Here is a 1,153,433-nt window from a genome sequence, read left to right as displayed (position 1 = left end):
TGTGCTCAAGCGTGCGTGGACATGCGAGATAAACGCTAATGACAAACCGTCGAGTGGCGGGGATTGGATTTGCCACTTCCGCCCGACTTCGATACATAAATTTGTCCTCAGCAGAATGGATTTAAACAAAGCAGATTGGTCCATCAGGCCATTGTTGGGGAAAGAAAATGCATTACGGGCATTACAGGAGCCTAAGAAATAGACTTTTTAATGCAGCCAAGTAGCTCGTAATGCATACGCTCAAAGATTGATCCACTCGGGTGGTAAGCAACTTCTGTCCTGGGGCTAAATGACAGAGATTTGACTGCCAATCTGTAACATGGCAAAGTTCTGAGATTTGACAAGGGAAATAGTTGGATAGAAAGTGTGTCTCTTTTTATATTCCATGGTAGATCAAATCCCAGTAAAATGTGCTTTACTTGTTTTTCTTACTTGCTGTAGAGTTAAAGACCCTTTACCTGATTTTTGTTTCCTGTTTTGTTTACAAATGATAAAATAAAACTGTTAAACTCCAAGCTCATTCCAAACTTTTACAACTAATTTCTAGCATCCCAATTCTTAACAGGAATGAGTTTACACACATGTCATAACTTGTAGGGTCAGCTTTCAGGGTCACAGAAACTCTAAAAAACTGGCCTGCGAGTTCATGAAATGACTGGAAATGCTTTATAGTTCGATGCACAGTCATTTTCAACAATGATCTGAGTTTACAATATACTGGAGGAGGACAAAACACATTTTGTTCCACTATTAGGAAAAAAGAAAAATCAGGCATAGGGCCTTTAAACTGCTACTTGCCTCTGATCAGGGTTAGGTTTAGGGTCAGGGACTGCATATGTGATAGTTGTAAGTTGGCAGTTGTGTTTCACTCGCACAGATCTCACATGTAGTTTTAGAAACTAGAAGGTCTTGGCTTTCAAAGGAGGTATCGCACTGGCACATGGGCTTTAAGCTCTCAATACAAACCAAAGATGCTTAGTACAAACAACTAATGCAAGTTGTTGTAAACATTGTTGTGTTGCTTTGCCTGCTGGAACGTATAAAACATGCAAAACTGTCATGTCAACCCGGTGAAAATCTGGGATGTACAAAATGTGTCAGGGAAATACAAGTAAGTTAACTAACTAGCAACTTTTGTCATGGGTGGGTATCCTGAAATCTCACATTATGAAATACGTGTTTGTGCCCAAAATGCAACATAGTGTCAAAGGGTATTCGATATTTGAAACGCTGCAAGCAGGATCCGAGGAGTTTTGAAATCATAACTTAGATCTTTGGGGAGAACCCTCACATTCAACACTGATGATGTTGTTTTCCCATGATGCCTCCGGCCGACTCGTATACTGCAGAAAGTGGCGTCTCTAAACTCCTCAAAGCGGCACAAAGACACAAAGGAAATGCTATGGACGAATGCTAATGAACCGCTGTGATCTGAGCACCTTCTGCGGCCCACATCAAGACCCCAAATCCAGGCTAAGATCCAGGACTTCCATTCACGAGAACTGCGCGCACAAAGGAGAAGATAAGAATGAGGCGCGGCGGGGGATCGGATGAGCAAATGTTCGGCAAAATGAGTCGAAAATAAAATGTTAAAAGTAATGCATCGAAAGTGCCAAGAGCTTTACGACATGCGCAACTTTTTGAATACGCAGCGGTGCTTTGTGGGGCGCTTTGACAAAAAGATTAACAACAGGAGCTAAGAAAGAACAGGATGCAATAGCTGAGTACTTGCCTCGGGGCATATACCAGCATAAAGCCAAGTTACAATCAATAGATCTCTTTTAAATGAAGCTGCAATGCAATTTCTGACCAGTAAGATCATGTTTCCGACTTTAATCCCACCTTCTGTCACTGTCTGTTGCCGTTGGCCAGTCACAACCTGCTGCCTTTGTGTCTCACCCAATCACCCTTCAAGAGATTAATACTGTATAAATGCATCTCTGGAATCGCCTTTATATGGTCATGTTCAAAGCAGTCAGGAGGGAAAAAACTAAACTGTCTCCCATTACTTCAAAGCGACACTATGAATATATATTTACCGAATACAGATACGGGGCATGGGGAGGAGCAATTGGTTCAACAACCCATAAACACATAAATAACAGACAACGCTTTCATTAGCTTCATGCTACATATGCTAACGTTAGCTACAAGTGCAGTTTTTCACTTCTAATGGACAATCTGCTGTGATAAAAACATTCACAATGACATGATATTGACTTGACTTTGTGTGTGATAAATGTGTTAATAGTTCACCAGGAAAAGGCTAAAAATTGGAGAAGGGTCGAAAAGCAGCCGATGGAGGGCGTGATCCACAACCTCCACAGGGCAACGCTAACTTAAACTAATCCAAGCTAACCCTAAACCTAAAGGACACTGAGGCGTCTTATTGATGAAATAAACGGTGTGGGGAAAAAAGTGGAGGTCACGTCATTTCCTGTGGATGTGTGGAGCTCCACTACTCATGTGACTCTCCATTAGCTGGATTCAAACCCTCTCGAAAAATAGTGAAGATGTGATTCCCAAAACATACTTCCTTCTTTGTATATGCTTTATTAGGCTTCAGCCCACTTTATTTAAGGTTTCACCAAATAAACAATATGTAAACCAGCCCAAGCTGAAAGACATTGTTTGAAGGATCTGGTTATTGTGGTTCAATAAAGGCACAAGGCTACATAGAACTTGGGTTGCCAGAAGCTGCATATAAGGGTATACTACAGCATGTGTTAGGACTCCTTTTTAAGACTTTCTTCATTTTAATGAGAGAGCCTTTCATGTGTGCTTAAGTAATGCACTTGATTTGGGTATCTTTATGGTTTGGGCATGGTTTACATCCAGTTCAAATGTTATTTATTCAATTTAGTACGATTTTGATTTTGAACTGGGCCAGAACTGGGTCAGACATTTTATGAGATGGTACTTGGTGTGAAAAGTTTCAGAATCACTGCACTATGTTATTCCTCTTTCAAAAGCCAATAATCTTTGCTTCATAGGCCGACACTAGGACTTCATAGTGGACAGATGCTGGAATTGTGGAAGGAGAAATTCCCTTAAACTGGATTCAGCCGTAGGAACTGGCAACAAACAGTGAATTAACTATGATTATTCTCATCCTTTTTAGTCGTGCCTGGTCTGTGAGTACCTACAATGCTTTACTTAACGAGATAAATCAAAAACAGCAAAGACAGACTGATTTTGTCCATGCTTGTCCCCAAATTTCACTCCTATATTCCCTTCTTGCCAGGCCCATACATGACTGTTTACAGATATGTTATAAGCACACGTCTTTGGTCTCGCCCGTGTTCTCGAGTGCACCGCTTTGATTGTAATGAGATCGGTAACACGTCGAGATGAAAGCCGCCGTGTCCCGCTGGCAGTACTTTAAGCCCTGAGCGTGGTCTGAAAGGCTCCTATCACCCACAAAGCCAAATGGGATGATGCCTTTTGCCTTTTGTGGGGACATGATTAGGGGCTCGGGGGTCCGCTGGTGCTTGTAACACAAAAGCCGCCGGACTGGACTCTCTCTGTTCTCCTTTGTCTAAGGCCTAAATGAGAAGCGGGGATCTATCAGGTGAAGACAATAACTCCGAAGCTTTTGCCGGACTTCAAAGACACTCCGGCCGGTTTCATGCACTCACGCAATGGTTGAAAGTCGCGCAAAGAGAGCCGGTGCTAAAGTTATGACAATGGGTTTGATAGAATTTGATTGTGTCATAAAGTTGTATGGAGTGCAGCGGGCAAATATTGTTCTCCACAGTCAAATTCACTAAAATTTACAGATTGGATCCACAAATGGGCCATATGGCTTTAAGTCATGTGTATGAATGTGTAGGAAAAATTTAACAACTTTTGAAGCTAATGTGATAATTAAAGACATTGTTTTGTGCTCATGAGGAACACAGAACTTTGTCAGTTCTTTTTCATACGGATACTCCCGCTACAGAGGCAGCAAAAAGTGTCTGCAGTGTGACAGTTAAAGGGACTAGATCAGGGGTCTCCAAGTAAATTTCGCTGGGAGCCAAAACATATTGAGAGTGTATTGCCGGTGTCCATAAACTAATGCTCCAGCAAAATATGTTTTGATTGGGAATATACTATTGAGGAGACTTTTTTCAATAAATGAATAATAATAAGCCTGACACTTGTATTGCACTTCTCAAGCATGTGTCATACGTCTCTGTTACACTGTAGTCATTATTCATTCACTCAGCACTTGGTGGTAGTAAGCTACTCTTGTAGCCACAGTCGCCCAGGCGCAGACTGTCCATTTACCACGTGATTATAACGTGTTGTTTATATCCTGATCTCTTCTTATGTCAGTGCCCTCTGCTGGACATTTGTGGAATTCTTTCCTTTCTTTATTTAAGCTGCCCCCTTGTGGCTGGAGTGATCATTCTGGTTATTTCTTTAAAAGGCAGATTGAATTATATTGCGGGCCGGATTTGGCCCCCGAGACCCATGGACTAGATGGAAGTTGTCATTTTTATACTTGCTACTGCCACCTCAGGTATTACACGTTGCTATTAAGCTCGTGCATGACGGTACTTTGGGCCCGAAGTTAATTTTTGAGTGACAGTGCAGGGTTTTAGAGGAAGTTGTGGTGAATAGGTCTGGGCTCATTTTACACATTAGGATATTGCTGGAGTAGAACATTTTAATATTTTAAAACTCCGTCTAGTCCCTTTAAGAAAGGAAATTGGTTTGACAGTAATGCAAAATGAGGACCATGTTCAGAGCAATTAAGAATTGAAAATATAAACATACTCTATCTTTTGAATAGCCTCAAAATAATGCCTATGCAGGTTTCCAACTATGAATGTTGATTTCAAAACATAAATCGGAAATGTAATCACCATAAACACATTTCAGAATTACTTTTTCCTTGAACCATTTTTACACAGAACAAAGCAGACCAGCCCCAGATTAAAGTTTATATCTCACATATATCTGGTGAGGGTCATTATTCTGCTGATGTGGTTGATATGCAGCAGAGAGGCAAAGGAAACCCACCGCAAATAACTATTAAAAGTCATCAATGCATAAGAAGATTAGATTCGTTGTTGATCTTGACAAATCTTAAGCTTGTATGAACTGCAATAGCCTTATGACAGAAAGTTTATTGTAGCAGTGACATCTTTAGCTAATCGTCGAGCGTTAAACCCCCGTAAATCCTCGATAAGACAGGCTTATTGTAAAGTGGCACCATTCCACTTCGCCCTTCTTTCTTTCTGTTTTTTTTTTTTGTGTTTAAATCCTGGCGGGTTTTTGGAGCCTGGACGCGGTCGCTGAAACAGATTTAGGAGAGAGCTCTGAGTCGAGGAGAATTTAAGGTCGGAGCCTAAAAAGACAAATTGGATTAAGCCCGTATTGGATTAACGAACGGACGACAAACACAAGAAAGCCTGGCTGTGATCACAGGGTTTAATATATTTTTGTGCCTCCCCCACCATCTCTCTCTCTCTCTCTCTCTCTCTCTCTCTCTCTCTCTTTCTCTCTCTCTCTCTCTCTCTCTCGCTCTCTGATCACATAGGCTTAAGCAAGACTGACTTATTAAAACCAGGATTAATTTGTAATGCCATTGGGATCGGTGATCTAAAGCAAACACGGAAATGTACCGACAATGCAGACGGTTAAACGGGTCTTTTGTGGGAGACTTAGAATGAATTGCTCTTTTATCCAGCAAAAACATTTATACAATGCTTCAGTTTTTCTAACTTAAAGCTCTTGTACCCATTTTTCCATGTTCTCAATAAGGAGGAAGTCAATTTTGTTGCTTATTTCGTCACATGTATATATTTATAGACACAACTTTCAGGCTGTCATCGCAAAACCAGCAATGCAGCAATGGCAACCACTAAGTTTTCATCTGTACTTTTACTTTTAAATCTGCCCTCACATTAACAAAGACGGGGTATTCTGCTTTTTGCAGGAATTTGGTCATTATCTCAAACACATCTTTATCAACATCATACACTTTGTTGGTTAGAAAAAGCAATATTGATCTTAACCAGCTGAGATAAAATATCCAGTAGTTTCACTTCCTGATATTTTAAAGTGATTTCACCATAAGCCCCTCCCACTGCCCGCCTCTTGCTCCTATTCACTGCACAGCTGTTTCAGTAAAGAGAAAAAAAAAGGGTCATGAAGCTATGGCTAGTGTTTTCACTTCGCGATGAAAGGATTAAGCTTAGCAAGAGATGGAGAGGTGAGGGAAAACGAATGCGTAGGACCTCAGGAGGAGCTTTCCGCTTTATGTTTTTTATGAGAGAACCAGATTGTAGCATAGCAAAAAGCTATTTAGCGTAGCATCCTTCCTTTAAATGACCTAGTCTGCCTGGATGAGCATTGGCTACACCTTTCAAATACCATTAGACAAATATAATCAATCAGGACTAAATTCATCAAATCAGGACTAAATTTATCCTAAATAAAATACCTACATTATGCCCATAACCTGTGTGTAAACCATGTCTAAATCAGAAAATGCCTTACTTAAAGGTATTACTTTAAGCATGCAGTATATAGCAGAAACCCATTGTGAGAACTAATACAAAGAGGAAGTGTATATCAGTCAAAGGAGTTGATCTATGGAACGGTTTACCTAATCAACTTAAAGGGATCTTTCAGGATTTTTGACATAGGGCCTCATTTCCTAGTTATCCAGAATGTTGTTGATTTCTGGAGATTTTTTCTATTTTTTATTCATGCAGTCGTATATTTGAAGAGTTTAGTGGTGCTAAACTAGTGCTAGGCTAGGCTAGTGCAGGTCTATGGTAACTAGTAACCTGCATTAAAAACAGTCTGACCCAAGCACAGTGCACATGAGGCAAATCCCTTACAACACCAGACTACCGATATAAATGTCTGTGTTGACTGAATATGTTTTTAAATATAACCATTTTGCATTTAAAAGAACTTCTATTTGAGCAGCATCAGCTTCCTGGTTGTAAGCTACGCAGCGGCGGAGTGATTTGCCAGGTTACCGGATCTACAGTAGAAGAAGAGGATCTACAGTAGTTTGTTTACCTGCGGCTGACATTACTACACGTGGATTTCGCAAAGGAACTCTCTACAAATCAGATATGCCGTTTGGAGGACTACCCCATGATTTTGAAGAGGTTTTTAATGCAGGCTACTAGTTACCATAGACATGCACTAGCCTAGCCTAGCACTAGAATAGCACCACTAAACTCTTCAAATATGAGGACTGCATGAATTTAAAATATATATATATATTCCCATCAACAACACTCTGGATAATAAGGAAATGAGGCCCTTAGTCAAAAATCCTGAAATATCCATTTAAGGGCTCCAAAACTATTAATGCATTAAAAAAAAAAGTTGAATATTATGGAAAAGTATAGAACACTTGAAAGAAGATCATAAGAAAAGAAGTTAATTGCGGAGGCCTAGCATACATTTGATTCTTGAAGTTTAGGTTTTGTGCTGTCTAACTGTCTTATGTGCCATCTTTGTTGTGCAGTAAGTCTCGACTTCAGACTAAACCCTTTCGGTCAGGCATCACTTAGCACTTAAAATACTTAAAGTACCCGTTTTGTTATTATATAAAGTACAAGATCTTTTAAAAACATGTGACATGTGTTTGAAATGTTTATAATGACCGAAGAAAATAAATTACTACTACTACTGCTACCATCCGAAGCTGTTCCCATCTTAGAGTCTGGAGTTCGATTCCCAGCTCTGACGATTTGCTGAATGTCTCTCTCCGCTCTTCACCCCCTGTAACCTGAAATGTCCTGTCTCATAAAGCTCATCTTCTCTCATTCAATGTTTATTAATTGCTCCGTAAAGTGCTTTAAAGATGTTGACATTTACATTTTGATGAAGTTTTCCGATGAGAGGTTTTTGATTTGACGCCAGGAGACGACGGCAGAAGAAATTAAATTAAACGGAGGGTTTTGGAGAGCCCTGTGGGTCCTCTCTCAGAGATTCAAATTAAAGCAGATTTTGAAGATGCAGCTTGAGTGTTCTCTCACAGACGGAGATGCACCTGCCGTCAAACAAAGCAACAACACAATTCTAAAATATTTCAACCATCACTATTAACAATCGTTGTTTGGATTTTATCTCGTCTAAAGCAGAGAATATCATGGTCCATTGTCGGTTCTGTGGGAAACAACTGCAAAAAACACCTGCAAATAAAGCAAAACACCACTCCAGTTCTATTTTTGATGATGATGACACAACATAAGAGTGTAAAAACCTCTCAAGGGCCCTTTAAACAAAATCTTACTTTGCAGTGGATGAAAAGACTGCCTTGTTATTCAGGTTTGGCACACTGCAGTGAAACCAAACAATTGCAGCTCTTGGGAACAACAGCGCCTCAGCATTTCCTCGAACATGAATGATTAGAACGACCACTTTCATTGTGAAAAACAGCATTGACACTTTGCGTAATAGTTGCCTTTTTAATTTGCTCTGACTCAAGTGCTTAAAGTGCATATGACACATTGGACACAATTTTTCACTCCCTTATTGGACACTGACAGGAAGTGACATAGATGAAGGCAAACAATTTCCAACTGTTACCGTGCCGACCATGTTTTGTGAATGGGATATGAGTCAAACTGCTCTGGAACTTTACCTTTATCTATGTCACTTCCTGTCAGCAGCTTAAAAATAAAAATAACTTTTCTACCCAACATTTCTTCATTAAAATTGCTGCTTCACTGAAATAAAATGATGCAACTGATGAACTTGCAGCTGATGTTTTCCTTCTATATAAGTCATGTTTTCAAAAGCATTGAAACCTGTCATATCCACTTTAAACACTATGTACAGGATTTCTTTTGAACCATTAAAGAGGTAGCTATGGGTTTTAAATTGTAGCTTCATAATTTCAAAATTCCCAATGTTTGTATTACAGTATACGGAACGATAAAGCCATTTTTATTCCCTGTATTCCCCATGTAAGACCTTTTATTCCATTTTTACTAACAACATTGCTTGTCCATCCAAAGCCAAAATGAACTAAGCCAACCTGAGCTCACTTGGTAAACAGACACACGCGTTTTATTGATTTCCTGTTTATGTTAGAATATGTTGATGCCAGGCCTGGGTGCAGCACTGGTGTTGTGGGTTCATACGATAAGCTTTTCGGAGAGGTTTTGGGATCGATAGTAATCCTGTCCAGAGGCTTATCCTGGACAGCGCCGCCTTCCTCTGTGTGGGCCTCTCCGACTTCTGCTTTGTCAGAGCGTTACATTGATTATCTCCGGAGCTAAAGCATCAAATACACAAGACCTGCCCCTATGAACCTGTTTCAGATAAAAACGCTGTTAATATTTTTGATGGAGTTGCTGCTTCTTCAAAGAACTGCCGCCTTATAGCGTTCTTGCACATACACACAGTCTGTCCAGTGTGGGTCAAAGCACTTGATTTTTTTTACTTGAGCAAAAGATCAAATATTACTCCAATATAAGTAAAGGTTGCTGCGTATTTGGTGTGGATAATATTCTTGAAAGTAGAAAGTACAAATCTATTGTGAGAAACAACTTTGGGGCTTCAAAAACATCTCGGGGACAAACTTTCTTCCTTGTTGTGAGTCGGTGGCATTTGACAGCACATCTGCACACCGCCACCTACTGTTCTGGAGTGTGCATTAAAAAATAACAAAACACATATTTAATGCCTTTTATAATAGCCTTTATAGGAATGTAGTGGAGAAAAAAGTATTATAAAATGTAGTGGAGTAAGAGCAATATGTTCTCAACAAAAATACCGCTCAACTTTGCGAAGGCTCTCATTCGTCCAGGAAGTATTCATTGTAGTGAGGTTAAATCATCTCTACCAAACCCAGTCCCGTCGATGATTTGTCTCAGTACAAAGTACAGATCTTCAAAAACTCTGCATAAGCACAGTGCTTAAAGTGCATATGACACATTAGACACATTTCTTTGCGAAAACATAGTTAGCGCAATGGTATTTAAGATTTTGCTAAAGATTGTAACCAGCTTTATTTAGTTTGACCTTTTTTGTGATGTTTATAGTTTCCTTCCTTATTGGACACTGACAGGAGGTGACATAGAGGAAGGTAAACAATTTAAACTGTTGCAGTGCCGACCATGTTAAGTCAATGGGAAATCGGTCAAACTGCTCAAGGACTTTACCTTTATCTATGGCACTTCCTGTCAGCAGCTTAAAAAAATCAAATCAAAATAACTTTTCTGCCCAACATTTCATCATTAAAATTGTTGATTCCATCCATCCATTTTCTTCCACTTGTCCGTTGCCGGGTCATGGGGGCAGCTGTTGGAGTTGCCCAAATCGCATTGCACCAGACCCTTATGGCTCCTCCTCAGGTGGTGGGTCCACGGAAAGACGGCCTCACAATTCAAACCGGGCCTGTTGGTCTCTCATAAGGGGCTTCTGAACCGCTCTTTGGCTGACCCGTCACCTAGGACCGGTTTGCCATGGGAGACCCTACCAGGGGCACGAAGCCCCCGACAACAGAGCTCCAGGATCATTCGGGCGCTCAAACCCCTCCACCACATTAAGGTGGCGGTTCCAGGAGGGAAAATGGCTGATTCACTGATATAAAATGATAATTATGCAACTGATCTTCCCCATCTAAATAAGTCATATTTTCAGAAGCATTAAAACCTGCCATATGCACAGTAATTTTACTTCATTACTGAACATGTCTGCTGATCAGTGTAGCATTCTTTGTTCAGGCGTCTTCAGGTTGAACTGAGGGTCCTTTTTGCTTTAGAGATTCACTTTTGTGAGTTTAGATATGCAAATAATTTGGTCTACATCTAGTTTAAACCTAATTTAGTCCAATTTAAGTACATTTTTGGCCCTTTGTAGATAGGTTTTTGTCCTTATTTGATCTTAATTGCGCCCTGGTCGTACTTGGACGGTCAAATATGTCATTGAAGGTGTGGGAAAATATGGTATTCTCAGTGGACTGTGGCAGACTCAGGTTTTGGCTTAGTCAACAACAATGTTCTGGACAGTGCCCGTTCAACTGGCTCGTGGTTATTTCAGGGAGGGTTTCCGAGACACACACCCATCTCTCGGCCTCTTCACGGTGCTGATTCATGACTTTTACCGGGTTCAAATGACTAAAAGGACAGCTTCCTCCCACAGGCTGTCATGGAGCTGAACTCTCCCCTTCCCTCCTCCTGTTATTATTATGTTGAGTTGAGCTTGTCTAAAAGGTACATTTCTTACTGTCCTTTGTTATCCTTGAGTTCAGAGTTCAGACTTAAAAGCCTTTCATGAATTTACTCTTGGACAATGTTGTGTGACTTAATCCCAATGTAACGTAAGACCTTTCTTTGATTGAATTTCATTATTTCGTGCTCAGGTGCGTCTGAAACTGTCAAACTTTGGTTAGTCTGTGGGTGAATAATCTTGCTCCTCCATGTGATAAGTAGCCGACTTAAATAATACCCGTTGACCGTAGTCCTGTGTAAATGCTATAGTCCAACGCTAAGCCTCGGTTTAGAGTCACAGACTTTGCATAAAGGTCCATGTTTGTGCGGGAATCGGTCGACTTCAGAGTGTGGGCTTTAAGGTTTAATCCCGGTTTACTCCCGTATAATCCCGGTTTTAGACCTGGTTCAGTCCCGAAAGTCCTTTGAGCATCAAGTTATGTTCTTGTATTTAAGAAAACCGTTTAAGTTAAGCCCCGATTAGATTAGCTCGCGATAGTAATCTTGTTTCATCGGACGCTCTTTTCCGGGGCCTCAGCGAATGATTGTTCGCCGTGATTTGCATATTTATTAGGAAAAGCTGAACACACAATTTTATATTAAGATTTCTTCTTCTTTTGTCTTTGGGTTTACATGATTTGATATTTTGTGATCGGATTGCAAATGGGCACACAATATGACATAAGAAGTTTCTCATTTGTTACCGTAGCAATGACTTAAATATGTGAAAATGTGTCTGTTGAAACTAGAATAGTAGTTTGTCTGTTGTATAGTAATTTCACCTTTTACATACAAGCTGGAATTCACGTGACAACTTTTAGCTTTCCACTTTTGAAGTAACAACACACCTACGCTAGTACAATTTTTGACCTCTCCTCCATTTTGTCCCGTGAACTTTCCTTGAAATCCGCCGCTGTACCTTAAGTTTCTCACTCAACATCCATTTCCCCCCGTATATAACGATTGTTGTTCAAACTTTTCCAGCCCGTGGGGTATTTCTGAGGCGTATTGTCATTTCTTGGGAGCGTCTTGGCGCATTCCTGCCGCTCTGCCAGCGCTCTCATGGCGACGGTGCGACGCTTTGTCCCGACGTGAATGAGTTTGAGCAGCGAGGCCCAGAGGCACGAAGGCAGACACACACACACACAGGGCCGTAATCCTAAAGGGATTAAGGGAGCACCCCCGGCCCCGCTCCTTCTGCCGCCGCTGCTACCGCAAATCTGGGTGGGGGCACTTTTTTTTTTTGCCAAAGAACGGAGAAGGAAAAAAAAAAGATGGAAAAGGGATGGGATTTTTTTTTTAATTAAACAAACGCAGAGACGGAAGTGGATGAGCACTCATTTACTGAAGGACAGAGTTTTAGTCTATTACTGTGTTGAAATAGTAAAGTAATAACATGGTAACGACAGTTTGTCTGAGTAATTCACATTCTTGGGTTAATGTTGTGATTACAATAAAATAAAATAAAATAAAAGGTGTCTGTGTCCTGTTTCCAAAACAGGGAACGTGACGTCTTAAATGAGATAAAGGACTTAAAATTGCTTGAATAAAGGTTCCTTACACTGAATTTGAGGCAAGCTTAGATTAAAATGTCAATGGAACAAGCATTAACCCCACTTTAATCAGACAAATTAACTTTTACTTTAAAAATATATATATTTTCACTTGAAATGATACAAAATAATCTGAGTTAAGAAAAGACGTACTTGTTCCAATGGCAATAAGATGTTTTATCTGATCTAAGACCAGACCAAATCAACTAAAACTTTACATTTAATCTCTTAATCCAAGCAGATTTATGTCATTTCTTCCTTAAAATTATTATTCTCAGTGGTTCTATTTTAACCTCCACCTGAACTGAGCTCATTTTCTCCCGTTGGACTTTCACCAAATCTAAAAGCTTATGGAACAAAGCGTCAAAATAGCGAAGAAAACGAAGATGAAAATGCAACAAAAAAGTGACAAAAAAGAAACAAACAAAACCCAACAAAAACCTGATGAAAACACGGCAAAAACGCTTCACAAATGTGACAAAAACATGGCAGCAACGCAACAAAAAAAAGTCACAATCAGTTTTGTAGGCTTTCAAATGAGGCGTTACACCGACCTCTGTAAGCTCTAGTTAAACAAAAACGTTTAGATTTGGGTAAAGCTGAACTGGAGACAATGCGCTCGGTTCAGGCGGAGGGGTAAGAGGTCAATCCTGGGATGACAAGCCCCAACCTAACGAAGTATTTCATTGGTTATGCATAATATAAAACAATGCATTTTCCACACAAATGAATGTTCAAATAAACTTATAAAACCCAAACAACAGTCATTTTTACAGATTTGGGTTTTTATACTTTTATAGAAGATGAATAATGAAAGAAATGTACCCACTTTTGAGTCCCGTTGAGAACCACTGACTTAGACAGGATTGGTTTAACTAAATACATTTTGGGGATGTGTTTTGCAGACAAGTGGACTTGAGAATGAGAAAAAGTAATGAAACCATAAAACTCACAGCTGGGAACATAGTCATTACTTTATCTTTACTTTCCACACACTTGAAAATTGGAAAACAATGTATTTTTCCCCCACTACTACTACAGTCGGTGCTGCAGTTGTCACGATTGTCAGCCTACCCAAAGGTGCCCAAATAGTGATTATTCTTCATGAGTAGAGATGTTACGAATGTGAACTTTGAAATTAGGGGAAGAGGAGAAACTTAAAACATTAACAACAAGCCTCCAAAAGCACAATCAATATTATTCTGTGAAGGAAATGATCAATAGAAGGACCTACAAAGTACAACAAAACAAGTAATAATAAGAGTTGAAAAGTTATTGTGGAGAAACGCCACACTTTCAACATCAGCGCGTTCATAACTTTGGCTCATTTTCATCCGAACTTTAATTTTTGCAGGTCTGGTGGCGTGCGAATCGTCTCTGCTCCCTCTCGTTTTCTCTGTTTGTGTTCCTAATGAGAGGGGTGGGACCTCAGGGCTTTGATTGACAGCTGCATGCCTCCAGCTCTTCACTGACGAACAGGGCAGACCCGGGCCCAGTCAAAGGGAACATCAAAACACCTTTCACAGGCCAAAAAACTGAAGAGACTAACGTGCGCTTCATTTGACAAAGGATTTATCTGCTTCTGCCTCCTCACGATACTTTGGACATTTAACCTGATTAAGGCATTGTTAATCGAATGGACTATAATAAAATGTACAAGTGATTATATTATGTGATTATGATTTATAACGTCATTCCACTCTTTTATGACTTTAACTTAAGTGTTGTCATTGTTCACACTAAAGAAATAGAATAAACCACCCAGTTCACCCTCTTTATTTAACCTTAAGCTTCTTGAAAAAAGAGTAGAAATAGCGACGAAAGCGAGAATGAAAAGCACCAATTTCTTCAATTTAAAAAGCAACAAAAAACAAAAATGGGACAAAAAAGTGGCGAAAAAGAGACAAAAATGTAACATACATGTGGCAACAATGCGACAAAAAAAGTCACAATCCGTTTTGTAGGTCTTAGCTTTCAAATGAGGCATCGCACTGGCCTAGATGTTGTAAACTCTCCAGTTGAGAAGCTTTTAGATTTTTGCTGAACTGGAGAAAATGTACTCGGTTAAGGAGGGAGGTAAGAGTAAAGTAAGGTAAGTGTCATTTGCAAGAGAGACCTGTAAAAAACACAAATATAAAAGTTTCACAAAATACAACATAAAAAAAATGTCTTACAATTTCCAGTCAAAACTCCTGTCATTTTAGCAAAACTGTGTGACCTTGTTCTACATTTGGCCTACATGACTTTTAGATCCTTATTCCAGTTTATCCCTGGATTTGTGGGGTTAGACCTGACTGAGTTTAGTCAAAGCTTTAGTCCTTTATCACATATCGGGTCTAACCTCACCTTTGCTATGTACCTATATTCTTTATGGTAAAAACAAAGCAAAAAGACAAACCTGTCATAAGTGTCTGATCACAGTTAACTCCATGTTGTTTTCCAGTAAACTTTTCCGAACAGTTGTGGTGTTACATAACCTCTCCCTCTCTCTCTCCTCTCTCTCTCTCTGTCGGTGCTGATCCCAGGATTAAGGCTCTTACTTTGGGTTTAGTTTGAGTGAAACGCGCGGCCAGTTTGGATTACAGCCGGATACTTGCTACAACACGATTCAAACCGTTGCTCTTTGTCAAAGTAGATGCTCTCCAAAGTCAAGAGATTTAAGTTATGATTCCAACAAACAAAATATTCTGTTTTTTTCTTTCATTCAAATAGTGATTTCTCGTCATTGCGTCACAGACCTGTTTGAGAATATACTATAACCCTCTTGATTTGTTTTGGGGATAAAGCTTTGTCCTGTAAGTATTCAAGTATATGTAGATTACGGGAAATTTATCTATAATAAAAGCTCAACAATAACTTTAGTTTTTAAACCTAGGCTATTTATTGCATTTGTAAATTAATATAAATATATAAATGTATCAACTAAAAAAAGCTGAACATATGTTTGCTTTTCACTTGGAGATATCAAATATAGTTTTCACCCAAAATGAAAGCACCAGAGCAAAAGAGTTTAAAACGTATACATTTTTTTTTTTTTTAGAAGAAATTAAATCACATGTATTCCGCTCTGGCATTTTCTTCCATATAGAAACAACAAATGTCGGAAAGTTTTGAATAGATAACATTATTATCCCCAAATAAAGCCCACAATCCCAGGTCAAATTTACATAAACAGGTTAAGTCACGTGGACAGAATTTTCCACAAACAAACAACTACGAGCTGTGCGTAAAAGACAAAGCTGAATTCACGGAGGATTAGACTTTGTTTCACATTTTACAACAACAAAAAAGCTTTACAGTTGTTTTCTAAAATGAGCTTTACTTATGAATTATGTGTCACTTGAGCGACAACTGTGGCGCTGCAACATACGCGTAAAGTTCACATTTTTGTTGATTGGCACAAACTTCTCGAACTTTTTTCCCTTGAGCCGATCGAGGCACGTTCCTAAAAAGTGGAGGCGGGGTCATTGGGCCTGGACCCGCTGCTCTTGATTGGTCGAGCGTAAAAATAGAGGGACGCGATTGGCTGCTGCCTGAAGGAGCCCCGCGCGCTCTCTCTTGGCCTCTTCGGAGACGGCGAGGACAGGGATCAATTCCTTCATCTTTCTGCGGCAAAAAGTCACGTCTTTCTGGCGCTGCGCGAAACCCCCGGACTGCGTCACGTCTGGACTGGACTGGACCGCGCGTAAAAGTTTGTCCAAGTGGATATTTCTCAGCTGGGATTGACTTGGACAGGATAGAAAGGGACTTGCTCTAAGGTAAGACAGGCACTTCACTTTTTTTGTTTTAGACTTTCTCTTACAAAATAATGCGTGGCAAGAACTGAAGCAAACATGAAAAGGTTGTTGTCCTGATTGAATAGGTTATACAGACAGCGTGTGAGAGCATTGTTTTTGAGTGCTTTTTAAAAATTATATTACAGGCCTATGTATTTTGTGCGTATGTTTAAAACACTTACACACTTGGGATTACCGCTTCAATAGCAAGACATAGCCTACATATTGTGATATTTAAAAAAAAAAAGAACTAATGTAACACATGAATTAATTGCTTTAGATGAAGAAAAACCCTCACAATATTGTCAACTGTCATGCGTATGACTGTAAACAAAATAGGCTACGTATTTTGGTCCAGAATGTTCTGATGGCTACATTTTGTGATGGAAAAAAAAAAGCATTATATCCTATAATAATTGAGTTCAAATAAAGAGTGTATTGGTTTCTACCTGAACGATTCGCGCACTCGACGGACTCCACATTGATCTTTACAGGTAGAGGCTAAATGTCCATTTACGCACGGGTAGGTCACTGGGTTGTGACTGTGTTTTCATACCGCGATTATCTGAAGGACGAAACGAGAATCTACATTCATGCTGAACATAATCAAAATGCCCAAAATATCTTGCATATGGGGAAAAAAACACATTTGGCCTGTTGCTTGTGCGTGAATATTTAAAGGAAAAAGGAGAAAACGAATGCGCGTCATTTAATGATTGTCTCTGGGGAAACACACTATTGAGACTTTTTACGCTCATTAAAATGCGAAAACGCGCCGTAGTTTCGACACGAAAATGGGAAAACAATGTGTGAACCAAAGAGCCGCAACAAGACAGAACAAATAGCTATTCCCCCCTCAAAGAAGCAGCAGCATAACGTTACATTATTACGCCCGTGGAATAAAAAACGATGTGCGTAAAAATCAAGCTGCAGCGATACAATCCAACCGGACAAACTTGCGGAGGTTTGGTTCGCTGACTTTTACTAATTAGCCCCGTGACTCGTCAATAGTTACAGCTTGTTGGGCGTTCTTTACTCTTGTATCAGCTCCGAATCTAAACGCATCTTAATTGTCCTGATCGCTTTGCATCAGGCTAACGCTGTCAGATAACTGCGCCATTGTCCCGGGGCAGAGCTGATAAGGCCCCGCACCGCTAATTGTCTCCATGCGCATTCTAATGTGCTTGATTTGCGCACAGTTTGCGGCGCATTTCCCTTTTCAACAAACTCGCATTAAGCCCGAGCTGCTGCATCGGGTTTGACTGTGTAAACAATGGAAGTCTAAGGGAGTCCCATCGTTTCTTTCTTTCTTTCTTTTTTTTTTTTTTTTTTTTTTTTTTACATTGTTGACGTCCTAACGCGTTAACAGCGGGGAGTTGTTGGACTTTACTAACTCGAGTTTGTGTTTACATTGCTGAAGTTTATTTAAATTAATTAGCTGGGTCGCGCTAAAGAACACAATAACACTCCAGCTGTACGAGTGATTAACAAACCTGTGTGAATTGCTGTAAAGGCGAAATGTCACGCGCGAAACTGAGCAGGTAAATCCGTGAAATGTGGAATAACATTTTAATATTTTACAATATACAACAATATAGGCAACGTCAGACCCTCCAGCATCTAATCCCTAAAAATAGAAAATACATCGCCAACAAACAAAACCATTGCTACTACAAAATCAACAAAGGCTGCAATGTATATGGCCCTCTGTAGCACCTGAAGAAGCAACAAGGTCCACACAGTTTGAAAACCACTGACCAGTGCTTAATTTGATCCCCCGTTTGGGTGAACGCATTCCCCCAATTCTCAGTTTTTCAGGGTAAAGGATCCGGGAAATATTATGGAGGATCCGGCAAAACATTTATCTGACAAAATGGTGTTTAATGAGAGTGTTCCGGCGAATGTTTTGGCCTGTTCTGCGAATCCATCACATCAAACCAAAAGTGTTCCTGAAAATACTCGTTTACAAGTTAAGCACTGCCACTGACCTAGTGTCCAGTCCACAACTGAAGCTTTTTAGTCAAATTGTTTCTGTGTCACAAAAAGGTGAAATTAATCAACAGCCGAGTCCTTCAGTTTTTTAGTTTTTAGTGTTTGGTCAGTGTACAGCGCGTGACATTTCACTCAAAGAAATTCCAATACAAGCCATATCTTCTCTCAAGAGCAAAACCTTTCGGGCTGCAACCCTCAAAATCCTCAGACCAACAAACTCGGGACCCCCCCACTGTAAAACATAATTTGAATTAAAAAGAATTGATCAAATCTGAATTGTAATGTTTGTTTTATAGTTTGCTGTAATTTCACGACAATGGCTATCAAAAATACATTTCAGTTCAGTGTTGAAAATATAGTTTGGAAATCATCTCGTGACCCACATCAAGTGTCCTGTGACCCCCTCTTTGGAAGCCTCTGCTCTGGATGAAAAAACATTAATATTTGTTCAAACAGAGATTCTAGTGCCGCACCTTCTACCAGTTTATGTTTGGAGAGATTCTGCTTATTTTCCGATCTGCATCAAAGTGTAAAATGGTCTTGAGTGTCTGCTATAAAACTTAGTCAACATTTTTAGTTTTTAGCCAAAGCGTAAAAATATTTCCTATTCTAAAACATTTAAATATGTAGCCTACTTGCAGTATAATGAATTTGAATTAATAGGTATCTACATAAAAGGGAGAAACAGGGAGAAGGAGAAAAAAAGTGTTTACTGTGTAGGATCACCATGAAGTCACTTGATACTTTATTGCACTAAAAGAACAAACATACATTGATGTTTTCCCCCAAATGTTTTAACTAACTGGATTCTTTAATTGTTTGGCAAACAGCCGTTGAAAAGCACAGAAACAGTGAGTTTCCGTGTTAAAGAAATCAGGACAAATGAAGGTTTAGTTTCGACTCTGGGGAAACTGAAGTGGGACGTCCCAGATGAACAGGTCTGACATGAGCTCGGGCCTTAATGCTAAAAATGAGTAAGCCTCTTGTAGTTCTAGTTTTTTCCCCACACAAGTTTGTGAGGTCGACTTATCTGTGGTTTCAACTTTCATTCTGGTTGTCGTAGCGTTCCAAAACGGCAGCTGAACATATATTTTTGTTATAATTATACCATTAGTGTTGTATCTTTCCTCAGTGTCTCGCGATCTGCTACCACTTCAATCAACACCTTTTTGTCCAGATCTTGACACTGAACATGCTGTCAGGTCTTTAGGATTTAATGAAATGCATGTCATATGTTGAGTTTGGCTCTCCACACTCCACACTAACATGTACAGGGTTTGCAGATGATGTAACAGCATGGCAATACAACACTATATTTGTTTAAGTGCATTTACCCTCTGGAGCTGCTTGGTAGAAAAAAACACAATCGAAATGACACTTTCTTTTTTGTTAAATATAGGTTTGTGCTTGACCATAGGCTACACGTTAATGGCAGCAAATAACAATTGGCTGCTCTGTCCCGTCTATTTCTAAGGTATAGGCATCAGGTTCTCACGCCAGGCACTGCTAGGCCTAAAGCTCAAGATCAAACCAGGACTAAACCGGGTCTACAAAAGTGGCTAAAATTTACTTAAATTGAACTAAATGTTGTCTAAGTGAACCTTGTCTAAATCAGAAAAGCACCTAAATCAAATTAATTAGTCATGCATGAATGAAATAATCTCTAGTTAAAATGAAAAAAAGCTTAACATCACAGGTGATCCTATGTACCACAAATGCTACATGTAGCCTACCACAGTTTATTATGTTGGTGTCAAAAAACGATAAGAGAAATCCTTAGAAGGCTTAAGGCTGTAGATAGCCTTCTTATAGCCTTCTAAGGGTTAAGCCTTCCATTTTTTTTGTTAAAACTTAATGTGACTCAGTTTAAAGCCACATTGTGTAACTCTTACAAAGAAAATTGACTATAATTGAAGCATTGCTTTTATCATGGGTGTTACTTAATGGTGAAAAAGGCCTTAAAACACTTGGCTTTACATCAAACTCTACTTTTGCAAAAGGTGTCTTTTCATTTTTTCTTGCCTTAAACATGTTTTTGTTGCTTTTTAAATGCTTTTTTATATTGTGTATGATGTAGTGTCTTCATTTTAGTTAGCCTTTACTGTGACGTTTATACAAAAAGGTGTTGTGTTATGTTTTCTGAAGGCTGCACATGATCAATAATAATAATAATAATAATAATAATAATAATAATAATAATGCATTGGTTTTATATAGCGCTTTTCTGGACACTCAAAGACGCTTTACATTGCACTATTCATTCACTCCATACCCGGTGGTGGTAAGCTACTATTGTAGCCACAGCTGCCCTGGGGGTAGACTGACGGAAGCGAGGCAACCAGTCTGCGCCATCAAACCTGTAACAATCTCTATTCCTTTGATGCACATTTATTGACATCAATTATTTCACTTGAGTCGATCTATTTTATTTATTTGTATTTTGTTTACAATAATCTCACCAACACCAACCTCCATAAGTAACTGATGGAATTAAAAGAATACTATAATTTGCGTAAAGTGTAGACTTTGCGCCAGGGACAATAATGACAAGTGTTTTTTCCTTACGCCTGAAGTAAATATACAAATATACTTTGGGCCTATGGAGATGGGGGGAAGGTGATTTTTGTTTCAATATGGCGAGTTCAAGGGCCTAATCCAGTTGTTGTCAAATGTTTCACACAAAGTACCAGCTCATAAAATACTTTAGGCAATGTAACCTTTGAATTACCACCTCCAGGCCTAGACCACGCACAAGTCAAAACATACCCAAATTGGACTAGCCCTAGTCTAAACTGGGTGCAAACCACATCAAAACCAGAAAAGACACCTGGCCTACAAGCACTACTCAAAGAAATTATCTGTAATTACAATGAACAAAAGTCTGAAATTACACCCTGTAACACCTGAAGAAGAAGTACCACCAGTTTGAAAACCTTCGGCTTGAATGAGTCATTACAGTCAACATTTGTGTATGTGTTGTTATATTTATGACTGTCTCCTGCTGGGAGTATGAAATCTTCACATTTTACAATCTGAAAGCCATAATTTGACTTATTTATTTTTGTTTTTGTCCCTCCAGGAGTCCCCTACGCCCCTCTCCTGTCTCCCCCTCGGCTGCTGTCGTCCTGGCACCATGATGTCCTATCTGAAGCAGAATCCGTATGGGATGGGGGGTCTCGGCCTGGGAACTGTTGACCTGCTGCACCCCACTGTGGGATATCCCAGTACGTATAGCTCCATCTGTCTTTCACACTTCATAACTTATTGAAATGCATTTGGAAGTTACTATGATTCTGTGCTTTATATTGATCTTTATATGAACTTTTGTCCCACAGCGAACCCTCGTAAGCAGCGTCGTGAGCGGACCACCTTCACCCGCACTCAGCTGGACATCCTGGAGTCTCTGTTCGCCAAGACAAGATACCCGGACATTTTCATGAGAGAGGAGGTGGCGCTAAAGATCAACCTGCCTGAGTCTAGAGTGCAGGTATAAACAACATCATTAACCTAGAGTACAGACAAGGGGGTCCAGTACGAATCCTTTTCTTGAACAGTACAGCGAAGGGGAGCTAGAAGAGGCGTGGGAGGGGCTCATGATAGCTCACTTGAGGGATCAGGAAGTGAAGCTCCTGGATATTTAGTTTCAGCTGTTTTAGATCAATATTGCATTTTCTAACCAACAGATTGTGGAAAAGATTTGTGTGCCAATCCTACCGAATACCAACAAAAAACCTCTTTAAATACACATATCAGTCATCCAGGAGCCTTCCATTGTAGAAAAACTTTTCGCTATGATATGGCTGGGGAATTGATTAGACTATCCAAAAAGAAGATTTGTTACATTATTACACAGCAGCACAGCGGTTAGTCCTTCCTGTGTTGAATTTGCATGCTCTCTCCACCTTTTTGTGCCCCAGTTTCCCTTATTAGCCGACCAGTGTTTATGACTTCAAGATGATGCACATTCAATTTCTAATCCTTGTCCTTGGTTGTTCTTCAGGTTTGGTTCAAAAACAGACGAGCGAAGTGTCGTCAGCAGCAACAGAGCAACAACAACTCTGCGAACGGCAGCAACAACAACAATGTGACCAACTCCAAAGTGAAACCTCTGAAGAAGAAACCCTCCCCGAACCGTGAGAGCAGCGGATCCGAGAGCGGCGGCCATTATACCCCTCCCTCCTCTTCTTCCACCAACTCTTCTTCTCCGCCTCCTTTGCCCCCCTCCGCTGCGTCCTCTTCTTCTGCTATGGCCTCCAGCGCATGTCCTCCCGGTCTGATGAACGCGTCTACCTCCGTCACCGCTCCAGTGTCTTCCATTTGGAGTCCTGCGCCCATTTCGCCCGCGCTCGCCCCGGTCACCATGCCCGATCCGGTGGCCAACGGCAGCGCGTCGTGCATGCAGAGGTCTGCGGTCGCCGTGGGTTCGACTTCGGCGGCGTCCTACCCGGTGTCCTACAGCCAGACGGTCGCAGCCTACGGCCACCAGGGTTATCCCGCCGCAAACTCAGGGTCCTATTTCGGAGACTGCGGATCGTACATACCCATGCACTCGCACCACATGGCGAATTCGGCGATGTCTGGGCACCACCACATCGGGCAAGCCCACCATTCGCACCACCATCCGCACCCGCACCCGGCCACGACGCACCACCAGCCGTACTACAGCTCCACAGACTGTTTGGACTACAAAGACCAAGCGTGGAAACTCAACTTCAACGCATCCGAGTGTTTGGACTACAAAGACCAAGCGGCGTGGCGGTTTCAAGTGCTGTGACAAATCCCTGTTGGTCGTCAAGGAAACGGCGTGATATAGACTTGTGTCCCGTGAAGATTACTGGGACAGAGAGGCTGCTTACATGATGATGAATTAAAACTGCTGAGTAACAGTGTAATCAGAATGACCATTCAGCGCGGTGGCTGTCCGGTTAGCGCTGTTTGGAGTTTGCAACTCCTTCCTGTGTCTGAGTGTCTCCCTGTCATCTTCTCTGGTTTCCCCATGAACCTAAAACATGCAAATTGGACTAAAAACCTACAGCTAATCCTGACGATATAGCTTAACCTCTGGAGATGGTTCCACTGCTCCTGATTGGTTGTCCCAGTGGCATTGAATGATCAGTCAAAAGCAGAGAATACATTTCTTCAATGAACAATGCAGTCCCCATTCACCCCACATATACACTATACACAATATGGCATAATAATAAGAGCTTACACTTATACACAAGTTCTCAAAGCGCCACTCTCTGGTCATTATTTATTCACTCCTTACTTAGTGGTGCTCAGTAAAGGTAGACTGACGGAGGCTGACAATCTATCCCACCAGCCTCCGATCGCTATTCAGTATTCGCACTGGTGATGGGGGTGCAGTGTCTTGTCTAAGAACATAACACTCAGAGCCTGAGTGTTGTTGTCCTGAGAAAACCCACTTTACCATTTGAGCCATGGTTGCAACATTTAAAGGTGTGCTGCAAAAGCTGTAGATCAGGGGTATCCAAACTATTCTCATGAGGCATACACGAGGTGAAGGGCCACAAATCAGTGGTCAGTGCCGACTGGATTTAGCAGAGGTTTTAAACGTGCCCCACATCTATATTTATGTTAAAACCTTAATGCCAGCTCTGTTTCACATTAAAATGTTAGGTGTTGAGGTTAGAATAACAAAAAAAGGACCACCTCTGGGGTTGTGCCGATTCAACAAGAAGGCAGAGGGCCACCATAAATTGGTCTGAGGGCCAAAGATAATTATGCTAGATTACCCTCTGTCCCAACAGACACAGTAAAAGGACCAGGTAAAGTGTCTTTCCCATGAACACAACAACAGTATGTGCTCCAGAGAGGAGTGAACCACTGACACTCTGATTCTTGACCTACTGTGCCACTGCTCAACTGGTGCAAACACACATATTTCTGATTTTCTGTCATTCATTGGGGAAACTAATTGTCATGCAAGTGGTCTCTATAAAGAGTGTCCAGAGCCATTGAAAAGACTTTGAACTAATAAGACATTTTATTGATGCACAAAACGGATTATTTTTCTACTTTTGCAACAAATCTCTCTCTTTTCTGGACTGAACATTCTGGACTTGATGCATCGTCGGAGTTTGAACGGACGATCACTCCTCACACAAAGTAGCAATGAACCTATATATGAATATTTTCAAATGATGCTGTTGAGATTTTCTAGAAACTCTTCCAAGACGCTGCTATGATCCATTTCAGGTTTGGACTTTTTTTCTGTTCAGATTTTAAACTCTTTGGAGATTGTGGGTGTTGTATTTTGGAGATAAAATGGCAGCACTTGTTTATAAAGTGAAATATTTTAGATGTTTTGGTTGTTTTTTTTGTTGAAAAGAGAAAATAAATAATAAAATGTATTGAGACGCACAGTGTATTTGATTAATGTACATTTGTGACTTTATAATAAAGGTTCCTAAACTAACACCATTTTGCTTTCTTTATAAATACATGCATTGTAGCCATGTTCAGTATTTTCAAAGGTACTCTAATTTACTTCCATTTACTTGATTATTTTTTAGGGTATCAATGCATATTATTATGTATTCCCTCCAACCATTTCAGGCTTTTGGAAGAATTAAAAACATTTTTTGAGTCATTTCACCTTTTAATCCCATGTGTTCACCAACAACTGACCTACTAAATTTCGTTGAACAATTGTATAATGACAAACAAGGCACATATTAATTTACTTAATGCCTTCAATGAGAATCATACAATGTACTGTAAACAGTGTTGAAAAGTCGATACATAAAAAGTTTCCAAAATTTTGACCGTTCCTGTATATTTAAATAAGTGCTTAAATTGTGTTCAGGTGTTAGTCCTGAACCGCTGCGACTGAGCGAGCTACGATTGTGGGCCAATGTGACCGTCCTTGTTTTCTGTAGATACTCTTGTGCTGCAGGTCTGGGGGGCTCTTTGTGCCTCTTCAGTGTGTCAGAAGAAAAAATGTGTAGGTCTCAAATGTGATTAGCTCGTAAGATAGCTGTTTGTTTACTTTTTAAAAAAAGCTGCTTTCTTCAGGACCATTGTGGACTCTTTCCAGTAAAAACAAAATCACAAGACACAGCAAAGACTTACAAAAACATCCAGGAAAAAGAGGAGAAACCACAAATGCAGTTCACAGAAAAGGGCACAAAAAAAAAAAACAAGAGAGAGGAAGTTGCTTTAATTATTTGCAGTATTTTCCACACAGCAATGGATATTGTGTCCAAATTAAAACCACAACGTGAAACATTTGACCCAATAAATAGCATCAAATTCAAGCATTCATTTTATTTCAGATATTGCTATTGTTGAAAAATACCTTAAAAATGAACAAACAAACAAGACCTTACTTAAGTAACATTACTTGGAGTGGGACGTCTGCAGCTCGTCTCCATGAGATGTTGACTAAAGGCAGATAATATGAGAATTAAATTAGGATAGGTCCTCATTCAAATCCAAGATGCCTTTAAAGTCTGAATGCTTGAGAAGTAAGCCATTGTCTGAAAACACATGTTCAGAATGAGCTTGGCGAGATATTTGAGATGGTCTTATTGAACAGTGGTCACATTACCAAAGGGAGAAATTACACTGGGGACCACAGTGTCAGCTTCAGTCCACTGTCAATCTGAAGTTACAGTGCTCAGAACAACCTGAGCTGGCACGTGACCACAATTCAAGAGGGACTTAGACAAATGAATGAGCTGAACAGTTTAGTGAACAGATAGACCCCATGCATGTTGGCTACAGACAATGGATAGTACAGACCGTGAGAAATTTCTAGGAGGTCCAAGTAGTACATTGCCTGATGACCTGGATTTATCTAACTGTTATGATCTAAGGTTTCTGCTGTTGGTCAGGTCTCGGTTCAGCAACATTACGTGCCCAGAGAATGACCAGGTTATTCCATCAATGGATTTCTTATTCCAAGATGACAATGTCAGGTTTAATCAGGCTAACATGATTTTCACACATGGATTGGCCCCACACAGTCCAGATCTTAACCCTGTTTAGAGTCTTTGGGATGTGCTGGAGAGGGATTTCTCCAGTGGTCACACACTCATCATCCAAAAAATAAAAATAAAAATGAATGCAACACTGGCTCTTTTGACATTCCAGAAGCTTCTTGAAAAAATGCCACAGTGAATGCTTGTGCTGTACTAAAAGATAGAGATGGCCCAACCGAATATTAGAGTGTGTGACAAACACTAAAGTAAAGTAAAGTAATGATAAATCGACATTACATTATCATCAAAAGACCAAGATCAAAACTAATTTGAAATATGTTGCCAAAATTAACTCTGTTCCATAGTGCCTTCAAGGGATTATTTGCTGGTTCAATCCCATTTTGAGCACAAACTGACAAGGAAGGGCATGTGTTGGTAAGAAACAACAAAAATCTATAAAATAAAAATGCTATTGGTCCAATGTCCAATGTGACACTATCAATTGCTGAAACTGCATGTGTAAGGGAATGGTTGTTGTCTCTACAAGTATTTAAAGGAACAGGCCACCGTTTTTACATACTGAGATACCCCGCGACCCGGCCCCGGATAAAGCGGAAGAAAATGGATGGATGGATGGAGATATGTTCTTACCTGAGCTTAGACAAGTTGATGCGTACCTGTCTGGTCTTTGTGCCCGTGGAAAAGCTTGGTAGCTTCCAACTTCACCCCTGTTTGGAGCTATAGGAATACACTGGTAGAGGCCAAATGCTAACAACATCTTTGGTCGTTTTGCATGACTGAGGGCACGCACAAAGACCAGAAAGGTACGCATCAACTCCTCTAAGCTTAGGTAAGAACAAATCTCAGTAAGTAAAAATGGTGGCCTGTTCCTTTAATCCTTTCATTTATTGGAATTATCATTCAAGTGCCCTCTCTAGGACCCACAGCTAGAAATTAAAACACAAAAGTTCACCAATGAATGCAACTTTGTAATGGACACACTATTCTTGCCTTATTCCACAATGAAGAAAGAGAAAACCTTGTCAGATTTTCCTCTGTGGACAAATCCGTCCGAAACACATCTCGGCCACACATCTCGGCCATTTGTTTGTCGAGACAACAACAAGTCGTTTGATCCGAAGAGAGAAAGCCCCACGCACGATTTTCATCAAGTCACAACAGGCAGCTGGGCAAACCGTAAACACGGGTCACATTGGGCCAAACTAATCCTCTGCTCGTGTTCAGCACATGTCCACACGCAATCAGCTGTCTGACCAAATATGTTTATCACATGTCTATCATAATGCAGGGGCTCACATTCCCAATGCACCTGCCAATAGTGTAATTGTTTAAGTTAATTGGTTCAGGGATGTAATTTAGCTGATTGGGAAAGGTTTATTTATCTGGTATTCATTGGTTAGATTGGATTGGTTTCATCAGTGAAACCTTGGAGGGACAGGTTTCCATTCACAGCAGTGGATGGACATTTAGTGGAGAATTCGTGGCTGATTGCCTACATGCGAGAGCTTGATGAAATCACAGCAAAGGCTTAAGATCTGACACAATTATCATACGATTTGGTTTCTGTCAGACGGTCTTACTGCTCAGTCTGATTTTATTGAGTTGACAGACCCAAACCTCATGTCAAATGTTACGACCGACTGAATGAAACATAGAAGGGTTAGGGTTGGGGGAACACTGACTGGTGCACTTGGAGCTTATGGAGTCACTCACAGAAATTCTGCGACGTGTTTGGCTCGAACCACCATTGGGTGTTTAGCAGGATGAGTTTTATGTGTCAAAAATGTGGTGGTGTGTTACAGACTTGAAAGTTGGGTTGTTTTTATAATGTTGCCAATTCTTGCATTTACAGAGGTGTATCAAATAAGACGATGGCATTATGAAATATGGTTTGGACACCCCTTGCCCTACAACATCGGCTCTGCCAGTAAGTCACTTGTTACTTCCTTGTTCGGTGGCCCTAATACTTTGGCAGCTGAGTGACTGACGAAAGGAGCATATTCTGTCATCTTTATGTAACCTGCTGAGGGAAAGAAAACTCCAGCAGAAAAGCTTTCGGGCTGTGCTTAGGGCTTAAACTCTAACTCTCAAAACAACCATTTGTTACGGAAACCCCAACAAAGTCATCTGGTATTTTTTTCCCCCCAACTATATGTGTAGGAGATGGAGAGAGACTTCTTTGCTGTCCGACACTACCGCTACTTTACTCAGTTTCATCAAGTTTGTAAATGTATCTCGCCTTGTGCGGTGGGTCCTCGACAAACACAGCAGCCCCGTCTTGAGGGCGAGCGCTCGGCTTCAAAGGGCCTCCTCTCCATCTCCCTCTCTCTCCTCGGGATTAAGGCGCAGTGAAAGGCAGAGAGGGAATCCCCATTAAGTCGAGCCCCGAGTGAATGAGACAGGAATGTGAGGGCTTCAGGGTCGATGGGAAAACTCGGCTTCAAACGCCTCCGTCCAACACTCCCGACATGATCCCCCACAAACAAAAGACGCTCCCGATGACCAGTGTAAGAATTATCTGGGGCTGAACAAGTGGTTACTCTTTTGCAGGACAGCCTTGTTTGATTTTCTTAAGGCGAGACACTGCAGGTGAAAAGGAAAAATATTTACAAGGAATCAGTTTAAAACCTGCTGTTCACTGATATAAATGAGATAATTTATGTATGGCAAGCATTATAATTTGTTGTTTACTATGAGTTAATGCCACAATTGCAACGATTCTGTGGATATTTAATTTCTTAAAGTGCATATGGCACATTAGACACAATTTTTGCTTAAACATAGTTAACATGATTACATTTTATTTGCTGTATTGTACCCAGCTTTCTTTAGTTTGGCCATTTTTTGTGATGTTTATAGTTTCACTTCATTATTGGACACTGACAGGAAGTGACATAGTGGAAACAATTTTAAACTGTTGCTGTGCCGATCATGTTAAGTCAATACGTTTGTTAAATGTGATGTCACGACTTCCGCTTCTGGGTCCTAGCAGACCGGCAAATATACGAGAAAAAGACATAAAAAAAATCTTAAAAACAAGAATCATTATTTCTGAAACTCAATAGAGAGTTACCGAACCTACTCATTCTCAGACTCATTAGCCAAAAATGCCGCACCTACTGCTAAAAAAGTAGTATTTATTTATTTAAGTCGCTACTTCCGGGGTTAGCGTAGCTGTTAAGCTGACTCGGACGTTAGCATTTTTCTCTGCTAAATCCAGCTACAGCATTTTTGGTAAATATTACTTTTATAGCAGTACGTACAGCATTTTTGGGTCTGATAAATAAGTATGTTCAGTAACTCTCCGTTGAGTTTCAGAAATATTGATTGTGGAATTGAAGAGAAATTTGAAAAATGTGAATTTTTTTTTGTAGTTTCTCGCACATCTGCCGGTCTATCCGAACCCGGAAATCGAGCTGTGACGTCATCACTTAACAAAAATGAAATGAGTGAGTCAAAATTCCATGGAATGTTACCTTCTTCTATCTCACTTCCTGTCAACGGCTTAAAAAATCCAACAAAAATAACTTTTCTGTATTAAAATTGACTTTGTGCATAACTTCAAATCATAACAACGCCGCCCAAGAAGTGACTTCCTGTTTCGATCCAGCACACCAAAATAAAAGCACTATGTTATTCATTAGTTCAGCAGTTCATTAGTTCCACTTTCTTTCTGTCTAACAATTAACAGGCAAAACACTTAAAATGTGTGTATTTAGTTATTTTCTTGTAATGTTGCAAGTACCTGCTGACCCAATCAATGAGACAAGCTGTGTGCTTTTATTTTGGTGTGCTGGATTGAAACAGGAAGTCACTTCTTGGGCGGCAGTGTTGTAATTTCAAGTTATGCACAGAGTCAATTCATGCTTCACTGAAATAAGATTATAATTATGCAGCTGATGAACATTTAAAAGTTCTCATCACAGATTCTGCAACAAAGATTTGGCAATGTCTTTGGTTCTGGAAGGAAATTCCAATGTTAAGAGAGAAAACTGGTATCAATCACCTCCTAAACTTATGACAGGTTTGGTATGGAGTATCTGGTTGGAGGATTGCCCATTGTGCATGATTTAGTTTGCGTTAATGCCGTTTTATATGAAAACATTTAACTCATTCTTTCGGCAACTTAACATTTCTTCAATGACTTGTCCTCATATTTTGTCATTCCCTGTGTGGTTCCCTTCACGTTTTCACCTATTTTTGGTCATTATTTGTCTTGTGGCCGCGGCATGCCGAGACGTGCCGTGCTGCTGCCCCTCGGAGCTGTCTGCTTCTGAATGACACTTTGGTGTAACTTTAGAAACCTGGGATTAACTCGTGTTCACATACGCACACATAGACTCTCATACGTGAGGTTTAGGAGAGGAGGAGAAAATCCCGAAGTCAGTGAAGTGAACAAATAGCAACAAATGGATGCTGGGAGCTCACCTCGAAAGGTAAAAAGTTCAAATATTTGTCAGGGCTTTTCAACCGTGTCTTATCGATTTAGAAAAAAACATTAATTTGCTGGTTTCATTTTTGGCCTATACCGAGATTGTAGGAAAGAAAGCATTCTAATCTTGCCATATTATTAAGCCTAGAGACGGATTGTGACCTGTAATTGATTGGGTTAAGTGAGATCTCATCATAGAAGTGCCTGATTTTCATTCATAAATCTTCCCATAATCGCTGCGCTCTTAAGCTCGGGCTAATGCTCATGATTGTGGGGCCTTAAGCTCTTGAGTAAACGTGATTAGCCGTATCTCGTCTTTGATTTGAGCTATCAGATCTGAGATAGTGTAATTAAACATGTAGAACATGTCAAGCGCATCTCAACACTTTATTAGCTTTGTGATAATTACAATTTATTATACCATCACACCAACTTTACCATTTATTTTTTGCCTTAAACCTTGCAGCTTCTTCAGGGGCTGAGTCCGTGAAGGTGTCCCACAAGATCCGACTGTGGGAGGTTATACATGACAGTGCACAGGTGTTTGACTGTCCACAGGTCAATCTCAGTCAAACTCTGATTTAATGGTTCAATTACTGGATTTATAATCTATATACGTGGTTGTTATAGCTGTTCATTGTTTGATCAAATTGGATAACATTTTAATATTTTGTATATTTTATGATGAAGCGAGTTATCAGTGAAAACCAAAGTAAAATGTAAAATTTCTCCTTGTTTTTTCAGTGATAACTTATCTAGGATCTGACTGGTCAAATGGCAAGACTGACAAGACAAGAAAATGTGGTGTCCTGCTTTACGTTGCGATGTCGCCAAAATGAATTATTATATTACTATACTCCCATAATTAAACATCTTATTGTGAAAATAGAGTTTTTCCTGCAGTGTCTCCTCTGGAGCTTTTTTTTGCATAAAAATGCAACAAAAGAGCGACAAAAATGGTGATGAAAACACAACTGAAAAGCGATGAAAAAGTAACAAAAAGTGATGAAAATGCCACAAAAAAGCGACAGAAGAGAAACAGAAAATTGACAAAAACGTGAGGAAAAATGATTTTTTAAAAAGCGACCAAAAAGTGACGAAAACACAACAAAAAGCCACAGAAGAGCAAGAGAAAAGTGACAAAAACAGTGATGAAAAAGTGACAAAAACGTGACAAAACACGGCAACAACACGAGGATAAAGATCCATTTAGATGAGTTTTGTGGGTCTTAGTTTTCAAATGATTTGAGTAAAGCTGAACTGCACTTAGTTAAGGTGGAGGTTAAGGGTTTAAAATTACAGAACCATGACTCTCTAAAGGATGGCACGGTAGCACAGTGGTTAGTGCTCGTGCTTCACAGCTGAAAGGTCCCTGGTTCAATTCCCACCTAGACGTGGCCTTTGTGTGGAGCTTGCATGCTCTCCCTGTGTCTGCGTTTTTGGCTTGTTTCTTCGATTTTTCCAGCTCCATCTTGACCTCTTGGACCTGGCGTAACATGGTCACTGATGTGTGCATATTTTATGTCTTGATCTCTTCTGTGAGGAAGTGTTTTTCTGACTCAAGCGACTTGTTTATTTCCTCAAAGTGGCTGATTGTTTTGAGTTTGTCCTGGAGATTTAACTGTAGTTGTTGTAGGTCAGCTGCAGAAGAGTTCATATCCCCGTACAGTTTCTCAACCTGTCCATGGAGAACGCTTGCATCTTCCATAGCCTTGTCACGGTCCGCCTTAATTTCTAAGTTGTCGTTTTGAACCCTCTCAAACATACGATTAGACTCTTGTAGAGCGTGGAGTCTGTCTCTCATGCTCTCATGCAAGCTGTCGCTATGTTCGGTAACTCCATCTTCGAGTGCGAGGCTCTTCTGTTGCTCCTCCATCAGTTTTTGCGTCGTCTGATGGAGCTGACCTTGTAGCTTCTTGCAGAAGACCATTTTTTTGTGAAAGGTCAGCTGCAGTGTCTGGTTTGTGCTCTGTTGTGAGTCTTTACTGAGGACTTTTATCTCTTTTCTCAAAGCTAAAATGGTTTCCAAGAGTCTTCATTTTTCCCTCCTTCTGGTGGACTTCCTCCGTCAGGGCGGTGTGGCTCATCTTAAGCAGCGCAAGCTGTTCAAGTTTGAGAGGATTCTCGGCCAGCTCCTCGTCCTGCCGTTGTAGCAAAAGCGATTTCTGTCCGACCTGGTGTTCCAGGTCTTTAATCTTCTCATGAAGTCCATAGTTTGTCTTAAGGGCATCGGTGTCTTTGTACTATCTTTCTGGTTATCAATTTCCTGTTGTAGGAGGTGTATTTTGGCATCCCTCTCTGACACGGAGGCTCGGAGTCTGTTGTTTTCCTCGCACAAACCCTCGTTTTGGTCATGTAGCGCTTGGAAGTCTGCTCTGATTGCCATCAGGGTGTCATTGTTGGCGTCTTGGAGACTCTGTGAGTGTAGTTTTTCCGCGTAGAGATCTCTGGCTATCAAGGCTTTTTTAAAGCAGTACTAAGTAACATCTTTACCTGAAATCCTGTCAGTAGTCCCTCTGGGGGTAATACAAGTTTTTGGGATGATTGTGGGGTCTTTCATCTCCCCCTGCTGTCTCTGGCCAGAAAACCACAATTGCAACTTCGCTGCCACCGGGTCGGAGCCACCAATACACACTAATGGAATCACGAAGCAGAAGCTAACAGGCTAACAGGCAAAGCTAACTGTGGGCCACGTTTGAGTGAAAAAACATCTCTATTGTGTAATGTACAATATCCCTCTCTCCCTTTATCTTTTCTGACCATCAATACCGTACAATTTGTAGCGTCTTCCTGCCTCATTGTGCTGCTGCGTGTTCGTCCGTGTTACGCTCTTTGTCCGGCCCCAGCCCTGTCACCGGCGGCCATGTTGTCTCTGCCATCTCACCCCAATTTGCGTCACAGTAATTCCACGTTTCGGGTTTCGCTTCGCCTCTCTTCATCCGCGCGCTCCTCCCTGCGGGCTGTGTACCTCTGCATGTGCATGTGTGTGTGCGAGTAAAACTGTGATAAAAGTGTCACAGGAAGAGTGGGACAGAGCGGCGCCTCCTGGTCATGTGACACCCTCTGTTCTGGTGTTCTGGTGATCATGTGACCTGTCGGCGTAAGGTAACCGCCGTTTGACCCCGAAAGACTGGAAAGGAAGTATTTAAAAGGAAAAAAGGAAATATGATGCTTATTCTTACATGTGAGGATGACAGCGTGTGGTTCAGCAACTTATTCTAAATCAGTGTTAGTCATTACTGTTCTTGTGTCCTTAGGCAAGACACTCTACAGACTTTGCATTTGTTGTACCATTAGTAAAAAATATTAAATACTTTCAATACTTTCAAAACACGTGCATTTCACTGTTACAAATGTATTCACCCTAAGGAACACAAATAAAAACAACAGCATCTCACATTTGATATGACTTTGATATAGATCGGGGTGGGCAATTCATTTTGATAAAGGGCCACATAAGAAACCTGAATTGGGTCAGAGGGCCGCACCCACAATAACTCAATCTTATTCTGCTCAAAAATATCCTATTGTAAACTGCACCAAATTATGTATTTTAGCTGGTACTGGTATTAAGATCTATAATTTTCTGTAAATACTTTGCAACATCAAGCCTAGGGCTAAACCACATGTAAGTGCGGAAATAAATAAAACAAAGGCTACAGATAGAGGAGGAATAAGGTCTTCACTGACACTGATCCCCAAGTAACACGTCTTTCTCTCCTATCTGTGCGGACAGAGGCTGATCAGGCACCTGTCTGTGTCCAGAACAGTGTGGAGAATACTTTCAAATTGTATTTAGTTACAGAATACTGAATACTTAACTTAAAATGTATTTTGTAACGTATTCCGTTAATTTGTCCGTTCAGAGTATTCTATTCTGAATGCTTTCACATTGACTTGCATTATATTTATGTATAAATGTGGTGTACAATTAAAACCATGTTGAGTAAGTTTGTTGAAACGCCTGTTGTGAACTTATTAGTGATGCAAAAAAGAGAGAGGAGAGACAGACCATGAAAAGTGAGGCCGCAGCAAATGCAGAAAAAAAATATATTTATATGGAAACTGACCAGCGGCCCGGCTTAAATTGCTCGGATTCGGCCCCCGGGCCCGAGTTTGCCGAGGTCTATTATAGATTATGCCTGAGTTTATCAATTACAAAAGAAACATACATACAATACTCTGTATTGAGTTGTGAAAAAGACTGTGTCCCAGCTAAGCAAGCATTAGCAAACATTATTTATGTACTGTTATGATTATGAAACTGAAATTAAATGATTACTGAGTACTGTAATGTATTCCTTTGATTTTAAGAAAGTAACTGTATTCTAAACACCATCAAATGAAAGAGTAACTGTACTGGAATACAGTTTCCCAAGAGAGAGAAGCGCTTCCTGGTTTCCTATGTTTGTCCATTTAGCCATGCCATAATAATACATTTTAACTACATTTTTTGATAACCCAAAATGAGTATTCTAAATACATGTATTCAGTTACTGCCCAACACTGCCCCCCCAACACTACTCCATCATTCTTCTCATATCATAGCTTCCTCTTCCGCGGCCAGGTCTGGCCTCTCTGACCATCAGTTCAGATCCATGTTGGGCTCTTACATTTGCCATAATCTCTAAACTCCAGCGATTGTTGATTACTCACTGTAAAGAATTCTTTAATAACCCAGTTCAAACATCATTTTGTCCAATTTAGATCTGTGGTACATTGTATGAAAACTATGAAAACCTTATAAGAGAAGATATGGTAAGGTAATGTATGGCCTCCATAACATCTTTAGGATTAACAGAGTCGTGAACTATTCTGGATTATCTCAGCTAAGGAGAATTCAAATATAGCTGTAGCGGCAGCAAAGGTGCTAGTGATTCTTTGAACTCTTCACCCTGACATTGTGGACCTTTACCTTTTGAACTTCTCATTTTTGTCTCGACCCTGCGGCCATTTTGGATTAACTTCTAAAGATGTGGAGATTTGAGAGAACCAGGTGTAGAGTAGCCTGTCGCTGACCTGAAGAAGTTTAGTTGCATCCAAAAGGTGTAGACAGTCAATGAGTATTTTTATATTAATACTGTTAAACAAATTTACAAAATGTACCCAATCAAATTAATGTGCAAAATATCATCTTAATTATAATTCATTAACAATTATTTACACTGACTATGGAAAAACAATTAATCTTTTTGTGATTTTTCCCTAAACGTGACAGTGTATTTCAAACGTATCGGCTCTGAAATCTCTCCGTGTGGCGCCATCTTGGCTCAAATCACCTCCGCCGGGTTCATCTTCAGGATACACCCATGATGCACCAGGGCAGGCCCGCAGTCCTGTTTGTGTGTGGAAATATTCGCTAATCCCCTCATCGTCGCTGCGTCCGACAAAACAAAAACAGACCAAACGACGCCTTCCAAACGTTCACAGTTCACTCATGTCACCTGGTACACAAAGTTACTGCAACTATGTTTCCTGCCGTGTCTAGTCTGCTGAGGGGTTAGTGCTCTCGCCTCACAACAACAACAAGGTTTGACTTCCAGTCTCTGGGTGGGTCTCCTCCAGGGGCTTCAGATTAGCCCAAGAGTAAAAAATATGCATATTATGCAGTACTAGTGTTTTTTTTTTTCATCACAAGTTCAGTTCATTCTTTAATTTACTGTTTGTAGGAGACATAAGAGGATGTACAGGGTGCACTTGTGTGTGTGCACTCACTGGGGCTCAGATGAGAGAGGTCAAGTACGAGCAGCCACACTTTTTTGTCCGTCTATTCTTCTGGTTTTAATTTTTCGTCTTAATCATTCCACTGTGTTATGCAATAAATGGATTTCAGAGTATTTGTAACTATTGCCTCCTTGCACGTCACAAAGTTGTGAGCCATAAGGCCCAACCTTATCCTCTCCACGGCAATAAAGTTAGTTTGAAAGCCGCAATAATGTTCATGATCACTAAAAACATGTACAATAGGCCAGGATGAATGAGAGTGTGAGTGTGGGAGCCAGCCAGGTGGTTGTGACCATTAACCTGGCTGCACATCTGGACACGGGTCCCCGGGTGCTGCACTGCAGTCGCTGACTGCTCCTGATGGTCAGCCCCAAAACTGCCCACATTTACACCTCGCTATTGCACAGTCACCCAGAGGAAACCCACACAGACACAGGGACAGCATCATGCACACGGAAGGGCCTGGACTCGAACCCGGGACCTTCTTGTTGAGAGGCCCCAGTTGACTCACTTATTGGGCACAGTGGAGCTGCAAGATGGTCTTGGGTTTGACTTCCAGGCTGGACGAGGCCTTTCCTTGTAGAGCTTGCATGTACTTCCCGTGTCTGCGTAGGGCCAGGACTCCCATGGACACCCACACTGTCATTGTGAATGTTTCGGATGGAGCAGGCTGAGAGGTGTGACCTGCTGCTCATTCGGGTTTGGTGAAGAAGAAAAAATAAGCTGTTAATTCTATTCAGAATCTCTAAAATCCACTCAATGAAGTGTTTAGAAATGGGTTTTGACGCGCTGATGTGCAAATGCTCACCTTAGTAATACACCACATTGCGAAAGCGAGTCGATTAAAGTTCAGAGGTGTGGGAAACCTCAGGAAGTCCCAGTGTCTGCGTACATTGGTGTATGAATGGGTGAGTGGATCCTTGCTGTAAAGCGCTTTGAGTGCCTAATGTAGGTGGAAAAGCGCTATATAAGTTGAGACCATTTACCATTTACCAACAGAACAATTAATTATATATGCTTCCAGCGCCCTCTGCCGATGATACAGGGAAAACACAGTTGACAGGGAAATCAACGATCGTTATATAGCAAAAGTGACTTTGTGTGTCTATTACGCACTGTCTGCAAGGGCGCATCACCTTTTTGCACCTGTTTATCTATGACTGCAATGTAAAGTTATTGTGACATTCTATTTACAAGCTTACTACTAAACAATTGAAGCTGTTTCTTTTATTTGTCCTCGAAGTAGGCTACCAAATATGATAACTTCCCCCAGTAATAGTTATTTATCCAAGTTTTAATCACACGTACAGCTTATCAGTTCAGCCACGCGCTATTTCGGTCCGCGCAATCTCATTAGCGACCAGACAGCAGAGCGCGCGTCCCCGTCCGTGTTTTATTCCCGTGTGTGTGCGCGTGAGCTCGTATACGGGACAGGTAGGGTGGAGGTGCGGACCGTGAGTGAGCAGCACCGCAGGGGGCAGGGAGCCAGTGGCAGAACACCGGGGACAGCAGGCGCAGTGCAGTGCCGCAGAGCTCTTCGGTGTCGTCTGTCTCTGCGTAGTTACCTCGCGCTCCTCGGACGCTATTGATCGAACGGGATAGACGCCTGGGACGCACCGAGGAGTGACCATGCTGACGCTACTGACGTCCATGTACCTGGTGGTGCGCGCGGTGGCATCGGAGGTGAGTTTTCCAAGCTGCACCATCCAGTCACGCGCTGTGTGTCCTGTAGGCCCATAGGCTCATGTGTTCAAGAGATGACGCTGTCAGAATGTCAAATGAGGGGAAGGGGTCATTATAGGCCAGATTACATGGTTGATTCACCATTGTATATACATGTTTCTATAAAGCTGGTGAATATTCAAAAGGCCTCTCAATAGCAAAGCAATCAGGCTAATGTGTTGTGAATTTTGCCATCATTTTTTTTTTTTTTAATTCCATTCATTTGGGTGGAGAAACCAAGCACTAGCCCACACGTTGTACCAGTTTTTATTATATAGGCCGAGTTATAAATGCAACTTCTATTCTGCTGTGGATTTCTGACCTCAGCTTGAACACCCATTGGTTCAACTTTTATTATTTGTTGGGGAAAAAATCTCAGAGGGAGAGGAATGCTGAAACCAGAACCAGAAACCAATGTATATTCATGGGTGCACGTGAGCTTTGTGAGGTCGATGTCACTGGATATGACCATAATGAAGCCACTTACTGAAACAGTGGCAAAGTATCCCACTTTAGGTTCACTTGTTAATTCTTTTGCTAACTGGTACTGCCTTCCAGTTTTCAACCTAGAATTGTTTCATCCTACCCTCCATCTCAAGGCCCAATGATAACAAGTTAGCTCAAACTATTTATATTTACTTTGAAAGAATGTACTTCAGATTGTATGCCTGAAGACATATGAGCAGCACTTCGGTTCCAGGAATGTATTTGTATATTTTTAGATGTTTGTCTGGTGTGAAACTTGAGCAGATTTGGAGGTCGGCAGAGTGTCATCATTAATTCAGTGAGAGTCCTGTCCCGGTGCCAGCTCCGGGACAGGACTCTGCCCTGCGGTCAAGCAGTACTAAGTAAATACAACGTCACACCCGGCAGTAATCTCGCCAAAACAATCATCAAATGCCCTGTACCTGACATTCCTAATTCACAAACACATTTCTAACATCCCAGTCCAAGGGATGAGTTTATAGAGCAGGGGTTTTCAAGCTTTAAAGGCCGTCACCCCCCAAATCACTCAACAAACACCTCGGGACCCGTTCGGTTTTGAGCGTTTATAGTTACAGAAGGACAAACTGCCTTTGCTCTTATATTATCATAACCAATTGATAATTACAGCCATACATATTATGATTTTGATTAATCTGTGCAGCCTCACTGCAGCTTTTCAGCACCATGGCCAGTTCCTGACCACCCTAAACCCGACACTGTGGACTATATGGACTGGTCATAGTTATAACTTAACAAATATGTTTTTGTTTTTTTGTTTTTAAATAGCGCAATAAGTAAACATGTGGAGGTAAGAATGACACGCCTGTGGTCAATAATGACTTCCAGAAGGGCACACATGTTTAAATTAAAGTCCACAGGAGCCAGGAACTTCCAGAGCAAGCCACCATTTCCTTATGGTTACAGGAAGTAGGCCACAATTAAGTCCGTTCTTCATTGTACAGTATAGCTTACCAACACCGTGTGTGGAGTGAATGAAGAACAAATCTCTGACACTCTGAAGCGCTTTGTGTGACCTGTGTCATGTGACAAGTGCTTACAAATAAGCTTACATTCCATATAGTCTGCTTCAGAATTATAGAAAAAAAATCCCCTACTTTTCCCAAAAGTAACCGGACAGGAAGCTGAATGGCTTTCAAATTAGGTTCTTTTATTGGGCAAGAAAAGGATCGCACAGCTACAAATAACAAAACGGCAACACTTTTAAACTGCAAATCTCGTAACCTGTTGCAAAAACTCATGACCAAATCCAAACATAAAAGAAAAAAAACGTTGGTCTTAACATTTATTTTAGGTAATTGTAAATTCTAAGCATGAAAGGCAAAATAACAGAAAGTAAGTTTCAAAGTGAAAGATGCATGTTACTGCTGAAAATGATTCCTGTGATAGGACTTAAAATTAGCTACCTGATGATTTTCTGAATCTGAATGTTTTCACTTTGAATTGAAGTTTGATAATTTGCTTCACAGCCTAATGTTTTATTTTACTGGGTTTGCTCACAAGGCAGGATGATCAGAGGAGCAGAGTTTTTAACTTTACCAGGACCAAAGTACAGATAGAGTTTCTCTGTAAAGGTGCAGTTGGTGAAGGAGTGGATGAGAGCTCCAGAGTCAGCATTGTAAAATGAGACTAGGCCCTGCTCATAATCTACAAAAACACCCACCACGTCAGGGGCTGAGTTCAGCCATAGTTTCACATAATTGTTTTCGCATGCTTTGTAATTTTCTCCATCTCTTAAAATAACGGTCCAAAGTCCATTCCGAGGTGTCAGTGTGGTTACTCCCTGTCTGCTGACTGACTCTTTGGCCACTCCTAATTCCCATTCAGTTTTCCCTTTGACCTGAACCTCAAAGTAAAATCTGCCTGAGGAGAAACAAGGCTGTCCCAAAACAACAAGAATATCAGTGAATCTCTTTGGATTTTTTGGCAAATTTCTCTTCACATCACCATAATGAACCTGTTTAAGGTCCTCCGACAGGACCAGCCATGAACTTGCTGTATCAGGGTCTAGAGTCACGTCCACTGCCCACTTCTTTAGTTGCCTCTTTGTCTGCTTCTTCATTTCTTCACGGAGAGTGGAGCTGAGCTGAACCATGGCCCTGTCCACTGAAGCCTCAAAGGCCGGCTCTTGGAGGCTGATCTGACTCCAGTCCTTCAGTCCTGTGGTGGTCTTCACTCGGGGCAGGTTCTGGAGGAAGCTGAGGTGGTCGTTGAAGCATTGGAGCTGCTCCAGCTCTGTGCTCCTCCTCTGCAACTCGTTCAGCTCCTGCTGTAGTTGTGTGGTCCAGTCTTCAGCCAGTCTGTGAGCGCTCCTCTGCTGCTCCTGTATCTTCTGTGTGAGGCTGTTCAGACTGCTCTGGACAGTGCCCATCAGAGCCTTATGGAGCCTCTCTCCTCGCTCAGTCTCTGTGAGGGCGCGTCTGTCACTCAGCTGCAGCCAGCTCTGGACCTCCCTGATCTTCTCCTGCCTCTCCTCCATCAGGCTCTTGGTTTCAGCCTGAGAGCTCTCCAGCGCCCCCTGCTGCTGCTCATACTCCTCTCTCAGGGAGACCACCTGGTGGTTCTTGTGCTCCAGGACGGTGCAGAGCAGGCAGAGGCAGGTCTGGTCACTCCTACAGTAGAGCTCCAGTGCCCTGTGGTGAGAGGGGCACAGTCGTTCTTCCAGCTGCCCCAGGGGCTCTGTGAGCAGGTGTGTTCTCCTACTGGGCAGGCTCTCGTGGGCCAGCAGGTGGCGCTGGCAGTAGGACATGAGACAGACCAGGCAGGACTTCAGGGCCTTCTGTTTGGACTCAGTGCACATGTCACACAGGACGTCTCCTTCAGCTGCAGGAGTGTCTGAGCTCAGAGCGCCCTCTTCAGACCTGTTTCTGAACTGTCCCACCAGCTCTGAAAACAAAGTGTTGACCTGAAGCAGAGGGCGAGAGCTGAACTCCTGTTTACACAGGGGACAGCAGCAGGGCGCCTCCTGCTGCCAGTGAGTGGAGATGCAGCTCTTACAGAAGTTGTGTCCACATGAAGTGGTCACAGGCTCCGTGAACACGTCCAGGCAGATGGAGCACAGGAGCTGCTCCTCAGTGAACAGCACTGCAGACATCTCTGAAGAGGAGAACAGGAGCTGGTTACTTAATTCAATTCAAACATGCTTACGATAAAAGAGCTTTACTTAGTGTTTCAAGTGATTTGTATTACCTTTGTATAATCTTACAATCAGAATACAGATAGATTTTTGCCAGTAAAGATACATTTACAAACTGGGCATTTTTTCCCGTGAAATTGTACGACATCATGCATCAACCAGAAATACTAAAGCAATTTGCGCGTGCAATAAAATAAACTAAAATAATAATTTAAAAAATACATGACAGTCAAATCAACCAAACTCTGAATACTCATATACATCATATACACACGTTTATTTATTTTTATATTAATTTTCCCCACAAAATCATCACTGCATCAAGCTACGCACACCCCGACACCTCTCATAAAGCTAATGCAAAAATCAAACTTGTAGAATCTTATTCTATCTTTGGAAAGCACTTACCGAGAAAAACAATGCTGATGCTTTAGTTCCCGATCGTTCAGCTGTTGTTCCCGATGCAGTTACTGTCCACATGTTCATCTGTTTAATCAGTGGCGGGAATAGTTTCACACTTGTTTGTTCCTGGATTTTGTTCAAGACTCCGCCTCTGCAGCTTTAATTGGCCACTTCGCTTTTCTTATTTATTTCATTTTAATTCATTTTAATTTCATTTAGACTTGGCTAATTAAACACACCTGTCGAGTTGACCTATCTTTAAAAATATATTTGATTTTCATTAAATGCAGGCACCAAAGACCTTGTACTCACACATAATTTCAGTGGATTTTCTGCATCTATTTGAGTGTTTTGACAACTTCGACAATCTTAATCAAAGTGTAATTGTGACTGACTGGACTTTCCCCCTAATGTTTCATGTCTCAGTTTTCTTGCAGTTTTGCTGTTGACCACTAGATGTTGCCAAGGAGCTCATTTCAAAACCGCTCAGGATGAAAACGGGGAAATATACCAACATTTTCCAAATATAAGTGACGTACATGTCCTGCTGGTGTTCTACTATGATCAAACTACATACAATTAAGAAGCATAAGTTCAATTAGGCTAAATGGTGTGTAGTTTACATTATGCATTGGTTGAATGTACAATAGGCCTATATCACAGAAGTGAGATACTGTATATTTAACACCACAACATGTGTACAAATATTCCATCATATCTTTTATAGGATCCTCAAGTAATGACACTTTGCTACAGTATAAAGTAAACCTCTGTTTTCAGATGCCCCACAGATGCTCAGTAGTTTAGATCTCTTGGCCAGTCCATAACCTTGACCCTCTGCTGCTTTGGCAGGATGTGGTCATTATTCATGTTTAAATGATTTTTGTCGCCTCATAACTTTAGCACATGCTTTTGTTTTGTGAAGCATTTTGAATTATTCTGTACATAATTTGCGCTATAAATAAATAACCTGACTTGCTTTTATCAAAATATAACTGGAGGTCCTGCTGTTGTTTTTTCTGTGTTGGTAAATGGAGCAAAAATACAAAAGTCACTGCACTATTGCCTATAAGAAAATGGTTATTTTTGTACCAAAGGTAGAAAAAATGAATCAAAAGTCACCAGACAGGATATGGCTTGGCTTTTCTAACTAGTTTAATGAATTCACCAAAACATTTTCTAATTCAAGTTTTAGTAACTGTAAACACCGGAAATATATCGGCAACAACAACAGAACACATTATGTTCAAACTAAAAAATGTGTAATACAAAATTATATTAAGTAATTACCCAGTTTGTAAGTACTTGATCATTTTAAATGTGCTAATCTGACAGTAAATACAAAATTATAGTGAATAGTAAAAGCAAAATGTGAATGGTCTCCAAAAAAAATGAAAAGTCAACAAGATGTATATTTATGCGTAATGCCTGCAAACAAAACAAACAAAAACACTTTTCCCCATGTCCTCAACAGACTCTTACAGTGTTTGTTAATTCAGTAAATATACAACGCTCCTGAATGCGTTTTGTATCCACACTGCCGCCCACAAGGTCAGATTTTACGGGTTTGCTCACGGGGCAGGATGATCAGAGGAGCTGCGTTTTTACCTGTATTGCTACTAGGACTAAAGAAAGGATAGAGTTTCTCTGTGAAGGCGCAGTTGGTGAAGGAGTAGATGAGAGCTCCAGAGTCAGCGTCATAAAAGGAGACGAGGCCCTGCTCATAATCTACAAAAACACCAACAACATCAGGGGCTGAGTTTAGATTTAGTTTCACATGAGTGTTTTCACATGCCATGTACTTTTCTCCATCTCTTAACATAACAACCCAGAGTCCCCTAGCAGGTGACACTGTGATTGCCTCCTTTCTGTTGACGGACTCTTTGGCCACTCCTAATTTCCATTCAGTTTTCCCTTTAACCTGAACCTCAAAGTAAAATCTGCCAGAGAAGCAACAAGGCTTTCCTAAAACGGAAAGACTAACAGTGAATCTCTTTGGATTTTTTGGGAAACTTCTCTTCACACCTCCATCATAAACCTGTTTAAGGTCCTCAGACAGGGCCAGCCATGGACATGCTGTATCAGGGTCTAGAGTCACGTCCACTGCCCACTTCTTTAGTTTCTCCAGTTGCCTCTTGGTCTGTTTCTTCATTTCTTCACGGAGAGTGGAGCTGAGCTGAACCATGGCCCTGTCCACTGAAGCCTCAAAGGCCGGTTCTTGGAGGCTGATCTGACTCCAGTCCTTCAGTCCTGTGGTGGTCTTCACTCGGGGCAGGTTCTGGAGGAAGGTGAGGTGGTCGTTGGAGCATTGGAGCTGCTCCAGCTCTGTGCTCCTCCTCTGCAGCTCGTTCAGCTCCTGCTGCAGTTGTGTGGTCCAGTATTCAGCCAGTCTGTGAACCCTCCTCTGTTGCTCCAGTATCTTCTGTGTGAGGCTGTTCAGACTGCTCTGGACAGTGTCCATCAGAGCCTTATGGAGCCTCTCTCCTCGCTCAGTCTCTGTGAGGGCGCGTCTGTCACTCAGCTGTAGCCAGCTCTGGACCTCCCTGATCTTCTCCTGCCTCTCCTCCATCAGGCTCTTGGTTTCAGCCTGAGAGCTCTCCAGCGCCCCCTGCTGCCGCTCATACTCTTCTCTCAGGGAGACCACCTGGTGGTTCTTGTGCTCCAGGACAGTGCAGAGCAGGCAGAGGCAGGTCTGGTCACTCCTACAGTAGAGCTCCAGCACCCTGTGGTGAGAGGGGCACAGTCGCTCCTCCAGCTGCCCCAGGGGCTCTGTGAGCGGGTGTGTCTTCAGGCGGGGCAAGCTCTCATGGGCCAGCAGGTGGAGCTGGCAGTAGGACATGAGACAGACCAGGCAGGACTTCAGGGCCTTCTGTTTGGACTCAGTGCACATGTCACACAGGACGTCTCCTTCAGCTGCAGGAGTGTCTGAGCTCAGAGCGCCCTCTTCAGACCTGTTTCTGAACTGTCCCACCAGCTCTGAAAACAAAGTGTTGACCTGAAGCAGAGGGCGAGAGCTGAACTCCTGTTTACACAGGGGACAGCAGCAGGGCGCCTCCTGCTGCCAGTGAGTGGAGATGCAGCTCTTACAGAAGTTGTGTCCACATGAAGTGGTCACAGGCTCCGTGAACACGTCCAGGCAGATGGAGCACAGGAGCTGCTCCTCAGTGAACAGCACTGCAGACATCTCTGAAGAGGAGAACAGGAGCTGGTTACTTAATTCAATTCAAACATGCTTACGATAAAAGAGCTTTACTTAGTGTTTCAAGTGATTTGTATTACCTTTGTATAATCTTACAATCAGAATACAGATAGATTTTTGCCAGTAAAGATACATTTACAAACTGGGCATTTTTTCCCGTGAAATTGTACGACATCATGCATCAACCAGAAATACTAAAGCAATTTGCGCGTGCAATAAAATAAACTAAAATAATAATTTAAAAAATACATGACAGTCAAATCAACCAAACTCTGAATACTCATATACATCATATACACACGTTTATTTATTTTTATATTAATTTTCCCCACAAAATCATCACTGCATCAAGCTACGCACACCCCGACACCTCTCATAAAGCTAATGCAAAAATCAAACTTGTAGAATCTTATTCTATCTTTGGAAAGCACTTACCGAGAAAAACAATGCTGATGCTTTAGTTCCCGATCGTTCAGCTGTTGTTCCCGATGCAGTTACTGTCCACATGTTCATCTGTTTAATCAGTGGCGGGAATAGTTTCACACTTGTTTGTTCCTGGATTTTGTTCAAGACTCCGCCTCTGCAGCTTTAATTGGCCACTTCGCTTTTCTTATTTATTTCATTTTAATTCATTTTAATTTCATTTAGACTTGGCTAATTAAACACACCTGTCGAGTTGACCTATCTTTAAAAATATATTTGATTTTCATTAAATGCAGGCACCAAAGACCTTGTACTCACACATAATTTCAGTGGATTTTCTGCATCTATTTGAGTGTTTTGACAACTTCGACAATCTTAATCAAAGTGTAATTGTGACTGACTGGACTTTCCCCCTAATGTTTCATGTCTCAGTTTTCTTGCAGTTTTGCTGTTGACCACTAGATGTTGCCAAGGAGCTCATTTCAAAACCGCTCAGGATGAAAACGGGGAAATATACCAACATTTTCCAAATATAAGTGACGTACATGTCCTGCTGGTGTTCTACTATGATCAAACTACATACAATTAAGAAGCATAAGTTCAATTAGGCTAAATGGTGTGTAGTTTACATTATGCATTGGTTGAATGTACAATAGGCCTATATCACAGAAGTGAGATACTGTATATTTAACACCACAACATGTGTACAAATATTCCATCATATCTTTTATAGGATCCTCAAGTAATGACACTTTGCTACAGTATAAAGTAAACCTCTGTTTTCAGATGCCCCACAGATGCTCAGTAGTTTAGATCTCTTGGCCAGTCCATAACCTTGACCCTCTGCTGCTTTGGCAGGATGTGGTCATTATTCATGTTTAAATGATTTTTGTCGCCTCATAACTTTAGCACATGCTTTTGTTTTGTGAAGCATTTTGAATTATTCTGTACATAATTTGCGCTATAAATAAATAACCTGACTTGCTTTTATCAAAATATAACTGGAGGTCCTGCTGTTGTTTTTTCTGTGTTGGTAAATGGAGCAAAAATACAAAAGTCACTGCACTATTGCCTATAAGAAAATGGTTATTTTTGTACCAAAGGTAGAAAAAATGAATCAAAAGTCACCAGACAGGATATGGCTTGGCTTTTCTAACTAGTTTAATGAATTCACCAAAACATTTTCTAATTCAAGTTTTAGTAACTGTAAACACCGGAAATATATCGGCAACAACAGAACACATTATGTTCAAACTAAAAAATGTGTAATACAAAATTATATTAAGTAATTACCCAGTTTGTAAGTACTTGATCATTTTAAATGTGCTAATCTGACAGTAAATACAAAATTATAGTGAATAGTAAAAGCAAAATGTGAATGGTCTCCAAAAAAAATGAAAAGTCAACAAGATGTATATTTATGCGTAATGCCTGCAAACAAAACAAACAAAAACACTTTTCCCCATGTCCTCAACAGACTCTTACAGTGTTTGTTAATTCAGTAAATATACAACGCTCCTGAATGCGTTTTGTATCCACACTGCCGCCCACAAGGTCAGATTTTACGGGTTTGCTCACGGGGCAGGATGATCAGAGGAGCTGCGTTTTTACCTGTATTGCTACTAGGACTAAAGAAAGGATAGAGTTTCTCTGTGAAGGCGCAGTTGGTGAAGGAGTAGATGAGAGCTCCAGAGTCAGCGTCATAAAAGGAGACGAGGCCCTGCTCATAATCTACAAAAACACCAACAACATCAGGGGCTGAGTTTAGATTTAGTTTCACATGAGTGTTTTCACATGCCATGTACTTTTCTCCATCTCTTAACATAACAACCCAGAGTCCCCTAGCAGGTGACACTGTGATTGCCTCCTTTCTGTTGACGGACTCTTTGGCCACTCCTAATTTCCATTCAGTTTTCCCTTTAACCTGAACCTCAAAGTAAAATCTGCCAGAGAAGCAACAAGGCTTTCCTAAAACGGAAAGACTAACAGTGAATCTCTTTGGATTTTTTGGGAAACTTCTCTTCACACCTCCATCATAAACCTGTTTAAGGTCCTCAGACAGGGCCAGCCATGGACATGCTGTATCAGGGTCTAGAGTCACGTCCACTGCCCACTTCTTTAGTTTCTCCAGTTGCCTCTTGGTCTGTTTCTTCATTTCTTCACGGAGAGTGGAGCTGAGCTGAACCATGGCCCTGTCCACTGAAGCCTCAAAGGCCGGTTCTTGGAGGCTGATCTGACTCCAGTCCTTCAGTCCTGTGGTGGTCTTCACTCGGGGCAGGTTCTGGAGGAAGGTGAGGTGGTCGTTGGAGCATTGGAGCTGCTCCAGCTCTGTGCTCCTCCTCTGCAGCTCGTTCAGCTCCTGCTGCAGTTGTGTGGTCCAGTATTCAGCCAGTCTGTGAACCCTCCTCTGTTGCTCCAGTATCTTCTGTGTGAGGCTGTTCAGACTGCTCTGGACAGTGTCCATCAGAGCCTTATGGAGCCTCTCTCCTCGCTCAGTCTCTGTGAGGGCGCGTCTGTCACTCAGCTGTAGCCAGCTCTGGACCTCCCTGATCTTCTCCTGCCTCTCCTCCATCAGGCTCTTGGTTTCAGCCTGAGAGCTCTCCAGCGCCCCCTGCTGCCGCTCATACTCTTCTCTCAGGGAGACCACCTGGTGGTTCTTGTGCTCCAGGACAGTGCAGAGCAGGCAGAGGCAGGTCTGGTCACTCCTACAGTAGAGCTCCAGCACCCTGTGGTGAGAGGGGCACAGTCGCTCCTCCAGCTGCCCCAGGGGCTCTGTGAGCGGGTGTGTCTTCAGGCGGGGCAAGCTCTCATGGGCCAGCAGGTGGAGCTGGCAGTAGGACATGAGACAGACCAGGCAGGACTTCAGGGCCTTCTGTTTGGACTCAGTGCACATGTCACACAGGACGTCTCCTTCAGCTGCAGGAGTGTCTGAGCTCAGAGCGCCCTCTTCAGACCTGTTTCTGAACTGTCCCACCAGCTCTGAAAACAAAGTGTTGACCTGAAGCAGAGGGCGAGAGCTGAACTCCTGTTTACACAGGGGACAGCAGCAGGGCGCCTCCTGCTGCCAGTGAGTGGAGATGCAGCTCTTACAGAAGTTGTGTCCACATGAAGTGGTCACAGGCTCCGTGAACACGTCCAGGCAGATGGAGCACAGGAGCTGCTCCTCAGTGAACAGCACTGCAGACATCTCTGAAGAGGAGAACAGGAGCTGGTTACTTTATTCAATTCAAACATGCTTACTATAAAAGAGCTTTACTTAGTGTTTCAAGTGATTTGTTTTAAATTTATATAATCGTACAATCAGAATACAAATAGACATTTGTCAGTAAATATACATTCACAAACTGGGCATTTGTTTTCATGCAATAATGCATCAACCAGAAATATAATAAAGCATTATTGCGCGTGCAATAAAATAAACTAAAATAATAATTAGAAAAATAAGTTATAGCCAAATCAACCAAACTCTGAATACACATATACATCTTATCTGATATTTTTTTTAGAGGCATATTCATTTTCCCCACAAAATCATCAACAAAAGAAGCTAATCCGATTTCCAGGATCAAGCTACGCACACCCCGACACCTCTCATAAAGCTAATGCAAAAATCAAACTTGTAGAATCTTATTCTATCTTTGGAAAGCACTTACCGAGTAAAACAATGCTGATGCTTTAGTTTCCGATCGTTCAGCTGTTGTTCCCCATGCAGTTACTGTTCACATGTTCATCTGTTTAATCAGTGGCGGGAATAGTTTCACACTTGTTTGTTCCTGGATTTTGTTCAAGACTCCGCCTCTGCAGCTTTAATTGGCCACTTGGCTTTTCTTATTTATTTCATTTTTATTACTTTTAATCTTTATTATATTTCGACTTGGCTAATTAAACACCTGTCACGTTTACCTATCACCTAAACCAAGCTTTGAAAAAATAGGCTATTTGATTTTCATTGACCTTATACCAGTGGCGGCTGGTGATGTGAAAACCAGGGGGGGCTGTTGCCTCGACCTAACTTCAATTATATTTTAGAAGATACTTATAAACATTGTTTTTAACTTAAAAAAGAAAGTTATCTTTGGGGCATTTAATATTATTATTTTTATGTAGAATATATTCAAAACTTATTGTTTAGTTTGATTCAACTAAAAAATAAATCATTTCTGACTAAAGTGTAGTGATAGTCACTATACATATTTGTATTGTGCACCACTGATATGTGTTTTGTACCAACAGAACCAGAACAAAGGCAGGAGGTGTTTCCTCTTTGATTTCATGTACAGTTTTAGTCCCAGACCTGCTGTGGTTTCATTATGAGCCTCAGAGCCACAGGTTTAAACCCGTATAAACCGTCAGACAAATGATCCGCTCAGAAATAATGTGCAGCTCACGTTTAGAAGAGAGTCCTCCTCCTCCTCCTCCTCCTCCTCCTCCTCCTCCTCCTCCTCCTCCTCCTCCTCCTCCTCCTCCTGCACCTGGAGCTCCACCTCTGTTTCCCTCAGTGAATGAATGAAGTTCCCCTCTCCTGTCGTAGCTCCTCCTCACGGTCCTGAATCTTCTCTCCATCAAATGTCCACGTCCTGGGACAGAACTGTCTGTCCAAGTCAGCGAGGGTTTGTCCCAAAGTGTGAGATAAACAAGCAGCAGCTAAAGCAGACGAGCTAGTTAGCATCGTCATGCTACCTCCAGGAAAGTCCATTTAGACGTGACTTCTGACGAAGAAAGTTGTCCCAAGTCCATTAGTTTGACTAAGTCCTTTCACCTCCTCTCAGGAAACAACACGAAGCTCCTCCGTCTCTCAAATGAGAAGTTTTTCCTCCGATCGTCCGTGAGCTCAGAGCTGCTCCCACAACGGGCTACTCGTGTTTGTTTACAGTAGAGCTTCCTCGTCTTTCACCTGTTAAATCTCCGATGGGCGCTTGGCCTCAGCGCCCATCGGAGATTTAACATTGCGCGTCTCTGATTGGTTGAATTAATGATATACAGTGACGTTTTTATACCATAGTAGAGCGCCGTTGGTTAGATGTTTGGGGCGCTGTTCCTCGCCGCCCCAAGCACAAAACTACACATTTATGAGGCTGTTACAGCGGTTACAGCACACAATGAACCAGGCAGACAAAATGACACGCTCCTTCACCTCCACTCCCCCTCCCTCCACTGTATAAAAGACCTGTATATAAGAAAGTTAGGATTTTGCTAAGCTTAAAACTTGTTATATTATTTGCATAATTGATAGGAGGGGCGGCGCCCCACCGCCCATAATGGACCAGCCGCCACTGCCTTATACTCAGACACAATTTTCCCCTTTTCCCCTTAAACGTTTCATGTCTCAGTTTTCTTGCAGTTTTGCTGGTGACCACTAGATGTTGCCAAAGAGCTCATTTCAAAAGCGCTCATTAATTTGTGGGTTTTGAAGCGTTTGAGCTGAAAGACTTTAGACGCAGGGTTATTGTCAGGATCAAAACGGGGACCAACGTTGTCCAAATATGTGATATAGAGCTGTCCTGCTGGTGTCCTACTATGATCAAACTACATACAATTAAGAAGCATAAGTTCAATTAGGCCAAATGGTGTGTAGTTTACATTATGCATTGGTTGAATATACAATAGGCCTATATCACAAAAGTGAGATACTGTATATTTAACACCACAACATGTGTACAAATATTCCATCATATCTTTTCATAGGACCTTAAAGTAATGACACTTTGCTACAGTATAAAGTAAATCAGTTTTCAGATGCTCATTAGTTTAGATCTTTTGGACGTGCTTGGCCAGTCCATAACCTTGACCCTCTGCTGCTTTGGCAGGATGTGGTCATTATTCATGTTTAAATTATTTTTGTCACCTTATAACTTTACCTCATTCTTTTGTTTTGTGAAGCACTTTGAATTATTCTGTGTACATAATTTGCGCAATAAATAAATAACCTGACTTGCTTTTCACAATGTAACTGAAGGTCCCGCTGTTGTTTTGTGTGTGTTGGTAAAAAAAAAAAAGCTTTTTGATTAAATAGCCTATAGCATGAATACAAAGTTTACTGCGCTATTGCCTGTAAGGAAATTGTTTATTTTTGTACCAAAGGTAGAAGAAATGAATCTAAAGTCACCAGACAGGATATGGCTTGGCTTTTGTAATTAGTTTAATGAATGCAACAAAAAATTTTCTAATTCAAGTTTTAGTAACTGTAAACACCGGAAATATATCGGCAATAACAACAGAACACATTATGTTCAAACTGAAAAATGCGTAATACAAAATTATATTAGGAAATTACCCAGTGTGTAAGTACTGGATCATTTTAAATGTGCTCAACAGTAAATACAAAATTATATTTAATACACAAAAGGTCTACAGTACAATTTGGGTAAAAAAAAGCAAAATGTAAATGTTCTAATCTCCAAAAAAGATGTCCTCAACAGACTCTTACCATGTCTGTTAAGCCAACGCTCCTGAATGCGTTTAGTATCCACATGTTGACAAGTACATCTGTCACAAGAAAAAAATGCAATTTGTGTCATTCAGCATGTGCAATTACACTATATTCATCATATTACTGCGCTTAACCTTAATTCCCATTAAATTAAACTGCTGCTGACATCATTTGTTAACAGGACAAGGTCATATTTTACGGGTTTGCTCACGGGGCAGGATGATCAGAGGAGCTGCTTTTTTACTTGTATTATTGCTACTAGGACCAAAGAAAGGATAGAGTTTCTCCGTGAAGGTGCAGTTGGTGAAGGAGTAGATGAGAGCTCCAGAGTCAGTGTCATAAAAGGAGATGAGGCCCTGCTCATAATCTACAAAAACACCAACAACATCAGGGGCTGAGTTTAGATTTAGTTTCACATGAGTGTTTTCACATGCCATGTACGTTTGTCCATCTCGTAACATAACAACCCAGAGTCCATCATTAGTTGACAGTGTGATTGTCCCCCTTCTGTTGACTGACTCTTTGGCCACTCCTAATTCCCATTCGACACCTTTGACCTGAACCTCAAAATAAAATCTGCCTGAGGAGAAACAAGGCTTTCCTAAAACAACAATAATATCAGTGAATCTCTTTGGATTTTTTGGGAGATTTCTTTTCACACCACCATAATAAACCTGTTTAAGGTCCTCAGACAGGGCCAGCCATGGACATGCTGTATCAGGGTCAAGAGTCACGTCCACTGCCCACTTCTTTAGTTTCTCCAGTTGCCTCTTGTTCTTCTGTTTCTTTATTTCTTCACGGAGAGTGGAGCCGAGCTGAACCATGGCCCTGTCCACTGAAGCCTCAAAGGCCGGCTCTTGGAGGCTGATCTGACTCCAGTCCATCAGTCCTGTGGTGGTCTTCACTCGGGGCAGGTTCTGGAGGAAGGTGAGGTGGTCATTGAAGCATTGGAGCTGCTCCAGCTCTGTGCTCCTCCTCTGCAGTTCGTTCAGCTCCTGCTGTAGTTGTGTGGTCCAGTGTTCAGCCAGTCTGTGAGCGCTCCTCTGCTGCTCCTGTATCTTCTGTGTGAGGCTGTTCAGACTGCTCTGGACAGTGTCCATCAGAGCCTTATGGAGCCTCTCTCCTCGCTCAGTCTCTGTGAGGGCGTGTCTGTCACTCAGCTGTAGCCAGCTCTGGACCTCCCTGATCTTCTCCTGCCTCTCCTCCATCAGGCTCTTGGTTTCAGCCTGAGAGTTCTCCAGCGCCCCCTGCTGCCGCTCATACTCCTCTTTCAGGGAGACCACCTGGTGGTTCTTGTGCTCCAGGACGGTGCAGAGCAGGCAGAGGCAGGTCTGGTCACTCCTACAGTAGAGCTCCAGCGCCCTGTGGTGAGAGGGGCACAGTCGCTCCTCCAGCTGCCCCAGGGGCTCTGTGAGCAGGTGTGTTCTCCTACTGGGCAGGCTCTCGTGGGCCAGCAAGTGGCGCTGGCAGTAGGACATGAGACAGACCAGGCAGGACTTCACAGCCTTCTGTTTGGACTCAGTGCACATATCACACAGGACGTCTCCTTCAGCTGCAGGAGTGTCTGAGCTCAGAGCGCCCTCTTCAGACCTGTTCCTGAACTGTCCCACCAGCTCTGAGACCAAAGTGTTGACCTGAAGCAGAGGCCGAGAGCTGAACTCCTGTTTACACAGGGGACAGCAGCAGGGCGCCTCCTGCTGCCAGTGATTGGAGATGCAGCTCTTACAGAAGTTGTGTCCACATGAAGTGGTCACAGGCTCCGTGAACACGTCCAGGCAGATGGAGCACAGGAGCTGCTCCTCAGTGAACAGCACTGCAGACATCTCTGAAGAGAACAGGAGATATATGTTTGCCAGTAAAGGTACATTCACAAACTGGCCATTTTTTTCTGTGCAATTGTGCAATATGGTGCACCAACCAAAAATAAATCATAAAGCAATTTGTGCGTGCAATAAAGTAAACTAAACTAAAAGGCATCGGCATGTCCATTTTCCCCACAAAATCATCAAAACAGAAGCTATATCCGATTTCCAGCATCGAGTTACGCACACCCCGATCAACTCTCAAAAAGCTACAGCAAAAATCAAACTTGTAAAATGTTATTCTATCTTTGGAAAGCACTTACTGAGAAAAACAATGCTGATGCTTTAGTGCCCGATTGTTCACCTGTTGTTCCCCATGCAGTTACCTGTTCACATGTTCATCTGTTTAATCAGTGGCGGGAATAGTTTCACACTTGTTTGTTCCTGGATTTTGTTCAAGACTCCGCCTCTGCAGCTTTAATTGGCCACTTGGCTTTTTTATTCTTTCGATTTTTTTTTTTTTTTTTTTATGACTTGGCTAATTAAACACACCTGTCAAGTTTACCAATCACCTAAACTAATCTTTAAAATATTTTTGATTTTCATTAAATTTAGGCACCAAAGACCTAATACTCACACACAATTTTAGTGGATTTTCTGCATCTATTTGAGTGTTTTGACAATTTAGACAATCCTAACCAAAGTTTGTAATTGTGACTGACTGGACTTTTCCCCCAATGTTTCATGTCTCTGTTTTCTTGTAGTTTTGCTGTTGACCACTAGATGTTGCCAAAGAGCTTTTATTCAAACCGCTCATTATTATGTGGGTTTTGAACTTGAAGCGTTGGAGCTGAAAGACTTCAGACACAGGGATATTGTCAGGATCAAAACGGGGAAATATACCAATGTTGTCCAAATATGTGATATAGAGCTGTCCTGCTGGTGTCCTTATATGATCAAACTGCACACAATCAAGAAGCATAAGTTCAATTAGGCTAAATGGTGTATATTTCTCACACTAACAAAAAACTATCGCGGCTTTTTTTGTTACATGGAGCATAAATGCAAAGTTCACTATACTGCCTATAAGGAAATGGTGAATTTTTGTACCAATAGTAAAAGAAATGAATCAAAAGTCACCAGACAGGATATTGCTTGGCTTTTCCAATTAGTTTAATGCATTAGACAAAACAATCACATACAAATATTAAAGCACAAACATAATACATTTTCTAATTCAACTTTTAGTAACTGTAAACACTGGAAATATACAGGCAACAACAACAGAACGCATTATGTTCAAAGGGAAAGATGCGCCATACAAATGTACGTATATTAAGAAATTACCCAGTGTGTAAGTAAAAAATAAAATGTAAAAACATGTATATTTATGTGTAATGCCTGCACAAAAACAATCACATCTCAGTAAATATCCAGGACTCCTGAATGCGTTTCGTATCTACACTGCCGACCACATCTTGACTTTAAAAAAGACGCTGCAAAAACTTGCGTCTGTCAGAAAAAAATACAATATTTGTCATTCAGTGCATGCAATTACACTATATTCATCATGTTACTGTAACCTGAATTCCTATTTAACTAAACTGTTACTGACATCATTTGTTAACGGGACAAGGTCAGATTTTACGGGTTTGCTCACGGGGCAGGATGATCAGAGGAGCTGCGTTTTTACCTGTATTATTGCAACAAGGACCCAAGAAAGGATAGAGTTTCTCTGTGAAGTTGCAGTTGGTGAAGGAGTAGATGAGAGCTCCAGAGTCAGCGTCATAAAAGGAGACGAGGCCCTGCTCATAATCTACAAAAACACCCACCACATCAGGGGCTGAGTTTAGATTTAGTTTCACATGAGTGTTTTCACATGCTATGTACTTTTCTCCATCTCTTAACATAACAATCCAGAGTCCCCTAGCAGGTGACGCGGTACTTGTACCTTTTCTGTTGATTGACTTTTTGGCCACTCCCACTTCCCATTCGACACCTTTGACCTGAACCTCAAAATAAAATCTGCCTGAGGAGACACAAGGCTTTCCTAAAACAGCAAAAACAGCATTGAATCTCCCTGGATTGTCTGGAAGATCTCTCTCCACACCTCCATCATAAACCTGTTTTAGATTTTTTGACAGAACCAACCATGGATATGCTGTATCAGGGTCTAGAGTCACGTCCACTGCCCACTTCTTTAGTTTCTCCAGTTGCCTCTTTGTCTGCTTCTTCATTTCTTCACTGAGAGTGGAGCTGAGCTGAACCATGGCCCTGTCCACTGAAGCCTCAAAGGCCGGTTCTTGGAGGCTGATCTGACTCCAGTCCTTCAGTCCTGTGGTGGTCTTCACTCGGGGCAGGTTTTGGAGGAAGGTGAGGTGGTCGTTGAAGCGTTGGAGCTGCTCCAGCTCTGTGCTCCTCCTCTGCAGCTCGTTCAGCTCCTGCTCTAGTTGTGTGGTCCAGTCTTCACCCAGTCTGTGAGCGCTCCTCTGCTGCTCCTGTATCTTCTGTGTGAGGCTGTTCAGACTGCTCTGGACAGTGTCCATCAGAGCCTTATGGAGCCTCTCTCCTCGCTCAGTCTCTGTGAGGGCGTGTCTGTCACTCAGCTGTAGCCAGCTCTGGACCTCCCTGATCTTCTCCTGCCTCTCCTCCATCAGGCTCTTGGTTTCAGCCTGAGAGCTCTCCAGCGCCCCCCGCTGCTGCTCATACTCCTCTCTCAGGGAGACCACCTGGTGGTTCTTGTGCTCCTGGATGGTGCAGAGCAGGCAGAGGCAGGTCTGGTCGCTCCTACAGTAGAGCTCCAGCGCCCTGTGGTGAGAGGGGCACAGTCGCTCCTCCAGCTGCCCCAGGGGCTCTGTGAGCAGGTGTGTCTTCAGGCGGGGCAAGCTCTCATGGGCCAGCAGGTGGAGCTGGCAGTAGGACATGAGACAGACCAGGCAGGACTTCAGGGCCTTCTGTTTGGACTCAGTGCACATGTCACACAGGACGTCTCCTTCAGCTGCAGGAGTGTCTGAGCTCAGAGCGGCCTCTTCAGACCTGTTTCTGAACTGTCCCACCAGCTCTGAGACTAAAGTGTTGACCCGAAGCAGAGGGCGAGAGCTGAACTCCTGTTTACACAGGGGACAGCAGCAGGGCGCCTCCTGCTGCCAGTGAGTGGAGATGCAGCTCTTACAGAAGTTGTGTCCACACGGACTGGTCACAGGCTCCGTGAACACGTCCAGGCAGATGGAGCACAGGAGCTGCTCCTCAGTGAACAGCACTGCAGACATCTCTGAAGAAGAGACCAAGAACATATTTATTTCAAGCAAAATGACATAAAAGCCCTGTGCAACGGAGGCAAAGACGTGTTTGTATAGATAGACTACTTCAAAGCAAGAAAGTTGCACTTACCAAACAATGATAAATCAGTATAGCCTCTACTGTTCAATAGTTCAGCTGTTTTCTCGTGGTTGTTTGGCGGGAGTCTTTCTTCTGGTTTCTATTTCTCCATAATTTTTCATGGCTCCGCCTCTACAGTTTTGATTGGCTACTTAATTTTTTGGATAAGCCCACTGTTTTTTCAGTAGTCGACTTCTTGAACGTACCATACTAGGTATGCCAAAAATAAACCCTATAACTAGTGATACTAGCTTATTTTGTGAAGTGCGGCACACAGTCACAAAGACCATGCCTTTATTCTGTTGACTAATCTGAAAGCATAGGTCTTTTCTGCTAGTTTCAAGAGCTTATCAAAGTGTGGCTGTCAATAACATTTTGGGCGGTCTCGTTTCATAAACGAAAAAGACTGACAAACTGCTTGGACAAATGTCTGGGTGCGGCTTGCAGTTCTGTGAATGATCACTAGATGTTACCAAAGAGCGCATTGAAAAACTCCTTTTTCCCCCACAAATGTTCATCCGTGTTTGGCACAGGGGGCGTTGTCTGAGCCGAGAGCGGTGCATTGTGGGAAAGCTAGTCCTTTGTTTGCCTCACTGAGCCGTACATCCGGTACAAAGGACTACATCACCCAGCTGCATGGATTGCAGTCGCGCTCGCGCCTGACTGGAGCGCACGGTCCTGTGTTCTGTACAAGGGTAGCGCAGAGGTGACCCTTCCTGTCTAGTCCACCCCAAGTCGGCTCCAGAGAACAGGCTGCACACCGCTCATCCTCACCGCGCAACAATGGTAAGCCGCCTCCCTCTGCGCATTCATTATTTAATATATCCTCGCGTTTCCCTCTAAATAAGACGGACTCTCTTGTTTTCCCTCCGTGCATCTTTGCGTGACTTGTCCAAACCTATAAAAGGCTATGCGCGTTCAAACTAATGTCATCCATCCTGCAAAAGTTGTCACGTCATCTTCATCTTTGCTGGAAAAAGACACATCGTTCGTGCGTAATGTGGAACCGCATTATTGCCCCGCGCACCGTGAGGATTTTGCTTTGCGACAATAGCGACTTTATGCATTGATGTTGGACTGCTTTTGTTCAATATACAGCTTGTTTCTTTTGCCTCCATCTTAACGAAGGTGGCGTGGCAGCTGCGTCATCTTACCATGCCTTTTTTTTCTAAATTATTCAGTCAAGTGCAGCCAATCGGAGCAGGCCGTTCAAACTGTTCAAAAGGATCAGCATCCAATTCGATGAGGGCTTAAAAGAGCACAGCATTTGACGTATGGCGCAGCTTGAATTACGCAGGATATTGTCGACTTGGGATCCAGAAATGTGCCTGGATAATGTGACTATTTTGATCGATGGATGTTTGAAGATGCATGTCAGCAATGCAAATCCCTGATACTAGAAAGTTCACCGAAGGAGGGTGGAAAATATGCCCCAGCAAACCATATCGCGGCTTATTTTAAGAGCCTATAGTCCAACATTTCAGTTTATCATCACAAATGCATGTACACTTTATAAGCAAAATTGCAATACAGTCTATCGACCTCTAGTTTAAGCATAGACCTTCATTTATGAACAGAAAAGCACTTAATCAAGCTGGCGGTTTTTGTAGATATACTAAAAATACTATACCGTTCTTCTCTTACCTAATATGAGAGAAACTCTGCACACTGTACAAAATATCTAATTCACAACATAATAATTTGCAATTCAGTGTTTTGGCTTTTCTGGATCCTTTTTACTGTTTAGAGTATCTATATAGGGGTATGTTTTGTGTCCTTGATTGACAGAAAGAAATTTGCGTCATGCCTGATATATTAACTCAGTCATGCCTTGTTTGCACTGCCCTCTGCTCAACCTTCACTCTCCATAAGGTCATCACTGCGCAGCGTTGTAATGTCTACAGGGTATTTGAACTACTTTGGATTGAGATCAACCTCTGAGAGGAGTAGAAATGACAGAAATTAAAAGTAAATCCCCATGCAGACCCAAAACATGTGCCAAACGTTTAAGGTAATCATTTTGAGTCCAGCAGCACATTAGTTGCAGTATTGTTGGGAATGTACAACTTTATAAATAATGTCAGTAATTATATTTCTAAATAGTCTTTAGATATGACACCAGAAGACATGTAGATTGATACAGTTTCTGCCTGTTTTACAATCAACTACATCAATGAATTTATATGGAAGTTAGTTAGACATACACAAGTTATAATAATACTCAATTATAACTACATACAGCCATTGGTCTGCTGCTCTCACTGTTCCAAATGGTTTTATAGAAATGTTATTGTGTTTCTATTCACTGCCACTATTTTCTGTTTAATCGACGCATGTTTTGTTTTGTGTGTTAGGCTGAACCCATCCGTGTCGTTGTCACCGGCGCCGCTGGTCAAATCGCCTACTCCCTCCTCTACAGCATCGCCAAGGGGGATGTGTTCGGCCATGACCAGGTAAGAACTAATGCTGGATTACAATCGGCTCTCCTCCCTCACAGCAAACTTCCCCTTCCATGTGTGGATTATATAGTTTATTAGTTATTCTAAAATATGTACAACAGGGTCCTGTCTAGGGTCTTGCATGTTGGCAAATGATGATTTCAATTTGGATGCTGTCTATTTTTTGCACTAACTACAGCGTTTACAGTATATACGCTAAGGTGTTTGAAGGATATATGAATTTATTGGAAAATGATGATGTTTCTGAACAATTTATTTTGTACTGTACAATTTCATAAAAAACTTAAACATATTCGCCTGCAGTTTTTGCAAAAAAGTAAAAAGCCAATACTCATTCCTCTTAAACTTAATATGCAGATTTTTTTTCTTCATTTGTAGCATTAACATATAGTGTCTGGGCATTACAAATGGCACTAAAAAGCATTGAATTTGACTTGCTTCTGCCGGTATAAACCCTGGAGTAATACAATGTCCTTAAAACAATAAAGTATGGAAGTATTTCGAGGTCATTAGGTTGTGTAGAGTACGTTGCAATGATGTATCGCCAGACCACTTGTTACATAACAACAGCTGAGCCCCTTGACTGCAAAGGATGCTGGGTAATGCCTTCAGTGTTGCATAATGGCCGCATCATTCATCTTTAATGTAGAGCATGGATCCAGTTTGATGTGGGGAAATCAGATCATGTTTCAAGTCACTGTTTCCTGTATCGTTTTTATTGATGCCCCGAATGCTCTGGCATGTACAGTAAGGACAATGGGGTTGAAATGGGCTAATAATACCAGCTATAAATAAAACAATGGCATGACATTATTCCCATTGCAGAAAAATATCGGAGAAACTGGATACAAGGATATGGGCGTCACGCTCGTGCCGGTAGCATGTCTTCATTGTTGATGTGGATTCTAATTTATTCAAATGTTAATAATAAGAATTTTAGTTTATTGTAGTGATTCTCAAAGTGGGGGTCCTGACTCTCTAGGGGGTTGTGAGACACTAGGGGGGTTCCCAAATTGATATGCAAGATACAAAATGAAAGATAATGACACTAAACTTAAGGAAATTCTAAACTGAAAGCAGTATTATGTGTGTGAATGATGCCACATTGCAAAGTGAACTATGTAAATACGGAACATTGAAGCAGATGTTTTTCTTTGCTGCTTCAATGATATTATAATCATCAAAACCTTGTTCAAAATGGGTTGTCTTGCATAGTAATTCTGCCGGTTGTGGCTTTAAAAGTTTGGGAAGCTGCGGTCTATCGCAATATAACTTGTAATTTTCTTTTGTAATGTTGGAGGATTGATTTCGGTCGACACAAATTGGCAATCAGATGTTTCAGAAGGTCTTGGACTTTGGTACTGGGACTAGACTCTGGCCTTGAATCAGAGACTCTCCAGTTGCAACTAACAATACCAGTAGTCAGACATAATAAGATAATGGATAGGAATTTCCCATTGAAGAGCTACTCTCAGAGAGCATGTATAACAAAACTATATTATACTTTTTTTTTTTTTTTAACTCCCCAAATGTTTTTTGTTTAATTTGTTTATGACTTTGAAGCAATCTTTGTAATTATTGCGTACAAAATTGGTCCTTGATCAACAAGTCATTATGATGAAGCCACAGACGTCATCGCGACCCTGGACTATAGCGGACTCTGGACTCTGGTCTGGTCTCTCTGAGTACATGCTTTTCATACTATACATAGTTGTTGCATTCTTGGTCACAGCGGGTCAGAGGAAAGCTGCCAGTGCCGCTCGTCTGCTGTGTTGAATGTCGAAGGTTGAGAAAATACTCCCAGCATTCATGTCCATAGTTCCCTCTTGTTCATTAATCATCTGACATTATATAGGCCTCACGGTCCCAGGATCTTTATTCTGCAACCGTCAAACTACACATCGAGTGATTCATCAATTATATTTGACAAATGCACACCAAATAAAATCCATGTTTTGGCTACTAGTTATTAAGCAATTTGATGGCCACATATCACTATTCTTTAAGGCTTGAAGTGCGGATGAAAATGTATGCTTTTTCTATATATGTCAAGACACCATATTTGCCATCTTTAATTTAAAAACAAGATTGTATTCCGGGTTTAGCTGGAGGCGGGAAGCTAAATTCCTATCTTTTTCCATTGTAGCGGTTGTCATAGTAACAATAAACAAATGTCTAATTGTTGTTGGAAATATCAGATAAACCTTATTTTATCGTCTCAAAATTCATTCCTCTTGTTCTGGCACCTTAAGCCACAACAGGACCACATCTTTTAGTTGTAGTTTTACACTTTTAATAGCAAGTTTTAGGTGTAATCTTGTTTCTTTTGATCACTTCCTGCCTCCATCTGATGTCACTGATGTAAGCAGCGAAATGAACCTGAGGCTTGGCCAACAGAACTGTTACATTTACAAAACAAATGAGCTTTTCTGTACGTGTTTATAGTGCTAACTTGTTTCTGTCTTCTGTTTGTTTGGTGCAGCCGATTGTCCTCATCCTCCTGGACATCCCGCCCATGCTGCCGGTGCTGGATGGCGTGGTTATGGAGCTGCAGGACTGTGCCCTCCCTCTGCTCAGGGGTGAGACGTTACAAGTTATTTTGATATGGTTAAACAATGCCACCATTGTCTCTCAAATTATTGTGGCGTCCTTGGAATAAAGTCACAGCTTTCATTCCTTGGCTCTGGCTAGACTTAGCGGTCCGCCCTTCTGCCTCAAAGTGTTTTTTTTTTTAATTTAACCTTTATTTAGCCAGGAAGTCCCTTGTTAGACTCTCAGACAGTACAGATTTAAAGGAGCTCAATAATATTTATGGCAAAAATGTGTCTGTCGCCAATAAATATCCATTACTGTTTTCCAATATGTTTTTGCAAAATGATAATATGCAAATCTGGCATCGTTGCATTGATTTTGGAAGAGGATCCCAATGTGTCTAATCAGATCATGCTTTCTTTTTACACGTCCGTATAAAAATTCCTAATGTACAGATTTGAATGAGTGTATTTTTGTTGCTGGGCAGATTCTTTATTGTCCACATGTGTTTTTTTGTCTGTGGACTTCTTTGTGGGGGAGGAGGGAGGTGTGTGCCGCTCTGAGCTCCGTGATTGGGCGAGTATTGAGGCCAAGCGGCGGCCAATGGCAGCAGTGGTGGGACAACAATGGGAGCAACAGGCTGAAGTTCAGTGAGATAGGGGAACGAGGCAAATGCATCTTATCGATCGAAGAGTTCAGAAGTTTGCTTGTTATCTGAAGGAGTTGAAAGAGAGTGATGTTAGCAGAAAGTAAATAATTAGTAGAAAAAGAGGAGCACAGATTTTGATGTTTTTATTGACTAACAATTTACTGATACAGGGTTTCCACGGGGCATCATTTTGCTCCAAAGCTAAAACCAGGTGCGAGCAGTTACATAGCGTTAGCTGTTGACCTGATGCCAATAGTCCCTGCCTAAAAAATTTGATAAATTGTCCACCTACCTCTACTTGAGTCTGTGACACAGTGTGATAGAGTGAAAGAAAATGTCCCAAATTGTAAAGCTACAAAAGAGAAAGCTCAGAAAATATTATTAATAGATGCTAGAGATACTCTTTAAAATTGACATTGCCACCAGTAAACTAGATTTTAGTTTAAATAATGAAAACGAAAACCTATTATTCATCTTTTGTTTTTTGTGTCATGAAATGTCAACGTATAAAATGTAGGACTGGGACAATCTGATATGTATTGCGATATAGTAAGTAATGTTAACCTTAAAAAAGTTGCGTCCAAAGTTTATAAACCAAGTGCCATTTGACATTTATTGACATTTATTGAAGACTGAAAAGTGCATTAACACACATGCTGCCTAACACAAGTATTGAAAGTATTGTGATAATGTGGTATCGCGATTCGATCCGATCCGATATTTTGTTCCAGCCCTAATAAAATAAATACAGTAACTCTGCCTAAACTCTCTTTCCTTGTCCCTGCTCAGAGGTGATCCCCACAGACAAGGTGGAGGTGGGCTTCAAAGACATCGATGCAGCCATCTTGGTGGGGTCCATGCCCAGGAAGGAGGGCATGGAGAGGAAGGACCTGCTCAAGGCCAACGTCGCCATCTTCAAGACCCAGGGATCTGCTCTGGACAAGTACGCCAAGAAGACTGTCAAGGTACGCTGCAGTGACACATGTGGAGACTGGAACGTTGCATGGGGCTACAGCAGGACAGAATGTACTCTCTACCTTCCAGCAATTGAAACCAAAAACATTTGTGTGTTGAAGAAATGGCGCGAGATGCATTGAGACTGAATAACCCTGTGTCTAGGGAAGCTGCAGAAAAAGAGGAAAATGAAAGTGCTTGCTCAGATTTGTTCCTAAAACCCTCAGACTTCCATTGACTTTGGCTTTGTGTGTTTTGAACCGCGTGGCTTTCATTCCCTCCAAAAAGCTGATCAAAGTTCCTGTGGGCATTTGTGTAACTGTTTAAGTCCACACCACGAGAGGCCGCTTACTGACGCAGAGGGCAAAGGTCAGGGCATCACATGATGCACCAGAGGACGAAAGGAAACGAGCTGGTGATAATGACTTTCATCAGGATGTCAAGTAATTTAGAAAACTCATGGTGATTTTAGCATGACACTGTTTTGTTTTATTCTTCGATGAAGATTTGGGAAGACTATGTTAATGTTTGGTGCATTTGAAGCGATTTCAGGTTAATTTCCTGGGTAAAATCCACTTTTTTGGCCATGCATTCATATCCAATATGAAGCTCTCCTGTCTTGAAACAAAGGCTTATCTTATCTGCCTTATCTGGTGCATATCAATGATTTCCAACCAACAAAAGCACATTTTAATGGTATATGTCAAAGGTTTAAAACATGGACATACATGGATGAAATGTTGATTTGCAGTGGATCAAATCAGCAAGTTTACACACTGCCAATACAACACAGATGTTGTACAAACCTCTAGAGTGTGTCCATCTGCAAATATCACTGCACTTATTTGTGAAAGTCAACAGTGTTTCTATCAGACATTGGTATTCTGCCCCCTTTTGACTTGTGCTGTTATTGCGCCCTGTGAACGCAATCCATACTAATGACTCAGAAGGATTAACCAAGTCTGGAAAACAAATAAGGGTGAACAAGCCTGTAATTTTGTTATGTTAAGTTTGCTTATTTGTCAGGGGCAGCAGAGGGAAGGAAGGGGAAAGTTAAACTTCTTACAGCCCGGTGGATGAGTTGTTTGGACCTGGTACAGATCAAGTCTCTAAAATGGTTGAATTATTGATATAGGGGGCGATGGCGCAGATTGGCAGCCTCACTTCGGTCAGTCTACCCCAATGGGCGGCTGTGGCTACAGTTGTACCTTACCACCCCGGAGTATGGGATGAACCAATGACTACAGTGTGGCGCTTTGAAAAACTTGATAACAGGCTTATGTTACCAAGTACAATAAAAGTGTAAGCCATTAAGACATTTTTTAGTGCATCTTATTATGGACTTAACATTATTCTGAATTTTACACTTTGACCATTATTCACTTGAATTGGAAAAAACTATATAAAACAAAACGTTTGGACTCAATCTGTTTTTGTTAATAAATCCTTTTTTTGTATTTTGCAGGTACTTGTTGTGGGGAACCCCGCTAACACCAACTGCCTGATTGCATCCAAATCTGCCCCCTCCATCCCCAAAGAGAACTTCTCCTGCCTGACCCGCCTGGACCACAACAGGGCAAGCTCTCAGGTGGGTGCAAGGCCCCACACAACCAGTATTACATATTCAATGAATAGATTGTAGCTACTCTTAAATGTTCAGTCTTGCCAGTGTCGATGAATAAGCCTTTTCCGTGCACCACAGTTCAATCTTAGGCTTTTCAGGCTGCAACACACAGCAACGTTACAAGTACACGTAAAAGGAAGCCATTACAGTAGTATTATTTAGTGCTGAATGGTCCCACAAGAGGAAACGTGCAGCACCACTGCAACACAATAATTACATGGAGGAAGCAAGGAACAAGGGGAGTCTGTTGGCCGCAATGTGAATACTGTGGGAGTTTACGAAGTTATTCAAAAGTGTCGAGCCAAACACTAGAGGAGAAAGCAGCTAAGATAAAAAATTTATATGAAGGTAAACTTAAGTGGCTAATGTAGTCAGCCAGCTATCATGTTAATATCAGCACGGGTTTCTTTGGCCAAGGAGGACAGACTGTTCCTAAATGCGCCCCCGTTTTGTCCAGCCTGAGACACTGGCGAAGTCGAAATACAACAAAACAAGGGTAGATGAGCACCGTGCTGTCAATGATTTATCTGGTGTAAAATAATGGCTATAAAAATGTATTTAGCCATTATCATTTTTACTTTTAAGTCCTTTAAAAGACAGTGGGACAGCATGTAGCATTGGAACCTGTCTTCATCACTTCAGAACAGCATCTTTTAAAACCATGTTGCGCAATCTGGACTGATCTTAAACCAAAGACATTGATTACTGATGAACTGATGAAGTCGCGTCACCGTTCAACATTCGTTCTGTCCTGCAGGTGGCGATGCGCTGCGGTGTCTCCGCTGAACATGTGAAGAACGTGATCATTTGGGGAAACCACTCGTCCACTCAGTATCCGGACGTGCACCACGCCAAGGTCTGCAAGGGGGGCGCAGAAATGGCCGCCTACGATGCGGTGAACAACGAGGCCTGGCTCAGAGGGGACTTCATCTCTGTAAGTCTCTCCCGGTTGGAGTTGCACTTTACGGACACAATTAATGAGCTCTTTGTTGTAAAATACTGCATGTGTTTTGATTTTTTTTGTGTGTGTGTGGTTGTCAGACGGTGCAGCTACGCGGTGCAGCTGTGATCAAGGCTCGTAAACTGTCCAGTGCCATGTCGGCCGCTAAAGCCATCTGCGACCACATGAGGGACATCTGGTTCGGCACCAAGGAGGTCTGTGGGAACTTAAATTATACAAGTCCATGTTATTGGTACTATGGGCTCTATTCTCCAGAGGCCACTGTTCTTCCTCTCCCGTTATGTTGCCTTTAACTGTCCACCAGTAAGTCACTGTCTGCCATGTAAGCTTTAGCTATTTATTTATTTGAATGACATGCCACTAGTCCCTAATTGGGAAATAACAGAGTTAGTGTGCATGTGGTCTACTTGTCCTGAACCCTAAAGGTATCTAAATTGTTGTTAAAGCTTCTCAAAAACTTACTTTATCATTTTTAAATACAGATATCTTTGTTTCTGGTTTAGACATAATTTAGTCCCATTTGGATCGGATTTAATCCTGATTTGAGATTGATCTAGGCCAGTGGTGTCCAATCTTTTTCCAACTAGGAAGAGGTCTAAACCCTTCCCCACACCTTTATTTAGGATTTGAACCTAAATGCCTGTCTCGTCTCACAGTAAAATGTAGGTGCTTTTGTGTGGAGTGATTGAACTATGATGGAAGTTTGATCTCTGGCGATGATTGTCAATTCAACAAGAAGCCTGAGGGCTGTCTTCGGGCACTTGGAAAGTCAAATATTTTATCAGGGGGTGTATGTGTTGAAAAATACTGCTTTTAGAAGCTAAAAGTTGTTACTTACTATGGCCACTTGGAGGCAGCAGAGGTCCGTTGAAAGGCTATGCCCCAGACCCTCTTGTCTAAAATGAGTCTTCTCTCTTGCCTCAGGGCGAGTTCATCTCGATGGGAGTGTTTGCGGGTGGAAACTCCTATGGCATCCCTGAAGACCTCATCTACTCCTTCCCTGTTCAGATCAAGGTGGGTTTCCTGTTGTGTTAAATTTGCTTTTAAATATTAATTCTCTCCATCAATAGGCCTGAGTGCCATCAGGGCTGGTGAAGGGACTCTTATAATCATATAGCTCCCCTAAAGTGCGCACAAAACGATCATGAAGCGCATACCCATATGTAGGAAAAATGAACATTGTAGCACTGCTGTCCAGTTACACATGGACCCTCCAACAGTAACTTACTGCTATGTCAATGTAAAATTAGCAATAAAAAGCCCACAAATCTAGTTACGCGGATGTTAAGGTTCCTCAAATGGCTCAAAGTAAACTCCATCAGCTGAGTGGAGTGGACTTTGGGAGATATTGATGAACAAACTATATAAAGCAAGGCAAAAGCTTCAATACAAAATGTGAAATTTTAAAACGAATGTCACTGTCTGAACAGAACAAGACCTGGAAGATCGTCGACGGTCTCGCCGTTAACAACTTTTCCAGAGAGAAAATGGACGCCACCGCCAAGGAGCTGGTGGAGGAACGCGACACAGCCCTGGAATTCCTGTCTCTGTGACTGTCCCAGGACTCCCCAAACCTCGGCTCCTCACGCCTCTGAAGACTCTAGCTCTTCTCTGGTTATTGAGCGTTAGTTGAAAGAGTGCTGTGGAGTGTGTGTGTGTGTTTTGGCCTCTTCTTTTAGGTTTATTACATGAAACCTGTTTAAATGACCACATCTGGCCTCCTCCGAGTATAGAAGTGAACAATGTCTGTGATGAGAACCGCACTAGCAGCCCGGATACTGTAAAGGAACATGTTGTCACCAATAAAACGCTGTTTAAAAGATATACATGTTGTTCCTTTTTTATATTAATTATTAGTAACTCGGGAGACAAACTCAAACAAAAAGATTAATATGGACTAACATAAAACAGAGCCTGAAATGGTAGAATTAGCTAAACTCTCTTCCATTTACCATTGAGTGCAAATGCAACGGCACAATACAAATGTGATTTACATGCTCAGAGGTAAACCGCTGTTGTTGCCGTACAAACATACTTCATTTGGATTGGATACTGTATATGTGCCATGAGCAAGTTCCAATCTAATCATTGAAATGTGTAATTCTTACGTCTTCGACTTAAGTTTGAGAAATGTTCTATTATTCTTTACCTATAGAGATTATATCCTTCTTGGGGTCCATTCTCAATGTTAAAGTATTACATTTTATACATGTACCTGTGCAGAACCGGTAATAGCGGTAGGTTCACATCCTTTTTTGTAAGATGCAACAATTGATGCAGAGCAGGAGAAAAAAAAAAAAACATCACCGTCACTTTAAACCAAAGACCACCCGATTGTGAGTTTGAGTCCCAGGTCCAACGATTTGCCGGCTGTCTCTCCCCACTCTTCACCCTCTTTCACCTTTTAATAACCAATAACTATAAACTTGAAAACCATCTATATGCACTTTCAATTCAGACTTGTATCTAATGTCGCATCAAATTGTTGGTCACTTTGATGATCTACATTGGGAAGAGTTCTATAGACTGGAGTATTCTTGTTTAATCTGCTTTTAGTGTAAGGAAGAACGTGTTATGCATCTATTGACCTTCATTTAACAAATAAAGTACAGGAAGCACTGACAAACTGTATCTTTGTGCAGGGGGAGCACATGGGGGGTCCAAATTAGAGCCGATTTCAGGGCTGTAGCAACTTAATTTAGGCAAAATCTGGTAACAATGTGCCTTTGGCTTCAGTGCAATCCAAACATAGATTTGTGAGTCAGATGTAGAGCGTAATTAGTGATTGGTAGAGCCAAGATGGTCCACAGAGGAGAATCCTTGCACTGTTGGCCATTTTTGGGCCTGTTTCTTGTATCATAGCAACATTCAGCAGGTTACCCACCGAAGAGATAAACCACCTTGGCGAACATATGGGGGAGTAATTGTCAACATCTGCAAGATTAGGCTCATCTACTTGTAGGAATACCGACTCTGCCAACATGCACCTCTTTTACTGAGGTATGGGCCCATATCAAGCCATAGTATTACACATTATTCCTCGTTCAAAGTACTTTTGGACACCATTATTCACAATTCCTATCTTAAAACAGTACTTTACCCTAATTTCTAATCAAAACAGCTGGATTCACCTTCTATAGCACAGGAGTGAAGCAGTTTAAATAATTACTATTAAGATAAATGTTGTAGTGGAGGCAATTTGAGCACCAAATTTATCAGATTGGGAAGAACTTTGAATTTTAAAAACATGCAGCACCGCTTAATACATGGCATTGGACAAGTGTTTAGAGCTCTTGACGAAGATTACAGCTCGAGAACATTATGCAAGAAAGAAAGAAAGAAAGATGCCGTTTCCATAATGTAAATTACAGCTTGTTTAGTTGACAGTCAAAGTCCTTCAGTCTGTCCACTAGATGTCAGTGTAAGCCCATGCTCACAATGCGCCTCATTATTAAGTTCTTTGGAGATTTATGAAGGGGTCTCATTTAAAGAGAGGTTTCCTGCTGTTGCTTTTCCTTATTTTCTCCCATATCTCTCCCCAACATACAGCTGGTTTCCAGAGAGACATCTACAGAACTTCTGTTTTGGGCATAGGGTGACCAGATGTCCCAGTTTACCCGGGACAGTCCCAGTTTAAAGGCCTTTGTTCTGTGTCCCCATGGATTTCTCCAAAATCATAGATTAGTCAAAGTTTTGCACAACAGGTGTCCCAGTTCCAATATGAGCCCCAAAGCAACACTTGAAAATCAATGTCTTTGGGCCATGTCAATTACAATGATTTAAAATTCCCAGTTTTTAAGAGCACCCTAATTAACAAAACAAAAAAAACAGACAATTCTGTACATGCCAATAACTAACAAAATTCATCACTTGATTTGTATTTTATTTTTGTTCAAACTGTTCTTCTGTTTGACCAAATCCACAATGATTGCCCTTTGATGGGAGCCGTGTTTTGCTATTCAGCTCTTCTTTTTTGATAAAAAGTATTAAAACTCCAATCATTATCAAGAGTAAATCCAATCTCCAAACGTCTATGATAAATAGTCTAAATTTATATTGCGTTTTTCCCACCAACATTATAATGACAATCAAAGCACTTTGCATCAAGGAACCACTCACCAATTCACACTCTCGATCATACACCAATGTACTGTATGCACGCTGGGGAAGAGTGTGTGAAGTGTCTTGCCCAAGAACACAGCAACAACAACAACAACAACAACAACATGCACCTGCGTGATCCTGATGTAGACTGCTTACCCTTTAATTCTCTATTTTGACCCTAATCATGATTGTACTTCAGTATTAGATCTGATTCTAACACAAAACAAAAAACTCAAACCTTTAACAGACTGACAGACTTTGACGCTGCTGTGTCATTTTGTAAAGTCAGCTAAATGCATTTGAACTAGATCCAAAAATATCTTCTTTTCAAGAGCAAATGCGATTTGCAACAAAATTTGACAAAATGTAATTGCCTGCCTCAGTGTTTTCACTCCAAGTATTAATTACCAGATGTAGGTTCAGGCTAATGTAAGGATTAGGGCTGGGACAAAATCCCTGAATTCACCCTCTTTTATTGGCCCGGTCTTGTGTTAACCTTGATGTTTATCACACACTAATGTAGAGCGGGGGTAAGCATGTTTGCTTTGGGGTGAGCTAATTTTCTTCCTTATCAAAAGTCCAGCTGCCGAACCTTCCAATTGTGGCCCAAAATAAAGCCCCACTTTCTCCAAATCCCAGTGTTGTTCATCATATCTGTCCAAATATGGCGGCTGAGGGCATCCTTTTGAAGTAATTAATAGTATGCTCAGCATTTTTAGGGCACTTTAGCAGGTTTTTGACCACTGATTCATCTAATGATATTCTCAAAGTCATCTATTGACCTCCATTGCTATTACTGTAGATGCAATGTCAAGGATAGAGTTAAAAAAAAGAAAAAGTTGCAGTGTTGTGTTACATTTTGCATTTCAACCCACATCATTATGTTCAAGTCTTTTTTTAGTTATTATGTTATTATCTTATTATCCAAATTCAAGGATTAGGGTTAAAAAAAATCTCCAAATTCGCCCTCTTTTATTGGCCCGGTCCTGATTTATGCCCCCTCTGTGCTCTACTCCATGTTGTAATCCCAGCCCAAGCCTCCCCTGCGCCCCGGCCCATTAGTCGACATGCACTGCCCTGATGGTGTTAGAGCCACGCAGCTGCGCCTACAAACACGCACTAAAACCCCCAGCCGCCATTATTACTGACCATGTGTCCCGCTTTTACCGACTTTTATGTGTGTTCCTGAAGACCGCTGATCAAAAACACGCGACACCGGACTGCGCGCTGCTGCAGCCTCCCTCCCCTGCCCTTGCACCCCGCGGTCTGGTATGGTGGTCTTTCTTCCTTTCGTGGTGGTCCCAAAGATTTACAACATGCCATGGACGTGTTGCACTATGGACAATTTGTATTTTTTCCCCTCTTCTTTCGGCTAAAGAGGTCAAGAAAGATGGAGTCTAATTTCCACATCAGGTGTCGTGTCACGAACGCGGAGGTGTTTGGACAAAAATTGCATTGGGCCACGATAGTTTTTCACGGGTGTAAACATGCTAATGGTGGTAATGATAGGATCGCCACCGGCACCAGGAGTACCACACACGGAGCTGTGAGAGGGGCCAGGGCCAGTCGGCCCCCGGGCCCAAGCGCATGAGCTAGTACCTGGGCTTCATTTGGTGTCGGCGGTGGGAGATCCGCTAACAGGAACTCACCCCCAGGCTGCTGTGAATGCAGTCATACCAGCTATTTACCGTCGCATTTAGCACCATTACAGAAAACAGTGCTATTTCAGAGACGGTGCCTTTGCATTTTAAGGGTTTTAGTCTAACTCTGGGAATGAAATGAGCTGCAGTCCGGCTATTTTATTCTATTTTTCCATATAATTCCTTTTTCTCCATACTTAAAATGTGTAATCACATTTAACCGAAAACAATTAGCAGGAGTTAGTCATTGTTTTTTAGAGTGTATTTGCATTTTTTTTATTTTTTTTTAGGGAATGTACTAAAACAATACTTACTAACTTATTTGAACTGAATAGTGTTTACTTTATTGCTGCCCTTGACTGACAAATGAGACAATTAGGTTCCTGGAGCAGCTAAAAATGCACCAAATGCAACTGAATTTTTTCTTTGGTTGCACCGGTTATAGCAACAGTTTGCACATGCAGTTGCAAGGCTCTGTAAAGTAAATACCGTGTTTGGGGTGGAGTAGTTTGCATGTCGGAGGTGTTGAGTGGGTCACTGCGGCGGAGTGGCCCACCCAGGATCCAGAGGTGTGAGGCCTGAGCAGGAGACTGTGGCCATAAAGATCCAGAGCCACTGACCCATACAGCTGTAAATCTGCACCTATATTTTTCCACTATACCAGTGTTTCCCAACCAGAGGTACGGGGATTTAGAATTAAAATGACAATAAATATGGCAAAAATTAAATACAAGATGTTTTTATTTTTTCAGAGGAGAAATTGGAATTATGCGACATGTTTATTTAATTATATGGGTGTTTCTCTCAGTGGAAAAAACACATTAGTCTTTACCATGTGCCTCTCTCCAGACCTGACTTGTAACTTTGCCGGGAGTGGCAAATCTCTGGCTCGTCTTCCGGGAGATGCTGCTATTGCTTTGCTTGCAGATACACTGTAAACCCAGACAAGTACAACACACTTAAACACTTTGAGGAAACCGATTCCCATCAAATGGTTTGACTTGTTTCAAACTCATACCATTCAATCAAGATCAAAACTTAATTGGTTCAGTGAAGTAAACTTAAAAGTTAATGGATCAAAAATCACAATTGCAAGTTATTGCTATACAACGGATGGCTTTAAGTAATTAACATTCAACCACTGGTTTGTTTAAGTGAAGATAACTTAAAGGGGATTAAGTATGCTAATTTGACTTTTTTTTTTGTAGCTTGTTCACTCGTCAAAGACAGACCTGGAGTAGACTTTCACTGCATTCACGCAGTTTTGAGTAATCTTCGGGTCCAGTTCAATTTAACCTTTTTTTTCAGTGCTTCATTTTGTATTTCCTGGATACAATTGTGTCAATGTTAAAACGTAAAATTGTCCTTCACATTTTTAAAGCCCTTTATACAACATTGGATCGGTTCTGCATGTGTTTATCACGCCTTGATTAAGATGCAAACCAAACCGTGAATTGAAACTGAAACTCAAGTGGGGGGGGGGATAGGCAAAGAGTGGCTGCCACATCCCTCTCTGTCTGACCCAAAGCAGCCATGGCTACAGAAGTTCTTATTTAAAAGTGACAATGAGTGGTGTGAATAATTGTGAAGCAGCTTTTATCCAGAAACCTTTTTTTTTGCAATTGTATATCAGGAATCCTCATCTAATCAGAAATCATAACATGACACTCACTGTAGTTAATCTGAAAGTTAAATTGTCCAAAGCAAGTGGAGCCCGTTAGTTGGACACATGCAAAACAAGCTATTTCCTTATCTGCTTCGCCTCCCATTTTCTCAGCCAACTCACTAAATCAGACCAAATCCCAGCAATATTGACTTTTCACACACACTGGACATGCTCACAATCATTCCAATATTAAAAGCCTCACCACAAATCGCTCTGCATTTGTCCAAGTCGTAATCTCCTCTCCGCTTGCATCGTATTCAGTAGCACAACAGCAGCTACTAAACCTGCAAAGACACGAGGCCTGCACAATATTAGGCCAATGGGGAGGTCAGCTCCAAAATAAGTCGTTTTAGGTTCTTTTAACTCAGTGCTGGAGACGGATGAATGTGATTTAGCAGCAGAGACGTCTTTCTCTCTACTCCCTGTGGTCATAAACACACAATCCCTCAGTCGACACATGGCCACATCCGGGCGGCTCTAATTGTCTGTAGCAGAGATATCTGTATTTACCAATCACATACAGTCACTCACTTTATTGAGTTTTGTCAAGCTGTGGCTCAAATCTTTTCAACTTGAATGTGTTGTAAAAAAGAAAAGAAAAAAAAAAGATTATTGTGGATTGAAGCACTGGAGAGACTGAAAAGCTGAAATCATGATTACTGTACACAGAATTTGTTTTTCCTACTTTTTCCATTGATAAAAAGTGAAAGAAATGTTCTCTAGGGAAGTGGGGAAAGGCTCGTGACCCACTTTTTCCACTGTGAAATGTCAAAATCTGTCAGAGTTTGATGATTTTGCAATATTTTGAGGCTTCTTGGGATGTGGATATTGCATCAACTCATGTCATGATCATAATTTGGCGACATATTGTACCCTTCCCACCTTACTACAATTGACTTTCCAACCAAATATTTCAGGCATAATTCGTTCAATTATAATCAGCATCTTTTGGAAGAATGTCCATGTTTTAAAGTATTTAAGTTAAGGGTGTGTTCTTGGGGGGAAAGTGTGAATCAGTTTCATCGGTCAGTCTGGTTCTGTCGCAGCGGAAACTCCTCAGACCCATTCACACGCCGAGCTCAACATGACGTCAACACTCACTAATGCACACAGTAACACATACTACACATGTATCAGCAGGAGCGAGAGCTAAGAGGGGCAATGGTAATCCAAAGGTTCGGTTGATTGCTGTGTCTTCTGGTGGTTGAAGAGGCCATAAGCACAGAATGGTTGCCACATTTTGGAAGAAAGGCAGGAGTTTATTTGCATATAGCGCCTTTTAAACAACGATAATATTCGCACATCACCAGGTGCAAGGCTACAGTTTTTACATTTGCTCCATACACAGTGGGGCTGCACAATATATCACAAAAAATATTGTATCGCAATAGCAGCCACATTAAATTGCACAGTCTTCCATCTGACTGAGCTCAATGCATTTTTTGAAATCTCAGCTAGAACAATGAATGCATATGCATAATGTCATGAATATGATTCCCTAATTTAGTTTCATTTAAAACTTGTTTTGGCCTTAATGTAGTAGGGTGTTTTGAAAGCTTGTTTCTTTGGAAAATACTGTGATGAAATGGTTTGGTAAAATATCACAGTATCGCACAGCCCTAGCAGAGCTTAATTTGCAAAGTAATAGTTTTAGGAAAAAATGTTGTGATAGATTTGCGGAACAGGCCAAAACATTTGCCGGAACGCTCTCATTAAACACCATACAATATCTCATCTCAAATCTTTGCCGGATTCTCAAATAGTTCCAGGATCCTTTATCCTGAAAAACTGAAAGGGGGGAATCAAATTAAGCTCTGAGCCTTAGTATGTGGGCACAGCTGCCCTGTGACAGAGGCGCGGCTGCACACATCTGCGCCAACAGACCCTCTGACCACCATCATTCATTCACTCACACATAGAGGCGTTATTGATCCTGGATTATTGTCCATGCTTTTAGTGACCGGGGAAATCGGCGCACCGTCAGGATACGCATGTACAGACAGAAAATGTAGACTCCACAAAGGGGGATTTAATCCATAAGTTTCTTGGTCCCACAGCCCTGCAGGTGTGGCAAAAGTAGAAGCATTCCTATGTTAATAACCATGAATTGGTTATTAACATAGGAATGCTTCTACTTACTACTCTAAAAGGCATATGACCACATTTTCAGTCACGAGTAATCCAATACGTCTTCTCATGGAAATACGTCACTTTTGTGAGTTTGTGTCAGCATTGTTGTTATTGTCAAAATGCATTTCCAATAAAGTGAGAATTGGTAAAACCTGTTGTCATTTGATTGTTGAAGCGGTGGAGGTATTATCTTTAGAGACCAGGTATTGATGCCTGTTGGGACAGGGACAGCATTAAAGGAAGTGACTTGGTTGTTTCACCTCAAATAAATGATACACATTTAAAAGAAATAGTTGTCTTATATCGTATTATAGGTATTGAAAAATGTTTTGTTCAGTTATCGGTGTCAAAAGAAATGCAACGGTACCCAGCCCTAAATGTAACTGATGAAGTAATGAGTAATCTAACTTAGTTATCGTTAAAATCAGATAAAGTAAATAGTAAAGTTACTATAATCCGAGTTATTAAAGTCATTAAATTACTTTTTCAAGGTAACTGTGGCAACATAACTGAAAAAAATGACGTGACTGAAACTAACATAGACATCAATGCTTTTCCAAGACCTTTTTTTTTTGTTTGCCTCGTTGCCATGTTGTGTCTATTACTTATGATTCCTCCATATAGCATATAGGTTTAAATTCAATGTAGCCTTTTTTTTTCTCCTTTATTTCCTAATTCTTTCAATTTTTTTCATCCCGTGCACTATAAAAAAAAAACGTGGAACAATGGGTCTGCTGTCTGCGGCCTCTCTCTAATGAATCCAGTCCTTCCCCTCTGAGTGCTACAGGCTGATTACACGCAGAAAAAAAAAACACATTTTGTCATTGAGTTTCTTTTTGATGGATCCGTTTCCAGAGAGGGCCGAATATGGCTGTTGCGTCATGGACATAGCAGTTTGGGGGTGAGAGCACTGACCTGCGGCGCGTTTCAAAGGCTGCCAAAGCTCCGTCGCCATTTTGGATCGCTTCTTTCTTCATCTTTTCCACGCGACCTTCACCGTATCGCTGTTTCGCATTACCAACGGCATCCAGTGCTGGCTAAAAATGTGCGCCATTTGAGAATAATAAAGTCATTGTAGAGGAAAAAGTGTGGGCTTCTCACGGGAGCGATGCAATTTTACTCACCAAAGTCATTAGTAGAACTGTAGAAGGCACAGATTCGTGGCCACAGCTTGGTGAGTGTGCCCCAGGGCGTCTGTAGAAGATGTGGAGAGACAGGATCTCATCATATTCGAAAGTGACACCAAATCTTGCTTTAATCTTTCCTGAGGTGTAGTGTCTTCACAGGCACAAATGTCATAGATCTCAGTGAGGTTGTGCTCTGTTATATTTAATCATGTACATTTACTTGAGTCACTTTTGAAGTAACTACGTCTTGGAGTAGATGTGCCGATACTCTTACTCAAGTAAAACATTTGGTTAAAGCTTCATGTTAACATATGGGAAGGGAACTTTATTACCTTCTTTGTTTCTCAGTTCAAGGTGTATTCTTCGGAAAAAAAGCTTTTTTGGTCATTGTTTGAGGTCGTCTTTGACTTTTACACAGTAATTCCGTGCTCATAGTCTGCAGGAGGTAATCAAAGAATAGATTTGGAGGAGGATCTTACCTATTCAAATCTCATATTGAGAATAAATGCTTGTCTTCTATTCTATTTATTGGGTGAAATGTTGCACGGTGAAGCTTAAAGTCATATTTTTGGTTACTCACCTCTAAGAGATCGAAAGCAATGTGCATTATTTATACAATAGCCTTCAAATAGACTTTGAAAACTACTTTTGCGCATGATTATGATGAAGTGTAGAACTAGTTAAACCTCCTTCTCTACTAGATTCCAAAGGTGTAAACTCAGCAACCTAATAATAGGAATAGTGTGACCAATTTGGGAGCAGGAATGAACAAATTATCAAAACAAATTTGGTAAAGGTATGCACATAAAATGGAAGAGTTGACTGATGACAGATACAGTCAACCTGGGGTTCGCTCTTTAAGAGGGAGATGGACTTTATGTGCCAGATTGCTCAGACTTGCGTGAAAAAGGTCAGGTAGAACATGAGCATAACATATCATACTCAGGAAAGCAGGAAAGACAGTTAAGCATAAGGTTTCAGTTTTGAGTAAGGTTTGAATTATCTCAGAAATTCATCTTTGCTTTTGGCCCATTCAAAGAGCCCTTGACTGTGACTTTGAATGTTATCGACAATGTGCATAGATTAGAAACAGTAATTCCACTAGTTGTTATCAGAAATATTCATAATGCATCGTGAATCTGCAGCTTCATTTTGCAAGCTCACCTCTTCCTTCATCAACCACTGCACTAGCTCTGCGACAGACTTAGCGCCCTCTACTGTCCACTTTTGCCGTGCATTTTCAGTTAGATGTAAAGGAAGCGCGGGGCCAGCTCGCGCAGTAATGAGCACCAGATGGAGCGGCGTTATCGCACAGAGAATGTCTATCCAGCTTCAGTCATCCATCAGCTTCGTCTGCTGCACAAGTGGCACATCGACAGACACTAGACGGGGCTCAGATAAGAGGCTGTTATGAAAGTTTGAGTGAGCGTCTCATGAAATAGGATTTCTCGTATGATAACTCTACGGTGAAAGACTTTTTGCGATTTTAAAGCGTTGATACATATGAGCTTTTATCTTTCTTTTTATCTTTCTTTTTATTGGTACATTTTCTCATGAAAATGCTTGGCCTTTCACCTGCTGATGTCATAAGGTCAAATCTATCACAAGGAAAAGGCAAACAACTGTTTAGGGCCACAAGCTTTAGAGAGAGAAAAGCTTACAGCTATGATTTGAAATGCATAATATATGAAACAAGTAAATTCCTATGATAAGTTTATCAATTTATTTGTTTATCTTTATTTCACTAGATAAAATATTAAGAGCAAATTATTTATGTTGGCTTACACTGCAAAAAGTAATCTTGAAGTACTTTTTTCCTTGATTAGAGTCTAATTTAATAAATCTGTCCATGGGGCAAAAGGTTTACACTTAAATTAAAGCAGGATTAAGAAACTCATGCCCCTAGAGGCCATAAGTGCCACTGCAGGTGTCGTATCATGTTGCGGCTTTTTACTCATTAATTGTCTGTGAGAGTAAATACTACACTGGCAGAAAAGACAAAGGGAGAGAGGGATATTGTACATCCAATTACACAATGGAGATACTGCGTAAGTGGCGTTTGCCACATTTAGCTTTGCTCGTTAGCCTGATAGCTTCTTCTTCATGATTCCATTAGTGTGTATTGCACTTCCGGGTCGGTGCAGGAAAATGTGCAATTGTGGTTTTCTGGCCAGAGACACCAGGGGGAGATGAAAGACCCCCCAATCATCCCATCAACACTTGTATTACCTCACAGGGACTACGAAAAGAATGTATTTAGGTAAACAAGTTACTTAGTACTGCTTTAAGATAAACAAAAACTACAACAGTTTTATTTCAAGTGAGTTAAGATTTTTAAGTGATAATTTATGGACTCTCCCCTCCGTGAACCACCACCTTAACGTGGTGGAGGGGTATGAGCACCCGAATGATCCTGGGAGCTCTGTTGTCGGTGGCTTCGTGCCCCTGGTAGGGTCTCCCATGGCAAACTGGTCCTAGGTGACGGGTCAGACAAAGAGCGGTTCAGAAGCCCCTTATGAGAGACCAACAGGCCCGGTCGTGAGGCCGTCCTTCCGTGGACCCACCACCTGCAGGAGGAGCCATAAGGGGCAGGTGCAATGTGATCTGGGCAGCTCCAACAGCTGCCCCCACAACCCGGCAACGGAAAAGAGGAAGAAAATGGATGGATGGATGAATGGATTTATGGACTCATCAAATCAAGGGCAAACATACAACTTTCAAGTAATTTTTACTTATTTCAAGATTATTTTTTGCAGTGTACCAGATCTTCAAGTGCACTTACATATTGCTACTTGTCGCTATTTGACATGAGATTTGCATGTATTTTGGTTTGAATCTCATGTTACATTTTGTGTCTATGTGTCTGGTTTTACTGTTTAGTAAAACCAGGTTTGAATTGTATAGGAGACACATACAAAAACACATTAAAAACACCATGAGCAGTATTCTGTTTCAGTCACAAAGGGTTTCTTTTTCTACTGCAGAAGCACTTTGTATGCTCTGTATTTTGACAGGCAGTAGATGTAGAATGTGGAAGACAGAAATGATCAGTCCAAAAGTTGATGGTTCCATCTCAGCTCAAGCCATGGAAGAGTTATTTTATTTTTTCTTACATTTTACTCATACTATTTTGCTTGATGCCATTGATCTGAGGGGAAAAATGCCCACCCTTTATTTACATGCCTGTGCTGATGGGACAGACGGAGAGGGGAGAAAGAGATTCCTTGTGGTCGGCTGCGGAAGTCAAGTCTCGGTGGGATTTTTGAAACGGAGCCAGCTTTTCATGTGGTGGAGCCTCTCACCAAAGTTCCTGCAGGCGGGTTCCCTCTCTACGCTTCTGGGAAGAATTCGGCCAACCCACCAAAAGGGGGAGCCGTGGAGGATAACAACGTCTGATTTGTGATCTTACAGTGGAATTGGGGACATGGGAAGCACCATGTTTAGAAGCAAAAGCAACTCAGTCACATGGTAACCCCTAGATCTGCTTATACGCAGGCTGATGCTGACGAAGCCTGTGGAGACATAAGAGCCGAAACTCCCTCAACACTAAAATTACCAAGGGTAGATAACAAATACAGAACCTTTTTCTACAACCAACATTTAGTGGTAGCTATATATAAATACATTTTCCAGCAATACACTGTAGTGGGAAAAATATCATAATGAAAGCATCAACAATACTTGTAATGAAAACTAGAAACGTGTTGCTTTTTCCAACTTGATCACACATTTTACCAGGGCCATTACTGCATAAAAGTCCTATATGCATTATCCAGCTTTTCAAACAACTTTTGGAGACTTTTACCTTCGTATTTCATCAGGAGGTCTTAAAACATCGACTACAAGACTTATGGGGCAGCAGTTGCCAGTTGTCACGACAGGAACAGAGTTAACCACTAGTAAAATGTTTGCTTAAAAGGACAGAGTTTAAAAATGTTATAATTATGTATTTTCCTCCCCCTACATGTTCAAGCCAAGTCCTAATGCATAGAATGAGCTCAGACCTGTTCACCACAACTGCCTCTAAAATCTTGCACTGTCACTCAAAAAGGTGTTAATTCGGTCCGAAGTGCTGTCATGCATGAGACCTGAGGTGGCAGTAGTGAGTATAAAACTTGCAACTAACGAACTTGCATCTAGCCCCTTTGAATGTACTCAACAAGAATGTACCTGCGTAGATGTTGATGCTTCATCTGTGTTTGTTCTTGTAACCATCTACTTACGTATTTTTTGTCCTGTTCCAAACGTACATTGATTGAAACAGCCGTTACACATTCGAGTTGAATTCTCCAATGTTTTTAATCTGAACCGTTGCTAATGACTCTTTGCAACCTTACATTTTGTCGCAAAAACAACATTTGTCTCCACTCTACTGGCCAATGCATCGTAAAACCACTTCCTTGTTTACAAATTATGCCGCATGTCTCGTGCGCCTTATCAGGCTTTTCTCTGATTGGTTAATACACTTGTCAATCATGAATAGGAAAAGCGTGTCTACATAGCTTGCCTGGCTGTGGCGTTAGTGGTGCAGATGATAGAGCGGGGTCGTCTCATGATCAGAAAGTTGGAGTTCTTATTCTGGCAGGTGCATACATTTGCACAGCGTGGTTGTGTCCTTGTGCAAGTCACTTCACCCTCACCTTGCCTCCAGTGTCTGCGTACAATATGCATGAGACTGTGAATAAGTTGAGATTTTATTGAACAGTGTCCGAGGTGATATTCAACACTAAAGATAATTAATTTAGCTGTTCCTTCTTTACTATATCTAAGTGTTTGTGAGTATGGTTCAAAATGTTAAAATACAACAGTATTTAATACACAAAAGACATACAGCTAAGAATGTGACTTTTGCAAAGACTGACTTCCAATATGAGCTCTAAAACGTCATAGAAATTGTGAGCCATTCAATGAGCTTCTTGGAAATGGCTGGAGAGGAAATGAGGATCTATGCGGCATAAGGTTAGCTGTGCAGTGACTATTAACACTGAAATGAACAGATTAAACATGGTTGCACTTTCAAAACATGGTTAACAACATCTTGAATCAGGACCAGTTGTTCTTAGCTCTGGGGAGGAAGACAGTCTTAAGGGAAACACAACAAGGCAACACTATTACAGTATAGTTCGGAAAAAGATAATTGCCAACTGTTTGATGAGAATGAGTGGTGTCATTTGAGCCCATTTTAAGCAGTCAATTTTGCCTCTAATTTAAATAAACAACACTAAATTCTAAGTATGACAAATATTCAAAGGAAAAACATTTTCTCAGCAGCAAACTGACAACGTAATGACTGTTATTGTGGCTTTGGACAACTGTAATTTTAGAGCAACTTATTATTTTGGTGAGCACAATGTCAGATTATTGTAGTGAGCATTGTATTTTGGATAGGAGTCACTTATTTTCCCCCCAAAGACGACATGGGAATGACTACTCCGAGTAAACCGAACATACCGGGAGATCAAACATGCTTAAGTCTGTGGATGGCTCCTCTACAACTTTTTTTTTCTTTCTGAGGAATGACTTGACTCAACGTTTGTCCTCACACGGCACATGAACACCGTGTGTGTGTATGTGCTTGTACTTGCAACATTGTGAGGACCAGTTTGAATTTTTAACCAACAGACTGAGGACATTTTTGTAAAGTGAGGACATTTTGGGTGGTCCTCACTTCTTTGAAGGACTGTTTGGGGCTCAAGATGTGGTTTTAGGGTTAGAATTGGGTTAAGATTAGGGTTAGGATTAAGGTTAGGGTTAGGGGCTTAGGGTTCAGGGTTAGGGTCTGGGCACGGTAACCGCTGGGCACGGTGTCGCAGCGGTTAGTGCTTGTACCTCTCAGCTTGAAGGTCCCGGGTTCGATTCCCACTTGGACGGGGCCTTTCTGTGTGGAGTTTGCAAGTTCTCCCCGTGTCTGTGTAGGTTAGTGGTAGGTTAAAAAACATGTGCAATAGGTTAATCCTCCAACCAGGGCTTTCTGACCACCAGCCTGGCTCCACATCATGGAGATGAGGATGGGTCAAATGCAGAGAACTAATTTAATACAGTATAACTTATACATTATGTCTATGAGTGTCCTCACTAAGATAGCAGTACAAGATTATAAGTGTGTGTGTGTGTGTGTGTGTGTGTGTGTGTGTGTGTGTGTGTGTGTGTGTGTGTGTGTGTGTGTGTGTGTGTGTGCGTGCGTGCGTGCGTGCGTGCGTGCGTGCGTGCGTGCGTGCGTATGTGTGTGTTCTTGTACTTATGCCATTGTGAGGACCAGTTTGAGGTTATTAACCAACAGAGTGAGGACATTTTTGGAAAGTAAGGACATTTTGGGTGGTCCTCAATTATCTGATGGACTGTTAGAGGGTCAAGATGTGGTTTTAGGGTTAGGGTTAGAATTGGGTTTAGATTAGGGTTAGGGTTAAGATTAAAAATAGGGTTAGGGTCTGGGTAATACATTATGTCTATGAGTGTCCTCACTAACAAAGAAGTACAAGATTGTGCGTGTATAGGTTACTGTGCTGCCCCTGGGTCACTGTGGGGTCACGTCTTCAGCCTGACGCCAGCTCTCTCGCTAATTATCTGCTCCTGTCTTCACCCCGGGCCACACTTCAGCCCCTGCTCCTCCTCTATCTCCGTCTGTGTCTGTTTGTCTCCGCTCTCTTCCCCAAGTCTCCGAACAATCAGCGCCGACTGGGCTTTAGTCGCAGCAGTGGATTTAGCGAATGCATTGGTCCATTTTCTACCCATGACACTCAAAGTCGGTTAAGATTGCGTGTGTTAGTCAGAGTCCTTGATCGCTCAGTGACTTAAACATGACTGATCATGGATCAAATATAAAGCTAATTCTTTTGGAAACGACTAATGCTTCTCTACCAATCACAGGGAAATTGAGCCAATAAGGGTGTAGAGTAGTTTACCATTAGAGATTCAGTTGCACATACATATTTGACCTATATTATTTCACATGTTAAGACATTTTCAGTAGCCTACATTGCTTCTTATTTCAGGTAAACTTATTTGCTTATGGCAGGGGTGAACTCAGAGCAATCTTTGGTGGCCCAGAGATAGTCCACACAATTAAGACCTCAAAAATTAACATTATGGTGCCAGACAGGGGTGGCATTAAGGTTCCAACTCTAAAAAAAGGGTTTAACCTTTGTTATATGTACCGAGAAGAATGTTTGAGTGCAACAATCTATGGCCTTACATGCTGTATACATCTTGATATGCATCCTTCAATGACAAAAAGTGTTAACACCCCTGGCATATTTGGTAAGAAAGCTTTATGAGTCCTATGTGAGATCGCATTAAAACCTGTCAGATATACAGTTAAACAAACCAAGTTATCAAGGTCAGGGGTTCTCAACTGGTGTGTCATTAGGATAAAAAACTGGGTCAAGGAGGGTAAAAGTAGAAAAGCGCTAAATAAGTTGAATAAGTTAAATAAGAGTCCATTTACCATTTTTCAGTTATGTACAGAAAAAGTACAGAATCACTACCTGAGTCTGTTATTGGGTTGTTGTTTTTTCCATTATTTCAGCTTTTGTGGCTTATTTCATGCTTATTCAACAACATTAGACAATAGTTTACATTATATTTTACAGGTTGTATTTGGGTGGCAGCTTGTCATCCCAGGGGGTGATTGTGGGTCCTGACGTCAAACTAGTTGAGAACCACAGATCTAGGACAAATCAGGAAATAGTCTAGTGGAAACCATTGAAAAACAAAATTAATATTCTCAATTGAAGCCGTTTTGTGATGTAGTAGTGCAGAAATCAACCGCACATCCATGTTGTAAGTAGTTGACAATTCCAATACGGCCATAAGCACAGCAGTTGTTTTGAACTCATGGGTTTCATTCATGCATTTGATGTATTAAATCGCTGATTAATCTCTCTCTCTCTCTCTCTTCCCAACGTCTCCCTCCATCTGCATACCGACCCGGGATGTCCAGATAAGGGCATTATCACTGGACGAGCGGCTGACAGCTCTATCTGATACTGTGGAAATGTGAAGGCTGCGACGCTTGTCAATAAGCGCTGTTGGGCCCCGAGCTGCAGATAAGAGTTAAAATGTCCAGAGACTTTTGTTCATGTTGGGAAGGATTTTTGTACGGCTTACCACAGCCACAAACCGCCAAAGTCTAAACCAATTTAGTCGCTAGATATTATATGTCAAAGTAACGTATCACGCAACTCATAAATCCCCTCCCGGTAAAAAGCTAAGACATGGAGTTTGTGAGTTCTCCTCGTGGCTGCGGTGTCCTCAAGGTGCATTGTTTTTCTCTTACACTAAAAACATGTACAGTGGAGTCCTTTGTTGTTTGCGCATTTATTTTCTTCCCATTGTCAAATAGTGTTAAAATGGTCAGCACTATTTCCGCCTCCATCGAAGACAGTTTCTGATGATAAGCCATAATTGATGTCTTGTTTTCACTGAAGACTTTAACTTTCTAAAGACTGGAAATAAAAATGAAAAATACCAAGTTTGCATAATCATCGCTTTTAATGTGGCCTTGACATTTTTGAGGTTCACCCAAATTGGTGGCCCGGCGTTCACACCAACAGTGCAGCAGCACGCTACAAAACTGTGCGCCATTTCCAAGCAAAGTGTCCCGGGCTGAGTTACACCAGAATCTGGGCCAATCACGGTCAGGAGTTTTCCTTTCGACGTTAAAATAAAAACTGCAAAAACCAGCAACGATATAAAAGATTTGCGGTACTTTAAAGGTAAACATGTTGGTAATCGCTGGTCACAACTGAAAGCAAGTGGACATTTTGTGCCCGGAAATACATTGTTTCAAATCAAGAATAACCTAAGCTTCAGAGTAACTAAATAGATAGGTTAAATTGAAACAGAACCAGACAGAACCAAAGCCAAGGACAGAAAAGGACCAGCACTGAAGAAGTGGAGTATAAGTCTGGTAGTTCACCAAATCCAAGATCTATGAAACCGGATCAAAAGAAAGTTCTTTTTCCAGACTTCATCCCGGGCGCACAGTGCAAAACAAAGTTAAGAAAGGTTAAGAAAAGTTCAGAAAAAGCAAGATTACTGTCCATGCAATGCCATAAAGAAGGTTGAATGAATTACGCAATGAGAAAGTTTGTCCTCTGACTCATTCTTTGACCGCAGACTTCTCTCAAATTCTCCTTCCCTCAAATTCTCCTTCCCTCAAATTCTCCTTCCCTCAGAAATACACATAGCAATTATTTATTTATTTATTTTTTGCAATTACAAAGAAAAGAAGAAAAAGAATTTAACATGGTTTTAATTAGATCTGTCGAGGTACAGTAATTAATTCAGACACAAGGAGAACATGCAAACTTCACACACTAAAACCCCTTTTCCACCAAACTGTTGCCGGCAACTGTTTCAGGGCTGGTGCCATTTTTTATTTTTTTTTCGGTGGAAAACATCAGAACCTGGAACCAGCCAAAAACAGCACCAAAACCAGCAAGTGGTGCAAAAGATAAGGTAAGGTAAGGTTCTTCTTTTGTAAGGCGCATTGAGTTGCCTTGTGTACGAAATGCACGGTATAAATAAAGTTGCCTTGCCTTGCCTATGGTGCGGTGAGATATGGTATGGTATGGTATGGTATGGTATGGTATGGTATGGTATGGTATGGTATGGTATGGTATGGTATGGTATGGTATGGTATGGTACTGTATGGTATGGTATGGTATGGTATGGTATGGTATGGTATGGTATGGTATGGTATGGTATGGTATGGTATGGTATGGTATGGTATGGTATAGTATGGCATGGTGAGACATGGTATGGTATGGTGAGGTATGGTAAGGTATGGTATGGTTGGGTATGGTATGGTATGGTATGGTGAGGTATGGTATGGTATGGTATGGTATGGTATGGTATGGTATGGTATGGTATGGTATGGTATGGTATGGTATGGTGTGGTATGGTATAGTATGGCATGGTGAGACATGGTATGGTATGGTGAGGTATGGTAAGGTATGGTATGGTTGGGTATGGTATGGTATGGTATGGTATGGTGAGGTGAGGCATGGTATGGTATGGTATGGTATGGTATGGTATGGTATGGTGTGGTGTGGTATGGTATGGTGAGGCATGGTATGGTATGGTATGGTGAGGTAAGGTATGGTATGGTCGGGTATGGTATGGTATGGTATGGTATGGTGAGGTGAGGTATGGTATGGTATGGTATGGTACTGTATGGTATGGTATGGTATGGTATGGTGTGGTATGGTATAGTATGGCATGGTGAGGCATGGTATGGTATGGTGAGGTATGGTAAGGTATGGTATGGTCGGGTATGGTATGGTATGGTGAGGTGAGGTATGGTATGGTATGGTATGGTATGGTATGGTATGGTATGGTATGGTATGGTATGGTATGGTATGGTATGGTATGGTATGGCATGGTATGGTAACGTAAGGCAAGGTATACTTTACTGTCCCTGTAGGGAGACTTTTCCTCGGCATGTGACTCGTCCTTTGATCGTCCAGTGGAGCACCCATCTCCAGATGTGGAGTCACGATAATGGTCAGTATCACCTGGCTGTAGGATTCACCTGTTGTACATATTTTATGTGGTAAGGAAAACTAGAGAAGACGGAGGAGACCTACGCAGGCACAGGGAGTACATGCAAACTCCACACAGAAAGGCCCCATCCAGTGATCGAACCCGGGACCTTCTAGCTGTGAAGCACGTGCACTAACCACTGTGCCACCGTGACGAAAATTGTTAGTAAAAATGCTACACATTCGGAATTCGAACCGAGAACCTTCTTACTGCATTGGTCTTACATAGCGCTTTTCCAGTCGCTCAAAGTGACTTTACAATTTTGTGCATTATTCATTCACTCCAGACTTGGTTGACCTCTGTACAATCTTTTGCAGGAACCCCACATTTTGAGAACCCCTGATATCGTGCCTACTGCACTTTGGCTCATGTATGTCCCGGTCTGTGCCACAAATCAGGGCTAAGTGTCAAAGAAGGCAGCCAAGAAAGCCACAAATCAGCTGTGTGTCCGCGGTAATCAGGACCATCTACACCGGCTGCCGCTGATAACAAAATGCAATACATCTCCCACCCGCTGTACGCACAGCTAGAGTTTCATTAGAGTTGATTAGCCTTTTTTTTAGGGTTAACCCAGTGGTAATATAAGATGAATGGCCAATGTTAATGCATAGAGTCAGTTTTGAAGGTGTGAATTTGCTTTTGGTTTTAAACTTTTCTTATAACGGCTACTGCTTCACACATGGCCCCCATCTGAGAATGCAGGGGTTTTCAGCACCTGATGATTTGTTAGAATCCATTTTTCTTATTTTGCGGCCTGCAATTCACCTTAAGACCAGGGATACGCATATTCAAAGATATTAGTTAAAGTAAATTTATGGCTATGCTGTGGAATAGCAAAAAGAAAAGTAGCAACAGAAGATTTGAGGAGAACTTTGGTTTGGATGTTTCACTTCTGAAATTAATCTATGTACTATATATGAGGAGGTTTTAGAAACAGGAGCTTTGTTGGTTTCTGTCTCAAAGTTTTACGTTCACAAGCGAAAAGCTATGAACAAGCCACGTTTACCGATACAGATTGGAGCGCTTCAGCGGTAGAAGAAGCAACGACCAAGGTGACCAGGATCACTCAAAACTGTGTGAATGGGTGAAACATTACTCCACGAATGTACTACTCTTTTTGTCAATTATAAAATGGATAGAATGTCAAAAAGATGATTTTGGACCCCTTAAGTAAGAAGCCTACAAGATGGCAACATCATCTGTCACAAATACAAATTTGGCTTGATTTTCACAAATGCTTTTTCCACATCCGATCAGCCAATCACAGGCCACCACGTTTTATTTTCAACCAATGACAACCCAGACATTTATAAATGCACTCACTCTCCCTTCCAAATATAGCTAACTTTAATGAGGCAGTGTTGAGCAATCCTCTTTACTTTGGTCATTTCTTCTTACTGTTTCAATCTGTATTTCCTGTATTTTTGCGTAATAAAAGGAACATAAAACTGTCCTCATTTTTAAGTTAAGAGAAGGTAATCTTATTTTGTATAGCGCTTTTCACATGAAAGTCACCCAAATCGCTACATTGGAAAGGAATTTTCAATCACTCCATTGCTGGTGGTGGTACATGTATAGCTATTTCGCTTGAAGAAAACAGACTCTCCGACCACCACCAACCACTCACACCGGCTTCCTGCCGTTCTCTCCGGTTTCGCTTTCAGGTACACACCAGGCCCTGCCATGCTTAGCTTCAGAGATCTGACAGATTCAGGCATTCACAAGACTGTATGGCTTTGTGAGGAGCATAATCCATCACTCATTCTGTGCAGTGCTGATTTCAAAGTGAGTTCATCATGGTGTCACTGATTTGCTGGCATGCCGTTAGCTGAAATCGAAACTCCTTTAAATGTGTTATATTTTGTCATTCCCACTGTAGACTAGGGAACTCCAGGCCAAATTGAAATCCTGATTTGGGAAATGTAAATTATCAAAGCTGAATTAAAAAAGAAAGTTTGACGCCTCAATTATGCATTATAAATGTATTAAGGCTGAAGGGTCAACTCTCCTTATTTAACTCTTTTTTAAGAATTTACCTTGAAACTCATCATTGGATTTTCATCTTTTATTTAGATTACATCCCACAATTGCATATTATTTTACTTCTCACCACATTTTCAAACCACAAAAACAGACATCACTTCTTTTTTTTCTTCTTTTTTTGGTTTCAGTTTTGCCACAAAGACAAAACAAAGACAACTTCACATACACCTAGTATTTCAATCCAAGACGTTTAGGGTGAGTTCGCCGGGTCCTTCTCACTTTGGCCACCATTGCACATAAATATAATTCTGTTAAATAAAGCAGCCGCCGCATCCGTCAAAGTCTGTGTTTTCCGGAGGAGAACGAACGAACGGGGAAAGTCAAGCCAAAAAAGATCTGCGGGACTCGGACCGGGATCCCACCAAAAACCCCACTCGAAAATATAGCAGTGGTTTGTTTAATGTTTGCACAATGGGAACAGGGGAATTTGATACCTCGGTTTCTGAGTGGAAATCATCACAGGGAGAAAGAGACTGAATGAATGCCCTTCGTTACTATGATGTTCGAACCAGACTGAGTGAGTGAGAGGCTGAGTCGATTTGTGAATGAACCAAGATGCCGAATACTTGTGTAAAAGTAAATAAAACATTCCATGATGATTCACCTCACATCTGCTGCTTTTTGTACATTTGTATATCCACTATTCATGCCGCTCTGCGTCGGGACATTTATGTTGTGTACATTTTGTATATTCAAAGTTTAGTTGTTTCATGTTGCACAATCACACCATAAATATATCCTAGTTTGTGAATGGGCCGTCACTGACAATGGCAATAATTCTGATTCCATACACACTTTTAATTCAGCTGAACAAATCTATATTAGCCTGTCACGACAATTATTATATCGACTTATCATTCAATAAATGACAGATAAACAATGTAAATTGGATCTGTTTTTTTTTTTTTATCCTATTTTTGTATTACTTGAACAATTTTACCGGAGTAAATCGTGTTTCATTAAGTTTCATACTAATTGCAACTCGTGTGTTATTTTATATATGTTAAAATCTACTTTAAGAACAAGGTATGTCTGATATATTTCCTTTTAGTCCCTTTTATCACGATATTTTCCAGCCTCAATATATCGAACTTCAAATTTTGTTATTGTTAAAGGCCTATTGGTAATTGAATATGAGTCAAACGTTAAGTGCCAAATTGTAAATATGACTCTTTTCAATATTTCCGTTTAGCCTAAAATGTCATATGAAAGAAATAAATCATCTCTGAATTTTAAAACCATTAAAACAAAAAGAAAGAAAGAAAAACAATTACGTGCTGAAAGCAGTGGTTCTCAACTGGTATGGCTTCAGAACCCACCATTACCTCAGAATGACAAGCCGTGACCCAAATAAAAACAAGTATTTGCTGTGTACAATACAAAATACTGTATTTTCCCCACAAATCATTGGGAAAAACAATTACATAAGCCTTTAAAGCTGAAATTATGATCAAAACAACTCGATAACAGTCATTTTAACTGCGGTGGTGTTTCTCCACGTTTTCAGTGCCTACATTTTGAAAAATGTTTTCTGGGAAAGACTCGCGGCTCACTGAAAATGATTTTCCGAGGCAGTTGAGAACCACTGGCCTAAAGGGGTAGCGAAAACAAGGATTTCATCGATGTCTAAGTTGATGTGCTAACTCAACAGTAAAGCCGTGCACAGAGTGATGTGACTTTTCATTGATCGGTCAAGTGAGTTTCAGAGGCGTTTGTTCCATTCAGCTCTGGATGATTCATCAGTGGCAGAGTGTGGAGGGAAAGGGGGAGGAGCTAAAGCGGTGGGTCCTGGTCCAATAGGGCATCAGCAGAGTGGACGTCCGGATAGAGATAGAGACTGCTTCCCACAGTTCATCCCGAGGCTATCCGTCCAGCCTCGACGCGTCCCGGCAGCTCCCCGTTGGCACAGGTGGCGTTCCGGACAGGGCACTTGTCCAGGACGGGGCTAAACACTGGGTTACGGCGTCCTGCTACTGTTTGAGCTCCAGAGCCCACACGTGCTGAGGCCATCCCGTCCGGCCTTTGGTTTTCTTATCAACCACCGTGGAAGATGAAGAGGAGGAGGAGGAAGAGGAGGTGTTTTTTGGCAGCTCCACCTGGAAATGACAGAGATCACAGTTAGTAAATCAATGTCACGGATAAACACATATATGGCGACTTTGTGGGTGAAGTGTCTTGCTCATGGACACAAGGACAGCATGCATTTAGGAAACCCCCGCACTGGTATTTTTTCCACATTGGTGTGTTTGCTGTTTTTAGTGTTTCTTAGTTCAATATTAATTTGGTTTAATAAACGCCAGAAAACACACACACAATTCTTTTGTCCATTGTGTAAAAATAATGTATTGTTGTTGTTGTTGTTGTTTTTTTTATTGTTTTTTTCACTTTGAGTAATAATTAAAACAAAAATAAAATAAACTATAATAAAAAATAGCTTGGTAAATAATCCATTATATGCTTATATGAGTAAACATTTGATTCGCCAAAGAATAAATGTCCATCCAATCAATATCCATCCGGGTCATATTCGTATAAACCAGTATTCACGTTTTCTGCAGCCTGAGAAATAATATTTAAAATCTGTTCGTTCACTGAGGCCTCATCTCCTCGTTCACGCCAAAACAGAATCCCGCATTTACATGAACTATAGATAGAATTAATGAATAGATCAAAACAAAACAATAAACATACAAACAAGGAATTTACATTATAGATTCAATCACAATTCTGTGTGCATATACCTTATAGAGAGATTTATACGTGAAAAAAGGACATACAATTATTATTGTAAGTTAGTATCTCGCGCATAAAGCGGCAGCAATAGTGTACATTATAGCCTATTTTGGCGATGCTACAATAAAATAATATTACGCACGCATTACGCACGGTAAATCTATAGGATGAACCGTACAAAGTCTATTTTTTAATGGGGGAACATAAAGCGCACCTACTTTTCAAAAAACACACACAATAACACACACACATTACACACATTACTACACACATTACACATAAGACAATAACCAAACCACGAGCGTAAATCTCTGCTCACTCACACAAACGCTGTTCATATGGCTCATAAATATTCTTTTTTTTATTTTTTATTTTATAATAAAATAAAATAAACAGTCCAAAACAAAAACAAACACATTTCTCTGGGACATGTTTTTTTTGTTTGTTTAGATAAATGCAGGGCACGAGTCCAGACTCGCCCTCGTTGAAGGTGAATGAGGCCTAAAGCGAAACCTCCTGCGACCCTCTTTGTCTCGTCTAGTGCTTCATTTGCGTCAGCGTCAAATCGTCACCACGCTTGACTTATTTCTTTCGTGACGCCTGCTCAACAAAACGGGGAAATATAGAGGAAGAGAAAGACATAGGCTACACATTGCTTCTTCATTGTTGCTAATTGTAAAGCTAATTTTGCTGATTGTATGGATAGTTGTAACTACAGGATAAATGTTAACTCACAAACATGTGCAGGGATATAACTGTGTTTTGAAACTGATACAGAATACTCAGGAAGAATTGTTTACATCTGATGTAAATGTAGTAATGCCTAACTATAAGATCATGATATGCAAAAGTAATTTACATGAACAAGGGGTAGGCACCTATAAGCTTCTTGCTTCGGTCTACTCCCTTTGAGCTTCAGTAACTGTATAATTAAGGAAGGTGAACAATTATCCATAACTGTAAAATTGTGACATTTTCAGAGAAAAAAATAAACTGCTCAAATAAACTACTACTACTATTAATGCTCTCGGTTAGATCAAACGCGCAATCCAAGAAACGTAATCCAACAATAAATAGAAAACATTACGTAAATGAACGTGCCTGTCTAACACGCACCCCATGACGTGACTAAATAAATTTAAACACACTTCGATGTCATAAAAAACTCTAATATAAATATTTTGGTGAACGATGCAATGTCTCGGGTGCCAGTAAACAGCGAAATGAATCAAATACGACACCACACGCCCCGAGAATAACCATCTAAATAAACCATTTGCGTGCGTGTGTGTCATAAAACGGCGAAAATGGCTAATCGTAAAAAAAGAGAGTTGGACAAATTACGTAATGTAGCCCTATATTCAAACGTAAGTGGATTAAATGTTTCATATACGCCTTTGCTACGTCAGCTTCTATTGTAAGAAACGAGGGGGCATTGGAGGCAAATGCAGTCAATATAAATGTGGCCAAAACACACCCAAAAAGTGGATGCATGAACGAAAGAACGACATGTACCGTTCATTGACCTCATTTCACTCGGACATTTTTTTTTTTTTTTTTTACCTGCGCGCATGAAGCTTATGGGGATTTACCTGGGTTTCTGTGCGTAAAAGCGTTACTGTTGATCTAAAGACGCGTCTCATTAGCGCCACATGAAGGAGAGACATACTGGGTCTGTTTTCAAAAACTATCCCTCGTGGCGCAACTGCGAATAAATAAGATACAGATATAATAGTCAAGTGGGCCTGTATGTGACACAGAATACAGACTGTTGGCATATGCTGTGACTAGATCCATATTTTTGCAATGAGAATTTACTTTTGTTTGTGTGCGTTTGAGACTGATAAAACTTGATTCTGACTCTACGATTAATATATATATATCACATATCATATATCGAATCAAATATGATGTGATAGAGTAAAAGATGAAGCATACTATTTTATCGAAAACCCATCTACCCCTTTCCCATGATTGTCTCGTGTTTCTGTTGTGCTAAAGCGGTGAGTACATCTCCTCTCTTCTCGTCTGAGCCGCTCGGTTCTTCACCTCTGAACCTCAGAGTTAACTTGACTGCTCCGCCTGAAGCCGCGCTGTGACGAGGCTCTGATGAGCTTTATTTCCACCGCGTCCTCCTAAACCTCCGCCGTTATACAGCAGGTCTTTGCTCGACCGCTTCCACGTTTAGCAATCGTTTCAACAACGTAATGATCTCAAACAAAAATTTAATTATAAAAGATAAAAATTCATGTTTGCATCATAAAGGTGAAACAACGGGAAACAAACGAAACGCACAATAGGCTACTACACATTAGCCTATGTGTTTGCAATTTGAAATTAAAAGCATCCTGTGAAGAACATTTTCTGACGAGTTTTATTTGGTCTCATTTTTAACCTGGTTCACAGTTCGTTTTAAACAAAATGTAAGTTTGATCTTTATGGACGAACGTAAAAGTGTGTGTACGCCTGATAAATAAAGGGAGTTGTTTTCATTTTCCAAATTGGAAATTGTAGCTTGTTCTACGTGTGCCATATTACTCTGGGCCAAACTGCAGTACAGCCTATAATTCAAATTATTTACAATCAAAATAGTTTGCCAAAACGTTTACAACGGCACATTATTGGCATTGAAAATAGGCCAGTATAAATAGATGTAAGTCAGTGATTACATCGGCATATTCCTATTTGTTATCGCCTGCTTTGTACTAACGCACCTTCGCGCATTGATCCGTATTGGAACATGGCCTCGCGTCTGCGTCCTGCTTTGCGCGCGGGCTGACATGAGTTATCAACGGCACTACATCCTTCTATTAGTGATCCCGGTTTGAAAACGTGAGGAAAAATTGCTCACTCTGGCTCCAATTATGCGCCACACTTCCTCATAAGCAGCGCGTTGGGCGACAGACAGGAAGCCATTATTCTAGTCTATTCTGCCGCTGAAGCGCCATTCGCTCGTGTCATGTAGTGTTTGGATCTACACGTTTTACCCTGGACGGCTGACATAAAGCTCGCCTAAGATCAGGCGTGTTTAAGCGCACAGAGAGAAACAATGGGGCTTCAGAGGCGAGAATGGGAGGACTCTGGATTGCAAGCACCGGTTTGAATAATCACCGATGACGTGTGCAGATAAATATGGTCGCATGCTGGAACAATTGGTTTACTACGATCCGGGTTTTGGCACGAGGATGCTGGGTGTCTGCTTGTTATTTTGAAGATTAGTTAAACCTTGGAATCTGCAATTTAGACTACAACTCAGAAATATTTCCCATTGTCAAGATCTTTAGTGACAAGTTTGGCACATTGTTTAAATCAAACAGTTAGATTTTAGTGCGTCAATGAACTTTCATGGCCAAAAAGTGAGTTTTGAGATCATACTTTTTCACCATCATTTCTACAGCCTGTATGTCAGCCGTTATTTGTCATCATAATAATTGGACAAATGTCAAACTGGAGTTCTTAAAAATAGAAATGTTGAATTTTATGTTTTACTAATGCACATCTTGTCCAAAACAAATGTATTATGCTATTATTGTTTAAATTGAATGTTCTGCATTTGCAAACCTTTGCAAAGTTGCGAGATATGAGCACAGGCTTTAGCAGAAAATATCCTCATGTCCTTTTTTTATTTTATATTTTTTACTTGTAAGTGTTTTGACGTTGCATTTTGGGGGAAAAAACAATACATTTTCTAATGTAACCGGACAAAAAAATATCCAAAATATTGAAAACTTCCCAATTCAAAGTGCAAACAATTGGTCACAAACATGTACAATGATTCGAAATAGGATTTGTGATATTATGGGAAGTATAAGAGTAAGCTTCAAATCATGGCATTTTCAATACACATTCTTTGAAACTATCGCCAAATCTGTGATATATTCTCAATAAAGATTTGCCTTCAAAATATTGAAAATCAAGCCAAATCATGATGTGCCAATATCCAAAGTGTATTCACGAAACACATAAGTGAGTCTCGAAAGCCTCATATTGTTTCACTTTGAAAACAAAAGCATGCTAAAGTGCAGCTGCATGGGGATAACCGAGTGGCCCCTCCTGGCTCCAAGCAGTCTGTGGATAGGGACCAATTTTCTCCATTCTCTGCTCTTAGATGCACTTGATCAATTGTGCCGTGCCACGATTGCATCAAAAATACCCCCTATGCACAATCCTTTTGAAATCTGTGGGCAGCAGCAAGTCTCTCTGACCTTCTGTATTGCGCTGCTAAGTCTAGAGCGTGGTAAACATGCTAACAAAAACATGCAATTTTCACTGTTGAGCTCTGTAGGCTACCACCCCATGGGCTTTAGCTAGCTCTCCAAATTCCTACCCCAAATAAATGAGGCTATAAGATTACCCGCTATTAAACGCACACATGTGTGGAGTGTGTGAGTGAGAAGGCAAAAGCTATAGCCGTTTTCATCTTCAGTTGAAATAGGCCTTTATTGCATCCATAAGGGTACCATGAGTATCAAGTACTTTTTTCCTGTTACAAGGGCTATGGACCATCCAGAAGATAAAATATTCTGTTTTGAATTGTTGACGCCTATAGGAAACAGTCCTACGGTTATTTTTTGTCTGAAGACCCAATAGATAAAGGCCCTATACGCCATTCTCATAATCTGTCCATTGCTATGAGGGAATGTAACTAGCAACTTGGCTATTAAAGGCTATTGCAAAGTTACTGCTGTGTTACAGGAAAAATCCACAGTTGGCGCAGCATTCAGCAGGGGGGTACACTCTGTTCCCGGATAGAAATGTAGTTCGTTGTCATAACAGTTTATTGCATTTAATCAGTAATACCAAGGCTATTCTGTGCGCTAGCAAAGGACAATATGCCTAATGCTAGATATGTAGTACCAAACATTGATTATATTTGCTAAACATCAGCATCTGCATAAATAATACATCTAACACCCTAACTTTAAGACAATAATTAAGTTGTTTGTTACTTTGCCTGTCATAAACAATCCACCTCACACTTCTCTGTCTGCTTTTGTTTATCTTCTGGCACTGGGAAATGTGTGAATGTTTTTCATTGTAGCTTTGTGCATTTTTGCGGTGAAGTTGTATCCAGTGATGTTACAAATATGTGAGAAATTAATTGACTTTTATGGTCTGCTGTCAAATAGTGTAGCTCAAATGAGCACGTTATAACAGGCTATAAGCTAAAGCTGGTGCATGTTACAAAATCTCTGTCTCCCCAAGGATTGTTTTGTTTCTTTGTAGCTTAAACAACAAAGAGCAATTATTTCAGGTTTGGATAACGTATCATCAATCAATAAATCAAACTTTATTTATAAAGCGCTTTTCATACCGAAAGGTATCACAAAGTGCTTTACAGATTACAACATTTAAAACTTACATTTAAAAATATTAATATTTAGATTTTCTATAAGTGCACCTTTAGTGGGCTGTGTGAGACACTATAGGAATGGTGAAATAGTAACTACTGAGACGTAAATTGAAGTGTTTTCATTATTGGAGGTGCGGTTTTATTCTGAATATTATTTTACAATGCATCATGGAGGCAAATGTGTTTGAGATTGGTTTGATTGTGACTAATTCTGTGTTATACTACAACCACTTTCCCATTTCAGTTTTACGAGGTTGACCAGCACAGTTTTATGTAACTATTCCGCATTGTTAAACAATGGTTTGAAAAGCTTTCCACATCCGAGCCGACTTTGCAAGGCACGTTGAGTTTGCGTTATCAAGAATACGCACTACAGAATCCTTGTAGTCAAAGTGAACTTGTCAGTTGTTTTCTGAAAGCTAAGACTTTGGCGCTAAGAATGGCCCAGTTTGAACAAACTCTTACCGCCTCCCTTTTCCTCCTCTCCTCGCGAGCCTCTGTCTTCTTCAGCTCGGCTTTAAACGCTTGCGTATCCCCGTGCGGGACGTCCTTGTCCAGTATGTCCATCAGATAGGAGATGTAGCTCGTGGCCAACCGTAGCGTCTTAATCTTGGACAGTTTCGTGTCCGCGGGCACGTTGGGGATACACTCCCGGAGCTCCGCGAAGGCCGAGTTGATGCTCTGGGTTCGCCGCCGCTCCTTCCTGTTCGCTGTGGGTCTCCGCTTCACGGGACGCGGGTGCGTGTGATGGTGGTGCATGACGGGACCGTTCACCGGGGGCACGAGGCCGCCCGGGCCGTAGTGGTGGTGGTGATGGTGGTGGTGATGAGGGTCCAGGCCGCCCGTGGAGCCCCCGCTGCTGTTGCCATGATACTCGGGGCTGTAGCCGGGCGCAAGGCTGTAGTCAGTGGGAGACATGTCCGCGTGGCTGATCAGCCAGCTCGTGAAGTACGGAGGGCCCGTGTCCTCGTGACAGCGCCCCGCCGCTGCGGCCGCGTGCAGCGAGTAGTGGTGGCTGTCGTGGTGGTGCATCACCGGGTGGTGCGGGAAGCCCGAGACCAGACTCATCGTGACGCACGAGCACAACACACACTCACGCGCTCTCCCTCACACACTCACAAACACGGGTCCTACTGGGTGCTCTTCTTCGTCTCAGGCCCGAATAAACGCGCTCATTTTGGGTGTAGCCTCCCCATAGTTTCCAGGAAAACAACGCATCCAGCGGCGACGGTCCACAGCTCTCCCCGCGCAGCCGCAGCCTCCGCTGGGTTTTGTCTAACACCGCGTCCGGCTCCAGGGCATTTTTGTTCTTTCTAAAGTAAACAATGCAACTTGCAGAACTTTTCCTTCATCTTCCTCGAGACACTCACTGTGCGTAACCGTGCGTAATTGCCTTTGCGCAACGCATTTGTGCCGCAGCGAGCCTCGGAGCCGTTTGGCAAGGCACCACACTAGCACAAAGTTTGCACTGAGGTAAAGCTCGCATGGCCGTTTGACAGAGACTAAAGGGGAAAGTGGGAGAGAGACCTATTCACTGCGTCACGTGGAGCAGCCAATAGCGGAGGAGAGCTGGACTCCACTGTCTGCCTCAGCCAATGGTGAGACGCCCATTACTGCTTCACCCTCTCCGCTCTTGGTCTGTTTACTCGTCTTTAAAGTCAATGGGCCCGCTAAGTAGGCCTACACACGCACGCCAAAGACGCACACGCAAAGGAGCAACAAGGTCAAGAGCGCGAGGACGAAAAAGACACAAGTAATTTCAAAAAGAATTATAAAACAATCAGAATATTTTATGGATCAATTAAATATTCCGATTTTTTTTTGTCTCAAAGACTGGTGATGGTGATGGTTTGTGGCTAAACTGTAATGATTCTTACATAACACATAAGCCCTTGTGCAAATTGTCTCCTTACTATAAAGCCAAAGTCAAGACTTGTTAGGACATAAAACATACGCTTCACCTGCACATTTAGGCTATATATTCATCTAGAACCATACATGCAAGCAAACATCTTGCTTAAATAATTAAAATGTCATATTTTAAAAATAGCCTACTTTTACTGGAGTGCATCACCATGGCCCACTACAAAGTGTGAAAACCCCAAAAGATGTATTTCTTCATTGGTCGCGATGTCGTCCATAAGGGAAAACATAGAAAACTGAGACTAAAAGTAAAATCCATCTCTCAACACATGCCCAGTATACTTGCTTGTTTTTTCCACCCTTCTTCGGCGCATGTTTTCCCTGATCTGTCCAAAAGAGTTGAGCCATTCACATCAAACATGGCTGTCATATATTTCAGATTTCGTTCCAGTCCCCTGACCAATGAGGCTCTCTTTGAAAAAGCGGCGTTAGTTTGTGATCCCCGCGCTGCAACATTGACGTGACGCCAGATGTGAAGTAGTCACAGTTGAAGGCCGCGTGGAAACAGACACAAGCCAGTCCTGGACATGCGCGGCCCATGTCAGATTTCTGGACTTAAATCAATAAATGTATTTCATTGCTAATAAAACCCAGGGATTTGTAGTAACACTCGCGCTGCTCACCGTTAGTCGGACGTGATGCCAGGATATTACGCGCCAACGAAGGTTAGTCAAACAACGGATAAAACCGCCTTTCAATTAGAAAGCGGATATTATTATTTCAATAACGCTGCACGTGAACATGATCGAGTTCAGCGAGATTTGATTTCCCATTTTACCGTATCAATTACGCATGCGTAAAACTGTAAGATCGTTTCATTTCGACATTTTTTTGATTTGGCTTCACTTTCCCCCCTAAACTCTCCAACTCAACAACGCTGCTTCTAAATAATTTCTCAACAGGAGAAGCGGAGGAGCCCGATAAGGCGCAGTGTTTTTACAGCGCGGTCTTTAGCTTTACGCGCGGCTCTGACCTCTGGCCCGGCTCTAATTTATTGCTGCGCAAAAAAACACTTAAAGAGTCCAAAGGATGAGACGATTCATCTTAAAGTCCTGGGACGGTTTAGACTAAAGCTGCAGCTCTTAAGCAACTCGAACCGCTGCAGTTAGAAACTATTTCGTTCATAGTGGAGCACGAGGCGCGTTTAAACCAAACATAGTTCCTACAGTTTCTCACAACACAATCTGTCACATTTATTAAAACAAATATATACGCCTATCTGTGAGCAGCATCTTACTCAGAAAAAGTATCACTTCAACAGGCACATTCGCGCAAACATCATTTATGGTCCAGTGCAGCGCAGACGGAGAGCAGATCCAGAGAGGTTTTTATTTACCAATCTAAAACTCTAGATCCGCTTTGTGGTTTAAACTGCGAGTGCACATTTCCCCGCTTTCCTTTTCATGCTGCCTCCTCTTGCGCAAATATGTTTCACTGCTATGTAGGTGTTTACATGTACAAACACATTTGGATCCACAAAAAGAAAGACGCCGCCCGTGTGTGGAGAAAGAGCTGAACACGAGTGAACACAATGAAACATGTTTATAACTTGGATTATAAATACAATTCACTTCAGCTTTGATTGTGCAGTTAGGAATGATTTGCGTTGCTTTCAATGTGTTTATCTCCAGTGCGCGTTGTGGGAATGCATTATTTCCTTCTTAATACATTGTGGAAATCGCGAAATACTTTTAATATGCTGCTAAATAATGAGCAGAACTACATTCTTCGTTGAAACAGTCTGGAGATGCGCCTCTGGATAAGCGGCGCGTATCATGCAGATCTACATACGCGTATCCCTTTAAGGAGGCCGCACTGACAGCGATTATGAGATTCCTATTGAGCCAGTGACCCTGTAATAAGCGGCGAAGTGACACCCACCGCGGTAATGACACTTAAGACGCGCATTAGTCTCGTTCCGCGCAGACTCAATCAGAAATCATTCAGATAAGTGTAGCATTATTATTGTTGCTCCAGGGGATGGATGCTTCTTGTCAATTCAGTGCTTTTGCTTAAAATACATAGACGTGCTGACACTACAGATGGACTAGAAATAAGAGGCAGCCCATATAATCCACATTCTGACTGACATCATCAAGTTCAAATCATTTCTGTCTCGTAAAAAGGGGGGATTAAAACTTATTTAATGCCATTTCTTCCTGACAGGCGTTTTTGAGTCATTATTGTAATATACTGTTCCCATGATTGTTGAGTTAAAAATGCTTGTTTTGTTTTTTACAGCAATGTTTATTTCGCTGATATTTTCCAAGGCGCGGCTACAAGTGCTTTGATAAGTTGGGTAGGTGAGCAGATCAAAAGGCGATCTGGTTTGCCACAAAAAGACAATTAAAACCTTAATTTCAATATATTTTGTTACTTTTTCCATGTTCATTATTCCCCCAGTTGTCAAGTCCAACCCCCTCATTTATCTTTATTTCTGTCGAAAAATTACCATGAACATAATTTTACAGTGAAAACCTTTAATTCTCATTCTGCAAGATCTGAATTCAGACCCTTCTTAAAATGCAACTTGACTGACCCACTTTTGGACTGAATACATTTCAGCCATATAACAACTGAATGTGCTGACCTGAAAATTCAGAATTTTCAAAACATGTACAATAGGCGAGATCTCAAGACAAAATGTGCGTTGGAGTCTCCTGGTGCTGGACGGCAGTCACCCACTGCTCCTGACAGGTTTTACCGACAGTGAAATATGTGTCACGTGCAGAAAACATACGGGATCAATAAAGTAAGCATTATCCTATGTGACTGACAATAACAGGCCTATCCAAATCTCTGCGTATTCTTAATTGTAACATTGAATGAAAGCTAATTTCCCCATAAAATATGTATTAAAAAAATTGTCATGCTAATGTATAACAAATTTACAGTAGCGTTTAATTGTAACTTTATTTTACACTACCTTGATACATTATGATGATTGATTACATTATTATTTATGCAATTTCTCCATCTGTGAGATCAATAAAGTATCATCTTATCTTATCTTATCTTATCTTATCTTATCTTATCTTATCTTATCTTATCTTATCTTATCTTATCTTATCTTATCTTATCTTATCTTATCTTATCTTATCTTATCTTATCTTATACCTAACTAAATTTAGTACAATAAAATCTGCTTACAATCTGTAACAACTTGCACCTATGTAGTACATACACAATGGAATAATGTATTAGTACTTTGGAGGTACATAATGTAATAAGACACAAGACCCAGAGGGTTAGAGCTTAAGGTTAGGATCTTATGGTAAAATAGTAAATGTACCTCCAAATGCATGTTATTCCATTGTGAACGTAGCCCATAAAGTTATTACACATTGTTTGCACTGATATTATGGCAATGTCAGGTCCGGGGGCCAAATCTGGCCCCTAAGCTTTCAGCCCCGCACCACAGCTGATTTTGAGAAATACGCAAGGCAGAGATAAAATCTATACTTCAAATCCTGCCCCATGAAGTCAGTAATATACAACAAAAGTATTTGTGTTTGAATTGACCCACGTGTTTGGTTTATATTTAAAAAAAATCTAATTAACAAAACAAAGCTTCTCTACACCCCGATATCTGAACAGTAGATCTCTTTGGATTATATCACATTGGTCCACCAAAACAATGAGAGCTGAGGACTTCTTCCACAAAAATACTTTTTTTTTTTTTTTTAACTGAATGTTCAGTAAATAAACATAGATGCATTTTACATTTTGACAGTGTAAGTGTATAATGCTATTTCATATCAAATCAAATCATCTACTGCCAATATGTCTGATTCCTTAACTATTTAAACTTTCTTTTACAAATCACAGCCTTCATGCATCTTGCCCAAATGCTGGACTAGTTTAGTGTGGGAGAATGAGCAGGTCAGATGGGGGGAGCGGAGGAATTCTTGTGTGAGTAACGGCATATGATTTATATTTGTTTAAGTGTTGAACGAGGAGAGAGAGAGAGGGGGGGGGGGGGGGGGGGGGGGGCTGCATGGACGGACGGACCACGGAGCTAAAAATGCGGGCGCCTTTGCCTATAAGTCCCGGGCGTAATCCATCTGCGTGAATGGGAGCCGCGGTGGTAATTTAGATCGTGCTGTGTCTCCTGATAATGACGCCTAATTAGACTGTAGGTCAGTTGGTCAGGCTCCTCTGATCTGAGCCATTCCTCCCCCTGGATAAATAAACCTGACGGAGAGAGACGGGGGAGGCAAGAGAGAGAGAGAGAGAGAAATAAGTAAAGAGAGGGGGAGACTGGTCATATATATATGTGTGTGTGTCAGCGGCGTGATGACGTGCAGGTACATTCCTCAGCAGCGGAAGTTTCTTTTCACTGAAGTGCTGTTCTCGCGGCCTGGCCTCAATTACAACCACAAAGCCCGGATCCTCCCCTGAACTCAGCTGACTTCTGCACCAAATGTGTTTCATGGTTTCAGTACTGAGCATCATAAAACAACACCATAGGCCATTTCGTATCCATAAGTCATTTTCCAGTGGTGCAAAAGCTAATGGAGCTCAGGAAAACTGCCTTGTCTGCCATCCTTTAGTGACACGGGGGCAGACTGGCAGGTGGAGGGGGGTGGAGGGGTAATCTGAGTGGGGTTCTTCGTAATGAGGAACTATAGCTGGAGCAGTAGAGATCAATTTATAATGTAGGTCTACTCTGTTTAAGGCAGGTCTACGCTCAGACACAAGCGTCTACTGTTCCACTCCTCCCATTGGTCAGAGCGACTGAGCGGTGAAATTAACCAATCCTGGTGAAGTGTGAATAAAACTTTGCAGTTTCTCCCACCCTTTAATGGATATAGGCTTGTCACGATAACAAAATTTGAAGTTCAACATATTGAGTACCATTTATTGCCACTGAAACTAAATGAAAAAAGGGGAAATCTCACGAAGTAGGCTACACTTATACATATATTCAATAACACACAAGTTGCAATTAGGATGAAGCTCAATGAAACACAATTAATACGGTAATTGTTTAAATAATACAAACATAAAAATGTAAATAAATGCACTGATGATCAATACTGAGTTTTATGTTTTATTGTTTATCTATCATTTATTGAATGATAAGTTGATTGTAATTTCAAGCCTAATTCGACAGAGCATTACGGACCCAGAGATCTAGATGTTACTTATGACGATATGAAGCCTCACACGTCTTGTGTTGGTCTGGGTGGGTGTGACATTACTCAGAATTAATGTTGTATGGTTCAAATACATAATAAATGGGTAACTAATAGTTACCCATTTGTTTACTGTATTCACTGTGCAAATACACTGCTCACAAAAACTTAGGGCACACTCAAAAAACTCATCCAAGATGTCAATCAATTTGATTTTTCGGATGAAAATCTTTATTCATAGTGTAGGGCAATGTGTTGAGAACAAAATAACATAGGAATGATAAATGGAAATCAAATTCTCAGCCCCTGGAGGTCTGGATCCAAAATTATAGTCAAAATCAAAGTGACAAATCAGGTCACTGGTTGATCCAAATTCTGTAGAAATTCCTCAAAACAAGTCTGTATCATCCTCAGTAGTGTGTGTGGCCTCCACGTGCCTGACTGCACTCCCTACAATGCCTGGGCAGCTCCTGATGAGACCACGGATGTCCTCCTGAGGGATCTCCTCCCAGACCTGGATTAGAGCATCAGTCAGCTCCTGGACAGTCTGTGGTGCGACGTGGCGTTGACGGATGGACCGAGACATGATGTCCCAGATGTGCTCTATTGGATCTAAGTCTGGGGAACGGGCAGGCCAGTCCATAACATCAATACCTTCATCATGCAGGAACTGCTGACACACTCTTGCCACATGTGGCCTGGCATTATCGGGCATCAGAAGGAACCCAGGGCCCACAGCACCAGGATATGGTCTTACAATAGGTCTGAGGATCTCATCCCGGTACCCAATGCCTGTCAGGGAACCTCTGGCTCGCACATGGCGGGCTGTGCGGCCCTCCACTGAAATGCCTCCCCAGACCATCACTGACCCACCACCAAACCGGTCATGCTGGATGATGTTGCTGCAGCAGAATGTTCTCCAGGGCGTCTCCAGACTCTGTCACGTCTATCACATGTGCTCAGGGTGAACCTGCTCTCATCCGTGAAGAGCACAGGGCACCATTGGCCAATCTGCCAATCGCTGTGTTCTCGTGCAAATGCCAATCGGGCTGCACGGTGTTGGGCAGTAAGCACCGGCCCAACTTGTGACGTCGGGCCCTCATACCACCCTCATGGAGTCAGTTTCTGACCGTTTGAGGACCAACATGCACATTTGTGGCCCTCTGGAGGTCATTTTGTAGGGCTCGGGCAGTGCTTCTCCTGTTTCTCCGTGCACAAATGAGCAGATAGCGGTCCTGCTGCTGGGTTGTTGACCTCGGTCGGCCCCCCCAGGTCACCTGGTGTACTGGCCTGTCTCCTGGTATCTCCATGCTCTGGACACTGCGCTGGGAGACACAGCAAACCTTCTTGCCACAGCACGAATGGACGTGCCATTTTGGATGAGCATCACTCCCTAAGCAACTTCTGTGGGTTGTAGATACTCCTCATGATACCTCTAGTGGTGAGAACACTGGACAAATGCAAAAGTGTTCCAAAAATACAGTACAAAGGATGAAGACAGGGAAATGGTCTGTGGTCACCACCTGCAACAACATTCCTCTTTTGGAGTGATCTTGCTAATTGCCTCTCATTTCCACCTGTTGTCTGTTTAATTTCCACAACACCAAGTGAAACTGATTCACAATAAGCGTGGCTTCCTAACTGGACAGTCTGATATCCCAGAAATTTGACTGACTTGGAGTTACATTGTGTTTTTTGAGTGTGCCCTAAGTTTTTGTGAGCAGTGTATAATGTTGAAAATGCTCATATCTTCCATGCTTAAGTTCCCATTAAAAGTTCCTGGGAAATTTCCAGATATTCATGAGGTATTTTTATTTATTTATTCATTGGTTTATTTGGTCGGGACAGTGCTGGCCTATTGTGCATGTTTTTAGAGGTAGGGGAAACCAGAACCTACTCAGACACGGGGAGAACATGCAAACTCAACACAGAAAGGCCCCGTCCAGGTGGGAATCGAACCCCGGACCTTCTAGCTGTACTACCGTGCCAACAATAATGCTACTTTTCTGCCACTTTGCAACCCTTGTTAGGGAGCATGCAAACTTTTTGATTGATGGATTGATTGTTTATTCCAAGTTCAATGTACATTACATAGCATACACATGACTTTTCCTGCATTATTATGTGCAATTTTTACAACATCCATCCATCCATCCATCCATCCATCCATCCATCCATCCATCCATCCATCTATCCATCCATCCATCCATCCATCCATCTATCCATCCATCCATCCATTTTCGTCCAATTGTCCACCCCTATGGCTCCTCCTGGAGGCTGTGGGTCCACGGAAGGTCGGCCTCACGATTCAAACCGGGCCTGTTGGTCTCTCATAAGGGGCTTCTGAACCGCTCTTTGTCTGACCCGTCACCCAGGACTTGTTTGCCATGGGAGACCCTACCAGGGGCACGAAACCCCCGACAACAGAGCTCCCAAGATCATTTGGGTGCTCAAACCCCTTCACCACGTTAAGGTGGCGGTTCCAGGAGGGGACTTTTACAACATTTTAACATTAATATACATACTTCTAATCATACTGTAGGTACCTGATTAAATTCGAGAAGGAGTAGGAGGAGGAGCAACCTACTGTTATTCATTTCCTAATCAGGGAATAAAAAAATGGAATAATAATATTCAGGGACTACAGAAAGAAATGAATGAAAATCTGGTTGTCAACAACATCGTAGTGCAATACTCATGATAGTTATTGAATATTAACCTATTTTCCCCTCAAATTGTACAGCCCTATTTCATATTTATATGCTTATGATGCCAACTTGGTTTGTAGAAGCTGGCAATTCACATGAGGTCATTATACATTTAGGTGCTTTCCCAAAATATTTGAAGCGTCATATTTCTAAAAGAGACACAGCTTCAAACTGCTTGTGGTCAGTGCAGGCCAGTTGTGGACACTCCTCGTTTCCAAAGACACTGTTAATCTCTGGGATTATCATCTTTCTGAAAAACAGTGTTTGAAACGCGAGCAGCTTGTAAGCAGAGAGCTGACACGTAACACCGTGTGAGAAAACAACAAGAACTTCACAACACGTCAAAAACACTCTTCACCCGCATTTGTTTGATAAGTGGCTCCGTGTACTCAGGTCAAGCGCTTTGTAGCCTCTCAAAACAATTCAAAATCTTGTCAAACTGTTTCGTTGGCCTAAAAATGAGAAGTTTTCGATTGTATTTGACATTATCCAACCTCTAGTAATAGCATGCCCACCTTCTTGCCCACAGAGGCTACTCATGTAACGCCTCTGTTTGGGGAGTTTTTGGGGACTTTTCCTTGTGGTTTTAGCCCCGTGGGATCAAAATACTAATGAGATCATTGGAGCTGTATCGATTGGTTTAACAGACTTTGGGTTTAGCTCCTTCCAATAAATACACTGTTGTCAAATGTGTTGGATTTCCGACTGTGGAATAAAAGTTTAGTCTAAGCCAGTTTGTCACTTTCAATTTGATCAAGAAATAGTCAGTGCAACCATAAAGTACTAGTGTATTTTGTATATACAGGTGGCGTGGTGGCTAACCGGAGAGCACTCTCCCCTCACAGCAAGGTTTGATTTCAAGGTCAGTTTGGGCATGTTCTTCCACATCTAAGAGGGCTTCCTTTGGACACTCCTTCAATCAGCCCGAAAACATCCACAGGCTAAAACCTCTTGCTGTTTGCTGCTATCAAGATGATCCTCTCTAGTATTGATTTCTTCTTTTAGCCATCTATCAATAGTACTTTTCCAAACCTACATTGATTGAAAAAAGCCGTTGCACATTGGTGTTGAATTCTCCTCCGTTTAAATCGAGCTGCTAATGACTCCTTGTAAGATTAAGCTTTTGTGGCAAAAACAATGTAGATTGTTTAGTCTCTGTTCTTCTGGCTGCTATGCCATTGTAAAACTATTAACTTGTTTACAAATGGCACCACATGCTGCCTCCATCATATCCGGCTTTTCTGATTGGTTAATACGCTTGTCAATCACACTCATCAGAAATTTGATCCCAGATACAAGTCTCTGTAAAGAATAGGAAAAATGTGTCTTCTGGCTGGCCAGGCTATATCTATGTAGTCCTGGCTAAATTCCTGGATCTGTAAGGGGCTGCACTGTGGTCACAACAGCCCCTGACACTTGTGGATGAAGAATGGGTCAAATGCAGGACTTATTTCCCTGCGGTGACAGTGAAATCCATCCATCATCCATCATCTTCTGCAGCAGAGCTGGCCAGACTTCCCTTTCCACGCACACTTCCTCCAGCTCTTCCGGGGGATCCCGAGGCGTTCCCAGGCCAGCTTATGAGCTCCTCCTGGGTAACTGACTCTTCACCAAGCCAGCCCCGGCCATCCTGCAGTTTGGACGGTTACAAAAGCCTATTGCATCCAAACCTGTTAAAATAGTCGAAATAATTAAGTTGTCAATTTATTTATTGATATCCTGGGATGTTTACTTAATGGTGGGTATGAGTAGCTAAAATATTTACTTTGAAATCATTTTACTCAAGAAGAAGTAAGGAGTCAAACAAAAGTACTGTGGAAAATGTTTCTTGAGTATTGTGAGTAACTGTTTTCCAGTGCAAGCTGGAAATAGCATAGCTTTTTCTTGGCATGTTGCACCCAATTTACTTTTTGAAATTGTGTTTACTACAGCATTAGGGCCCCAAATCAGATATGAGAGAATGCGTAAATTTGCTGCAAATGTACTTTTGCACACGCTACTCACTCTTATTTACAATTCAGTAGTGACATAAATTATGAGAAACAAAATATGAAATGATGTGGAAATCCTGTGGAAATGCAAGAGACATATAGGACAACAATTTTCCTGAAGATTAAAATACATGAAACACAAAGTACATCTGTTTTATCTGTCAACGTGAAGCTTTTGCCGCTCAAAGATATACTATTAACTATTTTGTTAAATTAAGTAGAGTAAAAAAATACTCTAAGAAGTACAATTACTTCAAAAAGTTACTCTAGTACATGTACTTGTAAAAGAGTACTAACCACCTCGGGTCAACATAATGATCGATGCTTCTATTTGTCAGGTATAAGTTTGGACTACTACTGGGAGGCTCTGCCCCCCATTAGAAAGAAAATTGCTTGCCACCCAGGAAGAATAGTTATTGCTGTTATTGTAATGGGGATCCGCAATAAAGATAAAGATAAACTTGCTTCTGCCTTGTATACAGACCAGCGCACAACTTAACTCCTATCTTTGGTCAAAATGAATGGATGATTTCCGTCTCACACTATAAGAAAACCACAATATAATGATCCGAGTTAACTTGAACACATCGCCGACTCGTGTGAAAAACATTCCCTCTTCTCATTTTGGAGCCTGGGTGTCTGGGATGAAAGCGTGGAACTAAACGCAGGAAGAGGGTCGAGGAACGGCCTTGACTGCTCAAATATCAAAAAGCCAAGGTGCTGCTTTGTTGTGTAGACTTTCCCAACCTCCATTGAAACAAACCTGGAGCTGGGTTAGACTCGGGTCAGACTCCATACTTCAATGGTGACCAGGCAGAGCGAGAGAGAAAGGGTTTCTACATCTGCCAAAATTCAAGCAACGCGTTCAAGCAAAGCTCTAAATAGAGGCAGCTCATATCGTTTGGACCGAATCAGCTGTTAGCAATATGCTTCACTGACCGCAACACTGCGATGCGGGTTCAAGCTGAGGATGATTGCAGATGCTCTGTTGAATGGCATGTCTCAAGGGCTGGGTGATATGACAGTAAAAGTATGATCTCAACTCACTGCTTCTACTGTCAGGATTAAACCAGAACTAAACCAGGAGAAAACTGGGTTTGAATCTGGTCTAAAACTGGACAATATCACAGACTGATTCTGGATAAAACTGGGACTAAACCAAGAAATAAACCAAACTAAAGCAGAGACTGAAATCAAGGTCTAAGCCAGGACCAAACCATGACTGACTGAACCAGGGACAGAACGAGCAGAGGATCTCCCTGGATTAAACCAGGATTAAACCAGGTCCAAACCAAAAGACTCAATCAGAAACCAACCAAGAGAAAACTGGGTCTAAACCAGGACAATCTCACGAACTGAACCAGGATTAAACCAATACTAAACCATGAGGGAAGCGTGTCAAAACTAAGACTACCCCACTAACCCACAGGGATTGGACAAGAAGAACAGAAGCTCCAACAAGGACTGGACCTTCTGTGATCTTGGCCCGTCTGCTGAGGGACTCCCTTCGGCCCTGGGTCTCTATAGCCTGTCCGTCCATAGCAGTGGATCGCTCCTTCTGTGGGTCTCCCTGGGGTTTTTCTTTTCTCCCGCTGGGTTTATGAGTTTGTCCTCGGCGTGCTGGAGAGTCTAAGGACGAGGGTACACCCACGCGGCTCGTGACCACTTGCTCCTGACGCTTAATTGGACTTTTTGTCTGGATGCTTAATTCGCCTGAACTTTACATTGTCTTATTTACTGTTCTGTTTTATTGCCTTAATGTTTGGTGCAGACCTGTGAGGCAACTCCTGTTGTGACATTGGGCCATACAAAACCATTGATTGATTGATTGATTGATTGAAGAAGCAGATGGTTTTAGTCACCTTTAAAAGACAATAAACACATGAATAGTGAGAAAATCAAAATAATGATTTAAACTAAAGAAAAGATGTTTTGCCGATGTCACCCAGCCCCAAGAAGAAAGACTGTATAAAACTACACCCTGTGTTGCTGTAATTCCTTATTCTTGGTTTTATTGTTTAAACCAAGGCAGTGGTCATGGATTGTTGAAATGGAGTCTTAATTGCATTTTTATAGACTTGTCTCAGCTGGGTCCATGGATTCAGTCAAACATATTTAAAGAGTATGATTGATCCTTGTGAATGGACTTTTGGAGCAGCTTCCTACACTGAGCTTTTAGACTGATTTTATTTTTGATTAACCGCCGTTTGCCAAAAGAAATTATTTTCCATTCATTTCTAAATTGCAGGATGGACTTGACTTTGGACCAATCCAAATGAACAATGGCGGGTCAGTGTTCTCAGCGAGACAGTTTGAATCTGAGATGAGTTATTGTACTATATAATTGTCTGGGGAAGTCATTAGTTTAATTGTCATTTTGTTGAAAGGACCACCTTCTGCGAAAACATTTTCATTTCAGTTTTGGGACATATGCTTTCTGCACATTCAAGTGCAAGGTGATTTTAAGATTAAAAAAAAAAAAACATGTCTTAAGCTTTTATTAAGAAGTCTTTGTTCCAAATGTCAGAATAATTGTGTCATTTATCTTTTAGGATGTTCGGTTTGTCCACTAGTTTTGCAAAAAGCTGCGGACTCAGCTGCCTTTAGGGATTAGATAGGTTCAGTGCCTACCTGTTTTAAATCACATCTCTTTTCCCTGGTTTTAAAGCTGAGCGATATGCTTTACTTGAGTTCTACATAGTTTTACACTCACAACACATTGTTTCTTTGCATTGTTTCTATACATTTAAATTCATGACTTATGTATGGACTTAAGATAAGTTTGTCAAAGTGCAACAGTGGACCATTAACGGCAGCGTTGATTTAAACCGGGACAGTGCTCAACAACAAAGACCAAGCCAAAGTCAGGAAAGATGCTTGCTGGCAGGTTTTAGCATGTATGCCATTTTAAACATGTAGACCCTGGGCAGCTGATGATAGAAAACTAAATATTGACAGCTGAATATGGATAAATGGAACAAGACAAATAACCAGATTGTAGCCTATATGATATTACAGTGATCAGAATACTATAATAAAATAAGTCTCAGTCTGCATACACACTGGTCTGTTGACCTTTGGATCCATATTTGGACAAGCGTACTACGCATGGAGTCACTGTCGCCCACATTAACTTTGGCCAAGGACCGGTACTGTCTGGTTTTGTAAATGTGGGTTTCATGCTCGGATTCCAGTCTTTACAATGAGGATATAAAATGCACTTGCTAATGCCCTGAACAGATTCATAACACTGTAATCAAAACCTGGCCCTAATATTGCGCCCTTCTGGTGTCCAGGTACCTGTTCTCCTCCGCTCACTCCCTCTTCACCTCAAAGCGACGGGGTTTATTATTTCAACAGCGGTGCCACACTATTACGGCTTCCCAAGCATAACACACAGACAGCAACTTCGAAAATCACCCGAGCGAGAAAACAGCTGTCACTATCAGGGCCAACGCGAACATGATTTATGGAACACATCAGCCCGGTGTGTGTGGGTAATTAGTGCCTCATTAAGAAGAAGTCCAAACGAGACTTTCCATAGAGCGGACGATCGCGCTCCGCTCCTCGACTATTTACCTTAAAACAACATGTCCGCTCATACGGTCATACTCACGGGGCACGGTTATGGTTTATTTGGCCGCTAAAAAAGTATCTTCACGTCATTAGCAGCATGTGTGTGCCGCTCTGTGCTCTGCAGTAGTAGGTCATCAGCGGACTTCCTGGTCCGGCATATGGCAGCGTTTATAAAAGGCAATACTTGGAATATCTGACGCCTAGGCCTCAGTGAAGCAGTGTGTGAATGAGCAATGCGAGACAGGGTATTTGTTATGGTATAGCAGTGGAATGGGTAAACAAGAAATTTGCGTGGGTAAAAAACATGTTCTGGTCAAGTTAATTAGTACAGGTAGGTTAAAATGGACATATGATGTATAATTGTGGTTGTAAACACACTTTGGGGCACATCTTGTTCTATCTTGATTTATGAGTGAAACAACAATAAGGCGTAAGGACTATGTTGGTCTGCATTTCAAATTGGCCTAGAATGCCCTCTGCAGGCAGTACTGGGAATGATGTTATACGATTGTTCTAAAACAATTTTAAAAAGCTTTCACTTTCAGTTAACTGCATGCTCGCAAAACAATGTTGCCGTGATGAACACACTTTAATAAGTGCAGAAATGGACGATTATGATGCACTTTGGGCTTGAAAGATGTCAAGGACGAGTTTGTCTTTTAATTAAAGTGATAGATTGTAAGATTGCAAAGTAACATTGACATTTGAAGTAAACAATCAAGTTCCTCCCCCCTTGATTGGACCAGAAAGCTACTCCTAGTGTGCAAAATGAGGAGAGCGAGAACAAACTTTCAAAAGTAAACGGCCAAGCTCTTTCGGAGGAGTGTGCAGTGTGCTTTGTATTTTGTGCTGAAATGCACAGCGCACAAAGGTCTTTTTCCCCCCCACAATACCGGCTTTTATAATATACTGAACAAAAAAAAATTACTACTACTTGGAAAAAATATGACCTTTCAACATACAGCATAAAGGATACTACAGCATTTAACAGATTTTCTTGCATCGAAGACATTCTCTTTGTGACTTTTTGGTAAGAAAGATTCTGCTGATGTCTTTTTGGTACAGCATAGGATTTGTTCTGAAACTGTATGTGTTTTCCCCTCTACTGTCAATACACCTGCTGGCCTCAATGTGATTAGTCTAACAACCTGCACAGGAGCTGTGATAACGAGGTTTCTCTTACATTACACCCAGATAAGGATCACAGGCGTGTTGTTTCAATACTGACAAATCAAATCAACAAAGGGATAAATGGATTATTGAGTGGAGCATTTGCAGCAAAAGTCAGAGAGACAAAGACAGTGGGTTATTATTGAGTGGGTAATAGAGGAGGCTTCAACAGGTGGATCAGGGCCTACATGTTCTCAACGCTCTGCTGGTTTGTCCATTAACCTAAAAACAGGGGTGTCCAACAACAGCGGTGTGCCAGTGCATTTGACAGTAGCCTGAGGGCGTCGCTGAGAGAAAAAAGGGGTCAGCCGAGTCGTGTGCTACAAGCAGCGCTGACGACACCGAACTGCATTCCGTTCGCTCTCCTCTGACATTAAAACATGCACAAAAGGGTAGTCCTTCAAACAACTACTAGCCCTGACTAAACGTAGTCCAAGATCTGAAGAAAGGTCCCAGGACGCTGCACTGTTCCACTGCTCCTGACAGTGCCTTAACCCTTTATAGGACTAGAGACTATTTGGGGTAATTTCAGCACCCTTTACATATGTCTTCCATGCTGCACATCGGTAAGGTAAAGAAGCGTGTAGTCCTTACTCAGCCAATCACACCTTTCTTTGACAGGTGTGATCATTCAAACATCAATATCACAAAACACAACGGGCCAGATCTTGTGGCGGCGCACGGGGCGGCGCAGGCTCTTGGCAAATTATTTTCCGAGTGGCGGCGCTATATGTGCCATTGGCCTCCGCCACCTGTGAGGGGGCGTCACAAGAGGAGGTGACTGCACTGATGGAAACACGGCTGACATTCACTTCCTCGTTTACATTGCGCTGTCTTGCGTTCTTTCTTAAGCCTTAGGCTCTCACAGGTCAAACTAAAAACTTAATTTACCCCATCGTGAGCTAAACGATGTTCACGTCTCGAGAGAAAAAGAGCTACAGCGTCCGCTGTGGCGCGGATCGGCCCGCGCTTGGCGTGAACGCGAAGCAAAACAAAAGCACATGTTCACCCCACACAACCACTCTCCTGGACGCGGAGTCGATCTGGTTGGAGGAAAATGTGTGGGTCTCCACCCACTTAAATGCGCTAAGTCTGGAGTGGCGAGATCACAAAGTGCGCTCCTACTGAGCGCAAAATGTCACGCTATCGTCTCCGTTTTGATGCATAAGATCGGGCCCTATGTCTCCTGAATACCCCCGTTATTCATTGCCCCCGTTAAAGGGCAATGAACTAAACTAAACTTGTGTTATGTCCCCCAATTTCACTCTTAAAGGAATAGGCCACCGTTTTTACATACTGAGATATGTTCTTACCTTAGCTTTGACGAGTTCTTTAGGACCTGTCTGGTCTTCCCCCGTGCCTTCAATCACGTAAACACAGCGCAGACGGCGTTAGCATTTAGCCTCTCCTGCTCTCCTCTATAGCTCCAAAACAGGTCAAGGTAGTAGCTACCAAGCTCTTCCACGTTTTCCCTATTTAAATATGGTTACGTGAAGTGTTACACTACAAAGTATAATTACACAAAATTAAACAATGCGGATTTTCTAAGTGGATAAAAGGGGGAACTATATTGTAAGGCGTAATAATACCAGGAGTAGTTCGAAATCCGCGCAGTAATCTTCACTTTACTGCGGAGTAATCTTCACTTTACTGTGCGGATGCCAAACTACTCCTGGTATTATTACGCCTTACAATATAGTTCCCCCTTTTATCCGCTTAGAAAATCCACATTGTTTAATTTTGTGTAATTATACTTTGTAGTGGAACACTTCACGTAACCATATTTAAATAGGGAAAACGTGGAAGAGCTTGGTAGCTTCTATCTTGACCTGTTTTGGAGCTATAGAGGAGAGAGGGAGAGGCTAAATGCTAACGCCGTCTGCGCTGTGTTTACGTGACTGAAGGCACGGGGGAAGACCAGACAGGTCCTAAAGAACTCGTCAAAGCTAAGGTAAGAACATATCTCAGTATGTAAAAACGGTGGCCTATTCCTTTAAGTTAAAATTATTTATTTCAAAGTATTTCAATTTGTGCCTTATAAAGGGTTAACCGCTTTAAGGGCAAAGAACAACTTCTCTGCGAGGACAAGAAAGGAAACCATATCTTTGTAATTCAATGTTGATAAAGAGAAAAATTAGTACAGAATTTATTCAGTTTACCAAAGAAGAGCGGCACTTGCCTGGAAAATTGCGCAGTGTTGTGATTACGATTTGAATTGCAATTTTTAAACTTTTAGACTTATCCAGAAGACTTATCAGCTGAGAGAAGATGAAGAAAGAACCATGTGCTTTTTAGAACATAATTGTAGAGATCCAACCATTGTAATTGCAGTTCCGGTTTGACTGCGATTATGGTAATTGTGCAGTGCTAACACATAAACATACTCCATTACAATTTGTTATTTTTGTGATCACTTTGATACAATTTTGAATCCTTTTCCACCCCTTCCCCAAAACACTCACAGCCACCTTTCCCCTCGACAGAAACCTCATTATTTAAGAGGAAAGTAATCTTCGACGGTTTATATGTTCCACTAAGGGCTAATTGTGAAAAGACTTAGAGAAAGTGATTCATATTCCCACTGTTGCACTTATCTGCGCTGGGCTTTGTAAACTGTCTATATTCGAACGGAGAATTAAATAAACCCATGTGCTTACGGCCAGTTCCTCAATTTCTCAGTGAACGAGTCCGACCCGAAGCCCCATTTAAAACACTTCGCTCTGTTTACATTCGAGTACAGCTTTTCCGAAGAGCGCGCCAGCCCGGGCCACTCCGCTAATAACCGTGCTGCACGGCGGACGAGGCAGCGAGGCGAATTATCTGTGCGCGCGAGTATTACCGAGTTGGGGGGGGGATCTGATGGCTCCGGGGGCTAAATTCAGTGTAATTTTATCATTACATTAATTAGGCACTATTTCGGGACAGCGTAGTTCCTGATTTAACAAGATAATGGGAAATAAATGGAACAAACAGAGAAGAGCAGGGCGATAATGTAGCCACTGAGCTCGGAGATTACACAGCGCATGCTATTGGGAAAAATACCATTGTGATTTTTGTGATTCATGTTTTAAAGGGAGGGTATTATAGTTTTTGCATATATTTGGTAATGTCAAACACACCTTTAGCACTATCTTTGTTGGTTAGAACATGCCATTTTGATATAAAACAGCTGAAAATATATACCCAGAAATTTTGCTTCCTGGTTTTCATGTGATCCCCATAAATCCCTCCCACTGCTCGCCCCTTTGCTCCCCTCTGCTGTGCAGCTGTTTCAACAAGTTCAAAATGTTCTGTTGAAACAGAGAATAAAGAGACTGGTGGCTGTGTTTTTACTTTGTGATGAAAGGATTAAAGGGACTAGATGGAAGTTTACATTTTTATACTCGCTACTGCCACCTCAGGTCTTACGCGTAACTGCAGTTTCTATATTAAGCGCGTACATAACGGCACTTCGGACCGAATTAACACCTTTTTGAGTGACAGTGCAGCCTTTTTGAGGCAGTTGTGGTGAATAGGTCTGAGCACATTCTGCACTTTAGGTCATTGCTGGAGCAAATAGGGGGTATAGAAAATACATCATTTTAACATTTTTAAACTCCGTCTAGATCCCTTTAAGCTTTGCAAGAGATCGAGAGGTGAAGAACTTCCACCGTGGTGCTAAGAGCAGCCACAGGAGAAGAGCCAAACAATACTCAAATACGCGCTAGTGGCTCGAAACACACCAGGTTTTGATGAGAGAACAACATTGTAGTAAAAAGCTCTGGTAAGAAATTTGAAAGAAGGCAGCTTAGATATATTTCCTAAACATATCCTGACAGCTTCATCAGACTTACGCTATGAATACTTTGGCAGCCTTCGTTCTTAGTCTGTACTGAATGGAAAGAGTTGTTACAGTTTATTTAGAAAGCAGTCACTTAAAAGGACTATAAGTAAAAAGACAATGTTATAGCTTCTCCTAATGTTCAGTCTCACCTTCTTTTTAAATCTAAAATTGTCCCAAGAACCCCCTGCTAAGTCCTCGAGTACCCCCTGGAGTCCCAACAAACAAGTCCTATTATGTTTTTAACTATTACACAATGTGTTTGAATAGTAATGATGGGATAGTTCTTTAATGGAGGCTGAATCTTTGGAATCTGTTGATTTGAAAGACCTGTTCAAAAGACTGGATCATTTTTATATAGATTTTTTGAGAAGCCAGAAGCCTCTGAGGTTTGGCAGTTTTATGAAAATGACTTAAAACCTCCGGGAAAAAAAGGGTATAATGCGTTTTGAGCTGGTTTTCATAGTGTGTGAACATTGGTTCTTATTATTTCTTCTTAAAAATTGTAATAAATATAAAACATGCTTGTTTTACTGGTTTACCCTGAGCTCTGAAACGACTGGGTATGTTTGAGCGTGGATGTCCTCCTCGTTCCTCTGTTTACATTCCCCTCGGACGACAGGAAGCCATCTTTAAACTCTGCCACAGACGCAAGAGCTCGTGGGTAACTGTGACAGATTGGGAGCACGGATCAGGCAGGGGCCGCTTCTCCGTAAACAGAGATTAGAATAATGAGCGGGCAGCAGAGAGGAGCATGTTTATGGGGATATTTCATCACACAACCACAAAATCAGCTCTAAACACTTCCTAAATGTGTTTTATTCTCAGGAGGACCACCAAGTCTCGTTTAGCCAAGAATAAAAAAACAAAAACAACAGCAAGTCCATGAGTAAAGACAAAGAAACAGACTCATCACTGGCTTCAAACTCAAAGGGGCAAAAATGTATTAACTGTGCAACAGTTGCAGAGATTAGATTACAATTACAATTTATCCACTCAACCCCCAACCTATTTATGATCCCCACACATAAAAAAAATACACAAACAACTACAGTATATCAAAACACACTTTCACCAATCCACACACATCCACAGGAAAGATATCAATTAACATGCAATATCAAACTTTTTATTCTTCCATCAGAGTTCACAGAAAGGACAAAAACAGAGCATCGTTTTCTCAGCGTGTGTCAGAGGTCCAGCTGAAAAGGGAATTTGAGCCAGACAGTAACAGATATGAAGAGCACAGTATTAAATAAACAGGACACTGACTAACAATATTAATGTTCTCTGGGGAGAGCAGGCTTCGGGCGCAACCATCCTTAGCCAAAGACTTTTAGATCAGGCTGAAAAATACAGTATTTCACAAAACTCTATGACTGTCTCTTACTCACGAAGATTAAATGTATTTGACTGAAAAGTTATTTTTTAACTTCAGTCAGCTCATATCTCAAATATCCTTTGTTGTAATGGAGTTAATACTGGACTAAATGGAAACTAAACTCAAAACCCAAAATCAATGAAGTTTTGAATATAAGACAGTATACGGATGTGATGATCGTAAACAATTATAAAAGGCCAATACCTGACCCACACCTGAGCTAAGCATATTTTCTCCAGTTTGGCTTTATCCAAATCTAAAAGGTTTTTGAAAATAGTGTCAACATAATGACGAAAGCAAGACGTAAATGTGACAAAAGAGTGATGAAAAAGCAACAAAAAAGCAATGAAAAAACTGGACAAGTGACTACAACGCGGCAACAATGCGAGGAAAAAGATCTAATTTAAATCAGTTTTGTAGGTCTTAGCTTTCAAATAAGGCATTGCTCTGGCCTTTAGGTTGTAAGCTCCAGTCGAGAAGCTTTTAAATTAGGGTAAAGCTGAACTGGAGAAAATGCACTGGGTTAAGGCAGGGAGTGAGAGGCTAAAGTAATGGCAGGGTGTTGCCAAACAGTATAGTTCAGGCTCTAGCACACTTGCTGGCCTGGTTCAGAAAATCTTAAAATCTCTTTGTGTTTTGCAAGCTTGACCAGCAACTGAAATCTAAATGTCCATCATACTACTGAGGTTCTGCACCAGACCCTTTAACATGTTCTTCTGCCAATATACTGTCCATTAAACAAAAGCACAATGGTGGTATCAAATGCCATCTTATTTTAGAGAAATGGCTTGAAATGTGCTTCAATTAAAGGAACAGGCCGCCGTCTTTTGCATACTGGGATATGTTCCCACCTGAGCTTTGACGAGTTGATGCATAACTGTCGGGTCTTTGTGCGTGTGCTCAGTCACTCAAAAACACCAAAGATGTTGCTAGCATTTAGCCTCTCCTCCTTTCCTCTATGGACCCAAACCGGGGTGAACTTAGAAGCGACCAAGCTCTTCCACGTTTCCCCTATATAAATACGGTTATGTGAGTAGCTAGGTATAGTTGAAAAGAGGTACTATATTGAAAGGCGTAATAACACCGTAGGAGCACTTCGACATCTGCACAGTTACCGTATATTTCAGTATGCAAAAACAGTGGCCTGTTCCTTTAAGAAAAAGAAAAATAATGCTGCATTTGAGTAGGTTTGGACTGTCTTGAAATAAGATTGTCAATAGAACAAGCATTAATTTGACTACAATAAGAGATATTCACTTGTCCACTTAAAATAAGACAGAGAACTTTGAAATGAGAGCAAAAAAAGACAAAGGCTAGAAAAATCATTCTTGTTCCATTGGCAATACGATCGTCCTAACCCATACTTAAAATAAGCACAGATTCTAAAACTTCAAGCATTTTAACCACGCTCTACCAGCACTTTTACCACGCTCTACCACATGAGCCAGTGTCATCCCAATGAACTAAACAACAGAACTACAAAAGACCAAACAATCTAAAGATCTAAATCAAACTAAACTAGATCTTTAGAAGGACACATTGTACCATCAACTGCACCAATACTAAGATTTGAAAACAACTAATCTCTCGAGTCGGTGTCCTGTTTTCAGTCATGGCTTTCCTTTGGGCCTCCAGCCAAATATCCCAGTCCCTTCCTGTCCCGTGTTGTGTACAGTGACAGTCCGCAGCCTGTTTCACCTGCTCATGGAGAGGAACTGAGCAGCGCTGATGATACATTTTATTTTGGGGTGAACACGGAGCCTAGACACGCTGTTTATAATTGTGGTTCCAGCAGCCGACTTTTCAATAAACACTGGGACAGGCTACTTAATCACCGCGGTCCGTCAGGGCGGCTCGTCTCCCTTTGTCTATCTTTGGAGACCACTACTTGTAGAGTTTATACTGAGCTCGTACACAGCAGGACGGCGCCCGTAAATATGGTGAAGTCATACGTTGGGAGTTAGCATAGGGAAAGCAATATTCTATAGCAAAGTTCTAAGTCAAACGCAAGTGAAAAATCAAGACACATTGGCGGCTCAAATCGGTTGGTTTACAGTTTCAGCAAGCCTGTGTCAGCTCAGTCAACAGTTTCTGAGAGAGTTCCACTGTATGGTGGATGCGCGTTGCTTTTTGTAGGGTCTTTGCCACATTTTTGTAGCATTTTGTTTTTTAAGAGTAATGTAACTGTGATGAAGCCACACAAATTTGGCCAAAACATGATGAAAAAGTGAAAAAAACTGCAACATAAACTGCAACAAAACTGAGCCATCGAGAAGCTTTTCGATTTGGGTAAAACTGGAGAAAATGTGCTCGGTCAAGAGGTTAATTGATTGAAGACTACTCTGAATATTGTTTGTTAAGGAGATAAATCACAAGTGTTAACTGACTGAAGGCTCACGAAAGAGGCCAATTTGTCACACTCTTAAAGGCACAGGCCACCGTTTGTCCATACTGAAATGTGTTCTTACCTGAGTTTAAATGAGTTGATACGTACCTGTGTGGCGTTGGTGCGTGCCCGTGAAAGAGCGTGGCAGCTTCCAACTTCACCCCCTGATGGAGCTATTGGAATATGCTGGGAGAGGCCAAATGCTAACAACATCTTTGGTTGTTGTGCGTGACTGAGGGCACACACAAAGACCTGACAGGTATGTATCAACTTTTCTAAGCTCAGGTACGAACATATCTCAGTATGGAAAAACGGTGGCCTGTTCCTTTAAATTGAGTTTAAAATTGAGTCAACTGAATGTAAATTGACTATATGTTAAACATAAGACACTGCCAGACCCAAAATAAAAGTTGCCACACAAAAAAAGGTCACACACTCTATAATTTTGTTAGACCGCCTTCAGCTATGATTGCAGCACGCATTCACAGTGACATTGTTTCAATGAGCTTCTGCAAAGTCAAAAGATCCAATGTTGAATGCAATCTGCCAAGATCTTGTATGGATGATTTGAGAGTGTGACTACTGTGCAAAGCCTTCTCCAGCACATCCCAAAGATTCTCAATGGGTTTAAAATTATGTCTCATGCTTCCTGAACCACTCTTTCCAAATGTGAGCCCGAGAAATCATGGCATTGTCCTTTTGGAATACAGCCATGCCATCGAAGAAGAAGAAATCCATTCATGGAATAAACTGGTCATTCAGGATGTTCTGGTCGTCAGCTAATCTCATTCTTTGCGTACATGATGTTGCTGAATCTAGTATGGACCAACTGCAGAAACCCCAGATCAGAACAGTTAGTTAAATCAGTGTTTTTCTAACTATCTCCAAGTAGTCTAAGTAGTTCATAAACACAAATGCATGATGAAATGTTAAAATATATCCTGAAAGACGTTTGTCAAGGCTGTTGTGTTTTGATGCTTTAGCAGGCCAGGTAGAAGAATATCCACAGAGCAAGGTGACAGAGGGTACCACATGACTTAAAATATATCCTCTCTGCTGCGATGCCAGTTACAAAGTCCATAAGCTTTCATTTTTGCCACCTGAAAAATGGTGTCCATCTTACCATTTCAATGTGGTCCACCTATTGAACATATTTATTATTATTATATTGTATAAACTCAGCACATCAGTGCATTACCACTCTCCTCTATAACTCCTAAGCCCTTTTTGATGCAATATGCTGTCATGTCTTTCCTAAAATACATCATGATTAATGCTCTCCTCAGAAATAAAGCGCTGATGGCCAAATCTACAGTCATTTCAAAGGATTTCCAATTGAATTTGGCGGTGTCTCTCTGCCCCGTCTTTGGTGGTCCTCTGTTATTGAGTAATCGCTGGTGTTTGATGTACAGTCATTATCACAATCTCATTATTTCCATAGGGCCTCTGTGTGGATATACTGTATGGGTCTGTGTGCCAGCGTCTCATGTTGAAGTCAATGTAATTAGCGGTTTGACCCGCTGACACCGGGCAGGGCACGACTGGTAATGACCTCTGATGACCCCCTCACCCACTGCTGTCTGCAGTGGGTACGAGGGTAGCGCATTGCATCGTTTGGTTTGCAAAAATGTTTTTCATGAGTGTAATCAAAGATATAAATTCATTAATTTAATTTAAATTCAAATTTAAATGTAGTTTTTTTATGTCGATTTTTTGCCCAATATTGAAGAATGACCTGATAAAACTTTCTTGTAAGCGATAATATGCATTGTTTTGTTTTTGAATTAATTAATAATGGAAAAAAATATGTTGAAATGTTATTTTGCTTTTGGGGTTGAAAGCTCTGAACGAAGTGGAGATGTCGCCACATGGAGAAATGTTGCAAAAGATTTGGGGCAAATAATTTGTTTCCGGGTCAAAGTTTAAGAGCACAAACTGGCCCTGAGACCGGAGTTTTTATCTTGTCTCCTTTTAAAATGTGTAAATGTCTTATATTTTTTGTCTAAGCTACTATGTCTGAAGCCGCAGTGGCCTCTTACACTCATGTTTTTGCAAGAACTCATTTGTCCAGGAGGTATTCATCATAGTGAAGCTTAATTGTCGACTGGACTGAGTATTAAGCAAGAAAATGTGACAAAGTCCTCAACTCAATCAAACTCAGTCCAGTCGTCGATTTCAGATTCTCTAAAGCTCTCTCTACAGTGTTTTCTACTTTCTTAAGATGTTGCTCATAATATCACGCCTTGTTGAGTTTATTCATTGGTTTATTTCCATTCCCAGGGGCCTGTGACGCACATGTGACCACTAAACCGTGCCACTCGCTCGTCCACCGCAGTAGAGCCATGCTAAAGGCACTTGAGTAAACTCAGATGACACTATTAGCGGTCTAGAGTCTAGACCACTTGAGTCGAAGCCGTTTCTGACATGTGCAAAGCTGTGAGGATCTGAAGTTAAACATGATTTGCCGACTCTAGCCATTTCAACCTGGAGAGACTCAGACCGAAACCAAAGCAGCAGAAAGCTTTACTGGCATGTATGAATATCAGTTTTGGCGCTCAGACTACGGCAGAAGACATATATGTGTGTGGAATGTATTGATGTTAATACAACAATATGAGCAGGGATATCTGGACACTGGAGGTAGAGTGGGAGATTGGAGAAGGATAAGCGTTAGAAGAGTCCATGACGGGTAGAGGTGGTGAAGGGGCAGAGGTGGGTTGCAGCACAGCTGGTAAGTGGACGAGGCCATGAAGGAGAAGGGTTGAATCAAAGATCTTTAATAAAATTCTAAATAGGACATGGCCATAGTAATACGTTGGAAAGAATTTCAATTCTGGCAGCCATCTTGTGACTGGCCCCTCCAACCCAATACAATGTAATCAAATGGGAAACGCCACTTATTTCCTTGATACTATTTCGATCTACTTTTAGTTATTTCATGACTTCGTGACTGACCTTATGTCATGCCGTAATATTGGAAAGACGCCTCGCAATTGGGTCTTTTTGTTGACTTTAGGAATATCTAGGAGACCCCTGCTGGAGGAGCGCAGGGGCCGTGAAGGTTCATAAGGTAAAAGCAGTTCTGCAAGATAAGAAGGACCAAGAGCATTAAGACATTTAAAAAAACATTCCAAGAACTTTAAATTTGATCCTGAAACACACAGGGAGCCAATGCAGCGATTCTAAAACCGGTGTAATGTGGTCCCGCCTCCTTGTCTTTGTCAGGCCACGAGCTGCTGCTTTTGTAAAAGTTGTAAACCTGAGATACTCTTTTTGGGAAGACCACAAAGCAGGGCATTAAAGTAGTCATTACGACTGGTGATAAAAGCATGCATTAGCGTCTCCGTGTTGTATAACATTTGTTTCCTAAAACAGTATTTTTGTCCTTTTCAACACTAAATGACCAATATTAATTGAACTTGGGACAGTGACACAAATGAATGCTAACCACTGAACCCTGGGAATGAATGGAGAAAAGAATGCTAATATGGCTAAATAACACAACTGGCCTGATCCTGACTGCGATATGTATACAGCCAATCACAAACAATGAAGGTATGTCACATTCTACCGTTGAGTCAATGACAATTTTGCTCCTGGTTTTTAAGGGTTGGCCTCGCCGACCTAGAGTTTTATTTAATACCTTTGGGTTGAATGCTGTGGTGAAGGTGTGGCTGCAACGCTGATGGGCAGAGGTGCAGCTGCAATGAGGAGATGATTGGATAAAGGCAGGTAGCGCTGTAATGAGTCTCCCATTTATGCCAAGGCTTCATGTCTCTGATCAACGTTTTGTTTAAAGCATTCATATCTGTATCTTAAAAACCTGAAATATCAGTTTCTAAGATTTGATTTTTGTGCCAACGGTGTGTACACTTACAAATTGATGTGCTGTGAATAATGCATTTTGAGGGAAGAATGGGCTCAGAACAGTCCTATTGGAGGTTTATTAGTCTAGAAAATGCAGGAAACTTCCATCTTCTGTCTGTACGCGACACGACAAAAAACAGCAAACAAAGATTCTGAGCATTTCAGCAGTAGAATAAAAAAACAACCAAAAACAAGATTTCTCAGAACTGTGTGCCCAAAGCAAAATACTATGTTTTTGATGAGGAAACAAGGTTGTATCATGGTTCAAATTTTAAAAACGATGATTTTTGCATAAGTCCCCTGTAAAGCTAACGTCGGGATTTGTTTTGTACTTTTTGCTGATATCTTACCACAGCATCCTTTTTAAAACACATTTTCAAATTATAGGAAACAATCAGTGTTCAATTCTGCCCACACTGAGGTCAACTCCAGCTGACCTGTGACTCATGGGGCTTTGACATCTGTAATGGCCACTATCTTTAGCCCGAGCCGAGCGTCTGGGACAGTGGACGTGTGGAGCCTGTCTCCTCTGTGGCCCGGGGCGTGTTGTTGCTCCCTCATTAGGCCCTTTAAAGAATGACCAGACCACCACCGCACACGCACAATGGCCCCATGCACTCAGCTATTAGCCGCTCCCTGCTATCTCCCCCTCCTGTCTTATTTTCTTTCTCTCTATGAATCATCTCTACTGGGTTGTTGTAGTATTGAGGATGTTTCTCCTCTTACCCCCATAAGCTTTGTCAACAAATAATCATCTTTGAGCAGCAGGCAAAACAGCAATCTAGGTGCTTGTTATTACCACTCATCTTTATTCCAAAAGCTACTCTCCAATTGTAACCTTAATGTGAGTATAATCATATTTTCAGGGTATGAAAACATCATGATATCAAGGTATACCGTCAAGTTGTGTGTTCTCCTCTGATAAACAAAAAAGGGGCCTTCTTTGACAAAAAGGGTTTATTTTTAATATTAATTTTGTAATAGGGATACAATATAGCCATAAAAAAATGTCAATCAATTTGTAATTCGAGTGTTTGTTAAAATTGGGTGAATTCTTAAAGCTGGCAGATCGTATTTATGTATTATTTACATTTGTATTGTGTTCGTTAAAGGTTCCTAATTAAGTGGAATAGGCTTTTTTTCCAATTATATTTTAGTATTTTATCACTATATAATTCTAGTGTGATATAGAGTTCAGGATGGAATGTTACCATGGAAACCCACCATGTTTGCGAGTAGTAGCAAATAACAACATGAGCTGAAAACAATATAAACGGTGCCGAAAAGAGCCTTGGAACAACTACGTTAGCTGCAGCACAAAATTAATGGCACCCTCAAAAAATATGGGTGATAACCTTTTGTTTCAAGCATGTGATGCTCGTTTAAACCTCAATTTTTCCATCCGGACTATCCCAATGGTGGATAAACAGCCTCAAACAACTCCTTAAGAAATTCAAGCTGTCCTGCAGGCTCACGGTACAACGGTTTTGGTGCGAACTGTATCAGTGGGGAAGTACCAACTGACCGGGTATCTTCTTGTTAACTGTCTATTGTTATGTCCTTTCTGTCTCCCTCTCCTCTCTCCTTCCTCTCTCTTCTCTAGCCCTAAAGTCACCCGCTCGAATGTCAGGGGGGTCTCAGTTGGGACACATGTCGTTGTGAGAGAGCGTCTTTGTTTGGGCCTAAATCTAAAAGGACCATTTCTCTTCGTTAGTGTTGCAGATTATCATGTAGCCCGCAGCGCATACAGGGAACACACAGGGCCAGATTGTGAGTGGACGCAGCATATATCAGGGAATTAGGGAGAGTTGGCGTCCGCAGACAACGTTATAGCCAGAGACGGGATGAAAAGTAGTGTTTGTTCAACTTAATAGTCTGATAATTTGTCAATGCATCCATTTGTTTTTACATTTTGAATTGTCAGAGTAAAAATGGTATTGGTAGTTGTGTCTCCAGCATTTTTTATTTATTTTTTTGTTTAAGATATAGACAGAGAGGCTACACCCTCTTCTGACCAGGGATGCACCGGTATGATACTATACTATATAATACCTTTTTGTCTGACAATAAGCCATTTCTGTAGCCATAGGTGCCTGAGGGAGACTGTCATCATCAATCATTCACACAGAGGCTAAGTGACTGAAATGTTCTTGCCAAAAAGGAACAACAGCAATAACAATTGATGGTTTGCTTATATTTATTCCGTTATTATTGTTACATTTTAGCCTATTGTGCATATGCTAAAAAGAATGCCATCTGTGCATTTTTTATTTTCACAACCTCAACAAATATTCAGTCAAATGAATTAATATGGGGAAATTTCGAAATACATTTTTTTTTGGACCATAATTTCTGTATCTCTGATGAACTGATAAAAATGCAAAATTAGCCGAGCTATGTCGCTATTTTCCAAGAAATGTAGATTATATTCATATAAGGTCTTAATTTTGAAGCAATACATTTAAATGGCTTTTAATGCCCCGCAAAAACCCGAGATGAAAAGCGGAACCTCTGAAAGAAACTCACTCAGACACAGATTAATTTTTAAACTCAACTCTAACAGGGATTCGAACCTAAGAACATCTTGCATTGAGCCGAGATTACTGGATGATTTACTAAGCAAAATCAACTTTTTAGAGCTTTATGACATGCTACAATGTTGTTCTTTCATCAAAAAACGGATCCGGAGCAGTGTTTCGAGACGTTAGCACATCTTTGAGAAATCTTTAGATCTTTTTTTCTTAGCAGCGTGGCGACAACCCCCAAAGGGGGTATCCAGGAAAGACTTTCCTCACCTCTCGATCTCTTGCTAAGCTTAATCCTTTCATGGCAAAGTAAAATCACTTGCCATACTACAGCCACGCCAGCTGAGTGGACTTTTCCCCTTTCTCTATTGAAACAGCAGTGAAGCAAGAGGGTGGAAAAAGGCTTGTGGGGAGATTGTGTGAAAATCAGGAAGTGAAACTATTTTGTTTTAGCTGTTTTAGATCAATATTGCATTTTCCAACCAACAAAGTGTAAGACAGTGATAAGGATGTGTTTGAGATTAAACCAAATACCTGCAAAAAGCATAAACACACACCCTTGTAAACAAATTGTCCTAAAAGTGAAACATCGACCTGATAGCAGTAGTGTATTCTTCCTTATGATTTGCCATAACATTATACTGAATCATCCTATCTGTAGTGACCATCAGCTGTAGCCTTGTTCCTCCATTACACTGCTTTACTCGTGTTGTTGGGCCCTGAGTTTTGCCCCGCAGGCTGAAGAGGTTTAGATGCTTCAGATAAGCGCTGTCCAGCTGTCTGCTCACGATAACGGCTCGATGCTAACTCTCTTCGCTACACTATGCTTCCTTGTGGTTCGATAAATCCCTTTCTGACGAATTATGGGATGCCACACTGCTGCTGTTATCAATGACACAGTCCAGGCCTCAGCAGTAGCTCCGCGCACTGACTTTGAATGTCACAAACAGGAAAAGGCGATAAAAGCCATCCTCTCCACACAACCGAGCCAAAGTCAACTCTTAATGTTAAAGTTTAACCAAACAATTGTCATCCGGGTCGTGCCTCTCATGTAATGTCCGATTTGATACAGACCGACTTTTAACGTCAGGCAGCATGGTGGCACAGTGGTTAGTGGTTCATCTGTCAGTAAGATGGTGCTGGGTTTGGCTCCTGGATCAGTGGTGGAGGGGTTGTCCTGCTGTGTGAGTGCACAAATCAACCTTTAGCAGTATAGTCTGGTTCACTATGCAATTTTGCTGGATTTTTTTGGAGTATCAAAACTTTCTTAAATAAGCGAGCAGAAAAACAAAATTTCCATTTGCTCTGATATGTAAAAAAACAAAACAAAAAAACAAAGGTGCGATAATAGTAATACTAACATTTATATGGGCAGTAAAAAACTTAGGAAATTTACAAAATTTGGCAGAAAATTCTATTTGGTCATTCCAATCAAAAAAAGTCGATGAAACCCTTGCCATGTGTTTCATGGAGTTACCGTAGCGATGACCAGAACTCCCCATTTACTGCACAATTTTGCCAAATGACAAGGGCAAATGGAAACATTGTTTTTCTCATTGCTTATACCGTAAGGTTTCCAAAAATACATAGTTCTCATACTCTCCACGAAAATCCCACAACAGTGGAAATCTAAACATAGTGAACAAGACTAGTAGTGTAATCCTCCTTTTCTCATATTGATTGATCTTGCTTTGATTCGATTGAATTTTGTCATAATAAAAACAAATGTATGTCGCTGATTTCTGAACTTTGACATATCTTTCACAAACAAATGCTTTCCTCCAGTTTCATTTAACTCACAAAAATCTTCCATTGTCCCATCCAAACTCCAAAACTCTGTGCTGTTTCTGCCAAAGAAATGGCTGAGGTGAATGGATGTTGAAGTACTATGGCACTACACTCTGTTTTTAGGGTGCATTTCTAAAGTGATATGCCACTATAATGTCCCGTTGCCCCTAAACTTGGAAACCAACACAAAATCGTTTCTCCGCTAGGGTCTTGGTCAAGAGGAGTGGCCCAATATGCATGTTTTAGACGGATGGCGGCAAACTTGGGTGGCGCTGGCTTGGGCCTAACCCAAACATCTCTCTTATAAACCAACGCACAGACAGAGGGATGACGGCAAATGAGCAGCTAGCTTAACAGATCATTACGGCATTAGTCCTACGTCTCCAGCAATCAGCCCCGCGGCTACAGATACACGCTCATTCGCCATCCGTCCCCGAATATTTCTCCCACTCCACTCGGCGCGCGGAGGTCCCCATAAGGTAAATAGATCCTCCTTAATAGCTTAAAGCTGTGGCCACCGGTCTGTCTCCTTCACATACGTACGCAGACATGAGCAGCGGTAGTAAGGAGGGCTATTATTGCAATTGCGCTGCCAGTTTGTCTGTGTGTCACCGTTTCCCCGCCACTAAATGTGACCAGACAACGGCGTATTTGAACGGGGCAATTAGGGCGCCGAAATAGGCCGCGTTAGTGTCAGCCGGTATTACAGCCAGGGGTCGCGAAGGGGTCATGAGCTTGAGATGTCTTTGAAACTGTTCACACATTGGAGGTATGACCTTGTAAGAGGAAGGGTCTATTTTTCCGCCATTACTGCATTACTATAGTTCAAAAAGACCAGGATGTGCACTGTCACAGGGAATCGTGTATGCGAGGAGTGGAGAGAGAAGTCACTTTTTCCAGAACTTCGTAAGGTACTTTGCCAGATTTTGTATCCGATACAATAAGTGGCATCATTTAGCAAAACACCCTTGTCTACATAATAAAAATTACATTTTAAAAATACTTCTAATCTAAACTCACAAAGTGTGTGGTTGAAAGGTACTTGTGTTGTATCCACAAAGATGAGCACCGCAAATAGCAATCAACAAATAAGTCAAGTTTTAAGTTAGTAAAATTTTAGCAACTAATTCTAAAAATTGGTGCATGGGGCAAGTTTTTACACTTAAATTACCACACACTTCCTTTACCTTTTTCAGGAGGATTTTGAGGCTTTCCCAGGCCAAAGAGAGTCCTCCAGCGCTTTCTGGGTCTTCCCTCCTCTCGATGGGATATGACCAAAACACCTCCCCAAGGAGGCATCCGAAAGAGATGTTACAGCTGGCCCTTCCCTATGTGAAGCAGCAGCGGCTCAACTCTTAGCTCTTGACTAAAATCCTCACCATATCTCTCAGGTTGCGCCCAGTCACTCATTAAGTACACCAAATCTCATGACCATAGCTGAGAATTGAAACATAGATTGATCGAGAGCTTTGTCTTTCGACATGTTCTTCACCATAACAGTCCGATACAGCGTCCACATCACTGACGACACTGCACCAATCCTTTTGAAGACCCCAAGATAGTGGAGAACTCTTCCACTTGAGAAAGGAACTCTCCACCGACTGATAAGGGCAAGCCATGTTTTACCGGTCGAAATCCATTCCCTCAAATATGACTGAGGAACTGATTTTCGGTCACTTCACACTGGACGCTGAAGCTCCTAAGACAAAGACCTCCTCACTTCATGGCTTCAAGACCGGAACCTGAATGGAATAAAATAGAACAACTTCAGGTAAATTTGTGATGGGGAGAAGTACATTTATAGTATTAGGAACTTCTGCAACCAATTTGTCTTTTCCGTAGATGCAACAGTCTTTACAAACCTTAGAAACATGCCCAGTCTGCACATTTTCAAATTTTCCCTCAAATGACTGCACTTTTCTCTGGAATCTGCCCGACTTTCACATTACATCAGGGATACTCGCTTGTATCAGTAGACACACATTCGTCATGCTTTGGCCTCTTGTGCATGAGGGCGGACTTGATTGATACAAGCTTCTGTCCTCTTCCTCCTTACAGCTGTTTGGATCTGTGTGAGAAAACAGATTTAGAATGTAACGCAGTCAAAATACAGACTTATTTTATTTAACTCCCATTCATCCTGCTTGGAAGCTATGAAGACAGACTTATTCTAGACACAAACGCTTCAAATTGAGAGCAGGGGAGGCCTTTGTGAAGAAGTCAAACATTCTCAACACAAACAAGCAAATCCAGTTGACAACTTAGGAAACTTCAACTTCAATGGTGAACTTTTGGAACACTAAGACACGCAAACACCACGTGACAATGGAGAACGGGTTTTTGAGCCGTTTTGATACGCACTTTTTTTGACACTCAAAGATGTTTTCCAATGCGTCATTCACTCCAGCCTATGGGATAAACTGACAGGAGCAAGGCCAATAGTCTGTGCCATCTGCGCCTCTGACAATCACTTGGCAGTCTCTCACACACCACATTCAAAGACAAGGTGGGCGAAGTCTTTCCCAAGGACCCAACAATTTGCAACTCACAAACTTGGGTCCTTTGTCACCGCTGCTTCTGCTGTTTTCCACTGAAAAAATGCATGCAGGTTCAGGAAACTACGCAAACCTGGTTCCGAAACTGGACCCGGAAGGAACTTGGAGGAAAGGGGCATATGGGAGCTGATATTCACTGTCAAACCTTTTGGTGATGGACCACTGCCAGCTTGACTAATACAATAGCTTGCCCACATGACAAAATGAGTCCACACCTACTCAACTATACCATATACAGAAGCAGCATTGTGCCAAGATCTTGCATTGATGATGGGAATGTTTGACCACTGCGCAAAGCCTTTTTCAGCACATCCCAAAGATAAAATCAATGGGGTCAAGATCTGGACTCTGTGGCGGTCAATCCATGTGTGAAAATGATGTCTCATGTTCAGGGAGCATGAGACTCTTAATCCCTGAACATAATGTCAGGGAGCAAGAATCCTGGCATCGTCATCTTCCCTGTGCTACAAGGGAAGAAGAATCATGGAATAACCTGGTCATACAGGACGCTCAGGTCGTCAGCTGACCTCATTCTTTGGGCTCAAAGTGTTTCTGAGCTGAGGGGGGCATTAACACAATCTCTCTGTAAAACTACACCATCTTACTTGCGCACGTGAGATTTTTTTCTTTCCTGGAGAAGAGTAAACGTTTCACTGGGAAACATTTGCGTTCTTTGCGAGATGGATTTGTAAGTGTTTTTAGGGCAGGTCTGACGCTCACATATTTGAGCTGACCTCCGGAGAGAAGAGAGCAGTGAGTCTTCCACAGTGAGCGACCTGCAGTGACCTCTCAGTGCGATGAGGAGAGATGCTGAGGAGATAGTGGGAGGGTGATGGATGTGAGAACCACCGCCGTCTCTGCTGTTGCAACGCTCACGTCTGGGGTTTTAAAAAGTTATTTGGCTCGATGCGGTGTATCTAAAAGATTTCAAATGTTGGGGAGACACTCACATGCTTTTGTAGTCGTTAGTTACTAGTGACTGTAAATGATTCTAATGTTGCTAAGTTCTTTTCTTTTTCCTTTACTTTTCTTTCGGTACTAGGGGTCATGTCGCAATAATATGGACATTTATCTGATTGAAAAGCAGCTTACATATTTTTTTCAGTCTTCAAGCCAAAAACAGGTGCCAGTTATTCTTGTAAAATTTTAAGCCGCAGTCCAAACTCATTTCCTAACTTTCCTAACATCCTGATTTTTTGCAAAGTATGCGGATGAGATGATAAGCATGTTTTACATCTTTCAGGGACAAAAGCAGCGCAACAATATGCACAACAGCTAGCATGCACCAGTCGACAGGCCAAATGTTTAGCATCAGTTTAGGATCAGAATTTTTAAGAATCTGTACTTGAGTAGTATTTTTTGTTGAGAACTTATTACATTTATTTACTTACTACTACAAAAATCGAAAGATAAATATAACACTTTCTACTCCAATACATTTCTGCAAAGGCTCCGAAGTAAAAACTTCATTGTGCCTAATAATGCACATGGTAAGAAGGTAGATGGCGCTGTGTGGACGTGCTGTCAATGGCCCTGACTCAAAACAAGGAAGAATGTTTGCCTCTGCGTGCTGCCGTGAATCTGGGCACAATTTTTGTGTATCATAGCAGAAAGGTTATTATTATAAACACTATTCTACTTTGAACACTTACCACTTTTTCAGTACTTTCACGTAAGTAAAGTCCATCCATCCATTCTCTTCCGCTTTATCCGGGGGCCGGGTCGCGGGGGCAGCAGTCTCAGCAGAGATGCCCAGACTTCCCGATCCATGTGCACCTCCTCCAGCTGTTCTACGGGGACCCCGAGGCAACAAAGTCCCATCAACGTGTGTCCTGGGTCTTCCACGAGGACTTGTCCCAATAGGACATGCCTGGAACATCTCCCGAGGGAGGTGACCTGGAGGCATCTGAAACAGATGCCTGAGCCACCTCAGCTGGCTCCTTTCAACGTGAAGGAGCAGCGACTCTACTCCGAGTTCCTCCTGGGTAACTGAGCTCCTCACCCTATCTTGACGTAAGTAAAGTTTGACTCAAAAACGTTTACTTTAATTGATTTACATATTTGACCAGTAGCCTCTGTACTTTTACTCAAGTAATGAAATCAAGTTCTTTGACCACCTCTGCTTCGATCATTACAAGTAGCTCAATAGATGCACAATGCACACTTATTTTTTCTTCCCATGAACATTCGCAACCACTGTAAGGGGAATTTTTTTAATTTAACTTAACTACAAATAAACATTTCATAATTTGACAAGAATGCGAAAAATGTAGATCTCCCCAACGACTACTGTTTAGGCTGGAGGTTGAGACGATAAGGCGGCTGATGATTCTGCTGCTGCAATGAATGGTGGGAAAGATTGTAGCACAAAACTGAAAGAGTGAAAGTGTGCTCATATGAATGCTGACTGGTTGAGAGACAAAGGCTGTGATTGGCTGACAGTGACAGAGAGCAGGAAGCAAAGCCAGGGTGGAAAAATAGTCTTTATGTTGTCAGCTTAATTAAGTTGCGACTCAACTCACGGCAACAATATGACTTAAATGTGTTGTTGTAAGAAATGAAAAGATTCAAATTGAACCTAAAGTTACAAAACAACAATACATTTCAACATCTTTGTGTAACTTTACAGGCAATTTCCTCCAGCGCCTGGCCACACATGCACACGGGGGCACCCTCTCTGCTCTGTCCCTAAAGGAGAAGCTAATAAAGCTGTTTTTTATGAGCGTGTTGTGACCAGGACTCCTGATCCTGAGCGGAGGAGACACCGGACCAATCCCGGGCCACCCACTTTTTATATCCTGTCTGAAAAGCCACCTCACACATGCGACTCACACACCTACTATTCAGGAGACGGCATAATGTCCACTTCCTGCTTGGAGACTGACCGCAGTGAGTCCAAACTCGACCGTAGCCCAGCGTTCAGGGTCAGTCAGGATTAAATGGGAGGCTTCTGGTCAAATCGTCTGGTGTTTTGGGGGAAAAGATGTCAGAACGCATTGCCGGGTTGTACTTGTTAATGTGGGGAATGCGGCGTTGTGTTGTAATTTGTGCTTTTGATGAAATCTGCAATGGGACAACAAACTTTCAACAAGCATGAATTTGCAACGGTATTAAGCATGCACACAGACCCGTCGTAAAAAGGCAATAAAGGCCAATATCTGTCATGCATTTAGGTGTCTAGCCCTCTGTCTAAGGTGTAGGGTAAGTTACCCAAGAGCATAGGGTTCTGTGGACTAACAGTAACATTCGGCAATGACCAGACTTAGGAACCAAAACAAAAATGCATCAACAAATTTACATCACATAAAAGATGTCTTGCTCTTGTTATTTAGCGCCATGTTCCACCGAACCAACACCTTGTCACCCCAACACTGTAGCCCGTGACCTCTGCCCTCACAGGAAGTCATGTACACTACAGGGGCGAAGGTGACGCCTGGCCCACACACATTATGTTAACTGCTCTCATATTTGAAGAGGTTTTGTTTTTTCTTTTGTTGTTCTTGAGGCTTGTCACAGCATGATGTACGATTCAGTTTTACACACAACCAACAGCAGGCCAGATGCCAGATTTCTTTTAAATTACAACGGAAGAGGAAGCCACTAAATGTAAATGTTAGTTGTGGTCCAAACTCATTCCTAACTTTCCTAACACATTAGCATCCCAACTCTTCAGGGACAAGTTTATCGGTACATTTCACAATCTCAGGGCCACTTTCACCGAAATGCAAGAAAACTCAACTGAAACTTCATGAAATCGAAACACATGCTTAATAATTAGAATCAGTGTTTTTACCACAAATGTCTGAGTTTACAATAACAAAAAAAGGACAAAACAAATGTTTTACAAGGAAAAACAACAACTTCGACAACTTGTGCCTAACACCACATTTGCAGTACTCGTAATTCACAAATTTTAATTGTTTAACATCTTATTGAAATAAAAAAAAATCAAGGTGACATTATATTTATTTCCCCAATTATTATAATTTTTGCTTAAAATCTGTTTATTTGAAGACAAAACAAGATGTGTATATTATGCTTCATTAACGTTGACACAATGACCTGAGCCTAACAATGATGCTTTTTTGGTCTTTTTTTCTTACATGCCAAATGTCTTATGTAAAAATGAATCAACAAATCAATTAAAAATTCCAATACATTTTGTCTTGATCAATAGCAAACGTTTCCAAATAATATCTCTAAATCCAGCCCAGCTCTTATTCACCTGCAGTGTCGCCTTCAAACTTTCCTTTTTGCCTAAATCCGCTGCTCCGCTCTGCCCACTCTCCTCTCCTGATGTAAGTGTGAGTGTAGTGAGTGTGTGCGTTGCTATCAGCGCTGAACAGCCTGGTGCCACAGATAAACGGCTGAGGTCACTCTCTGCACAGACTCTTTCATGTCTCTAAATGGAGACGTGGATAAAAGAAAACAAGCCTCAGTGAATCAGGGGCTCCCTCCGAGATAACCCGTCCAAACACTGATACGGGCCTGTACTGTACGCCTCCGCACTCACACCCACCGGCCCTTACGCTACGCTTTTGCAGAAACAGAAAGCTTTTTGTATTTTTTTAATCACAGCCTCAAATGGTCATCATCAAATAGCCAGCCCCAATATCGATCCGAAAATCCCACATGGACTATAAACATCAACATTTACCAAACATTATGCCATTCATTTCATTCACATTTTCGGCATTTGTTTCGCACATTGGGACAGCACACAAGCAGAACTCTTTTATGTGTTCGTTGTGTTGTGTTGACGGAGCTTTGGGGGCCCCTGCGGTGCCTCTGAGGCCCACTAACCACTGATTTACTTTATTAATCCGTCATACATACATAGTTATATTATGTATCGATAGGGATAGAAGTTTTGTAATTACATTATTACATAATCTTAATTTTCTAGTATAAAAGCCTGTAAAAAGTAATGTCCTAAAAACAAGGCTTGCGTTCCTCCAACCTGAACATTTCGACTGGAGTGCACAAAGTCTGACTCGTGAGTCTGACTTAGCAACTCGGGACAGAATTGCCAAAGCTGAGAAGGATTATTTAAAAGTGACATTTAAGTAAATAAAACTAATATTTGGATGGTGTCCCAAATATACTTGTAAAATGCCAATGCGGAACAGTGAAACTTTTCTGCTCTGTCACTAACATATAAATTAATGGTTAAAAGAAAAAATATGAAACTAGTGATGGAATTTCATTGTATTTACTATGAAGCATCACTGCAAACTGATTTTGCACCCATTTTCTATTTCCGACCTGGACAACTGGAACGCTACAACTCGGAGAAAGTGTTTTGTCCTGGGCGTATTTCACGCCTTCTGACCCAACTGGAACGCAGCATTATATGTATTTAAATGAGTTTTTGTGTAAAACACTGAAAGTGAGTTTTATCGCTGCTGTAAATAATCTTAATTTTTATAGTTTTGTAATAGTTGTTTTTCTTACTTTTATTCAGTAGTCTATATCAGTGGTTCTCAACCTGGGGGTCGGGAGACAAATTTGGGGGGTCGCCAGATCATGTAGATAACATATACCGTATTTTAAGTGTGTACTATTTTACCAGAGTGCCATTATATGTTCGTAATTTGATGAATTTTATTTTAGCCATTTGTTTTTTTCTTTGTTTTTTAAGAATTATGTGGCTTAGGTTCCGATTTCTCACGGTGTGACCCGGGCGGGGGGTCACGAACCCCTTTAACTGTTATAATGGGGGTCGCGGCTCGAAAAGGTTGAGAACCACTGGTCTATATAAAAGTCTTTATTCTCCAGATACTTGCTGATTTGTTTATAGATTGACTTTAAATTCTACATGTTTTGGTACTTTACCATTGTCCTTTTCCCAACCTGCCCGTTGTAACAATGCACCTCCCCCAAAGTGGGACAAATCAATGTTTTCGAAAACTCCAGACCATCTGCCGATTACATTACATTTCTCTTCAACAGTATCCCCTGAAATGTATGAAACAGTTTGGAGAGACAGCTGTAGCACCAGTACCCGCTCCCCGCCTATACGCGCATATGTTGAGTGTGAGTGATAAATCTAACCTGGCTTTAGTATCAGAGCTGTCAGCCTTCCGTTTGACTAACACTTCCTGCTACCAAACCGGCTGATACACTCTGGCCTCTGCATGTGCTGCACCTACATGTGCTCCCCGTCACACTCACTATGACTGCAGACATTATATTCTGGGGACAGTGGGGAGCTCACAGTGCGATACATTGATCTTATGGGTTTATCCGAGTGCTTTCTGAAACTGGGGGAGACTGAAATATTTGTAGCCCAGGAAATAAAGACATTAACGGGCAACAAGTTTTGTAATAATGTATTATAAAATGTTCATATTTGTTTATCGAAACAGCTATGCCTGTAAGAAACCGCTCAGAACACTTAAACTCTTGACCCCTGCCTTAACCAGGCGCCTTTTCTTCAGTTCAGCTTTACCCAAATCTAAAAGCTTCTCGACTGGAGCTCACAGCCTATGGGCCAGGTTAATGCCTCATTTGAAGTGTCAGGGTTCCCACTCTTTACTTGAAAAACTATAACATCTACGAAAACCTGCCCTAACCAGTTAGTCCCTTTGTGAGTTTGCTCTTCATTTTGATCCGTGATCAGATAATGTAGTCCATGGTGACAGACGTAGTTGTTTAGGTCTGAAGAGAAACAGAGCATACACATCGTGTCTGAAGGGAATCATACAAAAATGGAGGTCCATTGGGGAAAAACAACAGAAAACCAGGTCTAAACCAGAGCTGAACCAGGACCAAGTCAGGACAAACGCCATAATTAATTAGATTATTGTAAACCAGCAATTAACCAAATGCAATCCAGATCTTATCCCATGAAAATGGGTTAGGGGTGCAGAAGGTGTGAACAATATTATCCCTTTAGGGGGCATGCTCCCCCGGGAAGATTTTTTTTAAAATTCCCTATTTTAAAGCATCAAAACTTAACTTCAGCCAGGAGTCAAAAATAGATTTTTAGACATTTTCTGGTGAAATATAAACTTATTTATCACATACAAATAAAGGCAAGTCTAAATTGGGTCCATATGGATGTTTATTCACAGCAGATTATTGAGTAGAAGCGAAAAAAACGGCAGTCATAGCTAGCGCTAGCATTAGCATGATGCTAGCATGAAGCACTATGTTAGCATTCTGCGTTGAACCACTTTGCTCCTCCCCATGTCCCATGTATCTTTATTGAGTAGAAAACTCATAGAATGTTCATTCATATTCTGAATTTGTTAAGTAGTTTTTGAATATTTAGAGAAAGATTTTTCTCCAAATTGTTAACTGTTTTCAAACATGACCATATATGGGCGATTCTCTGGAAACGCCCCAATCTATTGGTGTGATGACATCATCACTAGCATAGCTGCAACATTCCGTGCACAGAGTTTACTTCCTGCTTTCTGATTTAAGACACAGAAATGGCAGGATAGTAGGGAAACAATTGAGGCAACGCCGGGGGAATTACAGCTCAGTGACAGTGCGCTGGTCTTTGGTGTAGGAGGTTGGTAGTTCAAATATGGTTTTGAATAGAGAAAGCCTTAGAATGCTTTCTCTTTTCTTGACGGCGTAAGACTGAGGCCAGGTTGGGTGTGAGGTAGAGGCAAAAGCAGGTTTTGGCAAAGCGAGCGGGGGCAGTCGCAAGGAGCGAGAGCGATCAGGGGGGCTCGCAAGGGGCTAGAGCGATCAGGAGTGGTCAGAAGAAGCAAGAGCGATCGGGGGCTCGCAAGGGGCTAGAGCGATCAGGGGCGGGAGGAAGGAGGGGCAAGGAGGAACCAGCTGAAGTTGAATGTCCAGAAGACCAAAGAAATGGTTCTGGACTTCAGAAGGAAGTCCCCCACACCTCAGCCGGTGCATATTGAGGGAGAGAGTGTGGAGATGGTACCGTCCAACAAGTACCTAGGGGTTGTGCTGGACAATAAGCTGGACTGGACCACCAACACGGACCATCTCTACAAGAAAAGCCAGCCTGCATATATATAAGGTCCATTACAGGTTTGTAATCCAAGCAGTTGTTTGAGAGTTGTGTTGTAGCAGGGCTCGATTTATCTGAAGTTTGTTGTTAACCATGTTTCTGAGGCGTACATGATGATTGCTGCATTCAGAGCGATCTTCCAGACGAAATGCTTTACAGCGTCACTGTTCTTCGAAAGGAATGGCATGAATTTTGACACATGAGCTTACTGGCAATATGTCTGTTGATCTGCTCAGAGATTTCATCATTTGACACAGTAGCCCCTGGGTAAGTATATTTATTTGTATAATCAATGATGATATTATCTATTTGAAAGGGGGTTGTGTCTTCCCCATTTGTTGTGAGGAACTGACATTTGCTTGGGTGGAGATATATCTCAAGGACATCAGCATGATTCATGAGGAGTCTCAGCTTGTCCTGCATACTCAACTGTAAACCAGTGTACGCAGACAATGGAGGCACAGTGGGTGAAGTGTACATCCATGGGAGACGGGAATCGAACCCCCGACCTTCCGGTCATGAGAAGACCTGCTCTACTAACTGCAACACTGTTGCCCAGTGGACAGTGGTGTTTTGACGGACTTCAACCTATAGCCTCCTCCCTCTGGTCCTCTCCTTTGTGCTCCATAGGGAACATAATACACCTGAAGGTGTTTTAAAGGACTTTAACCTATACCCCGCACACCCTCGTGGCCAGGACAGACTGGCCATTGGGACCTCTCCTGCATGCACCATAGGGAACTCTTGCTGTGTGGGCAGAATAATCCCAAAGACACACCAAGAGGTGTTACGGCACGATAGTCTACTTGTGATCCATATAGACACCTGGAGGTCCCCTCCTAGAACCTCCACCTTAACGTGGTGGAGGGGTTTGAGCACCAGAATGATCCTGGGAGCTGTGTTGTTGGGCGCTTCGTGCCCTGGTAGGGTCTTCCATGGAAAACAGGTCCTAGGTGACGGGTCAGACAAAGAGCGGTTCAGAAGCCCCTTATGAGAATACAAACAGGCCCGGTTAGAACCATGAGGCCGTCCTCCCGTGGACCCACCACCTGCAGGAGGAGCCAAAAGGGGCTGGTGCAATGTGATTTGGGCAACTCCAACAGCTGAGCCCACGACCTGCAAACGGACAAGTGGAAGAAAGTGGATGGATAGATGGATGGATGGATCCTGGAGGTGTTTTGACGGACTTCAACCTTTACCCCCCCTCCCTCTGGTCGTCTCCTTTGTGCTCCATAGGGAATATAATATCCCTGAAGGGGTTTTAAAGGATTTTAACCTATACCCCGCACCCCCCTTTGGCCAGGACAGACTGGCCAATGGGACCTCTCCTGCATGCACCATAGGGAACTCTTGCTGTGTGGGCAGAATAATCCCAAAGACACACCAAGAGGTGTTACGGCACGATAGTCTACTCGTGAGCCGTAAAGATCTAATATACCGGAAGGCGTTTTAAAGGATTTTAACCTATACCCCGCACCCCCCTTTGTCCATGGTAGACTTGCCAATGAGCGCGCTCCTTTGTGCTCCATAGGGAACTCTTGGTGTGTGGACAGAATAATCCCAAAGACACACCAAGAGGTGTTACGGCACAATAGTCTACTTGTGATCCGTATAGATATAAGGCACCTGGAGGTCCCCTCCTAGAACCGCCACCTTAACGTGATGGAGGGGTGTGAGTACCCGAATGATCCTGGGAGCTGTGTTGTCGGGCACTTCGTGCCCTGGAAGGGTCTTCCATGGCAAACAGGTCCTAGGTGACGGGTCAGACAAAGAGCGGTTCAGAAGCCCCTTATGAGGATACAAACAGGCCCTGTTAGAACCATGAGGCCGTCCTCCCGTGGACCCACCACCTGCAGGAGGAGCCATAAGGGGCTGGTGCAATGTGATTTGGGCAACTCCAACAGCTGCCCCCACGACCTGCAAACGAACAAGTGGAAGAAAGTGGATGGATAGATGGATGGATGGATGGATGGATCCTGGAGGTGTTTTGACGGACTTCAACCTTTACCCCCCCTCCCTCTGGTCGTCTCCTTTGTGCTCCATAGGGAATATAATATCCCTGAAGGGGTTTTAAAGGATTTTAACCTATACCCCGTACCCCCCTTTGGCCAGGACAAACTGGCCAATGGGACCTCTCCTGCATGCACCATAGGGAACTCTTTCTGTGTGGGCAGAATAATCCCAAAGACGCACCAAGAGGTGTTACGGCACGATAGTCTACTCGTGAGTCGTAAAGATCTAATATACTGGAAGGTGTTTTAAGGGATTTTAACCTATACCCCGCACCCCCCTTTGTCCATGGTAGACTTGCCAATGAGCCCGCTCCTTTGTGCTCCATAGGGAACTCTTGGTGTGTGGACAGAATAATCCCAAAGACACACCAAGAGGTGTTACGGCACAATAGTCTACTTTTGATCCGTATAGATATAATGCACCTGGAGGTCCCCTCCTAGAACCGCCACCTTAACGTGATGGAGGGGTGTGAGTACCCGAATGATCCTGGGAGCTGTGTTGTCGGGGGCTTCGTGCCCTGGTAGGGTCTCCCATGGCAAACAGGTCCTAGGTGACGGGTCTGACAAAGAGCAGTTCCGAAGCCCCTTATGAGGATACAAACAGGCCCTGTTAGAACCATGAGGCCGTCCTCCCGTGGACCCACCACCTGCAGGAAGAGCCATAAGGGGCTGGTGCAATGTGATTTGGGCAACTCCAACAGCTGCCCCCACGACCTGCAAACGGACAAGTGGAAGAAAGTGGAATGATGGATGGATGGATAGATGGAACTTGGAGGTGTTTTGCCGGACTTCAACCTATAGCCCCTCCCTCTGGTCCTCTCCTTTGTGCTCCATCGGGAATATAATGCACCTGAAGGTGTTTTAAAGGATTTTAACCTATACCCCGCACCCCCCTTTGACCAGGACAGACTGGCCAATGGGACCTCTCCTGCATGCACCATAGGGAACTCTTGCTGTGTGGGCAGAATAATCCCAAAGACACACCAAGAGGTGTTACGGCACGATAGTCTACTCGTGAGCCGTAAAGATCTAATATACCGGAAGGTGTTTTAAAGGATTTTAGCCTATATCCCGCACCCCCCTTTGTCCAGGGTAGACTTGCCAATGGGCCCGCTCCTTTGTGCCCCATAGGGAACTCTTGGTGTGTGGGCAGAATAATCCCAATGACACACCAAGAGGTGTTACGGCACAAAAGTCTACTTGTGATCCGTATAGATCTAATGCACCTGGAGGTGTTTTGATGGATTTCACCCTATAACCCCCTCCCTCTGGCCAAGGCAGACTGGCCAACGGGCCCTCTTGTGTCCCGAGCAGAGGGTTTTAAAGACATTTGACATATTTTCTCAAAACCTGAATGTCCCACGCCCAGCGAACTCACCTGCAGGAGAGCGTTTGCTTCGCCTCCATGACCCAGAGGAACTCTTGCTGTGTGGGCAAAATAATCCCAAAGACACACCAAGAGATGTTACGGCACGATAGTCTACTCGTGAGTCGTAAAGATCTAATATACCGGAAGGGGTTTTAAAGGATTTTAACCTATACCCCGTACCCCCCTTTGGCCAGGACAAACTGGCCAAAGGGACCTCTCCTGCATGCACCATAGGGAACTCTTTCTGTGTGGGCAGAATAATCCCAAAGACGCACCAAGAGGTGTTACGGCACGATAGTCTACTCGTGAGTCGTAAAGATCTAATATACTGGAAGGTGTTTTAAGGGATTTTAACCTATACCCCGCACCCCCCTTTGTCCATGGTAGACTTGCCAATGAGCCCGCTCCTTTGTGCTCCATAGGGAACTCTTGGTGTGTGGACAGAATAATCCCAAAGACACACCAAGAGGTGTCACGGCACAATAGTCTACTTGTGATCCGTATAGATATAATGCACCTGGAGGTCCCCTCCTAGAACCGCCACCTTAACGTGATGGAGGGGTGTGAGTACCCGAATGATCCTGGGAGCTGTGTTGTCGGGGGCTTCGTGCCCTGGTAGGGTCTCCCATGGCAAACAGGTCCTAGGTGACGGGTCTGACAAAGACCAGTTCCGAAGCCCCTTATGAGGATACAAACAGGCCCTGTTAGAACCATGAGGCCGTCCTCCCGTGGACCCACCACCTGCAGGAAGAGCCATAAGGGGCTGGTGCAATGTGATTTGGGCAACTCCAACAGCTGCCCCCACGACCTGCAAACGGACAAGTGGAAGAAAGTGGAATGATGGATGGATGGATAGATGGAACTTGGAGGTGTTTTGACGGACTTCAACCTATAGCCCCTCCCTCTGGTCCTCTCCTTTGTGCTCCATCGGGAATATAATGCACCTGAAGGTGTTTTAAAGGATTTTAACCTATACCCCGCACCCCCCTTTGACCAGGACAGACTGGCCAATGGGACCTCTCCTGCATGCACCATAGGGAACTCTTGCTGTGTGGGCAGAATAATCCCAAAGACACACCAAGAGGTGTTACGGCACGATAGTCTACTCGTGAGCCGTAAAGATCTAATATACCGGAAGGTGTTTTAAAGGATTTTAGCCTATATCCCGCACCCCCCTTTGTCCAGGGTAGACTTGCCAATGGGCCCGCTCCTTTGTGCCCCATTGGGAACTCTTGGTGTGTGGGCAGAATAATCCCAATGACACACCAAGAGGTGTTACGGCACAAAAGTCTACTTGTGATCCGTATTAGAGTGCTGCAACCCGTCCGACGTCCGACGGGACCCGTCGGAACCCGACGGGCTCGGTCAGATTCGGACAAATATTTAGAACTTATTTTCGGGCTCGGGTCGGACTCGGACACATCAGCACGATAATAAAAAATGAAAATAAAATGGGTCTGTTTCATTTCATGCATTGCAAGCGTTCATTTGTCAAAAAACTAAATAAATAAATAAACAGAAGATGCGGCATTTAAACCCGCTTATGCACTGCGCAGTGCGCACGCAGTAATGCTTTTAAGAAGTTGTGAACTGCTGTGACAACGAAACACGTGTAGTGACCGCACAGGTAAAACTGTTGCTCCGCGTGCGTGCGTGCGTGCGTGCGGCCGTGCGTGCTCCGCTCATCTGTGTTGACGTTCCGAATGCCTTTTGATGGATAAAATCTGACTTTTTCCACACAAACAATATCGTATCCTACTGTGTCATTAGGCTTATGGAAATATTGTGATTTTAAATGTGTCGGGCTCGGTCTGACTCGGACACAAATATCTTAATGCTTGTCGGGCTCGGTTCGGATTTGATCACTGCTCTGTCGGACGAGGGCCGGTCTCGGACAGAAAAAAACGGCCCGATCCGCACTCTAATCCGTATAGATCTAATGCACCTGGAGGTGTTTTGATGGATTTCACCCTATAACCCCCTCCCTCTGGCCAAGGCAGACTGGCCAACGGGCCCTCTTGTGTCCCGAGCAGAGGGTTTTAAAGACATTTGACATATTTTCTCAAAACCTGAATGTCCCACGCCCAGCGAACTCACCTGCAGGAGAGCGTTTGCTTCGCCTCCATGACCCAGAGGAACTCTTGCTGTGTGGGCAAAATAATCCCAAAGACACACCAAGAGATGTTACGGCACGATAGTCTACTCGTGAGTCGTAAAGATCTAATATACCGGAAGGGGTTTTAAAGGATTTTAACCTATACCCCGTACCCCCCTTTGGCCAGGACAAACTGGCCAATGGGACCTCTCCTGCATGCACCATAGGGAACTCTTTCTGTGTGGGCAGAATAATCCCAAAGACGCACCAAGAGGTGTTACGGCACGATAGTCTACTCGTGAGTCGTAAAGATCTAATATACTGGAAGGTGTTTTAAGGGATTTTAACCTATACCCCGCACCCCCCTTTGTCCATGGTAGACTTGCCAATGAGCCCGCTCCTTTGTGCTCCATAGGGAACTCTTGGTGTGTGGACAGAATAATCCCAAAGACACACCAAGAGGTGTTACGGCACAATAGTCTACTTGTGATCCGTATAGATATAATGCACCTGGAGGTCCCCTCCTAGAACCGCCACCTTAACGTGATGGAGGGGTGTGAGTACCCGAATGATCCTGGGAGCTGTGTTGTCGGGGGCTTCGTGCCCTGGTAGGGTCTCCCATGGCAAACAGGTCCTGGGTGACGGGTCTGACAAAGAGCAGTTCCGAAGCCCCTTATGAGGATACAAACAGGCCCTGTTAGAACCATGAGGCCGTCCTCCCGTGGACCCACCACCTGCAGGAAGAGCCATAAGGGGCTGGTGCAATGTGATTTGGGCAACTCCAACAGCTGCCCCCACGACCTGCAAACGGACAAGTGGAAGAAAGTGGAATGATGGATGGATGGATAGATGGAACTTGGAGGTGTTTTGACGGACTTCAACCTATAGCCCCTCCCTCTGGTCCTCTCCTTTGTGCTCCATCGGGAATATAATGCACCTGAAGGTGTTTTAAAGGATTTTAACCTATACCCCGCACCCCCCTTTGACCAGGACAGACTGGCCAATGGGACCTCTCCTGCATGCACCATAGGGAACTCTTGCTGTGTGGGCAGAATAATCCCAAAGACACACCAAGAGGTGTTACGGCACGATAGTCTACTCGTGAGCCGTAAAGATCTAATCTACCGGAAGGTGTTTTAAAGGATTTTAGCCTATATCCCGCACCCCCCTTTGTCCAGGGTAGACTTGCCAATGGGCCCGCTCCTTTGTGCCCCATAGGGAACTCTTGGTGTGTGGGCAGAATAATCCCAATGACACACCAAGAGGTGTTACGGCACAAAAGTCTACTTGTGATCCGTATAGATCTAATGCACCTGGAGGTGTTTTGATGGATTTCACCCTATAACCCCCTCCCTCTGGCCAAGGCAGACTGGCCAACGGGCCCTCTTGTGTCCCGAGCAGAGGGTTTTAAAGACATTTGACATATTTTCTCAAAACCTGAATGTGCCACGCCCAGCGAACTCACCTGCAGGAGAGCGTTTGCTTCGCCTCCATGACCCAGAGGAACTCTTGCTGTGTGGGCAAAATAATCCCAAAGACACACCAAGAGATGTTACGGCACGATAGTCTACTCGTGAGTCGTAAAGATCTAATATACCGGAAGGGGTTTTAAAGGATTTTAACCTATACCCCGTACCCCCCTTTGGCCAGGACAAACTGGCCAATGGGACCTCTCCTGCATGCACCATAGGGAACTCTTTCTGTGTGGGCAGAATAATCCCAAAGACGCACCAAGAGGTGTTACGGCACGATAGTCTACTCGTGAGTCGTAAAGATCTAATATACTGGAAGGTGTTTTAAGGGATTTTAACCTATACCCCGCACCCCCCTTTGTCCATGGTAGACTTGCCAATGAGCCCGCTCCTTTGTGCTCCATAGGGAACTCTTGGTGTGTGGACAGAATAATCCCAAAGACACACCAAGAGGTGTTACGGCACAATAGTCTACTTGTGATCCGTATAGATATAATGCACCTGGAGGTCCCCTCCTAGAACCGCCACCTTAACGTGATGGAGGGGTGTGAGTACCCGAATGATCCTGGGAGCTGTGTTGTCGGGGGCTTCGTGCCCTGGTAGGGTCTCCCATGGCAAACAGGTCCTAGGTGACGGGTCTGACAAAGAGCAGTTCCGAAGCCCCTTATGAGGATACAAACAGGCCCTGTTAGAACCATGAGGCCGTCCTCCCGTGGACCCACCACCTGCAGGAAGAGCCATAAGGGGCTGGTGCAATGTGATTTGGGCAACTCCAACAGCTGCCCCCACGACCTGCAAACGGACAAGTGGAAGAAAGTGGAATGATGGATGGATGGATAGATGGAACTTGGAGGTGTTTTGACGGACTTCAACCTATAGCCCCTCCCTCTGGTCCTCTCCTTTGTGCTCCATCGGGAATATAATGCACCTGAAGGTGTTTTAAAGGATTTTAACCTATACCCCGCACCCCCCTTTGACCAGGACAGACTGGCCAATGGGACCTCTCCTGCATGCACCATAGGGAACTCTTGCTGTGTGGGCAGAATAATCCCAAAGACACACCAAGAGGTGTTACGGCACGATAGTCTACTCGTGAGCCGTAAAGATCTAATATACCGGAAGGTGTTTTAAAGGATTTTAGCCTATATCCCGCACCCCCCTTTGTCCAGGGTAGACTTGCCAATGGGCCCGCTCCTTTGTGCCCCATAGGGAACTCTTGGTGTGTGGGCAGAATAATCCCAATGACACACCAAGAGGTGTTACGGCACAAAAGTCTACTTGTGATCCGTATAGATCTAATGCACCTGGAGGTGTTTTGATGGATTTCACCCTATAACCCCCTCCCTCTGGCCAAGGCAGACTGGCCAACGGGCCCTCTTGTGTCCCGAGCAGAGGGTTTTAAAGACATTTGACATATTTTCTCAAAACCTGAATGTCCCACGCCCAGCGAACTCACCTGCAGGAGAGCGTTTGCTTCGCCTCCATGACCCAGAGGAACTCTTGCTGTGTGGGCAAAATAATCCCAAAGACACACCAAGAGATGTTACGGCACGATAGTCTACTCGTGAGTCGTAAAGATCTAATATACCGGAAGGTGTTTTAAAGGATTTTAACCTATACCCCGCACCCCCCTTTGTCCTGGGCAGACTTGCCAATGTGCCCGCTCCTTTGTGCTCCATAGGGAACTCTTGGTGTGTGGACAGAATAATCCCAAAGACACACCAAGAGGTGTTACGGCACAATAGTCTACTTGTGATCCGTATAGATATAATGCACCTGGAGGTCCCCTCCTAGAACCGCCACCTTAACGTGATGGAGGGGTGTGAGTACCCGAATGATCCTGGGAGCTGTGTTGTCGGGGGCTTCGTGCCCTGGTAGGGTCTCCCATGGCAAACAGGTCCTGGGTGACGGGTCTGACAAAGAGCAGTTCCGAAGCCCCTTATGAGGATACAAACAGGCCCTGTTAGAACCATGAGGCCGTCCTCCCGTGGACCCACCACCTGCAGGAAGAGCCATAAGGGGCTGGTGCAATGTGATTTGGGCAACTCCAACAGCTGCCCCCACGACCTGCAAACGGACAAGTGGAAGAAAGTGGAATGATGGATGGATGGATAGATGGAACTTGGAGGTGTTTTGACGGACTTCAACCTATAGCCCCTCCCTCTGGTCCTCTCCTTTGTGCTCCATCGGGAATATAATGCACCTGAAGGTGTTTTAAAGGATTTTAACCTATACCCCGCACCCCCCTTTGACCAGGACAGACTGGCCAATGGGACCTCTCCTGCATGCACCATAGGGAACTCTTGCTGTGTGGGCAGAATAATCCCAAAGACACACCAAGAGGTGTTACGGCACGATAGTCTACTCGTGAGCCGTAAAGATCTAATATACCGGAAGGTGTTTTAAAGGATTTTAGCCTATATCCCGCACCCCCCTTTGTCCAGGGTAGACTTGCCAATGGGCCCGCTCCTTTGTGCCCCATAGGGAACTCTTGGTGTGTGGGCAGAATAATCCCAATGACACACCAAGAGGTGTTACGGCACAAAAGTCTACTTGTGATCCGTATAGATCTAATGCACCTGGAGGTGTTTTGATGGATTTCACCCTATAACCCCCTCCCTCTGGCCAAGGCAGACTGGCCAACGGGCCCTCTTGTGTCCCGAGCAGAGGGTTTTAAAGACATTTGACATATTTTCTCAAAACCTGAATGTGCCACGCCCAGCGAACTCACCTGCAGGAGAGCGTTTGCTTCGCCTCCATGACCCAGAGGAACTCTTGCTGTGTGGGCAAAATAATCCCAAAGACACACCAAGAGATGTTACGGCACGATAGTCTACTCGTGAGTCGTAAAGATCTAATATACCGGAAGGGGTTTTAAAGGATTTTAACCTATACCCCGTACCCCCCTTTGGCCAGGACAAACTGGCCAATGGGACCTCTCCTGCATGCACCATAGGGAACTCTTTCTGTGTGGGCAGAATAATCCCAAAGACGCACCAAGAGGTGTTACGGCACGATAGTCTACTCGTGAGTCGTAAAGATCTAATATACTGGAAGGTGTTTTAAGGGATTTTAACCTATACCCCGCACCCCCCTTTGTCCATGGTAGACTTGCCAATGAGCCCGCTCCTTTGTGCTCCATAGGGAACTCTTGGTGTGTGGACAGAATAATCCCAAAGACACACCAAGAGGTGTTACGGCACAATAGTCTACTTGTGATCCGTATAGATATAATGCACCTGGAGGTCCCCTCCTAGAACCGCCACCTTAACGTGATGGAGGGGTGTGAGTACCCGAATGATCCTGGGAGCTGTGTTGTCGGGGGCTTCGTGCCCTGGTAGGGTCTCCCATGGCAAACAGGTCCTAGGTGACGGGTCTGACAAAGAGCAGTTCCGAAGCCCCTTATGAGGATACAAACAGGCCCTGTTAGAACCATGAGGCCGTCCTCCCGTGGACCCACCACCTGCAGGAAGAGCCATAAGGGGCTGGTGCAATGTGATTTGGGCAACTCCAACAGCTGCCCCCACGACCTGCAAACGGACAAGTGGAAGAAAGTGGAATGATGGATGGATGGATAGATGGAACTTGGAGGTGTTTTGACGGACTTCAACCTATAGCCCCTCCCTCTGGTCCTCTCCTTTGTGCTCCATCGGGAATATAATGCACCTGAAGGTGTTTTAAAGGATTTTAACCTATACCCCGCACCCCCCTTTGACCAGGACAGACTGGCCAATGGGACCTCTCCTGCATGCACCATAGGGAACTCTTGCTGTGTGGGCAGAATAATCCCAAAGACACACCAAGAGGTGAGCCGTACTACTCGTGAGCCGTAAAGATCTAATATACCGGAAGGTGTTTTAAAGGATTTTAGCCTATATCCCGCACCCCCCTTTGTCCAGGGTAGACTTGCCAATGGGCCCACTCCTTTGTGCCCCATAGGGAACTCTTGGTGTGTGGGCAGAATAATCCCAATGACACACCAAGAGGTGTTACGGCACAAAAGTCTACTTGTGATCCGTATAGATCTAATGCACCTGGAGGTGTTTTGATGGATTTCACCCTATAACCCCCTCCCTCTGGCCAAGGCAGACTGGCCAACGGGCCCTCTTGTGTCCCGAGCAGAGGGTTTTAAAGACATTTGACATATTTTCTCAAAACCTGAATGTCCCACGCCCAGCGAACTCACCTGCAGGAGAGCGTTTGCTTCGCCTCCATGACCCAGAGGAACTCTTGCTGTGTGGGCAAAATAATCCCAAAGACACACCAAGAGATGTTACGGCACGATAGTCTACTCGTGAGTCGTAAAGATCTAATATACCGGAAGGTGTTTTAAAGGATTTTAACCTATACCCCGCACCCCCCTTTGTCCTGGGCAGACTTGCCAATGTGCCCGCTCCTTTGTGCTCCATAGGGAACTCTTGGTGTGTGGACAGAATAATCCCAAAGACACACCAAGAGGTGTTACGGCACAATAGTCTACTTGTGATCCGTATAGATATAATGCACCTGGAGGTCCCCTCCTAGAACCGCCACCTTAACGTGATGGAGGGGTGTGAGTACCCGAATGATCCTGGGAGCTGTGTTGTCGGGGGCTTCGTGCCCTGGTAGGGTCTCCCATGGCAAACAGGTCCTGGGTGACGGGTCTGACAAAGAGCAGTTCCGAAGCCCCTTATGAGGATACAAACAGGCCCTGTTAGAACCATGAGGCCGTCCTCCCGTGGACCCACCACCTGCAGGAAGAGCCATAAGGGGCTGGTGCAATGTGATTTGGGCAACTCCAACAGCTGCCCCCACGACCTGCAAACGGACAAGTGGAAGAAAGTGGAATGATGGATGGATGGATAGATGGAACTTGGAGGTGTTTTGACGGACTTCAACCTATAGCCCCTCCCTCTGGTCCTCTCCTTTGTGCTCCATCGGGAATATAATGCACCTGAAGGTGTTTTAAAGGATTTTAACCTATACCCCGCACCCCCCTTTGACCAGGACAGACTGACCAATGGGACCTCTCCTGCATGCACCATAGGGAACTCTTGCTGTGTGGGCAGAATAATCCCAAAGACACACCAAGAGGTGTTACGGCACGATAGTCTACTCGTGAGCCGTAAAGATCTAATATACCGGAAGGTGTTTTAAAGGATTTTAGCCTATATCCCGCACCCCCCTTTGTCCAGGGTAGACTTGCCAATGGGCCCGCTCCTTTGTGCCCCATAGGGAACTCTTGGTGTGTGGGCAGAATAATCCCAATGACACACCAAGAGGTGTTACGGCACAAAAGTCTACTTGTGATCCGTATAGATCTAATGCACCTGGAGGTGTTTTGATGGATTTCACCCTATAACCCCCTCCCTCTGGCCAAGGCAGACTGGCCAACGGGCCCTCTTGTGTCCCGAGCAGAGGGTTTTAAAGACATTTGACATATTTTCTCAAAACCTGAATGTCCCACGCCCAGCGAACTCACCTGCAGGAGAGCGTTTGCTTCGCCTCCATGACCCAGAGGAACTCTTGCTGTGTGGGCAAAATAATCCCAAAGACACACCAAGAGATGTTACGGCACGATAGTCTACTCGTGAGTCGTAAAGATCTAATATACCGGAAGGTGTTTTAAAGGATTTTAACCTATACCCCGCACCCCCCTTTGTCCTGGGCAGACTTGCCAATGTGCCCGCTCCTTTGTGCTCCATAGGGAACTCTTGGTGTGTGGACAGAATAATCCCAAAGACACACCAAGAGGTGTTACGGCACAATAGTCTACTTGTGATCCGTATAGATATAATGCACCTGGAGGTCCCCTCCTAGAACCGCCACCTTAACGTGATGGAGGGGTGTGAGTACCCGAATGATCCTGGGAGCTGTGTTGTCGGGGGCTTCGTGCCCTGGTAGGGTCTCCCATGGCAAACAGGTCCTGGGTGACGGGTCTGACAAAGAGCAGTTCCGAAGCCCCTTATGAGGATACAAACAGGCCCTGTTAGAACCATGAGGCCGTCCTCCCGTGGACCCACCACCTGCAGGAAGAGCCATAAGGGGCTGGTGCAATGTGATTTGGGCAACTCCAACAGCTGCCCCCACGACCTGCAAACGGACAAGTGGAAGAAAGTGGAATGATGGATGGATGGATAGATGGAACTTGGAGGTGTTTTGACGGACTTCAACCTATAGCCCCTCCCTCTGGTCCTCTCCTTTGTGCTCCATCGGGAATATAATGCACCTGAAGGTGTTTTAAAGGATTTTAACCTATACCCCGCACCCCCCTTTGACCAGGACAGACTGGCCAATGGGACCTCTCCTGCATGCACCATAGGGAACTCTTGCTGTGTGGGCAGAATAATCCCAAAGACACACCAAGAGGTGTTACGGCACGATAGTCTACTCGTGAGCCGTAAAGATCTAATATACCGGAAGGTGTTTTAAAGGATTTTAGCCTATATCCCGCACCCCCCTTTGTCCAGGGTAGACTTGCCAATGGGCCCGCTCCTTTGTGCCCCATAGGGAACTCTTGGTGTGTGGGCAGAATAATCCCAATGACACACCAAGAGGTGTTACGGCACAAAAGTCTACTTGTGATCCGTATAGATCTAATGCACCTGGAGGTGTTTTGATGGATTTCACCCTATAACCCCCTCCCTCTGGCCAAGGCAGACTGGCCAACGGGCCCTCTTGTGTCCCGAGCAGAGGGTTTTAAAGACATTTGACATATTTTCTCAAAACCTGAATGTGCCACGCCCAGCGAACTCACCTGCAGGAGAGCGTTTGCTTCGCCTCCATGACCCAGAGGAACTCTTGCTGTGTGGGCAAAATAATCCCAAAGACACACCAAGAGATGTTACGGCACGATAGTCTACTCGTGAGTCGTAAAGATCTAATATACCGGAACGGGTTTTAAAGGATTTTAACCTATACCCCGTACCCCCCTTTGGCCAGGACAAACTGGCCAATGGGACCTCTCCTGCATGCACCATAGGGAACTCTTTCTGTGTGGGCAGAATAATCCCAAAGACGCACCAAGAGGTGTTACGGCACGATAGTCTACTCGTGAGTCGTAAAGATCTAATATACTGGAAGGTGTTTTAAGGGATTTTAACCTATACCCCGCACCCCCCTTTGTCCATGGTAGACTTGCCAATGAGCCCGCTCCTTTGTGCTCCATAGGGAACTCTTGGTGTGTGGACAGAATAATCCCAAAGACACACCAAGAGGTGTTACGGCACAATAGTCTACTTGTGATCCGTATAGATATAATGCACCTGGAGGTCCCCTCCTAGAACCGCCACCTTAACGTGATGGAGGGGTGTGAGTACCCGAATGATCCTGGGAGCTGTGTTGTCGGGGGCTTCGTGCCCTGGTAGGGTCTCCCATGGCAAACAGGTCCTAGGTGACGGGTCTGACAAAGAGCAGTTCCGAAGCCCCTTATGAGGATACAAACAGGCCCTGTTAGAACCATGAGGCCGTCCTCCCGTGGACCCACCACCTGCAGGAAGAGCCATAAGGGGCTGGTGCAATGTGATTTGGGCAACTCCAACAGCTGCCCCCACGACCTGCAAACGGACAAGTGGAAGAAAGTGGAATGATGGATGGATGGATAGATGGAACTTGGAGGTGTTTTGACGGACTTCAACCTATAGCCCCTCCCTCTGGTCCTCTCCTTTGTGCTCCATCGGGAATATAATGCACCTGAAGGTGTTTTAAAGGATTTTAACCTATACCCCGCACCCCCCTTTGACCAGGACAGACTGGCCAATGGGACCTCTCCTGCATGCACCATAGGGAACTCTTGCTGTGTGGGCAGAATAATCCCAAAGACACACCAAGAGGTGTTACGGCACGATAGTCTACTCGTGAGCCGTAAAGATCTAATATACCGGAAGGTGTTTTAAAGGATTTTAGCCTATATCCCGCACCCCCCTTTGTCCAGGGTAGACTTGCCAATGGGCCCGCTCCTTTGTGCCCCATTGGGAACTCTTGGTGTGTGGGCAGAATAATCCCAATGACACACCAAGAGGTGTTACGGCACAAAAGTCTACTTGTGATCCGTATAGATCTAATGCACCTGGAGGTGTTTTGATGGATTTCACCCTATAACCCCCTCCCTCTGGCCAAGGCAGACTGGCCAACGGGCCCTCTTGTGTCCCGAGCAGAGGGTTTTAAAGACATTTGACATATTTTCTCAAAACCTGAATGTCCCACGCCCAGCGAACTCACCTGCAGGAGAGCGTTTGCTTCGCCTCCATGACCCAGAGGAACTCTTGCTGTGTGGGCAAAATAATCCCAAAGACACACCAAGAGATGTTACGGCACGATAGTCTACTCGTGAGCCGTAAAGATCTAATATACCGGAAGGTGTTTTAAAGGATTTTAGCCTATATCCCGCACCCCCCTTTGTCCAGGGTAGACTTGCCAATGGGCCCGCTCCTTTGTGCCCCATAGGGAACTCTTGGTGTGTGGGCAGAATAATCCCAATGACACACCAAGAGGTGTTACGGCACAAAAGTCTACTTGTGATCCGTATAGATCTAATGCACCTGGAGGTGTTTTGATGGATTTCACCCTATAACCCCCTCCCTCTGGCCAAGGCAGACTGGCCAACGGGCCCTCTTGTGTCCCGAGCAGAGGGTTTTAAAGACATTTGACATATTTTCTCAAAACCTGAATGTGCCACGCCCAGCGAACTCACCTGCAGGAGAGCGTTTGCTTCGCCTCCATGACCCAGAGGAACTCTTGCTGTGTGGGCAAAATAATCCCAAAGACACACCAAGAGATGTTACGGCACGATAGTCTACTCGTGAGTCGTAAAGATCTAATATACCGGAACGGGTTTTAAAGGATTTTAACCTATACCCCGTACCCCCCTTTGGCCAGGACAAACTGGCCAATGGGACCTCTCCTGCATGCACCATAGGGAACTCTTTCTGTGTGGGCAGAATAATCCCAAAGACGCACCAAGAGGTGTTACGGCACGATAGTCTACTCGTGAGTCGTAAAGATCTAATATACTGGAAGGTGTTTTAAGGGATTTTAACCTATACCCCGCACCCCCCTTTGTCCATGGTAGACTTGCCAATGAGCCCGCTCCTTTGTGCTCCATAGGGAACTCTTGGTGTGTGGACAGAATAATCCCAAAGACACACCAAGAGGTGTTACGGCACAATAGTCTACTTGTGATCCGTATAGATATAATGCACCTGGAGGTCCCCTCCTAGAACCGCCACCTTAACGTGATGGAGGGGTGTGAGTACCCGAATGATCCTGGGAGCTGTGTTGTCGGGGGCTTCGTGCCCTGGTAGGGTCTCCCATGGCAAACAGGTCCTAGGTGACGGGTCTGACAAAGAGCAGTTCCGAAGCCCCTTATGAGGATACAAACAGGCCCTGTTAGAACCATGAGGCCGTCCTCCCGTGGACCCACCACCTGCAGGAAGAGCCATAAGGGGCTGGTGCAATGTGATTTGGGCAACTCCAACAGCTGCCCCCACGACCTGCAAACGGACAAGTGGAAGAAAGTGGAATGATGGATGGATGGATAGATGGAACTTGGAGGTGTTTTGACGGACTTCAACCTATAGCCCCTCCCTCTGGTCCTCTCCTTTGTGCTCCATCGGGAATATAATGCACCTGAAGGTGTTTTAAAGGATTTTAACCTATACCCCGCACCCCCCTTTGACCAGGACAGACTGGCCAATGGGACCTCTCCTGCATGCACCATAGGGAACTCTTGCTGTGTGGGCAGAATAATCCCAAAGACACACCAAGAGGTGTTACGGCACGATAGTCTACTCGTGAGCCGTAAAGATCTAATATACCGGAAGGTGTTTTAAAGGATTTTAGCCTATATCCCGCACCCCCCTTTGTCCAGGGTAGACTTGCCAATGGGCCCGCTCCTTTGTGCCCCATTGGGAACTCTTGGTGTGTGGGCAGAATAATCCCAATGACACACCAAGAGGTGTTACGGCACAAAAGTCTACTTGTGATCCGTATAGATCTAATGCACCTGGAGGTGTTTTGATGGATTTCACCCTATAACCCCCTCCCTCTGGCCAAGGCAGACTGGCCAACGGGCCCTCTTGTGTCCCGAGCAGAGGGTTTTAAAGACATTTGACATATTTTCTCAAAACCTGAATGTCCCACGCCCAGCGAACTCACCTGCAGGAGAGCGTTTGCTTCGCCTCCATGACCCAGAGGAACTCTTGCTGTGTGGGCAAAATAATCCCAAAGACACACCAAGAGATGTTACGGCACGATAGTCTACTCGTGAGTCGTAAAGATCTAATATACCGGAAGGGGTTTTAAAGGATTTTAACCTATACCCCGTACCCCCCTTTGGCCAGGACAAACTGGCCAATGGGACCTCTCCTGCATGCACCATAGGGAACTCTTTCTGTGTGGGCAGAATAATCCCAAAGACGCACCAAGAGGTGTTACGGCACGATAGTCTACTCGTGAGTCGTAAAGATCTAATATACTGGAAGGTGTTTTAAGGGATTTTAACCTATACCCCGCACCCCCCTTTGTCCATGGTAGACTTGCCAATGAGCCCGCTCCTTTGTGCTCCATAGGGAACTCTTGGTGTGTGGACAGAATAATCCCAAAGACACACCAAGAGGTGTTACGGCACAATAGTCTACTTGTGATCCGTATAGATATAATGCACCTGGAGGTCCCCTCCTAGAACCGCCACCTTAACGTGATGGAGGGGTGTGAGTACCCGAATGATCCTGGGAGCTGTGTTGTCGGGGGCTTCGTGCCCTGGTAGGGTCTCCCATGGCAAACAGGTCCTGGGTGACGGGTCTGACAAAGAGCAGTTCCGAAGCCCCTTATGAGGATACAAACAGGCCCTGTTAGAACCATGAGGCCGTCCTCCCGTGGACCCACCACCTGCAGGAAGAGCCATAAGGGGCTGGTGCAATGTGATTTGGGCAACTCCAACAGCTGCCCCCACGACCTGCAAACGGACAAGTGGAAGAAAGTGGAATGATGGATGGATGGATAGATGGAACTTGGAGGTGTTTTGACGGACTTCAACCTATAGCCCCTCCCTCTGGTCCTCTCCTTTGTGCTCCATCGGGAATATAATGCACCTGAAGGTGTTTTAAAGGATTTTAACCTATACCCCGCACCCCCCTTTGACCAGGACAGACTGGCCAATGGGACCTCTCCTGCATGCACCATAGGGAACTCTTGCTGTGTGGGCAGAATAATCCCAAAGACACACCAAGAGGTGTTACGGCACGATAGTCTACTCGTGAGCCGTAAAGATCTAATATACCGGAAGGTGTTTTAAAGGATTTTAGCCTATATCCCGCACCCCCCTTTGTCCAGGGTAGACTTGCCAATGGGCCCGCTCCTTTGTGCCCCATAGGGAACTCTTGGTGTGTGGGCAGAATAATCCCAATGACACACCAAGAGGTGTTACGGCACAAAAGTCTACTTGTGATCCGTATAGATCTAATGCACCTGGAGGTGTTTTGATGGATTTCACCCTATAACCCCCTCCCTCTGGCCAAGGCAGACTGGCCAACGGGCCCTCTTGTGTCCCGAGCAGAGGGTTTTAAAGACATTTGACATATTTTCTCAAAACCTGAATGTGCCACGCCCAGCGAACTCACCTGCAGGAGAGCGTTTGCTTCGCCTCCATGACCCAGAGGAACTCTTGCTGTGTGGGCAAAATAATCCCAAAGACACACCAAGAGATGTTACGGCACGATAGTCTACTCGTGAGTCGTAAAGATCTAATATACCGGAAGGGGTTTTAAAGGATTTTAACCTATACCCCGTACCCCCCTTTGGCCAGGACAAACTGGCCAATGGGACCTCTCCTGCATGCACCATAGGGAACTCTTTCTGTGTGGGCAGAATAATCCCAAAGACGCACCAAGAGGTGTTACGGCACGATAGTCTACTCGTGAGTCGTAAAGATCTAATATACTGGAAGGTGTTTTAAGGGATTTTAACCTATACCCCGCACCCCCCTTTGTCCATGGTAGACTTGCCAATGAGCCCGCTCCTTTGTGCTCCATAGGGAACTCTTGGTGTGTGGACAGAATAATCCCAAAGACACACCAAGAGGTGTTACGGCACAATAGTCTACTTGTGATCCGTATAGATATAATGCACCTGGAGGTCCCCTCCTAGAACCGCCACCTTAACGTGATGGAGGGGTGTGAGTACCCGAATGATCCTGGGAGCTGTGTTGTCGGGGGCTTCGTGCCCTGGTAGGGTCTCCCATGGCAAACAGGTCCTAGGTGACGGGTCTGACAAAGAGCAGTTCCGAAGCCCCTTATGAGGATACAAACAGGCCCTGTTAGAACCATGAGGCCGTCCTCCCGTGGACCCACCACCTGCAGGAAGAGCCATAAGGGGCTGGTGCAATGTGATTTGGGCAACTCCAACAGCTGCCCCCACGACCTGCAAACGGACAAGTGGAAGAAAGTGGAATGATGGATGGATGGATAGATGGAACTTGGAGGTGTTTTGACGGACTTCAACCTATAGCCCCTCCCTCTGGTCCTCTCCTTTGTGCTCCATCGGGAATATAATGCACCTGAAGGTGTTTTAAAGGATTTTAACCTATACCCCGCACCCCCCTTTGACCAGGACAGACTGGCCAATGGGACCTCTCCTGCATGCACCATAGGGAACTCTTGCTGTGTGGGCAGAATAATCCCAAAGACACACCAAGAGGTGTTACGGCACGATAGTCTACTCGTGAGCCGTAAAGATCTAATATACCGGAAGGTGTTTTAAAGGATTTTAGCCTATATCCCGCACCCCCCTTTGTCCAGGGTAGACTTGCCAATGGGCCCGCTCCTTTGTGCCCCATAGGGAACTCTTGGTGTGTGGGCAGAATAATCCCAATGACACACCAAGAGGTGTTACGGCACAAAAGTCTACTTGTGATCCGTATAGATCTAATGCACCTGGAGGTGTTTTGATGGATTTCACCCTATAACCCCCTCCCTCTGGCCAAGGCAGACTGGCCAACGGGCCCTCTTGTGTCCCGAGCAGAGGGTTTTAAAGACATTTGACATATTTTCTCAAAACCTGAATGTCCCACGCCCAGCGAACTCACCTGCAGGAGAGCGTTTGCTTCGCCTCCATGACCCAGAGGAACTCTTGCTGTGTGGGCAAAATAATCCCAAAGACACACCAAGAGATGTTACGGCACGATAGTCTACTCGTGAGTCGTAAAGATCTAATATACCGGAAGGTGTTTTAAAGGATTTTAACCTATACCCCGCACCCCCCTTTGTCCTGGGCAGACTTGCCAATGTGCCCGCTCCTTTGTGCTCCATAGGGAACTCTTGGTGTGTGGACAGAATAATCCCAAAGACACACCAAGAGGTGTTACGGCACAATAGTCTACTTGTGATCCGTATAGATATAATGCACCTGGAGGTCCCCTCCTAGAACCGCCACCTTAACGTGATGGAGGGGTGTGAGTACCCGAATGATCCTGGGAGCTGTGTTGTCGGGGGCTTCGTGCCCTGGTAGGGTCTCCCATGGCAAACAGGTCCTGGGTGACGGGTCTGACAAAGAGCAGTTCCGAAGCCCCTTATGAGGATACAAACAGGCCCTGTTAGAACCATGAGGCCGTCCTCCCGTGGACCCACCACCTGCAGGAAGAGCCATAAGGGGCTGGTGCAATGTGATTTGGGCAACTCCAACAGCTGCCCCCACGACCTGCAAACGGACAAGTGGAAGAAAGTGGAATGATGGATGGATGGATAGATGGAACTTGGAGGTGTTTTGACGGACTTCAACCTATAGCCCCTCCCTCTGGTCCTCTCCTTTGTGCTCCATCGGGAATATAATGCACCTGAAGGTGTTTTAAAGGATTTTAACCTATACCCCGCACCCCCCTTTGACCAGGACAGACTGGCCAATGGGACCTCTCCTGCATGCACCATAGGGAACTCTTGCTGTGTGGGCAGAATAATCCCAAAGACACACCAAGAGGTGTTACGGCACGATAGTCTACTCGTGAGCCGTAAAGATCTAATATACCGGAAGGTGTTTTAAAGGATTTTAGCCTATATCCCGCACCCCCCTTTGTCCAGGGTAGACTTGCCAATGGGCCCGCTCCTTTGTGCCCCATAGGGAACTCTTGGTGTGTGGGCAGAATAATCCCAATGACACACCAAGAGGTGTTACGGCACAAAAGTCTACTTGTGATCCGTATAGATCTAATGCACCTGGAGGTGTTTTGATGGATTTCACCCTATAACCCCCTCCCTCTGGCCAAGGCAGACTGGCCAACGGGCCCTCTTGTGTCCCGAGCAGAGGGTTTTAAAGACATTTGACATATTTTCTCAAAACCTGAATGTGCCACGCCCAGCGAACTCACCTGCAGGAGAGCGTTTGCTTCGCCTCCATGACCCAGAGGAACTCTTGCTGTGTGGGCAAAATAATCCCAAAGACACACCAAGAGATGTTACGGCACGATAGTCTACTCGTGAGTCGTAAAGATCTAATATACCGGAAGGGGTTTTAAAGGATTTTAACCTATACCCCGTACCCCCCTTTGGCCAGGACAAACTGGCCAATGGGACCTCTCCTGCATGCACCATAGGGAACTCTTTCTGTGTGGGCAGAATAATCCCAAAGACGCACCAAGAGGTGTTACGGCACGATAGTCTACTCGTGAGTCGTAAAGATCTAATATACTGGAAGGTGTTTTAAGGGATTTTAACCTATACCCCGCACCCCCCTTTGTCCATGGTAGACTTGCCAATGAGCCCGCTCCTTTGTGCTCCATAGGGAACTCTTGGTGTGTGGACAGAATAATCCCAAAGACACACCAAGAGGTGTTACGGCACAATAGTCTACTTGTGATCCGTATAGATATAATGCACCTGGAGGTCCCCTCCTAGAACCGCCACCTTAACGTGATGGAGGGGTGTGAGTACCCGAATGATCCTGGGAGCTGTGTTGTCGGGGGCTTCGTGCCCTGGTAGGGTCTCCCATGGCAAACAGGTCCTAGGTGACGGGTCTGACAAAGAGCAGTTCCGAAGCCCCTTATGAGGATACAAACAGGCCCTGTTAGAACCATGAGGCCGTCCTCCCGTGGACCCACCACCTGCAGGAAGAGCCATAAGGGGCTGGTGCAATGTGATTTGGGCAACTCCAACAGCTGCCCCCACGACCTGCAAACGGACAAGTGGAAGAAAGTGGAATGATGGATGGATGGATAGATGGAACTTGGAGGTGTTTTGACGGACTTCAACCTATAGCCCCTCCCTCTGGTCCTCTCCTTTGTGCTCCATCGGGAATATAATGCACCTGAAGGTGTTTTAAAGGATTTTAACCTATACCCCGCACCCCCCTTTGACCAGGACAGACTGGCCAATGGGACCTCTCCTGCATGCACCATAGGGAACTCTTGCTGTGTGGGCAGAATAATCCCAAAGACACACCAAGAGGTGTTACGGCACGATAGTCTACTCGTGAGCCGTAAAGATCTAATATACCGGAAGGTGTTTTAAAGGATTTTAGCCTATATCCCGCACCCCCCTTTGTCCAGGGTAGACTTGCCAATGGGCCCACTCCTTTGTGCCCCATAGGGAACTCTTGGTGTGTGGGCAGAATAATCCCAATGACACACCAAGAGGTGTTACGGCACAAAAGTCTACTTGTGATCCGTATAGATCTAATGCACCTGGAGGTGTTTTGATGGATTTCACCCTATAACCCCCTCCCTCTGGCCAAGGCAGACTGGCCAACGGGCCCTCTTGTGTCCCGAGCAGAGGGTTTTAAAGACATTTGACATATTTTCTCAAAACCTGAATGTCCCACGCCCAGCGAACTCACCTGCAGGAGAGCGTTTGCTTCGCCTCCATGACCCAGAGGAACTCTTGCTGTGTGGGCAAAATAATCCCAAAGACACACCAAGAGATGTTACGGCACGATAGTCTACTCGTGAGTCGTAAAGATCTAATATACCGGAAGGTGTTTTAAAGGATTTTAACCTATACCCCGCACCCCCCTTTGTCCTGGGCAGACTTGCCAATGTGCCCGCTCCTTTGTGCTCCATAGGGAACTCTTGGTGTGTGGACAGAATAATCCCAAAGACACACCAAGAGGTGTTACGGCACAATAGTCTACTTGTGATCCGTATAGATATAATGCACCTGGAGGTCCCCTCCTAGAACCGCCACCTTAACGTGATGGAGGGGTGTGAGTACCCGAATGATCCTGGGAGCTGTGTTGTCGGGGGCTTCGTGCCCTGGTAGGGTCTCCCATGGCAAACAGGTCCTGGGTGACGGGTCTGACAAAGAGCAGTTCCGAAGCCCCTTATGAGGATACAAACAGGCCCTGTTAGAACCATGAGGCCGTCCTCCCGTGGACCCACCACCTGCAGGAAGAGCCATAAGGGGCTGGTGCAATGTGATTTGGGCAACTCCAACAGCTGCCCCCACGACCTGCAAACGGACAAGTGGAAGAAAGTGGAATGATGGATGGATGGATAGATGGAACTTGGAGGTGTTTTGACGGACTTCAACCTATAGCCCCTCCCTCTGGTCCTCTCCTTTGTGCTCCATCGGGAATATAATGCACCTGAAGGTGTTTTAAAGGATTTTAACCTATACCCCGCACCCCCCTTTGACCAGGACAGACTGACCAATGGGACCTCTCCTGCATGCACCATAGGGAACTCTTGCTGTGTGGGCAGAATAATCCCAAAGACACACCAAGAGGTGTTACGGCACGATAGTCTACTCGTGAGCCGTAAAGATCTAATATACCGGAAGGTGTTTTAAAGGATTTTAGCCTATATCCCGCACCCCCCTTTGTCCAGGGTAGACTTGCCAATGGGCCCGCTCCTTTGTGCCCCATAGGGAACTCTTGGTGTGTGGGCAGAATAATCCCAATGACACACCAAGAGGTGTTACGGCACAAAAGTCTACTTGTGATCCGTATAGATCTAATGCACCTGGAGGTGTTTTGATGGATTTCACCCTATAACCCCCTCCCTCTGGCCAAGGCAGACTGGCCAACGGGCCCTCTTGTGTCCCGAGCAGAGGGTTTTAAAGACATTTGACATATTTTCTCAAAACCTGAATGTCCCACGCCCAGCGAACTCACCTGCAGGAGAGCGTTTGCTTCGCCTCCATGACCCAGAGGAACTCTTGCTGTGTGGGCAAAATAATCCCAAAGACACACCAAGAGATGTTACGGCACGATAGTCTACTCGTGAGTCGTAAAGATCTAATATACCGGAAGGTGTTTTAAAGGATTTTAACCTATACCCCGCACCCCCCTTTGTCCTGGGCAGACTTGCCAATGTGCCCGCTCCTTTGTGCTCCATAGGGAACTCTTGGTGTGTGGACAGAATAATCCCAAAGACACACCAAGAGGTGTTACGGCACAATAGTCTACTTGTGATCCGTATAGATATAATGCACCTGGAGGTCCCCTCCTAGAACCGCCACCTTAACGTGATGGAGGGGTGTGAGTACCCGAATGATCCTGGGAGCTGTGTTGTCGGGGGCTTCGTGCCCTGGTAGGGTCTCCCATGGCAAACAGGTCCTGGGTGACGGGTCTGACAAAGAGCAGTTCCGAAGCCCCTTATGAGGATACAAACAGGCCCTGTTAGAACCATGAGGCCGTCCTCCCGTGGACCCACCACCTGCAGGAAGAGCCATAAGGGGCTGGTGCAATGTGATTTGGGCAACTCCAACAGCTGCCCCCACGACCTGCAAACGGACAAGTGGAAGAAAGTGGAATGATGGATGGATGGATAGATGGAACTTGGAGGTGTTTTGACGGACTTCAACCTATAGCCCCTCCCTCTGGTCCTCTCCTTTGTGCTCCATCGGGAATATAATGCACCTGAAGGTGTTTTAAAGGATTTTAACCTATACCCCGCACCCCCCTTTGACCAGGACAGACTGGCCAATGGGACCTCTCCTGCATGCACCATAGGGAACTCTTGCTGTGTGGGCAGAATAATCCCAAAGACACACCAAGAGGTGTTACGGCACGATAGTCTACTCGTGAGCCGTAAAGATCTAATATACCGGAAGGTGTTTTAAAGGATTTTAGCCTATATCCCGCACCCCCCTTTGTCCAGGGTAGACTTGCCAATGGGCCCGCTCCTTTGTGCCCCATAGGGAACTCTTGGTGTGTGGGCAGAATAATCCCAATGACACACCAAGAGGTGTTACGGCACAAAAGTCTACTTGTGATCCGTATAGATCTAATGCACCTGGAGGTGTTTTGATGGATTTCACCCTATAACCCCCTCCCTCTGGCCAAGGCAGACTGGCCAACGGGCCCTCTTGTGTCCCGAGCAGAGGGTTTTAAAGACATTTGACATATTTTCTCAAAACCTGAATGTGCCACGCCCAGCGAACTCACCTGCAGGAGAGCGTTTGCTTCGCCTCCATGACCCAGAGGAACTCTTGCTGTGTGGGCAAAATAATCCCAAAGACACACCAAGAGATGTTACGGCACGATAGTCTACTCGTGAGTCGTAAAGATCTAATATACCGGAACGGGTTTTAAAGGATTTTAACCTATACCCCGTACCCCCCTTTGGCCAGGACAAACTGGCCAATGGGACCTCTCCTGCATGCACCATAGGGAACTCTTTCTGTGTGGGCAGAATAATCCCAAAGACGCACCAAGAGGTGTTACGGCACGATAGTCTACTCGTGAGTCGTAAAGATCTAATATACTGGAAGGTGTTTTAAGGGATTTTAACCTATACCCCGCACCCCCCTTTGTCCATGGTAGACTTGCCAATGAGCCCGCTCCTTTGTGCTCCATAGGGAACTCTTGGTGTGTGGACAGAATAATCCCAAAGACACACCAAGAGGTGTTACGGCACAATAGTCTACTTGTGATCCGTATAGATATAATGCACCTGGAGGTCCCCTCCTAGAACCGCCACCTTAACGTGATGGAGGGGTGTGAGTACCCGAATGATCCTGGGAGCTGTGTTGTCGGGGGCTTCGTGCCCTGGTAGGGTCTCCCATGGCAAACAGGTCCTAGGTGACGGGTCTGACAAAGAGCAGTTCCGAAGCCCCTTATGAGGATACAAACAGGCCCTGTTAGAACCATGAGGCCGTCCTCCCGTGGACCCACCACCTGCAGGAAGAGCCATAAGGGGCTGGTGCAATGTGATTTGGGCAACTCCAACAGCTGCCCCCACGACCTGCAAACGGACAAGTGGAAGAAAGTGGAATGATGGATGGATGGATAGATGGAACTTGGAGGTGTTTTGACGGACTTCAACCTATAGCCCCTCCCTCTGGTCCTCTCCTTTGTGCTCCATCGGGAATATAATGCACCTGAAGGTGTTTTAAAGGATTTTAACCTATACCCCGCACCCCCCTTTGACCAGGACAGACTGGCCAATGGGACCTCTCCTGCATGCACCATAGGGAACTCTTGCTGTGTGGGCAGAATAATCCCAAAGACACACCAAGAGGTGTTACGGCACGATAGTCTACTCGTGAGCCGTAAAGATCTAATATACCGGAAGGTGTTTTAAAGGATTTTAGCCTATATCCCGCACCCCCCTTTGTCCAGGGTAGACTTGCCAATGGGCCCACTCCTTTGTGCCCCATAGGGAACTCTTGGTGTGTGGGCAGAATAATCCCAATGACACACCAAGAGGTGTTACGGCACAAAAGTCTACTTGTGATCCGTATAGATCTAATGCACCTGGAGGTGTTTTGATGGATTTCACCCTATAACCCCCTCCCTCTGGCCAAGGCAGACTGGCCAACGGGCCCTCTTGTGTCCCGAGCAGAGGGTTTTAAAGACATTTGACATATTTTCTCAAAACCTGAATGTCCCACGCCCAGCGAACTCACCTGCAGGAGAGCGTTTGCTTCGCCTCCATGACCCAGAGGAACTCTTGCTGTGTGGGCAAAATAATCCCAAAGACACACCAAGAGATGTTACGGCACGATAGTCTACTCGTGAGTCGTAAAGATCTAATATACCGGAAGGTGTTTTAAAGGATTTTAACCTATACCCCGCACCCCCCTTTGTCCTGGGCAGACTTGCCAATGTGCCCGCTCCTTTGTGCTCCATAGGGAACTCTTGGTGTGTGGACAGAATAATCCCAAAGACACACCAAGAGGTGTTACGGCACAATAGTCTACTTGTGATCCGTATAGATATAATGCACCTGGAGGTCCCCTCCTAGAACCGCCACCTTAACGTGATGGAGGGGTGTGAGTACCCGAATGATCCTGGGAGCTGTGTTGTCGGGGGCTTCGTGCCCTGGTAGGGTCTCCCATGGCAAACAGGTCCTGGGTGACGGGTCTGACAAAGAGCAGTTCCGAAGCCCCTTATGAGGATACAAACAGGCCCTGTTAGAACCATGAGGCCGTCCTCCCGTGGACCCACCACCTGCAGGAAGAGCCATAAGGGGCTGGTGCAATGTGATTTGGGCAACTCCAACAGCTGCCCCCACGACCTGCAAACGGACAAGTGGAAGAAAGTGGAATGATGGATGGATGGATAGATGGAACTTGGAGGTGTTTTGACGGACTTCAACCTATAGCCCCTCCCTCTGGTCCTCTCCTTTGTGCTCCATCGGGAATATAATGCACCTGAAGGTGTTTTAAAGGATTTTAACCTATACCCCGCACCCCCCTTTGACCAGGACAGACTGACCAATGGGACCTCTCCTGCATGCACCATAGGGAACTCTTGCTGTGTGGGCAGAATAATCCCAAAGACACACCAAGAGGTGTTACGGCACGATAGTCTACTCGTGAGCCGTAAAGATCTAATATACCGGAAGGTGTTTTAAAGGATTTTAGCCTATATCCCGCACCCCCTTTTGTCCAGGGTAGACTTGCCAATGGGCCCGCTCCTTTGTGCCCCATAGGGAACTCTTGGTGTGTGGGCAGAATAATCCCAATGACACACCAAGAGGTGTTACGGCACAAAAGTCTACTTGTGATCCGTATAGATCTAATGCACCTGGAGGTGTTTTGATGGATTTCACCCTATAACCCCCTCCCTCTGGCCAAGGCAGACTGGCCAACGGGCCCTCTTGTGTCCCGAGCAGAGGGTTTTAAAGACATTTGACATATTTTCTCAAAACCTGAATGTGCCACGCCCAGCGAACTCACCTGCAGGAGAGCGTTTGCTTCGCCTCCATGACCCAGAGGAACTCTTGCTGTGTGGGCAAAATAATCCCAAAGACACACCAAGAGATGTTACGGCACGATAGTCTACTCGTGAGTCGTAAAGATCTAATATACCGGAAGGGGTTTTAAAGGATTTTAACCTATACCCCGTACCCCCCTTTGGCCAGGACAAACTGGCCAATGGGACCTCTCCTGCATGCACCATAGGGAACTCTTTCTGTGTGGGCAGAATAATCCCAAAGACGCACCAAGAGGTGTTACGGCACGATAGTCTACTCGTGAGTCGTAAAGATCTAATATACTGGAAGGTGTTTTAAGGGATTTTAACCTATACCCCGCACCCCCCTTTGTCCATGGTAGACTTGCCAATGAGCCCGCTCCTTTGTGCTCCATAGGGAACTCTTGGTGTGTGGACAGAATAATCCCAAAGACACACCAAGAGGTGTTACGGCACAATAGTCTACTTGTGATCCGTATAGATATAATGCACCTGGAGGTCCCCTCCTAGAACCGCCACCTTAACGTGATGGAGGGGTGTGAGTACCCGAATGATCCTGGGAGCTGTGTTGTCGGGGGCTTCGTGCCCTGGTAGGGTCTCCCATGGCAAACAGGTCCTAGGTGACGGGTCTGACAAAGAGCAGTTCCGAAGCCCCTTATGAGGATACAAACAGGCCCTGTTAGAACCATGAGGCCGTCCTCCCGTGGACCCACCACCTGCAGGAAGAGCCATAAGGGGCTGGTGCAATGTGATTTGGGCAACTCCAACAGCTGCCCCCACGACCTGCAAACGGACAAGTGGAAGAAAGTGGAATGATGGATGGATGGATAGATGGAACTTGGAGGTGTTTTGACGGACTTCAACCTATAGCCCCTCCCTCTGGTCCTCTCCTTTGTGCTCCATCGGGAATATAATGCACCTGAAGGTGTTTTAAAGGATTTTAACCTATACCCCGCACCCCCCTTTGACCAGGACAGACTGGCCAATGGGACCTCTCCTGCATGCACCATAGGGAACTCTTGCTGTGTGGGCAGAATAATCCCAAAGACACACCAAGAGGTGTTACGGCACGATAGTCTACTCGTGAGCCGTAAAGATCTAATATACCGGAAGGTGTTTTAAAGGATTTTAGCCTATATCCCGCACCCCCCTTTGTCCAGGGTAGACTTGCCAATGGGCCCGCTCCTTTGTGCCCCATAGGGAACTCTTGGTGTGTGGGCAGAATAATCCCAATGACACACCAAGAGGTGTTACGGCACAAAAGTCTACTTGTGATCCGTATAGATCTAATGCACCTGGAGGTGTTTTGATGGATTTCACCCTATAACCCCCTCCCTCTGGCCAAGGCAGACTGGCCAACGGGCCCTCTTGTGTCCCGAGCAGAGGGTTTTAAAGACATTTGACATATTTTCTCAAAACCTGAATGTCCCACGCCCAGCGAACTCACCTGCAGGAGAGCGTTTGCTTCGCCTCCATGACCCAGAGGAACTCTTGCTGTGTGGGCAAAATAATCCCAAAGACACACCAAGAGATGTTACGGCACGATAGTCTACTCGTGAGTCGTAAAGATCTAATATACCGGAAGGTGTTTTAAAGGATTTTAACCTATACCCCGCACCCCCCTTTGTCCTGGGCAGACTTGCCAATGTGCCCGCTCCTTTGTGCTCCATAGGGAACTCTTGGTGTGTGGACAGAATAATCCCAAAGACACACCAAGAGGTGTTACGGCACAATAGTCTACTTGTGATCCGTATAGATATAATGCACCTGGAGGTCCCCTCCTAGAACCGCCACCTTAACGTGATGGAGGGGTGTGAGTACCCGAATGATCCTGGGAGCTGTGTTGTCGGGGGCTTCGTGCCCTGGTAGGGTCTCCCATGGCAAACAGGTCCTGGGTGACGGGTCTGACAAAGAGCAGTTCCGAAGCCCCTTATGAGGATACAAACAGGCCCTGTTAGAACCATGAGGCCGTCCTCCCGTGGACCCACCACCTGCAGGAAGAGCCATAAGGGGCTGGTGCAATGTGATTTGGGCAACTCCAACAGCTGCCCCCACGACCTGCAAACGGACAAGTGGAAGAAAGTGGAATGATGGATGGATGGATAGATGGAACTTGGAGGTGTTTTGACGGACTTCAACCTATAGCCCCTCCCTCTGGTCCTCTCCTTTGTGCTCCATCGGGAATATAATGCACCTGAAGGTGTTTTAAAGGATTTTAACCTATACCCCGCACCCCCCTTTGACCAGGACAGACTGGCCAATGGGACCTCTCCTGCATGCACCATAGGGAACTCTTGCTGTGTGGGCAGAATAATCCCAAAGACACACCAAGAGGTGTTACGGCACGATAGTCTACTCGTGAGCCGTAAAGATCTAATATACCGGAAGGTGTTTTAAAGGATTTTAGCCTATATCCCGCACCCCCCTTTGTCCAGGGTAGACTTGCCAATGGGCCCGCTCCTTTGTGCCCCATAGGGAACTCTTGGTGTGTGGGCAGAATAATCCCAATGACACACCAAGAGGTGTTACGGCACAAAAGTCTACTTGTGATCCGTATAGATCTAATGCACCTGGAGGTGTTTTGATGGATTTCACCCTATAACCCCCTCCCTCTGGCCAAGGCAGACTGGCCAACGGGCCCTCTTGTGTCCCGAGCAGAGGGTTTTAAAGACATTTGACATATTTTCTCAAAACCTGAATGTCCCACGCCCAGCGAACTCACCTGCAGGAGAGCGTTTGCTTCGCCTCCATGACCCAGAGGAACTCTTGCTGTGTGGGCAAAATAATCCCAAAGACACACCAAGAGATGTTACGGCACGATAGTCTACTCGTGAGTCGTAAAGATCTAATATACCGGAAGGGGTTTTAAAGGATTTTAACCTATACCCCGTACCCCCCTTTGGCCAGGACAAACTGGCCAATGGGACCTCTCCTGCATGCACCATAGGGAACTCTTTCTGTGTGGGCAGAATAATCCCAAAGACGCACCAAGAGGTGTTACGGCACGATAGTCTACTCGTGAGTCGTAAAGATCTAATATACTGGAAGGTGTTTTAAGGGATTTTAACCTATACCCCGCACCCCCCTTTGTCCATGGTAGACTTGCCAATGAGCCCGCTCCTTTGTGCTCCATAGGGAACTCTTGGTGTGTGGACAGAATAATCCCAAAGACACACCAAGAGGTGTTACGGCACAATAGTCTACTTGTGATCCGTATAGATATAATGCACCTGGAGGTCCCCTCCTAGAACCGCCACCTTAACGTGATGGAGGGGTGTGAGTACCCGAATGATCCTGGGAGCTGTGTTGTCGGGGGCTTCGTGCCCTGGTAGGGTCTCCCATGGCAAACAGGTCCTAGGTGACGGGTCTGACAAAGAGCAGTTCCGAAGCCCCTTATGAGGATACAAACAGGCCCTGTTAGAACCATGAGGCCGTCCTCCCGTGGACCCACCACCTGCAGGAAGAGCCATAAGGGGCTGGTGCAATGTGATTTGGGCAACTCCAACAGCTGCCCCCACGACCTGCAAACGGACAAGTGGAAGAAAGTGGAATGATGGATGGATGGATAGATGGAACTTGGAGGTGTTTTGACGGACTTCAACCTATAGCCCCTCCCTCTGGTCCTCTCCTTTGTGCTCCATCGGGAATATAATGCACCTGAAGGTGTTTTAAAGGATTTTAACCTATACCCCGCACCCCCCTTTGACCAGGACAGACTGGCCAATGGGACCTCTCCTGCATGCACCATAGGGAACTCTTGCTGTGTGGGCAGAATAATCCCAAAGACACACCAAGAGGTGTTACGGCACGATAGTCTACTCGTGAGCCGTAAAGATCTAATATACCGGAAGGTGTTTTAAAGGATTTTAGCCTATATCCCGCACCCCCCTTTGTCCAGGGTAGACTTGCCAATGGGCCCGCTCCTTTGTGCCCCATAGGGAACTCTTGGTGTGTGGGCAGAATAATCCCAATGACACACCAAGAGGTGTTACGGCACAAAAGTCTACTTGTGATCCGTATAGATCTAATGCACCTGGAGGTGTTTTGATGGATTTCACCCTATAACCCCCTCCCTCTGGCCAAGGCAGACTGGCCAACGGGCCCTCTTGTGTCCCGAGCAGAGGGTTTTAAAGACATTTGACATATTTTCTCAAAACCTGAATGTCCCACGCCCAGCGAACTCACCTGCAGGAGAGCGTTTGCTTCGCCTCCATGACCCAGAGGAACTCTTGCTGTGTGGGCAAAATAATCCCAAAGACACACCAAGAGATGTTACGGCACGATAGTCTACTCGTGAGTCGTAAAGATCTAATATACCGGAAGGTGTTTTAAAGGATTTTAACCTATACCCCGCACCCCCCTTTGTCCTGGGCAGACTTGCCAATGTGCCCGCTCCTTTGTGCTCCATAGAGAACTCTTGGTGTGTGGGCAGAATAATCCGTATAGATATAATGCACCTGGAGGTCCCCTCCGCCACCTTAACATGGTGGAGGTGTTTGAGCACCCGAATGATCCTGGTCGCTATGCTGTCGGGGGCTTCATGCCCCTGGTAGGGTCTTCCAAAAAAGTGACTTTTTTGTCACTTTTTTGCCAAATTTTCGTCACTTTTTTGTCGGGTTTTTGTCATTTTTTTTTTGCTTTTTCCTCACATTTTAGTAATTTTTTTTGTTACGTTTTTGCTGCAACTTTGATGCTTTTTTCAAGAAGCTTTTAAATTTAATTTTTTTTTGAAAGCCAAACTGGAGAAAATGTGCTCTATTCCGGTGGTAAGAGGATTAACCATCACTTAAACTTGTTTTAAAGATTCAAGATTTTTATTTGGCAAGTTACACTCATTCTCATGAATGCATCATAATGTCACATTTCTTGGAGGAAAACAATTATAATTTTTTCAAATTCTCAGTTCCAAAAGATTTGATTTGGAACTCTTTTAGGGCTTGCATGAAAACTCTGTGACAAAAAAATATTTTTTAACTAAAAAGGTTAAAAATTAGGTACAATGGCTTTAAATCAAGAACATTTTTTATTTTTTACCTACTTGTAATACGATGTTTGTTGACGTGCTTACTTAATACAAGTGTGAAAAACTAAATTCAAGGGCTAAATTACTTTCAAAGCATATTTCAAAGCAGAGCCCAATCCCTCGCACAGGAAAGTCATTATGGCCAATTCTTTTCCACATTCTATAGGAAACTGAAGCACCTTTATCAATTTTAACATACACTGTCTTTTCCCCTGTCTGTTATTTTAATTACTGATGCCTCAGCCTTTATCCAGTCCATGCATCAGCAGCAGAAGAACTATCAGCCTCCTAAACCTCTCAATTGCCTCCTCTTCTCCACCACCAACAGTGTAGCGGCGCTGGGGGATATTAGCGAATTTATCAGACTCCTCTACCTGTGCTCCAGAAGCTTTTTTCCCTCCACTAACTGCAGCTCACTTATTTGCCTCATTTCTTGCAATAACTAGCAAATAGCCACATTGGAAACTTTATTTATTAGTCTACATCTGCATTTAAAGGTCAGATACACTATTGAAAACCCCATGCGCGCCAAAACACATGGCCACATATTTTACTTTAAGAGTGCATCTTCACACAGACTCCAGAAGTTGTAAAGAAACACACATTTAGATGAAAGCGCAGGTTTTATCTCCGCGTCTCGGCAGGAGGCAGGGAAACAGCCAGCGCTTTACCCACCCGGCACCAACACATGGTCGCACGGCCGAGTTCACGAGTTGTGTGGCAGATATACGGGCTGGAATGCGGCCATAAAACAGAAATCGTGTGCAAATCGGCGAAAACTTTGCCACTTTGACTCGAGAGCGGCTCCACAGTGTGAATAAAATAATATATGTCAATTGTGGATGTTTATTTAGCATTAGAATAGGGTTAATCGCAGTTTAATTGAAATCACTTCGTTGCACAATGTGGCTATGCAATTTACACTAACCTGAAGTTGTGTTAATACTTCCAGTCCAAATTCAATCGCTAAAGAGACTATCCTATATATGTTTTAAAGGTTACGTACAGGAAATACAGTTTTTTTTTTCTTTTTTGCTATAATCTGGCATTTGGCATATTTTCTTAAATGTTTTTAGCCTAATATCAATTGTGCAGTCCCTGATCAAAATAAAATAAAGTTCTTAACCTGCAGTAAGTGATTATCTAGCAGGATTTAGCAGTTCCCCACTGAGAGAGAGAGAAGGGGGGAGGCGCGGCACTGAGGCTGCATGAGGTGAACAGAGATGACGGAGGAGCTGTGAGACCTCAGTGTTTAGAGTTGTTGAAATTCGAACAAATTGTTTCCAAATTTATTTTCATCCAAGCACTGGAGATATGCGGAGGATAATACATAACTGAGATGAATACGACTCAAAACTAGCAAGCACAGATGATGAAAAATAAGGTTCAGGCACAATATTTAACCTTTGTTTAGTGAAAAAAAAAAAAAAAAAGGTAAGAAGTCACATGCTCAGATGGGACAGGATAATCAATAATACCATATTAATGTGTCAAATATCCACAATGAGACAAAAAGTAGACAAAAGGTTAGACCCCTCTGATCAGCTACATTACATGACAAGTCCATAGTCCTAGATTTGAGTTGTGCAATAATTTCAAATGATTGAAATGGGTTCAAGTCTACACCAGTTATGGACACAGTAGATACAGTATAGTCATATTTGTTTACACAAGTGAAAAACTTGGTTAATTTGTACTGTTTTTTTTGTTGCTGTTTTTCATTGTTTTGGAGAAGATGAACAATCCTTTGAATATTCTATTTTCTATACACGTTTTCAGTTCTGACAAAAATAATCAAGCACGGTGACACAGAAGATGGTGGTCAGAGGGTCTATTGACGTGTGCAGCCACGTTTCTGTCTGTCTGCCCCAGGGGTAACTACATGCTGGCAACAAGTTTCCATTCCAAAACAGAACAACTCAACCGGGCGGCACGGTGGCGCAATGGTTAGTGCTCGTGCTTCACAGCAAGAAGGTCCCAGATTTCGATTCCCACCTGGACGGGGCCTTTCTATGTGGAGTTTGCATGTTCTCCCCATGTCTGCATAGGTTTCCTCCTGGTACTCCGGGTTTCCCCTACCACTAAAGATATGTACGATAGGCCAGAATGAATGAGAGTGTGATTGAGAGTGTGAGTGTGGGGCAACGGATGGAAATTAGCTTGCAGCTACAGTCCGGCATGGCGTGTTTGCAGACAGGTATCCATGTGTGTCCATTAACATCCTGTAGTGACCAAATAAACAAATCAATAAATAAATACATATATTTTGGGTTTCTTGCAAATGAGGCAAACCTGTTAAAAAACAAAAACAACAACAACAACTGGGTACTGGGTTACTGATTCAAATGGTACACGACTTCAAAATGCTTGGGAAACAAATCACTGTCATTCAAACTGTCTCATGTCCTGTCTCTGCAATCCTTTGTTTTCTCCTCATTGTGCCATTCAGAATCCGGTATAGTAGTAAGTTATTGTAATAACACTTAATTGAGTAAAATCACAAAGTATTTCCATGCCCCCCAAACTTCACTGAACCCGTCCCGAGCGTGTTGGTGTGTGAATGCTCCCTTTGATTCTGTGTCAAAGGTGAGTCTATTTATATCCGAGACACAGTCCAGGAATAGACCGCACAACATAGCCATTACCCACGGTGCACTGGGGGGTATGGAGGGGCCCAGGCGACCTACAGGCACAAGCCGGGGTCAAAGGTGGCCAACTCTGTGTCTGCCTGTTTAAACACGGCGACCTTCGGTGACCTCTCCTGACCTCTTAAATACACCGGCAACAGCAAGGCCCGTCTCCCCCGCAGAGGTGGGAAGTGGAGCCGAGTGATTTGGCATTGCTTCAAAATAATTTACTTAAGTACGGAAAAATAAAAGTAAAACCTGGGCTAATATGCGTAAAAAAAAAAAAAAAAGCTAAACCTCGACCAAGAACGTATAGCTCAAGAAAGGTCTTCTGCTGTCAGACAATAAAAGACTGGGTATTTACTTTTTTATAAAGAAAAAGACCATATAAAAGTTAATATTTAAAGCCACACTGCGTAACATTTCATCATTGTTGAAAAATACCTTGGAAAGGAACAAAAAGACGTGTGTTTGCTCTGAATGGCTCACCTCTCCTGTGACCTGACTTAACAGGGAGCGGGACGTCTCCAGCTTGTCTCCATGGAGATGTTGACTAAAAAGAGCCAAATATGAGATTTAAATGGGTTACGTCTTCATCAGAATCTGTTCTTTATTATCCACAGCAATAATGGCATTTTCTGTGTCCAGCTGGTCATTGGGAGCATGTTTATTGCTGACAACAGTATGATCCAAAATGTTATGCAGTGAGCCTTAAATATAAAAAAGAAAAGATGTGGGAACAAAACTCTAAGGACCCAATCTTGTGTCTCTAAACGCAGGCTGTCGACATTTGCATTTGGAATCTTCACCTTCATACCTGGTGCAGTAAGCGGCTGGACAGACGCCCATAGCGGGGTTTTGAACAGAAGCGGTCCCTCCCCAAGATTTTCCGCCGACAGACCACACCAGACCGGAATATTTTTTGCTACTGTGGGTGGCGGGGGGTGTGGCGGGTGCATATGCTGGTGTTTTGATTACGTTTCTGCAGCAAGGAGTTTTCTGAGCTCAGCAAGAGCCCATTGTAGTCAGCACATCACGCCTCCACTGACTCCTTTTTTGTCTAAGCGATGCCCTAAGGTTACCGGCGAAAGCACTGGCGCACCGTTGTTTGTACGCAAGATACCAACTTTGTCTTGAGCAGCCCTGTTGTTGTGCCAGTCGGAAACTTTTGTCACATAGCTTTCAAATTTAGCACTAAGGTACGGTACAACTTTCAGTAAATAAATGTAAAAATCAGTTCAAGTTGCAATATATTAAATAATCTGTGTTTGTAAACAATAGTAAACAATAGTACGACAACATTGCTGCATCATACCTGGTCTTGTAGGAGCTCTCCATTCAGCACCACACATGAAAACCGCTGCATCAGATTTTAACACACACATACGCAATATTTAGACATAACTAATACTTCTGTTCATGTTCTATGCTATAACATAGTACCTAAGGCTGCATGATATAACAATCGATTTCCGACAATTTGAAGAGTGCAATCTTTTATTGAATCTTTTCAACAGAGTTCGCACCGGAAATTTAAACTAAAACCTTAAAGAGGGGGTATTATGCTTTTTTCAGCCACATAGCACCAGTCTATAGCACACTACAATGATGACGAAACCTTCTGTTGGTCTGTCAATGCATTAAATTAGAATAACTGCCTTGTATAAAATTGCTCTTTCAAAATGGTGGTAGCGAATGGCTTGAAATAGGCCCCTGTCTCTTTAAGAACCTCTGACCCTTTCCGACACGCCCCCTCCACACGCTGTCTGTGGCATCACAACACTTTCTCCACAGTATTGAAACTACGATCGGTGCATTTTAATTTTTATTGTTGGAAAGGAGCTACTGTTTATCACTTTGTGAACAATGGCCACACAGGATATTATTTGGAGACGAACCTTCCACACCGGACGCTTGGAAGGGGCTCTTGCCTGAAAAATAACTGCTGTTTGGAGGCTATCTCTTTGCTACTGCCATGCCCTATGGATCTCTAACTATACCCCCATGGACGACACCAGGATCTGCAGGAGCCCATACGATCCAAAAGACGGACATTATCTGTGCAGGTGGACAATGGTTTTTCGAGGTTACCCCGTTAGCTTGTTATAATCGACTACAGCTCATTGTTGATGAAAAGTCTGCAATAAACCACAAATGTGTAAAGCCAGGCTCATTGTGTGATCATCGTAAAGGCTGCTTCAAGTAGTTGCCTGCTTTATTGACGTTATTTGTGCATAATATGCTGCCTGTTTTCAATGAATGTTGTGAAGGTGAAGGTTGTTAGCTTGCCGTGGCTAATAGTGCCGTAGCTCCGGGAGAAACCACTCGGCTACGACTCACTGTAGATGAAATGTGAGCAATAAACTACAAAATCAACAAGCCAGGCTCCGTGTGTGATCATCATAAAGGCTGCTTCAAGCAGTTGCCTGTTTTAGTGACGTTTTTAGTGCATAATATGCTGCTTGTATTCAGTGAATTTTCCCGTTAGCTTGTCGAGGCTAGCTTGTTAGCTCCGGGAGAAAACCACTCGGCTATGACCCATTGTAGATGAAATGTGAGCAATAAAGTTCCAAATCAACAAGCCAGGCTCCGTGTGTGATCATTGTTAAACGGTTCTTTATGTGTGTGGTGGTTTTATTGACTTTATTTGTGCATATTTCTCGTTTCCACGTGATGACTCGAGGTTTAGCTTAGCATTAGCTTTCTCCGGAGGCTCTGTGCATCATCAAGGCCCAGCGCAGAACCAGACACTGAAATAAGTGTTCTTGTCACCGGTTTGAATCCTGGGTGTTTCGGTAACAGAAACACTAATGTGTGTCTTTGTAAAAGTCTGCTGTGGCTCCGGTTCACAACACATGAAGCTAAACCTCCATGATGACTCTGTTTACATCTTAGGGCTAGAGTAGACACTGCGGGGAGGGGGTTCTGCTGAGGAGCAGTGGTTGGTTACTCGGCTGGTGACGAAAGGTCGGAGGCGTATCCTGGAGGTCGAGGGCGTTTCCTGAAGGAATCAGGCGTTTTATCCCTAAAATGGCCGCCATCAGAGTTTTTACAGACTACTCGAAAATACGTGAATGTGCTAAGGCAACACTTCAGGCATGTTTTTAATGAGGGAATGACATCATAACATGATGTAAAGCTTGAAAAAGTCGATTTTGCATAATACCCCCCCTTTAAGCAATTTGTTTTGAGATGGAACTAAATTAGGAAAATCATAAAACTGAACTTATATTTTTAATTCACTGTGCGTCTTTGGCTTAGCTGTGTTAGCAATATATAGATTCAAAGAGACGACGATTTAGAGAAGACAGATTATTACTGAGAGCCCTATTACTCCAATGCACTGCCCTTTGTATGTGTGTGTGTGTGAGTGTGTGTGTGTGTGTGTGCGTGTGTGTGTATGTGTGTGTGTGTGTGTGTGTGTGTGCGCGCCACATGTGGTTTCTGATGACAGCCATTTAAAGGTGTCAGACTGGAGCCACGGACAATTACCAAAGGTGCACACAAAACCCGCACACAGGGGGACGCACCCACCGCCGCCTGTGCCGTGCGGCAGTCTAAACACGGCTGTTATCTCGGCCCCGCGGAGATAATGGATGACACTGGGTCTCATGGCTACCCAGATGCACTGCTACAGGAGGGAGACGTCTTAATGGGAGTCCTAAAAACACACTGAAGAGAGTTATGGACCAAAACACAACCAGGGCACTCGCATGTCAGGCACGTTATAAATATCTGAACATCTCAGGAGGGAGGTGGAGTATCGTTTTCATTTGTAACTCAAACAGCGATCAATTTCCTACGTAGGTATAAAACACAAGCACATGGTATGGTTACAGGACAGGGGTGTTAAACATGTGGCCCGCGAGCCAGATTTAATCCGGCCCCTGCCTTGTAGAGCATAAATTCCAGAGTTTAAATGTAAAAAAAAAAAAAGGAAAGGGTTAGAACTAAATCAGCTTAAAGTCCGCAAATTTTTCTTTCATAACTCTCGACATATGTCCAAGGTCCGGACATATGCAGTCATTGCGTAACATAGCAGAGCTGATTAATTAATCAATAATATTGTCAGTTTATTTAAATGTTATTCAACATTTATTTAAATGTTATTCAACCTATAGATTTCACACGTGTCCAGCAGAGAGCACTGAAATAATAAGAGATCAGGATGTGAACAACACATTACAGCCATGTGGTAAATGGACAGTCTGCCCCAGGGCGGCTGTGGCTTCAATAACAGCTTACCACCACCAACGAGTGTGGTGTAAATTAATATTTATGACGTATGTACGCTTTGAAAAACTTGTGACACAGGCTTGTAAAGTGCAATACAACTGTAAGCTGTTGTTATTAATTAGGCTAATAGTATTTTCCTGTTTACATTATATGTGGCCCGCAAGCCACCGTGGGAGCTGGCCATGTCCCAAAATGAGTTTGACACCCCTGTAATAGGATAACTGTACGGATACTAAAACAGTAAAGTGATTTATTTGATATTGGGCAAATGGTTGTACAACAAAATCATATACTGTAGATTAGTACAGATTAGGGCGGGGCGATATTCACAAAAAGTTATATCTAAATGCTTTAAGGACTTTCTGGACAACGATGATATCTTTAGAGATATCTTTGCAAACCATTAGAAATATGCAAAAACATACATTGCTTTGTCGCTCAAACAGACAACAAAAGGACAGAAGAATCCCTTTCCACATTTTTATATTAAGCCATTTTTCCTCTTTTTTCCCCTCTTTTTTCCCCCCAATATATTCCCGATTTGAATCATTTTTTTTCCATTTTTTGTTACTGTTAGAGCTTGTTGATTGATTGTTTTGTTTATTTTTAAGGTTTGTGTATGGATTTACTAAGACAACCTTCTATAGCAAATACGTCAATACAAAAATTTCACTGTGCAACTACTTGTATTGGAGGTATATTTGATTAGTAATATCTGCACTTTGAGCACCACTGTAATTTATATTATGCAATGATAATCAGATAATCAGTCTCTGCCTTTAAGACTGTTAATCCCTTTAAGCACTTGCCTTTGTTTTTCTATGATAACCATTACCCTTGCCCCATATAAAGTCAGGAAATATGGCTCTTAATAATGAGGAAACAGCTAAATGTGCCATTCCTCATCGTTATCAAGCTTTTTCTCTCCTTTTTCTATGTTTTCATTGTAAAGTAAAGTGCAGCCCTCAAACAAATTGACCCATGTGACCCAGTTTTTAAAGGTGTATATGAACGCATCTTAACATGTCATAAAAACATCTACATATAGGTTTGAAAACATAAAAATGCATAGTGCATAGTGCTAGTGTTTAGTAATTGATTCTCGTCATCATACAAATTCAAGTTATATTGAAGTGTCCAGATTCCATAATACTGTATATTAAATGCATAGTGTTCTGAGAATATTTACTTTACTGATGAGAAAATACCAACCAAACCGATGTGAGGGTAGTTGGATGTTGCCTCCTAAATAATGAACTCTCACTGATTGGACCAACGTATCTGTCAAAAAAGAAGAATTGAATGCACACAATCATTTGACAACTACTAAAGAGAGCAAAACAGAAGAGAAAAAAACTATGGTGACAGGAGCCATTTTATAAAATGTACCTAATCTGTCTTTGCGGCCACTTCCTGCTTGGGGCCCCTGAATTCACACAACAATCATGTGCTTTTTCTCATAAGGATTGTCCACTAACACTATTTTATTTTCACATGTATGAAATAGTTTAATTTTAATCAAAATGTGATTAAATCTATGGTGAACTTCAATTCTTGGCATTACACTTTTTAATCGACAGGTCTAGAACCTCCTTTTGCAGTTACAGTCGTGGGTTTGGAGTAAGGTTTGGACAGTGAGGGGATAAAAAAAAAGTAAAATTGCAACATTAGGCCTGTTTCAAATGTAATTCATTATTATCATTTTTACTTTATTAAACTTCTTAATGCTACGCAAATATTCACAAACACTCTTATAAAGCCTTTTTTGTGTTTCTGTTGGTCATTGCCACTGCTGTGTATGATATGGCAGGTCATATGAATTGTAACACATCATGTTTAAAATATTTTCTTCTTCTGCACATTTCTTTTCTAACCCGGGGTCCCGGGTCTCAGGGACAGCCCGCGGTGCCACGGCTGGCGCCAGTCATTACGCTGTTAGGCCAAATCAGCTTCCTGTGTTTGGTTTGATGGATGCCATCATCTTCATGGATCTAAACCAGGTAAAAGTGGCTCACACATGCACACACTTAACTAATGCGGCCGGAGAGCACTGGAGCAGGCAGCGCGGGGCAGGTCAGGCGCCATAATGAACTCTATTACTGCGTTAACAAGAGGGAGGGGTGATGACGACTAAAATGCTTCATATCGCATTAATAACATTCATTTAATAAACAATCGGGTCGAGATCAAACTGTTATGAGGGTTCATGTTGTTACACTCATGCAGACTTAAGATTTGACACAATATGAATCCAATCAGTTGTTTATTACAGTGGTTCTCAACCTTTTGGAGCCGCGACCTCCATTATTAGGTAAAGGGGTTCGTGACCCCCCGCCCGGGTTTTACCGTGAAAAATAGGAACATTAGCCTACATAATTCTTAAAAAACAAAGAAAAAAACAAATGGCTGAAATAAAATTCATCAAACTATGATCAAATAATGGTACTCTGGTAAAGTTGCAAACACATGCTACAATAAAACAGTAGATTATATGCTAATGAAAATATGTATATTTTATCTAAATGATCTGGCGACCCCCCAAATTTGTCTCGCGACTCCCTTGGGGGTCCCGACCCCCAGGTTGAGAACCACTGGTTTATTATGTGAAAAATACCTTTTCATTGGTGTCACTTCAGCCACAAACTGATCGCAACAATGTAACAAATGAGCAAAAACCCTTATATTAGGTATGAAGAGATAATTAACCTTTTCATCTTCATGTATGACTTTTTATTTATCATGTCATCATGTTTCTCTGCTTTCAGCTGCAAGTCAAGTTAAAGATGCATTATGTAACTTTTCATGCAAAAAAAAGACACCGTATGGGTGGTTAGCATAGCGCTGTAGGACGCTACAGGATCAATCGTTTTTTTAGGTTTCTGGAAAATATAACTGTCTCCATGGTTATGTATGCATTCCATCCAGAAAACCATAAACCCTAAAAAACCTGAAATAAAACTGATCCAGTATTGTCCTAAAGGTTAATCCTCCAGCCAGGTGATTTTGACCATCACACTGGCTCGTCTTCTGGAGACGGGTCCCCGCAAATGCTGAGGACAAATTTCCCTATGGGGACAATAAAGTTCACCTTAGCCAGGATGGAAAGCAAAGGCGCCAAGCTGACCACCCATACAGTCGCTGGGTCGCTGAAAGGTCAAATCCGCTCTACGTGCAAGATTTTCAACACTTTGATTGTGACTGGCCGGACTACAGGTTTCAGACACATTCTTCATGTTGTGACCGGAGATACTTTGTTTTGGAGAGCTAATTGCACATTTTCACTACTCGAGAACCTTGTAAAGCCTACTGGTGCCATCATGGGGGCTCTGGGTTTGATTCCCGGGCCAAGTGGGTGAGTTTGTACATTCTCCCTGTGTCTGGGTGAGTTTCCTAATTTTCTCCCAATCAACCTAAATCCCGTCCAAAAGTTAAACCTTAATCTGTGTATACCCGACCAAGATCCTGGTTCATGATCAAGTGATGGGTCTCCGGGCACTACTACACTGATTTCAAGATTTTCTATTTTAAATTGATCCGAATGAATATTTTTTGGATGAAGCAGTGTCGGCCAACATTACTCCAGTACAAGCAGTGGGAGCTTCAAGGAAAAACATTAGTTACCACTGGCCTAAATGCATAATATCCATTGGTAGTCTGTTTCATCAGCACATCCTCCGTCAGGACTCTAAATTTAGATTACAGTGACGGGTGTGAACTGTAATGATAGCGTAAGTGACCAGGCAGCGTTGGACACTCTCCGCTCTCATCGGCTGACTGTATATATGTCGTGTAAACGCATAAGCACAGAGCCAAAAGCTCGTCCACTCCAGCCCTGAGTGGTTTTATGTGTGAAACAGGCAGCTGGACTGTGTCTAAGCCGAGGAGACATTCCTTCAGACTAACCTTCCTACTGCAGGAGATAACGCTGGCACCTTGCCATCAGATACACCACCACTGCACTCCAAAAAGAAAACCCCAGAAGTTAAAATAAGTGATGAATGATTTGCGGGACAATGTAATATTCGATAACTCTGTTGAATTTTGCATTAACAATATTATAGCGATATAGTTATTGCATTTGGATTAAATTTAACCAAATATACTGATCAATTTAGGCAAAAACTTACTTACCAGGACCAAAGCAATGCTAAAATTAATCAAAGTTTGGAAAGGCCTTTTTTAGGCTGTATGAGTGATTTTTGTATCACGACTTCTTGCAATATGGATATCGTGTCAGCTAATATCACGATATCAATAATTTAGCGATATATTGTATCTAATTTTTATGAAAGGTATCGAGATTAGAATAACAATTTATGTTTAAATCGATATTCAGAGCACTGTTATATTTGCCCTACGTGATTATTCACCTCACATCTGCAGCTTTTTGTACATTTGTAAATCCACCATTCATGCCGCTGTTTGTCGGGACATGTACAGTGTATTGTGTAGATTTTGTATAGTCAGATTTGAGCAAGGTTTACTGTTATGTTGTTGATTTTTTTCCTTTTTTATTTCATTTCTTTGCAGGCCCTTATAGCCTTACTATTTTATTACAATGTTAGATGTGAAAGTGCCTTTACTGACTTACACTGATATAAAACAGTTCTACAACACAAATTAACTTCCAATGACATGCATTAGAACTTGCTTGTAGTGGTATAAACTACAACAGGTTTTATACATAATAGAGACAAAAAAAATCTATATTAATTACTAACTAATTTCAAGAAATCTATTTGTAGATTTTTTTTTTCAGGGGAGAAAAATCGCAGGGACTTAAAAAAAAAAACAGAACTTAATCAGTAAAGTTAATTATAATAAACATAGTTTTTTTCTACAGTGTCTTACTACTACTTCTGCTACTACACAACGTACTACACACGGCCGCATACTTGTACACACTTCCATATCTGCCTCACTGCTGCTGTGAAGCCCATGGGAACCAGAGCAAAGTCCAGCTGAGGCCTCAGTTCTTCCATCCCAGAGCGCGGCTTTACGTGTGACTGACCTCACCATGGAAAGAGTCTGGGCTGATAGTGTTTCTTATCCACTCAAACACTCACACGCTCGTGGTATGTGCAAATCCACGCACACACAGGCTCGGGAAGCAGTGACGCTGTATTTCTGTAATGTCGACAAAGAGTGACTTATAGAAGAGTGAGGGCTGGAGGAATATTTTACTGAAGCAGACAACAAGCTAAACTAAAAGTGAAAGTAATTTAAATGAAGATGTTCATCTCCAGTATTTGTTGCATCGTATTAGTGTACTTTATTTACTTTACAGCACTTAAATATAATAGGGAAATAGGGATAACGAGGGATGATGCATTTTGCAGCCCTGCTTCCAAAACACTAACCGTGTTTTCTGGTGATTCACTGGATTATGGCCAGGGTATGGTTATGACTAATCATATCACCTTGGAAAAATGAGGCGTGCTTTTGGTTATTTATTAGGACCCCCATGAGCCATTGCCTTGACCAGTGGTTCCCTGCCTGGGGGAGTGGGTGCCTGGAACTGCAGGAGGGGCCCACAGCTTTGTCTGCTCAGAGGGTCAAGACATAAGAGACAATATTTGAGCGGATCAAATGGTTAAAAATTATCTAATAAAACGAGTTGTGCAGAAAACACTCCAAATTCTGTGTATTTGTTTCACATAGATAAACATTCATTTCCATGTTTTAATGCATTTGGGGGGCTGAAATCTGGATCTGGGAGCTTAAGAACCTGCCTTGACAATGGCTATTCTTCCTAGGATCCTATAAAACAACATTTAGTAGAGTTAGGACAGATAATTCACATCATTCTACAAAAGATTTGCATAGAACACACAGTAATAAACAAATCTGAGATTTGTAAATAAAAACACTACATAAAAATGGAGGTATATTCCAAGTATGAAGTACTTTTGAGTCTTAATGATCATATGTATTTGCTATAATATAACAACTTGAGTTGCTTTGAGTTGAAGCTACAAACAGTATTTTGCTGCTTTATATTCTGTTGTTAATTATTCCATTCGCATATGGCTCAAAACATACCTGTACGTTGGCAGAATGAAACACTGCGCTTCAGAGTGTCTTTTTAAGAAGCGAAGTGTCTTTCTACTTAAAGACACACTTTGGTAAGTCAAACAGTAGATCGCAATAATACTTCTACAAGGCAGCAAGTTATTGTGTACAACCATCTGTTCTTTACCCAAAACCAGGAGAGTTGTTTATGCATTTTTGCTACACAATATACTGTATAAAAGCACATTTCACATGATGTTTTGCACCATTTGTAATCGAAAGAGTAATCCAAATGAGACCAGGTTCTAAATGATATATACAGTCGATTATATTCTTTATATTATATATATATATATATATATATATATATATATATATATATATATACTATAGTAGATTCTATGCTTATAGATTATGTTATGGTAAATATTCTGAACGTCTTTAACTGCAAAGCTATGACCCATTTTGGAGGCAACACTATTCCCAAGACATTAATCAGGCACGATGCTTCCATCCCATTACCACGCTATTACTGAGCTGTAAAGGAGTCGTTCATCTCTGAAACTCCCTCTGCTTATGCTGGAGAAAGGCCGGGCCCCAATACACAATTATCGATTTATCGGAGGGGGGAAATAAAACTTCCCCAGGTTCTGAAGAGGATGAAGATGGAAACTATGATTTTTTTTCTCCCCCACAGATCCACGTGTAGAGTCCACAGACGGCAGCAGAGCACCTGTGAGCACTGTGTTTAGGATTAGAGAGGATCAGGAGGAGCTCATTATCACGTTTTATCAGAGACGTCTGCGCTGCCATCCGTCAACACCGCAGCTGCCAGCCTCTGACTGCTACGGCTAAAATAATAAAAGAAGACACTACTTTTGTGGCAATGGAAAGATGCATTGTTGCTTCTAGTCACAAAATGTAAAAAAATGTCAAGTATCGACTAAATCCATGTATCGGAATTGCATTGATAATAAGAGGTCCCATTCACACAAAAAATTGCCCATAGAGCATAGCCACTTTCGTCCTCCAACTGAAAGTTTGATTACCATTATCTTAAGTGTTGTAAATGGAACCTATAAATATGCATATATTATTCAACAAACATCTGTTTCAGCTTTTCTCTTCAGCTTCTAGTCTTGCTTGAATGCTGCTCCCCGATCACTGGCGCTTTGATTTGTATTACCTGGGTTTTGTTGCAAAAACAGGTAGAACATGGAAAGGCTCCCCCCATTTTTAAAGCCCATAATCCATCACCAGACCTGTACAGAGAAGTTCTGTGCTAAAGCTATGTTCACCATGGCGCCATTGATTTGTTATCAGGCTGTTAGTTAAAACTGAAAGCTTGCATTTAGAGTTTACTGCCACCCAAATGAGATGCAAAAAACTGTACAGTCTGCAGGAATAGTATTAGGTTGTGAAATAGTATCAATGCTGAGGTGACAAAAAGCAAGTTTGAGACACAATAATGCATGTCGTCCACTTAAAATGAAAATCAAAATTATTCTTATATCTGACTTGACCGCCGCCTATACCCCCATCGACAGCCATCACTCACTTACATTCACATAGGTATAGGCTGTTCGGAGAATAAAATAAACTCTTTATATCATACTGGCTCATACTTGTTCTCTATGACCTTGACTCTCAACTTCGGACAACTCAGTTTTTTCTCCAACATGGGCAATTTGGGTTAACTGTCTTGCCCAAAGACACACCAGCAGTGTGCAGTGGTCGGTGAGATCACACTCTCTGGGCGAGCTTGAAAACCGACTTTAACTCGAGCTATTACATGGTAAAATTGCTTCTTCGCTACATCATTGTGAGCTCTGTCACATTCTCCTTATTACCGCCCATGACTTATATCTCAGTAGCAGACCATGAGTCATTTTACACACAGCCCCATTTTAACAATCCCCCTTTAGGATATTGCTACTTGAAACATATAGGATTTACTGTAGATCCACTCCACTTTACATTTTTAATAACGCGCGATGTGTGGACCCCGGAGAGTGGCTTTTAGTGGCTTTTTTATGACTTTATTTCACATTTCCAGCAGCAGGTTTCAGCCCTGTCTAAGTCGTAAAGGATCAGGAATGGAGTTTGTTGCCTCATGGTGGTTAAAATTAGGTTTTTGTCAAAGGTAACATTTATTTGAGTGGCTTTGAGAATGAATTGTACTTACCCTTACCTACGCTTTCTTTGCGCAAGTGGAAAAAGATGCCATGTTTCTTGTGCCTATAAAACTATTTTACCTTATCACTATGCAGGGTTTCTGTTAGGCATTAAAAAGCATCAACATTATTAAATGAATTCTGCCAAAAATAAGCCCTTAAATGTCATAAGTAATCATGACATTTTAATTCAAAGCATTAAATCAAAATTTCTTGTAAAATAATGACATTGCTAGGCATTTTTTTTTTACCACAATAATCAAATAGTCAAATAATATGGTGGTCTAATGGAGGCACAGAAACAACAGTTTTTGCTCATAAGTCAAAACATGATGCTAACTTAGGGTAACACCTGTTTCCTGTCTATGGCTGTGTCCAAATGTCTAAGTCCCGAACCGCTCATTCACTATATTGTAATGCACTGGTTGTGTTGGCAATTGGGACATGTAACCCACCACTTTCTCCTCGCCGCGTGTTGTCACGTGTGGTGCGGCGTGCAGAAAGTAGTGAGCACTGTGTCCGAAATGCCAGTAGAATGAGTGCACTACAGCTACAATAAGCTTGCTAAACTCCAGGAGTTCTGTATTTCTGCGATTAAAAAAACAACCAAATTCAAGAGACACTGGAATATTTATGGATAAATATTGGTCAGATTTGTTTTATTTAACAAGGATTTTCCATGAAGAAGAAAGTGTCTTGGACCATTGCCTGAGAGGGGAAGCAATCATCATTTAATAGCTCAAGCTAATGGTAGGCAGCTAACGTTAGCAACTTTTACCCAAAACTATTTATACATAAGTAGTTGATTAGTTGAATAGTCATTGATTAATAGTTGAAGTAGTATTTGCTTCATGAAAAATATGCAACAAGTGATTAAAACATCTGTTTTCATTCATTTGTGTTGTTCTGTCACTGTCAGCCTCCAACTCGCAATGTATTATGGTCTATCTTGACCCATCGCTGCTCACTACTTTTCAGAGTGCATTGTGGGAAATGTTTAGTGCTCTTCTTTTTTCTCCCTGGACATTCGGACACCAATACAAAATGGCGTGACAACTATAGTGTGGACATTTGGAAATGACTTAATTTGACGCTAACAAATGTCAAAATAGAACTCTCTGAAATTATTTGTATGGAACACACTAGGCTTGATGTCATTTTTTTTTAAAGTTTTTCAATCAGGTTTTATTTTGAATTTATGTAAAAATGTGTACAGGAAGTAGTCTTTACCTTACACGTGCCAACAGGAAGTTAGCCAAAAACATTCCGTCCACAGAGCTATTTTGCTTTTCAATATTGACATTTCCGCTCATTCCTCTGTTTGATTGAATGTTTTTCTTAGGAAATGAAATATGCATTTAATCAAACCCTGTTATGATTAATAGTGTTATTGTTTATTTGGTCGGGACAGTGTAGATTGCTAACAGACATCGCTTCATTTGTGCACACTCAACAGTAATACAAAACATTTTTCTTGCAATACTTACACTGTTACTGGAACACCCATTTCTTTAAGTTTTCAAGTTGTGAAAGTCGGAGATTGTTTGTGGCTCTCACAATATTTCCCGCGAATAAAGGTGGATGGACACAGAAATGTATTGTACTGATTTAAGACTCTTATTCCTGCCTTAGCAATCAATATAAATGTGCTATATTTAGATATGTATTATATATTGTCTTTCATAAATGGTACGTTCACAATATAAGCATTCGGTGCAAATAAATTTACCCTTGTAGAAGATAAAATGGTTGACCAACTTACTCTAACTTTCTGTTTTGTGCACATACTTACATATTGAGCTACTCTCTTCAAAAAGGCTCGTTGGGTTCATACTTGGCTTATTTGATGCCAGCTGCATTGTGTCTCTAATGGAAGGAAACTGGCATTGGGACAAATACACACTTAAATCTCTCTATGATTACATAGTACTGCATGAGTGAAAAATGGGCTTTTAATGCGGTTAATACTTGCTCTTTACCTACACTTTTCAAACTTTGGCTCAACACCTGGACTCAAGAACAATATAAATCACCCCAAAGACGCAGCAGTGACGCTGCAGTGTAAATATTAGACTTGGCCGCTAACATCGGTCCATGTTTAGAGCTGCGATATCTATAATTCAAGAACCAAATCATATTGTACGTCGAGATGAAGATGAGATGCAAGACAGGGTCATATTTTTGGTCAGAACTCTGCAAGACAGTCTTACAATCTAAGTTTGATTCCTTGATAGCCATCCATGTGGAGTTTGCATGTTCTCCCTGTGTCTGGCTTGGTGTACTTCAGAGAAGCTCCAGTTTACCCATCAGTCTAAAACATGCACAGTGGGTTATTTCGCCAGCTATAAGTACTCATGAAGATCCTGGCTAAAGATTTGGAAAAGGGTCTCAGGGTGTTTCTCTGGAGTCGGTGACTGCTCCAGACTGCTTACCCCAGATTCGTTGAAGTAAGGGTCAGAGAAAAAATTCCGAATTAAAGGGGCTGTGGTAGAGTGAAATCTATTTTACCCCCTTGTAGTATACATTTCGCAGACTGTTTGTGGAAAAGCGGGAGATCGCTGTGTTGCATTTGCCACATATTATGACAATTGCCGGAAACCGGAAAGTTGCACTGATGCTAAAAACAATTAGCCTAGTAGAGATAGGCGGATATTGTAAACCTTATTGTGTCACTCTTCTCCATGAAAGCTATAAAACAAAACTCATCCCTTTGAATAAGTGGAAAACGAGAAGAGTCTTGATTAGGGCTGCACCGTTAAACGATGCCAGTATGGTATAAAAAAATAATGTTTAGGTACTGTCTACAGTACACAAAAAATTACATCTTTTGAGACAAGAATTACAAGTTTTGATGCCTGTTGGGTCCAGGGACAGCACTAAAATAAGTTACTTTTAGTATAGGTATCGAAAAGAGTATCATTCAGGTATCAGTATCGCTAAAAATGTAACAATACCCAGCCCTAGTCTTGATCACAAGTAAGAATTTAAAATGAGCTGCAGCTCAATTAAAAAAATAAAGTTGGAGCATGGCTTTGGAAGCTTCAACTTATTTGTTCTTTATGGTACAAGTAGATTTTCATGTCTGGCCCTCATCTTATTCTCTCACACCCACTAGCTTAGCCTTCTGCATACACGACTTCTTTTTTCCTCACATCTCTGAAAAGATGACAGAAAAAAAAGGCCTAAAGCTGAAGACAACTATAAGATGATGAGTCAATGTCATAATTATGTCGTTAAACTCTTAAAAATGGATTACAATTGTTTATGGTAAATCTAATCAGCCTTGGCCACTGGTTTTGGCTCAGCGTGACCCACAGTCATCCATCTTCCTCCACAGACAGCTCCAGACCGACGCCAGAGCAATAGGACAGGTTTCAAATACGATGTTTACATTTCACATAAATAGGTTGGAATCACGTGGCATAAAAAAACAAAAAAAACAATTTGCAGATGTCTGACCTGGTTTATGGCATACATTCATACTTTATTCTATAATTACTGGGCTTATCCACTTGAAACAAAAAACAAAAAATAGTATAAAGCTCATCATCTCTGCCAGCAAAAAAAAAAGAACTAAAGCTTGTGCTGCTGTATTACACAGTGATGGCATAAGTCAATCACACAGATTTATGTCAACTTATTGGACTTTAACCCACAAGATTGATGTGACAAAGTTGTGGACCGAATCCCAAGCAAATGTTGAAGTGGATTATCTGTTTTTTTTTTATTTCCAGAGGTGGTGAGGTACAAAGTTAATTTACTTCAGTACTTTACTTAGGTAGAGTTTTGAGGATCTGCACTCAAGTTGAGTAGGGTTTTGGTTGAGAACTACATTTCTACAAGCACTCCCAAGTAAAAAGTCAATTTGGCCATGCCTTTCCTTGCATTTTAACTGCCTCAAAATGCACTCTCCAGAACAGTAGGTGGCGCTGTGCAGATGTAACTGTCAAATGTCACTGACTCACAACAAGGAAGAAAGTTTGTCCCTGTCGTGTTCCCGTACGGGTAGAGAACTGAACCGCAATTTTTGTGTGTTTTTGAAGCAGCTGCAAAGTTATTATTCACACTACTCACTTAAACAGATTTGTGCTTTGCATACTTTTTGTACTTGTGTTTTCTACAGCAAATACTTAATAATTTGGCAGAGCAACTTTTACTTTTATTGGAGTAACATTTGACCAGCAGTATCTGTACTTTTACTTTTTTGGAGTACTTTGACCACCACTGGCTATTTCCAGAGTAGCCAGTAATTACTGTAATTTCATTAGTTTTTAAGTAATATAACAAGATAACAATTGACTCTGTGCATAACTTTAAATCATAACAACGCTGCCCAAGAAGTGACTTCCTGTTTTGATCCAAAATAAAAGCACACAGCTCGTCTCATTAATTAGTTCAGCAGGTACTTGCAACATTACAAGAATATAATTAAATACACACATTTTAAGTGTTTTGTTTGCTAATAGTTAGGCAGAAAAAAGTTGAACTAATGAATAAGATGGTGCTTTTATTTTGGTGTGCTGGATCGAAACAGGAAGTCACTTCTTGATTTGAAGTTTCAATTGAAGAGTCAATTGCAAAACTGGTGATTTGCTTATACATTATTGTACAATTTTGTAATAATGTGACAGCTGATCATATTACTCATAAGATTTAGAAAAACAACCAAAAACTACAAAGTCTGGCTGGAAGAACTGACATTATTTTGAGTTTATCTCGTCTAACGCAAAGAATATTGTGGTTTTGTCCGTTCTGTGGGAAACAAGACGTTCTCAACTGCGACAAAGGGGGGCAGATCTTAATAGCCTGGCTTGATCCTCTTTTTTTAACCAAAGTAACTTGTTACCAGTGATCAGATTACTTTTGAAATTAAGTAGTCAAAGAAGTAACTAGATTACTCTTAGATTATTCCATGTAATCCAAACAACAATGGTTATTTCCTTCTAAAACAGTGAATCACCCGTAGAGTAAAGGCCCCTTCCATTTGCCGTTCACTAACACACTCTCAATCATCCTGGCCCTAGAGTGGACCCTGTTGTACATGTTGTGGTGTGGCTGTTCCATATTACTGTAATGAACTACCTTCTATGAGCATCATTTGTTTGGAATTCTAGCTCCTTGTTGCATTCGCTTTTGACCAATACTCGGGTCTACTTGAGTTTGACCTATATTGCAACTTTTTGTGGTATAATGTGGTAAATGTTGTTCTTTCTTGTGCAAACTTCAAAAACATGCATTTTAGAAGACTATATCCAAATTTAAACCCTTTATATCCACCCTATTGTTTTACTCTTGACGTTAATGCAAAAATCCCATTAAAATGATGAACACAGACCCCAAAACCATTGCCCCAAACAAAGCCATTTCGAGCCCAGTTTTAAAGATTCATTAGCCCGAGATAACGACTTTATCTGGGGAATGCGGGCTGCGTAAACAACAGACAAATCGTACGGAGTCGTGTCGTGGAGGGACATTCAGCGGTGCGGAGCTTTCCAGACGCCGCGCTGACAATATCCAGGCACTGCTCTGGCCCATGCTTAATTCATTTAGAGTCTACCACAGGCCTATATGCATGTGAGGCCGCTGTGTGCGCTCGTCCCGACCTTATGTTTGTTTGCGGGACCGCCATTGGCCCGTGGGGATGCAGCCTGACGTCTCCGGACCCGAGCAACAAAAGGTTAACTGAATTTGGCCGCGACGTAATTTATGCATCCTGGATACATGGGTGCATTGTGGATGTGAGCGAGTCGTTGTCTGCCGAGTAAACCGGGGCTTTGACTGGATGTTATGAGCCTGAATGGGGCCATGAGCTGCTCTGTCAAACGCTAATGTTGGTAAATATAGACTGGGGAATATGAGCGAAGCACCTCCTACTGTGAATGAAGCTCAGGAAATAACTGGTTTGATGTGGACATAGCATGCATAACCGTGGCTTATAAACATACCTTTTGGGAACTCAGCATGGAAATTTTAGGTTTAAAACCTTACAATAATATCTGGAAAGGAAGCTTTATAACCAGGGACTGTCCTAAAAAAGAGACACCATTTTTTTTTGCTGATGACATGCTTCTTTGTCGATGGTACTATATAGGGCTAGGCAATTAATCGAATTTTGATCAAAATCGCAATCTCTACTTCAGCCTCAATAATCATCATAGGACGTGTTAAATGAAAGGCAGTGTGGAAACGGCAAAACTGTTCAGAGATAGTTCATGAGCTTTAAAAATACATGGGACACAAAATCCAGGAAATGATAAGAGCAATTCAGAACTACCAGAGTAAACAGGATTACGCAAACCTACATGAATGAAGAAATATACTATTCCAGAAACATTAAAGCATGTTGAAAAAAAAATTATACAAATATTTACAGGAAAGAGCAATTACATTTTCAAAACTTTGTTGTCCACAACTTTCCATCAGTGCAAACTGTCATGAGCAGTGGGGTGCAGGGTGACTAGGGCTTGATATCGTTACATTTTTTTTCAATACCGGCACTTTAACCATACTTTGTTTCTGATACCGATACCTGAACGATGCTTTTTCCTATACTATGCTAAAATATTTGTCATCTAGAACCAGAAAAAAGAACAATACCATTGTTTCTACATTTTTGTCATTTATTTGATGTGAAACAACAAAGTGACTTCTATTAACGCTGTACCTGGACCCAACAGGCATCAAAACATGGTCTCTAAAGATATACATTTTTTGGTACCTTCATTCAATACTTTTATTGTTTATAAAAATAAAAGTAGCACCTAAACTTTTTTTCCGATACCATACTGGTATCGTTTAAAGGAATAGGCCACCGTTTTTACATACTAAAATATGTTCTTACCTCACTTTAGACGTGTTAATATATCCCCGTCTGGTCTTTGTCCGTGCGCTCTGTCACGCAAACGGAGCACATACGCAGCCTCTCCCACATGTCACATAGCTCCGAAAAAGCTCACGATAGAAGCTACCAAGCTCTTCCACGTGTTCCCTATTTAAATAAAGTTACGTGAAGTGTTTTCATGCGAAGTATATTTACACAGAAATGTAACATGTCGATTTTATAAGCAAATAAAAAGGGGGACTATATTGTGAGGCGTAATGATACGAGGAGTAAAATGTCCGCGCAGTAACTCCTAAAGACTTCCCCCGCTCACTTCCGTCAATAACCTTTAGGAGTTACTGCGCGGACGTTTTGCTCCTTGTATCATTACGCCTCACAATATAGTCCCCCTTTTTATTTGCTTATAAAATCGACATGTTACATTTCTGTGTAAATATACTTCGCATGAAAACACTTCACGTAACTTTATTTAAATAGGGAACACGTGGAAGAGCTTGGTAGCTTCTATCGTGAGCTTTTTCGGAGCTATGTGACATGTGGGAGAGGCTGCGTATGTGCTCCGTTTGCGTGACAGAGCGCACGGACAAAGACCAGACGGGGATATATTAACACGTCTAAAGTGAGGTAAGAACATATTTTAGTATGTAAAAACGGTGGCCTATTCCTTTAACGGTACCCAGCCCTACACCTGGCACGAGGAGAACATTCAAGTCCTGGTACAGGAATCAAACCCAGGACCTTCTACCGGTGAGCAAAAACACTGTTAGATTTTGAGGTGGGGCATTTCTGTGTGGAGTTTGCATGTTTTCTCCGTGTCTGCAAAGGCTTTCTCTAGGAGTTTGTCCATCACTAAAAACATGTACTTAAGGGGTTCCCTCAGGTGCCAGGAAAAGAGCTGGACTTTCCTGGTTAAATAAAGCTCAAGTAAAAAAAAGCAAAAAACAATGGAGGTAGGTGATTTGATGAGAAGTGAGCAGCCCAAAAGGAAAAAAAAAGTAGAAATCATAACGTCAGCCATTTTGTTCCTCCTTTCGGACTGCGTCAGTTTAGTGTGTGCCACTGAAAATGAAATACTTTTGTGGCGCACGATTTACGGCACGCCAAGTTCAGGTAAGTACCCCATTAAACCCCAACCCAGCGCCTAACCTGCCTCCTGTACGCTCCCCTTTTCATATATACGAGTGGGCGCAAACGCTGGCCCCTCTCAGGAGTAGGTATGTCGTATGTAAAAATCTATGCATGTCCGAATGACTTCAAAAAGAAGCGTACCCCCGCAGCTCCCAGAACCTCCCTGTGCTTCTATCGCACGCATTTAAACGTTCACTAAAGCAAGTCATTAACACACAGCCTTTCCCGGAGCTGCGAGTCAAAAAGGCCACGCATGCAATATACAACATGCCCCACAACCGCAATAATAAAAAAACATTTAGGGAGACTACATTCGTCCTGAACAGAGGGGGGTAGCAAAGCCCAAAGTACACATGATGAGTAAGCAGAAGTAGTAATCCAAAGTTTACCATTGTATTTAGCGACAATGTACAATGCTCAGTAGTTGTTTGGACATGAAGTCAGATTTGTATTTTTAATTAGTGCAGCACAATATGAACAAAACCATCCAGACAGAGTATCGCAACAATATTATTACAATATCTTAAGAAACCACTTCAACAACGTTCCACTAAATTTCCAATTCATGCCAACACAAGACATTAAAAATACAAAAGCAAGACCTAAACAAAGCTAAAACTGAAGTCAATTTGACTAAAACTGGATTTTTGCACACTTTTAAGTAGGTGATATCGATATATCACCTCTAATTGCAAAACCAAGGTAAGGAACCAACTTTGTGTTGACATAGGAACCTTGAGTACTTATAAACTTCAAATTAAAAGTATTATTTGGACCCTCTCTAAAAAGTGATAAAGCCGCTTACATTTCGATGGCGCTAAGTGGTGTATGAAATTGTCCATCTTTCCCCACTTGCTTATAAGATAATTCAAGTGAATTTAATTTCTACCCACCTTTGCTCCTGGTAACGTGTGTTTTTTCTCTTCGTCGAATGCTGCCGAGGTTTACAGGAACTGCATCATTTGATGGAGGCGCCGCTGCTGGGGCCGGAAACAACCGCGGACTCTGCGGCAGAGAGGGACAGTCACGGCCAACTCATGGAGATTATTCACTTTTGTTTTGCCGTACAGTCGTGTTGTGTTGCGCATGTCACATTATACAACACTTCAAAATGAGATGAAGGTTGCTTGATTTATTTACCTGGAAAAATGCTGATGTTTTGGAGGCTTCAAAATACGTTGATTTAAGAGTTAAGTGATGAGTAATTGATTCCCAAATCTAAATCTGATCTCAAAAGTGATTTACACAGATGAACTTTGTCTTCAATTCCCATTAGCCAACAATGACAAAATTCCTGACAGGTAAAATCGTAATATACAATATTAATTCATGATTTCATTGTATATGCAAATAAAAACGTATATAAAACGAACTCACTTGATATCATTCCCTAAAATCCACAGCCCTAAGCCTAACCTAACAGCCAGGCAGCATCATTATTGTTTTGGCTTGCACTCAGAGAGTTGTATCCTGCCCCCTGCTGGCTGATACATTACATCCCACTACGCTGTTGTCTAATGGTTTCTCCATCTCTGCGCCAAAAACAGACTCCACCCGCTCTCCTTCATGTGAAGCATCAGCCAGTTTGTCTCTTTGAACGCTGTAGGAGCAGATGCCAATATCCTTTTAATGTTAGACCGGCGCATTGAAAACGTTAGTGATTACAGATCTGACATTAAAAGCACAGATGGGCGGTGGAAAAAGAGCTAAATATTCAAAAGCACTGAAATAGTTTAGTTTTGTATATATTTGATTAGTTTTTTTTAGCACCAGGCTCATTAATGATCGAAAAGGATTTAGTAATGTGGACTGCTCCTTCCAAGAAATGTAGAAAACGTCTATTTAAATGTGATGAATGTGTCTCTAGATAGTTTCGAAACCAACTTCCCGTTTCCCTTTACTCATTAATTTCTTCCGGAGTTATCTTTGACCCTGATGTCAAAACACAAATGAGGAGAATAATAGTAGTAGTAGTAGTTGTTGTTTTTGTTAAACTGGTGGCTTAAGTGAGGAGTAAATACAGACCTTCACCTACAGCATCAACCCTCGATTTCACCGCACAAGCATTTACCAACAACAGTCCCGTCCGATATTATGATGCATAGAGTTGGACAAGTCAATGCAGCAGAGGTGCAATAGATCGTCTAAAAGGTAATATTGCAATGGCTGTTTGAAAGATATGCAAATTTAAAATATCAAGTTTATCTCCGATGTCAAGAAATAGGGAAAAAAGTGGGAAAGTGGGAGTGTGAAGAAAAATGGGTGAACATTTTGAAAGAATGGGTTTAACAGGCTGATGTTTCAACACTAACCAACCCAACAAACAAGTATTGTCTGATCTCATTTTGATATTGACACATTACTGTTGTTGATAACTCTGGGGAATGGGCAATACTTTACTATAGCCACAGCTGCCATGAGACTGACTGACTTGGCTGAGACATGGCTACCAATCTGTGCTCCTCAGACCACAAATCACACATTGGATCGGATTGAATTTCAACTTTCTCCATTTCCACAAAGAGTAGTCCCTTTAGTAACCAAAGAATCAATAAAGTTTGTATGGTGTTTCTCTCAATGTAACCAACAGCATGTGATTTCGCCGGAGCTAAAGGGCCTATAGCTTCAAATGTGTGTGTGTGTGTGCGTCTATTGTGCGAACGTCTATGTGATCAGGATTTCATTAGTGCGGAGGAAGCTCGACGCCGAAGTCTGCTTTCTGTCAGTTTGTGGCACGGCCATTTTTCCCAAGGCCAAGAGGATATCCCTTTACACACCAGCCAACGTGCGCGACACATGCACACAGGCGCGGGACACGCAAACACTCGCACGGTCGACACACACGGACACAAAACATGAATGATACAAGACGAAAGAGCAGAGAAAGTGAGGAGAGAGCGGCTACGAACAGGAGAGGCATGTACGACACTCTGCAGGGCTTAGGCTGACTATGCAAACACTTACAGTGTTCATACAATACAGAATAAACCTCCAATAGAAACAATGTGGGTTTCAAACTGTGGTGGACATTGATGGTACCTGCTCTGTATTTTATTTCACTTGAATTCATTTTTAGGGCTAATGATTTAACTATCTTTCATGTTTTAAGATAAGGTAAGCCTTTATTGATCTCACAATGGAGAAATTCACATGCTACAAATTTGCAAACAATTAAATAATAAATAGAAGTATCTTATATACGATGAGAGCAAAACCTTTAGGGGGCAAAAAGTATAAACAATAAAAAGTCAATAGTAGTTGAAATAGTTTTAACATGCTAGAGAAGTCAACCTAAACTTAATCGATAGAAATTTGTCTTTTATTCTGCCTTAAAAAAATGCATTCATTCATTCATTAGGCACATTTAAATCCTGGATTAGGCTTGATAGATCAAAAATAGTTCTTGATACAATACAAATAATTAGGTTTTTCTCAATTGATTTTGCGCTTGATCATAACATCAGTCTTGTAAGTTTATTCAATTAATTCCAAGCCTCAAATATGAATCTATATTGCACTTCTTTTGTGTTAAGTATAAGGTAGCAATTACACTTGAAATGTATGTTTTAAAATAAGGATCAATTTCACTGTGCACATTTTAATAACTCCGAACAACATTCAAGAGAAGCCTGAAACATGGACGTCTAAAGTTTGTTGTGTTTAGAGGCGTAAAATTCAGGATTAGAAGGTTTTATACATGACATCTCCTTATGGGACAGACTTCTTTTTGTTTTTAAAGACGCTATATTACCTAATACCTACATAACTGTAATGAAGTGTGCAGCCTTGTGAAGAACAGAACACTGACGCCTGATTCAACACATTTATAGGACCATATTCACAATTATAATTCAATGTGAGCGGCTAAACTACCATTTCTTATTTCATTCAGTGACTCGACAGTGACTCCCTTTGTTTCAGGACATTTACTGTAGTTGTGAATACATCAGCATTTTATGACATTGAAGAAATTAGTCCAGGTCCCACTTCCCTTAACATTACTTACGAGCCATTTGTTAATGTCTTCATTTGGCTTTTACAGACCAGAAAGGTAATGGCAGTAAGGTCCGAGAGGAAATTGGGCAAGACTTTATGTCTTTTTTTGAGCGGGAAAGTTTTGTTTTTTTTCTCTCACAAATTTAAAGCTGTGATTGAACATACAACAATGAATATTTTAAATAGATGGTTTGAACAGATGCTGGAAATAAATGCATGTATTGTGTTCTACGTGGCGTTTAAACTGCGGGTGTAAGAAATAAACCTACAACAAGTGTGTTTCTTGAATCATTGGGAAATTTCATACATTTTCACAACGGCTGCGCAATGAGGAAAAAAGGGATGTTTGTTACCTGTCTACAATGTTAATCACGATATATTGTGGCTTCTTGCGATATTGCATTCTATTGTGTAGCCATAATTCAGACTTTCCTTGTGATATAGTAATATTAACTAACTTGTGCAGTGCATGCTTTCTCATTTAAAAGCCAAATATTGACCATATCTTCCCTGATGCGACGAGAGTCTAATCGTCAAAGCAGACAAGGCCATAATGTTTGAATACGTCATAAATCCTTCACAAACGCTGGCGAACCTCTCAGTGATACACGCGTAGGAGGAAAATAATCCCTTTAACTTCTGATTGCTCCTGTCTGGATTTCACTCATGATTTCACAGTAGGCCATGAGACAGACATAGTAAATTCCACCGGATTACTAATGCCATACGAACGAACTCTGAGTAGTCAGAGAGAATAAGGAAGGGTATGGTAGACTCTTTTTTTTTTTTTTCCTTTAAAGAGGTTTGTCCCCTGCGCTTGACATTTGGCAGGCTGTCAGGAGCAGTGGGCGACCGCAGCGCGACGCCTGGGGACCTTCCTCCAGATCTTGAGCCAAGGCAGGCGAAGGCAACCTATGGTTTCAGAGCCACATGCCCTGCTCTTGTGGAGCTTTGACTGTCAAGTAAAAAGGTAGCCTGGTAATAAAAAAGGGGTTCACAAACTTTTCAGGCCGCTACTCCCAAAATTGAAATCCATTCGGGACCCCCACTTTAAAAGGTTTGTGATGCTTATAATAAAATCAAGCAATATAATATAGATTTACATATTATTCACTTTGCAATTTTACTTTTAATCACAAATATGTGCAGTTTTTTGGAACCCTCCGCCGAAGGGTCTTGCCCGGACCCGGACTTTAGAAACCAGTACCTTTGTCCCAGTCTAATCCAGAGTCATCATTACTCATGTAGAGACGATATAGTCTTGGTTTATCGCAGGTTTAATCCTTATTTTCACAGTTAATGCACAAATCAACATTGGTTACCAGCTCTTTACCGATAAGAATTTAGCATTTTCAGGAATCCACAATGGTCAGGAGTGAGAAGCTGGAGAAATGTATCTGTTATGCATGTTTTAGGTTGATGGGAGAAACCATAGAACCCCAAGGACACCCATCCAGATGTGGGAAAACAGGGAATCGAACAAGGCACCTTGTGATGCAGGAATGCCACTTTGAAGTATTAGAATACATTTTCTGAATACATTGCTTCAAGGAGTACATTTACACCAAGTATTTCGTTAGAAGCCATACTTTAGTGTCTGTAAGTTGAGGAAATGGTTAAAGTTGTATCTTTCTTGTAATGTAATGCTTTGGGGAAACATTTTCATAACTGACATCATTGCTATGTTCTCGTAACAAAACGCGATATTTTGCGATATTATTTATTTTCCCTCTCGTAATACGTATTATTGTTAAGTACAGACACACTCCACAGCAGCTTTTGGCTCGTCCACACTCGCCTCTGCTGTTTGCCCAGTCAAACGAATCTGGTCTGTTTTATTGCCGCTACAGTAAGTGTGGCTCATAACTCATGTTTGTGTACACTCACTGCACATTTATCTGCAGCAGAAGTGTCCTGGGTGTCTGCAAGGCTGCAAAACCAGAGCGCGTGTCGGGGCTTTTGACAGTCTTCATGTTGGACAGGGCGCGTCTGGCTGCTCCGCGCGGAACCGCAAGAGGCAGGAGCTGTTGCACAGGACAGACGCCTCCCCGAACATGGGCGCAGTAAGGTACGCAAAGCAGCACGGGTTTCTGTGGGGGCATGCGGGCGACCAGAAACTGCAAGAAAGACAATAGAGTAATGAGAAATATGCACAGATGGGAGGCCAAGTCAAGTATCATCAACTTTATATCATTAATTGTGATTTTACATCAATAATTTCAATGTAATGTATTGTTGGTAGATATGTTTAAATTCACTAAAATTAGTTTATATTAAACAATAGAAAAAACATACACAATCTGAGGATTTTACTCAAGAAAACTCATGTGCTGTAGGCCTATCTTTGAATTTGGTAAGTTGTTAAAAATAATTAAATAAACAATACAAATAATTGCATATCTGAAAGACAGCAAGTTTTATGTTAAAAACGATTATTGTTGATTCATGTTTTTGCCATATGATAAAGAGTATTTTTTCATGTCAGTATTCGGTTGGAGCTTTTTATTTTCTATAACCAATGTTATTAATTATTTTTGCATATACAATATCTTAAACGGGAAGGGCAAAGTTGCATCATGGAAATTTGACATACTGCGTGACTACGTTTAATGGGAGCCCGAATGCTTGAGGCAGACTAAAATTTAAAAACTTGTAAACAAATTTGACCTATAGTAGCCTCGTCGTTCTATCACTTAAAGAACTAAAGAAAAAGGGATCCAAAGTTTTCTACTGAGTTAAATTTTTTGACCCTTTCGCGATGACAAAAAAACATTGTGCCATATCTAAATCGAGGCAGAAAAATATATCGTATTTAAGTAAAATGAGCAATAGTAACGCCAGTAAATAAAATCTTTTAAAAAACGAAGTGACTACGTCTAACTATTTACGCACATTTACGCACAGGCCTCTTACGCTAAAACAAATGAAAACCCGTCGAGTATCTTCCCCTTCTTTAGTCTACATTATTGCTTACACCAGATGTGATAATTTTATATTTTTTGCATCATATTCATATTTTCTTTTTGTGAGAACATTATGCGTAATTTCTCCTCCAAGTCTAAACATGATTTAGACTTTAGGCCTCGTGTAGGCACGGCGCTGTTCTTTTCACTAGGATACATAATTTAAATAGGCTAATAACAGTTTCTTTCGATCTTGATTTATTTATTTTTTTTAACGTTTTTTTTGGTTAGGCTATTAAACAGTGCCCCGTACACGCAATGAGATCCATTAAATAATCATTTATTTTTACCAAAGTGAGAAAAATTATAAAATGTGTAGAGTTGCGTCATGCGCGCGTCACTTGCTCACAAAGATGAAAGCGTTTAAGCGTACCACTTCTCTCTTTAAGCCTTTTTTTGTCTTTTAAACACCACTTCCACCACATTAACTCCTTATGTTGATCTACAATACGCAGGTAAATCTGATAATTAGCATCGTTGGGTTGAAATATGAAAGTTGCCCGTAGTTTACGTCTCGGGGTTGATTCGCGCGTAGCGTTAATGGCGCCTGTGATTAAAGCGGGTTAAGTGGCTGACCTCTGGCGTGTCCATGTGTGTGTGTGCTTTAGGAAAGTTTACCTGCTCGTAATGATGATTGTGTCGCCAGCCTGGAGTCGGGATGATATATGGAGAAGCCGAATAAAATGCCGAAATGCCAAAGAAGGAGCCACGTGATGCACGTCTAGGAAAGGTAAGCCGAAAAACGCGCATTGACAGAAAAAATTAGGCCCTGTAATGCACCGAACCAAATCTTGAAAAATGAACGCGATAGACATTTTTTTGTTCATCCAGCTTGAAACTGGGATGACTGACTTATTATATTTTTTAAAATTTGGGCTTTAGTCTTAATTTAGTTTTGTTGAATTGTTGAATCACGCGCATTATTTCACCAAGTAGCCTATTTAGTAGGCCTTGTATCTATGGCCTGTACACTCGATACGCAGAACAATATAGGCCTATTCCTCCTACACGCACAACAACAAAAACGTGAATAATAAAATGAAAGAAAATTTTAAATAAGAAGAAAAAGAATAGTAGCTTGAATTTTACAGAATACTATTATTTAAATTATTTGTCTTAATGCAAGCAAACAATGACACATAATCACTCTGGCAAGTTATTTATAGCCAATTATACTGAATATGCTTATACATATTACTATAAAGCCAACAATAGTTAAATTGCATATTGTTATTTTGCACAATAGTCATTAGAAAATTCTTAAAGGGCAAATGTTAGTAGACCTAAAGCAAGAGGTATATTCAAAAAGACGGCCCATTAAGATTACAGTAGTACCTGGCCATATATGGTGCAGCCCGAATCTAAAAATGCAGACAGTGTAGCCAAATAATTCTATTCTATACGGATATTGGATTTCTGCTCATGAAAATGTCCAGTCCACAGTTCAGTCCCGCCGCGTTGAAAGCTCTGGCTCTGCAAACGCTTCAAATAGAGAGTCTTGTTAATACTTCTCCCTCTGTTTGACTAAACTTTTTTTGTTTATTAACAGCATTATTTGATGCACAAAATAGTGGCTTAAAGTTGTAATCTAATGACGTTGTGGCTTTCATTGAATTCAGTTTTGAATGCCTTTTCCTAAACTGTTTTCATTGAGTATATATATATTTTACAAGAGAGTAAAGGTTCTATTTTGTCCAACTTTGCTGCCTTTTGTTGTTATAATTGTTTTGTTTGATTTACCAAATTGCAAATCGGAGCTGTCCTGGATTCAACCTTGGATTTGAGACAAATGTAGTGACAGCAGAACTACAATATACAACTACAACTTCTACAGTACTTCCACCACTACTTCTTTGATTGATGTTATTTAACAACTGTTTTTACAGCATAATATTCAGCCTATATTCATCTTAATTTCTATAGAAAGTTTCTCTTTCACCAAAATGACAGTAAATCTCTTCCGTTTACAGCTGCAAAAACATGGACAGACAGTTTGTGTCTCAGTGGTGGACCTAACAGCCAGGGAGTTAAGCTGCTAAATGAATGTTTTTATCCATAAACCATCTCTGTGCACCTCGTGTGTTTGCGAGCACGAAAGAGAGAGTGATCCACAGCTGCCCCACAGATGCCGACTGACACTTAATCATGTTACGATTTATCTTTTTTTTTTTATCAACAAGATGCTATGGTAACCAGTGCAACAACATAAAAAGAGAGGGATGTCGTAATCTCACGAAATGCTACTTACGTATTCGGCCAAATACTCTGATGAGGGTTCAGTGCCACCATTTAGAGCTGGCAAAAGGATATTTGAATAAACTTTATTCTACTCAGAACAAATAGATATGCCTTTTGTTAATATTGCGCATGAGTTAAACGCAAAACAAATCTTACACAACAAATACAGTAAATAATTTCGACTGCAGAATTTCCTTTTTATGTGTTACTTCAAAGTTCACACTCCAAATAATGAGCTGTTTCTATGACCGGATTGGCTGTTAATAAGCACCAGGGCAATAATTTTCATTGTTCATTCGTTCATAGTTTTGTTGAATCATCTAACTGTACAGCTTTGCATCTTCGTTGTCATGTCTTTCTGTTGTGTTTATATGCCCATAGGGATGCATTAACCTTCTTTTTATGGAACTTAAATTAAGATATCTTTAGCACCATTGTGTTCTCATTTGGCTGAGCGTGGTGCCTGTGCCTTACTGTTACCATTTGCCCTTCAGTTTGTCTGGATAAAATCAATTTGTGGAGAAAAAAACAGTCGAAAAGATGCTTCACTTGACTCTCTTGGCACTCCTTTCAATGTCGACAGGCTAATTTCTCCTCTATCCTGGGTGGCTAGAGTCACGTTTGTTGCATTTGAAAAAGACAAGACGGCTTATTTGGTTCAACATGTAGTAATTCTTTTGTTAGTCGTCCAACTTTGTGTACAATCCGCTACGGCTTGTTAACCAGACCACCCCCCCGTGATAAACACCTGCTTTCTTTAAGGCTTAAAATATCCAGGGTTTAAGTGATCCAGGCTTACGGCACCATGGAAGCAAAAGAGAGGGCAGCCATTGGGATTAACTAAAACAGTGGCGTTCACACACAAGAATTTGATGATGTAGAATGTCTCAATATAACTCTATGTGTAAAGCGCTGTATTAGTGTATGCTTTATTTGGAGTTTCATAACCAACGTGACCACATGACATGGCCTGAGATTCTGAATGGTGTGTGCAATCATCTACGCAAAGCAAGCCATGTCACAGCTCTTTAAAAGGCTTTAACACAAGCAGAAGAGTGTTTTAAGTGTTATTTCCGCTGATATCACCAATATAATTTAGCACGGTGAATGAGTAAAGCAACACCGGGGAAAATGAGGCAGTGTGGCTGTTTTATAAGAGAGAGAAAGACAGATATTAGTTCCAAAACTGGCACATTTGGAGTTCTTTCTTGCCTCTATACTGCAGCTTTAGCCTTTGTCCTTAAAGTTTACGGCAATCCCTGTGTCAGTCACAGTCCCAGACCGATGCACATCAGTGGTTCTCAACTTTTTTTGTCCCACGTCCCCCTTACTCTTAGTCCCCCTTTACACCGTCAAGGATCCTGAACTTAACATAGATTATTCAGTGTTTAATAGTATTTTAGTAGATTGTTATGTTCAAAATGTAGCCGAAATACTCTAAAAATCAAAGCTTTTACTGGAAAACAGATTTTTTTTTTAAGTAATATTGAAACTCTTTAAAGCTTAGGTTTTGGGACTGTCCCATATGTTTCGGGACGTATGGTCATACACCCTATTCATAACTGTATGTCAAAAATAGCCTTTTCTAATAACAATACAAACATTTTTAAGCGTAGTTATACATGAATCGGGCAGAGGGTGTTCATCCTCCTCTTTTAATCCAGTGACCAGAGCAGCAATGGTAAAAAAGGAAACTTTGGAAATCATTAGCTACTGGCAAAACATGAAAATCTGCACAAGGAAGAGGGTTTGAACAGGCTCAGAATAAGTTTAGTGATGTTTGGACTCTGAAACTAAGAAATTGACTCTGTATGGTCTCATGTTTGTACGGTCTCGCATTGATCCAGACCGTACCTGCCTCTCATTGGTGCGGTCTCGCATTCGTACGGTTTCTCGTTGGTACGGTCTCGTGTTGATACGGTTTCTCGTTGGTACGGTCTCGCATTGATATGGTCTGGCGTTCATATGGTCTGGTGTTCATACGGTCTCGCTTTGGTACGGTCTATCGTTAGTACTTTTTTGCGTTAGTACGCTCTTGTGTTCATACTGTCTGGCGTTGGTGCGGCCTGGCGGTCATCTGGTCTGGTGTTCATACGGTCTCGCTTTGGTACGGTCTCTTGTTAGTACTTTCGTGCGTTTGTACGTTGGCTCTTGTGTTCATACAGTCTCTCGTTCGTATGGTCTCGTTGTGAGGGAGAAGTGTCTGGAGTCGGTCTGCCAGAGCAGCTCCTCCTGAGAGGGACGGGGCTTATTTGGGCTTATCCCCCACTTAGAGCTCACTCGACCGCGGCTCTGAGGAGAGCAGTGACCCAACAGTCCAAGAGGTTGTGTTTGTGTGATGCCATTTTGATCCTAAAGCTCTATATTTTTGTCATGTCAGTCATCTTAAGCTTTTAAACTTTTCATAATGTTGTTGAAATCATGCTACCTACCCCGAAACACATTGCATTTCCAAGTTACCACTGTGTAATAACTACAAATACTATGGAACAACAAAAGTCCTTTTCATGATTAAATTAGAATTGTTTTTGCTGGCCTGTGCACATGTATTTTGTAACATGTTTAAAAGATTAGCTTGTTTTACGCATAATACGGTTTTTTTTTTCCGTTTTTTTTACCCTTATTTCTTTTTTTTTTTGCATACTTACTCAAATTATGCTTACAGTTCTTGTCTAACTGCTTCATTAAGACAATAAAAGTAAGAAGAATCTTAAATCAAATCAAATCATTGAGAAACTTAAACATCTTTTTGCATTTGTTATTTAAAGCCTAAAGCAGCACGGGCCTCTGATCGTCATCACAGAATTAGGTGATGCAATATCACAAAAAGCTACAGTTTATCACTCAGATCTTCCATCTGACTGACATTTACAAATGTTATTCCAAACACAGCCTAAAACAAAATACATTGCACCTTTAAAAAGGTGCAGAATATTGTATTGTTTTTCTCGTATTGTGCAGCCCTACAGCCTGAGTTGTCTTTAAAACCATCAAAGGGAAGCTTGACTTTGTATCTCTTTTCCCTAATGTATTTTTTGTGGATAAAACCAACTCTTTTTTTTTTTTTATTCCCATAATGCTCAGTGCTCACCTCGTCCAATTTCCTCTGAGTTTCCTGCCTGAGATGAAAACATAAGCTCGCGGTTCAGTCCTGTCCAGAGCCTGTACGCGCGGCCGTAAATCTGCCCCACGGAGGGAGAGAGGAGAGGGGAGAGCGTGATCGAAATGCGCCCATGTCCGAGCGTCTCTCTAGGGGCATAAATCTCAGAGAGGGCCCCTGTCTGCGGACGGGGCAGCTGCGGCGAAGTGTTGAGCAAATTTCTGTCAAGAGCCGCGGCCGTTTACTATGTGCATGCGCCAGAGACGGTTTCAGAGAGCGCAGTGTTTGAGGACGAAACCAGAGCTAAAGCCAGGGCTAAACTACACACTTAATCCAGGCCAAATCCGGACTAAACAAGGCTTTGTTTGGACTAGGATTAAACCAGGTCTAATAGGACGTACACCACTAGTTCAAACCCAACCTAAGAAGGCGACTAAATTAGGACCATGTTACGAAGTGTTAGGTGTAAGTTTGCACGCAATCAGGTGTAAATCCAGAAAGAAAGAGAGTAAAAATACAAGAACAAACCTTAAGCATAGCTAATTTGTAGGCTGGATATAGCCTACATACAGAGGTGGTCAGTAACAAAGTAAATTTACGTAAGTAGTTGCAGTACTTAATTACAGTTTTTGAGTATCTTTACTTACTATTCCTACTATATTTACTACAATACATTTGAAAGATAAGTATTTCCACTACATTTATGTAAAGGCTCCAAAGTGAAAAGTAAATTTGTCCATGTTTTGTTCATTTTAAAAGCCAATAATGCACACTCTATGATCAGCAGGTGGCGCTGTGCAGATGTAATGCCAATGCCACTGACACACGACCAGGAAGAAGTTTTGTCCCTTTCAGCAAAGTTATTGTTCCTATCACTTATTTAAACGGATCATACTCTCTTCTTTGAATAGAGCAAATACTTCAGCACTTTCACTTAAAATAATAATTTCACAGCAACTTTTGCTTTTCTTGGAGAGAGATATTTGACCAGTAGTATCAGTACTTTTACTCGAGTACTCTGACTGCATATCGGGTGAGTTACATTAGATTTGATTTATTTTCACATAATAAAAATATACTTTAATTGAAGGAGTGTGATGGACAGATGCCAAAAAAAAAACCTCAAGTGGCTTAACAAGTGGCACATTGAAGAGCTGGAACATGGGCAGCAATACGGACACAACTTGGATGAACCCAGACTAACCCGAGTAACTTTGTATTTCAGACTTTCTGCAGCCCAAACAAGGACGCTGCAATATGGACACCACATGTGGACGAGTCTTCTGAAGTTAACTACATTCACTCAGAGATTCATATTCTCGTGCGCTCTAAATCATCACGCTCGGCCGGCTACATGTGTCTCTGTCAAACGCTGCCGTGTGCCGCTTTGAAGACTGTATTTCTTCCTGTTAACCTGCTGGGGATGAATGGGGATTTGGTGGCATCTAGTGGTGAGAGGAGATTTGCATAAGTGTTTGCGTGTTAAACCAGAATGACACACATCTTTGCAATAGTTCGGAGACAACAGGCAAGTACAGGCAATCGAATCGACAGTGACGTTGTTCAATACAGGTGCAGTCACTTTATATGGATTGACAATATCAAATCTAACTGTAACTTAAATTCATTTTAAAACAAGGGGGAGATAAAACATGTCATATAAGTCAAATCAATCAAACCAACTGGATTATCTTGACTCAAAGCTGATATTTTGCCACAAAATCAGAATTTGCCAGTGATTATGAGTCGTTGCTTTCATGTTTATGCGGCCACAGTTAGATCTTATGGGACATGCACAAGTATTGGAAGAAGCTATATATGAAATGTCGGCTTTAAATAAGACCCTGTTCCGGATTTTTGTTTTTGTTTTTAACAAAGGGGAAAAAGGGGAAGCCACGCGGTTAAAATGTTAGTTGTGGTCCAAACTCATTCCTAACTTTCATAACATACTGTATAATCCCCATTCTTCACAGGCACTTGAATCCAATCTAATTTTATTTCTATAGCACGAGATTACAAAGTGCTGCACTATAGAATATTACAAAACCAGAAGCAATAAAATAATTAAAACAATAAAACACTAAAAGCCAATATACACATAAAAAAAACAAAAAAACAATAAAGTGTAATGAAGTTACTCAAAACTCATTAAAATAAAGCAAAATAAAAGACACAGAGGACCGCACAACTCCCATGCTTTTAAAAGCCCGAGAACAAAAGTCATGAAGGGCCACTTTCACAGAAATGCAAGAAAACTAGCCTGCGAGCTCATGAAATTGATGCAAATGCCTTATAATTACTGTAGATGCATAGTGTTTTTCCCATAAATGTCTGAGCTTACAATATACTTAAGGAGGACCAAACAAATGTTCTTTCCACAACTAGAAAACAGCCTTTAAGTCAAGATAATCCAGTTGGTGCGATTACTTTGCAAAAACATTAATTAGTTTAATTTCCTTTTTAATATGAAATAATTCTGTGCTTGTGCCTGTGTACAAGCACTTGTAAACAGGGGTTTGGAAACACTGGCTATACAGATATAAAGTCTATCAGTCTCTCTTCCTCTCACCCTCCCTTCCTCTCTCTCACACTCTTTCCCTGTGACGCTGAGCAGGAGCCGTGTAAATCCTCCTGAGTTCGGACCAAGTGGTTTTGTGGTTTTGATGGCTGGACTTCCACAACTTCATAGCTTTGATTTGGCCTTTCACAGTGACAGAAGCTGAAGTTATAGCAGAGCCGAGGCAGAAGTGAAGCACGCTGGTTCAGTAACTGCACCTGGAGAATTGAATGGACATTATTAGGGCTGAACGAGTATGAGAATTATGGAATCGTGGTTATATATTTGTATTTAAGTCACTGTAGTGCAAGACTGTGAATGTATCCAACAGCATTAAATGTAGCCTGTAGGTTTGTTTCGCTATGGCATTGTTTCGAGAAGCTTCTGCAATGTCACAAGATTTATTTCCGTGCTGGGTTGCATAATTTTTTCACAAAGATGCTGTGTTGCTGATGGGAAAGTCAAACTACTGTGCAAAACCTTCTCCAGCACATCCCAAAGATACTCAATGGGGTTAAGATCCATGTGGGACAATTACATTACATACAATTACAACCACAAAATGAGCCCGATGAATCCTGGTATTGTCACCGTGGAATATGCCCGCTCTATCAAGGAAGAAAACATCCACTGATGATGGACTAACCTGACATTCAGATAGTCCGACTTCATTCTTTAGCCACATGCTGTTGCTGAACCTAGACCTGACCAACTGCAGCAATATCCTTGCAAACAACAAATTATCCTTTTTCCATGAGGTGTGCTTACACATAAAACTGGCAAACTAACGATGTAGACCTCTAAAAACATGTAGTTGTTGGATTATACTTTATATTATACTTTATTTACACTATTGTACTGACTGTTGTATTTTAGAAAAAAGGGAACATATAAGATGAACATATTATGGTCTAAATGTTCCATGTTTTTCGATTTACTGTTTTTTTTTTTGTTGAATATAGTCAGCTTATTGATTTTCTGGCACTTTGTTTAGTTGTTTGCACTGCCGCCAACATTACTTTTTTAGAACTGGAACCTTGTTTTTTTCTGTACAAAACTTTGGTCAAAAGAAATGTATGTGATGAGCAGTATTGGATAGTACCACAATACATGTATTTAGAATACTCATTTGGAGTAAATGTATTCAGGTATAGAACTCTTTCATTTGAGAACATTGAGGGTATCTTCTTTTTTAAAATCAAAGGAATACGTCACAGTACTCGGTCATTAATCATTGCACATTATAAAAAGAATGTCAAAACGACAAAGGGAAATTTTAGTTTTGTAGCTTGTCTTTAATTAATCAATGATCTGGCTCTTCTCAAAAATACAAATACAGATTTAAAACTCCATGTAAACACATGTGCACCGTGCATCATGTGGTCTGCTCCTGGCATAATTGCAAAAATGCTTTTTTGAGTTCCTCATTAGTGATAAATACCGGAGTTCATAACACGTGTGTAACAAATGTAGCTACATGCTTTTAATCATACACCGCATTTCTCCATAAATACAATATAATGTACATCAATGTTAAAGTATTCTAAATATTCAGGACAAAGCAAAATGGGTTGCAAAATACATTTTAAGTCAGGTATTCTGTATCTAAACTGGTGTTGTGCAATATCTACATTTGGATTGATTTTGATAAAGTGTTGGTTGCTGGTCTGAAAGTTGCCATCACAACAAAATAAACGGAGCAATTAGCAAACCGCAAAAGCTAAATTTTTTCAGGTGAATGTTTTTGTTGATGTTCAATATTTTCCCTCCATGTCGCTGGTAAATACTGTTTACGTAGGGGTAACCCGGCAGTGAGGGTAAGTTCCCATACCTTAAGCCTGAAGTATTTTGTGTACTATACTACGTGCGTGTATTCTTGTGTGTGTAGTTGTAGTAGTCGTCAGGTCCGATGGTGATGAAGTGCAGACACCGCGGGGCTCGGGAGGCCATCCATCATCCAGCCATCAGCTTTAAGTGAGCCTCTCCGGACCAGGGGACCCAGCCGAGCGCTCGGGCCCAGAGACGGTGCTCCGGCCTGGGACTAAACAAACACCGCCGGCCCCTCACCACCATCACAATCATCATCAACACCATCATCATCATCAGCTGTGAGTGAGGAAAATGGATAAATAATCATAAATTCACAACATTAATTTGTAACATGGACACGTTTTCAAGCAGTCTGTCGTCATGGGAACGGAGAGCGTGGAAACACACGAGTAAAAGACGGCGAATGTGAATGCAGTGACTTTCCCAAGGACACGACAAAAGAAATCGCTGATCTGAAATCACTCCAAAAAGTCCCAGGTTGGCAAATAAGTCTGCACAATACATAGCTATAAAATTATTGTTGTTGTAAATTGTATTTGATATCTCGCAATATAAAGATCGTCTTTTTGCTCCAATTATTAAGCAATTTAGATTTAGTGTATGTGCTTTTCATGTGGTAGAATTTACTATTCAGCTAACTAAACTGGACTAGAAAAAAAAGTTCTTGCAATTTTCAAGCCAGTTGTAAATATCACACATTTTGATTGTGAAATAATGACTAATTAAAAATGTTTTTTTTTATTATGTTAAGTCATGCAACAGAACGCTCCAGAGGTGGCGACTGCTGGTTCTTGATGCAAAATGATCATTCATCTGTTCATAAACTTCAGCAAAACATTTTATATAAAAAATTAAGTTTAAGAATGTGAAAGATTGTTGACAGCTAATCGGCAATGTGATAACTCATAAATCTATTTACTGTAAATGTATCTGAAACTAAACAGAAAGTTTATAGAGGTTATAGAAAGTGATTGTGTTTAGGCCAGTGCCCTGTAGATGATTATCCTCCTTTTGTACTTTTTATCTATTCATTTATTTATTTATTAAGTCTTTAGGGCAAATTGATTGGGAATTTATACTTGGAACCATAAGTATTAAGTCTCTGTCCAGGTTTCTCTTTTGCATTTTATACAATGTCTTATGAAAAGCCTAATTTTTGATTGAATGAAGTTGATTCAAATACAATGGAGTCACATGTAGTGTATGTGTACATTATGAGGCCGCATGGCCCTGCCCTCGGCTCTCTTCTCATTTGCACAACATAAAGCACACTCCGCACAGAGTTCAGCGGAGGTCAGAGGTCAGAGGTCGTATTGTGTCTGGAGAGGATTTACTCATTGGGCTGTTTGATCCGAAACATGCACTTTTCAGCAAACCCTAATCTCACGGTGGCCACCGCCAGTATTACGTTTAGAAAACACACAGACCAATGTCAATTTTTTTTTTTTTTTTTACAATTTATGCTTTGATATAGCTGGGTAAAGTGGGTACTTCACAACTGTTATTTATGAGCATTTGTCCATTTGGCTGTGATATTACTGACAATTATATTATATACAACAATTTTGTAGTATAGTAGTTTGCAAAGGATATAATACAACTAGTTCAAAAAATCCTGACATTGTGCTTTTTTATACCGCTGCTATGACTTGCATAAAAAACTGAATTTACCATAGATTATATGGGAAATGTGTCCCACAAAGCCCCTCTCTCATAAACATAAATAAAATGGTAAAAAAAAAAATAATAATAGTTTTTTTGTGTATGTGTATCTTTCAGCCTCTGAATAACACATTTCAAGTCATTACCAGATATTCACATTCTGTTTTGGCCGCAGGGTCATTTCTCTGGGCCGGGTACATTTTTTTTCTTTTTTTTTACTACTAAATACAGTTCAAAGCACACACAAGCGCACACATTCAAACCAAGTTTTCTCATTTTACATAAACTGTTGGTAATACAGATACCATGTGAAACACCACTCACCTAAATAATTCTGGAAGAAATGAATGCCAACATGTTTCAAAGGTGCAAAGCCAAGCTCAAATTTAATCGGTCAAATATTGATCAGTACAATTTGTCAGTCTTCATAAACCCTACAGGTAAAACAAAACCGGGACAAGTCAAGAGCATTTATAAATGTGTTGTATGTTTTTGAGGCGAATAGTGATCCTTATTCACAATAAACTTGGGACGGCGTTTCTCTGAATGAACAGGAAATCGATTAATACAGTTGTGAATAAAAAAGGCAATAATATAGAAGATTAATTCCGTCAACTTTAGTTCAAAAAGAGTATTAATTTGAGTGGGGTGGCCGTGTTTTAGATTGAATGGTTAGTATGAGTAGGGATTTCTGGCTTGGATCTGTAGAGTTTATATGCCGTCTACATACATTCCTCATATTTACCATGCTATGAGTGAGTGAAAGATAGATTTAATCAATCTTAGAAAAGCTACAAAGGATGAACCATGAGAAAATTATGAGACAAATGGAAATGGTCTTTACCTTATAAGAAAATATATCCCAAACTGAACATTGGCTAAATTAATCTAAAAAAAACACAAAAAAACAAGATATTCTGAAGTCATTTTATCATTTGTGCAGTGCATATTGATGTGAATGTTGTGTTACTGAGGTGGTGGCTACAAGCATCTGCTGGGACTATAGACGAAACGTTCCTCTCCAAGTCGTCAATGTCAACTCCTAACTATAAATAATCGCTCAAATGATTGTAACTTTCTACATAGATCAATAGTTCTCAATAATGTGATGTGGGTGAAGACATGCATGATAAAATAAAATTCATAAAAAAGGTTTGGGAAGGCATAACTTCAGGATTTATGCATTTCGTATATAGTGATATTTACATAGTACAGCACTGGCCAAGCTGTTCAAGAGCCCGTTTTAAAACAACAGGTTTTTCCGTCAATACAGCGACAGCCAAATGCAGATCGATAGACGTATAAATTATATATTGCACCATCATTGAAAGTCTACAGTGCTCCCTATCACAAAGAGGTGAGGTCTGAAAAGCACTCGTGAACTTCATTTTCTTTTATAGAAATTGACACAAACCATTATATTGGGGCTGCACGGAACTGTATTAAGCAAGTATTATGGTTGCATTGTCAATAGCTAACAGTATCCGTATTGAAAATAAAACAGCTTTTCTCCTACCTTTAGTCTTAAATGAAAAAGTGCAGTGACTAAAAATATTGAAAAAGTCAGTTTTAGAGTCTCATTCTAGTCCAGTGTGGACAGAGGCGGGTGAGTATCATTGCAGCCCTACTGTATCAAAAACATCTCACTAATACTTGCCAGCACAGAAGGTTGAGTTCACGCTCAAGAATTCAATGTCAAGATCAGATCAAGTCACCCAATACATACAACACAAGTGGATAGGCTCAAATGCGCCACCTTTTTTAGAATGATATGTGAACACAACCTATTCTCATGACTTTGACTTATGACACTAAATCAGAAAAGCTTTTAAAAAACCTGATCATACTGTACATAGCGATCACTAAAATCAATCAAAGAATAAGAGTCAGCAAAACTACTTTAGTGAGTCGAAAGGAGAAAGCCGTTGTTCGGTTTACTCCTAATATTAAAAGCATTCACATTCATTATTGGCATTTAGAATAGTAGCTTTTACAGGTCTAAACAGAGCCATAACCCATAGAGTTAAGTTACTACCACCTGTAATAATAAAACAAACAAACATATCTTAAACATGAGCCAAAGGAAAAATAGGCATAAACTGGACATTCAAGATGGTCGACTACTATCGGGGACATTCACATGAAAAACTTCAGTGTATCGTGGCATTATAGTTGATACTACAGTGTTCTTAATGGCAACCCAGACAGCACTGACAGTAACTTGAGGAGACACCGTGTTAAAGCAACGTGGGGTTTCAGATAGTGGTGTCGGGCAAAAGAGTGGGGCATGGGCTCTATGGGCACTGCTATGACACCACTGTGGTATAGAGAATACATTTTGGTACAGCTGGTATTGATACCAGATTCCAAAAAAAACTTTAGATACCAAACTTTGTACTTGGTTGTTTCAGCTCAAACAAATGATACAAAAGAAATAGTCTTTTATTGAACTGTTCTATTTTATGGTTCTAGATGACAATGAGTGTAATGTGGTTTTCCCTTGAAACAGATTGTTTCAAGGGAAACAGTGTGATTGTGAATGCAAATCGAGACAATAGGTGGATGTTAGTGGAGCGTCTTTCAAGTGTCTCATGACTGTAGCTTGATGATTTCAGTACTGAAATCGTCTCCACTACAGGGCATGTTTTATTAATAGCTAACAAATATTGTGTCTTTCTGCTTGCTGTACTGGCACTTTGTGTACACAGAAATTCGGGTTGAATTACCCAGACCCGTTTTTCGTATAGAATGAATCAATTTAAGTTATAAAATGTGAAAATCCAATTCCAAAGTTTCCAAGAGGATTAAATAAAGCCCGGACAGTACATAATATATGGTTCAAATGTAGAGGACGAACATGAAGTCTAGAGGAACATGGCAGATAAGTGCAGAGTGCAGATCATGTGAATGTGCCACAGCAGTAGCAGTTCACGAAATAACAACATAATGTAATTGGGTATGCCGTCTGGGGAAGCCATTTTGAACACATTAAACATGAATGCAGCTGAATGGTTTGGAAAAGTGGTCCCCTTGCAGTCCTGTCGTTATTCTAGGGTGCGGGAGACAGAAAGTATAAAATAAAAACATTAAACAACTATCCCCTCCAGCCTTCAGTGCAGTGCAGAGCTTGTCTTCAGAAGAACCTCCTTCTTTGCAACAATCATGACATTGTTGGTGGCACAATCTTTCACAGTGAAGTGGTGATCTTGTCTTGCAAAGCTTCTTTTTTTTTTCTTTTACAATTCATTGCAATTTTTCCTACATAAATTAAATAACAAACTTCTGCAAACTTCTGTCCCGTTATGTCAGGAAAACGATTGGCCAGTTCCCATTTGTCAGTGCAGTGCGAAGATTGGGGCAAATCCCATTTCTCAAAACGTGTCTCCTTAAAACCTCAACTTTAAACTTATTTCTCTGTGTCCACTTTATAAAAAGTTAATGCGCAATTGTTGAACATGATCCTATCGTTAGAGATTGGACTAGTTCTTTCTACTGATAATAATCATGCCAGTGTTTTAGAGGAACAGAGGTTTTAAAGAAACTAGTTGTGAAGGAACGGGGCTTGTCCACCCTCGCGGGGAATGGGGGACTAGGCGGCCACGTGTCCGATCAGGTAGATGTTGTCGTACAGGTGTCCCACAAAGTCGTCGGAAACGTTGTGAGCGGCGCGGCGGGTGTTTCGGATGAACTCCCGTTTGGACATTTTGTTTTTGACGTGGGGGCTGGTCAGGTCGATGGACAGCAGGATGAGACTGTAGCACAGCACGTAAACTGCGTCTGCAAGATGACAGGGAACAAAGAAGTGAATTAACTGTCGGGTTACAGATGGCATTACAAAAATTGTGTATCTGTGTCTAAATAGATAGAATTATTCTAGCTGGAATTCAATCTAATAAGCAGATTTTTTTGTGTGCGATTTTGTGGTTGCCCAATTTTGGAAAAACTAGTTAGACTTCAGACCGAACAAGTCTTGCTTGCTTTTGAGCAAAGGAGGGACTTATTTTTTATGGACACAACATGACAGGTTTGTCTCTCTCTGCTTGCTGCACAGTAAAAGCTTTCCTCCATGTGCTGATTAAAGTGCATTTGTCCTTGTATTTAACCACGAGAGAGTAAAATGGTATAAAGTGGAAGGGCTCTGATCAATTGATGCCCATTGTCATGGGAATAGGTTTGGTGAACTGCTGATCACTGTTACGTGGCTGATGGTGCAGGTTTTGGAGTGAGAGCCTGTGAAAACGGACTAAACTAATGCTGAAGTAAAACCAGCTCAAACTAGAGCGGCCTCGGGTCGGCCCACAAGGTGCTCCAACATGTATGAAAACGACCCTTCAACCTGGCCCACAAAACATGACCAAAATGCATTGACCAATTGTTTTCACTGACATATTGAAAGGTAATACATAACTGCTGCTATTCGCTTTTTAGGTGTTAAGCGCAATTCCACCTTATTTTTAAGAAATGCCCCAAACAGGTTCAACCCCACTGGCGGGTTTGCAAGCCCAATGTGGCTCTTGCATCAAACCCATCATACCCCATACCTAAACATTTAAGAACATGTTAGTGGAGTTGTAGCAGGATTAATGCGTAGTCTTTTGCAGGATACATTAGAGTAAATAACTTAAAATCAATGTGTACCTTTCCAATATGGGTGTAACGATACATTGATTGTTCGATATATTGCGGGATGATACGATACCGATATCTTTCATTCCGCTATTGATACTTTTGACTGAGGTTTCTTGTTTATTTAAATTAAGTGATGCCACTGACGAACCCATAGATCAATAGACCCAGTGATCCAGGGATCATTTACTCATTTATTTAAGAGAAAGGGGTACAATGCACATGGAAACAAATGCAAAAAAAACTGCATGTTTCTTAAAAGTCGTGATGTATTGTAGGCTATCTTTGTGCAATATATTGATTATCGCAGTATTAGCACATCGTAAGGTTACCATTATCGTGAGCCATATATCATGTATCGAGTCTCGAGACACCCAGAGGTTCCCACCCATAACAATCCAACGTGCAAAATGCCATGTACAATCAACCTGCAATTTTAATCCAACAGTGATTAATCTTGATGTTCTAATAGTTACCATAAGATGCCACCAATAAAAAGAATCAGTTCATCAGGTTACTCTTCTGTCTACCCACAAACATGCAGTAAAGTATGTTCTCCTGACCAAATCCTGACTGTGGGTTCTCAGTTTCTGCCCTGCTGTCGCCCACTGGTGGACGAACTGGTCAAATCTAGATCATAGTATCACAGAAATAGGTTAAGTTGCCAGGTCTACAGAATTGGACGCCGTTTGGCCTGACATCACATTCACCATTAGGGCCGTAAAGGGACAGAAGTAGAAAGCGAAATCTAGACCCTGATCTCAGCTCTCAGACCCATTAAACTAATCCACTTAATCGCACAGTTAAGTCTGGAGAGTGTCTGTGTTCTCTGTGGTCTGCGGACAATACCAGAGCGCCGCGGTTTAGCTACATCAGGCTGAGAAGGACAGGACTAAAGCCAGGGATTACTTCAATAAAACCTGGGATTTAGGGGTCTTTATTTGTCTGATCCAGAGGGTAATGGAGCCACAAAGACAGACATCAACTTCAAGATCGGACAGAGCTCAGTCAGTGGTTTGGGCAGAGAATCAACAAAGCATGACATAGATTTCTTAAAACTATGATCACAGGAAGGCAGTGAGTGAGTGCTCGCCCTGCAGTAGGAGGGTTTAGAGTAGAACCATGCCTTTTCTAACAATATTTCAAGACTTAACAACAATAAATGGCCTTAAAATCCTACACATCATTCCAGCGCTTTCTTACCTTACATTTTACATTTTACAACTATGGCATGTTCATGTAAGGAAAACAAGTAATTGATCCCTCTTTTACATGGAAACAAAATAGGGCGTGAAGCCGTTTAGACAATGCGAAGACAATAGGCGCTAGCTTCAAGGAGTCTGGTGTATAGATTTTAAAGGCCACAAGAAGAAGGAATAGCATGCATTTAATCAAACAGGCATGACAACAGTGTTCAAAGCTTAAAGAGGCTGATTGAACATTTAATTATATTTACATTTTACTTTACTTTATTTTATTGGTTTCTTTGGTCGGGACAGTGCATGTTAATAAACACACATGGGTCCCCAACTCACACTCTCAAACACAATAATTTTATCTGCACTCTTGTATTCTATGTAACTGTGAAGCACTTTGAATTGCTTCGTGTATGAATTGCGCTTTACAAATAAACTTGCCTTAACCTATGATACAGCGCTGACAGTAAATAATAATAGAATGAATAAGAATAATAATGCATTGTCTTTATATGGCGCTTTTCTGGACACTCAAAGACGCTTTACATTGCATTACTCACTCACTCCATACTCAGTGGTGGTAAGCTATTATTGTAGCCACAGCTGCTCTGACTGACAGAAGCGAGGTGACCAGTCTGCGTCATCGGCCACTCCGAATACACACACACTACCACTCACTCTCACACAACATTCACCCGGGCTTCACCCCAAACGCCTGAATGAGAACAAAAGTGATTTCGAAATAGATTTAATAAAAAGTTCACAACATGCATAATATTATTGTGTTTAAAGATATACTTTGATATACTTGGCAGTTACATTTAGACAACAAACTACAAATCACATTATTAAAAGGGATATTTTGAAATCAATATTTTGGTGCAGTGCTATATAAAATATTAAACTAAGTCACATATAGTCTAGAATCCTGAATCATTTCTCAACAAAGCAGCCACTCCTCACTCCCCTGCACCTGCTCTGGCTTTTCAGCTCTTATATTTGCTATGTGCTTTATTCAGGTTGTTCCAAAGTCCAGCGTGTGGCGTTTGTAAAAGCCTGAATTAAACAGAATACGGGCGGGACTCACCGGGGCTGAGGCCGAGGTCGCGGACCAGCCCAGGGTTGCATGTGCAGAAGCGGTGGCTGAATTTGGTGATGAGCGTCTCCAGGTACTCCCCTCTCTCCTCAGGGGCGTGGATGTGTCTGAAGAAGTCCCTCAGTGCGTTGGGGAGAAACTGGTTACTGAAATTATGGAGCGTCACCAGCTCGTCCAGGACGTCCCGTCTGAGAAGAAAATTGAGACATTTGTGACTAGTATTTAATTCCTTAAATTTGTTTCTTTATACAGTAGTTATAAGGGTTTATACAGGGAGCAGCAAGTCACATTTAATGCTTTTAAATGCCATTTTAATAAACATTCTATCAAACATAAGAAGGAGGGAAAATGTTGATATTCAGCACAATTATTTAAATTACTTTTAAAGCTTTTAATTGCCCCACGGAGACTTTGATTTATGCTCGAGTCCATAGTGATAAGTGATCACAGAATATTTATAATTATACAGGAAGTGAAATGTTTTTACCTTAGTTGACCATCTTGTTGAATAAACTGTACTGGTAATTTTTTTCTTATTACTTAAACTAAACTAAAACATTCACAGACTTTAAATTCATTAAGTTTATTGTTTTGATTTTTGATGAAAAATGTGAACTGACCTCTCGTCCAGGTAAATCCGCAGCATCTTCCAGTGAAGTCTTCTGGTGTAAAAAATGAATTTGGCCAGCTCCGTGGGATGGTCCACCAGAATGCCTTTAGACAAGAAGTAGCTAATGCCCTGCACACAGAAACAGACAGGATTTATTTTTTAACGTTCAGTATGGTACATAAGCAGAATGTTATATTAAATAGTACGTACAGGAAATATAAGCCTAGAATAGAACATGTTCCCATACCGCATGCTGTGTTTATATTTTAATGTAATGTAATTATTGCTTAGTTTTCACACCAAAGTGAAGTGCCATAGGCGAGAATAGGGAGAATTCCATACATCAAGGATAGAAATAGGAGTTGTTCTTCGCCCCATGTAAACTGTACTGTTTCACTCACATAGTAATAAAAGCTATTTTAACCTGTCAGGTGTTTTTCACAATGTTGCAGAGCTGCTTTGAGGAATCCAATTATAAGTATGTGTCCTAACATGCAAACGTGTAACTGATTTTGCAAGGCAGAATCTGAAAATGACATTAATTTTTCTGTGTGTATTTAAAAATATGTATATAGACTTTATAATAACACTTAATAAAAACTACACCTTATTTACATTTTTATATTGCGGGTTACATTATTTTTTGTAGTTTTCCTTTGAAATAAAAACAACAAAATATATGCACAAATGCAAATTATGTTTCAATAGCCCCAGTCTCTCCCTAATCATGGACAGACAGGCACCAGGACAGAAGACATTATAAAGACAACACTGTTTGGTAAATTTGGCCGAGGGGCAAAAACTTTACCGGATTGAGCAAAATCAATGTGGTTTTTGGATTCAGCACATCCAAACAGTCCTAACTCATTGTATACTGATTCCTTTATGTTTTTTTTTTGTTCTTGTTTTTTTGAGTTTCTATGAATTGAACAGTTAATATGTTAATCATTATTTGCAGATAACATACACACACCTCTTGTGGGTTAGCGTTAAACGTCAGACAGCCTTCATCGAGCTGGAGGTATAGTCTCTTGTAGGAGAAACCCTGGGGTAGTGTTCTGTTGTAGATGGAGCAGTGGCCCCATGTGGATTTGCACAGTCTGTAAGCACAAAAACACCTCACTCATTACACTCATTAGTACTACACCATTTATTTGTCAGAACAAGCGAATCAGAAAGGAATTGAAAGCATGGTCCGTTGCAGTCTCCTCTAAAAACTCACAGAATCGTGTGCCAAAAACAAATCATTTGCAAAACATATGCAAATCTGGGTTCACTTGTTCGTACTGTGCTCCTTCACTTTATAATTTAGGACAATAGATGCAGTCAGTAATACACAGATGGACACAGATGTAACTAAATTAGACCAATGATTAAAGCTATCATCTTTGATATTTCTTTTTCCAATAGGAGCAAGTTCTTAGTTTAAACTGATGATCGAAACTAGTAAGAAGGTAAACAAACCTTCTGTCTTACTAAAAGACTTTAATCAGTGTTAATCTTAGAATTGCATAATATTATTGGCTGGAAAATATATCAACAATGTATCATAAGTGCAATATTAGGTGACACAATAAATATCCACATTGCAATTGTTTTCGTCCTGACTAAAGGCCGAGTACCTGATTTTCTTTTGGTTTACAAGCAATGAAATGGTGAGCGAGTAAATTAAATTGTTCGTTGTGTCCAAACTCATCCTAACTTTCCTCAGACATTCCTTCCAAAATCACGATATATTGTTGTATAGTTGCAATGAATCAGAGTAATAGTACAAAGAGCCTCACCCCTGCCACAGATACTCGTCGTTGCCCAGCTCCTGCCACACGCAGCTGGCAAGGCACACGTCTGTGGCGTTTAGGTACGACAGGATGGTGATGCCCAGCTCCGGAGGAAGCATCTCCAGGTCAATGCAGCCATTCTGTGCCTTACCTGCCAGGAAATGGGATGACACCAGTTATTTAGAGCATGTTAAATAACAGCATGGAGTACATAGTTGACATAGTTCACATCGCTGCAGTGGCTACGTTCAAGTTTTGTTATTCAGACACACTTCATCACTCAGCCATGTAGTCTGTCAATTCAACTTCTATCTTAAGATGTCTTGATCGTATCAGAGTTTGCAAGTTGTAGTTTGAGGACATTTTCTCGTCATCAATTTCTCTCTTCCGAGTGCCTGGAATGTGCTTATGTCCCTTCTTCTAGTTGGGGACTAGAACCAGTATTTCAGTTTAATTCATAAAGTAAGTGGTTTAAAGAAATAGTTAGATGGATTGTTAACTTTTTTCTGACCTCTGCGTGACCTCAGCAGATGATAGATATCTGGGCCGTAGCAGTGCTGAGGACCTCTCCTCTGGCCTCCGTCTCTTCCTGCAAAAAAAAGCATTTGGCTTATATTCAATATTCTAAAAACTAACACTGAATAGCTGCAGAATAGTTAAGTCGTGAACTTCAATTAATTTTAAGGAAACACAAGTGAGTCCCAGAACACAGTTTGTTCATCCTAAATAACCCAAATCATATTTGAATAACTAAATAGATAATAATAAAATATGAAACACCCTGTGTGATTCAGTACATGTGGGTCAACAATCTGGTGCCCCTAAACTACTTTGAATCCATCTGAAGTTGTCCATGCCCCTACAATGTTCGATGACTCGTCTGCTATTCAGTGAGAAAGGTTTAAATTGCATTATCGCACACAGAAGACATAACGGCATTGGGATAGTAGAGACGTACACATTTGAGCAACATCAGTGTAAAGTGCATTATTACCATGCTCACTCCTTCCTCCTTCATCGTCCAGGTGGTCCTCGAGCTCTTCCTGAAGATGCTGGTGTTGTCTGGGAGGCAGTCTCCAAAGTCCCTGACCCATCTACACCAGGATGAACAGTAAATGTCAGATTATATACAGTAGATATAAATGGAAAACAAAGAATGACAATAATAGAATAGTCTTGCAGGGAAAAAGCACAACGAGTTTAAGTCATATGAAATCTGTAAAAATACTAATTGCTAAGTGTATTTCTATTATGTCATTACGCATTAACTAAATTACAAATGTACCACTATTCTTTTAAATCACTATTCTATTTTATCTCTTCATGTTCCTTTAGATTAATTTAGCTCAATCTAATGGAATTTAACTACATGACAGAAATGAAATAAAAAATTAAAAAAAGTGAAATTGTAGCTCATTGAACTAACATTTGTGACACAAGTCCAGGCAGATTTTGGAGGCGCAGAAACTTGATCATTGGTGATGACAGGTCCTGCCATTTGTAAATGAATTGCTCTGACAGACACAACAACCCACTGATGACCGAAACTATTCTCGATGCAGCGATCAAAGGGGACTCTGCTGGAGAAAACGTGAAAGGTGGGCTCTAATGGCGAAGCCTATTGTAATCCTGTAGCTACAACTTGCATAAAGTAGCCAATCCTTTTTTAGACCGTGTCCTTTCCCCGTGTTAGCGTCAGCTGGGTTGCATAAACAAATCCATTGCCTTGTTGTAAACACCGACGCTGGAAGTTCCAACATCATGGTAGATTGGCCACAAGACCCGCCTTTTCATTAAATACCATTGGTTCACTCGTGTCTAATGCAATGAAATGTACGCGCCATTGGTTAGCACATCTATCACTCTTTCTATATTGTGACAAATCCCACAGTTAGCACACCGAGCTACTTTTAGGTCCAAAAGATTACATCGGATACAAATACTTCTATGAACAAAGTCTGTACAAAAGCTACGGCCTATTTTACTAAAACATGATCAGTGACAGTAGCCTACTCACCTGAGTGAAACGATTCCTCTGGAACTGCACGTAAGGACAACCAAAAAGCGACTTCTTTCTCGCGAATGATAATGTGCGTACATCAGAGTAATAACGGATTAAAAAGCAAAAGGAAATAAGCTTAAAGTCCAGGCAGAAGCTTCATTTCGCTGCCTTTAAAGTGAGCGATCGCTCATTTGTTTTCCTTCTGCGCCCCCTGTCACTGAAGGCCCCGCCCCTTCTCCCGCTTCCTGTCTGACGTCCAAAAAAATTGAAAGACAATTATGAAATAAAAGTACATTAATACTTTAATAAAACGTATTAAATAATGAAAACAATAATATATAATTCTTAATATATATATATATAAATATACTTCAAGCATCTCTAAAGTTTGACGTACTTTCCGTTGAACGTCACGACGGGGTTGCCAGATTGGAGGAAGACAATTCCATAACACATTATAAACTGGTAGACTAGTGTGCTGGCAACATACTCACAGCGGCACAAACAAAAAGTATACGCGGAAATCGCTCGAGTGAAGGTACCATTTCAAGCAACTAACTTGGTCATGTTAAGGACATTTTAACTGACCAATCTTTATAAACAAAGCGTTAATTCACATGCATTTTGTCAACTGTGCACATTCCTGGTTGTTGGATGTTTTTGTGTTTAAGCGGTAACCAAGGACGTCCTCTGTTGTTAGCATGATAATGTCGATGTATATTTGTTTATATATACCACGTTACTATCATTGCTTGCTTGTGTTTTAGCAATATTTCAACAAAGATGCTTCCGACTGGAGATGTCAAAGGTGGCCTTCGAAAACTGGAATCTTTAATTCGTACGATAAAATACACAGGATCTGTCAACTACAATGGGTGAGTGAGTGAGTGGTGGTTCACTTGTTTCATGGTTCAAAGTCCAGTTGATGGGTGCGTTTCATTGGCTGCTAAACGTGATTGCACATTTCAAACTGGATGCAATATAGAACATTAGCTATATTGATATCGTAACACAAATCGCTGGCCTATTACTTGTGGATCATTCCGACAAATCGGTGCCTTTTCAGCTTCTTCTCACGTAGATCTTACGAGTCATTGTGCCAATAACTGACCGTATTTAAACACACCTTTTATGTGTGTTTCCATCAAGATCTAAAAACCACTGTGGGCAATGGCATTAGTTTACATCTCCCTTCCTTTTTTTCTACCAGTCTTTCAAATGGAGACCCTGCTGCTTTTCTACCCATCATGAGCTACACTCTCACCTCATTTTCCCCAGTCGTGGCTGAGCAGTTGGTGACATCTGGATTTGAACTGTCTGGAAAAACAGATCTAAGATTCGTAGAGACAGTTTATAAGGTGACCTATCACAATTTCCCCTTTCAATAATGATTTGGATCATCTTGAATTGAACATGTTGTTTCATACATTCAGGTGTTGCGAGACGTTTTCCAATACAAGCCAGTATTAACCAAAGAGCAGTTCCTCCAGTGGGGATTCTCTCAAAGGAAGATTTCTGTTGTCTGTGATATAATCAGTCTTGTGCTGCAGAGACACAATCAACACACGAAATCTAGGGTAAGGCCACACTTTGAGCAGAATCTTTGAAAAGGCTTAATACATAAGGCTAACATAAGGCTTGCTTAAAGTAAACACAGTTACTGCATATGGGACACGAAGACCTGTTGCCCCAAACTCGATTCGACTTTAATTTGCCATAAATATGTTTGCATTTTGTATTACTCTCACATTTTTAAATGTTTTTTTGAACAGCCCAAATCCAGATTTCCTGCTTCACGTAAGAACGTCAAAGTGGAAGCTATATCCTTCGCTGATCTAGAAACTGCTGTAAGTATAAAATGTTTTTAGCCTAGTTATTATTAGTTATGTTATCATAATGACATGCTTGTGCTTGTGTTGTAGATTCCTGCGAAGCCAATTGTTGTGAACCACTTAGAAAATCCATCATTGATTCCCATGACTTTCTCCCATAAGGAAACATTACCTCCCTCTAATGTTGTGAGTCATTCAGTCCAAGTCGAACGATTCTCTTCTCAGTCTCCTGAACATGGTGTTGTAGAGGTGAGAGGGGCAGAAGAAGAAGAGGAGGATGCTGCTGCTATCAAACAATGTGTACGTTCAGCGCAACTTGTATGAGCGTTATAAATGTCTTATCAGTTTCACCATAGCAAATTATTGTTTACTCGTAATTTAAAATATATAACTATTTAAAAAGCTTTTTTGATCTTAGCGTTTTTTGGCAACCTGCAGCTCTGTAAATAACTCTTACCATCATACATAAAAACATTTGACATTTATCAAAGCAATTATTGTTTTAGATTGTCAATACCTTGTTGCGCTAAGTTGCATTTCTGTGCCTGTTTTCAGTGTGCGGAGTTGCAGGGGCGGCTGTCAGCACTTGAATCCCGAATAGAAGGTCTTGTCACTGGGCTGGGCCGAATCAGCGTCCTGGAGAAACGCCTGGAAGAGATTCAAAGTTTGACCAACAAAGACAAAGTTGGTAGATTTCCTTCTCTGCCTGCTTATCCTTTAAATCAGAGTTTTGAATTCAGTGCCTCATTTCAGATTGAGGGGCCGATGATTACTGTTTCCAGAGAGACATGGGAGAATCTGCTCAGTCGTGTTTTACTTTTGGAAACTAAACTGGAGCTAAACAGCGCCAAGGTAACCGAGTAGAACTATGCATATCGCACATAACATTTCTAACACCTATGACTTGAATAATATGCAGCTCAATATGCACCAGTCGAAAATGCAATTGACCTCTGAATAGCAAGTTGTAAGACATTTTTTGTCTCATAATGTTTTGTTGTTTAATCTACTTTCCTTCTTATCTTTTGGCTTTTAGGAAAACATCCCACCACAAAGCCCTTCATCACCATCATCTTCTTATGTCCCGAGTTCTTACTTTGAAGCACAACAGGTTAGATAGAGCTGATTATTTTTTAGCTGTGCATATGTTCAACAATATTTTCTATACATTGATGATATGTCAGTTGAACCGCCTGAATTACAAGTATGTTGTGTGTAATGTGAAGCAGCCCCGTGTCAAGGACCCCACCCCAAAGGAGAATGGGAGAGAAATACTAACTTCGCCTGAACCAGACAATCAAGTAAGTGCTGTTTAAAAAAAATAAATAAATAAATAATCAGATGTATATTTACTCTTGATAAACTCAACAAAAAGAAAAAGAAACTGCATCATTTTAGTATCGTTGTTCTCTTTTACAAAATGCCTTCATTGTTGCTATTATTCATTAACATCAATGACTTATTTGTATCATAAACTGTGTGCCTTGTTCGCTCGTACGTTCTGGTGCTCACTGACAGTCTACTGTCAATGCTGGTACTATACAAAGACTATTTCAGTTTGGGATTGATTTAGAATGGTGTTTATGTAGGTTATGTATCATTTTGTCATGCTTGCTGATTGGTCTGTCCAAAAGAATAAATACTTTTAAAAAGTATGTGTATTAAAATATGTAGCCTTAGCTGTGTGTTCCCCTATTCCTTTTACCGCTGCTTCAAGTCGATTTTCTTCTAAAATTTACTTCCAGGATGATCTTAAAGAAAGACTGGAGAGGATCACCAACATGTAAGTTGTTTGATACACCATCTACATGATTTTAAATATATAATTTATATTGTTTATATGTTTGTGTTTAAGGCTGAAGAGCACCTCCAGTCTACTGAAGAGCACTGAAAACTCTACAACAGCCTGATGTTAAATGGTTTATGTTTATGTATAGTCACACCTGTCTTGGACACTAAAATAATTTAAAGAGTGTTTTTTTTAATGTGTTGAATAGATGCAAAAATGCAACAGTTCAAGCCTGATGTTTGTTTTGACTCACTTTACTATTACCAATAGAACAAATAATTATGACATATTCAAATTCAAAGATTTTGTTTGTCGATTCATTTCACAATAAATCGAAATAGTGAATTCTCTCATCCTTGTTGTGGAGTGGGGGATGGGGAGTAAGGGGTGGGGGGGGAGCAAGGGTGGTAGTTCAGCTTCCTGATAGCCTGGTGTATGAAACTGTTCTTCATTGAAATAAAAAGAATAATGATTGAATCTTCCTGTGAATAATTAAAAAAAAAACATATGTTTTTTATGCACACAATTTGCAAAAACAAAAAAACAAGCACGCAAAAGGAGTGTAGGCGTTAGCCTGATAAACCACACCCACCTTCTTTCTGCACGAAAGTCCCTGCATGGAATGGACAGGGAAGAGTATGGCAGAGCCAGGCAATGTAGGCGTGGTGTAAGACCATACGCAGGGCTGAAATCACCCGAGAGAACGCGGGAAAACACTTCCTGTTTGAGCTGCGCGTGTGATCAGTGCTGGTTCTGTGCGGCTGTGTCTTCACTTCAGCCTCCAAGGTTTTGATAGAAGCTTTTAAAATATATTTTATATACACATAAAATACAAGTTATGGACACGGATAATCAGCAACCAAACCTCTGTCTTCTCAACGGGTAAGCTCAATAATGGTGTCATTATACATTAAACTGTTCATTGCCTACATTTGAGTTCTGTGTGGAATAATTTTGTCTCTTAAAAAGTGTCATAATTTACTTCGAACTTGCTGGTTGGTTTCGGTCAGAGCATTTTGTGCGGTATGACATCTATGTTTGTTAGAGCTTGTGTTATGTTAGTATATTTACTTCAATGTGTAAGTTAACACGCTAACAACAGTGTAGCTGTGTAGTATCACTGCACTTCAACGCTTTAAATGCTGTGAAATCACCTCAGCTATTGCCAAATCTTTGACTATTCCTTTATTTTCGACATGTCCTACTAAAGTCATAATGCGTCTGTTTCTTTGCATGTTCAGCACATTATGCAATTCAATGCAATTAAAATGATTGACATACATTTTGTAATAATAGAAAAAAAAACGAAAGACTTGTGATTGGGTGACATCTAGCGGCGACATTATGTAAGAGCAGCATTTATTTGCCTAAAACGTTCATTTATTCTGTTGGATTTCTGTGAGTGTTTTCTCGATCAAGTTGTCTTTCGAGTTGCGTAGTTACATATTTATGAGCAATACATCAAAAACGAATCAATCCACAGCCCTGGAGAGCAAATGCAAAGTAATCTCACAAATGTAGAGAGCTATTACTTCAGTGTGCTTTTCCCTCTTATTTATTGACCCTTTTGTCAATGTCTGTTTCTATAGCAACAGCACCAGGAAAAGGCAGGACTTCCTGGAGTGGCCCGAGTATTTTATGGCCGTGGCGTTTCTTTCGGCCCAAAGGAGCAAAGATCCAAATTCACAGGTGACCAATAAACCTCTTTAACTGCACTGTTGGGAATAACATGTTACCGGGAAACACGTCAAATACTGAAACTAGATCTATGACAAACATGCAGAGTAGTAACATTTATATGTCCTAGACTTTATTGGAAATGTATCCCCGCTACTCTCAACAAAAAGGCGCTCCATCAAAGGGAGTAGTTGGGTTTAAAACGTTGCAGGTTTGTGTCTCAGCGGGGAGTTTGTGACACTGGCCAGGACTCTGAAACGCACAGTGTGGGTTCTGATTTTTGGGAACATCCTGTGGAGCTGTGGGAGAGCAGAGAGGTGCCGAGGGCTAGAATTAAAGACGTCCACGTGAAGCGGCTTTACTATTACATTTAGAGAGTGTAAAGGAGAGGCTCGGAAAATAACTGGTGGGCTTAAGAAATAGTCACAGATCTCTATATATTGCTATGTTCTTATGTTGTAGTCTTCTGCAAATCTACACAAGAGGCTGTAACTTTCTCATGGGCGTTGAATGTCATTTACCACAGAAATGAACTTCTGTGAATGTAATAAAAATAGGGCCGGGGTTTAGTGCAATAAAAAATATGAATCGAAATTAATCACACTTAACTTTCGACACTTCAATTTCTTTTTTTCCCTGCAGTCGTTGCTTAGGCACAAACAACACGTAAAGCCAAAAACAATTTGACTTTTAAACTTGTTTATTCACACAGTTAAACCCCGACATAAACCTTTTTAAAAAGATAATTTTCCATAGTGTTTGAAATGTTTACACAGGCCTCACATCTCCACTTCAGATGAGTTCAAATGCAGGAAAATACAAAGAAGCATCGAAAATATAACTCTAAAAAATAAATACAACTCCTAAATAAATTATGCTTAAATGCAATTAATTGCGATTAATTAATTACAAAGACCATAATTAACTTGAGTCCCACCACTAGATAAAAACAAAAGATGATGATGATGATTGTTTCACTGAAATTGTAGTTTTCACTCCCAAAACAGAGGTGGGTAATACTCAGTTGTACTTGTAACTTTTTGAAGCAACTGTACTTGTGAGAGTAATTATATCATTCAGTACTTTTTACTTCTGCTTGAGTAATATTCTTTACTCTTAGTACTTGAATTAAAAAGAGTTGCTGCTGTGAGTACATTTTAATAAAGCTTCATGTCGACCTAAAATATACGTTGTTTGTGTTTTCGTGACCCTTCTTTCTTCAGAATTGTATTTATTAAAATACATTTTGAATGGTATTTTCTTTGGAAATATTAGGATTTTCACTATATTACAAGTTTTGTCTCTCACAATTTATGTCACAACTGAAACATACTTTTTTTTAGTAAAATGAAAGGTAACATTACTCTTACTTGAGTAAATATTTGGGCTTCTCTTCCCTCCTCTGCTCCTCTAAGGTTGACAAATATGTCGCTCCCTCAATTGCTCAGTGTTTTTATTGTGTGTTTTCAAACCTGTGTGCAGGTGGGTGCGTGCATCGTGAACCCGGAGAATAAGATCGTGGGTATCGGGTACAATGGGATGCCCAACGGCTGCAATGACGACCTCCTGCCCTGGTCTCGAAGTGCAGACGACCAACTGGACACGAAGTACCCTTATGGTGAGCGGCGTCATAGGAAACATTTCCTAATAATAAAATGAAGCATATTTTGTAATAATATTAGTTTGATTAATTTAATTTATGAGGCACTAAACAATACACACAGACCACATCATACTTTATTTACAACCTTATTAAAATTGAAACCAGAATGTAGTGGTTGTTGTTTTTAATATATTCCAAAAGGTAAAATCAAGCTCTGAGATTATGATTTATTTTTATTTGCTTCTCTAACTCCTTAAAATTTGCCTTTTAACTTTTAGAAATACCTGGTTTATAATTAACGATCACAGTAATTAGTGGTCCATGAAACTGAAACAGGCTTAGATTTCAGTCCCATCCCCTACTCTGAAATAAATGTGTGGAGAAGTGGTGGCGTTTTCAATCCTTCAAGTGCCTTTTTTGTGAGTCGGAAATGGCTTGCGTTTTTCAACCTTTAAAATATGATATGGTTCAATATTTGTGGGATATTGGGATATTTCCTTCCTCCTTGTGAAACCGTTTATATACATTTTGAAAATATCTATTATCAAATATAATTGCTATCTTGTGCAGCACTTTTTTCCAGTACATGCTGTTTCACATGTGTCCTCTAGAGGGAGACAAGAGCTCATTAATGACATAATCACCTTTACTTAAATGTTAATTTTATGCTCTTGTATCTAAACATATAAAGTATATATTTTCAATTGTTGAAATAGGGAGCCATCTTCTGTATTTTATATTGAAGAACAGGGCTAAATTAATTTGTCACCATTTTTCACAATGCTCAACATGCAGAGGGCACTTTAGATATTGAACATTTAGGAGGAGGAATGTTGTTGATTGGGCAAAAGAGTAACACAGTGTTTCATTGTGAACTTCAGAGTTGGCCCAATAGGCTCAAAACAAGCAGGAGAATATATAAGTATAACGGGAGCCTTTAGTATATCATAAACATTGAACAGTAACTATGTAGTGCAGGAAAGAACAACTTGAATATTAACCTCTGATTGAATTGAGCACATTTTCTCCAGTTTGGCTTTACCCAAATATAAAATATAAAAGATTAAAAGAAAAAAAAGAAAGCATCAAAATAGCAACAAAAATGAGGATGAAAACACAACAAAAGAGAGACAAAAATGTGCCGGAAAAGCAACAAAAACTGACGAAAACATAGCAAAAACATGCCAAAAAAAGCAATGGAAAAGCAACAAAAAAAGAGGTTAAATAAAGGATATAACTGTGTCTGTCCCACAGTGTGCCACGCCGAGCTGAACGCCATCATGAACAAGAACAGCGCCGATGTGAAGGGCTGCACCATGTACGTAGCTCTGTTCCCTTGCAACGAGTGTGCCAAGCTCATCATCCAGGCAGGTGGGTCGAAACCTACGGCCTTTTGGCATTTTACAGACTTCTATGAGATTAACAAGGAGTGTTTGTTGTAATGAAAAGACAGATGGATGACTGGAAAGGTTCAATTGATGGGGATTTTAGTCATGTATTAGTTTGTGCTCAGTTCATGTCAAAGCTTTATTGTCTGGAATTATATCCAAAAATATCCTAACAGAGGAATACTGGCTCCTCCAGCCCCCGTCTGAGAGGGTGACACCAGCTCCTTCTCATCTCTGAAAACAGCCTATATTCCCCCCGTTCTCCTGTGCTGCTGACTCCTCTGGCAGTCTGCACATTGCGTACTCCACATACTGTATCTGTGCATTAGCATTTAGTATAATGAGAACCACAATGGACATCAATAACGCCACGACTCAAAACTTTGGGAAAGTCTCGGAGTAAGCACTTTCTCTTTTTTAGCTGCAGCTGTCGCCTCACTGACTACGAGTTAAAAAAAACAAACTTTCCCTCGAAAAATGTGCAGATAAACACAAATTGCATCTGCTTTCTGGGACTGATCTAGTATTAATATAACTAGAGTTGGACAAACAAAAATGGACCAATATTGGGTATTTTACTCTTTCGGCCGAAATATGTTTATTACCGTAATACAGGCCTGGAGACATTTGAACAGTCAATACAGTGTTCAGAGCATTGATAGTAAATATTTGTGAGGCATTCTGTATGTGAATGCCGAATGAACTACTCTCTATAATTCTCCATCAATAAAAAGAGATGGACACTTATGTTTTTTTTTTTTTTTTTTTTTAAATAAGCTCCCAATGAAGTACCTACTACTCAGCATAGTGCATATCTATGAAGGTTAATTTGTGTTTTTATTATCAAAGTGTTTTTATACACTGAATTCATGTAACAGAATTTTTTGCAGTCAGTTTCCTTGTAGCGACAACTGTCTCACCTTTGGTCGCTTCTGGGTGCCGGGGGATCCAGGTATAACGCGCTTGATCCGAACACGATATCCAGGCTAACTTTCATGTTTTGGAGGCAGCGGCCATGGATTGAGGTGCGCGACGGCCCAAGATAAGGGTTTGGACAGATTGGACATGGATATTACATGTGGTAGAGGTAGTCTAAGGGCCCTAATGGGAAGCGGTAAAAACCGTGCGACCTCCCGTCACCCAAACACCCCATCCACTGGCACCTGGGTATCCATATAGACTTGCCTCCATCCTGCCCCCAAGTGGTAGAATGCAATGTAGGTCAACTACGTCTAATGTAAACAAACGCTTGCAGGGTAGATGAACCATAATGGCTCCTACATTCCTCTTTGACTGCACTCTGCGAGCTCACAATTTGATTGGTTGTCCGTCATTGCTGGGAGCTTACAATCTGATTGGCTGTCCATCAGCTGTTTTTGGCAGAATTGTTTTTCCAGCAGTGAAAAAAATACACACATATTTTTTTTTCACTGGATTTTTTTTTTTTTTTTTCAGCAAAAAAAATTACACTGAATTTTTTTCAATATGGTGGTGAAATGCAGATGCAAACAATTCAGCTACATAAATTCAGTGTATAAAAACACTTTAATAAAAACACAAATTAACATGCATATCTGCATCGGCCAATCAAAATCCACAAAAATCAGCATCAAGAACATTGTTTATTTGCAACAAAAAACACTTTAAACTATCTAATACTAACAAAACAGATACACTAAAAAGTGAGGAATGGAGTGAGCCGTCAGAATGCAGCATTACTCAATCACAAATGAATGAAACAAAACAAGTTTGTGTGAATGACCTATGATTAAGAACTCAAACATTCCGTTAAACAAACAAACATTATACACAGGCCCATTAATGATAATAACTTGCTTTGTCTTTGTCCAGGCATTAAGGAAGTCGTATATTTATCGGATAAGTATCACGACACACCCGGCATGACGGCGTCGAGGAGGCTGCTCAGCATGGCAGGAGTCCAGTACAGGGGAGTTAAGACACAAAGTCCTCCAGCAGCAGCTTGTTCAGTTAATCGTGATGTGGCACTTTTACAAGTGGCTCAAGTCTGATTCAATACTGGATACTTTTATGTACTTTATTGGAAATGTACATATTTCTTTAACTGGAGTAATGTAATTCCAACAAAAGTATTCAAACCTCCACAACCACAAGGAACTCAAGATTTATAAGCTTTTGCCACAACTGAAAACTAAGAGAATAATATAATTTGAAATCACCAGTACCTAAACCTTTATACCCGTCTAATTCGGTCTACTTTTTTTTAATCTATTTTCCCCCAATTTCCTGGCATAGTGTGCCATTTTGTTGACCAGCCCAATAGATTTAGGAAATGGATTATATAAATGTACAACATGACAATTTGAGCACTTATTAGGTAAAGCTTTACGCACTTTAACACAGCACTTCCTGGAGAAGAAAGGGGTGGACCAGAGTGCTTTGAGCTCCTGAGAAGGAGACTGGCTCAATATGCACATTTGAAAATATTTGGGGAAATAATTATACAAAGTCATTCATGAATTCAATTACATACATTCATGCCAGCATGAATTTTCTTGCATTCAACTTGCATTTTCTTATTAAATTAATTTGGGGTAAAATATTGCAATTTGTTGTACTGAAAAATCATAACTTTAATACTTGCACTGGAATATATTGCATCGCAATACGTATCGGGCCCACTGTATCGTGATTACGTATTGGATCGCGCTAAATTGTATCGGGCCAATCCTACAAAACGCAAACATGGTGTCGGTTTGCTGATAGTTTAGGTTCTCAACGATACCGATACCTGTTAAATGCAGCTATTGGTGCAACAGTTTCCTGAATAATTACTTCCCTTGATTTGTGTTCTATTTTTCATTGTTTTGGTTTTATAGGCAGTTCGAGCCCAAGAGGACCGAGATTGTCATTGATTTCAATTCCATTAACCTCACTGGGTCACACAGCAGCCAGTGAGAACGCTTCACTTTCGGCCGCCTCAGACGGGAGTGGGGGTGGAGATGGAGCCTGAATCCACTGAACAGGACTTTGATATCCTCCTTTTCAGCGTGCGTCTTCTGCCCCCCGCCTCGTCCAAAGGAAAACTCAAGGATACCTCGACTTTGGCGTCTTTTGATGTTTTGATTAACCTTCTACAACATTCTGGAAAGTGTAATTTGGTGTTTGGCCCTTTGTTGGAAGGACCTTGTTCGCTGCTTTACTGATTATTCTTTTTTCCTTGTAAAGTGAAAAATCTCCTTTGGGCTTTGGACCATGTAAGAACTGTGAATGACTTGAGTTTTCACATCTGTAGTGCAGGAGAACGTAAAATTCACTTTGCTTTTAAATCAATACCATTGTGATCTGATTTTTAAATATTAGGATTTTAAATGGGGGTTAGTGGTTTGTTTTGAAAAGAAACTCCCAGTGAATTTACTGTTATTACATTTTTTAAATTTGATTCTTCTGGGTCACAGCTTTTTATTTTTATTTTATTCTTGATGGTTACAGTGAGTGCATAGTGTGCTGTGTTTTTGTGAGTTTAAACATTTGCAGTTTTGGTTAGTTGTAAGTATACATATATTGGACATACTTTAGCGATTGAAAACTATCAGACCAGTCAGAACTACATGGACCGTAATTGTTTGCTACAAACTTTAAAAAGTAAAAAATCTAAATATTGTTTGTTGATGCAGATGGCAAAGATTTGTCAGTTTGAGTTGCTGCTTATTTATTTTGTGTAAAGATGAATAATCCATGATTGTGTTGTCCTGTGTAGGATTTCCTTAAAAGCTGTGATGTCAATAAATTGCTGGACACACAACAGTTTTTGTTTTAATTATTTATTTGTATAGACCCGTTGCTGACCGATAAAGTTCCTCCTCTTTTTAAAACCATAAGTTAGTTATTTTATTTTATTCAGTCACTATGAACATTTAGATTTTAGGTCACATGTTTTCCTTAGATCTTAAACATTATACAATAAGAAAAACATGTACATTAATAATTTAAGTGCTAAATGCTTCTTGTAAATGACGCTCCTTTTTGCAGTCATGCGATTGTCATCTATACCAGTTGGACCAGTTGCCAGTTATTAGTTTTTCTTAATTGCTTTAACAAACCTTTTGAAACCTGGTCCTAATTTCTCTTTTGATTCAAATATTTATCTCGATAGTTTTCACTCTGTTGTCAAATATTTCACACATTTTTCATTACATTTATTCAAGTACATTTGCTTTAGTAGATTTTGAAGAAATTGTACTTCTTAGAGTAGTTATATCATACAGTACTTTGCACTTCTACTTGAGTAAAATTATATTGACGTATCTGTACTCTTGAGTACAAATGACTTTTTTCACTGTAAGTAAATCTTTAAATAGCAAATGCCTCATTTTCAACTATAAAACCCAATTTATGGTGTCATTGAAAAATAAATCTGACTTTTTTTGCTAAAACAATTACTCAGTACTCAACAGTATTCGAGTAACATTTTCTCTAAGTACTTTTTTAAGTATTGTTATTAAATATTTTGCCTACTCTGGTGAATGGATTCTTGTATCATTGTTTTCACACATAAATAATAATAATGGCATTAACAATACATTGATATATCAATCATATATCAATCACAGACTGCCCCAGGTCCCACTGATATTAAACTTGAGCTGAAACGAGGGCAGGGGCTTATGTAACAAAAGGGATGCTTTTCTTGTACAATATTTATATATGTATTTTAATTTGAGCTGATTTGTTAAACATGAAAGATTCAGACCAGTTCTCTGTGAAATGGAGAACTGAGATGCTGTTATCCTGTTTTGTTTAATATGTTTTTTTTTAATGTTTTACCACCGTGAAGCACTTTGACATCGAATCTGTGAAAAGTGCTATAACGTTTACTTAATATGAAGGGTGAGGTTTCTAATAGGGATATAACTAGATTTGGCAATGTTATTAATTCGTTAACTACTTATTTATTTATTTTTTACTTTTTACTTGAGTACACATTTTCTGTACTCTTTCCACCACTGCCTACATCACAGGTACACACTTGTGGTGTAAGCAGTCTGTTGTTTGACATGTTTATTTCTTTTTCTTTTTACTGTAGCGTTAAGACAACAATAGACATTATCGGTTGCTTCAGTTTGTTACGGTCATCTTTTCACATGGCTAATACTGCATATAGTTTGAACTAATAATTATTTAGCTTCTTTGCTGACTGTTAAATGTGGTAATTATTAACGATTAATTGCAGTTTTTCTCAGATTATTTCTCATCTATTGTTTTTATTTCATTTCGGTATATATGTATCTGCACATGAGAAATTTCGAGGCACAAGTTATTACACTGATACAAGGAAACATGGTTGTTATCATTTGGATGGTATCTAGGACCAGTTAGCAAACGCAATGTATTTTTATTTTTTCAGTATTGATTTACTGTATAGCCCTGCTGATGCTTTGATAGGATGAGATATTGGTTGGTAATGTGATGGAAAAATAATTCTATAAATTAATATTAATATGCGAAGCTGTCGAAATGTCACCTGCTCTGTGGTGACAGAGCAGGTGACTCATGCATGCATGTATGTTGTCCGCCTTCACCTTTTAAAAAAAGTCAGCGGGAGCTAGTTCTGTGTGAGCTATTCTTTGTTTATGTACTGAGATTTCTACGCAAGGAGGTGGGTTATGGACCCTGGACCCTCAAGACGTAGCATTACATAATGGTTTATTTATATTTAAGTTGAATTTCCTGATTGTATGTGCGAAATTGTGAAAAAGATTTGTTGGCTCAATACATGTGGCACAAATTTGTCACTAATTAACAGTGACATCAATGATGGGCTTTATAAAAACACAATAGATTCATATCATTCGACAGTTGTTCTTACATGAGTACATCATTTGGGAATGACTGTGCTCATGTAAAATGGGACAGTGCAGGTATTCTCTGGGCGTAAACTCAGGCGGTGCCTCTGCTGCCAAGCAACATAAGAACAACTCCCTGATGTTTGCCAGCAGTGAGTGCTGCTGTGATGAACTTAGATCCTAAAGAAGCCATGGCCAGTACCAGCGAGTAAATGTTCCTCTTCTATTAGTATTGTTACAGTGAACATTGGTTTATATTTAAAGTTGTGAATTTTGTATTGAAATAGTGCAGCCCTTGTCGCCCCCAGACCGGACTTCCTGTGTGATTCTGACTACTTTATGGCTGTAGCTCTCCTGGCTGAAAGGACAAGCACAAAGCCCACAAAGGTTCGACTCATTATTTTTGTATTTTTGATTTGGTGTAATGTAATGTTAGTTCCTCCATGCAGAAGGTAGGTGCCTGCATTGTTAAAGGTGTTAATGTTGTTGCGGTCGGCTTCAACCAGTTGATCAACGGTGGCGATGATGAACAGAGGCATTATTATGGTGAGACCCATCATCTTTTCATTTGACTATTAGTATGTGATTTTTTAAAATTATTATTTTAAATAAACTTTGTGTTTCACAGAATACCATGCTGAGATAGATGCCATTATGAATTGCACTGATGTCAAAGACTGCACTATGTATGTGACCGTTTGTCCCTGCAATGAGTGCATGAAACTGATCATCCAAGCAGGTGGGCCTTCTTCTAAAGAAAAAAAAAACGACTTTAAACTGTATAGCAAGGAATATCTTTTTTCCTTCTTAAAATTTAAGCAATAATGTGCTTACGACAGAAATACAGTACTTGTAGTACTAGTAGATCACGTTATCCCAGGGCTCAAACTCTAAGCTCTATTTTTCAGCGAAGATTAAGTTTAATTTAATTTCATCATGGAAAAAAAAAATGGAACAAAAATGTGTAAAACTCTTTTTAAATGGCCTGGATTTGAACTCGAAAGACTTCAGAGTAGCCTTTATTTCGCTGTTTCCAGGTATCAGCGATGTGGTCTATTTGCGTAAAGACAAGGATGCAAAATCAAACGAGGCATCGGCTTCTACCAACATGTTCTCTATATGTTTCTCAGGAGATAAGGAGAGCCAGTAAGTCTCACTGTGTTACATTTACCACACTTATCTTTCAATTTAGAAATGTTACGCTTTAAGACAGACAAATCCTTTTGTAACAAAAGTGTTTGATTGGTCTCATTCCTTTAGTGTTTTAAAGAAAAACATCCAATATCACATGGCTTTGACTCTTGTGTGTTAGCGTGTTTTGTTGCAGATTATTTTTCATTTTGTTGATATTTTGTTCCATTTTAACTGTAACTTGTTTGTATTTTCAGTAATTTGAATCATTAATTTTAGATATAGTGCATTATTATCATTATTTTATTTTCTACTGTTTCTTAGCTTACTGTTGTTGTTGTTGTGACCCCATAGTTTGTTTGACGACATGATTTTTCTATAGAATAAGACTTCACAACACATTCTGTTGTTATAATAATTATAAAGGCTGTCATTGCTTCTGCCAAAATGTTCTCTGAATGTTTCTCTCCGAGGGTTAATTTTTCAATTTAGAAATGTTTAAGATAGATAAATCCTTTTATAACAAAAGTGTTTAATTGGTCTCATTCTTTTAGTGTTTTTAAGAAGAACCCAGGGATGGATGTCCATGTTGAATTTAAAAATGAGAATCTTCCTGAATCACCCGAGAAAAAGAGGCGTGAATGGTATGATGCGTCATGTTAAGCTCTTAATATTTGATTTTTCTAAAAGTCAATGCGAAAATGAATGGGATTCCAGCACTGTCAAACGACCAGAAGTGGGCGGAGCTGTTGTCCTCTATTGCACTTCTTTTTAAATGAAGCTGAAACATAAACTCAATCTGGAAGCCTCACCTTCACCTTGTTAGCAAAGCCTCCACCTCAGCCATTCATTACTTTAGAATCCATCCATCCATCCATTTTCTTCCGCTTTATCCGGGGCCGGGTCGTGGGGGCAGTAGTCTCAGAAGAGATGCCCAGACTTCCCGATCCACACACACCTCCTCCAGCTGTTCTGGGGGGACCCCGAGGTGACACCAGGCCAGCTCGGAGACATAGTCCCACCAGCGTGCCCTGGGCCTTTCACGAGGCCTTGTCCCACTAGGACCTGCCTGGAACACCTCCCGCGGGAGGTGGCCAGGAGGCATCCGGAACAGATGCCCTAGCCACCTCAGCTGGCTCCTTTCGACGTGAAGGAGCAGCGACTCTACTCCGAGCTCCTCTCGGGTAACTGAGCTCCTCACCCGATCTCGAAGGGTGCGCCCAGCCACCCTGCGAAGGAAACTCATTTCGGCCGCCTGTATTCGCGATCTTGTCCTTTCGGTCATTACCCAAATCTCATGACCATAGGTGAGGGTGGGAACGTAGATCGATCGGTAAATCGAGAGCTTTGCCCCCCGACTCAGCTCCCTCTTCACCACGACAGACCGATACAGCGACCGCATCACTGCTGACGCCGCACCGATCCGTCTATCGATCTCGCGCTCCATCCGTCTCTCACTCGTGAACAAGATCCCGAGATACTTGAACTCCTCCACTTGAGGTAAGGACTCCCCACCGACCTGAAGAGGGGAAGCCACCTTTTTCCGGTGGAGAACCATGGCCTCAGATTTGGAGGTGCTGATCCTCATCCCGGCCGCTACACACTCGGCTGCAAACCGCCCCAGTGCGTGCTGAAGGTCCTGGTTCGTTGAAGCCAACAGAACAACATCATCTGCAAACAGCAGAGATGAGATCCTGAGGCTCCCAAACCGGACACCCTCCGGCCCCTGGCTGCGCCTAGAAATTCTGTCCATAAAAGTAATGAACAGAACCGGTGACAAAGGGCAGCCCTGGCGGAGACCAACACGCACCGGGAACAGGTCTGACTTACTACCGGCAATGCGAACCAAGCTCCTGCTGCGGTCATACAGGGAACGACAGCCCTTAGCAGAGGGCCCCGGACCCCATACTCCTGGAGCACCCCCCACAGGGCACCACGAGGGACACGGTCGAACGCTTTCTCAAGATCCACAAAACACATGTGGACTGGTTGGGCGAACTCCCACGAACCCTCGAGCACTCAATGAAGGGTATAGAGCTGGTCCAGTGTGCCACGACCAGGACGAAAACCGAATTGTTCCTCCTGGATCCAAGGTTCAAGTATCGGCCGGATCCTCCTCTCCAGCACCCTGGAGTAGACCTTACCGGGGAGGCTGAGGAGGGTGATCCCTCTGTAATTGGAGCACACCCTCCAGTCCCCCATCTTAAAGAGAGGGACCACCACCCCGGTCTGCCAATCCAGGGGCACTGTCCCCGACCGCCACGCGATGTTGCAGAGACGTGTCAGCCAAGACAGTCCTACAACATCCAGAGACTCAGGACGAATCTCATCCACCCCCCGGAGCCTTGCCACCAAGGAGCTTTCTCACCACCTCGGTGACTTCAGCTTGGGTAATGGACGAGCCCACCTCCGAGTCCCCAGCCTCTGCTTCCTCATCGGAAGACGTGACGGTGGGATTGAGGAGATCCTCGAAGTACTCCTTCCACCACCCGATAACATCCCCAGTCGAGGTCAGCAGCTCCCCACCCGCACTGTAAACAGTGTTGGTGAAGCACTGCTTCCCCCTCCTGAGGTGCCGGATGGTTTGCCAGAATCTCCTCGAGGCCGACCGATAGTCCTCCTCCATGGCTTCTACGAACTCCTCCCAGACCCGAGTTTTTGCCTCTGTGACTGCCTGAGCTGCGGCACGCTTGGCCTGCCGGTACCTCTCAGCTGCCTCCGGAGTCCCACAAGCCAACAAGGCCAGGTAGGACTCCTTCTTCAGCTTGACGGCATCCCTTACTTCCGGGCTCCACCACCAGGTTCGGGGATTGCCGCCGTGACAGGCACCAGATTACTTTACTTTAGAATAATAATAATTTAATCTATTTTTATTTAAATGTGTTTCTCTTTCTTGCAGTATCTTAATGCCTGACTTTTTCATGGGCTTAGCTCTCCTGACAGCAAAGAGAAGCAGGGATCCAAATAGACAGGTACCATGAGACTTTGAAACATTATTCCCACATCACCTTTACAGCTGCCATTGAGCTATGTTCGTTTAATTAACAATTTTTATTGTATATGTTAATGTATTTCTTTACGCTGATCGAAAAGAGCATCTATTAGGCTTTTTTTCCCCACGAGTAGTTGATGTATCTTAACCATATAAACTTCTTCAATAAGAATTCATCCAGTGTTTACCTCACAAACTTAGTTTTTAGGGTGATAAATCACTAAGTAGTGAAGTACCACCAAGCCTGGATTAAGATAAAATCAGGAAAAAATCTGATCTAAAAAAAAGTATAAAATACAAATAAATTGGACAAGATTATTGAACACACTATACCAGAACAAACAGTAAAAGGGCATCCATTCTTCTTGTCACGGCTCTCACCTTGTATCCTTTTTCTGTTGTGGAAATGCACTGAAGCCGAAAGAATTAGAGCAGGAAACTTGCAAGTAGAGCTGAGGTACAACATGTCTTACACACTATTACGTATTGAGTTCATCACATATAGCTTCACTATAGGATCAATATAAAGTTGGTGTCACTTTTACCTTGTCTTAGTTCTTAAAAGTCAATAAGAGTTCTTTTACTGATTTTATTTATAAAAATATGACAGTAAAAGTTGGTCCATGTGTTCAGGTGGGGGCCTGCATTGTAAGGGACAACAACAAAGTGATTGCACTTGGTCACAATCAGATGCCAAAAGGAAAGGATGAAGAGTACACCTGGGAACGCAAGCCGGAGTCTTTGGACAAGGACAATAAACATTTGTACGGTAAGATAAATATACTTAAAATATTTGTAGATTCTTGTACAGTTTCATCTCATTGCAACTGTATTACAGTGTGTCACGCTGAGCTCAATGCCATTGTGAACAGCACAGATGTTAATGGCTGCACCATCTATGTGACTATGTTTCCCTGTGAAAAGTGTGCCAAACTGCTCATCAAGGCAGGTGGGTGTACCAGTGTATGTAGGAACCATCTCTTCCAGCTTCCAGTACTTCCTGCTAGGTGAATCCTGAACAGATCAAGCACAGATTGAAGAATTGGTTGAATGCAGAGGACACATTTACTAAGGGGACAATGAAGTCTATAAATACACCATAACACATTCTTGAACAGGCACAAGTAATAATTTGGATAAAGACACTCCCCACCCACACACAGATTGGGGAGAATGGCAAGTTAAACGTTATTTCACTGTATATTCCGTATATTTATGGCTAACAATTGCGCTTGACGAACTTCTCAAAGCACCACTGTAATTCCTTCGCTCATCACACCTGGTGGTGAAAACATGGCTTCCATTTGGCGTCATCGGCCTCTCTGACCAATAACAACAGTATGCAACTTGTGGACAGATGTTCTTGTAACCATCAAGCTCAAGTTGATTTATCATTGAATCCTTAAAGGATGTGATCAACTATGACTGCTGCTCTTGATTTCGCTGTTTGCCATCTTTTTTTTTAGGCATCAAAAAAGTTATCTATCTGTCTGACGAATACTGGTACAGAGAGAACTTTGCAGCCTCAAAGGAAATGCTCAACGTAAATGGTGTTGTCTACGAGTAAGTTTGTTTGAAAATGAGAATGTTTAATGCTCATTTTCAGACTACATTTATTGATATTTAATTAATTAATAATTGACCACGCTTTACTTACTTATCACATGATCTAGTATGTACTGGTTTTGTCTGTATTTCTCTCTGCACAGGCCTTTTTACAGAGATAACAACACCCAGAGAGAGGCCATTGTTATCAAATTTGAATAAGACGTTGAAGCAAGAAGAGGGGACCAACACAGAGTGTAATTTGTGTTTGACTTTGAAAAGAGGGTGTTGGTGTTAGGATTACAATAGAATATCTTTTATGGAATTAGATTTGTAGTGTAATCTTTGATCACTCCATGCAATTTATGACTAGGGCTGTACTATTAATCACTATTGAATATTCACTGATCTTTCCTCTGTTGAAACAAAGATAAAGTGTAGTCACATTTACTGTGCCTTGTAATTGTAAATCAAAATTTACAAAATCTATGGTAACCACAAATAATAAAGATGATCATACAAAAAAAATGCATTTTGACTTTTTTTTTTAAAGAACTGGAAAAGAGTTTAAAGGCTCCCTATAACAGCTCCTCAAACAGTGTGACATTTTATTTGATGAAATCGTAACATAATTTTAATGATCAGAAGGTTTGAGACGGGTTATGCCAGTGATAGTACCTGTCCTGAGTCACTGCTCGTTGATTTCTGCCCTTGATAAAAGTGTTGGCATCTCAACTTGTTTAGCCCATCACTAGTAATGCCTCTACTTTAGTTTATGTAAACGAGCTTCCTGCCAACTAAGGCTTTTTTAACTTGCATAACTGGAAATACAAAGGCATCACTTTCATTCTGCAGAGATCAAGGAAAATGCATTGGCACATAAGCTAAAGTCCTAAATATATAAATATACTACCAAAGTAGTAACTGTATTTTAAATTGCAATTTAAAAAATACTTTTCGTCTTTTTAGTGGCACCGGTCGTCTTTATTTGTGCCGTAGGATTGTCAAAGATAAGAGTAAAAGTACATGTAAAGTACATGCACATTATAGATCTAGCATCTTCATTGGAATGCAGGTTTAAGGTCGGTGGAGGCGAGGGAGGGCAGGGAAAGGAAAGGAGAGGAGAGTTTATCTTCCTGGCAGCCTGGTAGATGAAGCTGTCGTAAAGCTGTTCTGATATGATTTGATGAAAGCAACATAAGATCTGCCTCTGCCTCTTGGTCTGTTGCGTTGTTTCATACAGATGTTCATATATTGACACATCAAACATCAAATGGACTTTCACTCTTTTTGGTCTTAAGCTACCACTGTCCCTACTCCCTACAAGGTCCAATGTCAGAAGGAGAGAAGGAGTGTATAGATATTCCAACTTGTTTTTTTGTTACTGACCCCTGCTTGGTGGTGACCGTATCAGGGGTAAGGTTTAGGTTAAGATATACTTTATTAATCCCCGTAGGGAAATTCATTCTCTGCATTTGACCCATCCTCAGTGCCGCTGGGGCGACCTGTAGTGACTGAGCTGCCAGCTTGGGCCGGCGCTCGGGGACCCATCAGGGTGTATAGGTTGAGGTTCCCTGGTCAAGAAGCTAGAGGTTGTGGGATCAAATGCAATTATGTGTTGAAATGAGAGACACTTAAGTCATTTGACTTAAAACGTGATGTTGAAAAGTCTTTTATAAAAAGGTGTGATGTGATTTATCATTGTTGATGGAGAGAGACCAGATAAAATAAGTGGCCACATACATTCCTAAGGAACCCAAAACATCTACAGAGAGTATAAAATATCGCTATGCTATATATGCTACATATGCTATAGATGGACTTCCTGTACTTTGTGTTTGTGTTTTTATATAAATATTTGGTTGGATTACTGCCAGAGGTGGAGGAGTCAGTATATTTACTCCAGTAAGTAAGTAACATCACTTTGAAATTATTGTACTCAAGTACAAGTAAAAAGCAATGACAAACAATTACTCAAATTGAAGTAAAAAAAGTACTAGAAAAGTTAACTTGAGTACTGAGTTTTACCAAAAAAAGAAAACATTTTTTTTTTTTCAATGGCATCATTGATTGTGGGAAACAAAATATAAAATCATGTGCAAATTGTGATATATTATCGTGAAAATTCCAAGGAAATGGCATACAAATGCAGAAAATACGAATAATTCTAAAGAACAACAGAGCTAAGAACAAGCTTCTGTGACGAGAAGCGAAATGTCCTCAACTTTACCAAAACCCACACACACAAAATGCTGTCTCAGAATTTGGCAGAACTTGTTTACATGGCATTTATATTTGGATTTGGAGAGAAACAAGATAAGTTGTATCTGGAAAAACATCGTACTTCTCCTCGAAGGAAAATCAATGCTGCACTTGTGTCTTACTTTAAATGCACACTGCGTAACATTTTGGACTATGCTGTTGCCATCAGTACAAAACATACTCATAATGACCAGCGAGACAGACAATGCTATTTCTGCAGTGAGAAATAAAAAAATGGATTTGGATGGGAACCTAACCTGTTTAAATCTCAAATCTGCTGACTTTAGTCGACATCTCAATGGAAATGAGCAGGAGACGTGCCCACTCCCGTTAAAGTTATGTCATGTCTTAGGAGAGCTGAGCCGCTTACAGCAAAATCACATGTTTGTTTGAGGTATTTTTCAATGCTGAAAATATCTATCAAAAAATAAAAGCTTGCATTTCAATTTTATTTTTGGGGGAAAATTGAGTTCCTTTAAAAGCAATTCCTTAAAAATATATATAAAATACAATATGAATATAAAAATACATTTCTATCTGCTGCATTGTGTCAGATGGCTGTTTATTTTGGAACATTACCTGTCACATGGCTTTGATTCATGTGTGTTTTGTGATTTGTTGCAGATTATTATTTTTTTCTTATGGACATGTTGTTCCATTTTAGCTATAAATTGTTAGAACTTTCAGTAATTTAAATCAATAATTTGATATGTAGTGTATTATTATTATTTCTATGTTTTTTATCTTACTGTTGTTGTGACCCCATAGTTAATTGTTTGTCAAACTTACATATACCTGGTGTTCAAGACTTGTAGTATCTTGACTCAATAGTAAATGAAATGACCAGCTACGACTGTGCATTTCCTTACATTTGTTTAGACATTTTATTACACGCAAATACTGTCCGATGGAGACGCCAAATTTGAATCCAGATGTACGAGCCACTTCTTAACCCTTTAAAGGAAAGCAAAAATGAAAAAAATAAAATAAAGTTTCTTAGCCATTATAAAATATAAAAGGTCCAAGACCTTATTTAAGGAGCAAAAATGTTAGCTGTTTGCTGTGTCCCAAATTATTCCCAACTTTCCTAATGCATTTTTAACAGCCCAATTCTTCATATGGATGAGTTTATCAGTGTAAAGACACATTTTTACTACTTTTCAGGGTCATTGTCACAGTAATCCTTTCAAAAAACATTACATATTCAAAACTGAAGTACATATTCAGTATTGAAGTAGGGGTCCACAACCTAAGAGCCCATTTATGTTCTGTCTGAACCATTACCGGGACACATGTGCCCGACCCGAAATGACCCCACTCACTTTTTACATTTGATGTGGGGTGTGATCGACAGAATTGGCGCAGCCTTGAGCTTAATTTCTTTCGTGCCGCTCTTAACTTTGGATTTCACCGGACTGAACCTTTAACTTGCATTTACATCCGTCCTGAGAGAAGAGAGCGCATACTTATGGTCCCTTTGTAGCACCTTGGTACTTGTGGGGAGGCTACAAAGCTAAGACCAGCTTTTCCTCAACTGTCTTCTCCTTTGCCACTGGTTTCAGACTACCAACAACCCCAAAAAAACAAGAACAAAAAACAAATCCAACACGAGGATGGAGTACTGCGCTCTGCCACAGCATTCATTTCCATGTAATTAAAATATAGGATTTTGTTTCCCTATTTGCATTTGCAAATATGAAAAACTATTTTGTCTTTGTTATACTCAGTCTCTGTCAGTTTGGTTTGCAAATCAGCTGTTTGGAACTCCGAATTTTTATTTCCTTTATGTGTAATGCACAGTTTATTTTTAAAGAAACTTGTCATATACTTTAAATGTAGTAGAATGTTTTGTGCAATTTGCAATACTATTCACTCAGGCCACAAAACATTTCAAAATGGTTGAAAAATAAAATTTGTGGCATGGTCATTGGTTTGCACAGAGACCATTCCAGCCAAAGTTCACCCGAAAGATCCTAGTCATTGTGCAACATTTTGTAGACAGAAGGGCACATACAGGTACTTTAAATTGAGAGAGAAGAGAGTCAGCATCCTGATGGAGAATTATACAGTTGATTGGGCCTTTATGTATGCCATACACATCCCATCAATTTTGATTATTTTTTATTAGACCTGTTTACATTTGATAGCAACAAATGCAGTGCGTGCACTTTTTAGATCAGATGTTTTTAACATAGCTGGTGTGGTGGGACTTGGTAACACAGGGCGTTACCAGGTGATGCCACTGGCACTGTCACTTGGCAAGCAGTATTAAACAACACGCCGTGAGCTCTTCCCAACCTGCATAGCACTAAGAGACTGAGGAAGTCATGGCAAATCACAATAGGTAACTGCTTATTATCATTAATAGTAGTAGTAGTGGTAATAGCGATAGTGTGATGAAGTGGTTGTAGTGATGAATAAGATTTTGTTTTATCAACTGAAATATGTTCAAGCCTTTATATTTTGTAAATCATACACTTTTTGCCTGAACTTTGTATTTATAAAAGTTAAAGAGGGGGTATTATGCTTTTTTTCAATCACATGGCACCAATCTATAGCACACTACAATGACGACGAAACCTTCAGTTGGTCTGTAAATGCAGTAAATTAAAATAACTGCCTTATAGAAAATTGCAGTCTAGCCCAAGTTGTTCAAGGGCTAAAATGATATCCCAAAGACTTAAAGTTAAACTGTTTTATTGAACTATAGATAATAAAGTATATGACTAATTCAGGCGTTTAACCAAATACTGAGCCTCACACAAACACAAACTGTATTTTTAACATCAAGCTGCAAGGGGATGCAGGGCACCGGGGTGTCAGTTTTGTTGATTATTACATGCACCCTAATCTGGAAAATCTTATTGGAGTTGTTCTGTTCATTTTATCTGAAGACCCAGAGAGGACTCCCTGAGAGATGACCACCACTTTTTCATGGCTGTAGCCCTCCTGACAGCACAGAGAAGCAGGGATCCCAGGACACAGGTAAAGTGCCATTGCTGACATGCTGTCTATAGGAAACAACTTGTGCATTTGCAGTAAATGAATATGAAGCTGTGGACAAAACGGATCTGAACAAAATTGAATGTTTAGATGGTCCCTTTGTGCAGGTGGGCGCCTGTATTGTGAAGGATGGTAAAATCATTTCTACTGGTTATAACCACATGCCCAGTGGTGATGAAAACCATAACTGGGCTCCAGAAGGACCGGATAATAAATATTTGTATGGTATAATATTGTCTATGAAGATAAGATAGTAATGTTAAATTGCTATTTGTAGTGTATACATTATGTGTGAGTTTCTGTTGCGACAGTGTGCTACGCAGTGAATAATGCCATCATCAGTGCAAAAACTGATTTGAAGGATGCCACGCTCTATGTGACTCTGTTTCCCTCTAATAAATGTGCCATGGAAATCATCCAAGCAGGTGATGAAAAATATTGTAACATTGCATTGTATATTTTTCTATAATCAAAAATATTTTTAAATGACCTTTTTTTTTTTTTAGATTAACATGCATACTGTATATTAATAATTTCATCATATAAGTTGACTAATTTTACTATATACATTTGCATTGTCAGGCATCAAATCTGTGTTCTATGTTTCTGACAAATACCCTGACACTGACTGGTGTAAAGCCTCAAAGAAAATGCTCAGGAAGAAACGTGTTTTTATTTCGTAAGTAACTGAAGTACGGCACTTCTTCCATTCTATAAAAAGAGTGTTTTATGAAAGGAGCCCTTTTATAGAGTGTAATTTTAAAGATTTTATTTTTTACTTTATATCTAGGGCTGACAAAGGGAAATCTTTAACTCAGGATTGAAACAAAAACTAAATTTAGTGCATTAATCATGACTTAACCGCAAATGAATCACATCACATATGTTTTGACCAAACACACTCTGTATCTGAGCACACACAATATCTTAAAGGCAAAGCACTTGTATTTACTACATATTGTAAGCCAGTGTCTCCAACCTTTAACCTTTTCACATGATCAGGTACTTTTATTATTATTATCCTTATACTCTTCTTTATGTACTTGAAAGTCTACCGATTCAGTTGTGTTCAGCACCCAAAGTAATGTATCTAAAATGTAACTTTTCAGGCACGTGTAGAAATGTTAAAAGCCTTGGGCGAGTGTCCAAGAAAGTTCCGGAGAGCGGCTGGTTGGAGATCCTCGTTAAGCTGTTGGGCTTTTCCCCGAATTATGAAACTGAATATTTGGTTAATGAAATGTGAGCAAATGCTTTAAAATTTGAGTGTTTTATGTCGGCCAAGTATCAATAATAAATATAATTAATAGAAAAAAAAATAACCTCAATTAATTGTGATTAATTGAATTTCACAAGTATGATTAATCCGCTAAAAAATGTAAAGATCGATTGGCAGCATTAATCAAAACTTGAATAAGTAGGCCACATACATTCCTGAGGAACTCAAAACATCTACACAGAACACACAAGGTTGTTTTTCTTATAGAGTGTAGGCTAATGGCTTATCTCATTTACAGGGCTATAAGTGGAAATCCGAGGGACATTACAATTACATTCACAGAACCCATGGATGGTAGGAATACCTCTTGCTCTCTCCCTCTCGCTCGCTCTCTCTTTGGCTCACGGTCACTCTCTCTCTCGCAATATATCTCTTTCTCTCTCTATTGCTCTCTATCTGTCTCTATCGCGCTCTATCTCTATCGCTCTCTATCGCTCTCTATCACTCTCTATCACTCTCTATCTCTGTCTCTCTATCGCTCTATCTCTCTATCACGCTGTCTCTATAGCTCTCTATCGCTCTTTATTTCTATGGCTATTTCTGTCGCTCTTTCACTCGCACTCTATCTCTCTGTATCTCGCTCTATCGCTTTCTATCTCTCTATTAGTCTCTATCTCTTTCTCTCTCTATCGAACTCGATCTATCCCTATTGCTCGCTCTCACACTGTCTCTCTATATCGATTTTTATCTCTCTCGCTCTCTCTCTCAATCTATCTTTCACTCTCTCTATCTCTATCAATCTCTGTATCTCTTTATCTTACTCTACCTATATCTATCTCTCTGTCTCTCTGTATCTCTCTCATTCTGTATCTCTCTCTCTTTCTGTATCTATCTATCTATCTAACTCTCTATCGTTCTCTATCTATCTATCTCTGTCTCTGTCTCTGTCTCTGTCTCTCTCTCTCTCTCTCTCTCTCTACACTGCGTTCCAAATTATTATGCAAATTGGATTTTTGTGTCAAAAAGGTAAAAAAAAAACAATAATAATGAAACTCGTGGATGGTATCGTGTCTTGGGGCTCTATGAATCACTGACATAAATCTCAGAGACCTGGGATGATTAGTTGTCAGGTTAAGCCCAGTTAAGGGAAAAACTACTGAAAAAGGGTGTTCCACTTTATTATGCAGATCATCATTTTCAAGCAATATGGTAAAGAAAAAGGGACTTTCTGCTGATGAAAAGTGTGAAATAGTTGAATGGGTATGAAAGGTATGAAAGGTATGAAAACCTTCGATATTTCATGAAAGATTAAGCTTAATCATCATACAGATAAGAGATCTGTGGATGATTCAGAGCACACTCCGTTTTGTGTCGATAAAGGCACAATATGGACGGTTTCTGCAAGACAAACACATCAGATTAGGAGAACAGATGCTACAAAGCAGCATACAGGTATTTGAAGCTGCTGGTGCCTCTGGAGTCCCCCGAACATCAAGGTGTAGGACCCTCCAGAGGCTGCAGTTGTGCATAAACCTTCTATCCGGGCCTCCCCTAAATGGTTAATTGAATGCTGATGAACAGAAACGGCTGCAACGGGCTCAGAAATACATGAGGACTCATTTTCAAACAGTCTTGTTCACTGATGAGCGCCGTGTAGTCCTGGATGGTCAACACAATGGAGTAGTGAATGGTTGGTGAATGACCACAATGTCCCAACAAGGCTGTGACGTCAGTAAAGAGGTGGCGGAGTCATGTTTTGGGCCAGAATCATGGTGAGAGAGCTGGTCGGCCCCTTTAGGCCCTTTTAGGATCCCTGAAGGTGTGAAAATGACCTTTGAAAAATATGTGAAGTTTCTGACTGACCACTGTCTTCTATGCTACAAAAAGACGAGTTGTGCTTTCCCGAACAAGATCATCTTCATGCATGACAACGCCCCATGTCCTACTGTAAAGAATACCTCTGCATCACTGGCTGCTATGGGCATAAAAGGAGAGAAACTCATGATGTGGACCCCCTCCTCCCCTGACTTCGACCCTGTTGAGAACCTTTGGAGCCTCAACAAAAAAAACTTCTATGAGGGTGGGAGGCAGTTTTTATCCAAACGGCAGCTCTGGGAGGTTATTCTAACATCCTGCAAAGAAATCCAAGCAGAAACTGTCCAAAAACTTACAATTTTAATGGATTTAAGAATTTTGAAGCTGCTGTCACACAAGGGCTCCTATGTTAAAATATAACTTGACCTGTTAATATTTTTTTGATTGAAATAGCTTTAGATTTCAGTAAGTATAACCTCCTAATGCTACAAATACAACAAATGACCATTTTCAGTTAATTACGAGCTTTAAAATGTATTAAAACGATGAGTTGCATAATAACTTGGAACAGTGGATTTTGAGGTTTTTACTATATTTATTTTTGAAAAAAATACTGTTATCACTAGGAAATTTTTTCCACCACATTTAAATGATCATCTACCAGTTAAAGACTTAAAAATTATGCTGACTCTCATTTGAGTTGACAATTTAGAAAATCTTAGAAAAATGTCATTTGCATAATAATTTGGAACGCAGTGTATATATATATATATATATATATATATATATATATATATATATATATATATATGTATATATATATATATATATATATATATATATATATATATATATATATATATATATATATGTATATATATATGTCTATCTCTCGCTCTCTCACTTGCTCACTCTATTTCTCTCTATCTCACGCGCTCTCTCGCTATCATGAACTGTCATTTGTATTTCTGAGGCGGCTAACTGTTTTTTTGTTGTTGTATCTTAGTGGATCCAAACCCATATGGACTGAACTAGAATGGACCAACCACTTATCTGGGAAAGTAACTGTGTGGAACACAGTTACAGTTAAGAGCCTCAAAATTAAAGTGGCAAAAGATTTCAATGTAAATTGTCTTCAATAAACTTTAAATATCCGCATCCTATAAACACACACTCATGTACTCACTCTGACAAAATGGTGTCTCAGATTTTTACTTTGTATTTGTATGATTGAGTTATTCAAGATAAGTTGTACCACATTTAACCCTTAATTACACCCAAGCACATTTTTGTGCTTTTGGACTTTTGTTTTTTGCATAACTCCTACATTTTTAAAGCCAGTTGGGTGAAACTTCCCCAGGGGGTGTATTTTTTGGTGATCTAAAATAATTTTATGTCATTTGGATTTTTACCCCATTGTAAACACTCATAAAAAAAATACTCACGTTAAGGGAGCTTCGACACAAAAATAGGCTTGAAACTTTAGAGAGGTATAACTCAATGACGGAACAATATTTCTTTTCACTTTTTATTTTTATTTTGAAGGTCTGACTCTCCTCTTTCCATACATATAAAAATATTATAACTTTCATAATGTTTTAACCCTTTCATTGCCACCTTTCTGACCCAAAGTTGCTACAGCGCATGCTCCAAAAACAGAAAAAATTCCATATTTTTAAAATTTCAAACCCAAAATGGGAAATATCTGGTCTGGCTGATGTGGCCTGATGTCTGTGTGAAATGACCCGAAGGATTTGTTTCTAAGTTGAAATTTGTTTACGTAGCGGCAATTTTAGTATAACATGTTGCGTTGTGGGAGCTTCCACACAAAAATGTGCTTTTCACATTAGAGAGCTATAAAAAAAATGAAGGAACAATATTTTTAAAAACTTTTTGGTTTTAATTTGGAGGTTGACCTCTCCTCTTGTCATGCATATAAAAATAATCAAACTTTTAAAATATTAGAACCCTTTCATTGCCAACTTTCTGTCGCAAAGTCACTAAAAGGGGCTTCCATTGTGTGCCCATTGACTCCATAGACTTACATTATTTTTCAAAACGTTTCTATAAAACGGATTAAAAATTTAATTTCAAACTTCTGCATATTTTCTGAACCTTGAGGCTTCAAACTAACGCCCTGACACAGTTTTTTCACCTTCATTGAGTTAGAGCTCTCTAAAGTTTAAAGCACATTTTTGTGTCGAAGCTCCCTTAACGTGAGTTTTTTACTAAAATGGCCGCTACATAAACACATTTTTACTTAGAAACAAATCCTTCGGGTCATATGTCACAGACCTCAGGCCACATCAGCCAGAACAGAAATTGAAGATATTTCATTTTTTGTGTTTTTTGAACATGCACCATTGTAACTTTGGGTCAGACAGTTGGCATTTGAAGGGTTAAAATATTTATAAAATTATAATATCTTTATATGTATGAAAAGAGGACAGTCACACCTTCAAAATAAAAATAAAAAGTTTTTAAAAATATTGTTCCGTCATTGAGTTATAGCTCTTTAAAGTTGCAAGCACCTTTTTTAAAGGTGTTACATACATACATAATTTACACCAAAAAAAAGAAAAAGTGCCTTTAAAAGCAAATCCTTAAAAAATATTCTGAATGACTTTCCATCCACTGCATTGTTTTTATTGTCTATTTTGGAATCAAATGTCACATGGCATTGATTCTTTTGTGTCGGTGTGTTTTGTTGCATATTTTTTTTCCTTTTATTGTGGACATTTTGTTTTTTTGTTTTCCTTTTCTTACTGTTGTTGTGACCCCATAGTTTGTTTGACAGCAGGATTTTTCAATAGAATAAGACTTCACAATAATTACAAAGGCTGTCATTTATTTGTGTTTATGCCATGTGTTGTTGAAATAAACAAAAAGTGAAACTTGAGCATTTGTACTTTAAAGGAACTATACAGTTTAAAAAAGTTAAAAAGTTAAAAAGTTTAAATTATGTATTTTCCTCCCCCTACATGTTCCAGCCATGTCCTAATGTGTAAAATGAGCCCAGAACTGTTCATCACAACTGCCTCTAAAATCCTGCACTGTCACTCAAAAAGGTGTTGATTCGGTCCGAAGTGCCTTCATGCACGAGCTTAGTATAGAAGCTGCAGTTACATGTATGACCTGAGGTGGCAGTAGTGAGTATAAAATGACGAACCTGCATCTAGCCCCTTTAAGTTAGCAGCTTTATCCAATATTACACCCCACCAACACACAACCGTTTTTTGGCAACAGGCATAAAAGCATTTCTTGCTGATGGAGCCCTAATAAGAGTAAATGAACACACAAATTCTCCAGGTATTTTCAAGAATTTTATTTTTTTTACCGTATAAACACTGTACATAAATTACTTTCTCTGAGACTAATATTGATGTACGGATAAGTGGCATTTCTCAATCTTCCAAATAAAAAAAAGAGAAACCCAAAAGACGTCGTCGACTTGTCTCAATTGAAAGAAAGAAAAACATCTGTAGCATATGGTGTCAAACAATCTTTCCTGTTCCTTTCCTTTGAAATGACTTGAAAAGATTTGCCGTTCCCTCCCTTTTTTTGTCAACACACAAACACAGAAAGAAAACTCCCCTTTAAGAGTACAGAGACCCACAATCAATGAGAAAACATCCACGTCAAGTTTTGATCTATTACTGTCACTTGTTAAAGTCACTGATGGCGATGCGCTGTCCCTTTAAGAAACAAGCAAAAATTAGAAGCAACAGTTGGGGACTACTCACAGCGACCCCGCCCACCCCCGAAAACCATGACAACATGTTTCTATTGCAAGCAAAACTACCACCTCCGACCGATAAAAGCACAAGGTCTATGCACCGTACGAGTCACGTTTTGTAGAAGTGAGGTCTCTGGGAACGCAGCGTCCACGGCGGCTGAAAATGTGTCCACTGTCCGGGCCGTAGTGCAGACCCGGTGAACGCACAGGGGTGTGGTGGAGAGGAGCGGCTTTAAAACAGGTTTAAAACAGCCCAAACTGATCATAGATATCAGAAAAAAAACAAAGAAAAACACAACTTAAATCCTGGTTTAGTTCAGCGATGGTCCGTTCTGCAGTGGTGGTGGTAGTGGAGTGGTAAGAGTAATTATAGTGGTATAGATAATAGTATGTAAACACTTTTTAGTTCATTTTAATATCTCCTTTTTGACTGAAGCAAATGCAAGTTCATATAAAACAAAGCAAAAAATCCAAACGAAAAGTCCTCCATACAAAGGTTAGTCCTTTAGTGTCTGTTTCTCTTTGAGAGTCCTACAGTTCTGCCTGGACCCTGGGCTTGCACAGACCCAGTTTCACGGGACAGTTTACAACTGTCTAAATGCTTCGGGCGACTCGTGACGCTGCTGAAATGCTCTTCGAGAAAGTCCAACATCCCACTGTTTCACAGCTGCAGCTCACGAGCCTCAGCCCTGCCCGCACAGACAGGGAGGGGCATGCGTGCAGGCTGTTGAAGGCAGATAAACAAAAGACAAAGGCATTGTTTGGACTGAACCTGATCGGCTCAAGTGTTTTACACTGGGTCTCGATTGGTTTGGGGTCAGTGCATTGAAGTGATTGTTACCATCGAGCGGTGGGGACCATCTTTAAAGAAAAAGTAAACAAACATTGGGTTTTCCTTCAGTTTTGTGACATCCCTGTTCAAACTGTCCGTCCTCTCGTGGCCGTTACCTCCGGCCGATCTCGCTTTGCCGCAGGAACTGGATGTTGTTGGCGCTGTCCGCGAGCTCTGGGTACTGCTCTATGGACAGGACGTAGTACCCGTCGTATCCCAGCACTTTGCCGCTGCTCAGCAGCTGCCTCTTCTCCCCCTCCGTCCACAGCCGCACCCCCTCCTCTCCGTCTCGCACTCTCTGCTGCTCGCGGGCCCAGGCAGTGGACAGCGCCCTCTGGCGGGCGTGCTCCAGAATGCGCGCCTTCTCCTCGTCGAGCGTGGTGCCGTAGCGGACGTGCAGAGCCAGTGCTCCATACTGCAGCTCCACATCAGCGAAGCGCCTGGTGCGTCCGTTCATCACGGTGGTGGACTGGGACACGGTCACATTGACCCCGTTCTCCAGAGACTTGCGCCCCGAGGTGAGCCGCAGCGCGCTCAGGTCGTTCTCTGGAAGGCTGGTCTTGATGAAGTAGTGCGTGTCTCGCCCCTCCACAGTGAAGTGCAGGTCCTCCAGGTAGAAGGCGTTGTTGAGCACCGCGGCCACTTTGATGCAGTCTTCGTTGGCGATGTTGAGAGCGTTGGTGACCACGCGGCCCTGCACCACGGCCAGCATCACGCCCTTCCCCACCAGAGACCGCGCCGTGGAGAACCACAGCCAGGGCCGGCTGTGGTCTGAGTGCCGCCGGCTCAGCTGGATCTCAGGCATCCGCTCAAACGAAAGGAAGGCCTTGGACTGACGGGTCACCTCCTGCTGCACACCCGAGATGGCCTGGAGGGGGCGCAGAGAGAGAGTGTTATTTTCACACAGAAAAAAAGTTGCTCTAATTCTACTTTAGATACTTACCGGTAGGTCGTCCCACAGTTGACTCTTCTTCATCTCCAGTGAGGGCTGCGTTAGGTCAAACTTAGGAATGGGGAATCCTGGAATGGCGTTGTGGAGGTGGAACCCGAATGTTACCAACCAGATGTTTATGTCTGAAGAAAGACAAAAGAGGACATGTTTGGTCTCTGCATTTGATCTACAGGTATCTAAAGTTATTATTATTACACATAAAGTCGTCTTACCTGTGACATACTCCTTGACTTGGTGCACTTTGCTGATGGGGTTGTTGCCCCTGAACATGTACAGGTTAAAAGGCTGAGGGTCTTTTCCAACTCTGGTCCAGGTGCTGATGTCCGGTGTGGTCCACCTGAACACATTGAATACCCCCAATGTCATTAAGTTGGGAGAATGGGCTATACAGAGCTATACAAGACAATAGACTTTAAATGTAGATACATAAATAAACCTTTTCTGTGTCTTATGAAGATAGTATATTTGCATTATGAGTTATTTGAGCGATCATACAAGAGCAGAGGGACGGATTTGTACCTTCCAGCCGGGATGTCGTAGTCCCTGTCTCCAAAATGCAGCAGGCGCGTGAGGGGGTCGTACAGTCCCCCGTGGAACCCGATCACCAGCACAAAGTCCGGGTTCGAGTCATAATACACGTCCCCGTAGGCTGTGTACTGCACCTGAACAACATTCAGAAGGAAAGATCATTAAAGTACAATTTAAGACGTAGAGTTTGACATTTTTTGGGATGTATATTATTTTCTGTTCTGTTGGATATGGCCGCATGATCTGATATAAGAAGAGATCTCATTGTAATCTCTCTGTAAGTCTTTGAGCTACTCTGCGGAGCTTATGTTGAACTTTTGTCACATATTTCCACAGACACCATGTCTATATGTTTCAATCAATCAAACTTTATTTAAGTGTTTTTCATACCGAAAAGTATCACAAAGTGCACGCCCCAAATAAGAATTGAATCTGTGATATAAATTGAGTAAAATAATGTATTATAGGAAGGTTGAGGGTTCGAATCCCAGCTCCTGAAGATGCACACTGTCGCTGTGTCCTTGGGCAAGACACTTCACCCACCTTGCCTCCAGTGTCTGTGTACATTGGTGTAAGTGTAATGAAAGTGTGAATGGTTCCTTGCTGTAAAACGCTGTTATTAAGGCAAAAAAGTGCTATATAAGTTGAAACCATTTACTATTTAGTATCCTTAAAATTATTGTTAATAATCCTATAAATCTTAAATCATCATCTAACAGACGCAGGAATGTTTTTGTGTTTTTTTCAGCCGATCAATCTAGAAAGAAATCTTCCCCAGGACAGGCTCGCGACACATTTTTGGGTTATGACCCACCAGTTGAAAACCAGTTTTCTTAATAAAATTGCCACTACGACTCATGTAATGGTGAAATACTGCATCAAACTTGGTAATGAACTCGACTCCATGTGACTCAGCACGTACTTGTTTGAGCAGTAGCCCGTTGTTGCTGAAGACGGCCAGGGGCGTGCCAGTGTTGTCACAGGCGATGTAGAACTCCTCTCCACTGCTGATCTCCATCGCAAACACATGACCCTGGGAACAAGACACATCCATGTTACAATTAGAGAAGAAAGGCAAAGAGGCACGTCAAATTTAATGCTTTTTACTAATTAGTGTCAGTCTCTCCTGGTTCAGTTTTTATCGGTTCATTTTAAAACCTCATGTAGCCGTAAATAATCCGTGCATGCAAACATATAGTAATTATTGTAGCTCTTGTAGCTTTGACGGATTCATCTAAATAAAATAGACTTGGTGGTGTGATCGGGGTAGATTTCCTGAGCCAGTGAACCGTGTGAAGCACTAAATTCATTTCTCAAAGTGATCTGTGAGGAAGGAAGAGTCTCTAATAAAGATGGTGCGTTTCCTTGAGGTTGGTGGTGTCGGGGCAGTCACTGGAGGGGAACTAGCCCTACGTAAACAACATAAATCAAAACTCATGGAAGCGCCGCAGAGGTAAGGGAACTTCATACAGGCAGAGGAAGTGTATCCGCACGAACTGGAAGATTGATCACAATGTACGTTGAGTGGTTGATCAGTTAGCAATGTCAAAGGATGTTTCTCCATTTGGTCTTTTTATGTTTAAAGCTGCTACGTTTTAAATATAAAAAAAAACGTTTAACCCCTTAACCCCCAGTCGAACCGATTCCAGTTTAACCCCTTAACCCCTGGTCGAACCGATTCCAATTCAACCCCTTAACCCCCGAGAAAACCGATTCCCGTTTAACCCCCGGTCGAACCGATTCCCGTTTAACCAATTATCGTTACTAAAGTATATTGATTTCTTTTTTTGCCTCTCTGTTGGCACTGCCTTCTCTCGTTTGACTGGCTTGTAAAGTAAGATTTGTAATTGAATTTTAGACAATGTAATAGAGAGACTTGCCATGTCACACAATATGTTAATTTATATACTGTATACTAGTTTATTATTTTTGACAGAAACCCATGGACAGCAAATAGAAATGGTAGCTGTTTAGTTTATTTGTTGGCTAAATAATGGCTGTAAGGTGTCTCAGTGTTGTACCTGTAGGTCGTAGTAGAAGGAGGTGATCTCGGAGCTGGAGTGGTTGTACACGTGTGTGATCCTGGTGGGGTAGTTCAGGTCAGCGTAGAAGAACTGCAGGTGCTGACCCAGACTGTTCCGGGACGCCACTCTCCTGCCCAGTCCGTCGTATCGGTACTGGATGGTCCAACCGGCCGCTTTACTGTAGACGCGAACCAACAGACCTGACGAAGAAAGAGGAGAGAAGAGGCTTAGACCAGCTCAAGACATTTACCACAATCTAGTGTTCAATGCCATCATTTAATATATAGGAGCCTAATCAAATCCCTGTTTTAGGAACCACTTAGAAAACCCATAAACATTGAATTGTATCTTGTTAGATTGGCTCCACAACTTAGAGCCATATCCTGTGGCTACAAGTCCTTTCAACTTACAATAATGACACCTTTTGATTTAATAACGTCACCACCGTCACTATACGAAGGAAATCTTTCATCTAAATTATGTTTCCCTGACAGAGAACACTTTCAATTTCATGCCAGTTTTTGTTTCATGTGGTTATGCCAAGTAATTAGAGAGAGATACTAACCTGCCATGTCCACTTCAATCAATATTATGAGTGCAGCTATGAAAACTGGACTGGATTTTAATTTTCCTTGGCAATTGTTTTTATGGTGAAGCATTCCCAATATTTACTTAGAAGTAAATATTGATGAAATATCCTCGAGTGGCAACTGAGGTCCTAGGCTCATTTTACAATCTCCTTTTTTTTCCTGCAGCCACAAAACAACTTGGCGAGTCGATGCTTTCCTATCAGTGTTGTGTCATTAGACTTTGACTTCAGGGACAACGGGTCGGTGAGGCTTACACGCAATGCCAGTGGAGATGCAGGACACTTGATTCACCCCGCATCAGCCGAGTATGGCACCCTTTCTCTTTGGACCCCAAACTGATTTTTAAGTGTCCTACCTTTGGAGTTGTACTCGAATATCTCGGCCCCTCTCTGCCGCAGGAAGCCGTCCTCGTCGAGTCGGTACTGGACGTCTCCGAGGCGTGTGATTCTGTCCCGGAGGTCGAAGCGCAGAGGCGTCAGTCTGCCACTGTTCCCCGGGTTCAACAAGTGCAGATTCCCGTTCAGGTCGTAGTTATATCTGAGAAACAATCACACAGTAAGAAACGGAAAAGGCTCACGACTGTTTGTGAGACACTGTATTTTTGTCTGTTCAAGAAAAAATTAAAAGGGCTGTTTTGTGTCAAGGTTTAGTGAAATTTGTTTGTGAATGCGAAAAATCAGGTACTGGGTCAAAGATAAATAGCAACACTCTATCCTCCCTTCACTCTGCCATTTCAGCCGAATGCTACAAACTTCCTCAAACTCATCTGTCTAGCAGCTGCAAAACCAAAAGCTTTCTTCCCTGCCAATGTCCAGCCTCCCTTGCAAATCCATCAGTCTCCCCTATCACCGAGTGAAGGCCAGTTTAGGCCTTCAATAACCTATCCATCTCACTTAATGTGTGCAAGTTCAAAATCCCATACCTCCACATCATCTTCTCATTGAGGAACACGCTCTGCAGCTGACCGTCCATGTCGTACTCGTAGCCGTATTTGGTGGTGTTGGCGAAGGGCCCGATCTTGATCTCCCGCTTGGTGACGCGGCCCATGTTGTCGTACTGAATGGTGATCCAGTACATGAGGGACCTGAAGATCTCGTACTGGATTTCCTTGATGCGCCCGTGTTGGTCGAAGTGCTTGGTGTAGGTCATGACGGCGGTGGAGATAATCTGAGGCAAAGAAGAACAAGACGGTGTCAAAATCTCAAGTTGAGGACAATGTTTTATTTTTAGACAACCTTGATGAAAGATGCGATGATGAACTTATTGATTGACACCAGGAGCTGATGATGAGGAAGACCATGTCACAAAACGTGAACATTTCTTTGTTTTTAACAGACCCTTATTTATTCAATATATGGGCCTTTTTTTGGACGCACGTTGTTGTGGTCGCTTTTTTGTAGCCTTTAATTTCCCTGTATGGAAATTTGTCCTCAGCATTTGACCTTTCTTTAAACGGTGCTTTAGAGCAACCTGTCAGGAGCAATGAGTAACCACAGAGTAGTGCCCTCCTGAGCATGAATCTTGAGCCACAGTCACACAGGTGCCCCCACCAGGCTAAAGTCCTCCTAAAGTATTTCACCTGGATGGGACGCATGTGTGAATGTGGCTTTAGCTGTAAGTATCTGGATTAGCCTACATGCATATGGAGCTTAAAAATAGACTTAAAAACATTATTTTGAACACCTCAGCATTGATATTTTACAATTTGAAATCATGTCTTTGTAAGAATCTCATAGTAACAGGGAAATACAAGCGTTAGACTTTAACTGGGGCTCCAACTGTTGGCAGCAGTAGGAATAACTAAAAAAATAACTCTCAATTTCCATTTACGGCATGGTTTACAGCTTCAGCACAGCCTGATAAACACTCTTTGAGCGCAGAACGTGATATAATGTTGGATTTTGGGCTTTAAAAATGTGAAGGACAATTGTGGTTTTGAAGTGCTAACATTGTAGAAGAAGAAACAGCTACGTTATAACATGGTTCAAAGCTCAAAAAAGGTAGATTTTTCATGATACGTCTTTAAGGAACTTGAACCCCCAGACACCTTCATCAACACACATTTTGTCATTGATGTGTAAAGCCGCTTTCACATCTCGTCTCACCTGATTGATGTCGTAGTAGATGACCCCAAACTTCCCGAACTGCTCCACTTTCCCCGATATGTCGTCGAACTGGTACAGGTCGATGGGCAGCGGCGTCTCGTTGATCACCGCCTGCATGCTGGTCACCCTGAAGCTGTTGTCGTAGGTGTAGTCGAAGCGCGCGTTCACCATGCCGTCCTCGCTGAAGCGAAAGATCTGCCTGTCCACCAGGGGGCCGATCTGCCGGTAGCGGATGGAGCAGATGAAGCCCTCGCTCTGCAGGTTGACCGTCTTGAGAACGCCGGCCGTTTCGTCATAGGTGAAGCTGACGCGGGTGGAGTCGTACAGGATCTCGGCCAGTTTGTTCTATCGGGAATAATTAATATGTGACATGAAGACTGGTTAAAAAGAGTACATCAAGCACTACTGCAGAAGTTCTCAGACTGTGCAAACTGTACCAGTGATGGTTCTATTAAGAGATTTATGCTTTAGTAATGCATTTAAATTTGGTGTTTTTCTGGTTTAGACGTCGTTTACACCCAGTTTAGACATTATTAGTCCAATATATGTCTGTTTAGACTATAAACCTCATTAATTCTCATTTACATTAATAACACTAGAGAATCCATAATAGTAGCTTAGTCTTTTTCGACAGAACATGTTCCGAAAAAGGCGTGAAAGTGTGAAACTCTGAGGCAGCAACAAGCCTCCTCAGTTCTTCAGGGCCTGTTAACCTCTTAACCCCCACAGTAAACAAGTGTATTTTTTCCAATTCGGCATTACCTAGATCTAAACACTTCTTACAGCCTTACAAGCCAGTGTCACACCTCATTTGAACGCTAATGCCTTCAAAACTGATGTATATAGATTTTTTGTGTTGTTGCCATTTTTTTTTTCATTATCTTTTTATCACTTCTTCGCTGCTCTTTTGTCACTTTTTTGACGTTTTTCTATATCCCCTTTTTGTCACTTTCTTGTTGCTTTTTTGTCACCCTTTTGTTGTGTTTTGTTTTGCGTTTCTTTTATTCTACTTTTCATCTCGTTTTTGTCGCTGTTTTGATGCTTTTTCAAGAAGCTTTTAGATTTGATTAAGGTTGAACTGGAGAAAATCCATTCTGTTAAGGTGGGGGTTAAGAGGTTAATCAAAGCCCAAAGCTAAAACTTTTAAATGTGTTAGAACAAAAACCAGCATGGTTAAAAATATTTCACTCTTCTCAGTTTTGTCACAGGAGGAAACTCTATATTTAGAAAACAATAAATGACTTTAAAGTTTTGTTGTTGTTGTTTTTGACACGTGTATAGTTCCCATAGTATCCCATATTACAGCTAGCCTTCTGGAGTCGCCCCCTAGCCACTAGGAGGTGGCATCGCAGCAATGTCAGCTCCCCGCCATGAAGACCCATTGGTTTAGACCCTTTTTAGACCCAACTTACACCTGATTTGATCTTCAGCTAGGCCTGGTGGTACTTGGAAGATCAAATATTTAATGAGGTGGCATGTAGTGAGAAAAGTTTGAGAACCACTGGACATAAAAAGATAAATTATGAACAAATCGGCCGCAACAAACAAGATTATCTCCATTACCTGTCTGCGGTACTTGTACAGAATTCTCCGTCCAGTGCCCAAATGTGCCACTCTGAGGAGCTGATGAGACACAGAAACAAAAACATCAATGTCAACCTCTAAAAGCGACAGACACAGAAACGATAAAGACACATATTACAATAATATCCTTGTACCTGTCCGTCCTCCGAGTAGTCGACAGTGACGGAGGCGTTGCTCTCTGGTGGGGTGTAGATGTTGCGGTAGTAGCCGATGGAGCGGATGGTTTGCATGGTGTGCCGCGCCACGCTGGGCATTGTCACCGCCGACAAACGATCCCCCGAATCGTAGTCGAAAATGTACTGATGCTGACTGTGCAGGAGCAGGACCATGGACTGGAGAGAGAGGGAAAGGGAAAGAAAGAAGAGAGGGTGATTATGTGCTTGCTTTTCCTTTGTTCTGGAGAATCAAACACAATAAATACATCCCAACTACAGTGATAGTCCTTTGTTGTTGCATTGTAAGCAGATTTTAGATGATACACCCATTGGTTTTGAAGGAGCAGGGACTTTACTCAAGCATTTCTATTAGCTTCTGTACAAGGAAAATATCCAAGTGGAGTTGAAGGGATTTTCTAACAGCGGGACAGTGTTCGATCATCAGTCCGCCATCACCGCATGAGTTGGCAACAAACGAAGGCGCAAAAAAAAGTCTTTGAGATCTTTCTTAAAAATCACCAGCCCCACACTGAACCCTCTCCTACCCTCGCTCCAGTCCCCCACCAGGCAAAAGCAAGAAAGCACTTCTCTCAGCACAAACTCCCAAAATAGATTTTCCTTTGACCACAGCGCATCTTTACAGCGGCTTGTTTTAGCCTCATCAAAAACGTGAGAAAAGAAACCGAATGCCCTGATTTCCGATGCAGGCAGTGGTCTACATTTCCAAAGTGCGTTATGTTACACAGCAGCCTCTCTGACCCTGTATCACTCACATGCAGTACATGACACATCCCCACAGTGTCACACACACACAGATGACAGAGTGCCCTTTCATTTTGCTTTTATTTGAGTCAGTATCTCGACATTTTTAGCACCATCTGCCGGGGCCGTATCCCGCTGGCCTCTGGGTGAATGTGGCCTGGAAGACACAGCGGACTCTGCATTTTAACCAGTGCTTTTAAAAACGACCCGGGGGAAATTAGCAGGACTAGAGTTAGCATTTGAGTTTATTTGTGTTTGTAAATAAAGGCATGGGGGATAAAGCCTCATACAATGTGACTGCTCGTGGTGTCCAAATGTGTTTCAGAAGAGGGAAAAGGGATCAAGATAGCAAAACAATATATGCAAATGTAATGTTTTACATTATTGATTGACTGCGGAATTCTTCCGCAGTCAATTATTGGTTTTCATGTTCTTTATTATTATTCCTCTTCCATCTTTTTCCCGATTTTCTAGAGCTTTCAGCACCTTCATGCTTTGTGCAATTTATGCAAGTTATGCATCAAAACGTTCCGCATGTTGAGGAGAAGGGTGCTATTACTTTTGGGACTTCTGCAATTTACGGTTTTCCCGCAATCGGCCGAAATGTCGGAGATTTTTCCCATTGACTTATAATGGGGCTGCCGCAAATCCATGCTTTTCTGCACTTTTTTCTGCATTTTCTGCAATTTCTGCACTTTGTGCATGTTCAGCTTCTGCAACTTGTGGGTTTTGAGAAAAAATGGCCTTCTGCAGTTTTCCAGTTTTTTTATACGACAGTTTGAAATTTTTGCATTGGTGTGTATGGGGGAATCCAGCCAATGGGGAGACTCCAGGCCTTTCAGCCATTTGTGCAGCTTCTGCCAATCAAGCACTGAGGCCATTTCAACAGTTTGACCAGTTTATGGAATATAAAAGTTTATGCAACATAATAATTTATGCAAATTAACCACTTTATGCATTTTAAACCGTTTATGCAACTTAAGAGTTTATGCCATTTAGGATTTATGAATTTTAAAGCATTTATGCAATTTACATAATTTATGCAAATTAACCCATTCATGCATTTTACCACTTTATGCAGTTTATACAGTTTATGCAACATGACATTTTATGCATTTTACCAGTTTATGCAAATTTGATTATGCAATTTGAACAGTTTATGCAATTTCTGCATTCGCTTCCCGCATTTCCGCAGTCAATCGCAATGGCGCAGCCATTGCATTTCTAGTTTGGAATGTTTTTGAATAATGTACATATTAATAGAGTAATTAAAAAAAAAATGCTATTCTTTATTATATACGGCAGCCGTCAAAAGTTTGGAAACTTTTTTTAAACGTTTCAAATTCTTGAAAATCAATGCTTTTGCTTTGATTACGGCTTTGCACAGTTTTGACATTTTCTCAATGAGCTTCACGATGTCGTCACCAGAAAATATTTTCACTTCGGGTCTCCGGCCGTGGTGGTGGCCTGGCTACTGTGTATAAACATACATACACTTGTCGCTTACTGCCCACCAATGCCTACAGTAGTTTTGAACTGCAGCTCTTTTTATTTGAGTCAGTCACCCCTGTTTTGTGTGCCATTGTATATCGCCCTCCAAAGCATAACAAAGATTTTATATCTGAGTTCTCAGAATTTCTGGCCGAGTTTGTCCCATCATATGACAACATCATAATTTGTGGGGATTTTAACATTCATGTGTGCTGTCCATCAAACCCTTTAGCATCTGAGTTCCTCTGCTGGTTAAACACCTTTGACATGCCACAATCAGTACATGAACCCACACATAATCTTGGCCACACACTGGACCTTATCATCTCACATGGACTCCCTGTAGTACTACAGGAAATATCTCGGACATGCATCTCAGATCATTTCCCAATTCTTTTTAATTTCTCTGCACCCCGTTCTGCATCCAACCCCCTCACTGCACCCTCCCGCCGCCGCATCATTTCCTCCTCCACCCCTGCTCAGTTCGCCACTGCCTTTAAGACCTCTGCTCTGTACACAGAGACAGTTGTGGCTTCCCCTGTCTGCCCAGATGATGCTGTTTCCTCCTTCCACTCCACCTGCACTGCCATCTTGGACAGTATTGCACCATTTAGGTGCAAATCTACTAAAATCAAGCCAGACCCGTGGCTCAATGAAACCACCCGAGCCCTGAGGCAGCAATGCAGACAGGCTGAGCGCAGGTACAGGAAGGACAGGCTTCAGGTGTCTGTGGAGATACTGAGGGAGAGCCTTGCTAGCTACCAAAAGGCAGTCAGGGAGGCGAAATGCCAATATCTGTCGTACATTGTCTCCTCCAGCTCTAGCAACCCTAGGGTGCTCTTTAACACCATACAGTCTGTAATTAGTCCTTCTGGCAGCGTGCTGAAGAATGTTTCTGAATCGACATGTGAAAGGTTCCAGAAGCATTTTGTGGACAAAGTGGCATCAGTGAGGATGGGCATTGGCTGTAATGCTCACTCTGTTGTTTTTTATACTCCTCCACTGCCCCCTGCTGTTCTCAAAGAGTTCGAGCCTGTGACACTGTCTCTCCTCTCTGAGGTGGTTCAGGGGACGAGACCCACAAACTGTCCTCTAGATATCATTCCATCCAAAGTTCTCAGAGATGTTTTTGACACAGTTGGCCCCTACCTTCTCGCTCTGTTTAATAGCAGCCTCAGCACTGGATCTGTTCCTGCAGCTTTCAAGCATGCTGTGGTTAGGCCACTATTAAAAAAACCTAATCTTGATCCTGCTGCTCTGTCGAATTTTCGACCTGTCTCTCACCTACCATTTTTGTCAAAGGTTTTAGAGAAACTTGTTTTTATTCAAATGCAGACCTTTTTAGAAAATAATTCAATCCTGGAGAAATTTCAATCGGGCTTCAGATCCCGTCACAGTACAGAGTCAGCCCTGCTTAAAGTCCACAATGACATTTTGCTGTGTTTGGATTTGAAGCAGCCAGTGCTTTTAATGATGCTGGACCTGACTGCGGCGTTTGACACCGTGGACCACGCAGTTCTCCTCTCCCGGCTGGCGGAGCATATTGGTGTTCAGGGCACGGCCCTGCAGTGGTTCAGGTCTTACCTGACTGACCGGAGCTTTGCTGTGATGGTCGACGATTATTCCTCCTCTTCTGCCCCGCTGTCATCTGGGGTGCCTCAGGGTTCCATCCTTGGCCCGGTCCTATTCTCACTGTACATGCTTCCGCTCGGGTCCATCATTTCTAAACATAATTTGTCCTTCCACCTTTATGCTGATGACGTCCAGATCTATTTACCGGTGCTTCCCAACACTGCCTCTGCTCTCGAATCACTCCATAGCTGCCTTTTGGACATTAAACTATGGCTTGCTCAGAACTTTCTCCACCTGAACGAAGCCAAATCTGAATTTGTTCTTTTTGGTTCCGGGGATGTCCTTCAATTTCATTCCAGGGTCATGGGTCCAGTTCGCGATGCAGTTCGGAACCTGGGAGTCATCTTTGACCGCGAGCTGAATTTTAAACAACAAATAAATGCTGTTGTCAAAGCCAGTTTTTTCCAGCTGCGCCTTTTGAGCAAAGTTAAACCCTTTCTCTCGCGCCAAGACCTGGAGAAGGCAATGCACGCGTTTATCAGTTCTCGGTTGGACTATTGCAACACTCTCTACTCTGGCCTTCCACAGTCGTCACTCCACCGGTTACAGTTAGTGCAGAATGCAGCAGCCCGTCTTCTCACCGGTTCATCCAGACACAGCCACATCACTCCCGTCCTCTCCTCCCTGCACTGGCTCCCGGTCCGTTTTCGGATTGATTTCAAAATTTTAATGTTTGTTTTTAAAGCCCTTCATGGTCTCGCTCCGTTATATCTGACTGAGTTGGTGACCGTACATCGCCCCAGCAGAGCTCTCCGGTCTGCCGATCAAATAGTTCTGGACGTGCCCAGGTCCCGGTACAAACAGTGGGGCGATCGTTCTTTCAGGGTTGTAGCGCCAAAACTGTGGAACAGCCTGCCCCTCAGTCTGCGTGTTCTCACTGAGCTGTCCCTCTTTAAGTCTAGATTGAAGACACATCTTTTCAAACTAGCTTTTAAGACTTAGATCGCACTTGTTTTATTGATTGATTTTTTAATATTGTTTTATCTGTCTGTGAAGCACTTTGGTCTTCCTTGTGTTGTTGTAAGGTGCTATACAAATAAACTTTGATTGATTGATTGATTGACTTCACAGACTGTTAATCCATTTCAGGTGACGACCTTATGAAGCTCATTGAGAAAATGCCAAGAATAAAGAGCAGCATTTTTTGAAGAATTTAAAATATAAAACATATTTTCAGTTATTTCACCCTTTTTTGTTTCCTACATAACCCTGTGTGCTCATTCATAGTTTAATGCCTTAAATGAAAATCACACAATGTAAAAACTGCTGAAAATAATGAAAAGCCGATACGTTAAAAGCGCTTCCAACCTTTTGGCGGTACTGTATTTTTCTTAATTGTTGGCTCGGGCTGTAATAATCTTGCTCAATTTTAAGGTTTATTTGTTTGGACAGCTTCTGACTTCTGACTGGACAGTCAAACTACAGGCATCTTTCCAATCCTTTATATTATTATGATCATATAAAGTGAGGATTAGAGTATCGAATTGCCGTCACGCACAAGCTTACTATAGAAACTGCAGTTACACTTATGACCTGAGGTGGCAGTAGTGAGTATAAAATGGCCAACTTGCATCTAGCCCCTTCAAGGTATGTTTTTTTTTGTCTTGAGAAACACAAAATCAAAACATTGCCCTGATCTAAGCCATGAATATTTTTTTGTTTAACAGTGACCTATTGATTTCTACTTGAACCATCGCTGATATTTTTGTGTCTATTTCCTCAGCACTTCTTTAGACTGACAAACCAACACTCTGACCATCACCAGAGAAACTCTGACCCCACATTGGTCCAAGCAGAGAAGCAGTTTATCACACGCTGCCTTTATTCTGTCGAACAGCAGTATTTACAGCCCGTTATGAGCCTCTTAATGGACTGACCCTCTGCTGGTCCACACAGGCTTTTAAACCCACCAGCGCCACAGAAATAAAGGCTCCGCACTTTTCATCCGTCAATTCCTTTTAGCTTTTAAAGAAAATGTCGACAAGTGCTTCTTAAATGGGCCAATTCACTCAGACAGGCGCGTTTCCTCAGATGATCTGCAGATAAAGTTGGCCAAAAAAAATTGGTTCAGCTCATATTTGGTGCGATAGAAAAAACACTTATTTGTACACTTATGTTGTTGCTACAAATTCAAAGGTGTCTGTGTCATTTTGGAAAGAAAAGACTGAATAGGAAGACGTTGGGAAAGTGAATGCCGTTGATTCTATATGATACTAATACCACTATTGCTTCAACAACTGCTGCAAGTACGTACACCTTTCTAAATGTTACTTGGCAATTTAGTCAAAAACATTGTCTTTAACACTCTCATTTGTAGGTCAACTTCAGTTTAACAGGAAAGTACAAAAAGTTACTTGTTGATTTTATGTGATTTTATTGGGCCGATAGTGGCGCAGTAAGTAGAGCGGGTCGTCTTATAACCAGAAGGTCGGGGGTTCAAATCCCGGCTCCTGCAGGTGCACACTGTTGTGTCATTGGACAAGACACTTCATCCACCTTGCCTCCAGTGTCTGGTTTCTTGATGGAAAAGCGTTTTATAAGTTCAGACCATTTATGTGTCTTTTATTTAACCAGGAAAGTTCCTCTGAGATTCTCATTTCCATGGAGTACTGACGCCAGAGGGGACTCTATTATACATGATTTTAGTCATAGGGGAAATTGGAGCACCTTGTGGAAAGGCAGACGGGGAGAACTTGCTAAATTCACACAGAAAGGCCCCATCTGGCCTTAGGAAAGAAACGGCTGAGCCACTATGCAGCCGGCAATTTCTCTTACATGTGTGCAATTAACATATTAATTGTGTCATCTTCAGGTAACACTACTACGCTTTTTAAAATATGAATACATACAATACATAGCTATGTTCTTTTTCTAAAAGTCCATAAACTATTCCCAGGCCTGTTTTGAGCTTGTCTCTGCTCAAAATGTGTTCATCACGGCACCAGAGCTTCCCATTAATTAAAAGTGAAAGCTTGTTTTCACAGTTTTTACAATGTATCATTCCCAGTACTGCTTGTACTCTCTCTGCACTTTCTCTCACTCCTCACTGACTTTCCTTTACATAAACATTTGCTACCATTATACAATGTAGAATATCAGTGTAAATGGTCTCAACTTGTCTAGCTCTTTTCTCCTTCATAAGGCCCAAAGCGCTTTACAGCAAGGAACCACTCACCCATTCACACCCTCATTCATACACCAATGTCCACAGACACTGGAGGCACGGTGGGTGAAGGGTCTTGCCCAGGACACAATGACAAGGTGCACCTTCAGGAGCTGGGATTCGAGCCCACTACCTTCCACCTGCGCCACTGTCGCCCCACTTTAAACCACGCCTACGCCCATCGATGATCCCCTCTCTGTGTCTGTCTGGTATACGAGCCATAATCTGTATTTGATTCGCCCCCATCTGTTCGCACGGCCACCGCTGTCTGGCGGCGATCGACACGTCGCAGGAGCGCAGGTGGAGATGTTATTGAGCGATCATGCAGAAAAGCACAAGCTAAACCCAAGGACAGTTACCAAACCGCGTGTGGCAAATAACGGACCTCTTCCCAAACAACCTTCAAGAAAAATAAGCGGTTCCCTTAAAAAAAAAAAAAAGCAGGGCCACACAGCAGCCACGGGGTCACAGTCTGCAGATGTAACGTTCTCTCACAGCAAAACAACACGCAGGCTTCGGCGAATTCAAAGCAGTTAGCCTCGGATAAACCCTGGGGTCATGCACACAACAGAACAGGGGAAGACTAAAGAGATATACACAAAGTTGAAGGCTCAGTAAGAATCTGAATCATGCTATCCACAATTTACTGTGCTGGTCTTTCAACGGAGCTAAGGTAAAGTGAGGTAGGCTTTGCTGTCCTTGAAGTAAATCTCTACTTTTCAGTGGTTAAAGACAGAGAAATGCAGATTTTGAGGCAGAAACTTTGACTCGAGGATCAGCCTGTTGTGCATGTTTGAGGTTGATGAGGTCTGGAACATCAACAGACAAAGGGACAACATGCAAACTACATTTTCTGTTATGCCAATCCTCCATGCTCGATTTACTCATGTTTATTTGTTTACTCGTCTATAAGGAAGGAGAACAAAATCCATTTCATTCACCGACTAATATTACTATAGGTTTTTCAGACAAAATCTTAAAACTTCATTGACTCGCAGCGAACCGGCCAACAGAACGGACAAGGATGTGTTTCAACAGTTCAGGCTTTGCAATGGTCCAGTGACCACATAATAATACAAATCCGAAGTTTAAACTTTAAACCTAATCACAGAAGGGATAAATGAATTTGAATAGCAATTTTGATCACAGGCAAAGTAATGGGCATTAACCTCTGAACCCCCGCCTTAACCTCCAGTTCGACTTTACTAAAATCTTGAAGCTTCAAGACTGGAGAGCAAAAGTGTAATGCCTCATTTGAAAGAAAACTGATTGTACCTTTTTTGTCACGTCGATGGCACGGTTTAGTCACATTTTTGAAGCCTTTTTGTCTCTTTTTATGTCTCTTTTTTGGTTGTGTTTTCATTTTTGTGTGTGTGTTATTGTCACCTTTTTCACAATTTTTAGTTGTTGTTTTTTTGTCACTTTTTTGTTATTATTGTGGCTTTTCTGGCATGTATTTTGTCGCTCTTTTGTTGCTGCTTTGTTATTGTTTTTTGGCATCTTTTCATCACTTTTTTGTTGCACTTTTCTATCTTGTTACCGTTTTGGTCGCTATATTGAGGCTTATTTTCAAGAAGCTTTTAGACTTGGGTAAAGCCAAACTGGAGAAAATGCACTCAGTTCAGGCATGTAAGGGCTTAAAGTAAAACATATCGATAAAATGAGCCTCAGATCCAGGTCTATGATCCGAACAACTTCCCTCGTCTCCATTGTTTTTACCTTCCTCTAAACCAGCTGTTTCCTGGCAGCGCAAACCTCAGCATCCTATATTCACCATCCCTCTTCTGAACGGGAAACGTTACCTACAAACATACAAAGTGAGCTGTCGGATGATGCACTCATTCTGCCCCTCATAACCGTTTGTTCAAACATGGCTGGCTTGATATATTATTACACTCAGCAGACCTTACTATTTCTATTGTTTCTGTTACTAGCCCCAAAATATGATAAAATATGTATATAAGAATACAATCTGGGACTCAACCCAAGGGCCAGAACACCTCTTCTAAGCAAAAATACATCCCAAAGTTAAACAAACACGCAGATACATTCATAGCCTTTTGCCTTGGCTCCTTCCTGCAGCTACACACACACACACAGAGGAACAATGGACAGCTATTTAAAATAATGCTACTCTTTTTCCAGACAGACCCATCCCTCGCTTTTCACCTCCGGGATGCTGCTGTCCGGTGATTAGTGATAAAAGTGCCTAAAATGTCCGAGTCTAAAGTAAATCTCATCAGTAAGAATGGGAAGGCGCAGTTTGTCTGTGCTTAATGTGAACAACAGTAACCTGGCGCCCTCTAGGGGACGAGCACCTTCCCGCAGGCAAGAGCGGGAGATCACCTCGTCCTCCGAAACAACGGTCCTGATGACAGATTGTCTTAATATTCCGCTGAACTAGAACATAAAGTAACATATAATAAGCCACTTTGAATGACTTTGAATTAGTGCAAGTGAAGAGTGTATTCTTCCTAATGGCTAAAGAGTGGTGGAGAAAGTAAATTTCACTTAAGGAGACAATAAAAACACACAGTTCAAGTATAAGAATGCAGAATTTGATCCACCATTCTTGTAGCCAGAGATAACCATGAAAGGATTCGCTCTCACTTCCTCAATTCCAGCTCCTGTCCCCGATAAAGTCAGTGTCAGTGCAGCCTCCATCCTTTAAAGCTTAGTGGCTGAACTCTGGAGGTTCTGTTGTGACTTTTTAATCTCTTAACCCCCGCCTTAACCGAGTGCATTTTCTCCAGTTCAGCTTTATCCAGGTTACACACTATAGGCCAGTGTGGTGCCTCGTTTGATAGCTAAGACCTGCAAAGCTCATCTAAATGGATCTTTTTCTACATGTTGTCGACACCTTTTTCATTGCTTTTTGTTGTTGTATTTTAACACATTTTTGACACTTTTTCATCACTTTTTTGTCACATTTTTGTTGCATTTTCATGCTTGTTTTCCAACTCATTTTTGTTGCGATTTTGACACTTTTTTCAAGAACATTTTAGATTTGGGTAAAGCCAAACTGGAGAAAATGTGCTCAGTTAAAGTGGAGGTTAAGAGGGCAAGAGCACTACATGTTTTTTTTCTCTTCTATCTGACACTAGATATTGTTTATTATAAATGTTTGTGTGTGTTTTCCCGTGGAAGTATGTAAACTGGGTTAGGCATGTTTTAACTTCAGCCTAAACCCTTTTGGTCATGTCATACACGAATAATGAAAATGTTTGTTTAACGTTTAAAGAATTGAAATGACCGAATAAACTACTACAACTACAACTACTACTACTACACTAAGAGCCTTCTACAAGTATTCACTTTAAGTTTACTCTATGTCCTCGAGCAGCGTCACTTAAGCTTCATGTGGTAAAAAGTGCCTTTCACAGCCAGGCAAAAACCAAAAGAGTGAATAGATTACCAAAATAACTGTTAAGGTAGCCACTTTCAAATATACTTCAAGTGAAAAGTAAAAGCTTTTGGCATTTGGATTTAAAAACTACAGAAAGTCGTACATTGTATAAGCATTCTTTGCATTATGTTATGTAACTAGTGTTTCACATAAAAACAAGTTGACTTTGAACAGATCTTTGTGTATTTGGTTGATAATTTTAAGTGTTTAATCAACAATCCCCTGTAAATAGAAAAAACAGTACTCTTTGAAAAGGGTAAAAATAAATTGTCTAAACCCGGACTATCCCAGATCTAAATGCAGCACTGTCTTGCGCTGAGGTGAGAGTCGCTTGTATTGGTGAAGTGTTAATTCTATGTAACAGTAGAAGTTTATTTTTGCTCTTAAGACAGAGGCCAAGGTTAGCTGACTTTCTTATTTATCTCACTTTTCACTTCTCGCATGTCATCTTGGCTCTTGGCTCCGTTTGCTTTTGCACCATCTGGAAATTCGGACGACTCTCTTTGCCAAGTTCGTAGGTCATAAGTTGCCTCCCTCGCCCTTCTGCTGCCTAGGACACTTATTAAAAACCGGTCTAAACAAGCAGGGATTAGAGGATGCTGCTGGGGGGATGCACTTGACCAGTCAGAGCTAACTACAGACCCGCTGATTTGGTGGCATCTGTTTTAACACACTCTGATGTACAGATTTTGTTTGCTTTTCTAGCGTAAACTCATGCAAGACAGTTTTCTCACTGCTACAACCTCTCAGCCAATCACGACCTGCTTTCCACCCATCAACAAAGTCTTCCTTCCTGACCGTGCACAGGACACGCCTGGGAATGGATTTCATCTTCTTTTTTGACATAACACTGTCAATAACAGGGCTGCAAGATACGAGAAATAATGGTGATGTTTGATAGCCGTGATGAATACTGCGACAACAATATTACTGCAATATTTTACCAAACCGTGAACACAGTACTATCCATTCAAATACAAATATCAAAAACCTATTGGTTTGTCGAAAGTAGAGATGAAAAACACTAAATCAGAATGAAAACAAAGCTAAGATGGAGCAAAATTAGGAAATCCATGAACCCCCTGCCTGAACCAAGCGTATTTTCTCCAGTTCGGATTTACCCAAATCTAGAAGCTTCTTGACTGGAGAGCAACAGTGAAACCTTTTGGGGGGTTTTCGTCATGTTTTCCTCATGTTTTGATGCTTTTTTTTAAGCTTTTCGATTTTGGTGATGCCAAACTGGAGAAAATGTGCTCGGTTGAGGTGGGGGGGTTAGAGGTTAAAACATTTTGGAAAAAAGCGTGTAAATTTCATTCAGATGGAAGACATCAACGATTTTGCGATATAGTTTAACTTCTGCAGCCTGGATATTGATTCAGCACCTACTCTGAACATAATACCTTCAAAAGTTGTAAGTATATTATTACCGGTAACCTTTGCCTGGATTGCATAGTGATAATTCTTCTTTATGGATGCGTTTTGTATAAACTCCATACAATATTTACAAGTGCTTTGACCTCCACCAGTCAGAGCATTATGCACACACTATCTGATCCATTCACATCCATAATCTCCCAAACAAACTGACCCAATCATCCAATCATATCATTAAGTACAGTTCCAACAAAGTCATGTGCAAAGTTCCAATATCAAAAAGGGGTGACATTATTCAAAACAGCCTCATCAGAATAATCCCTAACATGCCGCGCACTGACGTTAACGTTTCAGTTCAAACATGGAGGATTAATATGTGTTTGCTTAACCATTATTACCACGTGGCAGCAGCTGTTTGGAAATGTAAAGATGACGCTGGTTTGCTCTTGTGTTGATTAGGAATGATGTATTCAGATTAATCTGGTTATCATTTTGCAGCACATTTTAATCGTGACCTAACAAGAGCTTACAATGTCATCTACAGTAGTAGGGTAAAGGCTTTGGGGAAATCAGCGAGTACCATCAGTCAACAATGAACAAGGGTAATATTTAGAATTGAAAAGTGCTGGTGGGAATCCTTTCACAAACCTTCGCTCTGGAGAAGGGATTTGCCTGAATCTCGAAACGTCAGCTCTTTGTGTCCTGAAATATGGGACAGCCTTTTGAGTGTTTCGAGTACAGTGAAGCATTTCAGCAGAAACGGTAGTTGAATGTCTTTTATAAAATATGTTTTGTATTTTTTGCCGAACATATACAGACAAAAAATAGTCAAGCACTGTAATTATTTTACAAGAATAAATGTGATGCCATCTTTAATTGGCATGGTGACGAGTAAACGTACCTCTCGGTACAGCAGATTTTTATGCCTTTCTCAGCGAACTACATTTGTGGTTTCTGTAGAGAGTCCATAATGGTTCTGAAGAAAACAGCTTTTTATAAGTAAACAAACAGCTAGCCAATCAGCTAAAGACATTTGAGACCTACAAATTTCTTCTTCTGAAACACTGAGAGCCCCCCACACCTGCAGCACAGTGGAGGCGTCACAAGAGGCGCTACAGGAAACAAGGAAGGCACAAACGAGGAAGGAGGGATCCAGGCAAGACTCACAGCTAAACCACATATTCCTTCGATCCCTATTGTTCTGGCTAATGGACGTTCACTGGAGAATGAAACAGATTAACTGCTAAGCTCCTCCCAGAAAATGGTGAAAGACTGTCATGGAGTGGAGGGAGCTGCACAGAAGGAAGAGGAAAAAGTTGACCAGTGCAGGACACCACGCTCTGAAACAGGGACAAACCCAGGAGGCGCTGCACTGTTTCAGAGGATCAGAGGAGCACTGAAGGCAGCCAGCCAGGTCACGTTGACCCACAGTGGCAGCGCGCTCAGTTGCAACAGCTCAGGACTAACACCTGAACACAATTTTGTTGCGCGGTTGTACAATGACAGATAAAGCACTTACTTACTTACTCACGAGTGTGGGGTGAATGTATCTATGTATATGTAAATAAAGTTCTTCTTTTTACTTACTTAATGATTTTACAGACAATTGAGGCCTTGATTTTGGCACAATTTACTATTACAAAGACAAGTAGACGCTTTTCAGTGCCCTGCAGAAACCCTGTATAGTTTGAATTAATGACAATCTTGATAAAAAATATCATGGTAAAATCGTTTAGCATTTAGACTATGAGGTTGATGGAATCGTAAGTGCTCGTAAACACATAAATTGCTTCGAGGCGAGACGTACAGGTGCCACTCTCGTTTTGTCCTCGCGCTGATGAATCTCGTCTCGCTGTTCTCCGCGGAGCTGTCTCTAAAGCGTGCAGCTGCGGCCCGGGCGGTGACAGCTCGACCGGCGAAAGTGCATAAAAACAAGGAGAGACTGACACATGCTGTAATAGTCTACGGCTCGTTTGGTCACGGGGGAGAAAGAAATCGCCCCCTCTCCTTGTTGTGCTACGTCGCCGAGTGCTATTTTTCCCTCTACTTAGCCGCGACTTTTTACCCGCACCTGTCTCTGCTAACTCCGTCTCCTTTCGTCAACTCGTCCCGCTTTATTTATTATTAACTAAGGTCCTGACACTGTCTTTTTTTCTCCCGAGCTGTCAGTCAAGGAAATAATAAACCCGCGAATTCTAGGCAAATACCGCACGGCTTGTGAGGAACTTGTTGAACGGGGGTGATTTTAATTGCGTAGTCCGTTGGTTTTCATGAAAGCTAGGGGCATATAGACCGCTCTGTGAGATACCGGTGTTTTAATGACAAGAGAGGTGGTCGCCCTCATGAATTTTTGACAGGGGGACACAAAAACTAAATAAGACATTATTAGATAGATTCTAAAGTTTAGCTGGAGATAACTTTGTCAAACTTTGCAGATAGATGAACTCGGAGGGCAATGTCAAAAACCATGGGATAAAAAAAATGGAAACTTTTGGGTGGAACTTATGCAGTAGCTTTTCAAGCTCTTTATGCAACACACAGCAGTTCATTTATATTGATTATGGTAGACACGCATGGTTCTGAGGTCTCTTTGCTGCTATGAATAAAGCAGCATTTCAAAAACAGTTTCTTAATACTTTGTAACATGACATGAACATAGTCAAAAGCCATTTTCACAAACTTTAATTGACCTGAAGCCTATGCGCACGTTCAACCTGGAAGACTAATTTCAGCATCACCGACCTCCAGCTAATGATCATATCTGCAAGGATCACACCTCCACCTCAGCCTATCAGCGTAGAGCCACACCTTCATCGTGCCAATCATCGCCCTTGGTCCCTTGGTTTAAGCCTCCAGCGTTCATGGCTCATCCGCTTCCCAGCTGTGCTGCGACCCACCTCCACCCCTTCACCGCCTCTCCTGTCCGTGGCTTCACACTGCTACATCCTTCACTGGTTTCCTATACCACCACCAGTATCCAGGCTCCAGGGGAAGACATCCCTAACTCTAACCTACCCATCCATACTAACTATAATCTGTACGTCGATGTCTACTGCCAGGGTCATGTCAATATATATTCATGTCAATCTTTCTAATCACTGCTTTCGTCTCTGAGTCTTTCCAGGTTGAATTACTTACTTACTTACTTACTTACTATGCATTACTACTTGATGACTAATGATCTTTTCAATGCTTTCCTCTATGCTTGTTACAGACTGTTTTTAAGTATGTGAAGCGCTTTGTAAGCTGATCTCTGTGAAAGCCGCTCAACAACTACTTACTCAGAATTGTCAAGCCAAAAAAAGCTGAAATTATGATAAAAACAACCGATGACAGTCATTTCAACAGACTCAAGTGATGATTCTATACTTTTTCTGTAAATAAATATTAAAAGAAAAGTTTTCTGGTTTTCTGGAAAGGCTGACCCACCAGTTGAGAACCACCGATCTAAACTAATGTAATTCGGATTACAGGCTACTCTATAGTTCACTCTATTGGACTACTGTATGAATGTCCTTACTACAGCGATGACTAAAATAGGCATTGAGTTTTGAGTTATAAAGAACCAAGATCGAGATTGAAATTTGGGTATCATGACAACTCTTGATTTCCACTTCAATTTTCCAATCATTCTACTTGAATTCCTCAAAAATCATTGCATTTCTCTTCACAAGAGCTAACCCAGAACGAAATAAAATACTGGCTCCAAATGACCTCCCAAATGGAATTCTAAATGATCTGCCAGTGCCTAAAAACTAAAGGTTTGAGTTAGATACATTTACCAAACATTTGTATTCCTCCATAAGTTGTAAAGTTAGTCGTTTAAAGGTCCTGTACCAGATTTCCTTCATTTACAAACAATGAAACAGAAAGCTTGTAAATGGTAAATTGTTAGTTGTGGTCCAAATTCATGCCTAACTTTTCAAATGCATTTCTAGCATTGCGATTCTTCACAGGGATGACTTTATAGATTCACAACTTTGAGCAAAAACCGTCACAGTAATGTAAATGGCAACAAGTAACCTTATTTTTTCCCTCTCACAGATGTTTGTTTTTCATACTGACACAAAAAAGGAAATTGCAACTACTGAGGCCTTTAAGTATAGTTTCTCTTCAATCTTGATCTACACCTGTCTCCTCCATCTTGTTCGTCTGTACGATAAGCACCCACAATCCCCTGGGCATGGTTGCCGTAGCAGCAGCAGCAATAGTCTTTAACACCCATCTATGTCTGTCTTCTCATCCGTGGACTCTAGTTGTTATTGTCTATAGGGGCCGACCAACTCCAAAATGTCCGCTTCATCCCGTGATGCTTCGTCCAATTTTCTCTCTGTCTGTCTCTCTTTTCTCTTCAGTCTCTTACTTATGTTCTCTCTTCTGTTTGTGTGTGTTGTTTTTCTTACGGCCAGTTTCTTGTCCTACTGGGAGCCTCCCTCTGGTCTTGCTTCAGTGTGGGTTGTTGTTAAACTTTTCAAAGTCTTCCTGCGTCACCTCTTCTCCTCATCCTCCTATATGCGGACGTTCCCTTCAGCTATTGCAACCACTTTTGAACAGCTACCCACAACGATGTGCCCACCCAATCTACCTTTAGGTGTGTACAATCGCTGACCAATCTAAATCAATGTTGGTATATCTTTGTTGTAAGAGGTATCCATAAGGGTTTTTATTATAAATTTATAAGAAAAAGCTTCACATTGTGGCTTAAAACTAAAAATACAGTACATTTTCTTTTCCTTTTTGTTATTAAAGAGGGGGCATTGTGCTTTTTGTAGGTATTTGGTCACACATTTTATCGCTGTCTCATACTTTGTTGGTTAGAAAATGCAATATTTATCTAAAACAGCTGAAACAAAAACATCTAGTAGTTTTCACGCACCATCCTCCTCTTGCTCCCCTTTGCTGAGCAGCTGTTTCAATAAAGAGAGCTGCTCGTGTGGTTGCAGAGAAGCTTTAGTGAGTGTTCTTACTCCGCGCTGAGAGGATTAAGCTGAGCAAGAGATCGAGAGGTGAGGAAAGTACTGTATTTATTGGATTCGTAAAAAAACACAGCTCCAGGTCTGTTTTTCATGAGAGCAAGTCGATTTTGCATAATATCCTTAAATCCTTAAACATTTCCTTGATTTATGGTATTTTTTTGTTGGTCACATTATGGCAAGTAAAAAAAACCAGGACCAATTCTTTTAACATGAATACACTACAGCCTTTGATCCTTAGATTTCCGAGGACTTTCACAGTGGTAAAGTCTTTTTCCTGATCTTTCTGATGCTAAAATGTATGTCTCCAAACAGGTCTACAATGATGTGTGGTCTCAGTAATTATTCCTACCTTGTCGAGGTAGGTGTAGCTCCAGATTTTCCCGTCGGCGAAGACTCTGGAGATGATGCGTCCCTGGTTGTCGTATTCCCACTTCTCCGTGGTGGGACCCCTCTGCAGCCCGGTCACCTGCCCCGTACTGACACAGACACACAGGGACAGTGAGTATGAAAGAGGTGGCCAATTACATGATTTAACCTAAAAGAAATCGATAAAATGTATCAAATTGCACATCACATGAGCAACGGAAGCCTTATTATTAATACAGGTAGCAGTAAGTCAAATTCAATGCTTCTTAAGGCCATTTCAGTGCCCAAATACTATACTTTTACAACAGAGGAATGATATGCAAAAGTAAATTGGATATTATGGGCAACTTTTGAGCAAAAACATTAGATTTAGTGCCAGTTTGAATTCAAGGCCGCTGATGGTCGGAGGGGTGTACCTGGAGTAAGTGAGGTTGACCGGCAGGAGCTTGCTGCTGGGGACCCAGAGAGTGGGGTGGCCCTGAGTGTCGTAGTTGATCCTCAGCAGAAACTTCCGGTGGTCATCGTAAATCTTCTCTGTCCGCAGCGAGCGATCGTAATCCACCGACAACAGGTTTCTCCCATTCACCTGCAAAAAAAACACATGAATAAGTTGACTTTAGACGCTAATCCATTGTGGGCAACTGCAGCGTAGCATCCAAGGACCCTTCTCCAAGTTTTGATCTATTCAGCTATTGTGCTATTGTGTAAAGTATTGTATGACTGTATGATTAAAAATGTTTTATGGTGCTGGTTGCTATGCACATGCAGGACAAGGGGCCTCTCATTCGACATTTTGATATAATTCCTGGCTCTGAATATTTTCAAATCGAGAAAAAAAACTCATGCCCCCATACTTGATGTCCATGCACCTCTGGTTGCGAAACACTGGCTTGAAGGAACATGGAAGGCCCAATAAAAGTCTTATTTATGACACGTGAGTGCGGGGCCAACACAAACAGTAGCAGCGCAGCGAATCGCCGCATCGGCTAAACAAACAACGTGCTTTATTCCCACTCCACTTGGACTTACGAACCTCGAGCTCTGAATCACAGCATCGTTTGGACAATCTTTACGACTTTTTAAACAAGGTTTCGTTTGTCCTGCGCGCAATTTACGAAGACGGATTATCAGGGTCTGAGCGCTGGACTTACATCAACGAAGGTAGGGGCAGAAATACGACAAATTATTTAATCAATTGTTTGGTTTCATTAGAGTTAGAGTTTTGCTGGAAACCTTTCAAGGCCGTTTCCTTTCGTCTTTCGCCTCGGTGGCTCTGCCGTTTGTAAATTAGAAGGAGGTGAAGGAGCAGCGGCAGCTAAAGCCTGCAGAGATGGAGGTATTCAGACAGTGGCTTGGCTCCAGTTGGCACAGCGTGGTATGTGTTGGCAACTGTAGGAAAGAGAATCAAATTTGGCTGCTCACTTTCTCATACTAGGAATGCAACGACGGTATGTACTTAGGCGGGATTCAAAGTGACAAACTTCTGATTTCAAGAACATGCTGGGAATGCCAAGGGTTTTACTTCATATTAGGGCTGCACGACGTGAGGAAAAAAAAAATTCTGACATTCACAGGCCTACAGTAAAGAAAAACAAAACACTAAATCAGGACCAAATGAAGGCTAAGATGGAGCTAAACTAGGAAAACAATGACTACTATGACTACTAACTTAAAGAGACTAGATGCAAGTTGGTCATTTAATGCTCACTACTGCCACCTCAGGTCTTACACATAACTGCATTTCTATATTAAGCTCGTGCATGATGGCACTTGGGACCCACAGTAACAACTTTTTGAGTGACAGTGCAGGATTTTAGAGGCAGTTGTGGTGAATAAGTCGGGGCTCATTCGACACACTAGGACATGGCTGGAACACGTATTTTTAAACTCTGTATAGTCCCTTTAAAGTGGCACTAAAGACCAAACTCCGCCCACATTTGCAGAATGAAATTGCCACCGCAGTGGGTTGGCTCAGTGGACCGTGGGGGGGAGCAAGAGAGGCACAGAGGGGCTGTGCTACGAGAAACCGGTGTGAACAGCGTCAAATAAATAAATTCTCACACCACCCTGCCGAGTAGCTGACATCTCTACATGCAACTGATGCTTTGTGGATGTAATACAGGAAAGCTGCACTTCCGCTTCCTCTTTCGCTGGGCATGATCGGGGAATGATCCGCTGATCAGATCGGCGTGTGCTCATGACGTAAACCTCTACTTTTACAAAAACTGCCACCAATAGAAAATCCAGATTCCATTCACTTTTTCGCCATGAGGGGGCAGTATGCACACAGTTTTAGAAGGTTTTAGCCTATATAAGTGCAAAATATACTCTAAAATGACAAACAATTAAGTAGGAACAGCAGATGATATTCTATACAGTTTCAGCAGAAAAAAAGTTGGTCGGGTCTTTAGTTGCTCTTTAACTTTTGTAGAGGCAAAAATGTGTAAATCTGTCAAATGGAAGAGCTCGGTGAACATTGTGGCCTAATGTGAATAATGCATCACCCTAATAGCTCCAGCTCTTTTATTCAGCAATCTGATATTGACAATACATTATAATTTGTTTTAAGTCTGAGAAATTCTGCCCTTGTCTATTGATTTAATTCACTGCCACAAGTAAACTTTTATGAATATTCAGCACAGCCCCAATTAAGAGCGGCAGTTGAATGGGTCTGAAGTTGTTTGAGTTTAAATACTCAACACAAGAGAAAAAACAAAATGTCTTCTTTTAATTATCTTTTTTTTTCTTTCCCAGCCATATATTTTACCCGATTAGAATAATAAAATCTGAGTTTTTATGTCATTATGGGTGGGTCTCACATCTTCTCTCCTCACACCTGACTCTCATTTACATCCTGCTTCGCTTTGACCACAGGAAGCCAAACATTATTCCAGATACTTTATTCTGATAACTCAAAATGAAATCATTGTCGATGTCTTGCTCAACAGTTTCAATATGTTTTGTGAAGCAGAAACATTTATCCTGGCGCTGTGGCTCAAAAAAGAAGATAAGACAGAACTGAGCTTCGGTATCAGATCACAAAGTTTTGGTCACATAGTTATAAACCAATGAAGATCACTGGCATGAGAAACACTCCAGTGCTAGCTCATATAAGTATATAATAATAGGTTATAATGTTAGTGCCCACTTCTCCCCTCACATTGACAGACAAACTGCAAAGCGTGACATTTGGATTTGACCTTGACGACAGCCTTTTTGAAAACAACCCGGCGACTGAATCTATTCTCTCAAGACGGAGCGCAAACGTAATGGTCCAGAATGAACTTAAGTGGATGAAATAACTTAAAGCCACGAAACCTTGAAGAGAAAATGGGCAACGTGAAAGTATTTTTGTTGATTTGACATTGACGGGGCCACGGAGCGCCAAGAAAGAGCAAAGCGATCGCAGTTTTAAATGGGTAAGTGGAGAGGAGAATTTTGGAGAATGCAGTTGTACAGATTTTGCAGAGCTTTTGTGAGCTGTCGGCGACACAAAAGATTAAATTTGTAAAGATGACACGCTTTCAGAGTCGTAGTATGAACTTAAACGTGTGCTACCGCCCAACATTTATTTAAGAGTGGGTTTATTTTCCTGCTTAAAGGTAGAAATATAATCCCTTAATTATCTCATTGGTATGGTATAAATTGATTTACAATAGTTTCTCTGAAGCTCTTTGTAAAGTCTCTAATCTGATACATCTCAAAATACACAATAACTTTTCCCAACATCTCAAATCTTCGCAAGGATAAGTGTTCACAGTTTTCAAGAAGCACATGGGCATGGTAGTTAGGACTGAAACATTCCGGGGCTTTTCAATTAACGGGAATTTATGGAAAATAACGGGAGCACATGGGAAAAAAAAACAGGGAATTAACACAACTGAAGGCTGCTTCTTTACAGACAGATACAAATTGAAGCAAATACATTTCATTTTATAGTTATGCACTGAAATATCTATCACAGCAGAGATGAAAAGTCTCAAAGAAATCATTCTTGCCGTGTCTGACAGCAGGGTTTAGGTTGTGGCCAATAAAAAGAAGGGCTTTTGTAAATGGAACAGAATCTTTCAATGTTTGTATACATCTTCCCTATATACATCATGTGTGTGCAGTTTTATTATATTATATAGTTTTAAAAGTCTATCATTTCGGTCTGTTCTGTTTAATGCAGCTCTTTGTGTCAGACACAGGCCCCGCCCACTCCTCCTATTGGTCAGCGTCTCTCATAATCTGAGTGAGTGACAGGTGAATTTAACCAATCACAGACAAAATAATGATATCGAACTTTGCCGTTTGTCTCACCACTTACTGGAAAGAGTATTAAGCAGAATGTACGTTTAGGAAAGTTGTGTTATGTTTTGTGACCTCACCCTTCTTGTATGTGTCGGGGGTGTGACATCACTCAAATACATGTTTTATGGTTCAAAAATATAATTAATGGGTAACTAATAGTTCACTAATTGTTTATGCAACAAAATCAATTTCAAAATATCATGTTTATTTTAGCATTTTGACAGTTTTACATTTGTCAAAATTGTCAAAGTTTCCATTGTTTCCATCTTCTTCCCCTTTACAACCCCAATGGTAATGTTATTAAAACTATTAGCCAGCACAAAGTTATTCATTTTCAGAATCAGTGCTAAGTGCAAAAATCCGGTGAGGCCCTTTAAGAATAAGAAAAGGCCAGCGGGTCTCAAGCATTACTCACTAAGTGCCAGCTAAGAATAAATGTAGCTGTCAGCGAACCACCAGATCAAACTCTATAACAGGACAATGCCACAACGGGTCTAAACCAGGACTCAAGTTGTTCAGAACAAGGACAAACCTAAAAGGACTAAACAGTTAAAATGATATCAATCATACAAAGCCTAGAATTGAGAAACATTGGAATCGGTTATATTTCAAAATCGCTTGTTTTCTAGTCTCTTTAACACATACTTACTTTAACACAACTTATTTCCTTGCTTATATTTCACAAACAATGCCACTTAGAATGATTACAACCTCAAAAACTGTGGAAGTTCTTTCAGATTCTTTCAGGCCCAAGTATTACGAAAACCTCCACTTGACATCTCTGCTTTTCCTGTCCCTCTCACTGAGCCCTTGTTATTCCTATTTAGCCAAATGACATCTTCAGCCTCGTCCTTTGGGAAATCTCCACTTGTTGACGGCGCGCCATTGTTCCTTCACCACATCTCCTTCTGCTCAAAGCGTTTAGCCGCGCAAACGCCCTCTTCCAGCCGCTCTGAGGAGGTCGCGCAGATTGCTTGGAGCCTCATGAATTGGACAAACCATTTTCAATCTGCCAAGGCTGCCCGTGCCAACTGGAGCCAGGCCACTGCGCGAGCATATCCATCTCTGCCACCTTTAGCTCCTCTGCTCTCCTCACCTCCTGCTAATTTACAAATGAATGAGCGACCCGAGTGCAGACACGGATTCTGTGATGTCATGTTGAAAATGTTGAGTTGTAAAGTAAATATATAGGAAAAATCACTTTCATGAGAAAAAAGAGAAGTATGAGGTTATTATTTCAAATGTGACAGCTCTACATTTCTCGCTCCCTATCTAAAAAGTGTTGTTATCGTCAACGAAGACTACAGCGATATCATTTCATTGATGAACCTTTTTAAAATGACGAAAACATAACGATGATAAACTAAAAATAGCTCTTTGTGGACTAAAACCTGATGAGACGTTTATGAGTTTACGTTAATGAGACGAGACGAAAATGCGACAAAGTACTTCATCAGACCGTTTGCAAACAGAGCTTGTGCGCTGAATGGGGCTGTCAGCTCATGTGGGCTCACATGCTGAGGCTGTGCCCCTCTTTCCCTCTCTCTGTGCATACAATAAGCACGGATTCATCCCTCATGGAGTCCTCTGACAGCGATGTCACAGGGACTTTATCTTCTCTCAGGACAGTTTTAAATATTTCTTTATTTCTTTATTTAAGGACCCCCATAAGTCTTTACCAACTCAAAGACTACTCTTCCTGGGGTCCATTTTCTGCCGTAGTGTAGCGTATGAACGCAGAAAGCATGTTGATGAACGAATGTGCACTGTCGAAAAAAAATCGCAAAGCGATGATCGGAGGACGAGTAGAGTGGGGACTTTTGGGAAAAGTCATGATCACAATGACATTTCTGTTTGTAGGTGAAGACAAGCACATCCACTGGTCCTGAGCCAGTGTGTTGGATCAAAAAAGAAGTCTGCCAGTGCCTATTGTGGTGTAATCTCAAAAGTTATATAGATCCATGAGATTAATATTATATATTAATAATTAATATTATTAAATGGTTAGTACAGCCTGACAATCTTCATCCCAATTTCCAAAACTTGTAGAAATGTATTTTTTGAAATACTAATACACTAATACACTAATACACTGCATACTAATACTATCAAACTACTAAAACTAAAAGGGCTGCCAAAAACAACACTACATCTAAACAGAGTCCACTACCTCTCCTGCCTTGTAGCTTACTGTCGATGATACAGTCAGAATGGGCTGCAACGTGTTATTTTGCAAAGGTTTGGAAGCAAATGTGCAACAGACTGGTTACATAGAGCAAGAGGACCTTGGGGAAATGGAGGAGTTGCCATGCAAGATTGAAAGATTACTCTAACAGGCCTGAATCACTCAAAACAGATCTCCGATTTGTTTTTTTAAGGACATGTTCAACAACAGAACATGGATGAAAGCTCTAAAAGGTAGATTTTGCAAAATGTCCCCCCTTTAAAAATGCAATTCAAACAGTTACCCAAACAAATGTACTTGAGCAAATGTAACTGATTATTTCCCGCCTTTAAGTTACGGATTTAAACACATCTGTTCTGTCAAGGAAAGGTCTTGTTTATGGACATTGTTTATGGACATTGATATACCGAATGGCATGTTTCAGCTTTGCCTAACAAGCTGTATTCCCCAAGATAGCATGACATTTCAACGCGTTCCCTGGTTATTTCAGCTCCCATGTGAGAAACAGCACGCGCATTAGCATCTCGCATGAAGGCACGACAAAGGTTTAGCGCTGTTTAGCTGGCCTTACAATCACCTCATCATCATTACCAGCTTATACCGCGGCGGTGTGTGACAGCGGGTAAGCACAAATTGTCACACACATGCTGCCGGGACACATGCTACATATGCATAATATTTACTCTTTCCGCAGGAACGCACCTTTGTCTTTCTCGTTATCGCAAGACCGCCGCATTCGTTAAGGTTTAGGCGGATGCGGGGAGCACAGGTGGGCTACACGGATCAAGCTATATGCCGAGGGAAGAGCGATGGCGGGTTTTTTTCCGCCCACAAAGCTTCATGCAATATTCAAACGGCGCTGACAAATCACCGTCCTGTTGTTTGGCTGCTAATAGCAATAAACAAAACAATTCCCTGACAAGTCTAAGACGGGCCCATTTCCGCTTCAAGGGTGTCGAAGCTCGCTGTTTATAGTGTTGTGATCAGTCTTAAATTCCTTTCTAAGTTTGCTCATAGGTGTCGTTGCCAAAAAAAGTTTTCAACCATTGAGTTTGTTTCCGACATGGCTGACCAGATGGACTGCCATCTGAGAGCTTCCACTGAGAGCCTTTGATAAGAGCAGGTACTTAAATAAATGAGATCAGACCACCTGCCTCCTGCCAGGTAAGTTGGATATGGCACGAGGAAAACCATCATCTGCACAGCTCTCGTGCAATGGTAATAAACTTGTCCACTAAAATATGCTTTTTGCCATGCTGCGATGACGTCAGAGTACTTTTGTGTTTGGGAGATCTTGTATAGTGAGGCTGTGAAGAACTTTCAACAATATAGGAATATTGTAGGAATATTAAATGTAAACACGCATGCGGATGATACTAAACAAACCAAACCGAAGTGTGTTTGTGTGTGATCAAAATAAAGCATTTGAAAGGGGAGGAAACACTTCACCCTAAGGTTTGGCTATCTCCAGGCAGCAGCAAGTTAAATTCAATGTATTTTAATGCAGTTTTCAATGCCCAAATACTATATTTATAACACCACAATTGCAAATAATCTGTGTTCATTTGCAAACCTTCAATCAAACAGAGGAATGACGACACATTTGGATATTCAAAAGAAAATTGCTGAATGTGTTTGACAGTAACATTAGCATTTTCATTGAACTTATGCAATAATAATAGTTGAGCAATGCCATTATTTCCCCCCAAAATGTATTTAATGCCAGTTTGAGTTGGGCTTAATAACTTTTTTTTTAAATGACTTTCAAGACCTTAATTGCACAGTTCATTGAATGACTTTAAATGCTTTTCAATGCCCCACAGAAACCCTGCTCAGAAACAAGCGAATGATGTCCTGCTCTCAATTAGGCAAGTTTATTTATAGAGCACATTACAAGAAGGCAGATAAAATCAATTGATAAAACAAAAATATGAAAATGAATGAATTGCATTAAATGCAAAGTGTGTAGATTCAAATAACAACTTTCAATTGTCATATGTACTGCTAAAAATAACTGTTTTCAGGCGGTGTTTGAAGATCTTCTGCAAATCAGATTTCAGATGCATAAAACTTAAACACAGCCTCACCATGTTTGGTCCTGACTCTGGGAGCTGAGATGGTTCGTATGATTCTAACATGTCAGAGATGTACTTTGGTGCTAGACCGTGAAGAGACTTGAACACAAGCAGAGCTGCTTTAATGTCTATTCTCGGAAGAAGAAGAAAGTCCGTTCATTGTGTTTTGATGTTTTTTTCACTTATAAAAACTCAAACAGAGCTTGTTTTATTCTATTAGCGTTACACAGTATGACATTAAGCAACCACTAAAATGCATGTCATGATTTATTTGTATCATGACTATTCAAGATACATTTGCAAATCATCTATAACTAAAAGAGATAAAAGTAACAGCCTTCCGAACAATGCAAATCCATTACTAACTCCAGCACTCGTAACAGATATCAAGATTCCTATTTCCGGTGCACATGGGAATCCTGACAGGCTAATCCTGTCTTTGGAAAACTGCTGCACTCCGGGACGTGCGCCCGATGACCCTGATCAGTTTGGGGAATTACGCCTGGAAGCACTCGTCCCGCTTGTTATAATTGTTTCCTCAGCGCGCCGCTTTGCCTGAATTTATGATCAGAGCAAAAGCACTGAAGTGGCCCGCAGTCTGTGGCTATAAATCAAGTCAGGTCCCAGTAGAAGACAGTAATGCACTTTAACAATGATTTGCTCAGTCCTTGCTTTTCCACAGCCATGCAAATTAGAAGCTTAGATGTTATGCTCATAATTAGATGAGCTGTGTGTCAGTGGATTGCTGCAATGGCCAATCATAATGACTAAAACACACTGACACTCATTCAGTCATTACTAAATCAAAAATAATTAGACACTTTTATGTTTTTTGCCTCCCATTCTTGACTTCTGCTGAACTTAGCATGTTAGAAAATGGTATATTTGAGGAATTCTTAAAGGTAATGCTTGCAGTGGTTTATTAAAGGCTCTCCAACTACAACTGAACTGAACTTCCAAATTTCAGTCGCTGGGCTTCAACCACTGGAGCACATTAGCACTCACTGGTTTGATTGGGGACGAGGGCTAGGCTACGACACCGGTGCTGGAAAAATGCTGGAAAGATACTTTTGTAACATTGTTTTTTTTCTTCATATTTTAGATATATCATATAGATAACACCACGAGACATCAAAACTTGCTATCTAATGAAAATATTATTTTTTTCTGAGCTAATTTTTGTGTGGTGCTCATTCAGATTCTGACTTGTATGTTTGTCTTCAGTACCAGAATGAAAAAGGTAAGAACAATCAACAACTTTTACATCAGTAAAAAAAATGTCACACCATATAATTATATTTCCTTGGTTGTCCACTGAAAGCTGGCACAGACAAACCTCTCCTGCACCAAAGTAAGGCTAGTTTGCAAACAGGCAGCCACTGTACACTGTAACCGAGATGTGGGCAAACTGCGGCCCATTTTGTCTGGCCCACGACTCTCTTTCCATAATTTCAATAATTTGTTTGGGCGTTTGCCACGCTGAAGTGCGTAGCGGTGTATCAGAGGCAACATTACCATCCCCTGCCAGAGTGGACTCAAATGACACTGTATTTCTCTTTTAATTTATTAATTTATTATTTCATTAAAAAGAGACATTTAAAAAAAAAAACTGTTTGAATGAAAAGGAGCAGAGACAAGAGTGTCAAGAGTGCCCCTTTGTAAGCTTTACAAATTACTTTACATACATCTCTTTTTTTTTTTTACATTATTTACAATTACCATTAAGCGAGTTCCAGGTATAATTTAGTGGATTTTGCAATGGGAGAAAGTTGAGCAGAATTAAATTAAAGTTGGTGTGGCCCTCTAACTCAATTCAATTGGCCCTTGGCAAAAAAAGAATTGCCCACCCCTGCTGTAGCCTTTGGTTCAAATGAGGACATATGACATAAGACAATCCTTCCAGATGTTGGCGAGAGACTTGCGTCCTCCAAATGAAACACAAGGTGTTAAAAGTGCCCTAAAGTTTCGGGTTTTAGGACATGTGAGCCACTGTCCAACCCATCTTTTATGTTGAAAATGACAGATGTGACGGGCTTACCCTGAGTTTTCGTCCAAACACAACCACTTTGCCTCTCGTCTGCTCCTTCCTGAACCGCCACTCCACCAGGTTCTGGCCGTTCTCCCCGGGGAGGGTCATGTTGCGTCGGGCTACGGTGGGATTAGCTGCACCTGCGGAATCGATGGAGAAAACAGATGAGGGTTGTTATGCATGAGCTAAATCAAATGCACCAGGACAAGGTGTTTATAGGGGTCCATTATGACGACATATCAGGTCAAATGAGGGCAAACTGGAGGCTTATGTGGGGATGAAGGTCTTGTAATCCTGCAGATTTGTAAAGGCCAGGCGATGTTAGGACAGTATATTCACAAACTGTTCAATGCAGAGATATTGTGTCCGAAGTCGAGTGAAATTTTGTAAATGTCGGTAATCCAGATTATTTATCAAGAAATTAAAATAATCTACGACAATGGTTTTCAAAGTGCCACTAGGGCTAGATCAAGATCAAATCAGGACTAAACTGGGTCCTATAGAAATAGTCCTTAAAATAGATCTTTGTGGAAACTGTCTAAACTGGGTGTAAAGCATTTAAAAATCAGAAAAATGCAAAATTTAAATGAATTACTAAAGCACAAACTTAATTATTCTAAACTGCACATATTGGATGGCTGACAAACTTGTCCCTAGTCCTGACAAATACATGTTGTTGGTGTGTCCTTGACCAAGACATTTCTCACAATATTTTTTATATTTTTTATATTCAATTCAATTCAACTTCATTCCAGACTCGTGGTCCATTAAAAATACATAAAAGGACTTGACAAACAATTACACTATGGTGTGAGGGAGTGAATAGTGGTCTCTGCACTACTTAGTCCTTGGTCGATATTTCTACCCAGTATTAGTATTGTTTTGGTCCAGTTTTTGTCCATACTTTCACTTCCATCAGTGCAGGGTACAGCACTCGTCTCATTGTTGTAAAAAACATTGGAGCAGAAGCCCATTATTCTGATGTAGATCACAGGAGACAGGAGTATCATGTTGTTTGGCGGCTCTCGGTACATCTCATTTGCGCCGTAAACACCACACGACGGCTTTATTTGTGCACAGGAGCAGCATGTGTTTTCAATGACACCATTAAATTCTGTTCAGCTCACAACATCGCCGCCCAAATGTGAGTGTTCGAGGGCTATTTGTCATGTTAGAGGGTGTCGGAATACATTGTTTATGTTTGGAAGAAGTGCATCAGTGTGCATGCGAGCTGAACAGAATGTGATAGTGTCAGAACTTAACCAAAGAAGAAGAGGACAGGGTTATGGCTTAAACTAAGACTAAGACCTCCTGTGTCAACTTAGACTACATTGGGACTAAAACTCAGCCACAACCAGAGCCAAGTGGTCTCACAAATAATAATCTGGCCTTAAACTAAACTTAACCAAGACCTGGAGAATCAGAAACGGCCTTCACAACCACTCCCTCCACTTCTGTTCGATGTGATTCTACGGATTTTACAGATAAGTTAGGCCATTATGAACACTGCCTGTATTGACGCAGACAGAGAGTTGAATGTGCAGACATGAAATACAATGTGTTTAGATAGTCATTGTCAGATGGCGCCATTGTCGCACTTCTGTAAAGATATGCCTAACATTATATATATATTTGTTGACAATAGCCAGCCTTGACGACAAAGGGTCTTTGCAGAAGCAAGTGTAGCCACGCATAGAATGGAAAATGACAAATACTTCCATGTCCGTCTGCAAAGATGCAGGAAATACGCCAAATATGAGCATAAAACTGATATGATTGTTGCGGCAAATACTTCAACTATTGCTATTATACTAATTCTCTACAACTCTTGCATATCTGGTTGCATATGCGGTCTATTTATCGGCACATACCTGCGAGAATGTGCGGCTCAGTTTGATAGTGCGTGTCCATCCCGTTGGCGTAGATGACCCGCAGTGAATGATCGTTCCCGACTTGATAGCTGTTCCGAAGTTGGTCTGTGAAAAGAATAAAAGCGCTTAATGAATAAATGAAAATGCCTGGGAAAACAAACACAGTGATAGCTTTAACCTTTGCTCTGAAATAGAACAGGAGGAAAGCGTGAGGAGGAGGAAGAAGCAAAGGTGAAGTAATGTTTGCGGGCAGCTCGGCACCTGTTGAATTAAAGAAGCAGCCATTAGCGTCTTCTAGCCTTGTTTAATCGACCTGCCCTTGATCTCAGAAGAAGAAACGCAAAAGACTGGCAAGCAATGGAGGTATTTACAATTATGATCATCGCCTGCTAGGAACCTTGAAGCCATTCAAATCTTTCATCTCAATGCACTTTGTCGGCAACTAATGATCTTTTATTCGCAGGCTGAATATACAACAGTGGGGAGGAGTTTGCCTTGTTATGTGTCATCTTTAAAAAGCTTGAAAATGAAATCAAACCTCATTAGATTTCTTTTCAAGATTCATTTGTGCAGTCCAAACTCGTAATTAGAAAAGATTAACTAAAACAGACTGAAGTGACTTAGCGGGAGATATTTTTACAAAGAGATTATTGCACAGTCTGGTAATGGAATGAAAAAAAAAAGAAAATCAGTATGTTATTCCAGGCAACACATCAACTCCCAAATCACTGCATTTTCTGTCATATTAGTGCGATTCCAGTAGTTATGGATTGTCCAATTTTATCCTGACTTAGGGCTTAGGGCTAAGTATCGTGTTTTTTAACCATGCTGGTTTTTGTATATTAGAAAGAGAAAGTGGAGGCCTAAGTCTATGATTGACAGGCTCTGAAGCTTTGTGAAGGGTCTTAGCCGGTCTGCCTGCCCCGCCAGGAGCCATGTTAATTTCACAGACCACTCGGGATCATTACTATGAATGGGGCTGAATGGGGCTGAATGGGCCGCGCAGATCTCTATCATAAGGTCTATGGTCAGGACCCTCCAGGGCGTTGCAAGCACTGAGGTGGGAGTCCCAAGATTTTCATATATCATTTCAAGATATAAAAAAGAAAAATATGGATAATGTTTTTGCTATAACTGCTTATTGAAAACAGCATAGATTTGTAAAATTAGATAGTATTATATAGTAAAGTATTACTATATATTACTAAACTGGATGCTTTTAGCGTGACATGATCTAAATGACTTGTTATGCATTTTTTGCAGTATTGGTCCTGGATTGTTTGCATGGTGATTTTGGGGGTCCCTGAAAAGTGAAATTAAATGAATCCAGATGAAGGTTTCACTGCACTGACCTCTGGTCTGTGGCCCTCTATGCTGCATACACTTCAAAATGTTGCCCATGATGAATAAAATAAGGTTTGGACAGCCCTGGACTAAATACCCTTATAGACGCCTAGGATTAAACTACATTTTTGTCAAATTAATAAGATTAAAGCTAAAACATGTTGTCAGGGGAGTACATTTTTGAATGAACATTTATTTGACCTTTATTTAACCAGGAAAAACCCACTGAGATTAAGAATCTCTTTTACAGGGAAATCTTGGCCCCAGAGGGGGACCTACTATACATGTTTTTAGTGGTAGGGGAAACCAGAGTATCCAGAGGAAACCTACACAGAGACGGGAGAACATGCAAACTCCACACAGAAAGGCCCTGTCCAGGTGGGAATCGAACCCGGGACCTTCTTGCTGTGAGACACGAGCGCTAACCGCTGTACCACCGTGCTGCCCAGAATATGCGCTAATTAAAGTAGAAGTAGTTGTAGTCGTAGCAACAGTATTTAACATTGTAACAGTATTAGTAGAAGAAAGTATAGGCATGGTATCGAATTGTTTCTTTCGAACCATCCCATCTCTTCACGACCTGGCCTCAGCTTACATTGACTGCCCCCTCAGCTTGTTTTCTCCGTCAAGGCCAGGCTCTGCTGGTGCTTCGAAATGCCGGTGCTGTGCTGTTTAGAAAAGGCTGAGTATGAATAATGTACGTGGATAGATGATGAGGAACGCTGCGCTCGTCGAAGCCTGTGAATAACTTATTACTCCGAGCTCAATGCCACTGCTGCTGCTGATGGTGTTTGTGTTTGGAGCAAGACCACTGAAGCCACCGGAGACTTCTGGATCAAGTGGCTCATTGCTTCAAATTTAACAAGGGCACTGGGATAAATGATCGTTTTCCCCCGGTCATTTAGACCCAGAATTGGATGAAAAACACATCATAATGTAGAGAAATGCCATATGACTACTCTCTAATTAACCTCGCGAGCTGGCTACTCCTATTTCTGCTCAAAATCACAGGCATCTGGGACCAAGCTCACAGAAAAATCATTTCCATCATCACGTTTGATAATGGACCAGTCCCAGCTGTTTATTTGTAGAGCAATACGGAGGACATTCCCTCAAAAATATCATAAATGTGCCAGAGTTAGCACAATAGCTAAGTTTCATCCATCTGATGTAAATTTACAATATTTCTCTGCAATGTAACTGAGCTCCCCAGAGGTGTAGGAGAACCGGGGAGGGCTTGTTTGAAAGCTTAAAATCTGTACATTCCGACACTTAAGACCGTAATTCACTATTCCTTTCCGTTCTAAGCCCAGACCTATTCACCACAACTGCCTCTAAAATCTGCACTGTCACTCAAAAACGTGTTGTTTCGGGTCCGAATTGCCGTCATGCACGAGCTTAATATAGAAGGTGCAGTTACACGTATGACCTGAGGTGGCAGTAGTGAGTACAAAATGGCAAACTTGCATCTAGCCCCTTTAAATGGACCGTTTAGAAACATTTTGACGCGACTGAACCTGACTGACCTATTATACATTTCTCTTGATGTTGTTATTGTGGGCTTCCCTTCTGTTTATTCGCTTTCGTCTTCATTGTAATATCATGAAACATTTCTTTTATATCTCTGTATCCAAACTTTGAATGTACTGCAGCCCCACATGAAAGCACTGTCCTGTTACACAGAATGAATTAAAGTGTGAAAAGTCCGAGTTTCAGATAAAACATTGCATTTAGCCTGAAGTTTATGTCGAGTTTCTCCGCGTACCACACTGCGAGAGAGCTGGAGGCATTATCGCATTTATGTGGGTATCAAAGCCACTGCACAGAATCAATGTATAAACCGCGGCTTTTCCCTGATGGCGCGGCTAGAATAGTATTAGAGGGAGCACTTCGAACCTATAGCCTTTTTCACGAACACAGAGTCAAGGGTGGAACAAGCATAAATATACACAAGTTTGCGCCGCACTTTCTGAGGGAGAACAAGAGCAGAGAGGTGAAAGAAAAGAAATTTGAGTACATTATAGAAACTTGAAGCCACTTAATGTTAGACTGGCAAAAGCACTTTGTTTTTATTCTAATCTGAAATGGTCCTTATATGTGGCTCCAACGCACAGTTACATTTACAGTGTGGCTTCCTACCGATACATTTCAATACAAACTGTTGCTAACAGCTTCATGTGAAAATAAACAGCGTTTCTTATTTCAGTAAAATGATGAAAACTCAAACAGGAGCCGAGCGAGTTTTCATTTCCTCTGGGACTGGCATTTACAATTACCGACAACAGTCATGAGGGAAGCAGTGTCACAGTCAATGACGTTGTTCCTGTAGAACATTTCTTTTTAATATACAGCATTGTGGACCTATGCAATTTCAAAATATTGTATCTGACTAAAAATGTGTACTCAAAACGTTTATTTATGCGTTAAACATATAGTGTGCTGCACCTGGTTTCTGGCACACACACAAAAAAGAACAGCCAAAGATTTCTACAGGTTTTTTAATGCCACAAATGCAAAAGATCAATGCATTTTTTTTCCTATAGGTTTGTAACTCATTTTGATAATTATAAAAGTTTTGAGATAGATACATGTAAATTGGACACAACGGGCAGAAAACCTGTTTTGGGCCACACATTTGGTATTGTCTCTGAACTTATGCAGTACATGAAAACAAGCTGTCCTAATATTTTCAAAAAAATGTAGATTTAAACTGAACTTGAAAATGGGGCTTGAAAATACACTTAAAATATCAATACAGAGGGACCAGAATAATGTTTTTATGTTTTATAATTTGAAAGGTGAAGACTTTGACTGGGGCTCCTGCTGCAGCTGTAAGATTGACTTATTGAAAAACTAAGTTTCAACTTCTATTTTGTTGATAAACACGCTTGCAGCGAAGAACGGATCAGGACCGATATAATGTTGGATCATGGGCTTTAAAAATGTGGAGGACAGTTTCAGGTTTTAACAATGACACAATTGTATCCAGGAAGGACAGAGCAATGTGTTGATACCGTAGAAGAAGAAACATATACATTTAACAGAGGATTACTCAAAACTGCATGAATGTAGAGAAATACTACTCCAAGTCTGTCTTTGATGAGGGAACAAGGTTGTAACATCGTTTAAAGCTCAAAAAAGTACATTTTGTATGTCCACTTTAATGCCTGCTGAATATAAGGCCTTGATATTAGGGTTTGCAGACCTTAGACCCTATCTGAACTTTAAGGCTACAGATGAGCTCTTGAGACTGTGACAAACTGAATATGCAGGGTTACTCCCACATTTAGCACACTGTAGCATATTGAACACAAAATCGTACAAAATTGTCTCGACGTGTTTACCTTGCACGAGCGTGTAGAAGGAGTCTATGGAGGACAGGTTGGTGGTGATGGACACGTCCTCGTCTCTTCCCGATGTCTCGATGTCCACGGCGACGGCCCCTGACGACATGTCACCGTGGAGATTAGTCACAACGCCGGTGGGGAAGGTGACGTTGGTGAGACGGCCCTCGCTGTCGTAGCTGCAACACAGATGTTTGGTTACTTGTTTGAGTAATGGTGAAGCACACCTTCAACCTTTTTGCGTTGATACCCTCTGTTTTGTCAGGGAATTCACAGCCCGCTTTCGTTGCCTCTCATCAATTCACCTCTCGAGCCACTCATATAAATAACATACACACTCGCCTTCACCATTCTGCCACCTCAGCTATTCCCACTTTCAGAATTGGTGGATTTGTGCCTTTAAAATGTGCCTCTCCACACTCAAAGACACACACTTTGGACTCAAATCAAACCCGAGCCACTAATTTAAAGGTGCGTCAAGCATTTTTTATTCAAAAGAGTTGATATTTGTGCGTACTTGACCTTGAAGTGACTCAGCAGCTCAATGATGGTCAGCATGGTCATTTACTTTCAATCACGGTGGTCTCCTCAACGCTCCAGGATCAATTGTTTTATAGGTTTTCTGGTAGTCCATCAGCAGTGAAAACAACTGATCCTAGAAAACACTTATTATGGAAAATAAAGGCGGCACGTTGACCACTCATACAGCCGCTGGCTCACGACAAGCTCAAATGCGCACAAATATCAACTCTTTGCCCACATAAAAAGTTGCTTAATGCGCCTTTAAACGATAACTTGGAATTTCCGCTTGATAAAATGAACCAGGTCTTGTGACTCGACTTGTGCCATGTGACTTGAGAAGACTTGATGCTTCTTCTCAAAAATAAGTCTTATAATGTGAACAACATTAACAATAGGACCATGTTACGGTCGTATCACAACCTTAATAAATCTGAATCTGATGTCATTTGCTGTCTACAAATCCTTGAAAGGACTTGATTTGTATACAAAGTAGAGAAGTATACCTTTTAACAGCACCTAGCCCTACTTCACTGCGAAAAGTAATTATCTAGTTTCAACGTATTCATTTGAGCATCTTAATCCAAATGACTAAATTTTGACTAATTGAGGTGTAGTTGGTCATTTAACCTAGATTCTTTCACTTGTTCTGAGATCATCTTTCGTTTCAATACATTTAGTCTTTATTTCAGGTAATTTTCTTGCCAGTGGGGTAAGACAATTGGTCTTATTTATCCCATTGGCAGTTTTACTTTCTTATTTCAAGTGAGATTACCTTAGAACCAGTGAGAAATGTCATCAAACAAGCAAAGTATTCTTGGTCCGATCAGGAACAAAAGTCTGAATGAGTGAAAACTGCTCAAAACAAGACACATTTCCTCAATTCAAGTAATTTAAACCAATACTTGATATTTACATTTTTGGGACTTGACTTAAAGGTGCGCTATGCAAGTTTTTATGTGGACTCTATGACGCTTCAGGATCAATTGTTTTTAGGGGTTCGTACCAGAAACTGTCCAGAAACTGTCCAGAAACCCCAAAACAATTGATTCTGGAGCATCATAGAGGTCACTGTGAGGGAAAGCAAAGGTACCATGCTGTACCCATAACGCCACTGAGTCACAAAAAGGTCAAAATAGCATAAAAAGTTACATAGTGCACCTTTAAGTCTAAGCCATTCATGTTCCTACCTTGACTGTTATATTGAAGGTGTAAACAAGGTCTTGTTCCCACCTTGAATATAACATTATATTCCCAAGCATCAAGTGTAATGTTGAAAAAGGGCCCACATGCAAATATGTGGTTTATTACTTTTTTCATCTAAAAAAATTTATCAATATATATGCATGCCACGTATTAGAGATACTGTATGTCACTGAACACTATGAATACATCCCTGCTACACTTCACTGCACTCCCCAGACTCTCCGTCTCCTTTTCACCTCCACCATTGTCTACTCACTTTCCATTCCAGACACACTTACTTTCCGCACCCCTTGGACATTGTTTCTGTTGCAAGTCTGTCGGTCGAAACTATATTTTGTGTTGAAAATATCTCGCAGCGTCATTAAATTAGGAAACGACTGTCACAGCTGGTTGTGTGCGTGGGGAAAACATTTTCAAAGCCTCCAAAGCGTTTGAACCAACATGAAAGAACCACTGTTTCTACTTTATAGATCTGTTAGATTTGCGATCCAAAAACGGCAGCCAAGTTCCCACCCAGACGCTTACGGCCGTTTGAATGCAAGTGTAATAATCTGAGTCGGGATGTGAACGCAGTTATTATGAGTTTGTAAAGCACAAAGCAGTAATTACGAGGTTTAGCAGCGGATACTTAGAAGAACAAGTCAATAGAGTCATTTCTCTTCTTGAGCAAATAACAGATGTCAGGCTTTTGTTAAATTAAAAAAAAAAAGTTGTCTATGCTAAATCCTTAAACAATTGGTTTTGATGTCATTAAAAGTAACTGAGCTTGAGTAAATACGCAGTTCCACATATGTCAGCAAATGGTTTAACTCTTCGTGAGATTAATCAAACTAAATCCATGTTTTGAGTAGCTCGGAAAATTTCTTGGTGAAAATTAATTACATGTTAAATATCTCTAAATCATCCAAATGATAAGATTTCAGGCCTAACGCCCTTCCTTGCCCCAACAATCCTTGCTTAAATGTGTCCTTAAAAAACGAAAAACAGCTGGGCTCCACAATACGAGAAAACATAACAGTATCCGATAACAGTCTTGAGATAATGATATATTTGCGATACTAAACGACTTCAACAATTCCAGTATTTTTAAACAAGAAAACAAAGAACAAAGAAAAGTTTTTGGATCAAATATCTTCAAAACAGACATACATCAGTAATAATTTAGGACTGAAATGAGGATAAAATGGAACAAAATCATGATTAAAATCAAACTTTTGCACATTTTTAGGATACCCTGCATTTAATTTTAGGCTATGTTTGCAAAGAAATACAGTAAATACAGTAAATCTCAGTGATTTTGCGATACATCACCAAACATTGCGGTAACAATAATTTGCCGATATATCGTGCACAAGCTTCAGCGATGGAGCCGAGATGCAAAACCAAAGCGATCACGTCTCTTCGTCCCTCTGTCTAAACACTGATCCCTGGCACTCACTCGTAGAAGGTGGTCCAGCCGATCTGGATGCTCTTGGTGGCCAGCAGCCCGCTGTTGCCGTGGTAACTGAACAGCACCAGCTCCTGGCCCTGCGCCGTGAGAGACTTGAGACCCCCGTTTGTGCCGATGGTGAGCCAGATGACCTGCGCATACACACACACACACACACACACAGGGAGGCAGAGCACACCGGTGTCACGCCAAAATGAGAACAAAAAAACAAAAAAAAACGTCTAAACATCTCAATCAGGCTGCTGTATATATGACAATAGAGGAGTCAGTCTGAGGGGGAGAGGGTTGGCGGGTCGAACCTGGTTGTCGGGGGCGACCACACGCACGGGCATTCGGTTAGTGTCGCGGCGGATTCGGAGGGTGTTCCCGCTGCTGTCTGTCACCGCGGTCACATCCTCCTCGTTACTGAAAAGAGGAACAGAAGCAGGAAATCAGCAAATGAGGAGGAAGTAATGAGAGCTTCTTTCAGGCTTATTAACACTTTCAATCACAGGAATTACAGAAACGCCGTTAGCTATCGGAGACTGTTCTTACAAATGTGTACTATCCCCATACAAATGAATGGTAAAGCCAGTACTAAGTTAAAGTATGGCGAGGTATAACAAGTCAGTTTCAAGGGATTCTGTGCTTTCTCTATCATTAACATGTTATAAAATGATGTTTAGTGGCCAGTGGATGTGCTTTTCAGCCGAAAATGATTTAGTATTTAACTCAGAGGCCACTTTTAAACGCTAATTTGTATTTAAGTACATTTTCAAAATGTTGTATTGATTTCTGACTAGGCTTTGATATCACCTAAATGTGGACGATGGATTGACAACATCGGAAAACCTCTGGATCGTTCATTATTTGGAAAGTTTGATGGCTAAATGCTAACGGCAATTGCTGGGTTGCAGGTTCTAGAATATGATTATGTCACCGGACCCAGTGGGGGGCAGGAACCCGTTTTTCCTATTAACAGCATTACACTTTCACAAGTCATAGCTAAAAAGAAAATGTATGGATTAGAAAAATGATCATTAATATCAGTCATTGGGTCCATAATCGTTCTGAGGACATTTTTGGTCTTATACAAAGACAAAATAATTTTTCCTCCCCTACTGATTGTCGTTAACATACTTTGCTTTTAATCACTTAATATGTATTTATTTTTGTTCATATTTCATTAAAAGTTTGTCTTAACAAAGTAAAATGGATGTCCCTGTGGTATCAGGACACCAAAAACTACTAGTCAATGAAATTTATATCACAATTTATAGACATTAGGTTTGAAGTTTGAAGCATAAGAACCTTTTGCATTTCAACACATTTAAAATCATATATCACATCTATAACGTTGTGCAAGACTTTTTAATCCCAGTCACCACGGTCCGTACCTGTAGCTGAAGTTGTACTTGTAGTCCCCAGTGACCAGGGACATGGTGAACTGGTGCGTTCCGTTCAGGTCAAACACATAAAGCTCCTGAGAGGCAGGAGAGGCCACTTCATAGGAGCTGGGCCCCGACGCCAAGGAGCCTGTGGGACAGGGGCGGGTGGAGAGACGGGATGAGAGAAGGAGGGGGACAATGTACTTTAGTAAGGCAGATTTAAAACACTCATAACAATCCTGTATTAAAGGGGGGGTATTATGCAAAATCGACTTTTTCAAGCTTTACATCATGTTATTATGTCATTCCCTCATTAAAAACATGCCTGAAGTGTTGCCCTGGCACATTCACGTATTTCTGAGTAATCTGTAAAAACTCTGAGGGCAGCCATTTTAGGGATAGGTTTGCCTGAGTCCTCCGAGGAACGCCCCCACCTCCTGGAGACGCCTCCGACCTTTCGTCACCAGCCGAGTAACCAACCACTGCACCTCAGCAGAACCCCCTCCCCACTGATGCCACAGACAGCGTGTGGAGGGGGCGTGTCGGAAAGGGTCAGAGGTTCTTAAAGAGACAGAGGCCTATTTCAAGACATTTGCTACAGCCATTTTGAGAGAGCAATTTTATACAAGGCAGTTATTTTAATTTACTGCATTTACAGACCAACAGAAGGTTTCGTCATCATTGTAGTGTGCTATAGACTGGTGCTATGTGATTGAAAAAAGCATAATACCCCCTCTTTAAAGGTACAGATTTAATGTAGGTACAGTTTTGATTGTATTTGAAGGAAATATTTGGTGGATCCTTCCCAAGAAAAACACATAATTTGTCACTGCCTTCATTCTGATTCAAATGTAGCCTATTGGAGCTTTTGTGTTTTTACTTTTTCATGGTTGCCTAGTGAAAGTATTAAAATAAATGAAAAAAAAAGTTTGGTCAATTAGATTAGAGTTATGAAATGTGTTACTGCTTTTTTGGACACGCTGAGAGCCCTGTTTGATGCATGTGCAGTGTATTGGGCATTGACTGGTATAGACTAACATCCCTACAGGCAAATTAGCCTTTTTCAGACTATATATTACAGCTATATCATTCACTCACCGGTGGGCGGCAGGTTGCGTCTGATCGCCCTGATGCGGATGTTCCCCAGGTCGGCCACGTAGAGTGTCCCGTCCGGAGACACCACCAGCGACGAGGGGCAGTTCAGCCTGGCATCTTTAGCGTAGCCGTCGCCAGTTTGGTAGCAGTCGCAGTTGGCGTCGTTCTGCAGAAACGCGCCACAGAGACCAAAGAGGCAGAGATGAAGATGATGAACATTACGCAGATAAATCAAGTTAAAATTTAATGAAGGACAAGTGGGCACCGTAACGGACAGGAGGACAGGAACCTCTCGTGAATGTAATGGTTTGATCCCGATGTATTATTAATAAATTGTCTGCGCTGGAGATAAAAGTGAAATTCATAGTGGCGCTTTATGGCCGTATGCGCTCGGCCTAATCTGAAGCAATTTACAGTACGCTGCTGCTCCGGTCCATCCCTCATTGATATGGACTGGTTAAGTGGCTTAGTGATTCCTATAACGGTCTATTCTGAACCACTCGCCACAGAATCAAAGTTAGTTTATCAGCTAAATTAGCTACATTGAAATTTGGACACAGTTTGTAAGGTTGAATTGGGAAAGAATGAATGTCAATTAAGTCAATTTTAAATCGGAAAAATGTGTATATTGATAAAGACTGAGCTCCTTGGCTTATATATTGCATAACGCTGACTTTCAGGATTGTAAACAACTGCACACACATACCCCCTCTAACCACACCCCAGTCATTCTCCCATCATCCGCCTCAACATGTTTCCTTTATATATGTGCTTTGCTTTAACTTAACCTCATTGTAATTTTGCATTATCTTCTTTTGTAAAGCGCATTGAGTTGCCTTGTGTAAGAAATGCACGGTATAAATAAACTTGCTTTGCCTAGTAAATGATCCCCATAATATTTTCTACAATTCAAACAATTTGAGATTTGACTCAGACTGAAGCAATAACATTAAAGCATTAAAAATGCTTGGTAAATCCAGGGGTTCCCAAACTTTCAGGCTGTGACCCTGGTGAAGCAGCAAAACTTTAAAAGGTACGCTTCCTTGATACATTGTACCTAACTAAATTTAGTACGATGTAATGTGCTCTGTAACAATCTGTAATAACTTGTACCTATGTAGCACGAACAAAATGGTTACAATACAAGTTATTGTATTAGTACTTTGTAAGTACATAATGTAATAGGACACAAGATCCTTAGGGTTTGGGCTTACGGTTAGGGTCAGAGTTATGTCTTATTACATTATGTACCTACAAATACATAGTATTTCATTGTGTATAGGTACAACTTATTACACATTGTTACAAAGCCCATTATATTGTACTAAATTTAGTTAGGTACAATGTATCAAGGGTAGTGTAAAATAAAGTGTTACCGTGCGGGTAGAAATCATCTTGGGACACCCACTCTGTACCTCGCTTTGGGATAAGACGAGTATCTGTTGTGTTAAATTTCAACTTTTTTTGCACATATTAAACATGAATCTATCATTAAATATTTTTCCAACAAATGTGTGCGAATTTGATCCACTGCACCCTCTCCAAAGCACTTTTCTTTCTCGAGTTGATATAAGGACAAATTTCCCTACGGGGACAATAAAGTATACAAACAAACAAACAAACAAACAAACAAACAAACAAACAAACAAACAAACAAACAAACAAGGATATGAGGATATTTAGAACAAAGACCAGTGAAACGCTGGCTGCTCCATACCTTGCAGTCGCATTCAGAAAGTGCTCCGGCGAGATGTGTGATTTCTCCATCAGTCGACACCTACAGCAAACACGGCAGAGAATGTTCGAGAAGTCAATGAAACAGCAACACACCTTAAGTATTTTGAGCTGTAAAGTGTAGTTGCCACATCGCTTGAAGCAAATGTAGACAATTTCACATTGACGTTCAAAAGTGAGCCGCTCTCCCCATAGGCGGCAATATATAGGCGACATCGAGGCTACAGATGCAAGTTATTGAATGCACCGTGAGATTTACTGTTTGCAAATGCCTAACGTTCAACTTCAGCAACTGGGCAACTTTTTATTTGCAGTCTGATAACGTCATTCCAGTATGATGCATTTTTATGGGACTTGGGTTTGTTCCATTTTTTAAAAGCTTGCTGCCAATGTTGTATCATCATCTCCCTTAAGCCTATTAACTTAATGTCTGTAAATGATCATTTCGATAATATGCGAATACTCGGATGGTTGGCGATGCGCTGAACTGATATGGAAAACTGGGAGCAAAGCCAGAAATATCTCGAATAAACACAATCATGCTAATGGACATTTGAATTTGGAAAGAGCAAGAAAATTGCAAAGTAGCTATAAAACGCAGAAACAATTTAGCTCATGGATGTCAATTTTGGGAAGGTATTTTGCTTACATTACCAGCTATGATTTATCTGTGGTTTGGCGAAGTTGTTCCCAAACAAAACAGTGACTGACCTGTCTGATGCGGTGGATTTTCTTCTCGTCTGTCTCTGCGATGTAAAGCACCCCGCTGTAGGACAGGGCGATGGCAGTGGCCCCCTCCAGCATGGTCTGCACCGCCCTCTTACCCAAAGTGTACTCGATCCCCGGAACCTGGCAATGCATGGGACGCCCCGCCACGATGCGCACCTGATGCACACGCAAAAAGGTTTATCATTAATTGACACGAATGAGGTTTAAAAAGCTCATATCACAGACAGGTTGCAGGTACCTGTCTGTTTTCAGTGATCTGCAGCACCACGTTGTTGTCCAGGACGAAGATGGAGTTGTCCATGGGGTTGATGGCCAGGTCTGTGGGCCACTCCAAACGAACCTGAGGCAAAGAAGAATGAAGTTGAAAAACATTAATTCAATTCAATCAAGCTTTATCGTCAATTCTACCATTATGTAAAACACATGAAGCAAATGGAAATTTTGTTTTTCTAAATCCATTGGTACAAAAAGCCAAAACGTGCACAATAGGTGGCCAGCATAGGAAGGGAAGGGGAGAGTTCAGCTTCCTGGGAGCCTGTTGGATGAAGTTTTCATTCAGTCAGTTGGACCTGACACTAACTGAGGCTTTTAAAAGTAGGATCTTAAAGAAAAGAAAATGATTATGGATGCCAATATCAAAATCACATTGTATCTCTCATCTTATATTAGATGAAAATGACTTAATAGTGCTTGAACTATTTGTGCTGATTTGAGTAAGTTTGGACTATTTGACTGCCAATGGAACAATAAATATTGGACATTTCTATGACGTTTCTTCTCATTTGAATTTAAAGTAGTTTCTTCTTCAGAATTACTGAAGAGGCACGAAGAGCCCCCCACACCTGTAGCAGAGTGGAGTTATCACAAGAGGAGTTACAGGAAACAAAAAAGGGACACACGGGGTGATAACCGGGCAAGACTGACAGCTGAGCCGCACATGCCTTCTAGTGTTCTGGCTAATGGACGTTCACTGGAGAATAAAACAGATGAACTGCTAAGATCTTCCCAGAAGATGGTGAAAGACTGTTGTGGAGTGGAGGGAGCGGAGGGAGCTGTTCAGGAGGCAGAGGAAGGTGGAGGTGCAGGAGCTGACCAGTGCAGGACACCACGCTCTGAAACACGGACAAACCCAGATGGTGGTGCACAGTTTCAGAGAATCAGAGGAGACTGAAAGCAGCCAGCCCGGTGACCTCCGGGTGCTACAGCCTCCAAATACATGCGGGTCAGGTTGACCCACAGTGGCGGCGCGGCTCAGGACTAACACCTGAACACAATTTCGTTGTATGTTTGTACAATGACAAATAAAGCACTCACTTACTTTTGTCTTATTTGAAGTGTAAAAAGAGTATTTCCTATTTTGAGCAAATAAAAACGTGCCCCATTGTCCAAATTCAAGCAATTTTAAACCCTTTATCTAATAGAAGACAGCATTTTTTCCAGTGTATTACCAGTAATGATGTCCCTTATAGAGGTTTGTAAACAGGTTTTGATTTCACATTCTGGCTCAGCTTTCAAGGATGGTCAATGAACACAATTCTTCATATTTGCCTCATATTTCAGGTTAAAAATGAAAATGAAAATTAAATTCATATTTATACTCCAATAACAAATGTTTTCCCTTGTAGAGCTAAAGTTGTTTGTGTATTGAAAAATCAGCAATTTGAGGAAAAACGTTGAACCATGCTGGCTGTCTGCATCTTTTTGAACCCTTTTTTTTGGTTTGTTTGTGTGGGTTGTCCAAGAATTATCCATTGTATCAGAAATGTTCAAATATTGTCGGACTGGACTGGGTTTGCTGATTTGAGGATGTTTTTGTGGGCAGAATGCAACCTTGGGACTTGTTGTCGTTTTGTGGACAAATCTAAATCTTAAGTACCAGAATGGTTTGCGAGAGCTAGGAAAGAGTTGTAGCCGCAGCTGGCAGATTCAATTAAACTTTCCTCCTCAGTCCTCGTTTGAGAACAGAAGAAATCAGCTCATGTGCTTTTAGTCAAAGCAACAGAGCCACAAATATCTCGCTGCGCTGTCCAGGAAATCTATATGAATGAAAGCGGGATCTTTAAATATCGGCGCCTATTGATAGTGCACCACTTAGCGTCGTCAATGCTTTTCCCACATGAAACTTTTAAAAGTGCATTTGAGTCTCTGTCGCGCCTCGCTTGAACTCAGCGTTAGATCTATGAATCATCGGCTCACGGACAATGGGAAAGAGTTTAAAAATATCCAAAAGTAATTGTCACGTCGGCCTTTAAGACGCAGCGAGACAAATGTCAGCCGCCTGAACGAGGATAATGCTCGGAGAGATTCTCTGAGGACGCTCTGCGGACATTTCAGCTTCTGTTCAAAGACGCTCTCGCGGCCTGGATGATGAGGACACCCTGAGCCTATGCAATCAGATCTTTGGAGGACTTCCAAGTAATGTAATAACTATATACAGTATTCCCCTATGTCTTTTTAATTGCTGTTTTAGTTGTTGTTGACAAAGTTTGACCTGTTTGGACACAGTATTTATACTCTTCTCCACTAGTCCTTGTGGCAAAAAAAATGGAAGGAGAAAGGCTTAGCGTTACAAAATAAAATGCTCAATAAATGTAAATAAAATACATGATTGGAATTATAATTATTAACATATTTTATTTTATTTTTTTAAATCTACGTTAGCATCAATCTCAGAGAAGAACATTTTGGCACAATTCAGTGTCTAAAAAATATACAGTACCGGTCACAAGTTCGGAAACACTAATCATGTGTGGGTTTATCTTTTATTTCAAGACTATTTACATTATAGATTCTCACAGAAGGCATTCATTTATGAATGAACACATGTGGAATTATGTTTTAACCTGTTATTTGCCAGTTTAGGTTTAGGGTTAGCAATCATGCATATCCAAATCTCAAAGCATATTGATAGAGAGCATTACAGCCTATATGCCACTGTGATACCTCATTTGAAAGCCAAGACCTTCTAGTTTCTAAAACTATGTGTAAGATTTGTGTGAAACACAACTTATATCACATTTGCCGTTCCTAACCCAACCCCTGACCCTAAACCTAACACTAACTCCCTGATCAAGGGCGACGGCAAGTAGCAGGTTAAACACAGAAAGGTGAAATAGATTATTTTTTGAACTGCTTTGCACACTTTTCTCATTGTCTTTACGATGTAGTCACCAGAAATAAAATGGTTTTGACTTCACAGACTGTTGAAAACCATGTATGAAGCCCATTAACAAATTGCCAAGAATAAAGCCTGGCAACTTATATTATTTGTTATTTATTCACCCTTTTTTCCCCTACATAATCCCATGTGTTCATTCAGTTTAAAGCAGTACTAAGTAACTCATGCCCCTAGAGGCCATAAGCGCTACTGCAGATGTCGTAGCATGTTGCATTTTTTTACTCATTAATTGTCCGTGAGAGTAAATACTACGCTGACAGAAAATACAAAAGGAGAGAGGGACATTGTACATCCAGCTACATAACATATCATTTCTTTTCACTCAAACTTGGCTGTAAATACTGTTTAAGTGGCGCTAGCCCACGGTTAGCATTGCCCGTTAGCCTGTTAGCTTAGTGTGTATTACGCCTCCGACCCGGTGGCAGGGAAGTTGCAATTGTGGTTTTCTGGCCAGAGACACCAGGGGGAGATGAAATAATCTCAATAATCACATTAACACTTGTATTACCCCCAGAGGAAAATGATTTATTAATGTAAACAAATTACTCAGTACTGCCTTCAGTGAGAATCATGTAATGGATATAGTGTTGAATATAAAGTGGAGCCAAAACATAAAAAAGTGTTTCCGAAATTTTGCCTGGTAGTGTAGTTTATTTTCACTTATTTCTGCTTATTCTTTTTACGTATTGCACTACATCTTCTTAGATTTAAGATTTTTAAATATGAAACAAATTATATAAGAATATTTTTATTGCAGATATTGCTACTTCATATTAAGTGTTAGTCGACTTAAGTAGCAGAAAAAAAGGTAGAAATAGTGTAAAAACACATATATAAGTAATAATATAACCTGACACAACCTCAAAATAAGTATATGAGAGGTTATTATAATTCATGGCTGCTTTAATGCTTGTCTCAACACACAATAACACAACACAGACGTGAAAAGAAGAAAAAAAAAGTGTCTGTATCGGTAGAAGTTTGAGGGGACTTGACTCTGTGTGGGCTGCAGGAACGAGTCTCGCAGCCACACGAGAGGTCACGGAGTCAAACCGAGCTAAACTCTGTGAAGAAAAAGAGGCCAGTATCCAGCGAGTCCGGCCAAAGGGGAGATGATCTGCTCCGTCTGGCCTCAAAGCAATGGGACGAGCTGAACTCTCCCGTCTCCCGCCGCGCTCGGAGTCAAGTACCGAGGCTGGCGGAATGCACATGAAACGCCAAATGATGTTTAGCGCTTGTAGGTGGTTCTTTCTCCAAGGAAGTTGCGCTCTTTGACAGATCGCTGGACAATAAAGTGCTATTTCAGTCCACGCTTTTCGTCTGGGAAATGCAGCAAGAGAAAGTTTTTTTTTTTTTTTTTTTACGGAGTGCAATCAGGGCAAACAGTACTTTCTGGGGAGATTAAAAGTTACTGTTGTTTGAAAAGCCTCTGCATAAGAGTATAAATATAATTACCTCGCTTAATCACAATGAAAGTTGCACAGAAACAACTCAAACTTTGTCACAAAATGTTGAATTTACACGGTGTAAATTGGACACGATCGTTTAAGGAGAGAACTAACAAGCGCAAATGAGGATGCGTGTGCGATCCATTAGGAGTAATATAATCAGCTTTTGAAATTCACACTCGGCTGCTGCTACAGGAGCTTCTCATTTACAAAACCAAACTCGCGTTCTTCTTGCATATGCACAAAGGTCAGCAAGAGAAAGGTTTTTTCACATATTTCTGGAGATAAAGCTACAATTGTCATTCATCTTCATAAATCATAAAGGAATTTGCACAGATAAAACTCGAAAATGCTGGGAAGCCGGAGAATTTAAGCAACTTTAAGCGGGGGGACTATCAAAGGTGCAGTCAGCAAAGAACAGTTAGATTTGCTAATTTAGTTTCTAGGAAGAAGCATGAAAATGTTTCTATTTTTGTGTTGTTTGGCTTCACAGATGATTAACTAGCCTCTTAACCCCCGCCTTAACTTTTCTCCAGTTCTATTTTACCCAAATCCATAAGATCACAGCCTACTGGCCAATGTAATGCCTCATTTGAAAGATAAGACCTACAAAACTCCTTGAGACGGAGCTTTGTCCTTGTGTTGTCGTCCCTTTTTTGATGTTTTTTTGATTTCCCAAATTTTCATCGCTGTTTTGTCACGTTTTTGTTGTGCTTGTTGCGTTTTCATCCTTATTTTCGCCACTTTTCTGTCACTTTTCTGTTGCTCTTTTTTTCATCGCTTTTTCATCTCATTTTTGTTGCTGTTTTGACACTTTTTCCAAGAAGCTCTTACATTTGGGTAAAGCCGCCAAACCTGAGACAATGCGCTCGGTTCAGGTGGGGGTTAAGAGGTTATGGTTCTGAACGTCACTGTATCTAAATCTGTCTGTCAGGAGCAGTGGGTGAAGCAGGATTTGTGTAAGTAGTACCTTGGACACGCCCATCCAGACACAAAGAGAACATACAAATGGTCAAAAGAAAAGCGTCCTCCTTGCAGTGAGATGAGACAATTGTTCCACTGTTTTGATGCCCAATCAATTACAGAGCGGATTCCAAAACTATCCACAAGTGATTTCTCTGCCGGTTACCTGTCTGATGTGCATGCTGGTGTCGCAGGTCAGAGGTCGAGCGGAGGTCAAGTCATTGCTGCCCAGAACCGTGGAGATGATGCCGTTTCTGTCCACTTTCCGGATCATCGTCCCGTCCACAAAGTAAATGAGCCCATTCTTATCCACCGCAATCCCTGTGAGAGTAAAAGAGCAGTCATTTAGCTCACGCAGACTGTAAACATGTGTGACTTTGTAACAGACACAGAAGCCTCATTGAAAAATAATAGTCGGCTTGTGTATTAAAGGCACACTGCGTAACATTTTGGAGTACTAAAATATGCTCCCAAAGACCCGCTCGAAACAGAAAATGCTGTTTTTGCAGAGGGTAATCAAAGAATGGACTTGGAAGAGGACCTAACCTTATAAAATCTCAAAATCTGCTGCTTTAAGCTGACATCTCCATGGAGACGAGCCGGAGACGTACCCACTCTCGGTAAAGTTACAGTAATTTCTTCGGAAAGGTGAGTGGCACAATGTTTGGTTGTACATTTATGATGTATTTTTCAATGATGACAATATCTGTCATAAAATAAATGCTTGTATTTCAATTGTTTTTATTGGCTGAAATTTTACATGGTGTAGCTTTAAGCTTACAACTGTCAATGTATTGGATATTGTAAGTTACTGCTAACAGCTTCAGGGGATTAAGTATACATATTTTGATTCATAAGCTCATATAAACGTAGAGCACACATATTATAACACACATTTAGCCAGGTCAGCAGTACATTGTTTTCCCAATATAGAACAGGATTTCTGTTGAAGCGACAGGCGAGGAACTGAACAGGAAATAGTAATCAGGGGAGAGGTTAGAAAGTTCTAAACATAGAAAATTATTTTTTTGGAGACAGAGGGTGGAATGATATTAGTTACTTTTCCCCCACTTCGGACATGTTTTGTATGTTGGCATAATAGATTTGTTTTCAAAGTCCGAAACTCATTCATTCAGTCATTCAGAAAAGCTGTTTGAGAAGAAAAGTCTGCATTTGTGTGTTACTGACACTTTGTTGACTGGTTTGACACTAAACTCGTGTGAAAAAGGATTTGCAGAAGAACGTAGGGGGGAACTGACACATTTGGATTTCTAACTCACACCTGCCTCTTAAAATATCAATTGACAGTTGTCTGCTAAAAGCTGATCGCAAATAAACATCACTCAAACGGTTGTTCTCTACTGGTGAATTGGGACCCAGAAGTCACAGACATATTGGCCAGTTTGATGGGCTTTGATGATACATTGAGAAAAAACTCAATTCAATCAATTCATTTTAGAACTCAAAATAAATTTAAATTGTTTCCTTCTTTTTCTAGTGCACAAAAAAACAGCATTTTGAGAAAGTTTTTCCCACAAATGGCATACCTATATTTTCCTCTTTGTTGCTGTTTTTGTGCTACCAATAGATTTGGACACACATTGGAGATGGAAAAAGCCTAGTCTCATTAGATTATTTTATTTTATTTTTATTATCTTTAAATTGGACACTTAATGAAGAATAATGCAATAATGAAGATGTGGGACCGTGTTCTCCAAAAATTTAGAACATTTTTTGGACAGTCCAGCTTCTCCTTTCATGGATCAGGACTGTGTAACTCTCTGCACTGACGTAAAAACTACAAACTGACATGAACACCTTTAGCAGAGGTCTGAAAAAGAGGCTGAAGTTGGGCCAAAGTTGCACACATGACAATGCTGTGTGAAACGTAAATTGATGATGTTCATGTGTTGTTGTTTTTTTGTGTCTAAAAAAATGAGCAACAATGCATCTGGTTTGTCCAATGCGATCATTACATCCAAATCATATAAATAAATAAATAGACCCCTGCTGAGAACCGCTGTAAATGTATTTGACCTATACATGCCATTCGTTTTCCATACATCAATTTGACCAATGACGCATCCAGCTGCATTAGAGACGCTTACAAAGAGGATGTGGAGAAGTAGCTCGTAACAAGAACATGAGGGTGTTTATGGGCTCGGTACATGGTGTAAATTGGAGCAGAGAGCGAACAGGAAGAACACAGCGTAATGTACAGAACACGTGTGATTCATTAGAAGCTATTCAAATTCACAAACATTTGTTACATGAGCACCCGCCAAAGCTTGTCAGAAAAACAAACCCTACATTTTCTCATTTTAGCCACTTTGTTTCCACAGAGAGCATGACGTCTAAGGAGATTGTTTTAATCCATTTAAAAGCCAAACTCAAATTCACACCAACCTATATTCAAAGGCTTATAGTTTTAATCGTCCATAAAAAAGATGCATGCCATTAAAAGGTTTGTAGCAATGAGAATTGACTCTGTGCATAACTTCAAATCATAACAACGGCGTCCAAGAAGTGACTTCCTGTTTTGATCCAGCACACCAAAATAAAAGCACCATCTTATTCACTAGCTCAGCAGTTCATTAGTTCAACTTTCTTTCTGCCTAACAATTAACAGACAAAACACTTAAAATGTCTGTATTTAATTATATTCTTGTAAGGTTGAAAGTACCTGCTGAACTAATCAATGAGACGAGCTGTGTGCTTTTATTTTGGCGTGCTGGATCGAAACAGGAAGTCACTTCTTGAGCAGGGTTGTTATGATTTGAAGTTATGCAGTCAATTCACTGATGATTCAGCATGATTCACAGTATATAAGCCAAGGTTTTAGGAATGTTCAATTAATTCTAATCAAATTGACAGCACAATTTGAATGGTGGCAAATCTCAAAGACTATATTATTTGGGCAGAACAAGCAAACAACAACATTTACTGTTCATATTTTAGTTAAATATTCCTCTAAATGTGGTTAAAATACATATAAACAAACAAATAAAATTGCGATTCCTGCATTGTCTATTTGTCTTATTTGTGCTGCTGATAACAAACCTTTCGGGCCGAGCAGCTGAGCCTCTGTGGCCTTCCTCCCGTCTCCACATCGAGCGTCATCAAACGGAGGGCACTGCTCTCCTGTTCCCGCCACCACCTCGCCGTTACCTGCAGAAAAAACAACCACAGTCATTTAGCACGGTCAACAAGCTAACAAATCCAACCTGTCAACCAGAGCCTGCTCCTTTTGCCTCACAGCCACATTTTCACCTTTCACACACTTCATTTGCGTGTGCCTTTCTTAGTTTTAGCCAAAGCCTTACTTATGAGGTCTCGAGCGCCGCTGAGCATCTTGGGTCGGTAGATCCGTCTCGAGTTGGTGTCCGAAACGTAAAGCTGCCCGGTGACTGGGTCTGTGGCCAAGTAGTAGCGATGGGCCGGGTTGTTGCTGCAAGACAGGAGGAAGAAATACATTTGAGAAGTTAATTTGCTGCTTAAAGGAATATGTTCTTACCTGAGCTTAGACGAGTTGATAAGTACCTGTCTGGTCTTCGTGCGTGCCCTCAGTCATGCAAATGTTGTTAGCATTTAGCCTCTCCCAGCATATTCATATAGCTCCAAACTGGGGTGAAGTTAAAAGCTACCAAGCTGTTCCACATTTTCCCTATTTAAATACAGTTACGTGAGTAGTTACACAATCAAAGTCTAGCTACAGAGCATTAAACATGTTGATTTTCTAAACGGATGAGAAGAGGCAGTTTATAGTTAGGAGCACTTTGACTTTACTGCACGGACGTCCAAGTGCCCTGGAGGTATTATTACGCCTTACGATATAGTACCTCTTTTTACTGTGTGTACTGTATTTAAATTGGGAAAACGTGGAACAACTTGGTAGCTTTTAACTTCACCCCATTTTGGAGCTATAACTTTGCTGGCAGATGCTAAACGCTGACTGAGCGTATGAACAAAGACGAGACAGGTACGAATCAACTCGTCTAAGCTACGATAAGAACATATCTCAGTATGTAAAAATAGTGGCCTGTTCCTTTAAATGTTATTTATTGGACCATTGAGCAGACTGGAAACAACCTCCAAAGGCGCGTATGGTATGGATCAATGTACATAGGTTTGAAACGTAAACATGTCACAGGGAGTGATGCATAATGTTTGGAGTCCTGATTCTGAATGCATAGATTTCTCGTCTAGTCTTTCCTGCATCTATTTATGTGAGTTTCAGGCACATCGTTCACACTGTTTTGATGAATTATGACAATTTAAGACAAGAAACAATGCAGTGGTACTTTTTGAAATAAATACATACCCTTCATAATGTATAAGCTTAAGCCCTTTTTTTTTATAACTCACTAAAGGCAGTTTCACACCAACCCCCCCCATTAAAACCATCGAGCGACAGTGGATCTAAATATGTTGCATGAAAGATATCAGCGTCATGTAAGTCGTGATAAATAATAGCCATATGACCATTTTGCAAATTTCAATAAAGCGGGTGACTGCCATTTCAGTGCTTGCGTCGAAACAATTTCAAATAAGCCTTAAAAAGCATGATTTGTTCACTTAAAACTGAAGGACAGACATTTGAGCACAGCCTAAAATACGCGATAATTTCCCTTTTTGTAAAGCACATTGATGAAGGCCTTAGTTCAAGTTCACGAGCCAAAAGGTTTTGGAGAATTTGCTTGTGTTATTGGCCTTAGCAGCTACTTTGTTCGCAGCAAAAAACTTTTACCCATTTTTATTTTTGCCAATAGAAAATAGTTTCTAAATTTCACAATCCCCAAGGACCAGGATGCTTTCAGTGAACATTTCTGGCCTTCACCACAAAATGGATCGCTTTTATGAAGCCAAACGGATGAGGTTTTTGTTTAAAAATATTTGGAGAAATTCAATTTTCCTGCGTGTAGTGTATTTGGCTTCAATTTGGTTCAACAGAGAGATTTTTCACAGTTAAATAAAAATAAATGGAAACAGTTGTGAAGCCAAGACTGTTCATTAGCACAAGTAGTGAGATTGGGGAGTAAATTGGGAAAATTATAGGGTCTTTTTCACATCTTTATTAAACTTTAGGTGCAAAGAACCTGAAAGGCTATTGCCCGTTTTATACATCTACTAGTGACTCAGGAGAGCGTGTCCAAACGTTTTTCATGGAGGGCCACATATAGATGTGAATAATGAGTGAAGGGCCACGGTCCAGTGGCTAGTGAACCCTAGGCCTGCCACAATAATCACTATATCCACGTATCGTCCAGTAAATGACAGAAAAAACAAATTATGTTTAGGCTCAATATTTATCGGCAGTACATTTATTTACATTTTTTAATCCTAATTTTGTAAAACTTCAATACGTACTTTTAGAACAAGGTATTACTGAAGTTTCCATCTTTTAAAGTTATAGTTTAAGTGGCATCAAGGGACATGGGGAGGAGAAGTGGTTCAACAGCCCATAAATACATAAATAACGAGAATGCTAACATGATGCTACATGTTAGCATCGTGCTAATGCTAGCTAGCGCTAGCTACGACTGCCGTTTTTTCCGCTTCTACTGAACAATCTGCTGTCAATGAACATCCATATAGACCCGATTTAGATTTTACTTTATTTGTATGTGATAAATAAGTTCACCAGAATAATGTTGTTTGGACATTATGTTTGCCTGGACACAACATTTGCTTGGACGGATTACATTGTTTTGTTTTTGTTTCATTGTTTTAATATTTGGTGCAGCTCCTGTTGTGATATTGAGGAAGGCGCATGTTTGATTAAGCACAGCCTACATTTAACACCGTTATGAAAAACCTGTGAGTGTAAAGACAGTTTTCTCCTTCAAACGACGCATATATATACATAATCACTTTTTTCAAATATTCTGCAACTTATAAAATGCACTCCTAAACTATAACTTGCAAATTTTTCATTTATTTATTTCTAACAAACACCTTTTTCCCGGCGCTTCAAAGACAGTACGGAGCTTAATTACAGCTTGATCTGACCTGACATATGTGAGAATACGGTGTGAATGCAGCATCTCTCTCTTTTTTACACATTTTAATTGGTATGCATTACTCATTCAGACGCCTGTAAAAACAGGTCTCTTCTCCCCCCCCATTCGGAATTTATTTGAGAGATTTGAGTGTAGTGTGAGTGTGGTTTCCAAATTAGCAGCGATCTCGCGTAAGTAGCCGACACGCAAACAACACTTGATCATCTGGATGTGTCACAATGCATTATGGGAGATGTGGCGGTGGTATGGAGCGAGGAGAGAGACAGGGACAGCGGGAGGGAAGACACACACACACAAAAAAAGGGCTGCGGTACAAAGACTTCAGAGGAGGAGGCAGAAGAAAGCAGAGACAGGAGACAACCACAATGTGAATATAGAGGTGTATGAATTTGGGACGTAGAATGATCCAGCATCAGAGAGAACTGCGTAGTATTGTAATATAAGTAAGTATTGTGGTGAAAATATTTTGTGAGAAGCAAAGTGCCGGAGTGACTCGCACTTGTCAGATTGTGTTTTGTTTTGAGGAAATGTCCCCTTGAGGAAATCTGTCCAAAGCATTTGTTGTTGTTAGTCAACAAGTGCCTCAGGGCGACTGCAGAGCGGGGACCCGTGTCCAGAACTTTATTTACAGTGCTGGGTAAAAGCTTAGAAACGCTTTTAATGTTTCGGCTTTTCTTCATTTTCAAATGTGCTGAAGGCATTAAACTATGAATGAGCATATGGGATTACGTAGGACAGTGGTTTCCAACCATTTATTGTCTTGCGGACCCCTTGGATCTTTCAGTGGTAGTCCATGTACGTCAAGGGTGTTGCAGTTCATTTAGAGAGCAATCAATTAAAAACTGATGTGGGACGCAAAAAAGGGTGAAATAACTCAAAACATTAGATTTTAGATTAAATATTAGAAAAAGATTCATTCCCACACCACATTTGGAAGTTCAACAAAGTGTCTTGCCCAAGGACACAATGACATGCATTAGATGGAGCTACAATCACACTATTTATTCATTTATACACTTTCAAGCTGCTTTCTCTTTGAATTAACAAGATAAATGTTGGTCAAACTTTTTAATAACTAAACAACAGTCAGATTAACTAATGAACTGACCATAAAAATACCTCCAGCTATATATTTGCCTACTTCTTTTCATATTCTTTTGCACATTTTGAATCATTAATGGGGAGACGCTGCTAATAAAACCTCCAGTCAGCCACTAGGGGGAGATGACGGTATTTTGACCTGACATTGGAGCAGAGAGATGTCCTTCATTAAAAATACAACCACCAGTAACTCATATGTTCTACGCCGTTTCTCTCGGTCTCATAAGTAAATACATTGTGTCACTGTCGGAATTATTTTAGTGATTTAACATGTGAGTGTGTTATTCCTGGCTCCGGCGCAAATGCAGACGTCCTTGAGTTAATTTTAATGGACAGGGAGAATGAGCGACTGTATTGTTATGAGAAGACACTGCAGGCACAACTTTTATTAGGTTATGAGGCAGTTTGCTCTTAACACATAAACGTTCACCTAGAAACAAAAAAGTTATCGGATCTAAACAAGTTGGGGGTTTATTATTTCAGAGAATCCATATTCTTGTACTTAACCCAATTTTAAAGGTTTTTCAAATTCCAAGAATGATTTATTTTGGTTTGTACCCTAAAACAGAGTTTTCCCGACTGGAGGTAATCCAGGGTTTAGCAGGCGGTACTTGGTATAATTTTAGATAAATTAGAAGGAAAAATTGAGTGGCATTTCAATTATTTCCAAAGGAAAGTATTTTTTTTATGAGGTTTTCAGTAAAATGTTTGAAGATAACAGTGTTGTAGCTTCTATTTGAATACAACTCTAAAAAATACTGAATAATCTCAAATACTCAAAGAATTTACTGGTATTTATCCATCCAAATCTTAGTATCTGATATACCATGTTATGACAAACCATATATGAACTTTAATTGTGACTACTATTCAGAGACAAATTTAGGAAGTTTCAGCTTACTCCTTTTGAGCTTTTCTGTGTTTTAAATCTTTCATATTTAAATGAAACAAACTGAAAAAAAAACAAAAAAAACATCACATTACATTGAGTATATTGTTAACTGCCTCGGCTGTTCATTCTACATCACATGTGTCAAACACTTGATTCAATGTGGCCATTTGTAGAGCATGAATTTCTGAGTATGTCACAAAAATAAAGTAAGTCTCTAGTAGCCCATTCCTGTGCTGAGTTATGCATTATGAATGAAATAGCCAGAATGCTCTCTCCAGCCACTAGGCTAAATTAAAAAAAAAGGAAAGAATTCCACACGTGCCCAGCTGAGGGCACTGACATAATAAGAGATCAGGATATAAAGAACATATTATAGCCGTGCGGCAAATGGTCAGTCTGCCCCAGGCAACAATAGTAACTTACCACCATCGAGTGTGGAGTGAATGAATAATGACTTTATGGAGCACTTTGAGAAACATGTGACACAGGCTGATATAGCACAATAAGTGTAAACCGTTGTTATTTATTTGGCCACAGTCCTTCACTATATATGTGGCCCGTGACCCGCCGTGGGGGCTGAATTTTGGCCCGCGACCCAAACGAGTTTGACACCCCTGCCCTACATCAAGAAAAAAATGGTTTGAAAATGGGAAAAATCCATGACAGAGCCTTTATGAAGGGGCTTCAAGAGTGCAGGAAAATCAAACTTAAAAAAATGTATAAATATTACAAAAAGACAAGTATTTGTTGGATTATCAGATTGTCGACTCTGCAAGAAGTTGAACATTTTGACCGAACAATTACTGGACTATTGCTTAAATCGTGTCCCGCGCAATAATTCCAGCCGTGTAGCTTTAAATTAAGACAATCGCTCGTCTCTCCTGTCTCCTCTCTCCTTGCTCGGGGCAGTCCTACAGTAATGGCTGAGTTGTTCATGGGAGCTGACAGCAGAAGAATAGGCTTGATTCTGTGTGGACACTTGTCAGGACCGGAGCCAGAAAAGACAGAGAAGCCAAACCAAGGAGAGGGAACACAGAGGGGGAGGAGGAGGAGGAGGAGGAGAGAAGAAGTCACTGCTTCGGGACGATAGCGGAATACTGGCTCCCGAGTGCAACAAATGGAACGTTTTGGAGTCACTGGAGAATTGAATATCCTGCCAGTCATTAACAAAGCAAATACAATTGTCTATTGGTGAAGTTATGACGGGGCGGAGCTGATCTTATAGTAACCACTGCTTGCTGTCATTGCGTACTCGGGCGAGACACTACAGCATCTATAAAAAGGGAGGAACCTGTGCCTGATTCTTTTTTAAGGCGAGACGCTGCGGGTGAATAGGGAAACTTTCTAAATGTAGCGATTTCAATTAGAAACTTTCACTGGCATAAATGTGAGAAAAAAAGTTTTCTGTCATTTTATGTTTGCCTAAAAATGCCCAAAATTCCCATACTTTCGGCAACGAAATCTAAATAATGGATTGCAATTATGGTTTTATGTAATTTCTCCATCTGTGAGATCAATAAAGTACCATCTTATCTTATCTTATCTTATTTTGTCCACATTAGTTACAAAGACTTTTTCAGAAGACATTTTGGATATCTAGTTTAGTTTGCAGCTTATTACTGGAGTAATCTGTAAAAATAATAATTTGCTTTGTTCTTTGACATTCAAAACTCAATGAATTTAGCCATTAGAATATTTTTATTTTATTAGAATTTGGAATTAGATATTAACATTAGAAACATTGAATCAGTGCAATAATTTAACATGTTATTGTGAAGATAAGCTTTTTTTGTATGTATCGTATTTTCCACCAATGTCTCCTTTTACAATGTACAGAAGGTAGAAACTGATTATTTTTCAATTGTCCTTCCTCTTCTGTAGCACAAAGCCAGCTCCGTGTCTGAGGTAAATGACATGAGCGACAATGTACTCTTGACGTGTGGCCTTCGTCTGCTGAGGCTGAATGCCGCAGTGAATGAGCAATCGAGTGATTGTGACTGAGGGGGAAATGGAGATCCATGCGGCGTGTGCGGAAAAAACGAACAATAAAGAGGGTTAGTCACACTCACCTGTGTCTGAAATCTTTGTTTCTTTAGATTGAGCACACAGCAGAGAAGAGGAGAGACGTGGTGTTAGTTAGAAAGAGTGCAGAAAGTGAAGAAACAGGAAGAAAACAGAACCGATTAAGACATTTGACTGGATTCACAAAGTGACAACTAAATCTACCTGAATACTTTGGCATTTCGTTAACACAGTCCTTCAAAACATGGAACGATTGAAAAATTTTGCTGTAGTGACTCTGCAACTTCACTCGCCCTTGTCGCAGAAACTGTATGATTTATAGTAACACCTATGGAACTGAAAGCTGCATCTTCTACTGATGAAGTAAAAGCAGCCGAGTTAGTTTAAAAGTGGACTCAGCACCAGCCGGTCACCATCAGCGAGGAAGGCAGAGATCGGGAGATGTGTTTTTGAGCGCTGCGGAGCTCGATGCCCAAAGCCAGTTTATAAAAGAGCAGCTCTAAAAAAAACAGACGCCTCTCTCTTTATGTCTTAGCACTTTTGGCCAAGCAGCAGCACTTTAAAATGTTTATTACGGGGGAACGGCACGAGTCCAATCTGCTCCGCCATCTTTACTCCTTCGCTCATCCCAAGAGCTACGACGTCTTCTTGTACAATGTCGATCATTTAAAAACACAATTACTTGACATGTTTGAGATGCAACAACACAATTCGAACAAAATCATTGTTTCGAACTGATCTCACACTAGGAAGGAAGGAAGGAAGGAAAGAAGGAAGGAAGGAAGGAAAGAAAGAAGGAAGGAAAGATGGAAGGACAGAAGGAAGGAAGGAAATAAGGAAGGAAAGAAAGAAGGAAGGAATGAAAGAAGGAAGGAAGGAAGGAAAGAAGGAAGGAAAGAAGGAAGGGAGGAAGGAAGGACGGAAGGAAGGAAGGAAGGAAGGAAGGAAGGAAGGAAGGAAGGAAGGAAGGAAGGAAGGAAGGAAGGAACGAAAGAAGGATTGAAGGAAAGAAGGAAGGAACGAAAGAAGGATTGAAGGAAAGAAGGAAGGAAAGAAAGTTGATCTCTATTAAAGATTGAAATATGTATAACCCAAAGGAGCCTCTGCTCTCCATGCCATAAACCTGAATTTTGTCCTTCAGTCAGCCACAGCTCCCATCATACCTGAGCTCCATGACGCTGGTGACGTTGCCCGAGGGGAAGATCCTCCGAATGTAGTTGAAGTCTCCCACGAACACGCTCCCGTCGGCTCCACAGGCCAGAGCCAGCGGGGCCAGCAGCTTGTTGCCCTCGGCCTGACCGTTACAGCTGGGGCACGAGATGCTCCGCCGCCGACCGTTCCCTGCAAAGGCAAGAGCAGCTTTTCAGACTCCGATACTTTTAATCTTAAACGGAAGGGTTTCACGAGAGGTTCTTGATCCTCCGTCAAATGTAATTGGAGACGTCACATGGATCGTATTATCTGAAAAATGTGCACGACCATGGGCAAAATGAAGTTCAGGCGAGACACTGCAGGTGAAAAATTTATAAAATGAATTTTATGCATGAAAATGGCCAAAATACCTACAGTATTTTCAGCCACTAAATCTAAATAATGAATAGAGACAGGTTTAAATTCAAAGTTTTATCTTGTTAAAATAGTTATTAGTTAGTTAGTACCGTATTTTACAGACTATAAGTCGCACTTTTTTCAGAGTTTGGCTGGGGGTGCGACTTATACTCAGGTGCGACTTATATATCAAAATATATCATTTCACATGTTCGTTATTTTCAGCCACTAGAGGGTGCTCTAGGCTTGTGTACCAGTATCTGCTAAGACTGAACACAAATGCCGTCAAAAAGAAAATCATATTCTGCAGATTAAAGGCTTCATGTAGTGAAATATGTATCCGAAAACGGTAATTGAGTGAGTGAGAAACTTGTGAGGGAAAAGCGGTGTTTTCTTCACTACTGCAATGAAGAAAACAAAAAAAGCTGGTGTGACTTATACTCTGGAGCGACTTATATATATATATATTTTTCTTCTTCATTTTGCATTCTTTGGCTGGAGCGACTTATACTCTGGAGCGACTTATATATATATTTTTCTTCATTATGCTTTCTTTGGCTGGAGCGACTTATACTCCAGTAAATACGGTAATTAGATATTGAAAATTCCTTGTGAAAAAACCTTGAAAATCTTGCTAAGTACAAGACTGGAAAGTTTGGAGTCTGAAGGAGCTACTAAAGTGGAGATGTTGTTGCAAAAGTGTTAAGAAAAGCAATTTTTTAGAAAACAAGCCCTCCCAAGTTTGGTTTACAGTGACATCATCGCAATCGCATAAAAAACAGAAAGAAAACAGAAATTTCAACATCGACCACTGCGTGAAAATGTGATGTTTTCACTTGCCATGTCCCGCCTTGAATTGAAACGAAATGTAGTAAAGTAGGCTTTTCCTTATAGAGTGCTAATAGACAAGTTAACTCCAGAGCAGCACAAGTTTGCGCAGCTACATATTAAGCTGCCAGCGCTGCCTCTCAGAAACCGCACGTTCATATAATTACTCAGCGCACCAGGATTCACTGATTTGGGTTAAATACAGGGTTCCTCCCACCATGTCTTTTCTCCTCATATGAACCTGTCCAGTGGTCTGTGTACGCCGGGTTTAAAATGACATCTCTGAGATTTTTATGCAATATTCAATGTGAAAGTCTGGCCCAAGGATTTTGTCTATGCGTAAAGCATTTGTCAAAGTCAAGCAGCCAAACCACAGCATATTTTAGCAGACAGAGGGAGACATATCACAGAGATTGATAAAGATTCCACAACTGAGTAGAGGAGGATTAAAGAGAAAAATAAGGGAGATATTTTTTTTTTTTTCAAGGTTTTCGGGAGTGGATTCAAAACATGCAGAGGATATTTCACGCTAAAAGAGGAATTGAGAGATCGTACTTTTGAATCCAGCACCAGATGTTGAAGTTTTGTGGCTTATGATGGAATGACTGGTAGTTTCTGGAGGAGTGGACTCACCCATGATGCTGCTGATGACCGCCGGCTGCTGCGACACAAAGACGTTCTCGCCGTTGCCTTTGTACAAGATCCCTGTGAAAGAGAGTAAAAAAACAAAACAAATACACATCAGAAATCATCATATAACAGTGACTTGTTGAACAGAACTGAAGAGCCTTCGTTGATGACAGAACAGAACTCCACACAACCCAGTGACAAAGTAGGCTACAACTTCCTGTTTCCTCCCCGACGTAATTTGTTAACGCTGAGCAAAGTGAAGCGTGCGGTTGCTAAATCTGTGCGTAGCTGATTGTCGATCGGGGGGAGCAAAAAAAAAAAAAAAACAGGGATGTACATGTTCTTCAAAGTGAGACATCAAAGCACGACCTCCTGCGGTGAGCTGAATTATTAACACGCCACCGCCGCCATATTGGGAAGGAGCTTCTGAGTATTTGTCAGTTTATCAGTTTATACTAGAAAGCTACGCAGTATAGTATCTAGTCTCCAACATATAGTAATGAATCAATGAGCTTTTGCATTGGTTGAGGAGCCAGACGTGACATCTCTCTGTCGATTTCTGTCAGTATTTTTCTTCCTACCTAACAATTAAGTCTGTTAATCTGCACTAGTTATCTTGGTTCATTACATTGAAGTGGTATGAGCTTTAAAACCAAGGAGCTGCAGTATGTTCGATGTAGAGAAGCTACAAAGCAACACATTTTGAAGGTTAATATACTGTATATCAAGGCTGGAAAACATTGTGATTAACGATTTTATTGTAGACTTTTTAATGCCACTGAAACTAATTCTAAAGCTTAAAAATCACATTAAACCTTTGTTTGAAAAGTTCTTCATCTTAAGATATCCCACGGTTAACATGAAATACAATGAAACACAACTTACTTCGGGTGAAAAATAAAGTATCACATTAGAAAAATAGGGGGAAAAGGGCAAATAAATGAACAGGCGATAAATATTGAGCCCAAAAATGTATTGTTTGTGTGGCATTATCGAACGATGGGTTGACATAGTGATTATCTTGACAGCTCTAACTGTGGATCACTGTCAGATCAATAGGCAGGTGATATGCAGTGATCAGCTGAAACTCAGGTGTGAATTAGGTTGTTAGGACTTAGAACTACACTAGACTTATACCAACAAAATGTTTACCTATAGGTGTGAACAGCTGTTAATAGAGGGGACGGACTGAGCCCAGCTAAACTCCTCCCTGTGGTCTATAACTAGTCCGCGGGTCGAGCTGAAACTTTAGTGTTGCTGACGAAGCCTTTTGGATGACTCTCAAGCCTTCATTGATGATGGACAACTCCTGTACGATTGAGAGCCTACACAAACAGCTCTAACTGCACATTCACAAATTAAATAAGAAAGTTACAATCCTTCGGCAGCCTCTGTGTCAAGATTTGGCCCATATTGCTAGCAACTTTTTTAGGGAATGACTTTTTTGACCCAAGAGCCACACTCTCCAAGGGGCGGGAAAACATATCAGTAATGTGATACCTTTCTTTATGTCACCGAAAAATGGTCATCCTTTTTAGCATCCATGAATAAGAAATTCTACATGATCATATAGCTCAATAGCTCATAATTACATTGTAGTTTTAGACACGCCAAAAGAAAGGCGTAATGGTACTCAATGGAGAGTGTCACTGAACAGTCCTCCGCAACATATTTCAGTTTTCCCTCAATGAAGAAAAAGTAAAAAAAAATAAATAAAAAAAATGCTGACCACAATCAAATAAAACTACATTTGAGTGACCAGCCTCTCCACAGTGGGGCAGAGGGTGTCAGCGGCCCGGGACGGCGCTGATATTCGCCGTCTGTACAACAGCCGCCTCAGTGCTATGCTAATGCTAGCGCTAATGTATTCCCTCTGATCCGAAATGCCCCCCATGGAGATATCAGGGGGCCAGGCTGCTCCCACAATGCACCAGGGCCCAACTCAACTGGGTCAGCTCTGTGATTCACTGCTGCGCTGTCAAAAAAAAAAAAAAAAGGCAGTAGTGTGGGAGCAGTGTGCGCGCAGGGGCAGGGCAAGCATCGGGAATCAGTTTGTCTATTGATCGAATGGTAAATAATCTAAAGAAAAGGATCACATTTTTAAGATAAATATATTCCAGCAAAATAATAATGCCTAGTTTATGTCAAATCTTAATTGCTTTTTTCTGTCAAATTAAATGTGAGAATAGAACACATTTTTCCATTTTTCATTAGCTGTAGTTATTTATTTTTTCAGTTTAAGGCCCTATACATTTCTTTCTCCCAGTAGTGGCACATTTTATTTTCATTCTCCTTCAGTGTATCGCTGCAAAGTGTTATGCAAGTTAATGACAATTTAATGTACATCTTTCATTGTTTGAAGACAACAACACAAATCAGGCAGGCCAGGTTAGAAAATATGAAATTAGAAAAGAAGATGTATATTCACAGTGCGTCAGTATATGCAGGAAAGGTTTCAAATGGATATCTTTATTATGCAGATTTCAAGATACACCGAACGAAATGTGATGGCTCCGATTTTTCTCCGTGCATGCGAAAACCAAGAGCGCCGTCAAACTCTTTGCAAAGCCCTAGTTAAGCATTATGCAAGACAACTGTAAGACAACCCACAACCCGCCTCCTCCCCCGCTTCTGTGTTCTGCATCTCTCCTTATTTAAGAGTGAGGGGGACTTTGGGCTGTGAAGACTCTCTGGTTAACACGTCTTTTATCGCAGCATGAAATTTTGCTACCAACCCCCCCCCCCCCTTCCACTTTCCTCCCCCTCAAGCCCCCCCACCCCACCCAACACCCCCACCACCCCTCCGCCTTTTCCAGAGGAGCCATGTGCGCATCCCGCTCGCCTCTTTCATCTCTGCTCCATTAGAAGGTGCTGATTGATCAACCGAGGCCACGCCAGCAGGGGGCACCACATGCTGCGCGGACGGGGGCTCCGCGCAAACCCGATGACATGTATATATGTGCGTGCGTACGTGAGCGGGGAGACGAGGAGAGGGATGGGAGACGGGGAGGGGGGGTGGGAGTGGAGGCGCTCCCGCTGTGTTGAAAGAGAGGCCGATGAGGAGCGCACCCGGTGTTTGTGTATCTGCGCGCGGGGCAAACTCTGACAATGAAAGTGAACGGGGCGGCTTAATTAACAGATTAGAAGACTGTGTGGGGCGGTGGAAAGGGGAGCAGATAACGGTGAAGCAGCAGTCGGTTTTGGATGCGACCTTCAAAACAGAAACATTTTTTATAACTGTTTCAACTTTGAGTCGGTTCAGAGAAATGCCTTTAGCTATCTCAGCCGGTTCCCGCAAATGCGTACATCTGTAGCTAACGGCTTTCCGGACCTGTCGGAATTGGACTTTCTATCCCCCATACAAATAAATGGTGAAGCCAGTCCCTATATTAAAGTATGGCATTTCCGTTTCATGGCATTTATCAATCTTCTGTGGTCAGTAACAATATGACGTTTAGTGGCCAGTGGATGTGTATGCTTATCATAAAAGGCAGCAACTTAACAGAATTAGCATTTAGCTTGGAGGACACTTTTTTGACTCTAATTCGTATCTAAAGCAAAATCTAAGAAGGTTTGTACATTCATTAATGATCTCTAACTAGGCTTTGACGTCACCTTAATGTGGTCGACAGCTAAAAACAGCTAGATGCTCACGGCAACAGGAAGTATACATTCTGAAAAGTTTGTTCAGCATACGTCATGATCAAACGCCAATACTTTTGAATTCAATGGCTACGAATGTACATTAAATGGTTAACTCCCTACGCTGAAGGAACTGATTGCGGCAAAATGATCAGTGACTATATTCATAACACAAGGACCACAATATATATCAATATCACTTCAGGTCGTCCATCTAGCTAGAGACTTACATGGTTTTTTTTTTGCAACCACAGCCAAGAATGCTCATATATCACAAATGTTTGTCTCATATCGTAGCTAAACTTAAACGTGTTGTAATCATGAGTAGAAATTCATCTTCTTATTTGGGTCAGGGCTTGTCATGTTTCCTTGGAGGTGGCTTATGTTGAACAAGGGGAATGCACAGAAAAAGACATTTGCCACTTAAAATTAACATACGCTATCCAATCCCACCTTTCAGCCTGGATGTCTTTTTTTTTAACAAAAGCTTTGAAACAAATCTTGCAAGATAATGAGCTATAAGCATCACACCGCCCTGGTTCCCTGATTGTTTATTTGTGCATCAACCCCGGGCCGCACAAAGCAAACCTTTTACATTTGCTCACATCTCTGTTGCGTAACCCGCTGATTATTCTCGGGGAGACAATGGGGAATGAGGCGGTTTTGGACAGGAGGTGCATCAGACCTCTCATCTCACTCTCAGGGCGTCTGAATGTGCACAAGAGGCGGCCCTGATGAGATGACCTTTCGTAATAAATGCCACAGTCTGTGCATGGCTGTCAGTAAAAAAGAGCAGCGAGCTAAACACACGATGTCGGGTCAAAGAGGAGAAGATTCAGGATGGATATTTTACTTGGTTTAGTCCGTTGAATTGATTTCAAATGGCATTATGTATTTAGAGCAAATATTTAGAGCAGAGATTGTGAATATAATGATGGGTAGATTGGTAATGATAGAAATAAAGACAGTAAAGGTTGAAGGTTTCCACATTGTTTTGCACTATTAGCATTATCATAAGCAATCACTTTATAATTTGAGAGAGAGCTACTCCAGTATTCGCACATTTGTACACGCAAGTCAGGCGAAGTGTCTTGAAAGAGGGTGAATATTTTTCCCAACAGAACTACGGAACTGGTGGAAAAGGAGAAAAACGCACAATACAAATGAGTCCACTCTGCTGCCGGAGGCTGAATTCACGTGGCTTCCATGGTTTAATAAAAGACAAATGAAAAAAAAAAAGTAAATTAAACACAGAAAGAACCCGAGAATTGAATCCACAACTGTGAATACCCCCAAAAATGTTAATTACACAATGACCTTTAGCAACAGAGTATTTTTTTTTTTAACTGCCTTCTTTGTTCAAAATTACCCAAAGTTTGCCAGCACTCAACTCTATTCTTTTGGTAGGAGTGGTATTTTGTGAAGCAGACCCCTGGTTCATGGAGCAGCTTACTCTGAATGACAGAGGGAACGGCTTTACTTTACTCTCTCTCTCTCTCTGTCTGACTGTCTGTCTGAACATCCAAACAAAAGGCTGCAGGAAACCCGCTAACACCACGTAAGAACATCACACATGCATCAAAGTCATCCCCGCTGCACACGCAAAGGGAAGTGGATCTTCAGTGTCAAGCCTTTGCAATTCTATACAAAAAGACACACTGGAATGGCTGTGATTGTTACAACTGTGAAAGCTGACGATTCAATTCCAGCCCAAACTGGTCTGGCAGATACTGTATAATCAGGCTTTATGATTGGTTAATTGGTTTTCGGTGGTCGAATAAGTGAGTCACTATAGTAGTTGTAATGTTATGTTGTTTTATTATGACTTGTTTATTTCTTTATTCATTATTACTCAATATTTGATGGCTAAATTGACCTAAACAATTGTTAAAGCACTCCACAAATACTGAAGAGTAGTCAATTTATTTAAATAATCCCTGGGAAAATCTCCGGAGTCCAGACCCTTCTTTTAGATCTATAAGATGTACAAGAGTTTTGGTTAAAAGTGGTCATCGTGGGCGGATTAAGGACTCGCTGTTGTTAAAATGAGCCAGTAAAGTTGGAATGAATACAAATAAAAATGGTTAGTACGTTATCCACTCAGCACATGTCCACACCTGTTCAATAGAGCATGGATCCAAAGGCACAATGCAAAGTCTGAACCACCTGCCCTACGGTTAGTAGGTGCAATTTCCCCACTGTGCCTGTAGGCGTCAAACATATTCCCCTCTAAATGTTTTTCTGTAAATTGTTCTCATATTTGTGATGATAGAAGCTTAATGATCTCACAGTGGTTGGTCTAAGCAGCTTGTCCATCCTGAACTAATGGCTTTCGCTCAAGTGCAGCCTCTGCTTAGACATACGGAAAAAAGATATAAGACATCTGAATGCTAAGGAGTAAATCTATTCAAAGCTATTGTCCAACCCCTTAACAATGTAAAAGTATCATAGTTGTTGAGATTTTACAGAAAACAGAGCGCGATCTTTGCCAGCTTTAGTTCTTTGAAAAATTATTATCATTATTTTAAGCATTTTGAATTATAGACACTGTTTTTTTTTTTTTTTCTTCACCCTTCAACAGCGTGAAGTGTAATGATTTATTTTGCGACACATTTTCAATAAACCAGCCAAACAGAATTATTTAAATGAGAGCTTTTATTGACGTCAATTAGAATTTGGAGAGAGATTGAAAACACTTACTTTTCATTATTTTCAAATTAAAATCCAGACTTTCTATTATAAAGGATATTAGTTGCTGTTTGTTTCGAGTCCTGAGGCTAAGAAGTTGTAGCGTTAATTATGAGCGCATATCACTGATTCACAACTGCACTCTCAGAGGATCGCTGCATATTTTCCACATCATTCTACGGAAGAATGCACCTAGTCCTTGTTTTATTTAGACCACTGTGCAAAGAGGGACTGAAAAGTGCACTTTTGGATTTTTAGCAGCAACTGTGGCTCTTCAATCTTCACTTATCATACAGTCGAGTATTCGAGTGTGCTGGCCAAGCATACGACGACAGTATGTAATGTAAGGCTAAAGAAGAACTAAGTAACTTGTTTACCTCATAAACCCTTTTCGTAGTTCCTCTGGGGGTAATACCAGTGTTAATGGGATGATTGGGGGGTCTTTCATCTCCCCTGGTGTCTCTGGCCAGAAAACCACCCTTACAACATTCCCTGCTCCGGGTCGGAGGCGCAACACACACTCATAGAATCACGAAGAAGAAGCTAACAGGCTAATGGGGGAAGCTAACTGCGGGCTAGTGCCACTTTAGCAGTATTAACAGCCAAATTTGAGTGAAAAAAAATCTCCATTGTGTAATTGTAGTATTTACTCTCACGGACAATTAATGAATAAAAAAAACCTTATGGCCTCTAGGGGGCATGAGTTACTTAGTTCTGCTTTAAGTAGCATAAGGGGAAATAGGGAATTGTCCCCTGCATTTGAGTCATCCTTCAATGTCGCTGCAGCAAATTTGTTTGCACTAGCCATCCAACATCGGAAATTGTGAGAAACCAAAACGTATGTCTGCTGTCAAGCCCTCATTTGGCGAAGCCCAGTTAAAAATCAACACAGAATGCACTGAATCTAGTGTAAATCTCGTGGCCACAAAACCTCTTTTAGTACATCAATGATGGTTGCAAATGATGGACATAAATAGCATAAATGTTTTAGGAAAGCAGGCTTTTACACAGGGCCTGGCTTCATAATCCATTTGTCTGCGGAGAGAATCCGAAAAGCAGCTAGCGGATTATCCTATTGTGCATATTTTGAGTTGGTGGGGGAAAAACAAAGAACCCAGAGCACATGGTAACTCCACACAAAAGTACACACAGTCAGTCTGGGACCTTCTAGCTTTACCACTTCTCATTTAATGTGTATTTAAAGCCGCAAAGGTGTTTGCTTTGGTGACAATGACTTAAAACTTAGCTGGGAGTGGGACATCATCTTTGAATACAGGTAGCTAAACATGAGGTGTAAATACGGTCCTTTTCTAAATGTTTTATTATGACAAACAACAGCCAAGCATTAGGAGCAAGTTTGGTATGATTGGAAAACTTATTCAGGTTGTACAGTTGATTCAAAATGCAGTAAATCATTTAGAATTAATAACGATATAACACAAAAGGCCAATGGACTGAATCCAAGCCTTCAGCGCATTGCTTTCTCTTACGAAGGTTATAGCGGTGGACAAAGCCGCTGCATCTTGATATACGAACCCAGCCGCGCCTCCACTTGTGAATCTACTGCTCTATTATAAATAATGCATTTGTGTCTTGCAGTTTGATAACGCACTCCCAGCTCAAGGACCTGCTGACAAACCGAACGCTGGACAAGGCACTTTCATCTATAAATAAATATGAAGAAAACGCTGCGGTTTAAACGCTTTGCAAACATGTTGTGCAGGCTATATAGAGGCAGCTGGGACCTGTCACATTCGTAAAAGAATAACACTCTCGCCGGTTATGTGTCCAGAGAAAGTTCCGTACAGCAAAAAATTGGAGAAGTTTTTCCACCCCTCCCCCCTCAATCGCTTTAACAACAGCGACAAGAATGACCATGTGTTATGACAAGCCAAACTGACAGATTTACATAATACGAAATGCAATGCCCAAGAGGAAAATGACTCTGCCTGATTTGCGTCAACATAATGCATAAATACAGCGCATGTTTTCTAATAAGAGCGGGCCGCTAACAAAGACCGCTGTGTAGTTCTCAGAGGGACAAACACAGATTGCGAGAGGGGCTGGGTATAGCTGTCCCTCCCGGATATGAAATCGCACCTACAGAAAGCGGCGCATATACGAATATAGACACAGGAAAATTCCCAAATTACACCTGCGAATGTGTGACAAGGTGTTGAAAGAGGCCCAAGAGGGAGAGACGGAGAGAGCAGGGAGAGAGAGGGTGATGGATGGGGTGACAGATAGAGGACAGCACTGCGGGGTGGGTGGGGGGGGAGGCGTGGGATGCATTAAGTCAAAGTGTCTTTAAGGCTGAAAAATGCATTCGCGATATACGGTACATGTGTGAAGGCACATGTATGAAGTATGTGTTTATTATATACAGTGCGGTCGATAAAAGATGCAAGAGTGTTCGCGAGTTGCATACAGAGCATTTAGAGGCGACAAAAAACACCAACGTACTTCATCAACAGTGTAAGAAATATTATACTTATCTTAAAAGTCTTTCTGGCACCGCAACATTGACATATTGCGTTTAAACTTGAATAACAAAAATCACTATTTGGAGCGAGAGCCTGGGCGAGTTTTTCGAATTTGCCTGGGGTGCCCTCTGCAGGTCGCTGTGGAATGACGTTGTGTTAAAATAGCGAAAACAAGCTTTCACTTTCAGCTTCTCGATGGCCTTGTGTATGAAACTGTTCTTCAGTCGACTGGAACTGGCCCGTAGCTAGCTTATTGTCCAGTGAACGTATATTAGCCAGAACAATAGTTGGGATAGAAGGCTTGTGCGGTCGAGCTGCAAGCCTGGCCCGGATACCTCCTCGTTTGCCCCTTTCATGGTTGTATTGAACAAGCAGTAGATTATTATTATTATGATCAAAACAACCCAATGACATTAATTTGAATAGACTCCTGTGTGTTTACATGCTGTTTCAGATAGAAAATACTGAAAAAAGTTCCCTTTAGGCTCATGACCCACTTTTGAGTGCCGACCCACCAATTTAGAATCACTGTTTTACATTATGTATAAGTGGGCCAAGAAATCTTAAAAATACTGACACTATTTCTTGCATTTTTGGAGTGCTTTTCCAGGTATCTGATCCCTTATTTGCATAATAATATTTCTCAAAATCATCTTGGGGGCCAGAGGTTCTGTGCTGGAGGGCCGGATTTGGCCCCCAGGCCTGACGTTGCCTACCCTTGCTAAAAAGATTATGCATTTTACCGATTCCATGCAAATGGAGTATCCTCTCAGGGTCATTGGGTAACAGCTGTGCAGAAACCGGGCAATCTCCAGCGAGGTCTTGCATGGTCAAATAATGTTTTTAGAGCTTCCATTGTGTGTTTCTGTCTTTGTCTGCTTTATATATGACTAGCTCAGAACGTTTCACCCAATATAGCTTTTATTTTGCAAATAAACTGAACAGAATGAATCATCCGTCTCAAAAAGCACTACCACTCTAAATCAGACAATGGTAAAGTTTGAATGAGGTTCAAAACATATAACACTGAAATAACAATATACAGGTCACGATATTACGCACTGTTGCCCTATAAAGCAGACTTTTAAAAAATGGGTTGCTATTTTCATTGCTCCTCGTGTGTGGTCGCTAATGCCATTGTGAAGTTTGCATGCATTTATTTGTTAGCTCTGGATAAAAAGTGTGCTGAGTCAGTGGCAGCTTTTAACAGAAATCAACCAAAACTAACAAACTGTGGAAAGCCCTGTTTAAACATTACACAATGCTTTCACTGGGAAACTGCTGCCGATGGGGGGAGGCTGAGGGGGCACCGCATTCACTGCACTGACTGTGTGAAACGGACGAAGGAATAAAGCTAGCTGTGGTCGAGAGCCAAGGATGACCCAAGCTCTTTCACTACGTTACAGGCAGAAGGAGACGGAGACAGACACGCTGGGACACTTCCGATTTCCTCCAAACAGCTCACCGTAAGCCAAAGAACATCAAAATGGTGCATCCGGAGTTCAAGACGTGTTGATTTGCTTTCAGATTTGGAAAGATGGCAATGTGGTGCTGCAGCGAAAATCATCTTATTTTTTTGAATTTTGTTTGGGGTGACAATTGTACATGTTGTTAGTGGTAGGGGAAAACTATGGAGAACATTCAAACTTCACAGAGCAAGTCACTGCCCCGTCCAGGTATGACACTGGTCCTTCTAAAGATCAAAAGTACTAATGTCACATCAGAGTTATGAAGAATTAAAATGGACATTATGCTGCTACATGTTTGGTCGCATCTCTCGGGCCAGAACCTCCTCATGGTCCCAAAGACCCATTTAAACCCAGAGGAGACGGGTCCTTTCAAGCTTCAAAATTGTGGAACAACCTACGTCTGTCCTTCCATGTGGCCGACTCTGTTGATTGTTTTAAATACTTTTATTGAGACAAAATATTTGTCAACACTTTGTGAGGCACTTTGTGATTTTATCCATGAAAGGTGCTGTAAACATAAAGTTTCTTCTTGTGAAAGTGGTAAATGGAAAGGGGAGGGACTAAATAAGGTTACACCTCAATTCATTCCTTTTCAAGCAATTTTTGTATTGTATATATATTTTTATCCATGTTCTAAGCCAGCGGTTCTCAGCTGGTGGGTCGTGGAATCATCTTCAGAGGGTCATGAGGAAGCATTTCTTTCATTATTCATTTACTAAAAGATGAAATGAAATGACACTGCTTTGTTGTTTCGATCGTGGTTTCAGATTTATTGGCCATTTAATGCTTATTTAACAACAATATGTGGGCGAAAAAATACAGTATTTTTCAATATATAACAAGTTAAATCCTTATTTGGGTCGCGACTTGTCATCCTTGGGGGAACAACTGTTCTAAAGTAACTAACTACCTACCTACCTACCTACCTACCTACTTACTTACTTACTTGGAATTTCTTATATAATTGTTATCATATGCTTCATATGATCATTGTTGGGCTCTTGGGCAAGAGCCTTCATCAATATCCCCATATTCAGGGCATACTGACATTGAGCAAATTAAAGGAACAGGCCACTGTTTTTACATACTGAGATATGTTCTTACCTGAGCTTAGATGAGTTGATGTGTACCTGTCTGGTCTTTGTGCGTGCGCTCAGTCATGGTACAGGTACCCACCAACTCGTCTAAGCTCAGGTAAGAACATATCTCAGTATGAAAAAACGGTGGCCTGTTCCTTTCACAAAAAGGATGGGTTGTACGTCCGCTGTGGTGCCCTACGATTTATATACTACATTTGGAGGCCTACACAAAAAGGGCATACACTGTGTCAGACTTTGTAGATAATGTGGGCACAAATCACCTACCATCATCAGATTGAAGAAAAATACAAGATAAAACATAGAAATGCACTTCAGCCGCCCACAGTGAACACTTCATTATTGCATTTGTCTCACAGACAGTTTCCACATTTCCAGGTGTTTGTCTAAAGAGCAGACAGTGGGCTGTTGCCACAAATGAAACGGCAGCTCTTGACGATAGAAGGAAATGCAATAAAAAAAAGTAGCACGGCAAAGTGCTAATAAACAGTAAGCAAATACAGACGAGCTAGACATAAAATATAAGATGTTGAAGTGGAAAAATACAATATTATTTGGGGAGAAAGCGGTAGACAGAAAGTTGGGTGGAGACAGTGATACTTTGAGTAACTTCTTGTTTTTATATTCGGTTAATAAATAAAAAGTATATTTATCTAGTGCAGAGAAACTCAATGCGAGCTACTTTAAAAACAGAACGGCTCAGCAATCCACCTATAGATTTCTAGATGCAAGAGATGGGTGTTACTTAAGGTTATTATTATCGACTAAAAAATAAAATATTATGGAAAATAGCAAGTTACAGACTTATTGCTAAAGACTATCATGTACTTGGGAGGCATGAGTCCCGAAATCATGATCAACATTTAGATTTGTATCGCAAAAGAAGACATTAACATATGCCTGCGTTGTTACATGTGGATAGGCAAAGTAATTACAAGCCAGCTCTATCCATCTGATAATTCTACCATCAAACTGACCAACTCTCCATTTTAAAACTCAATATTTTGTTATGACTTTTCTTGAGCGCAAGAAGAGCCATCAAAGACACACACAGTCACAACTTTCGGCTCTCGTTTTTTCCTCACTTGGTCGACCAAAGCAGCACGACAACGATTGTTTTGACAACTGCCGAGACGAGCGCATTTTTAAACCGCAGTTTGTCCTGGACATATAATTAGCCAGCTAATGATGTGGAGATATACGGAGGGGAGTCCAGGGGAGAGCCATCAAGGCGCCAGTTGCTGAGAGTTAGAGCTAATTTTGCACACAATATATGGGCAAATGTCAGGATACAGAGTTTAAGAGAAGAGCAAAAGCCTTTGAAGCAGTGTATGGATATGTGCATTATTATAACTCGGACAGGATCAAGGAGGAAAGTTGGGCGTTATGTGGTTAATTTCCATGGTCTGAGATGAGGAGGTTTGGCACCAAGGTTCTCATAAAGCTGTCATCTGGGTGGTTTACACTTGGGGAGATATCATTTGTTTGCACTGGACTGCAGATGTACTATTGGTCCAAAAGGGAAGTTAATCTGGTTTATTTTAAGATGTATGCATGTAAAAGTGTGTGGAAAAGTCCTACCGGGTGACAGGTGTTGGGATTTGGGGAGTGAGGGAGAGTCCTTTTAGATTTATTGCATCATAGTTTTAGCCATATGGTCTGGCAACCTTAAGTGTGAGGCTCAATCTGCTTTCTTCTCCCTTGTGAGGTATTTTGGGTGCCTAGGTGTCGTGTGAAAAGTGCTAGAAAATAAGATTCCATTGCCTTTCTGATTGAAGGAATGTGAGAAATAATGTTTTTTGTTTTTTGTCAGTCGTTTTTGTTGATGCAAATGGAATCTAAAGACTCAGCTTTGGCCAAATCAAGACTACTTTAAGACGTCAAACTGTGTTAGTGTGTAGTCGTGCATTTGTTTCATTGTTTGATGTTTGTTTTTTCTTTTCAAACATTGTATTTTGTTTGCTTGTTTTTTAAGGAAAACTACTTGTGTAGTCATGGTCACAGAGCGCTTTACATGGGACAATTTACATTCACTCAGTGGTGGTCAGTGTTGGGCAAGTTACTTTAAAACTGTAAAATATATTGTGTATTAGAAGTTACAGCTATAAAAGTGCAATATGTTTGTATTACATATTACTGTTTCAAAAATGTAGCTGAGTGACACTACTTTGAGTTACTTTTGGCAAAATATAAACTGATAATAGAGATAATGCAAAAAAGCAAAACTTCAGTCATAGATTTCCTTTTCCTTCTCTTTCCCCACTCTCTCTGTTTTGTTTTGACGACGTTAGCTACACGTAACTGCAGAATTTATACAGGTGATTTTTTTTTTTTTTTGGGGGGGGGGGGGGTTTGGCTTTTTTTTCACATTTAAACGCACTTGTAACTTGAGTTACTTAAATTGTAATGACTAACCTGACGTTACCTCCAACACTGGTGGTGGTAAGCTATCTTAGTAGCCACAGCTGCCCTGGGGTGGACTGATGGAAGCAGGACACAGAACACAATGTGCGTATGGCGTTCATACGCTGTAAAAAAGCATACAAAATTGTGCTAAAAATAAATCTGGGAATGAGCAAGGCCGCAAAAGATAGACCGCGTTATAGCGAGGGACCACTGTACACGTTTTTAGTGATAGAGGAAACTGAGATCTTCTTGAAGCAAGAGAACTAACCACTGCGCCACGGTGCTGCTCATAATCTTCTGAGATCTTATGTGAAGCATTTTTGTTGTTTAAATGTGTGTGTATAAATGTGTGTGTAAATACAGTGCATTGGATAAACAAGAAATAAGTTGGTTGAATTTAATGGACCACTAGCTTGTAGCTGTATGACTGAACCCTTCTAATCCAGTCAACCACATTTAATAAACTGAGATCACGTAAAATGTTTTTGGAAGTGTGAATACATCAATATTTAAATTATAATAATCATCAATATTAGATTTAAGCATCTTTTACTTTGTTTGAGGACAGATGGACCGGGAAAGATTTCCAAATAAACCTTTATGTTATTGTGCAAACCTTCTGTATGTACCAACTGTGCCGTCGCTTCTGCTTCTTTCAATTCTCACAAGCAGTGACCCTGAGAATTTTCGCATTAAAATGCAGCCAAAGTTGTTTGATAAAAACTTATTATGGACAAAAGACACAATATTAAGTGGAAAGATAAGAAACAGGAAAGACATTCTCAGGCGTATCAAAGTTTAGCAGAAACAACTTTTCGCTCCGGGCGTCGAGTGTTGATTTGCTTCTATGTCTCTGCGTCTTTGCATAAGCCCGACCTCCCGAAGTCGAGGGCAGACACTCGAGGAGCGCTTTAATTGAGTGCGTTTTTGTTCCTTTGTTTGCCGTACCGCGCCCGCCGTTGCCATGGGTTGCAGCAGCATCTGTTTTGCCAGAGTACACGGACTGTAGACAGACGCTATTATGTTTTCGAATATGAACAAGACGAGCGGAGAGATTGGGTGAGCTTGGTGTCACAAAAAGGAGGAAAAAAACAAAAAAATACAATTCATTCTGCTTTTGAGTGGTGGAAAATTGTAATTATCAGGGATGTGCAACACTAGATGGTAATGGTGACTAAAGTGCTGTATGTTGATTATTGTGTTATTGCATTACACTGGGTTTTAAGGACATTTTGCCAACTAATGTTATCTTGAAAGCAGGCTTTACCTTATTATTGGGTCCACCCACCTTTACTCTAAAAAGCAAATCTCAGCTTGTAACTTCTATTGTATTGTGAGTGTCTGTTGCTGTGACCCAGCCAAACTGTCTGGGAATAATTGCTAATTGACCATTAGTTTCATTGCGGTTTTGGACAAGGGGAGATGCAGCCTGTCTCCATCACGAGGGGGGCTTCTTAGAAAAAGGTTGGGAATCACTGACCTAGGTTGTTTTCTAATTTGTAGTCTTGACTCGGAGCCGAGAGGGCTACTATAACATAGGGGAAGTAATAAAACTGTTCCATAGACTTAATATTCATAGACTGTCAATGCTCACTCCTCCCCATTCACATTAATTACTCCATTCAAGAGAGACCCCATGGTGGCTACACAATCTCCTCCTACAGAGCAAGCTCCAGAAAGGACAAAAAGGCGGGGAAACTCCGCCCACATGAGGCGGGCTGAGCAGCATTAAGCTTCCACAGTGCTCTAGGGCCTGTAAATTTAAAAAAAAAGGTAAAGCTAAGACTTTGAAAATAAAAATAACATAAAACCAGCAGGGATAAAATATTATACTCTTCTAAGTGTTGTCATGGGAATCAAGTGTATTTTTAGAAACAATAAAAGTCTTTGAAACCAGGCTTTAAAAGCAGTATTAAGTAACTTGTTTACATTAATATATCCTTTTCGTAGTCCCTCTGGGGGTAATACAAGTGTTGATGGGATGATTGGGAGGTCTTTCATCTCCCCCTGGTGTCTCTGGCCAGAAAACTATGCTTGCAACTTTCCCTGCTCTGCCCCGGAGGCGCAATAGACACTAATGGAATCATGAAGAAGAAGCTAACAGGCTAACGGGCAAAGCTAACTGTGGGCTAGCGCCACTTTAAACAGTATTTACAGCCAAGTTTGAGTGACAAACATGTGTAATTGGGTTGTGGCACAATGTACAATATCCCTCTCTCCCTTTGTCTTTTCTGTCAGCGTAGTATTTACTCTCACGGACAATTAATGAGTAAAAACGCAACATGCTACGACACCTGCAGTGGCGCTTATGGCCTCTCGGGGCATGAGTTACTTATTTGAGACGTGTAAAGTGCCCATTGCTTTCCATGCATTACTCAATCTTCTGGAGTTGCTCCTAGCCTTTAGGGGGTGGTATCACAGCAACGTCAGCCCCGCGCCACGAGGACCAAAGATAAGTGCTTTCTTAACCCATGCATTGTTCCCACCTCACTTTCAAACATCTCTTCTCCTTCATGAAAAGGTGTGGTTGTTGGTTGTTCCTACCGTTTTGCACGTCCAGGATGTGGTGCTTGTCCAGAGTCCACCCGCCCATGTTCGACGCGTCCAGCTCGTAGCCCTGTAAAAAGGCCGTTCGCTTCTCCCACAAAATCAGGTCCAGACACGACTCGTACTCGAAGCCCACAGACACTGCAACGACACAGGGCGAGAATTGTTATTTTAGACGCAATTATAGTTACTGTGGGAACTGAGCACAGAGAGGTGTTGATACTTCCTGGTGTTTATGAGTTGTGTGGGTGCATTCTCAATAAAAAAAAGTTTACCCGCAAAGCAACTGTGCAAAACAAGAGAGTTTTGAATGGATAGAGGAATTAGAGCTGTATAATCCACCGGGACTGTAAGTTTATTGATGGTGGATTTATTATGCGTTTACAACACTGTTTATGAAACCAATAAAGTACATGGATTTCAATTGACTTATTTAAACGTACATCCTTACCTTTTCTGCTACAAGTGACAAAACTATTATCTAAAGCAGTGGTTTTCAACTAGTATGACTTCGGGACCCACAATCACCCTGGGATAACAAGGCATGGCCCAAATACGACTTAGACTTGTAAAATATAATGTCAAATATTGTCTTTTCCTGGCTTATCTCTTTAAGACCAACTTGCATCAAGTCTTAAAGAGACTAGATGCAAGTTGGTCATTTTATACTCACTACTGCCACCCCAGGTCTTAGGCGTAACTGCAGGTTCTATATTAAGCTCGTGCATGACGGCACATCAGACCCGAAGCAACAACTTTTTTGAGTGACAGTGCAGGATTTTAGAGGCAGTTGTGGTGAATAGGTTTGGGCTCATTCTACACAATAGGACATGGCTGGAACATGTAGGGGGATGAAAATACTACTAACTACTAAGTTGATATTTGTGTGTATGTGACCGTGTAGTGACCCAGTGGATGTATGAGTGGTCAGCATGCCGTTACTTTTCATCACAGTGGTCTCTAGGACGCTTCAGGTTCAATTGTTGGGAAGCTTTTCACAGCTGGCGGACCCTTTCACCCTAAAACCCCCAAAAAACAATTGATCCTGGAGCGTTGGAGAGACCACCGTGACCAAAAGTAAAGGCGTCTTGCTGACCACTCATACATCCACTGGGTCACAACACAGTCAAACATGCACAAATATATATATTTTTCTGCATAAAAAGTTGCTTAATAAGCCAAAAAAGCTAAAATTATGATAAAAAAACAACCTGATAACACTGAAGACGGTTCTGTAACCCACTCTTGGGTCCCGACTCAACAATTGAAAACCACTGATCTTAAGTTCACAGACAAGAGCTGCACAATTTAAAAAAAAAGCAATATCCAAATTATTGTGATATTTTACCACTTTTACCACTTTCAACACTATAATTTTAAGCAATTGTGTCAAAAGAAGACGTAAAAAAATACTAGATGAGATTCAAAACAAGGCTAAATCAGGAAAATCCAGTCTAAACTGAACTTTTATGCCTTCTTAAGCTACCTTGGGCTTTTGTTTAAGGCTGTGTTGGCAAAAAAAAAAATGTGTCAGACTCAGTCAGATGGAAAAACCTCTGACTGAGGCTTTTTACGATATAGATATTGCGTCACCAAATATTGCAATAGCTATTATTATTAGCGATATATTGTGCAGCCCCAATGCAGATATGAGTGAAAGGTAGTAGTGAAGGTAGTAAAAAAGAATATTCTTTTGAATTGATTTCCTAAAGTACGCTGCACGTTCTGTTCTTTTATGACTTCGCTGGAGGACAGATCCGATTGGGAAAGTGAGAATTCTCCTGACCAAAGCAAACGCTCACAGTTAACCACCATATGTGTGCCTTCCTTCACAGCCAAAATCTCCCACGTAGAAAAAAAAAAAAACACTGGGCCTGTCTGTCTCTGTGAGGTGCTCAACTCGTAATGTGGAGTATAAGGCTGATGCCAAACCACATAAAAAACACACCCTGAAACGTCCAAATCTGCGCCAAAGCCAGTCCGTTTTCACAAGTGGAGCAGCATATGCGCCGCTTGTAATAAGAGGACGTCTTGAGCTGCGTTGTGGCTTTTAAAATTAGACATATTTTCATTAGTGGCGTGGCAAGCCACCATCGTTTTCATTGTAATTTAGTAGACAGCGCAAACACTTCTGAGACAATAACGTGGTTTTGCGTACATCAATTAAAAGCTGAGGTGAGCGGTTTTGCCCGACTGGATGTTAAAGCGAGTGGAAACATGGTAGTGATGTCACACCAAAATATCGCTCTCTCTAGGCCGCCCCGTCTGTTGTCTGCCGCCCTGATGACAGTGGGGGAGTGATGCATTTTAAAACAATTAGGAGCGTGACTGACCTCTGGATGACACTAACAGACGGAATGAAATAATCAGAATGAATCCAATGGTTCTGTTCCATACTAGATAGATAGATAGATAGATAGATAGATAGATAGATAGATAGATAGATAGATAGATAGATAGATAGATAGATAGATAGATAGATAGATAGATAGATAGATAGATAGATAGATAGATAGATAGATAGATAGATAGCCCTGCCTCCAGTGTCTGCGCACACTGGTATATGAATGACAGTGTGAATGGGTGACTGGATGCTTGCTGTAAAGCGCTCTGAGTGCCGAAGTGGAAAAGCGCAATATACGTAAGCTGAGGTAGACAGGTCCAAGAGCACCACATTCAATTTTTTATGAACTTTGACATGTTTTCAGAATAAACATGCATTAACTGTTTTTGAAGTGCAAAGAACATTTGGATAAAATGATAATAAAAAAAATGATTGAATTTATGAATAAGAGCATAGGGCTGAGTTGGAGTAGAAACAGGCGCAGACGGCGGTTGCATGTGGAGAGAGAGGGACACAGAGAAACTTAAGAGTCATTGGAAATAACAGAGCTGCTGGCATTTACTGTTCGACTGCTGTGAGAAGCAATAACACTAAGGTTTATGGGGCTTTGAGGGAGCGCTGCGAGGTTAACATTTGGGTGATTCAAGCAATAATGAAGAGGCATCGCAAATGTACTTAACGGCAGAACATATTGAGAGAGATCTGGCTCTTTAGATGGCGATGTTTTTGAACAAAGATGTGAGTTTCCTTAAAGTCGCTCTGCAGAATGTTCCGGGTTTCATCGAACTATGCCACAAGATCAGCTATAGTGTTGCAAAACAATGATACCAGCTACAACAATGTGCTCCTGATGATTGACCTGGTACAGAAGAGCTTTTGGAGGCGGGTCTTTCATCTCCCCCTGGTGTCTCTGGCCAGAAAATCATGCTTGCAACGTTCCCTGCTCCGGGTCGGAGGCGCAATACACACTAATCATGAAGAAGAAGCTAACAGGCTAATGGGCAAAGCTAACTGCGGGCTAGCGCCTCTTAAACAGTGTTTACAGTCAAGTTTGAGGGGAAAAAATTATCTCCATTGTGTAATTGCGTTGCCTTTTTTCTGTCAGTGTAGCATTTACTCTCACGGACAATTAATGAGTAAAAACACAACATGCTATGACACCTGCAGTGGCGCTTATGGCCTCTAGGGACATGAGTTCCTTAGTTCTGCTTTAAATCGAGTGTGTTTTTTTTCTATTCATTTATTTCAGAAGGACCGGGAACCCATAAAAAAGAGGTTCTTAATCTCAACGGGATTTTCCTAGTTAAATAAAAGAGCATATTTTCCCACAACAAATCTATCCACCTCTCTTTTCATAGCTTATAGACTTGTTTACCTGCAGTTTATTACTTGATAAAACCAACTAAGACCTGCACAATCACATTTAAATTGCAAGTACCGGTATTCTGTACGGGAAACAAAGTATCCTGTCCCCCATAGGGTTTTATTAACATTTGCAAACACCATTAGTTTAGACTGTGAACTGAATTTTGATAAAGAGACAGAAAGATTGCAAGGCCTTTTGCCAAACATGTTGTCATTCACAGTTGTTTATGAATTGGCATGTTTTTGTAACTCGGCCTCACAGGTTCAACCTTATAATTGGACAAAGGGCCTTGGTCAAAACAGATCATCTACTTTAGTGAATGCATCTAATTTCTCCCCGTTGACTTCCATTCAAACTGCCTCTTTTTCGACATTTAGGAGTCTCTTGAAAGGGCCAAGGACGTAGGCGGTCTATGGAAATGATTATTCTACCACATTTGCAAATAAAAAGGGCTTCAAATTGAGCATTGTTTGTCTTGTATTAGAGAGATGATGTGAGGATGCCGGATGTGAAATCCCGCAGTAAAAGCGCCATAAATTGAGTCCAAATTGGGCCGTAAAGTCAATGAAAAATGATTTATTGGGGTTTTTACTTTCCGGAGAAAATGACTAATACATGAGCTGACTGCAGACTCCAGCCGGGTCGTTTTACTGCTCGAACTATGACAAAATCCATACTTCCATAGCTTTTTCATACAAGACTTGCACTCTGCTTTCCTATACACATTGATTATTTAGGCTTTCACATCTTGAGCGTAAGTGCCCAGGTTTGTTTGACTTCTAGTTGTTTATTCTGGCTTTTCTTTTTAGATACTTTTGGACTTCTTGGCATTTATGTTTCATGTTAAAGTAAGGAAAATATAAAAGAAAGCCAGTTCACAAGGTAGTGGCTCTGAAACACAATTAAAAACTCAAGTCAATTTTGAATGACATGTCTCCTTCAAAATCATCAGATTTGTATAACATGTGCGCAAATAACAATGCTTGTTTTAGTAACGCGGGGCCCGTGTCGGTTGCAGACGGACTGTGGATGCGTCACCATGCGCTCTTTCTCTCCCTGGCACAGCTCCTGCGCGTTGCCATATCTGGGATTAATCACATTTCTTGGCTGGAGTTTTCCGCCGCTGACCGCCCGACTCCAAGTGAACACTATCTTCTGGGGGCTTGTGCGGCTTTGATTACACGCTCTCCAAGTTATGGCCCGAAATGAGAGCCAAAACCAGCCAAAGGGAGGGCGCTCAAACGATCTGGGCAGGCGCCAAGCAAAAGAGAAGGGGCTATTCCGTTTCCACCAGAATATTTTGAAGACCAACAATGGCGGTGTAAGTGTTCTTAAATGACGGGCCCGAGCTGAAAACGGCCCGAATACGTGCGGCGTTTTAAGAGAGCGAAAATAAATTTGATCCGAGGCAGACGTCAGGAGCATAAAGCAATGGTTTTTAAAATGTTCAACACCAACGCAGACTTGAAGATGTTATGGGAGTGAAATGCAGAGTCTAGACATATTTTACAACAAATTTAATGACAGTAGTTAAAAGTGCTGAATTTATGTTTTTTAATGAGTGACGTTTATGTCAGTTTGGCACAAAACTCCCTTGATACCTGCAGCCTTTGATGAATATTGATAACATATTGAAAGATGGCGAGGGCTGCCATCTCACAGCATCGCAGTCATTGGTGCAAGTAAAAAATTGTAATCTATAATCTTTAATAACTACATACAATGTTTGGGTGCTTCTTCTTGTACTTGACACTACTGGATTATTGGGTACCACTTGCAGTTAAAACTTTTAGACAACCTATTAATTGCATTTTCTCCAGTTTGTCGTACATCCAAAAGCTTTTTGAATGAAGCCTCAAATTAGCGACGGAAATGAGGATGAAAATACAACAAAAAGGTGAGGACAAAAGAGTGACAAAAGGTACAATAAACAAGTGATGAAAAAGTGAAGAAAAAGCAAAAAAAGCAACAAGAGAGCGACAAAAAAGTGACAAAAACGTGTCAGATAAGCAACAATAACGCAATTAAAAAGTGACTGAAAAGTGATCAAACTGAGACGAAAAACACTACAAAAATGACGAAAAAGACTGCAAATACAAGACCCCAAAAAACGACAAAAAAACAGACAAAAACTAAAATACGACAAAAAGGCTTCAAAATGGATATGGCAACAATGCACCAAAAAAAGGCCCGAGCAATTTTTTAGGCCATAGCTTTCAAAGAAGGTGTGACACTGGCCTCTAGGCTGTAAACTCAAGAAGCTTTTAGATTTAGGTAAAGCTTAGCTGGAGAAAATTTACTTGGTTACATAATGAGGTTAAACAATCCTGCTCAATAAACCAAATTTACAGGTAGAGATGATCATGTATCATTCTTGTTTTGACATTATTGCTCTTCTGTGTAGGAGAAGTAGGACTATAGTCTTCTTCTTCGCTTCAGTGGTATAGACCAAAAGACAATCTCAATTACAAGTATTTGTCTCAATCACACGTCCACATGGTTTGCCACACAGAAATGCAACTTGTTAAGAATTTTTCGTGCAAACATAATAGGGGAAAGACACAATGGAAATCTTTGAAACCATGCCTTATGAAGCTATAGCCTTCTCTGCTCGCCTTGTTTGGAAAGTTAACTTCCTCTGTCTTTTAATCTGCGTTGTTATGTCTGAGAGAATATTCTTGCTTTCTGCCTACACCATTTCACTCTCCCCAGAGGCTGCGCGAGATGTGAGGGTCCACACCAGTAAAGGAAAAAAAAGAAAAAAATCCTCAAATGTTAGGGACAAAACGATCGGCAAAGACACACTCCTCCATCTTATTACCAACCCTGTCAGACGCTTAATATTCGGCTATTTTTCTCCAACAGCGAATGAAAAAAATAAAACAAAATCACGAGCCTCCCTTCAGGACACGCATTTTTAAAATATTCCTGAGGCGATACTGCTTTATAATAACGCACAAGCGCCAATTTCAGTGGCGCTACAAAACAGAATGGTAAATCTTTTTTTTTTTTTTTTTTCATGCCCGCGCCAGTGTTCGTAATAAGTCAAGGGGAAAGCGTGTTCTCTCACTTGTCCCTCATAAAGGTGTCAGGGAGGTTAGCGCGCGCATTATGTCGCGGCCATTTTCCTGTCAAAGCATTTGGGCAGAACGCGTTTGAACTACGGCTAAAGCTGTTTGTATCTGTCCACGGGAGATATACCAGAGTCCTGCAGCCGCTCTGTGGAGGTTTACAGCATCTTATTACAATAGTGAATTAGTGGTGTTTAGGAAGGGGCAAATCCGCTGTTGGACTTAAGTGACTCGCACATTAATGGAGTATATATTTACATTAGCAGAGGGGATAGGCCTACAGTTTGACATTGAAATAGGGCTATACTAGCAAATAAATCGAAAGAGGTGGTATTATTTTTCTTTCCATAAACAACATAGCCTGTCTCCATGGAGTCTCTGTGTGTACAAAAGCTACTATCAGCGTAGTTTCACTCTTTTCTCAAATGTTTAAGATGATACGTTTTGGATTTCACGCCATAAATTGCAAATCTGATCTGAATACTTGTAAGAACATTTAGACATTAGACATTTTTCTTAGATCCTACTGCCTGGAAATCTAGAAATTTAGCACCGCATAAATGTTGTTTTGGTCTTAACTACATAAAATGAACTGGATTCATTCTCCAAACAAAGCACTGCATGTTTTATTTGGTGTGCTAAGTCACAGTGCGTACGGCTGATTGTGACAGGCATCTGGTTTGAAAAATAGAGCAGTTTAATCGAAAAACAACTAAGTCACACTTTTTTTTCATAGTTTGGCTGGGGGGTGCAACTTATACTCAAGTGCGACTTATATATCAAAATATATAATTTCCCATGTTTGTTATTTTCACACTGACATCCGCAAAAGGGCGCTCTAGGCTTGTGTACCTGCTACTTCTGTATCACAAAAAATTTAAAAAACAGTAATTGTGCAAAGGAGTAAGACAGTTTGGAATGAGCGAGAAACTTGTGAGAAACTGGCGAAAAGTGAATATTACTCTTACTTTACTGCAATGAAGTAAACAAAAAAAAAAGCTAATCGCAGACTGAAAGCCCGATGGCCACAGCTAGAGGAACGAGTTTGCAAATTAGAGCTTGAACAACGTGATGCTGGGAGAGGCTTGTAAACAGAGAAGTCACGCCTCCATGCCCAGGTAGTTGACTAGGCGGGTGCTTATACTCTAGAGCGACTTATAGTCTGGAAAATATGCAACACTACTACTAATACTACTATTACACTAAAATATTGTGTACAATCCAAACCACAGTTCCTATGGACAATAACGTTTCTAAATTGGAAGTAGCAAAACTGCCACGTTTCCTATGGCCAATAAAATGTTTCAAAATAACATTGTAAATAAAGTGTATGGTTATTGCTCAGGGTATCCTCTTCTGCATGTGTGTGTGTGTGTGTGTGTGTGTGTGTGTGCGCACAATTGAACACTGAACATCTCGGACTCACCCACGGCCTCTGACAGTCCGTAGACCCTCTGTCCGTAGGCGTCCGTCTTGTCCCAGATGAAAGTGTAGGACAGATTTGGCTGCGCTGGAAACCACTTCTGGAACAGCCTCCCCACCACCGCCACCATGAGATGAACCTATGGAAAGAGAATAGAGTTTTAAAATGCATTTTGGTATCAGTCCTGTATCGATTATGATTATGTCGTTTATTTAAAGAGAGAGGAGGGCAGTGTCTCACCTTCATGAGGTTGAATGGTATGGATGTCTGCGTCATGGTGACCTTGAGGACCGGCTTGTACCCTGCAGCTCGGGAGCTCAGATAGACCAAGTTCAAGTCACTGCCGGGGATGGATGTCTCTTCCTGTAAAACCTGTAAAGAGAGAACACATACGATGATGATAACTGTGGAGCGACAGTGGCTCAGAGAGCAGAGCATCCGCCAATCAGCTGGAGAGTCGCGGCAAACCTATACATGTGTCGTTAAGCAAAACCCTTGATCCACATTCGATGTAAACCTCACCTGAGAAGCTAGATGGTGAAAATGTCAAAGTTCCTGTTGACAAATGCAGCTTCTGAATTGGATCATCTTTCAAGTCCAACAGGGCAAATTGTCAGTATGCAGTGGGTGATGTGGGAGCTTTTGTTGCATGGTCATTTCCTACTTGAATTTTAATTGCTGCACACACACATGTCCGGACCTACAGGGGTGCATTGCAACCTCATTATTGAATGTTTGCATCCTCATTGTTGGTGTATCACAACGTGTTTTAATGGAGAGAAACTTCATTAAAACTTTTAAACTGAGCGGGCACTTTCTTGAGACAGTGATTGTGTCTGTTAGCTCAACGTCGCAATTTTTCTCATTAAGCATATTTATAGATCTGCTATTAGCATCATTCTTCTCAAGCTATTGGTAAAAAGTAAGAATTCAAACCACAGATGTCCAAAATGACCCATTAAAAAGTCAATGCATGAATCCATCCATCTTCTTCAGCTTTATCTGGACCCGGGTCGCGGAGGCAGCAGTCTGAGCAGAGATGCCCAGACTTCCCTATCCACACACACCTCCTCCAGCTTCGAAACAGATGCTCGACCACATCAGCTGGCTCCTCTTGCTATGAAGGAGCAGCAGCTCTACTCCGAGCTCATCTCGAGCTCCTCACCCATCTATAAGGGTGCACCCAGCCACCCTGCAAAGGAAATTAATTTAATCCGCCTGTATCTGTGATCTTGTCCTTTTGTTCATTACCCAGATCTCATAACCATAATTTCTAAGCCCCGACTATATGGTACAGATTTTTTCCATTGCAATCAGCTAAAGCTAAATGATCTTCTGGGAATTGAAATCAATGCTCCAACACAAGAAAAGCATTGAAAACCAAACTTCCAATGTCCCTCCTCTCAAACAAAGCCCTACCTCCCGTGCTCTCAACCCTGCCACCGCACAGTGTATCGCTGTTTACGTGACCGTTCCCGCTGATTGATACCCCCAGCCTCGGGAAACAATGGAACGCCGACCTCTCTCACCTGGCCTTGGCGAAACCCATCTGTAAACCATTTCCAAAGTCAAGGATTTACAGTTAACCTCAATTACAGCGCGCAGAAAAGCTGACGAAACCAAACGCTGGATCCCGGACAATAACACCGGTCATAGACATCTGCTGCTTTTCGGTGAGTCACTGTTATTCCAGCCCCAGTAAACACGAGCAGAGCAAACGTGTCAGTGATACAAAGTGTGGATTTTGGCAGGTTTTGAATCCACAAAGAACAAAACGTAATGGTTGTGACAGCTCATCATGTTCGCGGCGAGCGGGAAATCAATTCATTGGGTTTTGAAAAGTAATATTTTCTTTGGAATATATACACATGAGATGAATTGTCTTTTTTCATAGTCTATATTTGTGGCCTGGGGGTTTAATTGCATAGTGTGAAATAGAGATCAGAAATAGGGATTACATCAGAGAAGCAAATTCATGACTCTAACACCCTAACCCATGGATTTCTGGATAAAAACTACTTTTATTACAATGTGTCTCTACACTACAACCCAAAAATAATGTCTTTGTCCAAAGATCTAGACCAGTGGTATGCCCCAGGGATTATGCAAAGTAATTTTGGAGTGAACCAATTTGTTTATCACAATCTGATATAAGTTTTCTGTGTAGGCTCTCAGGAGTTGTCCATCTGAATTGAAGGTTCTTGAGTCGTCTTCTGTACTCTGTTGTTGAAGCGTCAAACGTTTTGCCTCTCATCCAAAAGGCTTCGTCAGCGCACTAAAGTTCAGTTCAGCCTGCGGTACAGATAAAGACCATGCGGAGGAGCTTCACTTGGCTAAGGCCCTCCCCTCTATTAACAGCTACTCTCACCTGTAGGCGAAACTCCTCCCCGTGGTCTTCATCTGGACTGTGGGCTGAACTGAACTTTAGTGCGCTGACAAAGCCTTTTGGATGAGAGGCGAAACGTTCGACCCATCAACAACAGAGTACAGAAGACGACTCAAGAACCTTCATTGAATCTGACAGAAATTGAACCGTTAAAACCACTGTGCACCATTTCACAGCCCTTGCTCAGAGTTGCAACGTCCTTACGTGGTCTTTACTATCTGTCATAAAGAGAGGAGCCAGTACGCGCCGTCAGACTTCGATTTGCAACACGAGTTTTCCTCTCACACTGACACGAGGAGCAAAAGGAAGAGAGAGGGTTCTGTGGCCGTGACATTCCTCTGCCGCTCAACCTGTGGCTTTGTATCTGTCACATTCATTCGCTTTACAAGTCGATGCGCGGCGGCACGTGCATAGCTTGTAATGTCCAGCGTATAAATCATCTTTGCGAGCCTAAACCAGCACATTCGAATCTGTAGCTACCCACGGTCTGACGGAACTGCTGAGGGAGACACAGAGGGGGCGGGGCCAGTGTCTGATGTTCAGAATGAGTCTCAAAAGCAGCAGGATCCCGATACGCTTGCACAAAGCAAAACACTCAGATTGACCCCAAACTTGCTTGAGTTCCATAATGGATGGTATCTTAGTGTGCTGTACTCACATTTCAATCGAGTCAAAGTAGGGGGCTCGCGACCAGTCACCAATGGCCGCTGGCTGCTCCGCTTTATGCCCACGACACAAGAGGCCGCCATTGCTCCACCATTGCTCCACCATTGCTGTAGTACCTCCATATCGCCGCTAGTGCCCCATTGAAAAGCATTGGAGTTTAGACACGTTAAAAACAACTTTGACGCCTGATTTCTATTTTTTCAACACTAGACTAGGCTAGATATTCCTCCTGAGATAACGCTGGGTTAGTAACAATTTAAGAAACCAGGCTGGTTTTCGTAAGAATAATTTTAGAAGGGTCGGACTGTTAGCATTGGAGCAGCACGAGCTACACGTCACGCAAGGGCCGAGTCTATAGTGAAGATCCCGGCCATATGCCCTTTTTAGGAATATGCTTCGTCAGAGCTGGGGAGAGGGAGTCTGTAAATCCGCCATGATTTCCCCCTCGACCGTGGTCATTATGGTTAACGTGGAGGAGTGAGCAGAAGCTGTCCATTTATATACAGTCTATGCCAGTCACCCAAAGCTTCAGGGGGTACACGCCACGGCTCCAAAAAGTTTGGGAACCACCGATCTAGACCAAATCCAACTGAAGTTTAGCTCTGCATCGCAACAGAATTTTCTTGATTGAAGCCACTCGCAAGCCATTTCTAAAGTGTCCATTTCACTTTGTCACAACTTAAAATGAAATTGTCACAACACTCTGACGGCTTTTCAAATCTCGGCGGCGTGTTTTGCAAAAAGACAGTCACTTACTCAAAACATTTCCGATTCACATGACAGTTTGCGCTTTGCCGAGACGTGATCAGCGCCGCCGCGACGCAGGGCTGTTTTTGTCAGAACGTCAAAAAGACAAATTATGCTTATAGCGGCTTTGAAGCACAATGAAAGATCTCATAATGTTGATGGGCTACAAGATAAAGAGGCGAAATTCGTAAGAAGTCCGGGGCCAGATGTTTTTCGTGGATTTTCCGAGTTTCAAATGTGACAAATAATGTTTCGAATGCAGCTGGATCTGGTGCTCGTGATTTTTGTCTTCCAAAAAGGATAATAATACAAATCTTTCTGACACATTGTGGAATTTGCTCCGAGTGCTTACTTCTTCTGTAGCTATTTTCAGGTAATTGTTCTCCCTCACCGCGCTATTCTTATTTTATTTTTTCAATTACCCGATAGCGACAGACTACTACAGCAGCGATCCTATCCACAGACACATGCTCCTTTTCATTTGCCCCTGGTTTAACTAGGAATGTCCCTTTGAGATTTCAGAATCTGTTTCTCAGGGTAGTACTGACCCCAGAGGAGACCCTATTGTACATGTTTCTAATGGTGGGAAAGCCAGAACAGCCAGGGAGAAGTTACTACAATGACTACTACAACAGATTGGATGCTATTTGTTGATACACATGCTCCACATAACCATAACCAAAAAGATTTACTCATTTTTCTTTTAGTTTTGGATTCATAATAAAATAAAAAGTAGTTTGCGGCAAAATAAGTGTTATCTTTTACGGCTCACACACTGTCCCACTTTCCTTCCACCGACTTGTAGCGCTTAAAGCCAGTCAGATCTCCCTGTAACCTACATCGCGAGCGTCAAGCAACACTCCTCCCTTTGGTGTGAAATACATCCGTGCAGCGCGTTTCAACACCGGGGCACGCTCTTCCCACTTTAAAGCTCTCTCTATCTCCCCACGCCTCTCTCCTGGGCCGCCCTTTGAAGGAAGAAGAAGTGTGTGAAACTTTTTTTTTTTTTCCTTCAGAGCGCGCATATATACGGGTGAAGGGCGCGCCGAAGGACTCGCTTTGATTTGGGTCCCGGACTTGTCGGACACTCATGGAGACGAGGACCTCTCCTTGACCTGCCTCTTACCTGCGCTCCGTAGATCGAGTGCAGGGACAGGAGTATCATGGGGGGACTTTGATGGGATAAGTCCACATGTGGGAGGGCCAGAGGAGAGATAAGTGTTTCCATGAGAGGGTCAGGGTTATTGCTATGTGCTCTTTTACTTCAAGGCACTGACTTTTTGGATATTTCTTAAGTCCAACGCTATACACATACTGCAAATAAAGGACGACAAACACAAAACTATTGCAGCTAATATGAAGACTAGATGGATAGATCGGTAGACACTTAATTGTTATTCAAAGAACACTGAAAAAGAAAACGATTTTGTTGCATATGGCCCTGCACATTAAGGGAGTCATTTATCAAGAGAGGTGCTAATCAGTGCAATATTTGAAAAACAAATATGAAGAGTTAATTTTCAAAAGCAGATATCTCCATTTTGATTTCCTTTTTCTAAATCGTTTTGGATATTTGTTACTATATTTGTTAACATAAGTTGTGTGAATTTAATTAAGAACAAGTGACTTTATATTTTTATGGCACTGAAACTAGTCTGGTGATGAACACTGCTAAAGAGAAATTTGCAAGCATATACGTCAAGTTTTCTCAATGGCACTTCTCTGTTTTTGCAAATGAACTCTTCTTATTCTATTTTGTGAGCTGTACCTGATTAAACATTTGAAATGGTATGTATTAGCTGCTGCTCAACCTTTGCACTAGCTACTCATTTTGCAAACACTTTGTAAATGACCCTCAAAGTACAAAAACTCATACATAGAGTAGAATGTACTACCACCACTACGACTATTACAATCTTCTGCAAACATAGGTTCTTAACATACACGATAACTAAGCTTACAAAACGACCATAACTTCTACTACTACTTGGGCTGTCGACAAACTTGCTGTGGCCCAGGGCCCATTTTAAATTATTTTTAGTAGAGAATGGACTTTGGGGGAAAATGACTCTTTTTTTTCTTCTTTTTTTTAAGTAAAATTTCTTAGTGGATACTGTCACACATTACTTGCATTTTCATCTAATACTTTTTTGCACACTGTCGTTGTGTCCTTGGGCAAGACACTTCACCCTAGTTGCCTCCAGTGTCAGCGCACTATGGTGACGGGTTCCTTACTGTAAAGCGCTTTGCGCCTGATAAAGGTAGAAAAGCGCTATATAAGTTGAGTCCATTTAAAAATGTAATACTTCTATATACTACTTTTTAAAGTAAATTATTTGTCTCTGTACCTGTACCTTTTCTTCAGTAGACTGAGTACTTCTTCCATCACTGACCAGCACAATACAGTAGTTAGTAGCTACCAGGACCTTCACCAGCTTTCTCCATTTAAAAAAAAATATTAATACATATTAAGGTGAAACAGTTTAAAAAACAAAGACAACTGGGAGACATTTTTTTATACGGACAATTTGTACGGTATAAATAATTCTGCATAGTGAATATTTAAGGCAGAATGGAGAATAAATCAGAGAATGAATGAGAAAATACAGTACTAGCCAAAAATAAATGCTAATGAATGCGTGTGGATGGATGGTGAGCCAACGTGCCCTGTTCACAGCAGACAAACATTTAGTGCTGGATTTCATTAAATATTTATAAACTTACACTTAAGGAGAGTTCCACTGCTCCGGCATTTTGTCACTTTGTTGTTGGTGGAATTTACACAGCTTTGAATAAGAGCATATTTTGCATTTTTGGTAAAGAAATTAGAAAACTTTCCAAAAGTTGACCAAAGGTGAAGAAAGCTTGTTATCTTCTCAAAGTTAAAGTGTGGTTTCCACCCAGCAGCATGTCTGATGGGGGCACCTGTGTCAGAGAGGCCGTTGCAGTGCATGGGGGCAATATAAAACAAAAAACAAAAGCGGAAATGGGGAAATACAAAAGCACGAGAAAGCTTGAGACTTCAAATTTATGGCTATATTTCTTTTTAGCTGGTCGGTCCTGGCGCCTGCTCTGGAGTAACTAATTGACCTAACTGCCCTAACCCCCCAAAAAACATGCACCTGGTACTACCCAAGCACACACAACACTTGTTACTACCACTCCCACAACAAATCAAACCACTTGACCCCCAGCCCTCTCACAGTAAAGTGGCTCACAAGATGGGCATCTAGGATATGACAACATAAAAACAAAGGTGAACAATTTACTGAGTAGGGGAGACTGGGGCTATTTGTCACGCGGGGTAAGTTGTCACATTGCTTTTGATATGTAATATATGTATTGGTATTCTTCATCTCTTCCAGTAATACCTTTCTCATGTGTAGTGAGAGCTTTCCTTTAGTTTGTGCCTTAAACAAAAGACACTTATCTGAAAGACTGAGATGTTAGCTTTGATTTAAAGCCGTTTGTTAGCTAGCTTACATTGTTCGTAAGGTGGACACTCTGGGTTATTTGTTACAAAAACTGAGAGGTTATTTGTCACATGGGGTATAAGTGGGGGGATGTTTTTTTCTTTTGCCTCTAATATGTTTTTATGATCATTTTATTTTAACATGACCTATTATAGAGGCTGTATGTTTGGGTCATTTTAGTGAATTTGTACCTTCCCCACCTCATTTTGTCCGTTTATCACACAAAGCGAAAAAGTTACAATTTCAAGTTAACATGAAAACACACTGTCACAGTCGATTTTGTTGTGTTTGATGGTTAATTACTATTTATCTCAATTTGACAGAAAAAAGAAAGCAAGGTCTACTTCAAGTCAAGGGTTCATTTAATGCAGGTTTGACTCTTGTGGGATTTTCTGTTGGCGAGCAGTGAACTTTAGAAGAAAATAAAAAAGTGACAAATAGCCCCGGTCTCCCATACATGAGCTAAATCCTTTGAGGAGCAGGAGGGATTGCATGTTGCAGTTGTTTATGTCCTTTTTGAAAGCTGGGATGAGGTAAGCCAACTGGGGGGAATGTGAGTGCCCAACGTAACAACTACGTACTGGTGAAACCTGCGTCAAACCGGCAATCTTTTGACCCTTGGCAATCGCTCTACCAACAAAACAACTTGCGGCCTTTCAATCACGAGGATTTGCATTCAAACTATTATTGAAATATTGTTTCATACTACGCTCAGTAATTCTCTCCATCTGATTTTTATAGTTTTTCCTCTCGCGCTCATTTGCAAAGCCTCTATAGCAAGGTCACAGCCTGCCCACCTCCGCGGGTCCAAATCTGGGTCTTCTCCGCTTCCCTGAGTCCCTTCAACACGACGAGTCATTGAAGGGGCGGTTAAAAAAAAAAGAGACCTCTCAAGGTCCAAGGACCATTTGAAGGGCAGGAGAAAAAATACAAACCTCTAGGGATTCTGACATCCGCGCTGCCCAGTGTTATATTTTTCAACTGTGCGATTGCCTTTTCATTAGCCAGGCATTTAGTGTTCATTACAGATCCATTACATCCCCTTTAAGAGTGCCCTTTCGCTGGCCTCGTCTCTAATGGACTCGGCACCAGCGAAAGCCTAAGTAGCTGCTTTTCCTTTCCCTTTTTTTTTTCTTTTTTCATTGGCCACGTTTGATCCACACATGTAGCCTTTACACAATCATGCGTTTATTTCGCAGCTGCCCACTCACTCGCCTTTAAGAAGGAAAGGGAGAGAGCAGCACACTCACTCATATTGCCTATAGAAAATTTGTCAAATAAAAGTTAATTATGGTGCGAGGAGTCAGGGAAATGAAATAGTGCGCACACAATGGAGTGAAATGGCTCAAATTCAGAATCTATGTGAGGATTGTATTTTCGAAACTAAGATCATATGAATTAGAGATGACAAAGTCCAGATCAGAAGCCCATTGAGAATCTTTGGGATGTGCTGGAGAAAGCTTTGCACAGTGGACACACTCTTCCATCATCAATGCAAGATCTTTGTGAAAATAAACATTTACAACATTGCAGAATCTTATTGAAACAATGCTGTAATCAAAGCTAACCAACCAAATATTAGAGTGTGTGAACTTTTTTTTCAGGGAGTGTACATTTATATGTTAAGCGCAGTTAACACATGAGTTAAGTTTATTTAGTTTGTTTGAACAGCATAAAAATAACAACAAACAAATGTTTACAGGAGGAAAAGGAGTGAATTTGCACACTCAAAAGGAGTAGTTTGAAGTGAGAACTTACGTGACCTACCAATGACTTGTCAACAAAACAGGAAGTTGAGTTTGTGACACATTTTCACTTCAGACACAAAAACCTTTCACACTGATATTGTCATAAAGCACTTTTTTTGTTCTTTCACTCCATACACAATATCCATCAAGAAAGTTCCAGAGAATCCTTTTTATTTAAAGCAGAACAAAGTAACTCATGCCCCTGGAGGTCATAAGCGCCACTGCAGGTAGCATGTTGCGTTTTTTTTACTCATTAATTCTGTGAGAGTCAATTCTACGCTGACACAAAAGACAAAGGGAGAGAGGGATATTGTACATCCCATTACACAATGGAGATATTTTTTTCCACTCAAACTTGGCTGTAAATACTGTTAAAGTGGCGCTAGCCCACAGTTAGCTTTGCCCATTAGCCTGCTAGCTTCTTCGTGATTCCATTAGTGTGTATTGCGCCTCCGACCCGGTGCACTGAAAGTTGCAATTGTGGTTTTCTGAACAGAGACACTAGGGGGAGATGAAATACCACCAAATCATCCCATTGACACTTGAATTACCCCCGGAGGGACTACGAAAAGGATTTATTAAGGTAAAGAAGTTACTTAATTCTTCTTTCTCCTCAAATCAAGATTCAACTTGCCTCAACAAATCTATTCTTACAGTGTGTGATCACCACAAAAGCAACCGCACACCTCTCGCTCAATCTTGCAATCATTAGACACTTGGTTATTTTTTCTTTTTCACGCAAAGATAACACACCAATTACTGCATTCCTGCGTGATGAGCCTCTGCTGCACGGGCCAAGGGAAACATGCTATTAGGCTCATGGGCAGTTAGCGGCGGGAGCAGGGTGGGGCGAGCTCTGGCGTGTGTGTTTCTTATAAATCAGGCTCCTCCGAACCGCAGTCCCTCCGCTGTGGTGGCGGTGTTGTTATAAGAAACGTGGGTTGGCCTCCATCTTTGTCCGGAGCCGAGTGTGTGAACATTTAGCAGTTTTTTTTTCTGACAGTTCTCAGGCTCAAAGCGGTACGTTTCACTGCGGAATCGAGGAATGTGATTTTGAGGTGAATTTTGTAACGGTTACGCAAAGAAATGTCTGATCAAAAGTGGGTCAAAAGATTAAAGGGTCTTCTTGAATCCAGGCAGGCGGATAATTACTCCTTTGTTTAAGTGGTTCTGAATTCATTGTCCACGTACTAGAGTGTTTGTAGAAATGTGGCTGGAATAATTAAACATGGGCGTAGATGAGGATGACCAAGTGGCACCCACCAAACCACTGTGGAGATCTTAATGTGCAATCTTTCGCAAAGGCTTCAGATGGATGTGAGTACTGTTGCTTGGAGAGACACTTTTTGTTTCGTGTTGATTGGTCAAATCAAATATTCGCGCAGATCTTTACATTTTCATGTTCCAACTAGGCTGCAGCAGTTGTTGGAGCCTGATTACGGCGCGCGTTTAGCAAAAGAAATCTAATGATAATCTTTTTTTTCTAACACACTCACCAACACTGACACCAAACCTACGCCCTTGCAATGAAATATTTTTTAATTAATCACAAATGTCAGAGTTAAAGATTTTTGTTAAGATTAATTTGATAACCTCTGGAAATGTACCATTTGCATTTGAGCCATTGTCATGAATACATACACATACACCCAGTATTTGTTTGCAAAACTGATATTATACTATGCGAAAGAAGATAATAATTGTCTTTCTCTTTGTGTCTCCTTAGCACCTTGAAAATGTAAGATTTTAATTTCCTCATGTAGCAGTGGGAGACTATAATGCATCACAGATCTCTACCTTGGTCAGGAATGCTTAGCGAACACGAAACACAATTAGAGAACTTAGAGTAGCGCAAAATCTTTCACAATACTTCCATCACTGAAAAGATGCAGGTCGAAGGCATGAAGCATGATTACCCTGATTGCAATGACACGACACATCTTAAGGCTTATGACATTTTTATGCTGCATAAGCTTGTCCATTACATCAGATTAATAATGATTTTAATTCAAGTGGCAAGTCTAGACACAATCATTTACATCTTGGTCACGTCTTCCTTTAAAGGTCTCATATAATTCCAAGCTTGACCTGTTTCCTAATTACAAACACTTATTTAAACATGCTTGGGTACAGTTAGTTTGACATGTAGCAACATGCCGGTATGAAGCTTGGGAAGTTTCGGAGAGTCGGTAACATACAGTGAAAGAAGTTCAATAGGCCTGAATAAAACATATGGGAATTTAAAGGTGTTTCTGTCTCATGTTCTATTTAAAACCAAAGCTATATTGTTTTATTTAACACATGGGCGAACTTAGCATTTTCTCTCTCACACTCCGTCACCTCGACCAAACCAAACCATTCATTTGGTTTGGACCTGCTCTCAGACTGGACTTTTTACAGCTGTTTCCCTAAATCCACTGCCAAAGAATCTAAAACATACACCAACCGGACACTAACTTTAAATGTGCCAATGTCCAGGTTTTGACTTCAACAAAGAATGCCTACTCTTTTTCACAGGAAGGGAAACATTTTGGTTAAACTGGTCAGGATTATGGTCTAATTGGGCATATAAAGGGTTGGAGGATTGTGTCCCACTCAAGGCAACTGTTATGTACTCCTGAGAGACACTCTACCTAGTCTGTATGAGTCTATGGAGCACAATTGGGCAATGATGGTAAGTGAATATAAATGGAAAATGTAATATGAAATCTAAAACATCAAAATCCACAACAGATTAGAGCCTATTACAATTTAACCAGCCGGCCATGAAAATAAAAGTACCAAATCAAAGGATCATTAGAAAAAGCTTCTCACCTGTGTCTCGGGGATGATAGGCCCATCCTCAGGGGAGATCCTGTAGAACGTGGACAGAGGAGATGCCACGATGACTGGGTTTGGTCTGACGAAACCGCTCAGGTCGCAGCTGGGGATGTCGTTCTCCTCCTGGAAAAGTAGCAGCTCAATTAAAATGCATGGAATCTCAACGCAATGGGATCATAGACAAAATGTTGGTTGATGTTTGCAAAGAAATCGAGTGGTCCATAAACTGATCCTTGAGATACACCAAGGCAAAAAGGACATTAATGGGAGACTTTGCAGAAGAATAGGGGGGGGGAAAGATAATTCAGAGATATACATTTTTGTTGTAGAGTACTGAGAGTATTGGAAGTTGTTTGTCATTTCACACAAAAACAAAGAAATGTCATATTTTCAGCTATGAAATCTATATAATGAATTGAGCCAAATTAATGGTCTCATTTTGTCAAGTTCTTTGATAAGCTAGTTAAAAGAGACTCACTGTTTTTGTGATTCTAAGATCAATAAATCAGGATAGGAGGAGCTTCTAAAGTGGACATATTATTGCAAGGAAATGGCCATATTTGGATTACAGTGTGCTGTATGTCCATGAATGAATAACTAGTGAGAAAAGATGGAGAGCCGTGCTGCTGTTGTAATTTCCTGGAAAACTCTGAAGCGATACTCAATAAAACGTCATAAAATAAATATCATTGGTCATTTTTTCACTCGGACATTGAAACTAACATTTTTGGGAAGAACACTAGCTTAAAATGTCAACATTGAGCACTGAGTGTTTCACCTTAAGTTGAGCATGTTCTTTAGAGAGGAAAAAGAAAAAAAGAGTATCCTATCAAAGAGTTATAAATGGAATCAGGATATTGCAGTGTCAGAAAGGTGTATTTGGAAAGGCAGACACAGAGGACGGTGTGTCAATGTCAAATACAGAACAAAGCTGTTGAGCTAGTTGATCGCACTTACTTTCTTCATGACTAATGTGTCCATCACATAGAAGACGTTCCAAGGCACCCACACCGTCCTGTACTGGGTTAGGAATGGAGCGCGCTCAAAACTCAAGGTCAAGGAAGCGCCGCCATTGACCAGGAGGTCAAACCTGAACAAAACCAGATAAATGCACAGGTCATTCCATGTTGAAGTAGACTTTTTATTACCCATGAGAATCGCATCCATGTAACACAGCATTCAGAGACCTTTTCCCATATGTTCATCAGGTGTGTGCTTGATGGGTTGATGGGGTAACAGATCACCCAACACACACTCACTTTACACAGCAGCAAAGCCCCATGGGAGTCAAACCTCGTGATCTTCTTGTTATGAGACGAGAGCTCGGACTACTTCATCAACATGCTCTCAACAACATGTCTTCAGATAACACAATAAAGTAGCTAATGCGTTCGTAACTACCACTACCACCGGATAACAATGTGCCCAACGGTGTATTTTGCGTTTTGACCCGTCACATTGTTGATGTTGAAATTGCCATGTTTAACTGGCTGCGTAGCCTTTGATTTCCATTCTGATGTATGTGCATAGCATTACCTCCCCGTATGTTTTAGCGCTGTGTTTAGAGGCCCTTAACCTCGCTGGGTGTTTTGGCGAGTGGGCGTGTGTGTGATTGATTGTGTCCGTGTGAATCCAATGCATTTTAAAAGAGCCTTTGCAGTCTGTGCCACCCACACGCTTCGCCTGATAGGAGGTAGGAGAGGAGGGACAGGCCGTGAAGTATGTGTTTACAGAGGGAGCCATCACTGCATTAGGCAGGCCTTTGATTCCGGGGCCCTCTTGTTGTGTGGCACCAACCGCTACACCGCCATGCCCTCTTGCTTTTTAATGGTCCGAAAGATTGGCATAGATTTCTAGCTGGTATTCAGATGAATTTGAACATCTCCCAGTCTGCTTTTGCCCCCTGCAGTTACTATAAAAATAGGGAATAATGAGTAAAAAGGATTCAACTAGACCTCAAACCTACTCTTATTTAGATGTTTTTTTCTGAGTAACTTTCTTGTGACAACTTTTTCAACTTTTTATCTGACACAATCCCAATACCACAGTGCATTTGAATATGGTTCGATAGCAGCGAGAGCACTTTGGCCTCGGAGTCAAGTCTGAGATGGTAATTCATGCACATATGTGGAAGTACATATGCAGTCAAGTAAAAACTCTGACTTGATGTCTAAGTTTGGATCATAAATAAACATATACGGTACAAATGTTTTAAAAAGCCTTTAACTCACAATTCATTTCATATATGGAGGAACATAGATCATCACGTCAGAGTAGAGGTCGGGGCGTCACTATTACATTGATTGAGTTCTACATTTACTTTATGAGCTCTGAAAAAGCTTTTTCACTGTTATTGTCTTGGATTTTCATCAAATACTTCTTTCATCAAACTAACCCAAGCAGCGGAGGAAACATTATTATAAGCGTAATCATAGCACGGTAAGGAAAACTATAAGATTGAATGAAAAAAAACAAAAAGATTGATACAATTTGTTTCTGTAATGATATTTGGAAGTATTCGGATGATCCACATACATGCCGTCCTTGCGTGTGACGGTGTATCCGTGTTCAGGATAGTGCACGAAGGTCACATTGACTCCGATGAGGGGCGTCCCGTCTGCTGTGAGCACCTGTCCGCGGATTATGGACACCAAACTGAGGAGAGAGAACAGAATTACACAAGATTAACTTAAACAACTTCCCAAGTGAGTATATCTATGGAAACCTTGCATTTTATTGCTGCACATCAAGGCAATGCTTTTCACTGCGGAGAATTGTTGGCATAGAGCGTGTGGAAATCAGCAGCATGGCTATTAGTGACAGGTATATGGTTTCTGGTTGGCCTTTGTGGTAGGTGGACTTGCAATCAATAAATAAACAAATATATACAAACAGAAATGATGCACAGCCGTGATTTTAGTTTTGATCAGATACCAAATTATATAAGGGCCAGTTTGGCAAAATCAACTCCATACAGATACAGTACAATGCATTTTACACTAACCTCTTAACCCCACCTCAACCAAGCACATTTTCTCTAGTTTGGCTTTACCCAAATCTAAAAGCTTGTTGAAATAAAAGCATAATCAGATAGAAACAAAATCAAAATAGCAACAAAAACAAGGATGAAAACATAACAAAAATGTGACAAAAACGCAACAAAGCAGAAACGATAAGGCAAAAAAAAGATTGACGAACAAATGACAAAAACTCAACATAAAAATGTGCAAAAATGGGTTGAAACCTCAACAAAAAAGCGACAAAAAAAGAAAGAAAAAGAGACAACAATACGACAACGCTCAAAAAAAATGTGGCAACACATTAGGATCAGTTTTGTAGGCCTTTGCTTTCAAATGAGGCCTTGCACTGTTGCTCTCCAGTTGAGAAGCTTTTAGATTTGGGTCATGCCGAATGGAGGAAAGGTGCTCAGAACGTTACAGCTTAAAATGTATTGAAACTCAGGGAAATTACCAAAGCCATTATCATGCATAAGTAACTCACCAGCTTGAATTAAAGAGAAATGAATGAAAAGAAGAATGGAAAATATGTCTTTTGTATAAAAAAACAAAACATTAATTTAACCATTTAAAAATGACTGTACCAAAATTCAGTCAATGAATGCAATAAATTATCATCCGCCCATAACTAGCAAAAAAAACATTACACCATGGTTATAATCGGAGAGCTGGGCTGCATTTTAACCAACATTTAGTTAAAGTTAACTTGTTTACCCAGGGCTCTACTTTCAACTTCCCCTCTGAGCTATTAGCTAATTTACATAGCATTTTATCCGACCACTTCTTTGTGCGAGCTGGGGGATAGCAGCCAGCAGAGAGCAGCGAGGCTTGACTTGAACTAAAAACATTTGAGCAGAGCCGAGGGAGCGGGGTAATGGGACAGTGATATTAGAGCACGGACCGGAGTGCCACATCGCTCTCATTTACATATCTGTGCTCGGCGGTTTCATCTGGCACATTCGAGTGAACTCAAGGAGATAATGACCAGAGATTGCTGGTGGGGTGAGGATCAGGTGGGCTGGAGAACATTGCAGGCTGCCAAGGATATCAGGGCACTTCTAATAGATTTCCCCTCGCTATTTTAGTAACACAATTCAAAACTCTGTTGCATAGGAAAATTTACCTTTTGTATGACCCATTCTTCAGTACCAATAGGGTGAACAACCACACATCAGTGCCTAAGGGGACTTCAAATTAGGTCTGGCCCACTAACAATGTTCCCATAAAGTTAAAAGCTCGCTAATGCTACCGCTAACGCCCACAGCAGCTTAAACACTGACTGAGGCTCTGTAGGCGCTAAAATCAGGCAAAGAAAGGATTCTTCTCAGCCTTTACAGCGGAGTCAAACTCAACCCAACATCTATCAAAGTCCGGGACATCCTGGCCCCCTCATCGATCTGAAATTCTCGCAAAAATAAAACCTCTAAAAAACTGTCTCACGGAAGAATGTATTTGGGAAAAACCCTAGCTTTGTGATAAGAAATCAACCTTCTTGTTGTGAGACAAGAGTGCTGAGGTTTGACCAAATATTTTATTGTGAGTATAGTAAGGGGAAAACAATTTGGGGAAAAATCTCAACTTTCTCTGATTAGTTGGTCATTTTATACTCACTACTGCTACCTCAGGTCTTACGTGTAACTGCAGCTTCTATATTAAGCTTGTGCATGACGGCACTTCAGACCCGAATTAACAACTTTTTGAATGACAGTGCAGGATTTTAAAGGCAGTTGTGGTCTGGGCTCATTCTACAAATAAGAACATTGCTGGAATATGTACTTAAAATACTTCATTTCAACATTTTTAAACTCTGTTTAGTCCCTTTAACAAATGCTGAATTATGAATATAGTTTTCTACTAAATAAAGATACAAAGGCATGGAGAGGAGTGGTTCAACAGCCCATAAATACATAAATAACGGAGAATGCTAACATGATGCTTTATGTTAGCATCGTGCTAATGCAACGCTAGCTTGCTAGCTACGACTGCCATTTTTTCGCTTTTACTGAACAATCTGCTGTGAATTAACATCCATATGGACCCGATTTAGATTTGACTTTATTTGTATGTGATAAATAAGTTTGTATTTCACCGGAAAATGTCGAAAAAGAGTGAAAAATTCTGTTTTCCCCCTCGGCGAGGCCACGCCACCTTCTATGACGCAATGCTGTCTGTATCTATAGATGGTTATTTTTCACAGACACAACAGACCAAGGACAAATGGATTTCCAGCACTTTGAAAAAAATGAAGTGAAATGAATTACTGTATTTTTGTATTTCGTCAAAATAAAATAACTAGAAAGGTCTTTGGAAGCCTTCAGGGGCTGAGACAACTCGAATCAGCCTCACAGTGAGCGTTATCATATCTGTTGCAGGAAGGACAATCAGATTTGCGGCACTCTGAAAATCTTTAGATAAAATATCCATCTATGTACAGTATAGTTCAAAATGTAATAGCTTTAAACATTTTTGAGACCTTGAAGACACTTGTTCAATATAATGCATTAAGTCACTAATATGTTTTTTTTTTTTTTTAGTTATATCAAAATGATCTGATCTCAGCATTCAGCCTGAAGTGCGCTGCCTGATCAAAAGGCTTTTAAGATTTCTTCTTCTGATCCCATTCAAAAAGCATTAACCACTCAGGGAGCTGTGTGTAAATAGTCTCAGAGCAAATATGATTAAACAAGATATTGGATTCAGAAACGCAATTTGAGGTCTCCATATCCCATTTAGATGAGACATTGTATTATCATGGCTCCAATGTGACCAACATCTATGTAGACTTTTTTGGCCACTCAAAATGAAACAACACTACAGGTACATCTTAAAAAAGGTATTTACTTAGCATTCTGAACTAAAACACACACAATTCTGGGTGCATTCTTAAAATTGTACTGTTTTTATTGCACCATTAAAGGTGACAATGTCAAACAGCAGTAATTCAAACTCAGGCTGCGTGACAAAACTTTTGCTTACATTTCCTGAAATGTCCTCAACCACACAATGTCACTTTGCTGCAGGGCTCCTCTCTGACATAAGCTCTTAATAAATGTGTATTGATTTGAGCCCATGAATTACTTACATTGTAAACTGCAAATTAATTTCCAGGTATCCGTGAACCCTCCAGCCCCAAACTCATAAAGGCCAAACATAATTAACTTGTATCATTCAGAGTGAAACGCACAGAGGACAAAACCTGAATTGAATTTACGAAAAACATGTACTGTGAAATATTTTTGAATGAATAGATAAATAGCAGCTAGATTAGACGTCAGATTTAATTTACATTTCTTCACTTCTTCAATCAAGACAAAGAGACCAACATTGTAAGGTTTTCAGTGCTCACCCGCAGGGCTGTAATCTCGATTTACGTCACAGTAACTCACGTAGACATTAGCTTATGCAGTCCGTTTGACCCGCTTTAGCACGTTACAAAGATTTCACTTAGAGAAGAACTTTCCGACCAGCATCTCACCACATCAGCCTCAGAAGCACATGCTGAGCTATTTTACCTCAGCCTTGTGGCCATTTATTTTTAACTTTGCAGCTTTTCCCCTTGCCATGAATGGGCACACTATACGCTCTGGGTGCGTCGAGGTGAAATGGGTAGTGCTGCTGCTGCTGCTGCTGCTGCTGTCGTTCTTGGACGCAGCTAAAATGGAACAGGAGGTGGTCGGTGGAGGTATAAAAAATAATAATATGACCACTATTACAAAGGCAGGCTCATAGCAATTTCAAAGCATTAATTTTTTAGGAGCCGCCGCGGGCAAGTCTGGAACCACAAACACCTCCTGTCACTGTGCAAAGAACACTCCAAACTGATGTAAATTGCTATTGATTTAAAATACAATCCAGCCTTCAAAGCCAATTTCAGAGAGACCTTTGCATTTTACATCATCGCGGCAATTCAGTCTATCCACTTCTCTAAGACCGATTATTTCCACGTCCTCTTTTACCACATGCATAAATCTCCCATTGGGGTTTCCTCTTGGCCTAGCAACTGCAACTCGTGGTCTTAGAGCCAAGATTTTAGTAATCTATAGGATAAAAGATGATGTTTCATACGATAAAGCCTTACAATGCTTTGGTCTTGGTCTAGTCTCGAGTCATTCCTCGTTTAGCTCTGGTTTCTTAATGGTTTAGCCCAGGTTCAGTCCTTACATTAACTGTAAATACATTGATTAAAATTGGTTGCTGCTGTATATTTGTTCTTTGTATCCAAAATGTGGCAGATCGCTCCTCTAGGCCTTCTGTTTCCTGGCAGCGCACGTGTCAACATCTTTATACCCATAGATTTACTTTCTTTCCCCAAAGTCTGGAAAATGTATCTACAAAGCTTACAACATGAGCTGCCCGAATTATGTTCTCAACCCTCATCCAATCAATCTTCGTGATGAACAGAAAACAAACAATCAAAACAAAAACACTGTCGACCATAGCATACTTGGTTCAAAGCAAGAAGGTCCCAGGCAGGGTTGCCATGGTCTGCCAAACCTTTTGCGTATTTCCGTGCATTAAACCAGAGTTTCCCAACAGGGGATACTCGAGGACCTAGCAGGGGATACTTGGAACTATTGCAAATTGGAAAATAAAAGGGGAAACTGAACATTAGTTTGATAGGAAAAGCTATATTTTGCTATAAAGGTGTAGTTTTGGGAGAATTTTTGGATGTAACATTGTGGTTTTACACAGAAAAATAGCGCTTTTAAGTGATTGCTTTCTAAATAAACTGCAACACCCTTGGGTGGAGGTACACAGACCACTGAACGGTCCAGGGGTCCGCAAAATAAAACAGGTTGGGGACCACTGCATTAAACAATTACTGCCTGCGGTCTTCTGGCTTTGTTATCCATATATACTATTTCTGTGTAAAAGTGATAATGGGGCAGGTCCAGATCACTGAAGGGTTGCAGTGGCATTAAAAACTAGTATGATACATTGGATATTACAGCCACGTCATAGATCTGCGGGTATTATGGCTTCGAGAGGCTTTTGGGTGGGTTTGGGTGCTAACTTCCTGGCAACTCTGGTCGTTGGTTTGATTCCGGACTATGTGTAAAATCTTTCTGTGTGGACTTTGTGTGTTCTCTCTGTGTCTGTGTGGGTTTATTTCCTTTTTATCCTCCCCAAACCAATTTAAAATACGGACAATAAACTAATTCTCCAGCTTTTTACGTCTGTCTAGGACTCTAGGAGCCCACTCTCCTGACAGGTTTTCACGGTGTCTCTGAATGATGGGTCGATTTCACTAAATTTTGCGAGATTCCCAAATTCCCCAATAGCAATGCTTTAACTTTCACTCCACTAACAATTGAATGTATTGAGCAATTTGATAAACACTCAACTTCCACAACAAAAAAGCTTTCGTTGCTATAAATTAGAATCGATCCAAAACACAACACAGCCTCTTTCTTTAACCGCTGTCCAATAATTTAAGGTCGATTTTTTTTCTCTCCTTCTGCTGAATTGAATGCAGAAGAAATCATATTCACAAACCCTCGCAGCAGCTGAATCTCTGAAACTCAAATTTTTTTTTTTTTTTTTTTTTATCACTGGGTTGTGGCCTCTGCTCTTCACGCTGCATTCAGGCACACATTGAACAATTTGACAAAAGCAAAGTGAATGGCTGCGCAGAATTGCAATCACGTTTCAGTGGCTTTCAGTACTGTCCTCCGCAATTTTCCCCACTCCCATCAAATTCACTGAAATCACTGAGTTGAGAAGACTTTTTCTTTTTTTTACTTAAACTTGTTCTCCAGTTTTACACTTATTTATTTTGGGACACACAGCAGGATGAGTTGCCGGGCCTATAGTAGCAGTAAAAATCCCTAAGGTTTAGTTAAGAGACATCAAGAGTCATAGTCATTATGAATTATGGGTAAAAACAAATGACAAACAAGACAAAAGGCAGGCTCAGATCTGACGAAGATACTGTGAAAAAATCAGCAAGCTTCAGGACAAAAAAAACCCTATACACAATAGATTATACTGTAGATGTAACGCAGTGGCTGATCTCGTGATTGACTGTAGGAAAGGAGGCAGAACCATTTCTGCAATAGTGTTTTCCTGGCTGAATCCACTATATCTGACAGCATTGTTTAAATGTCTTTATAGTTTTAAAACAAGATGGTTGCTATTTTTGTTGACCTGTGCCTCACAATCAACCAGCTCTTAAGCAATTCAGATGCACTTTCTCCTCTCTTTCGCATTGAGGCACATTGAGTTCCATCGCTTGCCCAGGGTCTAAGCTTCAAAGTTTGTTAAAAAACTATTCATTGCTTCTTCGATCTTCCAAGCGCTATTTATTCAACCACTTCATGAGGATAAATCTTTAAAGAAAGACTCAAGTTCCTGTACCTTCTGTTGAAAGGACTGTCTCCTGTGATGATGTGAGTGGATTCTGGACCGACCAAGAAGTGAATTCTCTGGTAAAAAGATCTGGCGGCCTGTGGATAAAGACAGAGATGTTTGGTCAGCTTTAGAAAAAAAAAAGATACAACTGTGATACTGTATCTATGTCTTTTTTTGTGAAATGGGGCCCCACCTGTTGAGGGGTAAGAGCTGCTGGAGACTGACTGAGGAGCTCTGCGGGGTCCGGGGAGCCCTTGCAGAACTGCTGGCTCTGACAGGACGGCTGCAGACAACAGTCCGGATCCATGCAGTCCGCCAGGCCATCTGAAACACAAACCATAACAAGTCAGGGGAAGGTGATTATAAAGTACAGCCCTCTGCAACCAGTTTTAATAAGATTTTTTTTTTTACAACAAATGTCTAGATTGGACCAGTGTTAGAACAGTATTGAACGCAGGTATTGGCAAAAAAAGACCCAAGCATGCCTCAACGACAACTTCACCCGTACTCATCAGACACCTTTTACTACAGAGTTAGGCAAATTTGTTTTGTGGCTGGTCAGTTTTCTTCCTTGTCAAAAGACCAAGGGCTGAACCTCCCAATCGTGGCCCAAAGGAAACACCACTTTCTTCAGATCCCACCTGATCTCACCTTCTGTGGTTCCTACCCAGTTCAGCTTGACAGGATACCTTCTTTATTATTTTTATTTTACATGGGACTTGGGATGTCGTGGAACTCCTTTTTTTTAACCATGTCCTTTTATCTCTCCTATGCATATTTTTGCACCATTCACTTCTGCAAAAGAACTTAAATGGACTGGATATTAATCTCTGAAACTTGATAGTCGGTCGGCGATTCGACAAAGATGGAGGGATGTACGCACACGGAGCAGGGGAGAGTGGGGGGATAAGGACGGGATCAGAACAGGAGGAGATGGAGAAGAAACACAGGGCTTAGGGAGCAGCGGAGGATAACGTGGGATTAGGAATAATTATAGATGCAGGAGGGACAGGCCTGAGTATCGGGACAACGGGAGGAGACAGACGGGGAAAACATGATACGACGGAATCGAGGGAGATTTAGAGCAATGAGACAATGGGACACACATTGGATTGGGGAATAAAGATGTAATATGAGGTTTTATTGTGATAGAGAATAGGCATGACAAATGAGGGGAGTTATATGTACTTTAAAGCTAGTGTGGGCTGACAGTGTCCAGAGCAGAGCTATACTCAGTCATTTTGTTGCTGAGACTGTGACGTTTTGAGGGAATACATCAGGAAATTGTACTGTCTGACATACTAGTTTTGTAATGGAGTAAAGCAATAAACACAGCGTGAGTATTAGCAACTGTAAAATTAAAATGAAAGGTGCTGTACCCGATTTTTCAAAAATCTTTCCTAACTTTCATAACACAAGTATGACCTTCCAGTTTTTGCAGGGACAGGTTTATTTCACAACTTTCAGGGAGGAAAGTGGAGCTTTTCTGCAATGTTATAACAACAAGCTAACTATTCCAAATTAGTTGCATAGTACACAGTGGTCTGTTTTCACAAATGGCTGTTAAAGTGAACAAGAGACATTTTATTCCATTAAAATGGTTAATCCTGAGTCGTTTGAAATGTGTTAGTTATAACTATGGACCTGGTGAATAGATGTGTGGACTGCAGTACAAAAATTGGTATTAACCATGGGTTAAAAATGACTTCAGATTACTTTGCTTATTTGATGACATTTCTGACTGGTTCTAATATATTCTTGCCTGAAATAAGAAAAGCAAAACTGCCAAATGCAATTTTCTTACCTCTCAGAACAAATGAAATACTCTCGATCAAATGCCCAACTTAATCTTAATTGGTCAAAACAACTAAAATGTTTAATTATTATGATAATTATAATTATTAATTTGAGACATTTAAATTAATCTAGATACATTTCTTGGAATGTGGAGATACACTGGAAAACTGAGCATCTTAAATGAATTAAAATTGCTTGAAGAAAAGTTCTTCATTAAGTCAGTTTCAATTAATCTGAGAAAAAATAAAAATGCTCAGTCACTCAGTGCTGAGGAAGGCCACGCAGATCACTGAGGACCCCTCACACCCCTCCATCGCTCCTTCACACTGCTTCCATCGGGCAGGCGCTTTAAAGTCCCCCTGGCCCACGAAAACAGATATAAGAAGTCATTTGTTCCAAATGCAATCACCATGAACGGTCACAAATAATAGTCCAGCTGTTCATAATTGTTATGTTGATTTTAAATGTGCCTTGAGCTTTTATGGAAATGTGTGTGCGTGTTTTGAGCCTGTGAAAGACGAATTTCTGTCACCATTGGGGACAGACAATGAAATCTATCTATCTATCTATCTATCTATCTATCTATCTATCTATCTATCTATCTATCTATCTATCTATCTATCTATCTATCTATCTATCTATCTATCTATCTATCTATCTATCTATCTAGTTTTTTATTATATTTTTTTTCCGGTATCCATGATTAATTGAAATGCAAGGTGAGTTCTGCTAACAAGAGTCACAAACGTTGGACATGTCAAATAAACGACGGTGACGTTGCATCAGCCCGAAATCCAACTTAACTGCACTTTCCCCAATTTGTCTACTTGTTTACTCCAATTTGGCGCGGCATCTGGTCCACGTACAGCACATTAAGGGTTGCCAGGAAGAAGTAAAGGAGCGGAGACGCACAGAGCGGGCAACGACGAGAGGGGGATTAAAGGGGGGGTAGGGGGAGAGGAGGAGAGCGAGGCAGATGGATGGAGAGACGGGCGGAGGAATGCGGGCCTAATAAAATCTGTTCTGTCATTCGTCTGCGTTAGTTTCTAAAAGCCAATTGTACATCTGGACAACAGGCACTGGGGACCGACGAACACTCTCCATTTTTTCTCTTTTTTTTTTTTTTACCTCTCTACAGTCTTTATGATGTACGCGCTTGGCCGTTTAAAGTTTTCAGCCTTCATTAAACCCTACTCCGGGTCAGTGCGCAAATTATAGCAAATTACAGGCAAATTGCACAACAGCGAAAATCAGCGTATGTGCCGGAGCGAGCGGGGGGTACGTATCTTTTACATTATGATGATTCAAACGTTGAGAAATGGCAGCGGTACAAAAATGTGGAGCTACACAGGGGTAACAATAAGTCTAGGTATGATTACAGTGCGTTGTTAGATGTAGAGGCCAATACAATGATTGCTCTGACGTGGATCGGGGATTTTTTTATTTTATTTTATGTCTTTGCTCATGGACTGTTTGAAGCAACAGTGCTCTTCATTCAACTATTATTTGAAAGTTAAATTTGAAGAACATTAAACAATAAAAATGTATGTGACCATATTAGTCCAGTGCTCAGGTCTCTTAAAAAACAATGCAGCAAGATCTGTTTTTTTTGCTGTGTTTACAACATACTCCGTGGATGGCAAAAAATACATTTACACTACAGGTACCCCAGCTTTAAGGGAAAAATAACATCAACTTATTGGAATTAAGAGATTCAATTTAAAGTTTGAGTAGGTTTGGTCTTGTGTTAGATTAGATAAAACATTTTATTGCCAATGGAGCAAGCCCATTTTTTTCTTAATTCAGATTATTTTGTACAATTTCAAGTGAAAAAGAAATATTTTTAAACGTAAAAGTAAATTAGTCTGCTCTCACGTGGGATTTCTGCTTGTTCCATTGGCATTAGCATTTTCATCTAATGTTAGATTAGTTCAAACAGACTCAAATTCAACATAAATTACCTCCATTCAAATATTTTACGTCATTTATCTTGTCTAAGATTGTCATTTTTCCAGTGTAGCACCAAATCTCTGACATGCTAGTGCCATATGAACCATCTGGGGGCGGTGTCACGTCGGTGCACACTGCAAGGAATAAACATGGTGAGGCTGTGTTTTAGTTTTGTGCAGCTAAAATCTGGAACAGACTTCCTGAAGATGTGAGACAGGCCGCAATTGCCTTTTTTCCCCCTCCCTCGAATGTTGTTTGTTTGCTTGATTACTGGCCATAACCTTACACCCTAAACAATCACTGATCATTCACCATGCCACAACAGCTCTCACATCTGCCACGTGGATCGATCCTTCTTTCTGCGAAAGTAATTGTGTGTTGCACTGTTGTTTTGTTTGACAGTGAGGAAGGTCGCGACTGCATATGACAACAAATAGTATTTCATCTGCACTCTTGGCTTTTGTTTTAACGTTTATGGATTATCATGCTTTGTTGATATTGCTTACGTTCCAAGTCTAATTTTATGTACTTTGGCACAGCATTCTTCCTCTGCAAACAGTGTTGTTTTTCGTCTTAGACTATAACAATATCATTACGTTGACGCAACATTTTTTAATGCAATAATGTAATGATGACAGGATAAAAATAGTTCCTTGGTGACTTAACATGGCGAGACTTTTATGAGTGGTTTGTCAGACCGTTCGAGACTTCTCCATGGTCATCACACAACTGACAGTGATGTTACTGGGAGTTTATCTTTCCTCAGAATAGTTTTTTCTCCACTTATATAGTGGCGTATGAACAGAAAGCATGTTGATGAACAACTGAAATGTACTGCTGGTGTTGTTAAAGGGATATTTCAGGATTGTTGACATTGGGCCTTATTTCCTAGTTATCCAGAGTGTTGTTGATTTCTGGAGATTTTTTTTATTTTTAATTCATGCAGTCCTTATATTTGAAGAGTTTAGTGAAATATCCCTTTATTGAAAAATTTCAAAATGATGATCAGAGGATGAGGAGAATGGCTGGTTTTGGGCCTTTTGTGGTCCAATCTTCATGTCAAAAGCGTAGCACAGCCTGTCAATCTTCATCCTAATGTCCAATACTTATTTTCATATTGTAATACTTATATGCCTACTTAATTACTTTTTTAAAGGAAACTGACTAAAACTAGACTTAAACTATCACATTTAGAAATGACTCAAATGTGACTGAAACTTGAAGCATTGTTCGTCCAAAAAACAAAGACAAAAACTATAGGGCTGCCAGAAACAACACTTTGAATAGCTCTGTGTACAGACTGTGCTCCACAAATAGAAGATTGTTTTAAAGGACGCATTTTTCACTAACTATCAAAATGGAATGCATAAATAAAAGCAGGAAAAATCATTTAATTGAAATACAGCCGTTACAAACTCGATTAACTGGAGTTTAACAGATGTTTTCTTGAATAGCTGTGAATAGTATTTTGCACGGCTCGCTCAAACCTTTTTATTGTCACACACATAATCACTCATTTTGAGTTATTCACACCTTTCACTACAGAAAAATATCACTCAACATTGTGCAAAATGGTTGTTAAAAGCATAGAATGATGACAGGAATGACAACGAAGACACCGACTTCATACGAAAGGTTAAAGTCGGCCTCGACACTGTGCCTATTATTACCCACATACACGTCGCTATATGTTCCCAGTTTGAGTCGCATCAATGTTGGTATTTTCACAGTCTCTGAAGCTTCAAAGAGCCTTTTGAACTTTGGCAAATGCAGTTCATACAGTGAGCGCAGAGCCACATCAAGGTGAAACTCTCAATCTGAAAAGTCACAGCCCATCACACGTGCGGCAAAAGGAAGAAATCAATCTCCTTTGTGTGCACCTATAGGCTATATTTGCTACCACAAAGTTGGATGCATTGTTGTGTAACTTGATTGCCTTGACACTGGGGCGTTTGCGCTGTAAAGATGGTGGGTTGTACGTTGGTCCTGGCCGTGACTTTGCATAAACCAAGCTTGAGGGGGTTTGAAGATCTTTATACATACACTATAATTGTATTTGATTCCTATTATATTAAATCAATGAATAATTAACCCACCGACAGTCTTCTGTGTCAGTATTTATGGCGATAGCTTTATGCATAATGGTAGAATCAGAAACAGTCATTTGAATAAGTAAATCATATTGTTTTGGGAGTATATTGTACTTTATAGCAGCTTTCGTATCAGTCTTTGTTTAAGATGATCTGTTTAAAGTAGGGCAATACAATATGAGAAAGACATGCAATTGTCATAAACATTACAGCCATATTTATTATTTTAACAAAGTACCTTCTGTTAGATAGTCAATACTTACAATTGCAGCAAATTAAGTCAAAACAAGACAAAATCGGCACCAAAAGGAGGGGAAAATGGAGCCAAGTTTGAAAATCATGACTAGAACTGCATGCATTTCGTTTCACTTTGTTATGGCAATCTTTATATATACATTTTAGTCAGATGGAAGGCCTCCGTGATTTCTTTCTTAAAATATCAAAATAAATCTATTTAGCCTTGGAGAGGGAATTGCTCTTGTAATTTAGGGCAATATATATAGTCCGTTATTTGAAGAAATTTCAGCGATTAGGCCCAAACTCCGGTAGAAACCATTGGCCATGCTCTGTTACTTAACCACACCAGACTCGCTTTGTGTAATTCCATGTTCCCATCATCCCCCTGGGCATATCACACTCTGCGCCAACAACATGTCCACAGCCTGTCCATAAATAACCCTGTCAACCTCTCCCTCTCCCTCTCTCCAACACATGTCCGAACACGTACCGCCTTCGTTGTCCTTGCCGTCCGTGCAGAGCGTCTCCATGGCGACGTGACACCCGGCCCCGCGCCACCCGGACTGGCAGATGCAGTGCCACCCGCTGGCCTCCAGGGTGCACCGTCCGTTGTTGTTGCAGAGCCCCGGACAGCCCTCTGAAGCGGGTAGAGAGACAGTGGGGTTAGTCGGGCGGCGAGTGAGCGTGGCGGATGTTTGGTGGGTGTGACCAGGCTTTGAGCAGCGACGGCGTGAGAGAGGCTGTGTTTTTGGCGTGCTGGAGACGTGACGGAAAGGATGCCAATTTCAGATTTTTACACCTTTGTCAAGAGGCAAGACAACACCGCAAAATTAGGTCGCCTCCAATTCACATAGGGCTTGTTCCAGTTCATACTTTGAGGAACCTATGCCTGATTTTTGCATGTTTAGAAAAAAATAAAGTGGAGCTAACTCATTTGTGACTACTTAAAGGAACAGGCCACCATTTTTCCATTCTTAGATATGTTCTTACCTGAGTTTAGACGAGTTGATGGCTACCTGTCTGGTCTTTGTACGAGCGCTCAGTCCACGCAAAAAGACCAAAGATGTTGTAAGCATTTAGTCTCTCCCAGCATATTCCTATGGAACCAAACGGGGGTGAAGTCAGAAGCGACCAAGCTCTTCCACATTTTCCCTATTTAAGTACGGTCACGTGAGTAGTTACATGATCCAAGTATAGTTACACAAAATTAAACTTAGGAGCACTTCCATGTCCGCGCAATAATATCTTCAGAAATCTTACTGCGCGGGCATCGAAGTGCTCCAAAGATGTTAGTACGCCTTACAATATAGTACCCCTTTTTTAGAAAATCGACATGTTTAATTTTGTGTAACTATACTTGGATCGTGTAACTACTCACGTATTTAAATAGGGAAAATGTGGAAGAGCTTGGTCGCTTCACTTCACTCCAGATGGCCCCATAGAGGAGTCTCGTCTAAGTTCATGTAAGAACATATCTCAGTATAGAAAACGGTGGCCTGTTCCTTTAATGCCAACCGATTGATTGATTGATTTAGAGTACCAGGCTGGAGTTTTAATTTAGGAATGAGTGGTGGAGGAAACCAACGCAGACAAATAACAGGGTAATACTCGGTTGTCTGTAAATTCGTCCTCTGAATTTGACAATGCTCAATGCTAATTCAGTTGAAACTCGACTTAGAAGTTTTCAAGCTGGACTCGTGTTTACTCCTCCTATGTAAATAAAGCATTAGTTGACCATCACCATAGCCACCTGTAGGCTTCTCCAGCCCGCAAACAGCGGCCTCATGCAACCCGCCGTGGTCAAAGCCTGGATTTAGTGAGTGTTTATCCCTATATGATGCACTTCTCTCCGACAAATGGACTGACAGACTGAAAAGACAGAGCCAAGAGAGACAAAAAAAAAAAAAAATCAGTCGATATCAAACAATACACCAAGAAACATAGAGACAGCCTTCGGTGAAATGCGGAAGATGTTGTACTTTCACATGAACCGCTAAGACTCCCTATAGCGCCAAATACGGCGACGAGAATCAGCCTATGTATCATTATCTGTAGAGGAAGAAGCAGGTTATTATTGTCAATGGAAGACGAGAGCAAAGAAAGAAAAGGAACAAAAAGAAAATAGGGAAAATAACCATAATTTCAGAGATCTTTTGAATCGCTCTTTTCTCTGAGTGAATTTTCGCCGAGAGAAGCAGGTTAAATCCATGTGAAAACACAACGTGAGGAGGACAGGATAAAAGAAAAGCCAGCGCACAAAGTATAGGGAGGACACATAGGTGGATTTTTTCGTTTTCTGGTGGGGGGGGAAGACATGCCTCCGAAGTGCTATACTTTATGCGACCGCCACATTCCTCGATCACAGAAGAGACAAGATATGAGGCTGGCTGATTCAAAGAAGAAAGGGAACACATAAGAAAAAAAAATAGAGAATAGAGAGAGAGTTGCTTCTGAAAACCAAGCAAAGCCCAGCTGGAGAGACAGAGGAGAGGGGTAAACATGTGAGACAGAGGGACAGCAGCTGGCTTCATTGACACATACAGATATAATACACAGAATCAGGCGTCTGGATGCAAGACCAAACAAACATCTTGTGGCTATTGCGTGTTTTCGGGAGCGTGAGTGCGTCTGATCGTGTCGTGTAAGAGGGAGATATGTTGCAAAAGAGTAAAGCTTTAAAGACTGCAAAATGAATCAAAGGCGAACTCCGCCAACTTGAACCAATTGAAGTTGACCGTATCTCGCAGTTGAAAAGGGGATTTTTGGATCATAACATTAAAATACCACAGACGTAAGGCTGCTCTGGTTCCAATAAAATACCAGCCATGTTTCCTGGTGCAGTATTTATGTTGAGCTAGGGCTATGATCATTCCATTACCAATCGATAAATCAGGTGTGTGGCCATTACAGTTTCAGGCGCTGTGGTATTTTTGCTGTTTTTATATTTCTATGCTGTTATTGTGCTGTAAAGTAAAGAAATACCCAAAAACGTTTTTTCGCTGACCCCTTGTGACAGAAGTTTGGTCCTATCCTTCAATAATAGAATGTAGAAATTAGAGGTTGTCGATATATTGGCCGGCCGATTTAATGGATATTTTGTGATATCAGCTATCGGCCGATATAATGCTGATAATCTCCGGAACCAAAAGTCGTAGAGTATTTCCGTTCTTTGCATTGGAAAGAGCTCAGTCAGAGCGTCGTCACAAATGCATACACCTCGGAGGCTCGGATCGTAATTTATGTTGCAGACTTTTGCTTATAATTCGAGAGCCGTAAGAGATAGACGCTTCTAAACTGTAACATGTGTCTGTGTTGAACTGACAGCAACACTGAAACATTTTACAGTTTAGAAGCATCATACACAGGGTTATAGACGCATCGGCCAACCTTGTTAAAAATAGTGGAACTTTAAATTTGTTCTCAAATTGTACCCCGCAATTCCCGACACAACAGTCTACCCAAAAGGCGTTTTGTAACATATCTTGTCTTTCCATACAGAATGTGCAGGTTTTTGGTTTGTGTAGTTGTATCATAGACAGTGACAAAACAATGTAACCATAAATACAGATATAAGTGAACAAACAAGCTTGGACATAGTGGGAGAGACAGCGCTACACAGATAGAGAGGACAGGAAAAAGTGGGATGGGTGGTGACAGGAGTGCAAAAATAGTGACTTTTTTTTTTTTTGGGACAACCTTGAGTCAAGTCTTTGGTTTATGAATTACCTTTATATCCTGAGAATAGGAGAGGGCACGGGGGGAGAGAGGCAGGAAAATTAGGGATAAAAACGCCAAAAGTAAAATAAAAATAAACAGCACTGCCAAGTACACTGTCTATTGAGATGTAAGGGGGATTGGACAGAGGGGGGCAGAGGAGGCAGGGTGGGACAGTAGGGGGCAGCACTGAGTCAGAACCACAACACAGTGCAACACGTCATTCAAGAGAACAGAACAACAAACAAGTCGTGGCCAGGAATATTCATAGACAATTACGGTTCAACATTCAGTTCAAGAGCGCACATGTGGACGATGTTAGAGAAATGTTTTTTATTTTCTTTTGATTGTCAAAAAGAGCGGCTTAATGTTGACTGCCGATCATTCAGAACGCAAGATGGGGTTCGGCACTTTGCAGCATTGCTATTTCAATATGTAAAGAATATGTGAGACTGCATAAAACTGAAATCCAATTCTGTTCTTTGTAGCAAGATGCAAATGACATTCATGGATTGCTTGCACTTTAATTGGTTTACAAGGACATCAGATTTATGGACGTAACAATATCAAGTGTCCAATCTCTGGCTTCTGTCACTCGTAACATATCGGCCATGCTTGGATAAGAGATCGATAAATGAAACGGAAACTTGTCTGGAAATATGTGCAATGACAGCATAAATCCATGGGACCCTTCACCCAATCTCTAATAGTTGGGGTATTTAAAGCCATTTCCCCATTGTGGGACAAATAAAGGTTCCCATGTCTTAAAACTTGAGGATTACCATTGTAAATTTGTTTTGTAATGGCTTGGTTAGAAAAGTTTTCTTTGAATTTTGCACCAAAGACACGTTCAAAAAACGATTTCTGTTAGACCCCAGAGCAGCAGTATATTTTGCTGCTGATTGCTAAACTAATTGTGAAAATATTTATTGAAATAACAAGGTCATGCGTCTGGTATTTGGCTGAGCTTTTTTTTTTTTTTTTTTCCCGTGATTCATCTCACACCCAAGCCCTTCTGCTCGGCATTTGCAGGCGGGAGATCTGCTCAGCACTAAAACACATGCTGGAGCTATACATGTTGATTTGTGAGCATCAAGTGGCCCGACCCACGACCCGCGCAATGATGCATTTAAAACAAACTACAAAGTATTGGGGAGGGGGGAAATTTATGCTTTTAAGCGCTTCAACATCTGGCTACAGTGTGTGTCGAACCACTTCCTGGACGCTCGGATTGAACGTTGTGATACTTTACCATGAGATACGTGCGATATATGGACACCAAAGAGATACGCGTGTGTGATGTATGTGCAGTGAGCTTTCATTTCAAAGAGAATGGATGGGAAACATGCGTTCACCACGGATGATGGTCAAAACAAATGTCGAGAATACGCAGAAATAATAAGAAATATCAAGCCAAAGTAAACGGCACAGCAAACATTTTTAATGTGAGTCAAATGACTTAGAATAGTAAATGTAATTTGTTTTCTTGGATGTGCTTGGATTTTTTTTACTTGTTAGTCGTACTTTCCATTAAAGAGCAGGGGTCCTCAAACATCCAGGACGATCAACATCATAAAGTCTAACAATCAAGCTGGATCTTCTGGTTAGTCTTGAAACGGCATCTTTTTTTAAAGTCATGAACATCCAGCTATCTCGGTTGATCACACTTTATGATCATACTTACTATATTGTTGACCAGTTTGAAAAGCTACATTTTCTCACTACTGTAGATCGACTGACTAAGGCAGGGGTGTCAAACTCATTTGGATCGTGGGCCGAAATTCAGCTCCCACGGTGGGTTGTGGGCCACATATAATGTAACCAGGAAAACACTATAGAGAACATTTTTTCAATAAATGAATAATAATACTGAGCTGTGATTTGGTCAAAGCCCCAACTTAACTGTAGCTTAATCAATAACAACGCCTTGACACTTGTATTGCACTTTACAAGCCTGTGTCACAAGTTTCTCACATAGTGCTACATAGGAGTGAATATTCATTGAACCACACTCGGTGGTAGTAAGCTGTTATTGAAGCCACGTGGCTATAATGCGTTGTTTATATCCTGATCTCTTATATCAGTGCCCTCTGCTGGACACGTGTGGAAATCATTCTTTTTTAAATTTATTTAAGCTTCCCCCGAGTGGCTGGAATGGGCATTCTGGTTATTCTTTAAAAAATCATAACTCCAAACAGGAATGGGCTAGAGACTGCCTTTTCTTTTTTCCCCTTAAATTTGCCAGATCTGGCATGTTTGACACCCTAGGACTAAGGTAATAATAAACAAAGTAAGCAAAAGTGGAACAAAGTATTTAAAGTATGCATATTTAATTGAATATTCATTATATATGTAATATTTTCCCACATAATTCACTGTTAATTAAATGCAATACCTTTTTTAATTGTTATTAATCAACTTAAAATTATTTTAAATCAAAGGTTGTTGACACTGACACGAGATATTTTCATTTTTAAAATTCCTAACAGCCAGATTTTAAATGTTGTACACCTGAATTTATTATTTATACTAATTATTTTACAGTGGGGGGTCCTGAGGGATTTTGCAAGGCCTCTGTTCTAGCTCGTGCGCCAAGTCTTACTTCAGAATACAAGAGCGGGAAGAAGTCAATGCTATTTGAAAAGCTTTACTGAAATGGAAAACCCTTGGATGACTGAGATCCATCACATGGTTTAAACTATACACATGAAATATTCTCAGCTCAAGTCATCTGAACTCACATTCCTTTTTGCAGTGCATTTCCACAAAGACTTGAATATTTGTGTTTACAACAGGCAAAGTCTAATAAAACTGCTGCACTTTTGGGCACAGACATTTCCAAAACGATCAAAACAAGAGCAGCGACTCCTGCCGCCCTGCAAAAAGGCGGAGGATGATGCAAAGACTCCAAACCACTTTTCACTTTAAATAAAAAAAAACAATATGAAAAAGCTTACAGTGAAGCCGTCACAGTTTCATTGAGCAACGACACAAAGCGATGGAGGATAGAATGAGAGATGGGGGATCGGAAAAAAAGTATACAGTACCTTTTACACGTATGTCCGGATTGTGAGCTTTAGGAAACAGGGAAAGGAAGCAAGGAGGCGAGAAAGGACAGATAGGAGGAAGGTAGAAAGACACAAAGGAAGTGTTTAAGTTCATTAAGAAAAGGACAAACTGCTGAATCCTTGTATTCTAGTGTCGATCACAGCCTATCACCAAGTTCTTTTTGGTCTTCAAGCTTCATTTATGTGCAGCAACCCTCCTCAAACTCTCCTCCTCTAAACCACTGCCATTATCTCACCCCTTCACTCCCCCTCAGAGCATTACCGAAGTGTATATGCACCAAAGTTTATTCCTCCAATAAATGACCCTGTTCCTCGTCTCACGCAAAGATGATTACTTCAGTCTATGATGGGAATCCACAGTTGTTTTCTCTTCGTAGCATCCCTGAAGTTTTTTTCTCCCAGGGTCCATGCGCAAAAATGTGTTCCTTCAATCAATTTGCATGCTTGTGTACTGTGTGTCAATCTTGTCTGAAGCTTATACTGCATTGCTGGGGAACCAAGCGCAAAGCTACATCAGTCTTACCCGTCATATCTTTGCTGAAGGGTCGACCTATCTGGGTCTAAGCGCCAAAGTTTGTCAATGTAAATCTTGTCTGAAGCATAGATGAATCCATGATGAACCCATATCAAACACATCATTGTTTTCTCCTCATAGTAAAGCTGAGTTAATTCTTTCAATACATGCTTGTATAGCGTATCGCAACTCTCACTGAGACATAAAGAAGAATGTGTTGTTACTGTAATATGACCCCATTGCAAATCTCCTTACAGTTTTGCTAAAGTCTCTGCCTGCCATGCTATGCACCAAAGTTTATTCCTTGCATAGTTTTCCCTGCATTCAGATCGCATGTCAATCTCGTTTGAAGAAAAGAGCCCCTCGCAAAGGTATCAATCTTTCCCCTCGTGGCATTGCTCGAGTCTCTATACCTGCCGGAGTCTGAGCGCCAAAGTTTATTCCCTCCATAAACTTGCCTGCTTGTACACCGAATGTCAATCTTGTTCTAAGCAAAGGAGAATATTTCATTACCGTAATGGGAACAAATAGCAGAGGTCGGACATTTAATCAACATTACAGACGGAGAGATTCAATTAGACATGAGCCGCTCGGTCGCGCGGAGAAACGCGGGGCAGAATAAATCAGCGGTCACTGCAAAGGCGCATGTAAAGATCATATTTTCTATTTTAATTAACGCTAAACTCCGTCGGATTTGAAAGTCATGAGGTTCTCACAACAGGATTTGGCACCACTTACATTTGAATATTAGACTTAGGGGCCGATGATGAAATGCGACTGGCGAGTGGTGCAACATTTGAAGGGCTGGAAATTAAAATATCTATGTCTGATAGAGGGCAACTTATTACAATACAACTTTAAAGAGTGATTTTTTCCAAGACGGAGAAGAGAGAGTGCTTTCAGTCTTATTTTTGACTCATTTGCATATTGCTAGATTGAAAGTTTTACCATCCTCAGAAGACAAAGAGTTCTTCCTTCTGGACATCGCTCTTTTGTGAAGTGGCTGCCAGAAGTTTGTTTTAGTGGCGAGCGATGGACGTAGGGTCATTAAGCATGATGTGTTTGAAATGATAGCATATAGCATAATTTCTTTGCTTTAGGTCAACTTCATTGACCCACACTAGGAAATGTGTCCTCTGCTTTTAACCCGTCCTTCAGTGGCGCTGTGGCAACCTGTCAGTCGCCTTTATGACTTCTTGAGCTACAGGTTTGTTTGTACCAAGCTGGAGAATTACTCCGTGTGTTCAGGTTGGTGATGAAGTTGGAGTTCATGACGAAAACTTTGGATGGCTAACCACTATTTTGAATCACCAACGCACCACCAAGCGGTTTGTGGTCACACAAACCTGTTCCGTCCATACTTAGGAATAAAAATCCAGCAGAGCCCATTAGTGGTATTTCAACAATGATGTAACTTCGTGAGCCAGGTACTGTAGAAAAACACAAACCGTCTGGGCCACCAAACTGTGTCCTTGCTTTAACTGAACGACCCACAACCACACCGCCTCCCCCCATGGCCTGATGACTTAATACTTGGAGCAAAGTATTGGGGAACATAAACCAAATTGCCTGTCTGCTTAGAGTCAACCGGTGACAAGCACGCCACGCAGAGCCCCATGAGAAGTCCCAATCTGGCTCATAGCGACTGGTTTTCCGACCGCAAATAAGGCACGGTGGTTTTGTACCTATCGGCTAATCTGGATGGACTTTATATTCATACTTGAAAGCAATATGAGATGCCTAGATTCATTCGATGTATTAAACTCTTATATCTTCAAAGGTAAAAATCCAGATGTGAAGGGATCCCCAGACTTTTCATCTCCATAGTAGATGATGGTGATATCAAGTGGCAAAACCTGCCCCTACCAGGTCGAATAAAGGTCAAATATAAATTTGTGGTGGTTGGGTGCTTTAAAGAACTTTTGTCATTTAATAAAGAACCAAGCCTTCCCAGCTCACTGACAGGTTCAAACCCCTTATATGTGAAACCCATGCATTAATGGCCTTTTGAGTACTTTTACCATTGTTTTAAAATGATTCCCCATTGACTTACTTCACATTTTCAGCCTGCTTTCACCTAACAAGCCACATGTGCACATATTAGAGGTGAAATCCAATGCTACTAGATTCAAATAAACTATTGATTTCCTTTTTGTCAGCTACTGGCACACACAGCACTACTGGGCCTGGCAAACCACAAGAGCTGCAATGCTAGAAGCTTGGTCTAACAGAGAACAACTATCATTTTTTGGACAATCACAGTTTGTGGCTCTCAATATCACTACAAAATCTTCTCCACTAATGGATTCATAGGTTCCTTATTCTAACAGCTCGTCTGCTTTGTCTCAACAGTCGCACTTGCGCCACAGTGTCCTCCTCGGTGATGTCTTAATCTGTATTATTGGAGCAAAGTCTGGGGCACCTAAACTAAATTGTTTGCACGTTTAAATTCTACTCCTGGCAAGCTCACCGCACAGAGGCCTGGCTAATTCCCAGTTTGGCACACAGGCACTGCTTTTCCGTCCGCAAATGAAGTCAAGCTATTAATGCCCAATTTGGGTACTCCTGCTTTGTATCTGCATAATGGAGACACCCAGGTGTTCACTATTTTGGCACTACACTCTAATACTGGCACTACAGATAAAAATTTAATTACTTTCAGGGCCCAAAACACAGCCAACGTGTGCAGTTCTCCTGCTGTGATTTGTGGAGACTTTTGGGCCATCCTCCGGAGATTTGCATCACATCCAAATCACTTATAAATCTTAATTATTGTCCCGATGTCGCAAAGTCTTGGAATGTTATTTTAGAGTCCCTTGTCATCACTGTACTGCTATGCTAATAGGTTTTGATAATACATTCCTAGGAATGTATTATCGGGAACTGTGCCACAGACACAGGAAAAGCTATCAATATTATCCACAGTAAATTTAACGTTTTGATGACACACCTTAGAAATAACACATTTTTGTCATGTCAGAAAGCTTCGTTGAGAATTTTCTGAACTCAAACGTTGAAACAATAAGCACTATTGTATTAGCTCATATTTAGTTGCTCATATTTGTCAACTTGAAGGGACTGTGCTTTATACAAATTCTTCTCACCCACAAAGATTTCAACCCTGAATTCCCACCCCTCTCTAACATAAAGAATCTGCCCCGTTTGGAGACGTGAGCTGGACAAGCATTTGTTCCCCTCGGACACAAACACTGTTTGCCGGACAAGTGTTCTCAAAATATGGTTTCAGAATATCTCTCCTCCATCGCGCTGTTGTTCTTCGCTCCAGCGTCTGTGTGAGCAGAAGTGACAATAGCTGGAGCTAATTTGAAGTGTGTTTCCCAGCGTTGCTGTGAGCCAGCTGTGGGAAAGTTTGACAACAAATACCTCTTAAGGGTGAGCTGCTACTGTTAACTGTTATAGTGTTAAGGTGGATAACCTGTTTTCAGACGACTGTCCAATGGTTACATCAAACTGTTGTAGGAGAAGTTTGCAGTAGACTGAAATGTTGTGCAAAGAGCAAACTAGACATGGAAAGAATTGGTGGTGCCAAAAGGCATTTTACAGTACCTGCGGTTTGTCTCTTTACAAAATATTATCTGCAAACACTACAAATAAAAACCTAAAAAGGTAAATAACTGTATAATATCTATAGTACAATGTAATAGCTAAAAATGCTTTCCATGGATTAAGACTGTAATACATTTTAGAGCCATTTCAATTTTTCCTTCCATTATAAAAACTTTAGCAACAGACACATTTCACTTCCTTTTATAATTACATATTATCATTTCAGAATATTAAGAGCCCACCAGCTAACAATTAAGCAAATACATTTTTTGTTGATCCACAAGGAAAATGGCCTTGTCAACTTAATCCAATATCAATCCAACTTTCTGTCAAACAGAACACAGCTTCGCTAATCTTAAAGAAAAGGCGATATTTTACAAACCACAGATAAATGTATGCCATTCATGATTCATCTTTCTCCGGCAGCTTTGTTGAGTTAGCTGAATAAATCACTGGGCGAGATCAAAACAATCTGCTATTTCCACTCTCCACTTCTGGCGTTAGCCTTACCTCACGGTTGTTACGGCTATGTCCTATTACAAAAATCATATTGTGGGCTTGTTTGCAAATGACGCACAATTTTGTACACGAAAAGAAACAAAGAAAACGACAGTATCCTTGCACCGGCTGAAAATTGCAATACCTTTCTGTAAAGGTAAATAAGCATTGTTTCGTTTCTCGTACTCAGACACACACACTTTGTCCGACACAATCTAATTAAAAAAGCAAAATGACAGACGAGACATATTTTGCTAATCTCCAAGTTGTTTATTAAACTTTTAAGATCAAGCTGCCAAAACGCGCTTGTGAAGAGAGGCCCGGGGACCAATCTGTTGTGTCTGTTTTTTGTTTTTGTTTTTTTTTGTCGATTTAATTTTAGCCTTATTTATATGCAAACAAACATGTAATGACACATCTTTTGTCCCGGTTCTCGAAAACAATTTCAGAACGCTAGCATCATCTTGTTGTAGCCGACGCGACGACACCGGCTCTGAGCTTCAATGTCAGAATAAGAAACTAAGAATTTAACGAGATGCCAGGGACTAGGGGGCGAACGGAAAAGCATTCAAGTACTGGGATTGCAATTAAAAATTCACTTTTGTTTGGTTTTACCCAATGCACTACAGTACATGTTCAGGTGCGTTGGCCTTTGAGCTGGTTTTACATCAGACCCCAAGTAAATAAGCTATTCCTCGCCGACTTTTGTCCCAGTAGCCTATACAAATGAGTCCCCATTAGTCCTTACCCAGATAAAAAAAAAAACTATTCTTCCCATAATAACAGCAGCCTTTAGTTTAGAGCCATTGCTAATTGAAACCAGTCAAACCGCAATTGCATTTCTATTGCGATGATCTGGCAGGCCCACCAGCAGCGACTATGCATTCTATATCAGTGATGCAACAATTGTGTAATATTTTAGTGGGGGAAACGTTGGCTCTTGTAACCGATAACATCCCAATTATAAATGCAATTTGCTATGGACGGACATCTGTTTGCTGCAACATAATGCCTAATCCTTTGCTGGCAGGATTTACATTGACAGAATGAGCTGTAGTTAATCTATAACGGGCTTTATCTTTAGGCTAATGTCCCTTTTCATCGACGCTGCGACAACATTTTCACGGTTTTCAATTCAACATCCAGGAAGAATATTCAGAAATCTGTATAGTTTTCTTAACTTTGTTGATGTTAATAACATTTCAGATGGACAGCAGTTTCTAACATCGCTTGATTTGACTGTATTAGTACTTACTGAAGGAACAGTTGGGAAAAACGCTTGGTAATCTACTCCCATTAGAGTCAGCTTGTGGTTTAAAGTTCTGCTCGAAAAACAATTGTCCCTTGATGTTGAAACAATGTCATAACAAAGATCAAGAGGCAATTAAACTTTGTGGTAACTCTTGTTTTAAGCTGATCCATGAGTTTCAGTAATCATTCCTGTTAGGGGCGCCATCTTGAGAACTTTTGACCACTGAAATGATTGCATATCTAGTTAGTGTAGTTTTAATCATCCATCACTTGAGATCCGTGGATTGGTCCAAAACTTGCAGAGTTAGTTAATCCATGCAATGACATAGTATTAATTTCAAAAAGTACTAAAATGTCGCTCACCGATGTTGCAGTGTTCGCCGGTCCAGCCCTGGTCGCACTCGCACTTGCCCTCCTTGCAGACCCCGTTCTTGGTGCAGAGCGGGTGGCAGGCCTTCTGGTCGCACACGCTGCCCGTCCAGCCCTCCTCGCAGCGGCACACTCCGCCGTAACAGACGCCGTGGCTGCCGCAGTCCACCTCGCACACCTCTGTGACGGGACGGGGGAGAGCATGGTTAGAGACACTTAACAAACACTTAAGTCTGCCGTTAGAATCATCTGCAAGTGACAAGGGAAGTTTACAAATTGTCATCTGGACTGGGATATTCTCATAATATTAGGTTTTTGCAGGGGGTAGCTGGTTCAAATGACAAAAAAAAAAAAAATGACAGATAACTTTAGATTTTAGAGGACTTGAACCTTGACTCATTTCAACACGCAAGTACTCGGTGGTCCAGGAGCTTTCTATTGGATTGTTTTTGCCTTTTCACACTCATCGTCTACTCATCAGAAACAATAACTTTAACCTCTTAAAGCAGTACTAAGTAACTTGTTTACCTTAATTAATCCTTTTCGTAGTTCTGGGGGTAATATACAAGTGTTACTGGGAAACCAGAAAACCACAATTGCAACTTCCCTGCCACCTGGAGTCACCAATACACCACCATTAGAATCACGAAGAAGAAGCTAACAGGCTAACGGGCAAAGCTAACTGCAAGCTAGCACCACTTAAACAGTATTTACAGCCGGAAAAATATCTCCATTGTGTAATTGAATGTACAATATCCCTCTCACCCTTTGTCTTTTCTGTCAGCGTAGTATTTACTCTCACGGAAAATTATTGAGTAAAAAAACACAACACAGCTGCAGTGGCGCTTATCGCCTCTAGGGGCATTAGTTGCTTAGCACTGCTTTAACCCCTGCCTGAACCATGCACATTTTCTCCAGTTATGGCTTCACCCAAATCTGAAAGCTTCTTGAAAAAAAGTGTCAAAATAGCGACAAAAAATGAGACGAAAACAAGGAAGAAAAAGCCACAAACAAGCAAAAAGTGACAGAAAAGTGGCAAAAATGTGATGAAAAAGTCACAAAAATGCAACAAAAACAGCAATGAAAAATAAAGTCAAAAAAGTGACGCCAACACGGCAACAACGTGAGGAAAAAGATCAGAATAGATCAGTTTTGTAGGTCTTCAAATGAGGTGTTACACTGGCTGTGTACTCTTAGACTTAGGTAAAGCTGAACTGGAGAAAATGCACTTGGTTAAGGCGGAGGTTAAGAGGTTAAAGGATGAGAGGACGAAATATTCCCAACTAAAACAATAACAAATTCTTTTTACAGGATGTCAGTGGAACAATACAATAAACAGGGGTCAATCCCTAATCTTCAAACCCAGGCTCTATCTATTTTCTCAGCCCTAAGCAATGCCCATTTAGACAAAAAATAAAAAGCAAAATACACTAGTTGACTTTTGAAACATGTGCTATAACTCATCAAATCTATTATTCAGGGTTAAATGATTATATATATGTAAAGCTAAACAAAAGCAACATGATGGTGTCAACATTACAATACAATACGACCTGCAAAACGCACATTTTACCCCAACATGACGAGTGGCAAAGTGATTCCTAATGCCGTGTGGTGAACCAAAGCACCTCGTTCTTTTTTTCCTCGACTACAGTAAAACCAGCGTGGAGACATTAGCGGAGTTTCCAGTCATACAAAACACGGTGTTAAATGCAACATTGACTTTTAAGTGAGGCCTGCAGCAGACAGCACGAGTCGGGTCCCAGACGCGCTGATCAAACACAAATGAAAAATCAATTACAGCTCGGGCCCCTTTTCAGCCGCTCTGTCTGGATTCACCTGCCTGTGTCTCCGACTGCCCGCCACACAGACAGGTTAAAAGCTCTACTTACTGGATGTAAACAGCCCCATTGTATGCGCGCTAGACGTCTCCGCGCACACCTGAAAATACCATTAGGAGTTTGTTTTCCAAAAGGCTGCGGGGTGATTGGGTTAGGAGCTGCATTACATGGGCAGGCAGATGGACTGATAAGGGGGAGAGAGAATGCAACTGAATTTCAAGTTTGTGATTGTCAAACTTCTCACAACAAGCAACATCTAAGAGTATTTGGAGGGGCTTTGAATAGGTTAGGGTAAAGATGGCCTAAATCAGGTGTTACCAAAGTGCGGCCCGCGTGCCAAATCTGGCCCTAAAAGTAACTTTTGGTGGCTCCCAGGCCAGAGAGAGTACTTTTTACTGCAAGTTTAAGCATTCACACTGCTAAAACCTCAAAAGGTTACATTTTATTGTGAGACAGAGCAGATATTATGGTATTAAGGTGTGAGGAATTATTTAATACTCTTTTAAATGGGCCAAGTTGAAGATTGAAAAATGGAAGCTGATTCCTGTCTTATGGACTCAACTTCCATTCTACGTCAAAGAACCAAACACTGTCCCCATTTTTAAGACTAGGTTAAAAAGGTTCCTCTTTGAAATGGCCCATGGTCAGGTCAGCTAGGACGAACTGACTCAGCTTTTTATTGCATCTTACATATATCGTATTTTACATCGATAAAGTCAGGGGCTGAGCAGGCTGACATGATCTGAACATTCAGATCATAGATTGCATTGTTTGTATTTTTTGTATTCCTGTTATGCGCTTTGAGCTGCACTGCGTGAATAGCGCTTTACAAATATATTGATTGATACTTAATTTTAACATTTTTAGACTCTGTATAGTCCCTTTAAAGGAACAGGCCACCGTTTTTACATACTGAGATAAGTTCTTACCTGAGCTTAGTTTAGCTTAGCTCAGTCACGCAAAACGACCAAAGATGTTGTTAGCATTTGGCCTCTCTCAGTATATTCCTATAGCTCCAAACGCAGTGAAGTCAGAAGCGACCAACCTCTTCGGGCACACACAAAGACCAGACAGGTGCGCATCAACTCGTCTAAGCTCAGGTAAGAACATATCTCAATATGGAAAAACGGTGGCCTGTTCCTTTAAGGTTAAACCTGAAGAAACAAACTCTTCGCATTTTTTGCCATGCGGTTTTCAATGTAAAATGGGCTATTTATGTCGTGTTTCCTATTTCCAACCACAAAATCTCCAATCCAAGGCTTTGAGAGCTGCCTTTTCAGTAAGAGAGGGAGCACATGGGCTCTGTAACCAAGTAAAAAAAAACTGTGAACAACCCTGAAACAACCCTGCAATGGTAGTATGCACTTTAACCAGGTTTGAACCACCGATCCTCTGAATTGCAGGTGTTTGCTTAAAAATTCTAACTCGTATTGTACTCACTGTAGAATCCGAGTGGGCTATACAGTAGTCTGTGTTGGTTCTGAAAATAAACAATTTGATTCGACATTGATCCATTAAAAGGAGTTTGGATTCAGCAGCTGTTTAGTGAAATAGGCTGCCTCTCCACCCTTTCAGACCACCATCCTCGCTTTTTTGTGGGAGCGTAGGTGGACTGTTTGAAGGATCTTATAAAGTGGATTTAGAGTGAAATGGAAAATCTCTTTAACAAGTCTTTTTCTGCTGGAATCACATACAGCTATTCAACAGCCAGATGGAAAACCAGTATTATGTGAGGCATTCATGTTGTGCAGTTAGCATGAACTAGCTGTGTGCAGTAAAACATATTTCCAATTTTCTGGGGTCAGATTTTCTTGCAAAGTTGTTCACCTTTCTAATCAAAGGCCACTTGTATGTGACCTGTATGAACAAATGCTTCACCAAAGGGACCTGCTTGTACAAAGAAAAGGACATGACATGCAGCACTCTGTTTGCAGAAGGATTGAAATATTGGATAAAGAGATCAGATAAAAAGTTGGGCAAAAATCCAATCCACTATATTTCGATAGCACGTTTTGTAAACAAGCACTTCCAAAGTGCTGCACAAGATCAGATGAAAGTAGGAATCAAAAATAAAATCAAGTGAAATCAAACCAACAATCAACAAAAATCATAAAATAATTAAAAACCACAAAGATGAGGTCCACAATATTGGCTTTAGCCTGCAATCTGAGCAGTCTATGGAAACTAGTAACATCTACTTTGTGTTGCTGGCGAGAGGGTAATAACTAGATCTTTACAGTGACAAAATGTTCATTCTGTGTCTGGCAGGGTTGTCCCTTGCGTACTCAACCTAAAACACGTAATACAGTTGGCAAATTCCCCAGAAAGTTTCTCCATACCAATTTCCTATTCCAACACCAGAATTAAAGAACCTGTGTGCTAAACTACAGCCACAAACTACTCCTGACAAGTCGCCCGAGTTGTACTGAAGCTTAGGTTAAAAGCAGAGAACTCATTTCCTTACGGGCACAGAGTTCATCCCCTTTTTCTGCGCTACTTGTAAATATAAATAAAACCATGACCTGCCAAACTGTCCTGCACTCCCCTGCCAAGTGTGCACTAAAGTACAATGCGCCTCACACCAAAGTTCACCTCTCCAGCCTGACTTGCCCGGGACATGTGTGCTTGTGTCAGCAAAGGTCATGAATCAGTCAAGCTCTCGCGCACTGGCGAAGACAGGGCTATTTCTGGTTGCTGTGCTCCATGTGACAGCCAGAGAACAACTAATTGGACGTGTGTTTGATGCCTATGACAAGACAAAGCTACACAGAGACACACACACATCCCGCCATCTTGTTTTTTTTTTTTTTTTAAGGCTAGCCATCTGTTCCCAGTCCACATTCCTCCTCAGTATTGTTCAATCACATCTCAAGACTCTCTCTTCTCCCTCTCTTCTTGTAAAACCGTGCCACGGCGCAGAGCTTTATGATGCAGTAAAGGCACAACTATAAGGTTCTGCCCACAAGATTACTGTCTACTCGTGTCCATGAGAAAAAAAAGAAGAAAAAAAAAAGGGCTTGAGAATCCCATTGAAGCTTGGGACAGAATACGGAGGGGGCGGAGATGAAGGAAGTTACGGGGCAAGATGGTAAAGTCTTCAGGGGATGCTTGTCGATCTTGTCACACAGCAGTTGCGGCTGGTTTCGACATGTACTGGAAGTGACCTATATACTCTGTATGGTTAGCTCAGCAGCGTCATTATATAGATAGGATTTTCCAACGGATGTAGATTCCTTTTGTCAAAAAATGAATACGCTCATCAGCATGGGCGCAAGTTTGTCCCCACCAACCTCATGTGGAGATCTTCACATTGTGCGATCTGTCACAAAGACTTTACTCAGATGTGGATGCTTTAGACTCAGAGAGAGGATGATCGGAATCACAACACTTTTTCGTGTTTCGTGTTGATGTTTTTTAGTTTCCGACCGCAATGGAGCTACAGTCCGTTTATGGAGCTCTGTAGTTTAATTAGGTCAGGTGAAAAATCAGAAAATAGTTGGTATGCTCTTTCCATAACTTAGCTTTATTCACAAGTCATGTGGGAGAGGGGAGCGGCATGCTTCAGCTCTTTGGTCTCTGAGCGCAGCAGGAGGTTTAGTTACAAAAAAAAAGTCATATTAATATTCTGTTCATGATATAAATAGTTAAGTTACGATATTTGACAAAGTCTGGAGGCATTATTTTCAGGTAAAGTGTCCTCACTATGGCACCAAACCTATGTCCATGCCAACAAACAATATATGGGCAAAAGTTCAGTTCTAGTAATGTCTTAGTCAGACAGTTATCAAACATGGCATTTTTTCCCATATCGTACCCTACCATGTTCATTTTTATGCTACTTGTGTTGTTTGTCAAGGGTTTAGTTCAGATCACTGTCCGATCGCGCAGCTGCGGGCCGTCTTCCCTCACCCGCCCCGCGGACATCTTCAGACCACAACATTGTAGCCTGAGCCTCCTTTTATTGGCTGCTGTGTAGTTTTAGCATCGATTCGGAGATGTTTGGGAGCTCAGTGAAGTTTTTAATGCATTTTTTTTCTGCCCATGGTGCTATCACCGACCTTTTAAACCTTTTAAACGCATATACCAGATAACGTGTGAATGATTCCAAGGCTGTAAACGGGTTGTATAGCTGAACTTTGCTGCCGAAGCGTCGCCCGGAGACATAAAATTCAGCAAAGGGAGAAATCAGCTCCCAACAGTTTGTTTACACTGAGATTTAGCATAAGCCGCTGTCCTTAAGCTACAGTGTTTCAAATATTTTGGAACTAATATGAGGTATAACTTCAAGATATGCTTTGAAAAGAACTGCAGTGCCGTATAGGTTCATCTTTATACTGTACTTTCCATTTCTAGGGTCAAGACAAGAAACCATCTGCCTCCTACAACATGCGCTGATGTTTATAGTTACTTGGCCAGATGCCAGTGACCTCTATCATTACGGGAGCTATGCAGAGATATGCAAAGGAATCTGTAGATATGTTCATGCCGCCTTGAAATATTGATAATTTTCAAAGGAAAGTTTCACAAGGTTCTTTTTATATGCAATTTGAATCAACCTGCTGGAAAAGGACATTCAGTAAAAAGTTGATCTTGCCCTGATGCACGGTAGAAATAGCCAGTTCTCTTGGAGTTACACTTTAGTGCGATAGGAGCCATGTGTTGGTATTGCTTGTCTGAATGGTATAATCCACATCTTTTTGTCCCAACCCGTAACATGAATTCCCAGGCATGCAGGGTAATCGTGAGAGTCAGTATGTATCCCGGTGTTTCCACTGTACTTTTGGGTCGTCAGAAAAAAAATCAATTAATAATGGACTCTCATTGTTTAACTATTCCAGGCTTTAACTGAGCTGCAGCAGGAGTCTGGGCTGCCGTTTTAGACATAAATAATGATACACAAACATTTTTTTGTCCTGTAAATCTATGAAATAATGACTGAGGTGTTGAAATCAGAAATAACTTGCATTCAGTGTGCTGTAGATAGGAGATGCTATAGGACTGAACTGACTCAGAACAGGGTGTTAAGTTGAACACTCTATAGGCCCGATCTTGTGCATCAAAACGGAGACGATAGCGTGACATTTTGCGCTCAGTCGGGGCGCACTTTGTGATCTTGCCACTCCAGACTTGGCGCATTTAAGTGGGTTGAGACATACACATCTTCCTCCAACCAGATCGACTCCGCGTCCAGGAGCGTGGTTGTGTGGGAGTGGGGGGTGAACATGTGCTTTTGTTTTGCTTCGCGTTCACGCCAAGCGCAGGCCGATCCGCGCTACAGCGGACGCTGTAGCTCTTTTTCTCTCGAGACGTGAACATGGTTTAGCTCACGATGGGGTAAATAAAGTTTTTAGTTTGACCTGTGAGAGCCTAAGGCTTAAGAAAGAACGCAAGCCAGCGCAATGTAAACGAGGAAGTGAACGTCAGCCGTGTTTCCATCAGTGCAGTCACCTCCTCTTGTGACGCCCCCTCACAGGTGGCGGAGGCGAATGGCACATATAGCGCCGCCACTCGGAAAATAATTCGCCAAGAGCCTGCGCCGCCCCGTGCGCCGCCACAAGATCTGGCCCTATAAGTTAGTTTTAGTTGGTGCAGAACAGCGGAGATGGCAAAACAACAAAAAGAAAGAAAGAAAAGCGATAGCAACCAATGTATAAAAAAATATTTTTCATTTGCATAACTGGAGACGTGTCAGGGCCAGATTATGTGTGTAGCCATCCATATAAAATGAGATAGTGTTGGAACAAATCCTACAACCTCTAATTATCAAAGCTACGCTCCCCGAGGCGAGCTAAACTTTGAGGGTAAGTGGGCCGGTTTAAATCGCAAAACTCCCAGCACGCCCCTGGCAGGATGGTTCGACTAGATAAATCTCTGTAAATCACTCGAGGCAGTTCAGCAAAAGTACAAAATCACAACTATTTACAATTACAACAATAAAAGTTTCTGACACAGATTGCTGGATGGTTTTGTACAGACCCAGTGCGCAGTCCGGGCCCGTCCAGTTTTGGTCGCAGGTGCAGGAGTTAGTCTCGCTGTTGTGGGTGCCATGGCCGGAGCACTGGTCGGGACACATGGCTTTGGCGATCTCGCAGCTGGCTCCGCCCCATCCCGGCTGACAGTGGCACTCGCCGTGGATGCACACCCCGTGGGCCGAGCAACTAGGGTCGATGCAGTCCACTGAGAAGAAACAAACAAGACCGGATTTCAATTCAAAACCATCATTTTAGAGCTTTCTACAACTGGTCTTTTTCATCCTACAGTTTATTCCCTTTTGTTGCCCGACGACTACCTCAAGAGCCACATGCAACTCTTTAAAGTCTTTAGAGGATGTCGTTCATGTGTAACACAAAGAACACTTACTTGTCTTTTACACGTTCAAAGAGAGGAGAGGCTATTTAAATTAATGTAATAGAGTTGATTCTTAATAGAAAAAAAAAAGGTTAGAAAATTACAGTCCTCTTGGTTCAATTTAACACAGAAATGTTGTGAAAAAAAGACTTGGCTGAAAAGATGTTTTAAAATAGGACGGCATTGAATGGATTTATCCGCAGGGAATTGCTGCAGCCCACTCCAGCCTCCAGCCACTTTTAAAGAAGACAGAGAACATTTAAGAAAGAAAAATATATATATATGTGTAGAGGGCTGAGCAAGATGAAAACGAAGATGTTAAAATGCTCTTAATAAACTCTATGCACTTGTGGGGTTGGCTGCCAAGAATAAGAGCCTATGGTCTTTTGCAATAGACTTGAAAAATACCCTGAGAGGGATATGATTGGAAAGCCGTGCAAATTTAAGACTACATTATCATGAAATTGTGATAGATGGACACAATTCTCGGGGAGTAATTTGCTAGATTTGCCCAAAGTCTGTTGTTTATCCCTATCTTCACATTAGTATTATTCACTTTTGTTGAGGTTACTTTAGGCTCCCAGTGTAACTTAGAAATGACATATTTTCATTGTATTGTTTGCGCTTCCCCATTATACGGTTTCCCTTTGGAGCGTGCTCTAAACCGATGTCCATTTTGTTTGTAATCACTGTACGCTCATGTGTCTCCTTATCTCTCGGCATTTGGTGCTCGTCATTGGAAAAGTGGCCGAAGAGACTCCAAATGTCCCAGATTTGCTCAGATTAGGAAAAAAAAAAAAAAGCATAAGGAAACAGAGCACTTTGTTCCTTTGTGCTTTGTTTTGTTCGGATCCTTTCCCAGTAAAATGCGATCCTATCTCCGAGAGTCAAGCGGCTCTGATTTTGGGGCTGATAGAGGATGTTCTCACAAGGCTGTGCCACGTCCCACAACCCGGTTCAGATGCGGGGTGAATCTTTTTATAAAAGGCAAGTTTGTGAATGTGTAATGTCAGGAAATACCCATACTAAAAATAATGCAAATCCTCTTCTTTGGAGGACAACAACTTCTACCTGACTGTCAAGAAGCTGAACTCTTTCCCTTCCCTGCCTTCTATTCCTTTGTTTCCACCTGTATTAACAAACTCCAGCTCAGATATTAGACCTTTTCTCCATAACACGGCTGGGTACCGTCAAAATAAAAGTACCGGAAGCAGGCACCAAAAGAAAAAAAAGAAAATCTTTAGAGACTAAGATTTGATGCCTGTTGAGTCCAGGGACAGAATTAAAGGAAGTTACTATACCTCAAACAAATGAAACAACGGTGCAATGCAACTTGAATTCTCTGTCCACATGTGATGAAAATGGAATATTTCTGCACTTTTCTTTTTTTAAAACATCTTTTTTCATGCTTTATTTGATCTTCTATCTCTCCAGCAAAATACAACCCCACCTTAGTCTCTTATTAACACATTTTTTTAAAATGTTTTTTTAATGTTTTACCAGACAGGCATACGTATGTGCCAAAGTTGATCAATTCAAGAAATGAATTACTGAACCTCACTCATTTGTCTTTGTCTGTTTTGAGGTTTGGACCATTCTTTATGTATTGTTTTTGATTGCTTTAACAATTTAAAGCAGGTCCGGTGATGGATAGGGTTTTTAAAAAAAATGTCTAAGACAGTTCCGTGTTCAATCTATGTGTCGCAACAAAGGAAATACAGATGGTAGCGCTTTCCCTGTAGAAGAAGAAACGACCGTATTACCAGGATTACTCAAAACTGCATTAATGAAGCAAAAGCACTACTCCGGGTATGTTTTTGACGAGACAACAACATTATAACATGGTCAAAAGCTCCAAAAAGTTTATTTCGCGAGATATGTCTCTCTTGATCCCTTGAGCTTAATGATCCCTGCATTACGATTTGCAAAGTGAGCTCACTAAAAGTTAAGTTGTGTATGTAAAATAGTATTTACATAAAGCAGCACGATGCAGTCCGTTTACCGACACCTTTGTACTTTGTTTACCCGAAATGTAAGGCCCAATTTCAGGGGGGGGGGGGTTGTTTGCACACGTCGCCCTGTTGGACATATTTTAATGATATCTGCTGTAGTCTGATGTGTCGTCTGTTATTATTCCACAATGTTACCCAAATCAATGTAAATTAAACTGCCTTTTCTGAACCTGTACCGCAGCCTCCCACATGTACGGCACAGGGAGCTTTAGCAGGGGGTCCTAATAAGCACACAGCTGCTGATTGGATGCCTCCACCCCCCCCCAGTCTGTTATTAAGGATAAACAAAAAACTGTTACAAAAGTGCATAAAGGAATTCAACTGTTTTGGCCTCATACATATGCAGAGAATGCAGTGAATATATTCTTTATAAACTTTTCTGTAAATGTGTCCTCTACATTTGGCCCATCCCGAAAACTCTTTGGGTGTGCGGAGGAAAGAGCAAACCAGCCCCCAAACACTTTATCCCACTGTGAGATAGAGCCACAAAAGTTCACAAAGCAGAACAACAAATGCGCAACTTTCACTTAAAAAAAAAAGAACAAAAATCCACCAGTTTAGCCGTCAAATGCAGATTCAGCAGCTGCGGATGATGAGATTAGCCCACAGTAAGACCACTCTCTCTCTCTCTCTCTCTCTCTCTCTCTCCCTGTCCATAGACACATTGGCCAAGGATTAGTGCCAGCTAATCTGAAACTAATCTGGTTACTGTCCTCTGGGATCCCATGTTCATTTGCATATTGGTCCGGGCAGGCGTTCAGGCCACATTATGTTTGCATTTGCACACACCTGATTATGTGAATGAACGGGGCGCTTTGTGGCGGACGTTGCACTGCAAAAACGAACAATCCACACGCCTAAACACATTAATCATGACCACAGTGATTTTACAGCTTTTCTTTTTGTTTTTTTTTGTTTTTTCTTTCATAGCAGATGCTTTTCCTGATCTCTCCTCCATATAGGCCACTACCTCTGGGTCAATGTGTGGAAAGTGTTTTGCTTAAAGACACAACAGCAACAGGTGAAGTAAAATCGCTTACCCTGCAGTAAGAAGCCGGCACTTCCCCGCATCCACAGGTATAACTTGTTATAAGATTGATATAGTTGACACAGGTTATTGAGCCGTCATCTGTACTTTGCAGTTGAAAGCAATATTAAGTAACTCATGCCCCTAGAGGCCATACACACCACTGCAGGTGTCGTAGCATGTTGCAGTTTTTTAATTATCCGTGAGAATAAATACTACGCTGACAGAAAAGACAAAGGGAGAGAGGGATATTGTACATCCAATTACACAACGGAGATATATTTTTTTCTCATCTTGGCTGTAAATACTGTTAAAGCCCAAGGCTAGCTCTGTTTCTTGTTAGCTTCTTCTTAGTGATTCCATTAGTGTGTATTGGTGGCTCCGACCCGGAGGAAGGAAAGTTGCAATTGTGGTTTTCTGGCCAGAGACACCAGGGGGAGATGAAAGCCAAGACCCCCCAATCAGACCATTAATACTTGTATTGCCCCCAGAGGGACTAAGTGAAGGATTTATTAAAGTAAACAAGGTACTTAATACTGCTTTAAGTACTGAACACTTAAACAACAAAGTACATATGACGGCTCTTTGTCTAAAACTAAGAACCCCTGTCCGACTGTCTGCAATAATTAATCTCATCTGCAATTAAAATCAAGGACACGTACAATCAGCAATATTGTTTATTTGTGTGTTTGTAGTGTGTAAATTGGTTTGTATTTCAGGACTGAACGTCTTTTAAGCCGTGTCAAAGATGAATTTCTGCCTCTATTGGGACAGACAATAAAGATTGTATCTATCTTACACTAGACAGGACAAACAGCCGAACAAATAAGTGCCTGAGTTCAACTTTTTACAACAGAAATTAAGATTGAATTCATGTAGTGTTAAGATCAGCTTTGCACAGTGGCCACACTCTCCCATCATTGATCTTGGTGAAAAATGTATGCAGCATTGGATTTTGACATTGAAGAAGCTTATTGAAACAATGCCACAGCGAATGTGTGCTGTAATCACTGTAAAAGGTGGTCCTACAAGATTTCCTTTGTGGTAACTTATTTGGTGTATAATCATTAACAAAACATTATTATTATTTTAAGAATAATTTAAATAAACTGGCTACATATGTATCATTCAAATAAAACTTATTATATATTTACCACAAACATTTATCCAAGTTAATCATTTCCAGCCATGTCCTTATGCATGTTTTTTTGTAGTGCATGGAGTCAAAGCTGGTCTCAGTGTACAGCATGTGCGCTACAGACAAACACTAGATTAGTATCGATCAGAGCAGATGAAATGAGTTCTGGAGTGGAGCTCGCTGTTCGGGATTAGCCAACGACCTGTCAGCAATCAAACGCTGGCTGCCCCCGATCCACTGCATGTGTGCGCGTTTGTAGGAAATGAATCTGAGGCCACAATGCTGCGTTTACAAATGAGCAGCAGTCAGCAGCTCCACGGCGGCGATATTACACAGGAAGCGGGTTTTACCAATTTCAAACGTTCGCAATAATGAAATATTTCAGCACTCGCGCAGGGGCGGTTCACACCTCTGTACGCAGAAGCATTTGATTTGAACCGCTGCACTTGATCGGGTTAGATTTTCAGGAGCAAAGCAGTTTGCAAAAAAAAAAAAAAAAGGTCTTTTAAAGCTTTGAGTGCATGGTGAACGTAGAAAAAAAAAAGGAACTAAAATCAATACTTAGTGACTATTGCAACTTTAAAGACTTTAAAAGCAGTAAGTAACTCATGCCCCCAGAGGCCATAAGCGCCATTGCAGCTGTCGTGGCATGTTGCGTTTTTTTTTACTCATTAACTGTCCATGAGAGTAAATACTACACTGGCAGAAAAGACAAAGGGAGAGAGGGATACTGTACATACAATTACATTTTTTCACTCACTAAATACTTTTTATTTGCTGCTAGCCCACAGTTAGCTTTTATTAGCCGGTTAGCTTCTTCTTCGTGATTCTATTAGTGTGTTTTGCGAAGTTGCAATTATGGTTTTCTGGCCAGAGACACCGGGGGAAATGAAAGCCCCCCCCCCCCCAATGATCCCATTAACACTTGTATTACCCCCAGAGGGACTACGAAAAGGATTTATGAAGGTAAACAAGTTACTTAGTTCTTCTTTACAACGCAATAACAACAAACAATAAAATGCGATGGACAGTGCATCGAATGGCTACAGTTTCAAGCTTAGAACCAGGAGTCGTTACTGAAATGCAGGGGAGAAAGGTTAAGTCAAAATGGGACTGGACTGTGGAAGGAACTGGGTCTTCCTGGTTCAGTGTAAAAGCTTAAGTTTCTTCTTTCTGTGTTGCCATGTCAAAGAAAATCTAGAAATGTGTGTTTTTAGCGAACCAACTGTCAAACACAAAAAATCAAAAGGTGCTGTACTTATTTTTCAGCCAAAATCCAGCGAAAAAATCTCAGTGAAATCCATTTTGCTCCCTTGCAGAATAGTGTGTGGGCAGACTTTTGTGTAAAAAAAAGAGGCCACTGCGAGGTTTATTAAGAAGTGCAACACATTATTGTACATGTTACTGGGTCACCTTCAAATGAACTCATCTTCACAAAGAATCGGGATGTTGGGACTGTGTTTGGGAAGGCGCTTGGACTCTTTTTTTCTTTTTTTTTTAAATTGAAATAAAGATGTTAAAAAGATGTCAAACAAGCTTTGAGCATGCACACTTTTCAAGGATTTCTCTGTTTCATGCAGCAATCTTTTTTATTCCCATGAAATTATATTAACTAGCTGGCAGCTCACAATCTCTATAACGCGTCCTCCTAATAGGCATGTGCTTGATTATAAAATATACTCGTGCTTATAAAAATGTGCATGCCACAATCAGATAATTTGAAGATATCCCTACTACTGGAAACCACCTCCTTTTAGCGCTACTTTGGTTACCCATCCTTTGTTGAAACGAGCGCGGCAGACTGTTCAACGTGTCCCGGGAGACGGTGTGAGAGTGTGCACTTTTATCTCCAAGCCATTATCGCGCTCCCTTCTCTGCAGCCGAAATGCTTTTGGAAATGGCCGCAAACTGTTTTCAAGGAAGACACTTGCACCTTTTAGTGAATATAAATGCGGCAGTTCATTGTCAGGTTGACCGTAACTTTAAAGATGAATGCTAAACCAAATCTGCTGTAAAATCTCGCTGCGTGTCGAGGCAGGAACATCTGTGTTGCCGCTTGGCTTTATTAAGAGTGATAATTTATTCAGTGGCGGCGCGAAGCTTTCTATTTTTATTTGAGGCAATGATTGTTATATTATATGAGACCTATATAGTAAGCTGCTTGTAGCGGAAATGGTAATGAACTAATATTGTAAAAAAAAAAAAAAGCATAATTTAACTCATTCAACTATTTCTTATCACTTTCTCTCACTACTGTATATGCCTCTCAGCCAATCAGGACTTCCATGCACTTTTTCTCCCTCTTTCACTCTGCCCCATCAGCAGAACTATCAGCCTCCTCAACCCCTCCATGTCATTCTCTCCACCACCACAAATATCTAGGCCTCCAGAAAAAAAAGATAATTTACTGTCAAATCATATAAATGTCACCACAACAGTAGCTTATTTGGTTGGGGCAATAGGACTGGAGGAAGTTCTGTTGTTTTCTATGCAACCTTATGCCTCTTTAGATCTTGTTACTGCAGGCGCTTTATAACTGTTTGGAAAAGTGCTCCATTACAACTTCAAACGTTTTGGGTCACTTAAAATGTACTTATTTTTGACAGGAATTTCAAAGAGGATAACATGAAATTAGTCTAGACATGGTTAATGTGGTAAATGACGCTTCTACCAGGAAACTGATGATTTTTAATGGAACACCATAGGCATACAGACACTCCAGTGTTCTATACATTGTGCTAGCTAAAGGGTAATTGATGGAATTGTTGAATTATTGATGGAATTGATGGTTGTTGGAAACCCTCATGCAGTTATTTAAGCACTGCTGAAAACTGTTGATTAAAGAAGCTCTGAAACTGGCCTTCGTTTATGTGAGTCGAGGATCTTGAGCATCCCAAATAAAACAGCATCTACCTTAGAAAAACCCATATCGGAGCCTTCTCTTGCTAAACAAATAAACTTAAATAAAATTCTCACTGTGATATAATAGAAAACAACCCTTTAAGACCTCTACTTATTGGTAATCTCCATTGTGTATCAAGTGTGTCAAGCTTGTTATTAGCCAAAGCCGTTGTTAGCACACTTCCTTACCCTCCTCGCAGTTGTCCCCTTTGTATCCCGTGTTACAGATGCAGGCCCCCATGATGCAGATGCCGTGGCCGCCACAGTGGATGTCGATGCACTGGTTCGCGGGGACATCACACTCGGTGCCCTTCCAGCCGCTGTAGCACTGGCACCGGCCGCGAGAGTACTGCCCGTTCCCACTGCACAGGACGGGACAAGCCGCTGCAAAACACAGACAGGGGGGGTTGATCAAATGGTGACAATACGTTTACCTTGCAATAAAACCCAGGAAGTACAGATCAGAGCACTTCAGCGGCAGAAGAAGACACGGTCAAAGTCAAAAGAATCACTCAAAACTTTGTGAATGAAGCAAAATACATGACACGTCTCCTTTAATATGAATATTTTAAAGCCTATGGGAGGAATGCATGGATTGTTGAGCTCTATAGCTGTACATTGTATACAGAGCCATATGCTAATGTACTCTACCCATGCGCTGACATCACAGACATTTTGTTACAGATTCCCACACGCATCTACCAAAACCACTGTGATTTATTTATGAGTTTTGGTTGCTAATGCTAATAATCCATTGAAAACGACCGGCCGATCTGGAGGCAAATCCAAACTGTGCATTCACGATGATGCATAGCCCTCCATTAATCCAGAGTAAATCCGGTATATGGAAATATCATGATGTAAGTTTGCAGGGAGTCAGAATCATAAACTATTGAGGGAAAGCCATTACTGCTTTCTGCGGTGGATAAAACTATAAATCATGACAGATGATTTTACTGCCGGCTGCCATACTGTTTGCATAAGCCAGGATGGATTGTAGGCAGTAGTAATTGCTGCACATACGGTTCATATTTCCTTAGCTTCTTAGAAAAAAAAAAAAAAAATGCTTTCTCATTATGGGATCAAAATCTCCATCGGTCAAAACAAAGCGCGTTTAGTCGTCTTTAATTATCGGCATATCCTCAAAAGTCCCCTGTTTTGAGCTTGAGGACACACAACAACTCAGCAGCAACTTGTTGTGTTGACAATTGTGACAACCTAGGTTACACCTATAGGTTAAGCAACGTGAGAAAGTAAACGATCAATATGAAATTGTCTATATTTTCAGCGACATAATCTAAAGAAACTTAAGGCTTAAGAAACCGGATGTTTAAATGTATGTGTCGCCTGAATGATTCAGAGAATATTGTAATCCTTCTGTTGGCCAGTGTTGCATGCAGTGCCGTACGTTACACCTCGCAGCTGTGGAAACATTGGTGTGACTGCTTTTTGAAGAATAGAGGGTTTTTTATTGTTTGTTTTTATGTGTTTGTCGTCTGGTCTGGATCATGAGTCTGTTATAAAGTCTGTTATCTATCCATCCGTACTACATCTGAATAATGGATACAGACAGGATTAAATGTATAGTTGTAATTTGTTGATATGTTTACAGAGGTGGGTAGTACTAAGTTTCATTAACTTTTTGAAGAAAGTGTAGTTATAGCATGCAGTACATTTTACGTCTCCTTGAGTAGCATTGCAGTGCAGTACTCTTACTTGAGAGGAAAAAAGTTACTTGTGCCACTGTGAGTAAACTTTAACGTGACAAAAGCTTCATCTCGACCAAAAATAGATGTGGTTTGTGTTCCGTGCCCCTTTTGCTTCAGCAATATACATTGTTTATATGTTACGTGAAAAGAGCCGGTTAAAACAGACGACTGTACTGTATATAAGCAGAGGTGTCTAAAAGCAAACATGCATTAATTAGTGCTTTAACCATACATTATTCTAAATAAATTGTAGGTAGGAATAATATCTGACACCAAAACAGTCAGTACTTTGTTTTTATTGCAGATACTTAGTTTGGAAGTGACAAGAAACGGCCCTGCTGTAGGAGCAACTATCCAGAGACACGCAGCTAACATCTGCTGTGGATGAGATTCAGGTGGAGCAGGTGTAAGGAGTAGTGAGGCGAAACCCGGTTTACAAGCTGTTAATTCGCACGCCGTGGATGTTCAAAGAGGCGCAGGTAATTTGGAGGGTCGTTTGGACTCCGGCTCAGTGAGAATCTCTATGCAGCTCCAGTGATCGGAAGCTGGCGAGTTGCAAAAACAAAACAAAATAAAAACATGTATTTGGTAGACTCCTTTGAGAGACCGACTTGAAAAATAACAACGATAATTGTACAATAAGTACAAAATGTTGAGATATACAAAATATGTTTATTATAGTTTGAGAGTTTTGGCTCAAAATATCGATCTGAGCTGAATCATTGCTGCAGAACTTCAGGCAATAAGTGCCAGAAAATCTCATAAGCATGAACAACTTCACCATTTCACCATCGAGAGGCCTAGACTGATGGTTGCACTGCTTGTGAAAAAATATTGGCCGCATAAATTCTTCTGTGAAAAAAGCTCCACTTACAGCACTGCCAACACAAGCAAGAGGAATGAAATGTTCTACTCATTTTCCAGGTAAATTTGTAAACATTTCTCATCATTACTGTACATTCAAGAAACAGTACGTTGCACGAGGGGTGGAGACATTCATTGACTGACTTGTGTGGCGTTATCAAAATGTTTTTCAAAAAAAGTAGCACTCTCGGGAGGAATTGTCATCGGCTCCACCTCATTTACTCTGAAGATGAGCTCTAACTCTGGGCTGATGCGGTCTCACGAAGGCCAGGCCCGCACACATATCCCCGGATATGGATGGATGCTGGAGGTGTATTCTTTGACGGAAAACAAAAGAGAATTGGTTGCACAGTGTGGCCTCTAGAGTCAGCGCGGGCCAGGCAGGCTGCAGGGGGAAAAAACCTTCTAACAACCACCGCTCCCTCCTTCGTGAACTCCACAGCCTGTGCGTACGTCAGTGTGAGCCCCGGTAGTGTGTGTGTGTGTGTGTGTGTGTGTGTGTGCGTGCATGTGTGAAGCGAGTGTGTTTACCTCGAGAACAGTCGGGGCCAAGAAACCCGGGGAAGCAGTGGCATATTCCCGAAAGACAATCTCCGTTTCCATGACAATTCTGAGGACACTCCATAATCGACTCTGATTTGTAAAAGAGAGGGGAGAGAGGAATAGAAAACATGGGTGATCGTGAGGGTGAGCGTTAATTGGCGCGGCTGGATGTAGCGCATATCTAAGGAAAGCACATATAAAAACACAGGGAGATGGGTCCTGGGTGGTTGCCGTAGTTACCGCAGTCAGACCAATCAACAGACTCTAACATCCAATTACCCCTCTGCCTCTCCGCTGTCAGAGCTGGATCCGCGCCACAGCTATAACACAGCATTTCCTCTGCGCACACGCCCACTCAACTCGAATTAATTCCTACTCAAAATGTTTTCTTACGTACAATATAGGCTACAGATGAAAAAAAAAAAAACTGTGCTATGCCTAAATTTAGCCTAATAACATCACGCTAGTTCTTTGTGATAGCGCCGCGAATATAAAAGAAACGAGGAACCTAGACTCTGAGATTTATAGAGCTGCAGCAACAAGGATATATTTCATGTAAAGTTCTTTTTGTCAACTGACTTAGTATGGAAATTGCGATATAAAATGAATAATTTATTTAGCATACACAAACTGTACACAAAATACTAGTTTGAGAAACAGATCAAAACAAACTGTGACTTTTGTGTCTTGAATCGCTATTGCGTCATCTGGTTATTACAAAATCATGCAATCTCCTCAAGACAATACATTTAAAAGCTGTAACTCATGCCCCTAGAGGCCTAAGCGGCATTGCGTAGCACTGTTTTTTTACTCATTAAATTGTCCGTGAGAGTAAATACTACGCTGACAGAAAAGACAATGGGAGAGAGGGATATTGTGCATCCTATTACACAATGGAGATAACTTTTTTCACACAAACTTGGCTGTAAATGCTGCTTAAGTGGCGCTAGCCCACAGTTAGCTTTGCCCGTTAGCCTGTTAGCTTCTTCTTCATGATTCTATTAGTGTGTATTGCGCAGGCAGGAAAGAGACACAGGGGGGAGATGAAAGACCCCCCAAATCATCCCATTAACACTTGTATTACCCCCAGAGGGCCTACGAAAACGATTTATTAAGGTAAACAAGTTACTTTTTACTTCTTTAACATAGCGTGTATAGCAGGATAATACATTTGATTTCATATTGTGATACAAACCAACATTTGGACGTAGCTGACATTACGTATTACCCATTGGAATATTGCAACCTGCTTGCATGAGAAAAGGACTAGCACACTATCAAAGTTGTGCCCAAAGTAACTTAGATCGGTCAGGCTAACCGCATAATTCTATACGAAACATGGTCATTATTTGATTGCACAGTTAGTCACGATCAAATCAAAAGTGGAAATCTTTTGCAGACAACAAAATATATCTATGGGGTTCAAATCCTGCTCAAACATGTCTTTACAAACATGTCCTACAATGCATGTGATTCTTGTATAAGCTCAGCAGCTCCCATGTTTCTGTCTATTGCTAACGTTCCTGGACATGTTCATGAACTGAATCTTGATTTTAAAACAAATCTGTTGCAATACATTTCCCCCCAAATTGTGCATACCTAGTACTAATCAACTTTCATTACAAACATTTATAGTTGGGAGAACATACTGCACCTATTACTATCGTGTTGTAGGACACTTGCTCCGTGTTGCGTCCGTCGTTGTAGAAAGCCAGGTGCCAGATTCCCGTATCCAGGTAGTGTATGAACCCGGCTTCGTGCACGTTCACCGAGCGTGCGTGTCTGCTTCCTGTCCCCGCCTCCTCGTCATGTGACCCGGAGGAGAAGGGGTGGCTCAGGTCGGCGTCGCTCAGGGCTCGCTTGTCTTTGGAGATCAGACGGCTGCCATCCAACAGCTCCACAAAGTCGTACTGAAAACACAAACAGCTCGGGTTAGCAAAACTCGTATCTGTCCTTTGAGGAAAACTACGAAGTTGAAGGAAAATGTAAGGATGTCATTCACAATGTTAGAGTTTTATTAAAGACTTAGTGATATAACACATTTTACAAGGAAAACAGTGGCTAAAATCCGATTTTTCACTCACAGTAAAGCCTATAGATGCCCAGTTGTTTATTCTGTCGTTGTTAACACTCTGAGCTGCTTGTACACTGACACTACTCTACTTATCACAGTGACAAGGTTTGTGTTCCCTGGAGGCACAACTTCCAGGTAAAAAAAAGGCTCTAAGTAGAGGTAAACTTTATTTATGTTAAGTAGCCATGTGCTCTGGGTAGACTGACCAGATTTACAAATTTAAAACAGTGACAAAACACGGATTTATTTACGGTTACCAAATCTTTATTTGATTCTCCTTTTCTGAATGGTAAAACTGTATGTGAATGTTTAATGTCAACGATATGGACCAATCAGCATTAAGATAATAGACTTAAGAGTGTTTGCGTTGGTTCATACCGGTGTTGTGAGGCAGCCCTCTTAGTTTTAGTCTTTTGGTCAGAAATGCTTTTAGTTTTAGTCAAGTTTTAGTCAGTAATTACATATTAGTATTTCAACAAATACATTTTAATAAATACAGTATTGAAAATAAGTGGGTGTGTTTTGGAGATCTGTGCACAAGCTCTGGTTGTGAACGCTCTGACGAACCACTTTCTTCCATTTTCGTGTCGTCAACGAAAACTCAGAAACGTCTTGTCATGTTTTAGTCACTGTTATGTTATGTTATTGTCATTAAAAAAGGTGCATCAACGTAATGATATCCTCACAGTCTTCCTTAATGAAAACAACACTGGTTCATACTAAAGCACTGCTATGCCCATCACGTTGTTAGGAACCCTGGGAAAGAGTGTAAAACTAAGACGAATCAATGGTTTTGGAGAAATCCACAGGGACATGGGACAGAGGGTTCAAAACAGGGACTGTACTGGGTAGACCGGTAAGCCGGTCACCCTAGCTCAAGGGCATGTTGTGTGCCTGTGTTCACCGTCCCACTGTTCCCCGTCCATAAATATGGGGGAAACAGGTCTGTTACACAGCTGCATTGCGTTCCCAAAATACTGTCTTTTCTATTCATTTGTGGGATTTGTATAACGCTAAATTCGAAGCAAAAGTTGTGCTAAATTGTATCTTTTAAGCCAATTTCTTCCAGTTTGTTCAACTCTTTTAATAACAGGAAAGTATCATAGCACTGGCCAGTACAGCTAGTGTCCCCATAGTCTTTTCTCATCTGCTTAATTTACCATTTTCACCACTTAACCAGCAGCTTCACTAATCTTTCTGTGGGACTATTTCATAGCGGCCAATTACTGCAGCCAAATCATTTTTTCAGGAAGCAACACTTTCAGAGAAACTACTTTTATTTTGCTGAACTTAGTAATCCTTATAAAAGCTCGGATATCTGTTTTGGCTCTTGACTGTAAGTGCTTAATGAAAGAGAGTCTGTATCAGCTTTAATCTGTTATAAAAACTAAAAATCTACCATTTAGCAAGCTTCACCTTGGGACCGATTTAGGTCTCCGTCCATATGGCCACAGAGAAAGTAGGCTAATGGTCACACACTGCAGGAAAAATCTAAATTTGGTTACATTCAAGTGCCTTCCCATATTTGTACATTAACTTTTTGCCTAAAACAATACATTACATGATTTATTATATGCCAGTGCTAAATGCTCTAATCTATGAAGGTTATACTTGCATATGACTTTCAGACCAGCGCTCTTTCCCTGAGATGAAAAAAATAAATGGAAGCCTGCAATTTCAACTTGATTTGGACAGGTGCAGGGATTTGGAAAATTAGTAATTTTAGGCCTTTTGCATCCTGTTTTAGATGTGGGATATGGAAACCAATCGCTAACACTATCACTGGTTCGATAATAGTTTCATATTTGGCTATACATGAAACAAATTTTAAAAAGAAACGTTCAGAAATGTTCAAAATGTTCTTGTGAATGTGACAAAAAAAAAAAAAAAAGTAAACTAATATCTGTTATTATTAGGAATTCACAATCTGCGCAATTTAACAAGAGTTATAAACCCTTGTTATAAAGTTGAATTTTTAAATATAAATAATAGGTTTGCAAACTTCAACAGATTCCATATTTTATGCTTATTTGCACTTTGATTATACTGTATTTTCCCTTAACATACCGCATAATGATTAGTTGTTCACATGCTTTTTAATCGATTAAGCCCATGATGGCGATTAATTGATTAAAATCATGAAGGTCCCTATACTACCTTTATGTGGTTCTGCCAACATCATCTTTTCTCATTCCAATACATGAGTGATTTCATTTCCATTTCTTTTTGTTGCTCTTACGACAGCAATTCCTCAAAAGTAATTCAGGTCTATGTCAATTTCTACAACGTTACAAGCACTCACAACAAGCCTAAGTTGCTACTGCTTCTCCATATCAGCCAGTAAAGTCCTCCATATGCTGTGTGTCCCGCAGACCCCATTTCACCTTATTACAAGACTATACCTTTTAGAGCTGAAAAGCGATTTTTGCCTGGAGCCATTTTTCGACTCGGGACAGTCTGGCCTTAAAAGTGGTCTACTGAGACACAAGACTTCATGTATCTAATTTGCCACGGCTACGTTTCCTCGCCTTTTTCCCTCCTCTCTGTGATCTGTTACGCTCAAAGAGTTAATGGGAAGTCGGATGGATGGATGAGGTGACGGCAAGGACACCCACTCGCTCCCCTCATATTTAACGTCCGGGCGCCGCGCATAGTGCAAGGGGTGGCATTGTATCAAGCTGTCCTTTGGTGATAAGTGGATTAGTCCCCTGATAGAAGACGCGATTCGGCCGCACACAGATGTAAGTGCAGTCATTAAAGGCTGCGCTCTAAGTTGGTAAAGGAGCTTATCTATTTCATTACGAAACGAGAATCCATAAAAGCAGTTGACCCGCGCACGAGAGGCAAGGTCGGAGAGGGGATTTGCGTTTTTTGATACTTTTGGTGAAAATGAAACGTGTTACAAGTTTTACAATTTAGTCAAAGTCGAGGTCAAACAGCTTATTAAGGCTGAATTGTCATTATTCTTTCCGTTTGGATACTTTGAAAAGGATAGTCTCGTCTGATCTTGGGACGTAACATTATCAGCAATTATGTGAGATGGAAATCTTTCTATATATACGACGGACTTTTCTCCAATCTTTTCCCCTCGTGAGCAACTTTTACGAACTAAAAACGGCAGAGAGCAACTTACGCTTTGGGTATATTTGTTTTATTATGGGACTTACAACGTAGGCTGCTGTATTTTGAAAGCCATTGAATGAATTGTCCTGAAAATAAAGCCTTAAATGTCATGAAAAAAAAACAAAAAGTATTCCGATGGTATTAATTTGAAATGGTGACATTCGTTTGTTTACTGGATATACATCTTTTTGCAATAAAAACTGATTTATTGAGGTATTACAATCACATTAAAAAGTATTAAATGGACTTTCTAGTACCTGTTTCACCAAATAAAGTACAAAACTACACAGACCACGATCCTGTACTCTGGTTAATAATGAAATTACTCCAAAAAAAGAGTCTATGTATTTCTACAGTACTGTGAGTCAGCAAATGTCAGCAAATAAAGCGCCTTGAGATGAAACCATAATAAATCAATAGTGATGCGGATTAGATACATAGAAATCATAGAAATGCCTGTAGCTATCTGAGCCTGTTCCAACAAATGTGCACATGTTGTGAGCAAGTAATAAAAATGACTATAATTATCAGAGAAAAATTAAACGCGATTAGTTGAATTTCACAAGTGTGATTAATCGTGATTTTAAAAATTAATCAGTTGACAGCCCTAATCTACAGTAAAATCTCAAAAGGTCTGTACATTCATTAAGGATTTCTAACTAGGCTTTGACATGAAAACATCTGGATCATCTGGACAAGTTTCCCTAACTGTCCACATACGTTAGGATCGCACTACTCCTTTTCATTTCTATGGATTAGATCGATATTGTTACTTTCTTCAGCTCTTACCTGTGTGTGCGATGGAGGGAGGCCCTTACGTCCGTACACGCCGACGAGAGCGTCTCTCTGAACTGAGATGTTGAATTTTAGGAACTGGGGCTGGTCGATGTACAGCTGGGACCTCCAGAAAACACCTGCGGCAACAGAACCCAACATGTCAGCATCAACAGCCATTGAAAATAGAGTTTTGTGATTATCGGTGTTGTTAAAGTGGACATAACTGGCGTGATCATTTATATTTATAACACAATCTGCTGTTTTTTAGAGAAATACAGTGATTAAAAGGTGAAGATGTTGGCTAAAATGAGTAAATAAATTAACAACATGCACCTAAAAATTCAAGATGATTATCCCTAACCTATCCTCTAATTTGAAACGGATTCAGTTTTCTAATTAAATGTTAATACTTTTCTGGCCAGTGTTTGCAGCTCCATGCTAAAGAAATTATATATATTATATATATATTAGTTCATGGAGACAAACAAACCCACTGAAGGAATCCATATTGATATTTTACACGCTTCATCTGGCTTCGTAAAATGTTATACAAAATTAATATGCAGTCGGCAGGGCCGCTAAAAGTGAAATCAAATTCCTGAAAGACTCCACATGATTAATATTCTTCATATTTTACCTCGTTTCTACCTCGTTATCCCCGAAGAACACTCTGGCACGGCACCTATTACTGAATTCAACCGAAAACAACTTATCTAATTTATATGCAGTGTCTAAAAACCTGAAGTGTCTCTCGTCGTTAAGAACAGACACGTCGCTGGGTGAGTTTTAGCGGTGTATGGTGTGAATTTACTTCACTTTTAGTACTTTGAAAAAAATCACTAATTGAGGTAAAAGCACGTGTTCTGACCTGGAGGGACGTCTTGTATGGCTCTTCTTCCCACATCCACTTCTCCCGTGTCTACGGTGTTGTTTTCTACCAAGTACATTTTTCCTGCAAAACAAAGAGCATACTGATTATTAGTCCAGTACAAAAATCATTGCAGCAATTGCTGTTTTGTTTTACATGTAACACAGGTCAATTGCACACATTTCTGTTGACAAAGAAAAGTCTACAGTTCTACAAAGATTCACTTCCAGGCCATAAAGCAAGTCGCCACCCACATTTAACCAACTGTTATGATCTGGGGTTACTGCAGTTGGCCAGGTCTATGTGCCCAAAAAATGAAACCAGCCTGAACATCCTGTATGACCAGGTTATTCCATCTTCCCTGATGATACGGGCATATTCCAAGATGACAATGCAAGGATTCATCGGGCTCACATTGTGAAAGAGTGGTTCAGGGACCATGAGGCAACATTTTCACACCACAGAGTCCAGACCTTAACCCCCATTGATAATCTTTGGGATGTGCTGGAGAAGGCTTTGCACAGTGGTCACACTCTCCCATCATCAATACAAGATCTTGGTGAAAAATGAATGCAACACTGGTTCTTTTGACATTGCGGAAGCTTATTGAAACAATGCCACAGCGGTCCATCTAAATATTAGAGTGTGTGACCTTTTTCTTTTTAGTAATAACTGAGCTTGTGAACTAGAGAAGTGGTTCTCAAATATTATATATGTTTACCAAGTACCAGCTTATAAAATGTTTGGCCTTCAATACCAGGCCTAAATCAAGATCAAATCAGTTACTTTCAGGACTTAAAGCAAAATGAAGTAACTCATGCCCCTAGAGGCCATAAGCACCACTGCGGCATCGTAGCATTTTGTGTTTTTTTTACGCATTCATTTTCCGTGAGAGTAAATACTACGCTGACAAAAAAGACAAAGGGAGAGAGGCATATTTTACATCCAATTACACAATGGAGATTTTTTCTTTTTCAATCATACTTGGCTGTAAACACTGTTTAAGTGGCGCTAGCCTGCAGTTAGCTTTGCTATCTTCTTCGTGATTCCATTAGTGTGTATTGGGGCCACCGGCAGGAAAAGTTGAAATTGTAGTTTTCTGGCCTTGAGACACCAGGGGGAGATGAATGGGAATGATCATCCCATTAACACTTGTATTACCCCCAGAGGGACTACGGAAAGGATGTATTAAGGTAAACAAGGTACTTAGTTCTTCTTTAAATGGGTCAAAACTGGATAAATTATGTCTAAACTGTGTAAACCATGTATATACCAGGGGAAAAAAATCTAAAGTAAATACATTATTGTAGCATAAATGAATTGAATGTATCTCCAATTAAAATAAATAAAGTCATACATTATTTCAAATAAAGCAAATAAGGCCATACTGCGCAACAATAATTCATCTAGGACACATTTTAAAAATGTCATTTAAATAAATAAATACATTAGTGTTGCAGCACAATTGCTATAGCTCCATCAACTTCATGGGCCAAAAACTGCCAAACTATACCGGTGATATATTAAAACCATCCATCAGCTTTGTAGTAAAAGCGTAATGACCAAAAGTTTAGCCGAAACACAAAACTGTACGCTAATCCCAACCTCCTAATGCGGTCGAGGCTGTAATTTCATATGTGCCCTTTCCTGTTCATAATATTATACTTTACTGGCTTAAGCCCTGACACTGAGCCTATGAAGCAGCTCTATATAAACCCGCACCGGCCCACTCTCTGCGCCTGTGTGTGTGTGTGCTACAGTATTTATGGGTGTCTAGACGCTACGCCCCTTAGCTACGCTCATTTGAACCGCGAGCATGTGGCACTAGACGCCAGGAGGAGCCCAATACACAAGCGCAGGGCGGGCTGATGCTAACCCACGCCGCGGCCAAGCTAACAATTTCATGCCAATTAATGGGTGTAATAGAGCCCCCGCAAATACCTGGGTCACACAAGGCACTGCGAAAGCAATTAAAGGCAAAACCATCCACAGTTGCAGTTATGAACTTGTGAAAGGGGGAACAGCCAGGGCAGTGGTTCCCAAAGTCGGGTACTGTGGCCCCTGGAGGTCAATAAATTGAGTTTGAAATTAACTTTATGTGAAATTGTTAGCCTGATGTTGCTTGTGTTTTATTTGTAAATTCATCGCACATTACATCATGCAGGGTCATTTGCATGAAATTTCATTCTTTCATTCTAAGGGGGTTCCTTCCTTCCTTCCTTCCTTCCTTCCTTCCTTCCTTCCTTCCTTCCTTCCTTCCTTCCTTCCTTCCTTCCTTCCTTCCTTCCTTCCTTCCTTCCTTCCTTCCATCCATCCATCCATCCATCCATCCATCCATCCATCCATCCATCCATCCATCCATCCATCCATCCATCCATCCATCCATCCATCCATCCATCCATCCAGTGAATGAGTACAAGCTTTATTGTAGATTATCTGCCTTTCAAGCGGCTTGAATGAACTAACGTGACTAAACAACTAAAACCAACTTAGCCGTACATCCAGGTTTTGAGACTTAATTTGTATCATGACTAAACTAGGGCACGGTTAAGTTAAATCAGGACTAATCTGATTTAAGTCCACAGGAAGTCGCTTTAGTTTGGAAACCACTGGTCTAACCTGAAAAAAAAAAAAAAAAAAACTGTTCAGATACAAAATGTTGAGGTGATCGTTTTATTGACTGTAATTTGGGGCAGTTGATCGAGTACTTTCTTACAAATGAAAATACAGCGCTCCGATTTATGCGCGCAACAAGTCAAAGCGATGTTCCAATAGGTCCTTTGCAGCGCGACCGGCCAAATTAAATTAAATTAAAGCCACATTTTGAGCCCATGATCCTGGTCATATTGAATCCGACAGCGCGGAAAGGAGAAGGGGGGGGGGGGGTGTTATGGGGGGGGGGGGGGGGGTGAGTCCACCTCCACATGTGCGAACACCCTTTTAATAACGCTTTGACTGGCACGCCTTTATTAGTCTTTGTTCGGGTTCACATCTTGTCCAATTACACCGTGTGAATGGGCCTTTCAGAGCGCCGCCGCGGCCAATTAAAAAAAAGAACCTGCGCCCAGATATCAACACATTAACCTCTGCTTATAGGAAACGGCGCAAATTAAATACAGATCGCGCGTTGAAATAATGAATAGGACGGATGTGTGGAGTCGTTTTTGATGAAAGCAGGTGGAAGTGGTTTATTGAATGGCTAACGCACACGGGGGCAAGGCCACGGAGGGAGAATTTGGGGACATCTGAGATTAATCAATGAACTCGAGCGCTATTTTTTTATTTTGTAGGGGAAACCGGAGTATACAGTGGGGGAAAAAAAGTATTTGGTCAGTTCCCCATGGACTTTCTATTGGATTTTGACCAAATACTTTTTTGCTTACTGTACTTGGGGGGAACCTACAGGACAACATGCAAACTCCGCACAAAAACGCCCCAACCAGCCTTGCAAATTGAAAACGGGACCTTAATGCTTAACTACATTGTAGCACAAATTGTGTCTCATGTGTCATATGCACTTCAAGGTCGATTTAGGATGAAGAAGAAGATCTTTATTTATATAGGATGCACAGGAAAAGGAAAGCAGCAGCCAATAACAGCGCGGAATAATAACAGTTATACAGCAGATTCTCACTCTTTATGTGCGAACCCCAGTCGTTCTATAATCGTAATCAATGGAGTCTCCTTCTTTTTACTGATGCATTTTTTACTGATTGAAAAAAAAAAACAGCTCCATAATCCTATTCTGGTTCCATGTCTTGTTGACGGTGGGACATATGCAGCATCTGCGTTTCCAGCAGCTGTACGAGCCTTTCCGCTGTCTGTTCTCCTCTATATGTGTTTAGTGCAAGCCCAAAGAAACCCGTCTAAAACACCCATAGTCGCATGAATCGCTGTACGCTACAGGCCTGATCTCCAAATGAGCGCCGTAATAACTTAAACCGCAGTCACGGATGCGGGTTAAAAAGTGGCACTGGCCTGTTAAAACGCTGCATCAAAAAAAAAAACCTCTCTGATAAATGGAGCCAGTTACTCGAATGAAAATGTTGTTTTAATTTGCCACAGAGCATAAATCACGGCTGACAGTGTGACTTAAGTTATAGGGTTTTTCGGGAGAAGCGTGTAGGTTTAATGCAATGCAAATTTAAATATGAGAGAAAAGACATTATTCAAAGCAGTGGCACGTTATTAAAGTTGCAGGCAGTGAAGAGGGAGATGGTGAGAGAGCAGGACCAGTGATGAGTTCAAGTGCTCTTCATAAAGTCTGTGATTTGGTCATTTCTTTGGGTCAATGGAGTCCAGAGAAGTATGGTAAAGACACTGGGGTTTTATGGTTATAAAATAAAGGTATTGGGTAAAGTAACTGTGCCTCTTGGAATAGTTTCATCACACCATACGTTTTGCTTCTACCTGAGTAATATCATTTTGAAGTAACTGAGTGAGTAAACCTGCAAGAGAAATAATCTTCATCTAAATCAGTTTAAACAAGACAACAGTTTCATGTCTAAATCAGAATTTTCATCATGTTTTTCGTGTTTTGGATATGCATTGCTAAAGTTATTTTTGCAGTATTGGGGACTGTGTCTGTTCTGTTTCAGAACATGCACTTCCTGTGACTCAGGAACAAAACATAAGCTCCAAGAACGGCTCCGCTGTTGTGTTTAGTAATTTATTCATTGTGCTGTATGAATAAAAGCAGCAGGCAATGTAGTTTCCTTTTGGATCAATACAATTTGTATCCATCTATAAGTCTGGACAAGGTTTATGTTATTTGTAGACGCTTATTCCTGGGCAGGCAGCAGTATTCGACATTCCTATGAAATGCTAAACAATCAGATAAAAAGATAATAAGATGTTTTCCAAATGTTTTAAACTTAAAGGAACAGCCCACCGTTTTTCCATACTGTGATATGTTTTTACCTGAGCTTAGACAAGTTGATACGTACCTGTCTGGTCTTTGTGCGTGCCCTCAGTCACGCAAAACGACCAAATATGTTGTTAGCATTTGGCCTCTCCCAATGTATTGCTATGGCCCCAAACGAGGTGAAGCTAAAAGCGACCATACTCTTCCACGGGCACACACAAAGACCAGACAGGTGTGTATCAACTCGTCTAATCTCAGGTAAGAACATATCTCAGTATGGAAAAACGTGGCCTGCTCCTTTAAGCTTGTGAAACCATACACAACCCCATGTATGTCACTGACAAGGTAGCAACTTTGAAACATGAGCAAAAGCTAATTAAAAAGATCCATTTAGCGGACTTTTAGCACTTTATAGTCACAACGAAATGTTTTTGAGTTTATGAGTGTGTAACGGTGAGGTGGTCGGACCTGCTGAACTCTGGCAGAGTGATTGAAAGGAAAATGAGCAAGCACGGCCTGAAGATTGTAACCTCCGCACTTCGGCTCAGGCTCAGGCTGCGGCAGGTGGTCAGGTGCAACAGCCGGCTCTCATAAACAGACTCTTTTAGAAACATTGTCACAGGAAGCACAGCGGAGGTGCTAGAGCCACCATTACACACTTCTACGCAAACAACCCTACAGCAAAATGTGCAACAGAAGGAGTGAGAGCGGAGGAAAATAGAGAGTGTTAAACGAGCCAGTTGCTACGAAACATTTCTAAGACGGCATATCCATATGCTATCCTTCAGTATTTTAGTTTATTTTTTAGCTGTTGTAGCCTAGTCTAAATAGTTTCCAAGACAATCAAACGATCAATGTTCTGAGCTGTCCAGGTGATTGAAATAGTATAAATCCAATAAACACACTTGGATTTTCTGGATAAAAAGGTGACATTTTTGACCAGTCGTGAATGTGATGCCCACTCGATTTATGGACAGTATCAGTACACGTCCAAGACTGGAAAGTTTGGAGTAGCTATTAAAGTGGAGATGTTATTGCATGAGTGGAACGAAAATTTCATTTGGAGAAAACCGGCACTAAAGTTTTGTATGCACGTGGTCGAGTGCATTTATCATACCATATATGGTTTATAGCAGCATCTCAGACACCCTTCGCAGTACACGTGAATACAAAATATGTCAATATTTGTGAATGAATATGAAATAAGCATCATGCAGGGTAAGCTTTGTCTTCTTTCTTTATACTGTGACATGAAAACTAAGATTTCAAGGCAGAAATGTAGCAAAATAATCCCCACATTGACCACAGTGTGAAAAATCTATGTTTTCACCTTTCATTTTAACAAATAAAAAGTAGATTCACTGAAAAATCTATCTATAGACATCTAACTAGAAACAAATCGCTTCAAGTGTTTCGCCCTGTGCTCCTATCTCGACTGACGCGGTTGAGAGTGGCTCATGTTTCTGTATTAATCACATAGAATCAAAGCACTGAACTGATTTATCCAAAGGGCTTTGCTTATCTAAACCTACAAAACCACGTTATTGCCCCGCCACATTAAAAGCGCAGCATATGAACACCATATTGCCAATAAACTCCATACGATGATTTACGCACTACTCCGTGTGGCAGCTGCTGTTTTCCGTCTGATTTATCACCGACTCTATAAACATTTACCCACGCATCTGTGTTTCATTTTATTTTGAAAAGCTTATGGTTTCATACTGTCAGTCAACATTTGGTAAAGTTCTCAACCAGAGGATTCTTGCAACAACATAATACTGCATTGGGGTGAATTTTAACAGGCGCCTGACTTTGTGAATGGTGAATATTTGGGACATTCAGCCTCTCCTCCTCTCCACTATAGCTCCAAACAAGGTCAAAAAAGAAGCTACCAAGCTCTTCCACGTTTTCCCTATTTAAATATGGTTATGTTACACTACAAAGCATAATTACAATGTGGATTTTCTAAGCGGATAAAAGGGGGAACTATATTGTAAGGCGTAATAATACCAGGAGTAGTTCAGCGTCCACATAGTAAAGTGAAGATATTACTCTGCGGATTTTGACCCATTCATCAATCAATGTCTCAGCAAAACTGTTCAGGAACAATGCGGAAAACCTGCAAAATCCAGACAAACAAGCCCCATACGGTGTAGAACTCAAACTTGGCACCTTTTTGAGGTCCCCATTTTTCAAAGCGAATAGGGCAACCTGTCAGAATAAGGATTAAAGATCTGTGAGTTTAGATCAGGGGTGTCAAACATATGGCCGGCGGGCCTGATCTGGCCCGCAAGATGATTTAATCCGGCCCCTGCCCTGTAGATCATAAATTCCAGAGGATGTAAAAAAAAGTCTCTAGCCCATTCCTGTGCGGAGTTATGAATTTTGATAGAATAACCAGAATGCTCATTCCAGCCACTAGGGGGCATTACATTTAAAAAAAAAGGAAAGAGTTCCACACGTGTCCAGCAGAGGGCACTGATATGGGCGGCACGGTGGCACAATACAAGTGAAAGCCGTTGTTATTAATGAAGCTACAGTCAAGTTGGGGCTTTGACCAAATCACACCTTATTTTTATTCATTAATTGGAAAAAGAAAATAGATGTGGCCTGCGACCCGCTGTGGGAGCTGAATTTCGGCCTGCAACCCAAAATGAGTTTGACACCCCTGGTTTAGATACTTTAGATTTTGAACTGCTCTAACCAGACCACCCCGCGTTTTCCAAGGCCCCAAACAATAATTAATCCTGTAGTTTATTGAAAGCAGAAAATGGGAGGCCAATTCCCCAAAAAACACATAAAGATTAATCCACAATTCACTGATTTCGAGCGAGTTTGAGAGGATCATTCCCCCGCGTAAATCTTTCAGCAAAAAGAACTAATCGGAGGTTTATTCGGAACAGCGGCACATGATGAAACGCTTAGAAAAATCACACATTGAAAGTATTCTTTTCTTCAAGGGGCTGCTTCTGTTAACTATTACAATAAAAGCTGTAATCATTATTTTGTGGAGGGCTGTATTCTGGGCTTGTCACCTCACATTCGCGAGCAAAAAAACACTTGATGGGACTGACACAAAAAGTTCCCTGTGAGAAGCGAAAAGACTTCTGTTCTCGCTCTGAGGTCTCACAACTTTCATCGTGAATGAGGTTCATTCACAAATATATGTACGAAGCTAGAGGGAGAAATTGCTGCTTAGAAGAGCCATTACAAAAATAAAAGTAGGGTTTAAGAGTGTGTAAACAGAGAAGGGGAGAACGGTTATTATCGTCATCGTTTCCCAAACAACTTGCGGTCATTGTGATCGTCATTGTTTTTGAGTCGAGATTTAGTATTGCATTTTTCCCTGCTACCTGCCATTATTTTTGTTGCAGCCCAGATTGACAGGACGCAGCACAGAGGTGACTTGCAGTGTTTGGGCTTGGTTCCAGTTTTGCATTGAGAATGGAGAGAATGAGAGTTTGATTGAGTAGCGTCACCTGTCTCTCGGCGTGGAGTGTGTCCTTCATATGCCAGAACTACTCAGGCAGCTCATATATAACCAATCTGCCCCAGTCACACTCAATCACAGCCTTCGCACACCTGATAATGGAGCGAAAATCATGGCTAACCTTGTTTTTAAAGGAAAAGACAGAGACTTCAAGGGCCCGCGTCATGCTAGATCCTTTTTCTCGTTCAGGTTTTAACCATTTGATATACTATAACTGCATATAGTAATTTCATTTGTAGGTACAGGGGGACTTTTTAAACATGCATTATCTTTAACCGGTTACCTGCCATCTTAGGGTTAGAGTTAGGGAGTTAGGGTTAGCAATTATGAATAGCCAAACCTCAAAAGCCAAGACCTTCTAGTTTCTAAAACCATGTGTGAGATCTGTGTAAGTGAAAGACCCCTTGTATCACATTTGCCGTTCCTAACCCAAATCATAACCCTAACCCTAGCCTACTGACCAGGTAAGAGGTAAGAGGCAAGAGGTTTAGTTATCCAACAAATCAGGGCAAAGGAGTTTAACGCAGTTATAACATCCATCCATCCATCCATTTTCTTCCGCTTTTCTTCGCGGGGGCAGCAGTCTGAGCAGAGATGCCCAAACTTCCCGATCCACGCAAAACAGCAGTTGTAACAGCCAAAATAAAAAAATAAAAAAAAGCAGGTAGAGACTCTAACGCACACAACTTGAAGGAAAGATAGATGGTCTGAGGTGGCCGAGGATTTTACGTACTATTTTGAGCCATATACTGTGAAAAACATGGACATAGCATCACCATTAGCCGCTGAAGCCTGATGAGCAATGAGGGCAGGTTCTGGGAGTGCCTTTTAAGTTTTAAGTTTTGAGCAAGGACTTTAAGTCATGATTGAACAGAGGGTTGTCATTCTTGTTTTAATTCTTGCCCTGTTCAAAATATAGGAGCTGGCTCCAAAAACCCAGTAAAATTGCTAGCATGAACGAGCTTCAGCTAGGCCACGCTGAACGTTAGGGGGGAAGCCACCCTGACCTTAGCCCATGACTATTCAACAGTCTATGATTTTGAGCTTTACTTAAAGGGGCTAGATGCAAGTTGGTTATTTGTATACTCACTACTGCCACCTCAGGTCATACGTGTAACTGCAGCCTCTATATTAAGCTTGTGCATGACGGCAATTCGGACCCGAAGAAACAACTTTTTGAGTGACAGTGCAGGATTTTAGAGGCAGTTGTGGTGAACAGGTTTGGGCTCATTCTACACATTAGGACATGGCTGGAACATGTAGGGGAGGAAAATACATCATTTTAACATTTTTAAACTCCGCATAGTCCCTTTAAACAAAATTCCCACTAAAATATAGAATGTCTTTTTCAGGATGGTCCTGTTCCAAGTGGAAACCGTATTATACAGACACATGTAGCATGCAAGCCCCAAACAAAAAGGCAAAAAACCAGACATGAGAATCAAACTCGGGACCTTTTCTGCCATTCTGCTCCAAAGCTTGGTGAAGGGAGAATGTTGTATTGGTTGAGACGCAGAGGTTTTCCGGCTGTAATTAGCTGGTAGCGACAGAAAAGAGATAAGAACAAGAACATAATTCCGTCTCGGTTGAATTTTTAGGCTTCAGCTTCATTTGGCCAGCAACTAAAGGAGGGGAAAAAATGTCACTTCCTAAAGGTGTGACATGGTTTTAAAATAGCTCCAAAAGCTAGTGGGAAAAATACCATTTCCTGGGAGATTAGAGGAAAAGAGACCAGCCTGGTTTTAAGTGTGTAAATGCATAGCTTCACCTGCTTTGAACTCCGGCGGGACTTTCTTGCAACTTTCTTTCAGTGTGACGGGTTGTTACGGGATTCGATTTTGGAGACAGAGACACGGGCAACGACTCTGCAACTAAATTAATTGCTTTTGATTTCCTTTCAGCCATTCTCTTTCGCCGCAGCAAATCATCTGCCTCTGAATTCAAGCTAACACCAGTCTGTAACAAGTCTCCGGCGTTTTAATTTCTGTATTTCCTTAAACCTAAACTCATAAGGAAAGGAGTATTTCCCAAGGACACAACAGCAGCATGCACTTATTTTGCTTCAATTTCAGTGTTCAAATGATCTGTACTGGAGAAGGCTTCAGATGTTTGGACCAACTTCCCTACTCAAGCATTTAGAAGGCTATTTGAACCTAATTTTGAAAGCAAAGACTATTTGAATGGTATTACGCAAAACAAAGATGATTAATAATTAAATAATTGACATTATTTTAGCTTTATTTTGAACACAAAACATTGTCTTTTAACTGATAAATAGTTTTAACTGACCATTTTATAGATCGGGGTCTCCAACCTTTATTTTTTTTAAACCAGTGAGCTACTTTTACATAACAAAACCAACGGAAAGCTACTTATGCTTCGAAGACACTTTTGTACTTTGAAGGAGTTCGCCCTGGGGAATTAGTAGCGAAGATATTTCAACACATTTTCTTAAAATAATGTCCAACAAATTGGTTTGTAGATTCTGTTTAAAGAAAATGCTGAAAATGTCTTATCAAGCACGTGTAGGAAATTACTTTGGCAACCTACCAAGAAAGGTCTGGAGAGCTTGCTGGTTGGAGATCCCTGTTATAGATAATCATCAACATCCTTAAAGAGCTATACTTATAGTTTATTATAAAACATTTGTATCGATTTCATGAACTTTCAGGCTATTTTCCTAGCATTTTTGTGAACGTGACCCTACCTTAAGGATGTTGATGTACACAGAGTACATGTACACAGACAAATACTAGATCCAAGGGGTATGGAAGACATAAAGGGTGCACTATGCAACTTTTTCTGTAAAAAAAGAGTTGATATTAATACGTATTTGATCTTTCAGTGACCCAGCGGATGCTTGGGTGGTTAGCACATGGCCTGTAGGACACTCCAGGATCAATCGTTTTTTAATGTTTTACTGCCGATTGAGCAGTATAGATACTGCTCAATCGGCAACATGTTCCGAAAATCCTAAAAAAGCTTAAATTAAAATGATCCTGAAGCGCCATAGAAGCCACCATACAATGGCATAGTGCACCTTTAACTGAATAAAGGTAATGCAAAAAAAGGTTTTCAAGTTGGATAAGAGGCTAAATGGGTGACGACTTTAAAAATCATTGTCTTTGTGCGATTTTTTTTATTTTTTATCTCTGAGACATGCTGCCATGGAGAGTGAAATGCCTTGCCCAAGAACACAATGAATTCAGAGCCTGTGAGAAACCACCTGCGCCGACATCCCCTTTACTACTATCTGCTAAGTAGCACACACAGGGACACACAATTTCACTCATAGCAGAGGCTTTGTAAGTCGAAAGTACTTTTTTTTTACTGGTTTTAAAGAAGACCCCGAACACCATTTTGGTAAACACTCTTCTGAGGCTATTAAGGCAAAAAGTGCACTGAGCTTCTGAGCAAGTGTGAAATATCTGTCCCAGCGCAGCAGCGGCATCACCGGCTCTGAACTGAACTGCGTGGCTGAACCGCTTTCTTGTTCCTGCCTTTAAAGAACACTTTTCATGTAAATGGAGGCACTTCAAAAGGTGGCAATCCCCTTTGGACTGCGCACGCGTGCTGCCTTCAGGTGCCGTTGTGTCGGCGGATAACGCGCCACTCACCGTTGTCTGTGGACACCATGATAGTGTTGGGAGTGGTGTCCCGCGCCGCTCCTCCGTTCTCGAACGCACCGTAGCCCTCGCTCTCCTGCAGCTGCCAGTTCAGGCCGAAAAGGTGCATAGCTGGAACACAAACAGAGGCGGACAGGTGAGGTAAGGCTTTAAAGAGAGGATTAGTCTCTGTTTATGCAATGGCTGAATTGCTAAAGGCCAAAATAAAAGGGGATTACGGTGAGATAATCAAGAATGTTCACATTCAGTCAGAGACGCTAAAGGTTTAAGGAAAAATGTCTCTAGAAATCAGATTCAGATTAAGGCAGACATCACTGTTGTGCTCTATATTCTGAGAGCATCCTCATGGCATCGGCCCAAGTTGAATTGTTTTTTAAACCCATGTCAAATGTGCAAAAAGGGTTGTTAAAAAGGATTGTAAACATTACAAAGCTAGAACTGACTAAGCGTAAAAGGGATATCAAGGATGTCTAAATCATACAATTTGAGATATGCAACTCCCAGTAATCTCTTGCTGGTAAAACCACTTCAAATTCCACTTTTCCCCTTCCAAAATCGCCCAGACCCCACACAGCGAGTTTTGGGACTCTATTAATGTGGAAAAACATGTCTTCACTGCACACTCCGGTGTCCTGGGACGAGAGGAGAGGAGTGTGCTGGCATCAAAGGCGGCCCACAGCAGCTAATCTGACACAGGGAGACTCCGAGCTCACCTTCCCCGCCCACGCCTCACTGTGTCTGGGCCGGGCGGCTCTGACTGCTGCGTGTTTGAAGAAGGCACTGTGGTTCTCCACGGGGCTAGGTGTGCGGTGCAGCCCTCAGGCACACGCACCAAAGCAGATGTTGAAAATCATAATCTGTTATTCTTCTCCCAGCGTTTTTTGCCCAAAATTGAGTTGTAACCTTGTTTTTCTCAATCTTGTAAATCAGCGAATCTTGTGGAAAAATAAGAACAAGCTTCCCACACGTACGCCGTAGGTTTTTCATTTGATGCCGTTTTTCCACAGATATTTCCAGAACAGATGAATAACGTAGTGGATGACTGAGAGCTATGCAAAAATAAATAAATGGAAAGAAGAAAATTATCCAGGCAAAAATTGAAAGAAAAAATACATTATTCAAGATTTTAAAATATCAATGTGAGATTGTTTGCATCTTTAAGCACAGTGAGTACATGCAAACCAAAGTAAAATGGTAATATAAAGGCAATGAATGGTTTTGTATAGCCCATTATCACAACAGGCGATGCCTCACAGTGATGCACCAAACTTTAAAGCAATGAAATAAAAACAATAAACAAGACAATGTAAAGTTCAGGCAAATGAAGGATCCAGGCAAACATAAGTCCATCTGTCCAAACAAGCGGCAGTGGATATTTATTTGGGACCTGATGGTCGTTTGTTTACGCTATTGTGCCATAACTTTCTCCAAATTCGCTCAGGAGGACGGTCTGCTGTGATTTTGAACAGGTCTTAGGAGTTGGTTAGTCTGAAAATACAAATAACACTAATCCTAACCCTAATTTGTGTCATGATTATGAAATCTCAAGTTTTCACAGCAGACTGTCCTCCTCTGAGCAAACTATCTGGCACTAACCGTAGCCTATGTTTGAACGTTTCAGTAATGTGAATGTTACCACGTGATTGACGAAATAGGAGCACGTTACAGTAGCTGTGTCCCCGCTAAATATTCCCTTTCTAAAGTTATGTTCAAGATCACTATTGCAACAACGCGGGTAAAACTAACCTGCCTTACTGACGTCTATCCGGTAGAACCTCCTTTATGTATAACCTTCAATAAAATAGACAGAAGGAGAGCCGCGGTCCGTGCGTACTCACGTGTAAAAAACAGTGTAAACAGGTGCTCAAGTGAAAACGCATCTGGGCTTCTTCTATCAAGAAAAAAGCAAAGTCCTTTGGGTTCAAAAGGGTAAAAACAAACTTCGGTTGTAGCCGTTCCCCGAGACCACGACAACAAAACTAAAACTTTATTACAGGATTTCATAAATAGGGTTTATTGCCTTGGATTTTGTTTGGTTTTAGATAACCCATTTGAACCCAAAGGACTTCGCTTCTTTTTTCTTGTAGTTTTCTGTGATACACACAGTTTCCTCGGTGCCATGTTTTCTTTTCCAGACACTTCCCCTCTCTCTCTCTCCTCCTTCTCTCTGCTTGTCTTGCGTTTATGCTGACTGCCTGATGAATAGCTGTGGCGCTGATTTGGCATTTTACAATACGAAGAGGAGGAGAGGGAGTTTGTTTCATCTTTTCTCCCCCCCCCCTTGTTTTGTCGAGTCAAACCACAGAAACACACCAGCTCTAATTAAAACGGGAATATAACAATAAACTTTTTTTCATTTTTTTTTTTTTTTTCATTTTAATCATGGGACATGCCTCCGTGCCCTGTTGTCGACACTCTGGGCGAGATTAAAAGCTACAAGCAGATTTTCCCTCTTGTAAGGCCCCGGCTGCGAGGGCAATAATTAATTTTTGCCCTGCGGGTGGCGCTCCGTTCAAATGCTACAGGTGAAATGTGTCTTTGCGTTAATTAGGCATCTGTTTGATTCGGGGAGACAAAGCTTTTCGGAACACAGGCCTTTATTTCACATTTGATAGATTTACGAGGGATTTATAAATATGCAACACGGCGTAGACAAACAGAAGACGAATGAGTTAGCGGCTTTATTGTCTCTAAACAGTGGGTCCGCATCCTGTGGAGAAGCTTTGAATAATGAAGTCTGCAGTAAACAGATAGTACACCTGTTTCAGAGCACCCACATCGAGGGAAAGGGAGCAACCGCAGTGTCTTCTATGTTGTCAGCGGTGTTTTGTTTCATTCTCACGTAAGTCTTCCTGCTCCCTGTGGTTGCTTCTTCTTCTACTCTCGAGCCTAATTTGTATGAAATGGATTTTGTTGCGTCATAGAGTGAGTGCAAAAAATGTCCTCCGCGTTTCTAAATCCCGTAATCCATCACAGGAGCCCTGCCCTGCCCCGTCCAGCTCCCAAGCTCCAGGCGAATTTGAAATCCTGACCAGCCCAGTCTCTCACACCTGACTGTCTTTTGCTAGGACACCAAGTCTGTTTTCAATCCACAAGAGGCTGCGTTCACGTTTTAGAATGTGATGATCTATGATGTCATAATGTCAGGTAGAGGGCAGGTGCCGATACAACTCTATGGGAGAAATACAGTTTTTTGTAAGAAAACGAACAAATGTTTTTCCTCACCAGTATCTGACAGTGATTGGATTCACAAATCTTCCGTATTATTTTGATGTTTGAAAGTCCTTTCTACTGACCAACATCACGCGCTCATGTTTTCGATTATTGTCTCCACTTTCGCACACCTTTCGGAGAGAATAACTGTACATTGGTTTATATGTGCTCATCGAGGCGACATCACACGTTGATACAGTCTTTGTATCATGTGGATTCGTTCGGTAATGACTGAGATATTAATCTGCAGTTTACCACAGTCACCATAGTTACCACCATTGAATTTTCAGTTGCCCTCCACCTCAATTTTAAACTATAGGGCTCTTAAGAATGTTGTGAAGTCAAGTGAACACAACCTATTATGCAAGACATGTCCATTTTAGGTGCGAAGGAGCCACTGACGGCCATCATTCGAGCACCAACAATGCATTTCAACAAATCAATATGAACTCATTAAAGATGTGGCTTTTAGATGCTGCCAGTGGTATGTCTATTTATTATCATGCACCCTCTGAGCCGTCCTGGCTAATAAAGCCTGCGAGCCAAAAATCATCACACAAAAAAAAACAAAAATGATGTGACTTTTAAATAAGACCAAGAGTATGAGCTATAGAGGCTACTTGTCTCCTGTCAACGTGAACCAACCCTATACGTAAGACACTGTCCTCATCCCTAACCCCAAATCCAACGATCTCTCTCAAATTTACCTAATGAAATGCATGCCAACTTTTTAATTGCTATGAGGATGTATTGAGTGCTACAACCGAGCCGTGATAAAACAGCGTGCATAGGACCTAACAGAAAGGCAGCCGTGTTCGCCATAGCGTTTGTGTGTCTGGGGAGTTGCGCGTCTGTGGACAGGCTCTTCACACCTGCCATCCGCGACATCTCCTCTCATTAAACAGCGGATCATACAAGGCGGCTGTCATCGTAATGAGTGTGTCCCATCGGTGTCACGGGGGACGGCGGTTTCTGCGTACACAATGTGAAAATGTGGACACAAAAGACATGAGCAGTCCAAATAGAGATGCGAGGACTCCTATGGGGATAGTACGTGAGCTGCCTGCCCGCGGTGTCAGTAGTGGGAGCTACTACTACTTTATAAGAGTTGTTGAATGTGTAAGTTTTGTATGGAAAAGTTGAAAGCTGAGAATAAATAAAGGGTGTGAGCTATTCAGGAAGCTTTGGCAGCAGGGTAGCGCAGGGTTTATTGCTCTTTTTGTGTGGAGTTTGCACGTTCTCCCGTGTCTGTGTAGGTTTCCACAGAGTGCTCTGGCTCCACATCTGAGGGATAACATTCTGAAAAAACTCCTAATCACCTCCTGGTCATTTTTTTCTCAATTGGATAACATTTAGCCCTCCCTCATCGACCTTTTCGAAGTTTTACCCTGGGGATCCCATAAACTTTGTATCTGGGAATGTTTAGATTAGTATTTTATATGGATTGAAATGAGAACAAATATAGAAAAGAATGAAAGCAACAATCTTTGAAAACATATTTTTGTGCAATTCATAAACAAAATGTGAATGATCAAATATTTAAATGTTGACCTCATTACATATACTGTATATGTAATGAGGAAACCATTTGTAAAGTAATGCACTCACATTGTTGAATCGCACAAAAAACATTTTATACTCACTATTGCCACCTCAGGTCATATGTGTAACTGAACCCTTATTAAGCTCGTGCATGACGGCACTTCAGACCCAAAGTAACAACCTTTTGAGTGACTGCAGGATTTTAGAGGCAGATCATGTGAACAGGTCTGGGCTCATTCTACACCTTAGGACATTGCTGGAACATGTAGGGGGAGGAAAATACATTTTTTTTTACAATTTTAAATTCTGTATAGTCCCTTTAACATTAGCCTACAACGCATTGCTGTCTGCAATTATGTAAAATGTCCTATTCAGTAAAAAAGACATCACCATACAGATGGTCCAGTTGTATTAAATCTATTTTAGAATTTAGTTGATTTTAGTAGAAGTCTAGGTTTTACTGCAACTGTTAATTCTCCTTTATGACTTCAAAATGTGAACTTTGGCCAAAAACACTAGAATCACGCATTCAGTAATTTGCACAGTACTGCAATGTAAGCTGTTTCAGAAACTGAATAGGTCAGGTTCCATTTTGTTTAAAGTAAGCACATTATAGATTATATTTTTTTGCAGGGAAGTCAGGGAAAGTTACGGGAGAAATATGGTTATGCTATTGTTGCTGATGAGTAGAGTCTTCCTATAGGGTATGCAAAATGTGCAGCAGCAGTGTGTAATGACAGGTGTGGCACTGAAAACAAGCCCGAGTTTCCAATACGGAATATGAACAGTATAGAGTTTCCTGGTGAGTAAGTACTTGAGATAGTTGAGATAGCAAAAAGCATGTGCACTTTTGACTGACTAGTTTTGTAGAATACCAACCCTGCTAATGACGGCTCACATCAATGGTTATATTGCTGCTTTTTGGCTAAAATGGACTGAAAGTAGTGTTGTCCCACAGAAAAATGTCATGCCGTTTAATAGAGGTTGTTGGCATATTTAGTTTTAGACGGTTCAAGACGTTAACTTTTGTGGGACCTGTGAACTAATCAAAGCTCTGTGTCCTTTTCCTAAATGACTGGCGTAAAGTTGGCAAACATTAGCTTCCACATTTTAAATTCATTCAGTGGCTTATATAAAATACACACATCAGCTCACTTATTGTATTTCCATGACAGTTCTTTGAGACAAGGGTATTAAAAACAAAGTGCTTTTGTTTAACTTGAGTAAAGAGTCACGTGAAGACTATCTTTCTATACCCACACACGCAAAGCTTTTTGACAAAAGATTGTGCCCAACATAATAACAATCAATGTGGTCAACACACACGCCGCTGTAGGCTACAGAAACAAACACAGGAAGGAAAAGTTTCATAGATTTCAAACAGCTTTCTTCGTGTTTACACAAAGAAAGCAACGGCTCAGAGTGATTAGGTTGAGACTGAATGACCGTCCTTGCCATGATTGAATTTCCTCACTTCACGTTATTAGAGGTAAGGAAATGTTGCTCCACAGACACAAAGAAGTTACTACCCTCAAGGGGCTTAGTAGATGTTCTGAACATGCTGAACAAGTGGGCCATATTGAGGACAGTGCAGCCACAAACCAGGCTTTTGAAACGGGCTCTTTCTAAATGTACAACAGGTCATGTGGTGATTGTTTAGCCACCTTTATATTCTTTGGTGGTGGTTGGTATTATTTAAAGGAACAGGCCACAGTTTTTACATACTGAAATATGTTCTTACTTGAGCTTAGACGAGTCGATGCGTACCTGTCTCGTCTTTGTGCGTGCCCTCAGTCACGCAAAACGACCAAAGATGTCGTTGGTATTTGGCCTTTCCCAATGTATTGCTATAGCTCCAAACGGGGGTGAAGTTGGAAGCTACCACGCTCTTCCACGGGCACGCACAAAGACCAGACAGGTACGTATCAACTCGTCAAAGCTCAGATAAGAACATATCACAGTATGGAAGAACTGTGTGCCCTCAGTCGCGCAAAACGACCAAAGATGTTGTTAGCATTTGGCCTCTCCCAATATATTCCTATAGCTCCAAAGGGGGTGAACTCGTCTAAGAACATATTTCAGTATGGAAAAAGGGTGGCCTGTTCCTTTAAGTGCTGATTATGAAATGACCGGGATCACCGACAGCAAACAAAAACTTTCAACATGCGTATATGATTTCAGAGCATAAACTAGCACTAAGTCCGTATCAGTTATGGACTTAGTGCAATGGGGGGTACATAGTGTGCTCTGCAGTGGACTCATGGCGAATCATACAGGGAGAGACATGTCAAGGACCAATTACACATTGGACTTGGGAACATTTAGCAAGAGAGGCCCCCGCTGTGCACGCGCACGAGCCCAGCGCACGAGCACGCTCCCTCCACCACACTCCCGCGGACCGATCTCGAACACACCTCAGTGCCTCATTAAATTAGCAGCGTGCTGTGCTTGCCCGTTAGTCGGCAGCCCTCATGGTGAGGACAGGAGCACGGGGTCATGGGAGAGTGCTGGCGAATCGACAGGAGCGCGGCCGCGTGTGCGCATACGTGTGCGCCAGCGATAAAGTAAGAGGATCAACGCCCATGGAAACGGTCATACACCACTGGGCGCTTTCTCCAACAAAACCCTTTCAGGAAATTTGGGGGAATTAACAGGGGGTTATTTGCCGCTTTTAACAAATTCACAAAAAAGAGATTAATTAATGAAGTGAATGTGGATTTTTCTCACATTTCGGGACTGAATTAAATCAACGGAATTTGGGAACGGATTCGGGAATGGAGGGGATATCATGCTTTTTGCAAGTATTAATCTCAAACAAATCTTGGTTGGTGAGAAAATGCAATATTTGTCTAAAACAGCTAAAAGCAACAGTGATTTCTTCTTGATCCCCTTCGCTTAAAAGTTGCTTCAGTAAAGAAAACAATATAGACTGTGCGGCCGGTGTTACTGTAGTGAAGCTATGGCGAGAGTTTTTACCTCGTGATGAAAGAATTGAGCCTGGTAAGAGATAGAGAGGTGAGGAAAGCACTTTCTGGATACGTAGGGCCTCAAGAGGAGCTTTTTGAGACCTGTCGGCGTGCTGCTAAGAATACTGGAGAAGATTCAAAGATTACTCAAAGGTGCACGAGTTGCTCAAAACCATAATATATTGACCTCTTGTACTCAATCCTCCCCATTTACGTTAAAAGCAGGATTCAACAGAGAACTCACAATGGCAGTTCAGTCTCCTCCTAGAGAGCATGTCCAAAAAAAGGACAAAAAGGTGGAAAACTCTGCCCCCGTGAGGTGGACTGAGCAGCAAAAAGCCTTCACAGTGCTAAAGGACCTGTCAATCAAGGAAAAAGCTTAAACCTATACATGTTCTTTCATGAAAACTTGTGTGCTTTCATAAACTGTACCCATCCCAGAGCTATCACAGTGGGAGCAAATAGCTTTACAAATGCTAAACCTCTTGGAAACGTTGTTTTTGCAATGTGTAACGATCCCATAGGCTTTCACATTAAACTGGCTCTTCTGAATTCACGCCTAGCCACTAGGTGGTGGTATTGCTGCAATATCAGGCTACTGTCATGGCGGTCACGAAACGGTGCTGCCATTGCACATTACTCAAAACACAGCGGTTGTTGTATGTTTTTGATGAGAAAGAGTAATGCATACTACCCCAGCTATGAAAATGACTTTTTATATCAATCAAATTGGACTTTATTTGGGGAAAAAGGCAGTACTTCGGCAACATGTACAACACTATACAAAACCTTGAAGTAGGACTGCAATTTTCATATTACATACACTATTATTATATAATTCTAGACATTATATGTGACAAAATAAGGTCATTTGCAACATGTAAGAAACCTGTTGATTCTATTTAGAGCTCTACAAGCATGTTTTGAAATGTTGATGTTTCTTGTTTCGGTTCCTATTTCATTCCCCTCTCAAATGTTAATGCTCTTTGAGGATTAACCAAATCGCAAATCAAATTACAAACACAATACTTCTGCGTCTAAGTCTGAAAATGTGCAATTAGTTATTGTTCCCAGAATGCAGATTGCGTAGCTCTACTTTTGAAGGCATGGCCAGATTCCCAAAGACACAACTGTTACATGCTAGCGAGTGTGTGATTTTCTCCCAAAAAATGGAAATCCAAAATGTGGGTGTTGGCGCGGCGCTCAGCTCGCCCTGTAGGACTCCGCGGCTGACTGACAGCTCTCCGCGGCGGGTCAATTTCCCGATAGGAGAACTTGTGTGAAAGCAGTAATTAGTGATTAGAAGATGAAGAGCGAGAGAGGGAGAGCGTCCTGATGAGCCGTATTCAAAGATCGGTGCGGCGGGGAGGAGCGGTACAATCGATGCGAGACAAAGTGCCCCGCTGTGTTAAAAGCAGGACTGGAATCAACAGCCTGCCCGGGACGTCCGCTTCTACCGCGGCCAAGCCATCCTGCCCGAGCCCCGATAAGCCGCGCACCGAGAGGGGCTGCACGGACCCACTGCAACACTTGAAAGGCACAAAATGTCTTCAAGGCACATTTGCAGATGATGGAGAAAAGGGTTTGGAGATAGCGAGACATTTTTTAGTTCTGTATCTAAAAAGATTAGCGTGGCCTCAAATGATTTCTTTGAATGAAATGAGTCTGATTGATCCTTTGCTTTATTCTGCTGTGTGCTACTGAGATATTTTTTGTTCGGTACATTCTTGCTGTCGACTGTCTATTTTTTAAATGCAATGCAAAGGCTCACGTTTTTGTTGTAGTTGTTGTAGCAGGCTTACATTAGTTGTATTAAGGCCCTGCACAATAAGGTTCCTCATTTCCGAAATCCGTGCTTGGTCACAGTTGAGGCGAGCTCCGCAAACACCGGAGAGGTTGGGGTAAACGTCAGTCAAAACATCATTGTAAATGAGCCACTGTAGAAAGGACAAGGGAATCACAGTCCATACCGGCTTTGCTTTGCCCAATCCCGTCAGACCTTGGAAGCCAAGCAGGGAAGGGCCTGGTCGGTACTTGGATGGGGGACCGTTTGGGAACACAAGGAAGCCTAGCGAATGTAGTGTGTAAGTGAGTGGTTGGTGATGGTCAGAGGGGCCCATGGTGCAAACTGGTTGGCTCCGTCAGTCTACCCTAGGGCAGCTGTGGCTACAACAGTAGCTTACCACCACCAAGTATAGAGTGAATGAATAATGCAATATAGAGCGTCTTTGAGTGTCCAGAAAAGCACTATATAAAACTGATGCATTATTATTATCATTTTTTAAAAGCATTGTAATTGATCATATTGGGTCACGCTGTACGACCATACCATCTCATGTCAACCTTCATTTAATAATAAATAAAAAAGACAAATCGCAACACACTTGCTATGCTAACACGACTAGTGCTAACGTGGCAAGTGCTAATTGATAATACTCTCACTGAAGAGGTTCTGTGGCTAAAACATAAATATTGCAAGAAAATCAATACCTTTGCAGTGCTTTCATGTAGCCTTTAGAGTAGAGTCAGAACTCTGGTAGAATCGAGTGCAACAGAGTATTTAGCAGCTGTTTTAGTTGCATATCAAATTTAAGTCTTTTGTCTGTTTAAAGGGACTATACGGAGTTTAAAAATGTTAAAATTAAGTATTTTCCTTCCCCTACATGTTCCAACAATGTCCTAATGTGTAGAATGAGCCCAGACCTGTTCACCACAACTGCTTCTAAAATCCTGCACTATAGAAGGTGCAGTTACACATATGTCCTGAGGCGGCAGTAGTGAGTATACAATGGCTAACTTGCGTCTAGCCCCTTTAAGTCTTTCCTTACAATAATTATGTTTCAGCAGGCGCAGTTCCTCCTCAGTTAGAGTATTTATAAGCTGCTTTGGACGTTCGCACTCGCCGCGTTAGCATGTGTGGCGTTAGCATAGCGAGTGTGTTGCGAGTAGCCTTTTCATTTGTTATGGAATCAAGGTTATGACTGCACCACAGAGATGGTATGGCCATACAGCGTGACCTAATATGATAAATGATGATGCTTTTAAACTGTAACCTAAAACGTACTTTGTAAATGAGGAAAGCAGAATGAGATCAGCCTTTTGGGTTGCCAGATCTGATGGCCAAAACCATTTCGTAAATGAACAAAATAAAGGCCTCTCTCATACTTCCACATTTCCAGCACCTGTTCCCAAACACATTCTAGTGCTATGGCTGACCTCCCGTAGGTAACAGAGGCTCTGATCTTTCGAATGAGGTATAGCACGTACATGAGATTAAATCGATAAACGTGTGTCCTCAGTATGCAGCTTAAGGCAGCTCAGTTTGGGTTGAGATCATAGTGCCTTTACTTAAACGAGCAAAAGCACATGTTGCACCTCTTCCGTTTAATGTTGAAACAGTGACTGGTGGACTGCATTGTCACTTTCACCTCCTAAAGCGGCTCTATCCTTCTAACTAAGTGACACGCTGATTGGCTTCTGCCGCCGCCGATCCGTTTCTGTTCTCCCTTGACGCCGGTAATTATTTGAAAGTCCCATCTCGGGAACAAAGCGCGCAGTGATGGCGGCGCGTGATGGAGAGGGCTCTGCATAATACCCAGCTTTATCTCACACTGCGAAAGAACTATCTGCGCAGAAAAGCCTCCCGAATGAAAGCCAGCGCCGCTGCCAAGTCCGGTCTCCGAGTGTGCACCCGGCGTCGCCCATAAGAGATCGCACTCCGCACCCCCGTTTTGGCTGTGCTTTATGAGCCGCGGCTAAGGTCAATTAGCTACGAGGAAGGTTTTTGAAGCGAGTGTGTCTTTGTTTCCAAAACGCAGCGGATGAGCAGGAAGCCACAATGTCAGTGTGATGCCAAACTTCTCACTTAAGAGGTGAACTTTTTTAAGTGTCAGTTGTTAATGGGTGTATTTTCTGTATTAGACCCTTCCTTTATCAATCAGTGTCATTGGAGGAACTTTTCAGGACCTGCCACGAGATCTCTTCAGGAACTTGGCTGTAATTACTTGCGTCTTGTGCATATTTTAGGTTTATGAGAAACCTACCCACCCAAAGAGAGCATGCCCATCGATAGGTCTGTAATTTCTAATATAGGATTGTGCTGCAGATGAAAGGAAATACGTTGCCACATGGGTTTACACATCTCAAAATGAGTATTTTTCAAACCGCGGCATCTTCTCTCTCTTCGGAGACATATTTTCTAGTTCAGGGCTCAATTTTCAAGCTTCTATTGTGCCACAGACTCCTGATACAATCTGGTTAATTCCTTTACAGAGAAGTTGTTGTTCTTGGCCATGTGTCACAAAATGGCTCATCTCCATTTCTATTTGCAGACAATCACAATTTGAGCTTCAACACTCATTGAACAGTAGGCTGCAGAAACTTTCTCAGCACACTGTAGTGAACGTTTGACACTTGACAACGTGCAGCTTTAAATTAAGGCAAGTCATTCAGTCCTTCATGGCTAACATCACTCTGAGCTCTGGCAGCTCTGTAGAGAGACACGATCCAGTGCTAACGCTGAGGCTACGGGTTAACTCTCCATTACGGCAATTTCACCAGGATCAAATTTTACTTCTCAACTGCGCTTTGCATTTGGAGAATGTCACTCAGGCTTGAACTGGTAAAGACATTCAGTGAGTTTAAATAAATGCAATATCCAGTTTCCTCCGTCGGTGTATACCAAGCATCTGAGAACCAGAGTATTTGAAATTGCTGCTCTTTGCTGTCTAATGGAGGGTGCTCTGGCAAGGTCCTGATTTAGCTCTGGTTTGGACATGCTTTAGTCTGCATCTAATCTTGACTCATTATACAAATTTAGACCAAATTCCCAGATTCCCACCTGGATGGGGCCTTTCTGTGTGGAGTTTGCATGTTCTCCCCGTGTCTGCGTAGGTTTCCTCCAGGTATTCTGGTTACCACTAAAAACATGTACAATAGGCCAGGATGAATGATGTGTGTGCGTGAATGAATGATGGTGGTCAGAGGGACCATTGGTGCAGCTGGGTGCAGTCGCAACAGCGCTGTCAGTCTCCCCCAGGGGAAACTGAAGCTACAAAGGTAGTTTAGCACCAAGTGTGAATGTAAAACTGACCCTTTGTGACCATGTCTGTGAAAGGCACTATATAAATAAAGCTCTTCTTCTTCATCAGAAGTGTTGCGAATCGCAACTTGCGATACATGGCTTCTGATACGATACGCATATCACAACAAAGATGTATTGTGATATGTTGCAAAACTATGTTTTGTCCGTGCCCTATAAGTTACATTCACATAAAGTAACTGAACTCAGTTGCAAATATAAGAAAATAAAAGCATATTTGTATTCTAGAAAACACATGGGTTTGAATCCAAAAGGTTGCAGACCCTTGACCTAAAACACGCAGAGGGCACAGAATCCTCCAGCTTGTTCCTGTCAAAACTCCTGGCACAACATTAGGATGCCTCATATTATCTGGCAGGAGGACTGCTCAGGAAAACTCGCCTTTTGGCTCTCTCGGGGCATTTGCGTTGTTACAAGGTTCAATACTGCACATTGCCTAACAGAATACTTATTCATTTATGTATTTGTTTATTATTACTAATTATATAAAGATTAGGAGAAGGATCCCAGGTACTGCACCAGAGTCGGCCACTTCTTCTAACCAGAGGCCCCCAGTGGTTTTGAAGGGACATAATCTCATGGCCTTAATTTTTTCCTCGATAAAGAATATATATGTAAAAGTCCTTACACAGAGCTTGAACTTTGACCGTTCTCACTAAGAAGCACTTCATTTGTATTCGCTTTGCGGCATAAACATTTGTATAGACTCTAAAAGACATTATGTTATTATGTTGCAGCTTGAATCTAAATAATGTCCTTGGTTCTTTATACATTTCAATTTATTTCATGTTCATAGTTTGAACAGTGAATTATACCTAGAGGGTTGAACCTACAGGTTAAACGAATAAAGAGATGGGTTAATTATGTATCTTTTATAATAGTGCTGTTTCTTAATGAGTAAAATCGTTAAAATGAGATTGGTAAAATGTTATAATGATTCAGGGTAATGTCTAAGGAACATGATAACAATAGCATAATGGGCATGTAATTGCTACTAAATTTGTTATTGCATTCGCCTGGACCTATTTATCAAAAGGTCTCTGACGCAATCATGTCTGGGCATTGAATGGTGGAGATGTTAGATTTTAGAATCAGCGAATGGGTTGTTCCCTAACTTCACAAGCATGTTAATATAGTTCCGTTTTTTTTCTGAGCAAGTGGAGTTTTGAGAACAAAGAACGGCAGATTACAAATGACAGCTTGTTTGTAACATCCTTCGTGATATTAATGACTAGTTTCTCCAGGTTTTGTGTCGAAATGAAGAGAAAAATAAAATAAAAATAAGCCTGAGCAAAGTTGAAGAAAATTTGATGTGAACAAGAACGCACAGGGAGGCAAATAATTAGAGTTCAATGTATCAATAGCAAACATTTCAGAGTTTGGTTGCAATGTGGGTGTTGACATTCAACAAGGGTCAGCCGTTTATGTTACAAAATGGCCGGCTGAATTCATTCATCGAATTCTGGCACTTATTGTGGTAAACATTTCCTGGAAACAGCCAACAGGGGGCAATTGATATATTTTGGCCACAGTGTTGAATCGCTATCCCACTGTCCCAATTCCAAAGTCTGCCTTTTTCGTCTGTTGTACAAAATGCACCCGCTGCTGATCCCTTTGCAGCGACGCTATGCTTTTTCCATATGAGGCTCGACCCGCGCCAAGACACACACACCTCGCGCGACCTTACACGTCCCGGATAGAAGGCAGTCAATTCGGAATATTGTCCGTTCTGAACCATTGACGCTACACCTCCGACACAATACACCAGGGCTCTGCATTTCACAGACGCTGACACTCCGCCGGATGCCGACCATATCCACATTTTCCCCCTCATTCTCCCCACTGTTCGTCTGTCACAGTAATAAAGATTGATTTTACACATTGTTTTTACAAAGCTACGCTGGATTTTTTTTTCCCGCTCTTGGAGAATGAGCCAAGGTGCACACTGCAAAAGGGGAAGACCTTAAAGGGATATTTCAGGATTTTTGACATAAGGCTTCATTTCCTTTAGTTATCCAGAGTGTTGTTGATTTCTGGAGATATATTTTCTTTAACCTCTTAACCACCACCTTTTCTCCAGTTCATCTTTACCTAAATCTAATAGCTTCCTGACCGGAACTTACAATCGATAGGCCAGTGAACCGCCTTATTTAAAAGCGGAATTCCTGTTTTTGTTTTTATTATTATTTTTACGCCGAACTGGAGAAAATGTGCTTGGTTAAAGAGTGGGTAAAGAGGTTAAATTGATGCAGTCCTTATATTTGAAGAGTTTTGTGGCGCTAGGCTAGTGCTAGGCTAGTGCTAGTGCTAGGCTAGTGCTAGGTTAGTGCAATTCTAATTTCTGAAATAAACTGACCTTGCATCGCATGAATCACCACATTTTGAGGGACTATTTTCGAGCAGATCACTCCGCCGCTGCATGATTTACAACCACGAAGCTGATGTTGCTAAAATTTTAGTTATTTTAAATGCAAAATGGTTACAATTATTCTATCGACACAGACTCGGTAGTCTGGTGTTATAAGCGATTTGCCTCTGGTGCACTGTGGAGTGGGGACTGTTTTTAATGCACGCTAGCTGTTACCGTAGACATGCGCTAGCCTAGCATTAGCCAAGCGCCACGTAACTCTTCAAATATAAGGACTGCATGAATTAAAAAAAAAAAAAATCTCCATAAATCATCAACACTCTGGATAACTTTTATGTATCGATTTAGATCCAGCTGGTTTAGTTTCATTTTATTTATTTTAAAACAAGCAAATCTGGTAATGCAAAAAACAAAAACAACACCGGAATATTCCTTATAGCATTTTTTTTTTCTATTAATCTTATTTAATTGATACGAATAAAGCAATCCATAGACAAATGCGCCAAATATACTGTATATGAGGAAAAAAAAACTTCTTCTTTGGTCTGTGTTTGTTGTTGTTCTTTTTTTTACAGTGCTGGGGGTCATCCAAAAGGAGGGCCGGTTCTGAGGCGCTGCACTCGGGCGGTCACGCGGGATTTGATTGACAGCTACATAAAGTGGAAAAACACGCAGGAGAACAGGCCTGGATCATGTGTTGTCTGCTCCGCCATTATGTCAGCGTGTCAGGGCCAAATGTACTGCCTGTGTCTGGGGTATAGGCCCGTGCCAATCAAAACATACACGCTTTCTACAGTGTGGCTCCGGCTGCGCGGGTCCGGAGTGTGTGTTGCGCACGTCAATCAGGAAACCCAACAGGAACGTCAAACGCGCCGGGGCAATGTGGGGGAAAAAAAAACACCTTTACAACCACGGGAGAAGGTCAGAGTGGACAGAGCTATGCACTGTAAGAAAATGTCACGGTCACGGCCAGATTGGATGCTTTTGAACAACTATTTAACATGAACAGCTCGAAAAGGTCTTTGTTGTGATCTTTTTTTGAAAGGTTTTCTTTTTTTTTTCAATTTCACACAGACCAGACATAAGAAAGTCCAATGTAATGCACAGTATAATTGTTTGAAGCCTGCTTTTTGTGACACATGGTCTTATTGACATGCACATGGTCATCTTCAGCTACTTGCATGTATAATGTTTTTTCTATATCAAACACTTGGATGAATACTTTTATTTACAACATAAAACTATTTGGTGGAAAATGACCTAGGACACATTAACTTCTTGCCATCCACCTTTAACCGAGTGCATTTTCTCCAGTTCACTTTTACCCAAATCTAAAAGCTTCTTGAGTGGAGCTCACAGCCTCTAGGCCAGAGTAATGCTTCATTTGAAAGCTACACAACTAATTGTGACTTTTTTGTGGCGTTGTCGCTGTGTTTTTGTCTTGTTTTTGTCGTTTTTTTGTTGCTTTCTTCATTGATTTGTTCCCCTTGCTTTTTGACACATATTTGTCACATTTTCATCACTTTTTAGCCTTGTTTTTGTCGCTTTTTTTATTGCGTCATTGTTGCTTCTCTGTTGCTTTTTCATCCTGGTTTGATGGTTTTTTTGGGGGGGTGGGGTAAAGCCAAACTGGAGAAAATGTACTCGGTTCAGGTGGAGTTTTTAAAAGGATAAAATGACACAAATGAAGAATATTTGACTCTAATTTTAGCTTGTCAAGAAAATAATCTGGCAGTTGACAAAATAAGCTTAAACTTAAAATGAGTAAAATGAGATTTATTATCCAATTTCAAGTGCAATCATAATTTCAGGAGATTTTGTACTTGTTTCTCGATGTAATTAAAGATGAATAGAAAGTATTTTCTGTGTAGTGAATTTGCAGAGTTTGCTACGAAAGCTCACACCGTGGACGCGCTCTCGCCCCATGGCAAAGAACCTCCGAGTCCAAGCGCCGTCTCAACTGCTCTCGTAATTGCCTGGGTTCATTCAGGGAATCAATGACCTTTAAGAAAAAAAAAACACTGGGCTCTCTCTCTCTCCATTCTCCTCTGAAGGCTTTTTAAAATGTGTAACTCAGGCGCAAAAGTAAAATGAGGCAAAAAAAACGCTTTGACAGGTTTAAAAATGCACTGCCCTAAAAAAGAAGCTGGAACTGCAGATATCACCCACAGCGACGACAAACTTCCTCCTTTTTTAATAAGTAGAGTGTTTACACAAAAGCAATATCCTAAGGTGTACCGAACGTTTAGAGCTCGCCTTAACGGGCCTGGAGCGTCACTATATCGCAGGTAAATCGGGTTCATTATATTTATTCAGTCTCGGGGTAAAGCAGGTGTAGCCTACTTTTCAGATTGGACCTTTTGGCTGCTATTAATTCAGTTGTGATGCTGAAGTGGGTCACTGGCACATCAGCAAATGCATTACTATAGATGTACGTACTTTAGATAGCGAGAATCACAATGAAACGGTTTCAGTTCAGAAAACTGTTGCCAATCGTAAAAACACGAAACACACAGTCCTGTTTTTCTACGTTTTCAATGTGACCTATTTTTAATGAGCAAAGTTTTTTTTTCTTTTTTTTTTCCTGCTCGGATTGATTGAACTTAAAATTTCCAAACTGAAAATTGGGTCACACTAAAATGATCTGAGGAAATTGGGTCACGAACTAAACCGTAGAGAATTTGTGGCTCAATAGCAAATTGAATCAATGCCTTTTCTTATAAACGGAGGCCCTGATGGCTGTATTCAACAATGGTCACCTGGAAAACTCAACAGTCGTCTTTGAGCCATGATTGCATGCAAATACTGAGGTGTGATGACGATATTGAAAAGCCATGGATAAGATAACAATGACTGACATTCAAATTGAGTGGCAAATCAAAGAATACAGTATATGAATAATATTGCAGACAGAGCCACCAATTTTCTGTTGCTATGTTATCATCCCATGCATAACCTCTATTGAATTCATTGTGTTTCCCGTCAGTTTACAAAGGTTGTTTGTGAAAAAGACTTTCCTCTCATGTAATTAATTGGGAGCTTAGTTTTTTGGTCACTGCACTGTGAATCTGAAAGCTGTGAAACTGCTTATAAACTCATCCCTGTGGACAAATGTGATGTTGGAAATACATTGGAAAAGTAATGAGTTTAGCTCACAACTAGCAGTTTAAACATTTGCTCCTTCTCTTATTGTTGTAAACAGGGCTCATACAGAAAACAGGAAGTCAAGTGCCATTTTAATGCCCGAATACTATATTTTTTTAATGCCACAAACAGATTTATAAACATTCCATCAGAGAAATGTGGGGGGATTTTGTTATCCAGAAGCAAATTGGTCACAGCAAAAGGGGAAAAGGGAAAAATAATAATTTCAGCCATAACTAGAGTTGAACTGAATGTTTGTATTTTTGACAAACTTTTGCAGGAAAAAGTTGAGCAATGGCTTTATTTGACAAGAAGTTTATATTTAGTTCCAGTTTGAATTTAATGCTTTTTAATAACATTTCAGGCCTTCATTTTGGCACAAAACATAGCAAAGGCCATACCGCCTTTGCTCTGCCCTATCCGGTCAGATGTCTGAAACTAAGCAGGAACGGGCCTGGTCAGTACTTGGATGGAAGACCGTTTGGAAACAGCAGGAAGGATTGGTTGTTGAAAAGTGCTAACCCTAACCCTAAACCTAACCCTAATGACTTTTAATGCTGTTAAATGCCCAGCGAAAACCCGGTTAAAGGAAACAAAATAGGTATATGGCCTACAAAACAACAGAACTAAACCGCCTGGATGACTGAGAATCTACATCGTTATGTTGTATTAGGCATCGTGTCAATATTTAGTGATCAACTCCAGGTTCTTACGGCTCATGTTAAAGAAGTTAAAGCTTCGGAATGAGTTTGCACATTCCATTTCACTGCCATAAAATGGAAGGACATCCAGTGGTCGATTGCTATTGCTGTATTATTCATCCGCTCCCCTCCGACGACCATTCAGACCATTGCACTGTCACCCTCATCCGTTCCAATTCATGTACTGTATTCATTTCTTGCCTTTACAGGAGATGAAAAAGCTGAGTGACTAAACATTTCCACTGTGTACAATTAAATAAATACCCGGGAAGAGTTGTCAGCATGTGCCAATCGGAGCTGTGCATCTGGATCCTGTTTGCCGTATTAATGAGTAACCCGAGGAGGTGATTCAGGCTCGCTTTGTTATTCCTTCTTTTGGGGCGGAGAGGGACTTTTTGGGGGGTTTAAAAGGATAAGCTCGGGCCTTACCACACGGCTGCACCACTGCCAAAACCCCGGCTCGCTGTGGTGTACCCTCCGGCAAACTGTTTTCATTCCACAAACTCGCTCGGTACAAATAAAAGTGCCCACCAAAGAAAGCTGGATTCGCCTGCTCGACTCAATAGTAATCCACAAGCCAGTTTACTAACACCGGCAGAGGATTGTGCGTTGGATTGCTTTTATTTACAGGGATTTAGCTGAAGTTAAAAATGCATTAAAAAGTTGATATTCTATTGCTTATAAAAATGGATAGTGGATTTGGTGGGCTTACTCAGACCTGACAAGGCAAGTGTTTAAAAATAATGCTGCTATAGATTTGTAAATGGATACTGGCATTTCGTGATCTTGAAGATTGAGTCAATGGACAAATGTAATGCATGTCTTTTCATGTTGTTTTATACTATATCGGCCTACACTTTCAAGCTGCACTGCATAAATCAAACCTTGAAAGTTATAGGGGTGAGTCAGTTGAGTAAAATCTCTCAGCTGAATCCTAAACACGTTTCTAGTTAAAGAACATACTGAGATATGTTCTTACCTGAGCTTAGACGAGTTGATGCATAGCTGTCTGGTCCTTACGCGTGCCCGTGGAAGAGCTTGGTCGCTTCTAACTTCACCTCGTTTGGAGCTATGGGAATATACTGGGAGAGGCCAAATGCTAACAACATCTTAGTAGTTTTGCGTGAATGAGCGCACAGTTCTTCCATACTGTGATAGGTTCAGATCAGACAGGTACGTATCAACTCGTAAGAACATAAGGTAAGAACATATCTCAGCATGTAAAAACGGTGGCCTGTTCCTTTAAGAGTTAAGGCGTAAACAGGGTGGACCACCAGTGCTAACACTGTGCTAATTTAGCCTCGGACTTCCTGGTTTGCGCTGGAGGAATAATAAACTATAGAGATTTTAAAAGGTAAAATACTGGAGTTATTGTGTATGAAAAAAAAATGGACTCAACTGTGTTAGATGTTTAGTTTAGTTTAGTTTAGTTTATTGAAAGGACAGTGTGCAGTTACATTAAAAAGATGGCTACCCCAGATTTAGCACTATGCTAATTTCATGTACCAGTAGTGACTCAGCAAACAACAAGTTGCTCTATGTCTTTCTTCTCCCTCTTTTTTGTTGTTGTTAGTCTATGGAAAATGTTTGCTAACACCCACAAACATGGCGGATCTCCATGTCTATTTTGACTCACAACTGCGCACAATGGCATCACTAGCTTTATGTTAACCGCTAGCCTCGAGTGCCGTTTTTTTCACTTCGACTGGAAAATCTGCTTAATTTTCTGATTGTGTCTCATTCACATGTGCCCGATTTTAACTCTACTTTATTTGTGTATGCTAAATAAGCTTATAGTCCGCCAAAAAATATAGTGAAATTATTTCCATGACAAACGTACTAACCCCCTAGTTTTACGCAATGCCGTCTGTACTTATAAACGTGCTTATTATTTTCTATTGAATCATCATAAACTATGTGGAATAGTATCTTACTCTCTTTTCACATCTTGTTATTTCCATGATGAATTAATGCAATAAATGTGAATGCACCTTACTATCAAAGACACATGTTTGTTATAATTGAACAGTTTGCTATAATGTTGTGTGTCACTGGCCCTTTTGTACGTGTGTTGTTACAAGTGGAATGAAAGCATCCTTCCTGTTCAAGCGAATGCAATAGCCCCATCCAAAAGGAGTCTATAAAACCCCAAACTTGTTTCCAAAGTGAAAGCCTAGTCTGCCAAGAGTTTATTTCATCATAATATAAAAAGCATGTTGAACTGGTCTGAAATGGAGCATAAAATGTAGCTGGGACTTCGCCTGCCCGTCACCTTTCACACATCCCGGAGTCTAAAAACAGGGGAACTGGCCTGGAGGGAGAAAAGCACTGGCTCCCTGTTTATCTGATGGGCTCAAAACACACAGAGTGGAAACCAATACACCGAGGGAGGGAAGAAGAGAGAGGGAGAGGGAGAGAGAACGGAGGGATTAGGAAAGGACAGACGAGGGGAAGGATGAATTAAAGTCTCATTTGTCAAACTGCGCTGGGAGAAGTCAGCCCTCACTAAAGAGGACGCATGGATTAGTGATGTCAGCTGGGAATGTTTTCATATGTACAGTATGTGTGGAGATGGAATTGCGGTTTTGCCGTCAAGCCAAAAATATGACACAACCGAGCCTGAACTCTTCTCCTTGAATCGCTTTGAGTCGTGATTATTTATTTATTTATTTGAAACATCATTTGTGGTAGGTGATCTATTGTCAAATTGTGGAGGTTTTCGTGTAGTGTGTTTCCATTTATAGAGAATACACAGAGGATCTATGTCATTTTCAAGTTCTATTGTGCACTGCAAAACGATCTAAGAGCTGTTTTGTTTGAAAGAATTCAGAACAATGATCCTGATCTATTTTGGTTGGCGCAAGGTGATATGTTGGGCTGGTTATTTAGAAAGGAAATCTTTTGTGTGGCAAGATATGTAGAGAAAGTACGGACAATGAGACTGAAAATCCTTGACACCGATAAAGTGATTGTCTTACATTAAACATACTCTTATTATGATAATCATCTTCTTCCGTGCAATGTTAATTGTGTTGCATAAGCAGTGCAGACAGAGATTGGCATTGTGTTGTCATAACGAGGATTGCAAAATGCTAATTGACGGGAATTAACGTGACAGAAGGTTGCTTCTTGATAGAAAAATATAAATTGCAGCAAAAGAATCTGATTTGATAGTTATACACTGACATACCTATCACAGAGAAAGGAATTTGAAAAAAAATAATAATAATCTTGACACCAGAGTTTGACGAAGACAATGTTTTAGTTGTGTGGCCAATACAAAAAGAACTTGGAAATGGAAAAACTCATTCGATGCTTGTATTCATCTTGCATATACCGTATTACCAACAATAAGTTGCACTTTTTTTCATAGTTTGGCTGGGGGTGCGACTTATACTCAAGTGTGATTTATCAAAATATATAATTTCATGTTTGTTATCTTCACACTGACAGCCGCTAGAGGACACTCTAGGCTTGTGTACCAGTATCTGCTACTCCTGTACCACTGAAGAAAAAAAAAAAGAAACAAAAGTTTGGAGTGAGCGAGAAACTTATGAGGGACTGGCGAAAAGTGGAGATTACTCTTATTGCAACGATGAAAACATATAAAGCTAAAAGCGGGCTAAAAGCTAGATCGCCACAGCTAGAAGAACGACTTTGCATATGGGTGCTTGAACAACGTGCTGCCGGGAGAGGCTTGTCAACGGTGCAGTTGCGCCTCCATGCCCAGGTAGTTGCCAAGGCTGGTGTGACTTATACTCCAGAGCAATGTATTTATGTTTCTTCTTCATTATGCATTTTTTGGCTGGTGCAACTTATACTCCGAAGTGACTTACAGTCCGGAAAACACGGTAATCAATAAGTGTGTGCAGTAAAATAATATCACGCTGTTCTAAGAATCTGTGCCATGTGTCGGTCTGTAGAGATTGTTCCATAACTCCTCCTATTGAGCAGCGTCTGTCTGGGTCTGAATTAGTGACAGAGGAATATAACCAATCACAGTATGATAAAACACAATCAAAACTTTGCCATTAGTCCCACCACTCATTAGAAAGAGAATTAAGCCGATTTTAGGTTTAGGAAAGTTCAGTATCATGTTTTGTGTTTATTCAATGAAACATGCACAAATATAATGTTTAATAAAGCGTCTTGACAGTTTCTACTTTCCAAAATTTCCAGGCAAGTTCACATTGAAAGTTTCCAGCAACATATACTGTAGGTGAGCGCGTAAAATATAATGGCAGGTCTTACCTATGCAGTAACAGAGCAGGACTGAGAGCAGGACTGACAGGCCGACTGCGCTGAGAGCCGTACACCTGCGAACAAGGACGAAAATATGTGAAACAGTGATTAGAGAATGAATGTAAGACAATTGTCAAGATCCCTTAAATCATTCTGTATAAAACCCATGGGGCCCGCACCACAACTCCCAGCAATATTTACATACTGCACCTTTTAATTATGGCGCTGCTTTTGCTTTTTTCCCCGACTCATACTATAAATACCTGCCTATTTGTTCGATCTCCCTCTGAGCAGTAAGAACCTGTAGTTGAACCTCTGACACATCCGTCTGGGCGCCAAAGGGTATGTATTCAATGCGTTCATCGCGACTCGCGGACTCGTCTGTGTGTTTACTCCCGGTCGAATTGTCCTTTTTGATACCGCACAATTCACCGTCTAGCTCTGCGTATAGACTGCGAGGATGTTTTTCTGCAAAAATGCAAATAGTTTCTCTAACCTTGGTCAGGAAAAATAGCCCATAGTCGGTCATTACATCCAATACAGCGCTGGCCTTTAACAAATACGCCGCAGCAGTGACAACAGCATTGCTCTGAGGCGGTTTTTTGTGGTGATTTGTAGCCTATTGTACACACAAATACCCCCAAAGCCAATCCCTATACAGATGGCTCTACAGGCCGCCGGCTCCTTTTATGGCCACATTAATCAACGGGATGCAAACTACACGTAAATTACAACTTGAAGAGCTGTTGTCTCTTGTGTTGCGAGATTGCATTTTCTAAGAGACTGCATCCGTTCTTTTTATTGCCGCGTTGCTGTCCATAAATTTCATTAACCATATCTTTAAGCGAACGACTCCGATGTGTCACTTTAGTGGGGATAGAGAAAATTCCCATGAATACTGGCGATTAAAAGAACTCATCGTGATCAAAGCCAGGTTGTTTTTTTTTGGCGCTGTCTTTTTTATTTTGCCAGGGTAACGCTTTTCTAGTCACTCACAAGTGGTTAGTCGCCCTCAGACATATTAACAGTGATATGACTGACAGTCTGCAGCTACAGCCCTCATTAGCAGCACCCCTTCAAAAGAGCATTGCATTTGCAGAAATTAGTTGAGCAAAAAGGTCATGCATGACAATGACTTATATACCATAATAAGCCATTGTCATGCATTTTTTGCCTTTTTCTGCAAACTGAAATTTGTGGCTTCTGTTCCACATTGTTTTACTGGATGCTTTTGTACATCTTTGCTGTGTTTTTGTGGAGTTCGGTGGATTTTTTTTTTTTTACCGCAGAGTCCATAATGATCCTGAAGGAAGCAGCTTTTTAAAAGTAAACAAACAGCTAGCTTATCAGCTAAACCCATTTGAGACCTACACATTTCTTCTCCTGAGACACTGAAGAGGCACCAAACGCCCCTACACCTGCAGCACAGTGGAGGCGTCACAAGAGGCGCTACAGGAAACAAGGAAGGGACAAGCAAGGGGGTATCCGGGCGAGACTCACAGCTAAACCACACATGCCTTCTATTGTTCTGGCTAATGGACATTCACTGGAGAATAAAACAGATTAACTGCAAAGCTCTTCTCAGAAGATGGCGAAAGATTGTTGTGGAGCAGTGGGAGCTGCACAGGAGGAAGAGGAAGGAGGAGGTTGAGCTGACCAGTGCAGGACACCACGCTCTGAAACAGGGGCAAACCCAGGAAACGCTGCACCGTTTCAGAGGATCAGAGGAGACTGAATGCAGCCAGACAGGTTTTCTCCGGGTGCTACTGTTACCTCCAATAAACATGCGTCAGGTTGGCTCACAGTGGCGGCGCGGCTAAGTCGCAGCGGCTCAGGACTAACATCTGAACACTATTTCGCCAAGATCTTGTATTGATGATAGGAAAAAAATGACTTTTGCGCAGAGCCTTCACCAGCACATCCTAAGATTCTCAATGGCGTTAAGATCTGGACTCTGTGGCGACCAATCAATATGTGAAAATGAAGTCTCACGCTTCTGGCATTGTCATAAGGGACGAAGTAGTTTGAATTTTGCGTAACCCACTTTTCCTGAGTGGTTGAAAAGGTCAAACACGAGTAAGCACCTAACTTCATCTAACGTAGAAGTAAAACAGCTTAAAAAAACACGATTAAAATATTTATCAACAAATCCGCCCACTTCTTCACAAAAGAGCGGAAGATTGATGTTCGAAATAATGAATAATAACTAAAGTAGCTGGAACATATGGCCACCGGCAGGGAATCAAAATGCCGGTCTGTCTTTCTGGCACCAGAGCCCTCGAGTTTGGATTTCTGCGCTGAACGAACCACTTCAGTCATAATTGAGTATCAAATCACATACATTTTGGAGCTTTCCAAAATGAAAGACATCTTTGCATATATTTCTCTTCATCCAAAATACATTTCTGTGGCTTACGGCGCTTCAGGCCGGCCCCTTCGCACAATGTTTGATTAAAACCAAGTCGCTGTTTTTCTTTGGGAGAAAATCTATACTCTTCAGACACCCAGGAGTTTGCTGCGGTTTGAAATTAAGGGGCGCTGGAGGTGTCATTTTTGGAAAAAGTGCCCAGTGAAAAGCGAGAAGAAAAAAAAAAAAGGGAGTTAGATGTGGCCAGGGGTAGTGCTTAGAATCAATGGAGTGCGAGAAGTTGGAGACAGGCTTCTTGCGCATGACTGCTGGGATGTTTAGTGGGTTTAGTGAATGGGAAAGAGGGAAGGAAGGATAGGATAGATAAGAGAGGGGGAGACACGGAGGCAGGGGACTGTGTGGTGTGAATCTGGGACAATTTTAAGCAGCAAAAAATGTGTCAGAGTGGAGAAGGAATGGGATAAACCCAGCTTTTTTTAAACAGTCCCTGATTGATATTGAATTGTGCCACTGCATTAAAATCATTTTTTACACGCAACATTCAATAGGATGTAGGAAGAACACTACTAATGTTGCTTAACTACATGTTACAACAATTACTGCTGCTCCAACTACTGCATTGGAAGAAAAGACGCGAGAGTGTGCCATGTTCTGTTGAAAATAAATCAATAACAAAAAACAATATTACTACCACTATCCTTCACTTGAATGACCACAAGGGATAGGTGATTGTATTTCATCATATTGAAAACAAAAGCAATACACAGTAGCTTAGGATTCATGAACGTTTACACGATAGACCTTTTAAATGAACCTCAGCTCAAGCTAAATCAAATGCTTTCCAGTGAAGGACAAATTATCAATTATTATACTTACTTACTGTACTCATCCAAACTCCAAACCATGAGCCGCTAATGTCCAATACTGATAATTGAGAATGACCATAGGTGAGATGTAAAACATTTATCTTTTTTCTAAAACAATATTTCTTTTTTAAACAAATTCATTATTATCTGGAAAAATGTGCCGTTGTCGAGTCTCTGTTCTGTCTCGTGATTGGCAGAGTAACCATGTAATACTCTTCCATATCAGTAGGTGGCTGCAGGTTCTAATTTCTTTGAGAAAAGAGAATTAGTGATGCATGAATGGCGGTGACAGAGGCATTGTGGCTAGCGCGACTATACGGTGTTCCTATTCAAGACACTTTGATGAGAACGACTGAAAATAGGCGACAGAGTTACATTTTTTAACATTTTCTGCTGGTGGTGTGCCTCGGTTTTTTTTCAATGAAAAAATGTGCCATGGTTCAAAAAAGGTTGAAAAACATTGATATAAATGACAAGCCGTGACCCAAATATTTATATTTTTTCCACAACTTACTTTTGCAGTTTGAATCGGTTACAAAAATATTGTATTTTTCTTCATATTACTATTTATTTATGCAATGAGTCAGTGTGTAGGATCAATTGATTCAATAAGCATTTATATACTTAATCAGTTGATAAATTTGGAAAGAAAAGCAGTAAAAATGGCTTTAAGCCTTTTCCAGGACTTATGAATGACTTTTAAATACATACATATTTTCAAACAGAGGAATAAGCGAAATGTCGGGATTCATGAGCAAATTGGATACAACAAACAACTCTTGAGCAAAAGAATTTACAATTTCAGCCAAAACCGCAGTTGAATGTACTTTTTGGTCATGATTTTGTTACATAAGGCCGTAATTTTGGCATCATTTATTTAATGTTGTTATAATGCCCTGCGGAAATCCTGCCCCATTGCAAAACCTACAGCATTGGAGTCATTCCCGTATAAAATTATTTTTAATGAGAAGAAAAGTTTAAGGGATGTATATCTCTGTTGAACTTCTAGCTCGTTTTTGTGACTAATTTGGCTTGTCTCCCTTAGCTTTAATCCTAAACTGCACCCAAAGATGAACCACATACTTTAAAGCCACCTTCCGTGCACCAATTAGACACTGACCTGCCTCTCAGTGCGACTCAGGGACGGCCCATCGCAGACTAGGGCGTTAAAATGAAGTCTTTAGAACTGACTGACAAACTCTCGGCGCAAACCTCCTCGCAGCAGTAATTTCATCGGCTCAGCCTCGCTTTGAGCTGTCAGACAAATTGTTGGTTATGGAATTAGCTTATTGATTACTTTCCACCTCGCTGCACTTCTTCGTGCGTCGGCAAAAAAAAAAAAAAACTGAATGATTTTTGATTGTCAACAGCAGAGGGGGTGGGGGAAAGGAATCTTAATTTCATTTTGCGAGCAGTGCACATTTTTAGATGGCGGAAAAAATGTTTCGCCGCAGTTTCCAGTCTCGCTGCTCGCATATTTTTGAGGCCAGTGACGGCATTGATCGCATCTGATGCTGTGGAATAAATCGAAAAACAGTGGCAGATGGAGTATTTTGATTTTGTATATTTTATTATTGATGACCTTGCTGTTGGTTTTGGGTTGTAGGAAACAGGCAAACTTGAAGGAAACACACCTCCCACTGTATGTATTTGTATAGCGGAAGAAGCTGTGCCTGTTTAAGTACTTTACTTTACTTCTTTAAATCTACTTTATCAGGTTCTACATTTCAAAATGAATATGCTAAGTTACTAAGAGCAGCAGCAGCATCATTTTGCCGTAGCTCCAGTTTGTGTCACTCACAGGTAATCAAAGCTTATTTCTGAATGATTTTGAGACTAATTTGAGTTTCTTGACCTTGCTTCGGTTCCGCCGCATCACAGGAGTCATTTTTCTTCATTCTTGAGATGCAAAATGAGGAGAGAGAGAAATGTGCACACTAGTAAACAATCTTAGGTCCCTCTCTTCGAGGCTGTATCTGAACGCTACTCCTTGTTTCGCATTTATGTGATTGACAAGCTCACAGGAAAACTTGTCTCATTGGTCAAAGCGATTGGCACCAGGGATTCGGATTAGGTGCAAAGATCAGCAAAGGGAAGAACTTCAGATTGCAGGAGGTCAATTATATACAACCTTTTAAATTTGTATGGCATTTCAACTCAAAGACAACAGCTTCAACCAGATGAACATGGACCTTCACTGGCGTCTTTCCAAACACATGGATGACGAAGGACAACACAAATGATAGTATCTGTTGACATCACCTTGCTTTGATGAATGCTTTTCTTTCTGCTCGTTTTTTCAGTATCAGTCCTTGGTTTCCTGAGTATTGAGTTATAGAATACTGTTGTAGCACAAGTACTTTTGTCGTATCAGTAACCACTAGAGAGGCGGTGGTAGTGGATCTCACCTCCAGGAGCAGTACTTGGACGACTTCTTGAACTTGAACGCAGACCGGGACAGTGTGTTCCTGGGCAGGGGTCTGGTGGGGGGCGAGTACACTGAGCCCGTTGCCATGGTGTATCCGGGCGTGGCTGTGGAGAAGAGCGGGGTGGTGCCAGTGCCTGTCTTAAAGAGGAAGTGCCTGCGAGAAAAAAAACACATAAACAACAAGAAATTAGTGCGTGAACTATTGAGTGACACTTTTCTTTCATCATCTATATCGATATTTAGATGTGCATCAATCAAGTATGAGTTTAAGATTAATTTATTCATTTTTTTGACCCAAGAATCCCAGCCGGATGGAGCTCACAAACACACACGTGTTATTGGAACAAGAACATGCCGGCTTGTAACTGGAGGAGTATCCATCACTTTTATATTTCAGAATGGCAAAGGTATAAAACAGTACCATTTATCCTTCCACTCTAATCCCTCTGGTTGTGATTTTTTGTATAATCTGATTCTGAGAACCTCCGCAAGTGGTTTCCTGATGGTCCCAGAGTCAGGACTAAACACTAAACTCTTCAAATCCAGGCAGAAATGGCTCGCTGCAAACATTTCATTGATTTTATCTGGCTTTTAAAGCATGCCCCTCATGCCCCCAGAGGCCATAAGTGCCACTGCAGGTGTAATAGCATGTTGCGTTTTTTTAACTCAAAAGTGGCGCTAGCCGGCAGTTAGCTTTGCCCGTTAGCCTATTAGCTTCTTCATCATGATTTTACTAGTGTGTATTGCGCCTCCGGGTCGGAGCAGGGAAAGTTGGAAAGGGTGGATATCTGGCCAGAGACACCAGGGGGGGATGAAAGACCCCCCCACACCACCCAATCATCCCCTTAACACTTGTATTACCGCCAGAGGGACTACGAAAAGGATTTATTAAGTTACTTAGTTCTGCTTTAAGTGTAATTTCATGTCGCCTTCTTTTACACGTCCTTCTTGTTAAGTGAAGGATTGAATTACTTTGTGAACAAATGAACTTTTTAGTGAATGTAATGAAAGTATAACGACGCCTGATTTGAAGCATGGGTTTTCTGTATCTGCCACCAATTTAGTTCATCTTTGTTTTACATCTTTTGGAGACTGACTTCCCATCAATTATCTCTGTATACCTATTCTGAAGCTCTTTTAATTAGATAAAAGACACCGCAGCACAAAAGAGTGCCTCATTTCAAAAACACAATCATATCAGCGAACAAAGGCAGGCAGAAAAACATGTTATAACAATATGTCCTCATTGATTTAAAACAATGCCCTGCGCAGAGGTGCCACCGTGGCCCTCTCATGTCGACGCAGTCAGAGAGGACACAGACCACAAAGCTCCATTATTCTCATTACAGTGAAAAACACAAAGGAAACGTGACAGTGGCGACGCGCTTTTGAATGGACTCAGAACACAAGCACAATCAACGACTGCTGCTGCAATTATCCGAACAAATCAGGCCTCATTTTTTCAAATTGGAGAAAGTGTAATTACTATTTGCAAAGGGGCAGAGGTGAGGCAAAGATGATGATGAAGAAGAAGAAGAAGAAGAGATGAGTTCATCACTTAATTTGCCTTGCACGCTCAGGTTTTATCCTTGAAAAACCTGCAATTACTTGGACCAAACCGAAGAATTGTCTTTTGTTTACTAGATGCAGACATAGCGTCCTTGGGCAGAAACTTCATCCAATTTGCGATTGAGGCTACATAAAAATCTATCACAACTTCAACAATTACATGTGGACATTAGACTTAAAAAACATTATTTTGGGTACCTCAGCATTGCAAGAGGAGTAAATACATACATATGCAATACATATCGGTTCGGTCCCAGCGTATCATGATATCGGATTGTGACAAAGTAGATCGTCCCAGCTTTAATAGATAGATAGATAGATAGATGTATAGATAGATGTATAGATGTATAGATGTATAGATGTATAGATAGATAGATAGATAGATAGATAGATAGATAGATAGATAGATAGATAGATAGATAGATAGATAGATAGATAGATAGATAGATAGATAGATAGATAGATAGATAGATAGATAGATAGATAGATGCTGCACTGTCCTCAATGTCCTTCAATTGACATCCTTGAGGAAATGATATCGAATATTAAAAGCGTGGCTCGTTTGGGAAAAATTCGACAGGAGCAATTTGCCTGAACTGGACTCTCTTCGCTTTTGGTTCTTACTAATTGGTGGCATTCACACTTGTCGCAACTGCCACCTGTACACGCATTTCAAAGACACTCATTCTTTGTCAATGTTTTTGGCTTGGCTTAGAGTTGCGCCCAAAATTTGAGAACCATTCATCGCGAAAGCCTTTCAAGCGATTTCAAACGTGCCAAGGCTTAAATGTGAGGCCGGAGAAGTAGGCAATGTAGATGTTTTTCACATGGAGCAGTGGAGACTTTTAATTAAAAGAGTGTTTCATTTGTATGCGCATCAAGGTCAGAAGTAATTAATCTTTCATCTGCGGAGAAACAACATAATAAAGAAACTGCAAAGGAAATATGCATATGTACAGTACACGGTTGACACTGTGTGTGCTTGCGAAAACATGTTTTGTGAGGATTAATGTATAATCCTCTTCAAGAACATATGGAGAGGTGTTTTGTTTCACTCACAGGTTGGAGAAATCCTGCATAGTAAGGCAAGACACTGCAGGTGAATAGGATATCAATAAGAAATCAATAAGATGTATCAGTTCTGCAGATTACAGATATATAATCTATTGCACGTTTTCTGTGCAAGAGATTTTAAGAGATTTTATGCATAAAAATTGTCAAAATTTCATATATTTTCAGTGATGGTATCAAAATAATGGACATAGTCATTAGTTAGATTAGCCATTTTGTGAAAATATTTGTTGCAGGGATTTTTGTTCGGAGGGAATTTTGGATAATTTGTTTAGTTTTTGAATAGGCTCGTTGTAGGTAGAAACAAAACATCTCTATAAAGTTCTAATGTCACTTTGTTGTGAGATATAGTAGCAAGAGCGTAAAGAAAGCCTTATTTTAAGAAAACGGGCCTTAAAGAGACTGAGATGCAAGTTGGTCATTATATGCTCACTACTGCCACCTCAGGTCTTATGCGTAACTGCAGCTTCTACATGACGGCACTTCGGACCTGAAGCAACAACTTTTTGAGTGACAGTGCAGGATTTTAGAGGCAGCTGTGGTGAATAGGAGCTCATTCTACACATTAGGACATGGCTGGCACATGTAGGGGAGGAAAATACTTTTTAAGCTCTGTATAGTTCCTTTAAGGTTGTGTAACATCTACGCATGCACCTTTATATTTCTCCTGTTTTTAGCAGTGGGTGTCTCCCCAGAAAAAGAATTGGCCATGTTGGATTGTAGCGTCATCTCGGTCACCTTATGTACAACACATGGATAACATGTCAATATTTGTGAATGAATTAAGCGTGTGATATACTACTCTACTACATACTACTTACTGTGACATTAAAACTAAGATACGGGAGAAAACTAGCTAAAAACACTTGGATGTTTCCACCTGAACTCAAAGCACCAGCCCGCACTCTGATGAACCTCACACGGACAAATCAAAGACGCTTCTCTATGTTTACCATCCAGACACACTTATAATTGGGACTTTTGACTAATATTTAACCTTTGACAGAATTGCAAAGATGTGTTGCAAAGCCATTAATTCCTCCCTTTGAATCATTTAAACGAGTGGCCTTAATGGCACTTCCCGAGCCGAGGAGCACATACATGTATAAGCCCACAGTAATTACGGAGGTCACTATGTTGAATGAATGTCAGGAGCGGTGGCTAACGAGCTACTGTAATCACAATTAGCCCGCGCGCTACAACGGGGCCGTGTGATTAACAATTTCGACCCATTATAGCGAGGACCCTTCAATGAGTACCTGCCCCGGGGCGAGATGTGCAGGCGCCGATAAGAAAACGCTAAGACGTTGTCGCGTCGCGGCCGCGCTGGACCGACACAGCGCTTTTATGTGCTATAAATACAACCCTTTGAACGACCCTCACAGAAACGCATGCAATAATGAATGTAATTAGGACGCAGTTAAAGCAAACGATGAAAGAGAGGCCACTGGCGTCACATGGATGTTGAAATTGTTGGAGTCATAGGAGGTGGAAAAGTATTAGTTTTGTACATATTTTGTAAAGTTGTGAAATCTGATTCTACGTAGGGGATGAAAAAAGGAAGAAATCAAGAGCAAAATTCTGGTGGATTCCACATCAGCATGGAAAAGGAGCAGCAGAGAGTGCTCCACTGGATCAAAAGCGTCAAGACGTGATAAACACTCATGCCATCCAGGGACAAAACTTGGTGCTCTTCAGACTCTGAGAGAATACATTTGAGAGAGAAGCATAGAATCTGCATAAAGATTTATAGTCGAGTGTTAACTTTTTAGTTTTATTGTATAACTAATCCTATTGCACAGCTTCATGGAGCATCTCCCACGTGAACAAAACACAGACATGTTCCCTTTGGCAGTGGACTTAAAGTGATAGTCTGTGAGTTTGCAAAGTGAGAAGAGAGAAAAGTAAACAGTAACGCTTTAATTTACACTACCCTTGATACATTTTACCCACCAAATGTAAAGTGCTCTGCAACCTGCTGTAATAACTTGCACCTATGTATGTAATAATGTGTAACAGTAGACATGAGACCCTAACCTTAACCCCTAACCCTTAGGTCTTGTTTCACTATGTACCTCCAAACTACTAATACACATTATTCCATTGTGTACTTACTACATAAGTACAAGTTATTACAGATTCTTATATAGTATTGTGCATTGTGCTTAATTTGGTGTATCAAGGGTAGGGTAAAATAAAGTGTAGCCAAGTAAACAATCCCCGTCCCCTCCTGATTGGACCTGAAAGCCCCTCCTCGTTCCCTGTGCATGTGATTGACAGGCCGGCTCGCAGGAAATCTCGTCCCTTAGGTCAAAGTGACGGCACCGGGGATTCTGATTAGGCACTGAGATTAGGCACTGAGATCAGCGAAGGAATGGACTTCAGAAAACACATTATTATTTTATGTCAAATCGCAGTCCTAGGTGACGAATTATGCGCGATCACTTTAAAGGATATGCGGCGCTTTCAAACTCTGTCACAGGAAGTTTGGACGTTTTAGTCCTCATGTTGGAATATTTTACTCATGCTACGTTTTGGAGATTACAATAGGCTAATGACATTGTAAGTAAAGTTCGCAAAGCGTTATTAGCCACCTACTAGCATTTGGCATGTTAGTTATTGCATTAATACAAACCAGGAGAAATGTCCTTGTTCTCTATTGGAGCGTGTCTCCTCATTAAAGCCTGATGTATGTGCGGCTGTGCGCTGCAGCTCTTCCTGTGCCTCTGATTGGGGATAATTATTACACTGTTGATTCAGACATGTTTCCCAGACATTATTTAAGTCCAGGCAAAACCACTAATAAATCTTTCCACATAGCGAGAGCAAGTCTCTGATGGATGAGCCAAGAAATGAGACTTAAGCTATTGTTCTCTTAAACTTTGTCTTGGAGAAGTTAATTAAAGCGAAAAATGCCTTTTGAAAAAATGAAAATGTAGTGCAGTGTTTTCATTAGCGGGAATTAAATTGGTTATGTGACTTTTTTCCCATCTTGCAATGGGAGTTTAAGGCATAGTATAATAAGCAATTCTTAAAATAGTTGATGTACAATAAATATGATCTAAAAAGTATTGATTTCATTTTACAAACTAAGTTGACATTATTACAAAAATCTTTTAATGATGAAAATATATTCTTAATTTGTTATTGATCGAGTCCAGGATGCTTCGCCTTTTAGCTAATGAAAACAAACTAGAAAACCAACGTATATATTCAGCCTGCTGCTAAGAATCGTTAGCTGCTGACGAAGACCCTCGAGAGAATGTTTTTTGTCTAGCACTTTTTCACATAACACAAGTCATCCACTCACTATTGTTTGACACAATATTAATCATTTTCTAGAGTTAAAAAGCGTCCGACACTTACAAGCTTTTACTGACTTGCCCTCAAACCGACATTTTTGGACAAATTAATAAGAAACGTATTTCCTGCCCTGGTCCTTCCTGATTTACCGCGGCACATTCTGTTTTGAAAAACTACCGCACTTGTTGCTTTGAGAGGTGCATTTGTTTACTCCCTGTGTATGAAAGAGAGAAGAGAAAGAGAGAGAGGCGGGGAACATTTTCATGCCGAGCTGTTTATTATTTACAGCCTTATCAACCTGTCCCGCGCCCCGGTGGAGAGGCCATGAGGAATCGCCTCGTTTTATTAGGATTTCATTCATAGATTCGGAGGGGAGAGGCAGAGGCCGGCACACAGGCAGTTCAAAAACACAAAATACATGCTGGGGAAACAAATTAGGCAGGGTCCATTCTTTTATCTGTTTTATTCATTTGAACTAAGGACCTCTTTGCTTTTATACATTTGTAATGTTGCTTCAAATGTTGTGTCTAGAAAATACCGCTATAAGTTTTATGTTCTAGAATGTAGCTGCGCAAGCCGCCAGCAGAGAGCGCTAAACTTCTGCCTGTGTGATCAAAGCAAACATAATATGCAGGGTTTGACCACAGACACCACTATTACGAGGCTTTAAAACTCAGAGAAACTTCCTCTGTGGAGTGGCAGTTTGAGTGCAGAATATGGAAGATAGACAGAAGATCTAAAGAGAGGTAGGCTCCAAGTATGTTTTCGATCATAATAACATGGCTAAAAAGCACAAAAAAGTCAATTTTGCCTGATTTACGCTTTGATTTTAAGTATTATTCATAAACAGTGTCACACATATCTTAAGTTTACACAGTAAATGCGTGTTATTTGGTATTAGTCATCACTACATACTACCTACTGGATACGTTTGTCAGCCCAAAGACAGCTCTGACTATAGGGCTGGGTTTAATTAATCTATTTGAATCTTAAACCGATTCTAAGGTTGTGTTTGACTGCATTAACTATGTTTATTTCAATCGACAATAACTTCGGAACCAAATGAGATAGAAACTCTCGCCCTGCGGGGAGCAAAGTTACAGCGTGGCAAAAAACGAGTAAAAAATAGCTCCCCTGGATATAAAACAGCTGTTGTGCACATGTTTCCTTGTCTCGCATATCTTCCACACAAAGATTTAGACGTTTATTTCCAAAAAAATTGCCATGGACAGCTTCAGTCTATGGTGGCAGCCATATTGTTTACTTTCATTTAAATATTCATATTTTACTGATTTACCAATATTGAGTTATTTTCTACTATTTGCAGAATTAGTTCTTCTGAGAATGCCATATCCAAGTAAAATTTGTACTGTGTGACGTCCTTAACTGAATAGAAAATAAATCAAACTGAAACGATTGATCGAATCTGGCCCTTTTGAAGAGAATCGAATCAATTCGGGCAATCTGAAGCGATATCCAGCTTGAGCAAATTTACTCCCACTCTCAACTTGTAGAGAGAACAAGTTGAGAGTGGGAGTGAATTTGTGATGGCACTTTGAGTTTTGTGAAACATGTTAAGCTTACAAACAGGGTAGGGAGTTCTGCATAATGACTTGTTTCTTAAATCTACTCAAGTTTACTGTTTTCACAGCGTCAGGGAGTTTTTTGATCTGTTCCAAGTTCATGTTATTCTCTTTACATGCTTAACATGTTCGGACTTCAATCAGCTTTATCTACTACAGGCAAATGCAGACCATTTAGAATTGAAACAGTTTCTCACAATCCATTAATACTAAAAGACAATAATTAACACAGTAATATGAAATGTGTATTTGGAGGGGAATAAACCAAACTCAACTCAACACAATTCCAAACCACAAACCTCTCCAGTAGAATATGACCAATCGAATTATTACCAACTTTGCGCATAATCATTTGGAAGCAGAACGTGAGAAATCCTGAATGTTTTTGTTGTTGTATCAATTACATGAAAACGCTTTGTTCGACAGCGGCTGACAGCGATGTTAGCAACGTGCGCGTAACACGCCGATACAAGCCGGCAAACAAACGGACGAGCTTTGAAGTGCGTTTTGCCATTTACTTTTCTCCAACTCTTTCATCACTGATGGCACCCTTCCCCATCCTGACGCCGTAATGAAGTGGTAGAGTGGAAAAATGCTGGAATGACGCGCCGTGGTCTTTTGAGGTAAACTATGTGATCGGGGAAGAGATGATGGTGATGCCTGCTCGAAATGGAAACATAAGGTTTGGACGGCCGTGTTTGGAGCTGTGTGATACAAAACGCAGATGAGAGACGGACCATTTGTTGATTGCTTTATACAGATGAAAAAGGATTTGGACTAAGCCTTAATTAGTATCTACAAAGACGTGTGCAAACAGTGGACAGGCAGTTCTTTGTGTCACAACATCTTTAAACAACACTAAGAAATTACACAGTGTGGTGTAGCTGGTGTAGTATTACTAGGGCCCGCCATAACCATGTGTGCGCTCCAGTCACTCCGAGCTTTGTATTAAAGTATTCAAAGTCTTCAAGTATTTGACCTTTTATTTAACCAGTAAAGTGTTAAATATTAAATATATTCAAAGCCTTTATGGTCATTCTCTGCATTCCACACTGACGCCATAAAAAAGAACAAACACAACAATATTATAAAGACAATGTGCTTTAAAGAGATATGTATTGTGTATGTGTCATGCGCAATTATTGAATAGACAGTAAATGTGGAAGGTTCATGGTTCAGCTCGTGGCTTTGTCTGATTGTGTTTTCCCAGATTTCAATTTTGGTGCAGCCTGGTTGAACCTACAGTATGTATAACCAATATATTGTTAAATTCCATTATTTTAGGTAAAGTAATATGTAAATCCAATTTCTAGCTGAAAATTGACACAGAATTATGTTCCAAATGCACACTCACTCATTCGTATGAAGTTAAATAAATGTACACACTTTTGAAATTAAAAAGCCGTTTGTTCAGGAGAAGAAGAATAATCCCGGTAGGGCTGGGCAATATGGGCCAAAAGTCACATCCCAAAATATTGTGGTTGAATATCGATATACGATATATCCCAAAGTCAAAGCCAAATACGAGGAGTTTTATTGACTACTACTCTCTATGAAATGTAAACATGAACACTGTATAACAAAGCTCCGTAAGGTTCACATTTAAAACATTTTTTTAAAATAAAAATAGCCTAGAAAATAAACTAGGGTAGCATTTGTATATTAAGAGATAACAAAATAAATTGCTCAGTTTAAGAGTATGTAGCTTTTTTTTTTAAATCAGTTTGAGATTACGTGTTTCTTTTTGTTAACTTAATAGCTTATCTGAATTTGAAATATCCCGATATGCGTGATATGGTTTAATTCCACATCTCATTTAAAAATATATCGATATATCTTAAATATCGATATATCGCCCAGCCCAAACTCCCGGTTTCAAGTGCATTTATTGTGAATGTGAAAGCTAAACTAGGACTAAATCTACAAGACAACCAAAGAGCTGCAAGAGGAATTTGGAGCTCTAACACCATACATGCCTGACCTATAACTTAATCAAATGCCGTTGTATAACATTCATCTCTCAATATAAACAAAATAAGTAAGTGAGTTGTGCTTTTGTCACACAGTGTGGTCTTGCTGTGGTTTTCTTCCCCTCCAACACCACTATATTCTCCCGACCCCTGCCCTCCAGGCTCTCACTCTCATCAGATCGGAGCCAGCGTCCCATACCTGCGCCACATCAGAAACACATGCTTTCAGAGCACGACCCGCACGCCGCGACCCGCTGGCTCCATTTCATTCCTCCCTCCCTCCACTCCTCTCCACTCCGTTAGCAGCGGCGCTGATATAAATTGAGCGCGTTTCCCTCTTGGCTTCTCTCTAGTCTCCGCACCATACGAGACGCTCATTATTTTCTACAAATGATCCGGGCGCGCTTGTTTAGATGTGCCGCTGATTGCCGCCTTCGGATTTGCCCAAACAAACCCTACAGCGAGGAGGGAAGTGTACCAGTGTCCAATTTGGACAGACTAAACACAACAGCGCTGGAAGCCTCGGGGGCTTTTAACCTCTCTTAACCTTTGAGGCATTTCTCAAACCGGGATTTCAAACTAATCAACAAGATGTCCGCGGCGTAATGGACTATGGACCGCCAACATGTGCGCGTTCTTACCCGACACCTACTTATAGGGCACCTAAAGGGGGGGCGGCACTGAAAAATAGCTGGGTAAAATGGTGTTTGTGTGAAGCCAGTCGGTGTGTGGGTATTGTGGCCCAAAGGCTGTTTCTGTGAGAGCGAAGAGGGCTTTGACGCCTTTGTTTGAGTGGGAATAAGCAGGAATAAGGTACAGAGCTGTATATAGAGCGAGCAGATGGAATGCGTAAACACCAGGAAGAAGACAACATTAGATCTATGACCCGAAAGTGGGACATCGTGAGGCACCACCCAAGAATGACAGTGGAAATAATTTTGATAATAATAGTCCGGCGGTGGGATACAGAAAGCTCTGGGGCAGACAACCGTTCTCACGATGGTTTTCCACTATGTTTGGAACCAAAAAGAGGTGGGTCATGGGGCCGTGGAAAGCGGAAATAGAGTCTGCTCACCTGTTTGGTAGTGACGTCAGTGACCCAGAGTGAATCATCAGAAATCTGGGCGCAGGCAAAGCTTTGGATTTTGACTGGCACTAAGAGCTGACCAGACCACCTGAGAATTGATTTTATTTATTTATTTAATTTAGAACGTCAAATAAAAACAAAAAGAAATATCTGTAGGGAAATTATTTGGGAGAGTTGTTTGAGTTTGAACAGAAACACTGATGTGGGGAATGGGGTCTAGCAGAGGCAGCAAAAAAGTGACATGAATAAACTTATTAGAGATGCACCGATCTGGCTTTTTTTTTTGCTTCCAATACTAATACAGGGGGGTTGAGTATCTGAACATATATAATATATCTATAACATATTTAGGGACTTTAACACGTTCATTTCAATTAATGAATTACAAAGATTTTAATGCACTAATTTTTTTAACGCATTTAAGCGTATTTCCCTCGATTTCCCCCCAAGCCGGAACTCCCGAGCCGGAAACTTTCTATTTGCGTGTTTCTGGTACGCACTTATATATGACGCACATCTGTCCACAACAGCAATGGACAGAGATGCTTCACTCGGCCCTTTGGGAACTCAATTTTGTTTTAAAAACATCCTGATGGGACGATGGACAGCTGTACTGCTGTGTGCAGGTTGTGCAAAAAAGAGTTCTCCTTCCACCAAAGTTACTCAAGTCTAAAATACCATCTCAATGCAAAACATGTTGGGGCAAACACAGAGATGTCCTCGATGCTGATGTTAGCGTCATAGTGATCAGCCTCAAACAAACGCTCCAGCCACGCCCACTCTGAGCCAAAATAACCCTAACCCTTGTCAGGATAAGACATGGCACTTTGATTTCTGTTTACAGCAATTGTTAAACACTTAAAGGCGCTTTTTTTTATGGCCCTTTTGCTTTATTTATTTTTACTTTTATATAAATGTTATATATTATTATATATTATTATTATTGTTATATTATTACTGTTTAATGTACTCTACAAGTTACATGAGTGATCAGAGTTCCTAAAACACTTACAGCTATAAATGTACTTTGCCTCTGTTACTTGAATGACAATACAGATTTACAATAATAAATGCATTTGTTGAACTCATGTTTCTATCTAATTCTTGAAATATTTAGGTGCAAAAAAATTTTGTTTTTGGTTTTCGATTAAAAATTTGATTAATTGCGATTCATGAATTGCAGACCTGTAATTAACTCGATTAAAATAATTTAATCGAGTCCCACCACTAAACATATTACTTACACAAAACACCGGAATATATTAGTCATTACAATTTCAGATTTAGATTCATTTTCATTGCTCGTCTCCGAAAGGAGAAATCCAACTTGGAAGAGAGTCAGTTGCAAACAAAATACAACATAAATACAAATACAAGAACAAGAACAAAAACACATTACAAAAAGACACCCGCAGTGGCCCGGCTTAACACAGTCACATAACACTGGTTGTTCTCATTAAGTAATTTGATGGAGTGTGGTACAAAAGGCTTTTTAGAGCAGTTGCGTGAACAAACGGGGATTCTAAACCTCCTCCCAGACGGCAGCAGCTTGTACTGACAGTTGAGCACACGAGAGGGATCGGCTAAGATTTTACCAGCCTGAGTCAATGTGGACAGATCAAAAATGTCCTGCAGGGAGCTTGGAGGAGTGGACATCCCCATGATTTTACCAGCCAATTTCACAAGTCTGACAATCTGTGCTTTATACTGTATTTTACAGTCAAGTTACCAAACCAGTTTACAATTCCATGCCTAAGCACTGTTTCTATACATGCGCTGTAGAAGGTTAACATTATACTCTGACTAACCCCAAACACTCTTATTCTCCTTAGAAAATATAGCCGTTGATGTATTGTCACACATTGTTGTTACGTGTCCATGACAGCTCATCTTATCATCCATTTCCACTCCAAAGTAATTATAGGTGGAGATTTGCTCTATGTCTTGATTATGTATCAATATATTAGTAGTATTTAAGTAACTCGAGTTACAAGTGCATTTAAACGCATGAACAAAAAAAGCCAAACTCCCCCCAAATAATGGTAGATCTGCAGTTGCGTGTAACTAACAAACTTGACTGCAGTTTTGTTCGGTGGCATTATTTCTATATTCAGTTTACATTTTGCCAAAAGAAACTCAAATGTAACTCAAAGTAGTGTAACTCAGCTCAATTTTTGAAACTGCAATATGTAATACAAACACATTACATTTTTAAAGCTGTAGCTACTAATACAGAATATGTTACAGTTTTAAAGTAACTTTCCCAACAGTAAGTATCTGCCGATGTCTGTTATTAAAAGTGTCTGCTGTGAGTGTGAATTTCTCCAGTGTGAGATGAATAAAGTCTTATCTTTTCTTGCAAATGAGATGCTACATATCAATTATATCTATGAATAAACTAATGGTGAAACAAAACACAAGGACCACAAAACTTTTCTACACTAAATATTTTTATGAGGTCGCATTAATATAAACAACTCACATACTTAAATTTTTTTCCAGTATCGGCTCCAATATACAATGAAAAACAAAATGCACGATAGAAACTACACTGCGAAGTACCTGTTGTCACATTCAGAGGTTATGCTCCTTTCAGGTTCAAACTGCATGTCATTTTGTCTTTTATTGTCTTAATTTTTGAAATATGGCCTACGCGTTCTCATTCGTGCCATCTCTTGCCGTCCCGAAGGTGCCTCAGACTTTCACAAAGAAGATGTTTGGAAAAGTTTGCTGCTATAAAAGCTACTCTCTGATCCACTCTCATGGCCAAAGGCTGTTTCTGCTGGAGCAAAGAGGCCACTGACACCTTCTGTTGAGTGGGAACAGGTAGAGAACATTGATCTACAGCCAAACAAAGCAAGCAAGAGACTTTCTGTTCTGTATATGTGGTTGATTTGACCCTATGTTCTCGCAGCTATGGGCCTGGATAGAGTTTAGAGCGAGAGAGGGAAAGAAAAAGCTTTTGTACTGGTGATTATCAGTGACACGGTTGGTTCTGCACTGTCCATTAAATGCATTACCGACCCATAATGCGACAAAGGCAACCTGCAGGTGGAATGGGGGATAAATGTAATATAATATGAAATAAATGCATCGCAAGATCTAGATTCAATTCATGACGCAGTATCTGTATCTGAAGATATTCAAGTTCTGCATAAAAGACATGAGACTATATGAAAAACATACAAATCTTAAGAGTTCAAAGACATGACAGAGGCATATCAGCAATAACTACTGGCCACAGCACAGATAATTTACAGAAAAGACTAAATCAAATACTTCCAAATGCAGAGAAAAGGCTTGTTTCATTAGGATGAAAGTTCTTTAAATTAGGTCCAATTAGGCTTTACCCGAATCTAAAAGCTTCTTGAAAAAAGTGTCAAAATAGCCAGAAAAGAGCGACGAAAGAGTGACAAAAATGTATAACGAAAACACAACAAAAAAGTGGCAAAAAAGGAGATGAAAACACAACAAAAATGCAAAGGAAAAAACGTGAGGAAAAAGATCCATTTAGATGAGTTTTGTCGGTTAGAAAATGCACTCGGCTAAAGCAGATGTTTACACATTTTGAGAAAATGACAGTTCAAGTCACAACTTCCCATATAAATCTAAAGAAACAATGAACCAATGAAATAATGAAACACCTTTTTGGGAAGACGAGGCAATTCATTTAGCTTTGAGGTAAAAGTTTATACATGTTAAAGACCCTATACCTGATTTTTGTTTCGAATGAAAGAGGAATGAAATAGGTCCATCCCAAACACTCAAAGAAATGCTGGAAAACTAGTCTTGCAAGTTTATGAATTTGCACCACTAGTAGAAAAAAAAAAAAAAAAGAGAGTCATGTATGTGGCCTTTGTGTGAGCGAACCAACCCAAAACCTGAGAAAAACAGACTAAAGTTTGTCTACTTTCAACTCCCTATGTCCAACGGCGGTTCGGTTCCTTCCAGAGCAAAGAGGCCACTGACATCTTTACTCACCCAGGTACAACTTTGGTCTCTTGCCAGCCTCAATAAATCAGCTTCAAATCCCCCTCAAAATACAGCTGCCGCCAGTTCGCCTGTTTGCACCAAAACCTGTAACCTAAAACTCCCCGAGATACAGGGCTCCGAAAGACAGATGCTGACACTCAATAGCGCGAGCTTTATCAACTCTACGGAAGCCCGAAAATGCCAGAATTACAGACTGGACTTCTTGTGTGCACTTGTTCTCAAAAGTATTTGGACTTTTTTTTTCCTCCTGTACTTACCGCAGACCGCACAGGGGTGGCTTACCAGAAGTCTCCCCGCGTTTTTTTTTTTTTTTTTTTTTACCAGAAGGAGTTTATTTTAGACCTTTCAGATTGATTGTAATTTATAGGGCCATCTAAAACATATTAGCTTTGATTGTAATCAGACTGGATGAATAGCCAGGGATAGGACATCCTTAGTTTCCCCCCCTGGATCCACTCTTCAAGGCAGTAAAAAGACGGAGAGGGATCTGGGCTGTCTGGTGGAGGGTGAGAAAGCTATATTTTAAAGAGAGTATTAGCGCTAATGAAAAACACATGAGCATTGGAGGAGAGAGGAGCAAAAAAAAAAGAGAATTGAATTTCAAGTGTTTTCATTTGACTAGCAAGATGAGGCAACATAATGCGGATGGAACAGAGGATAGATTCAGGCAAACGTTTTAAATTTTAACATAAATGATGGACGTTTATTTAAATTTTCCAAAAATTCATTATATGTAATACACATTAAATGGTGGTAAACAGTTCCGCCCACTTCAAAACCCACACAAAAAAACAACAACTTTAGACTATAGGAAAAACTCAACTCAGAAAAAGTCTCATCACAATTTCTAATGTTTTCCATGTTTATTATTCCTGGATTGTCATACATTTATTATCAAGTTTATGAGAAAATGAGGACTGCTGAGCGCCTTAAGTTAAAGGATTGAATTTGATCTAAGTTCACAACCAGTTCAGCCAGAGTAAAGCTGTATGTCTCATTTAGAGTTTTGTTGCATTTTTGACGCTTTTTTTTTATTGTTCAATGTAGGTTCTTGAGTCATCTTCTGTACTCTGTAGTTTTTTTTTACTGTGTTATTGTTGCTTTTCCGGCATGTTTTTGTTGCTCTTTTGACACTTTTTTCAAGAAGCTTTTAGATTTGGGTAAAGCCAAACTGGAGACAATGTGCTCAGTTCAGGTGGAGGTTAAGAGGTTCAACTGTTCTCGAGCCCTTTGGTGTATGCACATACATTTCTGGGCTCATTGCAAAGGGGGAAGGCTCTACTTTCTGCATTCAGATTTAGGATGTTGGTAGAACTGCTCAAAAGTGGTGGCCTCCTGAACACACACAAAAAAGATTTTTATATTCTCACCTGGATTTTTGGTGTGAAAGTAAAGATTTACAGGCAAAATGACACGATAAAACAATCGTTCTTAGGTCATGGTAATTCATATTTCAAGGGTAAAATCTGCAAAAATGTAATGGTTGCACTTTATCTTTGACTATGTCCATGTGTTTTTGTAGAGGGACTGCTTGGAGACTCTGAAAAGATCGGTACAAAACTGGCACAAGCGCTTCTCATTGGTCAAAGTTGTATCCCGGGGATTCTGATTAGTTGTAGAAATCGGCAAAGGAAGGGACTATAGAGATTATATTGTTACTTAATATTACTTAAGTTACTTCAAATTTCAAGCCCAGACAGTCAATTATTCACAATCTACTAAACTTGTAAAACATTTAAAAACTAACAGACAATCACTTTAACCGAGCACATCTTCTCCAGTGAGGCTTTACCCAGATCTAAAAGCTCCTTGAAAAAAGACGTCAAAATAAAAATAAAAAACGTCAAAATAGAGACAAAATGTGCCGGAAAAGAAACAAGAACACGATAAAAAAAAAAAAGCTCCAAAAACAAGACTGAAGTAAAGAGTGATGAAAAAGCAACATAGAAGTCACAAAAGAGGGGTGACAAAACGTGACCAAAACGTGATCAAAACAGCAAAAAAAAGACAATACAAAAAAGTGATAAAAATGAAAAGGAAAACATGACAAAAAAGTGATGAGTGGCAACAAAAGCACGACAAAAAAACAATCAAAATCAGATCGAATCAGTTTTGCAGGTCTTAGCTTTCAAATGAGGCGTTACACTGGCCAAGCTCTCCAGTCGAGAAGCTTTTAGATTAGGGTAAAGCTGAACTGGAGTAAATACCCTCAGTTAAAGTGTGTGGGGGGGGAGGGGGGGGGGGGAGGGTAAGAGCTTAAAAACCATCTGTGTTGTGCTCTGTCAGGTCGACTGCACTAACAAACACAAGACAATGTTATTTCTCCCCCTTAAAAACAGTTACTTCGATGGTAATTAGATCATCATTTTCTTCATTCAGCGCCTGGACACTGGGCGCCTCCCACCGCCCGCACGTACAGTCCATTCTTTACGAGTCTTCAGCCCGTTTACAGTGCGGCGGCGCATAATCGAGTGTTAAAAATGCCTATAAAACCTCTGTGGCCGCGGCACGTTCGGCTCAAAGGAACACACTGTCAACCACGACTAATCCGCCTGTCCCTTAACAATACCCGCCCTTTAGTCACACTGTCCTCGTGCACATCACGTGAGCTGTGTTTACACATGTGCCGGGGACAATGGGAAGACGATCGGCATTATCTCCCGGAAGGAAAATCCGACAGGTTACGGGCATCGTCGCGCGACAAAGAGCGGAACTAATGCGGCGACAGGGATACAGCGCGCTACTGTATTGAGCGGCGACAAAGGAGTGATCAACTGCGCACAATAGCTACTGTACGCTGGGGTTAAAGCTCCATTTCGTCTAAATTTTAAACATTAATTGCTTTCCGCGCACATTGCCTGAGGCCTACAGCGGATTTGTCGCAGGTCGGCACAGTTTTTAATGGAAATATCTCATTTAGAGCGGCTAAATGGCCCCGGTAATAAGCCAGTGACCACAGTGCACTCATTTAACCCAACCTGTTCAGTGGCTAATCTTATGCATTAAGTTTCTAATTACACGCACGTATAATTTGTGCTTTTCTTTTCTTTTTTTCAGACTTCATGCAACACAACGGTCAGAATGTAATGTGCTTCGCTGTTTTGTCTTATACAGCTTGGGTTTTTCATAATCGGCATAAAAAAACAAACAAACAAGCCAATTTGTGCAATACAGTATTTCAACCAAGAACAATCCATTACATAATTATAAAGTAAGACAATTCTTTTAATGTCTGAGCTAGATGAGCATCAAAACAAGGCTAAAATAGAACTACGTTTGGGAAATCAGGATTTCTTTTATGTACGCCTGTCATGATAATTACTATATCGACTTATCGTTCAATAAATGACACCAAATACATTTGTTGTCTGTACCTTTAATTGCATTTCCCCTCATTTTTCTTAATTTCTTATCCAAAGTAAGTTGTGTCTCATTGCATTTCCTGTGCATTGTGGGATTTTTTAGGATTAAGTATTTCAAACAGAGCTGAACTGTCATTTTGAAACTTTAGAGTTAGTTGTTTTATAAGGTCAATAGTGTCGTTCCTGCCTCAGTATATCGAACCTTAGATTTAGTTATACTGACAGGCCGAGTTTTATGCAGTGTTGGCAAAAAAAAAGTGTAAATCTCAGTCAGATGGAAGACAGCAGTGACGTCTTGCCATAATGCTTATTATAAAAAAATGGCAGCAACAATATAATTTGCATTAAAAAAAGAGAGAAAAGGTCCAAACGAAAAACCCAAGGAGGAGCCCTAACTCTGCCTCTGGAAATCAGAATGGCCTCTGTTGATACTTTCAAGTCAGCGTTGAAAACGTGTCTCTTTGTACTGGCTTTTAATTCAAGCTGAGTTATTTTGATTATGCTGCAGTTTTCAATGTTTTGTTCATTGTTGCATTACCTGGTATGTTTTTTTGTGTGTCTGTATTTTTGCAGTGAATATGGAAGGCACTTTGGGGCAGTACTCTGTTTTTAAAATGTGCTATATAAATAAACCTTGACCTTTTGCCTCTCATCTGAGAAGCTTCCATCATGATCTGCCTCCTGACTTTGCTTCTTCAAATATCAAGTCCAGTTGATGCTTGATTCTGGATTCTAGCAAACATGTTCACTTGTAGAGAGATTTTGAGCTTGAGCTTGAAGTGCATATCCTGCAAGACTAAGTGTAAGGTCATTAAGCTTATCACAGAATGGCTGGTGCACTGTCATAAAATAAAAAAGGGAACCAATTAATGAAGAATACTGTGCACAAACTTGTTTTTAAAAACAGGTAGCTGCTGTTCACAGCGATGCTTTATTATGTATTTCAATTTGTCATTCTTTACACCACAGGGACCTTAACACAACAAATATAATTTTTCCTATAGCGGGTGTGAGGCCAGGGCTGTTTTTCAGAGAGTTATCTGAGGTTGCAGAAGGAAATGCAAAAGGCCACAACCTTAAGGTAAATGTGCAAATTTCCCAAAGTCCGGCATAAATTGTGGACAGGTTGCCATAGAAACTGCATTTTCCAGCGACTTGCTTTAAAATCTTGTCAAGCATACAAATAACTTTAGACGTTTGGGCGAATCCAAGCGTGACAGTGGTATTAGTTTTCTTATAATGATGATGTGCCAGCCGTGCAATGTGTCGAAAAATGTCACGATTTTTCAAACATTTCCTGCAAATTATTGTGTAACCTCTGGCTTCGTTGCGGCCACATAAAAAGGTGTTTACTTCTGCCGTTCTGCCACTGGGAAGTTCCTGTGGCCCAGGCTAAACAGGACTGGGTTTGATGCGTTTCAGAGGGGGAGGCGGGCGCGCCGTGTGAAGCAGATGACGGACGTTTGAGCAAATAAAAGGATGCAATTTCTAAACAGTCACAGCGGCGGCGGCTTCGAGATGGTGAGTCATGCAAATTTGGGATTTATTATTCGACGTTTGACAAATTTTCCAGATATTTCGAGACGTTAAACAGAACTGAAATCATACGGAAAATGGCGTGAACTACGCAATCTGGAATAAAGAAATGGACTTGGGAATTGGGGGAAAAAAAAAAAAAAAAACAGCAGCATTGGCAAATACAACAAAGACAGCTGTGGAAATTTGGTTTATTTTGACTTTCATTTAGTCCCACCGAGATGCCGGATGTTTGTTAATGCCCCCATTAACATCAATGAGCTTGGAGTCTTTTGTGGTCGTTGTGGAGAAGGTTCTGTATATAACTTTTGACCAGGGTCATTTTTGGTACTTTCTTTATTCATTATGATTTAAAGCAGTACCAACTAACTCATGCCCCTAGAGGCCATATATGCCACTGCAGGTGATGTTGCGATTTTACTTATTAATTGTTCGTGAGAGTAAATACTACACTGATTAACCGCAGTTAGCTTTGCCCATTAGCCTGGTAGCTTCTTCTTCGTGATTCCAGTAGTGTGCATTGGGGCCTCAGACCCGGCGGCAGCAAAGTTGCAATTGTGGCTTTCTGACCAGAGACACCAGGGGGAGATGACGGACTCCCAATCGTCCCATTAACACTTGTATTACCCCCAGAGGTACTATGAAAAGGATTTATTAAGGTAAACAAGTTACTTAGTACTGCTTTAAAAAGAGCAAACTCTGTTTTTTCACCACAAATGGCTTCACACAACCACTAACTATGAGTGTTATCTTTCTGATTCTTTGAAAATTAGTCAAAAAAAATAATACATTCTGCCAGGGCATGATTATCAATAAAATGGTTTAGTAAAAGATCGCCCTATATAGGTCTGATTTATGTTTTCAGTCATACCTTTGGAAAAAATAAATCTGCATCATTAGATTCCAGACTTTACGGTACCACAGGCATAAAACAAAATCTCAAAACCACATTTCCAGTGTGTGCATCCTCCTCCCTCCGCAGCCGTCTTTCCCCACTTGTTCCATTACACGCAAATCCCAATTAGTCCTTCTAATTTTACTCCGCCTGTTAACATCGCACCCTCTAATTTACAATGTCAATAAAACCGGAGCGCAGACTACCGCTCCTCAGTGACTGACACGAGCCTTTGAGATCCAGGACCGCGACAGGTTCGAGTGGTGTCCCCTAACACAACAGGTGCGGGACATTTGAGACTTTTAATACAGGCTTATGTTATGAATAAGGGGCCCCGCTGTGCGCCTGTAAGTGTGTGTGTGTGTGTGTGCGTGTGTGTGTGCGTGTGTGTGTCTATGGGCGGATTAGCACCTTTAAATGGGGACATTCGCAGCCTCCCGACACATCTCTCTCCTCCTTTATCCCGCCCCTTAAGGCAATAAATGCCACATCAGCGCCGTTTTATTTGCCTCCATCAGTCTCTATGTGGTCGGTCGCGCACAGTGGTATCCATCCCCCCCCAGAATGATTGTCAATCTGAAACAAAGGACTCTCGCCGCAGATGGGATACGCAATCTGATTTTTAGGTGAGGCGAAATCATAAAGGCAATTTGTGTGTCCTTTACAAGTGCCCTGGTGTCTATATGGAAGCTCATAATAATGACACAAATGTTTACAGCCAGTCGTTTATGGGAAGTGGCCGCAGACATAAAGGCTGATTGGATTGATGCTCCTCTCCAGGTGCAAGGTGGTCACGAAGTGAATTTACTCAAGTACTGTATTTGAGGATACTGTATGGTCTTTACCAGTGTTTTTTTTGTTGAGAATGAATTATTATTACTGGTACTTAACCGCATTTGAGTATGTGTTCCCAAAGTAAACATTCGCAACATATTTTGTCTCACTAACTCAGGACAAGGATGACGGTTTGTAATCACAGAGGGTGAATTTGGGGTGAGAGCTTTTTATTTGTTTATTTATTCAACCAGGAAAGTCCCACTTAGATTTGGGCCCCAGAGGGGAATCTATTGGGAAACAGGAGCATCCAGAGGAGACGGACGCAGAGAGCATGCAAACGCCACACATCCACGTCCGGCCGGGAATCAAACCCGGGGGCATTCTTGCTTATGAGGCAACTTGTATTGTATTTTACTTGTATTGGAGTAATGTTTGACCAGTAGTATCTATACTTTTACTTCAAGTACAATGAATGTGTCTCTTAACCCCCACCCGAACCGAGCACATTTTTTTGGCTTTAACCAAATCTGAAAGCATAAAAAAAAAAGTGTAATAGCGATGAAAGGAGGATGAAAACGCAACAAAAATGTGTCAAAAAAACATGACAATAAAGAAAAAATAATGAGACAAAAAAAGAGACGGAAACACAACAAAAACGTTTAAAAAATGTGACAAAAACGCCCAAACTACAGAAAATGCGCCCGGTTTAGGGAGGGGGTGAGAGGTTAAAGGAGTGCAAAGTTACTTGTTTACTTGGTCTTTCATCTCGCCGTGGTGTCTCTGACCAGAAAATCACACTTGAAACTTTCCCTGCTCTGACCCGGAGCACCAATACACACTAATAGAATCACGAAGAAGAAGCTAGCAGGCTAACGGGCAAAGCTATCTGCGGGCAAGCGCCACTTAAACAGTATTTACAGCAAGTTTGAGCGAAAAAAAATATCTACATGGATGTACAATATCCCTCTCTCCCTTTGTCTTTTCTGTCAGCGTTGTATTTACTCTCACGGACAATTAATGAGTAAAAAAACGCAACATACTATAACACCTGCAGTAGCGCTTATGGCCTCTAGGGGCATGAGTTACTTATTACTGCTTTAAGTTGGATAGTAAATACATGTAGATCACCGTGGCTATTTGGTGATACCACTCAATCATACTTCTTTCCCTCAAGGTTTTTTGAATCTTCGGGGAGTTAACTTCAACTCTAAAGGTAGACCAATCATTTGCTTTGTTTTTTTTTTGCCCTTTGGCGATATTAGACAGGACAATGGCGTCGAAGGAGGTGAACGGGAAAGACATTCATCAGATCAGGTGTATTTCGGGAGTAGAAGCCCCAGTGTGGAGGCTCGGTAAAGGACACGTATCATGCAAAAGGCACTTTTGTGAACTCTAACCGTGCTATAGCGGGTTGTCTTCTGTTTCATTCGCACGGTCTACATCCCACAGAGCAAGCCCGCTTTACAATAAATGCTGGAAACTGGAGTTAAAAGAAGGCTAATCCAGACATAACATGGGCCAATTAGACTTAAACATTTATAGGCCTTTAAGCGATGACAATAATAATCCGTCTTACAGTGTGGTCTTAATTAGACCGCACCTGCTCCGAGATTCAGCTCCGCGGCCGCAGGTACACACGTCTGTTACCATAGTTACCGCACAGGTACAGGTGCCTCGGAGGGACACTATTCTCCAAACCAAAAGGAAACATTTTAATATTTTTAGCAGGCAGACGTCTCAATGAAAATGAACAATATCTCTGCTTGTAACAAAAAGAGATTGGAGATCGCCATTTTAGAACGTCTGAATGCATTTTTACTACGCTGTCATATTTGGGCCTCTACAGTATTGTGACATGCTGGATATTATGCATTCAAAAGTTGCATCATGTAAGACAGACTTCACACATGGATTTGCCAGTTCTTAACCCCATTGAGAATCTTTGTGATGTGCTGGCGAAGGCTTTGCACAGGAGTCACACTCTCCCATCCTCAATACAAGCTCAATACAAGAGAACACCGGATCTTTTGTAATTGCAGAAGCTTACTGAAACAACGCCACAGCGATTGTGTGCGGTGATCAAAGCCAAAAAGCAATACATTTGGCCTCAATATTTATCATCTGTACATTAACTTGAATTTTGCTTACTTCTGTCGTATATAATAATAATAATAATTTATAAAAAAAAAAAAAAATGAATTAATTAATATTAATTCATTCATTTCTATCTGAATTTTCTAGACCCAAATAACATTAAGGTCTAGAAAATTGGATATGGAAAAAGCTATTTTTTTTTATTTTATTTTTTTTATTATCATTATCATTGTTGTATTATATTATGCTTATCTATTCATTGTGCTTCATTAAATATGCACACAACAGTTACAGTGGGGAAACAAAAAGTATTTGGTCAGTTCCCCATACTGGATTTCGGGCAGATACTTTTTTTCCCCACTGTACATCGGAGGAGGAACCTCTTCTGAATTACATTTACGTTTTTTCACCACAATGTTATGCGGCTCCCCGAAGGCATCGAAAGACCAGGGCGGGCTTGTTTGAAAGCTTGGACTCTCTAGTTTCCAACACTAAAGACACTAAAGTCTCTGTCTATTTCTGTTCCAAAGTTATGTCCGAAAATAGGGCGGCCACCTGGGTCACCTATGCCTAGGTCTTGCATGTTTATTGTGGGATATTTTAAGATGAAGTACTTTTCAATCAAAGTTTTTTTGTTAGTTTATGTGGCATCAAGAGGTCTTCAATAATATCGTGTATCGCGATATTTTCCTGTCTCAATACATCGAACTTGAGAATTTATTATCGTGACAGGCCTGTAGGTCCAATCAAAGATTACCTGTCTGGAGGTTTTCAGTCTATTGCACATGTTTTAGGTTGATGAGGGCGGAACCATCCAGCACCTGGAGGAAGACCACATGGACCCCACCTGACATGGGAATCACACCCGGGATCTCGATTTAAAATTATAGCTTAGGATGGATTGTGAATCAAATCCAGTTCTGTCGTGGGCCAGCACAGGAAATGAATATCAGCCATATGCAGAGTCTATATGGAACATGACAAGGCAGCGTGTTATGGAGATAGACAGGCAGTGTGCTGGAAAGAATGGCTGCGCGTATTGGGCCTGTTGGGTTGTGAAGCCTGAGGTATGCTGCAGCTGCCGGTGTTTTGTCTGCTAAGCTTCAACTGTAGAGTCCATTCAATACAGCGGAGAGCGGGCTGGAAATAGGATCTGGTAAAGGAGGTATGTTAAAGAGAGTTCAGCCACTGTTGGAGACTAGATTAAGTCCCCGTGAACGCGCTAGCGCTGTCAGAAAGATTACAAGTCTGCAAAGACAAAGGAGAAAAACGCAAATGTTCAAAGAGAAAAATCCGTTCTGTGTTGAAAGCAGAGTCCAGGAAAATGCTGGGGTCTGTTTTTACTACTTTATTTTTAGTATCTTGTCTCCACCGCTACATGAAAGCTGAATATCTTTTTTTTTTTTTTCTGTGGGAATTGTTTGCATGCTTTAGGCATACGTTGTTTTATATCACACTACAGTAGGCCTTCATTATCCTCACACGCACGCAGTCGTGTCTCTGGCCCAAGACTCTGCAATGGGTTTACACTTTTTTCCTTTTCAATCCAAACGGAATCTGCAACTTTCTGAACTGAGTGTAAGAATAAATTACAATCCTTTTATAACTCATTTGGCTTTTGCTACCATGCTGGTAATGACATCACCTGCATGCCCTCTACACCAGTGGTTCTCAACCCACAATCCCCCTGGGATGACAAGCTGCAACCCAAATATGACTTAGACTTGTAAAATGTAAAATATTGTCTTTTCCTCAAGTGTTGTTGAATAAGCATTAAATAAGCCAAACAAGCTGAAATGATGATAAACAACATCATAGCAGACTCATGTAGTGATTCTATACTTTTCAGGACATAAATATTAAAATAAATGTTTTCTGGGAAAGGCTCGCAACCCACTTTTGGGTCCTGATCCACCAGCTGAGAACCACTGCACTCTATGAAACCAGAAATTTCAGAGATTCCAGAGATTTCAGAATCTCTTCTAAGGGAAGTCCAGGCCCCAAAATGGGAAGCTGTTGTTCGTGTTTTAGTGGAAAGGGGAAACATGTGTAAATCTGATACAGAAAGGCTCAGGAATCAACCCTGGGATTGATTTGAGGCGAGAGTGCAAATCACTGCCACAACTCACTCAATGAGCCGCTATTGCCTGCGACTGTAACAAACTTCCACACTGATTTGGACTTTTTCTCAAGAACAGTTGCTACAGTGGTCTATAATTGAAGACTTCAGGCCAACCTATACAGCATGGGGCTCTGTGGGCTCTCAGAGAATTGACGTGAGCAAACCTCATTGAGAAAAAACAAAATATACAAAGATATACCAACATATCCGACGTTAAATTGGCAGCCACATAGAGAGTAGACACCTGCAAATATGGCTAAAACAGTGCTGTCATAAATAAAGATGCAAGAGAAAGGGACAAAAATACATTTCTAAAAACAAACTCCGAATGCACCGGAAATCTCGGAGTTCTGAGTGAGATATTTGTCTCCTCTGCTCGTGCCTGTGGACCCTCCTCGCTCCAGGACAGACACAGCCACGTCCAGGCCCGGGATGGATGCGTTTGATTTGCCATGCAGCGCGCGCCTCTTGGGTCACACCGCATGTATTTTTCAGCTCCACCCCACCAGCAGATCAGTTTTTTATTTATTTCCCCTTCCCTCCTTACCCTCCTCGTGTGTACTTGAAGGCCTCACAGCTCGTCTCATCTCTCAGTCTGTGTGAATGCGCGGCTCGGAGTAGCAACCAGGAGCGACCGACTTTTTTTTTTTCATACGCAGCCAAACCACCCTCCCGGCATCTGTCTTTGTGCTGGGTTTTGAAAGATGAGGCTTTCCGAAAGTCTGCATTAGCCTTTCATATGAATATAAAGTAGTGCCAGGATAGTGGTTTGGCTCTCCCCATAGGCCAGTGCTATCCGCTAGTCAAAATGCTATGGGCTTTGGACATCACAGACACGCACATTTCCCCCCTCTATCAATCTATCAGCATATTTTTTTTGTAGCTCTCTCTAGGGCACAAAACAAAAGGGACACAGCAGAGCGGGGGGAAAAAAAGAAAAAAGCCAGCCATAAAGTATTCCATGATTTAAAAGCGTAAGGTTAGCATCGTAAACTGGCCATAAGTGCTTTGTAAGATTACCCGCAAGGTATGTAGCTCAGCCGTCCCACGAGACGAAGCATCGCCTCACGAAAAGAAGAGGAGGCTTGTCCCAAAAAGATACTGCGCCATCAATCATTTATCTGGATTTTTTAAACTGGGTGAAATATTAGGCCCCTAAACGGGGAGGGTCAAGCTAAATAAAAAAAAGGAAAGGAAATAGCAGGTCATGAATCGTCTGGTGAACAAGTCAAGGGCAAAGTTGGGCCCATAAAATCATGAAGTTGTAAACTGTGTATAGAACAAAAGCTGCGCCTATGTCTTTTTTTTTAGACCTAGAGAAAAACGATTTGCCAAAGAGAATTAAAGTTCCTGTGCCTATGGCTGACTAAAATGGACTTTCATTCCTATTCCTTCTACAGGCACCCAAACTTAACAAACTATTAGCGTTGTTCAAAGAGGCGCATGCTAAAGGTTGACTTACTTCTCTAGATGGTTTTCTAGATGAGACTTAACCACTAACCTGAAAGTTATTGGGTATTTTAACTTGACAATTTTAATAGTAAAGTAAAGCGCTTGGAACTACTTTGCATACACATTTTTACAACTTACAACATGTCCTTTTTTTATTTTATTTTAATTGTTACGAGATTATTTTGAAAAGTAGATGTCTTTTCAAATTTAAGATTTAAATAAGAACTAAATCCTTTTCATAGTCCCTCCGGGGGGTAATACAAGTGTTAATGAGATGATTGGGGGGTCTTTCATCTTGCCCTGGTGTCCAGAAAACCGTTCTTGCAACTTCCCTGCCTCCGGGTCGAAGCCACCAATACACACTAATGGAATCACGCAGAAGGCTAACACAGGCTAACGGGCAAAGCTAACTTTGGGCTAGCGCCACTTTAGCAGTGTTTACAGCCAAGTTTGAATGAAAAAATGTATCTCCATTGTGTCATTGAGTTGTGGCAGAATGTACAATATCCCTCTCTCCCTTTGTCTTTTCTGTCAGCGTAGTATTTACTCTCACAGACAATTCATGTGCTACGACGCCTGTAGTGGAGCTTATGGCCTCTAGGGGCATGAATTACTAAGTTCTGCTTTAATATTTTTTGAGACTTTATTTTCACAACCTACAATACTCTCTTTTGCAAAATTGTTAGTTGCTGGAAAAATGTGCACTAGGTGTTGCCATTAACAACATGAACTCTTGACACGCAACTTAGCACATACAAATAAAAAACAACAACAAATGTCTAAACCTAATATTAGTAAGTACCACAGTAAAATCTCGCATTAGAGCCAGGGCACACAGTTGAGTTGTCCAAGGAGATACAATCAATCATGTGTTTTGCCTTTTCCCCTAACCGTGCCAAAGAAACACAAAGGACTGGGTCAGACAGAATGAAAGAGCAAAGCGGAAAGACAAATCGCGCCACAAATCGTCCGGCGAACAAGTCAAGGTTAAAGTTGCAGCCGTAAACTATGCGGCGGTGTCTGCGAGTGCACTCCCCGATAGGACAATAGCGCTTTGTATGGCGTGACATTACATTTTATAGCAAAGAGAGAGAGAGAGAGAGAGAGAGGGGGAGAAGCAGATCTGGCATTTTGGAAAATATCTCGGACAACTGCACGGGGCATTTTCGGGACACGCTGTAACAAAAGCGGGCCGGGGTGAATGGGAGATTCAAGGTTCAAATTATCCAATAAAAGCCGGTGTCACGCCTGAAAAGAAACACGCACCGACCTCCATCTGCTCTCCCAAGATTTCAAAAGACCAGATTAGGGCTCCGCAGGTCCGGCAAGGTAACGTATGAAAAGCCACTTCCCATTAAACGTATTGATGCATTCAGGGTCGCGCTCAAAAGATATGAAAGTGAAGCATTTAAGGGGCTTGACCGGCAGTTTGCGTTGGACAACATTGAAATACTTCATCAGCACCTCTCCATGACTCCCTCCTCATTCAGTGTGGGTACCTTGGCATTCTTCAAGGCAACACGTTCTTTTACATAGTGAGGAATTTGTACAGTAGTAAATCTTAGCTATTTTAAAAGAGAATAAACTGTCACGCTTAAATCCCATGCAAGTGGAAAACAATTGGCACACTGAAATAGTAGACATATGCAAAATCAACTTTTCAAAACATTTTGTATCATCCCTCATTGTCCCTGGTCAAAAACACAACATATTTTTCTTCATTCCCTCCGGCAGTTTTGAGTAATCCTCTTCAATTTGGTTATTTTTAGTATAGTTCATAATCCAACACTGGACCTGTTCAGAGCAGCTCTGCGCTCAAAGTGTGTTCATCACAACGCCTTAGCGGGAAAGCTTGTTTTCCCTACTCACTGCGACATTCTCACTACTGCCTACAGAGGGCGCACCAGGCCAGCCTAGCCTCTCACTCCTTGCTTTCTTTTCTTTCGATAGACATGGTTTCAAATTAGAAAACATAAAAATGACAATCGTGAGATGTTTTAAGTTCATTAATATCCCACAATTCCAATTCCCCCCCCAAAAAAAGAAAAGGAAAATTAAATGTTACTCATGTCACGTCAAATTGCAGGCCCAGGGGGTCACTTATTTGCAATCTATTAAATTAGTAACATTTTAAACTAACTGACTATCACTTTAATTGTAACAAAATAAGGCAGAGATTTTTTTAAATTTCTATATAACTTTTTATATAACTTTTCCAACTATTGCCACTACTACATTGAATGAACTACAGTGATACAGTATTTATATCAAATAAATACATATTAAACATCAATTTCAAGATATTCATTCTTCGCTTACATGTAAAATTACTTATTTCCACCTCCAGGCGTGAAACCATGTTGCGTTAAACCTGACATTTTAACACCGTTGCGATACCCGCCTGTAGTGTTTGTATAAAGTACATCTAGGGACCGCTAATGCCTAACGCAGAGGGCCTTAAACTGTACGTACCGAGTATTAGGATCCCAGCACAGTGCAATTCATCATTCCCTGACGTTTATTCCTGGTTACATTGTCGAGCGTTGACAGGCGGACTTGGCTTCCTCGCGATTCCAGATCAGTTTACGCCGCTAAGAATGCTTCCAATGCCTTATAAGTTTCAGATGGCCGAACGGAGAAGCCGAGCCCAAATAGTGGGAGATTCTTCGTGCCTTTTATCTTGTCGAAAAATTATAATTTTCTCTTTCTTTTTAAAATGCTTGGTGAATCGGTTGAACTTTTCTGTTCCGCCCGCTGACTGCAATCAATGGAGCTGTCTTTTAAATGCAGTCTGGGGTCGATACGTGGGATGAGTGAGCATTGTGAACATGGTTTCCCTTTGTTTAAACCAATTTGGGTCGGACAACTTCGAAGCTACAACAGTTGTCTTCAGAGGTTTGAAATTACAAAGTCAATGTGCTTCCCCTGCGCAGTAGGGAGGCTAAATAAACAATAGGATTTAATTACAGCGAGAGTAAGTCTGTCTGTAAAAATGGTACAACAACTCCTCTGCCAACACCATCGAAGCTGTGACTTAGATTTAACCAAAAGGACCCCCTGCTTTTTTCCAGACATCTAGTGCGTGAGTGAGTGGTTGGTGGTGGTCGGAGGGGCCGATGGCACACACTGGTTGCCTCACTTCCGTCAGTCTACCCCAGGGCAGCTGATGGTACCACCACCGAGTAGACATCCATCAGCTCTCATTTAATAAAAAAAAAAAGATAATCAAAAACAAGACATCTACATGGCTGTCAGCATGGTGCCTTAACTTTCCATCCCGGTGGCATAGGAGCCTTCAGGATACAGTGTTTTTTGGGTGCCTGGTAGGCTTTCAGCTGATGGAACTGTCTCCATGGTTACGTATACATTCCATCCAGATAACCTTCCAGAAACCCTAAAAAACCTGAAAGAAAATGGGTCCTATAGCATCATGGAGGCCACTGTGATGGAAAAAAGCGCCAAGCTAACCATCCACACAGCCACTGGGTCACTGACAGGTCAAATAGGCACCATACATTTCATATATAAAACAAGCCCAAGCTACATTTTTGAGTGACTACAGTGTGCGCAGCCACACCATCTCCTCCGCTTTAAGATCACTCGTCAAGAACCTACAATATGCTCCAGATCCAAATATACACACTCCTCTCATTGCACTTTGACTCAGCCGACTTCTGTCGAATAAACTCTTCGTGGCACCTCACATTATCAAATATTAGGTTCCTTTTTGATCAAGCTCGAGTCAGAACGCTTTGATACTACAACTGTCGCAATTGTTAAAATTATGCACTCCCGCCCACAGGGCACAGAGGCTAAACTTACAAAAGATTTTAATTTAAATCCCGCTGCGGAGAGTGTAACTGTGCTCGACACGACACGTAATGTGTGGCAGCCACGTACTATCAAAGCAAAGGGTCAGCACTACTACGTGAAAGAAGCCAGTATAATGACAGACAGTATAATGCTGTGCTCATTTACATCTGCGCCTTAAACATAACATTATTCTGACACTTAGATAAAAATGTGCTAAATTTGTAAGTGCAACAGAGAAAAGTAAGGAATTAACTGTTAGAAGCTTGTAACAAAAGCTATAGAAAATTGAGGTTTTGTTTGCGAGTACGAATGAATTGACAGATAATTAGAAAAGTGGCTGAATTAGTCTTTGTTACAATGAGTACATAATTTGTATTTAGAAGACTTTGATTGAACAGTAATAGCTTCATCATGCCTGTGGGAGTCTATGCATTGATGTTTTTTAATTAAAAAAGATGTGGGAGCTTGAAAAGAAATGTATAGCATGTTTTATATCTGCACCCTCTTCTCTTACACCAACAACCAACCACTATTTCCTCCTCTGCACATGTCACATTTCAACCACCTCAATCTTGAAACCTTGTCTTATTATTGGTCCAATAAAAGAAAGAAGATCTACGACTCAGTACATTGTGAGGCACCATACAAGAATGATATTTAAAGGAATATAGATTTTTTATTAAAGTTGAGTTCACGGCTCAAACTAACTTAACTTAAGGCTTAAAAGTTCAAAGCCTGAGCATTTTAGCCATGTATTGTCCATGAAGCAGCATTTACCTTGTTTCCAGAGGCACATTGCTACCCAGCACCCAGCTGTCTTGCAGCGGGACGCTCTCGGGGGGCGTGGTCTGCAGCTCGGCTGGTGATTGGCCAGCCACAGGGGCCGGGCTTCCTGTAGGCGGGGTTAGCTGTCGGGTGGAGTTCAGGGAATGGCCAGCGTGGTGTGTGGAGCCCAGCGATTGGTTGAGAGCTGTGATGGACGGCTGCTGGCGGTGGGGGGGCGGCACTGGGGGCAGCGTGGTGCCGTGGTGATTGGACGGTTGCTCTGTGGAGACAGGAAGTAAACAAGGTCACATATATCGCTTTTTTGGGGGTAAATTGAAACATTTTTATTGTGACAAAATGTGAAAATGTTTGTGCATGTGAGTTGTTTGTACAATGACCCACCCTAATCCAACTTTACTTGAAACAATTTAAAATCAGCATAAAGTCACAAACATGATCGGCATGACGACAGGAGTGTGTCTATTCTAATTTTCCTTGGCTGTTCTGGTCCTCATGTGCCCCCCCTTTCACCACCTCCTAAACCACCTAAAAATGCTTGGACAGCCCCTGAACCAAAGTTCAATTCCAGACCATTGCACAATAAAGCGATAGTGAAGCGAGAAACTAAAGTGTGTATGTCTCAACGTGCTACCCCATGTGTCTCCTGGGTAATTTCCAAGGTGTCAGTTTGTTAGAGTTCATCTGCAGCTGCTTACTGTGAGACGTGGTAGAAGATAAACCTAATGTTTGGCTTACAATTCAGTAAAATACGCTCCACATTGAAACCAGGTGCTGAAACTGACTCCTCCATACAGTTCATACTTTCTGTATTTGTGTGTTTGTGGAAAACCAAAGTGAATCTATTGAGTTGAAAAGCAGAATTTCATCCACTTTTTGTTGTTGTTTCTGGGTTTAAATATAGTGTGGATCTAGTCTGTTCCACGGGGCAGCCGCCATCTGCTGATCATGGGGACAGCTATTCACAGCGCCGCGCTCCGAGACGCTTCAGTCACCGAGTATGTTGTGAGGGAAAACTCTTGACTGACAGAGCGTGTTCCTGACTCAAATATGCAATGCCATTTTGTTTAAATCCCCTGTAAACCCAACTCGGTCGATTAGCCAAAACAGCGGCAATGAAAGGTGTTGAGTTCCTTGTATTGGTTACGGAGGATTGTCAGAATGAATAAAGCTCAAATAGAAGTTGGACTTTTGATGGGGGCAAACCACAATTTTGATTCGATTTTTGTCACAATTAAAAACATTGTCACAAATGGGAAAGACAGCAAATTCCTAGGGCATATCTTAAAAATGTGTGAGTAGCTTATACCGTCTTCATGGGTATAGCCTCTACAAACATGTTCTGCAATGCTTATGATTTGTTGTATTAGTACTAACCCATACTCTCAAAATGTGTACTGTTGAAATTGAAATGTAATGTCTCTATTCCTGACTTTGTTCAATACGATTTAAATCAAATAGAAGTTGTTTAGACAGACAAGACTTCCATCATCACCGTTGTCAGACTTGTTGAGCTGCTTTGTCCTCGCGGTTGGTCGTTTGAGCTCTATGTAAATTTCCGCGCAGTGCTACGCTTGGGTCAGGGCCGGTGCGAAGCGTAACCCGAAGCGATGTGCCGATCCAAAGCGGGCTGAATACTGATCGTTGATTGGCCTTCGCTTGTTTTGTCAGAAAATATTTGCGCTGCTCTGACCCGGCTTCAACTCTTTCCCCTCGGTTCTGTTCCTGTCTCTCTCTCTCTCTCCTCTGTGTGTCCCGCGGCTGCTCTGAAGGAAATGAACGGCTGTGGCTGGTATTTGATTTGCATAAAGAGCATCACGTCTCCATTTCCCAGGCCTGCTGTTTTTCATTCTCCGCTGCCCTCGCTATAGAGAAAATAGAAAGAGTTGAGCACAGTGAGTATGCGGTGGAGCGGAGGGGAGGGACAATCGTTGCGTCTCTCTTTCTCTACCTCTTTCACCCACTTCTCTCTCACATGATGTGTCTGGATGTCTTTTTCATATATTATTCGGCAAATTAGCGATTAGCTATAGGGCCTCTGTTTGGTTTCGGTAACGATGCTTTTGGTTCTCTCCAAAAACATATAAATAACGTATGAATAACTACCCATTTTCTCCATCTTCTTCTCTCCTCGTTTTGCTTTCTCTGTCTCCTTGTTCACACGTCAATCTTTGTCCTTGTCCAACCCCTGTCCATCCATGCTATCCATCCATGTATCCATTCATCCATCGCTCCATCCATCCATCTATCATTCCATCCATCCATCCATCGTTCCATCCATTTATCCATTCATCTATCGTTCCATCCATCCATCCATTGTTCCATCCATCCATTGTTCCATCCATCCATCGTTCCATCCATCCATCCATCCATCGTACCATCCATCCATCCATCGTTCCATCCATCCATCCATTAATCCATCCTTCCATCCATCCATCCATCCATCCATCCATCCATCCATCCATCCATCCATCGTTCCATCGTACCATCCATCCATCCATCCATCCATCCATCGTTCCATCCATCCACCCATCCATCCACCCATCCATCCATCCATCCATCCATCCATCCATCCATCGTTCTATCTATCCATCTATCCATCTATTTCTTTCTTTCTCTCTCCTTTCTCTATCTCGTGCCCCCCATTCCACCTCCCTCCCTTCTCCATATGCTGTTTTGTCGGCTTGCTAATTGTTCCACTTATGCAAACCTTCAAGGCTAAACGAATGAGCACAGTGCCCGCCCACGATTTCTGGGTATACAGGCATCATTAACAAGGGCTGCATCTGCGTGCCATCTCTGCAAAAGTAAATCTCGCCAGGACCCCATCCTCGCCCCACCGCGCGGTAACTAAATCAATACGGAAGCTGATTGCTGTAGCGGGTTGTTGATGACAAATGCAAAAATACTCAAGTCTAAATTGAGTTTGTAACATGATGCGGATAACTGGAGCTTAAAAGACGGCAAACATACGGTTACCCCTGTCCGGATATTGACAGACTTTTATAGTAAATGAAGAGGAAAGTATGGGAAAGCATCTAATACAAGGACAACTTTTCAAACCAAGCGGATCCATTGCATGAATTCTGATTCAATGCACAGTTTTCATAAATATTGTCCTGTACAGATTGCTATGTTTGAGTGAATCACCCTGCGTATGTGAGAAATAAGAAAACAAACTGCATGGAAATTTCTCCAAAACAACAAATGCTAAAAACCCTTGAAGTGTGACAAACAAATCCGTATCCCAATTCGATTTGTGCCTGCCCGGACCACCGCTCTCATCCGTGCGCGTCCCAGCAGAGGGCGACCAGACAAGTTTGGGAAGTGACAGGAACATGGCAGGGGGCTGAGGCTCCATCAAAACAATACTCCTCACAATATGAGCTCGGGGATTGTTTCTCTTATGAGATTCAATCTTTTCTCTCCAAAACAATGCCGCGTCTTTAATGGTTCACTTCAGCTCCGTAGCTGATTTGAAATGCAGTTTTATTTTGTTATGATTCATTTCAGCGTTTAACTATGCTACAACAGTTTTCGTAGCATAGGGCAAATTATGAACCAAAATGAAAAGCAATTGTTAAACACATGCTGCACAGAAAACGGACTTGACGCTTGATGTTTACAACATTGACCCTACATACCACAGATCTGAATTTTCAAGTAGTTTCTGCCAATCTTTCTGTCAAGCTAGATGATTAACGCCAAACTATGCTACGAAAACATATCTGGAGCAGCATTTTGTCCTTATTGTGATTTCCTTAGACATAATTTCAAAATTTTAAAAGTAACATGTCAAAGTCTAATTTATGCATGCCCACGTTACAGCTGGATAACTCCAACTCAAAATGCAACAAAATAGACTACAGATGAAGAGGAACCACAGGATAATGAAAAACAAAGCTGCACATTACTAAATACACGTACATACTTGTTGTTGTAATCCAATTTTTGCTAAGAAGAGAATCGAAAAGTCACTCCAGTTCACTCTGCCTGTTTTTCTTGCCTGCATGTGACAGCACTTTCCCACAAGAGCCAGGAGTCGGGACAGCATTCGTCAGCCCTCAAGTGACAACCTGCTCCGAGCAACATGTTAGTGCCCTCATCTCCCAGTGACAGCAAACGCATCGTATATATAAAAAAAAAGAAAAAAAGATAAAATGTCAGGGAACATGTATTAGTCATAACACCTGTGGCTCGGTGTGGCCAGAGTTCTCCGTGGCCTCATTTCCCCTCTCCAGGCCTGGGTTAGTCCGAGCGAAACTGGCGTCAAATAAGGATGTGATATACAAAGGTGCGAGTGTGTGTCATTGGCGAAGGAGACAGAGTAATCATGCAGGAGATATGAGAGGGAGGTGAGAAGAGGTCCATCTGGGGACGATAATATTGTATGTATGAAGCTGTGGTGATGGGACAGGGTACATAAGGATGAGTGCTGCATTTCAGTAGATTTCGGGGTTGAATTTTTACAGGTTTATGAGAATTCCTACTCGGAACACTCTTTTGGGCTAATATATCGGACAATACTCGGATAATCCACATGAAACGGTCACAAAGTTCAACATCTTCTCTGTCAGTGCATTGGAACTGATTATTCTCTCACAAGGCATCCAATAGTCCAGACAATACAGTATGTGTAAAAACATGCCCATGGTGTTGGCCAAGAGAAAGGACTTTAAGCCATAAGAATAATACGTTATGTACAGTCAGGTCACTTCCAAATAATGATCACGTACAATATTTGTCCATTTTCCTTTGGGGGATTTCTTTCCAAATCTATGTCACTCTTATATTGACATCATCGAATTGTCGTAAGTGAACACAACCTATTACACTGTCTGGGTGAATAAAATTAGCTCGGTCCAGATTTTGTCTGACTTTTGCCGACTTCATTGTAAGTAACTAAGTAAGCGCGTGCTTTATTTGTCATTGTACAATCGTACAACAAGATTGTGTTTAGGTGTTAGTCCTGAGCACACTCAGTTACTGTGGGCCAATTTGACCAGAATGTTTTTGGAGGTATAGGGAAATCCTAGTACCTGGAAGAATCTCGGCTGGCTGCCTTCAGTGCTCCTCTCATCTTCTGAAACAGTGCACCGCCTCCTTTCAGAGCATGGTGTTCTGCACTGGTCAGCTCCTCCATTGCTTACAATCATTTGTATTTGAATCACATTAAACCTCATGAACAAATTTGGATACAATGTCTCGCCAGGCTTCCCACCTCCGAAGACAAACTAAACTATTAACATAAATATCAAAGCGTTAGAAGCTAAAGGGTGAAATCGACCGAACAAAGTCACCCGTCTGTGGCTACCTGGCTACATTTACATCTCAACTAATCACCAAAGCAGAGATGCACTCTCTCCCTTTTGTCACCATGAACTTCATTTGCTCCATCTCCCTTGCCGTAGCAGAATCACCAGCCACCTCAGCCTCTCCATTCCCTCCTCTCAACTACTTTTGTCTATATAAACTAAACTTTTCTCCCAGGCATGCAGTAAGTAATTGTGTTGGTTATCTTATAAAATGTTACCCTCCCTACTTATCTTAAATGCTTCCCCCGTTGTCCACATCTCAGATAAGCCTGAACACTTCGTCTTGAGGCCCCCTAGCGTCATGTGGGGGCTTGCGCGTGACCGTGGCCTGCTTTTTCTTTTAACTAGAAACAGCCCTGCAAAATTTCCCCACACATTCATACCAGCGGAGAAATAGAAGCTGATGTCTCTTTTACGTTACTTCAATTACTTTCCGTGACTGACTGGGATGTAGCCTAAAGATCGTTCGCCTAATGAAAACCAAACCATCTATAAGCTCAGTGAAGCCCCTTACACTGAGTAAAAAAGAATAGCCTTTGCTGCTGCCTTTAGAGGAGTCTGTTTAAAAGCTTTTTGAAGCTGAGACTCCGAGCTCTCGGTCCCTGGTCGTTAGCGCTGCAGCCAAAGTCCCCCTCAATCTGAAACCCTCAGTCAAAGAAGGCTCTTGTTCTTAAAAAAGGCACTATTTCTACACGGACACAGTATACCCACAATGTCGGTGTTTCTAATTAGTGACTTGATGGTGTCTAGAGAGGACATTCGAGATCGCGCGGTAATTACTACAGAAAATGTGTTTAAGATTAGCCTGACATTATGGCTATTTTCGTCCCATAGATGTACCGATGTGGTGTAAGAGGTCCCCGAAGCTTTTACATAAATCATTCATCTTCATTTGCCAAGGAATCTGCATGCTATAAATACTCTCTACTGACTTGTTTCCAGAAGCTTTTCCCTTTTTTTCCTTTTTGTCTTGGTCTTTCTTTCTTCCCAGTGTGGAGTCAATCCATGGGTTATTAAGGAGCTTTCACAGGGGGCATCCGCAGCATGTATCGATCGTACGTGTGCAGGTAAGACTAATCAGGGAAGCTAAGGTTGGAAGGACTACAGGCATTCCCTATGTTATACTGTCAATAATGGGTCAATACTGCATGCATTATTGCAAGTATGAATGGTATCCCATTAGCGTAAAACATGTATGGATAGGCAACATTCAACAGCTAGATCCTGGCTTCCTATACACATGTTCTCCCTATGTCTGGCTGGGTTTCCTCTACACGCTCTTGTTTCCGAGAGATTTTACTGATTGAAAGGACCAGGCCACCATTTTTACATACTGAGATATGTTCTTGCCTGAGCTTAGACGAGTTGATATGTACCTGTCGGGTCTTTGTGCGTTTTTTTTTTTTTTTCCCATTTTTAAAACTAAGCAAGATTTTCACTCTCAAAAAGTATTTGTAGCTAATATGTCAACAAAACAAAACCATAAATTTAAACCTGGCCTGATCCATTTTCTATTACTACATAATACTTGCGATCGATTTTTTTCCTCATATTTATGCCAGTAATCTACAGCAAAAATTGTAAATTCATATCTCGAAATTTGAAAAAAAAGTTTCCCTATTCACCTGCAGTAGTTGTAGCTTACCACCCGGTAATCATTTCCAAACACGTAGAATATGCGCTATACTTGCTCTACTGCCCAACGTTCTTTTCTGTGTCCTATTAAAAGAGTGTTTGCAAAAATTGCTGGAAAAACCAAACAAAACTTCGGCGACAGCGCTGGACAAAATTATTTCTAAAAAACTCAATATCACTCTGTTTATTGACGAACTAATAGAGCGGCCTCACCTTTGTGTCAGCCACGTAAATGTGTGTGCGTAAAAGTTAGCAGAGTTCAAATCAATCTCACCGCGTAAATAAACACTGGGGAGAGAAGGGACCTATTACCGCAGCCACGGATGGAAAAACGAATAATGAAAAGTGAAAATGCCAGTATGGCCACATAGAATGGGTATGTCTTGAATTACAATGAAAGAATGGGGCCAGAGGTCTGTTTGTAGACGTGTTTTGCCCAAGGGCACAACCACAGTGTTACACCTTACACCAGTGAAAACAGTCTCTTACTGAGTTGCCATATTCACTTATTCAGTGTTTATCAACTGCTAGGACTGGGATTGCGGTTATTTCCTTAAAACATAACTGCAGATAGATGAGATTAAGATTAAGAAAGCTATTATCTGTTAATCATGTAGTCCAATTATAAACAAAACCGTGCAACAAGTATTTCCAGATGTCAGCCAAACTGTTTCCAAAGTGTTTTGGTTTCAAAGCGGTCGCTGGTTCGATCCCCGAGCCGATAGTTTCTCCAAAAACATTCAATACATGACGAAGCACCAGTGAAAATGGAAAAGAGCGCACTCATAAAACGACACACAGAGGCATGGAAATCAACAGAGAAGAGACGAGGCGCAGTGTTTGTGGAGCGAGGAGAGAGCTCCAATCTGCCGCTCGAGAAGGCTGCACCGCTTTTATATGCATGAGGCTCCCTATTCCGCCGCTTCATCTTTATAAACGGCAAACGCTGATGAGCGACAAACTACGGCCATAAGCAGGGGGCTCCGTGAGTGCGGCAATATAAGGGAAGGGGATGGCGTTCACGGTCAAATTCATGTCTTCCTGCCAATACATAAAGATGATTGTCGCCATTGTTCCATACGTGGCATTTCAGTATGTTCATGCAACAGTTTCCTATGGCTTTTACTCAACAATGGGCTGCTCTGGCATCTATTCCCACAAGGTATGCATTCAACGTACTTCTTCACGCTAGGAATTTTGAAACATGTGATGTGATCATCATATATCATATGTCCAGGGTCCGTACATGTGCAGTCATTGCTCTTGAAAATGTCAGAACATGAACACAGGTTGTCTATTTACAAAGCAGAACTGATTAATGAATCGAAAATGTTGCCATTGTATTTCCGTGTTCTTCAAATTGTTTCGATTTTTTTCTTCAATTCAGCCTAAGAAGTTAAGTATATTGAGAGGATGAAAAGAACTTGGGGTCCGGACTAAAGCCTCTAGAGGTCCGGATCTGGATCCAGGTCCGCCAGTTGGGGACCCCTTTCCTATAACATGGTTGATTTTGCATCATCTGTCCCCTTTAGAGGACGCAATGTTAAATGTTGCATCTCACATATAATAAAGATTGTTTTATTATGTATTATGCAGTTTTATGGTCTCGCCGCACTATTTGCCAAACAAAGAAAGATAGTTTTTTGCATCAATCAGCGACCACACAATGCTATATTTATTCAGCAACACACAGAGAAATCAGTTTCATTAACAATAACCTTCCCACAATCTCAATTACAGGCCTGTAATAATAACGCAGTGACGCCATCTGAAACCAATAGAGTGCAGGGTTATCCAAGCCTATACACATATGAATGAGTGAAAGAATTGTCGGATAATTACCACGTTTCCGCGTCGTTCAGAGCGCTCCGAACAGAATCGACTTGTTATGCTATAGCTGCTAACAAGAACAGTGTTTTGACATATACGCGAAGCGACTGTTAACAGCAAACTGTGCTCAGTTACATTTACAGGTGACGCCGCAAGCCAGCATTAAGCTGTTAACACGCAGGAATGGAAACTGCAAAAGCATGCTGGGTGGTTTGCGATGTTGTGACACACGACACATTGCTCTTCAGGTGAAGTTTTGCACCGACTGTAAAGGGGTGATGACAGAGAGCGACGGCAATTAAGGGGATTATGATTGCTGAAGTATTAACTTTTTTGGTAGATAGCTGCACTAAATGATAGGAATGGTAATAATTTGAATGTGTGGAAAAGCGCCTTCATGTTCTCCCCTTGTCCGCGTTGAAGGTGATGTAAGTTTCACTCACACAGATCGTACACATAATTTCATAAACTTGGCTTTTAAATGAGGTATCACACTGGCATATGCTGTAAGCTCTCCTGTCAATGCGCTTTGAGATTTGGACATTTCCTGCCCCTGTACCACCAAGTAATCCCTCATAATGACCCAACCAGGTAATAACAAGGACAAGCCACACTACAGCTTCTAAGAACCAAGGGGCTCACCATTCACGAGGTAGTATAGTCAGGTAAATAAAGCTGTCTTGCACAAGGAGCTGGGAATATACTGTCAACCTTTGGGTAAGTGGGTAGCAAACACTGGAAAACGTATTTAAGATAAAACAAAAATCCCAGAATAAAGAGAATTAAGAACAAGAGCCTGGTATATCTGCTTCTGTGTCTAATCAAATTTTCACTTTGCAATTTCTCCGAGATTCAGACACTTCACTCGCGTTATTTTAAGTATTTTTTTTGCTCTGAACGTTGTAAACAAACAGATGTCTGCGCTCCTCTGGCAAACGGCATCTTTCTCCATAATCACCGCGCGTTGTCGGCTCCGCCTGTCACTTCTACCAAGATTAATTTCGAACAAAATCCATTAGCAGAAGGTATTTGGTCAAATGAGCTTTTCAAATTAATCCCAAACCGCTTGGTTAAAGTGTAAAATCCATGCACAATCAGTGGTATAGGGGAGAGCGCACGGTGCCGCCTTCCGCTGCAGCTCAAAAACAAATCACTCACAAGCACAGAGTGGAGTGAGAGGATGGGACAAAGCACTTCTGAGGCACTGCTACTTGCTTTAAAATGCAATAATCTGTCGGGGCGTCTCATTTTGTCAAACTTGCATTGTTTGGTTTGGTTAATGGTTATCATAGGAAGTCACTGACCAGGCTACAGCATGAAAAGCCAATGTATGTTTGAAAGTATTTGTATATAGAATTGTATAGAATATAGAATTGTATATAGAATACATATACAGAATCATGACTCGCAAATAGAGTTCTGTTCTAATGTTATACATTCATTGTTGTCATGAAAATCCGCTGTGGGTACTAGCAAACATTTTCCATCAACTAACATTGGCTAAAAACAAGCTGCTGAGTCACTACCAGTGAATATATCACACTCCAAAAGTTTTAATACCAACAATAACTCCATTATTTTACCTTTAAAAATCTCCATTAGTTTATAAAATTACACTGCAAATCCCATGATGCTTAGCAGTATGACATCACAATCCTGAACTCTATACTTGATAACTGCACAACCATTATACAGGGGAGTTTATAGGAGTTCATTTTGTAAATTCATCTATTCATTCAAGTTGCTCTTCTGTCCGTATATACATGTTCAGTAAATACAGCTTATTTAAACTCACTATGTTTTATTCTTGCTGTATTTAAAGATGCATTATGCAACTTTTCAGGTGGAAAAATGAAATCATTATATTTGCACGCGTTTGACCTTTTAATGACTCATGGCGTTATGGGTGCAGCATGGCACCTTTGTTATCCCTCACAGTGGCCCCGATGACGCTCCAGGATAAATTTTTTGAAGGGGTTCGTACCAGGAACGGGCCAGAAACCCAAAAACACTTGATTCTGGAGCATGATAAAGGCCACTGTGAGGGAAAGCAAAGGTGCCATGCTGCACCCATAAAGCCACCAAGTCACTAAAATGTCAAATCATGCAAATCATTTTTTCCCACATAAAATGTTGCATGGTGCATCTTTAAAGGGGCTAGATGCAAGTTTGCCATTTTATACTCACTACTGCCACCTCAGGTCAAACGTGTAACTGCACCTTCTATATTAAGCTCGTGCAGGACGGCACTTCGGACCTGAATTAGCACCTTTTTGAGTGACAGTGCAAGATTTTAGAGGCAGTTGTGGTGAACAGGTCCGAGCTCATTCTACACATTAGGACATTGCTGAAACATGTAGGGGGAGGAAAATACATAATTTTTAAATTTTTAAACTCCGTATAGTCCCTTTAAGGTGAGACAATACAGGTTAATAGGGCCAAAAAAAAACAAAAAACATTACAGATAGCCTATCAATTTGAAACGCCCTAGATTATTGACATAAATATGAGGAAAAAATATATTGCAAGTTTTCTTTCATTTAATTTTTTTATACAATAAATGTACTTCAATAATTGAAAAAGATGCCAAAATTGACTATATTTGTTGCACCAGAATCTGAATAATGGATGGAGTCAGATTTAAATTTATGGGTTTTCCAGAGAGGATTTGGGATATTTTGTTTTGGTTTTTTGAAATATCAGTGCCGACATCAGCAAAAATGTGCCTTGTAACCAAGCAAAGGACCTTTAAAAGGAAAGAGTAAACCGGATAGCAGCTGGAGTTTTCTGTGCACAAACCAGTAAATTCACTGTAGTGTAGTGTCAATGTGCAACGTCAGTCCATAAATCTTTTTTTGTCTAAATAGTCCTCTGATTAAATTTGCTTTGAGGCCCACAGACGATTTGAAATTCTACTTTTCGATTTGGTTCACAACAACAAAACCCTCCTTTATCAACATGCACCTGTAGTATTTTATAATCCTGTGTGCAGCCTACGTGCGGCAGATGGCCCCTACGCCGTTTTTTAGATTTGAAAATGCCCAGGCCTCCGTGTGCTGCTGTCACCGGCGCTGTGAGGGAACGAGTGACTGCAGGATGGCTTTTCCTGCGCCGCACGGCTGTTTGCATTGTGCACAAATGGCCATGCAGCTGTGCCCCTGATTACATCCAATCCGCCTCACGCAGGTTCGAGTGTGGTCATTTCAGACTCATATTCGGTCCGACTCTGCCGTCAGGCCCCGCTGCTCTCCACCCGCCGTGAACTTGAAACAATACCGGTTTTGCATGCAATATGAAAGACACTGGCTGCTGCATTTTTATGATGCTTTCTGTTGTGAATATGGAGACAAAGGTTTAATTTTGTTTTGTTTTTTGGGGGGGGTGGCGGGCGGGCGGACTCAAACCACTATTGAATTATTATGGTAATGAGTTTAAAAGTGCCTGAGCAAAAAATAAAGTGGCCACCTGGTCTGAACTAACTGTAATGATCATGGCTGGGGCAGTTGGTCATGTTTGAGCAACTCTATGTGCACAAAGAATGAGATCAACTGAACATCCTGAATGACCAGGTTATTCCATCAATTTCCTCTTCCCTGATGGCACAGGCATATTCCAAAATGACAATACCAGGACTCATGGGGCTCACACGGTGAAAGAGTGGTTCAGGGAGCATGAGACACATGGATTGACTGCCACAAAGTCCAGGACTTAATCCCATTGAGAATCTTTTGGATGTGCTGGAGACTGCTTTGAGAGGTCAAATGAATGCAAAAGTAAAGGCTGTCGCACCACATATTGGAGCATGTGACCTTTACTTTGCAGTGCCTTAATTGAAGCTTTGCAAACTTAACAGCAAAACTTACCTCAGCAAAAACAAAAACTGGTATATGCATATTAGTCAGAACAGAGATGTAATGATTGGACTATTCTCACAGCTGTTGAATTATTAAGGATCCTTGGGATTGGGATTTGTGTTTCAACCATGGACTCCAGTAGGGCTACAACTAATTATCATTTTAACTTGGCTGGGAAAGGTGCATGAAAAAAAGGTGCACATCATAAAGCAAAGGGGCGCCGCTTGAGGACTTGCTGATGGAGTAAACTTAAAGTGAATGTTTGAAAGAGGCTCTTCCTGCTAATTCTGCTTTCTGATTGGATGAGACACAGGCGGATATTTATAAAATGTACAATGTACAAAGCACTATATATGCTAACTTTAAAAAACAAAGTTGTTTTTCATAAAAAATCATAAAATGTCATGTAATTTGTCAGTTTCATGTCATGTTTATCAACCAAAAAGAGCAAATAAATGACAAAAGCTTAGTCAATGCTACAACAGCAGCTTCCTGCATCTGGAAGCAATTGATAGCAAGTTACTTCCCCAATGAAAAGGGGCCGGTAAACAAGATCCTACATTTCTATTTTATATATATTTCCCTTGAAACTCAATATGATTATTATTTCACCATGTACAATACTGCCAGGCTGCACATGTTCAGCCTCTATTCAAAGAGACAATATAATGACGGATGACCTAAAGCTTTGCTTTTGGGCAACGTTTGATGAAAAAAGTCTGGTCATCAGCCAAACCTGTTCGACCGTGTCGGACCATGCGATATATATGCGACGTGTTTAGTCAGTGATGTAAGAGAGTGTCTGGGAGGAAAATATGCAGACAGAGCTCTCCAGTCGTGATTGTATGGTCTGATTGGAACTTGCCATGCACTTCCTGATTAATGACAAGGGCCTTAAAGAGAGGCAAGACTGCAGCATTAGAAAAGGTGAGGTGTCATACGAAGTTAAGGCTGTGAAAAATCAACTTCGACATGCAGTGCATCTACATTCAAAATCATTACAACAACAAGTCGATAGCTTTCTACAATGTCACTAGTCTGTTGGCATATGCAAGCGTATACATTGTGATAAAATGCTTTACATCTCACTAGTAAACCTTTAAATAAACATATAAATACACAACTTCTTATTACAGCAACATTGCATCAGAACATATGCAACAGATTAATGGCTAAAATGTCATCTTTCTTCTTTTTTTTCACAATTTGAAGTTCAATGTGTATTGTTGAGAAAGTAATCAGCAATAACAAGTGTATCATTCCAATGTTCCATATTTAGACAGTCTGGCTGCTAACTAATCATTTAAGAGGGCAATTTCAATGATATTATGGTCAGGCATGTGCTATAGAGAGATACTGTATAGTCACCAAAGAGCCTTTAAGACCACCTCCTTCGGTATAAATTTAGCAAAGAGCCTTAGAGTCGTGGTTCTTAATAATAACTACTAATAAAATATAGCGTAGCTGTGACTTTGTGGGATAACCCTCTATATTTTTAAGGCACTAACGTCAATCTAAAAATGTCTTAGTTGAATAAACAAATTTGAAAAACGCCTTTGGCAGAGTGGTAGTTTGTGGTCGGGCTTCTGTGGGTGTGGGTACAAAGCAGCTCCCTTCTATGTTTCAGGCTTAATTATCTCCCTGTGGGACCTTACAGTGTGCAGGGAACGTCAAGCCCACGGAATAAGGGGAAACCTGATATAAGCCAGGCAAGACAAGGGGGGAAAGTATGACATCTTCTGCTCCAACAATTCGCCCTGAAACTGCTGACTCGGCTTCATTTGTTACCTATATGTGCTATATGTACTTGTATGGTACATTATTTTTCATGCTTTGGTACCAGGCTGTGGAAGGGAAGCCTAATAGACAGGTTTAATGAAGACGAGTATATGTTTATTGGTTGCAAACAAGCTGGTGGACGAGTGGGCGACAGACGATCTACCTGTAAGACAATGGCCAATAAAAGATAACAAGAGGATGAAAAAAAAGCAATTTACTAATTTGAAACTTTGTTGAATCAATTAAATATTCACCCGTTAGAAAAACTGGCTACTTTCGAGTTTGTTTAGGTAAAAGTCACAACTAAGATACTAAGATGATACATGGAATTGTGACATATAATGTGTGTGCTGTTAAAAAACACAAAGAAAGGCTAAACGAGTGTGCACTCTTTTACCAGAATTAAGATCGATTTCCACTACTTTAGACCTGGCTTGTCGTCTGGTTTGTTCATTCATTTGATTTAGACTTGGTCATGTTGGCTTAGGGTTTTAGTTGAAGACTTTGTCCATTAAGATTTACCAATGTTCTTTGCAGGAGGTAGCCTACTGTATATCATAAAAATAGCTTTAAACTATGTTACAACATTCTTCACTTCAAAAACATACCGGGAGTAGTTTTTTGAGCCTTAATACGTACAATACTTTGACATTTCAAAGACAAACTGACTTTACCCAAGTCATACTTAATAGACTTCTTGATAAATCCTTGAGTCCTCTTTATACTCTCCATAGATTATTTGTTAGCTGCGGCGCTGTAAAATAGAGATATCCCCATAGTTTGTCAGCGGGACAGATGTATTTGAGCAGGAGATTGTGCCCTGGGCGCCGGTAAGACGATCCGATCACCCTTCTCCATCAGAGCGGCGGATTGATGCGCGCACGATAAATTGGCTTCTTAGTAAGATGAAGTGTTGCGGCAAACGGGGCTGATTCGTCATAGGCAGAGCAATTACTGTGGCTCACGATGGCCCTCTGTCTCCATTTATGTTTGTCTATACGTCGATGCCACACTCGCTGCCTGTTCTGAGCAACGGCTAATCTCTATATTATCCCTGTCTCCCTCGAACGCATCGCAGACAGGCAAAGGAACTGCACACACCCACCATTGATTTTAAACAAAACAAAAAAAACACCCGGTTACTACAAATCCATTAATGAGGTAGTTGTAGCCTACCAGTCATAGTATTAGTAGTAGTAGAATATTAGTAGTAGTGGTAGTACAAGTAGTAGCAGAAGTAGAAACAGCATTAGGATGATAATATTAGCTAGCCGACTATTTCAGGAAACATTTCAGAATTCTTTAGCCTGTTCTTTCCTTTAGCCATTAGCAATTAGCCATCACAAATTATGGACAATCCAGAAGGTTTTAGCTGTTGCCAACCAATCAACCATATTTTTGTCACCATGCTAGAATGCCTAGCTAGAAATCATTAATGCTAAGTTAGCTAAATGCTAAATGCTAAATCCTGTCGGTTGCATTTGTGCTTTTTGTGGGGTCAGATACGCACCCAGTGGCCATTAGATCTCCTTTTTTAATGTGTTAGCAGTAGCATTCAAGTTTAAATTGAAGTATAACTGGTAGCAGTAACTGTAGTAGAGTAATATATATTTAGAAAGGTAACAGTAGTATTAGAAGTTGTAGTAATGGTATAGCAGCGTTTTACTAGTAGTTAAACTCCCTTCCTGATCTGGTTTGTTTTTTGGTAATGTGTGGTTTCGCCCAGCTGGTTCTGATAATCAAGCTGCATATTTGTCCCATCCATTTACCCCCCAAAAAAAGAGAGATTATAGTAAAGAAAAAAGAGCGTATAGTTAAGTTGTAGTTGCAGTAGGCCTATACACTTAAGACAAATTCCTCACTGAGAGACAATCAGCTTAATCTAGTCTTAGTAGTATCAGCATAGTGTAGTGTCAGTACACACCGATATCTGTGTTTCGTAGAATTGGCATGACCTTTCAATATGAGGTCCCAACATCATGGCGCAATCACTTCTCTGAGTCTGAACAGGATTGTAATTGCACAAAGTCTCATGCCACTAAAATAACAATTTGAAAATGTCCAAATACGGTGCCAAGAGGAACCCCAGAGGTCCCCTCACGACACTTGAACTACAAAACACGAGACAATTATTATGATTTGCTGTCCATTGGTTCTAGGAAAGTACAGCTAGTTTCATAAAATGAAAGGAAATGGCCAGATTCAGCCAAAGTCGGTCTCTGAGGTATTTTATGAAATAAACTCTTTTCAAGTTTAATCACATTTGAAGAGTTTTGGAGCGCTTTCTCTATAGTCAAGAGGCAGGTTGGGACAAACGAGGGAATTAAACAAAAAAATGTATTAAATTGATTTCTCTACCAAGCCAAATGTCTTAAAAACTGTTACCATGTTATCTTGGCTGTAGGATAGAAACATCTGATGTTGGTGCATTTCTTTTGTGGGAACACCCCACAAAATACTTTTGCTTTAGATTGGTAGCAAAACGTGTATATCTCAATTTATTCCCCTCTTTGTTTTCCCTCTGGCTTCTTCGAACGTGACCATATATGCAGCATGGTGTTCGATTCCTACCTGGACGGGGCCTTTCTATGTGGAGTTTGCATGTTCTTCCTGTGTCTGCGTAGGTTTCCTTCGGATACACTCAGGTGTCCCCTGCCACTAAAAACATGTACAATAGGTATAATATCTGGGGCCAGGACTCCCCTGAAAATGAGATTCTGAATCTCAATCGGACTTTCCTGGTGAAATAAAGATATAGGGAACTGTATAATGGATAGTGCATGCAATGTCTATTAGTTGGCAAACTATTGCACAGACTTACTTAAAACAACTGGACTAAACTAGACATTGTCCATGAGCATTACATGATTATCCCAAGCGTAACCAAATGAAAAAACAGCCAAAAGTACCAGAAGAAGCTTCTGCTGGCAGTTTGCAAACCACAGTGCACGGACTATACCATTCAGTATTTGATAGTTGAAGCATACATCAAGGTTCAGACGCCTGTTAGCCGATAGAAAAGTGGACAAGAAAAGATTGCTCAGACTGAATAAGAGGTGACAGACTCGGTCAATTAAAAGTTTCAAAGGCTACCACAACGGTCATCTGAGTTTAGAGACATCACAAGAGAAAAAAGGAGTGGAAGGGGAAAAAAAGCAAAGCAAACTCCGAAAATGGAGAGGGCACGGGGGTGCGCGATTTGGAGCGCGGAGAGAGTGAGGCCGCCGCCGCCGCGCTCCTGAAAAAGTAAAAAGACTCATCGCTCGGCAGTGAAAGAGGTCAGGAGAAGAGTTAAGACGCGTGCTCCTCCAACCGTGAAAACTCATTCCACCTCTGGACTCCCGCTCGAGAGAGAGACAGAGGGAGGCGAGGGAGCATCGGCTGCTTCTCTACCCAGTCCCTGAGCCTCCTCTGTGGGATACGTAGGTGCGGGGGGCCCCTCTCTTTGCTCACTGACCCACGCCGGGGAAATGCAAAGAGTGGAAGGGGAAAAAAACAGGAAAAGGGAGCAGGAGGTCCTGAGAGCGGAGGAGTTTTTGAAGGTAGGATAGCACCACAGGGACAGGCTTAAACCAACAATGATCAGACTATGCTCGAACTATGTCAAGGCAACATGTATAATAAGTCAGTGGTTCTCAACCAGGGAAAGGGCACCTCTGGGGGTACTTGAGCACTTAGCCGAGGGTACTTTGAATTCCTTCAGATGAAGGTGAAAGTGAAAGAATTGCATTATTATTTCAAAGGAATTAACATGCAAATATTTTAGCAGTATCTTTAAGGTAAGGGTTACTCGAAGTATGAATGAACAACTCAAGAGACAAAAAAGCTTGGGAACCACCGTGTTCAATTGCGCTCAATCGACTGAAACCAGGAAATCCAGGTAATCCATATTATTATTATTTTTTTTAAATGGGAGCTCTTGTTGGAGGAATCTTTTTGACCACAGTTGCGCCTTTGTGATGATGCCAGGAGTTTGGTGTACCGTATTAAAAAATAATAAAATAAAAATCATTATTGCTGACAACGAAGACATTGGATTTCAAGGCCATTTCAGTTTCATGTGGAGAGACCCAGTAATTACATCCATCAACCATCAGCATCTGCATTTTAACAGTTAAAGGGGAGTTCTACTATAGACATGCATCCCGTTTCCACCTCTCCCAGCCTCTTAAGATTGGTATGATGTCAGGAACATAGAACAAAGTGCCTGTGAACCTCCAAATGGGCACAGCGATGCTAGTATTTCAGACAGAAATCAGTATAAATCACCACTAACTGCACTTATCTGGTCTTGGGACGCAAGGCCTGGACTCTGTCGCTGCTAACTGTAACAGACACTTCACTGGGCGATGTCTTGTTCTGGAAAACCTCACTTCGCGCTCACACAGGCCGTCCCGGTGTCGTCTGCTACTGTGCATGGATCGCCACGGTTCTTGACTTGACAACCTGAACTCTTAGAGCTAAAGACCATTTAATATACAGGTAAATGTCAATCCCACAACTTTACCGTTGCTTTTTCTTATATAGCTGAACGCTTATCGTGATGTTACATTAGAAGCATAGGTCATCCCAGATTCCTCAGCTAACTCCCCTGAAACACTGTACGCAGTCTGAAGGTACAAACGCCCATCAGTAGTATTTTTTCCTCCTTTTGAAACATTACAAGAAAGTCCTGATCATTAAAATAAATACCTCCATAATCAAAGCCATAAAGACTGAACAAATGCGATCTTTTTCCCATGGAGCCCTGACCATACGCTGCCCACTTAACAGGACACACACTGAACCTTTCTTTTGAAGACTTTCCCAAAAGGATCATTAAAAGTGTGAATATTTTTGGCGCTACATGAATCAGGCTCAGGCACAGCGGCCCGGTTTTTACAGTTGGCCTTTGCCTCACTTAAAACCACATTAGGGACAAACTGGTGATAAATGGCGAGACTGGAGTTGTACTGGGTTGGAGCTGGCTGCTTTTGCCATTCACTTTTTCCGCAAAGGATGTTTTTGTGCTCAGTAGAATTGCGTTTTTTTTTATACAATGTTTGAAATATGGATTTACTTCTCATCTTTATGGCTATTAAAGCAAACAATACGGTTCAGGAAGTCAGTCATGAAAAGGAAAGTACAAAGAGGTGAACTAGAGAGAAGTGTCCCACAGTGGAGAGTTTGTAGCCTCTGGAGAAATATCTATAGGCGAAATATCCCCCAATTTATGAAAAATATGTGCTCATAGTTCAGTGCATGGTTTCCCTATTATATCTTTTATTAAGTGAAGAGAAACAGACAGTTCTAGTAGTCAACTCCAGGCTCCATTGCACCTCGTCAACAACTCATCAGGAAAATGTATTTTCATTGAAAGTTTGATCCAAGAATTTGATTGAAAATCCAAGTGCCCAAGACCAAAACTCAATGTACTTCTCAAAATGATTGGTTTGGTTACATGGGAGCAAAAGCACAATGCATTAAAACCACATGTCAGCAAAAAGCAGGAATACAGCTTCTCCTTTTTACTCTTCTACAACTGGGCTATTTCATTTTCCATACAAATGTATATAACATACAATTAAACATGTTTTTGTTTATTTGTTACTTCTCTCCCTGTCCATTCAGTATTGCTGAAATTGCTCTTACCGACCAATTGTACAGAAGATTGTCAATAAAATAAATAGCGTTCGCCTACAACTTAAGGTGCTTAAGGAATGCAGCTTCATTCTCATTTATTCCTTATTCCTGGTAAAACCCACACATATTACAACCATTTTCTGCTGTGCCATTTAGTTCCACAATTCAGTCTTCAGTCCCTAAACTCTTGTCTCGAGCCTGGCCCTGCGAGTCCCATCATTCGTCTCTATTATGTCTGCTCTTGGCTTCAGCGCCGGGGAAGAAAACATTGTAAACACTTTCTGGCACTCACAAAACATCTCGTTAGAAATCAGCTTTTTCTCCAATTTAACAGAAATTAAAGTAGCATCGACTTCTTTAAAACAAATCGCTACATTGTCCATTACAACATCTATTTGCCTTTAAGTGCTCGGTTCGTTTCAAAGATTGTGTTTTTTTTTCTTTCTTTCCTTTGTTCTGTGCGGTATTTTAATGTCTGATGCATCTGTCAATACCGCCATGCAAGTCACAAGAGAGGAATGTTTAGCAATGCTTGTGAATGGAAAAGAACGTTTACAGGAAAGGGTAGAACAAGGACGACTGTATACAGAAGCTGGTCAAGGGGATTTTTATGGGCTAAACAAGGTCTAAATTATAGGACTGCATGTAAGCCAGTGCTACACCTGGCAAATCGAGTTATATGTTATTTTATATGGGGACATTTGTTCTCTGCATCCTTGAAACCCATCAGGAGCAGTGAGTGTAGCAGCAAGAGATCTTGAGCAAGGATTGGGTACCTTGTGAGCTAGAGGATTTGTGCTTGTTTTTGTAATTGTTTAATTGATTGGGAAAACCAGAATATCCGAAGGAAAACCTGCAAGCTGTACCCAGATTGGCTTGGGAATAGAACTCAGGACATCCCATCCTTGTTTTTTGTTTTGTTTTTTGCATCACTTTGGCGATGCATAAACAAGCAGCAACTTCCTCTCTCTTGGTACAGCTGAGTTTTTTTTGCCTTTTTCTGTGAACTGCATTTGTGGTTTCTGTGATCCACCCTGTTTTGCTGGGTGCTTCTGTATGTCTTTGTTGTGTTTTTTATGGGGTTTGGAGGATTATTTTACTGCAGAGTCCATAAGGGTCCTGAAGAAGGCAGCTTTTTGAAAGTAAACATACAGCTAGCTTATGAGCATTTGAGACCTACACATTTCTTCTTCTAAAACACTGAAAAGGCACCAAGAGCCCCCACACCTGCAGCACAGTGGAGGCGCCACAAGAGGATGTACAGGAAACAAGGAATGGACAAAGGTACAAGAGGCACAGGGACAAGGGGATGGTGAAAGACTGTTGTGGAGTGGAGGGAGCTGCGTAGGAGAAAGAAAATGGGACAAACCCAGGGTGCTACGGTATCTCCTCTACATCCAAAACCATACTGGTCAGGTTGGCCCACAGTGATGGCGCACTCAGTCACTGCGGCTCAGGACTAACACCTGAAGACAATTTTGTTGTACGGTTGTAAAATGACAAATAAAGCACTTACTCACTTACTTGTAAGCCATTCAGTCAACTCATTGCCAATAACTAAGACAGGCTACATGGTACAAAATAAGGTTCAAATGAGGTCTTATTTAGGGTTATACCAGGACTGGAATGATAAAATGAAGCCCAAACCAAGACTGAATCAAACAAGAGCCAAGACCAGAGCGTCACTAGGACTAAATTCAGGCTAAACCATGACAGAAGTGCCACCTGAAGTACTACCTGGAAGTCCCTGTGCCAACTTTTGAGAACCACGAAGGGCAGAGTAAAATTAGTGGGAGGAATGTCCAAGACTGACAGCTATAGTTGCATGAAGCAATTTAAAAGCAGCATTAGCATCTCAGTAATCCTCTTAGACACGGCGAGCCACCGGATTTCTCTACATGTAATTAAAGATACCGTTAAAGTCGTGCACAGCTATGTCCAAATTGAAAGAAACGGCAATATTTACTCAAATGAATTATTACAACCATGGACTGTTTGAACAAGGACAATGGGGACAGCTGGCAGAACTATGAGCCCTGACAAATGTGATGAAGTTATAATTGGACGTAATGCGCGGTGGCTGCCGAGGTGACCTTCCCTTGACTGTGTGTTCTTATTGGTCATGCCGCGTTACTTCAGAGTCATGCCGCGTTACGTACGAGTGAGAGGGGGATCCACTGGGGACAGGTGGGTCAATAACAGCTGAGCCAATGTCACTGTATCCTCAGGGATTCAAGGGTGACAGATACAGTCCCGATCAAAAGTTGAAAAATTGTAAACTTTCACATTTTGCATGGTTGGATCTTATCAAGTCAGCACCAGTTACAGTGGATCGTCCAGAGTCTTGACAGCCAATCGGTTCCCGCGGCTCAGTGGTTAATTTTTTTTTTAAGTCTTCCACGAACTTCATCCCACCTCAGCAGCGATTGCGAGCTGCCAAAGTAAAAAATGAGTTTGGACATTGAGTTTAAACTTTGCTCATTCCCTCCTTCATTGTTTGTAAACACAAAGTCGGGTACAGGGACTTTAACGTTGTTGATTCTAATCGTTCGGGTACATTTCAGGGTCTCTGTGATTCAAAGGTTGAGCTGCACAATTGAAAGTGATAACCTCACAGTGCTACAAAGGGAGATATCAGTAGAAAGTATGTTATTTGGATCAATGTAGAGACTTATGTAATACTTTAAGTTTTAGTACTTCAAACTTTGACCGACATTGCGCTGAACTTATTTTCTAAATGTGACCTTTTAGCAAAGTGAAACTTTCAGACAGAAAAACATGATTTATTTATATCAACCGTCTGCCAAAAGTGTAGTTGTTTTAATATTTATTGCAACAGCAGAAAAAGTAGATTTTTGACACATTTTGACAAGTTATTGGGCTTAGAATACTTAACATGCTTCAAGGTGACTTGATTTAAAATGAAATATAAAAATGGAGGCACTAGCACAGTGGAAATAGTATTATGCCTAGCCACCATTTGATAATATGACTAATCCTATAGCCAAGTAACATCTGTAAATTACAGGATACATGATCCGTAAAGTGAAAATACAAATAAATGTTTACACTAATCTCCTGAAACTATTTAACTAAATGGATATAGCTGTCTTCAGTTTGAGTCGTGCGTTTGGCTGGGTGCATATCTGCCCTGTTACGTAAGAAGCCATGTCTTATTAATGGGAGACTGTCATGCCGAGTGACTGCTCTGTGATTGTTCTATTACTGCAAAGGTCAGGGAACAGCGAAATGGGAATAACATGAGGGACGGAGTCTGGGAGAGAAAATAAGCCAATTACAAAGAGGATATTAGAGTAAGCAATAATTAAAACACGCATGGAGACTCTGACCTATTGAATGAAATGGGATCTTAAAGGTCTCATACAATGGTAAATTGGCCTTTTTGAGACTTTTACCATGTTGTAACATTGTTTCGTCATGTAAAATGCAATTTGTATCATTCACACGGAGTTATTCTGCATATTCAATCCCTGTTATGCAGATTATTCATTGCCATTGCATCGGTTAGGGATGCAAGTTGGGTAAAGTGGTGTCCCAAAAGAGAACCAACAAACCTGCCTGTTCTTTGGCTAAAAAACCTATACCGACTGCATCTCATTCATTCTGCTCCATTCATATACCACGTTGAATCGACTGAACCAACCCATATGTCCTGTACACCATGTTCAGAGACAATAAAAACTCATAAAAGATAAAGATTTTCTATATAAACATCACCAATCCCCGTGCATTCATCCAGGAAACATTAGAGTCGGTATATAAGATTTGAAAGGACGTTGAATAACAATGGGAGCCGCGTAAGACAGGGGTTGGGCTTAACGTGTAATGAAACATATGATTTTGGTTATAGAATGTGGACTTTAATATCTTTTCAAGGATGTACTGGCTCATGTGAAGGACGCTGTGGGTATGATCCCGAGTAAAGAAGATTAGCGTCTTTCCAATGTGAAGTGAAGAGCGCAGAAATCCTCATTGGGCCTATTACTCCGCCATTTGGATCAAATATGACCACCCACAGAACTATTTCATCGAGTCCAATACAATTTATTGGTCTCAAGAAGTCATATTATGCACCACTGTGGCTCATAAAGTCGCTTTGGGCTCATCCATCTGGAGTTAACAAACTGTTCTGATCTGGGGCTGCTGCAGGTGGTCAGGTCTAGGTTCAGCAACACTATGTGCCTAAAGAATAAGATCAGCTGACGACCTGAACATCCTAAATGACCAGGCTAATCTTCTTCCCTGATGGCACGGGCATATTCCAAGATGACAATGCCAGGAATCATCGGGCTCACATTGCGAAAGAGTCGTTCAAGGAGCACGATACATCATTTTCACTCATGTATTGGCCACCACAGAGTCCACGTCTTAACCCCATTGAGAATCGTTGGGATGTTCTGGAGAAGGTTTTGCACAGTGGTCACACTCACCCATCATCAGTACAAGATCTTGGTGGAGAATGTTTGCAGTGTTTAAGCGTGTGACCTTTTCTGTGGCAACGTTTTCTTAGTCATGTTAAAACTATTTGCAAGCCTTCATTTTTACCCAGTTGCATGCTAAAAAAATCAATGGTGCTGTGATCATCTCTAAATGGAAACCTGCTTCAGTGAGGAATGGGCTTTAAAGATGTACAATATGTAGCTACACTGTTCAGGAAATATGCTTTGGAGCACTTCAGCAGTAAACAGGGTTAATCCTACTCAAAACTGCATGAATGAAGCAAAACTAGTATGGCATGTTTTGTTATAATGGTTAAAAGCTCAAAAAGGTAGATTTTGCTATATCCCCTTTAAAGCTCTATTCCTTGTGATTTGTGGAAAAATTAGACCATTGCATGCTGTGACCAAGTCCGTAGAGGGGTTTCTTAATTGCTTTTCCTCCCTACCCCGCTATTCAATACTTCCTATGTGCGGCTCATCAGTTGTTTGTTAAAGCTAACAGGCAAGACCAATAAATGTCAGGGGCTAAGAAAATAAGGGCTATAGGAAACCAATAGGAACCAGACCAAGAATGAAGTCAAGAAAACAGAGTCAGGAAGTTCAAAGATGCGAGTGATAGTGTAATTAAGTATCAATGGATTGTGTTTCCTAATACAGATAAAAGACAGCCCTCCTCTGACTGACCCCCCGGTGTTTTATACTCTACAAACAATGAAAAAGAATATTTACACACTGCATGAAAAAAAGACATTGTCCAATCAGATTGCCCAATCTACATAACAATTTGTTATATTATTATGATTGTGTGGCTTCGCGACCTGCACAGAGGTTGGATTTGCATGGTTTGGATTGTTGCATTGGGAAGATGTCTTGAGATTTAATCATGGTCTCAGTCCCCATTAAAGGGGCTATGCTGTGCTCACTTTTACACCCGTAGAGGAGTGGAAAATAAAAGATACTGCTTTGTGGCATCTTCAGGGCAAGAGCGATCGTAAACCCGAACGTAGCACTGTTACAAATGACAATTAGGCTGATATTGTAAGCCTTACCGGGGCACTCTGCTCCATGAAAGATGAGAAACATGCTTATAAAGTCATTCTCGTAAAGAATCGGGATGTTCGTATTCCGATAGAACAGTCAGGAATAAATTTAGACAACAACCAACAATTTAAAATCAATAAGAGGTAGCTTTGTTGTCGCACCAGACAATATTGGTTTTGCAGTCATCATTCTACAGCATACAGGAAGAAAAAAATACTGAAGAAGAATATTTACAAACTAACTATTAATAAATCAACATGTTTTGGACAAAATTCGAGAAAATACTTGTACGTGTTCCAACCAAACCACACTAAATTCACTGTAACTAAACATTCTTTTTCTTTTTGTTGCCTGTTCTTCCTCTCGCTGTCCTCCTCGCGTCCTCTCCCTCTGACCTCCCCCCCTCCCCTCACTCCCTCCAGCAGCTGCAGCCTTTTCAGAGCACTCCACATCTCGCCTTATTGTGGAGCCAGTATCCTGACCCCTCGACTACCCTGGCCCTTCCCCTTTTTCGCTATCTCTTCTGTTCCCTCTTCTTTTTCCTTTTTTCTCGCGTTCATTTTCTCTTGCCAAGTCAGCTCCTCTGCTCTCCTCCCTCCTCAGTCCTTTTCCTGTGTGCTTTTTCCTGTTTAGTATGGAAGGACCGTGTTCCCCCAAAGCCACTACACATCTCTGCTTTTTTTCCTTTTGCATTTTCGGCTGCGCACTTTTCATCCTCTACCCTCCTACTTTCGCATCATTTTTCAGCCATGCCCCGCTTTTTGTTTCAATTTTGAACATTTTGCCATCGCTCATTTTGTCTGCTTTGGGGGGGAAGAGAATGATTTGAAGCACGTCTTCAAAGCCCCATATTTTTGAATTATAGCAACTCCGCCACAATGCGGTTCTCTGATCTGTCCCAGGCCATCTCGAGCTCAATTTACTACGGCACGTGACGCGAGATATCCACTAAAGTATCCAAGTACGGCACTCTCCGCAAATAATGGCAATGTGGGGTAAATTTGCATCGTAATTTGGGGAATTTTCTTGCCTCGAGACGTGACTCACTTGAGTGCAGTTCTCCAGCAGTGATTCAGGGACATTTTTGGGTCACTAGAACGATACTCCTGAAGGGGCTTGGAACAAGAAAGACAAGTTTTCATCCCCTTAAAATGTGTGTGAAGTTGTTCATATTCTTGTTCCTTGTCCCCATTCTGTACTCTATATCAAAGTTTGGTAGATTTGGTTTCATTTTGGAGGTTTTTATGTGCATTTCCATTTTGTTTAAACCTAAATATCTCAGAACAGCAATCTTAAGTTATTAAGTTGGCAACCTAAATAAATAAAATACAATGATAGAAAGCATTCAATTGTTCAAGATACACAGGGTGACCAGATTTTCCGATTGAAAACTGGGACACAATTCGGAAAATCTTTTGACCGTCTTTTCCGATGCTTAACAGTAAAACAACGATGGACTGTTGTATTCGACCTGGCAACTCGCTGTGGAGACGGACAATAGGTGGACTATATTTTGGGAGGAAAAGGAATGAACTGTGGAGAGAGGATGTTTCAGCAGCTGGCCCTTATCTCTCATACACTGTGAACACTTTCCCTTCAAGGCCAATATATATAATAGACATGCCTTGCCTTGCCTTAAAACAGTTTTTCAATCATTTTACTGGTAATGACATGCGCCGATTAGCATTGCAGTAGATGTGAGTTTGAATTGGTTTATACCTGTAATTGACATCCACACGGTCCAAAGACATTGACTTCACTGGAAAACAAACAATCATCTTACGGAAGAAACAACATCAATTTACTTGGATGAAGAGATGAAATCTAAAGATTATAAGAGTATAAGTTTGGACTTGAAGTCTGATAAATTAAAACATCTTACTGCCAATGGAACAAGCATTGACAAGATTGTTTTGCAAAATTGGCATGAACATCTTTATCTTATCCACCTCAAATTCAACATAAAGTACCTCGATTCAAACAGTTTCACGTCATTTATCTCATTTAAGATTGTAGTTTTTCCAGTGTTCAGAGCGAAGTGTGTTGCTTTGGGGATCCATGGGGATACAGGACAAAGGACTCATAACTGGGACTGTCCCAGATAACCTGGGACATCTGGTCACCCTACCAAGACATCCATAAGTACACAAACAGCCATCTTCTTAAATGGTTACGGCAATAAAAAATAGTCATGCTGCATTATACGTAATAACCAATCCAGCCGATATTGTCCATGAAAAGTCTTATTGCAAAGCAGCGTTAGTGTTACAAATTGGAGAGCTTTTCAGGCTGAAGGAGGAAGTCGTTTTAATCATTACCGTTAACATTGAAAACAGCATGATCTCCACAAAACCACTGCTCTCCCACTCAGAGACATCTCTATTTACTGACACCGCAGCGGGGATTCTGGAAGGCGTTTCGAAACCAAATGCCAAGATCTGAAACATAATAATCCTTCATTTGTCTCCACTGCGACGGTTTCTGGCATGTTTGAATGAGAGGCTCTCGTTTCGACTCCTCGCTCCTGGCGAATCAACAAGTCCCGGCTTAGTTTTGGTTTAAAGTTACGATTGTTGTGAGAAAAACATCACAATAGCGTCTTTGTGTTGAAGCCTCGTCTTGTTGTAAATGCACGGGGGGAGCCAGTCGGACAGTGGCCTGGCGCGTAAGGGCTGCTTGTATAATTACCCTGCTTCCATTAGGCCTGTAATGGTATGGTGCAGATGAGCAATTATTTTAACAGCAGCAGTTTGTGAGAGGCATCTTCAATATGGCATTACGTGGGTGCATTTGAGGCCAACAGGGATCTGGTAGTGGTTTAAAATTCAAACTTGGGCTTGAATATGTTTTTTATTTTATTTCTAAATCCGAGGTAAATGCATTATCCACGGATTGTACGCTGGTTCTTAGCATTGGCGTTTCCCATTTAAGAACTTGCCAGAAGGACTAAAGTGAAGCAATTCAAATGAGGGTAAAACAATAGCTGCGTTTTCTTCAATAAGTCTAGTATTAGTGCGGTAAAGGTCAATGAATTTCTGTTACAGTTGTGCTCAAAGGTTTACATACCCTGGCAGATTTTTTTTTTTAAATATTTTTCAAAGAATATGAAAATTCTTCACTCATAGTTAGTGGTTGTGTGAAGCCATTTATGGTCAAACAACTGAGTTTGCTCTTTAAAAAAAAAAAAAAGACCCTGATCAAAAGTTTACACCCCAGTTTTTAATACTGTGTATTGCCCCCTAAATCATCGATGACAGCTTGGAGTCTTTTGTGGTAGTTGTGGATGAGGTTCTATATTTTTCATGCTTTTCTTGGCAGAAAGCCTCCAGTTCCTTTAAGTTCCTGGGTTGTTTTGCATGAACTGCACGTTTGAGCTCTCACCACAGTGGTTCAATGATATTGAGGACAGGAGACTGAGATGGCCACAAACGGGACCTTCACTTTATTCTGCTGGAGCCAGTGGTATCAGCGAACCACCTCCATAACTTTTTTGTTGTCAGTAAGGCTAGTGATGGCCTATGATGAAATACTGCCAGGATAAAGCTGTATATTGCAAGTTCAGAGGTTAGAATCTGCTCATCCTGTTAAATCAGATCAATAGATAAAAATATATTGAACTAAGAGATTATCTTGAATTGTCTGGACTAGTCTTAAAAATATTGTTGATGGTTATTGATTGAATTCATGGGCCGTTCATACAGGAAAAGTGAAATCATGTTTCACAGTGGTTGGAGAAGCCATAGCCACAGAATGGCAGCCACACCAAAGTCAGTTTCGGGCCAGCTGTGACTATTGATGTAGCACAATTTCACATGTATATACACATAAATATAAGGTAAGTCATTTCCATTCCAACAAATGACAAATAAAGCACTTGACTTATGTTACTTCTATGCAATTTTAATGTTTTGACAATGTATGAGAGATTACTTTTTCACACTCATATTGACCAATCTCATAACACATATATAGCTGATTTATGAGCTTACAAAATGACAAACTTTGATGATAAACCTTATAAACCTTATATAAACCTTAGCTCAAAGACACAAAAATGTTCCATTGTCTCATCCGAACTCCACAGTGGTGCTTTTTCTTCCACAGAACTGACAGTAAACCTAACGAATAAAGTCCCATAATGACACTCACCAAAGTTGAAATCACTCATTCGATAAAATTTAGATGAACTGCCCTAAATGACAGTAGAGATGAAGTATTTTATAACTCGACAACATAATGACAAACAAGCCAAAACTACCAATACCAGCAAAAGCCTCTCCTCTTTGACTGCGGGAAAGCTGCAATTTCACACTTGCCCCAGCTCAATTTGTCGTGTCCATAAACAACATTTCACCAGCTATGCACAACATCGAGATTGTTTAGCATTTCCCAAAGTCCGCAACAAAGGCGCACGGGCATAAATATAAAGTGTGTGTACATGAATACGCGCTTCGGCAAAAGGCAGCCCCTGCTTATTCAGCACATGTGCAGAAATGAGCATCCTCCGCGCCGTCTGTGGTAACTGCCTACTAATCTGCGCAGTGGAGCCGATTTTACCCTGGAGTGAAGTAGCCTGAAACGGCCGTAGAGGAGAAGCATAATGGTATGTCATATATATTACTATAAGGAGTGGAAATATGAAGTGGCAATTGGGGAATACAGCCAGAGAGGAAATTGTTTTAGAGTTACTAAAAGAACAGTAGGGGGTAGGAGCAGCCTTATCACTGCCGCCATTAGTCATAAGATAATGACTTTGGAGCTCGTAATATTTTAAGTTAATGGGGGCACAAGCAAGACTTATCTGAAGGCAAAAGAAAGAAGGGGGAAGGTGTGCCCTGGCATAAAATAAAATAAAATAATTGGGTAAGAACCACCATCTGGGCATTGTGTACAAGAGTTATCAAAGTTGAAGTGGATTTAACTTGAAATATGCAATGCCAAACCATCAAAGAAAATACAAAAGATAATAACTACTATTAAAATGTATGTTGTCTCATTACAGAGAAGTTCTTTTTGTCCTTACACAGCTAAAAAAGTATAGGCAGTTCTATTGCGTTAAGAAAAGAGAAACTACCACTGTATTTATCAAATCTTTGGAGGACATTTGTTAAAACCTGAAAGATAAATGACTTTGGAAAGGTGTGCGGTCATAAACATGTCATTTTCGCCGCTACACTTTACGTCCAGAATTAATTTGCTCCGTCTACTTCCGTGATCGTAACTCATCCGCTAAGATAAACTTCACCGGCACTTCGCCGCAGCTCGACACCTGGTTAGTCCCCGCACGAGAAGTTCATAATAATGTCAGGAGCCGGGGGAAAACACAGGAGCCGGATAAATGGGCGCAGATTTACAATTAAGCCCCTGAAATCTCCAAGTCACCGATAAGTCCCAAACACGGTGGAGACAGGGAGACAGAGGGGGGAACAAGTCAATACGTCAGAGTGTTAGGAGGGCAGGGAGACTCGTGCAGGTGAGAGGAGCTATCAGGAGGTATTTGGTTTCTAAAAATGTGTGCATGTAATTCATTAGGTGAAGATACCTTTTTGCCCTTTTGCTTTCGACACATCCTTCAACCGGTGCCTCAACGAGACCTGATTATGATCTTTCCACATTTCTACATATGGTTGATGACTCACATTGTGGATGCATTTTCTTGGTGTTTTGAACACAAAGAACATAATCTGTAAGCATCAGGGCCAATATAGTAAAGTATGAGGACAAAACTCAGGCCATGATCTAATTCTCCTTGGTGAGCTCTACTTAAGTCCCATTTTACACGAATGGCTCTGAAGCATAAATTGCTCTCCGACGTTTTTGTTTTGTAAAAGTAGTGTGCCGGGTCAAAACGGTTTGGGCCCCCATCGCCTATATGGAGGTTTTAGCCTACTCTGTTGATGGGGGGATCTGGAGGATCAAGAACAATTATGGGAAGCTAAAGTGCTAGCTACTCACCCACCGTGCCTCTGAAAAGACTGGACACTTAAATATTGTTATCTCATGGCCGTCTTTTGTTGAAATTGTGATTTTTTTTGTTTTGTTTCATACTATTCGCTAAACAGAGATAGTGTATCATTTCCACATTTCCACCGACAAATGTGGTACACGACTAAACCCGCACTTTTTTGGCCTATAGGTTTTATGAGATCGAACGAGGAGTGGCATTCAGCAAACTGTCTGAGCCGGGACTTGAACAGGTGCACGAGGGCCATTCTTTCAATATGTAAAAGCAAAAACGGCCAAATCTGCCTAGAGGCAAACCAGCGGACACCTGGCTGCTAATGTGCACTTACTTACTGGCCAGATACGTGAAGTGAATCAACATTGTGCCATGCCAGCAGCTCTCATCGAACCACCTATCTGTGGATTAGTGAGTGAGCAATGTCTTTATAAAGATGGTCTGAAATTTTTCATGTTGGTTTTTTGTACGAAGCATGTTTGTCTTCAGCTGCAGGTAGTTTTACCTTTGAAAACATGGTCATAACCTGAAGAAGTCCTGGAATATTATGTAAGTCTTGTATATATTCCTCCTGTGTTAGCCCCATTAGCAGTCAGGGCCTCCCCTCGCTCTCCTCTCAGTCTGCTGTGGAGCCTGTTCAACGTTTTGATTCACTTAAGTGAGTCCAATACCCAATCAGTCTCCCCCCTCCATGTGTGTCTCAGAGTGTGTGCTTTTGCAGCCGCCATGCAGCCCATCACCTCAGCTTCATTAGCCGGATCAATCATCGACTTCTGCCTTTGTCGTCCCTCTCTTTTAGCGTTGATGACGAACTGAATGTTTGGCGTCTGTTCCAATCAAAGACGCATTCAAAAGACTTATTTTTATATCGATTCATTTGGAGAAGTGAGCGCGCGTAAGTCTTTTTCATCTGAGAAACAATGGCTAAGGGGACAATGGCATGCAAAGTTGACTGTATTTGAGCTTCTAGTCATTATGTTGTTACTTTGGCCATTTCTTGCATAAGCGCTTCCCATCCACTGATATTGGGAGCAGTCCTGCACTTGAACTGTGTTTATCAAGGCGCCATTGATTTGTTAGCATGCCGTTGGTAAAGAACGGTCTCGTATGCTGTCTCTAGCATGTTTAAGGCGAGAGACACTGCAGGTGAATAGTGACACTTTTTTACTGTAGAGATATCTATTTCCAACTTTTGCTATACATTACTGGCATAAATATGAGGGCAAAAATGTAGTGCATTTTTTGGTGTTTTATATTTTTATATAAAACTAAGGCTTTTTATGCCTAAAAATACCACATTTCCTATATTTTCGGGGGCGAAATCTGAATAATGGATTGAGACAGGTTTAAATTTATGGTGTAACATATTAGTTATAATACTTTTTCAGAGGGGATTTGGGATTTTAGTTCTGGTAGGGAAAATCTGTAAAAATTGAAATGTTGCCTTTTAAATTCGAAACTCTTCAGATTAGGGATTAGATATTCAAAATCCCGCTGAAAAACCTTCAAAAAGATGGTTAAATCCAAGACTGGAAAATTTGAAGTCTGTAGAAGCTATGGCGTGGAGATACAGTATAAAGAGCAAAATGTATTTTGAGAAAATTTCTCTTGAAATTACAATGTCCCAAATAAATCTATGGAGAAACATTGAATCAGTGCAATAATTAAACGCGTTATTGTGAATAATTTTTGTTTGTGTGTTTTTTTCCAGGTGAAAGTTTAAGAGACCAAATAGGCTCAAAACCTGACAAAAAAAATAAAAAAATAAAATAAAATCCCACTGCTGCCAGCGTACAGTACAGCCCCATTATCTCCTTTCCATACATTTTAAGCTATTCCCAAAACTACTCATAAATATAAATAAAGTTTTGCCACTAAAAAAAAGAAAAACGGGGTACAACTGCAACAATTACAACTACAACTATTTGTACATCAAAATACTTTCATTTGTGTCGCTTGCTCTGCTGTTATGCTGTTTCTTGTGTTTGGCCAAGGTTCATCTGCATAATTTGCATTAGAAAATAAAATAAATAAATAAATAAATAAAGCGATCTGATTCGTAAAAGTCGCATCACTAGTCTCTTTCTCTCTCGATCCCGCGCCGATCGACCCCTCCGTACATGTCAAGACTCTATATTTACCTCTATATCTTCTCATATCTCTCCCTCGCATATTGTCCATTGATTAGGCTCCGGGCTTCGCAGAGAATTTCTTTCCCCTATATGCGCCCAAGCGGCCATACACTCAGTTCATTCAGTGCTCCATTGATTGGTTTTGGTGTTGAGCAGAATTGCCCACTTGGTCCCAAAGTAAAAAGGCACTAAATGCTATTTGCGTTTCCCTCCACCACTCGGCCCTGACCTCCCGTTAGCCTTTAGCATAGACGTTTGTCAATAAGCGCTGGCGTCAATCGGGGGAAAGAAGCGGCTCTTTTGCTCCGCTGTGAGTTCTTTTTTTTTTTTTTTTTCTTCCTTTCCATCCGGGGTTGAGAGCTTTGGCGTCTTGGGTGCGTCTAAAGGCGGGACTGCTGGGGTTTTTTGACGGCGTGTAGAGCCTTTACTCACGGGGGAATGAGACAGCACAGGAGAGTGGTTATTGGAAACGTTGACCAGGGAAACAACATTGGCAATTTCTATGTTTCGGATGACATCACAACTCTACTGTATACTCAGGTTGTTTCTAAAGTGGACTCATCATGTATAGATTAGGCTTGAAAACAACCTTTAAGGTGCCCCAGCATTGATTTGAAATAATGTCTGTCAGCATTTTGAAATGTGTGTTTATAGAGAAGAAAGGAAAAAACAGAGAGTTGGTCAGGATTTCAAATTGGTCTGGAGCGGCCCCTGGAGGCATTATGTGTGTTCTGTGAGAACGTGAAACAGGCCTCAACCCTGACTGTCTAGGCTGAAAGAACACATATTTACTGCTGCCTATGGTAATTGATTGTATTTTAACAAATTTTAATACATAATTTTAATATATGCGTATGTGTATTTTTATATATATTATTATGAGTTGTATTGATTGAATTGTTTTATTGTGTTTTTATTGTGTTTATGTGTTTATAGTGTTGATGTGAGGCCCATTGAGTTGCCTTGTGCATGAAATATGCTATATAAATAAAATGAATTTCCATTATGTGAACAACATGCAATAAAACTGTAAAAACAAGCTTTCATTTTCAGCAAATGTGCATGTGAACAAATTCATGGTGCCGCGATGAACACACTTTGAGCACAATTGTAGATTCAAATGAGGATGACTCTGTGGTGCAACAAAATCCAGGAATCCCAGAATGCAACACCTCAGAAGAAGAAGAAACAACCAAAGTGAACAGTGCTTTTCAAAGGTAACTGTAAGTAAGATACTAACCATTCCATGTATATTTTTGACAACATAGCAAGAGTACAAAGAGGAACAAAAAGTCAATTTTGCATGATACGTCTCCTTTAAACATTCCAGATATACAGTATACCAGTGGTTCTCAACTGGGGTGCTGTCAGGACCCAACATAACCGACCGAGATAAGAATAACATTTCTTTAATATCATGCAACATACTGTATATTTTCCCCTCAAATTATAGTTGAATAAACTGACATTACAACAATTTTTAGAGATCCAGATGTTTCTATACTTTTGTTCTCTGGAAAAGGCTCGTGACCCAGGGAAAATGGTTCGGAGACTCACTTTTGGGTCCCGACCCACCAGTTGAGAACAACAGCAGTACACAATACAATCAAAAACTCATCAATTGAGACCATTTTCTATTCTTTCTTACTTATTTTTGCAAGGTGGCTAACCAGTGCAGTATATTTGATAGCACATATGGTGATAGAGCCGATTAATTACAACGTTAGCAGATTTTTTGAAAGCGAATGAGCAAAGAAAAAAGAAAAAGCTGGAAACAGTGTGGAAAAGAAAGACTGTATAATATTTTGATTCCCACCCAAGGCAATCTTTCAAAGCGGAGAGAGGAGAAAAGATTCAATGTTGGGGGCTGCAGTAAACAAAAAGAGAGAAAGGGAGCAGAGTGCTGTGCGCTTGTATTTACGTGAGAGAGAGAAAGAAAGAAGGAGCATGATCCCACTGCTCCTGTCTGTCTGTGCAGGGACAGCGTTTTCATCTGCTGTTCACTGCTGCTGCAAGCATTAGCAGAGACAGGACACAAGAAGACATAAAGCAAAACTCCTAATAGTTATTCAAATTGACAGAGTGAATAGCAAACGTTATCCTTCTGTACTGTACTCGCTGCCTATAACACTCCACATAAACAGCCATTAAAACCACCTCCAGAAAAGCAAAAGGAGGCTATAGGAGACAAGGCGTTTTCCTCACATTCACATCCTCACCCCCCCTTCGCCGAGCGTCTCCTTCCTCCCTTCTATAAACAACCACAAGAAAGCTCCTCTCTCCCCTGCGTACGCTAAAGCACTGCAGGTTTGCCTTTCCTGTCGACTTCCCACAGAATCAGCGGTGCGAAGAAAAGCAAATCTAGGGACAGACTCAGACGGAGAGAGAGACAGAGGAGGGAGCGGAGAGACGGGGTGACAAGGCTCGAAAGTGGTGGGAAGAAACAAAGTGAAGGCCTTTTCAAGGACTGCAGGTCAATAGGGGAAATAAATACATTTAGAGATATCGCTTTGAAACTTTTTGATGTAGATTATTGATATAAGTATGAGGGAAATCAAATGTTCTGAGTTTTGCATTTATATCCTAAGCGACGGAATCTAAATAATGGATAGAGCCAAATTGTTTTATTTTGTTATTCTGTTTCAAAGATGTTTTCAGAAGGGATGGTGGATATCTTGTTCAGTCTTTGAACAAAAACGTCAGTAAGTTGCCTTGTTTTTTGTGGTTGAAAGCTCAATAAATCAGACTAGGAATTAAATTGAGAAAAATCCCTTTGAACAAAAAATTGAGCTACTAAAGTGGAGATGTTGTTGCAAGAGTGCAATCTGCACATTTGTGTGAATTTCTTTTATTTAGCCAGAAAGGAAATGACCATATTTCGAAAACAGCGTCATCTTGGTTGCCTTTTGTGCTACACGTGGATTACAAACATTTCAATGGAATGAATGAGCAGATAGAAAACCAGTTGGAGAGCCGCAATGTTGTTGTTATTTCTCTGGGGTTTACTCTGAATTCAAGACTAAGATTTTAAGGGAGAAAACTAGCCATGATCGACATGGAATCAATGTTTTCATTAGCCATGTCTCGCCTGAAGTGAAAGTTCTACTTTATACTGTACTTTTGTGCAAAGTGTTTATAAGTGCAAATCTGGTTTTAATTTGAGTTTACACACACCTTCATTCTGTGGCGAGACAATGCTTGACACAACAGTGGTGAGAGAGAGATTCAAACAGCCAACCCTCCAGTCTCAGGATAAAGCCGCAAAAGTACTTTGACTACGTCCACTTCTTGCACATTTATCCACAATTCCTCCATATGAAGTAAAGATGGGAAAGAAATGGGCACGTCTCAAAAGCTCCGGATGTGGCGAGGGTGATATTTTAGATGTTTGGCTGAACATCGCTGGGTTAGGTCAGGCTGGGACTACTTTAAGGGAATTCAGACCACACGCGTTCCCACAAACACACACACACACACACACACACTGGCCCGTACTCCCTTTTAGCCGTTTGGGGGACACACACTTTTTTTTTCAAAGCACTGGCTCTGATTCTGTTTATATGGTAATGTATATATGAGGAGACGTCCGCCTGTCTCCTGCCTGCGTCTCCATCACTCCACGCGCAGCTGTCTTTGCGATTCGCAGCTCCCGCTCACAAACTCTTCAAAGCGCGATCTGACTCTAATTGTGGTTTGTCTTAGTTTCTCCGAGTCTGTTTCCGATCACGCGGCGGCTACGGCGGAGGAGGCTGATCCGGGGTCAGCGTTCAGCCGGCGTGACGCGACATCTGCTGCTTGTAAACCCCTGTGAGTAGGGTTTCCATTTTTTTTTTTTTTTTTTGTGTTGACTGCAATGGTGCAAATATGCTACAGTGAACATACAGATATTAGGAAGAGAATAAAGTTTTATATCAGCAAACTGATCCGACAGTGAGATAACAAGCATTATATTTTATTACTTTTATGTAGAGTACCCATCAAAAGTTTGGAAACACTTTTTATGTTTCGGCTTTTCTTTATTTTCACACTATTTACATTGTGCAAAAGGCGGCGATTTTGAAGACAACTTTTATTTTCTTAAACGTAATTCAATAGGCAATCTACAATGTGAATAAAAAAAAAGTTTCCTAAATTTTGCCGGGTACTGTACATTAACACAATGGTTCCTAAAGTGGGGGTCGGGACCCCTCAGGGTCCCCAGATTTCAAGACGAAATAAATATAAAAATGCTACTGTTTTAAATGTATTTTTGAGTATAAAACAGCATAAAATTTGTGAAATCCTTTCAAATATCCAACATAAACCGTTTATACATATTCACTTTTTTTCTGCCCTAATGTAGCATAAGTAATGCGGGTCCAGAGTTGAGAACGAGGAAGGATAAAATACTTCAAATTACTATTTTTTTATGTTTAAAATCATGTAATTTTTCACTCAGCTAAAAATCATGTAAAAAAAACAATTAAAGAAAAACAAAAAGACAGATAAAAATCCCCAGTCATTTTGATAAATGGATCATTTTTGTTCTTTTGTATTCTTAATTCAAACAAAGAAGTCGCACTGAGATTCAGGATCTCTTTTTACACGCCCCTATTGAACATGTTTTTATTTCTCAAGGAAACCAGAGCACTTGAGAATGTGCGTGTGCTGCTTGGACAGATAGATTCATAGAGATGTGGGCCGTCGCTGTGAGTTTGGCATCGGTGAAACATGGAGTCACCCCGAGCAGGTTTGGAGGCAGCTACAGGCTAAATGTGACATGGGGCCGTCACTCTCCCAAAGCTAAAACGTGCTGTTAAAATTCAGATGGAGGGATGTTGGAGGAGGACGAGTGTAAAAAAAAAAATGCATTCAATCGGTGTCACAGAACCAAATTCAGCCGTTTATAAATTGATTTGACAGTTTTTGTGAGGAAGACTTTCAAACAATAATCGACACATAGGGAAATGCAGTATTGTTACGTACTAGGTTCCAACACAAAAACTGTAATGCTTTGGGTCAGGACTTGCCTTAATAGCTTGACGTTCCTATGTTCATACAGGTATAGTGCGTCATATTATCTCCTCATCTCCAACTGTCACATTTTTAAACAGAAAGGATCGCAGAACAAAGCAGGGGAAAGGAGAAGCCCGATCGCTTGCCTGTGTGAACGTTTTCCTTCTTCTCATGCCCTCGTCTTGTCTGCGACACAGCGGTCAGCGTCGTTGGCCATAACATTAAGTAGGTCTCGGATTTTGAAGCCCGGCCAAGCACCGGAGCTTTCTCTGTGGAATTTTGCCTGTTCCTCTCATTTCACGAGGGTTTTCCCCGACTGCTACCAAAAAAAAAGACAACAACTGGACCACGATCACATTCAAGGCACTCTCAAAGCCTCATTGTGACCACGAGCGGCTGGAGGCCATATCTTTTCCAGAGTATTAATATCCCCGACTGGAAGCTTAGGAGGACAGGGATAAAATGTGATTTGCGACTTGGAAAATGTGCGGCAATCAGTCACATTTATTCGAGTATATTTCTAACGTTTTGAGAATTCTTTTAAAGAAATATTTGGAAGAGAAGTTTTATGACGTTGTACTTTTAGAATTTCTACTTGAATAATGTATTTTGAACTATCAATATCACCAGTGACACTGCATAAGAACGTAAGAATACATGTTTATGTTTATTGTACATTATCTTAAGAAGGATTTCTTATATCCAAAAGTCAATTCTTGGAAAATTTCACCAACATTAATGAGATTTTACGCAGTTACTAAGTTCCCAAGAAGTAATTTCGCCAAGTAGACAAAGGTTCTGAAGCCGTCATTGTACTGCATTAGCATAAAGGATGTTTCACTTCTATCTCAAGAGACTTTGTCAGTAACTAACGTTATTTTAGCAGCCGGCTATACTTACACTAATCTAGCAGAAAAGGACTCTTAGTTTCACCCATACTTTTAGTAGTTTTTTTTGTTTGTTTGACTCACTTCTGCTCTAGTAAATATCTTTAATGTTTCGGCTAATCCATCCATCTCCTCCACAAGGGAGCCGATGGGAACACACAAGGAATTTGATTTGCAACTCGGAAAAATGTGTTTCGGGGGAAGATTCGGGTCCTTTTAAATCAGCGCCTCAGAACAATGAGACGTCAAACCGGTGTGCGTCGTTATGGAGTGCGAAGAACAATCTGTCAAAGAGTGCGCTACGTCGTCTCCAAAGATCCCCAACAATAATTGGAACATAAGTTACACTTGGAATACAGTTTGGGATTTTTTAGCGCGCCGCGGTGGCCAACGGTTACAGCGTCGGCAGCCAAAATATATCAGCCTCCCACAGCTGTTTTCGATTCGCGAAGATGCCTTTCAAAATGCCTCTCCTCTGTAATTTTTTCCAGACACACTTTCTGTCCAAACCTTTACGTTGGCTCCTCTAGATCAAATGGGAGAGTGGTGGGCCCGGTTTCCTCTGCGCTTACAGATTGGTGACCCTTCCTTGGACTTTGTGGGTGTAATTGCGCTCTTTTCGGGCTAATATGTGTCCAAGAAGCGGGCTAGGGTTTCAAGAACTTTTCTTCCTGGCTGCGATAGGACACAGACATGAAAGGGAACGGGGAGGTTTGGAAAGCAAAACAAGCAATAAAGCGAGAGGGAAGGCGTGACAGAACTGGCGGAGGTATTGAGGATGCGAATTGGCAGCGCGGCATGTGCAAGTCAACAGAAGTTCAATCTCGCCACGGCACAGCTTGCAAAGTGTCCAACGACAACGCCGTGCGCGCCAGGTCCATTAAACTATTCATGTTTTTCTGAAGGCACGGTATACACAAAACCGTTCGGGAGAGTGGAAATGGAGTGCGACACACGGCGGGTGTAAAGTGGCCGGGTTTACATGCAGGTATGAAAATACATGAGTAAACAAGATTGGCTTCGCAGCTGCTGATATTAAACAGACACCCGAAAAAGGGGGAAAAAGGTGACACTACAGGAAAAAAGAAAAAGACTTTTGTGGAGTTGGGGAGAGTAGTTAAAAACATATACTCAAACACTGGCTTTAAATCAAAATGACTTAAAGCAGTACTAAGTAAGTTGTGTACCTTAATAAATCCTTTCCGTAGTCCCTCTGGGGGTAATACAAGTGTTGATGGGATGATTGGGGGGTCTTTCATCTCCCCCTGGTGTCTCTGGCCAGAAAACCACAATTGCAACTTTGCTGCCTACCAATACACACTAATGGAATCACAAAGAAGAAGCTACCAGGCTAACAGGCAAAGCTAACTGCAGGCTAGCACCACTTTAGCAGTGTTTACAGCCGAGTTTGAGTGAAAGAAAAAAAAATCTCCATTGCGTAATTGGATGTACAATATCCCTCTCTCCCTTTGGCTTTTCTGTCAGCGTAGTATTGATTCTCACAGACAATTAATGAGTAAAAAATGCAACATGCTATGACACCTGCAGTGGCGCTTATGGCCTCTAGGGGCATGAGTTACTTTGTTCTGCTTTATGAAAAAGTAAAAAGTTGTTCCATGTGCTCAAATAATACTGAAGTGAAAAGGTATTGAAGATGTTTAGTTTAGTGACAAACTGTTACAGTATATAGACTTTTTTATTGCCGCATTGTCAAGAAAAAAGAAGCCTGGGCCGGAATATTTACTTAGGTAAGAAAATACATCTACTTTACATTACTCAAATACAAGTAATTAATTATTGTCTAACATGAAATAAGTAACTGATCTCTCTCATCTTTTTCATTTTAAGTTTTTGGCAAACTGTGCTTTATCAACAGAAACTTTTTTTCCTTGGAAACATTAAAATGGTCTAATTCAACATCGGCACTTTAAGTAGCACCTATTTTTCTCAGTCATAATGAATATTTTGTAAGGTCTTTCACAGCGATTTGTTTAAATCTAATGTTGTGCCTGATTTATCGAGCTTTGAAATTTTATTTTCCTTTTACACATGTTTTTTCCCAGTTGAAACTAATTTACTGCACACAAAATGCAACATCCAGCTAGAATTTTAAAAACCGCTCTCTGTTGCCACTAAATTGGGAGTTTTAGCCGCTCCTTACTGTGAAAACGTGCAATACAATTTCTTGTACATTTATGCCAGTAATCTAAAGAAAAGTTTCCAAAGTCATGCTTATTGTTTTCTCTAATCGCCCAAAATCTCTACAAAGGTACAATCCCATAATGAACTTCCCAATGCTATGTCACTATAATTGCAATAGAAGCCAACTATAGAATCACTCGTATTTGCCTTTGAGTTGAAATAAAGAGGCTAAAAGGTCTGTTTGGAAGCAGATTGTAGTGGCAGTTATTTATCTAACCTGCCCGTGCTTTGTAAGGGCCACGGCGTCAAAAAGCAGCCAACAAAAAGGTCAAAGTCACGAGCCAATGAATGCATACCCTCCGCTCAAACACAATGATTAAGTGCCTCGACTCAGGAAAAAGGAGAAAAAAAAACCTTGTATTCACATTTTTTGAAAGTTGTACACACACTCTCTATACAAGCGATATAAAGCAAGGTGTTTTTTTTTTTTTACACATTCATATGCAAATTGGACCTGCCTGGCTGCGATGCATGGGGAATAGCAATATGCACCTTCACACTCACACAAACAGGCTCTATGCAAACAGGTGGGATCGAGTAATGGATGAAAACGCTGTATATTTGAGGGGGAAAAAACAAGCCCTAATGAAGCAAACGCGTGGAAAGATGTGCACGCTGGTAACGAATTGAAAGTCTAAGCAAAAATAGAGCAAGGATGTCTACACTGTCAGTATGCTTATCTGCAAGGTCAAAGTTTTGTACTTCCTTGTGCTTCTTTCTTTCCTGAAATGTAATTTGAATATTATGTTGGTACTGTTTTTTCTTTTGTTTTGAAATGAATTTATGTGAGTAGATGAGCAAATTCACAAACAAACAAATTGTAAAGCTCCCTGGATAAGACATGACTAAAAATTATTACCTGCAGCCTTTTCTTTTTTTTGTAACTTGAAGAAGAACTAAGCAACTTGATTACCTTAACAAATCCTTTTCGTAGTCCCTCTGGGGGTAATACAAGAGTTAATGGGACGATTGGGGGGTCCTTCATCTCCCCCTGGTGTCTCTGGCCAGAAAACCAGGCTTGCAACTTTACCTGCCACCGGGTCGGAGGCGTAATACACACTAATAGAATCACGAAGAAGACGGTAACAGGCTAACTGTGGGCTAGCGCCACTTAAACAATATTTACAGCCAGGTCTGAGTGAAAACAAATTGTCTCCATTGTGTAATTGGATGTACAATATCACTCTCGCCCTTTGTCTTTTCTGTCAGCGTAGTATTTACTCTCACGGACAATTAATGAGTAAAAAAACTCGACACCTGCAGTGTCACTTATGGCCTCTAGGGGCATGAGTTACTTCGTACTGCTAAGACGTTGCTTTTTCCCTCTCAAGGATATCGACTTGTTGAAATACAGACAGTCACCGAGGAACATGGCCAGGGGACACTTAAAGGAAAGGGATCATTACTTGCTTGTGAAGTCACCCAAAGCGCTTCACAAAAGACAGATATATATATTTTTTTCCATTCACTTCACTTTAGATCGGGCATTCAACAGCAACAAATGAAAATGCACACATTTTTGGGTGCAGCAAATTGAAATGGACTCAAAGATTGTAAAGAATAACATCCATGTATACAAACAAATGAGGATTGCAGGTGTGGGTTAGTTAAAGTGAAGAAGCTGCTATAGTTAGTAACTTTTCATATGGCATCATCCAACTTATATCAAACGTATGTCCCAAAGCACAAAGAAGTGGGAGTATTTGACACATTCAGCAACAGCTTTTGAAGCCTTATTTTAACAACTTCTTTGAGCCTTTTTTGCTCTATCTTTTTTCCATGTTAAAGCTTTGTTAGATAATGCCATAGCTTTACTTGTAATCTGAATTTACCATGTGTCACGGGTAAGTACAATCGCGAGGCATAGTCCACCGGCGCCTCGTCGTCGTCCTCCTCCTCCTCTTCCTCCGATCCCGGTTCGGCCGTGTTTCCTAACAATGGGTTGTCATGGAGACTGGTGGACTGAGGATGTGATTGGTCAATGACAGATGACGGACAGGAGGGGGAGAGCATGGGAGAACCTGTGCGGCAACCAAAAAACAAACAAACAAACAAAAAAAAGCACAAATGAATGGATGGACTTCAAATGAAAGGACTCGTTACACAAATTGACATTGCAAAGTAAAAAAAAAAAAGATGTGTGGTAAGCCATGGTTTGAGGATGCATGGACATGGTGTATTTAAAAAGAAAGTATTCGCCGGTCTGCTATAGTGGGAGAGAGTAGCAAGGTTGTGCCCAGGCCTCTATCATTTGAAGTGGAGGCCGAATGTCTAGTGGACTCATCTCAAAAGCACTCAATGTTCCCCACAAAAAAGTACCGCACACTGACGGTCAGCAAACAACAGCAACAATACGAACGCAGCCTTTTTGCACAAACGCAAAGTACCGTCATTTTCGGACAATAAGCTACTATTTTCTCAACTCAATGAACCATACATCCGCACAACTGTATGCAACATCGGAAGGAGGGCTTAAAAAACATGTCAAATTACTTCAAGAATATTAATAATAATTTTATTATTGTGTAAGGTAAAAACACCGGCCATTAGAACGAGATTTTTTTGCATTTAAACAAAGAAAAAACTTATTTGAAGAAATAAGGGGATTTGTATTCTAATTTTCAGTGTAATACATATCTTATTTTAAGAGCCCAAATACTTGCTCTATTCGGAAGTAATTTAACTATTTGAATCAAAGTTATTTCATGAACATTTTACTATCTTTTAATGCTTTTAATGCAAATATCAGTTCAAAGAGTATGTTTATACAATGTGTTCTTAGTGGTTTAAAATGGCACCAACATTGCAATTGAACCTGGGTTGCCTTAAACTCCATTTTCAGGAAACCATGACATCTGAAAGCTAAGAACCTCGAGGGTTCAGTCACTGAGCGCTATAAGACTTGATTGGGGACAGGTGCTGCTGTGATTGTGGAAGGACGAAGGAGTCTCTTTGTGTTCATTTCCAAACCGCTATTCACTTCGGCGCTCCCTATTGACTGTCCGACCCAGTGCAACACCTAATTGCAATTGAGGGCTGTGGGATTAGGGAGTTTCTTGGGCCACATTTCAGCTCTCGCAATGGGCACAGCCAAATGAAGTCACAAAGACAGCGACGCCTGGTGCTCCCCCCGGCAGGCCAACACAAACAGCATCAGCCGGCGTAGGAGCCCAGGTTTTTGGCAGCAGAGCCTCGGGCCAGTCCTGGGGCCCTTTTCACCTCTCCCTCCTCTATGTGTGTCTCTCTCCTCTCGCCTGTACCAAAGACAGGGCTTGCCTGGACAGTATGTATCAGAGTGTATCCATAAGTCCACGGGTTACTGACATCGACAGCCCCGACGTGAATAAAACATGGAGGTAGTGCCGGTAGCACAGCCACATTGTACACACTAGTGCGCGAGCTTATTGGGAGGTGAGCATATATAAGATGGACCAGACTGAAAAAAAATGTATGAAGTTGATGTTGTGTGACATACATGAAAATTAAATAAGAATGAAAAAAAAAAAAAGCTCTATAATGTCATATAATTATAGCTACTGTACGTTGAGCGCCTACAGGTAATTCAGGACGCATGTTTAAATCCTGGGAGCTACAGTATATCCACCAAAAAGTCGGCACAATAATCAAATTCTTTACTCTTATCGCTCACTGGTGCTGCAAGTGCATTGAAGGATGGGTGTAAAATGTGTTATCTGCTACAAATATGTAAGGTACAGTAAAATAGATGTCCATGTTCAGGAAGACATTCTTTAACTGTACTTGAATTAAGAGATTAGATGTAAAGTTTGAGTAGGCGCATTGAGTTGCCTTGCGTACGAAAAACGCGGTATACATAAAGTTGCCTTGGCTTGCTTTGCCTAGATTTGGTCTGGTTTTAGATGAGATAAAACCTCTTATTGCCAAAGGAACAAGTGTATTTTTTCTTAATTCCGAAAATGTTGTATCATTTCAAGCGAATAAGAAATCTTTTCTTTAAATGTAAAAGTAAATTTGTCTGATTTCAAGTGGGATTTATACTTGCTAAATTGGCATTAGCATCTTAGATTAGTTCAAACTGACTCAAATTCAACAAAAGAACCTTTATTCAAGCCATCATTTCTCTCATTTCTCTTATTTAAAATGGTGATTTTTCCAGTGTAAGGAGTGAGAGACTACAGTGGCAGCAGAATGACATGTCACAGAACAGTGAGCATAAGCTTTCACTATGTTAGCGATCCGATGACCCCATTATAAACGCCTACAGATGGTCACTGATCAAAATTGCGAGATTTTGAAGGGAATGTTACACCTAATTTAGCATTTCAAATCGAAATTACAGTACTAGGGCACTGAATCTGCTTTGCACGGGAGCAAACGCTTGGTAAATGACCCCCTTAAAGTGCAAAACTGCTGAACTATGGGCTTTGAAAATGTGGAAGACTTTTGTGTGGCCTCTATGACACGACTAAATGCAGGGAATACAGATCAAACTACTAAAGGCCTCATCATAACCTGGTTGAAAGCTCAGGAATGTCACATTTGCATTTTGCAGAACAGTCTGTGTCCAGAAGGTTTTAATGTTTCTCTATGGCAAGAAAATCCAGAAAGTCAACACTGAAACACACTGCGTTAAAAAACAACTCTACACATTTGATCTCCACCATTAACATTAAAGCCGGCCGGTCGAGTATGGATTCAGGGTAAAGTCCATGGTGCATTTTCAGATTCCATTAAAGCTCAAGTATGTCTTTCTCTGGACGAACGCGAGGTTGGAGATGGAGCTGACGGTCAGGTGAAGTTTGTCTGCGTCCAGACTCGGAAGAAAAGCACAGAATCAATGGGGTATTGATGCGGTAACCTTGGCATTTACCGACTTGTTATGGCTAAATGCTCGGTGCTGTTTGGTGTGTTTGTGTGCGTCGGAGGCCATTTGTAAATGTGTGTGTTTGCCCATACTGATGATCTAACACTCGCCTGCTCTACATACAAATGGGCCCACAAGAAAGCAGCACAGTTAGTCTTTGACAACTCTTCGAGAAATCAAACAAATACTGGTGTCGTGGATTATACCAACATCATTATAATAATGCAAATATTAAACTGTGATACGTGAGGAGCCAAATGGAAAAGACTGTCCCATGTTTGATTCCTTGATGCGGTGAGGCCTCTCTGTGTGGAGTTTGCATCTACTTATTGTATGTGGCTTTACTATGGTTAAATATGTCAACTAAAATAGGTGGAAAATGGAATGGAACCTTGTTTGTGCAGCACTTTTCACATGGCACAAGTCAACCAAGAGCGATTCACTCAGTGTAGGGAATTTGTTCTTCATTCACTCCACACACAGTGGTGGGAAGCTATACGTATAGCAATAGTTTCCTCTAGGGCAGACCGACAGAAGCACCAACGGTCCCTATGACCACCACCATTCATTCACGTGCACACATCATTCATCCTGGCCAGTTGTACATGTACAATACATGTACATACTCCACACAGAAATGACCACGTCCGGCTGGGGATCAAACCTGGGACATTCTGTCTGTGAAGCACGAAGCTGTGTTCGCCAAAACGAACTCTGGCCTCATCAACCTAAAACATGCCAGGGACTAGTGGTTCTTAAACTATTCACACCAAGTTTGACCTCAACATATACGTAACACCAGGCCGAGAACTAGATTAAATCAGGACTAAACTAGGGTCTAAATAATAATCTAAAATTGCAAATTACATTGAGTACCACCTGAAGAAGCTGTTGTGGTACAAGTTACACAGTCTGAGAACCACTTATACTAACTTAGCAACTACCTTCTACTCCCGGATCAAGGTCTGGAGAACAGTTATTGCTCGGGAACAATTTCTCCGTTGGTATTGCTCTCAAACAAATGGAGAGAGAATATTTCCCTATATTGACAATAGGGACTACAATGAAAGCAACCGCTCTGCCTGGAATAAAAATAAAAAATAATAATAATAACAGTATATTGCCAATCTGACATAAGAAACCTCAATATAAGCGTCAATGATTTCAATACAGAAAATGATAGAAAAAACAAATGTTATATGCCGGCATGTGAGTTTATTGACAAAAATGCGTTATGTCTCTTTCTAAATCTCTTGATCTCTCTTCATTGCAGCAAAGTATAGGGAGAAATTGAAATTCCAAAATCAATGGCGGGTCATTTGCAGGTAAGGCCTCGCAGAGCAGCTTGGCATTTATGAAGAAGCTCGCGCTGAAAGAAATAAGGCAATATACTCGTGTTAAGCCGTGTTCGCCTTTTTCTGAAGCGCAAACGCTATATTAGTATGAGGTATAGTGTCTGCTGCGTTCAGAGCTCAACGCTGTCGCTCCCAGCAACGACGCCCAGCACCAGATTTATTTCCAATCCGCCTCAGAACAACGAAAACACAGATGCCTCGTGGCTTTCGCAGAGATCATATCACTTTGGAATTTTACAGTGTTGCAAGGTAGCAACAGTACGCCCTGTAAACAATGCGCAACGGCCGGGGAAAACAAGAGTTGAAGACAATTATGAGTGAAAACGGGTTGTTTTAATGTTGTCCTAAATAAGGGCTGCACACATTTTTTTGTTTTCCAATACAATTAAGATAAGTGATTTGTTTGTTACAATCAGTATTCTGTTCTTAGTGCACACTTTAAACAACCTCAGAAGCAATAAGAAGTCATGCAAGAAAAATGTTTTTAGAAGTAAACGCAGGGTTAGCAGCATATTAAATACCAATACAGAAATATATTTTGGTATTTTCAGCGTACATTATGAATCCTAAATGTTGCTCAAGACGAGGCTGGTATCTTGCATACAAATGGGGGCATTGCCTAGGAAAAAATAAAAAATAAACAATGAATGAGCTGTTTCCCCTCTCCTCTTAACATTAACATTTCTTGCTTCGGCCGACTCCTTTTGAGTTGTCATTACTATGTAATTGTGTAATTTTGTAGATTAAAGACTTGGGAACAGGCTAATTTTCTCGCATTTCTGTGAAAGTCACCCTGAAAAGTGATCCTGCAAGTTGTGAAATGTGCCAATAAACATCCCTGTGACGAATTGAGATGCTACAAATGTGTTAGGAAAGTTAGGAAACATTTGGACCACAAATAACATTTTACTATAGTGGCTTCCTCTATACCCCTCCTGGAACCGTCACCGTAACGTGGTGAAGGGGTTTGAGCACCCGAATGATCCTGGGAGCTCTGTTATCGGGGGCTTCGTGCCCCTGGTAGGGTCTCCCATGGCAAAAAGGTCCTAGGTGACGGGTCAGACAAAGAGCGGTTCAGAAGCCCCTTATGAGAGACCAACAGGCCTCAGTTAGAATCGTGAAGCCGACCTTCCGTGGACCCACAGCCTGCAGGAGGAGCAATAGGGGCTGGTGAAATGTGATTTGGGCAGAATCACATGTATAGCCTTAAATTAAGAATGAAACTGACCACTATTACTCCCACTGAACTCCCACTTTTACGACACTACAACATTGTGTGCAGCCTCTTGTTCAGCATTCACAACCCTCTTTAAGCTCTCACAGGACAAACAACAAACTTTATTTATCCCACTGTGAGTTAAACACTGCCCGTATCCCGAGGGAAAGAAACTGTAATCTCCACACCTCAAAAACGTGATCAAAGCACCAGCTTGTGGGCCAGCAGCCGTTTGAATAGAAACTGAACAATGTAGAACTGATTATCCCCTAAATGGGCCACGAAGTAAAGAGAATCATCTATAAAGATGACGTAAACTAAGCATCTGTGTTTACTTTACAGCACAGTGATAACATGGTGATCGAATGGAACGCATGGCAACTTAGGAAAAACAAAGGATGACCATGATTGTTTGGAATTTACCTGCTTTTCTACTTGGTTAGGGTTATGGATCAACTAAAGTAGCCTGAAAATGTGGTTTTATGGAGAAATTATCAAGTTACTACCACTTTTAGTTTCCACCATAAGTTACCTTGGCTCAGCTATGATTGGAAACCTCACTGCAAAGTTTAAAAAAAAATCCAAACAAACTACAGAGCTAATGTATCGTTACATCTGCTGCATTTATCATTCGATCTTTTCCCTTGAGTTTCTTACCTCAGCTAACCTGATCAATACAGCAAATGCTTTGATTCATATCGCACAAAAAAACCTATAAACATTTCAGTCTATTCAGCATTATGTAACTACCCCTGCGTGTGTGGTCTTCATTTGTAGAAACGGCGTCACTTTGCTCGGTACATGCACGTGCGCCATAACTCAGGTTTACACGTGGCTGTAATGGCATCGGGCAGCAGGATGGCTCCGTCGGCCCCTCCATGTAATTACAGCCGGATTGATCAGACTGTATAGAGGCTGCCACCTGAATTGATTCAACAAGAAACATTTAAATCACTTTCCCAGCATGCCCCGATTTGTTTTCCTGTCATCTGCATAATAGCATTTGGCCTCTTTTTTCCTTTGACACGTTTGTTAGACTCCACTGAACTCGAGACGTCACTCCACCAAAGCAATCACAGTGGAAATTATTGGTTAAAGTCCTCTTCCTTCTACACAATAATATCAATAGTTATATTTTTCCCTGTCTGAAGGAACAACGCCGATTCTAGACATTAGCCCATGTAAGCCAATACAAATTCTCCCCTCTGTTTCCCGTCTCAGTTTGTATGTGTCAAGAAGCATGCATTTTTTATGGCACTGCGCGCTCTCTGAAATGCTGCAGGATTGTAGCTTGTCTCTCTACATAAAGGGTATTATTAGCAATTGATATGTCAGTTTTTTGCCCAGCGTTGCATCGGAACTCTGTGATTTATAAAACAACGTGTTGTGCGAAATTGTGTAAGAATCGTCCATTCTGTTACATCACTCTCTGCCATTGGTCCAAAAGTTGGAGCGTGGTTCGGTGGTGGACACGGCGGTCACCAAAGCCATCTCTTTTAAATGTAAGACCAGTTCTTTTGTTCCAACTGTGTGCTATGTCTTCAGAAACGGCTTTTATTTGATGGGCTCCCGCAGCTCTGACGGCATTTTTAATGAACGAAACGCCAGCCTTAAGATCAGAGCCGTATGCTCTTATGACTGCGCAAGTCAGGCATTCTCAAGGTGGGAGCCTATACTGTTACCCCGTCACTATGAGCCTTTTTATTACATAGTACATAGTACTTGTGGTTACAATGTTTAAAATTGAACAAAAGCTTCGGGCAAAAGGTTTGGTCATGTAATGCACCGTCCTTCCGCACTCCCACTCCTGCGTGCTAAAATTCAGAAAATCATGCATTTTTATAACTAAAAACTACCCACTTGGTGCTCAAATCCCAATGAATTTGACTGGAAACTATCAACATTTATTTTAGTTTGCCAAATCATGCCATGACTAACGAAAGCAAGGTTCACAGGGAGGAATCATAGAGTCTTTGAGGAGATATTTGGAAAGATGTGGAAGGATTTCTCTGTAGCTCCCGTACAGGTTAGAGACCCCTGCTGTAGACATGATTGCGTGAGCCTGAAAAATAAAGCTACAAAAAGCCCTGGAACATTGCTTAACTGTCAAAATCTAACTTTAAAATATCTTTATCAGTTACAGGAGGTGAACGAGCCGCAAATTTGTGAGAATTTCTTTAGACTCAGAAGTAAAAGTGTAGCCAAAAGCATGAGCCAGTCAGATATTCCCACCGTGAGGACTAGTACAAATTTAGTTTTAGGGTTTTCTTCGCCAGGTCGCGCAGTTTACCGGCCGCAGGCAGACGCGCCACGGTGCTATCGTTTTTCATGTAATTACAGAGTACACACAACAAATGTTGCATTTGACTGCGTCGGGTGCGCGTTTGTTGCTGGTGTCAGAGATCGCGTTGATAGAACGATCACTTGTTAGCGTTTCGCGCAGAGCGGCGTGTTCTGCCAAACGGCTCCTGGATACTCTTCAGATCTGCAAACGCTCAAAAGCAGCCAACACACACCGCCCCGAGGACAAGCAGTGCACAGAGGAGGCATCCACGCAGCCAATCCCGCAAGCCAAGACACAAGCATCAAGACATGACATGACGCAAGCGGGAGGGAGAGGGTGGCAAGTGGCCGTTGGAGGCAGAGGGAGAGCATGAGGACCCGATTTGACAAATTAAGTTGGTAAGAAATGTGTAACTGATCTGGAGAAAATGGGCAAAATGACATTTTATTGGGAGAGATATGCAAGTGTGCTGTAGTGTAGAAAGATGTGTAAGTCTTTCTGTGACATCTTTTCGGGGTGATGACTGATTGTAGTGGGTGATGTGTGTTTTCACAGCAAGAGGAATTGTCTTAAGATGCATGAAGTGTCCCAGCTAGGAATGGACAGATCAATACTGGTGTCTTTATGAAAATGATTAATCTTCGTGTTTAAACATAAATTCTCCTTTTTCATGTCTTTTAAAGGATCTTTTATTTTTATGGTTGAATGGGTGTTTAGCCGAAACTACTTTTTCTTTCACCCAGTTTGTGCATGTGAGGAGAACAGGATAATAGTGTGTTGTTTTCCCAATTCCCAGGCTTATGCATTATATTCACAGGTACCAGTATCAGATGAACTGCTGGTGGCTAGATTCAGGACTAAACACGATGAGGCTGCATTTCAGCACATAAAGTCTTTCTGAAGATGTGATACAGGGCAAATCTCTGACCATATTCAAATCCAGGTCGAAAGGTTGTGTTAGCGATATGACAACTGAACGGTCCTCTTGTTAAATTAATTCATGCTTATATTTATGGGGCATGATTGAGTCAGGTTTGATTCACGCTCACACTCATGTTGGAATTGACCAACACGGCGACTGCAAAGTGGTTTGTTGCATCTTAATTCGACATTTGACTGTATAATGCCGTCTCAGACCTGCAGAAGAGCCCAGGTTTTTACCATCTCTGACAGTTCAGCTGCTCCTTAGATCTACTGCCCATTGTGTGCATCCAACGCCGCTTTGAAAAATCCACCTGCATTGTTCTCAAGTTTGCAGGCGAGAGACTGGGGGGTTGGGGGGGAAAGTCTATTTTTCTCTTGGTTTTCTTGCCCGCTCTCCAGCTTTCTGTCAATCTCCATATCAAAGACGCCCTGTAGAACGTATTGTCTCCCGGATTAGTCTGCGAGACGCGAAGCAAGGAGAAAACTGAAAAATTGCTTTTAGGAGGAGAAACTTCGCGCACCTTTACTCTGTTGGAGGCGACAAGAAGCGTGCAATAAATAGGTCAGGGGCAGACACTGTGATTGCAGAAATGTCTGGTAGCCTGTCAGCCAACCTTTGTGTTGTTGGGCGAACGCTGTCCCTCTGAGTCCTATATGACTGCTAATTGTATATCCATATGTTGCAAAGTATTTCCAAAAAAGTTACATCGCATCAGTCCTAAAAAAAGTGCAATATTTGCGATCGCTACCGGTCGGTGCCTCCGGGGTGCAATGTTAAACTCTTGCTATGATTGCCCAGGAGCGCGTTCTTCTGGCTCAGAACAATATATTTTCAAGCTTGGATCAATGCAATAAAAATAACTTTGTTGGGGGGAAAAAAGAAGAAGAAATGAAATCCCCCCCTTTAGATGGCGAGCTGCCTCTTGGCTTCTCCCCGCGAGTCGCCCAGGGAAAAGAAGGAGCTGTTTCTCGGCGTCTGGACATCAAGTGCATCAAAGCAGAAGAGGCAGCACGTATATTTAAACCGGCCGAGGCGTTCATTTATTTTAAACAAACAGAGGAAGTTTTCGGCCTGTGCTACCTGGTGTCTCGAAGGCTCTCCCTGGAGGTGCCGAGAGGAGACAGTATAAGAAATGTATAATGTACGAAGCAGGGAACAGCGTGTTCGGGGCATTTCTGCACACGTAGCCTACAACTGTCAAACAACGCCAACACAGCGGCCCATAGTCTCACTCCGGCTCACTGTCACAGGAAAACCCACACTTTCACTTACAGCAGCGATGTATTATACAATGCTATGTATGTGTAGATTGACATTGGAAGGCTTTGAAAAGCAATGGGATTATTCTATGAAGGTATAAAAGCATTCAAGTACAGATTTAGCCACTTTCTACGAAGTCCAGTACACCGGTTTCTCTGCATTTTTGTTCTCGAGACTATGCTTATGCTTTTACCCGAAACTGGGTAAGTCCTCATAGATGCACACTGTCGACAAGACATTTCACCCTCCTTGCCTCCAGTGTCTGCGCACATTGGCGTATGAATGAGAGTGTGAATGGGTGAGTGGATCCTTGCTGTAAAGCGCTTTGAGTGCCTAATGTAGGTGGAAAAGCGCTATATAAGTTGAGACCATTTATCATCCAACAAGCACTCTGCCTCTCCTCTCCTAGTATATCTAAAATTCATTTGGAGAACGTTACATTAATATTTAGTATAATCCTATTCAATCAAGGTTCTCTACTTGAACAAAGCACAGAGCTGTTCCTTTGGCAGTGAATTGAAATGATGAGGCTCTTCCTTTCTTTTTGATTTAGTCATATTTTCATCGACGGACATGTATGGAAATTTTAGTCATAATATTAGTCTCATGAACAGCTTTTGATTTAGTTTTAGTCTCATTTTAGTCTGCAAAAAATTTACTTTGACTAAAATTGTGACTAAATATTTTAGTCGACGAACACTGAAGTCAAGCTTAGCCAAAGAAAAATCCTGGCACAAGTTTGAGAGCCACTCATCTGTTGCATTATTGTTGTGCTTTATGCTTCATTCTGCAGTCGCATCCATCCTTGGGCAGGTTGCCAGAAGTGTAGGTGTCTTTTGTTATTAATGCCATCTTGGACCAATCGCAATATCCATACAGGCACGTTTGAAAATGTCCATTTGTTTGGGGAACCGACTCACTTTTTGGTTTGTGGAAGAATACTCCTATCAAGCAAAAGCTAGACAAATTGCTGCACCATTCGGTATGTTTCCAAAATCCAAATTCATGCTTTTTGACCAGGCCAGGCACATCAGTAAATGTCTTCGTGTTTTGGCAATACGAGTCGACTACAGTAAGCCATCAGGAGACTGCGTGTGTGCACGCGAGCGTGACTTTCAGGTCAGCGGTCAAATCAATGATCTTTATCAATGTAAAATTATTCATAATGAAATGTCATGTGGGTAAATTCCACCGCCCTGAGGCTGAAATATGATGTGATAAGTTCTAGCTTTATTTGAAAGCGAAAAAAGACTACCAATCCATAGCAATCAGCAATGTTTCCAAATAAACAAATTCCAACTTTCACTGGCAATGTCTTTTCTCTCCGTAAGAATATTAGAATTTGTTGGACGGACTACATCTCATTATGCATGCACCATGAAGCAAAGGGCCAAACAAAAGTGAGTTGGAACCGGGGTAGTATTGAATTAAACACGGATCTTACCCAACAACAAAAGGGTAACGCCAGCCTGCCAGCGAGCTAACTTGATTTCGACCAACTTTCAGTACAGCACGCTAAAAGGTTAAGAGTTTCTCTATTGTGTTCTGTAAGAATTGCTGGAAACATATGGAGGCAGTAGCCAGCGCGGAATCTCAAAATCCTTGCACGTCGAAGCCTGGGTTAAGTTAATTTCAACCTACTTTTGAAAAACAGGGAGCTACATTTCAAAAAAAGGTTGGAAGAGAAGAATTGCAGTATGTTGTTGGGCGTAAATAGCTTAACATTGGGGAGGCAGCACGCCGCGCCTCAAATTCACTGTCTTTTCACGTAGAAGCCACTTTTATACATGCGCCTGGGGGAGGGAGTGGAGCGAGCTAGCAGAAGGAAAAAAAGGTGTAGGAATAAGAAATAAAACCGCGCAGGAGGTTAGGAGGTGTTGAGGTGCGCAGGTGAGCAGAGAGGTTACGGGGTCCTCTTTTATGGGATCCGTGCGGAGGGAAGGCGGAGTGGGCATGGGCTCGTGCGTGTGCATACCTACCAGGAAGAAAGTCCAGGAAATAAAAACAAAAAAAAACAAAAAAATCGATGGACAAACTTGAACGGATTCAGGCACCGCGAAGTTCATGACAAAACTTTTCACCTGCGCGAGTCTAAATTTGTGTGTGTGACTACATCAATTGCAGCCGGTCCGGGTGGGTTGTCAAAACATTAAAGTGAAAACATCATTCCGAGCACCGCACCACTGATATTGTACGTTTTGAAACCTAAAAGAATGTATTCGTAAAGAAATCACAGTAAGGAGTGAGAGACTGTGCTGGTTAGGAAGGAAAATTTCAAAAGGTAGTGGTGGGAATGGCAGTTTCTTCTACAATGGCATGCTATCAAATCCAGGATGCTGTAATGAACACATTTTGAGCTCAAAACTGCCATGGATTAGGACAGTTTTATGCTCCCTACTATATGACAGATTAAATCTTAAAAACAAGCCATTTTGCATAACAGTTTTCTTTTTTATTCCGCATTTCATCATTCCCTACTACTGCCCACGTCAAAATACCAATGGACAATCTCAAGATACCTCCACATCCTGAACTTACTCATAACTTCCCGCCTTTTCAGACCACGACTTTGCACTGTGACTGTACTGTACCAAAGCTTATATTGGAAGTCTATTATGAGCATTTCTTGTGGCAAGCCGACTCTACTTGTGCGAAAAAAGGGATGACTAAGACGAATACTCCAGGTACTGCCATTGCATAAAGCCATTGGCGGCACAAAAATAGACGTGCTGCGTTCGGGTGGGGATCTGTCCTGTCTGGTGAATGACGCAAGGAGGTGTCACCGAGTTTGAATCGTCTGCACTCGGGAGAGAGCGGCGGTGACGTTGAAGGCGGCTAATTCCTGCATCTGTGAACCGTATAAAAGCTTGGACAGAGCATTAGTGCGGCGGTCCACTCTGCAGGTGAGGCACTTTCAATGGTATAAGAAGATACAGCATTTTCATTTCGTTTGTGTGGGAAATTGGACAGTAAAAGGTTTTTTTAAATATTGTGTGCCAAGAAATCATCTACATTTCAGTGGTTTTCAAGCTGTTTTGTTTGGGTCATCTGCAAATTTAGACTTGGACATGATTTAATTTATGCTTTAGTAATGCATTTAAGTTTTCTCTTTTTTTCTTGTTTGGCTAGTTTGAGTCTATTTAAGACCAATTTCAGACCCGGTTTAGACCTGATTGGATCTTGTAGGCCTGACAGCAAATAGAAGGACAGATGTTTTACGAGATTGTTCTTGGTGTGAAAAGTCTGAGAACCACCATTTTACAGCAAAAGTTCGATTTCAAAGAGGAATTGTGTCCAAATAAGCTGCATCACGAATCTGTGAGAATTTTAAACGACAACAAACTTTTACTAGCGCTGATTGTCAGGAAAAAAGGACATATCATGATCCATTTCCTCCTCTATAAACTTTGCATAAGCAACAAACCGTCTCTGCCACCTGCTCTTGCAATCATATATTCACTGAGCTCACCCTCCAAAAGTTTGTGTTGTCTTTCAAATTCCAAAAACATGTTGATCGTCGTTCTGTGAAATTTAGTAAGTCTATCGCCCCGTGTCTTTGTGTTTGTTTGTGCGTGTGTGTTACCCCGGTGTTGATATGAATGATGTGAACAGCGTAACTGTACCGAGCCTTTCAACCCCTGGACTTGTCATGCAAAACAAGAGCAACCCTCCCCAGATGTTTCTGCTACTTTGTGCCCATGTTTGAACTACATTGGGTTTTTTTTATCTATATTTTCCGTGCACACCTGGCTCCTGGGCCGGCCCCTCATCCTTCATCCCTGCTTGGCTTGGTTTTGGCAGCCTTTTGCTCTCACACTGGTACAACGCACAGATGTGTCACTCGTACTGTCCCCGGGTAACGCGCTTTGTTTTCCTGCCCTCGCTCAATCTGTATTTTGTCTATTTATCGCCCTGCTGTTTCGTGGTGAACTCTTGCTCGCTTGCTTTCGACCGCCCGGTGTGCCGCGCGGCGGGACTGCTCTACTTTGCTTCCCAAAACTTCGGTGAAATAAATCAATATTAGCCGAATTTACATTTTGATGCAAATGGATAGAAAGTTAAACTCGTGCGGTCTTGACAGTAATTGCTTTTTAAGCGTTTTTCTTTCTTTTCTTTTTTTTGTGCCTGATTTATTAAGTGAAGCACGGCTAAACGAACCATTTTATGCTGAGATAATACGCTTATTGTTGTCATATGGAAGGCAGGTTGGAAGATGCTGTATGGTGAAATGAAAATCAGTTTCAATCCTGTGACTTTGTGCGATAAAGCTATGGATAGATCATTAAAGCCACACTGGGTAGAATTTAACCCAATAACAAAATTGAAATACAAGCATTTATTTTATGACAGATATTTTCATGATTGAAAAATACCTCATAAATGTACAAACAAACATGAGCTTTTGCTGTGAGCACCTCAGCTCTCCTAAGACATGACTGTAACTTTACCGGGAGTGGGTAGGTCTTCTGCTCGTCTCCATGGAGATGTCGACTAAAGACAGCAGAATTTGAGATTTAGAGAAAAAAAAAGGTTATCATCCAAATCAATTATTTGATTAACCACTGAAGTAATAGCATTTTCTGTGTTCAGCTGGTCATTAAGAGTTTTGTAGTGATGGCAACAGTATAGTCCAAAATGTTTCACTGTGTGCCTTTAACTTTGAACATCTAGTTATTGAACATAGTGTATAAAATGCATCTAAACTGGAAAAATGCCATCTAGACTTATGTAAAAATGACTTAAAAGTGCTTAAAATAGTGGGATTCAAGCAGATATGGACTAATGTATGGCCAATGGAACAAGCATGTTTTTTCTTACCTTTGACTTTTGGACTCATTTCAAGTGTGATTAAGTTTTTTGATTAAGTTATTTTCTCTTGTTTTAAGTGAATTAATGCTTGTTCAATTGACAGTCTTATTTCAAGACAGTCCAAATTCCCTAAATTCAAGCACTTTTTAGAGATAAGATAAGAAGATAAGACAAGATAAGAAGACATTTTTCCCAATACCGACAACAATATTCCAACTCAAGGTACAACACTGCTTCAAATGTCCATTTCCATTATTGGCAAACAAATAACGGAAATGGAAATTGTATTGAAAATTGAAATTGAAATGGTTGAAATTGTATTGAAAAAACCACGATTGCTCAGCTGTCTGCAGTCTGAAGAGTGTTTGTTCTCTGCCATTTCAACTTCAAACATTATGTACGGCCGTAAAAGAAAACAAGCAACATAATTGACTATGGTCTTTCCAACGCTGTGACCTTGTGCACATACAGCCGACACGAACCATGATATACTCTCTCTCAAGTTGCGAGAGGAGAGAGATGTGAACAAAAGAAAGAAATCGCACATTGTTTTCTTCAAAGCTTCAAATAATTGGAGCACAATGATTAATAATGGAACAGTGACTCAAGTAACAAAGAGCACATCTCTCCACATGTCTATAAAGTCTCCCTGCAATAAATGTAAATGCGTAAATCTCGCTAAGATCGGCGCCCAGTCTTGCAATGATTCTTGTAACACTGTGAAGACCTAATACATGCCGATATAAGTGTGATAGTTGTGGCATTCTCTCGGTTAATGACGAGTACACAATTACATTATATGGCCGGCGATTTGCTGTGTACTTAAAATGATAAGTGGGTCTTTTCCTTGCAACTGCTAAAACATCTCTGCTTAAAGTTTTTTTTTTTGGTCACAACTCAACTGGACATGCTTCCATTTCAAAGCCGGACTAATCGTTGTAATATTTCCAGACAGCTCAAACTGCCCAATTTCACACTAAACGCCTTCAATGCTAGTGTTTTTCTCCACAGGTAGTTCGCCGTAAGCTAACCCCACCTCTCACAACAACACCGGTATATACGCTTGATCTCCAAAAAATGGCAGCCTGTCAGGTAATCAGTCCATTGTGTTTCCTTATTGTTGCGTCCCCGGGGGAGCGCCGAGCGAGCCGCGCCGCTGTGATCATCGCAAGTGAGGCACAGATTATTTCTAAGAGGCTGCAATCACCAGCCTGAATATTTCCAGATGCAATGCCCGACGTCTCAAATGGGTTGCTTATGTTTACATGCCCAATGCCTTCTGTTGCATATTAGGCCTGCGGCAAATTTCTTCTTTAACGAACCATATGTCCTGATTGGGCCAATTTCCCTGGGCATTCAGTGTCATCAGATTCACCACAAAGGGGAGTTTACTTTTTTTTTCCCCTGCATTGGAAGATGCGCAGACATGCTTTCAATTGATGTACTGGGACAAATGTTTGTTATTGAAGACCTGGGTGTATTCGATTTAGGAAATTTGTCGAGGAAATGATCGGCTACAAATCAAGTCCGCGAGTCGTCCACGGCCGCGTTTTTGATCAGGGGAACGTCGTGATGTTTATATAGTGTGTGTTTTGGAGGAGCAATTGAAACATTGTGATGAGAGTTGTATTAATCAGGTTCTGTTTATGCCACATGTAAACAGGACCGATTCAAAGTGGATTCTTTCGTTGATTTCAGTGGCAGAAATGCATGTGACACAAATCCTTTGTTTCCTCCCCAGCAGTGATTTCTGTTTCCACAGGCCCCAATCCGGTACCTGCAGAAAACAGCGTATACCATGGCCGATAAAAAATGAAAAATGTCTTGCAGAAAGACAAAACACTGAGGAAATATGAGATTTATACCAATGACCTTCCAACAATTGAAAGAGTTCTCAACCTACTGCAGTGCCGTCTCAAACCAGAGCCAAATGTGTCGGCAAACTCAATGCTTTTTATTAGGATATCACCATAACCTCTTATCCTATACTCACTTTGCAACATATTTTTTCCCCTCTTCCCAAGCTGACGTTATTCATTCATGTACATTTGAACATTTGGTAAGTCGTCTTAAGCGCCCTCGAAATGTTTTTTCTGCCAAATGGGTTTTCGCTTTCACTTAGAGACAGAAATTAGCGCTCTCTGCTGGTGTTTGGTACAACTACACCTCAAATCAACACAATCCAGGACCGTTTGTAGTGCGAGAAATACAAAGACTAAGTTTTACAAAGTAGTTAAAAGCGGTGATGTGGTAGAGAGAATTGAAGAAGCGCGCAGACGAAATGCTAAAGCAACGACTGTTACAATGCAGTGGTTCACGGACAACTGGTACAAGGGCGTCTAGCTGCAATTTTAACCAGACATAATTTAATGTATGCTTTCGTAATGCATTTAAGTTAGGTGCTTTTTCTGGCTGAGACATGGTTTTACCCCATTGTAGACAAACTTTAGCCCAAGGTCTGTTTTATGTCCTTTTTATCCAGTTTAGTCCAGATCAGTTCAACTTCAAGAAGGAGTGTAATTTGACACACAGACAGTTACAGGCATTGAGTGAATGAACGGTTTTAAAAGTTTGTAAGCGGTTTCCCTTTAGATCGACATCTGAAACATATGCTTCTGAGCGTACATCGAGTGCTTTGCAGTTAGGGACACTTTGGGCGAAATCTAATGGAACTTGTCACCTAAATGGCCAATCCTGCAGAGGTCTCTAATTTGTTGAACCCACAGCGCAGAGGGGGAGCAGAGGGGAACGGAGAGGGACACTTTTGTGATGGGACACTGGGATTGTGGCCTGGAGCGACTTCACCAAATCAACTTTTTTTTTTTTCATCAGAGTCATTACAGTTTTAAATATAGAAGCACCAACCCAGCTTTCTATTCTGGGAGAACAGCCGAGAGCGGAAAGACAGGCTCAAAGCAATGCTCCTATACACTGACGGCATACAGTGCATACAATGACAACTGTAGAGCAAACAGGAGCGACTGCCATGAGGTTGGAAACAAGCACGTTTGCCCGAGTGGGAGGAGATATTCGTGTGTGTGCTGTGTGTGGAAGCAAAAAATAGTCTCATCAAGTACCAAAAAATCTCATTGGTTTGACAGTAAATAATAATCATATCCTTCACATCTGTAGCACGTAATTGGGGCTTATAAACCTGTTTTAGGGCATCTCAAAAAAGATAGGTTACGTTTTATAATCTAAATGAATGTGTGTGACAGCATGCTAACAAATCAGAGGTGATTGAGTGGATAGCTAAAAATGTTATGTTTTTTTTTTTGTCCCCTCATTTATTGCTTTATTTTATTTAATATTATCATGAAGTAAAGAAGAGGAAAAGGGATGAACTGTGAAGGGTGCTACCTGCTCTCTACCTCGCCTTAACTAAACCTGATGATAATTTTGCATATCTTCTTTTGTAAGGCACATTGTGTTGCCTTGTGTACAAAATGTGCGGTATAAATAAACATGCCTTGCCTTGCCTTATTAGATAAAAAGCCAAATGTTCACTTTTTGGTGTCCTGAAGTGTCAGGAGACACATCGGCATTACCAAAACTGAAGCTTTTATGCAGCAAGTCATCACAGTGCTATCAAGACACATCACATAAAAAGAAAAGCTTCTTCAATATTAAAGCGTCCTTGTGGCTTTTTATAGTGAGAATAATTGCCACAGCTTAGGATTTAAGTACAAACTAACCGATGGCCATAAACTTTCCACATATTTGTTTTGGTGCATCGTAACTCGTCTGAAAACCTATAAAAAACTGGAAATGTCAGAGGCTCCGTTGAGTGCACATGGCCAGGCTCTGTCATCAGGGTCATTTTGTGGCTGGGACAACTGTGTGTGAAGTTAATTGTCGTTGTCCGGCCCGAGCGCGCGCCTTCCAGGATGTGTGATCCAAATGAGGCGTCCAAACAGGCCATTACGTACAGGCTAATGAGACGACACTCCATAAAAAAAGAAAAAAACATGTGGCATTTTGCAATCCCCCGGACGGACAACGGACAAACAATGAGCCGAGCGCGCTTGTAACATGTCAAAGGCCGATGATGAGCTATGTTCACAGTTACAGTACAAAGGGCGCCTGTTGAGCAAAATGGGAACCAGAGGGAAGCCAGTTTGAATTCCACCGTAGCGCATTAAACATAATATAAACATAATAAAGTCATCTAAAAAAGTAATAAAAACACTAACATGGGAAGTTACACTTTATTTTACACTACCTTAATATATTGTGCCTAACTAAATTTAGTACAACGTATCAATCAATCAATGCTTTGTAACAATTTGCAATAACTTGTAGCTATGTAGAGATATTGTGTATGTAACACAATAGAATGTAATAAGACCCTAAGGGTTAGCACTTAAAGCTAGGGTTAGAGTTAGGGTCCTATGTCTTGTTACTTTATGTACCTCCAAACTACAAATACATATTATTCCATTGTGTATCACATAGGTACATGTTATTACACAGCACATTATATTGTAACAGATTTGGCAGGTCTCAAACGAGATTAGAACCTAGTTCTAAGGTAATCTTGTTTGAAATAAGAAAGTGCCAATGGGATAAGACCAATTCTCTTACCCCATTGGCAAAGAAAATTACCTGAAGTAAAGACGAAATGGATTGAAATGAGTCAGAAACATCTCAGAACAAGTGAAATAATCTAGGTCAAATGACCTACTAAATGTTAACCTAAATCAAAACAACTCAAATTTGGATTATTATGCTCAAATTGAGGCATTTGAACTAATCTAGTCAATTACTTTTTGCAGTGCTGGAAGAAACTGAATTCACCCAAAATCTTTGAAAATGAAGTATTGACATTTCTCTCTGATAAAGTTATTGGAACATCACCTCTGCCCTTTACACTGTACATGCTCACCCTTCCACATAATCTATTTCAGTTCAACTCCATCTGCAGGAAAATGAATTGTGACCAGTCTTGATCTTTTCCATTTCTCCTCCTCTCTCTTCCGCAGCCGAGATCGAACAGAGAACTAGAAAATTAAATTTAAGTGGGCTTGAGTTGGTACTTGTCGCTCCGTGTCTCTCACTTTTTCATTATTCTTGCGTCGGCGCTTTTATGAAACCCGAAAGATCATCTGGCTGTTTTTTTTTGTTCTGGTGGGCTGCCGGCTGGTGTTAAGTCTCTGTGGTTTCTCTCGGGGACAATTACAGTAACAAGTGGAGATGGCGGAGGACACATGCTAAAGCCGTCCACTTAGATGTTGAAAGATGGGGCAGAGTGAGCGGAGTCTGGCGGCATGTGGCTGAAGAGGTGTTTTGATTACTTCCAAAAGCAAGAACTAAAACAGTTATTGATGTTATTGTCAGTACAATAACTGCAATTTCTTCTTATTTTCTGTAACATTATTCATCATCAGTGTGGCCATTCTTTTCAAGCATTCTTAGTTGTATCTGTTTGTTTTTCATGTTTTGTCTAATGATGATTAAAACATGACGATTTTTTTTTAAAGTTGTGAATTAGACTTTTTTACCCACAAAATGATTGATGGAATTTGTTCTTTTTGCAAGAGAAAGTAACAGTGAGATAGTAGAGTTAGGATCAATGGTCGCTGGTCGCTCTGCTTAGTGTCCACGACGCTAGGGTCCACCATTGCTGTAGCACCTCCATATAGGGGCGGCGAAACAAGCTAGTTTTCCATAAAAAAGCATTGCTCTTTACACACGTTCTAAGCAACTGTAACTCCTGGTTTCAATTTTTTAATTTTACTTTCTACAGCTAGACATTGCTCCTGTGATAACGCTGGGTTAGTTACAATTAAAGAAACCATGCTGGTTTTCGTAAGGGACATTTTAGAAATCTCGTATACTAATGAGGGCCGGACTTTGATTGACAGGCCGTTAGCATTAGCGTTAATGGCACGGGCGCCGCTACAATCGAACTACATGCCCTGCAAGGACCAAGTCTACAGTGAAGATCCCGCCCTTATGCCCTTTTTAAGAAGAGCATGGTAGGAGGAGTCTATAAATCCGCCATAGATTCCCTTTCGAATGTGGTCATTATGGCAAACAGGGAGGAGTGAGAAGAAGCTGTCTATTATTGTAAGGTTTGGATTTGGTTTTGGTTTGGTTTACAGTTTACAGTTGCTGTATAAAATGGCTTGGTTTTCTCATAAACAGAAACAACAAATAACTATTGAAATCGTTGTATTATTTAGATATTATAAATAGGTTCTCCACTTAAAGAGATTACAAACTTGCATCATTTTCATGTTAAACAGAGCCCTTCTCACGTTAAACAGAGCCTTGTCAATTATTATAACTCAACATTTTCACACATTTGTCATTCGTTTGTCTACTAAAGAACCCCGCCCACCGATGTTCAAAGTGGTAGCAAGTTATTGGCAGGACATACTGTTGGTTGTAAGCCTCGTGTCAAACATATTTCAATCTCTGCCATATCTCTGTCATACACTACATTCCACTACTTTCAAAACAAAACAAAAAAAACGTGTTTCTAATTTCCTTTGGCATAATTTATAAATTATGGGGAAAAAACATGAATGTCACAACAAACTTTCCTTGTTCCCTCCCTACAAAGACCACGTACACAACTAACCGTTCCGAAATAGCAAACAACGATGGCGCCGTGATATATGGGATCAGGCGTGGGGCTAATCCAGGCCTCGGTGTTTTTGCATAACAGGTGAAACGCTGCCAATGTCGGAGCGCAAAGGGGAAAAATAAACTTCATCAGTGTGTTTCCATGACATACATATGAGCACATAATTACCTGCTAGCATCCAGGCTAGCATCCAAAACACTAGGGCCTCAACCTGTCCCTGGACGTTCACTTTCTCAGCTAATATGTCCTATGGAGGATGCTTTGTGTGTGCGTTGTAAATTAGGATCCCTCTGATGGGGACACTACACAACAGAGCGCAATATATTACCCTTTGTTTCAACAGAAAGCCCCTGAGGAGACAGAGCAGAAGCAGCCAACGGCCAACCTCCGAATACTAAGGGGACCGCATGGAGGATGTGCATCTCCCTGTATACTAATGGCTCAGCGCGTGCATTTATCTCTGTCAGCCGGGTCTAAATAAGAGTTTGTCCGTGTGCGCTGTAAATTAGCCACCGAGGAGAGGCTGGACAGAGGGAGGAATGAATCCTAACAATGTTGCGTGAAAGTTTATTGCATTATATGCCTAAAGCATAGTGGTATAACAATGAAATATGAAAGGTTTACAAAAATAAGTCTTGTATTCATCTTGTAAGAATTCAAAAATATTTGAAAATGCATAATTTTTCTGTGGCGTAGCAGCTCTTGCTTCACATCAAGATGGTCCAATTCCTGGGACACTGTGTGGAGTTTGCATGTTTAGTTATGTTTAGCACGTTTAGGTTTCAGGGGCTCTGGTTTTCCTGATCAGCCTGAAACAAACAATAGACTTTGGCTAGTTTGCTTGGTCACAGTCCAATCTTTTACTATGTCAAATGATAGGTGGCCAAACCTGTTCCACCATGGCCAAAACTGAATGGCCAATTTCTACTAAAATTTGTCTTGTTCATTATGTAGACCTAATTTTGTAAACATTGAATACTGTAGAAGGAAATTAGTGAAAAAGTTGAGTGCCATTATAGTAGTTCTCAAAATCAACTTTGGGGCTAGAGAATATACTGTATTCTCAAATGGCGTATTTGGTCCCATACCCAATGTTGCCAACCCTAAAACCTCCAGCTATAGGTTCTCCTCACCAAGATCTTGGCTCAAGATCTTCTGCAGCTTTTAACAGGAGCCCTAAAGCACTTCTGACTTTTTAATCTGCTGTCTTTGCTATTCCTAGTCCAATCCACTTTAAAAAAAAAAAGGAATAAAGAATATGCCATGCACAATATACTTATTTAAATACCTCATGATCCTAATATACAGCTCAGTGACATTGAAAGATTTGAAGAGGACTAATTATCACAACAGGGATGATAAAGTTTATCGTTATTCAATCTACTGCAGTAATGACTGCAATCTGCGTAAGCTTAAACAAAGCACTTTGAGCCATGGCTGGTTGCCAATGAATGTGGTCCACCAACAGCCAACTCTAACGATATCCCTTTTGCCTTTACTCCCAAATGTTGCGCTAACAGCAAGTGGGTTTTAAGGTCAGTTGGAGTGTGTTGGGGAGTCTCTTGTTGCTACAGCCCTGGTTTAGTTTGAGGCTCTGCTAATTGTTTGCTAAGTGGGAATTTCAAAGGCAAATTCACACTTTGCTTAATAACGTAAAGACAATTCATAAAACAGCATTCAGTATCATGTTTCACTGTACGTACAACGCTACTACATTTTTCATTCGGGTAGCTTTTAAGATCATTTCTTATGGTAATTTATTAATATAAATAAGTTTGGAGATGTATAGATCAAAAGTCCTGCCTGGTTCCAATCTTCTGGTTCAGGAAGTAAAAATCCCATTGAAAAGCCTTATAGTGGTATAGTCCTGCTCTCAATATTATAATTTGTTTTGTTCAAAATCCCAATAGCAAAAATAAACCCCTTGGATTTGCACTTTACTCCAGCAGTCAACTGCTAATATTACTCTTGTGACATGTTTTTGTATCGTTGCAGTAAACTTTCCTCTAGCATTACGATGGCTGTCTAATTTTTTTCCGCCACTAATCTAGTCCATTCCGGCCTTTTATAATCTAGCCACAATATTAGGATCTGAGTAGTTTATTTATCCATCTTGCATTCGGCCGCTCGCTCCATTTGCGGGGCTGGAACCGCATTTGCACATGCTTAAAGCCGGCCCCATTAAAACCACTTTGGGAAGGCCTTGTGCTCTCTGCTTACTCCTGTTCCGATGATAGAAACGGCATCATGACTTTTATGAGAGGAAATAAAAGTCGTTAAGGCAGCCACAAACTGTTGTAGCCCGTTCTCTCCCCCCAGAGGGCCCATAACATTGAGAGAACAATAAAGTGGCTATATCTGCGCTCCTTAATAACAACAATTATGGTTTGGCGTTTTTAGGTCTCTGGATGGTATTTGAGATATATTTCATGTCATTCGTGTTTTGACATTTCTCATACACTGTCGGGTCGTGGTTCTGAAGGTTTTCACACAATTTTAAACAAGACAATGTTTGGCTTTCTATTTTACTCTGTGTTTGACCCATTTGTCTTGGTTGTAGAAAGTTTTCCAGACATCTATTCTTATTCTAATCTTATTAATTAATTAATTATAACTATTTATCTAAATTACAGACTACAGAGTAATGTAGCAATAGCAAGACCACATTGTTTGATTGATAGAAGCTGTCTTTGTTGGAAATGATGTAGCAAAAGGTCATAACATATTCCAAATAAGTTGGAAATCACAATTGTAAATTTAGATGATACAATAGGCTTACATTAGTTTAAACAAAAACAAAATTGACTTCACCAGTTGCATAACCATTGAATAAGTGAAACATCTTCTAAATTAGTGGGGCAATGGCTCATAAGTCTTTACCGAATGTACTGTATATGTCACAAAGTTTCAAAACAAAAGTTCCAGAAAATGCAAACCTGGTCAAGATCACAGAGAGAAAAAGGCTCAAAAGAGGCTCCCGACCAGAAGTCGATAATTTGACTGCATTTTTTTATTTGGCCAAACAAGTCTGTGACCGTTAAAGTGTGAAGAGGGAGTGGCGACTTGGCCCCGGGCGACCCGGCTACAGGCAGCCATTTCATACGCAGGGGCAGAGAGTGGGCAATTCACGGCAAAGACTTCCACTTCCTTTAGTGTTTTCAAAGAGTGTGTTACCAGCAAAACGAGCTGTCGCCGTCACCCGGAGAGCTGAGATGAAAATGGCTTGACAATCCAGGTCAGAAACATGCAAACAGAGCAGAGAAGAGAGAGAGAAAAGTGTGTGTGTGTGCGTGTGTGTGTGTGTGTGTGTGTGTGTGTGTGTGTGTGTGTGTGTCTGTGTGTGTGTGAAGAAATGGGGCTGGCTTTGCCTTAAGGCCCTCTCCGACTCCCTGATCAAACGACAGTGGATGGAGGCTGCCACAATTGTAAGTCATGGTGGGTACAAGTACACGTGACTAAACAGATATTAGAAGATGAGAGGATGAGGAGAGGCTGAGGTTGAGCTTTCTTTTTTTGTGTTTGTTACTGTCAGACCATTGGAATTTGAGTCATTGTACTGTACTGTCAACTATACAGACGGTATCTTTATCCATATATGGTTATGCTCGAAGCAGCCAGAGGGGGAAAAGAAAGAAGAGAGAAAAAAAAACTGAACTTTATCCCATTTCTCCGCCATTACTTTTACAACTATGAATATATTTTCGTTATTTTCATGCTACATATGCTAACGTTAGCAGCAAGTGCTGTTTTGTCGCTGCAATTTGCTATGAAAAATCATCCATATGGACCTGTTTTTAGCTTGACTTTATTGGTGTGTGATAAATATATTTATAATTGCGAAAAAACTGTGAATCCCATAAGGTTTACTTCCTCGTCTAGGCCACTCCCCCTTGCATGACTCGTTCCAGATTGTATCTATAGTCCTGATTGTGACAATAGGGTTTACTTTTATTATTTAAAATATTGGCACAATCAATAGAATTGGCTGTCAATGAACATAAAATATGCATAATATATATTATAAGGTCAAAGCAAGCTCGAGTGTCTTTGCACACATTAAGCGAATATGGAAATGTAGACAGCCTTAGGTGATCTATTTGGAAAGGGCTGGAGACCCACTATAGCTCCTGAGCCACTGGTTGGAGATCCCTGCTTTATGAAGTTGTTTTGTATATTATATTTGGATTTGCCAATTGCAGCCACTTTTGATTTGACTGCAGTTAATTGCACAGCCCTAGCACACCCCAATCATGCCTTATTCAAAACTGAACAAAAAACAACACATGGATTGGGTCATCAGAACAGAAAAGCACACATCAGAGGACCAGGGAGTATTATGCAAAAAGCTATCCATGCAAATGCATCGAGTGTCCCCCCATAGGCCTGTGATATCGACGCCAAATTGAGTCTGACACAGAGCGCTACAGTATGAAGTGTATGCAGATGGCCCGGTTAACGCGGCGCATGAAACAATATTGACAGAGCCGTAAACAAAAAGCGGTAAACACATTGCAGCCATTAGCGCGCTCAGTGTTAGCTTTAGACAGACGGTGGCCCGGCCCTGACGCTAAAACGGCGCAGGCAAACTCCTCCACTGTTTGGAATACGCACCTGTTCGCTCCACTAAGGCTCATAACGCCACGGAGAGAGGACAGACTAAACATTAAAGTCATGATGGCTTGGCATAAAGAGGCGGCGCCACCCTGTGAACGGCTAATTCTTCATTTTCTGTGTTCTGGGGAGGCACGTTGACAGGTTCAGCAAGTACATGCAGTTTGGGGATGCTAACAGTCCTTCTATATAACAGTCCTTTGCTTAGATGTGACTTTGCACCAATAAATTCATATGTTATCAGATGTAATGGATTGAACTAAAAGCTATTTCTTACTGGGGGAGTGCAAACATCTTCAGATAGTACTCAAATATACTGTATTGAAAAAATGTGTACTTATTTTTGTGTACTGAAATACTTTTAAGCGGTGGTTTAGTCCCATTTTTACATTAGGTAGTATTTGGAAGGTCAACGGATTTCTTAGGAGGTGGAACTTGGTAGAAAAAGATTTATATCCACAGCTCTTTGGTAGGAGGATTGTTGTGTCCTTGGGCATGGTCCTTCACCCACCTGACTGACTGCAGTATAGCAGTCGCAGGTTTTCAGACAAAGACATCTTATTTGGCCGCATTAAATGACACACTAAGACCATGATAATGTCAGGATGGAAATATTAAAAATGCATTTTGCAGCCCCTGTAACATGTAACATAAATCCATATTTAACTTTTGAGGTTTATCTACTTAATTTGTTGACATTACTAGGGCCCCAAATCTGATGAGTAAATTTTGCACAAATGACTCATGCTATTTCTATCCTATTGTTATGGACTTAGTGAGAAATCTCAGATCAAGATGTTGAACAGATTCTAATTCTGGAGAAAACGTCTCAAAACATTGGAACAGAAAGTTGAGGCTTTGTTGTTCATCTGTTGTTTTTGGACCGAGAGTCAAGTTCAGAATCATTTCACTGCGAGCTTCAAGGCTGTTAAAAAATTAGCAAAATCGGTCGTTCAGTTCATCAAGACATGTTTGGTTAAAATCTTCAAAGAATTGCTGTTCCTTTCAGCCCTCATGTTCTCAACAGGAGCAAATCAATCACCGGTTAAACGAATAAAATGTCAGGGGCCATTTAGAGAATCCCTCAAGGGTGCGCACACGGCGATGTATTTTATGGTACTGACTAAAAGTCTGTCGTCTTTTATGTCCAAGTCAAATCACGCAAATGGCTAGAACATCCCTATTCAATATTTTCCTGGATAAATATCCCTGAGGAGAACAACTTACCCATCTAATTTAAAACCTATACACTCCCTTTTTGTTGAAATATGCCAATTAGAAAAAGATAGAATGTACAGCACGAGGCCCATATGTTGAGTAATGCTGTTGTTTACGAGCCCAAACAGCCGAGCGCTGTGCGTTGAGCTGAAACGCAATGCAGTGAGTAAAATGAAGCATTGGAACGCGATGATGATGTTTTGCCAACTCGTGCTGCTGTGTGAAGTTGGTCTGTTCGCTGACCAAATGAAATCCATCCTTCATCTGTCGGCGCGAGCATTAATCTCTCCGTGTCGGTGCCTATTTCGCCAGCTTGTTCCACTTGTTTCGATCCCATTGCAGCCAGACACTATATGTGTGCGTTTGTGTGTGTGTGTGTGTGTGTGTGTGTGTGTGTGTGTGTGTGTGTGTGTGTGTGTGTGTGTGTGTGTGTGTGTGTGAACATGGTTACAGAGTCATGTGTGGACCAGACATGAGCGATAAGTTGTCTAATAGCTGTACTCACTTTTGTTGGGTAAGGAATGTACAAACAAATAATACAATTTTATTTCAAAAAAGAAACCAACAAAAATCTGAAGTTACGCTCAGTTAACGAGTGTGTATGTACATTTTTATATAGTCATGTGGGGACTCAATTAGTTTTTATGGGGATCAGTGTTCTTTATGGTGTATTTGGCTTGTCAAGTACCACCAGGGCTAAACCAGAACTAACCCTACATGTCGAAGTCAAGTAAATTGGCAAAAGATTGATTTAAATCATTGTTAAAAGGCAGTAGAAAAAGAAAAAAAACTACAGTAAAAGACATAGATGAGATAAGACATACGAGGACAAGCTGCGAGACGCTACAAGTAATTCATATTAGGTAACAGTTTGAAAACAAATGTCAAGTCTTAAGTCCTCACAAAACCCATGAACCCCTTGTGCGTGTGTGCCTCAGTTTTTGTGTGCGCAGCCGAGCAGAACAGATGGCGCGGCGCGGATCACCGTTTTCAATAATCGTCTATATTTCACTCAGTCATAATTATGCTGATTGGCGCGGCGTGCAGCCTGAATGCCCGGGACATGTGACACAGGCGGCTGGCAGCGTGGATAATATCAGGCTGAATATGTGCAGAGCTCACATCCCTCTCCCAACAAGTCCTGTTTATCAGCGGCAGCTTCGCACTCGGCTGGCGACTGACTAATGCTGCGCCGAGCTGCCACGGATGATGGAATGATTTCTATACAAAGGGGAAAAAAGCTGTAAGCATTGGTGAATGTACAGTATTTGAAAGCGACTAGAGTCACTCTATGCTGTAAAGAAGTCTAGAGAATGTTATGTTGAAAAGTTGTTGATGGAATGTTCCAAAAGCATATTGAGGGAAAACACACTTGGGCAGCCCCTGGTAAAGGGTCTTTTTAGTGAATTTTTAAACATTTTTTATATTAGAAATTGGGGGACATTGGCTAAATGGTTTGGCCTAAAAAAACACAAGAGCATGTGTTTCAGGCTCTGTGGGCTTTTAGTGCTTGTGGTTCCCCCATCAACCAAATGCACAACAGGCGAATCCTCACCTTAAGCAATCTTGACTAAACTTAAAAGATCTAGAGGTGGGTTCCCAGGTGTTGCTCAGCTCTTGACAGGTTGCCCAAGTGGCATGAAATGAAACCAATCATGCTATACATCATCACTTTCATAAGTAATCTACGGTCCATCTCTCTTTCAAATTTCAGAAGACTAAAAACACTGCTTGCCCCACCAAAACAATCACCACCTGGAGTTAAAAGATCTGGGGTTAAGAATGAGCCCAGTTGTCTACCTGAATGAATTACCAGGATTCATTGAGCTCACATTCTGAAACACTGGTTCAAGGAGCATGGAACATTTTTCACACATGGATTGGCCACCAGAGAGTCCAGTTCTTAACCCCACGGAGAATATTTGGGTTGTGCTGGAGAAAACTTTGTGCCGTGGTCCCACTCTAGGTGAAAAACCGATGCAACACTGGACGAAAGTAAATCTTGTGACGTTGCAGAAGCAGAACAAAAACAAAGCCTCAGCGAATGCATGCCAAATCAAAGCTAAGCGCGTTCTATTGAAATATCAGAGTGTGTGACCTTTTTTGCCTGGGATTTGGGTTTGGCCAGGCAGTGTATTTTACTTTGAACAAAGCTGTCCTTCATGTCTGTAGGAGCAAGAACAATATGTTAGAGTTTCACTGATTTTGACAAGGGCATTACGGTCCAATTTCTGCATGACCAACAGCCAATTACCCTCCTGAATGTTTTATGAAGAAAGTACTTCATCTTCTTTTGGGCGCAGGACTTAATGTAGCCAAAATTCTCTTGTTGCAACATGAAGATTTTATTATTTAGAAGAACAATCCTGGGATGTACAAGCAAATTGTGATCCGAACGGCCATCTCTATCATGTTATTCTAAGCAGGACTAAACTGCAATGTAACCTTGTCAAAACGCATCAAAAGTCCACAATTTCGCCTCAGCTCTTGGCTCTTATCTCTGCAAAGAGTGCAAAAAAAGTAATACGTTTTGACATACACTTGCATAACTGGGATTACAGCGAATCCTTGTCTCCGCAGATGTACAGAAAGAGCTCCCGAAAGCAAGACAGGGGGTTGCGAGTTCAACTCCCAGTTGGAGGCGAGGTGAGGGGATCCAGCTGTTCCTTTGACTCCTCCGTGATTCGCCGTATTCACTTCAATGCGCTCCTCAGTCTCTCTATAGTCAGTCTACTGCGGCACAGGAGCGATCACACGGAAAGTGATTTATTAGGGCTCCTCCGGCACACGTGTGCAGGTATAGGAGGTGATTTATGGCGGAGCAGGTAGACCGGGGTTCAAGGGTAGGGGATTAGTGTAACGCAAAAATGAACACAGAATGATTACAGGTGGTTTCGACAGAGGACGACAACACTCGCCCCGCGTGAACTCGAGAAGCCGAGGGCGACACTGGCAGGATCAGCAAATGGTTTAATAACAGGGGCCGCACAATACGAGGGGGGTAAGAACATCTCCTGAATATTATTGCAATGGACCTTTTCTACACAACATCCTCCAGTAAATTCAAACAAAATCATGAGCCTTTTTTTTCGTCCAAGTGTGTCAAAACAAGACAAAACTTCCAACTCAGGACCAAAACAGGGCCAAGTTAGGAAAATACTGACTCAAACTCAACTCTTGCACATTTTTTTTAAGTATACTTGCATTTTTGTTTTAGATTGGGTGAGCAAAACATTTGTTAATCTTAGACAGGTTCACATAGATGATTAAATTATATATTGTGACTTATGTCATCTTATGGCACCTCCTAATTTGATACTTTGATGATGTATTGTGCAGACCTATATAATACTGAATGTAGGAGATAGCAGCAAAAAAAAAGATGAGGATAATAGTGTCTAATACTAAACATAAATCAGTGTATGAGTTGGGCATTTCTTATTAGGAGACATTGTTTTTTTTGGGTTATTGTCTTTTCATTACTGACTGATCAATGTTCCTGTGATAAACCTCGTTTGGTGGTTAAATCTTTTCTTCTCGCAAAATTGCAAGTGTGCCCTGGGGCCAGACACTGCATGTCCTTTCTTTCAGTGTCAGTAGTGTGAAGGTAAAGCGTGTTGTGTGTCCAAATACATTGCAGTACAGCATACAGTTGATTGAACTATGATTTGGAGTTGTTCATTTTTCAACAGAAGATCTGCATAGAACAATACAGAACTTCGTAGCGGCGTAAACAACACACTAAACGTTGAACATATTTAGGAATACGAAGGTGTTTTCCCCGCCAACGCATTAGCCTGACTGCAGTCCAGAACTGCGTTAGGACAAAGGGTCACCGGGGTTCGACCTTTTTAATTAAATCTCCGGTGGACAGATTCCCGTGTCATTGGCCATTTGCCAATCGCCGCGTCATAATACGATTCTAATGTCCCCCAAGTGCACCATACAATTTCTTAACCTTGATGCTTCACATTGGCTTTGGCCATCTCAATATTAAAGTGGCTCATTATGCTAAGGCTGTCTGGGCAGGTTGGTTAAACTCAGGCAGTGGTCAGGGTGAGCTGACTTTGATCCGTGCGAGCCTTGTCTGTATTAATAGAACGTTAGTGATCCCTGAACCCAGAGGTCACTGTGTGGTTAGTGTCCTTTACTCCAGGTAATGGATTGTGTTATCTATATACAGATAAAGGAACAAAGGAAGAAAGTCGGGATTTATTCACAATTTTCTTAACTTTACACTTAATATTCCTACCTCACTTTAACTGCAAATATGCAAATAACAATATGTGAATAGAAGGTATAAGGTACAAGCTAAACTTTAATTGCACTGTGAATAGTCATTTTACATCAATGATTAGTTTATTTGGCTTTCTTTGTTCTCGATATTGGTTGTTGGAAGCCAATACCGAATAGAATCGGAGATTGTTATGAATCTCCAATTTAAGGTAGGCACCTATTTCTATTTTATACATATTTTCATTGAAATACAAATATGTAGTTTAGCTGTTGTTAGGATGTGCAAAATTATAGGTCTGTCCGAACGTAAGTGTTACTTCCAACTAATAGTTTCATATCATTATCTCTGTAATTTCTTCTTTTTTTTCCATTAGATGATACTATCTAGTGGAAACTTTTAGCAATCTGTTTCTGCTTCACAGCGTCCAAACACCCGAAAGAAAACAAGCTATCTTTGCTGTGCGTATAAGACTCCGGCAATTGTCCATACTAATAGAATGCCGGTGACCCCAGAAGCCAGAGGTCATTGTGCGGCTACAGCCCTTCGCTCCAGTGTAATGGTTTGGGTTTGTTATTATCAAAGAGAGGAGAAATTATGTAAAACAAGCAAGATGCCGCACAGAGGAGACCTTTAATCAGTGAATGTTGTACCGCTGCGAACTGTAATGTGCCCCAGTGGAGATGTCAACCCCGGGGCGCTTAGAAATTAACGCAATTTATTGTTGTTGTTGTTGTTTTTTTCAAGTCTCCAGTTTACAATGCAGCAGAAATAATGAAACGGTGGGAGTGAAAAATTTGGCAAATCCATTATTAAAACGATATAGACATTTTTCCAAGGCGTATATGACATCGGGTAACAAAAAAAGGCTTCATCTGAGACTTCATTCCTCACTGAGCTTAAAGTGCATGAATGAGACTAAAACAAATAATGATTACGTCAAGAAACAATGTGGGCAGCTTTTGAGAATTACAAAGCAAAACAGTGAAAACAAGCTTTCAATTTTCGCCAACGTCATGCTTGCGAATCAATGGTGCCACGATGAACATGTTTCCAGCAATAACGGGTCTTGTGATGGATTATAACAACAAAACTCCAGGAAATCCGGATCGGAGTGACCAACGTGAACATGATCACTCAAAAATGCATGAATGAAGCAAAATACTATACACTAAGTACAGTCTATTGTTGCACGAAATGCCCACATGACAGGATACGACAGAATACCACCAACAAAGGAAACACACACGCACGCACATACAAAGACACGCAGTCTATTAAAACGCGCCCCCATTGTTTTCATTTGTCTCTCCGTCTAATTCTCCATCGTGTCAGGATCGATGGAGCGAACTGAACATGAAGTGGAGCACCCTGGGGTCATGCAGGCGGCTAATGCTGCGCTATCTCCAACGCACGAGACAGGACTGGGGAGACGAGACAGGAGAGTGAGGAGGGGAGGGGAGATGCAATCGAGGTGTACAAACGTAGAGTCATGAAAGAAAAACGTGTTTTTAGATGAGTTTAATAACGATAGTAACTAACAATGCTGTCAACTTATGGGGCTTTTACAGAAACTTAAACTGTACAACTGGCAATTACCCATATGTTTCTTTGTATGACTTCTCTCTTGGTTGAAACTTAAAATTAAATGTAAAGCCATACTGTGTAACATTTAACCAAACAAAAAGGATAAAATACAAGCTTTTTTTTATTCAAGGGTGTTTTAATTAGTGAAAAATGCCGGTGAGAGGATGCTTGTGTCCATGAAGATGCTGTTGCTTTGCTTAAACTGCCGGTACACAAACACATAGTTTAACTCACTAAGTAGATGCCTTATTTTGATATCTTGCTCCATAAAAGACTATTGCCGATGTCTGATCGCTATAGGCAAGGTAAGGCAAGGCAAGTTTATTTGTAGAGCACAATTCATACACAAGGCAATTCAAAGTGCTTCACAGTTGCATAAATATAAGAAAACAAATACAATCAATAAAAACATCAACATAGAATTAATCAATTACAGTAAGAGGCAAGAGTGCAGATAAGATTCTTTCAGTTATATGCATTTTTAAGTCTTGTTTAGATTCGCTCTGTCTTGAGAACTATTTTAAGTCTTGTTTTGACTCGCTCTATATAGGATATAGGAGAATGGGTGTTATTGCTGACGTCTTTGTTTAGGTTGTCGGGACGGGCGATAAGACGCAAATGAAACCTCAAAAGGTTGAGATAAAACATGCATACTTCCAAATCAAGTTTTAGACATCAAAGATCTTTCTTTATCTCAATTCTTTTGTCTTATAGACGTGTGCGCCCTCGCGTCAGACAAAACGAAACACCCTCTGTGGAGACAAAACGGGTCAGCAGCTAAAATGCCAGCCCTGACCCCGCTGTCACTTCAAATACAAGTCCACTGCATAGACGCCTTTTCTGCAGAGTGTGCGCCGATTTTACGTGTGCACGCTTGCTAAAGGCCTGGCTCTGCTCCAAAAGGTTGCATTCGAAAAAGAGAGATAAACCGTACAGAAGCGGAGCCGTTGACTGGTCAGATAATTTCGGTCCATTAGCATTTTAATAGGAGAGATAAGGCCTCCCTGTCTGTAGCTTGTGTTTGGTGGATATGCCACTTCAAACACTGAAATCTTCTGCTTTGTATGATTTGGGACGTCTTTCTTTGCGGCGCAGTTGTCAGAATAGAAAGGAGCCAATGTCGCGAATCACTCTTTTGGTAAGACACTGCCAAATTGAGTATCGAGGAATCGTTGAAAGTTTTCATCAATCATTTTGCTTTCCTCTCATGCAAAATGTCAAAGTAGATACCTGACTTTTTCTACTTTCTTTAACGGTACGTTTTATGAATCGGAATTGGTTTTATTGCCACTGTCAGTGAACGGGTTCACAAACTGGGAATCGTGCTACATAAAACATGAAATGTGTATTATTAAGACCTGTTTAATATGGGGATTTCTTCCTCTACTTCTTCTTCTTCTTCTTTTACTGCAATATGTATTTCCTAGTGGTGCTAGGCTAGTGCTTGGCTAGCGCATGTCTAGGGTAACTTGTAGCCTGCATAAAAAACCTCTTCAAAATCATCCGGTAGTCCTCCAAACATTGTCATATCTGATTTGAAGAAAGCTCCTTTGTGAATTCCACGTGTAGTAATGCCGGCTGCAGGACCTCAGTCTCCTCAGAAGGTGGAGGCGACTTTGGCCCTTCTTGTACAGGGAGTTGGTGTTGTGGGACCAGTCCAGTTTATTGTTGAGGTGAACACCAAGGTACTTGAAACTGTCCACCTCCTCAATGTAATGCAATGCTAAATGCAAAATGGTTATATTTCAAAAAATGTTCAGACATTTATATCGGTAGTCTGGTGTTATAAGTGATTTGCCTCAGGTGCACTGTGCTTGGGTCAGACTGTTTTTAATACAGGCTATTAGTTACCATAGACATGCACTAGCCTAGCACTAGCCTAGCACCACTAAACTCTTCAAATATAAGGACTGCATGAATAAAAAAACAAATTAAAAATCCAGAAATCGACAACACTCTGGATAACTAGGGAATTATGTGAAAAATCCTGAAATATCCCTTTAAATTGCATTCATCACTGTGCCATCGACATGTTAGTGGCTCACTTTGAAACTAAACAACAATATACAAAAACAGAGCAGTGCTTTGCTGTGAAGGAATTTCTATAAGTCATGAAACTAACCGTGAATGCCAAGGTGCATAGTAGCTGGTTTAAATGCCATGCCATGTCAGATATAATCACAAGGAATGTAACAAAACCGATGCTAAATCAACCCTGCATTCCATTGTTGCCAGAAAACGAGGTGTGGACGGGAGTGAAGCAGTTAAAATATGGATAATAAACATTACAACCTGGGTTAAGCGCTTGAAAGAGTCAGCCTTTTACGTATTTCCAACGAACCAAAGAAGCAACATTTCATCCTAGTGTCTGTTGCAAAAGAGTTCCCAACTTTAGTAAAAACCTTTCCCATATGAAATAGTTCAGTTTGTTCGGGTGTCTGACCTTTCCGGCAAAAAATGTCATACAACTATAGAGTACAAAAGGCTTTTTATTACCACATTTGCACTTTCACAAAATGTCACTGCGACAGCGGAATACCTCTCGGAGCATGCAAAACGGCACAGGAAGAAGATGCAATTTCAACTTGAAGATTGTGATGCTAAATAATGCATGTGCAATGTCCCAGTCGCATTTTGGAAAGCACCTATATTTCGGGGGAAAATAACTGCTCTGGTGATATAATACGGACTTTGAATAAATAGAAACTCTAGACAATAGACAATAGCTGCAGGGGTCGGTCACACAAGTACAACAATAATGCGGTGTTGTATCAACAGCGGTTCGAAAAACGGTGGCTTCTTCGGGTAATACTCGGGTCATCTGTCAGTTTAAACTTCCTCAATTCAAATGACAGCTTTATCTATGCGTTAGTAATGCCTTTAAGTTACTTTAGACTAATTTTAAAGTGTTTAATCCTGACTTAGATGGTCAAATGTTTTATGAGGTGCACATGAAAAGTTTGAGAACCACTGGTCTACAAGAGAGTTATTGAAAAATCCAAGCACAGGGTTAATGAACAAATCCATTTGAAGCCAATCCTTATGCGAGTTTTGAGTCCAGCATTTGCCTCCTTGAGTTTCTTAAACAAGCCAACTTCCTGTTTCACCATTGCCCGGGCTGGACACGAGACATCCATTCTCATCCATACGGCGCAACATTAAAGCTATTTACCACCTCATAGCCCCCATTCTCTGTGCTCTATTGGCCTTGTACAGTTAAGTCCACATTCCACAGAGCAACTGAAGGAGAGAGCGGGGCGGGAGCGCCTTCGGACGGGCGGTCAGTTCCCCATTTCACTTACTGACGGATTAAAAACGCGATCCCAATCTGCTCCGTCAGATTCTCCCTCTCATTCCCCCCCAAGACTTTTCTTTCTTCATTTTCTTTTTCATTCCCAGCCCCCCTTTTCTTTCGCCCACCCGTCATCTCTGCGCCGGCTCCTGTGCGAACCGTGCTCAGTGAAGCTTGCAGCTGTACAGACAAGGCCATTCAAACCTCCATTTCAGACCATGACGAGGGGAAACACGCCGCAGACTGACGGGGATAAAAGACAGAAAAATGTTCTCTCTCTCTCTTTTTTTTTTTTTTTTGGCTCCCCTGAACTTGCAATGAGTGATGCTGTGGCTCTTAATGCTTTATCTGTATGGGGTAGACAGGGCGGGATACTTGGGATTCCACTTGGAGAGATTGGGAAAGAGAGAGACAGTCACCCCGCGATAGTCGAAGTGCTTTTGACTGGATTTACAGACAGAGGCGGATTTTATTTATTTATTTATTTATTTATGGAGTAGCAGAAGTATTTACTCTTACATTTATGGTTTGATCAGTTGACATTTTAGTTACAAAGATTTTTTTCAGAAGGGATTTTGTGTCTGTTTATCGTAAGAAAATCTGTAAAAAATAAAATGACATTTTGTCTTTTGAAATTCAAAAGAACGAGGCCGGGAAATTTGACAATAAAGAAAGTTTGTTGACTTAGGGTTAGGGATGGCAGATACTTCAGTACTTCAACATAAGTAATAATGTGGCAACTTTTACATGTATTGAAGTAATATATAATTATTGTTGATGTTTTTGTCTTGTTTTTTTGTAGAAAGCAGTCTGCTAAGTGTTGTTGTAAAGTGCTACAAAAATAAACTTTGATCCAAATAATTGCTTAAAGATGCATTAGCAACTTTTTATGCTTTTATACTTTTCATGACAGTGGTCTCTATAACACTCCAGGATCAATTGTTTTGTAGGTTTTGCAAGCAGTTGATCCTGGAGCGTCCTGGAGACTACTGTGATGGTAAATAAAGGCAACACGTTGACCACTCATACAGCCGCTGGGTCACTACAAGGTCATATACGCACAACTATCAACTTTTTTTTGTATATATAGAAAGTTGCATAATGCAGCTTTAAGAAAAGTATTTGGTCATAATCTACTAAAAGCAACACCACGTAACATTTCACCCAATTATCAGAATAAAATAAAAGCATTTATTTCATTACAGATACTTTTATTTTTGCAAAGATGCCTAAAAATGATCCCATGTCTTTGCTATGAGCGGCTCACCTCCCCTCAGACCTGACTGTAAACTTTACCGGAAACGGGGGACATCTCCAGCTCGTTTCATTGGAGATGTTGACCGAACCTACTTGAATATGAGATTTAAACAAGTTTGGATCTCATTCATTGCACTTTTCGGAGCATGTTTTGTATTGGCAACAGGAGAATGTTACACATTGTGCCTTTAAGTGTAAAAAGCTCATCTATGTTTCAGTCGTATCTTAATCTGACAGACACGGCATAGAAAAACATATCTATTTAATACTAAATACAAAAAAAAAATTGGACTTGAATAAAAAACCTGAATAAAGCTTTTGTCAAGTACACACAGTGAGGAGAGTAACCAGTTCTATTACTCTAAATAATGACACTGTACTCACTTTACTCACTGGAGTACAATTTCTTCCAAAAGTCGAGTAAATGCATCTGATCACCCATCTCTACCCGCTTATGACTAGGAGCAATGGAGAAAGAGAGAACGGCCCGTGAGCGAATACTTTTGAGCGTATTTACCGACAGACTTTAAACCCTTAAAGTGTCAAAAACACCTGATAGAAGAAGAAAACGAACAAGAGTTTTCGCTGACACGGCTCCGACGCGGCACTTGACAAGGCTGCACCTGGTGAAAGCTGCCTCAAAAAAAAAAGCCTTTAGCACCTCTTCAAGAGTTTCGACAATTACAGGCAACTTGTCGGCACAAACCTTGACAGAGATAGACAACGCTCCTAATCTATGTGGAAAAGCTGCTATAAAACTGTCAGATTCTGTCTCGGCTCGGCGTTATTGGGGCTAGCAACAGTGTTTTGGCCCGCGCAACATGTGGAATATAGTGGTTTCGCGGGGATTTGGTGGCGCTAAGGTGTAATTCCGAAAGTGGACGGAATGAAAGAGTGTAGAAAAAGCCCGCTGTTTGCTCATTGATTGGGTTTGTCATTCCCTTTGAAAGACCAAAGGAGCGGGCAAGGTTAGGACCTCAAAGTTGAGCCAATCGATATGTCTGCTCTGCTCTATAGGGGCAAAAGTTCAGTGGTGCCACCTGTGTTTGTGTCTCGCTGCTAAATGCGGCCGGCTGATGCGAAGATGTGTCCAGCAACAAAACGGAGAAAACACACACAGAGGTGCATGGAATATGAAAAGAGTAGAGTTTCTTTGACCCAGGGGTTGGAAAAGCGTAAACAATGTGGAGCCAGTTTTGTGTGTTCCCAGTGTCTCAAAAGGCGAGGCACTGCAGGGGAATATGAAATGATAATAAAGTAATTACAGAGATATATCAATTTCATTCATTCAGATAAGGTATTTTATGATAAAATGGCCGAGAACATATGGACAGAACCAGGTTTAAATGTATAGATTTATTTTGTGGACATGCTGGATACAAATACATTCTTCAGAAGGGATTTGGGATTAAATGAGTCTAATATTTAAGTTTTTTGTTAATAATATAGTACCGGATGTATTGTTTTTTCTTTTATTTCAAGACTGTTAAAGACATTCATTTATGAATGAACACAAAGTTGAACCGCCTTTTGTTTTGATTACTGTATAGTTTAATGCCTTCAGTGAGAATCAAACAATCGAATAGTGTTAAAAATAATAAAGGTCACACTTTATTTTACACTCCCTTTATACATTATACCAAACTAAACGTAGTACATTGTATTTTGCTTTGTAACAATCTGTAATAACATGTACCTATGTTGTAAATACACAATGGAATAATGTGTATTAGTACTAGACCCTAAGGGTTAGGGCTTAAGGTTAGAGTTAGAGTTAGTTCTTATGTTTTATTCATTATTTGTTGTCCCTGTAGGGAAATTTGTCCTCTGCATTTAACCCATCCTTCGATGCCACTGAGGGAACCCGTAAGGAGCAGTGGTCGACGGCAGTGCCGCACCTGGGGACCCATCCCCACGATGAGGAGCCAGGCTGATGGTCAGAATTTTTAGTGGTAAGGAAAACCGGAGTACCCGGAGGAAACCTACACAGCCACAGGGAGAACATGCAAACTCCACAGAGAAAGGCCCCGTCCTGGTGGGAATCGAACCCAGGACCTTCTAGCTGTGAAGCAGAGGCGCTAACCGCTGCGCTACCATGGTTCTATTGTGTATGTAATACATAGGTACAAGTTATTACACATTGTTACACTTCCAATGACATTGTACTGAAGGTACAATGTATCAAGGGTTGTGTAAAATAAAGTGTTTCCAAAATAAAGAAAAGCCAATACAGGTGACGGGTACTGTACTGTGCTAATACACACTTTCTTTTCTTTTTTTCAAGTGAAAGCCCACACATTGAGAGGAAGACCCTAAAATCTCAACATTAAATTATTGTGTTTTGCTATAGTGTCTTCCACTCAAATGGAAATGTAATGACCAAACTATTTTTCCCATGTAAATTTGGTAGTTTTTAGACTTTTTTCTTTTAATTTGGGTGAAGTGTCTGTTGGAACTACTACTACTTAGACGGACAGGCTGCTTTTGATGTTTTGACGATAGACTGTCCGATTTGAGTTGGTTCGGACGGGTGCAGAGGAAGGGCAGTGGATATTTGGGGAGTAGGAAGCTGAGTTCAGAGCTGCCACAGATCAGGAAGATCAGGCGGGAGAATACATAATGGATATACAGAGAAGAACATTTATTGAGTTGCTCTCCAGCTGACTATCCCCGATTGCTGGAGTCTAGTTCCCACCTCAATGCAACGATCTCAGACATCACATATTAGATTTCATAACGTTTTCCTGCCTTGTTATTTGGACCTGCTCAGTGTGCGTTCAGAGGCGCATTTCTCCAAACCATCTCCGGCAAAACAGCGGTGTCAAACTGCCAGAGACACTTTATCCGCGCGTTTGAGGCTTCCTGCGCTTTGTTTGCCCGCGTCACCTCCTAAGCTTTAGTTCTCCCTGCACCAGCCGGCCCTGTCTCACTCGCTGCCTCTCTATTTTTCTATCATCCATCACTTGCCTATGCTCACACAGAGAAGGCAAGGACACATCGGGGCATGCCGGTAACTTCGCACTTGGAAGCCCCAAATACAAAATCTGATACTTTCTCCCCCCCCCCCCTTTTTCTTTTTTTTTTAACAGAAGCCCACGACACCGCGCGCACACAATCCCTCCTTCACGAAAATCAAGGTGTTCTCTTACCAGAAATGTAGCTGCTCTCTGTTGGTGGTATCCGGCAAACACATGAGATGAGGTGTTCTGAATGTGACAGACCAAAAGCAAAATATTTTTTGAGAATCGGATATTGTTGACTTAAGGGGAGTGTGGAAACAAGGATTTGAGTCTCGGTAAAGTGGGACAAAATTGGCCCATTTTTTTTTTTTAGGACTTCACAAAAGGTACCACAAATCAGGTGTAAAAAGCAGATAAAAAAGAAGAAACAAAACAAAAGATATAGCTAGTAAGAAGTACTTTGAAATGAGGATTAAGTGGGTCTTTGAATAACGTGGTAGAACAAAAAAAGGCCTTAAGGTTGAATATATGTTTTTGGTAAAAGCATTAGAATAGCTGTGGTTGTCAAAGCAAACCTTTTAGCAGTTTGAATAGAATAAATTGCCTGGTACATTTCAGCTTGAATTTTAAACCATCACGAAGGCACTAATTGGTTACTCATCTTCCTCGACACGGCAACATATTTTAGGGCTATAATTTCTTTGGTATTGCTGTCAAAATATTGGTGATATTTATGTCAATGACCAGAAGTATCTTCAATTTTTCATTGTAAATTCTTGTTTATAAAATATAACAGAAATTAGGGGTATTTGATCATGTGGGACTAAAACTTTACTACCAAATGTCAGCTTACATGCTTGACAAGTAGAGCTGTCACTATAGGTAATAAGAATTGATACTTTATCAAGTACCACAATACTTTCAATACTTGTCTTTGAGTTATTTCTATCATTCACCCCTTTGTTTACATTTTGTGTTAATGCACTTTTCAATCTTTACACTTCAATAACTGTCAAATGGCATTTGGAATATAAACGTTGGACACATGACTGTTTTCTTTTTACACATTTTAAGGTAAACATATCACTCACCATAATTACTTGTTGTATCGCAATATGTATCGGTATCGTGATATGTATCGGCTTGTGACAATAGTGTATCGTCCAAGCCCTAATAGATACTATATCAACTAATGACAGGTAAACAATACAATTTTGGGCTCAGTATTTATCGTCAGTACATTTATTTGCATTTCCCCCACCTTTTTCTTATGTAATACTATATCTTTTTTGTCTCATTGTATTTCATGTTTATTATGGGATATTTTAAGATGAAGTACTTTTTGAACAGAGCTTATAGAGTTAGTTTCTGTGGCATTATCAGGTCTTCTATCGTTTATCACGATAGTTTCCTGCCACGATGTATCGAACTTCAGCTTTTGATATCGTGACAGGCACATCGCCATTACTCACAACTCAGTAGTGGTAAACAGTAGGGCTAGGTCGATCCACTTTTGTCACGATCCGATACGTATCACGATACTCGGGGCCGATCCGATATGTATTGCAATCCAGTAAGTAATTATGATAATGATTATGAGTAATATGTTTACTTTCAAATGTGTAAAAAAATGTATCCAAAGTTTATAAATCAAATGCCATTTGACATTTACTGAAGTGTTAAGATTGAAAAGTGCATTAACACACAATGTAACATTGTGCTATTAATGGAAAACAAAGGAGAGTGTGATAAAAATGCCTCTAAACCCAAGTATTAAAAGTATTGCGATACTTGATAAAGTATTTATACTTGGTATTGCAGCAAAAGTATTGCGATCCAAGTCCGATCCGATATTTTGTCCCAGCCCGAGTAAATAGTAGCAGTAACTCGGTAGTAGTATAACCATAGTCGCCTTGGGATAGACTTCAGATTATAAGACAATTTACTCAACGACCTGAGCCACCGTCAGCTCTTCACCACAACAACACCAAGCACAGCCCCGTCTAAACCGGGTCAAAGTAAGTGCAACTTCGAAACTGCTAACCTAATCTTGACGCAAAAATGAAAGCACTATTATATCTAAAAGAGCTCTGAAATGGCATGGAACATAATTGTAATCCAGCACTCAGAAGCAGCTAAAGCTCATACCTTTCCCCCAATTATCGTTGATAGCGCTCGTGCCTCTTGTAAACATGCAAACAAAGCAACTACACAATTATCCCTAATCTTTAAACCCTCCCGCATCTGCCCATAAAACATTTACTCACTGTATTCTGTTTGGCCCCGGATGAAGTCGCGCACATTCGAGTCTAAATCACCAACACACCTGACAGTCGGCTGTGTTTTAACCTTTCTGCGCACTGCCATTAGATAAAAGCTTTTTATTATTCCCCACAGACTCGCTAAATGTACTTTGCTCAGCATTTGAAAAGCGGAGGAAAAAAAGAAAAAAGAAAAAAAAAACATTATGCGAACCCAACAGCGTGTTTTCCAGGGTCTGCAGCTGCCGCACTTTTAAATGTTTATTTCTGCACTTACCGACATAAATCCTGGGTTTCTCACCTTTAGAGGGCTGCCTTCAGGCTAATTGCCCTAAGTTACTGCACGCCGGGAAAACCACTCCGGCATTCGCGAGATTGAGTTTTAACTTATCCATTTTTTTTTTTTTGTTAAGGCTTCGGGGTGCGAGATGACTTCGAAAATTTTCGGGCAACTTCCGAGAGCGCTTATCGAGTTACACGTCTGCTCTGAATTGAACTGATTCACCCGCCTTTGGTGCAGTCAGGCCCCCCCCCCCCCGAAGCGTCTCCATTCATTTGGAAGTTTCCTGCGCAAGGATATAATCAAGTATTTAAAAAACGCTATAACAAGCGCAAGGAGAATCTACATCATTGGCTACAAGGTTAACAGTAATGGTGTTTCAAGTGCGATCAGTCTTTATAGACCCCTTGGTAACGAAGCAAACGGCGGCTAATGGACGGCTCTCATTTTTACTTTTGAAAGCACTCTTTAATTAGTTTGATATTCTGATTAATTAGATCTCCAGTGTCTCAGGGAAAGAACAAGGCGACGTGTCACTGGGAGTGTAATTGATGCAGTATTTAATTTGTCATTTAGGTCTACTGAGCGCAACTTTAAACCGATGTAAGTGTCGGGCAAATGTGGCAGGATTTCTTTATTTTCCGGAATCAAGGGCACATCTTCAGACATGGGTTTTATTCAAAATCCCACAGAGATACAGGATGTCTTTTTCAGAAGAGTCCTGGCCACAGAAGGAAGCCTATTGTAGTTATGTGACGTGGTATAGGGAGAACCAGAAGATACAGACATGCAATACAGTAATGCAGATAAAAGTAATATATCACTGTTTGTTTAAAACCCCCAAACAAACACTTTTTTAAAGACTTTATGTTAATATCGTTACTTCATAAACAACTACATATTCCATATTTACTTTTTGTATGTGCATTGCTCCTCTTTTTTCTGAAATAAGTGAGTAAATGATACTGGACTTGGAACTGGAAACGGAAATGGACCACAATACTTCATTTACATACATTTTAATAGCCACAGTCCTGTTTGCGAAAGGGATACCACAAGACATTCTTATGTAAAATGATGAATGCTATCATTAAAAGTAACTTATTTCTGTGTCACTCAGAAAAACTGCTGTTGTGACTGTATTGTGTGCAATGGGATGTTCTTTGACCCCTATAGGCCAGTGTAACACCTCATTTGCGAAAGCTAAGATCTACAAAACTTTTCTGTCGGCATTTTGAAGTTATTTTGTTTTTTTTTGCTTTTTCAACACTCTTTAGTCTTTAGTTTAGTTTTTGTCGCTTTTTTATTGTGCTATTGTTGCTGTTCCGGCACGTTTTTGTTGCTCTTTTGCCACGTGTTTGGGTAAAGCCAAACTGAAGACAATGCACTTGGTTAAGGCGGGGGGTAAGAGGCTAATATGTACAGCATCATTAAAAGCATTGATATTGGAAGAAAAAGTATCGTATTGTGCCTCAAAATATCGTGATTTATCGCAAAATCGATATATTGTCTCACCGCTCTTTCTCATTCTCACCTCACAAGAAGAAGGTCTCAGAGTCAGATAACCCTGAAGAAGGACAGGGCAGAACCTGCAAACATCACAAAATAGAACCTAACTCTCCAGCCAGCTGCTCCTAAACAACATCGAGGTCTATGGAAGGGTTACTGGACGCTTCAGTTTGGTTGTCTGCTACTAGTACTGCCACGTTGAGCCGGCTGGCATTGAATGACGGCTCCAATTTACGTCAAGTGAATGCATTATTTGCTTGTTTCAAAGTTTGACATGCCAATTGCAATTTCTCCATCTGTGAAATCAATGAAGTACCATCTTATCTTATCTTATCAAACCCCTGCATCATTTAGTGTATTTATCAGTCTTTCAGTAAATTATCTCAATTGTGTTTAATGTGCTTTTCCACTGCAAGTACTCAAAGTGAAAGCGCAACGTGGTAAAACTAAATCTAAAACTAAATCTAAAACTAAACTAAAAGCAGGACAGGTATAAATTCCACTATGCAAATTTTCAGGATTCAGTGAAAAGAGTGATTCAGGGAGCACTCTCCTCTGCGCCCGCATGTCGAAAAACTAAAACAGCCCTCTTTGTTCCCGGAGCAGATGTTGTGAGACAGACATGGACAGCAGCCAGCTCTCTGCCTTCACAAAGGGCCACTCAACCCTCCAAAGGTGTACGGGATGGGGACCCGGCATTTTCCAATTCAGCAATTCAATTAAGAGACCTCCTCAGTAGAGTTGTAATCGTCTTCTGGAGAATTGAATCAAAGAGGCGGAAACATTTGTGTCCCGCCAAAAAAGAAAAAAAATATATATATATAAAAAAAGAGCCAACCTTTGCGGTGTTTTCTGAACAGAAATGTCAGACAGAAGCCTCTGAGTCCGTGAGGATAGATGCCTAAATAAATGTGTTAGTGTTACTGATGTGGTATTTCGGAAATTGAATATTGAGGTTTTAATAAAACTCCAAATTCCGTTTTTTTGAGCATTTGTTTTTCTTTACCAGTGGCAATTTTAGACTTGATTAATTTTATTGACACACTTTCATTTATGCGCATGGGGTTTTATTTGGTTTAGGCATGTTTTTTTTTTACACCCAGCTTAATACTTTATGGGGTGGTACTTGGTGGTAATTTTGTTCCACCAAACACATGTGGTTGAAGTGACACTCACCAGAGTAGAGCGAGATTCAAAACATGAATCATAATAGCTTTCTTTTGAAGAGTTTTCAACAATATTCCTGTGTCCCTGTTTCGTACCAGAAATACAGCAAGGATAATTCATTATAATCGATGCTCGGATTCGCACACGGCACCATGTCTTCTCTGATAAACCCATCATTGAGAGAATAGAAAACAAGACATATTATGGCACTGTACAGCACTGCGGGGCCTATTCTGTGCATTTTAATGTGGACATGACAAATATGATGAATCTATATTGCCGTATGTGTCGACACAAGGCACTAGTCACTTGTTCTTGTGCGTGTGTGTGTGTGTCCACCTCCATGGGTTGATTTGCATGCAACTCAGCTCAAAGTTGAATCATACACTTTAATGTCTATATTTTCCCGCCGGGTTACAGACGCTCGCTGAAGAAACAACACTAGAAAGAGCCTATTGCCTCACTTTGAGAGCGCAAACACAAAAGCGTACGCACGGAAGCGCTAATTGCCTTTAATAACCATCGCGCCTTTTGTTTGGAGATTTTCCGGAGCGTAGGTAAATTGAAGAAAACGGGACAAATATCATCTACAAAAACATGCAAATAATGTTAGTTTGCACGAGTGTTTCCTCAAAGCGGTAGACAAATCCGCTCTGTGTACACGCTCGTACAATCCCTCTGTGTTTACTTGATACTAGCAATATCTCCCCCATATTCTTGTAAACAGCTTGGCGTCGGCTAAACACACATAGCAAATCCCAGCACACACAATCCGATGAAATTATGAGAGATAAGCATCGAGCGGCACGAACAGAAAAAGAGGAGTGGTTCTTAAACTTTTAAGACCAAGTACAACCTCATAAAACATTTGACCTTGCAAGCACAGGGCTGGATCAAGATCAAATCAGGTCTAAATGGGTTTAAAAAGTGTGTGAGATAGATCACAACTGGACATAGTTAAGTCTAAACTGGGTGTAAACCATGTCTGAAATGAAGTAGTAAGACTGTATAGTATTCTATAACTTTTTAAAGTTAAACTACTGCAACTTAATTAAGATAAGAAACTGGCGAATAGAAACAAATCTATAAAGGTATCCTCTGGAAATGTACGCTATCGATGACTAATTAAAATATTGTGAGCTTTTCTCATTATTGACATGCTAAAATGGCCAAAATTGACAAGAATTTGAGGGACAAAACCAGGTTTTAACCCAGGTTTAGATTTGGGACAATATCTATAAGGGATTTAGGATATCTTAAGCCGCGTGTACACCGCACGATTTTAGCCTTTTGCAACGAACGATGACTTGCTGTGGGGAAAATCTTAGGTTGTAGCTCAAAATCTTAGGTCATACATGAACAAAGATTTGAAATTGAACCGTCCTACGACCAAAGACAAGCCACGACCGGCATCTTTGTCAAAGCAACAGAGGCCAGGCATGAGCGGGTCTGACTCCGCATTTTACAGGACTTTCCCTGAACCTTTCTGTGGAAAAAAACACCGGTTGCATGCTGTACTCCCCTCAGCTGAACACTAGGCATCTGTAGCATGATATTCTCTATGATAAACTTCAGTTGTGACTACGATTCTCTCTTTGAACCATCGATTCAAATATTTTTATTGAGAAGCAAATCTTTTTACAGGTTAACCATTATTGAAGTTACTGAATGCTTCATTTTACAAAAATACAAAAAGGACAAAAAGAAATAAATGTCACAATATTCAGACAAAAACTACATGCACAAACACATAACATGACTAAAACACCTAAAAAAAAATAAAAGGAAAAAAAAATAGAATAAAAATAAACTCCCACCCCTTCCCCAAACCCCACAGTGCTATCCGTCAGTCCAACTAGATTGTTGATCCATGGTTTCCAGGTACAAAGTGAAAGGCTTCCAAACACAGTCAAAATCTTCCAGTCTATTATTGAGGTTGTAGCGGATTCTTTCCAAATGTAGAGTATCTGTCATGACTGATATCCAGGCCTTTAATGAGGGGACCTCTCTTTGAACCATCACACAATGGTTACAAGTGCACTTCACGATTATACAATCCCCACATCATGCAATGTGACATCCAAAAGTCTAATTAGACAAAAAAAATTGGAATTGCAGTGTACAGCAGCCAATAGACTGGAAGCAAATAGTTACTACTTTTTGCCTAAAAGCACAATAAATGAGGCAAGGAAATAGGATATCACCAAATGTTTTCGGTAAAGGAGCAAAAGGAAAAAAAACTTAATTACAAGTGGTAAAAAAAAAGGGTTTGCCTATTGTGTCTCCCCTTCATAATCATCTATAAAGTGCTGTGATATCTTATTAAAAAAAAAAGAGGAGCAGAGAAGAATAGAAGACGCGTGGGTGGTACACAGCCCGTCCCGCTTGGTGACGGGGGGAGGGGGGGGACGTCGAGTTCTGCATCTTGAACGGGACACAAAGGCGGTGGGTGCGCACTGATTTGCAGGCAGGCCATCGCTACGGAAACGGATTAGTGACCTAAATTGTGGCGGGGCCCTGCTTCAGGTGGAGAGCCCTGGACAGTGTGTGCTTCGGCCAGTGTGCAAGGTATGATGAATTTGTATGCACGGGCCAATTGTGCTTTTGTCAACATGCATAATAAGCGCTGCCGTCCTGTTGTCAGCAGAATACGGCATAAACAACAACGCGCAGTTAATATTGTGCCTGGTTAGCACCTGTGTGTCCACTCCTGTCTGTAAACATTAGCAACAAACTGCACCTTGCATGTATTTATGTTTAAGCCCCAACAGCCTGATTAGTTTTAGCGCAGGCAAGAGCTCTCTGCAGCGGGGTTTTGTATTCAACAGTCTCCCGAACTAAATTGCATTTCCCCAAAGCCGTGATGTGTGAAATATTGACGTAGCGCAGGCAAAATTGCAAAGCCTGTCAACACGCTGGATACGAGCATAACTACATAACAATGGCTTTAACATTTCGAGGAAACAAATTGCTTATGTTTCTGCTTGAACGGCACCTGATCACATTCAGAGAGAGATATCACGGTAAATGCTAACTCAATTAATGCCGTCTATAGCTGCGAAAACAATAAACAACATTCGGGCTGGATTGACGTGTAACACTTCTTAACACATCCTTAAATGTTTCCAGGTTTGTTATCACTTCCCTTTGTATCAATGTCACCGACCATGTGCCTAAAGTGGGGTGCACCCCGGCCAAGAGATCATTAGTCAGCTGTTATTGGATTCAAAGACATCCAATAACAGCTGACTACTCCTGCCACTGAGCCACGCCTATATCACAACCTTTGCCTCTCAAAAAGTTAGGACTCAGAACTCCTCCTCATTCTTCTTTAGCGACCCTCAGCAGCAGAGCCACAAGCCTCCTCAGCCACCTCGATCTCGCACTCTATTGAACAAAAAACATCTTTATTTGTCTCTCTTGATTCAAAAGTTGTTCCTTACCATAGATATCGATGGGGTCTGGAGCAGTAAACAGGAGCGGGGACAGAGATTCATGACGTGGAAGGGTTTAAAATGGGTCAGGAGAAGGGTGTTTTCATTGCGCCCTCATTAGCACCATAAATAGCACCAAGAACAACTCAAGTCTAGGCCGTTGCTCCTGTTTGCCTCGCCTCACCTCTGTCTACAGCAACGAAAGGTGAAAATACAACGACATCCTATGCATGACATACTTTAAAATGCTCACTATGGTTTGCTTTTCTTTCGTGGTTTATTTCAAGTGTGTTTGGTTTGTAGCCTTATTCAAATATATGTTGATTTAGATGATATTTTTACCTCTTAATGGCCTATTTTCATGAAAGTTGGTTTGCTGATATGAAGTTCTGTAGCCTTTTACCCCATGGCTAGCTTCTATCACACTGTGCTGCCGATTGCTCAGCGCTGTTCTGATCTTGTAGCGGGCCAGTTTGCGGTGCTTCTTGCAAAGATACTTAGTAAAAAAAAAAAAGTATGTTTACAGCTCAAGGGACGGTGAAGCAGGATGACGGGGGACCTATTTGCTCTCACTTGCCTGCAATTCTGTGCTGAGAACTGTAAATGGCACCGTCACGCCATGCCCCTCCTGGTAGGAAGACCTGAGGCACACTATGTAGTAATAAAACAGTGTTTCTTTGCATGACTAATCAACACATACTGAAAGCCAACAGAGTTCTCCTTATAACTGTGTGAAGCTGTGTATATTTGGCCGCTTTACATTCAGCGTCGTGCTGTCAGTGACTCAGACCTGACTAACTCTCTGTAAGCGCCGTGTTTTGGCACTTCTTCTACAAGCTCCAACAACATGATCCACGAGCCAGTGATACATGACAGTATAGTTAGCCTACAGAAATGGCTTACAGCTGAAGGAGTCCTCAACAGCCGCAAGTGCACGTCATGTGTTGAAGAAATTGTTCATTCAAAGTGCATGCCACACACTTCCTCTAACTTAAACTTTAGGAAGTTTCAGAACTCTTTCTTGTGTACAAATTTGCCTGCTTTTTCCACTTAGTTATTTGTCTGTATGTATCGAAATGGAAAGAAAAAGAATGGATTGGATTGCATCTGAGAGACTTTACACTGAAACGCCTGCAACATATTCTTTTATTCACACTCTTTTACTTCAACTTGAGTACACATATCTTTGACACGTAGCGTTACCCTGAACGTTTGCCACCCCTCAATGAATTTTGGAACGGTCTCCTAACAACCCCAATCCATTCAAACGCCGCGGCTATTGTTGCTATAAGGTGTTAGCTATGAGGCAGACTCAAAAAGCCAGTCCCAGGGATATCACGTTCTCACCCTCAAAGTCCTGATTGGCAGCTCCTGAGACTCCATTTGCTTCCACTATGCGCTCCACTTAGACATACACAGTGCCATGTTACTTTACCATCACTCACGGCGGCCCCGGCATGTAACAACAAGTGCGCATCTGCCGCCGGGGTCGAGTTTCCCCCCAAAGCCTAAAGACTGTTGACACCGGGCAGGCGACAGTGTCAACAGAAGCTCAATTCAGCGAATCAATCATTGTGTGGAAGTGAAGACAAACCAGGCCGTGTAGACGGGGGAAACAATGGGACGACATACTGAAAAGATAATTTAATGGAGCAGGGAGTAAACAGTTCAGATGCGGCTCAAAACGATATTACAAAACGCTGGGCTCAAATGATCAGCAACCCCATGACATCAGCTGGTGGCTTGGAGGCTTTTGACCAAGATTACTCAGACACTAAAAAAACAGTCGCCACTTGGATTTAACTAACTGTTCTGATCTGGAGTTGCTGCACTTGGTCTGGTCTAGGTTCAGTAACACTATGTGCCCAAAGAATGAGATCAGCTGACTATCTGGACATCCTGCTTGACCAGGTAATTCCATCAATGGATTTCTTCTGACGTCACAATGACAATGCAAGGATTCATCGGCTCACATTGTGAAAGACTGGTTCAGGAGCAAGAGATATGATTTTCACACCACCACAGAGTCCAGATCTTAACCCCATTGAGACTCTGGAATGTGCTGGAGAAGGCTTTGCTCCGTGGACACTCTCTCCCATCATCAATACAAGATCTTGGCGAAAAATGAATGCGACACTGGATCTTTTGACATTGTAGAAGCTTCTTCAAACAAAGCCACAGTGAATGTGTGATGTAATCAAAGCTAAAGGTGGTCCAACGAAATATTAGAGGCAGGTGGTGTATAAGGTAACGACAAAGCCATGGGAAAAAGAAAGTAAAAATCCAACGAAATATCAGAGGCAGGTGGTGTATAAGGTAACGACAAAGCCATGGGAAAAAGAATGAAAAAAATCCAATCCATAGAGAGTTAGCTGAAGAAATAAAATACCCATTTGTAGAGTTACTTTTATACTGCCATACCGAACATATTTTCTATATCCTTCCTGGTAAACAAGTGGCTGCGAGTCTCTTGCAAACATCCACGACCAGTCACTCCAAGACATAAACATAACATCTGATTAATGTCTTGCACAGGGAAACCACAGCAGTATGAATCGTCACTGAATGCAACACTGAGCAACAACTTCGAACGGTTCCAATTCCCTTCAGAGACTCTCACTCACTGACACCTGTTTACTGCTTCTTGTTGTAATGGCTTGACAACTTCACACCTCCGACACAAGGCTGCACTGACAGACGCGCACACATTCACAAACAACAAAGCTCCGAAAGCAAAAAGTTAAATACAGCGTTATCAATATGTCTGCATGTATTCCTTGGCGTGGCTTATAAAACATTCCATATTGCATTGCAGAAGATCCCCTTGCAATCACCTGAAAAAAGGTTTCGCAACACAAGCAAAAACTATTCTCTATGGTACGCGCTCTTGAAAGGACATTAACGCTGTGTTCTGTGCGGTCTATAATGTTTAGAAGCCTTGGAAGATAGCAAGGTTACATCTAAAGAACATATACGGTCCTTTGACTGACAGTTGTCTATACTTCCATTTGTTGAGGCTGTTTGCTGTTTATTGAACCACACTTTTATTACATTTGCTCCAGTGTAATATCCTGTATTGCAAGCACATATCTTGCACTATGGCGAAATCCATAGGGAGGGTTCAGCGGCACATAACGGTGCTCACATTCACAATCTTCTGGGCAAAATCTCCAAACGTAGGGTCTGTTTTTTATATGGAACAAGATAGAAAAATAACCCTCTTCACGCAAAATGCTATTGTAAATTCATAACGTCTAAATGGAACAAGCTCTGGATGGATCTGTTGTTTCGGGGGTATTATTACTTTTCATTAGAGCATGTTTTAAAGCTTAAAAATAGTTGGTAGAGTTAGTCGAACGTGTGCCCCTCAAGAGCTTTGGTCATGTTTTTAAACTTTCTTCTCTGCATGAGGCGGATTGTTGCCGTGTTGTTTTGTATTGGTGAAATCTCATCTGTTCATCGAATCTTTCCCCACCAACCGGGGTGCCACTCGCTAAAAAGAGAGAGAAAAAAAAAAATCAAAGCCCTAATGGTCCCAAAGCTTCAGATACACCAAACTGTGCTCCTTTTGTTGAAAATTGTGGCAGTTTTTTTTTTTTTTTTTTGAGGAGCGTCACTAAGCTTTTGTGCGATCGGTGATTGTGCTGATTCTTGCTGTTCAAGATCACTTTCCACTTGCTGCGAATAAAGCGTTTGAAAAGGCTCCTGTTTGTGCGACTTCCTTTTGGGTTTTAACACGCTTTTGAATAGGTAATTCTCTAAGGGCCGAAAACACAACAAGCAGCGGTGTGAGAGACATCTGGCCATTGATTACCTGGCGCTAACTCCTGGTTGGATAATCCATTCAGAAGCCCTAACAAAATCACCTGCAGCTTGTTCTCTTTCATCTGACTAAGCTTGAGTGAATGGTGAGATTTATTTCATGATTTCAAGCTAACATGACAAAGATCTCATATTTCTCCATTTGCTTAGGCCAATAATCATCACCCGTGCATGCCGTTTTGCACTGGGAATGTCTAAAACCCCGGGCAAACATGGTATTACGAATCCCATCATGGCTATGGCGGAGATATTCGTGACGTTTAGTTTAGTGGACAGTTAGCTTGAAGTCAATTAGCCTGTGTTTGCAAATGGCTGCCAAGAAATTATTGGTGCAGCTTGATTGAAATTGCAGACAGGGACTCACATTGGAGATGACTTTTCCGTTTCATAATTTTCTGGGAAATGGATTAAATGTGCAAATTATGAAGTCATGGTAAATGAGTGTTGGGAGAAGAAATCATTGCTAAAAGTGAACAATAGGTTCCCCTAGGACTCTCCTGAATAAGAGGTTCTAAAATCTCAGTGAGATGATTAAATACGCGTGTCACAATAATTACATCGAATTATCGTTCAATAAATGACAGATAAACAAAGCACTTAAGGGCTAAATTTTTATTGAATGTACATTTATTTGCATGTTTCCCAATTTTTCTACAATGGATTCTTTTTTGTTTTTACCCAAAGTAAGATGAGTTTCATTGCATTTCATGTTTATTGTGGAATATGTATGGGATAATGCCCGACGAGGTGTCCATTATCAGAAATAACTGATACCGCAGAGTCCAGTTATTTCTGACACCTCGGAGTGCATTATCCCGCTTATACCATGGTCCCACAAACTGAATTGGTTCTGGGCAGGAGTTATTTCACTTTTTAATCTGTTTTACCTGTAGGGTTAGGGTTAGTTCTAGCTAAATCGTTACTATGGAAAGACTGTTGCTGGACTAGTGGTGTGTTCATGTGGTCCTCGAGAACTCGGGTCAAAACGAGCTCCCGACTTCCACACCCAACTGATTTGTTATTTTATCGTGAGCTTTTTAGTTAAACACTGTTACTTTTTTGAGTTTAATGTCGTCATCGTCGTAGTAACAAAATTGCGAGTGAAACGCCTGACATCAATGCTATAAGATTTTTTTTAAACTACAGTTAAGCTTTTGAGACGCTGACAACACATTTAAAAGATTAGCTCAGCTAAACACTAATCATTTTTATTTGATGACATTGAAATCTCCACTTTCCCACATAAAAACCACAAAAACACAAACCAACTGGGGACAATGATATCACATCTCAGGAAAACGAGCACCACAGTTCACATGAATGCATAGGTGTAGTATATCACTTTTTAACCAACACCCTCCAGCCAATCAGAATCAAGTATTCACCCAGACCATTGTATAATTTAAGATTTAGTACTTTTCGAACAAATCTTTACTGTGCAGTTTTTGTGGCATTAAAAGGTCTTCAATAATATAATTTATCTCAATATTTTCTTGCCTCAATATTTTGAACATTAGATTCTGTTATTGTAACAGGCCCATCGACACCCTAACCTTGGTATTTCCTATGACAGACTCATAGAACATAACTTTTTGTTTGTTGTTATTCTAGAAACAAAATTAGAACCTTGCTAAACTCTCAAAAAAGTCTGTTTAGGGTATCGCTAACATCAAAGAAACTGAATTATAAAAAGCATATGGACAATTTGATCAAAGAAATGTACAGACGGCATAAATGTTTGCCATCACGAGCACATATGGTGGACAGTAGCTCAAAATAAAGCAGAATAAGCCTCCGTGTGTGCAGCGACAGATTTAGAATGTCAGTGATGACAGGGCGACATGTGCGCACCATTTGCCCACATCTACACGTATGTGCGTGGCATAGGACCGAGCGGCTCTGGAAAAGTAGCTAATTGCGATGATTGTTTGTGTTTACAGTACATATTCTAAACATGTCCCGTTCAAAAGTAATTGTAATAACCGTTACAATTGCCCCGTAGCATTGGTGTCTCATATTTGAAATAAGTACCAGTAGCGATGGAAAAAAGCAGGAAAGCCAACCCCGGGAGGAGAAGTTGCACAGCGCTATTAGCCCGTTGTCTGTTGTCGTTAGCGCCCCTCTTTCTCTGTCTCTATCCACTAGAGAGAATGCAATTATACCCCGCGACTGCAGCTAAGCCTTAGCCACTCCGCCACGGCACAAATTCAAATGAAATGCATAAATTAAATAAACCTGTCTGCGAGAAGAGCGTAATTAAAACGAAGGGGGGATACGGCTACACACACACACATACACACACACACTCACACTCAGACAAAAAAAAAAAAAAAGTGTCCGTGCTTCCTGTGGCGGTTGCGTTTGAGAGCCTTGTGAGAAAAGCGCGAGTGGGCAGGCTGCGCTTAGCTACATATGGAACCGAGGCTTAATTGGTTGACTTTAGCTAGCCTCACCGACGGTATTAGCGCGGCTGTGTGGGCGCGCGCATAAGCTAACGGAAAGGTAAACAGCAGCTCGTCCATATTTGCCCATGAGCGCCCCTGACATCGGGCTAATTGATAGTGAACTAGAACAACGGGGTAAAAGATGACGCCGCTTTTTAAATGCTTTCTGTAAAGGTTTTTTTTTTTTTTTTTTTTTTTCTGGTCGTACGCTGCTTTTGATTAGAGCTTAAAGAAGTAATCAAGACAACAAAAGGGACATAATTAAGCGATTGGGGGGAATGAAAGGCTTGCATCACAGTGGTAATTTTTCATTTTGTTTTCCGTTTGTTTATTCATGTTAGGATTTTTACGTTAAATTTCATGTTTTTTCTTTCCTGGTTATTCAATTAATTCTGCACCAGTGTGGTGACAATCTTATCAAGGAGAAACGCTGGGTAAAAAGCCTGAAATTCGAGTATCAAGGAAGCGGCGTTCACTTATGTTATGGACTGTTTACCTCTTCCTATGTCACACCACGTGCCTATTTTCAATGAAGGAACATTATTAATCGGAAAAAAAGTGTAAACTGTTATAAAGCAAAACAAAGGAAAACTAAGCATATAACTGCAGATTAAATACCCAGGGAATTCAATGAAATTCTTCCAATAGCAGCTGGCTGAAGAGGCTTTGCGCATTGACTTTTAAAACCTACTTCCACTTTTTTGAAATGAGTAGAAAGCAGTGCACTTCCTTATACATATATTGTTTGTTATATTGTTTTAAGATTTGCACCTGCTTCTATCCAGTTGCACCCACTATCACTCCAAACGTATTCTCTTAAAGGAACAGGCCACCGTTTTTCCATACTGAGATATGTTCTTACCTGAGCTTAGACGAGTCGGGTCTTTGTGTGTGCCCTCAGTCACGCAAAACGACTAAAGATGTTGCTAGCATTTGGCTTCTCCCAATGTATTCCTATAGCTCCAATTGGGGGTGAAGTTGGAAGCTACCACGCTCTTCCACGGGCACAACGACCAGACAGGTACGTATCAACTCATCTAAGCTCAGGTAAGAACATATCTCAGCATGGAAAAACGGTGGCCTGTTCCTTTAATATCGTATGGAATCGGTGAGGATTGTAGAGTTTTGATCAACATGTAATTATGAATGAAGCAACCGTTTCTCCCCATGAAGCTTAACATGCCTGTATGTTTTGTCCTTGCAGCATGCTAATTGGTGGTTGAAGTATAAATGCCCACCCTTCAAACATCAACAGCAATTCAACATGGCACTTGGGACCAAACACATAAAAAAAAAAGAAAAGAAAAGAAAAAAGAAATCTCCTCTCTCTGAGCTAGCCGCTGCAGAGCCTCAAAGAGACAAACAAGTAATCAACGATAAATACATTTGCGGGGAAACAAAAGCGCTGATTGCGGCTTTTGTTGTGTTGCTTGTGTCTTGGTGGTGGTCCTTTTTGTGTTTCTCTTTTCAAAAGCACATCTAAAGCCGGCCCCGTATCAGCGCGGACCTGGGAATAAGCCGCGCAACGTGAAAATAAAGATGTCTAACACCTTCTCTTACCACATATCGGCATGTGCATGATGGGAAATGAAGTGGTTAATATTCGCAAGCAGGAAAGCAGCCTCATACTTATTTAGCATAATGTATTTAATATGAGTCTTCATGGCCTATTGATTTAGTGTTTGAGGAAAATTGCAAGAAGTTCCATCAGATGTGTTAATGCCAAAGTCAAAAAGCATGCACAGCACCTAACGCGAGCCGACAAAAGAAGATGCTTTAAAAAATAACTGGGCTTTCAACAAAAAGCGACTTATTTGTTCAACAGTTCTTCCAAGATGAATCAAGTTAAACCGCTCAATGAAAAGAGACAAAATAAAAGTATCTTTTAAAATTAAATTGTACACCAGATTTCCAAAGCCGTCTGTTCTTGTCAAAGTAATATCCTCACAGTAATCTAACAGCGTGTCTCTGAACCTCATCATTTCAGCGTTAGTCATCGCGCGCCAAAAGCACATTAGTATTGGGACTTTCGCGCCACTGCTATTGCATTTTCTATTTGTTTTAGCTCCTTTATTGAGTTACGTGATCCTGCTTCTCTATAATGGACATGATTACATCCTTCTGTAAAGCCTTAGGTGGGAAACAAGGACTTCAGAATTGCTCGGCTTTGGCATAATAACAGAAGGTTGGAAATGGTGCGATAGGGTGAGAGCATATAGGACTATCATTTGTGCTGAGATCGGCCCCTTTACCCAAATGTAAAAGCTTGCGCCTCATTTGAAAGCTAAGACCCACAGAACTGATCTAAATGGATCTTTTTCCTTGCATTGTTGCCATGTTGTCATCGCATTTTTGCCACTTTTTCATGCTGTTTTGTCTGTCTTTTTTGGGGCACTTTCTATGCCGTTTTCGACCCATTTTTGTCATTTTTCGTCACTTTCTTGCCGCTATTTTGTTGTGTTTTCATCCCCGTTTTCCGTTTTTGTTGCGATTTTGATGTTTTTTTTCAAGAAGCTTTCAGATTTGTAGTAAAGCCAAACTGGAGAAAATGTGCTCAGTTCAGGTGGGGGTTAAGAGGTTAGGTAATAAAAATGGCAGAGAGCTACTTATTCCCCACTGTCACTTGTATAATTATGCGTCTTACGATGAGTTTACACTGGAGAATGAGCCGCCAAGATGATATCCAATACAAAATGACTTGAGTCTCTTCCTGTTATTCATTATTTGCTACTTGTTTAGGTCATCACATGCACTGAGAAATGTTTAAATATCCATATATATATCATTGTTCCTGAATGAATGATACATTTACAAGCTGCTTTAGTAACCTTTCACCAAACAAAGGGAGGAGTCAAGGCTCGACGTTAGCATGTCTCGTCTATGTACAGGATTGAACTACTAACCTCACAAACAACGGTGCAGATTCATAAATGTAAAAGGCTGCTTCATATTCTCAGCTCATGCTATATGTAAATCTCGACACGGCGCCGCGTAATAATTGTTATTTCGAATTTGCTTAGCACTAAGACAAGTAGAGCAATTATGGAAATACATACAGGAATCACAGGTGCATTTTTTGTGTCTGCGCGCACATTATAACACAAGAAAACGCTGCTCACTTTGCAGAGGTGAATCATTTAGCAGGTGAATCTGAAGCTTTTAAAAATTCGCCACATCTTAAATGCTATCACTTGCGGGAATTCTGTAGTTAAAATGAGAAAGCTACAGCTTTTTTGTAAAGAGAAAATGCAATGAATTAGTGTCTCTAATGGTAGTGCTTTGAGTATGGGAGCAATGCAAGCAATCTGGTCGAGGGCACTTTCTTTTTTTCATAATATTATATGGGCATGAGTTTACAAATGATGATGTGATTGTAGGTGGTCTCTCAAATACAAGCGTGTAACTAGTGTAATGTGATAATGACAGCGCAAATTGCATGTGTTTAGCCTTGGGAAATTTGGCTTTCCCTCAGAGCTACGGATAATTATCTTTGTTATTAAAAGTACAGGTTCACCGCGGGGTTAGAGTGCGTCTCCTTCCAAACGGGGACGGGCAGTTTCTTCTGTTTCCAAAACACAATTCCAAGGGCTCTCGAAACCCATTGTCTTATTGAGGAAGCGCAGCGTTACAAATCACTGCTGTTATCAATATCATGACGCACAGTGCCCTGGTGTTTATTTATCTCATGTTTGATGATGGTGGTGTGGAAAAAAACGAAAGGTGAATGTGCCGTGCTGTGTTTTATTGAGGGATTTTTGAATACGTACACACATTGCAATAGCTAAACAACCTAAATGAATGGCGACAGTCTCCTTTTGGGGTCACTTTATCTACAGATTTTAAAGAAAATGCCTAGATTTGTTATCTGTCTCCCTTTGCTGGTAAAGGAAGGGAATGGCTAAATGGCAGCACAGCTATCAGTAGCATCAGGCTGATAGATGAATAACAGTTTACTTTAAAAGGCATCTGAAAAGGCAGGTTAAAATCATGCAAAACCTGATTTAGCATAATCTGAGCTTTCAAAACACACTGTCCAAGGTGTTCTGTAGGCTAGGACTTTTGGATTCTCTAATGTACCACTTGAAACGGTTTCAATGGTAAATGGACAAAGTGCTTTACAGTAAGGAACCAGTCACCCATTCACTCTCTCATTCATACACCAATGTACGGAGACACCGGAGGCAACTTGGGTGAAGTGTCTTGCCCAAGGACACAACAACAGTGTGCATTTACGGGAGCTGGGATTCTAACCCACAACCTAGACGACCCGCTCTACCAACTGCGCCACCGTCGGGAAGCTTTTAAATTGTGATGGCAACTCTTTGACTTGAAAATACAATTAGCAGCACAGCTATTAGCAACGTGAAGATAGCAGACACAGATATGCTTCCGTGTAAAGGCAATAAGAAGTCACTTTAAAAGCTCAATAACTTGATGAGTCCGGTGATCTCTTCTTTGGGCTTCGACCTCATTATATCAAGCTCCCCTGACACGGCGAATGTTACCAGCGCCGTCCCAGCCGAGGTTAACCAGGCCGAGTGAGAGACAGTGTGCGAGTGCGCTGTAGCCGGCAGCGTGGGCCTGAAATAAGCGCCGCAGTCAGCCTGAGTGTTCCCAGCCCCGGTGAAGGGTCCAGTTGGCTCAGAGTGCCATAGCTCCAGGCTGCTTTCCCCCGGACCACAGCTATGCATACTGCGGAAAGATCTAGAGAAAAGAGGGAGCGCGATGGGCTCACACTCGGGCCAACACTGCCCGCAACCAAATTACAGTTGCACATGTTGCTATAAATGTGAAGCAAAAAGGGCTTACATTAGTTGAAGGCATTTTTAAATACTTTTTGGATACTTAAACATAGCTTAATGTGTACGTGTGGAAAGCTGGTGAACATGAGTCCTAATTTCTGTGCACACAAAGCACCATTGTCAAAGGCTGCGCAAACAGCAAAGTGGTTTAAGGAAAGCTGACGACAACAGCTGCGAGCTATGTAGCTTAAAGGGGGGGTATTATGCAAAATCGACTTTTTCAAGATTTACAGCATGTTATTATGTCATTCCCTCATTAAAAACATGCCTGAAGTGTCTGTAAAAACTCTGATGGCAGCCATCTTAGGGATAGGTTTGCCTGAGTTCTCCTAGGAACGCCCCCACCTCCTGGAGACTCCTCCGAGCTTTCGTCATCAGCCGAGTAACCAACCACTGCTCCTCAGCAGAACCCCCTCCCCACTGATGCCACAGATAGCATGTGGAGGGGGCGTGTCGGAAAGGGTCAGAGGTTTTTAAAGAGACAGAGGCCTATTTCAAGACATTCGCTACAGCCATTTTGAGAGAGCAATTTTATACAAGGCAGTTATTCTACTTTACTGCATTTACAGACCAACAGAAGGTTTCGTCATCATTGTAGTGTGCTATAGACTGGTGCTATTTGATTGAAAAAAGCCTAATACCCCCTCTTTAAGACTTTTTAGGAAATGTCATTAAAGTCAGCAGCTCCCTCTGTTGGCAGCATGGGGGATTAACCATGGCAAAAACAAAACACAATCCAACATCAAACCTGTGTGACCGAAGCAACATCCTACGTTTTTGATGAGAGGATGGTCAAAATCCCCCCCAAAAAATAAAGTTGAAACTGGCCACAACAATGCAAATCAGGAAGGGCAAGCGTGTAGAATTTGCAACCGAATGTAGATATTTATGTTTTTCAGAATGCCTTCTCGCACAGTTGCTGTCGTTACCGCTCTATACTGTTCATTTCCCCAACTCCCCATGCCACCGGTGAAATGGAGGCATTTCCCATCAGGCGTCAGAAGTAATCACCGCGTATGTGCCATGAGGAGACTGCGAAAATACATTTGATTTCTGCGCGCAAAAAGACATTCCAGTACGCGCTTCCTCGTTTGGATCATTTACTTATAATGTGAGGCCATTTGCACGCGAGCGGTTATGTGTGAATACAACAATGGCGTTGAATTAGTTATGGCAATTTGACTGCTCAAGACGAGGGAAAATTGATGTTGCACGCGGACAACTGTGGTACATTATCGCTATAGGGGTCGTTTCCATCTGATCTGCTCGTGCTAAATGCCGGCGGCGCTCTCAGTGCTGGAATGACTCATACCATTGTATTGACATGGAAGTTCAGTTTTCTCCCTCTCCCTGTAGTGGCACAGCAAGAGGGCTCCCAGTCTGATCCCCCGCGGACAGGTCTTTTCTGTGAGGAGTTTGCATGTTCTAGGTTTCCTCTGGCGCTCTCCAGTTCCCTTGTCATTAAAGTGAATGTCAGTCGTCCCATGTAAAGCGCTTCCTTTCTTCCTGTAGCGTCCTAAAATGTAACTGCAGGAGAAGTTTGTAGTGGCATTTGCAAACTAGCTGAAATAATAGATTGAACCTGCCTTGCCTGTGCAACATGAAAGGTTTTCAAAAGGTATTGTGTGTTTTAAGAATGGCAGAGGTTTCACTCGACATAAACTGAGCTTCTCTGTTATACAGTATTTGATTTGTCTGGTTCGCAAACTTAAAGGGGCTAGATGCAAGTTCGCGATTTTATACTCACTACTGCCATCTCAGGCCTTATGCGTAACTGCAGCTTCTATATGCAGGATTGTGGAGGCAGTCATGGCGAATAGGTCCGAGCTCATTCTACACATTAGAACATGGCTGGAACATGTAGGGGGGAGGAAAATATATAACTAACATTTTTAAACTCTGTATAGTCCCTTTAACAAATCTACAGCTCAAAAAAGTTGAAACCAGCCACAACAAATAAAGAAGGATAAGCATATTGCGAGCTGGTGTAGATATTTACATTTGGTTGCAATACAAAACGTGACTTTTCATTAGCTGCACTACATTTACCAAATATCAAAAGAACATTTGCTTGATGTTCACCATATGATGATATATAGAAGGTTTGCGGATCCATTCACCACCAATTGACCAGATTGTTTGGGGACTTGTTACAAACAAAAACAAAAACGTCCCACCTGTCCTCCATCTGAGATTTCCATCAAATCCAAGAACGTGAACGGCACCTCTGCTTCAGTGTCCTATTGGTTTTGATGAGATGAGGGCTGTCCCGGAGTTGTCAGCGGTCACCCCGGCAAGTGTGAAGTTCGCCGGGCTAATGCTAATGAAACAAGCGGAGGAGCTGGCTATAATGAGACGCCGCAGATCCACAGGTGAGACTTTTGTTGACTTGCGTTGGCAGGTTGCAGCGGAGCCTTAAATTTAACCAGACACACTCCACTGTGCTAAATCAGCTCTGAATAATCCGTCATTTAAATGCTGCCGGCGGAGCACGTGTTGTGACATTTGCTCAAGGTTGTCATACAGACTTTGTGTTGATGCGGCGCAGAAAGTAATCACAGAATTACACGCGCAGGAGCGAGGCAAATGGGGAAGACAGACCACCGCGGCACCTGTGAGAGTTTTGAAGTTTAATAGGAGAAAGTAATATCAAAGAGTTGGAGGTACAGACGTTGGATGTTACGTGAAGTATACTGTACGTGGTAAATCCAAGGATACTATAAGAGACCAAGAGACTTTCTTAAAAGTGTCTTTTAAAAGTGGAAAAATTGAATTGACTCTTTTCCATTTTAAGATTAATAAAGCCATATTTTATCGTCATGCTTTAACAGATCAATTATCAAGTGTATCTACTGATAAACTAATGGATAAACATTTAACAAGGATCACTGGACTTTTCTACACTAAATATCCTTGGGTATAAAACAGGCTGTAGGTTACATTAATATTAACAACTCACATGAAGTGATCTGATCATTTCAAATAGGTTAGATCAGTTATTGCTTAAACTAAAATACAAACAATTGTGTTTTTTTTTATTGTATTAGGCTTCTTGAGATATTTCTATCATAGTTTCTGACTCAACCTTGATTAGTTTTTTGTTAGCATTAGCATGTACCCGCTATCTCTAGCATGCTATTGCTAGCACGGCATTTTGCGTGTTGATCAATAAATCCATTTGCCGAGGTTAAAACTAAATCAGCGATTGAATACTCCAGGTTCTTAGCTTTAAAATAATATACAACATGATCATATTCACTTAGATTTAGGTGGCAAAAGTTGTTTTTAAAGCGCTGAGAGCCAAAACTGGTAGTGGTTCAGTAGCCAATACCCAATATCATATTTTTTCCAGTATCAACTCTGATTATCAGATACCAGTATTGGATCAGTACATCCCTACAAAAGACTTGGCTCGATACATGGCTGTCATAAGATAATTCAGGCAATCCACCTTTTATTCTTTTTCAACCAAAGGCGCTGCTAGGTATACAGGGCCCTGTGGAAAAAAAAAAGTCTGGCCCCCCCCACAACTTTGTATGTGATAACCCATGAAAACAAGCCCGTTTATCTTAAAAGACTGATTTAGATGCATACCAAAAGGATAAAAAACAAAAAGACCAAAACTCTGCTGTGGATAAAATTGGCTGCATACTGTAGAAAAATAGTAACCTAGACATTAAGCTTTTTGACTACTATATTACTTGTTATTCATATCGCAAAAACACAGCTTTTTTATCAAACTAAGTCAGTGGTTTCCAGACCGGCACAAGCTAAATTTGAATAATATTCCCGCGCACGTATTGGATGCAATGTGCATACGGTCGATTGCTGCGATAAAATCCTGCTGATCGAGCGAGACTAATAAACAATACGAATGCAAAGCGCTCACTGTGACTGAACGGATAAACTCTTTTTGATTACAATCTTTCATCTTAACTGCACTGGCTTCTGCTAGTGCGCGCGCGACATACAAATTCTATAATGCAAATGTTCGTGGAGGGAGGAACGGGATTTTTTTTTTAATAACTCTCGAGGAAGGTCCAATAAACCGTTGCACAGACGTGACAACACAGTTTACAGTACTCTTCTCTGAATGTGGGGCAAGGTTAAATGTATTGCTGAAGGTTTTGACAATTTATTCAAAATGTACATCTCTCAAGAATTAGTTATGAGTTGAAGCCTGTTTTCTTGAGCATAATTGCTTGAGTCATATTTAAACGTTTCGTGGCTGAGGCAGAGGGAGTTTCATTGGCTTTCTAATGTACTGAGGACAAAGATGCAGCTCTATGGGAAAACCTTTGAAAAATAATGTAAAATATTGTCTTTTCCTCAAGCATTACTGTTAAATGAGCTACATGCACGATATCCCCACGTGATCTCTTACTGGACAGAAAGATCGGTGCTGTACTTCTTGTCCTGTATCTTTTACATTCAAAATTAGCAGGGTCCCAAACAAATGAGGAGATAGCTCAGGATTGACAGGATTGACATGGTCATAATTCTATATTTTCTTAGTCCCTTTATCTATTTAGACCAGGACTAAAAAATATTTGGTGTCATTTAGGAGTTATTCTCATATTAGGTTTTGTGGGCTGGAAAGCTAAATAGGCCACATCTGATCCCAATGGCCTTAGTTTTGCCGCCCCTAGTTTAGAGAGAAACGACTTATGCAATTAAGGTAAGAGGATAATTATACAGTATCAGGCAGGTTTCTTTAGAATTATTCCGAAGACTTAGTTCCCATTAAACACCCATCAGTATCCCACATCAGTCCCCCTTTCTTCCTGCTTTCGTGCCTCTTTGTTCACCAATCACCATGACAATCCATTTTCAAGGCGAAAGAACCACAAAATTGCACTTAACCAAGCCCATATGTCATCGGGGGTCACCCAATGCCCTTCCTGTAAGCTGACCCCGGAATGGCTCGCCGGGGGGGTCGTGACCTCACCTTGCCCCTGACATGAACAAATAAATGACATTGGGGGAAGGGGGAAGGAGCGCGGGGTCAATTGTCCCATGTGGGGTCCCGTAGCGTTGCGTTTCTTTTGTTGACGACGCATGACAAATTGGGGTTCCCGTCGGAATCAAAAGGGACGGTTTTAATGAGCTGTACGCGGAGTGGGCCGGATGAGTAATGGTAGCTTCACTTGAACTTGTGTTTGCGTTGAAATTCACAGCCACGCGGTCCGTTCTCCACTTTTGAGCGAGACATCATGCACATCCAAGTACTCTCTAGGCATAGGAACATGTTCAAACAAACAAAATGTGGAATATTAAAAGCGTAAATGTCTTAATGTAAGCTTAATGTGGATTTTTCGGCTAAGGCTTCACGTGGATTTGCAAAGTCCCTCTCTTTGTCACTATCACGAGCACCCAATTGGGATTATATTGACTTTAGGATTCTGATTCTATCTAAAGCTGAGAGTTCTTTTTCTGAGACAATGTGGATTTTGCTCAACTCCTTTCCAAATCTCCCCGTAATCTGCTTTGAGCTGCCTAAGTAGTCATTAGGAAGCCAACATGGGCCTTTCAAGTCCCCAGTAGTGGTCTCAGGAGGTATCGGAGATGGCTTCTGGAGGAGGTGGGTCATTTCTAAAAGTGCTTGCTTTCATTTTCGGATTAAAAGTGCCAGAATTAAGACATTTCAGGTGGTCTATTTAGTGGCAAATCTTCCTGACAAGGCCAATAGAAAGCTACTTTTAGACAATTGGAATATCGTGTCTCACAAAAGTGCGGATTCAAACCATTGCTAATGCTGCCCTAAAAATGCTTTTGTCATGACTTTCTGAATAGGATAGACACAAGGCTGTTCAATTTCAGCCTTGTGTCTATCCTGATTGACTAATTTTACGTAAAGCTGCTGGAAAGTAAGGGTGTTGAAATTGTTATGAATGTTGCATTTTTATCCGCTTGTTGTTGGTGGTAAAGAGGAGGCTGAGGAAGCTTATTGTTCTGCCGTTGCGCTGGATGAGGGATAGAGGATGGTCGGCAGCTGAAATGCAGGGAATGAGGGGAGAGAGACTGTATTTATATGAAGGTTAGCAGGCTCAAAGTGAATGACGGGGCGGGCAGATTTGAGGAAATGCTTTGGCTTTGACCGAGCAACTCCGCATTCTTAAGGAACACTGGCTAAGCAAATCTGAGGAACTATTATTACCCACAAAAAGCGGCGCATTAATACAAAGGCCGTCAGTTTTGCTCGGTGTCACCATCACCACCCTCCGCACGCTCAGTTTCGTGGATGTCCAGCCTAAGCAGATCAACAGAAGAGCTGAGAGGACGAAACTGGCCATCGTTCCACCCCCCTTTCGCAGTTAAGAGCGGACTTAAGCTTTTATTTGAGCACCTATCTGTCTCAGCGGGGGTCTGGAGGGAGAGAGAGGAGACTGCTTATGGCGAGGGGGGAGCTTATGTAATGCCTTTCTTTTCCCGGGCTATTGTACAAGGACATGAGTGGAATTCAGCCTCTCAAATACCAAGAGTTGCTAAACTTCACTGTTCCAATAACAAAAAGGAACGGACGAATAGACTTAGTATCATAAGGGCAGCTCGGAATGGGACGGCTATCTAATTGCGTTGTTTGTTTTTCCCTGAGAAGTGATTATTATTAGTAGGGCTGGGACAAAATATTGTTTTGCAATACATCACAATACTTTTAGGGTGAAGTTTTTGACCTAAAGATAGTTTTGTTATATCCAGATTCGGCTCTTTTGTTTAAACAGTATCGTGATACATATTGGATCACGGCAAAAGTGCATCGCCCCAGTCCTAATTATTAGATTTGCAAACAACGCTGTCAAATAAAGAATCTCTATATTAATTTTAAAATGGGAAAAAAAACAGGTCCAGTAGCATTAGCATTTGAGAAATTAAAAACTCATTTCAGAACATGTTGGATTTGGTAATTGCAAAATAGTCATTGCTTCCATTTAAATCGCAATGTCACTTTAAAGATTTGTGGTATATTATTTCCACTTTGCCATTTGTTTGTGGCAGTACTGAAATCTGGATTGTCATTTTAAGAAGTACAATTGTAGTAAGTATGAGTTGACGCTTTCTTCCACACCCTGCTGTTGAAATGTGCTGGCACTTTCTCTACGACGCGAATCTGTGTTTGCCTATAGTTAATCCAATCATCTGCCCCGCTATAGGACGCGAGTACACAAAGCCCCTCAGAATTAATTTATTATGACTAACGCCTCTAAATATAGCCCATTTTTTGCCGTCGTTCTTCACAACTTGCGTGGGGCAGCAGAACTTGTCAGATGTTGGTAGAAGTGTGTTCCGTCATCAAATAAAGGCACAAAACAGTTGGTAATCGCTCTCCCTATACACATCTCCCGGTGCCCGTGGTTCACTCTGCTGTCACATTGTCTGTCTTCATTCCCACAGCAGCAGCGGCAGATAACATGTGAAAGAGAGTGAGACAGCGAGAGGCCCCCAGGCTCCACCGAGAGGGAGGGGGCTGTGGGAAAGAAAGGGTTTTACTGTAAGTGCGGATCATAGTTCTGGCTAATAACGGGGAGAGTCGGTAAGCAGAGGCGCGGGGAGTACACTATTGAAGCACTGACTGGTCCACAATGTATCAGAAGTGATATTAATAGTGTGGTGCGCACTGGATGGTGAATTAGAGTCAATTACATTTACATAAAAAGTGAGGGAAGAAAGCCATATTGACCATTTAAGTGCACGTTTCAAAAATAAAAAAATAAAATCTATAATATGACTTCTCTCCCTTCTCTTTTCGTATCAGATGCTCTCCCTGCTGTATTGAGCCAAACAACAATGCTGAACATTCAGTATTAGGAAATTAAAAAAAAAAGGTTGTGTTCATAATGAATGCTATCTGATGTTATACTGATTTAAGGTACAGTAACTCTTTTGTTTGAGGGTATTTAGCCTACAGTTACTTTCTGAAAATGAAAGGAATACATCATAGTACTGAATCATTACATTCCAGTTTCACATTCATGACAATAATAAGAAAGATAAGGTCAAAACCGCCTGGGAAAACTTTAGCTCTATGTCGCTCTCGGGTGTGGGAATTTGCTAAGTGCTTTCATAATTAGCAGTAAATAATTTCTTCAAGTGGTGCAACAAGTTTAGCCCATATGTTATTAATAATGTCCCGCATTTATGCATGTATATAAAGCAAATCAATATTCAGAATACAGTACTCTGATTGGACAAACTAACATAATACATTACAAAATACATATTAAGGAAAGTATTCATGATTCTGTAACAGTTTCAAAGTATTTCCCCAACACTACGGCTAAACAAGATTTAGCTTTAAACTAGGTCAAAACATCTGCAACATGTCAGCTAAAAGCCAAATTCAGTGATATAAGCCACCTTCTCTCCATCTCAACTCCACAACGTTGAAGCAACTGTACAGCTCCCTACACTCTACTGTCTCCAACCTTGGATCAAAAGTGTCTATTCCACGTCACGTTTCCGTGAGTCAAACTGACTCCTTCTCCTCTCCCCCCCCCGAGCTCAGCCTGTCCCGTCACTTCTCCACGCTCCCCTTCTAATCTGCCTCGCTCCCTAAAAAACAGGAGCCGCAGACGGGGCTCTCAGCGCGGCGCGACCCCGGCGTTATGAAGTCTGTGGCACCTCCGATAAAAGCTGCCCACGTCGAGTGATAATGCGGCCTTTATCCGGAGAGTGGCACTCACTGGATCACTGTCAGCCGGGGCCGCGCGGCTGACACCACGCAAATGTCACCGCGCCGTTAGCTTAACTGCGCAGCCAGCTACAGCAACTCGGAGCCAGGAAAACTGTCTCTTCGAATCATAAACTAACAAGCAGGGCGGTGTGTATGTACTGTAACCTAGGAGAGCCACAGTGCTTTTTTACTCTTGGTGTTTTGTCAAGGTAGTGAACAGTGTCGGTTCTCAAAGAAGATCCTTATGCTTGAAAACTGATTTTCTTTTTCTTTTTTTTTCTTTTTTTCACAAACAACAAAAAGAGAGCAGCTGCATTTTACATTCTTAGTTTTGGTCCTAGCTCATCCCTAGCCTTTCATAACTTTCAGGGAACAAAACTATCATGCATGCATTAGGCCTAAAGAGCATTTCTGTATGCATAGAAACTCACATGTGAATACCAATGTAGTGCATGATCCACCTCTGGTCCTTTCACAATGCCAAGCCTCTATGAAGCGTCGTGCCCAAGGCCAGCAGCTACCAGCATTGACATGGTGAGTTACTGTAATGGCTACTACTTGGCCTCAGGTAGGTGATGTCTATCCATGGGTTTCAGTTATATGACTTTTCCCTCATATGAATGCCATTCCCGTGACCCGGCCCCGGATAAAGCGGAAGAAAATGGATGGATGGATGGATGGATGGATGGATGGATGGATGAATGCCATTCTGGGGACTTTTTATCCAAAATGTTGAACTGCCATGTTCTCTATTTCATTGTAACTATGCACATTTTACATTAGTTGAAACCCCTGGACACTCAACATATAATTAAGCTTCTTTAAATATTACATATAGGCCTGATCGAGGAAGCAGTTCTGCAGTAAATGTTCTATTTTCTCCCGGCTTATTGTGGCCCATAATAGGAGCACAAATGATTGCAACTGAATCCAGATCTGTTGGTTGCAAAGAATTACATTATTTTGGTGATTTGGTCCTCTGAAAACAACAAGTGTCTTATATTATTTGAAATCTTGCTAACCCTGGTTCATACTGTAAACATGTCCTGAAAAGCTTGTATAACGTACGGGAAACTAAAATAAACAGTTCAGTTCGCATTCACAAAAGGCGCACCGACATATCACACCAGAGATAACTCCCTTTTCCACGGATACAAACCATCCCAAACTGGAGGCATTTAAATCACTTTCGGGGGTCAGCGTATGAGTTGGCCCATGAATATTTAGCCTTCTTGAATATGTGGGAACTGTCTGCCGCGACGGCCTGTGGGCTGAGGAGGAGGTGAGCTCCAAACCATCTGGACTTAGTCTCTGATAAGAAACACTTAGTCAGCGCCGCACCTCATCACTCAGCGCCAGCCTTCTGTTTCGGCCTGTTTTAAACCAAAAGAAAGAAAAAAAAACCTTCTCCAAGTCACTCCATTCACTAACTTTGCTGAAGCTCTGTCACCCAATGGGCTGCGTTCACAATCTTCAATAATGTTCTAATCTCACATGGAGGGCAACAACAACAAAATCAGAAAATCCACAAACGTTGCACATGATTATTTTTGCTAGGGATTGTGTCCGTAAACTCTCCTTTAATCTTGTGGCTTAGCAATGCCCCCGTCTACTTTTGACAATCTGGCCTTTGCACGAGAACAATATCACTACTTTTTTGACGCTATATTGAAAAACATCATCTGAAATTGACAAATCTTCCCAACTTGTGTCTTATGAGCTGGCATTTCGGCTCTTGAGCGTTATTTGTTCATGTTTTTCATCATTTGAACTGATGTCTGTTTGGAATAATACATTTTTTGTGGGCCTTTGGGGTATCTTGTCTGTTGTATGGAGATAAAATTAAGGTACAAGCCACCATTTTTAGCCAACAGCATGCAATTAAGTCCAGGGCGCTGTGTTCGATGTAGTCTGAGAGCAGAACGGGACCAGTGGCAGTGTATGCAGGGGAGGCTTCGTCCATCTATTTATGCAACCAAATCCAGGAACTACAGAAGAAGAAGAAGAAACAACCATAGTGACTCCAACATTCTTTGTAACACAGTTGCAAGCTCACGAAAGATATATGATATTCTCTCTTAAACACAAGACGCACACTCTGGTGTACGCCCGAATTTGCATTTTTACTGGCTATGACTTCACCTGTAACTGATAGGAGACAGCAGGGAGATGAAGATGGGTCAAGTTGCAGGAAGCAAAGGGTTAAACCAGAGGTAAGGGGCCACCCGTATCCCGCCCTTTGTAGTGTATACAAAAGAAGGGGGCGGGGTCAAACTCCTCAAGTGGAAACACAAGGAAGGCACTTCTTATGACGGGCTTATGTCAGGACAAGAATGTCAACAGAGATTAGATGCTACAACAAATGATCGTACCTCGAGTCCTTTGGTATTCAGAGATGAGAGAGAACTGAACTCTGAGTTAAAGAGAACAGATCAAGCAAATTGTACTTTTAATTAGGCTGTAACCTCGTCAAAAGCATACTTGGAGAAGTGGTTTGCTTTGAGTAATGCTGTTCACTCTGGGCATTTCTTTCTTCACTGTATAGAAGCATCATGCGTGACACAGAATTCAGAATCGCTCACATTTTTTTGCCCTCAATCTATGTTTATCTCTGTGCCATGGATTTGTTTGCCTGCGACTAGCTACAAATAGAGGTTTGTGTATTGCTTTTAGCATGTTTAATTCTCCCAGCTGTCAGCAACCAAATATTTGCACGGAAACTAATACAATCCTTGGCGACAAAACGCCTCATGCCAAAATCGAGGTTTTTACACAACTCCTATGTCATATCCATTGTAATATCTCTGCTGATATATAGTGCTGCTGATATATAGTGGCGATATATAGTAACGATGCAGTTGTTCCGGATAAATACTGTAAAATGAACTTAAGTTACTTCTTTTGTCTATTTTATGAGCGAAACATGAGTTCTTCCTTCCCAGTCTGTCCTTTTGCATTAGTAATGAAAGAGCACAGACCAATTTCCGCATGAATCTATAATCGGTTTTAAACCAAATGGCCAAATTAGTTTTAGAACAGCAAACGGGGGGATTAAATTTAAAGGTCGAAATGCACATGTTTTGTATATCTTGTGTTTAGTCATTTTGGGAGTGAAGAAATTGGAAAGATGGACAGATGGTTAGCATATATATTTAAAAATGAAAGTAGTTTAAAGATGATAACTTTTTCACTAGATAACACCGACAATCCTAGAAGCAAATGAGCAGCTTTCCGATGATCAATCTACAAAACTCTTTCACGACAGACAAATGTTGCCTCATATGTGTTAAGACACTGAGACATGACCGATGGCACACCAAATCTACTTGCGCATAGTGATTCCCTAGCTCATTCGCGCCCTCCACAGTATAATACTCCCATATTACTGCTGTACGGCCATGATGCATGCTCTATAAATGTCCACGCACATAATGAAAAGCCATAAAGCAGCTGAAAATATGGACAAAATAGTGCGAGTGAGCAGGACCTTTATGCATCTGCGGCGCGTGCATTCAAACAAGCGCACTAAATCTCCCCGTGCGGAGCCGGATGCAATGCCGCCACTATATCACCGTGTATCGCGCTGTGTGCGTGGATGTACGGCCCGGGCATTTCAACAATAATTGAAACTTTTATTTTCAGAGTAATAGCCCCATCTGGAGTAATGTAGTCCATCGGGAAAATGACTCTCCTTTCCAGCTCGGGCCGCAGAAGCACAGACAGGAGCGGAGGCAAGTCAGTGGCTTACAGTCTTCTCTTAAAGGGACAGTGCACCACATTTTCATTTTCGAAACACATTGTGTATTAGGGTGAACAGAACTGAGGATAAAACATTCTTTAGGACACCTCGGCTTTGATATTCTCCGTTTTGACATTCGAAATAGTATTCACTTGACTAGTCGGCATTTTGAATCAACCTGAAGCGCCCTCTGCAGTCTGGAGTGGGAATGGCACGGGATAGAGCAGAGGAGCTAACGGCATGCTGGGAAACTGATGACACCAAAGTGTAGAGAACTGTTCAGAGCGGGTTCGGTGATGGATCGTGGGCTTTCAAAATGTGGAGGGGCAGTTATGTGTTCCATTTATGACACCAAAAATAAAACAGGAAATACAAATAGGAGCCCTTCAGTAGTAGAAGAAGAAATCACCTGTATAGGATGACTCAAAACAGTGTGAACGAAGCAAAAATACTTCTGCCTACTTTGTGCGCGATATGTCTCGTTCAAAGGTCAAATTCAAAGAACAAATACCCCTATACTTGCAAATCAATTCCAGTCTAATGTACTCCAAAGTTCTGAATCTACACATTTCGAGTCAGGCTTCAAAGTCCCTCTGTTCCGACAATATTGATCGCCTAATTTTGGAACAAAAAGTCACCAAATGCGAGGGGAAACGATGTATCCAGAAACACCCGGTCTATCTCCCCCATCAGTCTCTCAGGCCTTGTTTCTATAGAGATACTGGTCTATTTGTGTAGAGAGAGAGAGAGAGAGAGAGAGAGAGAGAGGGGAAGAGAGGGGAAGAGGGAGGAAGATAAACTCAGAGCAAGCATCTGAATGAGCAATGGGCGAGATACTGGAGTCAAGTTGTTTAAAGCGCCATGAATCTCCTCAGATATATCTCTCACAAACGCACATTCATACCGCGGGGAACCAGAGCACTCCGTCAGAGAGACACAGCGGCCTACTTTCTCTGGGATTTGGACACTTTGTGATGTTTTGGCCGAGCTCATTTAGCAGGAGGAGGTATTTTACCCATCAGCGGAAGAGGGGAGTAATACGTTACATCTGCCAGGTTACATTTACCAAGTTGTGCAGAATTTTGGACGCAAGATTACGTCAAACTGGATCAGGATTTAGTTTGGAAGTTTGGTTCATTTGTTTGTCTCGGGCATCGAAGACATGTCAGTCTCTAATTTCAAGAAAAGGTATACTTTTCCACCCTCATTTTGTGCTAACAAGCGACGGCTTCTACTGAACGTTGTCTCCTCGCGAAACCAGAGACTTAAAAAGGCTTCAGATTTTCCTTTTTAGTCGAGTTACATTTTAACTACTCTGGCAGTGAGGGAAGATAAGAGGAAGCATGTGTCCAGACTAATTGCTATTTATTTAGTTGTTCCAAGATAGCAATTTAAAAGAAGGATTTTCCACATTCATTGATCTTAGCGCGGCGGATCAAACGCGACCAACCAAAATGGGATCGTTTCTGCTCAGCATATGGTTTGCAATGCGTTCATTCAAATTTGCAGAAAAAAATGTAGCCTTGACAAATCATTCTTGACAAAGGAGATGTGTTTGTGTAAATTATCATGAAAAATCACTCTGCTGGACATCCAATATTTATAAGTTCTGGAGGTATTTTCAAGACCACACATTATAAATTACACTACACGCAATACTAACCATAAGCACCACAATAACTTGAAAAAAAACAAGTACAACATTTGAGATCTGCCTAAAACTATTGATTTCTTCCCTTATTCGTGACACAAACATCCATCCATCCAGACAGACCGAGTTGTCGCCTCCCTTGAACACCAGCTTCCCTGTTTCCTCCTGTCTTTGGCGATGCGCACAGCGACCATGCCCGCGGTGAGAGTGTGTACAGTACGTGCAGCCCATGCTTGGTCGCTCATGTGCACGTGGACATATCCGTGCTCTAATGCCGTAAGGCTGCGAAGGCTGCCAGTGCGTTCGGGGCCAATTGCAGTGGCGGCGGTGGTGGATCCAGCAGGTCATATAATGGTCGGCTGGGCACATTGTCTGCCCCAGCGGTCACCGATTCACACACACTCACGCACACACTCACGCCCGTTTAATCTGCAAATACATCGTCCGTAATCTGACAAGAGACTCACACAGACGGACACATTTTTGTTTTGGTCTTTAGGATGTCCCTCGGTGAATTGGAAAGAGGCAGCATTCTTGTTATCGATTATATGGCATCTTTTATGTGAAAGAAAATCCACAAATCTTAAGCTTGGTCAACACTATTCTGACAAAAATCTCACATAATTCAATCTAACAAGGTCCCTTTAATCCAGATTGGCCTTCTTGTAACGGGATTGGACATGGGTGCTCTGGTTGGTGCCTCCATTTTGACCACCTTGCTAAATATCCATAGGGCAAGCATTCCCAAAGTCTGGCCCCCTCATCAAAGATCAAACAGGCCCCTCCCATCAATGATGATTTACTCGATTCAAAGGAATGTGTGCATTTGAGCAAATACATATTAATGTCCTTTCAAACTCTTTCAAACAATCTTTCTGGTACTGAGCGTCAAAGCAAGAAAAAACAATGCAGAAAAGACACTCTTTGGCTTCTGTTGCCACGCTATACCCTCTATTGATCAGCGTGAATGGGTGAGTGCTTTGAGTGATCGCTTACAGGTAGCCAAGTGCAACGCTAACTCCGGTCTTTAATATGAACTGTTTAGTTCCGTGACTTTCACTACACTCACCCCCCCTCCCTCTGACTCCGCGAGCCTCTTTCTAAGAACCAGCGAACGAACTTTGAAGTCGCTGGGCAGTGTTGCCGGTCGCGTCCCTTATTGGAGCTGGCGCTGGAATGTGGCAGCTGCCTGTGCTGCTTGACTGACTGCTTTGTCTCCCCCAGCGGTTGGTCTGCCACTCACCGCCGGCTAATCCACTAAAACATCCCACCAACAAGACCAAATATGAGCACCAAATCCCCGCCAAAGCCTTTTGTTGGAGTTATTACGGGCACGGCTACACACGGTTATCGGCTTTCCCTCAATTTACTTTATGGGTTTGCAGGAGAAAAGCTCTTTCAGGAGCATATTATTCAAGTTAGGTTTTTTTTTGTAATATCAGAGTTTGGACACAGTAACTAAAAAAGACAACAATAATAATGGGCATACATGGATTTTCAAATAAGAGTAGCCGCAGTACTGAAAAATATTGATTCAATTGCTAACATGATAAACTAAAAAGAATTGTCTCTGCATGACACAAAATGTTGTTCCTTCAATAGAAATAGTCATGGAGTTGTTGTTTCGTTGAACCAGTTGCACATGTTTGAGTCATCTTTGAATCTTCCGCGGTCATCATTCAACAGTATCGCGGCCCTGTGTAATCACAAAGCACTTTTATCTCCCAATCTCTTGCAAAGCACAGGCCAAAACATCCTCCGAAGCTTCACGACCACAAGGCAACACACAACAGATCGCAGATATAGGCCTACAGATTGCAGTTCTAGCTCTCAGCCTGTGTACTTGGCGCTTTTAATTCCATGGAATCTACCTAAAACCCTCCTATTTGTGCATCTGGAAATCTAAGACGTGATGCATAAATTGCCCAACGCCCATTCTGACTAAGACGTTGGATTATTACTAATAGCGCTCCTGGAATCCTAATCAGTGGCACATGTTACTGCGCTGTCTCATGGCCTCATTTCTTTACGACATGTCCATCTCGTTCGCTCTTTTTTTTTTTTTTCTTTTTTTGGGGGGGGCACGTTTCCTTTCGCTTTGACAGTTTAATACCTTTAATCCATCACTCTCTTCGTCTCTTCCTCCCCTGCTTCCCTGCTCTCACGCCATGTTTCGCGCCGCATCAAAATTTATGTCTCTAATTGAAAAAGTTTACGATAGAGGCGGCCGCGGGGACAGCGTAGGTAAAAAGATACATGCGCTGGAATGTGTCTGGAAGCCTTTAGGTCAACCGTGAGGTGATGTATGGTTTTTGCTTTGTCTTATCTGTTAAAATATTAAAGGTACTGTATCAGGCGGGAACAAGTCCTGTTAAATCAAAATTGTTTGACGTGTTAATGTTGTTCTCTCGTCATCGGAAACATACCTGAGGTAACATTAATCTTGACTGACATAAGTTAGAGTAATGTTTACTTCTTCTTTTGCAGAAAGTACACTCATTTGGACAATCTGTTTTTTATTGCACAATAGATAGAACCTAGAACTGCCATGTCCACTTTTAAAGCCCATAAATCATCACCAGACCTCTCCTGAGCAGTTGTGCAGCTAAAGTGCATTCATCAGGGTATCACTGACTTGTTAGTACGGTGTTAATTAAAAACAAAAGCTTGCATTGACTGTTTTACCACATGCGATTCCCACTACTGCCTGCAGAGGGCAGTCTGAGCCAATGCAAAAATGCAGAGCAACACAGTTCTCACTCCTTAAGTGTCCTTCCAAAAATATAAACATAATTAAATATTCATGTTGTAAAGTATCAATGCTGAGTTACCCAGATTCATCTTTATAAGCCACAATAATGCAATCACGTTGACTTCAATTTAAAGTAAATGCAGTCTTGCATAACGAACAGCTGTGCCCTCTGCTGGTCACAAAGAGGAACGGCAGGAGATGTGAAGCAGACGGTTTTAGCAAGCAGAACATGCAGAACATCTAAACTAATATTTTCCCCTAGAGCTTTGCACCCTGATCCCTGTGTGTACAGACTCGTGATTTGGACACACATTATTGAAGTGCAATTCAGATGTTTGCCGATGTAAAAGGCAGACCTATAGGTCGCTAAAGGGAGAGGCCAAGAAATACAGGAGGCTAAAAAGGTAAGAGATCCATGCGTTGGAATGTAAATGCATGTCTGGAAGCCATTAGGCCGAGTGCGTAGGCCCGTCTTGTCTTTCTGACGCTGAGCGCGAGCAGCTAACCCTCACCTGCCTCACACACACACACACAAGCGCACACAAGTACGCTCGCATACAGGGCTAAAGGCGGTGGCGTTAAATTGCAAAGAGGCCAGATCTGTGCGCCTCATGCCTTCCTGAGTTTATCCGCCATTGGCTGGGTTAAACATACCATGCCCACTGGTGTCAAGAAATCGCTTCCATGTTGCTTTTTTGCCGAGTTGTGAACGGATAAAATGGAAGAAAGTTAAAGGCATTACATGTGATTTATTTGTGGGATGAAAAGGGTTTCGTGCGCCGTGATTCGTAAAGGAAATTCTCTAAAAACCTCGTCATGGCACACAAACACTGCACAAACCAAAATAACTCATTTTCCCCATGCTTTGATCCCATAAGGCCAAGTTCAGCGCGCCTGTGTCGTCTGCGGATCGCGCCAGTGTGAGAGAGCAGCGTCCGGGTCAGCCCCGGACATGTGCGTTTCATTAGGGACTCCGAGAATGAAGTGTTTATTTTGGGTCTGTCAGTCAATTCATAAGTATGGCTTTCACCTTCTTAGTCAAACGGAGCAGGTCGGGTCGACTTCGGGAGCCACGTTGTGAGTATATCATTAACTCAACAGGAGATAAATGCATAGATGTTCAAAACAGGGGGGAAAAAAGTAAAATAATTAAAGGTCCTACATTAAACCATTTTTTCGTTAGCCGTGACGCAAACTCATTCCTAACACATTTATAACATCACAACTTTTCACCGGTATACGTCTACATGACAACGCTAGTTCACGAACGATTGATAAGGTTTTCTAACTAGATGCGCATGGTCTTTTTTCACAAATGTTGCCTTTACCGCCAACCAACCTCTACAGTCCACCCCAGGGCAGTGAATGAATACTTTTTTGATTTCACTGCCAGAAAGAAATCAGGTACATGGCCTTTGAATTCCATATAAAATGCATCCAAACTCTTCTCCTCCCTGGTCATGAACTGTAACTCTAAATATCTTCCTGGAGTCAATAAGGTTGTCTTCCCGGCCTTGGCGCTGATGACCCCGAGCGTTCGACGGTCACACGGTGGACATAATGGTCATGTTTGTTACACTTGAGGCCCGGCGTCCGCGAGCTCCACCGAAGCAGCAGCTGGAGCTTCGGCAAGGTGCGACAGACAGACCTCCTCCATACGGTTAAATCTGGTATGGTTCTATGAATACTGAAAGCAAGGGAAAAGAGTATGCTTTTGAATGTGAAAAAAATAAAAATAAAAAATTGAAAAGTTTTATGGAGATTAGAAATGAGAGGATGTTTAGGGAATGAGTCATGCGATGATTTGATATGCAAATAAGTCATTTAATATGTAAACACGCACTTGCATTAGCACAATTACATAATGCTGAAAACACTGAAGTCCGATTTAGTCAGGAAAACTAAGCCGAGTAGGAGTATTGTTTTATAAATCAATAATGTAAAGAAATAGGAAGCATTTTGGTCACAATAACGTTTCAGATGGCCGAGTGGTTAAGGCTGCAGGTCAATCTTCCGGCCTCAGTGTTGCAAGTTCAACTCCCCGCATTTACCCCCTTTCACTTTAATTATCCCGTCTAATAAAGCATATGGAACAAAAAATAAACTAAATAAAACAAAATATAAATTTAGAAATATTTTCCAAGCATAATAATATTACGATAAAGTTACAAAAAAAGGAAAAAAAGGAAAAAACAACAACAAACAAAAAGCGATTAAAAATGTATTGAGGTGTTTCTATAGAAAGAGTAAGTGAAAAAAAGAAAACAAAGTAACCACTGATCAAGAACAGGTGTAAGGCTAAGGTGTGCTTTGTCGTCCCTGTCCTGAAATTTAGGCCCTGCGTTTGACCCATCCTTCTATGCCGCTGGTGCGACCCGTGCGGGGCAGTGGGCGACCGCAGAGCAGCCAAAACAAAGGCCGAAAGGAAAAAAAATAAAAAATCATAATAGTCAAATTAAATACACAAATAGACACTAACACTTATTTGATCAAGTGCTGAAATATTTACATGTGGTCGTACGGTGGAGCGGAGTGTGTGTGTGTGTGTGTGTGTAGTGTGTGTGTGTGTGTGTGTGTGTGTGTGTGTGTGTGTGTGTGTGTGCGTGCGTGCGTGCGTGCGTGCGTGTGTGTGTGTTTGTGTGTGTGTGTGTGTGTGCGTGCGTGCGTGGGGGAGACACACGTGTCCCTGAGTGTGAGAGACCGTGACACAGATGAAGACAGAGTTCACCGAATGAAGGTAGATTTATAAAATGAGGCGCACTAAGTGGTTCCTAATGGACAGAGACATAGAGATGGATGGAGAGAGAGAGAGAGAGAGAGAGGGCTAGGGGGGGTGGGGTGGAGGCTATAGGGCCTTGACGTGTGATTGACAGGTTGACAGTTCGATGATGAACTTGGCTTCTTTCGCCTGTAACTTCCTTCCACTTCAAAATGGACAAAAAAAGAAAAAAAACTACCAAGAAATGTATAGCGCGTATGCAAATTTTAAAAGTAAAGTTTGAATATGCGCAATTAAGTTGACTACTTTTGACAGGTAATGTTATAATGCGGCACACTCTGATGGTGCATAAATTGGCTCAGAAAGTAAAGAAGTACGCGTAACAATCTTGACAATAAAGAAAGTAGATACTTGAGAACTTTCGATGTGTGCAATTTAATTTGAAACATTCTCTAACGGTGCAAATAATTAAAAAAAATATCAAAAATATGCTTGCCAGCCCATAGACTCGACTCTTGTTGTTGCCTAGAGGTAAAAAAAAAATGCTAAATTTCCCAAATCGATACACATGGAGCAGGCAGAGTTGTTAAAAAATACATGACCCCATGTACATTTGCATTATGGAGACAGTGTATCTGAGAAATTGACTTAAAATTTGTATTCAGTCATGAGAATTGCTAATACATAATTAATAAAAAGAAAAAAAAAGCATTGATCACTTTTACCAGTCTGATCACAGCACGTTTTCACCTTGGCCTTTTCGTTGGCACTCTCTCGCCATAATCCGGGGCCCATGCAGTCGCTGCCACCGCACTCTCCCTGCACTTCACCAAAACACACGCCAAACCCTAACGCACAAATTCAACCGACGGGCAACACGAAAAGCAACACAAAGCACTGCCTTTTTTTTTTTTTTTTTTTTCCTTTCCTTGGTCAATGAGTTTAAATGCAGTCAGTGGTTCCACACAATGAGAGCCAGTTGACAGGAGAAGGGGCAACTCTCCCCTTTATCCAACACACACACACACACACACACACACACTCACACACCAACACACACGCTCATACATCACCACAGCGCACAATAACCAGCAGGAACAGCAGCAGTACAAGTAGAAGTAATGGTAGATGTGTAATAATAAAGGGGGCTGCTGGATCTCTACCTTGTCTGTGTTGGTACTCCAGTTTCGCCCACTTTAAAGGGTTAACGCTCCGGGAAAAAAGCACATAGGATCCTTTCAGGCACGCATGGAGACTCTTGAGCGTTGAGCAAAACGGGGAGGAAAGAAAAAAAAAACAGCACCTCTCGTTTCAATTTGTCCCTTTTTTTTGCTCTTCTTCTTCTCCTTTTTTTGTGTTAGGAATCAATTTTCCTGACAAACAACAACAACAGAAAAAAAGAGTGTGGTTGCTCTCCTCCGCACGGGACTGGCTGCCTGTACCGGGTTCCTTGCACTTCTCCCGCAAGCTTGTAGAGTGAGGTATGGATGGAGACTTGAGGAAAAGAAAGGAGGAAAAAGATGTGTAGAAAAATGGACAAAGGAGCTTTTGTGTAGTCTCAGCGGCAGATCCTTTCCCCCCCCCTTCGGACGTCGGTGAGGATGGAGATCAAAAAGAGCGCTGCTGGTTTGTGGGCTTTCCCTCTTGTTCGTATAGCGCGTGCCGGATTGCCTTTGCCGTACTATAGTGCGATGTGTCTTCGCTGGCTACTGCCGACTAGACTGCGCGCTCCCCGGCTCTACCTTCCTCACTCTCTCTCTCTCTCTCCCTCTCTCTCTCTCTCTCTCTCTCTCTCTCTCTCTATGCTCCTGGAAGTTTGGAGCGCTCTTGCTGGCTGCGCCGAAAGATGTGGGCAGGGCTTGGGAAGCGAACGGAGGCGCGCGATTGGTTTGCCGGGGCTCGAAGCGAGAGGAGAGATAGAGTGAAAGGGAGGGGAGTGTGGCGGGGTTTTGTGTGTCCTAGAGGTGTAGTGGTGAGCAAGGGGGGGTGGGAGCTTCGTGAGAGGAGATACCCAACCCACGAAAAGAAGAAGAAAAAAAAAAAGAGAAGGTGGGGGGGGAAATGCATTCCGGCGCTGCGATCGTGCCGATTTCCGCCGCGGCTGCGCAAGTATTCATGGCACAGTGAGGACGTGTGCCTCGCTGCGCCTGTGTCATAAACAGAGCGCTGGTTTCAGTGAGCCCGAGTGGCACGGCATGTTGGGCGATTTGAGCGCGATGTGGGGAAAGCCAGCTGTGTCAACTGAAGGTGCAGGACAAGAGAGGAGGAGGTGGAGGAGGAGAGAGACAAAAAACAGATGGAGGGATAAAGGAAGAACGAGAGCGAAAGAGCGCACGGCATTATGAGAGAAGATGGATCAGGTCAGAGAGTGAAGTGCCGGCCAATAGCAAGGTGGAAATGGGACTTGGATTAGTTTCATCTTTACAAGCGAAAACGGTGTAAAGACGAAGTCAAGTGGTTAGTTTAATCTTGTATGGTTACAAGACTTTTTTTTTCTTTTTTTTTTTTTTTACATCCAGAAAGCAGGCTGAAGAGTGAAACATTGGTGTGTGTGTAAAAACATCAACATAAAATAAGTCCAGTTTTCTTGTTTTAACCAAAAAAAAACCTGCAATGATTTTTTAATTATTTTTTTTAAATAAAAGTTCTCTCTCATATTTAAATTTTGTGCATATTTATATCTTGTAAACTAGGAGAAGGCAACATCAGACCCGGGGCCAAAAACCGGCCCTCCAGCACAGAACCTCTGGTCTCCAAGAGGATTTTGAGAAATATTATTTTGTAAATAAGACTAATACTAATACATGTTAAAGAACTCTAAAAAGGCTAGAAATACTGTCAGTATTTTTGAAAATTTCCTGCCAGAACATCCCACTACGTCAAAGTCAACCATTCATATACAGTGAGCTAATATTACACGTCAAGAATGTCTGAGAGCCGCTTCAGAAACACTTGGGTGTCGTTCAGAATTAGTTGCCGAGATGGTATTTCAAAGGAAATGACATAAGTTTAGTCCTGATACTTTACAAGTGAGTGCAGATTGTGTTCATGTTCAGAACAAACAAGAAATGAATCTAAAATTTGAGTTATCAAGCGTATAGAGATGTAGAAAGTCTGGCGATCTACTGGTAGTTCTCAAGCTGGTTGAAGGTCCCTGGGCTAGGTCATATATTATGTAAAACATTGGCATTTGCAGAAGATGGCTCTTTACTTTTGGGTAACAATGGTGAGATTCAGCCCTTGGTGTTTTGGCAGTGCTGACAATTGGTCCTCCATGACACAAACTTGCCTTTCATTGCTTCTATAGATGTGTGTAGTATTTTAGTGAAATAATAAACAATTTTCCATTAAATTTGGGGAGCATGGTGCGTTCTTGTTTTGTTAATTTACATAAAAATGAATAATGTGTTTATTATTAATGTTATTATAAAATGAAAACAAAATAACGACCAAGACATGCACCGTCCTGGCTGGGATATTACGGAAAGGTCACTACACGGTTTACGCCCACTGATCCTGACAGGTCGCCCATAGGCATCAAGAGAGGATGCATTTTCTTGTGAGGAGGAAACTTTATTATATTAACTGAAGAGACCCACATCTAAGGCCACAAAAATAAACACTGTAAGTCTTATGCATATGCTGTGATTCAGACCTGTGTTTTTTCTATTGCTGGTCCCTTCTGGCCCCGCACATAAATTTCCCATATCTAATGGTATTAAGAGGCTCAGGCATGTATCAGAGAGTTATTTTTAGCTCTATATTGTCCACAAAGGTAATCTGACTGGTGCGCTGTTATACAGCGCTATAAGAAAAGTCATTAATTTCATATTTGTACATCTTCAAAAGCTTTGTAATATCATAAAAAAAAAAAAAAACACATTCATGTCTCGTAACATTTTAATCAGTTTGAGGAGAGAAGATGCTAATAAAGTTTTATGTGTTGAAGCAGCCCTCCGAGGAATTCAGTAAAGTGCACTACGATCATTTATCCGCACAATAGGAAAGCTGGATTTATATAATAATGATGCTGGCGATACTGTTTAATGCAGTGGGTAATAGCATAGCACTATCGGAAGGTAATTTTTTTTTTTCGTAAATAAAGAGGATTTGGGGAGCTCAGAAAAGAGAACAATGCGATGATTGCGTGGGCGTAGAAGCAATTGAGCGCCAAAAGCTTCAAGAAAGATGACGGAAAATGGGTTGTCAATCAAAGTCAACATGTCACAAACCATATATCACCTTCTATATTGAAAACTTGGACAGCTCTTGGAAAAACTTGCCTGGGGAAAATTGGATACTTGACTTTTTCAACAGTAGCAAAATACAATGGCCGTGATGTCGAGCATGCCAAAACGAATTAAGTCATAATGTGTGTATGTCCCAACTATGCAAACAAACACGCACTTACAACCTGCATATGGACAGGAGCAGGCTTGGGGAAGTGTCTTATAGTGGTGGTTCTCGGCTGGTGGATCGGGACCCAAAAGCGGGTCACAGAACAATTTCCCAGAAAACATTTATTTTAATGTTTATAGTTTGGACACCCCTGACGTAAGGAAATCAGTCCTCTGCGGAGCCAGATCTTGGACGAGGTTTGATCCATATTTTAGTTAGCGTCGCTTTTGCATCAACAATGCACAGAGACAACCACACACACACTAAGAAACAAGCACAGGCTAAAAAAAACAACTGGTACAGCAGGAGCCTCGTGTGAGTCACTGCTTAAAAAGACTAACAAGACCGTTACTAAGAGTCCGCAGCTTGACTGAGGTGGGTATACGAATGTGGCCTGTGCTCTTTGTGTTCTCCGAGACAGTGACCTATAAAGACGTCCTCAGGGGAGCGGGCTGTACTGACAATAGGAGTGAGACGTCTTCTTTGAATCGGACTCTCCATATTGCTTCATTCAGACATATTTCATGGAACTGCACTGCCTCAAGAAGCAGCTCCCGCATGTACAAAGAACTGGAGCCGTTCCTGCTCGATACAAGGCTTTTTCACGGTGCGTTATTGGAAGTTCAGTTTAGATTTAGTCGAATTCATAGTCCACACAAAATCATATTCATACTGTTTTAGTTGACACAATTAACCCTCGTTTGCTTTTCAGTGCTCTTCATAACGGTGTTTCATAACCATGTGAATGAAACCCATGAATAGTTTGAAGGTTTTTGTTTTGTTTTTGGAGCGTGAGTACATTTGCTTTCTCAAATTGCACAACAGCCATTAGGTCCGAAGGCAAAAGCTGGAGCGGTCTCGCAGGCGTCAAGGAGAAACCATTTCCTTATTTAGCGTTAAATTAAGCTCTGTCCATTTAGAAACCACTTGTAGCGTTATAAATATTTGAGCAGTGTGAGATCAGCGTTCTACAGGCCGCGGCGGACGGCACCAAAGCCGGGGCAAGCGCGCATTACTTTCCTGCCTTCAATTTACGCCGGCGCACTTTATACGCTCATTCTGATTCAGAAATGTAAGGACAAACGATCGCGTGCCCATGGAGCTAATTTAGCCGAAACACGCGCAGGCCCGTACACACTGCACTGTGAATATTTTATGAGCCCATACGTCATCATAAGCATCGCATGCACACAGCTAATGATATAAGCATCATCTCCCATAGAGGTTAATGGAGTATTGATTTTGGCATGCAGGCCATTGGCAAAGCATGAGAGGGTATAAAGCGCCGAGTTATCCTTAATCCTGGATGTGGACGCTTTTATTACAGAATTCACTTGTACAAACAGAGCATGACTCTTTCACCCCGCTACACTACACAATAATGAATCTACTCTACTAAATTTGCATTCAGAATATTAAGTTATTCATCAAAGGAAATCACAGTGCAGATGAAGGCTTGAGAACTACAATTTTCTACAATGGAAGACCTTTGTACAGCTGAGAGCTTGCAAAGACAGTAATCATTAATCAAATGTTTTAATTACTTGCAATCATTGCAACCAACCAAAATGTTATGATCTAGAAATGAAATCAATTATCAAAATTTTGTCAAGTCTAGAGTTCTGTAGTAAACTGCAGGTGTTTATATAAGGTGAGGTATTTTGCACAGTATTATTTATTTTAAAGAATGTAGTGTAGCATAAATATCTAATGTTTTATATCTATCTACAGTAGATAGATAGATAGATAGATAGATAGATAGATAGATAGATAGATAGATAGATAGATAGATAGATAGATAGATAGATAGATAGATAGATAGATAGATAGATAGATAGATAGATAGATAGATACCAATGATCTGCTTGCTATGTGTTTGCGTAACTGCAATTTTAGATACTGTGCTTAAAATGACTTAAGCCAGAAGGAGAAAGAAAGAAAAACAGTTGTTATTTATTGTTAACGCTCCCCCTTTAGTGCAGTGTATACGTGATGCATGGCTCACATGTGCGTAGAAGCTGCATTTCTTTCGATCAGGGACATACGAACACACGCAGCAGACGCTGATTAACACACTCCGGGTCCGAGGAGGCCAGTTTGTCTTGTGCATCCGGCCGACTGAGCCTTCCCTTGGTTAAAGATTGCCGTATTGTCCCCTGTAATTGCAGATGACAGGCCGGTGGTTTCGATTTCCAGCGCGGGCCGAGGATGGATTGGTGTGAAAGGGAAAACCTGGTGCGTAATAAATGACTCATGTGTGTTTAATATTCCAGCCAATTTCTTCAGCGTCTGCTCCGAGCGGGTTTCACGTTGCATCTTCAATCAATACAGTACAAGACGCTAATTTAGCACGCGGCTACGGCTATAGGAGTAATTAGCTTGTTCGCTTTCCCCCGCCTTGTTACTCAGTCGTTGCATACAAAGGTTAAAAGGCAATTTTCTCATAAGAAACTAGGTTAGAGCTTCTTTATTGGTTTGCAGCTTGCTAAACAAATAATATAAAACTGAAATAGATTGAGCTTTCCATTAATGGATTTTTTCTAAAACCACTGGCAATGGCAGAATCCCATTTATGCCACAGCTTCTTAATCTTCAAGAACCATCTCACAAAAAAACTTGGCAGTAAAATATTTGGCAGTAGATAGAGTCAAATCAAAATAAAATAATAAGGACTAAAATAAAGGAACTATAAATCAGCCTGTGGCTCTGGCATCTCGACACAGGTCTAGACGTCAGGACGATGGAGAGAGAATGGCATGAGATTGGTTTACAGCATTACAAAATAATGCAAAATATATTATGCCAGTGGTTCTAGATTAGTAGGTTGTGACCCAAAAGTAGACTCTTGAGGAACATTTAAATTGTTGCGCTTGTTTACAGGACAGGTGCCAAGTTGTTTTGGTCATGATTTCAGTCCAGTCAATTCAATGAACACTCCCACACAAAAAGGTCACACGTTCTAACCACCTTGCATTCGCGATGGCATTGTTTCTATAAGCTCCTACAACGTCAAAAGAGCTAGTGTTCATTCATTCTTCACTAAGATCTTGCATTGATTATAGAGAGAGAGTGTGACCACTGCACAAAGCCTTCTCAAGCACATCCCAAAGATTCTCAATGGGGTTAAGATCTGGACTCTGTGGTGGCCAATCCATCTCATGTGAGCCTGATAGATGAATCCTGGCATTGTTATCTTAGGATATGTCCGTGCCATCAGGGAAGAAGAAATCCATTAAAGAGGGGTTAATATGCTTTTTTAAATCACATAGCACTAGTCTATAGCACACTACAATGATGACGAAACCTTCTGCTGGTCTGTAAATGCAGTAAATTAGAATAACTGCCTTGTATAAAATTGCTCTCTCAAAATGGCTGTAGTGAATGGCTTGAAATAGGCCCCTGTCTCTTTAAGAACCTCTGACTCTTTCCGACACGCCCCCTCCACACGCTGTCTGTGGCATCAGTGGAGAAGGGGTTCTGCTGAAGAGCAGTGGTTGGTTACTCAGCTGGTGACGAAAGCTCGGAGGCGTCTCCAGGAGGTGGGGGCGTTCCTAGGAGGACACAGGCAAACCTATCCCTAAAATGGCTGCATCAGAGTTTTTACAGATTACCCAAAAATACTTGAACTTGCCAAGGCAACACTTCAGGCATGTTTTTAATGAGGGAATGACATAATAACATGATGTAAAGCTTGTAAAAGTCGATTTTACATAATACCCCCCCTTTAATGGAATAACCTGGTCATGCACGAGATTCAGGTTGTTAGTTGATCTCATTCTTTAGGCACATAGTGTTGCTGAACCTGCATCAGACAAACTGCAGCAACTCCAGATCATAAAGGTTAGTTAAATCAAGGTGGCCACTATTATTTCGGTCACAATTTGAAACAAGGAGATAGTAAGGATTCAGAACCATAGGACAAAATAAAGAGTAAACCAGGACATAACCAAATTGGCAGAGTTTCCAGATATAGAGACTGTAACAGGAAGACGTTTGCGTGTTCTCCTCGTGTCTGGGTAAGTCTTCAAAAGATCTGTCTAGAAACTCCAGTCTTTCAAACGTTACTGTGAGAACTAATATATCAGCTATGTTTCCCATGACACAACAGACATGTACAGTCTCACCGTCGAGCCCATATAGGTGGACTTAAACTAAAGAGTTGGTATCGTTACTTCGTCGGAGCTCTCGATCCCATGTCTGTGGAGGGCCCCCGCAGACACCAGCGCTTTTCATCAGAGGTACCCCTGTTCAACACGGCTCCTCAGATTTAAACACACTGTCTTCACATCCAGTTCAAGCCTCTCCCACAGGGCAGAGCCAACACGCTCGGCTCACTGCCTCCTTGCTCTGAAACTCGCCTCAAACTCCCGTCTCTCGCCCACCTCTGCCGGAGATAAACTCAAATCCACCTTCTAAGAAACCTCCACGTCATCCAGAGCTTTGTGGATATGTGTCCGATAAGGAGACGAGAGCGGCACTACAGAACTACAGCAGAGTCTAACACTAGTCAGGCTGAAGAAAGTGTACAATTCCAAGATAGTTTGCACATTGTTTCATTGGCTTTATTTACTTGACAATCTCAACAGCAGATGTCCAAGTCCTTTCTGAATGATATTACTGTGCAAAAGTTACTAAAGGCATTTGGCGCTTTTGGGAGGTTACGTTTTTCATAATAAGTCTGATAAAAGTCTAAGATAACTTGCATTGGGTGTATGATATAACTGTTGACTATGAGGCGCTCATGTCGGGGCCGTTCACTATCACAGCATGCTCAATCACAGTAAACGTGGATTTTTCTCTATCCCGATAGCAAGTTATTTCTGTCACCTTACACCCCCTCCCCCCAAAAAAACCCCCAGCAGTGTTAAATTACATGACCTAGTTGCAACTCCTCATTTCTATGCAATCCTGAAATATGGATGACTGCAAATGGATTGAAGAAAACATTATAGCGACGTTATCAAAGAGAGACCGGCTCGACTTGGCAGAGGGAGCCGAGGACGCACAGTTTGTAGCTACAGCATTTAAGTTGCATTTTTAAGTTCAATACATAGAGGTCGCGGGGATCCGAGTAACTCAAGGTAAAACATATTAAGTCCGGAGGATAAAGCGGCGGTGAAAAAATGCGCTGGGGCGGCAGAAATTATTATTTTTTCCTTCCTAACCCTGCCGTGAACCGCAGTCAGACGAGGTTTGGAGGAGGCGACGTAAAGAATGAAAGTCATTTGGGAGTCTGAAGATCAATTTTTGAGTGAATCGGAGAAATGTGTCCAACAAAACGATGAACAGGGCCCAGGGACATTTCAATTAAGGCAACGCTGTGTAACTTTTCAGGATGTTAACAGCTCTAGCAGAAGTCGGCGCAAACAGAATACTCTGCGCTGCGTTGGGTTTGTCCCGTCCAAGTCAAAAAAGTCATTGGTTTAGCAGTGGGACAACGCGGCCTTGATCTTTCTCTGTAGTCTACAGGCGAGACGCTGCAGGTGAATAGGCAAAACATTAAGAACAAAATATTATTTACGTGTAAGCTTTGACGATAGCGTTATATCTGGGGTGTGCATGTTCTTCCTGTGTCTGGGTTGGGTTTTCCTCTGGATGTTCTGGTTTGCCCTACATGCACTCGAGAGATTTGATCTTCCATAGTTAACCTTGATCAAACCCAGCTCAAGATCTGGAGATTTTTCTCTGTGCGATTCATGTACAAAAATAGGACCCAGCCAAAAAAAAAAGTGTTTGACCTGACTTTAAATAAAAAACATGTATCTTATTGAACCTAATACATCAAATTTTTACTGAATAAGAAAAACATCTCATTCAACTTATCAAGAATGACTTTTTTTTGTGGCGCAAAGTGTATCTTACCTAACTTCCTTATAATCTTGCCCTGTCAGGTTCATCCATTCTAAATCTGTGAGGAGAAGAACTGAATAAGAATTTAGCCTGCATGCGCTTCCCCTGGGACACAACAGTGGGAGAACGCCACGAAAAAGAGAGACTTAGCTTCACTGGGCGCGCTCCTTTTTCTCCTCCAGCGTCTCTCCAGCCGAGCAGCTATTCTAACACCGGTGCTTTGGCTGGTAACCCCCCATTGCCCTCCACAATATACACTCTATTGCCCTGCGCTGTGTGCCTTGATCGAAAAGGGGGGGAGGTGTGTGTGTGTGTTTTTTTGTATATAAGTTCAGCTGCCCGTCGTTTATACATCCCATGTTTAACCCGGCGAATGTGAATGATAGGGCTCCCGAAAGCGCTTTCATTTCGGTGTATGGGACCCCCGCTGGGCAAGTTCACAACCTCAGAGGGAGAGATGGAAATGAAAAGAAGTTTGCAAAGGGGGAATGTGGGGCGGGCGAGGGAGCGGGCAGGGTATAGGCGGCGAGTGGCTTAAACAAGTGGAGTGCAGAATTAGAGAGGAAGAGGGCAATGAACCGAGAATCCAAAACCCTACAAAACACAAGACAAGAAAAAAAAAAAAAAGAGCTAAAGTAGGTGCTGGTTTAATCCCTCTCTGTGTCGATGGGAGATAACGCGGGATAACTCGCGTTTGTTGCATTTGCGCGTGGGAGAAAAGCCTCATAATAGCTTGTTTCAATGCCATTCTATTGTTTAATCCATCTTAGTGTGAGTCACAAATATCACATGTATGAGGTTCATTCTCTTCGAGCCACAATTCATTTTAGTCTTATTAATACATTTATTTATCTATGTGTTTATTTGGTTGGGACAGTGCCTTGGGTTAATTTGCATCCGTTGGCCCACACTCGCACTCTGAAACACACTCTCATTCATCCTGGCCTATTGTACATGTTTTTAGTGGTAGGGGAAACCGAAATACCCGGAGGAAACCTACACAGGGAGAACATGCAAACAAAAGAAAGGCCCCGTCCAGGTGGGAATCGAACCCAGGATAATCTGATCATTATGGTACGTTCCCTGGCATTGAATTTCTATATTTTCTTGACAAATAAATAAGTATATAATGATAAGAGATTTGCCGACATTTTGACCAAAAGCAGATGCCCTTCCTGTTGCAGCATCATTACTGTGACTGGAGTGGGTAATGGGAGGGTAAAAAGAAAATGTTGGGATACAACTTCTTGCGCGTCTCCATGGAGATGTCAACTAAAGGCAGCCAAATATGAGATTTCACCAATTGAATTGAATTAAATGAGAAACAAAAGGTTTGTGAATTTATTAATTAGATTATCTTCCATAATCTGATTCCAGTCATCACAGCTATACATTCAATCTTAACATGTTTTTTTTATTTACATCTTCAATGAAAGGGAACAACAAAAGAATTAAAGTTTAATTTTCTTCGTAAAAAATTCTATATTACAAATCTAATCCCCAGAAATTCATTTTTTTTTTAAAGCATTATCATTTGAATTCTCATTTTATATTGAAATGTTAAAACACTGTAGTAGATAAAATGGAAAAAGATCATTAACATAAGCTATGCATGAAGAATATATAATACCATTATAGGTAAATATAGGTTAGGTCCTCATCCAAATCCATTCTTTGCATACCTACCACAAAAATAGCATTTTCTCATGTCTCGCTGGTCATTAGGAGCATGTTTTGTGTTTTTCCCAAAAAAAGTTACGCAGACATTTTTTTAAATGTGGACTGTGTTGCTCAGTATCTTAAACTAGTCTGGTGCGCCCTCTACAGGCAGCAATCAGAATGAAATTAGACAGAAAAAGATAACAACATGAGGTTTTGTTTTTAGCTAAAAGCTAGCAAATCAATGGCGTCGTCAGGAACACACTTTGGGCGTAAAAAATGTGGAGGACGGTTCTAGGTTCTACGACAAAATAAAATTAAGCGAAAGAGAAACAGGATTACTCAGATTACCGTGAATGAAGGGGAATCCCACTTGAGCTGGCTATGATTTAGATGATGTTACAACATACTTAAAAGCTCAAAATAGTCAGTTTTAAAGGATAAATCCTCTTTAAGCCTTCAGAGAGACTACCTGCGCCGTCCCCCCCCCCCCCCCCCCCCCCGTGAACTGTCTTTTCATCTATTCATTTTCTTGTACCCTTTTCATAAAGACACAAGGTACAAAGACGAGAAATAGGCCTAATGCTTTATTCTGTCTGTTCACATTCACGGGGAGATAAGCCGACCCGAACCCCACTAACAAGCACCGCGTGTAGCGCATGAGCGAGAGACACACACTGTGAGTTCGGACATTTCCGCCTCCTGGTTGGACCGCGAAATAACGGTAATCATGCTGACCAGCGCCCCCTGTGGTGTGTATGTGCGTCCGCGCCCTGCACTGGCCCTGCCTGAATAACTGTGATTACCGCCATCGCACGAAGGCGGGGGCGGAGTCATTCAGAGAGACCGGGGACCTGCTGCTGTACCCACCACTGGGTTGGGAATGCACTGCTACAATGGGCTTCTCACACCCCCACCGCGGGGGCAGAGGGAGAAAAAAAAAGACAGATTAAGATTAGAAAAGATGCAAGATTACAAAAGACTATGGCAGTGGTTATTCTATCACAAAAAAAACAACAATCTTTAAAGGCCCGATACCTGACGAAAGGCTTTCAGGGACCAACACTTATTTTATAAGTTTTATACAATAGTATGCCAGAGATTTCCAGGGAATAACTTCAAAGTTGCGGCGCACTGGCCGGTCTCCCACGCTTATTTATGAACAACCATTGAGATATTTGGTAGCCACACCGAGATGACGCTGTAATGCAAATACTGTCATTTTCTTACTGGGAGACAGTGACCGCTAAAAACGGGGGAAATATGCTGGTGCATGTGCAAACGTTACAAAACTCTGGGGCCTATTTTGTCAAAATTAGGTTTTCTTTACACTCAACAACATCTTCCCTTTATTAGCTCTTACAGACGCCAGACTTGTACTTAACCATTTTTGAAGGTGTAATTAAAGGGATTTTTAATTCCTAATCTAATGAGCTTTGAACCGCAAAAATCATGGTGAAATATTACATTTTTATAGATTTTTTCACTTGTAAATAAGATATTCAAAATGGCTCTTGTAACTAGTATTTCAACAACATAAAACCATGCATTTAAATCTGGCTCTATCCAATATTTAGATTTTGTCAATGAAATATTGTTCAGGCCATTTACTGTACATGCATAAATCTTTTCCCCCTTTCATATTCATATAATTAATTTAAAGTTTCAAATGTATTTTTTCCCTTTTTACCTGCAGTGTCTCGCCTTAATGCTAATCAAATTTGTCCAATTGACGACTATATATTATACTATATATAACTGAATGTAAATCTTTTTTGCATAATTTTGACCGAATAAACTGATATGCCAATTTATTCCTTTGCACACCAAATGTATGTCATTGTTAATTTGCAATATGTTCCCCGATCCATACATGTAAAGATCGCCTGTTTCCCTCCCGTTGCAGAATCCTTCACACATTTAATGCCTTATTATCTCCCTCGAATGTATTGCTAATGCGAGGCCTCAGAAAAAGGCGCGCCATGATGTCACAGTATCATGCAGCATATACCATCCGGCTGTTCTGCTCTGTCATGTTTTTATCTCCCGTTCCAAATGCATTGAGCTCGGGATCATCTTGAACAAAGCTAAACGTGTGAGCCTATGGCGCGTGCGTCTCCCTCTTGTGTGCGGGGAGAGTCGTTCGGAGGTTCGAGGAGCAACGTCGGGGCCCGGTCCGTGTGAGTGACAGAGCGCGAGGGGGCCGGGGCAACAAAGCGATTAGCCACAGACACGCAAATCCAGGCCACTAACACACTCTGTGCTAGGTTTATTGGTGGGAATGCAGCAGGAAAAAAAAGCGACAGTGTTCAAAGTTGCCTAACGCTCTTTTAAGTTTATAAAAGCAAGCGAGTTAGGAAGCGTCACATGTAAACACAAAGAGAGGAGTTGAGTTTATCCCAAGATTGCAGTTTATGTATGTCAGTAAAAATGAATAAAATAGGTGCAAAGACACAATGATGCAAATAGCTCTGGGCAGCTGTGGTTGTTTATAATGTGCTTTATAAATGAAAATTGATACTGACATTAAAGGCCATGTACTTGATTTTTTTAATGTTTACATACAATGGAAGCGAGTAAATTATATAATAAAAAACTCCAAACTCATTCCTAACTTCCAAATTTTACACAGTTGTGCACTTTTCACAACTTGCAGGGCCACTTTTTAGGGTCACAAGCTAGCATGCAGGTTCATGAAGTTGATACACATACTTTATAATCGCACAATATGTTTTCAATTTACAATATACTGAAACAGGATAAAACAAAGGTCGAAATCCATCTTGGGCCACAGTGCCACTATTAGAAACGCACACAACCGTCAGTCATTACTAAGATAAAATACAAATCCTTTGACACCTGTTGCTGGCAGTTCAACAGGTCATAGTTTTGCACAAATGAAAATGAAAGACACATATGCACGGATCAACAGGTGCACTGTGGGGGAGCAACCTTACAAAGCAAATAGCAGAACAATGTTACACCCATCTAACGGCAAATCATATAGTATGTCATGCTATCATATTACCCTTTTCTGTAGGTGTGTTCTCTCAAACTGTACTCTTTCCAAACCGTAATTAGTGGATTTCACTTTTGCCTTGCTCCGACTTCTTTCGTAATGGATTTCATGACTGCTTGTTGCTTCACTAATGCTACTTTTCTTTCTTTTAAAATGGTCCTGTCTTGTTTTCACGCTGTCTAAAAGGAGGCACCTTTTACGAAATGTGTTTATCTGGACAAAAGCAGTTCCTATAATGTATCAACCCCTTCTCCATGTCAGACACACTTTCCCCGTGACAGATTATGCTCCGTCTTTAGGAGAGTCGTTTGTAGACAGCTCTGGGTCAGAGCGTGTAGGGTGCGTGTGTGTGGTGTGGAATTCGGCAGATGAGCGTGAAGCAGGAGAGGCGACTGGGAGCGTCCTCCTTTTGCCCCGGCCGAGAAGAGCGTAAGGGATTGAGATGAATTGTTCGGTCGGAAGAAAAGGCGATGCATGTTTTAGGGCCCCAGTGACATGCGGAGATGAATGAAAGTTGAATTAGCAAAGCGGCGGACATGTTTGAAAAGGTCCACTGTCTATTCACTCACTAAGATACACATACTGCTTCTCAGTGCCATCTATAAATCATATAGTATAATCAAATCAGTAGTATGTCATAGTGTTTACCCAACCTTATTATTTGACTTTAGAGCGAGAAGAAGACTCAACCCAATCCCAGCAACAATATAACATTTCTGGACAACTGAGAGCCTACACTAACAGATTAAAGTAATTAAACCCACATTTGTGAGCATATACCATATTTTCCAGACTATAAATCACACTTTTTTCATAGATTGGCTGGGGGTGTGACTTATAGTCAGGTGCGACTTGTACATCAAAATATACAACTTCACATGTTTTTTATACATATATAATTTCACATGCCCAGGTAGTTGCCATGGCTGGTGCGGCCTATACTCCAGAGCGACTTATATATGTTTTTTTGCATATGCATTTTTTGGCTGGTGCGACTTATACTCCGGAGCGACGTTTAGTCCGGAAAATATGGTGCATCATCATCATTTCAATGAGCTTCTGCAATGTCAAAAAAACAAACGTTGCCTTCATTTTTCACCAAGATCTTGCATTGATGATGGGAGAGTGTGTCCACAGCGCAAAGCCTTTTCGAGCACACCCCAAAGCTTAGGGCTGGGTACTGTTATACGATACCCCTATGGTGCCGGAAAAAAGTTCAGGTACTACTGGTATTGAAAAGGTACCAAAATAAATATGTCTTTAAAGACCAATTTTTTATGCCTGTTGGTCCAGAGAAGGCATTAAAGGAAGTTACTTAGTTACTTTAGCTCAAAAAAAGTTTACAGGAATAAATGTACATTATGGTTCTGTTTAATGGTTCTAAATGACAATTATTTAGCACAGGTCTTGAAAAAGTATTGCTCAGGTATCTGTATTGTAAACCAAGTATCGTTAAAGTACCGGTATCGGCCTACGGAAGATTCTCAGAGGGGTTATGATCTGGACCCTGTGGCGTCCAATCCATGCTCCCTGAACCACTCTTTCACAATGTGAGCTTGATGAATCATCGCCCGTGCCATCAGGGACGAAGAAATCCATTGATTGGTCATTCAGGATGTTCAGGCCGTCGGCTGATTTCATTCTTAGTGTTGCTGAAGCAAAACTTGTCTAACTGCACTACAGATCCCCAGTTAGCAAAATCCAGGTGTTCATAGAGGCGATTTGAGAACTGAAATGATAACGCCTGTGCCTGGTGAATTCGGATCGACACGTGGAACAACATTGTATCGTGGGCGGGCGAACATGCGCCAACATGTCACACCGAATTTGAAAACATTTGAAAGTGAAGTCTATTCACTTTGTCCGTTTCCGTGCAATTGCTTTTCGGTATCACGCGGGGGCCATAGAGCGCTGGTTAATCCACGCACGACATCTGACTCCGGCTAATTCAGATTTGATTGAAACGAATCCGGCACGCGGAGTCGTCCCTGTGCCAAATTTCACTTTTGCCGCTTCACTTTAGAAAACCCCCTTTGAAGAGGAAGCCAAGCAATTAGCGAGATGTCAAGGTCTCGAGTTGCACCAGTGTGGGATATCTGATACAGGAGGAAAGCCGCGGTTTGTTATATTTGATTAAACCATGGACCGAGACTTTCATCTGAGGCTGTACTGCCGAGGTTATCTGCACAAACCGTGACAACATGACAAGGGATGCGCGCGCGGCTTTGGCATTTACAGCAAGTTCTAAGGGACAGAGTTTTGTAAAGATAGTCCAATTGGATAATTTTAACGGAAAATGAAAAGATGTGCACATAGTTGTGAGATTGGTGTTTCAGATGCGGACTTTCAGATGTATGTTACTGGGGAGTATCCAGAGGAGTGTCGGGGAAACCTTCGGAACAAACTTTGGCGCTATGATTTGTTAAAAGGAAAATCTGTCCCTCAGGTAGTAGGTGAAACAGCGGGATGATGGAGAGGAGAGGGAGTGCACTTATATAAATGTCAGGAGAGGTGATCAGTTGAGAGGCAGAGGTTGATTTTGTAACAGTGACAGGTTAAGGAAAGAGAAAAGTAAATAACCCCGATTGAAAGTTTCTATGTTCTAATATTATGTCATGTGAATGGTTATTTTGTCTAATTAAACACATTTACATTTCAATGTTGCCACCTGGATTAAACTAAATGTTTTGAACAAGGGTTTGTGCAGTTGGTCAGGTCTAGGTTCAGCAACAATATGTGCCCAAAGATGGAGATCAGCTGACTACCTGAACATCCTGCATGACCAGGTTATTCCATCAATGGATTCCTTCTTCCCTGACGACGGAGATGGCAATGTCGGGATTCATCCATCCGGCTCACATTGTGAAAGAGTGGTTCAGGGAGCATGAGATGGATTGGTCGTCACAGAGTCCAGATCTTAACCCCATTGAGAATCTTTGGGATGTGCTGGAGAAGGCTTTGCGCAGTGGTCTCACTCTCCCATCATCAATACAAGATCTTGGTGAAAAATGAATGCAACACTGGATTTTTTGGATACCGCAGTGGATGTGTGCTGTAATCAAAGCTAAAGGCGCTCCAACCAAATATCACACTGTAACCTTTTCGTTGTCAGCCATCCGTGTAAAATTACCAATATTGGCATCAGTTATTGACTAAAATGACCCAGCCATCAGTCCCCCATCTTTAGTTTGTTTATTTATTTATTTATCTGACCTTTATTTTAGTTTCATTTTTAGAATCAAATTTGATCAAGAGCCTTCCACACCTGCAGCACAGTGGAGGCGTCACAAAAGTCGCAACAGGAAACAAAAAAGGGACAAACGAGGAGTTATCCGGGCAAGACTCACAGCTAAGCCCCACTTGCCTTCTATCCTTACTAGTGTTCTGGCTAATGGGCGTTCACTGGAGAAAAAAATCAGATGAACTGCTAAGCTGGTGGTGGTGGAGCTGACCAGTGTGGGAAACAGGGACAATCCCAGGAGGCGCTGCATCGTTTCAGAGGATCAGTGAAGGCAGCCAGCCAGGTTTCCTCCCGGTGCTACGGTTTCCTCTACCTCCAAAAACATGCTGGGCACGTTGGCCCACAGTGGCGGCACAGCTTAGGACTAACATCTTAACACAATTTTGTTGTATGGTTGTACAAATACAGCACCTACTTACTTACTTAATTTATTCAGACATTTAAACATTTCCCATGTGAAGAGAGGGAAAAAATATTCATAAAGTTTGAAATGGAATAGGCAGAAGCTGAAGCTTATTGCGCCTATGACCTTTATTAAGCCAGGAAAGTCCCACAGAGATTTAGTACCAACGTTTTTAGAGGTAGAGGGAAATCAAAGAACCGGGACATGGGGAGAACATGCAAACTCCACACAGAAAAGCCTTCCACTTCCCCGAGATTGAACTTGAGACCTCCTTAGCCAAAACTGTGCAGCGTTTTCCCCCTTTTTGTTTTTGCGTGTGCCTTTTTTAGACTATGACGCGATGAATACTGTCGCTTGCCATTACCCCGCTACTTCTGACTTGACTGAGAACAACTTAAAAATCACTAAGTAGCCAAAACCATACCATTCAATTTCCTGTATCCCTGCAAGGCCCTCCCGAAGGCTAACTCCGTCACGCCGATCGGGCCCGCGCCGTAATGCGACCGCATGATGAGAAACGCAGAGGGCGAGTGGCTTATTTAAAACAACTTTTTGGGAACGCATTACTCCCGAGATGAAGGCAAGCGTGTCGCCTCGTCTTTCATTTTCCCAGCCTCTTTCTCATCGGCACATGCTCTTAAAGCTGTTAGCCGACGCAGGGGATAAACAAATAGAGGGTTTCAATTAGAGACCTGCCTCCCCGGAGAAAGGAGAGAGGGAGGTTATGAGAGCGCAGCATGATTAAATCCAGCTGGTAATGATATTTGCTGGGTTGCCTTTACAGAGGACTTTCCCCTGCTCCTTCCAACCGCACACACTTCTACAGGGAGAGGAGAGAGGAGAGGTATTGCCCTTGTTTGTGGGACCGGAATCGCTGCAAGTGATACAAAAAAATAAAATAAGGATTTCCTATGACAGTCAAACAGACAGCGTTTTGTGTTTTTGTCAAATTGTCATTGACACAACTTTAGATAACACTAAATCAGGTTTAGATGGGGCTAAGTCAGGAAAATCATGATTAAGGCAAGAAACTGCAGGTGAGTTGGGAAAGAATGATAATTTAGAGGTATCAATTTGACTGTTTTTTGCTATAGATGACTGACATGGATGGATTTATCAGCCTCGATGAAGGTTCATGAACCATCTGTATTCTCAGAGCGAAAATCTAAATACAGTAAGGGATCAAGCCAGGTTTAAATGTAAGCTTTCATTTTAATGTGTTACTTACAAATTTATTTTTGGGGTGGAATTTGGATATCATGTTTAGTTTTTGAATAACCAAAATAAGTGAAAAAATTAATAAATCTGGCTTCGTTTTATTGGATTTCAAAGCTGAATTTCGGCACAATTTAAAACAAAAGACAAAATTTGTTGACAAAATGATAAAAGTTTGGAGTCTGTAGGAGCTACTAAAGCTGATACCTGTAGCGATTCCGTCGCTATCTATGGCTTGCTAGCGAACAAAACGTCATAGGATATTTTATAAATTTTTTTGTTAAAGGAGAAAACTTGAAAAATCGATGCCTTCACTTGCCATGTATTGCCTTAAAACTTAAGTTCTGTAAATTTTTAATTTACCGTGGATTGTGGAACGAGCTGAGCAATTCAGCAAAATAATTTCATCTTGAGATATGGATATTGCGTCACCTAACACTGCGATAATGATCATTTGTCGACATATATTGCGCATGATGAGTCTGATTAAATAGCCTGTCGTACTATAATAGAAAAAGAAAGACAAAGTACCTCAAGGTAACTCAAACGCTATGGGAAGTGTGTGCTCCTACATTATTATTGAGGAAAAATATCCTTATGTTTGTGCTTTTTTTTAAAATTGCAAAAGCTTATAAAAGTCTAGTTAGTCCCAGGCCTTACTTATGGAAACATTGTGCACAAAAAACACAACAAAATTAAAATAAATACAAAATAAGCCACAATCTTCTATTCTTGAACTGTAGTTACAGACTGCGTGGTTCTGTGTAACGCTACCACCGCTGTTGTGACTCAACACCTCAGTTCCAAACACTTACACATTGTTCGACCTTTAATTACGCCCGATCTCCGCTTTCAATTACACGACCAAACCCGCGGCCTGAACTTTTCACCTGCGCTGCTTCACGTGTGAATTAAAGACGGAGGGCACCTGGTAAACACTGAGTCTTGTTACCTTAGATCTGTGTCTCACATGCCACAGCGGCAGGGCACGGCTCCGTATCAACTTTCAATGTAGAAGAAGCCCGAACAAGCATAAGCGGATTACAAATACCTTGAGTGCGCAATAAGGAGTCAGATAAGACGCGGGGAGGGAGGGGACGACACCAAGAGGGGGAGACAGAGAGACGAGAGAGAGAGACTTAACAGGAAGGAGGTGATTCATTCATAAGAATCACTTCACCTTTCCTTCACACCACTCATAGATTTCTTCTTCTTTTTTTTTTCTTGCTTCCTCCTCCTCTATGCTCTCGTTTTCCTGTGATGAGATTACTTAAAAGCATTAGGTCATTGCAGTGAATGGAGGTCGGAGGATCTGCAAGTGCATGCCCCTGCAATCGTGCACGTGTCAGGACAACAGAGGTGGCAGAGTGGTTAGCTGTTGTGACCTCTCAAAGAAAGAAGGATGTTTTTATTTAGGTGCTCCGGTTTCTCCCACCGCTAAAAAGGAAGGTTCAAATCTGGGACAACAGTATGAAACGAGTTGGCTCATGCAGCATCAAATTAACAAATAAATAAAAAGTCTTGTGCACATAGACACGGGAGGCAAATTGAGTGAGGTGTCTCTAGTTCAATGGTTCTCACACAAGTACAACCTCAAACATTTTTGGGATCTTCCAAAACGCACATGGCCTAACTGACTCTGTGCAAAACTTCAAATCACAACAACGCCGCCCAAGAAGTGACTGCCTGTTTCGATCCAGCACACCAACATAAAAGCACCATCTTATTCATCAGTTCAGCAGTTCATTAGTTCAACTTTCTTTCTGCCTATTAACAGAGAAAAACACTTAAAATGGGTGTATTTAATTATTTTCTTGTAAGGTTGCAAGTACCTGCTGAACTAATCAATGAGCCCAACATATCCCCTTCCACCAACCAAAGTAGATCATGATTATTATATTATATCTGTAATTAAAAATGAATACAGAATCAATTCTAACCTACATATGATCCTGAGGAAAACTTGAAGAAGCTCATGCGCCACCATTGGTAAACACAGTTTGAAAACCACTGGTCTAGCTCACAACAGCATAGGCACTGGCAGGAGCAGGCATCACATTGGCCTTTGGATTTGTGCGACTGAAGGCCACTGCTCTAAAAAGGCAAAAACATAAGAGATAATTGTGTTAAAAATTTCACCAAAGTCTTTTAATACTGTAACGATTTCGTAAAGTGACGATACTACAGACAGTAGAGGTGGCATTCACGCAGCCCTCTCTCTTCACCCTCTGCTGTGGTAGATCTAACCTGCTCATTCAATTGCAAACGCGGGTGATTAGTATGCACTGTGCCAGGCCGAGATGGTGATAAGGGCTCTTATCTGTGGAGCACCTGTTTAATAAGGGAAATACATTAAAAACAACAGCGGGACGCGGGGTACAGGCAAAAGGGTGCACCCGCGCGTCCGATGGGGTTTATTTATGGAACGGGCCGATAGCATTAACCTTCAGCCAACTGTTTCAATCAAATAGAAGTACAGTATGTTAAAAGAGCGTCTCTTCGTTGCAGAAAAGGGGAGGTTCATAAATAGTCAACATGGCGGGAGTCTAGAAGATCTTGCTTTGAGTCAAAATTGCTTAAAAGTTCATAAATAAGTTTACATTTTCTGACTCGTTTCAGGAGATTTCAATGGACTCCGATGTATAGGACGACTTCATTTGCGTTTAATTAATTCAGCGCTCAAATTTCGAGGTGACGTGAAACGCAAGACATAAAGATCACAGGAAACATACGCTCAAGGTGGAAGGGGGACCCTAGAAATGCGCCGTGACAATGTGAATCGAAGAAGGTGGCCGGGGGAGAGGGAAGTCAGGGTGTCCCCCCGCTCAGAAACGTCCCTGGATGTGAGGAGGAAGCTGAGGCAGGCTCTCGACAGGTAATTGTCAACACACTCGCAGTTTGGAGGAGCAGAAAGAGGCAATCACACAGGCTTTGAATTATGTATGGCCAATATCAAGATCAGTAAATAATACATGCACTACTTAAACGACTTAATATTCCAGCACGGCAATTGAAACTCATGCGGCGGCATGGAGGCGGAGTGGCTGCTACTGCATTGCCTCAGGGTAAGGGCACTATAAGGTTTGGCCCCAGGACAAGGGGGCAGCTGTGGTGGAGGTTAAGTCCCATCCCAGGTGCCCTCATCCACTGTCTAATATGTGAGTGAATGCAGAACAGCATGGACATTGACAAAAGGGTCCAGAGCCTTGCAGAGCTTTGCACACGGCGCATGGAAGCTTTGACCCTCGAGTCCTCAAAGTGATAGTCTATGAGATTGCAAAATGAGAGGAAAGAGAAAGAGAGGGATTTCAAAAGTAAACGATCAAGCTCTTAACCACTTCCCCTCCTGATTGGACGCGGTTCACAGGAAAGCTCGTCTCATTGGTCAAAGTCATGGCATCAGTGATTCTGATTAGTAGCTGAGATCAGCAAAAGGAGGGACTTTAGAGAAAACATGATAGTTTATCATCGCTTACGTCAAACTGCAGGCCCATGCGCTCAATCATACTATTTGTAAAATATTTAAACTTGCAGACTATCACTTTAAAGGAGGGCAAATTTTTCCTACTGGGACAGTAAACCCATCCATCTTCTTCCTCTTATCTGAGCACAGGTCGCAAAAGCATTACAGTCTGAGCAGTAATGCCAAGACTTCCTGATTCTCAAACACCTCCCCAGCTTTTCATCCCATGACGTTCCGATAGGTCAGCTGAGAGACATATTTCTGCCAGCGTGTCATAGGTCTTTGCTAGGGCCTCCTCTTGGCGGGACATGACAAGAACACCTCCCTGAACACCTACCCTAAAAAAAACATCCGGCGTGTTGGCTATGAAAACAACAAAAAGCACATTTGTCTAATTCAACTTTCCTCTGTTTAGAAATGTTCAAATATGCTTGTCCTTTGTGTGAATGAACGGTGGATCAAGTATGATTAATAGTTTTTGTCACTGAAAACGCTGCTACACAAAGAGACAATCACAACCATATGTTAACTCTATTTCAGTAGCATTTATCGTTTTTTGCAAATGAACTCTGCAGGAAAATGGATCACAGTTGAATCCATTACAAAACATTGACTTCTGCATTTCCCCTCCCCCCCCTCATGCCATTTTCTTATCACTGTTTAACATGTCCTGGATTGCCTCTGAGTATTTATTACCTGGGAGCCACTAGCCCCGTGCCTGGAGTCTTTTTTTTTTTTTTATCATCCACAAGTACAAATGTATGAACATATCTGAGGATGACAGAGAGGCCTGGTCAATATCTATTACTCATAATTACCGCGGTTCATTCGAGAGGGCTGTGAACGGGCGCCCTGAGCAGGCAAAAACACGCTCTCCAATGAACCCTGGTTTCTTTGATAAGTGACGGGATTTGCATGTTCACACGTTTCAGAGCAGCGCATTGTGAGAGTGCTCTTCAAAGCAGCTTTTCAGCTCAAAAAGTTGTGCCACGTTAAATGAAAATCTTCCAAAGCCCAAATAGTTGTCGATCTCTATTCGGTAGTTTTGCGGTTCTGTAACGAGCAAAGGAATTACATGCAAATGGTGACTGCAAAAAAACTAAAGTTCTGCATGTTGACACATCTCAGTGCAAGGACAGGCTCAGGGACTAAGAAAGTGAAGAAAATAGAGATGTATAAATGTAAGTTTGGAGTAAAAAAAAATGTCTGAATGTTAAAATGGAAGCGGTTCTGAAGTAAAAATCTAGTGAGGCCGAGTCTTTCAGAGGGTTTAATAGGAATAATGATGGCATTTACTATGCACTTTAGTTGACAAGTTTCTCAGTGCTACATTTTAGTCAATATCAGTTCACGCCATACTCAGTGGTATGGCTACTATTGTCGCCACAGCTGCCCAAGGGTAGACGGACGGAAGCAAGGCTGCCAATCAACCAACTCAATCACTGCTGTAGGTGTATTTTTCAATATATTGTCATAGATATCGCTACAGAATTTTGGAAAATATAGAATTACAGTTTTTTTGGGACAAACTCACTGTGTCAATTGCCTGCACTATGGCTGTAAACATAGCACTGCAATGACTTTTTGCTATTTTATATTTTGTTGTAATTTTGCCTGTTTTAAAGTTTTTCTTATTCACTGTGTATGCATAAGATACCTCTATTTTACTATGATTTGTTAGCACATTGTCCTGTTCTTCTTTGATTGCACATTATCCTGCCTATCCCCAGAAAACACTGCTACACTATTGCAAGATTCACATGCATATCAGAATATGTTTGTGTATGTGTAAGTTACAGGGTTAGCTGTTTTAAACATAAGACCACATGAAGACAGGATATTTTGTTTAGAAAAATTGTTGTGATTCTATTGGAATAAATGGTGCAAAGTAGAGGATACTTTTTAGAACCATTATTTTTTTTGGTTTCTTTTCCTAATTTGGTTTCCTGTTGCCTATTTTCTTAGATTTTTTTTCCCTTTTTTTTTTTTTTTTTTAGGATTCGAATCATGCCAATCACGCGCGACGGAGTCTTTGGAAGTCTTTTCCAAGCACAATCTGACTTCAAGTTTCTCCTACCACGACGAGAGACTGAAGCACATTGCCACCGACAGTTCACAGTGAATCAAAAACCCTGATGGCACTGGCCGACAGACGGACAAGCTGTTGACAGGGAGCGGCCACAGACAGCGCGGCCTGCCCACTCAACGCCTTTTGTTAGAATTTGCGACGCATTCGGAGGAGCCATACGACGAGATAGAGCGGGAGGAGAGGGGGGGGTGGGGGGGGCTGCCAAGCACAGACAAGGCGACGTAGGCGTCTGAGCGCGAGAGAACAACACAAGATAGGGGCAATGCGATGATAGGAGAGAGTTGTGAAGTTTCTCAGCATAACTGGCCATATGCCGGGGTTACACGCACCATCACTAGACCCGACGTGTGAGAGGAAAACAAGAGGCAAGAGAGAATGGTGATTTTAAGTGTTCGCCGTGTCAGGCTGGCGCTTAAGTCTGGGCAATGGAGACTGGGTTGAGGAAGCCAAGCCAAGCCAAGCAGCACAGCAAAACTGGAATCGTTTGATCAAAGAGGATGCCATTTTGAAAAGAGGGCCAGCAAAAATAAATAAAGTCTTCTTAAAGGAATTAGTACGTAAAAACTTTAGATAGCTTTCCATAAACCAATGAAAAAAGTTATTTATGGATTACAATGTTACACGTTCAGTGTTCACATGGAAAATGAACAATTAAAACAATACTAGAAAGGAGTTATTGTAATTTTCAGAGGACTTAGTCTGTCCCAAAATAAGATTCTAATGGAACAAGGATGTTTTGTTCTCGCCTTTGTCTTTTGTTCTGTCTCATTTCTTTCTTAAGTTAATTTCTCTTATTTTAAGAGAATTAATGCTTGTACCATTGGCAATCTGATTTCAAGATAGTCCAAACCAACAAAAATTTGCATAAATCCTCTCAATTCAAGCACTTTTTAAGTCTTGTATCATATTCTTTTATGATTAGTTACATCTGAATTATGTTTTGCAACAAAAGATACGGCTGATAAAATAACATTTACACAAGTCTATATTGATTTCGAACCTTCTAAATAAATGACATCCTACATTGGGGCAATACCAGGTCTAAAATGATGCTGAATCAAGTCTAAAACAGGACAGAACCTTCAAAAATCTAGATCTAAACTATGGATCCTAACATATCTTATAATGTCTCCAGGCAAGGACAAGGCTGTTGCTGTACATCTCTGTGGCGGATGAACAGAGTTCTTTTCATGTTGTGTGTACGTTGTGATGTACAGTGAAAGAGCACAGAAGCATAAAGGGATAAGTGCAGCCACAGCGGATGGAAGACGGGCAGAGCGTCCTGGCGATGCGAGGGGACGGAGGGAGGGAATCGGGGAGAGATGAAAGGAGAGACAGACGGACGGATGGACGGACGGAGCGAGAGCCCGCGCTAATGTCCTCATGATATAGTGGCTGTCAGAGCATTTGCTTCAGAGGCCAAATGATCCTGTAAGAACAGCGCGGCTATTGATCTGCCTATTACACCGCGGTGCCACTGCATGTGCCGGGGCTCGTGTGTGCGGCAAAGGCAACAATGTCAAACGAATAGAGCAACAGGGTCGTCCTTTTAAAATGAGCGTAAAAAAGTAGAAGTGAGCGAGGCGCAGTGTAGTAATGGTTGTGCACTTTTGTTCAGGGATTTTTCTTTCATGTTAGTTCTACTCTTTGACTTACTTACTTTCTTTGTTATAATGTGAGTAAGAAAGTTTTAAACTGTTTCCCCCCCATGTCAGTGTGTCTGGGCACTAAATTTTTTGCCCGACACTTCCTATTTTAGCTCAAAGTAAAGCACTTTAAGTCTAAAATGTTAAGGAACTCTTTACTTTGTGTAATAATATTTCTCAAAATCATCTTGAGGGCCAGAGGTTCAATGCTGGAGGGCCGGATTCCGCTCTCGCGCCTGACGTTGTCTACCCCTGCAAATAAAAAGCTTTCCCTGTGGGGCCCGGACTCCCCTGGAAATTAGATGCTGAAACCTCAGGACTTCCCTGGTTAAATAAAAGACAAATAAAAAACAGACATATTACACGTACCATATTTTCCGGACTAGTCGCACTTTTTTTCATAGTTTGGCTGGGGGTGTGACTTATACTCAGGTGCGACCTATATATTTATTTATTTATGAACATTTTATTAGAGGATCAGCCCCAAGAGATGAATCATCTCGTTTTCATGGGGGTCCTAAAAATGTCCAAGAAAAATAGAACAGAAAACAGCAGAGTAGATGCAATCAAATCAAACAAAATGATAACAGTAATAATAATACAATAAAAATTAAATAATAATAATAAACAAAACCTTAACGCACACACACACACACACACACACACACACACACTCACTCACATACACACACACACACACACTAGCTCTCATATTTCACCTCCCCACCTATTATCGAAGGAATACAGTGGTTCCCAAACTGTGTTTTTTATGGTAAATGGCCACCACTCCAGCACCTTCCACCCCCCTTAGGTCCAAAGCGCTCCAAAGTAATGAGCCAGTCACCAGTTTTTGCCACTAGACACAATTTAAACAATTTTTAGGTTAATTTTACATGATTATTGTGATTATTATGATTATTTTTAAACACATCATGAAGGTGCTTCAAGGGTCAAGTGTTTTAAAAAGGTACTTGGTGTGAGATGTTTGAGAACCACTTGTGTAACATAATGCATACAAGACAATACCTTTTCTAGTATAACCCTTCATCACAGATATAACGAAGAAAGTTGGCACTCAATGTACAAAGTTTGCACATACACACATGCATCTATATATGTATACTTATTTCTGTGTTCATGTATACATTATGAATATATGTACATAAGCACAACATATATACAGAAACACATGCATATATACACACATATATAACATATAATGTAGTTATAGATATAGATATATCAACATTTTCATTTTCACACTGACAGCTGCTAGAGGGCTACTCCTGTATGGTTGTATAATGACATTCACTTACTTACTATTTACTACTTTCTGTACCTATTTTACTGCATTGAAGAAAACCAAAAAAGCGAATTGTGGCTGAAAGCTAGACAGGCAAAACAATGTGCTGCCGGGAGAGGCTTGTAAACGCCTCCATGCCCAGGTAGTTGCCAAGGCTGGTGCGGCTTAAACTCCAGAGTGTCTTACTGTATTTTCTGGACTATAAGTCACACTGTTTTCCCGTATTGTTTGGCTGGGGGTGCGATTTATACTCAGGTGCGACTTGTATATCAAAATATAAATGGGAGCTTGAGTAACGTGATGCCGGGAGAGGCTTGTCAACAGTGCAGTTACGCCTCCATGCCTAGGTAGATGCCAAGGCGACTTAAATATGTTTTATTCTTCTTCGTTATGCATTTTTCGGCTCGTACGACTTATACTCCTGTAACCAGGTGGTTGAAACTCGTCGTAGTAAGACAATATTCAAAGTTCCTATCTGCCCGTGAACGCACCGCCACTCTCCGCCCGTGCTACTGATTGCGCGATTACAAAAAGGTGCGCGCTTGAGTTGGTTAGTGTCGGGGCTGGTATGCTGGCGTGTGGGCGCCTTTTTCGTGAGTACTTTTCCACCTTGTGTTATTTTAAAGCTATTTGTGCACTGGTATAATTTGAACTGTTTGGTTAGGGTTTTTGTGGAGTTTGCTGGGCTGATGCTGCTCCTCAGAGGTGCCCTGAGCCCCCTGTTTGTGTTCCTCCTGTCTGCCTAAGGTATGTGTCCGTCTTACAGCCTAGGTTTGGCCAATTGGCAGTGAACTGACGTTTTTCTATGTATTTCAGTCATGTCCACGCTGCTCAATTAAAGCTCCGAATTTGCCAAACAAACAAATTTTACCAAGAAATAATCCTGTAACTCAAAGCACTTAAAGCACTACAGCACCTTAGCTGGTTTTTGGGGGATTTGTTTGAGTTTGTTTCCTAATTAACGTTTTTGGTTTGAGTTGATTTATTAACATTTAGTTTGTTTTTGTGAATATTTTCTATTTGTTTAAATTCCCCATTTACTTTAGCTACGTTTTAAGTGTGTGTTTTTGGGTTTTTCGAGGGTTATGTTTTAACCAACTTTGATAAAATTGAACTACAAATGTAAAATAAAAGATTTATATTTTTACTACCTCTGCTTTGGTTCCTTTGTTACCAGACTTACCTCGGGCATTGGGTTGGTTGAAATGGGGAACCCCTAGCCTAGCCCCGTGGTTACAAATTGGCGTTTGTTCGGCAGGATCTGGTGAACCAAGCAGAGTGTAGTTCTAATTTTTAGAAGAGCTGTTTTGGTGCTTGTAGTGTGCTTTATAGCAATTTAGAAGTTTTGGTAAACTTTATAAAATTCGGAGCTTAATTGAGCAGCAGCTGGCGCGCCGTGGGACGGGGTCCGAGAACTTCGGCTACCGACGTCCATTCTACCAACCATGGCGGAAGAACTACAGCAGCTCCGGGACCGGATCCGCGAGTTGGAGACCGAGCGGGACCAACTACAACAGGAGCGGGATGTCGCCCAGGCAGGGCCTAGTCAAAGAGGATCAGAAAACACGGGAACTACGGACCGGATCATCTACCTACCACGGGAAAGAAAGTGCCCCACGTTCCGAGGAAATCACGGTATCGGGATTGATGAGTGGGTTGAGGAGATTCGTGCAAGCATGCGTGTCAGGCATGTTGGACTGGCTGATCAGCCTGGGTTTATTTTTGATCATTTGGAGGGTGAAGCGCGGGATGAGATCAAGTACAGAACTGTTGGAGAACGTGAGAACCCTGAGACTGTTTTCAAAATTCTAAAAGAGCTATACGGGTGTCAGAAGCCTTATATCTTGTTGCAAGAAGACTTTTTTTCTAGAAGACAGTTAGAGGGGGAAACTTTACAAGAATTTTCACATGCACTGTTTTGTCTAATGGAAAAAGTGGTTGCCAATGCTCCCCATAGAATGACCAATTCACCCACATTGTTGCGCGATCAGTTTGTTGAAAATGTCAATAACCCTAGTTTACGGCGAGAGCTCAAGCGCTTAGTCCGGGAAAATCCAAACTATACGCTACTTGATGTCCGGTCAGAGGCCATTAAGTGGGAACGTGAAGGGGGTGTTGTTGATAGTAGGGCAAATTTCCATTCGGTGCCATCCTTGTGTGCGACTCAAAGCGCTTTGATGCCACCACAGGGCCCCTCTACTGCCGATACTGTTGCGCAACTGGCCGCGCTTACTGCTTTTGTTCAGAAGCAACAGGAACAACTTGCAGAGATTACTCAGGCCCTTTCTGCTTTAAAATCGCCTCCACCGACTTCTTTGGGTCCCAATAGTGTTATTTGTCATCGCTGTCAGCAGTCAGGCCATATAGCTCGATACTGTAATGCCCCTTTTCGTTCCAGGCCCCCTCCTGTTAATTCCTCTCCGGCTGCAGCCCCCACTAGCCTTCAGCAGACGGAAAACTAGCACCCCCTACTGTCAGGAGCCAGACATTAGGAGGGGGTGGGTTAGGCTCATCAGTCCCAGTGGTAGATGTAGAAGTGGAGCATTTAATAGCCCCTTGTCCCCAGGTTACAGTCAAATTGGCTGGGGTTCCTGTTCAGTGTATCCTAGATACTGGGTCAATGGTTTCAACCATTTCAGAGTCCTTCTTCAGGCAACATTTTCAGGCTAAATTAAAGTCATGTAATTGGCTTGAGTTGAGGGCTGCTAATGGGTTAGCTATCCCCTACCTGGGTTATCTTGAGCCTGATGTAGAAGTGGGTGGAAGAGTGGTCTCTAGAAGAGGAATATTGGTTGTAAAAGACCCCCCAGGACAGGATGGCGCTACTTCTGTGCCAGGTATTATTGGCATGAATGTCATAAAAGCGTATTACCAGCAGCTTCATCACCAGTACGGCCCTGATTTGTTTGACCTTACCCTTGGGTTAGGAGTCCCCACCTCTTGGTTTCCCGCTCTTCAGTTGTGCCAACAGGTCACTGTGCAGGATGGCTCAATTCGAAGTGGTTTAGCGAAGGTTCGGGGTCGGAGGCCTATCGCTATCCCTGCCGGAACTACAAAATTTGTTGCCGCCACTTGCTCTGCAGTAGATGGGTCTACAGTTGCTACCCTTGCGGAACCCCTGGGATATGGGTTTAGTCTCCCACCCGGGCTGTTGGTGTCGCCCACCCTAGTTAATGTTGTTAGAGGGACTGTTTATGTACCGGTGACTAATGTTGGAACGTCCACTGTAACTTTAAAGTCTCGCTGTCCCTTGGCCCTGGTGTCCCCTGTTGAGGTAGTTAGTCTACCGTCGGGATTGCATGAAGTTCCCGGTGAGCGCGAATCCACTATTGCTACAGTTCGGTCTCACACAGCGAAAGAGGGTTCGGTGCGGGAGAAAATATTGGGGCTTGATCTTTCCATGTTAACGGAGGCTGAGCAGCCAAAGGTCAGGGCACTGCTACTTAAATATGTGTCAGTATTTTCCGCGTTCGAAGGCGACCTAGGTTGTTCTGGGCTTATTTCTCACGAAATCCCTCTTTTGGATAATGTTCCTGTGCGTCAGCGCTATAGACGTATTCCTCCATCAGAGTACGAGTCTGTTAAGGCCCACATAAACCAACTTCTAGACGCCCAGGTAATCCGAGAGAGCAGTAGCCCCTACGCCTCCCCCATTGTCATTGTACGCAAAAAGGATGGCAGCTTGCGCCTCTGTGTGGACTATCGGCAACTAAATAAGAAAACCAGAAAAGATGCATTTCCACTGCCCCGAATTGAGGAGTCCCTGGACTCGTTGTCTGGAGCCCGGTGGTTTACCACCATGGACTTGGCCTGTGGCTACAATCAGGTACCAGTTGCAGAAGGCGACAAACAAAAGACTGCTTTCTGCACCCCCTTTGGGTTATTCGAATTCAACCGAATGCCCTTTGGGTTATGTAATGCGCCGGGGACTTTCCAGAGGCTCATGGAGCGAATGTTTGGCGCCCAGCACGGCCAGTCACTGTTACTTTATTTGGATGATATTGTTGTTTTCTCCTCCACTGTTGATGAACACTTAATGCGTCTGGAGGTTGTGCTGAACCGTCTGCAGCAAGAGGGACTCAAAGTGAAATTGGAGAAATGTGAGTTTTTCAAACAGGAGGTGCAATACTTGGGACATCGCATTTCAGAAGAGGGAGTGTCTACTGATCCTGGGAAGGTTTCTGCCGTGTCCAACTGGCCCCGTCCTGAAACTGTCTCTGAGCTGCGGTCCTTCCTGGGCTTTTCCAGCTACTACCGAAGGTTTGTGGAGGGATTTTCCAAGCTGGCCGCCCCCCTTCACCGGCTAGTTGCAGAGCTGTCTGGTCCCAACAACCGTGGAGGAAGAAGAATTCGCTTGCATGACGCCTGGTCGGAGGAATGTGAGGGGAGCTTCCAAGAGCTGAAGTCCCGCCTTGTGAGTGCACCCACCTTAGCTTTTGCTGACTTCTCTCTGCCATTTATTGTTGAAGTAGATGCGAGCCACTGTGGACTGGGAGCGGTACTATCGCAGGAGCAAGGAGGGAAAGTGAGACCTGTTGCCTACGGGAGTCGCAGCCTGCACCCTGCAGAGAAAAACTATAGCTCCATGAAGCTGGAGATGTCGGCCATGAAGTGGGCCCTGGCCGACAAATTCAAGGACTACCTGTGGGGCCACCGCTGTGTCGTATGGACGGACAACAATCCGCTGAGCCACCTGGACACTGCCAAGCTTGGAGCCACGGAGCAGCGCTGGGTTGCGGAGCTGTCTGCATTTGACTACAGCGTGAGGTATCGGCCAGGACGGATCAACCAGAATGCGGACGCCCTCTCCAGGCAACATACTCTTGCGGGTGGTGATGGGGTCGAGTTGGAGTCCTACCTACCTGGCACCCGGGTTCCGGAATCCATTGCAGAAAATGTCTGCCAGCGTCCACAGTGGGAGGCCACTCAGTCTGCCATTACCGCTCTTCCGTCCCGCAGTCCAGCCGACCTGAGAAGACTCCAGAGGTCGGACCCGTCCATCAGTGCTTTCCTGCCCTTCTGGAGCCAACAGAGGGTACCGAGTCGTGCCGAGCAAGAGAAGCTAGGTCCTGGAACGAGGGGTTTGGTGAAGCAGTGGGACCGTGTTGTGCAGAAGGAGGGGCTGCTGTACCGTCGTCTGCTGAGACCCGATGGAGGGGAGGAAGTTTTCCAGTTGCTGTTGCCGGAGTGCCTGCGGCCAGAGGTGTTGCAGGAGCTGCACCAGAACCATGGCCACCAGGGGATCTAGCGGACTACGGAGGTGGTGCGGCAGCGTTGTTACTGGTCAGGAATGGACCGTGACATCAAGGACTGGTGCCAGAACTGTGAGCGCTGTGCGGTTGCCAAGGACACCCAACCAAAGGTCCATGCTCCCCTTGGCCACCTGCTTGCGTCCAAACCCAATCAGGTGCTCGCAATCGACTTCACACTGCTTGAACCAGCCCGTGATGGAAGGGAGCTGGTGCTGATCATGACTGACGTATTCTCCAAGTTTACACAGGCTGTACCTACCCGTGACCAGAAGGCAGAAACGGTGGCAAAAATGTTGATCCGAGAATGGTTCTACCGGTTTGGCGTCCCGGCACGAATACATTCGGACCAAGGAAGAAACTTCGAGAGTGCATTGGTCCAGCAGCTGTGTGCATTGTATGGGATCCAGAAGAGCCGCACAACCCCTTACCATCCGCAGGGTAACGGCCAGTGTGAACGGTTTAATCGGACCCTGCACAACCTGCTCCGCACCCTTCCCCCGGAAGAGAAGTCCGATTGGCCTAATCACCTCCCACAACTGGTGTTCAACTATAATGCCACCTCCCATCAGACCACTGGTGAGTCGCCTCACCTATTGATGTTCGGACAAGACCCCCACCTACCTGTGGATTTCCTCCTTGGCAACCTGCCCGAGCCTGAAGCCGGAAGAGTGTGTGATTGGGTGGTGGAGCATCGGAGGCGCTTGCAAGTGGCTATGGATGTTGCACGGAGTCGGATGGAGTGTGCAGCGAAGCAGAGGAAGGAGAGGCATGATGATCGCGCTTTGTGTGCGTCACTGGTGGAAGGCCAAAGAGTGTACCTCCGGGGTGTGGGCCCGGGACGCAGAAAAATCCAAGATGCCTGGGGTTCTACCATCTACCAGGTCGTGAAGGCTCCAACCCCGGGAGGTGTGGTCTATTCCATTGCCCCAGTGGACGGGCTCGACCAAGTAAGGCAAGTGCACCGTACCGCCTTGAAGCCTGCGCTCCCCCCACCAGACACTGACCAGGAGGTCTGGCCACAAGGACTACCTTCAGAGGAGGAGGCGGCCAGTGATGATGAGGTTGAGTTGGGGGCTTGGCTGAGGGTTAGAGAAAGGGTCAGTGCTCCATCCACACCAGTTGAGATGCTCACACGCGAACTGCCTCAAATTCCACCTCCATCGGTTCCCGGCGTGCCTCACAACTCTGGATCTGCACCAAGGAGGTCAACACGGACGACCGCCGGACAGCATACCAATCCGCATCGCCTCCCTGCTCCGGTCCGGGGTGAGGAAAATGGGGCTGCTGCTTCTCGGACCCAAGGTGCTAGCAGCCTAACCACTGCAATATTTCGCCCATGGTCATAGGTCATTTTCTAATCGTTGGGCCACCGATTCATTTGGGGGGGGTAAATGTAACCAGGTGGTTGAAACTCGTCGTAGTAAGACAATATTCAAAGTTCCTATCTGCCCGTGAACGCACCGCCACTCTCCGCCCGTGCTACTGATTGCGCGATTACAAAAAGGTGCGCGCTTGAGTTGGTTAGTGTCGGGGCTGGTATGCTGGCGTGTGGGCGCCTTTTTCGTGAGTACTTTTCCACCTTGTGTTATTTTAAAGCTATTTGTGCACTGGTATAATTTGAACTGTTTGGTTAGGGTTTTTGTGGAGTTTGCTGGGCTGATGCTGCTCCTCAGAGGTGCCCTGAGCCCCCTGTTTGTGTTCCTCCTGTCTGCCTAAGGTATGTGTCCGTCTTACAGCCTAGGTTTGGCCAATTGGCAGTGAACTGACGTTTTTCTATGTATTTCAGTCATGTCCACGCTGCTCAATTAAAGCTCCGAATTTGCCAAACAAACAAATTTTACCAAGAAATAATCCTGTAACTCAAAGCACTTAAAGCACTACAGCACCTTAGCTGGTTTTTGGGGGATTTGTTTGAGTTTGTTTCCTAATTAACGTTTTTGGTTTGAGTTGATTTATTAACATTTAGTTTGTTTTTGTGAATATTTTCTATTTGTTTAAATTCCCCATTTACTTTAGCTACGTTTTAAGTGTGTGTTTTTGGGTTTTTCGAGGGTTATGTTTTAACCAACTTTGATAAAATTGAACTACAAATGTAAAATAAAAGATTTATATTTTTACTACCTCTGCTTTGGTTCCTTTGTTACCAGACTTACCTCGGGCATTGGGTTGGTTGAAATGGGGAACCCCTAGCCTAGCCCCGTGGTTACACTCCGGAGCAACTTAACTGTTTTTTCTTCTTCATTATGCATTTTTTGGCTGGTGCAACTTATACTCCGGAGCGACTTATAGTCCGGGGAATATGGTAATCAGCAGTGAAAGCTTCAGGGATTTTAAGACACAACAAGACATTTAGCCACAAGATGTATTGAGTGAAACACAAAATCCACTGATATTGGTAACCTTGTAGTATAAGAAAGCCTCCAGAACTGTTTTTCATCGGCTACACGTCATGGAATTTACATTGAAAAGCGATGAGTATCTGTGTGTGTTTGGGGGTGTGTGTGGAGGGTGGTCCTTATACATGTCATTCCGCTATGACACTTCATCAATACTCCCATTACAATGTGACACATGAAAGCCGGTCTGAACCTGATCTTTTCCATCTCATCTCACTTATCACCCAGCCTTCGCGTGTGAACAGCAGTTTGAGGGACCAAGACTGCAATAGACCACTTTCTGTGCCACGCTTTGATCAAAACACTTCAGTCTGCAATAAACATTATTACTGAATGAAATAGCTTTTTTAAACAGCTAAAATGGTTTTGTAACAGTCTGTATTTCTCTTTTTCAATTGATAACTGTTCCTGACAACCATTTTCTTTTTTAGGACCAACTTCACAAAGCACCGAAGCATTCCAAGGTCAAAAGAAGCACTTTGTTGTGCACACATGGATCCGACACAATGGGCCAGTGAAACACTGAACAAAATCAACCCATATTGACTTGAAACAGCAAATGAACTTTTTGCAACTCGTATGGAGTAAATGTGTTCCAAAGAGCAAAAAGGCGCTCAGAGTTTTGACAAAGCAGCAGTAAGGATTTTTGGAAAGATGTGCAAATGCAGGAAGGACAACATGCAACAGTATTGATTGAGGCTTATCAATGTGAGACACATATATTGGAGCATTTCCCAAAATACTGCAATAATTACATGAATGTGTTTTTTATTTTACAAAACTGCATCACATTTAAACAAACCTAATAATTGTGCAAAAATAAGACACTGAAACCTAGGTAAGTTTTAAGTTACCTTTGTGTTTCTTGTTTGAGCCTGTAAAATTAAAAACGCTGTTGTGTCAATCTTAGATGCAAGCCAATGACTGACATGGTGAAGGTGAATTTCAAAAATAAATAAAGTGGGATGTTTCAACTTTTTTTTTTTTAATGAGAATACAAAGCCATTTTTTTGCTCTTCGTCTTGCGATCCCGCTGTGACACTTCATCAATACCTCCATTACAAGGCGACGCATGTAAGCCAGTCTGAACCTGATCTTCTCTGTATCCGATCCCTTTTACCACCCTGTTCCTCTGTCTCACACACACACATACACACACACACATTTAAATTCATACTATTATTCTCTGTCGCGTCTGTCAGGAACACTGCTGAAATGCATATTCTTCGGAACAAAAGCATCACACCTTTTCCACTTCAGTGCAATGCAGCCCCCTCCGATTCAATTACCGTTGTGTCAAGAGAAAGGGGAGAGTCAAACAAGTTAAAGGTGGTACGCATGCACTTTTCTCTGTTATTCCTAACCAGATGAATTTACCAACAAAACCAGTAAAAAAAAAAGAAAAGAAAGGAAAGCAGATCTACAACTACATTGAGTGCGTTGACATGTGCTCGAGTATTTTGCCACAATCCGGTTATGGCAGTTGTCGGATTTTGGGGTTTATACCGTATGTACACTGAGAACTAGGGAAACACAAATCCCTTGTTTTCATGATCAAATCGAACCTGGCTTCTCGTATTGAGGCTACATCTGCGCAGGGGCATTTAAACATTTTTAGAACAATTTGGCGGAAAAATTAAAAGCATAAGTATGCGACCACTGTGTCTTGTTTCGGGGTTTGTATAATGGCTTTTGAATACCGACTTTGGGCAGGACGACAGTGGTGGCAGACTGCGGGTTACCTTTTGTGGGTCTGTCTTTGCCATCGACATGGAACAAGCGAGCACTGGAGTTCACCAACAGTTTTTTCAAGGTTTTCCATTGCGAACACACCTGTTGGAAAACCTTTCAACGGTCTGTGACAGTTTTATATAAATCCGCATTATGATCCTTTTTTCAATCAAAAATATTCTCTAGTTTTAGTTCTTTTATGGTTGAAAAAGACCCAAAAAACTCAATCTCCTCATGACTCCAGAAACAGGACCTCTTCAGATCCGTCGCCGCCATGTTTGTTTACGCAAGAAATGGGAAGTCGCGTGTAACCGGGAAATAGCTTGCATCCTGTAACTGGTGGAGAATCCCTGCCGGAGAATTCAGGTTTCTCATTAAGGGAAACCTCTATTTTCAGGTTTCTATAAACTGTGTTTGAATGACCAACGACAAAACCGGAATATTAAAAACTCTAAATAATAACCGGGAAAGTGAAGTGACTGTATATGAAGTGGTTAGTAACATTTGAAAAGGACATGTCAAAGTAGTAGGTAAAAAAACATTTTAATTGGTTGAGTTTGCTTGTTACATAGACTTCACATTTTTGCCATTAAGATTCACTGACCAAAAAGTCAACTTTACTCAAAAATATGCACGGTACAGCTCCTCATTTCTTGCACTGATATTACTGCAATACAATAGGTAGCGTTCACGATTTCGAATGTGATGATGTCATAATGTCAGATGGAGGGCAGGGCCAATACAACTCTATGGGAGAAATGCAGTTTTTGGAAGAAATCTCCAAAACGAAAATTGACAAATGTTTTTCCTCTTCAGTATTTGATCGTGATTGGATTCACAAACCTGTGATATTATTTTTATGTCTGAAAGTCCTTTCTATTGGACAATATCATGGTCATGTTTTTGCATATTGTGACCACTTTTTGACTTTTTTTAGAGATAATAATTGTACATTAGCTCATATGAGCCGACAGAGGAGACGATGAACTTTGTGACAGTTTTTATTTCATGTGGATTCCTCCAGTCATGACTGAGATATGAGCCAAAAACAAAGACATAAAAATATGCATTTTGTCAGTTACCACCGTTACCATAGTTACCGTCAGTTGACCTCCACCTCAATGTTAAACTATGGCTCTTTAGAATGTTGTGATGTCACGTGAACGCTACCTATTTGGTCCAGTATTAATATCACTGTGATAGTATGTTTTTCCAATAGTCTTCTGTGATAGTTAAATATCTAGCGTTGTGTTCATTAGCTCCATAATAAAGTCATTTGGCGGCTTGTTAAGCACATTAGCTAAATCAAAGGCATTGGAGTAAAACGCGGGTCTGCAATAAATCTTTTCAGCGTTTTGAACTGATGCCAAATCGCAATGTGAACAAATGGACAGCACTGTATTGTCTGTAATGTCACCTACAATACTGTTTGTCAGCTATTATCTGTGGTTGATTGTGTGAGCAGGTGCCACAACACAGATTCTAACGTATTCAGATGGCTTAAAACACATGTCGCTATTGCACACATGCTTTTGATGAGAGCAACAACACAAGGGACCAACATTGTAACATGGTAAAGCTATAGAGTTTATAATATCCACCTTTCAGTTTAAAACATAAAAGGGCAACGCCAAGGTATCAAAGTGATTCATAAACCTGAACATTGCACAAAATTGGGACTTTTAACCTACTTGCAGATAGTGTTTAAATGGGAGCTGGTGAAACATCTGGAAAAGGCGTACCGGGTCTCACTTTGCCACTAGAATAGCTCACATGATGCTTATGTGTCATATGTGCAGGCAGAGGTGTCTCGTTTCGCACAGAACACAGGCAAGGCTTTTTATAGGAAACCATTAGATCTTTTATCACTGAAAGACAGCACATAGTGGTGAACTCTGGCAAGAAGGGTTTCTTGTACCCTGTGAGGCCTTTTTGTGTGGAGTTTGCATGTTCTGCCTGAGTTTGGGCATGCTGAATAGGGCATCGAGTATAACTCAGGGGATGTTTACAATATTAGTGTATTAATTAGTCCTCATGGCTAATTGTTATTAGTATTAGTGTTCCTTCTATGATTGCTATAATCATAATATGCATGAGATGCCATGCACAAACATCTCCACTTGGATTTAACCAACTGTTATGATCTAGGGTTTCTGCAGTTGGTCAGGTCAAGCAAGGTTCAGCAACCCTATGTGCCCAAAGAATGGGATCAGCTGACAACCTCAAGATCCTGAATGACCAGGTTATTCCACCAATGGATTTCTTCCTCCCTGATGACACGGCATATTCCAAGATGACAATGTCAGGATTCACGGGCTCACATTGTGAAAGAGTGGAGACATCATTTTCTCACATTCCTAATTGTCAATCTTTGGGATGTGCTGGAGAGGACTTTGCCCAGTGGTCTCACTCTCCCATCGTCAACACGTGCTCTTGGTGAAAAACGATTGCAATACTGGATTACTTTTGACATTGCAGAAGCTTATTGAGACAACGCCACAGTGAATGCGTGCTGTAATCAAAGCTAAAGTGGTTCAACAAAATATTAGAGCGTGTGAGCATTTTTCAGGCAGTGTAATATCAGGGTTTCTAGCAGGGTTTCCACTGGGCATTAAAAGGAGTTAAAAGTCATTACCACCAAAATCACCAAAATCAAAATGAAATGTAATTCAAAAAGCATTACATTTGATTTGAGCTAAATTTATTGAAAAACTATGACATTGCTCAAAATATTACGCTGTATGAGTTCATAGAAAATACCAAAATCATGGTCTAAAACATTATTCAGTGGCACTTTTGGCTGAAATTGACTTTTTTTTTGCTCAAAAGTTGCTCATTTGGAGAAGTTCTCTTCCCTCTGTTTGATAAAATGGTTTCAAATCTTAAGCAATGAAATATGCAAAGATTTTTTTTTCTTATGGCGTCAAAAATGGCATTACAACGGATTAAATTTGACTTGCTTGTATAAACCCTGAATATAATACTTTCTTTTATTTATTAGCACATCATTTTATTCTAATTCACAATAACCTGGATTTGAGCCTGGATCTCCGTCAACAGTGATCGGTCTCGTCGGCTTTTTTAGGTTGCGAGGGAAAACTACAGAGCCCCCAAAACTTTCAAACTTGAACCGTAAAATTGCGCCGTGCTCATCCTAAACCTCCAAATCCTGTCTCTCTCACCTCAAGTATAATGGCCCTCATATTTTACTCCTGAAAGAGCCTCAGAAACAGTACATTTTATTAACCCCGTCTCTCTCTCCCTCGCTCTCCGCTCTGCGCCTGTGCTCCTCTCTGTACTCCTGGTAATGGATTCGGTCTAAATGGGTTCTCAGAAACACAAGTGCACAAGGAAAGAAGGGGCAGCGCGCTGGACAAAACCCGTCACTGGGGTCCTTGAAACATCTTATCTGCTCTGGGAGGGAACTCTCTCCATGTCCATATGGCGTGGTACAAGTCTAAGGTTTAATTTAGATGGATTAGTAATTGCGAGTCTGTGGGCTGCAGCAGTGGCCTGGCGTGCTGAAAGTTGCACACACATTTAAATCTATCAAATAATGACTGAGGTATTGAAATCAGAATGAAGTTGTTCAACACCCCCACGTGCTGGTTCAAATTGGTCTAATTTAGCTGATTCGCAAGGGTTTGATGACACGGATGGAATAGAATATGGTCAGATAGGGCTGAAAGAAAAGGCATAAACAACCCATGCGTGAAATAATAATAATAATAATGCATTGGTTTTATATAGCGCTTTTCTGGACACTCAAAGACGCTTTACATTGCACTATTCGTTCACTCCATACTCCGTGGTGGTAAGCTACTATTGTAGCCACAGCTGCCCTGGGGTAGACTGACGGAAGCGAGGCAACCAGTCTGTGCCATCCGACCACCATCAACCACTCACTCACTCACTACATTTGCTAGGCTGCCTGGTGTTACCAAACGGTCTCCCATCCAAATACCGACCAGGTCCTTCCCTGCTTAGCTTCCAAGGTCTGACGGGATTGGGCAGAGCAAAGGCGGCATGGCCACTAGGGATAAATAAGATAAATTTCCAGTGCCGCCGCTCCCTATATGCTCATAACGCGCTGTGCGTCGGGCGTCAAGTCTCCAAGGAGCACCACATAGAAGCCATTTTGACTGAACGGCATTGTACAGCATTCGTGCCGCTGTTTTGTGAGAACGAAAAGTTATAGAAATGTGTGCCAATGCGACTGATGATACAACCCACGCAGGAGAGATTCCTACGTGTGTCGCATCATCCGTCGCATGTCTGTTCCCTGTGCCGCGCAAGGAGACTTCACACACGGCCCGCTCGCACAAACGTAGTAAATTCGCTGCAAAACTCAAGTTCAGATGTCCTGATAATACATTAGTGTCATGTAGTGTTCTCTGGTGCCGGTGCTCACAGCGGCAAGTGAGGAAGGAAAGAGGGGAAGGCGCAGAGAGGGAAGACATGTCTGAGCTGAAGTGCTGCAGTTGCAGGGGCGGAGCAGTGAAACTCAGGTTCTGGGGGGCACCAACTATTAAACTACACCTACATCTCAACTTAATTTGTTTAATTGGACAAACAAAATGGATTTCAGCGGCCCTGTATATTCCCTGTTCTTTCTTGTCCAGAAAGAGAGTCTAAGGACAGGGGACACCCGGGAACAAGCATCCATCTGCTCCTTCAACTGTCGACTGTTGGTCATTTCCCATCTGTTGTTTCCATTTCACATCTCATTGCTGATTTTCAAACTGTTCTTCTGTTTGATCAAATCGGTAGCTCATGTGAAGCTCTTTGTCGAAACTGCTGTCATGAGTTTGAATTTGTCCGCTGTGGCTTTTACATGCACGGCTGCATTGAGCCAGACCAACCAGCGGGTTTTGTCGGTATAAGGGAGACCTTCACAGTCCTGGGGAGAGCAAACTCCAAACAGAAAACCCTGTCCAAGTCTTTTTTTCATGCAAGAAAACAATTAGGAAAATAAATAAATATAGACCGCTTAAAGATTTAGCACGGATGCACAAGTTCTCTGATCATACAATTTCCAATGATCACCAGAATTTGTTGTGGTTTGACGATCTCGATTCAGTCCTTTCACAGATGCATTCTCTGCAGCAGAGTGTATGAAAGCCCGGCCTGTGCGCTGAGCGGAGAGGAGGATAGGAAGAGAGGGGGAGAGCTTGTATGGTTAATGATTTAATGTTGCCACTTGATGGAATGAAGTGTCTTCTCCCCGTTAACGGCGCCAAAGTTAAACCCTCTAGTCACTTAGTCTGTTACGCATCGATTTCTCTGGTCAGTGCTTGATTGCTATTGAATATGACTGGCACCATAGTTCTGTGCAGCATGAGGCAATGTGTGCGCGTGCTCCTCGAACTGTATGTGTGTGTGAGTTAGAGCTGCAGCCTGGAGGAAAGCAAGCGATTCTGCAGCTAAAGTGACCTGTGGAACAACCACATGCTCCGAGTGCTAATCCCCATTAACTTTTGCTGCTGACAAAGGAAAGAGCAGATAGTGTAATAAAAATCTTTATTGGAACGTACAGTAAAATAAAAGCATTTTCAGGTCTCACCCTCTTAGCCGATGAAACTATCAGATTTTCCTCAAATAATTCATATATATATATAGTCCATATAACGATGGGGGAACAATGGGGAACATAATTTGCAAGCATAGCTAATTAGTTTTTATGGGCTTCTGGCTGACATCTTGTGGTCAACTCCATATTGCATTCCACTCCACGTGCTAACTACATAATATTGGATGAAGCTCGCAAATGCATATATTAGTGGGATTAAAGGCCTGTGCGCCCAACATGTTTCACCTCCTACAGGGCCTAGTTTTCTCACTCTACAAACTACCTGGAAAGTCGCTGCTGAAATGCTAATGGTAACATTACTTTGACCTTTATTATGTTGTCTTTCAGTTATATTACTCTTTACCAATACATACTGTTTTGTTCACGTTTCTTTTTGCCTTAAAAGTTTGGGTGCAAAAATGCTTTTCATTAACAAGAGAGTATTTGAAAAAACGGAAATCAACTAAATGAGTCAGGAGGTCGTGGGCTTAAAGGGTTTGGAGGTTCTATTCGCTGCTTGGGCCTCACTGATCGCACAGAAAAGCAGCGTCAGAGAATACTTGATTTAAACAATAAGAATATAACTTTTTTATAAGTGAAAACAACATTGAAATTGATTGCAGAAGCTTAATGCCAAAGTGCTGTAATCAAAACTAAGGGTGGTCCAATCAAATAATAGATCGTGTGACCTTTTCTTTTTTTGGCGACCTTTTTGGTTTGTTCAGGCAGAGTGCGTCACGTTCACAAACAAACAACAAACATAAACACCAGCCCACACTCCGATATACGTCAGAGTAATCGATGAGGTTTACCAAACTTGTTCCGATCCTGTCCCTGGCTGTCTTCATAGCGCTCTCTGCTGGCATATTTTTGTAACTACATTTTATAACATTAAAACTAATAGGGGTATTTTCAAGACATCCACTGTTTTGAGTTATACCCCTAAAATATCAAAGCACGGGGCGTCCAAAAGTAGATTATAAAGACTGAACGAAGCTTTAAAGCTTTTGGAAAACACCTTTTGATACCTGCTTTATATGTATGAGAAATAGCGTAAACCACTCTCTCTCTCTCTCTCGCCGTCTCCTCTCAAAGTGTTCCTTCCGACGCCATACATTATTTATCGCTAACACTTCTTTCTGTATTAAACATGCAACGTGGCTTGAACAAAAGCACAACCGAGCGTAATATCCATGTATCAAGAACGGCGGCGAGGTGACAGTTTCCTCTTTCACTGTGTCGCGGAGGGGGAAAAAAAATAAAGAAATAAATAAGAAAATAAACCACATGTAAAATATCCCTCCATATTCACCTTTGATATTGCAGTCATCCGTCTCTTGCAGTAGCCACATCTGTTGTATCTGATGAAGTGCGAGCACGAGTGCAAATGGCGCCGAAAAGCCAGCTAATGTATGCAGTTTAGGTGCGGCAAAGGCAAGTAAATATGTCAAACGCATATGAACTCTGTTTGGGCCAGCTGATGGATTGTTTAATAAGCAAAGATCATTAATATTTGAGGAAGGCAGAATTATTCAAAAATAGTGAACAGTATTTTAAGTAGTGTAGTAATAATATAGGGATTATACAAAATATTTCAGCTTCAGTGTGGCAGGTGCGCGATGGTCGAAGTCAGTGGTTCGGGTTTGGGTTTTCTCTTTTTTGTTGTTGTTGTTGCTGTGCATTTAAAGGAGACATATTAAGTATAATACTAAGTCCAATCTTTAAGCTTAACTTTACTTATAAAAACACCTTAAAAACAAAACGTGAAAATAATAAAACCCTCAAACTGAGCCAAACGGCAGACAGAAATACGATTTTAGTAGGGATTTAAAGACAGGAAGTGATTCCTTGTCTGAAGGTTCATTCCATAATCTTGGAGCAGACAGCGAAAAGGCACAGTCACCTCTTAGCTTTCTTTGTGTTTTGGGAACAAGCAGAGCCTGATCTGTCGAACTCGGAGAGCAAGAGCGGGAGCAGAGCACAAGCAAATCACAAAGGTACTGAGAGGCTTAGCTACGAAGACGATTCAAAACAAACTACATTGCGTTCCAAATTATTATGCAAATTGGATTTTTGTGTCAAAAAGGTAAAAAAAAAACAATAATCATGAAACTCATGGATGGTATCGTGTCTTGGGGCTCTATGAATCACTGACATTAATCTCAGAGACCTGGGATGATTCGTTTTCAGGTTAAGCCCAGTTAAGGGAAAAACTACTGAAAAAGGGTGTTCCACTTTATTATGCAGATCATCATTTTCAAGCAATATGGGAAAGAAAAAGGGTCTTTCTGCTAATGAAAAGCGTGAAATAGTTGAATGCCTTGGTCTAGGTATGAAAACCTTCGATACTTCATGAAAGATTAAGCGTAATCATCATACTGATAAGAGATTTGTGGATGATTCAGAGCACACTCTGGTTTGTGCAGATAATGGCACAATATGGACGGTTTCTGCCAGACAAACACATCAGATTAAGAGAACAGATGCTACAAAGCAGCATACAGGTATTTGAAGCTGCTGGTGCCTCTGGAGTCTCCCAAACATCAAGGTGTGGGACCCTCCAGAGGCTGCAGTTGTGCATAAACCTTCTATCCGGGCCTCCCCTAAACTGTTAATTGAAGCTGATGAACAGAAACGGCTGCAATGGCTCAGAAATACATGAGGACTCAACAGTCTTGTTCACTGATGAGCGCCGTGTAGCCCTGGATGGTCAAATCAATGGAGTAGTGGATGGCTGGTGAATGGCCACAATGTCCCAACAAGGCTGTGACGTCAGTAAGGAGGTGGCGGAGTCATGTTTTGGGCCAGAATCATGGTGAGAGAGCTGGTCGGCCCCATTAGGCCCTTTTAGGCTCCCTGAAGGTGTGAAAATGACCTTTGAAAAATATGTGGAGTTTCTGACTGACCACTGTCTTCTATGCTACAAAAAGAAGAGCCGTGCTTTCCCTAACAAAATCCTCTTCATGCATGACAACGCACCATGTCATACTGTAAAGAATACCTCTGCATCACTGGCTACTATGGGCATAAAAGGAGAGAAACTCATGATGTGGACCCCCTCCTCCCCTGACCTCAGCCCTATTGAGAACCTTTGGAGCCTCAACAAAAAAAACGTCTATGAGGGTGGCAGGCAGTTTTCATCCAAACGGCAGCTCTGGGAGGCTATTCTGACATCCTGCAGAAAATCCAAGCAGAAATCCAAGCAGAAACTCTACAAAAACTCACAAGTTTAATGGATTTAAGAATTTTGAAGCTGCTATCACACAAGGGCTCCTATGGTGAAATATAACTTGACCTGTTAATATTTTTTTGATTGAAATAGCTTTTGATTTCAGTAAATATGACCTCCTAATGCTACAAATTCAACACATGACCATTTTCAGTTAATTACAAGCTTTAAACTGTACTGAAACAATGAGTTGCATAATAATTTGGAACAGTAGATTTTGAGGGTTTTACTATATTTATTTTTGAAAAAAATACTATCACTAGGAAATTTTTTCCACCACATTTAAATTATCCTCTACCAGCTAAAGACTTGAAAATTATGCTGACTCTCATTTGAGTTGACAATTTAGAAAATCTTAGAAAAATGTCATTTGCATAATAATTTGGAACGCAGTGTGAATAATATTGAAGAAAACCAATACGAATGTGCACAGATGAAAAAAAAAAAATGAATGAATGAATTAGTATTTTACTTCATTCACGCAGCTTTTGCTTCCTTTCCTTTTTTGTTTCCTCAAAGTGCATTTATTGTGGAGAAAGCTTGTATTCACATCTTTCCACTGCTGCCTGCAGAGGGCGCTCCAGGCCACACATAAAACAAATCCTGACAAGCCTAGCCTCTCAATCTTGTCCTTTTTGTATATAACGTAAAAAATCAATGCTGAGGTACCCAAAAGTATGTATGAGCCAAAATTATGATTCAATTCCATAATTGGACCACAGGAGACTTGTTGTGTCTATGTCTATCAGTATTGTTTATACCTAATGTACATACTGTAAAGATGTGTTTTTATACCCACTATACTTCTGTTGAAAATGTCATTCTCTCTTGTCCCTAAACTGTGAGTTTTCCCTCAGCAGCAGCAGCAGCAGCCTTCCCGGTCCGTGAGTGTGTGCGTGCGCTGAGTGTAATAGCTCAGGTTAAAGTGTTAAGCAGCTTAGAAATGCCAAATGGATTAAGTGTTTTGTTGACACATAGCAAAATAATCTGGTTAGCAAAGACAAGATACACTCCACGTCTGCCATCTCTCCTCTTCACTTTTGGACATTTTTCACCCTGTTTCTATTACGTCCTGTCAGTCAGTGTCTAGATTCAGCGGAGATGCGTTTATCTGCGGCTCTGCGCGTAAAGACGCGAGCGCAAATACTGAAATAGGTCAGGACGTGGAGTTAAATGCTTTTTTTTTTTTTTTTTTTAAGCCTATTGCATAAGCCACACTAGGACATCTGTTTGTTGGTCCTGCGGGGACATGTAAGTAATTACCAGTCATCATTTTGTGCAATAGGCAAGGGCAGTCAGGGCGTAATGTAGAAGAGACACGGAGCAGGTATAGATTTATTAATATCGCCGATAGTGTGTTGATTGTTCATCACTCACCGGCCGGAAGGTATCAGGTTAAAATGTTGCCAGAGTGCACGTTGTTACGTCCTTGAGCGAGACCTGGTGTCGGCAAACTTTTTAGACCCATAGAGGCAGTTCTTCCCAAACGCAAATGTCAAATGAGGGTGTTTACTGTGAGTTTGAGGTTTGAGCTGGAATTAAATTGAGACAAAACCGGGAATTAATTAAATCTAAATGAGAACGGCTACGAACCTATAAGGCATGGCCGCACAGCAAGAAGGTCCCGGGTTTGAATTCCAGAATAGAAGACACCAAAGCTTGTTCTCTCCGCATCTGCATATGGTTTCCTCTAGGTGCTCTGGTTTTCCATTTGACCAAAAAAAACAACAATAGCATCTCCCCCTGGGTCTGGACTCCACTGAAAATGGTATTCTGAAACTCCTCAAGACATTCCTGGTTCAATAAAGGTCAGAAAACATTTGAAATAAAGCTCTGGTTTCTTCATCAAATAAACTAAACAAGCTTTGTGGATTGATATCCAAGCTCCTGCTCTGATTGGATCTCAGGATTTGGAGAAGGGTCTTCGACACTCCACGGTGGTCGCACACTGTTCTTGAAGAATGGGTCAAATACAGAAGAAAAAGTCCTTCCTTTGAGTTAATCCGTCTCGACCTCAACCTTATACCTTCAAGGACAACATTACGCACTTAGGAAATAACTCTCCTATGATCTCCCATTGGAAACGTATAATACTTTGAGTAAGAGAACTTCTAAACAGTTCCAAAGTCCGTCAAAGACTTTCTCTAGCCTTCCATTGCTCCTGTCATGACGCAGTGTCCTTGGCTGAGCTGTTCTCGTACACCCACCCTTCCTGCAGGCTAAAGTCCCTTACTCTGACACCTGTGCCGTATGTCCAGGTGATGAATGTAACTCAAGCTCGTCGTCCTGCACGTCCTCCCTCGAGTGCCTTCTGCAGACGCACCTGTGAATCACGATTGCACGCAGAGGAGACAATGTAAACGTATCTTTCCGTTACTGTCGGTGCTGGAGATCACTGATATCGGGTGACAGGACAGCCGGGCACCCAAGGGTCCAGTCACCACAGAAGTGTGTATGGCTGTCTATGTGTGTGTGTGTCTGTGCTTAGCAAGTCAAGTGGGGACTTATACCGTCAATATGGGCAACAGAGGATTTCGAAAGTCCCGTAATATGTCAAACTGACTTTTTGTTGACCTTTTGTTTTTAACTTTTAAACATAGTTGGACATAACTCTGGATAGATGAATGCAATTGAAAGTTGAGCTCATCTCCTTGAAAGTTCAAAATGCCATGGCCCACTGTGTCCTGGGTTCAAAGAAGAAGAAGAAGAGGAAGAAGAAGAAGCAGAGTGCAGGGAAATGGCAAAGCGTAAAAAGTATAACAAACAACCATGAAGACCAACGAAAATAAAATAATTAGATCAACAAAGACTGCGGGAGTCATGCCCCCACAGCACACATAAACGGGTACGTGTGTGTGCGTGTGTGTTGTGCGATGCTTGTGTGTCTTGTCCACTGGGGACCCAGCCAGACGTCTCAGGTCTAATATTTCCTCTCTGGAGAACAAACAATGCACTGAGGCTTCTCCTGTTCACTCCCCCCTCTCCATCCGCGACTTTCTCTTCTTCGTTTATTCCCTCTCAGAATTACTCGGATTCAAAGTCGTCTCATCTCTCCATCGCTCCTATTCTTTTGCCCTATACAACAAAGCGGCCGATGGGATCTCGCAGGTGGGTTTAAGTTACTGCACACTCTCCCTACTGTTTTGGGAGCATCCAGGGAGCAGTAACACAGTAGCCCGAGTCTCCGTGGAGCAGATGTAGCGTGTATTGTTTGGACACAAAACCAACATTATCAGGGGGAGCGAATGAGGCGAGAGGTCAAGGGGAGACGGGGAAAACAAGTTTATCGCTAAATCGAGCCCGTTGCACAAGCAGGGATAGAGGAGGCATTCAGTCTGATAGTTCAGTACAGTTAAAAAAAGTGATTGTTGATATTTCTACGGTTTTAAATGGACTGGCCTTGAGTGCATGCATGTGAAGCTCATGGAAAATGGCTTTTTAAAGATTTTAATCATGCCGGAACATTCCCTCGTCACGGACATGCAGTATCTGGTGTAATATTTTTGCTCCATTCACACAGTTTTGAGTATTCCTGTTCATCTTGGTTGTTTCGTCTTCTGCTGAATAGGGGTGTGAACATGGGAACTTCATGATTCACACAATAACGATAACCTCATAACGTGGCGACACATTCTTTAACCTCTGACCCCCTGCCTTATGCGAGCACATTTGCTACAGCTCGGCTTTACCCAAATCTAAAAGCTTCTCGAGTGGAGAGCACACCTCCTCTGAAAGTTAAGACCTACAAAACTGATGGTAACTTTTTTGTTGCATTGTCGCCCCTTTTATGTTGCATTTTTGAAGCATTTTGTCATGTCTTCCGTTCTTTTTTGTTGTTGTGTTTGCCACTTTTGTGTTGCTCTCTTGTGGCTTTTCTATCACTTTTTTGTCGTGTTTTTGTCGCTCTTTTGATTTACCTTTCTTTTGACACACCCCTACTGCAGAAGCGAATCAGTCTTTATTTCCTGGATTATGTTAAAATTGTGTTTATCACAATTTGTCAGCAGCACTAAAAGTGGATGGTCATATATTGTTTTTAGCATGTTTGTTTCCCCCTGCTGCCAGAGGAGGGCGCTCCAAACTAACTATGAGAAGTCAACCAAAATAGCCCCTGGTGATACAGTACCCTTTTCCGTTCACTGACACTATTTCAAGCTGTAAATTGTAAATATGTTGCAGTGGCCAAGTAAATAAGTGAAAATTATGTCCACACAAAAAAAGATGTAACCAAAAAAAAAAAAGATTTCGACATTATGCATGCATTGTTATTAGTCATATTTACCCACCCACAGATTATTCCCTTTGTATTACAGTAAACAGCACATTAGCATTCACAAAAAGACCGTCCCGGGACGACTCCTCCGGCAGAACAACAACCAACATCAAGCACATCACATCAGCATTTTGTCTCACAACTTTGTCTCTCTTTAAACTTTCTTTTTTTTTTAAATAAATTGTAATGTATTGGAGAAGTTCTTATGAGAAAACTGCAGCCGGGATGATACAGAGGAGTGCTGTGTTTTGATAACCCCATTAGAGAATCCACACTGTTTAGTCTGGACTCCATAAGAATGTTATATAAATTCAGAGGCCATCTCCACATATAATAAAGATGTCCGTACACAAAGATGAACATCTATTGGCCCTCGCTGAACTGAGTGTTTAAAAGAGCGAGTGAGGGATGGGGGGGGTGGACAGCAGACTTCAACCTTCAGCCCCTCTGTAATGCGCATACATATCTGAGTGATAACACACATGGCAGAGTGGATTGTGCACCATTCAAGTACTCTTAAACATATACTGCAATCAATAGAACCTGATTATACAAAAGCTACTGTCACTGTCCCCTAGGTTTGAAGTGTCCACCCAGTCTCACACACTGTCTGACCTCTGAAATTGTGTTATTGTCACAGAAATACGTCTAATATGATTGTAGAAATGCATGTGGCATTAGAAATCAAAATAGCCGACCTTGTCCAGTATTTTAAATTTAAAAATACAAAATAATCATCTAATTTGCAAGTTTAAACATTTCTCATGAGAAATTTAGGTCTCAGCTTTGTGCCATCCCACTGTTGAAATCACAGAAGTTTTCATTTGTGAGTTTGACCAAGAGGAGGCACTTAGTGTCTGCTTTCTGATTGGATGAGACACAGACAGGCGTGTATGAAATTTACAATGTACAAAACACTACAGACCCTAACTTTCAAAACAAAGTCGGTTTTCATCTAAAATACTACATGTCATTTTTGGTCTATTTGAGTGTGTGTTTACTAGACAACGATGAATTGATTACAAAAATAGTTGTTAACTATTTCAATAATCAATTAGTTGTTTCAGCCCGAAACTAAACATATAAATTGTTACAATAACAGGTTTATTAATTTATTGTACTGAGAAGACTTCATGAAACAAATTTGGATCAACGTTATATTACAAAAGGCATAAAGAAATAGAGACAATAATACTACTAATAAGAAAGAAACTGTCCAATAACAATTTAAACAATTTCATGAGGCAAAGGTTTCCCCTCTCCTCTCTACATTAGGATTAAAGCAGCACGTCACTCATTCACACATACAGAAAATGCATCCGCCCCATCGGGACTCTCACCCACAACTCTGCGTGCCATCTCTCAGAGCATTTACACTTTACCTCCACATCAACAGCACGAGCCGCGGACTGCGTTTGCATTCCGTTGTTGCTTAATTTCTCTTCCACACGCACTTTATCAAAGCCGGCAGCTGCGTCGCAATTAGCCTCTGAAAAGATGACGACTACTCACTTTCAGACAAGTGCGTCCCCCGGAGCTCTGACATCCACAGCATTATGCCATTTAATAAAAACATTATCAAAACTTAATATAGCCAAAGCACGCAGTCAGCGCTTTATATGGTGTTGTTAATTACTGCATCAAAACCCAGAGCGCATACGTACGCCGCGGCTGTGTGTGCGTGCGCGTCGGCCTCTAATAGAAATAAGAAATAAAGACAACTGCTTTAATAAGACGCAGCACGCACCTGTTATCTGCCCGCGCTTAACATCACCCTGCCATTAATTCCCAGTAAATGCTTTCCGAGGGACATGAACACCAGCTACCGGCGATTACAAACTGTAAATTCTGTCCATTCTGCAGATAAAAGGCACTGAATGCACAAAGAAAATGTACGAGCTTTGATAATGTACTAGATTAATACAACCCCCTTAAAAAAAGTGTTTTATGTATGCAGCCTATTCAAATATATGCTTATATTTATGCATATATGCTTCTTTTATATACTGTTTTATAAACTGTTGTTTACGGTCACATTTAAATGTATGGCCAGGTTTAAATGTATGGCCAGGTTTAAATGTATGGATTTATTTTGTCGACAAATTAGTTATAAAGACTTTTTTCAGATGGAGATTTGGATATCTTTACAGTAGTTTTAAAATAAGCTGTTTATTACTGGAAATATATATATATATATATACACACAGTATATATATATTTTTTTTTACAAAATTCAAAGGAAAGAAAATCCTTCTTAAAAAAAAAAAAAAAAAACTATCAAAATACAGTTCAGTCCAAGGCTGGAAAATCTAAAATCCGTAGGCAGTACTTGCATGCCTGCAGTGTCTCCCCTTCAGTACTTTTTTTTTTTTTTTATGCAGTGGTTTTCAACTGTTTGATCAACAATAATCAACATAATCTATATATAGAAATGTTGTATGCTGTCGGAGAGAGGTAGGATATATTAAACATACAATTCACTATTCTTGCAGTCTAAATGATTAAAACTAAATGACTGTGTAGAATATAACACAGCTCAAATAATGTACAGGGCAAACAAAAACTTTACCTGTTCAGACATAAAGAGGGAGGGTATCGACTAAGGGGTTTGTGTGTGTGTGCGTGTGCGTGTGCGTGTGTGTGTGTGTGTGTGTGTTGTCCAGCTCTGAAGAATAAGTACAAGCAAAGCAAAAGCATTCACATGTTAAAGTTACAAACCACTTATAAAGCGAAGTATAGAACTGAGGAAGAACTGTAAGAGCTCACGTGGATCATTGTCCTCGGAGTTTGTGAATGTGTTCATGTGTATGTGTAAAAATGAGTCGGTTGAATTTGCATCTGAATCTGTTAAGTGCTATACTTCATCCAACTCCCATTCGATTCGAGCATGAAAATAAGTCTGTATCCCATGTTTATAAGTGTGAAATATAATGTACATTTTCGTTGTTTTTAAGTTGCTTGAATAAAAACTGAACATTGTGAAGCAAACTGATGCTAAAATGATGTACATTTCCATGAGTAAAAACACAATATCCCACAATAATGCATTCAAAGCGGGACTATACAAAGACTTGGGGGAAAGCCTGATTTTTTAAATATTACATTCAGTTATTTTCTCGTTTTTAGCATCAGGAATACTTGTGACGCCAGTGTAGAGAAAGACAGTCTCAAATGTAGAGAAAGCGTCTCTGTTGGGCGTCTCTGTGAGTGCATGTGATGAAAACAGCGGCGTAGAGAAACACTAGATTTGGTTCCTACCGTTGTCGCTGTCAGACTTGTTCTCGTGCTCGGTGTCGGTGAGAGTGAGCACCGAGTTGGAGCGGCTGGACAGGCAGGAGCTTCTGCCGGAGGTCTTCCCCAGCCCCCCGCGCCCCCACAGCCTCATGGCCCGCTCCGGGGACATGACCGCCCCACCGTCCAGCTCAGGCTCCGCGGGACACGTGCCCACGGAAAACCCCCGGTGAGGAAGGCCCATCTCGGAGCAGAACGCCAGGCCGCGGCGGGGTGGAGGCGGCTCGCAGATGCCCAGCTGGCGCAGGCTGAAGTGCTGACCTGCAAGAGATAAACGACCATAAGACACCACAGAGTCGGCGTTTGCTGTCAAAGCCGTCATTTGCTTCACTGGACATTCTATTCAAATGAAAGGTGAAGCCAGATCCAGGCGACAGTGGAGCAGAGAGTAGAGCGGGTCGTCTTGGGATCAGTGGATCGGCGGTTTAAATACCGCAGGTGCACACTGTCGTTTTGTCCTTGGGCAAGACACTTCCCCCACCCTGCCTCCAGTGTCTGCGTACACTGGTGATTGAGTGACTGGTTCCTTGATGTAAAGCGCGTAAAGCAGGTCGAAAGGCGCTATATAAAATGCGACCATTTACCATTTATAAGTATAACACATCATGTTCATGACACAACGTAACTGAATGTAATTTGGCATTTGGTCTTATTTAAAGTCACATCTCAAAGGGTCTTTGCATTCATCAATCATTTCTAACCAGGCTTTGATGTCACCTAAACTTGGTCGATGGAAACATCTGGATTGTTCATAATTTGTGATGTTTGGTGGCTTAAACACTTTATATTTAGATGCACATTTTATTTATTTGTCTCCTCTCAATCATCTGAGTTTACAATATATCAAAGTAGGAAAAAAACAACTTTGTTCCATTTTTCCACAAAAAAAATAAATAAATCTGGTATAGTGCCTTTAATGCTAATTACTATGGGAAAAATACATTTGGATATGTATTGAATAGCATTGAATACATATTTTATTATTTCTGTGGAAACAACAACTACAGTTACTTTCATTGTAGACATTTTCAAATATATCATTGGCTGAGACTGGGTTGGTTGAGTTGAGAACGTTTAGTGAGAAGAAGCTTCTGGAGATAAACATCTCATTATGTGAGTCAAAGTCCCCCAGGTCAAATGTTTCTCTCTGAAAAAAGTAAAAGTCACTCAGACAAATGTTTTACTTGAGTTCAAGCATTAAGAATTCAATGAAAATGTGAGAGTACAAGTCGAGTGTTATGAATGATGGGCATATTTGGGACAGATTATTCCAGAAATGTCACAATTTTGACTTTGGAGCCTGAAGTACAGCACTTGAGTAAGCGTACTTCGTTAAGTAACCTTTCTTCTCAACAATTCAAGCAAAACAAAAGCGTCTTGATTATGAACATGCTAGACCTGACACATGCATGATTCAAGGTGAGAAGAATAGGAGAAAAAAAAAAATCCTGGGAGCTTTGCATGAAGAGTGAAAAAATGTGTTTGTCAGATGGAAAAGGTGATTAGTGCGTTTTCCGCTCAAGAATCATTAAATCAGAGTGACAGCAGTAGTCCAGTAATTAATCAAACCTACGCATGCTGTTATTTATTAAAAGAAATGAAGCGGAAACTTATTTATACCAGAAGAAAAGTATGTTTTTTTTGTTTGTACTGTAATTTTAATTGCATAGGTTTACACGGCCAAATTCAAACAGACTTTAAGGCGAGACACTGAAGGTGAATGAGGCAAAAAACATTTAAAAAACTTTTTTTTTTTTTTAAAGGAATTGATGTCAGAAATGTATTGCAACATTTTTCTTATCTAAGATTTTCATATTTAGAAATAAAGCGTTTTAATCCCCACGACTGACCAAAGTTCAATTGATGGCATATTTCATTGACATGTTTGTTATCATTTGGACGAATCCAAGTGTGGGAGTAATATAAACAAATCTCTCTGAAAAAGATGAAGACAAAAACCACCAAAACCAATGTTGTTAAAGCAATATTGTTTTTTTGAGTAGTGGAACAACATTTCGTTTCGTTCTCCTTCAGCTCATTGTAAACTAAGATAATTGTGGAAATAACTACTGCGCCTCTTGTTATCAAGTATTTTCAGCGTTTTTAAGCATTTCTGTGACCGTGACCCTGAAAAGTGAGCCTCCCAGTTGTGAAAGAAAGAGTTTGGAACACAACTGAGAATTTAATTTACTCACTCAAGTGCAAGGCTCTATAAAATATATATATATTTTTTTTTTTTGTGCGTTGTTGCATTGTTAGTGAAAAGTGCATAACGAGGAAATGGCCTTCAAATTGATACATTTGTATATCCATGTACAGGGAAACAATGATGCTGTGAAATAATAAAACAAACAACTGTGTACACTGTTCTCTTGTTAAGGTCTATATGTAATGAGAGCTTAAACTATTATGTATTATACCAATTTACAACACAGAGAACACACAGAGAGAAAAAGAGAATAAGTAATTTACAGTCCGGTGAATCATCTTTGATCACCAAATAATTCAAATGAATATTTAAAAAAAAGAGGCATTTTGCTAATTAATGAAACAACAGAAGATAACGAGAGCTGCGTTCAATTAAAAACGGTATTAATTTTAAATGAGCTTCATTAGGCCGACAGAGAACAGCGAGGCCTAAGATGATTGAGTAATTATGATTTTTTAATTTCTCTAATATTGACTCGCTGCTAATTGGCAGCTAAGAACAATGGGTGCGTTCTCCGGAGGCAGGACAAAGAAAGTGAAATTTGTTCATGAACTAGAAATGAAAAAGAGTTTTAAAGATTGATTCGGAGAGCGGAATTTAATAATAAATTAAAGAGGATTGGGTGAGTCAACTGTTTAAAGTGTAATGTCTTGATTTATGTATCTGTAACTAAAAAAAGTTAGGAAAAGTTAGCTGAAGTTTGGGGTTAGAAGCGTTATTAGCTGATAGTGGTTCATTTAATCAACAAATATTTTTCAACATCATTTTAGACAAAGTAAATTGGAGAGAGGGATATTGTACATCCAATTACACAATGGAGATCTTTTTTTTTCAGTCAAACTTGGCTGTAAACACTGCTAAAGTGGCGCTAGCCAGCAGCTAGCTTTGCCCATTAGCCTGTTAGCTTCTTCTACTTGATTCTATTAGTGTGTATTGCGCGTCCGACCCGGAGGCAGGGAAGTTCCAAGGGTGCAAGGGTGGTTTTCTGGCCAGACACCAGGGGGAGATGAAAGACCCTCTAATCATCCCATTAACACTTGAATTTCCCTTAGAGGGACTACGAATAGGATTCATTAAGGTAAACAAGTTACATAGTTCTGCTTTAAATTTAGAGAAATCGATTTGAAGCTTTTGCTGTACATTACTGACATAAATATACAGAAGTAGAAAATAATGTATTGCATGCAAATGGCAACTGGTATGGCCAAAATAGCCTAAATCTAAGTAATGGATAGACCCAGGTTTAAATGCATGTTTATATTTTGTTGACATACTAGTAACGGAGATCTTTTTTAGAGGGGATTTTGGATGTTTAGTTTTGAATAAGTGAACCACAAGTGAGCAAAACTGTAACGTCTTTGTTCAATGCTCAATAAATCAGACTGGGATGTAGATATTAAAACATACTTCTGAGAAAAAAAAACAAAAAAACTGCAAAATATTGTTAAACCCCCAAGATTGGAAAGTTTGGAGTCTGTAGGAGCTACTGAAGTGGAGATATTGTTGCAAGAGTGGAACAAAAACCTAGTTTCGAGACAATGCGCGTGTAAATTTGTCTCGTCTTTAGCGGTGGCTGTGTCCCAGAAAGGAATTGACAATATTTGGATTACAGCATCATCTCGGGAACCTGTGGACACAAAATATGTCAATATTTGTGAATGAATACCGTCGGTGCAGCGTTTTCGTTATCAACTTATCAATTATGTGTTGTAGGACAGAATATAAGAAATAAAGCATTGTAAAGGGTAAGTATATTATTTTGTATACCATTAACCACTTTGTGTAAAATCTATGTCTTGCGGCTACAATTACTCAAATCAGGGACACATCTATTTATTTCTACGTGACTTTTTGTTGTGTGCATCTATTTTGCAGAGAGAATAAGAATGGCGCGGTGTTCCAGAGGACAGCGCTGTGCGAGTGTTGTTGACAGGGCCCGGTCTCATGAGAACTTCATCCTGCCAACTCAACACAACCCTGCATACATTTGTTATGAAAGAGGATGCATATACAAGAAAAAAAAAGGAAATATATACGTATATTCCCAGGTACTTCTGCAGCTGTGCCCTTGCAGTTTCGTTTGATGCAATAGCGTTAAATCTTAGTGTTGTTGTTAGAATAGTATGACCTTAAATCATGCCAATACTATGGGCCTATGATGTAACGCGGAACGACAACTGCGCTGAAAAATGCATAAATGCTACAAATGTATTTGTTGGTTACGCTATTGTGCTCTAAAGGACATATCCCAGCAGTAACAATGAACACAATGAACTAAATCTAAATGGAAAATGCATTATTTATAAAAGAAAAAAAAAAGGTAGATGAGGCCATGAAGTGAAAGAGGGAAGTTTTACGGTTTCTAATGTGCCAAGTCTTATTTTTTGTGGGTGAGTTCAAAATTATCCTTCAAAACTTAAAAAATAAATAAATAAATCATCTGCGTACTGTACTTTTTACTTTTGAGGATCTGTATTTTTACCGCAAATGCCTGAGTTTTAAATTTGGCCATGTGTTTGTTTCGTTTTTTAAAAAGCCTTGAAATGCACACTCCAGAGCAGTAGGTGGCGCTGTGCAGGTGTTATTGGCAATGCCAATGACAAACAACAAGGAAGAAAGTTTGTCCCCGTTATGTTGCCGTAGGTTTGTAGTGATTTTTTGGTGTTTTTGATGCTGCAAAGTTAATATTCATATATATAAACTGATTTGTACTCTCTACTTTCTACATATAGAAATTTGACTTTGACTTTTATTGGAGTAATATTCAACCTGTATCTGCACAATTGTCGTTATTCTCAACACACTCACAACAAATTCCACTACTGGAACAAAATCTGGTATTTTTCTGCTAAAAAATATACAGTATAATTTTTTTTTTTTTTTTGCAGCATAGGGCCTTCAACGTGCCCTGTGTCAACCAGTAAAGAATTACTAACAGTAAAAATGTGATATGGTTGCGGTGTGTGCTGTCTTGCCTGGTCTGGTGTAGTCGTCGTGGTGGTCATGGTGCACCATGTCCTTGTGTCCTTTGGTCGTGCCGTACAGTAACCTGCGCCAAAGACAATACAGCAATCTGAGAAAACAGGGCTTCTCAGATATTCATCAACATAAAGAGACGATAATGAGACGACTTTCCAATGCAGTATAAAGTGAATACATAAATGTTTCCCATGTGTGTGTGAACCTGGTCTGGTCCTGATGCTGGTCAAAGGCCTTGAGCGTCTCGCTGGATGAGTAGGATTTCTGTGTGGGGACTCTGAGCCCCTGTGTGCCCAGGCCGCAGTCCTCACTGTCTCCTGAAGAACCTTCGGAAAAACACAGACACATACACACAATGAATCTCTCCCACTGTGAACTCATTTAATGTCTCAATCAACGCGCATGTGTAATGTAATGCTGTTTACATTTAAGGCGAGACACTGGAGGTGAATGTGGTAAAAATGATCATGATAAATGAACTTGAAACTTTTGCTGTAGATTTGTTTAGTCTATTTGATTATTTGAGCAGCAAAAATAACAGACAACAAATATTTTCATGGGAAAAGGAGTGAATTTGCAAAGCACAAAGTCTTCAATCCAGTTTTTTTGGATTGAAGACTGATGAGGAACAATTATAATGTGTTGAAACTGGCAATAAAGGGGAAGAAATGGCATTGTTATCATTATTATTATTACCATTTTCATAAGAAACAAATTATCCTGGGCTAAAACTACATTAATGAAGTTGTGATTTCCATTGAAAGCGCACACACACAAACACACACACACACACACACACATGCAGAAAGGAGTGTATCCATGACTCATCCGCCCTCCTGCTGCACAGGAGAAGAATACCTCCCAGTTTCTTTTTATTTATGCACACGTGCTATAAATAGATGAAAGGCAACATCACATGCAACTCAGTGTCTCTACCCGGTCTTAATCCAAGCTTTTCCGTCTAATGCCAGGCTTCCTACTGTTGTCGGTTAAGTCATCTCTACCGAAAATCAGACGTAATGTGATCTTTCAAACCTTTATTTAACCAGGAGAGCCCAGCAAATATACAGAGTATAGTCAAATATTTAGAGTTACTTTACTTTGACGAATAACTGTTTGAGCATTAAGTTTCGTGTTTAAGGAGGAGTGGGAATGAACTAATGAGATATAAGGGATTAAAAGCCTGACGTTTTAGAATTTTTGGTTGAGTAATACATTTAAATCAGGTGTGTTTGGACATAACTGACTTTAATTTAAATCTAATCTAGGCCTAGTAGTACTTGCAAATGGTGATGCTTGGTAATAAAGTGAAACAAAATCGTATTGAAAATCTGTGGAAAGACCTGAAAACTGCTGTTCACAAACGCTGTCCTGTTGTTTTGTAAAGAGGAATGGGCTAAAATGCCAGTCTTACCCCAAAATACTTGCTGCAAAAGGGGGTTCCACAAAGTATTAATTCATGCTGTATGAATACTTGTGCACGGTTTCACTTCACAGTTGTCTGATACTTGTGTGTGAACGTTCAGTAAAAAAATCTAAATAAAATCTTTATGTTTATGGTTGTATGCACACACAATGTGCAAAAGTTCAAGGTGTATTAGTACTTTCGAGAGACACTGTACATTGCGGAGAAAGCTAACCAAACAAGGAGAAGATGGTGAAAGACTGTTGTGGAGTGGAGGGAGAAGGTGGAGGACCTGAACAGTGTGGGGCACCGCGCTCTGAAACAGGAGGAGGTGCACCATTTCAGAGGAACATTCAGTAGGACGACTCCGGTTTCTCCCACCTCCAAAAACTAAACACCTGAACGCAATGTCGTTGTACAATTGTACAATGACAAATAAACCACGTAAGGGATAATGTATAGAACGCTGGTCATTATCGGAAAAATAAGTAGGCTACCGACAGCGCTGTTCTATACATTATCCCGCTTATTATACGGCCATTTGCCAACTGAACACACACAACATAAACTTCATACACTTTTATGAAGGCCGAAAGGTTTATTTAATGACTTAAGCGGCAAATAGTTCCCAAAAGTTTGTGCATTGCTTGGCAACGTTTGGCTAGGCTAGGAGCAGCAAGGCTAGTAGCTAGCCTTGCTGCTCCTAGCCTAGCCAAACGTTGCCGCTACTATGTACGTGCGGAGTGATATGAAAGACCTGTATTACAAGCACGAACTCCGTTGCTATTGGCAGAGGTCATTATTTTTTTCAGAGGTCCTTTATCAGAAAATAATGACCAGTAGGATGTTGGAAAATCCCATTCAAATCAATGGAGCGTTGTGAAGAGCCGTATAATAATTACTTAGAATTCTAAGGTTAGCTTCATACCACAAGCTAACAGCTAACTTCAAGTGCTCTTTTTAATTTCTTGTGGACAATCTGTTGTGTAAGAACATTCATAATGACCTGATTTTGACTTTTTTTTGTGCGTGCTAAATATGTTTATAGTCCACCAGAAGATGTCTAAAAACGCTGCTAAAAATAATGATTTCCATAACCGACTTCTTTGTCCCCTTGCTAGGCCACGCCAACTAGTTCAACCTCAGACAGACAACAGCAGCGATTAGGAAGATTTCTTGACATCTGTATATTATATTTTGGCAATCAGACCCCATCAGTAGACATCGATATATGAATTGAAGTCAGTATGGATGAGCAGGTTGGAGTTAAGATGTCTTCCCCCAGAGCCTGGTGGTGGTATGGGAGACCGGCGAAGGATGAAGCCGTGGATAAAAGAGGCGGTGAAGGGGTGGAGGTGGGTCGCAACGCAGCTGGGAAGCAAACGAACCATGATTGCTGGAGGCTTAAAAACAGGACTTACACCTAGGTCTGTATCTACTGTATGTTTCTGAATTAAAATAAGTCTAATGCACATAGTAATGGACAGTGTTGGTCCTATTTTTTTTTTCTTTTACAGTTAAGATACACTTTTACACCTGACAATACAGTACGAGCTTTGAAAGAGTCCCCAGTCTGTTATCAGTCAAACATGTGGTCAGGGATGTTCATAAAACAACGGGGCAGAGCAGGGTCATCATTGCCGCCTCATTTGACTGCAGTCCGGCTCGTGTCCCGCCCCATTAAAACGCACTCGTCCACAAAGGAGCGCACCCCCGAAAGACCCACACGACAGTTGAACTCTGACCCTGTGAGCGTCCTAATGGAGTCTTTAGGAGGAGTTATCTGTGGAGAGGAGCTGACTGCCTCTGATCACCAACAGATGTGAGGCCCCGAGGGAAAGAGACAGGCGACGCTAAGTCACTCCAGCCATGAAAAAGGCGTAGCCAGAGCGTTTCCATCCAGAACAAAATAATGGTTGAAAGAAAGAGCTGCACCGTATTTGGAAAATGTAGTTGCAATAGGTATAGAACTAATGGCTAAAAACAATATTATAATATTGTACCTTTGTGTACAGGCTTTCGCTGTCACATTTGGATGATGATGGAAATGTGGCTGACAATTTACAGAAACAGGGCCAAAACTCAGACTGTTTACATAGAAGTAAAGTTGGTGAAAAGCATTAATGGAGGAGGTTTAAATGACGTCCAATCCAACAAGGTATATTTCTATGTACTGGAGCTCAATAAAATAAAGATTTACAATATAATGTTTTATGTATACCAGTAGCATTACTCACACAAAGCGAGTCAATAAATATGATGATACCACATTCACAAATATTGTGAACAAGTGCCAAAATGCAATGTATTGTAATTTAAAGACTGGTTGCATGGATTGTGTGTCTATGCCCCCGTTTCGCATTGTGCAATCTGAGCACTATGAGCGGGGTACATGGCTGTGAGGGGGACAGGGGTGTGAGGGTTATGGGGCCGTGAGGGGGACAGGGGTGCACAACTGAATGAAGTGCGAGGGTGTCTGGTGATTCCGCAAGGACTCACAAGCACATTTAGCGTTCCGTTTGCGCACGAGAGCGATGACTTTCAATTGACTGAACTGGATTAAACGGTAAACTCATTCCAGAAAGTAAACTCGTATCCCATTATTTGTTAGAGGCAATCTAATATACACATATTATGTAAAAAATGTACAATTATCTTATTGCAAATTGAGGGAAGTTTATGTACAAGAAAATTATTTTCTCCATCCCTCCCAATGTTTCTTTTCATACACATTAGTTTCACATTGTGCTTCTTGTTGCTTCTTTCTGTTCTACACTGGAGAAATTATGTCTCATCTCATATAGATGGCATTAAATGTGCTTGAATTAATACCATTTATGCTGATTTTGAGAAGGTTTGGAATGTCTTAAAATAAAACAGTTAAAATAAAACAAAACAGTACTTGAAATTAGACCCCAAAAAAATCATATTTGGCAGTAAGATCAAAATCAGCAAAAAAAGATTTTTAAATACTTAAAATTCCTTTGAAGTATTTAAAGTATTTTTAAAAAAAAAATCTAAAATAAGTAGAAATTACATTTTCTTTTTTCTTGCATTTTTTATCTGAAATATATAATTTTACAAAAAAATCGTTATAATTCCAGCCTTTAAAAAGGTCTTAAATGCCACATTGCAAATAGTGCCGAAACCCTGTACAACCATTATAAACCATCCACACCCTATATTCTAACTATGGTGCTCAGTACAACACATAATTAATTTCTCACCGGTGTAGGGCCCGTCCCTGTCCTTGCGGCCCTTGGTGAGAGAGCAATAGGGCCGTCGCTCCTTCACTTCCATGATGCTGCGGCTGGTGCTTCGGCTGAACATAGAGGCATGCTGCGGAGCCACTGCCCAGAGAGAAACGCACGGGCCGGGCACGGAGAGGGGGGGCAGAGGGGGTTCAGGAGAGGGCTGCCGGGGGCCACCTGGAGAGAAACAAGATGAGTTGCAAAATACAGTTCAGTGGTGATTATTCACAAAAAAGAAACAAAAAATGCATTATAATGTGTCTTGAGGTAAAATAAATAAATAAACAAAACACATAAATATCCCAGAATACTGCAACAAAGAACCTTCATTATTTCAGTTTAATTTACTGTTGCGTCTTTCTCATTTAAACTACTTGGAATAAATGTATTTCCACTTAAAATTATCCTCTATTTGGGAGGGGAAGAAAACGGCTTTATGGATGTACAAGCTTGTTTATGTGAGCGTGGAGAGTGCTTGTTTATGGTGCTCTTCAACACATAAAGATGCCAGCACCGTTGCAGTGAAATTCTTAATATAGTAGAAGCTTTTAGAGTAAGGAAGCGGGATTTTGGTGTAGAGCCGTTATGCTGCTTGTGTGCCATTAGTGTTTACACGTAAACAGGCCTGCAGTGATCTGGCTTTTTAAAAAAACCTATTTTCCCCTTACCATCACACAGCCTCTGACTCATTCATCTAAGATAGGGTAAGTGTTTTAACCAAGGACACAACATTATACAACCGCAAGGCAGGAATTGAACCGCCAGCTTTTACAGGCTACAGCACGGAGCTGCAGTCTGACCACATAACTGTTTTAAAAAATGGACTTTTCCCCAGACAATAATGCTTCCCTGAGGCTCTCTCCCTGAAGGCTCAGCTCCCGTCCCATAAAGGACACTAGAAAATACTACATTTCAGACACCAAAAGCATATTCATTTACCATTCCCACATGATGTACAAATCTTTACCTGTTTCTGATTTACTCTGCAGAAAACTATAAAAATCTGCATAATCAAACAATTACTTTGATTTAGACGTGAGCGGTTATTCAATCACTATCTGTGCCACATTTCTAAGTGGCAGAATACATCAAAAATGCTCAATAAATATACAGTTTAGACAGGCCTGGCTGAGTTTATGTGACTACAGTGCGTTTTCAAGTTAGAGGCGGCCATTTTGTCCATGCAAAAACTTCTCAGATGAATCGTCTATCTCTAATTAACCAGCTAAGATGGAACTGTTTAAAATGAATTTGATAAAGTACTTCATATTTGTAGAAAGTTCATTTGCTGCAACTGGAAGCTGCAATCATCACAAAACAATGTCCTAGGTTTGGTCAGGATGACTCATGGAGGATGAGCCTATTGTGCATGTTTTGGGATGATACGGGAAAGCAGAGGACCCCAGACATTTGAAGAACATGCAAACTTCCATACAGACAAAATCGTGTCATACAAAGGGCCGTGGCCTTGCCGAGGGGGAATCAAAACTTTTCCCATTATTAATAGGTATGTATCACGAACCGATGCAGTCAATTCAAAATTGGGCCCATATATTTTTCCCACCAAATTCTTCTGAAAAAAGCAAACTTGTTGAAATGAATATGCAGCATGAAGCTACTGTTTGCATTGGTTAGCATTGCTTATTTTTTATTATTTAGTATTTATGAACTGTTGAACCACTTTTCCTCTCTTAGTGTTTATTTCCCCTCTTATCTTTATTAAGTAGAAAAATATATACATAATTCAGCGTTTGTTGCCACACAAAATGCCGTCTGTATATGAGCAATCGCTGTGCTGTTTTGTTGAACAGCAGACAAACAGCTGATGCATCCAGGCCTCTAACACTGTTTTTTTTTTTTTTTTTTTATAAAATTACCGATCTGTTACAGCACAAGGGAACCAATGCCCTGTTTGTGAACACAGGTTTATGATAGGCACAAACTATTATCATTTATTTAATACATTAAATTGCCTATACCACAGCCCCCGGACATGACGACATCACAATCATTCGTATAGATTGGCCTCACACTGTCCAGGAATCAAAGTACACTTTCGCCTGTAAGTGCACTAACCACTTAAACACCCGTGAGATAAAGCGATCAGTCAATAAATACTTCAATAAGTGATGTTTGTAGTCGCAGTTGCCTATAACTGACAGTTGCACAACACATTAAGAAAGTAAAGTGTCTCGCCGAACTTTGCACAATTTTCCCATTTCATTTCAGCGCTAAACCGAACGAGCGCCAGTACACACATGCTGCTTACTTCACATCCGCGCTGTTGGCTGTGTGCGTTTGCGTGGTTGTATGGAGCCAGGGCCTCGAGAGTGTTGGCTGTCGACCATGAGGGAGACAGCGCCAACATGGCACTAACACACGGACTGACATGGCCCTCTATATATGATCCTTATGCGAGCTCAACGTGATGTCTTTGGTGAAGTGCTAATGAGAGACTATGGGTCCGTGCATTAGCTGCTCATCTGCGGGCGCATCTAATCAAAGGGAGTTGGAGAGGGGCACGTATGGGCAGGGGGCCGACACCAACCCTTCACCAGAGGGGGAAAGACGTTGGTCTATATGGGATAAACGAAACCGCTCTCAAATAGTAAAATAGTGAATACTTAAAGCTGGGGGTTACAGAAGTCTGTATACAATGACGCTTTATCATTTTCATTGCAAAGTTTTGAACATTAGCGATGCAGGGGTCAGCTTTAGTTTGTGACCTTAGCCAACCCGACACATTGAAATCCGATCCAACCGACCCAAAACAATGGCCTTCAAATTGCCAAACAACGCTTCCTGAGCCGCTGGCCATCCTTCATGCACGATTATCCCCTGTGAATGCGCTTCCATCTAATGAGCTGCAGATACCACGTTCAAAATTGCATATGGACTCATCACGAAACATTCTAGCATAAACTGTCACGAGTCCTTAATTTTACCACATAATGCTCAAACGATGCACAAACTGAACGGCAGTTTGGGACTAAAGTGACACATGCAGGAGACACCTGACGCCGCGTGAAGGTGCTCTCTCTTCATAGCAACACGCTCTCACCGTGGTATTTGATATGGGTCCTGCTTCTTCATGCTGCTGCATCTTTTTAGTCAAATAGTCCCAGTAGCCTAAAGCGTGTTGCGCACTAAAGCCATACCACGGCTACATCCAAACTCGGCATAGTGAAAAAAAGAAAAGAAAAAAAAATGGAGATTCAACAAGACAGAGTCTACTTTAAGTGAGTTTTATCGATAAGAATACAAAAAAAAAAAAAAGAAAAGAAAAATTGGGCACTCTTTGACCCAACTCAACTGCACCCACTGTTCGTCATCTCATTGGGGTTTCAGACGGGTATAGCATTTTGTGTGGACTATTGCACACTATGCAAATCTGACTGTTAAATTTAATACTTTCTTACTTTCAGAAACTCTTTTTACACATACATCCTTCATATCTATTTTTAAAAATGTAAGGGTCCTATGGAGTCACATGCATGTTCCACTTCCACTGTCGCTTACTCTCAAACACAAAGCTTCATATTAATCGTGTTGGTAAATGTGAAGCCCAGTATTTAATAATCAATTTCCTGTCTAATAAATAAAGTGGTTTTAGATATTATGCTTCCTCTGGTTTAGATTTCAAGGCGTATGCAGCAGTTCATTAAATAGAACTGCGGATAATGGTAAAGTGCCATGTAGAGTGCCATGCAGTGACACGTGGACAGGCCTGTAAAAGTATAGAGTATTTTTACCTCATTATAACGAATGTAATAATAGTCTGAGGTGAAGGAATGGTCTTTCCGAACTCAAATCCCCCATATTATTACTCTTTTGGGAAATTCAGCCTTTTATTAAGTTTGTATTTTCACCCAATTTACTCGGGCATAAAGCTGGATTGGTGACTTGCACAGGAAAGAAGAAGAAAAAATGAGCAGGTCAAGAATAAATTGAACAATATTCGGGGAACAATGTTATATTTGAGAACTCCCCTGTCTTTTTTCAATATTTATTAGTTTATTTCACCAATTTACAGTGGGAACCTGATGTTCACATACACTATAAAAAGATACATATGCATTTTGTCCTCAGTTTCTGACATGAAACCAGAAATAACGTTTCCTTTTATAGGTCGATTAGAATTGAAAAGAAGCTATTTTAGCTTCTTTGCACTGGCTACCTGTACATTTTAGAATTGATTTTAAAATGTTGTTGTTTGTTTTTAAAGCTTTGAATAGACTGGCCCCTCAGTATATTGTAGACCTCATCCAAATCTATACTCCGGCACGCACTCTGAGGTCTGAGGCCCAGCTACAGCTTGTGGTTCCTGAAACAAAGCAGAAAACCAGAGGGGACAGAGCGTTCTCCGTTGTCGGAGTGTTTTAAATCTCATTTTAAGACCCATTTTTATTCTCAGGCTTTTAACACTGTGTGAGTTGTATGGTCCCCGTGTCTTTTATTTATTTTATCTTGTTGGTTTTATTGTTTTATTCATTGTTTTTAATTATTTTATTGTTTTATCTATTTATTTTTATTTATGTCTTTTACGAACTATTTATTGTTTTATGCAGGTTTTAGTATATTCTTTTTTCTTTTATTTTTAATCTGTTTTTTTGTGGTAGAGCTAATAAGGATTGTATCTGTTTTTAGGATCTCATGTGCAGCACTTTGGAAACATTTTTGTTGGTTAAATGTGCTATACAAATGGTTGGATAATTGGATTGGATAAAAAAAATATTTCTATTTGCTAAGTGCCAGAAGAATGAGAGATAGATGTTTTTGAAATTTGTTTTGTTACTTTCTACAAAGTCAGAAGTTTGCATAAACTAATATTACTATACCTTTAAACTATTTGGGAAAGCCCAGATGACAATGTCATGTCCTTAAGTGATATTTCAAGATGCCACATTTATTGGTTTAAACAATTACTGTTTTTTACCATAATGACCATTGTCATGTTTGGAGGAAAAAGGGGGAATCTTTGTCCTCCAAACATGAACACCATCCCAACTGTGAAATAAGGGGGTGGCATTGTCATGCTGTGGGGTTGTTTTTGGTGCAGGGGTGACTGGTGCACTTCACAAAATAGATGGCATCATGAAGAAAGAACACTATGTGGAAATATTGGAGCAACATCTCAAGACATCAGCCAGGAAATGGGTCTTCCAAAATGGACAATGGCAATGTGGAAAGATATCAAAAATGGTTCACCCAAGTTGTACAGTTTAAATGCAATGCTACCAGATATTAATGAAATGTATGTACACTTTTGGCTTTGTAAAAAGTAAATTTAAAAAAACGTATAGAAAATTATAACTTTAAATCTTCTGGCATTTTGCACAATTAAAAAATAAATAATATATATGTTTTTATTCTAATTGACCTAAAAAGCTAAAAGTTAATTCTGGTTTCATGTCAGACAGTGAGAAGAAAATGCATATGTGTCTTTTTATGCAGTGTACTGTATGTAAACATCTGGTTCCCACTGTGCATTCCTAATTTACAAAGTCATATCATTGAACTAATTTATGTAAACGAAAATAAACTCGAAAAGAGTATAGACTGAAGAAAAAAGTTTACAGCGCCGACCCCATATTCAATATAACATTCATGCATTTCAGAGTAATGCAAGTGAGGACCAAAACTACAGATTTATGATTTCAAAACACAATAGTCTATCATTATGACTGAAAACACAGTGTAATTTGAGAGCATTCACGACCTGAGGAATTACAACTTCTCAAAATGGGCTCAAAAGTACTTTGACATAGAATAAAACTCCATGGGAAGTCTACAAGATATCATGTCATATCATACAGAATTATGTTATCATAGTTTTCGCAATGAACATTTACTTTAACAACTAGAAATGCAATGGCTGCGCCATTGCGATTGACTGCGGAATTGCGGGAAGCGAATGCATAAATTGCATAAATTGCTTAATTTGCATAGTCTAATTTGCATAAACTGGTAAAATGCATAAAATGTCATGTTGCATAAACTGTATAAACTGCATAAAGTGGTAAAATGCATGAATGGGTTAATTTGCATAAATTATGTAAGTTGCATAAACGCTTTAAAATGCATTAACTGGTTAAATCCCATAAAGTGGTTACTTTGCATAAATTATTAATATTGCATAAACTTTTATATTCCATAAACTGGTCAAACTGTTGAAATGGCCTCAGTGCTTGATTGGCAGAAGCTGCACAAATGGCTGAAAGTCCTGGAGTCTCCCCATTGGCTGGATTCCCACATACACACCAATGCAAAAATTTCAAACTCTCATATAAAAAAACTGGAAAACGGCAGAAGGCCAATTTTTTCTCAAAACCCACAAGTTGCATAAGCTGAACATGCACAAAGTGCAGAAATTGCATAAAATGCAGGAAAAAGTGCAGAAAAGCATGGATTTGCAGCAGCCCCATTATAAGTCAATGGGAAAAATCTCCGACATTTTGGCCGATTGCGGAAACACCGTAAGTTGCAGAAGTCCCAAAAGTAATAGCACCCTTCTCCTCAACATGCGGAACATTTTGATGCATAACTTGCATAAATTGCACAAAGCATGAAGGTGCTGAAAGCTGGAGAAAATCGGGAAAAAGATGGAAGAGGAATAATAATAAAGAACATGAAAACCAATAATTGACTGCGGAAGAATTCCGCAGTCAATCAATTACAAAATAACAAATAAAGAACAAAATTTGGGTCACTGTCCGAATGTGAATGGACCTCTGTTTGCTACTTGTTTTTGTTTTGTTTCTTTCTTAATCTCTCACTGAAAAGCCATCTCAGTAGTGTTGTCACCACAGTGTTTCCCCATTATGTGTGATCACTATTGTGGCGCTGGACCACTGACAACGAATATGCAAATGTGTAAAACTCACTGACAGTTACTATGTGGCTGTCACGTATCCCACATTGGCCGTCAATCACACACACAAACACTGCAGCCTCCTGCTCCACGTGCTGCTCCGAACCCGTCATTTCACTGTTGTACCACACACCAACATGTTTGTCAACTATTGTCAGGCATTTTGCTTTGGAAAGAGTGTCACTCAGCAAGTGAAGTTGATTTGGAAGTCCTCTGACCAGGCAGGATGTCAAGATGAAAATACATTTTCAATACATTTGAGTTTATCTAATAAAGATTATAAACAAAAAACTTTTATTGTGGCAACTTTTGTTTTGATTCCGGCAGTGTGTTAGATAAGAACATTCTTCAAAAGATGATTGTCTCTCCTTTTGTTTACTCAAAAATGTATTTTTGCCTATAATAACACATCCTACTGATTAACCATAAGGTTGGATATAAAAAAAACTAGCAAAACCAATCACCAACAGTCATTTTGGTCATATGTTCGAGTTTTCTTTGTCCCATCCTACAAATTTCCTAAAGCCAGGGGTCTGAAGGATGACCAAAAAGGGGATCTATGAATGACAAACGTACAGAGTCTTCAATGTAACATCGACTTTGTTTTTCATGATACTAAATCAAATGGACTCGGTGAAATGTGGCTGATTTGTTTTCACTTCTACTCAACAAGGATCAATAATGGTAATGGCAAACATTTGTTTTTCAAACATTGCTTTCCAAACCTTTTGAATATACTGTCATATTCAGTTAGATTAGCACCATCATAACTTCATCTGAATACTATTTTTCTGATCGATTGTGCTAAAGTTTCTATTGAAATTTTCCCGTCAAACTTGTGTTTGGAGTTTGGGGAGGAATCTGGCTCAGTATTCACATTTTCCTTCATTCACTATTCATAAAGGCAGCAAACTATGTGTCTGGACTTTGCCGCAAAAAAAAGGAAGTGACCTTCAAAAGTAATGAATAGTCACAAACATTTACATTTTAAACATTTCTCAACAAGCAACAGTTCAATCAGCCTGAACACAATGATTTTTGGGTGAGTTTTAAAAAAAACATTTTTTTACCATTGCTTTATTTTTGGCTTTTGATTCTCGCGGAAGCTAGATTAGAACGCGAGTCGCCTTCATCCCAAAACAACAGCTCCCCGAAGTTGAGCCTCTCCTCTCGAGCCGCCTCCTCTCATTGTGGATAAGTTGATTGAGAGCATTTGGGCACCTGGCTGTGTTGTTTTAGCGCTCAGCGGCGGCCTCACCTGTTGGGAGTCATTCAGCACTGCCTTGGGAGTGCGACTAATTTGACATGCACCTGCGTCTCGGAATCGAGCACTTCTGTTTTTCTTTTTTTTTTTCTTACAAATTTGGTACTACGTTCAACCAACAAGCAGCAAATGTGTCAGATGGGATCTCTATGTGCCCGGATGTAGGAATATGAATAGGCCCGGCTGTGTGTTTTTTTCACTGCCGTATAAGAGAGTGGTAGGGCGGGGTGGTTAGCATTCTTGACTTCTCATTAAAATTGTGGTATTTTGGGCTGTATGCAGGAGCCATTTTACGTCTACGTTTACGACACATGTTCATTTTTGAGGTCCTGAATGGAAATATGCAGCAATATCTCATACTGGGCCATCATTGATCAATCTCTGGTCCTCCGGGCTCCCATGTCATATTTCAGCTGTGCCTCCTGATTTACGCTGCAGCATCAGCAAACTGGTGCACTGCCACCGCTGGGAAATCTTAAGGATCTCTCAGATGAATATACATTTGTCTGTAGTTGGTTTGATTAGTTGGGGTCAGTAGTGCTGTATAGATACAGACGGCATACGTCATACAAGGGGCATGGCCTATAGCTAAGGGGAAAGAAAACATCTCATGAGAATCACAATTGTTCACTAATTTATGCAGTTTTCTGGCAGACTATTAGCCAATAAAGTCAAGCTAAAATCAGCTGTTTTATCACAACAAATTGTTCAATAGAAGCAAAAAACTGCACTTGTTGCTAACGTAAGTATATGTAGCATGGAGCTAACGTTAGCTTTCTGGTTAGCATTGTCTGTTTTTTTAAGTATTTAATGGGCTGTTGAACCACTTTGCTTCTCTGCATGTGTCTATATCTATTTAGTAGAACAATAGATTCATAATTTGTCCCTATAAAATACAAAACTGGTCTCCAAATGGTGTTCCTCTGTTTTTAATCCTAAAATATCCTTTCTTCAGGGACTATAGGGATCCCCTCGTGTAGTCAGATTCAGACACAAAACTGCTTCCAGTATCAATCCTCACCTCAAAATATGAATAGATGTTCTGCATGTTTTGTCACAACATAGCTTTTGTATAGTAGTTAGCTAGCCATCACAGCAACAGCAGCAATTTTTTTCTCCTCACTCAATTTGCAGTGTTAAAGGTTCTATTCCTGTTCAGATTTGAAATGGGCATACACTCTATATTTCATTTCTGGGCGGATATTAATATTATTGCTTTTCTTGTCATCTTTATCTGGTTCGATCAGATATTCGCTCTTGAAGTTTGCCAAGCCACGCTACTTTGAGGCCAAGTTCAATTCAATTCAATTGACAAAGTTTTCTGCGGAGACCTGTGCGGTAGTTGAAGTTTTACCACTTTATCAGCTTCAAAGGTGAGCAGTGAAGCCACCAGGAGATAAGGCGGAGCAAAGTGCACACAACTATCAAGTTTGCTGTTGTTTTCTGTTAATAAGTGAATTAGCGAGGCTTGATCAGGTGCTTCATCAATAATTAAATTGTTAATTAAAAACACTGTGCTTCACTGAGCAACGAAGGAAAGTTAATGGGGATTAAAGCGCTGGTGCTGGATTTCTGTTCTGTGACTGGATCAATTAACCTGCCGCGGCTGCCGGAGGAGAACTTTGAAATATTTGGATGGTTTTAACGAGTGGCGACGAGTGAAGTGATGCACAGATGGACGGGAAATTTGGTAGTGAGTCAAAAATAAAATTGAAAACAAAACAAAAAATAGTTTTTGGTATTGTTCAGGGAAGATGTAGGTGATGTAGACCAATCAATCAATCAAAAGATAAATACATCAGAAATGTTGGCCATATAAAAAAAAAATGTCCAGCTGCTTAGATCAAGACTATCGATTGTTTAATTAGTATTACATGAACAGAGTTTCTAAAAATAGAAACACAAATAAACTGCAATCACATTTATTCTCGGAAGAAGAAAAAATGCAAAAATTAATTGTGAAAAGTCAAAGAAAATTCCAATGGCAAGGCCGACGCTTTTACCATAGGGTGTGAATGAGAAACTGAATAAAAAGTGAAGCCTTAATTCCTAACAATTGTATGTTCCTTTAAAAACTGGTCCATAAAAGGCTAAATAAAATTTTGCATTGTGAATATTAACCTATTATAAATGTTTTATATTAAACCTTGGCACCCTCAGGAAACCCAGCCAGACACGGTGAGAACATGCAATCTCCACATAGAAAACCCCCACACCGTCTGGAACCACAATGTCGCCAACATCTTACAAGGGTTCATGAGGGAACAATTTCTGTTATGGCTTCCTTAAGCTTTGAGCGCATGTTTTATGTCGATGGGCCTTCAATGCTATTGTTTTTACTAAAATTGTACCTATAAACAAATCCTTCAGGTCATCTCTCACAAACCAACCAGAAATGTCCAATTTCTTTTGGGCCATAGTGACTGAAGTTGGCAATGAAAGTTTTTTTTGTTTTACTATTTATTTTGTATGTATGATATGAAGAGAGTCCAACCTTCAAAAAAAGGTTTTGAAAAATATCAATCTTTCTTTCTAAACGATACAAGCACATTTTTGTGTCTGGGTCCCACAACATAACCTTTTTAAAGGTTATGTTGGAGGGCTAAAATACAGTATACAGAAAATATCTGATCTTTGATGTGCAAAATAATTGCCAAAATTGCCCATATTTTGTTGGTGAAATTTGAAACATGGATGAGCCAGATTTAAATGTATGGTTATATATTGTTGATATATTTGATGCAACTAAAAGTCGTGCAAGGAAATGGAAATCAAACACCTTCTTTTGCAAAGAAAAAATTAATCTTTATACCATTGTTAAGTACAAGATGATATCTAAATGTGCTACCCTAAAAGGTACTACTTTTTAAATGTGACAAAACTAGTATTTTTACCGTACTTAGGAGTCAACATGTGACGAAAAAGGCATCCCTCTTTTTGTCACATATAAAACATAATACAACGCAAACGTCATGCATTAGGCTCATTTTTTCACAAATTAATACTTTTACTACATATATTGATGTGCAAAAAGAATGTTACCATGAAGAAAAAGGTATAGTGTCTTTAAGTAGATATGTTGTTGCCACTATAATATATATCATTTTGAGAAAATGGTCCTTGAAGTAGAAACAGTGATGCAGCTTATTGTGAAAATAAGGCAATTATTTTTTTTACCCATGAAATTGACACATTGACCCAAAATATGAAGTCGTCTTATCTAAAAGTGCTTCTAGAAATGTGTGTAATGTTTGCTAGCGTTTCAGTGCGAGGTTGTGCGCTGTCTCCTCTGAGGTCACCCTTCCACGGAGCTGGGGGGGTGATCCGCGCACGCTCTCACGCACTGACCTGAGCGGCGTTTATCTGCAGCCTCAGGGACACACTCACCTCCTGACGCTGCTGCTGTGGACAAACACCGTCCATGAGCGGCTGAAGCTTCTATACTCGCGAGGCTGTAATGTCTTCACTTGATTCAATTTGCAGCCGGATAATATCGGACATTATGGAGATATGAAAGAAGGAGTTCCACATGAAGTACATTAAATATATTTGATAAAAGTCATTAAAAAAAGAATAGGACTGAGATAAAAAAAAAAGATTACTGTTTGCGCCATATATTTGCCTGCTAATCTTCGACATAGACGGCCACAAATTAGCTTATGTGCTATGTACATTGAATATTGAAAAATAATTGCTTTCTTTGTGTTTGCTTCACACGTGACAAAATTGACAAACTAAAGGTGACGATAATCCTTGCAAAACTAATCATTTCATGGCTTTTGAATTTACATACAATATTTTAAGGCGAGACGCTGCAGGTGAATAGGGAAACTTTTTTTGATTTAGAGAGATCAGTTTGAAACTTTTGCTGTAGATTGAGAAATATGAGAACCTGTAGTGTCTCCCCTTAAAATGATTTACTGCTCACAAACTGCAAACGTTAGCTCTTGGTGTCAGAAAGCATCCAAAAACAGCGAACCAAACGCATCAATCTTGCAAATCCTACTGATATTTTGTCTGGCATTTTCCATACAAGATAAACAGTGCGATAGACAGTCGGACTTGAAAGCTCATTGCCCATGAATCCACAGGTGTAGACGGATGTTTGCTCAGGAAGGAGCAGCTCGCTGAAATATAGAGAGAAGCCGGCACATGTTCAGGTTAAGTAAAGTCTGCCGTCTGAAAGATACAGAGAAAACCATGTTGACTTATTTTATTTGCTAAGCCCCTGTTATTGTATGGCGTGATTAAGTAGACGTGAGCGTACGCTATCTTTTCTCCGGCAGCACAATGTGTGTGTGCACAGGTGCACGTTATCTCCTGCAGGAAATCTCCGGGGACTTTGGATAATGTGGCCTTTTGATGACTGAAATGCAGATGAATGAAGAGTTTTATATCTCTATGTTCGGACTTGACATTAAGGTTTATTTGTATTTGGAGAGATTTTCATATTTTGTCCTTCTTGCAGCTGCTTTAGTGTATTGCTGTTTCTGCTGACGTACACAGTGGAATGCAAAGGTTTGGGCACCCCTGTACATTTTCAGGATTTTCCTTTGTAAATAGTTGTCTGGATATGAAATTTCAGTTAAAGGATCTGTATCCTGCTATTTTAGCCATTCCAAAGTTAAGTATAGGCATTTATATGATATCTTGTACCTCTACCACTATGTACTCATTTTTGTGATAAATTTAAGTATTTTCTGGAGGTATTTTTCAAACCCGGAAGACACAACGCTTCGATTGAGTTAACTCCGCCCCCTCTCTCCACACATACTTATGTGTACAACTTTACCGTAATATAAATAAACAGCAATAAGTGAAGTTATAAGGAGTTGACATCTGCAACACAGCTTCATTAATGGCTAACACACAAGCTAACACACAAGCTAATGCGCGTTTTGATAAACTCACCGCTCTGGTCCATCGCTGTTTACATTATGGGACTCGCGTTGGTTATAGTTAATCTACTTTGGTTCAGGCGAAGGTTCACCAAACATCCATCAGAGACAGTCACAGAAAAACACTATTTTGGTGAAAGTCGCCGAATCCCGGAGAGAAAAAAAAACTTCTGACGAGTGGTCTCTGCTTTAGGAAGGTTGAAAAAAGTCCTCGTAGCCAAACGCACTTCTTTTTCTCCGTGACATTATCGTTAGGCAAGAAAAAAGACCAGGTGTGTCCAGAATAGGTTATAACGAGCTCCATCTTCACAGCTGCAGCGCAAACATGACGTCTGTTCAGACGCTCAGGGGATGTGTTTGTTTTGGCCACAGCTGACCTGGAAGCACCTCGGGCACATCCATTATTTTTTTTTCTTTTCCTTTATTTCCTTCTTACATCAGAAATAATGAAAAAGCTGGTTTACAAATTAAAATCAGGCCGCAAGCATAGAATTAAGACATTACATTGCAGAGGCCGAGCACTTCCGTTCCGTTGTGACGACACAACTGAGCAAGTCAGTCGTTCACCAGGAGAGGGCGGAGCAGCTGCTCAGAGAGCAGGATTCAGGAGGATTACTGAGAGCTGCGTGAATGAAGCCACAAACCACTCTGGGGGTGTTTTTGATAAGGAAATAGCACAACAACATGGCCAAAAGCTCCAAAAAGTCGATTTTGCATGATATAGGCCCTTTAAATATATCATAGGAGACAAACACAGTGATATATCAGAAGTGAAATAAAGTTTACATGATTTATGGAAAGTGTGCAAGAATTATTTAAACAGAATTAGGCGTGTGCATACATTAGGCATCCTTTTCACCCTTTTAATTTTATTGATTTCAATACCTTTAGCACTAATTATTAAAAATTGGTTTGGTAGCCTTAGTGACCCTTGACCTCCATACACTGGTGAATCCAATCTTGAGAAAGGGTTTTTAAGGAGGCCAATTGTAAGTGTTTCTCCTCTTTGCATCTTCTCTGAAAAGATTTACAGGGGTGCCCAAACTTTTGCATACCACTGCAACAGTCCCTCCAGTGTTTCGCAGGTATTTTTAGTGATTTTTGCAGGCTAAAATGCCTGATATCAATGAACTGTTGCAATTATTTTTCTGCTTAAAACATTTTTTTTTTTTAAATGGTTGTATCATCTATAAAACAGATCACTCGTGCTTTGGCTTCGTGACTCCTAAAGTTCGCCCATCAAAGAAAGCACCTGACACGAACCCCACCAGGGGGAAACTGCTGATCTAATTGCAGGTTTCAGTTGTTATTCACCTGCCCAGCTGACTGCCCCGTCAGCTGTGGCAGGCGTACTAATTGTATATCACCACACGTGCGCACCCTCGCTCCCAGTCACACGCCACAGTGAATGGTGCTTACCAGACGGACTATTGAAGGGATTAGGCCTCACCGCACAGACTAAAGCCCGGGTTTGGAGCGCTTACCTAACTTTAAAAGGACTTTGAGCGTCTGGACACTGCTCAGCAGGACCGGTGAGAACAATCCATCATGTTTCTGTTTTCATGTTTTCCGTAGTGTGGCTACATGGGCGCACACTGCAGCTACGACCTCACGCTAACAGTTTGTGCGCCTTTACAGGGCTCTTTTTGGGGACCAAGAGACAGAATAAATCGGGATTTTCCTTGGATTGAAAGGGAAGGGCTACAAAGACTCAAACAGTGCGCAGCATGGATCAATTAACTTTTGAGTAACATAAAGGGGCAGTATCCGTTTTTCTGAGGATTGTGTTTCTAGTTTGAAATTAAACCTATATGATTTATGCAACTAAGAAAAACTGTCTATGTCCTAGTTCGTTTCTATTTTGCATGATTAAATCCTGGTTTACTACCAGGCCATAGTGTTTATCTGTCATTCAATCACCAAATAAATGAGTCTCTAAAGTCAGATATTTGAGTGAGAAGAGGCGGGAACAGGTGCGACCAGGGGTGTACCGGGAACTCATTTTGGCCCGCGAGTTTTATTATTTAAATTGGCCCACGTAGCCATGGAGTTTCCGCTCACCTCACAGGTTCTTAGCTTTGATAATTAATTAGAGGTTGTAGGAATGGTTTCAACACTTTCTCCTTTCACATGGTCAGCTACACACATAATCTGGGCCTGACACATCTCCACTGTCAGCTTTGAGTTATGCAAATGAAAATCTATTATTTATGCACTCTTTATTGGTCGCAATTGCCTTTTATACTTCCTTGATGCGTACCTGTCTAGTCTTTGTGTACAAATACAAATACAATTTGGGTTCATGTGGGGTCTTGTTTCTGTGTTAGCAGTTCAAAGCCGAGCCCACGGGACAATCTAGAGTTGCCTGGCGGTGATTGCGCCGCATATCGCACGCTGGAGACATGTAATCACACGAACAGTGACATAATCCACCTGCCTCGTGATATTCCCTCCCTCGCCTCCTCCCTCCTTCATCGAATCTTTTCTCTTCTTTCTCCACTCGACAATGTTATCTAACCTTGGTTCTGGTGAGTGCACAAGTGCAAATCCAGCGGCTATAATCTCTCCCTCTTTTTAACCTGCCCTTCTTCTTTCCTCTCCTCCTTAATCCGCCTCGTCTCTCTCAGATTAATCAAGAATAAGGGATGAGGAGAGAGGAGAGAGAGAGATGAAGGTTTTGTTTTGATATGCAGATAAAACATGTAGTGGCGTGGTGAATATACTCTATATTTATCTATATTTACAAGCCTGATTTTTTAAGATCAAGATTTTTTTTACAGATTTTGTTAGTAATAAGTAATAATTACAAGAAAAAGATTCCCGTGTTTGTATAATTGTGGCTTAAAAACATTATTTTTGACTATGTACGGATAAGATGGTGACATATGAGCGGATGTTGGATTACGATCTTGAGAAATGTGGCGGCTTCATGTCGGCAATGTAATCCAGGATATAAAGATCGCTTCTGCACTTCAGATTTTACCAACATGAACTGGAATACTCAAAACTGAATGACTGAATCGAAATGCTACTTGTATGTTTTCGATGGGGATAAATTACAATATGGGAAAAAAGAGTGCATTCCCTAATCTTAAATGACGGATAAAACTGTATTTTATTAAAGCAAGACACTGCAAGTGAATAGGGCAAAAAATCAGACTTAGAGATATCAAAGAGACATAAATATAAAGATAAATATAAGAAAAACATGTATTGCAAGTTCTCTGTCCTTTTATGTTTTCATACAAAAAATAAGGCACTTCATGCAATTTGGATATCTTGTTTAGGTTCTGAATAGGCTATATGCAGTATAAGTGGGGGGGGGGGGTAAATCTGTCTTTTTGCTGTTCAAAGCGTAATAAATCAGGCGGGAATTATACATTTAAAAAAATAAACCTTCACAAGAAAACTTTCAAGTATTGTTTACTACAAGACTGTAAAGTTTGGAGTCAGAAGCTACGAAAGTGGAGATATTGTATAAAGAAAACCACATTTGAAAAAAACTGTCCCTAAAGTTTTGCAACGTCTACACATGCGCCTGTATATTTCTTCCGTCTTTAGCCGCTGCTATGTCCTCGGCTGACTCTCAGATAGGACATCAATTTGGATTACAGTGCCAGTTCATCCATTCAATCAACTTTTCATATATTAGACGAAATCTGTAAATTAATTTCTGTATATGTATTATAGTAAAAAAAATCACAAAAAATGTCTTGAAAGGAGACTTCAACAGTCTCCAGTAAAAGCAGCTGGTGGGGGCGAGTTCAAGGACAGTCCGTACAGATGAGCACCTCACTGGTTCACTGTTTATCGATCGCTTGTGGCCAGGTCGTGCAGGTCACTGATAAGTTAACTGGTGTCTGCTCAAACTGTAGCCTGCGATGCTTTCTCCTCACACCAAGATCAAACGTAGCTACGGGACATGGCTGATATACTTCTGTTGGGTTTGATTAAGATGAGGGCAAAAAAGTGTGGCCCTTGTCACTAACATTATAAAAACATACCATATAAAAATATATATATGTATATATATGGCTGCGCAACACTGTATATCGCCACATTATCAAAACATCATATTTCACAATCCCTGACGTATTCCGTCTTATTAAATCGTTCTCATCTCTGTCATTTTGGTTGGCCGTCAGCTGTTTGGAACTCCGCCCACCACCACAAAGTTGCTATTATTTCATTTGTCTATTCTATTGAGGTTCCATTTTAATCGATGTTTAAATTGGCACAGTTCCAACCATCTGATTGCCAACCAAAAGTCACATGACTGAGAATAGTCTATGGGTGATGTGTTAGTATAAGTTAGTAAGTTGCTTTCCATTTTTATTGCAATGTGTATTAATTCCCTTGTGAGATTCAGTATGATACAGTGAAGTGGTGTGTCTTTCCCGAGGACACAGTGGAAGCATGTAGTGATGATTCTGAACCAATCAAAGTGCCAACATTTAATAGGACTTCTCAACTACTCAAACTACTCCTCATTTACTCATTAAAAACCTATCAGATATCATATAGATTTTCCAGTTAAATGTAAGTTTGCCCTTTGCAAGATAATGCATATTCCATGTAAATTCAACACGGCAGCACCTTGTGAACTGTTGCTAACCCGCGCGTCTGGTTGCCTCTCCATGTCCTCTCGGTGCATACGAGATGTGCCAAGGTCTTGGCTTCTGCCTGCGGCCTGTATGTTCCTGTGACAATGCCTACACTCAGCCTCACATACATAAAGATGAGCACAGGCCTATAGCTGCCAGTTACAGCAGCACAACCCCTATGCAAACCTGACTTCTTACAAGGATTGTCTGTTCTGTCCAATATTGTAACAATCAATATCTGAGGAAAATAGATGTTTCCATTCTTTATATGTTTTGAAAATTTTTTTTGACTTTTGATGTGGGTTACTAATGTCACCACAGAAACAAAACGTAGCTCAATTTGATCAAGGAGTGACATTTTAATTCACTAAAGCAGAACTGGTGATTAAGAAACACTGCTACAAAAATAGAAAATAACAAGCACGGTTTTGTTTGTTTTTTCTATATAGAAGTGTTTTTGCCATAGAATCTTGGCCAATTCTTTGAACTTTGGTGGTTCTCTCTGGGAGTTTCCATTTATTGTTTCCATTAGTTTAAAGCGGAGGAAAACTAAAACTTGGGGACCAAATGCTGTCCTAAAACATGCTCACTAGGCTAATTGTCTTGCATATAATTGACCAAATCTTATGGCTCAAGATCTGGAGATGGTTCGATAAGCTAAGGAGTCTTTGATAAGTGTCTGCAAAAACTACTCTTCCAGAGCGGCACATGTGCAAGCAAACAGGAAGCAAAGTGAACCAATCAACGAAGGGCAATCAGCAGCGTTACTAGCCGTTCTATGTTAATATTCAAACATGACCTACTGTCGATGTGTTTTTGGTCATTTACCGACAAGTAGAAAAAAGCTCTCGGTTCTCTCTTGCACCGCCCGTAATCGAGGGGACTTCTGCATCCCAAGAGTGACGCTGCTCGCGAACAACACGTAACTGCAATAAATGACTCTGATTGCACTGATCTGTTTGAGTGAGCGAGCGCCCTGCCCGAACTAATATCCCTGTGTATGAAATATACAGATATATACAGTTAATATTCAATTAACAGTTTAGGGGGGTCCGGATAGAAGGTTTATGCACAACTGCAGCCTCTGGAGGGTCCTACACCTTGATGTTCAGGAGACTCCGGAGGCACCAGCAGCTTCAAATACTTGTTTGCTGTTTTGTAGCAGCTGTTCTCTTAATCTGATGTATTTGTCTGGCAGAAACTGTCCTCATTGTGGATGTATCTGCACAAACCCGTGTGTGCTCTAAATGTTTCATGAAATATCAAAGCTTTTTCAGTCGTTTTTCCCTTAACTGGGCTTAACGGACAACTAATCCTCCCAGGCGCCTAAGATTGATGTCAGTGATTCAAAGAGCCCTGAGACACAACACCATCCATGAGTTCATTGAAAAAAAAATGGCTTTATGGTTTCTATGGCACTGAAACAAATCTTGAAAAGAAAAAACACTGCTACGTAAAGACAAATTTACAAGCACAGGTTGAGTTGTAATCTTCAAGTGCGCTCCACCACTTTCAGTAACAATACTATCACTGTAATGTAAACACATGTCATTATAAAGAAAGCTTTGTAACTATATATCTGTTTTTTAGGTTATTTTAGAAAGACACTAGGTAAAACAAACAAAGCTTGTTCAAATACCTTACACATTTCGACGGACAAGGAACTACTTCCGTCTTCATCAGAGGCCTGGACTAAATGTGTTATCAAGAAGACATGATGAATGTAATAAAAGAACTAAATGTCTGCTTTTACAATATATGGAAAAAACAAATGTCATTCCACTACGAGAAAAAACAAATCTGATACTGTACTACGGCAGGGTTTCCACGTGGCATTAGAAACCATTAAAAGTCATTAATTGAATCAAGGCCATGAATGACATTAAAAAGCATTACATTGGATTAATTGTAAATGTTGAGCATATTCCTCTGTTTGATGAAATATTTGCAAATCTTAAGACAATTAAATATGCACCAATTTTGTCTGTGTTTGTAGCATTCAAATGTGGGCATTAAAAAGCATTACATTTGACTTGCTGACTTGTATAAACTCTGTATTGGCCCGTTAAAGTTCAATTGTTTGGGATGATCTCCAAGAATGCCAAATGCATTACACATCAATGAATGAACACGTTTTTTTATACTTTTCCACAATGTTTACTGATCTAAGAGACAACTTTTATCATAAGTTTTGCTAGTCACTTCGGGTCAGCACATTTTGGTGAATTCTATACATCTTCATTTCGCAGACATATGGTGCACCGAGCCGATCCTTTTCTATAGTTCTAGAGTTTTCTATACAAAAGTGAACTCTCGCGGCGCGTCCTTCCCACCAGCATCTGTTTAGCGGCATTAGCTTGAAACTTGAGGTGACCAGAGCCGACATCGCGGAGCGTTCGGAGAGATAGAGAGGAGGAGAGCTGGAGTGGGGGTGTGGAGGGCGCAAAAAGGTCCACTACGTTTTTCAACAATAAGCCCATTCATCCAAACCATTCCCAAGCCTCTTTAAGCGCCACGTTTCTGTACTCCCCTCTATCACTTCGGCCTCTTCTTCCCGCCCTATTCTTTTAATATCAAAACCCCCGGACACTTCATATGCAGATGAATAGGCCTGTGTTTTAATTAACAGTACTCACGCGGTGCCAGTCGGGCGATACTCCATCTTAGATTAAAGATTTCTTTTTTTTTTCTTCCCCCGCTCTTGTTGTCGCCAATCCCGCCGCTTCCTGTCCAGGTAGCAGGTTTCGCCATCGCACAAAGGAGCGATTGTGCAGCGCGTGTGTTAGTGTGTGTGTTCGGGAATCAAAAGATGAATTTGTGGCATGTTTCTCTCTCCATGGGATAACATGGGAGTCCAGTGGGCATGTGTAATCATTATGAGTGGTAGCACGGGCAAACGGAGGAACAGGGACGGCGTGAAAAAAATGAGGAAGCGATCGGCAAATCGCTTACACTTAAATTTGAATGACTGGAAACTCGACGAAAGCCATTTCAAAGAATATATTAGCCTTTACTGTAAATGTTCTGTTTATTGTAATTGCTCTCATTTTATTGTTGTTGATATTCTCTCTTATTGTTAAATGTGTGAGCATTTCTTTTATTGTGCAGCACTTTTTTTCTCTCTCTTTTGGTAGATTAAGCACAAATGTACAGCATATAACATATTTCCCGTGTACTGATATTTGAGTCATACTTTCAGTGGTAATTCTATAGCCCCACAATATGAGGAATGGAAATTTATTTGATTTGAAAACAACAATATGTGTATGTTGCAAAATTAAATGTAAAGCACTTTATAAATAAAGTTTTGATTGATTGATTGGAAATGTTTTTTCTATCGTAATTTGGTCTGGTCCCAGTCTCTGGCTGGGCATTCATTTAAATGTGACCCTTTACAATAAATAAGCAAATATTGTGACATTGTGTTTTGTTTCTTTTAAATTGTTATTTTGTGTTGAAAGTAAAGGTATCCAAACTCATCTTCAGATCACAATCCAGTTTCTGGGAACTAATCCGGCCTAATAAACGCCAAACGGACATTTGAACTCATAATCACCACTGGGCACGGCCTTCTCTATTATCAAACCTGCCTCTGACCAAATAAATAGGATTATTGTTGGGAGATTACAATATCAGACCTGGAGAAACAGATGCTGAGCAGAGCCGTACAATCTGGGCGCAGTAACCAGAGCGCGGCGCTCACAATGAGCAGAATGGCCCGAAATTACAGTGTTGGAGAGTGGGTCATCACTGAGAGAGAAGAGGGAGATTCCACGGACTGACAAAGGTACAGGGCATGGATTAAACACAGGGGGGCAGTCTATTTGTGAAGGAGTTTAATAGATGGGTAGATGTGAGACTCACATTTGTCCACAACTAGTTTTTGTTTTTATTATCCTATTATATATCTTCTCAAACTACTTCACACTTTAGTCTTGGTATTTCTCACTACAACTTAGAATAGACATTTAAACAATAAGAAATTAACATCGACAAAAATGAATCTTATTTATTACTACAACTCTATTTAAATGCATCTCCCTCCTTCCACTGCTGCTTTAGCGGTGTGAAGCAAACAGAAAACATACACAGAGAAGATGAAGACCACTTCTGCAGAGACAATGAATCAGACATAATACATGGTCTCTGAGAGCCGGAGCTTCTGATGAAGGTACGACATGTGTGCCAATAAAGGTGGGGTGCAACGACCACATGTATTGAAATGTGAAAATCACAAGATCAAGCACTGTCTCTGTTTTAAAACTAGATGTTCAAATAAAGTGCCTTTCTCTTAAATGCGAAAAGCAAAGTGAAACAAATCCTTGCCTCGCATCTATTATAGAAAACGCTATCTCAATGGCCGCCGCCTGGGCGCCGCCATGTTTATTTCCCATACCGACTTTGAAGCTAAGCAGGAAAGTGCCTGGTTTGAACTGGGATGGGAGACCGTTCCTCGGATGCTAAGCAGGGAAGGGCCTGGTTAGGACTGGGATGGGAGACCGTTTGGGAACACCAGGAAGCCTGGCGACAGTACTGAGTGTGTGCGTGGTTGGTGCTGCCGTGCGTGTGCGCGCATCCAAACAGGGCGCGTGCGTGTGTGTGGCGACAGTACTGACTACCACTTAACGAGCGCATGGCCTGCACTGCGTTGTTTTTTTCTTTCTTTTTTTTTTTAACTTTGCTGCTGTACCATTTGTTTTCGATTTTGCTTTCACGTATTGTGAGCCCAGAGGTACATTTTATTCTAAAGCAGCTTGGAAAGCATTGCCAATTTTATTGTCAGGTTATAGATACTGTCTAACAACGATCATTAGGCTATTTCAGTTCTAAACCTACTTTTTTTTTTTTTATTGTACACTACCGTGATGCACCACAACACTGGTCCTGCACCGTGAACCAAACCGTTAGAGCTGAACCCCTAATATTTATCCATAATTATCCCACTGTCTCTTGAATTCTATTCCCTGAGTTTAGCCAAAATATTGTCGTTGTAGTTTATAAGAAAGGAGTACGGGTGCATCAAACACTCCAATTGCAGTTGGTTTGAAATTATTTTTTGCATTCATTATTTTACACATTTGTAGTGGCCATAGTTTTTGGAATGGGTTGGGAACCACTGGTCTACAGCTGAACTGTGTGACGGGTTGGACATTTCTTTGTCATCACTCATAATCTCAGAATATCAAATGTGGAGACTAGCGAGGCCCGGCCAAAGGCCGGGTCTCAGCTAGTAAAAGAATAATCTGCTCCCAGCTTCCTTCATTTTGTGATGTCTGGGACTAACTCAGCTGTAACGTGATAAAGTAGTTTGTGAAAAGACAGGTATTTAAAAATAGGAGTGTAAAGTCACAGAAGAAGGTAGTCTGCAGGGTCTGAAGAATGTATCTATTCATCTGTTTGAAATTCCCATTACTTTCTGCGCTATAACCACCAGTGCGTGTGTGTGTGTGTGTAGAAGTGTGCACACAGAGTTCTATTATTATCATGAAGAGTATTGCTTGCAGGCGAAGATGAACCATTTGCATATGTTGGCGAATCCCAGGTGGAATACCTAGCTAATGTGCGAAACAACTCTTTTTACAGGCGCCTAACGGACTCACAATTCGATTTGGAGACTGTGCCAGGTTTTTTGGGTTTTTTTTTTTTGCGAGTGTAATATACGTTTAAACTCTGGGTAACCTCGCCCGGTGTCACAGCGCAAACAGCTGGTACAATCAAGAGGAATACGAGAGAAAAGAAGTAATCTATCTGTGGATTGTGCCGCGGTGTTCATTATTCCCACATTATGATAACATGAGAGGCGGATGGGGTGCACTGAGTAGATACTGCTTTCTTCCGTCTATATACCAAACCACAACGGACGTGTAAACTAGGGGTCGTACATTGAAAATCAGCAGGGTCCAAATAAACAACCAGTGAAGTGACATTTTCGAAAAAGAGTTAGTCAGTTTCTTTTAAAGAGTGCCTACAATAACACTGTAAGCATCAGTGTCTCCCCACCAAATTTACAATAAAGTTCTTGCTGCAACGTAGACAAATGTAAGACAAACAAGTACGCAACAGTCTCTTCTCGTTTAAACGTGCTGTTTTCCACGTCCACCTTCCTCTGTTCTGAACTTGCCGTGTCAAATGTCTGTCTTCTGTCCGCACTGCTTCCCCCTGGTCCGCCTCACTCTTTCGCCTGTTGCGTTTCCTTGACTTGCCGATACACAGTATGTTGTCTACGTGTGCCCCCGGGTCTTAGGCTGAAGGCACGTTCCGCTCAGTGTACCAAAAGCAGGAGATGCGGCGCAGGGGTGTCCAACTCTTTGGGGTCGTGGGCTGAAATTCAGCCCCCATGGCGGGCCGCGGGCCACATATATCGTGCAGGACTGTGGCCAAATAAATAGCAACGACTTACACGTATTGCACTTTATCAGCCTGTGTCACATGTTTCTCAAAGTGCTACATAAAGTCAATATTCATTCACTCCACATTCAATGGCAGTAAGTGACTATTGTAGCCACAGGCGCCCTGGGGTAGACTTACCACATGGCCATAATATGCTGTTTATATCCCGATCTCTTATTATGTCAGTGCCCTCTACTGGATAAGTGTGAAATTCTTTCCTTTTTAAAAAATGTAAGCTGCCCCCTAGTGGCTGGAATGAGTATTCTTGTTATTTCATCAACAATTTATAGAGGCACTCTCTGTAAAGCGCTTTGTGACCATGTCTGTGAAAGGCGCTATATAAATAAAGATCTTCTTCTTCTTCTCTAGCAGCAAACGCAAAAGATTATGTGATTATTGAGTTAGATTGGTGAAAGATTATGCGCTGAAGAATTACTACCAATAGTTTTGTATTTTGAGCGGTAATTTTGTGGTAAAATAAGGCCAAGGAGCCAAACACGTGACCGATGGCAAAATGCACCAGCAACAAAAAAAGGGTGCACAGCAATACACTTTTTTTCACTGACAAAAGAGAACTATTCTTAATATGTTTTGGTGAAGACAATCTATTTCAGAACACTGTTTTGAAATGCCGCAAACAATCGGACCTTGTGGCAAGTTCAAAAACCCCAAGTGGCGCTGCTATTTTGAATCAGCCCTGCTCTTTCACAAAAGTTTTGTCGCTTACACGTTTGTTTAAGCGTGTATCGAGTATGTTTGTTAATAGACCGGGAGCATGTATTTCTCCTTTTTTTTGATCCGCATATACTGATGCATTTACACATTGTGAATGAAGGAAGACGTCTCAGCTCTAGTCCGGGTTTGCCACAGAAAATCACGTCCATTAGGATTTGGAATTACAAGAAAACAAAAGGTGTGTCATTTGAATTGTCTTAATGAATTGAAATGCTATGGGAAGTAGCTCAATTCAAATACACATCAAGACTGAGAGATATTCCTTGGTTGTAAATGTACTTTAACAGATTTTGTCCATTATCTGTGAGAACAAAAACACTGTTGGGTTCATTTGGGGCTTTGATGACTCCAAATGATGAATAATAAATTCTTTCTTATGTTTTTTGTTCTGGCTCTGTCTTTGTCTGCTGCTGATATCAGACGCAACCAGCAGGCTCCAGTGCTCAGGATATTCCCTGCAGAAATCTATTGGCTTTTGTCAGATCTGTGGCCAAAATTGACATTTTTTTCAGAACATGTCTGTGGATGTCTAAATTACGGCGTTGGCGGGTTTTACCCAGGCCTCAGCGTGTCTGGGAATCAAACCCGGGACCCTCTTACAGTCGGTAAAGAGCGGTCGCAAGTGGTTCACTGTGCTGTTCAATAATTACTTGTTTTACTCCAACATGTAAGCTCTCAGTCGCACAGGAGTGGTTAGGAAGGAAATTGACGGATTTCAAAATGTATTATTTGGCGTTGTCATGCAACAGGAACATTATGGCTTGCAGGATGAACTCTCCATTTATTTTTGGGCCTTTTTTCTCAAATCCATTTTAATCTGAACAAAAGAAGCAAAACTTGACCACAAAAGCGCAGCGTTTTCTCTTGAAACCTTCGCCTCGTTTTGTGCTTTTTATTGTATCTAGTTTAATTGTGATTATTCATTTCGTCGGAATGGTGGACTCACTGTAAACACTGCACTAAACCAGCTCCAATAAAGAGACTAATTACAGCAGATGTTGGCTCATCTGGAACGCTGGCTCTGTCTGCGGATGTGGATGCGAGAGCAGGTTTAAATATATGTAACACAGCTGTTTTGTTAAGACTGTTTGTAGGAGCTGCACCTGCCAAACAATAGCACATTTCCCCTTTTTAATTTAGTAGAATGGCAAACTGGTCAACTCAACTGTTGAAGTGTTCATGCCTGATGGCTTAACTGCTTCTTTTCTCTCGTTTTTTGTTGGGTGTCACCACAGATTAGGAGCTTGACTGGTGGGACAGAGCCCAGGAACAGAAAATGTACAAAAACACTACATAAATCTCTTAACCTCTAAACCTTACGCTGTTTAACCTGAAGCTAGCTAGCTAGCTCAACGAGCTCAACTGTTTATGGAAACAGCTGCGGTGGAGTCGCTTACACCTGGCCCCCACTAACTGAAACTTTTATGTTTGACTTTACTAATCCAGCCAAATATGCTTAAATGCTGGGATCATTTTATGTACGCCTGAAAATTATGAATAGTGCCTTAACCGTTTTCAATAGAAATGGAGAGCTCGTACTTTATTAACAGTAGCTAACCTAGCTGCTCACTCTCCTCTACTTCCCATTTATCAAACGTTTTGTTTTGGCCAAAAACGTTGAAATTAATCACAAAATCCATCTCATACGTTCCTGTCAGTCACTAATTACGCGTTTATCTGATTCAGCTGTGTCATGCGTTGCTATGGCGATGCCCACCACAGCAGAGTGATATCCCAGTGATTTAACTACCGGACTACGTGTGCGGTTATACGAAAATAATGCACGCTTGTTAGCACCCACCAGCCAATTAGAATCCAGTATTCACCCAGACCATGGTATAATAAACATTAATTGAACTCTGAAAACACTTAAAAATGTGTATAAATGTAACTTACGTAGCTGTCAAATCTCGTTATTGCTGGGAAACTACTGCGTCCCTCTTTCCTATTAAAAATTAAAAAAGAAAAAGCATTCCTCTGCTCCCCCAAACTGAACTACAGTATATTGGTTAGGGCGGTGGGATGGTTTGCTGTGGGCCCTGAAAAATTTCCCTTTTTTTCAAATCCAAAACTTTACCGAAAGCACAAATACACACACTTAGTTGGAATCTGTGCTCAATACAATGCAAAATACTGCATTTCCCCCAAACCATTATTGTTGATTTAGGCTTTAAAAAAACTGGAAATCATGACTGTAATAACGGACACTGGTGTATAAGATCTGCAGTTCGGTGTAGCTAACAAAGAGAATGCTCAGTGTCATTATTACTATTTTCGGTTTATATTTTTCCAAAAGTAACTCAAAAGTAACTCAAAAGTAACTCAAAGTAGTGTAACAGCTATGTAATACAAACATACATTTCTTTTTATAGCTGCATCTACTAAAACAGGATATATTACAGTTTTAAAGTAATTTGGCTTGCCTGGTAGAGTAGCTAAGCTGATCTCTCACATTATGTAAACGGCAGGTTTTAACTGTGGCATATTTTATCTTGTGCCATGAGGGTTGATTCTTGGGGTCCTCATTTTTCATCACTTGAGACCCATAGAAAAGTGACATGTAAAGGTATACCTCTCTGAAAATGACTAATATATGCTTAGGTTCATTTCTATTTGAATTTTAATGAACAGAAGGTCCATCTAACAGGCCTCGTGCAGTGGTTACAGTCCATTGTTTCGTGCTGCGGTCCTTGCACACGCACAGAATGTGGTTAGAGCCCTTCGTCGGAAACAGCTTTTTCTCAAGAGCCGTCTTCCAAAACACTTGACTGGAACAGAAATTGGCAATTCACTTCTTTTACTTGTTCATTTTATCGAGTTTTTTTTTTTTTCCTGAGCTCGTTTCAATCGATTGCAATCACTTGTTCGCCGCACGTGTTCAAATTGCACAGCCTATTTTCCACGCTCGCTCACTCTCTCCCTCTCACTCTCTCTCTGACTGTGAGAACCATAGCCCAATCAGGGCAAATTGGTGCTAATCTGCTCACTCTTAAGCAGCAGATTTTTGGAGGGAACGCCAGAAAAAAAAAACTATTTAAACAAGGAAGGGGAAAAAAATATGACGAGAGAATATTGAAAAGAGCAAGTGCAGGTGAGAGCGTGACCTACTGACTTGTTGAATGGTTCTCTCGGAAATTCAGTCTGTTCTGAAGCAAAGCCTGGTCATCTTCTTCAGGGATCTCACGACTAGAAAAGAAAGAAAATACGTTACATTGCAAATCTGAAAGCGCATTTTCGTAAGTACTCAATTCACATGTGTTTGGTGTCCTTCGCCAAGACACTTTACCCACTTTGCCCGTGTGAATGTTGGCACAAAATGGCTGCCATGCGCGCATTAATTTTCCACACAGGGCAGTTAAGGCGTGAGTGAACAGCATGTTATGACCCGGCTTCTTTTGTATCACGCGAGGACAGATATTTGGATATAGCCAAAGCATACTGGAAATAGAAGTCGTCTCGCCGTTGTTCCAATAGTTACAAAGAAGTATAACGAGCTGGTGACTTGTGACAGAGAGTGAAGTGAAGTCCCGACCTCCTTTGACAGTTCCTTATTATCCTAGTTTTGCACTCCTCTGCACAGAGAGGGTGACTGCCTACCAATGAGTCAGTTGTTTGTGGCTATGTGTTTGTACTTTATCTGTATTTCACATCAGCTAATCTCTTACTGATACGGTCTTCATGTTCTGTAGTGTCCATGTAAAGTGTGAGCCAGAAGTTTGTTCAGATTTAGTTCAATCCAGACATATGTATCATTTTATGGAAAAAAGAAAACAAAATACAATGTTGAGATTGCCAGCAGAATATGAAGTTAAGTGTGCCACCGGGTCCCCTCTGTAGCTACGCCCTCAGAGGCAACCTGTCAGGAGCAATATCTCCAGATATTAGAGGTTTGAGTATACTAGCCAGGCCTGGATCTACAGGGGTGCAAAAGGATGCATTGCAACCTCATTTTTAGTGGCATCACAATAGAGAATCTCTAGTTGCACCCGTTTGAAACTCTAATGCACCTTCAGTCAGTTTGTTCTAGAGCCGGTGCTGATACTAGGAGGATGATTAGACTATTGTGAATGCTTTGGATCAGGGAAACCAGCAACCTTGACTGCAAGCTGAATTCTCGCTGTATTGGTGTGTTCACATCATAGATATAATAGAGTAAAGATGAGAGGGTCGCATTCAGCCCTAAAGATTCTCGAGTCGTGTCTGAAACTTAATGGCCACTCTGTCTCCTTCTACGAAGCCTGTTCCTTACAAGGGTAAAAAGGCGGGAAGACCTGTGCGCATGAGATGGGCAGTGCCTCCCCAGAGCTTGATTGACAGGCTCTGGAGCTAGTCAATGCACTGAAAATGCTTCTAATTTTCGGGCTTTTAAACAAAAACCTGCATGGTTTAAAATATTTCACCTCCTCCAGCGTTGTCACATGGGTCATAATGATTTAAAAAAAAGAAAAACTCTTTGGAGCCAGGCTTTTAAGCCATTCTTGGGACTTTTGAAGTCCCATTAGAATCAATGCTCCCAAGTGTCTCTTGGAGTTGTCTCTGGCCACCAGAGGGTGGTATTACAGCAATGTCCGCTCCTCCTATTTAGAGAAGCATGTTCCTTGCCCATTGGTTCACATTCACAAACATACAAGAATCCTGCGAAGAACGTAACATTGCACTTTTACAGGTACAAATTAACAACCCGGTGAAAAGTCTGTCCACTCCCAAAAACGATTTCAAGTGGAGCAATGCCAGATTGATGTCACTGCTAATGTTAACAAGAGCACTTGGAAGAAGCCATCCAGATCCAGAGAGAAAGGTTCACACGAGCCTCGACAAAACCAAAGCAACATCCACTGCAACTTCTCTATGTAAACAGAATGTGTTCAAGGTTAAAACTGAATGTGTGAATCCAACTTTTGTTTCCATAAGTACATAAACTACAGATTTGGAACTTTAACTCAAGGACGATGTTTTGTGTCATCAATGCTTCAAAAACTGTAAATATCTGAAAATATTCTAATGCTCATTTACTGGAAGCAGCTGATGTTTTCGCTAATGTCTGGCACACGGCAGAGAGAGAACAGTCCAGAGCTCTCCAAAGTGACATTGAGCTAATCAGATTGGAGAAAAGTGTTTGAAGAGATTCCCCACTCGCGCTCCCCCCTTCCTCTCCTCTCCCTCCGTCGCTAATCACCGCAAGAGCTTTCGAAGTGAGCGCAGATTCATACAGTGTCTACTCACTAATTCAAGTCAACAGCCACATCTACTCCAGGACGATGAATAAACAGATCTTTACCGCGTAACCACTTTTTCTTTTCTTTTTTTCCCTTTTTTTCCTTGAATTTGCAAATGCCGTAAAGCTTTTAGCAGCGGGGCGCCAGAAAAGATGAGAGAATCTATTAGCGCCATGCTATTCAATTCAGTTTTGTATCATCCCAAAAAGGGTCACGTGGGGCTACAGTTGAAATAAATGCGTGAGAAGTAGCTAATATATTGAAAGTGATGCATAGATATAAAAGACAGTGAATGAACCACCAAAGGAGCCATAGAAAACTCAAAAAGCTTTCCTGGCGCTCTCCTGGGTCAAAAGTGTCCATTTCCCCCAAAAAACAAGACACTGAGCAAAAACATACTCTGCTAGTAGGGCAACGTGGTTTGTTTATTGGTTGATGATTTTTGTTCCAAGTTCAGGCAGGCGTAAGGTAGAACTCATGGGGCATCTGTGCGGTCCTCTGAAACTCTGAAAGTTGAAAGATGCCCATAAACGCTGGCACAAGTTCAACTCTGAGTAAAATCTGCTACATGGCTTTCCCGCCTGACATCACTGGCTTCAGAAGAATAGTTATTTTTTTGTGTTTTTTGACAAAACATGTCATACAAAAAATGATCTGGCCATGATTTTCTGCTTTTGAGGAACACATACTTAGTAAAGTTTATTTAGTGACAAAGTGCTCCACAAAATGACAATAAAAAATACAGTAACTCTATATTCGCAAAATGATGGTTATTAAACAATGATTAAGTTACTGGAATTAAAAGGATTTGTGAACTCTGGTCCTTAAATGAGTATGAGGGACCATGAGACGATTCTGATCCAAAGACCTCAACCTCTGAGAGGGGATATAGGGACATAACAAGTGCAAGGCTCTGAAAGTCAGCACCAGGATTGGGAGCCAATGAAGGGCTTTTCAAATCAGAGTAATAAAAGCCCTCTTGTTGGGGCGTGTCAGTAACCTTGCTTTTGTACCTGCTGAAGACGAGAAAGCTCTTTTTTTTTTTTTTAGACAAAATAACAAACTCAGAAGAAGACAAAAAGACGTGAATATTTCAAGATCCTCGTTGGACACAATTGTTCTTGCTGCTTCTGCTTGTGCTGATCATGCTACTTTCGGTCTTCGGCAAGTGGCCGCGTCCTTAGTAAGCTGTGCGTTTTTGCCTGTGGATGTAACACTACATGCTCATCGGAGATGTTGAACACTGTTTGGATCTTCCCGTTGTTCGGAGGTGTACTGTTTTTTTGGTTGAAGCTCGCCCTGTGAGACTGTTCAGAGGGTGCCGCGAGGCCTCAGAACCAGCGCCCGTTGGAGTCTTGGCCATAGTCTTGGATTTCGCTGAGGACCCCTGGATTACCCCGGACCAATCAACCAGCTGAGGACATCCTGGAACGTGTTTTGTTCATTTAAACTCGTTGGGACATCGCGGAGCCCTTTCATTGTTTTTCGCGCCTCCTTCTTCCTCCCGGAGAGGTCCTCCACTGTCCACCATTACAAAGGCAAAACTGGTACATGGGTGAGAACGCTGTTTCACTCCCCGTTACTGTTACTGGCGGCCATCATTTTCGGATCAGCCCAGCGCTCTACAAACAGGCCTGTACCGTCCAAATAAATCTTGGTACCAAGTAGGGACAGGAGTTCATTATTAATACGCCGGTTTAGCTTGAGCTCTTAAAGCAGCCTTTCACTAACTCTTTATGTACTGGTTTCAGTTACACAGGGTTTAGCTTTAGGTTAGTCTACAATTTATAGTGTAAGTAAACGAACTTGGACGCTGCTCATAGCGGTAAAACTGAACAGCCGTTACAGCAGTTTTGAGCGATGCTCTGGACATTGCTTTGTCAAAGATTTCTAAGGTTTGCTTTAGTGGACGAGCTCAAGAAGCCTCTTGGAGTGAAACAAAAGAGCTGATTCCTTTAGATGAGAAACAAATAGCTGCTCTTTCTACTACTACTACTACTTTTTTTTTTACTTTTGATGGGTCCACTATGTCTCAAATCTTAAGTCAGATGGGTCAAGAGAGCAAGCGTAGTGGGATAGGACAGCGTGAGTATATGGAAGAATATGGACAAAATACTTACATAATCTATCAACAAACTGGTAGCGGCACCAAGAGGACCACATCTCGGTCCTCAACCTGTTTGAGTGGCTATAAACTTACAGCTTACCTTATGTCTCAAAAAATGAATTCCCCCAAACAGGTGGTTGCTGACTTGAGGAAGCATTTTAATGAGCAATACCACTTTGTCCTGCATCTGTCCAGCCATTTGGATACTGAAAATCCTGCCTAAGAATGTCCCCACTGCCATTGCTTCGCACTTTCTGAGAAGGTTGAACAATATAATTGGTTTTGTTCGTGAAGTGTCATAACATTTTAAAGGGCCTGGTTTAAAATAGTAATAGATAATAGTAAGAGGTGCATGGTGTATTCTGCAGCTGAGGTTTGAGGACAACACTGAGAAATGTTGGTGGGTTTTATGTTAAGGACATGCTTAAAGGAGCTATATCATGCTATTTTAGCCATTCCAAAGTTAAGTATAGGCATTTATATGATATATTGTACCTCTACCACTATTGAGCACTCATTTTTGTGATAAATATAAGTGTTTTCTGGAGGTATTTTTCGAACCCGGAAGACACAACGCTTCGATTCAGTTAACTCCGCCCCCTCTCTCCGCACATACAACTTTACTGTAATCTAAATAAACAGCAATAAGTGAAATTGCTTCACGATGCAGTTATACGGAGTTGACATCTGCAACACAGCTTCATAAATGGCTAACACACATGCTAATATGCTAACACACATGCTAATATGCTAACACACAAGCTAACCCGCGTTTGGACTGACTCGCCGCTCTGGTCCATCGCTGTTTACATTATGGGACTCGCGTTGGTTATAAAAGTTAATCCACTTTGATTTTGGCGAAGGTTCACCAAACATCCATCAGAGACAGTAACAGAAAAACAATATTTTGGTGATAGTCGCTGAATTCCGGAGAAAAAAACAGCTGAGTGGCCTCTCCTTGAAAACGGTTGAATAAACTCCCGTCCTTGAAGCCAAACGCGCTTCTTTTTCTCCGTGACATTATCGTTAGGTAGGATGAAGAACAGGTGTGTCCAGAGTAGGTAACGAGCTCCATCTTCACAGCTGCAGCGCAAACATGACGTCTGTTCAGACGCTCAAGGGTGTTTGTTTTGGCCACAGCTGACCTGGAAGCACCTCGGGCACATCCTTTTTATCTTTTTAATTATTTTTTTTCTTCTTTTTTTTCTCTTTGTTTCTCTCTTACGACAGAAATAATGAAAACGCTGTTTTACAAATTAAAATCAGGCCGTAAGCATAGAATTAAGACATTACATTACAGACGTCGAGCACTTCCGTTCCGCTGTTACGACACAACTGAACACTCAGTCGTTCACCAGGAGAGGGCGGAGCAGCTGCTCAGAGAGCAGGATTCAGGAGGATTACTGAGAGCTGCGTGAATGAAGCCGCAAACCACTCTGGGGGTGTTTTTGATAAGGAAATAGCATAACAACATGACTAAAAGCTCTAAAAAGTCGATTTTGCATGATATAGGACCTTAAAAATAAGATACAACACAACAGAGTGGACACACACATCCACAATCTATGAAAGTATGCTGAAACAAAAAAAAAAAGCTATGATATGGGAAAAATGAAAGGTCTGCTGATGAAGGGCTGAGCTGAAATACCCCATATTCCTGCAGTCAGAGAGGCAGAAGAGGTTTCTTGTGAGAGCAAGAGGGCAAGGCCTTAAAGAGACAATTTGGTTTTAGATCAATACAGCATACTCTAACCAACAAAATGTAAGATAGTGATCAAGATGTGTTTGAAAACCATAATGCTGCCACTTATGTCAAGATTTTGAAGATTTGAAAGCATGACCCAGTGTTGAGTGAGACATGTAGCAAGAGATTAAAAGGGTGGGATGAGAGGAGCTCCACAAGTCGGCACTGAGCTGGTGCTAATGAGAAGCATGTCACCTCTCGCCCTGTTCATGTGACACCTGTATCACCTCCATCTCACTCCCACACAGGCCAGATACATACTGTACGTGCACACTCACAGCCCCATCTGGACAACCACTCATCGACCCCCAAACTCTTGATAAATGTGTTCAGCCCAGTCATCAAACACTTCCGGTTTCCTTGAGGTTTGATGCGCTCGATAATTACCTGTGGAACTTGTCCGACAATGTGAAACCTGTTTGTCTTCCTCCAGTCAAGTGACATGCGACATTTGCGCATGTTAAATTTCTTGCAACGCGATGCAAGAAACGTAAAAAAAATATATTATTATTGCCGAGTCCCGTGTGTCGAGTTCATTACTGATATTTTTTTCTGACAAAGTGCATTAGATCTTCTTCGGCAACACGGAAGAGGCACCAAGAGCCCCCCACACCTGCAGCACAGTGACGACATCACAAGAGGCGATACAGACGGATTATAATCGACTCCGATGCTCTTCACAGAAAATTGTGAAAAACTGCATCTGTCGGAGGGAGCGGACAGAGCGGAGCAGGAGATAAAGGAAGAAGGAGGTGGAGGAGCTGACCAGTGCAGGACACCACGCTCTTAAACAGGGACATAACCCAGGAGGCACCGTTTCAGAGGATCAGAGGAGCACTGAAGGCAGCCAGCCAGGTTTCCTCCGGGTGCTACGGTTTTTCCAACCTCCAAAACCATGCTGGTCAGGTTGGCCCACAATGGCTCAGGACTAACCCAACACCTAAACACAATTTTTGTCGTACAATTGTACAGTGACAAATACATTTACTTCACTATACAGGCGGTAAAGCGTCATACAAGGGGTGTGGCTGAGGGAGAAGAAAACCTCTCACGGATATCACACTTTTTTTCACTCTTTTTAGCTGTTTTCTGATGGACTACAAACATATTTATTACACACCAACAAAATCAAGCCAAAATCAGGTCCATATGGATGTTGTTTATTTTTACAGCAAATTGTTCAGTTGAAGTGAAAAAACATAATTTCGATGATTTCTATGGTTGCAAACATGACCATTCATGGGCTATTCCAAAGATGCCATCTGTATCTATTGCGAACAGATTTGTGAAAGATTTTTTTTTTTTTCCCATTGTAAGTATTTAGACTTTTAAAAAAATGTTTTATTATATATTGGCAATCGTGTTCAAATTAATGCAATTTTGGTCATCTGGTCCTGATCACAAGCCACAGAAAACAGTCTGGGGTGTGTGTGAAGAAGCAGTTATAATTCAAGTGAAAAACATTAGCTGGGTGTTGGCAAAGATATGCACCATATTTAAGTTAGTTGGAGTGCTGAAAAGATCCATCTGGTGAAGGTGTATGGTTGTTTTCCTACATAGCTATTGCAGTATTGCCATCATTCACTGTGTTTTCGATTAAATTCTGGTTCAGCTCTTAGGAGACATTAGGAAAAAAAAATCTAACTGTGAAGTACATACGGTATCTCCTGCCAAGAAGAAAATAGGGCATCATCAGGATCATTGCACCTGAATTCAGAAGCATATGGACGTGATCAACCAGGTGTAATGACAGTGTTCACACTCGCGGGAGGTGTGAAAACGGTGATCGGTGATGCTAATGGCGGCTGACAGACACTATTTTTATGTCCAGTGTTTTAAATTCAAGACAAACCATGACATTTCTACATATGCAATCCATGCCACGTTAAACAAAATGGATCTGGCATACAGTAAGTGTTGTTGCAGAAAGTTTTAACTCTCATCTTAGTCAGTCTTATTCCTCTTTAATGAAATAGTGAACAACACAAATGTATTAGAAACACGTCAGTTTAGGAAACATTTTGTGGACTCTTGAATGACGATGAGAAGAAACTGGCCCCTAGAGGCCATAAGCACCTCTGCAGGTGTCGTAGTATATTGCGGTTTGTTTTTACTCATTAATTGTCCGTGAGAGTAAATACTATGCTGGCAGAAAAGACAAAGGGAGAGAGGGATGTTGTACATTGTGCCACAACCCAATCACACAATGGAGATCATTGTTTTCTAGTGATAGCAAGATGAAGCCGCATGAAACATTGAAGCATCGCAGCCAACTGCATCACACGTGGTTCGAAGCATCAGGGTGCTTTATTTGCTCCACTACGCCATCATATGGACAAGAAATGTATAACATGCTGAGTGCTTACAATAAATGGGGGGGCTCGTGATGTAATAGAGACAATAGGATGCCAATCATTTCCTGAATCAGTCACGTGATATGGCCACTTCCCGAGGCTTCGAACGTCACCACACACCGCATTGATACGCGCTTCAATAAACACCCCTCTAGATTACTCGGCACACGCTTCGAATCACTATTTTTTTCACTCAAACTTGGCTGTAATCACTGCTAAAGTGGCGCTAGCCCGCAGTTAGCTTTGCCCATTAGCCTGCTAGCTTCTTCTTCGTGATTCTAATAGTGTGCATTGCGCCTCAGACCTGGGGGCAGGGAAAGTTGCAAGGGTGGTTTTCTGGTGGAGACACCAGGGGGAGATGAAAGACACGCCAATCATCCCATCAACACTTGTATTACCCCCAGAGGGACTACGAAATGGATTTATTAAGGTAAAAAACTTCTTGTAAACTAAGTACTTCTTTAAGACAAAAGAGAGTCGAAGTTTTCAGCTGTGGGATAGATGTCAGTAAATCTGCCTCCTTGTTATTAATGAAATTCATACATGCTGTATCTTGGGATATGTTAATGAAGGAATAATTGGAATAGCAAATTATATACATAAAAACCTTAACTTTAAGCTTAAATGTTAATATTGTTGTGTATATATTCTTTGTAATATTTTAAGGTTTGGTCAGCCCATCTGTTCTTCGGTCTTCGAACATCAAGAACAAGTTGATGCCAGTCAAATAGTGAAACTTTTCCTATCGTCAAAGACTGTCTTGTTGTTGGGTCTATATGTTCTTTAGGGTTCGGTCCAGTCGTGTGTCCTAGTTAAAGGTTTCGTTCTGCCAAAGCTCAGGCTAACATTCTGCTCGTAGGAGGCTGGCTGAGGCGCGCTGTTCTTCGTGCATATTCATGACTAACGCGCACAGGCTTTTTCCCACAACCCTCCTACCTCCTGCCTCACCTCGTCTCTCCTCCCTGCACCCATCTGTCCTTCAGCCATTCCCTGTCTCCCCAATATAGATCCCAACCTTTTCGGTGCAGTGAACCCCTTTCCCCTTTGGATGTATTAGAGAGGAGGAATATTCATAAATGTTGAACATCGAAAGATCTGGGCCAATACCCAAATGTTGCTTTGGATGTTTTTTTTTACTGTAACACCTGCACCTTTGCCAATAAAAATGTAAAGACTGGATTTTAGAGTACATTGTATTAAATCAGCGCTCATGTACCTCTTTGTACGACAATGAGAAACACTATGTGCTCCTCACGGGTTTGTCAAGCGCTGATGAAAACATTTGTTTGATGTGGCCCCCCGCAATGAGGCTGTGACTCCCATAACGTTACCTTGCTTTTAAGTAAGGAGCAGATGATGCCAGCCTCTCCCTTCACTCTGTTCATAAACTGATCTGCCCATTTTAGGTATAAGGAGGAAACTTTGACAAACTTCTCATGTAGTGCACCAAGATGAGTTACAATGTACAGTAAAGAAAACATTTGAATCAAATCAACATAAGCTTAAATATATAATTTCATGGTGTGTTTTTGTTTCCATGTATAACCTATTCTGAACATGATATAGTCTTTTAGGAAGTTTGAGTGGAATTTTGTGTTTTTGTGAAGAGAACCGCAGTTATTTTCAAGGCTAGAAATGTGTATTAATTAATCATTACTAACTTTCCAAACATAACCTCCAAAATCTCAAAATACTTCACTGGGAGGAGTTTATTGAGCAGGTTTCATACAGGGTTTATACAGGAAGAAGCAAGTCAAATGTAATGCTTTTGAATGCCATTTTAATGCCTAAATACTATATTTTAATGCCACACACACGATTTAATTTCTCACGATTTGCAAACTTTATCAAACCGAGGAAAGAGAATTGGACAAAGTCGTTTTTGGAAGCATTTAAAAAAGGAAACGCTGGGCTTGGTTTTCACCGTGGGTCCCGACACCTTGCCAGTTGAGAACCAGCGTTTTAGACAATTTATTTTTTGGATGATCTCATACAGAAAGAATTGTTGAGCAATGTCATAATTTTCACAGAACTTCAGAAGTCTGAATCCATTTAAATGCTTTCTAATGACATTTAAAGGTGCACTATGCAACTTTTTAAGTGAAAAAAAAAAAATTGTAATATTTGTGCATATTTGACCTTTTAGTGAGTCTGTGGCTTTATGGGTGCAGCTTGGCACCTTTGTTTTCCCTCACAGTGGACTTTATGACGCTCCAGGATCAATTGTTTTGAGGAGTTTGTACAAGAAACTGTCCAGAAACCCCAAAACAATTTATTCTGGGGCATCACAGAGGCCACTTTGAGGGAAAGCAAAGGTGGCATGCTGCACTCATAAAGCCACTGTGTCACTAAAAGGCAAAATACACACAAATATCAAGTTGTCTTTTTCACATAAAAAGTTCCATAGTGCTTCTTTAAGGCCTTGATTTTGGCACAATTCATTTAATGCCTTTTAATGCCCCGTGGAAACCCTGTTCATACCTTAAGTGGAGTAAAAATTACACATAAACATCATCTTATGTGCTTGGTCACCATCTATAAGAATACTTTGTAGATTTACAGCACACAAAGGTCTGTGCTCCCTCAAATGTCTGCTTTTAGAGCATATTGAAGGACAAAACAAATGGCAATCCTCTGCAATAAAATAGCTAGAGGGCCTCTAATGGACTTCTAAACAAAACACAAAATGCAGAGTGTGAGGTGGTCAAAATTCATAGAGTAAAAAATGAAAATTAAACACAATGCTTTTAATATTTTAATTTTCCTTGATTATGAATTTGATGCGCTGACTCTGATTGGACTGCTACTTGATACAAATGCTGCACTTTGATCGAGCAAGTTGCAGCGCTGTACTTATTTAGACAGAGTTGGCAGGAAGTTTGTGTCCTGATTGGCTGAGGGTTAATGGCCAATCACAGGGAGAACATTCACAAACAAAAACAACAGAGCTGCGGCCCGCATACTTTATAATCAGAGGCAGAGATTGCAACTAAACAGCCTTTACATAATGAGACGTTCAAACTAATCGTCTTCGCAATCAATAAACAACAACAATAGCATTACAACGGAGGCTTTTGACCCTTTGATGAGCGCATTCCTGAAACTCAGCTGCATCTAAGATCACAGCGGGGAAAAAAAAAAAAGAACTGCATAACACGGGTGGAGTGGTGGCTCAGTCATTAGCGTTTTACCTCACAGCAAGAAAAAGGTCCAGAGGGTTTGATTTACGGACTGGGTGCTCTGCTTTCCCAACACTTTCGAATGCGGGCCATATCGGCAGAGTCACAGCAATTGTATTATGAAAATAAAAATCGCTTAACCTTTAATATAACTTCGGAACATATTAGTATTGCGGTGCAGTGTATGGACAGTATTTAAATTCCCAAGAAACACGCCTTTTTGTGATAAGAAAAGCAGTTGTGGAAGGGGTTAATCTACGGAACAGCTGAGACAACCAAAGGGTCGTCCTGGGAACGTCCGAGGGTTAGATTCCCACCTGGACTGGGCTTTTCTGTCTTTACATGTTCTCCCCATATCTGCGTATGGTTTCTTCCATGTACCCCCGTAACCCCTACCACAAAAAAAACATGTACAATAGGTGAATCAGCCAGGTGATTCTGACCATCACCCTAGCCCTACATCAGGAGATGGGTCCCTGGGCACGGCTGCTCCTTATGGGTTGCCCCAGCGGCATCGAAAGGATGGGTCAAATGCAGAGGACACATAATGTGGACAATAAAGTGTATAAACAAACAAACAAATCAATTCCGACATTTTTAAGAATCTATATATAAAGCAGTACTAGTGCAGTGTGATTCGAGCAGCCCCCACAATCCGGCCACGGGTGCAGAAGAAGATGGATACTGCGGGCATTATATAAAATTATAGAACACTTGAATGTACTGTTTGTTGTTTTGTTTGTTTTGTTTGTGTGTATACTTTGGTAGGTGGTAGAATGAAATAACTAGCCCTGTTTCAGCCCTAAGTGTAATTGGTGTTGTGCTATGAACAGTTGTGATTTTATTACATTTTTTTCCTCGTTTGTCATATTGTCACAAATGTATATGGGGTAAGGCAGGTTGTTTTTTTCCTCGAGGGCCGCATGTTGAAGTCTGGGACATCGTGGCACCCTTATCAATATGAAATTCCTCCAGGGGCATCCAATAATAATAATTTGCCCCGGACCCAACTTTGGGAACCACTGGTGTACAGCATGGGCAGATCACTGGTTACTGCAGTCAAACATTCAAATGGGTGCATTTAGGAGAGTTCAACATTTAAGCCTGGAACCTCACTGTCTGTCTGGCAATATAAAGTTAGTATTTGAGTTTTAATTAAGTGGAATTATCAAACTTGCTGTAAAAAGTACGTAAAGGCTTTTATACAGCATTGTTGAATGCGTCATGAACTGTATCTTAAACTCTTAACCATGCTTTTGCATTTCAAGTTTGTTTAATCACACGGCCGTTGTGCAGACAAGGAGGAACGAGGCGCCGGAAATAGACCTGTAAACTACGTTCCTATAAATATGACTGCTCGATTCGCCACGCGGCTGCATATTAATCATAGCCACTGCTCAGGACCAACCATCATCACCATCATCTTTCTTACTACTTTATGTGCGCATCCTCTTTGATTGTCCGTGTGTTGGATCCTACAGCCCAGCGTAACTGCACGGAGCCTCCATTGTGTGGGAGCACATGAAAGCTATAGGGTTTTCTTTGTTCTTGGTTCAATTCTTTTGAGTCTGCAGCTGGCTAAAACAAAGCATTATTTCTGAAATATAAATGCTGTTTATTTTGTCTTATGGGCTTTTGTGTCAAGTTCACAGTTATCCCTCCACATTAGATCATGAAGCAAACATACTTTATAAAATAATATAAAAGATGTTTTTCCCTTTTAAAAAAATCACTATTTTCTTCACAGATGCTAATTATTGCATGACCACTGAATTCTTTAATAGGAGAAATCAATCGTTGGGCAGCATTTCTGCTTCATCACTTCACTTTGGCTGTTTCTTTCTCAACTGTTGAAGTGCTTTCGAGTTTTGCTGAATCATAGGGGGAACCGAAACCTGTCCTCCACATGTTTAAAGCTTACTTTCCATTACTGGACTTGTTCTGTGCTCAAAGTGAGTTTATCAGTGTGCCCTGGATTGGCTGGCATGCTATTAGCTGAAAGTGAAAGCTTGCTTTTTTTGTTTTTATTCCCACTACTGTCAGCAGAGGATGCTAAAATATCTAGGCTGTAATGTTTTTTAACCTATGTCCGCTTGAAATGTGTTTTTGCCATGGTGGTGTTTTGTTTGCACCACTATTTTTGTTTTCTGTTCTTTTTCCCCAAACCAATCTAAAACATGCACAACAGGCTAACGGCTGGGTATTCCTGTCCATCAATAAAAAACAGAAAGGCGTTGGATCCTAACGCCAGTTAAAAAGTCGGCTTTTCAGAGTGCATTTTTCCTATAGCCGTTAGCATTAGCCATCAAACATCGTAAACTACGAAAGATCCAGATGTTTTCAGCTGTTGTAAACCAATTGACCTCATATAGGTGAGGTCAAAACCTCATTATGAATCATGAAAGAATGCACAGACCATATGAGGTTTTTCTTGAGATACACATTAGCATCTAAAAGTGTCCTCTGAGCTAAATGCTAACTCATATTCAGTGAAGTTTCTGCTTTTAGTGCAGTCGGACACACATCCAATGGCCACTGAAGATCATCTTATAATATGTTAATGATAAAGCAACTACAGAAATGATATAAATGCCATAAAAAGGACAAATCGCTGTGACCTCTCCCTCTATAGACAGTTTGCCAGGTTGAAAGTAGAGTAGCACATTACAATATTAGGCCACTACTCTTGTCTTGTCAACTCACATTTATTTTGCAGGCTTTTTTGTATTCTGTTTATCGCATATTTCGTGCACAATGCAGTCCATAAATCTCTCGTCGGCCCAAAGCCTTGACTGCAAACGCTTTGATGAGGCTGACCATGAGGCGCCGGCTCTACCTGCTGTTTTCACTTTTATTTATTTAGCCGCGGATTGTTTGAAAAGTGAATTTGCCTTTTTTTTCCGTCTCCTCTTCTTCTGTACTCGGTTCATTTTACTTTGTTGCCATGGATACTGTGCGCTTTTTCTTTTCTCTTTCTGCTTTGCACCCCTCTACAGGTACAAGTAAGTTGCGTTCTATTATTCCTTTCTGACTGTAGAAGAAGTAACCAGCAATATTATTTTTTGTAATGCCACTGGCACAGAAAACATGAGCATAGTGTGCTGTAAATCTCCCTGATTCTTAATAAAAAACTATGAGGGTCATTTACCGAGCATATGTTCATGTGAAAAAGTGGATCAGCAGCCGGGTCATTAGGGCCGAGTTTTCCTCACGCACAATTCTTTCATTTACATGTCAGATTTAGGGCCCTAATACTGTATTACAGACCATTTCAAATAGGTGCAAAAGGCCCTCAAACTGGCATATCTTATTTTTCAGCTCGCACCTTTAGCACCTGTCTGGATAATGATCCATGCGTACGATTATCAACAACACTTTCCAATCACTTCTTTTTTTCATGTGCCTCAGTTTTCCTGAAAAAACACAGCCCCTTTTGCAGGTGCATGTGTTCATGTTCACACGTGCCACCACTCCTCACAGTGTTACTTCTGCCAACTAAAATATCCCATCATAATTCTCATCAAAATTAGTGCTTTTTTACAGCCTCATATTGATTTTTCTCGATTTTCAATTCAACTTTATTTTTTCACAATAAAAGATAAGATAAGATAATCCTTTATTGATCTCACAACAGAGAAATTCACTTGTTACATTCGGCACTCAATAAGATCACTCAGAGTGTGCAGGAAATGTGCAAACAGTTAAATTGTAGAAAACGAGGTAGCTTATGTACAATAAGTGAAGCAAAAATCTTAGGGGGCGGAGTTAGAACAATAAGGAAATAATAATAAATAAAAATAGGATAAAAATTAGAACGATTCTATAAGTAGAATATCGGGGTGTAAAGTTACAGTCCCAGTGCAAGTTGTCAATAAGTGATGCTGGTACAGGGAATAAAGTGCAGCTGATACACTTTATTATATGTAAAAAAAAAAAAAAATGATTGTATTGTATGCAAAAATACACTAATTTTGTATGTAAAAAAAAATATACAATGTATTGTATGTTAAAAAAAAAAAATCACTGAATCATGAACTTATAGACAGAGCTTTTATACAAACCTTGCTCAAACAAACGCTTTCCTCCAGTTTCTTTTAACACATAAATCTCGTCCAAACTCCAAAACTAGGAGCTGTTTCTGCCAAAGAAATACTGTAAACCCGTCAATTATAAGTAATTATAAGTCCCATGACTACTATTGAGATTGACATAAGATTGCAATATTTTACAATCAAATTTCCATTTCAAATTGAACTGCCCGAATTCAAATCCCCAGATATTTTTGTTGACTAAAAAATTAAAGTGGTTAAAATGATCGGAGCTTCCAGTGACACAGTTTGAAAGAGCCTCCAATCATTTAAATGCAATACCAAAGAAAAAAAAAGCTCTTTGTGCATGTGGTACAACAAAACGCCCCACAAGCCGCCATGCACTTTCAGGTTCGGATTGCACAAGGGAAAAAAACTCCAACACACACACACTTACACACACAAACACACGCTCACACTCACACACACACTTTGCCTGAAATTTCACATCGATTCCTCCATGTATAGCTCAACTTTTACTCAATGCTCAGTCTGTATTCCTCCTGTGCTTAAGCGTCATCTCTCGCTCTCATCTCAGCGGTGAACAAGGTCAGAGCGCGATGCTGCCGGTGACCTCGGGTGACCCCTGGTTGTCATGGCAGCTGCGACCTCATTCCCACGGCGAAGGCTCTGCTCCGTCCCATTACTGAGAAGCATGATTTATTTATCCCACTGTATCTTTACTGTACGGCAGGTCCATAGTGAGAGAGTGCAGGGAGGTCAGGCTTCACTGGTAAAAGGGACGACGCTGTGGGATTCTTCAAAGATAATCATATTCAATCATGTAGATATTCCTTTGAATGGTGAACTCGTCAAAATGTCGCCGACAACATGAAAAGCAAGTATTAATTTCTTAGATATGGATTACTTCTTATTTTCACCACAAATGCATATACATGCAAAAATTGAATGAAATCAGCAAATGGAAGAAACAAAAGAGAAAGTAGAGTAAGACTTTATATTAAGGTGTGCTTGTTAAGTATTAATAAGCATTAATAATATGCTTGTAAAGTTTTAACACGCTGCTTATTATACTTTTATCTGTAAACATACCAATAGGCCACTAATAATATGCTTTTTCATAGCCAACCCTTAACCTAACCCTAACCCTAACCCTAACCTTAACTCTAACCCCAAACCTAACCCTAAAATGATTGCTAATGCTTATGAATACTTAATGAGCACACCTTAATCTAAAGCGATACTGAAAGCATTGTAACACTCACATATAATGACAGAATAGAGGCGCTTCGGTGTGTGCACGCGGGAAAACATTATGGTTGCCTTGCATGTCCGCACGGGGGCATTAGTGCTTGTAATTGCCTTTTGGGTTACAGTGCAAGTCCTGTAAAATATTTATTTGCAAACGAATCAACCACTAACTTCAACTAATTACTACTTAATCTAATTGTGAAACTAATATCTTCATCCTGCCATGTAATTACATTGATGTGCGGCCACGTAAGGTGAAATCCGGGCATGAATAAATAGATACATAAACAAAATACATTTTCATAACCTAAATAAAAATGTATTTGTAAGACAGAAAAGTAAATACAATTAAAACAGAAGCATTGTGTCAATAATGAAAATACTTAAAACTATCACGTTGTCTCAAAGGGCAGATTCATTTACTTAACTTAAATAGGTAAATGAAAATAAAAATTACATATATGTATATTATAAATATGAATGATTTTTGTTGACGATGACTTACATAGAGACAGTTGGTAACACTTTACATTCATTCCCACCCAAACCCGTAACCCTAAGATTCTAACGCTTATTAATGCTTTATTAATATTTAACAAGCGCTTCTTAAAATAAAGCATTACCAGACTCGTTCTTCTTTCTTTCTTTTTTTTTCTTTTTTTTTTTACAAGCATTGACATTTGTATCAAGTATGCAACTAATTCCTTGGTTACAGACACTCTTTATTTATTTTATTTCCACATGTCGTCCAAGCCCTATTTTTGTCCCTTCTTGTCGCCGTGTGAGAAATGCCTCTCAGCGGCTCTCATTTACACTTGAGAGCGATCAGATGAGAGCCCGTCCCGTCACGTTCAGAGGAGGCTCCACTTAATGGGATTAACTCATGAGATTGTAGTATTTTTAATTCCACAAAAAAGACTGTAAACCTGTATGTTCTTCACGACCATCAACCGACGGGGAAGTGCAGGGAGAGACATTTGGCAAATTGTCAAGGCCAAGTGTTTGGGGTATGGAATATTATAGATTAAAAAAAAACAGCACTTGTAGATTTTAATGTAGTTGATGTAGACTCTCGGACATCCAGTCAGTTAATCAAATCTTCTAACGTTAAAACAAAGCATCTGGACTTGGATAGTTGGTTTACTATACAGATACCTGAACAATATTTTTTTTTTCAATACGTATTTTTTGTCATCTAGAACCAGAAAACAGAACAATAATGAAAATTTATTCCAGATTTTTTTTTAATGATTTCTTTTAAATGTGTTGAATTTATTTGAGCTGAGACCAAGTCAATTCCTTTAACGCTGTCCCTGGACCAAAACGAGACTGTCCTCCAACAGAAAACGACACAAGTGGTCGTTTGTCTTATCCCTTAATTACGACCATATAAGACGTTTACTAAAACAGCGCCCCCAAGCTCCCATTGAGGGTATGTACATTTACATTACATTTAACCCGATTCAGAAACGACTTTATTTTACGTAGTGTTTTGCGATGACGATTCCAAAACTCAAACGCAAAGAAATAAATCACAAACTGGCAAAATGAGCCCCACATGCAAGAAGTAAAGCCGTCCCAGGTCTTCACCCCCGCCACACCTGTGGAGGAACTGAACGTCCAGAGGTGCCAAAGGCTCTCCAAGCGCGCTCTGCGCTATTACGCATCACACCTCCCCAACCGCAGCAGCGGCGACTATTCACCATCCTCATCATTTATTATATTATATGCGTGAGCTATAGGTTATCGCCATTTTACTCACAACAACAGCGACACCAAAGCACAACTCACCATTGACGCCTTCGTTTCTTCTCCTCCATATGCGTCACTGCCAACTCCATAAACTCTCCTGTCCGCTTCCATCTGTCCTCAAACGTCCTCGTGTCTCAGACTCCGTGTCTCCCGTACGTCCGGTTGTCCGGTGACCGCGGCGATCCTCGGATCCGCCCCGGGTTCCAGTGCGCATGAAGCAGGGAAGCACCTCTGTCACCCCGACAAAGTCGGGCCTCGGCTCCGCTGCTGTTCTCCACAAAGTCCCGCATCTCTTTCAGAGTTCCTCTTGAAAACGTGCAGCCAAATGTCCTGATCAAACTGATGTCGTTCATTTCTCCGCAGTTTCGTCATTTAAGGATAAAAATATAAAACATTACAGCTGTGTTTAGCTCGCGGGTTTTTCCAACTAGATTTGACGGACACTCGCTCTGTCCAATGAAAACACGTGAATCAGCTCGAGGGTGTTTAGGCAGGTGAGCCTGCGCTCTGATTGGCTGAAGAGTCAGCTACGTCATATCCAGTAATATTTGTTAATAATTATCATCATTATATTATAAACAATCTGAAATAAACTGTTGTAAAGCATTTCCTCTGATGCCTGTGATTTATATGGACTAAAGCAGGATTTAACCCTATAGCAAAAGGTGCACAGGAGGGAAGAAAAAAGAAAGGGGTTTATGTATTTGATTTGAATTATTTATTTGTACATTTCTTATTATCTACTACTTATGCATTTATATATTTACCGCAGCAATAACTATTCTTTCTGGGATCCATTTATTTATATTTTTAATTGTTGTTATTTGAGTGTTTTACTTTTACTCAAGTAATATTATTTTGAAGTAGTATCTGTACTCGAGTGTAGTTATCTTTTTACTGAGTAAATCTGCAAGCGGCAAACTAAAGAAAAAAAGAAAATGAATCAAAGCACAATGAATCTAAACCTGTATTAATTTTCTTGTGTCTTATCAAAATAATTGTGATTTATTTTTTTCTGGGGTATTTTTTACACATATCAGAATTTTCAACATTGTTTTATGTTTTTTCTCTGCTTTATCAACACTAAACCTTAATTAGACAAACATTTACTCAGGGGTTATGATAAAATTAAGAAACAAAAACATAATTCTTATAGTTTTCATCATGTCACGTTTCATCTGGACCGTGAGGGTTTGCACATACATGTGGTGCATGTGTGTGTTGGTTGATCATATGTGATGTCGGTGGAGCCACAGGAGAAGCCACAGCCACATGTGGATCACCAGTGTTAAGTCATGTAACATAAAAGTGAGTGTGGACATTTGACCATCTCAGTGTCGTACACTGGCTCACAAAGGAACCTAAAGAACTGGACACAATTGGCCTGTCCAGAACTCCATGAAGCACATCTGTCCCTGCAGCTGTTCATTAGATGTTTACATCATAGGGAATGATGATGATGTTCCTCTGCACAGAAATAATGCAACCTCCTCATTACTATTTGATAAAGTCATGTTTACATTTCTATATTTTATTAAAACACACTTGACAGTCGTCTGTATGATTTACATGATGGCGGCACATGTGGCTGAGTGGTTTGTGCTCTGGCCTCACAGTGAGAGGGTCCTGGGTTAAATTCCCTTTCAGTGTGGAGTTCATCTGCACCCCAACAAAAGATAAGATATGATAAGATAAGATAAACGTCTTTAGCCCCAGAGGGGGATTTGTCTTTTTTCTTGGCGACAGAGCCGCTCATCTGCGCACACACAATCAGACATGACAAAACATTCACACTGAACACAAAGAGCCACATCTGCAGTGTCTCTATTACATTTGCGTTAAACATAAAACATGTGCATTAGGTGAATCCTCCAGCAGGTGATTCTGACCATCAGCCTGGCTCCACATCTGGAGATGGTCCCCAGATGCTCCACGCTCCTGCCCACTGCTCCTGACGGCTCGCCTCAGTCGAAGGAGGGGCCACATGCAGAGACACATTTTGTAATGACACATAAATTATCATAACCTTTAATCTGCATCATGTGTTTAGCCCATTATGTCATAGAAACACATATGGGTAGAATGATTATTATGACCAAGACATTTATTTTGAATAGAAAAATAATAAAATGTGTAACATTGTTCATATAAATCACAGACATCAGAGGAAATGCTTTACAACAGTTTATTTCAGATTGTTTATAATATAATGATGATAATTATTAACAAATATTACTGGATATGACGTAGCTGACCCTTCAGCCAATCAGAGCGCAGGCTCACCTGCCCAAACGCCCTCGAGCTGATTCACGTGTTTTCATTGGACAGAGCGAGTGTCCGTCAAATCTAGTTGGAAAAACCCGCGAGCTAAACACAGCTGTAATGTTTTATATTTTTATCCTTAAATGACGAAACTGCGGAGAAATGAACCACATCAGTTTGATCAGGACATTTGGCTGCACGTTTTCAAGAGGAACTCTGACAGAGATGCGGGACTTTGTGGAGAACAGCAGCGGAGCCGAGGCCCGACTTTGCCGGGGTGACAGCGGTGTTTCCCCGAATCATGCGCACTGGAACCCGGGGCGGATCCGAGGATCGCCGCGGTCACCGGACAACCGGACGTACGGGTGACACGGAGTCTGAGACACGAGGACAGAGGCGTCAATGGTGAGTTGTGCTTTGGTGTCGCTGTTGTTGTGAGTAAAATGGCGATAACCTATAGCTCACGCATATAATATAATAAATGATGAGGATGGTGAATAGTCGCCGCTGCTGCGGTTGGGGAGGTGTGATGCGTAATAGCGCAGAGCGCGCTTGGAGAGCCTTTGGCACCGCTGGACGTTCAGTTCCTCCACAGGTGTGGCGGGGGTGAAGACCTGGGACGGCTTTACTTATTGCATGTGGGGCTCATTTTGCCAGTTTGTGATTTATTTCTTTGCGTTTGTGTTTTGGAATCGTCATCGCAAAACACTACGTAAAATAAAGTCGTTTCTGAATTGGGTTAAATGTAATGTAAATGTACATACCCTCAATGGGAGCTTGGGGGCGCTGTTTTAGTAAACGTCTTATATGGTCGTAATTAAGGGATAAGACAAACGACCACTTGTGTCGTATGGATTTGGAGGACTTGTTGACCAAAACATATCACAATTGCTTTCATGTTCTAATTTTTATTCTTTATCGGCACCATACTGGTATTGTTTACCTCTTCTCTTTTCAGAATCGAGATCTGGGTCAGTCATAAACGCGACATTACATCCCAGTGGTGTCACCAAACCAGCTCTAACCCAGGCCGATTGAGGGACGGGCCTCCTTCAACCCTCTTTCAATCCACACAGAATCCCTGTCATCAATTGAGTGACCGGTCTCGTTCAGGCGCCTCTCAATGTTTCCCCCAAGGTACGTCTTGTCACAACCCTCTGGACTGCACCTGACTGCACAAAATACTCCTGCTCTCCTTACACGCCCCCAGCTCCAAGCTCCAAGCAACTTAGCCAGGTAAATTTTTCCCCCAATCATAATAATATCATTCAACCATCAATCATAAGTAGACAATGGCTGAGGTTGCTGCTGTGCACAGGTGACTGGCAGAAAATGACAGTAATTATAATGAAAAAAGAACTGTAAAGTAAGTACAACAGAAACTTCTGACATAAATAGGATTGTTGTCGTGTGTTTTTTGTGAACACGCCTTTACCTATATGATAATTATTATCGATACTGAAAATGTATTCATCTGAGACCAATCTATTGATCGATCCGCCCATCCCTCCATTGCACATCCACATTGCATGAAACCTACTTCCACAGTGCAAAGTGAATACGTCAGTCTGTCCACATCTTTTTTTTTTTTTTCCCCTTCCTTTTGCGAATAAAGCAAATCCAAACCATTTCCTTCCCCCTGTAACCCGACCCCTCTATCAGTATCAGTTGAGTAAGTGTAATTCTGTTATGATCACGCATCAAAACCAATCTCCCGTTCGACTTTTGATCAGCGTTCCTCTCGCGCGGCTCCAGTTTCACTTTAGTTTGAAGGGAGTTTTAGGGAGCTGGCGACCATTAGGCGTTTCAGCTGATAGGTATTAGCCGCGGCGATACCTCGGCAGGCTGAAACGGCCGCGGCGCTTGCATATACCTGGGATATCCTATACAGCCGGAGTGCGGGAGATAACCTTGCCCGTGTCCGCTCGCTGTCACTAACGGAGGCGCCTGCAGTCTGAAGGAAAGCATCTCGTTTCAGCGTCCACGGAAAGGAAGGAGGGAGAGAGGCAGGGGGCGGGGGAGCTGGTGAAGATGAGGGAGAGGAAGAGAGAGAGAGAGAGATGGCCGGACACGTGGACCAAGCAGGCAGCGGATACTTTCTTCAAGTTTCCTCAAGTTAAACGAGGCCGAGCGAGACACTTTTGAAAGTTTCAAAATCACAGCTCCTGCAAATGTATCACACGTTCTCCCACATGAACAAAGCATAGACCTGTTCCTTTGGCAGTGATTTTGAATTATATAAAGCTCTTCCAAACTGTCTCACTGAAGTCCACATGTTATCAGTATCATCACCATCATCTTAGTTTTAGTTTTAGTCTTATTGAAGGACCTACTGTATACCTGATTTATTGTTTTACAACAATGAAAGAGGAAGCAAAAAAAAAGAAATCATTTAATTGTTGTTGTCCAAACTTATTCCTAACTTTTCTTATATATTTGTTAGATCCCAGTTCTTCTCAGGGACACATTTCTAGGCACGTTTCACAACTTGCAGCATCACTTTTCAGGGTCACTTTCACAGAAATGCCAAAAAAACAAAAAACAATAAAAACAACAACAACTAGCCTGTACTGTCAATTTTGTCAACTTTATTTGTATAGTACATTTACAACAACACTAGGTGCTCAAAGTGCTTCACATACAAGGATAAGTAAAAGGACACAATATAAACAATATAGAGAGTAAAAAAGACACATAATAAAAAACAGATTTGCTAATCTGATTACAATCACTAAAAAATATGACTTTAAAAAAAAAATGGTATCTTTCATTTTGAGCAATTTTATCTCCCCCTGGTGTCTCTGGCCAGAAAACCCACAATTTCAACTTTCTTGCCTCTGGGTCGGAGCCACCAATACACACTAATGGAATCACGAAGAAGAAGCTAACATGCAAACGGGCAACGCTAACGGTGTAGCGCCACTTAAACAGTATTTACAGCCAAGTTTCAGTGAAAAAATTATCTCCATTGTGTACTTGGATGTACAATATCGTATTTTGATAGGCAAATAAAATCTTGGCTGATCTTTCTAATGGCACTCGCAAATGAACTGTTGAAATGACATTTTTATTTTTATTTTTATTTTATTATTTATTTTATTTTTTATTTTTTATTTTTTATTTTTATTTTTATTTTTATTTTTATTTTTATTTTTATTTTTATTTTTATTTTTATTTTTATTTTCATTTTTATTTTTATTTTTATTTTTATTTTTATTTTTATTTCAGCACACCGATTACATAAGTACAGGAAATAAATGGATACCTTTGCAGTCCCGGGGTTTGTGTGGCCGAGGAGGCAGAGCTGAGGCAGAAGAGGGAGCGGACATGAGAAGGTTATCTGGGATCAGGGCCTACAGTCACTGCACACGGCCGCGGCGCATGCACACACAGAGAGAGAGGATGAAGATATATCATCCACAAACAACTTTCTACAGACTCAATGTCAACCTCTGTATATACACTTCTGTATGTTTCTGTGCTGTGGAGGTCACACAAAATAATTAATTGTGTGCAGAGTTCACTGAGGATAAAAGATGTTCAAATTCGATTGACATGTTTCAGTAGGAGTCAGCCTCAAAGTGCACCGCTGAATAAAGGCCCACATGATGAAAACATTATATATTTAGCGTTTCTATTCATACAAATATCTGGGATACTTTTATACCATGAATGAGGCTTTCATGGACAAATGTCAAAATTCTCCGTGTGCTGAAGCAAAGGTGATAATTCAAATTCCAAGGACAGAACTATTCACTCATGATGGCCCTTATGTACAGTATGTCGGAACAGGAACAGTTATTTCAAAGCCTGCACCTTGCTGCCAATCTTGAACGAGAAAGTGAAATAAAGCACGGAAATATCTACAGGGAAAACGAACCTTGTATTTCAATAATCTGCAAAAATATGTTATATCTCATCTAAGACTGGCCCAAACGTACTCAAACTTTAGATTCAATCCCTTAAACCAAGTGAATTTATGTCATTTCTATCTTTAAATGATCATTCTTATTCCAGTGTAGATCCGCTGTTCTCATACTATGTACACCAAGTTCCACCTCACAAAATACTTGAAATTCTAAGCAGCACCAGGCCTTGATGAAGTTTAAAGGGGTATTTTTTCATGTGGAAAAAAAGTTGATATATGTGCGTATTTTACCTTGTAGTGACCCAGCAGCTGTTTGAGTGGTCAGCATGGCACCTTTACTTTTAATCACAGTGGTCTCTAGGACACTCCAGAATCAAATGTTGGGAAGGTTTTCACTGCTGACACACCCTCTCACCAGAAAACCTACAAAACAATTGATCCTGGAGCGTTGCAGAGATGACTGCGATGGAAAGTTAAGATGTCATGCTGACCACTCATACAGCCGCAGGGTCACTACAAGGCCAAATAGGCACAAATATAAGCTTTTTTTCTGCATGAAAAGTTGCACAGTGCACCTTTAAATCCGGAGTAGACATGGCTAAAACGAATGAAATCATACCTATATCGGGTGCAAAAAAAGAGTCTCATAATGCTCCTTCACTGGAATTTAAATTTAAATTCTAAAATTGTCGGAAAACATAACATTTTGCTGTTGGTGCAGGCGCTTTAACCAGCCAAACACACATATTTACTTGCATGCCATTAGCAGAGATCTAAAAGCCCCTTGTCTATTGATATTGTGTGATTCGTCAATGCTACATCGGGACATAATCTTATCTGTAATCGCACACAGGGGTAACAGTAGCAGCCTGTCGCCACACGATCATTCAGTCCTGCGCCGTCAAAGCCTTCAGCGCTGCCCCCTGCTCGCCTTATCAGTGCAATCAAAACACTCTGGCCTTACCAAATAACAGCCTGTTTTACACGTCCACAAGAAACCACTGTGCGCTGGCTGGAAATCTGGCTTTGCAACCAAACGAGTTTCGAGACTGCATTCATATGATACATATGATCGATATTGATATTTTTTTATTTTATTTTATGAAGACACATGTTTTCTGGCTCCAGCACCGTCTACTACACTGTAGACATGATGTAAGAAACAACATAAAACCGCCTTTAGGAGCCCACCAGGAATCATAAAGTCCACATGAGGCTTCACTGATATAAGAATTGCATTGATCAGAGAATAGAAGTATAAAGTCACGAATGTGGTTTCAAATAGCTTCACTCACTCTCAAATGATTTTTCCTAAATTGAAATGTTCTCCCTCTCTCTTCACAGCTGTCATGCAGGGCCTACAATCCTTGCCTGGCCAGTCGTTTCCACTCATGCTTTTTGTTTCTGTTCAGAAGCAGAACCGTCTGGAACTTTGCTAATAGCCAATCAGATCTCCAGAAGTTTTAAATGAATCCAATCACAGTCCACACTGTCACAACAGAAACCAAATTAAGTAAAATATTTTATTAAATGTGCTTAAAGGAATAGTTCACCGTTTTTTCCATACTCAGGGCACACAGTTCTTACATGCTGAGATATGTTCTTACCTGAGCTTAGAGGAGTTGATGTGTACCTGTCTGGTCTTTGTGCGTGCCCTCAGTTACGCAATAAGACCAAAGGAGGTTCTTAGCATTTGGCCTTTCCCAATGAATTCCTATAGCTCCAAACGGGGTGAAGTTGGAAGCTACTACGCTCTTCCACGAGCACGCACAAAGACCAGACAGGTACGTATCAACACGTCTAAGCTTGGGTAAGAACATATCTCAATATGGAACAGCGGTGAACTATTCCTTTAAGAATGTTCCGCTGGCTGGCCAAGCTACTACAACGCTGTATTCAGACTCTTCAGACTGCTTTGAGACACCTTCGTTTTGGTGTATACAATGAATAACAAATCAAACTAGCTCTTGATATTCCTAATGCAAATGCAATGCAAAGTGGAACAAGCTAAAAACAAAAAGCTGACTCTTTAGGATCTGTTCAAGGCACTCGCTCATTTTTATGACGCTAGCCAGATACATTGAAGACCGGATCGCTGACATAATTTTCTTCAAATCATCCAATATCGTGATGAACTGAATTTTACTCTTTGAAAAATGTTATTCCACAGATAATGAAAAGAGGCTACAAACTGTCATGAAATCAATTTTAGTGCACAAAGGTTTTCCTTGCTGTTTCTTGAGTTATGTCTAACTGCGATGAGTTATCGTTTGTAATTCCATTGCTGTAATGAACACAAGAAAGGACTTTGAAAACACAGAGAAGCTTAAAGGACTACAACCAAAGACACATTTATTTAAACAGACTGTTATTCATCACTCCTCCCCCTTTACATTATCAACATGGAGTCTATAGAGAGTCCATGTTGACAGATCTGACTCCTCCAAAGAGCATGTCCCTAATCTTTCTTGACTAACATAGCAATGCATCTCGACCTAAATATGTTTAATGTTAGATATGTTTACCAGCTGCCAGAACGAAGAAGATTATGCCAGAAAATGCAACCCTAATGCGATCCAATCCAGTTCATTTATAAAGCACAATAAACAAACAAAAACATTTCCAAAGTCTAGAACAAAAGCTAAAAGTGTTTCTCTGTTTAGGCCCAGGATTCGCTTCAAGTTAACTGAATGGGAACACGGCCTTGGAGTATATTGTCCACCGCTGAGTTCGCAAATACCGTAGGAATTTTAAAAAGAAATTGAAAACACTGATGGAAGCAGTCTCTTCTCAACAACAAATTCTATATCGATCTGAATCCAACTTGTGGAGCCTGCTACCTACCCATACAAAGACATTACCTTGAAATGTATGGTCTGAACGGGAGCCTATATTGCTTTTAGTGCTGTGCAGCCTGTCATCTGGGGTGGAAGGCTCCGGCGTGGAATCTATAGCAAAGTCTATGGAAGGATTCAGCTTCAGCGGCGTCAAAAAGCAGTGACAGAATATAGAGGCAGCTGTCTGTGTCCGGCGGAGAAGCCCGAACATCAGCACTTCCACCAGGGAGAGGCACAATAATGTCATCCGGGGTGATGACTGGGCACAAAAAAGTTCCATAAAGTAAGATAACTACCACGGACAACTTCCATATTGATGGGATTTGCGGTCCGGGTGGGAGTATCTTGAGCTGTAATGTCATATTAGTGTAGTGGGATGCCAAATATTTCAGAAACAAATCAAAAAACGCAAAAGGGGGTCTTCCCTCTCTACCTGGTGCAGATAAATGCACGTTATTCACTTGCATTTCAGAACAACATTCAGAACAGTTTAATACTATCTGATTAAATAATTTAGCTCTCCGTAGAGATAATTATATTACATTAGGAATTCCTTTTTGATTTGTTCATCGAAACTGTGGAATTCAGTTGACTTTTTGACGCCTGCCCCGAGTTGTGAAGTTAATTTCTCGCTCTTGGCAATGCAAACAAATAGATCTGGATGTTTAAAATAATTGGTTTATTTACCCTTTTGAACTTGCACCATCTTAAGCACTCCGTAATGTGTGCATATGTGCAAATATGGCCGCCCATTTGTGTCGAGACAGTCCTGGGGGCATTATTGGGAGTTGTGTGCGTGGGCTGTAGGTTTCTGACCAAGTGTCTTTGACCAAGACTTAGCTTGTAACTTTGATGAGAACCCACTTGACTTTAGACTTGCATGTGACTCCTGTCCCCTCTATGAAGCCTCCAAAACTTCTCAGTCAAAACAGCAAGTGTCCATCTGTTGCCTTATGCCAGACCTTATATGGACTTTGTATTAGTCGTGTCTTTTTTTTTTAAACTTTGGAACAGCGTGCAATAAAACTCTTGATGTCACTAATTATTTTCTGACAAGACTTAGGGCCCGATCTTCCGCCTTGCCCAGTAACAGTGATGCTCAAGACAAAGTTGGAATCTTGCGTACAAATAACAGTGTGCCAGTGCGTCCGCCTGTAGCCTGAGGGGGTCGCTTAGTAAAAAAAAAGGGGTCGGCTGAGGCGTGGTGCGCTACAAGCAGCGCTGAATACAACAAGTGCTTCCTCTTCACTCTCCTCTTCTTTAAATTAACATTACGCGCAGCCTTGTGCATCTTATTGAGCGCTCGCAGGACAAACAACAAACTATTTCTCACTGTGAGTTCAACACTGTCCATGTCCCGAATATATCGACGGTCCCGCTCCAGCGCCAGTATTAAATACCGCCGGGCAAACTCCACGCCACAGTAACGTGATCAGAACCCCAGCACATGCACCACCCACAGTTGCGGAAAAAATTCCAGTCTGGTACGGCCTGTTTAGGGTAAACGGTTTGGGAGGGGCCACTGCTGTGCATAATCTCGCCATGGGATTTTGTCCAGCCCCTTTCTACATCAGGTATGAAGATTTCACACTGTAGACAAAAGTCTACAGTCTGCATTTAGAAATGCAAGATCGGGCCCTCAAAGGTTCTTCAGTTTTTGGCTACAAATATTATGCTGGAAACCTATAGCAAAATTAGCCACAGGAGTGATTTCATGATTCGTATGTAACACTATATTGGACTTCAGCAATACAAAAATGAGAGGAACATTCATGCAGCGCTTGGCTACACCAGGACAAACTGTGCCTGCCGATCTCACGTCGGAGACAGTGCTAATTGTTTACATGTGCCAGCATGAAGATGAATGTGCGCTCGTGGGGACCCTCCGCGCACCAAACCGCGGGGACCAATGACGGTTCCTCCCGGAGCAATTTGAGCCGATGAAGATGTAGCAGAGTGGCGCTAATTAAAGGGAGGCAACAGTCATAGAAGCGGCTCGCGCGGATCCTTACACCGAAACTGGATATGGCATTCATTTATTATGTCTCCGTCCCACGTGGAGTCGCCCGCTTTTCGGAAGGGTCCCGCCTGACAAGCCCTTTAATGCGGTTCAACGAGTGCTGCGTCCCAAGATGCAGCGCGGCGCAAATGGAAGATGGTTTTAATATGTATCTATGCCACCGCCGCAGCCACAGCAGGAGTGAGTACAATGAGCAGTGTTTTCCCCTCTTATTTAAAATCCCATTCAAACAATAAAGAGTCAAGAGAACAGTCAAAAAATATGAAGATTTTTCTTGTCCAAGCTCATTTCTATGTTTCCTAACACATTTCTAACATTTCTATAAGCACAGTCCACAACTTTCTGAGAGCAATAATTAAATGAAGAGCACACAAGGCTCTTTTTATATCTGACACACAGAACAGGGTTTCCACGGGGCATTAGGAAGTGTAAAAAACTTGTAACAACGGACAGAGCTGAGAATTTTAATAGCAAAAATACTCTAAGGAACACGGAAAGTTCTGCCCACACTGTGCTATCTTCACAAAGGTTTCAGCTGCTCTTGAATTTTTAGCCGAGGTACAAGGTCCTTATGTGGACACACCCCCTTATATTAAAATCACAAAATGTACAATAAAGCATCCCATCAAAACAATGCAGTTACAAACACATTTATTTTAAATGTTTACAAAAGACTGCCTTTGAAAGCAATAGATTGTTTGATTCATCTCCACTCCACAAATGATGCACATTGGTGAGTAACCCCCTTCTCTATAAGAAAACAGCTCATTTGCAATTTGCAGGAAGCATTTTTGTTCACTTTATATACCAATTGAGCAGTTCTATAATCTACAAGATCGTTTTACTTTAAAGCTTGTTATTTCAGGAACAATATATTTGTGAGATCCCGATACCCAGTGCAGTGTACTGATCTCTTTTGCAGTATGTGCAGAGTTTGTGTGGGAGTTCTAGGTAGGGCCACGGACATTATCTATAGTCTCATCTTGAAATGTTGCTCAAAAGTTTGATTTCAACTCAAAAATGACAAAGCTAGACTATTATCACCACATTTGTTCTCAACTGGTATGGCTTCAAGACCCATGGTCACCCTGGTATGACAAATAACATTTTGATTTGTTATATACAATGCAAAATACTATCATTTCCTGATATTATATATTTAATTGAATAAGTATTAGATAATTTTTCAGAGTTGAAAATCATGAAAGAAATGCTCCCTGGGAAAGTCATGATCCACTTATGATGGTTCCGACCAAGTTGAGAACCACGGTTCTAAAACATATTCAGTTTGGGCTGCAATTGTTTGTGTGTGTGGAATTAACGTTGAATTGCTGTTTCGTGTATAAACAGCAGAAGGACAAAACAATTTTTTATCGCACATGAATAAGCCCTATGATCTATCACAGCTTTTTATTGTAAGCCTTCAAATGAGCAGATTTGTTCTCATAGTGATAAATCCAGGTGAACCCGAGGCAAACGTGAAGTCACTCCACTAAACATACAAACCGTACACACACAGCCACGGCGAGTCTGCTCACTGCGCTGTGCTATAACCACATCGGGGACGGAGGGAGCGCAGTGATAGACGGATGGGACTGCAGTAACGTATTGTGACAAGTCAATTTCGCTCTCTCGCCGGGGAACAATGAAGCACAAAAGCACCATTTGTAACTGGGTGTTTACACAGCCGCGCAGCAGAGCACTCCGCCGCCGCCGCGCACTTTCCCCATTCTCAAACATCGAACTGATTCAGCGCAGTCGGGCCGTGGGCGAGCGAGGTCCGCGAGGCCCAGGGGTCAGCACTTTCCCAATCGTACACGCCGTGAGCTGTCCGGTTTGGAAAAGAGACAACAGAAGAGTGATGTGCATGCGGAGTGTAAAACAGCCGCTCAAAATCACTGTATCTTTTGTTTTCTTTATGGAGAAATTGGAATCAATATCACAATCCGAAATGAAGAGCATTTCAAGAATAATGACAATTTGAAACATGAAGAGCGAAACGTTGACATCTATCTATAAAAACGTGGGTGTTTTGTGTTCAAACCGACTGGATTGAATAAACTACCTGGATGACTGAGAAACTACGTTGTTTGACAAGATATGGAAGATTTATCAGATGTGCACACAGTGGGGTCAACGGATGAACTGAAGAGCAGAGTTCAGCTCCCTGACCTGGCATTTGACATTAGGATTTTAACACATTTTGAATTATAATGTAGAGAGTACATTTCCCCCCCAGATAAATCCTGTTTTATCTTGGGTTTTAACAAAAAAAGAAAAAAAGTCTGCTTTATTGACAGTCTTGTCGCCCGACTTTTCTAATTGACCTAATTAGTTACAAAATCCTCCTACAGCTCTTTTGATAATCATGATCATTCTTCCAGCATTATTGCAAATTAAAAAATTTGTGGTTTGAAAGCCTCTTGGGTGCTCTGACTTCCTCCCACTGCCCAGAGACATGTGCTAGTTCATTTGGTGAATCCAAATTGCATCAAATGCTGGTCTAATTCGAAGTGTATGGATGCAAGAGAGAATGGTTACTTTTGTATGAGTGTCTATTGCACCACTGTCTAAGATATAAACTGCCCGAGGTCCAAAGTTACAGGTCTGGACTCCTGCCTGCAACAAAGAATGGGAGACAAAACAACCAAGCATGCCGACTAAGGCTATATCCACACGAAGACAAAATGCTTATGTTTTCAGAAACTTTCTTTATAAGCACGAAGCCAGCTTAGTAAATGTAAACAGTGAAAATGAAACTGATTCAAGGAGTTACAATCTACAGAAGAGATGAGGAGTCAAGTTTATTCTTCGGACTTAACGGGACTACAGCAGAAAAACTTGTCATGACCGGACTTTTACTGTCAGTCCCCAAAAACCCAGACTGACTCGGCCGTGTTTTTCTACCTGTCACCTGTGGCTTGCGGACTGCAGTGGAGCAAAGAGGAGTGGAGTAAAACCATCATAGATCCATGAGTCAAACTCATTATAAGGACAGTCGATTATGGATAACAGACACCACTCTGGCGGTGTGATGTCATCGTTTCAGTGAAAATTGTGGAGACGTTGTAACAATGGCGCCACGTAAACGTTTTTTTGAGATCTTTCCACTCTGGGACCTAGTTTGGAAAATGTTCATTTACAGACCCCCAAAACGCCGGGCTTGTATGGACGATACACTGGATTGATAAAATACATTTGCGTTTGGTCCTCAGTTTGACTTCGTATGGACAGGGACTAAAGTGAAGTTTCTTGAACAGGAAAACAATGCTAGAAAAGAATTGTTCGGAGCTGGAATCAAAACGAATTTCGGTGGGAAAGTCATTTAATGAATTAAAATCAAAGCCTTAAAAGTAATTAACCTCTTAACCCTCACCTGAGCACATTTTCTCCAGTTCAGCATTACCCAAATCTAAAAAAGCTTCTTGGACAGAGTGTCAAAATAGCGACAAAAATGAGAATGAAAATGCAACAAAAAAGTCCCAAAAAACATGCCAGAAAAGTAACAACAACACAATTAAAAAGTGCCAAAAACACAACTAAAGGGTGACAAAAAAGCCACAAAAGAGTGACATTTTTTTGTCACTTTTGAGAGGGATATTGTACACTTAATATTGTTAAGTGTGACGTTTTGGGCCTTATGTCCTTCATCATATTGTACATTGTACCACAACTCAAGCACAATTTTTGTCACTCAAACTTGGCTGTAAATACTGCTAAAGTGGCGCGAGCCAACAGTTAGCTTTGCCCGTTAGCTTCTTCTTCGTGATTCTATTAGTATGTATTGCGCCTCCGGGTGGAAGCAGGAAAAGTTGCAAGGGTGGTTTTCTGGCCAGAGACACCAGCTGGAGAAAATTAAAACTTGTATTACTCCCAGAGGGACTACGAACAGGATTTATTAAGGTAAACAAGTTACTTAGTTCTTCTTTAAAGAACACTAAAAAAAACATACTGTATGTACAACACTTAGAAAGTAGGTGCTATACTATGGGCTGAAAATGGTACGGTCATGGTCTTTGTACAATGAAGTAATTCGGTTCTGCACCAAGTAAACTTGCTTATCCCCGATTTAGGGGTTAATGTATTCTACAAATAACAAAATACCTAAACATTTTACTTTTATTTCCCAACCTTGTGAAGCCCTATAGAATGCCCCCCTGCTCTTTTATTTGCCCTTCTTCTTCTCACCCAACACATCCTCATGTTCTCAGCGGCAACTGCGATATATGTTAATGGCTTTCCTTTGTTTTTTTGCGCGTGCAGGCCCAGACGTGAGCCGATGCTGCAAGTGTCAAAATGATGGCCTATTTTTGGACGTTAATAAATACATAACCCCCCCCGAAAAAAAAAGGGTCTCGTTTTGCCGGTTACTTCATTAGAAATTCATAGGAAGCAAATGGTTTTCATCGCGAGGTGCAACAGTTTTGTCAATTAGAATGAGCGAGTGTGTTCCAAGCGCCCTGCTTCTGTAACTGTCACGCACTGGAATGTTGCATTATGTCCCATGGGAATCTGAATGTTGTTGTTTTTTTTTACCATTTTGTGCGATAGTGAGAGTGAGAGTGGACTCAAACAAACTTTTTAGTTATCTGGCATTTAAGTGTTGGAATAGGAGTGTCGGGATTTTGATTGGTGTTATTGCTTTGCTTTTCAACATGAAGAGTCAAATACACTTGAGTGGGAAATCCTAGGGATTTGAGCAGAAATCTGCAAAAAAAAAAAGTGCAGTTCAGGGCGTTTTAGAGTAGTGGCGCCTGGTGTGGGAGCGCGAGAAATTGCAAGGGGTCCCAAGAGCTTTGTCTGGCAGAAAGTGAAGTTATAAAAAATAAGAATAGAAAAACTTTATTGTACACCATTCTTGATGATGCCAGAAATTTGCCTTTGGCTTGCTCACATATTCATAGCACATTTGCCCAGATATTATCATGATGAACACATGATGATACATTTTAAGTTAAATGTATTTTCATAATCAGTTCATTGCAGACACAACAGCAGCAGATTAAACTGGAAAAATTCCGTACAGATGACTGGAAAAGGAGGTGCAGATAACACACCTATTCATTTTTATGTGTCTGGAATGAATGCTGATTAAAGAAGAAGAAGAAGAAGAAGAAGAAGAAGAAGAAGAAGAAGAAGAGAAGGAAGAAGAAATTGAGAGGAAGAAGAAGAGGAAGATTAGAAGGAAGAAGAAGAAATTGAAGAAGAGGAGGAGGAATAGGATGAGGAATAGGAAGAGGAGGAAGATGAAGAAGAAATTGAAGAAATGGAAAAAAAAGAGTAAGAAGAATTGGAAGAGGAGGAAGACGAAGAAGAAATTGAAGAAGAGGAGGAAGAAGTAGAAAAAGAAGAGGGAGAAGGAGAAGAAGAACAAGAAGAGGAGGAAGAAGAAGAAACGAAAGAGGAAGAAGAAGAAATTGAAGAAGAGGAAGAAGAAGGAAAAGAAGAGAAAGAAGGAGAAGAGGAAGAAGACGTTGGCATTATTAGTTAGTTCGTTAATTTGTTCGTTTGTTTGTTTGTTCGTTAGTTCCTTTGTTCTTTAGTTCTTTAGTTCTTTAGTTTGTTTGTTTCCTATATTTATCTTCCAGTTTTCTTTTACAGCAACAACAACTTGGCCAGTCTTTGATCAGCGTGATACAGAACAATGCATGGCAAATTTGGACTTTGCTTGTGTTTTGTTTTTTTTCCACAAAAGACTAACTACTGCTCCTGCCCTAAACAGCACAACATAAAGTTCAAAGAATGTAAAACTTCAGCGAAAACCAAAACAAAGTAAAAAGCTGTTGGGGCTTGTCACATCAAACGTCACTGAAACATAAAAGAACTTCCAACTTTTAACACAAGATTTAAAGACACAAAACAATAAGTTCCAGTTGATACTTTGATCAAGGTTACACTTTTTTTCCACATCATGTTGCTTTTTGTTTTGGTCACATCAATACAAGTATACGTTGCTCAGTTTATCAAAATATCCACACATGGGCGCTCTGTTAACAGGTACATGTCAGGACACGGTGCACGCAAATGCCTCCTGTTGTCCTCTGTGACTTGACTCAGAGGTGCTAAGACTGTGTAGGTGTAGATGATGATGCGCCATATGCTCCACACATTTGCCCAATTCCAACCCTTAAATAACCTTTAGACACTCTCCGGAACCAGATTTTTATATAAACTAAATGCAACTCAACAATGTGTAAGCTTGTACACTTGCTGGTTATATGGAATACTGGCATTTAAAGTATAAGGAGCTGCGCAATTACAGTTAGAAATATAACGCACAAACCAGATGGGTATAATTGAAATGAACTGAAATTATCTTTCTTTATTCATTTTTAATGTACCCTTTATTTAAGGATTTTTTGTCAAATTCCAGAAGAATTAGAGAATTTTATAGAATTGTTTTTGTTACTTTTTACAAAGTGAGACGTTTGCACACACTAAGAGGACTATCCCTTTAAACAATTTGGGAAAACCCTGATGACGATGTCATGTCCTTGGAAGCACAAGTGCAGTTCATCCTTTGGTGCAATTTCAAGACTCTTAAAGCAGTACTAACGTGTTTACCTTAATACATCCTTTTCGTAGTCCCTGTGGGGGTAATACAAGTGTTTATGGGATGATTGGCAGGTCTTTCATCTCCCCCTGGTGTCTCTGGACAGAAAACCATGTTTGCAACTTGACTGCCACCGGTCCGGAGAAAGCAATACACACTAATGGAATCACGAAGAAGCTAACTGCGGGCTAACGTCACTTTAAACAGTATTTACAGCCAGGTTTGAGTGAAAAAAAAAAATTCCATTGTATAATTGGATGCACAGTAACCCTCTCTCCCTTCGCCTTTCCTGTCAGCGTGGTATTTACTCTCCCAGACAATTAATACGTTAAAAAATCGTAACTTGCTACTACACCTGCAGTTGCGCTTATGGCCTCTAGGGGGAAGAGTTACTTGGTACTGCTTTAAAGGTGCCAGGTTCATTGATTAAAACAATGATGGAAATGACCAGTCATCATACAGATCAGAAAGAAGACGGGTTCTGTGTCACAGAGATGAACCTGCTGTGTTCTGAAATGTCAATATGAACACAAGAACAAATGTAAAAGACCTGGTGAAGATGCTAAACCTGGTAAGACCTTGTCATCATCCAGAGTGAACCTGTGCTGTACCGACATGGACTGAGAGGGTACTCTGCCAGGAAGAAGCCCTTATTCCAAAAGAAACACAAAAAAGCCAGTTTGGAGTTTGCAGATAAAAAAGGATTAAGATTTTAGGGACATATCCTGTGGTCTGATGGAAAAAAAAATACAGCAATTTGGCCATAATGACCATCATCACGTTTGGAGGAAAAAGGGGGAATCTTGCAAGCCTGAGAACACCATCGGAAACTGTGAAATATGGGGGTGGCATTGTCATGCCGTGGGGTTGTTCTGCTGCGGGAGGGACTGGTGCACTACCACAAAATAGATGACATCATGAAGAAAGAACACTATGTGGAAATATTGGAGCAACATCTCAAGACATCAGCCAGGAAGTTAAAGCTTGAGCGCAGATGGGTCTTCCGAATGGACAATTCCCAAAGCATATGGCCAATACTGGTTGCACTTAAGGACAACAAAGTAAATGCTTTGAAGTGGTCATCACAAAGTCCTGATCTCAACCCAGTTGAAAATGTATGGGCAGAGCTGAAAAGGCAAATTCCAGTTCTGTTTGGAGGAATGGTCCAACAAATATTGTGAGAAGCTTGTGGAAGGAAATCCAAAATGTTTGACCCAAGTTATCGAGTTTAAAGGCAATGCTACGAAATACTCATGAAATGTATGTAAACATTTGGTTTTGCAAAAAGTAATAAAACATTGTGTAGAAAATTCCATCTTATTCTTCTGGAATTTGACAATAGACTTTTATTTTTATTTTTATTGCAATTGACCTAAACAAATAATAACAAAATAATAACAAAAGTCAATTTTGGTTTCATGTCACACAGTTTTTTTTTCTAAAGTGTATGTAACATATGGTTCCTGCTGTATACTCTCCTGCAGAGATGTATTTCATTCCACAGAGATGTATTTCATTCTTTTAATTATTGTCTTTGCTTAAAAGTTATTAAAATGTTTCTGAATTGGTAATTAAATATAGTAAGATCTGTTCTCAAATATCATAATAGTCCAATATTCCATCAACATCAAAATCTGAAGAGACCCCATCGCCATCCACTTGAACACTCTTTCCTCTCAGTATATTAAGAAAACATCACGCATCAATTTCACAGCCAATCCACGCTATGTGCAATTAGCTCTAATTAGCAATTACGTGTTGAATCGCATCAACAATATGCTGATGAGCCACTGCTAATAACTGTCTTGTTCTCCTGGGCTCGGGCCCGCTGATTGTCCTAGTGTGAAACGGCTCCAATACGGCAGCTTTTTGGCACTGATTGACCCATTCAAATATTAGTAATGGCCGATTTTAAATTCCCTCTGATTTTATCACAACTATTGGAGGAGGAAGATAGAACTAGCACATACAGCGAGGCAACTGCAGTTAATATAAATAAATATATATATATATATATATATATATAAATATATAAATATATAAATAAGACAGGACATGATGTTAGTCGCAGGTACAGCAAGGCATTGCTTTTAATAATAAGTATTAATATGCTATATCTGTGGTGCGGTTTTGCACGACCAGCTTCTAGTTGCAAGGAATAGAAAAATAAAGGGTATCGCTTTAGATTAAGGTGTTCTCATTAATTATTAATAAGGATTAGTAATCATTTAGGGTAAGGGTTAAGGTCAGGGTTAGGTTTAGGGTTGGCTATGAATAAGCATATTATTAATATCCTATTAGTATGTTAACAAATAAAGTATAATAAGGAGTGCGTTAACACTTTACAAGCATATTATCAGTGCTCATTAATACCTTATTAATACTTAATGAGCACATTTTAATATAAAGCGGTACCAAATAAAGCAGAAAATAAACACATATATGAGTGAAAATAAATTAATGTGCATGATAAAATGATGATGAAAATAAAGAAACAAGAGACTACTACAGTTATCCTTTTAGCCAATTATTCCTTTTTTTTTTTTTTACTAATGGCTAATTCTGATTATTTGCCTTTCAGCTAACCTGCTAAAATGCTCATAAAAAGCACAGAAATACCTTTGGCTAGCTGACCCTAGCCTTTTGATACAAATGCAGACATTTTGTTAGCAATAGTTTAACGGACCTGTTTAAATGGAGCGTTCTATCCCCATACAGTTTAATGGAGATGCCAGGCGCTATATGAAAGCATAGAAAGGTATGAAACATCACACCGTATTATAAGACGATGTTTAGTGGCTATCGGATGTGTATTTGACCCACAAAAATGTAACAAAACATGATTTAGCATTTCACTCGAAGGACACTTTTAAACGCTAATTTCATCTAAAGCAAAATCTTAAAATGTCTGTACATTAATTAATGATTTCTAATGAGGTCTTGGTGTCACCTTAATGTGTTTGATGAGTTGCTAACAGCTAAAAACATCTGGATCTTATATAATTTGCTATGTTTAATGCATGGCTAATGACTGACGGCTATAGGAAAAATGCACTGTGCAGGCTAACGGACTCTGGAAAGTTTCCCGGACTAGCTGACTTGCTAATGGTCAGCATGTGTTTGGATCCAATGCCGCTTCTCCTTTTTATCTCTATAAGGCTAACCACCAGGCTAGCGTTTCATAATAAAGGTTTTCACTGTTGACGGACCCTCTTACTAGAAAACCTACAAAACAATTGATCCTGGAGCGTTATAGAGACCACTGTGATGGAAAGTAAAGACAACATGCTAACCACAGCCACTACAAGGTCAAATATGCACAAATATACACCTTTTTTTGTAAATGCCCATTTAAAAATTTAACAAATAGTCGTAAGCAATCCAACCAAAAGAATAAGCAATATATGTAGATCCACATGTCAAGTGAGTATATCTATAGTCACACAAATGGATAGATATGACAGATATGTGGAGGAATTTGGAAATATCATGTACAGGAACAAGTCTATACGGTTGATTGAATCCTTGTCACGTTGAAGAAAAGGTGCTCAGTGTGCGGCAGGTGATCCATGAAGCGCCTCGTAAGTGGAGTTGGCGAGGGCGATGGGAGCGAGGAGGCGTATGGTGGGAGCGCTGGAAGGGGGGGGTGGAGGCGGGCGGGAAGTCTCTCTTTAAATGAATCGCGTCTTTTCTGGGGGATGAACTGACTCTTAGCTGCGCAGTCATCCAGTCAAGCTACACAAAGACTGATCATCAGGAGCTTTGGAGGAAAGCAGGGCCCTGTCGGACGCGGCAGGCGGGGGAAAGGAGAAAATGTTCAGGTATGCCTTCAAAAAGGGTGAAATAACCTGGAAGATAGACATTGTAAAGTGGAAAAGATTGACTGACGCAAAATCTTTCTCTGATACTCACCCGTCTCCTTGAAATCATGAATAAATAAGAAAAGGGTCTGATTATATTTGGGATAGTCTATAAAAACCTCCAGCCACTGCTTCAGAGGTCGGTGGTTTGGTCCCCAGCAATGGATGTTATTGCCGTTCGACACACTGTATTGATGCAGGAAAATATCCCCGACAATTAAGAACCATTTAATGCCAACAATGACAATAAAAAGTTTATCAAAAGAGAAAAGGCGAACATTGAGACGATGGCTGTATTTTGGGCTTCAGACGATAAATATTGGGCCCAAAATATTCTGTTTATTGTTCATCTATTGAACTACAAGTTGATAGTAATCATCGTGACAGTCCTAGATGCATGCATGTTTGGAGGAAGTCACTCTTCCATCAGTCAGTCCCAGGGCAGCATTGCCCACAGAAATGAATGAATGTAAGCCGAGCTGAGGAACAAAAACAGACCCAACAATATTGATTGTCTTATTAATTTCCATCTAAAATTACTATGACAGAGCGAAATGTTTGTATTTGGATAGTATTGACTGTATTTTTATTGCACAAACTCCAACTTTATTTATAAAAATACATAAATGATGTTGTAATGTTTCCATTTGACATTTTTTCAGAATAAAAAATAAAATGAAAACTGAAATGGTAAAAATAAAAAAAAGATCCACTTTAACTTTTGTAATAGTCTTATAATATATTATCATCCTTCAGTATGTAGTAAAAGCAGACATTTGCGCCAAAAAAAAGAAAAGAAAATGCATTTTTTATTAGCATAGTTGTTGTTTACATCATCGCATCTGTATGTAGAGCATATTTTCCTCATGTTCGGCACCACATTTCTTTACATTCGAATAAAATCATTGACAGAGATTGAGCTCTGAGATTCCAGTGCCAGAGGAGAACCTTGGTGGCCAATGACCGACATCTGTCCTTACTTAAAAAAAAAAAAACATTGAAAAGAATCAAGGAAATGTAAAAAAGCGAGAAAGAAGAAACAATCAATAAAAACAGAAGACACTTTTAGAACAGTGACCAGAATGAATGGATTCTAAGTGGTTCAGAATAAGTCTCTCCTGACGCGAAGACTTAATCTAAGAAAACTCCGACCGATAAATCAAGGCGGTGATTCATTCAAAAGCCGCTCCGTGTGTCGAGTTTTGGAGACGCGATCAATGGCAAAGTGCAGCATAAGGCTTTTCTTCTCTGTCTCTATCTCGTCTGTGGCGCGCACAAAAGAAACTTCCCTTTAATTAGTCACCTGTCCCGGTGTCAGCGACGCTTCAAAACAACTCCTGCATTTGTATTCATTCATGCACTGAGAAAAAGGAAAAAAAAAAAAAAAACACACACGTGGGGATTTAAAATGAGCAGATGTGCAGACTGCTTCCTACGGTGGGACCCCGGAGGTGAGCGGAGCGGTTTGCCCGGACATGCTGCGAGATGAAATAACACGTCAATTACACTCCCACGCCACAGGGGGCAGCAGTCACACAAGGTTAAGGTTGAGCTTTTGTTCTGTCATAAAAATATACAACACCAGACACTCGCGGAATAAGTCTATGATGTGGCTCCACATATAATATTATTTCGCTATTACAGAGGCAAAGTGTCAGTCAAGAGGATATATTATGCATTGCTGGCAGCAGGGGAATTACTCAAGATAAAAAAAACAAGATATAAATCACAATTTTAAGCTAAAGGCGTCCTATCAGATCAATAATGATGTGATGAAAGCAGTTTGAGTGCAGAACGGGTCCAGTAATAGTTCATGGATTTTGCAAAAGCAGAACATGCTGTCAGGTTTTATCTATTATACAGCAAAATCCAGATCGGATGAAACGACCAATGGAAAGAGGGATTACTCACAACTGCCTGAATGAAGCAAATTATAGTACATGTGCACAGACCAATCTCCAAATACAGTGAAACAAACTTGAGCTGAGATGACAATCAAAGGCGGAGATTTAGACAATGTATTTGGGGCTTCAGGAGGCCTTCCCCCCATGACTGAAAGAGAGAAGGAATGGCAAAGCAGTGATATGTGGGAAGAAGGGAGGGGCGCATAGGTGAGAATGCTGAAGAGACAGTGAGGAGAGGAACCGGGAGGCATTTATAGGACAGAGAGCTCTCTGTGTGGTCCTTCTCCTGAACTTAAAAAAAAATGCCAATGGAACAATATTAGAGCAACAGGGGCTAAAGGTTGATTTAGCAAGATAAAACCCTTGTATTGTATAATGTGTTTGATGTCCCATACTTTGGAAATGAGAGTATGTGAAAGTAGTTGGACTTAACCTTCAAGCTCAAGTTTTAATAGTACTGAGGTAACAGCAATAGGGGAGTGTAGCGCAAACCTTTATACATTAATCTGGAAGGCCACCAGTTCGAGCCCAGACTGAACCACATACAGTCGTTGTTCCATGAGCCAGATACTTAACTGTCATTGCACGCTGTAGTCACTATGTGGTTGCAAAACAGGAAGGGCATCGAGCAGCTATAGAATTAGTATGTAGTGACAGTTTTCCTCCAGCGGGAAAAGTGAATGTCCTTGCTTGAGTGTATCTGCAAAGACAGCACTTAAATTTAGCATAATTTTGAAAATCACTCCATATAAACAAGAACTACTAGTACTTTCTCTTTTAAACTCCACAAACTATGGAGAGGAGCAGGAGATTTTAGTTTGAATTATCACGAGCTTACAGTGGAGTATAGCATATTCATCATGTATTCAATGTTCAATGTCAAATTGCAGGAACTCTCAAGTTTAGAGATATTGTGTTGAAGTACAACACAAGGCTGAGCAGAAATTGCACTTTTGGAAGGTTAGGCGCACTGGCCCTCATTTATCAACATTGCGTACAAAAATGGTGTATGTGTGTAGGTGTATTTGCGATATACGCCAGAGTGCGCGTGGCATTTATGAACCCATGCTTTACGCTCAGATCTTTCCGTACGCAAAAGGAGCTGATGGTAAATGCCGCGGAGAAATCCCAGCGTTATTTGTATGAAACGCCCAAAAATATTCATAATCAGGAGGCCTCACCCACGGGTTTTACGGCACGCACGCACGAATCACGGCAAAGAAGGAACATTTCTCCAACCAGGAAATGATAAAGAATTGTTTTTAACACAACAAATATGATATTTTGCGCATGAGAAAAATTATAGAATCTATTAGAAACCCACTATAACCTTATAGCTAATCCAAGATCACATTTACTGAAAAGAAATAAAAAACGTTTATTAAATACGCTGTAGGCCTAAATAGCCTATATAAAAAAAGCCTATATAAAAAAAGGGTATCAAATTAAACCACAAAAAAAAAAAAGTGTAGTAAAAAGAAGAAAGCGTGGATGTAACGCTGCAGTCCGAGCAGACTCTGGACCATGATCTGAACCAGCGAAAAGCAGGTGTCAGCTCCGTGGACTCAGCGCTAGAGCCGGGGGCAGAACTGCAAGTCTTTTGGCCTGAGCAGAGCTTTCCTCCGGGAGGGAACAGGTGCGCGGAGAGCTCACAGCCAACCGGAACCTAACGAACCCGTCCGGACCGAAGACAGCCCGACGACGGGACGAACTTCGATCATCCCCCTGAGGAGAGGAGAGCGCGCGGTCCGCAGACCCTGTGCGCGCCACTCCCGGACCTTACGAACCCGTCCGGACCGAAGAAAGCTGTGGTGCTGTCGAAGGATTTATTTGACACCCGGGTTGCTCGCGCCACGGAATACGGTCCACAGACTTGACGCTCAAAGCAGCCAGAACACGGAGCAGGGCCTCGTGAAGACCCAGGTGAGTCCCGGTGTCCCGACGGCAGCGGCATGTGAGGCGGGGAAGCCATCCACACAAAGTTTGCGCAGCAGCAGCGGTCTTTTTTGTTAAAAAAGAAAATATCCCCGCAGTCCAGGTTCTAGTGTCTCTGGTCCGGGCAGAGCCTTTGAGCTCGTCCCGTGGCGTGGAGGAGCATGTCGATGCAGCGCAACATTGAATCAAGTCTGCCCATAAACATTAATGCTGTAGCCTTGTTTCATGTTTAAATCATCAATGTGGATTATATGCGGTGTGGCAATGCAATTCATGCTGCTAAAAACTGTTTGGTGTTTAGTTAAAATTGGTGTATCATATACACCACCTCCTGACTTGGTGTAGGATCTGAGCGTACGGTGCACTCAGATTGATAAATGCCAAAACAGGCGGTAATTTTTCGTACACCCCACATACGCTCTGATTTCACCGTACGCAAGTTTGATAAATGAGTGCCACTTTCTTTTACATTTTTTTTTCTATAATTAGAGTTACATTTAAACCAACTGAACACAAGGGTCTTCATAATTACTTGGATTTATGTGTGTCATATTGAAGATGTCCCTTTTGTTGAGCACAATACAGTATGTACTGCATTTTACCTGACCTTGAAGACATTATTTTTGCCCCGTAACCGCCTGATACATGTAGTCTGCATCATATTATGATTTGCTGATTTTGTGTGTGGTCAACTCAAATTGTCAATATGTGGCGATAAGGGAAAAACCTCTTTAGTCAGACAACTGCGATGGTGAAAACACCTATTTCGTCAGATTTTGACCAAAAAGCTGTTTTGACGAAATGCCTTTTAAGTCCAAATCTCAATATTCTCTCTTATTCTGGGTTATGGAGGGTGATGAAAAGTTCCCCAAGGCAAGCATACAAATTCAGGGTAAGTAGTCTTTGAGGAGGAGCTTGGAGTATAGCTGCTGCTCCTCCATATTGAAAGGGAAGGAAGAAGAAGGACGCCTCAGAATTCGTCTGCATTATCTGACTAGATCTTGAGCCTGGATCTTGCGCGGAAAGACCCTAGCTTGAGGTTTTAGTCTTCTGTGCATGCTTTGGGTTGATGGAGGAACCAAATCGCCTTAAGGAAACTCGCATGGGGAGAACATGCAAAGAGGAAACACCTGATAAGTGGGAATAAATGGAGATATTAAATGGGACAGAAGACAGAGAAGTGACATGAGAGAGCTGCACATCATGCTGGAGCACCAAATATACCTCCATGTCTTGGTAGTATCACGTTAAAGGCCTAATAACAAGCAGCACACCATTAAAACAGAATGATCGCAAGTGAGACAATGCAGCACCTCACAGCCCGATGGCGGAGCAGGTGTCAGGCGGAAGCGGATGTGGCACCTTTTTACTCTCTCTGCGCTTCCACCTGTATAGCATTAAAAACACACTTACAATTGGCCTCATGATGATTGAATAATTTACATAGGTTGTGCACTTATTACCATCAAACAAGATATTTCGTTATCAAAAATCAAAGCTGTTGACCAAAGCGGGATTTGAATTGGGGACCCGACGACATCAGCTAAATCATTCACATTCCACGACTATGTTTGCAAAAGAACGTAAACTCTATAGGGTACAGAACACCTGCAAGTAGAAAATGTTGTGCTCTTGGGGGGCCCCTGCTGGTCCCCGAGCCCAGAGCAGCTGCATAGTCTGCTTGTAGGGAATATGAATAGAAAAACAGGTTTTTACATAATACAGGGTTTCCGCGGGGCATTTAAAGTCATTAAATGAATTGGACCAACATCAAATGTCATTGAAAAAGCATCAAATTGGAATCAAACTGGCATTAAATCGATTTTTTTTTTCATGGCTCAACATTTTTTTTTACTGTGAAAGTTCAAATTCTGGTACATTCATATTCATTGGCAGTTTTGGCTGAAATTGAGCACCTTTTTATTTTTTGTTAAAACTATATTACTATATTTGTGGCATTGAAATGCAGCATTTGGGCATTACAAAGCATTAAATGTGACGTGCTTCTGCCTGTGCACACCCTGTAATAAGACAGATTTGTTCTTTTTTGTAGGATAGTCTCATTTGGGGATTTTGCTCATTTGACTGTAGGGTTAATGGAACTTTGATTGTAATTTAGCAGTTGTATGACAGTATCTGCACTCTTTGCTTTCCATGTAACTACTCAATGATTATATTTGTAATTCTACGGATTTGATTTCTGCGGCTCTAGCCTTTCCAATTGCCTTTTGTACACCTTGTGCTATGCAAATAAACTTAATTAGTAATCGTGAAGCTTTCAGGAAATCTTCTAAGAACATAGATTTGTCTCACTACTAATATATGCAAAGCTACCAGTACGGCTCTTACGCGATCAGACTTCAGAAACTGTGTATCTAAAATTTCCTAAAGCTGCATGAATTGTTGCAGTGGTAAATAGGACACTTATACTTAAATTGCACGTACAAAAACGATGCAGATAAAGGTATATACCAAGCCCGTGTGTGTGTATCATACGTGCAGCGTTAAATGCCAAGCTTTTCCCACAGGACCAAAACAAGAAAGAAAAGTAGATCAAATAAGCAGCAGAACTGTCCACGTGCACTGTATTCCAAAAAGCACGTCCTCCGTAAGTGTGTGTGCGCGTGTGCGTGTGAGTGATACAGAAGAGGAGGGGGCTTTCAGTCTCTGTGGGACTTTTTAGTGTTTTAGCCCGACAACATCATACATCATTCTGTGTTTGTATCCAGAGCAGCTGTCCGCAAAAGAGCAGCGGCGTCACTGAAGGGAGGAGTGGCCAATCAGGGAGGGACAGGCATGAAAAAGGCTACATTACTGTGGTTTACAACCTGTTTTCAGCAGGTGCCCCCCCAAACACACACACACATACTTGCATTCTGGACTCCCCCTTAGTCTCAAAACAGCAATCCACACAAACGCTTTCCTAGAGTAGTGAATACTTCCGAACATCAGTTGCAGCATCACTTTTCTCTTTTTTAATTAAGAGTGTCTAATCGTTAAAACTTAATTAGAACCAAGAAATTGTCAAGGCTCTGTAGGCCGTATGCAAACTCTGCTGGCTCCATTGCTGCACGCTGAGAGTTAGTGATACATTCCTTTATGAAAAGACTTTTTTTTTTTTTTTTAGCAATACTCCTCCTTCAATCCACGTTCTTAGCCATGGTCTGAATTTGAATTACTCCAACCCAGCAAAGCTAAGTGTGTGATTTTGGGTTTTGCCAAACACAAATTGCGGTTTATACAATGACAACACATTATTTTTAGTCAATTTAGTGTCAGCTTCATCGTCAATTTTCAGTTTTTCAGGGTAAAGGATCCGGGAAATATTTAGGAGGTTTTGGCCTGTTTCCCGAATCCATCACATTAGACCAAGAGTGTTCCTGAAACTACTAATTTACAAATTAAGCACTACACAACACTATATTAATTACCAAACTATTTGCACGATATAGGGTATAGCAGAAGGAGGGGTGAGTTTCAGCCTACTTGATGTTGTGCATATATATTAGCAGTAATATCTACTTCAACAACGTTTCCAAACCAAGCTTAACAACAATGCGCTAATGCAGTAGACTATTATTTATTTACTTTTATTAAGATTTTTGTGTTCGTAGGACAGCATATCTCTCGTTATTGCCATCTTGTCAGTTTGTATCTGTTGTGTCCAGAGCTCAATTTGTAAATGAGTAGTTTCAGGAACACTTTTGGATTGATGGCATGAAGAAGAGCTAAGTAAACCTAAATAAATCAATTTTGCAGTCCCTCTGGGAGCAATATAAGTGTTGATGGGATGATTGGGGGGCCTTTTATCTCCCTCTGGTGTCTCTGGCCAGAAAACCACCCTTGCAACTTTCCCTGCACTGACCCGGAGGTGCAATACACACTAATGGAATCGCGAAGAAGAAGCTAACAGGCTAACGGGCAAAGCTAACTGCGGTCTAGCATCACTTAAACAGTATTTACAGCCAATTTGAGTGAAAAAAATGATCTCCATTGTGTAATTGGATGCACAATATCCCTCTCTACCTTTGTCTTTTCTGTTAGTGCAGTATTTACTCTCACGCACAATTAATGAGTTAAAAAACGCGACATGCTACGACACCTGCAGTGGCGTGTATGGCCTCTAGGGACATGAGTTACTTAGTTCCACTTTAAACACCAATATATCATGTCAAATCTTTCCCGGATCCTCCAAAATAGTTCCTGGATCCTTTACACTGAAGAACTGAAAGATGAGGGAATGCTCAAATTAAGCACTGTGTCCGATTGAGGGGATCTGTGTATACGCTCGATCCTTTCAAGATGGATTTTTGTGAGGTTGAAAACTCGGTTCTCGCACAGGCAAAGATAGTTATCCAACATGTCTGTACCTGGTAAGTCTGTGCTTTTAAAGGATATGTAACATGACAACACTTGTCAGCATGTTACAACCACCTTCATAATTACAATTCTCCTAAACTTGTTCCATTTCATTTGCGCGCAGTGTCTTCAGATGGACCATGAGAATATCCAAGTTTTGCATGGAGGATTAGGTATCGCATTACAAAAGAGATACGTTTCACACAGCGTGGTAAATTTAAAATATATCCTGCTTAGAAAAGGCTTAGCGAGGAAGCTTCAAAAGTCTACTCCACAGCAAATAAAACCAATTGGAATAAAGTATCACGAATTTGTGGTCTTCTCTCGTCCTATTTGGACTATTTTGTTTGTCAAACTGCGAAGATAAGCCGCAGCTCTAAGCCGTCTGACAGAGCGGAGCATAAAGTAAATAAAATTGAATACAATTGAATAAAGTACTGGGTTTTCTAATGTGACACTTCCAGGGAGAATCAAAATCTCTCTGTGCAGCAAACAAGGCCCGAAATATGAAGTGTCAAACTAGGAAACGAGTGCAGAGGAGACAATTTCCCGACTTATTTCACCCGTTATAGGGACAAAACAATGGCTGCATAATATAGGCAAACAATAAACCGTCAATAACTGTCTTTAATCTTGCGTTAACAATGTTTTTGCAGTATTGTATATTGTATCTATCCATTTCAACAGTACATTTCCAATTTATTTCAACACAATTTGCAAAAAGTTTGTTTTGTTGTTGTTTTTCAGCAAATTGTGTCAGAACAAAACAAAATAATTACTGAATCAGGACCTAAATGAGGATCAAATTGAGCTAAATTAGGAAAACCCTAATTTTAACTCAACATTTGCACATTTATAAGTCCCAAAATGTATGCGGTGAATCTAAGTCAGATGGGAGATCACATATCGTAACAATAATTTAGCCATACGGTTGTGCCAATAATTTACACACCCTGGTGGATTTTTTGGGCCATTTCTCAAAGAACATGAATGAAAACACAAAAACCTTTTTTCACTCATGGTCAGTGCGGTGGTGAAGCCATTTATTGTGAAAAAAATGTGTGAATTTCGAATCACCACAACAAAATAAAATACCAAATGTACACACCCCAGTTTTTAATGTTGTGTATTGCCCCCTTTAGCATCAATGGCAGCTGAGAGTCTTATGTGGTAATTGTGGAGAAGGTTCTGCATGTAATCTAAAATGGTAAAGCTGTCCATTCTTCTTGGCAAAAAGCCTCCAGTTCCTGTAAGTTCTTGGGCTGTCTTGCATGAACTTACAGGAACTGGAGAGGAACGTCACATTGTTGGTGTAAGCAATTAAAAATAGTTTTTTGGGAGCAACCTGGTTGTGCGGATCTTTCCTTTACCTCCTGAACTACTTGCCTTGGATCCAGCACACCTGTTACAGGACTGGGATGTGCATGTTTTTCCTTTTACCTTCACAACATCACTGACCATGAGTGAAAACAAGTTTTAGTGTTTTCATTCATATTCTTTGAGAAATGGCCAAATAAAAAAATCCACCAGGGTGTGTAAACTTATTGGCACGACTTGTGCAGCCCTAGACAAAACTGATCTCTAAAACATGTATCTTTCCACAAAAACACATCTGCTAAAAGATCAGATAGGAAGTCAATTTTCAACAACAAGGAAGTGACTTTACTGCTGATCAATAAAACCATAAGCTTATTTTACAGTAACAATTAACAAGCCAGGATCTTGGTCTAGATGGATACAAACCCAAAGAAATCTAAAATTTAAATCCAGAACTAAAGCCTGACTTTGACACCAACATCAACAACGTGCATTTCATTCAACTTGATCTGCTCAGTGTCACTGCAAGGCTATACAATATAAATAACATTATAGTAGATGTCACCACACAAATGATGCTGTATCTGCTTTGAATGAGACAATGCATTAGCCTACTGTATTAAAAATAATAATAATGATTACACTAAAGGGTTTTGTTAACTTGTAAAATGGTTCCACTATAACACGTTGATGTGTACTGAATATTTATTTATTTATTTGATAGGGACATGTGTGAACAATAAACATGTACCACACTACAACATTTATAGCCAAGGCTAATTTGCAATGATGGATATTCATCCATCCATCCATCCATGGATCCAATTAATTGAAAACAAGACCCAAACCCATTTGCCTAACGCAAACTTAGCTGTAGTTTTCTCTCTGGGGGGCCCATGAGCACTTTCTCCAACCTGTCTGTTGGTACGATGCACCCCTGGATCTGTATGAGAATCAACTAGACACGCCAACTCCTTTTCTTTTCCAACCCTGATACCATTTCAGTGTTTGGTTCATCTGCCACTGACATGTTACAAGATGTATCATATAAATTACTGTTTACTGTTCAAGTAGCTGCAGAAGTGAACTAAACAAGGCGAACATGATGAGACACAGATCAGACATCAAAGCACTGGCACCTTCGCTCATTATTCAATCAAATGATGCCTCAAATGCCAAAATTCGATCGCTAAACATGCCCAGACTCAACTGCAAAACAAAGATGCCTGAACAACCTAACTTCTCCGCACTCCACAGTTTGAGAAGCCCAGCCGAAGACCCTTACCTGGACTCGGATGTTGCAGTGTGCGGCTGGAGAGAGGTCTGCGCCGGAGCGTACCACGTTCACCCGGAGACCTCCGAACAAAGCTCTGCAAGGGAAGGTATAAGTCACATTACAAAAGTCACAACTTTCCATGAATAGTTTGGATTCCTTCAGTTTTAACATGGCGCCTTCCTGTACAAGAATTTGATGATTGCAGAATTTCAAATGAACGGCATGGACAAAGGAGATGAGAAAAATGTGTTAATTAATGATTGATGCCTGGGTCTGCAAAATTGCTGTAATCTTACTTCCATCCATCTCTCTCTTTTTATTTTCCTTTGCAAGTTCAATATATTGACCTTTAAATGACACTGTAAAACAATGCACACACAAATCTGAATCTAAATCTCAACACAAGATTCTTGCCAGATTCTGCCACGGGACTGTGCTGGTCAGTGCAATGACCTGCCTTTACCGCTGTGTGGCGCTTCGGTGGGGACTGTCTGGCACCTATTTTACAAAGTAAAGTGATAGAGATGACATTGGATTTTTTTAATCTCTTAACCCCCATTTACACAAGCACATTTTCTCCAGTCATTATCATGGTATAATCCAGGAATCACCCGAATCTAACCTGACAAAAGGGATCAAAACAGCGACGAAAATGAGGTGATGAAAAAGTTTGTTCTGTCGGTCTTCGCTTTCAAATGAGGCGTCACACCGGCCTGTAGGCTGCAAGAAGCTTTTAGATTTGGGTAAAGCCGAAACGGAGAAAATCCTCTCCGTTTAAGTGGGGGTAAAGAGGTTAAAGGTGTCAGTTCACAGTGCACCATTTTGAACACATCAACAGGCAATGGCACAAAACACAAGTGCCTTGTCGAACGTTGCAAGAGCATGTTTCCAGAGTTGCGACGCAGTTAGTTGGAGGGTTGCACTACCTGAACCAAGGAAAAAACAAGTCACCACAAAAAAGTAAGTTCACACGCTCTTATGTTTCGTTGGACTGCCTTTAGCTTTGATTACAGCACATTCGTTGTGGCGTTGTTTCAATAAGCTTCTGCAATGTCAAAAGATCCAGTGTTGCGTTAATTTTTCCCCAAGCTCTTGAGTGGATGATGGGAGAATGTGTTGCTGAACCAAGACCAAACCAACTGCTGCAACCCCAGATCAGAACAGATGCATTTTCCTTCCCCTACATGTTCCAGTAATGTCCTAATGTGTAGAATGAGCTCAGACCTGTTCACCACAACTGCCTCTAAAATCCTGCACCGTTGCTCAAAAAGTTGTTCATTCGGGTCCAAAGTGCTGTCATGCACGAGCATAATATTGAAGCTGCAGTTACGCATAAGACCTGAGATGGCAGTAGCGAGTATAAAACGACCAACTTGCATCTACTCTCTTTAACAAAATTGAAACCTTTGTGAATTAAGCTGCAATGATCATTCAGAAATTGATATCACTTTTTCCAGAGCCTGTGCTGGCCCTTCTGGGGCCCTAAGCAAAAATCCATACGGGGGCCCTACAGTAGAGTCCCATGGCTATTCGACGAAGAGCAAATCCATTTATGGTCAAAACAGTTCCACTGTTCCAGGGCAGAAGCAGAACATGCAGACCTCAATTCAGGCCCTGCCCCCTGTGTGAGGACCACTAACTACTAAACCACTGTGAGACTGGTATTTAGGACTACTACTAGTCTATTTCCCTTTTTAAAATAGTAAATGGCAAATGGTCCCATTCTCTCACCTCTGGTCCCTGACCCACAGATTAGGAACCGCTGATTTAAAACTAACTGAAACCTGCTCCTGGCGGTTGTTTCTGTCTTACCGCTGAGAATTTGCCTGTGAGTCGCCCAACCCGTTTTAGACTGTGCACATTCAGAGAACCAGAGTTACTGTAAGTTACTGTGCTCATGAGAACCATGTGGATTCAACTCAACAAAAAGGCCACGGACCACGGCTTTTTACTCTCGTCTACTCGCCAAACTACTGTCCTGATGCTCCAGACTCACCAGACACAATAAGAAGAGAGTTTAAATGAGAGTGAGGCCCAGAGTTCCAGCCCCGAGTCCGCGCAGAGAAAACATGAGAGCAGCGCCCGGACACGGGTGACATGATGCAGCCGCGCAGCAGCCGCGGAGGAGCCGCGCATGAGGCGAAGCACCGGGAGACAGACGGCCGAGCGGGGACATGAGCGGAGAAGCACTCGCGCTTTGGAAGAGACAGGTGGAAGGCGGTCGGTCTCTCCTGCTCATTCACTTGCAGACTGCTCCGTTTTGGTGTTATATGCGGCGAAGTAGGCGGAGAGTGAGTGCGCGCTGGAAGAGCCTGTCCCCGTAACAACGCGTTGATTAATCAGTGAAACAACATCGTAGTTTCGTTCGTTATTTTATTTTGAACATGCGAGCAACACAACACCTTTACAAAATTTTAAACATAAAGGCTGTTACAAATCAAAAAAGACAAAGCAAACTTGTCAGTTCCCTTGAAAAGCCAAATACAAATGCACATGTCCAAAAAGGAGTGAGGAGAAGTTAAACTTATTTAACCCCACCCCCTAGTTCAAAAACATATTGATAACATCATCATTTTCCTGTTCCTACATAGTTACTCAAAACTCAAAAGAAAATTGCTAAGTAGCAATAGTAACAAGGCACATACATGAGACGAATCACTTAATAATAATAATAATCTGTAAGTTCTGTTGTCTCATATTTCAAAAAAATGTTTTCTTTATATTTCTTCTTAAACTGATTCATGCTTGAGCACAGTTTTAGATCTGAGCTTAAATCATTCCATAATTTGGCACCAGTAATGGAAACACAAAAACTTTTCATAGTTGATTTGAACGTTTGTATTGTAAATTTATGGTCATCAGTACTCCTGAGGCTGTACACATTTTGTTGTGTGAGAAAATGCGTTTGTATGTTGTTTGGTAGAGTATTCTGCTGTACTCTGAACATTATTTGGGCTGTTTGATAATCTACAAGGTCAGTGAGTTTAATGACTTTTGATTCCAAGAACAATATGTTGGTATGATCAAGATAACCAGATTTGTTGATAATTCTCACGGCTCTTTTTTGTAGACGAGTTAGTGAAATCAGTGAACTTTCGTAATTATTTCCCCAAATCTCAGCACAATAGCTTAGATAGGGTAATACCAGTGAACAATACAATATATGAAGTGATTTATGATCTAAAAGGTACTTTGACTTCTGCATTATAGAAATGTTTCTTGATATCTTGTTCCCAATATGTTCTATGTGACCTTTCCATCGAATTTCATCATCAATTATTACTCCAAGAAATTTGATTTTTTTCACAATTTCAATAACTGATCCATTTATTTGCAATTGTGCATTTAATTTCTTACTTCGCCGACCAAATATCATTAATTTAGTTTTACTTAAGTTTAGGGTGAGTTTGTTAGAATCAAACCATGATTTTATTTTTTTTAATTCTATGCTTATTACTTCTATTAGTTGATCAAGGTTATCACCAGAACAAAACATGTTGGTGTCATCTGCGAAGAGGACCATTTTCAAGCATTTTGAGACGTTACATAAATCATTTATGTACAAGTTAAACAGTTTAGGTCCCAACACTGACCCCTGGGGGACACCACAAGCAACGTTCAAGTGCGCAGATGTATGATTACCCATCTTCACAAACTGTTGACGATTACATAAATAACTTTTGATCCAATTTAAAGCAACTCCTCTGATACCGTATCTCTCCAATTTATTTACTAGAATATGATGATTTATAGTGTCAAAAGCTTTTGTCAAATCAATAAATAACCCGGCTACATGTTTTTTGGAGTCAATGGAATTTGTTATGTCTTCAACTGTATCAATTATTGCCAGGGATGTCGATCGGTTTTTCCTGAAACCATATTGATTGTCATTAATTGTATTGTGCTTTTGTAGGAATGAGTCCAGTCTTGTGTCAAATATTTTTTCTATGATTTTTGAGAACTGTGGGAGGAGTGAGATGGGTCGGTAGTTTGTGAAGAGGTGTTTGTTACCATGTTTAAATATAGGAATAACCTTGGCTGTTTTCATGTTATTTGGAAATACACCAGATTCAAATGACAAGTTACAAATATAAGTTAAAGGTTTTGAAATTGCAGAAATAACCCATTTGAGTGTTTTCATATCTAAGTCATCACAATCGGTTGATACTTTTGTTTTACATTTCAAAACTGTATTAATGACCTCATTCTCATTTACACATGAGAGAAACATGGAACTCTGGTTTCTATCAATCAAGGTATAATCAGGAGTTTCAGGACAAGAGATTTTAGAGGCTAGCTGCGGACCAATGTTTACAAAGTACTCATTGAATTTATTTACGACATCATCCATGTCATCAAGACTTTCCTCATTAACTTTGAAATACTGAGGTACATTTTTCGGACAGGTAGCCTGATTTTTTATTATACTATTTAAAATACCCCACATACTCTGTACATTATTTCTACTCTTTGCAAGTATTTTGTAGTAATGTTCTTTCTTAGCAGCCCGAATTATAAATGTTAATTTATTTTTGTATTTTTTATACCTGCTTTCGGCCTCCGTTGATCTTGTCCTTATGAAGTCACGATATAGCTTATTTTTTTTCTTACAAGCATTTTTTATTCCGTTAGTAATCCATGGATCATTTCTACGTTTTGCATTGTAAATCATTTGTTTCAAAGGGCAATTTTTGTTGTAAAAAAAATTGAAGTAACTCAGAAATAAGTCATAAGCTGTATCAACATCATTGGTGCTATAAAGATCATTCCAGTTATGATTCAACAAGTCATCTTTGAGTGCATTTAAGGCAACAATTGTCTTAACTCTCTTCCAGTAAGAATTATTGTGTGATTTCCTACTTTGGCAATCTGCATTGTAAGTGGTAAATATGGGGAGATGATCACTGATGTCACTGACTAAAATTCCAGTTGCAGAGACGTAGTCTATATTGTTTGTAAATATATTGTCAATCAGAGTGGCACTCCCTGTTGTTATTCTTGTAGGTCTTGTAATAATGGGGTGCAGATTTAGACAGTACATGGTTTGTAAGAAATCAGTGGTAGGTTTGTGACTGTTTGGGTTTAGGAGGTCAATGTTGAAGTCACCACAAATTAAAACTGACTTGTTAGCTACAAGCGAAAAAGTGGCTTCAATCCATGTGTTAAAAATATCAATACTAGATCCAGGTTTTCGATAAACACAGCTAATAATGGTGTTTTTCTGTTTCTGATGACAAATTTCAATGGAAATGCATTCCAAAACATTATCAATTACAAGAGACATGTTATCAATTACATTAAAATGGAGTGAAGAATCAATAAAGATTGCGACACCACCCCCTGTTTTGTTTTCTCTATTAATGTAATGAAGTTCATATCCTTCAAGGTAGAAATTTACTCCCCTATCGGCATTCAGCCATGTTTCTGTGATGGCGATTACATTGAAATGTTTTGGAAATTGGTGAAGGTACTCTTTCATATGGACAAAGTTAGCATACATGCTTCTACAGTTAAAATGCACAACGGACAATTTTCCTTCCATGTTAATTGTCTGATTGAACTGATCCACAGTATAGTAGTCACAGCTATAGTCTGCAGAGTAGTAATTATTGTCCGGATCTATAGATTGATCAAAGTCCTGATCTCTACAATCCCCAGAGTTGTTCAGTTCCAACCTATGTTCAGTGTTCATGTTAACAGTTTGACTGCAAGGACTAGTCCTAGACGAGTAAGCCATGGTATTGTCTGTTTTGTAGGTGAGTTACCTTACATGTTGTCAAACAGATGATCAGGCGTAGCTGTCAAGATCCTCCACCTTTTTTATGATTACAATTTTGGCTTCCTCTGGTGATCCGTTCAACTTGATAAATATCTTGCAGTTTGCGGTCCATGTGCTTTGAATTTTTCCTTGTTTCTTCAGAATCCGGGCTTTCCATGCAATTTCGGCATTGGGCTTTGTTAAATGCTCATTTATGAATACATTGGTTCCTTTAAGCTTTCTTCCTTGTTTGAGCAAGGCAACTTTGTGTTTTCTGTTGGTAAATCTCATTATCACGCTTTGTTTGGCCTCAGCCTTTCTTTTAGGCAGTAGGTGGCAAGCCTCAATGCTGTCACGGTTTATGGAGATGCCTTTGGACTCAAGGTAAGCAACTACCTGATGCTCGGTAGTGCTTGCCACTAGGTCTGTAAGCTCCCCTCCGCTCGCGTTGGTGGCCACGGCCTGGGCGTACGACCGGGGCTTGATGTTTAACCCTGTAACAATCACATCGTTCATCCTTGTGTATTGTTCAAGGTCCGCCACCCGGCTTTCTAGTTGCGAGATGCGTTTGTCCTTTTCCTCATTGGATAGCCGCAGCGCTTTGACGTCCGCGACCAACTCCAAAATCTCTTCCTGCTGCTTCTTTACAGCAGAAACCTCTGCAACGAGGCAATCAATAGACTTCTTTAAGTCTTCGATTTCTTCGGTGGCCGGGTTTCTTTTCGGCCCCATGTCGGCCAGCGCGTATCATCAGCTGCTAAGCGGCTGGTAGCAAAATCAGCTGTTAGTGCGGCAGTGGCTGACAGCGCTGTTTACATGGGCATAAGCGATTAAAAAAATACTTCAGTGGTCGGGTTTACGCGTACTTGCCAACACAATGTCCAGGACCAAAATTTGGCCAAAGATATTCCACAGGATGGTTAGATCCAAGCAAAAGCGCACACAGTAGTTTGACTGAGATGCGGGGCCCTTGCGGCTGCGGGGGCCCTACGCACCTTGCGTAGTTTGCGTATAGGAAGAACCGGCTCTGACTTTTTCAACCCGATGCAAAACCAGAAGACACGCGCTTTAAGGTTTTTTAATTTTAGCCAGATATTGATGGATGCATTTTTGTCACAATACTTCCTAAAACACACGCAGTCTGGCTCACATAAATCTCCTTTTGAAGCATAGGGTGCTTTCCGTTTGAGGGATTGATTCACACAAAAAATGAAAATGGGGGAAAAAAGTATTGACATTGGACTTAGCTTTCACCATCTGTAAGTAATTTTGTTTCATTCGCGCTTCGATTCCTCTCGACCAGCGTCGAACAGCCAAGCGCGGCAATACAATACCGAACATCTATCTCCCTCACAGGGTTCGGCCAACAATCACAAGGTCTCTGGTTCAATTCCCAGCCTCCTGACCTATGCTCCGCTCATTATTTGCACAGAGAGGAGTGTTTCAACAGGTTATACACTCAAGTGGAGCTTCACTGAGGAATGATCCAATGCAGAAAGCAAACATCAGCTGAAAAAAAGATGCAATAAGCAGGAATTCATAATGTGATCATAAAAGCGTGTTGCTGTCAATAATATTTAAAAAAAAAACTGCCATAATGTCAAGATTGAATGAGATTGGACAAGTTGCAAAAGAACATTATCCAAATTAAACTCTTTCTCTCAATTGTATGCAAGAATCGGGTATTGTTGATTTAGCTCAAAACAAGTTTATATTTGAGTGGGAGTGGTTGAGATGGTTGAGCAAATGTCGATCATCTCCCTCATGTTCTTAAAACTCCAGTCCAGCTTCTGATAAACCTTGTACAGAGAAGAACATAAAGTTCCTCCGTCTCAGGATTGTCAAAACCTTTAAAGTGATGTCTAAATGTTAATGAAAAGAGAAACCAGACATATTTTATATTTTTTATATTCATTTAATAGCTGTTATAACTAAGAATCTGTTGAGCATCAGACATATTATCTTTTACCCTTTAAGTAGAAATGAAAAGACTAAGCACCGCAGACATATTATCTCTAAGCTGTCATTCACTCCTCCTCGTTTACATTAATAACACCATTGGAGAGGGATGGTGGCAGATGGTCTCCTCCTACAGAGCATGCATCCAAAAAAGGACAAAAAGGCGGGAAACGGCAAAAGAATTCTCCAGGGCCTGTCAATCAAAACCAAAGCTAAAACTTTATAAATGCATACAATGAAAACCTGCAGGGTTTCATAAACTGTACAGTACCCAGCCCGGAGTTATCACAGGAGGGATATCCAGCTCTAGAAACATTACCCTTCTTTGAAACAAGGATTTAAAGCTGTTTTTGATAGGTGTAAAGTCCCCATTGGTTTTCACATTGCACTGGCTTTTCTAAATTCATGCCATCTGGCGTTTTGTATAACTACATTTAATAACATCTGGTGTCCTATGTGTATTTTCGGGCTAAATATATGATTGTAAATTATACTAGAGAAATATTCTTAAGCTTAAGTGTCTAAAGAAGTTGTAAAACCCTGAGTAAAGCGTGCTATTGGAGCTTCGAAAAGATGCTCTACGGGAAAATGCATGTGAACTATACTTTTGAGTCATGTTCAGACACACGATCGCTGCTCGTATGTGGTTTGGACAGAGCCTACATAACTCCTCCAGATATGCACACATTGAATAACTCACTTGGGACATTACCTCAGCTCATGTCTATAGCCCCTTGCGTGCTCATGTTTCTTGTTTTGTGTGGGATTTTTCTGTCCTGACTTCTAAAAGGTGCCGAGGCAGTGTGTGTGTGGGCCCATCGCGGCTCCACAAAGACGGAAGTGTCCCAGAGGTGAGAGCGATAGGGTGGACTCGACACAGCAGATCAGCTTCACAGGGAAATCAGGCCAGGAGTGGATATTGTTTACATGCGCAACATCAACAGCATGTGGAATACGTCACGTAATTATGAAAATGTCTTTTTTCATTTCAGGGATGTCTTATGTGACCTGGGTTTTTCCCAATCGGTCTGAACACCCGTGATTTCAGCGGGGAAAAAAAGACATTGGGCAGATATTAGTGGCTAAAGTGGCTACACAGCACAGCAGCAGAGACATGTAGCTTTTGTCCCTTGTAGACAAACACATAAAAGCTAACAAATATTAAAATAACTTATTATACGGCTCTTCACAACGTAAGTAGAACGCTCCGTTGATTTGAATGGGATTTCCCCTCGGGGTCCGGTTCGCCCTGTCGGTGCTTATTTTCCCGATAATGACCAGCGTTCTATACATTATCCCTTACAAATTTCATATCTTCTCTCATCTGCAGTACAATTATTAGTATAATTCACCACTTAATTTTGGCAATTTTCAGCTCGCTATTTCTAGTAAAAATGAATGTTTCGCTCACAGTATGTCAGATGCCCTTCCTAACACTGGGCAATATGAGGGAAGTGTCTTATTATGTTATTCCAACCGACAACCGTCTGAATGATTATCCCACTATCCAGGGTTGCCAGGTCTAGGCAGCCAACCCCGGCCAAAAATATCTGAAAAACCGCGGACGTACGGCGCGGCTGGAATTTTCACTATTGTTTACTACTTAACAGAGCCCATGTGCTCCTGCGATGAAGAGAGACCGGCCCTATCTCCCTCCCTTATTGAAAAAGCAGCTCTCGGAGCATTGTATTTTAGATTTTGTCATTGGTAATAGTGATTTTGATAAAAAATACGATAGAAATAGCCAATTTTACATTGAAAACAACAAGGCAAAAATCACGGACAGTTCTTTTCACCTGCGGAGTGGCTTCAAAAACCTCCCAATTCTGCGGTTTAACCGCGGACCTGGCAACCCTGCCACTATCCCACATGAAATAAATAAACATGTTACAGCAGCATTATTCTGTTTTGACAGATCAGTGCCGTCAGCTTACAGTTTAACCGAGGGGATACTCCAAACTAATTAAAAAGGTGACTTCCGACTGCATCCGAAAAACATCCTGTGCAGAAGTTGAACCGCGCGCGCTCCGATTTCAGACGTGTTTTGCAAGTGGATCTGTTCCCTTCCACTCACTGCGCACCGGCTTATGAATAATGTGTTTTTGATCACGGCGCAGTCTCCTGTATGTTCACACGCATGAGCTCGGCATCCGCATCTGCAGCTCATTTACATTATCTGCAAAGTCATCGGCAAGGAGGCTATTTTCAGATTTGGTGATGTGTGTGTAAAGATTCACTCAAGATATGTATGTAAATATAGGATTTAATTGCATTTTTAACGATGCAATGCAAGCAAACTAGATTTCTGTTGAATTTTCTGACTTATGCTATACCATTAATATATGCTGTATTGCAGCTTTATTGAGGCTTTACTGGAATAAGGACAAGAGCAGAAAGAGATACTTCATAAACTTTTCATTATCTTGACGTGTACCTTTATCAAACATGTACAATATGGACCTCAAAAAAAGGGTATGGGAAATCGGAGAGAACCCAGAAGAGCACTGGGCAGACACAGGGAGAACATTCACACAAAAGTTTGGGAATTGAAACGAGAGCACTGATCGCTGTGCTGCCGTTAAAGAATCATTTATCTGCACGGCAACAGGACATTTGTGTAAATATAAGGAACATCTAAATTACTAATATGACAGAAAATAATAATAATAATCATCTCCGAAACTTTTCTTTTCCCAGGATCCGATGAACACAGTGTAGAATGGTTTCTCCAGTGCTGCTCCTCGGTCATGGAATAGTATTCGAAATTGTCTGCAGCTTAACTGAAGATTGTAAATTTTTCGTCAAGGTCAAATGTACTATTTTGTATGTTTTATACCACTGGTCTGTTATAGGTCCCCCTCAAAAAAGAGTGTTGGGTGTTGTGGCGCATAAAAAGTTGGATGAACGTCGGCTATGTGCAGGATGATTACTGTGAGAAGGAAAAAAGTACCAGTATTGCAGAAGTCCAGTCGGATATGCCAATCCGTTTGTTGAAGGAGAAAATATCATGAAGAGAACTTCCAGCTTTGTTGATTATTGGTTTAACGCACATAAGTCCAAGTGCGGTCAAAATTATTTGTCTGTGTAGCACCACGCCTGGCACTAGATTGGCGCACCCTTTAACCTTTCTGGTAGAGCCTTTGCCAGAGCGCCCTCTACCTGTATAGGCTCCGCCATACCGGCCCCTAATTGTCTATGGCCTTGGCATAACAATTACACAAAGTGGAGCCAAAATACAGATACAAATTACATATCTTACATAAACAAAAAATACATACCCAAACAATACATTTTTTCGGATTGTTTTTACATTTCGATGTTTATGTCGTTACTTTCTTTATGCAACATTTGCTCTTTTTATTAATATTTGAGGGTCATGACTCATTCTTCACCAACTTGCAGAACCTTGTTACTGGTCTTTTGATTGTACTGGCTTTTGCTTTGATTTCGACAGATCGAACCACTCTGTATGTGTCTGGAAACACATTTATGATTCTTCCAATCATCCAAGAGTTGCGTGGAGGCTGTAGGGTCAGCAATTAGGTTAGATTTATTTTTAACTGATTCCATTGCAAGTTTGACAGATATTCCTTCTTTTCCAAAAAAGATCAGATATGCATTGTGATGGTTTCCACCTTCGACGAGTGTATAGATCTTGCTGGTCAAAGACACCAGGAGAAAGCGTTGGTTTACGTTTCAGAGTGACCAGATGATTAGGGGGTCAATGGCTCCAAGTCATGAGGATCATCAGATACTTTGGTTATAGTGGTGTCGTTTCGAATAACTTCTGCTTCACATAACACTGTGAGTGAAGCTTCATCAGTGAGTGTCTGCTGATGTAATACAGAACATAGCACTTTTCTTCCTTCTTTCGAATTCATTCACACCAGGGCGGAAGCTTTTCCTGACAACGCACCTGTAGAACAAATGAGTCAAATTAAAAATGATCTGTCGGTACATTTCCACCGAGCCAGAATACGTGTGTGCTGTTGTATCTGTTGTTGTCAGCCGTGCACATGTTTGAATCCTCATATTGGACGTTTGCTAACACTTTTGCAAAGCCAAGACGACATTATTACTGCGGATGGAAGCCAAACCAGGACGCGCTGCCTCCTGGAAACACACACTCAATGCCTTCCGCACATTTATGTTGAGCAGTTGGACAAATCCCATCGAACATCTACACGGCGGAGCATGTGCGGCGCGAGTGAAGCGAACATCAATGGAGGCCAATGGAGAAGAGTGACGCAACCAATCAAAAGAGAGTGCTGCAACTCCGCTCCGCTCTGTTACAATCACACAGTGAACTGACAACGCGCCGCTACGAGAACAATCGACTGATCCACCGGCAAAACGGACCATGTGCACTTGAAAAGACAAAGGCAACACGCACTTTAAGACCATGATTCTGTTTTTATTTCAAAAGATCAATATATAAGGGACATGTCACGCAAAATCAGTCTTTTAGAGCTTTTTCTCGTCAAAAACCTTTTTCTGCTTCATCCACCCTGTGTTGAGTTATTCTTTTCATCAATCTGTGTTGCCAAGATTTTATTGTTTGAATTTTTTTTTTCCAAATTATGGCTGCACCTGTTCTGCACTATACTACTGTATATTTGCAGCACCATAGATTCATCATCATGCCTTCACCACCAAGGCAGCTGGAGTTTGCTCGTTCTCCCCATGTCTGTGTAGGTTTCCTCCGGGTACTCCACCGCCCACTGCTCCTCACAGGTTGCCCCAGCGGCATCAAAGGATGGGCCAAAGGCAGAGGAGAAATTTCCCTACAGGGAAAATAAAGTATACAAAACAAAAACAAAACACAAAGCAATGGTTGCTTGGTTTTTCGTGTAAGGTGAGATAGGTGAATAGGGAAACCTTTTTAATTTAAAAAATATCAATTTGAAAGGTTTGCTGTAAATTACTGGCATGAATGTGAGAAAAAATGTACTGCCATTTTTTTTTTGTCATTTTATGTTTTCATATAAAAAATAAGGGATTTTATGTCTAAAAATGCTAAAAATGTCGACAAAATTAGAATATTGGATTGAGCCAGGTTTAAATGTCCATCCATCCATTTTCTTCCGCTTTATCCGGGGCCGGGTCGCGGGCGCAGCAGTCTCAGCAGGTTTAAATGTATGGTTTTATTATGTTGATATATTAGTTAGATAGACTTTTTCAGAGGGGATTTTGGATAACCTGTTTAGTTTAAAATAAGCTGCCTTGTTTCTTGACAGCCAAATCTTAATCAGTCAGGCTTGGAATTAGATCTTAAAAAACCCCTCTGAAAAACCTTCAAAATATTGTTAAGTCATGCACTGGAAAGTTGGAAGTCTGTAGGTTCTATGTAGGTGGAGATGTCGTCACATGAGAGAAAGATACATTTTGAGAAAATGAATATTTCCCATATTACTCTATGGAGAATCAGTGAAATAATTCTATGTTATTGTGAAGATTACTTTTTTTTTGTTGGTTTCCTGGTTAAAATGTAGATGTTAAGAGAGTATCTCCCCTTACGACCTCCAATTCTCCCTGCTGCCTGCAGTGGGGGCTAAAATCAACATACACAACAAAAATAGTTTCCTCTCCGTACACAGAAATAATTAAATTCACTAAAACATGAAAAACGATCAATGAGATTCCCATGAGCAGGATTATTAGACACATTTCAACTTGACCTCCAAAGAGTAAGACAAAAAACAAATAAGGACATATGGGGACAGTCATTGCAACTCCGACCACGATCAAACAGCGCTCACACAGGACGCCGGTCTCTCCTCACAGTCTCCCAGTTGGGCTCCGTGATCTGACGAGATTGGACATTCACAAAGGCACGGCCAACTACGCCGCCCATTATTCATTAAATGCATTGAATATTAATATTTTTACATTTTACTAAAGTGCGACGCTGCAGGTGAATACGGGAGAAAAAATACAGATATCAATGCAAAACCTTTAACTGATATGACTATGAAAATAAAATGCATTGCAAGTTTTCAGTCATATTATGTTTTCATTTACAAATGACACAATTTTCTATATTTTCAACAACGAAATCTAAATAGTGGATTGAGCCATGTCTAAATATTTGGTGTTATTTTATTATAAATATTTTGGACATCGTTTTTTTTTTTCAAGAAGCTCAAGAAATCAGGCAGGAATTCGAAAAAATCCTTTCTAAAAATCCCTCAAATTAAAGACTGGGAATTTGGAGGCTGTAGGAGCGACTTAAGTGGAGATGCTGTTGCAATTGTGTTAAGAAAACCTCATTTTGAGGAATAAGTACTGCCGGGTTTATTTAGCGCTGCTGTCTCCCTGAAAGGAAAATGATCATATTTGGATTACTGAGTCATTTTGGTCGTCTTGGACACCGAACATGTAAATACCTCTTAACAAATATGCGCTTGTGTAGGGATTTTCTGGAAGACTCAACTTAAAAAAATAAGAAACGTAAAGGGTGTTTTTTTTTAACTTGAAAACTAATATGATACGGGAGAAAACTATAGTTAAAAGTTGAGATGTTTTCACCTGTTATCAATTGTTTTGGCAAATTGTGTCAAAACAAGACATTCTCAGTCAGACGAAAGATCTGATCTTACCTAATACTGCAATGACGATACTTTGGTGATTTCGTTGCTGCCCGACTCATTACTCAAAACAAGACACAGATCAATCTCATTATTTTCCAGGTGACATAAGGTCATAGAGCGAATACCGCAGGCGCCACTCCATTTGACGAATGAAACCCAAACCAAGAGGGATTCGGACTTATCAAACCGGGAAAAAAAAGAAAAGCGTCTGGGTACAGGCAGTAAACAGATGGCCAATGAGCCGCCGTGTGAACTAATAAAAGCTTCATGTTTTTGGATCGGGCCCCGGCGGAGGTTTGCCGCGACGAGCTCAATCGGCACCGGACACAATCGGCCCGTTTGGAGCGGCAGGTATAGCTTTCCGCGCCGCTGAATGCCGAACGTTGGGGGGAAAGTTCGATATTCAAAAGCTAATTGGACACAGCGGGCAACTTTTGTGCAAAGAAAGATACACAATTTCAGCAGTTGAATGGTCTGAGGGGGCTCTCGGTGCAGAATGGGTCGCCGCATTTCAGAGCTGCTGTGGCTCCATATACAACAGTCTGATTTCCATCTGAAGCAATAACACAATGTAAAAGCAGTTCAGGAATCATGAAAGGTGCTATAGAAGTATAAAAATAACAGAGAGGGAAGGATGAGTGTGAGATGGAGCTTTTCAACGGCTGCACCTTTGGGATCCTCATCAGGAGCCAACACCTTTTCATTTACATTTAACTGCTCATTTGATTTATGTTTTCACCCGCCTCTTAAATGCATTATTCATTTTGAGATGAGGTGAACCTTTATTGATCTCACAGTGGAGAAAATTCACTCGTTACATCAGCTCTCAAGAAACAAAATAGTCAGGAAAAATGTGCAATCAAAGAAACGGGGATGATGTTCAGACAAGTAATAGTAAATAGAGGTATCGTATATACAGCGAATGAAGAAAATAACTTGAACCTCTTAAATCCCACCTGAGCCGGGCACATTTTCGCGAGTTTGGCTTCTTCTAAAAGCTTCCTGAAAATGAGCGCCAAAATAGCAATGAAATTACTCGGTGAATGGGGCGAAGACGAAAAGTGACAAAAATGTGACCAAAAAAAGTGACAAAAACGCAGTGAAACAGTTGCAAAAAAAAATGTGGCAAATACATGACAAAAATGCAACAAAAAAGCGGCAAAAATGAAACAAAAAACATGACAGAAATACGACGCGGAAACAATGCGGTCTTAGCTTTCAAATGAGGTGTATAGGCTGAACTCTCCAGTCAGGAAGCTTTTATATTTGGGTGAAAGGGGGCAAAACATATATAACTGATACAAAATTCGAACAGAATATAAATTCTATACATATTTGCATATAAGATATCTTTATTGCTAAGCTCATTTTAATGATTGAACGTTGCATTTGCATTTCTTTTCTCACTATTTGCACCTAAGAGCTGTTGTAAAAGTGAATTCCCCCAGTGTGAGATTAAACAAAGCGTCATATCATATTTTTCAAAACTCTAAAAAAAGCGACCCTATAAAAAAAGGTGCCGTGATTCATTTTCAGGCTCACTAGTTGACCACCACTGCTTTATATGATCACTGGTTTCATTAAATCATTATTTTGTTATATTGTACACAGTAGAGCAGCAATATGGTGTTTTATGTATTCCGAAAAAAGAAAAAAAAAAACTCACATAGGTGCGTTGTGTGTTCATTCACATATTATCGCATGCTAAACTGCCGCCATTTTGTCCCACATCGGCTGGATTGAAGGTTTGTAGACTCAATACGACACTTAAAAATTCTAAAAGCACTCCCTATGCCAAATGACTGAATTACATGCATGTTTTGGCTCATCAGTTCTGTACCGGTCTGTGCGTGTGTGTGTGTGTGTGTGTGTGTGTGTGTGTGTGTGTGTGTGTGTGTGTGTGTGTGTGTGTGTGTGTGTGTGTGTGTGTGTGTGTGTGTGTGTGTGTTGGGTAATTTGTGGCTCCCTGCAACAGTTCTGTGCCAAACAAACTGCTTCTCACGTTACTCATTTTACCGCGACTTCTCTCGGGCTCTGCAAGTTAACACGTTCACCTGACGACAATTTTAAATCAGACTGTGATGGGACGAACAAGGGCAAACAGAAGATGTACATAGTGCAAATAGGTGTCCAATATGCTCACTTTGAATGAGCGAGCTCTGTTCCAAAGGCAGCGGTCAAACAAGGTCACCGCTTGCGATGACTGCGATGAGAAATATGTTTAATCAAAGGAGGCAAGAACAAAAATGACTTTTCAAAGCAAAAAAAAAACATACTGCATTTTTATACCGACTCGTGGATTCTCCTGTGTCAGTGCTCACATTGTTAAACTATACAAAAAAAGCCTAGATCTGTATGTGCTCAAAGCGTTACTATGTCTTTAACAATGCGTGTAAAAAAAAATAAAACACGAGGGCGAGTGTGTTCGAAATGGCGATGGAGAGCTGACAGATTGCAGTTGCACAACGGTGGCTCGTGGCAAATATAGAGCGACAGGATAATAACAGGGTGCCGCACTCACTTAATTTAACAGTGGCACAAGGAGTTTCACTGTTAAGAAAAAAAAAAAAAAAAGACAAAGTGCTTTGGCTTTAATGCTATTTTTTCCCGCCCTGGGCAAAGACAGACAGCACATTTAGCAGCCCATGCATTGATGACACATATTGTAAGAAATATATCCTGCATTTAGATGCAGTGTAGGTTTTCTGATTGGCCACATTTTGTTTTTTACACGAATACAAAGGTTTCGGACATTTCATGCTGTGTTTAAGGGCTCTGTTTCAAGCTAAAACCCGGTTAAGTTGGGCCTCAATTAGTCTGAAAATGTGAAGTAAATAAGTAAATGTAGCAAATAAAGTTCCGGTCACTTTAGAGGCCCTGCACTTTTTTTTTCTTTTTTTTTTCTATACATTATACATTTTATACAATACATTAGCAAGTTTATATAAATTGATGGTTGTGGTCCAAAATGTGTTCCAACTTTCGTGAAGCATTTCCAAATCATTCGATTCCCCGCCGGGATGATTTTCAGAGCACGTAATGGTTACCTTATCACTCTCCACCAGCGTCACTGTTTATTATTTAGTGTTGGTGAGACTTCCGGGTTTATGATCATCGTAACGCTCTCTTTTTGTCCCTTAATGTCAGCGAAGGGGGGCAGAATGGGCTTCACATTATCACGAGTATGCAAGAAAAATGTGGGTGAAAAAATTCAGCTACCAAGGCGGGCCACACACATTGTAAACAGGAAAATACTATTGAATTATTTTTTTTCTATAAATTAATAATAATCATAATAACAAGTGTATATCGCTCGGGCCTTATAATCATAAATATCATGTGATTTTAAAATAGTGCTGATTTGGTCAAAAGCCCGACAGGACTGTAGCCTGATAAATAATAATAACAGCTTACGCTTGTATTGCACTTTACAAGCCTGTGTCACAAGCTTCTCAAAGTACAACACTGCACTTGTTATTCTTTCACTCTACATTAGTAGTGCTAAGCTGCTATTGTGGCCACAGCCGCATGGGGCAGACTGACCATTTACCACGTGGCTATAATGTGTTGTTTATGTCCCGATCTCTTAATATGTCAGTGCCCTCTGTTGGATATTTTGGCTGCCCCCTAGTGGCTGCAGTGAGCTTTCTGGTTATTTAAGAAAAATCACAAGTCTGCACAGGAATGGGCTGGAGATGTATTTTTTGTGTGACATGCTCAGGAATTTATCCTCTACAAGTCTTGGCCCGGATTGAATCATTTTGTGGTCCAGACCTGGCCCGCGGGCCTTGTGTTTGACACAGGTTATTTGACCTTTTTTTAAAGTAAATATTCCCTTTACTGTAAATTAAAAAGCAATTCAATAAGACAAATGCAATGCACTTTTTTCCATCATAATTATTGCTTTCTCATGGATATGCTTTATTTTTTTAACAAAAAGACATTAAGCCACACATCCATTCAACATTCATCTATTCCATTTCATAAGAGGAAATACTGCACAACAGAGACACTGCAGCCTTTAAAATGTATCTATTATATGGGCAAAGTATACAAGCAAATTGTACATGTACCTCATTTAGCTTCTTTATTTTGTCCTCATCCAAGGCCAAAACAATGTTGTGGCATGTTTCCAGAGAGGCTAAATATGTGTCTGAGTCACAATCTGCTCACTTGTTCTGGTGTTGAATGAGGGGGCTGTCGGAGCCATCTGTGGAAACTATAGCGGAGCAGCGGAAACTTGCGCAGTCTGTGTGAAGCAATGGGGAGGTTTACAGTGATGCCACGCCACTCAAAAATAAATATATAAAATGTGAACAAAATGTTGCCTATGCCGACTGCAATTATCGGCCTGGCGCTCCTTAACTGACAGATTTATGCGCTTAATCGTATGGTATGAGGAAAGTATTTAGTCTTTCTCATGAATATATAGCTACATAACATATTGGAAAAATTGGCCTAATATGAAAAATACATATATTATGACTCTGTTTTGTTTTTATTTTGTCATATTGCACAACCTTAATTAATATTCAATTGATTTAATAAAATTGCTGTTGAAAATCGGGTAAGGCTAAACGCATAATAGATTAGTTTGGATGGTCAGTGTCAGGAGCTGACCAGTTTGGGGCTTATTCACCTGCAAAAGGTTGCCTTTACGTTGTGTTCTTGAGCAACACATTACAGCTACCTTCCCTGTATGCGTATGCATAAGCGGCCTTTGTTGTGATTGGTGGAGTTCGGAAAGCAAAGTGCTTTTGTATTCCTCAATTAAAAACAGAAGAAAAAAAAGAACAGCACATAGGCAAGAAAATAGCAAGGAAGAAAAAAAGCACGTTTGAGAATGTAAAATATATTATTATATATACACAACAAAATAATGACAAATATACTTTTCTTCCTCAGTGCAAAAACTGGTGAAATGTTGATGCCCAGAATTTCCTAAAATAGTAAAAAGCTTGTGCCAATAATCAGCACCAAAGATGATGAAACACTTTCCCAATACGTGAACTACACCGTAAGCTAAAACGACTGCAAACCATTGGATTAAAAGAATATTAAAAGTCGCTATAGACATTATCACCATGCAAAGAAAAGCGGAATTAAACTCTTTCTAAAGTCAAATCCACTGTCCGCATCGTAGTTTTGCACATATCTGTAAACATCACAACATCTATACCATTTTTTTGTTGAATTACCGTCACTGTACTTTGATACTGCTACGGTTCGTGCGCTTGAGGACACGGACAGACAAATAGAATGAACAAACAGAGCACCGGTACTGTGTAGCATTTGAATGGCCCTCATTCAGAACGGAGCGACCAAGGGCACGCTCTTCTATACAGCACAGATGTAGCATAGACCGCAATGTTGATACAACATAAGGGAGGATTAGGAGGTCACAAGGTCAATGCCACAAAAGGAAAATAGACAGGAATATTGCAAATTCATTATTATTGCAATGTTATCTGAATAGAAAAGATACTTAGGTCATATTGGTCTTTTGTCGAAGATATTTATATTTCAAAGGCCACAATAAAAATGTGCTTGTCCTCAAACATTCGCCCCAGTAAGTGGTTTTACACAATCAAATTTCTTAGCCCCATGTTTTTGACTGTTACGATTAGTCCAAATTGTCAGTGTTCATTTTGTTGACTAAAATGAGACTAAAACTAAATCACAAGTTGTTTATGAGACTAAAACTGTGACTAAAATGTCCAGGTATTTTGGTCAACTAAAATATGCCTAAATAAAAATGAATAGACAAAAATAATCAAAGCGTCCAATGACAGCCTCATATCATTTACATTCACTGCCGAAGGAACAGGTCTGTGCTTTGTCCATGTGGGAGAAGCTCCATTAAGCAGAAGACCTTGATTAAATATGATTATAATAACTGTTATAAATGACAAGTTCTCTTGATTAATCTTAGATTTAGACGACTACTTTTACATGCAATTTTAGACAACTCAAAAGTAGACTAAAATTGAAGATAATAATTTGACTAAAGCAAAATTTTAATCAAAAGACTAAGAGGACTTGACAGGGACACTGTACATGAATTCTGTAAATGTAACGCAATCAGCCAAAAGGCTATTTTTCATCCGTAGCAGACTAAAGAATATAAAATATGTTGCCAAAAGTAACCCTAATAGAAATGAAAACATAAAAATCATTGCATAATTCAGCATACCGATAAAGTAACTTTAAGTTTGTTAATCCTTGTGTCTCTATAGCCTCAGGTAAGCGCTAAAGCTACCTGTCAGGGCGAAACCGATTCAAGTGTAAGAGAAAAAAAAACCTGTCAGCCCCATTAGCAGCAAAAGCTTATCCGTACATGCAGAGGTAATAAGTCAAGCTGTCATCAGCCAAAAGAGGAGCTGAAATAAAAAAGTGTTTGTATCAGTGCATTTGTGTGTGCAATCACAAGACCTAACCTCACGCTTCCAAGGACCACAGTGATACTTGTTCAGAACTGTCTGCTATTCACGCTCATGACAAATGAGCAAAACAGAAGAGTTGCACTTACTTTGTGAAATTGTGCAACAAAATCCCATGGTCAAAAGTGAAAGCAGCCACTAAAACTTTGAATCTCCCGTTTTTTTATTCTTTCTAAAAGCAACTAGCGACAGCTCAATGCTGTTACTGCTCCTTGAGGAAACAGCAGCACAAATGATAATCAAAGGGAAAATACAAAAAAAAAAGGAAAATATTCAACTTTACAAATGAAAGTGTGATCACCGGGTGTTTACCTGATGGGGAGATAGAGGTTACTGTTTGCCCTGTAAACGCACCTACAGTATATTCACACATTATGACATACATACGTGACCTATTTCTTTGAGAAGAAAACGTGTCGCTCTTTCCCCAGGTAAGACAATCTCCACGTGCATTTGGAAGTCGATTTAAACTTTATTTCAGCCGGCAAATCATCCGCAGCGGTCCAAATAGCGCGAGGCAAACTGAGATGTCACTCCATCTTGCGAGCGCACCGTGTTTACGCGTCGCTCGTGCAGCCTTACTATAGGTTACTGTACATTACGCGCTGCAAAATGAGAGGTTCCAGTGATCACGGGAGTGCCTAAAACGAATATACAAGTCAACCCAAAGCAAAGTATCGGGTCTTTGTCTTTGGTGGAAATGAACCGGTGCGTCGTTCATTCTTCGCGAGGCGCGTATGGACATGCCATGGCTCCGGCGATCTGACACGCTCCTCTAACTGGAGAGGCATGTGTCCGCGTTGCGTGATACAAAGTTGACCCGTGCAAAGCGAGGCTAACGGTAACAGCGCGAGGCGCGTATGGACATGCCATGGCTCCGGCGATCTGACACGCTCCTCTAACTGGAGAGGCATGTGTCCGCGTTGCGTGATACAAAGTTGACCCGTGCAAAGCGAGGCTAACGGTAACAGCGAGCGCACGCATCATTCTTTAATCGTGTCGGGGTTAAGCATTTCTTGAAGAGAGCGTTTTTCCATGCGTTTTGTGCGCGAAAAAACAGGCTCGTCTTACCTGTTCGACTCAGCGGTGCGCCTCTCCTCCTGTACGCGCGGGGGCTCCTTAACAAGCGCCTTTTCCCGTCCACTTTTTCCCGACAGTGAAACTTGTCGAGCGGGGGCTTTGTTAATTACAGCAAAAGTGGGTAAACATAAGCGCACGAGCGTAATTGGTCTCTCTCGTCTCGTCCTCGAGTTGTTTAGTTTCCACGAGCGCTTGGGTGAAGTCCGAAGTTTTGGTGTTTAATTAAGATAGTTTGACAAAAGCAGCTGGTAAAGGAGGCAAAAAAAAAAAAAGACGATGTTATGGATACGGGGGCGGAGAGGTCCAAGCACATCCCCCGGCTTAGAGCGTCTGTCAGCGCGGCGCACGTGAGATTAAAGTGCCGCTCACTCAGGCGGTCAGTCCTCCGCGACGCGTGGAAAAAACAAAACAAAAAACAAAAGAAAGAGTAACACCGGAGCGTCCGACTGGGTCCTCAACAAACAGATGAATCAGTGCGTAAATGGAGTGCTTCCTTGTTGCTCCGCGCCTATAGCTCCTGGTAACGAGCGTCCGCTGAACAGAGGAACTGAGAGGAGAAGGGGAGAGCGAGTGGAGAGAGGCTGGAACAACGCCGTGCTCCGCTGCTGCTGCGAGAGAGAGTGAGAGAGAGAGAGAGAGAGAGAGAGAGAGAGCGAGAGAGAAAGAGAAAGAGAAGGAGAGAGAGCGCGCGCTGCGAGCTCATCTCCTCCCGGTGAAAGGATGATGATACGCCAAGCGAGGCAGAAACGGGAATGCTGGGGGATCCCCTGCTGCGTCCAATCCTGACGTCTCTCTACCGGTGTGCCGCGTGCGTGAGGGGGCCGCGAGCGCGTGGTGGGTTGTTTTGAGACGCGCGCGCGCTTGTGTGGAGAAAGAGAGAGAGAGAGAGAGAGAGAGATGTGATGTGATGGAGGAGTGCGGGCGGCTGTCGGAAGGTGGTTATGTGTGAGAGGGAGAGAGTAGAGAAGGGTCAGCCGTGACTTTGAACCGTGCGCCCGGACGATGCAGGTGGCGCGCGTGCACGGGGAGGGAGGTGCGCACGCGGTTAATGAGCTGCTGTTCCCGCGCGGACTGCCCCCATACGCGCGCGCACTGTGTGTCTGAATGACTTTTGAGGGGAAAAGAGATAAAAGAAAAGGACGTGTTGAAACTAACATCACTTCAGTGCTAATAATACGCTGTATTAAAAAAAAAAAAGAAAAGAAAAAAGTAAATAAATAAAACATGAATACACGTGCATGAATCTGCGCTTGTAGTTTTTAAATTGTTAAAAAATAACCTGTAGACTATAACTGAAGCGGTCCACCCATATAGCCCAGCAGTTCTCCTTTTTCATTTGAAAATTGTAGAGCAATGTGAAATGACAATGCGCGCGTGATATCTCCGCGTGTCGCGCTGTCTCCAAGGTGTCCGAAGCGCTGTATTTTCAAAGCACTTAACATTTTATAAAACAGCCATTATGAATAATAATAAGTGATGTGGTCCTTGGTCTTTTCAGAATGCATCCTGACAGCTCGTTCAACATAAAAAGGCACAGAAATGCACCTACCCTTGACATCATTATTTTTTATTTTTTTTAGTTTGAATTAAGTTTGAATTCAATAACTGGGCCTGCATAATGGAAAAATGTCACAAAGTCGTCTCAGTCAGTTTTTTTCTTCTTTTATTCTATTAGAGCTATACCATTCAGTACTTTTTTACTTCTACTTCAGTAATATTGAAGGATCTTTAGTCTTACTTGTATATATATTTATCTATATATATCTATATATATCTATATCTATCTATCTATCTATATCTATATATATATATATATATATATATATATATATATATACACATATATACACATACATATATCTATATATCTATATATATCTATATATATATATATATATATATATAAAGAAAATATATATATGTATGTATATATATGTATGTATGTATATATGTATGTATGTGTATATATGTATATATATATATATATATATATATATATACATATATATATATATATATATATATATATATATATATATATATATATATATATATGCAAGTTTGTGTTTTGTTACTCTTATTTCAGAATTATACATTCTTATGGTATTTTCTTTGGAAATATTAGGATTTTTTACTTTCACTAAAGTATTGATTTGGGTCACTATACTTTTACTTTCAAAGTAACGCTACTCTTGAGTAAATATTTTAGTTACTCTGATAATCACTGATTTTTATGCCAAGTTTGACCCAAAGTGATCAAATGTGTGAATGTTCTGCAATGACGATTTGTTTGACCCTCATGTCTCATTTGAATGATGTCCTAAAGAATAAGACGTTTCAGTTTCCAGATTGTAAGTGTTGGAAATGAGTTGCCGCCGTGAAGAGTCACATCAAAGCGGCGTCTGATCTCAGCGACATTTCACTGGAAAACAAGGAGCAGAAATAAATCCACTTTCATGTGATTTTTAAGATTTCAGATGTAGAAAATGACGTTAAAGGTGAAAATCATTGTTGCCATTTGATACTTGCACCGGAGGGGGCCCCTATTGTGCATGTTTCTAATGGTATATGGAAAAAACAGAGCACCTGAACACGCTCTTATGACGGAATAAAATGTCCGAATGAAAATGAACTGCACTTTTCATAAAGGTCCACATGCATTTTTCAGGATAGTTGTGATTTTGGACACCTTAGCATTTAATAACTTCAACAAAGTACATTTATGGGAAACAAGTCCTTGATTTCCGAGCAAACAAAATGTCAATGGTGGAAAGAGGTGTGAAGAAAGAAACATTGGCCATTTACTCGCTTTACTCCAAAACACTTTTTGTCACTCATTGGTACAAAGTATCAAGGGACGATTTGGAGTGGAGGCAAAAAGATCCTAAATTAATTCTATGATGACAACAGTGAGTGGGGAGAAAGTCATTACGTTGCCCATTTCTTCTACACCTGAAATGTTCCGATCTGCATCTCCTGGAATTCATTGCAAGATATGTGGATAGAACACAAAACTCATAAACAAGTCACCGCACTTGTTTGGAGCAAATCATGGCCGTTAGCTTAAAGCCACACCATGTAGGATTTTACCCAATAAATAAAATTGAAATACAAGCATTTATTTTATGACAGATATTTCCATCATTAGAGAAATACCTCATAAATGCACTGCCTTTCCTGTGAGCGGCTCACCTCTCCTAAGAAATGACTGTAACTTTACCGGGAGTGGGTGCGTCTCCAGCTCATCTCCATGGAGATGTCGACTAAAGGCAGAAGAATTTGAGATTTTAAACAGGTTAGGTCCTCATCCAAAATCCATTCTTTGATTACCCACTGCAGTAATAGCATTTTCATTAGGAGCATGTTTTGTACTGATGGCAACAGTATAGTCCAAAATGTTACGCAGTGTGCCTTTAAAGGTGCAATATGGAACTTTTTCATGTGAAATTTGTTTTCTTTGTTAGTGAGTATTTGACCTTTAAGTGGTTAGCATGGCTTTATTTTCCGTCACAGTCGCCTCTGTGATGCTCCAGGACCAATTGTTTTGAGAGTTTCCTGGTAGGTTTTCACTGCTGATGGACAGTCTCACCAGAAAACCTACAAACGAACTGATCCTGGAGCCGTGATTGAAAGTAAAGGTGCCATGCTGATCACCCATACAGCCAATGGGTCACAAAAAGGTAAGTTACACATTTTCAAAAAAAGTTCCACAATTCATCTTTAAAGTGGACGCTTGTTTGCATTGTTGTCATTCCCACTGCTGCCTGCTCAGGCTAATTCAAATTACGTCCACTTTAAAATCATCTTGGGATCCACATTGGAAAACCTTGTGACCCTCATATAACATTTACACTTTTACACAAATAGACACAGTGAGCGTTACTAAGATTGTGACCCTCACTTTTTGGAACCCCTGTCTACTATAACTGTATAAGCTCATGCAATACAAACAGAACAAACACCGCATTAACGACAGTGCTGTTTCAAATTAGCCACAGGCGGTTACTCAGTTTGTGCCGTTTGGACGCTGTATCTTTACTGACCACGCACAATTACACTAATGCCTCTATTTGAATGTTCCCATGTTTTTGTAGTATATTGTACATGTCCCTCCTGATCTTTTTACCCAAATGCTTTCATGTTTATTTTTTTTTATTTTTTGTCAAGGTTACCAAGCATTTAAAGCGAAGGGCACAGCTACATCACGCCCCAGTGTTTAAAACCTTTGTTGCTAGCCGGACTTCAAGGAAATGAAATGTCTTTTGCCCGCACAGCCAAACATCAAAGGCGTTGAAAGTTTAACTCCTAATAACTAACTTCAGAGCGGTATTTGACTTCACAAAGGGAGAAGAACAAACTGCGTTTATTGTTGCCGTTACGTAACGTGCCCAGGAGAGCTCCACCTGTGTTTCCATTTATTGTACTTTTATGTAACAAAAGAAGCTGTTATTAAGAGTGAAAACATGCTCATTGATTTTTCCTTTTGTTACTTTGACAAGCAAGAACTGTATGTCCTCAAAAAAAGGCCACTCATATCTTCACGGATCAAAACGAATATAATCTAATATCGCAGAAGTAAAGACCAAGCCAACATGTTGCAACCAATCAAGAGCCTTTTCCAAAACCAAACCTTCATCCCAGCTTCTTCAACCCACTTCCACTGAATCCCTGCAGAATAAAGCCCTCTCACTGCACGTCTGACTATGTTTTCAATCTAAAATAATATTTCCTTAGAGTTTACGTAGCTGATTCAATAAAAGCACCGTACAGTGTGACGGTGTGAAACAAAAATGTCGATTTTTCTAAATAAAGATGGTGGTCTGCTTGGTCTGTTTCGGAGTGCACTTCACTCCGCCGGGAGCATGAATATCAACGGTTTGTGCACACGGAGAAGGGGAGGAGTTAGGGGAACGGCTTGGCCTTTGTATAAAGGCCTATAACGGGTGGGCAAATTAACCCCTTCAATCTTGCCGGCGAAGGATGATACAGCCGGAAAGAGACCTATGGTTTCATTGACAAGGAAAAAGATAACACATAACATTTGAGAATTGTACTTGTTTGAAACAACCCAATTGTCGCCCTCGTCTGGCACACTTGACAAGTTCAAAAACACAATGTGGTTCCTGCATCAAAACATTTGCCCATATCTGGCCTTTTAGGTAGTGCCTTGTTAGGGCTGGGTACTGTTACTGTACAATTTAATCGATACTGGTACTGCAACAATACTTATTTTACAATACCGATACCTATGAGACTTTTTTCGATACCTACACTAAAATATTTGTCATTTTTATGCTCACTACTGCCACCTCAGGTCTTACGTGTAACTGCAGTCTCTATGTTAAGCTCGTGCATGACGGCCATTCGGACCTGAAGCAACAACGTTTTAAGTGACAGTGCAGGATTTTAGAGGCAGTTGTGGGGAACAGGTCTGAGCTCATTCTACACATTAGGACATTGCTGGAACATGTAGGGGGAGGAAAATACTTAATTTGAACATTTTTAAACTCTGTATAGTCCCTTTAATGCTGCCCCAGGACCAAACAGGCATCAGAACTCCCTCAGTTCGATACTTTTATTGTATTGATACCAGTAGTAACAATCACAATATCTTTGAGTTACTTTGAGGGTTAGGGTTTGAGTTTCCTTCTGTATCAAACTGCCCCAAAACAAAACTTTTAAAAACAGGGACCTTTAATGGAAGGCTTATACATGAGGAAAATCACGACTAAAAAACTGCACATTTGAAGTTAACTGAAACAAGTTGAACGTGTGACGCTACAATGTCCAGCTGTTTGATGGATCAGTTTGTCAGAGCGGCCGTCATCGCATCACTCACTGGATCATGGTCTGTGTGTACAGTAAACAACATTGATCTGAGTCCTGCCATTCACCACTGATGGCTGACCACATCAGGCATTCATTCTAAAAGAGGCAGATAAATCTTCTTCCCAAGGCAAGTTTCCAAAGATGAGAGAGAAGTAAAACATTTCAGTCCACCACCTAATGCAGAAGTGATTCATGGCACTTTTCTTGGCATCGCAAGTACGAAAGCCTCCTATACTATATTTGCATGCCTTCTTCTTCACTGGTGGTTGTATCGTCAGCGTTGAAAGTCACTGCTGTAGGTTTTCTTGTTGTTTTAGAGTCTGTGATGTCTCTGAGTGAAGTATTTGATGTTACCTCGGTGCACATCAGAGTCTCTCCTGCAGGATCACATTAGATCTATATAACACATGTTCATTTTAATCACCACGCAGGGATCAAAATTCAATTAATGCTGCACCTTATGGATGGAAGAGGCTCCCGGCAACTAATTAAACAACGGGGAAACGTGATGCTGCAGCTTTACTTCACCGACCACAGTGTCTAGACCCCAAAACAGTCACGAGGAACAGTTGATAGATTGGGAAGAGGAAGAAAATGTATTTGTTGATGCGTTAATGAACTATTCTTTTCATAGGAAACTAGTCCAGCTGAGATCTCGGAATAGCTTTTTTTCCCAGGAGTCTGAGCCCTGAAGGAGGTGTTATTGAACATGTTTTTATATGTCAGTGTCATGCTGGGACCTCAAACCACTAGATAGAACTGAGGAACAAGTACTCAGGCTACCTTCTGCAGACCAGTTAACCTCTAAACCCCCACCTGAACCGAGCACTTTTTCTCCAGTTTGGCTTCATCCAAAGGTTCTTGAAAAAAGCAACAAAGTGACAAAAACGCAACAATATTGTCAAAAAGTGACGAAAATGTTTGACGAGAAAGCAACAGAAACGCCACACAAAAGCAACAAAAAAGCAATTAAAGGAAATGTCAAAAAAGGTTGTCACAACACAGGAACAGTGTGAGGAAAAAGATCCACTCAGATCCGTTTTGTAGGTCTATAGGCTTTAAAACCGAACTAAAGAAAATGCACTTGGTTAAGGCAGGGGTTATGAGGTTAAATGAATATAGTTTTATCAGCAACTGAGTTCGTTATTTTAATTTTGAAATCCGGATAGGCGTGATTGACTTGAGTGTATTAACCAATCAGAGAAAAGCCAGATATGACGCAAACAGCATGTGGTGTATTTTGTAAACAAGGAAGTTTGTGGTTTTATGAAGTATCGACCAGAAGATCGGAGACAAATATGAATGATCTACGTCGTTTTAAGGATTTAATATGGAAGCATTAGCAAGGAAAATTCAACACGAATGCACAACGGCTTTCTCAATCACTGAATGTTTGGAACGGGACAAACATACTTTCAATAGATGGCAACAAGAGGAAAATTATTTCATCAACATCGCAGGTACATTCTTGTTAAGTACATTTAAAGAAGAACTAAGTAACTTGTTTACCATAATAAATCTTTTCCGTAGTCCCTCTGGGGTAATACAAGTGTTAATGGATTGATTGGGGGTCTTTCAAGGCACAATGAATACACACTAATGGATCCACGAAGAAGAAGCTAACAGGCAAATACAATAGGAGTGGATTGCTGGCCAGGGAAGCATTCAGTAACGTTTTGAGGTACTGCTTGGAGTACAGTTATCACCCAGTACTTTTTACTACTTCTTACCGCTGTGAGTGAATCTGAAATGACACAGGCTTTGTGTTGACAGATAAAAATGAATAGGATTCGCTGGGAGGAGGCCGCAGGGAAGACTGAGGACATGCTGGAGGGACAAAGTCTCTCTGTGGCCTCAGGACGCCTTGGGATCCCCCGGAAAAGGAAGTGTGCGTGGAGAGGGAAGTCTGGGCATCTCTGCTCAGACCCCATCGCGGATAATGCGGAGGAAAATGGACGGATGGATTAATGAAATTAAAAATAAATAAATGTTCTTAAATACTTTCAGGAGAATTACTATTTTAGGGATTTGATAAATATCCAAATTTTCTCATTATTTTATGTGTTGTCTGTTGTATTACATATTCCAATGAAACAACAATCAGACTATTACACTCAAGCAGTTTCTCGGCACTCACAGTGAAATCATCGTTCATAAATGTTTCTCTGCATGACACATGTTCAGTTTGTTCAGTGTAAACAGTTTTGAATCTGTTTTTGTCTCTTCAATTTGCTCCAGTGAAGATTTACACTCCAAATGTACAGTATTATTCTATAGTTGAACCCCTAAATGATTTATCGACATATATGTACCAACGCTGCGACTCGAACTGGGGGGGTCACAACATTAAATATGCATGCTAATAAAGTCCGTCACTCACCCATCATACGCTCTCTCGCCATTACTCTGTGATATCCGTTTATGCATGCAGCCACACGTGTCTCTGGGCAAACACGAGGCTCACTGACAAGCAGCAGACTTACTCCTGACACAATGACACTCTCCACATCTGGGACACTTTGGGGGGAGAAACATGCAGATTTATGCCTCCTTAGGGTCAGAAAGAGAAAGGCCCCTCGGAGAAAGTGTGAATGAAGAGTGCGCCCGGGGAGGACTAAATATGAAGTGCGAGGAACAAGCGGAAAACACAAAGGGGCAGTGGTGTATAGGCCTGGACACTGCCGGAAAATAAAATCTACATTTGTTTCAATTCATGAACACTGCTTAAAATGAGGAAAGAAAGTATGTAATGAGAAAAACATATCTTTGCAACTATATATAAAGTTATTAAGGCGAGACAAGGTGATGAGAGAAAAATACCAATTGGAAATGTTCCACTTTTCCACTGAACATGAGAAAAATGCATAAACATTTACAAAATTGCCTATATTTTCAGAGGGAATTGTGGATATAGTTTAGTTTTTGAAGAAGCTGTTTATAAATGGCAATAACACACAACTTACTGTAGTCACTAGTGTCATCTCCGTCCACAATTGTTCGGAATGCTTTTAGAAAGTAGGAACACAATTTGAATATTTTCTATACAGCCGTCGCTCTGTGGTAAGATTGTTCAATTAAAAGTGGCACAAGAGCTACTGTACATTTGATGGAGATGAACATTGTTACCGGGTTATCTTGTCCGCCGGAGTGAGGTGCAGGACAAGAGAGTGGCCGGAGGAGCTGTCTTTGTACACGAAAACCCCAGAGGTTCAACACGCTCCGCGCACAGAGCCAGGGACAGGTGTGAATCCAAGCGCATCCTCCCTGTGTCACTGTCAGGGCGCGAGGAGAGTGGGGGAGATGGGCTGCTTGTGGCGTGTGAACATGGGACCGGGCGCTGCGTTACAATACGAATCCGCTGTGGACCACACTCTTTTCTGTCTCCGGCGCCTTAACATTTACAGGGATCAGACATGTCAGAGACGAAAGTGTGTGCAGTGAAGTCCTAACATTACTTTCTCATTAACTGCGAGTAATAGCGAGGGTGCAACACATATTTTAGGCAACAGATAATTTATTAAGACGGACTAGTGGCAAAAGGTAAACATCTCAAACACATTTTCATCACTGTCTTATATTTTGTTGGTTAGAAAATGCACTATTGATGTAAAACAGCAACCAAAAAAAATTTATTGCTTTTCTCACTCCTCTTGCTCCTCTTTGCTGTGCAACTGTTTCAATAAGGAGGTGTGCTTGTAGTGAAGCTATGTGTCTTTCCTTTGCGATGAAAGGATTAAGCTGAGCAAGAGATCCGAGAGGTGAGGAAAGCGTTTCAATCACGGAACACAGCTCCAGGTCTGTTTTTGATGATTGAACAACATTGCAACATGGCTAAAAGCTCAGAACAAACTTGGAGCTGTGCTTCGGGCCGCAAGCGCATCTTTGAGTTATCGTTGGATCTTCTTCCGTGGTTGATCTTGGCATCCCCAAAAAAATTCCACCTTTCCCAAACAGCTCCTCCTGTGGCCCTACGTATCCAGGAAAACACTCGCCAAAGCTCCACTACAACAAAACAGCTGCACAGCAAAGGGGAGAAAGAGGAGGGGGGGAGTGGGAGGGGCTCATCTTTGCTCGCACAGAGGGACAGGAAGTGAAAATACTATTGATATTTTTCAGCTGTTTTAGATCAACATTGCATTTTCTAACCAACAAAGTGAAAGATAGTGATAAAGATGTGTTTGAGATTATTACCAAATACCTGAAAAAAGCGTAATACCCCCTAGTAAAAAAATGAAAAAAGTAAAGTCACTACTCGTTAAAGAAAATTGGGGACTACAGAACTCGTAGGGCATATACAATGTAATTTTTTCGTGGAACACTTTAGTGCACACATGATTGACTCTTAAGTCATAGTCAAGGTCACTACACTCCCACAGCCAAAACTAAGACCATACTATTGAAAACCTATTCTCTCTACTCTTTCCATCTTTCACCTGAGCCGCAGTGGCCGTCTCCTCCAAAACAGACTTCAGTGGATACAACGTACAAACCGCTGTGAAAGAGACTACCCGCATTTGTGGAAAGTGGAGAAATTGGACACAAGTACATTCTCCCGAAGCGTCCATATGGAGCTGTTTGTCTGCGATACACAAAAGGGAGGACAAATATAACGCACAATGCCAAGCGTTTTCAAATACGGCTTGCGGGCTGGAGAGCGAGAGTTTGTCACAGTGAAGAGTTTCCACGCGCTGAATTGCTTCCCGTGGCGCATGGTACAAATGTGAGACAATTAAGAGGAAGATGATCATATTTTCACACCACTTTCTTGCTTCCACTGGGCACTTCAAACACTTTACATCAAGGAACCATTCACCCGTTCACCCACACATACATTTATACACACGCAACGCTATTCAAAACCATCTACGTTCATGTATAATGCACTTTTTGCTCTCCTCCATAACACGGCACTATGGATATATGTTATAAAGAACCGCCCACTCTCACCGATTTGACTAGTGGCCGCTCCGTGTAACTACAAACTCCCCATAGAGCATTATGAGATACTAGAACAACATGAGCTTTTTCTTCTTGAGAAATCCACGTTCTTACAATATATGATGGTAAGATTTAGTTTAGCTCAGCTGATTGGTCAGAACCGTCCACGTGGCAAGGGAGCAAAAAATTAATGGTCTCAAATATAGGGCTTTTCCGCCAACATGAGACGCTTAAAACGCTTTACATCAAGGAACCACTCATCTATTCATACCCCAGTGTATGCAGACACTGGAAGCACTGTGAAAGAAGTGTCATAACGACTGCGTGCTTGAGGAGCAACCCACTCCACCATCTGAGCCAACTAATTCATGTTGAGCAGTAAAACCTGACCAATTATTGTAAAATATTAGTACTAGGGGGGGTTCTCTTTAGCTTTTTGGTTCTATAAGGGGGAATTACTGTTCTAATAAATGGTCAAAACAGGGCTGCAGCACAAATTTTCCTGGTCCTGCCAACAGAGAAGTAACACAAAAGCAAAGTTTAAAAAATAGTGACATAAGTGCTGGCTATCCAAATCCATCAAAGAATATTTTGGGTATACCACGCTTCCCCATATTAATCACAGTATTATTCTCTATACTATATATACCTCGGAGTCTACATGTTCAAATGAAAGGGTTTTACAAAGTAAATATAAGACAGCTTTTTTCTGTAGATCATGCTAAATCAGAAAGACTGATTGAAATTGACACTTTGGAAGATTTCACCACCGGTATTGGATAAAGAAGCATATGTCAATAGGAAGCTCAAACACGATTGAGGGCATAAGAAATAGTGACTTAGAATGGCTAAAATATTGCACGGTAATCACTCGGGTCATGGGAAAAACTGTCTGGGTTCGCAGCCTTTTTGTGTGGTAGGTCGCCGCTGACAGTCTCTTCGGACCCGCAACTCTGAGCCAAAGCTAAAACAAACACTTGTGGAGAGCTGTAGCTGGAGGCAGCTGGGGCAGAGGAAATGGTCGTAAACGTATATCCTAAGAGCCTCGGTGTCACTGAGCAACAGACTAAACTTTGGAAATTGATTCTGACATTCATTACAAGGCTATTGTTATACTGTAACATCACTGTTTTAACACAATTAGCATCAAAATCGTTATTGTGTGTTTATATAAATGTATAAAAACACACATCAGGCTGTACTTTGACATATCTTTACATAGTTATTTACTTCAACAGTAACTCAACACTTAAAGTCGACAGACCTAAAAGTAGGCACCACATTGGGGACCATGAGGGTGAGTAAGCGAGGAGCAGGGGCACAGGTCTCTGCCACAAAGGGACAGCGTGTAGTAATGCTAAACTGTGGCCTGGCATGTCGTTCCGTTGGTGAATGCTGAGTTCAGACCGCGTTTAACTTTGACTACACGTTCATTCACTATGGTATTGTTTCAAGCATCTGATCCAAAGTGTTGCATCAATCATTTTTCACCAAGATCTTGTATTGATGATGGGAGAGTGTGGCCACTGTGCAAAGCCTTCTCCAGCACACCAAAAAGATTCTCAATGGGGTTAAGATCTGGACTCTGTGGTGGTCAATAATGTCTCATGCTCCCTGAACCACTCTTTCACAACATGAGCCCAATGAATCCTGGCACTGTCATCTTGGAATATGCCAGTGGCATCAGGGAAGAAGAAATCCAATGGCGGAATAAACTGCTAGTTCAGGAAGTTCAGGGAGTCAGCTGATCTCATTATTTGGGCACATAGTGTTGCTGAACCTAGACTTGACCAAGTGCAGAAACCCCAGATCAGAAAGGTTAGTTAAATCCAGGTGGCAACTTTTTGTTGTTGTTGAACCGGGAACAGACTGGTAAGTTTATCAGCAAGTAATAATAAAGGTTAATGTCGCTTTATGTAATTTCTGAAGACATTAGACCAGGGGTGGGCAATTCATTTTCATAAGGGGCCACATGAGAAGCCTGAATTGAGTCGGAGGGCCACACCAACAATAACTCAAACTTATATCGGGATATAAGTATAATATATGGGGAGTGTATCGCCAGGGTCCATTAACAAAGTTCCAAAATAAAAAAAAATTGTTTTGATTGGGAAAATACACTGAGGATTTTTTTCAATAAATAAATAATAATGAGCCTGACAGGACTGTAGCCTCATAAAAACAGCTTACACTTATTGCACTTTACAAGCCTGTGTCACAAGTCTCTGCTACATTATAGTCAATATTCATTCACTCCACACTACGTGGTAGTAAGCTACTATTGTAGCCACAGCTGCCCAGGGGCAGACTGTCCATTTCCCACTTGCAAGTCACACAATGTGTTGTTTATATCCGGATTTCTTACTATGTCAGTGCCCTCTGCTGGACACCTGTGGAATTCTTTTCTTTTATTCTTACTTAATCTGCCCCCTAGTGGCTGGAGTGAGCATTCAGGTCATTTAACAAAAAAGCATAACTCCGCACAGCATTGGGCTAGAGACTTACTTTTTTTTGTCTGACATAATTAGGAATTTATGCTCTACAAGTTGTCTGTCCTCCCCTAAATTAGTATTATACTATTATGGAGGTGTGCTTGTGTTATATATTGACAATTAAGCTTACATTTCAGATAACTCTTTTTTACTGTATGTCAATGGCTTGGAATTGCTATGAATTTCTATTTTTCACATCAGGCAAAACTTGTTGGAAGATTTTAGTTTTTTTTTCTTGTGTGTGTGTGTGTGTGTGTGTGTGTGTGTGCGTGTGCGTGCGTGCGCGTGCATGTGCGTGTGTGTGTACAGTTCATGTCCACTCAACTCTCTTTCGACACATATTTATCTGTCTCCATCTGTGGACTGAAGAGCCCTATTCAGAAACAGTTTACATTTTATATAAACACTGTAAAAGTGGGATGAGTATTTTTGTTCTTCCACAGGAACTCAATCATGTGCGGAGGCTGACGAACACGTTCCGGACACTGTAGGTTCACGCAGTGAGGGGCGTGGAGGAATGTCTCAATGCGAGGCGGTAATGGACACAGAGGCAGCTAAGAAAATAGAGAGAAAGCCACATGGAGGAAGGAGCAGTGACGAGGATGTTGAACTTGTGCCTATACATACGCACCAGCCGAGGATCGGGTTGCTAATGGCTAAAGTGCCACATGAACTTTACTGGACTTGTGCAAAGGTCCAAAATGTGTTTTTCTAATAGACTCACAAGAAGGCCACACCGCAGCAGTTACATTACAGGAAACATGTAACTAGTTTGATCAAGGCCAAAGTGATATCGGTTTAAAAGTCTAAAATGCCCACTTTGCTCGGGTTAAGGCGAGACACTGCAGGTGTATAGGAAAAAAAAAAAAAAAAAATCAAGAGATTAGATATCTCTTGAATTTTTTTTCCCCCCTTTTTTTATCCCCTTTTTTTCCCCCTTTTTGAAACTTTTCCTGCAGATTACTGACATGAACATAAGTTATAAACGTCTTGCAAATCTTAGCATAATCAATATAAAAAATAAGGCAAAATCTAAACCAAGTTTAAATGGTTGTCATTCAAAATCTGTAAAAAATCCAATAAATAAATTAAAAATGCCCAAAGTACGGCCCGGGGGCCAACTGCGGCCCTCAGACTAATTTTGGGTGGCCCTCAAGCTTCTTGTTGGTGCACATCACCAGAGATGGCACTATTGAATCAAGTTTATAATTCCACAGCCTCTGAAACTGACATTTTATTGTGATGTTGGCATTGAGGTCCCATGCCTAAATAAAGGCATGGGGAGCGAACTGAACCTGCCTTCAATGCCCCCAACTGAATGTTGCACAGCACTGACCGCCGATGGTAAGATTAGCATCGCAAGGGGTGAGTATGGTGACTTTCTGTTTTGTTCTGACATTATAACTAAGATGTTAAGATGATAAAGGAACTAGATGAAAGTTGGTCATTTTTATACTCACTACTGCCACCTCAGGTCTTACGCATAACTGCTTGGTTCTTTATTAAGCTCGTGCATGACGGCACTTCGGACCCGAATTAACACCTTTTTGAGTGACAGTGCAGAATTTTAGAGGCAGTTGTGGTGAACAGGTCTGGGCTCATTCTAGACACTTTAGGACATTTCTCGGGGAGGGAAATACATCATTTTAACAGTTTTAAACCCCGTATAGTCCCTTTGAGCTAAAAATCTAAACATTGACGACTTTGTGAAAAATCTATATTTTCACCTGCCGTGTTGAAGCAAGAAATGGCTGTGAAATGATACGTGCGCTCTCTGATGTTCAGGCTTGTTCCATCAAATAAGCTGAACAAAGTAGATCCAAACTAGGTTATTTATTTATTTTATATCTACTTATTTTCTTTATATTTTGAGAATAAGTTTACCCTCCAGACATCCCCTGCTTTCAACTGTAAAACCCAGACGACCACATTTTACAAACTTTGCCGAAATGGCTACCAAACAACTTTCAAGCTCTCAAAGCGCAAGAAGGAAGCAATAGCATTTAGCTTAGTTATCAAATGACTTAGTTTATGGGTAATAGCGACCACAAACCAAAATATGCTCCTCCCCATTCATTCATAAAAACAAAAACAAAAACAGCTAAATGAAAGATTTGAGAAAGAACCAGTCCAGTTCTTTTTCAAACTCTTCATCAGTTTTGGATGATCATTTAATCTGGAAAACAATCTTCCTCTTTCGTAACATTTGCTCTCAATAACCCTGGATTCCAACGTCCTCCCAAGCCCCTGCAGACAAACTTGCTTACTTCACATCTACCTTGTATTGCTTACATTTAGTCCTTTGATCCTAAGTGGCACGGCTTCCATCTTACATTTCTTTTTTACCTTGCATGCAACTCGATCCCCTCCTCCATTCCCTTCCTGGTGCCACTGTTGGTCCTGTTGGCCAGCAGGCTCCTGTCCTAAACATTGTCATTTGATTTCCGTGTCTCTGAAAATTGCCCTGGCCCTATCGATTATGTGAAAGGTACAGTGAGGCGTGCACGCGGCTATTTATAAGCTACGCTCCGGATTGATTTTAGCTCAGGTGCAGGGGATCAGGTATGGCCGAATATGAAAAGTATCTGTTTGCTGTGGTTACTGCTGGTGCCATGTATTTGAGGGGTAATTAATACCAGCAAACAGCAGAGGTCTTTGATGTCGCCGGCGCAAAACGAACAAAGGGACAAAAACTGTAGGTAATGCATCACGGTCGAGAAAAACAGATGCTCCGAGTGTGAATGAACTCTGGCTGGGACTTCATACAGTGGTGTAAAGTAGAAGTACAGCCACCTAACTTGTATCACTTCTCTTTTCATTAAGTGTAGACCAGAGAGTATCCAATATTTTCTCTACCACGTGAGCCGCTTTTACACAACAAAAAAGTTGCTGAAGTCGGTCAGGTCTAGGTTCAGCAAAACTATGTGCCCAAAGAATGAGGCCAGATGACTACTTTAAAGGAACAGGCCCCTGTTTTTCCATACTGAGATATGTTCTTGCTTGAGCTCATTAGGCCTCTCCCAGTATATTCCTACCACGCTCTTCTACGGACACGCACAAAGACCAGACAGGTATGTATCAACTCGTCTAAGCTCAGGTAAGAACATATCTCAATATGGGAAAACGGTGGCCAGTTCCTTTAACATGCTGCATGATAAAGGTTTTACCATCAACAGATCCCTGTTGTTGCGGTTCAGGAAGCAAGAGACATCATTTTCACACATGGATTAAACAGTGCTATGCAAATGTGAGCTGTAATCAAAATTAAAGGTGGTCCAACATTTCAATTCAAACTCAAACGTGTCATCTGAATCACCATAACACACTGTTCAACCCTTTTGAAACATGTCAGAAATGTTCAACAACAAACAGTGCTGTTTCTATATGTTTTTATCATGTGGGACTGTATTTGTATTTGAAAAAAAATAAACATGCGCTTCCTTGAATCAGGCTGAGTAACCGACTCCCACTGGGGAGTTTTGGTGAGCAGGTAAAGGGTCGCCGCTAAAAGCAGATGCATGTGTTAGCATGTGCGCACATCGGCGGGTTATGTCATGGAGCTGAGCGAGGAAACACACATAGCTCAGTAATTATATCATGAGCTTATGTTACTAAGAACCAAACAATGGAGGTGATGAGGAATGAGGAATGGATCCTTGAAGATATCTACACACGTTGAAATGTAATAACATCAATTGAAAGCATAAGAAAAAGCACAATAAGTCAGTGAGGCTTCTTTGTAATGATAACATAAAATTGGAGTACAGCATAGGGAAAGTGTCTCACACAACCCACGCAAATAAAGGCCATCTCAGTTTTAGTCTTCAAAGTCTTTTGGACGAAAATGCTTTTAGTTTTAGTCACATTTTTGTGATTTCTAAATGTGACCGTATTAGTCTAGTTTTAGTTGACGAAAACTCAAAAAGTTTTAGTCAAGCATTAGTTTTAGTCAGTTTCATTTATAAAAAGTAATTAGTATTTCAACATATTAATTTCGATCAGTACTGAAAGTAAGAATTGGAAATTGGAATGAAGGTTGCCAGGCTGTACTAAGCTTTTGACAGACAGATTACACCACAAAAGGAACTGGCAGAAGTGTCCTTATCCTTTAATCATCGCTTCGATATTGCGCCGGCTGCACAGTTGTTAATCAGTATGCTTTTTGCATTCATACGCTACTGTATTCAGTTGGGGAATAACTGTCCTGAAAAAAAGATAACAATTCCTTTCCAAATGAAGCAGAGCCAATCGCAAGTCTGTGAACAAAACAAGCCCTTTTTTATTTGCCTATAGCGTAGCAAACTAATGTAACTTGGTATGTTTCATATCAAAAATATCTCATGTTGAGCTGTGGGCTGCAGCACTTGAGCGGATGAGTTGTCAGTTGTTTTAGGCATTGTCCTTTTTCATATTAGACTGATGAGCGGCTCGGGTCGTTATTGATCAGTGTAAAAGGGATCGGTTTGCTGCGGTGGGGTAAGTGAGTTATAGACTCCTGTAAAGAGATATATCCTGCTTTGTGTGTGGTATCACAATCAAGTGGTCTTTATTAAATACAGTTTATATAAAAATGTGTTAGAAACATCTTGATGAAATAACTGAGTATTTAAAAATGTGAAACCTTGACTGTTTATTCCATACAGTTTCTTCCATTTAGTCCAATTTGTACAGTATAGGGAATACCTTTTCGAGTGTACTTGGGAAGATGAAAACAAATTAAGTTTGTGTAGTTTTAGGGGATTTTCACAAAGTTTCACAAACCCTTGAGGAGGTTTATAACCATGCCTTACTCCACCAGGGGAACCAATTATGTTTTCTGCGGGAGCATATTTGCAGCCACACTTCCAGTGGTCTAACCCAGGGCAGCTTTGGCTATACGCATATTGAATGAAGTACACCAAGTACCAACTCCAACACCAAGTCAATTTATTTTCTTTTTTTTATATATATATACAGTGGGGAATATAAGTATTTGGTCAGTTTCACATAGACATTCTATTGGATTTTGGCCAAATACTTTTTCCCCCCACTGTATATATATACTGTATATATATATATATATATATATATATATATATATATATATATATATATATATATATATATATATATATATATACTGACTGAGACCAGACGCATTAACTCGTCTAAGCATATCTCAATGTGGAAAAAGGAACATGAGAAACTAGAGAAATACCAGGGGCTCAGAGAAGAGCTGGAGAAAACCTGGAGGGTGAAGGCATCAGTGGTGCCCGTGTTCGTTGGGGCACTCGGGGCAGTGACCCCCAAACTGGAGGAGTGGCTCCAGCAGATCCCAGGAAATACATCAGACATCTCGGTCCAGAAAAGTGCAGTTCTAGGAACAGCAAAGATACTGCGCAGAACCCTCAAGCTCCCAGGCCTCTGGTAGAGGACCCGAGCAGGAGGAAAAAGAGACCGCCCGCGGAGGGTGAGGAAGAGTTTATTTAATATATATATATATATATATATATATATATATATATATATATATACTTTTTTGTGAGTTATAGGACAGCTACAAAAAACAGACAACAGAGACAGCAAAGATAACAGACAAAAAATCGCTAGTGACACTGAACCAAAAAAAATAAATAAAAACTATTCTACATTTAGGCTGTGTCGGTATAGTGTGTTGTGTGGTAGAGTGTGCCTGTGTAAATCCATTATTAAAACACTGCAAATGGTTATGAGTCTAAGTACACTGCAAAAAGTAGTCTTGAAACAAAGTTCTCCTTCATTTGAGAGTCTAAAATTTCAAGAAATCTGTCCATAGGGCAAGATATTTAACATAAATTAAGAAATCACCGCCAAACTAGATCTAGTTGTATCTGAATTTCAGTGGAACTATCTTGCCATGTGGACAGATTTCTTGAAAGTGAAGTCTCAAATCAAAGACAAATTTACTTATTTTGAGAATTTTTACTTATATCAATATTACTTTTTGGAGTGTAACAAATCGTACAACACTTACATACACAGTAAAGGAACCAGCCATAAGGGGGTGGAAGGTTAGGACGATTCTAAGGCCCAGGCTGAAAGGCCGCTTTGACGAACAAACGGGGTATGTTTATTGGGTTTGATCTTATCTGTATAAAATGAAGGGGTGCCAGAAATTGTTGTTTCCATCGGACCCAGAATTTCTGGTGCCGCCCCTGCACCCAAAATAGGTAAATGCCCGGCAACCAATATCCAAGTGCAAGGACATGAGAAATATGTATGACAAGCAAAACAAAGAAACTAACAAGGAACATTCCACACTAAAACTGCTACAGCACATGTGGTTTGAAGCAAATCCAAACCTAGGGGGAAAATGGACAATGAATAAACAATGCAGCAAAACAGAGGCGAGCCAAGTCTGCGGACACCATTTACATGAAATACTGCCAACGCGCCGCAGCCGGGCTTTACCCTTTGGGGCCGAGCGCTCGCCTGGGGAGGATCCACATAAGCCCTGCTGACAGAGCGCTTTTACACGGGGAATAAAACAGGATCCCGGCCCAGAAGAATCGGCCATTTGCACACGGCGCGCGGGGCCTATTGGCTTATGTCCACAGATGCGCGCTTTTCTCCGAGGCGCTCCTTCCTCTCCATCAGCCGCTTTGTGTTGTCAGGTGCGCCGTTTTCCGTCATCATTACGGCTCTTATGCTGTTTCCACACGCGCCACCGCATCAATATCTATAAAAGTGCCTGTTATTACCGAGAAATGTCCCCTGCCCAAAGCGCGGCCGCAAAATCACTTTTTAAGTCACTGACATCGCAATTCCAGGGGCATTTTGTAATAATAATGTCAGTCCAGACACTGACACTGCAGAACGCGGGAAGAGTCTCAAATAGAGACAAAATGCTCTTTAGACATTGTTACTCTGCAGTGGAAATGCTTTGAGTACACAGTGGACTGTGCTTACATGCAAAGTGAATTGCCCTGAGTGAATTTCAATAAAAATACCATGAGGGAAAATTAGGATATACTCAATCGGATAAACTTTTATAATAACAATTTGCCTGTTCAGCCTCTGACTTGTACACAAAAACATTGAAACATTATTTAATCAACAAAAAGTCTCTTTAGCTCATCTCTGAATTGACATTTAGTGGCAAAACAGTCAGAAATAATCGGTTATGAGGTTAATGCAACAGTGTAGCAGTTTTAAAGCATGGCAAAAGATCACTGTTATACCATTTTGAAATGTATATCCTATAACTTCGTGGAGTCATTTGGGGCATAATACGTTTCAGAGGTCCAGTTAATGAGACTGATTCCCATTTAATTGCTCCATTACACATTTCTGTTCATTTTTGTTGATTTATAATCAAATTATTTTAGCGAGTTCCAGCCTATTATAAAATAATTGGATAATGAGTGCGCTGCACACAATCTCAGAAGGCCTGTCCATATACTGGGGTTAACAGTCGGAGTATCAATTAGTCTGCACAGTCCTGCAGGGCCTACAAAGACTTTTTACGGCTTTGCCAAGTGATTAACTCAGCCCATTTCTACTTAAAATTATGTGTTAAACTCTTAAGCTGTAGAAAAAGACTGCTTGAAGTCCACTCTAAAGTTTCAGGTCCAATTAGGCAGTTTTTCTTCTTCGGTTGAATCTCTGCATTTATTTCCGATTTGCTGTGTCTCTCTTCCTCTGAACACATCTGAACTTATCTCCAAAAACATCAAACATAACTGTCCTTCTGATGTCCGGTTTTCCCAATCCTTTCCATCCCCACGATTAGCACCTCAACTTCATCAGCCTCATTGCCCCATTGTGGACATCAGTTACTCTTTCCTGCTTGTATTCTTTACCATTTTCACCCATCTATGCTGTCCTTTTTGATGGAAACTCTTGGGAAACAGGAAAAGGCAGGAAGGGAAAAAACAAAACAAATAACAAAGCGTACTAACTTTTGACCTTGCCGTATAATGAGCGCACAAGCTACGGGAAACCTACAATGCACACCGCTTTCTGCAGATCTTTGAGCTTGACTTTTGTGCTTTGCAATTACACTCGACAACACATTAAATTGTGTCAGCGGGAAGCGTTATCCAGCCTCCAACCTCCTCCGCTCGCATTTGTTCGCCTTGTTCATTTAGGTTTTATGCATTCTGACATTTAAAATGTACAGGGAAATGGATCGCGTTAAGTATCTCACTTAAATACCGATTTGAGGACTTGTTTGAGTTATGCATTATGCATTACCATGGACACAGGAAAGATGGAGAGAACATACATAGGGACCAGGCATAATTGTTGTTCTATGCTTTATATTTCCTGAACAATATTGATTAATTCTTATTCTACTCTTGAATAAATCTGTAATAATTAGCTTTTGAGTTGAAACGTGACAAAAGTAGTGTTTCAAGATGCACATAATGTTTCACAGTTATCACAAAAACAGCTACACAAAACTCGTTATTTTTGTATTCCTGATAATGTATGCAGACTAGAACAACAGTTTTGTCAAAAATGTTATTAAGAGATCTGTCTATCTGCATCAAAGTCTTTTTCTTGTGGAGTGAAGGCGATATGTATTTAAGTTAAAAGTGCGAGTAAAGAGCCGGACCACATGTAGATTAATTTATCCGGAAATAAAAGTGGGCCTAATATAAAGCCTTGAGGTACATTCAAGCAACAAGTATAAAGTCTAATTTTGTACATTTAAATTAAAGCAGACATGAAAATTGAGCTTTAAAATGTTTTGAAGTTTTGAATAATCCTTGTTTTTTCCTGTTTAATATAGTTGTTTCTTTTTCTACACTGTCAGCGCTTTGTTCTGTACTTCCTGGATACAATTGTGTCATAATTAAAACCTGAAACTGTCTCTAGAGCTCCACATTTTTAAAGCCCATAATCCAAAACATTTTCGCCTCAGAGGCACTCTGTGCTCAAAGTGTGTTTGCCACAATATGCTGAAGGAGATCATCACGCCAAAGTCTTCTCCAGCTCTAGTGCCAGTGTTTCATTGTTACTATTTGATTCTTAAAGAGACATCATTTCAAATGTTGGAATGTGTTTTTTTGAACGCCACTAAGCCAATATGCTCAAAGTATAAACTATCAAACTTTTCCCCTCATGTTTCCCCCCCTTTTCTGTTTGCTGTGTGTGTTTTTGGCGCCCCTTTATGGGTAGTTTATATCACAATTAAGATATCTTCACTTTGGGCTGTTTCCAACACAAAGAGATCATAACATCACCCTTATATCCAGTTGGAAAAGTACCCCTCATTCTAACTCCAAACACACCAACTTCTGACCCATCATTAAAGGCCCACAGCGACGGCAGCGTAGTTTGAACGAGCACGAATTGGCTGGAATATTGAAAGTGCAGAAGAGGCGGCCGTCCTCTGTGTGATACGCCGAGTCCCAAGCCAAGCATTTGACGCTTGCTGCATTTGAAGAAACGCAGGAGGGGGTTGCTCGCATATCCCCCACTGTGGCGGCTCTTTAAACTTTCTTAGCGTGGGACAGAGATGGAATAAATTTAGCTTCTGCCGTGGACCCAGGCTCATTAGAACGCTCCCTTGTTAGGTTTCGGGACGCACCAAAAAACATGACCCACTTTCGGGGTCCACTCGTGTGACGCGAAGAAGTATCACTTTGGCCCCGAGTATTTAAATGTGTAAGTCGAAGTGTCATGGCTGCCATCTCGGAGCGCCAGGACTTTTAATTGGCTTTTGATCAACACAAAACTTCAAAAAAAAAGAAAAAAAGTTGGAGGATTGCAATTGCTCTATTTACTTAAAAGCACGGCATTTGAATTTCAGATTAGTCATCATTTCTAAGTACACTGTTGACCACACATGGTGATCAACTCCAACCTACTGGCTCATTTCAACATATTTTGTTTTAATTTAAGTACAGCATCCAATGAATTAGTTTGTTATGAAGTGGCTCTATGACAGGGGTCTCCAACCTGGAGCTCAGGAGCCACACGTTTCTCTCAACTCCCTTTTCAAGTAGCTCCCCAAAGACTTTTTACAGTTCTACTTGCGCCTAATGAGTCAAACTTTCTGTCTTGGCGAAACAACATAGGGATTTTGTGTCTCAAAGTCATACATCTTGATTAGAAATTATTTGAATGAAGCTTTAGAATGAGCATTTACATTAACAAGGTTTCTGCAGGTGGCAGCAAGTCAAATTTTAATGGCTTTTTAATGCCTACATACTATACAGTGTAGAAGAGAAAAAGTAAGTACACTGGTTGGAATTTCTCATATTTGTGCCTAAATTGGTCTGCTTAAACTAATACCACCCAAACATTTACATTTGATCATATTTTTATTGGCCATAACATGTAAACATTCGCAGGACAGGGAGGTAAAAGTAAGTGAACTCCCAGTATTTTCGCTAAACTGCAGCAGTTTTGTGAAGAGGAATGGTCCTGGATTCATCCTGATTGTTGTGAGCATCTAATCTGCAACTACAGAAAAGCAGTTATTGCTGCAAAAGAAGGGTCCACCAGCTATTTAATACAACGGATCACTACTCCATGCATGTTGTGAATGTCTCAGGTTTTTCGGCAAAATATCTTGATAAACTTGTGAATTAATTTTTCTATTGATAATAGCACGTTGTCGAGGCCCTAAGGCAACAAAACAGCGCCACACAATGATTCTCTCTGCACCATACTTCAAAGTGAGCAGAGGGTTTTGATGTTGACAGTTCCATTTGTCCTCCACATATGACGTTGTGTGTTCCTCCCAAACTGTTCAACTTTGGTTTGCGAAAGAGCTGTTGAATGCTCCACAGCACTACTGGACAAATATTCAGTGGATGATGGACCCAAAGTTGAATAGTTTGGGAGGAACACACAACGTCATGTGTGGAGGACCAATGGAAAAGCACACCAACATCAAAACCCTATATATGCTCAGTGCTCACTTTGAATTATGAAGCAAAAGAATCATGGTGTGGGGCTGTTTTGTTGCCTCTGGGCCTGGACAACGTGCCATCATCAATGGAAAAATTAATTCAAAGTTTAGCAAGATATTTTGCAGAAAAACCTGAGACATTCACAACATGCATGGAGTAAGTAAGTTATCTCTTGTATTAAATAGCTGGCTGACCCTACTTTGGCAGCAATAAGTGCTTTTCTGTAGTTACAGATTAGACACTCACAACGATAAGGATGAATCTTGGACCATTCCTCTTCACAAAACTGCTGCAGTTCAGTGAGATTCAGATGGTGTACTTACTTTTTTGCATTGTATTGTGAATGTTTATATATTGTGTAAATGTAAATGTTTGGGTGGTATTAGTTTAAGCAGACACTGTTTAATCGTTCCTGTGATTTTGATGAAGATCAGACCACATTTAGTGACCAATTTAGGCAGAAATTTGAGAAATTCCAAGCGGTGTACTTACTTTTTCTTGCCACCGTATTTAATGTCTCCATATTTCATTTCGTAAGATTTGCAAGCATTCAAACCCTTTAGAACTGCAACAGTTGCTTTTTCTCTTCCCACTTTCCTGAACACACTTCATTCTTTTTCTTTGGCAAAGACTACTATCTTTTCTCGCAACCGTGCAGGATGTATACAACCAAAGTCCCATAGTCAATATTCTCAAAGCATATAAGCTCCCTATTGGTTTTTTAGTTCATAATATTTGCTTATGCAGAGGGGTAAAAACAAGTTGGAGACTGCCCTAAGTACATGAATGCAAGATAAATAAAAGATTATAATGCTTTGACTCTAACACTATTGCATAATTCATCATAGGGAGTGATAGTTTGGAGTTGCTGGGGAACATGTGAACCCAATGGTACCACACACAGTCCAGGGAATCGAACCCGGATGCTTTGTGCCATAAGAGTTCTATTATAGTTGGCAGCTCCTACAGGTCTGATGATATATAATTGGCGGGTACACAGAAGCAGAGAGTTCAAGCTGTATGGAAAGAACATCCAAGAACATGAACGGTAAAAGACGCCAAGAGACAACGTCAGATCGGCCAAACAGAGATTTACGGCTTATGGATGGACAATTAGATTTATAGGTCTCATTACGGTGGTCCAAAGCTGAAATTTGTCTTTTTTATTGAACTGTAATGACTGTTTTGTATATTCCATTTGGTATATTTCAGGGCCTGGCTTTCATTTCACTGAATGCTGGGCCATACAGCAAAAAATGCAAAGCTATTTTCTCAACAGTGAGTGGAAAAACATCTACACAAAAGAAACTGTAACATAATCAAAGAATGATGAGTGCTGTGCTGCATTTACCAAACGGTCACACAGGTTCGATTCCCACCTGGACCTTGTGGTGTTTGCATGTTCGATATTACGACCTCAAACAATCGCTCGAGAAAAGGGTCAGTTTGGAGCAGCATAAACTCGATCAAGAACACCGCAAATCCATTCAATGTTCAATTCAATTCACTTCACATTAGTGTATTTAGTTCCTTTCAGCAAAAAAGATACCATTTCACCTTTTAAAGTTTGCCCGATGGCCTACGTGCGAACACATATAAGTGTCAGCGATAGCTTCCTGCTGTGATGACGTGGGCCTCCAGTTGGAAAGAGCGGTGCGGGGACAGTGAGATTGACAGCGCAGACTGTATTGTGAGTCCTCAGGGTGGCCCCCGAAAAGGCCACGTCTCCAACAGGTTGACGTGATTTCCATAGCCATTGGACCAGTCATAATATTTGAGACACGTTTGGGACCAATTCTTTGATTAAAAGAATAGTTTGGGGAGAGAAAAGGAGGTTGAAATCACAGGGAGACGAGGATAAGAATGGGAATCGCGAGGAAGAAGGCGGATGACTGACCTTTCCAATTCAATGCCAATTTTCAACTTACAGACGGAGCATGGAGCCAGCCAACTATTATACGTCCAATGTCTTTCTTTTCAGCTTGGAAAGTCTATACAAGCGGAAATCTGTGAATGAGAGGAACAACAGATCGATTGACTGCATGCAAAGTTGTCAAAGGCCAATAGTAAAACTTGAAATGCTATATTGCATCTTTCATATTGCTCTACATTTGTACTGCATATTAACACCTTTTTTGACACACATTGTGATTATTTTCAATTTGAACCATTTATTTTGTCTCTACTGTAAAAGAAGGCTCTCAAACAAGACAAAGGAACTGCAATTTCTCATTCCAATTGTGTTACAATGAAAGCACTCGTTAAAATAAGCCACTCACTGACAGACCTGATTTTTGTTAATGAAAGAGGTCTGAGGAGTCAGTTTAAAAGAACTAGTATGTAATAACTAGGGCAGACAATTTACACTTTTGTCACGATCCAATAAGCATCCCGATACTGAGGGCCACATACGTTCCTTTTATCACTATACAATATATTCCAATGCAAGAAGTGTTACATTTATCATTATCATTTAGCATTATCACAAACTGCAAAACTTCACCCTGAATGAATTTAAAGACATATTTTACGTATTGTGATTAATACACAATACATAGTTTAAAACAAAACACATTGGTTAATACACGATATATCGTTTCTGATATGATACACGTATCACAACAAAGAAGCATTGCAAAGAGATATTCTGTCCCTACTAGTTAGTCCAGTTTGTTTAATAAAGATACAGAACTGAGGCACTTCAGAAAATAGATGGTTCAAATGCCTTTGTTGTAGCATGGCCATTTGAGACCGCGCGCTTTCCCTGACCAAGGCCTAAAAGGGGTGTAACGCGTAATGTTTTAATCAAATGGCCATGCAGTGCCTTCAGTTTTGTATCTTATTAAAGTTACATGCTGATCCCTGTACTGAAGAGCACCAACGCAACATTTTTTTTTGTCTTTGAAAGAACCAGTGTATACAAGTAGCACTCCTGCAAGCTGTAGTTCAGTCTAGACATTGCTCTGTCACATTTTATCATTAAGACTGCAGTGAGCTTTATTGTCCACACTTTCCAAAAGTTATTATGGCAATCCATGACCGACATATTTTCAAAAGCACCTCCCAATTTCTGGAGACACTTTTTTTTTTAAAGCCCTGGTTAGGTTTCACTGCGCTCTATGTTATTGCATGTGTTCTATAAAAATAGATGACTAATGCCCCAAAGGTGAATGACGTCATGATGATGTCAAAGTGCTCTCCACTGACCTCAGGCCAGATTAAGAACAACAACAATGGACGTGAACAGGATTTTTATCATTTCATCTAATTTTTCTCACTATTGTTTTCTCCTCATTATCAGTTTAACAACAAAGCTTTTTTTTTCATGAATGTCTGATTTTATAATATATTTTGAAGGATAAAACAAAATGTATTCCACAACTATAAAAAAGTCAGGAATGGGTTATTAAAGAGATCAATGAGAGTTTCATGAACTGTCCTTAATGTTATATTCATATTCAATGGCTAATATTGCGTCCCGAGGAGAAAAGCTGAAATACAGCCATGTCGAATTGTCCCGTTATACAATGCAAGTCTAGCCACAAGAATCATTCCTCTTCGCTGCTGTGAAAACGAACAGGCTTGTCGACAATATGCCTGTTCAATCTGTCACTTTTCCAGACAGACAACATCTGAGCGCACAGCTGTTCACAAACAATGGAGCAGGTCTTATTTTGGCTGAAGAATTAGGGAACACAAACACGTTTTCAGCGTTTTTACACTTGTTGCTGTTTGTGCAGTTTATGTGATGGATTGTTTCTGGTCATTGAAGAACTTTGAATATTTATGTTTTATATACTAAGACAACCTGCTAATTCTGCATATGAACATAGTACTTCTCAAGCCGTCGATACAATAGACTGTAAAAAATAAGTCTCTCTTGCTTGTTTTTTTTTTCCACACTCAGATGCAAAGTGCAGTGGACAGGCAGCGTACGTTTCTTGTCACATTAGACTCCGTTGTTTTAGGCTTAAAAACAGCTGCCTAACCCGCTCAAAAGTCTCTTTCAGAAAAGGTCAAACACACTGACACATGCCCAGCCGTAATTTCCAAAATGTTATTATAGAGCTGAGGTTCCGAAACTTTCATGGCCATGATCCCTGAAATTGCCACTCAAACAACCTAGGTACCATGCTGTAAAGAAAATCCATATCCATATCCCATATGTAGGCTACTGCATGTTCTACTAAATACATTATTGTATATATGTACATATAATTACTGTTTTATTCAATATATCCTGGCTTTGTTTTACCTACGTTTTACCATAGGCCGTTATGACAGCATCCTGTGATGCAGAAGGCCACACCCTGTTTAAGGATGGCTTCTCATTCATAAAAAAAACAACATTTTGCCTGATGAAAGCCACTGGCTGAAACATTAAATAAAGGAACACTGGTGTTGCAAGTAGACAGTGTGCGAGAGATTTTTCCTGTAGTGGAAGTCACCTAAATTAAAATGTTGGTTGTGTCCAAACTCAGGAACGAGTTCGGCACATTTCACAATTTTTCTTTTCTTTGTCAATTTAACAGAAAACTCGCCAGCAACGTTATGAAACTGATACAAATATTTTATAATTAGATGCATAGTGTTTTATTATCATTATTTATTTATTTAATCTCATGAATCTCGTACACCCCAGATCCAAACCTCCAAACCCCTATTACAGTTAGAGATACAGCCGCTGTGTTTTCCCTGTGGATTTGTGGTTCTGTTGTTGATACAATTTGGGATTTTATAAAGCATATTTTCCATGAAATAGAGCTCTAGCCAAAACCCACGGGCAGATTATTATTATTATTTTTTTTTAAATACGCTGGACCTGACAACCCTGGTCAGAAAAGTAAAGTTCAGTGAAAGCAACCCAGGTGGAGCAGATGTGTCAGAGTCAAGGTTGCCAGATGTCAGCAGCCAAACCTGCCCAAAAGTCTTTCAAAAAAAGCCCCCAAACCTGACTTTCCTCTGAGCAGAAACAGCAGCCGTGGTGGAACTATCACTGCAGATAGAGTTCAGATTTGGTATTAAAAATAATAAAACATTTAGTTTCTTTCAAACATACATGCCGTGCATGCCTAGAGGAGCCTTGCCTTCTTAGACTTAACTACCTACTCCCTTTTCTCCACTGTTGTCCTCTGTTTCCACCTCCCACAGAGCGCTGGAGATGGGAGCACTTCACACTCCTCGTATCAGCCCTGTGCATTTGAGGACGGGCCAAACCAGGCAAACCAGGCAAGGTAAAAAGAAAAAGAGAACCCGCAGAAGGATCTTGTGCTAACGGAAAGGAAACAGTTATGGAGCTGCCCTTTTATAGGAAATTATGGAGGAAAAAATGGCTGCATGCAAAGAAGCTGATCATATTTTCCCCCACTAATTGCAACCGTCTTCTGACAATGGCAATGCTAAGATATCTGTCAGCGAGCGCTCCTCAGACTAGCAAAGGAGGATGTTTTTTATCAACTTTGGCAGAATGCGCTCTTGATTATCTTAAAACAGATGCTATTGTTTTAAGCCGCAGTAACAAAGTAGAGACAAATGTTGGCCCATCACTCGGAGATTGGTGATAATTATTCTGCAATCGTTTTAGCATAGGAACGATTTATGTTGGGAAGGAAGTCATCATTCCTTTAAAAAAAAAAAAAACACAAAAAAAAGCTCAATCAAACTGCAGTATCACCCAAGCCCGAAGCATAAGGTCAAAGCTCCAGTGTGACATTTACTCAGCAGGGCAGCTCTCTCTCCCCGATTGTCTTTCTCTGCCCGGCGCCATATGGAGGCTATGCGTTTCTTTCCGCCGCGATAATTATCTTTTAATTGCTGTCCAATTTCTCTCTTTTGAACTGTTTCTTTTTTTCTTTTCTTTCTCCTTTGCACGTTTTTCCGCATTCTTTGGCTCACAAAAGGTCGGGCCGCATGGAGAGGCTAACCTGCGCTAAAGTGTGCTAGCGAGACAGACAGCGGCTATAATGGCGCAGCTCATGGTCTTTGTGTGTGCTACTCACCATGGCAACCGCTGGTCAAAAGGACTGATGTGAGGATGGAGGAAAAAGGCCAAAGACGGAGTGCGAGGGGGAGACGAGACAACAGAGGGGAAGGAGTTGCTCAATTGCTTTAGTTAGAAGTTGGGATACAGTCTGTTCAGCAACCTTTCCCACTAGGCAAGAGGTAGGCAACATCAGGCCCGGGAGCATATATCCTATGGCCCTCCAGGTGATTTTGAGAAAGATTACAGTACCAGTTAAAAGTTTGTTAATACTTTTTAATGTAATGCGATGGCCTGTTCCTTTTAATTTAAACGAACAGGCTACCGTTTTTAAATACTGAGCTATGTTCTTCCCTGAGCTTAGACGAGTTGATACGTATCTGTCAGGTCTTTGTGCGTGCCCGGGGAAGAGCGTGGTAGCTTCCAACTTCACCCCCATTTGGAGCTATAGGAAAATGCTAGGAGATGCCAAATGCTAGCAACATCTTTGGTCTTTTTGCGTGACGATGGGCACAGACTAAGACTAGACAGGTACGCATCAACTCATCTAAGCTCAGTTAAGAACATATCTCAGTATGTAAAAACGGTGGCCTGTTCCTTTAAGACCATTTACACCATTGAGAGACAATAAGGTATACGACTGTAGGGACGTCTCATGATCGCAAGGTTGGAAGTTCGAATCCCGGCTTCTACAGGTGCACACTGTCGTTGTGTCCTTGGGCAAGACACTTCACCCACCTTGCCTCCAGTGTCTGCGTACACTGGTGTGTGAATGAGAGTGTAAATGGGTGAGTGGTTCATTGAGGTAAAGTACTTTGGGTAAAAGCGCTATACAAGTTGAGACCTTTTACCATTGACCTTACCATGGGTGCAACATGCCAAAACTGATATATTTTATTCTTCTGTTCACACCTGCTATTTTACACCTGTCTTGATAAATGACCCCCTGAGTGCTCAAATGTTGCTTATCATTGTGATTGTACAATGATGAGCAATATTTGCTTGATGATCTCTCAGACGTAAGAATTTTTTCATCGCAGACAAAAGTTCTTAAGCCATCATCTGAGTTGCTGAACACTGATGTTTTCTTATTACAGCGGAGGAAGATGACTGGATTTCACTCCCCTTGACGTTGCAAACGTATTGAAGGGAAAGTATCCGGTATAAAATCTGCCACAACTGTGAAGCAGTCGGGAGTAGAGAGTGAAGCTAAAAGGAAACCAGCACACGGGATAAACCCTCCAAAAGGTTCAGGCCATCACTCGGCGTTTTCACAGATAGGATCAGCGTGCAGTAAGAAGTGAAGAAATGACTGAAGACACGCCACGTACTCCGCTCTGTTGACGCAAATCTATTTATATGTTTTCCCTTTCGCGTTTGGGTCAAGCGTCCTCGCGCACAGCAGGTGGTCCCAAACGGCGCACCCCGTTCCCTTACCCATAATCCTCCTCTCCGCAGGCGCTTCACTCTCCCGCGCCCGGCCCCCACGCTGGGATGAAGTTATCACAGTGCGCGCAGTAGCCTCCCCTCTTCACCCCTGTGGGAGAATTTCTCTGTGTAGTTCGGCTGTGCTCCAGGATACGCCTGTTTGCAGCATAATAAGGCGACGCCGCCAAAGAAAGAGAAAAACATTGATCTATTCACTGAGCTAATAGGAAATGAGTGTGCATGAATTCTGCCTATTCACCTATTGAGATGGATGAAGGTGTTGCAGTAAAGGAATTGTGTGCACACAAATTCTGATGTTATTAACCCAGTTGATTGGTATCTTTAGATCCCATTATTTAAAAATGACACTCACATGGACGTATATAGAAGCGGCACCTGAATGAAATGTTAATGAGAGAGCACTTTGATTGAGAGTAAAGAAACGGTCCCAAGTTCTAATGAAAAAGCCCTCACTCTTTTCTTAGTTTAAACATCATTTAAAAGGGCCTTGACAGAGTTTAAAAATGTTACAATGTATTTTCTGGCCCAAAGTACCGTCTTGCATGAGCTTAATATAGAAACTGCAGTTACGCGTTAGACCTGAGGTGGCAGTAGCGAGTATAAAAATGACAACTTCCATCTAGTCCCTTTAACTATTCTTTTTGTAAGAGAAAGTTTGTTTGGGCCATGTGATTCTGAAGTGACATGTCTTCTGGCCTGCCAACATAGATTTGAGTGAAAAGGAGAAATATGGGGGACAAAAAGCATGCAGAGTCCTTAGAAGTACCCACGATACCTCCTTACGAGGTGAGACTTGTAGCCACTTACCGAACTTGGGTTTGTGTTTGTTTTTTTTACATGAAAAGCAACTCAAGGTTTTTCGAACTGCAACCAATGATAACTCCTTTGTTGCACCTGGTCTCCTTTGAGTCTATTTTCCTTGGTTTATTTTTCAGTACAAGACTTTGGGGGTCATTTACCAAGCATTTGCTCATGTGCAAAGCAAGTGGCATGTAATTTTTTTTTTACTCACTCAGCATTGTCTCATTTACACATCAGATTTGGGGTCATAATACTGTAATACAGGCAGCATCAAATAGTAAATAAAGTGCAACATGTCAATAAAAAACTATATTGCATAAGTTTCAGCTTGCACTCGCTACTTTGCACATGTCTTGATAAATCACCCTCTAAGTTTCTTCTGCAATGACCTTGGTTTAGATATTCTCGGGGCTAAACAGCACCAGCTACTTTCCTTAACCTCTTAACCTCCGCCTGAACCAAGCACATTTTCACCAGTTTGACTTGACCCAAATCTAAAAGCTTCTTGATAAAAGCGGCCAAAAACGTGAGACATCAATGAGGATGAAAACGCATTAAAAAAAAAGCATCAAAAAAGTGACGACAAATCAACCAAAAGGCAACAAAAAAGTGAAACAAAAACATGACAAAAATTTGACGAAAAAGAGATGAAAACACGAGGAAAAATATTACACCAGTTTTGTGGGTCTTAGCTTTCAAATGAGGCGTTACTCTGGCCTATAAGCTCCATCGAGAAGCTTCTAGATTTGGGTAAAGATGACTGATTTGATTGATTTGAGTTATTCTATTTACATTGTTTACATTATTTACATTACATAGTCACAGAACAGAAAAAATGTCATTTTCTGTCATTTTGTTTTAGTCAAGATTTAGTCAAAATATTGTCTTAATGTTGAGTCTAAAATTGGATCAAATAAATCTTTTAGCCATCTTCACATGTATAATATTTATTAAAATCATATTCAATCAATGTCCTCTGATCATATTTCTTCCGTCAGGAGTTTTGATGATTTTAGTCTCTTGATTTTTATTATATTAGTCGATGAAATCTGGACATTTTCGTCATAGTTTTAGTCTCTCTTTTAATATAGTTTCAATCTAATTTTAGTCAGCAAACAAATCACTTTGACTGAAATTTTGACGAAATGTTACTGTCGACGAAAATAACACTGCTGCGGATCATTCTACGTTAAACATAAGCAAACGCTCCTCCTGCTCAGCTCAACATAGACAATGCTTTTTGCAGTGGGCGGGTTATCTAACCATCTGATAGAAGACATATTTGTGTGGCTGCCTATGACGCGAAGCAGCGACTTCTCCATGAAAACGAGCTGGTGTTGTCTCGCTCTCAGGTCACATCTGAGGAGGGGTGAGCCCACATTTCTAGAGGGACATAGGCGCAATACCCACAATAAATCATCTCTAAATGTGAAAATGTACCACCAAACACCAAGTGGGGCGTCCTTTAAATACTAAACACAAATGTACAATTCTTCTGAGATTTTAGGGGGGTTGGGGGTGGTGGAAAAACTTCAGCAGAGAACACTTGCTGAAAAGTGCGCGCAAACAAAAAACAAAGAAGCAAGGAGCAGAAGTTTGTAAGAGCAGCTCTGTGGAGATTTGCGGTGAATGCCAAATGTCACCTCCACATCTCCACACTCTCACTTTGGCCTAGTTTGGTGCAAAATGAAGCACTTACGGAGGGGGAAAAAAAAGCATACATTCTCCGATTCAGATGTAGGGCTGTGTATTGGAATAGGTGGTCATGTGTTCAGTTGCCTTTTTCTTAGTGGGAAGCTCTTGTTTGGCCATTTAGAAGAGCTTTGTTTGGGTTGGGGTAAAGTACGCCTTTTACTTTTATCTGCAGTGATGTCATGGACGGAGAGTAAAACAAACTGTTATTTTGATAAAGGACTCAATTGTTTGTATATAGTTGTCATGATTCCACTTTGCAGCCGTCTCTCCACACCAGCCTCCTCCATAAAACATCAGAGACAGAGCAGCCTTTCATCGCCATCATCTTCCACTGTTGTTTCTCTCTGTGTGGATGTTTTCAAGCAGCTGGCCTTCAGAACAATTTGGACCTGTTCACGTTCGACTCTGCCAAGAGCAACATCCAAATCAGAGAGAGAGAGGAGGGAAGCCCGTGTGGCCCAATCAATAAATGGACCTTTGAAGTGAACGCAAATAAAATCAAGGAGCGCAAGGTTAATAAAGTGACATTTTGGTCCCATTAACGGATAATGCATTTGGGGAATATCGCCGTTCCAAAGTTGTGATGGTTTTTGAACTATTATTAGTTATTTTATATACTACAGTGGACACAACATGTACTATATTTATGGCATAAAAGCATCATCTTGAGTACCACCACATTTACATGTTATGTTTCAAAAATGTGAAATGAAAATCACTTATGGCTAAAAGATTGGTCTGGGAAGGATCTCCAATTGGCTTGGAGCGTCCTCTGCAGGCATGAGTGGGAATAGCATGTGATAGAACAGTGAAAATAAGCTTTGACTTTTAACTATAATGACAGCGATGGAGCTGTGAGGAACACACTTCGAGCTCAGAACAAGTTCAGTGATGGATTATGGGTTTAAAAAAAAAAAACATGAATTAAACAATGTATGTTCCTGATGAGGAAACGTTTAAACATGATTAATCATCCATCAGGCTCATGTATTTACTTACTGTCAGTTCACTGTCTTCCGCCGGGGTCTGAGCGCCGAACAAGATTTGTGTTTAATAAAGCTCTTCTAACACCTCTGTTTCTATTAATCTTTTCAGGTTGAATTACGCTTGCGTGGGCGCCACCATTAATTGTGCCCGCCCCTTTTCTCCTGTCTGTTAACATGGGGCTGGAGAAGTCCAAATAAAATCAGTCACTAAGCGAAAACAAAGCCTCGCTGAGAAACGGTGCAGAGTTGACTTGTTGGTGCGAGTGAACATTGGCCATTTTACACAAATCAATCTTATAAACATCAGATTTGAGCGGAGAATATTTTCCCTCGTTCTCCGTTTAAATGAACGGGCTTCGCGCTCGGCAAAAGTGGTCGGGGCGGAATAAGGTGAATATGTCTCCTCAAACACTGTATTGTATTGTATACAAATAAACTTGTTTTGGCTTTACTTTATATTTTTTTTATGGTTAGGTTAGGTTAGTTCAGAAGCCCCTTATGCCCCTTTTAACAGACCCGGTTAAAATCGTGAGACTGTCCTTCCGTGGACCTACTACCTGCAGGAGGAGCCCCCAAGACCCGGCAACGGAAAAGTGGAAGAAAATGGACGGATGGATGGGTCCCCGAAAATGTGTCCTCTGCATTTGATCCATCACTCAATGCTTCTGCCTAAGGAACAGTGGGCGACCACAGTGCAGCGCCCAGGGACCATCTCCAGATATGGAGCCAGGCTGATGGTCAGAAGCACCTTGGTTGATGAGGGAAACCAGAGGAAACCCATCCAGGCACGAGGAAAGAAACATGCAAAAACAGGCTGTAACTGTGAAGCAAGAGCGCTAACTGCTCAGACACCGTGCTGCATTGATATGTCTCAACAGAGGACAAGCCAGTTGTGCATGATTTAGGTTTACCGTGAAAAGGAAACACCTGGAAGAAACCCATGACACATTGACAACACACAAGTTCCAAGACATTCTTGTTTTGAGAGTGCTAATTCCTCTGCCACTCGCCGTCTATAAACTAACTATATTTGTCATAGTTTGGTGGGATTATAATAATTCATAACAAACCTGTATTTACTTTAGATGGAACTCAACTGGACTAAAGTCAACAATCTCTTAGACAATGACCAAACTGTTTTGAAATCCCCTTGAATCCAGTTACATGCATCACCCCGGTCGACGATTCAGGAAGCAACGTGTTTACGCAGATATCCAGCGACTCCATGTGTTTCGCGTAACATCATTCTTGTGGTTTGTCGACGCATGTAAATTATTTGGCCAAAGTGAAGGTGAAATTAGGAGCAATCAAGAGGCAGAAGCCATAGCGGCGCGCGGATGGACGAGACGTATCATATGCGTGCCAGATGTGTGAAGAATCTCCTGACGATCGTAACTTCATGAGTGAGTGAATAGGAGTGGGTGGCCTTGAAGGACATAATTCAGATCTGAAGTCAACAGAATGGCTTGTGATAATGCTGCGGCCAAATATTTCCTTTGATACTGGAAAATGCTCTGGCTTTATTTTGAAGGTGTGTCAATGCGCAAATGGAGCTGTACACTATTCATTCTTCAATGGTTGGTTTTATCTGTAAGCGTGAAAATAAAGTACTTTGTTGTTTTAACAGGTAAGAGAAAATAACACAGTAAATAGAATAAAACGCAGGCGTCATTGTCATTAAATACATCAAAGAAAACGCGTCATTGCTGTGAGTGGGCTTTAATCTCCTATTACACATACCGTACAATAGGTCCTTTTCCACACGCTTTATTTGATAATCCACTGCAAAAAATAGCATTGCTCAGGTCTTAATGATCGCGAGTGTGGGATTAAATACGTTTTCTCCTTCCCACTCCCTTTCAGGCTTAACTAGAACTTTTTTTTTTGCATGTTGAATAGTGTTTTGCTGTGGTATGTATGACCATAGACTGTAAATTAAGAACGGACTAAATAGCCTCCATCTTTCTGAAGCCATAAGGAAATGGCGGCAGGCTCCGGAAGTTCCTTGCTCTCGCGGAGGTTTCATTGAACCCTTTCTTCCCTTCTTTAAGTCTTTTTTAAGTCTTTTTACACCCTTGTATACCCCTGTGTTTCCCGTGTCAGCCCCGGTTTGTTTGAGTTTTGTTGCACATTGTGTCATCTCTGGATTTTGTTATTTTGGATTCTTGTAATTAAACACCACCAGTTTTTGCTGCAGTCCCGCATTTTGGGTTTTATTTTCCTTGCTCCACCTCCAACCATTACAGTTTGTCTTCACACTCGCAACATCGGCCTGTTTTTCGTTGTTGTTGCTTTTTGCTTTCGTTGTTTTTTCAAAAACAAAGCCACATTGCGAGCATGAACGAGCTTCAGGTAGCCTGTGCTGAATGCTATGGGATCTCATTTCGGCCTGCAGGTTTATGATTTATCCAGCCCTCTTACTCCCGACGAGGTTTTAGCTCACCTTGTTGCGCGTTAGCCTTGATAATCAAAGGTGGTAAGATCGGTTCCTACACTTTCTCTTTTGGGCTAATCAGAGCCTGACACATCTTGACACATTTTTTTCTGGCCACTTGTTTACTCAAGCGGACATCTCTTTATTAATCATCCATTATTAATTATTATAATTTTTTTATTGTTTATTTTTTCTGGAGGCGCAGAAGTACCACAGCCAACTGGCTAACGTCCTGATTCTTACCCAGCATGCCACTGGTTTAAAAACAAAAAAAGCCAAACTAAACAGGGCTAAAAATACGGATAAACCACTGCTTTAGAACAATATCCCTTTTCAATGGGGCTCTCACTTCTGTTGGCTCGATTGTGCTTTGAAGCATCGGCGACTTTCTTCTCGGTTGGGTGTTTGCCTTCAAACCTTGTAAAACCTCCAGATGCAAAGGGATTACAAGAAAGAACCGTCCTGTCCCGGTGTTTTGTAACAAAACTAAAAAGGGGCGAAAAATACAAATAGCCGAAGGAAGCCAGGTCAGAACGCCGATCTCTCGCAGAGTTGTTCACACCAGAGAATTTCCAATATAACAAAGTCTTCAGAGGCCTGGATAACAGGTGCCAAATGTCAGCCGCTCCATCTCCGCAGAGCTAAGGCTGCCCTACTTTGTCTTGAAATGCAGCTGTATGCACTGTCATAGAGCCGCCAAATAAGCACCTGAGGGGGTTCCGACAAGCGCTCGCACACAAATACGGGGGAAAAAATATATGCTCCTGCGCCCCCTCGACACAATGCGGCGACACTTACAACGTGGATACAACTCTTTTTAGGAACAGGCTTTGGCATAAACATGTACATAAAGGCATGCATAGCCGGAGAGCGCAGCGGGGGAGAGGAGGGAAAATAGGGCAGCGTGGATCCAAACCACCGCTGTTTTTGGGAAGGATTACTGTCAAATATCCAAATATGTCACCATGCTAGTCTTTCTTGACTATGGTTAAGTGTTTTAAGATTCCATTAGATGTTTCATGGCCTTTTAGGTGATGCTAAGAGAGCTAATAAGAGGGTTGCAGGAGCGTAGCATAGCGTCATTCATTGTGCAAAGGTTAAATCGGTAAAATGGTAATAATGTGTCCACAAATTTACAATAATATTTCAAAACGCACTACACACAGTTGGGGTAGCAAAATTCAGAGAACTTTCAACATTTTCCAAGGGAATAAACAGGAATTTATGGGAATTAACGGGGAACTAACACAGCTGCAGGCTGCTTCTTTACAGACAGATATAAACTGAAGCATACATTTGATTTGATGGTTTTACACTGAAATGTCTATCACAGCACAGATGAACAGTCTCAAAGAAATCATCATCATGTCTGAGCACCAGGGTTTGAAGAGGACAGTGTTTTATGTTGTGGCCGATACCAAGAAGAGCTTTTGGAAATGGAATAGACTCATTCCATGATTGTATCCATCTTGCACATTATGTGCAAGTTTGTGCCGTATTACTATATCAGGGGTCCCCAGCTGGCAGATCTGGGTCCAGATCCGGACCTCAAGAGGCTTTAGTCCAGACCCCAAAGTTTTTCATCCTTCTTCCATTGACCAGCTTTGCAATGTAAATAGTCAACCTGTGCTTACGTTTTGCGTTTTTAAGAGCAATGACTGCATATGTCCGGACCCTGGACATGATGTCGAATGTTATGAAAGAAAAGTTTGCGGACCTTGAGCTGATTTAGTTGAGGACCCCTGTACTATATTATATTGTTTCAAGAGTCTATAATTTAGGTCTGTTTAATGCAGCTCCGTGTCGGACACAGGCCCGGTGAATTTAACCAATCACAGTCTGATGTAAAACTTTGAAGTGTGTCCAACCACTCATTAGAAAGAGTATTAAGCAGAGTGTGCGTTGAGGAAAGTTGTGTTATGATATATGGTCCTCACACTTCTTTTACGAGTCGGGAGTGTGACATCACTCAAATGCATGTTGTATGGTTTAAAAAACATAACTAATGGGTAACTAATAGTTCAGTAATTGTTTATTCAACACCAACAAAAAAGCAAAAATATCATGTTTATTTCAGCAGTTTCACAGTTTTAATGTTTGAAATTTCCCCCAAATTTCTGAGTGAAAGCTACCATTGAAATTTTCTGACAAATTTCCAGAAAAGTATCAGGAATTTTCCATCTCTTTGCAACCACACAGTACGACATCCTTATTTGTGCATAAGGCCTTTTCTGTTCAAGTTTACAATGAGCACGGTGAACTTGACTTAAATTGCAAATTTAAATTTCAAAATAGTTGTCAGCAAAATCTCTGTATTACTGTAGGTATTTTTTCCCCAAAGTCATTTTGCTCACACTCACATCATATGCAACAGAAAATATCACAGGTTTTCTGCCTAAAATAAGGAACGAGCACGACAAAGAGCATTGACTGTTTGATTTTGCTTTTAGTTTCTGGAAGGAAAGTCCAAGAACCTATCCTTAAAATGCCCACTGTTTATTTTTAACACGACTGATACAAAATGCTATATGCTTTCATTTCACCGCTGCTAATCCATCCTGCACGTTCACTCCCATGACAAGAAGCACGCAGCCATGAGATACATCACTGTAGCGCGAGACATTTTTGCTCCATAAGGAGGTCAGCGGCACACACTTCCCTGGTTGAGAACCCGTCTTTGAATTTCAATAACCTCTCAAGCAGGCGGCACGGGACAAAAGTTATTTTAACCCCATCTTTGTGAATGATTGGGCCTCTCATTTTAACAACTACAGGGACGCGGGGCCTATAATCTCTGCAGAGTCTTTGAATGTCACAGCCATCACAGTGAAGCATTTTTACTGTTTTTTTCCGCTTGTCACATTGCCCTCAACCAAAATTTTCAGTTTGAGCACCATGCCTAAACCATTCAAATGCAGCTAAGCCTTTATGCGCCGAATGTAGCGCATGGGGGGTAACGCAACATCCGCGGCCGTGATTGGTCTGGCCGGGATTTCACCGCAAACGTGATTGGTTTGGCGTCCCTGTACGTCGCATTTTAATTGGTTGCCCCCGAAGTCAGGTTTCCACAGAGGTCTTGGCATCTTGTTCGGGCTTCAAAAACGGAGTCAAAGTATTTCCAGTCAAAAGCAACGGAGGGGTTTTTTCCATAGCAACAAACGGCAGCCAATGAGCTCGCACCTGCGCGATACCGTATCAAAACGTGGGCGCATCATTTCCGGCTGCGCGACGTGTACAACTACGCATTAAAATTGATGAATTAGTGAATCCAAGGAGCCAGTCAAGTTAAAGACCGAGCACGGATGCGGCCATCGGTGAAAACGTCTTCATCGACAAGAATGTGACAAGCAAAGTAATCGTCAACAACAATTATGCCTTTAAAAGGAAGAAAAAAACAGAAACTATTGTTTTCAAATTTAGTCTTATTTCTCAAAACGATAAAAGCGTTGGACAAAAAAAAGCTACACAAATCAGGGTTACACAATTTTGGAAAAATCGCTTTTTTCTTATGCACGATTGATTTTACTGTGCACTTTTCAAACATGCTCAGAGTCATCAACATAAGTGTCTGTGTACATTGGTGTATGAATGAGAGTATGAATGGGTGAGTGGATCCTTGCTGTAAAGCGCTTTGAATGCCTAATGTAGGTGGAGAAGACCTATATAAGTTGAGACCATTTACCATTTACCATAAGAGATAGATGAAAATGTGTATATTAGATTAGTATTTTCAGTAATAGCACTTAAATAGGTGTTAATTCCTCTGTTGTTTGGCCCATATCACTGAAGTCACTCCAGAGAACAACAATCTTTCAGTTGTCTCAAAGCCAAATCCACAGCTGTTCTATGGATTTGGCTTTGTATATAAACTTTAACACATTTTATTTATGTCTGTAGTACTACCCAAAAGCATATTATGGTATTATTAGCTCTTTAACTTTGCACTTCTTTTTTTTTTAGAGCGGTGTATTGTAGTGTATTTTGGAAAAATGTGTGGGTTTGGAAGATGAATTGAACGATTAAACCTAGCTGCTGATCAGTATTGGCGTTGAACCCTGTTTATAAAATGCGTTTTTTCTCCAGTGGTGTGATTATATCTATTGCACCCAAGTAAAGAAATAAAATTGGTGCATTTACCAATAATTTTTCGAGGGGAAATTTTCTTTTTTTTCTGAGCGAACACACAAAATCACCCACACATTGTTCTTGAACCAAAACTGACACAAAGTCGCCCATATTCCCACACGTTTGGGGCGCAGTGGACAATGATGGAAGTCACTGCAGAAGGTAAAGTGCTGTTTCGTCGAAAAAGGAAAAAAAACACATGAAGGATTTCTGTTTTCTCTGACTGCTCTGATGGGTTTCGATGCAGCGTGGGCGTCCAGTACAAAGAGCCTTTCTGTCAAAACGCCTAAATTCACGGCTATTTGCGTAATTAAATTAACTAAAAGCATTGCGGTGATAGTGCCACTTTGCTACTGAACCCGGAGCACTCGAACATGTGCTTCCATTTCAGTTCCAGACGCGCCCGAGCGAGAAAGGGCCGCGCTTTGACCCCTGGTATTTACGGACGCAGCGATCAAAGAAACAACACTGCGATCTTATAATAATTGTAAATTCACCTTACCGCGTGAGCAGGGTTTTCAGCGTTGACCATGAGGCGCCGCGCTCTCTGACTCACAGAAGGGCATTGCAGTCACATCTTAGGAGCAGCAACTAAAAGGCAAGAAGAAGAATAAAACAAGCTATTAAGGCAAGACACTGCAGGAGAATAGAAAAACAGTATTCTTCCATTTAATGTTTTTGTACGTGAAAAATGTCAATATTTGTGGCAGCCAGGTCTAAACTCATGGGTTTATTTTGTTGAGGGTCCTTAAGAATTGATTGTGGCCATTGGATATTCATTGTTTTTAAGAGTTCCAAGCTCAATAAATCATGCTAGGAAATAGATATCAGCAATCTTTTGGTAAAAAAACTTCAAAATGACATTCAAAAAACGAGGACATTTGGTGTATAGGATATCGTCACAATATCCTGGTCCTTGAAGTTTCAATTTCCTAAGTAAATCTAATCTCACGTTGCGTTCGTGCAATAAGTAAAACCCGTATAGTGAAGATTGAAAACAAAAATGGCTGCCTGTGTCTCCGTTGGAGACAAATATTCCGTTCCATAAACGATGCGTATTAAAACATCCATTGCTTCATGCCTGTCTCTTGTCTTACAAAAGTTCCACGTAACCTCGAACCTTTCACTCTGTCCATAGCATTGACGGGAATGCAATACCCGAAACATTCCTGCTACATAAAGGAATATTTCAGTTCCAGCTTTTTGTGGCACACTGTACAGTACGATCAGTCTCCTTCACTCAGATGCGTAGGTGCTTCCTTGACCTGAACAATTCTTCACATTTTCATCACTAATTCCACAGCTGTAGTCATGAGAAGAATCTGTATCATGAGGATAGTGGAATAATGATTTACTTAAGGATAAAAAAACAGACACAAATATTGGACTTCAAAAGAAAGAGCCACTCCAATAAACGGATATAAATTAACTCAGGGTTCAGTAGCAGTCTATTTGCAGATAGTCCTTAACAAACAGCGTCTTGAAACTAACAAGCTTACAAAAGCAATATATTCAAGGTAGAAGGTAGTAAAAAATATACCAATACAACTATTTGATGCATCTCGTTGTGTGTTGTCCTTTTAGCCTTGTTTCACTGAAGAACGTCCATGGGAAACCCACACGGAGTTTCATGGACGCAAATAACCAGTTCTCGGCTGCAGAAAGCACCGGGTCACTCCACCCAGTAGTGAATAGGAGACGAGCTTCTCTGCTACCCATTTGTTTATTTATTTTTTAAATATTCAGGACATTGTTCTGCAAACAACCAAAGGAAATACTTCAAACACAAGCAGGGGAACCAATGGGCTGCATGTGCATCTACAGTGCTTGGCTCGGTGCACTGTTGCTTGGCGTTTTCCAACACTCTCATTGTTAATAACTATTCACAAACGCCGGTCATGCTACTGAATGAACCCTTAAGCCTTGCATTTCCTTGCTTTTACAGCTACAGACTTAGGTTTACAAAGTGGAGCTCATCAAGCCCAAACCGCTCTACAAGTAAAACAACAACACTCTAACCTAATTCTCAGTCGGTCCCTCGCTTTGTCATGAGCGTCGTCCTTGGCCCTCTCTAGCCCCCTTGTTTGCGGCGTTAAAGACTGTTCATGGGAATCACAGTTGGAGCCTGGTGCCCTGATGGCGCGAGTGGCGGCGCGGGTCGGACCCCCGAGGGCATGCACTGTCTCTCTGTCTCTTTCGCTTTCTTGCCCCAGTGTCAGAAACCCCCCAGGCGACCACTTCGTGTGGCGACTCGAAGGCAGGTACGGCACAGGGGGGAGCCGGCGGATTATACCCAGCATGTAAATAATAGGCACGAATAGAAGATTTTCAGCATTGGGTCAGGGATTGTCTTGGTGTAAAGAGCCAGCCACTGTTGATGTATCAAGTCGTCGTTTGGATCGATTGGGACATCATCTAGCACGTTTCTGTCTTTAAAAAAGGACTACTTTCCGTGGATACATGTGAGTACTTTACTTGCAGCTAACCACACTGACATGCTAGTACTGCACATTCCACATACTGTACAATATAGTGCTAAACTACTGCAGTGTAGTGTTGCTGCGTTCTGCTAGCTGTGTGGCTATAGTCACGTGATGCGGGAAAGATATTTGGGTTTTTAATGTTACCTTTTGTTCTGCTTCGGGAGCTTTTAGCTTTTAGCTTTTTACTTATGTTGCTTCATTTGGTTACACTTTATTTTACACTACCTTCATACATTGTACCTAACCGAATTTAGTACAATGTAATCTGCTTTGCAACAGTCTGTAATAACGTGTACCTATGTAGCACATACACAATGGAATAACGTGTAAAAGTACTTTGGAGGTGTGTAATGTAATGAGACATGAAGCCCTTAAAGTTAGGGTCTTATGTACCTCCAGTATAAATACATATTATTTTAAATGTGCATGTAACCCATAGGTGCAAGTTATAACACGTTGTTACAACACATTACATTGTACTAAATTTAGTAGGTACAATCAAGGGTACTGTAAGATAAAGTGTTACCATGCTTTCAATGGTTTTAACATTTTTCTGTAATCTTACCGAAATAAAACTCTCTCAATGTCGTGTTGGAAATTGCAGATACGCCTTATTGTGGCTTTATTCCCTTAAAAAGTCAAATGTTCATGATTTTCATGATTTCGTTCTAATGTACATTAAAAAAACAACTTAAAAGTCATTATGAATTATGCTGAAATCAAGATATTAAAGTAATTAAAACACATTCAATCTAAATTTCTTGAGAATTACTTCATCACCAAAATGATGGTCTACATCATATTCAGCAGCAAGTTTGGCTGAAATTGACCAAAATGTTCTGCCCGTTTCGTCTAATTCTCTTTGAAATGTTTGTAAACCATAACATCTGCGCCGAGTTTTCTCTTTATTTGGGCATTACAATGACAATAAAAAGCATTGACATTCTTCTGCCTGTATGAACCCTGATGATATTTCTATTGCATTCATTTGACCAAAAAACAACAACACAGAAACTATGGTCTAAAACAAATTCAGCTGCAGTTCTGACTGGAATTTTACACTGTCTTTTGTTCAAAAGTTTCCTGTTGTGTCCAATAGTTTTGAATATCAAAAATGTTCCCTCATTCCCCTGCTTGATTGAATACTTACACATCGAACGAAAGGAAATATGCCAGAATTTTAAGCATTTGTAAAAAAACTGTATTTGACTTGGATCAAACGCGACATTAAAATTGTATATTAAAACTACTCTGAACATCCCAGGTTAGGTCCTAATGCTCAGCTAGACATAAACAGAGCTATATTTCTGCAGTGGGTTCTCCAAAAGGAGCGCTTGGAAAACCTTAACGTATGTACCGTAATTAAATGTCATATTTTGGCTACCTTTGGACAAAGCACAGCAGCAGCATCTCCAAGGAGATCGTAGTGAAGCGTGGCATATACAGTACCTCCTGGACGGACGAGAGCCAAACATAATGCTACCAATTACGGGAATGGTGCCCTTTCACTAGGTCGCAAGCTGGAGAAGACTGGGAGAGTTTGACAAATCCAAACTCAGGCTGTGTAGTCAACGATTTGAGCATCACCACGAGGAATACCTCCTGGACGAGTGAGAGCCTACACATATTGCTCCAAGGATATGGACTTGTGATGTCCCGCTTCCAGCAGAGCTACGATCCAGGTCTAAGGGGAGGCCACTCAAAGTAAAGTATTTTTAGTGGGATTTCTCACCCATGAAAACTACCTGAGTGAAATAAATACTTTGGTTCTCTTTATTCAACATAGTTTTTGAATACGGCCATTCATAGTTGTCTTATACTGTCTTATTTTTTCATAATGGTTTGCATTGTTTGGTGAGTGAGTTCCACGATTGGGAAAAATCCCAATGCAAATGTTTTGATGGCACAGTCGCAATTACGAAGCTTTTAAAGATTTTACAATCTGACTGAAGCATCGGAAGCCGTGACTTTATTTGATCACAGCTGGAGCCAGTCGCTTCACCGGCTGATTGATGAAGTACATTTCTGGACGCAATTCCGAACAAAAATATTTAGGCGGGAGACTAGACTAGAATTGTGGCTTACTATGGGTTATTTGGTCCATATTTGGGGCATGATCTAAGGTATTTTAACATCACCTCCATGCCAACGGTTTGAGATATTGACATGACCGAAATCGCATTTTCAGTCAATTATTTTGATGAACGCAATACTTCGCATCAAATTATAGCTCTTCAAATATTCTGGTATATTATTTAAAAAAAAAACGTGTATTAGGCAAATAACATTCATTCATAAAACGTTATGGCAGCGGCTTCTAACTTACTTGCTAACAGAGAGCGCAGTGAGGCGAACGTGAGCGAAAACAGGCTTATTCTCTTAAAAATCTGCAAGCGCGTTCAGATATGTAACAATCAGGACATAAAAGAGGTATGTAATCGCCATAATGAGTGTCTGTTCATGGCTTAAACTGTGTAGTGGGCCAGAGGTACAAACTGTTTACTTCTTCACGCTTCTTTTCAAGCAGCATTTGGACCCCTGTATATTTAGCGTTGGGGCTTATCTTACCGAAACCCGTTGCTTTGTTTGGGATAAACATGCCATGAAACACGAATTGGTCAGTAAATATTTATTGCTGAAACTTCTGCTTTACATGGGTAGTTCATACTGTAGCGCAAACGCTTAGCCGCATAGTGCTGCTATTTGGTGTTTTTTGTAGATCAATGTTTTAATATGTACTAGAGTTTACTTCCGTCATGTTAAGTGTTATGGCTTGCGAAGGAACAGAGGTCAATCAAAATCGTGGAGGGAAAAAAAGGCTGCAATTGTCTGCAATTGGTTTAGGAGATGCAAATCATGTTTTGTTTACACTCGGTCATACAGGAGTTTCCAAAAGAGAGGGGTTTTAATCTGTACAGCCAGTACCTATCACGACTAAACCAAAACGTCTCTTAAACCCTAACCATTTGTGCATCATGAAATATATTGTCTCATTGACGTCTTGTAGTGAATGAAACTAATGCAAATGGTCTTAAATATGAACATCAAGAAAGAACATTATCAAAATTCATCCCAATGTCTGTCCAATAATAAAGTAAAAGAAGAAATCCCCACATAGTTCGGCCATATGACCGGATTGTCTTTCTAACAGGGAGACAAAGACGTGATGGGATGCAAGAGATCTATTGTTCTATCGGCTGACAAATCCCAAAGTTACTGCGCTTGACGGCTTGATCTTCGCTTCCTTCAGAGTCCAATGAAGATCGGCTCCGTGTCAAACGTCACTTGACCCGTCCCGATTATCCGCGGTTCCCGTCTCCTGCCCGCTGCGTGGGGGCGTCTGACGGGGGCCGTTTGACCCCCTGCTTGCCCCAGTGTCTACGTGCCGTGTGTCATTTCATGCCATCACCTCTTCTCCGCGGACGCCATTTTGTTTAACCCCCGCCGCTCCCCTCTGCTCTCTCAGATCCAGTCTTAATCCTGCACTTCGAAAAAGAGGAGTTAAAGGCCTGGATTTTTTTTCCTTCTTTTTTTTTTCTTGAAGTGGAATAAAATTTGTTTGGTGCTCCGCTTATCGTAAAAAGACCTTTGTGAAAAAAAGACCTTCCATCAGCTTAACAGGTTTGATTTTGTTGTTCCCAGTACTGAGATCTACATTCGCCATCGTTCCTTCTTTGTAAACAAACAGATTTAAATGATTCAAATTCAGCACATGTTGAGATCAATCTAAGTGGTTCATGTTATTTCTTTATCCTTAATTCTGGACTCCTTCGTTATCCTTCTTTGTAACTACTTTGGTCTTGTTTAGACCAAAACTAAACTAGAAAGAAATAAAGTACTCGAAGTTGCAGTAAAGTATAATTAAATCTTCACAGCTAGTGAGCTCCCCCCCAAAAAAGTTAGCCCTTCATCTGACATCCAGCGGTGTCCAAACAATGACCCGAGGGGGACAAAAGCAGCCCTCAGATTGATTTTTGTTGCCCTCAAGGTTCTTTGTAAATTGGTCCCGGGATGATACAATTCACTGCGAGGTAATTAATTCTACCTGGACATGTTTGTTGTCAGACCGAGCTGGCATTAAGGATTGGAACCTGCTAAATTACACGTATCTAAAAGAGATAATGTATAAAGTCTGGAATTCAGTCATTGTGATTGTAATGTATTTATCCAGTGTGCAGTACATGGGGCGCATTGTGTGCAGTGAAGCCTGAGAGCCCCCCCATGTCCCCCATGTCTCTCTGTCCAACCGTATTCCACACCGTCCTATCTCGCACCGGGCGGCCATTTTGTGCCAAACTGCAGGTGCTGCCACAGTCACGGTGTTGGGCTTTTTTTTCATTTTTTTTTTCATTTTATTTCCCAATTTCAATTTTACGTTTGCCCTTCTGTTCTTTTCGTGGTGGAGCCTCATTCATAGCAGGACATTTTTCACCTCCTTCAAAGGAGTTTTTTTTTCCTCCCCTTTCTTTTTAAATTACAAGTACAAAGGCTTTGAAGAAGAGTTGAGCATTTTGAATGGAAAATGTAGCTTTTCTTAAAATTGTATTCACTTATTTTTGACATTTCAGAAAAAAACACACAAGTTATATGGAGTGACTTTAAGATTTGTCTTTTTTTATTGTTTGTTCTACTTTATTTCAAGGTAATGTGGTAACAAGGTTAGAAAAAACAAACTTTTATTGATCAGACACTTTTGACAGCGCCAAATCACCTACAGCTTGCATTAATTCCTCTAAACATTTCAACACACATACATCTTTATAGTTTGCACACAGTTTTTTAAACCTTACTCTCTCTTTAACATCAAAGCACTGAGTACGTTTTTGATTTGTCATTTATCACACACTTTATTTGTGTCTTCATTTGACACTGTGCAGCAATACCTCCGCTCTGTGAGCCAGTATGAACAACAATGTTTATACGTAACAATAAAAGGCGTGTGCAGTGCCGTGTGAAGTGTTGTGTGTTGTTTTAGGGAAAAGAGCGCAAACTTTCTGATGAACTGAAGAAGGCCTACCCTAAAGCGAGTGGCATTGCTCTATGATCCTACAGTGACACGGGACGTGTGAACCTCCACAGGAACATCCCATGCAGTCAGGGAATGAAATTGGGAACTGGACAAGAGTAACACTAGAGTTTCTACAGGTGGCAGCAAGTCCAATATAATGCCTTTAAATGCCATTTTAATGCTGAAATGCTACAATTTTAATGCCACAAATGCAGACGATCTCAGCATGTATTGATTCATAAGATTGCAAACATTTCATAAAACAGGGAAATATGGCGATATTTTTTATATTCAAAACTAAATTGGACATAATGGGATACTTTCGGCAAAAGAGAGCATGAAACATCAGTCAGTTAGTTTCAGACCATAGTTATTCTGTTTTTGACAACAACAAAAATAAAGCAACGTATTTAGCAACATAATTATTGAGGGTTCTGTCTTTAAAGGAGCTATACATAATTGTTGTGTTTTCTTTTTGTAAGGTAAAGTATTTGTGAGAAAATCCGCCTGATGTGTGACATTTGCGCCATATTCGTTGATGTTGTGCATGGTCAACCCAAATAGTCAATATGTGACGAAAAGGGGTTTACCTTTTTCGACACACACAGTAGTGACACCGAAGGACGGCCGTGACGGTAAAAATCTGCATTTCGTCACATTTTAACTAAAAAGGTTCAAAATTAGGTATAGTCTCTGTAAGGAAAAACTATATTTTGAGAAATTTTGATATATTGCCATGCTTCTAAGGCCTTCATTTATTTTCATGCTTTTTAATGACCCGCAGAAACCTTGCTAGTACGTGGTAGATTAAAATATGGCATTTTTTTGCAGGAAGTCAAGACCTGATTGGACAAGGTGCTCCTGGTCGAAGAAATGTCGCCTCAAGAAATAAGACAGGGAGCTACAAAGTGTGAACCCACTGCCCCGTGCTGTGCAGAAGGATGGGTCGAAATGCACAACAGAACAAATGCCCTTTTGGCGTTAACCCCAAAAGCTCCCTATTCTCTCACTGCTGTTATAAAGCATTGTCATGATGGACTTCCTTATTTTTCTGTTTCACATTTTGGCCAGTCTTGTTTCGCAAGCTTAGGCCAGTTTGAGACCAGAGAGAGATAACCATCTTCTTAAGTCGGTGCAATGGATTTGTGTGTGTTTTGTGACCACCTATAGCACAGGAGGTGGGTTGTGGTTGGTGTGTGTTGGCGTGGAGAGCGTGGTTGGGGAGTTTGGGGGTGGACGTTGTGACTAAAAGACTCCCCACCGGGACAGAAGGGCTAAAGCTGCCTGTGCGCCCGGCGATAAGCAACACCAACAATGCCCCCAACTGGGACCGCAGTGTTTACGAATGAAACGCACCCTCCTGATGTTGTGCATGTGCTGCGCTAGGCCCTCAGTCTGTTCTGCCTTCCGAACACATTGCTACACCCAGTTCATTACGGGGTATTCACAGCATAATGTGTGTGGCTCAGAGGACAATAGCTAATTATTTGTTTTAGCCGCAATTTTGACTAGATCAGTGCATGAGTTCAGTGAATGCAAAGGTAATGTCATGTCCCTTTTGAGCCAGGACTCCTCTGAAAAACAGGTTATGAAACGCAGTGGGGCTTTCGAGATTAAAGAGGAGCTATTCTGTGTATTGCAGGTCAAACACATCCTTATCACTACCTTATACTTTGTTGGTTAGAAAATGCAATATTGATCTGAAACCACACGTTTTCGTACACAGGGCAACTCAATGCATAGTTAAGTAGTTTCACTTCCTGATCCTCCAAGTGAGCTCCCTAAACCCCTCCTCTTCAAAAAAGCAATGCTTAATAGTAGTGTTGTGCTAAGAAGATCCACTGGGGAAGATCCGAAGACTACTCAAAGATGTGTGAGCGGCTCGAAACACAGCTCCATGTGTGTTTTTGATGAGATATTAACTTTGTAACGTGGTAAAAAGCTTGATTTTGCAAAATACTCCCCCTTTATTAAATGTCAGACATTCCCTTCCCATGAGTCGAAGGCCTTGGCTGACTTGTTTGAGGTGAAAAGAGCTCAACAAGTAACATTCCATTACATTCCATACAAAAAGAATACACAACATATTGATGCCGTAATTGCTGTATTATGTAATATCTGGTGATAAGATCTTTAGAGCAAACCACACACAGAGTCGCAGAATTGAAATGCTCACATTCAGATTCAGATTCATTTATTGGCCATTTGCAGTTTGAAAAACCACATTGGAAAAAGAATGTGCAAAGAGCTCAAAGTGCGATATGTAAAACAAGTAAAAATGCTGTAGACTTTAAAGCGCAGCGGGTGCCACACAGGCAGTTCTTGGGCTCATAGACAGGATTTAGGCAAATATGCACTAAACTGTCAAAGACATGTAGACAACACTACTAGGTACTTATCTTCCAAAAAAAAAGTTGATTTGGGGGTTAGTTGCTCTTTAAGTGCATTCATGCGTGGATTGCTACTTTTGTGATGCACTTTGTGAAAGCACTTATTGAAAGGCTAAGTCATTTACACTGCATTCACTTCATCAAGAGCTCTCGTCGAGTGAAGGTCTCGGAAAGAAGCAGGTGAAAATGAGCAGTCACAGACAAGAGCCACGAGGCAAATGTCACACAGAACAAGCTCAGGCACAGCAGGCACCGTACAGAGAGGTAAAAATACATATATATATAAACTCAAGAGATAACTTGTAAAGCACAGAAGGGTGAACTGGATGAGCCATAGGAATAAACTTGCATCGCAAAGCACAGTGAGGAGGACAGTTGAATGATTTGTTCTGTCTGTTGTCCAAAACAATCCTCATCAATCACTGCACAACTGTTAAAGGAACAGGCCACCGTTTCTGCATCCTGAGATATGTTCTTTCCTTAGCTTAGACGAGTTGATGCGTACCTGCTCTTTGTGCGTGCGCTCAGTCGCTCAAATGTTGTTAGCATTTAGCCTCTCCCAGCAAAGGTATAGTTCCAAACTGGGGTGAAGTTAGAAGCTAATAATATTAAGAGCACTTTGACTTTACTGCGCGGACGTCGAAGTGCTCCTAAGGTATTATTACGCCTTACAATATAGTACCCCTTTTTTATCCGCTTACAAAATCGACATGTTTAAGTTTGTGTAACTAGACTTGGATCCTGTAATGCTTCACATAACTGTATTTAAACAGGGAAAATGTGGAACAGCTTGGTAGCTTCTAGCTTCACTTTCATTACTGATATAATTATTAAAAAATATAGTAAGGCATTTTATTCAGAAAAATGGCCAAAATTGCCTCAGCTGTCTTCCAGAAAAGAAATGTCCATATTGTGATAAGCGTGTCACCTTGGTTGCTTTCCGTGCTACACGTGGATACCAAATATGTCAATATTTGTGAATGAATATGTGTATGAAAGACGAGGGACCGCTGTGCTGTTGTAGTTATAGTTCATAAAATAAGGGTGAGTTTGGCTTGTCTTTTTTCTCTCACATTAAGATGTTAAGGAAGAACACTAGCTGCAAATCAAAACTGCATGAAAAATCTATGGTTTCTCCTTAAAGGGGCTGGAAGCAAGTTTGACATTTTATACTCACTACTGCCACCTCAGGCCATATGTGTAACTGCACCTTCTATATTAAGCTCGTGCATGACGGCAATTCGGGCCGAAGTGACACATTTTTGAGTGACCGTACAGGATTTTAGAGGCAGTTGTGGTGAACAGGTCTGAGCTCATTCTACACATTAGGACATGGCTGGAACATGTAGGGGGAGAAAAATACTTAATTTTAACATTTTTAAACTCCTTATAGTCCCTTTAAACAATACGGATTAACTTGGGTGCAAATGTTAGGGATAAACGTAAAGTTGAAGTTAGTACAGTAGCTGGGACTATATTGTCTGTTTTCACAGGGGTGCCCAAACTTTTTGGTCATATCACCAGACCAACAATTCCCCAGAAAGATATATTTTATATTTACAATAAATTCAGGTGCACAACATAATCTGCTTTATTTGTCTCTTCAAGGTGATGCCTTCAGGGAGGAGACCGCGAAATCCATGGGCCAGGTCCAGTCGACTGAAGAACGGTTTTATCCACCAGGCTATCATGAAGCTGAACTACCTCCCTTCCCTGCCCTTCCTGTGCTTCCACCCCTCACCAACAGTTTTATTGAATTTTAAATTTCAATGCACATCAATGAATACATTTTGATCTAATTTTTTCTTTGATAGTATGTTTTATATTTGGTTTGATTTCACTATAAAAATACTGCTTCAAATCAATCAAAAATACATCAAGTTCATTTGAGGAATGACTTGGGAATGGGCGACCCAAGGTGTAGAGTCCCCAACAAAGAGACACTCCTAAATCTCGAGTGTGACAAAACAAAGTCCAATGAACACCGTGAGTAGTTAACAGCTTTATAATCTCTCCTAAATCCCTCTTGTGTGTGTCAGAATTTCAAAGTAACTTGTGTTCTGAGTTGTGATCGCTCCCAAAAGTACTGACTCACTTCTACTTCAACTGTCTCTCCTTTGACATCACCCGGAGGACGCATCTCAACTCATTATCTCCCAATAAAGTTCTCAAACCAAATGAATCTGTGCAGCCTGTTTACACTGTTAGAATATTTATGAGACGGTGTGGGATAACAAATCACTTTTTTTTTCTTTTTTTTTTCCCGAGCGCGACATGTTTCACGATGGGACGGGAAAACAGATTTTTAGAGATATAAAAAAAAAAAAGTTATATAAAAAATATTCCAAGTTTTCTTTTATTTAATGTTTTCCATATAAAAAAAATCCAAATAATTAATAAAGCAAGGTTTAAATGTATGCTTTTATTTTGTTGATTAATGTGTTTGTTTTTCTGAGAAGATTTTAGATACCTTGATTAAAATAAAACTAGCGATTGTTGAAAAAATATGGGAGATTGCTTGGAATTATTATTATTATGTCTGTTTTTGGGGGAGCTAAAACAAATCAGGCTATGAATGTGTTTTTTAATGTTTTAAATGTTGTATTTATTGTGTTAACACAAATACATATAACACCGATCACAAGACAATAGACTTGAAGAAAAGGGAGGTGTTTTGGATGACCATAAAAGACAATAACAATGGATACAAAATCCACAAATTAGCATTATATAGTAAATATTCTTGGTTTTGTCTCCTCACGAATATGTGCATGTGCGTGTAGGTGTGTGTGGTTTTCATGGGTGACTGTGCATATCAATAACATTGATTATGGGAAGTGCCTTGGTGGGTGGCAGAGTGCTGGTGTAAAGAAAAAAATACAAGAGAAAGAAGAAATAAAGGTATCGCTTTAGATTAAGGTGTGCTCATAAAGTATTAATAAGCATTAGTAATCATTTTAGGGTTAGGTTAAGGGTTGGCTATGAATAACTATTATTAATGGCCTATTTGTATGTTAACAGATAAAAGAATGAAAGCCATATTATTAATGCTTATTAATACCTTATTAATACTTAACAAGCACACCTTAATATAAATTATTACCAAAAGAAAATAAATATTTAACCAGTAATAAGGAATCAATTATCCCGTTCTTCTCTCTCTTTCTTTTTTATCAAACGGTGTCCATAATGTTTGTGCAGGACCTGAATACAATATAAACATTTTTAAATCCCTCTGTACAAACCTCCAAAAGAGTCTTGTAGGACTTGAAAAAGATGTTGTTGAATTTACAATTTCCCTTATAAATCAATAGGAAACTTAGAACCAGGTGAAAGTGTGTGAAAATAAACTGACCCCCCCCCCCCCCCCCCCAAAAAAAAAAAAAAAAAGGCTGTGGTATCCCCCTTAATGCCACACACTTCCTGTTTGAATCTTGTCATTGCAATAATGTTGAGCACAAAAAGGCCAAACTCTTTAAATAAGTCTCCGTATTGAAATACAAACCTCGCTGCACCCTTTACTGAGGTGTAACTGAACGCGCTTCATTAATCTTCACTAGTGTAGCAATGCAGAACAGTGATACATGGACCGGAATCTCGTCTTAGCATGGGATATCATGTACAGAGAAAGGCTAATTACAAGCGGTTGATAGTCTTTATACAGTTTATGACACTTAAATAAAGCAGTGAAACAGAAACATCCAGGTTCCAAAGCTAACTAGACTTTCACTGTGCAAGATATCTCATGGTTAGTAGAGATTTTTGACCTGAGAGCAGAGACTCAGGGATTTTAGATTTCATCGTTCAAAATAATGCATTTTGTACTGTTTTTTCAGTGTTCAGAATCGTTGTGAATTGGCCACGCTTCACCAAACAATGAGATTGATCAAATTAGTGATACATGATCTCACTGTAGAACGCCAAGACAATTTTAACAGTAATAGTTTATCAGTCCCTCATCTGAATTAAATAGTATTGATGTTAGAATTGATGTTGTGACCTGAAACCCTGCACGTATGTATGGAATTATACGTTTTAATGACTTGAATTTGACCTCTTACCCCAGTAAGGTATTTTCTCCAGTTCGACATTACCCAAATCTAAGAGCTCGACGGTAGCTTACAGCCTACAGGCCAGGCCAGCCTTATTTGTAAGCTAAGACCTACAAAACTGATTGCAACTTTTCATCACTTTTTCATCGCTTTTTGTGCTTTTTTGTTGCCATCCATCCATTTTCTTCCGCTTTATCCGGGGCCGAGTCGTGGAGGCATCTCAGCCTCGACTTTCCAATCCACGCACACCTCCTCCAGCTGTTCTGGGGAGCGCTGAGGCGACACCAGGCCAGCTTGGAGACATAGTGCCTCCAGCGTGTCCTGGGCCTTCCACAAGGCCTTGTCCCCATAAGACATACCTGGAACACCTCCCTATGGAGGCGGCCAGGAGGCATCCAGAACAGATGCCCTAACCACCACAGCTGGCTCCTTTCAACGTGAAGGAGCAGCGACTCTACTCCAAGCTCCTCCCGATCACGAAGGGTGCGCCCAGCCACCCTGCGAAGGAAGCTCATTTCGGCCGCTTGTATCCGCAATCTTTCTTGATGCGTTTTTTTTCTTCTTCTTAATATTATGCTATTATTGCTGTCCTGGCACGTTTTCTTGCTTCTTTGTTGCTTTTGTGTCCTGTTTTTGTAGTTTGCGTTTTAGTTGAATTTTTCTTTTTCTTTTTTTCTATTTAAAAAAGGGTAATGCCAAATTGGAGAAAATGTGCTTGATTCAGGTGGGGATTAAGAGATTAATAAACAGTATTTTACATCACTATTCAAGCTACAGTGCATCATTCTCGAAAATATATTTTTGATTTCAGAGGAAATGATGAAAATGAATGCACCCCATGAACTGCTACCTTAACGTGGTGGGGTTGTTTGAGTGCCCGAATGATCCGAGGAGCTATGTTGTCTGGGGCTTTATGCCCCTGGTAGGGTCTCCCATGGCAAACAGGTCCGAGGTGACGGGTCAGACGAAGAGCAGTTCAGAAGACCCTCATGGACGTACGACATTCAAGGACCGTGACGTCGCCCGGCATGGCGCAGCCGGGGCCCCACCCTGGAGCCAGACCTGGGGTTGGGGCCCGAACGCGAGCGTCTGGTGGCCGGGTCTCTGCCCACGGGGCCCGGCCGGGCCCAGCCCGAAGGGACGACGTGGGCCCGCCCTCCTGTGGACCCACCACCCGCAGAGGGATCCGTAGGGGTCGGGTGCGGAGAGGACTGGGTGGCAGTCAGAGGCAGGTGCCTCGACGACCTGGTCCACATGCACAGCTTCTGGCGTTCGGGACATGGAACGTCACCTCGCTGGGGGGGAAGGAGCCTGAGCTTGTGCGGGAGGTTGAGAGATACCGACTAGATATAGTCGGGCTCACCTCCACGCACAGCTTGGGTTCCGGATCCCAACTCCTGGAGAGAGGCTGGACTCTCCATTTTTCTGGAGTTGCCCGCGGGGAGAGGCGGCGGGCTGGGGTGGGTTTGCTCATATCCCCCCAGCTCAGCCGTCACGTGTTGGAGTTCACCCCGGTGGACGAGAGGGTCGCGTCCCTACGCCTTCGGGTCGGGGACAGGTCTCTCACCGTTGTTTCGGCCTACGGGCCCAACATCGGTGCAGAGTACCCGGCCTTCTTGGAGTCCCTGGGAGGGGTACTAGATAGTGCTCCGACTGGGGACTCCATTGTTCTGCTGGGGGACTTCAACGCCCACGTGGGTAACGACAGTGAGACCTGGGAGGGGGTGATTGGGAAGAACGGCCTCCCCGATCTGAACCCGAGTGGTGTTCTGTTATTGGACTTCTGTGCTAGTCGCAGTTTGTCCATAACGAACACCATGTTCGAGCACAAGGGTGTCCATAAGTGCACGTGGCACCAGGACACCCTAGGCAGGAGGTCGATGATCGACTTTGTAGTTGTGTCGTCTGATCTCCGGCCGCGTGTCTCAGACACTCGGGTGAAGAGAGGGGCGGAGCTGTCAACTGATCACCACCTGGTGGTGAGCTGGATCCGCTGGCAGGGGAGGAAGCCGGTCAGACCTGGCAGGCCCAAGCGTGTTGTGAGGGTCTGCTGGGAACGTCTGGTGGATCCCTCTGTCAGTGGGGTCTTCAACTCCCACCTCCGGAAGAGCTTCACCCAGATTCCGGGGGAGGCGGGGGACATGGAGTCAGAGTGGACTCTGTTCTCCTCCTCCATTGTCGATGCGGCTGCTCGTAGTTGTGGCCGTAAGGTCTCTGGTGCCTGTCGCGGCGGCAATCCCCGAACCCGGTGGTGGCGCCCGGAAGTAAGGGATGCCGTCAAGCTGAAGAAGGAGTCCTACCTGGCCTTATTGGCTTGTGGGACTCCTGAGGCAGCTGAGAGGTACCGGCAGGCCAAGCGTGCTGCGGCTCGTGCGGTCGCGGAGGCTAAAACTCGGGTCTGGGAGGAGTTCGGGGAGGCCATGGAGGAAGACTATCGGTCGGCCTCGAAGAGATTCTGGCAAACCATCCGGCGCCTCAGGAGGGGGAAGCAGTGCTTCACCAACACTGTTTACAGTGCGGGTGGGGAGCTGCTGACCTCGACTGGGGATGTCGTCGGGCGGTGGAAGGAGTACTTCGTCGTCACGTCTTCCAATGAGGAAGCAGAGGCTGGGGACTCGGAGGTGGGCTCGCCCATCACCGGGGCTGAAGTCACCGAGGTGGTGAGAAAGCTCCTTGGTGGCAAGGCTCCGGGGGTGGATGAGATCCGTCCTGAGTACCTTAAGTCTCTGGATGTTGTAGGACTGTCTTGGCTGACACGTCTCTGCAACATCGCGTGGCGGTCGGGGACAGTGCCTCTGGATTGGCAGACCGGGGTGGTGGTCCCTCTCTTTAAAAAGGGGGATCGGAGGGTGTGTTCCAATTACAGAGGAATCACCCTCCTTAGCCTCCCCGGTAAGGTCTATTCCGGGGTGCTGGAGAGGAGAATCCGGCCGATAGTTGAACCTCGGATCCAGGAGGAACAATGCGGTTTTCGTCCTGGTCGTGGCACACTGGACCAACTCTATACCCTTCATCGGGTACTCGAGGGTTCGTGGGAGTTCGCCCAACCAGTCCACATGTGTTTTGTGGATCTGGAGAAAGTGTTCGACCGCGTCCCTCGTGGTGCCCTGTGGGGGTGCTCCGGGAGGTATGGGGTCCGGGGCCCTCTGCTAAGGGCTGTCCGTTCCCTGTATGACCGCAGCAGGAGCTTGGTTCGCATTGCCGGCAGTAAGTCAGACCTGTTCCCGGTGCGTGTTGGTCTCCGCCAGGGCTGCCCTTTGTCACCGGTTCTGTTCATTACTTTTATGGACAGAATTTCTAGGCGCAGCCAGGGGCCGGAGGGTGTCCGGTTTGGGAGCCTCAGAGTCTCATCTCTGCTGTTTGCGGACGATGTTGTTCTGATGGCTTCAACGAACCAGGACCTTCAGCACACACTGGGGCGGTTTGCAGCCGAGTGTGTAGCGGCCGGGATGAGGATCAGCACCTCCAAATCTGAGGCCATGGTTCTCCACCGGAAAAAGGTGGCTTCCCCTCTTCAGGTCGGTGGGGAGTCCTTGCCTCAAGTGGAGGAGTTCAAGTATCTCGGGGTCTTGTTCACGAGTGGGGGACGGATGGAGCGTGAGATCGATAGACGGATCGGTGCGGCGTCAGCAGTGATGCGGTCGCTGTATCGGTCTGTCGTGGTGAAGAGGGAGCTGAGTCGGGGGGCAAAGCTCTCGATTTACCGATCGATCTACGTTCCCACCCTCACCTATGGTCATGAGATTTGGGTCATGACCGAAAGGACAAGATCGCGAATACAAGCGGCCGAAATGAGTTTCCTTCGCAGGGTGGCTGGGCGCACCCTCCGAGATCGGGTGAGGAGCTCAGTTACCCGGGAGGAGCTCGGAGTAGAGTCGCTGCTCCTTCACGTCGAAAGGAGCCAGCTGAGGTGGCTCGGGCATCTGTTCCGGATGCCTCCTGGTCGCCTCCCGCGGGAGGTGTTCCAGGCATGTCCTAGTGGGACAAGGCCTCGTGGAAGGCCCAGGACACGGTGGTGGGACTATGTCTCCGAGCTGGCCTGGTGTCGCCTCGGGGTCCCCCCAGAACAGCTGGAGGAGGTGTGTGTGGATCGGGAAGTTTGGGCATCTCTGCTGAGACTGCTGCCCCCGCGACCCGGCCCCGGATAAAGCGGAAGAAAATGGATGGATGGATGGAGGAAATGAATGTTATTTATCAGACAAAAGGATCTTTCAGTCACAGAAAATTAACAGAAGAGAGTGTGGAAATCCATAATACTACATTTCATTAATACTTAATTGATCAAAACATCACAAATAGGAGTGTTCATGGGTTCTTGGAATTATTTCTGCTTAACAAGGGGTTCGTAATGATCTGAAAATCTGAAGAAAATTGAAAAGAACAAAAAACAAACTCAAATTAAGTTGTACCTATGAATTGCAAAATGTTGTATTTTCTTATTTTCACATTTCACACTGTGCCTCATCTCTTGTTTGAAGCCGTCTTTTTCTCGTTCTGGGCTTGAATTAGAAAGCACAAAACATCTGCAAAATGTCCAGTAAACTGCAGTCACAGATCAGACAGTTAAGTTTATTTGAAAACCCTGTGAATGTTTGACAAAATTCGGTATAAACTCACCGCTGCTCTCCGGCTGCAGCCCAACATTCAACAGTCCTCCAATAAACAACTGCAACAAGTGTCCAGGCCGCACTTCCTGCCCATGTTTTTAATGAGAGCAGATTTGGCGAGTGAATCAGTGAGGAGCGAGTAGGAGTGAGAGACGTGCCCGGACAACCTCAAAGATATTGGAGTCATGACACCATCCCACTCGCCTGTTAGCGAAAGCCGACCCGCCGGATCTGCGTCTGACCTCACAAAATACACTGATATAATAGCTGTTAGCCGCATGGTCCGCAGCTCCTCATTAGGGATTTTCGGGCTAACTCATGTTGGCGTTTTTTGACAAGTACACTTGGCTGTCGGAGGCATGAGACGGGAAGACGGAAGAGCAGAGTGGCTGGAAGGAGACTGACATGACAAAACTTAAGCTAGTTATTGGGCATCTCATCAGAATGCGCGTAGTGCTTTTACATATCATTTGGGTACTCAATGATCCTGTACAGGGTGGCTCAAAGGAAAGCTTGCAGTTGTGCATCAGTTGTGTGGCTTACATCACCCAATTTTTTACATTTTCAAACCAGTTTTCATAGTCTAGTTTCCCTCTTGAGGTATTATTATTATTTTAATGTATTACAGAAGTAACAAGTTACTGAAAATATGTTACTCTTTTCAGTAATTTAGGAATATAAGTTAAGTACATTTACATAGTATGTATGATGTATGAACGAAAAAATGACAAACTCAACCAAATAAAGTGCAGCACCAAATAAAGCTGGGTGTTGTTGTATAAGATCTGCAGTTGTATGTATTTAAAGGGGCTAGATGCAAGTTAGCCATTTTATACTCACTACTGCCACCTCAGGTAATACGTGTAACTGCACCTTCAATATTAAGCTCGTGCCTGACGGCACTTCGGACCCGAATTAACACCTTTTTGAGTGACAGTGCAGGATTTTAGAGGCAGTTGTGGTGAACAGGTCTGGGCTCTTTCTACACCATAGGACATTGTTGAAACATGTAGGGGGAGGAAAATACTTAATTTTAACATTTTTAAACTCCGCATAGTCCCTTTAAAGTATCTGTATCATGCTATTTTAGCCAACCCAAAGTAAACTATAGCTATAACTAACATGTATATGATATATTGTACCTCTAAGGATGCTATTTCCTCCATTTCTGGTTTTAACTGTGCTTGAAAAAAAAAAGTAAAGTAAGTATTAAACAAATGTTAGTAAGATTTTAACAAATAAATGTAAACATAATAACACGTATTAGCAAAGTGTAAAGTGCATACCTACTAAGTGGTAAGTGAATACCAGTAATACTTTTAATTAGCAAAGATCATAATACATAATGTGGATAAATATGATCGACAGGCTCAAGATTGACTTCATGTTTTCTTCCCCTGACGCCGACAACTGCAGTTTGCAACACAAGTTAAATTTAGCTTTGTGTCTGCTCCGTAACCCAAACAACACACCTCTGAACTGTCAGAAATAACCGTGACGTATCGGTTACTATTGTTAAAGGGGAATCTGCTTTGGCGCCAAAATAGAGGCCTCGCGTGTAGACAGGACACATATATCTGAAGCTAAATGATCCTTCACTTGTTGAAGAAAAAAAAAGAGAAAAGGGCTCTGTGCAAATACAGGCATAAAAGAAACTCAGAGAAGAGGGCTGGAAACTGGAACGGAATAAAAGGCGCAAGAGCGAAAGAAAATAAGCATGGGAACGAGAGAAAAATCCAAGTCCGACAAATAAATCAATGGGGCAGATTGAAACAAATGGAGCGCGCTGCGAGTCTCAAATTCTCCAATGTCTCTGTCTCACTCACGCACCTGGTAGCAATTGAAAAGTAACCTTATTACACCGGGAAGAAATGATGGGGAGGGGGGGGAGGAAAAAAAAAAAAAAAGTTTAAAAAGCCACCCCCGGTTCGAATGGGCCCGCACACACGCAGACTATTACAGCGGCTAACAAGGCCTATTTATGGCCGGCATCACACTTACTCCGATTCAGGCTAATAGTGAGATATATTCCAGGGCAAATTGGACATGTCACAGCCACCGCGCAGCAGCCACCTACAAACTGCAAGCAAACAGAGAAAGTAAACAAAAGGCAGTGGTAGAATTGCTAAAAGAATAAGGGGAAGTCCAGCATGTCTGAATGTGAACTATCGCTCTATTGATCAAGCAAGACTCTACTTAATTGCAAAAGATGATGTGCCTTTATAGTTTAACATTGGAGAGGATTGGCAGAGTTTGCCTTTTTTAATCAATTCACCAACAGGCACAAACACAGTCATGGTAAACATCCATACATCCACATAAAACAACAATGAAAACGTATCTACATGACAATAAACTGATTCATATCCCTGTAATTACCGGGCTTATACACATGAAAAAAGAAAAAACTAGCACAAAGTTCAACGACTTTTCTGTCAGCACAAATGAACTGAAGGGATATTCATCTCTGTCATTATTCAGTCAAAATGGTGCGATTGTTGTCAATTGAAAAGAGTAATGTGGAAAATGTACGGCTTGAATCACTAACATATGGTTAATCATTTGTAGATTTTCATTTAGGAGATTTCTTTCAAAACAGTGAATTGACCATGTTAGTATAAAGGACCTCCAATTGCAATTATGCCATCAACATCAAGGGGAGTACATCATTGGACAACGAAAATGCACTATTTAACTATGGCAAGTTCAATAAGATTTACAAATCTCTGGTTGCTCCCCAAAGTTCAAAAAGGCTCCATTGAATTATTTCTCTATTTGCACAACTATTGAGATGTCCTGGCGTCCTGGCAACACTCAGTGAAAGCTCTGTAGCTGTAAAGTTTCACTTGTGGCCTCATTTCAGTCAGTTACATTTTCCACCCATTGCTTTGGGACGCTTTGAGTCAGACCACAAACTGCACTTCAGTGGGTAATTTCTCTTGTGTTTAGGCAGTGAAAATCGTGAAGTCACCTCTCCGTGCAGGCTGTAATGTATAGCTTTTACACCCAATCTACCATTCAGCCAACTGTTGCAGCCCCTAGCGTGGAAATGGCTGCTAAGGCTAAAGAAGTGATGCGTGAAGGCCAAGTGAGTAGCCCCTCTTGCTAACTCGGTCTGCTCCGGTCATTTTAAGGCCAGGTGCAGGAAAATCCTTACTTTTGTTCAGCGTAATCTTTGCCTTTCCCTAATAATCGCACAGCAGATTTATTTCTCCTGCTTTCACTGAACCTGGACCGGTGAGCGTGCTGAAAATCCATTTCCCAAAAGCGAGTGTTTGAAGTGTGTCTAACCATGGTTATTCGTTGACCACAGCTGCACTTGTAATGGAAGAGAACTACAGGAATGCTTGTATTTAGTGTGCATCATTGAACTTTTGTCTCGTGAGTTCTGCCAAGTTTCAAGTCTCAAGGTGGCAATCAAACACTGTAGCCATTTTTCTTGAGAATGAAAAGATTGTTAGATGTTCCACTTGGTTTCCTGTTACAGAAAGGGTTGGATAAGTGAGGCCACGTAGGTTGTAAAAGCTGCCATCTGATGGGGGCAGAATGATGTCGGTCACTTGAGAGCGGTTCCATTTGGTGATGGCGTTTCATTGATTAAACCGGTCTCGACCACAATGGGAGTGACCAACGGGTGGCACAGATATGAAAGCTATTCCTTCCTTCCTATTTAACCTCTCTGCGCCACTGTCTTTCGTCTTGAAGCAAGCACCCAACCGGAAACACCTATTGCTCAAAGCTAGCTAACATTTTAGCTTATCATTAACTTGCCTTTCTCTCAGAATAACTGCTGATCGCCAAAACAGGTAAGCTCTTGGCTAAATATGACAAATGTATGTGTCTTCCCCCCACTCACCGCCGAACCGGTCCAACAAGCATCCTGTCCATCGCATCCTTTAGGCACTGGAAACACCAACTGTCCCGTGCCCAAACTGAACCAGTTGTGCTGGTTCAGTTTGGGCATGGGACAGAAGACTCAAATTCATAACTTTTTCCAAAATGTACCTTCGATCAAACCACCAACCCTCCAGTTAGTGGTCAAATGTACACTGAGTCAACAGCTTAACCACAGCAATAAGCCAAAGATGACTTGCCAAGCATTACTTTGGGCCTGTACCTTTTCATATCACGGTCATATCATGTGGAATTCTGCAAACTTAGAACAACACAGGGCCACAGTTCTCCCATGATGCCATTCACTTCGGGAACCGTGAGACGTGTGGCCTTTCAGATGTCATCGCCCAGAGAGACTTTGTAAATTAGATTTGTTCATTAAAGACACAGGTGGCCTCGGGCTGTTCCCCTCTGGATAAACCCAACACCGCTTTTCCTATTGTTTTAGGTTCCCGGGTCCAGATGTCGTTCAAACTCGGTGCGATGAAGGTTAGGATTTTATTGCTAAGGGAATACAGTTTAATGGCAGACATCAATTATTTCAAAGTCAGAGCATTTTGAAAAGTCTATACAAAAACAGGTTGTCACAAAGCCTTAATGGACCTGACAAAAGTGCATATTTTCTTTGTTTTCTCAAATGGTGGGTGGTTGATGACAAGATAAGTAAGTCCCAGGAAAGATATTAGCCCACTGCATTTGACCCATCCCTCTTGGGCAACCTTGCTTCATGACTGCGCTGCTTGTGTACAAGTCTCTTAATGACAGACAGACAGACAGACAGACAGACAGACAGACAGACAGACAGACAGACAGACAGGGAAATTCGATATCCAGCAGTATACAGTCCACTAAAGTCCACTAAATCTAAAATTTATTTAGTCAATTTTGCATTTATAATATCTATCATAATCATATTTCATTAATGCCCTCTGCTTCAAGTTTGTTCTGACTTGGAAAAATTATGAACCTGTTCCTTTGTGACTGTCATTGGACATTTTGATGATTTTAGTCTCCTCTTTACATTTTTATTTAGTCATATTTAGTCAACTAAAACATCTGGATATTTTAGTCATAGTTACAGTCTCATGAACAACATTGAATTAATGTTTAGTCTAATTGTAGAAAGCAAAAAATTACTTTGAAGACGAATGATGACAAAATATTTTAGGCGACAAAATTAACACTGTAATGTACTTTATCCACTCTTTGCTTTTCATTGATCTAATTCTTGATTCTATTTATGTGTTATGGATTCATTTTGCCATCTTGTAGGCCCTTGCTCTGTAAAGCACTTTGAATCGTCCTGTGTACAAAATGTACTCGACGAAAAAAGGGTCAGCCCTCATTTAGACCTCATTTAGTCCCTGTTTGGCCCTGGCTTAGTCCTCCCGTTGACAATAAACAATCTAAATCTACATTTGCTTTGACTCTTTACAGGTAAGGATTTAGTATTGTCGGGAAGAAACAGTTCATTGGATCCAAAAGGGAAAATACTTGGTCACATAAATATGGATAAAGCAATAAAAACAGCATTGATCAGCCTAGAATGTAAATAAATAATGGAGTTTAAAAAATTGATACGGAATATGCTCCCTGTACATTTGTCTTTGAACTGATCAACATCTGTAGAATTCTTGGAAAAGTCTTGCGCTATTTCTAAGCCACAGCGGCAAGAGGAGACGATTTTCTGGGTTATAGCTCTCGTGGCAGTTAGGTTTGAGCTAAATGCTATGAGGTGTGAGAGGTCAAGAGTCACAAAGCCATCCGGACCGGCGTCAATAAGGAGCAATAGCTGTCAAATGTCACGTTGATAATAGCAAATGTCACGCCGTGAGCCCCGCTGGGATGGTCCATTAACCGAGCTGGAGCAGGCAGAGGGACACATCAAACAGAGGAAGAACAAGAGAGAAGGGACAGAGGGATAGAGGATGGGAGTAATCAGCGCTTGAAATGTTGGTAAATATGGATTTGAAGAACAGTAACTCGCAAATATAGTACCACCACATAACTATTTGGATTGGTGAGATCTTAAATTGGGTTTAAATTAAGGTCAAAACTGGATGAAGTCTTTCAGCCCCTCTCTCTCTTACAGTGGACAGGAGGCTACGACCCGAGATTAGCTTGTCAGGATGAAAGTAAGACTGACAATCGCAGGATGTTCTGACATGTTACGCACATAGCTACGCACCCCCTCGCTGGGTCATGTCACTCGCACAGTGTGAACAGGTCAGTCGTGTGCGTTCTCTGGCAATTCTGAAGGAACTGTCCATGTCTAAAGCAGCCTGGCCAGACTATATATTTCTTTCTTTTCTATTCAGACTGATAAATAGTTGGAACGCAAAACTTCTAATGATTGTCATGAACCAATTATTTTAAATGCAGGGTCCACCCGTTTCAAAAGAAACTTGGTGGCGTTGACAAGTGTAAAGAAATGAAAAAGAACTAGAAATCACACAAAGATTACCAAGAAACAACAGGGTTTCTGCAGAATCAATAGGCAAAGCACTAAACCATCAGAGGTGAGAGAAGTTAGTGCGTCTGCATTTAATGAGATGGGATACAAACAGTATGCATTGGTCAGAGCTGGGATCTGATGTTGTGTTCTTGGGCAAGACGGTTCAAGAGCCCACCTTGATCAAGGTAAATAAATAAACATCAAGCTAAATATAGATGCAGGCGAGGTCATGGTTATAGTTCTGCTGGACACAGTGGGCCCTGGGATTTCACTAGAGACGCTAAAAACCTTTGTGGGAATCTCTGGGGGAGAGTGGTACAGATCCAACTTGAGGACCGAACATACTATGTCGAGATTGGTAACTGTGTCTCAGACCAATAGGACTGACCTGACCAGTAGGTTCTCCAGACTACGAACTTTCCAGTCTTGGATCCAGGGCTGGCCCTAGCCAATTTGGCATTGAACTTTTCCCAGCCCGATCTTGTGAGACGACATTTGACACACTAAACTTTACATCAGTAATCTAGAGCAAAAGTGTCACATTGATATTATTATTTATTTGTTTCCCCATTCAACTGCAGCGTCAGACCTTAAGATTTTCTGAAACCACCACATTTGCCTTGTTTAAATACGTGAATGTGCACTGGATTAAGTTGTGTTTGAATAATTACATGTGTGAAAACTGTATGCAGCAGAATGGGGATGTGCATCAGCCTGACTTGCTTTCTACACCCGCATAGGAAAAAAAAAAAAAAAAAAAAAGATACAACAAAGCAAATTTGTCTTCAAATGAGAGCCAGCAGACCCGAGCATAGTTGTTAAAATGGGACAAAGAGTTTCAAGGGAATTTGCCATTTACAGTCAGCCTCGGCGAACCGGGCTTCTCTATGGGGGCCCGAAACAGAGGGTCCCCCGAGACCCGTGTGCTGTGTTCCTCATGGAAGATTTATGACTGTTTATGTTTGGCTTGGTATTTAAACAAAACAAATGATAAATACCCACCCCTCCGAATCATCGTGAAAGTAGGCTGGACAAACAGAGGCGAGAACGATTTTGAACACAGTTATTTAAAGAACACATGCCGCTGTAAAACTGTAATTATACTGCAATAAAAGGGAGATCATAAAGTAGTTAAAATTACTTCAGCATATTAGCTTGATTAGTTTGCAATACTTGATACAGATTTTTCGACTTCCATTAAACAGAGGAATGAGCATAAATTTGGATTTTTATAAAGGTTAATTGGATGTAAACATTATCGTTACATGAAAAACAAGCAATATTATATTCTTACCATTATTTAGTCAGTTAATTATTAATTAAGGTACACTGAATCATGGCCTGTGTAATATTTTAGCACCTCATTACTCATGAATAGTTGTTGTGTCTAAGAGCCCCCCACATCTGCAGCACAGTGAAAGCGTCACTAGAGGATCTACAGGAGACAAGCAAGGGACAAACAAGGAGGTATCCGGGCGAGAATCACAGCTAAGCAACACATGCCTTCTATTGTTCCGGCTAATGGACGTTCACTGGAGAATAAAACAGATTAACTGGTAAGCTCTTCCCAGAAAATGGTAAAAGACTTCACCATCTTTACCATGGAGCGGAGGGAGTGGAGGGAGCTGCGCAGGAGGAAGAGGAAGGAGGAGGTGGACACCACGCTCTGAAACAGGGACAAACCCAGGAGGCGCTGCACCGTTTCAGAGAATTAGAGGAGCACTGAAGGCAGCCAGCCAGGTTTCCTTCGGGTGCTACGGTTCCCCCGGCCTCAGGGGACATGCTGGTCGGGTTGGCCCGCAGTGGCAGCGCGGCTCAGTTGTGTATTTTGCTTGTACAATGACAAATAAAGCACTTACTTGGTTGCTTACTTATTGTATTTCCATAAAAGCTAAGCTAAGCTAACCGAAACAGATATAGTTACAGTGTCTGGTTAAGGTTCAGAAAAGAGTTTGAACTTGTTGTCTTGTCGGGTCTGAACTCATTCATGGACTGAACAATAAAGACAATCCCTTTTAAGTGCTTATAAATAATCATAGTGTTATATTAATTAACTTGTTTTGTAAAAGTGAGATAATCATTACAAAATGCGGTTTGATTACACAAAGAAGTGATCTTTTTTTTTGCATTATGGGATGCATCTGGATCTTTGATTACCACCAACCTGGATGATGGTTCTTTAATGACATTGAAGGCACAATCACTTTAATGACTATCTCACCGAAAGCCTCTTATTATTATCAAACATCTGTCTTTTTCTTTTCTTCTTTTTCGGTTTTACCTATGCCAGCAATAGGTAGTCCATTTTGACAGTGTAATGATTCTCCCTCAACAGCGGGTGTGCACTTAGGGCTGCAGGAGCTGAGCATAAACAGGCAGTGACCTTCGCAGCGGCCCGGGGTATTTCAGCCCTGCCGCCTGTGTAAATGATTAGGCTCTTGTGAGGGCAGAGTGATTGTGCTGAAGGGCCCTTGGAGCGAAGGGCCGCTTAAGGTTAGACTCGAATCTTTCCTAGCTCAAAAAGTGACGGTCTCCGGCAGACAACTCGTGTGTTGTGACTCCTCCTACTCCTAAAGTCAAATTGATAATTACGGGTGTATGGGTTCAGCTCTCTCATGGTCCGGTTCGGTGCATCACGCTGCATGTACAATATAAAAATAATACGTTGGTTTTGAAATAAAACAGCCAAAATGTTCATCATTAGACAAAATGCATAATCTCAGAATAACATTGGAAATACTTTCAAAGCTGCTTAATAATAAAATGTGCCTCTGGGCTCAAAATACAAAACAAAATTGAAGTGCTCTTAACTTAAAAAAAGAAAAGAAAAGAAAAGAAAAAAGCAGCAGTGCAGTGTATGCCATGCGCTCATTAACTGGTAAGTTTCTATACATGGCAGCAAAAGCACTCACTGAGTATTTGATTTGAGGCTCATGTTTGGGCTGTTCTTGGACAACATTCTGCTTGTACTTTTGAAGACAAAGCTTTCGAGGCGGATTATGAAGAGGATTGGATCTTTGTCTGCGCCTTTGACAATGTGCGGTGCTCTGGATCTATCATTCACCGCAGCCTGGTCATCTGCAGGAGAAACCATTACAAAGACATACCGATGTAATGTGTTTTTAGAGGATGTACATTTGCAGGAACGGAGTGTCTACAGCCTTACTTGATGATGACACACATGTGCCCTGTTTGGATGCGAAGTGTGTCTGACTCACTGCCTGCCATGTAATCTTGAGCTATTTATTTATTTGGACAAGACACTGCTACTAACTTATAGGGAAATAACGGGACAGGAGTACACTCGGAAGCTACTAACTTATAGGGAAATAACGGGACAGGAGTACACTCGGAAGTCACGTGTCGCTCACGTGCATGTAGCCTATAAGCTTAAAAGATCCAGTGGTGCTTTCATTTGTTCCCAAGACTTTGTATTGATGATGGGAGAGCGTGACCACCATGAACCACTCTTTCACAATGTGAGCCCGATGAATCCTGGCAGCAACTAACTGCAGCAACTCCAGATCAGAACAGTTATTTGAATCAAGGTGTCGACTTGTATTTACTCATTTGAAATTGAAATCAAAACGGCAAAGACTTCCATGTAGTAGTAATTCTGTGATGCCTGTTTAAAGATTTACCTATCATGTATACATTTTTTATTGTGGCTTGCTGAATGTTTGTGAATCCGGGCCTACTGTAAACTAAATCAAAAGCCACTATAGACAAGAATCCGCTAAGTCTGAAAGGAAGAAGGAATAAGTGCAGAGACTCCCCCCCCCCCCTCTCTGCGAAACTGGATCTCTCCAAACACACCTGCTTGTAATGAATTTGACCAAGACGTCTTCAGCCAACGCAATGTGTGTGTCCGAAATGGTCTCTTCACTTCAGAGAGCGCACGGAAAGCCACACTCGACCACTGGAAGTATGGGATAGATTAGCGGAGGGCAGGCTGACTAAACATACTCATGTAAACAGCCTATCCGCGCGCTCCATAGGGCACTCAGCGAGCCTCGCTGTCCCCCCGCTCTTAATGGTTTAGGAGTGGGTTATGAAGAGAACATATGTGCATTATAGGATATATTGTAAAACACTGGGCCGGCCGTGTATAAACATGTCATTTTCACTTAGAATTAGGTATGGGGGGATAATGGAGGTCATTATAAACACACACACGCCTCTCTGCTGGATAAATATACAGCAGACGACAGGCCGCCACTCAGCTCCGCGCCAAAGTGGATAATACCGGCTAATACGAGCAGATATAAACGAGAGATGACTGCGCAGGGACTTATGGGAGTTCATATATCATAGGGAAAAAAAGGTACCTGCCATTTCACTTGGAGAATGACCCATATCAAGCAAAATGTACTAACCCTAACCCTCGCCAAGTACATACCTGGAATTGTATTTTTCTTCATTCACAAAGTTTTGAGTCATCTAGTAAACTTTGTTGCAACTGCTCAAACGCTCCAATTTCCTGGGGGGTCATTTATAAAGCTCAGGTACGGACAAAAGGCGGCCAAAACCCGCCTGATATTATCTACAGAAATCAAACTGAATGTGAAGCATTACGCACCGCCACACTAGGTCTGAACCTGCCGCAACTTTTCAGAAACGCTGCACAGACGCGAGGAAAAGCAGCGAGGGGAATCAGTTTCAGGAAATTAAGTTTGGTGCACATTTTACACAGCTCATTGTTAAGACAATTAAAAATATAAGGAATCCACCACAGGCTTTGTGTTAAGTTTTTACATTTTTTGTTTCTATACTTCTGACAAAAATATTGTTCTGTGATCTGTGACGCTCAAAGACGTGCACTCTCATGCATGCTCATGCACAGACACCAGAGCCCACCGAGCTTATTCTGTAGTTTCAGCAAGTTTGAGCTTGGCCTATCTAAAAGGCTCTTCTTTACGTGCAAAACATCCATCCATCCATCCATCCATCCATCCATCCATCCATCCATCCATCCATCTATCCATCCATCCATCCATTTTCTTCCACTTTTCTGTTGCCGGGTCGTGGGGGCAACTGTTGGGCTGCCCAAATCACATTGTACCAGCCCCTTATGGCTCCTCCTGCAGGTTGTGGGACCATGGAAGGACGGCTTCACGTTTCTAACTGAGCCTGTTGGTCTCTCATAAGGGGCTTCTGAACCACTCTTTGTCTGTCCTGTCACCTAGGACCTGTTTGCCATGGGAGACCCTACCAGAGGCATGAAGCCCCCGACAACATAGCTCCCTGGATCATTTGGGTGCTCAAACCCCTCCACCACGTTAAGGTGGCGGTTCCAGGCGGGGTACGTGCTAAACATGTTTTTCCAAAAGTTAAAAAAGTGCTGAGCGTGAGGCCCCTCCCTCTCTGCTGCCGTAGTCTCTGTAAAACCCTTTAATTATCGCCTCATGTTTAGGTAAATCTCATTCATAAGTTACTTTGCATGTCTTTATGTTGTGAAAAGGAGGCGTGCAGTGGGCAGAGCGTGCAGAGGAGGAACAGGAGGGGATGTCATGTGCATACATTTCTGCTCCAGGAGGAATCAGTGAAAGGGAGATTGCGTGGTGCTGTGCGTACCGAGGGTGTTATAAATCCCTTTTTGTTTCTTTCTTTTTTTTTTCTCTCTCCATACGTGAAGTTTGGGTATTGTTCGTACATGCTTTTATAGGCACTCTCTCCACAGTTTTTTAAATGAGACCCCTGGATTTTAGGACTTGGAACAGTCCAATTCCTGAACCTGCACAGTCTCTCACTTTTCTCTACACTATTAAGGTACTATTTCAAATTCCAAAATGCATAATAGCAAAGCTGAGGCAATCATGTGAATTTGTAAGCCTCAGTTACATAAATGTCCATTCTAGAGGTTGATTTTAAGAATAGGAGTTTCACTTCATTATGAGAAGCAAGGGCCTAAAGTCCAGTGGAAAAATCTGAAAAGAGGCCGAGAAATCACTTTTGTGGTTCCAAAATGTTAGGAGCTGGCAACCATGTTTTTATGTTAGTATAAATATCGCCTTTGTTTTGTTTTTTTTATTGAAGAAATAAAACAAAAATGTTTAACAAAAAGTCGAGTTTTCATATGAAATATCTTCAATGTACAAGATATTCTCATGAAATTTGCACTGTATGTGTAGTTTGGCAGTATATTACCACACCAAAAATAATGGCCATATAGGTAAAAAAAAGACAAATTATACAGTCTTTTCTCAGGTAGTTCACACTGACAGATTAGATTCACAAATCTGTCGCTCTCAACTTGTGGCTGAAAGTCCTTGGACACTTTTGTGAGACTGCAATTTGACCGTAGTTGACATGTGCTTAGAGGGTAAGACGTTGAACTTCGTGGCAGTTTTTGTTTCATGTGCATAGGTCCAGCCAGCACAGAGTTATAAGGAAGCTAGAAAGCAAACACTTTGACTTCCCACTGACCCATTCTCCAGACTGCAAAACCTCAATGTATAGTTACTTTTGTTTGTGCCCTGACGCTGACACTCGTTTATGCGTATATTTCTGGTCTTTTGCGTTGGCTGCGTGTCGAGGTGGGGCAGTCCTCTCGGTTTGAGGCAGTTCTGACGCAGCACATGTCTATAGACCTCTCCGTGACCCCTCTCGCTCCATGCAATATTCAGGACGGCCTCTTTGGCGCTTTGTCTCACCCCGCCCTGCACTCCTCCGGCAGCTTCTCCATATTTCAGGAGGTTTTAGCAAAAGATCGGCACTCCCTCTGAGGTTGAGTTGAATCTTTTTAAAGGTTGTTCCGTCACACACTGTCTGCGCTCTCTCAAAGCAGGAGGACCACTTCACTCAGAGTGTCTACATCGAGTGAGATTGGTTACGCTGCCAGTGGGCAACACATTTTGTTGGTCAAGTCATAGTGTATAGTTTGCTGAGTCAGAGATTCAGTTTGAATAAGCCCCGAAAAGAAACCTATAGAAGTCGTCAACTGGATCTGGGGGTAGGCAGGTAGACCAGACCAAAAAGTCCAGACACCACAGATTGGATAAAGAAATCATGTGGTAATGCAAAAGCTAAACAACCCAATGCCACAGCACATCTTTATTGTGTGTAGAGTCAAACTTAACCTCTACCTGAACAGAAACAGAAACGGAAAGAAAAAGTGACAGAAATTTGATGAAAAAGCTACAAAAATGTCACAAAAGAGTAACAGAAAAATGGCAACGATGACACAAAAACACAAGGAAAAAGATGTGTTTAAATTGTTGTTCTTAGCTTTCAAATGAGGCGTTACAATGGCCCAGGGGTCCCCAACTAAATCACCTTGAGGTCCACAAACTGTTCTTTCGTAACTTTCAAGTCCAGAGTACGGACATATGCAGTCATTGCTCTTGTAAATGTTAAAACATTGGAGCATATATATTTAGGTATCTGTATTTACATTGCAGAGCTGATCAATGAATCAATAACTTTATATCTTATTGAAACTGTTAGGGTAATTTTTAGTTCAGCCTTAGAAATTAAGTACATTAAGAAGATGAGAAGGCTTTGGGGTCCAGACTAAAGCCTGTGGAGGTCCGGATCTGGAGACCTCTGCCCTGGCCTATAGGCTGTGAGCTTTTAGATTTGGGTAAAGCTGAACTGAAGAAAACGCACTTGGTTAAGGCGGGGGTTAAGAGGTTAGAGGTGCATTATAATAACTTGATATTTGTATGTAATTTACCTTTTTGTGGCTGAATGGCACATTTACTTTCGATCACGGTGGCCTGCACAACATTCCAGGATCAATTGTTTTGTAGGTTTACTGGTGAGAGGGTCTGTCAGCAGTGAAAATAACAAATAGGTAATAGATACAATAATAATGAACAAAACAGAAATTGTAAAAACAATGAACCCTGGAATATCATAGAGGCCACTGTAATGGAGAGCAAAGGTGCAATAAAAACCGCTCATACAGCAACTGGGTCACTAAAACGTTATATATATGCAGTAATATATGTATGTATTTTTTTTCACATAAAATGTTCCATAATGTTCCTTTAGGTTAAGCACTTTATTCCACACTTACATAAAGATACACGTTACACTAGTATACATGAAAACTGTCAGTTCAAATGAACAGCGGCTAAACTGAACCACATGCTACTCCGCCGGGAACACCTTCGCATGAGAAACCAGGAAGTGGCTAAGATGGTGCTATGCTATCAAGTGTTAGCCTGGAGGTCTTAGCCCCGGAGAGGCGCCTCCTTTGGTGGAAACTTAGCCAGCCTCTGGGACAGACCTTCTGACACGCCAAAGCCGAAGTGTGGGAGCGATGGAAAGAACATTTACCGCATATAGATAACTTACAGAAGAGCGCGAAGGTGGAGTAGAAATACGATGCTGCCGATTTGACCCATCCATCTATCCATCGGCTGAGGTCATCTTTCTCTCGCTACAGTCCAACCCAGCTCACTATGGGTGTTCGAAACGGATCAGCCTGGACTGGTGCCAGGTCACGGTCGGACTATTGCTTGAAGAAAAAAACATAGTTTGCAGCAGTGCTCCGACGTCCCCCGCTGTTTGCATTGAGACAGGGGAGGAAGTGTGAGCCCACGCAGGTAATATGAGAACATGTGAATAGCACAAAAAGGCCACTGCCAATCAACGCTTACAAGAACAAGTGAGACACGTAAGTAAGAAACCTATGGAGAATGGTCAAGAGCAGCGATAAGAGTCATATTCTTTACAAGTAATGATGCTGTTGCAATGAGGGAAAAAGCATGATCATACCGCAAAACGCTTAAAAACAACAAACTGAAGACGTGAATGACCAGGTTCTTCTTCCCCGGCGACACAGGCATATTCTCAAGATAACAAAGCCAGGATTCATTGGGCTCACATTGTGAAAGAGTGGCTCAGGGAGAGTGAGATCATTTTCACACATGGATTGTCCGCCACAGAGTCCAGATCTTAACCCCATTGAGAATCTTTGGGATGCGCTGGAGAAGACTTTGCGCAGTGGTCACATTCTCCCATCATCAATACAAGATCTTGGTGAAAAATATACCAGACACTGTATTTTGACATTGCAGGAGCTTATAAAAAACAATGCCACCTCCAAAGTGTGTAATGAAATCAAAGCTAAAGCCGGTCCAACGGAATATCAGAGAATTCCATCCATTGTCCCACACAAACATATTCTCCTTCGAAATCAAAACACACAGAGGAATCTTATGCACACATGGGGATAACATGTCTCCTCCACACACAAAGACCTCTTGCGTGGGCCAAGCATTACAGTCCAGAACCTTCTTGCCTCTGTAAGGAAGATGACTGCTGCACCAACAGAGCTTTGGCATGTTTTTACATTGTGTCAGACCAGTGATTTTGCAATATATTGTGGATATTGTGTATAATTTGGCCCTCAGAGAGGACACTGCGTGGTCTCCGGGCCAGGTCCAGACCGATAAAAAAAAACATCTATTCCATCTCCATCCCCTTACCGTTTATATATTTTGAGATTCCAGCCAATTTGTATCAAGGGTTTGAAAGTCGGAACATTTTTACTGATGAATCGACAATAAAATACACACAACTTAAAAAGGACAAACCCCAACCATCCACTTTCTCATCTACGATCTTTTTGCAGATATCCACGACATCTATCTCTCCTCCTTTTTTCGAGAGCTTTTTTCCGCCTCGCTCTGAGGTGTTGACACGTCTGTTGTTTCTATTTATGTCGCCGATGACAAGCCGCCCCAAATCCCGCTCTCTGATTGGGTCCCTGTGCGGCTTGTGCATTGTGACCGCTCTCACCGGATGACCCCTTCACACCTCTGTCACTGCCAAGGAAGCAAATTTGTATCTTTCCTTGTTTTTGTGTGTGCGTGTATGTTTTGTGGACATTGTTTTTTTTTAGCTTTACAAATCCCTCTTTCGTTTGCAAAGACCTACCCCTTCCAAGCTCTCCTTTTTGAAGTAGGACTTTTTACTTTTCTTAGTCAAAAACATAATTTCCCCATTATGGTCAGCATCACCGACTCCTCTGTATGTTTCTTCTGTTTATTGTTTATGGGAGATCGCTTACTGCCTGCGTGCACGTCTTCTTTGACCGATCTGTCTCAAGTAACAAATGTGGCGGCCCAAATGGAAACAATGCCTAAACTTTAGTTCCAACAGAAATCTGATTACAGCAATTGGGTTTCACTGTCTTTGTAGCGGGATAATTAAAATGGCCTGTTCAGTGCAATAAGGAGACGTCTGGATAATGTTGGACAATTGTGCTGGCATCATTTCATAATGGAAACCTCACTTAGTTACAATGTGATTGACCCCGCAGGTCCAAATGTGTGCAGGAGGCTAATCCTCTATTTACAGGTACTCCTGCCCAGCGTCCCAGCTCAAAACCTGGCTACTATTGTATGTGTTGTTAATGGATAAAACAGCCGCATCAAGAGGAAACCTAAAAAGAGAGTATACGGCATGAGAGGTCCAATTTTGATTTCAGCAGATGTTTTGATTTCTTTGCTCGTCTTTATTTCAAATAATTGTTTGGAGGTCACAAAATAGGAATCATATATTCTGAATTTAACTTTATTATCAGAGTTAGTTTTTCTGAATAATAGGTCAGCATAGTGTTTTTGGGGCAGATAATATCAAAGCTGATCCTAAACATAAAACATAGCACAGGATAAAGCTTTTGTATAACTTCATTAAACGCTGATAACATTGATTAACAGGAAGACACAGTTTTGATAAAATATATGGGGTGAGGGGTCTTTTAAATTCAATGCTTCGCAATACATTTATTTAAAATATTGTAATTTGAAGGGCCATTTTCTCAAAATGCATTTTTGTCAGATAGGTGCAACAATATGTCCACCTAAACTACAGAATTCAAACTTTCCAGCCTTGGACCAAACAAAACAATGAAATTAAGACAATAGTCACAATTGTTTTAATTTCATTGTTTTGTTAGAGACTCCAACCACTGAAGTACAGAAGACGACTCGAATACCTTCATTGAAGATGGACAACCCCTGTACGACTGAGAGCTTACACAGACAATACACTGAAGTATTATTTTCAAAGGGATTTTTGAATATCTAATCCCAAACCTGATTCTGAGCCTGACTTTTGAATTTCAAAAAACAAGGTGACATTAAAACATTCTAAAGTTCCAAAATCCCATTTAAAGCAGTACTAAGTAACTAAGTACTAAGTTTACCTTAATAAATCCTTTTTGTAGTCCCTCTGGGGGTAATACAAGTGTTGATGGGATGATTGGGGGGTAATACAATCTCCCCCTGGTGTCTATGTCCAGAAAACCACAATTGCAACTTTGCTACCACCAACCTGGAGGTCTAATACACACTAATGGAAACACTAAGAAGAAGCTAACAGGCTAACGGGCAAAGCTAACTGTGGGCTAGCACCACTTAAACAGTATTTACAGCCAAGTTTGAGTGAAAAAAAAATATCTCCATTTTAACCTGGCTTGGTCCATTATTAAAATATGGGAAGTTTGTGCACTTTTAGGCATTAAAGGCCTTATTTTTATATGAACACATATTTACATCAGGAATCAACAGCAAAAGTTTCAAATTGATGTCTCTGAATTTAAAAACGTTTCCCTCTTCAGCTGCAGCGTCTCGCCTTTATTATAATTTCAACATTACAGACATGTGCACAAATACGAACCCTTGCAACGCTGTACTTTTAGTTGTTCCGCAGGTGAGCCCTGTCGAAACCACACAGCCTGTCCCCTCCTGTAGCTGCACTGACACAGCACATGTCCCTGCCCCTTCCGTGACCCCAAAATTCACTCTCTGCTCCTTCCTCCTCTCTCTGTCTTCCTCTCTGCGTCTGCCTCCGCCCTCCTCGCCACCTCTTTCATATTTCAGTAGGTTTTAGCGAGGATCAACTCTCTGAGGTCAAGTTGTTCCTTTCACGAGGTCTACGTGCATCTTGTCTTGAGGGTGCGTGCATCTTTGAAAAGAGTACAGCAGAGAGAGAGAGAGAGAATTCACGGGATAAGGAGTACGAATTTGTTATAGACTTTTTAACAGAAATAACACAGATAACACTAAATGAAGACAACAATTTTTCTCACACTACTTTAGGCCTGGTTTGTTTGTGTGTGTGCTTTGCTTTAGTGATAAAATCTGTTTCTTACAATCCTCGTCATGTACCCGGAATTTCGCTCCACTCACGAAGCAGGAGCCTTTCTATTTTAATGCGTTTGCTCTGATGACTCTTGATCTAAATTTTGCACCAAGCACATCCAAATATTTCCAAAGAGTGTTTTGTCCAGCTTTGCCATGGCAACAGAGTCATGCTTTCTCTTTTATACTTTTTTAAAAGGAACAGGCCACCGTTTTTCCATACTGAGACATGTTCTTAACTGAGCTTAGACGAGTTGATGCGTACCTGTCTGGTCTTTGTGCGCTCAGTTACGCAAAAAGATGTTGTTAGCATTTAGCCTCTCCTCCTCTCCTCTATGGGGCCAAACAGGGGTTAAATTATAGAAGCGACCAAGCTCTTCCACGTTTCACCTATTTAAGCTCTTAACCTTAACCTAAAAGCTTACAGTCTATAGGCAAGTGTAACGCCTCATTTGAAAGCTAAGACCTACAAAAACTCATTCAAATGGATCTTTTTACTCATCTTGTTGCCACGTTGTCGTCGCTTTTATGACTTTTTTTCCATCGCTTTTTGCGTTTTTGTTGCTCTTCTTTTACTTTTTCATCGCATCTTCGTACAATTTTCATCACTCTTTTGTCACACATGTTGTCACTCTTTCATCGCTTTTTTTTGTCACGTTTTTGTCGCACTTTTGTCACTATTTTGAAACTTTTTTCAAGAAGCTTTTAGATTTGGGTAAAGCCAAACCTGAGAAAATGTGCTCCGTTAAGTTGGAGGTGAAGAGGTTGAATACAGATACGTGAGCAGTTACACGATCCAAGTATAGTTACACAGAATTAAACGTGTCGATTTTCTAAGCGGATAAAAAGGGGGACTATATCGTAAGGCGTAATAACACCTTAAGAGCACTTTGACGTCCGTGCAGTAATATCAGAATTCAGAATTCTTTAGGCGTGAAGATATGTTTAATTTTGTGTAACCATATTTGGACCGTGTAACTACTCACGTAACCGTATTTAAATAGGGAAAACGTGGAAGAACTTGGTCGCTTCTAACTTCACACCCATTTGGCCCCAGAGACGAGGGGAGGAGAGGCTAAATGCTAACAACATCTTTGGTCTTTTTGCGTGACTGAGGGCACGCACAAAGACCAGACAGGTACGCATCAACTCGTCGAAGCTCGGGCAAGAACATGTGTCAGTATGGAAAAACGGTGGCCTGATCCTATCGGATAGAAAATAGGATTGTCCCACAGTGCTTTGATGGCCTTATGCTATTAATTTAGCTTAAATACAGACAAATATATAGGGTTAAAAAGACGTTTTGACTCAATGTTGCCTTCATTAGTAGACTTCATTACTCAGCTTGAAAAACTTTCAAAACTTAACATGTCGATTCGCTGAGACTTATTACCTGAGGACCTTGGAGTTTGTCAAATTACCCCAGGCAAAAATCAGAGGAAAATGTAGCTTCCAAATAACCGACACTCAGTCATTTTCACTTTTTACCTGACGTCCCTAAATCTAATCCCGTGCGAACAGGACTAGAGAGAAGTCAAGTGTTTCAGAAACCAGTAGGAGCCCTGTTTAACTGCGGGCTTTGCAGTTTGTACAGTATATCGTACAGATGTTTTCTCCATTGAAATAGAGCTGCTCTTCAAAAAGCGTTGAACAAGATGGACATAAAGTCCCAACCGTTCGCTGTCTTCCTCTCTTCTTTTCGGCCTTCAATTTTACACTGTGCAATAAAAAAATCTGCAGAGTTTATAGGTTTTAAGTAAATCCATGTGTGCGTATTCGCTTTATGTCAATGGTTATCGTAGCAAAATGGTGTTATTTAAGCCAGATGTCCTTCCTATATTGCAACTAGTCACATTATTATGACTGGAGGGGTCAATGGGGGGTAGCTATTCCCAGGGACAAAATAACACCTTTGAAAACTACGGTAAACGTTATGACCTTTGTCGTGTTCAAGGTTTGTACAGCAGTAGGTTTCCTTATCTTTTGTGTGGACCTCTCAAGGCTTCTTCAACACATTAGAATTTGTATTTTTGAAGAATTTAAGATGAGAAAAGAAGTAGAAATAAGACGTGGTCTGTTTTTGTCAGAATCTTGCTCTTACAGATAAAAGTAAAGTTCAAGAGCAGTTGGCCTCTGCAATGCAACGCCCTGCAGGAACCCAGATCTCGAGCCAGGTTCATGGTCAGGAAGAACCAGCTGGAGGATTAGCCCGCTGTGCGTGCTTTGAGTTGTGAAATCTAAGACTTTTTTTAATGCCATCACGGTGAAATTCAATGCCACTATCACAGGCCAAAGAGCACAATTTGTTCTCATTTAACTGACAAGGTAAATAAATAAAAATGAATACAAAAGATAATACGGATGAAATGAGCTGCTGTGAAAATGATATGGTCATATTTAGTCCAAATTGGTTAGATGAAGTAATTTATAAAGAGAAAGAATCCTAAACCACTTGTTTTTGCTGATGAGTTAGCTGCAGTTCTCAGTTTGGCCACAGCGTCTGTTTACTTATTAGTCCAGGAAAGACCGCATTTATAGTTTTTTTCTTTTAAACCAAAAAAATGTAATCGAAAATCGAGATCAATCAATATGTGGAAAATAGTCGTGATTTTTTTTTTTCCTAAATCGAACCACGGTAACCCAGGCTAGTAGAGCTAGGATTCTAACCAAAAAGCAGATCCGAACCAGGTCAAAAGCAGGACTTAACAGGCTGTGTTTCATGTTTCTAGCTGAGCGATAATATGTGTTTATGTGGCTCCGTTTAAAAAAAACGACCACCTTAAAGTTATTCTTCCCTTCACTCATTTGCATTTCTACACAGCGAGACCAACTCAACAAAGTGTATTTTTGGCATTGGTTTTACAGACTCAAGAAGCTTTTCCTTCGCTGTGTCTTGGGTCCAGGTGCTGATCTCGAAGTGCTGCGATTATAATACTCATAAACAGGACTAACCGTGATTGACACATGAGACCTTGGTATCAAACAGATACAGTATTTGTTCAACCTTTTTCATTCATTTTTACAGCGCACCTGGAGGAAACCTGTCACGAGAAGATCATGCGAAGACAGGACCTTATTGTGTGGGAAGAATGCTAACCGCTACGCCACTGTGCACCGTTGAGTGGTGAGAAATGCAAATGCAATAACACAGATTCAAAGCACTGTTGACTTCAATACAGTACGAAAAAAAAAATCAGCTTATATTTTGCCATCAGCCTTTATCTGGGATCAACGAATCCCGCTGAACTGGGGACATGGATAGAAGTTGCATGGTTGCTATGGAGATCTCCTGAACTTGTTAAACCTTTTCAGAGCAAATCCACCAGTCCGTATTGTAGGATTTTGGAGAAGCACGAAAAAACATCTGAGACTCAAAAGTGTGACAAGAAACGCACGATTTTAAATACGATGCCGTTTGGTGTCACTCCCCGCTGCTGTTATCACCAAGCCTTTCATCCCGGTAAAAGCCCGACAGACGCAGCGCTTTCTCGAGTGCGCCAGGAAAGCCTTGGCATTTCCTTTTGGCTTAAAAAAAAAAATCAATGTCAAATATCAAATTATCATGTTTGCTTTTGCTCTTGGTTGGCGTAAGGCATTTCGGGAATTTCGACAAACATAGCGCATGGACCTTTCAGCACCGAAGCTTGATGTGGTCGGGCGCAAATCCAGCATTTCATTGAGTTTTTGGACGCAGTGGGCACCGCGAGTTTGGGTGACATTTCTAACCAGTGTTTAGTGCTAGGGTGATAAGGCGTTATCTGCTCGCCGCAAAGCTCACAGCTGCTGCTTTGCTCATATTTCAGAGGGATCTGCCGTAAAGGGAACAGAGTTTGGTGTGTTTTTGGGTACAGGCTAAAGAAGCGTTAGCCAAAACTTTGTAGTCCAAGCCCAAGCGGCCAAAGAGACCTGAAAGTTTTTGGAATGACTCTTACTTATTTTGCACCATCTTCACAGAAATGTCTGAACTGGAAGCATGAATTTAACAACATTTTTCATTTTTCTCACAGCTTTTTATATTAATCACTTCCAGAATGCCGTTGCAATAAACTCACCACCTCCTCCTCCACCTTATCCCCACCAGAGCAGCAGCACATCCGCCACTTTGCCCCTCTCCCTTTTACATATACGATCATCCCATGAATCTACGCTTCCCTGCGTTGAATCGGTGTTGGACACTACTAGTAGACAGCTCAGCCCAGTTCTACGCAGTACATCATTACTTGATGACAATCACTGTAATATGTGCGGATACTTCCTCTTTGTTTAGGTTGCTTGATATAGCACACTAATAGTCTGTTTCCACTGGCAGTCCCTACTCAGGCCAGGACCAATCTGGGCTGACCAGGTGCAAGTTTTGGGACCGAGCTCAGCCCTGGGCCAAAGCTGAACTGATACCAATGTGACATGACACGTAATCCATTCTTCGTTCCCCCTAAAATATTCCTTGAGCCACTGGCTGCAATACAACCCCAGGGTTAACAGTGGGACAGATGTTCTCTTTGTGAAATTCTGCACGCCTTCTTCTCCAAACTGACCTTTGCTCATTTCAGCCTAAAGTTTTTATTAACCTGTATTTTTGTCCCCAAAATGCATAAGGCTTGTCTGAATGTTATGCTTAAACTCTTCCCACCATAGAACATTTTTTCATCTTCATGCTTCATTATTCACATCATTAGAAATTTTGATCAGGGGTGCCTAAACTTTCACACCTCACTGTATATTGTACAAGTCTATTTACTTTAGTCTAGGGACTAAATCCCTGCTAAAAAAAACCCTCCTAAACTGGACCACCATTCATCACATGCAAACACATAGACACGCATCTATTCTCCAGAGTGGTGCACATGGGAAATGATGTTCTGCAAGTACGCAAGGCCCTTGTGAGCGCGCATCTCTCCTGGCATGGTTCGGCATGCGGCTATATCATTACGGTGGCCGCGTCTTCCAAACAAATGTGGCTGTGTTTGAGTATGGATAATTGAGTGGCAGAGGCGCAGCGCACTGGAGTGTCTTTCCATATGGCTGCTATGTAAATGAACCGCCACCTAATGATGCGTGCTCATGTGTAGTGTAATCTATTTGTTCACAGTTAGGAGAATGGCTCTGGCATTTGCATAAAGACCTCACTCGATGTGTTTAGACGGCGCGCAGTGTTGAACCCGAATGGCTTGCACTGAGTGCGGACAACGGCCGGTAATAGACAAGGTGATGAAGGCACCACTGAAGATAGTTAGAAAGAAAGAAAAGGCGTGCTTTGTGCATATCTGAAAGTGGACAGGTCATGCATAAATGTGTCGTAAATGCATTATTTAAGGAAACTCTGCATATACATTTCAATATTTGAAATCATTTAAATATAATGAAAAGACTGAAAGGACTGAGATGTCAGACTGGAGCACCCTCTGTAGGCTACAGTGGGAATGACACATATTAGAACAGTGAATATGTTGGGAAGCTAGCAAATCGATGGCACTGTAATGAACACACTTTGGGCTCAGAAATTCTTATAATGGGTTTGGTGACGGATAACGGACTTTTCAAAATGCCAAGGACAATTTTGTGTTCCCGCTATAACCAGCCCAAATCACAGAAATACAGATTGCATCGCTTCAGCAATAGAAGAAGAAACAACTGCAGTTGCTTAAAACTGTTTCAGAGAAGTCAAATACTAGTCAAGGTTTGTCTTACAACAGTGTAACATAATGGAAATCTCAAAAGGTTGATTTTGTTAGACATGCCTTTAAAACCTGAAAATCATAAGTTCCCTACTACTTAAAAAAGTCATACATTTTGGTCTAATTTCTACACAAAAATATATTTAAAAAAAAGAAAACTTGCGACACCTTCTTTTCATAATTACCTAATGACAGCAATCTACAAGACATATGGTATCTCAAAAATTATTCTCCGTCCTTTTTCTCGCAGTAATTTCCTCTCAAAGTTTTCTGGCGACATTGGACACCCTTGACAGCTGCCCGTGACTCACTTAATACTTAGTTATCGCGTTATCACATCCGCACTTTGTTTTGTTACGGCTCTCCGTCGTAAATCCTCACATTCCTTCAAACTTGGTTCACAGTCCGCCGGCTCTCCTCCGCCGCGTCCTCTCTCGTTCCTCTCCTCTGCGCTGTCCGAGCAGATACAAGTGTCCTACAGGGAGCAGCGTCAGGTAGTGATTTATGCTCCGGAGTCTCAAATCCCCAGGCCACTTCTTCCTTTACCCCAACACACACACACACACACACACACACGGAAAACACGCACACGCACGTGCACTGTAGGCCTCTGAGTGACCCATAAATCTCCTGCTGACGGACACAACACACCCAAACGCATGTGTTCTCTCTGACTGGACGAGAGGTATGTGCGGCTAACTTCCTCCCATGCATCACTCACTCACAGGCGGGCGGGGGCAGTGCTCAAAAGTCGGACTCCAAAACTATACTAAATTAGAAAATATAAAAACAGATACAGACATATTTGTGGGATTTGTGTATAAAAAATGCATCAAAAATAAAGCAAAAATTGAATTGCTACTATATACACACCATTTTTTTTAAAAAATCACTGATCAATTACAGTGCAAAGAGTGGTTCTCAACAGGAGGGTCAGAACCTAAAAGTGGGTTAAAAAAAAAACTCTTCATGGTATAATGCTTGAATGATTTTTTGTAATATTGTAATACTGCATTGTCATGTTGTATATGTTGGGCCTATACAGTACAACAGGGTCAAACTGCAACATTTATTATAAGCCATTCATATTTTGAGTGAAGTTTGCAACACCACTTGACAAATACTGATTTAGAATATAATTATTTTTAATAAATGTTTATCATTATATTTTTATTTTAAGATTCTTTTAAATAAAAGGTTTTTGATGAAGATTTAAAGGCACACTCGATGGTCAAATTACTTTTCATTTCTGTCATTTCTTAGCACATACACTTGGAAAATTAGAATATTGTTAAAATGTTTATTTCTGTTAACTTAAACTGTGAAACTGATATATGATTGCTCATTACATGCAAAGTGAAGATGTATATAGACTTTATTTGTTATAATTTTGATTATTATGGCTCAACTTGTACAAAAAAAAAAAAAAAAAAATCTCAGAAAATTAAAATATTTTGAAAGTGGACTGTAAGCCATAATCATCAAAATTATCACAACTTGCATGTAATGAGTCTATATCATATATTGCTTTCACAATTTAAATTGAATTACTGAAATAAATGAATTTTTGAATGATATTTAAATTTTTACGAGTTTCACCTGCTGGTCAATCATTTCTCCAAAATATAATGGACATAGAAAAAAGTTATCCAAATGATTCATCAGAAGTATTTGGTGAGGAAAAAAGTGAATGCAATTTGTGCAACTTGTTAAGAAGGAGGGTGAAAAAAGGAAAATAATGTTTATTTCAGCATTTACAACAGAACTAAAGATGTCGATAAGGCCCATGTCAATACACGTTGGAATATCTTTGCAATCTTTTCACATAAAGGCTTTGGAAATGACAGACTTAGAGAAAAGTCGAGATTATGCTCTGATAAAAGTAAAAAAGACTACTTAGTTACTCCGGTAAAAATCGCAGTAACTATACTTATACTGTACTCCCATGCTCTGCTCCTATAAGGCCCTTTCTCTTAGTTGGTGACATTAGCCTCTCATCATTAATTTTAATGACCATCAATACGCCATAATAAGTGGGGAGCGTGCGTGTTCACATGCGCGGCAGCAGGCGCCACGGATCCTGCTCAGCAATTACTGCCTGCACTTTGTTTATTATCTGTTACGAGAATCAGGGGACTGCGTCGGAGAGAGAGGAGGGGAAGAGTGCCATTTTGATCAAATTAGCCTGGTCTTTTGTGCCCTGTCCACCGCTGGCACCTTGAGATCCGTCAGCCCTTCAACGCGCCGCCATTAAAACTATAAAGATTGGTTGTGGCTTATGGGAAACAGCGCACTGCAAAGGAGGAATACGGCCAAGCTTGTGATTTATGTATCATTTGTGTCTATGTTATTATACAATATCTGTATGACTTCAAGCTAAACTATTTACCATTGATATTTTTTTCTTTAATTTTTGTTGTACTTTATTATCATGCCTTAAAATGGAAGACTTTGCCTGAGCTTCATCCACCAGGCTGTCAGGTAGCTGAACTCTCTCCCTTCTCTTCCCTCCCCCCTTGCCCTCTTTGCACCAACAGTTTGAAAGGAAATCAGTTTTAAGTCTTGTGAATCTGTCTCTTATCAAATTGTATTCTACTGCTCATGAAAAACGAATTATTATTATTATTATTATTATTGTTATTATTATTATTATTATTATTATTATTATTATTATTATTATTATTATTATTATTATTATTATTATTATTATTATACACATCTACCAAATGGGACAATGCATTATTTTAGCTAAACCTGCCAATTGTATTTTGGACAAACTTAGAGTAAAAATTAAAAATCAATCAATCAATCTATGTCACTGTTTCCAAAGAAATGTCGATTTTATGCCTGTTGGTTGGACACATACATATTTAACACTTTTTTGATTACATTTAAGGCCTTAACTTTAGCACAAGGCCATGACTATTATTGTAACCCTGAAGAAGGAGCCCATTGTCTCTTGTGAGTCAGTAATTTTATAGTAAACACATAGGTCTGGGGGTCCATGTTAAAACCTCTCGGGGGGGTCCATGTTAAAACCTCTTGCCCTGGGCCCCAGCAAGTCTGACAACAGTTCCCTCAACCATTAAAAGTGTGATTTGGACTTCTTTATTTTATAGATAAACTTCGGTAAGCGACAGAAGAGGAGGTACATTTCCGCGCACATGTTATGTTGTTGGTGTAACCTATAGTAACTTGTGGGGAAAGAGTGTGCTAAAAACAAGAATCTCGTTAATCTAATTTAGACTTCTAACAAAGTGTCTTTCTTCCCGAGCAGTTGATGCCGGCAAATGCACAGCTTTCCCAGAACACAAAGCTTTAACGCTAATTGAAGCTGGCAATGACAGAGACAGACAGACACGGTTTCAATAGAGATGGTTTTAAAGCAAGAGACAGTGGAGAGGAATACGCTTTATCCTGTTCAAGGTGATGCCGTAGTGACTGTTAAAAGCTGTTTAGACATGGAAACTACAATACCGTTAGTACGACGAAAACCAGTGCAATTTGTTGGTAAAGCGTATGCTGAAAAATTGACTTGAGTCCTTTGGGAAAAAAAAAAGTTATTATTGGGAATGAACTTGAAGCCCTTTTCCCCAGTCCTGGCCCTTTTTTTTTATGTTTTCACATATGAATAATGTATTTTGTTTGTGTATTTTCTGAAACAAAATCAAAAGAAGCGATGGAGCCAAGTTAAATAATACATTTTGGATATCTGTAAATTATATCTTCTTGAGGGGTGCTCAAAACTCGATAGATCAGGCTAGAATCTTTTGCCGATTATTATCTGCCAAAAGCGTTGTTTCGGCACAATTGGTTTGTGAATGAATGTGGTTTGGGACATGCTGGAACTTCATGTTTAGTGACTTTTGACAAAATCTGAATGCAAAACATCATGAAGAAAATATTGCATGTATCTCATGTTCATCTGTGTGTAACATAATATACATATGGGGGGGGGGGGGGGGGGGAGTACTGATATTTGTTGATCATTCATTCATTTGTTCATGTTATGAGAAAAAAACAGCCAAAATGTCAAAAATAACCTCTGCATGAAAATGTTAAGTTTTCCCCTGTCATGACTCGCATTCAAGAAAACACTGTTCTCAATTCCCATTCACGACAGTCTAGATTCCATATGTTTTAACAACAACATGGCACTTTACATAACACAATAAATACTGCTCCGTGTCCTTGCCCCGCCACCTCGCCCCGGCTGATCTCTGTAATATATTACAGTCACTCTCTCAGGTCTGCAGCCCGGGAGCGGCTGTGGGGATACCTCGAGCACATCTGTAGACCTGACTGGGGGCTGCCCTCCTGCTCCTATGGACCCATTCAAACACATGGTGCAAGGCCTCAGCTCACAAACCCCAGATGTCCCATCAGACAGGGGCGTCCTCGCTGGGCCAAACCCCACTCTGCTGCACACTAACAAGGATGTCACGAAAATCACTTTCTGCTTGCTAATTTCAAGTTTAATCATAAGGTGAGTACATTATGTCTTTGTTTCAATATGGGAATGAAATATTCCAAACAAAAATCTTGGCTGACTATATTTTGTGCTGTGATAAATATGGCATCTCTCAGCCCATGTTCATGCCCCCTTACAGGGTTAATTTTGGAAAAGTAAAAAGGTTAAGTGAACAGCACAGTAACAGTGATAGAAAAATCACGGTAACTAATTGTATAATAGCATGATAAAGGCCCCCAGACCTAATTGTTATTGCTTTTCCATGAACTGATGATTATTGAATTGTTTTGGTTCAGTTCTTGATAATTGTAACGCAATGCAGAATGCAGGCAGTAGACTCACTTTTGTCACAAACAACAACTAAAATATACCGTCAAGAACAAGAAAGAAATTTGGTACATGGCTTTTGTAAATATAATGGAAAAACCTACATTTCATATGATTATTACACACATTTTATAAAAATAAAAAAAACTTGTCCTCACCCACCGCGTGTAGTCTCTCTTTTTCCTCCAAGCTCATGTCCTCTACCAGAGGCCTGGGAGCTTGAGAGTTCTGTACAATATCTTTGCTGTTCCTAGTACTTTTCTGGACTGAGATGTCTGATGTATTTCCTGAGATCTGTTGCAGCCACTCCTCCAGTTTGGGGGTCACTGCCCCGATTGCCCCAACGACCACAGGCACCACTGATGCCTTAACCATCCAGGCCTTCTCCGGCTCTTCTCCAGCAAAGAGGGAAGAGGCATTCAGCAAATAGTTGGAACTGGAACTCACTCAATCTTATCTTATCTCACGAAAACAAAATTTGAAACTCCATGGAGCCAGGAAAAAGGCATGTGCCATTTGTTATTGTTAAAGATCTTTTAATGCCTCAGAAAGTAACAGTTAAGCTTAAAAAAAACATATTTCGTTGTTTGAAAATTACTTATATATATTTATATCCCACAATAAACATGAAATACAATACTTTGGGTAAAAAAAACAATGTGTTACTTTAAAAGAAAGGGAGGGAGAAATATAAATAAATGTACAGACGATAAATATTGAGCCCAAACTATGTTGTTTATCTGTTGTTTGCTGAACGATAAGTTGGTAACATGCGCTGTATGTGCAGCAACCTTGACCACTAGACTATCAGCCACACACAATGTGATCGATTCTAACGCTGACCCCATCTTTTAACAGTTCCTTTTATTATTATTTTTTTTTACATTTTCTCACCACAAAAAAATGTACAAGCTGCTATCAGAGTTTGATCACTTTTAGAGTTGTCAAACCTCAAAAATGGTAAACCTGGAGGTAGTTCTTTGGCCATTGTTAACTATGTGTGGGCATGCTGGCTTCAATTGATGTCAATTCACAGTAACGATTGTAAAATACAAGGAAACATGATGAGTATTTTCTTGGAAATCCATGGATACAGGACTACAAAAGGCCTTGCCCTCCATTATCCCTAGTAAATACGCAATCTACACATTTGTACAGAGCTGTAAAGTGAAAGTGTAAAATTAGCAAAGAGAAGCATTGTCGGAACAAAAAAGAAGGGAAAAACAATGTCACTTGATCATGGCCTTGGATATATTGCAGTACTGCCAGCGTGGCTTACTTTGATATCACATTAATAAACCCTCGTAACGTCAAAATCAGCAGCTGTAATCATTCTGTACATTCTCAACAATTGAATTAAAGTCACTTAAGGTCTATTACAGCAAACCAACAAACCAGAAATAAAACTCACCCAATTAATTTCTGCGCATATTAGCTGTAATTGAGGTAACAGGAGACATGTGTCACATCTAATTTATAGTAATTATCTGAGCGTGGCTATTAAAAACTATGCAATTACACGCAAAGAGAGAGAAATGTGAGGACTTCTCCACTGCGGTGGGCATGTGATGCTTTATGGAAGCTGACAAATATTCATGTTTATTTCAAAGCATCTTCAGAAATCGATACAAATATGTCAGGCTGTCAAAGTCAGAAAGCGTTCTTTAAGAAGTTTGGGCCTAAACGTGAGGGAAAAAAGCAATTATTTTCTCATTAGGAGGGACTTCATGAGATTGCAGTATCAGCAGTAATGGAAAGCGACCTTTCAAGAGAATACTGTGCATTGGTGCTGTTACTATGACTCACTGTTGCTTATGCTAGAATGTGGATGTGCAGCTTTGACCAAGAACTGTACATTTCTTAGGGACAATGGCACTTAGAGGTTAGGAATCCACCAAAAACTGGGACGAAACCTCCAAAAAATAAGGACAACTTAACCAGCCTTGTTGGTCTCTTATCTTAAAGGAATAGGCCACCGTTTTTACATACTGAGATGTGTTCTTACCTTAGCTTTGACGAGTTCTATAGGACCTGTCTGATCTTCACCCGTGCCTTCTATCACGTAAACACAGCGCAGATGGCGTTAGCATTTAGCCTCTCCCCCTCTCCACTATAGCTCCAAAACAGGTCAAGATAGAAGCTACCAAGCTCTTCCACGTTTTCCCTATTTAAATATGGTTACGTGAAGTGTTCCACTACAAAGTACAACTACACAAAATTAAACAATGTGGATTTTCTAAGCGGATAAAAGGGGGAACTATAATGTAAGGCGTAGTAATACCAGGAGTAGTTTGGCATCCACACAGTAAAGTGAAGATTACTGCGCGGATTTCGAACTACTCCTGAAGGCACGGGGGAAGATCAGACAGGTCCTATAGAACTCGTCAAAGCTAAGGTAAGAACATATCTCAGCATGTAAAAACGGTGGCCTATTCCTTTAAGAGCCTTCTCAACCACCCGGAAAAAGGTCACACTCTCCAATATTTCCTTTTGATTACAGCACTCATTCGCCGTGGCATTGCTTCAATAAGCTTCTGCAATGTCAAAAGATCCAGTGTTACATTCATACTTCACCAAGATCTTGTATTGTTGATGAAAAGCCTTCTCCAGCACAGCTCAAAGATTCTCAATGGGGTTGTGATCTGGATTCTGTTGAGGTCAATCCATGTGTGAAAATGAAATCCACAGATGACTCAAGATGTTCAGGTAGTCGGCTGATCTTAATTGCATTAAACCCAGATGAGAACAGTTAGTTACATCCAGGGGTTAACTTTAATTGTTGTCAGATAGTGCAGCTGCTCGGATAATTCCGGCACTTGAACCCCTTCACCACGATAAGGCGGTTTCTTCAGCATGGCTTCTTCCAAACTTTTTGAATTTATGAATGAATGAATCAGCCAAATATAGATTAGCAGTTGGCTATATGGCCTATGAACGCGGCAACTGTTACTAACAATGCTTTTTGGTCTGACCCTATCAAATAACCATACAATAATAACAACTCTCAACCAGTCCTTTGCAAATGCAGTTTTAAGGGTACAAACTACCTGCAAAACAAGTGCCGCCAGAGCAAAATCTCAACTTGAAGCAAGAATCATGTAACTTATTAACTTTTTCCCCCGGTGAACATCGTTTTCGAAACCACAGAAACAGGTTGCCTCTGAAAGGTGCAGCGAACAGGTGAATACATAGTTCCCACGCAAACAGAAGCGAATGACCCCAAAGCGTTCAAACAACCAACCATGCAAATGAAACTTCTGGCAGCCAACAAATCTAAATCTCAGAGTGTCAGAGTCTCTCCTTTTGTAGGTGTTTTTTTTGCATCTTGTACTGAATCCTCTTAAGTGGAAAATGAAGATTGATATGAGTCAGTGAGAAGCTGTGAGATGTATCCACGGGTGACGGGGCGATAAGTATCCCTTTTATAGACAGACTGAACAATGTCATCCAGCATTAACGCTGAGTCCGGTGAGTCATCATCCGTTTGGCGTCCTCTGTCTCCCATGGCCATGACGACCGGGCGAGTCGGCGTTGCCGTGGAGACCAGGGTCGAAGCTCGGGCCATGTTTAATAAGGCGGAGATGGCACAGGCTTCTGATAATTGTCAAGGGACGCATCTTGTAAAGAAGGAACAGGCTTTCTATGGTGATTTTTAATTGTACAGAATGAGCCACTATTGTGTCTTTTGTAATGAGCCGAGACGAGGCAGCATGGAGGAAGAAACAGGAATGAATTCAAATATAAAAACATTCTAACCCTGAATATTGTTGACGAGAAGCGATACAATACACCCATTTGACATCGCTCAGATTTGTTGAAAGTTGTGGCTTTTGCCAAACCTTTTGGGGGGTTCTTTTTACGTTAATATTATGGTCGGAAAGACATGTAAGAATGTCACAGACGGTTCAGAATGTTTTGGCAGCACGCTGGTTGAATGGTTAGTTGCTTTGACCTCGCAACAAGTGAGACCCGGCTTGGATTCTTGGACCGTGTTGTCCTTCCAGTGAGGAGTTTGTATCTGACCATGCCCATGACGGGTCCCTTGACACTTTTCTGCAGCTCTCCTGACAGGTTTCCTAAGCCACATTGAGGCCAAAAATACAGAGAATAAATTTCCCTACGACAACCAGAAAATAAAACCATCCAGATGCAGGATGATCAGACACAAGATCCCAGCCGTATCACATGGAACTTTTTCACAAGTGAACTAAAACTTTCTCTAAAGTTGAGCTTTGAGTGAGAAGTACAGTGTTCATACGACATGATTTTTTCCGCTGCTGGAGTTTGATTTGTGCCAAAGACGTCCCACTGGTGAATGACATGGCTGTTTTTAGCTGGACTCCGTTAACTGTTAGTTCGAATGCTCCGCTGAGGCCATTTTGTTATTTGTGGCAGCCACATGCTGTGCTCCTGAGTGGCAGAATGCGTGTGTGGGTGAGTGTGTGTTGGCCTATACCTGCCCGCCCATCTCTCAGTCTCCTCCTGCCTGTTCGCTTGGACATGTACCACACAGGTTGAGAAAGAGTGGGCGCTCAGGTATTGTATCTTTCCAGCTCTTTCCAAGCAGCTAATTTCCGTCGTCTCGCATTCGCACTCACAGACACTCTTGTACATGTTTTTAGTGGTAGGGGGAAACTGAGCACGCAGAGGAAAAGTAGGCACGTGAAATAACATGCAAACTCCAACAGACTTTCTGTTGTTCACTGTGAGCAGTGTTGATATAGCGCTTTTCTGGGCACTCAAAGACACTTTACATTGCATTATCCATTCACTGGTGGTAACTACTGTTGTAGCCACAGCTACAGGGCAGGCTGATGAAAGCGAGGCGACCAATCTGCACCATTGGTCCCTCCGACCACCACCAACCACTCACTCACTCACTCACGACATTCACCCCAGGGTTCCTGGTGTTTCCAAATGGTCTCCCATCCAAGTATCGACCAGGCCCTTCACTGCATCGCTTCCGAGATCTGACGGTATCATTCAGAGCAAAGGCGATATGACCTTATTACAGATTTACTTGACTAAATCGAATTCATTTGTCAACTTCGATTAATGCTATTTATTATAATCATATTCAATAAAGGTCCACTGCTCTAGTTCTCATGTTCTCCCACATGGGCAAAATCCAGACCTGTTCCTATGATTTTAAACTCTTTTCTTTTCTCTCTTATATTTAGTCATATTAAGTCGGCAAAAGTATCTGGACATTTTAGTCATAGTTTTAGTCGTTTTAACTGCTTTTAATTTAGTCTCACTTTAATCAGCCAAAAAAAAGATTTGACTAAAATTATGACAAAATACTTTAGTTGTTCCACAGTACTACGTCATACATAGAAATCCATTAAGTTCTTCAAAGTCCTATTGTCTTGGCAGTTTTACCAAACCTGTTCTGACCCTTTCCAAACTCTCAAACTTCCAAACTCAAACTCTTATTATTATTTCTTCAGTGGAACCACTTTCCTAATTTTCATAGAAGCAGTCATTACTATATACTTTTTGTAGCGTCTTAATTCTTTCTATTTCCTACACAGAATACACAAAGAGTATCAAGTTTAGAGCAAGTTCATATGTCGGCGCATCATGAACGATGAACGGAAACTGTTGTTGTTACTCTATGGTGACTTCAATCACTTTATATCTAATGGCAAAGAGGTGTCTCAACTCCGTGAAACCCACAAAGAATACTGTATATGTTGAAAGGATCAGGTTGGTTCTCGAATGTCCCGTCTCTGCGCTGATCAGACCGTCAGCCACAGGTGGCAGAGACAGTGCCATGGAAACGGTTTGCCTCCATCTGTCTGTTCTCTGCTCAGGACGAATCATGTCACTTTAATTAGAAGGTGAGATCTGTCCTCGCTCACAACCACACTGTACAATTCAGACAGAGAAATGGAAATCACAGCGGAGGCAATTTCTTTTCTTGTGGTTGGAAAAGTAGAACAAGTGAATATCGGATTTTGTCATTTTCAAAACCCATCCCATCAGGTTGGAAAAAAAGAGAAACCACAAAAGGACAGACCAATCAACAGCTATAGCACAATTTTCAGCTACACTCTATACGACAAACGCTGCTCACTTCTTGCCGGTGTAGCGTCCTTTCTTGTGTATGTAGATATGCAGCTCTGGAGGTCAACGACACTGAGAGGTGTGCTTCTCTCGAGTGCTCTCAAAGCCATTAGACACTGAAAAGCTGAGTCTTCTCCAGAACAAATTAGCTTTTTATCCCACACTCTAGAGCCCTCCACGCCTTTAGACTCCCACAAAACAATGCAGTCAGCGAAACACTCAGAGACTCAGGGTCAAAAGACAAACACGGCAACATGGATGAACAAAAGAGGTGGAAAACGTGGCTATTATTGGAATTGACGCAACGGAAATGTCACGCTGTCAATATATTTCAAAAGACACCAAAGCAGTCATTTCAGTAATGTCAAATGAATTATGGACCTGTTAAACTATGGCCATGCAAAACAACGTTGTGCTTGTGATCAACCTTTGGCAAGCTAATTAATTGTTAGAGCTGAGGTTCGAGCACCCGCACACAAATCACGAGAGGCGTCTCTTTTTCCCCACATTTAGCTCAATAAGTGGAGTAGCCTTATTTTTTTGGGTCACGAGTGCAATTTTATGCAATTTGACAAGCAGTTTTATTGAGGAATATTGCGCAAACGGAGGATATAGCCAACCCTTCACGAGAAAAACAGTACTCTTGAATATTGTGCCACTATCTGGGAGCAGCACGCTTTGTAACATTCAACTACAGCACTAAGAGCTCCACAATCTGTAATGAAAAACTCTGGAAGAGCAGAGAAAACATCTGTGACCTGCCCTGGCGTATATTAAATTACCAATCACCTCTTGGCAGTGCCACTCACTCTCCTCGTCGCTCTCCAATATGACAAGATAGTGGGCAGGTAAGGCTGTATCTGTATCTTCTGGGGCTCTCCCACTTCCCCCTTCAGCGTGATATACATCAGGTTTTAGTCGAGTAAAAAGAAGTAAAATAACTTGTTACTTTGGCAAAGAGACATGCCTGGAGTAACTTTCACGCATAGTTTTGAGCAATCCTCTTAAATAAAGAGCCTTTACGTTGGTTATCTCTTCATTTCTGTAGTTTTAAGTCCATATAACATCACCGGAGCAGCTCTGTTAACAAACTGCATTCATCATAACCCCATTGATTTGTTTGCATGCCATTGTAAGTTGTTTTTGGGTTGTTTAATCCCCCCTGCTGACAGCGGAGGTTGCTCCATACAAAGTTTGACGCACAAACCAACACAGCTATAGGTTCAAAAAGCCTTGTTTCCTCAAGCAACATGTTATTTCAGCAAATATATATACAGTGCCTCTCGTTAGTATTCATACACCTTGAACCTTTGCACATTTTGTCATGTTTACAACCCTAAACATGAAGATTTTATTTGGATTTTTTTACTGAACGTTCACACACAAGTAACAAACAACTGTGAAGTGAAAGCAAAATGATACATGATTCTGTTTTTTTTTTTTAATAGAAAAGTGAAAAGTGGGACTTGCATAAGTATTCATACAGCATGAATTAATACTTTGTGGAACCCCCTTTTGCTGCAATAACAGCAGCAAGTCTCTTGGGGTATGACTGTACAAGATTTTCACATCTAGAAACTGACATTTTAGCCCATTCCTCTATACAAAACAACTCCAGCTCTGTCAGATTTGAAGGAGAGCGTTTGTGAACAGCAGTTTTCAATTCTTTCCACAGATTTTCAATAGGATTTAGGTCAGGACTTTGACTGGGCCATTCTAACACATTAATATGTTTGTCTTTAAACCATTCCATTGTAGATTTAGCTTTGTGTTTAGGGTCATTGTCCTGCTGGAAGGTGAATCTCCGCCCCAGCCTCAGTTCTCTTGCTGACTCCAGCAGGTTTTCCTCCAAAATGTCTCTATATTTGGCTCCATCCATGTTCCCAACTATTCTCACAATCTTCCCAGTCCCCGCTGAGGAAAAGCAGCCCCACAGCATGATGCTCCCCCCCGTATATTTGACACTGGGGATTGTGCACTCAGGACGATGAGCAGTGTTAGGTTTGCGCCATACATAACGTTTTGCATTTGGGCCAAAAAGTTCAATTTTTGTCTCATCTGACCAAAGCTCCTTCTTCCACATGGAGCTGTGTCCTCCATATGACTTCTAGCAAACTTCAAACGGGATTTTTTATGGCCTCCTTTCAATAATGGCTTTCTTCTTGCCACTTGTCCATGAAGGCCAGATTTGTGAAGAATACGACTTATAGTTGTCCCATGTACAGTTTCCCCCAGCTTAGCGGCAGGACTTCACAGCTCCTCCAGAGTTATCATGGGGCACTTGGTTGCCTTTCTGACCAGTGTTCTCCTTGTTCGCTCTGATATTTTAGGTGGAGGACCACGCCTTGGTAAGTTGGCAGTGGTGCTATACTCTTTCCATTTCCGAACAATGGATGGAACAGTGCTCCGGGAGATGTTCAAATCTTGGGAAATCTTTGTATAACTTAAGGCTGCTTTAAACTTCTCCACAACTTTATCCCTGACCTCTCTGGTGAGCTCCTTGACCTTCATTATGCTGTTCAGTGACCAATACACTCCGACCACAGCTCTGAGGGCCTAAAAGAACAGCTGAAATTATACTGAGAGTAGATTACACACAGGTGGCCTCTATTTAACCGTTAGGCCAAGGTGTGAACATTCTGGAGTCATTAGGAATGTTTTAAAGGCAATTTAATGCACTCAGAAAATGCTGTATGAATACTTATGCAAGCCCCACTTTTCACTTTTCTATTTTTTGAAAATTAACAGAATCATGTATCATTTTGCTTTCACTTCACAGTTGTCTGTTACTTGTGGGTGAACGTTCAGTAAAAAAATCAAAATAAAATCTTTGTGTTTAGGGTTGTAAACATGACAAAATGTGCAAGAGTTCAAGGTGTATGAATACTAACGAGAGGCACTGTATATAACATAATATAAAATACCAATGATGAGGTGCCCAAAAGCAGGTTTACAAGCCAAAAGAATGCATGTTATGTCCACTTTATGACTTGTTTAGAGTTTTATTTTACTCTGGTGAGTTTCCCAATTGCCATGAACATGGCTTTTCTCTTTTGCAACACCCACTGTATGTTGCAGCGTGTTGGTCTGTCACTGCTTCTAACCAGCTCCTGGGAAACCATCAGTCACTGCACATTTAACTGGCACTGGGCTTTAAAACTCTGTCCATTAGGCCTGATTCATGAGCCACTCTAAAGTGTTACAGCTATTGCCATATTTTCTTTAATAGATAAGGTTTAGGTGCCCCGCTGTGGCATTTCCATTAGCCCTGTTTACCTGCACACAGCACGGAGGGCCGACGTCTATGTGTTCGCCGGCGATTTGTCAAAGCAATTAGGGCTCCAATGGAGGCTTGTTCCCGCTTTCAGCGCCACACAAAGCCCTCAGCTACGACAGAGGCGTAATTCAGAGGCTGATTATTATGCGATACCCGTGTGATGTTTGTAGCCCGGTAAATAATGTTGAAAGTGGCTCACGTGGACTATTGTCATAAAGAACTGTCAAACGTGCGATCGGAAACATAGAGTATAGAGACATGTGTGAAGAGAAGGGAACATGCACCAGCTTTTGTTTTAACTGGTCTGATAATACTACTGTTGAAGTCTAATTTTGTGTTGTAAAAGTTTAAAAAAAAGTTATTTTTGTTCTTTTCAGTAGTCCATTATGATGAAAAAGACACATTCTCCAATAAATCTATTAAGTTTCAATTTAAAATCAAGCATTTAGTGATTCCCAACCTAAGGGACAAGACCCATTTTATGCATGTATTGTATTTTTTGCTGATCGTGGTTCAAGAAAACATTTATTAACCATTAACATGAATGTGAATAATATGATTTAAGTAGTTTGTTGAGTTGAAAAAGGACCTTGGAGTTGCTGATGTGTCGACAGTTTTGAGCACCACTGGTTTACATTGTTCAAATTTGCAACTTACTGATTTCTTCATTATTGCTAATTACTTTTCAGCACCAAAAAGACAGATAAGAAATGCTTTTGCCAAAAATAGTCTCACCAGTCATCAGACAGTCTGGCCCGACGTCTTTCAATGCATTTAATATCTTAGAGTTTTTCTAGAGACAAACAAAAATAATTGGCCAATATGACAAATTCAAAGCAAAATGGCATGCTGCTTTCAAAAAGGTCAGGTTTTGTGACGCTCTTGTCTTGCTGCTGATTTCCACTAATAGACTACAGTATATTAGTGGACTAATGATAGTATCCTTCTTCAGGAAGTCCCTTGCTCTTATGCAGTGATTCTAAACTGGTGGGTCAAGACCCAAAAGTGGGTTGCAAGCTTTTTCTTGGGAACATTTTGTTCACCATTTTCTGCCTGAAACCGCCTGGAAACACATTAATTTTAACTTCATGTTGAATGCATAACAACTGCTCATTCAACAAAAACCTGTGTGGAAAATACACAATACCAACCAGAGGAGACCGGGCTTTTGCTGTAGCGGCTCTGAGACTCTGGAACAGCCTTCGGTTGAATGTTAAAATGGCCCAGTCTATTCATGTTTTTAAGTCGTTTTCTTTTTGCTCTGGCCTTCAACACAGGCTGAGCAGGTCCCATGTATTAATATCATTATCGTTATTGTTTCATGTTTGTGTACCTTGTAATTGTCTTTTCACTAATTAATTGCACTTCATAATGTTTGTTGTACAGCACTTTTGGCAGATGTAGCTGTTTTTAAATGTGCTATGTAAATAAAGTTGACATTGACATTGACAATATATTTCAGATATTGTATTTGGCTCGTGGCTTGTCATCCTAAACCAGACTTCTCCAAACTTTCTGACCTGGTGAGAAAACTTTTATGCAACAAAACGTCAAGGAGATACTTATGCAACTTAGGAGGAGAGGTAGGAGTCAAGATGACATTTAAACATGATTTAAGAAAATAAATTAAAATGTGTAGCTCCCGAGCTACTGGTTGGAGATAATGTACCTGTCCAAGGGTGATGGCGGGTCCCGAAGCCATACCACTTGGAAACACCTGCTCTAATGGACTTTACACAGAAATTCTTTTGGCCCTCATTAATGAATACAGGCTTGTCATTCTTACCTCCCTATTGTTTTTTTCCCTTTCATAATTTTATTTTACCTTTTATTATTCCCCTATTCCAAATAATTGCTCTAAAAACAGCAAAAGCCCGAGCATCAGTAAGCCCACACTGAACACTATGGAGGAATCCATTCGCATTAAGTCCATTCATATACAGTACTGTCCATGTTTCTCACACCCAGGTACAAACCAGGCCCAATCTCGCTAAGCTTCTAAGACCTGACGGGTATATCAAAGGCGGTATGTGTTGCCTTTGTCAGAAAAAGACACAGAGGCTACTTTTTTTTTTTCTCTGACATGCGCCAATAAGCACAGAATACTGCAATAAATAGATGGATAACTGGGGCTTGGGGTCTGTTCATGTCTGCTTGAAATTCAGAAAAACAATAATTTCCTTTATTGTATGCGAAGAATTCACAAACAATACTGCGCTTTTTAGGCTAATACACCCCTCAGCATTCTTCGCATGTGTTGTCTAATTGTCTCGCGACACTCTGAGGTGAGTGGGGTGCCACCTGGCGATTGATGACACGATATTCCGTTATTATGTGTTTTGACGTCTGCGAGGTAAAATATGACTTAACCTCGGGCCGCAGCTCCAACTGAAGGCTGTGAAGGGCGCATTAATGAGCTGCAGCACACGGGACAGATGTAAATGTTTCAAAATGTTGTGATGTGTGACCCCATTGTGTCACAGAGGAGAGGGAGCAGAGAGGAGCGCAGCGCAGGACAGCGGCGTAAGACAGGACGCGCTCTGAGTGATTGATAGTCGCTCACAATGAAGGAGGTGTTTCTTCAGAAGATCCAGATTAAAGTGACACTGGAAAAATGCCATCTGGGCTTTGATAAAAATGACTTCTAAGTGCTTGAAATATTGGGATTTGTGCTGATTTTGAGCAGATTTGGAGTATCTTATTACCAATTACCTAGATAATTCATCGTAATCAAAGAGAATTAATGCTTGTGCCATTGGTAATCGTATTCCAGCACAGTGCAGGTCAGTATATTTTCACCATTCAATATAGCTATCTACCACTCATTCATTATAAAATAAATATCAAAATTTATATATTTTTTTGTTCACAATTGAAATGAACACTGTTCAAATGATTATTTCTCAAGCTTTTCACAAAATCATGCAAAATAGTAGCCAGGATGTGGATGGTTACTATTTTGCTTTGTAAAAAGATTGGAAACGGAAATGTATAGACATTTCGGAGCACCCTCCTGCATTGCCGATGCAAGTGAACATATTTTCTTTTGTTAGTGATTGGTTATGCAGTCAACCAATAGCTGCGAAGGAAGAGAGTCTCTTGGATTGTTTTATTGTTTGGGCAGGGCTTAGATATGGGGCTCTATAATTGGCTAATCACACCGACCAATCAGAAGGAGGGGGGAGGGCTCTTGAATTTTTTAACGTGGGGGAGAGATAAGACGACAGCTTTAAGGAATGGGGGTCAACACTGTTTTTGATTGGCTGTCGTGCAGTTGCCGGCGGCGTTTATCCCTACTTGACTTTTGCATTGTAGCACATCTCTCTCCTCTGCATTCGACGCCCCATCGATGTAAATATCCTGTCACTGTCTGCTTTGATGTTTGGTGTTCACAAAGCAGTTCATCTTTTACACACAGAGCGGCAACTGCATCAAAACAAGCCACCAGCAAGTCAAGTATAATGTTTATGTGTGTGTGCAAATAAGACAGTTCAGTAACAAAAAAACACATGTCTTTCCTCAAAACATGTAAATACTCATTGATCTGATCACCCACGGCAACGAAACATTTACAGGAATCAAGTGAAGGTGTGCAGGTATTTGCATTGTTTTTCTACAGAGATGTTCTGGAACCTCATCGACACATTACATTGCATTTTTCATTCACTCCATAGTGATGGTAACTTACTGTACCGCAGAAAAACAAAGGCAAGGCTGAAAGTAAACACCGGTCAAAGGTGCTTTTCTGACAAAGGGCAGGTAAAATATAAATGAATATACCGTTTTCAATGATTTATAAATGATCCTTTATCATGCTGAAGAATGTCTTTTACCTGTAGAAAAAAACAGTGCACAAATGACTGCTGCTACTCGTTTTGCACATACACAAACATTAAATGAGCCTTTATGTGTTTGATGACAAAAATTCACATTCCATACAACTGATGTTTTTTACTGTTCCAAAAATATATTTTGCTTAATTTTTTTTTACGAATATTATGACAAATATTATTTCATATATATTATTATATACTATATATATTACTAGCTGAGACCCGGCCTTTGGCCGGGCCTCGCTAGTCTCCACATTTGATATTGAGAGATTATGAGTTATTACAAAGAAATGTCCAGTATAGTCCCTATAACCCGTCACTCAGTACAGCTGTAGACCCGCAGTAAGTAGACCAGTGGTTCCCAACCCATTCCTAAAACTATGGCCACTCCAAATGTTTAAAAGAATGAATGCTAAAAGTAATGTCAAACAAACTGCAATTGGAGTGTTTGCACCCGTACTCCTTTCTTATAAACTACATGGACAATATGTTGCAAAACTCAGGGAATAGAAATCAAGAAACAGTGGAATAGTTATGGAGAAATATTAGCGGTTCAGCTCTAACGGTTCGGTTCACGGTGCAGGACCCGTGGTTTGGAGCAATCTAAAAAAGAAGAAGTTGTTTGTTATTAGACAGTATTTATATCCTTATAATACAATTGGCAATGCTTTCAAAGCCGATTTATAGAATGTAAAGAAGAAATAGAGAAGAAATGGTACAGCAGCAAAGGAAAAAAAAAAACATAAAAAAAAAAAAAAAGCAACAGTGCAGGCCATGCGCTCGTTAAGTGGTTTCACTTTCGCTTTCCGCACACGGAGGCTGAAGCTCTCGGAGCAGCGCGTTTCATTTGAAGCTCGTGTTTCTGCGTGTACTTTTTTCCGGAGACAAAACTTTGGAGACGGAATATGACCAGGATTGGGTCTTACGCATGTGTCTGAGCTTCTGACATGACAGCACTGGATCTGTAATGAACCACAGCCTCGGTCACTGCAGGAGAGACTTAAACAAAGACGCGTAGATGTGTTTTGGAGGATGTACCTGTACCAGCGGAGCGTCTGCAGCTGCAGTTTAGGGTGAGTGACGATGACACACATCGCCCTGTTAGGATGCGCGCACGCACACATACACACACACACGCACGGCAGTCAGATCTCGTGCACTCGCGTTGTTGTGACGGCGGGTTGTCCTCGGACAGCAGCACCGCGGTCCATATGGACCCGTGACCAATGCCCGCGGCCGGTGGGACGGTGACGTGGGGCCGCCCGCGTATTGTAGGGAAAAGAACATGGCAAGTCTTCTATAGCGCTTTTCCAGACGCTCGTCGGTGTACAATTTGTTGCAGTATTCATTCAGTCCACAGCGCACATCAGCCCCCACCACCAACCACGCACACACTCACTACTGTCGCCAGGTTCCCAAACGGTCTCCCATCGCAGTTCTAACCAGGCCCGTCCCTGCTTAGCTTCAAAGTCGGTATGGGAAATAAACATGGCGGCGCCCAGGCGGCGGCCATTGAGATAGCGTTTTCTATAATAGATTTTGTTATGTACTGAGGACATAATGACCGGTAGCTAAAGCTATATTGAAAATACATATTTGATGTTTTAGATTAAAAAAAATCGTGAAAATTGGAAAATTAGAATATTGTTCAAAAGTTCATTTATTTCTGAAATTCAACTTAAAATGTGAAACTATGATATAGACTCATGCCATGCAAAGTGACAAATGTCAAGCCTTTATTTGTTCTAATTTAGATGATTGTGGCTTACAGTCTATTTTCAAAATATTCTGATTTTTCATTAATTAATGGGGTTTGAACAAGCTCAGCCATGATAATCAAAATCATAACAAATGCTATACATATCTCACTTTGCATGTAATGAGTCTATATCATATATTAGTTTCACATGTTAAGTTGAATAACAGAAATGAATGCACTTTTTTAACGATATTCTAATTCACCTGTATGTTTGTATTGAATTATTGATTTATTTAACCTTTATTTAACATGCTGATATTAAACATCACTTTTTCAAGAGTGTCCTGGGCAAGAGGCAGGGCAACAATTCACAAACAAATTACATTTGTTGCCCGTGTTATTTAGCACAATGACCCACATAGTTTGATTGTTAATATGTAAAATAAGAAAGGAATGAAGACAAACTTTACATATCCTTTGAGGATGGGGGGGCTGGGATGCGCTGGACTTTGGGGAGGGCTGATGTAGAGCATATCGTTCTCAAATCCGAAGGTTAGCGCTACAGTTACAACTACAGAGAAGAGCCTTGTCAAAGTGCAAAGTGCTAATACAAGTGCAAGTCATGATTATTATCTTACTTTTCAATTAAGTTCTTCCCATGACTCTTTAACAACATTTCCAACACGTGAGTAATTCTACAGCAGAAAAGTGAAAAAACAAACCTGTTGAAATCCAATTTACTGAAACCTATTTAGTCTCGACAGCATCGGCAACATATTTTCAACAAGCTGCGAGCGGTAGAAAGTGTGGTCTCGTACACAAAGTGACGTGCTGTTAACAACACTCAAGGACCCCATCGCATTTCTTTTCACGAGTCACCCTCGAGTAACAACACAGAAGTGAGAAAAACCTGGGCAGTGGCGCCGTGTGTCTCTATCACAACATGTGCCGCCCTTAAACAGGCTTCGATTGGGGACGCGGGCGGCTGGTGGGTGGAGGAAGCCTTCTGTGCTCCATGATGGTCGCATCGATCGCATGTCGCCAAGTCTAAATCCCAGTCTATTCATCCCCGAACCAAACAAGTACCCCCCCCCCCCCACCCTGTGACCCATCGCTCTTTCTAGCTCTCTCTGTACAACTGGAGTGGCTGCAGTCATGAAGAGTCCATCGTCTAAAATTGAGTCTGCTGCTTCAGTGTCAAAATGCGTCATGTTTTGACCTATTGTTCCTAAATTGTCATCAGGATCCTCTGCAGTTTGAGATTTTACTCATTTTTTTTACAGACAATTTCATTTATTCGTATGTGATGCATTCAAGGTTAGTGTTTGTGATGATTTAGATGGTTTGCACCCCGTTTAGTCCAAATACATTTATTTTTGGATTCATTGAGGCCTGTTTTAATTCATGAGGTGGCATTGGTGTGAGCTAGTGTCGGCTACCTTCCTTTTCATTTCGAAGCGCTTGTTAATGTGGGTTGGTATTACAAATGAAATGCATTACAATATTCTTCAGGTTTTGTATGAAGCAAATATAAAATATTGCCAATGAACATCCAAGAAAGGTTTGACAAAGGGAGAGACAAAATGAAAAAAAAAAAAAAAAAAAAAAGTCAGGTTCAATCCTAAAGCATAAAAGAGTCAGGAACTCTTATGGAGTATGAAAATTAGGCTTGGACTTGAATAATGTGAGATATTCGATTTGAACAAACAATGAATTTGATGGTTTTGTATTTTTAACATGTGTAAAATCTAAAAAAAATCAAAAAATAATCTGTGAAAACTAATCATTTAGAGTTGGATATAAATGATGAGAAATTGTCTGGAACTTGCTTGCTTGAAACAGTGTATGGAGTGAAAGGAGAAAAAAAAAGAAAAGGTTATTGTAAAGTTATTTGTGACAATGCTGGTGAAAGGTGTTATATAGTGAAAATGTACAGCGTGCAAAACATAAAGTTGCAGTTGGTGACATAAAGGAGTCAAGTTACTCCTTTAAAGTCTGCAAATTCACTTATTTTCCTCCTGTAAACATTTGCTCTTGTTTTTTTTGCTGCACAAATAAACTAAAATAAACTGAACTAAAATATTCATACAAACACAATACAACATCAAATTATTACAATGATGTTGCTTAGTTAGTGATCGCGTGACCTCATAACATTAAAGGGCCTATAGTTTCAAACAGAGGCAGTGGGCAGCTGTAAATACCATGCTGGTATCTATGGTAACTGTCAAACTGAAAATACATATTGTCTTTGTTTTTAGCTAATATTATCTCTGCCGTCTTAGACAGAATCCACATGAAGCAAAAACTGTCTCAAAGTTTATTGTCTTCTCTGTCCGCACATATAAATGAAGGTCCAATTATTTTCTCTGAAATATGTCGGCCACTAGAAAGTGCGGCTGGGACAAAATATTGGATCGGATTGCAATACCAAGTATCAATACTTGTGTTTGGAGGAATGTTTATAACAGACGTTTTAACCCCTTAACCCCCGCAATACAGAGCACATTATATCGCTTATATCTCTTATATCTATCGACTTTACCCAAATCTAAAAAGCTTCTTGAAAAAGATGCCAAAATCGCAACGGAAACAAGGATGAAAACGCAACAAAAATGTGACCCAAAAAAAAAAAGCAACAATAACAAAATAGAAAAGTGACAAAAGCGCAAAAAAAGAGTGTCAAAAGCATGCCAGAAAAGCAACAATAACACAACAAAAAAGTGACAGAAAAGAGAGACAAAAAGACAACAAAAACGCTTACAAAAAGTGACACAAAAAAAAAGTTACAATCCTTTAGCTTTCCAAAAAGGCATTACACACGCTTTTTAGCCTTGGGTAAAGCCGAACTGGAGACAATGTGCTCAGTTAAGGTAAGAGGTTAAGGTTAACATATTCCATATCATAATGACTTACTGTGTCACAATCGACATTTGTATCTATCTATCTATTATCTGCTGAATGACCTTTCTGCACGTGTATGTGTGACTGTCTGCATTATCCACATTGAGCTCGAAAAGGGCCGAGGTGAAAAAAAGCCCCTCTCCCTCTTCCACAGATAAACAAGAGCCCGCTCACCGCAGTCGCGCGCTGTTGCCGGGCTCTCATGCATGACGCTGTATTGATCCGGCTCCTCCAGTGTGGTCCTGGGCAAGTCCAACCCACAAAGCCCAATCTCGGAGCCAGGAGTCCCGGGCGCCGGAAGGAGCTGTGAGGGAGATAAAGAAGGAGTGGGAGTTCATCAACATGTTCGACAAACGGCGTCTTCATTCACGGCAGCAGCGGGAAATACAATCCGCAGTGATTGAACTTTTACTGAGAAGATGAGCGAAATTTTCCAAAGTCGGTAGAGTTACGAGAAGGCACCATAATACTGATAAAGGGTCAATTATATATGTAAATTGCATTATGTTGCGTGGAATAAAATAAAGATAAACCTAAAAATCCTAACACGAGGCAAGGTTGTCCTTTAACAGCAAACATGAGCCTAAAAAATACAATAAATATTGTTTTAATGTCCACACAAATATTAACTTTGAATTAATCAGTAATTATCATTTAACAAACTCAGTGACAGTGATGCATAACAAATTGGTTTTGAGATTGTCTTTTTAGAGGATCAATTGAAAGTAAAAATACACAACACATACATTCTTGTTTCTATAAATATATAGCCAATATATAAAATATACAATTCCAGTTACTGCATTTTGGCAACAGGTTTACACAAGAAGAACAACCCATGGATGATCGTGACAAAAAGTGATTTAGATTTGGTTGCACCTCGAGCTCCCTTCAGCTTGTTTTAAATGAAAATGACTAACAATCAAAAAATCCCAAACACTTTCTTTACAGAGACAGGCAAACAGTCTGAACCCAGGGTCAGAGTTTTTTATCTTCACTTTTCATTTTGTGGAGCGTTTAAAAAAGTTGCTTTGGACAGTTTCATTTCCAGTGATATCGGCGAGGGCCTCTCACCAACACAGCACAGGTCAGGGACGGGCCAACACTAATTAACGGGAGGAAGAACCTCTGAAAAACACCCAGTGACACATCGACGGACGAATCGCTCAATGATAGAGGGAGTTTCACAAAGCTTTCCATACTGGACGGCTAAACGGGGTGTAAAAAAAGAATTACAAGAGCGTTAAAACAAAATTTTAATGAAATGTCAATAAAATCCCTGTCATAAGGATATATATTAAATGTGTTTTTCTGTGAAGGAAAAGTACTTATTCAAAAGTGGTGAAATGAGAGAAGAAATAGGGTAAAAGATGACTGAAATGCAAGGCCATTTGAATAAATGATTTTAAAAGACTTCAAAAGGTGTCGTTCTCGATGTAAACACAATTTTAAAATGTTAATTATTGGTTCGAACAAGTTCATTGTATATATATGGTGCTGGGTCACTCAAGCTCCCAGGCCTCTGGGACCTAAGCTTGGAAGAAAAAAGAAATGAGTGAGAGTTTTTTTTAAATATATATATGTAGTTGAAAACATCACTTTGGCAATTTAGGCTTCAGTCTGAATTCAAATAAACAGGGTTTCCGCGGGGTAATAAAAGTCAAATTTCAAAATTAAAAAGCCTTAAATATCATTAAAAAGCATTGAATTAGATTCAATCTAGTCATTAAATCTATATTTATTGGAAAAAAACATTTCATTAGTATAAGTTATCATAGGTTACCACATACCAAAATTGTGGTCTAAATCTTATTTGGCTAAAATGCCTGTTTTGCCCAATTTTCTTTGCTCGGTTTGAAAAATATTAGCAAATCTTAAGAAATTAAAAATTAGCTGATTTTTTTCTATGTGGCGCTTGTGGCAATATAGTATTTGGCCACTAAAAATGGCTTTAAAAAAGCAATAAATTTGACACGCTCCTGCCTGTACAAACCCTCATGAAACATTCGGATATTCTTGTCAACGGTGGCACAAGCGCTCATTGTCTATCCCCCCCTCCGCCATTCAGTCGCCTTTCTTCTCGCTCTAAATCCAGTCCTTTCACATAAAAAAGGCGGCACAAACAGGTAAACACAAAGACGGGATGGAGTGAGCGGTCGTGGAGGCGAATGCTCTTGGACAGGCGGGACGCGAGGAGCTGATCCATTATTTACACATTAGACCGCGCTCGTGCTCTGACCCACACACAATGGGTTTGTCACTTGTGTTCAGCTTCACAACAAGGTTAACCACAGCTCTGGGGAAGAAGTCAGGCTGCAGACACTTGACAAGTTTATTTCTTTCTTTAATTAGCAGTGTTTCCATTTTTATTTTTACATGAATTACAGCAATTGCTTCCCCCATTGGATTTTATTTTTTATATCAAAATATAAATGTAATGAGCGAATTGTATGTTGATTCATTAATTCGATTTTTTTCAAATTGTACTGCTATTTTTTTTTTTTTGCAAACAATGTATGGTATTCATTTCTCAATAATATATTTTAACTATGTAATTGATAATTTGACCAAATATATGATTGACAAATAATTCAAAAAACAAGATAAAATAGATAATGATAAAACTAATAATAATTTCGTAATTAACATAGTAATTACTCTGTTATTATTATTTGTAATTTATTTTACATAGAATTAAAATATAAGTATATATTGTTAGAGAAGATTACAATAAATTGAATTGCACTTTGAGACTTGGGCATATGCTTTTACTGTATGTAACGCCTTCTCTTTGTTGTACAACCAGAACAGTTTAAAAGTTTATTGTGACATTACAGTCATTTTCCGAGCTCTCGCTCCAAATGGATTGGCTAATTGCGTCTTCTTTTTCCCCCCCACTTGTTTTATTTTTCCAATGCCCACGCATAAACACAAACGGTTAATTCAGAGCGCGCGTGTCGCCACGCAAATGTACGCCCATTAAGAGAAACACAATCCAATTCAAAAGTCCCTCTAGAAACAAAAAAAACACCAAAAAAAACAAAACATGATTATCAAACTGAGCGAGCGAACGAACCAAAATAAGGGCCATCATAATACGACTATTTAACCGAGGTATCACGGCTCTTTCAATTACAAAGCCGCCGCATTTGTTTCTGGGCTATTGTCAGTGTTGAGCACAAGTGAGCCCGCATTGCGCCGCCATTAAAAACACCGACTGATTAAAATCCATTTAATTTGATAGCTAGGACCGCATTCCCCGTTTTGAGACGAGCTATTCATCAAGACGCGCAGACGCAAAACGCAAAATACAATTTGACTCCAATCGTCGTAAGCGCCGAATCACGCTGCGAGACATGCTAAAGCTAATTTGCCAGACAAATTAGTTGGCCGCATCTGAAGTTCATTGACGAAGTTATAAAATGTCGTATGGTGAAGAAAGCGCGGTGTCGTACGTTTATAGTAATTGTTTGGGCAGACCCCCGCTGTGAGGGGCATTTTAGACGCCCACCTCCCAATGCCATCTTTTAAACACTGCGACTGTCAAATGGCTTGGCTGCGGATCCAAACGCGACAAAAGCAGATCGGTTCATTCCCTTTCACGACTGGAGTCCATGCCTTCCCGCCAAGCTAACACATGCCGCCCTGGTGCCAGTCCAGTATTTTGGGTTAGCGAGCCTCATTAGCCCCTGCTGCAACACACGGTAAAAGTTAGCTCTGAAGTTTTTCAAAGAGGCTGTTTTACGTAGCTGTAAGTAGTAATGGAATCCTCGACTGCTCGACGACGCGCGATTATCGTAAAAAAAAAGTGCGCGCGAGACGAGACACTCGGCGAGACAGCTTAACGTCATGCTAGCTGCAGCCATTTTCAGCTGTGTGCTCATTAGCCTCCCAAAAATATTCGGATTCCCTTCTATCCGCGTCTACTTGAAGATGCTATTTGTGTGGAAGTCTTTGTGAACTGTCAGCTCCGGTTTTAGGCAGCAGTTGGCTCTGTGGGTGTCCGCCGTGACCCATCTCTCTGACCAACAGCACGGTAGCCTGCTCAAAAGTGTCGGGGGTTCAGGTGTTGCTCTTCCGCTGCCTCTCCAACAGAGCGGCCTAGCTTTTGAAGACGCTCCCATAGGCACCAGTAGATCAATGATTCTCAAACTTTTCACACCAACTGGGCTTGGCTCAATATCAACGCAGGACAGAACCAGGTCCTAGGGTCCAAAACAGAGATAAATTTGACGATGGCAAGTGAAAAAGAGGGTTAACGCAACCCAAAAGTTGTATCAGAGGCACGGGTGTTGAGGAAAATCTTGAAAAAATAACCTCAACAGCATCGCACACTCAAGCAGCCGATGTCAAAAGGTGTGGTGCCTTCTTCAGATCATTCTTTATTTCTTTTTTGAACCACAGTGCACGAGCAGAACTCAAGGCAAACCATGTCTAGATTGGAAGAAAAGATTGACTTACTCTAAATGCATTGCCACGTGAGAGCCTAAAATAGCAGATGACTACGGCTGGGACGATATACTTTTGTTGCAATATGATATGGGGGCGACAGTGGCACAGATGGTAGAGTGGGTCGTCTCATGATCGGAAGGTCGGGGGTTCGAATCCCACCTCCTAAATGTGCACATTGTCGTTGTGTCCTTGGGCAAGACACTTCACCCACACCCAGTGTCTGCGTACATTGGTGTATGAATGAGAGTATGAATGGGTGAGTGGATCCTTGCTGTAAAGCGCTTTGAGTGCCTCATGTAGGTTGAAAAGCGCTATATAAGTTGAGACCATTTACCATTTACCATGATACATATTCAGATAAAGATAAATATACATGTCATTGCAACAAACTGCAATACTTTACCTGAAAGAGAGGTAGTGAGTTGAGCATCAAAAGTATTGCAACACATGGCTTCCGATACGACACACGTATCAGAGTAAAGACATATTGCGATGCATTGCAAAACGATATAGCGTCCCATCCCTACAGATGACCTTGAATACCACCAGAAAAATCCAAAGCCCCACAGTTTGACAACCACTTGTGTATATAGTTAAAACGTTCTGTTGTGGAAGACAAGTCTGACCATAATTGTCACAGTCTGTCAGAAAGGAGCATTCATAGTCAAGGGAATAGATTAGCCTGCTGAACAGATTTTATCTCGATGGGAGGAAATCTCACCCACACTGATGGAGGCTCGGATAGGCCCCACGCTGACTGAGAATTGAACCTGTGACTTCCAAACCAAACCCATCCAGTTTATTTATAAAGCACTATTAAAAACAACAACGTCAACCAAAGTCCTGTCCAACAAACATGATCGAAAAACACTATTTAGAGCATTGGCATTAGTGAGGCCTATTCAATTTGCTGCCAAACACAGATTGTTTGTTGTCAGGTCTTGAGATCAGAGGAACTATACTGAAAAACATTACATGGCACGATGTCTGCTGTGTGAAAAGATCCATGCAGAAGTAAGAAAACTGCCTTTTGTGAAGAGCTCTCAGATACAAAACTCTTGAATCTCTCCATATCCTGTATGCAACTTGACAAAGTCCCTCATGTGGGTCAAACAGTCCATAAATCCCCTTTATCTAAATGATTAGGTTCTCTTTTGTGGACTTCCTTTGATACACGTCCCTGTATCAGTCTTGATCTTGTGCTTACGTCTAGATGTGTGAAACAGCTGCTCACAATGGGCAGATGTGTCTCTTTGCTAATGCTTTGGTCACACTGTCAGCCTGATGACTGACACCATGCAAACCAATTGGTTCTACCTAAAAACTGTGACTGCCATTCTCTCACATACAGACACACCTACAAACACTCACACCATACTTTATCTTTCTTCTCTCAAAAGCAGAAAACAGGTTGATGTCATGCCACTAAAGACTGTAGTTTTGCTCTCCCCGAACGCTCAATAACGCTAAACATCCGTATCCACCGAAGCCGTCCAGAGCCCAGAGCTACGACATTGTATCGGCGATGGGATTAACTTGGTGCATGCTAATAGACATACTCCAAGTTCCACCAGGGCATTGGGCTGACACACATAGCGTTTATATGCACAGCTAGAAGGCCCGGTTTCAAGGCTACAGGCTTGGCTAATTGTGCGTAGCCTGTTTAGTTGATTTTTTTTATTTTTTCATCCCCGAGGTCTACATTTCTTTCCATGAAAAGACAACAGACCATGATTGTACAGCAAATGAGCATTGTCTGAGAAAAACTACAATTGAACTGACAGAACAGGGAGACCATGAGAGCTGATTTTTCTAAATTGAATGTACTAGTCTTCCATGTCTTCTTAATACTGGATACTTGAAGACTAGTTTCAACCTGTTATCTGCCGGGTTAGGGTTAGTGCTAGCATTTATGCCTATCCAAATCTCAAAGTGTATTGACTGGAGAGCTGACAGCCGACATGCCAGTGTGTTACCTCATTTGAAAGCCAAAATCTTCTACTGTCTAAAACTATGTTTAAGATCTGTGTGAGGGAAACAGAAGTGACATCACCTTTTCTGCTCCTAACTCTGATCATTTCTAGGGCTGGGTGCCGTTAAAAAGTTTAGTACTGGTTTCCGAAAATAAAAGTATTGAAAGAAACAGAAAAAAATATCTTTGGAGACCAAGTTTTGAATCCTCACGTTAGTCCAGGCACAGCATTAAAGGAAGTGACGTATTTCAGCTCAAATTACTGATACTGATTTAAAAGAAATATACATTGTATGGAATAAACACCCCTTTTTGTTCTGTTTTCTGGTTCTATATGACCAATATTTAAGTGTAGAACAGAATAGACTTTGCCATTTGCGCAGGTACAAAACAGTACAAGCCCACTGGAATTATTGCGTGTTTCTCTCGTAGTCATTAGGCATCGGTTTGAAAAAAACAAAAACGTAGTGGTACCCAGCCTTAATCATTGCTCTAACCCCGGACACTAACCCTAACTCCCTGGGAAGACACACATAATCCACATGATATTTTGCAGCAACTGAAATTAAAGACTTTTAATCAGACTCGAATGGCCAGACCACAGAGTTGTAGCCCAAAGGAGAAAAGGAGAAAGAAATGTCAAGGTAAAGTGATTTCTCTTTGAATTGTCCACGTTGTGGCCTGGTCACTTTGTTCTCTAAGCTTCAATTACAAAGCATTGACCTACAGTTTTGAAGCTTTCGGCCCATCTCCCGTCTGAAAAGTACTCAATTGCCCGGCATTCATCAAGTGGACACAGAGAAAAAGAAGAAAATGCCCAAATGTCACAAACATCCAAGCATCACTGTTGTTTTGTTGTCCCCTGCTCAGTCCGTCAATGCAACAAAACACTTACAGGCTTCACTAAAAGCCCAGTGCTGCTTTTCGTCAATGAGTGCTGAGGAGGGGAATTAGTGGTGCTAATTACTTTGAGGAGAGAAACCTTTTTGTGAGGCTACCTCTCAAATGCAGAGCACTACTTTTCACAGAAGAAACATGTTCAAAAGTAAGTTCATTTAAGGGTGAGTGCTTTTTTTTTGTCCGTTACCCTTCGCTAAGCTGACATTACAAATTTGCAATGACTTTTCACATATTTATTTTTGCCAGAATGATGCATTACTGCGATGCACCCTGAAGTGTTTTCATTATTTGATGAGGTCAGGGTGAACATATACGAGACTCATGCCAGTAAACATCATCAGATATGAGCCTTTTGGTGTACTACTCTTCAGCGCATTGAGAAACTTGCCAACACAGGCTTGTAAAGCACGTTTAGCCATTATTAATATCATTATTATTTCCCATAGAGGGAAATCTGTTATGCCTCCTTGCAGTTTATTGTGTTCACAGACAATTGAGGCAAAAAAAAAAGGTTGGTATTTGGCGTCTGCTGCGTATTATGAGCGATTCCAAAAGTTGATAATTACTTAAACAGGAAAATAGCAAGTACAGGGTCATTAGGATCCTTCTGTTGTCCTGTAATTGTGCAAACAAACACTCACCAATCATATGTCAATGCACACAGACGCATAATGCAATGCAGGTGAAGTGTCTGGCCCAAAGGCACAATCAATTACTTTATCTCTTTCTCCTGTCCATCTTCCTGTCATGAAAACAAAACATGAAAAATCGCTCAGCCTCTCCGCCTCTCATTCATCGAAAATCTTCCTTTCATCATATTCTCTCCTCATTGCGTCGCTGATGTTTCCACCTGCACCACCTTCTTCATGAGCTATTCCGTCATTACTGAGTCTCTCTTTTTGAAAAGCAAAGGAAAAAAGAGCTGACTATCTTCTTTTCTTTTTTATTCAACAAAAAGCTGACCAGTCACAGCTGCAAGACGGAGAAAACTGTATGTTTCACCGAGCTGTAAAATTCACTGGAACACAAATCACTTCCCGGTACCTGTAGCCCGCAGTAATTTTGACTCCAAACCCCGGCGCTCCCGTCAGTTCAAAAGAGAGGAGAAAGCCGGCGCCTTTCTTCCAAGCACATGCCACTCTCTTTCATCGCTCCCAAACGATCCGGCTCTACCACCGCGGCGCCACTGACAAGCTGCAGTTCGAGCGAAAAGGAAAAGTCTACCTGTTAGTTAGAGCCGGAGTTCATTGTGTTTTTGTTGGTGCTAATGAGTAACTTGTAAGGCAGAGCGGGGAGGGTCTCGCTGTCCTTTCAAGCCCCGCGTATCGGTTTGCGCTTGAGCGTGTAATTAACCAAACACCGCATTAGGCAAGGGAGTGGGTGCGAAACTACCGAAAACGAGCCAATTAAGCAAAGTGGGTGGACCTTTTTTTCTTTTTTTTTTGCAGAGAACAAAAATATATATAAAAAAATATAAAAACACAGGCCGAGGCTTCCTGCAATTTGAGAGCAGGGTACAAGTCTTGGGCGTGGGCGAGCAAGTTGTTTACACCGTTACACTTTGCAGCGCTGGGCACCTCCTGCTGTTACATACAAGCCTTATTTTATTTCAGACGTTTTTTAAGAAAAGCGGAGACGGGCTGAGGAAAAGGACCCAACGAGGCGTCACACACGGATGAAGAAGATAGTAGCAATTATTTGTAGTGTAGAGGGGCTAAGACGGTGTCAAAAAGTTTCAAATAATCTCAGCAGATGCACTGCAGGTAGCTTTGTGTTGTAGTTTTCTGACCCTAACCCCCAATTAATTCGTAGATAGTCTTCAATCACGTAAAAACACATTAATAATCTAAATCTTTTGTGCAATTTCAGCTACAAGATTACAAGTATCTCCTGTCAATGGCACACTTGTATCAAACTAAATATCAGCAATGTTTAGATTTTCTAATGACTACTAAAGACTTCTACTAAAGATTTACACAGTCAGGTCCATAAATATTGGGACATTGATTCAATTCACATCTTTTTTGGCTCTATAAACCACCACAAAAGATTTGAAAACAACCAAGGTGTGCTGCAGACATTCAGGGGTGAGTTGGAAGTCATTACCCTACAATGGGCGAGTTAGCCTAAAACGACAAGCCTTTTCTGAGTTCCTGTATGTTGTTGGCCCTTCTGGCGCCGATCTTCTTGGCCCAGGCTCCTCATTCTCAGATTGCGCAGACACATTGGAAACTCATTTCCGGTATCCCCAGGTAGCCTGTTCCTCTTAATTTCCTTTACACTGCCCCACCACTGACGTTCAATCGACACCGCACCAAACCTGTTTCATCATCATTTTTGGGGGGGGGGGTAAAACGACTTACCTTGACTCAACTTTCAATGACATTACTGGCTCAACGGCCAATCTTTAAAGGGGCTGGATGCAAGTTTGCCATTTTATACTCACTACTGCCACCTCAGGCCATATGTGTAACTGCACCTTCTATATTAAGCTCGTGCATGACGGCAATTCGGGCCGAAGTGACACATTTTTGAGTGACCGTACAGGACTTTAGAGGCAGTTGTGGTGAACAGTTCTGAGCTCATTCTACACATTAGGACATGGCTGGAACATGTAGGGGGAGGAAAATACATAATTTTAACATTGTTAAACTCCCTATAGTCCCTTTAAAGTGAGCTTTTTTTTTTTTTACATCTGTTTTGACATTTTTATACACACCAACAAAACCTTCAGGATGGTGTTTCTAGTGGCCAAAAAAGTCTCCACGAATCCCCCGCTGGAGGCATCAGAAAACCTCACCAAAAGTCACCTACTACACATTTTGTGTGTGTGCACAGTGGACCGTAATTAATACACAGACACTACCTGACCAATAAGAAAACTTGCCAAACAGATTTACCTAACAGGGGTTTTTCAGTTGGTCAGGTCGAGTTTCACTATGTGCCCAAAAATGATATCACCTGACTACCCGAACATCCTGAATGACCATTCCATCAATGGATTTCTTCTTCCCTGATGGCACGGACATCTACCAAGATGTTAATACCAGGATTCATCGGGCTCACATTGTGAAAGAGTGGTTCAGGGAGCATGAGATGGATTGGCCTCCATAGAGTCCAGGTCTTAACCCCATTGAGAATCTTTGGGATGTGCCGGAGAAGGCTTTGCGCAGTGGTCACACTTTCTCATCATCAATACAAGATCTTGGTGAGGAATTAAGGCAACAATTGGTCTTCTGACATTGCAGAATCTTATTGAAACAACGCAACAGTGAATGTGTGCTGTGATCAAAAGCTAAAGGTGATCCAACAAAATACTAGAGCGTGTGACACTTTTTTTTGTTGGCCTGGAAGTGTACTGTATGTATACAGTATATATATATATTTTTTTCAGAAATCAGTATTAAAATGAAGAACTGCTGGGAGCCAAACGAGCCATCAATCCCATCACAAAGAGTTGTGCATGTTTTAAGTTGATGGCGATCACCGGAGCACGCAGACAAAACTCACCAAAAGCCCCACACGGTTTGAGCATTGAACCAGGTGTGATCCACTCAACCACAATCCAGAAAACAAGTTCTTCGATAGCAGCACACATGGGTAAGATTGATTATCTCTCCCCATTGCTCTAAATCATGTGTGTTGTATTTCCCTAATTGATACTCACATTTTGACACCAGTTTGGCAGCTTGGGACAAATTATTCATAATCTACCACGAACACGGTGCCAAAGTTACTCATCTTTCTCTCGCCTGTTGTTTATTGGCCCGGTTGTCTCCATCCAAACTTCTTGATAGCTGACATCAAATTAAATTACTTGCTATTCATCACAAGCTGCCGCGCTCTCTGCATGTGGCTTTTATTCTGTCACATTGCAGCGTTTTTGGCCTGGGGCTCTATTTTTAACTTAGCTCCGTGAAGCCCACCACAGCACCGCGCTACTTTCTCTGTCAGATTCAACATGGAAGATTGAGATGTTTTTGAAGGCTGAGAGGGAGGCACATGACAAGATCCAAATGCTCTGAACTGCATTAGTTAAAATTAATTGGATTCGTCAAAGTGCAGGCTGTAGACGGGATTGTGTCCGTTGGGAAAGTCGTCCTCCGCATTTGACCCATCCCTTCCCTTGTCACAAATCGTGAGCAGCAGTCAGGGGCGTGCTGGGACCTCATTCCGGCCCAGGAGTTTTATTATTTAAACCCCACATACCCCGGAGTTTTAGATCACCTCGTAGGGCGTTATAGCTTTGACTTTCTCTTTTCACATGGTCAGCACACACAATTTGGGCCAGACACATCTCCACAGTTAGCTTTGTGTTATGCAAATAAAATATATATATATATTATTCATGCACTTTTTATACATTGGTCGCTATTACCTTTCCTTTTTGCCTCACCTGCCTTTTTTCTGTCCACTTATCTACTCACAGGCACTTCTGTGTTGTTTCTGCTGGACAGCACCAACTTTACTTGCAGGGGTGTTCAACTTAATGGTTAACTTAAAACGGTGGCCTATTCCTTTAATAGATGTACATGACATTTTTGTGACTTTCTTTGTGTCAAAAATAGCAGTCCAGGCTCCAGCTCCAGCCCAGTTAACGCTTTAAGGCCTGCAATAGTACAACTGTGAGAGTCCATTATTAATTGTTTTCTTTTTTTTTCTTTTTTTTAATCCCTGACGGCCCAAAAGTACAGCGGCCCTCCGGGAAATGTCCCGACTCTCCCAATTACCCAACAACTGGCTACATTACTTCATCTTCTGCAACTACATGCTGCAGGACTTTTTTTTAAAGGAGGGTTCTTTTTGGAGCTTTTTAGCATGTTTTTAGCATGTTACAACGTTCATCGTTCATACCTAGCTACTCGCACATGTTTCAGTAATCTTTGTATCTTCTCCAGTGACTATAGTCCTAGTGCCCCATTGGCAGCTTACGCGATGGTCCTCCTGTTTACCCTGAGCTCCTCCCGTGGCCCTGCAAGGAAGTGCACACTTATTTCTTCATCAGCAGAGCATCGACAGGCAAAAACTACAATCAAAGCTTCACTACTGTTTAGCAGCCATGTGGCCAGATATGTCCTGACCAAACACTATCCAAGTGTGTGGTAAAGAGGAGCGGGACAAGGGGCTTAGTGACCGTACGCTTGTTGAACCAGGAGAAATGGCTCAGAGAGGATTTGAATGAGCTGTTTTACATCAATATAACGTATAACCAAGAGAGTGGGAGGATCATTACCAAATAACTCCACAAAGTGTAATATTGCACTGATCACACTAACTGGCTTTATTAAAATTGATGAAAGTTAGTCGTACCCGCCTCGAGATCTCAGGCCATCTGCTAGTTCTGCTGCCGTGTGCACTGGAGCAGCCCCCACATAGAGCACTGGACGGCGGTCTTGTTTTAGCCCCGCGGAGAGGTCAGTGCCTCTTCACACAAACATGCAGAGGAGCAGAGTAGTGTCCCGCAGAGTGGTCACTCACCTCCAACTCTCAACCACATTCAAAGACTCACTCGACCAGCATGCACTGTTCCTCCGGACTCAAGCACATCTGCTACAGTACAGATACAGCTGTGCACAGATGAAGACACATGCATACTGTACATTTTAACATCAACAAGTATTAAAGGGACTAGGCGGAGTTCAAACCACAAAACACTGCACTCACAAAGTTCTTAATTCGGGTGCCGTCATGCGCGAGCTTAATACAGAAACTGCAGTTACACGTAAGACCTGAGGTGGCAGTAGCGAGTATACTCTCCAAGGCGAGTGAGGAAAAAGCGCCACGCCTCCATACGAAATCTAGGAAGAACCAAAATACACCCAGCCCAGTAAAAACGGCCAAACAAAGACTCGATGGGTCAGGATCAGAGTCAGAGAAGTTTGAAGGAGTGGATGAGAACGACTTGGACCACAATCCAGGTGACACCGGGGAAGTTTCAAATGTTGCTCTCCACTCGAGAGGCTTTTAGATTTGGGTAAAGCCGAACTGGACAAAATGCACTCGGTTAAGATGGGGGTAAGAGGTTAACAGAACTCTGAAAGTGTGATTTTCTTCACTTTTTGTTTTGTTTTTGATTAAAACTACCGTTGTTCATTTACCAATTAAAAAGTAACTAGTAAAGTAAAACACTGTTGTTGTTTTTTATAAAAGTAGAGACTTAGATCTTTGCTTGTGCTACTTAGGAGATTGTTGAACATGAGCAGAAATCCTGTCTGGGGGTGGCAGGTAAAGAGTCAACCAACACATACCAGGAGGCCTGAGTTCTATTACCAGACTAGGTGAGACCTGTCTTTGCAGTTCCAAACCACTTTCCTTCACCCCCACCCCACCAAAAAAGGTCGCACACTCAAACATTTTTTCAGACCACCTGTAGGTTTGGTTACAACACATTTGCTCTGGTATTGCTTCAATAGATCCTGTCAGAACATTGTGCAAAAAGCCGTCTCGAGCACATGGGGATAAGGCCCATCCCACCAAGGAAAAAGTAGTGACCTCCATCTCTGGCCACATGCTGTAATGTTGCTGAACTAGTTATGGAATGTATAGTTCTTGTGAAGTTGACTACAAAACAAACATTTTTCTATTCTCTTTGTTATAGGGAAACATAAACACTAATTTAAACTTTGCCATGGTAACTGTGCTTGTTGATTTGCTGACATACAGATGATGTTATCTGAGGCAAACTGTAACCTCAAAAGGCCCGAGCTGAGAACAGATATAGATTCGCTTCTCCCTGTCAAAGGCGTTTGTGTAAATAGCTTCTTCAAAGATATGCAGAAGCGCAGCAGATTAAATGAAAAATAAATGGATTATGTGACATGCCGGAGAACAGGAGAAAGTAAGTAAAAGGCAAAGAGCGCTGTCCTCATCTGCGCTCGGCAAACAGGACAAGAACAAGTGAAAGATTGCACGGAGAAAATGAAAAAGAAAAATATTCACAGTGGCGATACTCAAGGTCTGAGAATCAAATTTCCGTCCTATGCCTTTGAACTGCAACATTACTTCACTCAATCGCACTGTCACACAAATACATTGTATATAGTATAAAGCAAAGTGAAGCGACATGTCTTCCCAGGGACTGGTTGAAGCTGGGATTGACCTCACATTGTTGGTGGGAGAAAACTTGGGCCACTGTAACTATGCAATACAGATACATAAAGGAAAAATAAAAGAAAGGGGGGAAAATGCATGGCCAAATTTAGCAGTCACAGACACAAAGTACTATTTACCAGCATTTTAGGCCCATTTAACCTCTAAACCCCCACCTGCTTTACCTGCTTCACCTACTTTACAATGCTTTTAGACTGCGATTCCCCAGTCCCGCACATACTGTATTTCTACAGTTGTGGCACATGTACACTGATGTTTATGTCCATACTTCTGGTCTCTCTCCTGTGTTCGCGCATGCACAACTCGACATTGACCTAGCATGTATTTCAGAATAGAGGAATTGTTTTAGTCGACCCGTCATCAGTTGACTCAATTGTTCTCCCATAAAGAGTTAAAATAATATTGTGCATTTTATCTTTTTGTCACTGGAAAAGGACTCTATTTTATTAACAAATAACTCATCGACAGCTTTGTTTCATCGGCCAACAAAGCTCAATGTTTTACCCAAAATGTCACTTACACACTTTTGATTCTCAACCCTTGTACTCTGCTTTTTACTCGGCAAATTCCCTGTTCGCTCAAGGGAGTGTCGAGAGGAAAAAAGACAAAAAACTCATCAGAAGAATGAGACGTTTAAGGACAGTGCGACGTGACAGCGCTGGGGGCATGTTGCCAGTGTTTTCTTTTATGCACAGACACGACTACAGCTCACGAGAACGACATGGACCACTAACGCGCACTTAAACGGTGATTGGTGCATTACGTATTACGAGCTATTAAAGAGGGCTGTATGGGAGCAGATGTTTATTCATGAAAGCAGCGACAGCCTATAGCTCCCACTTAACAAGACGACATGTTTACCATAGCAGAGGCACCTTATTCACATCTGTATGCAGCGCGGGCGGACTGAGGGATCAATGCTTATTTAATGCTTCCCGGAGCACAGTATTTACACTGACGTGGCGAGTAACTAAAGCCCCAGTGAGCTCTTCAGTGAGATATAATTACATGACTCAAATTAATTATGAACCGATTTGTGGTAAATAAACCTAAAGAGGGAAAGACGTTAAATAAGATGGAAAACCAGCACACACAAAAAGACACTAGACCAGAAGCCTGACCCCTGAGGAACACCATTACATCAAGATAATTAATTGAGGTATATCATATACAACTTGAGGCTATAGATGAGCTTACTGACCCTGAAATCTTTGCGTTTGAACTATTATCAAGCCTCTCCATTGGGGAGAAGTCAGACGTGGCTAGTTTATTCTAAATAACCTTCTGTTTGAACTGGCTACTCCTTTATCCATTAATCTATTGTTATAGTTGTGTTTATTTTTGTCTTCGTCTTTGAGTGTCCAAAAAAGTGCTACATATTATAACTTTTATCAAAATCCCATCTCTTCTTTTGGCGAAAGCAAAGACTAAAGACTCATTTATGCTCTTCATTTCGAAACGTACACGGATACGCATGCTAACAGCTAAACTTCTAAAAAGTGATTTAAACAATTTGCAAACATACCATCACTGCTTTGTCTAATTTTCTTGACAATACTTTAGTACAGGGGTGCCACAACTTTTTGTCTCCGAGGGCCAAAATGAAAAAGAGCCTGTGAGTCGCGGGCCAAACACGACACGAATAGTTTTAGTAGAACAAAACCAAAAATTGTAGCATTTTAGTGCAAAATGTAAAAAACAAACACCTGCATCTACAGTAACTTTACCTCATTCATTAACTCACAGAAAATGCCACATTAGATTACTTTGAAAGTGTCAGTTCAGCATCAATTCTTTTATAAGTCAATTTTTAACATATACTGTTGTCGATGTTAACCTTTGCAATAAAAGTTGGAAAACTGAAAGTTGATGCTACAACACACTGCAACACACTGGTGGTCAAAAAGTGTACTGCATCCATATTTACCATTGAGAATGAATGGAAGAGAGTTTTAACCACACACAGTGCAAAAGTAGGTCACCATTTTTTTAATAACATGAAAAAAGCATTAAATCACAGGAACAATATTCATGGAAAATAACTTGGAAGAGGGAGACTGAAGGAGTTTGTTGTGTCTTTCCTTGTTTTTCGAAAGGAGCAACCAATCACGGCGCTTGCGTTGTGCAGCACTTGCAGCTGTGAACCGCGTTTGATGTGCACGCTCCTTAAGCATGTTTTTGATGAGAGGACAACGTTGTAACATGGTTGATGTTGCATGATGTTGGATAATAACAGCCTCTTTAAATCTAAAGCAATTTTAAGCTGTTAAAGAAAGGCTTGAAAACCTTTCTACAATTGAAATCTCCTCCAACTGAGAGCTTACAGAAACAAATAATCGCAAAATAGTCATTAGCATTAGTGATATTGATGCTTTTACACAGTGGCACAGAATATTTGACCCAAAGCAAGACTTACTCCTCCCATTATTTGGATGGGCCTCCTCTGAAATACAGGGCAGTAACAGAGGTGCAGTGGGTTGCAGCCAGTCAAAACCATTGTTTGGGCAGCACACATCACCGATTATAGCCGAGTATAGCAGGATCATGCACTGTGTTTCAAACCAAGATTCAGATAGACTGCGTAACCAATGGTGCCAATTAAGAGTGAGATTAGTTTATTATGAGCCAGCAAAAAGTGGTGAGATTGCTATTGAAATTGGATAAGTCTGATCAGTCTTGTCTGCGTAATTAACACTTTTTGCTGTATAACATATCTGTAAATGGCCACTTTTATACAGTAGCTTCCTATTAGTGTACTGTGCCCAGTCCACTCTTTTGTGCCGTGTGGTTGTTGCGCTGACAGCCTCTTGTTTGGCGACCTGCCTTTGAGTTGCTCTAATGGACTCCCTCTCACACGCCGACAGGAGGGGACTTTGTGATTGCACTTCAGTGGCTCGACTCGGCAGCAGGCATTGCCAAATTGCCACCTTTAGCCCCGCACTCGCCGCATCTCAGCCTCACTCTGTCTCCTCCGCGGCGTGTTTGTGTCATCCGCGGTAAAACACGGCTGAAGGACGGAAAAGGACACGCCAGAGAAGCTCGCGGGGTCAAGGCGCCATGGCAGTTCGGGAGCTGACAATTGAACAGCGCCCGAGACGAAAACAAAAGCAACATCGCGGCACGCCCGGGCAACTCAGTGCCAATTTACAGCCGGGGAAGGGTAGACTTTTGTTCACACCGAAGAGCGAGGCCACCAAACAGGACAATGACTGGTCAGTAAAGTTGATGTGGAGAGTCAAAAATCTACATACAATTGGAAAACTATAATGAAAACAGGCTTTGATTTCAAATTTTGGAGGCAATGGGACATCATCGATTTCACGATAATGAAGGGCATGAAGTGCTGTTTTATTCCATTTTGCATAATGAATTAAAACTTTTAGCCCAGATCTCCCTTGGGCTTCTTCACTTGGTAGCTACATGTGTGAAGGTGGCATCGACAATACAGCGGGTATACTGTTATTTTAGGCTATATCCACACAAAGACAAAACGCTTATATTTTCAGAAACTTTCTTTGTAAGCATGAAGCCAGCTTAGTAAATGTGTGCATCCACATGGGTCGGCTCAGGTCTGTGAAAACGGCGCAATTCCTCTTCCAGCCCTGTGTGAGGCGCTGTGACGCTAACACAGACAATAGAACAAGATGTAGAGGGCGCATGCACAGTAAACCTTTGTGGAAACAGCGAAAATTAAACTAATTCAAGGATTTACGATCTACAGAAGAGACGAGGAGGTGAGTTTATTCTTCAGATGTAGCGGGACAAAAGCAGAAAAAACCTGTTAGAAACCGGACTTTTACTCTCAGTCCAAAAACACAGACTGACTCGGCCAAGTTTTTCTACTTGTCACCTGTGGCTTGCGGACTGAAGTGGAGCAAAGAGGAGCGGAGTAAAACCATCATAGATCCATGAGTCAAACTTATTATAAGGTCAGTAGATTATGGATAGCAGACACAACACTGGTGCTGTGATGTCATCGTTTTAGTAAAAGTTGCGGAGACGTAACAACGGCGTTTTGAGATCTTTCCACTCTGGGACCTACTTTGGAAAATGTTCATTTACAGACCCCCAAAAACGCCGGGCTCGTATGGACGATGCACTGGATTCATAAAATATCTTTGCGCTTGGTCCTCAATTTAGAGATGGTTTTGTTATGCCGCACTTGACATTGTTTACACCCAAGTCAAACATACTATATTGGTTGATTTAGTGCTGATTTGATATACATCCAGGCCCAGTTAACTAAATGTAAACTGCAAATGTCTCGAACAGATCTGAGAAACAATGGCTCAGGTGAGATTGTCTTACAAACAAGGAATGTGGTTCCAATCCTGCTCCCTATGTGTGAAAGTGTGATTGATACTGGACAGCTGAAGAAGTCCCTTATCACCCAGGGGAGTTGAGGAGTGAATAAAAAAATGTCTAAAGCGCTATTCACACGGGATTAGAATTACCTGGGGATGCCGGTAAAACTGAAATGACCAGGGCAACCAATACACACTAATAGAATCACGAAGAAGAAGCTAACATGCTAATAGGCAAAGCTAACTGCGGGCTAGCGTCACTTTAAACTGTATTTACAGCCAAGTTTGAGTGAATTTTTTCCCCCATACATTTCCATTGTATTATTGGATGAACAATATCCCTCTCTCCCTTCGTCTTCTCTGTCAGCGTAGTATTTACACTCCAAGAAAATTAATAAGTAAAAAAAAATCGAAACTTGCCCTGACACCTGCACTTGCGCTTATGGCCTCTAGGGGCAAGAGTTACTTAGTACTGCTTTAAGTTGACAGCAGTTGTAGTTTTATTTGTTTGTCAGTCAGCCCACTTCGATGGTGTTTGTGCGTGCACAATATAAGTAAGTGTTGAGTAAAATAAGCCAAGTTTATGTAGTGAAATGTAGTTGTTTGTTGTTAATTGGTGCCATGCTCTGTTCACATGAGTAATTAATGCGGCCTTACGTACGCTGTTGTTTTGTGTAGAGACTAAAATATTATTATTTTCTGTTCTAAACCACACTCACTGTCATCAAAGTGTAAAGGACAACTGAAAGTCAAGTGTGCATTAAAGTACCTACCACAAAATCATCAAGACCCCCTTTTTTTAGTTCTGATCGGACTCACCACAGTGATTTGAACCATATCCAACCAGTTTTTATACAGTCACTCTTTTTCTATCAGGTTTGTTCCGTCTAAACGCATGCAACTTTTCTCCATGTTGGTCTGTCTAACGTTGATGATGATATTAGTGCTATAGCTGACATGCAGACATACGTAAATATACTGTTAAAAAGTTGTAAAGTTTTAACCATGTTGCCCTTATACCGACTTCATTACGCTGGTTAAAACCTTTCCCAAATCCGACATGTCAATTTGCACGGGATTAGAATTACCTAGGGACCCTAAAGTTTGCAGAATTAGCCACGGTAAAAATCGGGGGACCGACATGGCAGATTCACACGGGCCTAGAAACCCAGAGGACGTCAGTAATTTTTACTTTTTTCCTGAGGTCCTGTGTTAATAATAATCCCGTGTCAATAGGGCTTAATTCAGGGCTTTGAGGAGATTGTCAAGCTTGCAAAGTGCGGTGTTATTAACTACAAAACAATGAAATCAAATCAGACAGAGGTTTTTAGGTACACACGTTTCAAGTATTTTCGATAGAGTGGAAAATCAGATTGAGTCGCGTGTGTGTGATTTCGTTCGCCCGGTGCACCTGCATGAGGCCAATCAGCCCCGGTGCAGTGGCCATTAGAACGCCTCTTCTCCCACTGTCCTGAACTTTGGGAGCAACTGCCAAGACAATGATGACTAACCCCGCGCTGATGAGCTTTCCCTGGGCTCCTGATTGGACCAATAATGGCCCGTGGTAGTGCGGAGTCGGGGGTACCGTGCCAATCTGTCAGGGATTCATTTGGGCTAAAGTCAATCAACTGGTCCCACCAAGACAGACGGCACTAATCAGACGATTTGGTTAGTGCATGTTTTAGACACAGCTTCAGACAGGGCAATAACTGTTACAATCAGGTAAAGGGGAATAACACTAAATGTGGAGTAATATTTATGGTAATCACAAATATTAGAAGACTTGAATTGTTTAGTATTCTAAGTTGGGAGTCGCTTTGTATAAAAAAGGGTAACCCTTTCGTGATACACTGCGTTCCAAATTATTATGCAAATATAATATAAATGTCAGGGCCGACATTAATCTCAGAGACCTGGGATGATTAGTTGTCAGGTTAAGCCCAGTTAAGGGAAAAACTACTGAAAAAGGGTGTTCCACTTTATTAAGCAAATCATCATTTTCAAGCAATATGGGAAAGAAAAAGGGTCTCTCTGCTGATGAAAAGCGTGAAATAGTTGAATGCCTTGGTCTAGGTGTTAAAACCTTCGATATTTCATGAAAGATTGAGCGTAATCATCATACTGATAAGAGATTTGTGGATAATTCAGAGATCACACTTTGTGCAGATAAAGGCACAATATGGACGGTTTCTGCCAGACAAACACATCAGATGAATAGAACAGATACTACAAAGCAGCAGACAGGTATTTGAAGCTGCTGGTGCCTCTGGAGTCTCCTGAACATCAAGACGTAGGACCCTCCAGAGGCTGCAGTTGTGCATAAACCTTCTATCCTGGCCTCCCCTAAACTGTTAATTGAGGCTGAAGCAGAAACGGCTGCAGTGGCTCAGGAATACATGAGGACTCATTTTCAAACAGTCTTGTTCACTGATGAGGCCGTGCAACCCTGGATGGTCAAATCAATGGAGTAGTGGATAATTGGTGAATGGCCACAATGTCCCAACAAGGCTGTGACGTCAGTAAAGAGGTGGCGGAGTCATGTTTTGGGCCAGAATCATGGGGAGAGAGCTGGTCGGCCCCTTTAGGCCCTTTTAGGCTCCCTGAAGGTGTGAAAATGACCTTTGAAAAATATGTGGAGTTTCTGACTGACCACTGTCTTCTATGCTACAAAAAGAAGAGCCGTACTTTCCCTAACAAGATCATCTTCATCATGACAACGCACCATGTCCTGCTGTAAAGAATACCTCTGCATCACTGGCTGCTATGGGCATAAAAGGAGAGAAACTCATGATGTGGACCCCATCCTCCCATCTATGAGGGTGGGAGGCAGTTTTCATCCAAACAGCAGCTCTGGGAGGCTATTCTGACATCCTGCAAAGAAATCCAAGCAGAAACTGTCCAAAAACTCACAAGTTAAATGGATTTAAGAATTTTGAAGCTGCTATCACACAAGGGCTCCTATGGTAAAATATAACTTGACCTGTTAAGATTTTTTTTTGATTGAAATAGCTTTTGATTTCAGTAAATATGACCTCCTAATGCTATAAATTCAACAAATGACCATTTTCAGTTAATTACAAACTTTAAAATGTACTGAAACGATGAGTTGCATAATAATTTGGAACAGTAGATTGAGTTTTTTACTATATTTATTTTTGAAAAAAATACTGTTATCACTGGGAGATTTTTTCAACCACATTTAAATGATCCTCTACCAGTTAAAGACTTGAAAATTATGCTGACTCTCATTTGAGTTGACAATTTAGAAAATCTGAGAAAAATGTCATTTGCATAATAATTTGGAACGCAGTGTATATTTGGCCTGGTGCGAAAAGACTTTTGTATGGGTGGCAAGTTCAGTACCAAGTACAGAAGACCCCTGTTTGACTGAGAGCTTACACCTAGGGTGCCAATTTTGCAGAGATTTGATCCAGCAGGCATTTAATTGTCCCGTGTAAAAGCACTTTGTGACCATGTCTAAAGTGCCTAAAGGTGCTATACAAATAAAGTCCTTCCGACATATCCCATCATGCAGCGAGGCCGCTCCATTTTGTGTGTTCTGGAGACCGCGGTGTCTCTCCAACAATGAGCAAGATGTGCTCCCAGCACCATAATGGACTTTATTATTATATACGTGGTAGAAGGGGCATTAGAAGACACGAGAGATGCAAGAGAAATGTGGAGCAAACCCAAAAACAAAAACATTGCTGCGCTGACAACAAGGTGAAGTTAACTTCTCAGTGAATCCATTACTGAGCAGATCGGATAAGTTAAGTCTCACAGCAGAATTGGAATTGTATACCTCACTGAAATGTTCTAAGCCTTGAACAAAATGCCATTAAATCATTTTGATGCCATTATTTCTTTATTTTATGTATAGCTTAGTATAGCACATGCTGGCTTTGTCATTTTAAAATGTGGATAGAATTATCACAGTGCTCATTATTATTAATAAAAAAAAAGAATTTTACAAAATATTTTACGATATAGTGGAGCCCCTGGCATACACAAACCACAAAGGAATAATTAACTGTCTTTTGGCAAGCATTAAGACAAACTTAAATGCTTAAGAAAGCAGTTATCTGCAAGTAATGATTGTTTAGAAATGCAACTTTGAATTATTGTACATATTTGTCTTGAGGTATTGTTTTCAAAGATAAAAATGTAAATTATTATAAAGAGAACTGCTAACTTAGTACCAGCTGGCTCAGTACCTCTTAACTTTCTCCATAACTGTGGCCCTGTGGCTTTATGTGGCACTGTTCCAATCTATTACATGTTGGGGCGATAGATTTGTTCTGAAATCAAAGTGCATCATCAGCAAAACTGTTATTGCATCAGCAGTAGAAAAATATGGCATAAATAGCCTCTGGTATAATGACAACAGGAAAGACACGTAAAAAGACACAGAAAGGGGAAGCTGGATTATAGATTCACACGCACACGAAAATCAAAATAAAATGAAGAAACGCCGACTGAAGGAGGAAGAGTCGCTGAGTTGACGGATCGAGACGCTAAAATTCATCCGTCATCGTCATGAGAACAGTCAGGAGAGCCGGTCTTCCCATCTCGCTTTCACTGCGCATTTGTCTGAACCACGTCCAATTTGACAGCTCATGTTTTGGCCTTACTTGTCATTCGGATGCTACTAAGATCTTTTTCTTTTTTTTTATGATTCGAAAAGTGGGTTTGATAGATGAGTAAAACCAATAAAACAAACCAACTAGAAAAGCAACATGTCTTTAAGCTCCACATATAGGTGTTATACTAATATAATATTGCAACATGGCTAAAGGTTTTGCCTCTATTGTCATTTTCTTCACATCCCGTAGTATAAAATCACTCTGATCTTTGGGGAGTTGGGGGGGGGGTGTTAGTGAAGGGCACAGTTGGACATGAATGTGCTGATCAGGTGTCAAGGCCGCGCTGACACAAAACAAGCTTTGGTCCAAATTCACCTCCTGTTTGCCAATTAGACCGACTCCACTTAGTTATCCATCCATCGTGATGTGTAAAGTGTTGTAGGGCTGCAGCATATTGTGGCAGAAATTACCTCTAGGGGGATTGATTGTGGGATAATTTTTCAAAGGTCACTAAGGAGCTCAAAAGTTCCACCATATGAAAAATCCTGATTCAAATCTTCATAGACTTTATGCAAAATACATTAAGAGTTTAAAAGAACAATGGAATCTCACATGGACATAAAAAAACACTATAAACTGAAAAGTTCTAAAAGCATGTTGCTGTATTTTCAAATATTTGTAAGTATCTGCTGTATTTGGTCAGTATTAACAAGATTAACCATGATCCCCTATTTCCAATACCTTAATAATACAATAATATTTGTTGAAATGCTGATACTGAAACTGTCGCAAGACTAAAATCTTTTTGAGATTGTGTTGACTAAATCTGGACTAAGATTATTAAATATGGATATGACTATAATGTGACTAAGACTAATTAGCATTGGCTATGGGCCCGATTATCCGCCTGGTGCAACAACAGCGTTAGCGCAGAAGAAAGTGACATCTTACGTGCAAACAAATGGTGCGCCAGTGCTTGCGAGGCCAAGTGGCGAGGGCATGGCTTGGAAAGAAGGGGTCGACTGAGGCGTGGCGTCGCTACAACAAGCCTTTTCTCTGCTCATCTTTACATTAACATTGAGCACAGCCTCATGCACTTCCTTTAGCATTTAGGCTGCGTCATTTTCAAGCACATAAAACATTGGTCTGTAGGAAGAAAAAGCTCGGGAGTCACCACTGTTGTTGTAACTTCGCCTTTGGCCATAGGTGTCTGTCCAGCCCATGTGCAGCTCCCGTTACTGTAGTCTGGAGCTGAAGATTTCATAGTGAGCCTGTTACAACCCGGCTCAGCTAGGTAACAGGAAGTAACAAAAACCAAGATGGAAAATTGATGAATAAAGTTGTAATTTAATAAAAGGTTAACAAAAATAACCAAACAAAGACTATTTACAATATGTACAAAGGTTAACAAAAACAAAGTAACTTAAACAAAGACAACAAAAGTGTACTAACAAAAGTTGGCCTGACAAATACAGAACAAAGTCAAGACAACGAGTGTTACTTAACACATTGAGTGCCAAAAACGGAAAAACTTGTTTTCGCGTTTTTTTTTGTAATACACCGTATGTGTGATTTTGGTAGCTCTGTGATGAACAGAAGTAATATAAATCACAATCAAATCTTGTAAAATATCAAGATCTGGACATTTCACATATATTATTGCGTTTCATTTCTTTCTTTTTTTAGTCTGAGGGGGCATAGTGAACAGCTGTATATATACCCAACACTTCTCCCTCGCTCTCTGGAGCGCATTTGACAATGCAGAGCAGCTTCCCATGGACAGATCGAAACAGTTGAGATTTTAATGTTTCTCTGAGTTTTTAAATGGTCATAATCGGTCCAAGGACGACTGAGAATCATTAGGGTTAAGACTTCAATTGAAGAACCAGGCTGTTTAAATGCACACGTGATAAAAAGCAATTGATCTGCTGCACGGTGTTTCAATAATTTTGTCCCTGAAAATTGACTTGAAACAAATATATTTAGGCATTTGCCTCTTCCATAATGTTAGTGCCAGAGGAGAGAGATGGAGAATGATGGAGAGAGGTGGAGAGAAGAGTTAATCAGAAAGGAGAGTGTTGCAAAAAACAATAATAGCTGAGGATTTCTCAGGAATAGAATTAAACTGTTTTCACCTACAGAGAGCTTAGATTCTCGTCTTTCAAACGAGCCATAGCATGTGTCGATAGCTATAACATAGAACACGCTGTGGTGCAACAAATATCATGAAAAATGGACTGGATTGTTGGCACTCAACAGCTAAATCCCCAAAACAGCGCAGCACTCAATGTGTTAATTCCAAGTCACAAAGTGAATGTTCCAAAAGCCAACACAGGCAAAATGGCATACTGGTCACAAAGTCCAGCCGTCCAGAATGACCCAAAGTGTGGCCTTTTATAGGTGTGGCTGGCACCAGGTGGTTGATTGGGGCCAGGTGTTCAGATGCCGGACCAATCAGGACCATGGACGAGCAGCCAACCAGAACAAAACTTGACACGAGTCCTCCAATCCCAGGCCAGGGCTCACATAGCCAGGTTTCCATGGACGACAAAGGGACATTCGCCACACAACCAACACTAGTCCAAAATGAAGGGCGACTGGAGGCCTGGGGCCGTAACAGCACCCCTTGTCAGCATGAACATCTAGTCTAAAGCCTGCCTAAAAAAACACAAGATCGAGACCAAAGACTAAAACTGATTTATTTTTTAAAGTCTATGGGGATTTTCCATATTACTTCCGGCACCGGGAGGAGGGGCTGTTGAGCTCCATTTTCTACAAACCGTCACAAATCAGCGTCAAACAGTTTGCTGCCTTTTCCTCTCAACCCTTCTCTTCTCTTTGACTTCTTTCATCATGCAATTGAAACAATGTGTCCCGCTTCACTGTTAAAGTTCCTGCCGTGCAAAAACGCCTAAAGTATAACAACCGGCGTCTGGTGTGGGGACAGGAGATAGTACTATTAACCTTTCAAGTTGACACAAAACCGCCAAAATACAACAGATTGGAGCACATGCAAGTGTCAATAAATCAGCTTGTCTTTTACCAATGTTACCACTACTTTTACATGTTTCAATAACTGAACAGCACATGCCGCTGAAGTGTCCCATGAGTCCACTTGACGCTGCAGCCTTGAGAACAGGACGAGAACTTTCTGACCGTCACAATTTAGATTTCAGTCACTTTTATTTACTGAAGGCTCTTCATCGAATGCTGGAGCTCAGAGAATAGGTACCCATTATTCTCGTCTGGTTTATGGCCTTGGAGCGTTGTCTCGAGGAGCGCTCTACAAACCGAGGGGACAGGAATAGGGAGCAAGTAATGTGCGCATTAATATTAAGGTTTACAGACAGAGCTATGCACTTAGGGAAGGAAAGTGAGTTTGAAATGTTTGTCCCAATGAAGTGGAATCACTTCTAAAATAGAGCAACTTTCCCTTAGTCGCCATTTTGGGTCACTGTGTTAATTGTTACATCGCAGAAGCTTTGTGGCCATTCTGTGCCTTCGGTAAAGCAGGTGATGGGTCTGACTCAAGGGCGTATTTTGGAAGATGGGGAGGTTGAACAAATGACAGTGAATGGTTAGAATCGGTTTTATGTTTTATTGAAACGATTCCCATTAGCTCAGCCGAAATGTTGCTATTCTTCCTGGGTTATACCCTATTTAGCCCTGTCTGCCTTTCATCCTTTCATCTCTTCGCTGTAGCCCTAAGTAGTTAACCATTTATGCCAAGCCGTGAGAGGACAAAGCTGCTGAAGCTGACCAATAGATTGATTGTTGATTGATAATTACAAACGGTGCAGTTAATGTAAGTGGATGACATGAAAAGAAATATGACATATTTCCCACCGTGTTACACACTCATTCCCTCTTTTATTGTTTGTAACAAAAATAAGGCACAACTTTCACACATTGGGCCCGACCTTGTGTTTCAAAACGCAGATGATAGCGTAACATTTTGCGCTCAGTAGGAGAGCACTTTGTGATCTCTCCACTCCAGACTTAGCGCACTTAAGTGGGTGGAGACACACATTTTCCTCCAACCAGATCGACTCTGCGGCCAGGAGAGGGGTTGTGGGGGAGTGGGTGGTGAACATGTGCATTTGTTTTTTTTCCACGTTCACGCTGTAGTTCTTTTTCTCTCGAGACATGAACATTGTTTAGCTCACGATGGTGTAGATAAAGTTTTTAGTTTGACCTGTGAGATCTTAGGCTTAAGGAAGATCTTAGGCTTAAGGAAGAACACAAGGCAGATGTAAATGAGGAAATTAATTTCAGCATTCTCCCATCAGTGCAGTCGCCTCCTCTTGTGGCGGAGGCGAATAGCGCATATAGCTCCGCCACTCGGAAAATAATTCGCCAAGAGCCTGTGCCCCTCCGTGCGCCACCACAAGATCTGGCCCATCCATCCATCCATCCATCCATTTTCTTCCGCTTTATCCGGGGCCGGGTCGCGGGGGCAGCAGTCTCAGCTCCTCCCGCGGGAGGCGACCAGGAGGCATCCGAAACAGATGCCCTAGCCACCTCAGCTGGCTCCTTTCGACGTGAAGGAGCAGCGACTCTACTCCGAGCTCCCCCGGGTAACTGAGCTCCTCACCCGATCTCGGAGGGTGCGCCCAGCCACCCTGCGAAGGAAACTCATTTCGGCCGCTTGTATTCGCGATCTTGTCCTTTCGGTCATTACCCAAATCTCATGACCATAGGTGAGAGTGGGAACGTAGATCGATCGGTAAATCGAGAGCTTTGCCCCCCGAGTCAGCTCCCTCTTCACCACGACAGACCGATACAGCGACCGCATCACTGCTGACGCCGCACCGATCCGTCTGTCGATCTCACGCTCCATCCGCCCCTCAATTGTGAACAAGACCCCGAGATACTTGAACTCCTCCACTTGAGGTAAGGACTGGCCCATTGAGTGCTAAAAACAGAAAAACACGTTTCTGCGTTGTTTTTTAAAAAATATATTGTGTTGTCGTTGAAAATTGACTTGAAACATATATTTAGGCATTTGCCTCTTCCCATAACGTGTGTCCGTCCAGAGAGGATAGAGGAGGAGAGAGCTGGAGAGAGGAGTTAATCAGAAAATTATTAACTATCTCGGAATCTAGAAAAATGATTTAAAACTGTTTTCACCTACGCAGAGCTTAGAGTCTCACCTTTCAAACGAGCCATAGCATGTGTCCATTGCCATAACATAGAAAAATGGTCTGGATTGTTGGCACTCAACAGCTAAATTCCCAAAACAGCGCGGCACTCAATGTGTTAAGATGGTATTTCTGTGCTTAAAAATATGTTTGTGTCCTGAAGCTAATGGTCAATGGCTCCTCAAAGCACCATTTCTTCCTCTTAAATCCAATGACTCTCTCTCTCGCCACCCTCCTTATATTGACACGCCTTTTTCTCCCTCAACTTGCCGCGGTCCTTTTTGCTTATTTAACGTGGTATTCACCGATAAATATTTGGTCTGTCTCCGGATATTGGCTCTCTCACTTTGTGGCCTTTACGGAGCTCATCACTATGTGTGTCGACATATCTTTAGACAAACACGCTCCTAATAACTCGGCCCATCTCTCTCTCGCTCAGCCTTGTTAAAACACTGGCGCCCGCTGGTGCTATTGGCGGCTTTCTGAGAGAGCGCTCTGGCCACAATGGATTTCTGCAGGACGCTATTCAAACAGATCAGACCGGAGAACTACAGGGAAGGTTTGATATTGAAATCCGTTTCCAAAGAATATGGATGGGCTTATGCTCAGTGACAGAGACAGGCTGGAACCTAGAATATAAGAGATATTTTGAAACCAGTTGAGCTCGTCTGAGTGCTTGACATATTGTTAACATTTGTGATCATTTCAGAGAGTGTTGATGACCTTTGCGAGGGATGTTAAAGTTCTGCTCACTGCTCTTTCGCTCCAGAGACATTTAAATACAGAGACATAAGACAAATGCATAAACATTTTCTTTCTGTCATTGAACTGACTTCAATTTAATTACTGATTTATTTGTCTTACTTTGTGTTTGCCCTATAAGTAGACTGTGCTTGATTGACTCAGACACAATGCTGCCACGCTTTCCTCCAGACATGACGTGACTGCAGCCTACTGCAGCTACTATGGGACTGACGGACCTTTTTCAAACACACAGTAGCCTAAAACAAAAGTCCCAGTGGCCACAAATGTATTACTTATGGGTTGAAAGCAAGCAATTAAGAGTTAAATGACAGTAGAGTTCTGAGGGTGCTTTGAGTGTGTTGTTTCTAATAAAGCCTTTCATTAAAGTATCTTTTATCTGTTAAAATCCACAGGTCCGCTCATTCTGTCCATTGTGAATGCCCTTCAGTATTTTCAGGTGCTTTGCTTTGTTCTTTTCTTGTGATTTAAAGAAGAACGAAGTAACTTGTTTACCTTAATAAATCCTTTTCGTAGTGCCTCTGGGATCTCCCCTTGGTGTCTCTGGCCAGAAAACCACAATTGCAACTTTCCCTGCCGCTGACCCGGAGGCCCCAAAACACACTAATGGAATCACAAAGAAGAAGCTAACAGGCTAACGGGTAAAACTGGCTGCGGGCTAGCGCCACTTAAACAGTATTTACAGCCAAGTTTGAGTGAAGAAAAATAATCTCATTGTGGATGTACAATATCAAAAATGCTACGACACATGCAGTGGCGCTTATGACCTCTAGGGGTATGAGTTACTTAGTTCTGTTTTAATTCTGTGTATAGGACTTTGCATTTACCTTGTGTAGAATTGGCGCTCATCTAATCAACTTTTGAACTTTGGTATAAAAATAAGGTATGACATGCAAAAATTACCAATATTGTCTATATTTTCTGTGACAAAATTGAAATAATGGATCGAGCCAGGTTTGAATTCATGTTTTTTTTATACAGTATGTGTTTTATCAGACACTTATGATTATCTTGGCCTTGTTTCTGGGATTAAAAATTCAACAAATCCGGTTTAGGAATTAAATTAATATAAAACTAAGATGTTCGGGGAGCTACATATCTCAACATTGACCACTGCATGCACAATCTATGCTTTTGCCTGCCGCGTCTTGCCTTGGTGGCAGGCTCGCTTTCATCCCCCAGGGGAGCTGTAGCTGCAATATTTGAACTAAATCAGCCAAGACTGTCTTCAGAAATCGGAAAATTAAATATCTTCTGCATCTTTATTAAGTGCGTCTCACACTGTTGAGCATAACAGTACACAGAATGCCGAATTAGAATAAATGTGCTCCAAAATGAAGAGTTGGGCTGCTTTGTGTTTGCCCTGAATGCCAGCGGCTTCTTCCTGAATGCGCTGCTCAGAGACGGAGACAGACAACGGAGAGGAGTCGACACAGTCCATTGAAGAGTGCACGGCTGCGGGACAAAGACCAGACAAAACCGTGACAAATTGTTTTCCTCTGGGCTGCCCTCTCAGGTTAGACATCACCCCGCAGCATCCTTCTCCCCAAACCACTGACGAAGGGGTCATTTACACAACAATAATTACCACTTTCAGCGATCAACTTTGGCATGAACATTTGATGGACAAATAGGACCACACTTCAAAGGACGCTCAGTTGACTCCTGCCACTCTGCGTTTCCATCCCACAAACGTTTGCATTTACAACGAACCGAAGGACAAAACAAATTGTATTTAAACTTTCAGAGGTCCAAGCGAAATGTGGTGTGACAAAGGCCAGCATTTCTGCCTCGTCCCACTTTTGCAATCAATGAAAATGTTTCGTAATAAATTGAAGAAAGCAAAACAAGTTACAAAATCAAGGAGCACTGTTACAAATGTTCACCTTGCCCTTGCCACTTTGCCATATCACAACAAAAATCCTTTTCCGGCAGCTCCCATGGAGCAGCAAGGGCAGAGATCACACCGTGCTGGTTCTAAACTGAAACGCTTAAAATCCCTCTCCAAAAATCCCAGGTTAACAGTGCCACAAATGGGGCCAAGACACAGCCAACCTCTTCAAGAGAATTCTGTCTCTCTCTCAAGAAAATCCACAAAATGAATGGAGTAGAAGTGGGCAATATATTGGAATTGCTACTGTATTTGGAAGATCCAATATCGGGTTTGCTGCAACGTCAGTAAATGGGGGGGAAAAATGGGGAAACAATTTTAATTTAATTGTAAATAATAAAAAAGAAAATGAATAATGATGGGGGAAATTAGGAAAGGAAAGAAAAGTGGAAAAAATATGGAATTGGAATGGGGGAAATTGGGAAAAATAGGGAAAAACATTGTTTTCTGTCCTTTAGTATACTCTGTAAATCGAGAAAGAGAAAGATATTGAGATATTAATTTTTGTCAAATATTGCCCAGCACTGGAAGAGAGGTACAGCATGTTAATCCGCTGTCTTTATCATAGTTTAAAGTTCTAATCTCCCTATGCATGCCCTTATAGTCTTATAATTTAAAGTTTTTATAGCTTATTATTCATTGAAAGTTACATGTTTCATGTTGCACGATTGACCAAAAAAAAATCCTAGTTGTGAGCCATGGCAATAAAACCAATTCTGATTCTGATTTTTATTAACAGCTCAAATGTAACAAAATGAATCACTCTCTCAACACACATTCTTCATTTCGAAAAAAAAATTGCACACCGTCCCGGTCTCTGGTCAAGATTAGGGATGAGTCAGGAATGGTCAAGGTTTGGATTTGTTGTCTTATATGGTCTAAACCAGACGTGGGCAAACTGTGGCCCGTGGGCAAGATCTGGCCCCCCAAGCGATTTTGTCCGGCCCTCAACTCTTTCCAGAGGCACCATCCTCCGCCAGAGTTGGCTCAAATGGCTCTATATTTTTTATTTCATTAAAAATACATAAAAACTGCTAAGTCAATGGAGTTTGAATAAAAAGGAGCAGAGAGATGAGAGTAATGGGAGAAAGTTGAGCAGAATTTCAACTTTGAGAATGTTATTGTTGCTGCGGCCCTCTAACTCTATTCAGGTGAGTCATGGGGCCCATATTTAATATTTCCAATTACTAAATAATAAAAGTTTGATGAATGCTGCTGATACTAGTATGTGTCAGTAATAGCAACTTGCTAAATACTGTTATCTATGAGTTGACTTTGAGCAATGGTCAAATGTGAAGAATTTCATAAAGCCTGATATTTCTGAACAATGAACTTGAAATCAAATCAAATGGAGTTACGGTACTCTATTTTTAAATGTGGCTTGTGACACAGGACCTAAGAATAAAAATACACTACATTTGTTTTTTCGGGGCAACTGTTACTCAGTAAACTCGGCCATCTGACAGTCAGCGAGTGGCTACTAAATTTTGTCAACTGTGGCGTCGTTGTGTCTATTTGCTCATAGTATTTCTCATTCACTCTTTAAAAACACACACGCAGGAAAACTCCAGCATCGCTATTTTCCCACTGCGTGATATTGTTTCTCCAGCACAAACAACAGCAGGGCCTCATCATGTTACGCGCAAATTTAAAAACAAAAAAAACAGTGAATTTGAATTTGGATATTTGTAAGCCGACTGCAGAAAGACACAGTAGTAAATTGGGTAGTAGTTTGCCCAGTGGTGACAGTTATGGAGGTGGTCAGAACAATAGGAAGCGAACGCAATCTAATGCAATAACCGTGCAACAATTACGCGCGCTGTGTTCGATGGGCGCGCGAGGCAGACAGGGAAAGATGAAAGTAAAAACATTCTCATTATTGCATTTAGGGAATGGATATAGATCTTAGACTTAACCGCTCTTAACATTTGACCCACTGCTGAATGAGTGTGCTGCACAGACAAACTTTGACCATTTTTGTCCTCTTGTTGTACATGTTTTTAGTTGGCGGCTTAGGGCGGGGCACCTGGAGGAAACCGACACAGACACGCACACTGCACACTTGAAGGCCCCACACACAGAACCTCACCCAAGACCTTCTTTTTATGTGGCAGCCTGTGCGTCGAAGACAAATTTCCTTGGGGACAAATAAAAAAAAACTTGAATCTTGCTGTGAGGCATATTAATAATACATTTGTATTATTTATACCAGTGGTTCTCAGTGGGTCGAGACCAAAATGTGGGTTATGGAACCATTTTCAGAGGGCCTTTCCCAGCAGGGAAAATTAATTTCTATATTTATTCAATATTTTAGTATTGACACTAAAGGTTCTGTTAAAAAAATGATGTTATTGGGTTGTTTTGATCATGATTTCAGTTTCATGGGCCTATTTAATGCAATCCTTTGTGGGAAATATGCAGTATTTTACATGATGTATAAAAAAATTCAATTCTTATAGGGGTCACGGCTCATCATCCTATAGGATTATCGTGGGACCCGACAGCAATCATTCCAAAGTCCAGACTGTGTACACTTAGCAATGTGATAAGAGCCTAGTCAAAAAAAATAAACAATAGTATATAAAATAATAGTGATTACAGGAGTTTTAACATCTTACCCCCTGCCTTAACTGAATGCTTTTTCTCTAGCTTGGTTTTACCCAATGTAATGCCTCATTTGAAAGCTAAAACCTACAAAACTGATGTAATTTTCTTGTATTGTTGCCATGTTATCATCACTTATTAGACATTCTTTTTCATCAAATTTTTTTCACTTTTTCTTCACATTTTTGTCTCTTTTTCTCCGCATTTTCATCTCTTTTTCATCACATTTTTTTTATCTTTCTATTCACATTTTTTATTTTTTCTTCACATTTTTATCTCTTTCTTCACATTTTTGTCCCTTTTTCTTCACATTTTCATTGCATTTTTGTCACTTTTTTGCTACGTTTTCATTCTTGTTTTCTTCTTGATTCGTCACTATTTTAACCCTTTTTTACGGAAACTCTTACATTTGAGTAAAGCCAATGTGGTCTGTTCAGGTGGGGGTTAAGAGGTTAATTTTAGAAGCAGAGAAATGTCCGTTCTTGCTTTGCTTTGGGGGCCCTGAACCCCACTTTTGGAACCAGTATTTTAAAGTACCTAGCAATTGAGCATTTAGTTTTAATACATTTAAAAAATATATATATAATATTGATTTTTAGCCTATCGTTTTTATTTCAGTTTTATGAGCGTAGCAACCGGAAGTATTTTGAAACCTGGTTCACAATGTTTCCTGTAGCACACGAGCGGGTGGTGATGCTGAGATGAAGACGCTGAGTGTTCCTCCTCAGACCCGGCGCTGATGCAGAGACGGAGTGAGGACCATCCAGCCGTGCTTAATTTGCGGCAGCAGCAGCCTCGGTAACAGCGGCGGCAGAGGCAGTGATGCAGAGAGGGGCTGAGCCGAGGCCTGTAAATGTTGGATGAGCCGTATACATGGCACCGGGGCTGTGTGGAGCTGCCCTGCCACTTGTGAGGGCAAGTGCTTTACACACCCACTCACACACACACGCGCGCCTGATGTACTATCAGAGCGGGGACTGGGATTCAACAGAGCGCACGGGCTGCACGAATGTGGTTCAGGAGTAAGTGATGATCTGTTTTGTACATTTTGCTCAAACGATTTATTTGATCTCAGGATTTGTGTGGAACATAATTACATTTTTATGCTATATAGTAGAATTGACAGTAATGCAGATTATGACTTAGTACATTTCTTAATACAATACTAAGGAACAACATACAACGCCTGACCAAAATAAAAGTCAAAAAGTCACAGACTGTAATATTTGGTTGGGCCGCCTTAAGCTTTAATTGTTTGTATATTTTATATCCTTTAATGTTGATGTTTATTCTTGTGTGTTGATGGAAAGCACTTTAGTCTACCAAGTGTAGTTGTAAAGTGCTTTAGAAATAAACTTTGATTGATTGATTGCAGCACGCATTTCCCGCAAGCTTCTGCAAAGTCAAAAGCAAACCAATTAGATCTTGTATTGATGATGGGAGAGTGTGACCACTTAGCAAAGCCTTCTCCAGAACATCCCAAAGATCCTCAATGGGGTTTAGATCTGGACTCCTGGACTCAAATCCTGGCATTGTCACGTTGGAATGATGCCCGTGCCATCAGGAAAGAATAAATCCATTGGCACATAGTGTTGCTGAACCTAGATATGACCAACTGCAGCAACCCCAGATCAGAACAGTTGGTTAAATCCAGATGGAGACTGTTTATGTGTCTAGAGGTCGAGAAGACAAAAATCAAGTTGTGTGGACAAATGTAAAAAAAAATAATTAAAAAGCTAATGATGTTCAGTTTGATTTTTGTTTTTGTGTTTGATTAAAGTCTTTAAAACTAACCCAGTCGGTGGCACTATCTGTTCAGTATACACACACACACACGGATAACTGCGAACTTCAATATATAAAGTCCCAAGGCGGCCATTTTGAATTTTAATTGCTTTTTTGATCTTGACAAAGTTCACCTAAAGACACGATCAACTTAAAAGCGCACCTGAGGGCCCCCTCTCCCCCACATTGCATCCGCGTGGAATCTTTGCATAATGTTTTTCGGGCCGCTTTGTTACTGTTTCAGGTCATTGAGTGAGAAACGAGAGCGCACAAGATGTTCCCCCCCAACGACGCGTTCAGGGGACGGCGCGTTCAAGTACATTCATTTCTCAAAGTATTTTTAGCGCGTTAACCATAACCTCCTCTTGACCCCTCCTCCCAAACTCTTCATTTTCTATTTGGCGGACACTTAACCTTTTGCTGAAGCAAGCATATGCAGCAGGACAACCACACTGGAAATAGAAAGAGGGAAATGTTATGCAAAACACGCAAGGAGGATCACGCAGTTTGTAGGCGTTTGGTGCGAGCTGCTAACCTTGAATCGAGTTCGACATACTGTACATGTAAATTTACAAGACAATGCCCGTTCTCACATTCAGACAATGATGCTTTCTAAATGTCAGCATAATTGACAGAAAAAAAAACACATTCTCCGATATAAGACATCCAGACTGCTGCCTATTTTTTATCCATCCTCCCGAACACCATTGTTATTTCTCTACCCGACGTTGCGTTTTACATGGATGAGTCCCATGTGTCCCTCCACTGGCTCGCAGTTTGTTTTCGTATTGAATTAAAAATAATATGTTTTTTTGTTTTTAAAGCTCTTCTTGGATATGCTCCCCCATATCTACCTGAGCTTCTGCCGAGCCCTGCGTTCCTCCTTTTTCTTTTTGGTTTTGGATGTGCTAAGGCCGGGACCAGGCAGTGGGGCGATCGCGCTTTTGCCACGGCAGGGCCTGAACTGTAAAATGAAGTCGAGCTGCGAGTCATCACTGAACCTTCCAGAACTCCTAATTCTATTTTTTTCTGCTGGTGTTTTTGTTTATTTTGTCATTTTAATGTTGAATGTTTTTCTCTTGTGCTTTTAAATAAAGCAGGTCTGCCAAGTGTTGTTCTAAAGAGCTATAGAAATGAACTAAGATTGACTGACTGATGACCACTGTCCCAACCAAATAAAGACACATAAATAAATACAATTTCTAGCAATCATAAAATGTATTTAGTGGACATTTCCTTCTAAAATTATGCCTTTAGAACAGTGCAGCCATATGTTATCCAAGTCAATACAATCAACTGTGCATTAGCCGTGACATGAAGGTGCTTTTTGTGTCAAATGATTCAACAGACAGCAGCCATCCACTACAATTACTATTCTGTGCACTCATTAATATTTACTCCCTGGCTGTCATTGCAAATCATCCACGCCGAATGATCTACATCGGCATGTTTTTCCACCACATATATTTATGTATATACAACCAGCAAGTGCAAACATACTTTTCATATTTTTATCCAGTGATCCTCTTGGCTTTGCTGCTTTGCTGTGACGCACCGCTTTCTCCTCCTCGGCCTTTTTCTCCATCAGTGGATTTTTGTGAACATAGCGCGGCAGACAAATATAGTGCGCCCTATTCCCTTCAGAGGCCCGGCCAGGTAAAAAATGCATGAGTGTTTTAACCTCCCAGTGACCTCGGTGCAGTCATACGCCGATGGGAGGCTTCGTAGAAAGATCCCAAAGAGAGCTCGTGAGAGAGAGAGAGAGAGAAAGAGGAAGGAGACCAGAGTGAATCCAGACACTGATTACACTGTCTGACAAGCCCCGGCTTCGTGTTTGAATCATTCAGGTCAAATGGAAATTAGAGAGGGGCCACATGAATAAGTAAAAATGATATCAAGTGACAAAGATACTAATATTTTATTTAGAAAGGATGGTATAGTCAGATTTTGGGCTTTTTTTTTGAGTCACAATCCGAAGCTTTAAAATCCCCTCTTTGGTTTTCCTGCGTCATCTTTTGGTGCCGTTTCCCGTTTCTCGTCTAGACATGTCAAAACCATCTCAAACAAGGCACATCTGACATCGTTGACAATTCCAACGCACCTCGAGTCTCACAGTTTACTAAGTGCGTAAAATCTTTAGTGAGTAATGTGTTTTTATTTTTTTAGTTTGCTACTAGGAGTGGTGCTGTTGCATGTTTCCGATACCAGTACTTTAACAACATTGGACTTTGTGATATTGATACCTGTACAATACTTGTTTATATACTTACTAGCTGAGACCCGGCCTTCGGCCGGCCCTCGCTAGTCTCCACATTTGATATTCAGAGATTATGAGTTATTACAAAGAAATGTCCAGTATAGTCCCTATAACCCGTCACTCGGTATAGCTGTACACCTGCAGTAAGTAGACCAGTGGTTCCCAACCCATTCCTAAAACTATGGCCACTACAAATGTGTAAAATGATGAATGCTAAAAAGAATTTCAAACAAACTGCCATTGGAGTGTTTGATGCACCTGTACTCCTTTCGTATATACTACAACGACAATATGTTCCATAAACTCAGGGAATCGAATTCAAGAGACAGTGGAACATGTAGGCCTATGGATAAATATTAAGGGTTCAGCTGTCACGGTTCGGTTGACGGTGCAGGAGACGTGGTTTGGTGCATCACGTGTATGTGCAATCAAAAAAAGAAAAAGTTGTTTTTTATTAGACGGTATTTATATCCTTAGAATACAATTGGCAATGCTGTCAAAGCCGCTTTATAGAATGTAAAGAAAAAATAGAAAAGAAATGGTACAGCAGCAGAGGTAAAAAATACATAAAGGAAAAAAAAAAGCTACAGTGCAGGCCATGCGCTCGTTAAGTGGTAGTTTCAGTTTCGCTTTCCGCACACGGAGGCTGAAGCACTGGGAGCAGCGCGTTTCATTTGAAGCTCGTGTTTCTGCGTGTACTTTTTTTCGGAGACAAAACTTTGGAGACGGAATATGGCCAGGATTGGATCTTACGCATGTGTCTGCACCTCGGACATTCAGCACTGGATCTATAATGAACCACAGCCTCGGTCACTGCAGGAGAAACTTAAACAAAGACGCGCAGATGTGTTTTGGAGGATGTCACTGTACCGGTGCGGAGCGTCTACAGCTCCAGTTTAGCGGTGAGTGATGATGACACATCGGCCTGTTTGGATGCGCGCGCGCGCGCACACATACACACACACACACACACGCGAACACATCGCCCTGTTTAGATGCGCGCACACGCACGGCAGTCAGATCTCGTGCACTCGCGTTGTTGTGACGGCGGGTTGTCATCGGACAGCAGCACCGCGGTCCATAATTTATGGACCCGTGGCCAATGGCCGCGGCCGGTGGGACGGTCACGTGGTGGCCTCTGGCCAATGGCCGCGAGCGGTCTCCCATCCCAGTCCTAACCAGGCCCTTCCCTGCTTAGCTTCAAAGTCGGTATGGGAAATAAACATGGCGGCGCCCAGGCGGCGGCCATTGAGATAGCGTTTTCTATTATAGATACTAAAATATTTATCATCTAGAACCTGAAAACAGAATTAAAATGTTAATTTATTCCATGAAAACTATTTATTTTAAATTGCTATCATTTAATTATGTCCCTGGACCCAACAGGCATCCAAACTTGACCTCAAAAGATGTATATCTTTTTGGAACCTACTTTCGATCTTTTCTTAATTTTTTCCTTCCATCCATCCATCCATCCATCCATCAGGCCAGCTCGGAGACATAGTCCCACCACCGTGTCCTGGGTCTTCCACGAGGCCTTGTCCTTCCACGAGGCCTTGTCCCACTAGGACATGCCTGGAAAACCTCCCGCGGGAGGCGGCCAGGAGGCATCCAGAACAGATGCCCTAGCCACCACAGCTGGCTCCTTTCGACGTGAAGGAGCAGCGACTCTACTCCGAGCTCCTCTCGGGTAACTGAGCTCCTCAACCTATCTCGAAGGGTGCGCCCAGCCACCCTGCGAAGAAAACTTATGTCGGCCGCTTGTATTCGCGATCTTGTCCTTTCGGTCATTACCCAAATCTCATGACCATAGGTGAGAGTGGGAACGTAGATTGATCGGTGAATCGAGAGCTTTGTATTGGTTAATGGTACCCGGCCCTATTGTTAAGAAAAGTTGGATTTTTTTTCTGTTTTATCTGTTCTAAAATGGCAAAGGAGTTGGAAATCAGTCATCCAGGATTTTTCCAGATTTCCCAATAATTGATTTTTATTCATTAGTTTATTGATCATAACATTTTTCACTTTAGAATCAGAATTGCTTTATTGGTCATTGTTGTTGAACAGGTTCACAACAAGGATTTTTTTTTTGGTTCAATCGTGCAACATGGAACATATAACAAATAACTTTGATTAATAATAAACTAAACTTAAGACTATAAGGGCATGCATAAGAAGATTACATTTAAAATGCGATCAAGACAACAATTTGACATAGAACAACAGCGTGAGTGTATTCACAGATGTGCAGGTGCATTAAGTGTCAGCAGCAGATATGAGTGTGGACATAGCACATAGTGCAATAGAGCAGTGCAAATGCCTGGAACAGGTCATTACATCTATGAGCCTGACATAGAGGTTTTGGGTCTTGTTTTCGTTCATGAGTCTGATGGCGGAGGAGAAAAAATCTGTTCTTGTGGCGGGAAGTATGGGTCTGTATGGACCGTAGCCTCCTGCCTGAGGGGAAAGGAGTGAATAGTCTGTGTCCAGGGTGAGAAGGGTCAGCTGTGATCCGACCCACACGTTTTCAACTGTAGCCCTATTGCTAACCAAAAAAAAAAAAAAGCGACCAAAATCCCACACCAACAGGTCGACTACTATGTCCTTGACCCAGACATGTTCAGTTATCGATTCAAATTTATGTTTTCATTGTGATTGATGAACACTGAGAAAAGAGCATTTCCATAAACCTCAGCTCACACAAAAAGACAAATGCTTTCCACTTTAATATTATTATGCACATATTCGACTATAATTCCATTAACATGCATTGCCTCAAACAATAAAAACAAAGTAAAAAAAAAAACGTAAGTATTAGATTAAGGCGACAGATCAAGTGGCATAGTATTGGTTCCTTGCAGCACAGTGCCAGCAGCATGAGCAAAACAACAAACTGTTGGCTTTGTTTATTGTTTTTTATCACCACAAAGTGATCAAACGGTGTCAGTTTACTCAATGTAAAGAATACATCTTGAATTCAAAATTGGGCCTACATTGAGTTAAGGAGTTATAAATACATGTAACTCGAGTCATTTCCTTTCCAAAGATGCTCAGCTGTCATTCCCATATGTCCATCTGCGGCCAATTTGACCACATCCGTTTATCCGTTTACGCCTCGCATTGTGTTTGAATTTTAACCCTATTATTTCACAATTTTCTTGCTTTTTCTGTACCGTCATTATCTTCCCAGTCTTCGTGGCTGATAACTGTAACTGTTGACTTGGCAGGCCGTAATTTCACACCTCAGTCGTTGTGTTTTGTGTGTCTCCGATGATTGAGTAATAATTACGGAGCGGGAACTTTCCCTCACAGCTTAATTATGTCCTCTGTCACTTTGTTTGGTGAAAATAAACCAAACTGGTAACTGTTTTACCCATTACCCCCTGTTAACCATTGTCTGGTCTCTGTTCAGAACAATGACTGAACTTCTCACTGGGGAATTACTGGAGAGCGTTTTGGTGATCTTACCCAAATCCCAAGCATTTGGCCGTAAACCAAGGCACTTATATTTACAACAGTTCACTTATTGTTAGGTTAAAAAGTGAACAGGATGGGAACATTTAGTTTGTGAATGTTTTTTATGCTTTTCAAATTATTAGTTTGACGGGGTAATGCCTGTGGTAAGTGCTAGTTAGAGTTTTTTTTAACAGTAAAGTGGCAATTTTGTGAAGTAAAAAAAATAAATAAAAAGTTGTCTTGTCTGTTCTAAAATATTAGTGGCATAGTAAAAGCTTGAGTTATTTATCCAGAAATGTTCCAGATTCATTTATTCGGTAGGGTCAATGCACATTAATGAACATTTTATGAATGTGCAATGTTTAGCTATAGAGCTAGCAGTCTCTGACAGGGCTGGGTCGGAAAGAAGGTTTAGGTAATACTGGTATCAAAAAACAAGTATTGAAAGCAAGTACGGGAAAAATAAATAATGAAAGGCCGAGTTTAGAGGCCTAAGGAAATTACATAGTTGTTTTCAAATGTAAAAGAAGAAAAAGTCTTTTATGGAATAAATTCACATTATTGTTCTGTTTTCTGGCTCTAGATGTCAAATATTTTAGCATAGGTATCGAAAAATGTATTGCTCAGGTATCGGCATCATAAACCAAGTATTGCAAAGTACCGGGATTGAAAAATATTGAACGGCACCCGGCCCTATAGTCCCTGGGCAAGATGTCGTGGGTCGTGTGCTTAGACTACAAGAGCAAGAAGAAGATTCTAAATAAAGAAAATGAATGTTCTCAATTCAATCTGGCAAGTCCAGCTGACAATATTTGTAAAGGACGGAGACTTACTCATGGACCATTGAAACAGTATTGCACAGCAACAGTTATGGATATCCCACCCCAAATTGCATACAATATAATAAAAATATAAATATAAAAATATGTTTTCTTTCTGAAGTAGTGTACATTTTCATTTGCATGTTTCTTTTTTTTATATTTTACGGACTCCTATACCCGGTGCTGTATTTCTTATTCATCTTGAACTCTGCCTGTCCCTCAGTCCCTCAGGAGCTGGACGTGAAGTCATGTATGCAGCTCTCTCATGACGTGTATGTAAATCTTGGATGTGTCCGATGTGTCTGTCCTGTGGGAACTAACACTCTGAACCTGTCCACAATGTGTTTGGTATGTACAGCTTACATTATTCTGCAGCTCCGTACTTTATCCTGTGCACTGTGTGTTCTCTATAACGATGGACACACACCAAGCAACATAAATGGCATGTCTATTTTGAGCTATACTATCTCCGGGTATGTGCAACGTGCATGAAAGAGATTCACTTATGCTGGTACTTAACTTTATCAAGACAATCAATACATTTGACCTTTTTTCTAGACAAAGGTATGAGAGAAACATGTAGTCAAAAACTGGATTTACTAATAGGAATTGTAATGCTAGTTTTTCATTGCAAACATTTTACAAGTGATGTTTAGTTTGTTCTGGAGATGACTAGCCAATCAGATACCAGAAAAGGTTAAACACTTTGGGTTGCTCCGATCCAGTGCTGAACCATTTAGCAATGAACATGAAGAGACTCTCACAACTTTCCACATTCACAGCAACCCCAAGTACTAACCAGTGCTAGTGCAGCCTCCATAGTTAAAGCTTAGTGGTGAATTTTGTTTCCTATGAGAAATTAGATGATGCTCGGTGACTGAATGTTTGTTTATACTTTATTATCCTCGTAGGGAAATTTGTCTTCTGTATTTGACCCATCCTTTGATGCCCGTAAAGAGCAGTGGTCGACGGCCGGGTCATCCATGATGTGGAGATGGGTGGTCAGAATCACCTGGCTGGAGGTGCACATTTTGCACATGTTATTGCACATGTTTTTAGTGGTAGGGGAAACCAGGGTGCCCGGAGGAAACCTACGCAGACACGGGGAGAACATGCAAACTCCACAAAGAAAGGCCCTGTCCTGGTGGGAATCGAACCCGGGACCTTTTTCTACTTCTACTTACTTCTACTATAGTAATATTGTTTTGAGTAAGAGTACTCTTTAAATATTTGTCCAAATCGGTACGCGATAAAAGCTTCATTTGAATGAATAACAGTTTAATTGATTAAATTGATATTATTGATTGTTTGATAAAATCTGACTTTTTTTTTTTACTTTTACTTGAGCAACATTCATTAATTCTAATGTTTCTCTTCATATAATAATAATAAGTCATTTTCTCAAAAAAGCTATCAATTGTTCCATGTTTTAATAGAATTGTTACACTCTTCATAGCAAAGTTGTTAGCGAGTTGATTATCTGCCACAAATAACCGCTTGTGTCTTTGTTATTGTCGTCCACTAAATTTTCAGCTGCATTCAACTGCAAAACGTATCCATTATGGGCTGAAATACATTTTTTAATTCGGGTCGCGGCTTGTCATGACTACCATTTGAGGCCCGCTGCCTTCTGCGTGCCTTCTGTCAAATGTCCAGCTCAGTCCCAGTGTTCCCCTGTCTGAACAGCATCCACAGTCACCGCACATGTCACTGCGCAAAGTGGCAGAGATACTGGAGTGGTCCAAAAGTGCAGGGGGCCACAACGGACCCTCGCATGCAAATCAGCCGGACCCCGGGGCCCCCCAGAACTCACCCAACTCGCATCCCCTCTTCCTGTCTCTCCCTTTCTGTCTGCAGTGTGTGCTTTGAAATGTCAAAGTCCTGAAAAGTGTGTATGTGTGTGTGAACCATTGACGCATGTCCAAAAAAAAGCAGGGGGCACATGGACACCCCTGACGCATCCCCCCGGCCGGTCACTCCAATGTACTCTCTCTCCAGCGAGCCATGCCTTTTACATATATTAAAATGAGCCTTGGGTACAGCGCGGCCCCATAGACCGCCCCAGTCTCTCCCCCACACACACACCATTCGCTGGGAGGCTGAGAAACCAGACAGCAGGGTAAAAAAAAAAAAAAAGGGCAGCAGAGCATGTCCAAGGCAACACAACTTCTCCTTTTCTCTTCTCTGTCCAAAACTTTTCTACTTGAGGGGTTCTTTAAGTTTCTCCACCCATGGGAGCACAAAATAAAAGGCTTGTAGGGGGTCGCGATGGAACCGAGCCGTGAAAACAGATTATTAGATAAACTGTGGGAGCAGGGAGGCAAATCGGCGATGGGTATAATAAACCTTCTGTCATCGTAAGACAATGCAAACTATAATGAAGGACTTACTTTGTCTTCAGCTGGTTCTTGTTTCAGGTGAATTCTGGGGCCTCTGGAAGTGACACAAAAAACATGAGTTAATTGATGTATCAAACACTGAAAACTATAATAATTGTAAATAGGCCAATGCAAATGAAAGCAAGAAGGTAAGGATGAAGACAATTTGCAAAACTGGTAAAACAGACAAAACAAAAAGGTGTTGGTCAAATTACAGACCCTTTTGCAAATACACTTGCTTGTCATATAATTAGAATATCATAAAAAGTGCATTTACTTCTGTAATTCAACTTAAACTGTGAAACTAATATATGATATAGACTCATTACATGCAAAGTGAGATATTGTTAGCCAAAAAGCATAATTGCCTAGACCATGTTTCCAAGTTGATGACTTATGCTATGTGGCTAACGACATTTAGCCTTTATTTGTTATCATTTTGATTATCATGGCTCACAGCTTGTACAAACCCCAAATAAAAAATCTCAGAAAATTTGAATATTTTAAAAATGGACTGTAAGCCTAGGCTTGACATATGTCACTTGTGTATGAGTCTATATCATATATTAGTTTCACATTTTAAGTTGAATAACAGATGTAGATGCACTTTTTCATGATATTCAATTTTTTTGACAAGCACCTGTATACGGCACCCATTCCCAAAGTCCGGTACCGCTGCGGCCCCAAAACCAAAAACCCCATGGAGCCCCCCAGTATTCATAGTATTCATATTTTACTTTATTGAAATTACAATTTTTACAATGTAAAATGATGTAAAATAACATACGCCCACGTCTGTGTGGGCGCAATACTGATTTAAAGTACATTTTACAAAATAAATGTACATTTCCTTTTAATATATATGGGGGGGGGGGGGGGGGGGGGGGGGGAGAGGGCCCTATGAGGACCACCTCTTTGGTAACTACTGTCCTACATCATTAATAATGAATAATGAATAATAATGCATCGGTTTTATATAGCGCTTTTCTGGACACTCAAAGACGCTTTACATTGCATTATTCATTCACTCCATGCCCGGTGGTGGTAAGCTACTATTGTAGCCACAGCTGCCCTGGGGTAATTAACATTAAATTAGCAAATTCACATTTGCTTGTATGAAAAGGAGCAGGTGAAGTATAAAAAAGTGTGAAAATCTCAAAGCGTGTATGAAAACTATGTTCCGTGAAAAACAAAATTCTGGCTACCACTGAGTTAAGTCATTTATTCAAAGCCCACTTAGAGAAGAACATTTCCTTCACACATCCATTTGTAACACGCTAAAGTACATGGAAACTCTTGACTCTAAAAAGGCTTGGGAGAATATCAGTATACATAGGAACTGAATGGTTCCACTTTTCACGGTCTATTCTCTGTGGTTTTAACAGTGAAACTTGAAGGACTTAATGCATTTCCAAACTTTGATTCATATTTGATTATGAAATCTTTTGCAGTGATGCTTCTCTTAACTCACAAATAAGAGCAAATGTAGTGAGAAATTACGTGCATCAAAATAGTAAAGTATTATGTTATGTGTTTGAAGTATTTTTCAATTAACAGGTTTCTTGTAAATTCGTATTTAGTTATTTTTCCAGCGGTAACTTTATCTGAAGTATAAGGCTTGGAAGAAAAGGCTCTCCAGTCTTGCACAGCTGTGAGAGGTGCATAACAGCAAAAATCAAGCACAAATTGCACATTGCGGCATTAATCAGAGTTCTCCTAGCAACACGGCACTGCCACTGTGCGCGGCTCAACCCTCCGAAGGAAACTGCCTTTTCATTTTCTTCTTTTGAATCTGAGAGGTGACCAGACGGTGAGGGGCTGCCGCTCATGAAGTACTTCAGAGATTCACAATTATATGTCGTCTGACCCCATGACAGTGTTGATGATACTTCAAAAGTGTCCATAAAGAATATCTGTGTTGATAGTTCAGAGACATTAGTCACCCTCTCGGAGGTCGCAGGTTTGAGTCCCTGGCCACATAGTCAAGTTTGCAAGTTCTCCTCGTGTCTAGTAGGTGGGTTCCCTCTCAGTACCACGTGTTTCCCCCAGTGTCATAATCCAGAGATGAAATACCACAGCTCCTAATACCTTTCATACTACAAGCTTGCCTTTCAAAATAATTCCAAACAGAAAAACTTCTAATAAGGCCAATTCAAAATAAAGAGGTGGTGTTTAATGTTAACATACGTGTAAAGTTGGCAAGCCAAACACACACCAGGCAACTTTTCAAAGCCTGTCCGATTTTTTTGTCTTATAGCCATCAAACATGCTGTCAAGGCCTGGAGATTTTACTTTGAAGAGACATTAGTGCTAAAAATGTCCTTGAATCTAAATGCTAAATCTGATTCAGTTAAGTTTTCAGCTTCTTTGGAGTCTGATACAGTAGCCACTAGACCTATTTAAATATGTCAATGATGAATATAGATAAATATGCAATGAAACAAACATGCCATACCTCCTTATATTTATACAGGCTTCACCAGTTATTTTGAATGAATACAATGGTTCAATGACACGAATACCAACAAGTGTGGGAAGTTGTTTTCTAGCGATGTCTATGGCCACACTACCTTCCCAATCTCATCAGATCTCAAAAGCTAAGCAGGGATGGCCTTTGTCAGAGCTAGTATGAGACTGTGTTTGCCTGGCCAGCCAGATGCTCCTCCTTCCTGTTCAAAAGAAGAACCGTCTGGGCAGCAGCTGGCAGCCAATAATTTCCCGATTTAACCTACATCGGTCCAATCACGCACCGAGAGGCAGGAGTTCATCGCATCAAGAGACGTCACCGCACTCTTCCAAAACATTAAAGATGGAGGCTCGGCAACTGATTCACTGTTTTCTTTTGGTCTTTTGTCTGTTTTAAATCATTTGGAAAATATAAAATCCCTAAAACATATCCAGGCCAAGGAAAGACTGTGTGGGAATTTTTCCCCCTTCGGCAGTGACTGTTGGAGCATATTCAGAGGACTTACAGTATACTGAATCGTCACATGTGCTCGAGACAGTTTTCTTTAGCTTATCACTGAGCTACTGCTTCGTAAAAAAAAATGGCTTGAATTTGTATTGGACTGAATTTAGCTGCACACAGCATTGTAGCCACAGCTGCCCTGGAGCTTCTCGACAGAAGTATGGCTGTCAATGTGTGCAAATACACCTGTGGCTTGGTTTGCTATTGGGTCAAACGCAGAGTTTCATTTTCTCCAAAAAGCGCAAATGAAATGACACTTTCAGAAAACCGGGCAGAAAAAGCACTTTCCACTTTGTGATGTAGCCCTGCCCGCTTGTCTTTGAGTGTGTAAATGTCGAGCGGGGTAAATTTTTATGCAGGCAGGAGCTGGTGTCAGGGCTGAATATGTGCCCAGTGAGCGCGTTTCTACCACAGGGGACTGAATAGCTCCCTGTCGCTGTCACTCTGCTGTCAGTTCGACACGCTGGCCCTCGCGCACATACCCTCCTTCATACGCCCCTGTGTCCCTCCCGCTCCTGTCCCAAAGTCCTGCCCGTTCCTCCCAGGTCAGGATGGGGACACTTCTGCGTCCCTGAGTGCGGCGCACAGAGGAGCAGAGCACGGCGCTGACTGACTGTTCACTTCAAACCCCCTCTTGTTTTTGTCACCCAGCTTCGGTATTGGCTGCTCATCACGCTCTCTTTTACCATCTGGCTTTGTGTTTCCGTGGCACAGTGCACAAGAAGTCTTCTGAACTTCACTTGTGGCATTCATTAACAATTACACATAAAACTTGAGCATTACAGCAGGTAAAAAGGGGAGGAGGGAATATTAATTGTATAGCTCTTTTCAAATGACACAAGTAGGGCTGGGCACCATTAAACAATACCAGTATGGTGTCAAACAGGTTTAGTTTCTACTGATACTGAGAAAAATGATGCCTGGTGGGCACTAAAGGAAGTGACTTGTTTTTTTCAACTTAAATAATTGATACAAATTTACAAGGAATGGTCTTTTATGTAATGGATAATAATAATTACAAAGCAGGAGAGGGGTGAGTGCACAGTTCGAGATATTGCTATAAACAACAAGGTGCTCTGCGGGAACCAAAAACGAGATGACAGGAGACAGAAGGAAAAATGGAAAGTCCAAGGCACAACCATCACTGCCCAAAGTGCTTTCCACTGGCAATACGGAGTGGAACAGATAAAAAAATACACAATGAAATACATTACAATACGGTACAATCAAGACTTATAAGACTATTAATAATAACAAGAACCACTAAAAGAAAAGATCCTGATCCTGATCTGAGTGGATGAGAGCCCCTATTTCTCAGGACGTCTAACATCAGTGGATTTGCCGACCTCGTTGTCCTCCATGAACTGAATGAAGGCTACTCTGAACAGTCAGAGTGCCTCGGACACACCATTTTTCCTGCTGCCTCAAATGGAAAAGTATTGTTTATGTTTTGTAAAGCAAGTATCGTTAAAGGTAAAACTGGTATGGAAAAAAATGTAACGACACCAAGCCTTAGACACAAGTCACACAAAACGTTTCATATGGGACAATTTGTCATTCACGCCATTCTCTGTGATGGCAATTCAACTCAATGTACAAACTACCAAACTGTATTCAATTAGGAATAATCAATATTTGTCCATGCTTTATCTGAAAATCCCCTGTGGATGCCATGTCTAAGTGCTCGTAACCCACACTTTGGGTAACAAGGAGACCCATCCCGGCATGTGGAGAGCAGGCAAACTCCACACGGCAAATCCACCCCACATGAACCCAGAACCTGAAGCCTCAAAAAATCCATTACAATTCACTAAATAAGAGAGACAAAAATGGTCCCTTATATCACCTTCAATAACAAATGTATTTCAAACTTGCTTCATTTTCAAGCTTGATTTTCTGCAAGTTTCTAAGTGTAAGATAAAACCCATGCTTGATACTGCTCTTGATGTTAGCAGACTGTTCCCAGTCCGCTAGTGACTAACACTTCATGTGTTTATGTGACTTATTGACTGGTCTCACATTAGCCGCCCGCATGTGTCTGTGTGGTTTCCCCTCTGCCGGGGGCGATGGACCGATCTCGAAATATCCCAGGACCTGTGAACATGTCAGACTGTGACAGACTGAGACATGACCAGGATGTACAGTACTCCCACCATACAGCCGCTATAAATTAAGTAGCACATACGCTACAGCTCCACACAAGCAGAGCTGAATGAGTCAGGTCGGCTTTTAAGACAAGGCTTTTCTTTTTTTCCTGAGTTTTCACAAGCGTTGAACCAATCCCTCTCAAGAGTCAAGATGGTCACATGGAAAGACTCTCTCTCCTCCATCATCCTGCAGTCTCAGCCATAGGTCAGCTCTACAGTAACAGAACCATCACCAGTCACCTCTCCCACACCTCTTCATCACCACCCAACGCCTTCACAGTCTCACAATAACGTCCTGATGCATTTGACCTTAAATTTTGGTCTGACTGTGTGGCAGTATTGAATGGAAAAAAGTGTCCTGATTCATACTTACAACGTCCAACAACTTTTTTTTAACTATATGATTATGAATTTCAGCCATAAGTTTTAAGAAACTTCCCATGTCTCGCGCATGCGCCCTTAATCGTAAACAAATATGGCGGCGGCATGTCCGAAGAGATCCTGTTTCTGGAGTCAAGAGTTTTATATCTTAACCATGAAAGAACTAAAAGCAGTGGATATTTAAGATAGAAAGAAGCATCGTAATGTGGATTTATGCAAAACTGACAGCGACCGTTTCAAGGCAGCTGATTTTCCTTCTCCGGAGGAGGAGTTGACCACAGCACAGAGGCAGATTAAGTTTTTCCTCCACTAACTATCAGTAAACTCCATCAGCTCCACTCTCTCACACTAGCCCCGGCTTCGAAACTTCTCCCAGTGCTCCCTGGTTTGCGTCTGTGATAAAGACAGACCCAGGACGGGTAAAGGTAACGACTTATACACAATCTGCCGTTGCTGTCGTTTGCCGTAGCTCAGGATGTAATAGATGAGCAAAACATTGAGCCCAAAGTGTGCATTCAAACGGCAAGCAATAAGCCACACATTTATGCTTTTAATATTTTCACCCTATTGTGCTCAAAAATGTAATGTATGCGCCTGCACGGACAGAGCTTAAATACGAAAAGCCGGGTTTCCTTATTTGATCATCTAAACAAGGAAAACTGCCATAACTGGAATATAGCTAATAACCAGGAATTTCGAGCCCTTGTAAACGCACTCCATGAATAAGGCTGAATGGAACACTGGTTATCTCTTTTATCTATGTTTTATTCTGATAACTGTACAAATTCAAGGTGAACAGTCACAAAGGGTTAAATAGATTATAAGTAAACCAATTCATATAACGTAAATTTCAAACTCTATTTTGATGCGGTTGATTTATGTGTTGAGACTTGGCTGTGATTTGATAAAACAAGGTGCGCTTTTCAACCAATCAGCAGAAAATAGACAGAAAGATTAAAACGATTTACGCTTTTTATAAAGAACATTCTGCCACCTATGAAATAATTATTTTTCAATGTATACATATAAAGGCATTAGTTGAGCATCATCCCCGTCTAAAACCTCACCCTCGTTGCCTTTCCTCCTAAAATCCCTCCATACCCCTAAATAAAGTGGTTAACATGAGCGAGCCGGGCGCCCAAATGTGATTACACAAGTGATTTTTTAGCCCATCCGACCACTAATGTGACAGGCCGCCATTTTGTGCCGGGAGCTACACTCGCGGGTACACAACCTGCACTCGTCATATGCACCATAAACAAATGCACGCACACATGCAGGACAGAGGAGGAGGTCCCCAGATGCTCGTAAAGACAGATGGACGGATGAGAGGGGGGAGGAGGGGAGAGGTACGGTGCTGCTGGGACGGGACGGCTGGAGTGAGGAGGGAGGGGTGTGTGCGTGTGTTTTATCCACAAATAGATACAGGGTTTTACATGAGAGAAGGGAAGACTGTGTTTGAATTGAACTTTTCCTGGAGTGAATGGGTTGGTCACACTTCATGTGCTCAAGAGAAATTAAAATAGTTTGGTTAACCTTGTGAAATTAAGGGATAAAAGAGAAACATAGATAAACAACCAAATAAATACATGAGTAAGCAACATTTTCTCCAACGTTCTTAACAACTAACCTTTAAAAAGTTACTGTATTTGTAAAAAAAAAAATATCCCAGGGGTGGGCGATTTGCATTTCACATAACACAGGATAAACATCCCAGTGTGGGCGGATTGAGATTTTGTGCTGACGTTAAGTTTTATCTGTCTGCAAATGGGGAAATGCGCGCCCACAGTATACATCTCTCCAACAAAAACGACTTCACAGGAATGTTCTAAAGTCGAGTGTTTAATGACTAAAATTGAACCTTCATATGCAGCCATGTTGTAAGAATAAAGGGGAATGAATAAGTCTTTTATACTGCCATAATTGTCTCAGATTTCACCTCTGTCGAAAGCAGACTTTATTCATTTCTAATCTTTGATAAAAAAAAATATATAATTGAAAGTTGTAGTAAATGGAGCTCACGCTTAAAAATTTGAACAAAATCACTGCGATTTTTCCACTATAAAGGTGCAGATTATGCTATCAAAAGCGCCACAAAACAGTGTATCAAACAGACTTCTGTGAATTTCCGACATGATTCCTTTTGTTTCTGAGTTGGGGGGAAAAGCACATAATAATCCTGATATTCCTCAATATTTATGCCACAAAATGCGTTTCACAAAGCGCGCCGTGGGTGGTTTTTGTTTGCCGCTCTTTGGCAGCCACATTCTCCTCATTGTGTTCCATTCGTCCTTAACAATAAATGGCAGCGCATACCAAAACAGCGCGGCCAAAAAAAAATCCCAACGCACCTCCCCGTAAACACTCACTGCACTGCACAAGCAAGAGGAAATCAACATTCATTATTTTAGTCTTTTTAGAGTGACTTTAACTCTTAAGTTTGCATGTATCAAATATTTGTTCATTGTGATGTTTTTAGTCTGACAATTGCAAATCCAATGGTTCAGTTACCCATTAAAGCTGCCCTCGGCTTTCCATTTTGCCGCCGCGGAATTGTTGCATATCCACATTGCATGGCTAGATGCACCACCTTTGAAACAGCGAACTAACTTTTTTCCTGCAGGAGCAAAGATAAGCTCACCTCCCTCGTCTCTCATGGTGCACCCCAACACACCCATCTCCTGCCTCACATACACGGGTATGGATTGCAAACATTTGAAGCAGCAGACACAGCTAATACACAGCTAGTACACTCAGAGTTTAGAATTATGACAGAAGTTTACAAAAAATTGTAAATTGACAAACATCGACTGACCTGCTCTGATGAAGCTGAAATCCTTATGAAATGTTGTTTGTTTGAACAATCCAATATCATCCAGGAAACAATCCAATATCATGCGGGAAATAAAACATCTGCACTGTAAACTTAGTTCTCAATGGAAGTATTATGCTCTAAATCCTAAAAAGCTTACATGTTCACTTTACGGGTTCACTACTGATACCTACTGACAATAATAATCCTTAAGACATAGGGCAGCTTTAAAGGTTTGATCGATCAACTATGACTATGGTTAAAATGTTCGCTCTTTCTTTTCCCAAGCTAAAATTAATAGATCACTAGCAATTATCCACAGTTTTGTCCAAACTTACATTATACACACAGGTTCCCATTCTTTCTCCAGCTAAATGAGTTGATAGAAATTTAAAAGAAATGGTCTTTCAGCAGGATAAATGAACATCTTCAACCTGTTTAATTGTTCTAGATGACAAATATTTTAGCTATCAAACGTTACACTACCCAACCTTACTCATAATAACTACAACCATTATCTTCATTGATTTCACTTAAATTCCTTCCTTATCCTTATCCTTATCTATCCTCACATATAAACATTCTCTCCACTTTATGCAGAAGAAAACGCACTAAAAATGGACAAAGTTGTTTATCATGGATTCACGAAAAAAATTAGCAGCGCCATATGTTTTTACCCGACACACGTACATCTGTACCTTGACCTCATGATACCTGAAATACAGAGCTCTTTTTTATTCATACATTACAGATGGTATAAGCATTTGGGCTTTTCTCATAAATTACTGGAACAATCACATTTCTTACACTCTTGCGACAACCAACAGCCTTGACAATGAGCTAGGATATCCAAAATCCCCTCTGAACAAAGCGTTGTATCTGATCAAATAAAACCATAGATTTTTTTCGATCATGCTTAAGAAAATATAGGCTGCTTTCGGCCATTTTGACCTGTAAAATGCCTTGTTGTTTTTGTCACAGTTGTCATTGTTACCATTCTAGTCGTCCTGACTAAAGTCTCTAATCCTTTTTATTCCACAATGTCCCCCTCGACATCTCCCTCCTAGACAAATGTGACGCGCGGGACTCCCCCTCTCCCCTCTCTCTCTCCCTGATGGATGGCGCACACACACTCACTTTGATGCATTGCCCAAGGGTAGAAGGAGAGAGGGTTTTGCGCGGCCGAGGGGGAGGAGGCGGCGGCGGTGAGTGTGGGCTAACGATTACGGGAATTGTCACCGGCCGATCATTCGTCTACATTTGTAAACCATCAACGTCAAGCCATCAGGCCGCGCTCTCTTCCCCCCCTCTCCTCTCCGGCAGATGTTGTTAGTGTGAAGGGGGTCATAACTGCCAGCGCACCGCTTGCTACTTTCCCCTCATCTAATCTCCAAAACTCACATTTGGAACATTAGAAGGAGCTCATGTATCACGCGGGCTGCCGAGTTTTCCGGGGTTGAGGGGTGAACGTAGGGTTTGTGAGGGGGATAGGGGGGGGATGGAGGAAGGCGGGGCCGCGGCCTTTTGACACTGATCGACTGATAATGCAGATTAATGGATGTCATAAAAAAACAAAAGGAAGAAATACTGTGAGAGAAAAGGGCCAAAGTGACACTCAGTAACTTTAGAGAGGCAAAATCACATCACACTTTGATATTGACCTAACTTTCTTTTTTCTTTTTTTTTTTCTGAAAAGAAGGCAAAACTATCATCAGTGGGCTCATTTTTGTTTTGTGTCAAACACTAGATTCAAGACAGAAACACCAACCATTATGATTACAAAAAGGCTTGTTATTTAGAGTGTTGCTAAATAATACACCACTGTGAAGGGAGTAAGGATTGTATAGGCAATAGGGGTGGGAACCTCTGGGTACCTCACGATTCGACACGATACGCGATCCATGCCTTACGATATCGATCACCTCACAATACGCCGATACTGCAATAATCAATATATGGCACAAAAATAACCTACGATACATCACAATAAAAAAAACATGCTACTATAAATATAAAAACTATCTATCTACTATTAAAAGTAATTTATTTGTGTGACAGTGTTTGGTCCAAGTGCTTAAAACTGTAGTGCTGCCCCCTGCTGCCCTGACTGAATTCTTGCTCATTGTTGATGTCAGTCATTAATATGCATGACTTCATCAAACGTATATCAGAATAAAAAGTATTGGTATCGGTTCGTCCCGCAAAATATTGTGTCATATATAGGAAAATCGATATATTGTCACACTCTTAATAGGCTCGCATCAGAAGATTGAGATTCGGCTCTAGGAGACTGAAATGAAGTTTTGCTGGTACAGTATATCACATGACATGCAAGTATTTACAGTAGGAAAATATTTTGATGAATGATGAATGGCCATACTAGGAACAAGATCAATAGGCAAAAGAATAAACAAGAAAACACACTGACAATCACAAATATCAAAATTGTCTGTGATATAAATCCTGCACAAACCGAACCAATTCCCCACCCGGCCCACAGTTCACTCAAGAAAACCCACGTCTGGGTTTATACTGATTGAGTCCAGAGGGATTGGAGTGAGAGTTTGTGAGGGGAGAATTATATGTGTGTAGTCGGAGATGGGCCGAGGGAGAGAAAGTAGGGTGAGAGGTTTGTTAACTGCAGAGAGCCCCCTACCGGACTGGGACATGTGCTGTAGCATCCGGTTGATGCTACAGCACATGTCCCGGTCTTTAGAGTCTTTAGGCGAGGCTTCCATCAAAGCTCGCTGTCAACTTTTGAACCAGCTCCAAGAAACGTCCTACGTCCTGTGTTTGCTGATCAGGAGTTTTGTGAATATTGTCTCCACTTTTGAGACCATCATGAGAAAGTAAGCAGACCTGAGTTCATGTTTTCAGACAGAAAACTTTGAACTTTGTGACTGTTCTTGCTTCATGTGGATCGTCCCAATAATGAGATATTAGCCATAACACAAAGTGGGCTAAATACAGGTGTTTGGTGTCCCGTGAGAGCGTAAAATGTATTGTAATGGCTGTATGAACGTGTGTGAGGCTGCAGGACGATGTTTACGAACTACGAGGAAGAAGAGGAGAGATGCATGCATCTCAGAAAGTATTATGTCGTGTAAAATGCTAAAATGGGAAATAGAAGTGCAGGAATCTGTGTCATTGAAATTCAAACTTAGTAAATAGCAGCGAGGACAATTACTCCAATCATCAGCTGCCTATTAACATAACGTGTGCTTTGACTCTCCATGATGGTCTTGTCAAGGTTTTCGTCACGTCTCAAATGTGCCAAAAAATATTGTCAAAACAGTCATTTGTACAACTACGTCTCAGTTTGAGGCCGGTGACCCGGCAAATGCTGCCGGTGTCAGGCCCAATAAGGAATTCAAAATTAAAATGTTTGGAGAGCTGTGTTTTGACAATTTCCCGGTGACAGCAGACGAATGGGTGACTTAGTGTCCCGTGCACTGTCGCTTTGAGCACAAATGAAAGTAAAATTGCGTGTCTTTTGTATTTTGATTTGCCGCGCGGAGGTCCGTGCAGCGTTAGACCGCGGAGGAATCAGAGATATTGAGTGTGACAGTGACACGGGGTCTGATCACTGGAACTGGAGCTGCAAAAATAAATGACAACTTTAGAAATGTGCTGGGATGTGGAAGCTCTATTTGTAGGCGCGATTGTCCCGGTGTGGGGTAATTTGGCCTCTGCGTTTGACCCATCCTCATACCAAATGGCCTTGTTCAAGTGAAAAACATGGCAGTTGTTGATCAAATTATCTCTGCATCTTTCACTACAAATATACACCCTGCTTGACCAAAAAAAAAAGTCACCACAAAAAAGAAAACTCATACGGTCTGTAGCGGACCCCAGGAATGAATGAGACGGAGAGTTTCGAACGGGTGCAGTAGTTTTTTACTGTAGGTTGCATCAACATAACGCACCGTGAAAACTACAAAAACAAACACAGAAAATATGCTAATTAAACATGTGCTCACATGCACTTGACACACACAAATGAAATTAAATTGGAGTAAAATGTACAAAAATTATAAAATAATGTCCACCACAAACACGAACCTCGCTCCGCTTTCCTCAGGGCAGCTATCTTGCATTAAGTTGTCCAAACCAGACAGAAAAGTCCATCATTGCCGTCACCGCTGCAGTCCATGTAGCTCAAGACGCATGGGACGAGAAGTCTGTTGACTTCCGGGTAAGCGAAGAAGTAAAAACTAGGCGCGAGCGCCCTCTAGTGGACAACTAACATACATTTACACTCCCACCAATCATGTATAAAAATTTAAAACAAATACATGATTCACAAATGGGCGTAAACAGAATGTAAACTTTGCGATAACATGTCTGACGTGAGCATATCACGCGGGAACAACGTCCAATTAACGTTACTAGTTACTTTGCTTTAGTTACTTTCTAGGAGAACAACTAGTTTTTGGATTGGCCGCTCAATTACATGGGGTTTATAAGGCGTGCCTTGTTTCTTTGGCGTATTACGATCACCTATTTGAACTTTTACTCTGCGCACTAAACCATCATCTTCTTCCGCTGCTTCTATAACTCGGCCAAGTTGCCATTGGCTTCTAGGAAGCATCTCTTCTTTGATAATGACTATGTCATTGACTTTTAGGTTTCGACGTGGTACGTGCCATTTTTGTCTTGTGGAAATGTTCAAAAGGTATTCTCTTTTCCACCTACTCCAGAACTGTTCGGTGAGATATTGAACTTTGCGCCACCTTTTCCTTGCATACAAATCTTCTTTTACAAACTTTCCAGGAGGTGGTAAAGCGACTTTGGATTTCATTAGTATTAGGTGGTTTGGAGAAAGTGGTTCAGGTGACTTTGGATCATTGATTGAGTCAACACTTAGCGGTCGTCCATTGATTATTGACATTGCCTCATAGAAAAGTGTTCTGAGGGAAGCATCATCCAACCTTCCGGAGCTCTGAGCGATTGTGGCATTGAGAACATTGCGAATGGTTCGGATCTGGCGTTCCCACACGCCTCCAGCGTGACTAGCAGATGGGGCATTGAACACAAACTCACATTGTTTGTCGGCTAAGAACACTTCAAGGGCATTGGTGTCACATTGTTTGAGAGCTTCTCTAAGTTCATTTTTTGCGCCCACGAAGTTTGTGCCTTGGTCACAGTAGAGCCTGCTTACAGCTCCTCTTAGACTGATAAAACATCTCAAGGCATTAATGAATGAATCTGTGGACAAATCTTCGAGCATTTCTATGTGGACTGCACGTGATGAGAGACAAGTAAAGAGTAGTCCGTATCGTTTGTGCTCTTTACGGCCTTGTTTGGTCATGAATGGTCCAAAGCAATCCATTCCACAGTACACAAAGGGCTCTGAGATTTCGACTCGCTCCTTCGGAAGCTCGGACATACGTTGTTCTTCAGTCGGGCGTCTTAACTTTCGACATTGCACACATTTGTTTATCATCTTTGCCACTTCCTTACTTCCACCAATCACCCAAAATCCATTTGCTCTTAACTCCATCAATGTTTGACTTCTGCCTTGGTGGCAGATTTTGGAGTGGTAGTGGGACATAATCAGATTTGTTATGTGATGATCTTTAGGAAGTATAATGGGATGTTTGAGTTCCTGACCAAGAGTGGATTTCTTTAATCTGCCTCCAACACGGAGGAGTCCCTGATCCAATACGGGATCTAATGGAAACAGAGGACTTGGACTGGGAAGGTTTTCTCCCACCTTCAACCTTTCTAGCTCTTGGGGGAAAGCATGCTGCTGCAAAAGGCGTATTACTGTGTCAGCAGCTACTTTTCTTTCTTCGACTGTGACAAGATTGACGTGTTGAGTTTGTTTTGATCTTAGTCTCTTTATCCTAGCGATTACTTTGAGAAGCATTGACCAACTAGAGAACTTTGTGAGACGACTTAAAATGTCATTTAGTTTGGTTGTTTGGGTTGTGAGTACGTTGACAGCTTTTACTTCTGGATCTCCAACTAGCAGTTTAGTTGTCTTGTTGGGAGTGAATGGGATGTCTGACTCCCACAGAAACTTTGGGCCGGATAACCAGTTAGTTGACCTGAGATCAGATGCACTGAGCCCCCTAGAGGCATGATCGGCAGGGTTTTGTGCCGTGTCAACATAATGCCACTGTTTGGGTTCAGTAGTTTGCCTGATTAACTGGACACGATTTGCGACAAAAACGTGGAACCTTCGTGCCTCATTGTTAATATACGCGAGGACGACTTGGGAGTCGGTCCAAAAGTACTCATCATCGATGTGCATTTCAAGTTCTGCCTTTAGCATGACACTTATTTTAGCTGAAGTGACTGCGGCTGAGAGTTCTAGTCGTGGAATGCTAGTGACCTTTGTAGGTGCGACTCTTGCTTTAGCAATCACTAAACTACAATGCACTTTGTCTTTGTCATTTTTGTACCTTAAGTAGGAGCAAGCACCATAGCCTACATTGCTGGCGTCGCTAAAGTGATGCAGCTCTACTCTCACAATGTTGTCTAGATCGGGTGGATGATAACATCTGGGAACTGAGATTGTCTTTAGAGTTTGCAAACCATTCTTCCACTCCTCCCACCGTAAGCGCAAGTTTTCAGGAATGGGATCGTCCCAACCAATGCCTCTGCGGCACAGCTCTTGCAGAATGCTTTTACCACTCAGAATAAAAGGAGCTACAAAACCGAGTGGGTCAAACAGGGATGAGATTGCAGACAGTATGCTTCGTCGAGTGGGAGTTTGCTCTTTTGCGCTGGTATGGAAACTGAAAGTGTCTTTTTCGATTGACCACTGGATACCAAGCACTTGTCCTTCTGATGTTGAGTCAGGTTTGAGATTGAGAGGCTCAGTGTTATCGGCTCTTTCTGAAGACTCGAGATGAGAAAGAGCGTCGCTGTGGTTTGAGTTGAATTTATGCAGACGTAAACCTGCTAGTTTGCACAGTTGTTGGGCTTCTGTAATGAGCTCTTTGGCCTCGTTCACTGAGGGTACACTAGTTAGCCCATCATCAACGTAGAAGTTCTTTTCGACAAAGTCTGCGGCTTTTGGGTAGTCGGATTTGTGTTGCTGTGCTAGGTATTTAAGGCCAAAATTTGCACAACCAGGCGAGGAGCCAGCACCGAATAAGTGGACAGCCATTCTGTACTCTTTGGGCTCTGTGTCCAATTGGCCGTTTTCCCACCACAGGAATCTCAAATAGTTGCGCATCTCAGTACAGACAAAGAACTGGTGGAACATCTTTTGGATGTCACAGATTATGGCCACTATTTCTCTTCGAAAGCGACATAATACTCCCACCAACGAGTTAGTCATGTCAGGGCCGGTGAGGAGTGTATCGTTCAATGAGATGCCGCAAAACTTAGCTGAACAATCAAAGACAACTCGCAACTTAGTGAGCTTCTTCGGGTGGTACACCCCGTGGTGTGGGATGTACCACACAGTCTCGTTCTCAGTTTCAAGAAGGGCCAGTTCGGCATCACCATTACTAATAGTGTCTCTCATGAAGGCTGTGTAATGTTCATGATACTGTTTGTCTGCCTTTAACCTTTTCTTAAGGTGGTGCAGTCGGACGGTGGCTAGCCTCTTGTTATTTGGAAGGTCTGGTGGGAGATTGTCTTTGAAAGGGAGGGGCATCTCGTAGTGCCCGTCTGGCCTTTGCACTATTGTGTCACTCAGAAGTTGAATGAAGCGCACATCATCTTGAGACACATACTTGTCTTCATAGTTTCTCTCATTGAAGTCTGACTCCAAGACTTTTAGCACATCAATAGCTGACGGTGTTGGGACTTCTTTCACTTTGATACGATGCACATAGCTCTGATTGCCTTGTCTGTCTAAGTGGGGATTTGCTGACCCAATGATACTCCAGCCCAGTATAGTTCTTTGAGCAAACGGCTCGTTAACATTTCCAGTAACTACCTCTAGAGGCGCTAGGGCTGATGGGCAGTCATAGCCAATTAACAACCCCACATCACAATCTTGGAGTGGCTTCATTTCATTGGCTAAGGCTTTTAGGTGTGGCCACTGAAGTGCAGTTTCTCTGGTGGGAATATGGGACTTGTCAACCGGGATAAAATCTCGAGAGTAAGCTTGATCTATTTGGACGTGGGCATCAGAGTCAAACCCACGCACTTGCAAGTTGCAGGCAAGTTTACTCGCTACTACAGTGTCGACAGAGGTCATTGTACTTAGTTTTAACTGCACTGGTTTAGAATCAACATTCAGTTCAGAGGCCAAATCTCCTAAAATAAAAGACGAGTCACTTTGGGTATCGAGTAAAGCATAGGTGAGTATTTCTTTTTTAGGCTGTGAGGCAGCTGAGACGAAGACTGGTACTATGCTGGATGTGGCGGATGTTTTCCTTGTTAGTACGTGAGCCATGACTTTGTGTACTTCTTTATTTGCGCTTTCCACTGTGTTTGCACTTTGTCCTGAGACATTCTCAGTTTCCTTTTGCTTTGGTTCTTTTACCTTTTCTATGTGCAGACATGTTGGGTGGCGTCGGCTGCACTTACCACAGGAGTGGCGCGCTTTGCATTCTTTAGTTACGTGGCCCTTTCTTAGGCATCCGAAGCACAGGTGATTTTCACGAATGAATGCTGTCTTTTCGTCCATAGTCTTTGCTGCAAATGTAGAACATTTCACTATGCCGTGCGTGTCGTCTCTGCAAAACAAACAAGGCAACTTTTGTTTAGGAATGGCTATAGGAGTTGAGCTGTTTGACTTGGTTTGAGCGGTTGTGGTGAGTGCTTTGGCTCTCTTAATGGATCTCTCTTCTGAAGTCTTTTCGTTCATTAAGAATGGGGAGGCAATAGGATTGCATGCTACTCTAGCTTCCTTCTGCATGAACTTTGTGAAGTGAGCAAAGCTGGGATATTCTTGACTTTTGTCCATCTCATCCACAACAATACGACTCCATCTTTGTGTTATCCAATCTGGTAGTTTCTTGAGTAGCTTGTGATTTTCCTCGCAATCGTTAAGAATCTCTAGACCCTTGACTTGAGGAATAGCCTCAGCACAACTTTGTAGAAAATCTGCAAACTCTCTCAGTGCTAGAGGGTCATTGGCATTTATTTTGGGCCAATTCACAAGCTTACTTCTGAAGGCTCTTTGAACCATGAATGGACTGCCATACCTTTCCTGTAGTACATTCCAAATGCCTTCATATGCCTGCTCAGTATTACGGTAGAAGTATCCCTCCACAGCTTTCTTTGCTTCGCCTGCAAGATAACTCTTTAGATACAACATTTTTTCACATACAGGTAGCGGTTTGTTGCCTACTAATGCCATGAACGATACCTTCCAGTCCATAAACTTCAGGGGATCACCACTAAATGTTGCGGGCTCAGGTAGGGGAAGGCGGTTCAGTGTCAGAGAGCTTGCAAGGGTTTGGGCCAAGTTAAGCTCTTGTTCGGCTTGGCGCGTTTGAGACTGGAATGGTGGGGCGAGAGGATTTAGGGAGGGCTGAGCAGCAGTGGGGCTATTTGCAGAGCTAATTGAATGCTGAGATGGCGTTGCAATGATTTCAGACCCATCTTGGGCATCATAAACTCTTACTCGAGCAGCTGCCACCTTTACCTCACTGTCTGCCTTTAGTTGCTGTAGCTTCGATTTCTCCTCCTCTATCTTTGCCTGTATTTCAAGCTCCTCTTTTTTGAATATTGCAAGTGCCTGAGATTCCTTAATCTTCCAATCACACTCCATTTGAATAACTTTAGCTTCCTGTGCAAGTATTTCTTTAGCGACACTGGCCTGCTCTACTCTGGCAGCAAGTTCAGCTTCTGCATCTACACGATTATCCGAACTAGTAGATTTCTTTGATGTGGCAACAGAAAGGACTGTTTCAGTGTTAGTTTCTCCAAATACTGAGCCATACACTCCCTTATTTAGTATCATCCTGACTCTTTCCTTTTCAAGATGATCGTTAAAGGCTTCCTCAATAGTATCTTGTCGTTTTTGAATAAGCTCACATATTTCCGTAGTAATCACATTGCACGCATCCATCCTTTTAACTATTTCTGGAGTTAAAGAGTGGTTGCGACGGATGGGCTCGTAGTATAGTTGGACTACATTGTGCTTATCTCTAATGTCATGACTGGATTTATTGAGTCCTTCAATGGAACAGAAACATTTTAGACCTGTTCTAATGTCTTTGGCAATTTCTTTCCAAGACTCGTAAGCTTTATTAAATGCCTTTTCGTGTTTCTTTGCCTCTTGCTCTTGCATCTCTTTAACTTTCTCAGTTACTTTACGGTCACGACTGCTGGATCTAACCATTGGCTTCTCTGTAGTTTTTGTCTCTTCAGTAGTTGACATTTTGTTATCTTGATGTGTATATTGCTTTTGGTTTAATGTCTGGATTTACCTTTCAACGAGTTTGTGCTTTAACTTTAAGACTTTGGAACACAACGCTCAGCTCAGACATTTACACCTTTTCAAAACTGGGCAAAGCAATCATACATATGACAAAACGTTACAAGCTTGAATACTGCTGATACACTACAAGGCTTACTACTCAGAAGGTGATAGTAAACAGATCCATACAGTTTAAGAGATTGCACTGACTCAATAATAACTTCAGGTAAGCTAACTTGTGATTAGCGATAGTCTTTGCTTAGCATTACACCAAGCTTTTCAATGTAAGCAAACCGAGAACTCAAATGGCAGTTGGCGATGATTTTGGCGGCAACCTTGACCGGCGTAGACCTTTGGCTGGCTTGCAGATCCGCTGGCCACACAAGGGATCCGACATGGCATGGACACCGGCTGGATGGATTTTCTCACTCTCTGCTTCGAGTTGTCGCTCATTAGCGATCGAGTTTTCACTGTAGCGGACCCCAGGAATGAATGAGACGGAGAGTTTCGAACGGGTGCAGTAGTTTTTTACTGTAGGTTGCATCAACATAACGCACCGTGAAAACTACAAAAACAAACACAGAAAATATGCTAATTAAACATGTGCTCACATGCACTTGACACACACAAATGAAATTAAATTGGAGTAAAATGTACAAAAATTATAAAATAATGTCCACCACAAACACGAACCTCGCTCCGCTTTCCTCAGGGCAGCTATCTTGCATTAAGTTGTCCAAACCAGACAGAAAAGTCCATCATTGCCGTCACCGCTGCAGTCCATGTAGCTCAAGACGCATGGGACGAGAAGTCTGTTGACTTCCGGGTAAGCGAAGAAGTAAAAACTAGGCGCGAGCGCCCTCTAGTGGACAACTAACATACATTTACACGGTCTAATATTTGGGTGATTACAGAACACAATATGCTTCTGCAGTGTCAAACGATCCAATGTTGCATTCATTTTTCACCAAGATCTTGCACGGAGGAAGAACTCTATGAATGGAATAACCTTGGTGGAATGAGCTGATCTCACTCTTGGGGCACATACAGTAGTGTTGTTGCTGTACCTACACCTGACCAACTGCAGCGACCCCAGATAATAACAGTTAGTTACATAGACATGGTTTATTTGGTCTGGCAGTGTATCATTAGTAAAAATGACTGGAATTAAGAATATTTAATACCTTCATTTCACTAATTCTGACCTGTCAAGTGAAAACAAAAAAAGCCCTTTTATAAGTTGAATTTGATTTATTATCTAATTTGTAAGAAGATGTTTAATATTAATTTAGTTGCAATATGTATACTGTATATTTTTTTTATTTTTTTTTCAAAGAGTATAGCACTAACATTTGAGGAACAAGTAAAAAACATAACCAAATGATACAAAACTAACAAAATTACCTAATTACTAACTTAATACGTAAAAAAAAACATTATGGGTGTCAGTGGAAATTAAGACACTTTGAGCACATAACGAGACTTGTCACGGATTATGAGCTTTAAAAGGACAGTTTTAGGTACATGAATGAAATTTTAAAAAGCTAGCCAGAAATCTCATGTATAACTATCTGGAACCTAACTTAGACAAAAAACCTAATAGAGAAAGATCAGTCCTTTTTCAAAATTTAGAATATGTTTGAGACGATCACATCAAAGAGTCGTCAGAAGAGGAAAAGAGTACTGCAATTTGATTAGCGCAGATGTATTTGATACTTGTGAACAGTGCACCTGGTGAATTACTTCTAAACTCTGGCCGATTCTCTCCGTTTTCTTGGACTCTCTGCTGTGTGTGCATTTGTAACCGTGATGCTTCATTCGTCATTCTCTTTGTAATGGACCTCTTGATTTATTCTGAGGACATTTGGCGTGAAAGTGTGCATTCATCACTGCCAGTGCTCCACAATCACCACAACACTGTATACATACAGACACCATGCACAGACAGAATGCAGAATGCAACATAATAAGAACAGGCCATGATTGCAGGTGCTTCTGCCATTCTCATCATAAATAAAGTCCCCTTCCGTTCATGTTGGATACTTCATGGCTCCAAGGCCCAACAAACATGTGCAGTGCCCCAGCAGAGAAAAAGTCTTCCTCACCCACTGTGGGCGGTCTCTCTTTTTTCTCCAAGCTCTACCAGAGGCCTGGGAACTATTCTCTAGTTTCAAATGTTCCTTTTTCCTGATGTTGCAATCACTTGATATTGCTATATCGACCAAAACGGCTTTCCTCTGCTCTTTGTCCACCACCACAATGTCTGGTTGGTTCGCCATTACCACTCTGTCAGGAATCTGGAAGTCCCACAGGATCTAGTCTTGGTCATTCTCTACCACCTTTGGAGGTGTTTCCCGTGTGACCTTGGGGTTTCCAGCCCATACTCTGACAGATGTTCCTGTACACTATTCCAGCCACTTAGTATGACCGCTCCATGTAAGCTTTCCCTGCCAGCATCTTACACCCTGCAGTTACAGTTATGTGCTGGACTGTCTCATTGGCCTCTTTGCACAGTCTACACCTGGGATCTTCTCTGATGTGGTAGATCTGGGCTTCTATTGCTGTGGTGCTCAAGGCCTGCTCCTGTGCAGCCATGATGAGTGCCTCTGTGCTGTCCTTTAGTCCAGCTCTGTTTAGCCATTGGTAGGATTTCTTGATATACGCCACTTCAGTTATGTTCCGGTGGTACATCCCGTGTAGGGGCTTGTCCTCCCATGACAGGACCTCCAGCACCTCATCTTCTGTTCCCTATTGTCTGAGACATTCACTTCCATCTGTTGGAGGCTTGTCCTTGATGTACTTATAGATCTTGGATGTTTCATCCTGCATAGTGGCTCTCACGCTCACTAGTCCTCGGCCTCCTTCCTTACGGCTAGTGTACAGTCTCAGGGTGCTGGATTTGGGGTGAAACCCTCCATGCATGGTTAGGAGCATACATATACAGTATATTTTAACTTGATTTATGTAGATGAAGTAAAACCATAAATGTAAACCTGGTTCAATCTATGAATCGGATTTTGTCGCCAAAAATAGAGGAAATTTGGGCCATAGTTTAGTTTAGTTTAGTTTTAATATGAAAACAAAACATACAAAAAAATCTTGCAATACATTTTTTTCTCATATTGTATGCCAGTAAACTACAGAGTTTCAAGAAAAATAAATGACTACTGTGTATTTTAGATATTTCTATCAAAAATAATGAATTGCTCATAGACCAGGCCCCTTGCACTCCGTTTGAATCCCTGAGCACAAGCTGTGATTCCGTATTAGTGGCTTGATGAGTGTCAGACAGTGGACTAATGGAGGCAGTGTCGATTATTGCCGTCTGGAGCTCAGCAGACTGTGAGGCCGGCGACGAAACTGGTCATTTTGTCGGAGGTATCACTTTGACACTGTTGGCTGAAGGAGGAGTGACAGTCTGCTGCCTGAAAACGAGGTTAAGGCGTGATCGGAGAGGTGCAGCGAACAGATGGCCTGCCTGGTGAAGCTCCTGGATTTCTCAAACTGTTAGTCTGCCTGACACTCGGGTTCATGAGCGACATCTATCTATCTATCTATCTATCTATCTATCTATCTATCTATCTATCTATCTATCTATCTATCTATCTATCTATCTATCTATCTATCTATCTATCTATCTATCTATCTATCTATCTATCTATCGTGCCTCTCGAAAGTATTCATACACCTTGAACTTTTGCACATTTTGTCATGTTTACAACCCTAAACATAAAGATTTTATTTTGATTTTTTTACTGAACGTTCACACACAAGCAACAGACAACTGTGAAGTGAAAGCGAAATGATACATGATTCTGTTATTTTTCAAAAAATAGAAAAGTGAAAAGTGGGGCTTGCATAAGTATTCATACAGCATGGATGAATACTTTGTGGAACCCCCTTATGCTGTAATAACAGCACAAGTCTTTTGGGGTCTGACTCTACAAGATTTGCACATGTAGAGACTGACATTTTAGCCCATTCATCTTTATAAAACAACTCAAGCTCTGTCACATTAGAAGGAGAGCGTTTATTCCACAGATTTTCAATAGGATTTAGGTCAGGACTTTGACTGGGCCATTCAAACACATTAATATGTTTTTATTGAACCATTCCATTGTAGATTTATCTTTGTGTTTAGGGTCATTGCCCTGCTGGAAGGTGAATCTCCGCCCCAGCCTCAGTTCTCTTGCTGACTCCAGCAGGCTTTCCTCCAAAATGTCTCTGTATTTGGCTCCATCCATCCTCCCAACTATTCTTACAGTCTCCCCAGTCCCCGCTGAGGAAAAGCAGCCCCACAGCATGATGCTCCCCCCCGTATATTTGACACTGGGGATGGTGCACTCAGGACGATGAGCAGTGTCAGATTTGCTCCATACGTAACGTTTTGCATCTGGGCCAAAAACTTACATTTTTCTCTCATCTGACCAAAGCACCTTCTTCCACATGGAGCTGTGTCCTCCATATGACTTCTAGCAAACTTCAAACGGGATTTCTTATGGCCTCCTTTCAATAAAGGCTTTCTTCTTCCACTCGTCCGTGAAGGCCAGATTTGTGTAGATACGACTGATAGTTGTCCCATGTACAGATTCCCCCAGCTCAGCGGCAGGACTTCACAGCTCCTCCAGAGTTATCTTGGGGCACTTGGTTGCATTTCTTACCAGTGCTCTCCTTGTTCAGTTTGTTAGTTTACGTGATCTTGGTAAGTCTGCAGTGGTGCTTTACTCTTTCCATTTCTGAATGATGGATTGAACAGTGCTCCGGGAGATGTTTAAATCTTGGGAAATCTTTGTATAACTTAATGCTGCTTTAAACTTCTCCACAGCTTTATCCCTGACCTCTCTGGTGAGCTCCTTGACCTTCATGATGTTGTTCAGTGACCAATACACTCCGACCACAGCTCTGAGGGCCTAAAAGAACAGCTGAAATTATACTGAGAGTAGATTACACACAGGTGGCCTCTATTTAACCGTTAGGCCAAGGTGTGAACATTCTGAAGTCATTAGGAATGTTTTATCATTGCAATAATTTACACAGGCCTATATTACACATGTAATTAACCAAAAAGTATTGGTCTTTTCCAATATGTTTGTATTTATTGTATGTACTTTCTAGGGGGAGAAATAGATATTTCCATGAAAGCAATAATAGTTGTATGACACTTCTTTACTTTACATAGTGAATACCGTCATAGAAAGATAAATGTGAAAAACTGTTTCAGTGTTTGTAGTTCTTCTAAACCTACAAAGTTTCCGATTTGATGCTGGACATACAGCAACCTTCACAATATCATTTCCAAAACTAGTCAATATTTATTTCCCCATTCACTTGATGTAGCTTCGGATGCAGGACTCAAAGCATCAAAACATCACTTTAAAACTCTGATATCTCCGTCTACAGTTTACTGAAGTTTCCCCTCCGTCCTCAATGCGCACTGTGTTATTTACAAAGATATTTTTTTCTCCTAAGCCACATCTGGTGAGGCTGCCTTTCGTACTGTAATTTCTTTCCCATTTGATCGCGAGTCCTTATATAAACCTCTATCGCCGCCTGTAAAAACAGCGTTCTCCTCGCGGTCCTCAATCGGCGACTGAAAAAGAGTGTTTCACTCTCAAAAAACAACGCCTTGAACTGCTCACCTCTTGGCTCTCGATGCTTCGCCGTGATCCGAGTGTGAATGAGCAATGGGGTCAAGTCGAAAACATTTTATCCATGGATTAATATTTAAACAGACTTTTTTTTTTTTTTCCCTCTCTCACCCAAACATGAATTAAACACGGTCTTTACGACTTCTCTTTCGCATCATGTGGACCTTCTCCTTGCACCTTGCGCCACCTTTGCCCCCTCAAAACCCCCGTCAAACCTCTGCAAACTTGAAATGTAACTGCACGTGTTTTGTCCTGATTTTAGATTTTTTCCCGTGGCTTTTTTCCGTCGCGTCTCCTTGCCGCGGCTGAATTATTGATGCCGGAAGCTGGAGGGCGGGGAGGGGAGGGAGCCATGTTGGAGGGCACTTTGCAGAGCCCTGACACGCACTCTTGCACACCCCGCACATGTTTTACAGCGGAGTTCAACCGGGGGTCAACTCCACACCATTAAAGTTTGAAGAGCGCAGAGGCCGGGTGTGACGCGGGGCTGAGCGTTTGTCCACAGCGTCACGGCGCGGCGAACGGGACGAGAGTGAGTCATGGTCACCAGTGATTCTCAGAAGGTCTTTACTTGTTTCATGTTTTTGGCCAAAATACATATTCCTAAAGAAAGCGTTGTGTAAACTGATATAAACATGATGAAAGACAGTGGCTTTAATTATACAGTAAATGTGAAGGTTGTCGCATGAAATAGTAAAACACGCTGTTGTCTGTAGCAGTGGTTCTCAAGTGGTACTGTGTTGGGGCCCACCATGAATCTAGATAGAGTTCGGGAAAGTCCACAGTTACCATGGAGATCCGCCATCTTTGCAGCTGTTAGCATACATTTCCATAGACTAACATTAGCTAAAAACAGTATAAAAAGTGGAGAAAAAAGCCGTTGATCAACTCCGTTAGCTACAGAGTTACTGCTGGTAAATACATCTAACACACTGTGGTGTCCAAGTGTTTTAATGTGAACAATAACTCCAGTATTTTAACTTTTAAAATCTCCATTCATTTACGATTGCTGCTAATCCCATAATGCTTAGCAATATGACGTCACATTCCCGAACTCTATAAGGAGATTTGCTGAAAAATACTGTATATTCCTATTATTTTGAAATACACCCTTATCTCCCACATGAACCAAGCACATTCTCTCCAGTTTGGCTTTACCCAAATCGTCTTGAAAAAAGTGTCAAAAAAGCAACACAAAATGAGACGTAAATGAGGATGAAAATGCAGCAAAAGACCGCCGAAAAAGTGACAAAAATGTGTGACAAAAATGTAAAAAAAAATGCCACAAAAGAGTCACAGAAAAGAGAGAAAAACACAACAAAAAAGTGACAAAAAAGCATTGTAAATTCAACACAAAAAGCCACAAAAGAGTCAAAAGAAAGTGACAAAAAAACGCAGCTTGAAAAAAATGTCAATAAAGTGACGACAATGCGGCAACAGCGCGAGGAAAAAGAAGAGAAAATGCACTCGGTTAAGGCAGGGGTTAAGATGTTAAATAATCCAATAAAGCCAAAATCATGATCAAAATAGCTTCTTTTTTTTTTTTTACCAGACTTGAGGAAGTTTTTTTTTTGTCTTTTCAGCAGATAAATATGGAATGAAATGTACTCCAAGAAATGCTCATGACCCACTGCAAATGGTACTGCAACCCACTAGTTGAGAACCACCGGTCTATAGATAAAACTATTTATTTTTACTGTAAAACTAAAGCATAAATAGAAGAAAATACAAGCATTCATTTGATGACAGATAGTTCTGGGGGGGAGGGTTATCCAGTGCTGAGGGCCAAAAACTGATAGTCAATGTAAAGGAACATTCTACAGTGAGGATTTATGAGAGGTCCCACACTTTAATTTAGACTTGGAGGATCAATACAGCTCTGACTCACAGAAAAAAAATGCAGTACCAACTCTGTGCCAATTCATCAAGAAGCTTGATGGCCACCAAAAATTGGTCTAAGGGCCGCATTTATTCCCAGGGCGTGAGAGAGTGAGAGTGGAATTTGAAAGTAACCAATCAAGTACATTTTGTAAAGCATGACGATTTTCCCCCCATAAGATCACACAAAGACACAAAATCTGCCGGGTGTTTGTTTTAGCTGGGTTTTTTTTTGTGTCTTTTTTTTTTCTTCCTGTAGGCAAAATCATTTTCGAGACCAGTGCCGTGATTTTTGCGCAGAAGGACACATTTAGCGACAATAAAAAATGTTCATAATTAAGGGCACAGCAGCCGAGGTTTCTCTCCGAGACAAACTCATAAACAGTTCTGAAGAGAATAACTGCGAGGACTGCAAACATCTGCTCACATCTGGAGCAGACAAACAATGAGCTAATGTTCACATAATGTTTCTGTGATACAAACTGTGGAGAGAGACAGCCTGACTATTTCATATTCAGAGGCCTCTCAGTGCCTGTTGGGTCTCTTTTACAGCGGAAAACACTCTCGGTCTTCATATCTGTCGCAGTAAAAATGAAATTGTATCTTTTCTGGTTTGCAAAATAATTAGGTTTCAAAAAATGTAGCCTAATATGTAAGGCTTTTGCAAAATGTCAAAGTTTGACAAGCTCTATTATCTCGACCATCTGCTCCAAATTAACACCAATTTGTTCAGGGTTTGCTTTTTACAAACTGGAGTACTGTATTAATTGTTGAATAATCGTGTCAAATTGGGTGTCGCAACAAGAAGGAGTTTGCATGTTCTTTTTTTTTTACAAATTACACTTTCTCTGTCATTTCTTTTATGATTTCGAACACCATCTCTGTTGGAGATCGTGTTGGAGAACGAGAGCCGTATTTGTCGGCTGATCTCATGACTCCGTGAAATGGCTTTCCTTACGAGTGACTTTGAGACGCTTCATCTTTCGTCCCCAACTTCGCCCCTCTGTGCACCGAAACGTTCAACAATTGCTCCGTGTACCTCCAGCGTCAGCAGGCGCACGCGAGAAGAACTCACAAACTAGGCGCTATTTATAACACACGACACACGTGCGGCCCAAGGAGCTGCAGACGTTCTCCCACAGCAGCCATCTTCAATGAGAGACCATTATGTGTTCAATTCAAAAAGCCATTGTGTTTATGTTAATATATACAGTATGTGCATTGTGCATTTGCATGTGTATAGGGGTATGTTTACGTTTATGTACTTATTAACTGATTTAGAGTTTTCTTTTATATATCTATTTTTACTTTTCTGTCCTTTATTTAATCATATGATTGTTGCTTTGAGCACTGTGTCGAAAAGGGCAAGGCGGAAACCTGTATGAGTGACTGACACAACAAAGTAAAAAAAAAAAAAAATAATAATAATAATAAATTAATTGGTGTTCATTTTAGGAAGCCACTGTTGACACTTTTAAGTATTGAACTGGAAAAATAATATTTTGAATTTTTTGCTGTGAAAAAATGTGTTGCAAGTTTTCTGTCTTTTTATCTTTTCACACCATATAAACATGAAATGCATATAATGGATGCATATAGTTTCATTTTGCCAAAATATTAGTTACAAATATTATCTTTTTTTTCAGAGGGGCTTTTTGATGTCTAGTTTAGCTTTTAAAGCTCTAAAATCCTGCACTGTCACTCAAAAAGTTGTTAATTCAGGTCCGAAGTGCCGTCATGCATGAGCTTAATATAGAAGGTGCAGTTACACTTATGACCTGATGTGGCAGTAGTGAGTATAAAAATGACCAACTTGTATTTAGTCCCTTTAAAGGTCCTATATCATGCAAAATCGACTTTTTGGAGCTTTTAGCCATGTTGTTATGTTATTTCCTTATCAAAAACACCCCTTTTGGCTTCATTCACGCAGTTCTCAGCAATCCTCCTGAATCCTGCTCTCTGGGCAACTGCTCCGCCCTCTCCTAGTGAACGACTGACTTGCTCACTTGTGTCGTCACAGCGGAACGGAAGTGCTCGGCGTCTGTAATGTAATTCTATGCTTATGGCCTGATTTTAATTTGTAAACCAGCGTTTCATTATTTCTGTTGTAAGAAAGAAACAAAGGAAAAATAAAAAAAGTTTGCGCTGCAGCTGTGAAGATGGAGCTTGTTGTAACCTATTCTGGACACACCTGTTCTTTTTTCTTACCTAATGATAATGTCAAGGGAAAAAGAAGCGCATTTGGCTACGAGGACTTACAACCTTCCTAAAGAAGAGGCCACTCGTCAGAAGTTGTTTTTTCTCTCCGGGATTCGGCGACTTTCACCAAAATAGTGTTTTTCTGTGACTGTCTCTTGATGGATGTTTGGTGAACCTTCGCCTGAATCAAAGTGGATTAACTATAACCAACGCGAGGCCCATAATGTAAACACCTGATGGACCAGAGCGGTGAGTTTATCAAAACGCACGTTAGCTTGTGTGTTAGCTTGTGTGTTAGCCATTTATGAAGCTGTGTTGCAGATGTCAACTCCTTATAACTGCATCATGAAGTAACTTCACTTATTGCTGTTTATTTATACTGCGGTAAAGTTGTATGTGCGGAGAGAGGGGGCGGAGTTAACTGAATCGAAGCGTTGTGTCTTCCGGGTTTGAAAATTACCTCCAGAAAACACTTATATTTATCACAAAAATGAGTGCTCCATAATGGTAGAGGTACAATATATCATATAAATGCCTATTCTTAACTTTGGAATGGCTAAAATAGCCTGATACAGATCCTTTAAGATAATAAAACAAATATATCTGAAAAAAAAAAAAAACAATCAAATGGAACAAAAACTAAATTTTGAGAAAAGCAGGTATTGTTTTCATCAATAAATATAAGATGTAAATATGAAATTCATGACAATATTTTAAATTCTGAAATTGGCAGAATTCTTCAACACTTCTGGCGCCCGATTGATCATTGCCGCCTAATTAATATGCATCTTTTAATCTGAGAGGAAGTTTACAATTTAAATGAGTTTGGTCCAAAATGTCAGATGGAAAGCTGTGACAGATTTGTAAGAGTGAAACAATGTTTTTTCATTGTTGCCTGCGTAATGGGCATCTGTTTCGGGGAGAGCGGGGGGCAACTCTGGGGGCATTTTAAAAACAACTGGGCCGCCTGACAAACGCCAAACTCCATCTGCTCCGCAAGTCAGCTCTGAGCGTGGAGAAACAAAAGCAGACAGAAGACAATGCTCATTAAAGCAATATGAATAATGAAGTAAATGAATGAATAAACGGTTACCTTTCATCTCACGATACCTGTCGCACATCCCAATTCTTCACGTGGATAACTTGCACGTTTCTTTAATCTAAGGCCTCTACAGACACTTCAACAATGCGTCTTCTCCGTCGATTGAGCGAGTCATTCCTCTGTTCAGCACGGAACACAAAGCCTGAAGACACCAGGCGCTGGGTTCAAAAAGGTCTCGACCAAAGAAATCTTTTCTATGGAAGCTTACATAAAACACACAGCATTGTGCGTCGAATTTCACGCTGTTTGGATTGAAATGTCAAGAAGTGAAGGAGTTTTAGTGTTAGGTCTAAGATTGCAAAAGGAGGAAATAATAAAGCGAGCGGATCCGACCTGTTTGGAAATGACAATAAGTCGCTTTTATTCATAAAGTTAGTTGAAAACAACTTACTATTCCTGGTATTGCACTGAGCAGGGTCTCTCTACCGTCAAGTGTGTCTATTCAACTGTTTCACCTCATTCTTTTTGACAATTCTCTCTTTTTGGCTTAAAGTTGCATATGTAGAGACTGTCAACTATTGTCAAGGATGGAAAATGTCTGCACGACTGAGAGCCAACACAAACATACCTGCATTTCCAAAAATATTCCCTTTGTCTCCAACCCCCTTTAGGAGCCTGGAAACTGAACATTCAAACTTACCTCTGTGCCTAATTGTCTCGGCTCTTATTTTTCAGAAAAAAAAGCAAAAACAATCTATTACAAATGGACTCTCAGAGTTGTTCTATTACTGGCCTAAAGGCTTTAACTGGGCTGCAGCAGGAACCTGAGCTGCTATTTGAGACACAAATAAAGTGACAAAAAAGTTGTGTCAAATAATGACTTAGGTGTTGAAATCAGAAAGAACTTTCACATTACGCTTTCATTCACTGCGTAGTTGCAAGGGGACACCATTCTAGCTTCGAGAATAGATCTATGTCTTGTTTGGAAACATTTACAAAGGTCTAAGGCTGGTTAAAGCCATTTTGTATTGTATGGGAAGTTGTTAAAACACAAATGCAGGAAGGCAGAGAGCTGAAATTGCTATTTATAAAGTTGATAAAGTTGTTATGATTAGTAGTAATTCATTAATCAGCTATTGTTAAATCTCAACCCTCCAGCGCCACAGACTCATTGGACGCCCTCACAGTGGTCTAGACTGATTTTTCTTTCTTTTTCTTCTCAGAAACAAACTCAGAAACTGAGAAAAGCAGGCGAGGCATCCACCGACTGGAACCGCTCTTGTGAAATGCACCGTGAGCAGCTTGTTGATCTTATTGTGAATAAAGTACAAATAAGGCAACATAAAGTGACACGACAGCTTAATATTGTCTTGAGTTTCTCGGCCGTCTAAAACTGTGAAAATAATGTGGAGAATGTCTTGTGGCTCTTTGATGGAACGTAAATTAATATAATAAAAACATGTCTATAATCATCATTAACTACTTCTCCCACATCTCGGTGAACTTTCTCATGTCTATATCCTCTCTGTCTTGTTGCCTCCTCCTCCGGCCCACCTGCGCGTCAGCCTGGAGCGCAGTGTGAGCCGGTGCAGACGCACAGCCATATTTACAGAGCCATAATAATCTCAAACATGCCGCTCTGCAGATGGACAGCGAGACAGGAGGGCCGCAAACTCTCAAAGATGTTGTTGCTCATCTATATCGCTGCGCTCACATTGCACTTCACTTTACTTAATATGGGAATAGAGAGATGTTTCCATGAACATATTTTTTGTTTTCTAGTCTTAATTCTGAGTTAATAAATTAGGTATATGTCTTGTTTCCTGTTTATTTAATAACTATGTTGCCAAGAAAGAGCCTCTTCTGTCTTAAACTCAAGTTTAAGTTTTTAGCAAGGATTCAAAGTCTAGAGATAACTTTTACTCTTAAAGGGGCTAGATGCAAGTTAGCCATTTTATACTCACTACTGCCACCTCAGGTCATGCATATGCACCTTCTATATTAAGCTCGTGCATGATGGCAATTCGACCTGAAGTGACAGTGAGTGACAGTGCAGGATTTTAGAGGCAGTTGTGGTGAACAGGTCTGGGCTCATTCTACATTGTTGGAACATGTAGGGGGAGGAAAATACATAATTAAAAAAAGCACTGCTTGAATTATGTAAGTAACTTGTTTACCTTATTAAATCCTTTCCATAGTCCCTCTGGGGGTAGTATTAATGGGAGGATTGGGGGGTCTTTCATCTCCCACGGTGTCTCCGTCCAGAATACCACACTTGCAGCTTTCCCTGCCCCGGGTCGGAGGCGCCAATACACACTAATGCAATCACGAAGAAGAAGCTAGCAGGCTAAGCTAACTGCTGGCTAGCACCGCTTAAACAGTATTTACAGCGAAGTTTGAGTGAAAAAAAAAATCTCCATTGTCTAATTGGATGTACAATATCCTTCTCTCCCTTTGTCTTTTCTGTCAGCGTAGCATTTACTCTCACAGACAATTAATGGGTAAAAAACCGCAACATGCTACGACACCGCAGTGGCGCTTATGGCCTCTAGAGGCATGAGCTACTTAGTTCTGCTTAAAGAGTGCTACCACTTGTGATTACTGAGAAGTTGTAAAGGAAGGAGAATATTTAAAGTGCAGATGACACACAATTTTAGATAAAGCACAGGTAACACAATTATGTTATTGTAATGTATTAAAATATTATTTTCACTTCCTTGTTGGAAACAGACAGGAAGTGACAAATGTAGAGGTAAACATTTTTAAAGTGTTGCCGCGCCAACCATGCTATATCAATAAGAAATGAGTGGGTCACAATTCTATGGAACTTTCCCTCTATCTGTGTTCTTTAGTTTTAATCATTTTCCTCACAAAATAGCTGTTTTACTGAAATAAAACTATTACTACTAAGTCATAAATACAAAAGGATTATTATTATTAGTTCCATATGCACTTTAAGGTGGATAAGTAACTTTGTGTTGTAGTTGGAGACTTTTATTGAGGTAAGAGTTCTCGCACAGTTCTTCAGCAGTGATTCACAAACTGATGAGGAACACATTCAGTTCTCCTAAGTGTATTGCGGTGCTCGAGGATATAAAAGTTAGCTTGCAAAGAAGAAGAAGAAGAAGAAGAAGACAGTGCCACCAAACTCTTGGCATCAATCAATCAAACATTCAACCAATAGCCTAAAGTTATCACAGAGAAAGTTTAAGTTAGCGCCCAATTGTCCAGTTTAGTTGAGGAGATGAAAAACATCCTGATCAACCCGGTCCAGTTGACAAGTTTTTAAATATCTACAACAGACAGTTTCAAATCTAGTCTGAGATTCTTTCCAAAACACAGCTCATTAAATCTTAACTCGTCGAAATGAACTCCAAGTGTCAGTGCGGTAAATGTTATCAATCGCTGTTAAATGACGCCATTAATTTTCCATGAGTTCCGCGTTTCGTTCCCTTCACCTCTGTCCCTGCGCGGTGCCGGCCCTCTCCCCGGAGGATTCGCCAATCCCCAAATCGCATTCATTTCTCAGACATGGCATTTACTCAGTTCAATTAAATGAGTGAACTTTTAAACTTTTCATAAGCTGCCCCTAAGAACATTTGTAACGCATCACGGTTTTGTCGAAACACGGGGAAAAAATGTAATGAAATATCATGATTGCATTTATCTCTCCTCCGTTTCCACCCGTTTTCCACCTCTCTTTGCTGTCCTAATTGAGAGGCCATGGCATGGGACCTAAGCAGCAAATAGCCTGATCAATAGCGCTCCCGTTGTGCAAAAATTGATCTAGTTTGCACGTGTAACGGGGCCTTTTATGTGTCTATGAGTGGCAAGGGCTGCATGTGCATGAGAGAGTGCATTAGTGATGTGGCGTTCATGACCCAATTGTATCTTTGAACAGCTCTTAAACATGAAGCATCTGAATCACATATTTTTATGTATTTATTTTTAACATACAAGGAAAAAAGCACAGCCAGATCAGTGACAGTGGCTCAGATGGTAGAGCGTGTCCCCATATAACTGTGAGGTTGGCAATTCAAATTCCGGCTACCACCGGACAAGGGCAAGACTCTTCACCCACCACAATGACAACGTTTAAAAGGGAATCTATGGTGGATTTACAGACTCCTCGTTCACTACTCGAGCATGTTCCATAAAAAGGGCAAAAGGGTGCGATCTTCACTGTAGACTTGGCCCTCGCTGGGTGTGTAGTTCAGACGTAACCGTGCCCACTCCATTGGCTCTAATGCTAACGGCCTGTCAATCAAAGTCCGGCCCTCATTACTATACAAGATTTTAAAAAAGTTTCTTATGAAGACCAGCTTGTTTTCTATAATTGTAAGTAACCTAGCGGTATCACAGGAGCAATATCTAGCTGTAGAAAGTTGTAGAAACCAGGCTCTACAGTTGTTTAGAACGTGTGTATAGCGCAATGCTTTCTATGGAAAATTAGCTTGATTTGCCACCCATATATGGAGGTACTACAGAAATGCCAGTCCCTAGCGTCGCGGTCACAAAGCAGAGCAACCAGAGGCCAATAGGCGGAGACCATGACTACTGAAGCAAAGAAAAGCCTACAGGATTGACATTTTGCAGACCCTTGCACCCAAGGGACTAAATATTTTATTATTTTATATTTTACTCTATCAGTAAAATGTTATTTAGACTCAGGCTGTATTAACCTTCTTGGTGTACATATAGATTTACATATATTTACATATATTTAGGCAGATCTAAGCTGTCTTCTGTATCCATCGCTCATATAATATGCTACAAAATGTCTTTTGTATATGCATACTTTTGTAGTCACTTTAGTAATCCTGGCTTGGGTTGTATGCTGCCTATGGTTGTCATAGGCCTTTATTGCCACATCCTGTGATGTAACCAGCCACATCCTATCTAAGATGGCTTCTCATGCATAAAAATATAACATTTTGCCTCATAAAGGCCACTGGCCAGAACATTGCATTAAATAAAGGAACACTGGTGTTGCAAGTAAGACAGTGTGCGAGAGATTTTTTCCTTCCAGCAGCAGAAAAGATCGTCCATGCCTTTGTCTCCTCCAGTATGGACTGCTGTAACGCACTCCTCATCGGAATCAATCAATAAATCAAAGTTCTATTTTCCAAAGACACAAAGAGAGACCAAAGTGAAAGATAAAGCAATTCAAAAACACCAGTTTGAAGAGATGAGTCTTTAACAAAACAGTGCTGCCAGGGTCCGGATGAGGGTACAGCTACACAATCTAATCACTCCGCACGCTCCCCGTTCACTTCTGCAATAAGACAATCCTCTTTGTTTTTAATGTTAAGTGCTTGTGCTATATAAATAAAAGTTATTATTATTGGATTTGGCTCCTGTTATAGAGCCGTGAATCCCATCGCCTGAGCGCATGTGAAGAGTGCCCGAAGAAGCGTGTGTTGCCACTTACTGAGGTGTTCAATCAGTCTAATTCATCCTCGACGAGGGAGCGCTGTGCGGTTGTCGGACGATTCATTTGCGCGGCAGGCTCCAATCAGAGGTATTCCCAGCCCTCCCTGCTGTAATAATCACCGCATATGAAATTAGCCGATCCATAACGGCAAAAGGCGCAGCACGCACTGGGACCGTGCGCCGGAGCAGGCTGAAGGATGTGTTTGGGAAGAGTCCACGACTCAATCTTCAGTTAATAACGCACGGCCGATACAAAGCAGCCACACACTAGGTCGGATCAATTTTTTTTTATTTGTGTAATATTGACAGAGTGCGAGGAATGCCCAGGTCTGAAGCTGGAGGAGGATATGATTATCATTGTTAGTTAGATATAAATAAAAATCTCTCTGAAAAGACTGGAACGTCTGTAGGATCTACTTACGTGGAGAGACTGTCACCACAATGTGATGAAAATACATTTCGAGAAAATGGTCCTTGAAGTAACAATTTTCCAAATAAAAGCATGAAGCATTGGAAAAGTGCAAACATTAAACATGCTATTGTAAAGATGTTTTAATTTCTTTTTCCAGATTAAAGTTTACATGTTAACACACTGTGCCAAAAATTTAAAAACTCGCTTTTTTTTAATTAACATTATTACAAATAATATTAGACACTCTAATACACCTTATGCGTGATTTTGTTAGCTCTGTGATGAACAGAACTGAAATAAATGACAATGAAAAACTTGTGAATAGTCACGATCTGGACATTTTATTTTTAGTCCGAGGGGGCGTGGTGTTACGCAGCGAACAGCTGTAGAGCCGACACTTCTCTCTCTGGAGCTTGTTTGACAAAGCAGAGCGGCTTCCCATGGAAAGATTTAAACAGTTGAGATTTAAACGTTTGTCTGAGTTTTTACATGGTTACAATCGGTCCAAGGACGACTGAGAAACATTCTGTTTGAGTCTTCAATCCGAGAACCAGGCTGTTTAAATGCACACACGATTAGCAAAAGCAATTGATAACACACAGTGTTTCAAAACACTAATGATTTGTCAGGAACCAAGGCAGGTACAATTAAACGGTTTTCACCTACAGAGAGCTTAGAGTCTCACCTTTCAAACAAACCATAGCATGTGTCCAGAGCTATATAACAAGGAATACGGTGTGGTGCTACAAATATCATGAAACATGGTCTGGATTGTTTGCGCTCTACAGCTAAATCCCCAAAACAGCACGGCGCTCAATGTGTTAAGAGGCCCAAAACCTGACAATTGAAAAAAAATCTAGTTTTGCCTGTAACATACACAAAACCCCCTCGATCAAATAAGTTTGTTGCTTAAAACCGTGCGATGGCGCTATTTAGAGGTTGCTCTTTGTCAGGGCCTACACTGTGCAGAGCCAATCCTCTCTGCCCTCCTGCACGTTTAGATAGAGTGAAGTGCGGCGTGTGGCTTCGGCTTGAGGAGGAGGAGGAGGAGGAGGAGGAGGAGGAGAGAGGGGCAGGTGGGGGTTGAAAATGGCGCCTGTCTGGAAATAGGTCCATTATGGCTTTAAAGTACTTTTAGTCCCACAAACATTCCTGACTCCCCTCTCTCTCACTTGCTCCTCTCTTGTGCTGCTCCTCTATACGCAGACTCCAAACTTCTCTCCGGCCAATTAGTGCTCGCCCAAGACAGTATGTCGGCTTTGGAGTACGCGGGGAAGAGATCTAAATGCTCTCCGGAGGAACGCGTGCATTAGATGGAGAGAGCGGGGTCTTGTGGGGGCACTTGGCTTGGCGTGTGCTCCGAATGCCATAGGTGTCTTCCTGATTGGATTTGCATACGAGATGTCCGCGTGATGCGGCCGTTTTCAGTCTAATGCGCCATAAGCAGCGGCGGCACTCTGCAGATTGAGATGAAATGTTATTACAAACTGCAGCGAGGCCGCAATGAGCACTAATGCGGCCCTGCTGCAGTTGTTGTTGTTTACTTATTTAACATTAGGTGACTTTAACGTCTTCCTCTCTGTGATCCTGCAATGTTTCTTATTTGTGCTGCTATAGTAACATAATCAACCTTGTTGCTGTATTTTGTTATATATATTAAGTAAGTGCATTATAACCGTCTAACCGTAAGTGCATTATAACTGTCTAATGCACGGCTCCGAGTTGTTTAATCCGCTTATACCATGGTCCCACAAACGTAACATTTATAATAAATGTTTTTTTCATTTACTAAACTCACTAAATATGCCAGACTACCGGGACTATTTTACGTGGGTTATTAGCCGGTCACTGAAGGCTCGTCTCAGAGCGAGTCATTCTCCGCAGCTATTACGAGGATCTCAGTAGGGCGCAACGAAACAACATCAGCACAGAATCACAACACAACAGGACTAACCCGGCACTTTTCCATGGAAGTAAACACCGATATGCGGCACTCGTGGGCAGGAGTTATTTCACTTTTACGCTGTTTAACCTGAAGCTAGCTAGCTAGCTCAACAAGCTCAACTGTTTATGGAAACAGCTGCGGTGGAGTCGCTTACACCTGGGCCCCACGAACTGAAACTTTTATGTTTGACTTTACTAATCCAGCCAAATATGTTTAAATACTGGGATCATTGTACGCCTGAAAATGATGAATAGTGCCTTAACCGTTTTCAATAGAAATGGAAAGCTCATATTTTATTAACTGTAGGCTAACCTAGCTGCTCACTCTCCTCTACTTCCCATTTATCAAACGTTTTGTTTTGTAGCCAATCAGAATCCAGTATTCACCCAGACCATGGTATAAAATCAGTTATTGTGTGTTAGACGCCCAATATTGAATTTTCTGGTTTCCAAGCAATAAACTAAGGAGTACGTGAATTTTTAATTGTTTACTGAGGTCCACACTCGTTCCTTGCTTTCCTAATGCATTCGTAACCAATGTTGGGAAGAATGCTTTGAAATTGTATTTAGTTAATGAATACTCAATACTTGCATTAAAATGTATTTTGTAACATGTTCTGTTACTTTATCTAATCAGAGTACTGTATTCTGAATACTTTGAATACTTTCAGAATACCTTCACATTGATTGTCATATTTATGTATAGATATGGTGTATAATTACAAAAATGAAGACAGCAATTGTTGGAACAGTTATAAACTCATTACCATTATTTAGGAACTCAAAATGCAATTTTGAGCTAAAATGTAATGATTGAGTATTGGGATGTATTCCCAATAACTGCATTCTAAATATTCTCAAATTAAAATGTAACTTTACCAGAATACAGCTACTCAAAATTAGTATTCTAAATATATGTGTTTAGTTACTCCCCAACACTGTTCATAACATGCAATTCTTCACTGGAATGGCAGTGTTTTGTGACTTTCACATGAGAAATTGTTGTGGTGATGTAAACCGCCCCGACAAGCCAGCCACTTCGTATCAATAAAAAGGCTTGATAAGTAGATGCACAACACAAAGGCATTTTCGTACAAATAACTGTTTTTACTTTTAATATTCTGAGGGACAACACTGATCTAAATCCACTTCAGGAAAAAAAAAATCTGGTATGGGGCCTTCATGGAGAAGACTATTGTGAGCCTTCAGGTTCTACTTTAATTGGAGATGTTTCAAGTACGAGTTTCTATTTAAAAGAAAGATGATTCAGGGAAATAATAAAAAACGGATTGAGACTTGGGAATCACATCCATTTCAAAGGCTCAAAGTGGTGGAAAAGGAAGTGGTGTTTGATTTGTGCCCCGTTTTGGTGTCTAAATATATGACCGTGACGTGAACGATGATGATGCAATGTCACTGGGGACAGATAGAGCCGGTCCTGACGCCAAGCAGCAGACAGCAGCCCAGCCTCTGCGCCCATAGAGGCACGTTCAAGCACACGCACCCCCCTGCAGTGTCCACATGCATGCAACAGTGCAGTGGGTAACCATGACAGTGCAACTCACTCTGGAGTGCTTTCAAATGAAGGGGCCATACCAAAGGCTGCTAGTACTTAAGACAAGATAAACAAGCATTCAATCTGTATCTAAGGCAAAAAGAAGAAGATGAAAGAAACAACATGAAAAATGAATGAAATGGAAATAAATATTGCTCTTTTTGGTCATGGAACTTCAAAAACTAAAATATTTCTTCTTGTATTATTGAGCTGTACTTTTCTAATTAATTATTTAATTGTTGAATCAGCAGATCTCTGTGAGGTATATTACATAGATAGATAGATAGATAGATAGATAGCTAGATAGATAGATAGATAGATAGATAGATAGATAGATAGATAGATAGATAGATAGATAGATAGATAGATAGATAGATAGATAGATAGATAGATAGATAGATAGATAGATAGATAGATAGATAGATAGATAGATAGATAGATAGATAGATAGATAGATCCTGGAAGGAAACTTCCCGCTCATTACGGATGGGTTTTTGTCTTGATACCAGTTGTTTGCTCTGAGATAAAAAAAAAAAAAGTCCTGCCTCAGTGAACACAGACGTTTACTCCAGTCAAGCATTTACATCTACTGTAATATTTTTAACCCGCACCCCGTGACTTCCCATCAGTATCCCACTGACATTGAACTACACAGTGATTTGTGCAAGGCATCGCTAATCCATATTGGAAAAAGCGAGAAAGGAAGGATCGCGACCGGAGATTACATCCGGAAGTCAATGGTTGAGGTTTTGGTGACCATCTTTATTTTTGCTCAACTTTGCGCATTATGTATCTTGCATGTTTGATCAAAGCCATGCAAATATTACTCCAAACTGCAGCTTGTAAAGTAATGGAAACACTGCACTGCCATGGGGGGAATGCTGTTGCTTTTCACAAACACTTACTTTCATGGGTTCTCGCACCACAGTGCTGAAATGTCGCTCAGTGAATATACCTGTGCCCAAGCTAAATAATAAATGCTGCAACTATATGTGCACCACTTTTGTTTATTTCTGTGCCATGTACAACCCACTCTCTCTCCCGTAGGCCACGCAACCACCAATAGGCCATTCTCCGGTGATGTACAAAAACATCCGCTGCGGCAAACCCTCGGGGGCCCGGGCTCCTCTCTGAACATGTCCCTTTAGCCTTTCCCTTCGGCCAAAGCAGCCACTTATTTCTTTACATCTCGATCTCCCTCAGTCCTGACACCCGCACACATAAATCGAATTCCCAATCAACCACTGCAACTGCCGGACTTCAGGGACTTGATGAACTGATGAAAGAACAGGATTCATTGCGTAAATCCAGCGCATCTATGTTTTACATATGGTAATGAGCCACATGCTTTTTCAGTTTCACAGCACGTCTAATGAATACAGCGCAAAAAGGCAGGAGGAAATGTATGTTTCTTTGGATGCATTAAAAGTTTTCTACAGTGAGTGAAGAGGTGAAGATTCATAGACATTTATTAAGAACAGGAAAGCGTTCGAAACAATGAACTGTAGCTACGGCAGAGAGCAGCCTCCAGAATGAAGGAAAATGTTGGGGGCGGTTCAATGTTTTAAGGCGTTCACACGAAAGTTACAACATTTAAAGGCTTTTTTCTGCTGCCAAACAGAGCCCAGTGACGGCGGGACTGAAGGCTGTGCGGAATCTTTGAGCAGGGGCGAATCCGAGTATACAGGGGCTGGGGCATTACAGGGGAACCACTGACAGAACAACTGCCAGAAACTAACAAAAACAAAACATAAAAATATTTTATATTTACCTTAAAGACTGCATGGAAAAGCAACTTGAATTCAAAAGACTCTTTTTCAAAAGTAGGCCCCCCAAGCCCCCTTCCCTAAAATGCTGTCCCAGTAATTTTGTACATAGACTGGAGCATTAAGTATATTTGTTTTAATTTTGCTGTTTCTGAATATCAATTAGACTTTAAATCCAAATCCATTAGATTTTAAAAAGTTTGATTTCAGCCTATATTTTCAAATGGCTAAATCTTGAGAAAGCACTTGTTGCATATTTTAAAGTAGATTCAGAACACATTTTGAAAATAATGAATAGTCCAACAGTGGAAAATTAGGCTTAACGCTGACCTTTGTGACTTGAAGTGACTCAAGTCGGTCATCTTATCTTGCCGGCTAAAGCAAGACTTGACTTGACTTGACTTGACAAAAGCTATGACTTGACTTGACTTGACCCCATGACCAGTTGACTTGGACTTGCTTACTACTTGGACCTTCATGACATGGACTTGACTCGAGACTTGCTTTTAGTGACTTACTCCCACCTCTGATTTAAATTATAACTTTCAAGTGGAGTCATCAGACAGCAGAAAAATCCCAGAATATCACAATATGGTGAGAAACTCTCTTCAATACAGTCTGACAAGAAAAACACTACGGACAAATTCTTTGTTCCAAGAATTATTTAACACCACAGTTCATCCACGATACACTTTTACAACATAAGTGGCAAGCTACAAAAAGGATGAAAGATTTTGTGTACCAAAATATATGCACAAGTGCAAATTATGTTGCAACCAACCCCAGGCTCCCGCGAATTGTGGACAGAAAGACACCAGGACGGAAGACATTATAAAAACTATACAACAATAAAAACAAATGACCTGATTGAGAAAAAAACAATGGGATTTTTCGATTCAGCACATCAAAATTCTCACAAACCTTCTTTCTGTCTGCCTTTAGTACAGCTCTCAATGATAGGATGCCGCTGGTTTTGTGAACTTTCAGGAAAATCAGAGTTACTGACTCTGGAGCTGAGGTGTCCCACATTAGGGAGTGTCCCACTTTAGGACAATCAAATTTCCATAACTTAATAAGCGCTCTTCCATCGTCTTGTCACATCTCCATTCCCACAACCATGACTACTACTGCAACTCACAGTAGCGGAGTATTTGTCGGTGTACCCGCCACACTGAGTCGAGGTCAGAGAGTTCAAGTCTTGTCAAAAATGCATGCCCGCCTCTCGGGACTCTCCTCCTGTTTGTGTCTGCGCTTTTACAACCGGGAGAGCGCAGTAACGACGACAACTCCCGGCAATTACAACATGCCTCGTCTAGAGTGCAAGAGTGAGTGTGTGATATGTAGGGGATAGGTAGAGAGGTCATCTTTAGAGTTTCATTTTTATTTATTTAATACATTTATTTATTTGGCCATCAGAAACAAAATGTGGGCCGACTTGTTGAAAAGCCTGCCAAGGTTAACATGAACAGCTCATTTAAAAGAAGATTAATCATGATTAAAACACTGTGTGGAATTGTGTTGTAGTAACAACAGTAATGCTGAATTTTCAACTGCATATCTCTGTAGTGGTTGGACCTATCTGCATAAGACAACAAATGTCACAAAGCTCAATGTCTTCTCTCTCAGCACATATGTTTCATAAAGGCGTCCAAAAGTGGTGACGACATTCAGAATGATGTGCTTGATGTTGGTCAGATGAGTGAATCCAATCATTTTTGAATAATCCATCCATCCCTCCATTTTCTTCCACTTTATGCAGGGCAGCTGTCTGAGCAGAGATGCCCAGACTTCCCTGTACATGCACACCTCCTCCAGCTGTTCTGGGGTGATCCCGAGGCAACACCAGGCCAGCTCAGAGACCCTCACTGACCCTCCACATTGTTTACATGCCGAGTCATTTCCACGCCGTGCAGGTCACTATAGTAACACTGCTTTTGCCCACAGAATAAAACTGTTGTAATCTGAAGACATAAAACCAGGGACAGCTCATACAAAAAGTATTCCATATGTCTTTCTTGAACGTACTTCTATTCATAAATATCTCTGGATTTGACCCATTGGAAGTATAGATGGGAGCACCTCTACATCAACTCCTCATTTATGTCTGAAAAAGAGTTAAAATGAAGATGCAGATGTGTACTTACTTCGAACAAAATATTGTCCAAGGTGCAACTTCCATGGGTCATTCAATGCATGCTTATCTACTAGCTGCTATTGCTAACGGTAATCGGTCAAATGAAACCATGACTTGCGTCCCTCAATGGCGACGTGGTTTCATTTGACGGATATATAGACATACATTCTACCTCGTTTTCTGTTTAAGGACAGTCTCAGTCTCTTTCACCCAAAGTCAGAGGGGACTCGTCTAAACTGCCCGGATGTCGCTCCCATCTATAGCTGAACAACTAAGTGATTAACTATTTATTTCAAATTCCAAATCCATACTAATTTGCTTGATCTTGTGTAGCATTTGCATTTGCTAAATATACAGAATAGACATTAAAATAATGTACATATTTACATCAAGTTTCCAATACATCTTCAAACTCAAAAGAGGAGTGGGAAGCAGTAAGTCGTATAAATTCCAACCCCTTACACAGAATAAAAAAGAGAGTATTATTATTAACTGTCAGGGAAAATGTGTGAGTTTTTTGCCTTCATTTTCTCAGCGTTACTTATGAAAATGTCAATACAAAAGGATAATACCTAGAAGTTCAAATTTGCAGAAGGTCACTGTGGCCTGAGACTGCGTATAAAATTCAATGTAATTTCGGGCTATTGTTCAGATCTCAAACCGTAAGCACAGAAAAAGTATTATCAAATATGACATCATGTCTGGAGAGGACAAAATGAATGTAATTGGCAGCTGACTCAGAGGCCGACCATTTGGGATTAATGTCACCCTCTGCAAATCGTGTCGGGAAGAGTCTTTTTCTTCTCTTTTTTTTTGCACGGGCACATCACTAATGCGTACTCTCATAGTGCAGGACCATATATAGAAGTTTCATAATACTGGATAACCTGTGGCATTTGGTGCTGGTGTTTGAATTTAACCAGAGCCGGTTCTATATATGCAGACTACGCAAGGTGCGTAGGGCCCCCGCGGCTGCAAGGGCCCCGCATCTCAGTCAAACTACCGTGTTGTTTCACTGATTAATCAAAGCGTTGTTACGGGGACAGGCGCGCACTCACTCCCCGCCTACTTTGCCACATATAGCATCAAAACGGAGCAGTCTGCTGAGGTGAATGAGCAGGAGAGACCGACCGCCTTCCCCCTGTCACTTCCAACACGCGAGTTCTTCTCCGCTCGTGTCCCCGCTCGGCCGTCTGTCTCCCGGTGCTCGCTTCCGCTTCGCCTCATGCGCGGCTCCTCCGCGGCTGCATCACGTCCCCGTGTCCCGGCGCAGCTCTCATGTTTTCTCTGCGCGGACTCGGGGCATCGGCCACACACTCATTTAAACTCTCTACTTGTTGTGTCTAGCGGAGAATCAGGACAGTAGTTTGATGGATAGACGAGAGTAAAGCCGTGTCCGTCGCCTTTTTTTCCTCAAAGAGGAGTTGAATCCACACGGTTCTCATGAGCACAGTAACTTACAGTAATTCTGGTTCTCTGAATGTGCACAGTCTATAACGAATTGGGCGACTCACAGGCTAATTCTCAGCGGTAAGACTGAAATAACCGTCAGGTGCAGGCTTCAGTTAGTTTTAAATCAGCGGTTCTCAAACTGTGGGACAGGGACCAGAAGTGAGAGAATGGGCCCATTTGCCATTTTAAAAAAATGGAAAAAATGGGAAATAGACTAGTAGTAGTCCTAAATCCCAGTTGGACAATGGCTTAGTGGTTACTGGTTCTCATACAGAGGTGCAGGGCCTGAATTGAGGTAATTATTTTCCACTTGCGCCCTGCTTTACTGTACAGTGGAACTGTTTTTGATCGCAAATAGGTCCGCCCTTTGCCGAATAACCATGGGATGCGTACTGTAGGGCCCCCATGTGGATTTTTGCTTAGGGCCCCAGAAGGGCCAGCACCGGCTCTGAATGTAACTATCCCATTGCAATTGCGACACATGCGCCTTTTCATTCACAGGAACTGATGATCAGTGGTTCTCCTGGACGTTTCTCTTTTAAAATGTGTGTTTGTTTTTCTTTGCTCAGAACAAGGGTCTAAGGACGGGGGGCAGCTGCTTCACTGCTGACTCTGTTTCTCTGTTTGATGTCTGTCTCATCGTTGATTCCCTACACTCACTGTTTGATCAAATCAGTTTTATTTAGGAAAACCCTGCGAGACGGTTGCTGCGGTGATACTACACTATTTGGCTGATATTTTAAGGAGATATTTAATTTCAGTTGCAACCGACAAATTGATTTGTATGCTTCAAATGGCCTAGTTTTTATGGATATAATATAATATAATATAATATCAAACTCAAAACTAAATATATGAAAGCGTTGTATGATAACCCTTATATTTATAAAATAAAAGAACATAACTATTGCAATGAAACGGTTTTATATCTTCACCATCAAAGGCCCTATCCTCCTCTTTTCTCTGTTTGAACTAATTGCATGACACACAGACGCACAGAGATCCTCATAATCCTAAGGGGACAATGCATCATTATTTAGACTCTTGCGTTACACAAATAAACAACAAACAAGAGAAAATAAGGCAAGATGCGGAAGCACCAAACCAAAGAATCTAAATTGTTTGCAGAATGTAAGCCAGGCACAAAAGGTGCAGCAAACGAATGCGGTGACAAACAGCAAAGGGAAGTTTTACAAGAGCAATAATATAAATCCACCCAATTTACTTTCTCCTGTGTTTGTGTGAGTGAGCACGGGGACGGCCAGGGTCCACTGAAGGGCCCCGCTGTGGCACATAACCAGGCGTGGACCCCCTTAATGCTACCTGTGGGATCGAACACACGCGCACACTTCCGCTGGCAAACGTGACGCGGCGGGGACAGGCTGGCCCTATTAAGGAGCCTGATGTCCCGTTCCGCCGGCCTATTCCCTCTGTCACAGCTTCATTTAAAAGAGTGTGTGTGTACACTCGAAATAAGGGGGCGAATTTTATGGTTTCGCTGAGACATGCGTGCGGCGGCCGTAGCCAATTGGACATGCATGAAGGATTTCTATTGGAGAGGGGAATCGGGGAGAAAAAAGGCAGAGGAAGGAGTGATCATAGGAGCAGGCGAGCGACAGTGGAGGTGCGGGAGGAGAGCGAGGACGCATAATCCCATTCATCACGTTTTCTCACGGCAAATAGGCTCCGGGTGACCAGAAGTTAGTCAGACGTTACTGAAGAAAAATGTTATCGCAGCAATTTAGGCACTGAAATTACAATTGCCATTCTATACTGCAGGTCTCATATCCACAATAAGCCCTTTAATTATTGCACTGAATATCTTTCCTCTATTGATTTATATGTGGGGTTGTAACGTATAGAGGCCGTTTTCTTATATTTGCATGGACAGATACAACATTTTCCAGCAGTTTGTGTTAAAAGATAATAATCGGCAAATTCTTCTGAAAAAAACATAAAGACAACATTTGTTAATTTATTTAAGGAGTAAGGAGTAAGGAGTATTCAAAAAAAAGGAAAATGAAAAACGCCTAATTGACAAACAAATCTGTAACTTTACTGGGAGCGGGACGTCTCCAGCTCGTCTCCATGGTGATTTTGACTAAAGGCAGCCAAATATGAGATTTGAATTGGTTTGGTCCTCATCAAAATCCATTACTTGATTACCCACCGCAAAATTAACATTTTCTGTGTCTAGCTTTGTATTCCTGACAACAGTATAATCCGAAATGTTAAGCAGTGTGCATTTAACTTTAAAATCACTGCAAATATGTCCCAACCATATGCAATTTCAGATTACCTTTGATGCATTTATGTCAGTAAAAGTTTCAAAAAAGTACATGAAGCAAACCATTTATGATCAAACATGTTTTACATCCAAACTATGCACATGAAGTCCTTAGATATTTTCAAAAAAGGCCTAATGACAGATGAACTAAAACTTATTTATTTTCGGCCTGTGCTCTTAGAAGACCAGACTGCTTTTTGTTACAGCAGAAATTCATTAATGCTTTCATTAGCCGTTTTATTATCCATCAGTGCAGTATTTGCTGCAAATTGATGCTGCAAATTCAGAAGTTTGTCATTCTTGGCATTCACTCTGGCCTTTACATTTCCAACTTTCGGTTTTAGAGAGTTGTCCAGATCGAGTTAAAAGGTCAAACTATTTTCTGGGCATGACAGCTTTCAACTTGGAGTTAATTATTTTTCCTTTTTTGTCAAACCTGAAATATTTATCTGCTTCGGAACGAGGAGTGAGGTCTAAAGAGTTACATGCAGGGCTGGCGTAAGGTCCAGCTTTGTCAAAGGAAGACAACTTATTCAGAGCATCATCTGCTTGTCAATATTAAGGCTCAAATTTCACAATTGGAAATGCAAATTGGAGCTTATTATTTGCATTTTCTCAATTTGAACATAATGTTTAAAAAAACAGTGGGTGAACTGTTTGCAGCAAACGAGGCAATAGTCAGCAGCACGGTTAAAATAGCAGGACTCAAAAATGAACTAAAGAAACAATGGGGGGAAAAAGTGAGTACACCGTTTGGAATTTTTTACATTTCTGCCTTAATTGCTCATAAAATGTGGTCTGAACTTTAATAAAATCGTACCCAAAATACCACAATATACAACAGTTAAATGTTGTTGTGATAACTTCATCCAGACGTTTCCTGTATTTGCAGATTAGATGTAAACAACGATCAGGGTGAATCTTGGACCATTCCTCTTTACAAAACTGTTGCAGTTCAGCAAGATTTCTGGGATGTCTGGTGTGAATGGCTTTCTTTAGGTCATGTCACAGCATCTCATTGGGGTCTAGGCCAGGACTTTGACTGGGCCATTCCAGAACGTGTATTTTATTCTTCTGAAACCATTCTGAAGTGGATTTGCTTTTGTGTCTTTGGGTCATTGTCTTGTTTCAGGCCGTCCTCCTTGAGCTTCAGCTGTTGGACAGATGGCCTCAAGCTTTTCTGCAAAAAATCATTTTTACATTGATGATAGCAAGTTGTCCAGGCCCTGAGGCAGCAAAGCTTTCCCACACCATGATGCTCCATTTTTCCTCCACAAAAGTGGGTGGTTTATTTCCACATCATTGAAATCCAAAGATCAAGTCAAGTTCTGATATTTGTTAGTTTTAACTTATTTCTTTAATAATCTTTCTTCTTTATTGATCCGACTGAAAATTGCCGCCCGCCACTTAACACTCGACTAGTTTAAAAAACTTTGCCGATTGAGTAGGACCTCCCGACGGGGTTTCCTAAGCACCTCCACGGCTTTACCAAATTAAGATACTCATTTAGGATTAGCTTAGTCACTTTATCTCGAGTGGCTGAGTAAGAGACTTCTCCTAAACTTCTTTTAAAATGTAACAAATAAAATCCCGCTCGTTTGTCTACGCACGCCGGCGCTCGATAAGATGCCGCATTCTTAATTAAAAGGGGAAATACCGGAACAATCTCGAGTGTTTTTTAATAAGCCTTGTGTGAATTTTTGATTGAGTACAAGCAATGGTTAGTGGCTTTCTAACAGAGCAGTAAATGACATTGTGGGCGGAGGTGCCGAGAGAGTGACGCGCGAAAAGCGGTTAGACCCGCGTTTATCACCGTTTGACAAGAACGGGTGGAGCAGTGATCAGGTGTTTTTGTTGTCAAATTACGTACAAATGGGCTATTAATAAACACAGAGGGAAACGGACAAACAAGTGATCGCAACGGGGTCTCTGCTCAAGTTTTAGTTTGCAACGAAGCAGTGTCGAAAGCAATTGGTATTTTCTATGAGCATGGTTGAAGTTGTATTTTGAGATACAGTCATTTGTCCTCTGCAAAGCCACACCGCGTAACATTTTACTCCATAAATGAGATAAAAAAAAGAAGCATCAGATGTATCGCCATCCAGTTTTATAAGTGAAAAATACCTTAAAAATGTGGCTCTCCACAGACCTGACTCGTAACTCTGTGTGCAATTCACTTCTGAAGACTGGCAAACATGTCATCAAACAGAGGAAAGAGAAAACTGCAACTAAACATCATTTTGGTATTTTCGATGAACTTACACAGCAAAAATAAAATTTACCAATACTGGGTTTTGAATGTCTACCGATACCCGGTATTTCCCGATACTGCTTTCTTGAAAGTGTCTTTTCTCCATTTTAAGATCAATAAAGTCATATTTTATTGTCATGATAAGGCTACATTAACTTGAACAACTCATATGAAGTGATTTGATCATTACAAACAGCCTTAAACTGAAATACAAACACTTGGCTTCGGCAGTGGTCAATTTTATTTTATCAGGCACAGTATTTCTGTGTTAGTTTCTGTCCCAGCCTGGATGAGTTGATGTTTTAGCATCCTGATGCTAACTGTGGTATTTTGCACTGCGATCAAAATGTGTTTGTGGAGGTTGGAACTACAGCGATTACAGCGATTCTTAGCTTTCCAATGATATGCAGCATGCCCACATTCACTTAGATTTAGGTGGTAAAAGTTATGTTTTTAAGGCATTGAGAGCCAAAACTGGTATCAATTCAGTATTGGATATTTGTAGCCAATACGCAATATCATATTTGTTTCAGTATTGGCTCCGATATTCGGTACAAGTATCGGATCGGTGCATCTATAGTCATAATTAACCTTACCTTAACCTTAATTTTACTTTTCCATGAAATTAAGAATGCCAGTTTGAATCCAATTTAATGACATTTCAGGGCTTGATTTTGGCACAATTAATTATATAATGACATTTAAAGCCACACCGCGTCAAATTTTACCCAATAAATAAGATTGAAATACAAGCATTTATTTTATGACAGAAATGAAAAATACCTCATAAATGCACAAACAAACATGTGCCCTTGCTGTGAGCGGCTCAGCTCTCCAAAGACATGATGGTAACTTTACCGGGAGTGGGTGCGTCTCCAGCTCGTCTCCATGGAGATGTCAGCAGAATTAGAGATTGAAAGATGTTAGATTCTCATCCAGACCCACAGCAGAAATAGCAGTTTCTGTGTTGAGCTGGTCATTAGGAGCATGTCTGTATTGATGGCAACAGTATAGTCCAAAATGTTACACAGTGTGCCTTTAAGGATTTGTTTCATCAACCGCAGAAATGGAGTAGAATAGAAACAAATATCCTAACTGTATTGTTTGTTTTGATACATGTAAAATAGCAACGTTTGTTCAACTCCATTCCTTCGAAAAATCTTAAACATGTTCAATTGGCAAACACTAAGATCTTGGTCAAAAGAAACCGAAGCTGGAGAATCGTCCCTTTATTGCTTTCCTTAAAGCCACACTGCGGGGCATTTCAGGTTGCATGCTGCTACACCACAAGAGCAACTAAACGAAACAAACGTATCAAACGCACTCCTAACCCACTGTGAGACACAATAAAGCATTTGGACGAGGAACTAATATATTCCAGCCTTGTGTACGCTTTTGGCAAATAAAAAAAAAACAGCAACATCTCCGTGGATACGAGCGTGTGATGTCCTGCTCCCGGCAGAGTAACACAAGTCAAGTCTCAGGAAAGGTGAGCCCGTCCACAGTAAAGGAAGATGCATGACTCTTTTTTTTTTTTTTTTTTTCTTCACCAATAAAACACATTAAAAATTACAAATGACAGAAATGTTATGACAAATGAAATTGAAATCTATGTCTTCAGAATTAGCCTCCTCTTTTCTCACCTACGCTTCCGAAACCCCAGTGAATATTTCCTTGAGAGCCTCTCCTCCACCTCAAAGCCCATCTACGGTCTCTAAACGGGCCTTGCCTCCTGTCCGCTCCTTTCATCCCTGCTCTGCTCTCCATATTGTGTGTGTGTGTGCTTTTTTCCCCCCCCGCTTAAGTCAATAAATATTTCATCGAGAGGTCCAAAGGTACCACTCTGGGAGTCGAGCGTATGTCCCATTCCGGCTCCTCTCCTCCATTCTCTGTGTTTTTGAAAGAATAAAACACTCTCCTCACCAGAGTGTCTGTCTAAGGATTAGCCAAAGCCAACACAATAACAGAAGCCCTCTCCAGTCTGCAACAACTACTGCCTGGAGAAGCTTATTTACTGTCGGCATTACCTGTCTTTTATTATGCTTTATTTCGGCCTGTGGAAATACTCCTGGGCAAATTCACATCCATGTTTTCTACCTTAAAATGAGACACTGCCAGTTAATAGTGGAAAAAAGAAGAAATAAGCTTAGAGAGATAGAGAGAGAGAGATTGAAATTGAAAACTTTTTTGTTGTAGATTACTGACATACATATGAAGAAATGCTTTAACATTTACATTCAGCAACCCAACACGCTGTTTATGCGTTAAAAAAAAAGCCAAAATTGTATATATTTTCAGGAACAAAATCTGAATAATGTCAGGTTTAGATTTACGAGTTTATTTCATAGTACTTAAAGAAGGCATTGGATTTTTGGATATCTTGCTTTGTTTTTAAATAAGATAGTTATTTAGAAATTCTGTTATATTACTCATTTTATAGCAACAAAGTATTTAATTTGTCTGCTTTGTTATTTTTGTGGCTTCAAAGCTCAATAAATCAACCCTTCAAAATCTTCTTAACCGCTTAATACCCGCCTTAACCTAGCACATTTTCTCCAGTTCGACTTTACCCGAATCTAAAAGCTTCCTGAAAAAAAAAGAGTCACATGAGACGTAAATGAGGATGAAAATGCAGCCAAAAAAAGCGTCAAAAGCGCGAAAAACACAACAAGAAAGCAAATAAAAAGCGACAAACTTGGAAAAGTGAGGTCAATGCATCAACAATGTGAGGAAAAATCAGGTTAAAGTTGAGGCTACAATTTGAAAATGGAAATTGCCTGCAGTGTCTTCCCTTAAAATTATGTTTATGTCGAGAGAGTTTACGCCCTGCAGATGTGAGAAAGGCCTGTTTAACTCAGAGTAGGATTTCTAATTGGCCTGGAGCTCCCTCTGCAGGCAGCAGCGGGAACGACATGGTGATCGAAAACAATCTTTCCCTTTCTGCTGACTGCATACAGACAAATCAACACACTTTGAGCACAGAACTCTTCAGGTTATGAATCATGGTCTGTAAAAATGTGGAGGACAGTTTTGTGTTTCATCTGCGACGCAACAAAATCCAGGATATGCAGTTTTATCCACGACTTTCCTGCGCTCCAGTTGCTTCGACACCATTAGATTAAACGAGTTCCAGTTTATGCTGAAATGTTTAAGCGATATTGAAGCCCTTGAGATGCTTCCATTTCCTGACAGGTCGACGTCGCCATTTTTTTTCCTCAGTGTGAATGAAACAAACCGATGCCAGGTATGTTTTTGTGGAGACGGATAACGGGTATAACGGATATGACAGATATGAGACAAAAACTCAAAGTAACACAAAGAGAGAAACATTTGAAATTTAATTTGCATCCATGTACATGATGAAGGTGATAAAGCGGAGTAAAAAATAGTAGGCAGCCAATTTAAAATAGAAAATCCTCTCTCCGACTGGATAATCTTAAGACAATTGTGATTAAAAAGAAGTATAGCCAAAGTGCGCACTCAGAAAATGTAATTCCCCTTTCATCCGTAAAGGAGCCGGTGCTATATTTGAACACTGGACGTGTATTAGTCCATAAATCCGCTGCCTCCATTGTCCCGTGTGGAGCCGGGGGAGCAGTGGTCCCCGCAGCCCGCGCTAACGATCGCCTCTGAATTAGCGCTTAGCACCGAAACAAAGGAATCATTTTTACACATCCCGCTCACCTCGGCCGGTTATTAAGGGGCAGATTAAGCCTCTGCAATGGCCCGCGAGGGTCAGAAGCGCCAGACAAATGTTGTGATTTAATTGTAATTATTCTGGTGGAAAAGTCAAAAGGGTTTAGTAAGAAATGCGGGCAGCTGCAATAGTTCAGCGTGTGCCCCTGGTAGTGTTGGGGAGCAACAGAATACATTACACTGCCTGACCAAAGATAAAAAAAAGAAGTTAGCACACACAAAAAAAGGTGACAATGCGCTTATATTTGGTTGTAGTTTTGATTATAGCTAGTAGCTCTCACACGGAACTTGTATTGATGATGGGAGAGCGTGACCACCGTGCAATGCCTTCTCCAGCACATCACAAAGATTCCACTGGTTTACAACAAATACGATGTTGGAGTTTTGTTAGTTGATTTAGGACCATTTCCATGTGCTGAATTCAAAAATCACATTAGTTTTGCTCAATTGGGTCAAAGGGTATTGTCCACAATGACATTTCTGAATTGATCTTCATTAGCAGCTGTAGCTTTTTTTATGGTTGCGTGAGCTCTCAGTCGTCCAGGGGATTTTTACCCCTGGACATTTGGTCTCACTTGAGTAGAATTGAAGATTATTATGCTGATGTTTTGCACTCTCTCTTTGCACTTTCTATGTGGAATTTCCATGTTCTCTTAGTGAGTGTAGGTTTACTGAGGTGGTTTTCCCTACACATAAAAACATGTACAATAGGGCCAGAATTCTCCTGAAAAAGAGATTCTGCATCGGAATGTGTGACTTTCCTAGTGGAATACAGTAAACACCAAAATAAACATACATTTAAAAAAAGTATTAAAAATTAAATATAAACATTAAATTAAATTAAATGCACTTCACTTGTTTATTTGAGCTATTTGTGTATACAAAAAATAAATTACATATTTAATAATAATACAATAATAAAAATTAAGTAAAATGAAATGAAAATATACATAAATTAATTTAAACAAAAATTCAAAATAGGATAAAACTAAAAATAGAAATGAAATAAATTAATAATGAGCAAATATATAAATACAATAAAATGGAATTAAAGTCAAATAAAAAAATAAATTCAATTAAATGAAATAAAAATCAGATTTACTTAATTTTCTTTATTTGAGCTACCTGTGTAAAAAGGTAATTTAATAATAAAAAAAACAATGGCAAATTAAGTAAAATTGAATGAAAATTTACATATATTAATTGACCCAAAAATAAAACCGGACAAAACTATAATAGAAATGAAATAAATGAATAATGAGCATTTACATTAAAATGTCTAAATTCCTCAACAACCCAGTTCTGGTGTCAACTTCCAAAACTTTCACCACAGTAGTTCATCCATGATTTTTTTAAAAATATTTTTTCTGGTTCTCATGTCCCTGAACCTGCACCAGCGCAGTTATCACGGCCTGATTTCACTTTCTCCTCTCTGCTGATTAAATAGGGCTACACTGCGTAATGAGCTGTGAGAACTAATTGGGATCGTCAGGAAAAAAAGTGAGACAGCGGGAGATTCAGAGCGCTGGCATTTACGACGCTGCCATAAGTCACTGAACACAGCACTGCGGAGACCGGGGCGAGGAGTTTATATGGCGATCCCCCCGGGACTTTCCTTCACCAACAAAAATCTTCACAAATAGTTCTGTTTTTGTGCTGCGTTTTTCGGTGTTTGCTCGTGATTCATGTGTGACAGTGTGAAATAACTTTTAAGAGGTAATTTGCATCGGAGTGACCTTCTTTTTAATTGGGAATGTTAATTCTGTTTTTTTGCTAACGCCGCAGACCATTTTCCCAGAATGCACTTGGATAAAAAGGAAGTTTATTCCGAGTTTCAGAAAATGATCACACTTTTACAGTATACTGTCATTTAACAAATTCCGACAGAGCACAGCCATGACTGCTTTAAAAAATAAAACAAAAAAAAAAGCTGTTTTTTCTACATATGCATTTTTTTCATTTTTTTGCATGACCTCATTTACTTAAATATGCATACAATATTAATGTACTTACATACATTAATGTGAATAGGCTTTTAGGCAAGACAAGTTTATTTGTTGAGCACAATTCATACACAAGGCCATTCAAAGTGCTCCATAGTTACATAAAATGACAAGAAGGCAGATCAAATCAATCAGTAAAACATCAATAGAATCGTGAATTAATTACAAGCAAAGAACACAGATAAAATACTATCAGTGTCATATGAAGCTATTTCAACCTAGATTTGAACATTGCATGAGTTAAGGCCTGGACTGCTCTTCTGGAAGTCTGTTCCAGATTTTAGCTGTGTAAAACTGAAACACAACCTCACTGTGTTTAGTCTTGACTCTGGGACCAGGAGGAGACCACTCCCTGAGGTTCTCAGAGATGGCACTAACATGTCAGAGATGTACTTTGCTTCTAGACCGTGAAGATACGTGTTTATTGCAATGAAAAGGGAAAATGCAACGTGTTGAAATCAGCAGATAACTGTTTTTTTTTCTGTTTTTTTTTACAATGTCTTCATTGTCTGAAACGTTTTAATCTCTTTTTTAATTTTCCTTATATTTACTTATTTATTGTTTTATTTTTTAATAATTCATTGTTTTTACTTATTGCTGGGTTGCAGGTTCTAGAATGTGATAATGTCACTGGACACAGTGGGGTGCAGGAGCCAGTTTTTCCTATTAACTGCATTACATTTTCACAAGTCATATCTAAAAATGTATGAATTACAAAAATGATCATTGATATCAGTCACTGGGTCCATGATCTCTCTGTACATGACCAAAAATGTCCGGATTTTTTTTTTTTTTTTACCTCTATATAATATTATAGAACGCTATAGTCCGGTTCACTATGTAATTTCGCCAGATTTTTGTGGAGAGTATCAAAACTATATTATTTTTTCAGAAAGAACATGTTTCCATTTGCTCTGATATGTAAAAAAAAAAAAAAAAAAAAAAAAAAAACATAATAGTGATAACATTTATACGGGAAGTGAAAAACGTAGTTTGGCGTACATTTACAAAATTTCCCAGAAAATTCCATTTGGTCGTTCCAATCGAAAAAGTCAATGAAACTTGTCATATGTTTCATGGAGTTACCGTGAATAGTGAAGCTTTGGTGGATATTTTGCTGCTTTCATAGGAAGGATCGGGCAGTAAACATGGCAGGCACCACGGCGCCTCGAAGAGATGCCGCAAGAGATCCCTCCAACATGGAAATGGCTGAAAACACTACTTTAGGTACTTTTTTTTTGCTGAGGGGACATTACACCATGGTGGAAAGCTTGGAATAGTCGATTTTGCACAACACCGCGCCGTCAAAAACAGCCTCTTCTCAGCGTGAACATAAACAGCGCCTCGACCCTCCTCAGAGCCATTAAACCGTGCGCCGCCATCATTACAAACTAAACTTTATAATGGATCCACGCCGTGTTAAAAAAGCAACGTTGAAATATATCAAAGGAAAGAAAAGAGAGCAAACAGGCATTTATCTGCAGCAGGTAATAAGGCGAATGAAACGAGAGATTACCGCTGAGTTCACCCAATTACCAAAACACTTTAGCACCGCGCCCATACGCGACCGTTTGGACGATGTAATTGAAAAGTGTAGGCGACATTGTTATCATTTGTTCAAAGCTGTCACATTTTATTTGCGTATACAGTAATATGAGTTTGGCTGAATACAAGCTACTTCACTCTCTGCCCAGGGTTTAAATGAAAACAACAAAAGGTGAAGCGCGTACGTTTTAAATTGCTAACCGTGGTCAAAAACTCGTCTAACTTTCCAAATCAAGTCAAATGCGACGCAGAACTCTCGACCAACTCCTCACTATTCACTCAAAATTGTTGCATGATAATTACGAAAATAAATAAATAAATAAAACAATCATGACGGCAAGATGATCAACATTACATTTACCGGTGCAATCTGACAATTTCATCATGCGGGAAAAAAGGAAATAAAAACGAGATGCTTGGTACGAGGAGAAGCGCGGCTCTAAAATGTACCTTGAAATGTCGCCAGATTCAATATAAAAGGGATGTTTTTTTTGTTGTTGTTCTTGCGGTAAATGAAGAATGGAAACTCGGGCCCGTGACTGGGAAATGCTTTGTGACACCGTGCAGAGAAAAGGGAAATTATGACCAAACCTGTCAATGTTAATGCAAAAGGTTGCTAAACAATACAGAATTACAGCAACAAAAGCAGAAATCCTGGCATGTCAATAGTCCAAATTAAATCATAAGTTACAAAGGCATGGTTTGACTTTCAATCATTTTTGCATTTTGTTCATATTATTTGCTTGCGTCAAAAGGCAATTGTGTGATGCATCTAGACATAAATTGGATTTTTTTTTTCTTTGGCATATACAGTGCACACGCTCCCTCTTTGCAGATGGGATGAAATGTGTTTGTCCATTTCACGCTCCTTCTATGATGCTTTTACAGTCTTGTTATTTGCCTGTGCGATGGAGTTATCCGTTTTTGCAAATGTACTCGTATCTGTAATGTGTTTTGGCATTGGGGGGGGGGGGGGGGGGGGGGGGGGGGTGAGCTGGCGTTGTAGGCGCATGTCTTGAGTATGCATCCCTGCTCTATAAATATGCCATTCTTTGCTGCTTATTGACTCCTAAGAGCTGGTGTCATAAGATGAAAACACACTTTGAATAACATCAGCTTCAAGCCTGGCCTTACCAAGTCTAAAAAGGGGTAACATCGATTTTGGGTTGAGATTTTATAGCTAGTTTTCTGCCTAAACGTCTCACCCACTGTGACTGTTATTTAATCACATTTTGGTCTCTGTGGTCATTTCCTTTCTGGGTGATGGAAGCAGCTAAAGACGGGAAAATTACACAGACGCAGATGTTACAAAACTTTAGGGCCCATTTTCCCAAAATGAGTTTTTCTTTTCACTCTTAAAACATCTGCACTTTATCTCCATCTCCGCTCTTATAGACACGGAACTTTCCAGACTTGGACTTTACGTTTTTGAAGGAGGATTTGTATTTATTTATTTATCTCATGAATAGCCCATTCAAAGACTTAAAATATCAATATCAATAACAAAAAATCTTTGTAACTAATATTTCAACAGAATGAAAGCGTAAATTTAAACCTCGATCTTCCATTAGTTCGATTTTGTTGCTGAAACAATAGGCAATTTTGACAACTTTTAAGCAAAAAATGCCTCATTTTTAAAAACAAAAACGGTAACACTTTATTTACACTACCCTTGATACATTGTACCTAACTAAATTTAGTACAATGTAATGGGCTTTGTAACAATGTGTAATAACTCGTATCAATGGGTTAGATACACAATGGAATAATATGTATTTGCAGTTTGTAGGTACATAATGTAATAAGACATAACTTTAAACCTAACCTTAAGCCCAAACCCTAATGGTCTTGTGTTCTATTACATTATGTACTTGCAAAGTACTAATACAAGTTATTTCATTGTGTACGTACTATAGGTACACGTTATTTCACATTGTTACAGAGCACATTGCATTGTACTAAATTTAAGTAGGTACAATGTATTTTTTAATTTATTTTTTTATTTATATATGTATCAGGGTAATGCAAAATAAAGTGACCCCAGAAAAACATGAAATGAAGGAAACTTGCAATACATTTTCTCCTCATATTTATGTCTTTAAAAGAGTTTCACATTGATATTGCCAAATCCAGACCAGACCAGACCAATGCTCAGTCTCAAAGACCAAACTGATGATGACAGTTGGATGACCGTTGAAACGTCCTAACTGAGACAACATCAAATCAAAACTAAAAGTCCAGTTGACATTGTTATTTTTTCTAAAGCATTGCTAAATCTATTTATTTTCACCTGCAGTGTCTTGCCTAAAACAGAAAAAGAGCCTGAAAGTCACTATCTACAATGAAAATAAGTAAACTGTCGATAACCAGATTTGAGAACCAGTGCCCTACAGTATTTCGCTCTGATCAAACTCAACATGGGCCACAACAAACTTCAGCCGCGCCGCCTCAAACTGCATTAAGAAGTGGAGTTCGGGCCCCGCTAGATGGGATTACATTCTGTCCGTCACTCGTAATGAGCCTTCGGGCTTCCCCTTCTCTGCGGCTGCACCGATCGCCCCGTGATGCATTCGCTGTCTAGACCTCTTCAATCCCTGCTTTCTAACAACAACTTAGTGAACCCGGGCCGCGCCACAAACTTTCGAATCACTTAGCCGGATTGTTTTTCTATAGCGGATAATTAATATTTTACAGCGAATAATTGCACGGGGGAAGTTGTGTGAATGGCGTCAAGTAAACAATAAACACTCACCTTTGCTGAACTTCCGTCCCGTTGACCCCCAAAAAAACCTTGTGTCTCCGTCAGCAAATCCGGCGTTGATCTAGTTTCAAAACAAGCAAAAGACAACACTGAGATTAAAATGACGGATAACTTTTTTTAGCCACTAATCAAAGGCTGTTTCTTCGCGAGACCTCGACGGCAAATATTTGACCAAACATCGGGGCAGTGGGCTCGAAACTGCACATAAAGCCTTAACGCCATTACTAATTCAGGAAGTTTATTGGCGTGTAAATAATTGATCACCTAATTAAGGCCGGAGAAGGGGGGTGGGGGATGTTGAGAGATACGGAGGCACTTGAATGCATCTTTACCAGTGGGCTTTTGGTAAGTGCATGGTTTGGCAGAGCGCGACACAGCGGCGCCGACGGCGGAGCGAGAGGAGAGAGGCCTTTTCCACCAAAGGGGGGAAAACAAGAACCGATAAAGCACGGGCCAGAAAATGATGATTAAAGATGGAGCTTTACGGTTGTCATCGCTCAAAACTGTCAGAGAGGTTGCAAACGCAAGCGCAACCTCTCAGTCGAAACAAAAGGTTCCCAAAAATTCCTGCGAGGTTGTTGACTTTACACAGCCGGATTTGATAATGTGCAGAGAGAATGACGATTAAAAGTCTCTTCTAGTCAGCACAAATAGTCCTTAGTTCTCCCCGTGAACCGAAACAAAACAACAAAGACTGCATCATACTGTCTGTATAGGTGCTGAGGACAAATACCTCCCCCCCCCAATAAAGTCTTCACCAAACTATAAAGCTGAGTCATAAGACGGTGATTTAGAAATAAAAAAGTATGGCCATGTTTTTCAAATGTTCAGACATGACATCTTTTTATAATTTAAACAGCTCATTCAAACAAGATCATCCTGTATTATTGTTTTCTTCTTCCTTTTTTGTTTGTTTCATAAAAAATGCTTTGTGTAATGCTGTGCTACAGTTTGGGGAGGTTTCTGTATAACAAATATAAATCAATAGAAACTTTTCTTGGAGTACTTTTATTACATATTATATCAATTTGAAACTTTTGCTTTAGATTACTGGTTTAAATATGAGGGGGAAAAATGTATTGGTAGGTTTATCTTATCTTATCTTATCTTATTGCAAGTTTTCTGTAATTTGATGTTATATTAAAAAAAATAAGGCGTTTTATGCCTAAAAATACCGGAAATGAAATTTTTCGAAGACAATATCTGAATAATGGATCGAGCAAGGTTTAAATCTTTTGTTTTATCTTGTTGAGATACTCGTTGCAAAGACATTTTTGGAGGGGATTTTGGATATCTTGTTGAAAATTGAAATTCCGCCTTGTTTTTTTAAATTCAAAACTAAATATATCAGATTAGGGATTAGTTATGAAAAAATCCCTCAAAATATTATTAAGTCCAAAACTGGAAAGTTGTATCTCTTTTGGTGCTAAAGTTGTCGCACCAATGTGATAAAAATGTATTTTGAAAAAAATGGCTCTTGAAATGACAATTTCCCAAATAAACCTATGGTGAAACACTGAATCAGTGCAATAACTATACATGTTATTGTGAAGATTAGGTGTTTTCGTCTTTGTTTCCACATCTTTAAAATGTGTAAATAAAATAATTGCCTGTAGGGTCTCCCCTACAGGCTGACCTCTCAACCCCCGCCTTAATCGAGCACATTTTCTGCAGTTCGGCTTTACCCAAATCTACAAGCTTCTTGATTGGAGCTTAGAGAGTACAGGCCAGAGCAACGCTTCATTTGAAAGCTAAGACCCACAAAACTGATGTGACATTTTTCCTCGTGCTGTCGTCACTTTTTGGTAAATTTTTTGCTTTTTCATCATCATTTACATCTAATTTTTTCTCACTATTTTGACACTTTTTCAAGAGAAAATTTGCTCGGTTCAGGTGGGGGTTAAGAGGTTAAATTTCATTCTATATTATTTTACTTGTTTGTAATTTCAGGAAGTATTATTTGGACATATCAGGACTTTTACTATTAATATTATTAATAATTAATATTATTCAATTTTATGTTATTTAATGTTTTTTTATGGAATGCACTTTGGTCTGCCAAGGTATAGCTATAAAGTGCTATAGAAACTTTGATTAATATTTTAACTGTTACTTTGTATTCAAGTACTTTTTAACTGTTACTTGAGCAATTATTATAGTTACACTTACTAATTACTTCGGCTTCTCTACCCACCTCGAGACAGATCAGACTTTTGTGTGTGGCAGCTCTTTTTGTCTCCCGTGAGTCAAACGGCAAACATTTTTGCCTAAACCCCCCGTCTGCAGTTGAATGGCGTTACAAAGAGTAGACACTGTTAAAGCTAATTTTAAAATGGCCTCCGATCATCTCTATCACCGGCCGTCATCATCATCATCATCATCACTGCTGTCTGCGCGAGCCGAAACTTTTTATAGCCTACAATAATCTGTTCTCAGACTCGTTGGGAGCGATTTATGGCGCAGCATTAGCAGCTCGCGTGAGTGCACTTACAGTAACCCCTGTAATGTAGCGCAATTTATCAGGAAAAATGTGTCTGCGAAAATTTGGGCGAAACCTAACTGCACTTCACCTTTCGGCAATCCATTTTAATGCGTTCTAAACGATAGCGTAACTACACTGCGGCCTCTTTTTTTAAAATACCGCTGCAGGCAAAGGAGAGAGCCCTGATTAACATGCGCTGAAGGGAAATACAACATCTATTTGAAAATGGGCCAAGACAAAATGTTCTTGTTCTTGCTATGCGTGTGTGGATACGGTGGATACATTATTTTAGTTTGTAACAGGATCATGTTAACTCTGCTATAATGTAATGTTTAAAATAGAACAAAATGCAGTTTTAAAGATGGGTAGAGCAGCCAAAATACAATTAACAATAAGCTTGCTCAGGTAGTAAAAAGTCGTGATCCATATCGTTATTCGGCTAGGTAAAAAAGTACTTTGCAAAAATATTACTTGAGAACTGAATAGTGTTAAGTTGTAAGTTAAGTTGTATGTTCATGTTTCATTGGGCAGACTAGCTAAAAGTAAAAAGGACCCACACAGTCATGTAGCTCCCAGGAACAGTATTCATCACTTGTTTCTCGGCCCTATACCTGATTATTTTGATGGCAAACAATAAAAGAGGAAGCGACAAAATAAACATCGGGGTCCAAACTCATTCCAACCTTTCCTGACACCTTTGTAGCATTTCGATTCTTCATTGGGACCGGTTTAAAGGCACGTTTCACAACTTGCAAGGGCACTTTTCAGGGGCACTTTCACAGAAATGCTAGAAAAACGTGTCTGCAATTGCATTAAATTGTTCCAAATGCTTTATAATTACAATCAAATGTCTGACTTAAGAATATAATGGAGGACAAAGCTAATTGTGTCCCATTACTAGGAAAAAATAAATACAAATCAGGTATAGTGCCTTTAATTTTTCCTGGGAACTACCTGGCTGTGTGGATCTTTTTTATCACTTTTAGTCTGTTTGGATCCGGCATGCTTACTTTCTTTCTTTTTGGCTGTGTCTTTTGAGTCATTTATATAAAAGGAGAAATGCATTTATATTTCCAAAGAAGAGATCATTAAAATTAAATTTCAACATGGAACCTTTGTTACAGTGCAAAGATTAATCAAATGTTTTACTCCCGTAAGAGTACAGGGCTAGGTACTGTTAAACGATACCAGTGTGGCATCAAAAAGGAAAAAAAAAGTTTATACACCAAAAAGCAGCAGCAATAGAAAGCAGGTACCAAAAATATATATATATCTGTAGAGGCCACGTTTTGATGCCTGCTGCTCAAATAAACGATACAAATTGAATGATTATCGTTCTGTTTTCTGGTTATATTTATATAATATTTTAGCATAGGTATTGACAAAAGTATTGTTCAGGTATTTGTATCGTGAACAGTATTGTTAAAGTGGTAGTATCGAAAAGTACCAAGCCCTATGTAAGAGTATTGCTACTTTAAAACAAAAGTACTACTCAAGTAGAAGTCCCACTGCCAAGTCGTTGTTCACCGAGATGGAGGTCACAAGATGATTTTGTTTAAGGCATTTATGATTGAAAACAAATAACAAAATAACAATAAATTAGGCTAGAATTGATATAAGCTCTAACTATATTCAACAGTGACCCTGTAGATTTCAGAAGTTGCAGTCGGAAAAGTTTGCGAACCCCAGCTCGAGTACATGCTGTATGAGTACCTACGACCCATCTCTGATTATGCATAATAGAGCTCAACAGTCCCGCCCACTTCCTGTCTCTCCGGGGTCCCGAAGTAAAAATCCCATTCATATTCAAGGTTATATCAAGGGTTTAAAAGAACAATAGTGGCTAAAATCAGCTACAGATTCACTCGTCATTAGCCTGTGTCGTGCTTTCGACTCTTAAAGGTGCATTATGTAACTTTTTATGCAGGAAAAAAAAAAAGTTGATATGTGGCCGTATGAGTGGTTACCGTGGCGTCCTAACTTTCCATCACAGTGGTCTGTAGGACGCTCCAGTATCAATTGTTGGGAATGTTTTCACTGCGGACGGACCCTCTCAGCACACATCAAGTGATCCTGGAGCGTTGTAGCGGCCTTCGTGATGGAAAGTAAAGGTGCCATTGCTAACCACACATTAAGCTGCTGGGTCACTACAAGGTCAAATACACACAAATATAAACTTTTTTTTCTTGTATAAAAAATTACATAATGCAACTTTAATGTTTGAATTTCTCAATGCGAAACATGAAAGGGACTTTTTACTTCCAGACCAGAAGTGGGCGGGATTGTTGAGCTCTATCGAAGCTTTATAATATAATTTGCATGCCTCATCTTCTACAATGTAAGATTTTAAATAAAGGAGCAGAGGCTGGGCTGGTCGGGGCTTCGAGTCTCAGTTTGATGCAATAAAATCCAGGAAGTACAGATCGGAGAGCTTCAGCAGCAGAAGAAGTGAAAAAGATTATTTGAAACTGTGCGAATGAAACAAAAACTACCATTCCTGGGATACATTTTTGACAAGGGAACATTATACATTTTGCATGTCTCCTTTAAGAGCTCCTGCAGTATGCGATCGGAGCCGGTGTATTCTTGTGCGTATTCTTTTAACGGCAGCGTAATGCCTCCATTCATCACAGACTGAAGCACCGACACAGGCTGCGTACGAGAGAGCCATCAATCATCAGCTCTATATCAACATTACAAACTGCTGTTTAGACAGAGAGGAGGCGCAGGGCCTTTCAGACCTCTTCTACTTGTCCATCAAAGTGCGCAGTTAAAATCCACATGCGCCGTGTAAAACATGCACAATTAACTATTTATTGTTTTGTTTTGACTTTTTGCCCACGTTCAGACGTCAAATCAGACTACATGTCTGCTGGGTTTCAGACTGGCATTATGGGTTTGGAGGTTTATACTAAAAACACGCTTCATGGTTGAGACTTCAACAATTAATTCACTTTCCCTGCTGTTCGCTATAATGCATCTTACAACGTACATTTTACATAATAACAAATTTGAATTGACAATTAACTTGATAGAAGAAAACGAATATAGGCTTACTTGAATATATTTCACCTTTTACATAGATACACAAAGAACTACACTCAGCATCTTTTTTATTCTTTAGTATTTAAATGATAAGGAATCAAATGTAGCTGCACTCAATACATTTTTAGGTGCACCACGCACGCTATGGAATCTGGATATGGTCTGGAAACATGTTGTCCAAAGAGTTGGCTTGTAAAAAATGATAATTGTCATGTTTTTAAACATTTTACAAGCTTTTTACATACTTTTTATGTAAACTTCCCGTTTCAGGAGAAAACAACGCCTTTATTTAAATGAATTAAAAAGTTGAATTGTTTTACAGATTAAATAGATAGCATATAATCGGGTCTGACATTTGATGCAACATAAGTAATATTAAATAATCAAATTTCTAAGTCTACTAAAGCTAACAGAGATTAGAACAGGAGGCTTCTGGTATCCTACCAGGACGGTGCTCATGGAAGGAGGCAATAGAATATGCAGAGAAAGACCAGGCACTCATCATTTTCAAAAGCACAAAATGCTTTATTTTTGGGCCTGAAACATTAAAAAGCATGTCTCTCCTCATTTTCCCATCTGACGGACCTTGATTTTAAGTATTAATTGCTTTGGAGTTTGGTGCATAATATTCAATATTTGGCTTTTGTTTTTTGAGCTGCTTTGACCATGCAGGCTTTTTAAAATCATTATTATTATTTTTTATCTTTCTATGTATTTTCCTACAAGGCCTGTGTGCATTTGTATGTGTCACCGCCAAAAATGATGATTTTTTTTTCAGTAGATAATACAATCTAATTGGTAACACTATAGCCCTGTAAGTCTATGTAATTACTGTAGTACATCCTAGACATCTACAGTGGGACATCTATGGTACCTATCAGGGTACCTTGAATGGTACTTCAATTCTGGGCAAATTTTCTGCTCAGACTGCTGTTAAAATAGGAAGAAAATGGATGCATGGATAAATCTAAGCATTAATTCATATAATACACTTATTGCAGCCATAATTATGTTCAAATGCTGATTCTGCTCATTTCCTCTCGATTACATGTAAAAGTTTTGCACCTCGTACTTCTTTCCTGGGTCAACTGAGCTTCCTCATCCTTTTTTTTAAACGCTTAGGAATGATACGCGTAAACAAGCCACCCTTAAGCTACGGATCATCTCTAAAAATAACCTTAAATTCCTGTGTTTTTTTGTGTTTTTTCACAGCGAGATGCTCAAAGACAAGCCCTCCAACGGCAACAATTGAAATTTATTCCAGCAGTGACACATTTCCCGCAGCTTTGCCATAGTTACCTTACCGTGCCAGACCCCCTGCATGTAGCTAGCGCCAATAAAAGTAGTGCAACTCCACTTTTACATCTCCCAAAAAAACAAAAACAAAAAAAAACCTTGTAAAGATGAAGGAAAAGAACTTGCTTCTCATGCAAACAATTAAATTTCTCTTTCAGTATTTTTAGTGAGGTTAGTTTGGGACACTGATTCGTCCCATCTTTGAGGTGGGAACAGAAGTAGGCCGATTCACAGCCAGCGGCTCCGCTCTGCTCTTGTTCTGAGCGTTACAGTAAAGTACTGAACATTAACGGCTGGGACCAGAGCCGCGGAGGTCTGCAGCGGGACTCTTGCTAATGACGGGATTAAAGGGATGATAGTGTTCGTGAATGACCTGAAATTATGTTACTGTAATTGGAGCGCGAGTGTCTCGGCGGCTTTTTTATTCATGGTGTTCGTTCTGTTGTGTTTGAACCCGGCTGTCAAAATAAGACGACAGTGGAGCAGTGCAGTGGTTCTTAACTGATGGCTTGTGACTAGAGGTCAAACCGATATATCGGCCGGCCGATACATCAGGCCAATATCTGGGGATTTTACTATATCGGCTATCAGCAGATCTAGCGCCGAAAAAAGATTTCCCCGGGACCGAAAGTGATAGAGACCCGTTTTTTTGCATTGGAAAGAGCGAAGTCAGGGCTTTAAAACGAGTCCTTCTACAACTCCCTAAGCCTCAGAGGAACAGAGAAATATCACAATGAAATTTGGTTGGCTACAAGTTTTGCTAAACTTCCGACAATATGGACGTGCTGCATGTCATTTTCAAGCACAGAACCTGGAGAATCCAATCACTGAGTTAGTTTTAATCTCTGCAATTGTAATTTTGATCGCAGTGCAAAATGGCGCGGCTAGTAACAGTATGCTTATGCTAACGGCAGCATGCTAATACTAACGGCAGCATGCTAATGCTAACGGCAGCATGCTAATGCTAACGCAAACGAATCAAAGCTGGGACAAAAACTAGGATTGACAGTAAAACAATTAAATTGGCCACTGCTGGAGTGGTCAAGTATTTATGTTTTTTACAAATCTTACAGATTTTTTAAAATTTCCCGAAATTTTCCAAATTTTTCCAAGAAATATTGGCCAAGAATATTGGCATCGGCCTGAGATAACAACATCCTCTACAGGGGAAACTTTGAAAATTAGAATATCGTTCAAACGTTAATTTATTTCTGTAATTCAACTTAAAATGTGAAACTAATATATATATAAATGACATAGACTCATGACAAAGTGACATATGTCAAGCCTTTATTTGTTATAAGTTGGATGAGTGTGGTTTACAGTCCATTTTCGAAATATTCTAATTTTATTTTTTGATTTTTAATTTGAGGTTTTTACAAGCTGAGTCATAATAATCCAAATTATAACAAATAAAGACTATACATATCTCACTTTGCATGTAATGAGTCTACCATGTATTGGTTTGCTATTGTTTAATAACAGAAATGAATAATGATATTCTAATTTTCCGACTTTCACCTGTAGTTGAGGGCCTGAAGTTGGTCACGGGCCTTGTTTAAAATCACTGAGGATTAATTGTAAGGATTTTTTTTTAAATAATCAACCTCATCATCACTGCTTGTAGCAACATAACTTTGTGTGTGTGTTCTTTGCTTTGAAATAGGCTGCTAAAACGGGACTGAATCGCAAAGTGTGTTAATTATAGGTTTCAATGTATAGTTTTATTTAGGTCACCCACCGTCACACGGTGAAGGTGTGTCTTGATGGTGCCCCATTGTAGAACCACTCATGTTGTAGGTTAAGAGGCCCGTGCAGCTGGAGAGTTCTAACCTTGCCAAAGCACAAGCTATTGTTGCACCACTTGGTAAAACACTTCACTCTCGATGTCTATTACCCTCGTATCATGTAAAAGACTATGCCAACACACAAAAAATAACTATATAAAAATGGATACGCGGAATTATGTAATTGGTAAACATGCAGAAATTGTATCTGTATTAAAAGATGCTGTTTTATGGACAGCACAATCTTTGCACAAATCGAAACAAAAAGGATTTGTGTAAAAATTATTGTTTTTGAAGTGTTAGGTCTTACTAAAACTTTTCATAAACTGAATTTATTTGGCACCTGTAAAAACGCCATCACTCTCTTGGCATTAAAAGAGTGGTGCACACTGAATGGGTGCAGCTGCCGGATGCTCTCTCATCGAATGCAATTTCTCCATCTGTGAGATCAATAAAGTACCATCTTATCTTATCTTATCTTAAAATGGTGAAATCCGAGGTTATCACTTTTACAAAAACGATGAAAATCTAAACTGTTTCTGTCATAGAAGAGAGGGCATTTGGAATGAAAGGGGCCACTATTAACTCAATGGGGCCACTATTTCAACTAAATCCTCATAAACCAAAGATATGGCTGACTTATAAATATGTTATAATAAATGAGCGTAGGTCTATGGGCCCTGGGAATGTGCTGTTTCCCAAGAGGAGAGAGAGACGTGATTTACACATGTGTCTGTGTACTCATACTCCTACCTCCCTCCAACACGAGGCATGCTCTCAATCAAGAATTTGATTATTTCAGAATTTCAGATGAAGTGCAGTGTGTTGTTAGGTAATAGTCTGTTTAAATGACGTTATGTATCTATTTGATTGCCGTGTAGAGATTAAACTTTTGCCTTGTTGTAGGTAGGTAGGTAGGTAGGTCAGATGCAAGGATCTAAAGTTTGTTTTGCAAAGTTCAGCAGCTCCGTGTCAATACAAAGACATACAGATATAAGACACTTCACAGGTCTGATGCTCTGGGATTAGGAGTTGTGTAATACTAGTTCTGTGGGTTTTTGCTGATATGTGGTTACATGCTTCGTTTTGTCTGATAAGCGGCAGTAAATGCGTTTTGTATATCTGAGCGTATAAAACAAAGCAAAAAAACAAAACAAGAACATGGTGTGCAACAGCCCCACCTAGAGTTTACATCACCTGCTGCCACTGTTCACGCCTTACAGCTTTATTCCAAAATGAGAAAAAATATTTTATTTCCCCAATAATTCTACATGCAATACCTTATAATGACAAAGTGATTGATGTATATTTTTTTTACAGCCTCAAGTCTTCTTGGGTATGATGTTCCTATTTGAAGGCCAATCCCTGCAGCAGCACGTTCCTGCTGCAGCCAATCATTTCCCAGAAATCCCCTCTTAAGCCCCTCGTTCACTGCCTCGGCCGTTTCCCAACTGTGCTGGAACCCTCCTCCGCCCCTCCTCGACCTGGCCTCACCTCTACTCTGCTCATCGTCACCGGCCGCCTCAGACCTCGTCATCTACCTACCAACACCCGGGGGTAGACTTTTCCTTCAGTCATCATGCCCATGTATTTCATCCTGTTAATTCACTGTCTTCTGCAGGGGTCTGAGCGACACACTTGATTCATGTTCCAATAAAGTTCTACTAATACCGCTTTTGTGTCAGTGAGTCTATTCAGGTTGAATTATTGTTGGGCCCAGACGCCTCAGCAACACGCCGCTTGTGGCTGCCTCCAAAAAACAGCAACATGAACGGCTACTACCTCACAGAAGAGATCGTTTTGAGGCTAAACCATCTCTCTTTGACACTATCACATTTATTCCCCTCATGCATGCGAGGGGCAGAGGCATACACAAGGTTTAACTGCTCACCTCGCTGGCTTGTGATTATGAGGCCGACTGACAAGATATAAAGAGCGATCTGAAGCACAAGATACGGGGATCGCTGCTCAATAATCAAAATAGCAAAGTATATATGTGAGGTGGAGTGTGGGACGGAGTGTAGCGGAGCGACAATAACTTGCAAAGCCCTATATGATTGCTCCTCAATGTAATATGCTCACAAACAACAACTAAAGCCGTATTAACACATCACCAAATCAATCAGCAGGCTCTGAATAGGTTAAGTGTGCGGCGCGCCAGATGAATCACGTTGATAAGGGAACGCGAATGAGCGACACGCAGCGACACGATAACGAATTTGAGTGTAACACGATGAACGGCCCGACATTTATCAAATCCTCCGTATAGGTTAATAGTCGCGCTAATTGCCCCGCGGCAGCTGATGGATGACGTCTCAGACAAAAGAGCGCCGGAGGAAGACATGACAGGATGAGCGGCGTCGCGGAGAAAAACACCAGATAAAAACAGAATGACGGATTAATAACACGCATGTTACATTTGATAAACATAAACAAGGCCGAGGCACATGTATAGGCCGTCTTAATCACAATGACTTTGATGAACAGCTATAATGAAAGCGTGTGACAAAGCTGGGCTATTTGTTATTCATGCATCTCACAACACTTGTTTTGATTAAAAGTTTTCAAACACTGTGACGAAGTCAGATGCAATGTCTTCTTTGGATGTGAGTGAGAAATCATATAATACTGTATTGTTTTACACAGAAGAAAGAAAGGGGAAAAAAAAAAGAAGATGGTAATGATGGCGCTGCAGCAGTTAGTGCTCTTTTTATTGCTTATTGAAACTTTCGAAAAAACAGATGCAATTATGACAGACAAGACTAGTCAATGGAAAAAAATAAATAGACCAAGTAAACTAAAGAGGAAACATATTACATATACAAAGTGTTTCCAAACTTTTGACCGGTACTGTAGAATAGATACCTTTTTAATTCTAATCAGAAAAACAAAACACGACTTCCACACTCAACAAGGGCCGTATCTTCATTGCCCATCCAGAGAGGACACTGTTGGGAAGGGAGTCAGTGGAGTTGAGCCAGAGAAGAGGCAATTAGACAGACAAGGCAAATGATAACAAATGCTCGTCAAATTTGACTATCATTCATGTAACAAATATTATAGGGGTCCTCTCATCTTTGAGTTTTTCCTCGTTAAGGGTGAGTCCAAGGCCACAGGACGCGCAGGGACACCTGCAGCTGCACTCTCTACACTTGGACACTGGATGTGTTGAGGTGGCTTCATACCTTCACACCTCTGCTCAGCAACACTAACCCTCAGATTCCACATTCTCCGTGTTAGCCCCACCCCGCCCTGCACGTTGCCGTTTTAATTGTTAAGAAACACTCCACATCTTTTTCTCCACTCTGAGGGGCCTCCTTCGCCGGCCAATCTCCATTCCTCCCTAACAAACATACGGGTCAACTCTATTTTTAGCTCTGTCAGAGTCCAGCCGAATCAGGCTCCACAGCTCAGATCGCACCACACAGGAAAGAGAACAGGAAGTAAATACCCTTGCATGTCCCTGAGTTTTATTCCTCAAACTTGTTTCTTTGTGCATGCTCAGTTCAAGTTTCTTGTGGAGGAGCACTTGCATGCTAAGTGGAAAAGGAGATGAGATTAAAATTGCATAGCTAAATAAATAGTGTAATCTTCATAACAATCAGCTAAGGAAGCATACAAATATTTTGTGGCAGCTCTCTGTGTGTTTAAAGGTTAAAGATTATCTCATCTCGGGAACTCGGGAATCAAAATCAGTTTTCCATTGGAAAATATGACATCAGGGGCGTCGTCCATGCATCATTTTGACAAGTGGTATTTCCTCTGATTACGAGAACACATGAAGATCACTGAGGCTCTGTCCATACGAAGTCAAGCTGAGGGTTTGGGGGTCTGTAAACAAACATTTTCCAAACTAGGTCCCAGAGTGGAGAGATCTCAAAACGGCGTTTACGTGGCGACGTTGTTACAACGTCTCCGCAACTTTTACTAAAACGATGACATCACAGCACCAGTGTTGTGTCTGCTATCCATAATCTACTGTACTTTATAATGAGTTTTACTCATGGATCTATGATGGTGACAGGTTTTTCTGCTTTAGTCCCGTTATGTCTGAAGAATAAACTTGCCTCCTCATCTCTTCTGTAGATCGTAAATCCTTGAATCAGTTTCATTTTCACTGTTTAAATTCCACAAAGGTTTACTGTGCATGCGCCCTCTGCATCTTGTTCTATTATCTGTGTTAGCGTCACAGCGCCACACACAGGCCTGGAAGATGAGCTGCGCCGTTTTCACAGACCTGAGTCGACCCATGTGGACGCTGGCTTCGTGCTTACTAAGAAAGTTTCTGAAAATATAAGCGTTTTGTCTTCGTGTGGATAAAGTTTGAGACTAAGGCCGTTTTTACCTTGTAGATTGGCCCGAGGCCGCCTTAGTTCCAACTGCAATTACTCCAAAGTTAGTTTGGCCCGTATTCACACACGCCCGCACCAAAGATCGCACCATCAGCCACATAACAATGATCAGCTGTTCAACAAACATATTCCCATGACAACGAGCATCAACCTGTCAATGCAAGACACGCGCGCAAGTCGGTGCACACTTCCCCGATGTTACGCTATGGTCACTCCTATTCCTCGTGGTTATATACAGTGAGGCTTATTGATGCAAAGTGAGGAGAAATGCACTTTAATTGGCTCATGAAGAGAAAAGTTTCACTGCAGCAGGAAGGGAAATATGGGAAAGAGTACCTTGCTGATTTAAAGTTGATCATTTTTGCCTCAGCAGAGCAGTAATCCAAAGGTCCTCATGCGGCACGTATTCATTCTTTCTTCACGCAAAAAGCGGTGTCAAATCGAGAGAAGCTTGGCCTGAGGTCGGCCACATTCACACCACACCCGCTCCGAGACCACCTGTTTGAGCTGCACCTGAAGCGGCTGTTTAGACCGGCACAAAGTGCTGCGCTTGGATTCACACTGATCCAAAAGTGCCGCTCTCGGGCTGAAAGTCCCTTTAGGTCGACCTATCTAGAGTCTGTGTGAAAACACCCTGAGAGTGCTTTCACACCTACACCATTTGGCTCGCTTTAAGCGGACTGGAGTCTGGAACTCCTGTGAGTACGGTTTGTTTGGGCTGGTGTGAAAGCGGACCAGTTTAATTTGGTCCTGACTAAAGAACTGGTCTCGGATGTTGCACGGTCTATTTTCCTTAGTTCACCTTTGTAAATGGCAAACACCAACAACAGTTTCCTTAATCCTATATGATAAATGAAACAGTATCTTACTGGAGAGATTTTTCAAAATGTTTCCGTAATGCGAGTTGGTTCAGGTTTAGGAGCATAGCCCGTTTTCTGCGTTAATGTCTTGCACATCTTCTCGGCCCTAAAAAGAACCGCAGAGTGTGCTCGTGCCGAGTGTGAGTTTCATGCTGGAGCAACAGCAGTATTTGTGCTCGCTGCACAAAGAATGATAATAATGTATTGCATTGTCTTTGCCACAAAGACAAGCATCGTTTAGAAATAAAAGCACAAATCAGCCTGATGTTTTCTACTGGGATTTTCCCCTCTTCAAATGCTGCACCAATCAGCTTCCACCTACATCACCCAAAACACAGTATTTTGTGAACAGCAGCATCACATCAGTGAGCGGCTATACAACATCCACCATGGTTGGTTCGTTTGCAAAAACAGTGCTGTGAATGTGAACCAAACTAGTTGAGAATTGCTACATTGGGCCCAAGACCATAGAGCCACTTGTGCTTAATGACACTGAGAAGCTTCATCAATGTTTGTCATTTTGAACGACTGGGGAGTTTAACATTGTGTTATTGTTAAACTGATTAAAGTTCAAAAACAAAATAAAGATGCAAGCTTTTAAGGAGTGCTTATGGTTAAGTGCAGTTTTTTTTATGGTGGCTTTAGTGTTTGACTGATGGCATTTTCACACAGGCTTTAGTTAGGTCGACCTAAAGGGACTTTAAACTTCCAACTGCAGCACTTTATTTATTTATTTTTTATTTATTCATTTATTTGATAGGGACATGTGTGAACAATAAACATGTACCACACTACAACATTTTTAGCCAAGGCTAATTTGCAAGGTCCGTCCCTAGAAGGGCTTTTCACACAGAAAGTACAAAAAATACATTTACAGTAACATGAATTAATTAATTCTGACATTACACAGAGGAAGTGCATTGAGTGCAGACTAAAAATGATTGCATACTTGATCTCTTTTTAAAATACGTTTTAGTTCATTTTTAAAAGCCCCCAGATCTAAATCCTGTTTCAGCTCAGGAGGCAAAGAGTTCCAGAGTTTAGCACCCTGGACAGTAAAAGCTGACTGTTCAAAGGTCTTTTTTCTAACGGGTACTTTAACATTTCCATTAGCAGCTCCTTGTGTGATGGAGCCCACTGATCGAAGTGGAACTATGAGCCGTCTGAGAAGACTTTAAGCCGGTCAAAACAGCCACTCCAAGTGTGGCTGAAACAGGTGGTCTCGGAGCGGCGCACCTCGCTCTCAGGTTCGGATGAATGCGGACGATCTCGGGCTGAACCACTCTCGCTTTGTCGCCTCTGCAGTGAACATTTCCTCTTCATGAGCCGATTAAAGCGCATTTCTCCTCGCTTCGCGTCTATACTGTAAGCCTCACTGTATTTAACCACGAGGGAGAGGAGTGATCATAGCGCAACATTGGGGTGATACACGTATGTGCACGGGTTTCTTTGCTTTGACAGGTTGATGCTTGTTGTCATGGGAATACGTTTGTTGAACAGCTGATCGTTGTTATGTGGCTGATGGTGCGATGTTTGGTTTGGGCGCGAGTGAACACGGATTGAACTAACTTTGGAGTAAATGCAGTTGGAATTAGGGCGGTCTCTGGCCGGCCTATAAGGCGCTCCACCATGTGTCAAAACGCCCTTAGACCCACTGCGGACAAAATGCCATCAATGTAGGGAAGGCCTGATTCATAGATGCTGTACACGGTTTGAAATGCTCCCTGAGAGAAAGGTCTTAAAAATTAAAGATATTTTTGTCTTTTTATGATGATCGACCTATTTTAAAAAGTTTCTCTCTTCTTCAGTGTGAAAAAAGTGCCACTAAAGAGAAAGACTATGGCAGATAATAGCCATAAGTCTGAAAAACTCCCTTTATCCTCACACATAAAGGCTAACAATAGGATCTGCTCACTTTGTCTCTGTTCAGTTCAGGGCTCATTATTCTGTGATGCAGCGAGTGAAAGAAGGTCACACCAGCCTTTGATAGAACATGAGGTCTTTACAAGAGTTTGAACATTGATGACCTCGTCTGAATTGAAAGTTGCAGATCTTCCTGATCTTGTAATATATGAAAAAGATAAAGCTAATCTAATTAAATGATTAAACGATTAGTACTTAGTATTAGTTGAAGACAGAAATCAAACGAAAATGAGAATAAACAGTAGATGGTGCTCCCAGCAGATTTGCACAAATACTGTAAGTTGTGCTACACTATCATACGAGAGACAACGACAATGATTCTCAAGGTTGGGGTTAGCACTTTTTTTTCCGGTGTTGCTGTTCCCAGTTTATTTTTCTCACAGAGCATTTGACTTTATTTGAAAACGCTTAATTTGCCACAAATATTTTGTTGGACCACCTTTAGCTTTTATCACAGCACGCATTCACTGTGGCATTGTTTCCATAGGCTTCTGCAAAGATCCTGTATTGGAGTCATTTTTCACTGACATCTTATATTAATGATGGGCGACTGTGACCACTGCGCAAAGTCTTCTCCAGCACATGCCAAAGATTCTCTATGGTGGCCAATTCATGTGTGAAAATGATGTCTCATGCTTCCTGAACCACTCCTTCACGATGTGAGCCAGATCAATCCTGCCACTGTCATCTTGGAATATGCCCGTGCCATCAGGGAAAATAAATCCATTGATGGAATAACCTGGTCATTCAGGATGTTCAGGTAGTCAGCTGATCTCAGTCTTTGGGCACTAGTGTTGCTGAATCTGGACCTGCCTTGTTGTATTCTGTTGGTTTATTGAGTACAACAATTTGAAACTTGAAAAAAATTTGAAAATTTGAAAAAGTAAAAATACCTACTTGGATGTGTCTTGAAACATGCATGGTGAAAGAGGACATTAAGTTGGGCTAGCATTTCACTTTTCACTAACCCTGGGAAATGTCAAAGGCCGTGTACAAACAGGGTAATTCTAGATTGTGATCTGTCATTGCCCAAACTTCTGTAAAGTGCAGATTGTTACAGTGTGCGCTTCAGTCGCCCGTACCTTGTTGTTTTGGCGAATCTGCAGAATAGCCGCTCAGTGCAGGGTCTCCTCCGACTTCATTTCATCTCAGCAGGAGGCAACTCTCACACACTGATCACAGGGTTCTGTAAGGAAAAAACAAACACTTCTTATCCCCAAGTAACCACAATAAACTTTTCTATAAAACAGACAGTGAGAGAAGCATTTGTTCTGCAGTGATGATCCACATAACTCACTGAAGATGGTGGAGAGAAATTACCCAAATTTGGTAATTTCAGGTAATGCTTTAAGTTAGCATAATAGCAAATACAGTCGTTTTCTGACCGTGGCCCCAAGGAGCAAGTAACTTTTGCCATTGTCCAGCCGTTGGGGACTTGGAGCCACTTGAAGCATCCTGTAGGATTGTCCATCGTGTTTTTAAATTAATATTAAAACAAACATGTAAAAAAAGTGGCCAATATTAGAACAATAAATTCAAACTTTGACTGATGAGGTTTATCAACAGGCAGTCAATAACAAAATTCAAGATTACACCAGAACTAAATACTTAAAAGTTCATTCCTTTAACCATCCCAAACATCCCTAGCCCCAACTATCAAAGTACTAAAACAGAAACCACTTAAGCCACATCTGAAGATCGCGAAATAGAAGGTCTTCACAATTATGTCGGAAGATTGTGTTCTGCAATTTGAGCCAATCTCGAGGCCGAATTAAACGTCTCCCTTTAATACTCCCTCCATTCATGAGCAATTACTTTGAAAACGCTCTGACTGCACTTCTACTGCACTGTTAATGCCTCTGTGTCTGCAACTTTTTAAATGTGTAGCCTTCGATTTGTTTGAGGAGTTTCCTTATGTGTGAATAGCAAGGTGAACAGCCTTAAGCTTCCCCCTGGGCCATGACAACAACATAACTATCACCTCAACTCAGTGCGAAGAGGGATCGTAACAAGGCTTTGAGTGTCTAGTCAAATGATGTTTAAGATTAAAGTAGTAGTCTGGGGTCAGGGGTGATTTCTTCAAATTCCCGATGGGTGTGATTGACAAGCACATTAAAGCAGCACTAAGTAACTTGTTTACCTTAATAGATCCTTTCTGTAGTCCCTCTGGGGGTAATACAAGTGTTAATGGGTTTATTGGGGGGTCTCTCATCTCCCCCGGTGTCTCTGGCCAGAAAATCAAGCTTGCAACTTTGCCCGCACCGGGTCAGAGGCGCAATACACACTAATAGAATCACGAAGAAGAAGCTAGCAGGCTAACGGGCAAAGCTAACTACGGGCTAGCGCCACTTAAACAGTATTTACAGCTTTAAGTTTGAGTGAAAAAAAATATCTCCATTGTGTAATTGAGTTGTGGCACAATGTACCTCTCGCCCTTTGTCTTTTCTGTCAGCGTAGTATTTACTCTCACGGACAACATGCTACGACACCTGCAATGGCGCTTATGGCCTCGAGGGGCATGAGATCAACCAATCAGAAAATACGTATGTCGTTTTTGCCACAAAAATGTAAGAACAAGGTTCAGGTTGGTTCAGTTTTAGGAGAATTCAATGTGAATACTGTTTCAATCAATGTATGTTTGGAACGACAGACGGCAACAAGACAAAAATCTTCTTCGAGAAGATGAAGTATCAACATGTGCAGGAACCTCCCTGTTAAGTACATTTAAAGGAATAGGCCACCGTTTTTACATACTGAGAAATGTTCTTACCTAACCTTAGACGTGTTAATATATCCCCGTCTGGTCTTTGTCCGTGCGCTCTGTCAAGCAAACGGAGCACATACGCAGCCTCTCCCACATGTCATATAGCTCCAAAAAAGCTCACGATAGAAGCTACCAAGCTCTTCCACGTGTTCCCTATTTAAATAAAGTTACGTGAAGTGTTTTCATGCAAAGTATATTTACACAGAAATGTAACATGTCGATTTTATAAGCAGATAAAAAGGGGTACTATATTGTGAGGCGTAATGATACGAGGAGCACAACGTCCGCGCAGTAACTCCTAAAGGTTATTGACGGAAGTGTGCGGGGGAAGTCTTTAGAGGCTGCGTATGTGCTCCATTTGAGTGACAGAGCACACGGACAAAGACCAGACGGGTATATATTTACTGGTCTAAGGTTAGGTAAGAACATATCTCAGTATGTAAAAAAGATTTTACCAGTGGTTAATTTGGTTCCTGTTGTGACAACTTAGTCTGTGATCAGATCGATATAGAACTTGTCAAGATTTGATTGGCTTTTAACAAATGTACAGAAAGCAGGAGTGGAAGGCTGACCAGGCAAGAAAACATGTGCAATAGGCCAGAAAGAATGAGAGTGTGTCTGCCTGTGTGAGCAAGTGTAATTGTGTCCCTTATTATTAAATCAAAACAGTGAGAGTTCATGCTACGCTGCCTATCAACGTTCTACTGTCCCCAGCTTTGGACCATGACCCTGAGACAAGCGATGAAAACTAAGGCTGGCTGGTGAGGAGCAGTTATCCAGGAGGAGATCGGTTTAGAGACTCTGCTCCTTCACCTCAAGATGAGCACTAGGAAATATTGAAGAAACCGTCCGGAGAACAACAAATAAAGTAAGTTCCAGGCTTTTATTGCTCAATAACAATGAGATTTTGCTGTTGTAAAATTAAACAAAATTAGATGGAGGATCAAGTGCGGCTGCAGCTGCGCTGTCAATATTGACCAACTTCTTTTTTGGAGAGAGGAGAATCGAGCCTGTGCCTGTCGATAAGCAGAAGCTGGTACATGCGGTTAAATTGTAATTGAGTAAAACTATTTCTTCACCAAAATCCTCCAGTTTCATCTTTCCATTGTCATCCGCTTTTATTACATTACGTTCATTTTTCACAGATCCGGTCTCAGCAGAACTTGTTAATACTTTTTCATTTTGAACTCGTGTGCACTCAGCCTCGGAAAAGCTAAATACTGTCGCACCCTGAACTGAAATCTGTCGAGTTGGGATTTTAATTTCATGCTCTTCTGCTGATATAACATGAGAGTCATTGTTTCTAATTTTCACACGGAGAACAATGAAACAGATGGGTACCAGGTGATGACAGAGAGGCTTGGGGGGAATTTCTCAAGAATCCTGGTTTTACCTCATGCTCATGGGTTTGGAGGAGAACACTTGAGCTAAAGCACTTTTCATTACTGTGTTGATGTGGAGTAGGACACTTGTAGCAGCTAATTACAAATTAGGCGGTTTTATTTATTTCAAGATGGTGATAGCGTTGCTGCGCGATTCCCGGCTGACCGGGAAGTGAGAGTGCGACGGAGGATTTTCAATGTGAAGTGTTTGTTTTCTGCAATAAACAGCTGATCAAAATTCAACACTAGTTTAGAAAAAAATAAAATAAAGAAAAGCTAACCACTCAGCAGGATTTGCACGTTTTCCCTGTGTCTGACTCGGGCAGAGGTGCTATTAGTCCGACATCTCTAACCCAGTTGTGTTCTGGAGAGCAATATACAACCACTGGCCCTACAACCTGTGGACTCTTGCCTAAACCTAATTTTATTTTTCAACCCCTACTCAATGGGATATTTTCAGACTAATGAGACGTCGGACTTCTCGACTAATGGGGCGCCGGACGAATGGGCCGACCCCGGTTAAGATTGGCGTCACACAAACACCAATAGAAATGACTGGATGATTTATCCAAAACTTTGTAAACAGAAAAGTTGTCAAACCTTTTCAAGTATTTGGTAGCTTCTTTCTTGTAGAATATCTTTACACACAATATTCAGTATTTTGCTGATGGCAGATTAGCCTTTGTTTTTTAATTCCAGCACCAGCAGGAGGAAACACTGTTCGCTCCACTCGGCAGCTTCATAAGCATTTACATGGTTTAGTCTGGGGTCGGCCTGATGTTCCCCAGTACCGCTGTTCGGGGAAGTGAACCTCCAGACATGGACCCCCTGAAAATGAGATGAAGCATCTCAAGGGGACACCATAGGTACTATCGCTGTTTACTCCTCTGTTTTGCGTTAGGACTGCGGTTGGGATCAGAGGCTTGATGTCACCCATCCATGGAGTATGCAGGGAACATGGGTGGTCAAGTTTACTGTGAGGTCAGGTTCTGGATGTGGGATTGGCGGTGTCAGTGAGCATGTCGGGAAATGTGGCATTTGTGAGTCTGGAGAGAGACTTCTGTTCTGTTCTCCTAAACTTACATTTGTATAGAAACGAGTACTGGAGAACATAGGTACACACCCAACCCCTGTTGCCTACTCTGTATGTCGTTTAATTCGTCTACCCAGTCAGAAAGAGGGGTCTCCACCATCAGTGAAGCAGAGTGGCTTAATGATCTAGTAAAATGCACTGAAAAGGAAGGCGATGCTGTTTGTTTGCATGTTTTGGCCAGGTTTTAAGAGGTTTTTGAGTGTATTTGTCGACTGAAACTTGGCAACGCAGCTCTTGTGTAAGTGTTGTTTGTGAGCAGCGCTGAATATTGGGAATTTCTGCTCTGTGATTTTATTTATTTTTTCATGCTGCTTCAGTAAATCAAAATTGAAACTTGTTCCAACAGCAGCGACAGTGACGCAGTCCATGATGCACTGGCGGCAGTTCATTCTCTAGTCACTAACCTCACCACCCCCTCCCCTCTCGCTCTTCCTCTCTCCGCTGCCCTGATGTGCTGATAGACACAGGTTTTGCACTCACAGTTTGATGGGTGTGTTAGTGTGAGACCTGCCATTGACCTGGAAGAGTGAAGTGAAGCGCTCCGACACACTGCTGTCCCGAACGTGCTGCAGGGGAGAGAGAGAGAGAGAGAGGTGTGTCCCCCCCCCCCCCCCCGTGGAGCATGTTGGGGCACGCAAGGTCACCAAAAGTCCCCGGGATCTGCAGCTGCAATCCCCAAAACACAATGTCCGCCAGCACGTCATCGCTCCATGTGATGTGTGTGCATGTTTTTTTTTTTTTTTTTTTACATGGCCGCAGATCTGGCAGGTGACATTTGGTGTGCTTCTGCCTCAGCGCAACTGCTCTGCTTGGACTGAGAGCTCCCCCAAGCTACGGTCTGACAGTGCCCTCCTCTGATATCAACTGACTAAAGTGGATTTACATGAGCAAGACTGCACATGAGTTACTCTTAATTAGTTTTATTTTAATATTGTAGGCGTTTATGGTTATATTTAGATTTTTTTTTCTTTTTACATCAGGTCAACCTCTTTTCTCCCGCCTTTAAGCGAGCGCATTTTCTCCAGTTCAGCTTTACCCGAATCTAAATGCTTCTTGACTGGAGCTCGCAGTCTATAGACAAGTGTGACGCCTCATTTGAAAGCTAAGACCTACAAAACTGATTGTAACAGTTTGTCTTTTAATGCTTTAAAAAAAAAAAACATTTTGTCGTGTTTTCATCTCTTTTTAATCGTATTTTTGTCCCTCTTTCGTGACTTTCAAGCAGGTTTCCAGCAAGTTTTTGTCACATTTTGTAAAAGTGTTTTTCGTTGTGTTCACGTCATTTTAAATTTCATTTTAAATTAAAAAAAAAATATATATTCATTTAAAAATGCAACAACAGCATGTAGCATGAATGAAAAGGAGCAGAAAGAAGTAAAAACTTATAATGTCTGCCCCTAATCAACACAAAATCATTTACAGTTCCAGTTCATTTAAATGTTAAACTGTCTCATGCAGCCGTCTTTCTTTTTTTTTCTTGTCCAAGACATCAAAACACAAAATATAAAACACATAAATAAAGTTGATCTGCTACTCCGCAGTGTCATATTTTTGTAACATTGATAATTTTACATATTTCTTAAACACATTAATGGACTTACAAGTTTTAACTTTACAATCAAGACTGTTCCACAGAGTGACTCCTTTGATTGAGATACATCTTTCCTTTGCTGCCAATTGAAACCTGGGTTTTGTACAAACCTCAGTACCTTTTAGTTCATATCTGCTTTTTCTCTTATTGAATCTGCTTTGTAAATTATTTGGTAAACTTTCCAGATGAGCTTTATACATGTTTTTTAAAACTCTACAAAACTTTTAAACTCTACTAATTCACAAAATGTCCGTGTTTTTAGTTGTATGGCTTTTTAGTCGGGTTTCCGTCACTTTTATATCTCATTTCTGTTGTGTTTTTGTTGCTTTTTCATCACTCTTTAGTCGTGCGCTTATTGTTGCTTTTCCGGAGCGGTTTTGTCGCTCTTCTGCTACTATTCTGCTTTTAGATTTGGGTAAAGCCAAACTGGAGAAAATGTGCTCGGTTCATGTAGGGGCTAAGAGGTTAATAGTTTTTCCACATTTACTGCATGCCATTTTGTACTGTTTGTAAATGGTAAATTGTCACATATATAGCACCTTTCTACCTGCTTTACCCAATCAAAGTGCTTTACATCAAGAAACCACTCACCCATTCACTCTCATTCATACATGTAAGGAGACACTGGAGACAAGATGGGTGAAGCATTGAGTGCTCCAGAGTGCAACCATGTTGGTGGTAATTATTATTGTTTTTATCATCTGTTTGTGTTGTGAAGCACTTTGGGCAGCCGTGGTTGTTGTAAATGTGCTATAGAAATAAACTTGACCTTGACCTTGACCTAATTATGACAAACCTTTTTATGGGTGCGACTAAGTATATGTCCTTGGTTGCACTGGCGCACCGGCCCTTTGCTGGCCGTGATTCACTTGATGTGTATAGTGCCATTCAAAACATGGCAACAAAGCACTTTACATGGGACACTTCACACTCTGTGGTGGTAAGCTTCCTGAATAGCATCGGTTCCTCGGAACAACACCATTCACTCAGTCTCACATACACACCATTAGGCTAATGTACATGTTTTTAGTGGTAGGGGAAAGGGGAGCACCTGGAGGAGGAGGAGACCTGCGAAGAGAACATGCACATGAACTCCACAGTTATATACAGTAAATCCCTAGGCATAATTAACTCTCTCGAAGCAACATGCACTTAAAATATTATTTTCCTTTAAGAGCTGTGTGTAATGTTTCAACAAAAATGACCCTGACCCATGATATTTATCATTAGCATTATGTAATATGACTGTGGAAGATAAACTGATGGAGCAAGCTGCTAGAATTTAAATAAATATTGGCAGCGAATCCTGGAGTTGCCCGCGGGGAGAGGCGGCGGGCTGGGGTGGGTTTGCTCATATCCCCCCAGCTCAGCCGTCACGTGTTGGAGTTCACCCCGGTGGACGAGAGGGTCGCGTCCCTACGCCTTCGGGTCGGGGACAGGTCTCTCACCGTTGTCTCGGCCTACGGGCCCAACATCGGTGCAGAGTACCCGGCCTTCTTGGAGTCCCTGGGAGGGGTACTAGATAGTGCTCCGACTGGGGACTCCACTGTTCTGCTGGGGGACTTCAACGCCCACGTGGGTAACGACAGTGAGACCTGGGAGGGAGTGATTGGGAGGAACGGCCTCCCCGATCTGAACCCGAGTGGTGTTCTGTTATTGGACTTCTGTGCTAGTCATGGTTTGTCCATAACGAACACCATGTTCGAGCACAAGGGTGTCCATAAGTGCACGTGGCACCAGGACACCCTAGGCAGGAGGTCGATGATCGACTTTGTAGTTGTGTCATCTGATCTCCGGCCGCGTGTCTCGGACACTCGGGTGAAGAGAGGGGCTGAGCTGTCAACCGATCACCACCTGGTGGTGAGCTGGATCCGCTGGCAGGGGAGGAAGCCGGTCAGACCTGGCAGGCCCAAGCGTGTTGTGAGGGTCTGCTGGGAACGTCTGGCGGATCCCTCTGTCAGTGGGGTCTTCAACTCCCACCTCCGGAAGAGCTTCACCCAGATTCCGGGGGAGGCGGGGGACATGGAGTCAGAGTGGACTCTGTTCTCCTCCTCCATTGTCGATGCGGCTGCTCGTAGTTGTGGCCGTAAGGTCTCTGGTGCCTGTCGCGGCGGCAATCCCCGAACCCGGTGGTGGCGCCCGGAAGTAAGGGATGCCGTCAAGCTGAAGAAGGAGTCCTACCTGGCCTTGTTGGCTTGTGGGACTCCTGAGGCAGCTGAGAGGTACCGGCAGGCCAAGCGTGCTGCAGCTCGGGCGGTCGCAGAGGCAAAAACTCGTGTCTGGGAGGAGTTCGGGGAGGCCATGGAGGAAGACTATCGGTCGGCCTCGAAGAGATTCTGGCAAACCATCCGGCGCCTCAGGAGGGGGAAGCAGTGCTTCACCAACACTGTTTACAGTGCGGGTGGGGGGCTGCTGACCTCGACTGGGGATGTCGTCGGGCGGTGGAAGGAGTACTTCGAGGACCTCCTCAATCCCGTCGTCACGTCTTCCAATGAGGAAGCAGAGGCTGGGGGCTCGGAGGTGGGCTCGCCCATCACCGGGGCTGAAGTCACCGAGGTGGTGAGAAAGCTCCTCGGTGGCAAGGCTCCGGGGGTGGATGAGATTCGCCCTGAGTACCTTAAGTCTCTGGATGTTGTAGGACTGTCTTGGCTGACACGTCTCTGCAACATCGCGTGGCGGTCGGGGACAGTGCCCCTGGATTGGCAGACCGGGGTGGTGGTCCCTCTCTTTAAGAAGGGGGATCGGAGGGTGTGTTCCAATTACAGAGGAATCACCCTCCTTAGCCTCCCCGGTAAGGTCTACTCCAGGGTGCTGGAGAGGAGGATCCGGCCGATAGTTGAACCTCGGATCCAGGAGGAACAATGCGGTTTTCGTCCTGGTCGTGGCACACTGGACCAACTCTATACCCTCCGTCGGGTGCTTGAGGGTTCATGGGAGTTCGCCCAACCAGTCCACATGTGTTTTGTGGACCTGGAGAAGGCGTTCGACCGTGTCCCTCGTGGTGCCCTGTGGGGGGTGCTCCGGGAGTATGGGGTCCGGGGCCCTCTGTTAAGGGCTGTCCGTTCCCTGTATGACCGCAGCAGGAGCTTGGTTCGCATAGCCGGCAGTAAGTCAGACCTGTTCCCGGTGCGTGTTGGTCTCCGCCAGGGCTGCCCTTTGTCACCGGTTCTGTTCATTACTTTTATGGACAGAATTTCTAGGCGCAGCCAGGGGCCGGAGGGTGTCCGGTTTGGGAGCCTCAGAGTCTCATCTCTGCTGTTTGCGGACGATGTTGTTCTGATGGCTTCAACGAACCAGGACCTTCAGCACGCACTGGGGCGGTTTGCAGCCGAGTGTGTAGCGGCCGGGATGAGAATCAGCACCTCCAAATCCGAGGCCATGGTTCTCCACCGGAAAAAGGTGGCTTCCCCTCTTCAGGTCGGTGGGGAGTCCTTGCCTCAAGTGGAGGAGTTCAAGTATCTCGGGATCTTGTTCACGAGTGAGGGACGGATGGAGCGTGAGATTGACAGACGGATCGGTGCGGCGTCAGCAGTGATGCGGTCGCTGTATCGGTCTGTCGTGGTGAAGAGGGAGCTGAGTCGGAGGGCAAAGCTCTCGATTTACCGATCGATCTACGTTCCCACCCTCACCTATGGTCATGAGATTTGGGTAATGACCGAAAGGACAAGATCGCGAATACAAGCGGCCGAAATGAGTTTCCTTCGCAGGGTGGCTGGGCGCACCCTCCGAGATCGGGTGAGGAGCTCAGCTACCCGGGAGGAGCTCGGAGTAGAGTCGCTGCTCCTTCACGTCGAAAGGAGCCAGCTGAGGTGGCTCGGGCATCTGTTCCGGATGCCTCCTGGTCGCCTCCCGCGGGAGGTGTTCCAGGCATGTCCTAGTGGGACAAGGCCTCGTGGAAGACCCAGGACACGGTGGTGGGACTATGTCTCCGAGCTGGCCTGGTGTCGCCTCGGGGTCCCCCCAGAACAGCTGGAGGAGGTGTGTGTGGATCGGGAAGTTTGGGCATCTCTGCTGAGACTGCTGCCCCCGCGACCCGGCCCCGGATAAAGCGGAAGAAAATGGATGGATGGATGGATGAATCCTGGTTTGAGGAAGCTTTCAGACAAGTGGTAGTGTGCAAATGAAAATCCTAAGGCGTATCTGTGCACCCGACATGCTCAAGAGACAAACCTGTGTAAACAAAAGTAAAAAAAATTAAGAAGAAAAAAAAGGGGTTAAATAAACAACGTATTTTCTTGTAACACGTCATATTGCTACTCACATTATCCACATAATTGATTTTTGTTTATTTCATTTGAGTAGTTTACATTTGTTCTTTTTTTTTTCTAAATTCACATTATGCACTTATGGAAGCTCAAAAGGAAGAAAGCTTATATACGCCATAATACATTTCACAATACATTTCACAATGATACAACACAACAATACATGAGGACCATATCCACAGACAAGAACTCAGAACAAAATATTCTATTCTTAGAAGAAAAGTGTCAAAATAGAATTTATAGAATTATATTACACTACAACATAGACAAAAGTTGGGAACAGGAGTTTTCAAGGGTGCCAAAATTATTATAATGAATTTCAGCTAAAGTTAGTCCTTAACTCCAGGTTGAGTGTATTTTGTGTTTATTCATCTCGTGACCCGAAAAGTGAACCCTTAAATGCTTGAGCGTGTGCAGATACCATTAGCCAACGCACATTTGCAGGGTGTAAAAGTTGTTGACACGCTGGGTTGTCGTATTTGTGTCACCTTCAATTAAATACTTAGAGCACTCAGCCATGTGTTTATGATTTGGAGAGACTTTGAGAAGGACAAAACATTATTAAACTTTCAAAAGAAGCTTGTACTCAGGTTATTTTGGTGAATCACAAAATGTAGTTGTATTAGTGAAATAGCTGTGCATTACAATAGGGCACATACAAGTTTAGGAAAATTTAAGAACTACTGCACAGCATGGGCTCTTACTGGTTTAAAAAAAGAGGCTAGAACAAGAACTAAACTTTGTGCATTACTATTTATTGCAAACTGGTTTTAGCCAAAAGATCTGGCTTGAACATTGAAACAAAAATGTAAACAATCATTTTTTATGTCATCAAAAAAGCCAATGTAATAATGAAATGATTTGAATATGTCTATCCCGTCTTTGTGAAATGTTTTACAATGTTCCTACATAAAGTACTTTTGAATTTGTCTGAGATGTTCTTCTGTAAATTGTAAATATTTACAACATCAAAAGCTTTCTAATTTGTTGCTGAGTGGTTTGCTTGATTTGACAAACCATCACCGAAGTCCAGCTTTTGCTGTGCATTAAGCTGTTCAAATAAAAGGCTCATTATCATGAATGTATTATGTTTGCGCTCATTTTTATCTTTTGTTTTGCCGTGAATCTCATCCTTTAATTAGTCAAAGTGCACTGAAAACAACAAGCATTTTTTTTTCTCCCACACACACATCAAACGGTGCTTAATTCTTTTGTCTTACAATCCATAAATCTAGGTATTCTCGACTGCCACCACACACTTTCCCTTTTTTTTTACAAACTTTGGGCCCGGGCGTTACCTCCGCCAGTTCTGATGGCCGTGATTGACTGGCGGATTGTCCAATCAGAGAAACGCGTGGTCCATCGCATATGTCAGCAAACCAAAGAACGAAGACACGGAGAAAGCACCAATAAAACTCACTCAAAAGCCTGAGAAACAGCGCCATGTTCTGCCAAATCAGTCAGGGTGAAAAGAAAATATCACGTTTGTTTTGAATGTCAAATCCATCCAAACATACACAGTGACATTTCTTTCGATCGGGAGTTCTTACGGTGGAAAGACATTGAAAGAAAACATCATCATGAAACACTACTCATTTGCTTTGGGTCATCAAAAATAGAAAGAGAAAAGAGAGGCTCCAGGGAAATGGCATCCCTGAGGCCCAACAAAACACACATTTATGAGAGAAGCCGGCCATTTATGAAGCAAAGGAAATCTAAGAATAATACTTCTAATGAAGACGGAAAACATATTAAGATTCACAAATAGTGTAATCTGGTGGCAGGATGAGGATCTGCAGTGGCGAGAAGGTAAGTGAAATTACCGTAATTTCCGGACTATAAGTCGCACCAGCCTGGAGGCGTAACTGCACCGTTGACAAGCCTCTCCCGGCAGCACGTTGTTCAAGTTCTCATTTGCAAACTCGTTCCTCTAGCTGTGGCCATCGACCTTTCAGCCTGCCATTCGCTTTTTTTTTGTTCACAAGTTTCTCGCTCACTCCAAACTTTCTTTCTGCTGCTTGATAACCATTTTTTTTTATCTTCAGTGGTACAGGAGTAGCAGATACTAGGGTAACACTTTATATGAAAGTGTGTTCATTAAGTATTAATAAGGTATTAATAAGCATTAATATTATGCTTGGAAAGTTTTAACACACTGCTTATTATACTTTTATCCGTTAACATACTAATAGGCCATGAAAAATACGCTTATTCATAGCCAACAATAAACTTAACCCTAACCTTAATCCTTACCCTAAAATGATTACACATACTTAATGAGAGCACCTTAATCTAAAGCGATACTGATACTCGTAAACAAGCCTAGATCGCCCTTCTAATAGCTGTCAGTGTGAAAATAACAAACATGTGACATTATAAGTCGCACCTGAGTATAAGTCAAACTATGGAAAAAAGTGTGACTAAAAATGTGGTACTTTGATTAATTATTGTGGACTTTGTGTTATTTTGCACTATTGATCTTTCCTATAAGTTCGATATCATTGAGTGTAATTATTGTTTTTGCTGTTCATCAGAGCTGCAGTTAAGGTTAAACACAGTGTCCATTATAATTAAATGTAAAAACAGTGTTAGAAGCTCATCCATTATTCATCTGTCTCTTATTGTAATCACCGCTTTGGCTCTGGCTCTGATGCACATGTTGAACACGAGTAGATCTCACTATTACGGCCAGGAGATTAAAAAAAAAGTTCTTGATATTTACTGCAGTCTTGGAACTACCACCGCTACCACCAGGGGTACAAGGACCAGGGGTCATCACATCAAATTCCACCTCATAAAATACTGGCCTCCCAAGTACCACCAGACCGAGATCAAGCTCAAATCAGGACTAAACCTGGTCTGAAATTGAATAAATGGTTTAAAATATACCATGTCTAAACTTGAAAACTTGAAAACTCCAAGTGCAGAGTGTGTATTGAGTTTTAAGTATCTTTAATCCGTCAAAAAATAGTGCATTTGTACTTTTATCTCCTGACATGTTTTGAGTAGCTCCGTCCTGAAATGTATATAATAATACATTATGCATAGCTACGTTTTCCTTTCGTACCAAATAAGAGAAGCCTGTCACACACCAAAGTGATTTTTCTGAAGTGGGAAATAATAGACTCTTTCTGTTCACTGCTGCGCCTCCAGGTTTTCATCAAATATATATGTGTGAAATGCTATGAAAACAAATGCACTGATGAGTTGTTTTAGTTTTAGTTTTTTTTCGGGGGTTCGTGGCAGATGAAGCTGAGCGGCTGAAGGCGCTGGCTGAGTTTTGCTTATTCAAACTCATTCGCACTTACAGTTTTAATGGCAATCTGTTCCCGGAGAGAAACATAAGGGCTTTTAATGTACACAGTCTGCAACAGTGAGGAGCGTGCGCAACATTAACGCACCTCAGAAACACTGCAATTAGATCATTTCTTCATTACTAAAGCCAAGGTATTTTGCTGCAAACAATTGTATCTGGATGAGTTACAATTTAAAGTTAAGGTTAAGTTATACTTTATGAATCCCCGTAGGGAAATTCATTCTCTGCATTTGACCAATCCTCAATGCCACTGGGCGACCTGTAGGAGCAGTGAGCTGCCAGCGTGGGCCGGCGCTCCTGGACCCATCTCCATGATGTGCAGCCAGGCTGGTGGTCAGAAACACCCGGCCGGAGGTGAACATATTTAATCTTCTTTGAGGTGCAAACATGATGTCTATGTGTGAGAACAGGCCATACTGAGATATGTTCTTACTTGAGCTTAGACGACAAAAGATGTTGTTAGCATTTAGCCTCTCCTCCTCTCCTCTATGGAGTCAAATAGGTGTGACTAACCTCTTCCATGTTTCCCCTATTTAAATACAGTTACGTGAGTAGTTACTTGATCCAAGTATAGTTACACAAAATTAAACATGACGATTTTCTAAGCGGATGAAAAGGAGTGCTATATTGTAAGGCGTAATAACACCTTAGCAGCACTTCGACACCGCGCAGCAACATCTTCACTCCTATAGAATTTCCTCAGGTAACCATATATAAATAGGGAAAACGTGGAAGAACTTTGTCACTTGGAGGAAAACAGGAGAGGCTAAATGCTCATAACAACTTTGGTCTTTTTGCGTGACTGAGTGCACGCACAAACACCAGACAGGTCCGCATCAACTCGTCTAAGCTCAGGGAAGAACATATCTCAGTATGGCAAAACGGTAGCCTGTTCCTTTAAGTGCACTGTCTTAATTGAAAGTAAAAAAAAAAGCTTTGTATAGTGTTGTTTATTATTCAATATTTTCTGATTTGTTTTATTGGTTTTATATTGTCGTTTTACTCTTTTTTCAGTGAAGAGCACAGTATAACTCCTCAGTTTGCTCATTGTTTTTACATACATTACACGCCTTGAATTTAACTGGCTGTTTCAAACTCTGTCACTGGAAGTTCAGAACGTATTAGTCCCTTCTTTTCATTTTGAGCGAAGAACGTGCTTGTGCCGCGTCTGCATTAACCCTTCTTCACTATGCCGCCCTGTCTACTGCTTGTCACTCGCCACTTCTTCCCGCTGAGGCTTCATTACCCATAAACTGTAGAGCATACGGGAGAAGTGCTCAGCGACCACTCAAAAGCGAAGGCTGTGTGTGTGTGTACAACTGGAGATCGGGTGGGGTAGGCCATGCTCTCAAATGGCTTCGCAAATGGTAAAACTTCGATATATTTCATTTGTATAAGGATCCCTCACACTTTTCTGAAGGACTTAAACCACTGGAACATGCAAACTCCACTGAATCGAACCCAGGACCTTCCAGCTGAGATCTTGCTGTGTCTGTGTGTTCCATGCAGAAAAACCCTTATCACTTATAAAGCCTTTACTGGTCGGAATAGTTTAGTAGATCTTTCCAGAGTTTCCCCAATGAACTTCAGCCTCACCTTTGCGCAGATCAATATTGTAATTACTTCTTAAGTTTCTCTCTTTTGTTGGTGTCCGTCAGGTGTTATTGTTGAGTGTGGTGTGGTCTCGTCTCTCCTCTCCACCTTTGCGCCTCTGGATTTCTTCAGGCTCTGCTCTTTGACCACCTCCCTTATTCTATCCAGGCTCCCTCCTGCCTCTCGGTCTCACCTCTCATCGGCCCCGCATTCCGGCTTTGTTCACTCTTTGTGTTGGCGCCTTGATTCCTCTTTGCTGTCCTCGCCTTGGGCCCTTCGCGTGTTCAATTTCCTTCATTCTCGCTTTTCATTATTCCTTACCCTGACCTCTCCTCTCGCGTTCATGTCGCCACATTGTTGGCCGCTCTCGCCGCAAATGAAGTTTCTCGTTAAAGGAATACCTCGGCTCTAATACGAAGTCCTCTGACAATGAAGCATTTTACATCGAGAAAGTGGTTGACAAAGAATTAGAGAAATGAAAAGAATTTAAAACAGCATTCACTTTCTGTAACAACCATCAATCAATCCGCTCAAATGAGTTGTACTGTCCTCAATTCATGCCGTGAAGGAATCATAAACTGTGTATTTACAAACCTCTGTTGTAATTCATGAAGTCAGCTCAGTCTCCTCCAACAGAGCAAGTTTCAAAAATGACAAAAAAAAACTGACAATCAAAGCCTACAGCTAAGACTTTAAAAACAAATATAACACTAAACCAGCGTGGTTAAAAAACATTACACTCTTCTCAGTGGTGTCACGAGAATGGCATTTTTTTTTGGAAACAATAAAACTATTTTAATTGTTTTTGACACATGTAAAGTGCTCATTGGATTCCATGTATTATTGAAACTTCTGGAGTCAACCCTCGCCTCTAGGGGGTGGTATTGCAGCAATGTCATTGGTATTGCCCCCATGTTATTGCTATGTCATGATAAATGTGGTGTGTGAGTTGGAGTTGGTTGTTGTTGGTCAGAGGGCCAATGGCACAATTAGACAGCCTCACTGTCAGTCTACCCCAGGGCAGCTGTGGCCACACCAGCAGCCTCACCGGAGTTTATGGAGTGAATAGATAATAACTCCAGAGTAGTGCTTAGAGAAACTTCTCACCTGAAGTGCTATTAAATTGTTAATATTATCACTGTTATCAAAGTAAAACATATACAGTATTAATAATGTTAAATGTATCAGAGACAATTAAATACATCTTAAAACCTAAACTGTGTAGTCAATGTTATTTCAATAACAAGCAATATGCCTAGTATTGTACCTGTATTCACACGTTGTTGCTAATTGAAGCCATGGGACAGAAACCAAAGTGAAAATTTAAATGAATAAAGCCCAGTCTGCTCTCCCCAACCCCACACACCGATGTCCGGACTCTTGCACTGTAGAGCGAGAGCCGACTCATACACACCTCCATGTGCACTGCTTCGTGGAGAAGGACTTGCTTTTGGACAACGTTTAGAATGAAGGGGAGCGCAGGGCTCGGTCAGTGCTATGGCCGGGGCGCATCCACTGTCTCTTTCAATCCTTCAGCGACAGCTCCAGTGTCTCAGTGTAAAACGCGTATTTCGAACAGTCTACGCAGCGTCTTTCCCGCAGACTTCAGCACTTTGTTGTAGAATACAGACTAGCCCGCACCTGTCACTGCCTTTGCCCAAAGCCACTCTCACAAGCGGCTCTCGTGAGCCTGGTCGGAGAAATGTGCACAGATGGCCTGACATCGAGGACTCTCAGAGCGGGGATGAACAGGTTAGGTGGCGTTGACAGGGGAGACGCCTCCAGCACCATGAGGATCTTTAATAAGCCTCTATTATTATCAGCTATTCTCAGGGTTTTGTTTTGTGCCAGACAACACGGGAGCCGTGCACTCTATCCAACCTCTGTCCTTCATCATTAAATTTGACAGAGAAGCCAAAATGTTCCCATTTAAATGACGCGGGGTGTTCAAGCTTCTCCGTCCCTCCGCTCGCCATGACCACACTGTGTGTGTGCACACAACTCTTTTTTTTCATAAATCAATTCGCGGATCCTGTGTGTGCCGCCCCGAAGATATTGATCCGAATGGATCACAGATCAATGATGACCCGTTGCACCACTGTACAGTACAGTATGTACAGTATGTCAGCAATACGAAATGTGCTCTTAAATAAAGTTGCACATTAATAATGCAATATTTTTGTTGTCAAATAAAGCATCTAGACGTATACTGTAGGCTTCCTGTCTGCCTCTTAACCATTATTTCAATCCAGCTCTGGTCGCTGCTTTCCCTCCCTTCTCTGTCTCTTAGTGGTCTATGCCCCTCTGGAATCCTCCTTCCCAAGTGGCCGGACCCCATCAAGCCTAATATCCAGGATTTTGGCAGCGCGTCCTTCTCAGCCCCGCTCCAAGCCTCTGTCCTGCTGCCCACATTCCCCATGTCATCTAACACACCCCTGTTAGCTAAATGGCAACATGAACTTGGAGAATGTGTAACTGTACTAGTGTGGCTTTGATATGAAGTCACCCAAAATCCATTTTCTGAGGAAAAAAACTGAAAAAAACTGAAAAAGACTTTAAAAACTGTCCTACAAGTTCAACCACAAGTAATAATTTTGAGAATGATACTTTGTTTTTCAAATATAATACACGTACTAGTGATTATTACTGAAGGGATTCAACTTTAAATTAATGACATTGTCTGTTTCATGCGGACATGTCTGTAGAAAAACACCACATGCTATTACAACATCTTTCAGCGTTAGTGCTCCCAGAAGCCCCGGTCTCTAAATGTCCAGGCGCCGGTCAGTGAACAGGTCATGATCAAACGCTCCCTCCCAGTCTCTCTACGGTGTCCTGAGAGGCTCACACTGTCTCGGAGGTCAGAGGTCAGCCAGCAGCCCATGACAGAGGAGCAGAGCCGGAGACGTGTTTTGATCTCTCCTGTCTCTGATGACCTCAAATAATCCCTTACAGCGCACTGCTTTTTGATCCATTTGTCTATTGCAAGTCTCCCCCACAATAATAAAAAATATTTTTTCTCTCTCTTAGCTATATCTCTTTTCTTTTTCTGTTCTTTCCAGACTTGCTGCAAGAAGGTCCCAGGTTCGAATCCTGGACTGTGTTTAGGTAACTTTGTGTGGAGTTTGCACGTACAGGTGTTTTGGTTTTAGTGGAAAAGGTCCTACGTCCGAGAATGATGAGCCGATACTAGCAACGCTCTCAGATGTGGAGTTATCGAGGAAGCAACGATTATGTGCTGAACGTCTCGACCAAACAGCATGCCAACCCAAATGTGAGCAATAAAGGCTTTTAACAGATCGAAATCACAGAGAAGGCTCATCATAACAAGATCCTGCGGCTCCGCTAAGTGACAACAAAATCGTGTACGATGGCGCTGAATGTAAGTCAGCACCCAGACGCTCCTGCTTTTGAACAGTTGGGGTGCTATTTATGTTCACGACTGTGTGAAATCCAATATAGTGACATTTCTTTGGATCTGAAGTGCTAGTTGAAAGACATTAAAACATGCTAAATATTTTACTTTGGGATACTTTGATTGTTGTCAAAAACAGAAAAAGAACAAAGACCCTCCAAGGAAATTACGTCCCCCGAGGCCCAACAAAACAAACGAGAGAAGCCTGAGATGTGACCATTTATGAAACAAAGGAAGTCTATAGAAGATGACCAGGGACTTTAAAATACTCTTAACACAAGGGAAAAACTGCTGTGCTATCAGGCTATACAAATTGTATTTGAAAAGACAGACGAGCTGGATATGTCCTTTTGACATCGACTGGGGTGTGAAAGAGGGACACGGACTCAAAATTACTACGTATGTGCAAGTGAAACCGGACATAGCATTTACGTGGTCAAAGCTTTTCAGTGACACCCTTTGAAACGAGGCACGTTATTCCACCTGCATCGTACATTTCAATTTCATTAATTGTTTTATTTCCCAGATATGACGTTTGTAAAATGTGATGAACGACTCATCTCTCCCCAAAGACCAGACGCAGCATGTTTCAGTGTTTTCAGAATGAATTGCCAAAATAGACCAACAAAAGACAAACAAAATGATGAGTGTTCGGCGTCTCAAAGCCGTTTTCATGCATTTCCGATTGTTTTCTTTGTAATATTTTCCCCCAGACTGCGAATTATCCGCTCCTCTCTGAAGGAGCATCCCGCTGCGAGGATAGCAGTGTTTAGTGTCGAACGGTCAGCTGTGGAGATGAGATATTAGCAAAGTGCCAAAACAATGATTTTCAATTATTTACTTGGATGTTCTAAAGTCCTAAACAGCTTTCCAGTCGCCGACGGAAAGATGCCGCATGCGGAGGGATTTGCATGCCTCAAACAATGGCGGTTCAAACACCAAACGCGCCGCTGTGCTACGCAAAGTCCCAAACTCTTTATTGCTTTATGTTCTTCTTGTAACACATTTTTGGAATTGGATTAGTTTAATAGTTTGTGGGTCAGCTTGAGACAGTTTTATAGAACAGGGCCAGGGCTAAATGATCCAGAAAAGCCTTAAACAGCGGAAAAGCTTCATTACTGCAGTATTTTAGAGTTGTGTGGTTGTCTGTTTTCGTTTGTTATCTTTTACGTGTAATTAGTAATTTCAATCGCTCATTATTCAATATTTTTACTCCAATGAAGAACACAGTTTCCTCATTGTTTTGACATTTGTACATTGAATTTAAATGATATGTAGCTCTTTCAAACTGTGTCACTGGAAGTTCAGAACGTTTTAGTCCCTTCCTTTCACTTGGATTTAGTTTTTATCGCCAAAGCATTGAGTCATAGTTTTAGTCTGGTTAAGTCTCATTTTAGTCCACGTAAAAAAATATTTGAGTCCACGAAAGGAATATGGGTGGCATTTGGCAAACAGAAAACAGGCCTTCATATGGGTTTCTTTTAAAAATGCCACTCTGTCATAAAGGCCAGATTTGTGCAGTGTACGACTAATAGTTGTTCTGTGGACAGTTTCCCCCACCTGAGCTGTAGCTCTCTGCAGTTCACAGGCTTCTTGGTAACAGCTGTGGTCAGTGCTGTCCTTGTTCGGTCAGTAAGTTTAGGAGGACGGCCGGGTCTTGGTAGGTTTGCAGCGATGCCATACTCTTTCCATTGCTGGATGGTGTATTTAACTGTACGTTGAGAGACATTCAAATCAATCTTTTATAACCTAACCCAGCCTCATACTTCTCAATAACTTTATCTCAAACCTGACTGGTGTGTTCTTGGACTTCATGATCCTGTCTGTTCCCCAATAGTCTCTTAACAGACCTAAAACATAAAATGTCATTAAATGTATTTATGTTTATGGTCCATACTTATGCAACTCACTGTACATCACGATTTGATGCAAGATACATGACTCCCCATAATGATAACCTGTGATAATCGGTATATTGCACAGAATAACCTATACGATACATCACTATTTTCGGGGAAGCATTCGCTATTTTTAACCTTTTAAACATGTGAAAAGAGGCGATCTTTTTTTCGTGTGTCAATTTTAGCCAGAACTCCGCCGAAAGAACACAACAATCAGCCCAGCAATGGAGCAGGCAACACAAGTGAAAGCTTTTTGCACTTCAGTGAAAGCTTAATGTTCTAAAATGATTTGTCAGACAGTTGCATCCTGTTTTTATTAGATGTGGCGCATGATTGTATTCACAAACCCGTTCTTCAAAGCATAAATATCAGTCCTATTGCAATTTTAGATTATTTCAATAAAAAGTGTGCCTTTCATCAAGATCGGATTTTGTGAGTTGTCTGACTGCGTGATTAAAATGTTATATTAAAGAGGGAGAGAGTCTTTTGAACGGCTCTTTGAAATGAACGGATCCTTGGCCAAGACACTTCACCCACCTTGCCTCCAGTGTCTGCGTACACTGGTGTATGAAGGAGAGAGTGAATGGGTGACTGGTTCCTTGATGTAAAGCCCTTTGAGTGCCCAAAGCAGGTAGAAAGGCAGTATATAAATGTGACCATTTCAAATTCTGGCACAGTCCTGAATGTATCCGTGACCATTATTGGCCCTCTATTGATTGTGAAAGCCTTGGAGCACTGCTCCCTCATTAACATGCACGAAAATCACCAAAATATAGATACCGGAATCAAAAGTATCCTTATCGTGCTGCAAAATGTTGCAATGTATCGTATATATTGTCACATCACTAGAAACTAGCACTTATCTTAACTTAACTTATCAGTTTTCATTGTCACTGACCCTCGTCCAAACGCCTGATTCCTCCAGCTCTTCCACAAATGCCCCGCCCCTCAATCTGTTTCTCACAGTCATCTCTCTGTAGTTTGTTGCCGCCACAGCAACAAACGAGGGGATTCCCAGGGGCCCGCAGGAGTAGTGTGTGGTTGTTGGTGATCGGAGCGTCCGTCGGCGCAGATGTGTGGGGCAGCGGTCCTCTCAGCCTACGCCAGGACAACTGTTGTTACATCTCATATCACCGCTGAGAAGTGACAGAAGGATTGTCCCTGGAGAAGCGCCTTGGCTGAGTTTTATCATGTGAAAAGGACTATACAAATATGATCCCCTTCCTGTCCATTATTACTAACAAATGTGAGAGTATTTATGAGAGTATTTGTGATGCTACTGTTGTGTCCACTTTCTAGTTTGTTTGTTTTTTATTTTAACTTACAAAACTGAAACACCCGACAATAACTTTCTACACATTACGTAAGGTGCATATTCGACTGGCCAACATGAATTGTTTTATCACATGCCATCATTCACTGAAATGTGGCTTTCGTAGAATACACATCCCTGTTCCTTATTACATATCGTTCCATTGTGTCCACACACATAAAAGTCATTCTTTATTCTTAATCTTATTGATGTACAGAAGATATACTGTACTCATGAGTAAAATTGTGCACGATGAATGACACAAGCAGACCCTTTAATGCTCGTAATCATTTAACCAAAACCTCTCTTCCCACACATGGCTTATTCTGTCCAACATGATTGAAAAACTGTCTATTTTTAATAACTATTTTAATTCCATCACGCCAAATCCCACTCACATTATTCCCACATAAATAAATTGTTTTAGGCATTCGCAAAAAAAGCTTTTAGGGAACAATATCTCTCTTCAGCTGCCAGCACACGGAGGCTCGGCAAACTCTCCACGTCCTGGTAATTAACATGTAACAGACTCATTATCTGCCCACCGCAACATGGTCTAAACCTGGCAGTGCGAGAGAATATTGTAATTTTTTAATAGTTGTATTAAGTCCAAAGCGTTTAGGAGGCACTGAGTGAGGGTTAGAGTGGGAGTGTGTAGACCTCTGTTGCCATCCTGTGGAGTCGAGAGAGGAGGAGGTCGGGAGGTCCCAGAGAGAGTAGACGTTAAAATGCTGATGACGGATGAACATGCACCCAAACTGTCAAACTGTGTTGTCATTTGGGTTTTGAGAGATGGTTCAGAGCAGGGTGGGGAAATGAAGCACTCGGAGTAAGTGAGTAAGTACTTAATGTGTCATTGTCCAACAAAATAGTGTTCAGGTGTTAGTCCTGAGCCGCTACAACTGAGCGTGAGATCACTATGGGTCAACCTGACCAGCATGTTTTTGGAGGGGAAACCATAGCACCTGGAGAAACCTGGGTGCTGTGGTTGGAATGGTGCAGCGCCTACTGGGTTTGCCCCTGTTACAGAGCATGGTGTCCTGCACTGGTCAGCTCTACCACCTTCCTCTTCCTCCTAAGCAGCTCCCTTTCACCACCTTCTGCAAAGAGCTTAATCTGCTTTATTCTCAAGTGAATGTCCTTGAGCCTGAACAGTAGTCAGGATAAAAGGCATGTGTGGCTTAGCTGTGAGTCTTGCCTGGATACCTCCTCCTTTGTCCCTTCCTTGTATCCTCCTCTTGTGATGTCTCAACTGTGCTGCAGGTGTAGGAGCTCTTGGTGCCTCTTCTCTGTATCAGAAGAAGAAATGTGTAGGTCTCAAATGTCTTTAGATCACAAACTAGATGTCTACTTTTAAAAAGCTGCTTTCTTCAGGACCATTATGGACTCTCCAACGCTTCACTACAACAAAACACGCTGCAGCACCTTCTGATACAGGCGCAGATGATCCGGCAGTAAAATAAACATCAAGCTGGAAATGGCGAAGGGAACTAAGAGAGGAGGGTCAGGATAGGGCCGCTGCAAGCCATTTTAGTGCCCTAAGGAGAAATGTATTCTCATTGAATACGGGCATTTTTTTCCTACTGCATTAATTAAAAAAAGTGATGCAAATATGCTATAATGCCTTGATGCCCCATGCACAGCGCGTTATGAGCGTAAAGCAAGTGGTGGAACTCAGTTGGAAGGATCCTTTGGCTGAAGAAAAGTTAGTACAAGCCATTTTATTAACAATGTAACATAATGATCAAGGATTTATTGAAATCATCATGAAATACCTTGAAACCGTAAATACTCCCTCTTTAACCAAGTAAGATTCATTTAGATTCTGAATTCCAGCAGGAAATCTGAAAGTTGTACTCTATCATACCAACTGCACTCACATCTAAAATAGGTGTCGCACAAGTTTGAAAAATTCAACCATAGTTTTGAAAACCTCTCACTTTTAACCAGCCAATAATGAAAACATGTAATTAAAGTTAATATTTGTATGAAAATAGTTCTGCTTTCATAGATGTTCAACAATAGAAGCTCAAAATTAAGGCCTTTTTCTGCAGCTTTTAATCAAATTTAATTCTCAAACACTCCTGGGTGTCACTGGTCGCTGTGTGACTAATAACAGCACTTCATTATGAACAGACATGAATCTCATTCGGTGAATATTTGTCTTAATGAAAGCTCTTACTGGGAGAAAAAGACAGGTCCTGGTGCCGTTTGACTTTCACATGTTTTCATTAACATACTACATTCAGGGATTCAGTGAACGTGTGTTCTTTGCACAAGGTAGATGAGTTTTGAAGAAATTGCATACTAGTTATTTTACACTTCAACACCTAAGGGTGGTAAGACACACTCTGACTGAAAATATGTTTATAAAACAAAAACAACTGAAAATGGGTTACCTTAAGCTCATGTCATTTGGAAAGCTCAGATGTAACGGTAGAGCACATCACCATTTGTCCCAGCACACCTTTTGATTGGATGAGACTGAAAAAAATCCAGAATATATCGTCTTTGGGAAGAATTAATAGACGGCCTCCTGCAGAGTAAACCAAATTACTTTCACTCCCTGACCTGAGCAACTGGATCCCCGCAGGAACAAGCTCCCATTGATGATGATACATGTACATTACATTTAACCCAATTCAGAAACCCCCTTTATTGTACGTAGTGTAACTGCCCAACTGCGATGACAATCCCAAAACTTAAATGCAAAAAAATGCATCGCAAACTTGAAAAATCAGTCCTCCATGCCATATGTCAGCCCCAGATCGTGCCCTTCAGCCAATCAGAGGTCGCAGGCTCACGTGCCCAAACACCCTCTAGCTGATAGACATTAAACAACATTAAACATATAAACATATAACACAGATAGATAAAAATAAGTGTGGGGAAGCTGGCCACGAGTGGTCGAAATGGGCAGGCAGACTTCACACAAAACTTTCAAATTGTTATCTGTGAATGTATTAATGTTTTCAGTAACACTTTATTTTACACTACCCTTGATACATTGTACCTGCCAAATGTATCAAAGTACTATCAAATAAAGTGTGTTTTCCCTATTTATCTGCAGTGTCTCACCTTAAAACCCCAAAAGACAATATCTTTACAAATCTTTACAGCTTGATGGAGCATGAAAACTTTAAGAGAAGTTGAAAGTGAAATGTTACACAATGACAAAAACAAATTCTATGGTGTAAGTTTATATAAAAGAATATTTAAAGAACTGCAAAGCAGTGCTTATTTATTGCATCGAACTACTTTCTACACAATGTCCCTGTCCTGGTTTAGCCTCTGTTGAACGGGGGAGAATGTCAGGGGGGTCGGACGCCTCGTTTCAAAGCGTCTTCAAAATACTTCAGAAACATGGCGATGTGGACTCGGCGATCAAGCAATATGCTCGCGGTACAGCTGCTTTTAATGGTTTGTAATGAAAAGGAAGCAGCACATGCACATAAAGGAAAGTGGATGGATGAATAAATACATGACATAAGAGCGTGTGCCACTGTGCGCGCAGGTCCATTATCCCATTTAAAACAACTTGTTCAGCCATTAAACACAGCAATCTATCTACAAAATCTTATCAAATCATACTTTCAGGGGAGACCATCGCCCATAAGGACAAAAAGCAACACCTCCTGACCTCACCACGTGGACCAGCGTTCTGAAAAGGACAGACTGAATGTTACAGGGGCAGCGGGTTGAAATGGGCAGTGTCCCTTTTGTCAATAAACTTGTACACTGTCCCTGTAAATGAAACCATTCCACACCAAACTCTGACTCTTTGTTTGTTTGGTTCTTTTGATCTTTCATATAGTCTATAATTAAACCTGTATTATTATATTAAAGGGTTAAATCACAAAATATATATCTAATAGAGGCAGTGGTGTAGCAAGGTTACCAAGGGGCCCCAAGTAAGAATGTCGGTAGTGGGCCCTCTGGTGGCCGCTCGGTGGGCTGCGCACTAGGAGAGAGGACGTCATTTGGGCAGGAGCTGGTCACCTGACAACTCCCATAATGCAGTTCTCTGCATACCTTTCCTCAGAACAGAAGGCTGAGGTTCTTTAGGTCATGAAGGGTGTTAAAATTAACTGGTTTCACTATTAGAAATATAATCTGGTGAAGGCATGAGTAAAAAAGTCTGTCCACTGCTCATTATAAGTTAACATCAGGGAACCATGACTCACTAAAGCATGCAGCAGAGTGGGGATAAACAGCGCCATGGAGAGTTGGTGGAGGGATAATCCTTCTGCATCACCAATATCATTAAGAAGGCTGCACATATCAGGCGTATACTGCAGGCTTCTTAGTAATGGGTTGCTACATGGGGGACTGTTGGGGGCCCCAGGCAGCTGCCTGCCTTGCCTTATGGCAAGCTACGCCTCTGAATAGAGGTCGACAGATGTGGGTTTTTCTTAGGCCGATGCTGATTTTTGGAGGATTTTGATTGGCTGATGCCGATATACACCACTGATATTTTTGGCTAATATTTTTAAGAATGTCTGGTCTATAATCCTGTGTATGAAGCTTCTAAACGTGTCAGTGTTGAACTGTGACAGCAGGGGGCACTGTTGGCCGATGAACAAACTGGTGACCGATATTCACCACAAAATATCTTCGCTCCCCTGAGGCCTAGGAAGTTTTGGAAGGGCTAATTTTAAAGCCACAACTGCCCTTTTCCTGTCTTTTCCAGGGCAGAAAACATGAAGTCTCTATCACTGTTCCGGCCAATGAAAGGAATCGCCTATCGAAAATACCCGAATATCGGCCCACTCAAGTACTGTTTTCTGGGGAAATGCAACCCACTTTTTGATTCTGACCCACCAGTTAATGTCAAAACCAAAAGGAAATCCAACTCTAGATATGTTTTTGATATAAAATGATATGATTAATTTCCATGGATAGGAGACACTTTAATATTTTCAGATTTCAGAACAAACACGTTTTCTTTGCTCAAATGTGTGTGTAAATTTGTAAAAAAAAAAGAAAGAAAGAAAGAACACGGCACAGTACGTCCTTCACCGGCATACTGTACATGTGGTCTTAGTGAATGATGATAGCACATGCACACGCCCATGTATCTAGCACATGGAATATCCTCAGAGAAGTTGCCTGGCTGTGATTTTGCGCCCCATCCTTTTGACTGGCCTCCGCTCCTCTGCGGCCATTGTGCTTTTGGATCACACTTTTGGCTGTAAAATTCACATGAAAGAGGACGCGCTTCTTCTTCGCACTTCAAACCATTTCCAAAAGCGGGCCATTTCCGCTCAAGACGTTTTCAAAAAGCCAACACTTCCTTGCGCCATATGGATTGCTACTCGCTTTGTGCTCAAATATTGGCAAGAGGGGTCTCGGCTTTTCCTTTTCTCACAATGGCGTTCAACTTTGGCGAGGATCAAAACCATATCGGAGTTTTGAATCGTGTTTTTTTTGGGACGATTCACGAAGGCAGAACAAGTTTCATCAAAGCGAAACGATCAAGTCTTTTCTCACAATTTTAATGGCTACTTTCCTGGCAGCACGGCACAAAAGTAGCCTGTAATTACTTTGAACGCCGAGGGTCATGCCGCTCAGCCAAATCTGCACATCTCCCCACGGACATTGCCATATCACAGGGCAACCTCATTATTTATTGACATAAAAAAAAAAAAAAATCCTCCAAGAATGGAAGAAAAAACCTTGAATGTGAAACTATTTACCAAACAGATTTCACCACTGAGTAGACTTTTGAACCAGATCAAAAGCAGCCCAGTGTTTGGCGAAACCTATCAAAAGAACACGGTGCTTCGGTGGCCATTATACTGTGCGGTATCACACAGTTTCCAGGTCCCCAGTGAAAATCAAAGTAGCCTCTCTATTCCCACTCTCTACCAGTTTGAAATGTTTTTTCCTTCCCCTTTTCCCCGTATGTGTGGGTTGGTCGAGATCAGGGGGAAAATGTCAGCCAAAATGATTGCTTTCAGAAAGTTTACAAACCCAAAAGTGGCTCTGAAGTTGTGTGCAAACAACAAACGAACTACCTCTGCTCATCCCAGCCGTGTTTTCAAAATTTGGACGGATCTTGCAGAAAAGAAAGATGTTAATAGCTGGGTGGGAGGTCCACATTTGCAGCAGCAGACTTGGTGTTTGGCATGAAACAATACATTTTAACAAAGTATCCCATTTTTAGGCAGAACTAAACTGACATATTTTTCAAGTTGATACTTCTGAATGTCTTTATCACAGGGGAATCTAATACATGTCTTTCAGTGGTAGAGAAAGGCGGCGCATGCAGACACAAGGAGAACATGTAAACAAGCGCTCTCGGGTCAGCTTTAAAAGTGCACCTTTCATAAATACAACTCAAAAAGCAGAAGGGGAAAATAAAACAATTTCCCACATGTAAAAAAAGAAAAGCAATGTAGAACAGTGGTTGGCAAGTTTGCTTAGTGGAGGACAGATTTGTTTATATATATATATATATATATATATATATATATATATATATATATATATATATATATATATATATATATATATATATATATATATATATATATATATTTAGATTATCTATATATAGATATTATAGTTATTTAGTCACCCAATGGTGACCACAATTCAAGGACCACTTTCGACTAATGCTCACATTAAATGGTAAATGGTCTCAACTTACATTGTGCTTTTACCCAAAGTGCTTTACACCAAGAGCGACTCGCCCATCGCCCATTCACACTCTAATTCTTGCACCAATGTGCGCAAACACTGGAGTGAAGTGTCTTGCCCAAGGACACAACAGCACCTGCAGGAGCAGGGTTTCGAACCCCCGACCTTCTGATCATGAGGCGAGTTTGGGATGAAATGTTATAGATTCATTGTTACCATGGAGATAGGCCATGTTTGTGTCCATTAACTAACATTTACTAAACAATGACAATATTTTTGTATTTTTTAGAGTACAGTCTATGACGTAGCAGGTATTTTATCTCAATTGTATTTCTCAAAATCATCAGGGGGGCCAGAGGAATAACCAAGTCATTAAGGACGTTCAGGACTGATCTCAATCTTTGGGAACATTTGCTGAACCTAGACCTAACCAACTGCAGCAACCCCAGACCACAACAGTTAGTTAAGGTGGCATCTTTTGAGCTAGGAAGAGTATTTTAGTGCCTAAGTGTTCATGAGAGCTGATGTAACAGGTGAATTTCTCCCGTAAAGTCTCATCTAATCTTATCTGAGGAAATCTGTCAACTGCATTTGACCAAAACATTACAACAAAGCCACTATGCTGGAAAACCATGTTTAAAGTGAAGAAATTAAATCATCCAGAACTTCAGCACGCAGATGTATTGAGTGTACGTACAGCTGAAATGCTGTTTTCTTCGATGTATAATGATATGTATTGGAAACCAAACTGTGTGGAAAAGCAGGGTTCCTTCAAACTTTACTTGCGTCTTGGCCCGCAGGCTTCTCTCGTGCTCGTTTTTTCGTGTGCCACTTCGTAGCCTTGGAGCGGGCTGTTTCCTAATAACCGGTGGATGGCAGGATAACAAGCACTCATCATTGGCAGGGGCAGAAAGCACTCCATATCTGAGCACTTTTATCTGTGAGTGGCAGTGTCCACAACTTTCTCCCATGTTTCTGGACAGACTCTGGCTTTTGGGACTGAGAAGTATTCCCTCAGTCATTATGCCCTATCAAGATAAGCACAGGCCTGGTTAGCAAATAGTACAAGAGACCGGATTAGTCACGGCAGAAAGTACTAAACAGTGATATGAAACACAAATGTTCTTAAATTCTCGGGAGATTTCAGATATGAGACGGTGTAATTGCTGCTTGAGTCGAGGAGTTGGATTTGGCAGCAGCCCAACGTTTGGGCAGTTCTCACCTTTGAACATAAATTTACTCTAACAGTGGTTTGTAAAGAGCTGCTGTCTCTGGTGTCTTTTGAACAGAAGGAAATGCACTTTGGGCGTCATATTCCAAGCGTTTGATCGCGTGCAAAAGGAGTAGCAGGTGTGAAACTGTACTGTACTGTAATACACATATTTTAAGAAGCATGCACGCTCAAAAAATAGCATATGTGCAACCTCTGCGACAGTCCCGACTCTCAGTAGAGCAAGGCGGGTGAAGTTGCATGAACTACAAAGGCCAAGGGGATAATGGTAAATGAAGTGCGGTCAACACATGCGCTGACAGGTGACTGACGGATGATTGAGTCTGTTTTGATGAGAAACATGTGGCCCTGACGCTCGTTGGACTCCTCACTTCACTTTTCACATCAAAGAGATCTACTTCTGATCTGTAGAAATGCTTCATAATTGACAGAAAGTGCCAAGGATGTTGGCAACCATATAGGCTCCATTTAAACCGCATCATCTTTGTTCTGATGATGCGGTATATGTCTGTGGTGTGTGGGAGAACCAGAAATGCGTTCACAAACTTTGATAATACATGTATTCGTGCTCCTGAGTGAGACACTGCGTGACCCAAGGCAGTCTCTCTGTTCCCGGGGCAATGATGTGCCCGACTTGGACAATCCAGGCGAGGCCCACTTTATCGTAAACACACCTTAACCGGGACACAATAGGAATTTGTGGCGGGAGCTAAAAAGTAATTTCCCTCCAGGTTGAACGGTTAACTTGTCAACTTGTAAAAATCTAACATTAATACTTGCTAATTAATATTTGCTGTGGGTTAATTCGCCGGTGGAAACTTTGTGAACACATGGCCAAAAGTCAAAAAGGCTGCTACTGGCATGGCACTGGTGAAAAACTGGGACAACGGGGCCAGAGCTTGCATAAAACTGGGACAAATCAATGGTTTTGCAGAAATTCAAGCAGCATAGGACAGAGGCTTCAAAACTGGGACTATCCCAGGTAAACTGTAAAAACCATGTTACACACGTTTTATTTTGGTAAGATGAACAAGATAGGTGGATAAGAAATATTAAAAAACGATACTTTTCACGTATTCACTGTTAAAGAGTCCATATGTTTAGGAACAATCTTCAAAATCAAATGGAATCTGCAAAAAGCCGACGAAGACAAAAAGTCACATCACAGATATCATAGAGGAAAGAAGATGGCCAAACCGGAGACATGTTACGAAGAAAACAACACCACAAGTCAAGAGATGGACCCCAGCACACACACACACACGCACGGACACACCTACGCACGCACACGCACTCACAAGATGTAAAAGAAGGTCCAAAGAAACACAAAACCACAATGTGACAAACAGAACAACGAGAGGCCAAGGACAGGGTTCATTGAAAAAGAATGACCTCTGCCTTACGAGCCGACAGAGGCACGGAAAGAGAGTAAGTAGTAAGATGTTACAGTGCCAGCTCCGCCCCGTTCCTGCTCCTGTCACTGTGTGTGAGCTGCAGCCTCGCGCGAGCTGAGCTGTGGAGCGGACACAGACTCCATACATCACTGAGCTAACATTTTTGCCAGGACTCTAGGCCTTCTGTCTTTTGTTGCTTTTTATGACAGTATCGAAGCGTGTATTGTGCCGTGCGTGTGATAGGCCTCATTCCTCTGGCTATACATTTTAGTCAATTGTCAAGTGACCACTTCATTTATGGATCAGTTTCTCTGAGTTTTGTTTTTCCCTGAGTTTGTCTTGTTTTGATCATAAATGCCTTTGATCAGGCACTTTAACCCAGCAGAAGACTATGCGTCTTAGAGGAGCAGCTTCAGCAAATTAACAATGAGCCTCCTTGCTTACTCTCTTCATCTTCTCTGTTTGTTTGTTAGATCGATTGTTTTGTCATCTCGCAACCAATACAGGATTCATTTCAAAATTTTGGTTTTAACCTATAGGGCCCTCCACGGTCAGGTCCCAAGTTACCTGTCTGTGTCTCGAATCTGCCGAGCAGGAATTATTGGCCATTTCACGAACAAAGTTTAAAGCCGGGAGAGACCAGGCTGTGCCCTCATGGAGCGCTTTGCACCTTAACATTCAGCCGTGTCTATGGCAATTGAAAGTATTTTAACAGATTTTCTTTGTATACATTTGTCTTCAATTGAATTCTTTCTTCTGTTTAAAAAAAATAAAAAGATACATATTGGTCTTGTATTGTACTTGTTAGGTTTTGTGTGTTGCTAAGGCACGTTGAGTGGATGATCATTGTTTCATTGTTGTTATTGACCGTTTTTAAATGTTTGAAGTGAGTGTCCAGATGTAAAAAAAAAAAAAAAGTACTCAAACACATCCTCAACCACTGCCGTTGTTTCGCTTGAAAGGACACGAGAGTCTTCTTTCACTCTATGCATAGAAAAACGAAAACAGTATGAACAACAGATTTTGAAAAGATTAAAAAGATGCACATAAAATACATGAATCCATTTGATCAAACAAGCCTTCCGAATGGCAACGGACCAGAGGCATCTTCATTACAGAAACTGAACATCTTGTGTTGTTCCCAGCCTGCTGTTTGATAGAGTATTGCGATGAAGTGCGCTTCACCTTATTAAAAACCTCAGAGAACCCGTAGCATCCTGCTGCTAGCTCCAGCTTCACTTAGCCTGGAGTGGATGTGAGGAGCGCGCTGCTACTTTCTGAAGAGCTTTTTTCTTTTTTTTCTGCTTACAGAGGGGGAGCGAATTTTAGAGCGGGGATAGGAAAAAAAGAAAAAAACGGGAGAAAAAAAGTAGGTCACCATTTTACTATGATGTCTTTTTCTCCCCTTATTGTTGCCGTGTAGTTTCACGCCTCCCGCTGCGTTGGAGAAAGCGCTACAATCCCATTGGCTGTCGGACTCCTCTGACCCCGCAGGTATGGGGAGCAGCGTATTGGATGTGTAGGATGAGTCGAACGCGATTGGACGGAGAGCAGGAAGTATTAGAAGAGGGCGTGGCTGCAACAATTAAAAGGGAGTGAGGGGAGAGAAAAAAAAAAGGGAAAAGGGGGTGATGATGCTGCCCTCCCACGGAGTTACTATAGCGCCCGAGGGACATGGGGCGCAGCGAAAAAATAACATAGCAGGATGTTAGCGGAATCGCTGACAGGGAAGACGCCGCGATTGGACGGGTGGGAGTGGGGGGGGACACGCAGAGAGGGCCAACGATTGGAGAAAGAGAAAGAAAGAGACGGGGGGGGGGGGTGTTTGGGCTAATCCCGTCTTTGCGAGCAGTAGGGGGTGAGTTTGAGAGAATATGTGCGAAATATATCAATCCCGAAAGGAGCGCTCGATGTAAAAGACCCAACATTTGGATTTAACACACACACGAAAAGAAGAAAAAAAACAGAAAAACATCTCCCCCCGTGCCTCGTGGTTTTTGTCTCTCAAAGCAGATCAGCGCTAAGTTCACAGAGGAATAAAGAGAAGGACAAAATATTGAGTCAAGCGCTGGCACGGAGCGGAGACGCGAGAATTATCCAGCAGTGATTAAAGTCTGACATTTAAGCTCTCAATGAAATAACAAGGCATTTGTGCAAAACTATCCGCGCTCGCAGTTGGGTTTGTACTACAGTACAATGGGAAAAATATGTTACCAGAATTTGTAAGGTTTTTTTTTTTTAAGAGACTTTCTGCCCGATAGACTCATCTAACTAGCTCAGTTCTTCACAAGTGATTGGCGGAAATCCGTCCTGCAGTTTGTCAGGACTCGATGAACAAAGACTCTGTTCTGAGATACTTCAAAACACAGCCAGTCAACTTCAATCTGGTAAATATTGCCCCGATGTTGCAAAGTCCTTATTGGAATATGTCTCTTGCTTGACAACAATGTTTACAATTGCCCGATTTCTCAAAGACACGCACGTAATCTATTTCTGAGGGCACAAAGCGATATGTTTGTAATAGAAGAGTTCATATATGCAAAGAATAACTCTTATTTTGTTTTTCTTTTGTTCACTTCTCGGTCAATTGAGCTACATTTTCTCAAATAAAAACAAAATGTATTTATTACTTATTTATATCTGTGTGAACCATTGCTTTTTAAACACCACATCACAAAAAGAAGGGAAAAGACTGGAAATGAAATCTTATCTTAGACAAAAATGACTCAAAAGTTTTAACTTTTAATGCTGCTTTTGATACCGTTTTCACTTGTCTTGAAACAAGATTGCCAATGGAACTAGACAGATTTTTCTTGTCCTTGACCATTTTGTCTCATTTCAGGTTTTTTTTTGTCTTATTTTAAGCGTTCAAGTTAATATATCTTGCAAATTAATGCTTGTTCCATTGGCAATCTTATTTCAAGATGAGTCGAAACCTAGTCAAAATCAGAATTAAAAGCCTTATTTCAAGTACAAATCAAGCTATTTTTCGAAGATAAGATGGCATTTTTTTCCATCTGTGTCTCTTCATAAAAACCTATTTGAATACCGGGAGAAGTCGTGAGGGCAGCATTTTTGCAACAACAAACACAATGGTGCTGCCAAACCGCACGGCGCTGGCAGCAGGAGCACTCCTTAAGCCGCCATCTTTGTCTCTCCGTCTTTCTTCCTGATCCCAAGCTAAATCCCATGCCTGCGCTCCCGCCGGGTCGGACCAAAGGCCTGCCTGTCTCTGCGGTGGATTCCCTTGTATCTCGCTTCGAGCTGAATCAATTCGAACTCCACTTGATGAACAAGTGCTGAAGTAACACGTTTCTTGCCTTGGGCGCCCGGTTCGAAATTGACCGCTCAATTGTCAAGTCGAGATAAGGATCGGCTGCTGCTATAAGACAGTGCAAGGGAGTCGAGATAGTAGCAGGATAATTACATCACGGGTGTTCTCTTGGTTTATTAAGTGTCAGTGGGTCTCACGTTTGTTTCTATGCAATTTTGCACAAATGAAAACAAGAAAACATAAGAAGCAGAAAAATGCCTCGCTGCAGCCTCTTTTCAGTATTTCTGGCACAGAGTTGTATTCATGCATTTCAAAGGCGGTGTCAGGTAGTAACGGAAACATGTATTTGGAATATGTATTTAGAATAATTTTGAGTAACTGTATTCAAGTACAGTTACTCTCTCATTTGAGGGCATTTAGCTATTTTCCTAAAATCAAAGCAATACATCACAATTCTCAATCATTAAATTCTGGGGCTGTTGTATTCCTTATTACTATTCATTCATTCAATCTTTATTAAGGACACAAGTGAGAACACATGATCCATATTTATGTTCAAAAGAAAAAGAAAAGAAAATACTGCAGATAATTGCAGCAATGAAAAGTTTAGCCAACATTTTATCAAAAATAGGCCACATTTATGCTGGAATATAATGCAAATCACCGAAACGCATCCTATGTATTCAGAATACAGTTCTCTGATTGGACAGAGTCACGGAATATGTTACACTCTACATTTGAAGGCAAGTATTGACACAATTTCTCCCCAACACTCCCCATCCCGCAGAAAGCATCTGTAATTGGAATCAAAATGTGTACTTTTGAGCAAATTAATGTGGGTTTTCTGGCCTCTTTAAAAAAAAAAAGAAATCACGTCTTTTGAAAGGCCATTTCAAATGAATGAAACTTACAGATTCGGCTCCCGTTAAAGAGCCATGAATCCCATATCTGGTCCACTGTTGTTGCCGTTTTCTCAAACAGAGACACTGGGAGTTGAATTTAGCTGCAGCTCCAACCTCATTTCTAGCTCTCAACAACCCTTTCAAACGCCCCGTTTACATTGAGATTTCAAGATTCAAGATTTTTTATTTGTCAAACCATGTGAATTGCTTGAAATTATATTTCTGTCATCCTTGATTGTGGAGCGAGGGGAGGGGCAAGAGGGGTGGGAGGGAGGGATAGGAAGTCCAGCTTTCCGATGGCCTTGTGTATGAAACTGTTCTTCATTTAACAGCTCTCGACTGCCATGTAGAGTTAACGGTCCCGGATAGGGGTGGCATGGTGGCACAGTGGTTAGTTGCCTTCTGAATGTGTGTGTGAGGGTGTTTACTTGAGTCTCATGTATGTTGGTGAATATGACCAAACAAAGCAAAGAAACCTAAAGAAACACCACCAACTTATCGAACGGTTTCACCTGTGAGGTTAAAACATGCACAATAGGCTACTTGTACAGATAGACCCTGGCAGTTGGGCAACTAATACTGAAGTGAGATGAAATAATTGATAATATATTTTTTTTTTAATCCAAAGCTCATTTTCAAACAAACCCTGCTTAAACTACTTGCCCAACATCGAAAGGCCTTTCATTGCATTGTTCTAAAGGGACGCAGATTACTTTACTCATTTCGATGGGAACCTTGAAAGTTAAGCCTTTTATGCAGTTAAAATATGTAAAGCTCTCTATAGGCAGACCAATGAAACCCATTCAGTTCAGCACATTATTAACATTAGATTATCGCCACCTTGCATTCATTTGCACATATATGCGCATTTATAGGAATGTTAAGTGCTGCCTAGTTCACAGTCAAAAAGGTCCTTGTTTGACGTTTATTTTGGTTTATTTATTTGAGCTCGGCAGTCTTTCGACATATGATATCCCATTGTTTACACACAAACATATTTAAAGACATCCAACAGCAATACAGTCGCCTGACAGACCAAACTGAAACTGAAAGAGTTGACTCATTTAGATCACCTACGCATGAAGGATCACGATCACTAAACGGACTGCTGCAAGCGAAAAGCCCATTTCATCCGTGCCAAATACTGCAGCCACAACGCCATTAGAAAAAACGTACTACTACTACTTACTTACTTATTCCTTAAGTCTACATTCCCGCTAGCCTGGGAATACCCATGCTGCTACGTGTGCTCAAATCATTTCAAACTTCACAGCAGCCTGGGGACCATGGCCGAATGAGGAAGGACGGCAAGACGATGACTATTATGACTATGCTATTCGACATACGGAAGCTTTTAGTTTGTTTACGGCTAAATAAATAAAAGGTTTATTTACAGATCCAACAAGACAGCAGCAGACGCAATGCCATCTTTCGATCAAGTGTTAGACCGTGTTCAGAACAGTTCGAAAGTTTACAGTGGTGGTGGTCCCCAGACTAAATATAACCTGTGATATTTAGTTTCCGCCTAAACCAGTTGAACAATTACACTCAGGCTACTTATATATCATCATAATCAGCACTTAAATATTACAAAACATCAGCACCAAAGAATATAAAGGCGGCTAAACCATCCCCACTATTTGGACTGTCCTCCGTATTCCCCACTTGCTCTGTGCATGTGGAGCAGATATTTATTTTCTTTCCTCTAATAACGTGAAGTAAGCAGATTCAATCATAGGACGGACGGTGATTCGGTCTCCTTCCGCCGCGAGCCGTCACTTAATCTGATTGAAATCTATGAAACTTTATTCTCCCCTGCTTATGTGACCACATTGATTTTCATTATATTTAGCACGATCTTTTGTCAAAAGTTGCGCTTTCCGTTTGCCCTCCAGTCGGCGCGGTTCAGGATGTCACTCATCAACGTGCGCATTTTGCATTGCCATCGAAAGTGTTCACATTATTATCACCGGACACATTTGTAGCATAACCTGCTTTTGGCACAAGGAAACAAAATCTCTCTGCATGTGCAAGAGTGTAGTTTAAAGATCGTTTTAGTCTTATATTTCTTCTTTTACACTTTTAATGCAGGATTAATGATTTAGTCAACAACAGGGTGCTCATGATTTATTGTGCGAGTCATAATAAATATGGCACATCCAACATTTCCGGGGCGATGGCGAGTTTGTTTTGTAAATAGCACATAGCTTACATAATTTGACTGGTTATTAATAATTGGGAGCATTTTTGTTTGGAGTTTCCCCACAGTATATTCAATCACCGCAAACTAATTCTGTCAAAAGAGCGCATCAGAAACAAGGATGGATGGCGCTTCATTTCGCAAAGAAACAACTTCTTTTTATGTAGTTTTGCCGCATCTCGAGGTGTTAAGTACAAAGAGAAACACATCTTTTTAATAGGATATATCTTAAGTTCTATAAGGCACGGTGTTTAACTTTTATCATAAGGATTAATTCAGCATATCTGGTAAAGCTATTTAAGAAAATGAATGCTGCACAGTGTTCAGGCTAAAATAATTGCACCGTGAATGGACCCGTGTCTCCATAGGCTCCTTTTGGGTTCGATGGTTTCACCGACGTCTAAATGGGATGTCAATGTGAATTGTTCTGGTCAGTGGTTCCATAAGTTTGAGATCAGATTCACGGTCTCACAAATGTCTAGCTTTATAATTTACCGATTGAGGAATAAAAACAGTATTTGTTCCACTACCCCAGGAGGTGGGCAATTCAATTTTGTCAAGGATCCACATGAGTAACCTGAAGTGAGTAGGGCCGCATCGATGACTTGAACTTAATTCTGCTCAACTTTGCCACCACCATTGCAAAATGCACTAAATTATCCAATATCTGGAACTCGCTTGAAATGCCAAAGCATGACATTGTGTGTTTCTCCCAATCAACTCAACTAACCCAAAGTTGAATAGTTTGGGCGGAACACACAACGTCATGTGTGGAGGGAAAATGGAACAGCACACCAACATCTAAACCTTATCCCCATTGTGAAGTATGGTGCAGGGAGCATCATGGTGTGGGGCTTTTAAATGGTAAATGGACTCAACTTATAGCACTTTTCCACCTACATTGGGCACTCAAGGCGCTTTACAACAAGGATCCACTCACTCATACACTCATTCATACACCAGTGTACGCAGACACAGGAGGCAAGGTGGGTGAAATGTCTTGCCCAAGGAAACAACGACTGTGTGTACCTTCAGGAGGCAGGATTGGAACCCCCCGACCTTCCGATCATGAGACGACCCGCTCTGCCATCTGCGCCACTGTCGCCCCCGACAACTTGCTAGCATCAATGGAGAAATGATTTCCCAAGTTTATCAACCATTGTATTGAACAGTTGGCTGACCCTTTTTGCATAACTGCTTTTCTGTAGCTTCCGATTGCACAATTGTACAAAACTGTTGCAGTTCAGCGAGATTCCTGGGTTTACTTACTTTTTCCTCCCTGTCCTGTGAATGTGCATGTTATGGCAATTAAACATATAGATGTAATTGTTTGGGTGGTATTAGTTTAAGCAGACACTGTGTATTATCATTCTTATGATTTTGATGAAGATCAGACCACAATGTATGACCAATTTAGACAGAAATGTGAGAAATTGAATTTTCTGTTTAAGAACTGTTGGGACTCCACGACACTCTTTACTGTGGGCAAGGCTAGTCATGAGGCTTTTTATTGTTTTATTCGCTTGATTGTTCCGTCTATGTTATTGTCTATTCTATAGTAAGAATTTCGATTGGAAAAGTGCCATCTTTTTCTTTTAGTCATTTTCTGAAAGTGGAACGCCGGCCTCACCCCTGAAGAGACATGGAAAGCAGACAGAAATTAAAGCAGTGGTGAGTGTGCCGGGGCTCGCAGTTGTTTGATTGCTTGATTACACCTTGGCTCTGCCCTTGCCCTGCGTGAAAGCGCGCGGGCAGATGTGCAGATGTGAGGCTGAGTTCACGGCGCCGCATTATCTGTGATCCTCGCGTGAATGAGAAAGACAGAAGTCACACCACTCCTCTCCACACACTCTCTTTCTCTCTCTCTCCTCATCCCTCTGTTCCGCTCCTCCGCTGTGTGAACTGCAGCTGGCTCAGAAGTGCAGGTGCAGTGGTTTAGTTGATCCATCTCATTCGGAATATCAAGGAAAAGACATGGAATCAGCATAATAGAGGGAAATGCACGGACAAAGACTGGAGAAAAGAGTGATTATAGTTTATTTGTCCTTTTTTCTTTTAGCAAGGAAAGGCTTTTGATTCAAGATTTTGAAGAAGTGAATGGGGTTTGCATTCTGTGATTTTAAGCAATTTCAGGGAGGCGGGGAGCAGGAAACATCAATTTCACACATGGATGGGCCACAAAGTCCAGATCCTAACCTCTTAACCCCCGCCTTAACCGAGTGCATTTGCTCCAGTTTGGCTTCACCCAAATCTAAAGTCTTCTTGAATAAAGTGTCAAAATAGCGACAGAAATGAGACGGAAACAAGGATGAAAATGCAACAAAAGAGCGGCAGAAACGTGACAAAAAAGTGATGAAGAAGCGAGAAAAATCTGATGGAAAAGCAACAAAAACGCCGCAAGAAGAGAAACAGAAAAGTGATGAAGAAAATGAAAAATGAAAGAGAAACAAAAAAACACCTACAAAACTCATCTACATGGATCTTTTTCCTTGCTTCCTTATTGTTGGTGTGTAGTCACTTTTTCATCCTCGTTGTTGTTGCTATTTTGACGTGTTTTTTCAAGAACCTTTTAGATTTGGGTAAAGTCAGACTTCAGAAAATGTGCTCGGTTCAGGTGGGGGCTAAGAGGTTAACCTCACTGAGAATCTTTGGGATGTGCTGGGGAAGGCTTTGTGCCGTGGTTACACTCTCCCATCATCAATACAAGATCTTGGTGAAAAATGTATGCAACACTGGATTGCAGAAGCTCATAGAAACGTGGGCTGTCATCCAAAATGGAATAGTTGGATGCCTTTGAAAAAAAGAAAAAAATGTTTTTGACCTTTTCAGTCCTGATTTGATCTTGATCAAAGCCTGGTAGTGTATGAAAGGTGAAATATTTGATGAGGTACTGCTCTGGATTCGATTGAGTCCATTCCTACAAGATTCTCAACACTTACAATTCGAGACGGGAAATTATACGATACACTGAAAACAACTTTTATTGGATGTTCATCAATAAAATAACGTTTGATCAAATATGCTGACAAGTTGCTCAACCCAACTTCTGATAATGTTCTAATTCACTGTTCAGAATCACTACCCAGTTAGAAATTTAGAGATCAAGGCTGTTCCGATTGAACTTTACAAGTCCGAACCGCTATGTTCTGACCTCCGAAGACAACTGGAACGCGGCAAAAAAGGTTGGGGCGAGATTAACCTGATTATGCGCTGTGACGAATGCTCTCAAACCGCGGTCTACAGCTGCTTTTTAAGAGGGAAGGGTATAGTGCTCTCAGACACACGCCAGCACCATGCTAATCCTGTTAGCACTGACACTCACACAAACCGCCATTGTGCAGCTTCACCAAAGAATCGCGCTCTGAGCTTGTACAAAGGCCGACTCAAGTATTCCAGTCTGTCGGCTTGAGATAAATAGCGGTGGACCAAGTGTTTGCAAGAAAACAAGTTTGTGATTGTGACTGATTCATGTCAAGGTGAAGTCATTGCTTGGTTTCTTTCAACAACATTCTATTAGCGTATTGTCCATGTTTTAGTTTGATGCATAAAGGGACGCCATAGGAAGAGGTGGAAATCCACCCAGACGGAAAGAAAAGAAAGGTCTCACCAAAGCCAGTCTTTTCATTTTTACTGACTGTAGTTGTATATAGCTTTAGGATCTTTTAATGGTTTGTGCTCATGGTCTGCAGCTTTCGCATGTTGGACAATGTCTGGATTTGATATGGAGAATGTTGTCTTTGTGTATGGTTTTACTCACTGCACATTTTCTACAACAAATATCTAAATTAAACATATATATATACGGGCTGCAATATGGCTGGCAATCAAACACGTACCACCAGTTGAAAACAACTATCATAAACAAATCTCAGTTCCAAACAAAATCTGCAGATGTTTCCTCTCGTCACATTGGATTGGGTGCAAACATCTTCATCTCATGTCGGAAGCTTCATTATACTGACAACAAAAGGGGTCTGTCTGATCGACTAATGTCACTTCACCAGATATTTTGTTCTGACAGAGAAGACTTACACAACATGCGAGTTTTGGTTTAATGTGGATAGGCCCAAACACAGTATACTGTATATGTATGAACCAGTTCAAAGAATATCAAAAAACCAAGAGGAAAGCCATAGACATTGGGAGAAAATGCCAACATAATCATGCCCCCGTGATGCCCATCTTGAATTTAAATAATCTTAAAGGTTCTACCTGAGTCTTTTTGTTATTATTACATACAATGAAAGAGGGAGCCAGTAGATTAAATTGTCAGTTACTAGTCAGATGAGCCCAGGATCTACCCCCGAATTATTCTATGGGCTCTTTGGACTATTGTGACGTCACATGAACCTTTCTTTCTACACAACAACAGTGATAAATAACCCAATTATCATCCTCCACAACTATATAATGACTAAAGCTCTCAGCCTGATATCCCTTTGGGGAAATTCTCTTTGCCTTTAACCCTTGAGTCTCGATGGTTCTTGTGTCAGAGGCACTGGGCAGCTACTATAAGGAGGCATCCAGGGACTTTCTCCAGATCTGAGCCACACATCGCTCCTGGGTACTGACTGGATAATTAGACTATTATACATGTTTTTCCACCTCTGAAGGGAAGCGGATATGGGAGGTAGGGGCTGCGGGCATATGCGCTAAACACCTTTCCAATAAGCCAATAATATGATTCAGCTCTGTCTTTTGAAGGAACAAAGCAGGGGGTAAATAAAAGACTATGGCTTCAGGGTAAAAAAGATCTCAAACAGTGGAGATACTGGTTTTGCTTTGGATTATTATTAATGGTAGTCAAATTGTCCCACATAGTGGTCCATAAAGATCTGAAATCCATCCATCCATCGGAGATCTGAGCAGAAAACAATTCATAGCTTTTCCAGGGGATCCCAAGGCCTTTCCAGGCCAGCTGTAGTACGGTCTCCACCTGGACCTGGGACTAGGATGAGCAGCATTTTGAAGATGAGTATGTTCTAAAATGTCCACCGTACTACTGAGAGAAGTCGTCACTCCTACACTGAAGAATAGCGATGGACTAAGTGAGGTTGGCTTTAACGATAGCGTGCAATTTGTGATACCTCATTTAAAAGCCAAGACCTTCTAGTTTCTAAAACTATGTGTGAGATCTGTGTGAGTGAAACACAACTAAACATCACATTTAATAACCACATATAATCACATTTGCCGTTGCTAACCCTAATTATAACCCTAACTCCTGACCCTAAACCTAACCCTAAACCTAGCCCCCTGATCAGGGGGGACGGCTAGTAACAAGTTAAAAAAAAACATGTTTTCTTTATTGAAGCACCTACGCAGCGAAGGGGAGCAAGAGGTGGACAGGTGCAGGAGTTTATAATGAGATTGAGATTATAATGAGATCAGGAAATGAACTACTGGATATTATTCAGCTGTTTTAGATCAGTATGGCATCTTCTAACCTACACAGTGCACGGTAGTGACAACATTACACACAATTACCTGGAAAAAGCTAAATACCCCCAATAAGAAAGTTTTCATGCAAAGTCTATTAGAGCAAGGAACGTCTGGAGCCTGCTCCCATGTCCTATTAGGCTTCAGCAGCTAATAGCAATGCCACATCCATGTTGTGTAAAAGTCGGATTTATGTTTCAGTTGTGACATAAATGACATGACAAGTTTTGTTAATACAACAAAACTTGTATTAATGTGAAAATCCTATTATTTCAAAACAAAATACATGAAAATGTGTTAAATATAAATTTCTCAAGAAAAAGGGGCACCAAACACGGCCTGCATATTTTTAAACTTTTGGCACTAGTATCGATTGTTTTTTGTTACTCACGTAAGAGTAAAGCTAATCTGTTACAATATTACCCAGTGAAAGCACTGAATGATATATTGACTCTACTATGTACAGTTTCTTCAAAAGTTAATCAAGTAGTTGAGGAAATGTAGCTGAGTACTACCCGCCTCGGCGTCTGATACAGCGACTGCATGACTATAGACACACTGAAAGAGCTTTAAAGGTCTTACAAGAATAAGGAATTTGGCAATTGAGCATTAATAAAGCCAACTTTGTCGCCTGTGTCTTTTCACTGTGTGAAAACTGACCTTGCAAACAGGATAAAAATGTACATCAGGTCAAAAGCACAGTGAAAAACGCATATCAAGATCTTACTAAATAATTATGGTATCAGAGTGTGTCCTGGTTGGAACACACAGTCAGCTTAAAGTCAAAGAGAAACGATAGAAAAAACCTGTTATTGTAAATATGGGACTGGCCCAAAGCAACTTCTGAAGTCAACTTTTTAAAATCAATGACAAGAGAGATGTTTTACAAATTCTTCCCGTCTTTGAGGCTGGCAGGGGAAACCACAAGGAACACGCTTTTCATACAGTGTAATGATATTTTCCCTTGGCTCCTTGCTCTCCGTGTTTATAACTTGCACGACTGAATCTTGGCTTTTGAGGGCTGGGGTCGCTTGGCAGTGTGTGGGGGTTCACCACAACTGTGGAGCCCTCTGTTTATCTTCCCTTAGTGTTAAAGTCATCCAACATGGCAGCTCCAAACAGGGAATGTTCGCATAACGGGATAATCTGTGTGTGTTTACGCAGCGGATAACAAAGGCCGTTTACCGTAAGTCATGACATGTTTCCTTTGCAAATTCAGCCGGTTTGTGTTCATTCAAAAGTGGATACAAATTTAGTTCCTAAATGCACCGTACTGTACTTGCAGATTCTCTCACTCACTTCATCCTGTCATTAAAATACAGTATGCGAGTGACACCAAAAGTGGGCGACAGTAGCTCAGACGTCACTACAGAACAACAGAAGTTAATGCTTTGTGATTGTATATACTAAAGTTACAGAAGACTGAATACCTGCCTTAAAATGTATTTTGTAACGTATTCCATTACTTTGTCCAATCAGAGTATGAATACTTTCACGTTGATTTCCATTATGTATAAAAACAGCGTATGTGTGTGGGGACTTATCCTATTAATGTTGGAAATATCAGAATTCTTCCCTCCACCAAACTAGAAACTACTGGCTCTTCACAGTTATATCACAACCGGATTGGAAAAAAAAGTTTCTGGGAGAGAGAACGTCATGTGGGCAGGAGCTGATCACCTCCTGACAACTCCCATAATGCAGTTCTCTGCATAAGTTTCCCTCAGAACAGAAGGATGAGGGACTTTAAGTCATGATGAGTGTAACTAGTTTCACTACTAGAAATATAATTTGGTAGAGCCATGATATATCTAACTGTGAAGTTTACACTCTTAACTGTAAATAATATTCAGAATTGATCCGTTAAAAGCAGTTTAACAAATATTAACGGTGTAAACCAGTAATATTTGCAGCAGATTTATGTCAAAAGTACAGTATTGTGACAATTTTCAAGAAATAGTTATCCACTGTAAAATAAATGTTTATTTTACAGTATAGTATTTCATTTTCTTTAAAGCCATTTACATACTTTTTCTGTAGGTAAATGACATGTGTTTTACTGTATAATTTACAAACTTTTTTTACAGTGTAGTTGCCAAGATTTTGTTTTATTCTGATTTCATATTGTTTTGATCTTACTGGAAACCCCTTTGTAAAGGGCCTCATGAATAAAATGATTGAAGATGATATTTGAACACAGCAAAAAAATACTTTTATTTTCATAATTTACTATATCTTCCGAGATTGTGTTGAAGATAAATAATGTATGTGGAAATAGACAGCATTTTGGGAGCTAAAGGGCTGGGGAGAGGGCTTCAGATAATGGATGTTGTACATTTTGTGAACTGAACCTACTCTTCGAACAATATTAAGAACTTGCATACATATTCAGGCTAAAACCTGCAGACATCTGCCATGTGCAAAAACAGGCGTGAAACTGTCAGGAATAATTGATATCGTGCAGATTGAGGAACATGATTTATTTAAAACTGGTCTTAATTAACGGCTCAATCAATGGAGCTCTTTAGTGTCCCAGCTGGAGGTATGGCAGGTAGCCGGAGCACAAACAGCCTCCAACGCTCACGCCGCACACAGATGCGCAGGTGAGGGGAGGTATGGAGGTATACGCCGCTTACTGAGCCAGTTTTACTCACACATGACTCCCGGAGAATGGTGTTAAATATCGAAGCATGTTAGTGTAGGGCGTAAAATAAATAAAGACTGTGTGACATGAAAATACCTCAACGTTTTCAGTCAATCATATTGTATCTGTATTACGCCTTTCAACAGCCTGATGGTGCTTTCCGGAATAAAAATCAAGAGTCAAACCAGCATCAATAAAAACACAGGCGACTCTTCGTTCTGTTTGTGTTTTAGACTTTAAAGGAACAACACTGACAGCGTCTCAATAGTCTCATGAGATCTGAAACGTAAATCCCACCTACCGGTCTCTTCCGTGAATTGTAAATCCATGAAACAGATTCATATTATCCGCTCTGCTCTTGTTTTCATTCCATAAAGTGTCTACTGTCTTGTTCTATTTCTAAAGATTTCCTGTGATGGCGTCACAGTGCCACACGCAGGCCTGGCACATGTATTGCAGCCTTTTCACATGCATGAGTGGATCCATGACGTGTTTGAAATTGTTGGTGTGGACATAGCCTTGAAGTAAATGTAGTATATAAAATGTGAAGAGTACATTTGCGGTGTTTGACCATTCCCAGTGTTAGAATAAGTTTGGTGATGGTGTTTGGATTTCAAAACTCAGAGAGACCAAAGTGGAGCGTGGGTGGTTGTTTTGAACGCGTGAGAAGATGGACTAAATAGGCAGGGGGACTGAAACAAGAGCAAATTAAACAAAACTCACCTCCTGGCACATTTTAGACGGAAAACAAAGTATAATATCAGCTAATATAAACTCTTGCATTACGAGTTTGAACAGGAAGAGTCATACACAACAGTTAAAAAAGACTCTTGGGCGACAGTGGCCACAGCATCAAAGGAGGATGTAACACTCATATTATTGTCAAAGAGCCCAAATTAAACCTATAAGCAAAGATGTGAGTACAAAGAGCTGGCCACCCTGCTTATTCTTGTTAATCTGCATTGGCATCACCGAACTCCTTCAAGATGTCTACAATGCCAAATAAAAAATGCACTTTACTAAATCCTGACGCCATTTACCTTTCAAAGTGGCCATATCATGCATATTGGGCTAAAATAAAGATAATCATTTGAAACAATGTCTCAGTAAGGATAAGATAGTATCCCAGAAACAACGACGACACTGCAGAACAGCTCAGAACCAATCCATATAGAATAGAATAAGAAGAGACCAAGGTGAAGGGATTACTTATGGATTTCTCAAAACTGTGTGAGTGATGTGAAGTACTACTCCAGGTATGTTTTTGATAAGGGAACGATGTTATGACATGGTTTAAAGCTCAAAAAAGTAGATTTTGCACAATGTGTCTCCTTATAGAGTCCACCCACCAGCTAAATCGAGACGAACAAAGAGAAAGATAAAAGGAACAAATAAATTGGTAAAAATAGCTTCCATCTACTGTCATATTATCCAGAAATGCCCCAACATTCGTGTTGTCATTGATATTGACCAAATGCCATCTGAACCCCCTGCTGAAGCCCATTATGAGCCATTAGAAATAACCATGAAACAAAGTTAAGGAGGTCAACAGCAGCTAAGTGTCCTCCGAGTGAAGGTCGAACGCTCTCTTTCATGATAAAAGATTGAGCTCTTCCTTTTCCTCTGCCTCGCGATGCCCCTCTCCTACATGCGTTTTACTGCAGTTCAAAAGAGCTCCTCTGGGCCTGGGTCTGTAGCCTCAGGGCACAACACACTTTCCACCGCGCAAGAACCTACCCATACGCCCATGTTTTCTATAAAATATGCACCGAATTCAAAACACGCAATCAAAATCAAATCACTTTATTACAGCTAAATGAAGTTCAATTGAAAATGAAAAGGAACCGGCTTGTTGTATGGGACTTGTTGTATGTGAGTCAAACAGTATTGGGTTGCACTCACTTCAAGGCTTTGATTTCAGAAAAATATAGATCCATGTTGGAAATTGAAGTAAATCTAAATTGGTCGCCAAAATTAATATATATTGTATAGCGCTTTTCACAAGAACCCACAGCGCTTCATAAAGGGAATTCTTCTTCATTCAATCAGTCACCAGGGATGTCCGACCAGGAGACTTCATTGAACTATTGTACCTGTTTTATTGGTAGGGGAAACCTACACAGGTGTGGGGAGAACCTGCAAACTCCACACAGAAAGCCCAGTCCTTCTTGATGTCAGTCAGGAGCACTAACCTCTGCTGCCACTAGGGCGGGGTACCGTTACTTTTCCCCACCATAACCATAAACCATACCAACCGACCAATAATGTTCTCGATACCTGCTTTCAATACTTTGTTTTGATACCATACTGGTATTGTTTAACAAAATAATTCTCCAGTGAAAGTCAAAGTTGCTCAGTCAAATGATTGATTCAGTTAAAGTACTAAAGTATTTCAATTCAATACAATTCAGTCAATGTTCATGAATTGCACCAACCCCACGAAACACATCTCTACACATCCCCTTGTCATTTGAAAATAAACCATTAAATTGAAATGTATTTGCTGTTGAAAATACTTGTACAGCAACACGATGGGAACAAACTTCTGTCATAGTCCACGGCAATGCCCGCCGCCACCTACAGATCTGGAGTGTGCATCAAAAGGCTTTTAAAATGGGGCAAAATTTGCTAACTATTTTAAAAGTTTTTCTCTGCAGCCTGTACAAAATGGAGTGGAGGTGAAAGTATTCTGTTTGTCTCTCAAATGTCGTGTAATAAAAGTGAAACGTTTTCAACAAAAATACTGCTCAGGTAAAAGCACAGATCCCAAAAACATTACTAAAGTACAGTATGTGTGTGAATGTGAAACACCCAGCTAATTGCTTTTCTTCAACTGTGATTCATAGGGATTTTTGTGCCAGTGAAACCATTTTCCATCATCTTGTTCTGGGCTTAATCATTGCTGTGATGTTGGAAAGCCAGTTTGGAAAGTCTGTCAAGTTTCGTTAAAAGCATTCGCGCGAAAATCCACCAGTAGATACAAGTGCAGAAGCGCACGGCTTGTAGAGGGTAACGCTTCTGTTTTCTGCTTTTAAAACCACCGTGCAAATTTCACCAACCATTTTAAATAGTAAGAGGCACACACACACACACACACACACGTCATTTTCTTTTTTAGCGAACAACCAATCAGAACGTGTTGTCGAGGCAAGAGGCGACCATTCGGTGTTTCCCGCTGTGTCGGCCTTGTTGGAATCTGTCCAACAAGGGGCTTATTCATAATTGATGATTCAAAGCACATGCATCTGCAGAAGCACCGTTCACCAAAATCCCAAATCACTGATACCTCAATTTAATAATGGAGGATGAAACAAGCTCAATGACAACAGTTGAGAAAATAAAAAACAATAATCAGTATGGTTTTGTGAAAAAATATTCCACAGCAACAGCTGTCATGGAACTGGAAAATTAACAATAAAAAACATTTTGTAAGTATTTTCATTTGATGTAATCAAACAGTCATGAGGACTTGAGGTCCGCTGTGAGTGTCCATATATTTAAAAGTAAACTTAAAACATATGTTGTTATTGTATTTTAATCTCATTTTAATCTCAATATATCTGCTGGACAGCGGGGGGTTGTTGTCTTGTTGCTAACAGTTTTGTTGTGATGTACTTTCCGCTGCATTGTTCATGTATGAAAATTGCTATATCAATAAAGTTTGATTGATTAATTGAAATTATACAGAATCGGACCCATGTGACATCAACTGGGGATACCTCAAGGCTCGATACTTGAGCCATTATTGTTTATTATTATACATTAATGATTTTACAAAAGCATTGGATATACAGTAAAGTATTTGTCGATGGTACCTTATTTTACTCAGGGAAAGATACACAGGAGATAATCGAAGTAGTCATTAAGAACTTAAAGAATAAATAAATAAACATAGGTTTGATCTGATTAAATAAGTTCTCAGTGGTAAAAATCTAACTATATAATATTCAATGACAATAGAAAAACAGTTGATGTATCAATAAAAATATGTGGGATAATCAACAAAAGAAACAAAAAACAAGGCTCAAATCCAGGACCTGTTGGCTCAAGTTTCTGATTATGCGGAATTTTGTCTGTTTTATCCAGGCATTTGGCAACTCCAAGAACCTTTTTAGAATTATTTTCTCTATAGCAGGTAACATTAGACAATAAAAAAATAAGATTGTACATTCAGTGTTGATTTTTTAAGACTTTTAAAGGGATTAATAAATTGACAGACTGCTAAATGCTAAATGCTGAAGAATGCTTAAATTGTCAGATTTTGGGCATCTGACACATCTCGCAAATAGAATAGACATAAATGATATAATGAATAATCATTTAAAATGTGTGTGTTGTAATTTGCAACAGTCTCAAAACTAGGAATGGGTACCGTTTTTTTTTCTTTTTTCGATACCAATACTTTAACGATACCTGCTTCTCGGTTCCGGTGCCTTAACAGTACTTTTATTGATGTCTGTAACTTCATGTTCTCAGCACAATTTCCACTTAAGCAGCGATACAAAAAGAGAAAGGATGTTACTACCTCCTGAGCTGCAGGGACAGATCCACATCAGGACACGGTTTTCTTTCAGCTAAACTTTTCTAAACACACTGCGCTATTCGACAAAGCAAAAGCAACTTCACACTCAGAGATTCTTACATGGTGTGAGCGCTCACTCTGCTGCTAATAATTTACCAAAACTGTACCAAGAATATCTAATGCAGATTGGGTCTGTCGCTAAAGGTGAAGCCGTCTGTCTTGTTGTCATTGCTGTTTTGCTTTTCAATTTGCCTTAAAGTTTCTTTTTCAGTACTGACTTCGTCCTGGTTTATAACTGGTTTAGTTTATCTCTGGGTTTTACAACCAGTGTAGTGCACGTCCTGGCTCAGTCCTGGCTCAGTACTGCCACAGACCGCGGCTCTGCCATCGCTATTACAACAGTTTAGGAACTTATAGCTTTGCTTCGCTTTAAGTTATAGCCAAAAGTTATAGCTTTGCTTCACTCCACTTGCGGTGAAGCCGCTCAGTATCTGCGCACACGTTCATGTTGCTTTTTTTAGACTCACTGTGGGTCATATGTTGATGTCTGGAGTGAAAAAGAACTGAAAGTTGGCACCATAAGAATTTAAGTTTTTCAATACCGCCCCCGACAGGAGCTTTTCGGTCGGTACCAAGTCGGTACCATTTAACGGTACTTACTCAAAACTCTCCGCAATTTCTATGTATTTTACTTCATTTATGAGTTTTTATCAACTACTGTGCACCATAATCTAAACCATTATATTGAGATACATTTTCATATAAAAATATATATTTTTTGCCCATCTCAAGTAAGCACAATAGGACAGGTTTAGAGGACTTCTTGTGCTATTCTAAAATTTAAGTAGAGAAAAGGTAGTAGCCATGATTATATTTATTATACTTTATTAACACAAATAAAGACAAGGACATGATTTTCCTTTTTATTCACTGCAGTATTGAGCTAAATGTTTGGTGCATGTGCAACGTGTTCAGAAAAAGATGAAAACCCATCTAAAGAAGGATGCATTAATCGAAAATAAATAGGTTTAAATAAATCCTCATAAAATACAATACTTTGCCGTCTTAGCAACAACTCCAGCCTGCAATGCTTTTTTTGTCATTCCTTCATCCAATCAGATGTCCTGACAGACTGTGTGAACCAATCACATTCCTGCAAAGCCTAATGCTCCTTTTTGTTCCTGTCAGTCGCAATTTTCGTCCTACCAAATCTCTCTGTCAAATATACCTATTTCAAAAGCTGTCAGATCGTCAGTTGTGTTTTGAATTGGTTTATAAAAAAAAAGGGAGAATCCACAATGTTTTGATTGAATTCATTGGTCTCTTCAAAGATTTCCCTATTGATTTCTGGGCTCTATATTTACATTTCAAAGAGCTTTTAATGAGAATAATTACAATCTCTGGTGGATGCCTTTCTTCCATTTTGGGGGGTTGCCCCTCAGCAGGCGGAGGACTTCGAGGAAGACGGGTTTATCAAGACTTAAAGAGCTCTCGTAGTATAGAGGCGCTTTGAGTTGCCTTGTGCGGTATAAATATTGCCTTACCTATATAAAGTATAGTATTCCTGTAACCGTTGTGGCACTCTTAACAACCTAAAGACTCATTGCCTTCAAGAAGTACTGGCACCCCTGGCAACTACTATGAGGGAATCTTAAAAAATAACATGTCTCAAACTTATTCCGGCGCTACAATTACTGGCACCTCTTTAGTCGGTGCTTGTCTCTTTTGGCCAAGAATCTGCCTCTGAATCTTCTCTTGTAACTGATGATGAAGCGGGAAAAAAACATGAGTGAATTTAAGCACCAGGATCTCTCGAAATCCTTCAGGTGTTGTAGCCAGATGCCAAATACAAGTTTTAATCACTTTTAGTCTATCTTTCTATCTGAGTTTGTCCCCCCGTTCTCTCTCTTTTTCATGTGTGTGTGTGTGTGTGTGTGTGTGTGTGTGTGTGTGTGTGTGTGCGTGTGTGTGTGCGTGTGTGCAGATGCCTACTCCCCAGCAGTGCTTTTATCTGCTCACCTATGGCGATGCGCTGTAGGGGGGAGGGGGTCTTTTGCTTGGAGTGGGCTTCATGGAGAGCATTTTCAGCCCGCGCCAGCGTGAGCTGAGAGGCTTGGACGGGGCAGAACACATGCAGGATGGCTGCCGAAGCACTCACTACACTATACAGTTGTTACGGAGTTACGGTGAAGGTTACCCAAGGTTTGACGCTGCAAAGTGGAGTTTAGCCATGATTCTTTAGGGCACACACATTAATAAAAGGTCACACGCTTTAATATTTTCTTGGCCCGCCTTTCGCTTTGATGACAGTACCCACTGTGGCATTGTTCTTCTGCAATGTCAAAAGATCTAGTGTCGCGTTCTGTTTTAACAAAGATCTTTGATTGATGCTGGAAGAGTGTGACCACTGCGCAAAGCCTCCCCCAGCACATCCCAGATTCTCAATGGGGTTGAGATCTGGACTCTGCAGGGGCCAGTTTTGATGTACAATTTGTCCTCTGTAATTGACCTATTTTTCAATGCCACAGGAGCAGTCAGTTTTTTGGTCATAAATGCTAGAGCCCGAACTTAAAATCATACGGGCAAAAGGAGGGAAGTGTCATGCCAAGGTTTAAATTCTCTAAGCAGGAATTGTACAACTATCTTTTGTAGAAAAACACATTTGAACACTGTCTGGAATATAGCAATTGCCATGTGATTGGAATATGTTCCATTAAATAAATAAATAAATGTTTTGTGTGTTTTCGTTTAAGAGCCCCCCAAAATTCAGATTGAGGACCTCAATGATTTCTCAATACACTGGTACTTCTTGCAATTTAGAAATCGTGCTACCAAATGTTCTGACACCGATGATTTATATTGATTTACAGTATTCACTCCAATCCGACAGTCCAAACAAGTCACTACTATTTAGTTTGTAATCAACAAAAGTACCACTATTGTCCCAAGCCCCTGAGGCGATGATATAAAACCCGCTCATGTATACAGGGATATAAGAGTCTACTGAAAGACAGATGGACAGAAAAGCAAATCGAGAAATGAGTGTGACTTTCTCTGCCATCCTGGCCTCCTCTGTTCCTCTCCTCCTCTGCCTCTCCTTATGGGTGACAGTTGGGCGTCCCTATCTGGTGCCAATTACAGATTGTTTGGCGTTGGCGCGGTACAGAGACTCAAGGCTGCGAAGTCTCCAGCCCCCGTGGCATCCCAATTTACCCATCAAACGCTATCCAATGTTGAAGAAACTTTCGCTCTGTCTATACCAAGTTCACCGGCTGGATGTTTTGGCCGGAGGGGGTTAAAGAGAAGTCCTTTTGTTCATCCAGTGAGGTGTCGGTTTGAAAGAACAAATTGCACCATTCAGTTTGTAGGAAGCTATGAATTAGATGATGATTTTGCTTTTAACTGGGTTATGGTGAATGAAAGGATAATTTGTTGAACTTTAAAACAGGCAACTAAATTAACCCCTTTGGAGAAACTGCTTCAATGGGAAGTTTTATTGGACTAAATGCAAATCAGCAGCCTTTGTCGTTGGGAAGGAAAATGTCTCGCAATCAGAGGTCTCAAGATATTGGTGGTTGAAATTCTTCTCAGAAGTAATAGCATGCTGACCCTACATGGCCTGAATTGCAGGAACTTTACACAGGGAAATTAGTTTATTGAAAGATATTCCTCTCAATTCAATTTGTTTTTCACAAAAGCAGTTGCCTCACAGGATTTCACGAAGATGCAAAGCTTCACATAAAACGTAAAACTTAAACTTACTTATCTAAACAAATCCATACATACACACATACATTTTAGTCTTCTTGAGTCGTGGGTGAGGGCAGGCTACCCAAACTAAGTATAAGTATAAGTAGTATAAGTATAATTTTGGACTTTGCCAGGCTACTAAGAATAACCACTGAAGAAGATCCAAAGATAACTCAAACATGCGTTAGCGACTCAAAATGCAACTCCAGGTACCGTATTTCTTTGAATAGTTTCAAGTCTCTTGTCTCTTTCAAGTCAGTCCAGTTCAGATCACCGGTGTGTGAATGTTTTAACTAATGTTGTGCATGTTTTTAAATGTATGGAAACCAAGTGTTGCTGCCCATCTTGGCCAGGTCTCTCTTGTAAAAGAGATCTAAGATCTCAATGGGACTAACCTGGTTAAATAAAGGCTAAATAAAATTCAAAAAGGTACTGTATGTTTAATAAGAGAACAGGAAGATTGTAAATACCCCACGTTTAACTACGTTGGAGAAATGGTGATGTTTATTACACACTTTTCATCTCAAAGTGCAACATTAAGGTGGGACACAAGAATACAGTTGCAAAAGTACTACAATTTTGAAAGTATGAAGGCGTCAAAAATGGTATGTTCTTCTAAAAAGTTTTCAAATCAGCTCTAAGGAGGATTTTGTCGATGCGACCAGTGTGGCATGATCTGGTTGCACTTTAGGTTAAACACAATAATGGTACTAAATGCACTCACAACAATCTTTCTTTACAAAAACAAAACATTAACATACATTGAGGGACTTATGCCACTAATGTTAAAATGATTCACCAACTGCTGTTGTACAGGAATTCTTTCATATCTGATCACTGACGACCGATCTGTAATCTATAAATCACTAAACAGTAAATTTTTTACAAGAACTTGCGTGAGAAAACTGCATATGACTTCTTGTGTAATAGTATTTCAAGGGTAATTACAGGCAAAGTTGAAAAAGTCAGGCTGAAGCTGAGCACTTATGCATGCACACGGCAGTAAGAGAAAATGTCCAGGCAACGTCCGTGTAAATTGAATGCGAGTTAATGATGGCGATTCACAGTGGGGGCCAGTTCATTTGCCTCCGCAGCTGGTCCCTCGGAGATACATGTGTGCACAGTGGCTACGGGCTGCTTATTCAGAGATCATTATAAGCTATTTCAGCATTCAAGAGCAAAGAGAAAAGTACCACTAATTATCCAAGTGGTGTTCGTTCTGAAAAGTTGAAATTGTCAGCAGAGGTTATCATGTTTTTTTTTCTTGTACTTTTTCAATAACCGTGTCAGAATGCAAGTCACAATATAGAGCAAATCCGAACAGCTTTTAAAAAAAATCCTACGTATGCACTAAATTGTTAGACACTTATAGACAATATTTGTATTTTTGAAAAAGTAGAGACATGGGGAATTTACTTTATAAAGTTGTTCCCACTTAATTCACTTATACAGCAATACTTGTTCGTTAGTCCAATTTCCAGGAGGCCCATAACCTATTACAAGAACAGAACATTTCTACACTCAAACTGCATTCACTACAATGGCTTTGATGCTGTCTGTGAGGTTGCCGATCTATACTGGCTAAAATGACAACTTTATTCCAACATGGTTCATGCTTGAGCAAAGAGTTTAGACTCTAGAGACATGGTCCCTGTTCATTGTTCATATGCAGAGTCGGACAATGACATCCCCAATATTGTGTAATATGTTCTTCCAAAGCTGTACTGCTGGTGTTTCCAAAACATCACGTTGAAATAGTTTAGCAGTTTTCCTCTTATCATGCTGCCCTAAAGAACTATTCAAGTGCTGCTGTCTTCAATCTGCCAGCAAGTCTTTGGAATCTTACAATCAAGGTCAAATAAAACACAGCCAAGACCATTTTCAAGCAAATTAATTGTCACATTTGTCCATGGCTCTCTTCCCCCCCTCGACGCCTAATTTAAATCAATGTAAAGTACCGCCACCTAATTTCAAAGCTTCCAAAAACTTTGATTCGGTGCAAAACTTCGTTACAAAGCGGTGGGCTTTTCTTAAAGTGCCTGTTCTGCCCCATGGTGATAGCGCTAGGTCGTATGGTAAACCCAACTCGAAAGCAAAGCCGAGATGAAGTAGGGAGGAAGAAAGTATTGAACTAGCATCGCCAAGGACATGGGAGGGTGTGCCTGCCTGTGCGCCACGCAGCATGGGGCCTCCCTCTGTGAAGAAATTGGTTCAAGATCGCAACCGCTTTAATAAATGATGTTACATACACAAACATGGTGGTGGTGAAAAAACAGATTCTTGGAAGAGCGCTTGAAAAAAACAGTAGGAACTCTCCGCCGCCAACTCGCAAGCTGGGACGACCGTATGGGGCTGCATTTGGGTCAGGTAACCTTTGCTCTGCCGGCCAAGCGCTAGCATGCTCCACACCGCGCCCCATAATAAAACTAATAATCATATGATTAGCCCCTTGCGCGTGAGGGGAGAGGTAGTGGCCAAGAAGAAGAGATTAGGAATGCTAACAGCTTCTTGCCGTCTGTGTACGTCACTAGCAGCCAGTGGCACACAACAGCCCTCCCCCTGCGGGTTGCTCGATGGGGGGTTTGTTCCAATTAGCACAGAGTCAAGGTGTCGGAGAAGACGTACTGAGATAGCAGGTTACGGTAACTGGGAACACACCAAGCCAGAATGCTGGCTAACTGCTAACTAGCCTACTTCACAGGCACAGCATGGCGTTTTATCAGAAAAAAAAAAAAAACACTTTGATCCACACGCACTTTGCAGCATTGCAGTGCGGCGCCAGCAACCACCTTCTGAAACGCCGTCGTGGAAGAGACACAGACTGGAGTTTGTTCCAAAAATATCTATTTGTCACTGTAGGCCTATACATCAATCTGTTGAGAATGTTCATTTGTAGGGTATGAAACTAATGCCTGTTTGGCGTTTTAGTGATTTAATTCATGAAGACCAACAGAATGTGCAAAAAATACAATACCACAAAAACATGGGTGAAGCTTATTTCTCAATGTCTGTGGTGGCTCTCAGAAGGACAGGAGTTGTCCATCTTCAGTGAAGGTTCTTGAGTCATCTTCTTGTAGGCTGAGCTGAAACTTTAGTGACGTTGAAGAAACAGAGCACAGAAGATTTAGACGTATTTCTTCATCAAAAATTGTGTTTCAAGGTGTTTACTGTTTTCTTTCTCTTTCGTATATTTGCATACATTATAAATAGCTCCTTTGCTCCCGTCATCCGCACAACAGATGTACCAGACCAACATTTATATTAATCCTCAAAGTTTTTAGCTTCCCTTGCATCTCAGCATTGGACTATCATACTCTAACAAACTAACAATTTGCAACTATGTTTCAACAGCAACCTCTGTCTATCAAGGTGTTCGCATAAATGCAATCGCTTTTTTTGCTCCATCTTTGCAGCTGCAGCAAAACCAACAGCATCCTCAGTCCAACTGACTCGCTCGACGTCATTGTCCACTTACAGCTGACTCCGCCTCTTCCACATGACCCCGCTCCGCAGAAAAAAACCCAGGGTTAGCTCATGACCCAATTTGGAGTACCACTCATTCTGAGACGCTCATACATTATCTGGGTTAGGTTTCTTGCTGGTTATCTGCTGTCTTTTTTGCCCCAAAAACATATACAATGGAACAATGTAAAAAAAAAAAATCAAAAAAGTACAGGATAAAGTCTAAAGTAGCAACAGTAATCATAAAAGACATAAGTTGGTTTAAAACCCCCCAAAAAGGTGAGAAAAATGTTGTATAAAGACAAACAGTATATCTTTTTGCCGGGAGTTGAAACCATCTTGGTGGTTGGCCCCTACCTCCCTCTTTCTCTGTGACGATAAGCGGGCCTGTTTGCATGTCTGTTCTCTGCAAACTCTGCTGTTTTTTCCAGTGGTTGAAAGGCAGCAAATGCCTCTGTTTTTAGCCTCCTAATGCACCTCTCAAGAAGTGGTCGAAGAACCATTACGGACCCCTTCTGTGCTGATGATGGTTTTCAGGCTCGACGCGGGTGTTGCAGAGTGTGACTATGTATAAAACTGGTCTGATTGTTCGGGGTTCTGGGGTGTGCGTTGAGGGCCCATTACCTAAGACCAGCTTTTGTGAAACTTCAGCAGGAGCTTGACACTGCTGAAGGAAACGAAAGGGACGTTTTGCCTGTAAAGAATGAGTGCCCCAATCAATGACTTTCTGTGTGTGCATGTTACATCAACTCAAGACAAGCACAATAAGCAAATCCTCCAGTAGGTAAGGTGATTGGGACCTTGGGACTACAGGTGGCATTTTCGCTACACTGTAAACTGGTACAATGCATCTTTAATTTTTTGTCCAGTGTCAAATTTTGCACTGTCCCTGTTTAAGAAAAAAAAAACACACCATACCACGAGTCCCAGCGCGTCTGCTCCTTACTCAATTGAAGGATGGCCTAAATGCAGAGGAAATATTTCCCTACGGTGAAAAAGTCTATCTTATCTTGAGCTCGGGAGCAGGACCACAACTCACGCACTCTCTTTCAGGTCCCTACTCTATATATAAATGCCACCTGATCCCACTCCTTTTACACTTCGCCCTCTTTCTTGACTTGAATCATTATTTCGCCAGTATAAGGGGATAAAAAGTCAGATCAAGCTCATTGTCACCTCGGACACCCCACAATGACCAACATCTCTATTCACGTTATTCCGGAATTTCCCACTCCTTCACTAGTATTAGTTTAGATAGGACTGCAGATGTTGAGAGAAAATCTGTTACCATAGGGACACCAAGCGATTTTCAGGTCGCCCACATAAACAGTGCAGTGCCGATGTGTTGGTACAAATGAACATTGGACCATTACACAAATCAATCAACTGTACATCATATTTTAGCGGCGAACATTTTCCCTCGATCTCCACTTAGTGAACGGGGTTTTGCGCTCTACCGGAAGAGTCAAGACAATGGAAGTGCCGATTCGTGGTCCTTGCGGAATTGTTCTCAAACCCATAAGAGTAACTCAGCGACTCTTGGGAATCGCCACAACGCCAGAACTATTTTAATTTGTGAAGATGGCTGACTGAACATGTAATAGGTGAGGCTATGGCAGTCCTGACTCCTTCTTCCTTGTGTCACCCAGTCTTATCATTTGACTCGAGAGCAAGACGAAGCCTCTGAAGAAATGAGCAAAACATCCTCAAGTCAGTCAATCCAGTCCAGACAATAATACAACAATATCAATAAAATACCTAAACAGAAAGCCCCTAACACTACACTCTTCTGTCTTCCCTAACCATGTTTTTGAATTTCAACAAATCCTATATCTCCATGGTGGGCGCAAGTACATGGGTATCCCCTCTTATAAAAGCAAATGATCATGACAGCACAGTGCACAAACAAGGAGCGAACCAGGAGCTGCACGGTGTTAACAAGCGCTTCCCTCTGACAGTTGCAGGATGAGACGAGCCGCTGTATTGGCTGTACGTGTGCTTTGTTTTGGTCTTCATTATGCCATTTGCCGGGACTGTCATTACTTATTGATAGTGGTTCTCTTTAAAATGCAGCATCACAGCAGTAGGTGGCACAATACTGTCACGGACACACACAAAAACTCTGTCACACATTCTTTCTTGCTCACCATGGGTACTGTAGAGGCCTAAGCTTCGCCGTGACTGTCTTCGTTTAATATTGTACTGTCATTGTTTCTTCACCAGCAAACATTTTTCAAAAGCGCTTTGCCATTTGTTTGTTGCGCTCTCAGACAATTTGAAAGTGCTTAGTCATGGAGGCTATTGATAAAAAAGACAAAGGTTCGGATTAGGCCCAGTTAAATCGCAGTTCAATGGGAGTTTGGCTTTGGGCGTTTTAATACATAGTGACGATCATTCTCATCATGAAAGATGGTTGGACACTGAGGGTTAAGTATAAAATATAGGTTCTTCATTGGTAGGAAAACTAGGAGTTTAGATCAGGCCCCAAAAAAATATTGCCCGACCCAACCCTGTTCACGTCCTGTATGAACCCAACCCAGACCTGAACATTTAGTTTTACATTTGATCGACTGAAGTAGGCTTAGAGCTTAAGGTGTTACATGCAACTTTCACCGGACTGGCACCAGAGCTTCAGCCTTCGTGCACTTTCATTCAGTATTTATTCTATAGAGTGTTTTCACGAATGTCACAAATCCGGCCCAGAACCTGGAGTGCCGCCATGTTGGAGATACAGCGCATGCCAATTAACAAGACGGATTATCAATTTTGGACAAAAAAGCAAGGTTTCGCAATGAATCCTCAAGATCGGACCCCAGAACTTCTTACACAGTTGACCAGTTGTACAAAGAAAGACTGAACGCACAAAATGAAGTTTTATTAACAAACTTAAGTTTATTGGGGATGATGATCCATGTGAAATGAAAAAATGGGCAATTGGCAATCGTGCAATCTTGCCTCCCTTAAGTAAATCCATTTTCTCATCAATATGATTTGATATCATGCTCTTTATACGAAATTGACAAAACACTCTTAGAAATGTGTGAAATCTATAACTTGAGGTCATGTTGGAATTACCCTTGGTAATTGAAAATGGTAAACTTTTTACACATAGGCCTCACCCTGTTAATCAAATGTAAAACAATGTTATAGTTTTATGGAATCCACGTACCAGCTACAAAATGAGCTGTGCATATTCAGATGCTATCCAGATTTTTCCCATCCAAATTCTGATTGAGGCTTGCAATCCATTATTGTCTTCTTTATTTATATAATTGTTCTCTCTGCTCTCCCTTATTTTGCACAACTCTGGGTAAACGGTTATACTGCAAAGTATTTCTCTGCCTGATCTATTGTGACAATAATTTACCATTTTGCTGTTTCAAACTTTGCGGTACTGTTTGTTTGGATAGGTGAGTACATGGGTGAGAATCGCCATCATGTCCGACTCCAGTGATGTCACTGGAAAACACACTATACTCACACAGCACAACCAAACTACTTACTTTGCCCCCTGTGAGTTAATAAAAGGAGGATCATCACTTACTTGCTGAAGAGGCTTCTGAAGAACCCAGTCCACTTTGCAATCCTAGATACTTATAGTCGGACTTTTGTTCTAGATCCTGCATGTGAATTGACACTTCACTGTGGTCTCATAAACAACCTTCCATATGCTGAAGGTTGGCTCTTTAAAACTGTCAACTGTACTGTCATAAAAGAAAGTTAAGTCCCTGGAAGCCATGATGCAACTGTGTTCCAAGATTTGGTCAGATGACAAGCAGAAGGGAGGTCGGGCACTTTTGAAACGGTTATCTTTGAACGCAGAGCCCAAACCCACTGCACTTTTGGATAAGAGACAGACCCCGCTCCTCTTGTGTCTACAGGATATCAGATAATTGTCTTATTATGAGACACCCTAAAGCTTTAATGTTATACTAACTGTACTTTTAAATTGTCAGCAGTAAAAAGTTTGAATTTGGCATCATAGCATTACAATATATTATATTGTATCTTTGCGCTACTCAAAGCTCTTATATATATATTATATTAGAGCGGCACAGTGGCGCAGCAGTTAGAGTTCTGGGTTTGACTTCTCGCACAAGGTGCATGCTCTTCTTGTGATGGTGTAGGTTTCCGTTTCAACAAAATATGGGTTTAAATGACTTAAATTGAGAATATTAAACTGGTTTTGAGCAGATCAGGTTTTCACTCATTTAGAATTTTTTCCTGATCAGACTAAGAATACTTTGCTTGTTTGACGGCATTTCAAACTGGTTGTAAGGTAAAATTGCTTGAAATAAGAATGTCAAATGGGCTGAGTGCAATTTTCTTGTTTTGAATAGAGTCAGAAACATCTCAGAACAAGGTAAATAATAGACAAAACGTAAACAACTCAAATTTAAAATATTATGCTCAATTTGAGATGTTTAAACTAACCTACTGTATACATCTTTTGGAGTGCAGAACAGTTAAAGCAGTTCTAAGTAACTAATAATAATATACATGTGTTAATGGGATGATTTCTTTTCCCCCTGGTGTCTCTGGCCAGAAACTTTCCATGCTACCGAAGCAGTGGCCCAATACACACTAATGGAATCACGAAGAAGAAGCTAACAAGCTAACGGGCAAAGCTAACTGCGGGCTAGCACCACTTTAGCAGTATGTACAGCCAAGTTTGAGTGAAAAAAATTATCTCCGTTGTGTAATTAGATGTACAAAATCAACTTTTTAATAGCGCCAATTAGCCAACTTGAAATTATGACCAAGCCTTTATGTAACATTTTTAAACTTGAAATCGAGAATGTTTTTTTTTTAAGCCACAATTATTCATGATATGTCCACTCTAAGTCTTCCCCCGGTAGAATTGACCTTCCACTGTAATTTGTCTCCAGAAATCCCTCTCTGTGCATTGCGTGTCTCCACCTCACACTCTCTCCATGTAAGCCCCTGATTTGTGCGATAATCCTGCACTCGGCATGGCAGACAGGTGACCTCCCCTGGCTACAGACGAACCAGTCAGCCTCGCGTGTGTATGTGCATGCGACAGGCTATTATCCTTCCACGCACATACTGGGGTCACATATATATGTGTGATAATACATGTGATGTTCATGTGCAGAAAGTCAACGAGGGACTACAGGCTGAGAGCTAAACTGACTTTTTTTTAGATCTATAATGTGTATTTCCTTATCAAATTTATAAGAAACATCCACAAAATCACTAAAAGAAAAATCCAGCAATATCTGTTTGTATTTGAGACACTTGATGGATCATGAAGGGTCGGAGACAAAGGTTCTGCCAATCACAGGGTTATCTTTGTCTTCACTGTTGTTAAAACAATCCAGGTGTTTGCGTTTACAGCCGTGTACATTCAATATTTTTGTCGGGAACAAAACTCCCAATTTCTCTTGGCAACGGATAAAAAAAAGAAAAAGAAAGCCAGCATACTCCTGCTTCCTGTGACTGTCATTTTGTGTATTAAACTCGGCGTACACGAGGCAGCGTCCCCCCCCTCTCGTACCAGGCACAGGGTCTGTTTACTTTGACCGCCGCTAAATCAAAACGAAACCATTCTTTTCATCACCAAATCCAATTCTGGAGATTTTAAGTGAAGACAGAAGCAGAGGAGGAAGTTTGGACAGTGCATATGGATAAGAGGCTGTTAAGTGTTTAGAAATATGATTTGATTAAAAATCTGGCATAAACAACTACGACTGTAATGATGCCACTATGTGTTGGTCAAAAAGCATCTGCCATTCACAATTTGTTCTCTTTCAAATATAAAAATACAGAGCATCAATCCAAGAATTCAAAGGTCCACGGTTCAAATCCAGCTCTGACTAGTGCATACTATGTCACTGGCCAAGACACTTCGCCCATGTATGTATGTGGTGTGTGAGTGATTGGTGTTGATGACTTGTGAAGCTCTTCCAGACCTGTATATGAAAAGTGCTAGACACATAAATTACCTTCACCTTTACATAGTCCATACCCAAATATGTGCTTGGGAATTTCTCAAATGCAGAGTTGCAATTTCTTGAAGTCTTATTTACAAGTGATGGACCGAAGGAGCGTCTGCAGCGATATGGTCGCTGTATCGGACCGTTGTGGTGAAGGAGGAGCTGAGTCAAAAGGCAAAGCTCTCGATTTACTTATCTACATTCCTTCTCTCACATGTGGTCATGAGATATGGGTCATGGCCAAAAGGACAAGATTGGGTGACTAGCTAAGTAGCTGGAGACGAGCTCGGAGTTGAGCCGCTGATCCTTCACGTAGAGCGGAGCAGCTGAGTTCAATCGATCAAAGTTTATTTCTACAGCACTTTACAACTAGGGCCAGGAACCTGCTACTTGTCGGCCGCCAGAACAGGTGACGTAAGTTGTGTTTCACTCACACAGATCTTACATAGTTTTAGAAACTAGAAGGTCTTGGTTTTCAAATGAAGTATCACACCGGCATATAGGATGTAAGCTGTCAAGTCAATACGCTTTTGAGATTTGGATATGCATAATTGCTAACCCTAACTCTCACCCTAAGACGGCAGGTAGCAGGTTAAAAGATAAAGTATCAGTATGGTATAAAAAAACAAACAAGTTTAGGTACTACTGGTGAAAAAATAAAAGTATCAAAAGCAGGTATCGGAAAAAAAAAAAAAAAAATCTTTTGAGATCAAGTTTTGAAGCCTGTTGGGTCCAGGGATAGCATTAAAAGGAAATTATTTGGTTGTTTCACCTCACATAAATGAATTTATCATAAAATAAATACTTTTTAATGGAATAAATGAACATTATTGTTCTGCTTTCTGGTTCTAGAAGTCAAATATGTTAATATAGGTATTGAGAAAATTTAAAGTACTGGTATAGACCAATGGCCGCTGGCTGCCCTGCTTTTTGACCACAAACGTGGGGGCCGCCATTGCTCCGCCGTTGCTGCAGTACCTCCATATCGCCGCTAGGCCCCCATTGAAAAGCATTGGACTTTAGACACGTTAAAAACTACTTTAAAGCCTGGTTTCAATTGTTTCAAACCTAGACTAGGCTAGATCTTCCTCCTGAGATAACGCTGGGTTAATAACAATATATGAAACCAGGCTGGTTTTCGTAATATGATTTTTTGAAATCTCGTATTTAATGAGGCTCGGACTGTTAGCATTGGAGCAGCGCGAGCTACACGTCACGCAAGGGCCGAGTCTACGGTGAAAATCCCGCCCGTATGTCCTTTTTAGGAACATGCTTCGTCAGAGCTGGGGAGGGGGAGCCTGTAAATCCGCCATGAATTGCCCCACGGCCGTGGTCATTCTGGTAAACGGGGAGGAGTGAGCATAAGACGTCCATTATTTTCTACAGTCTATGGTATAGACCAGGGGTGGCCAACCAGTCAGAGACCAAGAGCCGAAATTTTCAACCTTGATCCTGTGAAGAGCCACAAAGGCACCGACCATTAGCGAGATTCCGGGGCGGTCGTTTATTGTGATTAAATAGAATGTGACCGTTTTATTTAATCACAATAAACTATAACTTTATGCCTTTTTCTTTCTTTTTTTTAATAATTGTGTTAGATTGAATGGTTTTACTCCTCAACAAGATTGAAATACATGTATATTAAATGACATTTTGTGCTTTCAGCTCTGACTGAGACAGAATTAGATTATTATTATTATTTTTAATTCTGGGGTGTGTTTGTATGTGGGGCCTTGCCCACTGAGCCCCCTTCTCTGATTCGCCCCTGGCCTGTGCGCTCAGTGCCTGCAGCTTCGTCCTGACTGGACTGTGCAGAGAACGCACTCTAGGCTGCATAAAGTTCATGAACTTTAACCAGGAGCCTCTGGAGGATCTGAGAGTCTGTTTTAAGTTGCATCTGTTACAGTTATAGCACGTGTGAAAGAAAAGTCATGACTTTGCGTATTTCCGCGTTACGATGTCGCGCTTCGCATCATACGCTTCAAAAGAGCTCCGCTTTTTTCCATTTCCTAATTTTAATCTTTTTCTGTGAATATGTGGCCAAATTACATCAAATAAAGAGTAGCTGATCAGAAATCTGAAAAGCACAGAAGCTGATCCTAGTGCCACGATCTGCCTGCCTGTTGTTCAACCTACATCCCGCTTTGACTGAGGCTGCCGCACGGGCTCCTTTTACGCGCCGCCTCGAAAAGGAGAGAGATACGGACTCTCATTCATGTGTAGAGATGGAAACAGGGTCTGTGGGACGATGGTTGGATTTTTGGTCAAAGACTGTTACAGTTTATGGGAAATATTTACCAATTATTTTGCAAAGAGCCGCATTGTATTAAACATCTCCAATCATGCAAAGAGCCGCACTCTGATTGGCCAAGAGCCGCATGCGGCTCGAGAGCCGCGGGTTGGCCACCCCTGGTATAGACCAAAGTGCTCTACATAAACATACAATTTAATTACATGTAATGTAAAAAACAAAATAGAGCAGCACTAGGCGTTATGTCTAGTCTAAAGCAGTCTGGGGAAGACCAAAGACTCACTCGAGTGACTCGGTTTGTCTGGGCACGCCTCTGGATTCCCGCAGACGATCTGGAGGAAGTGGATGGATCATAGACTGTGAAAAATATGGATGTGGCATCGCAAATAGCTGCCAAAGCCAAACAGGAAATGAGGGCCTGCTCTGGAAGTTCCTGTAATTGTAATGCTGTAATGCTCTTTCCATTAAAACTTTTTTGCCCCTGTTTTACTCATTATTGAACACAAGCTTATCTTTCTTAACTCCAACTCCATCCTTGGATGAATAGAGTGCCAATGTTTTACAGCTTTAGTGATTTAGTGATATAATCCTCCTTTTATTGACTGGCCGATGACTCAATGATTGGGATTGAACAAGGACTTAAAAAAGACATTTAAGAGAAAAATAAGCAGGGCTTTCTCCATTACATTCTTCCCATTAATTTGCTCATTGTGCGTGTTGTCAAGCTTTAATATCCCATTGTATTCCCTACAGTTCATTTTTGACTGACCAGCTCCAAGAGGCAATGCTTTCCACGAGAGTTATTAATTTCTTACGACTAAATTGGGTAATTATAGAATGGGCAAGTACAATTATTATTTAAGCGTTCTTCATCTGGACTTTAGCCGCAATGGCACTAATTCCACTCTCAAACCCAGCCCCAATTTGTATTTCTGGAGCTGCTACATTAAAGGGGAGTGGATAATACAGTCAAGAGCCTACAGAGGGCAGGGCTCGTGCGCCAATCAGTTACAGGACCGCGCTGTGGTTGACTGCAAATGAATCAGACTGGTTCAGTTTCTAAAACACTGGATTAGCATGTGCCCTGGAGGTTGGATAAGCACTCTAATATTTTTCAGACCTCATTTTTTGTGTGTATTTTATTAGGTCGCTTAGTTTGACTTACCAACAGCCCCACCCGGTCCAAGTCAAACTGGTATCTTCTCATTAACGGGCTTATTGTCCTGATCTTGATGGTATCTCAGTCTCATTAGCAAGATTTTTTTTTTGTCCTGCCCACGGTCGGAGAACATAGTTTGCAGACCAGAGGTGCCATGTGAATGGATGAGGTGCAAAACATGTTCAACTCGAAACAGCCAAGTACAGAAGACAACTTTAAACTTTAAAAAACCTTTGCAATGAACATAAGAGAAGGGTAGCACTCGTAGTTTTTATGTAATTGAATAGTTTTGTCACACACAACTCTTTTTCTTTGTTAATTTGGTTGAGAAAGTACATGTTAACGAACACACGTGGGGCCCGTGCATGTAAACACGCCACCCTCACCTGAACTGAGCATATTTTGTCCAGTTTGGCTTTACCCAAATCTAAAAGCTTCTTGAAAAAAAGTGTAGCAACGAAAGCGAGGATGGAAATACAACAAAGAAGTGACAAAAGAGCAACAAAAATGTGCCGGAAAAGCGACAATAACACAAAAAAAGTGGCACAGCATGACAAAAACACGCAAAACATTTGTCTAAAACGCCAACCCATAAAAAAGCATACTGCTCCAGAACCCAGTGCCGAAAAGTGGCACATTCGGGAAAAAATTGATCTTTATTCCCTCTGGGCTGAGTACCGTTGAACAATAGCAGTCTGGTATTGATAAAATGGTTTAGGTAATACTGGTATCGGAAAAAGAAAAGTATCAAAAGCAGGCACCGAAAAGAAATATACATTCTTTATAATCAAGTTTTGCTGCTATTGTTCATCAAAATGTAAAAGTAAAAAAAAAAGTGTCTTTACATGTTGGAGAAAAAAAAATGAAAAAGGGGGGGAAATCGGGGGAAAAATATAGCGGGGGGGGGGGGGAGTGAAAAAATATATATATGGAGGAAAAATAGGTGTTACATAAAGTGTTATTTCTGCCTAAAGGGGCTGGATGCAAGTTGGCCATTTTATACTCACTGCTGCCACCTCAGGCCATGTGTGTAACTGCACCTTCTATATTAAACTTGTGCATGACGGCAATTCGGACCCGAAGTGACACCTTTTTGAGTGACAGTGCAGGATTTTAGAGGCAGTTGTGGTGAACAGGTCTGAGCTCATTCTACACAGGACATGGCTGGAACATGTAGGGGGAGGAAAATACATAATTTTAACATGTTTAAACTCCCCATAGCCCCTTTAATATTGAAACTGCAGTTATATGTAAGACCTGAGGTGGCAGTAGTGAGTACAAAAATGACCAACCTGCATCTAGCCCCTTTAAGCAAGCATTTGTTTTTATTTTCATTCATTTATTATTTGAACAGCTGAGTTTGACAATGTTCTGATCTGATGCCCAAAAATGAAAATATATAACTTTACATTTAGGCTGCATTAGCATACACTGGAAATTCTTCATGATTTTACGAAAGATTGTAGCTTGATTGTTTGGTCACCCCACATTGTGCTAAAGATAATGCGGCCCTATATTTTTGCAGCCCCAGGAGGTTGAGGTCGTCCATAGTTCATTCTGCATTTGGCTTGAAAAGTGACTGACAGCTATAGGACCAAACACATGCCTTTCCCAGTGTAAAACACATTCAGAGAAATTAGGAAAAATGGGAACTTTTATTAAAGCTAACAATCCCACAGAGTGATTGAAGCCCACTTTAGCCTTGAGTGCTCCAACACTCGGGACCGAAGTGGTTGACGGCTAATTGCTGATCATCATAACACGTACAGGGGGCTGCGGGCCCGTAACGACATCGCTGTTTTGATTATGCATCTACTGCGCGTGCAGCCCCTCGCAATCTGTCTTTCTCCAATCTCTCTCTCCGCTTCCTGCGCGCCACTGCCCCGTGTGTGTCTGTGGCGTTATTGCGGGTATAAATCACGGCCAGTAATTGGTCCGGAGCCCTAACCCCAGCAGGGGTCCCCACCTAAGGCTGCTCCTAATTGGCGACACGCGGCGAGTCGAGGCGCGCTGTTTGGCCCGAGTCGCGTCACGCCGGGCTGCAACAGGTGTGTTTCAGAGAGAAAGGGACATTTCAAAAATATCTCCTATACTGTCTCCTACTTCCCTATGTCCGCACACGACTTATGTTCAAAGTGTGTGAGGCAGCGCTAATTAAAGCTAGTTTTTTTAAAGCGATTCTCTCCCACAGAGGAGTGACATGCAACGGTAAACCTTTGCTATTGTGTAAAAGTTGCATTCTTCATAAAATGCCTTTCATAATTACCAAAAGGGGGGGAAAAAAAGAAAGCAATTATTTTTTGTGTGAACGCTAAATACTTAAGGGTGTTTCAGCCAGCCTGACAAAAGGAAATTGGGAGGAAATGGTACCGCTAAGCTTGTTGGTTTCATCTGAAAATCACGCTGAGTGAATTAATTGGGTTATGAGGTATTTTTTATTAGCTTGTTTTCCAGAAAATACACTGACGTTGTTGTGATGTAAAGTTGTAATTATGAGCACAAGAGTTGGTTGGTTAGCGCTTGAAAGTACAGTTGGAATGTTACAGATGGATTGGTAATTAGTTCATATGAATCAAATGAGTGTGTGTAAAGAAGCATGTTGTGGCCGATAGCCTAAAGCCTTTGGAAAACTCTAGTCGGAAACTACATTCATAAAACAAATACTTTAATAACACGTGCTTGAACAACAATACTGAACATGAACCAAGACTAGAGCTAGAAGGGGGATCTGGGGTGGCACTTGTCCCCCCCCATGGAATTCGACTGACCACCCTATGAGCCACCCAACCCAGGATGATTGGAAAACTTAAAAGTCATTGTTGTATTTGTAAAGAATGGGCTCATGATTCCCCTCACCGACATTGTTGTTCGGGCAAAATATATTTTTGGACAAAGGCACTTACAGTCTCCACTTGACTTTTGTTGTGTCACTTTGAAGATACAGTGTAGCTGATAGGGTTGTCAAAAAAATCAATTCCTTGATACTAAGTAGATACTAAAAGTGGTATCGAAGCTAGATATTAATTTGAGCAGGTATTGATACTTTCTGTGTTTCCGTCCTCCTCTTGCTCGCTCCCAGAGCACAGGAAGGAACCTGTGTGCTACGATCAAAGAGCTAAAAAGTACTCTCTTAAACTCTGAATAAAAATCTAGAACTAAATGTCCATTGTCGAAGTGTAGAATCTGAATACTGGTGCAGTACCAGGTTGAAAGGAGCAGGCGTTTTTATAGAAACTGTAGAATTGGCAATGCTAATGTTAGCTTAGCAGCGTCCATTGGTTTACATGTATCAGCTAGCATTGGCTATTAAGCTGTTTTGTCTCCTAAAAAATCTCAACAAACTGAAATTTTACCAATGTCAACTGTAAAGTCACATGTTACCTATCTGTACTTAACTCATGAATATATTTATAGGAATTTTAAAGGCGAGGTTTTAACATTGTGCTTGGAACTAATGCACTGTTCTGCTCCTAAATGTGACAGCTGTGACTGTTGCTGTTCATGAAGGCAGAAACAGACAGTGTTTAACCTGAAGGACATGGGCCAGGGCCAAATCCAGTCTGTAAACACTTTATATAGTAGATTAAATCGCCAAATACAGTGCAAAAACAGTTCGTTAGAGAAAACCAATTCTACTATAATGTTGAGTGTTCTGCAATGTAGACAATACAGAAGAGTTTCTTATACAGCAAATATGATTTTTTATTTTTTTTACTGTGGTATCGAAATCGGTATCGAGTTTTATTTTCAGTATCAAAATCAACTTTGAAATTTCAGCATCGTGACAACACTAGTAGCTGAACATGGCAAGGCACAACACAAAAATGATTCATTAATTCCTTTCAACTTATGGTGAAAACATTTTGTAATTTGGCCCTGTTTTACTACATTTGACAAGATTTAAGTGATATGTAGATCGTGTGTGTGCTCAGTCGTACTGGACTGTTTTGTTGTAGAGAAGTTTTTTTTTTTTTTTGTAATGCATAACACTTACTGTACAGACTCACAAGACAATACATTGACATGAGAGTACAGCAAAGGAAATGGAATGCAAAAGCAACAACATATGAGTAAAAAGTGTAGTATGTGCGTGTGTGTGTGTTTATGGTGAGGTGACATGATGTCTCTAGTGATTTTAGCTATGTTTCCTTTTGTTCTGAACATGTTGGACATAATCTGCAAACATATGGTTCAATATAGTAAAATGCAAGGACAAAACTCAAGTCATATGTTTGTTTTTTGAGATGTCATCTTGGCTTCATAATCAAAATACAACTTCAATCGCCGCTACATCTGTTGTTAAATGGTTCTTGTTGGGATTCGACAAGGCTGCCCATGACAAACTAATGTATCAGCCATGACTTCTATTAAACCACTAACAACGCGTACCCTTCGAATGATAAAGTTCTGTCCTAGGGTCCTGAGTAGTTGTGAGATGTAGGTTTTGACCTCTCATAGAAAGAAATGATGTTCATGTAGTGTACAGGATGAATAAATCCACTTCAACAAAAATGTCTACTAAATCAATTCTGAGGGCATGACCCACTTCACTAAAACAACCAGGGCAGAAAAATATGAACCCCGTCAATTTACACAACTGAATGTAGAATTTACGTGATCTTTTATGCACCAAATCACCTTAAATCCATTCACAGAAGTTGTAAATAAAGCACTCCCTGGTTTAATCTGCCCTTAAACGTTGCAAATGTTGCCGCTCCCCTTGATCCAATTAGCTGTTTACCGCAGTGTAATCAGCTAACAAAAGGCCACCCTCAAATCCCCGACCGAGCGCCTAATAAAACCCGATCAATCATTTTCTTTACCTTCATTACGTTTTAATGAATATTTGAACTGCGCCGCGTCCGCCGGCCCTCGTGTGCTTTTTATCACCAACCCGCCATTGACCTAAATGAATGATGCATTTAGAGAGAGACGGCATTAGGTGTAGGAGGAGCTCTTTAAAGTATAATTACGCAAATTCAAAGTGTGTGCGTGAGTGTGTGCGGGGCTTGGATCAATGAGACCGGTCAATTAGCGGTGTAATGTTTTAATCAATTGTCTCTCAGTCCTGGTTCTACTGTCGGGGCTTTTATGACGCCGTTCGTGAGAGAGGAGTGTCGGTATAGACTGTGTTCCTGCGCTGTGAGTATGATGGAGGAACATCGGGCGCAGCAGATCAATGGCATCGATTTGGCATTAACTGGTTCAGGGATGGAAAAATAAAATAAGGAGCGCGCGAGAGCGGGAGGTAAATAAAGCCGCGTGGTTATGAGGAGGTCAATAAACATTTGGGGATTTAAGTGTAATCAAGCTCAGGAACATTGGAAAACAACATCACGGTTAACGGCATGTTGGGATTAAATACGAATCATTGGGTTTACTATGGAATATATACACTGCCTGGCCATGTTGTGAAAGAGTGGTTCAGGAAGCTTGAAATTATATACTTTTTTCACATGGACTGGCCACAGAGTCCAGGAGAACACTTTGAAATGCAAAATTCAATCTGGGAAACGTACCTGCAGCTTTCATTCCTCGCCTCATCAAGGGCAACCTTCACTAATCATCCAATCACGGCCCCAGCTCAAGCCGCCCCCCTTCGCGTCAGCCAATCATCGCAGCTGCTTATTCCTGCTTCAGCCATTCATCGGCTAGGGTCCCCTTCTTTAAGCCTGCCGGTCAATCACTTGACCATTTCCCAGCTGTGGTGCGACCCTCCTCCGCCCCTCTTCCGCCTGGCCTCTCCTCAGGCCTGCTCATCGGGTCGACCGGCCGCCCCAGGTCTCATCCTACCACCACCAGTGTCCTGGCTCCGGGGTAAGATTCTGGCCATCATTCATCAATGCCATGTATCACATATTGTTAATGCAATCTTCCGCCGGGGTCCGAGCCCCAATCACGTTTCATGTTCAATAAAACCTCTCTAACGCAGTCTGTCTTTGTGAGTCTCTTCAGGTTGAAATTTAGTTACAGAAAACTGAATACTTGCCATGAAGTGTATTTCATAACGTGATCCATTACTTTGTCCAATTAGAGTAATGTATTCAGAATACTTATACTTTCACATTGATTTACATTGTATTCATGCACAAAAAGCGGCGTACGATAAAAAAAACATTTAGGCTACGCTTGTTATGCCGGTTAGAAACATAGAACATAGAGCTAGAACTTTTCCCTGGTGTTTTTTTTTTTATTCATTAGACATTGAGAATAAATAAATAAATAAATAAATAACAGAACAATACAAAAAACACAATACATTTGGTCCAACGGCAACTCAAGACTAAACTTAGAACAAGACGAGACAAACAGACAAAGAGACAAGACATACAGTTTAGATCTTTCCTTTTTTAGTAATGTCGTGAATATGAAACTGAAATGTAAGGATTGTGTACTGCAATGTATTTGAACTGTATTCTAAATACCCTCTTTACCAGAATACAGTTACTCAAAATGAGTATTAAAAACAAGTATTCCATTATACTCAACAAGGTATGGCAAAAGCTTTTGGAAACAATACCACAGCAAATGCTTGTCATTATCAAGTTTAAAGTTTAAAGGCGGGTCGACAACAGATTAGTTTGTGTGACATCTTTTGGTGCAAACTGTGGAGGTGTGGGCAGGGACATCAGGCAGTATTCTCTATATCTAAATTTAGCCACCAAAAAAAAGGTTCCTGGATTGTATTGCTCACATAGGGAGTTGAGATGAAAAGTCTGTGTTACCCGTAGCTTCTTCCCTTCTGTAAAAAAGAGAAAAAATACCCCAAACTGATCACACTGAGGCACACTGATGAAGAGGATGAAAAGTGCTTTCCTTTTATTCAGAAGTGGGATTCTAACATATTTTGACCTCATCAGGGCGTTGTACAACAAAAAAAATCAAGTGTGTTTGGTCTCCAATCAGCAGATAAGTAACACTGACTGAGCGTGACATTTGTCCAATAACCCGTAACCTGTTGTGATTAGAGAACAAGGTCTGAGCAAAATCAACTAAGCGTAAAATTACATCCGTTTGAGAGGCGGCTGACCTAAAATCCATGTTCAGGTCAGACCCATTGGCACAAGCCGGGGGGGGGGGACAATTTATTCACTTACCTTTATTTATTTATTTTTCCATCTTTTTTTTTTTACACTCTACAAAAACATCACACAAGCGCAAATGGGGATGGGGTAAGTGACTGTTCAAAAAGGCCTATCTGACACCAGCTTTAAAGAGTCATATCTAGTTTGATTGTTTTGGTACTTGACTGCAGGAATCGTCTGTATTTATACTCTAAAGACAGGACCATTATTTTTTGTTGCATGCATATAGCACATTACTTAAAGGTGCATTATACAACTTTTTATGCACACAAAAAAAAAGCTGATATTTGTGCGGAATTGACCTTGTAGCGACCAGGCGGCTGTACGAGTGGTCAGCATGGTGCCTCTACTTTCGATAACGGTGGATTCTACAACGCTCCTGGATCACTTGTTTTGTCGGATTTCTGGTGAGAGCAGAGTCAGCAGGGAAAACCTTCCAGACAACTGATCCTGGAGCGTCCTAGAAACCACTGTGATGGAAAGTAGATGCGCTATGCTGACCACTCATACAGCCGCTGGGTCACAACAAGGTCAAATATGCACAAATATCCACATTTTTTTCTCTCAAAAGTTGCATAATACACCTTTAAGTAAAATACTACTCCATGATGTTTTTGAACAGGGAAACACATGGTTACATTGCTAAAAGCTGTTAAATGTTGATTCTACATAATATCCCCTTTCTGCTCATTAAGGGATTACAGGAGTCAGCGGCAAAATCCCAAAACAGGTGCATTCCCCTTTTTACAGCTTACAGGCAGCGATAGAGACAAATTAACTTTTGCAGCTTCTGGGAGAAATCGTCAGGTTTACTTTATCGCAGACTTGCAGAGAATTACACGTTTTCTGACACTCTGTGCAGTGTAAATGTGCCAAGGTGAGGCCAGTCTTGCATGTTGCTACATACAATATGTAACTGCTGTATTTTTTTTTTTATCCCAGAGACAAGTTAATATCTTTCCAGATAAACACATGTAAATTGCCTTTACGTGTTCTCTAAGTGGTGACTCAAAATTATGACTAATATAACACAAGCTATAACAAACAGCTATAAAAGGACACAAACAATATAAGACTTGAGTAGATTAGTTTATGGCTGATCAGTAAGTTATATCTCTTAGTCTTCAGAAAAGAGAAGGAGTGCTTGCTGGTACATGCCAGAAAGAAAACAAAACAAACCAAAAAACACAGCAGAAAGTTTCATTTAATAAGCTTAAAACAATGCTTGCTATTTTTGAATTGAGGACGGAACATTTTAAAGGCTCCTGGAACTCTGTTTAGCATATTTGAAATTAATTAGGCTTTAAAAAGTACTTCAAACACTTAAGCCTTGGTATCTTTTAACTTAGAAAAATGTACGTGACAAAGTTTTAGGTATAAACACGACAGTGAAGGACTTGAGAGCCGCAAATGTGGCTCAGTGCAAAACGGAATAGTGAAATTAAGCTAACAACAATCCAAAAAACAAACTTTCAAAAAAGTTAAACTGCACTGAAAAAAATTTCACATTGAACATGTTCAGAACAAGTCTCACCAGAGAGGTATACTACGAAGCTGGGTTAGAGGGTTAGCGTGGTAAGTTCAGGGTTCACCCTGGCTACAAAGCTGGAAAACTTTGTAGCGGGGGAGATCTCCATGGAAGCATGCCCTTCGCTCACAACCTTCTCTGGACTAGGTTTTGTTCTCAGCTTAGATAAGAAGACGGCTTTGTCACTCAAACTCTGTGGTGTGCGGAGGGAGCGAGAAGAAGATGGAAGAGGAGGAGAGAAGTCCTTTTTTTCAAAGCGCACATGGATTTCATGAAGTAACGATAATTTCTCACCCCTAACAATATGTGTTGCATTTCAGTTGTAAGAAAGATTGTTGTTGACAAATGTGAACATACTCCTTATGTGCTGCTCGGATCAGACTTGTGTCGTTCATGGGGCTGTATAATATATTATCAGTATTCACATGAACTCACGCACAAATCCTCAGAGAAACCCCTGGGTTAACTTAACCAACTGAAAACGCGCTTTGTAGTACCACTTACTCCATGTTTGGGTTTGTCAGCCCAGGTTAGAGGAACTAATCCAGGACAAGTTCAACCAGCTTTGTATAGCCCTCTGGACTTAAAAACAAAAACTTATCAATGTGACACCGTGGCATTGATCGGACATGGGACTAAGCACGTTCGAATGCTATAACATGTGCAGATTACAAAACACCACTCATGATATAGTATGTCTTTGATGAAGCAGTATATCTAACATGGTAGAAATGCAGTATTTCCTCATAAATATCTTTTGATTTAAGCATAAAACATAAAGCTGACTCAACACTTATTTTAAGCAACGACACAAGACACCCTAAAAAATTTCCTAAAAACCAACCCACTTTTCCTGCAGATTTGCTCCCTCAAAGTATTGCGTGAACAGAAATGACTTGGGTGAAAAATTGCCTAACCCGTAGCTGTAACCATACAAAGTGAAGTGTGAAAAGAGATCAATCTGGACCATATGACTGAAAATCTCCCACGTCAAACCGCAAATGTCAAGTGGACTGTGGCCACTTCACTGTTTCTGAGTTATTTCCATGTCATTAACTCAAATGCCAGTGTGCGCTGCGCCCGTGTGATTGTGCCTATAGAGATGCTTCAGTGGCTCGTGAGTGTTTTGACCTAAACTTTTACAGACAGAATAATGAAATGACGAATAACGGAAGGCCTTTTCATCAGGATACATATCTACATACAACTACATGTATGTTAATTGGCACCTGCTTAAACTTACTGATCACTTGCCGCCAATCTGTGCTTAAATAGCCACTTAATTTCTATCCATGATCATACTTAAATTACGGGGAATATTATGCAAAATACTACTTCATATAGATTTGAACCCATTATTAGGCAAGTGACTAGTTTTAGTAATGTCCGCACACTTTACATATGGCTTAACTGCTGCACATCAGTAAGGTAAAGAAGCATGTAGTCCGGTCACGCTCTGAACTTCCTGTTTTCTCTGAAGTCTAAAAAAAAAACCCAAGTCTGGCTAAATAAGCGGATTTGACATCTCACGAGCGCAAAGCATGCTGGTCCAGGTTAAAGGTCAGGACTACCCAGATCGTATCCCAAACTGTTAACATGACCGAGTGTGACACAGATATTGAATATTTTGAGCATTGAAAATCGATGTTTTGAAAGAATTCTGTAAGAAACGGGGATACAGTGTTACTGGGAAGAGAAAAAGAACTTGTGGCCCTTGCTTAAAATAAATTTAAAAAAGTTGTTGTATGAAGTAAATCGGCGTATTGGTTACAAATAGCATTACTAGTTAGCTATATGTCAAATTTACTAGTTTAATCAATTCGTCACGACGTTCTGGATCTTTTCTTTCAGTAGGAAATTTGATGAGTAGCTCACATACGCAACGCTGTGAGGTTCCTTTATTGCACTCGTGAATAGGGCAAAACTCTTCCATAGACGGATTAAGCCCACGTGGACAGTCGTACTGCAATGGAGAATGAATGTGAACCTGCATATCACCGCAAAACCACTTTAAGCGACGTAATAGTCACTAAGTAGCCGGTTGTTCTACTATGATAGTGTGGTTTTAATGGGCTTTGTTGACACCGTGGGGAGTTGTGAACTTTGACTGGACTATGACCACTTATGCGTACTGACAATGCTGATTTGGCTTATTCATGATACATTTCTTCCTAAGTGATGATATGTGTGTTGGTTTTGGAGGACATAGTGAAATAAGTAAAATTACAGCATGAAAAAGGCAGGCACCATATTTGATTACTTAAATCTTAGTTTTGTCCATATTTGGACATGCCTGTTGCACATCTTATTCATACCTACAGTGTTTTCAGATATACCCTAGGACTATGTTTTTAGGTTGCCAAAGCTTATTTTTAGTCAAATAATTGTAAAAATAATTGTATCTTACAAAAAGAAAACAAAATAGGTAAGCATAATATTTAGTCCTCCTCCATCTTTGTCCGCAAAATGCCAGCCCACACTCCGGTATAGGTCAAATTCCACTACAATTTGTGGTCTAAGCACCTTCACCAAACTTGTTCTAATTCTGTGTGTGGTTAAAGTTTGTTCCTTGTAGTGATGAGCATGCTTGCCGGTAGAGCTAACTAATTTCAAAAATAACTTTTTCGAGTTAGAAGCTCAGTTTGTTGGTTTACGTCATGTTTTTCCCTCATCAAAAAACATTCCTGGAGTCGCGTATTAAAGCCCGTCCCACTCTTCACCTCTGAAAACGAGTGCCTCACGCCGTGACACTCCTTGCTTCTGGCTTCACCAGACTTGTTCGGATGATTCCAACATGCAAATTGCCTGTGCTGCGCAGTTCACCCACTTCACTGCACCAGCCTTTGCTTATAGCTTGTTAAAAAATGTTGTCGAATGAGTTTTGTAGTTTGACCTGTTCTACAGACACGTCTTCTACATCAATCCATGTGCAATATAAAGGGTGTCCAACGGTGGTCTTAAACTTCATTTAAAAGCCTGTAAAAAGAGAACTAACCAGACTTTCCCACAGAGACAGAAAATCCATCTCCTCTCTCTCTTGCATGACCTCTTCCGACCACCCCAGCAGCCCTCCACACTGCGCCTGACTCGGCTAGATTAAGCCAACGCGATCTGAATGGCTACGTTTCACTCCTCTTCCTCCATATTAATCTTTTTTTTTTTCCTGCCGGTGTCCAGACAGGCTCAGAGCAGCGAGCTGGTAGAGAGGACTTGTTCTGTTCATCATCCCAGGACGGAGCGGGATTACTGTTTCAAAGAATAATCCGGGAAGGCTTTGGCACATGCCAGAGCCCAAACATACAGTCCAGCGGTCTGAGGAATATAGTGCGTGCATTAAACAGGGCCGGGGCTAATCTCCACTTTGTTTGACTGTTCGCTGCAAAAGTCGAGGCTCTGTGCAGGTGCGCTCAGGTGGGCAGCGGTAGTTCACGGAGAGAGAGGGGGGAGAAAGGAGGAGAAACAAAGGGAATATAAATTGTAGCTAAGTGGGATGTGCACTGCGAACATGCAATGGATCAAAATGTTATGTGGGGTGATGGTGGCTCACCAGGTTTAGTGCCGACCCAATCAAAGATGCAAATTTGTAAGACTCTCGAACTCCATATCCACTGATGGGATTAATTAATATGGCCGTTTCATTTTCATATTGAAAGCTCATATTGTCTTTACACAGAGGTAAAATCGCTAATGCTTACATCTGGATTAAATGTTTGGAATATGCTCGTGCCATCAGGATAGAAGAAATCCATTGATGGAATAACCTGGTCATTCAGGATGACCAGAGAACATCATAGTTCTGGCTGTGACTAACCAGTCAGAATATGCTTGCCTCTGACCGTCACATCACCAATGGCTGCTTGACAGACCTTGGGCAGGACCAAAGTCCGAGAGATTAACTCTTATAACCGGCGCGATTCCTACAATAAAAACACCTGATGGAGAGGCCAGAGCAGTAAGTAAATCAAAACATCAGCTATTGTTGCATCAACTCGGAGAGAGGCGGGGTTAAAAAAAAACATAACCCCAGAAAATACTTATATTTCCTAAAAGAAATTAGTACTCCATAGTGGTATCGCTACAATATATTATATAATGTATAATAAATATGCCTATATTATATACTAGCTGAGACCCGGCCTTCGGCCGGGCCTCGCTAGTCTCCACATTTGATATTCTGAGATTATTAGTGATTACAAAGAAATGTCCAACCCGTCACACAGTTCAGCTGTAGACCAGTGGTTCCCAACCCAGTCCAAAAACTATGGCCACTACAAATGTGTAAAATAATGAATGCTAAAAATAATTTCAAACAAACCGCAATTGGAGTGTTTGATGCACCCGTACTCCTTTCTTATAAACTACAACGACAATATGTTCGCTAAAGTCAGGGAATAGAATTGAAGAGACAGCGTAATAATTATTGATAAATATTAGGGGTTCAGCTCTAACGGTTTGGGTCACGGTGCAGGACCCGTGGTTTGGTGCATCACGGTAGTGTACAATCAAAAAAATAATAAGTTGGTTTTGAACTGAAATAGCCTAATGATCGTTGTTAGACAGTATTTATAACCTTACAATAAAATTGGCAATGCTTTCCAAGCTGCTTTAGAATCAAATGTACCTCTGGGCTCACAATACGTGAAAGCAAAATAGAAAACAAATGGTCCAGCAGCAAAGTAAAAAAAAAGAAAAAAAACTACGCAGTGCAGGCCATGCGCTCGTTAAGTGGTAGTTTCATTTTCGCTTTTACTCACACGGAGGATAAATCAGTCAGAGCAGCGCGTGTGATTAGAGGCTCGTGTATTGGGCAATGTTTTGCGTGTACTTTTTTTCGGAGACAAAGCTTTGGAGACGGAATGCGGCCAGCACTGGATCTATAATGAACCACAGCCTCGGTAACTGCAGGAGAGACTTAAACAAAGACACGCAGAAGTGTTTTGGAGGATGTATCTGCACCTGTGCGGAGCGTCTACAGCTGCAGTTTAGGGTGAGTGACGATGGCACACATCGCCCTGTTTGGATGTGCGCGCGCACACATTCACGCACGAACGCACACACGCACACACACACACACACACAAACGCGCGCGCACACACACACACATCGCCCTGTTTGGATGCGCGCACACGCACGGCAGTCAGATCTCGGGCACTCGCGTGGTTGTGACGGCGGATCAGCCCCCAGCACCAACCACGCACAAACTCAGTACTGTCGCCAGGCTTCCTGGTGTTCCCAAACGGTCTCCCATCCCAGTCCTAACCAGGCCCGTCCCTGCTTAGCTTCAAAGTCGGTATGGGAAATAAACATGGCGGCGCCCAGGCGGCGGCCATTGAGATAACGTTTTCTATTATAGATGCCTATAGTTTACTTTGGAATGGCTAAAATAGCATTTTACAGGCCCTTTAAACAAATTAATTATATCCATCCATCCATCCATCCAGCCATCTATTTTCTTCCACTTTATCGGGGGGGTGGGGGCAGCAGTCTCAGCAGAGATGCCCAGACTTCCCGATCCACACACACACCTTCTCCAGCTGTTCTGGGGGGACTCCGAGGCGACACCAGGCCAGCTCGGAGACATACTCCCACCAGCGTGTCCTGGGCCTTCCACGAGGCCTCCTCCCAATTCATTATATTTGACTTTAAATGTTCAAGTGGACATATCAAGCAAGAATACTTTTTGAGCCTTTAACCATAATGTTGTTCCCTATTCAAGAGTAGTATTTCACTACATTCATGCAGTCTTAAGTAATCCGCAGAATCAATCGGTTTATTGCCATTGACCAGTGGAACAGGTTCAGAAACTAGGCGCAATCGTGCCACATAAAACATACTTCGTTCTGTACTTCCTGGATACACTTGTGTCATGGTTCAAACCTAAAACTGCCCCCTCCTGTCAGAAACACGCACTGGTCTTCTGTGGGCCTTGTAAACCTACAAACTGTGCAGGGATTGCACTGTAAATTAAATCACGGATTGGTTCTGAGCTGCTCCTCCGCTCCAAGTGTGTTTATCACGCCGTGCTGGGGCTGCTAGCCACAAGACATAAATTGAAACCTGGTTTTTCAACAAGTTCATGTCACAGCTGCAGGTGGAGGGGCCATCTCCATCTCTGCATGATAGTTTTGACGAATGAATCAATCTTACCAATCAGATTAATTCGGCGAGATTATTATTATGCTATAGTTTCGATGCATATTGGTGCAAAACATGTTCACACCGGACCCATACAATTGTATTGCCCGTCACGTGTGTACAATCGAGCCAACATATATACTAGCCACTATTGCTCTTAGAAATGTTACCGAGCACACAGAGAAAGACACGCGACCAATCAGAGACGACCAGAATTTTAAACAATAATCTTAACAACTCAGCAGAAATGTTGATGTGTTGAACTGAATTAACAACTAAAAGAAAAGATCTCTCCAGATTCATGTGTGGTTTCTTACAAATGCGTATTTATAGCTTCAACAACCTCCTGATGTTCCTACGCTATTCCCTTCTCTTTATAACAGAAAATAGCTGGCTAGTGCATGTTTGCCAAGTGATGTGCAGGGCTTAGAGCAGGAGAGGGGAGGCGGGCGAGAGATGGACAGACAGCAGCAGCAGAGATCACACGTATCGATTTCCTTACTTTTAGTGGAGGTGAGAAGCCAGCCTGGGATTTACCTGTTGGGGGAGAGAGCAGGAGAAAACATGGTTAGAAAACAATAGACGCACACATGGACACGGACATGGAGAGGACCGGCTGCCTGTGGGGTGAGGCAGTGACAGCTGAATTATAGATTTCTCTATTGTGGAGGACAGTGAGAGAAGCGCAGGGAGTCAACTGGGCTTAGCTGGACAAGAGCACTGTCAGAATGATGGCAACACACTGGCTGGTCTACGGCGAAGTGCACGCGGACCGGGGAAATCCACCATTGGAAAGGTGCTGTTAGTTTTGTAAAAGCAAGAAGTATCATTTGTTTTCATATTTTTCCACCGCAAAATAATATGTGAGGGGAGACGCTGACATTTTGAGGTTTTGGGGCAGTCTGCTCTCTACATAAACACAGAAATGGTCTAATCTACACAATGAGGTTTATATGTTTGCAATAATTCAGTGTTTCTTTATGGATTTACATGGGAAATTGTAACCTCAAGGGCTGGTGTCTCAAAAAGTCTTGAACAAAACAAGATTTTAAAGGCACACTGCGTCACATTTTAAACTATACTGTTTTGTACTGCCATCAGTACAAAACATGCTCTTAATGACCAGCTCGACACAGAAAGTGCTATTCCTGCAATGGGTAATCAAAGAATAGATTTGGATGAGAACCTTTAACTATTTAAATCCTGCTGCCTTTAGTCACATCTCCATGGCGACGAGCTGGAGACGTACCCACTCCTGGTAAAGTTAGTCATGTCTAGAGGTGAGCCGCTTACAGCAAAAGCACATGTTTGTTTATACATTTATGAGGTATTTTTCAAAGATGAAAGTATTTGTCATAGAATAAATGCTTGTATTTCAATGTTTTTTGTTAGGTAAGATTCTACACGATGTGGCTTGCTAATAGCCCCCCTATTTTTAGAGGGATTTACTCCTAGTTGGATTAATTTGTTTCCAATCCAATCCAATCCACTTTAATTGTATAGCACATTTAACCAACAAAAATGTTTCCAAAGTGCTGCACATGAGATCCTAAAAACAGATACAATACTTACTAGCTCTACCACAAAAAAACAAAAAAACAAAAAATTAATAAAAATAAAACAAAAAAGAATATACTAAAACCTGCAAAAAAACAATAAATTGTTCGTAAAAGACATTAATAAAAATAAAATAGATAAAACAATAAAATAATTAAAAACATTGAATAAAACAATGAAATCAACAAGATAAAATAAATAAAAGACACGGGGACCATACAACTCACGCGGTGTTTTTCAGCTTTGATTTCCAGAAAACAAATTTGGATTAGATGTATTTATTTACTTTATACTTTAAACAACATCTAAAATATCAACAAAATGAACCGCTGTCAACAAATACACCAAATTCAAAGCTGGCGCTATCCATTATTTACATTTTGTCTCCACAAACATAGCCAATTTAGGCAATTTTTACATTTATAATGAATTATATTCAGATGATGATTATGATATGATTTATTTTCATTCTTTGAACAAAATATAACTTTCAACATGTGTTTCCTTTAGTTTCATAACACAGTTGGAAAAGTGTATCTACTGCAGTGTCTCGCCTTAAAATGTACTTTCACTTTAAATGTTAATGCTTGGATAACACAGTGTCTCTCATCCTTCTTCTTTTCAACATTAAAGTTGATGACGTTGAATGGATTTGTATGAATGTTTCCTAAATGGAACGAAAAATGGCTTTAGCTATGTTTTAGATTGTGGTTGTTTTCATGCAAAACCCCACTCAAGACAATATCAGGCTTTTCAAGGTACCATTAACTGCACAAAGTTAAGAAAAGGGGCAAACATAGTTATTTAACATGGGCTAAATAATGACTCTTTACTGCAAAACTAATGCAAACATCTTCAAAGTCAAAAACTTGCTACTGCATAGAATGTACCACAGTGTGAGACCCAGTGTTTTCGATTAGCAGTTGGCATCACACATCAAACATGGACGGCAGTTGAAGGGCTGTGATTGTCCACGTATTTGCTTACCAACGCTGATTTGACCTAAATATGTCTGTGTTTTCTGATGCAATCTTGTTCTTCACTAAAAACACCAGAGTTACGGGGGGGTGTGATCCCCTCCCAGCATGAACTACTCAAGACAAAACCATCCCAACTTTCCAATTCACGCCCGGAGCTATTTCGTATTTCCAGCTGGTCCGTGACTACTTTGGAAGCGCGAGGTGAAGCCGAAACACGGCGGGCAGGGGAACAGTGCGGAGAGAACATCCCGGTGACCAAAGCGAGTCGAGGCAGAGCGCAGCAGCTAAAAAATAATAATAATAAAATAAAAATATAAAGCCCAAATGTTCCATGTCTCCATCCAGGCTTTTAAAGGGGGCGGCAGAAGCTTAGCCCTGCAGCAAAACGGGGCCACATGGATGGTTTTCGAGGCGGTTTGGGTTCAAATTGTTGTGGATTTTGGCCATGCTCTTATTGATTGGCATTCGCTGAAATTGTACAAATAGTGAGCCTTGCGGATTCTTTTTTTCAGTGCAATTTGTGAGGGATTTGGGTCAGTTTATTTAAAAAGGAGGTCTAGTATTTGTAGCTAAATGGTTCCTGAGTGAGCTTAGAGAGTAGAACATCGATTATAAATTGAGGGAGGTCAAGGAGGTAAAAACTATTAATAAAAAAAAACACATTCTCAGCAATCCAGGTGGTTAATTTGAGCTTTTAGGATTTAAAACAATTGAGCCGATGTTTCCCCTTGATTCTGGACCATGAAGATGTTGATAAAGCGCAAAACTCTGGCATCTCCTCCAAAACCAGGTCCAGTTGAATTATTTTCAAACACAAAATATTCGTATATTTAACGTTGTTAGTGCACGCTCAACATGAAACTCAAACTCCAAAATATGAAACAGCTCGTCTCTTCATTTTTCGATGGATCCCACGGAAGAGTTTCCATTCATTTATTTGGAGAGCAAAATGAAGAGTCTTTATTAGGGAAAGTAATAGACGAGAATCAGCTCGGTCTATTATCACTGTATTAATACATTCACTATACTAGTTCACTAGTTAATGCCAACCTTCATTTTTCTCTCCCAGCATTCCTAGTATTGTTTTTTTCTCACCTTTCGAGATCCTGGTGCTGTGGGTCAGTGCACAATATACATGAACCTTTACAGGGGAGATGTATTATGCTGTGTTGTCTCACTCCTTGTGCTAATGCTAATACTGCTAATTTCAACCAATCGTTAAAACATTATTAAACATTACCCGGAATCCGAACAGTATGAACACTCATGCACACACTGCAGCACAAGCACGATCAAAGCCATCGGAAATCAGCCAGTTTTTTCACCAGGCACAAAAACATGAGCCCTGTTGGTAACATGTTCCATCGACACAAGACAACGCCGGATTGCCTTGTTTTCCCCATGTACAGTACGTCTATGGAGAAGAATCAAAGATGCATTCAACGTGTTGCTGACAATTTTCCACATTTGTACATCTGTATATGATCAAATACGACTCCTTTAATGTGAGGATTTCGACTTGGAATCCACAGTATAGTAAATTGCTTCACTTCTCAAATCTGGCTTTTTGTATCGTCCGCCATTGAACCGCCCGTTAAAGCCGGAGTAGTTTGAGTACACCTGTTATTTGTGTTTGCGCAGCACCAGCAGGAAACCGCTCTATAGCCCCGGGATAAAGTGTGCGAGCCGAGATAAGGCGAACGCTTGGATTAGACATATTATTCCGTTACCTGCACACAGCATGGACTTTGGCACAATAAAAAATAAAAAAAACACCATTTCCACAACCGCCATTGCACTTGCATTCAATTTAAATCGCACCAATAGCCACGCAGACCCGCGCACAAAGGCCCGGTTGTGGTACGCTGCATTCCGCCGCATTGCCCGGCTCCAGACCTGCCCCCGTCGCTGGAACTATAGTCTAAACCCGTATACTTTCGGCGCAATGCTACGGGGCATCGCTCGAACCACTGAAGGAAATTTCCAAACAGATTTATGTTCCTGTAACATAATAAATACAGCGAGGCACGAGGCTAATATTAAGTTGTGTGCACTGCAAGGTCGCTCAGTGCATTTAAATGGAAATAAGGCTGGTAGAACACGGACACATAGGCATAATTAATTCAGCTTATCGGATGTGGATCTGCACTGTATGTGGCTCTACTTTCAGGGGGGAAAGAGGAGAAAGTCTTGGTTTGTTGTTGTTTTTCTGTCTATTGCTTCGCCATACTTTGCTATATGCACCTTGCGCTTGCTCTGCATCAGTGTGGACCATAGCAACGGGGAAAATATGTGTGTAAAAACATGCCCTGCTCTAACCACGATAACTTTTAATGAAGTGCAATAGAGTTTTTAGACGGAGCGTTGAGCTCAGAGAAATCCTGACCCTGCTCATTCTTTAAGGAAAAGTATAAGGACAGAACTGGGATCTGCATTTGGAATCATCCAGGATTAAGCCAAGTCCTAAGAAGCAACAAAGTTAACTACGGGAACGCGAGAAGATCAAAACCAGAAATATACGGCTCTTAAGTTTAACGCTGCTGAACTTTCTTTCAGGGTCATTTCAATTAGAGATCATTTCATTTACGCTTCAGTGGGGAATTACGTTTGGTGTTTTTTTTTGTTTTTGTTTAGATATGATTTACCCCCCTCTAATTTTGATTATTTTAGAGCAGGTTTAGTCCTGATGTTATCTTGTTCTAGGCGTGGTACTTGAAAGGTTGAATATTTTGAGTATTTGTTTAAAATGATGGAACTTCTTATTTTAGCATCCACAGCATGGTTATCAAAATGGCGTAACAACTTCACTTGCAAATGTATGATGGAAAAAAATTTCCACCGATAACCCGAAAACAGGATTAAACCATCATTCCTTCCGGTGACCTAAAAACAAACCAATCACATCCCTGACATATAGCTCGAATTCCACGGCAACAGCATAATTGCATTCGCGACGTGATTGGTCGGATTTGCGCGTTAGCATTGCCAGCGTAAAGCTGACATTAGCTGCTTTCTCCGCTGTCGTTTTCAATCCTTCAACGCGATTGGATGGTGGAAAGTTTGCATTGCGGTTTAGGTAGATTCGCAGTGATTGGTCGGGAAAAACAGTGACGAAATTCTTCCCTGGAATTACAGCGACAATAACTTTCCAAGTAAAAGGAAAGCTGGAACGAGATGGGCCGTTTGTAGCTCGTTAACGGCACCTAGTGGTCGACTAGATAATACGGCCTTTCAAAGTGTACGCATAGGATGCCTTTCTGTGTGGGGTGTTCTTCCCTTGTCTGGTTGGGTTTGACTTAAAACATGCACAACAGATTAATCCTCCATCGACATAATCCCGACCAAACCTAGTTCAAGACCTTCGTGATGGATTCCACGGCGACGAAGTCCATCCTTAGCCTTTTCGTTGTTGCTATGTTTTCCACCATCATCATAAGTTCCTACAGCGAACCCTGTTCATAGTAAGTAAACAGAGTCAATCAAAAGTGCCATGTCTCAACAACATACACGCCTTGGAGAGTGAGAAATCATTATAGCTCATTCGTGTGTGTTAGCGGGACAGAGACATCTCCCCTTCTGGGCACATTGTGTCGCCTCTGACAGCACCTTTTGTAGCTGCTGGCGTCGGACGCTACTCCCTTCATAAAAGGTTTGGGCAGAGAGCGGGGGATGCCGGGGAGATTAGAGTCACAATCATTTACACAGGCGAAGAGAGAGAATGAAGACGATATCATTTCAACGCCAGGCTCAAGAGTGTAAAGTGAGTAAGATGATGCAAATGAAGGTTTTGTTGTGGGGAAAGTTGTGAAACCAAACCGCCATCAAGTCATTCTACGTCTCTTGCGTGAATCATATTAAAGGCTTCAAAGAGTTGTTAGTGGTTGAAGTGGAAGGAACTAGTAGTTTAATGCATTACGATTGCCCAAATTCCTAAAGTCAACACACGATTAAGAAAAATAACTGGCTAGTGGTAAGACAGTTCATCTACTAATTTTGAAATCCGATGTTTGCATAAGCTTTAATTTGTACGGTAGATTTCCTTTGTAGATCGAGGGTGTTATCTTTTTCTCTCCCCTAGCAATAGGCTTGATATACTATGCCAATCTAGAGAAAGTTTACAAGAGGTTAACCAATGAGTAAAATGCTAGATCTACATGTATCTAGCCCTCCGCAAAAACACTGTTAATGGTTGATGAAGCTTCTGGAGGTGAGAGGCAAAGCGTTGCTGTGTCTTTGGGCAAAAAGTCTTCACCCTTGTGTGAATGCGGCATGTACAGTATGCTTCTGCCAATCAACTCCAGGAAAGGTGTGGTTATGGATCAGTACTTTTTTTTGTTTTGTTTCCACAGCAATGAATGCAGTACCTGACCCATCCTTCAATGCTGGCGTAATGGGTATGTTGCCTAAAGAGAGTGGTCAACGGTCAAGGATGTTCAATTTCGCCACAATTTTGAAATAGTTGAAACATCGCTCTTTTGAAATTTCTGCACTACATTTTTCACAGAGGTCATTACCGCGACACCCTTTCATTCTTCAGCGACATTTGGTCACGGCAAACAGTTTGAATCGAAATGCTCAGTTCAACAAAACCGAAGTCCGCAAGTACTGTTCTAGAATTTACTTTAATCATCCTGTACCCATGGGAGCCTACATGGAACCATGTTAAATTGTTCCTGCTAACCACCTCCTCATTAAAAGAATATGACAATCTTTTGAATCCTGTCGCAGAGGTTCACTTCTGAAGATGTTTATCATTTTCCTCAAAGAGCCAAAGCAAAGACAGACTTTGAACGAGACACAAGAACAGGTCGGGCGTCCTTGAACGGCTGGATGGAGGCAGAGAGGACGATCATTTGAACATCCAGAAAACAGTGAGGTGACACCGAGGGGGGTGCTCCGCACTGGGGCCAATAATACCAGAGGTGTGTGGTCTATGTGTTAGTATCAATGACAGGCTGCAGATGAGTTGTGGAGGAAAGAGGATAAAGTAAGAAAGAGGAAAAATGCACAGCAAATAGGCCTATAACTAAACATATAGAATGATAACAATAATTTTGTTTCACGGCTCTTTCAAGGAATATAATCGACAGTGAGGTAAGAAAATCAATTATATTTTTTATCTTTTTCGTCCTCCACTTAGTTTACTATTATATGTTTTTATTATTATTTTACTTTTTTGTGCCAAAGCTGCCCTGGTTTTGGATAATATCTGCAACATCTTCTCTGACAACTTTTCTAACATGTGGCGCTCTGTAAATACACCTTGAGACCTTGATTTTTGGCGGTATATCGAAGAGCTCGAGCTGAAACGACTGTAAATCCAGGTGGAGAAAAACAAAAGCACAGATGATGATGAAGGTGTCGCTTTCGTGCAGCTGTTTGGTGGTTTGAGAGACTGTGTGCAATCATCCCCATGCTGTTCGCTCTCATTACGGCGGCTGATCTACAGGACTGATGCTAATGATGATGATAATAATAATGATTACACAACTAAACAAGCTCCCGCGTCTTCTGTACAAGGCCGTGGTGATGTTTTGGAAGTGCAAAGGTGAGCAGACTGAGAACAGTAATGGGGAGATTCTAGGTAACTCAAAGTAGCGATCTCCTGATCTTGATCAGTTTAGTCAGGAATCAGGGCTGTGTAGTTGAAGGATTAGCCATTTGTGAATGTTTTAGGTGGAAAGGGCCACCCAGTGTGACAAACACACACAGACCCAGGGATCTTCACACAGAAAGTCTCTGCACGGTCCGGAAATCCAGGAACCTTCCTGCTAATTTGTTTTTTTTGCTGTTGTTTTTTCTTCATTGAGTGTTGAAACCCTATTCTAGTAAATGGTAAAGATAATCAGTATAGAAAAGTATGGCACTCTGTGGCTGATCCAATTCATGGAATTTTCATAATTTCTGTGATTACTCTATCATTAAATATTAAAAGAGGAAGTCTAGTGGCCACTCGATGTATATCTGATCCCATAAAAAGCAGAAAACTATTTCAGCATCTGGATCTTTCATAATTTGCAATGTTTGATGGCTCAATGCATCCGAATATATAAACAATTTTCTTTTTTAACAAGCTACAGCATTCTTTTTTCAGAATTTGCCAGCTTTCTAATTGTTCGCAAATGTTTGGATCAAACATCATAACTCATTTTTACTATGGTGCTATCACCATGTGCTAATACTTTAAGTATACAAATTCAACATCCTAGAAAATGTCTGGCCTGCCAATGAGTTTGCTTCACATTTGGTCAGCTTAAACTAAATGTTTATATCAAATTAATGACAAAAAATGTGGTAAACTTAGTTATTATTATTAGGCTTTTTTTTTTAAATATAACATATTAATATATTAATTAATATTTGATCACTATTCTACCTTTTGTGGGTTAGAAGATTATATATTGATCTAAATGGACTTATTCAAAGCCCATGATCCTGTTGAATGTCCTGCATTACCTTTTTTATGACTCTCCTCCACTATTATTATATGGTAAAAGCTATGAAAAGTTGAGAATACAATCCCCCCTTTTAACATTTGATGGCAGATATGCATTTGAAATAGTATTACATAACGCGAAAAAGTTGACGCTGAAATTGACGAGACCGAGCTAAAGCACTTTTTTATCTTTGCACATTTGTCTCACTTAAATGTTTCTTATCAAACTAAACGCTGTCACAGTTGCCTCACTAAACCATTCAATCAATTTGAAGCGCTCACTTGGAACGATCGAACGTCACTCAGGGCGAAAAAGTCTTACATTTTGTTTTGGTGACATTGCAACTGGCCTTAGATTTACTGTTGACACAACTTCATCTTCGCGCGACCAACAAGTGCGCTTATTGACCCATGAGAATCCGCGGGTCGATAGCGCCTCACTCCAGGGGCAGACAGGCTGGAGGGCCAGATAAGATATGGCCCTAACAAGGGATTTTTTTTTCCCTGTAGTGGACATCTCTGTGTCTGTGCCTACTTGAGGTTCAAACAAAGAGGAGGAGTGGTCTGAGGTGGCGGGTATAATGACTTATTGTGGAGTTCTTAGGCCTCGGAGGATACAGGAAGGACAAACAGACAGATAAGGAGGCAGCAGAGGGGGTATAACAATCGCGGGTACTGCACGGCAAGCTTCGACGTGTCCTGTCTCAGAGGATTTAGATGCAAACACAGATAGAGGGGGGGAAGAAAGTGAAGGGTCTATCACAACAAGGAGGGAGTACGACAGAGGTGCAGATACAAGTGATACAAACAAGTGGAAAACAAAGACTGTGTTTTACGTAACATTTTACCAGAGGTGGTCAGTAACAAAGTAACTTCACACAAGGGCTTTCTTACTACTTTTTCAACACTCAATACGTTTTATTCCGCTTTCTATAAAGGTGCCAACGTAAATAGTATAAATATGGCAGCCCCCATAACTCTTATACTTAAAAACTACAGGCCCCAAATATGCAATGTAAATGACAGAGTGCCGCGTGAGTAAAAGATGAGTAAATTGCTCTGATCCACTTTTGCACAAGCTACTCATTTTGAACTTGGGCAAACGCTTTGTAAACAACCCCTAGGTGTACAAATGTTCTGTCAATCCCATAGAATAGACTAATGTTTTCCCTCCAAAATGGCATGCTGTACTAAGAGAGAGAATGGAGAATACTTTGTACATAAAAGGAACCAGCTCATGGTTTTCACAGCGATCTGTTCAAAATACTGAATACAATAAAACGTGATGTTGTTTATAAGCCTTATACCTACATTCTTTCCATTTCAAAACTGAAAAAAAAAAAAAAAAACGTAATCCTAGCGTCCTAACCCATCAACATCCTGATTATTCACAAAGATGAGCATGTTTCTCATCTTCCAGGGAGCAGAGTGACCAGGATGTTTTTGTTAAAATATTAACAAGTTTTTGTTAAAATATAAATATAATAGCAAGACCATGGGATCCCAGGTTGCTGGTGGACAGTTTGTGGATTGTATGCAAATAATAAGAGCAGAAAGGGCATTTTTTGGGGCAATCTTGTCCATCAGCAACCTATCACCAAAATATGTCCACATGGTGGTATAGGTGATTAAACTATATTTAGATTAACAAGTGTGTGCATCTAAACAGTTTTGACAGCCACTCTTCCATCATCAGAATAGAAAAGCACCTTTATTATTTTTGTTTTTTACTCATTATTAGCATCATTATTACTGCAAATGGGGGGAAATGGCCTCAAATAAGAACATTTCCTTGTGTCTGCAACCAAGAATACTGCAGACATTTATTCAAATTTACAATATATTGACACATAAAGCGGGCAATTCTTTTACATTAAACTAATCAAAAAGCAGCTCACAAAATAGAGCAGAAACACAGCATTTGAAACAGTGGTTTTAAAATAGATCTTCATCTGCGCGTGTTTTATGTGGAGAGTAATTACTGTCAGATAGATAGATGCAACTGCACATTTGAAACATAATTACATGCACACAACTATCTCTTTTCTAATGTTTGTCATTTAATTGAAGTAATTATATGGCAATTGCAGGAGAGTGCAATATTATGGCTGAGAGATAATGTGATTAAAGGATTAGAAAAATAGTTGGCATAAAAAAATATGTTGAAATGAAACGTGGCAAAAAGAATAGATGCTGCGCGGAGGTTTTGTATTGAGTTCCCAATCCTACAGTATAGGTTGACTGGGAAAGAGGGGGAAGAAAATGCCATCTCCCCTGAGAAAGCCCAGTTCAGTTGCAGCCTTTTAATTCCACATAGTCCGCATCATACTCAAGTTCTATGATAAATTATTGTGTACGATATGTTAAAAATGCAAACAAGCTTAAAGTTTATTTGTACTGTTGAGGAAAAACCATCTCCGATCGTTATTTATGGGTTTTGTCTTATTCTTTCTTAAAACGCTTGGTGGAAAGCCTGAAAGCTGCTGTTGGCATTTAAGAGCAGTTGCATGTGGACTCATGTTGGCTCAGTCCTGGAGCGAGTCATTGAACTAAGGCTTTTAGAACGGAACATACTGCTTTCAGAACACGTGAAAGGCCTTTAGCATCACCACATTTGACCAACTTCAACACAGCCTTAAAGGATCAGCATCATGCTATTTTAGCCATTCCAAAGTAAGGTATAGGCATTTGTATCATATACTGTACCTCTAGTATGGAGTGCTAATTTTTGTGATAAACAGAAGAATTCTCTGGAGGTATTTTTCAAACCCGGAAGACAAGATGCATGGATTCAGTTAACTCCGCCTCTCTCCCCGAGTTGATGCAGCCTATGCAACTTTTGCAGTAGTAGAAAAGTGAAGTTACTTCACAATGCAGTTATAAGGAGTTGACATTTGCAACGCAGCTTCATAAATGGCTAACACACAAGCTAACACACGTTTTGATTGACTCCCCTCTCCATCGTCGCTGGTTATGAGTTTAATCCACTTTGGTTCTGGTGAAGGTTCACCAAGCATCCATCGGTGAAGTGACAGTCACAGACAAACACTATTTTGGCGGATAGTCGCTGAATCCCGGAAAGAAATTCCAATTTCTGGCGAGTGGCCTCTTGTTTAGGAGGGTTGAATTAAGTCCTGTCCTCTTGAAGCCAAACGCGCATTTTCTCTGTGACATTGTCGGTATGTAAGAAAAAACAGGTGTCCAGAGTAGGTTAGAAAGAGCTCCTTTCGGTTCAAACAAGACATCTGCTAAGACACTCAGGGGTGTGTTTGCTTACGCCGCAGGGACAGCGCAGCATGGACACGGACACAGTATAACAGAAATAATGAAAAAGCTGCTCTACAAATGAAAATCAGGCCGTAAGGCAGTACATTACAGACGTTGAGCACTTCCGTTCATTTCTGACATTAGAAGGGAACAAGTCAGTCATTTACCAGGAGAGGACAGAGCAGCTGCAGGATTCAGGAATTGTGTGAATGAAGTCAAAAGCCACTCTGGAGGTGTTTTTGATAAGGAAATAGCATAACAACATGTTTAAAAGCTCAAAAAAGTCGACTTTGCATGATATAGGACCTTCAAGAGACTGTTACGCTACTGTTAAATACTTTTACATATTAAGGTCTTTAGGTAATCAGGAGATATGTCAGAGTGGAGACATGTTGCTCATGTTTTTAGGATTCAGGCAGCAGAAACAAGCAGGGCACCCTGAAGACACCTGGCGCACATACTATGAAAAACTCAAGAATACTTTCTTGCTTTGAGACATGAGCGCTAACAGCTATCCCAATTTAAATGGAGTTAGCTGCAGGAGGCCACGCCTCAACTATCTCCAGCTTCGCCAAGCCACTCTTCACTACTCCTCCACGGCACCTCCCTATTTTCCCAGCAGCCTCTTCAACCAGGAAGTCCATTGCTGGGTATTTCTCAATTGCAGGGTTTCCTCGCCGTCTCAGCCACTTCAGAGGAATCCATGTCATAAGAGCTCCGCCAAGTGGTGTTCCAATTCACCCAGAGCCCTCGCACTCTCCACAGATTTACCCAGGATACACCTGACAATCCTTTGTTCACTTGGAAAGCTGACTATTACCCATAATGACTATTCTCATGAAACAAGCTGTTTTTGTATGTATAGATCGATATTTTCTTACATATTTGACATGTGACATGACAAAGCTGCTCAACGCCGGAGGCTGTTCCTAATGTGATCAGATGTGTCGGTAGCAGGACACTTGGCTCTGCTTTGGAGGACCCAGCTCCCAAGGAAGTCAACAAAGTGGTTTAGGAAGGAAGGATCCTGGCACTCTGCTAGTCATAGTCATTTGACTCACCTTCCCTCCCTCCACGTTCAAGCTGTTTCTATTACATTAGAAGGACGTGGGGTCTTCACTCTCCGAAGCCCCCACACATAGTCTCGTGTCACCAGCCTTCTATCTATTGGATTCTGGATTCAGTATCCTGCCTTCACCCAGAATCCACACTGCGTCCTTCAACTGCATTGTCCCTTCGTCAACCTCGCTAATAAATATTTCTCATATTTCTACTCTATTGTGGCGTGGTCTTTGCTATGAAAAACCTGTGAGATAGCTTAGGCCTATGATTTGACAAAAACAGAATTCAGAAAAACAGAATCCTCCACCACAGTATTATAGGCTGTTAAAAAGATGACCTAATGTAAACACAGTCTAGTCCGCATTACAGCAAAAGGATATGAGTTTACCAGAGAAACAAAACTTCCATACACTGTTGGTAGAGATAGAAACATCCAGCAATGCTACACCGTGATATAATTTCGTGCAATGCTGCAGCCCCAGTGGATAAGACTTTTTCCTTTTTGCTTAAATCCGCGGTGTCCTGCACTGACCTCCCTCAGAAAGACTTGGGGAGCTTAAATGTCAGAGAGGAAATTCATCTTTTTGCACAACTGCTGCTTTCACCCGGGTAACTAAGTGTGACAGGGGTGTACTTAGAGATGAGCCTTATTTCATACAGTTATTGGACATGAACAATGCCCTGGTGACGTCCGGGGGCTTTTGGGTTAGATATATGTCAAATACTAAGTGTGGGAAGAATCAGGAAGTGCGGGGGGAATGGCTCATTTCATTTTGGGGAATGTATCTTGCCAGTATTGCCAAATTATCGCTATCGCAATATGAGGTGATGCAATACCCTTGTGGCAAAAGAGCCACACATACATTGCCCTTGTAGTGACTCAGTGACTTTATGGCTACAGCACCTTTGCCTTCCCTCACAATGGCCTTCATGATGCTCCAGAATCAATTGTTTCTGGAACGAACCCACTAATACAACTGATCCTGGAGCATCATAAAGGCCACTGTGAGGGAAAGCAAAGGTGCCATGCTGCACCCATAAAGTCACTAAAAGATCAAATATTAAGATTTTTTCCTTTTCACACCCTCAAGTTCCATAGTGCACCTTTAAGCATTATAGGCTCTAATAGGTCAAAATTAAAACTTTATGAACACCATTGTGAGCTAAACAACATGTCCCGAGAGCAAGAGATGTTGCCACAGCCGGTCCCAATGTGGCGCGGGTCGGCACTAGCGTTAATGCGACCAAAACAAAAGCACATCTTCACTCCCACTCCTAATCTGGAGACTTTGACACTCAAGTTTCCACACGAGATGTGATCCACAGAAAAGCGAGTCCTACTTCTTCATGCAAGTGCAAGAGCCAAACTTAATGTATAAACACTAGTACCACAGCCGCACATGTCACAACTGACCAATCACACGCCAGACTGTAATGGCTCCCGTAGCCATTATAATCTTATTTCAACAAAAAAGACAACAAACGCCATTTAAAAAAAACTGTGAATGTTTACAAGTTCAAGTCGCCTAATTAATAAAGCATTTTTAAAGAAGAAACTAAAAGTACCACTTGTTTCCTGACATTATCAAGGTCGATAATTGTGAATAATTGTGTCTCTCCCAAAGTGTTTGCAAAGGAGGACGTTGTTTTTGACTTTCCATTTTCCATCTTATAGTTATTAAGTGATCAACTCCAACTGCAATTTGCATCTACGTCATATATAAATCAAACTGTGTTGTGTGCTCTGACATAACGCACTTTGAAAATACCAATTAAGCAAAGCTAATCTCAGATCTCTTCGTCTTTCCGCCATATGTGCTTTTTTGCTAAAACGTTCTCATACAAGCCGCCTATGAAGTTCAAACATCTTTAGTTTGTGCTTGTAACATATGGATCCTTTTGATTATACATCTATAGTGGAATACTTGTTCAAACAGGCCTAATGATGCAGAAAGCTAAAGATATCCAAGCCGAGAGGCGGTGAGCACCAATCCTGTCGTGCAGAGAACACGTGCTTCATTTTCCAGGTGACTATTTTGAACCGGCACTTGGGTCAGTTCGCCCTTTGCGCCCGCTCTTCCTCTATACAGTTTTGATAAAGATTGATTGCTATATTTATTATAAGCTATTTTACCCTATAGGCGGCTGCATATATGAAAAAAAAACACCTAACCCCAAAAAAATTGCTACAAAAGGTTTTTCAATGGTTTTCTGTAGTATCAGGTGTGCTTATTAACATACTAAAAGTCTACCAAAATCTGACCACTGGAAAGGTCTCATTTTCAAGATGGCGTCCAAGAGGGTGGCGAGATCCTTAAAATGCCCATTACTCCTTTATTATTCATCCTAGACAAGTCCTTTTGGTGTCTAACCCCATGTTCTGGGTGTCTAGGAATCCAATGGGCTTGTTCAAATTGTAGTCACATGATCACATAATTATGATATACAAATCGTGGGCAAAGACTCTATATATTAACATTAGCGAGTTGTCATGGCAACGGCACACATTTTCAATGCAACCTTTGCTTCCCAGAGGCTTAGAGGGTCATGGATGGGCTTGTTTTACAGCCCCAACCCTCTTCTTCCCAACGCAATAAAAGGTACGTCATTTACTCACGGAGATATTCACTAAAGTCTGCGAGGTGAGCGACCACGTCGGCCCTGACATGGTAGATCTGGAAGGTTAAAACCCTTCCAGGTCCACCATGTCAGGGCCGACGTGGCCTCTCTGTTATCTTAGCATTTTATCAATTAGCATATTCACATTATAGTGAAAGGATTACAATTACAAAGTGATTACAAATCTTAATTATTTTTGAAGAAATACCTTTGATTTGCACCAGATTTACAAATAGTTATTGTCACACTGTTCCTCCCATAAAGGTGGATTATGTGGATTGGCACAATTTTCCACTTGACGTGGTTCACAAGTAGACGTGCATGGTAGTCCATATCCTCTGCAACTACACCGTGGTGTTCGGCAGGCAGTTGTGCAATTACAGTGGACCATCTACAGGAGACTTTTCAGGGCAGCAGTTTTATCGGTCAGAACTGGCACAAACTGGCCTGACCTTAGCCATCCATAAACTCCAGTCAATTATAATTTCCCTACATGAACGTCTGGGTCTGATTTCAGTGGCTGCGTTGCATCGGTTAAATTTCAAGCATTTGATAGCTTTGCTTCACTCATTACTTCACGACTAAACGCTAGCGATTGGGTAAAATCAGATCCAATCATTTAAAACTTTTAAAAGGAGTTCACCCCTCCCTCCTGAAAACGGAGCACAATTGGGAAAATCCACAAGAAGAAGACTCTCTTTACGAAGTGAGTATGAGGGTATGGTGAGACCAGGTTTCCATCCCCATCCACCACATTCATGTCACTCGCCTTTCCGATCCACACCATAATCTGGTAATACACTCTGAGCAAATGACATTTATGACATTCTTTGCTTGATACGTCATTATGGTAAAGCAACTGTAGTTTGTGATGGCTACAGTGAAGATCCTTCAGTGCAAAATTGAGTTTGTGGGAAAAGAAGATTTTCTTTGCAGACCATGTAACAAACAAGAACTTATTGGTCTTGTGACTGAGGAACTGCAGAAGAACAGCTGCAACGTTATCAGCACAGGAGATGCAGACATGGACGTTGTGAAGGCTGCAATGCAGGTGTCCCAACATCAGCCCAGGATCTTGATAGACCAAGATACAGACTTACATATTCTTCTTCTCTACTAGGCTGAGATGAAAAACGGGGACTTCTATTTTCATTTGGACAAATCCACACTTCCTAAAGTATAAAATATCACGAGATGAAACAAGTCTTGGGGGGTGACTTGTGTTCTCAGTTACTGTTTATTCAAGCTTTCACAGGTTGTGACACAACTTCCCGGAGTTATAGAGTTCCAGAAGAATGAGATATTTATGCACAACTGCCTGCAGAACACCACGGTGTAGTTGCAGAGGATATGGACTACCATGCACGTCTACTTGTGAACCACGTCAAGTGGAAAATTGTGCCAATCCACATAATCCACCTTTACGGGAGGAACAGTGTGACAATGACTATTTGTAAATCTGGTGCAAATCAAAGGTATTTCTTCAAAAATAATTAAGATTTGTAATCACTTTGTAATTGTAATCCTTTCACTATAATGTGAATATGTTAATTGATAAAATGCTAAGATAACAGAGAGGCCACGTCGGCCCTGACATGGTGGACCTGGAAGGGTTTTAACCTTCCAGATCTACCATGTCAGGGCCGACGTGGTCGCTCACCTCGCAGACTTTAGTGAATATCTCCGTGAGTAAATGACGTACCTTTTATTGCGTTGGGAAGAAGAGGGTTGGGGCTGTAAAACAAGCCCATCCATGACCCTCTAAGCCTCTGGGAAGCAAAGGTTGCATTGAAAATGTGTGCCGTTGCCATGACAACTCGCTAATGTTAATATATAGAGTCTTTGTCCACGATTTGTATATCATAATTATGTGATCATGTGACTACAATTTGAACAAGCCCATTGGATTCCTAGACACCCAGAACATGGGGTTAGACACCAAAAGGACTTGTCTAGGATGAATAATAAAGGAGTAATGGGCATTTTAAGGATCTCGCCACCCTCTTGGACGCCATCTTGAAAATGAGACCTTTCCAGTGGTCAGATTTTGGTAGACTTTTAGTATGTTAATAAGCACACCTGATACTACAGAAAACCATTGAAAAACCTTTTGTAGCAATTTTTTTGGGGTCAAACCATATATGCAGCCGGCTACTATTCCTTTGTCTGGATAGGGCATTCTTGGAAGAGCGTGTTCGACATCACAGCACATAAGTGTCTGGCAATGTTTCTCTGATTTTGGGGATCTGCAGATGGACGATATATTTACTCTTGTACCTCTTGTACTGACAGAGAACCACAGTAGACAGTTGGTACATTGTTGTTGTTTTGTTTGGCCAAGAAGCTGAGAGTATTGAATATAGGGGTAGGCGCACATAAGCTTCCTTGCTTCGGCCAACTCCCTTTGAGCTTCCATTACTATGTGATGAATGTAAACAGCTCAAATAAACTAAAGAGGCAAACTGAATCGTACTAACGTGATGTGAACAGACTGCTGGCCTCTGATTGGCAACTAGAGAGAGAACAGTCCTCACACAGGTCCTACGGATTTAATATTTCACAACATCATACCACTGTTGGGGATATTGCCGATATCAGCATTTTTTATCTGCTGTTAGCACAACTTCAGCTGTTGTTAGCAAAACATTTGCAAGTTGCTTACCTTCGTAGCTTGTGTTTTAGTGTTTGTTTTTTTCTTTTCTGTTTTATTAGCCTTTGCACCTCTGAATGATTCCATAACCCCAACCAGAAGGCAGTATTTGTCCACATTTGTTCTCATCGTGGCTTACAAAACTTCAATAACATAATAATAATAACTAGAAATGCAATGGCTGCGCCATTGCGATTGACTGCGGAATTGCGGGAAGCGAATGCAGAAATTGCATAAACTGTTCAAATTGCATGAATTGCTTAATTTGCATAATCTAATTTGCATAAAGTGGTAAAATGCATAAAATGTCATGTTGCATAAACTGTATAAACTGCATAAAGTGGTAAAATGCATGGATGGGTTAATTTGCATAAATTATGTAAATTGCATAAACGCTTTAAAATGCATAAATCCTAAATGGCATAAACTCTTAAGTTGCATAAACGCTTTAAAATGCATGAATGGGTTACTTTGCATAAATTGTTAATATTGCATAAACCTTTAAATTCCATAAACTGGTCAAACTGTTGAAATGGCCTCAGTGCTTGATTGGCAGAAGCTGCACAAATGGCTGAAAGGCCTGGAGTCTCCCCATTGGCTGGATTCCCCCATACACACCAATGCAAAAATTTCAAACTCTCGTATAAAAAAACTGGAAAACTGCAGAAGGCCAATTATTTCTCAAAATCCACAAGTTGCATAAGCTTGCATAAGAACATGCACAAAGTGCAGAAATGGCAGAAAATGCAGAAAAAAGTGCAGAAAAGCATGGATTTGCGGCAGCCCCATTATAAGTCAATGGGAAAAATCTCCGACATTTTGGCCGATTACGGAAAAACCGTAAATTGCAGAAGTCCCAAAAGTAATAGCACCCTTCTCCTCAACATGCGGAACGTTTTGATGCATAACTTGCATAAATTGCACAAAGCATGAAGGTGCTGAAAGCTCTAGAAAATCGGGAAAAAGATGGAAGAGGAATAATAATAAAGAACATGAAAACCAATAATTGACTGCGGAAGAATTCCGCAGTCAATCAATAATCTGTACAGCGTGCTCCTCTGTGGGGGCACAGCCCACAACAAATGCGGGTGTGTGTGTGGCGGAAACAGGAGCGTGTTCTGGGTAAAGCCGAGTTGTGTGTAAATGTCGTCGTGCACATTCGATCCGCGCTATATGGAATGGAGGCTTTGGTTACGCATTACTCTAAAATGATCACTTTTTTCATTAATAACTAAAAAAAAGCTTGGCTATTTCCTAGTCACTAATTCAAGTCACTGTGAGTTATTTCTTGGGGAGTAACCTATGTGAAATACATACCAAAACCGGTTGTTATTTGTATGTTGAGGCGGTGAAGGTATTGTCGGCAGCTGCTGAAAGTAACTAAAAACGTGAATTGTAATCTAATTTACTTTTAAAAAGCAAGTAATCAGTAAAATAATATCAGTTATTTAGTAAGTTACTTTATCAAAAGTTAGTAATCATTTTTCAAGGTGACTGTGGCAACCGTTCATGGGTCCCAAGTGATGTGCAATTAATTCTGCTTTTACTATGCTGTTCTTTCATTGGTTAAAATTCCTCAAAATGGCATCCATGACAGGAAACTAATGTGAAGTAAACCCATGCATATTGCTTTGATTATTTAATGAGGTCAGGTAAAATGTCAATTGTTGACAATCTGCTGATTTTGTAGTGGAATTATCCAATTATTTCATGAATTCACTAATACAGAGGAACACTGGCTGCTGCCCTTTTTGGACAGAGAACCATCGGCACATTTTACGGTCTGAAAACCACCACTTGTTGGATTTCTGTATCCACTCTCTTTTCATTAATTACGTTGGGATATTCCACGTTTCGTTCCGCCTGTGTTGTACTTTGAGGAAACTGGGGTTGAATTAAACCAATCCTCCTGGTAACTCATTATGTCCAACTCCACAGGATGGACCCGCACACATGATGCAAGGCACATGTAATAATGCAAGTTAGCTCTAGTAATCTTCTTACACACAGAAAAATATATATATATAAATCTGTACTGCGAGTCAGCAGCAGAGACGAGGGCTGTGTTGAGAAATCCAGCGTCATGTTCAATCTATGAAGAAAGATTAGTTGTACAGTTGAAACGCTAATGTAAATATTTCATCTGGAGCGGGTTGTTGGACACTTGATCATAAAATCAAAGAACACTCTCTAAAATCGTGATGTGGAAGTTTCTTGTTCAAACATGGAATACGAGCTGTTCTGTTTTAGTTGGAATCAAAGGATAAAGCTCCTACAATGAGGCCATTAAAAGGAGTATTAAAAATCTAATGCTGAGCGCTTTTTTTCACCCTCATAAGGGGAACATTGGGATGGAGTTTATGCCTCAATACAAAGTGTGTGAAGCCTTTTGGAAGACTGGACAAAGTGATAGCTATTTTGGTACAATGGATCATGAACAGCGTTAATTTTTCTGTATTTCGTCTTAATTTTAGTCAAAGACATAGAGTATTTTTGCTGCATATCCTCTACACTGGATACTGAAGTCTGCAATTGGTCACTTTCATCAAGTTTGTTTGTGAAGAACATTTAGTCCAATTAAAACCGTTATTATAAAGCGTGAGTTGTTTTTCCTATAATTGCAGAGAAATGTTGCATGGACTTTAATGTTTGGTAAAAAGCTAAATCTTACACTCAGAACAGCTACCGCACTTTGTGTAAGAATATGGAATTCCGTTTGAAGCATGCAAAAACACAAGCTCCACTTTAAAAGGGTCAGCAGTTTGGGACTTTCACACAGGACCCTCCCGCTGTGAGGTGAGAGTCCTAACCACATTGCCACCAGCTTGATTTAAAGCCACGCGCCAGATCATTCAAGTTTCTACATCATTCTGTCACAAGAGCAAATCAACAAAGAAGCAACACCATGGAGACAAATGTGATGTCCCGCTCCCAGTGAAGTTACGAGTCACCTTTGATGTTTCATGATGTATTTTTCACCAGTAAGTGAGTACTTTATTTGACGATAACGCATTCACGCTGCTGTGACTTAGCACGCTGCTACTGTGGGCCAAGCTAGCATGTTTTTGGAAATCAGGGAAAGCCGACTAGCTGCCTTCAGTGCTCCTCTGAAACGGTGCACCATCGGTTTTGGACAGAGTGCCAGAGGGACAGCTGATGGAGACCAGCGCGGGGCGGATGAATTCAACGAACATTTTTCAACCGGTTTGATTCTCCCCCCACTCCCTCCTCTTCACACGTCTCCAGCCCAGTGGACACTGCCCCCCTTCCCCGACCACCTTCACCTGCCTCCAGCCCCCCTGCACCCACGTCTCCAGCCCCCACCATACGGACTTCCTCTAGAACCTGCCCCACCCCCGGCAGTCCACCCCCACACCAGTCCCCCCCTCACTCCCCCCTCTCCATCACACCGGACCAGGTGAGGAGAGAGCTGAGGCAACTGAAACGGGGGAAAGCTGCAGGACCAGATGGCATCAGTCCCAGGCTAGTGAGGACCTGCACAGACCAGCTCTCCGAGGTCCTCTGCCGCATCTACAACCTAAGCCTCAGCCTGGAGAAGGTCCCCGTCCTGTGGAAGACCTCCTGTCTGATCCCGGTTCCTAAAACAGCGCACGCCAGTGAACCGGCCCACTACAGACCAGTCGCCCTGACCTCCCACCTGATGAAGACGATGGAGCGGCTCATCCTCACCCACCTCCGCTCTGTGGTAAGCCCCACCCTTGATCCGCTGCAGTTTGCCTACAGACCCAACATCGGAGTAGAGGACGCTGTCATCTACCTGTCGGAGCGGGCGCTCACGCACCTGGAGCACGCCGGGAACGCTGTGAGGGTCATGTTCTTTGACTTCTCCAGTGCCTTCAACACCATCAGGCCGGCGCTGCTGCGGGGGAAGCTGGAGGACACGGGAGTGGATGAACATCTCACTGCATGGACCATCAGCTACCTCACGGACCGACCACAGTATGTGCGGCTGCGCAGCTGTGAGTCTGAGGTGGTCGTCTGCAGCACCGGGGCCCCTCAGGGCACCGTCCTCTCACCGTTTCTCTTCACCATCTACACATGGGACTTCACATACAACACGGACAGTTGTCATCTCCAGAAGTTCTCCGACGACTCCGCCATCGTGGGCTGTGTGGGAACGACCTGGAGTACCGGTCAGTCATCATAGACTTTGTGGCCTGGTGTGAGCGCAACCACCTGTGCTTGAACATCAGTAAGACGAAGGAGATGATCGACTTCACGAGGAAGCCACTACCGCACACACCGCTGAACATCCAGGGGGAGGACATTGAGGAGGTGGACAGTTTCAAGTACCTGGGTGTTCACCTCAACAATAAACTGGACTGGTCCCACAACACCAACTCCCTGTACAAGAAGCGCCAAAGTCGCCTCCACCTTCTGAGGAGACTGAGGTCGTTCGGAGTGAGCAGGTCTCTGCTCAGGACTTTTTATGACTCTGTGGTAGCCTCTGCTCTCCACTACGCTGCTGTGTGCTGGGCCCCGGGCAGCACAGAGCGGGACAAGAACAGACTGAACAAGCTGGTCAGGAGGGCCAGCTCCGTCCTGGGCTGCCCCCTGGACTCTGTGGAGGAGGTGAGGGACAGGAGGGTGTTAGCCAAGCTCACCTCCATCATGGACAACACCTCCCACCCACTGCACGGGACTGTAGAAGAGCTGAGCAGCTCTCTCAGTGGCAGACTGAGACACCCTCAGTGCAGGACGGAGTGCTACCGCAAAGCCTTCATCCCCACTGCTGTCAGACTATACAATAAGACTGTTAAGTAACATGTGAAATAATCTCTGTATCAGCTGCACTTTATTAACTCTGAGTGATCTTCTTGAACGCCGACTGTAACAAGTGATTTCTCCTTTGTGAGATCAATAAAGGTTTATCTTATCTTATCTCGTGGGTTTGTTTCAGAGCGTGGTGTCCTACACTGGTCAGCTCCTCCACCTCCTCCTTCCTCTTCCTCCTGCGCAGCTCCATCTGCTCCACAACAATCTGTCACCATCTTATCCTCGTTAGTCCCTTTTTTGTTTCCTGTAGCACCTCTTGTGATGCCTCCACTGTGCTGCAGGTGTGGGAGGCTTTAAGTCTCAAATGCTGTTACTATAACAAACAAAACAAATCTGGGTCCTCAGGAGGGGGAAGCAGTGCTTCACCAACTGCTGACCTCAACTGGGGATGTCGTCGGACGGTGGAAGGAGTACTTCGAGGACCTCCTCAATCCCGTCGTCACATCTTCCAATGAGGAAGCAGAGGCTGGGGACTCGGGGGTGGGCTCGTCCATCACCAAAGCTGAAGTCACCGAGGTGGTGAGAAAGCTCCTCGGTGGCAGGGCTCCGGGGGTGGATGAGATTCACCCTGAGTACCTTAAGTCTCTGGATGTTGTAGGACTGTCTTGGCTGACACGTCTCTGCAACATCGCGTGGCGGTCGGGGACAGTGCCCCTGGATTGGCAAACCGGGGTGGTGGTCCCTCTCTTTAAAAAGGGGGATCGGAGGGTGTGTTCCAATTACAGAGGAATCACCCTCCTTAGCCTCCCCGGCAAGGTCTACTCCAGGGTGCTGGAGAGGAGGATCCGGCCGATGGTTGAACCTCGGATCCAGGAGGAACAATGCGGTTTTCGTCCTGGTCGTGGCACACTGGACCAGCTCTACACCCTTCGTCGGGTGCTTGAGGGTTCGTGGGAGTTCGCCCAACCAGTCCACATGTGTTTTGTGGATCTGGAGAAAGCGTTCGACCTCGTCCCTCGTGGTGCCCTGTGGGGGGTGCTCCGGGAGTATGGGGTCCGGGGCCCTCTGTTAAGGGCTGTCCGTTCCCTGTATGACCGCAGCAGGAGCTTGGTTCGCATTGCCGGTAGTAAGTCAGACCTGTTCCCAGTGCGTGTTGGTCTCCGCCAGGGCTGCCCTTTGTCACCGGTTCTGTTCATTACTTTTATGGACAGAATTTCTAGGCGCAGCCAGGGGCCGGAGGGTGTCCGGTTTGGGAGCCTCAGGATCTCATCTCTGCTGTTTGCGGATGATGTTGTTCTGATGGCTCCAACGAACCAGGACCTTCAGCACGCTCTGGGGCGGTTTGCAGCCGAGTGTGTAGCGGCCGGGATGAGAATCAGCACCTCCAAATCCGAGGCCATGGTTCTCCACCGGAAAAAGGTGGCTTCCCCTCTACAGGTCGGTGGGGAGTCCTTACCTCAAGTGGAGGAGTTCAAGTATCTCCGTGTCTTGTTCACGAGTGAGGGACAGATGCAGCGTGAGATCGACAGACGGATCGGTGCGGCGTCAGCAGTGATGCGGTCGCTGTATCCGTCTGTCGTGGTGAAGAGGGAGCTGAGTCGGAGGGCAAAGTTCTCGATTTACCGATCGATCTACGTTCCCACCCTCACCTATGGTCATGAGATTTGGGTAATGACCGAAAGGACAAGATCGCGAATACAAGCGACCGAAATGAGTTTCCTTCGCAGGGTGGCTGGGCGCACCCTCCGAGATCGGGTGAGGAGCTCAGTTACCCGGGAGGAGCTCGGAGTAGAGTCGCTGCTCCTTCACGTCGAAAGGAGCCAGCTGAGGTGGCTCGGGCATCTGTTCCGGATGCCTCCTGGTCGCCTCCCGCGGGAGGTGTTCCAGGCATGTCCTAGTGGGACAAGGCCTCGTGGAAGGCCAAGGACACGGTGGTGGGACTATGTCTCCGAGCTGGCCTGGTGTCGCCTCGGGGTCCCCCCAGAACAGCTGGAGGAGGTGTGTGTGGATCGGGAAGTTTGGGCATCTCTGCTGAGACTGCTGCCCCCGCGACCCGGCCCCGGATAAAGCGGAAGAAAATGGATGGATGGATGGATGGGTCCTTCAAGGCTAGTATGGACTTTTTGAAAAAATCCACTGAACCTCACAAAAACACAACAAAGATGTTCAAAGGTGAAACAATCTTTAACATAAAAATTGCAAATGCAGTTCGCAGAAAAAGGCAAAAAACACCTTTGTACCAAGAGCCTTCATGCGGTCTCGTAATTATGGTACCACTTGTCAAGTAGAAAATTGCACATGAAAGCTGCCTTTTCCACTGGGATACCGAGATACTCGAGTTCCCGAGATGAGCTAACCCTCGACCTTTCAACTCGATAGAGCAGCGATATGTTTTCATGTCTTTTAGCTGGATGTTATGAAGCCTACTATACACAATTTTAATGTCATCTCGTTTTCCACTTTGCCTTATGTAAAAAAAAAGTTACATTTATTGTGTTTTATGAAGCAGATGTAGGTCAGTGGTGTGTAGACAACTTTATTTACGCGTTTTTAATGTGTTACTTTGCCGCGACACATAACACATGAACACAAGGACTATGTTTGCACGCAGTCAATAACCCTTTCAGAACTGGAATATTAGCAATAAGCTGGTTGTGCATGGCCATATACTGCACCACCAAAAGGGAATATGCTCATATCTGTTCATTATCCGCCGTGCTGGTTCTGCTGTTGTTGTCGTCTTTGGATACAGGAAGAAGAAGCGGTAATTACGTGTATTTGCACATAGTTGATTACAGGAGTAACTCTGCTCACGCATGTAAACAGGTTATTCCAAATGTTTCAGAAACTGTAATATTGACCATGACCCGAATATTGACAGGATGTACAGTAAACATTGTCAATGTACTCGTAATTTCCAGTTCACAAATTGAAAAGATCCTCGTTACAAAGGCACATGAAGGCCACATAAATGACTGTGGTGAATTCCCTTTTCTTTGTGAACTGGTAGCATGATTTTGCGTTTAAAACAGTAGCTGAAAGCACGATTTTGTCCTTTTATAAATTTGAAAGAATACCACACTTTTTCTTGACAGCCCGCGTTCAACTTTTGAAATCTGTCTTGTTAGCTTAGCAGACGACAAGCCCAAATGCCTTTTAAGAGACAAAAAAAAGGCGTTCAAATTAGGCCCGTCGGTCAGTAAGCCATCATATGCTTAAAATAGTGCCATAGATCCCCTCGAAAATCCATTCAATCAGAGCACACAAAAGAGCTTTCAAATTACACAGGGAATAGCTGCTGCAATTTAGCATTCAAGTACAAGACCATATTGGTGTTTAAACCAATCCATTCGTATCGCACAGACTTTAATGTGGACTTTCTTTGGCTAAGTGCACTTGTTCTGTCTGTTGATTATGTAAGAGCGCAGCCCCCGGCAGCCGACCTGTGCCATGCTCCTTATTTTATGTTGGTCAGATAAGCAGAGAGGGGAGACTGGAGGGTATCCTGCCGGAAAGGGAGATAGTTACACTGACAGCAAAGCACTTCTAAAGCTTGTTCTCCGGCTCCGCTCCCTACACTCAACTTTTGGGGATGATGCCACGCACCTTATTTAAGTTGGAGGAACTCTTCTGAAAAAGGCTGTCTCTTTTTTTTAAAGGTTACACCAAGAAAGTTGTCTGTCGAAAGAGAAGGCACAGCTACCTCTAGTAGGTATTTAAAATAATGATGTATAAGCTAAGTATAAGCAAAAAATATATGGGTCTAGGCTTCTTGGCTTGGCAGTGGCTCAGTTTGATCCCCTGTTGTCACCAGCGCATACTGTTGTTGTGTTGCTATAGTGCTATATCGACCAACTAATGCACTTCGCCCTCAAAATGCAGAACTGCTGGTGACACCTAGACTCTCTAAAAGCACAGTAGGAAGTAGAGCCTTTAGCTTCCGGCCTCCGGTTTAATGGAATCAACTTCAAGCTCATGTTAGAGACAGGCACAGCATTTAGACTATTTAAGACTAGGCTCAAAATGTTTCTCTACAAAACAGCCTACAGTCAAGTCAGCTAGTTACAGGTCTAGGTTCAGCAACACTATATGCCCAAAGGTTGAGATCAGCTGACGACCTGAACATCCTGAATAACCAGGTTATTCCATCAATGGATTTCTTCTTCCCTGATGGCACCGAGATGACAATCACATTGTAAAAGAGCAGTTCATGGTGCATGAGATGGATTGGCCTCCACAGAATACAGATCTATACCCCATTGAGAATCTTTGGGATGCGCTGGAGAAGGCTTTGCACAGTGGTCACACTCTCCCATCATCTGTACAAGATCTTGGTGAAAAAGGAAAGCAATATGCCCCCGTTTATTGCCAGCTGTCAAAGCTAAAGGTGTCCAATCAAATATTGCAGCGTGTGACCCTTTTTTATGGCAACTTCTTTTTTTTGTTCAAGCAGTGCATTGCACAATATTTGCTTCGCCTGTAGTCTGTTCATTGCTATGCATGCCTTGCTGCTGGCCACTCAAGTGATGTCTGACCAAACTCTCCAAAGTCTGACTGACCAATGAACCCCCAGACATAACAGCCTCGACACCCTTAACTTATGACTGGAAGAAACCCACCCAGACAGGAGGAGAGCATACAAACCCCACACAAAAAGGTACCCGGCTCGTGAATAGAAGAAGATTCAGTGTATTATTTAACCTGTATTATAGTTTCTCATAATTTATTTGCATTCGTCCACATTTATGATGTTGTATGTCAAAGCTGATGCCGATGACAATTTACTCCATGGAGACAGTAAAGTTATCCTTATCTTTAATGAACTTCTCAACAAACCTTACCAACAGTGTGACTAAAGTTTTCCCTATCAGAATTAAACATTCTGGTTCGCGGCACAATGCAACATGTACATCTATGGAAGCAGATAATGATCATTCACTGAACAGATGGAATTTCTAAATAAGCTTTGCACTTTTGCTATAAATGAAACTGTGCTCCGATAATGCATTCAGAAAAGTGCCGCTTCGCCCATGGGGAAATCGTTATGACGTTGTTGAGTATTTCAGGGCAAACAATATGAGAAATCACTGAGCTAAAGACTCCACACTGGTGTTTACATCCAGCGCCGCTCAAAGGCTCAATTTAGACTAATGCTAATTACACTTCATTTAGCTGCCACAGATAATTTGGTTTGAAGGCTGGCTGAGTCACTTCTCTGTCAAATTGCATAGGCCTATACTGTTCACCTGGGTTTAGAGACATTGTATGCACTGTATGTGATGCAGTCAGAGTGTAAAAACTCAACATAAAGGATCAAAACAGTCGAGGAGGACGTGTAGAATGTATTTATGAATACAATATTGTGTTAAGGTCAGAAGTTAAACCATCAGGCAGTGCAGACAGGGCCGATGGACCCATTACTGCACAAGCCTTTTATACGAGTAAGCGTTGCTTCGGCCACGTTGCTTCCCCAACAGCGTTTGTGGATGCAACTATTTGGGATAGGGCAAAAATAAAAATAGTGAAAGGAAACATTTAGGAGGATGTTGCGCATGTTAAGACAAACACGTGGTGGTCAGAATGACAAGCCTGTGTTCAATAATGACTTAAAAGGAGAGTAAGCAACTTCCAGAGTCTGCCCCAATTAAATTACAGTCTATGGGTCAAACACAATGTTACTCAATTATGTAGGCCTTTTAGAGTATTTATACGGTGGTGGTGTTTGAATTTGGAGGACAGTGGTTCCCAAAGTCGGGGTCGGGACCCCTCGGGGTGTCCCGAGGCCTTGGATCCCCAGATATATTTTTGAGTGTGAAACAGCCTACATTTGTGAAATCCATTTAATTGTTCAAACTAAATACTTATTATGAAAATGTTTTTCTGCCCTAAAGTACCATAAGAGGCAATAGCTTTATATAATGTGGGTCCCGAGTTGTTTATGTGTAAATTCTTGGGGTTGCGGCCAAAAAAGTTTGGGAATCCCTATGTGTGTTCTGAATAGAGTCAAGTTGCAAAGCTCTGAGGATATATAGTACATATACACAATATGAATTGTAATAACTAAGGAGTACCAAGTGGCATACAATAAGTGAATTTTGCATTTACTCTCTGTTGGTAAGCCACTTATGTTGCCATAGCTGCCCTAATGACTAATGACAGAAGTGTGGCTGCCAATCGTACAAATCGTTCAAAAGGGTCTGGAACTTTGCAAACAGCCAATCAAATCTCGAAAGGGTCGATCCAATCACAAGACCAGAAACTTTTTCTTCAATGCACTTAACAAGAATGTTCCAGCGTAAATGTTGATGCTTCTCAAAGAGTATGTTTTCTTCTTGTCGTGGTCTATTGAAAGATCTTTTGTCCCGTTCCAAATGTACATTGATTGAAAAATCCATGACACATTCTTGTTGAATTCTCCAACTTTTGAAAAACTGTAGTTCATTCACATTTGTCCAGTGCTAATGAAGGCAAAGGGGATGTTTAAGGGTAGTGGATAGATGTCCCAACTGAGATTCTGCCATTGTGTAATCGATAAGGAATACTTGACAATTTTCTCAACAAAGTAACATACATTTTCTTGGGAAATACAATTAGCAGCAATTACAGTCACGCTTCTATAACATCATGAATCATGTGCAGTTGAGCCCATACCTCCACTATTGTCTAACCACGACTCTACTCGCCGCCATAAAATATTCATCACAAATCGTACGTAACATTCCATTCTTATTTTGAGAGAGGCAGGAGCCCAGCAGGGAGCCACCGGTTCAGGCGTGCGAGAGAGACAGCGTGCTGCATACAGTAGCATCCCCGACCTCTACACAAGTCAGCTGAGAAGCCAGTGATTAGCACAACAAAGGTTCCCACCCTCTCGGCGCACATGCACGGGAGCTGGCATATGTTTTGGTCCTGGAGAGCAGCGCGCAGCATGGTGGCTATACCTCATGACAGGTGATGAGCTGGGAGTGCAAGGCCTCGTGCTCCTCTACTTCCATGAGAGCCGGGCCGCAGAGTTCAATCGATATGCAGTTTACATTCGACAAGGTTTTCCATTAAAAAAACAGTCACACTAAGGATAGAGACGAACGATAAGTCAGCTCAAGTATATAACTACTGCACCGTAAGTCAGACGTAGATCGATGAAGACAAAATGGGTGCCTGAACAAGTCTTTTTTTTTTTTTTTTCTCTTCTTTTTAAGTGGTCACAATAGATTGACAATCCTCACATTACTGTATAGCTCCCGGCTCCTTCTCCTTGTACGTTTTCATTTCCCTTCGAGGGCTACGTCATGGGATCAACCAGATCGCCAACAGCTGTTTGACTAAAAACTAAAACAACGGGCTACAAAAAGCTCTCAACCTCCTATACAACACGACTTTCAACTGGACGCTGTACAAACATAACCCGAGTGGCTGCACATAAGTCAAACTGCTGTGTTATGCTGATTTTCGGACCCTTTAGCTTGGAGGGCAGAAAGAACCAGATCTTAAGGGGACAGGAGGAGGATCTGAGTCCATGTTGGCCATGTTGCTCTCAGACTAAGCACAGAAGACCCAAATGCTTGGCTCAACAGGTCTCCATTAAAGTGCTCACACAGGAAGATGTATCCAAAGGGCTCAGCAAAAATGTTCACCGCTCACGGCCCCCTCACACAAGAAAACCTTGAAAGTAATTGATCCTGGAGCGTCCTGGAGACCACTGTGATGGAAAGTAAAGACGTTATGCTGACCACCCAGCCGCTGGGTCACTACAAGGTCAAATACCAACTTTTTTTTTTTCACGTGTTGCACAATGCACCTTTAAGAGGTTAACAAAATGGTTTGATTACTTGTTTGAGGACATTGAAATGAGACGCCCCCCTCACCTTGGCTACGAAGGTGAGGTAGCAGCTCATATTGAAGCATGGGCGATAGTGATTCATACAAGCTTAATAAACCTCTTTACGTGCCACAGAAGGCTAGTATTAATTAACTCCCAAGGGGCAGGATTATCCACCCACCACCAATTGCTCACACTACATTAGGACAGGCAAAGTGGGTGATGTGTCATGCCAAAGAACACAAAAATGCGTACTAGCCTGAGTTGTGATCAAATGGCTGACTTTTGAACCCAAGGCTGAACGCTCCAGGCACCTTATCCATTGTCTCTTACAACAGAGAATTTGCAAATGTCATTAAAAGTTGGCTCTCAAACAAACCAAGCTTCGTCATCATTACCAAGGAACTGGACTGTGTTCTTGTGAAAACCAAGAGTGTTCAAGTTATTTGAACCAGTTCTCTCCTTTTCTAGTCTGCAATAAAAGCAGACCAGCAGAGTGCAGAGCTATTGGGCTCATGTGAAAGAATTCACAAGAAAAACAGTGGAAGAATAACCAAAAATACCCCAAATATTGAAACAGACACATTAAACACATAGTAAACCTATATCTTAAAGGGCCTATATCATGCAAAATCGACTTTTTGGAGCTTTTAGCCAGGTTGTTATGCTATTTCCTTATCAAAAATACCCCCAGAGTGGTTTTTGGCTTCATTCACGCAGTTCTCAGTAATCCTCCTGAATCCTGCTCTCTGAGCAGCTGCTCCACCCTCTGCTGGAAAACGACTGAGTTGTGACACTTTACGTCATAGTGTCAAACAGGAAGAGCACAACTTCTGTAATGTAATGCCTTACGGCCAGATCTTATTTTACAAAACAGCTTTAAAAAATAAATAAATAAATAAAGGAAGCGCTTCCAGGTCAGGGCTGAAGACAAACACAAAACAAACGCACCCCTGAGCATCTGAACAGACGTCATGTTTGCACTGAAGGATGTGAAGATGGAGCTCTTTCTAAACTATTCTGGACACACCTGTTCTTTATTCTTACCTAACGATAATGTCGCGGAGAAAAGTGTGTTTGGCTACGAGAGGTGCAGGACTTTTTTCAACCTTCCTAAAGAAGAGGCCACTCGCCAGAAGTTGGAATTTCTTTCCGGGATTCGGCGACTATCACCAAAATAGTGTTTTTCTGTGACTGTCTCTTGATGGATGTTTGGTGAATCTTCTCAAAGTGGATTAACTTTTATAACCATCACGAATCCCCAATGTGATGGAGAGGCCAGGACAGAGCGGTGGTGAGTCAAAACGCGTGTTAGCTTGTGTGTTAGCTTGTGTGTCCATTTATGAAGCTGTGTTGCAGATGTCAACTCCTTATGAAGCAACTTCACTTATTGCTGTGATATTTATATTTATTTTACTGCTAATAATGCATGGGGAGATCAGCTCGGAGAGAGGGGGTGGAGTTAACTGAATCGAAGCGTCTTGTCTTCCGGGTTTGCAAAATACCCCCAGAAAATACTTATATTTCTCACAAAAAATAGTTCTCCATAGCGGTAGAGGTACAATAGATCATATAAATGCCTATACTTTACTTTGGGATGGCTAAAATAGCATGATACAGATCCTTTAATTGAGATGTTTTCTTCATATTTGCTGCAGTGGTGGTCCGTATCTTTTCAGAACGTATAAAGCGAGTTCATACACATTGTTGAAAAGTTAACTTGGGGGATTCACATGCATCACATGCTGAGATGAAGCGCTTTGTGCGAAAAGCCTCCTGGAGACATTAACAGCACCGAAGGCGGCTAGTTATGGCTCTTTGCGGTAAATTGATTTGAAAGTTTGAAAAGGTGTGAATAGTATCGAGCGCATTTACACAAACTTTATACAGTACATAAACCTGTTTATGAAACGCTGATGAAAACACACGCTGGCTCGCTACCTGTTGCACACGACAGGTTCTGCTATAAAAAGATGAAAAGGATTGGGAACATACAAGGACAAGTTGTCAGGGTAACAGAATAGATGTTAGAATTGAGTTGGAAGGGCAGGGTTTTTCTTGGGGGGGTCAGACGTGGCAGGAGAGGAGTGCGACAAGAAGTGAAAAACATGACCGAGCAAACAAGAACATGCGTGATAAAGAAAATGTCCAAAATAAAGTTTGAAGAGCTCACACACACCTCCGGAGCTGTTGAGGGATAACTGTCATTGGTGCATTTCTAAACATTACAACAACATAACCTCTACCTATCTTTATCGGAATTATTTGGGTTAAGCCGGCTATTTTCAGGGTGCTGTTTGAGTGAGTTGAGCGTGATTTCAGCCACATTGAATTGTGAAATAAGTCATGGCATCGGCTGAACTCTTCATCTTGGACCTCCACAAGGCGAACCTTCACTTGTTTTTTATTTTCTGGCACACGCGCTGCTTTCAAGCGTGAAAAAACAGAAGCCACAGCTGACTAGGCAGACAGAGGGAAATGGCTGCATTTTTTGGACAAAGTCTCTCTGGCCTTGCACAAATGCAAACAGGGAAGATGGAGCGTTATCTTTTCAATGTTTGGTCTTGAAAAAAAAAAAAAAAACTAAAATGAACAAAATAACAGTAAAAATCCTATGCATATGATTGGATACAAAATCGGCACACACAAAAAAAACACTGTTGATGCCTTGGCCGAGTAGTTAAGTTAGAGGTTGGAAACCACTGCTCAAAGACATTTAAGCTAATATTATTATATGCCAATTTGCTCAATGTCTCTCCCCGGTTGGACACCCTTTTATTGTTTTGCACTAAATCTACAGATGAACCTGCTGCCCCAAGCTGCAGGCATAAGCACAAGTTTTGCAAAATGTAACCATGCCATGGACCGCATGGAGCTAGCGCTCCCAAACAACAGCGCTTTTAATTTATTTGTGCTATTATTTAATACATTTACTTGTATCGGGCTGTTTGCGTGTGCTGACTTTTTTGACGACTTAGTTTGTGAAATAGAGCATTTGGCATCAGAATAAAACAAATAATGGCTATATATAACATCAGATAACATCTGATCTACGCAATTTCATTGTACAATTCGACCAAACCGCCTTTGCTCTGCCCGATCCCGTCAGATCTCAGAAGCTAAGCAAGGACGGGCCTGGCTGATACTTGGATGGAAGACCGTTTGGGAACCCCAGGAAGCCTGGGTGAACGTGGTGTGTGAGTGAGTGGTTGGTGGTTGCCGATGGCACTGACATTATTATTAATTGTATAATGACAATAAAGTTTTTCATTCATTCATTCAAACATGCAAACATATCTTACCTTAATAGCTCAAAAATTGTCATTCAAAAATCCATAATTTCAAAACATCAATTTCTATCTCAACCTATTTCTAGGAATCACAGTAAATGCACAGTAGATGTAATGCTGTGTCATTGCAGGATTTGAAATTGGTGAGGCAATATCGAGCAAATAATAGAAACCTCGTCCAACACCGGTGATAGAGAACTGCACAGATGAAAGCGCCCAAAGTATCAACATTTGTTAGGATCAAATGGACAAGACAATTTAGAGCACGAAGATGACGACTTGAAAGCATCCAGCAATCACAGGAAGAAGAGAGAGAGGGCAGTGAGGTGGTCAGGACGGTGGTGCATTCCAAGGTTGAAGGAATGACAAATAAAGACTAGAGATGTGCGGAAAAGCAGGCTGCAGAGGAGAACAGAACAGAACCGACCGCCGAGCAGCGATAGGGAGATGGCGTTAATTCAGAGTTCAGAGAGATTTTTTTAGTCTGACACACTCCGCAGGAGGGCTTTGACTGCCGCTGCCTTTGAACCACGGCACGCTGGTTCCCTCTCGGTCGACCAAGGATAATGTTCACTTGGAGGTACAGAGGAGAAAATATGACGCAGGGCAGGCTCTGCTCATTTGTGTCGCCGAATGTGTGAGGACCTTCGTGTCAATAAATGAAAAGGGCAGAGTGGTTAGACAAAGTACTATTTCTTGTTTAAACATGTGTAACTTGTTACTGATAACACTGATAACCTGTTTGATATGTGCTGTGTCTGTGGAAAGGTTTTCTTAATGCTTGTAAGGAAAAGAAGGTGGGAATGTACTCCATACACGGTGGTGTTAAGCGATGCATGTAGCCACAGCTGCCGTTGGGGTAGACTGAAAATCATAATGGCTTAAACTTGTATTGCACTTTACAAGCCTTTGTTACCAAGTTTCTCAAAGCACAACACTTTAGTCATTATTCATTCACTCCAGACTTGTTGAAAACACAGATTGTCATTCGTGCATTACCACTTCCTTGGGCGCGTCTATGGCCTGTCCGTCCATAGCAGGGTCGAAGCACAGGGGACGCCCTGGGAAGATTTTCCAGCTTCTGCTTCACTATTGACGGTTGGATATGGATATTGATAATGATATCTGTGCCATTGATTTTCAAAACGTTTGCTGTGCATTCCACAATAATGGAGTTTTTGAAATGTAATTTACTATCATTCTCACAAACATATTTGGACATTATTTGCTTGTAGTGACCTGACAGCTGGCAGAATTGCAATGCATACTGTATGTATTGGTTTGTATGTGTTTGTATTTTGAAAGTAACCTTTTAAAGTTTTTTTTTTTTAATGTGCCACAAAATTTTAAAGGGAGGGTATTATGCAAAATCGACTTTTTCAAGCTTTACATCATGTTATTATGTCATTCCCTCATTAAAAACATGCCTGAAGTGTTGCCTTGGCACATTCACGTATTTTTGAGTAATCTGTAAAAACTCTGATGGCAGCCATTTTAGGGATAGGTTTGCCTGAGTCCTCCTAGGAACGCCCCCACCTCCTGGAGACGCCTCCGACCTTTCGTCACCAGCCGAGTAACCAACCACTGCTCCTCAGCAGAACCCCCTCCCCACTGATGCCACAGACAGCGTGTGGAGGGGGCGTGTCGGAAAGGGTCTTCCGAATTCTTAAAGAGACAGAGGCCTATTTCAAGACATTTGTTACAGCCATTTTGAGAGAGCAATTTTATTCAAGGCAGTTATTCTAATTTACTGCATTTACACACCAAAAGAAGGTTTCATCATCATTGTAGTGTGCTATAGACTGGTGCTATGTGATATAGCGTGGGTGAAACATTCAAAAATAGCAGCAAATAGCTTAAGCGATTTTCAAATTAACAATAGCCTCCGCTCTCTCTCAAAGAGTTGTAATAAAATGGTATGGTATGACAAATGTAATATCAAAGATAAACTAAACTTATCTGACTCTCCTGAATGGCCACTTGGTTGTTTTTTGCAGAAAACAATTCTTGATGGGGGTCTAGCAAACTTTGTTTTTCCCAAGCTATAAATTGCAAGCTGTTATCAGACAGGGCATGGTTTCCAGACTCTGTTTCTCTGTATAGAACAGAACAATGTACATCTGGATGAAGCAGGCAAAGGAAATGAAACCATACAAAGCGGATCATAAGACTGTGTGGAAAATGTGTCAAAATATGACTGTGGACTCTTTAAAAAGCAGATAACGTTAAAGGGCAAACTAAGACTGCAAATGTAAACTATTAGAAGAAACACACTCCTCAATGTCAATTAATAGATTTAATGACAGAAAACTCGAGAACTCCTCCAGCTTGTTGACAAAAGAGAGCGAATCCCGAAGGGGTTGGCCAAAGATAATCTGCGCAGTCGGGGTCCGGCGTGTATTGCAACTGCAGCATGGCACGTAGAAAGCAGTCCGGATCAAGACTTCCAGTCGGACCAGTGTTGGACATCAGAAGACACTTAGAGGTTACAGTCTTTTCTGTAACCTCTGCTCATCTGTTCGACTGTTGGAACTCCACCAAAGATACACGATGTCTGACATGCCACAAGCGGAGAAAGAACTCTGTGTGGCTTGCCGAAAACTCACTTGAAAGTTCTTTCGGTACGCCAAAGGTATAGCGAAGAATGTGCAGAGGTGGCAAACCAGGCCTGTCGAGCCACCCAAATCCGTGCCTGCTGTGGAACTCAGGACCTTCACCCATCCCAAGAGGCAGTCCTGGACAACGAGTGGTGGCTAGCAACAAGCTATTTGCTGATCCTAATGGGGGAGCGGTTGGCAGCCGACGTGCTTAGACTGACAGGGTGCAGGTCATTGCGAAAGAGACCGCAGGCAAGAAATTCCTTTAGTGACCAGAGATCACATTGATAAATAGATCATTATGAATTTGAAAATGTGAGCAAGGTTAGAAGAATTTAGGATTTTTGTTGCTGCGGAACTACACAAAGATGACACTTCTACAGTTTTACAGATCTAACAAGCCCAGAAAGTTGTTGATTTGTGCGAAGAAAAGGCTGCCAGTTGCATGCTTAGCTCAGACCCCGGGGGAACAGCGGGATCGAAGACTCGCGGCAGAAAATGAACTGATAAAAAGATTGTCAGAAGAACAGGAGAGGGTTTGTAAATGTATTAGCTTCTTTGTGATGAGACAGCATTGATCTTCCCTTCATCAATATTCTGCAGATCAGCGGAGAGGGAGGTGAAGCACAGGTAACTCAGTGGGGCACGCTGGGCCCTCTGCTGCCTGCTCCACGCCTGCCTGAGCCCAGCTGGAGACGGATTAGGCAGAATATGCTAGCCCCGTCCGACCATTCGCAAGCACTGCTCTCACTTACATAAAGAAATGGTGTACGTTTGAACTGGCTCTGATCATATGCTGACAGACTGGGATATGCGTGTGCTCCTAACTCCCAGAAAGACTGTATCTTTCCTATACCTGTCTGTCCTGTCAGCCCATCACATCCTGCTTCCTTTGTCTCTTGACCAATCACAGCTCATGTAAATGCAGTCTCTCTCTTAGTAGTACAATATAGTATAAAGTATATATATAGTACAAATCTAAAATTGAGTTATGTTTTGAGGCGTGTTTAAGAAATATTTGATTCTCTGGAGGTCATTAATCAGAGTATAAGAGTTTGGGGATTTTATGTTTGTATTTTTAAACATTACACCCACATTCCGACAGCCCTATGTAACCAGGAAGCTCTCTGCACCAGTGACTCATATCCCTCTTCGTACAGCTCACCCTACCTTCACAGAGCGGCGGATGCAGAGACATCCACTGGCACAGATGTCCTACAGTAGCTTCATTTGTGACACAGCGGAGGTTTGTTTTGAACGCATGTCGAACCGGAAGCAAAACTTTGAATACGCTGTTTTTTGATCAATATACGATTTTCGAAGCAACAACATTCATACAAACACATTAAAAAAAAAATACCGGTGTCTGCCTAAATGTGTTTCTAAGAAGGGGGAAAGAAATGAATGTTATTAAAGAGAGAACAAATGTAAAAATATCAGGAATAAACTGTCTTATTTGCTGTTTTTCTTTACATTTTTCTACATCTTTCTCAAGAAATAAGCACATCTACAGCTAAATATGTTCCAGCACAAGTACATAATGGTGCATCTGTCTGAAGCACTTAACAATGGGTGTACTTGAAATTTAATTAACATGTAAGTGCAGTCTGTTTTTATGCACAAACACCTCAGGTTTCAGAGACTCAGTTCATTTTTGCAAGGTGACAAATGAAAGCTATCTATAGGCCTATTCGCATGGGATGAGATTTTTCTGTGAATGTCAGTAAAGCTGAAATTACAGGACATTGGTAATTTTTATGGCCATTCACATGGGATAAGCAATGTCAGTAATTCACACAATTTTGCAGTGTGTTTTCCGGAAGTGACAGATGATGACACTAAGTGACGACAACAGGCCAGTTATTCATTCGCGTTGTGAACACTAACTCTCAGTTTAGTTTATGAGCTTCGCTTTAGTCTTACCGCATACTACGACAAACAGCATCTTTGCCATGTCTCTGGGACTTTCTCATAAAGCCCTTTCAATCTCTGAAACAGCCTCCTTTGTCTAAACTCTGCACCAAACGCATCCAAATGCTCCCTCAGAGCTGCCATGTTGGCCTGTCTAACGTTGCCGCGACAACGAGGCCCTGCTTCCGGTTCACGTCTGTGTAAGGTTGTTGTTTTTTCTCAATTCTCTCTCTATACTTTTTAAAGGCATGAACAAACACCATCATGATATTGAGTTATGGTATATTTATTGTCCCCGTAGTGAAATTCGTCCTCTGCATTTGACCCATCCTACCATGCCGCTGGGGCAAACTCTACACAGAAAGGCCCGTCCATTGTTGCTATAACTTAAATGTAGACACAAATATTCTGTTCAAAACGTTTTGAGGTCTCCAGGTAATTCTAATCCCATGCAAATAGGGCTTCACTCTCCAACACAGTTATCAAATGTCTTTTTTTTTTTACTTTTACTGTGCAGCTCTACTCCACTTTGAATTTTAAGTTGCAATCCCCCCAAAAAACACCCCCAAATTTCTTCCCAAAGTCATTCCAATTAGCATGTGAAAGGCACTTGATAGCTCCATGATGTGCTCCCCTCCCGTTAATCACCGCCATGATGCAAGGCGCCCGGCACACGAGCGAGAGATGGGTGCTCCGAGCGAGAGACGGGTGACAGCGCTAATCAGTCAACCAATAGACATGACATCCCTAATCAAGGAACGCGTGGGAGGCGTTTGGCAAATCAACACCGCGTCCATTTGCCGCGTCTCAATCGCGGACCCCGCCGCATATAAATAACTTGCACGGTCCATTAGAGCCGTCAGGCGCTGACGGGAACACTTGGTTTACACTCGCACACAGACGCGCTCTACACCTGTCAGAGAGAATTACCGGTGTGACAGAAGGGAACACAGAAATTGTTGGGAGAGCGCGGTAAATTGACTCGGTCAGGGATGTTGATCTATTGTAGAGATACACAGAGAGGAGAGGGAGAGAGGGGAAAGGATTTTCTCTGTGTTTTTTTCTTCATAAACCAAGCACACTTTGCTCAAACACAGAGAAACTTTAAATCACTGGTTGCTTTCAGTATTATTCCTAAATTCAATTGGTATGTTCATGCCTAAAATACAATAGACTATTGTTTCTTTAACAGATTAATGCATTCCTTATTTGTATAAACATCTTTGTGTGTTTTCTTGTTGTATATTATTCATTTGTGTGAACAATAAATCTATCTAGTGGACCTAGTGTCCTTGCAAGATGGTTGTGAGTTAAACCTTTTTTTTATTTAAATCAGTGCAGCACTCTCTGCCTCTTATTTTATTTTTCACATTTGTTTGTTTTATTCTGTATATTCCTGCAGATTAATAAGATTAAAAAAGTCTTGAAGCGCTTCCTGAATTCTGCATGTTTACGTGTTACTTTACATTGTTTTATCGCACTATCTTTTTTTACCTTAATTTATTTTTTATTTATTTATTTTTCAATGTTTGTGCAGCCCTGTGGGGCTATACAAAACAATGGATTGATTGATTTTAAAATTGCAGTCCCCTTTCAAATAAATTAATCTGACCAATTGTTTACAAATTCATTCAAAATAAATGACACCCGATTCAAATTGTCAAAATACGCAGATGACATGGTGCTCATTGGTCTCCTGCAGCCAAACAACCTGTCAGCTGAGTGCGTCTACCTAGACCGCTACAAAACTGGTGTAAGGGCAGTCAGCTTCAAATGAATGTGGCCAAAACCAAGGAACTTGTTTTAACATCTTGCTCCAATCACAAAACAAATTTACATGATGTGTCACTCAACAGTCAGAGTGTGGAAACAGTGAGCACTTTCAAGAACCTCGGCACAATGTTTGGCCTTGTCCATACAAAGTCAATCTGAGGACCAAACGCAAAGATATTTTATCAATCCAGTGTCTGTAAACGCACATTTTCCAAACTAGGTCCCAGAGTGGAAAGATCTCAAAACGCTGTTTACATGGCTCCGTTATTACGACGTGACCTTATAATGAGTTTGACTCATGGATCTATGATGCTTTTACTCCGCTCCTCTTTGCTCCACTCCAGTCCGCAAGCCTCAAGTGACAAGTAGAAAAACACGGCCGAGTCAGTCTGTGTTTTTGGACAGGTTTTTCTGCCTTTGTCCTGTTACTTCTGAAGAATAAACTCGCCTCCTCATCTCTTCTGTAGATTGTAAATCCTTGAATCAGTTTCATTTTCACTGTTTACACTCCACAAAAGTTGACTCTACATCTTGTTCTGTTATCTGTGTTAGCGTCACAGCGCCTCACACAGGCCTGGAAGATGAATTGCGCCGTTTTCACAGACTTGAGTCAACCCATGTGGACGCACACATTTACTAAGCTGGCCTTAGAGATCAACTTACAAAGCAATACTGAAGAGGTGTTCAAAACGTGCTCTCAGCCACTGTACCTCAGCATTATCTGGGTCAGTCCACAAATTCTAGAATCTATGTACAAATCAATTGTTGTGACCTTTCACCTCACTGCATGGTACAATCACATGACCTGCAGAACAAAAAAACAAACTAAACAGGGTGATGTCAATGGGCTCTAAGATTGTGAGGAGACCTCAGAGACCTGTGAGTGAGCAGTAAAAGGAGAGGACCCTGAATAAAGCTCGAACTATTGCTACTACTCTATACAGAGTTCCACTGGCTAAAAAGGCTGTGTATAAGAAGTCTTTTGTCCCCTGTGCTGTGGGAATTCTGAATATTCTGTTAGGAGCGGTGGACGACTACAGTGCAGTATAAACCTCTCGATCTTGGTTGTGAAAAGCGGCAGATCTTTTTTTTGGGGGGGAGGGGGGTTCATTTTACACAGATTTACCGTGAACAAACTCAATAATCAGCCGAACAACGGAGCAGGCAACACAAATGAAAGCTTTTTGCACTAAAACATATTTGGCAGACGGGTGCAGCCTCTTTTCATACCTCAGAATGTCATTCACATACAGGTTTGTCGCAGGGTACAAATCAGTCTCACTGTAGTTTTGAATGTTTTGGATTTTTTTTTTTTAAATGGCATGCCTGTCAGTGATCAGGGCTTGAATAAAATGTGCTGTCTGTCTGGCTTCAGGAAATATGTTTACAAAAATGAGCTAGTCTTTTGAACGGTCCTCTGAAATGATTCCAAAACCTCAGCTTCCTGTAAAGAGCCATAAATCCCATCACCGCAGATCACGACAAAACAATGAAGTCTCCGTAGTGCTACAAAGAACCCTTCAGTTTACCTTTAAAACTATACTGTTGATGTCTTCCTCGACCGAAGTAACAGAGCTCGCCCGTTTATGATTCCAAAGTTTTAACGCCAGTGCACTTGTTGAACTTTTACTCGTACTGTAAGTGAGTGCAGGTTGATGAATGCCGCCTAAGTCGTCCCCGCGCTCCTGTCCATAACCAGCCTCCGCCTCTCCAGACGCCGCCCGTAACAGCCGACCCACTGGGCTAATTTAATAAAGGCCTTTTCAGTGTTTCCACGGAGACGCACCGGGTAATTACACCCACCGTCCCACCTGCACACACCGCTTATTATGGGATACGAGGCCCGCTCTGAGCACACCCGAGGGTTGCCACGGGAGACGGATGGCCGCCGACTCGATCATAACCGTACAAACATGTATATTTGAGAGTAATGGGGAAAACGGTGCTGTAAAGCTCCCGTTTCTCCTGTTTTCACGCAGCGGCAGAAACCCGCGCTCGGCTGCTTCACTACAGGGTGAAAGGGCACATTTACTTTCAGGGTTTGAGCGGTCGGCCGCTAAAAAAGGTTACACAATCTAATGTGTCGCTGGACTGCCTTTAGCTTCCATTTGCCATGGTTTCGACAAGCTTCTGCAACAAGATTTATTTCCATCCAGAGTCGCGCTAACTTTTCACAACACATTCTTTTGATGAGGGGAGAGTCAACCCACTGTGCAAAGACTTCTCCAGCACATTTTTCCCCTCATACATGTTCAGATTTTAGGCCATTTTGCTCCCTTTGATCAAATAGATTGTGCATAAGTGGTGCAAGACCCAGGAACAGTTTTGTGTCTCTCATAATCGTATGCATGAGCGAATAATCCGAACAGTTTGTAATGATAAAGCAGATGCAACACGTCATCAAACAGCAGGTGCTCATTTTAAACCAGTACTTGCAATTTTGTGCATGGCTTGAATCATTCTCTTACAGTCTTACAGTTATGTGTTTTCCCTTGTTATGTGTTTTCCCTTGAACTTGTGTTTAATTACTGCAGAGTCACCGTTGCTTCCTCATAATATCCTCTCACTTTCTGCATAAAACGTATCTCAAGGTTCATCACAAGGTTTTTGTACTTACCTATGAAGAGTTTTTTTTTTTCCCCTAAAGGTTTGGGAACGCTTTATGTTAAGGGGTGCTTGTTAAGTACTGCTGAGGCATTGATAAGCATTAGGATTTAATAGGCAATGAATAATATGCTTGTAATAAGCTGCTCATTATACGATTATCAACTACAGTGCTAAATAGGTCATGAATAAAATGCTTATTCATGGCTTAACCTTAACCCTAAACAGATTGCAAATACTCGTGAATACCTTAATAACACTTAACAAGCACCTCTTAATATAAAGTTAAAACGAAACAGAGGATTTTTCAATATAAAGTTCTTTCCAGAGTGTTGAATCCTAAAAAAACAAGGCTAAATGGCCAAAACCACCTCAGAAAAAGTTTTTGTATCTAATGTAAACGAAACAAATCCATTCATTTAAACATGAATGTATCCGTCATTCAGATTTCGTTGCCAAAAATGAAGGCATCTTGATATTTTTACTCAAAAAGGCCTTATTTTAGTATTAAAATATAAAATGAAAGAAAACTTGAAATACATGTTTTCGTCACATTGATATCTCAAGATAAATGTGGTATACCTATTCACTGCAGGTGCATAAGTTATATAAAACATCACACACCAATGCTATAAAGTAAGAGTAAAGGAGAAGAAAAAGGCCTATTAAGCACAATATCCACTTTAATTGGAAACAAGCTGCTTTTTTTTTTTTATCACTGACACCTGTTCAAACATTTTTATTTCAATCCGCTCTTTAACAAACCCAGTCAATTTCCTGGCCTTTAGCGCGAGGGAGAGCTAATAGAAAAAGGCGCACTATTGAGTGAGCGGGAGAGCGAGTTAGAAAACACGCTGCAACCTTTTAAAACCTTCATTTAAAACCCTGGTGAGTTTTTAAGTTGTTTCATTATTAAGACAAGGTAGAGAGCTCGGGAGAGGATATGCGCGTGTTATTCCATTATGAGCCAGGGAAGAGCAGGGCGCCGAGCATGAATTGTCCAAAGACTTTTAATTGGATCGCTAAAGCACCTTCTTAATTGAGTTCTGTATTCGGGCTAATATAAAAGTGTACATCTTTATGTTGCTCCGGCTAACACACACACACACACACACACACACACACACACACGCACACACGCTCCGGGGCCCACGCGAACGCACAGCTAAATGGCGCCCAGGGGGTCAGGAGGAGCAGGAGCATGAGATGAGATTTGATGAGTTGAACGCCGGACGCTTCAGCAAAAATTCAATTTAGACGGCCCTCAGATTGACTGGTTAATTTCTAACAGCTTACCTATAATAGCTTTCCTTACTGTCGCCTTAATTAAGTTCTTACATTAATGTTTTAGCTGGGGATCGGTGCTCTTTAGAACCTGTTAACGCTCATTTCCCCTGTGGTCCGCTGACGAAACAACACACACACCGTCGCGCACACAAAAGCCAAAATCAGAACTACAATACCGTACGGATCACAAGGTGTTTGCTGCGATCTTTCCTTCGGGTCAAATGGGATCGCAGCTGTCAGGATCTTGAGACGGTAAGATCTTGGTCTCGGGTATTTTACGGTGCATGTTGGCCTAGTGTTTGAAGCTGCAGAGTGCAGAGCATAGGCCGGGCTCTTTGTCAGTGTCTGTATTTTGAAATTGTCTGCCAGCGTTAACAGTCAACAGTGCTTTGTAGTTTAAACGTTCGACATTTTGCTAATAATCTAAGTCTTGTCAGCAACACTAAACAATTTTTAAAGACCAAGGGGAGGGGTTCGTCAGTGACCGGGTCAATACTTCGATGCAGATGACATCTCAAAATCTTTGTCTACTCTGTAAGTCAGGGAGTAAGTAAGCCTGGTTGGTTGGTTGGTTGGTTGGTTGGTTGGTTGGTTGGTTGGTTGGTTGGTTGGTTGGTTGGTTGGTTGGTTGGGGACTGCAGGGGCATCAAGGTTGTACACATTACTCAAATAAAATAACTTGATGAAGATTTCATTTTGATGTTTTTTGTTTGATTACAGTAGATACACGAGTCGAGACCTGAATTTAACCAACTGTTCTGATCTGGGGTTTGCTGCAGTTGGTCAGGTCTAAGTTCAGCAACACCATGTGCCCAAAGAATGAGCTCAGCTGACGATCAACCTGAATGACCAGGTTATTATTTCTTCTTCCCTGATGGCGGGGGCGTATTCCAGGATACCAGGATTCATTGGGCTCAAATTGTGAAAGAGTGGTTCTTGGAGCATGAGATATCATCTTTCACGCATGGATTGGCCACCACAGAGTCCAGATCTTAACCCCATTTTTCGGATGAGCTGGAGAAGGCTTTGAACAGTGGTCACACTGCAAATTCTACCCACCACAAAACATGCAATAGCAATAAAAAAAAAAAAGGCCCCACGAAGTCTGGAAGTCAAACCTTCTCATTGTGAGGCAAGACAACACTTGTACTTAATATGCTGCCTGTTGATTCACAAGCCAATGATCCAATGTCATGCCAGTCGGATGAGGTCGCGCGCATACGTCGACATGCCGCGACAACGCGACTTTCAATCACAGAACAAATTTATCCCAAATTGTTTTTCATTTACCTTCTGCTAAGCTTGTTTTTTTCCCTCTCTCTTTCAAAAGTGAACAGAAAGATAGAGAGGGAAAAAGTACTGACGTGCTACCTGTAGGCTGTACAAGGAGCATCTGCCACAGCGCTCTCAAACAAGGAATTCAATCTTGTTCAGGGGAGGAGTGGTTTCCTCGCTCTGCTGCGTAGATGGATCCCAGTCTGCCAAGTAAAAAAAAAAAAAGGTTGGAATAATAGAATAATATATAAATCAAGTGAGCCCCGTTGAACGTAAAATAGACTTGATTGAATCTGAATTGGTTTCACTGAAGGGGTTTGCCGATTCCCTTTGGAACCTGTTGGCGAGGCGTATTAGCTCAGTATTACCACTTTACACTTATGAGTATGAACTGATCAAGTCGAGGCAATGAGTTTGGCTCGTCTCTCCACCAGCTGAGAGCCATTGTGCCGATTTACAGAGAAAACACTTCAAAAAATGCGGCTACGCATGCAGATTTTAAAACGTGGCCATGTGTCTTCGTAGTAACAGCAATCTTGCGACGAAGTGTGCGTTGTCATGATCAAAAGGAAAAGCAAAAATTGGATAGGTTTGAAAGTATAGGGTATAGCAGTGGCTCAACGGAGTACCCAAAGAGTGATGTGACGTTCATGACCGAATTGGCTCTTTTGAGCAGTTCGACAAAGTTCCAACCGAATATCAAGTGTTACATTTTTTCTCCATTTAAATTTACCCAGAAAAAAACACAAAAATCAGCCCAACAATAGAGCAGGCAACATAGAGCTGGGCAATTAATCAAATTTTAATCTAATCAAGATTTTAATAAAGGTCAATCACGATTATCCTGTGGTGCGTTTTAATCAAGGAGAATTGGCTAGATCCGTCTGGAAAATAATATGAACGGCGCAATGCTGCAGCGCCTGTCAGGCCAATCCCAGGGAAACACTCAGCGTTTAAACCTATTTGGACCATGTGGATTTGTTTTGAAGCTGCAGTGGTGGATTAGCTGGAATTCTAACAGTGAATTGTAAGTTGTAAATTGTTTTTTAATAATATGCGCGGTTTACTCATTTCTTAATGTAAATATCAAGTTGTTAGAGCTCTGCACACAAACATGAGCTCATTGTCTGCTTCTGACATTCTTCAAACATTCCAATTTTTTGTGTCTCCTTTGCAGATGTTTGTGCGTTGCTTGGCCAAGTGAAAGGGCGACATGGGGAGGCTGTACTGTGACGCTAGAAGTGTGGAGTTTTTGCCCATGAGTTAGCTGCAGTTTTCAGTTTAGCCGCAGCATCTGTTTACATGCTTGTCCAGGAAAGACCACAAATTGAACCAAAAATCGACTGATCAATTTTTATTTATTTTTTTCATCGCCCAGCCCTAAGGCAACACAATAGAAAGCCGTTAGGGTGTCACTTTAGATTACAGCCCGCAAATGCCATGAAAGTAATTACACATGTATGCAATTTACACATTAAAGTAAATGTTAACACTTTATTCTATTTTGTTCCATTGTGTTTCTTGTGATTACAGGAAATAGCATCTCACTTTAGATTACAGCCCGCACTCATGTACAGGGCACGGTCACTTCCCCTTATCCCACCTTGATACCCTTTAGTTCCTTTTTTTGTTCCTGTCTACTTTTAAGACCTCTACTCACATGTGTAATTACTTTCTTGTAAACCTGTACTCACACATGTAAACCTGTGGGCTGTCATCTTTCTTCAATAGTGGCACCAAATCATAAACACACTTTTTAAAGGAAACGAATCAGTCCCATTGTAATTTTGGATCATTTGAATAAAATGGTGAGCCTGTCAGTGATCAGGACTAAAATAATATGAGCTAGCATAAATATAAAACGGGTATAAAAACTAGGCGGTATTTTGAATTATTCTTTGAAATTGAGCGAATCACAACGACTCAGCTCTCTGCATTCAATGCACTTGCCATCATGTCACTGTATTTTTTTGTTTTTTGTTTTATGTGGCAGCCTGTGTGTCCAAGACAAATTTCCCTCAAGGCAAATAAAGAAGTCTTGAATCTATAAAGAGCTCTAAATCGCGTTACTATTTTTTTATTTTTAATCCCAGCTCTTGTATATGTTTTATCCATCATGTACAATGGCAGAAATTTTGTTGAGCCAGACTTCAATACCACTGAGCCACCAATAAACTGGCAACAAGTCGGAACCTCACCCTCAAGGGCACCGCTAAATATTCTGGGCCCTATGGAAGAAAAAAATTCTGGGCACCCCGCATTTGAAAAAAAAAATCAACTATGTACCTTAAATGGCTAATTTAAATTTACTTACAGTAACTTACAGCAAGGGGGGGAGGGGGGTGCTCCACCAGACATTTGTAACTGCACAGAATGTATTTCTTGCGATTTGGTGCCTTTTACAGAGGTGTCTCAGCAGGTTAGCATTGTTCAAGCTGTGTATTTTAATTTTCAAATTGTATGGCTGTTGTATGGCTACATTGTATAAATGCAAGGCCTATTAAAATTATGTAAAATATTGTGAAATATATGTAAAATATGTCAGTACATAATGGAAAAATAGAAGATAATCAGCTCATCTTCTAAATTCAAAATAAACACTTTATTTTTTTGGGATAAAATACTGCTGCTTATCAATCAGAGTGAGTGGGGGTTCAGACCCCCAGGCCTCTGGTGCCTGTGCTCCGTCCCTGCTCTGCTCTGAAGTGCGAGCCTTGGCTCCAGTCAACACAACAGCCTAAAGCTCTAGTCAGGACACACGAGTCGAGTCGCCATAGTCATTTGCACTTTGAAACTTATTATGGACTTATCAGCTGTTGGCTTTCGGGCATAGATTGGCTGATACTGAACTGAGCCGTGGTCGGGGATCAAAGCGCGCACAGCGAGCTCTGAGTGACCGAGCTGATCAGTGTTTTGGTAACAGTAAAGTTCCCAGTTTGAGTGGCCTGGCTGAGGGCGGCTGATGTGAGCCTGGAACGTGTCTCTCAGCCTGAATGAGAAGCACAAGGGGAGAAAGCACTTTACCGTCTCAACACTTGAAGACATGATAAAGATGAAATCAAACCTTCTGTTTGAAGCCTGCCAGGCCCTGCCTTACTTCTGACGTGATATGGCTGTGAAAGAGCAAAGACAGAGGCCGAAGCCTTGTGCGAGGAACGCCAATTCTACCAAACACGTTACCACGCTGCAGCAGAGTGGAGGAGTGAACTACTATGAATGGAGGGGGGTGTAAAATTAGAAAATGATTTTATTCAGCAAAAAAGATTTATATTACATTGGCTATATTTACAGCATAAGCCTTTTCATATATTGGTCTAGTGTATCTGCTGAAAAGCGTCATGATGTCTTCATGGGCCCTTAGAATCGTCCTAACCTTCCACCCCTGTATGGCGCACTTGCTCGCCCTGCCCACAATCACCAGGCAACACTGCTTTAAACACACAATGTCGTGTTCAGGCAAACATGTCTCATTAAAGACACCGTCCATTACAAATTTCAACAAATTCCCTTTTCACTCCATCTATTCACACGCTCAGCCCTCTCCTTTTTCCTTTGCTATGTCCTGTCACATCCCATATCGTCCAGGGCCGTTTACGCCTTCAGTCCGAGTGCCGCGTTTCATGCTAATGCTAATGGATGCCTTTGTGGGGGCTTTTTTTTTCTGTGCCTCGTTGCTCGTTGTGTGGGTGCTGTCGGTGCAGTGTTAGTGGATGGACAGTGACAGGAAGCTGTGAGCGCGCTGTCATGGGGCTTTAGGGGGTTAAAGAGAAACCAGGCCTAATCCAGAGCAAAGAAACATGACAGAGCGGTGTTTAGACAAGTGTGTGCGCTTTCATTGAGGCGGGAAAGAGAAAAACGGTCTGGAAGGGCCTGGTGGAGGTCTTTTTTTTTTCATCACTCATCACTGTTGAATACATGACGTTTTGCACATGTCTCTCTGATGACTAGGATTAAACATAAGCTTGTTGCGCAGCAGATACAATTAATCATGATGTGATAGTAAGAAGCAAGTAAAATCCATTCCACTGATATTTTATTAAAGAATCAAATATTTGAGTAAAGAAAGCTGGAAAAGTAACTTATTGGAAGACAAACAGCTATTGCAATCACATCTCACTTTTGCAGTTGCAATTGAAAGACAGAGGTTTGAAAAATAAAGTAAAAGCAGTTGGTGGTGAAGCTTGATTAAAAGAGTTAGTTATTTGAAATGTTCCCTTCTTTTTAACTTGTTTCATTTAAGTGCTAATGTAAACCATATGCTGTAAATGTAGGCTACATTATTATAGCATAGTGTTTGTGCCAATGAATAAATGATTTGACTGAATAAAAAAAATGTGTCTCATTGAGATCGGCCTCTTAGTGAAACAGGCTTTGGCTTTGATTCATATTTACCAGGAGGGGCCTATATTTAAAGTCTATGTTTTGTGAATGTCCATGCTTTCTCTTGCTTCTGCACATTGGTATACGCTGAACCCCCTTTACTCTTTGTGTGTTTATGATCTGATTTGTATGTTTTTCTGCATGTGCATCTAGCGACTCCACTGGCAGAGTGAAAGGACAAAACCAAGTCCAAGTCGTGAAGGTCCAAGTCCCAAGCAAGTCCAAGTCAATTGGTCATGGGGTCAAGTCAAGTCATAGCTTTTGTCAAGTCAAGTCAAGTCAAGTCTTGCTTTAGCCGGCAAGTCACCTCAAGTCACAAACGCCTACGTGTCTACTTTTCAAAATGTGTTTAATCTTGAAAATAACAAGTGCTTTCTCAAGATACAGTGATTTTGAAAATTTAGGCTAAAATCAAACTTTTTAAAATCTCATGGATTTGGATTTAAATTATAATTAATATTTAAACGCCACACAATTAAAAATATATATATTAAATGCTAAATGCTGTCTCAGTAATTTTGTACATAGACTGGAGCATTTAAACTCCAGTCTATGTACAAAATTACTGAGACAGCATTTTAAGGAAGGGGACCCTGGGGGCCGACTTAAAAAAAGAAAAAAGAAACATGGTCTTTTTTTTTTTTTTTTTAAACATGAGCTGCTTTTCCCTCCAGTCAGAAAGATAAATATAAAATAATATTTTTATTTGTGTTCGTTTCTGGCAATTTTTCTGTCAGTGGTTCCCCTGTAATGCCCCAGTCCCTGTATACTCAGATTCGCCCCTGCTCAAAATAGATTCCACGTTTCCACTTAGATTCAACTTCTGTCCCGCTGTCACTGGGCTCTGTGCGGATGTGTAAAACAGCCACTAAATGCTGTAACCTTTGTGTGAGCGCCTTAAAACATCGAAAAGCCCGAAAGATTTCTGTTGATTAATCCAGCTCTTACGCATCGTCGTTCTGGAGTCTGACTCGAGTCAAGTCATTTGATCTAAAAGGTAAAATGAGCCTGCTTCAAAACAGCAAGAAGCATACGTAGATACTACAGTGTCAGACTTGTGTCAGAATTTGCCAGACTTAAGTAAAGTACAGATACTGTATGTTGCCTTTGTGAGTGACTTGTATTTGTGAAAAGTGCTAGACCCAAACCTATTGACTCCTTCTGAGGTTTAGTGTTGAAATCAGAAGTTGAATGCTGTTTTTTTGTAGCACTTTAGGCCTGAGCACTGCTTTGATGAAATCTTGCTCTCATTATGCTGATTTGGTCCCTCTAACTTTCATCAGAGCATGTAAAAATAATGCGACTGATACGAAAAATACCGCCTTAAAAACGGCAGGAATCACAATCTGAAATTTTCTCTGATTGCTCCATTTGCTGAGTTTAAGGTGTAATTACAGAAAGTGCTAATCTTTCATCATCTTTTAATTACCAGATCGCGCAGTCATTTAGGCGGCTCCTGGGGGGAGGAAGCTAAACTTTCTTCTTTGGTGTTTAAGGCTAATTATTTTGGCCTTGAAAGCCGAGCGCGGCGCAGACAGAGCGATACACATCAGCTGCACCTTCTCCATTAACCGACGCTTTGATTTTAGCCCGACGTATCAGAAAGACATACCACCTCATCACGGCTCTCGCGTTATCAGCAGACAGTTTAATATCAGCAAAAATAACTGGAGATTGTTCTGTTATTCGAATGTGTGACGGCACAGTGGTGGACAAATGGATTTCTAGTGGGGAGGCCAACTTTTGGCACAACTTTATGGAGGATCACTGTCCGTTTACTCTTCACAAAAGGCAAAGGTCCTACAAATGAATATTAGCCTTACTTAGCCAACTTGAGTACATGACCACTGTTGGCGCATTGTTTCTTTACAAATAACATAAATAAAATACTTTTCAGTCCAGGTTTATCAACAAGTCAAGTCTATAAGCACAGTTTGAAATCTTTTTGGATGTTCACTGACTTACTCTGGCTCTGAAGAAGTGATTTGCTGGATTTATGACAGTAGAACTTTTTGAGAAAAATAACAACGGTGTCCGAAAAAATTGGACCGTTGACTGTCTATTCATCTCATCATGCTACATGTGGACATGTGACCATTACCCACCAACAGCATATAGAACTTGCAGTCACCATTGTTCCTTTTAGATAACCAGCCATCTAAGCTTCGGAGATGTCCTTGTCTATGGTATCTTATGTATCTGCTGTATCTGTACATTTCACCTTTGCTTCTTGACAACTTAAGACTACTCTTACCACCATTGGTCCACGTCTTCTGAAAAGTGCTTATGCAGCCCATGCATTTGTGAAATAAACCTGCACACTTGATCCGAGACAACATCTCTCCAGTTTTTATTCAACTTGGACCAAACTGATGGATGATATTTTCCCATAACAGAAGGAAATTAGGCAGGAGAGTCGCGCTAGTCTGTGCAATGGCAATGTAATATAGGTACAAAGTCAAATGTAATATATGATGCTTTTCATGACTTTTATGGGCTTAATTTTGGCACAAAAAAAAATCATTGCAATACCTTTTAATGCCCTGTTGAAATCCTGGTTTTGTTAAATCATGAAATGTCCAGCTTTTTTAATTCATCGGGCTTGGCTTCTTCCTTTTTCTATTTCTATTAATAACTTCTCTAATCTAAAATGTTGCAGTGTGGTGAAAGTTTTTGTTTCATTTGGGCTCCTTCAGGTGGTACTCAGGATCATCTGCAATTTTAGACATAATTTTAATTAGATCTTATTTTATTCATGCTTAAGGACCGTCATTTTTGGACTATAAGTTGCTACTTTCTTCACAGGCCCAGAACCATGCGGCCTATACACACCCTAATTTAAAGATTTTTACACGCTAACTGCGTAGAGCTTAGATCTTATTTGTAGAATATCATATAATATGAAGAAGCTAATTCAGTCTTGTAATTCCGCACCCTTTTTCCTTCTTCAGCTCTCATGCTACAACATGGACAGACACATATATATTTATACTTTTTCATTTTTTCTTAATGAATTTAGTTGATGCGGCTTATATTCAGGCATGCTCAATAGTACGGATTTTACGATAATACTTTAAGGTTTGAGTTTTCTGGTTTAGACTTTGTTTATATCCAATTTTGACAAATATGATCAAATTACCATCTATTTTACATTTTGAGAGACATGGCTCAGTACGTGGATGGTAAAATACATTATGAGACGGTACTCGGTGTGAAATGTTTGAGAACCATGGCAGTCATAGATACAGAAGATAGATAGAACCCTTCTTGTGAGGCCTCTCCACACTGGCACTTGTTCTGCCACAGTATTCCTTGAATCTGCGCTCCCTTAGGCACTCTTCATCTGCCACATTAGCATTACATTTGCATTAGATTAATGTTACGGCGTCGACAGGTTGAATCCACAGCTGTCCTGCCGTCTTCCTCGACCAATATTGACACAGTTTTGACACGGGTTGTAAAGAAAAGAGGGGAGGGTTGTGTAAAATTGTCAGGTTTTTGCTGGCTACTCAAGCGCGCGCAGACAAATGAGAGGCCCGCGTCTGCAATTAAACATGTCCCAGGTTTGTGGCGGCATCAGCGCTGAATCAGGAAAACATTAAAGCTGACAGTGACACTTGGAACTTGTGCGGCAGGGGATGAGTAGTAGATCATGATGTGGGGAAAAAAAACATAATAGGACAAGTTACTAAACTCAACAAAGAGTGCAGCACTGGAAAGTTTGGAGTGGTTCTCAAACTGGCATGGCCTTAATCTGTGCATAACCTTATCGCAATCAAAGCTGCTCAGTGATTTCATAGCGGGTTAGCCCATGACTATCAGGTAGGTAGGGAAAAACCTTTAAAGTTATCAATCAATCAATCAATCAATCAATCAATCAATGGTTTTGTATAGCCCAATATCACAACAGGAGTTGCCTCACAGGAAGGCATATGGATTATGCCTTCCAGTGTAGCCAGACATACGTTTTCATGCATCATTCATACCAGTGTAGCCACAGTCGGGATATGGCAGACTGATTGAAGTGCATAACACACTGAAGTGGGTATGGCCAGAGCAGAAATATAAGCGCCAACCTCTCTCCATGCCGCTCCAAATGGCAGTTTAATTCTGATTCAGTCATGGTCTAAGTCAAATTTACTTTGACTCCCAGCTTCCTGTACCCTCTGGTTGCAAGACGAGAGCTTTAACCACTGCGCCACCCTAAACATGTGAACATTATTGCTCCTTGATGCATTATCTAAATGTTTTCCCTTTCTCTACGTGATGAGGTCAAGTACATGCGGCATCACGCACACAGAGCAGGCAGATTGGATGTTAATCACTAGACAAAAATGACACTAATGACTTTAATATGACAGAAATTAACAGCTTTACGAAGGGGACATTTGTCCTGTGCATAAATATGCAAGCTCCCATCACAGACTGCTCTCAGCCTTGTTCCTGTCATGTCCCTTCAGCGTATTCTGACGTTTTGGAGATGTTACGCGATCGTGCTGCTGAGTTCGTCATACTTTCCTCTGGATGTAGTTTTAAATACAGAATGCGGCTGAACCCAAGGTCCCCTCGCATAAATCTTCTCGGGATCTAGCGAAGAGCTCTTCAAAAGTACTGACGCTTCGTGTTTGACTAAACTTCAGCCGAGACGTTAAGTAGAAAAGATACACGACTCCTCATGTCCATTTGACTAAATCGAAACAGACCTTGGACAGAGTAGAGCGAGTTTGGAGAGCTACATCACACAAGAGGGAATAAAGAATTTTAAACCGTAAAGTATCAAGTGAACAGTCAGGCAATCTTCTTTTAATGAATTCACTTATCGTCAGCCACTTTGCATGCATAATTGTGTAAGACAGTGGTTTTCACTCTGATTTGTCTTGCGTTTCCTCGTTACGATGAGAGTAGTTTTGTTCCTCTTGGCCCCAAAAAGTAGACTACTCGAATCACTGACATTTTTTATTACACTGCTTCAATCTCGTAAAGAGAGAAACAGGAACAAGAGCCTTCTCTTATTACTTCGCCCACAAATGGAACGAAACACAAAGACGTTTACAATTGAACTCTTTAGTCCCTTTCTCACAACCAAAACCCCTAATATTAGATACGGTACGTACGAACAAAATTGTACTTGCTTTAACTGAAAATGTAAAATCTTGTAAGTTTCATACTGTTCTGCTCTGCAACAAAACAGGGTGCTCATGAAAGAGAGAGTCTCGAACACTCTTTAGTCCTTCCCTGTATAAATAAAGATAAAATAAAAATCATCCCATAAAGGGCAAATTAGGTACAGCAAATGAAAATTCAGTGAAATTACAACTTCCTTTGAAATTATAATTGAAAGAGGTTTCAGTCGCGCCTCTTTATAAATCAAAACTAAGTCCATGTATCCCAGAGTGAGTGTTCATGTGCCCCATGGGTCACTATTCTCCTGATTGGGAAACACTAAAGGAAGTCATATTTTATGAAAAATAGAAAAAGCACGTTGGAATCCTAATGGAAGAAGACTTGGACAGAATGGGCCTGATCTTCCACCTCGCGGATCAACATCGTTGCTCAAAACAGCGTTGCAGAGAATCTTCCAGAGTGCAGACAAACAACGGTGCACCAGTGCTTTCAACGGTCGCTGGAGGGTGTCGCTTAGAGAAAAAAGGGGTCAGCTGAGGCGTGGTGTGCTAAAGGCAAACCATTTCTCTCACTGTGAGTTAAACACTGTCAATCTCCCTAATATATCGATGGTCCAGCTCTAGCTAAAGAGCACGGGGCAAACACGTGTGCTAGTCTACTGTCTGCTTTTAGAAACGCAAGATCGGGTCCAATTTGTTTCACTGGTTGGAAAAAGACTTAAATTATCTGGGGCCAGGGCTAGTGAAATTCAAAGATGGAGCAGTATTTGGGCAGTAGAATAAAACAATAATCTAACAACAACAATCTAACAACGACGTACAGAAACAACAACCACAGGAAAAGCTGCCTCTAATCAGGTGCCGATGCTCATTCTTTGCAAGTGGTGTTTGTTTTGTCAGACAGGTGATGCCACTTTCCAATTTCTTTGCAATTACTGTTCCCAAAGCTACTGAGCAAAGTTAGTCCGAGACAACGAAAGACATCCATTGATCGAAACAAAGGATATTTCATTGCTTCAGACGTCCTGTTGTCTCACAGGCCATGAATCAAAAGGACGTGTGGGAAGACGACGGGAGAAACTAGGTCCGCTGAGTGGGCGAGATCTACCAAAGATCACCTCCGTCCCTCAAAGCCATCCCTCACTGACCGGGAAAAGCCACTCACAGAATGGCATCATCGTGAAAAAAGACAGGAGAGACAGAGCGGGATGCTGACAGGAGATTGAGAAACTATCTGGGGCGTGCTGAAATCTGAAAGGATGGATGGTGTTCCCTTATAAGGGGCTAAGGGCAAGAATTAAGATTTGGGTTAAAGCTAGGAGTCTGGAAGGTGTTCCTCAAAACCTAAGTGGAAAGGCAAGTCCCACATTTCCCCCATTCATAGAAAAGGGGGTACAACAGTAAAGCAGAATGCCCTAGAAATTGGTTGCCAAGGAAACTGCAGGAACATTGTCCATTGTGAATTATCGGAGTCATGGCAGAACTTGGTTGTCACATCCAACTGCTTTGTAATATATCTGTTGCTCAGTGTTATATAAATTGCAATAATAAAAAGGTGTCTTTTAGTGGGATTAAAATGCCTGATCTATAAAAAATAATAATACTAATTTCTCTGTCCTTCAAAGTTCTGCCAAATTGTCCCACTGGTCTGTTTAAACTATTTAAGGTGGTCACACTGTTTTAAAAGCAGAATAAAACTCCAGCACAGTCACACTGTCTCATACGTACTTTAAACTTTCTCATATCCATCCTTTCATTGCTCACAACAAATACATTTATGAACCATGCAAATTGACACATTGATCCCTGCTATAGCAATACTATGACACAAATAATTAAAATGTTTCTCCTCTTTTAGGAAACTCCTCTGGTTGAGATCCCGGCAAAGAAATCAATCACCTGAGCTTCAGCAGAACATTTCAAGATTCTGTCTCCAGTCAGGACCTACTTCACTTGAATAAGAATAAAAGTACTGATTTAAAAGACACTCTGAAGCTGCTCTCTCTCCTCATCATGGACATAAGGACAGGTGTCTCTTTATGAGAGTGAAATGTTGCTGCTTTTGGGACAAACTGATAAGAAATTAAGAATAACTAAATGCTATTTCTAGCAGAAAAATCCTTTGTTTAAAACTGTTTTTTATTATCCGATTAATCGATTAATCAATGTAAATAATCGATAGATTAATCGATTACTAAAATAATCGATAGTTGCAGCCCTAGTCACAGGGGAAGATTCAAAGATTACGGATGCATATTTAGGACTATTTACATTGTGTATTCTCCCTGAAGACATTAATTTATGAATGAACACTTCAAATTTTGTTTTTAACAAAAAATGTGGAAAATCATTACTGCTTTTTACACTTTTGACATTTCTCAATGGGCTTCACAATGTAGTCACCATAAATGGTTTTCACTTCACCGACTGTTGAAAACCACTTCAGCTCATTGAGAAAATGCCAAGAATGAAGGCGGCAATTTTGAAAAATGTTAAACATATTTCACACTTTAGTATCTCCTACATAATCCCATGTGTTCATTCATAGTTTAATGATTTCACTGAGAATCACAAAATGTAAATAGTCGAAAATAGCTCAAAGCATAACTACAGGCCCGGTACACCTTCGAAGCATCACTGAGTTGACTGTTTTGATATCACAGTTCACACATTCAGACACGCTTTTGATATAGCCAATGACTCGACTGCTGTTTTGAATTTGTGTTTTTTTTTAAGGCGCTATACAAATAAAATGTGATTGATTGATTGGTCTATTTTTAAAAAAGCAGCATGGTAAAAAGGCGAAAAGCCCTAAAAAGTTGATTTTGTATAATTCATTCATTATATCTGTGACCAGTGGCCTCATTTTAAAACTCTGACTCTGACTTTAAAAGTGTGTACAGGAATGCAACGCAAAATTCTGTTCGCAGTTTTTTTTTCCAATTTCTGAAACCCTGTATATGTGCCCAATACGCACTCCTGCCTGAAATCTCTCTTTCGCTGATTCCACGTGGAGCAGTTGTGGACATCCTGGCACGCCCACTGTACGCCTCCTATTTACCATAAAAGCCAATGCAAAGTGACTTATGAACGAGGCTCCCTAAACATTAGGCGGTAATGAGTGGGTTTTACCGAGAGGCGACTACAGCTCAAGCAGAGGCAACACGGGCTCGAGGCTCTTTACTGAAGAGTGAACTCTGCTCCTCTGATCACACGTATTGGTGTCTTGCTGCATATTCCATCAAAACAACTTTTCAACGTAAATAAGAGCCATATTAAGACGCCGGATTTCAAAAGTGATCAAACATGACTTCCTCAAACTGGCTTCCCCTTACTCGTCTCTCAGAAGTGTTTCTGAAAAGTGAATACCTTCGTACAGCAGCCATATACAGTTGTTTGCGTGTAGAAGCGCAATGTTTCACGTTGAGTTTGTTGTTAATACCACCTTTGGCGCAGAGGAGAGACTGCACAAAGTTTTGGCCTAATTTTGTGTGTAGCGAGCTTTTTAAATGAGAACCCCGGTCATGGTCAACATTTTTCAGAAATTACTATATAATTTTAAAACTGATTTTGTTGTATATTTGCAAGATGCAGTGTGTGGATGAAGCATGTGAACACATTTCCTCCATCGAATGCTGTACAAATATGCTTTGAGCAAAGGTTATTGCACACAGAGACTTGGGCACATGAAGGAAACACTATCAATCGCACCCGGAGGTCTATTATCTCATGTATAACTCGGAGTGTGTCGGAGGGTATGAGGCTGAGGGGAGACGAGCTGAGCCTGTTCAAAGCCCTCTTCTCACTTTGTTTGTTTTCATGAATTTTAATCAAAAACCTCTTTAAACAGAGCGAGCGCGGCCTGCATTAGCGCGTCATGAGGGCCTCCATTTCCAAACTGATGCGTCGGCACTTTCCTGATTAACCGGCTGACCTTGGGAGGAAACATCTTCATGAAATATACAGCATTCTGTTTGTGTTTGTTGTGAGAGGCCTGCAACCATTCAATTTGTAGATTTTGGGTTATGAGGTACTGTGACTTAGGCAGTGGGGTGCACCTTGGATAGTGCAGGGCATGGTGCACAATTTTACTGTTCCCATAGGTGCATTTGACCCATTCTCCAGTGAAGCCATGGCTTTTGTGGCAGCAGTCTACTGTTTGCACTATAATTAGAGATTGTTATTTAATATGCGACCTATCTAGTGAGAATTGTTTTCAATAACTAATAGTGCTGATCTTGCTCTTTAAGGTTCCATGAGCCAAGCAACTGTTAAACACCTGATCATGGACTGTGAACAACAAATTAACTTTGCCTCCTGCGGCACGTTCCACAACCAGAAGAACCACAGTCTGTTTTGCTCCTTCTTCTTGCACCACCCCTGGCCACTTCTACCTCACTCAATCACAACGCAGAGTCCTGAGGCTGGGTGAATGGAGCTAACTGGGGCCCTACATAGAACTACTAAGACGACGAGGGTCTGACCTCTGGTCCCTGACCCACAGTTTGGAAACCACTGACTTAAAACTAACTGAAGCCTGCACCTGAAAGTTATTTCTGACAGTAAGTGACCGTGCACATTCAGAAAACCAGAGTTACTGAAAGTAACTGTGTCCATGAGAACCATGTGGATTCAACTCCCCTTTGAGAAAAGGCCACGGACAACAGCTTTTCTCTCTTCTGTTCACCAAACTATTATCCTTACTCTGCTAGAGACAACAAAAAGGTAGTTTAAATGAGTGTGTGGTCGATGCAGCTCCGAGTCCGTGCAGAGAAAACACAAGGCGAGCAGTGCCTGGGAGACGGGAGACATGCAGCCGCACGGGAGGCGTGTGAGAGAAGAGCATGAGGCAAGCAACAAGTGAGCTGAGCGGGCCTTGGGAAGGACAGGGGGAAGGTGGTAGGTCTCTCCTGCAGTCCCATCACCATTCACACACACTCCTCATTCATACATAGGCATGGTAGGTGAATGTGACTTGCCTGAGGACCCAATGACATTATGCACGAGTCGGGGTTGGATTCAGGTTGCCACAGTGGTGCAGCGGTTAGCACCCGTGCATTCCCACCTGGATGGGCCTTTCTGTGTGGAGTTTGCATGTTCCCCATGTCTGTATAGGTTTCCGTCCAGTACTCCGGTTTCCCCTACCACTAAAAACATGCACAATAGGCCAGGATGAATGATGTATGTGCGTGCGTGAATGAATGGTGTTGTTGGTCAGAATCGCAGCAGCACTTAAGTCAGTCTCAGGGGAAGGGAAGGGAATCTTATTTTGTGTAGCGCTTTTCATATGACACAAGTCACACCCAAAGCGCTTCACACATGAAAGGGAGGGAGAATAATTCACGCCATGCTGCTGTCTAAACCAGGGAAAACTGAAGGTACACACCATAATGAAGAAAACAGCTTGGAATATTGCTTTTTTTGCCTGAGAGGGGAAGCTATCGATCATTTAACAGCCCAAGCTAAAGGTTAGCAGCTAACATTGGCGACTTTTTACCATTACAATTTATATTCAAGTATGGTTAATTCATGGAAAATACGCAACAAAATTAAAACAGATGTTTTTATTCACACGTGTTGTCCATGTTTACTTCAAAGACCTATCGCTATCTCCTCTGACTCTAGCAATGCAGTGTGGTCTATATTGACCCTCAGTGACCATCACTGCACATTACTTTTCCCAATGCATTGTGAGAAATTTTGAGTTGAGATACACTTTAAGCTTCCGATACCGATACTGGGGGGTTGAGTATCTGCCGATATCCGATATTATCCAATACCTTTCTACCTAGACTTTCTTAAAAATGGCTGCTGTGAGTGCAAAAGTGAATGGTCCTCATTTCTTCAGTGTGAGATCAATCCAATATCAATGGTATACAGCATTAATAAAACAGAAACAGAAAAAAGAAAACTACACTAAATATCCTTGGCTATATGACAGATTATTAGTTTAATATAAACAACTCTCGTAAAGTAATCTGATCATTACAACTTTTGCATTTGTTATATCCGTTACTCTTTAAAGGATCTGTATCATGCTATTTTAGCCATCCCAAATTAAACTATAGGCATTTACATGATATATTGTACCTCTACCACTATGGAGTAATATTTTTTGTGAGAAATTGACATTAATTTTAAACTAGGCAATTATCCAGTGTTTTTCCAGACACACTTTTTTTTTTTTTTTACACTACTTGTATTAAAGTTCACTGTAAAATTAATGATGTACAGTAAAGTGCAGAAAAAAACCCTAAGCATCAACCCACAACGACATAGATAGAGAGGGAGAGAGACATGTTGAAAATAAAGTAAACTGTCAACTAGTGCCACATACGTTGACTAATCTTTTTTTAAACCCAATGTGGACATTCGGACACAGCCACAATCATAGCCTACATAAAAGGTTATTTTGGCAAAGGCTCGCAAGTAGCAACCAACTAAAAAATGGTCCTTTAGAGTCCTGACCCATCAGTTGAGAACCACAGCAAAAACATCTGTTTTATTCCAACTTAAAACTTGTCTTTATCCAACTTAATGATTTTATTACTGCACACATGTCCTTTAGGGTAAACCACAGCGACCACCCTCTTAAAGATTTTAAATAACTTTAGATTAAATTATGACTCAGAGAAGGTCTCAGTGTTGGTTCTCCTGGATCTGAGCGCTGCTTTCAATACAGTCGACCACACTATTCTTTTAACTTTTTTAAAAAACATTTTGGCCTCTCTGGTGCTGTCCACAAATGGTTTACATCCCACCTCACAGACAGGACATTCATGGTAAGTGTGGATACCTTCTCCTCTAAGGCCCATGAAATTACATGTGGCGTGCCCCAGGGTTCAATTTTAGGCCCAGTGCTTTTTAACCTGTATATGCTCCCTCTTGGTGATGTCATCAGAAGACATGGAGTCAACTTTCACAGTTATGCTGATGATACACAGTTGCACATCTCCATGTCTCCTGATGACACCAGGCCAATAGATGCACTTTTTAACTGCATTTTAGATATCAAATTCTGGATGGCAGAAAACTGTCTCCAGCTTAACCGGGACAAACCTGAAATATTAATCATCGACCCTGACAGAGAAACCTTTACCCAAACTACAGTCACTGTCGATTAATCCCTCCTCACAGGTGAAGAACCTGGGTGTGATTTTTGACGCTGAGCGGACTTTTATTCCACACATTAAGAATATTACAAAGATAGGTTTTAACCATCTAAAGAACATAGCCAGAATCCGCCCCATTCTCTCTCGGGCCAACACGGAGACACTAATGCATGCTTTTATCACCAGTCGTATCGACTACTGTAATGCCCTGCTTTCTGGTTTCCCAAAAAGAGTATCTCTGGTTTACAACTTTTACAAAATTCAGCAGCTCGTGTCCTGACGAAGACCAGGAGGCGGGACCACATTACACCATCCATCCATCCATTTTCTTCCGCTTTATCCGGGGCCGGGTCGCGGGGGCAGCAGTCTCAGCAGAGATGCCCAAACTTCCCGATCCACGCACACCTCCTCCAGCTGTTCTGGGGGGACCCCGAGGCGACACCAGGCCAGCTCGGAGACACAGTCCCACCAGCGTGTCCTGGACCTTACACAAGGTCTTGTCCCACTAGGACATGCCTGGAACATCTCCCGCGGGAGGCGACCAGGAGGCATCCGAAACAGATGCCCTAGCCACCTCAGCTGGCTCCTTTCGACGTGAAGGAGCAGCGACTCTACTCCGATCTCGAAGGGTGCGCCACATTACCAGGAGACACATCACACCGGTTTTAGAATCGCTGCATTGGCTCCCCGTGTGTTTCAGGATCAACTTTAAAGTTCTTTTAATGGTTTTTATATGTCTTAATGGTCTTGGTCCTTCTTATCTTTCAGAACGGCTTTTACCTTATGAACCTTCACGGCCCCTTCGCTCCTCTGGCAGGGGCCTCCTAGTTTTTCCTAAAGTCAACAAAAAGACTCTCGGCGAGGCGTCTTTCCAATATTACAGCCCTCGCCTGCCTGAGGAGCTCAGGGCTGCAGAATGTTTTTTAAGGGCAGGCTCAAGACCCACCTTTTTAGCTTAGCTTTTAACTGACATCTATTTATTTAGTCCTAATATATAATATATATGGGAGGGTGTGCCAGGCGCATTGTTTTAAATGTTGTAATCTGTAAAGCTCTTTGTGATACCTTTCGGTATGAAAAGCGCTTTATAAATAAAGTTTGATTGATTGATTGATTGATTGATTGATTGATTGATTGATTGATTGATTGATTGATTGATTGATTGATTGATTGATTGATTGATTGATTGATTGATTGATTGATTGATTGATCAACCAACTGAGTTTGAGTAATCCAGTATCAGTCTGTTTCCATCATGTTTAGCTAATAGAGAAAGCCACTGGCAGGTCATTCCAGCATTCAAAATCACATGTCAAAAAGTGTTTAATATCTATAATGCCACTTCGATTTGTGTCTTCTCACTCAAATATATGTTCTCTTCCCAGTCCGTAATTCCCATTTCACCTCAGATAGAAGTTTATCTCATTTTTCTCTGCTGCTCCACCTGTTTCTTTGTATCACCCGGGACCTGTGCCGTCACGTCATCGCTGCCGCTCTGAGCTCGGCAGCAACTTTGAGGAATATTTTATTAGAAATCTAAACTTTCCACTCACTTCTATCGACACAAAAAAAACCTCACGCGCTCGACTGTGTCAAAGTCCCAAAGCCTCATTGACAACAGCGTATCATTTATCACGTCCCGGCGAAGAAGGGGGGCTTTTTAGTGACAGAAAATGCAGCCTCAGTGGTTTCAATGAAATATTAAAGGCGGCTGCCACACTTCCTCTCCACGTTGTCATTTACCAGACGGAGATTTTCAAGGATTTTCTCTTCCCACATCCTGCTGGCATTGTCAAAATAGTACAACTTGAAAAGCTTATGTTATGAAAAAAAAAGGGATGGAATTTGAAAGGTAGGTTAATAAATATTTGGTCAGCAAAAAAAGCTCAAGGTTTTCACATGTTCAAAGCTGAGAAATTGTTCGAATCTGCTTTGAAGTTTGACACACTTTGAAACGTGACCTGTTTTTTTTTTTGGCGAATAAGGCTCTTCTTCACTTCTTTTTCAGCAGATGACTAACGTTGTAAACAGCCTGTAATTTAAAATAGAGTTGGTGCACTTAAGAATCCTATTCTGGTAACTACGGTAACCATCAAAATGCTTAATTTTTTACTTGGTTTCTGGTAAATATCTCCGTAATGGCTGGACCTGCCCACACGAAACAAAATCTGTCACAAAGTTCAACATCTTCCCTCTCAGCACATATGAACTAAGGTCACATGACTCATGTAATCTCATACAGGTGTCCACATTCATTATGATGTGCTTGATGTTAGTCAAAAGAATTTCAGCCATAAGATGAATGTGCCCTGTCAGTGAACAACAATCAAGCATATCATGAACAAACTAGAGATCACTTCAATCAATGTATCTTTTCTCGGACTCGGCTACTTTCACCACACGACATTAATACAACAGCTAATTTAATTAAGTAATCGATGTGGGAACAAAGGACTGTTTAAAACGGTTGGTTTGGCAATTTGGCCATGATCTTTCTGCTATGTTTTATTTAAACTCTTTCACAATGTGAGCCTGATAAATCCTGGCATTGTCATCTTGGAATATACCTGTGCCAGAAGAAATCCATGGAATGACCTGGTTTTTCAGGTCGTCATCTGATTCATTCTTTGGGAACATAGTGTTGTCCACTCCATTGTTTAAACTGATGGGTGCTCGGGCCTTCAGCCGCTCAGCACCCATGGCTCTGGAATTCACTCCCACTGCACATCCGTTCACTGGACTCTATTGATCTTTTTAAGTCCCACATGAAAACGCACATAGTTAAACATTTATCAAACAAGCAAAGATTTCAATCATAGAAATAAGTATGTCAAATAGAGGTCGACCAATGTGGGTCTTTAGGCCGATGTTGATTTTTGGGGATTTCGATTGGCTGATGCCGATATGCATCACTGATATTTTTGGCCAATATAAAAATGTCTCGTCTATGTACTATGCTTCTAAATGTGTCAGTGTTGAACTGTGACACCAGGGGGCGCTTAGTTTAGTTGGTACTTCTGAAGGAGCTTGTTTGAAAGACACAGTAAATTCCGAACAAAAAGCGGTACGTCTCTATCTCTTATGCTTCCGAAACTATGCGCAAAAGTCTACAACACAAAACATATAAAATAGGTGTTCAAACTTGTGACCAATATTCACTGCAATGTTTCTCCGCCCCCTTGAAACCTAGGAAGCTGTGGGATGACTCATTACAAAACCCTGAGCCCTTTCCCAGTGCCATCGGTCTATCACTATCACTATATATCGGCTGAAAATACCCAAATATCGATCCAATATATCCGTCGGGCCCTAAGGTTCCTGTAGCCATGTGTGTTTATTTCATGACATGATATGGTTGTGATGTTAAAAACACACCGATGAAAGAGGTGCACAAATGTGGGAGTATGCAACACAGCATGTTAGGTTAAGTGGAGCATAATACACCACGTCTATTAAAAAAAAGCTAGATTTTTTCCCTCCGTTAATATTTTTCATAAAAGCTGGAGTACGAGCAGCAGGCTTCTCTTTGTTCCCGTCCCTCCCTTAATGTGGAGCAGTGATCACGGCTCAGCAGAACGCCGTGTTACCTGTGGCTCCTCTGCCCTTCATCTACAAAGCCTATACCTCCACACCACGTTTGATCGCTCTTCTGATGAAACTTGCTTTTTTTTTTTTTTTATCCTAATGTTTCCACACCGCGAGATATCTATACATTAGATTAAGACTTCCGTGATCAAATGCCGGCTTTGATTAATGGGGTGCATTGAATAGGTGCAATATCTAAACATGTTATTGTGAATATTAGTGGGGGGAAAAGTAGTTTTGCCCGCAGTTTCTCCCCTTAACCTTAGCAAGAGTGACGAGAACGAGAGGTAAGGAAAGAATTTCCTGGATATGTAGGACCTCAGGAGGATTATTATTATTTTTTTTCATATTATATTTATTGATTTTTGCTATTTTACATGTATAAAATAAAACAAAATGAACAAAACAAACAAAAACAACAGACTGCCAGACAAAGCAAAAGAAAAACAAAGCATCAAGTAAGTTATTTTAAATGCAAAATTTAAAAAAATATTCAGTCAACACAGACATTTATAATAATTGATAGTCTGGTGTTATAAGTGATTTGCCTCATGTGCACTGTGCTTGGGTTAGACTGTCTTTTTTAATGCAGGCTATTAGCTACCATAGACCTTTTTGTATTTTGTCAAAATCCCCAGATCTTTTTTTTAATTTTGTATAATTAATTAAAGTCTTTAAAGTCAGGCTCCGCCCGTGAATGTGCAAATTCAAAAAGGGCTGCATATTGATGGTGTCCAAAAAGAAATTCTAAATAACGGACAATATATGACGTATAAAAGGACCTTTGACTTTTTTTCCTCTGGACTTCCTCTCCCACTGCTTGTCCAGGCCGCTTTTTCTCCTAAATACATTTGGATGTATCAATTCTGCTCTGGTTACGGTACACTTGACTTGTAACCCCATGGCAAGCCTTATCAGCCGCTGCCAGATTTGCGCACTTGCTACGTTGGAGTAGATATGATGGTTGTGGTGGTAGCAGTAGTGGATTTTGGATTTCTTTCTTTTTTTTCCCTCTTTTTTTCTTTTACCAGGGATGGGGCACAGAAGTCATCTTTAAAGGCAGGAGCACAGTGTGAAAGATACAGTGGAGTCAACATGGCGC

At 41.2% G+C, this 1,153,433-nt stretch overlaps 11 protein-coding genes and 1 long non-coding RNA gene across 22 annotated transcripts; 4 read left to right on the top strand and 8 right to left on the bottom strand.

Annotated features, from left to right (window-relative positions):
- The first annotated feature begins 16,322 nt into the window (after positions 1-16,322).
- LOC306961290 (homeobox protein OTX1 B-like) lies at positions 16,323-23,884 on the top strand. Its single transcript, XM_079553983.1, has 4 exons — positions 16,323-16,491; positions 21,581-21,725; positions 21,837-21,988; positions 22,502-23,884. The coding sequence occupies exons 2-4, from the start codon at positions 21,635-21,637 to the stop codon at positions 23,273-23,275; spliced, it is 1,017 nt and encodes a 338-aa protein (XP_079410109.1). The 5' UTR covers positions 16,323-16,491; positions 21,581-21,634; the 3' UTR covers positions 23,276-23,884.
- Positions 23,885-38,060: 14,176 nt separating this feature from the next.
- On the top strand, positions 38,061-68,619 carry LOC306960872 (malate dehydrogenase, cytoplasmic-like). 2 transcript variants are annotated; one of them, XM_079553472.1, is made up of 9 exons: positions 38,061-38,307; positions 59,975-60,073; positions 62,562-62,658; positions 64,050-64,225; positions 65,680-65,802; positions 66,596-66,772; positions 66,880-66,993; positions 67,724-67,813; positions 68,230-68,619. In XM_079553472.1, the coding sequence occupies exons 1-9, from the start codon at positions 38,254-38,256 to the stop codon at positions 68,350-68,352; spliced, it is 1,053 nt and encodes a 350-aa protein (XP_079409598.1). In that variant the 5' UTR covers positions 38,061-38,253; the 3' UTR covers positions 68,353-68,619. The 2 variants fall into 2 exon arrangements, with proteins under 2 accessions (XP_079409598.1, XP_079409599.1); XM_079553473.1 differs by lacking the exon at positions 38,061-38,307 and adding an exon at positions 58,247-58,406.
- On the bottom strand, positions 40,334-41,944 carry LOC306960494 (E3 ubiquitin-protein ligase TRIM21-like; the record flags this gene model as incomplete). The annotated part of the gene is made up of 1 exon (XM_079552924.1): positions 40,334-41,944. The coding sequence occupies one exon, from the start codon at positions 41,942-41,944 to the stop codon at positions 40,334-40,336; it is 1,611 nt and encodes a 536-aa protein (XP_079409050.1).
- On the bottom strand, positions 43,941-45,572 carry LOC306960493 (E3 ubiquitin-protein ligase TRIM21-like; the record flags this gene model as incomplete). Its single annotated transcript, XM_079552923.1, has 1 exon — positions 43,941-45,572. One exon carries the CDS (start codon positions 45,570-45,572, stop codon positions 43,941-43,943), a length of 1,632 nt encoding a protein of 543 aa, XP_079409049.1.
- LOC306960492 (E3 ubiquitin-protein ligase TRIM21-like) lies at positions 47,566-49,197 on the bottom strand (the record flags this gene model as incomplete). Its single annotated transcript, XM_079552922.1, has 1 exon — positions 47,566-49,197. The coding sequence occupies one exon, from the start codon at positions 49,195-49,197 to the stop codon at positions 47,566-47,568; it is 1,632 nt and encodes a 543-aa protein (XP_079409048.1).
- On the bottom strand, positions 52,629-57,581 carry LOC306960491 (uncharacterized protein; the record flags this gene model as incomplete). The annotated part of the gene is made up of 2 exons (XM_079552921.1): positions 55,888-57,581; positions 52,629-54,265 (listed from the first exon to the last, which is right to left on the bottom strand). The coding sequence occupies exons 1-2, from the start codon at positions 57,533-57,535 to the stop codon at positions 52,629-52,631; spliced, it is 3,285 nt and encodes a 1,094-aa protein (XP_079409047.1). The 5' UTR covers positions 57,536-57,581.
- A 23,405-nt stretch (positions 68,620-92,024) lies between the features above and the next one.
- hand2 (heart and neural crest derivatives expressed 2) lies at positions 92,025-99,208 on the bottom strand (the record flags this gene model as incomplete). The annotated part of the gene is made up of 2 exons (XM_079553493.1): positions 92,025-92,150; positions 98,606-99,208. The coding sequence occupies 2 exons, from the start codon at positions 99,206-99,208 to the stop codon at positions 92,025-92,027; spliced, it is 729 nt and encodes a 242-aa protein (XP_079409619.1).
- Positions 99,209-218,618: 119,410 nt separating this feature from the next.
- On the bottom strand, positions 218,619-226,928 carry fbxo8 (F-box protein 8). The gene is made up of 8 exons (XM_079553477.1): positions 226,722-226,928; positions 225,699-225,798; positions 225,216-225,293; positions 224,711-224,855; positions 223,900-224,026; positions 222,937-223,055; positions 222,308-222,504; positions 218,619-219,175 (listed from the first exon to the last, which is right to left on the bottom strand). The coding sequence occupies exons 2-8, from the start codon at positions 225,796-225,798 to the stop codon at positions 218,988-218,990; spliced, it is 954 nt and encodes a 317-aa protein (XP_079409603.1). The 5' UTR covers positions 226,722-226,928; the 3' UTR covers positions 218,619-218,987.
- A 560-nt stretch (positions 226,929-227,488) lies between these two features.
- cep44 (centrosomal protein 44) lies at positions 227,489-230,550 on the top strand. The gene is made up of 11 exons (XM_079553772.1): positions 227,489-227,581; positions 227,917-228,064; positions 228,140-228,283; positions 228,479-228,553; positions 228,629-228,838; positions 229,094-229,222; positions 229,292-229,390; positions 229,575-229,649; positions 229,765-229,839; positions 230,284-230,321; positions 230,394-230,550. The coding sequence occupies exons 1-11, from the start codon at positions 227,490-227,492 to the stop codon at positions 230,446-230,448; spliced, it is 1,140 nt and encodes a 379-aa protein (XP_079409898.1). The 5' UTR covers position 227,489; the 3' UTR covers positions 230,449-230,550.
- Positions 230,551-231,094: 544 nt separating this feature from the next.
- Positions 231,095-238,464, top strand: dctd (dCMP deaminase). Of its 2 annotated transcripts, none has more exons than XM_079554456.1 (6): positions 231,095-231,209; positions 231,917-232,016; positions 233,487-233,622; positions 234,862-234,978; positions 236,847-236,944; positions 237,855-238,464. In XM_079554456.1, the coding sequence occupies exons 1-6, from the start codon at positions 231,166-231,168 to the stop codon at positions 237,930-237,932; spliced, it is 573 nt and encodes a 190-aa protein (XP_079410582.1). In that variant the 5' UTR covers positions 231,095-231,165; the 3' UTR covers positions 237,933-238,464. The 2 variants fall into 2 exon arrangements, with proteins under 2 accessions (XP_079410582.1, XP_079410581.1); XM_079554455.1 differs by having other exon boundaries at positions 236,847-236,947; positions 237,858-238,464.
- Positions 238,465-258,119: 19,655 nt separating this feature from the next.
- tenm3 (teneurin transmembrane protein 3) lies at positions 258,120-885,556 on the bottom strand. Of its 9 annotated transcripts, XM_079553229.1 has the most exons (59): positions 885,427-885,556; positions 820,513-820,601; positions 756,578-756,662; positions 705,838-705,911; positions 677,940-678,140; positions 673,513-673,633; positions 673,304-673,377; positions 668,087-668,380; positions 534,231-534,419; positions 490,682-490,949; positions 459,258-459,431; positions 453,625-453,689; positions 430,330-430,449; positions 418,356-418,439; positions 417,500-417,624; positions 413,168-413,423; positions 411,502-411,603; positions 408,587-408,781; positions 400,948-401,148; positions 393,125-393,310; positions 386,911-386,937; positions 380,640-380,786; positions 374,269-374,399; positions 374,082-374,170; positions 367,243-367,362; positions 365,665-365,797; positions 364,702-364,830; positions 353,108-353,239; positions 352,871-353,006; positions 344,661-344,804; positions 328,335-328,406; positions 326,489-326,666; positions 325,373-325,393; positions 318,614-318,738; positions 318,351-318,458; positions 315,457-315,611; positions 309,940-310,041; positions 309,684-309,857; positions 308,956-309,015; positions 307,242-307,404; positions 306,153-306,291; positions 305,076-305,181; positions 304,765-304,907; positions 301,602-301,780; positions 296,914-297,018; positions 295,052-295,182; positions 284,877-285,046; positions 284,444-284,570; positions 267,270-267,467; positions 267,115-267,174; positions 265,552-265,896; positions 264,369-264,613; positions 263,802-263,983; positions 262,854-263,056; positions 261,755-261,865; positions 260,824-260,966; positions 260,517-260,641; positions 260,296-260,426; positions 258,120-260,220 (listed from the first exon to the last, which is right to left on the bottom strand). In XM_079553229.1, exons 5-59 carry the CDS (start codon positions 678,040-678,042, stop codon positions 259,465-259,467), a joined length of 8,502 nt encoding a protein of 2,833 aa, XP_079409355.1. In that variant the 5' UTR covers positions 678,043-678,140; positions 705,838-705,911; positions 756,578-756,662; positions 820,513-820,601; positions 885,427-885,556; the 3' UTR covers positions 258,120-259,464. The 9 variants fall into 9 exon arrangements, with proteins under 9 accessions (XP_079409355.1, XP_079409356.1, XP_079409354.1 ...); XM_079553230.1 differs by lacking the exons at positions 820,513-820,601; positions 885,427-885,556 and adding an exon at positions 778,387-778,966 and having other exon boundaries at positions 705,834-705,911; XM_079553228.1 differs by lacking the exons at positions 820,513-820,601; positions 885,427-885,556 and adding an exon at positions 778,387-778,966.
- Positions 885,557-929,679: 44,123 nt separating this feature from the next.
- LOC306960934 lies at positions 929,680-1,086,807 on the bottom strand. The gene is made up of 3 exons (XR_013792727.1): positions 1,086,770-1,086,807; positions 1,005,143-1,005,246; positions 929,680-929,720 (listed from the first exon to the last, which is right to left on the bottom strand). It is a non-coding gene; the product is annotated as an uncharacterized lncRNA (long non-coding RNA).
- Between the last annotated feature and the right edge of the window lie 66,626 nt (positions 1,086,808-1,153,433).

This window comes from Gobius niger, assembly GCF_951799975.1.
Source record: "Gobius niger genome assembly, chromosome: 3".
NCBI lineage: Eukaryota > Metazoa > Chordata > Actinopteri > Gobiiformes > Gobiidae > Gobius > Gobius niger.
Note: the sequence above shows the minus strand (reverse complement) of the source record. Positions and strands in the feature narration are given on the sequence as shown.

Bases quoted from the DNA above. Each gene is read 5' to 3' on its own strand.
- LOC306961290 (XM_079553983.1), top strand. From the start codon at position 21,635: ATGATGTCCTATCTGAAGCAGAATCCGTATGGGATGGGGGGTCTCGGC. The intron at 21,726-21,836 runs GTACGTATAGCT...TTTGTCCCACAG, and splicing joins CCCCACTGTGGGATATCCCA to CGAACCCTCGTAAGCAGCGT. The intron at 21,989-22,501 runs GTATAAACAACA...GTTGTTCTTCAG, and splicing joins TGCCTGAGTCTAGAGTGCAG to GTTTGGTTCAAAAACAGACG.
- LOC306960872 (XM_079553472.1), top strand. From the start codon at position 38,254: ATGCTGACGCTACTGACGTCCATGTACCTGGTGGTGCGCGCGGTGGCA. The intron at 60,074-62,561 runs GTAAGAACTAAT...TGTTTGGTGCAG, and splicing joins ATGTGTTCGGCCATGACCAG to CCGATTGTCCTCATCCTCCT. The intron at 66,773-66,879 runs GTAAGTCTCTCC...TGTGGTTGTCAG, and splicing joins TCAGAGGGGACTTCATCTCT to ACGGTGCAGCTACGCGGTGC.
- fbxo8 (XM_079553477.1), bottom strand. From the start codon at position 225,798: ATGGGTCAGGGACTTTGGAGACTGCCTCCCAGACAACACCAGCATCTT. The intron at 224,856-225,215 runs GTCAGAAAAAAG...ATTTCCTGGCAG, and splicing joins TCTGCTGAGGTCACGCAGAG to GTAAGGCACAGAATGGCTGC. The intron at 222,505-222,936 runs GTCAGTTCACAT...TTTTCTTCTCAG, and splicing joins CGGATTTACCTGGACGAGAG to ACGGGACGTCCTGGACGAGC.
- cep44 (XM_079553772.1), top strand. From the start codon at position 227,490: ATGCTTCCGACTGGAGATGTCAAAGGTGGCCTTCGAAAACTGGAATCT. The intron at 228,284-228,478 runs GTAAGGCCACAC...TTTTTTGAACAG, and splicing joins ATCAACACACGAAATCTAGG to CCCAAATCCAGATTTCCTGC. The intron at 229,223-229,291 runs GTTGGTAGATTT...GCCTCATTTCAG, and splicing joins GTTTGACCAACAAAGACAAA to ATTGAGGGGCCGATGATTAC.
- dctd (XM_079554456.1), top strand. From the start codon at position 231,166: ATGGACACGGATAATCAGCAACCAAACCTCTGTCTTCTCAACGG. The intron at 231,210-231,916 runs GTAAGCTCAATA...CTGTTTCTATAG, and splicing joins AACCTCTGTCTTCTCAACGG to CAACAGCACCAGGAAAAGGC. The intron at 232,017-233,486 runs GTGACCAATAAA...ACCTGTGTGCAG, and splicing joins GCAAAGATCCAAATTCACAG to GTGGGTGCGTGCATCGTGAA.
- tenm3 (XM_079553229.1), bottom strand. From the start codon at position 678,042: ATGTTCAGCCGAAGCACCAGCCGCAGCATCATGGAAGTGAAGGAGCGA. The intron at 673,634-677,939 runs GTGAGAAATTAA...GTTTTTCCGAAG, and splicing joins CAGGGACGGGCCCTACACCG to GTTCTTCAGGAGACAGTGAG. The intron at 301,781-304,764 runs GTGAGTGCCAGG...TCTGTGTTGCAG, and splicing joins GGCTGGACCACCTTCTACGA to CTACGACAGCGAGGGCCGTC.